Source organism: Papio anubis, chromosome 6, assembly GCF_008728515.1.
Source record: "Papio anubis isolate 15944 chromosome 6, Panubis1.0, whole genome shotgun sequence".
In the NCBI taxonomy this organism is placed as follows: Eukaryota; Metazoa; Chordata; class Mammalia; order Primates; family Cercopithecidae; genus Papio; species Papio anubis.
Window position 1 is genome coordinate 36,061,344 of NC_044981.1, and position 1,003,424 is coordinate 37,064,767.

Below are 1,003,424 nucleotides of genomic sequence, written 5' to 3' on the forward strand. Positions count from 1 at the left end.
CGAGAGCCGTGAGCCCTGGGGACTCGCTGCCCTTTTGATTAACTCGTCTTATTATGTGGCTCTCCTGGCTCTCCTTGGAGACCCTCCATGCCCACCATCCCAGGTGGCCTTTGGGATCCATGCCTGGCACAGGCTTGGAAGGAACCCTGAGGCACCGGCCCAGTCAGTCTCTAAAGGATGATCCGGCCTGCCCATCCGTCCCCCTTTTCATCCGCTAATCCAAGGCTTATCTGAAGGAGTGTGCTAACATTCATAAGTATCAAATGCCCAGCATAAAGGCCATTTGCTTTCATGACCACCTTTGTCATCTTCATTTTAGAGGTAGGGCAACTGAGGAACAGAGAGGTTCAGTCACAGACAGTTAATAAGTTGTGTTCTATCAAACTAGAGAATCTGGCTCCAGAGACAGTCTATACACTTCACCACTACTTGGTGCTGCCTCTCACGTAGAAATGGGGCCAAAAGCTGGCACACTAGAGCTGCGCTGGCCAAGGCATAGCTACTAGTAGCTATTTATGTCAGTTTCTCAGTCACGCTGGCCACATTTCAAGTGCTCACAGTCACACTAGCGGTTACCGTGTTGGACAACAAAGATATAGAACATTACCCTCATCACAGGAGTTTTATTGGACAGCAGTGCTCAGGAGTCCTTAATTTTCATCCCAGTGCTACTGCTTACTAGCTGAGCGACCATAGGCCGGTTACCTAACCTCTCTGTATCTCACATTCCATAAGAATAGTGCAAGGCCAGGCATGATGCCTCATGCCTGTAATCCCAGCACCTTGGAAGCCTGAGGTGGGAGGATTGCTTGAGCCCAGGAGTTCAAGACCAGCCTGGGCAACATAAGGAGACCTCATCTCTGTGAATCAAAAATTTAAGAAAACTAGCCAGGTATGGTGACATGCACCTGTAGTGCCAGCTACTTGGGAGGCTGAGGCAGGAGAATCCCTCTAGCAGGTCAAGGCTGCAGTGAACCATGATCAAGTCACTGCATTCCAGCCTGAGCAACAGAGTGAGACCCTGTCTCAAAACAAAAAAGTGCCAACCTCATAGGGCTATTAGAAGGATTAAATGAGAAAATGTATATTAAATGTGCTAGGCATAGTGCCTGGCATATAGTAAGCATACTAAACATTATTAGTTTGTTAGGAATCATAAACCAGTCCTTTATCCAACAAAGTGGGTAGCTAAAGACCAGAATAACTAAGGAACTGCCTCAAAGCCACACAGCAAATTAAACGCCAGATGCCGAGGCTCCTAATTCTTTTTATTCCACCGCATGGCCTACTGATATCACTACAGCCAATAAGGGACTTCTGAATTTGGCCCTCCGGAAAATGTTGTAAGGTGGTTAATTGAGGTTTCCTCAACCTCACTGTACAGATTAAGAAACTGAGGGACCCAGTGCAGTGGCTCATGCCTGTAATCTCAGCACTTTGGGAGGCTGCGGTGGGGAGGCAATTAAAAGTCAGCTGAGGGCAACGAAGTTAGGATGAGGGGACAGAGGCTGGGTACCGACCCATCCTACTAGAGTGGACCTCTTTATTGTGTCTTACCCACAAAATGGAGCTTCTGTCAGGAGGGATCTTTGTCGTGTTCACTGCTATATCCCACATACTTTAAACGATGCCTGGTAATCAAGAAATGGTTGTTGACTGAGTGGATGCCCATTTTTCAGATAGAGATGGTAAGGCTCAGAGATGTGAAGGACTGTGCCCAAGATTGGATTTATTCATATGAGAGGAATTTACTGAGCATCTACTTTGGGTCCGCATGTCGAGTCTCTCTGACTCCAATTCCTGGGCTTCCCTTCAATATCTCCCATCTCCAACCCCCGTTCTACAAAGGGGGAGGTAGGGCTGCCCTGACTCCATCCTATACCCCCAGCACATCAGTGCTCCTGTGTCTTTGGTTGACCTGGCAAGGAGAGGCTTGAGAAGCCTTAAATTAAGGTTCAGGCATGAGTTGTGCAGCCAGGATTTATCCTGAAATTTTATTTTGTGTTTTCCCATTGCGCTTGGAATAATGACCTTCTATTTTCCATCCCAAGAAAAGAACTGAAGTCAGTGTCTGAGTCTGGGTTGGTTTTTTTTTTTTTTCCCCGGGGGGCGGGGTAGGTTGCCTCAAGTAGCTTTGGGTTTTGTTGTCAAAGCAGAGGGATGCCCCGACTCAGTTAGGTTTAGGAGGTGGAGGTCTCCTGATGGAGAGTGAAGTGGAAAGAGAAGGGAGATGGGGCCTCCCCAAGCTGGGAAGCAACAGAGATGAGGCCTTTGTGTCCCTCTGGCCTGCAGTGCCAGATGGGGTTGATTGTGTACTGAGGCCCTGAGGGTCTTCGGGCCCCACTTGTGGTCATCAAGAGGGCTACTGTGAATACCTCTCAGAGGTGTCCAGGGCTGCAGGGCCTGCCTGGGACCTGACCGAGACCTGACCCAGGGTTCAGGAGCCACAGCAATAGGAGTCAACTACCATGGCAACCACAAGGCACAGGGCCTCTTTTCCTGGGTCCCAGATTCTTCTGTGACCCTAGAGAATCCCCCTGAACATAACTAAGGCTGATTTCTCAGCACTGTGGCAATTGGAGATTTGGGATCAGAATTTATTTGACTTAAAAAAAAAAAAAAACCCACAGTATGACATTTATTGCATGCGGATATTGCAGAGTAAATTCAAACCCACTCCAGTACAGAGGGATCTGAGGTCATCTGGATGAAGGGGTCTGAGCTGAGAGCCACACACAGGAGACCTCCTGGAGGTCTGGCCAGGCAAAGCCAAACCCCAGGTGAGGCCTGACTGCCTGGCACACTGAGGAGGCTGCAGGGGAAACACAAAAGGAACTTAATTTAAAAAAAAAAAACTGTATTTGAAAATAACGTTCATTTATTTCTGATTGTAAAAATAATACATGCTGCTTGTAGAAAACTGGAGAGAAACAGAAACATATAAAGACAGAAATGTAAATCACCTATAATCCCATCACCCACGATAATCATTAAAATGGTATTATCTATCCTTTCCCTCTTTATTCTATACACAGCTTTTTACATAATTGAGATGATATTAACATTATTTATATAATTTATATTCTATCTATAGAGGACAACAGGTCCCTGAGCTCTGCATGATGAACAAATGAGCAAATGAGGAACACACACACAGATTCTCTCCCACACGTTCACATGTTCATTTGCACAGACTGTGGGGGAATGAAACATGGGAAAGAACATTAAACAGTAAGAAGTACCAACCTGCTACTAAACAGCATCATGACCCTGAGGACCTCTCTGTGCCTCAATTTCTTTTCTTTTTCTTTGAAACAAGGTTGCTCTGTCACCCAGGCTGGAGTACAGCAGTGAGATCCCAGCTCACTGCAGCCTCAAACTCCTGGACTCAAGTGATCCTCCCACCTCAGCGTCTCAAATAGCTGGGACCACAGGTGCATGCCACCACACCTGGCTAATTTTTTTTGAGACAGAGTCTCACTCTGTTGCCCAGGCTGGAGTGCAGTGGTGTGATCTCAGCTCACTGCAAGCTCCACCTCCCAGGTTCACACTATTCTCCTGCCTCAGCCTCCCGAGTAGCTGGGACTACAGGCGCCCGCCACCATGCCTGGCTAATTTTTTGTATTTTTAATAGAAACAGGGTTTCACTGTGTTAGCCAGGATGGTCTTGATCTCCTGACTTCGTGATCCGCCCGCCTAGCCTCCCAAAGTGCTGGGATACAGGCATGAGCCACCACACCTGGCTCACACCTGGCTAATTTTTTAATTTTTTTGGAGAGATGGGGTCTCCCTGTGTTGCCCAGGCTGGGCTTGATTTGGGGAGGACCCCTTGAGCCTAGGGGTTTGAGGCTGCAGTGAGCTGTGATTGCACCACTGCATTCCAGCCTGGGCAACGGAGTGAGACCCTGTCTCAAAAACAAACAAACAAACAATAGTGCCCACCTCATAGGGCTGTTAGAGGGATTAAATGGGAAAATGGGAGGATCACTGCATGTCTCTGCCCAAGACCTTCTTTGCCTGCCTGAAGGCATGGAAGCCAGAAGGGCCAAGGACCCTGAGGTCCCCAGGAGCAGCCCTCAGACAGTGACTCACAGGAGCCGCATAAATACCAGCTCCCTCACCCCTCAGGCAGGACATCCCAGAGGACATGTCCCACACTGTCCCCCAGAGTTCCCCAGTGAGACTGAGCTCCAGCTCCCCACAGTGGTAACTGGATAAATACTACACCCCTTATGGGCTGCCTTCCCTCCCCTGTTTCACTTGCCCCATTCTCCCGTGGGTGTTTCCTGGAGTCACCAAATACCACCTGCCCTGCAATCCTTGTCTCAGGGTCTGCTTCTGGGAAAATCTAACCCAAGCCATCAGGTGATGATGGGTGCCAGGAAAACAAAATGATACTAGGACAAGGGGGTGGAGAATGAGGGATGATGTCACTTTAGGCAGGGAAGGTCTCTCTGGGAAGCCGAGTAAAGTGAGGGGGGAGACAGATGACTAGCTGGAGGCAAGGGCGTTTTAGACAGAGGGAGCAGCAGGTACAAAGGCCCTGAGGTGCAAACCCCTGGAGGAGTGGGGTGTTCATGATACCCACCCAGCCAGGCTGTGGAGGATTCCTGGAGAGAGTCTGTGCGAACTGTAAAGCCCTGGGCACTTGTAAGCTATCGGGGTGCTTTAAATCCCCTCTTGCGTGACAGCTCTCTTCAGAGACTCACTCAGCCTCCTGCCCAGCCTTGGCTGCCATGCTCAGCACCTCCCCCTCTGTGCTCACCCAGCCTATTTGGCCTGGAGCAGGGCTTGGTTTTTCCAATAACTCATTAGTGCGGCTTTTGTCATGATTGAAGAAACAAAACCCCCAACAAGAAAACCGCATTCAGCAGCATTACAGGTTATTTATGAGAGAATGCGAAGCAGCCTCGGCATTTGGGGAAGCCTAGGGGAGGCGGGAGGACCTTCTGGGTGGTGGGCTGTGACATCTTGGATCTGCCTGGTGCTGGCCACCAATGCCTCTGCCCAACGGATACAACCCCCTCTCTCCTGCCCTCGCCACCCCGAAGCCAGCCACGAGTCACCACTGCTCTAGCCACTTAATTGAATTTTACCTACCCACCCAATGCTTCATTCATTCATTTATATAATCATTTATTCATTCAACCGTGCATTGAGGGCCTACTCTGTGCTAGGCACTAACTGATGTTAACATTTATGGTTCAGAGAGATGAATCAGCAACTGTGTACTCTCAGTCATACCAGCTCAGAAGCTGGCAGCATCTCTTCTCAATTCCACATTCAGGCTACAAAGCAAGACCTTTCCCCCAGACAGGTGGTTGTTGAACACTTACCAACACACCACTGTAGCAGGCCCTGGTGTCTCAGGCCACACAAAGTCAAACCATCTCTAAAACAGAGAAGGACATTGATCCAATTTATGGTGTAACACAATCTGGCCCACCCAGATTTGTTGGCCTCAAAGTCATCCAGAGCTACTACACAATCGCCTTTGCAACCTAGGAGCACAGCAAGAACAGAGAAATCAGTTCTATCATGCGAGACCTAGGAAGGCTTAACAAAGGAGGCATATTTGAGGCTGAGGCTTTGAGGTGAGATGTCTGCCTCAATGGAGGGTGTTCCAGGTGGTGGGGACAATTGAAGCAAAGGTCTGGAGGGAGGCCAGGCAGACTGTGGTCACCCCACCTAGATTAAAATGCCATAGGAGGGAGTGTTCCCCACTTGTTACCTTCCCGATCATACCAGCAAAAGTGAACTTCTCTCTGGAGGAAAAAATTGATATTGCAAAAGCTGGGCTGTCAGGGAGGGGCTGCTGTTAGAACACAAGGTACTGAGAGAGAAGGACACCTCTCCTCTTCCTTGCTTCTCCCAACCTCCCCCTTATCACCATTCCTTCTCAAGGAAAGTCCCGACCTGCAGGAAAAACAGCTGCAGTGTGTGAAAGGGGCAGCCAAGAGGCCACCATTGAACCACCCTCAACACCACCACCATTGGCACCACCAGCATATGCCACGGTATATAACCACCGCAACCTGGCGGTGACAGTGACCCTGTCGTCACTCCCTGTGGGGCTCACTGGCACTGTTACTTGGCCCCTACAGACCCACATGCACAGGCTTGGCTTACAGACACCCAAACAGACCAAATGCTCTAAAGGACTTCAACTACCTTTACTGAATGTCACAGGAGGTCTGGATAGAATTCATCCAAGAAGCAGGTTTCCCGACGAAGACTTCATACGTGCCACCTCCTGACTCTGGAAGTTAGCTGGGACTCCCCAATGTGTGCATGTCCACACACATATACACACACATGTGCAGAGGCAACAGTACATCCAGGATGCAGCACCATTGAATGCCACACTGTTCAACTTGAAATAGGAGAGGCATGGGGGAGGCCTCAGTCTCTATCAGCCTCACTCACTCCTCACAGGCCTGGTGAGCCGGTGCCAGCCCATGCCTGGCCTGCATCCTCCCAGCCACCCTGCTGACCTCACCCAATTGCCTGATGAGGGCCTGAGCTGCCCATAAGTTCAAGGCAGCCTCCCACTCTCCTTTCCTGATCCATTGCTAGTGGATGACTATACACCACCTTTGTAGAACACTCCACAGTCCTCAAAGGGCAGTCACGTATTCGCTCATGTAATCGTGGGAACCCTGTGATGTGATTAGGGTCTCCAGTCTATAGAGGAGGAAACTGAGGTTCCTAGTGACTGGAGATGCAAACACAAGCACCACTAATCCTAATAACTAAGCTTTATGGGGTCCATGTGCAGCATTATCTCCCTCCACCCTCACCGCAGCCCTTTAAGAGGTGCTATGTTTATCTCCACTTTCCAGCGAAGGACCTCAGCACCATCTCTGTGGTGAACGGGTTCGCTGTGAGCTCCAGGATCTCCCTAGTTGGCCCAGGACCTTGGCCCCCGCTTTTATGCTTGTCACACTGCCCCCTCATGAGCTCATCCATCCCATGGTTCTGATTACCACTCAGTGACCCACAGACAACGTGTCGTGGGGCCAGGGGCATTTCTCTGGAGTCTGACTGCCAGCTTCTTAGCTGTGTGACCTTAAGCAGGTTATATCACCTCTCTGTGCACCAGTTTCCTTGTCTGTAAAATGAAACTAACAGTAGTAAAAATAACAGCAAATTCTTCCAGAGTGCTTATTTTGTGAGAGGCACTATTCTACACTAATTACAAGTATTAACTCTTGAATCTACACCACATCCAGTGAGGTAGGCCCTTAGCCCAAGAACGGGAGTGCTGCCTACACTTGGTGATTGTTTAGCCATCAAGAGCTGTATATTCTGGTTGAGCCCCCTGAAGCTGCCCAGCTCGCTGCTTGAAACACAACCCTGGTTGGGCGCAGTAGCTCACGCCTGTAATCTCAGCACTTTGGGAGGCTAAGGCAGGAGGATTACCTGAGGTCAAGAGTTCAAGACCAGCCTGGCCAACATGGTGAAACCCCGTTACTACTAAAAATACAAAAAATTAGCTGGGCATGGTGGCGGATGCCTGTAATCCCAGCTACTCAGGAGGCAGAGGCAGGAGAATCACTTGAACCCAGGAGGTAGAGGTTGCAGTGAGCTGAGATTGCGCCACTGCACTCCAGCCTGGGCAACAGAGCAAGACTCCATCTCAAAAACAAAACAAAACAAAACAATAACAACAACAACAACAAAAAACAAACAACAATAAAGAAAACCATACAACTCCGCTCCTTCTCCCATGTTTCTCATCTCAGTGAATGGCTCGCTATTCTCTCATCACCCGGGCAGACTCTTGGAACCTAACCCTGGGCTTTTCCTTTCCTCTCCAAATGCACATTCAAATTCAGCAGCTCTGCCTCCTCCAACTCTCATCTCCATCCTTCCATCCATTTCCTATTCCCATCACTGAGGCTTCGGTGCAGCCCTGCTCATTTCTCCTCTGGATTATGCAGTGGCTTCCTGCTTCCAGCCCACACATGCTACAAGCCAACCCCCTGTGCTGGCGGAGGAGACTTCTGAATCACAAATCCACTGAAAATCCCTCTGTGTCCCTCCACAGCCTCCAGGATCAAGTTCAGACTCTCCAGCTTAGCACCAGTGCTTGTGGGATTTGCGCCCTGCCTTCCTCCCCTCTGCTCCCAGCCCACGCACTGCAATATGGCCACTCTGGGCATGCCAGTTCATTCCTCTGGTCCTTTGCACATGTGGTTTGCACAGTCTGGAGTGTCCTGCCCATCGTCCTTCGTCTGACCAGCCCCCCACATCCCTCATGACTCAGCTCAGGCAACATCTCTTCCCAGAAGTCTTGCTGGAGTTCCACTAAATGCTTCTCCTTCATGCTCCTAGAATAATACTCTTAACTCATTGAAATTGTAATGACATTATCTATGTGTTGTCCCACCAAACACAGATGTTGCCTGGAGGCAGATGGTTAAAAGCAGGCATTGCAGTCAGATGGCCATAGGTTCTGACTCCAGCTCTACCGTTTACTAATGGTGTGATCTTGGGCAAGTTACTTAGCCTCTTTGAGTCTCAGTTTCCTGATCTCCAGTGATAGGAGGCTAATGATAGTACCTATCACAGAAAGTGGTTGTGAGAATCTTGATGTAGCAGGAAAAGTGCCAAGCGCAGTGTCTAGCTCAATCCAAGCGCTCAAAAAATGTTAGCTATTATTATCTAATATAAGATTCTGTCTTTTTCATCTTCCTATTACTATTGCCAAAAATATGACCAGCCATGTGCCAGATAGTTAATGTCTTTTGAACTGAATCAAAGTGAAATAACTTGGAAACAGTTTCTGTCTGAATCAGGGTTTCTAAGTTGCAAGCAACAGAAATCACACTGGCTGTCTTACGCAGAAAAGGAATTTACAAAGGAAATCAGGTAGTTCACACAATCTCTAGGAGGACTAGAGGACGAGGCCTGGAAACCACAGTCAGGAACAGTATCCAAATGACACCCTAGACCTGTTGCTGTGGATGCCCATCTACCCCCACAACTGGCACAAACTCTGCAGCCTATACTAATGACACTGGGCACTGAACTCTAGAGATCGTCCCTAACATTTGGGAGGCTCAGAGAAGGAGGACAAATGCAGACTCTCATACTCTATATCCAAGTATATTTCAAAATCTCAGCGCTCACAATCTATTAAATGAAATATATTAGAATCTGTTCCTGTTACTACGGCTGCATAAGTGCCAAAACTTAGAGGTATAAAAGTAACATTTATTATGCTCCTAGATTTTGTGGATCAGGAAGTCAGATCCTGAATGGTTTGTCTCTGCCCTGTAATGCTGAGGCCTCAGCTGGAAGGTTCAGAGGCTGGGGACTGGAAGCATCTGTAGGCTTACTCATTCACATGTCTGGTAGTTGACTGGAGGCCTCACTTCCTCTCCATGTGTCTCTCTACGAGGACTGGTCTGCGCTTCCTCACAGCATGATGGATAGATTCTAAGGGCAAGTTTCCTAAGAAAGACACCCATAAGAAGCTGGATTGCCTTTCATGACCTAGCATCCGAAGTCATGCGGTACCACTTCTGTCACACTCTGTTCATCAAAGCAGTCACAAAGTGCTGCCCAGATGCAAGGGGAGGGGAAGTAGACTCTGCCTCTTGGTGGGGAATGTAAAGATCTGAAAGAGCAAGCGAGATGACACACTGCTGTTACCATTTTTAGAAAATACAATCTTCCACAGATTCTACACCTTGACACATAAACCTTTATAACAGCCAGGAAGGTCAGGTTCAGACTCAGAATCCTCAGAACTGTGCTACAAAGGGTGGTGCAGGGAATCCACCTCCAGCCCCTGCCCCTTCTCTTTCTTCCCTTTGGCCCTGTCCTGCCCTGCAAGGAGCCTCTGGGCTTGTGTGTAGACATTCCTGCCTACTGGCCTAAGTTCTCTTCACATCCCCCACAAACAAACACCCCTGGGCTGCCTCTCAGCCTTTAGGGCACACCACTGCAGTGTGATCTACCTTCGGAAGACAGACCCAGGAAAGAGGCCTGTACAGGCCCTGGAAGTGGGAATAAGGTCATTTGGACAGGAAATCTGGGATCCTGGTTCTCGAAGCATGATGTAGAAGTGGAGGTGTGGGCTCTGGGTAGGCACATCCCTTGGTCCTGTAGATTCCTGACCCTGATGGGAGGAGTGTGGCTGGAGGAGGACCAGAGTACGACTCTATAAATTCATGGGCCAAAGCAGGGACTCCTCTTGCCCAGGTCTAAGGGGTGGTACTCCCTAGAACTTCTGCCATCACAGCCTCTGGGAGTTGGGTGCCTCTGCTGCTACATTCTCCAAAATAGAGGCCATGCTTCTTCAGAGACTCCTCTGGATACCTTTGTTGGCACAGCCTAAGTTACATACCTGGTATAAGGGAGCCTAGGAAAGTAAGCTTCTGGCTTCTACTTAGGGGAGAGGCAGACACATAAGATGGAGGCTCCAAATAAAGAAAGAAGGTTTTAAAAAGCCCCAGGCAGCCAAGAAGAATGACAAATGTCTACTGCAGTCCACCTCTTGGCTGCCCAACATCAATATATACCCTTCTTCCTTCTCAGACTTACCCGCCATGACGACCACCACCAAAACCTAACATGATGTCATTATTCCTCACAATGAAAACTTGCCCTTTTCCCCAAAGGGGGACAACCCATGTCCCTATCAGTAATTACACCAGGATGACCAGAGAGGTGCATTCTCCCTCTAATTCTGTCATCATTCCATTTCAAACTTCTAGAATCTATGCAATCAATTGCTAATATAGCTATCAAAAATATCCTTATATAAAAATAATAGGGAATAAAGATGGGAGAAATAAGGAAATTTGGTTAAAAGAGATAAATATATCCATAAGAAAAGCAAGGAGTACACTATGGGTGGATACTATAATTGTTGTTTCTGCAACTGATCACAGGCTGTAGTTGGTATTTGTCATTTCATCCCATGTCCCACTTGTCTTCACGACTACCTCAGCTGCTCATAGGTCTTTATCTGGTGGGGTCATCTTAACCTTCTTTCTGGAGAAGGCTGAGCCTTTGATGGTGTTGCCTGTTTGAGGTTGGTATGGCCTTCCATTAACTTTTATTTTGTGACAGAGTTTCGCTCTTGTTGCCCAGGCTGGAGTGCAGTGGCGCAATCTCACCTCACTGCAACCTCCGCCTCCCAGGTTCAAGCAACTCTCCTACCTCAGCCTCCCGAGTAGCTGGGATTACAGGCATGCGCCACCACGCCCTGCTAATTTTTTGTATTTTCAGTAGAGACGGGGTTTCTCCATGTTGGTCATGGAGAAACCGACCTCAGGTCTTGACTAACTTCTTGACTGCCTTGGTCTCCCAAAGTGCTGGGATTACAGGCTTGAGCCACTGAGCCCAGTCTCCATTAACTTTTACCACCTGACTTAGAACTACTTGTCCTACAAGTCCTATCCTTCCCTGCCCCCATTGTTTCTCATTCATAATTAGGGTCAGTCATCCCAGCCAACACTATGATCTCCCTTTTTGATCTCCCTTTTTGCATGACAAACTAAAAGGGCCTGGTGACAATCTCACCTTCCAGTTCGATGGAACCATTATTGTCTTTCAGTGGAAGCATTCCTTCCTTGGATATTAGTCTTCTAAACCAGGAAAGTTTGGAGTTGTGCAGATGGGAAGGAAAAGACTTGCAAATGGGTCTTTAGGTAAAAGAGTGAGAGAGATCTGGGCTGGAGACATGAATTTGGATTTCATCAGTGCATTGAAACCAAAATCATGGATGCCCTGCCCCAGAGAACATGAAGATGAAGACAAGAAGAGAACTAGAGACAGTCCCTGGGGAATGTTGCCTTGTAAGAGTGCAGCAGGGGAGGCGGGACCCTGGGGAACCAGTGAAGTTGGGTGGTTTTTCTACCAGAGCCCAACTCTCTCTTTAGTGATCTCTCCAACCCTGGGCAACAGCATCCCATCCTGTCTAGAACAAGCATGTCAAGAGTTCACACTCCTTGGATGAAGCTCACCTCCCTTCAGTCATGCTATAGACCTAGTGTTACAATGCAACATTTCTGAGGAAAATCCCCAGAAAAGTTATTCAAGAAATCTGAAAAATGGAAAAAAGTATTATAATTCTCTCGTGAGAATTAGAGCTTCGTAATCAACACAGAGATGTTACTTGTTCAAAGGAATCAGCTGGTGTCAAATTGAAAGCAAGAGCCAGAAACCCTGATACATAGAGTTGAAGGTTAAAGTCAGTATGTCTGGGAGCTGGGATAGGAGTTCACAGGCAAGAATGTCACCATCTAATCAGTCAGTCTTCCTGACTGGGAGTTGTTGCCCTTATATCAATGCATGTTTGTGGCCCTGTCTGCTGCCAATGGTGAGTCATTCTTACAAATAAAATAAATATTAATAAGTTATAAGTACAGTACACTTAATACCAATCCTGTGAGCAATATTTCAAGAAATAAGTTTTGGAAGCAAAATAAGCCCTTAAATTGGCAATTGTAGTACATATAGTACTTACTGTTAACCTTGCTAGGGGATCTGAATATTACATTCTTCAAACACTGCAGTCACAGTCACTACCCTTTTCCAGCACTTGAATATTTGCTATGGGAGAAATGCAAAGAGAAAAAGATAGGAATGTGGTAGAATTCTCAGATACAAAATCAGAAACTGATCTAAAGTCTGAATTAACAAAAACAATATCTATTTCAGTGACAAAAAGAAAATCAGGGCAAGCAAAATACTTTCATCTTTAAAAGATAAATAAATGAGCTTATTTGAAGCATATAACCTATCGCATGCTTGAACACCCAAAATGAAGATGCGCTTAGACACATGCTTAATGATTCAACCCATATCAACACAGAATATTTTTTTCCACATCTGGGATATTTGTTACAAAGCAAAGATCAAGAGTGTCAGGCTAAAATCTTAGCTGAGTGTGGTGGCCCACGCCTGTAGTCCCAGCTACTCAGGAGGCTGAGGCGAGAGGATCACTTGAGCCAGGGAATTCGAGATGGCAGTGAGCTATAATCGTGCCACTGCACCCTAGCCTGGGCAACAAAGTGAGACCTTGTCTCTAAAAATAAAATAAGATAAAAACTTTTTAAAAAGACGGTTAGGTTAATTATTGCTTTGTGTGTTTTAAACTTTTCATTTTTAGGCTGGGTGAAGTGGCTCATGCCTATAATCTCAGCACTTTGGGAAGCTGAGGGAGGAAGGTTGCTTGAGCTCAGGAGTTTGAGACCAGCCTGGGCAGCATGGTGAAACCCCATCTCTAGAAAAAATTCAAAAATTAGATGGGCATGATCATGCATACCTGTAGTCCCAGTTACTGGGGAGGGTGAGGTGGGAGGATGGCTTGAGCCCAGGATGAGGAGGTTGCAGTAAGCAGAGCTCAAACTACTGCACTCCCTCTGGGTGACAGAGAGAGATCCTGTCTCCAAAAAAAAAAAAAAAGAATAAATAAAATAAAATGTACATTTAAGATGAAAAAATTTTAATAGTAAATATTTGTGTTAGCTTTCAATTTTTTAATGATTTTTATTTGGCACTAATTTTGTGTTAATGTTCCCTTATTTTAATGTTTTCTCTTATGAAATGTCTACATCAGGTAGGGAGCAAATTTACATGTTATTAAAATATATAATCTTGTCAAAATATATTGGCTCATAGAAATAATAAGTCAGGAATTTAATATATCTTTTTTATAAACAAAAGACCTCTGAAACTTTTACCATCACTGTATCACAGAAAAATGATTTACTATTTATTACTTACAGTCACTCATTATTTACAATCATTTTGTTTACTGATTTATTTTTTCAAGACAGTTTCACTCTGTCACCCAGGCTGGAAAGCAAGTAACGCAATCATGGCTCACTATAGCCTCAAATTCCTGGGCTCAATTGATCCTCCTGCCTCAGCCTCTCAAGTAGGTTGGTCCACAGGTATGCACAAACACACCCGGATAATTTAAAACTTTTTTAGAGACAACACCTTGCTGTTGCTCAGGCTGGTCTCAAACTTCTGGGCTCAAGTGATCCTCCTACCTTATCCTTTCAAAGCACTGAGATTACAGGCGTGAGCCACCATGTTTGGCCACAGTCATTAATAATGATAATCATCATCATTATTTAAAATGTGTAAAATTGGCCAGGTGAGGTGGCTCACACCTGTAATCCCAGTACTTTGGGAGGCCAAGGTGGGTGGATCACTTGAGGTCAGGAGTTTGAGACCAGCCTGGCCAACATGGTGAAACCCCATCTCTATTAAATACAAAATTAGCCGGGCATGGTGGTGTGCATCTGTAGTCCCAGCTACTTGAGAGGCTGAGGCAGGAGAATCGCTTGAACCCGGGAGGTGAAGGCTGCAGTGAACCGAGATCATACCACTGCACTCCAGCCTGGGCAACAGAGTAAGACTCCATCTCAAATATAAAATAAAATAAAATAAAATAAAATAAAATGTGTAAAATAAAGTGCTATGAGAAATACAGAATAACATATGATTTCAAAAGTTCCCAAGAATTTTTAGGGATTCCAGTTTCTCATTCCCCAAACCCCCAAGTTAGTCTCAGAAATTTGGACACACTGTGCAGACTGGTGGCATCCCCTGTGGTTGGGACCACTGGATTCACCCAGGCACAGAGGCACTGGATGGATAGGGAGGGCAGTTTTGCCAGACACCAGCCCCAAGCAGCCTCGGTGGGAGGATGCCAAGCCCACCAGCAGCCACCCTGTCATCCTGCAGCCACCAGGTGCCTAACGCCCCAGTCCCCTTGCTAAACTGGAAGCAAACAGAACACTGGGTGTATGCCACCTCCTTCCCTGGGAGAAGAGAAGAGTAGCATTTACCTTCCTTCCAATTTTGTCCTTTTCAAATGTCAACAGGGAAGGGAGGGGTGCTCTGTTCCTCTCTCAGCTCCACACCAGTCTCCCCAGAAGAATCCCACACTCCACATCTCCCTGTCTGCATATATGGGATGGGGGCGGTATGTGGGTGGGGACGCTTCCTGGGATCCCTAGAAAATCAGGGTGGCTCAGGGGCAAGGGAGGCTGTCCCTGTTGAGGTGAAGAGAGCTGGGGAACCTCTCTTTTGGGCTTCCTGGAACCCACATAATGCAGAAAGTGATGAGAAATCACAGAATGAAGAGACCATCGCAGGAGACATGGGACCACCTGGTTCTATGCCTCAAGGAGAGATGGCTTGATTATCTATGCCACATATAAAGCACCCCAAAACGTAATGGTTTAAAACAGCAAGTGTTTTGTTTGATCAGAATTCTGTGATTCAAGAATTCTGACAGGTTACAGTAGGGACAGATCATCTTGGATCCATGTGACGCCTCCCGGAGCTGGAAGTTCATGATTTCTTCATTCACAGATGGGTGCCTCGGCTAGGAGGGCTCAGAAGGCTGAAGGTGGTTGGAATGGCTCTACTGGGTCATGTATCTGGGTTCCCTGGTTCTCCTCCATGCGGTCTCAGGGCTTCCTCCCCTCCACTGGGCTTTTCCATGGGTAGTCTTTCCTAAAGAATAGCAGAGCATTTTAGGTTGTGGTTCAGAGCTCACCAGAGTTCTAAAGTGAAAGTTACCAGGCAGTGGGGTGCTGGTATCTGACTTTACAACAAAGAAAATAAAAAGGAAGGAAAGATCCCTGATGTGTAGTATTTGCCAATGTCTGTGGTGTAAATATTTCTACCAGTACTAATTTCAAGTTACCAACTTGATGTTAATATGCTCATAAAATTCTAGAAAATTTAACTATCAGTTCTTGCAAGCTGGTACAAGCCAGCTCCATCACACCAGGCTTGCCAGGCCTTCTTAAGGCTTAGGCCAGGAATTGACACAACATCACTTCTGCCACGTCCTACTGGTTAAGGCAGCGCTCAAGGCCAGCCCAGAATCAATGTGAGAGAGGCGTACACAAGGGCATGAATACTGGGAGGTATGCTTCACTGGGGACCACCAAAGTAATGGATTACCAGGGACAATGACATTAATCACAGGTACAGTTCCAGTGGCCCACCAGGTATACCAGATGTTTTACCAGGCACTTTGCAAATATTGCTCCTTTTCAGCCTGGTGAAGTAGGTATTATTAACCCCATTTTGGTGATGAGAACGCTGAGCTCAGAAAGGGTGACAAGGTAGAAGCTTTGGATCCTATTTGCCTCTGGTAGCGAGGCATCTCCTCTCCAGGAGGGTAGGAGCACTGTAGTTTTCAGACGGGATTAGGGAACTTGAGTATATCCAGGAGCACAGGAAATCAGTTCTTACTAAACGAGTGTTCGTCAAATCTGGGAATGTGGTGGGAATGACATGAATGAACACGAAGAGGAAGGGCAAGAAGAATAAGAACTGAATCATCAAAATCCTGAAACATTATTATTGTTAATACTTAACATTGAGAACTTACTATGTGCTAGAGACTCTGGTAGAAATTTTACATACGTTATCTTATTTAATCCTTACAGTCCTATGTGGGAGGCTTTTTTCTTTTCTTTTCTTTTTTTTGAGACAGGGTGGCCTTGCTCTGTTGTGCAGGCTGGAGTGCAGTGGCATGATCACAGCTTACCACAGCCTCAACCTCCCGAGCTTAAGTGATCCTCCCACTGAGTAGCTGGGACTACACGCGCATGCCACCATGACCAGCTAATTTTTATATTTTTTGTAGAGACAGGGTTTCACCATTTTTCCCAAGCTGGTCTCGAACGTCTGACCTCAAACAATCTGCCCATCTTGGCCTCCCAAAGTGCTGGGATTGCAGGTATGAGCCACCGCGTCCAGCCAGGCTCTACTATTATCTGTTTCACCTAGGAGGGAACAGGCTCAGAGAAGTTAGCTGGCTCACCCAGGGTCACACAGCCAGAAAGTGGCAGAGTCAGGGTTTGAACCCAAATCTACCTGATGCTGAAGTTTAGGCTTCTTTTGAGTGCTAGAACTAGGGCAAGAAGGGTTCCAACCCTGGGCGTGAGGCTAGAACTGCGTTTCAATACATTGTACTCCTATGTGTTTTATTTTTTGCATCTGAAATATTACACTGAGAAGCGGTTCTGAGACTTCCCTAGGCTGCCAAAAGGTCCATGATTCAAACAAAGTTAAGAATCATGTTCAAAAGCAAATAAGAGGCGTTTGGTGTCCAGAGAAGTGGTACTGACTGAGAGAGGATGCAGAGCCGGTTTCCATGAGCTCCTCAGTGACACAGATGGGGCATAGGGATCTATTTCTCATCCTCGAGGCTGGTGCTGCTACCCTAGTACTCCACATCCATGTTGGAGACCTTGAAGCTGACCTGGGCCAAGGACTCTGATCTGTGGGTGCTGGTCGGCAACCAGGAAGTTCCAACTTTAGAGACCAACTGGTCAACCCGTAAGCCCGCTGGCTGCAGCCTCGGTCCTCCCCCTGGCTCTCCGCCCCCCTTCTCTGACACGTGTGGGCAGGCTGGGCATCTCCAGGAACCAGGTGCCTGCTGCACCGAGAGGCAATTTATGAACTGTGGGTATTTTGTCTGTTTACTTGAAAGCACAAAAATTTGTCACTTGTGTGGGTAATTTGCTGCTAATTACGAGCTTACAATCTGCAGATAGGAAAATCAGGGCCAACGTGCGCTTCTTGAGGAAGAGGAAAATTACCCCAAGTACTGTGTAATTATACACTTAGCGGGCACAGCGCTCCCAACCCTCACCCTTCCCACGGAGGGCTGACAGTGCAGGGTGAGTTTGCACACATGCCCACCGAGCCTTCCTCTCTGGGGAGGAGAGGGCTGGCCAGCTGCTGAGACCCGGCGCCAGTTCCGCTCATCCCTTCCTTCCTCCACCACACAAAGGAGAAGAGAGAAAGGACTTAGGCACTTTCCTTGGAGCTTCCAGTCTGAGTAGGGGGACACAGCCTCTGCCCTCAGGGCTTCCCAAAGCAGATGGAGAGGGCATAGGCCAAGACCTGAAGAAGGCCCCAGTCTAACAGAGGAGATACCATCCCTGCCAGCAGGGGCCCCGCTCTGATTGGAAGGGCAGACACTTGGCCTGCAGGAATCCCTGTACTCCAAAATTCCTGCACTCAGGTCATGCCCTGTCCTCGGGAAGCCCCAGGTCTGTAAGGGATGGCGCAGCCCCTGCCCTGGCTTTGGAAGTCCCCAGTGTAATGGGGAAAAACACAGTTCCTGTCTATAGAGGCTTCAACTCTGACCGAGAAGACATACCTCTTGCCCTCAAGAAGCCATTGGTCTGGTGGGGTAGACTGGGCCCTGCAACAGAGTTCCTTTCTATTTGATAGGGAGACGTAGCCCCTGCTTTCTGGTTGTCTCCGAGCTTCTTTCTGTTCATGTGCATGTAAAATGAACAATGTGACAGTGAGACTCAAAGCCGGTCTATTAATCACCTTCCCAGCTCTGGAAGGTGTGTACCCAGCCCCCAGCACCTCCCTGTAAATATCCGCAGTACCCCTTCCCCACGACCCTCACACCTTGCAGATTCCCTCCAGCCATCCCCGTGTGATGTGTCAGCTGATCTTAGAAGAATCCCTGTCTCTTTCTCTCTTCCTGATCCCCTTTATTTGCTGGCCTAAATCATTCATGACTTGCAATAAAGGCCTTATGGCCCCGCCCAGCCCCCTGCAGAAAATATTATTTAACGGAAAGGTGACAGTTATGTAATTTAGTCTCCGTCTCCATTATTGATGAATTTGATCATGAAATATTTAGGCTCCTCCGTGTTCCGCTGCTCAGGGTCTGACAGTGTCAGTGTCACATTCCAGTTTATCCTCATGGAAGATGTGTCCATCAGGCATGCCCTGCCTTACCCACCCAAGGCTGCACCCCACCTTTGAACACAAACCCCAGGTCTCCCCAGCTCTCCCCACTTGGGGCTCCACCTAGCACTGGCAACAAGGGTCCTGTGCATTCTGGGAATCTCCCCACCCACCAGCAAAGTGGTCAGAGTCCATGAAGAGACCTGTGAATTCAGTAGTCAGATAGAACAGAGGGAGGGACAGAGGAAAGCATTGTGTCTTAAGTATAAGTGCCGGCCCAGCGTTAACTCATTTAATTCTCTATCAACCCCATAAGGTAGCTATTAGTAGAACCATTTGCATTTGAGGTCATGGAAGCTCAGAGAGGTTGAGACATTTTCCTAAGGTCACTCAGCTAGGCTGTGGGGGAGCTGAAATGGATCACAGAGCTTGCCAGCCACTGTTGTCTCCACTCCACTCTGGTGAAAACACATTCTCAGAAGACATGGCTCAGTCAACATTACACATGCGTTCAGTGACTCCCAGTCCAATGCCCTTCCTGTTCTAGATCATCATTCTTAGCTGGATTCAGGTGGAGTAGGGAAAAGACAGAAGAAAGAGAAGACGGGATTCGTATCCTCAAAGGATTCCCAGCCTGTTGGGGGAGACAGCATCCCTGGGGAGCTGACGTTACAGTGGGAAGCCACAGCAATTCTGCTGGCCCAAGTTGGGGTGGGGCTGCAATGGGGAAACAGAAGCCTGGGCCTCATTTTCCTACCACGGAAGCTGGAGGAAATCAGGTTAGTACTTTCAACAATGGCACAGCCCTCCAGGCTGCTCCATAACCCTCTGGGGGTGCTGAGCCCTAAAAAGTTACTGACAAAACCTTCTTCCTCCAGACTCTACAGGCCGACTATGTTTGTCTGTCTGTCTGTCTCCGGCTGCGGATGATTGATGAGCAGCTCTGGTGCAATGTTAAAATATGCATTAGGCTAATTGCATAGTAATTACACAGACAAGACCATTACGGCTGCTCAGGGGCCCAGCTGTGCTCTGGTGTCTCACCGTGCAGCAGACAGGGCTGGGGGTCTCAAGACACTGAGGACCCAGACTAGCAGGGGGATGGACAAGGTGAGCCCTCAGAGGGGCTGAAGAGGGCTGGTAAATGGAGCCTGTAGGCACTGCAATACAAGGGAGAGCTTCCTAACCACAAGTCTCCAGCTATTAAACGAGGGAGTGAGCTCCCTGTTTTTGGAGTTAAGCAAGCAGATAAACAAGGATCCCTGCAGCATTTTGAGGAAAGAGGTGTGGATAAATTCTGAGATTGCTTCTGTTTCCAAGATTCTGAGTTTCTATGATCTAGGTCAAGCCCCTCTCTCTGTTCCTGTCTCACTGCTCCCCGGAACTTGCCCTGCCAAGCAGAGGCATCTTGCCCCTGTGGGAGAGTAAGGGAGTGGAGGCCACACAAGGGGCAGGGAGGAGGCCAGAGATCTGATTGCCCCCCACCAAACAAGGACACCCAGTATGTGCTGCGGAGGCCCCAGAGATGGGGACCCACAAGGATAGCCCTAGCCCTTCCCAGCCCCATTCCTGTCCCTGCAGGACAGAGGTTTCTGCCAGGGTCTGGGGACAGGCTCGTTTCATCGTCTGGTGCCTCATGTGTAAATATTTCATATTCCCATTGAATATTTTGGGATGATTATGAATTGTTGATGTAATAAGAACCTTGGTATGTATGAAATGCAGTCGGCTGCCGCTGAGAGGGAAGGCACAGGGGAAGGCAAATCAGATAAATCATCACACACCCTGAGCCCAGGCGAACTGGCTGACACCCACATGCCAACCGCATGCCAGCACACAACTGCATGTCAGCCGCACTCTACCCACATACCACCAACACAACACGCACACGTTATATTCACATGCCACCCACACCGACGGCATGCCACCCATATACCATCCACTTATTCTCTGATCCTGATAACCGTCATTGTCATCATCACTGTCATTATCACCATCTCAGCCATCCACCTGGCACAAGACCCTAAGATGCTGGTCCATGGCCAGCCTCTTACGTGAGGTCAGAAGGACAGGGATCATGACCTTGCGTTAACTACAGCACAAGGAGGAGAAGCCACTACCCCTTGGCCACACAGAGACAAAACTACTCAGAGGCAGTAAAAACCCTTTGTTCACTTGCATTTACAAATCTGTTTCAAGCCAGGCACGGTGGCTCACACCTGTAATCTCAGCACTTTGGGAGGCCGAGGCAGGCAGATCACTTGAGGCCAGGAGTTTGAGACCAGCCTGGCCAACATGGTGAAACCCCATCTCTCCTAAAAATACAAAAGTTAGCTGGGCGTGGTGGCACATGCCTGTAATCCCAGCTACTCGGGAGGCTGAGATATGAGAATTGCTTGAACCCAGGAGGCTGGGGTTGCAGTGAGCCAAGATCGTGCCACTGCACTCCAGCCTGGGTGACAGAGGGAGATTCTGTCTCAAAAAAAAAAAAAAAAAAAAAGAATCTGTTTCAGGCCAGGCACAGCAGCTTACACCGGTAATCCCAGCACTTTGGGAGGCCAAGGTGGGAGGATCACTTAAGCTGAGGAGTTCGAGACCACCCTGAGAAACATGGTGAAACCCCGTTACCCCATCTCTACTAGAAATACAAAAATTAGCCCGGCGTGGTGGCATGCACCTGTAGTCCCAGCTACTCAGGAGGCTGAGATGGGAGCATCGCTTAAGCCCGGGAGGTTGAGGCAGCAGTGAGCTGAGATTGTGACACCGCATGCCAGCCTGGGTAACAGAGTGAGACCCTGTCTCAAAATAATAAAAAATAAAAGATATATTTCATTTGGTAATTAAGACATGTGTTAGGCCAGATGTGGTGGCTCATGCCTGTAATCCCAGCACTATGGGAGGCCAAGGTGGGAGGATTGCTTAAACCCAGGAGTTGGAGACCAGCCTGGGCAACGTAGTGAGACCTCACCTTAAAAAAAAAGCAAGAATAAGCAAAAAACGAAAAACAACAAAAAAATAACATCCCTTAAGGGAAGAGGAAGGAGAAAAAGTAGGGTGCAGATGAAATAAGACTGGCCATGTGCTGGTTACTATTGACACTGAGCCCTGGAATATACCAGTCCGTGATAGTATTCTCTTTACTCAGGGATGTGTTTGAAACTTTGCATGATAAAGCTTGTCTGTTTTTGTTTTTTGTTTATTTTGTTTATTTATTAATTTTTTTTTTGAGACTGAGTCTCGCTTTATTGGCCAGGCTGGAGTGCAGTGGCATGATCTTGGCTCACTGCAACCTCTGTCTCCTGGGCTCAAGCAATTCTGCTGCCTCAGCCTCCCGAGTAGCTGGGATTACAGTAGTGTGTCACCATGCCTGGCTAATTTTTGTATTTTTAGTAGAGAAGGGGTTTCACCGTGTTGGCCAGGCTGGTCTCAAATTCCTGACCTCAGGTAATCTGCCCGCCTAGGCCTCCTAAAGTGCTGGGATTACAGGTATGAGCCACCGGGCTCACACCTGTAAAACAGACTGCTTGTCTGTTTTTTTAAAATCCAGTCTACGTATTGCCAGGGAGTCCCTTCATATGAATACAAAGGTCTCCCTGTCGGCCCACCCCAGGTGGGGGCTGGCCTGGCCAGCCTCCTGCGGTGGGAGGGGAGGGACATGTTTTCCTTGCTTCTCTTCACTTTCCCCAGTAGAGCTCCTTTTCCCCTTTCCCACCCACCAGGCCGCTTCCACCCCTCCAATTTTGTGATGGGGGAAAGATAGAGCAACAAAGGATTTATTTACCTGGTACGGTCACACACTCTAGCAAGGCTTTCCGTGGGCTCAGCATGTGGATAACGCTGCCCCGTCCTGTCATGGAGGCCTTCACAGGTTCTTTGGAGACACCCCCTCCCAACACTTTGCTGAGTGTTTTCGCCTGTCATCAGTCCCCAACATGGGTGTGGCACTATCCAGCTGTCATTTCATCTGCCTGCAATCTCGGCACCTGCTGGTCCACCCCTTTGGAAAGAATACAAGCCAACCCCAACCAGCGCCCAGATGCTCCATGAGAAATCCTCGGCGCCCTTTGTTCTTAGAAAGGCAGACTCATCTGCCATCTAAGCAGGAGGCCAGGTGCAGCCCCTACCTTTAGGTGTCCCAGGCATGAGTCCTAAACCCAGCCAGCAGATCTCACCTTCCACACATGGAGAGATGAGGCTCAGCTCACCAATACCTCTCTCTTCAGAACCTCCAGCTCCGGAGCCTCCCAACTTCTCTATGGCTTAGAGATGAATAGTCCGAAGGAGGCTTAGCTCTCGGCAGCTTCTTTGCAGGTGCTGCTGGGGTTGTCTCTAACCTCACTTTGGTTGTGGACTAGCTGGCACCTGCTGATTTGGGGACCTCAACTGAGACAGAAATAATGCAATTTAACTTCCTGCTACCCTCACTGTGCATCGTTGAGGGAGGCAGAGGAGGAAGGCCAGACAGAAGGAAGAGCATAGCAAAGGCTGGAGGTGAGAAGTGGAGGAAGAAGTTTCCATCTCAGTGTGCAGTTCAATGATCTACTGTGCTCAGCACCTAGACCAAAGGAAGAGGGACATGAGAACAAGGTGGGGAAAGTGGATGCTCTGGGTCTGACCACAAAGGGCCTTGAGTGCTGGGTGAAGGAGTGCAGGTTTTACTAAGTAACCCCATTGCTCTATTGAGGGTGTTCTTAAGTGGACTCCCCAAAAGCAAAGCCTGAGACAGGTACTCACGTGATGTGATCACTGAGGAAGAACTCTCAGGAGAGGGGCAGGAAGGGAAGCAGGGGAGGGTGGGGGAAGGGGCTAAGCAAGGATGCGGTCTCCCGGGGAGTCTGGCTTCAGCCCCATTCCTCAGGGAGCTCTGGAGCATGAATTCCATCACAGATTCAGCCCTGCTTGAGGCAAGAAAGATAGTCTTGTGTGCCCCACTGACTGTGGGCTGCCGCCAAGGGGGTGCATAACTTCCTGGACACGATGGGTCCCAGGGTCCAGGGTAGTTCTCCAAAGATGGAGCAGTTCTGCCTTGTTATCAGTCAAAACCCACAGCAGCGGCACAAGCATCCCGCCAGGTTAAAGGGAACTGGTGGGCCAGCAGCAGGGGCCCCTACAAAGGTGTTTGTTTTGGGTTTCAGCTGGGGGCAGTGGGTCATCACGTGACAGTTATATGATGGAAAGTTATTTATTCACTCCTATGTGAAATGGTTTAAAGCAGGGATTATAAGATCCAGATTAGGCTCACACCTGTAATCCCAGCACTTTGGGAGGCCAAGGTGGGCGGAACATGAGGGCAGGAGATCGAGACCACAGTGAAACCCCGTCTCTACTAAAAACACACAAAAAAATTAGCTGGGCACGGTGGCAGGCGCCTGTGGTCCCAGCTACTGGGGACGCTGAGGCAGGAGAATGGCATGAACCCAGGAGGTGAAGCTTGCAGTGAGCTGAGATCACGCCACTGCACTCCAGCCTGGGCAACAGAACGAGACTCCATCTAAAAAAAATGAATAAATAGAAACAAAAATAAGAGTCCAGATTAAGAGTCTAAATAGAGAGAGTGGCAGGAGAGAGGGAGAACAAAGACAGTGATTGGGACAAAAGGACAAGACTTGGCAAGGATTTGCCAAATAATACATGAGGATGGAGCTGAGATCTTTCAAGCCTGGTTAAAGACCAGGGGGGATGTCATGAAAAGAATTAGTGCACCTTCAAGAGGTTCCAGCAGATCATTGTATGGGTTTCCTAGGGCTGCCATCACAAACGGCACAAACCTGAGTGGCTTAAAACAACAAAAACTTATTATCTCGCAATTCTGGAGGCCAAAATCAAGGTGTGTCAGGAGGGCCATGCTCCCTCCAAAGACTCTAGGGAGGAATCCCTCCTTGCATCTTCCTAGCTACTGATGGTTGCCAGAACCAACCACTTGGTTCTCTTTGGCTCGTAGATGCGTCACTCCAGGCTCTGCCTCTGTGGGCACGTGGGGTTCTCCTTACGTCTATGTCCAAGTTGGTGTCCAGCTTTCTCTATTCTGATAAGGATGCCAGTCATTGGCTTAGGCTTCACCCCAATCCAGTATGGCCACATTTTAACTTGACCAAATAAGGTCACATTCACGGGTACCCCCAGCATATCTTTTTGGGGACACAACTCAACCCCACAGCAACCCTGCAAGAGGAGATGCTGAATGGGCACTTGAGAATGTGGCCCTGCATCTTGAAAACTGCATCTTCAGGCCAGGCACGGTGGTTCATGCCTGTAATCCCAGCAGTTTGGGAGGCCGAGGCGGGCGGATCACGAGGTCAGGAGATTGAGACCATCCTGGCCAACATGGTGAAACCCCGTGTCTACTACAAAAAAAAAAAAAAATTAGCCAGGCGTGGTGGCATGTGCCTATAGTCCCAGCTACTTGGGAGGTGAGGCAGGGGAATCACTTGAACCTGTGAGGTGGAGGTTGCAATGAGCAGAGATTGTGCCACTGCACTCCAGCCTGGGCGACAGAGCAAGACTCTGTAAAAAAAAAAAAAAAAAAAAGAAGAGAGAAAATAACATCTTCAGAAGAGAAAGCGCCAATGGTGGTGCCAGGCTGTGGCCAAGAGGGAGGGAGGGTCTTTTACTGCTCTCCTGATCCTCTGCATTTGTGGGGAGGACGGAGCAAAAGAGACACTTGGCGGGAGGGCAGAGCAAAAGAGAGGAGGGACAATCTTTACACTCTTTGGGATGGAGCAGATCCAGCTGGAGAAATTCTAAGATGAGGATATTGAGATATTGAGGGAGGGGGACTGAGGAAGGACTGCACCATCTTCCCAGGGTCATTGGCAGGGTGTTCAGGATGAGCATGGTGAGCATAGCCTTCCTGATTGGAGAGGGAAACCTCAAATAACTCCCCCAACCAAAACCCGAAACATCTACCGTTGGATGCACTTTGTGTCTAGAACATCATCTTCATCAGGCTTCTGATTTCCAAGAGGGGATGAACACCTCCTATGAGGTATTGGGCACTGTTCTGGGTGCTAGGAATACAGTGGGAAACAAAATAGGTAATATCCTGGGCTTCATGGAACTAATATTCTGGTAGCACTGCTTTTAAGCCCATGTTTTTGTCTTTGTTTTTGTTTTGTTTCATTTGACACAAGGTCTCACTCTGTCCCCCAAGCTGGAGTGCAGTGGTGCTATCACAGCTTCCTGTAGCCTCCACCTGTGTGGCTCAAGCAATCCTCACACCTCAGCCTCCCAAGCAACTGGGACTACGGGTGCCTGTTACCACACCCAGCTAAGTTTAAAAAAAAAAAAATTGTAGAGACAGGGTCTCGTTATGTTGCCCAGGCTGGTCTTGAACTCCTGGGTTCAAGTGATCCTTCAACCTCAACCTCCCAAAGTGCTGGGATTACAGGCGTGAGCCATTGCGCCCAGCCTAAACCCATGTTTTGATGAAAATTCACTGCTTGGTTCACTTGCAACAGCAACAGGTAATCCAAAGCACAGCCTCAAGGCTGTGACAGAAAGAGACAGAACAAGTGAGTTTTGATCTGGGTTTGACGTGGGAGACAGCTCTCGTTCAGGAAAGAACCAGGCTGGGAGTCCAGAGGCTGGTTAGAAATAGATCAGGAACCTTAAGCAAGTCACCGTGCTTCTCTGGACCGTGGTTTCCTCATCAGTATGGTAAGAGTGCTGCACTAGGTAGCCGGTATATTCCAGCCCTGAAATTCTCCAGGCCTCTGAGACATTTGACAACTTCTGGTCCAGCTCCCTCCTCACATCCCTGTTTCAATCTCTTTCAATCTCTCAGGGCCCCTTTAATCTGCCTCCCAGTCTCTATTCCCCTCCCTGAGATCACTGCAAACGCCTCTAGAGTCAGATGGTGCCCTCTCTCAGACAGTAAGCTCTCTCTACATCTTTAAGAGGAGAGGCCATGGGGTAGACTGTCCTGGGACTCTTCTCCCTCCAGAGAAAGCTCCTGGCCCTGGATAATAGCTCCAGAAAGAAGACAACTCCATGGATCCTGCCAAGAAAGGCCTGAGGTTCAGAGGCTTGTGATCTGCAGCGACCCACCTACACACCGTTTCACAGATGAATGGGTAGAACCTGGCCCCGCTTTCTTGCCCATGCATTTCTCCGCCTACAGGTTGCCCTTCTGGTACTTCTTCCTCCTTCACAGTCTGGTTGGGTTGTACATTGAAGGATGCTAAAGACAGACAGAACCCAGGAGGCCGTCTTGTCCAAGCCCTATTTTTGACCCTGAGGAGACCAGAGATCAGAGTGGTTAAGTGACCTGATGGCAGTCCCACAGCCAGTTGGCAGCAGGTCTAGCTCCAAAGCTGTGTAATTTGGGCTTAGTCTCAGTACCAGGTTTGGAAAGAGGGGCCTCCCTGGTGTCTGGGAGAACACAAGGTGCCCTCTGTGGTTCAGTCCTGGACATGCTGGCCCTTCTCTGAAGGATGTCTGCTTGGTCCCAAGCCAGTCCAAGAGCCTGGGGGTGATGACCTTCCTCCCGGCCCAGTCTCTGTCCCATGACAACTTTTTTTTTTTTAGATGGAGTCTCTGTGGCCCAGGCTGGAGTGCAATGGTATGATCTCGGCTCACTGCAACCTCCGCCTCCCAGGCTCAAGCAATTCTCCTGCCCCAGCCTACCAAGTAGCTGGGACTACAGGCGCCCACCACCATGCCTGGCTAATTTTTTGTATTTTAGTAGAGACAGGGTTTCACCATGTTGCCCAGGCTGGTCTTGAACTCCTGAGCTCAGGCAATCCGCCCACCTTGGCCTCCCAAAGTGCTAGGATTGTAGGCGTGAGCCACTGTGTCCAGCCAACAAATTTTTTGTTTTAATGTCCATTTCTTCCCCCACTCGTCTCAGTAACAGGGGGTGACACTGCAACCTGCAGCCTGCATTCATCAGGCTCTGTGCCAACTAGTTTTCTGCCACTTTGGGGCAATAGGAGGCGCTGATGAGATTGGAAGGCAACAAGGGAAAAGCCGGTATTTGCTCCCTTCCTCCCCCCACCACTTTGTCTTGGTTGGCATCTTTAGCAGCTGCTACATCTCCTTCGTGGCTTCAACTGCTGCCCGACAGGCCTGCTGTGGTTCCTTGGGGGCCCACTAATACCTTCCTCCCTATGTCTTGCAGACTCAAGGGCCATAGAGTTTCTTACTCTCACTAGTCTCCACATTGACCCCTTCTTCCATTATTTGGCTTCTCCACGCTCCCAACACTTGTATAACCAACCCCCCGTATTGCATTCCTCCTGTTGGAAACATCTGAAGTGGCTTCTGCTTTCCTGTTTGGACTCTGACTGATGGCCCTCTAGAACCACTGTGCTAGGAGAAAATAAAGAGGTCCTTCCACCCCAAACCTCTTTTTGTCCCTCTCTGGGTTCCCTTCCTGCCACAGTTGTTTTGCTCATTCAGTCAATCACTCAGTTCATGACTATTTGCTGAGTGCCACCCATGTACCTAGCAAGTTCATGGTTCCCAGACTCTGTGCCAAGGTACCCTGGGGCGCCACAGTGAACTCACAGGGGCACTACGGGATAGTTTAAATTTTCTTTTTTTATATTTTGAGACAGAGCCTCACTCTGTCGCCCAGGCTGGAGTGCAGGGGCATGATCACGGCTCACTGCAGCCTCAACAACCGTGGGCTCAGGTGATCCTCCCACCCCAGCCCCCTGAGTAGCTAGGACCACAGACATGTGCCATCACGCTCAGCTAATTTTTGTATTTTTTGTAGAGGTGAGGTTTTGCCATGTTGCCCAGGATGGTCTTGAACTCATGGGCTCAAGCGATCCCCCCACCTTGGCCTCCCAAAGTGCTGGGATTACAGGTGTGAGCTACCACACCCGGCCTTAAATTTTCAAAGAAAGCAGCAACACCACACAAGCTTGAGGTAGTTCACATTCATACTAAACATTAGATTGCACTACATACATTTCTTTTGGTGATGTCATATCTTTGCAAAGATAGAGTTTCATTGATGCGAAAATCAATGCAAACAAGAAATGAGGATGAGGATGGTAGTATTCAGCCTGATTTCGAGGTTTGTTAATAGGGCTAGGTGTGGCGGCTCACGCCTGTAATCCCAGCACTTGGGGAGACCAAGGTGGGTGAATCACTTGGTGTCAGGAGTTCGAGACCAGCCTGGCCAACATGGCGAAACCCCCTCTCTACTAAAAACACAAAAATTAGCTGGGCCGTGGTGGTGCACATCTATAATCACAGCTACTCAGGAGGCTGAGGCAGGAGAATCGCTTAAACCCGGAAGGTGTAGGTTGCAGTGAGCCGTGATCGTGCCACTGCACTCCAGCCTGCGTGACAGAGCGAGACTCTGTCTCAAAAACAAACAAAAGCAAACAAAAGGTTTGCCAACAGGCACACAGATTCTACAAGTTAGTAACTACAATTAAGAATGAAATAAAGCTGGGTGCAGTGGCTCATCCCTGTAACCCCAGCACTTTGGGAGGCCAAGGCAGGTGGATCACCTGAGATCAGGAGTTCAAGACCAGTCTGACCAACAAGGTGAAACCCCGTTTTTACTAAAAATACAAAAATTAGCTGGGCATCGTGGCGGACACCTGTAATCCCAGCTACTCAGGAAGCTGAGGCAGGAGAATCGCTTGAACCTGGGAGGCGGAGCTTGCAGTGAACCAAGATGGCGCCATTGCACTCCAGCCTGGATGACAGAGTTAGACTCCGTCTCAAAAAAAAAAAAAAAAGAAATTCAAATATTGGTTGGGTGCAGTGGTTCAAACCTACAATCCTACCACTTTGGGAGGCCAAGGCAGGAGGATTGCTCGAGCCCAGGAGTTTGAAGCTGCAGTGAGCTATGGTCACACCACTGCATTCCAGCCTGGGTAACAACAGAGTGAGGCCCTGTCTCAAAAAAAGAAAAAGAAAAATTAAATAAGTTTAAAAATATATTTTTTATTTCAATTTATGTGTATTGTTTTTCAAATGTCTACTAAATTATTAGGATATAAATACATATTAAGTTCTTTGGATAAAGCTACTTAATAAATGGATATGTTAGGTATTTCTGTTGATCTAGGGTCATCATGAAAATAAAATTAAGACACTAAGGGAACTGTGACCCAAGAAAGTTTGGAAACCTCTGTATTAGAGAACAGGGGTATCTCCAACTTAGAAAAAGACAAGGTCTCTGCTCTTAAGGAGCTCATTCTAGAGGTAAAGGAAAATGGACTCGTTAGCTATTGCTGTGTAACAACTTACTACACACTTAGACGCTTAAAACAACACACATTTGTTATCTCAGTTTCTGTGAGTCAAAGGTTCTGGCTTGTTTACCTGGGCCCTCTGCTTGTGGTCTCGAAAGGCTCCGCCAAGTGAGATCGTGAGCACAACACCTAGGTAAGCTTTGGGCTGCAGTCTCAGCAGAGGTTTGACTGGAAAAAAAATCTGCTTCCAGGCTCCCTCAGATCCTTGGCAGAGTTCATTTCCTTGCTTGGTGGCTTGATTCTTCAAGGCCAACAGGAGTCTTTCACCTCAAGGAGGGCATCAGTGCCTCTTTTAGGGCCTTTCCCCTGATTCAGTCAGGCCCACACAGTGTAATATTCATTTTTTATTAAATCAAAATCAACCGATTTTGAGTTGCTAAATCTCTTAACCTTTGACACAGTCTATGGACTAGGGGCAAGTCACAGGTCCCACCCACACTCGAGGGGAAGGGATTATACAACGGTATGACTCTCTGGCACAGGGTCACTTTAGAATGTGTCCAACCAACATGCCGGGAGTTATGGAATTACAAGAGTGATCATCATTTCAGAAGGAAAAGTTCAATGTTCTGTGGGAGTGAAGAACCCAGTCTGAGTGGGGGCAGGTACAGTCTCATGAAGCAATAATGTCTGAGCTGAGACCTGAAGATCGAACAGGCATGAGACAGGCCACATGTGGGGGAAGAGTGCCCCAGAAAGATGAAATGGCATGTACAAAGGTCCTGTGGCCAGAGAAAGCTGAGTGAATTAAAGGAACTTAAAGTCTAGTTTGACTGGCATGTAGAGAGTTGGGGAAGGACTTGGAGCTGGAGAGAGAGCGGCTTCCCAGCCCAGGCTTTCCTCAGAGCCACTAAGCAGCCTGTTGTTGCTGCAGTTAAGACAAGTATCAATAAAGCCAAAGCCACACACAAAATATGAACAATGGTTACCTCTGCAGGGGCTATTACTAAGGGCACAAGGGCACCTTTTGAGGTGCTGGAAATGTTCTCCCTCTTGCTCGGAACAGTGGCAACGTGAATGTGTACATTTATAATATGTCATTGTGCTTACACTTAAGATTAGAGAACTTTAACATCTATAAGTTATACCTCCACAAAGTGCTATTAAATAAAAGCAAATAAGACATAAACACAGAATAGGTCCATACATGCATCAGCTCCAGACTGTGATCCAGGCACCTCCAAAGTTACACGACTAGTCCCCAGGGAGGAAGGACCTGAGATGCTTAGGAGCCAGTTCCATTTGGTCAACACATGTTTACTGAGCACCTTCCCTGCCCCATTTGCAACTAGCTCAAGGTTATAGAAGGTTATAGAAGGAGGAGTTTCAAGGTTACGGAATGCACTACTCCTGTCTCCCAGGGGCTTATAATACCTAGGAGGGAAACCAACTCCAGAACTGACTGCAGTAGATGACAGAGAGATCTGGTAAAAACTGCAGATAAGGGCTCAGGAAGAAGTAGCTAATTCCATTTGGGGATCTGAGGAGGCACTGAAAGGAGGAGGCATTCGAATGGGCCTCTGTCAAATGACATTAGAGGCTTCTAGTTTTCCTCATGCCTCCTCTTCTCAGAAAATACAATCCCAGATCGGATTTTTAGCCAGGTACACGATTCAAAATAAAGACTAAATGTCACACCACTTCTTTGCGACTGGCCAGTGGGATGTATGTGAAAATGCAGCATGGTACCTGCAGGTCGGCCTTTTCAGAGCGTTGGGTAGAAAGTGGGGAATGTTAGCCAACTGCACTTGGAGGCTGAAAGGGGATGTAAGGCCAGAAGTTGTGCGACCAGTCTGGTCAACATGGTGAAAACCTTCCACGAAGTTACGATCCATCGGTTAGGATCAAGAAATTGAGTAGAAGGAGCACAGCGAGCCGATTTCAAACAGCCCAAATCAGCCTGGCAGAGGGAGGACTCCTGTTCCCAAACAGGGAGCCCAGCCCTGCCTATCACCCAGGCTGGAGGCAGTGGCCTGGATCTCAGCTCTCACTGCAAGCCCTCCCTGGTTTACAGTCTGCCTCCAGCCTCCATGTCCTGCATTTTTGTATTTTTTAGTAGAGACGGGTTTCACTCCAGGTTAGCCAGGATGGTCTCTCGACTCCTGACCCTGTGATCTGCCTGTCTAAAATATGAGAATTAATTAATCTTAAAATGTTTAAAAGAACATTAGAGGTAATGGCTGGAGCCCTAGCCACCATCTTGGATTATGAGGATGGGAACCATACCCTTGAGACAAATCAAAACAAGCCCAGTCCGAGCACTATACATCTCATGAAAGAGAAATAGCATCTATCTTAAGTTCTATTATTTGGGGTCTCTATTGCTGGCAGCTGAACCTAATGCTAACTAATAAAAGAGTAGGAATGTGAAATCATGGCTGCACGATGCCTGTGTACTTGGGAAAGTTGCCACATGCAAGGTGTCTTAGTCCTTTTTGCATTGCTATATAAAGGAATACCTGAGGCTGGGTAATTTACAAAGAAAAGAGCTTTACTGGGCTCAAAGTTCTGCAGACACTAGCATCTGCTTCTGATGAGGCCTCAGACTGCTTCTACTCACAGCAGAAGGGAAAGAAGCAGGTTCGTGCAGAGGTCACATGGTGAGAGAGCGGAAGGGAGGGCAGGAGAAGGCGCCAGATTCTTTTTAACAACCAGCTCTGGAGAAAACACGGGAACTAATAGAGTGAGAACCCACTCATTACTGTGAGGATGGCACCAAGCCATTCAGGAGGGATCCATCCCCAAGACCCAAACACCTCCCATTACGCCCCATCTTCAACACTGGGGATCCAATTTCTACATGAGATTTGGAAGGGGCAAACACAGGGCTGATCCTGAGTGCAGGGCTCGGGGAGAGGGGAGTACTGGGAGATGAAGGATGGAGTTGGTTCGGGTCAGTCTTAGAGAGCTCACATCTGCCTTCCTGAGTGGTCTGGACTTGATACCCTGGTTAGAGTTTGAAGGGTGGATGGGAGGAGGACAAGATGAGAGGCAGAGTCCCTGTGAGATGTCTGAGACTCCAGCTGGGAGACTGCTCAGTGGGGAGGGTGAGAAGCGAGTAGAAGAAAGAGATATTTAAGAGCTGAACCCCCATGGTTATGGCGGGGACAGGGTGTGACTCCCACGTTTCTGGATTTAAAGACTGAAAGGGCAGTGGTGCTGGTTGAAGGCTTGGGGATTGCAGAAAGATAATCTAATTTGCAGAAGAAGAGTCTGACAAATTGATACAGACAAATTGAATTTGAGTTTCCAGCAGGACAGTTTAGTGGAAGTGTCCGGTACGCAAGGGGAACTGCTGTCTGGCGTCCTTGGAGAAAGATCAGAACAAGGGGTAGGGAATTATTTGGGTGTTGTCTGCTTGGTGGTAATAAAAGACTTGAAGACAAGAGGATCAAAGAGATCACACAAGGGGGCATTGGTGCGGGAAGTGAACTCTGCTGAGGATGGAGTCTCAGGGGGCTGCCTGCATTTAAGGGGAGGACAGAACAAGGAGCTAGTAGGGAAGAGCCATCAAAGAGGCATGAGGAGAAGTGAATGAATTCAGGCCGGGCGCGTGGCTCATGCCTGTAATCCCAGGGCTTTGGGAGGCCCAGGCGGGCAGATCACCTGAGGTCAGGAGTTCGAGACCAGCCTGACCAACATGGTGAAACCCCCATCTCTACTAAAAATACAAAATTAGCCAGGCCTGGTGGCACATGCCTGTAATCTCAGCTACTTGGGAGGCTGAGGCAGGAGAATTGCTTGAACCTGGGAGGCAGGGATTGCAGTCAGCTGAGATCGCACCATTGCACCCCAGCCTGGGCAACAAGAGTAAAACTTCATTTCAAAGACAAAAGAAAAAGAAAAAAAGAAGTGAATGAGTTCGTGTCCACAAAGTGGAGGGGGTCAGGTTTTAACAAGGAAGAAGATGGATACAAAATACCAAAGCTGTGCAAAGGGAGTGGGCAAACCCAGCTCCTTGCCCATGAAAAGTGTGGCTTACCCAGGGTCAGGGAGACACTGGCTCCCTTGCCTAATCTCTCAAGCTTATTTGCCTGTACTCCCTGCAAATTGGCCATGGGAGTTCCCTGAGCACAGAAAACAGCTTGATTCATTTAAAATAAAGGCCATTTTTAAATTCTTTTGTGGAATTTAAGTTATTTTTTTAAATGCAGCTAGTCATACAGTCTCACCTATTTGACAGAGAGGTGTTTCTAAATTAACTTCTTATTATTTCTCACCCTGACCAAAGCTTCTCTGTGACAGGTGTTCCTTGATGATGTGTGCACAGGACAGCTCATTTGCAAGCCAGAAGTGTGAGTCCATGTGTGTGCATACATGCATGCACACACACGTGCACACAAACATGTGCACACACGCCATTCCCATGCTCAGGGGTCAGGGCCCTAGCAGGCCAGGTGCAGAAACGGACCTGGACTACCACACGCCGCCACGTGATCATGCTCGTCTTGGTATAGATCGCTGCTTAACTCATTGTGTTCCAACCAGGTTGTGGGCTCCATGTGGGCAGGGGCAGCAGCTCCCATCATCTCTTTCTCATCTCCCTCATTACGCAGCAGTGTGCCTGGGAGCAAATATGACACAGCACCTCTAGCACTCCAGCACAAAGAGGTACCCAACGGACTGCCCAGATTTCCCAACTCAATGCCGTGACGCCCCCATCTGAGAGAATTGAAACTAGTCCCCTCCAGTGTCCCTGATTACCAGCCTATCCCTCATCCCTCAGTTCTTCAAGCCAATGAAGGAGAGCTAGAGATAAAGGAATATACATCATGAGCCAAATGGAACAAGCTGGGGGCCATAGTTCAGCTGTAAGGATGCAGCATTCTCCGTGATCATTCCCTTGGTCCCCCATCACAGCTCCACAGGTCAGCTCCATTGCAGGCCTGAGCATGCAGGATCTCATTAAATCCTTGCAACAACCCACAGGCACAGAAAATGTTAATAACAATCACACTAGCCGTGCCTCTCTGTACCCCCAAGACCTATCTGAGCCACTCCTGCACCAGCACCTGGAGATTCTTGCACATGCCTGTGTAGGATTGTTCCCTGGGTGGCCTTGGACCAACCAGTTCTCTCCCCTTTCTTCCTCATAGTTCTCAGAAATAACTGCAGAATGTGCTGAGAATGCAACATCCTGAGAAAAGGAGGGACTAGCTAGACCAGCTGGGTCCCTCTTAAAAACAGGATGCCCATCCTTGCTTAGCCCAGCGATTGCTACATCCTCCAGGATATGAAACCCAGGGCAGGCTGCTTTCTAGAATCTCTCAGCTATGGTGCAAGTGCAGCACACACAAACAAGACTCTATCCACCCAGGATAGCTTTCTTGGGTCTTGGGGGACCAGCTCGTCACGGCTCCTGGGCTTCTGCTGCCCCTGCTGCCTATCTGTGAGTAATAAACCTGCCTGACGTAACTTGTGTGTGTGAGTGCTTTGTCTCACCAGACTTGGGCAAGTAACCAGTGCACAGGATACCTGCTGCACACCCTGGCTGTCTTTCACTTTTCCTCTAGACCCTACAGATTTAAACAAGCAAGCAAACTAACACTCCCCCACTGCTTTAATAATCAGAACCAATGCCTATGGAGTGTCTGTGTGCTTATGATCTGAGCATGCATGATCTCATTAAATCCTTGCTAACAGTCTTATGGGGAAGAGGCTCTTACTACTTGCATCTCATTTTACAGGTGAAATGATATGATGTCTGGGACTGGTTTTAAAATACTTGAATAACAAAAAGGACAAGAATGGAGGGCAAGATAGATTAAACAACATTAAAACAATGTGGATAACTTGAAACTGGGTGTTGAATTCATAGGAGTTTATTATTGCAATTCTCTTTTTATTTAAATTTTCCATAATTAAAAACAAAATTTCAGTGGTGGGGGAAGGGCGCAGCAGCTCATGCCTGTAATCCCAGCACTTTGGAAAGCCAACGCAGGAGAATCTCTTGAGCTCAGGAGTTCCAGACCAGTCACTTGGGCAGCATAGTGAGACCTCATCTCTACAAAGTAAAATAAAATTGGCCAGGTGTGTTGGTGCATGTGGTGGCGTGCATTTGTAGTCTCAGCTACTTGGGAGGCTGAGGCGGGAGGATCACTTGAGCCCAGGATGTTGAAACTGCAGTAAGCTATGATTGCACCACTGCACTCCAGCCTGGTTGACAGAGTGAGACCCTATCTCAAAAAAAAAGGGGTAGGGGGAAATAAAATTGTAAAAGTGAAGCAGTACTGGTACATAGTATGTGAGCATTAAGTGTTTATTATTATTGCATAAAGATTAAATGAGGTCAGACACAGTGGCTCATGCCTGTAATTACCAGCACGGTGTTCGAGACCAGCCTGACCAACATGGCGAAGCCCCATCTCTACTAAAATTACAAAATAATTAGCCGGGCATGCTAGTGCATGCCTGTAATCCCAGCTACTCTGGAGGCTAAGGCACGAGAATCACTTGATCCCGGGAGGCGGAGGCTGCAGTGAGCCGAGATCACACCACTGCACTCCCAGCCTAGGTGACAGAGTGAGACGCCCTCTCAAAAAAAAAGAAAAGAAAAGAAAGATAGATGAAATGAGATAATGTATATGAAGAACTAGTACAGTTCCTCTACTCCATAAAAGGTGGGAATGATGCTATTTTGCTATTACTATTATTATTACTACTATCTAGAGCTGGACCCTCCTTTTGGCCCTATCACTCTGCCCCTTTATCAACTGCCCTTTCCTTCTGCTCCAGGACTAGTCTCCTGTCCTGGTCTCCCGCTGCTGGCTTCATCCCGGAGGGAACCCCAGCACTTCCACCTGTCTCCCTTGTGTCCCTGGGAACCCCGTGCAGCCAGTGTACAGTGGTTAGAAACAGTATCCATACTCTCCCCATTCAGCAAACATTTCTGGAGCCAGCCAGACACGGGAACCGTGGTGTTCCCTGGCTCCGACAGTGGAGTTGGGACTCCCCTGCTGGTCCCGACAGTCCCAGACGCCCACAGCAGAGGGCGGCCTCCTTGGGCTCTAATTTTAACCCTGAGGAAGGTGCCAATCGTTCATTTTCAAAGCTGTTTCAAAGTGACTCTGATAAGCAAATTGCTGGCAGCCCTGGCGGGTGATTATTCCTGCATTAATCAGGGGGAAATTATGCCAGTTACTGATTAACTAATTACAGCAATCAGATCGGCTGGGAGAACAGTGCAGGGGGAGGAGGACAAGGTAAACACAACCTGGGAAAGGTGAAGGAGGCAATTTGGGTGCAAACAGAGGACAGGGGCCGGAGCCCCCTTCCTGCCTCCTCTTGCCCAAACCACCCCAGCCCAGCTGGAGGACCCCTGAGGCCAAGCTGGCTGTCCAGTCTGTTGGGGCAGGCAGGACTCATCCTCTGGGAATTAGTGTCCAGTGTGACAGGAGGAGTTGTCCTCTCCCAGCCTTTGCTGGGTTTCCCATCTGCCAGAGGACACAGGTGCTGGCTTTCAGGAGGCCCCTTTCGGGCAGAGGAAGCCGAGGTTCCTACACCCGCGCCACCCCCGTCCATCTGAGGGGGCACCCTGGAGGAACAGTTAGGGCTTGGCTGTTAAGATACAATCTCAGCCAGCGCAGTGGCTCACTTTGGGAGGCCAAGGTGGGCGGATCACCTGAGGTCAGGAGTTCAAGACCAGCCTGGCCAACATGGTGAAACCCTGTCTCTAATAAAAATACAAAACAATTAGCCAGGCATGGTGGCCCTTGCCTGTAGTCCCAGCTACCCAGGAGGCAGAGGCACAAGAATCGCTTGAACCTGGGAGGTGGAGGTTGCAGTGAACCGAGATTGCACCACTGCACTCCAGCCGGGCAACAGAGCGAGACTCAGTCTCAAAAAAAAAAAAAAAAAAAGACACAATCTCAGAAGCTGGGAAAACAAGTGACAAAAGAGGGTAACAGCCAGGGCTTCCAAGCACAGAACCCAAAAGTCACCCAGTCAGCCCAGTGAAGGGCCACCTGCCTCAGGTCACTGGCTCCCCTCCCTCACCCACAAAGATGATGGGAGGGGAGGCGAGGAGATGAACAGACAATTTTCTCAGTACTCCCAGCTGCAAAGCCACAGTCCACCTGAGAGGAGGAAAGGGGATCCTTCCAGAATCCTTCATGCTCATTCCCCCAGTCCTGTCTCCCAGATGCCTCTGCTCATGTTTGTTTGGTGGCAGGGGGTGTGTGTGACCAAAGTCTGAACCTGGTTGCAGTTTGCTGACTGCCACTTCACCCAGCACAGAAGGTGCCACTGAATGAGAAGCTGGTTCCGGACACAGCCGATGCCAGAGGACAGCCATTTTTCTCGCCATAGCCTACAATGTATGCGAGGGGGTTGGGAGGCTTGGTGTCCTCTGGCCGCACAGGACTTAGGAGAGGAGCTAAGGGGTTCCCAAGAGGCCACTGCTAGCCTGTGTATATAGAGTCCAGTCACACATCTACAGAGCAGGTCTACAGGGTTCCTGCACTCAGACCTGAATCTCCCTCCTCCACTAAAGTTCCTCTGCATGGAAAACTCTTCTTGAAGGTGTCCCTCTTCCCAAAGTTCAGGATGATTTCTCTCTTCCTGGGGTGGCAGACCCAGTGAATGGGTACCTGAGGATGGGTGAGGGCTGCCCAGCCAGAGGCTATGGAGCAGGCTGCTGAGGAGGACGTCAGCTGACACTGGGGACTGTGGGGTAAAGGTCTCTCCCCATTTTGGGCACCTGTTCTCTTCAGGGTCCTGAAGAACTGTTTCTGCCCAGTGCTCATCCCATCCCAAAAGAATGATGTGACGTCCTGTGGGTAGGATGTCCCTTCTAATCAATAGGAAGGGAACCAGAGCCAGTACCAGGGACACTGCATAGGCTGTGCCCTCTGGGAGGATGCACTGGGAGAGGATTAGGTCACTTAAGGGCCATCAAACTTCCGCCCTCCTCCTTCTTGCCTTGTACCTCCAGTTTCCACATCAGGGCTGGTGGGAGGATGGGCTGGGCCTGGCCTGACATGACCTGGGAACTGGCCGCAGGGCTGGGCAGGGGGTGTGGGTGACATGACTCTACCCAACTGGAAGAAGGGTAAAGAGTGCAGGGAAAAGAGAAAGATCCCAGCCCCAGGCATCTACTAGGAATCTCTACCATGTATTGAGTGCCTATGGCATGCTGACCTGAGCTCCAATTTATAAGCGGGGAAACTGAGACTTTAGCAAGTTAAGTAATTTACCTAAATATTATTACTGGAACCCAGGGCGGCTGGCTCTCATCTATAACCACTGCACAATATTGCCCCCACTCCTGTAAAATGGGGCAGTAATGATACTGACATCACAGGTTGATGTGAGGACAATTGAGAGAAATGCTTGCAGAGAGCATCAGGCAGATTCATTGAATATCTACTATATAACAGGTGCTATCATGAGTGCCCAAGCAGAGGAACAAATGGGTGGCAGTCCCTGTCCTGGAGGAGCCCCTGGCCTTGTAGGGAAAGTGGATGCAGAAGAGATAAACCACCGGACGGCACAGTGCGTGCTCAGAAAGAGTGCTGAAGGGCCGGGCGCGGTGGCTCACGCCTGTAATCCCAGCACTTTGGGAGGCCAAGGTGGGTGGATCACGAGGTCAGGAGATCGAGACCATCCTGGCTAACTTAGTGAAACCCTGTCTGTACTAAAAAAACAAACAAAAATATTAGTCACCGTGGTGGTGGGCGCCTGTAGTCCCAGCTACTCAGGAGGCTGAGGCAGGAGAATGGTGTGAACCTCCCCCCCCCAAAAAAAAAGAGTGCTGAAGACAGCAGAGGCGCAGGCAGAGAAGGACTGCCCAGACAAGGAGGGAAGATTTCTCCCGGGAAACAACTTTCGAGTGGCGTTTGTAAAGACAAAATGGGGAGCAGGAAGGGCATGTTAGAGACAGGAACCAGAATATGCAAAGTCACAGAGGCAGGGAGTTTATGGGGAAAAGTGAGGGAATCAGTGTGTCCACATTAAGACTGCAGGGAGGAAGGAGGAAGCTCAAAGGATGACCCAGACAGATCCAAGAGGGCCTTAGGTATAAGGCTAGGAGATTTAGAATTCCTACTAGAATAGTAAGAGCCATGCAAGAGGTGTTTAAGAATACATTTGGAATGGAGCAAAAAATAAATAATTAAAAAATAAGACTACGTTATTGGGGATTTTAAAATTTCAGAAGTAATACAAATAATACTCTTTTCTTCTCTCTCTCTCTCTTTTTTTTTGTGACAGGATCTCACTATGTTGCTCAGGCTGGGCGCAAAAACTCCTGGACTCAGGTAATCCTCCTGCCTCAGCGTCTTATTTTTATTTTATTTTATTTTTTGTTTTTGTTTTTGAGACGGAGCCTCACTCTGTTGCCAGGCTGGAGTGCAGTGGTGCAATCTCAGCTCACTGCAACCTCTGCCTCCCAGGTTCAAGCGATTCTCCTACATTAGCCTCCCGAGTAGCTGGGACTACAGGCTCACACCACCATGCCCAGGTAATTTTTGTATTTTTAGTAGAGACGGGGTTTCACCATGTTGGCCAGGATGGTCTTGATCTCTTGACATGGTTTCACCACATTGGCTAGGCTGGTCTTGAACTCCTGACCTCATGATCTGCCCGCCTCCACCCCCCAAAGTGCTGGGATTACAGGCATGAGCCACCGCACCCAGCTGGCTCATACTTTTAAAATAATGATTCAAACAAGTCAAGCAACACAAAGGTTTAGGATGTAAAGAAATATATATTAATATTCAACTGCTTTTTAAGCCCCTTCCCAAACCCATTCCCTAAAGTGATCAAGATAATGCTTGTTTCCTTCCCCTGGGCAGAGATGATTAGTTGTCCCCTGATATCCATAATTTTTTCTAAGTAAAAGAAACTTATCTGGGCATATGGCTACCTGGAATGAAGACTACATTTCCCAGACTGCCTTGCAGTTAGGTTGTAACTATAGGATTAAGTTCTAGCGAATGAGATATAACCAAAAATAATATAGGAGACTTTGAGGAAGTGACCTCTTAAGTAGAGGGAACATGCTACTATTGGTGCCTTCCTCTTTCCTATTAGCTGGAATGTTAAGGTGATGGCCGAAGCCGAAGCAGCTGTCTTAAGCCATGAGGTAACCCTGGGAATGGAGGCCACTCATAGTAGATAGAGGGAACCTGGAGGATTTCTTGGAGTAGAACTACCACACCAGCCCTGAACCACTCACCTCCAGAAGGTTAAAGAAGAGATACGTAAGAAATAAGAAACATGTTATCTTGTTTAAACATTGTTGTTTTGTGGTCTTTTTTTCCTTTTATTCAAAGCTGGCCCTAATCTTAATATGACTCTTCTCCATGTTTGTGCTTTTCCTTACCTATCCACAAACACATACTTTTTTGTTGTTGTTGTTGTTGAGACAGAGTCTCACTCTGTCACCCAGGCTGGAGAGTGCAGTGGCACGATCTCAGCTCACTGCAACCTCTGCCTCCCAGGTTCAAGCGTCAGCTTTCCCAGTAGCTGGGATTACAGGTGACCGCCACTATGCCTGGCAAATTTTTGTATTTTTAGTAGAGACGGGGTTTCACCATGTTGGCCAGGCTGGTCTTGAACTCCTGACCTCAGGTGATCCAACCACCTGGGCCTCCCAAAATGCTGGGATTACAGGCATGAGCCACCACGCCCAGCCACATACCGATTTTTTTTTTTTTTTTTTGAGACGGGGCTCCGCGTTTCGCCCCAGCTGGAGGGCTGTGGCACGATCACCGCAGGCTGCAAGCTCTGCCTCCCGGGTTCCCACCATTCTCCTGCCTCAGCCTCCCAAGTAGCTGGAACTACAGGTGCCTGCCACCATGCCCAGCTAATTTTTTGTATTTTTAGTAGAGATGGGGTTTCACTGTGTTAACCAGGATGGTCGCGATCTCCTGACCTTGTGATGTGCCTGCCTCGGCCTCCCAAAGTGCTGGGATTACAGGTGTGAGCCACCGCACCCGGCCCAGATTTTTTTAATGGGACCCAAATACACTTATCATTCTGCAACTTGATTTTTTCATGTACAACTTTGTGAGTCAACAATTAGATATACGTCCTTTTTAAAATTTAATTAATTAATTTTTTTTGACAGAGTCTCACTCTGTAACCCAGGCTGGAGGGCACAGGCACGCCTCATCACAACCTTGACCTCCCAGGCTCAGGTGATCCTCCCACCTCAGCCTCCCAAGTAGCTGGGACCATAGGTGCATGTCACCATGCCCGGCTAATGTTTTGTATTTTTTGTGGAGATGAGTTCTCATCATGTTGCCCAGGCTCATCTCCAACTCCTGGGTTCAAGTGATCTACCCACCTCAGCCTCCCGAAGTGCTGGGAGTATAGACATGAGCCACTGCAGCAAGCCTACTTCCTTTTTAACAGCATCATGATATTCAAAAATTGGACCATAAAAACTTATTTAACCATGCCTCTATCAATGGACATTCAGGTTTCTGGGTTTTTGCTATCACCAGCAATGTGACAATAGATGTCAAGTATGCTGTTCTTGTGGGCTGGTGGTTTTGTTCTATTTGTTTTGCTTCTGTTGGATAAATTCTACAAAAATAGCCTGCTGCTTTAAAGGGAATATGCACTTAGGCCATTCTGTCTTGAAGGCAGAACAGGAAGCTCCTTGAGTGACTTTCCAGTCTAGGAAGGGTCTCTTGTCCACTCCTGCCCCGACTCCTCCTCCTCCTCTTCCATCTCCTGTTCCTCATTCTCCTTTCCCCCAGAGGTTCTCCTTTTATCAGGATATAAGCACTTTGACCCGACATGTGGAGAGAAGACTTTGGCCACCTCTGGGAGAGGAGGCCACTGAAACTCACTCGGAGGCACAAGCTTTGGAAGTAGATCATTTCCCCAAAGCAAACACTGATGGTGAAGGGGCCCTGGTCCCCTGCAGAGGCATAGGAAAGAGAGTTCAGAAAGGGATGCTGGGGGGCCAGAGACATAACCTTAAGCAAAAACCCAGAGGGCCAAAGCTGAGATTCCCGTCATCGCTTGCTGCACAAACTCAGGCTCACTTCTCTTAACCCAGGGGTTGTTAGCTATGAAAGGGGCTAACATCCCCTGGACCTTTGGCTCAGGATGGGCCTGGTCCAGGTCTTGCTTTTTTTTTTTTTTTTTTTTTGAGATGGAGTCTCACTCTGTCACCCAGGCTAGAGTGCAGTGGTACGATCGTAACTCACTGCAACCCCTGCCTTCCAGGTTCAAGCAATTTTTCTGCCTCAGCCTCCAGAGTAGCTGAGATTACAGGTGTGCGCCACCACACCTGGCTAATTTTTGTATTTTTTTTTTTTAGTAGAGATGGGGTTTTACTATGCTGGCCAGGCTGGTCTCGAACTCCTGACCTCATGATCCGCCTGCCTCCGTCTCCCAAAGTGCTGGGATTACAAGCGTGAGCCACCACACCCAGCCTGGTCCAGGTCTTTCTAACCCAGGGCTTCCACACTACCCTCTACCCCTGCCACCTTGTTCTCCTACTGTCCCCTCTATCACATGACCCAGAAGAGGGGGAATGCTGCCCCTGCTTCAGTTTCCCTCCAATTCAGATTTGAGGCCATCATCCTTTTCCCTGGGTAGGTAGCAGAAGCACAGCTCTGGAGAAAAAGCTGAGCGCATAGTGGAAGGAGCCCCTAGTGGGGCTCTGGCGGGCTGTCAGGGGGCGATTTAGGGCGATTGCTTTCCACCAGGCACATTGTTTCACTGCAGCAAATATTTCCTCAGCGTTGCTACAAGACGTCTATTTGGCAAACCACAGAGGGCCTGCAGGCCTCACTCTCTGCTGGTAAAGAGGCAGGCGGGCGCTGCTGATGACTGGAGTAAATCTGAGCTCACAATTAAAATCTCTTTAGAGATTGCAGCCAAGTGACTGATGGATAGGACCCCAGGCTCCATCCGTCCCCTCCATGCTCCTCCGCCAAGACAGATATCGACAGGGCATCATAAATAGCCTCGCATATCCAGGGCTTGCAGGCTGGCAGGAGATGAGGTGGAGGAATTTAAGGAAAGGGCTGAACTGGGCTCTGTTCAGCAGGGTCCAAGCTGGGGGCTTTGTGCAAATCATCTTGGGTGAGTGGGGAAAGTATTTTTATCACCTTTCTATAAATGAGGGAGCTGAGGCCCAGGCTACACAAAGGCAGACTTCCTGAAACTGAATTTTGGAACTACACAAAACTATGTGTGGCCTCCTGGGGTCACCCCATATTTTGCCCTCGATCACACTTTCCACCTGTCTGGAATGCCCATCCCTTCCCCCAGCACCTGCCATAGCAGGTGATATTGGTGCCCGGCCCACACTCCTTCATTCTTATGGCTTCAGTGCACACTAGCCTGACTGCTACAACCTGCATTTCTTTGCTTGAAGGCTCTCTCTGGCCACTAGAGTCCATGTTGCCATCTGTGCAGCAGGCCAGAAGTGTGAGGTAATTAATGCCTCCCCAAGACAGCCCTCATCCGTGATGGATGGCAGGTGACAAGAGTGTAAATATCCCAAATCCCTCACCACTCAGTTGGGATAACTCTAAGGTATGTTCTACACACTGTCCCAGAGGATCCCAGAGGAACTGAGCCCTAGTTGCCCAAAATGGCAACCTCTCAATGATGTACTCTGTATTGACTTCCTCCCTTTCTTCCAGGTCTCTCTTTCCCATTTTCCTGCCAGTGCTCCCTGGGATCCTCCCAAATTAACTACTTGCGCTCATTTCCTTGTTTTAGGATCTGCTTCTGGGTGAACCCAAGTCAAGATATCTATTCACATTTGAATTCTAAGCCCAACTTGCTCTCCACCCAGGAAGCCTTCCCCACCCCCTTGCACCACATCCATATACCATACACATTGACATAGCAGCTCTAATATTTTCTGGCATGTCCTGGTGTCCAAATCAGTTTCCCAAGCTAGATAGGAGCCCTTGAGGGCAGGAATACTGCTTTATATTATCTCCATGTCCCCTGATATGGTTAGGCTTTGTGTCCCCACCCAAATGTCATCTTGAATTACAATCCCCATAATCCCCATATGTCAAGGGAGAGACCAGGTGGAGGTAATTGGATCATGGAGGTGGCTTCCCCCATGCTGTTCTCGTGATAGTGAGTGAGTTCTCACGAGATCTGATGGTTTTATAAGTGTCTGGTACTTCCTCCTGTGTTCATGCTCCTTCCTGCCGCCTTGTGACGAAGATACCTTGCTTCCCCTTTGCCTTCCACTATGATTTTAAGTTTCCTGAGGCCTCCCCAGCCATGCTGAACTGTGAGTCAATTAAATTTCTTTCCTTTATCAATTACCCAGTCTCGGGCAGTTCTTTATAGCAGTGTGAAAACAGATTAATATACTCCCTGAGTCCAGCACAGTGCCTGGCCCACAGCTGGGGCTCTTACTGAATAATTTACTGAGTGAATGAACCAGTGAATGAATTAAGTGTTTTTGTCAATGAGGAGAACGTGGGTGAGGAACCGTTTCTTCCTACAGAGAAAGAAATAAGCAAAGAAGAGCCACATGAACAAAGAACAACTTAACTTAGCTTTCTTTTGTTTTAAACAAGGAATATAAAGCATTTTATTGATCTGCCTTTTAAATTAAGAACAGGAAACGGAAAGCCATTCAATAAATAAAACATAATAAAAACACTTCTGTTCCAGAGTACTGCTAATTAAGGGAGACAGAGAGAACAAAGCGGGAGAGGGGAGGGGAAACGAGAGACAAAGAAGACAGGGACAGAGTCAGAGATAGTGAGACAGAGACAGAGGGACTGAGCAAGACTGCTGGAGGCAGTGGGTCATAGAGATGCTGTAAGAAACTTGAAGGGGAGCGAGAGCATTAGGACAAATGCCTAATGCATGCAGGGCTTAAAACCTAGATGACAGGGCTGGGCACAGTGGCTCATGCCTGTAATCCTAGCACTTTGGGAGGCCGAGGTGGGCAGATCGCCTGAGGTCAGGAGTTCCAGACCAGCCTGGCCAACATGGTGAAACGCTGTCTCTACTAAAGATACAAAAATTAGCCAGGCGTGGTGGCGGGTGCCTGTAATCCCAGCTACTCGGGAGGCTGGGGCAGGAGAATCGCTTGAACCCGGGAGGTGGAGGTTTCAGTGAGCTGAGATCGGGCCACTGCACTCCAGCCTGAATGACAGAGTGAGACTCTGTCTCAAAACAAATAAACAAACAAACAAACAAAAAACCCTAGATGACGGGTTGATGGGTGTAGCAAACTACCATGGCACATGTATACCTATGTAACAAACCTGTAAGTTCTGCACATATATCCCAGAACTTAAAGTATAATTTTAAAAAAAAAGGAAAAGAAACTTGAAGCTGGAGGGCACCGTGCAGCTGGGCACCAGAGACTGGGCAGCAGGGAAGGTGCAGAGGCAGAGGAAAGAGAATCTCTGCAGACATTTGGGAGCCAGGAGTAGAGGTCTGCTGCTAAGAAGGTGCCCACTGCAGATCTAGAAGGAAAGAAGTGGGGAAACTTTTGAGCCCTTGGAAGCAGTATTCTTAAGACTGGCCAGGACCAAAAGGGATAGAAGCTTCTTTGAGGTTAGAGGTGAGCTCAAACTGGAACACACAAGGTGAGTCACAGGGGGCCAGTCACCTACATCAGCCATTCTAGTAACTAATGTGAATTGAGTACTTCCTACCTGTCAGGTCATGTGGGCTAAGTGCTTTAGGGGCACAAGCACATTTAAATATTTTAACAACTCTGTGGGGCAGATACTATCATTATCCTTAATTCACAGGTGACAAAACTGAGGCTCAGAAATATTAAGTCACTTGCCCAACACATCACGTCCAGCATCTGACCCCTTGTCATCTGACTCCATGGTCTGTGCCTTAATGCCTCCCCACTGTCACTTTGAAGGGGGAAAGGCTGCACTGGGAAAAGGAATAGCAGTTCTGGGGGGCTGATAAAACCCTGGCCTCTGAGAAACCCTAACATTTCACACTACTAGTTTGAGGGTATTGGGGGAATGTGGGCTGGGAATCTAGAAAGATGGGGGTGATGTCTTCTGTGAGTGTCATCATACTGTCCTTCCAGGCCAGCCCATCTATGGGACCTGCCTAGCCCAAAGTCATCGAGACCCCCAAAGCTTGCCTCTTCTGAGCTCAGGATCTCCTCTGCTCTCACCACCCGCTTCAGGTCCTGCTCTGGGTCCTTCAAGATCTCCTTTCCTCTCCTTCTCCATCTTCTATCCAGCCCATAATTGGGTGGTCTAGTGCCAAAAGGATCAGACCCCAGGGCAGAGGTCCAGGGGCTCGGGACACTGCTGTTTCCTTGGAAAAGAAGTTGGGGAGGAGAGGACTGTCTATAGCCAGTGTCCCCAATGAACCTCATGTATTACAGCCTAAAAGAATACTTCTGAATTGGGAAGGGGAATAAAAGAGAAGTCAATAACTTGGAAAGGATTTTGTGATTGATCATCTCATTCCCCAGCCCCAAACTAACATCAGCTAAACACACGCACAACCCCTCACCAGTATCTAAGCCTGTCCTATATGAGCTCCAGCCCAGGGCCTTCGTCCAGCCTCCATCCCAGAGCTCATTCTTGGCCCAGGCCAAGCCAAGCTTCCACAATCTCCTGGGACCTCAGTGACTTTCCCAGTGGATTTTAATGACCTGACAAAAGTAATAGCAATATTTATAAGGGAACAAACACAGATACCATAAATAAATACATTACTGACTCATTGAATTAATTAGTGCTTAATTACTTGAAATTACTGTCAGTTACTACCAATTACCTGAACAACAAATGCATTCTTTCTCTATTACGAATGGCAAGTTCCAGAGTGAAACCCAGAGACCTTGGGCTGTAGGAAGAGACCTCAGGCCACATTAGCTGTCACCTGGCCCCTCCCCACTACTGCCTCCCTCTTTTGGTCACTGATTCTCTCCTTGAGCATACATTTATCGAGCATTTATGATATACCAGACATTGTTCTAGGCACTGGGGATGCATTCATGAACAAAACAGACAAAAACCCCAGCTTTGTGGAGCTTACAATCCAGTGAGTAAGGAGAAAAATTATGAATATTTTAAGAAGGTATTAAGTGGTATACAGAAAAACAAGCAGGAGATGGGCATGGTGGCTCACGCCTGTAATCCCAGCTACTCTAGAGGCTGAGGTGGGAGGATCTCTTGAGCCAAGAATTAGAGACCAGCCTGTACAACATAGCAAGATCCCATCTCAAAAAAAGAGAGAAAATAAGGAAGAGGGATGGAGTACTGGGGGTGGTGTTTAAATAATGTGGTCACTATTCAGATGATGACCTGAATGAACATCCTCCCTTTGCCCCTCCAGACCCACTCTCTACCCTTCTTCACCCAGGTCTGTGCCCTGGGAGGCTGGCCTGCACGGCCTGCATCACCCCGCTCCCTGCCCTCTGGCTTCCATGAATTCAGCCAGTGGGGAGTCCCCGAGAAGCCCAGAAGCAAAGGGTTGGATGCTTCCCTTGACCAAGGATCTCAGCTTCTGTCTGGTCATCCTTTCCAGAGAGCCCTTTTTATTTTGGGATTCTCTAACAGCTGCCTCCCACAACCTCCGCATCCTGTCTGGCCTTGTGACAGCCGCACCCACCCTTCTCCCGGCTCCCCAGTCAATTGCCTGGGGGTCCTGCACTATCGCTGTGGGTTCCAAACCCCCCACCCACACCTGTGTAGACTCTCCTCACAGGATGTGAATGTGAGTGGCCTTCTGCTTTCTGCTGGGACCTGGCAGACGGAGATGGCTTCTTTGGTGAGGTGACTCTGGAGCGGAGGTCTGAAGCAGGGGTGGCACCAACATGTGGCTATCTGTGAGGAAAGTGTCCCAACCACAGGAACAGCAAGTGCCAAAGCCAGAGGCCAGACTGCTTGGCATCTTTGTGGCTAGAGCAGAGCGTGAGGGAAGAGCCATGCAGGCAAAGCCAGAGAGCAGGCAGGGGCGCGTGGGGGACCTGGCCAGAGAGCGGGCAGGGGTCACATCAGGGGTCTGGCCAGAGAGCGGGCAGGGGGACATGGGGGTCTGACCAGAGTCGGGCAGGGGGACATGGGGGCCTGGCCAGAGAGCAGGCAGGGGTGTGTGGGGGGCCTGGTCAAGGAGCGGGGGGTGGCCTGGGAGACATTGCAAGGACTCAGGCTTTCCTCTGAGAAAATGCCCTTGTGGCATTTCAAATGGCCAAGTGACTTGGTCAACACACACTGAAAAGGGTCACTCTGGTGGCTGTGTTGAGAACGGACTATCATGGGAGAGACACCTGGGGACTGCAGTCATCTGGCAGTGGATTGGACCAGGGGGTGGGAGTCGTGGAGCTAGTGAGATACATAGGTTGAGGTGGAGCCAAAGGATTCACTAGTGCATTGGAGTGAAAGAAAGGAGCTGTGGCCCCAGAGCAGTGACTCACGCCTGTAATCTCAGCACTTTGGGAGACTGAGGTGGGCAGATCACCTGAGGTTGGGAGTTCGAGACCAGCCTGGCCAACATGGCGAAATCCCTTCTCTACAAAAATTAGCCAGGCATGTTAGTGTATGTGTGTAATCCCAATTACAAGGGAAGCTGAGGCAGGAGAATCGCTTGAACCCAGGAGGTGGAGGTTGCAGTGAGCTGAGATCACATCACTACACTCCAGCCTGGGTGACAGAGTGAGACCCTTATCTCAAAAAAAAAAAAAAAAGAAAAGAAAGAAAGAAAAAGAAAGAAAGGAGCTGTGGGCAACACCAAGGGTTTCGTCCTGAGCCACTGGAAGGCTTTACTGAGATGGAGAAGACTATGGGAGAGGCAGGTTTCACGGAAGATCCAGAGTTCAAGTCTGAACATGTCAACCAGAGGCACAGCCTAGACTGTGGCGGTGCATCCTAGGCATCGGGAGGTCAGCCCACCACCTGGCCCCGAATGCATGCAGCTCCCAAGTCTTCCCAGCTGGGCAAAGGCACTCCGCCTTCCCCTCCTGTCCTCCCCTGCCCCCTTCCCTGTTGGAAGCTCTCCCTTCAATCTAACTGAAATTCCCTGTCTCCCTGGACCGGCCCCTTCTGCTCCCCCATTGAATGACCAAGTGCCCAGATACAGCTGCACTTAGGAACAGGGAAGGAGAAGAAAATAAGGGACCCAGGAGAAGATTCCTGCCCGGGTAGAGTGGGAGGCAGTGGGGCTGTTTTCCTCTCTTGGCAACTTAAGAAGCTTGTACCAAAAAATAAATGTGGAGTGAGAGTAACCCCAATCTCACTTGGGTCAGAGTAATCAAAATGTAATTGGGTTTGTGAATAACTAATGTTTACCCTGATGTTGTCCTAATAGGACGATGAGACCTGTAGATGTGACTCTGCCATCTCTGCTCCATGAGACACATGGGTTTTCACAGAAACTGGGTCAGGCAGCAGGAGATGGGGAGAGAAGTCACCGTCCTGAGCTAGGTGACCAGGACAGCGGGAGGCTTAGGAGAGTCTCTGGGCAGAGGCAAGGAGGCCGCCATTCAGGGAACTGAGTGTCTAGGAGAGCAGTTTTGCCCTGGAATAATGACAACTATGATCCTCATTGTATGTGCCACTTATTAAACACCCACTATGTACCATATACTTAACACATATCCCTACAGTAACCTGGTGAGGTGAATTTCACTATCCCCACCTTACAGATAAGACTACTGAGGCACTGGCTCCGGGCATCTCATCTAGTTGGTGGCACAGAGGAGTCCAAGATCAGGTTGTCTAGAGTCCAGCTCTTCTCACGACCCTAGTCTGCCTCCACAGAACCAGGGATGCCAGACAAGGAGGACACTGCCTTCAGGACCCTTCTGCGGAGGTCCCCTGTGGTGCAGAAGTTGGGAGTGGAGGCCGAAACAGCTGTGAAAATTCTGATTTGTTTGTTTCTCTGAGCCAAGCTAAAGTGGATAATGAAGCCAGGCTGGCGATTACCTTCCTGTGGGTGATAATGTTGGTAGTGGTGACGCTGACTGCAGCGGGATGATGGTGATGTCACCAGCGACACCACTGGTCTTACTGATGGCGGCAGTGCCCAGGGTGGTGTGGGGGTAACAGCATGAGTGGGTGTGGGGATGCTGCTATTGATCCTGCTAGGGCCAGTTTAGCTTGGAGGGGAGAGTGATGTCCATCACTACAGTGGTGGCAATGCTGCTAGAGACCTCCTAGGTAGTTGGACTCGGGCTGGCATTGCTGCTGGGACCTTCTCTCACCCCCACCAGGAGGGCCCTTCTGCCTCCTCCCTACCCTCAGTGAAGGGGGCAGGGCTCAGAGTCTCCCGTAGAACTGGCTTTATTGCGTTCCCTGTTCTGGACAGTGTAAGCGATGGCCCTGCCTCTCAAGAGGGACAAATGTGATAAATAACCAGGGAGGACAAGCGGGAGGAGGCAGTCCAGCCACCAGAAGTCATAAGTCTCTGTCCAGCCATGTGGCAGGCTCATTACGGAAAGCTTCGGGGCCATCCCGGGCTGCAGGGCATGGGGCTCGGGAGAGCCCCCCAATGCGGGGCTCCTGATGAATCTGCAGCTTAGGGCTCGTGGAATTACCAGCCTCAATCTCTCAGCCCCTTCCACACACCAGACCAGTCATGCCCAACCCACCCTGCAGCTGCGTCCCCTCTTCCACTCCCCTCCCTCCATCCTGGGAAATCCAGGGAGGCATCTGACAAAGGCTTTCCTGGTGTTCTTGGAAGTAGGATGGACAAATATGAGCTGGAGAGCAGTCCAGTTAGATGCACTGGACTGCAACAGACCCACAGAGGCCTGGGTTCACATCCCAGCTCTAGCAATTACAGGACATGTGGTGTTGGCAGTTGTCTTAACCTCTCCTCATGTGCAAAGTGACGACAGCACAAACTCTGCTTCGTTCAGTTCAAAATGTGAGATGATATAAGTAAGCTACTGATCAATAATTAACATTTGTGTGCCTTCTGTGAGCCTGGTATGGGTCAATACATAAATTATTTTTTATCTTTATATAAATTATCTCATTTAATTCACACAGATCCTGTCCTAAGGAAACTAGCGCAAAGATGCTATTTGCCTAATGACACACAGCTAACAAGTGACAGAACGTGTATTTGAACTCAGGTAATCTGATATCAGACTCTCTATCACTAGATTGTTTACCTGGTATACCTAGAAACATAACAATGCATATTTATTGAGCAGTTACTAGATTAAGCCAGACTTCTGCAGTCCTCCCAACTGCAAGCTATATTTGACATTTGCATAAAATATTACATTTTTATAGGCTTTCTAATTTAACCCCAGAAAACCTTGTAAAATGGGTATTATCATCTATTATCCAGAATCCCCTAACAGATGCTTAAAAAGGCGAAGTGATTTATCCAAGATCACACATCTAGAAGTGGTGAGGCCAGGGCCTGAGCTCAGCATTTCTGACAACTAACCTCAAAGTCTTTCATGACACTGTGATGCCCTCCCCTGCCATCTCGCCCCACCAACTTATTGGGTTTGCCCTGTTACCCTCAACATGTTGTTCCTGGATTCTTGCATCTTGCATACAGCCTCATCACTCTTCAAGAAAAACATGGCATCCTGATTATGAACAATGACAACCGGAATCACCAGCTCCTCCGTGATTCAGCTTCTCACTAAAGCAATGCTCACTCTCCAGCTGCCTCCTGCCATCAAATACGCTCATTTGCAAAAATAATTGGCTGAGGTTAAGAGTAGAGTCAGTGTATATCCAGAATGTAAAAAAGAAACTCCTACAAATCAATAAGAAAAAGGCAGACAATCCGATAGAAAAATGAGCAAAAGATTTAAACAGACACTTCACAAAAGAGGCTATCCAAATGGCCAGTAGGCACATGGAAAGGGCCCTACATCATTAGTCATCAGGGAAATACAAATCCAGTGAGATATCACTTCTATCACTTCATGCTATAGAAGGGATAACATTTAAAAGACTAACAATACCAAATGTTGGTAAGATTCGTGTATTGCTGGTGGGAATATAAAATGGTGCAACTACTTTCCAAAACTCTGGCAAAGCTGCAAAATGGATACATCATGACCCAGAGATTCCACTCCTAGGTACAGACTCAACATAGGAGTACCTACGTGCACCACATTATACATAACAAAATGGTCATAGCAGCATGACTCATAATAGCCCTAAACTGGAAGAAACACTCATCACCAGTAGAATGGATAAATAAATTGTGCATATTCATATAATAGAATATTATGCACCCATGAGAGTAAGCATCTATGATAGCATACAATGAATTTCACATATAATGTTGAAAAAAAGGCAAATACAAAAGAATACATTCCGTGTGATTTCATTTATGCAAAGTTCAAAAATGGGAGAAGTTAGTCTGTGGTGCTGGAAGTCACACGAGGGTTACTCCCGGCAAGGGGAGGTGACAGAAAGGAGAAATGAGGGCACTTTCAAGGGGGCAGGGTGGTATTGTTCTGTTTCTTGATCTGGGTGATGAATAGATGGTGGGTCACTTTGTGAAAAGTCATCAAGCTGTACAGTTATGATGTGGGGACTTTTCCAAATACTTTCTTCAGTAAAAAGTTGAGAAAAAAAGTTTGGTGTTGGTGACTGGAAAACAGAATCCACTCTTCTCTTGACAGGGTTGCCAGACTGACAAAAAGGAAACCATGTCAGATGTGATGTGTCTTGTCTTCACTGAGAAATGTGACAAGGACTCTTGTGATGTCCTTGAGAACAAATGGACAAGCATGCCTGGGAGACTGTGTAATTAGGTGGATTGAACCACTGTCTCCAAAGGGTACTGATTAAGGAATCTGTGTCCACCTGGAGGGAAACTCCTAGTGCCTCCAGGCTCTGTCCTCAGCCTGGGCAGTCGAACACTGTTATCAGGGACTGCAATGAAGACATAACAGGCAGGCTTATCACCTTCATGGATGACACAGAGCCAGGAAGGAGAGAGAGGACAGGGCACGCAGAAACAAGATCCAAAATGATTTTGGCAGAATGGTCAAATGGAGCAAATCAAATAAGATGAAATTGAGTTGAGGCTCTGTGGAAGGCTCTGGGATTGGAGCTAAAAGCTAAGTTCGTGGGAACAGGATGGGGGCAGAGGGAGTCATGAGGTTATAGCTGCAGCTAGGCAAGTGGAAGGTGTAAGCTCCCCAAGGGCAGGGACTCTCCTGTTTGTCTCTGCATCCCGGGGCCTACCTTGGGGCCTGGCGCAAACGAAACACTCTGAAATTGTTGCCAGGTTAATCCATGAATGAAGGATGGGCAGTGCCTAACTGTGACACCTTGGTCCCAAGGCCATTTGAGGGAATCAATGGATGCGTGGAGTTGAATATCCTGCTCTGGCAGATGCAATCAGCAAGCTGTCACTCAGTTCCGGGCCCTTCTAAATGAATGTAGACAAACTACCACCCACACCAGGTCAGACCAGAAGCAGGGAGCTATTTCTGAGGAATCACAGAAGGCACTGATCATATTTACCCAGCAAAAGAGAAGCCTGGGGATAGGGGCAGGGGTGAGGAGGATCAGCGTGAAAAACCTGCAGGGTGGCCCCATCCTCCACGGTCTCACAGTCCATGGACAGAGCTGGATTTGCCATGTAGCTAACGTAGCTTGTGCTTCAGGGCCACTCACTTACATAGGCCCCTTCCAAGATCCTCAGAAGGGCTTTAGCAAACATGTGCATGTGGTCATATGGCTTTATACAATTTGCAAATGTAGAAACTTGAACCACAATCAGCTAAGATCCCTCTCTCTTTTCCACTCTAACTTTCTCCTCATCACACTTTCCCTTGTGTTGGGTGGTACTGGAGTGGCCATGGGCATTTATGGGATCCAGCTCAGGGGAATTAGAGTAAGAGATCCATTTAGGTTGGGTATGTTTATTTGATCTGCAGTCACTTCCATGTTAGCTAAGGAATACTCCTGACACCCACTGTGCTGACTGACTCACTGGGCAACAGGACACAGAGGCAGAGGTCAGATCTCCGTATGATTGTGCCATGCCTGGCACCAGAAGTATGTGTCCAGCAAAGAAGAAATAGTTTCAAATGTGTGGGGCTGGAAAACCAAAGCAAATCAAAACAAAACCCTGCAGGGTGGTCCTGTGTGAGGTGTTACTCATACTCCATGGCGCTAAGGTTTGGAACAGGGACCAAGGGCAGATTTTTGGGCTTCATACAAGGATACTTCCTTTTTTTGTTTGTTTTGTTTTTGTTTTTGTTTTGAGATGGAGTTTCGCTCTGTCGCCAGGCTGGAGTGCAGTGGTGTGATCTCGGCTCACTGCAACCTCCGCCTCCTGAGTTCAACTGATCCTCCTGCCACAGCCTCCCAAGGAGCTGCATACAAGGAGACTTTCTAATAGAGCTATGCAAAGAAGGACAGGCATCCTTCGTGTTTGTCTGTGTCTTCTAAGTATCCAGCACTATCTTGCATTACTTTTCAGCATGGATGGAGTGAGCTCCCGTCACCAGAAGGGGTTTCCGCATAGGATGAAACACCCACCAGGGGTATAGGAGAGCACGCTTGCCTTTGCTGACTTCGAGAGTCTAAAGTTCTAACCAGTTCATTCAGGAGGCGAATCCCCAGTTGGTGCTATTAAAGACCAGCCATCTAATCTATTATCTAGTGCCTCTACTTCATGGAGCATCCCAAAGCAAGATTTTTAAGGATTTAAAAAAATTTTTTTAATTGTGATAAAATACATGTAACATATAATTTTTTATTTTTTATTTTTTGAGACAGGCTCTGGCTCTGTCACCCAGGTTGGAGTACAGTGGCGTGATCTTGGCTCACTGCAACCTCTGGCTCCTGAGCTCAAGCAATCTTCCCACCTCAGTCTGCCTAGTAGCAGAGATTATAGGCGTGCCACCATGCCTAGCTAATTTTTGTATTTTTTGTAGAGACAGGGTTTTGCCCTGTTGCCTAGGCTGGTCTTGAACTCCTGGACTCAAGCAATCCACTTGCCTCAGCCTCCCAAAGTGCTGGGATTACATGCATGAGGCACCATGCCTGTCCCATCTTAACCATTTTTGTGTGTACAACTCAGTAGAGTTAAGTATACGCATATTGCTGAGCAACGACTTTCCAGAACTTTTTCATTTTGTAAAATAGAAACTCTGTACCCATTAAAAAACAACTCAGCCTTCCCCTCTCCCTACAGCTCCTGGCAACCACCATTCTGCTTTCTGTTTCTGTGAGTTTGACCACTGTTGATGCCTCAATAAGTTAAATCATATAGTATTTGTCTTTTTGTGACTGTTTAGGGTTTGGTTTCTGCATTTTAAAAAATGAAGTATAATTTACATACAATAAAATGCATAAATCCTAGGTGTAAAGCTCAGTGACTTTTTAACCTATGCATACAAGTGTGTTACCACAACCCAGATCAAGATATGGTCCTTCCAGTGCCCCAGAGGGCTCCTGTGTCCCTTGTCCCACCACTCCCCTCACCTGAAGGTTACCCATATTACTGGCTTCTGCCAAAATTATTTCTAGCAGAACACAGTAGCTGAGCTTGGATTCAAAAGTCCTGATTTCTCTTCCCCTTATTTTATTTTATTTGTGTCATCAAAGCTCACTGCAGCCTCAACCTCTGGGGCTAACGCAATCCTCCCACCTCAGCCTCAGGAATAGCTAGAACTACAGACACGCACCAACACGCCCGGCTAATTTTTGTACTCTTTTTTTTTAGAGAGATAAGATCTCACTATGTTTCCCAGGCTCATCTCAAAGTCCTGGTCTCAAATAATCCCCCCACCTTGGCCTCCCAAAATGTTCGGAATCCAGGCATGAGCCACTATGCCCGGCCTCTTCCCTTGTTAACAGTGCCGCTTTAGACAAGTTAGTCTGAGCCACGGTTTCCTCTGCTGTGAAATGGGGATGCTAATGTCTACAACACAGGAGCTGCTTCAGAGAGGAATCCAAGACATAGCTTATAAGAAAGAACCCAGAAGAGATTCAGAACACGTTGGTCAAAATATGAATGTCCTCCCCTCATAGTGGCACCACGGTGGGGTGTTGAGGGAAGGACACTGTACAATGGGTGTAAAGAGAGGGGTCCTAGGCTATAGATGACTTCAAGAATGAAGGTCCATGGCAGGAGCTTTGGGAGTATCCCACTATGTGGAAAACCTGGTCAAACTAGCTGAGCTACCGGTCACAGACCTGGGTCCACAAACCCATAAATAGCCTCATGTGCAACCTGCCGATCAGCCACTAGCTCTAAGTCCCATGAGCACTGAGACTGCGACTCTATTGCTCACCCTTGTACCCTGTGGTTCAGTGTTCTCCAAAGGGAGCAAGCACCAGAAGCACCTGGAGGGGCTGCTAAGAATAAAACAGAGCTCGTAGGGTCTCACACCCAGGGTGTCTGATTCAGGATTTCTGAGATAGGACTTGAAATTTTTCATTTTCCACAGGATGCGGATACTGCTGGTCCAGAGGCCACGCTTGGAGAACCACTGGTGTAGTGCAACCTGCTGATACCAGGCCTGGAGCCCCTGCACCCACGCGGTGCACCCACCCCTCAGCTACTGTGGATATTGGCTGCTAATGGCTCCCAGCTGCCCCTTTGCTGGGGTCTCACCATCTGCTGATGGGAAGCACCTTGCCCTGGAGGTTACCCACCCTCAACAGCACACAGGTAATGACCAACCGAGGAGAGTGCGAAGGGCTGGCCCTCTTCTTAAACGGGGAGAAAACTTTACAGTGTGGCGTACGCTCCAGAGCCCTCTGTGGATCAAGCCGAGGCTAGACTGTAGCTGAGAGCACATCCCTGCTCAGCCTCCTCCTCTGCCAGGGATTCCTGAGAAGTGAGCACTCCCTGAGGAAGCAAAGGTGTCTGAATCCCTGTCTCAGGTTCTGCTTCCAGCAAACCTGATCCAAGACATAGAGCCGGTGCTTAGTAGTATTTGTTGAGTGAATGAGCAAGTGTGAGACGCACCAGGCATGGGAAGACAAGCCCCTTCTTTCTACTCCCCCTACCCAGCTCAGACTGCAGGACCCGAGGTTCACGTGGCCTGGGTTGGCAGGGCCTCCCTGGCCGCAACCTGGTTGCAGTAGCTGCTGTCCCTGTCTGCTGTGCTGTGTCCAGGAGAGGCTGCCGTGGGCCTCCCCGGATGGATTGATTAATTAATTATCGCCATCCTGACAGCTCTGGGCTGCTGGCAGGGCCCTCGGCACCCCTCCCAGTTCCTTTTGGCAGGTGAGATCTTCATTTCCCAGCACTTGGCAGAGTCAGGCTGGGGAGGGGGTAGAACTGAATGTTGTGGGGTGGGGTTGGGGGGCGGAGGGGGCAGGGTGGGGAGTAGTCCAGAGGGAGAAGACACAGGCAGAAGAAAGGCCTGGAAAATTGGTATTTCTTAGTCTCTCATCTAGGGTCTCCATGTGGAGAATTTATCCCACTGTCCAGATTGAGAAACTGAGGGCTGGAGATTTGCCTAGATTCACAGGTTTGGCGGAGAGAGGAGCAACATCCCAGGCCCTTTGCCTCCCAAGCTGGCTTTTGGCCTGCTTTGGAGTGTGGGTGGTAAGGGAAGAGGGATTTCTAGTAACTTCTCTCCCCTTTTCTTCTCTCTACTGTAAATCTTCCCCATCAGCAGATGCCTCCCCAGCTTGAGACAGACCAGGAGAAATGAAGAGATGCTCCACTTTCAGCTCTTTGAGTTTCTCCATGGCTCCCCCACCCCACTCTCCATCCCACCCTCTCCTGGGCTGAGCTGACAGCTGTCAGGCTAAGAGGAGTGACAGGTGCTTTTGTGATTAATCACTGCAGACCACACACCAAGGAGAAGGGACAGAGGGGAGGACTGGAAGGGCCCCCACAGCCTTCTCCAGGTGGGAGGTTTCCAGGGTGGGCATCCTCTCTGGTGTTCTCTTTGTAGCACTGTGAAAGCCTGGTTACAAGCCTGGCATTAGTGTTTGCAAGGCAGTCCATGGTGCTGGCCACTTTTGACGGGGAGATAAGAGTTCACCTCTTTGGCCAGGTGCAGTGGCTCGTGCCTGTAATCCCAACACTTTGGGAGACCAAGGCTGGAGAATCACTTGAGCCCAGGAGTTCGAGACCAGCCTGGGCAACATAGCAAGATCCTCATCTCTACAAAAAATAAGAAAAAATTAGTCAGACATGGTGGCACTCACCTGTAGTCCTACCTACTTGTAAGGCTGAGGGGAGAGGATTGCTTGAGCCCGGGAGGTCGAGGCTGCACTCAAGCCTGGGTAACAGAGTGAGACCTTGTCTTAAAAAAAAAAGAATTCACCTCCTGGTGCCTCAGTTTCCTTATCTCTAAAATGGAGATGGTAATAATACTTACCTCAGATGGCTGGGAGGACCCAATGAGTTAATACACATAGAGCAGTGAGGACAGTCACTGGTGTGTTGTAAGTACTATAAGCACAATTACTACCAATTTTCATTAAATCTAAACTGTCATGGTTTGGACACACCATGACTTTATGTATGTCTAAGGAAAAAAAAAAAACTGCTGGAAATATAACATTTGCTGCTTGTAAGACACTTCCTAGTTTCAGAAATGTTAAAATTGTGGGAAAAATATGCTTCTTAGAAAGAAGAAATATGGCATTATTCTCATTCTTATTGCTCTCTAACCGAAGCACTTAGCCCCCCACCAGCAGCGCAGCAAGTGCTGAATAAACATTTGTTGAACAAATGAATGACAGGTCAGCACAGGTTGGAGGAAGGCAAAGGGAGCCCAGCCCCTCTACCTCACACTGGCTCCCGACTCCCTCACCTAGGAGCCTCCAAGGACAATGGTTTTTCCATCTCTACCCCTTCCCCTTTTCCCCAGCACCCGGCACAGCTCCCAAGGGGTTACTTGGGTAGACTGGCTAGTGGCCCCTTCCCCACACCTACTCATCCAGTGCTCTGCCCAGATAAAACACACCTTCTCTGTGGGCCCCTCAAGAGTGACTGGTCACAGGGAAGGGCAGTTCAAAAGAAGGAAGGACTTCCCGGCTTCTGAACTGACTGCAGAGCAATGCTCTTGGGGTGGAGGGACGGGATGAGGAAAGGGGAACAATGGGTGTATCCCCCTCCTTTGCTTTTTCTTTTTTTTTTTTTTTTTTGAGATGGAGTCTCCCTCTGTCACCCAGGCTGGAGTGCAGTGGCACAACCTCAGCTCTCTGCAGCCTCCGTCTCCCAGGTTCAAGCAATTCTCCCGCCTCAGCCTCCCAAGTGGCTGGGATTACAGGCGTGTACCACCACACCCGGCTAATTTTTGTATTGTTAGTAGAGACAAGGTCTCACCATGTTGCCCAGGCTGGGCTCAAACTCCTGAGCTCAGGTGATCCACCCGCCTCAGCCTCCCAGAGTGCTGGGATTACAGGTGTGAGCCACTGTGCCCAGCCTTCTCTCTCTTCCTTTTCTTCTCCCCTCTCCTCTAAAAGGAGATTCAAATCCCAGCTGACATTAGCAGCATGACCTTGGTCATGTCACTTAACTTGGTGAAACCTCAGTTTTCCCTATCTGTAAAGTGGGGCTAGCAATAGCGACTCCCTCCTGCACTTGGTGAGAGAGTTAAATAAAGCAGTAGACTGTCTGGCAGAGGGCCCCACTCCCTTCCTCCACCCTCCCCTCACTCCTTGGCTCCCTCACCTGCTTCTTCTTTCTCTCTCCTCCTACTACTCTCCAGCCCTGCCCTATAACCTACTTAATACAAAGACTGATTAATTTCCCCTCTTGCTGCTGAGATGCACTTTAATCCTGGGGGGAGAGAGGAGGGCAGCGGGCCCAAGGCCAATGGAAACCTGGGGCTGGGGGCAGCAGTGCCAGTGAGGGGCCTTCCTCACGCAGGGAATTGCACTCTGGCTGTTCCCACAAAGATTTAATTTGTGTTTTAATGGGCCTCAGCCTCCTCCGTAAAAGCCCTAAAGTGCCTTTTTATTTAAAAAAAATAAATAAAAGTTGCTGATTGTGTCTACTGCTTCCTGGGGGATGGTGGAGGAAGGGCAGGGGAGAGGGAAGATGGGGAGAGAAGAGGAAGGGGTGGTAGGGCCTTGGGGCTGTCAGATTCTGCTTTTCCCTTGGCCCCCCATTTCCCAGGACCAGCACCATGGGGAATCAGCCCTGGGGGCAGTGAGGATGTGGGTGCTGTCGGCTGACCTTTTAGAACAATTGTGGTCTGAATTACTGGACCCTATTTCCCTGGGTCCCAGCCCCTGGGAGGTCAGGGAAGGTCTGGCTGCAGCCATTCCACTTAATCCAACCGACAGCCTGGCGGGACCCAGTGGCTCACACCTGTAATCCCAGCACTATGGGAGGCCAAGGCGGGCGGATCATGAGATCAGGAGCATGAGACCAGCCTGGCCAACATAGTGAAACCCCATCTCTACAAAAAAATCAAGAAAAAAAAAAAATAGCTGGGCATGGTGGTGGGCACCTGTAATCCCAGCTATTTGGAAGGCTGAGGCTTGAACCTTGGAGGTGGAGGTTACAGTGAGCCGAGATCGTGCCATTGCACTCCAGCCCGGGTGACAGTGCATGACTCCATCTCAAAAACAAAACAAAACAAAACAAAAAACAAAAAAAAAACCCAGCTGATCAGACAGACATCCTACACTGTATGAAGATCTGTCAGGGGCCCCTGGAGCTTTAGGGAGAAGGGGACGGATGGAAAAAGGAACTGAATATTTTGCCAAGTGCTTAGTTGGTTCTCACTGGAGAATTGTAGCAAGTTCCACCTCCTTCTCCCTCCCCAAACACAGCAACTGCTCAGTATCCCCTTTGAAGCTCCCTGGCAGACAGAGATGAGCGAAGACCCTGGCTTTGTCAAAAGGCAAAATTACAACAGATTTATAGATTTCACTGGCTTCTATTCACAATTCATGAATCAGGGGAGCCTCCATTCTACAAAACAGAATGAGAGCTCCCACTGGGCAATGGCAGAACAGTGGGTTTGTAAAGTGGGAACAAGGAAACAGAACAATAGAAATAAATTAATTGATTAACATCAGATTAGTTCATGTTGCCTTTCTGTAAGGGGTAAAGTAGAAGGGGTTCCTTATTACACTGACTCAGGTAGACTGGAATTTCCTGTTTTCAGAAAAAGACTGGTATATTTTGGGATCTGCTTCCTTAAAGTTGCAGTTCGACTATATACCATTTCGCATGAGTGACTCCATTTTGGTTTGGGCTGGTCTGCTGGGGCCTAGTGCAGGAGCTCAGTCCAAAACAATGGCCTCTCACAATTTCAACACCCTCAACCACCTCTGCATCTGTAGCTCCTCCTGGAATCCCTCTTGCTGCCTTTTGTCTCTTTCATAGCTGAAAAATTCCCACACTCTCCAATATTGGAGCAGATGAGTATGGGGACTGCTGAGGAACCTAGAGTGCGGTGGTCAGGTCTCCCAGCTGGAGACACCAATTCCAAAAACAGGACTCCGAAATCATTGTCTTTTAGTATCAAGATCTCTCCTTCCAACAGTGGAGCCCAGGTAGGTAGTTGCAATGGGGAGTAGATATATCTGAGCATCACAATTCATTGTCAATCAAGATAACATGTTGCACTGCAGATAAAGGTGAAAATAGCCAAGCACCCAGCTTTCCTTCTGTTGAAGCTTCTTATGTCTTAAAAAAAAAATTACTTTTTGCCGGGCATGGTGGTTCACGCCTGTAATCCCAGCGCTTTGGGAGGCCAAGGCAGGCAGATCACCTGAGGTCAGGAGTTCGAGACCAGCCTGGCCAACATGGTGAAACCCCATCTCTACTAAAAATGCAAAAATTAGCCGGGCGTGGTGGCGGACACCTGTGATCCCAGCTACTCTGGAGGCTGAGGCAGGAGAATCACTTGAACTGGGGAAGCGGAGGTTGCAGTGAGCTGAGATTGTGCCACTGCACTCCAGCCTGGGTGACAGAACCAGACTCAGTCTCAAAAAAAATTTTTTAAATTATTTGTAGAGACGAGGTCTCACTCTGTTGCCCAAGCTGGTCTCGAACTCCCGGGCTCAAGTGATCTTTCCACCTTGGCCTTTCAAACTGCTGAGATTACAAGCATGAGCCACTATGCCCAGCCAGAGGCTTCTCATGTCTTATTTCACTGTGCCAACCTCATCCCACTGGGCATTGATGATTGTGCCTATTAGTCAAATGGGAAAACTGAGGCAGTAGGAAAGAAAACAGGAGCCAGTAGATTCCACGACTAAGGAATCAGAAAGTCAACCAAGCTAAGGCGAGCCAGCCTTATTTCCCTCCTCTCCTACCCCAGTTTCCTAACTCTAATTCGTTCTACTGCTCTAGCCCAGTTCCAGGATATTTTTAATGGGAAGAATTAGGCAGAAGTTACATTGCCAAATACCCGCTTTGCCATGGTGCCATGGTTCTCTGGAATTCTGATCTCTGGAGGGTACCTCAAGCAGTGATAACTGCAGAAGGAAGCCAGGTAGAGAACATAAATGTGCAAATCAGACCTCGGGCAGCACTGCAGGGAGTTGGGAAGCCTGAGGCACGCTAGACAGTGCATGAGCTTCCTTACAGCAACCAATCTTAAATAATTAAAATTAAGAATGTGAGTCTCCTGATTAAAGTAATTGAGTATACTCATTTGTCTCTTCTCCTTCCTAAAACACCACTAAATGGCAGTCAAAGGTGTTTTTAAATAAAGGCAAAACCACACAAAACAGTGAAAAATGATAGCAGATGAGAGAGATTACAATTTTGGAAGTTGGAAAGCTGATAGATGGGTAGCATGAAGGCTAATTTATGTGTTAACTTGTCTGGGCCAAGGGATGCCCAGATAGCTGATAAAACATTTCTGGGTGTATCTGTGAGGGTGTTTCTGGAAGAGATCAGCATTTGAATTGATAGACTAAGTAAAGATCCACGCTCACCAATGTGGGAGAACATCATTTCATTTATCGAGGGACAAAATTGAACAAAACAATGGAAGAAGGGCAAATTCACTCTGGTTTTTTTGTTTGTTTTTTCTTTCTGAGAGGGTCTCACTCTATCAACCGGACTGGAGTGCAGTGGTATGAGCTCAGCTAACTGCAACCTCCGCCTCCCGGGTTCAAGCAATTCTCCTGCCTCAGCCTCCGAGTAGCTGGGATTACAGGTGTCCACCACCACACCCAGCTAATTTTTGTAGTTTTAGTAGAGACAGGGTTTCACCATGTTGGCCAGGCTGGTCTCAAACTCCTGACCTCAAGTGATCCGCCCACCTCAGCCTCCCAGAGTGCTGGGATTATAAGCGTAAGCCACCGCACCCAGTCACAAATTCACTCTCTTGAGCTGAGACATCCATCCTCTACTGCCCTTAGATATCAGAGCTCCTGGTCCTCGGGCCTTGGGACCCCAGGGCACACACCAGTCCCCTCCCCTGACCCCTGTGCAAGTTCCCGAGCTTTCAGACTCAGGCTGAATTGTCCCATCAGCTTTCCTGGTCCTCCAACTTGCAGATGGCATATCATGGGACTTCTTAGCCTCCATAATTGTGTAAGCTAACTCCATAATAAATCTCCTCTAATGTATCTCTATATATATTCCATTGGTTCTGTTTCTCTGGAGAACCCTGAGTCATACAAGTGGTAATGAATTTTTACTGTATAAAAAGGAGAATCGTAACCCTGTAAGTTTGGGGGTCTGGAGGGGGTTTGCCAACAAAAAGCCAGACAATTCGCACCAGAGAACCTCAGCAAGGCCCAAGTGAAGACACCAGGTACCACTGCAGGTGGGAATGAGAGAAAGGCTGAAAACGGGAATATTAGTTAAAAGCCTCTAGTAGATACAATGAGAGCCTCAGATCTCAGCCAATTACTCTGCTCTCACCCCAGTAGAAGACTGAAGGTTTATTCCCAGCAAAGGTTGAACCAAAGGGCTCCTGGTCACAGGACTAACAGGATAACGGGAGGCGGGGTGCTATACAAATGCTCCTTAACTTACAGTGGGGCTATATCCAGACAAACGTATCATAAGCTGAAAATATTATAAGTTGAAAACGCATTTAATACTCTAATAAACCCAAAATAAAGTTGAAAACATTGTAAGTCAAACCACTATAAGTTGGCAATCTTATAAGGTATAAGATTTTTTTGTTGGGTTTTTTTATTTGGTTGGTTGGTTTTTGAGACAGGGTCTCACTCTGTCACCCAGGCTGGAGTACAGTGGTACAGTCTTGGCTCACTGCAACCTATGCCCCCTGGGGTCAAACGACCCTTCCACCTCAGCCTCCCAAGCAGCTGGGACCACCAGTGGTGCACACCACCACACCTGGCTTTTTAAAAATAGTAGATATGGGGTCTCGTCATATTGCCCAGACTGGTCTTGGACTTCTGGGCTCAAGCAATCTGCCCACCTCAGCCTTTCGAACTGCTGTAATTACAGACGTGAGCCGCTGCTTAGGGCCTTTTTAGTTTTGTTTTGTTTTTGAGACAGGGTTTTTTGTCTGTTTGACTTTGAGACAGGGTCTTTTGTCTGTTTGTCTTTGAGACAGGGTCTTGCCCTGTTGCCCAGACTGGAGTGCAGGCGCTATCATGGCTTACTGCAGCTTTAACCTCCTGGGCTTAAGCAATCCTCACAAGCAATCCTCAGCTTCCCAAGTAGCTGGGACTGTAGGCGAGCACCACCATGCCTGGATACTTTTATTTTATTTTATTTTATTATTTATTTAGAGACAGAGTCTCGCTCTGTCGCCCAGGCTGGAATGCAATGGCGTGATCTCGGCTCACTGCAACCTCCGCCTCTCAGGTTCAAGCGATTCTCATGCCTCAGCCTCTCGAGTAGCTGGGACTACAGGCACATGCCACTGTACCTGGGCTAATTTTTGTATTTTTAGTAGAGACAGGATTTCACCATGTTGGCCAGGCTGGTCTCAAATTTCTGACCTCAAGTGATCCGCCCGCCTCAGCCTCCCAAAGTGCTGAGATTACAGACCTGAGCCACCATGCTTAGCCCCTGTATAAGTTTCCAAGAATGGCCATAACAAATTAACACAAATTGCGTGGCTTAGAACAATAGAAATGTATTGTCTCATAGTTCTGGAGGCAAGAAGTCTGAAACCAAGGTGTTGGCAGAGCTGTCCACCCTCCAGGAGCTCCAAAGAGATGCCATTCCTTGCCTCTTCTAGTTTCTGGTGGCTCCAGGTGTTCTTTGGCTTGTGACTGCATTGCTCCTGACTCTGGCTCCATCTTCACATGCCCTTCCTCCTCTTCTCTGTGTGTCTCTCTGTGTGTTGCTTATAGAACACTTGTCATTGGATTCGGAGCCCACCTGTATAATCCAGGATGACCTCATCCAGGATACTTAATTATATATTTAAAGACCCTTTTTCCAAATAAGTTCATATTAGGCCGGGCACAGTGGCCCACACCTGTAATCCCAGAACTTTGGGAGGCTGATGCGGGCAGATCATGAGGTCAGGAGTTCGAGACCAGCCTGACCAACATGGTGAAACCCTATACCTACTAAAAATACAAAAATTAGCCAGGCATGGTGGCACATGCCTGTAATCCCAGCTGCTCAGGAGGCTGATGCAGGAGAATTGCTTGAACCCAGGAGGCGGAGGTTGCAGTGAGCTGAGATTGTGCCACTGCACTGCAGCCTGGGTAACAGAGCAAGACTCTGTCTCAAAAAAAAGAAAAAAAGTTTATATTAAAACATCCACAAGTTTCAGGGTTTATAACATGGACATAGCTTTTTGAGGGTTACCACTCAGCCCGCTGCAGATACTTTGCTGGAAAAGGTGATAAGGTGAAAGTCTATATTCTGAATAATGGAACTACAGCTCTCTCCCTCTGCTCAGTTCTCAGTATGCTGGCAGTCGGGTTTATACCCCCAGGCAGGAGATTGGAGAATCTCTCCTTGGAGAAACTGACTGGCTCAGGAGAAAGTGTGTATATACTGACACTGGGCATCTGCCAAGGAAGCAGCTGGGTCCCCACCTGATCACCCTTCCATGAGGCCCACATAGTTGACAGCTTTCCCATGGAGCTGTCAAATGATTTCCTAGTAACCCACTTTTAAATATGAGCAGACAGCAGGGATCATCACATGGGTACAGAAAGTCTCCAACTTGAAAGACAGAGACCAAAACAAACAGGCAAAAAGGAAATATGAGAAAACAGAAATTATGCAAGAAGCAGATTAAAACTTACAAAATAGAAAAGCAACATAAACATTATTTGTGGAGAGATGAGACTATGTTGTATCCATGAAATAAAAATAATATAAAAAGAAACAGACAACAAGTACTCTTAACAATTAAAAATAATTTCAAAGGATCATGGCTTAAACTCAATATAAGGGTTGAAAGATAAAGTTGTGGGAATCTCCCATGAAATAGAAAAAAACAAAACAAAACAAAGAGTGGGAAAATGTAAGAAAAAAAAAAATCCAAAGATCAGTCAATTAAGTCTAACATAGGACTAATAGGAATATCAGAAAAGGAAGAACAGGCTGGGGAGCAGTGGCTCATGCCTATAATCCCTGCACTTTGGGAGGCTGAGGAGAGAGGGCTGGTTGAGCCCAGGAACTCAAGAACAGCCAGGGCAAAATAACAAGACCCCATTTCTAAATAAGCAACTAAGAAAAAGAACTGAGACTATAGAGGGAAAAAATAGGTAAAGAAATAATAAAAGAGGCAGATGCAGTGGCTCACACCTGTAATCCCAGCACTTTGGGAGGCTGAGGTGGATGGATCACCTGAGGTGAGGAATTCGAGACCAGCCTGCCCAACATGGTGAGACCCTGTCTCTGCTAAAAATACAAAAATTAGCTGGGCGTGGTGGCGGGCGCCTGTAATCCCAACTACTCGGGAGGCTGAGGCAGGAGAATCGCTTGAACCCAGGAGGCGGAGGTTGCAGTGAGCCAAGATCGTGCCATTGCACTCCAGCCTGGGTGACAAGAGTGAAACTCTGTCTCAAAAAAAAAAAAAAAGAAAGAAAGAAAGAAAGAAAGAAAGAAAGAAAGAAAGAAAGAATAAAAGAAAAATTTCCAGCACTAAAATACATGTTTGAGATTATCTAGAACAATGAACAGAAAGAGGCCACTACAAAGCACACATCATTATGAAATTTCAAAACACTAGGGATAAAAAAGAAACCCTAAAAGCTTCCAGAGGGGGGAAAAAATTGGTTACTTGCAAAGAAAAGGGAATCAGAATGAGCTCAGATTTTTTTTTATCCGTAACAGTGGAAACTAGAAGACAATTATCAATGCACTTTAAATTCTGGGGACATGGTTTTCTATCTAGAATTGTATACCCAACAAAATTATCAACCAAAGGGCAGGTAGAATAAAGACATTTCCGGGCTTGCAAGATCTCAACATATATGTCTCCTGTAGACCCTTTCTCAAATATCTCTTGGAAAATATACTCCACTAAAAGGAGGAAGTCAGCCGGGCGCGGTAGCTCAAGCCTATAATCCCAGCACTTTGGGAACACGAGACAGGAGGATCACGAGGTCAGGAGATCAAGACCATGCTGGCTAACACGGTGAAACCCCGTCTCTACTAAAAAAATACAAAAAAAACTAGCCGGGCGAGGTGGCGGGTGCCTGTAGTCCCAGCTACTCGGGAGGCTGAGGCAGGAGAATGGCGTGAATCTGGGAGGCGGAGCTTGCAGTGAGCCGAGATCCAGCCACTGCACTCCAGCCCAGGCGACAGAGCGAGACTCCATCTCAAAAAATAAAATAAAATAAAATAAAAAATAAAAATAAATAAAAAAGGAGGAAGTCAATCAATAAAGAGAAGATTTTATGGCCCAGGAAAGAAGTAATGCAACACAGGCGAAAGGTAGATGGCATTTGTAAGATAAGTGTAAAGGGAACTCCCAGGATGAGAGTTGGGCAGCAGTCCCAGAGAAGAATCCATCCAGATTGAGTGGAGGACAGGGCACTTCCAGAAAGATATCACTAAAGAAGAAACAAAATGGTTAGATCATCTGATGTGTTTAAAAGTGTTAAAGAGGGCCGGGCGCGGTAGCTCACGCCTGTAATCCCAGCACTTTGGAAGGCTGAGGCGGGCGGATCACGAGGTCAGGAGATCGAGACCATCCTGGCTAACACGGTGAAACCCCGTCTCTACTAAAATACGAAAAAATTAGCCGGGCGAGGTGGCGAGCGCCTGTAGTCCCAGCTACTCTGGAGGCTGAGGCAGGAGAATGGCGTGAACCCGGGAGCTGGAGCTTGCAGTGAGCCGAGATGGCGCTACTGCACTCCAGCCTGGGCGACAGACCCAGACTCCGTCTCAAAAAAAAACCAAAGTGTTCAAGAATTTGTCAGGGCCAGGTACAGTGGCTCGTTCTTGTAATCCCAGCAACTTGAGAGGCTGAGGTGGGAGCATTGCTTGAGCTCAGGAGTTGGAGGCTAGCCTGGGCAATATAGGGAGACCCCATTTCTGGAAAAAAATAAATAAATAAATAAAACATTAGGCAGGCGTGGTGGTGCACACCTGTTAGTCCCAGCTACTCTGGGGGCTGAAGTGGGAGGGTCACTCGAGCCGGAAGATCGAGGCTGCAGTGAGCCGTGATCATAGCACTGCACTCCAGCCTGGGCAACAGAGCGATAACTTGTCTCAAAAAAAAAAAAAAAAAAAAGAATTTGTCAAATTTGTGATCTATATAGGAAAACCTAAGATTTTTTTTTTTAATAGAGCCAGTAATTAACTCCACAGGAAGCAGGGTAATACAATTTTAAAAATGTAATCAGAGTCTACTTTTTGGCTCAACCATGAATAATATTTGCAAAACCATAATAAAATAAACAATGAATATTGATTTATTAAAATGTGAAAAAAACTGGAGCCAGGTATGGTGGCGCATGCCTGTAGTCTCAGCTACTCTGGCTGGGGTGGGAAGATCGCTTCGGTCCAGGAGTCAGAGGCCAACCTGGAAACATAGCAAGACCTTGTCTCTATTAAATAATTTAAAAGATGGAATAAAATGATAAAACTACATTGGCGGAGAAAAAGTGGAGGGTTGGGTTTAGCAAACTTAACTTTTCATCTTCCATACTATAAAGTCAATAGTTAATACTTAAAACTGAAACATAAATAGGAAAATAAGTATTTTTTTTGCATATGAATCTGAAAATACTAGGAAAGAAACAAAAACAGTTGAAACTTAAAAGTGGCTGCGTCTCAGGAGCAGGACTGCAGGGTGGAGAAGGCCAGTGTGGAAATGGCTGTTTCATTATAAGCCTTTTCGTATTTGACTTTTTAACAGTGTCTATGTATAATTGTCATTTATAAACATTAGTGAATATTAATATAATACGAATATACCAGCCAAACAGAAATTAGTGAGATCTCTAATTTTTTACTTCTGCTTCCAGCTCTAATTCTCTGAGTCTCTCTTTTTCTGAGACAGAGTCTGGCTCTGTCGCCCAGGCTGGAGTGCAGTGGTGCAGTCTCAGCTCACTGCAACCTCTGACTCCTAGATTCAAGCGATTCTCTTGCCTCAGCCTCCCTAGTAGCTGGGATTACAGGCACGTGCCACCATGCCTGGCTAATTTATGTATTTTTAGTAGAGATGGGGTTTCACCATGGTGGCCAGGCTGGTCTTGAATTCCTGACCTCAAGTGATCTGCTCACCTTAGCCTCCCAAAGTGCTGGGATTACAGGCATGAGCCACCACGCCCGGCCCTCTGAGTCTTCTGTGCCTGATTCTAGCCGTGCCTCTGTGCTCTTTTGTTCCTCTATCCTCTTCCCACCTCTTTCCTGTCTTCACTCCCTCCTATCTCCCCACCCCCACCACACCCTGAGACCATGCCCCTGCCAGTCAGTCCATCTCGGGAGCTGCCATAGTGCCCCCCAACTCCCCTCTTAGCTCTGGCTTGTCGTCCCCGCCCCTTGATCTCACCTGCAGTTCAAGGGCTGAACTGAGTGGGCATGAGCACTAAGGCTGTCGTCCCCAGGCCAGGGGCCTAGCATCTCCTGATCCTGTCTTTATGTAAAAGGTTGGTATTTGGTTCTTCACTGTATTAGTTTCTTATTGCTGCCGTTGTAAATTACCACAAACCTATTGCCTAAAACGACACAAGTTTATTAGTTCCCAGTTCTGTAAGTCACAGTCTGACACGGGTCTCACTGAGCTAAAAAGAAGGTGTCAGCAGGACTTCATTTCTTTCTGGAGGCTGTGGGGGAGCATCTGCTTTCTCGCCTTTTCTAGTTGCTAGAGGTTGCTTGCAGTCCTTGGCAGTGGCCCCCATACATCTTCAAAGCCAGGCAAGTCTTTCTCACATCACATTGCTCTGACTCCACTTCTGCCATGACATTTCTTTCCCTGACTCCAATTCTTCTGCCGCCCTCTTCTGCTTTTAAGGACCCTTATGATTACATTGGCTCCACCTGGACAACCCAGGCTCCTCCCCCTACTTAAGGTCTGCTGATTAGCAACCTTTCTTCCACCTGCACCCGAACTCCCCTTTGCCATATAATTTAGCATATTCACAAGTTTTCGAGCATGTAGACCTCTTCAGGAGGGGGGCATCATTCAGACCCCTGAAGGAGGGGGGACTGCCACAATCACAGATCTTGTTTTGCATTAATTTTGATTTTTAAAACTAGCTCATTCAAATATTAAGTCTCTTAATTGCTGAGTTTTTTGGCACCCCTAAAATTTGATGCCTGAGGTGAGCGAGGCACCCTAATCCAGGCTCTGTCTATCTTTCTTTCTTGGCCCACCTTTTCCATCCTCAAGCCCAGCCCAGCCAAGCATCCTGCACCTCAGGCTGCCCAGGATCCAGCCAAGTTCTGCAGGCTCTTTCCCAACCGCACACATTTCTCTGCTCCAGCTTCAGAATTGGGGGCTCAGGCTCTCAGGCTGCCGAGTCAAAGATGGGAAGAGAAGATGTTCGATTTCTCCTGGGCCCCAGGGAGGAGTCAGGCCCCAGTCACTACACACCTGATCCTCCCCTGGTGGTTGCAGAGACAGCAGCCTTAAGGCTGGCCACGAGCAGCGAGCAGCGGGGCCTGAAGCTGGGGGAACGAGGAGGAGAGTTGAAAGAGGATCCTAGCACTGCTTAAAGGTCAGGGGCAGCCAGCGGGTGTCTGGGCCACCACAGTGGGGGATACTGGAAAGCTGATGTGGCTCTCACACTGGAGAGGCTCCTGGGAGGTAGGGGGTCTGATTCCCAGCCATCCTAGCAATGTCACAAAGGACACTGCTGTGTTGTGGAGGGGGCAGGGGGAAGGCTGGGAGGGGAGAGGAAAACCGGGAGAGGAGTGGGTCTTCCTGAGGCTGTGGGGGAAGGGGAGTGGCTACCAAACATTCTGCAGAGACGGTGCGGGTACCTGAGTTCTCAGGAAGGTGAGGAGGGGGTGGTAGAAGGAGAAGGGCAGGTAGAACCAGCACGCTGTAACTTACACCTCTCCATGAACCTGCAAAGCCACCCTCATGGAGGGGCCATGCACTTGAGACCCTACCCTTACACAGCACTTTCAAGTCCCCAGAGCACCTCACCATTCTCACCTGATTCCTGCCTCAACCCCAGGAGGCAGGCAGGAGCACCCCCATTTTACAGATGCGGAGAATCCATGCAGTGACTTCCCACTTTCCTCATGGCTCAGAGAGCCCCACATCTCCCAGCTCCTCCTCTTTGCCTTCTGGCCTCTCTTCGTAGAAGGAAAGGGAGCATGATGGAGAAAACTGGGGAACAGGTGAGGGTCCCTGGGCCAGATAAGAGACAAACACCACCACCACTGCCACCCCTAACAACAGTGTCTGACTCCAGGAGTTACTATGCAGGAAAATGCCAAGCTCAACTCATCCTGCTGGAGTCGGCACTCCACGGAACTGGCGTGAGGATTTTAGGGACTCCTCCCCTGCTGTCCTCCATTCATAACTGCTCAGAACTGCCTGGTGCCCCCTTGCTACCCACATCCACCACTACTGAAGGACAGACTGTGGGGTCCAGTGTCACTGGTTCGGGCCCCTGCTACCCCATCCCCTGGGGTGAAGGTTGGGCCAGATGCCTCCTCTTTCTCCCCTCTGGGTCTCCCTCACCACCTGCTTCAGGGGTCTCTCACTTTCCCAGATAATGCCCCAGAGATGGAATTCCCCACTCAGGCCCACAGGCTTACAGACCTCGTCTTGCTGGCAGGGCACATTGAGGAAGGGGGTTTCAGAAAAGGTGATTTCTCTGAATACATTGTACCCACTCCTTCACTTCATTTTATAGCACTGTACCCAGAACACTGCTGGCCACATGGCAGGGACTTGGCAAATATAGTATTGATTAATTTACTTCTCTCCTCCTGCCATGGCAGAGACTCTAGGAAGAATTTTCCCCCTCAAAGTGTCTTGGGGGCAGGCTCAGATATTCAGAAGGTGATGGGATCTCCCTGGGGCCTGCCAGCATGGAAAGCCCTCCTCATGTGCCCAGCATGGCCTGGTGGGAGGCAGCAAGATGGACAAGCTGCCCTCAGAGGCAGGTGTGACTGGCAGCTCCCATCAGCAGCTGCAGGGATTCTCAATGAAGTGAGGTGATGGAGCAGGTCTCCCTTCTCCCTCCCCACCCCAGGGCTGGCTGGGCCCTCTGAATGTGTCACATGAGAACCAGGTGCAAACTAAGTGACTGAGGCACAAAGGCATTGAAGTTGGTACATTTCCCATCCAAGGTACTGAGGCAAGGTCACTGGGAATCATTAACAGGTGCAGAGAGGGAGGAGGTGGGGCTATTCAGACAGAGGCTGAGAGGCCAGAGGGAAAAGGGTAGGGTGGAGGGGGAGGGAAGCAGGGAAATTTGCATACCATGAAAGGGGAGGGGAGAAGAGACTTGGCCCCAGTACCCTCAGTGGGTGAGCTTGGCATGGCCACCTTGGGGCTGAGGGCTACCCAGGCTCTGGAGCAGGTGGGGCGGTTTGTAGCATGAACAGGGGTTTCTCTGATCCTCCAGCTGCCTGGATCCCTCATTGCCCAGGGGTGGTGGCCTGGGAGGCTGCCTAGAAGGGCTGGTGACCTGAGGGGCTGGAGGTCCTGGGCCAGGCCCCCGAAGGTCATGCCAGCTGACCCTCCCCTGGGCCCAATCAGAGGCTTGGAGTGCACAGCTGCCAACTTAGGACTCAGAGGACCTGAGTGATTGACCTGCAACTAATCACTAGTGGTTTGCATATTTTGCATTTACTTTACATTCTCCTGGGGGTCTCTCTGCAATCACTGCCTGCAGTCCCCTCCCTCTGCCCCCATCCCCTGTCCCTCTGTCTCCCTGCCATGTCCTCTAGGCCCAGACCCACAGACCCCCATCTCCTGTCCCTGCTGTCTCACCTGGGATAAGATAGGCCAGGTCATGGGTGGGAACATCCAAACTCCATCCTCTCTGACTTGAGGGTGCAGCAAGGGCAGCTAGGGGCACTTTGGAAGGGAGTGGCCAAGATCTGTCTGGTGATTAATCCTCCTGCTAATGGAGGCTTCTCTGCCATCAGGGCTTTTAAGGAAACTCAGGGAAGCCCTTTAGTGCCATCAAGGCTGTCTCTGAGGTCCGTAGGGGGCTCATTAGTGGCCCTCCACCTCACAGTTAGGGGCCCCTCCTCCAAATGGCTCCAGGAAGGGAGGAGAGCAGCCCAAGGCCCTGAGCGGAACTACTGCAGCCTGAACTGCTTCCTCACCAAATCTCTGAAGTGTAGTGAAGCGGCTCCTGCCTCTCTTCCAAGTACTCCCCTTAGCTAGAAAGGACCTGTCCTAGATGAGGAAAGCAAGGTCCAGAAAGGCTGAGTGATTTGCCTGAGGCCACCCAGGCAGCGGGGCAAGCTGAACTTCAGTCGACTGCAGCCTCCTAACCCCAGGTCTCCTCTACCTCCATCCCTAACATGCGGAAAGGCAGCCCTTTCTCCAAGGGCTTTGGAAGGCAGGCAGGCCACTGATCCAGTAGGGACTGACCCCCAGCCCAGAGGCCAAATGGGATGACCCCTGGGAGTTTCCCATCATCCCAGGATGCTGGAGTTCTTTAGTATATTGGGCCAGACCCCTTTGACTTTCAGAACAGGCTGTAAAGCCCTCCATTGTTCGTCACAGCAGTTTAAGGCCAAAGAGGCCTCTCTCGGTGAGAAATCAGGTGCAGAGTGGGGTGGTGGGCAGCAGCCATATTTTCCTGATAAAGGCTGCCCAAAAGGAAGGATCAGGCAAAGAGGCCTGCAGTTTTCACCTATTCTACACACAGGAGCACCCACCCTGAGCCAGACCCTCTGCTGGGTGTGAGAAGGCCCAGGAGTGAAAGAGACGTGTTTTACTTTCAGTAAATAACTGATCAAAATGGACGGAGTGATTTGCAGCAAATCTTTTAAAGTATTCTGGGATTCAGTTTCCCCATCTTTTTTTTTTTTTTTTTTTTTTTTTTTTTTTTTGAGACAGAGCCTCGCTCTGTTGCCAGGGTGGAGTGCAATGGCGCGATCTCGGCTCACTTCAAGCTCTGCCTCCCGGGTTCAAGTGATTCTCCTGCCTCAGCCTCCCGAGTAGCTGGATCTACAGGCACATACCACCATGCCCGGCTAATTTTTGTATTTTTAGTAAAGACAGGATTTCACCATGTTGGCCAGGACGGTCTCGCTCTCTTGACCTCACGATCTGCCCACCCTGGCCTCCCAAAGTGCTGGGATTACAGGCGTGAGCCACCACGACCGGCCTCCAGTTTCATCTTTAAGATGGGAATCTGATCTGGTGCTGGAGGAAGCCTGAAAGGCCACAGAGAATCAAGTCTCAGGGAGCAGCCACAGATGCTGCCTACTGCCACAGATGCAGACGATTCACAGATTGTAGAAATGACAATACGATTCTGCAGCACAGTACCAGCTATGGGAGTGCTCGAGAAATGGTTATGGGTACTCTTAGTATTACTTTGTGGTGGTGGTGATTGCTTTTTTTTTTTTTTTTTTTTTTTGATACAGTCTCGCTCTGTTGCCCAGGCTGGAGTGCAGTGGTGCGATCTCGGCTCACTGCAACCTCCACCTCCCGGGCTCAAGTGATTCTCTTACCTCAGCCTCCCGAGTAGCTGGGATTACAGGCACCTGCCACAATGCCCGGCTGATTTGGTGGTGGTTGCTTTTGAGATGTCTTTCTGACCTCAGGTCCCATGCTGGAAATTCTATGTACCAACCTTCTTTCCCAGCTTCCCACAGATTATGGGGATAGAAGAAATGACATTTATTAAGCACCTACTGACACTGTGTTGGACACTTTGCATGTGTTATCCCATTTAATCCTCATGATTTCCTAATTCGATAGTTAATATATTCCCTCCTTCCCATTTTAGAGATGAGAAAATTGTGGCTCAGAGAAGTTAGGCAGCTTGCCCAAAGTCACACTGCTCTTAATGTGCACAATGTTACTGGTAGATGAATGTTCATGAAGCTTTATTCATAAAAGCCAAAAACTGAAAAAAAAATCCAGCTACCTATCAACAGAAGGGTCGAATGGCTTGTGGAATGTTCATGTGACGGAGAACTCTATAGCAGTGAAAAATAATGAGTTACCGATACAAACAGCAGCATGGGCAACAGACAGACATAAGTTGAGCAAACGAAACCAACATAAAAAGATACATACTGCATGATTCTATTTATATGAAGTTCACCAACAAACAAAACTAATTTGTGGTGGTAGGGGTCAGAATAATAATTACCTCGGCCAGGCGCAGTGGCTCAGGCCTGTAATCCCAGCACTTCTGTGTGTGTGTGTGAGAGACAGAGTCTCGCTCTGTCGTCAGGCTGGAGTGCAGTGGCGCGATCCCGGCTCACTACAATCTCCACCTCCTGGATTCAAGCGATTCTCGTGCCTCAGCCTCCCGAGTAGCTGGGATTACAGGCACACGCCACCACAACCAGCTAATTTTTGTATTTTTAGTACAGACAGGGTTTCACCATGTTGGCCAGGATGGTCTCCATCTCCTGACCTCGTGATCCGCCCACCTCAGCCTCCCAAAGTGCTGGAATTATTGGTGCCTGGCCAATCCCAGCACTTTGAGAGGCCTAGACAGGTGGCTTACTGGAGGTCAAGAGTTCAAGACCAGCCTGGCCAAAATGGAGAAACTCCATCTCTACAAAAAATACAAAACTTAGCCAGGCATGGTGGTGGGTGCCTGTAATCCCAGCTAGCTACTTGGAAGGCTGAGGGAGGTGAATTGCTTGAACCCAGGAGGCGGAGGTTGCAGTGAGCCGAGATCGTGCCACACACTCCAGCCTGGGTGACAGAGCAAACCTCCGGCAAAAAAAGAAAAAAAGAAAAAAAAAAAAGAAGAAGAAGAATAGTTACCTTAAGGTGGTGAGGGGATGGCTCATGGTGATTCTGGCATGAGGGGGCTTCTGGGGGTGCTGGAAGTGCTTTATCTTGATCTAAGTGGTTAGTGTTATGTGAGTGTGTGTATACTATGTAAAAACTCATCCCGCTATACCCTTAAGATTTTTCTTAACAAAAGAGAAAGTCAATAAATAAATGTGTCATATGTATCATTTTAAAAGATGCAGGTCTAAGACCAGGGTAGCTCAGTTAACTGGCTGTGCATCCTGGCAGGAAGTGGGGCTGGGGAGGCTGACCCTGCCCACTTTCTCTTTGAAGGGACAGGTCCTGAGTCTTTGCTCAGGGACGGATGTGAGTTTCCAGTCCCCAGCAGCACACGCTGCTAGCAGCTCTTCTTCCTGTGTCCACCCGGCAACGCGTGGGTAGGGGCACATTTTCTCCAAGCCGCCCCTGGTTTTGAATTGGGTGGGGTGAATTCAATGAAACCTTCTTAGGCTTCCCAGGGAGGAGGCCTGGGGCTAGCAGGAGGCTGGGAGGCCGGGAGAGAGACAGAGACATTTCTGTGCATTTTGATGGGTCCTGTAGAGGATTCGCCCTGAGTGCTCAATGATATGCCAGAGCATGTCCCAAATGCGGAGGATGGGGAGGCCGGCTCCCTGGCAGATCTTCATGGAGAAGCCGACTCCAGCCGGCTTGTGTGCCCACCCCAGAGGTGCGAAAGCAGAGCCGATGCCCACACCCCCAGGGCCCAGGCCCAGCCCTTCCAAGTCCGGAGCTCACCAGCCTGCCCATCCCGCTCCTTCATTCTCCTCCAGGCACCGTCCCTTCCTCTGTCTCTGCTTTTCCCATCCTCTCCGCCCCTCCCTGTGCTGCTCTGTCTCCACCTCCCTGCCCCTGTCTCTCCATCTCCATCTCTCATTTCTCCCCCAGCCCCCCTGTGCCCCCCTTCCCCAGGCTGTGCTTCCTCTCTAGCCCAATATAAATAATAGAAATTAATTTGTCAGCCAGCACACGCAGCGCAGGCGGCGCAGTAGCGAGCTGAGGAGGAAAGCTGGTCGAAATAATTATTCTTGACTTACGAAATCATTCTTTTTATTCCTGAGGGCTAATGGAGTGAGAGCAGCGCCGGGCCGGGCTGCGCTAATGGCGGACAGCGTGGGCCTGGGGAGGGCGCGCGGCCTCTTCTGTCCTCCTGTAATGAGCAGACCCCCCCACTCACAGCCCACCCCACTCTTCATTTAAAAGGCAAATGAAGCATGGAGAGGCACTCTCTCGGTTAATGCAGTCACAGGTGTGGTTTTAAACAGGATCTGTCCTCAGGAGCACTCCCTCTGTCCCGACGTTCCAGTCTCAGAGCGCGCGCTCTCCGCAGGTCAGCTCCAGGCTGGTGCCGGGAGGAAACCACTCCGCAAGGCGACGGAGCCAACGGTTACCGAGGCTCTGCCATATGCCAGGCACTGTGCCAGCCACGCGACTCGTGAGCACGCACTGACTCCTTGCAACCATCCCGGGAATGAAGTCGCACAATTATTTCCACTTTTCCCAACAGAAAACTGAGAGCATAAGCAACGTGTGCAAGCTCAAACGGAAGAATCACCAGTGACCAAGGGAGATCTACAAACTCCCTCGCCCCGCAAGAGGGTGGAGGAAGAGGGAGGAGGTGGGGGGTTGAGGAGTGTATCAGTCAGCCCTGGCAGGGAACACAGGAAACACGCCAAGGTTTCATTGAAGGGGCATAAATGAAGAGGCTATTTATAGAGATGGGGGCAGCTTTAAGGAAACTATGATAAAGCACCCAGGGTGGCTACATCCCGGGCGGAGGGGGAAAGAGCGGGAGCTGTGGCCATGGGAGCTGGCAGCCTCCGCAACAGGAGCTGCAGCCTACAGCCTTGGTAGAGAAATGCAGCCGCTGCCCAAACTGCAGCCTGGCAGCGAGGGAGTGGGTGGATAGACGCCCTGGGCTTTCTCTCCTCCTGCCTTCAGATCTACAGCCAGTGCCTCCCCTTGCCTGCACCCAACTAGAAGCCAGAGGGCAAGAGAGTCCAGTGATGCAGTCGTAGAAGGCAGCCTTCCAGGCACAAAGCAAAGTGGAGAAAGACAGAAACCAGCACCGGGTAAGATGTTCTCCCGGAAGCTTTGGGAAAGGTCAACTCAGTCCCATAGAGACTGGAGACTTTAGGAAGAGAGAGCCCCCAGTCTTGGAGAAACAATTCCTAATAGGAGAGACACCAGTTCCTGTTCATAAGAGGTACCAAGTTGGGTGTCCTTGGACCCAGACATAAGCTGGGGAGCCAGAGAAACCTGGATAGAACAGGGACCCTAAGAAGCGGCTGAATAACCACCAGGAGAGAGGGAGTGGCTTCCTGAACAGGAGTGGACCTGCAAGACTGGAAGAGGGAGGAGGAAAGGAGCTGGCTGAGTGATGACCAGGGGCCAGCACTGAAGTACTGGAAAGAGATGAGGGGCTGCAGCGTTTGGTGGCAGGGGGGCGCAGAGTCTGCATAATGAAGCATCCAGGTAGGAAAAGGTGTCGGTAGAGGTGGGCAGGCAGAGATGGACCCAGGATGACTCCTGGGTCTACCCAGCAGGAGGCGGGGGTCATGAGTGAGCTGTGGGCTGAGTGAATCCACCTCCCTGCTTCATTTTGGAGGTGAGACAATGTGGCCAGAAAAGGCTGTGATTACCCCAAGCCCATGTGGGAACGGCCTGGTGGGCTGCCGAGCCAGTGAGGTGAGCGGCAAGGCCTATGGCTGGAGTGCCCAGCTGGCCTTCCTGCTGCTTCTGCAGCCCCTCATCCCATCCATCTTCCTCCCACACAGCAGCCACGGGGATCTTTCCAAAACACAAGCCTCATCATGTCAATCACACTTGAGCCCGCTGGATGCTCTCTACTGTAGGGATCAAGTCTAAAGTCCTTCACTCCTTCCGAGGCTGACAGGAGGGCCATCAGCCCCCCACGCTCCCCCGTATTGAATCATAGCGTCTTATGTCTGCGCCTTGTGCAAATTCCCTCAACTTGAAATTCTCCTGCCTGCCCACTCGGGCCCCATCTGGCGGATTCCCAACCTCGCTCTACTGTCACTTCCCTTGGGATCCTTTCCCAACACTCCTCTGCCTTTCTAGTTCTCCCGTTATAAAACTTACCAGGAGATAAAGGCACCTGTCTGTGTTCTTATCTTTGTCTCCCTGACCGTAAACCCCAGGAAGGCAGGAACTTTGGCTGGTTTGCTGTTACAACCTCACTGCTCAGCAAATGCGCAGTGCCTGGCACTTCGTAGGTGCTGCATATACGTGTTATAATCCATTCAAGGGAATGAGCGAGGAAAGCTTGATATGTGCTGACATGGAACCACCACCAAGACACACTGTCAAGAACTCAGGTCAGGCTGGGCACAGTGGCACATGTCTGTAATCCCAGCACTTTGGGAGGCCAAGGCAGGCGGATCACTTGAGGTCAGGAGTTCAAGACCACCCTGGCCAACATGGTGAGACCCCTGTCTCTACTAAAAATAAAAAAAAAGCCAAGGGTGGTGGCACAAACCTGTAATCCCAGCTACTCCGGAGGCTGAGGTAGGAGAATCACTTAAACCCAGGAGGCGGAGGTTGCAGTGAGCCAAGATCATGCCATTGCACTACAGCCTGGGTGACAGAGTGAGACCCTGTCTCAAAAAAAAAAAAAAATTAAAAAATGCAGGATAGTGTGTGTTTGTATAAAACAGAATATACATGTATTTATGGATCTGTACATAATATCTTCACAAACAGACTGAAGAAACTGATAAGGTGATTGTCTCTGAGAAGAGCTGGGTGAGTGGAGATAGGAGCGGAGAGAAAGACATGATTAATACTAAGTGGGACATATTTAATAATTAATTGGGGCCGGGCATGGTGGCTCACACCTGTAATCCCAACACTTTGGGAGGACGAGGCAGGCAGATCACTTGAGCTTAGGAGTTCGAGACCAGCCTGGCCAACATGGTGAAGCCCCTATCTCTACAAAAAAAGAAGAAAAAAAAAAATTAGCTGGGCGTGGTGGCACACACCTGTAATCCCAGCTGCTTGGGAGGCTGAGGCACAAGAATTGCTTGAACCTGGGAGGTGGAGGTTGCAGTGAGCTGAGATTGTGTCACTGCACTGCAGCCTGGGTGACAGAGCAAGACTCTGTCTCAAAAATAATAATAATAATAATAATAAAAATAATAATAATAAATAAAGGGGTGGCCTGGACACCCTGGAGTATGGAATTATGGGTTTGGTTTAGTGCAACTTGCCACTGCCACCCACTGCTCCTGGGATGTCCAGCCACCAGTCACCCTGGTTGAGATGCCCGTATTGTCCCAGGTGCCATCCCAGATCTGAGGTGGACCCAAGGGGCTGGTGCGGACAGCAGCCAGGTGAGTCTTCCCTAAGTGAGGAGGGTCTGGTAGAGCTGTCTTGGGACTCAGAAGAAAGGCAGGGAGGTGGGGCCTAGAGACAGTGTCATTTACCTCCCTGCTCCACTGTACAGATCAAGTCTAAAGTCCTTCATTCCTGCCAAGGCTGACAGGAGGGTCATCCTGATGGCTCTCCACTTCCTCTGAGGACAGAACAAAAGGGCTGGGAAGAAACTCAAACAGCAGGGATGGAAGTTAGATACCAGAGAGAGCTTCCCAGAAGTAAAGTTCTCAGATCAATGGAATCACAGTGTATGTGATTTTGTTGTGCCTGGTTACTTTCACTCAATATCATGTCTGTGAGATTCATCCATGTTGTTGCATGTGGTTATAGGAATTCTTTTCATTACTGAGTAGCACTTCATTGTATAATAAAGGAAAGGGCAGAGCTATGTTTTCTCAGTGGTCTGTTCTCACGGTACCTCGGGGCTGGCTAGAGGGCAGGGACTCTGTTCTCTCTTTCCCACATAGTAGAGGAACTGTGTGTGTTCTTTCTCTTGAACTGGGACCAATAATTGTAGTTCTGCAGGGCATCACATCAAGTGCAAGCAGTCCACTCCTCCTTGCTCCCCCCTCTCTCCATTGCTGCCTCTTACCCCAGGTCTCCATTGCATTAACTTCTACCCTCTGCACTCCCGGCCAGCTACCAAACATGGGAAATTGTCTTAAAGTAAAAACCACATGGAAAATTGTACTGAAAGGGTTCAGCATTTCTCAGGGTGGTCAGCAGAGGTCTGTGGGGTGGGGGAAGGGTAAGGAAGGTGCTGTCATGGACACAGAAAAGAAGGAAAGCTTCCAAGTTTCTTCTTCCTTGGGGAGTGATGCGGGGAAAGGCAAAACTTTCAAAGGACCCCGTACACCCCCATAACCAGCCCAGTGACTACACACATCTTCCTATCTTCCTTCCCATATGCAGGTACCCATGCTGATATGCCATGGCTTTGACCACCAGATTAGTGAAGAAGCCCGTCCCCAAACCAGTATCCTACTCCAACCTAGGCAGTCCAGGAGAGAGGAGGGCTGGCTCTAACCCCAGCTCCCAGCTAACTCACCAGGGGATCTTCTACAAGCTCCTCAATCCTCAGGACTTGTTTCCTCAGCAGTAAACCGCAGTAAACCCTGGAGGTTTAAACGAGATAAAGAGCCAGCAAGGGCCTCGAACACCACCTCTTCTTGAAAGAAATATGGCAGCTCATTCTTTGAATGGGGGCATGCGTGGTACCATTTGTTCAACATGTCTGGAGAGAATCCCAGGGCACAAACCAGCATGCCCAGGGCAACATTCCTTACTGATGACTTAGGGGATGGTTGGGGGAAAAGGGCACCCACGTGCTCCTAGAAATGAACTGGAGTCTGGAACAAGTAAGTGTCCATCCTACCCTCTCTAAGAACCACTGATGTTCACCTGCTCAGCACTCCCTGCACTTTTCTTAGGCAAAGCTTTCCTTTACCCATCCTGCTTCAGGTGGCCATTGCTGAAAGTGTGCACAGGGGATCTGGGGGAGCAGCAAGACACAGGTAATACCCTAGGAAACATTACCATTATTTTTTGTCTTGATATATAACATATATGCAGTAAAGTGCATAAGGCTTAACTGTACAGCTCAGTTAGTTTTAACATGTGTGTACACTCATGTAACCATCACCCAGATCAAGATAGAGAACATTTCCACATTTCCAGCACCTCAAAAGGTATATGCCCCTTCCTAGTCAACACCCGCCAAAAGGTAGCCACAGTTAGGATTTCTATTGCCATAAATTAATATGGTCTCTTCTTGGACTTCATAGAAATGGAATCACACTGTATGTGATTTTGTTGTGCCTGGCTACTTTTATTCAATATCATGTCTGTGGGATTCATCCATGTTGTTGCATGTGATTATAGGAATTATTTTCATTACTGAGTAGTGCTTCATTGTATAAATATATATACATGTATGTATCACAACTTTTTCATTTTAACTTTTTTTTTTGAGACAGGGTCTTGCTCTGTTACCCAGGCTGGAGGGCACTGGCACAACCATAGCTCACTGCAGCTTTGACCTCAGCCTCCCAAGTAGCTAGGACTATAGGCACATGTCACTGCACCCGGCTAATTTAAAAAAAAAAAAAAAATTGTAGGCCAGGTGCAGTGGCTCACGCCTGTAATCCCAGCACTTTGGGAGGCCGAGGCGGGCAGATCAACTGAGGTCAGGAGTTAGAGACCAGCCTGGCCAACATGGTGAAACCCCGTCTCTACTAAAAATACAAAAATTAGCCAGGCGTGGTGGCACGCATCTATAATTGTAGCTACTTGGGAGGCTGAGGCAGGAGAATCGCTTGAACCTGTGAGACTCCATCTCAAAAAAAAAAAAAAATTGTAAAGATGGGGTTTTTACTGTGTTGCCCAGGCTGGTCTGAAACTCCTAGGCTCAAGCAATACACCTGCCTCAGCCTCCCAAAGTGCTGGGATTATAGTGTGAGCCACTGTGCCTGGCCCAATCACAGTTTATTTATTTAACTTCTTGTTGGTGGACACTTGTGTTGTCTCCATTTGTTAGCTATTCTTTTTTTTTTTTTTTTTTTTTTTTGAGACAGAGTCTCACTCTGTTGCCCAGGCTTGAGTGCAGTGGCATGATCTTGGCTCACTGCAACCTCCACCTCCTGGGTTCAAGCGATTCTCCTGCCTCAGCCTCTCAAGTAGCTGGAATTACAGGCGCCCACCACCACATCGGGCTAATTTTTTATATTTTTAATAGAAACAGGGTTTCACCATGTTGGCTAGGCTGGTCTCAAACTCCTGACCTCAGGTGATCAACCCACTTCAGCCTCCCAAAGTGCTGGGATTACAGGCGTGAGCCACCATGCCTGGCCTTGTTAGCTATTCTTAATGAAGCTGCTGTGAGCATCCTTGTACCTGTCATTTGAATAATTCATTAACATTACTTTGAGACACATATTTGACTTTTAAAATAAATAGCAACATACCATTTCCACCACCTTCCACTGGGTTGTGCCATTCTGGGATGAGATTACTGCAACGCTGCATCATGAACGTATCTGTGGGAGGAGAGGACAGCCTCAGGACCCCCTGGACAGGCCTATAAATCTCCAACTACAGTCTTGGGTCTTTGTGCCATGCATGACACAGCTGAGGCCCTGACCAAGGTCTTCACCATGAACCTAGGGGCAGGGAAAAGCAGAAAGGGTTTCTAAACCCACTAGCCTGTACCTATCCTGGATTTTACGTACGGCACAGATTTATTTTACAGATGAGGAACAGGGGTTTGGGGAGGTGGAGTGACCTGGGTCCAAACCATGGCTCTGCCAGTTGCTAACTGTGTGGTCTCAGGCAAGTTTAACTAAGGTCTCTGACCCTCCATTCCCTCACCTAGAAAAATGGGGATAATAATATTTACCTCGCAGTGTTGTCAGGAGAATTAAATAACAGATGTAAATCACCTAGCATAGCACTTGGCACCTATAATAATGGTGGGTTTTTTTTTCTTGTTTGTTTTCTGCTCAAGGTCACATAGCTAGTAAGCTGAAAAACTCAGAAAGAGAGTTTTTGAAGGGAAGGAGGAAAGAGTAAAAAGGAACAGTTTTGGGTGCCAAATTAGGGACTATGACAATGCTTTGTGTCTTTATACCTCTAGTATCCCCCCTAATGCCTGACATAGAGGGGCCGCTCAATACATGCTTATTGAAGGGTTGAATGGATAATTGAACAAATAGATCCAGAAATTCACACTAAGATTGCTTTCAAGCCTTGATTTAGACTGGCTACCAAGTGGGATTTATTGAGATGGAGAAACTAGCTTGCGGGGGACAATGGGGTTGCTGAGTATCAGTAATGCATGATCCGCTGACAGGCTCTCACCTCAGCCAGGAGGATTTGGGCCCAGTAGACAATCAGGTTGAGTTAGAGAGTACATGTCAGGCAGCAGGGAGAAAGGGGCTGCTGGAAGGAGAAAGAGGACTTGGGAGCAGGTGCCTAAGGGAGGGTAGGGGAACCATTTGGTCAATGAATGGAAGTCTCGCTGGGACTATCAAATGTAGGGGCTCTGGGGGCTGGGCATGGTGGCTGGATTGAGAGGTCAGCCAGGGCACCTGAGAGATAACACTGCCATCCCTGTTCTTCTGCAGACCCAGGGGCTGGACAAGCAAGTTTGCAAAGAACGTGCAGCAGCCAGGCAGGGGAGCCACTCTGGGATTCCTGCCCCCACCTCCAGAAGGCGGGGTTTGTTCTCCAGCTCATTCATCCTTTGGGATGACTCATTACTGAGTTGTCAGGGAGTGCAGAGTTACACGGAGGAGGGGCAGCCTGTCTCGCCCATGTGTGCACAGGCAGTCCAGGCAGCATTGCAACTGGAGAGTTCCCAGGCTGGCCACATGGGGGCGGGGGGAGCCCGGCCTGACATCCTGGCCGTCTGGGCGATTCCTGTTCTGGGAAGAGCACTGGACTGGGAGTCAGGGGCCTGGATGCTAGTCCTTCCCGGGCCTCCTACACCCTGGCCACCCTCTGTGCCTCAGCTAATTCCAAAACGGAAATGATGATACCTTTCCTGCCTAAAACCGGGAAGTCTCATCCCTCATTTGTGTTTATGCCTTAATTTGCATGTCAGAGAAGTCTCCCTGGTAGTCATACTCCAGTTTTGTTTCCCTGGAGGACTTAGGGCAACTACTTTTCTTGAGATTACATCTTGCAAATCCATCCCAGGTGCAGATAGGGGATGAGAGAACCCCGTGGTGCCAGGCAGGCCCTGTGCAAAATGTTTTTCTCTCACCCGCCCTGTAGCCCTCACAATCACCTTTTAGGATGGACTTGAGAATGAGCGGCATCTTTTCTCTTTGTTAACCTTTTTTTTTTTTTTTTTTTTTTGGGATGGAGTTTCCCTCTTGTCGCCCAGGCTGGAATGCAATGGCGTGATCTCAGCTCACTGCAACTTCCACCTCCCAGGTTCAAGTGATTCTTCTGTCTCAGCCTCACAAGTAGCTGGAATTACAAGCATCTGCCACTACGTATGGCTTTTTTTTTTTTTTGTATTGTTAGTAGAGATGGGGTTTCACCATGTTGGCCAGGCTGGTCTTGAACCCCTGACCTCAGGTGATCCACCAGCTTCGGCCTCCCAAAGTGCTAGGATTATGGGCATGAGCCACTGCGCCTGGCCTGTTTGTTAACTTTTGTATTGGGCTATAACTTACATGTTAGTAAAGTGCTCTTATCTTAAGTGCACATATAGCCGGATGAATCTTTAAATGTATGTACACCTGTGTAACCGCCCTCCACATCAAGCTACAGAGCATTTCCAGAGTCCTCTATGCTTTGCCCCAGACAAGGCTGCCCTGTAGGTACCCTGTATTCCTACCGCAAAATAGTATTTTTGAACATTACATAGATGAGGATACTGAGGCTCAGAGATGTATAGATGGATACTGATGCTCATGGTAAACTGCTGTGCCCAAAGCCACGTAGCTAGAAATACTACTGTTAATGCTTTTGGAGGCAGAGGGTAGTGAGAGAACTTGACAGAGGATACAAGACTGCTGGAACCAAGACTTCCCATTCAGCAGCTGTCCGGCCTCATCCTCGCATCCTCGCACCCTCGATCTTCAGCACCCACACTTCTCATTGCACCCAGCTTGACGCAGGAAACGCTTTTGCCTCTGCTGGCCTAGGCTACACCCTCCCTTGCTCTCTGCTTCTTGTCCCTGCTAGTGCCAGAGTGCCTCCCCTTGACTGGAGGGTCCCCTCGGGAAAACAGAACCGTGCTCAATCCCAAAGGGCTTAAGCCTGAAAGCCTTTACTGAAGAAGTGATTGAGGCTAAATTCTAGGAGCAAAATGCAGCAGTTTCCTTTTCGCAGCTGATAAGCCCTCTCCGTAGCCCTTGGAGTGCTATGGAGCACTGGGCCACCTTGGAATGCTGCTGCAAACTGTCTTGTCACGAGGAAACTATGCTCCTTCTTAGGTCCTCCCTGGGGGCCTGACTGAACCTGGGCTATAAGATTCTGCCTCTTGAAGCTGTTGCCCAAGAAGTGACCTCGGTCTTTCTAGGAGACTTGCCCCAACCTCTTCATCTACAACCAGTGACATCACGGGTATTTGGCAGCCCCTCAAGGAGAGATAATCCTCCCCTGTGGGACCTGACTCAGTATGTTCATTTTGATGCATGAGTTCCTGTTGATCTTGACCTCAGAACTCTCCTATCTCCAACTCCTAGTATACTCTACCGTCTCTTTAAAAAGTTGTAAATACCTTGCCCTATCCTCTTGATTAGAAGAAGCAGCATGGCTTACCACAAGAGATATTGGCTCTGGTGTCTCACAGAGATGGGCTTGAGTCCCAGCTTTGGCGAATTCTCCACTGTGTGACCTTAGCTAGGTTACCGAACCTCTCTGTGGCAAAGACTGTTAGGGTTGCCTCTCTTCTTCCATAGCAATAGAACCTTCAAATTTGGCTGGGTGTGGTGGCTCATACCTGTAATCCCAGCCCGTTGGGAGGCTGAGGTGGAAGGATCGCTTGACCCCAGGAGTTTGAGTCCAGCCTGAGCAACACAGCAAGATCCCATCTTTAAAAATATATAGGCGGCCGAGGCAGGTGGATCACTTGAGGTCAGGAGTTCAAGACCAGCCTGGCCGACATGGCAAAAACATGTCTCTACTAAAAATATAAAAATTATCTGGGTATGTTGGTGCACACCTGTAGTCCCAGCTACTCAGGAGGCCAAAGAAGGAGAATCACTTGAACCCAGGAGGGGGAGGTTGCAGCGAGCCAAGATTATGCCATTGCACTCTAACCTGGGTGACAGAATGAGACTCTGTCTGAAAAAATATAAAATAAAAATAAATTAATTAATTAAAATTAAAATTTAAATTTAAAAAATAGAGCCTCCAAATTTTGACTTAGCACATGACCACCCAGAAGACATTTCCCAGACTCTCTTAGTGGGCATGTAACTAAGTTTTGGCCAATGGGACATAAGAAGAAGTACCATGTGGCAGCTTTAGCAAAGCTTCCTTAAAAGTCACGCACCTGGCCAGACGAGGTGGCTCATGCCTGTAATCCCAGCACTTTGGGAGGCCGAGGCAGGCCTCTTCACCACGAGGTTAAGAGATCAAGACCATCCTGGCCAATATGGTGAAACCCTGTCTCTACTAAGAATACAAAAATTAGCTGGGCATGATGGCACACACCTGTAATCCCACCTACTCAGGAAGTTGAGGCAGGAGAATTCTTTGAACCTGGGAGTTGGAGGTTGCCGTGAGCCAAGATCATGCCACTGCACTTCAGCCTGGTGACAGAGTGAGACTCTGTCAAAGAAAAAAAAAAAAGTCATTCACCCTTTGCTCCCTTCTTCATTCTCCCTTCATCTGCCTTCTACCTGGAACAAAGACATGATGGCTGGAGCTCTAGCCACCATCTTGCACCACGATAGCAAGGGTCACGTCCTAGAGAAGATGGAGCACTAAGCCCTAAGGACTTGATAGGACAGAGCTGCAATACCTGGACAGCTCACCTCTGGACTTTCACTGAAGAGAGAAATAAACTTCTCTCAGGGTCTTTGATACTTGCAATAGAACCTATTCCTAATATACCCTCTAAGTCTCAGTTTCTTGGTCTGTAAAATGGAGATAACATTTTAATAGTAATTCCCTGAGGAGGATCAAAGAGGGTAACATACAAAAAGAGCATGGCATTCATAACATGTGCTAATAAATACTTGTCCTCTCTCCCCACCTCAATGTCTGTACTCATTCAGTACAGTACTGAGCGTCTGCTGTGTGTCCAACACCATGCTGGGCACTGGGAATACAGAAATAGAAGGTGCAGTCATTACCCTCAAGCAGTGCCCAGGCCATAGGAGTCAGACTGGCAAACTGTCAATATAACAGAGAATACGATTACACACACACTTAAGAATGTTTGTTAGAACTCTGCTTGCAAGCAATGGAAACTAACTTAAGGACAAAGAGGGAAATGTATTATTATAAAGACAGAGGAGTGTCTTGTGGAATCCAAAGGTACCATCACAACTTGGCCCCAGCATACATAGTCTTTGCCCAAAATGAGCTTTGATTATAGGACCAGCCTTGGATTTAGTCTGACTCAGGCCCCCTACAGAAGACAGCTTTCTCTTCTCTCTCTCTTTCTCTCCATTTCTTTCTTTCTTTTTTTTTTTTTTTTTTTTGAGACAGGGTCTCACTCTGTCACCCAGGCTGGAGTGCACAGTACAACCACAGCTTACTGCAGCTTCCACCTCCCATGCTCAAACTACCCTTCCATCTTTGCTCCAAAGTAGCTGGGACTACAGGTGTGCACAACCACACTTGGCCTTTTTTTTAGGCACGGCATCTCACTATGTTGCCCAAGCTGGTCTCCAACTCCTGGGCTCAAGTGATCCTCCCACCTCAGCCTCCCAAAGTGCTAGGATTACAAGTATGAGCCACTGTGCCCAGCCTCTCTCAATTTCAAATTCCTAAGTAGAGCCTCTGAATGTCAAAGCTCTGGCCAGGTGCCCCCCGATCCAATCCCAGGGTCACAGTAAAGTAACTTGATCCCTGGGAGACCATCCCTGGAGAAGGAAAGAGTGGGAAACAATTTAGGGAATAATAGAGGATTGGGTAATTAGCCCCACAGGAGGGTAGGTGATAAGGAGGAGGAACCACAGAGACCAAGATGAGATCAAGGTGTCCTTATTCTCAATTCAGAGTCTTACAACTAATAGTAGGAATAATGATGATAATGATAAGACCCATGCCATAGCCAGGCATGGTGGAGAACTCCTACAACCCCAGCTACTAGGGAGGCTGAGGCAGAAGAATCACTTGAGGCTAGAAGTTAGAGACCAGTCTGAGCAGCATAGCAAGACCCTGTCTCAAACAAACAAACACAAAAACCCATGCCATATGGAGAACTTATTTGTTGCTGGGTACTGTTCGAAGCATTTTAAGTGTATGAGCTCATTTAGCCTTCAAAACAGCACTGTGAAGCCAGGCATGGTGGCACATGTCTGCAGTCCCAGCTATTTGGTAGGCTGAGGTGGGAGGATTGCTTGAATGCAGGAGTTACAGGATGCGGTCAGCTATGACACCACCACCACACTCCAGCCTGGGTAACAGAGTGAGACCCTATCTCTAAAACAACAACCAAAACAGCCCTATAATTCGGTATTATCATCACACTCACTTGACAGATGAGGACACTAAGGCAAAGTGATTCATTAACTCAGTCAAGGTTGCACATTCAGAAGCCAGGATTTGAATCCAGGCAGTATGGTTTCAGATTACTTTTGTAACCATTGCACTGTTCTTTCTCACCCCCATCAGGTTATGGAGATTTTACTGTGTGTCCCAAAGTGAGTGTTTGAGCCTTGGCCCCGACCCCACACGCATGCACAGCATGACTCGGGTGTGTGCCATTTTCCATTTGGCTTCTAGCCCAGGTTCAATCACAGAAAAGTGTCTGGGATAAAATGCCTGGCCCTAGGCCGGGCACGGTGGTTCATGCCTGTAATCCCAGAACTTTGGGAGGCCAAGGCGGGCGGATCACGAGGTCAGGAGATCGAGACCAGCCTGGTCAACATGGTGAAACCCTGTCACTACTAAAAATACAAAAATTAGCCAGGCGTGGTAGCACATGCCTCTAATCCCAGCTATTCAGGAGGCTAAGGCAGGAGAATCATTTGAACCGGGGAGTCGGAGGTTGCAGTGAGCCAAGATCACGCCACTGCACCCCAGCCTGGTGACAGAGCGAGACTCCATCTCAAAAAAAAAAAAAAAAAAGGAAAAAAAATGCCTGTCCCTGGCTACATGAGGTCTCTGTCAGCCCTCACTTCAGGGCCAAACATACCCAGGCCGAACTGTCCCATACCCTTTTGCCTTCTCCCTTATCTGCTATAAAACCTGCTCTGGTGAAAGTAGTTGAAACTCATTCTCACAAGATGTAAATGACTGAGAAGAGCTTAAAATACTATCCTGCATTTAATAATCCTTAAAAGCCAATCCTGGCTGAGACAGTGGCTCAGGCTCTGTCGCCCAGGCTGGAGGGCAGTGGTGTGACCACGTCATGGATCACTGCAGCCTCAACCTCACAGGCTCTAGTGATCCAACCACCTCAGCCTCTGCAGCACCTGGGACTATAGGTGCGCACCACCACACCCGGCTAATTTATTTTTATTTTTTGTAGAGATAGGGTCTCACTATGTTGCCCAGGCTGGTCTTGAACTCCTGGCCTCAACAGATCCTCCCACCTCAGCCTCCCAAAGCACTGGGATTACAGGCCAGGGGCGGTGGCTCACACCTGTAATCCCAGCACTTTGGGAGGCCCAGGTGGTTGGATTATCTGAGGTCAGAAGTTCGAGAGTAAGCCTTGCCAAAATGGCAAAACCCCATCTCTGCCAAAAATACAAAAATTTCTGGATTGCGCATGCCTGCAATGCCTGCTACTTGGGAAGCTGAGGCAGGGGAATCGCTTGAACCCAGGAGGTAGAGGTTGCAGTGAGCCAAGATCACACCCCTGCACACTCCAGCCTAGGTGACAGAGTGAGACTCCATCAAAAAAAAAAAACACCAAAGCACTGGGATTACCAATGTGAGCCACTAGGCCCAGCCACCTAGCACTGCTCCAGCACTTTAGGTGTCTTAGCTCATTTGACCCTCACAATACCCCTATGAAGTAGGTACTATTATTGTTCCCATTAAATGCTCAAGGAAACAGGCACAAAGTGATAAACTCAGCCCTGTGGCTCCTCTCAATTGACCCTGGTCTCTGTTAGAGTTCCAGTTTGATTCTCTTCTCCTTCCAACCCATTGCTTTCTTTCTTCATCAGTCAACCTTTCTATCTGGGCCTCTCGTTCTGCTTCCTGTTTCTGTCTGCCTCACCTCTCCTCATCTGCTTAGAAAACACACACACACTTCCCGCTCTAGCCACTCATCATTCATCACAGTCAAAGAAGGGGAACTGGCACAGTGGCCAAGCTCTGTGCCATCAATAGAGTGCTAATGCCCCCATCTTGAAGGAGTCTGTTGGAGAGAAGGCTGGGGATATGGACACCTGCTACTGGTGGAGACAGGGTAGGAGGGCTGTGCCATGGTGGGCAGGGAGTCTTGCTTCGTCCTATTTGTCCTAAAAGGGCTTTGGAGTAAAAATGGCATGGATTCAAACCTTAGCCCTCCAGCAAGGGTCTGGAAAATCTGGATTCCTTACACTCCCACAATTATTCCTGACCACGTCCTGGGACACGGTAGGGAGAGAGAGTCCATGAAGTTCACTTCGTATGCCAGGCCCAGCTCCTAAGGACAAGTCTCCATTTGGAGCTGGGAGGCTGGGACGACCCAGGGAGGGCTGTGGCAGGAGGGAGCGGGCAAGCAAGGGCCCAGGGAAACTGCGATACAAAGAGGGGTTCTGTAGAGGAGGTGGAGGAGTCACTGAGGGTGGAACTTTAGTCCTTGCCACTGCACTTTAAACCCACTCCTTTCCATCTGTCCTGAGAGGCTGGTGCACAGTGTCTACCAGTATGAAACGACCAAAGCGGCTCTTCTGTACACCTGGAAGGGATGAAGTCTGTACTTGGAAGTCACTGCCATGCTAACGGAGCGATGTGAAGATATGTGAAGTGCTCACCCATCTGTTCTTATCACTGGATTCTTTATCATCTGCATTAGGGTGTCCTAGCATGGCAGAATTAGCAGGAAAAAAAATAGTCCAAAGACTTAGCATAAGAGTGGTTGGATCTGGATCAGCACATTACATTAAGTTAATGAGCCCAGCAGCCGTGGGTCAAATAAACATCCTACTGACACAAAGCTGGTTGATGGACAGTTCTCCAGATTATGAATGTACTTTTGGACCACGGCTTTTTACTGACTTTCCAAAATCAGAAATTCTGCCAGGAACAGACTTTGGCAAGAAGTAGAAATATAGCCGAACACATTCACACAAATCAGATTATGAGGAATTACAAAGATGGGAGGTGGGATTTTAATTATTTTGTGATAATGTATCCAGTAGGAGGTGGGGATGCCTCCCCATCCCCTTTCCCTACTCCTGTGGTATGTCTGGCCTCAGGCTTTGTCCTGTGATTATAAACATTTTCTTTGATTTCCTCTGTGTAAACTGGAATGTTCTGGCCAGGTCTTCTTCTGGACCACATAAAAGCTTTAGGAGATGTATAAATAGAGTTAAAGTCACAGGATCATTTCCCCACAGTTTGTTCTCTAAATTTAGAAGCCTGAAGTGAGAGGTGAAAGGACACAGGGGATGGGGACTTGCCTCTGTCCTCCCTCTCTCTGGGCAAATTCATTGTCATTGACTTTGTCACCAGGACCTTTGAACCCTGGTAGATAATGCTCCTCACGTTTCCTAGCTTTCTCTTGCCTCAGCTCGAGGGAGCAGAATATGGGAGTTTTCCACCAGCCCTTGCCCTGCCCCTTCTGGGGATGTGGGCAGTTGAATATAGGAATTTATCGACAAATTATAATAGCCCACTCACTCAGAAGTGTTGGGCCCCTACTTCTGTTGGAAAATGGCCTCCTACTTGAAATTTATTTCTTTCAGAAATCTCCTCTTGGCAAGAAATTTCTTTCTCCTTGGAGAATCTCAGTGTATTGAAACCTCTTTCACCTAGGGCATCTCTGCTAATGCAGAATCCCAAAGGAATCTCCTTTCTTGGCTTTGGCTTTTTGATTCTTGAGGCTGAGCTGAGTACACTGGAGGACTGCAGTGGGAGAGAGTGGAGGAGGTTGCTGGAGGGAAGAGTTCGTGGTATTTAGTCCAAAGGCTTAGATGGCCATTTATTACTTATGTTAGAACAATGTTGATAGATTTTAGATGCCATCTTGGGGGCAGGCTAGATGAGACAGAGAGTGGAAAGACGTGCGTGTCTTGCAGGATTCTGTCATCCACTCCTCTCGTGCACCCTCCTTTCCCTACCTTCCCCGCAGGGCTGTGGTTCTCAGTCAGAAGCAATTTTGGCACCCTGAGAGCAATTGGTAATGTCTGGAGACTTTTTTTTTTTGAGATGGAGTTTTGCTCGTTGCCTGGGCTGGAGTGCAATGGCATGATCTCGGCTCGCTGCAACATTTACCTCCCAGATTCAAGCAATTCTCCTGCCTCAGCCTCCTGAGTAGCTGTGATTATAGGCTCCTGCCACCACGCCCAGGTACTTTTTTGTATTTTTAGTAGAGATAGGGTTTCACCATATTGGCCAGGCTGGTCTTGAACTCTTGACCTTAGGTGATCCGCCCGCCTCAGCCTCCCAAAGTGCTGGGATTACAAGCATGAGCCACCACGCCCGGCCCACCCCTTCTTCTTCCACCTCAGCTCAAGCCTACTGGGACCACCTGATTGTTTGCCATAGATACTCCCATTGCCGCTGCCCCAGACCCCTCACTGTCCACATTTTTGGAGCTTTAGAACAGGGCAGAAGGACTTTTTCGAGCTACTCAGGAGGCTGAGGCGCGAGAATTGCTTGAACCTGGGAGGCAGAGGTTGCAGTGAGCCGAGATCAAGCCACTGTACTCCAGCCTGGGTGAAAGAGTGAGACTTCATCTCAAAAAAAAAAAAAAAAAAGAAGAAGAGGTGAAGGTGCCACAGCCTCTCACCCCTCCCACTGATGAATGTGGAGAGTGTAGTCTGTACCTCCAGAGCAGGGAGGATGGAGGGGTGACGGTGTGAGGGGGGCAGAAAGCTGGCCACGCTGCTACTGTCAGAACTTCCCTCTTCACAGCTGATCTCAGGGGCAGCATTACTGAAGCCCATTACAGCCCTAACCAGAGACAAATACAGCAGCATTAATTTAATTTTATTTACATTTCAGAGTCATTTAGAGGGAATAAATTGAACCAAAGTTGATTGAAAGTGTCCTGCAGGATGGCCCCTGAGCTTCCTCAGGCTACTGGGCTTTGATGAATGATGGCAGCAGCCTCTGCCCAGAGCACCAGCCCCGCTGGAAGGCAGGAAGGAGAGAAACCAGGGAGGGGCAGCCCACTCCGGCAGCTGGCATGGGGGCCCAGCGCCCTCTCCCTTCAGCACCCTCCTCCGACTCCTTAAACGATTTGTCCTCTCTCTGCTCCAGTTGTCTTCACGGGCCCAGGACCTCTTCGTCCACCCGCACCCGCCAGTCATCCTTTAATTAGATCCAAATAGGACATGCACTAATTGAGCTCTGACCATGTGTTCTGACACTTAGCTAAGTTCTGGGGCTACAGAGATGAACAAGCCAAACTTCATGGACTTTGGAGTCAGGATTCAACTTCCAGCATCACCAGTTATGAGCTTTGTGATCAGGGCAAGTAATTTAACCTTTCTGGATCTCAGTTTCTTCATCTCTAAAATGGAACAAAAGCAGGAAAAACAAAACTGCTATGTTTTAAGAAGCGGATGTAGTTCCTCCTGCCTTCTGAGTAGATGTTTCTTTCATTTAGGAAAACACCTCAATGAGTCTTCATGGGTGATTTTGGTGAGAAAGAGGACAGGCTATAGGCCCAGGCTGGAAAAGAAGACCAGGGCTAAGAGAAACTGAATTGCTTTGCATAGCAAAGGAGCGGGGCCGGAGGTCCAGAAAGGAGGAGAAGAGAAAAACCCAAGGTTCCCAGCACTGACTGATAGCACTGACTGGATGCAGACCTCAGGAACGTTGGTTGGAGCTGAATATGGCTGTCCTTGTTTCACAGAGCCTGGACCCCACGGTTCATCCTAGTCCCTCCTTGCACCCAGTCCACTTCAGCCATGCATGGCTGCTTTTCTGTCCCAGGTAGGATTTAGAATTTGTGATCCTCACTGGGCCTAGAGTGCAATCACGTGCAATCACAGAGTCGAGAAGGAAACTAGGAGAGACCCCCTCCAATGACAAAGAGTGGCCAATACCATTGAGTGCCTGCTCTGTGTTCTAAGAACGGGCAACACTCTAACCTATAGTGATAGAAATCAGAATGGTGATTGCTTTTGTGAGGGGCTGGCTAGGGAAAAAGCCTTCTTGGATGCTGGAAATGTTCATTATCTTTTTTTTTTTTTTTGATGGAGTTTCACTGTGTCGCCCAGGCTGGAGTTCAGTGTCGGGATCTCGGCTCATGGCAACCTCCACCTCCTGGGTTCAAGCGATTCTCCTGCCTCAGTCTCCCGAGTAGCTGGAACGACAGGTGCCTGCCACCACGCCTGGCTAATTTTTGTATTTTTTAGTAAAGACGAGGTTTCACCATGTTAGCCAGGCTAGTTTCGAACTCCTGACCTCAGGTGATCCACCTGCCTCAACCTTCCAAAGTGCTGGGATTATAGGCATGAGCCACCGTGCCCAGCCGGAAATGTTCACCATCTTGATCTGGGTAGTGGTTATACAGAGGTGTGGTCTCTGTGTGTTTCTGTATGTAAGTCAAGCTGTACATTTTAGACATGCGCACTTCTTTGTATGTGTTACGTTGGTGCAAAAATAATTGCAATTTTGACATTGCATGTAATGACAAAAACCGCAATTACTTTTGCACCGACCTAATACACTATACTTCAATAAAAGCAAACAAAAATTGGCTGGGCATGGTGGCTCACACCTGTAGTCCGAGTGCTTTGGGACGCCAAGATGGGAGGATTGCTTGAGGCCAGGAGTTTGTGGCCAGCTTGGCAACATTGCGAGGGCCTGTATCTAAAAAAAAAAAAAAAAAATTTAAAAATTAGCCAAGCATAGTGGTGCATGCCAGGAGTCCTAGCTACTCAAGAGGCTAAGGTGGGAGGATCCCCTGAGCTCAGGAGTTTGAAGCAACAGTGAGCCATGCATTCTAGTCTCCAACAAAGCAAGACTTGTCTCTAAAACCACAACACCAGCAAAAACCCAAACAAAAATTAAGGTACAACAGGAATGACTTTATAAAATTACAGAGTGGTGCAGCCCTCACCACAATCTTTTGCCCATTTGGCCTCATTTCTTTTCACACCCCCAGTCACTGGTAATCACAAATGTACTTTCTGCCTCTGTGGATTTGTCTCTTCTGGACATTTCATACAAATGGAACATACGATATGTGGTCTTTCACTAAGCATAGTGTTTTAGAGGTTCATTCATGTTATAACATGTATCTGTGCTTTTTCTCTTTTTTATTTTTTCTTTTGAGACAGGGTCTCACTCGGTTGCCCAGGCTGGAGTGCAGTGGCATGATCTCAGCTCACTGAAGACTCCACCTCCTGGGCTCAAGTGATCCTCCCACCTCAGCCTCCAGAGTAGTGGGAGCTACAGGTTAGTGCCACCACGCCCAGTTAATTTTGTATTTTGTGTAGAGATGAGATCTCCCTGTGTTGCCCAGGCTGGTCTTGAACTTCTGGTCTCAAGCGATCTGCCTGCCTCAGCCTGGCAAAGTGCTGGGACCACAGGCATGAGCCATTGCACCCAGCCTTTTGTCCTTTTTATTGCTGAATAGTATTCCAATGTATGGCTATACCATTCACAAGTTAATGAATGTTTCAGTTTTTTCCACTTTGGGGATATTATGAATAACACTGATATGAACACTTGTGTCTAAGTCTTTGTGTGGGATATATTTTCATATATCTTGGGGAGTAGATACATAGGAGTGAAACTGCTGGCTTGTATAGTAAACTTATGTTTACCCTATCAAGAAACTGCAAAACGATTTTCCAAAGTATCTGTACCATTTTATATTCCTATCATTTTACATTCCATGTGAAGTTTCCTACCATTTTACATTCTAGATGAGGGTTCCAGTTTTTCCATATCTTCACCAAGACCTGTTACTTTGTGTCTTTTTGGTAACAGTCATTCCAGTGGATATGAAGTGATATATCACTGTAGTTTTGATCTACATTTCTATAATGACTAATGATGTTGAACATCTTTCCATGAGCCTAGTAGCTATTTATATACCTTGTTTGGTGAAGTGTCAATTCAAATGTTTTGTCTGTTTTGTTTTTTTTTTTTTAGACAAGGTCTCACTCTGTTACCCAGGCTGGAGTGCAGTGGTGTGATCACAGCTCATGGCAGGCTTGACTTCCCAGGTTCAAATGATTCTCCTATCTCAGCTTCCCAAGTAGCTGGGACTACAGGTGCACGCCACCATGCCTGGCTAATTTTTCTGATTTTTAGTAGAGACACTATCTCACTATGTGGTCCTGGCTGATCTCAAAATCCTGAGTTCGAGCAATGCTCTCCCTTCAGCCTCTTGAAGTGTTGTGATTACAGGCATGAACCACTGTGCCCGTCCCTTTCGTCCATTTTTAATTGTTGTCTTTTTATTATTGAGTTTCGTGTGTGTGTGTGTGTGTGTGTGTGTGTGTGTGTGTATACATCCTGGATAAGTTTCTCCCGGTCTCTGGTTTGTCTTTTCATTTTTTGGATGGCATCTTTTGAAGCATGAGTTTTTATGGGCTTCTTTTCGTTTTTTGCTTATTTATTGATTTATTTATTTAGAGGCAGAGTCTTGCTCTGCCACCCAGACTGGAGTGCAGTAATGCAATCATAGCCCACTGCAGCCTCCATCCACTGTGTCAGCTGGACTTTTTAAAAATGAAACAAAAATAAACTGCTGTTGTGTTTAAGTCACTGTTTTTGGGGGTGTCTGTTGTAAGCAGAAAATAACTGATGCAAGGCTCTTTTTCGTGCACTAGTTCCCGTGGGCCATGTGATATGTACAGCATGGAACATGAACAAGAAAGTGCAAAATTCTAAGAGGAATATTGGGAAATAAACCTTCTTGGGGTATTTGGCATTTGAGTTTGGAGATGAGTCAGAATATGTTCTTAGGTAACTCATCCATCGGTTATCTTCAGGTTGCTGATACTCACTCAGTCTGGCCAAACCAGGTCCCTTCAAGTTTTCAAAACAAATTATATCAGTCTCTGTATTTTCTGGGAAAAAATTGAGGGGTGGATCCTAAACAATTTCATATGGGAAGAACTCTCACCCCCACAGCACATGGCTTCATAAGCCTCTATAAAATTAGACTGTTCGGGCCGGGCTCGGTGGCTCAAGCCTGCAATCCCAGCACTTTGGGAGGCCGAGACGGGTAGATCACGAGATCCCAGGAGATGAGACCATCTAGCTGGCACGGTGAAACCCGCGTCTCTTCTAAAAAATACAAAAACTAGCCGGGCGAGGTGGGCGCCTGTAATTTAGCTACTCGGGAGGCTGAGAGACAGGAAAAGAATGGCGTGAACCCGAGGGGCCGAGGCTTGCAGTGAGCGAGATCTAGCCACTACGCAGCCTGGGTGACAGAGCAAGACTCCGTCTCAAAAAAAAAAAAAATTAGACTGTTCTCCCCCAGAGTTCTCTCTGACTGGGCTGGGCTATCAGCCTGGGAAACTGTCCTCACTCCCCTAAGCCCTTTTCTTTCCTGGGTCCCTTTTCTTGGATCTCTGTCAGGGAAACTTTCATTGTATTGATTTATTATTATTTTTAAATTTTATTTTTATTTTTTCTTTATTGAGACGGAGTCTCACTCTGTCACCCAGGCTGGAGTGTAATGGTGTGATCTCAGCTCAACTGCAGCCTCTGCCCCATGGGTTCAAGTGATTCTCCTGCCTCAGCCTCCTGAGTAGCTGGGATTACAAGTGCCCACCACCATGCCTGTCTAATTTTTGTATTTTTAGTAGAGGTGGGGCTTCATTATGTTGGCCAGGCTGGTCTCGAACTCCTGACATCAAGTGATCCACCTGCCTTGGCCTCCCAAAGTGCTAGGATTACAGTCGTGAACCACCACGCCCAGCTACTTATTTTTGAGATAGGGTCTCACTTTGTCAACAAGGTTGGAGTGCATGGCACCATCATGGCTCACTGCAGCCTTGATCTACTAGGCTCAAGGGATCCTCCCACCTCAGCCTCCTGAGTAGGTGGGACCACAGCTGTGGAACCACAGGTATGCACCACACTCAGCTAATTTTTTATTTTATTCATTAATTTTTTTGTAGAGATGAGGACTCACTATGTTGCCCAGGCTGGTCTTGAACTCCTGGGCTCAGGCAATTCTCACACCTTAGCCTCCCAAAGTGCTGGGATTACAGGTGTGAGCCACTGCACCCAGCCCAGGGACTTTCCTTGTAGAGCTGATCAGTTAGTCCCAGCTGCTGCCACCAACCTTGTGCCAGCCTGCCCGTCACAGACCAGGTCCCACCCCATGGGTAATGAACCACTTCGTTCTGGACACGCAGCTATCCAGTGTGACTGAGGTATCTTCCACCTGCCAGCCTTTCTGATATTTGAGGAAGCTCTCAGATTCCAGAGCATCTTTTCTTCCACTTTCCAAACACATCTTTACTTGAATGCCAGCCATGTACCATGCTCTGTGCCAGGTGTTTTAACTATATAGTTTCATTTAATCCTCAAAGAGCCTTTACTACCAGTGACTGCAATGCACAAGGAAGGTAACCAAGGTTCTGAGGGGTTGAATAGTTCTACTTCCCACAGGGAGTAGAGGATCCAGCTGGGGTGTCAATGCTGCTGTCTTCTCTTGGCCACTGCACATTGACCACCTCTGGTGGCCCAGTCTTTAGACTTAACTCTCCTTGTCACTTCTCATTCTCCTTGTAAGCTTCCCTGGAGCACTCAGCTCAGAGTTCACTGACCTCAAGACTTCCTGCTCCACGGCCTGGAAACTTCCTGAGGCTCAGACTATGTCCCCGTGATTAGAAGAGAAGCCAAGGCCCATAAGGGCAGGCCCAGTGGTGCTTTCTTTCTCTCAACTCCTCTCAGCACCTGGCAAGGTTTTTCTTTTCATTTTGAACTTCCTACTGAGAGGAAACATTTATATAGAAAAGTATATGAACCACACCTACACAGCTCAATGAATTCACGCAAACTTAATGCACCCGTGTAACTAGCACCAGATCAACAAATACAATATTGCCAACTGGATGTAGAATTGCTGGAGCCCAGGAGTTCAAGCCTGAGTAACATAGTGAGATCTCATTTCTAAAAGAAATTTTAAAATTAGCCCGACATAGTAGTGCACGCCTGTGGTCCCAGCTACTTAGGAGGCTGAGGTAGGAGGATCACTTGAGCCAGGGCATTCAAGGCTGCAGTGAGCCATGATTGTGCCATTGCACTCCCGCCTGGGTGACAGAAAATATTACCCATTACTAGCCCCCCACAAGTCCCTCCAGTGTCCCCTTCCAGTCATTCCCTACCCCTTGCAAAGCTAACCATTCTCCTAACTCTTGACATCATAGATTAGTTCTGCCTGTTTTTGAACTTGATATAAATGAAATCATGTAGTAGGTATTCTTTTCTGTCTGGCTTCTTTTGCTCAACATTAGTTTTATGCAAATCATTCCTGTTGTGTGTAGCTCTAGTTTGTTTGTTCATTCTCATTGATAAGATTTAGGAGAGGATGAAAATTAAATATCATGCACTGTGGAATAAGAGACATGGTCTTGAAACCTGGTTCTGCCACTTACAAATTGAGTGGACAGCTCATTTAGCCTCACAAACTTTGTTTTCTCATCTGTAGCACAAAAAAGATAAAATTTCTTTTGCGTGGTACTTGTAAGATTTATATCAACTATAATAACCAAAGTGTATAAAGCACCTACTAAGTTACTCCATGTGGAAAGCATTTAAAAAACAGAAACATTCACTTTGGGAGGCCGAGGTGGGCGGATTACGAGGTCAGGAGATCAAGACCATCCTGGCTAACACAGTGAAACCCCGTCTCTACTGAAAATACAAAAAATTAGGTGGGCGTGGTGGTGGGCGCTTGTAGTTCCAGCTACTTGGGAGGCTGAAGCAGGAGAATGGCATGAACCTGGGAGGCGGAGCTTGCAGTGAGCTGAGATCGCGCCACTGCACTCCAGCCTGGTCGACGGAGCGAGACTCCATCTCAAAAAAAAAAAAAAAAACCAGAAGCATTATTAATTATTAATGACTTATTTGTTCAATGATCTCTGAGAAGGAAATTGAACCCAATAGTTTTGAATTCTCAATGTTCATGTTCCCCCCCAGTATGTGTGTGTGCATGCACATATACAAACACATCTAGCTTCACACCTGTGTACTCATACCTGTGTGTACACACTCCTCCTGCACATGTGTATACACGCACACACTCCTACCAGCATGAGCAGTATGTGGATTTTTTCTTCCAGCAGCCCTTTCAAGAACATACACCAGATGGGATTGGGTCTGCTACATGACTGAGCAGCCCCCACATCAGAAAGTCATCATCATTGAATCCATCATGAGGTGCAGCCTTGGCAAGGGCACGGCTCCTCGTCCTGCCCGATGGGCCGTGGAGGAATGCCTCCTCCTCCAGAGCAGAGAGCAGATATGGGCAGGCAGTTGCCAGGCAGTTGAGCCGGGAGAACAGATGGCAGCTGCACAGCCTCCTTCTAGCCCAGTTTCCTGGCTGCTGGGAAAGGAGTTGCAGGCGGCAAGGATCCTGCGGAAACCGCCCTCCCTGTAACAGGCCATCTTGCCCTCTGTCCTCTTGCTGGGCTTTGGAGTAACACAGACCAGGCCCCAATCCTGCCCTGGTTCACTACCTGTGTGGCTCACGAAGCTGTGTAACTCGGGGCGGGATGAATATCCTGAGTGCTCATACTAGAACTCTAATTCTTTAATCTCAGTTATAACCTCAAGTCTGCTCCTTAACTCCTAATCAGAAGATAACTAGCCTTATCTGATTAATCATGGCCTTAGGAAGAAACCCCTGGAAAATTTTAGCAAATATCATTTAGCAAATATCACATCTCTCAAATCTACACACACACATTGTCTCCAGGTATAGAAGACACTGTAGATGCCGGTCCGTATCCCTCAGCCCTTACCACTTCAGTGATCCACCAAATTCCAATGGCCCGTCTCTGCATGTCTTTGCCTGAGGGTTTTCTCTGAAACCAGAGAAGCCTGTTTTGCCTGCAAAGGCTGGCTGGAGTGCAGTGATCTATGTCAACTATTGATGGAAGTGGGTATATAAAACTCAGTGTGCCACCTCCCCCCATTCCTCAGATGGGATGGCTTTAAGGTGAGGTTTTGCACAGTCCCCACTAGGACTAGGTCCCCCCTGGGACTGAGCTGTAGTCACTCCCAATGATAACTGGCTCGATGATACACCCTTTATTGGCCACCTTGCCATCTCTAGCTGTGTTCTCCGTACCCCTCAATCCTTGTCTCAGGCTCAGCTTCTGGGGGAACCCAAACGAATACACCAATCTTTTTTTTTTTTTTTTTTTTTTTGAGACGGAGTCTCACTCTGTCGCCTAGGCTGGAGTGCAGTAGTGCAATCTCGGCTCACTGAAAGCTCCGCCTCCCAGGTTCACACCATTCTCCTGCCTCAGCCTCCCTAGTAGCTGGGACTACAGGTGCCTGCCACCACACCTAGTTAATTTTTCTTAGTAGGGATGGGGTTTCACTGTGTTAACCAGGATATCTCGATCTCCTGACCTTGTGATCCACCCGCCTGGGCCTCCCAAAGTGCTGGGATTACAGGAGTGAGCCACCACGCCTGACTTTTTTTTTTTTTTTTTTTTTGAGATGGAGTCTCGCTCTGTCACCAGGCTGGAGTGCGGTGGTGCAATCTCGGCTCACTGCAACCTCCGCCTCCCAGGTTTGAGTGATTTTCCTGCCTTAGCCTCCTGAGTAGCTGGGACTACAGGCATGCACCACCACCATGGGCCCAGCCAACTTTTGTATTTTTAGTAGATGTGAAGTTTCACCATGTTGGCCAGGATCGTCTCAATCTCCTGACCTCGTGATCTGCCCGCCTCGGCCTCCCAAAGTGCTGGGATTAAGGGTGTGAGTCACCGAGCCTGGCAACGAATACACCAGTCTCAACCTTTCAACTTCATCCTGTACATCTGAGCTTCTTTCCGTGTCACAAGCCTTTCCTTGAGCCACTAATTCTGTCTGGCATTCTAAACGTCTACTCCTGACTCCCAAGTCCAACCTCCCCAACTCTGGTTCCTTCCCTAATTTCACCCTAATAATGAATTCTAACCCTTTTCTCCTAAAACTCTCTTTTTCACAAACACCCTTGGTTCTTCTCATTGGGTCAGTTCTTGGAGTCCATCCCAGCCACACGTGGTGCAATCACCCCTAGAAATGATCTGTACAAACAAGCAAGGGACTTGATAAAAAACTTCAGACCAGTCTCTGGGGTCTCACAGAGTTACATGGCAGCCTGGCTGTGGCTTCTGGCTGCTTTTTTAAAACCTCTAGACAGGAACAGGGAAGGCTGGGGCACATGTCCTGGATGATTCACCCCAGGGAGCTCAGGGATGGCATCAAGCCTGATGAGTTGGGTCAATTCATGAAGTTCTCGGCCATTTATTGGTCTCTAAACTGAGCCCGCCTGAGATGAGGTGGGGTGGGGCAGGCTGAGGGGGCAAGATTTCTCTCAGCCGCCTGCTCCACAATCCCTGCAATATCTTGTCTTTCCCCCTTTAATTTTCTCTTTTTCTTTTTTACCTTTAAGTAACACATAGAGGACTTAAAAAAAAGTGCCCATGTAGACAATTCAAACATTAGCCAAGGTTAATTCACATATTTCCTCAGCATTTTAGATATCTTGAAAATCAAAATTCCTAAATACAATTAAAAGACAAATGACAGAGAAATAATTTGCAGTGCATATGACAATGAGTTAATACTTTTTTTTTTTTTTTTTGAGACGGGGTCTTGCTCTGTTGCCCAGGCTGGAGCACAGTGGTACCATCTCGGCTCACTGCAAGCTCCACCTCCCAAGTTCATACCATTCTCCTGCCTCAGCCTCCTGAGTAGCTGGGACTACAGGCGCCTGCCACCATGCCCAGCTGTTTTTTTGTATTTTTAGTAGAGACGGGGTTTCACCATGTTAGCCAGGATGGTCTCGATCTCCTGACCTTGTGATCCGCCCGCCTCGGCCTCCCAAAGTGCTGGGATTACAGGTGTAAGCCACCGTGCCCGGCTGAGTTAATATTCTTAAAACCAACATTAATGGCTGGGCGCAGTGGCTCATGCCTGTAATCCCAGCACTTTGGGAGGCTGAGGTGGGCGGATCACCTGAGGTCAGGAATTCAAGACCAGCCTGGCCAACATGGTGAAATCTGTCTCTATGAAAAATACGAAAGTTAGCCAGGTGTGGTGGTGGGCACCTGTAATCCCAGCTACTCAGCAGGCTGAAGCAGGAGAATTGCTTGAACCCAGGAGGCGGAGGTTGCAGTGAGTCAAGATCATGCCATTGCACTCCACCTTGGGCGATAAGAGCAAAACTCTGTCTCAAAAAATAAAATAAAAAAAAAATAAAATAAAATAAAATAAAATAAACCAACATTAATATCTTAATCTAAATAAGAAATAAAAGCTCCTGTAGAAAAATGGACAAAGGACAAAAACAGATAATGCCATACAAAAGTACATTCAAATTCAAATGGTATATTTATACACATTAAAAAACCCAGACCTCATTAATAACTTCCAAAATGCAAATTAAAACATCTATTATGTGCCATTTTTTTTACCTTTGCATTGGCAACAATTAAAGAGAATGATGGTAATCTCTAGGCTACTGAGGTATGGGGAAATCTGCTTTCTTGTTTACTATTGGAGGGAGTGTAAATTGGTATGAGCTTTCTGGAGGGAAGTTTGGCAATATACAATGAATGTTAAGTGGCATTGAAATTCTTTTTTTTTTTTTTTTTTGAGATAGACTCTTGCTCTGTCACCCAAGCTGGAGTGCAGTGGTGCGATCTCTGCTCACTGCCACCTCTGCCTCCCGGGTTCAAGCAATTCTCCTGCCTCTGCCTCCCGGATAGCTGGGACTACAGAAATGTGCCACCATTCCCGCTAATTTTTTTTGTATTTTTAGTAGAGACAGAGTTTCACTGTGTTAGCCAGGATGGTCTCCATCTCCTGACCTCATGATCCACCCGCCTCAACCCCTCAAAGTGCTGGGATTACAGGCATGAGCCACTGTGCCCGGCCAGCTTTTCACGTTTTTTTTTCTTTTGTAGGGGGGGGTGGGGTTTTGCTCATTGCCCAGGCTGGAGTACAATGGCCTGACCTCGGCTCACCACAACCTCCACCTCGTGGGTTCAAGCAATTCTCCTGTCTTAGCCTCCTGAGTAGCTGGGATTACAGGCACTTGCCACCCTGCCTGGCTAATTTTTGTATTTTTAGTAGAGATGGGGTTTCACCATGTTGGCCAGGCTGGTCTCGAACTCCTGACCTCAGGTGATCCGCCCGCTTTGGCCTCCCAAAGTGCTGGGATTACAGGCATGAACCACTGTGCCCAGCCTGAAATTCTTTTCCTAAAAAATGTATCCAAGACATTAATAGGACAAATGGACAAAGATGTTCATCGTACAATTGTTTATAAAAGTGGAAAGCTGGCCAGGCACAGTGGCTCATGCCTGTAATCCCAGCACTATGGGAGGCTGAGGCAGGTGGATCACGAGGTCAGGAGATGGAGACCATGTTGGCTAACATGGTGAAACACTGTTTCTACTAAGCATACAAAAAATTAGCCAGGAGTGGTGGCACATTCCTGTAGTCCCAGCTATCTGGGAGGCTGAGGCAGGAGAATCGCCTGAACCCAGGAAGCAAAGGCTGCAGTCAGCTGATTTTGCTCCACTGCACTCCAGCCTGGGCTACAGAGCGAGACTCAGTCTCAGGAAAAAAAAAAAAAAATTACCCGGGCATGGTGGCGTGTGCCTGTAATCCCAGCTACCCAGGAGGCTGAGGCAGGAGAATCGCTTGAAACTGGGTGGTGGAGGTTGCAGTGAGCCAAGATCACACCACTGCACTATAGCCTGGGTGACAGAGTGGGACTCTGTCTCAAAAAAAAAAAAAAAAAAAAAAGCGTGGAAAGCTCGCTCTTTCAGGACATGTTTTAAAGTGTTAATTGCTTGCTTGTACCGCTAGAGGATAAGTACCACCCGAGTGGGGACCCATGTGTCTCATTCACCATTGTATCCTTAATGCCTAGAACTGTGTCTAACGTATGGTAGGTGCCTAATATGGTTTGGATGTCCCACACAAATCTCATGTTGAATTGTAATCCTGCATGTTGGAGGTGGGGCCTGATAGAGGTGTTTGGGTCATGGAGGCGGATCCCTCATAGATTGGTGCTATTTTCATGATAGTGAGTATTAGCAAGAGCTGGTCACTTAAAAGTGTGTGGCATTCGGCCGGGCGTGGTGGCTCACACCTGTAATCCTAGCACTTTGGGAGGCTGAGGCAGGCGGATCACGAGGTCAGGAGATCGAGACCATCCTGGCTAACATGGTGAAACCCCGTCTCTACTAAAAATACAAAAAATTAGCTGGGCGTGGTAGTGGGCACCTGTAGTCCCAGCTACTCAGGAGGCTGAGCCAGGAGAATGGCATGAACCCGGGAGGCGGAGCTTGCAGTGAGCCGAGATCGTGCTATTACACTCCAGCCTGGGTGACAGAGCGAGACTCTGTCTCAAAAAAAAAAAAAAAAAGAAAAGAAAAAAAGTGTGTGGCATTCCCCTGTCTCCCAATTCTCTCTTGTTTTTGCTTTCACCACGTAAAGTACCTGCTCTCGCTTCACTTTCTGCCATAAGTAAAAGCTCCTTGAGGTCTCCCCAGAAGCTGAGCAGATGCTGATGCTATGCTTCCTATGCAGGCTGCAGAACCATGAGCCAATTAAACATCTTTTCTTTTTTTTTTTTTCTTGAGACGGAGTCTTGCTCTGTTGCCCAGGCTGGAGTGTAGTGGCCGGATCTCAGCTCACTGCAAGCTCCGCCTCCCAGGTTTAGGCCATTCTCCTGCCTCAGCCTCCGGAGTAGCTGGGACTACAGGCACCAGCCACCTTGCCTGGCTAGTTTTTTGTATTTTTTAGTATAGACAGGGTTTCACCGTGTTAGCCAGAATGGTCTCGATCTCCTGACCTCGTGATCCGCCTGTCTCGGCCTCCCAAAGTGTTGGGATTACACGCTTGAGCCACCGTGCCCAGCTCCATCTTTTCTTTTATAAAGTACCCAGTCTCAGGCATTTCTTTACAGCAATGCAACAACAGCCTAATACAGTGCTCAGTAAGTGTCTTTTGAATGAATAAATGAAAGCAAATGAATCAATGATGAGAGAAATGAATCAAGAGATTCTTTAATTCACCCATACAATAGTCAGAAACAAATAACAACGGTAAGTGTTTATGGAGCTTGTTTTTTGTTTTTTTTTTTGGAGACAGAGTCTTGCTCTGTGGCCCACGCTGGAGTGCAGTCGTGCAATCTCAGCTCACTGCAATCTCTGCCTCCCAGGTTCAGGCAATTCTCCTGCTTCAACCTCCCAAGTAGCTGGGATTACAGGCATGCACCACCACACCTGGCTAATTTTTGTATTTTTAGTAGAGACAGGGTTTCACCACGTTGCCCAGGCTGGTCTAGAAATCCTGACCTCAGATGATCCGCCTGCCTAGGCCTCCCAAAGTGCTGGGATTACAAGTGTGAGTCACCACGCCCGACCTGAGCTTGTACTATACACTCTATACTACACTAAGATTTCCTCACAGATTATATACTTTAATCATCACAATAAACCTATGAAAGAGGTTGATACTACTAGGGATGATCAGGACTTTCTCATGGAACATAATGAAACTCAATTTAAATTAGTGTAGGTAAAATAAGGAATTTATTGGCCCATGTAACTGAAAAGTCCAGAGGGCAGCTTTGGCATCAGACTTAGCTGGATTCAAGGACTCAATGTCTTGATGATTTAGTCTCTCTCTCTCTCTCTCCATCTCTCCTTTCCTTCCTGTAGGCTCGATTCCCCAGGCAACCTCACTCCAGATGGTGGGTCTCTCAGCAGCTCCAGGCTTACATGGTCTTTGGGCCACTTGATCTCAGAAGACAAATCTTGCAAGTCAGCCTAGAGAGGGCCCTGCCTTTCCCTGAGTCAATCCCAATTCCTGTGTCCAGAAGGATAGGGCTCCCTGACGAAACCAGTGAGTGTGTGCATCCCTCAAGAGCAGGGAGAAGTAGGCAGATAAAAACCACAGCTCACTACAAATGCCTCCTGTTACGGATGAGGAAACTAAGACACAGACCAGCTAAGTAACTTCCTTCAAGTCTCTGAGCTAGTAGGTGGCAGAGCCCACATTTGAACTTAGGCAGCTTGACTTTTGAACTTAGGCAGCCTGAGTTTGGAGCCCATGATTTTAGTGTGATAGTTAATGTTATGTGTCAACTTGACTGGGCCGCAGAGTACCCGGATATTTGGTTAAATATTATTATGGGTACGTCTTTGAGGTTGAGATTAACATTTGCTACGGTCTGAATATTTGTCTCCCCCAACACACAGTCCGCAATTTATATGTTGAGCTCCTAATCCCCATGGTGATGGTATTAGGGGATAGAGTCTTTTAGAAGATGATTAGATCATAAAGGCACGGTCCTCACGAATGGCATTAGTGTCCAAGGGAGCTCATTTGCCCTTTCTGCCACATGAAGACATGGCAAGAAAGTACCATCTATGAGCCAGAAAGTGGGGTCTCATCAGATCAAATCTGCCAGTGGCTTGATCTTGGACTTCCCAACCTCCAAAAGTGTGAGAAATAAATTCTTGTTCACAAGCTGCCCAGTTTATGGTTTTTTTTTTTTTTTGAGACGGAGTCTCGCTCTGTCGCCCAGGCTGGAGTGCAGTGGCGCAATCTCGGCTCACTGCAAGCTCTGCCTTCCGGGTTCACGCCATTCTCCTGCCTCAGCCTCCCGAGTAGCTGAGACTACAAGCGCCTGACACCACGACCGGCTAATTTTTTTTGTATTTTTAGCAGAGATGGGGTTTCACTGTGTTAGCCAGGATGGTCTTGATCTCCTGACCTCGTGATCTGCCCGCCTCGGCCTCCCAAAGTGCTGGAATTATAGGCGTGAGTCACTGTGCCCGGCCCTTATGGTATTTTGTTATAGCAGTTTGAATGAATTAAAACAAAATGGTAGACTAAGTAGATTGCCCTCCCCAAGTTGGACAGGCCTTATTCACTCTGTCGAAAGCCTGAACAGAAGAAAAGGCTAAGCAAGAGAGAATTTGCTCTCTGCCTGAAAGCCTTTGAGTTGGGACATCGGTCTTCTACTTCTGACTCAGACTAGAGCTTACACCATGGATTCTCCTGGTTCCCAGGCCTTCACACTGCAGATCTTGGGACTTCTCTGCCTCCATAATTGTGTAAACCAATTCCTTATAATATAACTCATGTAATTTCCCATTGGTTCTGTTTCTTTAGAGAACCCTAACTATAAGACTACACTGCAGAACTACATATGGAAGATGTCCGTGACATATTTCAAAATTAAAAAAAAAGTCAGAGTATACTATGTGTTACATGATTCCATTTATATGATCATACACAAATGAAAAGCCTAGAGGGCTATATACCAAACCGTTAACAAAGGGTATCTCTGGGGGACGACAGTATTAGGGAGGACTTCTGTTTTCTCATTGTTTGAATTTCTTTTTCCCCACAAAGGTCAAGTATTTCTGGGAAAAACAATTATTCCCATTCTTGAAAATAAATTTAAAAGTCAGCAAAATCAAATTTCACACCAAGATGGGTGTGAGCAGCAGGGAAATCAGCAATTGCTTCGTGAACGTGAGGAACATGGGATGTGAAATGGCAGCATTTTCTCCCCTCCTCCCCTCTTTTCCCCGTTGCACTCTTCATTTTATTTAATTTATTTTTAGTTTCCTGAGACGGGCTGGAGATGGTATGCTTGGTTGCCCTTCTTTTCCCTTGGCTCTGAGAGTTTATCCATGCCAACTGGACCGTAAGTGACTAAAAGAATCAACTGCACATCAGAAAACTCAAAGGCCAGAAGGAAACTTAGAGAGGATCTGGTTCAATGCCTTTTGAAAGAAAATCTCTCACCCCCTTGGAAAACCAAACTCAAATGAAAGAGGAGAGCAAAACTCAGAATTCTTGCTCTCTGAGAACACAGTGTAAAAGCCACTCGTCTAATCTAACCATATTGTTTTGCAGAGGGGTCTCAGGTCTTCCACTGTAGGCCAACTGTACCTCACATTCCTGAGTCGACATAGGTGACTTGGAGTGCATGTATTCCGGACTTTCAGAGGCTTAGCAGTCCCTGAATCAGGCAACAGGAAATGTGATTGGGCAGGGTCTCTGCCTCTTGCTCTGGTCACAGATGCTCCACTTTCTCTTTTCTGGCAGTCCAAGGCCCTGGATCCAACCTGGATTACTGAAATCAGCTCTCATTCTCTCCAGGGGTCCAGGATGTTACAGGGTTCTCTGCTCTCATTAGTCAGTCAGGGTCAAGGGACACAAGAAAAAGGAGCTAGGGAAAATAACTCAGTGGCAAGGCAAAGAGCCTTTGTTAAGCTCATAAAACTAGAGTTGGGATCTGAGATTAAATTTTACAGATAATATTAAGATTAGGATTAAGGCTAGAGTTTGGATTGGACAGTGGGGCTAATACCAGGTTAGGATGGATTATAATGATGACAGGCTTTGAACTGAGAGCGAGTTTCAAGGGTAGGGATTAGAATTAGAGTGGAGGATCATCTGCTTTCTCTCAGGTCTCTACAAGCTCCTTCTTTTTGGTAAAGTCTTCCAGGGCTAAGTAGGTCTTTTGAATTCTTACCAAGAAGGCAGTCATTGTTTGCTCCTGACCTTGAATCACACTAGGCTCTTTTCCATATACCCTTAGTTTCTACTTCAAAAGCTCTGGCTGCTGAAGAATTAATATTATCCTTTACTAGACCCCACTGAGCACATAGATGGCTCCTTTTGGGCCAATGGTGATTGCAAACTACTCCCAGGAGTCACATCACAGGTTCATCTGGAACGTTAATACACGATAGAAAATAGTCAAGACAATTACGACAAAAGCACTCTGCCAATTACCCCCACACTTTGCTGCCCTAATTTGATGATGCCCTGAAATTTTATGTCCTCTCTGAGCTTTCAGTCAACTAAGTGGGCTTGTTATAGGAATTGGATCAAGGGCTCTATAGATAGAGACACTGGGAACTAAGAGTAAAGAGTTAGCTGGCTAGGAACGTCATAAGCAGCAGCTAAATACTGTCTCATCTCATACAACTTCAGTGTGACAAAAAAGCTGGCAGCCTTGTGATGAACGAGGTCAGGAAAAAAAAAAAAAAAAAAAGCAGAGAACTTCGGTGTCTTCTAGGGAGGATGGGTTGGTAACTAAGACATTCCCCCAGGATTGTCTAACTATGACTCCAATCCATTTGTGGGTCTCACATTGACTAACAAATTATTGTGCCTTTTTATTCATGTAACAAATATTTATTGAATGCCTCCCAAATGCACCTTGAGTATTGTGTATATCACAGTAAACAAAACAGACATGATCTTTGGAGACTCACAAATACATACTTAATTATAAAGTGTGATAGGTACTATAAAGAAAAAGAGTACCATGTAAGAATATAACAGGGCCAGCTAATTTTGATTGGGGCTTGGGTCAGGGATGACTTCTTTGAAGGAGTTCCATTTAAATTCAGGTCTGAATTTGTTTAAGTAGGAGTTAGTCTGTTGAAAAACCTTAACGTGTCAATTGTTCTTTATGCTTTTGAAGTTCAGCTGCAATTTACTCCTTTATGGTCTGTGGTGGACATTTTTTGGAATCTTTGCCAAGTACATAACTTTCTTTGAGAAGATAGCGTACAAAGATGGGGTTCTGGCAGCCACGTTTGCATTACAAAACAAAGAGACCTGACTATATATTGCCCTGTTGGTCAAAGGTGATTGTACCAAGAGTACACAAGCGGACATAAATTGAACCAATCAGTTTCTTGTTCCTGGGCATTGGGATTCATAAATACTAATTAGTCTCTGTTTGTTCCTGAAGTGAGGCTGGGTAAACCTGGATTATGTTCCCAAAAAAGCAGTGAAAACAGCTCTGCTGAGATTATAAAGCAGCTTTGTAGACAGAAGCAGAGATGGAAGAATATGTAACCATAGAGAAAAAGATACTGAAAAAAACCAAACACTTGGCTCCCTGTTGATGTATTAGGTACCTATTTCAGTCCTTCATGAGATCTCACTTCTCTGTGTCCTTGGGTTGTAGAAGATTATTTCCTTGTGTGTGTGTATACATATAAAGAGGAAAGGCAGCTGAGGCAGTCAGGAACAGGAGGACAAGGGAATGGAGATGTCAGAAAGCAAGGTATATTTGAGGAATGGCAACTAGTGTCTGCTTTGCAGGGTGAATAGAGAAGAGCAGAAAATGAAGTCTGAGAGGAAGACTGGAACCAAATTATCTACATTATATGTAGGGACCTGCTGGTGAATGCTACATTTGATTAATCCTTTTAGTCTCCAGAGTGCTTAGGAAATTCCTTGTGTATACTGGGTACTCAATAAATGTTTGTTGAATAACTGGCAAACAGGAAAGCAGTTTAGAAAATGACAATCACTTTTTATGTTGAATTCTCCTTTTAGTTGTGGAGTTTCCTTTTCTTTGTCTTTTTTTTTTTTTTCCTTTTTGTGGAGAACGGGGTCTCGCTATATTACCCAGGCAGGTCTCGAACTCCTGGGCTCAAGCTATCCTCCCGCCTCTGCCTCCCTGAGAGCTGGGATTACAGGCGTGAGTCACCGCGCCCGGCCGAGTTTCCTTTTCTGTTCATAAAAGAAAATCATCAAGATGTCAAGAGAGACAGTCCCACTTAATCTTTGTTAAACTCAAAGGGTTTTAAGTATCTCACGTATCTGGGAATTTTATGTCGTTTAAATGAAGATTTAAGGGTAATATAAATCCAGTGAGAGCAAGGTGTGCTGTATGGCTTTATCCTTTCTATGCAATTTTTTTTCTTTTCTTTCTTTCTTTTTTGTTTTTTTGAGAGAGTTTCGCTCTCGTTCTTGTTGCCCAGGCTGGAGTGCAATGGCATGATTTCGGCTCACTGCAACACCCGCCTTCCGGGTTCAAGTGATTCTCCTGCCTCAGCCTCCCGAGTAGCTGGGATTACACGCGCGCCACCATGCCCGGCTAATTTTTTGTATTTTTTAAAACTAGCGAAGGGGTTTCACCATGTTGGCCAAGCTGGTCTCGAACTCCTGACCTCAGGTGATCCACCTGTCTTGGCCTCCCAAAATGCTGGAATCACAGGCGTGAACCACAGCGCCCGGCTTTTTCTATGCACTTTCTTACACATATACTTATGGAAGGCTTTGGAAAATCCACAAAATTAAAACTAAATATTGTGCATAATAAATTATCCCTCACGTTTTGGGGTGTTTTGGCTTTAAGCGGCTTGATTTTTGCAATCATTAACTGCACCATCAACAGCATTTGTGGCATACTAAGATAAATGCGATCCTTGCTCTTTAGAGGCCAAAATAAACATCAATGTTAACAAACCCACAGAGAATGCACAAACAGAAATGTTATATGGTATATAAAGAAATAAGATAGCAACATTTGGTAACCAGATTAATCTAGGTAATACTCTCTCTGAGGCTCTCATATACCCGACAGGCCGGGAGGGTGTACGGCAGCTATTCCTAAGAGCCAGGAAGTCTTCCTCAGCGATGGGTTTCCAAAAGGTCTGAAGGATGTTGCCTCCGTGTTGAACTTAGTTATCAATAATCGGTTTCTCTGTTCACGACTGGCTGGAGATCAGAATGAGCTCAGGAGCAAGGACTAGCAGCGTTAAAGGATTTATTTTCTTTTTCTTTTTTCTTTTTTGGGCCGGATCTCAGCTCACTGCAACCTCTGCCTCCCGGGTTCACGCGATTCTCCTGCCTCAGCCTCCCGAGTAGCTGGGACTACAGGCGCCCGCCACCTCGCCCGGCTAGTTTTTTGTATTTTTCAGTAGAGACGGGGTTTCACCGTGTTAGCCAGGATGGTCTCGATCTCCTGACCTCGTGATCCACCCGTCTCGGCCTCCCAAAGTGCTGGGATTACAGGCGTGAGCCACCGCGCCCGGCCAAAGGACTCATTTTCTTAGTGTCTCAAACTTCTTTGATCACTTACCAATTTCCATTACTGATTCCGCCACAGCTCCCCTTTCCCCTCCAAAAACCAAACGTGTCAGCTGTAGGAAGAAGTGAGGCTCTCCTAGCCCAGGCACAGGGAATGGACTTGTGGCTCTGTGGTTGGGAGTGGAGAGACAAGGAACTTCCGAACACCGGTGGGGGAAGAGACTAGGAACTTGCCCCAGACAAGGGGCTGCGGGAGGGGCATTTCCCAAAAGTTCCTGTCAAGAGACCAGTATACCGGGTAGAACTCGAAGAGTTGTTTGGGTGTGGGGAGACCAGGAAGAGAGAGAGATTCCCAGGGAGTTGGCAAATTGGGGAGAAAGGCTCCGCGGCATCGCCTAGGAACAAGAACTGCAGCTCCAGGGACCTTGACTCCGACGTCCCCGGGAAGTCCGAACTCCACTTCCGCGTTTGGCATTCCTCCCCTAGGCCCCTCCTCGCACTCGGTTACGGGGTCTGCGGGCGCATGCGCCGCCGCTCAGGGACTGGCCCAATTTACCCTAAACAACTAATCTGCTCCTCCCCCTCCCGCTTGGAGCGCACCACTCGCGTTTAGGGGGAGACACCGCGCCCCGGAGTACTCAGAAACCTGCTCCCCTTCTTCAGACAAGGGGAAGATAAGGTTGCTTCAGATTTTAAAAGTTCTAAGAATACGAAGGCCTCAGCCGCCTGTCGCCAGGGGAGAGCCCGAGGCTCTCACTTTCTCCCACAGCCCCGCACTCCGCCTTTGAGGCGCGGAACAAAGTGGCACGCCCGGATCCCAGCTGATCAGCTGCTGGGCTTTGGCGGTGGCTCCCCCGGGTGAGACCATTGTGACTCCTCGGGAGGGGTGCATAGAGGGGAGGGGGCGGAGCGGCCATTGTCCGGTCAGCGCAGCCTCCGGGGGAGGGGCCGGTGTTACGGAGGCAGCAGGGCCCGGGGCTTCACAGCGGCCGCTGCGACTCCGGAGCCGGCGGGGACCTCCCGTCCTTCCCCGCGCCACCGCACGGGACATCGCTCTGGCTGGGGAGCGGCGGTGGGAGCCGTCGAGGGCGTCGGTGTCCCTCCTCCCCCGCGGTCCTCGGTGCGTCCGCACGCCCCTCCTCCTCGGCTCCCTCCTTCTCCTCTCCGCACCTCCCCGGCCCCCCCGTCTCCGCAGGCCGAGTGGTGCGGCCCGCCTCCAGCTGACCGGCCTGGAATCCCGGCTCCGAGCCCCGGACTCGCGCCCGCCCGCGCGCCCGCTCCCTCCCCCTCCCCCCGCCCCGAGCCCCCCGACGCCGCCGCCACCTCCTCCTCAGAGCGGGGCCCGGGCCCAGCCGCCGCCACCGCTGCCGCCGCCGAGCTCCGCCGCCGCCGAGCACCATGGGAGACGCTGGGAGCGAGCGCAGCAAAGCGCCCAGCCTGCCGCCTCGCTGTCCCTGCGGCTTCTGGGGGTAAGTGCCCGGCCGGGTGGGGGCGGGGGCCGGGGGCGCGGACGCCAGGGCTGCCTGGGCAGGCCTCGGGGCCCGGGATGCCGGAACCCTGAAGGCTGGGCCCAGCCCGGGCCTACGGGGAGGGGGTGGGGGTCGCGTTCCGGGGAGGGATGCCGGGTGGGGAGCTGGGGGTGGGCAGAGAAGGCCCTTCCGGGGGTGCGTTGCCACCCTTTGGGACCCGCCAGCCTGAAGCTCGGGCCCACGGGGGCCTCCTGGGCCACGGGTGAGGGGGGCAGGGCAGCGGGGAGGGATGAGGGGGCGGCGTTGACCGCTCCGGGAGGAGCAGGAGTGCCCCTTCCCTGGGCATGTGGAAGCCAGCCCTTCCTCCCTCCCGGGGCTTGAGTTGGTGCCCAGGCATTAGGAGGGTATTTCCTCTGACTTTTTCACCTCCCCTCCTCCCCGTCCTCCGGAGACTTGCATCATCACTTCCTAGATTATATCCCAGTGCCCCATTTGCTTTTAGGAAGCTATTCTCACGTCACCCGTTTGTAAAAACCGAGTCCAGAACCAGGCTGGGGTAAAGTTATAAGACTGTTGAGGTCTCACCTTTATGTAAAACACGTTTCAGGAGATTTGTAAAATTCCCTTGTCAAAAAGGAAGAAGAAAACCACACAAAACCTGAAGTCAGCCTGGATTGGGGAATATGAGATCCAGTTTCCTCAATTGGTTCTCAAATTCCCCTCTTTCTCAATTTAAGTAAAAATAATAAAAATGTTCACAGTGGATAGCGTATATTGTTTGGCCATCATGTGTTAGGGCGAAAAAAAAAGTGAGGTGGGAAATCAGCTCCCTCTTCCTCCCCCCATTACAGTTTAAATTCTCGTAACACTTTAAGCTTCATGGATTGCCACCTAACAGGTGCCTCCATCATACCACATGACTGTAGTTCTGCAGTAAGAAAGCTGGAGACTTTAAAGGCCGGCTTTTGTGATGAGTCCTTTTTATCTTTTATCGTTTTGTTTTAGTTTTATTTTTTGAAAGATTCAGTATATTTGGAGACACAGAGGCAGGAAGGAAGATTGTTTCCGGTGAGGACATCTTGGGAAGAAGTATGGAAGTAGTTTCCCTTTGCTATCTCCCATATTGTAGGAATGGTTAACAGAAATTAAGGGTAATTTTGGGAGTGCAGAGAAAGATTAGAAAGTGGATCTTAATGTGAACTTCTGTGGAAGCTGTCGTATCTCAAGGTTATGACAAAGAAGTGGATTTTCATTTTCTCATTTTTCTGACTTTCTTTCTCGAAAATTTCCCTGTGGAAGGATATTAGTCAAAAAGAAGTTATGGCATGTATAAAGTCCTAAAAATGTGAAAATATTTCTATTCTTCCCTTCATTTTTATTTGAAAATAATTGGTTTGCCTGTGAAGTGCTTTCATGGACTGTCTAATTCCCACAAGAATCTTGCGAGGTAGGAACCATTATCTCATTATTAAATGGGGAAACTGAGGCTTAGGGTGGATAATTTGCCCCTTCACACAGGGAGTGTAGGGTGGAGCTGGTGAGCTCTTTAGAGTGCTTAGTACCATCATGTTTATGACATCAGTCTGCTGCCCTGGAAAAATCTTGTGTCACAAGCCTCAGATTGTAACTCATTATAAGACGTGTCCTGAAGAAAGTTGCTGCGAGTGGCAGCTAATGCTCAGGATGTATCAGGTCTCTCTCCTGGCAACACGTTTATGTCTTTCGGACTATTATGAATGGAATCTTTATTGAAAGACTTGTATCAAGGCTTAGAGATTAAGGAAATGGAATAGCGTTTTACATTTATTTATTTGTTTATTTATTTTTGAGACGGAGTCCTGCTCTGTGGCCCAGGCTGGAGTGCAGTGGCGTGATCTCGGTTCACTGCAGCCTGCACCTCCCAGGTTCAAGCAATTCTCCTGCCTCAATCTCCTAAGTAGCTGGTACTACAGGTGCACACCACCATGCCCGGCTAATTTTTGCATTTTTTAGGAGAGATAGGATTTCGCCATCTTGGCTAAGGTGGTCTCAAACTCCTGACCTCAGGTGATATGCCTGCCTTGGACTCCCAAAGTGCTGGGATTACAGGTGTGAGTCACTTCATCCAGCCAGTTTTACACATTTTAAATAATGATGATGATTATCATCATTAATGACTGTGGCCAAACAAAAGGACAAAGTAGGAGGATCACTTGAGCCCAGGAGTTTGAGACCAACCTGAGCAACAGCAAGATGTTGTCTCTAAAAAAGTTTTAAATTATCCGGGTGTGTTTGTGCATACCTGTGGACCAACCTACTTGAGAGGCTGAGGCAGGAGGATCACTTGAGCCCAGGAATTTGAGGCTACAGTGAACCATGATTGCGTGACTTGCTTTCCGGCCTGGGTGACAAAGTGAAACTGTGCCTTGGAAAAGGTAAATCAGTAAACAAAATGATTGTAAATAATGAGTGACTGTAAATAATAAATAGTAAATCATTTTTCTGTGATAGGGTAATGTTGAAAGTTTCAGAGGTCTTTTGTTTATAACAGGCATGAGCCACCACGTCCAGCCAGCCTTTTACCTTTAGCCGGTAGGGTTCTGATAATGCCCAGAGAGTTTGGTGGCAGCAGATAGGAAAAGTTACACTAATGTTGTACTTGACCTATAAGCAACCAGGGCTGCTTTTTAGATACTTTCACTCTGATACTTTTTATGAACTGCAATTTACCTAGCAGGAGTAGTGACCACAAAACTAATATTTTTATGGTGAAAAGTGTTCTTTTTGGTGCAATGTTTGAACCTTTCCTAAGGACTTTTATATACAATTGTGTAGTTTGTGTTTTATACCAAAGCATAACAAAATTGCTGCCTTGTTTCCATTGTATCATAACCGACTTTGAACGTTTCCCTTACTGCATGGGCCACATTCATATTATGTAAACTTAGAATATATTTAACAAATATTTGAATGCCTGTGATATAATGGTGGGCAAGGAGGTGCTGGCCCCATACTCTGGGTCAGGGGGCACAGGGAAGTAAACTGACAGTTGCAATACATTTTACAGGTGCTGTATGGGAGGGGCACCTACCCTAGCTGGGGTAGAGGTAGAGGAAGGTAGCCTGGAGAAAGTGACACTTTTGCCTAGACCTGCAGGAAGGGTAGAAGGAGAGTATGGAAACAAATATTCCTTTCAGGCAGTGGGACTAACGTGGGTGAAGGCCGGGATGTGAGTGAGAGCACTACGCATTTGAGGAACAGGTTTGTTGGGTCTGTTGGTAGACTGTGAAGGGGGATCACAATCTAGAGATAAGGCTGGAGGATTGAGAGGAATTGGTGATACAGGGCCCTCATAGGTAATGCTGAGGACTTTGGACTTTTATCCTGAGTGCAGTGAGGAGCTACTCAAGAACTTTGATCAGGCAGTGATGTATATCTTTAATGTGAAAGATTATTGGTTGTTCTTGAGAGTAGCCTGGGTGTGTGGGTATGATTCTGTGTGTCTGTATGAATGTGATGTATGTGTTTTCGTGGAATGTTGCCAAGTCCAGATTTGCCATGGTTGTGGCATGAACCAGTGTAATGGCTGGGGAGAATAGAGAGACATTCAGGAGGTATCTTTTGCCTTTTCCCTTCATGAAAATAAAGGTGAATATGTTCTAAAAAATTTTGTGCGGCATTGCACTCCTTGGAAGCTCTAGGTCTAAAATCAGCTAGCCAGGGCCCACACCCAGCCCTTTGCTGAGGAGCCTTTCAGCAGAATGTTCTGGCACCAGCAGACTAATGGCAGTTCCTTTAGGATTGCTGCTCTTTCCAGTGACTCAGGCTGCAGGACTTGCTGCCCAGCATTGTCCAGTCAGGACACTAATTAGTGGGGCTTGGTTGAATAGGAGAGCTTTAACTGCATTCTCTTGTGAAAATGCAGTTAAAGAAGAATGCCAAGAGGAGTGTACAATTCAAATGCATTAGTGCTTGTAACACTTAATTTCCAGTTCTCTCCCTCTTGGCTTATGTTGTATAATTGTGTATAGGTAATTAAGTTATTTTATAGAGACCATCTCCACTGGGAAACTTTGCTACCATGGAAATTGTTGAATATTAACCAGTTGATAATGAAGTTGATAATAACGTTACAAGTTGTTTGTATTACATATATATTTTTTTGTTTTGTTTTTTTGAGAGGGAGTTTCACTCTTGTTGCCCAGGCTGGAGTGCAATGGCGCGATCTCGGCTCACCGCAACCTCTGCCTCCCGAGTTCAAGTGATTCTCCTGCTTCAGCCTCCCGAGTAGCTGGGATTACAGGCATGTGCCACCACACCCAGCTAATTTTATTTTTAGTAGAGTTGGGGGAGGTTGTTCTCGAACTCCCGACCTCAGGTGATCCGCCCCCCTCAGCCTCCCAAAGTGCTGGGATTACAGGCGTGAGCTACCGCTTGTAGCCGGTATATGTATTAACATCATATTTTTAGGATTAAAACAAATTTTTCCTCGAGACATGGACTTAAAACTTTCAGTGAAATATGAACATTTTCTTGGCTCATTTTAGGCATTCAGTACTCAGGCAAAAAACGTATTTGTTGATAATTGTTGTATCTGAAATGAAATAGTCAATTAGTACTTTTTCTTTAGTTGAAATATACAGATACATGAAAACACTTAAACTATGCAGATATAACTGGTATTTGTTGAAGCTGCATTTTAAATTATTTAGACATTTAAAAAGTGCTGAGGCACGTAGATTCCTCACAAATACGAAGACCTAGACTATTACAGAAAAGATAGGAAGAAAAATAAGTATAAGAATATAGTATGTGTATTACAGGATAACAGGATAATTAGGATGGAAGACGGAAGTGTTTTCTAATTTTATTTAAGTACAGAAATATAATTACTATTGATATTTTGCTTTCACAATTGGAGATAATCTCATAATGACATACGGAAACCTTGGGAATTACTATTTTGTAAATAAGCTTAAAGCGTAGTAGACATAAGCATTCAGTCTGGTATTTAGGGAATAATGGAATAGTTAAATAGGGGGCTTATTAGGTAAACTATTCATGGTTTTGATTTTAAAAAAGAAGGTCTTCTAACAAGTCATGACAAACATATCACATGGGTTCCTTTAGGGAAATAGATTTTGTTACTATTTCATTTTTATAATCATGTCTGTTGAAGCATTTTGCCTACAAACTATATTGGCTGGATATGAGATGTACTTTAAGATAGAGATGGGTAGAGATAAGGATAGGGGTAATCTCCTAAAATAAATTTCATTTCTGAAATCACTAGTAGTAGAAAGTTGATTGAAAACATAACAGGATTTGTTTTATTCAGCCTTATTTTTGGCAGTCATAAGATACTGACTAGTTTAGAATCAATACATATATTTTTTTCCCTCTGAGCCTAGCCTTAGTGAATTGCTGTAGAACATCAATTCTGTTACTGTCACTGTCTAAATTATCTAGCTAGTGTGCTTGGCTCCTCACAGTGTGTGGACTTCACATTCGTTTTGCCTCTTCAGTCACAGTCTCACAATTGTAACATGTTGCCACACTTCAACCAGCTTAACCTGGGCATTCAAGATCATGTGAACACAGTATGAATCACTAATCAGTAGAATGTTCATTCCATTGATGTCCCTACTTTTCCCTTGATTATAAAACCCCCTTAAACATTCTCTTAAAAAACAAAAAAGCTTGCTTGTGGAGTTTTACTTTGCATCTTTGAGTATTGTGTGCCTCTGAAGATAAAACATGATTTAAGTTAAGTATTCATTGTCGGTTCATTTATCTACTTGCCCTATTTTCCTGATTACGTTTGGGGGATTCAGAAAATAGGAAATTTGTGCCTTTGATGTGATGGAACACAGGGAAATAATTTTTTTTCTTTTTTAATTTAAACAAACATAGTCTTCTTTCTGTTGGTTTGAGGCAATAGCTTTTTAGAGTTAGGTCCAGTTAGCATATGGCTCTTTTGGTTTTATCATCTCTTCTCCATTTTCCATCTCCCACTCTTCCCCTCCCTTCCAAAATGGAAGAGAATTCTAAACTTTAAATCATACTGAACAGTTTTGACTAAGAATCTCTTTATAATCCTTAATAGTATCAAAATTAACATTAGTTTTCACAAATTAACCTTTCCTTGCTCTAAAAATCAGAGAACTAAGAATCATTTGAAAAGAATGAAGTCCATAAAAAGAAACCAAGAATAGTATATAAAAAGATTATTTATTTAGAACAGAATACTTAGACAGTGAGAACTAATATCATTTGGATTTTTTATTAGGTCATAGGGAGGTTCTGTCCATGCAAAGTGATGTAATATTTTGAATTCCTGCAATAATCATAGATCAAAATTGAGGTTAAATATTCTTATTTTCTTTTTCACGCAGGCCTGGGACTGGCAGGGCTGCATGGCTTTGTGGCTGAGGCTGGAAGCAGAGCCTATCAAAGTTCCTTCCCCTGCAAAAAAAAAAAAAAAAAAAAAAAAAAAAAAAAAAAAAAGGAATTCTTTTCTGTTTTTGAAGAAAGGTTAAGGTTGATATCTTAGCAAAACTACTTGAAGGAAGTGATTGGTCTTGACCCAGTACTTGTAATGCAATGCTTGCAAAATCGTTCAGATTCTGGCTTTTTGGATTTCGTGGGACTTTGTGTCAGAGTGGTTTTCAAAAGAGGGCCTTCATTCCAACTGTGGGGATGACACTGATGTTACTCAGTTTTTCTAGAGTTTGGGAGGAACAGTGATCCTGCTCTGGACTGGGTCCCTGTGTAACAAGATTACATTGCTGAGTGAGATATTTAAACATAAGACATTTCCTGTGTCATATGCAGAAAAGGAGGTTAAGGAACTTTGTTTAAAGTGTGTTGGCCGGGTGCTGTGGTTCATGGCTGTAATCCCAGCACTTTGCCAGGCCGAGGCGGGAGGATCACTTGAGGTCAGGAGTTTGAGACCAGACTGAACAACATGGTGAAACCCTGTCTGTACCAAAAATAAAAAAATTAACTGAGCGTGGTGGCACACACCTGTAGTCTCAGCTGCTTGGGAGGCGGAGGCAGGAGAATCGCTTGAATCCAGGAGGTGGAGGTTGTAGTGAGCTGAGATCGTGCCACTGTACTCCAGTCTGGGCAACGGAGTAAGACCCTGTCTCAAACAAACAAACAAAAAAAAAGATGTCTACTAGTCAGCATCTAAAACTGTATTCTAGAATGGCACTGCCCAGTATGGTAGCCATTAGCTGTAAGTAGCAGTTTAAATTCAGATTAAAGTTAAAAAATTTAGTTCCTCAGTCACTGTAGCTACTTTTAAGTACTCGCTAGCTCAGTAACTAGTGATTACCCTATTGAGGAACACAGATATAGAACATTTTCATCCTTCAAGAAAGCTATGTTGGACAGTGCTGTTCTAGAATATTGACTGATGGGCAGCCAGAGTTTTCAAGCCTGTTTTCTTGTGGGCTCTCTAGATCCCTTTTTTTCTTACATTCTGAACATGAGGCACTTAGCTAATTTAGCTCTAAATTTCTTTCCAGCCCTAACATTGTTTATTTCCACTGGGAGAAGCAATGCTATTGTTAATCCAGAGTACTGGGAAGTGCTCCTTTGGTTAGGAATGGAAATTAAAATTTCAGTAATGGGAATTAAAATGTAGTCTGTAATTTGAACCTTTTTTGAAGTGTTACTTTTGAGTCAGCCATTTTAGCTCTTTTAGCACTGTTAAACTGGCAGCCTGTACAGCTTATACAGGGAGGTGTTGGTCTAACAATCAGTTTCTTTTTGGTTCAAAGAATTTTTGAAGCTACTCACCTTTTAGAAAGTTGATAGGTTGTAGATAGGCTCTAGTTAGCTTTTATGACTTTTGTGGAGGAAAAATATTTGTTTTCACAAATGTAAATCTCATGGCAGCTTTTTATATGTGATTAGGGATAAGTGGATTGGATTTTCTGGTAAATTCAGGTTACTATATATAGAGAAAGGTGGGGTGTATTGGAATTTCCAGCAGTAACGGGCAAAACCAAACTGTTCTGTGATGCACCAGTCTAATAGAATGGCACAGGTGAATGAAAATGCATGTCGTCCATGAGGCTGAGGGACAGAGCTGCTAACAGTGCCGGGTACCTGAAGTGGCTACAGCTGTTACGGAGGGATGATGTACTAGCTAACTACATCTGTTCATTTAGCTGTACCAGATGTCCCATATCATAGGCAAGTTCGAGTTTATTAGGGTAGAAGAATGTCCTGGGAGAGGTCATTGATGCTGCTTGCTACCACTCTGGCCTTGGATGGAAGAGGAGGGCCAAGCCACACCAGAGCATTTTGTTTCCAGGTGTGAATAAGCTCTAGTTAGCTTCATTGAAGCTTTAGTAACTACCTGGTAGAGTGAGGTTGGTGATGTACTTAGGACCTTTTTGGGAGTGTCTTTTCTCATTTATTTCTGCTGAAGTGGAGTGGTGTGGAGTAACAGCTGTTGATGTCTTATCTGCTTCTTGGACTCTTACACACTGACAAGTTGAAGTGCATTTGCATAAAATAATCACGCTTATAGCCACACTTCCTGGAAGGGGAAGCATTCTGACCATTCAAGAATATCACAAATACTCTTCCCATGGTCAGCTTCTTTGTCCAGGCACTTGATTTTATTCATTTATTTTTTACAAGAAAGTGAAAAAAATTTTCTGTGGCTTATGGTACCTAACTGGAAGAGTGGAGGCAGGAAGTTGGGGAACACGGAGTGAGTGGTGGACTTTGCTGTCACTTCTGTGCTTTGAAAGCTTTTATCTATTTCAGATCATCATTTTTTTAAAGGCAGCCCTTTCTAGGATGCTTTCGGCAGAAAAAATGGGCTGGCAAAATCATCTCCTGAAAACATTTATGAATGAGACACATAAAGTACATTGAATAGTATAGTTATTCTTAAACTAGTCATAAGAGTATTAACTAGCAATAAATAATAAAAAATAAACCAGAGGTAGGAGAAGGTATGGTGATTTCAATGTGAATTGTTTTTGGATTTATGATTTCTTGGTTTCTGTGCCTAGGGAGGCATGGATGGTATTACTCTTTTTCTTTTCTTTTCTTTTTCTTTTTTTTTTTTTTAAGATGGAGTCTCACTCTTTTGCCCAGGCTGGAGTGCAGTGGTGTGATCTTGGCTCACTGCAACCTCCACCTCCCTGATTCAAGCCGATTTTCCTGCCTCAGCTTCCCTAGTAGCTGGGACTACAGGTGCGCGCCACCATGTCTGGCTAATTTCTTGCATTTTTAGTAGAGATGGGGTTTCACCATGTTAGCCAGGGTGGTCTTGATCTCCTGACCTTGTGATCTGCCCGCCTCTGCCTCCCAAAGTGCTGGGATTACAGGCGTGAGCCACCGCGCCTGGCCTGGATGGTATTACTGTTTTTCTTCAGTTGTTGCTGAAATCTAAAAAACCAGGTTTTTCAAGTCTTTATGTGTTCATGTGTGAAACTTTGCCCGTACATACAAAATCTTTACATTGTTTGACTTTATTGCATGCAGTTTAGTTTGCTTTTTCCTTTTAATATAACTTAAAGGTATTCTCTTACCTTTACAAGTGGAGAACTGTTCTGTGGACTGATTAGCAGTGGATTTGAGCCTGTAAATAGCCACTGCACTCCAGCCTGGGTGACATAATGAGACTTTGTTGCTTAAAAAAAAAAAAGTGGAGGATGCCAGACTTGGTGGCTCACGCCTGTAATCCCAGCACTTTGGTGGCTGAGGTGGGCAGATCACCTGAGGTCAGGAGTTCGAGACCAGCCTGGACAACATGGTAAAACCCCATCTCTACTAAAAATACAGAAATTAGCCGGGCTTAATGGCCTGCACCTGTAATCCCAGCTACTCGGGAAGCTGAGGCAGGAGAATCACTTGAATCAGGAGGTGGAGGTTACAGTGAGCCAGGATTGCACCACTGCACTCCTTGGCAATAGAGTGAGACTCCGGCTCAAAAAAATAAAATAAAAGTAAAATAAATGGAGGAGTGTTTTTGTATATTGACCCACAAAAATACTTGCACGTAGGAACTTTTAATTTTTTTATTGATTTGGGAGAACATGTTCATGTAGTCTCTGAGGCCTGAGTTCCCTGTTTCTGTGGATCAGTCACTGTTAACTAGCTCACCCTGTTCCCCCAACCCCATCCATGCTGTAGCACTTCCAATATGTGCTTAAACCATGCATTTTATTTGTAAGGCTAATCATCTTCTTCAGGGAATATTGAGCAGGATCTATTAAGGAACAGTTGCTTTGACTTAAATGAAAAAGTCTTTGCAAATGACAGATAAAATCTTGAGTGACAATGTGTGGAGTACTGCACTCTTGTATAGTAGGATCTCTTTAGGGGATCTCAAAAATCCTGATCTTTGGAAGTGTATGTCCCTACAGACTGCATTTTCTTCCCCTTGGTTTTAAACTTTCTAGCATTATATATTCTAATCTGATAGTTGAAAGCCACCAAATTTCCCTGAGTAGTTTTCATTCTAAATAGATTAGAATTTTACATTGTGTGTGTTTTTGGTTGGAGTTAGGGACAGGAAAAATAGACTGTTGGGTTTGTGTTTACAGTTGCGGTGCATTAAAGTCATTGGACAGAGATCTATTTACAGATTTGGAGGTGAGTTAGAAGGGAAAGGACACAGAAGGTGGTCAGAGGCGAAGACTGGGGCAAGGGGGATGAGGATAGGGACACGTGGAAGACAGTAGAATGGTGGCATTATAATTGGGAATGAAGTAGCTTTGTGGCCACCATCGTTTAGTCAATCTGTGAGAGGTGGTCTCATCTGTAAGGCTAGAGTAATTAATATGAAAAGGTGGTGGTTAGGGTTAATGAGATGTTCTGTCTTTTCTTGAAGTGTGGTATGTGAGTCCCCTGGGACCTTACAGGAACGTGCTAATGATCACAGGATGACAGCTGAGATACAGATTCCAAACTAAAGTTTAGTGGAAATAGCAGCAGTTTTCAGCAAAATTGGTGTTCCGTCATGTTGGAACCCCATGGGCTCTTCTGCTAAGACCATAGGTACCTTCTTAGCCAGTTAAAGAAAAATGCTGCGTGGTTTCTCTTTGCAGCAGGCCATGGAGACTCAACCTACCTTTCTTTTATTGGAATTGGCACAACCTGTTAATTCCATTGCTTGGGAATGATTTTTCTTCTCACCTTTTCCCCCCCATGCCTGGTAGGGGATTGAATAGTCTTGCCAATTGTCTGTTTAACTTGCTGTTCTTAGAAAAACAACTCATACAAGCCCTTCTCTTTTAAAACATTTTACAGTGAATACATATGGGGAAGTTACATTAGATCTTAAATAATTTAGCAGTAGTACTTCCTGGGGAATAGGACCTTTTCTTATTTGCTGAGAGTCTGATGAAGGGCCCCCTCTCTCGTCTATCCCAAACTCCTCCAAAACTCCGAAGATGAAGGGCATACTGATCTCTTACCTCCAGAAAACCAACTGAGCTAAGTGGCTAGGCATGGGTTTTGGAATCAAAGATCTGGATTGGCATCAAAGATGTGAGTTTACCTCTCTGTCTCTTTATCTTTAAAAAAATAATATCTTAGAGTTGGCTTTGCGATTTAGTGAGCTCTGATGCCTGTCAAGCCGTTGCCACAGAGCCTGGTCATGGTAATTACATTCATTAAAGGCCAGCTTCCCAACTTGAAAGAAGGAGCATTGGTGGCAGATTAGTAAATACACAACTATCTTGCCTTATATGGTCAATTTGCATTTATAGTGATCTCCAGACTGATGCCACATCATTAATTGGTGAAGTTTCTGACCAACCTTTGGCCATTTTCCAGAGCCAGTCCTTTTTCCAGCAAGTGTTAAGCACTCTATCTTGTGTCTTGAGCTATGCTAGGCAAGGGATACCTTGGTCTGGCTTCTGCCTAAGAAAGCTCACAGTCTAGAAGGGGAGGTGGATCAATAAACTGACAAAACACTGTTAGAAAAGTGCTCTGGGAGATCACTGAGTATTATGAGAAGAACACTAATGGGCAGCTTATCTAGATGGGAACTGAGGGTGGCCAGGAGAGCTTCTCATGAGTTGGGCTTGAGCTAGGCATGAAAGATGAGCAGAAGTTAACCACATGAAGATGGTAAGGAGAGGATTTCTAGGCAGAGGGAACAGCTTGTACAGAGAGGCACAGAGGAATGGGAAAGTGTGCTGAATTAAGAGAATTGCAAACACAACTCAGTATGTTAGCTGCAGGGTATGGCAGGAGGCAAGACAAACCTAGGGAGATGAGCAGGGGCCAGTTATGAAGATACTTCATTGCTGTACTGTTGAACTTAAGGATCAGGAAGCAGCTGGGAAGCACTTAAAGATTTTAAGCATGGATAACATGATATTTATAATATATTTCAAAAAAGTTAATGTGGAGGATGCATTGGAGTGTATAGGCAGAGAGACCAGTTAGAGCAATTAAACCTTTTTGAACCATGGATCCCTTTGGCAACCTGGTGAAGTCTGTGGACCCCTTCTGAGAATAATGCATAAAATAAAACACCCGTGATTACAAAGGAAACCAGTTAGCTCATGGACCGTGGGAGCCTGTGGACCCTAGATAAAGTAACCCTGAAGAATGAAGCAGTGGGGTGCTGAAAATAATTGTAGGCTGGCAGTGGGGAATGAAGAGGGGGCTTAAATATAAGAGCAGCGACAGATTGGATGGTGGGGAGTGGTGGTAAAGGAGAAGAGAAGCAGCAGGGTCTGACGTGGACTGCAGATGGAAGATGATGTCGGTCAGTTGTAGTGGGTATAGAAGTTCCTTCGCTTACAGACTGTAGGTATGAAAGGTCATTTGTGAATTCATCTATTCCCAAATCCAAAGTGAAATTGGAGAAGCGACCAGTAGTGCCCTCTGTCAGTGGTATGCGTTGTTTTGTCCAGTAGGAGAAAGTTTATGCTTTGGAAGTTCTTAAGTTGAAGTGATTCAGTGAATCTGTACTAGAACATGGTAAGTGGGTGGTGAGAGGGATGATTTGTTTTAGACAGGTTAAGTGTACTTTCTGGCGAATTATAGACAGCTTAAGACAGTTTCTTGCTTTGCTTTTCTGTTTTCTTTTTTCTTCCCTTCCCGTCTCCCCTCTTCCCTCAACAGGGTCTCGCTCTGTTGCCCAGGAGGCTAGAGTGCAGTGACAGGATCATAGCTCACTGCAACCTCGAATTCCTGGGCTTAAGTGATCCTCCTGCCTGAGCCTCTGAAGCAGCTAGGACTACAGGTGCATGCCACCACACCTGGCAAATTTTAAAGTTTTTTTTTTTTTTTTTTTTGTAGAGATGGGGGTCTCTCTATGTTGTTCAAACTGGGTTTGAACCTCTGGCATCAAGTGATCTTCCCGTCTTGGCCTCCCAAAACATTGGGACAGGCATGATCCCACTACTGATGAGCACAGGAGTTTTGACCTGCTCCATTTCTAACCTGGGCCAGTTCACTCCTCCTTTGGCAACCTGGTGGTCCTTTGTTCATGGGAGGTCGCCATATTGATGCTGAATTTAGCGTGGACACCTGATGAGCATAATGCAGTACTGCCCAGAGCTCCTGGGCTCAAGCAATCCACCTCAGCCTCCCAAGTAGCTGGGACTACAGGCATGCTACCATTGTATCTTTTTTTTAATGTGAATTTTTTATTGAAGTATAACATAAATAATGAAAAATACATGAATCTTCAGTGTATGGCTAAATGAATTTTCTACAAAGTGAATATGCCTATGTAACCAGAAATAGCTAACAAGAAATAGCATTTCCGGCCCCCAAGAATCCCTCTTCCTATCCTCTTCCGGTAACTACTCCCTTCCTCTGTCAAGGGTAATCACTATCCCAATTTGTACCATCACAGATTACTTAAAATTTTTTTTCTTCTTAGATTTTTTCTACAATTGAAGTATGACTTAGTTTAAACATTTCAAGTGTGTACTTTGGTAGATTAACAAAAATAGACTTCACAGCTGGGCGCGGTGACTCACACCTGTAATCCCAGCACTTTGAGGTCAGGAGTTAGAGACCAGCCTGGCCAACATAGTGAAACCTCATCTCTACTAAAAAGTACAAAAATTAGCTGGGCGTGGTGGCGCACGTGTGTGGTCCCAGCTACTCGGGAGGCTGAGGCAGGAGAATCACTTGAACCTGGGAGGTGGAGGCTACAGTGAGCCGAGATCGTGCCACTGTACTTCCAGCCTGGGCGACAGAGTGAGACACCATCTCAAAAAAAAAAAAAAAAGACTTCATTTTTTAAAAAGGAGGTTTAGGTTTACAACAAAATTTACTAGAAGGTAAAAAGAGAGAGTTCCTGTATACCCATTAACTGTCTACGCACACAGCCTCTCCTGCTACCGACATCTCACACTAGTGTGGAACATTTGATAGAACTGATGAACATACAGTGACACATCATTATCACTCAAAGCCCATAGTTTGCATTGGGATTCACTCTTGGTGGTGTATATTCAGTGGATTTTGACAATGTGTAATGAAACTACCATTGTAATATCATATAGAATATTTCAGTGTCCTAAAAACCCTCTCTGCTCTGCCTGTTCATCTCTCCCTTCTCTTCAACCTTTGGCAACAACTTTTCATTGTCTCCCTAATTTTGGCTTTTTCTTTTTTTTTTTTTTTTTTTTTTGAGACGGAGTCTCGCTGTGTCACCCAGGCTGGAGTGTAGTGGCCGGATCTCAGCTCACTGCAAGCTCCGCCTCCCGGGTTTACGCCATTCTCCTGCCTCAGCCTCCCGAGTAGCTGGGACTGCAGGCGCCCGCCACCTCACCCGGCTAGTTTTTTGTATTTTTTAGTAGAGACGGGGTTTCACGGGGTTAGCCAGGATGGTCTCGATCTCCTGACCTCGTGATCCGCCCGTCTCGGCCTCCCAAAGTGCTGGGATTACAGGCTTGAGCCACCGCGCCCGGCGGCTTTTTCAAAATTTCATATTGTTGGAATCATACAGTATGTAGCCTTTTCAGATTGGCTTCTTTTATATAGTAATAAGCATTTAAGTTCTATGTCTTTTCATGACTTGCTAGCTCATTTTTTAGTTCTGATTAATATTCCAGTGTCTGAATTATACTACAGTTTATCCACTTACCTACTGAGAGACATCTTGATTGCTTCCAAGTTTTGGCAATTATGAATAAGGCTGCTGTGAATATCTGTGTGCAGGTTTTTGTGTGGACATGTTTTCAACTCATTTGGATAAGTAGCAAGGAACACAACTGCTGGATCATATAAGAGTATGTTTAGTTTTGTAAGAAACTGCAAAACTTTGACAAGCGAGTGTACCATTTTGTATTCCCATCAGCAGTGAATGAGAGTTCCTGTTGCTCCACATCCTTGTCAGCATTTGGTGGTATTGAATGCTGACACTATAATATGTGATACATATGCATATATCATATGCATAATATGATGTATGCATATATTATTATGATATGTGCATGTATGTATGTATGTTTCAAAAAAACTAGATACTACTAGTTTTCAAAAATGATTGTATCAGTTTACATTCATACCACCAATATATGAGAGTTCCGGTTAGTCCACATTTTGTCAATACTTGCTATTGATGGTCACTTTCATTTTGGTTGTATCAAGTTATTGGATTTTTCTTTTATATTTGTCTGATGACTAATAAAATAGAGCATCTTTCTTCATTGGCCATTTGGCTAAACTTTGTTGTGAGGTGCCTGTTTAAGCATTTTGCTTAAGTTTCTATTAGGTCATCTGCTTTTTTGTCATTCATTTGTAAGAGGTCTTTTTTTTGTTGTTCTTGTTCGAGATAGAGTCTCACCACTCTTGCAGGCTGGGGTACAGTGACACAGTCATGGCTCTTTGCAGCCTCAACCTATGGGCTCAAGTGGTCTTCCTGCCTTAGCCTCCCATGTAGCTGGGACCCCAGGTGTGCGCCACCACACTCAGCTAACTTTTAAATTTTTTTGTAGAGACGGGGTTTCACCCTGTTGCCCAGGCTGGTCTTGAACTCCTGGGCTCAAGTGATCCTCCTGCCCCAGCCTCCCAAAGTGCTGGGATTACAGGCGTGAGCCACTGTACCCGGCCTGTAAGAGTTTTTTTTTTTTAATGTATTCTGGATGAGTCCTTTTTTAGATAGCATGTACATGTACTGCATGGTTTTGTATTTTCTTAAATCCTTTTTTAAAAAACTAGAAAGTGAGTGTATTCGTATGGTAAAAAATTTAAACACACAAGTGGATATATTATGAAAAGGATGTCTCCTTCCTACTTTTAGTCCCTTACTGGGAGACCATAGCCTTAGTCCCACTTAGTTGTGGTTATGTTTTTTGAGTATGTTTCCTGTGCATGTACTGCATATGTTCTTTTTTCTAACACAAATAGCATACCACAGACTATTCCCCACCTTGATTTTTTTAGTTAACATATCTTGGAATTCTTTCCAAATGAGCATATACATTTCTAGCATCCTTTATAATAAATGGCAGCATAATATTCCAGTAGGTGCATGTACCAGATTTTATTTAATCAGTTTATCTAGTTCCTTCTTGATGAGTGGTGTTATTATGCTACAAAAGTAGCATGAAATATGTTGAATTTTAGGGCTTACGGACAATCTAAGTGTGAAAAACAATCTAAATGTGAAAAAATTAGGTGTCTGAATTAGGAGAGAGGATAAGCTAGGGCTTTATCATTTAGGGTGACATGAGTGCGTGTTATCATAGCTGAAGCCAAGGGAGCAGGTAGAGTCACATAAGAAGTATTGTTAGATCAGTGATTCTCTGTGAGATAGAAATGGAGTTGTCAGAATCACTTTGGGAGTCTTTTCTAAGAAACACATTACTCTTGCTTTCCCTCGCCCCAGTTTAGTGGGTCCCTGATAAGGTCATCCTTGACTGTTTTTCTTTTATCCCTTGAAAAAAGTGTCACTGTCCTTTTGAGACCCAGTGGTATAGAGTGAAAAGATAACTAAGGATGGAACCCTGAGGAACACAGGTAGAAAAAGATGACTTTGGAAAGGAGTTGGATACACTGAGATAGGAGATAAATCAGGTGAGTATAAGGTTACTGAAACCAAAGGAGGTGGTATTTCAACGAAGAAATGGCAGAAGGGTCATGCTGCAAAGAGTGGTCAAGTTAAGATGGTAATTGGTACTTCTCTGCTTCTTCAAGGTCCTCGAAGAACTTGAGTAATACTTTTAAAGTCATGTTTGTGCTTCTCAGCAGTATTCTGGCCCAGCATGGTACCAGGGTATGTTTTGTGAATAATTGTTGTAATTACCTCCTATGTGTACCAGAAATGAACACCTTTCATTAATGATTCATGAATCTAACCATCATGAATTGAAAGAAACTTCCTTTGAATCTATGTTTTCACTTCTATTAACACTTCCAATTATATATATGTTTTTAGGGTAGTTTTTAAAAAACCTTTGACCTTCAACTTTTTAGTCTTCTAGGTTCTGGCAGACAAGATTGCATTCACCTAATTTTTCTTGATATTTGACTTAATTTTATAGACGAACCATCTCTCTCAGCTTTTGTTTTTCTAGCAAGTAGTCCCTTTTATTTAGTCTGGACTTTGATTCCTGTAAATATTCATATGTCTTTTCTGAAATCTTTCCAATTGTATGTTATGTCTTTTTGAGGTGCATCTGTGTTGCTGAAAAGATACTAATATTCATATTCCCCGTCTCTTCCCCATCCCCCATATAGATTGGGATGAGGTAGAAAGAAGGCATTCATATGGGAGATAACGAAATGTATTTCTTAAGAAAAGCTCAGTGTATATATATTTAGGAAAAATTAGGTGAAGAATGAGGTAAGATGAGGGGACAGACTTCTTGGCTGATACTGGTTTATGCTATTTTATTCATGACATATGCTGTATGTGTCAATATGACACAAGAAGAAAGGACATACTGGAATTATTAGAGGAGACAGTGTGAGGATTAAGGTCACGTAGGGTTTTTCAGATATTCTAAAAATCTTATTTTGCTGTGTGTTATTTTCTGTAAACATTCTTCAGTGTATTTTGCTCTGTAACTGCTCTGTTGTGACTTTAGGGAATTTTAAGCATTTCAGCATTGGAACTGTATAATCAAAGACAAGGGATCCTTTTAATGTATAGGTAGGCTTTTTTTTTTTTTTGAGATGGAGTTTCGCTCTTGTTGCCCAGGCTGGAGTGCAATGGCGCAATCTCGGCTCACCGCAACTTCTGTCTCCCAGGTTCAAGTGATTCTCCTGCCTCAGTCTTCCGAGCAGCTGGGATTACAGGCATGCACCACCACACCCAGCTAACTTTTTTTGTATTTTTAGTAGAGACGGGATTTCTCCATTTGTCAGGCTGGTCTCGAACTCCTGACCTCAGGTGATCCGCCCGCCTCGGCCTCCCACAGTGCTGGGATTACAGGCGTGAGCCCTCACGCCCGGCTGTTAGGCTGTTATTAAAGAACAGCTTATATAGAGAGCAGTGTGCATACCAATATGGTAAATATACACAAAGATACACTTTGTTTGTTTAAAATTATACTGATACAATTTAAATAGTGTCATAAATATTATAGCAACTTGATGTTACTTTATTTTAGAATATCCCTGGAGGCCTTTGAGGTTGAAGCTGTTTTGATTTCACACCCTTCTGTTTTAAAACATAGGGACTGACAGGGAGTCCCAGGGCTGCTCTCTGGGTGGTGCTACATTTGTAGACAAGAACTGCTTGCTGTATTTTAACCCAGAAAGATTAGAAAGTTTGTTCTTGAACTTCTGGTTCAGATTTAGATGCATCTTTGAAGTGCTGATACTTGGCTTATCTGAAGCTTTGGGATTATCATTTTCTAATTACGAAGGGATTGAAAGTGTTTATAACATTTTTACAGGTGGAAGGTAAATTTGTTATTTTGTTCCTCAATTTTTTGTTTTGCTTAATTTAAAAAATATTGAGATATAATGCACATACCATAAATTTCATCCTTTTGGAGTGTATAACTGTGTGTGGTTTTTAGTCTCTTCACAAAGTTATGTAACCATCACTACTGTCTTAATTCCAGACAATTTCATCACTTCATAATTCCAGACAATTTCATCATTTCGTAAAGAAATCTCATACCCAATAGCAGTCACTTCTCCCCTCAGCTCCTGCCAACCGTGAATCTACTTTCTGGTTCTGTGGATTTGCCAGTTCTGGACATTTCGCATGAGTGGAATCATACCATATATGACCTTTTGTGTCCGGCTTCTTTGACTTAGCATAACGTTGTCAAGGTTTTTCCATGTTGTAGTGTACTGCATGTCTTTTTGTGGCTGTATAGTATTCCATTGTATGGATATACCACATTTTGTTTATCTTTCATCAGCTGATGGATAATGAGTTGTTTCAGGTTTTGGCTATTATGAATAATACTGCTGTGAACATTTCTTTACAAGTTTTTGTGTGAACACCTGTTTTCACTTCTCATATTTGAATACCTAGGAGGGGAATTTCTGGATCATATGGTAACTCTGTTTAACTTTTGAGTAAACTACCATCCGGTTTTCCAGAGTCAACTACATTATTTTACATTCCCACCAGCAATGTATGAAGACTCCAGTTTCTTCATATCTTTGCCAGTACTTGTCATTGCTGCTCTTTTTGATTATAGCCAACCTAGTGGCTTCTCCATTGTGTTTTGATTTGCATTTCCTTAATGACTAATGATATTGAGTATCATTAAATATTCCTATTGACCACTTGTGTATCTTCTTTGGAAAAATGTCTATTTAAATATTTTGCATGTTTTAAAATTGATTTATATGCCTTTTTAGTTGTAAATTGTAAAATTTCTTTATGTATTCAGTTTACTAGTTATTAGATACAGGATTTGCAATTTTTTTTCCCCATTTTGTAGGTGGTGGTTTCATGTTTTTTTGGGATGTGTCCTTTAGAGCACAAAAGTTTTAATTATAATGAATTCTTATTTATATTTTTGTTGTTTTTGCTTGTGCTTTTGGTATCATATCTAAGAAAACTTTACCTAATTCAAGGTCACAAAGATTTACACTATGTTTTCTCTAATAGTTTTATAGTTTTAGTTCTTATTTTACATTTAAGTTGGTTATCTTTTTTTTTTTTTTTTTTTTTGAGGTGGAGTTTTGCTCTTGTTGCCCAAGCTGGAGTGCAATGGCGCGATCTCGGCTCACTGCAACCTCCGCCTCCTGGGTTCATGCGATTTCCTGTCTCAGCCCCCAAAGTAGCTGGACCTTCAGGGACACACCACCTTGCCTGGCTAATCTTTTGTATTTTTGGTAGAGATGGAGTTTCACCATGTTGCTCAGGCTGGTCTTGAACTCTTGAGCTCAAGCAGTCCTCCTGCTTCAGGTTCCCAAAGTGCTGGGATTACAGGCATGCGGCCACCATGCCTGGCCAATTTTATTTCATTAATCTGTAATGTCTGTCTTTATGCCAATGTCACACTGTCTTGAGTACTTCCTTTGTGATAGGTTTTGAAACCAGGAATTGTGTGACTTCTACAATTTCATTCTTCTTTATCAAGAGTGTTTGGCTGTTTTGGGTCCTTTGAAATTACATATGAATTTTAGGATCAGCTTGTCAGCTTCTCCAAAGAAGCCAACTTAGAGTTTGGTAGGGATTGCATTGCATCTCCAGATGAATTTGGGGAGTGTCTCCATATTAACAATATTTAGTCTTCCTATCCTTGAACATGGGATGTCTTTTCATTTATCTGTCTTCAATTCTTTCAACATTTTGTAGTTTTCAGTGTACAGTGATCTGGTCTTTTGCTTTCCAAAACCAGAAACTCTTTTTTAAATTGAAGGTTTCCTAAGACTTTTGGGGAGGCAGTTCTGCTAACCAAACACAAAAGAGACCATTTGGTTAGAAAAAAACAGAGATAACAGGAAGATTAATTATTTTAGTAATAAAGCAAAGAACCAATTTATTGAAATTTTTTAGAATATGCTTTGTAATCATAATGCTTAAATCTGTTGTTATACGTTTGTCTCAGTCCAGAAGTTCTTCTTTGTGACTTCAAGATACTTGAGAAACAATCAGTAATCAGTTAATGGGTTGCTGGGTTATAGAAAAATCAACACAGAGGAAATTTAGAGATCTTGAGTAAATATTTTACTTTAGCTATGAAAGAGGGTAATGAATGAAAGAGGATATTTTAAGAAAGATTTCCGGATAAGCTTCAGTTCTTTGAGTAATAGCTTTTTGGAAAGAGAGACTGTTTCTCTAGTATCTGATTTTCTCCTTCCCCATAACATTTTATCATGAAAAATCAAGAATTGTACATCCATTTATTTACTACCTAGATTCTGTAATATTTTGCTTTATTTGCTTTCTATCCTATCCATCTATTAATCTTATTTTTTATTTTCCAAGTAAATTGTAGACTCAATACATTTACCCTTCTATACTTCAGCATGCATATCATTAACTAGAGTTTAACGTTTGTTTTCAAATTTTGAAGTACAATTTATATACAGTGAAAAACACATCTCAAGTATAGTATTCAGTGAGTTTTGACAAATGCACATATATGTCTTAGTTTGGGCTGCTATAACAAAATACGTGGGTAATTTATAAGCAGTATAAATTTATTGCTCATAGTTCTGGAGGGCAAGGTCAAGGTACTGGCAGATTCAGTGTCTGATGAGGGCCCATTCCTTATAGGTGGCACCTTGTTGCTGTGTCCTTATGTGGCGGAAGGGTCATCTTCTTTTATAAAGGCACTAGTTCCATTGATGAGGGTGATGTCTTAATAACTTAGTTACCTCCCCAGAAGCCCCAGTTCTTTATACTATCACAACCTAACAGTATTAGGTTCCAACAAATGAATTTTGGAGAGGACACCAACATTGTACAGAGTAGTACTCTGTAACCCAAACCTTTACCAGGAGATATACTACGTAATGCTACTCTTGATCCAGAAAAGTTCCTCATGTCCCTTCCTAGTCAGTCTGGTTCCTTCTGCTCTGTTTCTCATCCCCTATCAGGCAGCCATGGTCCTGATTTTTTTCCCATCATAGATTAGTTTTGCCTGTTTTGAAAGTCATATAAATGGAGTCATATGCTGTGTACATTATACTCTTTGACACAGTGTAATGTTTTTGATATTTATCAGTGTTGTATGACTAGTTTGTTCATTTTTTATTGCATATTTTAAATAGTATTATTTAGTTGTATAACTATACAACCAGTTTCTCTATTCTCCTGTTTATATATACCCTAATTTGCTTTTTAACTACTACTACTACTACTACTACTATAAAAATCACTTATCGGCAAACACCCTTACCTGACATCAAGAAAAGGACTAGAATAGATTGGAGTTTTCTTAGATAACTTTATATCCCATCCTTGCTTTTATAGTTGCCTTAATTTTATTTTTAGATAGAGTTTGGGAGATACCCTAGCCCCATGAGCATCCTAATTTCAAATCTCATTCATGATGTTGTAATTTCTACTACAGGATAATCTTTTAAATCTTAATTTCTTTGTGGGTGTGGTGGCTCTTGCCGGTAATCCCAGCACTTTGGGAGGCCGAAGTGGGCGGATGACTTGAGGTCAGGAGTTTGAGACCAGCCTGGCCAACATTGCAAAACCCCATGTCTACTAAAAATACAAACGTTAGCCAGGTGTGGTGGTGTGTGCCTGTAATCCCAGCTGCTCAGGAGGTTGAGGCACGAGAATTGCTTGAACCCAGGAGGCGGAGGTTCTAGTGAGCTGAGATCCTGCCATTGCACTCCAGCCTGAGCAACAGAGTGAAACTATGTTTCAAAAAGAAAAAAAAAATCTTAATTTCTTAAGCCCACTGTGCCTTGACTTTCGGGTGATTTTTTTTTCTTTCTTTTTTTTAAAGTGTTCCTGGCTGAGCGCAGTAGCTCATGCCTGTAATCCCAGCACTTTGTGAGGCTGACGCAGGCAGATCACGAGGTCAGGAGATCGAGACCATCTTGGCTAACGCAGTGAAACCCTGTCTCTACTAAAGAATACAAAAAAATTAGTCGGGTGTGGTGGCGGGCACCTGTAGTCCCAGCTACTTGGGAGGCTAAGGTGGGAGAATGGCTTGAACCTGGGAGGCGGAGCTTGCAGTGAGCTGAGATCGTGCCACTGCACTCCAGCCTAGGTGACGGTGAGACTCCGTCTCAAAAAAAAAAAAAATAAATAAAGTGTTTCTGTCTTTGCTTGTTATACAGTTTTGTAAAATCCTACCTGTTTCTCTGAAGCTGAAATCAGATCTGAGAGCTAATAGGAGAGTTTTGTTTTGACAGCTATGCAGTCCACATTATTCCTGTTCAGAGACCAGTGTTTGTGTAATGAGTTGAGCCTGTTTTTGCAATTACTTAGCATTTTCCTCACTAAAAAAACCTTTAATATACTCAACAATCATTGGTAAATAAGACCTCTTTTTCTTTTCTGGGTCAGACATTGCATATTCTTTTAACATTTTCAACAGTGATAGTTTTCTGTCCTTGTGGATCCTTGTAATTTCTAAAGAAAAAAAAAAAAGCTAATTTGAACATATTCCCAAAGTTAATAAATACTAACAAATGCTGAGTACAATAAGATTATTTATTTTCTATTTTTTTGTTTTTGTTTTTTGGTACAGAGTCTCACTTTGTTGCCCAGGCTGGAATGCAATGATGTGATCTTGGCTCACTGTCACTTCCACCCCTTGGCTCAAGTGATCCTCCTACTTGAGCCTCCTGAGTAGCTGGGACAACAAGACCACCACGCCTGGCTTTTTTTCTTTTTTTCTTTTCTTCTCTCTCTTTTTTTTTTTTTTTTTTTGTGAAGACAGGGTTTTGCCTGTTGCCTAGACTGGTCTCCAACCCTTAGGCTCCAGTGATCTACCTGCCTCGACCTCCTAAAGTGTTAGGATTACAGGCATGAGCCACTGTGCCTGGCCAAGATTGATTAATTCTTTCTCCTTTCCTTTTTCCTTTCCCTTTTCCTTTCCCCTTACCTTTCCCCTTTCCTTTCCACTGCGCCCAGCCAGTTTTTTTCTTTTCTAAGTGAAACAGTCTTTAGTCTATTGGTGTGGTGAAAGGCCTAAGAGCTGGAGCTTTGGTCTGCTGGCTGAGGTTCTGCTTACTTGTTGCTTCTTAACAAACCACTTTAATACTTAGGATGTTAAAAAGCAATTATCGGCTGGGCGCGGTGGCTCACTCCTGTAATCCCAGCACTTTGGGAGGCTGAGGTAGGCAGATCACGAGGTCAGGAGATCGAGACCACCCTGGCTAACACGGTGAAACTCTGTCTCTACAAAAAAAAATATACAAAAAATTAGCTGGGTGTGGTGGCTGGAGCCCATAGTCCCAGCTACTCGGGAGGCTGAGGCAAGAGAATGGCATGAACCTGGAAGGCGGAGCTTGCAGTGAGCCTAGATTGTGCCACTGCACTCCAGCCTGGCCAACAGAGCGAGACTCCGTCTCAAAAAAAAAGAAAAAAAGCAATTATCTCTCACAGTTGATGGGCTCAGTTGGAGACTGGCATAGCATCACTTCTACCATATTCTGTGGTCAAAGCAGTTATGGAGCCTGCCCAGATTCAAGAGAAGGGGAACTGGACTCCATTTCTCAATGAGAGGAGTAGCACAGAGCTTGGGGCCATCTTTAATCTTCTACTGATGGTGTGACTGGCTCAGTGGCAATCTTGGGAGGGAGACGTAACTGAATTACAGACAGCAGTCGTTTTTAGGTGTTATAATGTGTTATATACACCCTCCTTATCACTCAAAAAAATTTTTTTAAAAAAATTTTCTTCTGGGTTAAAATTTACCATGCCTAGGCACAGCTCCGAAGTAAACCTGTTTTGTTGTCTTTGTTGGCAGAAGGGTAAACATAAATGAAATTTGGTTAGGGAAAAGGTTTTTAATGATACAGATAAGAAAATAAACTGTAGAAGAATGTCAGGTTTCCTAGCCATTTTTCCTCAAAGGAAGCATGTATAGCTTAATCTTCCAAGAACGAACTTGTTTTACTGCTTTTTTGTACTGTGAACTGTGGTAACTTGCAGCATTTAGGAAAATGGTTTTTGAAGCAGGTTGCATGTATCATCAGTAGAACAGAGTATGCCAGTCTCTACTCCCTCATAGACTTTCTAGGCTGGACTTGTCCCTTCCTTGTACTCAGCGTCCTTGGAACATATCCTCTTAGACGTTTGTAAAGTGCTTTGGAAAATAATGATGAAATGGGTTGAAATCAGCATGGTTCATAATTTTCCTAACTTCTGAGCTTAAAGTGAGCCTTAGCTTATCCTTCATGATGCTTACCTTTTAGAGGTCTAAAGACTAATGATAAAGTTTTACTTTTCCTGGTTAGATTTTTAAAATGAAACATTGTTTTTGGAATGTTAAAACTTACACTGCCCTGCATCCTGGGATTTGTGAAGTGTTCTCTCATCTCTGTACCTCAGCTCTTAGAATTGCTCTGTTATGACGTGTCTCCCATCACATACCCGGGCCCTGATTAAATACCTGTACAACTTTTCCTGATCCCATGGGACACTCAGGTTGGCTTTTGCCTGTTCCTATTACAGCCCTGATTCATCATATATATATGTCTGAGTTCATTTTAAGCTGTTTAAGGGTTGAGGCCATCTCAGTCATCTTTAGTTCTACCACAGTGCCTTACATTATGCTTTACTTAAATGTATTCAATGAGATATACTCCTAGGTGCACAATATTCCACTAAGAACCCAAGCCTTAGCAGAAACTAACAAGTGCTATTAAAAAGTGTGGAAAATTGAGCCAGGTGCAACTGTTTGAGAGGCTGAGGCAAGAGGATCTCTTGAGCACAGGAGTTTAAGTCCAGCCTGGAGAACATAGCAAGACCCTTGTCCCTTTAAAATAAAAGGAAAAATTATAGTATTAAAGTTATGAAGAAAGCCATTGAGCACCTAATAATGGCAGCTGATATTTCTGTAGCACTATGTAGTATACAAACCCTTTCACATAAGTTTAATTGCACACTTTGACTACTCTTGGACCGTTGCAGATATTTACTCCTTAACAGTAAAGAGTCTGGAACTTGGTGAAGCTCACTAATCTAGAAAGAGGCGGAGCTGGAATTCAAATCTAGTGTGTAAGTATCTGAGGCAATCCTATAATTTATACTTGTGTTTTTTTTTTTTTTTTTGAGATGGAGTCTTGCTCTGTCGCCCTGGCTGGAGTACAGTGGCTTGATCTCGGCTCACTGCAAACTCCGCCTCCTGGGTTCAAGCAATTATCCTGCCTCAGCCTCCTGAGTAGCTGGGAGTACAGGCGTGTGCCACCACACCCGGCTAATTTTTTTGTAGTTTTAATAGATACGGGGTTTCACCATGTTAACCAGGATGGTCTCAATCTCCTGACCTCGTGATCTGCCTGCCTCAGCCTCCCAAAGTGCTGGGATTACAGGCTTGAGCCACTGTGTCTGGTGTATGCTTGTGATTTTTATTCAAGTAGGTTTTGCATTTGAAGATAAAAAATAGATTGAAAGATGATAGTTGAATTCTTGGCTTTACTAAAAGAATTTTTATTTCTGGTGATTTATTAACCAGAGATTTAATTTGCACCAGTTTGATTTATATCACCCGTTGGCAACATACTACATGTGAAAGTTGCTTTTTATGTTTTTTATATTTTGAGAATTATTTTAAAATACCAGCTCACGTAAGGTTATTTGCTCAAGTTAACAAGCGCCCCAAAAAACCTCATCAATCGGCTGGGCGTGGTTGCTCACGCCTGTAATCCCAGCACTATGGGAGGCTGAGGGGACCGTGGATCACGAGGTCAGGAGATCGAGACCATCCTGGCCAACATGGTGAAACCCTGTCTTTACTAAAAATACAGAAATTAGCTGGATGTGGTGGTGTGTGCCTGTAATCCCAGCTACTTGGGAGGCTGAGGCATGAGAATCACTTGAACCCCAGAGGCAGAGGTTGCAGTGAGCCGAGATTGCACCACTGCACTCCAGCCTGGCGACAGAGTGAGACTCTGCAGGATATCAGACACTCAGTACTATTGATACACAGAGTACTATTGATACACAGAAAGTGGTATGAGTGATTATATTCTCTATTCTCCATAATATGATGTATAATTGGTACCAGTCTAGATACATAGGAAAGAAGTTAATCTGTTACATATAAAGGATGCCTTGGGAATAGGTCAGTAAACTGCCTAGGGCCAGATCTGGCCAATGAATTCAGAATTTTTTTTATAAGAATGATGTTATGTTTTTATAACCTTGGAAAGATATTTTTGTGTGAAAATTACATGAAATTCAATTTGGTGTGCTCATACATAAAGTTTTATTGGAACATGGTCATGCTCATTTACTTATTGTTGGTGGTTAATTTTGTGCTACAGTGATAGAATTGAGTAGTTGTGACAGAGATATAGTGGCCTAAAAGCCTAAAATATTTACAGAAAGGTTTGTTAATTTTTCTGCCTTAGGGTATTAGTGCCTAATTCTGCCTTGTGGAACCTCAGTTGAGAAAGGGCAAGGATTACCAGTGATGATCCCTTTTAGATTGCTGCAGTATTCTTTATATTTAATAGGAAAGTACAGTTATCATTACTGTTTTGAGAATTTTATCCTTTCTTTTTGATCTTTGTCACTTGGCTTTGACAATTGCAGCCTGGATTGGGCACTCAAGTTTTATTTTGTTCTAACCTGCTGAGCTTGACTAGTCCATTTTATTTGGCATTTTGAAAAGTACTTTTTAAAAATAGCTTACATTGAGATTTGCTTTTGAGAAGCTACTAATTGGCAGTTCCAAACTGGACAGATTGAGGCCAGGTAAAGCCTGTAGGTGCCTGTCAGGCAGCAGTGAAGTTAAAAATCACCTGCTGTCAACACCAGGGAATTCTATAATCATTTTCATTTTTGAATAAATGGAGAATCATTAGATTCCTGGAGCTGCAGCACTGAATGGGGAAAATGGTTATTCTGCATATGTGCAGTATTTCCTTTGTCTCTGTAGCTTCATCATAAATTACTCTTTGTTAACCTCTTTCTGGCTTTGGTTAAAAATTATTTTTCTAGTAAGTTTTTAATTATGAAATGCAGAAATAGAACTGCTTGAGTTGTCATAACTTAAACTAGCCATGAAACTTAAAAACTGGAGAGACAGCTGTCTCGCTTAGAATGCAACTGAGTTTATTGTTGAAGTTATGTTTAAAAAAAACTTGGGAGGGTTGTGTTTGCTGTCTTTGTTTTTTTCCTTCTTCCTCAAAAAAAATTTTTTTTTTTAAACCGATGTTTAGTGTCTCAATGCTGGTAGTCTGGTATTATATGATACTGAAAACAATTATAGACAGGCATAAGAGAATTGTTGAGAGAGCTGTCAGCTTCTCCTTTAAACTTCTATTTTGTAACGAACTTTTTAAACTTTGATCTAGTTTTGACAAGTGAAGTTCTTTAAACATCATATTTTTCTGTGGAAGGGGATTTTGAAATAAAAAATCAACTCTAAGATTTCACAGAAGTCTTAAGGCCTATCAGCCAATAGTGTCTTCTGTTATTCTGGTAATTAAAATAAACTGCTTTGCAAGTTGAGATGAATTAGTTTGGATTCTGTATTCCTGTTGCTTATCAACGGGGGCTGCAGGGGACCAGAAGGCTGGAGTGAAGATGGAGGAGGATGGGAAAGATGGGGGAGGACCATAGACGCACTACATTCTCAAGCCAGAGCTCCCCTTTTAGAGTTACATTATTCTATTCCATTTTTCTTTTTGACTTTTCCCCCTCTCCTCTTCTTTCGGCGACAGGGAGGTAAAGTAATTTATAAACACCTGTCTTCCCTGGATGAATTGCATCGTATAGTATTTTGTGCTTGTGCCATTAGTATTTTTATTTATTTATTTTTCTGCTTCTTCTTGTTTTTGAGACAGAGTTTCTCTTTTATTGCCCAGACTGGAGCACAGTGGCGCAATCTTGGCTCACTACAACCTCTGCCTCCCGGGTTCAAGTGATTCTCCTGCCTCAGCCTCCCTAGTAGCTGGGATTACAGGGGCCCGCCACTATGTCTGGCTAGTTTTTTGTATTTTTAGTAGAGACGGGGTTTCACCATGTTGGCCAGGCTGGTCTGGAACTCCTGACGTCAGGTGATCCACCTGCCTCAGCCTCCCAAAGTGCTGGGATTACAGGCTTGAGCCACTGTGCCTGGCCTTGATTTTTGTTTAAAACTTCACTCCTTTTAAAGTGATACAGAGTTGTGATAATAGATGGAAAATGTCCTGAAGGGCAGCAGATGGACTTCCTGAAACTTGATTTCAGTGCCCTTTTGGGAAGGAATGTTGTGGTCCTGAGTAAGGGATGAGTGAGGCTCTGTGGGTTCTGCCACCATCTCCCGTCCTTTCCTTTGGTTTCACCTAAATGTGATTGCTTTCTCTGCTGTACCCCTTCTCTGTGCTTCTTTCTGTCTGTCCTTGCCGCTGCCACCACTGCTTGCTGCGGGTACCTATAAAATGGCTATGTGGTATCTCAACAACAAGTCGGAGCAGTGGACCATTCGTGAGAACATTACATTCATCCCGGGCACAGCCCGAGTAGATTTATTACTATAGTAGGAGGTCTATCTTGTAGCCCTTGAGTATCTTATCTGAATTGGAAGCTAGAGAAGAACAAAACATAGATGATTGAAACATAACCAGAAGCAGGATGATTTTATTTCAGTTGAAGCTCTTTAGAGCCAGTCAAGAGAGGCTTTTTGGAAGAGATGAGGTTTTTCTATCTGAGGAAGGTTAGAATGGGATTAATAGACTTGTAAAAGCTGGGATTGGGAGTGAGAATCAGTTAGTCAACAAATATTCTGCTGTTTACTTTGTGCCAGACATGGCTCTAGGCACTGGGCACACAGAATAAGTCACTGCCCTCTCGTATCCTGCCTGAGGATGACACATCTAATGGGTAATCGTCATGTCAGTCAGTGACAGACCACAAATACGAAGGTGGTCCTATAAGATTAGACTACTGTATTTTTACTGTCCCGTTCCTATGTTTAGATACGCGAATACTTACCACTGTGTCACAGTGGCCAACAGTATTCAGTACAGTAACACATACTGGTTTGTAGCCTAGCAGTGATAGGCCATACCACATAGCCTAGGTGTGTAATAGGATATATCATCAAGGTTTTTCTGAGTACACTCAATGATGTTTGCACAACAATGAAATTACCTAATGACATATTTTTCAGAACATGTTCCCATTGTTAAGCGATGCATGACTGTAGTTAACAGAGGCAGAGATGGGTCTTGCTATGTTGCCAAGGCTGGTCTCTGACTCCTGGCTTGAAAGCAGTCCTTCTGTCTCAGCCTCCTGAGTATCTGGGATTACAGGTGTGAGCCACTGCACCCGGCCCTTTGACTCTTTATACCTGCTCTGTTTCCCACTCCCATTGGTCACCAAATTGGTTTTCTTGGTTATATCTGTCTTGTCTCTCCCTGCTTGCCATCACTGCTACCCTAATTCAGTGAGCCTCTGCTTCCTGCTTGGCCTCTTGCCTCATTTTTTTTTTTCTTTTTTGAGACAGTGTCTCGCACTGTCACCCAGGCTGGAGTGCAGTGGTGTGGCGGGTACATGCCACCATGCCCGGCTAATATTATCTTTTTTTTTTTTCCTGGTAGAGATGGGGTTTCACCATGTTGTCCAGGCTGGTCTCTAACTCCTGACCTCAGGTGATCCAACTGCCTTGGCCTCCTTAAGTGCTGGGATTACAGGTGTGAGTCACCACGCCCAGCCGTTGGCCTGTTGCCTCTTATTAGAACTTCTTGTTGGATTCCAGTCTTTTCCCACTCCATTTTATTAATTTGTGGCCTTTGGAAAACAGATCTGTTCATGTCATTTACCCACCAAAAAAGGATAAGTTCTTACTCTTTGAAATAAAAATCAAACTCCTTAGTCTGCCTCCAAACTATCCTGTTTAGCCTCATCTCCCACCCTTTGCCACATATACTGTATTTGAGCTACATAAAAGTACTTGTTGTTCCCTACTTACAGTATTCTCTGAAGATCTCAAAGTGTTGTAGCACAGTTATGAATGGATTTCATAATGACCCTGAATCCTAAAATAGAGTTTAATTATTTTTAATATTCTTGTTCAAGAATGAAAGGCAGCATATAAAAGTAAAGATTTCTGTCCAAGAGAGTTAAAATTGGAAAAAAATACCTCGTATCTAAAGGGACAGATTTTCAGCCATTAGGAAAATTTGGCTGCTTAGAGAAGATACTCAGATGCACAGAAATTTGACCAGCTGTTACAGTGTAAGTTGCACATTGCCTGGTTGAGCTCCCTCAGTAGCTCAGTTTCTGTTGTTGTTTTTGTTAATTAAAGATTGATTATTTAAAGGCACAGAAACAATAGCTGATACATTGTACATTGCAGGTAAAGTGTTCATCTTAGGCATCAAAAATAATTTCTAAATTAACTAACTTCTAAAGAATTGCTGGTAGCCATTCTAACTATAATGTAGGAAGATCACAGAGCCTACTGTGACCAGTACTTTTGGGCTTAGTTTATATTCTGGCTGTAACAAAACCAAAACTAGGCTGTGCGACTGTAGCAAGTTATGTGACTCACCAGGAAATCAGTTTATTTATCTCATAAAGGGGGTTGGACTAGGTAAGTGGTTCTCCATGGTGGTGAGGAGGATGGATTTGTCTCCCAAGGGGGCATGTGACAATGTCTGGAGACATAATTTGCTTGTCACTACTTGGTGGGAAGTGGTGCTAATGGCATCTATTGGGTAGAGGCCAAGGATACTGCTAAACATCCTACAGTGTACAGGACATCCTCCACAACAAAGAATTACCTGGCAGTGACTCAGTTTTTTTGTCTCTTCAAATCTAACTTTTACTTGTTTGTTTGAAGATACTTTTTTCTGCCTGGCCCCATAAGTCTACCTAATCAAAACCATGCTTCTGTCCTACTTTATCACATTGTGGTGTCTTGATCACCTCATGCACATATCTTGCCGTTTCCAAACTCCATGCCTTCTTATTTCTTCTCTTTTTGGAATGTGTTTCTGCCATCTTTTATATTTACAACCTCTCCAGACATAATTTTTGTGTTCCCTTAGCATTTTGTGTTAATTTAGACTAAATAATCATAGTTCTTTAGTTTCACACATTCTTATGTGTATTTCCTTTTTCTTTTTCTTTTCTTTTTTCTTCCTTTTTTTTTTTTTTTTTTTTTTAAGACAGAGGCTTGCTCTGTCGCCCAGGCTGCAGTGCAGTGGTGTGATCTCGGCCCACTGCAGTCTCCACCTCCTGGGTTTAAGCAGTTCTCATGCCTCAGCCTCCCAAGAAGCTGGGATCACAGGCATGAGCCACCATGCCCAGCCTTTATGTATGTTTCTTAAATTTTAAGTTTCTCAAAGGGTGTCCATTCCCTGCTGCTAATATTTTCTTCACTATAGATGTCTTTGTTGAGAAGGTTTGGTACTTTTCAAAACCTGTTGGTCTTAGAAAGAAAAAGGTAAGAATTGTGAAAAGCTGATTGCGACTGGTGCCCTTGTAGGTCAACAATGTCTATTTTGATGTGGCCTGATTATTTCACTTCATTTTATATGGTCAGATGCTCCACGTTAGGATTAAGGGGTAATTAATAGTAATGCATATGGAATTCAGTGTGAGTTGATTCATTCATCTGATTCTGTATTTAATATCTAAATGGGATTAGTGACACTGGTAGGGTGGGTGAGAGAAGAAAATAGGCTAAGATTGCATCATGGAAGATCACACTTGGATTGGGTGCCATAGGTGGCCTGAGGGGCAACATGAGATCACAGGAGCACAAACTTAGAGGGATGCTGAAAGATACCAAGACAAAGACAAACTGTCTAACATTTTGCCAACAGCCCTTCTGAGCCTAAAAAAAAAAAGATGCTGGATTCATTCTTGCTCTTTGGTGGCATGACCCTGGATTTCAGAATCTGGATCAGTAACTCTTACTACTAGAGTTCAGTAATACTATGGTTAAATATTTTTGTGGGGTTAACTTAGGAACTTTAATCATGCAGCATTGTTTTTAAGGGAAAATAAATTCTGAGTTCTAAACAGTTGAATTGCAAATGGATTATATTCTAAAAGGGAACTGCTGATATATAAAATATAATACGGTTTTAGTAAATGCATTTTGTTTGCACGCCTTTGCTCATAAGCAATGTAATAGGTACAGAAGTAGGAAGAAAATACTAAAACCCCTAAGAATCTAAACTATTTTATTAGGCACCTAAATAAGTAAGTAGATAGTATAAGAATTCTTGATTGCCAGTAAACTATTTGGGGGGAAAACGCTAATCTTATAATGTCTATTGTATTTTCTGATTTTAATAAGAATGTATTTTCAGTAGAGAAAACTCAAACAGATAAAAATAAGGCTTTTGCCTTAAAAAAATTTTTTTTCTTTAATTTTTGAGATGGAGTTTCGCTCTTTTTGCTGAGGCTGGAGTGCAATAGCACTGTCTAGTCTCATTGTAACCTCCCCCTCCAGGGTTCAAGCGATTCTCCTACCTCAGCCTCTCGAGTAGCTGGGAGTATAGACATGTACCACCACACCCGACCCGGCTAATTTTGTATTTTTAATAGAGATGGGGTTTTTCCATGTTGGTCAGGCTGATCTCGAACTCCGGAGCTCAGGTGATCCGCCTGCCTCAGCCTCCCAAAGTGCGGGGATTACAGGCGTGTGCCACTGCGCCCAGCTTGCCTTTCTTTTTAGTGAACTAACCCACTCTAAATCTACAAGGTAGGAGGAGAACAACAGATTAAACATTTTCATGAATGTCCCATCTTTAGGGGAGACATGAATTCAGGTGAAAAGCATATTATTGATTTAATTTCACATGTTTTGGACATTTGAAGACAAAGTTACAGAACTTTATAGCTCAAGTCCCTTTACTCTTTAGAGATTGTTGGAGGTGGTGATGGATCCAGGTCCCTAAGTTATTATAATGTATTTTAAAGCCTAGAGAAATGTTACTGATGATTAAAACATTTATTGAGCATTTTCTGTTTGCCAGGCACTGTTCTAAGAGTGTTATGTGTATTAATTATTTCCTTTCTTCCTTAAGAACTCTATGAGACAGGTATTAGTAATATCTTTATTTTATAGATGAGGAAACAAGTACCTTATCTGAAATCAGGCAGCCTTGATTATAATAGCTGTGTTTAATTCTAGAACTCTCTCTTAACTCTACTATATTTTATTAATGAGACTGCATAGGCTAAAATGCCCCTTTTTTTTCTTTTTTTTTTCGAGTAAGAAGTAGGCTGACCTGAAATTGAGTCACTTAATTATAGTTGTTTCATGCTTAACAGAAGCTCTGCAGTTGTATATGTCTTTGGTCTAAAAAGCTAAAGCTAATAAGTTAGTAATGAGTACAGTCTAGAAAGCAAAATTTTTACCAGTTGAAAGGTTATAGGAGAAAAATAATAAGTGTTTATTTTTTTTTTTGGTGAGGCATTTGGGATCTTGCTGGATTATGATATGGGTGCTCACTAATTACCTCTTCTTTTTAATCTCTGTCAGAGGGTGATCCTCTCTGATACCAACAAATCTTTGCTTTCTAAAAAGCAAGATAGCGCTGAGGGAGTTATTTTGGATTTTGTGGCAATTGCAATTTTTTTTTTTTTTTTTTGAGACAGAGTCTCGCTGTGTTGCCCAGTACAGTGGTGCCATCTCGGCTCACTGCAGCCTCCACCTCCCGGGTTCAAACGATTCTCCTGGCTTAGCCTCCTGAGAAGCTGGGATTACAGGAGTGTGCCACCATGCCTGGCTAACTTTTTTTTTTTTTAAGTAGAGATAGTGTTTCACCATGTTGGCCAGGCTAGTCTCAAACTCCTGACCTCAGGTGATCCACTTGCCTCAGCCTCCCAAAGTGCTGGGATTACAAGCATGAGCCACTGCGCCTGGCAGCAATTGAAATTGGTGTCCATAATTTAGTTCAGGGGTTGTCCCCCGTCCCCCGCAACGCCATATTCTTTGACAGAGGTTTGAACCTAATGAAAGAGGAAAGGACTTTAGTTTTGATGTTAGAGATTTTTTTTCTTACCAGGCACACTTGAATCAATATGTTAAAATTTGAAGAGAGAAGTGAGTACTCTCTCTAACATCTTTTCTTTTTGGGGGCAGGTGGTGGGACTGCATTGATTTAACCATTGTGAAATCTGGGTTCCATTTTGAAAAAGAAGAGCGTATGTAGACCTTCACGTACTTTGCATATACACAGTGTACTTTGGTGCCTGAGTCTTTAAAGATTAACTAGGAAGAATTATCTTTCTGCATAGAAACTTTGTGAAATAATGCCATTGTTAATAATTCGGGCATAATAATTCGGGCATTATACCTTTCTTGAACGCTGATGTTGCACACAAGGGTGATCTGTAAACCGCCATCATTTCCTTGCTGTCGCTTTTAGACCTATTTCCTGACATAAAACCTTGGTGGTGGTTCTGGTTTTTTCTTCTTTTTCTTCTCTTTTTTTTTTTTTTTTTGAGACAGAATCTGACTCTGTCGTCCAGGCTGGCATGCAGTGGTGCTCAAGTGATGCTCCAGCCTGTGCCTCCTGAGTAGCTGGGACAACAAGTGCGAGCCAGCAGGCCTGGCTAATTTTTATATTTTTGGTAGAGACCCAGTTTTGCCATGTTGCCTGGCTGGTCTCACACTCCTGAGCTCAAATTGATCTGCCCCGCTCGGCCTCCCAGAGTGCTGGCATTACGGGCACGAGCCACTGTTCCTGGCTGGTTCTGTTTCTTCTCTAGTCTTACTTCCTGTCAGGTCACCTACCTGACTTCATGTAGAAGCATTCTTCTTGGATCCATGTTATTCTCTTTTCTGTTAGCCTGATATTCTATTTCTAGCTGTGCTAGATACTTGTTTCTTTCAGTGTTCAGCATATATAACTTTTTGTGACTGCTTCAGATTACACTCAAAATTCCACCTGCTCAATGAAGCAGATACCACCTATGGACTTCCACCTTCCCTTATTTCCCTTTCCATTTGGTGAGGGGCACCCTCCATTCTACCTGTGTACTGTTTGTATTTTTTAGGTTGTCTTTTAAATTCTAAACTCCTCAAGGCACAATTTGATTTTGTTCTCTTGATATTGTGCCTAATACCTTTGTACTTCATAAATAACAAAATATACATACATATTTCTTATTTTTTATATACAATAATTTTGTGAGGATATATTTAATAATGCTAATTAACATAGCAAATACTGTACATAAAACAAAATGCATGTTTATAATTGTCCGTTTGTTTTTTTTAAATTTTTTTTAAGAGAGTGAAAGGTTATTACAAATGAAGAAAGATGTGACAAATTATTAATTAAAAAAGTTGACAACCCACATAAACATCACAAAATCTAGATGATTAGTATTATTTATTGCTTAACTCTTGACAAATCTTTTTTTTTTAAGACAGGATCTCACTCTGTTGCCCAGACCGGAGTGCAGTGCTGCAATCAAAACTCACTGCAGCCTAACCTCTTGGGCCCACCTCAGCCTCCCCAGTAGCTGAGACCACTGGCAAACACCACCATGTCTGGCCTTTTTACTTTTTGTAGAGAGGGAGTTTCACCATGGATAGCTGTCCTTTTTATGTGTTTGTGCAACTATATTAGAAAATCCAGAATAATGGAATCATAAAAATAGCCCACCTTCAGATATGCTTTATAATAATCTGATTAGGATAAATATTATGTTTGTCAACACAATTGTTTATTTGTTAAGAATAAAACACTGTGCTAGGCTCTGTAGAAACATATAACGTGATAAATACCTTGTATTGGGGAGACAAATGAAGCAAATACAAGTGAGTCTGAAAAACATAGTACTGTGGAAACAATGGTAAGTAAACATACCAGGCAAACTATGTGGGAATAAAAGTATCTATTTTTAAAGAAAAAAAAAATTAAGAGGCCTAGCAAATTTCAAATACTATTTAGCATGGGGCATTTTTTTTGGATTTATAAATTGGATTGAATCTCAAAAATTCATTGAAATGATGTGTGATTTATGGAACAAACTAAACATATGGAGGATTTATAGAGTGAAGGAGTTTCATTTTCATCAGTTGTAGAAGTCTTCCTGAGGAGGTGACTTGTCAAGCAGCTCGAGATTATTATGGATTATTACAGTAAGAGAAAATTGTAGATAATAGCCTAAAATGGTCTAATAACTTTACCAGCCCCTGCCTCCATAAGAGTGCAGTAGTTTATATGATGGCTTGAATGCCAGGTGACCCGGTCCAGTGTGTCCAGTTTATATGATGGCTTGAATACCAGGTGACCGGGTCCAGTGAGGGTGTGGCGAGTGAACTTGTTGGTATATCTAGAGAAGTTGGTCAGTTACATTAGATAGACCTTTTAGGGTTATGAGGAAGAGATGTTACCTTCAGGAATGGGCCTTTGAGTGTACAATAGTATAGGATAGTGTCTGCTTATTAATTGTGCATTCACTCTGGGTCCTCTTCCTTCCCAGACTAGGAGTTAGAGTAATCTTGATGGAGAGAGCTTAAAATCACTTGGAAAACTGTGTAAACTCTAGTAACCTGCCCTCTCTGTGCCATAGTGTTTGTGAGAGGGTCTTTTTGGATGGTTTGCTCTAACATTCCTGTGTAGTTGCCCCTGTTGAGCCAAGTTTGACCCTAGGTGTCCAATCAGTCTATGACTTCCTTTGCTGGGACACCAATAGCTGGTTCAGCCTGGCACAACCGGAATATCAGGGTTGTCTTCACTGATAGACACTGGCAGCTTTATGCTGGAAGAACTTCTTGGGACACTTTTCCTGGGGAGAGGATGGTAGATTGTAGGTGGTTTGTAGCAGGTACTAAGGACCTTCAAGACTTCCCCAGAATGCCAACGTGTGGTTGTGAGAAGGGTTTTGCTTGACGTACTGAAAGGTTAGAGTAAGATTGAAAACTAGCATTTGAGTAGAGTGTGGAGTAATAGAGCTTTGAAATCCTTTCTGAGGCTTTATGCTCTTTCAAAGAGGATGGCTTCTGGCAGTGGAGAGTATTTTTTTTCATAAAACATTTATTTTGCAAATATATAACAAAAGACTTTCCACCCAGATGACTGAAAAATGGAGCATTAACTATAAAACACATCCTGTTATGTTTTTCCTGATTTGAACACAAAAGACGTGTATTGCTCATCTCTCTAACACTATGTACTTAATATTTCCTGAGTATGAGTGAAACCTGTTTTGTTAAACAAGGTGAAGAAAATCTATAAAAGGTTAAGATGTTTTTAAAAACAATTTTTGGGGCAGCGTTTTGAAGACCAATGTGTTCACTCCTTGAGGATTTATTAATGCTTAATTGGCTCTTTTGTGTTTATAGTGCTCTGCTGCAAACACCTTTTTTGATTTTACCAGTAACTGCACTGCCATTTCTTTACACTAGAAGAGCTAGAAGATTTGCTGCCAGGGCTGGCATTGTGCATGTCATACTTCTATGCATGTATTATTATTTTAAAAAATCCTGTGTCTGTGGGAGCAGGTCAGCTACATTTGTGATACACGTATGTTTTAGCCCTGGCTTCAACAAGAAGCAGCGTGTTGTGATGCAAAAAACTTTGACTTTGGAGCCAGAAAGCCCAAGTTAGCATTTTGGTTCTACTACTTATTAGCTTTGTTACCTTGAATAAGACGACCTCTCTTTATTTCAGTTCCATTACCTGCTTTACAGAAGGATTGTTGTAAGGATCAAGTATGTTAAGGTATATACTAGTACTTTTTAGCTGAACAGAGAAAATTTATGTTTAGATTCTATCCATCTCATTAGTTCTTTCTATTAAAGGCATTATAGCACTGTTAGGTGTTGAGGTGGATGTAGATGTAGATGATCCTGCACACTTTTGTGTAAATTTTATTTCAGTGTTCTGTGTTTGGCAATTTGGACTTGGCCTGTAATATCTTCTGTTGCTGAACCCTTTCTTCTCTCCATCACTCCCATACCATTTGTAGCTATGATTGTCTGTAGTTGTCACCAGAGACTCTGCTGCTCCTTAAATAGTATATTACAAAATACATAATTTCCAGGGCCCTACCTATTTTCTGATCTTATTGTCTATTTTCATATCTTATGGTCATGAGCTAAAAATTATGTTTGCTTATTGGGGAGGGGCATGATAGCAGCAGCTTGGAGACCTTCAGGTGAGGCTTTGATTTCAATGATAGGTGAGGATTGAATTCATGAATGGCTTGCAGATATTGTGGGACTGGCCTTGTACCTCAATCAGTTTGGGTAGCATTTTAGAATGTAGTAGCTTTTCTCCATTGTCATTTGAATTTTGATGAATAATGATTTATTTTTCTGTCTTTAAAAAGGGTTTTTTTTTTCTTTCTTTTTTTTTTTTCCGAGATAGAGTCTCACTCTGTTGCCCAGGCTGGAGTGGTTTTTTTTTTTTCTTTCTTTTTTTGACATAGACTCTTGCTCTGTCATCCAGACTGGAGTGTAGTGGCGTGATCTCGGCTCACTGCAACCACCACCTCCCGGGTTTGAGTGATTCTCCTGCCTCAGCCTCCTGAGTAGCTGGGATTACAGGATTCTGCCACCATGGCCAGGTAATTTTTTTTTTTTTGGTATTTTTAGCAGATACGGGGTTTCACTGGGTTGGCCAGGCTGGTCTCAAACTCCTGACCTCAGGTGATCCACCGGCCTTGGCCTCCCAAAGTGCTGGGATTATAGGCGTGACCCACTGTGCCTGGCGAAAAAGTTTTGTTTTTTTTTTTTTGGAATATACTCATAACCCAAAAGGACCTGAGGTAAGAAGTGACAGTTTTATGGAGTATTTACATAGCAAAGAGGAATAATATTATAAAATATTATGATTTTAAAATGCATGGACTTTAATAGTTTCTGTGGCTAATATTCAGAAGTTTGACTTAAAAAGAAATTCCAGAATTTCAAAAATTTGTTAGCCATGAGTATTTTGTGACTATGATGTTAATGAATTTGCACTCCCCATGACGACTGACTTTCTAGACAGACAATGAGTTAGGAAAAGCAGAATCCTAATTCAGAGCTGAGAATATCTGTCAAATTTTTATTCTCTGTTGAAGTGGCTAAAGTTATAGGGGGTATCACTTTGAGTAAGAAATTGATTGCATTACGTCTTTCCTCATTTGTAACTTGTTTGCAGTGGTGTTCAGTGCCCGGGGGATATTCTCTTAGCCTTTTTTTTTTTTTTTTTTTTTTGTGAAGTAGATTTAGATTTTAGTTAACAGTATATACCATAGATTTACTCTTCTCTGTTTGTGAGGGCCACATCAGGTACCTTTTTCACCCAGTGTTTTTTTTTTTTTTTTCCCAAACAGAACAACTTGTAATTCTGTTCCTTTATTTGATCATTTATTCATTTATAGGATGTGGCTTAGTTTCTGTAAAGCACTGATAGGTGTTAAGGTGGATGTAGAAGGATGAGGTATGGTACTCCATGAAGGCTTGAAACTTCTCTGCTGGAAATCTGTACCATATGCCAGTGAAATGTTAAATAAAATTGAGAGCAATGTCTAGTTAAATATCATAAGGCGGAGTGTGGTGGCTCACACTTGTAATCCTAGCACTTGGGAGTCGCAGGCGGGCGAATCACTTGGCCAGGAGTTCGAGATCAGCCTGGCCAACATGGCGAAACCCTGTCTTTACTAAAAATGCAAAAATTATCCAAGCATGGTGGCACACTCCTGTAATCTAAGCTACTTGGGAGGCTGAGGCTTGAGAATTGCTTGAGCCTGAGAGATGGAGGTTGCAGTGAGCCAAGATTGTGCCACTGCACTCCTGCCTGGGCAGCAGAGCTAGGCTGTCTCAAAAACTAAAAATAAAAAAATAGCATGATGAAAGTAAAGTTTGATTTCAAAGATGAGAAAGGCTATCATAGTGTTGTAGATAAGGTGGGTATCAAGAGTGACTAGAAAAGGACGCTGAAGAAATGATGTGGTTTAGGTAGACAGGAGTGGGGAGGAAAAGGACAGGCATTCCAGGCTGAGGGAACAACATGATAAAAAAGATGAGTAGGAAATTCATGTGATTTATTAAGGGGGTACAGTGAAAAAATAACTGTTTCAGGGGCTTTACATACTTACTTGATTTGATCCCAACATTAATCTTCTGGTGTGATATGAGTCTCTACATTTCACAGGTGAAGAAAGTAAGACTTACAGGGGTTAAAACTATTCTTAGCATTTCTATTTACAAATTATGAAACTTCTAGGATTTCATCCTCCATATATCTGGCTGCAGATAAGTCTGTGCTCCTCTAGCAATAACTTCAGAGAGAGTTGGTTAGTACCACAGAGCCTTATGTATTATGATACGTGGTTTTCACACTTCAAAATTTACTTAGAAATACTTCTTTTTAAGCATTGCGTATGGATAACTGGAGCTTTATTCTAATATTTCACCATTTTTAGAGCCTTATAAGCTTATTGAACTGTTTCAAGTAGAAATAGAAAATATGTTGTATGTGTTTTGCTGCTCTGCATTCCCCCAGATTAAGTATACTTAAGCATTTTCTTATAATCTTTCCCCAGTGTTGTCACTGATGGAAATGGAATAATTGATTCATAACATTCTTTCTAAATAAGTTGGGCTATGACTTCAGAATTCCTTTTTAAAAATGTATTCAAAGAGGAAATAGCCTAAGAAAATTTTATTTTTTGTTATATTTTCATTTCTTTTTTATATTTTACTTTTTATTGAATTTTTAATGTTAAAAATTTTAATTTTTAAGTTATATTTTGATTTCATTGAATTTATTAATGTTGCAAAGTTCTTGCACTGCCAAACCATACCTAAGAATTCAAAGAAAGAAGTGGTACAGTACATGGCCTCTTTGACCCATCATACAGTATCTTAAAACTTGATTCATGTACATTTTGATATTTTCATAATCTTTTAAGAAGTTATAACAAGAGCTGGAATTTAAATCTGCTGCAGGGGCTGAGCACAGTGGCTCATGGCTATAATTCCAGCACCTTGGGAGGCTGAGGCTGGAGGATTGCTTGAGCCCGGGAGTTGAGACCTGGGCAACATAGTGAGACCCTATCTCTAAAAAAAAAAATACTGGCATGGTGGTGCTTGCCATAGTCTCAGCTACTAAGGAGGCTGAGGCGGGTGAGCTCACTTGAGCTGGGGAGGTCAAGGCTGCAATGAGCTGTGATCGTGCCACAACACTCCAGCCTGGGTGACAGAGCGAGATCCTGTCTCTAAATAAATAAATAAATAAATGTGCTGCGGGCCTTCAGATGTCTAGCATAGTATGGTATTACAAAACATCTCCATGTATTCGTGTCTGTTCATTCCTCAATAACATAACCCCTAACAAAATTTTTCTGGGAAAAAAAAATTTTTTTCCTTGGAAAATATTTGGGTCAACTTCCAAGTGATTATTTGTTAACATTTTTTTCCCTCAGATGAAGCCTTGTCTAACTAAGAATCCCCTCTTATTTAATCATCCAGCTTCCCCTTGGCTTGCTCAGCTACTCACCCAAATATATCAGAAGGCAGGTCTTTTCAGGAGATACTGTAACCCTCCTAGGAGTCTGATTCCTGCACTGACACTTTGATCAAGACTGAACTCCAATAGGAGAATGCTCCCACATCAGGATAGGTTTATTCACCTATTTGCTTTATTTACTCTTGCCAGATTTAGCAAAGGAATTTATTAGAAGGAAACTCACATTTCACATAAAATGGTCACATACCACTTTGACATATTTCTATTGAATCAGATACAAAACTAGGAAATTGCCAGACTGTCTCATTAGGTGGAAAGAAACTTTTCTGTAATCCTGGGTAGGTTCCTCAAGTCCCTCTTAAGGACCAAAAACCACCATTACTTTTGCACCAACCTATAGATAGTTTAAACTGTAATTATTAAAAACAGAAGTGCTACATCACTTGTCTTTCAACCTGACCCTTCAAATGACAATAAAGACACACCAAAAGGCTGATAATAGAACTAGTGATTTCTTTGATTTTTAATGATGACCTGTTTTAGTGTTATTGTTGAACAGTTTTAGCTTTCACGGATTTTTTTTTCCTTTCCGATTTAACCAAAATGATTTCTCAAACGTATTTTCAAATGGGTAAGCAGTCGTGGCTTTGATGATAGTATCTGCTTAATTAGGGCCAGGCAGTCAATCATATGTTCTGGGAGACAAACCAGTCCAGGACAAGTAGCGTTTGGACAATTTGCCGAATCTGTCACATCACATTGTTGGTTTAAAATGGGTGGATGGATTGGGTTGATGGCATACGCTAAACTCCATGAGGGCAGGGACTGTGGCTGGACTAAGTCTAGTGGCAAATTAAATAGAGGTCAAATTAAATAGAGCTTTTGCTTTGAGGTCTGAATCCATCTCCATGATTTGGCACTAGACTGGTGACAAGCAGTGGCTGGGATAGCATATGTTGTTTAGACAGCTTTTGCTTGTTCTAAAAGTTTGTGAATTGGAGTTTGCAACTCACAATTTGTGTTTAATATTTGCATCTTAGGTTTAATGAACATAAAGTTTGTGTAGGGCATTTGAAAATCAGAGACTGTATATTTGGCTGAATTGCTCTGCAATACATATATTTTATTTGGGAGCTCTCTGTATTACGAGGACCAATATAGAGACTTACTGTTTCTGACCTGATTATTTAAGGGCAGGTTTTTGCCAGGTTGTGAGATTGATGCATCATGCCTTGACCAGTTAAGATTAGTGACAATTTAAAAAATTTCTGCTTTTGATTTAAGTAAAAATTCAAATGAAATAGAGCTTTTGGAATAATTTTGGATTAACTCCTTTGAGGGCTGAATCCATCTCCATGATTTCTTTCTACATGCGTATGTGTAGACAATTTCCGTTTATCTGTTCTTACAGATAAACTTCTCCATAATTGTACACTTACCTGGGGATCTGAGATAAGCAAAATGATGGTTTCTTAATTAAATATGAGTACTGTGCGGTAGTCACCGTAATTCTAAATGAGGATTATGGATTTTTCTGGAAGATTATTTTTTCCTGTGGAACATGATGAGAAATGTTTAGGAGAGGGGACATAGCAATTTTTGTGTGAAGACCAATTCAAGAAAAAAATATGTGTGTGTGTGTGTATATGTGTATATATGTATATATATGTGTGTGTTTATATGTTTATATATGTATGTGTATATACACACATACACTCTATATTTATTCTTCAGTATTCATGGGGGATTGATTCCAGGACCTCCTGTAGATACCAAAATCCGAGGATGCTCAAGTCCCTGATGTAAATAGCTTAATATGGCTGGGCGTGGTGGCTCACGTCTGTAATCCCAGCACTTTGGGAGGCCAAGGCGGGCAGATCACTTGAGGTTAGGAGTTTGAGACCAGCCTGGCCAACATGGTGAGACCACGTCTTTACTAAAAACACAAAATAGCTAGGCGTGGTGGTGGGTGCCTATAATCTCAGCTACTCAGGAGGCTGGGGCACGAGAATCGCTTGAACCTGGGAAGTGGAGGTTTCAGTGAGCCGATACTGTGCCACTGCACTCTAGCCTGGGAGACTGGGTGACACTTTGTTTCAAAAAAATAAATAAATAAATAAAAAAGCTTAATATTTCCATAAACTTGTGTACATTATCCTGTATACTTTAAATCATCTCTAGATTACTTATAATACCTCATACAATGTAAATGCTGTATAAATTGTTATATTGTGTTGCTTAGGCAATAATGACAAGAAGAAAGATCTGTACACGCTCAGTACAGGTGCAGTTTCTTTTTCTGAATATTTTCGATCTACTGTTGGTTGAATCCATGGATGCAGAATCCACATTAAATGGAGGGCTGACTGTATGTAAAATATGGCACACACAGATACACACACACACACTTTTCTCTTGAAATTATGCCTTTTAAACTCAGATCAAACAATAGCTGTCATTGTGCTTAAGCCTTATCTCTGAAGAATTTCCCTTTTTTGAGGAAAAGTTAGAAACTACATATTTCACATGCATTGCAACATCTGTAATGCTGTACCTTTGAACAAATTCTATGTGAAATGTGACTATGTGGGTTGGGGATGTGGTTTGAACAGTTTGGGTGGACAAAATAAATTGACTTAGGAGTTAAGTTGTAGACTCAGGACATGAAGGACAGTTGGGTTAGAGCTTCGCAGGTGCAGAGGAAGTCAGAGGCAAGGGAGTTGCTATTTGGAATGGAGAGCTGGGTTAAATAGCAGTGGGTCACAAAGAGTGTGGTCCATAGGTAGGTTGCAAGTCGAATGGTAGGTGCAAAAGTGCAAAAACTTCTTTTTTCCAACTATGAAACTAGGAGTGGGGCTTTCACTCTTCAGTCTTCCTGAATCTTTAGCTGCTTTACTTCATTTCTGGTCTATGTGCCCTAATGCTGTATCTCTGGTGGCAGCTCCTATCTTTTTGCCCCTCACCACTGTAGAGATGGAGGTCTCACTGTATTGCCCCAGCTGGTCTCAAATTCCTGGCCTTAAACTATCCTCCTGCCTCCTCCTTCGCCTCCCAAACTGCTAGGTGTGAGCTACCCCAGGCCCTGTGGTGGCAACTCCTACCTTAACCTGGAGATAGTAGCAGCTTTGTTTGTCTCAGGTGGGTGGATAGTAGGAGAGTTGATTGGAATTGTTCAGCTAAAGGGAAGCTTTTAAAAAAAGTGTGTTAGAATGTGGTTAGGTGAGATTATACGTTCTTTTTTTTTTTTTGAGGCAGTCTCGCTCTATGCGCCAGGCTGGAGTGCAGTGGCGGATCTCAGCTCACTGCAAGCTCCATGCCGGGTTTCATGATGCCCTGCCTCAACTCCCGAGTAGCTGGGACTACAGAAGCCGCCACCTCGCTTGACTATTTTTTTCTTTGTATTTTTAGTAGAGCGGGGGTTTCCGCCATGTTAGCCAGGATGGTCTCGATCTCCTGACCTTGTGATCTGCCCGTCTCGGCCCCCCAAAGTGCTGGGATTACAGGCTTGAGCCACCGCGCCCGGCCACCAATATTGTTATATGATGTGGTATTTGAGAGAACTCTAAATTATCTTGATAACCCCCACTTCTTTTTTTTCTTAGATGATTAATAAGAATAGAATTAAGTCAAAAGATGGCTTTTTAATTTTTAATACATTATTAGACTGTCCAAACATGTCCGAATTCTTAGAATTAAAGGGAAGTTTGAAATTAAAATATTGGCTTATCCAGAAAGTAGTCATGATAAGGCTGTTTTGTTGACTACTTGATTAAAAATTTAGGTTACCAAGTGGTTTTCGTAGGACACTCCCAAAGATTGTTGAAAACAGACATTTTGAGTGTAGAAGTACCTGAGATACTGGTGCATTGTACTTGGTAGTGTATTATCCAGTGACCTTTGAATTTGCTGTGCCACTTAAAGAAAAGAGTTTCTTATTTTTACTTCAATCACTGTAAATGTCAGTGAGGGATAGCTCTGTGGTCACTGACTTTCAGCTGTGGTAAGGTCAGATAAGAAATTCACGAAGCCTTTTAGGAATTTGTCTGTAAAGGGCACTGTGTTGTCATGAAACATATGGACTGCTTTACTAAGGACCTGGGATGCTTACACGGAAGGCATCTCCATTTGTGGAGAAGGCTTATTTTGTCTGAATTGTTTAATGTCTTGTCTCAGACAAATGATGACTCAAAGTCAAATGTTCACCTTTAGGGGACCCAAAAGGATGCAAAAGAGAATGCATAGTAATGATTGGTCTATAGGCAGTTGAGTGGCAAAGTTAGTTTAAAGAAGAAAAATCCTTCCTATCTTTTTTTGGTAGTTCCGTAAACATTATTTGAAGAAACTTGGATTTCCCTGTGTGCTTTGAAAAGTGAAGTGCATGTTGTGCAGTAAAGAAGCAGATCTAACCTCATCGTGGAACTTGCTTGCTGTGGTAAATCACAGAAGGAATGATGTGAAGGCAACATTTATATTTTCCTGCATGAAAAATTCATATGAATCACAGAAACTCAGAAGTGGCCATGTCACTCTGGTTTCTCTGTTAAGGAGCTATGGTCCTAAGCTTGCTGCTGACAGGTAGTGAATTAGAAATACATCTTCAAATTACCAGTTTTTCTGTTGCATCTGCTGCATTTTAGACTAGTAAAGGGAAGGAGCAGACCAGTGATTGTGTCCTTTCCTTTCTGTGGCACCCCTATTTAAGGAAAGGGGATTTGAGGTTGTTCTATAGGTCCTTAATGTGTGTTTAAAAAGTTTTCATTCCACATTAGTGGTACTTGTCCAATTTTGTTTTGATCAGCTAATGAAATATAGTAACTGTTTGTGTATTTTACTGCCTATTCACCATAGTTACCTAAACTAGTGGCATTGCTAGGAAATGTTGAGAATTGTCACAATAAGAACCAGTACTCAGTCTTTGATAAAGGTCCCGAAGTATGCTTTGTAGGAGGGACTAATTGTCCATTGTGACATGAACCTGAATATTAGAGATAGTGCACTATAGTAAAAAAGTACTTTGGGTAAACGACTGGATTCTTGCCCTGGCTTTCTTACTTTAGTATATGATTTAATGTTTTTAATGTTTTTGACTGAGAGTTGCTATTATACCAGTTGGGACAATAACTTCCTCCTTTTTTTTTTTTTGTTTCAAATTTAAACAGGGTTGTTGTTAAGACCAGTGAGAGATAAATAAGCTCATGTAAATGTTGACACCTGCTACTAAGATTACTGATACTTGGAAGTTAAGAATGATGTTAATTGTTAGATTTTTCTTAGATGTCTTTACTAGGTTGAAATTTCCTTTAATTCTTAATTTGATGAGTTTTTTTCCCTTCATAAATGTGTATTGACATGTGTCAAATGCTTTTACTGCATCTTTTGAAATGATGATACGGTTTTTCTTCTTTATTAATGTGGCATTCCCTGCCCTGTAGGAGTGATAGTTGAATAGAAAGAAAAATAAGTGGTAATATCTGTTGTAATTGAGAGTTACAAAAGATGCAGTGGGTATGTAGAGAGAGGAGTAATGAAATCAACCTGATAAAGTTAGGAAAACTTTCGGAAAAACTGGGCCGAGATGGAGCTTTGGCATTTGTGATGGAGGGAAGGAGGGGAGTGGTATGTCTTGGACAGAGGGCATGGCCATTGTAGTGGGAATATGGGGTGCATAGTGGAGGGTACTCCCTAGAGATGTGACTGCTGTGCGGGGCTGGGATTGTGAAAGGAGCGTTACATGTGGGTTAAGGTTTCTGTCTTGTATGTGGTTATGGGAAGCCAAAAACCAAGCCAAAGAGTTTTGAGAAAGTGAGGAATGTGATGAGATTTTTGTGAAAGATCTCTTCTGCAGTGTTATAGTGTGGGTGTTGATGAGTTGTTTTAACAACCTTATATTCCTGTGATAAACCTCACTTGGTCATGATGAATCATTTTTAAATATATTACTAGACTCCATTTGTGAGTGCAGTATTTTGTTAAAGATTTTTGCATATGTGCTCATGTTTTCTTTGTCACAATTTGATATGAGGTGTTATGCTTGCCTCAAAATCAGTTGTTAAATATTTATTCCTCTATTTTTCTGGAAGGATTTGTGTTCAACTGATGTTAGTTGTTCCTTAAATGTTTGAGAGAATTTGCCATTTGAGCCTGCGGTTTTCTTTGTGTGAATGCATTTGATAACAAATTCAGTTAGTAGAGTTAGGGCTATTAGGATTTTGTAGTCTATATTATGTCAGTTTTGGTAAGTTGTATTTCTCATGGAATATGTCCATTTTGCCTAAGTCGTCAAATTTTTTTGGCATAAAGTTGTACATTGTATTATAATTCATTTAATAATTTAATATATGTATGGTCTGTAGTGATTTTGTCTTTTTTTTTTTTTTTCGAGATGGAGTCTTGCTCTGTCACCCAGGCTGGAGTGCAGTGGCGTGATCTTGGCTCACTGCAACCTCCACCTCCCAAGTTCAAGTGATTCTCGGGCCTCAGCCTCCCGAGTAGCTGGGATTACAGGAGCACCACGCCCAGCTAGTTTTTGTATTTTTAGTGGAGATGGGGTTTCACCATGTTGGCCAGGCTGGTCTCGAACTCCGGACCTCGGGTGACCCATGAGCCTCCGCCCCCAAAGTGCTGGGATTACAGACATGAGCCACCGTGCCTGGCCGTTATTTTATCTTTCATTTGTGATACTGGTTCATCTGTATTTATCAAGTTTGTTATTTTATATATATATATATTTTTGAGATAGGGTCTTGCTGTCACCCAGGCTTAATAAGTGCAGTGGTGTGGTCGTAGCTCACTATAACCTGCAACTCCTGGTCTCAAGCAGTCCTCCCACCTCACCCTTTTGAGTAGCTGGGACTACAGGCGCACATCACTGTGCCTGGCTATTTAAACAAATTTTTTTTTGTAGAGATGGGGGGGTCTCACTTTGTTGCCCAGGCTGGCCTCGAACTCCTGGCCTCAAGTGATTCCTCTGCCTTGCGTCCCAAAGTGCTGGTATTATAGGTGTGAGCTACTGCACCCAGTCTCAATCTTGTTAATCTTAAAAAAAAAAAAAAAAACAGCTCTTGCCTTTGTTCGTTTTCTTTGTTTTTGTTTGCCCTGATGTTTGCTTTTATTTTTCTTTCTTTCCTTCTATGTTGGGTTTAATTTGGTCTTTTTCTAGTGTCTTGAGCCAGAATCTTGCGAGATTTTATAACTTTCTTCTTTTCAGATACTGACATTTAAAGCTGTACATTTTTCTCTCAGTACTGCTTTAGTTGAATTCCACAAATTTTGGTATGTTGTGTTTTTATTTAATTAAATTCAAAGCATTTTCTAATTTCATTTGTGATTTTTTTCTTTGAAGTGTGTTGTTATTTAGAAGTGTGTTGTTAGCTGGGTGTGGTGGTGCACACCTATAGTCCCAGCTGTTTGTGAGCCTGATGTGGGAGGATTACTTCAGCCTGCAGTGAGCTATGATTATGCCATTGTACCCGTACCCCAGCCTGGGTGACAGAGCGAGACTGTCTCAAAAAGAGGAAAAAAAAAAAAAGGGCGGGCACGGTGGTTCATGCCTGTAATCCCAGCATTTTGGGAGGCTGAGGTAGGTGGATCACCTAAGGTCAGAAGTTTGAGACCAGCCTGGTGAAACCCCGCCTCTGCTAAAAATACAAAAATTAGCCGGGCATGGTGGCACGCACTCGTAATCCCAGCTACTCGGGAAGCTGAGGCAGGAGAATTGCTTGAACATGGGAGGTGGAGGTTGCAATGAGCCAAGATCGCACCATTGTACTCCAGCCTTGGCGACAGAGCAAGACTCTGTCTCAAAAAAAAATAAAAAGGCGTTTAACATGACCTTCCACTGTCTTTTGGCCTTAGTTTTTTAAAATGAGAAATGAGTAATTATTTTATGAATGAATGAATGAGACAGGGTCTTGTTCTGTTGCTCAGGCTAGATTGCAGTGACACGATTATAGCTCACTGCAGCCTCAAACTCCTGGGCTTCAGTGATCTGCTTCAGCCTCACAAATAGCTGGGATTACAGGTATTTACAGTGCACCACCACTCCTGACTGTAAATCAGTAGTTCTTATGATTGTTTTCTTATATGATTTGTCATTTTTCTCTGTTTTAGCAGTTGTGTCTTTTTCATTGTTGACAATTTGACTATGATGTGCTTAAGTGTTTTACTTGTATTTTGTTCTGCTTATGTTTCATTGATCTAGAATCTGTAAATTTCCATCTTGTACTCCATTTGGGAAAATTTCGGTCATTATTTCTCCAAATATTTTTTTTCTGCCCCATTCTCTCTTAGTTCTGGTTATAGAATTCCAGTTATACCTGTTACATGTAGGTTTAGACCTTTGATGTTGTAATACACAGTACTCTTCAGTTTTATAATTTTTTCTTCTGTGTTGTTCAGATTGAATAGTATCTAGTGATCTTTCTTCTAAGTTTACTGACTCTCCCTGCCATCTGTATTTTGTATCCAGTGAATGTTCTTCTTTTGGTTATCGTAATTTTTGGTCCAGAATTTGTGTTCTTTTATGGTTTCCGTTTCTTTGCTGAAATTTCCTATTCATTTATAAGAGACTATTTTACTGTTTAATCCTTGAGCACAGTTATAGTAGCTGCTTTAAAATTCTTGTCTACAGGCTGGGCGCAGTGGCTCACGCCCGTAATCCCAGCACTTTGGGAGGGCGAGGCGGATCACCTGACATCAGGAGTTCGAGATCAGCCTGGGCAATACGGTGAAACCCCGTCTGTACTAAAAATAGAAAATTAGCCGAGCGTGGTGACACTTGCCTGTAATCCCAGCTGCTCGGGAGGCTGAGGCAGGAGAATCTCTTGAACCTGGGAGGTGGAGGATGCAGTGAGCTGAGATCACACCATTGCACTCCAGCCTTTGCAACAAGAATAAATCTCCATCTCATCAAAAAAAAAAAAAAAAAATTCTTGTCTACAAAGAAAGACTGGGAAACTATCTCAGACTGGTGGAGACTGAGAATATGTAGCAACTAAATGCAGTGTGGGATCTTGGATTGGATCCTGGGCCAGAATAAAGATATTGGTAGATTGATTGGCAGAATTTACATAAGGTTTATAAATTCCTTGATAGTATTGTGTCAACATTAATTTCTTGGTTTCTATAGCCATATTAGGGTTATGTAAGATACTAACATTAGAGAAACCTAAGTGAAGGTAGCTTAAAAAAATCCTTCTCTAATTACACATTCAGGTTATCATAGTGTTGGTCTGCATAGATCACCTTTTCTCTTTGAGTATGGGTCATGTTTTCCTGTTTCTTTAAATGTCTAGTAATTTTGAAATGCATCCTAGATGTTGTGAATGATTTATTATAGAAATACTGGCTTCTGTTGTGTATCTCCAAATAATATTAATTTTTGTTGTAGCAGTCATTTTACTTGAACTAAATGCAGTGTGGGATCTTGGATTGGATCCTGGGCCAGAATAAAGATATTGGTAGATTGTTTGGCAGAATTTACATAAGGTTTATAAATTCCTTGATAGTATTGTGTCAACATTAATTTCTTGGTTAAGATGAAAACCATCTTTCCCACCATCATCAGCAGCTAAATTCTTTATTCAGTTTTTAGTCTTACCTGGGCTGCTGTAGTCTATCCCATGCATATATATTTCATGGATCAGCTAGAGATTTGGGCCAAGTTTATATGTAGACTTTGAACCTCTCCATTTCTGGCTTTCCTTTTCTTGATTTCTCCGTCCACTTTCTACCTGATAGAATCACTCTGAACTCTGGTTCTTCATGTCAGTAAGACAGTAGTTTCTATCTGGATTCTATTGCCTAACCTGGCTTGCCTAGGCCTTCCCTCAGGCAAAAAGCCATTTAGGAAAAAAAAAAAAGAAAACTTTCTCAATGCAATTCCCGTTTTCCAGTGCAGACTCACAGTTTCTGCCTGTTTTTGGTTGCTGTTCAGTGCCTTCAGGTAGTTACTTTTTATATTTTGTTTATAGTTTTTACCTATGGAACAGTTGGGCCAGTAGGAACATATTCAGTTCCACTTCTAGTAAGGAAGTAGCTCCTGGAAGTGGAACTTGTTTTTTGTTAACCTTTTTTTGTTGAAGTGTATCATACACACACACAGTAGGGAGAGAAATAGAATATTACCAAAACCTCAGAAACCCCTTTCATTTCTCTTCATGTCCCTTCTCAGTCATTACTCCCACTTGCCTCTCCAGAGTACCACTCTCCTCCTCTAGCACCATAGATTAGTTTTGCTTGTTATTGAAATTTATGTAAATGATATCTTTCCTAGGTTTTGCTTTTTGTTTGGCTTCCATCTTTGTGTTTATGAGGTTATTCTGTGTTGCATGTAATTTGTTCATTCTCATTGCTGAAAAGTATTTCATTGTGTGAATTTACTGTGATTAGTTTATCCCTTCTACTGTTGATGGGCATTTGGATTACTTCCAGTCTGGAGCTGTTCCAAAAAGTACTGCTTAAATATTCTTTTATGTGTCTTTTGGTATATATATGTATGCATTTCTGCAACCTTAGTACATGCTGCCAAACTGTTGGCTAATGTGGCAGAACTTAATTGTTTCATTGCATTAACAAACATTGAGTTTTTAGCTTTTAGAAAATTGGGGCTGGGTGTGGTGGCTCATGCCTGTAATCCCAGGGTTTTGGGAGGCCGAGGCGGGCAGATCACGAGGTCAGGAGATTGAGACCATCCTGGCTAATAAGGTGAAACACCGTCTCTACTAAAACAAAACAAAACAAAACAAAAAAATTAGCCAGGCATGGTGGCGGGTGCCTGTAGTACCAGCTACTCAGGAGGCTGAGGCTGAGGCAGGAGAATGGCGGGAAACCAGGAGGTGGAGCTTGCAGTGAGCCAAGATCACGCCACTGCACTCCAGCCTGGGTGGCAGAGCGAGACTCTGTCTCAAAACAAAACCAAACCAAAAAAATTGGAACCTAAAGAGTTAATGCAAACACAATTAATCATTCTTTCTGTGTGCTACCACCAGGGTTTGGTCAATAAATTGGTATTTTTATAATAGAAGGTAAACATAGCCCTAATTCATACATAATCACTTGTTTGCTTGCTTGCTGGAGCTTATTGAATTTTATTGGGATCATTTATGTGGTTGTAATTCTTGGATCTGTCATTGAGAGTTGTATGAGGTGTTTTATATAGTTTTATCAGTCACATAAGTTCTTGCTGACATTAGTGGACTTAACAGATTGATGGTCCAGGAATATGTAAATTGTCTGTTGACCTAATTTTTAGAAGAAAAGCAGAATAGTGAAGGTCAGCTGAAAGATGGAAAATGATAACAGATTGATCTTCTTAGGGGGAGCATCTACAATATAAGGTGTGATGCTTTGTAATACAGTGGTTTTTCTCAGATTGGCAAACTTTTCTGTAAAGTGCCATATTTTAGGCTATGTGGGCCACAAGCTCTCTGTTGGCAGCTACTCACCCCTGCATTGTGAACACAAAAGCAGTTTGTTATAGGCAATACATAAAGGAATAAGGAATAAATGTGACTGTGTTCTAGAAAAACTACACTGAAATTTGAATTTCATATAATTTCCATGTCTCAGAATAACATATTTTTTTTTCCAACCACTTGAAAATGTGGAAACCATTTGTATTCATCTGCCAGGGCTACTGTAACAAAGTATGGCAAACTAGATGTCTTAAGCAACAGGAATTTATTGTCTCATGATTCTTTCTGAAGGCTGTTAAGTCTGAAATCAAGGTTTGTTGGCAGGGTTGTTGTTCCTCCTTAGGCTGCGAAGGAAGGATCTTTTCCAGGACCTTCTTCTTGGCTCTTGGCTTGTAGATGGCCATCTTCTCCCTGTGTGTTCACATAATCTTTCCTCCGTATCTATCTGTCTGTCTATACAAATTTCCCTTTTTTACTAGGACACCAGTCATATTGGATTAGGGCCCACCCTGATGATCTCATTTTAACTTGATTACCTCTGTAAAGACCCTATGGCCAAATAAGGTCACATCTGAAGTATTGCGGGTTAGGTCTCCAACATATCTTGTTTTTGTTGCCAGGGATTTAGGATAGGGGAGGGACACAATTCAACCCATAACACCATTTTTTTTTTTCCTTTTTGTAGAGATGGAGGGCTCGTTTTGTTGCCCAGGCTGGTCTCGAACTCCTGGACTCAAGCAGTCCTATCACCTCAGCCTCCCAAAGTGCTGGTATTACAGGTGTGAGCTACTGTGCCTGGCTCTGTAACACCCTTCTTAACTGTGGGACTGAAAAATACGGCTAGAGGGCTGGACTTTACCAGCTGGCTGTACTTTGTCAGCCCTTGGCTTATCTGATTGTAGGAGAGGTGATACCTGTAAATCTTACCATCTCCAAAGGCCTGTGTAAATGTATCTTTGAATGAGATGGCTAATCTTGTGGACCTTTCACATACACCAGAAGAACAATAATCAGTTTCATTTTTGAATATGAAGGACAGCAGTTTATACTGATATACCTGAGTATAGGATTATGTCTTCTCAGACATTTACAATTCAGGTTCAAATACCATTTTTGTGTTATTTTTAATTTTAGAAATAATAGACTCCTCCTGGCCCCCCAATTAAGAGATATTTTTGGGAGTGGATTGGAGTTGCAGTGTAATAAAAGAAGGCTTAGAAAGTGATTTGAAATAGTTGTCCAGCATTTTGTAGAGATGCTTTTAAGGATTTTATAAGCATTTGATGAAAATGTTATTTTAGATGTTATTAAAAAAAATAAACTTAATTTTAGTACATGATTACCAATAATGCGTTAGTTGGTGCTGTTCTGTTAATTCATTTTTGTGAAGATCTTAAAAGTAAATGATTTTTTTTTTTTGGCCTGCTCTACTTAAAGAGCATCCCAAAACTCTGAGGTGAACTGTTTAAAATAAAGATAAATCTGTTATCAGCAACTTACGTTCGTGAACAAGATTTTCTTGGTTGTCATCTATATATTAGTTCTTGTTTGTATAATATTTAATTTCTGTATATGATTCTTTTTTTTTAAAATAGAGATGAGGTCTCGTTGTGTTGTCAGGATGGTCTCGCTGTGTTGCCCAGGGTGGAGTGCAGTGGTGCAATCACAGTTCACTGCAGCCTTGAGCTCTTTTGCTCAAGTGATCCTCCCTCCTCGGCCTCACGAGTAGCTGGAACTTCAGGCATGCACCACCATGCCTGGCTACTTTTTACATTTATTTTATTTTTTTATTGGTAAAGATGAAATCTTACTATGTTGCCCAGGCTGGTCTCAGACTTCTGGGCTCAAGTGGTTTTCTTGCCTTGGCCTCCCAAAATGTGGAGATTACAGGCCCAGCAGTAATTTGCTTTATAATATGTGAATGTTTTACATTTGAACTTAGGACACATATTTACCCTAAAATAACCCTTTTTTTCAATTTTATATTCATGTTTTTTGTAAGGTTTAATTTGAAAGAAAGTTTTACTGTTTGAAAATTTGGAAAATTGCTGATTCAATATATGTAACAAATTGGAAAAGGTGAAACAGGAAATAAAGGAAATTGGTTATTTTAAATCGAGTTAATATTCTGATGGGGAGGGCACAGCAGAAATGAAATCAGTTCAAATTTCTATTCAATGTTTTGTTTTCATTCCTTTGACAACTTTTAGAATCCTGTAGGCACTGATTTGTTTCTGCCTTCAACTTCAATAGATACAACTTAATTATTTCCTGTTAAGTAGAGTTACTGGTAGCTCCTAAAAAGGTGATAGAACTTCTTACCTACGTGTTAGTGGTAAGTGAAGTAATCTCAGTCAGCATTATGGCAAAGCAGGTAAGTCTACTTTTTAGACTTTTGCTTTAAAGTAAAGGTACTTCTTGACTGCCAATAAAATATAGAAAAAAATAGAGCAAAGAAAGAGCCCCTACTGTTGTAAAGGCTGCATATTTGGAATATGTTCTCATTGTAGCAGTTCTTGTATTTATTCATGTAGTTGAAATGGTCAGAGGTAATGAGATAGTTAATTTTATCTCTGGTCAGTCTTTCATATCAATCCATTCTCTAAGAACTTGTAAAGAATGGCTGACATGGTATGTGTCTTAGGCTGTTTGAGAGGCAAGGGACATTTTGGAGTGTGATTGAAAGAGCAGTAAGCCTCTTTTGCATATATTGATAGGAAAATATTGTTTATACCCTGTTGGCTTGGGACACTCATGATCTTTTTGCCTCTTGAGATTAAAATACACATACATATACATTGGCTAATTGAGATTATTTTCGATGTTTAGTTGTTTTTATGCTATCAAATTCTTTTGCTTTGAAGATATTCTTTGTCCACTGTGGAGACTCTGGAAATGTATCTATTAGTTCTGTGCCTGCAACAATCATTTCCTTGAGTGACACATAGATCCTGGGTTTTAATGTTTGTGTATTTATGCAAGTACTTTATGTATGTGAAAGGAGGGCTGGAGGGTTTTGTATAGGTCTTCAGTTACATACACGTACGTGCATGTGACATTTTTAAAATTTATTTCACCAGTGGGAATCAGTAAGGTGGGTGATTTATTGTTTATCCTGATTATGGACAAATCATACCACTTCTTTCTTGGGAGCATTGCTTTGTTCATATTTCTTCCACCCTTGTGAGGACAAAAAAGTCCTTAGTGCACCTTTCTCATTTCTTATCCCGTACGTATTTAATGTGAACCTCAGATTATCATGGAAATTGATTGTTTCCAAGGTTGTGTAGTTTTTTTTTTTTTTTTTAAATTTTTTCCATGTAAAGAATTGAAGGGTGTCAGAGAAGAAAGCAGGAGTCCAGGTGAGATAATGGTGGCTTGGATTAGAGTAGTATTAGAGGAGATGGTGAGAAGTACTCAGTTTGGGGCTATGTTTTTGTAAGCCTTGTGATGAACTGGATGTGAGGTGAAAGAAGAGGAGTCAGAGATAATGCCCAGGTTTCTAGTTTGAGCACTGAGCAGTCCAGTGGATGATTGTTTCACTTACTGAGGTAGGAGGATCTACTGCGTAAACATAATTTGTTAAGCACTTTACATGCTTGATATTGCTTACTTGTGGCAGGGCTGGGATTCAAACCCAGGGAGGCTCACAACAAAGCTAGCGTTCCAAACACTACAAAGTACTATGTATTAATAGCTTCTTCTGGGAACTACTGATATTGAGAGGAGATGCGGAGAGAGAATGAAGCGAGAGCCAAACCAAAGTCTTGGTCAAGCTAAGAAGTCTGAATTTTGTTTTAAGTGAATCAGACACTGGAGGGTTTTAAGCAGGGAATGACTTCATCAGACTTACACAGTGCAAAAAGATCAATCTGGCTGCTTTGTGGAGAATAGATTTTAGAGGGGAGGTAGGAACAACAACTGTATCAGTCCAGGCCGGAGATGATGGTGGCTAGAAAGTTGGTGACAGCAGTAGTTGGAGAGAAGTAGGCAGATTGGAAACATATTTGCAATACAGTGAGAGTTGTGTGAGAACTCATACAAATGTGGACAACCTGTGACACTGGATGGAAAGTACGATCCAATGCAGTCCCTATTTGATTTATGGAGGTTCTCCACACAGTCATTGAGCTCAGCTTGAGTCACTCCAGGAGCTCACTGCCATTACTATCTGTAGGACAGTGGGAGAGACAGATTGAGGGCAGATCACTGGAGTGATGAAGGGGGCTTGATGCAGCACTATGTGTGAGCCCTATCCTCAATGAGCTTGGACAGACAGAGGCAGGCCGAGGTCAGGCCTTGAACGCCCTGCTGAGGAGAGGGTTGTGTTGCAGGCTCCCCAGTGCTTGATATAGCTCTGAGACGTGAGGTAGGGCCTAGATCCCTCACGCTTGGCATAGCCCTGCCCCTGTGACCTGAACACCCCACAGCAGAGCCCTGGGGCTGAGCGGCGGCTCAAGAGTCCCACCACGGGCAGCTACAGCCTCCTCCTCTGCCTGGGACTGCTGGCTGAGGCAGTTTGTCCTGCTGGTTGTGTAGTTTCTTGAAAATAGGAGAAGTGAAACAACTTCAAGCTGTTAGATGGGAATTAGTTTAGTTTCTGAAAAGGATTTGTCCTAGCCTAGTCTGGCTGATCAGGTTTTTTAGTGGCAAGGAAGAGACACTTAGTAATCACAAGGATGGAATGAGAGGTAAAAATTTTGTGTCATTTATTATATAGGCACCCAATCTCCGTGTTCCTGGTGAAGTTCTTTTTTTTTTTTTTTTTTTGAGATGGAGTCTCGCTCTGTCACCCAGGCTGGAGTGCAGTGGCCGGATCTCAGCTCACTGCAAGCTCCGCCTCCCAGGTTTACCCCATTCTCCTGCCTCAGCCTCCCGAGTAGCTGGGACTACAGGCGCCCGCCACCTCGCCCGGCTATTTTTTTGTATTTTTTAGTAGAGACGGGGTTTCACCATGTGAGCCAGGATGGTCTCGATCTCCTGACCTCATCATCCGCCCGTCTCGGCCTCCCAAAGTGCTGGGATTACAGGCTTGAGCCACCACGCCCGGCCGAAGTTCTTAAGTAGCTAGGAAAGTGTCTGTTACTCCAGAACAGGTCAGCTGCTCCAGATAACCTTTCCCAGCCCTGTGTGTTAATTCTAGAGTTGGATTGGATTGATTTAGCATTCTTGTGCCAGGGTCAAATATCCTTCTTGGTCACAACTGGAGTCAGGAATCTCAGAGGAAGAACCCCTTATCCCCAACCCATATGTAGTTGAATATTAGCCTGAGTAAATTGATTTTTCTTCATCCAAACCCCTGTGACCTGTGTAACTGTTGGTTTTATGTTCCTTACAAAGTTTACCTTGGAGAAATTACTGGAGAGTGGGATAGAGTGAGAGAATAGGTTAGGACCACCGTGCTCAGAACTATCTTTGTGTGTGGTGGGATGCTTTGTATATCACTTCTTTGGTCCGGCAAGAACAGGTTTCTGCTTTACCCCTAATTCCAAATGCAGAAGTGTTGTTTTTGGAGGGTGGGGTGGGGTGGGGTGGGGTGGTGCAGGGAGTAGGTAGGGGAAGATTGGTTTTAGAAAGGGGGGAAATTGCGTGGAGCCATCTTTATTATTCTTGATACCCACATGGACTTGCATACTTGGGTTAATTATTTATTGTGGCTATGAAAATGGAGTTTTCTCTCTGTGTAACTGACAAATATATAGGTATATCTGTGTACTGGAACCCAATTAAATGAATTAACTGTGATTAAAGGTACTTAAAAGTGTGTTTCTGAAACTTTATTTTGCCTGTATTCGGCGAATATTTTAAAAGAGCATTCAACTGGGATGAATGAGCATGTTTTTTCTCAATCTGGATGATAGTAAATTCATTATTGGTAGAAGATATTGTCCTGCCTGTTATAGAACTTTCAGAATGTGAGTTAGGATATGAAATACTGAGTAACACTGAAACCAGATATATCTGGTACTTACTTCTTTTGAACTAAATACTGCATTATTTTCAGGATAGCATGAAGATGTTGGCTTGGAACTTTTGAAGGGGCTGTGTTATAGACTCTGCATGGAGACAAACCATTAGTACTAACCACCTGGCTGTATTCTAAGGCTTAAAAGCAAAATCTTTGTGTGATGTTTTGTATATTTGGCTTAAAAAATTCACCAGCTTTTAGAGGTTGTGAGATATGGGTCATTTTTGTTCAGATAAAAGAGGTCAATAAAGCATTTACTAACATGAAATGTTTTTCTTTTCTTCTTTCTCAGTACTAAAAGAAAGGTGAATGGACAAAAAGCCAATAAAGGGCTTAATTTTAAAAATGTAGCAACAAAAACACACACTCTGGCTATCATGGTACTTTAAGCTTCATATTTCAAAAGTGTATTAACAGCTTTAGAAATAAACTCTCCAGTAGCTGCATGGTATTAGCCAGTGCTTTTCTCCTTTGCTTTATCCTATTGTGTCAGCAGGGATGTTGCAGCAATTCTTTTTGATCTAAAAATTACTTTGTTCTGGAACTGAAAAAGAAAAATGTTCTAATCTCATACTAAAATTTTACCTGACAGTGAAGTCAGTCAAACAATGGAATAACTTGCTGAGGGAGTTCAGTGAGAATCTTTCACTAGAGATGTCCTGAAGTTAACTAGAATGAGTCACTTGGAATCTGAAGATCAAGTTGGAAAAGTCCTCCAGGATGAGATAGCCCTTCTGAACCAAATTTTTAGAAAGGAGTTAAAAAGTGTATATTACAAGTTTTGAGAAAACAGTGCCTATTTATTCAGAACTTAGTTTCAGGTCTGTTTTGTACTTGACAAAACATCTTTCATGAAGGATATATTTGATAATGGAAAGTTTTTTTTTTTTAAAGTTGTATAGTTCTGAATCACAAATTACTGTGCTACCGTGTATATTCTGAAAAGTTCGTGATTCAGTCACCTACTGTTGTGTGCTAGCACCTCATAAAAAATACTCTTCAAGGGAAGGCTGATTATGGTAGTCTTTATTTTTATTTAGTTATGTTTTTTGTTTTTTTGAGGCGGATTCTTGCCCTGTTGCCCAGGCTGGAGTGCAGTGGTGCAATCTATGCTTATTGCAGCCTCCACCTCCCGGGTTCAAGCGATTCTCCTGCCTCAGTCTCCGGAGTAGCTGGGACCACAGGTGCACGCCACCATGCCTGGCTAATTTTTTATTTAATCTTTTTGTATTTTTAGTAGAGATGGGTTTTCCCTATGTTGGCCAGCCTGATCTCGAACTCCCGGCTTCCAGTGATCCGCCTGCCTCGGCCTCCCAAAGTGTTGGGATTACAGGCATGAGCCACTGTGCCCAGCCTATGATAGTCTTTAAATTAAAGACCTAGGTGGGTGGCTGGCATGACTGTCAGTCATTATTAATGCCAGAGATCTAGATTTGATGGTCTGTTCTGTCTTTCTGCTTAGGCCAGCAGGAGGTAGGATTGCTGCTGGAGGGGAGGCTGTTAGCTCTGGGGCAGGCTAAATCTTTAATCTCTCCACAGGTTCCTCTTTCACTAATTAGAAAAGAAAACAGCTGGGCTGCAGGGGCTTTTCTGTTTTCAGATCTCCTTAGCCAAAAAGTACATGCTATATAGGGTTTTGAACATAACATTAGAGCACTAAAAATAAGAATTTTTAGTCTTCGGGGCCTTCATAGAGATTTTTGTTCCTTGCTCCTTAGGGTTTGAAAGAAAAGTTCAGTGTTGAGAGCTGGACTTCAGGGATAGGGGTAGGCAAGAGTGGAGTTGAATGCTGTTTGTATTTAGAATTTCAACGTTTGTAGTTAAAAAATAATCGTTCCTTTGGATGCTAGTATACGGTAAGAAGTACAATGAATTCAAAAACATCCATGTATAATCACATGAAGACTATAAGTCAGTGGTGCAGAGCTCAGCATGTCGTCTGTGTCATGACAATTTTGTTCTTTTCACTTCTTAATAGCCAATTTAATTTTGCAGCAGAATGTGTTCAATGTTGAATTTTCCAGGTTCTGTATGTCTCGTACAAAGATCGCTCTGATATTAGGGTTCTTTTCAGTGGTCCAGTTGGGTGGCCATGTTGCTGGAGTGGGAGTGGGGTGGGATTTAACTGTAGGCCTTGTGTTAGTAAAAGTATTACTCTTTGTTTGTTTGCCATGTAGGCAGTCCAGCCTCCCCTGAAATAGAAATGACTAGTAATGATTTGTTTCTTGTCAGTATGAGATGGACCACATGAAGCCCCTCCCCATAGGCTTTTCAGATTCTGTTTATTTTGGAGGCAGTAGTCAAATCAGAAGCATGATATAGTCTCCCTCCCCCCCCCCCCATTCTCTTCCTCCTTCCTTTGCCCAAGGATAGGATACTTGTTAAGGTTAGGGCTCCCAGGCCTAGGGTCCCTTTGATGCTTGAAAAGATTGCTTGGCAAGGTGTGTTTTTCTGGATTAGTCCTAGGGTTTAGTCCCTGCTACACACACTGCTGCTGTATTTCCCCGTTGGAGAAGGAAACGAATGTAATTCCCATATAATTGAGAAATGCCAACCTCAGTGGTCTGTGCCCCTCCCAACCCCCGCCACCCCCATTTGTTTGGCTTGGAGTGTTTGTGCCCCCCACCCTTCCACCCTTTTGGATATTAGAGATGTGGGCCATGGCCGGACTAGGTTGGCCCACTACCTGGTCTGGGCTGCATAGAAAAATAATGAACAGGAAGTAGCTGGCCACTTCTTTTTGGCATTTCTTAACAGAAATCCTCTTTGTCTCTATGTCTGTTCACTGTGGTACTTTGGAATTTCTTTGTGTTTATCCCATAAACATTTTCTCTTGCTCAGAACATTCCAGTGGTTGCTTAATGCTTCTCTAGTACCATCCAGCATATGGTACTAGAGAACCATATATTTAAAACATGTAGCCTGGGTGCAGTGTCTCATGCCTATAATCCCAGCACTTTGAGAGGCCAAGGCAGGAGAATAAATTGAGGCCAGAAGTTCAAGACCAGCCTGGGCAACATAGTGAGACCCCATCTCTACAAAAAAATTAAAAAAATAATTAGTTGGGTGTAGAGTTGTACACCTGTAGTCCTAGCCACTTGGGAGGCTACAGTGGAAAGATCCCTTGAGCCCAGGAGTTTGTGGTTGCAGTAAACTATGATCACACCACTACTACAGCCTGGGTGACAGAGTGAGACTCTGTTTGAACAAAAACACAAGCAAAACTAAAACATTTTACAGTCCTGGTTAATACAGTCAATAACATGAGTCACACATAGTACAAGCAGTGTACAAAGTACATCCAGAGAGTAAGTTTAGTATCCTAAGATAGTTTTATCTTTTTATACCAGCAGTATTATTTGTCACAGTAAAGAGAATTAATATTGGATGGCCCCCACCCCCCACCCTTTGCTGTTGAACGTATAGAAAGTACCCAGACTACAAATGAGTTTTGTTTGCAGATATTTTTAAATAGCGAAGACTTTAGAAATCTACTCCATATCGGCTGGGCTCGGTGGCTCATGCCTGTACTCCCAGAACTCTGGGAGGCTGGCGGGCGAATCACAAGGTCAGGAGATTGAGACCATCCTGGCTAACACGGTGAAACCCCGTCTCTACTGAAAAAGTACAAAAAATTAGCTGGGTGTGGTGGCTGAGCCTGTAGTCCCAGCTGCTTGAACTGAGGCAAGAGAATGGTGTGAAGGAGGCGGAGCTTGCAGTGAACCAAGATCACGCCCTTGCACTCCAGCCTGAGCAACAGTGCAAGACTCCGTCTCAAAAAAAAAAAAAAAAAAAAGAAATCTACCCTGTATCTAACTGATGCATACCTTTTCTTTTCTTTTTTTAGACGAAGTCTTGCTCTGTTGCCCAGGCTGGAGTGCAGTGGCACAATCTCGGCTCACTGCAACCTCTGCCTCCTGGGTTCAAGCCATTCTCTGCCTCAGCCTCCTGAGTAGCTGGGATTACAGGTGCCTGCCAGCATGCTTGGATAATTTTTGTGTTTTTAGTAGAGATGGGGTTTCACCATCTTGGTCAGGCTGGTCTTGAACTCCTGACCTCATGATCCACCTGCCTCGGCCTCCCAAAGTGCTGGGATTACAGGAGTGAGCCGCCTCACCCAGCCTGATGTATACCTTTTCATTATCTATTTCCCTTTCTCCCATCCACCCAACTAGTTCATTCTGTATGTTCAGGAGATTCGCCAGGCCTGGGAACCTTTAGCCAGAGTTTCTCAAGATTATAGTCATCCTTGGTGGAGAAAATTTGGATGACCTCGAGCTTTACCAGGGCCCTAGAGCTCCTGTGTAGAGAAAGATATCTAGAATTCTGATGTATGTGTGGCTTTTGTAATACAGATTGATTTTTAACTTGATCACATGTAAGTGGGAGATTGGAATGGTTATGATATTGTTAGAGACTAATCAGGGCTTTACAAGTGATTGAAAATGAAATATACCTTGAATCAGGAAAGTGAGAATTAAGAATTACATCAGGGTGGCTGGACGCAGTGGCTTACGCCTGTAATCCCAGCACTTTGGGAGGCCGAGGTGGGCGGACCACCTGAGGTTGAGAATTTGAGACCAGCCTGTCCAACATGGAGAAACCTTGTCTTTACTAAAAAATACAGAATTAGCCAGGCGTGGTGGCGCATGCCTGTAATCCCAGCTACTTGGGAGGCTGAGGCAGCAGAATCGCTTGAACGCGGGAGGCAGAGGTTGCGGTGAGCCGAGATCCCACCATTGCACTCCAGCCTGGGCAAAAAGAGCGAAACTCCGTCTCAAAAAACAAAAACAAAAAACAAAAACGAATTGCATCAGGTAAGGTTGCATGTCTTTTGAGAGATTGTTAGGCTGTAATTCCAATGTGGCTTCAAGCTCCAAACCAAAATACCAGTGAAATACTCTAGACCAAAAGACCAAATGAAAATCGTTTGTCATTTATCTGCTACTCTAAATATCAAGTGGGAAGTGGGAGGGCAAGATTACCAACAAGCACATTGGATTGTAAAGTCATTTCAGGTATGCAGTGATGTCACTCAGAACACTTTTCTGAGAGATGTGAATGAAGAAGAAAAATTATCAGTGGATTCCTCAAGTTGCTGTTACATAGAGAACATTTATCATACTTCAGTCACTCCAGCCCTTGACACATAGGACTAGTTTCCAAATCCACATGTGAATTTTTGGGATGGAATTTTGAATTCATCTATATTTTCCCTCCACCTTCAAATTCCATTTCTGAGATGAGTAAATCTAACAAGGCTCTTATAACGGACATCCACATGATTGTTTTCAGAAATCTAGCCTCTTTCTTCCAACAGACCATCATTGCTTAGAATGTCTTGGGGGCCTCTTGAATCTGTACTCAGGGACTGAAGAACATCTCTGGTGGTCAATCATCTTTTGGAGCTTGTGTATGTCTTTGGGTAGGAGAAATGATTAACATGTTTTTTTAGAGACAAGATTGGGAAAAAAGGGGTGGGTAATTGTCGGCTTGAAGGATACTAAAGGTCTCCACTGAGGTGACTGTACAAAGCAATGAAAAGAATATTTCCAGAGATTTGGAGTCATAAGAATTGTATGACCTTGGTTTCCTCATCCCTAAAATCAAAAGCATATCTACTTTATAGGATTGGTATAAGAGATGAGAGACTCAGTGCCTGGTTTGTAGTTTACCTTCACATATATTAATTCCCTTTTATGGTTTATAAATGTAGATCTGGGCTAGGCGTGGTGGCTCACGTCTGTAACCCCAGCACTTTGGGAGGCTGAGGCGGGCAGATTACCTGAGGTCAGGAGTTCGAGACCAGCCTGGCCAACATGGTGAAACCCCGTCTCTACTAAAAATACAAAAATTAGCTGGGTGTGTTAGCATACGCCTGTAATCCCAGCTACTTGGGAGACTGAGGCAGGAGAATTGCTTGAGCCTGGGAGGCAGAGTTTGCAGTGAGCTGAGATCGTGCCAGTATGCTACTCCAACGCCTAGGCTGACAGAGCAAGACTCCTGTCTCAAAATCCCAAAGTAAGTAAAAATACAGATGTGAGCCCAGCCAGAAGTCAGTATACTTCTGAGCAGAAGCATTTCAACAACTTATTTGAGTAATGGCGTTGATATGCACTCCAGGCGCAGTGGCTTAATGTCAGTAATCCCAACACTTTGGGAGGCTGAGGTGGGTGGATCACTTGAGGTCAGGAGTTCGAGACCAACGTGGCCAAAATGGTGAAACCCCATCTCTACTAAAAATACAAAAATCAACTGGGCATGGAGGCAGGTGCCCGTAGTCCTGGCTATTCAGGAGACTGCGGCAGGAGAATTGCTTTAACCAAGGAGGCGGAGGTTGCAGTGAGCCGAAATTGTGCCACCGCACTCCAGCCTGGGTGATAGAGCGAGACTCTGTCTCAGAAAAAAAAAAGAGTTGGAAGAATATGTTTTTATTCAACTTTGATTGATTACTACAACCAAACTTAATGGCAAGCAAACCATTGGTAAGTTTAAATTCAGTAATGTGATCTTAGATAAATCACTTGTGCATCTCTGGGCCTCAGTTTTTTGTCAGTACAATTAGGAATTTAGATATGATTTGTTAGAACATAAGCCTAGTTGGTTTGAAAGGCTGAATCTTAAAATAGCACAAGTTGTTTGGGTAGGAAGTAGTGACTTCTAATCACAGGAGATTTTCTATAGTCGTATAATGGAAAGGACCCTTGATTCCACATTGATCTCTTCAGCACTCTTGCTCAGTAAAGCTATTACCTTTTAAAGCTTAAGAAGGTACTGAGGTACATGTGCATGAGTATCCATGCATATGCTACAAGTGAGAATTCCATGTTTTGGATTTTATAATTAAGAAGCTATTAATTGTCTGGACGTAGTGATTCATGCCTGTAATCCTGGTACTTTGGGAGGCCAAGGTGGGTGGATCACTTGAGGCCAGGAATTCAAGACTAGGTTGGCCAACATGGCAAAACCCAGTCTCTACTAAAACAACAACAACAACAACAAAAAACCCCAGATTAGCCAGATGTGGTAGCACACGCCTGTAATCACAGCTACTCAGGAGGCTGAGGCATGCGAATTGCTTGACCTTGGGAGGTAGAGGCTGCAGTGAGCTGACATCACGTATACTGCACCCCAGCCTGGGTGGCAGAGTGAGAGACCCTGTCTCAAAAAAAGAACCAAAAACTGTTAGTTGTATATTGTTGTATATCATGCTCCTATTCCTTAATCTGGTAACGTATTATCAATCTGAAAATTATCAAGCATAAAAAATGTTTTAATGAAGTAAGAAGTGTTGTGATATAATGAATAAAAGCCCCTTTGGCTTTTCTTTTGAATGTCATTCTAGGTATAAATTTTGCTCTTGGATTTGAAAGCAGTGAAATTACAGAGAAATGGAAGTAATTCTCTTGTAGAAACACATCAGAGTTACTTCTCAGTTTAAAAGAAATGCATTTATTGTTCTTGGCATATGTAAGAATGTGTATTAAATATGTAATAATCTTGACTTTCTTTTTAAAAATGAAAATCATTAGTACTTTGTACCAACTAAAGCATTTGCTTTATATCAAAATTGTTAAAATAAATATATTTTAAACAAGTTAGGTAACCTTAATGTATGTTATGAGGAAAGTCATAATCAAATCAGAACTTATGATGTTGGGAATTAACTTGTGATAAAAAGAAAAAAATCCACCTTGAATTGTATTCCCTGATGGGAAGAATCTTATCTAGGCTAAGGCCGATACAAATATAAAATTGTATTTTAGTTTTGCTTCTATTTAGATCGGGAAACTTTGGTTTGGTGCTAGATGCAACTGTCGTAAATATACCATATATGCATCTTATCTGTTAAATGATTATTTTATGTAGTGGTAAGCATTTAACCAACAAGAGTTAATCTAATTAAGCTGTGAAGATGTTTGTTAACTACCATATATGTAATTTCTGGAGAAGTTCTCTTAGCCACTGATTGTAGAAGGAGGAATACGGTTTATTCTTTGAGAAATTAACATATAGCCTTTTGGAAAACAAATGGCCTTGGCAAACACATTTACAAAGTCATGCTGTCTCAAGTGCAGTTGGGCTTTTCATTGTGTTGAGATTTTGACTTGTATGTTCTCATCTATCTGTCATTTTTGACTATACTAAGAAGGCATTTGTAGGCTCTTCTTCCTGAGCATTTTCCTCATTTACTGAGTAGAAAAAAAGAGAACAACTATAAGGGGAACTGTAAGCTAAGGATTTTTTTCTTAATTGTGTTACATCTTTCTGGTAAGTACCTACGTCTACAGCTATAAATTTTTTTGTATGTATGTTTCAGCTTCTCTGTATTAGAGTATGGTTAAAATTTTTGCAGGTTTGATTAGAAAAGTAAGTTTCAATGTATGAGTAAAAAGTTTCTCATTGTGCATCATTTGAATGTCATTAAAAGCAGACTTGCAAGTTTCAATGTCACGTAGCTCAGTCTTTGATACTGTAATAGATGAGCTTGACTTAGCTCTGAAGTAGTTTAATGAAGTCAGATAATATTCTAAAGAGAATTAACATCTGAAATGTAGTTGCATAATGATGGCATTATCAGTAGGAATACATAATGGTTCAATCATTTATGCTTTATTCTTTTAGAGCTTAATTTTTTCACGTAATTTGGAGTGTATATGCAATCCAAATTATGTGAAATTGTATATGCATTGGATTGTATATCCCTTTTCTTTTTTCCCACAGTGCTCTGGGATCCTTGTGATTAGACAGGAAACCAAAATCCCATTTTCCGGATCACGTTAGTTTATATTTTTGTTTAATTTCCCTGAATGTGTTTTACTGTTTGCAGAAAAGTTACCCTTAAAATGGGTGAGGATATAAGAAGACTTGTGTAGATTTCTTTCTCTTTGATGTTGCTGAGACTTTGGATTTTTTGGCTGCAAGAGACTAACTACCCAACTGAAAGTGGCCTAAAAAATGCTATTTCTACTGTATGATAATTGACCTTTTTAAAAAAAATTAAGGGCAAACTTATATTTTGTAAATACAATAAAAATGCTGCAGCAATATAAAATACTATAAAGTTTCTAAATGTTTGCTCTCTGTTCCTGTATTTATCCCACTGTGGACTGGAAGCAAACCTTTTTTGCAGGCTAGCAGTAGTCTATGGGCCATCTTTTGAGTAACACAAACATAAACTACACAATTATTATTTCACTTAACAAGAAGTCTGGATTTGGTGGTTCCAGGTTGGTTTCAGCAGCTCTGCAATTTGCTTATCTTTCTCCATCATGTGGTTAAAAAATGACAACAACACCTCTGAGCATGCCCTTCTCAAATGAGGACATCCAAAGCCAGAAGGAAGGAGGAGGAAAAAAGGGAGCTTTCCTTTTTTTCTCTTTTCTATATTAATGAGGAATAAAACTTTCCCCAGTGACTCATCTGCCACTTTGCCAACTTCCGACTCCTGGAAAACTTCCCTTTACATGTTATTTGCCAGATCTGGGTCACATAGCCACATCTACATCAGTTGTGTGCCAAAAGGAATAATGGATTGCTATATTGGCTTACACCAATTTTGATTTCTCCCTTGGCACTGTGTCTGGGGCCACCGGAAGAAAATGGGGATTTTATTAGTGAGGAGGATAGAGTAATAGCTAGGTATGTTACCAAGTATTAACTGCCACAATGACAAGAGAGGTCAGAGTGTCTTAGCCATTGAATTTAATAACTTGTTTATTTGTGTTATAGTTAAGAAAGGCATACAAAGTTGATAGGAAAATAGTAAATGCATTAGCCTGTGAGACCCAGTGTCCTTGATACTGAACTATGACTCCTATTGGTGAGTCTGGAATGTGCCATTGGGCATTGCTGTACTTGGCTACTAGCTAGAGTATCTGATTTGAGCCATGGTTTAATAGCTGGCCAGGCACTTTGAAACAATAGAACATTATTATTGTTACTGATATAGTCTTTATTGTGTAATGTATATTATTAGGACTTTCAAATGTGTTTCATTTTTAGAAGCTACATAATATATATTTTAAGCAACGATTTATTGTTTCTGATTATTTTTGCAAGTGTGTTAGAAAAGTAAAATAATTTGGCATGTTAAGACGTGTTCCATCCATCATCTTCAGGGTACTTCTCATGACATTTCATTTGAGCAACTAGGCTTTGTATTTTGTTACTGCTTGCATTTAGCACTCAATTCTTACTTTTAGATAGGAAGAAAAAACAGGTATTTTAAAAAAGGACATGTAGCTGCTCATAACAGCATGAGTCCTATGGTTCCTTCTCTGTTCATATCCTAGCTGACAACACACACAAGCATTGCTTTGCTGGAATATTCTGAAATTAACAATTTTGAATGATAAGTTTATACATGTATGCTTATAAATCCTTTCCCAGTTAACAGTTTGTCTAATTTTGTGTTTTTAAGTAAATAGCACTTCAGTTTCAGTCCCTATAGTGTTGACTATTATCAGATTTGAGATGCTTACGTGAGTGATCCCCGATTGCTGGTATTTGGACATTTGGATCTTAATAGAGAGATTGCTGGTTGAATGGAAAGTCTGTGAACCTGAGAGCCAGAAGCCCTCAGCTCTCTTGTTCTGACACTGTTGCTATCTGAATGGCTGCGAAGAAGCCCTTTATTTCTTTGAGATGTGGTTGCCTTTTCTGTAACACCTGATCTGTATTGTTCTACCTCACTGGGTTGTGCAGATAAAGTTAATACTCTAAACAATTTCACAAATATATAGTGGATATTATTAATAGTAAGTTTTATGGAGTAAACATATTAAAAAGTACTCAAAGTATCTGAAGTATGGCCAAACTAACACTATTAGATTAGTTATAATTGTTGCTAATTCACAAAACCACATTGCTTTATCAGTTTATTTCAGGATAAGCACACAGTCCTGGTATTGCAGAGTTCTTGATAGAGATTTGAATATCAACATATAGAACAGCAGTAGTTATTCTAAATTCAGTTTTTATTTTGAAACAGTTTAAACTATCTTGACAATTCATCCTAGTTTTCAGTATGTTTAAAGTGACTTCAGCCAAATGGTAGAGCAGGCAGCTCCAAACACACTAATCTCTTTACAGAAACATCGGAAGATGAGCAGAAACGGTTAGAATCAACTTTATCAAAACTCTGGAAAATAGTCAAAGCGTTATAGTAACTAAATATTTTCATCACCACACACTCACAACAACCCTGTATGTTTTAGCTATCACTTCTCTATCCCCCAAACCCAGAGTCCTCATATCCACTTGCTGTCTAAAATTTCCTTCTTTGGGACATTTCATATAAATGGAATCATACAATACGTGGTCTTTTGTGCCTTGCTTCTTTAACTTAGTATAATGTTTTCTAGGTTCATCTGTGTTGTAACCTGCATCATATCAGTGCTGCTCTCCATTTGATGGCTCAACATAATTCCATTATATGGTGGTTACCATTTTTTGTTTAGTCATTCATTAGTTGATGGGCATTTTGATTGTTTCAACGTAGAGCACCAAAATACATGAAGCAAAACGTACAGAAATGGATAATTTGACAAATAGTTGGAGATTTCAGTGCCCCCCCCCCCCCCGACCTTTAAGAGACAAAAATTAGCCGAGTGTGGCAGTGCATGCCATGCCTGTAATCCTAGCTACTTGGGAGGCTGAGGCAGGATAATCACTTGAATCTGGGAGGTGGAGGTTGCAGTGAGCCAAGATCACACCACTTCTGCACTCCAGCCTGGGCTAAATTAAGTAAATAAATAATAGAACAACTAGACAGAAGATAAAGAGGGAAATAGAAGACTTGCATAATACTGTTTAAGCAGCTAGAGCTAATACATTTATAGCACATTTCACGTAACAGCAAAGTATATACAGTATTCTTTTTTGTTGTTGAGACCGAGTCTCGCTCTGTTGCTCAGGCTGGAGTGCAGTGGTGGATTTTGCTGGAGTGCAGTGGTGGATCTTGGCTCACTGCAACCTCTGCCTCCCAGATTCAAGTGATTCTCATGTCTCAGCCTCCCGAGTAGTTGGCATTATAGGTGCATGCTGCCATACACTGCTATTTTTTTGTATTTTAGCAGAGATGGGGTTTCACTGTGTTGCCCAGGCTAGTCTCCAACCCTTGACTGAGTTCAGGCAATCCACTCGACTCGCCCTCCCAGAGTGCTGAGATTACAGGCGTGAGCCGCTGTGCCTGGCCAAAGTATACATTATTCTTACGGGCACATGGGACAGTCTCCAGTATAGACAATGTAGTAGGCCATAAAGTAAACCTTAATAAATTTAAAAGGATAGAAATAATACAAATCATTTTCTCTGACCATATGGGATGAAATTAGAAATAGGTAGTAGAAAGAAATTTGGGAAACTCAAATACGTGGAAATTACAACACACGCTTAAACAACTAACTGGTCAAAGAAATCGGAAAATGCTTTCAGATGAATTCAAATGAAGACATAGCATATCAAAATGTATAGGATGAGCAGGGTGTGGTAGCATGTGCCTGTAGTCCCAGCTACTTGGGAAGCTGAGGTGGGAGGATCCCTTGAGCCCAGGAATTTGAGGCCAGCCTGGGCAAGCGATATAGTGAGTGAGATCCTCTTAAATTTTTTTTGAAAAAAGTATTGGATGGAGCTTCGGTAGTACTTACAGATAAATTTACAGCTGTAAATGCTTATGTTAGAGGGAAGAAAGATCTCAAATCAATACCCTGTCTTTCTTCCTTAAGACACTAGAAAAAGAAGAGCAAGCAAAACCTAAAGCAAACAGAAAGAACAAAAATAAAGACTAGAGCAGAAATTAATAGAGAACGGAAAAATAACAGTAAATCAACGAAATCAAAAGCTGGTTCTTAGGAAAGAGCAACAAAATTGACAAGCATTTATGTAGATTGAACAAGATACAAAGCGAGACTCAATTAACAGAGTTAAAAATGAAAGAGGAGACACTACTATTGACCTTACAGAAATACAAAGAATGGTAAAAGAATACTAAGAACAAATTGTACACCAAGAGATTAATTAGATAACTTAGATGAAATGCGTTCAGTTCTTAGACTCTAAACTTCTGAAACAGACAGAAGTACAAGAAAATTAGAATCGGCCTATAACAAGTGCAGAGATTGATTCAGTAATTAAAAAGCTACCCCTAAAGAAAAACTTAGCTCTAGATGGAATTCTGAGGAATTCTACCAAACATTTGAAGAATTGATACCAGTTCTACACACACACACACACACACACACGTTTAGGAGGAAGCACTTCCCAACTTAAGAGGCCATTAATACCCAAATACCAAGACTAAAAGTATCATAACCACATTCCAATATCTGTTATGAATATGTATGCCAAAATCCTTAACAAAATGCTAGTAAACCAAATCAGTGAGGCATAAAAAGAATTGTTTCCCATGACTAAGTGGGATAATCTCAGGAATATAAGGTTGGTTTAACATCTGAAAATTAATGTAATACATGAACAGAATGAAAAACAAATTATATCATCATTTCAATGGAGGCAGAAAAAGCATTTGATAAAACTCAACACTTTTTTGATAAAAGCATTCAACAAACTATGAATCGAATGGAACTTCCTCAATCTGATAAAAGGCTTCTAGGTATTACTTTTTAACTGTGTTATTTTAGTGGTTACTTTTATCTTTAACTTATGACAGTCTGCCTTCAAGTGATACTATACAATTTCAGGACTTTCTGTTTTTTTTTTTTTTTGGAGGCTGAGTCTTGCTCTGTTGCCCAGGCTGGAGTGCAGTGGCACGATCTTTGCTCACTGCAACCTCCGCCTCCTGGGTTCTAGCGATTCTCCTGCCTCAGGCTCCTAAGTAGCTGGGATTGCAGGCACATGCCACAATGCCCAGCTGATTTTTGTATTTTTAGTAGAGACAGGGTTTCATCATGTTGGCCAGGCTGGTCTCAAACTCCTGACCTCAGGTGATCCACCTGCCTCGGCCTCCCAAAGTGCTGGGATTACAGGCGTGAGCCACCGCGCCCGGCCCAGGACCTTCTGTTTCTATCTCTTCAACTTTGTGTTATTGTTGTCATGCACTTTCACTTCTCCATATGTTATAATACCATACGACACTGTTATTAATTTTGCTTTAAACATTTGTCTTAGGCTGGGCGCCGTGGCTGACACCTGTAATCCCAGCACTGGAGGCTGAGGTGAGTGGATCCCTTGAGTCCAGGAGTTCAAGAGCTGCCTGGGCAACATGGTGAAACCTCATCTCTACAAAAATACAGAAAATTAGCTGGGCATGGTGGCTGGTGCCTATAGTTTCAGCTACTCAGGAGGCTGAAGTGGGAGGATTGCTTGAGCCCAGGATGCAGAGGTTGCAGTGAGCTGAGATAGTACCACCGCATTCCAGCCTGGGCAACAGACTGTGCCTTGAAAAAATAAAGCAGTTGTCTTTTAAGGAGATAGGAATAATTAGAAAAGTCTGTTTACTTGTGCTCATTTCTTTGTGTAGGTCCATATTTCCATTTGGTATAATTTTCCTGCTCCTTGAAATCTTACGTTTCCTTTCCTTTTTCCTTTCCTTTTCCCTTTCCTTTTCCCTTTCTTTTTTCCTTTCCTCTTTCCTTTCCCCTTTCGTTTTTCCTTTCCCATTTCCTTTCCTCTTTCCTTTTTCGTTTCCCCTTTCCTTTCCCCTTTCCTTTTTCCTTTCCCCTTTCCTTTCCCCTTTCCTTTTTCCTTTCCCCTTTCCTTTCCCCTTTCCTTCTTTTTTTTTTTTTTTCAAAGTCTGTTGCCTAGGTTGGAATGCAGCTGTGTGATCATGGCTTATTGTAAACTGGAACTCTTGGGCTCCAGTGATCCTCCCACCTCAACCTCCAGAGTAGCTAGGACTTAGTAGATGTGTGCCACCATGCCTCGCTAATTTTTTTATTTTTAAATTTTTTGTGGAGACAGAATCTCTCTCTGTTGTCCAGGCTGGTCTCAAACTCCTGGCCTCAAGCACTCCTCCTACCTTAGCCTCCCAAAATGCTGGGATTATAGACAGGAGCCACCACACCCGGCTTTAATATTTCTCGTGGTGCAGATTTGCTCATGAGGAATTCCTTTAGCATTTATGTTTGAAAATGTCTATTTCTCCATTTTTGAAATGTAGTTTTGCTGAGGATAGAATTGTAGATTGATGGATTTTTCTTTCAGTATCCTAAAGATGTTGCTCTACTGTCTTTTAGCATGCAATATTTCTAATGAGAATTCTGTCACTCTCCTTATCTTCTTTCCTTTATATATAATGTGATTTTCCTGGCTGCTTTTAATAATTTGTCTTTATCACTGGTTTTAAGCAGCTTTATTATATGATGTGTGTTGGTGTAGTTTTCTTTGTATTTTTTGTGTTTAGTTTTGTTGAGATTTTTGGATCAAAGGGCTTATGTTTCCAATCAGTTTTTAAACATTTCTGCCATTATGTCTTCAAAATTTTTTTTGCCTCCCTTCTACCTCTTCATAGACCTCAGTTCTACATATATTAAGCCTTTTAAAATTTCCTCACTCATACATCCTTTTTATTTTCTTCATTTTTTACTCTTGTTTTACTGTGACTATTTACTGCTAGGTCTTCATGTTCCCTTTTTCTTCTGCAGTGCCTAATCTGCTCTTAATTTCATCCAGTGTATTTATCATCTCAGTGTAGTTTACATCTGTAGGAGTTCTATTAGGTTCTTTTTCTTTTTTTTTCTTTGAGACGGAGTTTCGCCCTTGTCGCCCAGGCTGGAGTGCAGTGACGCAATCTCCGCCCACTGCAACCTCTACCTTCCGGGTTCAAGCGATTCTCCAGCCTCAGAGGTTCTTTTTATCTATGTATCTATCTGTCTGTCTGTCTGTCTGTCTGTCTGTCTGTCTATCTATCTATCCGTCCATCCATCCATCTTGTAAGTCTAGACTTAACTTTTTAAATTTTCTTTTTTTTTGATTTAGTACAAAAAACATGAACATATGGAATACAGTTATATTTATTGTTTTAATGTCTTTGGTTACTGATTCTATCATCTGTTTCAATTCTGGATCACTTTAGATTGAGTTGATTTTTCTTGTCACTCTTGGTCATAAGTTTGTGCTTCTTTGTATGCTAGTTAAAAGTTTAAATTGTATACCAGAGATTGTGAACTTTACCTTGTTTTAATAGATACTTTTGTATTCTTGTAAATATTCCTGACTTTATTTTGGCATGCTGTTAAGTTTCTTGGGCAGAGTTCAGTCATTTCATGTCTTTCTAAGTTTTGTTAGGCTGTGGTGTACCAAATCAACATTTAATCTGGGGTTCATTTACTTCACTACAGAGGCAAAACCGTTTTGAGCACTCTACCCTGTGTCCTATGAATTGTGAGGTTTTCCATTCTTACTGATGGGAACAGGCACTATTCCAGGCCCTGTGTAAGCTATGGCATTTGTTCCCGCTAGTTGTTTTCAGAAGGCTTTGTCCTTCTTCACGTTGAGTAGATTTACAGATGTCATCATAATGGTTATGGTTATACTTATTTTGTTTCTGATTTGAAGCAGAAAGCTCTCAGCTTTTCACCATTAGGTTTGATGTTCCATGTTGGCTTTATTTAAACCTTGTTTTCTTTTTCTTTTACAGTATCCTATTTTTTTCTGAAAGTTAGTTTCCTTCTGTTGCCTGTGATTTTTTTTTTTTTTTTTTACAAAAAAAACTGTGGATGAATATTAATTTTTATCCAGTTATTTTTCTCCATCCATTGGATGCTCAAGTTTTTTTCTCCTTTATTTTGTTAATGTGGCCTGTTACATAAATGTTTGAGTGTTAAATCAACCTTGGACTCCCATGAAAAAACCCAACTTTATTGTACCATGGTGTTTTATTGCCCATTTTGGTTTGCTAAATTTTATTTACATTCTTTGTATCTGTGTTCATGAATGAGCCTGGTCTCTTAATTTTTTTTCCTTTTTCTTTCTTTCTGTTTTTTTTTTTTTTGGGGTGTGTGTGTGTGTGCGCGCGTGCGTGTGTGTGTGTGTGTGTGTGTGTTTTAAATACCTATAATGCCGTTACTGAGTTTTGTCATCAAGGTTATGCTGGTCTCATCAAGTGAGTGGATGAGTGCTCCTTCTCTTGCGCTGCTGTGTTTAAGATGGATTTATTTCTTAACTCTTTGTAGAAATTGCCAGTAAGGCCAACTGAGACTGAGGTTTTCCTCATTTCTAATGAAGTTTTAAATTACGGATTTATTTTCTTCTTCATTGTAGGATTGGTTAGATTTTGTTTATTCTTTTTGGTTTTGGTAAGTTTTGTTCCCTAGAAGTTTAAAATTTAAAATTTATTAACATGATATTGTTGATAATATCCTCTTTTTAAATTTAGATATGACTTACATATAATAACATATATGATAAATTTACAATGTAATGAATTTTCATAGATGTATATTTCTATCTGTATATGTCTATATTTGTGTAATCAACAGCTAGAGCAAGGTAAAGAATATTTCTTTTACACCTCTAGGCTCCTTCTTGCCCTATTCTAGTTAAAGCCTTGTCTGTACGTGACTATTATTTTGATTTCTGTCACTGTACTTTTAGTTTTTCCTGTTTTAAACGTCATGTAACTAGAATCATAGGCACTTCTTCATGTGTTTTGCTCAACATTATGTCTGTAAGGTTCATCTTTGTTGTTGCTTATGGTAGTAATTCTCATCCCATTGTGTGACTACAGAACAGTTTATGGATTTATTCACTTGTGGGTAGACATTGCGTTATCTTCAGTCTTTGTTAGGAATAATGCTGCTGTGAATGTTGCTTTATATGTCTCTTGGAAGAAATTCAGCCTCGTATTTCAAGAGCATATAGATGAGAGGGAATCGGTGAGTCATAGCTTATCTATGCTAAGCTTTTGCGGTAGTGGCTATACGAGTTTACTCTCACAGCATCAGTGTATTAGTATTTCAGTGTTCCACAACTTTGCCAGAACTTGGATATTTTCAGTCTTCTAGCCTCTGGTGGAGTTATATTGGTGTGGCATTTTAATTTTAATTTGCATTGTCTGATGTCTACGAATGTTGAACTGTTTTCCATTTTTTTATTGACCACATAGATGTCTGCATTTTTGAAGTACTTGTTCAAATCTTTTGTCCAATTTAAATTGGGAGTCAACAGTCAGCAAGCAGTCAGAAAAGAATAGCAAAAACACACAAAATAAATAAATAAATTGGGAGTCAGTCTTCTTATTGATTTATAGTTCTTTATTTTACACAAATACCCAGACACACACCCCATATGTGTGTATTGCAGCTATCTTCTCCCAATCTGTGGTTGACTTTTTTATTCCCTTAGTGTTATCTTTTGATGAACAGAAGTTCTCAGTTTTAATGCAGTAGTATCTATCATTGTTTTATGTGGTCAGGATTCTTTGTGTTTTAAGATATCTTTTCCTATTACAGAGTTAAAAAAGACACTCTTGAGTTCATTCTTCTAGTTTTATTGTTTTATATTTTGAATTTGGGTCTACTGTACACATTTACTTGTGATGTAAAGTAATGGTAAAAGTTCATGTTTTTTTCACACTGATACCAAGGTGACCCAGCTCCATTTATTGGAAAGACCATTTTCCCTAGTGGTTTGCTATGGTAGTGTTAAGCCACATGCGGGTCTGTTTCTGGACTGTTAATTCTGTTCTATTGGTCTGTTTGCCTGTTTCTACATCAGTGACATGCTGTCTCTATTGCTGTAACTTTCAGATAGGTTTTCATATCTGGTGGTGTAAGTCCTTCAGTTCTTTTATTATTCTTCATGACTGTCTTAGCTATTCCACATCCTTTGAATTTTCATATAAATTTTAGAGTCACACTGTCAATTTCAGTTAAAAAGAAATGCTATGGTTTTGATTGAAAGTCTGTTGAATCTGAGCATGCTATATATATTTCCATTTATGTAAGTCTTTAATTTCCCTCAGAAGTGTATTATAATTTTCAGTGTAGCAGCCCTGTACATCTTTTAGATGTATGTCTTGGTATTTGATGTCTTTTAATGTAAGTATATGATTTAAATTTCATTTTTTAACTTGTTTATTGCTTTAAATGAGGAAATAAAGTTAATTTTTGTATATTGACCTTATTCAGTGACCTTGCTAAATTTATTAGTTAATTGTAATGTTTTATAGATTTCTTTCCATGATACGCAGTCATGTTATATATGAATAATGAGAGGTTTACTTATGCATTTCTTATTTATTTATTTATTTATTTATTTGTTTATTTTTTGAGACGGAGTCTTGCTCTGTCGCCCAGGCTGGAGTCTAGTGGTGTGATCGTGGCTCACTGCAAGCTCTGCCTCCCAGGTTCACACCATTCTCCTGCCTCAGCCTCCTGAGTAGCTGGGACTACAGGTGCCTGCCACCATGCCTAGCTAATTTTTTGTATTTTTAGTAGGGACGGGGTTTCACCGTGTTAGCCAGGATGGTCTTGGATCTCCTGACCTTGTGATCCACCCACCTTGGCCTCACAACGTGCTGGTATTACAGGTGTGAGCCACTGCGCCCAGCTATTCATTTCTGATTTTTAAGATTCCTTTTTCTTTTGATGATGTGGGCACCACTAATCTTTATGATTTTTATTTGATTTTTCTTGCTTAATTCCACTTGCTAGAATCTCTACCTTAATGCTGAGTAGATGTGGTGATAGTGTACATTCTTGCTTTTTTCCTGCATTGGGGAAATGCGTGCGATATCTCACCATTTAATGTGATATTAACCTGTTATTGTTAGCCTTTAACAATAGTGGCTGAGTAGCCACTATTATTGTTAAACTGTGCCCAGCCTGTTTACTTTTTTGTTGTGACTTTTTCTGAGGTTTCATGAATGCTTTAATGATCCAAAGTTATTGTTCATTTGTCCAATTTAGATGTATATTTGTATTTAAATTGTGTATGTAAACTAATACTTGAAATAAGCACTGTTTAAATAGGATTAATCTAATTGTAACCCTTATGTTTTAGACGTTAGAGATGCTCATTATTATCTTTGCATATTTCAAATACATTTTCTTTACAATTCTGTAATTGCCCTGTTCTGAAGAAATAATACAACCAATGCACATGGTAAAAATATGAACAGTTCAAAATGGTTTACAGTGAAAAGTAAATATTTTTACTTCCATTCACAGTTCCATTACCCTGAGGGCAACCTATGTAACTACGGTGTTTTTGATGGGGGGTATCCTTCCATTTTGTACTGTGCTTAACCATTATACAGTGTATGGTTGGGCATGTACTATACATGCTGTTCAGCTTCTTATGATGTGTTTTATTGATTGTTTTATATCAGTATATGTAGAACTACATCATTCTTTTGGGTGAAGATTGTTTTATATCAGTATATGTAGAATTACATCATTCTTTTGGGTAAGATTGTTTTATATCAGTATATGTAGAATTATTCTTTTGGGTAGTGTCATATACTCAATAGATTTAGCATACTTTAGTCTCTTTATGGACATTCAGGTTATTGCTGATCTTGTTTTAACTGTTTAACTATTGTTTAGTTATGTAGCTATTTTAAACAATACTGCAGAAACCCTTGCAATACAAGTTTTTCTGCATATGTGTGGGAATTTCTTCCCATATTATCTTAATGTTTTTATTTATAACTTCTTTTATACTGTGTTCTGAGAAAATTACATAGCAAAGTACCCTTTCAGTACTCTTGAGAATTAGAAATTACTATTCAAAATTTTACTCTCTTGGAATAGACTTGCAGAAGACATCTCATTTTCAAGAGGAGAAACTAATCTTACAAATGGTGTTTGAGCAAACTTCCTTTTGTGTAGAAATTCAGTGTAAAATTTTAATATCAAATAATGGACAATATTGAGTTGTTGCAATTTTTATTACTTTTAAACTGATTTAGTTTTCTAAGTAGAGTACATTTGTTCTGTAGATTTTTTCCCCCTTTTTGGAAAAGCGCTAGTATTTTGTAAAGAATACATTACTTGCTTGTTGTTAGTATTTGTAGTAACAGGGTTATTAACTCATTCAACAAATACTTGTCACAGGTCCGTTATGTTCCAGGTAGCGGAAATTCCATGCTTTGGAAATTTATCAGTGAAGAGTTAATCGTGGAGCTTTTATGGAGTTGCAGATTCGGGTGGGGCAAGAATAAAATAATTGATTTAATTGTAAATAAAGAATGTATGTTGGCAGGCTTATTGGCGATCAATACTAGGAGAAAAATAAAGCATGCAGGCAGAATATGGAGTGCCGAGATTCAGAGTTTAAAATAGGATATGCCTTAGGGAAGGATCTACAAGAAACTGGTGGTTGCTTTTAATAGAGGGGAACTGAGTGTCTGAAAGACAGGGGTGGGAATGAGGCATATGGTACTTTTTTGTGCCGACTGAACTTTTTAAAAATATGTAATACGTTTATTGGAATAAATTCGATTTTATTGAAAGATAGGCTACTGTGGTATTAGAGTTGAGGGAGCAAGGGAGCAAGCTGTCCAATTTTTGGCAGTTCATTCTGGTGCTTTCACTGTGGCCAGCCCTTCTTACTCAGAAATGAGTAGTAGTGGTTCTATAATCATACATTCCTACCGATAGCATGTTAAGGAAGGAAAAGGGCATCCTGAGAAAGCAAGGGAGATTAGAGTGGTAAATGGGTAAGAGATGAAAAGTTATCAAATCCAGAAAAACCTTTTACGGCTATTTTAAATCGTGAACAAGGCTGTGTTGGCCAAGTGTGGTGGCTCCCGCTTGTAATCTCAACACTTTGGGAGGCCAGAGTGGGTGGATCGCTTGAGCCCTGGAGTGCGAGACCAGCCTAGGCAACATGGTGAAAACCCTTCTCTTGAAAAATACAAAAACTAGGCAGACATGGCGGCACACACTTGTCCTAGTTACTCATCGGGAGGCTGAGGTAGGAGGAGAATTGCTTGAGCCCGGGAGATTAAGGCTGCAGTGAGCCGACACTGTGCCACTGCACTCCAGCCTGGGTGACAGAGTAAAACCATGTCTCAATAACAACAAAAAAATGATGTGTTTGTCTTTCTAATATGGAAATGAAATCATCAATGACTAACTTCCAATATGTTTCAGTTAAGCCTTTTAGAGGGGCTTCAGCCTTTTGAATGAAAGCAGTGAGGCTGAGTGAAGGTCTGATACTTCCATGTGCTGGTTCACTGCATTTCTTGTTTCCTGCATCTGAACCACTAGCAGACTGACTTGAGGTTTCTCTCACAAAAGCTGAAAGGATACACAGGTTCTTAGGTTAAGTACTGGAGAGACCTTCCTGCCGGGGCCTTGAACAAAATTGCGAAAGATAAAAGTAATTTAATTCCCTGCTTGAATCTCTGGTGCTGTATATAAAACCAATTAACATGTAACACTTGTAGCTATTGAGGGTTAATTTTAAATATTCTGTTAGTTTGTTGAGTGTCCTCTGGTAATTCTGTTTTTAAATTCAGCATTTATATTTGTATATTTGGAAAAGTATAGATACTACCTGCCAAGGGTAAAGGTGGGGTTAATTTGGAATCTGAATATAAAATATTTGTTATAAAATGAATATAATAGCATTATAGCCGGGTGCAGTGGCTTACTCTTGTAATCCTAGGACTTTGGGAGGCCAAGGCAGGAGGATTGCTTGAGACCAGGCGTTCAAGACCAGCCTGGGCAACATGGTGAAACAAAAAATACAAAATTATTGTATTTTATGTTTTTAATACATAAATTAGCTGGGCATGGTGGCACACCCCTGTAGTCCCAGGCACTTGGGGGACTGAGGCAGGAGGATTGCTTGAGCCCAACAGGTTGAGGCTGCGGCTGTGGTGAGCTGAGATGACACCACTGCACACTAGCCTGAGTGGCAGAGTGACACCTTGTCTCAAAACACCACCACCACCAACAAACAAACAAACACAACAAATATAACAGTAAAAATTATAAAAGAAAATTTTGTTCATATCTTTTCAGGTATGTTAGACCCTTCTAGTTCTTGTCTGTTGCTTCCATGTCTTTCCAATAGCTGTAATCATGAATTAGATCCCATTTCCTTTGAAAAAAAATTATTTTAATTGAATGTAGACTTTTTCTTTTCCGATAGAGATGCAGCAACAAGCTTCTTTTACTTACTTTTTTTTTTTTTTTTTTTAAAAAGAGGTGATGTCTCACTATATTGCCCAGGCTGAACTTGAATTCATGGTCTCAGGTGATTCTCCTGCTTCAGCCTCCCAGGTAGCTGGGACTGTATATAGGCATGAACGACTGCACTGGCCATGTCCTATTTACTTAACATTTTACAGACATTACCCTATGTTGTTACTTAGTTTGGAAGTAGTTTCATAGATGATTTTAAATAGTAATAATTTCAGAGTAACATAAAGCTAAAAAATTGGCAAAGCATGTCAAGCTGTGTGCAGTAATTTAGGATGGATCTTTACATTTCTCTAAAAAGTATTCATTTTTAAAAGGTTGCTTTGATCACCAGTCTTGAAAGTTTTGAGGGTCTTTATTGGTACATGATAAGAATTTTTAAGCTTAGAAAACCAATTTTATGTTAAAACTTCTTTATTTATTGGGTAAACTTGTATCAGAATTATAATTACCTGTATAATTGAAAAATCCTATAATTTAAGGTGTAAATAAGCTTTCCAGTTAAAGTCAACAAGAAAATATGTAGGAATATTTGATTTATTCTTTGACACATGAAACATTCTGGCAAGCTTTCAGACTAATATAACGGTTTCCAGAGATTGAATAAAACTGTTTATCACTAATTTACTGGTCATCTAGATTACCACATTTGTTTTCTGGGAACTTTATCATTCAGGGGCTAATCATCCATTTTCTGAATTTTCTAAATTATTTTCAAAGCTTCTGTATCTGCCGTATCACCTTTCTTGCTACCAAGCTTTCGACAGCACATATTCCCTTTAACTAGTAGAGTAAGGTGGAATAGCGAGAGTATGTACATTCACCTTAGGTCAGTAGTCTGTGGTTCTTGGGTGGGAGAGAGAAAGGAGGTTTAACAATTGAGAATTTCAAAGTCATCTATTGATTTTAGTATCAGTGGCAGAGCATGCACTCTAATAGCATGAATAATTTAATCATAACTAAGGTAGGACTGATGAAAATTTTAAACGTGAAGTTCATAAAAAATATGCTTGCTTTTTAGAAAATGTTTTCCATAAATAAGTTGGAATCTATGCTCTGTACCTTGTAAGTTGCTAGCTGCTATTCTAAACAATAGTCCCTTTATGAGGTGAGAGGTTGTTGTTCTATGGATAGTCTCAAAGTTTCTGAAATAAAGGGACAGATTTTCTTTAAAAAGAAACAAACCACTTGGCCTGTTTGAAAGGGAATAAACAACTATAGCCTACAGTTTTTGCTTTTCTGGATTGCCAAATTCGAGCTCAGAGCAGATTCTTCAGCTGAGCAATAAACCTTTGAAAATTGCTTTATAATGGAAATGCTGACAGACCATTAACTATAGTGGTGCAAATGTGCTGCTCTGACATACATAAGGTTGTCCCAAGTTGCTAAATAGAATAAACCATGTTGGGCAGTGTGCATCCTGTGGAAGCCTATGTGGGTGTATACAGTTTGTCATGTAATGCCACCTGATTATTAATGGGGGAAGTTCCATCATATCACCTTAGACATGCAGGAGAAGTACCATTTTAGAAGAAAGGAGTGGTTTAGGCTCTGCTGATGCTGATAGCTCATTTTATATTTGCTATACTGGAAAAAGCCCAGGGTAAATTTAACATGATGCATTTAATCACCATTCCAATTACAGTGCCACTGAAGCAAATCAGTGTTTTCTTACTACCAATTCACTGGAACTTCTAGGTCATAAAGTATCATTATTAGGCATATTGGAAAGTCTCAGCCCAATGGAAATGTGGATTCTGGGGCTTTCCAGTTGCTTTGAAATAGTGACAGAGGCTGCCTGGCTGTACATTGTCCCCATGTAAGATGAGAACTGGAATTTAAAGGGATTGATATGACAAAGCGAGAATTATATAATGACCCAGGGAAGGATGAAGCAGAATGTTCACTTCTAAAAGCAAAATAAGGAAAATGATGAAAAGGGATGATTACTTTCATAGTAGCCTGCTTAGTGACTCATGCCCCTGCTAATAATAAGTATTGTGAGAATATGTCTTACTCTTGGCTATATTCACAGCACCTAGAACAGTGCCTGGCACATAATGTGGATGTCAGTCAATGTTGGATTTACTTGCGTTTGTTTATTTAAAACCTATTTGGGGTTAGATTGTCAGGAATCCTGCTACATGTTGTGTAAAGCTTCTAGCGTGTACATGTGTGTATTTCGTATAATACGTTTATGTATATGAGCAGTTGGAATTGATCACTAAAAGATTTCTTAAAGGTAATATAAATACAGTTTGATATGTTGAGTATCATGAATGAATCAATGCAAAGATTCAAGTATATTTGGGGTAGAATCATGTCCTTTGAAATGTCAGTGTACAGTAAAAAGGTCTGACATCATAACTAGATTATAAATCCTATACTCTTGTATTCCAAAATCAATATAATTCGACTGGGCTTATATGTCCTGTTTGACAGAATATAAATTTTACTTTCCTGTGGCAATTCCCAAACTGAGCTGCCCACTTGGACTTTTAAGAAAATGTAAGCATTCTTGGGCATTGACCCAACAATTTTCATTCTCTAGATCCTGGGGTGGGGCCTAGGAATCTGTATTTTTTAATAATTTCCTTTCTGTGGGTGTTTACATACAGTCAGTTTCTCTGCTACCCACCTTTCATGATTTGCTTTGTAATTTGGTGACAGTCACCTTGGAGCTTTTGGGTTCTCTGGAAATGGTAACCAGTAAGGTAATTAATAATTAATGTTTTATACTGGTAGAAGGAAAGAAATGCTAACGTGTCATACTAAAGATCTTTTAGGATTAGTGTTGACTTTCTGTTCATATATTTCACTGGAAAGCTATTGTCAGGACATTTTGGGGAAGGTGATTTTTAAAATGTGGCATATTCATGGAGTTGTATTGCTGGAAGTTACCTTAGAAACCATTTAGTTTATTCCCTTTTATATTTGAGTTAATCTTAAAAATGTTAGGGTGTATTGCTTATTAGTTAAGTTGCCTCATTTCTCAGCCATGGTTTCTTAAGCATAAGATGGGGATAACACCTACCTACCTTATAGTTTTTTTAGGATTAACTGAAATTCAAAAAGTTCCTAGCTTGTGTCTTGTTTGTAGCAATGTAGCAAGTGTTCAGTAAATGTTTAATATTTTGACATACCTGTAATATGATCTGTGGTATACATAAAAGCCAAAAGAGGTAGAAAAAGTTATAGTAATTAAGTTCAAGTTAAAAATGTTGTACACCCACAGGCAGAGTTTTATTTTTAAATTATGGTATAATACTTACAAAATACACCATTTTAAATCATTTTAACCATTTTTAAGTAAACCATTCGGTGGTGTTTAGTATAGTCAGTATTGTGCAGTCATCACTGTCTAGTTTGAGAACATTCTTACTACTGCCAAAGGAAACCTGTACCCATTGAGGAGCCACTTCCTATTCTTTTCTCTGTATCCGCTTGCAACCACTGATCTGTTTTTTGTCTTTATGGATTTATCTATTCAGTCTCTTTCATATGAGTGAAATAACAAAAAATGACTATTTTCACTGTATAATGCTTTCAGGGTTTATCTGTGTTGTTGTGTGTATCTTACTGCATAGCTTCCATTTTTTAAAAAATGACCAAACAACATTCCATTGTATGGAGTTGATAGACATTTAGGTCCCTTCCAACCTTTGGCTGTGTGAGTGGAGCTGCCACGAACATGCATGTATAAGTTTTTGTTTGAACACCTATTTTCACTTTTTGGGTATACACGTGGGTGTGGAATTGCTAGGTCTTGTGGTAATTTTATGTTTAATTTACTGAGGAACTCCAAACTGTTTTCCACAGTGGCTGTACCATTTTATACTCCTTTAGCAATGTATTAGGGTTCCAGTTTCTCCACATACTGGGCAACACTGACTTTCTGGTTTTTTTTTTTAAGTTAAATTTTATAGCGATCCTAGTAGATATGAAGTGTATCTTATTGTGGTTTTGATTTGCATTTTGCTGATGGCTAATGATGGCATCTTTACCTGTGATTTTTGACCATTCATATATTTTCTTTGAAGAATTGGCTGTTCAGGTGTTTTGCCCAGTATTTAATTGGGTTGTCTTTTTGTTGTTGAAAGCAGTCTTTTGATTATGAAATTAATTTATGCATTCTTCTCTAGGGGCCTTATTTGGAAATATATACTTGATAATATAAAAATTTATTTTGGAATATAAAATTAAGGACTGGACTTCATTACATTTTAAGTAAACTTTTATTGGATGCTTCCTTTTAATGTATTTTTTTAGTAGAAATGAAACTATTTTTATTTTGTAGCTTAGCCTGATGCCTGATTCCGTACTTGCACTGACTCCCTGTCTGCACTAACAAATTATCAGATTTATTCCTTTCCAGAATATTGTTTTACATTGATTTTTTTTTTTCAGATCATAGAATGTTCCTCTCCCAACTTTTTGTTGACAGCTTTACTGAGGTATAATTTACATACCATAAAACACAGCCATTCTAACTGTTTGTAGTTCAGTGATTTTTTAGTAAACTTACAGCATTGTACCACAGTTAACACAATGCAATATTGGAACATTTCTATCCTTCTGAAAAGTTTTCCTCAGGCCTTTTGGAAGTCATTTTCTGTTCCCACCCCTTGGTGAACTCTGATGGTTTCTGTTACTCTTGATTTGCTTTTTCTGAGTATTTCACGTAAGTGGAATCATAATGTGTAGTCTTTTGTGACTAGCTTCTCTCACTGAACATGTTTTTGTGATTCATCTGTATTGTAGGATGTATCTGTAGGTCTTTTTTTTTTTTTTTGTTACTGAGTAGTATTTCATTCTGTGAATAATACCACGTTTTATTTATTCATTCACAAGTTGATGGGGGTTTGGATCATTTCTAGTTTTTGGCTATTATGCATAATGAACATTCAAGTACAAGTCTTTGTGAGGACATCCTCTTTCAACTTTTTATTTTGAAAAATTTAAACCCCACAGAAAGATTGAAGTAAATAGTATAACAAACACCTATTTACTCTTTACCTAGATTCACTATTAACATATGCCTACTGTACTTTGCCTTTTTCTATAAATATACTTTTTCCAGAACCATTTGTAGATATTATACTTTATCTCTTATGTATTTCAGCATGAATTTCCTAAGAATGACATTCACATACATAACCATGATATCATTTATCACACTTAAGAAAATGAACAGTAATCTCATGTCAAGTACTTTATAGTCCATATTGAAACTTGTCCCAAAAATGTCTTCTGTAGTTCCCACCCCCCCTTTCTAATGTAACATCCCCAAATGATTTATGGATTGCAGTTGGTTTGATATTTCTCTTAGTCTCTCTTAATCTAGAATGGTTCCCCTTCTTTTTGTTTGTCCTGTCAGTGAGGTTTGGAAGAATACAAGCCTTCCACATTTTAGATTAACATTTTGACAAGGATTCTTAATATCAAGGTGAAGTTGTGTACATTTTAGTACACCAGTGATTAAGTGATTAAGTGAAAAAGTGAGTTACAGCTCAAATCTAAAAATACCTTAAATGCTTTATTTTAGTGTAAAACGTACATGTACATTGCCATTAGTGTGAACATGTCAGGTTCTCCCCTTTCTTGTGTAGAAAAGTTTGATCACTTGCTTAGGGGTATTGAATGCCAGATTCTAAAGGAATGACTTTCTCTTTGTATTAAGTAATTTGTAGGATGAAACTTTGAAACCGTATGGGATCTTGTTCATCAGTAACCTTTCACCTGATTGTTTCAGGGTCCTTGAAATAATTACTATATTGGGAGAATGTTTTAAAAAATAATTTCATAAGTTATGCACTATTTGAAAAGACATTTGACATTGTCTCCTTAGGTTTCTTTACTTGGGTAAATATGCCCCAGATGTCTGTTACATTGTAGTTTGTACTTAACTCTTTCAGAGAGGAATTTACTTATGAATGTGTTGTGGTGATAAGTGTGGAGATGGATTTTGGTTTAGAAGTTACTTTTGATTTTACAGTGATACTCGATTGCATTTTAGCACTCAGCAAGATGGTAGAGAAATTAATGGAATCCATTAAGAGGGAAGACTTTCTGAATAGGTATCCACCTGACAATACTAGATTTCTTTCTTTCGTTCTTTCATTCATTCGTTCTTTCATTCTTTCGTTCTTCCCCTTCCCCTTCCCCTTCCCCTTCCCCTTTCCCCTTTCCCCTTTCCCCTTTCCCCCTTTTTTTGACGGAATCTTGCTCTGTCGCCCAGACTGGAGTTCAGTGGTACTATCTCAGCTCACTGCAACCTCCGCCTCCCAGGTTCGAGTGATTCTCCTACCTCGTCTTCCCTAGTAGCTGTGACTACAGGTGTGCACCACCATGACCAGCTAATTTTTGTAGTTTTAGTAGAGTCGGGGTTTTGCCATGTTGGCTAGGCTCCTCTTGAACTCCTTACCTCAGGTGATCCACCTGCCTTGGCCTCTCAGAGTGCTGGGATTACAGGCATGAGCCATTGCGCTTAGCCTAAATATATTTCTGAATGTTAAGAATTTTGTTTAGAATTTTTTTTTGACATTTTGCTAAAGTTTTTGGTGGAGTTTCCTGTTTTATCCTATGCATTTCTGAAATTGCTTATACTATAGTTGTGCTGATTAATCATGGGTAGAATCTCAAAATGTTACATTCAAGCCTGTAAATACTTGTATTTCTTTTCCTGGGAAAAGAGAATATAGCATGTCAATAATATCAGTAATTAATGTGAAGCTCTTTGCTCTATCATTGATTTTTGACTGGCTTACACCAGAACATGGGAAATGTACTGCAGAAGCCTCTTATTCAAATTGATAAGACTGATAGGTAAGTAAAAAAAAAAATGTGTTAAAGCATGAAATCTTGAAAAGCAACTTGAATGTTTAAAACATAAATTTACATGATTTGCATTTTTCAGTGTAGGTCTATGACTTGTTCTTTGCATGTCATCAACTGATTTGAGAACCATACACCGTTTCTGCATAAGCCACACAAATAATACATTGTCTGTGATAGTTTAGCGTAGTAGAAATGTGGCCTCTAAGACCAGGCCTCCTGGGCTGCAACCCTCATTCTCTCTTCTTACTAGCATATGAACCAAGGCAAGTTACTTGACAGTTCTGTGCCTCAGTTTCCCCATTTGTAAAATGCAGATAATACCAGTGAGTCAGTAATTGTCAAACACATACTAGTTTAAAATGATTAACTCATTTATACCAGTGAGTCAGTAATTGTCAAACATATACTAGTTTAAAATGATTAACTCATTTAATCCTGTTGGTAACTGGCATGTAAGTGCTTAAGTAATTGTTAATTAATGTCCAGTTTTGGTTTCATTAAGTGAAATGAGAGTAAAGACATTTATGAAGCAATCTGAAGGTACTCTTTCTAGATTTCAAAAAATATTTTAATTAAAACATTTGTAAATCTGACAAATATAAATTGTGTATGTTTATGGTGTACAGCTTGGTGTTTTGATATATGTATACATTGTAATGCCTAAATCAAGCTAATTAACACCTCACACACCTATCATTTTTGGGCAGTGGGAACATTTAAAATCTACTCTTAGCAATTTTCAAGTATACAATAAATTGTTACTAAGTATAATCACCATACAATGGATTTATTCCTCCTAATGAAATTTTATATCTTTTGATGAACATATCCCCAACCCCCCGTTCTACTCTCTGCTTCTGTGAGTTGGACTCTTTTACATTCTGCATGTAAATGAGATCATGTGGTATTTGTCATTCTGTGTCTGGCTTATTTCACTTAACATGATGTCCTCCAGGTTCATCCTTGTTTTTACAAATGAAAGAATTTCCGTCCCTTTTAAGGCTTAATAGTATTCCGTTGTGTTTATATGTCACATTTTATCCATGCATCCATTAATGGGCACTTAGGTTGATTTCATGTCTTGGCTATTGTGAATAATGCTGCAGTGAACATGGGAGTGTAGATACCTCTTCAGCATCCTGATTCCATTCCTTTGGATATATACCCAGAAGTGGAATTGCTGGCTCAATTCCACTGGTAGTTCTATTTTTAATTTTAATACACTGTTTTCCGTATTGGGTGTACTAATTCCAATCAGTAGTGTACAAGGGTTCCCTTTTTCCCCACATCCTTGCCAACACTTGTTATTTCTTGTCTTTTTGGATCATGGCCATCTAACAGGAGTGAGGTGATAACTATTCCACTGCAGTTTTAATTTGCATTTATCTGGTGATTATTAATGTTGAATACTTTTTCGTATACCTGTTGGCTATTTGTGTGTCGTCTTTTGGGAAATGTCTATTCAGATCATTTGACCATTTTTTAAATTGGGTTATCTGTTTTCTTGCTATTGAGTTGAGCTCCTTGTATATTTTAGATGTTAAGTATGGTCATCAGAAGTATGGTTTGCACATATTCTCTTTCATTCTGCAGGTTGCGTCTTTACTCTGTTGACTGTTTCCTTTTCTTTGTATAATTTTTCCAGATTTTTATGATTTGTATCCATCCCAGTCTTTAAGTTATCTTGGCCATGCTTGGCAGTATGTCTTTGATCTATTCAGAGCAGTCAACGTAGATTTTAAAGAAATAATGTGTCCTTTTTGCACTTACTGGTTTGGGTTATAACTAATTAAATTATCTACAGTAATGGAACAGGCATAATTATAAGGCAGACTTGGAAACACAAACCACTGGTTCTTGTTAGACATTCAGTTCAACAGGTGGGAGTGGAGATGAGCTTGTATATTGAAAAATAGCTTTGCTGCCTGAGATGGCATCTGGCAAGCTGTGGTTATGTCAGCCTGTTTTATGGGGGCCTCACTACCATAGATTAGTACAGTCAGTTGAGTAGAGTGTTGCCAAGAAAACTTAATGCTGCTTTCTTTGAAGATGAGTATGATGGAGATGCACCATCTTAGGGTGCCTAATGTAGGTTGGTTGCTATGGATCTGTTTTCTGCCAGCTTACTCTGTGTGTGTGTGTGTGTGTGTGTGTGTGTATGTGTGTGTGTGTGATGGTGTAGGTAGCATATGTTTGTGAGAGGTGGCAAGTTTTATGGCTAAGAAGATAGACTGACCTAGGACTATCAGGATCCTCTGAGAACAATTACCTATGGCTCAGCATCAGTCCCCAGCACTGAGGAGGGGGACCATGCACTCTGAGTTGAATTCAGTCAGTCGGATCCTGATCCCAGTGCTTTCTAATACTTCCACCAGAGTCTTAGATGGTAGCGCACAGTGTATGCTCATTAAGATTGTGAAATGGCCTCAAATTGAATAGGTGTCTCAATAGAAAACTTGATTAAATTTCACAATACCTGATGGTTTAGGAAAGTTGGCGAATATACATATGGCATTTAGCTGGATCAGGGCAAGGTAATTTTCTTAAGGAAAGTAAATCGTTGTTGAAATTTGATATGGGGGTAGAGTTTGTACTACACGTGATAGTACAAAGTATCCCAAAGTGCTAAGAAAACCAGTTAAATAAGGGTCATTGATAATGCTGTTGTAGTTGGTCCGAGTGTTGTGGGTTATTGTTAAGCTGATAATGCCTTTGCATTCAAAACCATTGGTAAGAAGTCATATAATTGGAATGCTGCTTATGGAAGTTACAGGGCTTCACTGTACTTAGTATTTCACAGTGTAAACATATGACAGGGATATCAGAAAGAAATGTTTTGAGTGAGAAAACTGTCTGAAAAACTAGTAAATAGTCCTGTAGCTGAATGTTATAGTAGATACTTAGCTTAGAAATACAAGGAAGTTTAGTAATTCTCTTAATAGATTATACAGGCATACCTTACAGATACTGCAGTTTTTGTTCCTAACCACCACAGTATAGCACAAGTTACACAAATTTTTTGGTTTCTGAGTACATATAAAAGTTACATTTACACCATACTGTAATCTGTTAAGTGTGTAACAGCATTATGTCTAAAAAATGTATATACTTTAATTAAAATATACTTTTGCTTAAAAATCTGCTAACAATCATCTGAACCTTCAATGAAGCACAACTTTTTGCTGTGGAGGATCTTGCCTTGATCAAGGTGGTGGTTGCTAAAGGCTGGGTGGGGTCTCTGGCAGTTTCCTAAAATAAGACAACAATGAAGTTTGCTGCATCAGTTGCCTCTTTTTTATGAAAGATTTCTCTGTAGAATGTAATGCTGTTTGATAGCATTTTACCCACAGTAGAACTCCTTTCAGAATTGGAATCAATCCTCTCAAACCCTGCTGCTGCTTTATCAGCTGAGTTTATGTAATATTCTAAATCCTTTGTTATTTCAACAGTGTTTACAACATCTTCAGGAGGAGATTTATCTCAAGAAACCAGTTTCATTCGTTGCTCATTCATTTAGATTTTATTATGACATTGCAGTGATTCACATCTTCAGGCTCTACCTCTGATTCTACTTCTCTTGCTGTTTACACCACATCTGCACTTATTTCCTCCACTGAAATCTGGAACCCCTCAAAGCTATCCATGAGAGTTGGAATCAACTTCCAAACTTCTGTGAATGTTGCTTTTTTGACCTCTTCCCATGAAGAGGTATCACAGATGTTCTTAAGGACAACTAGAATGGTCAGTCCTTTCCAGAAAATGTTCTGTTTACTTTGGCAAGTTTCATCAGAAGAATCACTGTCTATGGGAGCTATATTCTTTGTTTTTGGAGACGGAGTTTCACTCTTGTTGCCCAGGCTGGAGTGCAATGATGTGATCTTGACTCTCTGCAACCTCTGCCTCCTGGGTTTAAGTGATTCTCCTGCCTCAGCCTCCTGAATAGCTGGGACTGTAGGCACAGGCCACCATGCCTGGCTAATTTTTTTTTTTTTTTTTTTGTATTTTTAGTAGAGATGAGGTTTCGCCATGTTGTCCAGGCTGGTCTTGAACTCCTGACCTCAGGTGATCTCACCTCAGCCTCCCAAAGTACTGGGATTACAGGTGTGAGTTACTGTGCCTGGCCAGCAGCTATATTCTTATGAAATGTATTTCTTAATAAGACTTGAAAGCTGAAGTGATTCCTTGATCCATGGGCTGCAGAATGAATGTTGTGTTTGCAGGCATGAAAACAACATTCATCTCCTTGTGCATCTCCATCAGAACTCTTGGGTGACCTGGTGTGTTGTCAGTGAGCAGCAGTATTTTGAAAGGAATCTTTTTTTCTGAGCAGTAGTTCTCAACAGTGGGCTTAAAATATTCAGTAAACCATCCTGTGAACAGATGTGCTATCTTCCAGACCCTGTTGTTTCGTCCCTGGAGCACAGGCAGAGTAGATTTAGCATAGTTGTTGTTTTTTGTTTTTGTTTTTGAAACAGGGTCTTGTTCTGTAACCCAGGCTGGAGTGCCAGCGTGCAGTGGTGTAATCTTGGCTAACTGCAATCTCTGCCTCCTGTGTTCAAGTGATTCTCTTGCCTCAGCCACCTGAGTAGCGGGGATTATAGGTGTATACCACCACACCTGGCGAATTTTTGTATTTTTAGTAGAGATGGGGTTTTGCCATGTTGGCCAGGCTGGTCTCGAAATCCTGGCCTCAAGTGATCAGCCTGCCTTGGCCTCCCAAAGTGCTGGGATCACTGGGATCCCAGGTGTGACCCATAATTTGTCCCTCTTCTCCTTTCCTCTCCCCTCCCCTCCCCACTCCTCTCCCCTCCCCTTCCCTCCCCATTCCCCTTCCCTCCCCTCTCCTCTCCTCTCCCCTGCTAGGATTACAGGCGTGAGCCACTGGTGCCTGTCTAGGTGTGACCCATAATTCTTAAGAGCCCTAGGATTTTTGGAATAGTAGCTGATCACTGGCTTCAACTTAAAGTCACCAGCTGCCTTAGCCCTTAACAAGAGAATCAGTTGATTCTTTGAAATGTTGAAGCCCGGCATTGACTTATCCTTTCTAACTATAAAGTCCTCTGTAGCATCATTTTCTAGTATAAGACTGTTTGGTCGACATTGAAAATCTGCTGTTTAGTGTAGCCACCTTCATTTTAGCTAGATCTTTTGGATAACTTGTTCCAGCTTGTACAACAGCACTTGCTGCTTCACCTTGCATTTTTGTTATGGAAATGGATTTTTTTTTTTTTTTTTTAAAACTTCGTGAACCAACTTCTGCTATCTTCAGACTTGTCTTCTGCAGCTTCCTCACTTCTCTCAGCCTTTATACAACTGAAGAGAGTTAGGCTCTGCTCTGGATTAGGATTTGGTTTAAGGGAATATTGTGGCTGGTTTGATCTTCTGTCTTGATCACTAAAACTTTCTCCATATTCGTACGTTCACTGGAGTAGCATTTTAACTTTCCCTTCAGAACTTTTTCTTTGCATTCACAACCTGGCTAACTGGCATAACAGGCCTAGCTTTAGGCCTAACTTGGCTTTCAACATGCCTTTTTCACTAAGCTTAATCATTTCTAGTTTTTGATTTAAAGTAAGAGATGTGTGACTCTTTTCAGTTGAACACTTAGAGGACATTGTAGCATTATTGACCTAATTTTAATATGGTCCCAAGAAAATGGTAGAGAGATGGAGGAATGGCCAGTTGGCAGAGTGATCAGAACACGCAATATCTGTTGATGAAGTTTGCTGCCTTGGGCTTATCCATTGCACTCTGGATGTGCTGACCCCTGCAGTTTTCCACGAACGTGAGAAACTTGACTGCATAATTTGTGGTAGTGGGAGGCTGCATTTGCATTCTGCTCTGATGCTGTGTGTTTTTTAAAAATTTTTTGTTTGTTTGTTTTTTGAGATGGAGCTTCATTCTTTTTGCCCAGGCTGGAGTACAGTGGCACGACCTCAGCCCACTGCAACCACTGCCTCCCAGATTCAAGTGATTCTCCTGCCTCAGCCTCCCGAGTAGCTGGGATTTCAGGCATGCACCACTACGCCTGGCTAATTTTATATTTTTAGTAGAGACGGGGTTTCACCACGTTGGTCAGGCTGGTCTCAAACTTCTGACCTCAGGTGATCCGTCCACCCCGGCTTCCTGAAGTGCTGGTATTATAGGCATGAGCCACTGTGCCTGGCCGCTGTGTTTTTTTAACTTACAAAAAAAAAAAGTTTGTTGGCTTGTATGGGCATAGTTTATGGTGTCCCAAAACAATGACAATAGTAACACTAAAGACACTGATCATAGATCACCATTGTAGATATAATAATAATGAAAATGTTTGAAATATTGCGAACCTTATCAAAATGTGAGAGAAGAAGGCTTCAGACGATCAAACTTCTCCAAGCTAAAGGAGGAAGTTCGAACCCATCGCAAAGAAGCTAAAAACCTTGAAAAAAGATTAGATGAATGGCTAACTAAAATAACCAGCGTAGAGAAGTCCTTAAATGACCTGATGGAGCTGAAAACCATGGCATGGGAACTACGTGACAGATGCACAAGCTTCAGTAGCCGATATGATCAAGTGGAAGAAAGGGTATCAGTGACTGAAGATCAAATGAATGAAATGAAGCGAGAAGAGAAGTTCAGAGAAAAAAAGAGTAAAAGGAAACGAACAAAACGTCCAAGAAATGTGGGACTATGTGAAAAGAACAAATCTACGTCTGATTGGTGTACCTGAAAGTGACAGGGAGAATGGAACCAAGTTGGAAAACACTCTTCAGGATATTATCCAGGAGAATTTCCCCAACCTAGCAAGGCAGGCCAACATTCAAATTCAGGAAATACAGAGAACGCCACAAAGATACTCTTCGAGAAGAGCAACTCCAAACGAGACACATAATAGTCAGATGCACCAAAGTTGAAATGAAGGAAAAAATGTTAAGGCAGCAGCCAGAGAGAAAGGTCGGGTTACCCACAAAGGGAAGTCCCTCAGACTAACAATGGATCTCTTAGCAGAAACTCTATGAGCCAGAAGAGAGTGGGGGCCAGTATTCAACGTTCTTAAATAAAAGAATTTTCAACCCAGAATTTCATAGCCAGCCAAACTAAGCTTCATAAGTGAAGGAGAAATAGAACCCTTTATAGACAAGCAAATGCTGAGAGATTTTGTCACCACCAGGCCTGCCCTACAAGAGCTCCTGAAGGAAGCACTAAACATAGAAAGGAACAACCAGTACCAACCACTGCAAAAACAGGCCAAATTGTAAAGACTGTCCTTGGTAGGAAGAAACTGCATCAACTAATGAGCAAAATAACCAGCTAACATCATTATGACAGGATTCACACATAACAATATTAACCTTAAATGTAAATGGGCTGAATGCTCCAGTGAAGAGACACAGACTGGCAAAGTGGATAAAGAGTCAAGACCCATCAGTGTCTGTATTCAGGAGACCCATCTCATGTGCAGAGACACACATAAGCTCAAAATAAAGGGATGGAGGAAGATCTGCCAAGCAAATGGAAAATAAAAAAAGGCAGGGGTTGCAATCCTAGTCTCTGATAAAACAGACTTGCAGCCAACAAAGATCAAAAGAGATAAGGCCATTACATAATGGTAAAGGGATCAATTCAATAAGAAGAGCTAACTGTCCTAAATATATATGCACCCAATACAGGAGCACCCAGATTCATAAAGCAAGTCCTTAGAGACCTACAAAGAGACTTAGACTCCCACACAATAATAATGGGAGACTTTAACACTCCACTGTCAACGTTAGACAGATCAACGAGACAGAAAGTTAAAAAGAATATCCAGGAATTGAACTCACTTCTGCACCAAGTGGACCTAATAGACATATACAGAACTGTCCACACCAAGTCAACAGAATATACATTCTTCTCAGCACTACATTGCACTTACTCCAAAATTGACCACATAGTTGGAAGTAAAGCGCTCCTCAGCAAATGTAAAAGAACAGAAATTATAACAAACTGTCTCAGACCACAGTGCAATCAAACTAGAACTAAGGATTAAGAAACTCAATCAAAACCACTCAACTACATGGAAACTGAACAATCTACTCCTGAATGATTACTGGGTATATAACGAAATAAAGGCAGAAATAAAGATGTTATTTGAAACCAATGAGAACAGAGACACAACATACCAGAATCTCTGGGACACATTTAAAGCAATGTGTAGAGGGAAATTTATAGCACTGAATGCCTACAAGAGAAAGCAGGAAAGATCTAAAATTGACACCCTAACATCACAATTAAAAGAACTAGAGAAGCAAGAGCAAACACATTCAAAAGCTAGCAGAAGGCAAGAAATAACTAAGATCAGAACAGAACGGAAGGAGAGACACAAAAAAACCCTTCAAAAAATCAATGAATCCAGGAGCCGGTTTTTTGAAAAGATAGACTGCTAGCAAGACTAATAAAGAAGAAAAGAGAGAAGAATCAAATAGATGCAAAATGTGAAACAGATATGAAGTAAGCACATGCTGTTGGAACGAAGACTTGCTCAATGCAGGGTTTCCATAAACCCTCAACTTGTAAAAAGTACAGTACCTCCAAAGTGTGGTTAACTATAGTGCTATAAAACCAGGTATGCCAGCCGGGTGCGGTGGCTCACACCTGTAATCCTAGCACTTTGGGAGGCCGAGGTGGGCAGATCACGAGGTCTGAGATCAAGACCATCCTGGCTAACACGGTGAAACCCTGTTTCCACTAAAAATAAAAAAAAATTAGCTGGGCATGGTGGCGCGTGCCTGTAATCCCAGCTACTCAGGAGGCTAAGGCAGGAGAATGGCTTGAACCCTGGAGGCAGAGGTTGCAGTGAGCCAAGATCACACTGCGGTACACCAGCCTGGTGACAGAGCAAGGCTCTGTCTCAAAAAAAAAAGAAAAAAAAAAAAAAAAGAAAAAAGAAAAAAGGATATGCCATGTATAATTACAGTGGTCTCCCTTTATCCATGTTTTCACATTTTGCAGTTTCTAGTACCTGTAGTCAACCATGTTGTGAAAGTATTAAATGGAAAACTCCTGAAATAAACGTAAGTTTTAAGTTGCACACTATTCTGAATAGCATCATGACATCTCATGCTGTTCTGCTGTATCCTGCCCTGGTGGTGAATCATCCCCTTCTCCAGCATAATCACACTATGTATGCACTACCTGCCTGTTAGTAGCTGTCTTGGTTATCAGGTAGACTGTCATGGTGTCTGTCATGGTATCTCAGTGCTTGTGTTTAAGTAATCCTATTTTACTTAATAATGGCCCCAAAGCACAAACATAGTGATGCTGACATAGTGTTAAAATTGTTCTGTTAACTGTTGTTAATCTTCTACTGTGTCGGATTTATAAATTAGGAAATCTGTTTGTGTAGGAAGAGCACAGTGTATATAGAGTTCAGTACTATCCATGATTTCAGGCTTCTGCTGGGAGTCTTGAAATGTATCCCCCAAGGATAATGGGGGACTACTGTATATCACTGTGTGATCATAGATTTATAGAATGTTAGCAGTCACTGGTCTAAGCTCACTTTATTTTAATGGGTGACAAAACCCAGTTGCGAGGTCCCACGTTCAAACTAAGCCTTTCTTCCCAGGTCATTGCTCTTAACACTACCCCTGTAGCAACTGTTTTTACCCTGAAGACAGAATTATAAAGGAGTTTACAACAGTGGGAGGAATATGTGTTGGACATTAGAAATTTATGATTACAAGGGCAATGAAATATGATACACAAGAAGCAATAGAATCTCTGGTTATTGTAGAACAGGAATACTTTAAGTCTTTTTGGGGCAGAGATAGAAAAGATGTACTCTTGAGTTCCCTTCTCAATTGCTGGGGGTTATAACCACAGAATTTTCTTTTGCAAACTCTGGTCAGTCTTGTATTTTGTGATGAATAATTAAAATAGGAAATGGATATTTTGAACTTTGAACTTTACTTGTCAGTGAGCATTGGACTGGGAATAAGGAAAGCAGTTTATTTTCTGCCGTCACCTTTCAACCATTCCTTATCTAGTTTCATTGTAGGTGTGGTATCCTGACTCTTTCACGAACTCCCTGAGAATGGCCTAGTTGATTGATGTAAGGTATAAAATGTTTGGAATTTGAACAAATGAAAGATGTTGAAGTACAAATGACATTTAAAAAATATGTCAGTGACATTATGTATACATTAACATTTTTCTTGTATGTGCATAATATTGCTAGATATTGCTTTCTCCTCCTCCATGTTTTGTAGATGTTCTGTTGGTATTTTTATCTTTCCTGAATGACATGAACAGAAATGTTGCATCGTGTAGAAGTCTTTTTTATTTTTGTTTTTTTTTTTGATATGAAGTCTCACTCTGTTGCCCAGGCTGGAGTGCAGTGGTACAATCTTGGCTCACTGCAAGCTCTGCCTCCCGGGTTCATGTCATTCTCCTGCCTCAGCCTGGCAAGTAGCTGGGACTACAGGTGCCTGCCACCACGCCCGGCTAATTTTTTGTATTTTTAGTAGAGACGGGGTTTCACCATGTTAGCCAGGATGGTCTCGATCTCCTGACCTCGTGATCCGCCCGTCTCGGCCTCCCAAAGTGCTGGGATTACAGGCTTGAGCCACTGCGCCCGGCCCCTCCAGCTTCTATAAGTGCCTTGTGCTTGTCTTTGTCAGCCATACAGCTTCTTTTCTAGCCTGTTTAACCTTGTAGTTTGAACCCTTGTAACTCTATCATCTCCCAGGTTTATGACACATTTTCTGACAAAGATCTAATAATAATACTTCAGGTTACTTTTCATCTTTCACTAAAATTATCATGCCTTTGATTTAATTTACCATAAATATAGATAAAAGAATGCCTCTCTCTGCAAGCCTGAATTATCTTAATGAGAGTAGATGAGTGGATGAAGCAAAAATATTTGCCACTTGGGTAGGACAGGTGAATATTTAATTATTTTGACACACTTTGGGAAAAGTACTCTAAGCTCCATAAGTGTTGTTGTTCCCCCAACCCCCACCTATTTTCAAAAGCAACATTGATAGCAAGAAGAAAAATAAGGCCAGAGAATAACTCATTGTTATCTCTCTTAAATTTGTCATTCTCAGTTTAATTCTCAGGTAATTGCTCTCATACTAGATGGTTAAGAAAGTTTTCTGTGTGTTTTCAAAACATGAAAAATGCCCTTTTTTTTTTTTTGGAGACAGAGTCTCTGTCGCCCAGGCTGGAGTGCAGTGGCGCGATCTTGGCTCACTGCAACCTCCGACTCTGGTTCAAGTGATTCTTCTGTCTCAGCCTCCTGAGTAGCTGAGATTACAGGCATGCGCCACCACGCCTAGCTAATTTTTGTATTTTTAGTAGAGACGGGGTTTCACCATGTTGGCCAGGACGGTCTCAATCTCCTCACCTCATGATCCGCCTGCCTTGGCCTCCCAAAGTGCTGGGATTATAGTTGTGAGCCACCTCGCCGGGCCAAGAGATCTTATATATATGTTCACCCATTTTGTCCTGATGGTAACTGCATGTATATTTAAAGGTCATAGATTATATAAAATTATATGTAATTTGTATATGCTCCTAATATAAATTTTAAAATGTTAGTTTTTCCACATTTATGAACAGATTTAAATTCTCCATGTCTGCACAGACATTGGACTCAATATTTACCAAATTATTATTTAATATTTACCAAGCCATTTTAAAAGTTATTGACCATGGTTTTTCAGAAGATATCATATTCATTTTATTTTTCAGCCTCCAAGTTGTTTGAGATAAAGCACTTTGAAATCTGTAAATGTTATGATCACTGGAATATTTATCCCAAGCCACAAGAATTCGTTCATGTAACATTAGAAGAGTTGTCATCATCTTGACGTCATTTATTACCTTCCTCACATTTCAAGGCTGTTACTGCACTGCTTTCTAGAAGATCTTCAGAGGCCTTCTTCAGTGGCAGCTACTATTTGTAATCACTCTGTAGAAATAAGTATTAAATCTGTGTTTAAAACTGTATCCTCCTTTTTATAAAACTAATTTGTTGTGGTAACCATGACAAAGTATCCAGTATTAGAGTTGGCTTGACATCCTTCCATACCTCGGTATGTCTGACTAGTGTCTCTGACTAGTGATGAGAACTTCACTGTCTCAGCCTTTCACAGACTCTAACTGGAGAGATGCCTCTGGGACTGTGACTCTATTCCTTTTTTGAAATCCCAAACACCATTCATTTCCCTGGGCATGACTGCATGCTTGGATTTCTCTTTCTCACTTCCAGGTTGTTTTTGAAGCCTTTTTTTTTTTTTTTTTTTTTTGGGCCCTTGTTAGTACTTACTATAAAATAATTGGTGTCTGCCCCAAAAGTAAGGATTTAATTGTAAAGCAGTTCCTTCTTTCTGAAAGATAACTTTAGGGAAGAAAACCTTATCTTACATTTGGGGATATATAGTGGGACAGCTGCAATCATTGATATATATTGGGTGTGTTAGAGTTGATAGCCTCATTAAGTTTCTCGTATGTGGAAAAATTATTTGGCATTTTAATTCACTTCATTGTATTTTTTTCCCTTTTCTACAGGGGCTTTCATTTGTATATTTTAATTTTTCTTCTTCTTCTTTTGACTAGTTTATTGATGGCCATGCCTCATCTTGTCTGTAATTGTTAGATGGTGCCGGACTAAACTTTTAGTAATATATACAGGGCCACAGATGATAACGTGACTAGTTTTACATCTATACACTATAACTTTTAGTGCAAATACTTGAAACACACAAAAATCGAGGCATTTTGCTCTGCTGTCCTTGAATTTAAAACCACTGCTAATTACAATAACCCACTTGGGATCTAAATTGTTACATTAAAATTAGTTTTTAAAGTGAGCAGGATCCATATTGTTACATTATAGAAACTAACACCCTATTAACAGCTCCATCATTGTAATATTTCCTTAAAAAGAAAATTTGCAGACATGGTCTGAACAATTTAGAGTGATGTGTAACAGTTTGGACAGGCTGGTTGCACCGTTGAAAGCCTCCTTTGTCATTGCCAGCTAGAATGTCATCTGTTTGAACTGATCTTTTTCTTGTTTGCCTAGGGTGAGTAGAGAGTGATGATTTAGTAGAGCTGTTGGCTGCTTCCTGGCTGCCATAGGAAGTTAGTTTTTCTGGCTATATGTGTATGAGGCGGGAAGCAGATTGTTAGTAGTCTTTAATCTAATTTTACCTCTAAGAAAACGAGGATGATATTTAGTGTGTAGTAGGTATTGTGGTTTGTTTTTTCCTTCCTTTCCTTTACCACCCCACTACTCGCCCCCTTCTCCTTCTCTTTGTCCTCTTACCCTTCCCTCCCCTTTCCTCCTTTGTCTGGACTATTAGAAGAGGTTGAATTCAGAAATGTGACTAGTTTTTGCAGATTGTGTTTTTACAGACTAGTTTTTAGAAATGTGACAGTTTTTGCAGATTGATTCCCTTCATTGAAGAAGGAACTTTCTTTGTAGTCTAGATTTTTTTAGTTTTATGATACGTGTCTAGTCTGGAGAAGTTCAGGGACCATAGGACTGGAAGGGCTTGGTATACTTATGTGCTGGTACTGATTTTTCTTTATACTTTTCTTTATTTTTCTTGTGCCCTAGGTTTTTCCTTCCAGTTGAGTAAAAAAAAAAAAAAAAAAAAAAAAAAGGTTGTTGAGGAACATTGATATGGTGACAGAGTTTTTTTAAATTTCCATATTTATATTAAAATAGTTTTTTGCATGTGTGTGTTTCTCCGAGTGGGGAGAGATAGTAGTCTTGTGTATGTGTCAGGAAAATACTATAAATAAGATGTTTCTAGAATTGCCAGAAATTAGGACTGTTACTTTAATTCCCCAAGACGAATTAGCATGAAGGCTAATTTATTTGTCATTAAAACATTGATATCCTTCAAAATTGAAAAAAAAAATTCGAAGAAACATTTAACAATATAATCATTTCTGCCATCAAGTAAAAATTAAAAAGTACAAACAGTGTTGGCCAGGTACAATGGCTCATACCTGTCATCCCAGCACTTTGGGAGGCTGAGGCAGGTGGATTGCTTGAGCTCACTAGTCAGAGACCTGCCTGGCAACATGGTAAAACCCCATCTCTACAAACACACACACACACACATACACACACACACACACATATTAGCTGGGTGTGGTGGCATGCACCTGTAGTCCCAGTTACTCAGGAGGCTGAGGTGGGAGGATGGCTTGAGCCCAGGAGGCGGAGGTTGCAGTGAGCTGAGATCACACCACTGCATATAGCAGTTAACTGTTAGGTCTTCAGTTCCAGCACATGTGCAGTCAGTATCAGAGAATACTTTCTGAGGGAGGCTTTCTTTAATTGTAAAACATAGTAAAGAGGGCAAAAGAAGGTTGGCTTATTCTATTTTTAGGGGCAGTTCTGGTCAAAGGCTCAAATATTGGAAATGGAATTGCTGAGGAATGAGGTTTTAAATAGGTCAGCTTGCCTAACATAGAGCATTCCAGGAGGTCTTTGGAAGGGAGAGCTATAAGAATGAGTCCTCTTGAGATAGGATCAGGAAGGGAAACAGCAGTCAGATGAATGTAACAGAAAAGTCATTATTATTATTATTTTTTGGAGATAGAGTTTTGCTCTGTCGCCCAGGCTGGAGTGCAGTGGTGTGATCTCGGCTCACTGCAACCTCTGCGTCCCTAGTTCAAGCGATTCTCGTGTCTCAGCCTCCCAAGTAGCTGGGGCTACGGACATGTGCTACCTCTCCCAGCTGATTTTTTCTATCTTTAGTAGAGATGGGGTTTTGTCATGTTGCCCAGGCTGGTCTCGAACTCCTGAGCTCAGGCATTCCGCTTACCCCTCGGCCTCCTGTAGTGTTAGGATAACAGGTGTGAGCCACTGCACCTGGCCAGAAAAGTCATTTATTGATTGCCCACCATGGAATCCCTGGGGTGCTATGCTGCCAGGTGCTGTGTTGTGAACAAAGGATGTTGGGTTGGCCTTTGGAGTTTGCTTACACCCAAGGTCAGATATTTTTCTATAGTTCCTAGCTTTGTGACCTAGAACAGGCTGCCCACCTATGTAATGGGGATGAGACTATATGTCTTTGATTTTTAAGATCGGCCCCCCCCCCCCAAGTTGAATAATACCTTGGCAGAGGAGGGGGTAACATAGTGTTCCATTATTGGAACACTAAGCATGTGGGAATTATTTATATCCTGCTCAAGGTCATTGCCCTGGTCTCATTGCAGAAATTCAAAAAATTCCAACCTCTGGCATAAACAGGTTAAATTATTCATTGCTTGTAAACAATTCTAAGGTATTTCCTTGTTACAGAAATGCTAATGTGATTTTTTTAAAAAGTACATTTTAGAAGCAAAACAATATGGTAATACCCATCTTAGTGATATTGGGATGATTAATAAGATAATGTATGTGAAATGCCCATCCAAGTTAGTATTCAGTGAATTGTAGCTATTATTAATGGATGAAAGGACATGAAAAATAATTTGGAGTATCTGAAGAGAGAATTTTAAACAAGAAGGTCATAATGTGACTAGGATCTGAAATAGGGAAGATTAAAGTTCAACTAATGTTATAGAGATAAATGACTGTGTATATGAGGAGAAAGTTTTACCTGTTTTCAAAGTCTTTGTTGTTTATAGTGATAACTTCTATATTTTTCAGTATGAAAAGAGGGAATGTGGTAATCATGTGGTTTAAATTGACTCCCATACCATCTTCTGGGCATTTTAGAATGTTTCTGAACTTGTTGCTATATAAGCTGCTAACATACACAATAAATAAAAGCAAGCATTGGCTAACTTACAGGTAAAAAATAAAAATAAAAAACAAGTTTTTATATTTTTGTTTTTTTATTTTTATTTTGTTGAGGGGGGAGTGGTGGCTAGCTAGGGACTTGTTATTAATTTATCAGTTTATTAGTTCAGTTGCCTGACCAGAAAGTTCTTTGCCTACATTTCGGACATCTTATGTTTTGATTAGAGTGATATGGAGTTTTTAGCTCTTCTTTCTTTCTTTTCTTTTTGTTTGCCCCAGGTCCAGCAAGACTATGAATCTCTGTTCCAAATGCTTTGCTGGTAAGTGCAGAAAAAGGGTTTTTACATTTACTTTCATTTTTCTTTCTTTTTTTTTTCGGTTGTTTTTAAGACTAAATCATTTGACCCTCCCTTGGATTTATGCATGGGGTTTTGTTTTCTTAGCTTGTGTGAGAAAGCAGTTTCACCTTACCAAGGTGCTTCATATATTTGCCTAGGACGGTTGAAACAGTCTTCCTTGAATGAAATCCTATCTCCTGTGTACTTGCACCAAACAAACTTTCCTTGGTTTACTGTTGTTGGTGTACAGTAGAACTGTAAAAAATGCGTGAATTTTAATAGGGTAGTAGATACTCATTGCTCATCTTGATTTGAATGATTAATGGTTAATGTTGCTTAATCAATGAGAATATAACAGAATATTTTCATGTTGGAGTCAGGAAGAGAATCATGCTGAGTTAGCCCCTCATCAAATCCATCATAGAGGCCGCCATGGTGGCTCACACCTATAATCCCAGCACTTTGGGAGGTAGAGACAGGAGGATTGCTTGAGGCCAGGAGTTTGAGACCAGCCTGGGCAACATGGTGAGACCCCGTCTCTATAAAAACAAAAAAACTCCTGCAGATCCCTCATTGAAATCACCTCGGGTAAGTCATGTAATCTCTTTGGACCTTGGATTCATCATTATAAAATGAAGGACTTGGGCTTGACATGTGCCAAGGTCCTTTTCTAGCCCCAGAGTGGTAATTGGTTAACTTCTAGAATTATGACTCCTTCACAAAGTTGAAACTTTTAGGTGTTTTTTTGTTTTTACTTTTTTAAAAAAGAACTTTATATCTAGCGATCCTATATAAATAAGTCTTTACTAATTAGGATATGTTTAACTTTCCTTCTTCATTTTGTCAAAGATAAAGCTGCATACTAGCTAAAGTTCTAAGGACAGATTTTAGTCAGTAATACACTTTTGCAATAGGGAAGAGGGTCCAGTATGAAATGAAGTCAATGTCGATTTGCAGAGATGACTGGGAGTTTTAAAGGGAGAATGGCAGGGGACTTGGGGTGGATAAACAGGGGATCTGTAGAGTCCAGGAAGTGAAAAACTTAAAAAGATTGGTAAAATATGGTGATTAGGCCAGCTGTGCCTGTTAGCTGCCACTGTGACTGGGGAATAGATACCCTATTTTTCCTGATGGTTACATTTTAAAGGAATGGCTTTAAAAGACACTCCTGAGTTGTAGGAGTACGGCTCAAAGGGACAGAGGAAGGATTCACAGTTGTAAACCCTTTTTAGTAAATGATCTAAGAGGATGGTTAGGGCCTATCTTCAGATACTGGCTAGAACAAACAGTAGATTCTTTGGCAGCCTTGAGCTTTGAGAGGCAGACACTTTAAGGGAGGCTAGGGTCATCCTAGGGAGGTAACCTTGAGCTGTTAGAAATGTTAGTGTTTAAAATTAGCCGGACATGGTGGTGTGCACCTGTAGTCCCAGCTACTCGGGAGGCTGAGGCAGGAGAATTGCTTGAACCCGGGAGGCAGAGGTGCAGTGAGCCGAGATCGCGCCACTGCATTCCATCCTGGCAACAGAGCGAGACTCTGTCTCAAATTTAAAAAAAAAAAAAAAAAAAAAAAGAAATGTTAGTGTTTAAGTCTTTTAATGTGAAAGGAGTGGGTGGACCAAATCATTTGTTTTGAGAGTCCGTAGTTTTTAAAGGTCCAGGTTGAGGCCTGGTCCAGAAGAGGGCTCAGAGGAGCCTGGCTAGATTTTTATTAAAGATATTTTCATTGTTGTTGTTAATTTTAATCTATTCATTATGCTATTTGGGCAAGGAAGTAATCATAGTGTAAGCTTTAGACCTTTACATTTGGGCCTAAACTAGGGGATAGGTGGGAAAGACTTGGGAGAATTGGGGAAGCTGACGGCTCTTACGTGTTCAAAATTTGGAATTTGTCAGATATTTAAGTTTTTAAAAGAAAAGAAATACTGGTGGATTTTTATTCAGCTTTTAACAGTATTTGTGCCATGTTAAAGGACTGTTTTGGGCCGGGCACAGTGGCTCATGCCTATAATCCCAGCACTTTGGGAGGCTGAGGTGGGTGGATCACGAGGTCGGAGAGCGAGACCATCCTGGCCAACATGGTGAAACCCTGTCTCTACAAAAAACACAAAACTTAGCTGGGTGTGGTGGCGCACGCCTGTAATCCCAGCTACTTGGGAGGCTGAGGCAGGAGAATCGCTTGAACGCAGGTGGCGGAGGTTGCAGTGAGCCAAGATTGTGCCACTGCACTCCAGCCAGAGCGAGACTCCATCTCAAAAAAAAAAAAAAAAGGACTGTATTCTGCTTCTTACCTTATGTATCTATAGTCATAGATATGAAGAAATGCTTCCTCACTGATGAAAAGTTAACTTTATAGTGAAGACTTTGAAAGTAGCAGTGAGACAAAATGTATACAGGTTGAGAACCCCAAATCCCAAGTCTGAAATGCTCCAAAGTGCAAATGTTCCAAAATCTGAGAAAAACAAATCCCAACACTTCTGGTCTCAAGCATTTTGAATTAGGGGTACTCAGCCTGTGTTAGATTGTATATTTGTCCCCACATGGAGACCCCATTGTAATTTAGTAAAGCATGGTTTTGGGAGAAGGCCAGAATAATAAGGCCTTTGAATAATAAGGTGGTTCACATCAAATAATCATAAGGAACTGTCTTGTGCCCCTAAATGAATACAAAGTTAAAAAAAAATTATGAAGTTAGAGTTCAGCCATGGTCCTTGTGTTTCTTTGGACTTGTTACAGTTTTACTTTCTGTGTTTATAATTATCTGTCTCTAGTGATCTTTGTCTATTTACATTTTATACAACCTTGCCACTTTTGCTTTTATAAAAATATTAGAAAGACATTTTCAAGTATCTAAAGAAAATATTTGCTTATCTCCTCTATATTTTTTACCCACACACTATTGCTTTCTCCAGTTGCATTTGCGTGGCATGACTAGTTAATATCCTGCCTGCTGAAACAATTTTAAGTTCCTTTAGAAATTCTCTCTCTCTCTCTCTCTCTCTCGTTTAGAAGTGAAGCTTAAACTACACCCGATAGCCTACTACAGTGTTAAAATACATATTAAAAGTCAAGCATAGAGTCTAATGAGTCTAATGAATATTCCTGCCTCTTACAAAAGCAGAAATGATACTGCCTATGGTATTTTTTTTTATTTGAGTGCAAATCCAATTTATGAATTTGTGCATTTGGTTGACCAGTGTTTAATATTTAGGAATAGTTAGTACCTAATTCATGATGACCTTTTGTTCTAGCATATTGAAGGCCAGCTATCATTACAGCAGTGCTTTTCACAGAATGGTTTTGCTGACCTCCTAAATAGAAGTGTGGATGACAGAAGCATCAAAGAGGATGATCACAAGTGGGGAAGGCAGAAATTTTAAAAGAACTGACTGAAGTAACTCCTCTATTAATGTGACATCATCTCTATGCCCCACAAACCCTTAGAAATACTAGTTTTGGGAGAAGAGAGGAGTATGGTGACCAGAAGTAGCTTTATAAGGCAGTGAGTCAGAAGATATGTTTAAGGAATGGAAAGTTGTTGGAGTAGCACTGGTAACAGATGCTTATCATAAGGCAAACAATACATGTTTCACAGTATACAAAATGCCACTTGGTTGATGGACTTTTAAACGTGTACATACTTAATTTTTAATAAACCATAGACATGGTATAAACATAGTTTCATTTAAGACTAACTTTTAAGAAATTTGCTATCATATGTGGTTCACATATGATGTACAAGTGTATGGTTGCATGAGATAAAGCTGGAAGATGCCACATGAAAAATTTAATTGTGGTAGTCTCAGAGTAAGAGTAATTGGGGAGCTTTAAATTTGAATTTTCTCTGTATTTTCAGATTTAAGTATTAATGTAATTGCACAAATTACAGATTTTTAAAAAGTGAAGTGAATTTATACAATCTAGAAGTGCTTTGTTTCTTTCTGGAATGAGCAAAATAAAATTAGCTGTAGTCTGCAGCATTGGAAATCTAAATGTTGACATCCAACGTGAGTGATACAACAATGCTGAGCACAGGGTGAAATCGTAGATAAACCAAAATGCTAACATCTTTCTTGAAAGTGACTTGAGTTTCATGATAGTTCCAGAAGAGGATAACAAATTCCCATTTCATACCAAGTAAATTAAAATATTTCCTTACGAACTTGCAACTTAGTGGTTGCAGTTACATACTAATCGCTTTCCTGCTTCCCATTTCCTGTTAGAATACCAGAGTAAAAGTGGTATGATTCTAGTCAGTTTTGAAAAGCGAAGAGTTGTAGGTTACAGCTGAATTTTGAGGCATTACAGTTGAGAGGTGAAGCCGGCTGGGCTTCTGGGATGGGTGGGGACTTGGAGAACTTTTCTGTCTAGCTAAAGGATTGTAAATGCACCAATCAGCACTCTGTGTCTAGCTAAAGGTTTGTAAACGCACCAATCAGCACTCTGTGTCTAGCTAATCGGGTGGGGACTTAGAGAACTTTTGTGTCTAGCTAAAGGATTGTAAACATACCAATCAGCACTCTGTGTCTAGCTAAAGGTTTGTAAAGGCACCAGTCAGCGCTGTGTCAAAATGGAATAATCAGCTGTCTGTAAAATGGAGCAATCAGCAGGATGCGGGTGGGGCCAGACAAAGGAATAAAAGTAGGCCACCCGAACCAGCAGCGGCAACCCGCTCGGGTCCCCTTCCACCTGTGGAAGCTTTGTTCTTTGGCTCTTTGCAATAAATCTTGCTGCTGCTCACTCTTTGGGTCTGCGCCACCTTCGTGAGCTGTAACACTCACCACCAAGGTTTGCAGCTTCACTCCTGAGGCCAGCGAGACCAGGAACCCACTGGGAGGTAGGAACAGCTCCGGTTGGGAGGAACGAACAACTCCAGACCCGCCGCCTTAGGAGCTGTAACACTCACTGTGAAGGTCTGCAGCTTCACTCCTGAAGCCAGCAAGACCACGAACCCACCAGAAGGAAGAAACTCCAAACACGTCGGAACATCAGAAGGAACACACTCCGGACGCACCATCTTTAAGAGCTGTAACACTGCGAGGGTCCGTGGCTTCATTCTTGAAGTCAGTGAGACCAAGAACCCACCAATTCCGGACACACAGTAAGAGGAACAGAGTGAGTCTGACAAATTTTAAGCTCTTCTTATATATATTTCTTTTAAGAAATGTAGGAACTCCACAGATAATTTAGAAACAAATTACCAATTTTGGTATTGATAATTTTGGGGAAAAAAGCTTCTGCAGATGTAATTAAGTTAAGGATTTCCAGATCAGATAATCTGGGATAATCTGGCCAAGGACACTTATCCTTAGAAGAGACAGAAGAGGGAAAGACAGAGACTCACAGGGGAAAAGGCCATGTGGATCAATACCAAAAATTTTGCAGGATGGTGGAATTTGTAAGCTTGTCATACCTTGATTTTTCAAATTCACCTTTTCCCAAAAGAAAGCAACTGTTGGCCAGGTGCGGTGGCTCATGCCTGTAATCCTAACACTTTGTGAGACTGAGGCGGGTAGATCATGAGGTCAGGAGATCGAGACCATCCTGGCCAACATGGTGAAACCCCCATCTCTACTAAAAATACAAAAATTAGCCAGGCGTGGTGGCACGTGCCTGTAGTTCCAGCTACTTGGGAGGCTGAGGCAGGAGAATCGCTTGAACCAGGGAGTCAGAGGTTGCAGTGAGCCAAGATGGGGCCACTGCACTCCAGCCTAGTGACAGGGCGAGACTCCGTCTCAAAAAAAAAAAAAAAAAAAAAAGCAAAAAAAGCAGTGTTTGAATAGAGTATTTCTGTTTTTGTAATCTTTCTGACTTGGTTGCTTTCGTATACTGTTTGATTTCTTCAAAGCCGAACACCCAAGAGGGATTTCTCAAGTGTAACACACACACATTTTGGTCATGTGTTTGTTAAAAGGAGACAGCTCAACTTACCAGGCTCTACTTAACCATTATGTGTCTGTTGGTAGGTACCTGTTGGATAGTTGGGTGTCTGACATTCAGAATATCCACAAACCCACCCAGAAGTAACAAATGTTAATGTTTTGCCTTTTTCCTTATCACATTAAAAAGGGCACTAAAATGTCACAGTTTTCTTTTATCCTATTCATCATCTTCCCGTCTCAGAGACAACTGCTCTCCTTATCCTTGTATTTATACTTATTATGAATGGGCATTTATATAAATATTATGATTCTGTTTTTAAAATGTTTAAATGGTATTTTGTACTAGTCAGTCTACAACTTGTAATCTTTTAAATAATGCTTTTAGAAACTAATCATGTTGACACGTTGCTCTTGTTCATTTTAACTATAATATTCCGTTATAATTAATATCTAGATTAACCTAGAACAATCTCCGTTTATGCACTTTGTGCTAGTGAAAATGTTAATAGTACCTCTTTGTACCAAACTGGTACTCTTGTAAGTGTACCAGTTTGTTTGATACATTAATTGGTCACCTTCATTATAATATCCCCTCATTTATTTATCTAGTCCCCTGTAGAGGGACATTTGTTTTCAGCGGCCATTTTTATACCACAGTTGCAATCCTGTGTTTTCTCTCTCTCCTTTTCTTCAGCACTCGCTTGACTATGTTAAAATAATGTTTCTGTAAGAAACTCTGTTCTTTACGGTGTAGCCTCACTCTGAAATGCGAGCAAGACTCGGGCAACAGGTCCTTAACAGATTAGCAGTGCTGGACTGTGGCAGCCTTTTCTGATCTCTTAGTCTATAGCAGTTTGAGGTCTTACTAATAAGCATTCTTAAATTGTGTGGTTAATTATTATGCTAGTCAAGATATATGAAGCAGTGTGTTAAAGATGATGATGTTATGGAAATTATGTCAAAAATAATTGTTGCATTTCTAACGGGAAACAAAGTGCTCAGTGCTGTGAAATAGCTGAGAGGTGGCTTCTTTTGGGCCTCAAGTGGGAAAATTGTGACCATGTATTAGAGTATGATAGGGAAAGTGGAAGAAATTTAGTAGTTACTAGGTCTTTTAAGGTAGTGTAGTCTGTCACTTGGCTTTATTTCTTCCTACACGTTGGTCTAAAGCTGTGGTCTCTTTATGGTAAGACAGGATTATCCTTTGTGGCATAGAGAGAAAATGTTAGAATTCCTACTTGTGTTTATTTCTGTCCTGTATACATAATCTCATTGGTATCTATATTAGTTTCCTAGGGTTGCCACAACAAATTGCCATACACTTGGTGGTTTAAAACAACAGAAGTTTATTCTCTCGCAGTTCTGGAGGCCAGACGTCTGAAACCAAGGTAATGGCAGGGTTGGTTTCCTCTAGAACCTTTGAGGGAGAATTTATTCCATGCTGCTGCTTGTTTCTGGCTTGTCAGTAGTTCTTGGCATTCCTTTGCTGATAGACATATCACTCTAGTCTCTGCTTCATCCACATGGCCTTTTCCCCTGTGAGTCTCTGTCTTTCCCTCTTCTGTCTCTTCTAAGGATAAGTGTCCTTGGCCAGATTATCCCAGATTATCTGATCTGGAAATCCTTAACTTAATTACATCTGCAGAAGCTTTTTTCTCCAAAATTATCACATTCACAGATTCTGGGTGAACATATTTTGGGAGGTGGGGACAGGGACAGGGTGCATCATTCAGTCCACTACAGGAATATGTAACTACTTTTAAAACAGACATGGAAGAGATGTGCACTCACGTTTTATACTGATGGTACACCTTTATCAAAGCTTGGAGACTTCTAGTTTAGAGAACTGTTTGGGTTGGAAATGGTTGGCCTCTTTTCATGTAGACAACCCTCTGTGACATGAAAAGTAGTATGAGTTAAGGCCGGGAACGGTGGCTCTTGCCTGTAATCCCAACACTTTGGGAGGCTGAGGTGGGCGGATCACGAGGTCAGGAGTTAGAGACCAGCCTGGCCAACATGGTGAAAGCCCGTCTCTACTAAAAATAAAAAAATTAGCTGGGAGTGGTGGCGCACGCCTGTAATCCCAGCTATTCCGGAAACTGAGGCAGGAGAATCACTTAAACCCAGGAGGCGGAGGTTGCAGTGAGCTGAGATCATGCCACTGCACTCCAGCCTGGGTGACACAGCAAGACTTTGTCTCGGGGAGTGGAGTGGGAAGTTAATTGCTAATATTCCCTATGTTTCATGTCTTCAGTAGACTAGTGCAGGCTACTGTATCAGAATGACCAGGCTTAGGTTTATGGGCTCCCGTTTAGACTTGTCAGGAATATGGGTAACTTTCAGATAGACTCAGAAAAGCAGGAGACTGTTTTGTGCTTCAGAGGCTTTGGCTCCACCAAGTTTCAGATACTTAGTGTAATTCTTGTTCTGGCTGTTTCCTTTGTGTGTGAATTAGAAGATTATGATGAGGTTGCTTTTTGACATTTTTCCTGGATATAATAACCCCCTTGTACTTAATTCTTAGTCCACAGCAGGGATGATGAGTAAAAAGATTGGACATTATTTTTGGGCCATTAATGTGTGACTAAAATATCATCTTTCATGCTATAAAATTTTATACCATTTAAAAGCCTCAGTGCTTAGCTGGTTCTTGCAGTGTAAAGTAGATCTAACTATATGTTAACAGTCTTAACTATTTTTTTTAAAATTTATAAAGAAAAGAGGTTTAATAGCATAGTACTGGCATCTGCTTCTGGGGAGGTCTCTGGAAGTTTCCAGTGATGGCAGAAGGCCAAGCAAGAACTTGCATATCACGTGGCAAAAGCAGCAGCAAGAAAGAGTGACAATCTTAACTATTATCAAAGGTTGTTTTACATTTCTTAATTTACTTTTAAACTAAATATTGGGGATAGAGAAGAAAAAATACCTTAGGACCTCTGGTTTGAAGAAAAAGAAAAAGAAAAATGGTACAAAATCTTAAATGGAGAATGCCAAAAGACAGACACTTTAGTAGTGGAACAAGAATTAGTTTTTGTGAAAAAAGAAAGATATGGACAATTATATGTTTTTCTTTTTAAGGCAGTAAAATCCTGAAATGAAATAATTGCAATTTTAACTAAGATTACTGCAGCCCTTTTATATTATGATGTCCTTTAATACAATATTATCACATTTGATCTTCACAATGTTGGTGATTTTATAACTCCATTTTACAGATAAGGAAACTTTGACTCAGATGGGTTAACTCATGTTCCCAAGATTAAATAAATTTTAAACAACTGAGATTTGATCTGTGGGCGTTTAGACTTGATCTAATCTCCACTGTTTGATGTTATTAGGAATGAAAGTAGTAGACTTAGATGGGATTGCACTGTGAAAACCAAAGCTAAATAGATTAGTTGGGATTGTACTGTGAGGATGTAACAGTAACATTGTTTTGCATTTGTGTGTAGGAGTATTCTCTTTTCTTGTGCTCTTTTCTTTTAGCTCAGTTGTAGTTTGCCTCTAGATCCTGTCATAATTAGAGAAACAGTGCTGAAAGCTTCACAGAGTAGCTAATTTAGGAAAAGGTGTGCATGTGTGGTGGGGGGAGTGTTTTTGTCTAACACATTTTCTGTTTTGGTGGTGAGATCTTCATTTCTTAACATCTTTCTTGTTCTTGTTCATATGACTTTTAGCTCATTAACCTTGCTCTCTGCGCTGCATAGTGAAGCACCATTTCTAATTTAGTCTCCTGTGTTTAGCTTCTCAGAAGATTTTTTTGAAAATGTTTGGAAGTATGATTTAATTGCAAGGCTGTTTGCACATTGTCAGTGTGAAAGCAAAGATGAATTTCATATTTAGACTGTGCAACCTGCAGATTTCATTTGTTAAACCTTCCAGTTGGTACTGGCGTTCTCTCATACATGTGTGCATAATAGTATGGAAAAAAACTCCTGTTTCGTTGTAGCCATATTTATCAGTTTGGTTGAGTTATGGAAAAGCCTGTCCTTTACTTTGTGTATTTGCTCATTTGGAAACCTTGTATAGTTTATAGAGACACTAGTGATTTGTTCCCCAGCCTCCCTGTGGATTTTGTTCCGTATTACAATCTAATTCCACCTCCCTGTCCCATACTCCTGAGCTGTTAATTTGTACATTTCGATGCAGTTTGTTTCATCCTGTGTTTTTGTAATCCAAACTGAATGTAACGAGCTGTGTGCTTTAGGGACCTGGCTTTGCCTTGCCAATTAGAACAAAGTGGTTACTGAGTAAGAGTATGTTTTAAATAAAACATGGCACCTCTGAGTGGTGTGACACTTATTTGGGAATAAAATAGATGGTTTTAACTCTTTGACTCACAAAGAAGAGCCATTCCAAAAGATCATTCATATGTATACACACACACACACACACACACACACACACACACACACACACACACACTTTTTTTAAAGAAAGGTAAAGTTTACCTCCATAAAATGTTTTTTTACAAGTTTCTTTAGGTAACTAAATAAATTTAAAGGTTTGTAATTAAAAATACACTTTTTTCCTTCATGAGCATTTGAGACATGTTAGCAAAATTCTCTAAATTTCTGAATATTGAACCAATGGCTGCTGCTGAATTTTGAATTTTTTCATGTTTAGAAAGGTGAGGGTATATGAAACCAATAGGTATGTTAGCCTCTTTTTATTTTTATAATGTATCAAGCCAAGTTTTCGATTTAATGGTGACACTCCTTCCCCCAGAGATACTTAAAAATTATAAAAATTATGAAGGTGAATGTAAGCTTGTGGGAATATTATTTTCAGATAATTGAATTTTGAGCCATCAATGACTTAAGGCTATTTGGAAGTTTAGCTGAACTTGCATCAAACATTTACAGCACAGATGTTTCTGAATAGATCTTCATAGGCTAATAGTTTACTAATTCACGTCATAGAGAGACCCTCATAAGTTACTTCTGTTATTGTATTTGCATCTACCCTAAAAATAGAGTTCTTTTTTTTAGCTGATATAGCAGATAAACTCTGTAATTCATCTTTTGCATAAGGAAAACATAAAACTTACTTTGAAGAAAAAGTGGGACTGTATCAAAAACTTTGAAATAGAAACATCAAGGGGAAAGCTAGACGTAGAAAGACTTGGTGATGGGCTTAGACATTATAGCATGTATTAACCTATGCAAACGAGAGAACAAAAGGAATGCATTTCTGTAGAATAGTTCAATTAAAAAGTATGTAGCAGTATCATGTTGAAAAAAAAGTTTCTAGAAAAATGAGCTCTGTACTAGAGGAGGCCAGTTAATTGGACTAAGTGAAACTAAACATAGGCATTTCTAACATTGTACTGGTACAGGAAAGTCTTGCAAGCCCTGCTGATGGTTTGAAGAGACAGTCGTTTTAACAGTATTACTAAATACTCTGTACTTCAGATTTGAAAATTAACCTCCATATTGCTAGTACTTTAAATTGTCCAGTTTTCTGAGTAAAGATGTTAAAGTTTAAATGTGCTTCCATCTTCTCCTTAATGCTCTTTTAACCTGTTGCTAAATTGACAGTCCAGGAGATTGAATTTTGTTTAAAAATATTTGACATCTGTAGATAATACTGAATTTTCCAGCTTTGCATAAAGTGACAGTGTTTTCCTCAACTCATATGGCTTAGGATCCAGTAGCTGTTAATTTCCATGCGTGAAGCACAAATTAATGTCAGGAAGTCTTTCTCAAAAATTATTTTCATTCAGGTCCTAGGCTTCCAATGGCAACTGAAAGCTGGGTTATTCATTTCCCCTATACCTGTTACTCAGTGTACATCATAAGTATTTGTAAACACTAATTTTGCTTTTAGGAAGTCTAGAAGTGCGAGTCCCATTAATCATGTGATACTAGGAAATGGTGATCATAGAATATTTGAGTGGAAAGATTTTTAGAGCCCTTTTATATCCAAAACACTGGTACTTACTCCAAATGTCTACTGAATTAATGAGTTTCAAAGTAAACTGAGGTGGTGAGGGCAAAGTGGCTTATTATTTCATCTTTTATTTGCATACTTCAACCTCAGTTTCCTTTCTCCTTCCAGTGTTACTGTGCTATATTAGTAATCTTGAAGATGAGACTAGAAATAAATCTATAACAAAGTTGCAACAACCCTTTAATTTGTAGATCCTGCTTTAGGATTATATGCCTTTTTCTGTTTACTGTCTGTAATTCATTTGCTGATAGCCTTGCAGGCAAACATTCATTGTTCTGTAGAGTTGGTACAGTTGTCAAATTTTTGTGTATTTGTGTGTATGTGGGTGCGTGCATATGCATACAGTTATTTAGATATGTTGATTATAATTTTTTAATTAAGTTTTTATTTAAGTATGACACTTGGATTTTATATGAGATTTTATAACATATAGCAATTAAAAGAACTAAAATGTCCAAAAACATTTTCTATATCATTAGTACCTTAAAGAAATTTCCCCAAACTCAATGAAAATCTTTATTATAGATTTTTTAAAAACCCATAGTAAAGCGTTTCATGTTCTAAGATACATACTCTGTGGAAATGGATAATTTTTATAGTGTCCCTCTGTCAAGTAGCCTGGGTTTATAAAATATCACAGAGATGAAATTCTTTTCTCAAAATCCCTACATGGCCCTGCAAGAGGAGGAGCCTAAAAAAAGAAAAGAGAAAAGAGGAAAAACTGTATGTTTCCCTTGGGTCAAAATTTGTCTTCATTGAATGGGAAAGACAAAACTAATGAATCTGTTTTTCTTTTGTGATGACTGAGGTCTTGTGTTTTGACCTACAGTGTGTATCACGTGGAAAAATGTGCCTGTTACAACTTGGGTAGCAGTTTGAGAACTTAAGTAATGACAATACCAGGTACTTAATATTTTTTCTTTTGATACCAGTGGACTGGGGGAGGTCCCCAAATGTCAGTGGGACCTCAGCTCTGATGAGTGTTCAGGCTCTTGACAGTGTCTCCAGTAGGAATTCAAGGATGAGTTGGAAAATAGTGAAATGTACTAAGATTTATTGCAAAGTGAGAAGTACATGCTCAGCAAAGGGGAGTGCGGGCGTACTCAAGACAGGGTTTGGCTTCTATCTTTATGGGTTTCTTTAATCAAGGGATGGAATATTCATGAAGATTTCTGGAAAAAGGTGAAAATTTCTCAACTTTAGTGCTACCCATTTTTACACCAGTATGGGTGCTCCTGGAACTGTCTTGGCATTGGTGGGTGTGATTTAGTATGTTAATGAGCATATAATGAGGTCCTAGGTGAGACCTGGGTCAAATCCAGTGCCACGTTGGGTCTGCTTGGTCTTAGCTAGCTTGACCAACATTCTGCTTTTCAGGGTCTTCTCGGCTCCTAGCTTATATATGTATTCTAACAGTTTCCTTTTTGCTAGTCATGTGAAACTGCTGCCTGGAATTTTCTATTCTCCTTCGACCACCTTGTATTATTCCTGTCTCAGGGCTTGGGAGAAACTATATGGTATTCCGGAAAAATACCACGTGGAGGCAGATAATTTTGGACAATGGGAAATTTTGCATTGGAAGATCATTGACATAGTCTTTTTTTCAAGACAGAGTCTCCCTCTGTCTCCCAGGCTAGATTGCAGTGGTGCAGTCTCGGCTCACTGCAACCTCTGCCTCTCCGGTCCAAACAGTTCTTCTGCCTCAGCCTCCCTGCACCACCATGCCCGGCTAATTTTTGTATTTTTAGTAGAGAGAAGGTTTTGCCATGTTGGCTAGTCTAGTATCGAACTCCTGAACGCCAGTGATCCGCCTGGGCCTCCCTAAGTGTTAGGATTATAGGCGTGAGCCACTGTGTCTGGCTGACATAGTCTTATTTTAGTTATCAGTGGTAATTTATTTTTGGACACACCATATGGTTTAATCTTTACAAAGCAAAAATGAATGTCTTGTCTAAAACACTGTTTTATATACTTGTCATATAAGATACCCAACTTTGTTTTAGCAGACTTTTTCCTTTTTTGGTGTCAATATTCTGAGCTTATGAAAAGCACAGCTCTTGCTTGAGTGCTTGTCAGACACCTGGATACCTGAGGCACTGCTGGTTACCACTTCTTGTTAAAATTTGGTCAGTGATTCTTGTTGCATTATAAATTAAAATTCAGAGAAACAACCCCACCCTAACATCAGAGTAGTGTTTTTGGTATCTTAAAGGGCTGGTGTGGTTTGTTTAGTGGCTCCATTGAAAGGCTGCCTGGGACTTCTGTCTGAATTTTAGATGGACATAAATACATCGTGGAGGTTCAGAGTGAGGGAATAATGGGGAATGTAAAGGCATACAAGTCTGTTTTTTAAAAACTGCAACCAAGGGAACCTTTTCAAAGTACTCTGTAAAGGTCAAGTGTCTTGTATTTCCTACCTGATCTCTGTGTGACTGAATGGAGGCTATTTCACTTCTGATTTATAAGATATTTACCGTGAGTCAAGGTTTTGTGAACATCTGACATTGTTAGCGCTTTTGTCTTTTGCATGGCTCTACCCTTAAGAAGGAAAACAGAACCCCCGTTTACATTTAGAGAAGCCCTTCCCTATAGGCCTTTGTTGCACAACTTAAAAGAGCAACAACCTTAGAAAAGTAATTGGATTTTTCAAAACGCAAAATTACGATTTTCCCCCCAATTCCTTCATGCACACTGTAAAGTTACCAGGATACCCTTTCCCAGTAGTTTAAAATTGTGACCTATTTTTTTTCCCCTTTTGGTGTCCTGAGGGTTCGGGGAGAGGGAAGCATTAATTTTTTACTAATTTCCCTTGAATTCACCAGTGCTTTAATTTCTCACAGCATTGTCAAAGAATTGATGTTTATGCTGTTTTGGAAACTGGCTTTTAGCAAGTGTTTTTGCTATAGCATGAATGAACCTTGACAACATTATGCTAAGTGAAATAAGCCAGTCACAAAAAGAACAAATACCGTATGATTCTGCTTACATGACAAACCTACAGTAGTCATATTCATAGAGACAAATAGAAGGGTGGTTTCCAGGGGCTAGAGGGTGGGGGAACTGGAGAGTTGTTTAATGGATAAAGAAAGTCAATTTGGGAAGATGAAAAAAAGCTGTGGAGATGGGTGTTAGTGGCAGTAGTTTGCACAACAATGTGAATGTACTTAATGCCACTGGAACTGTATGATTAAAAATGGTTAAGATGGTAAATTTTATGTTATGTGCATCTTACCCCAATCAAAGATAATGATTAAAATAGTGTTTACTTCTGAGTACAGTTTAGTTCTTTACATTTGCCAAAATCTTTGTTCAAATTTCTTTTAAAATTCTATTAACAGGAGGGGTTGAGTGTGAATATTTCATCTTGTTCTGTGACAATAAACTAGTCATCTACAGTAGAGAGCAGAAAATAAAAAGTATTTCCAGAAATAAAACTGAAATTTAAAAACAACTTAATTTTTTTCCTTCTCATATTTATCTGTGTAGGTGATATCATAACAGGCATAATTTATATTATTTATATGATTAAGTTAAAAAAGTTGTAGTGGCTTTCATTTTGGGCAAGCTACTTTACCTGAAATATTAGTTTCCTCATTTGTCAAATCAGGGGTTACTATACCTCCTTCCCTGGGGATAAAATTAGATGATATAGGTGAAATCTCTTTAAAGGTTTTTTATTAAAGTACTACATGTATGTAGTTTGAAAAGTCAGAATATTACATGTAACAAAATGCTCTGCCCTTTCTACTCCAGGTTTCCCCACATGCAGTAATTGAGAGGAAGTTCCCCCACATGCAGTAATGACTCTGAGTTCTGTCTGCTGTTTCTTCTAAACTTACACTTCTCCATATTTATGATTAATATACATATATTGCTGACTTTTTGATTTATCAGTTATACACTTTTTTTTACCTTGTTGTGATATATAAAGCCTTTGCTTTCTTATACCACCATCTCCTATTCCCCCCAACACATTTATAGTGAAATTTTGATTAAATAATTCTTCAGTATTTACTTTTTTATGGGTATATAAACATTATGACTTTGAAGTGTTTAGCTTAGTATTTCCTTTCTTTTTTTCCCTTCCTAGAGGATTTTCCAGAGATCTTTCTGTTACTTCTATTTTTATTCTATTGTGCTCAAGAAACATTTTGTATGATCCTCATTCATTTATTGAGACTTGTTTTATGACAAAATATGTCTTGGAAAATGTTTTGTTTGTATTTGGAAAGAATGTGCATTCTGCTGTTGTTGAGTAGTGTGTTCTTCAAGTGTCAGGTCAGGTTGGTTGACAGTGTTCAAGTTTCCATGTCTGTTGATTTTTTGCTTACTTGTTCTGTCAGTAACAGAGAGGGATAGTGAAATAGCTGAATACAATCATGGATTAAAGCAATTTTTTTCTTATATTTATATCATATTTAGCTTCATGTGTTTTGAAGCTCTGTTACTAGGTACATAAATATTTAGGATTTTTACATCTTTATAAGTTGATCCCTTCATCATTATGAAATGATCATTTTAATTACAGATAATGTTATTTGTTGTGAAATTTACCTTGAGGTTAATTTAGCCATGCTAGCTTTCTTTTGGTTAATGTTCACATGGCATAATTTTTTCTTTCTGTTTTCTTTCCTACTTTTATTTTTAAGTTTAGGGGGTACATGGGCACATTTGTTACATGGGTAAGTTATGTGTCATAGGAGTTTGGTGTACAGATTCGTCACCCAGGTGATGAGCATAGTACCCAATAAATAGTTTTTTGATCCTCACCCTCCTCCATCCTCCACCCTTAAGTAGGCCTCCATATCTATATTTGCCTTGTGTCCATGTGTACTTAATGTTTAGCTTCCACTTATAAGTGAGAACATGTGGTATTTCGTTTTCTGTTCCTGTGTGTGTTTGCTAAGGATAATGACTTCCAGCTCCATCCATGTTCCTGCAGAGGACATGATCTTGTTCTTTTTTATGACCACATAGTATTCTATGGTGTATATGTACCACATTTTCTTTATCCAGAGTATCATTGTAGGGCATTTAGGTTGATTCCATGTCTTTGCTATTATGAATATTGCTGCAGTGAACATATATGTACATGTGTCTTTATAATAGAATGATTTATACTCCTTTGGGTATTTATATTCCTTTAGGTATGTGAATCCAGCAGTAGATTGCTGGGTCAAATGGTAGTTCTGTTTTGTTCTTTGAGAAATCTCCAAACTGCTTTCTGCAGTGGCTGTACTAATTTACTTTCCCACCAGCAGTGTATAAGCATTCTCTTTCCTCTGCAGCCTCACCGGCATCTGCTATTTTTTGACTCTTTAGTAATATTTTGACTGATATGAGACGATATCTCATTGTTGCTTTGATTTGCATTTCTCTAATGATTAGTGATTTTCAGCATTTTCTCATGTTTGTTGGCCATGTATTTGTCTTTTGAGAAGTATCTGTTCATGTCCATTGCCCATTTTTAAATGGGGTTATGTGGTTGGTTGTTAATTTAAGTTCTTATTGTGTGGGGAAGACTCTCTGTTTTTCCTCTACTGTCATACCACAGCAATTTATGCAAAGAAAACTCCTGTGACCAAAAGTGTGTGTGGGGCGGGTCTCTCCCCACCACCAAGCAGTGGACACCAGCCGGGTATCCTCCAATTCAATTCTGACACTATCTACCTGGAGGTATAGTGCTAGATCCCACAGGTTAAGGGCTCCTTTCCCGAGACTGCTCCCTTCTTTCCCCACCAGTTGCAAGCCCAGGCCTCTGGAACTTCTGACACACACATCAAGTTGGGATTCCCACAACCCCCTTTGGTTTCGATTAATTTGTTAGGGTAGTTCACAGAACTCAGAGAAACACATGTACTAAGAAGGATATTTTAAAGGATACAGATAAATAGCCAGATAAAGAGGTACATAGGGTGAGGTCTGGAAAGGTCCCAAGCTCTGGAGCTTCTGACCCTGAGGAGATGGGGTGCACCACCCTCCCTGCTCATGGAAGAGTTCTTCTTCATCTTCCTCTTGGCCTACACATGTTCAGCTATCTGGAAGCTTACTGAACCCTCTCTTCTTGGGTCTTTATGGAAGCTTCATGACATTATCATTTCTTCCCGCAGGGTATACAGTGGGACCCTCTCATGGGAGGGTCTTAAGGACCCACAATCAGAAAAGACAGGGGAACATGAGCCAGGAACTGTGGATTCTGGATATTGGACCTTTGTTGGGTGCATAGTTTGCAAATATTTTCTCCCATTCTGTAGGTTGTCTGTTGATAATTTCTTTTAATGTGGAGAAGCTCTTTACTTAGGTCCCACTTGTTAATTTTTGTTGCAATTGCTTTTAGAGTCTTCTTGAAATCTAGGTTTTCTTCTGGGTTTTCATAGCTCTAGGTTTTACATTTAAGTCTTTAATCCATCTTGAGTTGATTTTTGTATGTGGTAAAAGGAAGGAGTCCAGTTTCAATCTTCTAGCCAATTATTCCCGTACCATTTGTTAAATAGGGAGTCCCTTTTCCATTGCTTGTTTTTGTTGACTTGGTTTTTTTTTTTTTGGTCAGAGTCTCGCTCTGTCACCCAGGTTGGAGTGCAGCGGCGTAATCTTGGCTCACTGCAACCTTTGTCCCCCGGATTCAAGAGACTCTCCTGCCTCAGCCTCCTGAGTAGCTAGGATTACAAGCGCCTGCCACCATGCCTGGCTAATTTTTTTGTATTTTTGTAGAGATGGGGTTTCACAGTGCTGGCCAGGCTGGTCTCAAACTCCTGACCTCAGGTGATCCGCCCACCTCGGCCTCCCAAAGTGCTGGGATTACAGGGATGAGCCACTGTGCCCGGCCTGTTGATACTTGTTGATGGTTGTAGTTGTATGGCTTTATTTTGCGTTCTCTAACCTGTTCCAGTGGCCTGTTTTGTACCAGTACTATGCTGTTCTGGTTACTATAGTTTGAAGGTGGGTAATGTGATGCCTCCAGATTTGTTCTTGTTGCTTAGGATTGCTTTGACTGTTCGGGCTCTTTCTTGGTATCATATGAATTTTAGAATAGTTTTCTTACTAATTCTATGAAAAATGTCTTTGTAGTTTGATGGGAATAGCATGGAATGTGTAAATTGCTTCGGGCCATATGGCCATTTTAACAATATTGATTCTTCCTATCCATGAGCATGGAATGTTTTCCATTTGTTTGTGTCATCTCTGATTTCTTTCAGCAGTGTTTTATAATTCTTGTAGAGATCTTTCACCTCCCTGGTTAGCTGTATTCCTAGGTGTTTTGTTTTAGTTTTATTTTTTTGTGGCTGCTGTAGAAATGGGATTACAGTCTTGATTTGGCTCTCAGCTTGGACATTGTTGATGTATGGAAATGCTGCTGATATTTGTCTGTTAATTTTGTATCCTGGAATTTTGTATCCAGGGAATGTGCCTGTTCCCACAAGGCAAGGTTGAAACTCTCAATTCATGGGACACTGTTGAGTACAGGAGACATCTTGCCTCAAAAGCATAGAATAATTAGTCCTAGACTGTGAATTGTGAGTACTGGGATAGGGAGTGAGCAAGGCTGGCACACTCATTCCCATGACCACATACTTTCTCATATTTTCTCATCAGGCCAAGCTGATCAAATGTATTCAAACCCTGCATTAAGAAAATTTAAGACTCCCTTCCCCTTCCCCTTCCCCTTCCCCTTCTCTGTGTTGCTGTTTCAGTCTCTGAACAGAGTTTTCAGTCACTGAACAGAGTAAGAAAATTGATTGCCTGTGCTTGTAGGGGATGGGGAGGTTGGTTTAGAGTCGGGGTGGAGGGTTGTTGATGAACTGGGGTTTGGACTCAGCTTGAGATAATTTGGTAAGTGCATATATTCCATAGGTACTCAGAATTTGGAACTCTGTGAAACATCTAAAATCAATTTTGAAAAGTTGTCACATTAAGATGAGGTCCTTGCACATAGCTAGTATTCATTAAATCTTTGAAAAACAAAATAATAGAGTTGAAGCTTACTGTGCTCAGGGCGATATTTCTAAAACTTGAGCATGTACCTGGAGGGGCTGTTAAAATTCATATTGCTGGGTCACACTCCACAGAGTTTCTGATTTAGGAGGCATGAGGGTGGACTGGAACCATTTGTGTGTCTTAAAAGTTCCCAGGTGCTGCAGTGGTCTACAGATGACATGTTGAGAACCACTGGCTTACAGAAGTAAATAGAACACAAAGGAATGCTCAGATCCTCGGAGGAGGAAGAAGAAAAGGAGATAAATAAAGTCACATAGGTCACAACCATCAGTCGTTAGAGTTAGATGACACTAGTGACATAGATTATAGAAAGGGGATATTTTAGGATTTCAAGCTTGGGTAACAAATGGCATCAAGTAAGGTAGGGAGATTAAAATGAATGAGAAATGATTATTGGATTTAATGAATACTGTTATTTGTGATCTTGGAGAGCAGTGTTTATCTTTTTGGGGTCACAGAACTTTGAAAACTGATGAAAGCTGTGGATCCCTTTAGAAAAATGTGCAAGTGCTCATAGTTTTGCATATATTTCTAAGGAGGTTCATGAATTTTATTGAGGCACTTGCATCTGAAGTAATTGAGGCACTTACATCTGCTTTAGGATGGATGGTCTTATTAAGAGTGCTAAGTGTGGAAGCCAAATGTGAAGAGGGAAAGTGTGGGAAGAAGGAAGTAATTGTGGATATGAACAGTCCTTCAGGATTGCAAAGACTTTTGGGAGTGAACTGATAATTGTCCAGTTTCCTTACTTGGAGGTCTAAGCCTGTGATAGTCTTCACATCTCGCTGAGTTTTTAGGATACTATGAAAAAAAATGTACTCATTTATGAAAACTGAAATGACCCATGGCTTTCCTGACTTCCTGGTCACTTGTTTCTTTGCTGCTTTTCAGCTCTGGTGTGATCAGAGTTATTGACTGTTTTTGAAATGATTCAGTCTTTTAGTCTTTCTGTCATGTGTTAAGCAAGTTCCCCCCCTTTGTTTCCCTCTTTCATGAAAAACGCAAATTACCTTTTTTCCAAAAGAACTGATTATTCTATAACTTGCCAATTCTAGTGGAAACATTTTACCATTTCTTATATCCTTAGTCTCATGCTCTGAACTTGGCATCAGTTTTTTTTTTTTTATTGAATTCCAGGGCTCTTTTTGTTTATTGTGTAACCTTGGACAAGTGACATAAATTTCTCGGAGTCTCAGTTTGCACTTGTTCTTGGTGGGAATGGTGATATAACCTGCTTTACAGTAGGTTTGTAAGGATCGAATAAATTAGGCAGTTACTAAACTTTCAACATATGTACATGTAAGTTATTTCTTATTAGGTACAGTGTAATAAAATACATCGGTAAGCAATGCTAGGGTCATCTAAATTTGTTTTTTTTCTCAAACAGAACATTTGACTGTAGTATCTTGAAACTAGAAGCTGGTATGGAAGAATCGTTGCACAGATGTAAAATGATGGATGGAATGAAAATAGAGTTGCCAGCTACTTTCTAGCTAAGAAATGTGGTAGAACTCTACCTTTAGTTGTTTTCAAGGAGATATGATCTACTCTAGGAAACTTGTCAGTACTTTTATATGCTGGTTGCATATGGACCTAGACCGAAATTATAAGGAAAAGCAGCAGGACCCTGGTAAATATTCCTGGTGAGATAATTTATGCATATGCCTTTGGAGAATAACTCCAATATGCTGTGTATGTGACATATAGGGTGTTATGCTCTATGATTTGTTTCACTATATTTAATCCAAAAATCTTGTACACAAATCAAATAGACTGGACCAGATCAATGAGATCAATAATAAAAGTAAATTTGGATTTTTTTTTCTTCGAAAGAATTTATAATATGACTATGGACAGACAAGTAGTCATAAAATTTTAAAAATATTTGTGTTTATGCTTTAGTGGTGTCCATTCAGATCTATAAATTTTCAGTACAAAAATATGATTTAAAAAATTGCTCATTTAGGCTGGGCGTGATGGCTCACACCTGTAATGCCAGCACTTTGGGAGACCAAGGTGGGCAGATCACCTGAGGTCAGGAGTTCAAGACCAGCCAGGCCAACATGGTGAAACCCCATCTCTACTGAAAACACAAAAACTAGCTGGGCATGGTGGTGGGTGCTTGTAATCCCAGCTACTCGGGAAGCTGAGGTAGGAGAATTGCTTGAACCTGGGAGGTGGAGGGTGCAATGAACTGAGATTGTACCACTGCACTTCAGCCTGAGTAACAGAACAAGACTCCGTCTCCAAAAAAAGAATTCTCGTTTAGGTAGATTCTGAACCATTTTACGTAAATGAGATTAAAAAAATAATGCTATGTTTCTGCCGTCACTAATTAGCAATCCTGGTAGCAAAACATTTGACTTAAGATAATGAGCACTTGAATTGACTTATACTTAGGAAAAAACGTGGAACTACATGGTCATAGCAGTTAAGCTTCGGACGAGTATGTATACATCACCTTTTCTTCTACACTTAAGACTTCTAAAAAACCTTGCTTAGCTTTTCAGGACACCCCCCACCCCCAGCCCCACCGAGGGACAAAATGTACCTTGTGTTTACATTGCTGGTATTTGACAATTGTAAATTTCCATAGGGATAGATGTGAATTCTGGTAAAATTTCTCCCCAAAGCTTGCTTCATTTATTTTCCAAGCTTTAAGATAACTGGCCCCCATTAATGTGCCTGTAAAGTCTGAACCTTAGTCAAAAGTACAGAAATGGTGAAAGGGCTTTAGGAACCAAAATCCTGCCGTAGATTTTATCACCAACATGTTTCCTCTGGGTCATTACTCATTTGTTGGCTTCAGTGGAAGTATTGGTGAAGAATGAAAGAGCTAAGTCCTTGGGGTGTAGAAGTGGGATAGTAAGCTGAGGTGTGGCATTCTCGTCAGCCCCCATTTCACCTTCTGAATTCGCTTAAATGCAAGACTTTGCCTTTGTGCTGGTTTTAACCAATGTGATGCAGCATAGCCTAACACAACACAGTGGTTTGTAAATCAGGCTCCAGTCTAGTTCTGTGACATTAATGTGTAACGACAGAAAATGTTTCAACATTATCAATACAATTTCTCTCCACGGTAGTGATGGTTTCCTGCAAATGCACTTAGTCTGACTTCATCAAAATGGAAATGTTAACACTGGAATTACATAGATGGCTCCAAATCCAGAAATTCTGTCCACTGTTGTTAAATGAATGAACAGTGTCAAGAATGGATTTTTACTTAATTTTTTTTAGAGCCTAAAGTATTAATAGCATAACTATTTTCTAATGGTTGTGGTAGTATTCCATTTTTGTTGCTTTACTAAATGTCAGTTTGAATAACATGGATTCATATTATGTATAGAAATAATGATTTCACATAAATTGTCAAATATATAAATGTAATATTTGAATATATAAGAATTTGATGTGGACATTATTGGAACTTACTATAAAAGACCTTACACTTGTGATCTTTGCTTCTTATGGGCAAGCATTTTCTGGAGCTATTTCCTGGTTGTATCTGTACTTTGAAAGTCTTTCTATTAAATTGGGATAACTTTCGTCTTCTAGATCCAGAATTAAATTGAGACTAAATAGAGGCTAGTTCCTCAGGCTTACAATTTAAACAGTTTTCTTCTTGAGAACACTTATAACCTAACCTGGGTGAAACTTGAGACGATGAATTCTGTATGGAAATAAATTGCATTTGTTCAAAAGATTTTCTTGAATATCTGCTATGTTTACTGCCTTACATTAAGCACTTTAGGGAGAAGTAAATATATACTTCTTACTCTCAAAATCCTTGAAGTCTAATTGGGGAGGGTAGCCATAAGCATTGAAATAGCAACACAGTGTTTCAAGCAAGACCGCTGAAATGTGTTCTGAAATCTTCAAGATACCACAGTGTAGCATATATCTTTCTTAGCTATAAAATGGGGATAATAATAACCCTACTTATTTTTCTGAGAATTAATTGAAATCCTGTGTTAAATAAAATAGTAAAACCACACTGAGCTGGTCAGCTTTAGGCACACTGACCAGCCAAGTAACTCATGCCTGCAAAGCTGTCCTGCAACCCAGGAAATTCAGATTCATACTTAGCAAAATCATATGTTATATGCAGTGAACTTTGAAACCTCAAATGTCAGATCCTTGAATGCCAAGTGTTTAGTGTGACAAACATTTCAAGTCTGTGTTGCCAGCACACATTCATATACATACACCCTTTACTCTGGACGGAAGGCAATGGGGAGTACCATCAGTGATGTTTGCCTGAGCATGGCAACTTAATTCCTTTGTGGAACTGCTCACTTTCCATGAATTACATCCTCCTAGCACGAACAGATTCTGCTGATGTTCAGACAACTACCTTACAATCCTGTAGCTACCTTCCTGTGTGTGCCTTCCATTTATAAGTAAAGGGGAATAAAGGGAAGTTTAGAAAATGTGCTGTATTTACTTGTTCATTCATTCTAAGTACAGAAACTTCTCTCGTCAAAGTTTTTACTCATCTCCAAGTTAAATGACATTTATCAATTCTGAGAGTTCTTCCACACGCCTTTCCCTACCCCTTGGGGAAAAAAAATTGGCTAGTTTCAGTGGTTCACGCCTGTAACCCCAGCACTTTGGGAAGCTGAGGCAAGAGGGTCACTTGAATCCAGGCGTTTGAGACCAACCTGGGCAACATAATGAGACCCCACCTCTACAAAAAATTTAAAAAATAATCAGCCGGGTGTGGTGGGATGTACCTGTAGTCCTAGCTACTCAGAAGGCTGAGGTGAGGGGATTGCTTGAGCCTGGGATATTGAGACTGCAGTGTTCTGTGATCGCACTGCTACATTCAGCCTGGGTGATAGAGTGAGACTCTGTTTCAAAAATTAATAAGCAGTGCTCTTAGGATATCTGATTCCAGGACTTGGCTCTTGGATGTCGTTTCTGGGTCTGCTGCCTTGGGTCACCAGAGGGGAGCCCATTCCCCTGAAAAGTAAGTCATTGCTAGGTGGTAGTTGGGCAGTACTCCCTGTGGACCTGAGGTGTCAGTGGACACGAGGTGAGGCTCCTCTGCCTTTGGAAAGGGGAGGGAAGAGTAGGAAGGACTGTGTCTCGTGGTTTGGTTGCCAGCTCAGCCGCAATACAGTAGAACAGCACGTGGACATCTAAGGTTTTTGACTGTGGTCTCTGGCTCCAGGATAGCACCTCTGGCCCCACCAGGAGCCTGGGGGAGCTTGCTGTCCTGAAGGGAAGGACGTAGGTCTGGCTGGCTTTGCTATCTGCTGATTGTAGAGCCCTAGGACATGGAGCAAACAGAGGTGGCAGCCAGGGTGTGGTTACAGTAGACCTTGGGTGAAACCCAGTGCTGTGCTGGCTTCAGGTTTGACGCAGCGAAGTCCTAGAGCTGGTGGCTACAGGAGTACTTGTATCAGTCCACCCCCATCTCCAAGTGGCTCAGAGCAGAGAGAGAGAAAGAGAGATTCCATTTGTTTGGGAGAAAGTAAAGGAAGAAAACAAGAGTCTTTTTCTAGTAATCCAGAGAACTCAGTCCAAGACCCTCAAGGTGGTACCTCTTAAGAGTCTGCAAGAAACACAGTGCTCCTGGGCTTGAGGTCCCCCCTAAAGCAGATACAGCTTAGATCACCACACCTAAGTCCTTTAGAATATCTAGGCCTTTCCAAGAAGGATGGGTACAAACAAGCCCAAACTGCAAAGACTACAATAAATACCTAATTCTTCAATGCCCAGACACAGATGAATGTCTACAGGTATCAGGATGATCGAAGAAAACATGACTTTACCAAATGAACTAAATAGGGCACCTGGGACAAATTCTGAAGAAATAGAGATATCTGACCTTTCAGACAGAGAATTCAAGACATCTGTTTTGAGGAAACTCCAAGAAATTTGAGATAACACAGAAGGAATTCAGAATTCTGTCAGATAAATGTAAGAGCGTGAAATAACAAGAATTAGGCAGAAATTCTGAAGTTGAAAAATGAAACTGGCGTACTGAAGAATGCATCAGAGTCTTTTAACGGCAGAATTGACCAAACAGAAGAAAGGATTAGTGAGCTTGAAGACATGCTGTTTGAAAATACACAGGCAAAAGAAAGGGTAACAATGAAGAATGCTTACAGGATCTAGAGAATAGCTGTAAAAGGACAAATCTAAGAGTTATTGGGCTTAAAGAGGAGGTAGAGATAGTGATAGGCATAGAAAGTTTATTCAAAGGGATAACAGGAAACTTTCCTAATCTAGAGAAAACTATCAGTATCAAAGTACATGTGAGAGGTGAAGCCGACTGGGCTTCTGGGTCAGTGGGGACTTGGATAACTTTTCTGTCTAGCTAAAGGATTGTAAATGCACCAATCAGCATTCTGTGTCTAGCTAAAGGTTCGTAAACACACCAATCAGCACTCTGGAAAAATGCACCAATCAGTGCTCTGTGTCTAGATAAAGGTTTGTAAACGCACCAATCAGCACTGTGTAAAAATGGACCAATCAGCGCTCTGTAAAATGGACCAATCAGTAGGATGTGGGTGGGTCCAAATAAGGAAATAAAATCTGGCCACCTAAGCCAGCAATGGCAAACCGCTCAGTTCTGCTTCCGGAGGGTGGAAGGTTTGTTCTTTTGCTCTTCATAATAAATCTTGCTGCTGCTCACTCTTTGGGTCTGCACTACCTTTAAGAGCTATAACACTCACTGTGAAGGTCTGTGGCTTCACTCTTGAAGTCAAGTGAGACCACAAATCCACCGGAAGGAAGAAACTCTGAACACATCTGAACATCTGAAGGAACAAACTCCAGACATACCATCTTTAAGAACTGTAACATTCACTGCAAGGGTCCGTGGCTTCATTCTTGAAGTCAGACCAAGAACCCACCGGAAGGAACCGATTCCGGACACACATGTAGCCTATAGAACACCAAGTGAGTTTAACCCAAAGAAGACTAAAGGCACTTAATAATGAAACTCCCAAAGGTCAAGAAATGGAAAAATTTCTTGAAACAAATTATAGTGGAAACACAACATACCAAAACATGTGGGATATAGCCAAAGCAGTACTGGGAGGGAAGTTTATAGCTATTAGTGCCTACATAGAAAAGAAGAAAAACTTCAGATAAACAGTGATGCACCTTAACTAAAAAAGCAAGAGCAAACCAAATCCAAAATTAGTAGAAGAAAAAGTAAAGATCTGAGCAGAAATACATGAATTTGAGATGAGAAACAATACAAAAAATCCATGAAACAAACAGTTGGCGGTTTAAAAGTTAAAAGAGACAAAACTTTAGCCAGAATAAGAAAAAAGAAAAAGATCCAAATAAATAAAATTAGTTTCTAGTTCTTCAGCTTCCATCCTGCTTCATCAACAGCACTAGTAGTCTTTATGATAGTTTCCAGTCTGCTTCTGAATGTAGAAGCCTTCTTTCCTCCCTTTCTTTCTTTGACTTTCTGCTGTTTTTTCCTCTGAGTCTAGAATTTAAAGATGTTCTATTGATCTAGGTGTCAAGCCCTCCTAAGATCTCTCTGTTGGATATAGTACTCTATCATACTGCAACAGAGTAAGCCAATAATGCAAGGTACATAAGGTATTATAGATAAATAGCTGTGCATTTTCCTGTTCTGTTCCCAAGATCTCAATTATGAGTCTGTTATTTTACAAATCCTACTTTTCTGGAAGAACGTTAACTGTTTTTGACTTGGGCTAGTGTTCCATATATTATAATCCTTTCCATAGTTTGTTCTGTTGTAATTCTATTTCTCCTTCTGTTTCATTCTTCCCCCACCCCTTCAGATTTTCCTTGTCCTCCCTTCTCCTAACTCCTGTAAAAGAAAACAAATCTTTGAGTGCAAATCTTTCCTCAAGACTTCCGGACCATTGCTGTCTGTTCAAAGATCAGGTAATATAGTAAAAGAGATACGGACTTTGATGTCCTGCTCTGATGCCTAGCTGTTATAGGTGGATTTACCCAGTTCTGTATCACATGACTACCCTACCATGCTACAGGACCAGAAGGGGTGCTTGATTCATAAGGTAGCCAGTCTATAACTTCTGACCTGTGTGGCTGTTGGGGAAAATGTGAACTTCTGAGAGAGGCAGAGGGAGATTAAATGCTGGTGATGTGCAGGTGTATTGGGCTGGGCCATCTTTGGTTGTGCAGGTTAAAGAAGATGACCGTGGCAAAGAGAACAAAGCAGAACCACTCATAGTGTCAGTAAGTGCACAGATCCTTAGAGACAGCCAGCCATCTTTGGTTTCTGACATCGATTCAATCCCTGCCTTTGGATCCCTATGAGATGTATGTATGTATACAGTTTATCTTTACTTGAGACTAGTTAAGTGGACTACTCTTACATATACCATAGAGCAAAGTCAAAATACCCATATTCAAAGAACACCAACTGGTCTATCATGCATTCCGGAATCCCTTCTTCCATCATTTCTCTGTAACTTTACAGTTTTCTTTTATTACTTTATGTGGTTTTCAGGACTCTATGGCTTAGTGATTAAGGGCTTAAGTTCATATCATTTACTGTGGAACTTAGGCAAGTTGTACATCCTCTCTGAGCCTTAGTTTTCTCATCTGGGGAATGAGGGTAGTAATAGGACTTAGATCCCTGTGAGGATTTAGTGAGATACTGTGTGTACAGCATACAGTACCGGGCATGTAGTAAGTGCCCAGTGAATATTAACTTATCGTGTATAAATGTAGGATATGAAAATTAGTGTATTGGTTTTTAAACTATCTGTGGTAAAAGACCAGTTCTTTTTTTCTCTCAGCCTATGACAATTCAATATTTTTGTAAAGTACAATAAAAATAACTAGATTTTTAAAAGCACCAATTGTAAAGACATAAAATATAAGTCCTGATTTTTAAATTATTATATTCAGCAAACTTAGTATGTCAAATTATAAAATTTTCTAAGTTCTTACCCTTAATTTCTCTACTTACTTGTTTAGACCAGTAACTACTTATTGATCAGTTACTGGTCTACTTATTTAGACCAGTAACAATTTGCAGACTGGCACTGATCTGTGGACTGTGAGTAGCACTGTCCTGGTATATACAGACAATCTCGTGTATGTCAGAATATATATGCACACACATATAATTGGGGAAAAATACCCCAACCATTTCTATAAGGTTAATAGTAAGTAGCCAGAAGTTCATATATCCATTTCTTGACTTGGACAGTGTACAAGAGACATTTGAGACCCCTGGAATTCCTTTCTTATATGGTTGTTATTCCACTGCTTCCCAGGTGAGGGTTGTCCTTCTTTTTTTTTTTTTCCTTTGAGTTGTGCTGTTCTTCCCCTCCTGCTCTTCACTTAATGAGGAAACTATACTCTCTGAAGGCCAGATAAATATACATTGTCTTAGACAAATCAGCTGTGATAAGTAGTTGAGAATAGGATACTGAATACTGCTGTCTTGTGGACTGCAGTGAAGCAATCACTGGCAGAAGTTTTTAAATTTGAGACAGGATCTCTGTTACACAGGCTGGAGTGCAATGGCACGATCATGGCTCACTTCAGCCTCGGCCTCCCTGGGTTCAGTAACCTTCCCACCTCATCCTCCTGAGTAGCTGGGACTATAGGCATGTGCTACCATGCCTAGTTAATGTTAATATTTTTTGTAGAGATGGGGTTTTGCCATGTTACCCAGGCTGGTCTTGAACTCCTGGGCTCAAGGGATCCCCCTGCCTTGACCTCCCTAAGTGCTGGGATTGCAGGTATGAGCCACAATTCCTGGCCCAGAAGAATAACTTTAATGATCCTTTACACAACGGCAAACCAGACTGCATGGTTTGTAGACAAAGGGGGAATGAATCATAGAAGAGGTTGGCATTTGCATTTTCCTTCTATGCAAAGACAGTGACAGACCATGATACAGAATTGCAAACAGCAGGTTCTAGAAATAGTAACTGTGATTGATGACTAAAAAGTCTATATACAAATGCTAGAATGTGACCAGGGTTGGGTATTCTCTTCTAAGTATTTTAGGGAAAACTAAGCCTTACGTTATCAGATTTTATTTTCAGAGAAATTAGAATTTCCAATTAAAAAGCACATACAAAGTGCCAGACATTGTGCTAAGGTGCCTGGTATCTCTTACTTAATTCTCACCGTAGATTGATCCTCATTATTCACTGAGCAAACAACATTTAGAGAGATTAAGCAACTTGTCCAGGGCCTCGCAGTTCATAAGTGACTGAACCTGATTTGGAACCTAGGTTTGCCAGACTCATAGTTGAATTTTCTGGGTTTTCCCATAAGTGGATTTTCTGGATTTACCTTAAAAAAAAAAATCACAAATAACTTTGCTGGAACCATTGGAGAAGAAGTTGCCAGCTTGATGCTCTGTCACTCCCAAATACTTCAGTGTTTATTTTCTACAAGAACATTTTTCTTTGTCACTAAAACAAAATGTCCAAAATCAGGAAATTAGTATTAATAGATTGTTACCATCTAATCCTCAGGTTTGATAATGTCTTTTATAGCACATGTCCCCATAATGTCCCTTTATTTCCTTCTAGAACAGTTCCCTAGTCTTTTCATGATTTTCATGAACTTGGCACTTTTGGAGATGACAAAGTAGTTATATGTTGTATTTTCCTTGATTTGATTTTATCTGTTATTTCCTCATGTGATGCAAGCGATGTACCTTTGCAGGAATATCGTGTAAATTATGTTGTTCTCATTGTACTCTGTTGTTACAGGGCATACATTTTCAATTTGACTCATTACTAATGATGACCTCTGTAACTGCCTTATTAGGGTAATATCTGCTGGGCTTTAGTACTGTAAAGTTACTCTTCTTGTTTTTGTAATAAATGTTTTGTGGGAAAGTATTTTAAAACTAGGTAAATCTTCATCTTTGTGACACTGTTTACTCATTTAATTTGTATCTACTTATACTCATAGTTTCCTGTTTTATTCAGTGGATTATGATCTTCTGTACCATTATCAGTTTTGATACTAAAATTGTCCTAGATTTGGCCTGTAAATGCCTCTTCAGGCATTCTGTGTCTATTTTGAGTAGTTTCGATAGTTTCTTGCTTTCTGGCACAAAAAAAGATATTCTGAGCTCACCTTGTACTTTCCCCATCCCAGCCCTAGATAATCAGTCATTTCTCCAAGGAGCCTCAGTTCTTTTTAAGGGAAACAAGTATTTAGAAGCCAAGATCTGGGTAACCAGTGTACTCATTACCGTTGGGGTTTTGCTACTTCCAGATCCTCTCAGTGGATACGTTTACATTTACCTATATTTTCTATGTTTATTTCTATGTTTAAATATACTGAAAATTGTGAATTAATACTGATAACTCCAGTTCCAACCCAATACCTCAGGGTTCAGTCTCGTTTTCTCACTTTCTTTTACAGTGTTCTCTTACAGCAAGAAACTTGGTTTCCATTATCCTTGATACACTTGCTAAATGATTGGTCTACTTGTATGTTACCAACCTCCCATCTTTGACCCTATTTTCTCCCCTTCATGGATGTCCTGTTTTTCCTTTTTGAGTGTTGTTGACTCCACATTCCAAACACTTCTCCTTTTGATGTAGTCACCCTTTTCTCTCCACATGGGCTCTCAAGTAAATTTACTTGATGATTTTATTTTACTAACATAATCCTCTTGTTTTGATGGTGTTGCTGCCATATGTAAATGATAACATTAAAGGTTCCCTAAAATGATTGCCCTGCTGGTAGGAGAGCACCAACTAGAATATCTAAATGGGAGGAATTGAACATTAGAACTGAAAAATAACATTTTCTGGGATTATCCTGGGTCAATAATTTGTATTCTGCAAGTGATCACAGGACTAGAATTGTTCTTTTGACAAGAAATTGGGATTTAATGGGTTGTCTCTAGAAGTCTCATTAGAGATTTAAAAGAAAAACAAGTTTTAATATTCTGTAGAGGTTGTAGAATGAGATATGTTCCTGGGGTAGGCAAGAGGGCTAGGAATGGATGGGAAAAAAATAAAAGTTTTTATTGAAAGTACTAATTGGGTGAGGCCTAACCATTGATAGGATACTGTGTATTCAGAAAGCCAAAAAAGATATAGAGCTGGGTTAGCAAATACTGGATGCAGACTCCTCCTTGGAGGGGTGAAAAACCAGACCACCTGACGGAGGATCAGTAGGAAGCCTGAAGCTGGGTGTTAATATGGGGGTGTGGTGTTGGTAGTATTTGGTGTGTGCTGCTCCATGGGGAAAATAAGCAGTAAGGATGGCTAGCAGTTACTATGAGAGAGGCTTTAAATCTTTTCAGAGTGAGTACTGGGACAGGGCGTGAGCAAGGCTGGCATACTCATTCCCAAGACCACATGCTTTCTCATGTTTTCTCATCAGGCCAAGCTGATCAAATGTATTCAAACCCTGCATTAAGAAAATTTAAGACCCCCTTCCCCTTCCCCTTCCCCTTCCCCTTCTCTGTGTTGCTTGGGCTGGTTTTAAACTCCTGGTCTCACTTAAGTGATCCTCTCACCTCAGCCTCCCTAGTTGCTAGGATTACTGGTGCAAGCCACCATGCCCAGTTGACCTTGTGTTTTTGAAACATCCAAGTGTGTCCAGTAATCTGGGAGCATTATGAAGTCCTACCCCTAAAATTCTTAAATATATATTTCAATGCAATTAAACTGCAGTCTTGTGTCACTTAACAATGAGGACATGTTCTGAGTGAACTTCCTAGAGTGAACTTGCACAAACCTAGTTGGTGTAGCCTACTACACACCTAGGCTATATGGTATAGGCTGTTGCTCCTAGGCTACAAACCTGTGCAGCATGTGACTGTACTGAATACTATAGGCATTTGAAACAGTGTTAAGTGTTTGTGTGTCTAAACATAGAAAAGGTGTAGTAAAAGTACAGCATTAAAATTTTGTGGTATCAGTATTGCATATGTGGTTCATCATGTACAGAAATGTTGTTATGTGGCATATGATTGTTTATGCTATTTGCAGTATTTTTAAGCAAGAGAAAGGTATGTAGGGGAAGCAAATACAGATACTTCTTGATTTAAAATTAGGTTACATCCCGGTAAATCCATGGTAAGTTAAAAATACCGTAAGTCAAAAAGGCTGTTAATACCCTTAAGCTGCCAAACATCATAGCTTAGGCTACAGCCTACCTTAAACATGCTTAGAGCACTGACATTAGCCTATAGTTGGGCAAAAATCATCTAACACAAAGCCTGTTTTATAATAAAAGTGCTAAATATCTCATATTTTATTAAATAGTGTACCACAGTGAAAAACAAAATGGCTGGATGAATACTCAAAGTATGGTTTCTACTGAATGTGTTTTGCTTTTGTACCATGGTAAAGTTGAAAGAGTATGTAATTCAAACCATTGAACATCAGGGAATGTCTGTATATGATAGTGGTCAGAGTAGTGAGTTACTCAGAAGAACTAAAATACTGTGTGTGTGTGGGGGGGGACTTGCTTCAGTAGTTATTGAAATTTGCTTTTTTTTTCTGTTCACCTGTGCCAGATTTGAATATTTGGGAGATGTTTACTCCCTAAAAATCTGAGGGGAACTGCTTCTTTGATGGGAATCTTGCTTAGTAGATTCTTGCTCAATGTTTATTTTTAGGAAACAATCAAATCCCCTTGTGGTTATTAAATTAATTTAGTATCAGGCCGGGCACCAGTGACCTCAGGAGTTTGAGACCAGCCTGACCAACATGGTGAAAACCCCATCTCTACAAAAATCCCAGCTACTTAGGAGGCTGAGACACAAGAATCACTTGAACCCAGGAGGTGGAGGTTGTCAGTGAGCTGAAATGGCGCCATTGCACTCCAGCTTGGGTGACAGAGCAAAATAAATAAATAAATAATTTAGTATCATTAAAATCAGAGAATTTAGAAGTTTTGTTAAGATGTAAAGTACTACCCAGAAGAAAAACATATAGGTCAGGGATCAAAAATGTGTCAGATTTTTCATAACAATATGAACAGTTGGTAAGTCTAGGTAAATGGTATATGGCAGATCATTGAATTATGCTTGCAGTTTTCGAAAGTTTGAAGTTAAGTAAAAATTAAAAGTAACAAAAGATTTTGCATGTCAAGGTTCTAGCCTGTTTCTTCTGGTGTACTGAGAGGCCAGAGGAACCCATTCTAGGGACTAAGTATTGACACAATTTGGTTCTGTGGCAAGAATTACCTAGTGTCCTCGCTCTAAGGCCCAGTAGGTCAGAGCCCTTGACTCAGATTTCAGGACAAGAAACAGAGAAAGATTGCAATAGGATTGGAATGGAGCCTCCCAGTGATTTTAAAAAACACTTAGTATGGGACCAGGCGTGGTGGCTCACGCCTGTAATCCCAGCACTTTAGGAGGCCAAGGTGGGTTGATCACGAGGTCAGGAGATCGAGACCATCCTGGCTAACATGGTGAAACCCCGTCTCTACTAAAAATATAAAAAATTAGCTGACCGTGGTGTTGGGTGCCTGTAGTCCCAGCTACTCGGGAGGCTGAGGTAGGAGAGTGGTGTGAACTGGAGAGGCAGAGCTTGCAGTGAGCAGAGATCGTGCCACTGCACTCCAGCCTGGGCGATAGAGCAAGACCCTGTCTTAGAAAAAATAAAAATAAAATAAAAATCTTTGATTTCCAAAATGATTTTTGGTTGCATAGGAGGGAAAGAAAAAATGGAATATCAGAATTAGTTGTGTATGCTCAGTTTTTCTCCCACTTCTTCGTTTGGGTTAAACAGCCTCTCTCCTATTTATTTTAACCTGTTTGCAATTTATTAGGCTTGGTAGGACCCAGCTGTTGTACCTCACTTAGCACATTACCCATTTTGCTTTTTTAAAGTGACTGAGGCAGCAGCTGTTCACCAGCTGCACACAGAAGGCCCACATAAAGCTGGGTTTAGCACATAAGCCCCACTCTATAAGAGCATTAATTCACCAACCCAGTCTTTCTGTTTTGTTAGCCACTCAAAGTCTATACTTGCCTCTGTGAGGCTTCAGAAATAATGGATGAATCTTCTGTTAATGAAAATACACCTCCAGATATAATATACACACTAAGTGTGGTGTTAGAATAACAGATGTGGCTGCTCAGCATTTTTTGGACTCTTGTAGGTATATAGAATTGTGAGAATGTTAATTTTTGAGGATCTATAAAGAGTTAGGACTTACCAGTTATGATTTGAAACACTCAAGATTATCTCTTGGAGTCACACACAATAGCTGTTATTTTATTTGAATGAGATCATTAGCAGATTGATAGTTGGACGAGGTGCTATACTTTATGCCTTCTCTTCCCTTTGTAAGGTTTTCAGGCCTATTAATTTTTTTTTTTTTTTTTTTTTACAACATTGGGGTAAGATTTTATTTTGGCTGACAGTACTTAAAATGGGTGGATGAGTGATAGATAATATTTGTCTTCACTACTGGCTGTAAACTGGGATTAGAGTAGATTTATTTATTTATTTATTTATTTATTTAGCAGTCAACTAGAAACAAGTGCTGTGAAGTCAGTAATGTATGGCTTTAGTGAAGAGTCCACTTAACTGAAAGTAGACCTGAATTATTCATGCAATTTGCCAACATTTATATCCATTAATAAAGTGGCAGTTTATTTTGAAAAAAACTTTGCACTTACTGAATTTTTGTTGGCATTTCCCTCCCTCGAGTTCATTTGTCAAAGTCATCATGAGTATACTCTGTCAGTATATTCATGGCTTTTAATTGTTTCACTGCTTCTTCTTAGTTTCTGAGTTGCTAATTTGGTAAAACTGTCACGATTTTCTTCTCTGTCAGTTTTCAAATGTTGCAAAGCGGGCAGAACAACTTTGAGTCCCATAGATTATTGATGGTGCTTTGCAAGTAGTTAAATACACCTAAGGTAAAGGAAATTTTATGGGATTAAAAAAAATTCTATGCTCCATTCTAGGTTGATAGTATTTGAAGCAAATTTCATTTCATTGGTGGGTGGCCCCAGTACCTAAACTTTAAAAAGCATGGATTTATAAAACTGTTAACGCCACTTACGAAAATATCTGCAGAACTAAAGAGTTGTGAAAAAGCTATCATCTTTCTCTCAACTTGGTTACTGTGGAGTAGCACTGTCTAATGCAACTTTTTGTAATGATAGAAATGTTCTCTATCTGTGCTATCCAACATGGTAGCTACATGTGGTTATTGAACACTTCAGGTGTGGCTAGTGTGACTTACGAATTGCATTTTCCATTTTATTTAATCGTAGTTAAATAACCACATGTGTCTGTTGCTTTCTGTATTAGATAGCACAACTCTGAAGCATTACACCGAGTACCTAAGCTAGTGTTTCTGAGATAAAATCATCCTTTGTGATATTCCTGAAGCTGAAGAAGGCTTATGTATGGCCTGGAGTCAGAAATTGTTGATGACTTGTCTTGATTTTTTCATGAAATAATTTAAGGGCTGTCTTCTCTTTCAAATCTAGGAAAATTCTGAAATGTTCTTTCTCATCTACTTAGAAAGCATTTACTATCACCTTTTGATGAGCAATACAGTGGTCAGTATATTGTGTTGTAGGTTTGATTAGTTCTCTATCTCAGGGAGACAGCTTTAGTGACCTGAGAGTTTATTGCCTATCTGCAGGAAAATAATAAACTTTTGCTTTACTCAAAATTGTCAGACTTGGAAGTAGGAATAGCAGCTTTTGCCTTTCCACAACAAATAATTATGCTTTTGGCTACTTCACATACCTGCCACCTTTACCTTCATTATTTTCTCTGAAAAAGAAATCTTGGCTTATTGCAACCTCTGCCCCTCCCGTAAGTTCAAGCAATTCTCATGTCTCAGCCTCTGGAGTAGCTGGGATTACAGGAGCCTGCCACCATGCCTGGCTAATTTTTGTATTTTTTTAGTAGAGACGGAGTTTCACCATGTTGGCCCGGCTGGTCTCGAACTCCTGACCTCAAGTGATCTGCCCTCCTCGGCCTCCCCAGACTGCTGGGATTACAGGCATGAGCTACTGTGCCCGGCCTGAAATCATACATTATATACTCTCTTTCTCTCTTTTTTTTTTTTTTGGAGAAAGGGTCTAGCTGTGTTGCTCAGGCTGGAGGACAGTGATGTGATCACAGCTCACTGCAGCCTCAGCCTTCTAGATTCAGGCAATCCTCCCACCTCAGCCTCCAGAGTAGCTGGAGCTACAGGCGTGTGCTCCAACACCTGGCTAATTTTTGTAGAGATAGGGTCTTGCTGTGCTGCCCAGGCTGGTCTCAAACTCATGGGCTCAAGCGATTGTCCCACCTTGGTCTCCCAACGTGCTGGAATTATATGTGTGAGCCACCATGACCAACTATATACTCTTTTGTTTGGTCTGGCTACTTTCACTCAGCATGTTTTGAGATTCATCTACGTTGTTGTCTGTATCAATAGTTCATTCTTTTCTTTTGCTAAGTAGTATTCCATTATGTGGCTAATACTACAAACTGCCTAATCCATTTATTAGTTGATGGACATTTGGTGGCTTTGAGCTCCTGAACTCATGTGGTCCTCCTACCTGAGCCTTCCAAGTAGGTAGGAATGTAGGTATGTGCCACTATGCCTGGCTATCACATAAATGTCTTTATATGGATGTATATTCCTTTGCTTCTAGGTAAATGCCTACAAATGAAATGTCTAGATCATATCATAGGTTGTATGTTTTAACTTTTTAAGAAACTGTCAGACTTTTCCAAAGTGGTTATATTGTTCAGCATTCTACCAGCAATGTATGGAAGTTTCAGTTCCTCCATATCCTCACCAACACTTAGTATGGTCAGTCTTTTTAATTTTAGACCTTCTAATAGGTGTGTACTGATATCTCATTATGGTTATAATTTGCATTTCTCTAATGCCATTGAGCATCTTTTCATGAGCTTATCGCTATCCATGCATCTTTGTTGAACCATTGAAATTTTTTGCCTCTTTTTAAATTGGGTATTTTCTTTTATTACTGATATTATTAATATTCTTCTGGATACAAATCTTTTTCATATTCATGTTTACAAAGATTTTTTCTTGCTCTGTGACTTGTGTTTTTTATAACAGTGAGTTTTGAAGAGAAGTTTTTCATTTCAATGAAGTTCAGTTTATCCATTTGTTCTTTATAGATCATGCTTTTAAATATTTTTTCTATATTTTCTTCAGGAAGTTTCATAGTTTTAGGGTTTATATTTATACTGATGATTTATGTAAATTTTTATATATGATATGGAGGTATACATCTGAGTTTATTATTTTCGAGTACCAATAGTTAAAAAGGCTATCTTTCTTCATACTGCAGTACCTTTGGGCCTTTGTCAAAAGTCAGTTGTCAATATATGTGTGTGTGTTTTTTTTTTTTTCCTGGAGTTTATATTCTGTTGCACTGATCTGTTTGTCTGCCTTTATGCCAATACCTCTTTTGATTACAAAAACTTTATAATAATTCTTGAAATCACGTAATGTTAATCCTTCAACTTTATTTTCAGAGTTGTTTTGGCTATTCTAGGTCCTTTTTATTTCAATATGAGTTTTAGAATCAGTTTGTCAGTTTCTCCCAAAAAACCTGCTGGATTTGTGATTGGGATTGCTGTGAATGTGTGGACTAATTTGGGAGAATTTACATCTTAACAATGTTGAGTCTTTCAACCTATGATAGAAGTGATCTCTCTTTAGGCCTTCTTTAATTTCTCTCAGCAAAATTTCATATTTTTTGTTGTATAGGTCTTTCACATATTTTGTCAGATTTATCTCTAAGCAATTAATATAGTTGATGCTACTCTAAAGGGTATTTAACCATTAAAAAAAGTATCTGATGGTTGATATATTGATGTTGTATCTGTAAACTTGGTAAACTTATTAGTTCTAGTAACTTTATTATTTATTCATTGGATTTTCTATAAAGATGTATTAGTCCATTTTCACACTGCTATAAAGATACTACCAGAGGCTAGGCGTGGTGGCTCATGCCTGTAGTCCCAGCACTTTGGGAGGTCGAGGTAGGAGGGTCCGTTGAGGTCAGGAGTTTGAGACCAGACTGGCCAACATGGTGAAACCCTGTCTCTACCAAAAAAAGACAAAAGTTATCTGGGAATGGTGGCACACACCTATAGTCCCAGCTACTTGGGAGGCTGAGGTGGAAGAATCACTTGAGCCCAGGAGGTAGAGGTTGCAGTAAGCTGAGATTGTGCCACTGCACTCCAGCCTGTGTAACAGAGTGAGACACTGTCTCCAAAAAAAAAAAAAAAAAAAAAGATACTGCCTGAGACTGGGTAATTTATAAACATAAGAGGTTTAATTGACTCACAGTTCTACATGGGCAGGGAGGCCTCAGGAAACTTAACAATAATGGTGGAAGGCAAAGGAGAAGCCAGGCGTGTCTTACATGGTGGCAGGTGAGAAAGAGGAAGGGCCACACTTTAACACCATCAGCTCTTGTGAGAGCTCCCTTTTACTATCACAAGAACAGCATGGGGAAACCACCCCCATGATCCAGTCACCTTCCACCAGGTCCCTTCCTGGTGGGAACATGTGGGGATTACAATTTGAGATGATATTTGGGTGGGGACACAGAGCCAAACCACATCACCAGACAGTCATGATGTTTGTGAATGAAGACAATTGTACTTCTTTCTCTCCACTTTAGATACCTTCTATGGTCATGTACTCTGAATTTTGAGGATACATTCAGAGAAATGCATTGTTAGGCAATGTCATCGTTGTGCTAACGTCATAGAGTATACTGCACCAAATACTGTAGGCAATTGTAACACAATGGCTCATCTTATGAGACCCTCATTGTATATGTGGTCTGTCATTGACTGAAATGTTGTGTTATGTCGTATTTCTTTTCTCACATTATTATACTGGTTAGACTCCTCAGTACGATTTAATTATTTATTTGTTTATTTTTGAGACTGAGTCTCGCTCTATCGCCCAGGCTGGAGTGCAGTAGCACGATCTCAGCTGACTGCAACCTCTGCCTCCCAGGTTCAAGTGATTCTCGTGCCTCAGCCTCCTGAGCCACTGTACCCAGCCTACAATGTTGAATAGAGGTAGTTAGAGCAAACGTCCCTTTCTGTTGCTGATGTAAGAGGGCAAGCTTTCAGTCTTTCACCATGAAGTATGAGATTAGCTATAGGCTTTTCACAGATGCTCTTGATTAGGTTAAGGAAGCCCCCTTTTGTTTCTGGTTTGCTGAGTTTTTTTTTTTTTTTCAAATGAAGAATGAATGTTAAATTTTGTAAAATGCCCCTCCCTCCCTCCCTCCCTCCCTCCCTCCCTCCCTTCCCTTCCCTTCCTTTCCTTTTCTTTTCTTTCTTTTTTTCTTTTTTTTTGAGACAGAGTCTCACTCTGTCTCCCAGACTGAAGTGCAGGGGCTTGATCTCAGCTCATTGCAACTTCCGCCTCCTGAGTTCAAGTGATTCTTCTGCCTCAGCATCCTGAGTAGCTGGCATTACAGGTGCCCACCACCATGGCTGGCTAATTTTTGTATTTTTAGTAGTGACAGGGTTTCACCAAGTTGGTCAGGCCAGTCTTGAACTGAGACCATGCCTGGCTATAAAATGCTTTTTCTATGTCTGTTGAGATCATGTGCTTTTTTCCTCTTTTAATTCATTAATATAGTAAATTAATTACACTGGTTGGGTTTCAAATGTTAAAGCAGTCATACAATTTTGGTATAAATTCCATTTGGTTGTGATACATTCTATTGTTGGATAAAATCTTGCTTAAAATTTTTGCATCTACATTTCATCATGGATGTTAGTCTGTAGTTTTATCTTGTAATGTCTTTCTCTGGTTTTGTTATTAGAGTACTTCTGAACTCACAGAATGAGTTGGAAAGTATTCCCTTCCTCTTTAATTTTCTGTTAGGAGTTTGTTTAGAGTTGCTGTTGTTTCTTCTTTAAATGTTTGGTAAGATTCACTAATGAAGCCATCTACACAAGGAGTTTTCTTTGTCAGAGAGTATTAACTGAAAATGCAATTTATTTGATAATGATACAGGGCTATTCAGAATATCTGTTTCTTCTTGAGTGAGCTTGTCTTTCAGTGCATTTGTCCATTTCCTCTAACTCGTATTTATGGCATAAAGTTGTTTATAACATTTCATCCGTCTCAGCTCCCCGCAACCTCTTGCCTCCCGGGTTCAAGTGATTCTTGTGCCTCAGCGTCCTGAGTAGCTGGGATTACAGGCGCCGGCCACCACACCTGGCTAATTTTTGTATTTTTAGTAGAGATGGGATTTTACCATGTTGGCGAGGCTGGCCAGCATTTTATGCTTTTAATATATATAAAACTGTAGTGAAGACACCTCTCATTTCTGATACTGATAATTTGTGTCTTTTTTTTTTCCTAGTCAGTCTAGCTAGACGTTTATCAACTTATTGATCATCTCAAAGACCCCTCTTTTGGGTTTCATGGCTTTTTTCTGTTACATGAATTCTCACTTTAATCTTGTTTTCTTTCTTCTACTTTGAGTTTATTCTTATTTTCTTTCTTAAGGTGGAGACTGAGTTTATTGATTTGAAATCTTTCCTAATAAAGATATTTAATGCTAAAATTTTTCACCTCATTACTGCTTCAGTGGCAGCCTACAAATTCTGCTGTGGTGGTCTTTTAATATCCATCTCTGCTAATTTCAACATCTCTGTCAGTTCTGAATTGGTTGTGATTATTCTTTTCATGGGTCATGTTTTCTTACATCTTTGTGTATTTGATTATCTGTGTCTGGGTGGCAGATACTGTGAGATTTACTTCGTTGGGTGCCAGGTATTTCTGTAAATGTACAAATTTTGATCTTTGTTCTAAGATGCAGTTAAGTTACTTGGAAACAATTTCGTCTTTTGGAATTGGTGTGTGTGTGTGTGTGTGTGTTTAAAAGTGGGTTTAGAGAGGTGCTCAGTATAGAGTTAATTGTTCTCTACTTCCAAGATAAAACCTTCTTGAGTACTCTATGCAATGCCCCTGAAATATGAGTTTTTCCAGTCTGACATTGGGCACAGGCACAATTCCTTGCCCTGTCTGTGCGTCTCAAGCCCTGTCAAAACAATCCATTACGATGGTTCTTTCCCTGGCTTCAGATAGTTTTTTCATATGCATGTGCTGACCTGTACTTGGCTGAATAATCAGGACCCTCTCCTGAAATATAACTCTTCCTTGTGTGTTTTTCTGTTCTGTGAACTCCGAGCTGCTTTGTTCTCATCAGGCCTCTTAGCTTATTTCCTCAACTCAGCACATCTGCTAAGTAGGACCAGCTATGTAATTAGCAGGGCCTAGTGTAAAATGAAAATGTGTGCCTTTGTTAAAAAATTACTTAGTTTCTTAAAATTCTAATTTTAATCAGATCATTAAACCAAGCACTGCACCCTTCTGAGCTGCAGCTGCACAGGTTACATGCCTACCAAGCCAGGGCTACTACTGCTGGACTCCACTTTGCATTCCCTTCTCTGTTCCATGGCCCGGTAATTCTCTTCAAGGCAATAAGCCGAGACAGTTATAGGGCTGGTCTTCGTTTTCCATCACTCAGAGGTCACTGTCTTTTTTTTTTTTTTTTTTTTTTTTTGCCAGATATCCAGAATCATGAAAATTGTAATTTTTGTCTGTTGTTTTTGTTTCAGGCAGGAAGAGAAATCCAGTCCCTGTTAACCTGCCTTGCTTGGATGTAGTTGTTTTTAATGTACATTTTGTTTGAGGACCTTGTAGCAGCTTTTGTGTCGGTACTAGGCAAAGATTTCCCTATTTGGCCTCTTGGCTTGGTGCCTTGTTTAGAGCTGTTTGGGTAAAATCTCTCTTGTATCATTTGCTGATCTGTTTTCCAATTTGTTTTCCTGGTAACCATCAACTCCATTTTCTGAATTGTATCACTTGATTTGAAGCAAGTGTTAGCTTCCTGCTTGAAACCACTCTGCCCTTATTCTTCTTTCTGCTACATTTAACTGCAGACTGCAATGGGTGAGGACAATTCTCCTCTTCTACCTCCTGCACAATACATCCCCTTGCAGTACAATTTGATCGGCATTTGTGCAGTAAGGTATTAACAGCTTTTCAGATATGCCCTGCCCTATTAGCAAGAATATACAGCGATACAAAAATGAATTTGTCAAGAGTTTTATGGCTTCATGATCTATCGTACAATATTAATCCTGCTGCAGTGTTATTAAGTCATTTTTCATCTCCCCTCAAATTAATGTTGACGTTCTATTACTGGATTTGTTCTTGTCCCCAGATTAAAACATAAAGGAAAAAAGTCTTCCCTGCTACAATATTAAAATTAATTGTAGGGTAAGCAGTACCTAGCTTGGTGAAGTAGATTCCTCCTGGAAAATTTATAACGGGAATTTATTTCTCTGCTTTCTATTTGTTCTTGTGCACAAAAAAGCACAATTGGAATATACTTCTAAGGGTACCAGGAGAACATAGCAAGGATCAGGGGGTACATTTAAGTCACTGAGTTATCTAAAAGGGAAATGAGAAATCAGTGATCTGAGCCTAAGGCAACCATACCTAGCTTGTACTTCCAGCCTAGAGGCTGATCGGGATACTTGTGGTAATAGATGTATAAGCAGAAGAATTTTGGCTGACTTAGGATGCTATTTTCTTCATAGGAATAGCTTGTTTCTTGTATTTGGAAACATTTGGGGCATTTAAACAGAAACTACAGCATGTTGAGGTCAACAGTTATAAATCACAGTACAACCTTGTTCAGGACTCTGGAATGAGAAGACAGCTGTTATCTTTGTCTCAAATTTGGACTAAGTGATGCTTTTCTGTGAAAATTCTTTTTTAAAAATAACTATTTTCACCCATATTGAAGCCAGGATCATCAGCTTCATGTCTGTGACCGCTATAATGAGATCTTAGGGTATTGTGATTTTTGGTCATGGTTAGGTAGGTGCTTTAGAATGCTCATTGTTACTGTAGGAGGATCATGGAATTCTCAAGAAGTTTTGTTATAAATTCTAAATTTAAAATATGTAATATGTAAATATATATGTATATTTTTGATGTGAAACACCAAAATATATAGTGTTTGACTCTGGGTGGTGGCTTGTGGGGGAAATAATGTTATTTAAAATTTTTTTCCTTGTAGAAGATCAACGTGAGTTGTGTAAACCGAAGAGTAACTGAGACAAGTCTCAATTTTGGAAGTTTATTTTGCCAGTTAAGGATGCACCTGTTACAAAGCCTCAGAAGGTCCTAATGACATGTGCCCAGCGTGGTCAGGGCACACACAGCTTGGTTTTATGTATTTTAAGGAGACGTGAGACATTAGTCAGTATATGTAAGATGTACAGTGCTTCAGTCTGGACAACTCAAAGTGGGGAGAGGGCTTCTGGGTCATAAGCAGGTAAATGACACTTTCATTCTTTCGAGTTTCTGATTAACTTTTCACGGAATACACCATTTACAAGAATGGTCACTTATGCCGTAGTCTTGCTTAGTGAAACAATAGGGCAAAGGAAGCAATCAGATATGCATTTGTCTCATGTGAGCAGAGGGACAACTTTGAGTTCTGTCTGTCCTTTGTCCACGAGGAATTTCCTTGTGGGTAAATTGTGAGGGAGTTATGTAGCTTTTTTATCTTCGTAGGTATCTTATTTAGGGATAGAATGAGAGGCAGATTTGCCATATGCAATTACCAGCTTGACTTTTTCCTTTGGCTTAGTGATTTTGGGTCCTGAGATTTATTTTCCTTTCACGGTTGTACAATAAAAATGTAGCCAATTATATATATTTTTATATTTGCAAATGACATAAGCAGTGGAGCAGCCTTCTAGAGGGTGAAAGATGATGCAAATATAGTCATGTGTAACAGTGTTTCCATCAAGGACAGACCACATATACAACAGTGGTCCCATAAAATTATAATGGAACTGAAAAACTCCTGTTGCCTAGCGACATGGTAGCCATCCTAACAGAATACATTATGCATGTGTTTATGGTGATGCTTGTGTAAGTATATCTACTGTGCTGCCAGTTGTATAAAAGTATAGCCAGTACAATTATGTACACCACATAATGCTTGATAATGACAAGAAATGACTGTGTTACTGGTTTATGTATTTACTATGCTATCTATCCTTAGAGTGTGGTATTTATTTTTTTAAAGTTAACTGTAAAATAGCCTCAGGCAGCTCCTTCAGGAGGTATTCTGGAAGAAGGCAGTGTTTTCACGGGAGATGATAACTCTATACCTGTTACTACCCCTGAAGACCTTCCAGTGGGAAAAGATCCTTGTGGAGGTGGAAGACAGTGATGCTGATGATCCTTACCCTGTGTTGGCTTAGGCTAATGTATGTGTTTGTGTTGCAGTTTTTAACAAAAAGTTTAAAAAGTAAAACTAAAAATGTTTTAAAGTAGAAAAAAGCGTATACAATAAGGATATAAACAAAATATTTTTGTACAGCTGTTACGTTGTGTTTGTGTTGTAGGCTAAATGTTAATACAAAAGAGTCCAAGGTTTAAAAAATTTAAAAGTTTTATAATATAAAAGTGACAGTGAGCTAAGGTTAGTTTATTATTGTAGAAGGAAAAAATATTTTAAAAAATAATTTAGTGTACCATGTGTACAGTTTATAAACCCCACAGTAATGTGCTAGGCCTTCACATTTACTGACCATTCACTTATGCAGAGCACCTTCCAGTCCTGTAAGCTCCTTGCATGGTAAGTGTCCTATACAGGTGTACTATTTTTTTATCTTTTTTTTTTTCAGAAGAACTTTTGCTCTTGTTGTCCAGGCTGGAGTGCAATGGCGCTACCTCAGCTCACTGCAACCACTGCCTCCTGGGTTCAAGCGATTCTCCTGCCTTAGCCTCCCAAGTAGCTGGGATTACAGGCATGCACCACCACGTCCGGCTAATTTTATATTTTTAGTAGAGACGGAGTTCCTCCATGTTGGTCAGGCTGGTCTTGAAGTCCTGATCTCAGGCGATCTGCCCGCCTTGACCTCCCAGAGTGCTGGGATTATAGGCATGAGCCACCCCCAACCCCTGGCCCCATTTTTTATCTTTTATATGGTATTTTTACTGTGCCTTTTCTATTTTCAGATATGTTTAGATACACAAATACCTTTGTTTTATAATTGCCTACAGTATTCAGTATACTAACATGCTTATACAGATTTGTAGTCTAAGAGCAATAGGCTATACCATATAGCCTAAGTGTATACTAGACTATACCATTCAGGTTTGTGGAAGTTCACTCTATGATGTTCAGACAACAATGAAATTGCGTTTTTCAGAACGTAACCCCATTGTTCAGCAACACATGACTGACTTTGGGCAGTGCAATGAAATTTATTTCATGATTGCATCATCTTTCAGTGGAGGTGATTCCATCATTTTTATTTTCCTTATTCTGTAGTCTTTTTGAAAGCATAGTTGGATATAATTGATGAGTAGTGGTAAACTAACTCTCTGGATGATGAAATGTTAACATGTTTCAAGATAGAGGAAAAATAAGATCACTAAACTTCCATAATGTGTATTATATTTATAAAATGAATCTAATGGACCAATATGGTAATTGCAAGATAGAGCATGAAATTTCTTCCAGTGACTCAAAGAATAAAGGTAATGAAATGCCAATTCTTACAATTAGTTAGAACTGCTGAGAAAGAAACTAAAACAAAAATTGAGTCAGATGAACTAAGTGTTAAGAGCTTTTAAGGTAAAACTGTCCAGGTTTCCCATTGTACGTATGAGAAGAGGGAGTATATTATCAGTGGCAGAGCCATGAGGTTGGAATGGGGGCTCAGATGTGTGGTCTTAGCTTTCACATTCCCCCAGGTGGTACTAGAAGCAAAGTAAACATTTGAACAACAATCACTCCCTTATGAGTTCCTCTATAGTTGATGGTAGGATGTAAAGATGGTACTTTCTGAAAGCATTTGAATTGTATTTGATTACATAATTTGAACAAAGCAGTGTATCACTGCAGAAAGCTAGTTGGCAGAAACTTTATCTTAAAAGTGATTTATTTAAAACTTCTACTGAAGCCCAGTGGACTTCCACATCCCAGCATCCAGGTGTCCAGTACTCTTATTTGTAAGAGTGAGCTACTCGTCCAGAGGCTAAGGCAAGTTTCAGCTAGATCCAACTAAGCTGGTCTGAACCAGTGGAATGGGGCAGTTGCAGCTGTCATTGCATCTCCATTTTGAGACTACAGAAGCCTAGGACTTAGGCTGTTAATTATCAGAGAGGTCATTGCTGTATGTGTTACGTGTTCATGGGGCTACTGCAGCAGTTATACTTCCTTCAGCAGTCTCAAAAGTTGAATGTGAAAATTGTCTGAAAAAATTAAAAAGGGATGTTTTATTTCTAATTGTTCAACAATATAAGACTTCTAATACTTTAGTTTTATTTTCTCTCAGTCTTTAGCTTATTAAATAAGATCTGTAAACTAGGCAGTGAGTGTTTATTGAGCATCAGGTATGTAAGGTACTAGAGGAATGTGATACTCAAGGGGAATTCTTTTATAAAATAAAATTTAAGCTGGGTGTGGTGGCATGTGCCTGTAGTCGCAGCTTCTTAGGAGGTGGATATAGGAGGATCACTTGTGCCCTGGAGTTTGAGGCCAGCCTGGGCAATGTAGCAAAATAAAAAATAAAATAAAACAAACATTTCTTTGTAATGGAATAACTCAGTTTAACAAATACTGATACATTAAGAACCTAGGCTCATGCCTGTAATCCAAGCACTTGAGGAGGCTGAGGCGGGCAGATAGCTTGAGCACAGGGATACGAGACCAGCCTGGGCAACATGGCGAAACCCTGTCTCTATGCACGTGCACACGCACACACACACACACCCCCACACACACCCACACACACCCCCACCCCGTCAGGCCTGGTGGCACATGCCTGTGGTCCCAGCTACTCGGGAGGCTGAGGTGGAAGGATTGCTTGCGCCCAGGAGGTTGAGGCTGCAGTGAGCTGAGATTGTGTCACTGTTCTCCAGCCTGGTGACCCAGTGAGACCCTGTCTCCAAAAAAATAAATAAATAGATAAAGTTTAGGTTGGTGTTATTACTTAAGGTTCACAGTGCCACCAACATAGCAAAGCACACATAGTTGAGAAAGAAAAAAGCGGAACAGATAAAGGAGAATTAAGTTAGAAGAAGTAGATGAGACAGGAGAGGCAGATGTTTGTCAAGTTGTGAAGCTATGTGAAATTTGCTTTTTATTATTCTAGTCTTTTTATGCCTGAAATATTTTGTAATCTCAGATCTATCCATCTATCCATCTAACAAGTCTTTATTGAGCACCTCCTGTGCTAAAAGCATTTTGTTGCTGTCCCAAGACTGAAATAGATAACCAGCTCTCTCAGGGACGTTTGTATTTTAGAAGGAAAACACAAAAGTAGACATTGTCTACAGATACGTTTGATTTGGCCTGCAGTGTTTTCAAAATAGGGGAGATGTCACATAAATTCTGAGTTTGGCTTCTCTTTACAAAATATACTTTTTTTTTCTTTTTACATTTCTTTGTGGCTCTGGTTGGCAGGAGTTGAGTAGATATTGCCCTTTAGACTGGCAGGTATCCTTGAGTTTGCCAGTTTAAACTACTCCCTGTAGTTCTGAGCCTAGCTTACTTTACTTACTTACATTACCTGCCCTATCCTTTAGACATTGGAGTATGTGGTCTGTTAAGTGACTAAGCTCTTATGGGATTCATCAGCTGTTACCTAGGTGAGGATTTAAATGGATTTTGGGGGTGGTGGTAGTGGTTGCATGTTATTATAGGCACCAGAAATTATGTTCAGTAAGCCACTACCAGTACCTGCTGTGCAAAGAAATATCTTCCTTGGGGAGTGAAGAAATAACCACCAATTTTCTTAAGTGACAGTTGTTGGTTTTTTTTATCCTTAGTTTAGTGGATAAAAATAAGCGTTTAAATTAGTAAAAACCTGAATACCTCCCAACCCCGTCTGTCCAGCTTTATGTTGACCTGGCTTTTAAAATTATTTATGTATTTATTTTGGCAGTTCATTTACTCTTCTTTCTCTATTTAGGAAAGTTCAATCATTATAGCAAAGGATGAGTCTCTGAAGAAGGGATGAATGTTATATTATTTACCTATCCATACTTAACCAGGAAGGAGTGTATTTTCCCCTCATTAAGAAGCCTAAGTATTAAAAAGCAATTAATACTTTATTAAAACCACAATTACTTTTGCATCAACCTAATAAGTGACAACTATATCAGTGAAAAAAAAAAACTAGAATGTTTACTAAATGTTCCAGGCACAGGGAATACAAAGATAAGTAAGACATGTTCTCATTCAGATAGCCCACAACTTATCAGTGTCAGAATTTACATTTCACAAATATAGGGCAATGATTTATCTCTGAGCATTAAAAGCCTTGAAAATATTTAAGAATATTTAGGCTGGAATGGGACTTTACTTTGAATCAGATTGCGTTACCTGCTGTAAAGTGTGAAATTTAATCCCAGTTCTAGAAAACATTATAAACTCAGAGCAAACGAGTGGAGTTAGAAGTGAGTAACCAATGGAATTCTGAGCATGAGAGAAACTCATTTTTGTGATATGATGAGTCAGAGGTTGCAGGTGGTGATGTTCAGAGGAATACATTTCTAGATTTTGGAAAAAATGATTCAGTTTTGAATTTGCTCAAAAAGTCCTCCTAGTAGCAATATTTAGCATTTCTTTCAGTTGGTGAGCATTGCCAAAAATGTTTACAATCAAATGAGTTAGTAGTGGGCATAGAATTAATTTTATAGAAACTTTAGACCCTGGAGTGTATTATTCTGATAAAGATGATGATACCTATACTTGTGTGTGTTAGTGGGACTATAAATCTGAATCTGTAAATCTAAAAATGTAGCAGGCATCTCAATGAAGTGGTTGTACTGTTTCAAATGGTTGTTCCAACTCACCTGCAGAACCTTTGTAAACTTTAAATACCCTGGCCCTGCTCCAGACTTAGTGACTCTAAGTCTTAACCCCTGTGTAAGCACTACTGTTCTGCCACAGAATTTCTGAGATCATTTGTTAGCACTTTGTTGAATCAGGATGGAGAGAAGGGAGAGGAGCAGGAGCCAGATACTCAGGTTGGGGTGACATTCCAACTCTCCTCACTGGAAAGTGGCACAGATGTAGTGACCCTCGGTCATACTTTGGTCTCAGCTCCCTTTCTGTAGAAAGTTGCATTATTACTGTTGGACATGCCTTCAAAATGAAACATCCTCTTTAAAATAATCTCTTGAATAGATTTAGTATTTTCCGGGAGTAATTTCTGAGTTTCTCAGGCAAGTCCAGAACTATTCTAATTACTTGCATATTCTTACTCTTACAGAGCTTGCTTTAAAAACTACTGGTTAAAGTTATTGGAGTTGGAAGTATTGTGTAAATTAAATTTTTTTAAAAAAGTTTTTAATGCTTCCTTAGAAGAAAATATTAATTTTGCCAATAGGTAGAAAAACTGGAAGCAAAGTTCCTATAGTAACTTTCTTTGCCTTTACATTATTATTACCCCATTGGCCTGTGATTAATGCTTTTTCCTGACAGCTGTAGAAGTACATAGGATTCTTTCTGTATCACTGCATATGAACTTCGATGCTGCTTTCCTAGTAAGCTGTGTAAATATGTGGTCTCAATATGTATCTCCAGTTTGACCTTTATGCTGTTATTCCTGCCAAACTTTGTCCTTGCTTTGGTATCTCACTACATCTGTTGCAAACTTTTCCTCATTACCACCCCTGTCAGAAATGTCATTGCTCTAAAAATTTTTTTATTTTGTCTTTGTCTCTCTCAATTCCTGACATTATGCATTGTTTTCCCCCATGTAGTTCAAGCTGTTCATTTTCTCTCAATAAAGATTCTGTTTACAAGCTTACTGTTTTTTGTTTTGTTTTGTAAAATTACAATATACTGCTTCCTAAATGCTTACTCGGCTCTGTATCTTTCAAGCCAGCCTCATTCTGAGTTAAAACAAATACCTAGCATTGATTTGTCTTCATAGTTCTTCTAGTTTCTCTTGTTCCTGTTGGTTATTTAAGGATGTGGATTAACTTAGATTCTTAGCTCCTCCTTTCCTCCCTCCTTCCAACATTATTAAATATTTGCTTTATGTTAGGGGCTCTTGGTCTCCAGAAATAGAGCAGAGAGCAGCTTCCTGAGTGGTGTGCTTGTTGGCATGTTTTTTAAAGGGTCTAGTTTTATTCATTTCACAAATATTTAGCTGAACTTTTTTTTTTTTTTTTTTTTTTGAGACAGAGTCTTGCTCTGTCGCCCAGGCTGGAGTGCAGTTTCCACTTCCCGGTTTCAAGCAATTCTCCTCCCTCAGCCTCCCCATTAGCTGGGATTACAGGCACCTGCCACCATGCCCAGCTAATTTTTTGTATTTTTGGTAGAGACGGGATTTTGCCATATTGGCCAGGCGGGCCTCCAATTCCTAACCTCAGGTGACACCTGCCCTCCTTGGCCTCCCAAAGTGCTGGGATTATAGGCGTGAGCCACCATGCCCAGCTGAGCTAAACATTTGAGGTATACCAGGTACTATCCTAGCATAGGGATATAGCAGAAAATAAAATTGGCAAAGTCTCTATCTTAAAATACCATGGTTTGGGTGGCTAAAACAATAATGTGCTGGCCATTGGGTTCTTTGTGAAGACCCTCTCCCTGATTTACAGACACCTTCTTGCTGTGTCCACATGGTAGAGAGAGAGAAAAAAAAGAGATCAGCTCTCTCGTTTCTTTTTATAAGGACACGGATCCCATTCACTAATCCGATTCATAAGAACTCTACCTTCATGACTTAAATAGCCCCACAAGGCACCACTTTCTAATACCATCACATTGAGGAATAGGCTTCAACAACGAATTTTGGAGGGACACAAACATTCAGTCCGTAGCAATAAAGATCAAGCCATATAAGTTATCTGGGGAAAGAGTGTTAGGCAGAGGTGACACCAATTGCAAGGGCCATGAAACTGGGAGTGTTCCAACATGGGTTCAGGAACAGCAAAGAAGCCAGTGTTGGCTGGCATGGTAGTTTTTGTGATTTTAGTTTTTGTGATTTTATTTGCATTTAAATCTGGAATCCATCTGGATGTTAAGTGAAATGCTGTTTCTAGAAGAAGGTTGTTGAAGTGATACTCTAGAAAGTTGGATGCAGAGCCAGAGGCACAGTGCTCACCTAATCTGGGACATGGAGCAGTTTTCTCGAAGAGTTTCAAGAAAAGATAACCATAACGGAGACTAGCATTGTCTCATGCTTCTTATATTTATCCTCTGGGAGGATTTCGTTGGCTGTTACTGGTATAGCCCAGGGCAGTGGCTCTCTAACTTGAGGGCTGAAGCAGCATCATCTGGAGGGCTTGTTAAACTCTAGACTGTTAACTAAGTCCCACCTCCAGAATTTAACTCTCTAGGTCCGGGTAAGAGCTGGAGAATTTTTGTTTTTAGTAAGTTTTCAGGTGATGGTGATAGTTCTGGACAATACTTTGAGAATCACTGGCCTAGGGGTTCTGAGCTTAAGCTCTGGAATCACAGTTTTGCATTCAATTTCCTGTTCTGGTATTTACTAGGCTGTGATTTGGGGTACTTTTCTGTGTGTATTCCTCTTCCCCTCAAGCCACAGTTTGCTTTCCTTGAACCCAGGACATGTACTTCTTAGAGCTGCTGTGAAGAGTAAGAGAAATACTGTATTTGAAATAGCACATAATTGAAACGTGGCAAGTGCTCCTAATAAATATGAGTTGCTGGTGCTTTTACTGAGCTCTCTATTTGGTCAGAGTGTCTGACCCAGTGCTGCTCAATAAAAATATGTAACATAATTTTAAAACTTCTGATAGCCATGTAAGCAAAATCAAAACAATGCAAAATAAATTATTTTAACACAACATACGTGAAATATTTTAAAATATAATCAGTATAAAAGTATTAAGGTTTTAAAATATTATTTTCTTTATACTAAGTCACTTAATTTCCTGTGTCTTTTGTACTTAAGCACATCTCAGTTCAGATCAGTCACATTGTAAGTGCTTAATAGCCACATGTGGCCAATGACAGCTGTTTCACATGGTGCCAGTTTAACCAGCACTCTTTCTCACCCTTTCCTCTTGGCCACCCCCATTACAGATTCTTAGTCTAATTAGTTATAGACGTGGAAGTAAGCTTGTTTTAGTTAATGCAGAAAGAATGACCCCAGGCATAGCAGGCATCCTTTACATGCTTTTCTGTCTCTTAAAAGTTCAGTCAGGGATACGAGTTTATATTCCTGGAAGTCAGTTTTCACTAAGGATGTCGTGTCACATATAACCCAATGTCCTTTGAAAGATCTCTTTTTTTAAGTTCTGTGGGTTTGAATATTTCCCACTGGAGGAGGGTCTCTGGAAATCCCAGGAGTCTAAGGAATAACTCCACCTGATTCTTAAAAGCTAGTCACGTGTGCTGACATTGGTTTCCAGAACTCAGCGTCTTGACTCATTGGACAGGCATTTTCCCTCTGTGTGCCTGTGGAGACTGTTGTGAAGGAGGATCCCCTTAGGATTTGTGATTATTTTTATTTATTTTAATTTTTATTTTATTAAATTTTTTTTTTTCTTTGAGACCGAGTTTCACTCGGTTGCCCAGGCTGGAGTGCAGTGGTGCAATCTCGGCTCACTGCAATTTCTGCTTCCCAAGTTCAAGTGATTCTCCTGCGTCATCCTCCTGAATAGCTGGAATTACAGGCGCCTGCCCTTACGCCTGGCTAATTTTTGTATTTTTTTTGTATTTTTAGTAGAGATGGGGTTTCACCATGTTGGCCAGGCTGGTCACGAACTCCTGACCTCAGGTGAGCCCCCTGTCTTGACCTCCTAAAGTACTGTGGTTGTTGCAGTTTTAAACAGGGAAGTTTCACTTGCCCCAGTGTTTCCGGACAGTGGCGTATTTCAAAGGCGTGTGGTGTACTTTTGTCTTCAATTAAGTATTCATTTAGCAAATATCTGAGTACCCACTATGTGTGTGTCACAGTTTTCTTATGCTTTAGAGACCCTATTTTGGAGTTTTATATTTTTCAGTGATTGTTTTTTAATCTTTTAGCTGTTATAAGCTACTCAATGAAATCCTACCAGAAATAGTTTTGGTTATTAAACTTTTATATTCGTTCAGCATTCTTTTGACATTTAACCGATTTGAAAATAAATGTATGAAATGTTAACGTTTTCGTGCCTATGGGGATAAATCATGTTTGGTAATACCTTTAAATTTATAAGTGGCCAGTGTGATTTGCATTTTTTGAAAATACTTTACTCTTGCTGACTGGCTTTTTAAAAAATTGGGACTTTTCTTGTTACTTATGTAACAAGTTTGGGAACTGTGTTGTTTCTTAGATTAGGCTTTTAAATTCACTCGCCCTTAAAGGGCTCTCTCTTGAATTTGTATTTCTAGACAATATTTCCTATGCTTACAAAAAAAGGAATTTTATATATTTGCTGCCCATCATGTATCAGCATTTAATTTATCGTTTGCTGCTGAGAGAAAATGATGATTTGGGTGTGTTTAAGCAATAGAAGCAAAACCTAGTAGTGCAAATAGATTAACAGTGGAGCTCCCACAATCATTCTTCCCCTCTATCATCTTTATTGTTTAAAAAGGTTCAAAACTACAGGAAAGTTAAAACACTGGAACAGTGAATTCCTATGTATCTTTCACTGAGACTAACCAGTTACTCTCATTTTTCCACGTATGCTTTCCCTCTCTTCTTCTCCCTTTGTTTTTTTTCTGTTTTGTAGCTAGTTGCAAACATTGACACTCCACCCTTAAATTCTTCAGCATATTCTCCCCAAGAATAAGGATATTATTTTACATGGCCACAGTATTAAGAAATATACCTAAGAAAAATATCAATAATTCCATAGCATTGAATATATAATCCCATTCACATAGCTTTAATTGTCTCTCAGATGTTTTTTATCGTAGTTTTAAAACTAATCCAAGATTAGGTTTAAGTGTTTGATTATGTCTCTCTTATTGTGTCCGGAATTGGTGGATTCTTGGTCTCACTGACTTCAAGAATGAAGCCGCGGACCCTCACGGTGAGTGTTACAGCTCTTAAAGGCAATGCTTCTGGAGTTGTTTGTTCTTCCCAGTGGGTTTGTGGTCTCCCTGGCTTCAGGAGTGAAGCTGCAGATCTTCGCGGTGAGTGTTACAGCTCATAAAGGCAGCGTGCACCCAAAGAGTGAGCAGCAGCAAAATTTATTGCAAGGTGCAAAAGAACAGAGCTTCCACAGTGTGGAAGGGGACCTGAGTGGGTTGCCGGCTAGCTAGCTTGGGCAACCTGCTTTTATTCTCTTATCTGGCCCCACCCACATCCTGCTGATTGGTCCATTTTACAGAGAGCTGATTGGTCCAGTTTACAGAGAGCTGATTGGACCATTTTGACAGGGTGCTGATTGGTGCATTTACAATCCTCTAGCTAGACATAAAAGTTTTCCAAGTCCCCACTAGGTTACCTAGATACAGAGTACCAATTGGTGTATTTACAAACCTTGAGCTAGACACAGAGTACTGATTGGTGTGTTCACAAACCCTGAGCTAGACACAGAGTACTGATTGGTGTATTTACAAACCCTGAGCTACACACAGAGTGTTGATTGGTGCGTTTATGATCTCTTAGCTAGATATGAAAGTTCCCCAAGTCCCCACCAGACTCCTGAGCCCCTGGGAGGTTGATGGGACCCAGCGCACAGAGCAGGGGGCGTGGCCAGTCCGGGAGGCTCAGGCCCCAGGGGAGCCCACTGTGGGGGGTGGGTTGGGGGGAGTTGGTGGGGGGTTGGGGGGGTTAGGGCATGGCAGGCTGTAGGTCACCAGCCCTGTCCTGCAGGGAGGCAGCTGAGGCCAGGTGAGAACTCCAGTGCAGTGCTGGCGGGCCCGGTGCACCCTCTGCAGCTGCTGGCCTGGGTGCTAAGCCCCTCACTGCCCTGGGCCTGTGGTGCCAGCAGGCCGCTCCATGTGTGGGGCCCGCTGAGTCGGCACCCACGCCTGCCTGCCGGAATTTGCACTGGCCTGTGAGCACTGAGTGCAGCCCTGGTTCCAGCCCTCCCCGCTCCCTTCACACCTCCCAGCAAGCAGAGGGAGGCGGCTCTAGCCTCCGCCAGCCCAGAGAGGGGCTCCCACAGTACATGGCAGACTGAAGGGCTCCTCAAAAGCGGGCTGAAGGGCTCCTCAAAAGCCCTGCCAGAGTGGACGGGCAGGCTGAGGAGGTGCCGGAGAGCAAGGGCTGCTAGCACGTCGTCACCGCTTATTATTTTCATCCACGTGGGTTCTTTTGACAATTTTTGGTTTGTTTCTTTGTTTTTCCTGTAATTTTTTTTGAAGAGTCTAAGCCTTGATCAAAGTTTGTTTTGTAGTGTCCAACATTCTGCATTTATCTAATTGGTTTCCTCACAATTCAGTTCAGCCTAAACATTTTTTTGGCAGTAATACTTTATTAGATGGCATGCATTTGTTACTGCATCACATTCCATAACATCAGATTGTGCTTCTCTTGGTATTGCCATGTTTGATCATGTACTTAAGTTGATGACCACCAGATGATTTCATTGTACACATACGGTTTTCCATCTGTAATTTGTAATCTGGTGAGTCCAATCTCACTTTTGGATTAAAATTTTTATTGTTAAGAAATGTCTTTTCAATCTAGGAAAAAAAATATATTTAATAGCCTATGTCACCTTTTTTTTGTCTCCTTTATGTGACATAATGAAACCATACAGCTAAAAATACAACCTTTGCTGATTTCTGTTAGTCTTTAAAAAATGATTTTATTTTTATTTTATTATTATTATTATTTTTTTGAGACCGGGTCTCGCTCTGTCACCCAGGCTGGAGTGCAGTGGCGTGATCTCGGCTCACTGCAAACTCCACCTCCTGGGTTCAAGCCATTCTCCTGCATCAGCCTCCCAAGTAGCTGAGATTACAAGTGCGTGCCACCATGCCTGGCTAATTTTTATGTTTTCAGTAGAGATGGGGTTTCACCATGTTGGCCAGGCTGGTCTTGAATTCTTGACCTCAAGAGATCTGCCCGCCTTAGCCTCCCAAAGTGTTGGATTACAGGAGTGAACCACCGCGCCTGGCCTGTTTTATTTTTATTTTTATTTTTTTAATTTAATTTTTTTTTTTTAAGATATCCTATGAAATTTATTATTAAGAGATTTCACCAAATATTTTGTAATGGCATCTTTGTACAGACAATCTTGTTTTCAAGTTAAGTTATACTTTATGTAATATCATGTAAATAACTGTAAGAAATGCTTCTATTTTAAGAAACCTGTTAATTAGTCTTAAGGTCAAAAAGGAATTTCCCCATCCTATTGATAAATGTGTTATATTTGGTTAACTGTATTTCAATATGAACCCCCAGTTATGACTGTGCTTGGTCCATTCTCTCTCTTAATAAGGCATATCATGGACCTCTGCTGGGTGAGGTTATAGAAAGATTTGATGGGTGAATAGTCTGAATTGGTATACTAAATCTAAATAATTATAATAACTAATTTTTAAATGTTACATTTAAAAAATAAATAAGACTGACAAAAGTATTTCTATTTCATTAGGTTAAAAGAGCACAAGCCTCTCATTGAGTAAACATTGAGATGTTCTACAGCACATTATTGAAACAAATGTTAAAGGGGAAATAATCAAAGTTTAGTTCTCATTTAGACTCTATTGCATTGCTACCTACTTGCTGTCATTCCTTCCTTCCTTTGCTCCATATTTCCATCCATTCTTCCTTCATTTTCTCCTTTCATAAACATGTATCAAGCGTATGTCTACTCTGAAGCAAGGAAATACTTTCATTTTACTTTCTCTACATCGGCCTGCATACATTGCTCTAAATAGAAAGGCAGGGTAGACTAGGAAAGAGCAACAGCTTGTGCAAGGCCCAGTCTCACTGCCTAATTCCCATTTGATATACACATCTGTCCCAGTGTTTATTTTCATAAATCTGTCAGTTTTATTTTTAAAGAGACTTTTTCCCCAAATTATTGATAACATGAACTGTTTATTGTTACCAATTAAGTATGTGTGCACATCTGTCATTTCCTTTAAAAACTCAGGAATTTAAAGTAAAAAAAGTTTTCTAAAATATTTCATAGCTTGCCTTTACCTTACTCAGATCAAAATTGTCACGTGATAATGATTGGCTTAAATATATTTACATTATACAACACAGTAGTATTTTTGTTTTGTTTATTCAGCATGTAACTCTAAATTCTTTAGACTCTTTGTGATATTTTCATTTTTTGCAAAGATACTGAAATCCTTGAAAGAGTGAATGTTACCAATAAAGATAAATCATTATTGAACTACCATTCCAACAGAGTATATCATAGGACCAGTAAAAGAATTGGATTTCTAACTTTTTAAAAAAACATTTAGTTACTAGATTTTTACATTTAGTTACTAGAATTATGTGTCTGTGGTTCAAAGAACAAGTTCATGGAGAGAGACTGTGTGTGTGTGTGTGTGTATGTATGTATGTACATATGTGTGTGTATGTTTTGGCTTCTGTTAGAAAAAATGTGATTACTTAACGATTGTAATGTTATGATCCTGAAGATGATGGAGTCACTGGAGGAAAAATCCTTAAGTGTCTTCCATAGGACAGCAGCTTATTTCCCCTCCCATAGTGGACCAAGGAACCGAGAAAACACTTACTCTTTCGTTTGGTTTTTGTTTTTTTTAGAATGGCTTCTGCTCACAATCAGGTTAGGGAGACCACCTGGTGTCTGCCTGTGAATGGGAATATTTATGAGCAGTCTGAAGCAGTTCTTAAGTGTCCACTTCTCTGATAGAGAGAGAGTGCTTATTCCAAGCTCAGACATTACTTTTCCCTCAGAAATTGCCTGCCAACACCCCCCTCGTAGTAGAATGACTCATTATGAGCGGCAGTCTTAACATTTTTCATTGTTTTGACGTTGTATGCTTGGCAGGGTGTAGGGTGGTTCTTTACTTCTTCAGGGTGTCTATATTTATCAAATACAATGTAGATGCCTTTATAATATTAAATATGTGATTTGTAACTCTTACTCTTCAATTTCTATCAATAAAGCACAGTTGCTTAGTTACAACTCAGGCTGGATTAAGCAGTTTGTTTTATTTTGTGGCTCACTGGAGTAATTTGAAACAGTGAAGATTTACCAAAGATATAAGGCCAGATTTTTGCAGGTGCTGTTCTGTGTTTTGTAAACAAACATTCATCTTTAGTGGCTAGATGTCAGGCAGGTCCCCCCAGGTTTATTGTGTACAGTAGAGATCAGCCCAGATGTTTCTTATCCGGGGTGGGGGTAAAGAGAGGGTGACCCTAATGATCATGCTCGAGAGTGTTATCTTTGGTTGATCCAGTGGTTCTAACTGCCTTTGTTGCAGGCAGTGTGTAGCACTTTAACAGCTCCTTTGAATATGTCAGAATGAGAGAGTAAAAGTTGAGGATAAAAGCAGAAAGGTGATGGCGTGATAATGCTGGAGACACCTGCGTGAAAATATTATATGGATGCGGTATGCCATGTCAGGGCAGCTATTGACTCGGCAGATCCTGTTAACCCCATTTTTTTCTTCTTCTTCTTTTGAGGTGATCTTCTTATTAGAAATTTAATTTTAACCTCTTTCTTGAAATGAGGGAAACTAATCTTGGGTGTCAGTCACATTCATAATTGTAGGGGCAAGCATTTTAGAAGAACTTACTGTTTTCAAGCATTAAATTCTCAACCCAAGTTGTCTTCAGCAACCCAAGGTATTAATATGTCTAAAGAGCCCAGTCTCTTGGTTTCTTGTGCAGGTAGTTTTTGGGTTTATATTAATAAAAGGTTCTAGAGGTTCTAGAATAAAACAGGTTTACCTTTTTGGAAAATTGCATTATTAACATGCAATGATAATTATTTCTTCGCCACGTTGTTGCAAAATTTAATTTTGCAGTGGGAATAAAAAATGTTTAAGAATTCAATTGATACTTATTAATTGTTGCCTATATATGTTATGTACTGTGCCTGGGGCAGGGAAATACAAAGACGAGTAAAGCAGGTCCCCTTCCTTAAATAAAATTTTAGTTTTTAAAAAGCCTTTTAATGAGCACAAAAAGCAAAACAAACACAGTTACTAAGTAAAATGAGTAAAAGTATATTTGAAATATCAAAACGTCAGCATGTGATTTTTTTTAGAGGAAACTATCAAATTATTCTAAATATAAAAATTTTAAATGAAATTTAAAACAGTGAGACTTGGCCGGGCACCATGGCTCATGCCTGTAATCCCAGCACTTTGGGAGGCTGAGGCAGGTGGATCACTTGAGGTCAGGAGTTTGAGACCAGCCTGGCCAACATGGTGAAACCCCGTATCTACTAAAACTACAAAAAAATTAGCAGGGCATGGTGGTGGGCGCCTGTAATCCCAGCTACTTGGGAGGCTTAGGCAGGAGAATTGCTTGAACCTGGGAGGCGAAGGTTGCAGCGAGCCAAGATCACGCCACTGCACTCCAGCCTGGGCTATAAGAGTGAAACGCCATCTCAAAAAAAAAAAAAAAAAAAAAGATGAGACTCTTATCTTTCTTAGCTTACAGAAAAAAATGATTTTTAAGAGCAGATTTTCAGTGGTTATAGTTTTCCAACACTAGACAAATAATGAACACAAAATACGTGCTGCTGTAAGATTATATTGATAGTCTTCACAGTATTTCTCTTCAGCATTATTATCTGATCAACACATATATGAATGGAATAATAAAACTTACATTTATCATACACTTGTTATGTACTACTTTTTTGTTATCACAAAAGTATAAGTATCCTCAATTTAAATGAGGATGCATAGAGATTAGTAACCATCCCACAGTTAACAGAACTAATAGTTTAGCAGAGCCTAGATTCAAGCCTAGATTCAATCAGATCTTTTATCCAACATTTCCTGAGTTCACTTATTCTTAGCTGCCCCTTTACCCCCTAATAGGTTTTTTCTTTTTTTTTTCTTTTTTTTTTTTTTTCTGTTGAATATGGTTTGGAAGAAACTGCAAAACTCTTATCTAAAATAAAGGGATACATTAACTTTTCTCTAGGCTCATATTGTAAAAGAAAAAATTCAAGGAAAATTTTGGTTAAGTATATATTTTCAGATTCTTTCTATATATACATATTTTTGCAGTGTATATATTGGTAATCTTATATTCTACAATATGGGACATTTCCCAAGTTTCTATTTTGTTTTCCAATTATTTTGAATTGTTATGTATTATACCATTGACCTAATTTATCCACGTTTGCTCATCTTTTCCTCTACTTTTGGGATTGTTTTTGTTGTTTCAGTTTTTCACTCTTATACATAACATAGTAATGAACATTTTCTGCATAGCATATTTTTCTTCTCTGGAATTATTTTTGTAGGATAAATTTCCAGGAGGGTCACATGTACTCTTGAACTTCATATGTTAGTTTGTGCCTGGCAGTACCTTGATTATGTGAATTAGGTAGGGAGAAATAAATTTGCAGAATAAAATGTGTTATATTCCTTGTAAAGTCATTTTGCAATATCCAGTCATTTTGCTTATAAATAGTAGAAAGGGGTTTAGTTATTTATACTATTTTCTTATTTCCATTGGGGAAAGTAAGAATTGGGGAGATACAGGCAATATTAAATTAGAAGTGCTTTAACATATCAGTCTTCTTACTTGGCTTAGTCTTTTAGTTCCTATATTTTCAAGAGTATAACTGGTATACAATTCCAGGCCCTATAAGGAAAATGAAGATGGAGGAAAGAATAGTATTGTAATAATAGAAGAGGGTTAAGGAACGCCTGTTGACTCTGATGATAAGAATTATGATGGATTTGTCATTCATACAGAAAGCGAGGAACTTAGCTCAGATGCATGCATAGTGTGAGAGACAAGACTCAAATAAAAATACACAGGCAGTTCATATCGCTAGAGAGCCCCAAGTTAGTTTCTACTTAAGGTTAAGACAGCCGCTGCAAGGAGGAAGGGACAGCTGTTGGGGTAAGCTTGTGAGCACTGTGAAGCACTTCTGTGGTCCCTTGTGCTCCGGGTGAATTAACTGGAGGTGCTTTGCTTTCCTTGTAGAGGGCCATGACCACTGTTTCATTCATCCTTTGAATCCTAGTATATACAGTGCCTGACACATAGTAGTCCCTTAGTAAATGTTTATTCCATTTAGTGGAATTCATAGGTGAGCTTTGAAAAGAGTGGCTAGCACATGTGCAATGAAAATTGTGCTAGAGAAATAGAGGCTTATTGGGCAGATGTACCAGTTTGGTGGGAAGAGACTTTGGTGACTTCAGTGGATGGGTAGCAGAATTGGAAGATTGTTCAGGAAGAAGAGATGGTGTTAACTGCTATATTGAAATTTCCTTTGAAAACTTAGGTTCACACAAAAACCTGCATATGAATATTTATTACAGCAGCTATATAGAATGAGTATTGTATTCTAGTTGATGAAGTTGTTTTTCATGGGCGTATAGGTTAACAGTTGTGATACTGTTATACATGTATACTGGAATTGAGCAGTTAAATAAATGGATGGTGGAAGCCAGATTTCTCATTGCTGGGGTGGGTATTTACAGAAGAGTAAGAGGAAGAGGCTAGAATGGTCCATGTGGTAATGAATTAGAGAAGGATATATCAGTAATGTGAATACTTAATGGGGATACAGATAGTTACATATAGAAATATTTACAGAGATGAATGTATACACAGATTGGTATACACATATATTTTCTTGCTGTGTCTCCTGAGAGGGCCTAGATGCAGCAACAGTGATTATATGTAGCACCTAGATCCTGGTTTGTAATAACCATTCTCCAATAGAAGCAACCAGGGCTCTTGGAGAAGTGGTCAGTTCTAGGACTGCAGTAGGAAATATACAAAATGAGCTTTGAATGTATTATAGTGCTAAAAAGTAAAGAAGTGCTTTAAAAAACCCCACAATGAGGGGGGCTTTGTCAGAGGGACACAGGAGCCAACTGAAGAGCTCCCAGTGGCCCAAGCTGAAAGGAACTATTTGAGCAACAGAATAAAATACTAACAAGTTGTAACCCGAAGTATGAAATAAATATCCGTGAGTCCATACTGATATATAAGTAGTGATAGATAACTAAAAGGGGGAGAAAGAGATAAATTTGCCATGTAGCATTCCAAATAATTTATGTAGATACTCTCCCATTAAGGAGCAAGGGTAGCCTGACTCTCTTTTCCTTAAGTGTGGGCTGTGTCCATGATTTCCAAGTGTGGAAAGGGAGGGAAAGTAACTTTAATGGAGAAACCTGACAAACACGGCCTCAGCCACGTGATCAAGATTAACATCAGCAGTGATAACTCATGTTGATTGCATATAGCCTTGATATGGTGTGATGAGAATGGCCTCTGTGATCTTCCTCCAATCCCGTTAATCCAGTTTAACCATGAGAAAAATCAGACAAACCAAATTGATGAGCATTGTACAAAATACCTGACCAGTACTCTTCATAAGTGTCAAGGTTATCAAAAACAAGGAATATCTGAGAAACTGTCACAGTTAAGAGGAACATAAAGAGACACGACAACTAAATGTAATGTGGTGTCCTGGATGAGATCCTGGAATGGGAAGAGAACATCAGGTAAAAACTAAGGAAATCTGAACAAGTATGGACTTTATTATAGTTAATAGAGTGTCAATATTGGCTCATTAATTATAACAAATGTACCATACTAGTGTAAGATGTTAATGATAGGAGAAATTGGCTCCTGAGTATATAGGAATTCTCTGTACTATCCTGGCAACCTTTTTATAAATCTAAAACTATTCTAAAAAATAAAGCTTTATAGATTCCATTGATTAGAAGGAAAAAATAAAGCTTTTTTAAAAAAGGAAAATACTGGGTGGCACAGGTAGAATTGCTTTTACTTATCTCCCTAAAGGAATTTAAACAATTTTTTAAAAAATAAAAGCAAATTCAGATACCAAACAAACCAAAAAGCTTCCTGTGATGATCCTGAGAGGTTTTGAGATGATCTTGATCTCAGATTGATACTGATCATTTGCAAGACCCAAAGCACCTTCCATTAATTAATTAATTAATTATAAATTCTTCTCATCTAATTCTGAAATTGAGAAACAAACTGGATTTCCCATGCCCTCCAAACAAGTTTATGAAAGAGTGAAAATAGATCCTGACGGTATTAGTTCATTCTCATGCTGCTAATACAGACATACCCAAGACTGGGTAATTTATAAAGGAAAGAGGTTTAATGGACTCACATTTTGGCATGGCTGGGGAGGCCTCACAATCATGGCAGGAGGCAAAGGAGAAGCAGAGACACATCTTATATGGTGGCAGGCAAGAGAGCTCGTGTAAGGGACCTCCCCTTTATAAAACCATCAGATCTCATGAGACTTATTTACTATCAGGAGAACAGCCTGGGAAAGACCTGCCCCCATGATTCAGTTACTTTCTACTTGGTCCCTCCCATGACACATAGGAATTATGGGAGCTACAATTCCAAGATGAGATTTGGGTGGGGACACAGCCAGACGATATCACTGACTGAGTCTTGTGCCTACCTTCTGCCTAACACTTTTTTCTTTTTAGAAGTAGAAATATTCATGAATGAGAAAATTATAGGCGCTGGACCTTCCTCTGATGCACTGAATAAAGCTCAGAGTTCACTCTAATCACACTTGAAGGAGAATAGGTTGAAGAATGCAGGGTAATTTAGAAATGCAAGAATGCTTGTATATCCTTTGGCAAAGGAGATTTTTAAAAAATCTTCAAAATACTCTGACCACCCTTAGTGTAGAAAGTATTCTAACTAACTCATTTTCATTCATTCTTCTTAAATAAGTTACTCTCTCTTGACCTGGAGTAGGATAGTCCCAACTTCCAGTTGAATAATACTCTTAATTCCCTAGAAACAATGCTCTGTTATTTCTGAAACTGGTTCACTGCTCTCCTCTTCACAAGTCCATTACTACTAGTGTTTGACCTTCTGGAAGGCACAAGGTGCTCCTGAAATCATAGGGCTGGGAACTGAAGGGCTGATGCAAATGTATCTTGTAAGACAGTCTGTGTTCTGTTACAAATGATCTCCATCCTGGTGTTCTTTCCTGCTCATTTCATTTTGTGTTCCTAGGATCTTTGCACAGAGCAGAGCAACATAAACTGTATTACAATCTTATCTTTTAGTGGGCTTTTGGCCAGAGGTTCAGAGCTCTAGGATTTAGAATTTCTTTTTACTTCATAAAATCACAGGGTTGATGTTAGCACTCGTTCTTTTTCAGCCATTAATTCATCCCTTGGTCATACGTAAATAAACTAAATTTGTATGATGTAGTTGGTGGAGCGAGATGTCTGGTTTATTCAGCTTGGAAAACCTTTTTCAGAACATGGATAAACTTGTATTTGTGCATTCCAATAGCTTCCGGCAAGCTCCGTAGAGAAGGTCAGAGGAATAAAAGTAAAGACAACTCCTTTGTCCCTAGGAGTAAAAAGTAGTTGCACACAAGAAAATTGAGTTATGACTGTTGGTCTGATACCTTTTCTTTTTTTCTTTTAGTCTAAATATTGATATATTAGGTGAATACAGAGTTTAGCATCCTTGATCTAATTTATTGTATTACTGGAGAAGTACGTGTTTTTACCAGTGAAAATACAGTCAAGTGTGAACATTTTAAATGCAGAAAGCCTGAGATTTTGTCCTATTCAATAAAAAGCCTGATTTATAGAATACTCAAGAGATGTTGTTTTCCTTAAGAAAATATACTATAAATATTCACGTGTACTAAGCCTATATAAACATAAACTAGGCTTAATTCAACAATAAATACCTGCCAAGCTCTATGAAGACATAATGGATACAAAGATGATACCCTCAGGAAGCTTACAGTTTAGTTCTAAATTATACTACTGTATATATATATTTTTTTAAGAAAACAGTTTAACATCAAATGTTTCCCAAGTTTACTTTTTGCATAGCGCATACACTTTTAGGAAAATATATTACAAAATTATATTCTAGGCTAGATATGTTGGCTCACACCTGTAATCACAGTACTTTGAGAGACTGAGGTGGGCGGATTGCTTGAACCCAGGAATCCGAGACAAGACTAGGCAATATGATAAAATCCCATCTCTACAAAAAATCCAAAAATTAGCCTGGCTTGGTGGTGTGCCTGTAGTCCCAGCTTACTCAGAAGGCTGAGAGAGGAGAATCACTTGAGCCCAGGAGGTGGAAGTTGCAATTGCCACTGCACTCCAGCCCAGATGAAAGAGTGAGATGAGACCCTGTCTCAAAAAAAAACAAAAACAAAAACAAAACAAAACAAAACAAAACAAAAAAACCAACAACAATAAAAACAAAAGAAAACACCGCATGATAGTCCACCATTTGTTCAATGCTACTTTAGATCATCTTAAAGGAAAAAGCAATCAGTATGACACCAAGTCTCTAGAATTTTGAGGATTGGTTGATATTGTCTCCCAGTGGATGAGAGAGCAGATCCTAATTTTTTTCTGTGAGCAGATTCTCTGACTTCATCTGGGCCTTCCCTATGCTAAGTTCAATTACTGATATTTTCTTTTTAAAAAGCCATGTACCTTGCTAACACAAGAAGAGAGCTGGGGAGAAAATGCCACTCTTGGATGGAATGATTGTAATTATCAAAACCAGAAGGCCATCAACATTGCCTCCAATGATGATAGGCAAAGAATGTTACTCTTCATCTTTCAGGAAGATGACAGTGATCTTAGTTCATTGGTTCTCTATATTCAGCCCCTCATATACAGATTTGTTGAAAGGATCCACAGTTCAGTTACATTTCTTGGTAACAGCTTAGAGTGAACCAATGAAATCTCTGCAGCCATGGTTACATTTTCTTTATGTGATGTGATGGCTTAGCTCACTGAATGCCATTCTTCCACATGCTGAACTAAATTGCTTTCATAAGTGTTTTTCTGACTTTGGGTGCACAAAGTATAGGCCTGAAATGAAAGCTAATGAAATGAAAGGATGCACTGCCATAGTCATTTGCCTCCTCTCCACTATACCACTGTATTTTAATTTAGTTTATAATAATTAAGACATCTTGTACATTGTATTTTATTATAAATGCAGTTAGTGAAATTTGAGTACATGAACCTTTAGTATTAAAAACCATCCCGAATCTTTTTTTTTTTTTTTTTTTGAGACAGTGCCTCACTTTGTCGCCCAGGCTGGAGTGCATCAGTGTTATCTCAGCTCACTACAACCTCTGCCTCTTGGGCTCAAGCAATCCTCCCACCTCAGCCTCCCAAGTAGCTGGGACTACAGACATGCACCACCACACTCACCTAATTTTTGTGTTATTTTTGTAGAGATGGGGTTTTGCCATGTTGACCAGGCTGGCCTTGAACTCCTGAGCTCAAGTGATTCGCCCACCTCAGCCTCCCAAAGTGCTGGGATTACAGGCGAGAGCTACAGTGCCTGGCTAGTCCAGAATCTTAACATTGCTATTTGTGTATCTTTTTCCTTCTGCCTTCAGGGAACCCCTCAATCACTGCTTATTACTGTGAGTTCACTCTGACCTGCCATCGCCTTCTGTCATCTGAATGAAAAAACTAATTTATTTTTTCTTGACTCTAATATTGTTTAAGGGGCAACTCAACTTTTCTTTCTCTCAGCTTTTCTCATTAATATTGTTATCTTTTATATCAAACTGAAGGATGGCTAAGTCCCTTTATCCAGCTATCCAGGGTCAACTTTCTAGGTTTTACAGTGGTCCCTTGGAGGATTTTTGGAGTCCTGTATTTTAAAAATTTGGTCATATGGGGTTTGGTGTAAAAGATGCAGAGAGGCCATGGGAAGGAATTCCAGTTTGTATCCCAGAACTTGAGTATATTCAGGTTGAGATCTTGATTGTCAAAAACTTGTGTATTTTGAAGGTGATTTCCGATAGTACATATTTGGTAGAATCTTACCAAGGAGGCATTTGATTTCCCACATGTTTGCTCATAGCATTATATTGCTTGCCTTGGTGATACGGTCAGTGTTCCTCCTCTGTAGGATTTTTATTTCTTTTTAATTTTTCTTTTCTTTTTTCTTTCTTTCCTTTCCCCTCTCCCTCCCCCTCTCCCCGTTTCCCTTTCCCCCTCTCCCTCTCTCCATCCCTCTTTAGGACAGCAGTGTCCTGATAGAGGTAACACACTTGGAAATGCTAAAGCTGTCTACACACACACACACACCCACACCCACACCCCTCCACCCCCACGCACCAATGAATAAGTAGGTCTTCAGATTGAATGGTATTAAATGTAACAATATTTTCATTTATACTTTGATCCTATATTTTCTAAATTTTGAATATTAGAATGTGCAGAATATAAATTTATAATCTTCAGACTTGAATTTTTAGCCCAATACATGATGTTATTGTAGAGTACGAATGGTATGGAAAAATGAAATCGAGAGATAATTCTCAATCTTTATTTTTAATCATTTAAAGTCAGAATTTTTGTCTCTTCCATTAAATGTCTAGCTGTAACACAGATGATCACCATGTGGTAAAGGTATGCCAGACTGAAAAAGAGAGTGGCAGTTCTTTTGGGGGCTCAGTAATTAGAGCTTACCTAAAACCCAAGATGTTGAACTAGAAAATCACTGTGGTCTCTTCTGATTCTAAAAGTTGGCGATTTTCTTGACATCACAAATTCATGCAGTTGCATGTGCGAATAGTGAGATGCTCAACCTGTAACAAGAAGAGATAGATCATCTTCAGTCAGATAATCAGCTTCTGGGTGGCTGCGAAGTTTTTATATGAGTAAGATCAAAAATGAGAGTCTGCTCAGCAGATATGCAGGGAGTCTCTGATAAATTTCTTTAGTGCCATTTCAAACCCCAGGAGCTCCACATATGATGGTTTTATTTTGGGCTCTGTTATGGACGTATTCTATATATCTACTCTCACTCTACAGATCTGTCTAAGCATGTTTTGATAAAGAGTATTGAAGTCTCAAAGATGGGTTTTAATATCTTTACCAAAAGATGGCAGACATTGACAGATGGTTTCTAAGGATAATTCCTTGCAATCAAATCTTATTTTCTTTATAATGCCAGTATATAAAATGAGTATAGGTGTGCATTATTACATTATCAGTAAGAACTAACAGTTGATTGCCGAAGTATACTTCCAATGGCATCTGACTTTTCTAGATCAGAATCATGTAATGTGGTAGAAAGAGTTCTTAAATAGGATTGACAAGCCTCTATCCTTCCCTCTCTGTTTTGAGCACTTGGGCAAGTCATTTGAACTACCTGAGAGACAGTTTACTTGTTTTTAGAATGAATCACTTTTCTTATATTGATGGATTTTTAAAAATCATTTTAATTATTATAAAGTTATTACATTCTGCATAGTTAATAAAGGGTGACATGCCAAGAGAAGAATATTGCAGCTGAAAAATCTTAATTTCATCAGGTTTTCAGAACAGTTTTTAAAACAGTATTGAAAACATTACTATGTTTTTATACTTCTTCACTGTGTATGAGGAAAAGCTGACTACTTGAGCGTTGTTATCAATCTACACTAAACTAGATGTACAGTTCAGGGGACATCAGCACATATATGGACATTTGGCAGATTTCTTGAGCCGATAATTCTGGTCCTTCTCTTTTAAAAGTTCTTAATTAGGTAATCACGGATAATTGAAGCAGAAAAGTCTTCTTATGGTGTGCTAAGTAAACACAGATGAAGACAGAGTCAGCTGACTTCAGCAACTCTCTGCATGGTGTGTCTCTGAGACTTACATTGAAGATGTATAATACGGGTTACTTTTACTTCATTTTCTTGTAGTTACAGCTTCTGCATGTATCATGCCCCAGAAAAAGGTCATCATCTTCCCATTATGACATACAGTATACAATTGATAGTTTTTTTTGTGGGGAAGGTGTTGGGGAAGAAAGTGAGTTTAATGGACCTGAGGTAATGTTTAATAACAGGAGATGTAAGTTAAATTAACCAGCTGTTGTATGTCTCTATGTTTGCTGTAATAGAATGTGGGATAGTGAGAAATTTCACACTAATTTTATTCATACTAAACAATTCTAATTGTTTCTTTTTTATAAAAAATATGTGAAATTTGTCTCATTAAGAGGCTATCCTTTCTAAATTAAATATAAATTTGGCTTTCTTCTGGAATTCTGCTGTTTCCAGTGCTTTTTGTCCTCATTAGTATTATTAATGCAAGACAACCTGCTTGCATGCAGCTAAGCATAGCTTCTTTGTTATGTATAACACAGAGTGAGCAGGGTGTACAAAACTCGTCTGCATGCTTCTCAGAAAACTTCTGTGTAACACTGCCATGTGCTAAGCCTATGGAGCTGAGGAAGAGGGTATTTTTTTTGTTTGTTTTTTTGTTTTTTTTTTAAATTGATAGTTTTGGCTCAAACTTTGGAGGGAAGAAGAAATGGTGTGGATTCCGTGAAATCACAGGATGTCCAAGTTCCAAGGGCTTTAGGAATTGTCTCATATCATGTGTCTAAATATTGCACCCCTGCCCCTCTTCCAGTCCAGACTCATCCAAGAGAGTCAGCACAATTCCATTAGTAAATGAAGTCACAACTTGGGGATTGATGGAGAGAATTAATAAAAAAGGTCACAAGTGGTTCCAGGTGCTCCTGCAGTCATACACACATACTCTGTTTAGCATCCCGAGTTCTCAGAGAAGGAAGAGGTGTGGAGAAATTATTTGAATTTGTTCTCAGATTTTTTTATCGGGTTAAAGAGTTTTTAAAAATTAGAGTGAACAGAAAGTGATGGACATACACTTGCCAACTTTTATTCATTTGGACATTTAAAAGGAAAATCATCACCATAGAGTTATAAATAAATTATAACAAATGTAACAATGTAGCATATATTTAGCTTTATGAAAAACTGATATTGTCCTTCTCATTTAACTATAAAAATTTCATCACTGACTGGATGCATGGTGGCTCATGCCTGTAATCCTAACACTTTGGGAGGCTGAGGATTACATGCTTGTAATCCTAGCACTTTGGGAGGCTGAGGCAGGAGGATTGCTTGAGCTCAGGACCAGTAAAACTCTGTCTCTACAAAAAATACAAAAATTTGTCGGGCATGATCGTACATGCCTGTAATCCTAGCTCTTGGGAGGCTGAGTTGGGAGGATCACTTGAGCCTAGGAGGTCAAGGCCCCAGTGAGCTATGATTGTGCCTCTGCACTCCAGTCTGGGTGACAGAGTGAAACCCTGTTTCAATTTCAAAAAAAAAAAAAAAAAAATTCACGTAGTTCATTGCCTAGGATTTAGGAATTGCTAATCGAGTAGTTATAACCTGAAGAATAATTTAACAGTATAAATTTTAAATTTAAAACTATGGTATTAGCCTATATCACCTCTAAGTGAATTCTTGCCTGATGCAAGATGTGATTCCTGCACAGCCACAGAAGGGTATTTTTAACTACTTTTAGGCTCAATAACTAAAGAAGCCTTTGGAAAATTTGAACACAATTGAGAAAGCAACCCACATCCATTTCCGTAGGTGCTCACAAAGCTGGGTGGTGGTGTACATTGTCATGTTGAGTTATTTACAAATACAATTTTTGTGAGACTGTGGAAGGGATAACTTGAAATCTTAAAGAATGATTTAGGGCCTTGTTACCCAAAGTCTGATCCAGGGACCAACTACATTAATAGCACTTGGGAGCTGCTGGAAATGTGGGCCTCACCCCAGACCTGCTGAATCAGAATCTGCATTTTAACAAGATGCCCAGGTGATTCACATGCATAGCAGGTTTGAGATACTGATTTAGAGTACCTTTCTGAAAACAAGGGTTTCAATTAGGTAACTTTCACATAGCCTTTGCCTTATCTAATTAACAAGTGTTCCAAAACCAGGATTATTAGAGGAAATGGGTTGTTTAGAATAGCAATTGAGACTAGCCTTAAAAAAAGGTAATATAGAAAGGCCTTGAGACCTGCATTAAAGATAATATAGCTTATAATTAGCTTATCAATTAGATATACATGGGTGTATCTAAAGAGCTTGAAAACTGTTTTTAAGGTTTTTCTTTTCTGTCTTGATTTTATATTTAGGAAAACCCAGGTAAAATCACAAATAGAGGAATATTTTTTTAAGCAGGAAGATATTTATATAACAATTTTTGGACCAAACAGTTAAGAAGTGAGAGAATTTTGAAATGGAAGCAAAAGTTGAAATCTGTCTTAGAATTAATCTACTCCATCCCTTCTCTCCCAGCAGTTTGAGTGCTCTGTTTAAAGCTAGAATTTTGAGCATGAGAATGCGACTCTGGACAACAGAGAGATTTTTTCTCTGTCTCCCCTCTTCTCTTTCTCTCCTTCTATCTCCCCCTCCACCACCATCTCTCTCATCTTCTTCCCTTTGTCCCCACCCCATTTCTTTTTTCTTTCTCCTTTTCCTCTTCCCTATCCCTACCCAGGATTGTTTTACTGTTAGCCAGGTTAAGTTTAAGCTTCTTGAGGACTTTAGTACTTAAAACTATGGCTCACTTTTAAGACTAGTTGAAGGGTACAGATTTAGATTTGTTCAACATGATATGATGTATAAAAAAATCACAGTGGGATTTCTACTAATGGATATGTAAATATATGATCATTCCTTTTATGCTTGCATCCAGGGTTTAATTAATCCTTTGGTAATTAAGAATCCCCTCAAAGTTTGCCTGTGAGCATATTGTTCAGACCAGCTGTTAGCTCTTATACTAAAATTGGTTGCCTTGCAGACCTGTGTTATCAGTGGTAAGTACCTCAAAAGTCACTCAGGAGGAAAACTGAATGGAAGACCTGAAGCAGAGGGAATCTTCATTGTATACCTTTTTGTGCCTTTTGAATTGAGCCCTTCGAGTATATTACTAATCAAATAAATAGTTAAATAAAATTTAAAGAGAAAAGTTTCTAAACTTTTTCACTAAGAATATGTGAACTCTGATGTCAGGTACTGTTTGGTGGAAGGGGAGAAAATACCAGGTATGGGTAGCATCTTAACAAGTGATAAATGCTTTTGACTTTATTTCTCACTGACATCCTGTACTTTTGATGGTGTATTTCTTCTTTCTACTGACCAGCAAGTAAGTTCCAAAATACTGCTGAATATCAGGTTAGAAAAGAGCCAGTGTTTATTTCCCACCCTGCAGTCTTCAGTGTAAATATCTGAAAATGGTTACATTGGGAGAGACAAAAAGATCTTCCAAATCTCTCTTATACATCTGTTAGTCTACAAGAGCTTGCCAAAACTGTTTTCTGAACTTTTACAGGATCCTGCTATAACCCAGCATACACAGCCACCATCCAGATTTTGTTTTAAAAGTAGATGTGGTTTAATTTATATTGAAGGAGGATTAGGTCTCTTCCTTCATCTTATACTCACATAGAAATATAGAAATCTGTCTGCTTTGATCTGAATATGTTTTAAGAGACAATATTATGACTGGTGGTTACCATTGCCTTTTAAGTTATAAACAGTATGTAACCACTTGCCAGAATTAACAAATAGGTTACAGTTACATTACATTCTTTTGAATCTGAAATTTGATATTTTATCACTTGTTTTCACCTTTCTGCTGAAATGAAAATTTGTGAGGAGTAGGGGCGCAAGACAAAAAAATGTTTATTCTATGTCTGTCAGATAACTGGCAGAGTTAAGTTCCTATGGCATATTTCTAGTCACAAAAACGTCACTAAATGTCTAAAGACCAAAACACTTCTAACATTGAATATTGACATAAATGTGAACCGTACATACATTTAAGACAGAAACTAAGCACAAGATATTTACCCAGTTATTCCAGCTCAGGGTGCCAGGTGAGAACCAGCCCTGGAGAGGGCACCATCCCATTGCAGGGTGCACTCACACTCACTCATACTGGAACTGTTTAGACGCATCAGTGAACCTAGCATGCATAGCTTTGGGATGTGGGAGGAGTACGCAGAGAAAAACCATGCGTGCATGGGGAGAAGGTGCGAACAATACAGACAGTGGCCCTGGTTGGGAGTTGATTTTTTCCCCCGTTACCATCCTTCTGATGAAGTGATGTTGAAGGAAACAGTGTTATTTGAGGAGCTGTTGTACCGGACTTTAACTGGGATTTTGAAAGTTTATATCTAATACTGTCATTTTGATTAGACTAATTCCAGTTTGGTGATATGCTGCTTGCTTTTGTCTTCAGCTGTTGTCTTTTCATGCCCTTGTTAGAGCTTCAGTGAGAATATAGTAATGACAGATTGTGAAAAGTTTTAACTTTTCTGTTTTAGTTTGTTAATGTAGTTGAACCTTTCTCTAAATACTTTGTATGCAGAGTATAAAAGATAGCTGATGAATGCTTAATTGCAAGGTCACATTTTAAGATAGATGTTCTCATAGGGCTATGTTTTACATGTCTAATAGTTTGTGATTGTGTCAGGACCCTGAAAAGAATTTGGACCTATAATTTGTGACTCCACTCTGGTGAAATATGCAACTTGATACCAAAGTCTTCCTTTACCAATTGAATTCAGTGTGAGTCACATCACTGGTATATTGGCTGTGCCTAAGATTATATTTGCCTTTTGTGGTAGATTAAAAAAACACAACATTTTGTATATGTATAAAGAATCCTATACTTAAATGACTAAATTGCTTATAAAAAAGAATTATATACATAGGTACATGATTACGTGTTTTTAAGAAGTAATTACACCCTTTATGAAATTCATAGGTGATGTATGGTGGTGTATAAAATCAGAATTGGAGTAGATATCTGTTCTAGTCTATACTCTGTTTTTAGCTGGTAACCTTGAGCAAGTTACTTGTGTGTATTAATTTCCTTTTATGAAAATAAGAAAGTTGGCAATGTGTTATCTGCAGTCTCTCAATGTTCTGTGATCATCTAATTTTATGTAGTTCAAGGCAGTTTCATAGGATCAAGAAGTACATTGGCTAAGATACTTTAGTAAGTGATTGAAAAAAAACTGATGATGATGTTGGAAAGAGCAGAAGAAACAATATTAACGTTTATAGTATTTGTAGCAAAACAAATTTATATTAAGGACAATAGATGTTCAGAACCAGCCTGGAGTGTCTTCAGACGTCCTTTTAACATTCTTTCCTGAGGCTCACTCTTCCAACCAGGACCCAGTGCTCTCTCCTTTCTGCTCCTCCATATTCCTATCCCAGTACTCATTGAAACTCTGACACCTATCTTTTTCCCAGTCATTGACCCATATCTTGTGCCTCCATGCTGCATTAAAAATTTTCTGGTTCCATCCAACTAACATGATAAACTATGTTGATTTAAAAAAATAGTTTTATTGAGATATAATTCACGTTCCATAAAATTCACCCATTTAAGGTGTACAATTCAGTGGCTTTTAGTGTATTCTTAGTTTTGCACTCATCACCTCAATCTAATTTTAGAATATTTTTATCTCGCCAGAACGAAACTCGGTACCCGTATACTATATTGACTTGATCATGTTTAATGTGGATCCCTAACCATGTGTTCGCACAATAATTGAGGACTTTTAAAAGACCATTTCATAACTTAAAAGCGTGACTCTACTGTGGAGGCTTAGGTACTGTTGTAAGGGTGTAAAACAGGCCATTTTGGTGCTTCCCATGCTGTGCTGCTCTGCCCGGTAATGAGGGTGGGTTCTGAAGTTTTAGTGAATGAATTTCTCCATTTATATTTTATTAAGGATTAGGAGTCAGTTTGAGGGGTAGCTGTGCTTTTTTCTGAGGGTTCTATGGCTGGCCAGCATAGTGATGACCATGTGAGCACAATGATAAGGAGACATGTTCCAGACTTAATGTAGTAAGCAACAATGACTGAATGCTGCTTCTCTGTGTTGTGGACAGCAAATTAATAACCACCTATAAATGTTTCCTGCATGTGTTTATCTTTACATGTAGGAACCTGTAAATATTCATTATGGGTCCTTCAAGATCCAAGGGGGAAAAATTATTTGCCTGTATGTATGTCTTCATTTTAACTATCTTTTTTTCATTTTTCTTCTGATTTATTGTCTTGACCTATTAGGCGTTAGAATCAGTTTATTTTATAGGTTTTTAATGAAATTTTAAATCAGCTCTTTTGAGATATATAATTTTGTAAAATAAAACTGATTAGTAGTATAATTTTTTGCCATATGTATACAGCTATATAACCACCACTGCAATCATTACACACACATTTCCATCTCCCTCAAAAGTTTCCTTGTAAGTTTCCTTGTACTTCTTTGTAGTCATCCCTTTCCCTCACCCTGGCCTATGACAAACAGGGACCTGTTTTCTGTCACTATCATTTTGCTTTTTCGCCCCCAACCTTTTTTTCTTTTTTTTTGAGACGGAATCTCACTCTGTCACCCAGGCTGCAGCGCAATGGCGCAATCTCAGCTCACTGCAACCTCCGTCTTGTGGGTTCAAGCAATTCTCTTGCCTCAGCCTCTTGAGTAGCTGGGATTACAGGTGCCCACCATCATGCCTGGCTAATGTTTTGTATTTTTAGTAGAGATGGAGTTTCACCATGTTGGCCAGGTTGGTCTCGAACTTCTGACCTCAGGTGATCCGCCTGCCTTGGCCTCCCAAAATGCTGGGATTACAGGTGTGAGCCACCGCGCCCGGCCCAATCTTTTTTTTTTTTTTTTTTTTAAATTAAAGAGATGAGGACTCATTGTGTTGCGCAGCCTGGTCTTGAACTCCGGGGCCCAAGTGAGCCTCCCACCTCAGCCTCTCAAGAAGCTGGGACTTATGAGTGCATGTCACTGCCTGGCTCATTTTGTTTTTTCTAAAAATTCGTATTAATGGATGCATACAGTTGTGTCTGGCTTGTTTCAATTCGCATAATACGTTTGGGACTCATTCATGTTGTTGCATGTATCAGTAGTTTGTTCCTTTTCATTGCTTTCCATTGCATAGATTCACCACAGTTTGTTGAGCTGATCTGTATGTGGGTTATTTCCAGTATTGGAGTATTTTAAATTGCTGTAGACCTTTGAGTACCGATCTTTGTATGAACGTATGCTTTTATTTTCTTGCATAAATACACACGGTAGAATTTTGGGGTTGTATGATAAAGTATAGCATAGCAGCTGTATGCTTAACTTTATAAGAAATTGCCAAACTGTTTTCCAGAGTGGCCGTATCATTTTACATTCCCGTTAGTAGTATATGAGAGTTCCAGTTGCTCCGTATCCTTGCCAACACCTGGTATTGTCAGTCTTTAAAAAATTTTAGTCATTCCAGTGAGTGTGTGGTGATGTCTCATTGTAGCTTTAATTTGCGTTTCCTTTTGGTTCATGGATTTGTACTTTGTGGCATTTATGCTAAAAGTACCAAGGGGGAAGAAAGTTGTTTTTTCTTCAGATTGTTATCATCTTGGTTTGTGACTTGTATGTTCTCAGAACATTATTTGATTCTCCACAATCAGTAGCACAATTATTTTTATATTAATTGGTTTTGTAATAGAGTTGTCCAGAACTCTATTACACTTAAAATATGATCAAACACTATAAATTATTGTATCATTTATGATCACACCTGATGAATTAAGAGGATTCAGGGTAGGTAAAACCTTACGTAAATCTTTGGAAAATGGTTTTAACCTGTTTCTCAATTAAAACGTAGCTATATTTCTTGTCATTCTGTTTTTGGAAACTATAATATGAAAGTTCAAAATGTAAAAAAGAAGATATACTTAAAATTAGACATTTCATAGTTGGGATATGGTATAGTACTTTGAAACAAATTCTGTGTTAGTATTTAGAATTGAGATGTTTAGCACACACTGCGTCAGTTATGTTAAATGGTGGGGACGGGGTGTGGCAGGCAGTAGTGGAATGTAGAATGCTGCTGTATGCTGTGTAATGTAAGCATCTCCATTCCTACTGGAGAAGTTGCATCTTGTTCTCAAGAAGCACAGAGGGAGAAATTTGGTAAAGTACCAAGTAGTTGAATGAAATACAGGACATAGCAGATAAATTTTGTATATACTAATCAGTGTAACTCAAATCGGTAACTGTATTTGATATCCTAACTGGGTAACCATATTGGATATCCAAACTGTTAACACTTCATTACCCTGAAGAGCTTCCTCCTTTCTTTCTGATAGTTGTTTTTTTTTTTTTTTTTTGAGACAGTCTTGCACTGTCACCCAGGTTGGAGTACAGTGGCGCAATCTTTGCTCACTGCATCCTCCGCCTCCCAAGTTCAAGCAATTCTTCTGTCTCAGCCTCCTGAGTAGCTGGGACTACAGGTGTGCACCACCACGCCCGGCTAATTTTTGTATTTTTAGTAGAGACTGGGCTTCACCATATTGGTCAGGCTGGTCTTGAACTCCTGACCTCGTGATCCAACTGCCTCGGCCTCCCAAAGTGCTATGATTACAGGCGTGAGCCACCGTGCCTGGCGGATAGTAATCTTTAATCTTTATGTGATGAGGGGTCCAGAAATCTTAACTTGAATGGCAATTAAAGGCCTTTGAGAAAGTAGGGGAGGGTGATGGATACATCAGCCTTGGCCACCCTCTAGTGGCTGCTCTGACCATAGTGCAACTTCAGTTGATGCTCTTAAGTGTACAGGAGGGGGAATGACTGAGGGGCTTGTTGTTGTTTATACAAAATTATTTTTTGTATTACAGAGTAGAACAAACATCTGGAGTAATCTAGAAGAATAACTTTAGTAAGGAGTTACCTTAAATATCAACATTGGTTATCTGGGTACTAGGATTATGGATGATTTTATTTTCGTAATTATACTTGAGTGTATTTTCTAAATCTTAGTCACCTTTTTGTTTTAAGCCAGATAAATAGAAAGGGAGACTCACTGATCATCTCTTTGTGCCAGATACTGTTATATATATCATTCCTAATTCCTAATACACGAATTTGAGTTACATTGACTAGTATATACAAAATTTATGTCCTGTATTTTATTCAACTTCATTTGGAGTTTTAATGGAACACTGTCATTCGCTAACATTTTTGTGGCACAGACTTCTTGCTGATGTTGTCTACCAGAATGTCCTTTGATTCTACTTCAGTCTTGCCCAGTAAAGTCATCTTTCTCCCTTAATGAATATCTCACCTTTTTTCAGGACCACTCACCAGTCTGTGAACCTTCAAAATAAATACATTCCATGTTCTTATTCATGTTGACATATGTTTGATGTAGTACATACTGCCGTCTGTTGTAGTTATTTATGTGTATTGCCTATTTCCTAGCTTTGCATCCTATAGCCCCAGAACAGCACATAGAAAGCACATGGTATTTGCCTAAAACCATGTATCGACAGCTTCTACCTGCCTCAGTTTGTGATGTAATGGTATTTGACTTATTTAATCAGTTGCTTGGCATTGTAGCACATTTTCCTAGAACCAGTATTTCAAATGGTGTATAGGTGCCTAGGCCCTAAAATACTGATTTTTAAACTTTGCCACACATTTAAAAACTGGAGAGTTAAAAAAACAAAAACAAACCTCCAATGTCCAGGTCATACCCCATACAAATGGAATCAAAGTATTTGGAATGGAAGCCAGGTATCAGTATTTTAAAAAAAGATACCCCACATCATTTGAATGTTCAGCAAAAGTTTATGAACTACTGCCCTATTTAATCTATACTGCATGGATACTGAAGTTAAACTCCTGACATTTAAAGTTTTGCTTTTGGGGAAAATACCTTTCTCAAGCCATGTGCAAGAGGTTTTGATGGCATAAGACCTACAGATAACTAGCAGGCTTAATGCCCAGGTATTTATTGTTAAAGGAGGTATTTGTCCCGCTTACTCTCAAATAGTTGCCAAAAAATGTTTACAAGAGGAGAAAGAGAGAATGAGAATGATAAAGCAAATGGGGACAAAATGTAAATAGTTGTTGAATTCTATAAAGGCTATATGGGATTCACTAATACTAGTCTTGCAACTTTTTTATAAGTTTGTAAAACTTTTTAAAAGTTTTGTTAAAAAGAGAGAGAGACTTTGTTAACACAGATAAATCTCTAATTGGTGAAATAGTAGAGTTTTTTTTTTTTTTTTTTTTTTTGAGATGGAGTTTTTACTGTTGTCGCCCAGGCTGGAGTGCAGTGGCGCAATCTCAGCTCGCTGCAACCTCCGCCTCCCTTGTTCAAGCGATTCTCCCGCCTCAGTCTCCCGAGTAACTGGGATTACAGGTGCCTGCCACCATGCCCAGCTAATTTTTGTATTTTTAGTAGAAACGGGGTTTCGTCATATTAGTGAGGCTGGTCTCGAACTCCTGACGTCAGGTGATCTGCCCACCTCAGCCTCCCAAAGTGCTGGGATTACAGGTGTGAGCCACCACACCCGGCCCTAGATTTTTGTTTTTAATTTTTAAAAATATTGGAATGCACAGAGTACATCTGGCTTCAGTCATCTGTTTTCATTTGTGTTGCTGTTTGACTGAAATCCTCTTTCTCCTGGCGGGTGGGGTTGGGAGATGGTCCTATTTTCTAAAGGGAAGAGGCATTTCCTATTTAATCTTGAGGATACAGGGAAGATGGTATGGAGTTAAGCATCAACCCACTTCTCTTTCTGTCTCTTCTTTCTGCCTGTTTTTCTTTCTGCTTCGTTGGCGCAAAATACTGTTTCCATTAAGATGCTTAAAAGTGATGCAAGTGCAATTGTGCAAATTTAGAAGATAATCATTAGTTGGAAGATACGTTAGATCATTTAATTTAATCTCCTGCTTTTTACCAATATGATGACTAAACCAAGACTGGTAGATGTAACCTTATACTTTATTTAAGGTCTACAAGGAGTAGTGTGTATTTTACTGTTTCTTTTGTTATCTAGAACTTAACATGGGATATTTACCTTTAGGGAAAACTTTTATATTATATCTGTGCCCTGGATGCTTAAGTTAACTGTGCTGTTGTAGTTTAAGGACTGTGACTAGTAATTATGAAAATATACTAAATCTCGTTGCTAATCAGAGAAATGCAAATTAAAACAAAAATGAGGTAATTTCACATCATCATATTGGCAAAAATTAAAATGTCTGGCACTGCCAAATGTTAATGAGGATGTGTGGGCTCTGCCATTGGTGGGTATAAGAATTGAATACTGCCTTCATGAACAGTTTGGCAATATTTGATAAAGGAGGCATTCCTTTTGGTCTGACATTTCTAAGTCTGTGCTCTAGAAATGCTTGTGCAAAGGAGTCAGGTATAAGAATATTCATCATAGCAGTGTTTATGTTAATGGAAAACTTAGAAACAAGCCAACTCTCCAGCAGCAAGTGAATAGATTAGTTGTGGTTTGTTCATACACTGTGCAGCTGTTAGCAAGGAATACATCTCAAAAACATGATTGAATTTAAAAACAAGTTTCTGAATGATGTTTATGTATGATACCATTATATGAAGTTGGGCAACATGCAATATCTTGCATTTGCGGATGCTTATTTGTAGAAATAGTATTAAAACATACATTGGAATGCAAATCCTGAACCACATTTAGGATAGCGGTTACCTCTGGGAAACAGAGAAGGGTATAGGATTGGAGGAGTACACACAGATTTTTAACTTGACTTGTGGTGTTTTCTTTCATATTAAAACTCTGAAGCAAATATAGTAAAATGTTAAGATTAGACAAAGCTAGCTAGTAGGTGCAGTTGTGTTATTCTCTGTAACTTTCTGTATATTTATAAAATATGTGATTAGATACATTGAGGGTAGTATGTTTATAATGGGCCATACATTCAGTCACCAGTGGTAACATAGGACAGCAGACTATGTCTTGCAGGTGAGACCTAAGGCAGTAGTTCCTTAGACAGTAGTTCAGAACTTAGGTTTTGGAGTCAAATATACCTGGATTAAATTACAGCTTATCCACTTGTTAGCCATCTGACTTTGGGCTTTAGTGTGCTCATCTATGAAGTTAACAGTCAAACTTACCTCTTAGAGGTGGGTTGTGAGATTTTCAAAAAAGTATGCTTCAAGTAATACCCACTCAATATATGATAGTTTCATTTAGCCTTTAACCACCTAGATTAAATAATTCTTGTTTCAAAGAAGCATACTTCAGAGAACCATGGGACAATGTGTTACAAGTACAATATTGCTTCTTTTCTGTATGACTGGCATAATTAAAAGTTTCTAAAAGATAAGTTCCATGCCAGAGCTTAGGGAACACACTAAAGTTGTATTCCATACTGAGTTCCACCTACAAACGTAATTATGAAAGATTGTTGAGATTAACTTTGTTATTGTGCTTTCCTCTTGGATAACCTTGCTTTTTAGAAGGAAAAAGCTCCTTTAAAAATAGGTTCAGTTAAACCTACAATTTTGCAGCAACCCCAAATCCTCACTCTTAATGGATTTGTCCAGTGAAAATTGTAAACAAGAACACATGTGAGTATATAAAGATAGATGTAGGTACAACAAATGAAATGGTATTTTCCTGGACTGGAAAAATTCCTTTTTGTGAAGATTATATTTTTGGTGATCTTTTTCTTGATTTTCAGTGCAGAATTACTGTTAATATATTTTAATTGACCTTTGAGAGCTGTCTTTAGGGATCTCTAGAAATATTAATAAATATATTCATAAGCCAGGCTCAGATATTCATAATCCATAGTAAGGAAAACTCTTCCTTACTATGTGTCAGAAAGAGAAGAAGGTAGATGACCTCTCTCCCCCAAATGTCTTGAACTTCCCTTTTCTAATCTGGCATTGCTTGCTTGCCTTCTGACCAAATTCATCACATTGGGAAGTGGAAGAATACATTGATATCTGATGAGATTTCATTTTTAAAGTTCTCCCCAGTGAAAGGATTATAGGTACTTCCGAGTTGTGGGTGTTTGGCAGGTATCTGCAGTCAAGGAGAGTGAGGGACAAGTGTTTGAAGCCCAGCTGTGTGGTAGAGATGGAGCATCTTCATCCAACATCTCCCAGTGAATGGATCATGTGTAGGAACACCAGTCCAAAAGGTAGCTCACAGCTTATGGAGTGGAGGGACAAGAAGCTGTGGAAGAAAGCACAGGAGAAAGAACCCGTGTGAGGAGGTTGGGCAGGAGCTGTTTGACATTCAGTTAGAAGCATTGCCTTTCCATTCCACGATAGCTTCAACTGGTATTTGAAGCTAGTTATTAGTGTGCCCAGTGAGCCATGCATTTCTGAGGTATCTCTGTGTTTTTAAAATAAAGTCTGAAAGCTTGATCTGCTTAGTTCCACCAAACCCTGTTCAAATTTTTTCTGAAGGCACTTTAGCAGAGCTTGTCTTTTCATTATGTGAATACTAAACTGTAAACGATGTTCTTAAAGCAGTAAAGGGAAGATACATTTTTAGAATTTCTATATTTGATACTTGAAAAGTTGGGGTAGAAGAGAGACCTGGTGTTTATGTCGCACTGGAGAGGGAAACTCCTGCTCCCATTTAAAAAAAAAAAAATCATGTATTTCTAGAGGTATATTTCAGTCTTCCAGGAAACTCCCTTTACGTTTTACCTTCCTAGGCAATGATACAGACCTGTTTGTTTTATGGAAATGGATGTTAACTATATTTTCTCAAACCACAGAAAGTAATATTCATGTTATTCATGTCAGCATTCTTGATCTCTAGTTTTGGGTATTGTCCCCTCCCCTAAATCTCTATCTCATTTTCTCAAAAGTATACTTTTTCCTGGGTTCCCAGAAAACTACTTATAATTTACCCCTCCCTCCTTTTTGCAGACTTTGAGGATCAGTTCCCTTTTGCAATTGTTGGTGGACTAAAATGACATTATACTATCACAGTTGAGGAGCCAGTTATCTTAATGTAATATTAATTTAGCATGTTTATATGTAGCTTTCGAAATTAGATGGGTCAGGTAATATCACCTGTAACCTGACTCCTGTTTTTATAAAATGGTCATTAGCCTCATCATTCATAATCTTTATTATAAAAGGGACCCACTGATAATACGTATCCCTTTAGTATCTTCTCATATTAATAAATGAAGAATATTTTAGTTAGGTTTGCATTTTGAAATGAAGTACAAAGACCCTAAAACTATTGTTTTGTAATACATAACAAGTGATTACAATAAAGCCATATCAGGTAGTGTTTTTCTCTTTACATTCTATTTTCAAAACGTATAATTTTTTTATTTTTTAAACATAAAAACGTATTAAGTTTTTGAAGAGGAAGTACACACATTCTGCAGAATTTTTACAAAGGTATAAGGGTATACGCTGAATCTCCCACCTGCTCCTGATCCCCATCCACACATATAATACTCATTTTGTTTTTCATATTTACACCTCTGCTGTGCCCTTTTCTTTCTACTCAGAATGTCTTGGAGGTCATTTCCTATCAGTACCAATGCTCATTCTTTTTTTATGGCTGTATAGTTTTACATTATACTGCAATTTATTGAACCAGTTCTCTGTTTTGGAGTATTTAGATTACCCCCTCCCAGGCTTTTACTAAAACAACTCTCCAGTTATTATCTGTGGATGTAGGGTACTTTATACATGCAAAATTATATCTGTAAGATGAACTCTTTGATGTAGAATTGATGGGTCAAAGTGTATGTGGACTTTTAATTTTGATATGGCCAAATTGCCCTCTGTAGACGTTGAAATAATTTACACTCCCACTGGCAGTGTTTGAGAGTCCATTCTCCTGGCGGCAGAGAAGAAACTTTTTATTTTTGCCAATCTGATAGACTTTTTTTTTTTGAGACGGAGTCTCACTCTGTCGCTCAGGCCGAAGTGCAGTGGTGCCATCTGGGCTCACTGCAACCTCCATCTCCTCCGCCTCCCGGGTTCAAGCAATTCTCTGTCTCAGCCTCCCGAGGAGCTGGGATTACAGGCGCCTGCCACCATGCCCAACTTAATTTTTGTATTTTTAGTAGAGACAGGGTTTCACCATCTTGGTCAGTCTGGTCTTGAACTCCTTACCTCGTGATCCACCCACTTTGGCCTCTCAAAGTGCTGGGATTACAGGTGTGAGCCACCACACCTAGCCTGATAGACTGTTTTTTAAAATGGTATCTTATTTTGCTTTAGTTTGTATATGTTGAGGTTGAACATTTTTAATACACTTAAAGAGTAATTCAGATTTCTGTGATTTTTGTGTTCATGCTCTTTGTCCATTTCTCTGTTAGACTTGGGTCTTTTTTATTTGTGGGAGCCCTTTCACATTAAGAAAAGGAGTCCTTTTTCTATACTGTGTGTTGCAAATATTTTCTCCAAGAATTTGTCATTTGATCATGTATAGCATATGTTGAAATACAGAAAGTTTTTGTTTTTACATAGTCAAATATTATATTAGTCTTTACTTGTATGGCTTCTGGGGGGTTTTTTGGGTCATTTTGAAGGCTGTCCCTTATAAAAAATTTATGTTTTCGGTTTCTTTTTATAGTTAACTAGGCTTATGTTTTTGGTGAAAGACATCTTAAACATTAATATCAAAACACCATTTTGTGTTTTTTTGTTTTTTGAGATGGAGTCTCACTCTGTTGCCCAGGCTGGAGTGCAGTGTGGCACGATGTCAGCTCACTGCAATCTCTGCCTCCTGGGTTCAAGTGATTCTGCCTCGGCCTCTCCTAAGTAGCTGGGATTACAGGCGCATGCCACCACACCCAGCTAAGTTTTGTATTTTTAGTAGAGATGGGATTTCAGTATGGTGGCCAGACTGGTCTGAAACTCCTGGCCTCAAGTGATCTGCCTGCCTCCGTCTTCCAAAGTGCTGGGATTATAGGCGTGAGCCACCCAGCCTCAAAACACCATTTTGGCCTTATAATGCCTTTGCTATTTTAATTGTAGGATGGACCTGTATGGCACAGACTGTAGGTCCAGGCACATGGGCAAATCATAGCTTTGTTACCTAACTGCTGTGTGAGATAGACAGATAAATGTATCTAACTTTCTGTTTTCTCATATGTAAAATGAGGATAATTATACCTGCCTCCAGAGTAGTTATGAGAATTGGAAGATAATGTATATATTAATTATATTCTTAAAGCACAGTGTTATAATTCATAATCCAACACACATTAAGTTTTCTTCCTTCTTCCTTCATCTTACTTCAACATCATAGTGATGGGAAAGATAATTTAAAAAATTTTTTAAAGTAGAATCACTTGGTGGTTAAAAAAGAAACAAACATGTTTCAAATTATCTCAAAAAAATACTGTGCTTTAGTAATACTTTTGTATTAACAAACAAGTCTCCAACATAACTCTATCCCTCTATTTATTGCATTATTTATAATTAAATGTTAGCATTTGCTTTCCAAAGAGGAGACAACTGCTGACTTTTGTGTTAAAGCGAGAAAACTGTGTAATGGCATGTAGATAAAAAATATCTTAAAAATTCTTCCTCCTTAAAGGGAAGTTTAGGAAAATACATCTTATTTTGCCTCTCTTCCCCATTACACAGCCTGGTATTGTCCAGATTGCTGTGGATCTTCTCACCAAATGAGATTTGTATCTCTAAGTTAATTTTCTGCCAGAATCACTTCAGGCTGATGACTGTGGTGTTTGTGTATCCATTAAGCATACTGCCAGGCTATGTCCACTGCTTTCCACCTCTCCTGTTAACAGCTTTCAGCAGGTTTACAGAGCTACTCCCTTGCTCTGCTTTAATTGTAGGGAGCCACAGGATGCTATGTAAAATGGTCTATAAGGAGTTACATAGAGCTGGCTTAGAAATCACAGAAGATAAACAAATTCTGTCATCAGCTGGGTCAAATTTATTAGTGTTTTTATGAAAGGAAATACATTTTTAAAATTCTGTTTCTTGGTTAACCTTTTCCTTCCTTCATTTAACAACCTCCAACTAGTAAAATTCAACAATTCAGAAAAAGCACATATTGGAGGAGTCTTGGGTAAGAAGCTCTCATTAAAGTTGTATATAGCACCCTGCTGAGCTTTACAATTGGTTTTGAAATGAAAATCTGTTAGATTAGAGCAAACATTATCCCAGCTGCCACGATAAGTAATGTGGAGAAGATTAATGATTTGTCTATGAAAGCCAGTGAGCGTTAAGTCTGCTGCTGTGCCCTTTTTAAAAGGTGGAGGTGAGAGAGGAGGTAGGGAAGAAGGGAGGACTATGCTATTCATAGCTACGTGTTTATCTTTTTCACATGAGTTAGTGCTTCCCTAGCTTTTTTTCCCTTGATAAAACCAAGGAAGCTTTAAATTTCAGTGATACCCCCAGAATTTTTCATTGACTAGGGAAAGTAAGGTGGAACCGGAGGAAAAAAACATTGCCCTTGTATAACATTAAAGGCTCTCACTTCTTCCAGTCAGCAATGAAATTTTCTTCCTCCTTTCATGGAATTAATTGTAGTACCATAATCTGTCTTCTTGTGGTAAATGTCTGAAGATATATGGGTGAAAATTAGTGATGGTAGAGTTAATACTTTTCCTCTTCACCCATTGCATGCATCATCGAAGGTAAAATTGAGCAGGGCTGCTGTTATATTACCTTAGGTTTCCTGACTGGGTAGGACTGTCCAAGACAATTCCTGCTTTTCCCGTTCAACAAGTGCCCGTGTTTTCTGAGACCTTCAGTGTGAGGCAGGGAGAGTGACACCAGCACCACTGTGTGAAAATAGCGTCCTGACAGAGAAAGAATGGCTTAGATAAGTATTTAGGAAACCATCAATATTTAAATAGAGGTTTATATATCATAACAGACTTACAGTTTTATTAGCACAAGCCTAATCATGTGATTTGGAAATCAAGTCTGATATCGGGACCAAAGTTGATTTTTATTGTTGTCTTTTTGAATTTGGTATCCTGTAAACTCTTGTCATTCAAAATGTGCTCCTTGTCACCTGAGAACTTGTAAGAAATGCAGAATCTCAGGTCCTGCCCCACACGTACCAAATACTAAATCAGAATCTGTATTTAACAAGAGCACAAATTATTTGAATGCACATTAAAATTTGAGAAGCTCTGATATAAACCATGGCCTGCTTTTCTAAAATCAGCATCTATTATACTTTTTCTCTTTTCCAAAGCAGGCAAGAAGGCTTTAAAAAAGAAAGAAAGAAAGAAAATGCTTTTTGTTTCACCAACAGGAAGCCTGATGATGATTTTAATGTCATAGCAGTGCCATGTTTTCTGGTGCTGTTTGTGCATCTTCCTGGAGACACTGTTTTAAAATGCAGAAATAAGTCAGCTCTTGCTGGTCTTTTAATAACACCGGCCACCATTAGAGAGTTTGCTGTGTTTCACACACTATATGAAGTTTATACAGCACTCTAGTCCTTAAAATACCCTCCTCTCCCCACTCCTTTTTTCAAATGAGGAAATAGGCCCAAATAATTTTAATGTAACTTGCTTAGGTCATATAGTTCCTAAGTATTAATAGGGTTCAGACTTGATTTTTAGTCTAAATACTTGCTTTTCTATCCCTTTGCCATTTGGTCAGAATTTATCTTAAGAGCAGTTAGGTGAATTGTGTAATTTTTACTGACTTGTAATATGTACTTAACTTTAGGATTATCATTATTTTGATCCTGCAGGGCACAGCCCTACTTGATTGGAACAGCCTTATGCTGGAATAAGGACTCTAGTATAGTTCAGCCACTAGCTGTTTTGATGACTGTTTTGTTTTCTTTCCTTTTTCCCTTGTAAAGGTAAGGAACAGGCATGTGTGTTGGGAATGGTTAGCTTTAAGGACAAAGAATGCATATGCTTTGAAAATAAGTAAAATCAAATTTGCTACTAGAATGTACTATTCTTTGTAAATTCCTCAATTTATAAAAATTACTTGGAGAAAAAGTGGTTGGTAATACCTTTCAATACACTCTAACCATGAATCTATAAGGCTACAAGAAGCTTTCAGAGGAAAGCTAGCCAGACACTGAATCAAGGAGGGTTTAATCCTTCTGATAGGTTTTTATTCACAAAACCTCTCTGGAGAAGGAGCTATGCATGTGTGTGTAATATGTATTTTAAGGTAGATATTACCCCTTTTCATTGAAGACAGTTGATCTGATTGAAGTATTATTGCTAACAGTTTAGCATGAGACATTTAGTAACATTTTAAGACATTTCAATAACAACATGGAAGTTTTATATTTTAAAAAGATTTGAGAGATCAAAAAATGATAAGTATATGAAGTAATGCATATGTTAATTAGCTTGATTTAGCCATTCCACAGTGTGTATGTATTTTGAAACAACGTGTTGTGTATGATGAGTATGTAATTTTTATTGGTCAACTTAAATAAGATTTGAAAGTTTTAGAATCTAGAATGTGCTGCCTCTAAGCTACCTGTAATCTAACTTTTTTGGCATAGGCAAGGAAGAAACATTTCATTTTGGCAAGAGGAAAATATTAAAATACAAGAGCAGTTTCATACACCCATAAGACAAATATCTTTTACTTGTCTGGCAAAATCCAAAGCAATTGAAGAAAAAGAAATAGCTTTTAAAAAAATGTGAAGTATAATAATTTAAGTGGTATTTCCACTTCCTTACTCATTTTGGTCTCTAATACTTCCTATCACTGTCTAAATTACTCCATTATTAGGGGAAAAGGCCAATTTTTAAAAGCAGGTTGGGTGCAGTGGTATGTGTATGTAGTCCCAGCTACTCAGGAGGCTGAGGCAGGAGGCTTGGTTGAACCCTAGAGGTCAAAACTGTAGGGCACTAAGATTGAGCCTGCACTCCAACCTGAACAAAACAGTGAGATACTGTCTCTTTAAATCAAACAAACAATTCAAAACCAGTTTACTGCTATTGACCAACTGTAGAAATCACTGGGTTCAGTATTCCTTTCTTCAGAAATGTATGATTCAACCCAGCAGTTCCAATACTAGTTACTGAAAATTCAAAACAGGTGTATAAAAAGATAAATATATATGGCCAGGCGTGGTGGCTCACATCGTAATCCCAGCACTTTGGGAGGCTGAGGCAGGCGGATCATGAGGTCAGGAGATTGAGACCATCCTAGCTAACATGGTGAAACCCCGTCTCTACTAAGAAATACAAAGAATTAGCTGGGCTTGGTGGTGGGTGCCTGTAGTCCCAGCTACTCGGGAGTCTGAGGCAGGAGAATGGCGTGAACCCAGGAGGCAGAGCGTGCAGTGAGCCGAGATCGTGCCACTGCACTCCAGCCTTTGTGACAGAGCACGAGACTCCGTCTCAAGAAAGAAAAAAAAAAAGTATGTATACATGCATGTTTGTTGCAGCACATTTCACAATAGCCAGTAGGTGGCAGGCAGCAGCCTATTTCATTGGATGAATGATTAAATAAATGGTGGTATATCCATAAAATGGAATATTACTCTGCCATAAAAAGGTATGAAGTACAGATGATACATGCTACAACATGGGCAAACTTCAAAAATATTTACGTCAAGTAAAAGAAACCAGACACAAGAGGTCACATATATGATTCTATTTGTATGAAGTATGCAGAATAGGTAAGTCCATAGAGGTAGACTGAGATTGGTGGTTACTGGGGCAATAGGAGAGGGAATGGGGAGCAGTTGCTTCATGGGTATGGGGATTCCTTTTGGGTTGATGAAAATGTTTTGGAACTAGATGGAGGCAGTGGTCAAACAAAGTTTTAAATGCACTAAAGCCACTGAGTTGTTCATTTTAAAATGGCTAATTTTATGTTTGTGAATTTTTTATGTTCTGTGAATTTCACTAAAGTAGAAAATACATGTATTCATTATTTCTCCTTTGGTGAAAGCCTTTAATATATCTGGTATCCATTCACATGTCACATGATTATTCTGAGAGATACTCTTCTCAGATTTCACATGCCTAGTAGATTTTAATGTTGGAATCATTCATTACATTCCTTTGTTTTAGAAATATGTTTCCATTTTCTGATTCGGCTTAATCAAGTTGCTGTAAAAATGGCAACATTAAAAATCCATTTTTGCTATGGGAATTCACAAGTCACATACTCTTATTAAGGGACACTACTAAGGAGAGACAAAGGTCTTTTTTTTGGGGTCACATCAATACTTTTTCATAATTACTGGTGGTACTTTCACCTCTTAATTAGAAGTGGTGATTTGTTTTTACCCCCCTTTTTTAGGAGGCAAAATATCCAAGTAATTTTAGTGGTATTTAAATGGTATGGAAGAAGAGATAATTTCTCTGCATTTTGATTTTTTTGAAACTTGAATTAACATCAGAGTCAGATTACTACAAAAAGTATACATGAAAATATTGGATCTTGTGAACTTTTTTTGGGTCTGTTTTGTTCTTAATGGAATAGTTATGTTGAATTAGTGGTATTTATTACTATAAAACATTAGCCTTTAAACAGAAGACTAGTTTGGCAAATAGCTTGCTTACTCATCTTTTGGCCAGTCTCATCCTTACAGGGAATATTATTCAGACATATAAAGGAATGAAGCACTGCTACATACCACAACATAGATGAATTTTGAAAACATTCGTGCTATGTAAAAGGAGCCAGTCACAAAAGACTATATATTGTATGATTTCATTTATACAAAATGTCCAAAATAGGCAGATCTACAGAGGCAGAAAGTAGATTGGTTTGCCTAGAGCTGCGGGTGAGAGTTGGCGGGAAAGTTGGAAGGGAATGAGGGGTCATTGCTAAAGGGTACAGGGTTTCTTTTTGGGGTGATGAAAATAATCTAAAATTGGTTGTGATGGAGGCACATTGAATTGTACACCTTAGGTGAGTTTTATAATATATGAACTATATCTCAATAAAGCTGTTACCAAAAAACCCTATTGCTTAAAAGATAAATTATTGACAAATTCTTTATCAGATCCATTTCTAAACCAAGTTCCTCAACAAACCTCTTAATGTCTCTGTCCCCTAAATACACTTATATCCAGTTTATACTGGATCATTTTATACTTGATACATTGTTTTATGATTTTTCTTCATAAATCCTGTTTCTCTAGTCCCAGGGTCCAGAACTACTCCTTCTTTTGCCCCCTGTTTTAGCATTGCAATCAGGAAAATACTATATAAGATCTCAGAGGATGATTACTCAGCCTTGACATTCTGCATTACATTATGGATTCTGCTAGCATTTATTATTTGTATTACTTTAGGATTTTCTTTTTTTTTTTTTGTTTTTTTTGAGACGAGTCTCACTCTGTCACCCAGGCTGGAGTGAAGTGGCAGGATTTCAGCTCACTACAACCTCTGCCTCCAGGTTCAAGTGATTCTCGTGCCTCAGCCTCCCAGGTAGCTGGGACTACAGGTGTGCGCCCCCATGCCCCACTAATTTTTTGTATTTTTAGTGGAGATGGGGCTTCACTATGTTGCCCAGGCTGATCCTGGACTTCTGAGTTCAGGCAGTCCGGCCCACCTTGGCCTCCCAAAGTGTTAGGATTACAGGCCCAAGCCATCACGCCTGGCCAATCCAATTTTAGGATCTTATGTGGTAGATATTATGGCTCTTTGCATTTTAATAACCAGAGAGAGAGAGAGAGAGGAGTGAGTGAGAGTGTGTGTGTGTGTGTGTGTGTGTGTGTGTGTGTGTGTGTGTGTGTAACATAATACTAGATATCTCCCTCAAGGTTTGGGACACTCTATTTGGAAAGCAAATTTAGTTTTATTTCCTGCCTGCACATTAGCTAATTTACTCTCTTACTGATAAAATTCCAGGTCTAAGTTTTTGAATTGATTAGTGTTTACTAAGTAAGGAATAGATTTACTGACTTTTTTTGGTGGAGGGAGGGCGGAACTAAGTAAATTCCTATTCCATTCCCTAAATTTTTCCCCAGTCCATGAACAGAGGTCTTCAAGAGCCTACCGGGCTCTAAGGACACAGGCTGTAGTGATGGATAGTGAACCGTTAGCTCAAGTGAAATGATGTTGTCTTGGGGATACAAACTTGTTCGTCTCTCATAAATAAGGAATAGTTACGAGAGTAGATTATAGTGATTTTCTTGCGTGACATCCTACATCTTGCTTTTTAAAATATTTCTCCCAAATATGAATTTGGCAAGTGCCTTTTAAATGCTTTATTGTCGACAAATAGTCTTTTCTTATTCAGTACATGTTCAGAAACCCCATGGTGGATCTATGGAATCTTTAAGGTCCTTCTCAAAAGAACCAAAGAGCTTTGACTAGCATATCGAGACAACCTTTTTTCCAAGGTTAACTTTTCCTTTTGTAGGTATATTTTAGTCTGCAACTTGGCTTTCCAAAGGCATCTTTTTTTTATAATAGAGAGTTTTTAATAGAATATATTGTTTAGCTGCCTTGGAATTAAGTCTATAAAATATTAATGAATGTACTAAGGCTTGAAAAACCCAGCGGTATGTGTGTGTGTAACTTATCTAGCTTTCAGAAGCTCAGAGAGAGTAGCAAGGAATCAAAGCAAAATTTTGAAGAAAACTGTTCTTCACGGCTGGCTGCCTTGGTAGGCATAAAATATTAATATTTGTACAAAAGGCTGATGCTCTTAGCAGAGGCTTTGAAACCAGTCTGGATGTCTTAGGCGGATGGGAGGTATGGTTGGGTAAGTGGGAGACTGACTCAGCAGAACATCTCAGGGAGCCTGCAGCTACAGTTTGGGTAGGAGCACAGCTAATTTCATTTGAGCACAAGTGCTCCTGAAGCTCATGACTGCCCTGCTATGGAGCCTTTCTTTTGTTACTCTGTAATTTGTACAGGGACTGCGCAGACATTGCTTTTTCTGAGGCTGGGCTTAGATTAGCCAGCAATCCCCAGGGCATTGTTTGCTCTTGTTAAGTTGTCTGCCCTGTTTAAGAGAGCACATTTGCTACAAGAATATTTGGAATTTGTCTTCAGTTTCTTACATCATGGATGGTTCATAAGTCTCCCTTCAGCCAGTATCCTAGAATGACCATCAGTTCCAAGAACAGGCTAAGACACTTCCTTCCTTTTCTGTGTTCTGTAGTTTGTGCCTCATATCGAAATTTAGATTTAAGAGTACTCATGTTATGTGGCATACTTATACAAGACAGTGATGTATATGAGTTAGAAAACAAGTCTCTAGCTTGCATTGTAAATTTTGAGTAGGGTTTATAGGACCTAAGTGTTAGTGTAGTAGATACATTATTAAGAGAATTTTAGATACACATTACACCAAATTTTCTGTGTTGTATTACAGTTTTTAGAAATACTCTATTCCCCTCACATTATCTTTTCTTTAAGTGTTTCATCACAGCCTTGGTAAATTACAAATTTGAATGTACAGTGGTCTATATTTCATGCTTGTATTTATTGTCTAGTTAAGATGTCCTTGTTTTTGAATTAATTTTCTCAGGCAACTGCTGATCTGCTTGGTTAGGTCCATGGGTAATGTCCCATTGCAGCTAAAGTCTGCCTGACCTAGGGTACTCTTGTAGTGAAGAATCCATGTACCTCTCCTTTGCAGTGTAGCAACAGAAGAAGCTCAAAATCAATGTGCCAGTGAGTAAATTTCAAGTTGTAGCTCTTCACCTTGGCTTGAAGTGATTCTGTGGGGTCTTGGTCTGGCTTCTGGTTTATCAGGGATGTGTTTCCTGTATTCTATGTAGAATTCTATTTCAGAGTATAGCTAGGTGACTTGGTTTTTTCCTTTCTTTGTGAAGGAAGGCGTGGTGCATAATAGCCCACTCCAAATCAAGCTCTGTTTTTTGCTTGTAAAAAATTGTTTTAATGACTTCTGATTAAATGTGTTTTCAGTGAGGTTGACCTTGTCTCTCATTACAGAATCATGTCTTTCTCTTGACTGTCTTGATTGAACTTTACATAATAACCAGTGGAAGAAAAATAAGTCAGTAGAACCCAAATATTCAGTCTTGGGCATGCATAGCTATTTTAGTTTTATCTGAACTCTCTTACCTTGATAAAATGAAAGTTTGTAGAAAAGCCATTTAAAAGTCCATCAAGCTTCTTTACTCATCTTATTTAAATAGTACAGCTTCTAAAACACTTTTGAAATGTCTCCATCAAGATATATCTACAAATGAGTACAGGTGGGGGGCCCTTCTTTTTGACTGCTGATCTCAGGGTGCCCAGAATAAATTGATGATACAAATTTTCAGCCTTTGGAATTCAGGAAGAGTAGCTATTCTGATTTTAGTTTTATCTTTTGACTTTATTTCTACTAAATCAGTTTCTGTATTACTAAATACCAACAAGCAAAGCATTTTTTTTTAAGTTTGGTAATGAAATGTCTTCCTTGTGATTTCTTTTCTTTGTCTTAAGTATTCATTTGGATCTCTCTAATACCAGTGAAACAGCACAGCATTTATGGTTGTAATTGGCATAATCTCAGGCAATGTCTAAAGTATGGACACATAGCCAAAAGATATAAAGAATACCTACATATTAATTAAAAGGAAGAGACATTCCCCTTCAAAAAACCCTTACAAATAAATAGGCAAAAATTTGCGCACTTTAAAAAGGAGAGATATTCATAAACATATGAAAAATATGTGTAACCCTTAGTCATCAGGGAAATAGAAAGAAAATATGAAGTGTTGGTGAGGATGTGAAGCAAAGGCAATCCTCATGCATTTCCAGTAAGCATATAAATTACTGTCATGTATTTTATCTTTGCATATGCTATAAACACACAAAACATTGCTACTACTTTTGTTTTAAGCTTTTACTGATTAGAGCAAATACAAATAAGAAAAACATAAAGTTTATATTTGCCTTAAATTATTCTGTATTTAGTGCTTTTAATTTCTATGTGTAGATCCATGGTTCTGTCTGATACCAAATTTCTTCTGCCTTGAAGAACTTTCTTTAGCATTTCTTGATATGTAGTTCTGCTGGCTATATATATATATATATTTTTTTTTTGCCTGAGAAGGTCTTCTTTTCATATCTAATTTTTCTTTTTCTTTCTTTCTTGCTTTTTTTTTTTTTTTTTTTTTTAAATATTGTTTTGCTTTGTAGAGACATGGTCTCTCTCTATGTTCCCCAGGCTGGTCTCACACTCCTGACCTCAAGTAATCCTCCCCACTTGGCTTCCCAGAGTGCTGGGATTATAGGCATGATCCACTGCACCTGACTGTAAATATATGCATATGTTTTTAACACAGTAAGCACTGTTTTTTTTCTCATTGTAATTCAGTTTATTTTCTATAGCTGTATCATCAAAACTTATGAAATATAGAGCAATTTACACCAGTACTTATTATGGTAAAGCTGACCCTATGGGACCACAGATAATTGGGGAACAATCATAATATAGCTACCCAAAACTAAAGTATTCAGAGAAAAGGACACATCTCATTCCAAGAAGCAATGATAAATGATTGTTCAACAGAAACAATGAACTCCAAAAGGCAGTAGGAAGACATCTTTAAAAGGGGAGAAAGAAAACAATTGTCAAGTTATAATGTAAGCACAAGGAAAATACCCTGCAGAAATAAAGGAGAGAAGACATTTTTATGCAAACAAAAACCAAGGAAGTCTGTGACCTACAGGTCTGCATTGAAAGAAGTACCAAAAAAAAGAAAAGAAAAAAACTTCATGGGGGTAGGAGGATGCCAGACAAACTGGTAGAAGGAATGAAGAACAGAGGATGAAGTAAAATTGTTGTTTAATTTAAATGAATGTTGATTGCGAAAACTAACAATTCTAGCGTCTTTGGAGTTGAAAATAGATGCAGAACCAAAATGGATGGCAGTAACATAATGGAAGGAGGGTAATAAATGGTGCAAAAGTTTGCTAGGGTTCTAACTTGTACCTGAGATGGGGCAAAAGTAATTTAAATAAGAATGTGATAGATCAAGGATACAACCAATGGAGAGAGCTAACCTTTCTTAAGGTTACATAGACAGGATAGGACCCAGGTCTTTCTGTATCCAAGGTTCCGCTTTTTCCACCACGTAGTTTTTTGTTTCTTCTCCATTCTTGGTGCTGCTGCCTGTTTGTTTGCCTCCGTGTTTTGGTCCCCTCTTTTTCAAAAATACTTAGTTACTCTGTAATCACATACCTGAATTTTGCTAGAAGTTTCTTTTACCTTCTGACTTATCTCCTCAATGCTTAATAAAGTTTCAGATTCATCTTCTATACTACTATTGTCATCAAGCCATTCTCCTGCTCTTCAGCAGATCTGTGTTTTATGCCTTAAACTTTTATCAGTGTGACCCCACTATGCTCAGCCATTTTCTTACTTTGCCCTTCTGGAAACAACAAACTCCCTTTAGCATGTTCAGTCCTGTCCTCAATTCATTATACACTTGCAAACCTGTCTCAGTTATGGCATCTTTCTTTGGTGCTAGAGGAAAGTTCTCAGACTTTGGAGTCCAATAGACTTGAGCACTTGTATCCTGACTCTACCACTTCCTAGCTTTGTGATTCTGAGCAAATTTCTTAACCTCTAGGAACCTTAGCTTCTCCAATTGTAAATGAAGATATTAATAATTATAACTGCCTTAGAGTTTTGTTGGTTGAGATAACACTTAATTGCCCAATAGAGTACCCACGTAGACATTTTAATACCTTTTAATGTATCTCATTTGTTACACATACGTAGACTCCAACTTACAGTTTCATATTCTGCCCCTCCACACCACCCCACTGTCCCAGGGTCTTGCTCTATCACCAGGCCTCTGCAGTGGTGTCATCATAGCTCACTGCAGCCTCAGTCTCCTGGACCCAAGTGAACTTCCTGCCTCAGCCTCCCAAGTAGCTGGGACTACAGGTGTGTGGCACCATGCCCAGTTAATTTTTGGATTTTTAGTATAGATGAGGTCTGGATCATGTTACCCAGGCTGGTCTCTAACTCCTGTGCTCAAGTGATCCTCCCTCCTCAGCCTCCCAAAGTTCTGGAATTACAGGCGCCATACCTTGCCTGTATCCTGCATTTTTTAATGTATTATGAGCATTTATCTATGTGAGTAAAAGAATGCTAGTAATACTATTATAGATTATTGTAATATAATCAATATGATAGTTACAATATTTATATTTTATAGTAAAGATAGTATTTGCAAGTGTTCTTAATGGTATAATCCTAGGCTAAAAGGACGTATTATAATTTTAACTATTTTATCATTTATCACTTGTTTGAAAGTTTCACCAATGGAAATAATTTTGTGGAGAACATTTTTGTCAAGTCTTCGAGACAGTTAAGTTGTCTCAGAAATGTCATTTGAACTCTGCTCAGTGGTCATGGAGCTGTGATGGGAAAGATCTTTAGTGTCAGAGCAGATTATAGGAAGACATGGACCTCATTACCCAAAAGAGAATAAAACTCTGAGCACCTACTTTACTTAAAATGTACTGAGGAACTGTTAGGGAAGGCAGAGGTCTAATTGTTTTCAAAAGGCATTTGATAAATATCTGCATCTCTTTATTAAAAGCTAGCATTAAGGGCAGCTGGGAGGAGTCGATTATCTAATAACTCTGGAGGGGAATGGTGATCAGGCAAAGCACAAAAGAGTCCCTGAACTTTATTTAGCTGAAGTTGTGCCTGCACAGTAGATGCCATGTCTTATCTTACCATGAACCTAGCAAACTTCTTTGCTTATAATCAGCATTTCATTGATTTGAGTGGTGAGTTTGAAATTGAATTGTTATTACTTATTCAAATCTAGGAACTAAAAAGTAAAGATAAATTTTGGTTTTGTGCCTATGAATGTACTATGCAGAGTCCATGTTGCTACTCTGTGTAAGACCCAAGCCTTGATTGCCTTCCCAAAATGCTAATACGAAGGCTGTCATAGTTACTTTGTGGGCTAAAGATGTATCCTTTAGGAAGCCAGTGAGAAACTTACTGAAAAAAAATGTAAGCCTGCTAGCTGAAGAATTTAAACACATTAACCAAAATGGCTGCAAGTAAACTCTTATCCAGGAGCTAAATTCCTGAGAGCTGTTTGAAATAATTTATTTAGACCTGTAAGAAGATCAGAAAGGGGTTGGATTTAGTTTACTCTCTCTAGAAACTAAACATCATATAATATAGACTCTCATCTATAATGAGAAGGGATGCTGTATTTAGGAATAGGCTGGAAAATATTAATCCAGCTTTTCCAATCTTCATTTTTTTTTTAAAAAAGGAAATTTTGCCTCTCTCTGTGTAAATCAAGTTGAAATGTTTCTCTAGCTAGAGTTGATGTCATTGCACCAGCCACTTGTTTGATCTAGTTAATAGAACATATATTTATTGCAGCCTTCCGCTCCTCACCTCATTGTAAGACAGGGGTTCACAAGGAGTAGTCTGCAGGCTGCTTTAGCCAGGTAATTAGAACAGCATGAGTGTGACAACTAGTAGTTTAAAGCAGTAATTCAGCTGTGTCTGAAAGGATCATTCACCCTTCCATTTACTCATTTCTCTATTTGCACTGAACTTTACATGCCAATCCACAGTTAGTTTTCTATGTCAGTGCCTATAATTGACTGTACTTGTTACATAATTAGCAACTGTGCCTTGAATTGAAACTCCTTCTATCGTTTATTTTACTAATAGCCAAGAAGCAGGTAGATTTTCATGTTCTCTCTGGAAGCTTTCAGGGATAGCTCAGTCAGTCAGTCAATCACAGGATATCTCTATGACAACTCTTGTGACATTTATTTAATGGCACTTGGCAAAACAATTAAAATTAATAGCTTATTTAAACAAGCAGAGTTAAAGCTTTACTTTGTTTAAAAGGTTACTTCTTACTGTTTCAAAATAAATGTTATTTTACAAATGACTTAAAATTCTAGAATTTAAAAAGACTTCTAATGAAAAAAATGTTTTCTAGCTTGTGCAGGGAAAAAAAAAGTGGTAGTACAATGTTGGGCTTCTTACTCAAACAATGATTTCCTCAGCTTTTTTTAAAAAAAAGCATATTATGTTTTACATTCAGTTTCATCTTTTGTGTGCACATATAAGTGCCAGATTGCATCTACAGTGTTTTTATTTAGTGAAGTAAACTAGTCTCTTCCTTTTCTGTTTGTATGAAGCTTTTACCTTCTCCAACTCTACTCCAACCCATGCAGGAAATGGAGATGTTAAAATACAAGAAAATAATGCAGAATAAGAAAGGAGAAAGTCCACTGGGGTTGGCCTAATAGACTGTTGCTAAACCTGCTTTACTAAAAAGCCACCCGATATATTGGGATGTATCACCTTTTGATAATTATTTTATTAGGAAAAAAGTATTTGCATTTTCAATTCAAGATGCAAGGAGCATCTAAGGAAGAACTACTGCAAAGCCAGCAGAGGGAGCACATCATGTGTTTGCTGGCTTGTCGTGAAAAATATGCAGTATCTTTTGAAAGATTCTTGACCAATGTAACTAAAAATAAACAAGATCATTTTCTCCAGTGTGGTTTCAAAATTAATATTTAAAAAAGGGGAAGAAAAAAGATTCTTTGTCAGAAGCTGATAATGAATCCTCTCCCCAATAGGGACTCCTACTAGGCATTTTAAAAAGTTGAACTAGACAAAAGAGGAATTAAGTTGAGCCCTCAGCAAGAATTGTAGCTTGTTCATTGAATGGTATTTATTTTACCATGGGCTTTTTTGATTAATACTTCCAATTTGATTTTTAATTTGATAAATACAATTGTTCTCATACCACTTCCCAAAAAGGGTTTTTTATTTTTATTTTTTCTAAGCATGAAAGGAGCAGCACATAAGGGTTTTTTTAAAAAGCGTTAACAGAAGGTTCCTATTGTAAGGATTGTTGATGGTTGTCTTGCATCTAATTTGTGCTGTTAAATAGTCACAATTTACTGGAAATTTAAGTTTTTACGCTGCCTGGGCCTAGTGGAAAGTTGATTTCCTGTTGAGCTTTGGTGGTTCATAAAATACAGGTCTGCTTTTCTTTCTTGGTGGCTTTTTTGATGCACGGGATTATGGAAGTTTTATACATGCATTAAAGTTCTTTTTCCTTGGTGAACTACAGCTGAAGTGTGTAACTCGAGCAGTAAGAAAGACTTAAAAGTACTTTTGCTTAAAAAAAATCTTCACATGTGACATCCTGAATCTTCTGTTTGTTTACTTTGCAGTCTCATTTTCAAAATATATAATCATAGCCAAGGCATTTTTCTGTAAACCTCTTTTTAACAAAGAGTTCCCTCCTTATGCTGCTCTGATTTTGCTTATTCAGGCCATGCTAATGGTTTCTAAGCAACCAAGATAATACATATATAATAATTGTGTATTTTAGTTTTGAAAGTCTTAAAAATAATCCTCAAAAAGGGAGAGAGGGTGATTTGTTTTCTTAGGTACCCATGTTCTGAGTTATCATATTGTTTATATTTAGACACTGACAAAATAGTAAACTTTTGTTGCTTAATTAGCATATGAGAGATCCTCATTAATGTTATTCTGTTATTGTACTTAATACAAATTCCTGCCTTTTCTTTTTCTGTAGTATGAACTGTTATATAAGCAGTATTGAGTCATTCAAGAACTCAGCAAATACCACTAATCTAGGAAAGGTGCAGATTCTATCTCATATCCATGTTTTAATTTTCTATAAATTGTTTAGGGTGAGAATTTCTAGACTGGTGTGTGGAGCTTGGTTGACCCTCTCCTAGGTGAAAAAACCTTTTAGTTAAAGTTATTTAAAGCAAACATTTAAAGCCTCTGGAAATTGTCCTAAGGGCACACAGCAAATGGAGAAATACTTTCAAGAAAGTCTACTAAATCTCGGTGAGAACCGGAGACCCTGTGGCATTTGAGCCACAACCAGCTCCCATCCATTACCTCTCCCAGCTCCATGTTATGGAAAGTCTACTCCAGGAGAGTGCAGCCAAGAATTCAGGATCCCCTCTCCCGCAGACTCTTGAGTCTGTTCTCCCTGGCTAAAGACAGGACAGAATAATATATTTCCTGAAATGTGATAGCAGTTTCCAAGCCCCATACACTTTCATTAGTAAAGGGTGAAAATCTAACTGGCTAAGGAAGCTTAAGGACTGTCTTTGACCAGTAAGAAGTTTATGTGAACCCAGGGGTGACCCCTAGGAAGCCAGGCTGAAAGATAAAAGCAAGGAAAAAAATCTGAACAGGGACATCAGAAGCTGCATACTGCAGGGTAAATAGACTTCACAAAATTAGTCCAGCCAAGCCACTAAACGAACAACAAGCAACACCAGAACAGGGGTAGGATAGGAGGATAGAGGGTGCATAACAAGAGTTGGTTATATTATCTAAAATGTCCAGTTTTCAACAAAACTTCATGCAGAAAAGCTAGAAAGTGTGACCGTCTACTGGGGATAAAAGCAGAAAACAGAAACTGCCTTTGAGGGGACCCAGATGTTGGATTTAGACCTAGACTTCGAACTATAAATACATTTCAAAATTAATGTAATTATAAATAAATATAAAAGAGGTTTGATTACAGACTCATCAAGTAGAGATTATCAATAAAGAGATTATAAAAATAATCCACAAAGAAATAGAGACTTCAGAAACTAAGTTGGCAAGCATGCTTTAACATGTAAATACTAAATATATGAGCATTTTTTTTTTTTTATTAAAAATCTTTTTCTTTCAAAAATTTTAATAGAAACAGGGTCTTACTATGTTTTCCAGGCTGGTCTCAAACCCCTGGTCTGAAGCAATCCTCCTGCCTCGGCCTCCCAAAGTGCTGGTATTACAGACATGAGCCACCATGGCCACTCTTAAATACCTATTTTAAAAGGTAAACCATCTGAAGAGATATTCAGAAACTGTAAAATCAGAGTTTATCTTATATATCAACACTTTTTCATTTAGTTCTGCTTGTTGTATGTAACACACCAAGTTGCTTCAGAGTTTGTAAAAATGTCAGGTTGTTCTAAATAGGATCTAAACTCTAGTCATATATCCTGCCGACTCAACACATTCTTTGAGCTACTCAATCTTTTAGTGAATAGAGAATAGGTGTCCCTTGGCCGTGTCTACCTTAGAACCTCTTAAAGGTTTGTAAGGTATAATGAATGGGTAAGCACACACAACATAAAATAACAGGCCATCAGTAGGAAATATTTTTAGTGTTATCTGAGTGATAACCAATTCGTGATGTAGCCCTCTTGTTGTCTCCCTGATGTCTGATACAAGCTAGCAATCTGCAGTTCAACAGAATAGAATTTCTGGAAAGGGTAGTTGAGTTGTAAATTCAGATCAGAGTTTTGGTTTTAAGAGAAGTATAACTGCTAATTTAACAAGCATTTTAATTACCAGTTCATCACCATTTCAGAGGTAGATGTGTATGTAACTTCTTGATAAAAATTTTTCCGTAATCCAGATTGCCTGTGAACTTGGGTGACTGAAAAGCATTAATTGATTGAAAAGCCTCAGCTAACAGGTAAAAGGTATACATGCTTTAATGTAGATAAAGGAAACAACTTATTCATTCTCAGAGTAAGAGACACAAGCAGCACTTCCATTGGGATGGGGCCACACAAAGGGTGCCCATCCACGACTAACTCCTTAATTGGGCTGAAGACTTCTTGGACCCTTTCAAAAGGCCCACCTTTGTCATTCTAACAAAGGGTGGGTGTGTGGGTTATGCACTGTTCTGGAGAACAGCCAAGTGGTTGTCTCTTCACCAAGTAAAAATAATTGATAGCCCCATCATATTCCTGAATGTTTACTGCAAAGTTGTATGAATCAAAGATTAATTTTTCAGGCTGCAGATTTTTAATCCTTTCTTGCAGGGAGTGACTTTTCCTTCACATGATCTTAATATGTATTATATATGAGGGGGTTGTGTGGAAGAAGAACATGAGCTAATTAGCCAAAGAACAGAGAGATTGGAGGGTAAAAGCATTAAAGCCACACTCAGCTCCTTCGTGGCAGTCCACATGTAGGACCTCCAGGGCTGCTCTGCAGCCAAGCCAGTTAGTCTTCAGGGATTAATCAGCTGGCCCGAGGCCTCTAGTCTTTTGTATCTTATCCTGTCCTTCTCTTAGCCATTGAGATATTGAAGATCCTAAAAGTAGAAATAGCTCTGTTAGAAAGGTTTGTTACCCTCTAGCATGTTGTTGATACATTTTGCTTCCTCCTCTGTGGTAAAGGCAGAGATGATAGATGCAGTGCAGCCTTTTGATTGTGGTTAAAGAGGAGATTCTGCTTAGCATGGTGGTCGATTAGCTCTTTATGAAAAGGATTCTGACTTTTTATTTCATATAGATATTTAAAAATACGTGAGCCTTAAATGAATCTTAGCAACTAAAACTGAAACAAATGTACGTACCTTTTAATTGGGTTTGGAAATACTGTACATGATACATTGTTTATAAAATGAGATATTTTTAAATGGCAGAGTTCACCTTAGGCCCCCAGGAGGATATTCTGAGGCAGGGTCTTTAAAGACATTCATATAGGAGAATGAAAGTCATTTCCCCCACCCTGGTGCTTTATTTTATTTTTTTAAGAGAGAGAAAGAATAAAAAGTTTCTGGCATGAGATGGAGGAATTGTCACCTGTACCTTTTCATGATCCGTAGACTTTCATAGTCATTTGTCTTTACCAAATAACGTTAGTCTTCAGATGTTTAGATGTCATTCTAGATGCAGAGATCTTTGAAAGCAAGCCATACCAAAAAGGAGCTGAATCTCTATCATATCAGCTGCTTGGGGCAGCACTATCTCTGAGAAGCTGTTAGATCCCATCCTGAAACCTGGTTCATTTGAAGCTCAAGCTACCTGGGATCTGGCCCTTTTGCTTTTGAGATGTAAAACTGTGGGGGTTGAAGTAAACAGGTTTTGTTTTGGTTTAAATATCAGATAGGTTGGAAATAAAACGTAGACCACATTTCTCAATCTGGGATGACCACACTATATTGTTAGTGTTCCAAAATTTCTCAAGTTTGAGAAACCTTGGCCTAAAGGAGTTTGCCAGTTATCTCTTCTCAGTATTTCTTTGTGTTTTGTTAATAAAATTTAAAAAGGTATGGGGTCTTACTTCTACACGGTATATCTTATTGCTCTTAAAATCTACTTAATTACTAAAGGACAATCTTACAGCATCATAAATATTCTTCGGAAAGAATGAGATGATCTGAGGGTGTATAGAATCTCAGTGTTTCGTCTCATGTCAATGATATTTAGCAACATGAAGATTGTTCTTAGCCAACTTTAAAACATACCTAAGGTCATGGAATGACCTAATTGGCCACTTTCTTCCTCTTTAACCTTTTCTATACACATTTGTATTCTAGGTTTGTCAAGGATTTACAATTTTCCCAAGGATTTGCCTCAGAAGAAGACACAAGAGGAGTATAATATATTCATAAGATAGAGTAGTAGTCAGAAGATAAAATGCATAAATTAGATGCATATGTGTCAGCATGGATATACATAAAAACTAGCATTGAGGAAAAGCTAGTTATAGAGTAAGACATGCAGCATAGTACAATTTACGTAAATTTTAAAAATCAGTACTCTATAGTGCATGGATAATACAAGTATGTGGTCTACAAGGAGACATTCCAAAGTCATGATATTGGTTGTGTTTACAGAGCAGAACAACACTAGGGAGGAGAACTGTAGCTTTATTAATAATACTTAAAAAATTTATATGCATACATATGCATAATGCAAATATGACTGATATTAAAATAAATTCTGAATGGTGGACCAAATGGTTATTAGTAATGTTTTCTGTGCTTTGTTTTTAATATTTTTAAAATACATAGTTACTGTAAAAGAAAGCTGACTATTGTTTAGAAAAAAATATTATCCTTCCTCATTCTCCCACCTGAATATTATTACTCTTAAACTTATGCATCTCTTGAGACATTGGGGAGAGAAATGGATTAAAAGCTAGAAAAAAAAAAAAACGAAAAAACTTTATTTTTGTACAGTCAGTATATAAAACATAGTACTTTATAAGCCTGTGTTTTCTACTTTTTCTCATTGTCTATACATAGATACCCGCCTCAGCTCTTAAAGGACATTCTGGTTGTTAATACTTACAGAAAAGGTTGTAGTGACTATTCTTGCATACGCATCTTTAAAGAAATTTTTAAATTCATTATATATTTTTCAAACTTTTAAATTGTGGTAAAATTCACTTAACATAAAAGTACTATTTTAACAATGCTTAACTGTACAGCTCAGTATTTGTCTTTTTGTGACTGGCTTGTTTCACTTAATATTCTTAAAGTTCATTCATATTCTAGCATGTCACAGAATTTCCTTCTTTTTTAAGACTGCATAACATCCTGTTGCATGTATATACTACATTTTGTTTATATATTCATGTGTCAGTGGACACTTCAGTTGCTTCCATGTACATATCTTTTTAAAACTTCAGTTTTTACATGAAGTACAACATTTAAAAGCATAAATCTTTTTTTTTTTTTCCCGAGACGGAGTCTCGCTCTGTCGCCCAGACAGGAGTGCAGTGGCCGGATCTCAGCTCACTGCAAAAAAGCATAAATCTTTTAATTTTGATACAATTTCAAACATATATAGAAAAGCAGCAAAAACTAATACAAAATCTCTAGTATATCCTTTATGCAGATTCAGGAGTTGTTTATGTTTTGCCCCATTTATTTTATCATTCTGTATGTATGTATGTATTTATGTATGTTTGTATGTACACACACACCCCCACGTGCATATTTTTCTGAACCATTTGAGCATAAGTTGAAGACATCATGCCTTTTAATCCTTGAATATTTTCATGTATACTAAGAACAAGGACATTCTCTTAATTTAACCACAGTACAATTATCAAAATTAGGAAATCTAATATTGACACACTTCTATTATCTGATCCACAGTCTATATTCAAATTTCATCACTTGTCTCAGTAATATCCTTTTTAAAGATAACTATTCCCTACTGCCCCCTGTGCCCCTGCCCCTGCCATCAAGGTCTAATTCATTTCTGGCATTTAGTTATGTCTCCTTAGTCACCTTTACTGTGTTACAGTCCCTTAGCCTGTTATTGTTTTTCTTGACCTTTGATATTAGTAAGGGGTACAGGCCAGTTATTTTGTAGAATGTCCCTCAGTTTGTGTTTGATGTTTCCTCATGATTAGATAGAAATTATGCATTTTAGGGAGCAGTATCACAAAAGTAATATGTGTCTGTAGTGCGCAGTATCAGGAAGCATGTGATTAAGGTAGTGTCCTCATGTCTCTCCACTATAAAATTCCTACATTCCCTTACTAATTAATAAGTAATTGTGGAAGATACTTTGAGACTATATAAATGTCCTTCATGAAAATTTCACTCAGTAGTTTTTTAGCATCTATTGATGACTTTTGTTAACTGCATAATTTCTTCTGTGTTTATTAGTTTGCTTTCCACTGTAAGAGTTTTTCCGTCTCGCCCATTCTTAAATTATATCATCATAAATCCATGGATGTGTATTGTATTTAGTAAGTTATCCATTACTAATTTATATTGTTATTACTATTATTGACGCTTACATTGTCCCAGATTTGGCTCCTGGGCATCCCTTCAAACTGATTTCTGTTTTGTGATGTCACCACTGATTTTTTTATATACTTTTCTTTTTTTTTTTTTTGAGGCAGAGTCTCGCTCTGGGCTACTGTTGTCCAGGCTGGGGTATAGTGATGCAATCTCGCCTCACAGCAGCCTCTGCCTCCCAGGTTGAAGTGATTCTCAGCCTCCCAAGTAGCTGGGACTGTAAGTGTACATATGACTGGACATGGCTTTTTTTTTTTTTTTTTTTTTTTTTTTTTTAAAAAGTAGAGACAGGGTTTCGCCTTGTTGGCCAGGCTGGTCTCGAACTCCTGGCCACAGGTGATCTGCCCTCAGCCTCCGAAAGTGCTAGGATTACAGGTGTGAGCCACTGCCTGGCCTAATATATATCTTTTGTACTTGTTTTGTTTTCCTTAAAATGATTTTCTTAAAATAGAATTTGCTGCATTAAAAAGGTTACACATTTCAAATAATGCATGGACTGAGTAAATCACACTTTTGACCAGTTTGGGGGAGGGGGAAAGTATGCATGTAACATGTAACTCCTTCTTGAGCTTTTTTTTTTTTTTTTTTTTTTTTTGAGATGGAATTTTGCTCTTGTCACTCAGGCTGGAGTGCAGTGGCACTATCTCAGCTCACTGCAACCTCCACCTCCTGGGTTCAAGCAATTCTCCTGCCTCAGCCTCCTGAGTAGCTGGGATTATAGGCATCCACCACCACGCCCAGCTAATCTTTGTATTTTTAGTAGAGATGGGGTTTTGCCATGTTGACCAGGCTGATTTTGTACTCCTGAGCTCAAGTGATCCACCTGCCTCAGCCTCCCAAAGTGCTGGGATTGCAAACATGAGCCACTATGCCTGGTCAAGGTCCTTAAAAAGCAGAATCTTTTTAAGGAAATTTTGTCATTATTGGCTCTAACAAGAAACATATGCAAGAAAGGAAGGTATGAAAAAGAAGAGTATGTTTTCAGTGCCATTCAGGACTAGTAGTTCACAACTATCTGAATGGTTGAACTAGATTTATAGGGTGTATTTTTAAGAATAGATGGTTAACAGAATAGATCATTTATATTAAGTAATAAAAACCTACTTGGGAAAGTCATAGATTAGCATTCATGGTGAGAGACGTTTCCCTTTTCAGATTAAACATTTCTGTATGTTTCTCACTTGAGCTCCTGCCAAGGATGCCCAGGACAGGTTGGTAGCTTCCCTTCTGTGCCTCACTTTGCTCAGATAAAAAAATAATGTGTTAGATCATTGGTATTATAATCTTTTTGACTACAGCTTCCATTAAGAAATATATTTTCCATTGTGATCTAATATACACGTATGTGTGCATAATAAATATATATTACAAAGTCAAAAGTTTTATAAGAGACAGTTTAACCTTACTATGTGTGTAGCAGGACAAGCAGCAGACAAAACCCCTCAGACACAGAGTTAAAGAAGGAAGCGGTTTATCCGGCCGGGAGCATCGGCAAGACCCGTCTCAAGAACCGAGCTCTCCGAGTGAGCAATTCCTGTCCCTTTTAAGGGCTCACAGCTCCAAGGGGGTGCGTGTGAGAGGGTCGTGATGGATTGAGCGAGCAGGGGGTACGTGACTGGGGGCTGCATGCACTGGTAATTAGATAGGAACAAAACAAGATAGGGATTTTCACAGTGCTTTTCTACACAATGTCTGTAATCTATAGATAACATAACTGATTAGGTCAGGGGTCGATCTTTAACTGCCAGGCCCAGGGTGTGGCACCGGGCTGTCTGCCTGTGGATTTCATTTCTGCCTTTTAGTTTTTAACTTCTTCTTTCTTTGGAGACAGAAATTGGGCATAAGGCTGTATGAGGGGTGGTCTCTTCCCTTACGTGTACTGCATGCTGATATTTCCTTTTCTGTTGTTTCTCTTGACTTGTCTAGTCTAGTCTTGTCTTTTCCTTCTTCCTCCCTCCCTCTCTCCCTTTCCCCTTTCTGCTGCCACCCTGTGAGCCACTGTGCCCAGCCCTCTATTCTGTTTCTTTAAAATGCTGGTAATACCATTGACCTTGATTTTAGATTTAAAAAAAAAAATTGTAGTAGATTTTTGCCTCTTCTCTTCTCTCTCCTCCCCCACTCCTCCCCTCCTCTTCCCTCCTCTCCACTTCTCTCCTCTTCCCTCCCCTTTTCTTCTCTCCCCTCCCCTCCCCTTCTCTTCTCTTCTCTCCCCTCCCCCCTTTTTCTTTTCACTTCTTTTCTTCCTCCCTTCCTCCCTCCCTCTCCCCTTTTCTCCCCTCTCTTCTTTTCTCCCCTCCTCCTCCTTCCCCTCTTCCCCTTCACCTTCCTCTCCTCCTTTCCCTCTCTCACTCTTCCCCTTACAACAGGGTCTTGCTCTGTCAGCTACCTGGAGTGCAGTGGCATGATCTTGGCTCACCACAGCCTTGATCTCCAGGGTCCAAGGACTCCTCCTGCCTCAGTCTCCTGAGTAGCTAAGACTAAAGGTGCAGGCTCATGTCACCACACCCAGATTGCTTGCTTGCTTGCTTATTTATTTATTTATTTATTTATTTATTTAGAGACAAAGTCTCACTGTTGCTCAGGCTGCTCTCAAACTCCTGGCCTCAGGTAATCCTCCCACCTTGACCTCCCGAAGGGCTGGGATTACAGGTGTGAGCCCCTATGCCCAGCCCAAGTAGCTCATTTCTCAAAGCCCTTCAGCTACAAAATTACATGAGTATATTCTGTGAAACTATTTTTAAATGACATAATAAAAAATAAAGATTCTGGGACAAGGTCTGTCAGGGCAAACAGTCAAAAATAACAGCTTCTCTTGTATACGTAATTGTGGCCATCTCAACAAAAACTAATCCAATTAAAAGCCATTCCAAAGTCTTTAGTCTGTCCTTCTGAATACCGTCACAACTAGTATAAGCTAATTTTGGTGGTTTTTTCCCTCCCTTAAACTGATCCTTTTCACCCTTTTCTTTACACCCATAGCAGTGCACTAATTACTGTCTTTGGTGCATTTATTTCTGGCCATGACTAGTTAATGGAGAAGATTTATTTAATTTAAAGAACTTATTGCTGGATTTTAATTTGGTTGAAAGTAAGTCTAGTTAACACTCTTACTTTTTTTTATTGGCAGGTTAACATTTTTAGTCTATCTGAAATGAATAAAATTGGTCCTTTGGCCATCTTGCAGAACTTGAGCTCCTGAGTGCTAGAGCCACAGTTCATTCTTTATGTTTCTTTTAATATACTCAGCAAGAACTTTGCTGCAGAGATGAAATTAATTTTCAACGTATCTTAGTTTTTAGTTTTGGTTTCTACAGGAAAGAGTGTATATCAAGAGAAATTGAGATGTGGGCCTTTCTTGACATGCTAGTTTTTTCCCATGAGTTTGCACTACAGTGTTATTCACATACAGAGCTAAGCGAAGTGGTAAATCACTTTCATGAAATGGGAGTTTTGGGGCTGGTTGTGCGGAAGATGTTTTTGCTCTTGATAAAAGTACATGAGAAGATGCAAAAGTAATTACTGTTTCTTTTTTGAGCCAGTCTTTTTAGATGTGTATGATTTCTGGTGAGACAATTGAAGTATAAAGTGTTAAGGAAATTGTACTGCTTTTGTAATATTGTAGCTAGCCTCCTAAGCATCTTCTGTTGATTTTTGTTTGTCTATGGTTTTTCAACTCCTCCTATTTTAGACTTGGCATGTCTTGCCTTAAAATCCGTTTAGTTATAGCTGTCATCTCCCCATGTAGAAATTCTTTCATTTATTTATTTATTTATTGAGATGGAATCTCTTTCGCCCAGACTGGAGTGCAGTGGCGCGATCTTGGCTCACTGCAACCTCCGCCTCCTGGGTTTAAGCAGTTCTCCTGCTTTGGCCTCCCAAGTACTTGTGATTACAGGTGCGTGCCACTACGCCTGGCTGATTTTTGTATTTTTAGTAGAGATGGGGGTTTTGCCATATTGCCCAGGCTGGTCTCGAACTGCTGACCTCAAGTGATCCACCCAGCTTGGCCTCCCAAAGTGCTGGGATTGCAGGCTTGAGCCACAGTGCCCAGCCATTCCTATGTAGAAATTCTGATACATTAATTGATATTTCTTATGCATGCATTCTTTACCTTGAAAGATAAAATGAAATAAGAATCTAATCATAGTTCCTTATATAGGAATTCTAATGCAGTTCATGTAAAATTTTGTTTCTAATTTCATATACATTTTTCTAGCAATTTTTCTTCCTTTGAATCAGTAGCCTTCACTTAAATATTGATACAGATATAAATATATATTATCTCAAATATTTATCTTTATGAAATCTCCCACTTAAAAGGTAAGATTGTGGTATTTTATTTAACACTACCTATTTCTAATAAGAGTAGTTTAGTAAAAAATATATGTAGATTACAATGGTTTTTTCTTTTTAAATGTTGGTATCAGGACAAAGGGAAAATACAGATTGAGTAGTAAGACCAAGATAAGGAATTTGAACACAGAAATCCATATAAACATCTGTATAATCATTAAAGACAGTGCAGATTGAAATCTGAGCTTCCTAGGGATCAAAGCAAAAATGGAAATACTTTATAAGCAGTTTAGAGATCATTGTGTTATGAACTCTAAAGTGGTTAGCGAGAAGAGTAGTGAACAGTGTTCTCAGTAACAGCTCTTCAAAAAGTGTTTTTTACATGGCTTTTTCTTATAACATCTCTCATTATAGAAGCCAAGGGCATTATATATGAAAAGTAAGTTCTGGTGATGATGACTAAAATGTATCTCATTTTCCTTTTGCCCATTTGTCTGAATTAATGGTAAGCACCATCTCTCAGACTAATGTAAGATCTAAGCCTAATAAATTGCCTAAATGAGAAAATTATAAAGGATTTTTGATCTGTAAGACTTCCTATTGAGCCGCATAGAATAAGAGTAAGAGATAATGGGAGTTGTTATCTACATAGAACACAATCATTTAATTTGTTTAGTGCTATTTGAAGAAATTTACCTATATCACATGCTATTAAATATTTGAAAGATAATTTCAGAATGGATAACTTCTACCTCTTCCTCTATTCCATTCAATACATACTTACCCATGCTTGCAAGTGAAGTAAAAAGCATATTCCCAAATGAAAAATATTTAAAAAATGTGTTAGTTATACCAAATTTCACTTGTCTTAAGTGACATTTAGACAAACCGGTTTGGATTAACTAGGTATGAGGCAGTTCATTCCTAAGAAGGACTTTGTAATAATTTGTTTTCTCTGTTTGATAGGCAGCTATAAATAAAAAATTTAATACATTGACTTAGTAACCAGTGTCCATTTGAGAATCAGAAATGAGCCTGACTTGTAATCAGTAAAAGATAAAACCAACATATCGTGGTCCTATTAATTTAAAACACAAAATTTTGAGTTAGGGTCGGATTATCTGGTATTTTATGAAGAACAAGGATTTTAGTTGCTTGGAAATACAGTTGTTTCAGACAAAACTTTCTTTTCAATAAGCCAGTATCTGCTTAATATGGTTTTATGGCATTCATACATTCAGATTTTTATTAAGACTATTACAGAATTTAGTACAGCCTGGTAGAAAGTTAGTTGATATCTCCAGCCCACATTGTCTAGTAATCAGCAGCTGGGAAAATCAGAGTTAGAACTAAAGTGTACTGATCTAGTATTATAATTAGTAATGGCTGTATGTTTGAAATATGACTTCTGGCCAGGTGGCTCATCCCTGTAATCCCAGCACTTTGGGAGACATATGGATCACTTGAAGTCAGGAGTTCAAGACCAGCCTGGCCAACATTAGTAGAGATGGAAACCCCATCTCTACTAAAAATACAAAAATTAGCTGGATGGTGATGCACGCTTGTAATCGCAGCTGCTCAGGAGACTGAGGCAGGAGAATCACTTGAACATAGGCGGCGGAGGTTGCAATGAGCCAAGATCGCACCACTGCACTCCAGCCTGGGCAACAGAGGGAGACTCTGCCTCCAAAAAAAAAGAAAAAGCAAAAAAGAAATATTACTTCTTTCAAACCCAATGTGACTTTTTCTTTGGCCCTTTTGGTCTGTGATCTGTGATGCTTTGCAGAATATAGTATCTTTATTCCTTTATCTGAGAAGGAAAATGTGCCTATATACATATACAATATTGCATGTAATTTAATAAGATTACTCAAAATTATATGCAAAAGTTTTCTGTGCACACACATTATGTATCCCAGATTATTGTCTCCACATATTTGGTGCCCCTCCCAGTGTGAGGCTCATACTTCCCTGTCCTGATCATCAGGCTGAGCTATGTGACTTATTTTAGCCAATAAAATGCTAATGAAAAGTTTATTTGGCTTTTATGACCAGAAACGTTAAGAGCTGTTAGGTGTTTCCGTTTCTCTTTTCCCTTTGCAGTGATACCAGCGGTATTCCATTTAGGGCCACTCCTTCATTCTGGGTTCCTGGAATGAAGATACATGGAGCAGAGCTGCTGCCTACCCTCAGTAGACCTATAATGTGATCAAAACAAACCATTGTTATAAAGCCTGTAGATTTTAGGGTCATTTGTTTTTGCAGGTAAATTAGCCTAAGCTGACTGATAATAAGAACCCTAGCTTAAGAAGATCTTTTCTAGACCTGGGTTTTTTTTTTTGTTTTTTTGTTTTTTGGTTTTTTTTACTTTTGTGTTTGTGGGTTTATTTGTTTGTTTATTTTTGAGACAGGATCTCACTCTGTTGTCCAGACTGAGGTGCACTGGTACAATCATGGCTCACTGCAGCCTCACCCTCCCTGGGCTCAGGTGATCCTCCCACCTCAGCCTCCTGAGTAGCTGGGACTACAGGCGCGCACCATTACGCCTGGCCAATTTTTGTATTTTATGTAGAGACAGGGTTTTGCTATGTTGTCCAGGATGGTCTTGAACTCCTGAGCTCAAGCTATTTGCCCACCTCAGTCCCCCAGAGTGCTAGGATTACAGGCATGAGCCACCATGCCTGGCCCCAACATTTTTTTATGAGTCGTTAAAAAATACATTCAGGCCGGGCGCAGTGGCTCACTCCTGTAATCCCAGCACTTTGGGAGGCCGAGGTGGGTGGATCACGAGATCAGGAGATCGAGACCATCCTGGGTAGCACAGTGAAACCCCGTCTCTACTAAAAATACAAAAAAGTTAGTTGGGTGTGGTGGCGGGCACCTGTAGTCCCAGCTACTTGGGAGACTGAGGCAGGAGAATGGTGTGAACCTAGGAGGCGGGGCTTGCATTGAGCCAAGATCATGCCACTGCATTCCAGCCTGGATGACAGAGTGAGATTCCTCTCAAAAAAAAAAAAAATTCAATGCTTGTTTTATGAGGGGCACCTGCATTATCTGCTATCCTCACAACAATCCTACACAGTAGGTTTTAACATTTTTGCAGTTGAGGAAACTGAAATAAAGTTAAGTAACTTTCTTATGGTCATGCAGTTTCTAAGTAGCTTAGGCACGATTCATACAGGTCTGTCTGATTCTTTGTATTATACCTCTAAACTTTCCTGTTTGTTCTTACATTGATTTCACATATATCTGATCAGTCATTTCTTTACTGATAGGCAGAATCAATAATGCAGTTTTCAAAACTTTTATATAATAAGTGCATTTGTCTCTGTTTAAATCAAGGGTCTTACATTTTGGCTTTCAAAGCACAGATATCTTGTATTTGGAGGTTTTAATTTTTGTTTTACATTTGAAATCACATGCCTTTAGGTGAGACTTACACTTGCCAGTTAGCCACAGTAACTAGCACTCCCTTTTGTGTTAGGCTCCCTAACTTCACACATTTATGATACTCACCTGGTCTCTGAAAACTTTTGTATTTGTATCCCCAGGATTGGCTTGTTAGTGTACATTGTTAATGAAGCCAAAGACTTCGCTGTAATTCACAACAGAGAAATTAATTTCATTGCCTTAGTCTCAAGCTAGCAACTTTTTAAATTGCATACAAGGAGTCGGAAGAGAAATAGCAATCATAGTTACTTCAAGATTTACTTATATGTCAGGCACCGTTCTAAGACTTCCACATGTATTATCTAATCTACAAAATAACTTTATTAGGTAGATAGTATTATTATTCTCATTTGTGGGGAGAAAACTAGAGCAAGAGAAGTTAAGTAACTTGCCCAAGATTACACAGCTATTAAGAAATAGAGCCAGGATTTGAACTCAGGCAGTCTGGTTACACACATCATACTGCGACAGAGGATATGTAGGTTAATTGTCCATGGAGCTTTTCTCACTAGTGGAGAAAGCTTTTGTATCAGTAGTTGATAGCCTTTACATGAAGATAGATACCTTTTAGGAATTGTGAATTATATAAACATCGTGTATTCTGATACCTTGGATTGACTGGATAAAAATTAGTAAATTAGCCCTAATCTTGTGAAGATCATTGCCATCTTCTCTGAACATCCCCCTGATATGCTTTAATAGATGTAAGAAGAAAGTATTAGTAAGCCCATCATTTCATCCTTCAAAAAAATATATCTTAGAAGTTTGAACCACTACTTGGTCTTTTACTCTTTGGGAAAGAGATTGACTCTCTTCGCTCCCCCCACCCCCACCCCCACCCCCCTCTTCATTCACCACTTTTGAGTAGGCAATTCATTTTTTTTTTTTTTTGGAGACAGAGTCTCACTCTGTCTCCCAGGCTGTAGCACAGTGGTACAGTCTTGGCTTACTGCAACCTCCACATCCCAGGTTCAAGCAATTCTCATGCCTCAGCCTCCTGAGTAGCTGGGATTATAGGTGCATGCCACCATGCCCGGCTAATTTTTGTAGTTTTATTAGAGATAGGGTTTCACTATATTGGCCAGGCTGGTTTTAAACTCCTGACCTCAGTTGATCCACCCACCTCGACCTTCCAAAGTGCTGGGATTACAAGCGTGAGTCACTGTGCCTGGCCAAGAAGGCAATTCATTCTTTGCTTCTTTTTCCCCTCCTAGAGATGGAGTTTTGAGATGTTACCTAGGCTGGCCTGGAATTCCTGGGCTCAAGCAGTCCTCCTACCTCAGCCTTTCTAGTAGCCAGGTGATATGGTTTAACTGTGTCCCCACCCAAATCTCATCTTGAATTTTAGTTGCCATAATCCCCACGTCATGCTGGTGGGAGGTAATTGAATCATGGGGGCAGTTACCCCCATGCCGCTCTCGTGAAAGTGAGTGAGTTCCTATGAGATCTGACGGCTTTATGAGGAACTTTCCCCCTTTGCTTGGCGCTTCTCTCCTGCCACCTTGTGTAGAAGGACATGTTTGCTTCCCCTTCCGCCATGATTCTAAGTTTCCTGAGGCCTTCCCATCCATGTGAAACTGTGAGTCAATTAAACCTCTTTTCTTTATAAGTTACCCAGTCTTGGGTATTTCTTCATAGCAGCATGAGAATGGACTAATACACTGGGACTATAGGCGTGCACCACTGTGCCCAGCTGACATTCTTAAAATACAGCATATTGTATTGCTTGAATTTGTGCTGAACATTTACAAGTTTTATCTTAAGGGAAAATATGTCTCAAAAGTTAATATCACCACTCTAAGTTGAATTTACTGAAACAGATGGAGTGGTCAGCTTAGTAGCAGAGCTTAAATGAAGGAGACCTGAAGACTGGTGGTGTGTGACCCTGGTATGAGATGATAAGACTGAGAACTGAGTAGAAATACTCAGGAAATATTGAGGGAGTAATTAGGGTTAGGAATAGCTCATTAAGCCAGGAGCTGCCTTTGTGGATAGAGGGAAGGAAGAACGAATAGGACCAGATTGTAAGAGCGTAGGTGGGCAAGAGCAGTCCCACCTACGCTCTACCCAGTCCCACCACCTACGCTTTTCCCAGTCCCACCACCATCCTCTCCCTCAAAAGAGAGGTGCCAGTGGGAGTTATTCTTTTGTCTTTTCTCCTGTTACATCTGCACAGTAAAATGAAAGGCTAGTAGCATTAGGACTGTGGATACAATTATAGAAATAATCAGTGATCTAAAAAGAGGGGTGGTAACCTGCTGTTTTTGCTAATTTATTCCCAAATGCTTTTCTACTTTTCTATTCTGTTGTCATTGAAGTCTTTATGGGACATTTAAAGCCTTTGATCTGGGGTAAAATATTCCAGCCTCCAGCCTCTCCAGCAATTACGTTCATGCCACTTCTGTGCCATTGGAGTAATTCATGAATGACACTAAGGACTAATGGCTTGAGGGGAAGTCTTTAGATGATACCAAGGGTCAACTATAAACAAATAGAAGTTTTTTGTTTTGTTTTTAGGCTCCAACTTGCCTGTTTTGTCAGCTTTACCCAGTTTTTCCACAATGTGCCAAACCCTATCAGTAATTTTGATGGCTGAACTGTATGTGTATATGCACACACAGCATAAAGTGCATATTTTGTTAGAGGTAGATTAATGCCACAATATTCAGAAAACTTCTCCCTGTGTTTTAAAAAAATTGACATATTTTGTGGTTAGACTGAAATGATGTAAATGTACATGTTATTGTAGTACTAATGAATTGTTAGATATTTGCTGTAATGTTAACATTGCTAATTTATGCCCTGTAAATGAATATTGAATATGAAACACTGTTACAGGGAAAACTATAGTCTGCACAATAAATGCTGTATAAGAAACAAGCCTTACTCCAAATAATTTTTTTTTTTTTGCTAGTTCACACCTCTGAGTAGTTGGCTCTATAGGTGTGAAGAATCTAGAGAATGTTTAATTTCAGTGATAAACCAGATTATAAAGTAAGTTTAATTGATGAAAAGAGTAAGCTTTGTCAGCTTCATATATTCTCTTGTTGCCTGTTTTTTGCAAGACACATTTGAGAATATGCTTTTGGGAGCCAGTCTAATGTTACCTGTATTTGCCTCACGTAAAAATCTTAAGCTCTGTGGTTTAAATCTAAGCAAGCAGGAAGTGACTTGAGAGACCTTGTAAGTCCTGTTAGGACCAGTTATCCATGATGAATAATAAGGAAGAAATTTTTATATGTGCAGAGATAATTTATGAAATCCAAACATCTACTTATTGACAGAGTGCTTAATATTTCTTTTGTAGGTAGGAGCACTCTTGCCTCCTATAAATAAATTTTGTAGCAATTTAAAATCCATTAATGTCTGTAAGAGAACTAATATTCTTCAACTTTGTGTGTTCATCAGTATCCAATACATTAAATTCAAGAAATGTATATTGTGTATTATGTGGCAGGCATTTTGCTAGGGGCTGAGTCACACTGTGAGTAAGACATTCATTTATCCAACAAATATTTAATAAAGTGCCTTCTATGGATAATCTTCAGGACTTCCCTTAGGAAGTAGTGCTTATATTAAGAGTTCAAATATGAGTAGGATTTACCAAGGTGAATATGAGGATAAAAAATCTTCCACATGTCATGACTAAAGTACTCCATGTTGACAGCCGGGTGTGGTGACTCACGCCTGTAATCCCAACATGATTACAGGCACGAGGCTGACGCAGGGAGATCATTTGAGGTCAGGAGTTTGAGCCTGGCCAACATAATGAAACCTTGTCTCTACTAAAAAGTACAAAACCTAGCTGGGTGTGGTGGTGCATGCCTGTAATCCCAGCTACTCAGGAGGCCAAGGCAGGAGAATTGCTTGAACCCGGGAGGCGGAGGTTGCAGTGAGCCAAGATCGTGCCACTGTACTCCAGCCTAGGCGACAGAGCGAGACTCCATTTTGGGGGGAAAAAAAGAAAAGAAAAGAAAAAAAATAGCACTCCCTGTTGAGAAAGAGCACGGAGTGTCTGAAAAACCAAGACCGCTGGAGAATGGCTAAAGCAAGGAGAGGGAGAGGAGGAGCAGTGGCATCAAATGTGGCTGAAGAAATAGCCAGCAGCCAGTTGTAAGTTCTAAGCCATGGTTAGGATTCTGGATCTGGTTGTAAAGGCAATGAGAAGCCATTCAAGGGTTTAGGCAGGGAGGTGATGTTATCAGAATTTGTTTTCTTACAATTTTTTTTGCAATCACTGTGGTTGCACTGTGAAGAGTGGATTACACTGAGCCAAGAGAGGACACAAAGATTTCAATTAAGATGTTATCGAGTCTGGACATGGTGTCTCATTCCTGTAATCCCAGCACTTTGGAAAGCCAAGGCAGGCAGATTGCTTGAGGCTGGAAGTTCGAGACCAGCCTGGCCAACATGACGAAACCCTGTCTCTACTAAAAATACAAAAATTAGCCACATGTGGTGGTGCACACCAGTAGTTCCAGCTGTTCGGGAGGCTGAGGCACGAGAATCACTTGAACCCAAGAGGCTTGAACTCAGGATGCCAAGGTTGCAGTGAGCTGAGATTGCACCACTACGCTCCAGCCTCAGTGGCAGGGTGAGACACTGTCTCAAAATAAAAAAGATGCTATCAGAGGAATCTTACAGATGATGATGGCTTAGACTACAGTGGTAATGGAGAAGTAGGTGGATTCAGGAGATGTTTAGGAGTTGTAAATGACTAGAATGGTAATTTGGGGAATGTAAAATTAAGAAGGGAGAACATGAAGTTCAAGATAATTCCTGTCTTCTGACTTTATTCTTTTAAGTGAGTGTTGATACCGTGTCTTGAGATGGGACGGAGGGTAGAAGACAAGGTCTATTTTATTTTTTGAGGTATTACTCAAATTGCAGATTCATGGACATAAATAGGGAACATAGGATAGGAGTCATTTATCATCATTAGGAGGATATATACATGTAGGGGTGTGTGTGTGTGTGTGTGTATATGTATATGTGTATGTATTATATGTATATATTTTTAACTTACTTGAAAGGACACAGGCTGGGCATGGTGGCTTACACCTGTAATCCCAGTGCTTTGAGATACCAAAGTGGGAGGATCTCTTGAGCCCAGGAGTTTAAGACCAGCCTGGGCAACATAGTGAGGCTCCATCTCTACCAAAAAAAAAAAAATTTTTTTTAAGGTAGTTGGGTGTGGTGGCACACACCTGTAGTCCCAGCTACTTAGGAGGCTAAAGTGGGAGCATCACTTGGGCCCAGGAAGTCAAGGCTGCAGTGAGCCATGTGTATGCCACTGCACTCCAGCCTGGGTGACAGAGCGAGACCCTGTCTCAAATTAAATTTTAAAAAAAGAAGGAAGCACACAAAAACTGAGCAGTGTTATTCAGTCTGTCTATTCTGAGATCAGTGAAGAGAGTCTGATTTTTTTCAATTAATAAAAATGATTTTTGAAAGAAAACAAAAATTAATAAAAATATTTTTTTAAAAAAGAAGATAGTCTGATTTTTAAAGAGAAGGAATGGCCATGAGAGGTTGGGTAAGAATCTGATAGGGTAAAGGTGTTTTGCTTTGCTTTTTAAAGAAGCTAGAAGATACTATTCATGAAAAGACACCTAAGTAGACTTAGCCACATTCAATAGATCACAGTTTGCCCCTAAAGCTACAACATATGCATAAGGTGACCAAGTCCATAAGTACATTGGTTCTTGCTCACTCCTGTTTAAACAGTTTATTCTTGCTGAGGCTGTTAACCCAGATTAACATCCAACTACCAGAATTTTATTGAGATTTTAATCAGAAGGCTAGAAGTCTGATTTATGAATTGGCTGGCTCCTAATGGCTTTGTAACTTTTTAAAATAAGCTATTTAAGTTTTGTGGTTGAGATGGGGGTGGGGGACAATGCAGCTTTAGAAACCTAGAAATGTTTCTATGAACGGAAGCTGTAGCCTGTTATGGATATAAATTGGACAGAGAGGGGATGGTGAGCAGAACCCTGTTGTGTTAAAGGAGACCTTTATACAGTGCCTTGTATGAACCAAACTCTTGAGATATGGGAAATGAATTTTTATTTTTAAGTGGGTTGAGAAACAAAACCTCTAGTAACCTTTTCCGTTTTTTAAAATTTGACTACTTGAAACATGAAGTATTTTATGGTGCGAAATACCAAACTAAAGCTTCTGGTGGATGCATGGATTTGTAATCTGTGATATGTAGTCAGATGGGGTTTGGAGACTGAGAATGGAAATGTGCGAACCAGCAGCGCATTGGGTGCAGTCTGCGAGCTGTTGCATTTTGGGGAACTGGGAGGTGGTTGCTTCAGTGGTGCATGCTGTAGTGGGAAGAGCACAAACATTAGAGTCAAATAAAGCTGAGTCTCAAAACCTAGCTCTAGCATTTGTTAAGAAGGGAGCAGGTTGCCCAACCTTGCCATACACACTGTCCTCTGCTGACATGTGGTGATGACATCTACTGCCCAGTTTATTCTGAGGACTAAATGAGAAAATGAATGCAAAGCCCCTGGCAGAGTGCCTGACTCATAGGAGGCGCTTAACTCTTAGTTCCTCTTCTACTTCTAATTTGATTTCCTATATACCTGGCTTTAGTGTTTGCAATAATGATAGAAGCCTTATTAGTGATCCCAAGTAGTCTTAATGAGTGAGTTGGAACAAATGCAGTTGAATTTCTCATCTCTACTTACTGATTATGAAAATAGAAATTCACAGGTATTAAACTCTTTATCTTTTAGAAATGCCGACCCACATGATGCTAAGAGTACCCTTAAAGACACACAAAACAGTTTATGAAAGGTTTAAAGTAACAACTGATAAATACTTTTAAATGTAATCCAGTGATGGACTTTCTACAGGAAAACATTGGCCACTTATTTATCCAGTTAATGTTTATTGAGAACCATTTTTTGTCCTGGATCCTGAATAATGTAGGAGACTGAGAAGTTGAACAGATGATTCTTATATACCATAGTAAGTCTTGTGCTATGGGAAATCACAGAGTGCTGTGCCAAGAGAATTTGGTAATACATACCAAATGCTTTAAAAATGTATGTCCTCTCTTACCAATTGATCTACTTCTATTGTATAACTTAAGGAAACTCAATGAAATCTTGTTTATAATAGTGAAAGGTTGGTAAATGAAAAATGTGTAACACTAGTGGATTGGTTTAGTTCATGTATCTATGAATGAATGAGACCATGTACTCATTAGTGATCATCCATTTATATTTTACAAAGAAGAAACATTCATGATACCTTGCTAAGAGGAAAAAAAATAGGTTATGGAACAGGGTTAGAAAGAATTAATTTGTTTTCAGTGAGAGAAAAAGTTTAGCAAAATAACCAAAATTCTTTTTAAATATTTTGAAGAAATCATTCTGAAAGACATATTATTGTAATAATCTAGAAGTGGGGTTGGGAATCTAAGCATCTTGCCTAATCGACATTGTACATCTGAGAGATAAACAGTGGGGCATGTGCATATCAAAATGAGTATTGCATAGTGGCTAGATAGGGTGTAGTTCTAGAGAGACTGCCCAGGTTAATGGACTTGTGAAGCAGGACAGGACAAAGTGCTTTCACAGTGCTTCCAGTATTTTAGGTGCATTTTGTAGTAAGAAGATTGACGTGTGAAATATCATTCTGAAAACAGTGGAGAAAACTATGCCAGTGAGTATGTGAGTAGCCAGTCCCAGGGACTTCACTGGTTATTTTGACTTTGCTAGCACCATTAGGTCACTTTATCTTCTGGAGACATTCCATTTCTGCGTACTAAAGGATTCAAGCATATCTTTGTTGAGAAATTGTTTTTTCCTTTAGATGATAATAAGGTAAGTTGCCAAGATCTGGGCTGCGTTCACTCTTAACAGTAATCCCATTAAAGTGCAAAGGTTTTTAAACTCAGTTTTTACAAGTAACAGTTTGCTTTGGAAAAGCTTTATTCACGTATACCTCTCTCAGACTCACAACTTTATTCAAGGACAAGTTTAAGACCTTTGGATATACCATTAACTAACTTACAAAATTAGTTATTCCTGAGTTTTTTTCTCATTTAGAGAGGTAGATAAGCTTGGAGATTTCTAGTTTTCTCATTTATATGAGAATTATACAATACATCAAGGGAACAGACCTTTACTTTGTCTGAATCAGATGAAGTGGCTGTTTCTGGACCTTTCGTCTGCACTGCTCTCCAGTGTAGAATGATGGGAGGCAGGCTCTGTGCCTCATGTTTTGTTGTTTACTTCTTTACATGTAATATAAATCTGTTGCCCTTCATTTTCGGAGTAGACTTCTGAGAGATTCTTTCTTTTTCGCAGTAATCAGAAGTTGAATGCTGGATGATTGAGAAAGAAAGGCCTAAGAGAATAAGAACTGTGATGCAAATATCAGGGCCAAAACGAAAAGATAACTCTTACTTAGTGCCCCTTTCTTTCAGTTTGGAAAATACCTTTTCTTTTTAATTCTGTCATTTGTTGAGTACTCATGTGCTAGGTCTTCATGTACATTATCTTACTTAATCCACATTTTCCTGAGAGGTTTAAATAACCACCTCCCTTTGTTTTACAGAAGGCCCCAAAAGATTAAACAATTTGCTTTTAGCTGTATGCCCAGTAAATAGCAAGGTCAGGATTTGAATCCAGGTCTCACTCTAGAGCTCTTTGTATTGCACAGACTTTGGCATGGAAGTTAGAAAACTCCCAACTCAATTTCTGGTGAATTATAGTAATTTTCTCAGCTCTTGCTTTCTCTGTCTGTAAAATGAGAGGATTGAGCTGAATTTCTAAAGTCATTACTGGTTGTAACATTCTGTGATTCCTGGATGCTTTTTCAGGTTCAAGCAGAGAATATATAGAGCTTCTACTCCTCTCTTTGTGAGCAGGCAGTTGGGTTTGTATGTTAGCCTGATGATGTTATGACACCATCACCCTGTGCAGGTGTAGAAAAGGCATAGAAGGAGTATGGGTTAAAAGAAGGTACACTGTGTCAACTGCTGATTTCTAAAAGAAAACCTGAAGTTTTTGAACTGCCAATTCACAAAAGAAAACTTGAAAGTACCTGAGCATCAAAGCAGCATGGCAAGCCTGGGCTGGAGAGTGTGTGGGTGGAACCTGGTATTAATAATTGTCTTTAGACACCAACATCCTTCACCTTCAAAGGGCTCTTGTGCCTGAGTGAGTGAGTTTCTGTGTGTGCATCTGTCTCCAAGCATTGGGGATTGTGCTAGATGGTACAGTGATGACTCAGTTTCAGTTCTTTCAGGGTCATATAACATTTCCAATTAAATGGTAGACAGATGGTTATGGGAGGGACACAATGATTATTGACATAGGAGAGCTAATGAGATGACATGACATAAAAAAGAAGTATCATTATTGCAGTATTTTTATTCCATTGATTTAGTACCTTTTTCTTGAAGGTGCTATACAAATAACACTGAGATAATAAGCCATTTTAAAATGTCAAAACATGGAAGAACGAGAAAGTTGGCTAGGAGAAATAAATACACAGAAAAGAAGCAGTGGGGGCTGTAGAGCACTGATCACCTTAGCAGTTACTAACTGGCTACATTCATTGCACTCACTAGTGGTGCTGGAAATGGCTGGGGGCTTGACATGGAGGTCTCTTCCTTGGCCCATCCTGGTGATCACAGTGCCACATTCTGTGGTTGTGATTGAAGACCATGGGCTTTGTTGTCAAATGGACTTGTCCTTGCTACTTATTAGCTGTTGACTTGGAACAAATTACCTAAACTTTCTGAACCTCAATTTCTTTATCATTAAAATGATGTTATTTATACCTTCGTTGTTAGGGTTTTCCTGAGGACTAACATAAATACATTATACACATAAAATATTTAGTTCAGTGCCTGGCACATAATAAATGCATCATAAATGCTAGCTATTCTTACGTTTAGAATATGTCAAAAGGTAGTGATTCTGATGAAGTTATAGAGTATGATAGCAACACTTCCCTGTGGTTTGAAGGCTATGTCAAGTTATAAGAATCTTGTACTTCTCTGAATTGATGTAATAAACTGTAATCTGTATTTCACAGAGTAGCATTAGATTTTTAAAATATATAGAGAATATAGACAATAATCACACTCAGATACCTACCAACAGCTTAAGAAATAAAAAATTACAAAACAAGATAGAAGACCTGTTTTTCTCCTTATCCCTTGGCCTCAAAGAGGTAATCACTATCCTGAATCTGGTATATTATTTCCTTGAATGTTTTTATCTTGTAATTACTACCATTCATGTATCTATAAACAATATATGGTATTCTTAACATATTTTAAATTTTTGTATAAGTATTATTATACCATGTATATCTTTCTGTAGCTTGCTTGCTTTTCTCTCTCAACATTCTTTTTGAGATTTTTCTATTATACTTGTAGCCTTATTCATTTAATCACTGTAGAGCATTTTAAGATCAATTTTCTGTTAATGGACATTACCTATCTTTGGATATTTTTGTGTGCCTCTCACCATCACACCACCCTCCCTCAATCTAAGATGTAACTGCTCTTCTGAATTATGCTAATATTTGGGGGCTTTGAAAAGGTTTAAGGCCCGGCGCTGTGGCTCACACCTGTAATCCCAGCAATTCGGGAGACCGAGGCGGGCGGATCACCTGAGGCCAGGAGTTGGAGACCAGCCTGGCCAACATGATGAAACCCCATCTCTACAAAAATATAAAAATTAGCTGGTCGTGATGGCAGGCGATTGTAATCTCAGCGACTCAGGAGGCTGAGGCAGGAGAATCACTTGAACCTGCGAGACAGAAGTTGCAGTGAGCTGAGATCGCACCACTGCACTCTAGCCTAGGTGACAGAGTGAGACTCCATCTCAAAAGAAAAAAAAAAGAAAAAAAGAAAAAAATGGGTTAAGCATACAAATCCCTAAACAGTATATCTGAGTTTGTACTGTTTTTAAGGTTTATATAAGCACAGTACAATCTACTGTGATTTAGTGGCTTGCTTTTTCCCCTCAGCGTCATGATTTTGAGATTCATTCATGTTGATACATGTGACAATAGTTGTTTCCATTATGTACATTATTCCATTGTTTGTTTGACCGTGCCATTATTTATAGACCTTAAGGTTGTTGCTGTCTCCTTGAATATGTTTGTTGAGTTTCTCTCAGGTATATATCTAGGGATTAAATGACTGGGGTGTAGGTAATGCACGTGTATTTTTATCTTCACTGGATATTGATGTGTAGTAATTTCATTATTGTAAGTATTTTGTAATTTTATAATTTGATTTCACTCACGAGTTTAAAATTTTTTTTTGTATATTTCCAAATATAAATTTTTTTCTCAGCAGTTTTTAACTCAGTTGCCCTATGATCAGGTAATATTGTCTGGATCTTAGTAATTCTTTGGCATTTGTTGAGACTTTTGCTTTGTGTTCTGATATGTGGTCAAGATTTAGCCAGGTTTTAATCAGCTTTTATAAATATTCCATGTGTTTGAAAATAATTTATTTGGCCGGGCTTGGTGGCTCATGCCTGTAATCCCAGCACTTTGGGAGGCTGAGGCGGGCGGATCACCTGAAGTCAGGAGTTCGTGACCATCCTGGCCAACATGGTGAAACCCCATCTCTACTAAAAATACAAAAATTCTCTGGGCGTGGTGGTACACGTCTGTAATCCCAGCTACTCGGGGCCTGAGGCAGGAGAATTGCTTGGCCTGGGAGACGGAGGTTGCAGTGAGCTGAGATCGTGCCACTGCACTCCAGCCTGGCCAACAGAGTGAGACTCTGTCTCAAAAAAAACCAAACAAAACAAGAAAATAATTCATTATCTAATTGTTGGATACTTGGTCTTTGTATGCTTATTAATTATTTTGTGTGAGAGTTATATTAAAATCTTCCCCTGTAGGAAATTTGTCAGTTTCTTGTGAATATAACCATTTTTACTTTAAGTACAGTTGGCCCTGGAACAAAATGAGTTTGAACTTTGTATGCCTGCTTATATGAAGCTTTTCAACCAAACCCGGATTGAAAATATGGGATGCTCAACCCGGGGAGATGGAGGACCAGTATTTAACAAAAAAAAAAAAAAAAAAAAAAAAAAAAGAAAATATGGGATGCTAAACCTGTGCATATGGAGGACCAGTATTTAATATACGTTGGTTCAGTAGGGCTGACTGTGGAACCTGAGTATATGCGGGAGCTCTGAAACCAATCCCCCTTGTATACTAAGGGAGGGCAGTATTTTGTGGCTTTGGAGAAGACTCTCTTACTATTTTATAATGATCCTCTTCACCCCTAATAATGCTTTTGACTTAAAGTCTACATATTCTGACAGTACTGTAGCCATACTAGTTTTCTGTTCATCCCCTCCCCTCCCGTTTTTCTTTTCCTTTCCTTTTCCTTTCTTCATTTTTTTTCCTCCTCTCCTCTCTCTCTCCCCCTCCCCTTCTTTTTCTCCTCTCCCTCTCCTTTCTCTGTTCCTGTCTTGTCCTGTCCTGTCCTGTCCTGTCTTTTCCTCCCTTCCCCTTCCCCTTTCCATTCCCCTTCTCCTGCCTTTTCCCCTTCCCTTTCCTCTTTCTTTCTTGGACTCAAGAGATACCACCAAGTAGCTGAGACTACAGGTGTGCGCCACCACCCTCAGCTAATTTTTTAAAACTTTTTTAGAGATGAGGTCTTGCTATGTTGCTCACGCTCGTCTCAAACTTCAGGCCTCAAGTAGTCCTCCCACTGCAGTCTTCAGAAATGCTAGGATTATAGGTGTGAGCTACTGTGCCCTGTGTGTTCACTTATTTTTTTTGCCAGGTACATTTTTTTATATATATACAATTGTGTTATACTTGGGGGATTGGCTACAGGACTCCCTTGCATATACCAAAATCTGTGCATACTCAGGTTCATCAGTCTGCACTGCAGAACCATGGTATATGGAAAGTAGGCCTTCCGTGTATGATTTTTGCATCCTGTGAACATTGTATTTTTGATCTGCATTTGGTTGAAAAAAATCCGCATATAAGTGGACCCACACGGTTCAAACCCATGACGTTCGAGGACTAACTATACTTTAACATTTTGTTTATCCTCTCATATTTGTGTTTTTAGTATGTTCCTTATAAATTGAATATAACTGGACTTTAGTCCAAATATTCTTTTAGCTGAAAAGTTCAGTCTGTTTATTACCATTACTGACATATTTATACTTATTTCTACCATCTTGTTATGTGTTTTCTGTTTACTCTGCTGTTTGCTACCTTTTTCATGACCTTTCCTTCTAAAAAGTTTGAAAAACTGTTGTTTATTCCCTTTTTCCTTCTGATTACTCTTAAATATTTAACATGCATCTTTGGCTTTGCACAGAACGTTAAAATCAGTATGTTTGCATTCTTCTAAATAATAAGGGACCTTGGAAAACTTTTAACTGTAGTCACCTTCCACTAATCTTAAACGTTTTTGACCAGTGTTTTACTCCCATGGTTTTTTAATCACCCAGATCAGTCTTTATTATTGCTGTTGTTGCATTTAATTTTTGTACCAACTTCCATTGTTTTCTAATCCTCAGAGACTGTGAGCTCCTTAATTAAGCTCATTTTCTATTTTTCTTCAGATTTTCAAAAGAAACAACCAGACGATGATTCCGCTCCAAGTACAAGTAACAGCCAATCAGATTTGTTTTCCGAAGAGACCACCAGTGACAACAACAATACCTCGATAACCACGCCAACTCTTAGTCCCAGCCAGCAGCCGCTTCCGACAGAACTGAATGTAACTTCACCGAGTAAAGAGGAGTGTAAGTGCCTGGCTTCTTAGGGGTGGTAGAGAGGGCAGCTTAAGAACCTTAGATGAGCATCTTGGTAATGCCTAACCCCAGAAAAAACAGCACTTCTTTTAATTCAAGATAAGTGTTCACATACAAGGCCCAAGCTCAGCAAGTTAGAGAGTAAGTTTCAGCCATTCCTGAAGAAATAACCTTTTATGCTGTCAAAGTACATGAAGTTTTGAACCAGTCTAGAGAGCAGTGGCTCTCACCTATGTCTGCACATTAGAATCCACTGGAGGTTTTTAAAACAATTTTAATCTTTAGCATCATTCCCTCATTCTCATTTAATTCATCTGGAGGGAGACCCAGGGATCTGTTATTTTTAACTCTGCAGAGGATTTCTAATGTGCAGCAAGGGACCAGTCAGGGATTCTAACCCTAAAACCCTAATTTAGGAGCCTTAGATTGAAACTTTACCTCTTGTCACTAACTGGACCTTGACTGTTTCTAAGCATTTAACTGAGAAAACACTATACTTCATAGGACATAGGATATTTAAAGGAAGAAGGAGATGGTATTACTCTTCTGTAAGTCTTCAGTGTTGGAATGCTATTTTGCAGGTGATATAGAAGTTCACTGTCTACTTAATTTTTTTTTTTTTTTCCTTGAGGTACTCACTCTGTTGCCCAGGCTGGAGTGCAGTGGTGTCATCTCAACTGACGGCAACTCTAGCTCCTGGGTTCAAGTGATTCTCCTGCCTCAGCCTCCTGAGTAGCTGGGATTACAGGTGCCTGCCACCATGCCTGGCTAATTTTTATATTTTTAGTAGAGACAGGATCTCGCCATGTTGGCCAAGCTGGTCTCGAACTCCTGACCTCAAATGATCTACCCGCCTCGGTCTCCCAAAGTGCTGGGATTACAGGCGTGAGCCACCATGCCCAGCCCATTGTCTACTTAATTTTTATAATGTCATAACATAACATCTCTTTCCCTCCATCCCCCATCCTTGGTGGTACGTGAAACATACATCTCTTTTAGGGCACAACTATAACTGATAGTATTTGTTGAAAATTATAGGGATATTATGACATAGCAATTTTTGCCTTTTAAAAGCTCTGCTTGGCCAAGGCAGGAGGATTGCTTGAGGCCAGGAGTTTGAGACCAGCCTAGACAACATGGTGAGACTCTTTTCTCTACCCCCTCAAAAAAATTAGCCAGGTGTGGTGGTGTGTGTTATGGTCCCAGCTGCTTAGGAAGCTGAGGCAGGAGGATCTCTTGAGCCCAAGAGTTCGGGGTTACAGTGGACTGACTATGGTCTCACCATTACACTGCAGCTTTGTGAGACCTGGTCTTTTTTTTTTTTCTCTCTCTAAAAATAAATAAATAAATAAAAGCTAAGTTGAAATTTAGTATTTCAAGTTTCATGAATATCTACAAACACAGTAGGTTAGAACGTTCTGTGTTCTGTATACTAACTTTGGAAAGGTTAGCAGAAAACAAATATCTAAATCTATCATAAACTACTGTATTTGGTAATATTGAGAATATAAAATAAGCAAGGTCATAGTCCTTGTCCTCAAAGAATTTGAAGGGGAAATTAAATATATTTGTTATAGTTTATCGGTGGTTATCAACCAGGAATGATCTCCCACCCCACAGCCCCAGAACATTTGATAGTGTCTGGAGGCCAGGGATGCTGCTAAATGTCCTACATGATATAGGACAGTCCTCTGCAACAAAAAATCATTCAGCTCACAATGCCAGTAATGCTGAGTTTGACAAACCCTGATACATGTTTGCATACACCCATGTTGGTCCTTATATATTAAAGACAGCAACTGTTGAAGGACATTGACTTACTGAGGAAGTGGTAAAGATGGATAGAAGGTGGTGAAGAGACATACTAGACAGAGTAGAATGAGCTGTGGAAGGAAAGCTGCATGAAGTTTCTCAATGGCAAATGACTGTCTTAGTGCCATTTATGGAAGAGAATGAAGGACAAGGCTAGAAGGGTAAGTCGTGGCCAAGACATAGAGGCTTAAATGTCCAGCTAAGCTATTTGGACTTGAGACAGTAGCCATATTTTTGAGCAGAGGAAGTGATATTATTACAGTCCTTTGGAGAAGTAACCTTGGTTGTATTGAAAGTGGAAAGGATTAAACAGGAATAACATTGCAAAGAGAGAATTTTTAAAATGTTATAAATTATTGAATAGAGGCCAAAGCAGGTGTAGAAATCATGTAAGAGGAGAAAAAAAAAAATGGGGAAAATGGTAGTGGTCATGCTAAGGCAGTAGATTTTGTTTTGTTTTCAAAAATCTGTTCAAGGGCATGTACTCATTGAGGAGCTGATGACAGCTACGGCCCCTTGTCTTAGAAAAATATACACCATCCATTTATACCCAATTTTGCATAGAATTTCTCTACAGCTTATTATGGCCCTTGGGTTAAGAACCCCTGGTCTAAGGAAAAGGTTGGTCAGGATCTCATCTGATGGAAACTGGATTGGATTCGTGCATACCAGGATCAGGCCATCACAAACCAATTCAAGCCGCCAAAATGCATGTGAGGCTGAGATAACAGCAGCTACTATTTATTGAGCACTTTATATATGAGCCATTATTCTACGTGCATATTTTCTCATTGTTTCTCGTGATAACCCAATGAGGTAGATACTGTCATTATACTCATTCCATAGATGAGGAATTAGACACAAAAAGATTAAATAATTTGACTGTGGTCACAAACTAGTAGATACCAGAACCAGGATTCAAAAATTTTGGCATTTGGCTTCAGAGTTCATACTTTTAATCAGTTAATTCACAATGTGAAACACAACTGTCACAGAGAATAGTATTTGTGTGGGCAAGAGGGATGCTTTCTCTTCCTGTCATTAAGATATGTGGAAATCCACATCATAAGCAAAAGTTACTAGCCAGTTTCGGCCACTGTAGACTGCTATGGTTTTTTTTTTTCTAAATATGAATACCTTCAGCCTGATTAAGGATGTCTAGTTCTACTAGCTTCATTTCCTTTCTCTCTTTTTGGTGACATCATTGCTTTGAACCATTGTATGTTTCTCTTAGACTTATACTCTCTGAAGCTAATCTCTTTCCTAATTCCTCAAGTTTCTACAGATCTAGGGAAATGAGATTTGCCAATTGGAGATATGGTGATGACTTAAGTTTGTATTGTATGCAGCTAGGCAGGTTGAGTTGGAGCTCAGAGGAGAGAAGTCAAGATTGGCTTTATCCACATGGAGATGATAGTTTAAGCCATAGGTGTTAAATGAGTTTGCCAAGGGTGAGAATAAAGAAAAGCAGGGAGGGCTGGGCACGGTGGCTCATGCCTGTAATCCCAGCATTTTGGGAGGCTGAGGCAGGCGGATCACAAGGTCAAGAGATCAAGACCATCCTGGCCAACATGGTGAAACCCTATCTCTACAAAAAATACAAAAATTAACTGAACATGGTGGCATGCGCCTGTAGTCCCAGCTACTCGGGAGGCTGAGACAGGGAAATTGCTTGAACCTAGGAGGTGAAGTTGCAGTGAGCCGAGATCACGCCACTGCAGTCCAGCCTGGCGACAGAGTGAGACTCTGTCTCAAAAAAAAAAAAAAGAAGAAAAGCAGTGAGAATAGACCTGTGAGTGAAATTTCTGCACTTAAGGAGCAAAAAGGATAGAGGAGGCAACTGAAGAAGTCAGGAGGAGAATGATAGTGGGCAAGGTCACAAAAGCCAAGGAACAAATTTCAGTTTAGATAATAGTAATATTAGCTCATATTTATGAAACATTTGCTATATTCTAGACAGTCTTCAAAATTCTTTAGATGCGGTAACATTTAATTTTCAATACAGCCTATTAGGGTAGGTGCTTTTATTATACTTGTTTTTATAGATGAGGACACTAAAGCTTAGAGAGGTTCATTAACTTTCTCCCCAAAGTTATAGAGCTATTGCAAGGCAGTGAAGCCCATGCTGTAACACACGAATTTGGATCCAGAGCCTATGTTTTCAGTCACTATAAGATATTGTCACAATATTATGAAAATGCTACTGAGGCTGTAAACTGACAAAGAGGCACTTGGATTTAGTGATCATAAGATGGATTACCTAAATAAACTATTTAATAAACGGTTTCAGTGGTTTGTATATTCATTTAGCAATCTTTGCTGAGTGCCTGCTATATGTTAGACACTAAGTTAAGTGCTGAGTATAGAAATGAATAAGATTAGTCTTAATACACAAGGAGGTCACCTTTTTGACTACATATGTCTGTCCCTGGGAGTCTGGTTTATTCTCCCAAACAAGTGCATAGGAATTTTGGGGTGGAAGGGAGGAATTAGCAAGTAGTGGTTAACAGGCATGTCATTTGCAAAGCTTTTTCAGGTCAGCTTTGCTCCCTCACCTAGGTTGAAAGCAGCTGTGCTAGTGTGAGGAGATGTGTGCCAGATTTGGGGGTTGAGAATATGGGGTAAGAAAAGTACCCTGGGTTTGTTAAGAGCTGTCAGGGTGGATGGTTTAAAAATCAGTGGGAGTTAAAGTGATTGCCTAATAGCAGTGAAGACCCAGGTGAGACACTAGACAGCCTGATCCATCTACGTCTTGCAAATTTTTTTAGCTGTGATCTGCCAAGGTGGCAAAGGATGGTGGAAGAGGCAGCAGGAGATTGCCTATGTTGATATTTTAGTATCCTCAAGGGACCAGAATTTCATCTGTGGATTTCTTCTTAGCTTCCCCTAAAGAGATGTGGAGAAGTAACATGTAGCAGTTGTTGGAAAATGGATTTGGGATGCTAGATCCAAGTACCATGAAATTTGTAAACTATTGAGTAGTTATGGATCCATTGTTATTGCATAGAGCTAGAAGTGCTACATTTTGTTGGGGGCTTGTGAAAGGGTTTTTTTTCCCCCTAATATACAAGAAAATGGATATTGCTTAAATCTATTTTCACCTTCTTACTATCAACATGAACTTGAACTATGAACATATCAACAGAAGGTAGTGAGAGTCTGGATACATTTTCTTTTGAAAAGACTGCAGATAGAGCAATAACTATTGGTATGTAAAACTTAGAAACAGGACTAATTTTTACCCAAAAGAATTTCTTAATACACTTCCCTGCAGATAAATAAAGCAGATATCCAAAAGCTCTAAGTGATATTTCTCTATCTGAACATAAACATATGTCTCCCTGTCCCAAACTGTGTGTGTCTGCAGAAGAGTGCATGGAGCTTAGCCATTGGAAGCCTTTTCCAAAAATAATGTAAACAAAATTCAAATAGTGACTAAAGGACTTGTTACAGCATTTAAATGCTATAATATAATAGCTCACAACAAGTATACTTAGTACCAGGCACTGTTCCAAGTACTTTATATGCACAGTCATCCCTCATTATACACAGGGGATTCGGCGCATACTCACGTCTCACAGTCAGCCCTGTGGAACCCACTTACATGAAAAGTTGGCCCTCCATATATGTGGGCAATACTGTATTTTCCATCTGTATTTGGTTGAAAAAAAATGTGTGTCTAAGTGGACCCACACAGTTCAAATTGGTCTTGTTCAAGGATCAACTGTATTAACCGACTTCATCTTCGTAATTACCCTGTAAGGCAGGTACTCCTATTGTATCTATTTCACAGGTGTGAAGATGGAGGCACAGGATGATTATCTTGCCCAAGATCACAGAGCATTCTGGCTCCAAGGGCCTGACTCTCTGCCACCACACCATAGCTGCCATTCTCTATCATGATTCATGGTTAAAGGACATTGCATGCAAATTAGGCTATACAGTGGAAGGTGTGTTGGACAAACTCTTAAAAAGAAGAAAACATTTCTTTCTGCTTTTGCCACTGCCTATTTACTGTTCTTCCAGTTTCCAGTTTTTTTTCTAAGGGAGAATAAGTGTGGTTTGTAGTTATGTTTTTTGACCTAACTTTTGCAGAGAGAAAGGATAGTGCCAGGTTGTAGTTAGAACACTGGAATCAGTTGTTGTTTTGTTGTTCTTAAGTACAGACAGATGACTTCTCACAAGATGAGGAAATGCCCTCATCTCTTTATACAAGTCAGCTTTTCTGTTGTTACGCTTTTAAAGGCTTGAGCCATCCCTATTTATGACCTGTTTGGGAACCTTATAATGTACATGTCTACCTGAGTTTTTGGATTTTTCTTCCCAATCCCACTAGTATAATGGATGGAAATGGAGGTGTTGGAGGGGTCATGGCTGATCTATTTCTTTCTAGGCAGGAGAGGAAGAGAACTGATACCTGTTGCTAGGGAAGACTAATGGCAAGAAATGGACTTGTTTTCAAACAGTCCGATATTCTAAACTAGCAGTTAGAGAGTACCTATCTCATACAAAGCAGTCTTCTGAGCTCTGTGGAGGCACATACTAAGAATTAAATAGCAAACAGCTCTTACATGAAAACTAGTTTACAACAGGGGTTGACAAACTATAGCCAACAGGCCAAATCCAGCCTGTCACCTGTTTTTATGCTGCCCACAAGCTGAGAATGATTTTTACACTTTTAAACAACTGAAAAAAATCAAATAATATTTTGTGAAATGTGGAAATTACATGAAATTCCAAATTCAGTGTTTATAGGTAAAGTTTGATTGGAACACAACCCCACTCATTTGTTAATTTATTGTCTGTGGCTGCTTCTGTGCTACAATAGCAAAATTGGCTAGTTGCTGTGGAGACTCAATGGCCTATTACAGAAAAAGTTTGTAAACCCCTGTTTTACGGAGTACTTTGATACACATGTTCCTAGGATCATCTTGACAGTGTGCAGCATAGGTAAGGCAAATATTCTCCTTCCTATTCTGTAGATGAAAAGGGGAGGTTTAGATAGTGACCCTCCTGAAGTCCCAAGACAGGGCCACAACTCAGCTCTGGGCCTTTTGGATCTATAATACGGGACTCTGGTTTTTTTCCTACTCTTCTCTACTGCATCCACCCGAGACACACTTTTGTTGTAGCAAAATAAAATATACAGAAAAAGTGAGAACCATATTAACTGGCATGTTAGTGAGGATTTTTAATGACTAAAGCTTCATTTCCAGGTGCTGACTGGATTTTCCTTTAATGTGACACTGATTCCCAAAATAGAAATTTGAGAACATACTCCACCTCTGGTTAAATTAATTTGGTTGAACAGAGATTTCCATCGTTTCCTTGGAAACTGGTTTCTGGTGATATCGTAGCTCCCTCAGGGATTTTTAAAAAATGGTAGTGCCTTTTAACAGATGTCCTTGCTAGACTGCCCCTGGGTCTTTGAACATCCATTGGGTGTCATTGGCTACATATCTTCATTTCTGTCTGACAAGCCTTAATCTGTTCCCTGGAAATTTAGTATCACTGCCACCAAGTGGCTAAACTTCTGATTTGTTTGTTTTTACCAATTAAATTTCTAATAATCTCTAAATGAAACCAGTGTTCCCTTTTTTAGACTATGCCTACTTCAGGAGGCCAGATATTGGGTAAAACAGGCTGGTTTCTTCTAGTAAAGCATTTAGAAAATATTGCCTATTAAAAAATATTTTATGACTTCCTGCTGGGCTGGTTTTAAGTGAAATATGGTGGGGAGATTTATTTACAGTTCTCTCTGTGTGTGTCTTTCTCTTCCCTTTTCTCTAATGAAGCTCAAAGCATCAGGCCGTTTATCAGAGATAATTATACAACAGATGGAGTTTTTCTGATATATAATAGTCTCAAAGTGGAAGATTCTTTCCCATAATGAAGAATGCCCAAACTTTAAATGTCTCTTTTGATTTTAATTTAACGGTGTTGTTTTTCCCAGTGCATTTATTTATTTATCCTGAAACTGGTTCTGCAAAGCATGCTGCTTTCATTAGGGCTGTGTTCTGAAAAGATTGATACTTTGCAGTACAGTATGATAATGTACAGTTATATGCTCTTTTGGAGAGCCATAATTTATCAGAAATCATTGTGTGAGATCATTAAGTTAATCTCTGTCAAAATACAGGACTTGAGCAGTTCAGAAGTGTTTTCTTATAGAAATTCTTTCTGTTCCATAATGTCAGTCGGGTAGGAACTTGTTTAAGTACTGGTAGTGTCATCTGACCTTCCATTTGTAGTCAAAATACGAACCAGATTAAAGCAAAACCATGATTTTTAAGTTACTCATTTTCTGGCTTGCTTTTCTTTTTCATAACTTTTAGTCCTATTTTTAAGTATGCAAGTAAAGCATGACTACATTCTCAGTTTTTGAATGACAAAGACACAGGTTTAGATAGACTAGAATATGAAAATATTCTAACGTCACCACCATCAATCACCACCACCCAATTCCTACTTTTTACAGGAATAACCACTGTTTTTTCATTTTGGGTTGTATTTTTTCTATGCAGCTGTGTACATGTTTACATACAATATTTTATTTTGGCCGAGCGCGGTGGCTTGCGCCTGTAATCCTAGCACTTTGGGAGGCTGAGGCGGGTGGGTCACCAGGTCAGGAGTTCAAGACTAACCTGGTCAACATGGTGAAACCCCGCCTCTACTAAAAATACAAAAATTAGCCTGCTGTGGTGGCAGGTGCCTATAATTCCAGCTACTCGGGAGGCTGAGGCAGGAGAATCACTTGAACCCGGCAGGTGAAGGTTGCAGTGAGCTGAGATCGTGCCACTCCACTCCAGCCTGGGCAACAAGAATGAAACCGTCTCAAAAAAAAAAAAAAAAAAAGATTTTATTTTTATATAAATGAGAGCATACTATATATATTGTTTTCTAACTTGCTTTTTAACTTAACATATTTCAGAGATCTTTCCAAGTCTACGCATGGAGATCTGCCTTACTTCTGCATAATATTCCATAGTGCCCTTATCATCCTTTTCTCTACTCTCTCCTCTGGAGGCTGTTTTTAATATTTCACTATTATAAGCCATGTCAAGTAAACATTTTTGTACATGGCTAATGGTGCATATGTTATTTTCCCATGATAAATACATAGAAGAGGAACTAACAAGTCAGAGAATATGTATATTTAAAATTTCGATTTGCATGGCAATATTAACCTCCAAAATGACTGTATGACTTTCTATTCCTAAGAATGATGTTTGAGAGTGATTGTTTACCACAGCATTACCAACATTAGGTGGATTGTTATCTTTGTTTGTTTGTTCCTTTTTATTTATTTATTTTGGTAAGTTGGGCAAAAGAATAGCTCATTTTAACTTGTGTTTTCCAGACATCTCCTGGTGGTGAGATTGAGCATTGTTTTATATGTTTGTTAGCAATTGATAAGTCTCCAGTGATTGGCCTATCAGTGTTGTTCTTTGCTTATTTATTTTTTATTAGCTATTTTTTTCTTACTGATTTGTACTAATTCTTTATTTTTTAAAATATGTAACAAATTCTGGATGAGTATTTGTTACATATATTGCCAGTTTCTTTTGGTATGTTACTTGGCTTTTAATTTTCATTTAGGTGCCTTGTATTCATGAAAATTTTTAAAATTTTAATTTAAATCTGTTGGTCTTTTGTCTTCTAGCTTTCTGTCTTTCTTAGAAGGCTGTCTGAATCATAGTTATAAAAATATTTTTCTATATGTGTTTAAATACTTTCATAGTTTATCTTTTTCTGTCGTTAGCTCTTGAGCCCATCTGGGATTTATTTTGTATTTAAGGCATAGAGATTTACCTTTATTATTTTTTTTCCAAGTGGATAACCAGTTATGCAAAAACCATTCATTGAGTAGTCCTGGTTTAAAATGCTAATACTATTACATAAACATACATCTGTTCCTAGGCTCTTTATTTTGTTTTATTGGTCAACCTGTATATTTCTGAAACTGAAATATAGCTTTATAGTATGTATCAGTATCTTCTGATTTGGATTATATTGAATATATAGATTTATTTAAGAATAATTGACATTTTGATACACTTTTGGGTCTTCTCATAAAGGAATATAGTTTGTCTTCATTTATTCAAATCTTCTTCTGTGTTCTTGATAAGACAATGTCATCTCTGCACAAGTTTAGAGACTAAGCACCAAATTAGCAGTCTTTATTTTATGCTACTTTGCTCTGTCTCAGAACACCTAGCACACTGCTAGCATAGTACTCAATAAATGGTTACTGATTTAAATATTTAGGAAAATCTTTGTTTTTAATTTTTCTTACTTTTAGAAACCTAGTTTATGTGTTTTGATACATTAAAGAAGGGGCCTCTCATTGCCTGTGCCTGATTTTTGAATATTCTTTTATAATTTTATATTCTTTTATAATTTTCTGTGCCATACAATAACCGCAAGACAAAGCAACTCAAAAAAGGCAGTATCCCTACCAAATTTTGAAAATTTGGATGCTTTGTGGTGGTAACAATTCATCTCAGACTTTTGGAATAATGGGAGTCTTTTCTGTTTCTCTCTCTCTCTCTCTCTCTCTCTCTCTCTGTCTCTCTGTCTCTTTCTTCTGTACAAATAGGCACTTGCCTGTTGTAAAATAACCATTTTTGCTTGTTGGTATTTATCACCTAAATTTCCCTCTTCAAGATTCCCCTTTGCAAGACAGAATACTAGCAAGCTTTTAATATTTATTTTCAAAGGTCCCTTAAGAAATCTGCAAATCTAAAAGGTTAGTTTCCCAAAAGATTACCTCAGTCACATGTGAGATTATACAGTTACTGATACTCAAACTAGGTTTTGAAGCAACATCATCACTGGCCCCCCTGCACCCAATATGAATTTCTTTAAATGTTCTTATTAAATTAAATGCTCTGTCCTTCTCTGTGAAAGTAAAGGTCATGGTAAACAACCACACTTCACACAGCTTTAGCTCTTGCACTTGTCATATTTTTATTTTGTCTAGTTACAAGTAGTATGTGACACTGTGCTGATTTTAAATTAAATCTAAGCTTTATTTATGACAAAAATGTTTGGCTGGAAAAAAAAATGACATTTATGTGAATGTGTTGAAGCAGCCATTTTAAGCTTACATAAATATATTTTAATTGTGCTTGTGAACTTCTTTCTGAAAATTCAGAGCTGCCAATGCCAAAAAATGACTATGTAACTGTACATTTTGTATTCATGGCCTCTGTTACTTTATAAACCATCTCACTTTTTGATCCATCAAAAAGATGATTATAGATTTAATAAAAACAATAGGATGCCACCTTAGTGAGGAATTTTTAAAATTCTAAAATATCAGTATAACCCCTTCACTACGCAATTGAAATTGTGACATTTTCAACTATTAGTTGCAAAGAGAGATCCTATTATTGAGACCTGACAGTGTTCACTTCTGTCTGTAAAGCAAGACGGTTGGACTAAGGTAATTTCCATTTAGTGTCACTCATCATGTTCCAGCTGTGGTACAGCTAACTATGGGAGAGGCTCAGCAGAGAGGCAGAGGAGAAGGGCACCTGTGTTCCAAGTTGTTTTTACAAGTCCATGGAACAGTACCTGTGGCCTGAATAGACGTCTTTTTTTTTTTTTTTTTCTAAAGCCTCTTAGGAAGAACATGCACCAGTCATTTCCCTTTCTAAAGAAAGCATTGCAGCCTTCTTTCAGTAGCTGCTGCAGGCTGAGATTTATGAGAATACTCTTGCTAGCTGAACTGTGTTTGAAAAAACAAAGAAAAAAAATCTCTTCCAGTGCTGAGTGGTGTCTCCATTAATGTTATGAGAATCATGGTTGTGTTGATGGTAAAATGCAAATGATGCAAATGTAGAAATTGGAGTTGGGCCTTAGTTAAGCCTGTAAATAGTCAGAAGTGAAGCCTAAATTGGAGAGGTGACAGCCCCTGATTTTGTGTTCATATTAAATATGCTTTGTCACAAGAGAAAAACAAAACAATGTCTAAAATTAGTAATGATTTTATTAGCCAGGTGGTATTTTGACCTCTAACAAAATGGGGATTATTCTATTTTTATCCCCAAGAGGGTGATGATGTCTTAGAATGTCACTGTTAATTGCTGTTGGGCTTTATCACATTTTGAAGTATCGGTGGTAAGCGTTTGTCCGCATCTTAACATATGGAAAGGTATAGGATTCTAAGTGAGAGATTACATCTGAAAAATTAAAATGGAACATATGTAACTGCTGGCCCAGAATCCTTTGAGGGTTCCATGAAACATGTTTTTACTCTTCTTATATACATAGCAGAAATGGAATGTCTTGGTTTGAAATTTTGACTAGTTTATTCCACTATCCCTTGCTTTTATTTACTTAAATATTCACATTTTGTTGAGACTGGGAAACCCTTTTACTGTTATTTACACTTAGTACATCAGTTGATTTCTGCAAGACTAGAAATAAGTCAGTTGGCATGTAAGGAGTATGGGGAAATTGGATCTTATATTAACCTTTAGATTCACTGGTTCTGTACCAGTGGTTCTGAAATGTGGTCCAGAGACCTATAGAGGTCCCCAGGTCCCTCTCAGGGCATCCATGAGATCTTTCCTTTTCCAACTACATATTTATGTAGTAGTGGGCTTTCTTCGTATTCATATAAACAGATTAAATACAGATATAGACATGAAAATCCAAGTATCTTCCTTTAAGCCAGGCCACTCTCACTATTTTTTAAGTTGCAGTTATTTTTCAAAAAAGAAAAAGTTTTTATGTTGAAGTGTAATTATTTTAATTTTAAATGAAAACATAATTTTTGTCAAGTTATAATTTCATATAGGATAAATACCAATGATATAAGCCACATAAACAAAAGTTTTTTAGTGTCCTCAGTAATTTTTAAGTGTTAAAAGTTCTCAAGACAGAAAAGTTGAGGACTGCTATGCTGGTAAAGAAGTTACAGAAGAAAAGCTTGGAGTTAGCAGAGATTGGTTCATGAGGCTAAGAAAAGAAGCCATCTCCATAAAAGTGCAAGGTGAAGCAGCAGTTGCTGATGTAGAAAGCTGTAGCAAGTTACCGAAAATACCTAGCTAATATCGCTGATGAAAGTGACTACACTAAACAGCAGATTTTCAAAATAGCCGAAATAACCTTCTATTGGAAGAAGATGCCATCCAGGACTTACAGGAGGAAAAGTCAGTCCCTGGCTTCAAAGGACAGTATGACCCTCTTTTAGGAGCTAATGTAGATAGTGACTTTAAGTGGAAGCCAATGCTTATTTACCCTTCTGAAAATCCTAGGTCCATTAAGAATTTTGCTGCATCCACTCTGCCTGTGTTTTGTAATGGAACAACAAAGCCTGGATGACTGCACATCTGTTTATAGCATCATTCACTGAATATTTTAAGCCTACTGTATAGACCTACTGCTGATAAAAAAAAATACTCCTTTCAAAATACTACTGCTCATTGACAATACACCTTGTCACCCAAGAGCTCTGATGGAGAGGTACAAGGAAATTTATGTTTCCATGCCTGGTAACACAGCATTGATTCTGTAGCCCATGGATTAAGGAGTCATTTTGACTTTTAAGTCATACTTATCTAAGAAATACATTTTACAAGGCTATAGCTGCCATAGATACTGATTCCTCTCATGGATCTGCCAAAGTAAATGGAAGATCATCTGGAAAGGACTCACCATTCTAGATGCCATAAAGACCATTTGTGATTCATGGGAAAAGGTCAAAATATCAACATTAACAGAAGTTTGGAAGAAGTTAATTCTAACCCTCATGGATGATTTTGAGGGTTTCAAGACTTGGGCAGAGAAAATAATTGCAGATGTGGTGGAAATCACAAGAGGAGTAGAATTAAAAGTGGAGCCTGATGAGGTGACTGAATTGTTGCAATCTCGTTATAAAACTTTAATGGACGAGGAGCTGCTTCGTATGATTGAGCAAAGGAAAGTGGTTTCTTGAGATGGAATCTACTCCTGGTGAAGATGCTGTGAACATTATTGAAATGGCAACAAAGGATCTAGAATATTACATAAACTTAGTTGATAAAACAAGAGCAGAGTTTGAGAGGATTGACTTCAATTTTGAAAGAAGGCCTGTGGGTAAAATGCTGTCAAACAGCATTACTACAGAGAAATCTTTTGTAAAAGGAAGAGTCAGTTGATGTGGCAGAGTTGTTTTTTTGTTTGTTTTGTTTTGTTTTTTTGAGACAGAGTCTCGCTCTGTCGCCCAGCCTGTAGTGTAGTGGCACAATCTCGGCTCACTGCAACCTCCACCTCCCAGGTTCACGCCATTCTCCTGCCTCAGCCTCCCAAGTAGCTGAGACTACAGGTGCGTGCCACCACACCCAGCTAATTTTTTGTATTTTTAGTAGAGATGGGGTTTCACCGTGTTAGCCAGGATGGTCCTCAATCTCTTGACCTTGTGATCCACCTCCCTTGGCCTCCTAAAGTGCTGGGATTACAGATGTGAGCCACTGTACCTGGCCTCGTTTTCTTTTTTTAAGAAACTGCTGCAGCCACCCCATTTTTCAGCAGCTACCACCACCTGATCAGTTAGCAGCCATCAACACTGAAGTAAGATCCTTCACTAGCAAGAAGAGTATGAATCACTGAAGACTCAGATGATCATTAGCATTTTTTTTTTATAGAAATAGAGTTTTTTTAAATTTAGGTATGTACATTTTTAGACATCATGCTGTTGCACACTTAATAGAGTCTACAACATAGTATAAACTAATAACATATATATGCATTGAGAAGCCAAAAAATTTGTGCAACTTGAACTTTATTGCTGTATTTACTTTATTGCGGTGGTCTGGAACCAAACCCATAGTATCTCCGAGGTATGCCTGTAATTGTTTAGGGGAGTTAAGGTGGAGTGGTAATAAGATTTTGTTGAGAAAGAAGCCCTTATTAACAAAATAGATAAGCTACCAATTGCAACTTCTGACCCACTTTGAAAATTCCCTTCTCAGAAATTACTAATTTGGATCTAAATAGTGTGAAAGATCATGTGCTGAGTTAGGATTAGAACTTCTAACTCTGGGAGATTAACACTTAGATTCTGTAAAAAGCTTTGTAAATGGTTTAATTTGGAAGTTTCGTTTGGAGAAATAAGAGGGCTATTATCTGTGTTGAAGAATTTCTGTAAACTTGGATTACAATTCACTATATCTTTATGTATCCTTTTTTTAATCAATGGTGCTTTTCAAACTCAATTATATTGACAGATAGGTGTGTCCTTTCTGATTAAAACAATTCAGGAATTCCAGGTTTAGGGTGAGGTTGGAGATTAGGGTTTTCTGAAGAGATGACTTTTCTTGTGCATTCTACTATGTACTGGATACTCATTAAATACTATCAGTTCTTTGCTATTTTAAATCTCTGTGTTTATATTGAAGGCTAAAGAAGGAATATTTTACTGCTCAAGAAATATACATTATTTGAATTTTTTGAAGATAATTTTACATTCTAAACATGGGCATATCAGGAAACAGTGTAGTTTATTTCACTATCTCCATTGCATAGATTTGTTGAGGTTTATTTTGTCCTTTTTTATTTTTTTAAGAAGCCTCTTCAAGAAATTCTTAATAAGATATCCTGAATCTCTCTCTGCCCAGGGAGGCTTAGGAGGAAAAGAAAAGACATTCTGAATCTCTACAGAGAGGAGAGAATTGCAGCTCTTTAATTTGTTGTCCAAAATTACCTTTAGAACTGTGAGCTTGGAAAAGTGAGATGCTGCAAAGGAAAACAGTGTACAGATTATGATAGAGTGGAATTGACAAGCTGGTTAAAAAAGGATGGTGCATTTTTAATTAGCCCACAGTGCCTTTAAAATAATTAGATACTTTTATGTAAATGTCATGTTAATTAAGAAAATTGAAGTGTTACAAATCTACAAAAGGAATGGCTATTTTTGTGTATTAATGTTTTGCAGTTACTGTGAAAGGACTGATAGTAGAATATTTGATTATTGCACTTCTGGCAATTTTTAGCTGACCAACTCCTTGATAGTCTATTTTTTCTAATTGATGTGCTATTATCTGTGTTGAAGATTTTTAGCACATGATTTAACTGCAGCCAGTGAGGGCTAGTGAAACCAGAAGCCAAAAATAACCAGTCATCACAGTTTTTTTTTTTTTTTTTTTTTTTTTTTTTTTTTGAGACGGAGTCTTGCTGTGTCCCCCAGGCTGGAGTGCAGTGGCTGGATCTCAGCTCACTGCAAGCTCCGCCACCCGGGTTCATGCCATTCTCCTGGCTCAGCCTCCTGAATAGCTGGGACTACAGGCGCCCGCCACCTCGCCCGGCTAGTTGTTTGTATTTTTTAGTAGAGACGGGGTTTCACCGTTTTAGCCAGGATGGTCTCGATCTCCTGACCTTGTGATCCGCCCATCTCGGCCTCCCAAAGTGCTGGGATTACAGGCTTGAGCCACCGCGCCCGGCCCATCACAGCTGGTTTAACAAAATTTTTCAGAGTAGATTGTTGATCTCCATTTCAAGGTTAAGAAGAAATGTTATTTTTCTGTATTTACTCAGCTGTGGAGTTTGAAGTTTGAGTGCATGAAAAGCTAAATGCAGCTATCCTCCAAACCACCATTCTCAACTTCCTCCTCGAGTTGTAGTCTTCAACTAGCCGATGGGATTGACCACTACATGAGTAGGTAGACCTGAGTTTTTTGACATACTCAGTAACTCTATAGGAGACTGGAAAAATACAGTAATTCTGGTACTTCATTTTGAAATGTGTGTGTTGATAGTTAATGGGGTATCTTCATCTACTCCTGTTTTTGTAGGTTACAGTGAAGTGAGTATGCAGATTTGACCCATGTCTTCAACTTTATAGGGCTGCAGTCAATAATACTGTTTCCCTGGGAAAATCTACTACCATATTGCAAATGCTGTAACAATTTCTACTTGTTGGGAATACAGCTGAAGAATATAGTTTCATGGCTTTCATGTGGAATTGCAAATGTGATCCGCAGTGCTGCATTATATATGACACCTTTAATACAAGAATAGAAACATCCCTAGAAGAAGAGGTAGAATATTCACTCTTCTCTAGTCACAAACCACAGTTACCAGAGGCTTTATTCACTCACAAACTCCAAACATTAAATTGTTGAAACTTGATGTTTTTTAAGGAAAAAGTCCTCTGAATGTAATATCAAATGCAAAATGTTAGTCTGTTAATAAATATCTCCGGATAATGAAGAAACTTGAAAAAATTCAGTTATTTAATTTGCTTTAGTAAAAGAAAGCAAAAAGCATTCATGATGATTGGCTAAAAGTTATTTCAGGTTGGTTAATCTTGATATCATCTGGCTCAGAATCCCAAGAACCTGTCGTATTAAGCAAGGAACTTTGTAATTTTTTTAGACATCAATAAACCCAAACTCAGTTGCCACTGATACAGGCTAGAAGATAATGGTTTGAATTGTTCTGTGCTTAGAAATACATTTATTGTCCCAACCTCAGTCCTAGTCAACACATACACATACACACTACATTCATCTATAGAACACACAATCATAAAGAGGCTTCCTCATCTGATTCTTTAGTTACTACGTCTGTCTACCCTGTTGTTTGGAAAGAAGAAGAAAGGTAAAAAGTGGGAGTCAAGTTTACAGTGATTTATGGGGACTTAATGCCAGCCACACTCTCAGGCATTAGAAAGTCCAGAAAAGGAACTTTGACCCTCACTGTCAACTCTCAAAACTATTTTGTTTGCTGTAACCAAATGTTACCCATGTTATATTTTTATTGTTGTGGGCAGAAACCTGAAAACATTTTCTGTGAGTGGCCCTTAATTTCCTGCATTGATTTTAACAGAGTTGATTTGGAACTAACTGTAATTGTGTGGATGACAGTGCAATTAGTGTAGAATATATGTGTGGTGCTGATATGTTCCTGTTCTCGGTTTTGGTGTTTCATAGGTTGTAGTTTGCCAGACCAAATTTAACTCGTAAGTTCTCTGTTTATAACATTGCCCAATTATCAAAGCTGGGATATATTATTACTGCCAGGTACTCTTGCTGTCAGTTTGTCTTGGTTCAACTATGGTTCCATTTGTACTTTACTGTAATATAGTGAATACATTGGATTGGGTTGTTAGTTTAACAAGCTCTCTGGAGAACACCTTCATGATGATGCATGTTGAGATATGCTAGGCAGCCTTACAGTTATTTGCAGAAACCTACAGAAATTTATTCACTAGAAATTTTTGAAAGAATAAACTCTCAAGCTAAAGGCAAGGTAAAGATTCTCTTATATGATAATCTTCTAGCACATTTGTAAATACGGGTGTTAATTCATGAGTCTCAGCCAGATTTCTTTAGGGGTTTTGATTTGACAGTTTCTCCTTTCTTATATAATTCTACTGGATGAATTATTTTATGTCCTTTTAAAAAAAGTATTTTGTTAGTTAAGCTGTTACTGACCCTTATGCACTGTGCAGCTCATGGTGTTATGGGAACTCAGTGATCTTGGCCAGATACTGAGTTAGGGGTAATCAGAAATTAGAACTGACTGAACTGTTAATATTTACATTGTGCTCAGCTAGTTTAGAAAAGTACAGTAACTTCCTCCTATGTCCACCCCAATCTACTACATCAAAATTTCCAGAGTCAGGGTTTGGGAACTTATATTTTTAAAAATGATCCTCAGGACTTTTTGGATGTTGGGAATGTTCTAATATTTTGATCTATGGCCGTTACACAGTATGTATGTGTTAAAATCCCTTAGGATGTACATTTAAGTTCTATACACATCATTCTAATATTGCATTCTCTCAAATGTTACACTCTAATTTTAAAATTTCCTTGAAAAAAAACAAACACCGCATTTTCTCACTCATAAATGGGAGTTGAACAATGAAAACACATGGACACAGGGAGGGGAACGTCACACACCAGGGCCTGTTGGAGGGTGGGGGTCTAGGGGAGGGATAGCATTAGGAGAAATACCTAATGTAGATGATGGGTTGATGGGTGCAGCAAACCACCGTGGCACGTGTATACCTGTGTGACAAACCTGCATGTTCTGCACACGTATGACAGAACTTGGTATTATATGTGTGTGTGTGTCTGTATACATATACATATACACACGCACACACATATATAAACTGTTACTCTTCTGATTAAATAGTTTGCAGTAGTCGCTTGATGAACATTATTAAGCATTCATTGTCTACATAGCAGTGACCCAACAGTAGATAACAGTGTGATTCTTGATCCTTGGGAACATAAAATCAAGTGGAAGAGAAAGTGATGATATATAATATAAAGTTTTATGGTTTATGATACCTTGCTGTACAGATGGTTCATCAAAAGTCACTTATTGGCAATTTTACTGTTTCCATTTTTTTGTTTGTTTTGTTAAAGAAACTGAGGATTATTTATCCAAGATTACTCAGCAAGTAGAGAGTAGTTGTCAGACTTAAACTCAGTCTTCTAAAAAGCCTATACTTTTCAAGAAATAAGAAGGCTTCAATTAACAAAAACAAAGAAGCCTTACATGGAAGCAGAAGTTACAGCATTTTATGGAGCTACAGAAGCCAATCCCAGGAGGGTTTTTGAGGATGTTGAGGCTGTGTTAGCTTTGCATGTCTCTCATTGTCTCTTCATGTTGCCTGTTTTCATGTCACAGTTTACCATTTGAACCTCTGGAATTTTAATTCATCACACTTTTTCTGGTGAATGTAACATTTGTAGAAAAATGTTCTGTTGAAATACTCTGCTCTCTGGTCTGACTTTCGAAACTGCAATTTATTCTTGCCTTATTTTCAAATTCTTGTATTTCCAAGTAATACAAGCCAATGATGAATGTTCTCCTTCCTCATTACATATAGCATTTATTACCTGTTTCTTGTTCTTTGACACTTGGCCACTTTCCGTCTAGCTATTTATTGCTGTCATGTATTGTTCTTTATGTACAGAGGATTTTTGGGTTTTTGTTTGTTTGTTTGTTTTAAGAAAGATTATGATCTCCCTGACTGTGGGACTAACCTGTGTGGTGACACATAGTAGGTATTTGCTAAGTGTTCTTTGAAGTCAACAATGCACTTACTTGGTTTTTCCTCTTTCAAAATTTCCCTTCTGTGTCTTCTTACACTAACTAAGGGTTGTTGCTATTGTGGCCTTGTTATAGTAAAGAGTAAGCTGAGAGTGAACTTCTTAGGTGGGCTCTCCAAGTCCTTAAACCCATGAATCTCGGCACTGTGCACTCTAGGAACAGGTCTCAGAGCTCCTTCATCTTTCCCTCCTTTTCAGTGAGTAACTTATATGAATTCTTGTTGTAGGAGATACACAACTCTGCCAAGTAACCATGTTTTCCTTCTGCTAGTCACAGTCACCTGGGGACCCTTTTTAAAATAAATGTGTAACAGTTGCCTATGTGTTCTATTCCTTTATGATCACCACTGCCCATCCCAGGGCATGTCAGTGGAAAGTGTTGGGGTGTGTATCAGTATCAACCTCAAAATGTGTTGAAAGTCTTGATTTTGCAAAATGAAATTATTGATTTTCAAGCCTTCACTCACCCAACAACTGTATCTCTTGCATACTCTTGAATTATGCTTATGCATCAGATCTCTGGGCCCACCAAGATTGCATAAAGGGCCTCTTGTTATCATATTTCTTATAATGAAACTAGATGTTCTTCCTTGGTCAGCAATGCTTTCTTCTATGTGAAAATGATTCTTATTTCTTTTGACAAGCAGTTTATTGTTTCTTAAGGCCCTCCCTTTCTTACTATGTAAGGCTAGTTTTTCTGTAAATTCCAAGGTAGAGTGACTGCTGAGATACCAACCTAAGAGAGAGAACTCCTGCTCATCGTTCTGTGGAGGAACGCATCTTTCCAAACTTGTGGGTAATTTCCTCTCACCTAGATCTGAATTCTAATTAAATTTTTATTCTTTAACTTGTTAACGTTATGTGAGACTTGGCTGTTTTTTTGGTTTTTTTTTTGTTTTTTGTTTTTATGAAAAGCATGTTATAATGTAGAAAGACTATGCATCTCTATAGACTAAACTGCTGAACTAAAATTAGGTCCTTAGAATTAACCCACCACCACCACCGTCTTTCCTACTACTTCTCGTCATTGTATTTGCAGGTTGATCTTTTCCTTTTTAAGTTTCTCTTTACTCAGGAAAGCAACTATATGGACATGTAAAGGATGTGTCCTGACTGATGCACCTGCCTTTCTGTTTCTAGGTGGGCCATGCACAGACACAGCTCATGTCTCATTAATCACACCAACAAAAAGATCCTGTGGTACAGGTATGTACGTCATTCTTATGTGAATTCATCCTTATTTGAATTCTTCACAGAAATTAGCAACTGGTTCTAACTTGGTGTGCTTGTCAGGGTCTCTGATTTCTTCCATCAGTTGTGAGGTGATATATTATGTGCTTAGTATTGACAGTGGAGTGTCAGCAGAGGTCAAGGTCAGAGTGATGTTTTTGGGGAGTCAGACTGACTGAGTAAATGCTGGCAGCTAGATCCAAGAAGGTGGACATCAATATATACATAATTTCTAATATCTGAAGAATGTTATTAAGACATAACAGAAATGCACATCATTGCCCAGTTTGTAGCATGTAGCTAATCTGAGGGCCAAGATTGAAATTTTAATAGTTTTAATGTAGAAAATCAGTGTTTTGAATTGACTATTGTAGTATCCTAGTATTTTTGGAAAATTGTTTTCTGTCATTTGATTTAAAGCCATGGATATACTGAGATTTCTCTTTTTAGATGCAGAGTCCCAAAAACATCTTTGTGCATCTGTGGCATTTTTATTAAACATGAAGTCATGAATCTTGTGTCACTTCAAAGAGCAGTCAGAATGCCCATTGTTCCCTTCGCCTATAGCTTAATTTATTTTAAGCGATATTTACCTTTTCTAATAATGCTGTCTGCTATTTAAAATATCTCAAGGATTATATTTGGAAGAGTCGAAATAATTGTATTGTTTTTCTAAAGGTCACAGTCAGAGTATTTTTCATAACTTAAAAAATCCTTGTAACTTAAAAAACCCAGCAGAAATAGCACAAACTATTTCCATGTACAAACTTAACACTGAAACCTCAGCTCCTTTAAATGCTCATAGTTTGATGCTAGGCCTCAGTCAGGCCCATGTTTGCATAGTTTCAAAGTAACATCCAGGCACTGAACTCTAAGGAACTCAATTATACTCTTCTCTTCCAAATGACCAGCTTTGAGGTAGGGTAGGGGGTATAAGATAGTCTTGGCGTGCTCTTATCCCTCCTGTGCTCAGTTCCCAAGCTCCACTAGGTAGAGTAGATTTATCGTTTTTCCTGAGGTAGAAAAGAGCTGTGCCTGAAGTGAGATAGACCATCCTGATTTTAGCCAGTGGGAAGTCAGAGAGCCAACTACCTGCCCACTCCAGCCAGAAGCTTGAAAACATTCAGAGTCCTTTGATTTGAGGTCCAGCACTTCAAATGCACAGTACTTTAGTCTTTGTCTTTCCTTCTAATCTTGGCCCTCAGAGAAGGCTGTTAAGCACTACCACTATGTCCAAGTAGCAGTCAAGGAGTTGAACCTTGAACACACTGGGTCATCCTGAGAGGTTTGGGAAGGAGACTCATATACTCAGATGCTGAAACTAGCAGGAAACTCTGGTGAATATCATTTACTTGTGTCTGTCTCCTAGGTAGATCTGTTTCCTCCTCTCTGATCCCATACTATTTTGTGTATCTAAAACTAATAATGATATTTTTTATATGCTTACTACATTGCCAGGTACTATTCTCTATATTTTATATACACGGTGATTTAACCTTCAGAACAGTTCTGCAAGATAGTTATTATAATTCCTCTTTTACAGATGAAAAAAAATGTGGGCACTCAAACTTAAGTATATTTTCTGAGGTAATATTGCTAGTAAGTGATGGAGCCAAGACTTGGACACGGATCTTTAAGACACTAAAGCCTGCATTGTTTTCCCCTATATCATGCTACTGCTTTTCATATTTTGTAATTGTTTCTTCTCCTAACCAGATTGTGGAAAAGCAGACTGTTGAATGAAATATGGAAAAAACGAAACATATATTTGGAAGTATAGCATACAGTCAAGTAGTTTGAAAATGTGAGTTCTAAAATCACATCTGGTTTCAGATCTAAGCTTAGCCACTTACAAGTTGTGATTTTAAGTAAATAAGTCAACATCTCAAAATTTTGTTCTTCATCTGTAAAATGGGATGATAAATCTCCCAGGTTTGGTGTAAGATAAAAAGAGTATGCTCACATAGTAGACCTTCAATTACTGGTAGTTTCCATTGTCTTAATGAAGATTATGTCTTTATAGTGAGCCACCCTTTAGATGGTGTTGATAAACACATCAATGGGCATCTTAGGCAGAAGAAAGAGTAAAGTAGAAGTACTGGCATTCTTTGCTGTACTCAGTTTTATGACCTGATTTTATATTGATCATGTTCTTTGTTACGTGTCGGTATTATACTGGCAATTGAAGGTGGTAATATTTAGATCTCCATTAGTGAAATGATAGGCATTGAGCTCTCAGTCATACCTTTGTAGGCCTTCATTTAGGTGAATACATACCTCTCTTAACTAGAAAAAGATTGAGAATTTCTGACTTGGAAGGAAAATAATGCAATGTCCAGGTCATCTCCTAAAAAGCCTGAAGGAAAGTTGAGATTTCTCAGCAATGGACATTAAAGGTCGTCAAGTTAAGCCGTCTGAAGACTGTTCTGTGCCCTCTTAGGCTAGCCAGACTGCCTCAGCCTTAAATATTGGCCCTGATTTTAAAGGACAGAGCTTCCTGATTTTGAGAGGTAAATTAAAGAATTTATTTTGAGAACCACAGGTTGACTGTCTTTGTCTCCATCTTTCTCTATGTCCTGCAGTCAACAGGTTGCCCATGGTGGGGATTTCAACCATTTTTCTTCTGAACCACCAATTATTACTGTTATTTTGCTGGAATGTTCCTTGTAGCCTTTATGTCTAGGTTCTTCAAGTTAGGATTCATGTCTATGACATGTGCTATACAGTGCTTCTATTATAAGGGGGTCTCCCAGACAGAAACCACATGGGCCTTCAGGCATAGATGGTAGTAAATAATTACTTTACAGTGGTGTCATTTCTTCGGAGACACAGAGTGACACCTTAAGTGAGATCTTACCTACCTCCTCCCAGCCAGTCTATCCATACAAGTTTGGACCTAAAGCAGCCTTGAGCTTCATAAATGATGTTTGTTAGAAAATGGATACTGATATTAGACTAAGATGGTTCTTTAAGTCTGCTGTCTCTGACAGAGGGCACACAATGTATTGTCTGAGGTATGTGGAGACAATAGCAAAAGCTCTTTATCTCAGCCTTAATTTATGTTTTGCAAATTCACTTTATTATATGTGTATGTGTTCATACATTTACTTTTATTTATTTATTTTTATTTTTTAATAGAGACAAGGTCTTATTATGTTGCCCAGACTGATCTCAAACTCCTGAGCTTAGGCAGTCCTCTCGCCTTGACCTCCCACAGTGCTGGGATTACAGGCATGAGCAACCTCTCTCAGTCTGCGGTTTATAAACAGTTTATAAACAGCAAATACACCCACAAATATATACATATTAAAGGTACATGGCCAATTAGATGGGACTATGCAGTTCAAAAAGGTTAGTGACTTCTTCAGTAAACAGATCATTTTCTTCTTAGTACTTTGAAAATTAGCTCTAAGGATTAGCATTAGACCCATTATTATGTGGTTTAGTAAGTGAAGACCTCAGTGGTTGATTAATCAGTCACGATTTGTATTTCAAGCAATTACAGTTTTGATCAGGTAAAGGGTATTGTCATATTTTAGAGGTGGGCAGCAGTGTAGCATGGTTGGTCTACAGCTGTCAAAAGGAGAGAGGCAACTCTTTTTAAGAAATTGTTTTGTCATCACTGTGAGTCTATGACGCAGATTGCAAAAAGTAGCTATAGTAGCAAATGAAAGATCAGTTTGTCTTTGTGAGATAGATGGGAAAGACTTTTCTTTATATGATGGCTTTTAGCCAGACAGAATTATTACCAGTTAAACTCTGTAATCTTTAGATTTTTTTTTTTTTTAAAAAGCAACACCATGATCATGATCATTTTGGTATTTAAACAGAGAACAATTAGATAGATGAAGGGTGTGTGGTTGTCCCCACTCCACCCTACCCCTACCATCTTTGTGGAGTTCTAGGATCTCCACAGTCAATGAAGAGTTGAAAAGTACTGCCAAGTCCTAGGTTGCTTTTGGTTAGAATGTGTGAGTTAAAGCACATCACACCTTCAGATTACTAGACAGAGTTTACATTTCTTCAGAGAGCTCAGAATTTTTCCACATGTTCTCTTGTTAATTCTCGCAACATTCCTGTCAAGAACAAGTATTTTGTGAAGGAAAGAGATCACTTTCCTTGGCAACAAACTACCAGAAGATTCCCTTTTGTCCTTCATTTCTAACCATCAAGTTATACCTTCAGCTAATAAAATACTGTAACCGGAGTTATAGTCATCTCCTTTAGATAATTTTATTTGGAAGGTGTTTGGATATTTAGCTGGCTATCTTCATGACATTATGTTTTTATGTTTAAAGTGGGCACAGATTCAATGCAATCCCTATCCAAATACCAGTGACATTCTTCACAGAAATAGAAAAAAATCCTAACATTTATGTGGAACAACAAAAGACCCAGAATAGCCAAAGCTATCATAAGCAAAAAGAACAAAATAGGAGGAATCACATTACGTGACTTCAATTTATACTGCAGAGCTATACTAACCAAGACACCCTCAAACTGGCATAAAAAGATACGTAGACCAATGGAATGGAATAGAGAACCCAGAAACAAATCCACAGTGAACTCATTTTTGACAAAGTTGCCGAGAACGTACACTGGAGAAAAGAAACTCTCTCCAATAAATGGTGCTGGGAAAACTGGATATTCATGTTCAGAGGTATGAAACTAGACCCCTGTCTCTCTCCACATACAAAAATAAAATCAAAGGGGATTAAAGACTTAAATCTGAAACCTCAAACTATGAAACTACTACAAGAAAACATTGGGAGAAACATCCAGCACATGTAGATAATATTCTCTCTGATAGACTTGAAAAAGGATGGTTAAAACATGCTGTGTGTATGTTTAAAATGTGATTATAATTAGTAGAACAGCAAATAAAATAACTATTTGTGAGGCCATAGGGGAGCTGTAGAACTGTCTGAGGTTAAAGCAGATGGGACTAAGAACAGTCCTGTTAAATATCAAGGCAGTTTTTCCAGAAACTGTCATCTTTCCACCCTATAAGAAGCATGTTAATTCAATTTTACTTTATATCCCTCCCTCCCTATTTTGGGTTACCTGTTTTCCTTTCAGTGTGATAAACAGTGACATGAACTAGAATAGCTTTGTATTGTTCATTGTTTTTTTTTCCCCCCAAAAAAGAGAACAGTTTTCCCCTTTTCTTGACTCACTTTTTTTTTTTTTGACAGAATCTCTCTTTGTCACCCAGGCTGGTGCAGTGGTGCGATCTTGGCACACTGCAATCTCCCTCTCCTGGGTTCAAGTTATTCTCCTTCCTCACCCCGCCCTGCCAAGTAGCTGGTTTTACAGACATCTGCCACCACACTTGTATTTTTAGTAGAGACAGGGTTTCACCATGTTGGCCAGGCTGGTCTTGAACTCCTGACCTCAAGTGATCCACCTGCCTCGGCCTCCTGATGGCAGGATGACAGGCATGAGCCACTGCACCCAGCCCTGACTCACTTCTTTTGTACGGCCTGTTTATGATACTGTTTCTTCTTGCAAAGACGAGAAGAAAACCCCTTTCATCTGGAAGTTAAGAGAAGATTGATGTGCTGAACACTTTCACATCGGTGCTCGGAAGCCAGTTAAAGGGAAATGTTTCCTTGTTGTTAGGTTACCGAAAAGTTTATATGAGATTTTTAGAATTGATTCAGAAGCTAAAGAGTGTTGGTGTTAAATCAGAAGTGGCCCCGTAAATCTTAGAAAGACCTGCACTTGTGTGTTCTATCTGCTGGTAGAGTCAATATTCATTGAAACATTTCAGCCAGTACATTTAATCCTAGAGAGTTGTGTCAGTGGCTACGAACTGTATTGTTCAATATTACACACTATAGTTGGCTTTTCGAAGGAGGACTTCACATCTTCCTCTGCTCTGTGGAGTTTTGTTTTTGCTTTTGTTTTTGTGAGAGAATCTCAGTCTGTCGCCCAGGAGTGCAGTGGTGAAATCTCAGCTCACTGCAATCTCTGTCTCCAGGGTTCAAGCAGTTCTCCTGCCTCAGCCTCCTGAGTAGCTGGGACTACAGGTGCGTGCCACCACACCCGGCTAATTTTGTATTTTTAGTAATGACGGGGTTTCACCATGTTGGCCAGGCTGGTCTTGAACTCCTGACCTCAAGTGATCTGCCCACCTTGTCCTCCCAAAGTGCTGGGATTACAGGTGTGCTCTGTGGCATTTTAAAGGGAGGTAGCTTCGGGTGTGAGTTCAACTGTGTAATTCACTTTTCAAATCTTTCTTGTTGGTCCTTCAGGTATAGCTCTTCCCTCAGGTCTGCAGTATCAGCATTTGAGGCAGAAAATTAGAAATTTGACCTACTTATGTAATATGCAAGTTCCCATCAGGAGAGTATTAGGGAAGATATAAACCTTTCATTTTTTATTAGCGTTTAATGTAATCATTGAAGAAAGATCAAAACAGTAAATCTGTCATGGCAAGGAAAAAGTATTTAAAGAAATGTTTTACCTTGTGCACTCATCATCTTGGGTCCTGAAGGAGTTCATTTGATTCCTGGGGCAGGGGACAAAAGGAGTATCAAATATTTGGCAAGATTGCAAAAATTTCTCTAATCAAAAAGTGCCATCTGACCATGTTTTGCCACAGAAAGCAGTTCTCACCAAAATTTATCATGGCATGTCATAGTGGCTGTTTGCTGACAGTGTGTGAGTTTTGGCCATTCAGTGGATGACTGGGAAAGGGAAATAATCTACTAAATGCTTTCCCTTAGGTTTTTTGTTTCCCTGGAAGAACTTTAATCAGTCTGCTTCAGTTGTTTATGTTGAAGAATAGAATGAAGGAGTGAGATAAAATATACTAATAATTAGATGATTTGATACTCAATATAGAGATAAATTAGGTGGGTTTAAAGGCACCTCACACAATGTATAAATTTCAGATAAGAAGAGGGAAATTTTACTGTTTTGTAATTGGAGCCCTAAATGAGAGTTAGGTCCCATTGCCACCTATGTTTATGTTACAGCACAACATATAATGTATCAGTTTGCTGTACTTAAAGTCAAAAACTTACTTCCAAGGCCTCATTTGGGCTTTACTCAGGAGAAGCAGGGGCTCCTCTTCTGATAAAAGGCTGAATATAAGTGAATAAGTGGAATATCAAGCCAGGATGCAGTCTCGTCAAGAGGAATTTTTGCACTTGAAAAATAAAAATGCACTCTAGTATAAAAAGGAAAGAGAAGCGTCATGTGGTTTATTGCTCTTTTGGAGATGTGTGTGTGTAAGAAGTCCAGGCTTTGCTGTTGAGCTTTTCGTGATTCACATGCTTTGCACAAAGTCAGTTTGCATCAGTCCACAAATGCAGTTACAGCTGTGTGTTTTTTTTTTTTTTGGAATAGTCATTTATTTTATCATAGCTTGCATTCTTACCAAGGAGAAAGAGCCCTGAACTTTCGTTAATTAGCTGTTCTGTTGCTCCACTGGGGCAAAATGCCTGAGCCAATACTATTTAAAAAGCATATCGGGAATTTAATTCTCCTCTGCTCCTTTGAAACTTTAGGAATTTTTTTTTTTTTTGGTGGAGGTGGATAGGTCTGGGGGAGTGCCTTTCAGGTGCTGCTCCGTAGCATGTGTGTGCCCGTTAGAAGGCAGCATGTTAGAAGTGCAGCCTTCCCAAAGCAGTCTTACCAGAAGAAGTGGGATAGAACAGCCACAAAGCAGCATTATAAATCATCTGAGCCTTGCAATGATACTGCCCATTAAGGAGCTTTTTTTTTTTTTTTTTTTTTTTTTTTTTGCCCTACTCAGTTCCTGGCTCTACTAATAGAACAACACATCAAGCAAGGCTGTAAATAAAAGTTATTGCCTAATAGGTGGGTGCCGAAGTGGAACGGACGGAGCCGAGGCATGGAGGCCTTATTACTGCTCATCAGCAATTATAAACAGGATAAAGTGTCTGGGACTTGCGCTGATGCAGCGAGGGCTAATAGAGGCTGGGGATGACACTAGGCGATGATAGGATGATATATGCTGATGGGTTTTACTGCCTCATCTTGCTGCTTGCTTCCAAGACAAGTTGTATTCTCCGTTTTCCTGCTTGCTCATCTATCTGAAGAGATGGTCCCATTGCCTCTCCCGCCAGCAGGTGGGCTGGCATTTATTCCTTATACCTGTGTCTGCTTCCAAGGCACCACCCTTGAGAAGGATCTTCAGAAATACTTCATAATCATGGCCGATTAAAGTTGTGATCTTATTGTATTGTCTGCCATCATAGTTACAGATCACACCCTCAGAAGGAGTTGCTTACGTGGATTATAGGACCAGCTAGACACTGTGGTTAGGCAGCCAATCCAGCACTTTACTAAAAGACTGCTGTGACAGAGTCCTGTAGTAGATTCTGTAGGAACATGCAAAAGAAGTGTATCTTGCCCCTGGGAGCTTACACCATAGAGAGAGAGAATAAGTACAGAAACAAGTACAACTAATTCCAGCTTTTGCGAGCAAGAGATGTAACTTGAAATATAGATTATGCCAATCATTAGGAGCAAATATAATACTACTGTTGTATTTTTCTTTTCACAAATTACCTTCCTTGTGGAATGACTTTAAAGTCATGGGGAATGATGAAGGGATACTAGAATGTGGAGGGAAAGTCTAGGAGTAGGACTGTGTTTTCTAGTGAATGGAAAACTTCAAATGTGACTTGGCAATGCTTTTGAGTAGCACATAAGCATCTAGTACTTGGAAAAACTGAGCTACAGTTCTGTTCAACTTTGAGTGCTCAACTTCACTAAATCACAGTAGTGAGACCTTTAAGATAGGCGAAATCTGTAACGGAGACACAGAAGAATACTTCTGGAAAGGGCTTTCCAGTTTGATCCAGGAGTTTAGCAACATTCTGATACTTCATTTGTTTGTCATTTGTGCCTTTAAGTAAATACACATCTTTATGTAGTACCCTCAGAACTAACCTATCAGGAGACTTCCTAATGTTAGAGATACTGTAGTTTTTCTCTGATGCCTTAAGGTATGCCTAGGTGTATCTCAGTTTTGAAGAAGCCTGATACATGGTAAAATCCCAGTATTATAAGCTACATAAATTAAGAATTAATGTTATAGGAGGGTCATTCAGTCTATAAAATGCCTTGCCATTGGGTTAATGTAAATAGGTTTTTCCTTTTGCATATAAAGTAATACTTGCCAAAAAAATCAATTCCTACTTATTCAGAGAATGCTCTGTGGGTAGTGGCCAGTGGAATAGAGAAAGAGATAAATCTGATTAAGGTATGTTTGAAAGGAATAATTGACAGGATTTGATGGCTGATTAGAGTTGGCTGAAGACTGCAAAGTATAAATCTGGAGAACTGAGGGAAGAAAGATGTAACTGACAGGGAAGGAGTAGGAAGAAAACTTGGTTGAAACTATTTTCAGTTTCTGATGAGTTAAACTTAAATTAGTGTAGTCCTATAGAAAATTATAAATATGAGCCTATTTTGGAAATTGCTAATTTAGAAGCAATGATTAAACCTGTGCAAATGAATAAAGAAGAACCAGGGGGTAAGCACTGTGTTTCAGGGCAGGAAAGAGAAAGAGGAGCCAGTGAGTTAAGGAAGCTAAAGAAAGGAGAAAGGTTCCCACAGGATCATGAAAGATGCATGAGAAGAGGGGTCAGGAAATGTGAGGACTAAGGAAAGCTATGACTATGGCTAGAAGAAGATCATTGGAAAACCTGAAAGAAGTTTGTGTAATGTGTGGGAAATGAAAGCCTGAAATCATTAAAGAGGGCCTTGATAACAAGGAAATAAAGGCAGCAGACAGAAATCATTCATTATGGAGTTAATTGAACCATTAAAAACCAGCAAATAGTGGTGGTTGGGAGAGACAGGGTCAAGCATTTTTTGGTGTGGAGGTGGTTAAAATAGTGAAATATTTTGCCCCTACTAAAATACAAAGAAAAGGGATCCAGGAAGAGAAATAGAAACGATTAGAGGAGAAATGGAAGAGGCATACAAGCAAGACTCAATAGCAGCAGAAATCCAGAAGCATTATTTCTCTCTAAGAGTATAAAGAAGGACATGCAGTTAGAGATTTTCTCATTAAATGAGTAGATGGTTAGCTGAGACAAGATTAACTAGGGAGTTCCTCCTAGAAAAGGTGGTCACCATGTTCTGAATAAAGAAAAAAAAAAAAAACCATAAGCTGTAAGTAGCAGCAGAGAGCTGAGGGTATAAAGAAGGAACTATCGTAGACTGAGGAGGGAAGACAGCATCTACAAGTAGTAGCTAACTCAAGCTGTCATTAAGTAGTTTAAATTTATAGTGGGCCAAAGTAACACTTTCCCTGGATACTACATTTAATCCAGAAGAAAAAAGCAAGGAGAACAAGTGGTGCTCTCTTTGTTTTTTAATAAGATTTCATTTTTATAAAAGTAACATATGGTAGCACACCATATCACAGAATAGCTTAGAAAAGAAAGTAATAACTTGGATATGATCCTACTCCACAAAGTTTCTCTCTTGGCAGTTTTAGTACCTTTGTTCTGTAGGTTACCTTGTAATTATGAGAGGAAAATAATGCTTAAAGTCCTACTTTTCGAGATGTCAGCTGGCATGAAATAGGAAGATTTAGCTTATACAACATGTTCCTCATCCCAGTGTTCGGTGTTTTATTACTGATTTTCATTCTTTCTTGATCCATCAACTTTCAGCACTGTCTCTTAATGAGGATATTAATACATCTGATTGGAAATACTTATTCATCATATCCTCTGTTGGCTACACTTATAATTTTTATATGTCATGGTTGTTAGTTACAGGATGAGTATCCCTTATCCAAACTGCTTGGGACCAGAAGCATTTCAGGTTTCAGATTTTTAAATATTTGCATTATACTTACTGGTTGATCATCCCAAATCTGAAAATCCCAATTCTGAAATTCTCCAATGAGCATTTCCTTTGAGCACCATGTTCCAGAGCTCAAAAAGTATCGGATTTTATAGCATTTTGGATTTCAGATTTGGGGATTAGGGATACTCAACCTGTATTTACAGTCAGGCTGTAACCAGCAGCAAATCCTCCATGTATGTTCATAGGTTGTTCCTAAAAAATTGAAAGCCCAATATATGGCATTTACATTAGTATGACTCTGTAAACATTTCCTGTCAGGCCACCAACCTGATATATGCTAAGAATATATTTCTTTCTCTATGGGTCTAATGAAAACAGTTAATGGTGAACTATTTAGAAAGCAAGCTTTCATTTACTTTTCAGAGCTGGAATCTGTGAGCCATTGCAAAAGAATCTCTGAGCCATGGAAAAAGAATGTTCCTACAGCAAAGCCAAATTGATCCTTTGTTATATTCCATCAGTTGCTCAAAAATCATGCCACATCTTAGTTTGCTTTATATTTGCATTATAGCTCTTTAATACAGGTCCCCCCACCCCTGGCATTTATAATTGCCTTTCTTTTTTTTTCCTACAATGTTTGGTTTTACGTCACCACTTACTTCCTAACTCTGTATTTAAACCTTTCACCTGAAACCTTTTTCCTAGAGCCTACCCATCTTTCCTCTCCAAGCTGGACTAGATTCTGTAAGCCCACGGTGCCATCCTAGAATTTCCTTTCATCGCTCATGCTTTTATTCCCTCATTTTTCCAAATGCACCCCCAAGTTAGTGCCTAAAAGAAGCAGTGTTAGAGTTCTTGCATATCTGAAAATTTTTTCCTGCTTCCATTATGGTGGAAAGTTTGAGTAACGATTCTTGGAAGAAAGTCATTGCTTCAGCCAGGCACGGTGGCTCATATCTGTAATTCCAGCACTTCGAGAGGCGGAGGTGGGTGGATTGCTTGAGCCCAGCAGTTGGAGACCAGCCTTGAGCAACATGGTGAGACCCTGTCTCTACAATCAATACAGAAAATTAGCGAGGCATAGGGGTGTGCATCTGTGGTCCCAGCTACTTGGGAAACTGAAGTATGAGGATCACCTGAGCCCAGGAGGTCGAGGCTACAGTGAGCCATGATTGCACCACTGCACTCCAGCCTGGGCAACAGAGCTGAGATGCTGTTTAAAAAAAAAAAGTAATTGCATCCTTGTCTTCTAGTATTCCATGTTACTACTAAGAAGTCAGATGCCACTGACTATCATTTTTATAAGTAATATACCTGGATTTTTTTCACTTTTAGAAATCATTAGCGTTTTTTTTGGTGGTTGTTCCCCGTGCCCCATCCCCTACTCCCCCGCCCCAGATGAAGTCTTGCTCTGTCACCCAGACTGGAGTGCAGTGATGTGATCTTGACTCACTGCAACCTCCGTCTCCCAAATTTAAGCGATTCTCCTGCCTCAGCCTCCCAAGTAACTGGGATTACAGGCACCCACCACCACATCTAGCTAACTTTTGTATTTTCGGTAGAGACGGGGTTTCACCATATTGGCCAGGCTGATCTCGAACTCCTGACCTTGTGATCCATGCACCTTGACCTCCCAAAGTGCTGGGATTACAGGTGTGAGTCACTGCACCCAGTCAGGGTTGTGTTTTTATAAACTTAGTGCTAAAATTTGTAGTGAAGTGTGTAGTAGGCATCCCTTTTTTCCATTCAATTTTCCATTCAAGATGCTGAATACTTGCTAGGTCCCTTAGATCTGGAGACTGATGCCCTTCTTCAGTGCTGGAACTCTTTTATTTTCCCCTATCAATTTTTTTTTTTTTTTCTGGGATGCTTGTGATTTAGATGTTGAAAGTGCTATTTCGATGATCTTTCTCTATTTCTTTTCTCAGAGTTTTCATTTCGTGTTTTCTGGATGATTCTGTTGACTTTGTTTTGTAACCCTTTTATTTCAACAGTCATACTTTGAGCTCACTTTTGTTCTCTGAAGATTCTTTTTTTCATAGTGTCCTTTACCTATTTATGTATATAATAATTCCATAGTAATGTCTTCTAAGCATATTCATTAGCGGTTAGATATGTCACTGTGCTCTTCTGTTTTCTGAATTACCAGTGATTATCTTGAGACCAGGTTTTCTGTTTATCTTGGTCTTCTTCATGCTCTGATTCTCCTCATTTACCTGGCAAAGCTTGGTTTTCTGTTGACTTTTAAGAAAGACGCCCTGGGTGAGTGGGGAAGATAGGACTGTTTTGGTTTTTGGGAGTCTCACTCTATTCACCCAGTCTGGAGTGCAGTGGTATGATCACCGCTCACTGCAGTCTTGACCTCCTGGGCTCAAACAGTCCTCCAACCTCAGACTCTTGAGTAGCTGGAACCACAGTCCTACAGCAGCACACTCAATTAATTTTTAATTTTTTTTTTTTTTTTTAAGAAACGGAGTCTCGCTTGTTGTCCAGGTTACTCTTGAACTTTTGTTCAAGTGATCCTTCCACCTCTGCCTCCCAAAGTGCTAGAATTGCAAGTATGAGCCACCACACCCAGCCTAGGACTGTTTTCTACTCCGTCTCTTTGTTAAGTGAGAATTTTAACTGGGGGTTCTGTGTGGGAAGGAGTGAGTATAGGTGTTAACTGGCAGAATTACTGGTAAGGAGGTTGAGAACCTGCTGTTAGGCTTTCAAATTCAAGAGGAGAATTCAACTGTAAGGGACCATAGAAACAGCTTTGCCTAGACAGACGATTCAGTTGCTTTCAAGAAGAGCTGTCTAGATGTTTGCCAGGTAAACGTGGACTGGCTGCCAACACTGAGAGACGGGACTAGTAGAGTTCTTGTAAATACAGTTTTAGTGGATCCCCCTGCTTTCTGCCTTGCTGCTGCTTCTGCTTCTTCCTGTTCCTGCTGCTTCTGAGCCCAGAGCCTAGTAAGGATTTTCCTTGCATATAGTGGCTTGCAGCCACCAGATTTCAGCCTCAACCTACTCTGGTTCTCTGTCAGTTTCTAGAAATGTGTTTAAAATCTCATATTCATTGATTATGTTAAACCTACAATTATTTTTATGAAAGTTCTTCATGTTAGTTTTGTGCTTTTATTTCAGTTGGGTCTGGGGAGGAATAAGGAAAACAGGAGTATTCAGTTATTTCTCTGACACTAATAAATGTTATCTGGGATAAAATCAAGGCCACGATTTCTGATTTAATCACTGGTGAAAGACAAAAGGAAAGGGTAGCCTCAATGAAAATGAAGTGGTTCTTAGGAAATCTGGAGGGGTGAGAATGTACCCAAGTTAAAGCCCCTGATCTTAAAGAGAAGGATGTGGAGGGTAGTGGTTGAGAATGTGGGCTCTAAAGGTGGATTATGTGGGTTTACATTCCAGGGTTCCCTTTTACCAGCCTCATAACTACAAGAGTTATTGGACCTCTCTATCTTGGTCCCCCCTTGCCTCCCCCCCCCCCCCCCCCCCCCCCCATAATATAAAATGACTAATAGACCCAGCTGGGCACGGTGGCTCACACCTGTAATCCCAACACTTTGGGAGGTCGAGGCAGGCAGATACTTGCGATCAGGGTTTCAAGACCAGCTGGCCAACATAGTAAAACCCCATCTCTACTAAAAATACAAAAATTAGTCTAGCATGGTGGTGTGTGTCTTAATTCTAGCTACTTGTGAGGCTGAGGAAGAAGAATCACTTGAACCCATGAGGCAGAGGTTGCAGTGAGCCAGGATCATGCCATTGCACTCCAGCCTGGGTGACAGAGTGAGACTCTGTCTCAAAAAAAAAAAAAGAAAGACACAACCATAAAGTTATTATGAAGGAAGTGAGATAATTTATCTAAAGCACCTCACTTAGCATGATGCCTGGTAAATGCTCAGTAGATAATAGAGATGTAGACAGATGGTACCTGACAATCTTGAATGAAATGAGACTGAAGAGAAACTTGAGGCTCGAGTAGAGAGGAAAGTGAGAAAGAACTTAGAGATGGAATCCGAAGCTGGTAATAAGCACCTGAGGCCAGTCAGATTGGATAATGCAGATATGGAAAGGAAGTAGAAGTCAGTGGAGATAGGGAAGGAGGGAGAGCCATAGCAGCCCTTGTTTGAACAGGTGAGGGCTGTGAATGACAGGAAGCTCAGAAAGCCCCTCTGTCCTTCCTTAAGAAAACTGAGAATTAGAATTGGGAATATCAGACTTCCTTTTTTGTTGTTTTGCTTTTTTCTAGCCTGGCCCCACTCCACTTTTGGAGATGGAGTCTTGCTCTGTTGCCCAGACTGGATACAGCAGTACCATCACAGCTCACTGTAACTTTGACCTCGGGCTCGAGCAATTCTCTGAACTCAGCCTCCCAAGTAGCTTAGGACTATAAGCATGTAGTTGTCTCACTGCAACCCCCGCCTCTTGGGTTCAAGCAATTCTCCTGCCTTAGCCTCTGGAGTAGCTGAGACTACAGGTGCATGCCACCATGCCCGGCTAATTTTTGTATTTTTAGTAGAGACGGTTTCACCATGTTGGCCAGGCTGGTCTCGAACTCCTGACCTCAGGTGATCCACTGGCCTCAGCCTCCCAAAGTTGTGGGATTACAGGCATGGCCAGAAGTTTAACTTGTAAATAAATGTTCTAAGCAAATGAAAACAGTATTGCCCATTGCCCATCCTTTTTTTTTTTTTTTTTTGAGACGCAGTCTCGCTGTGTTGCCCAGGCTGGAGTGCAGTGGCGCGATCTCGGCTCACTGCAACCTCTGCCTCCCAGGTTCAAGTGATTCTCCTGCCTCAACCTCCCGAGTAGCTGGGATTACAGGTGCGTGCCACAATGCCCGGCTAATTTTTTTTTTTAATTTTTAGTAGAGACGGGGGTTTCACTGTGTTAGCCAGGATGGTCTCGATTTCCTGACCTCATGATCCGCCCGCCTTGGCCTCCCAAAGTGCTAGGATTACAGGCATGACCCACCACGCCCAGGCCACTATTGCCTATCTTAAACACAGTTAAAGTAAGTTCTCACTTAACATTGTTAATTGGTTCTTGGAAACTGTGACTTTAATACATACATAAATACATATATATGGTTTTTGTTTTTGGTTTTGGTTTTGATAGAGATGGGGTTGCTCGGGCTAGTTTCAAACTCCTGATCTAGGCCTTGGAAGTTAAATATTTCTGTATGTATTGGTGGAAAGTAATTCTTGCAGATTTCACAAGCTTGCCTTTTAAAAACATAAATACTTCTATTTCCTGAGGTCTCTAAGCTTTTATACTTATAACTGAGAACTCCTTTCTAGGGCACATCACAATTTAGGGGCCACAGAGAGTTAATAGTTTCTTGTGATTAAAATCTGGGTAAGAAAGACTGGCTGTTGCATCCAAACCAACAACATGAGAAGATGCTTTAGCCAATAAATTCACTGGTTTATGATTAAAAATCAGGCAGTTTAACCTTGGAGGCATTTTTGTCATGGAGGGCTTAATATTGTGATTAGTTATCTGAACAGCCAAGTGCCTCTGTGGGTTCAGTTAACTGGCCTCCCACTCTGTATGTATAATTATTTCTAGTGCATACACATACTCTGCCGTAAAAGCTTACTTGGCCTTATGCGCCCCGTCATTCTGAGTTCTCTGTTTCATTACCAGTATCCACACACAGAGTTTCAGAAAGCCATTACCAAATAGCAGAACCACAACTCAGAATTTTAAATAAACTACACCTCTGTTAGCTCAATAGGACAGGGGAATTAGTTACATGCTATGCATTTCCCACACCCATCCACCCTTTCAAAACTTACTAAAACTGTATACATACATAAGCAAGAAAATAGGGCATTTAACTCAGATTGTGTTAATTTTTCTGTTACTTTAGCAAGGGGTAAAGAAAAAGACTATAGCAGACAATCTTTAAAATTTTTACCTTGAATATGGGTCCCAAGGTATATATGTATTTATTTGAAAAATGTACTGGTTGCTGCTGCTTTTTTTCTAGAGGAACTCTCTTCAAAGATAATGTTATTACATTACAGCTTGAATTATGTGTCCAAATATGCAGATGGCTTTTAAAAGAAAGCTGTATGCAGGGAGAGAACTCATGTAGTACCATTTTAAATGAGAGGTGTTAGCTGTAGCAGAATTGTTTTCCAGCTTGGCATTAACTGATAGTTCCTGTAACTGACAAGATTCAGCTCCACTTTTTCCTTGGCATCCTGTTGATAAACCTATTTCTTTTTTTCTTTTTTTTGAGACGGAGTCTCACTCTGTCGCCAGTCGCCAGGCTGGAGTGTAGTGGCATGACCTCGGCTCACTGCAACCTCCGCCTCCCAGGTTCAAGTGATGCTTCTGCCTCAACCTCCCAAATAGCTGGGACTACAAGCGCACCCTACCACGCCAAGCTAGTTTTTGTATTTTTAGTAGAGACAGAGTTTCACCATGTTGGCCAGGATGGTCTCAATCTCTTGACCTCGTGATCTGTCTGCCTCGGCCTCCCAAAGTTTTGGAATTACAGGCGTGAGCCACCACGCCCAGCTGATAAACCTATTTCTAGAAGATTAAAATCGTATCTTAAGGTCTTGGTCATCATCCTTCCTAGAATAGCCATTGCAGTAATTAATGTAATGAAAAATAAGTTCATATTGGTGTTGGAGGAAGTAAGGACCAAGAGATGACAAGTGAAAGTCTGTGAGTAATCACTGAAGTGTACCTACAGGTAAGTTTTGACTTCACTGCAAACCAGGAGAAGCATGAGTTCTGACCCTACTGTTGATTACCAACTACAGCCATGTTGTCATGTACTTTCCCATTAGACCTAAGCAGTGTCAGCATTTCTGGGAAAGAATTCAGTAGGCACTCTAGCCACTTATCTCTAAGGATAGCTGCTCTGGAATATAGTTAGGGATTTTTCTTCTTTTAACATAATTTCAGACTTTAGAAGTTATAAGAATATTTCCTAAAATTCTTAGGTACCCCCCCAACCCAGATTTTCCTAATGTTAACATTTTATCACATTGGCCTTATCCCTTTCCCTCTTTGTGTCTGTCTGTATACATGTATGTATGTGTATTATATCCATATCCCTGACCATTTGAGTAAGTTGCAGACATGACACCCTTTTATACCAAAACTTCAGTGTGTAATTCTTAAAATCAGGGAATTATTTTACATAGCTACAGTATAATTGTCAGAATTGCAAACTTAACACTGATATATAGTTGATTTTTAATATGGTGGATCACAATGGTGGACATCTTGATAAATAATAATTCTTTTAGTGAAGATAGTTGAATTGAGGTTACATTGTTAGATAGTTGCTTCTCTCATGGTTCAAATACATACTAAAGACAATTTTCATAATAATGGTTTTTATGCAGAATTCCTTGCTTCTGATTTTTTAGCATCTCATCTGGGCACTCTTTGTCATAATATACCAGAAGAAATCTAACTTTTGGTTCATTTAGCATCATATCACATGAGGTGCTGAAGTTACTTATAAGCTTAAGGATTTGTCTTGAAAGCAGTGAGTCAAAAGACTAAATTTTACCAAGGTGGGCAGATCACATGAGGTCAGGAGTTCAAAACCAGCCTGGTCAACATGGTGAAATCCCATCTCTACTAAAAATAACAAAAATTACCCGGGCATGGTGGCAGGCACCTATAATCCTAGCTACTTGGGAGGCTGAGGCAGGAAAATTGCTTGAACCTGGGAGGCGGAGGTTGCAGTGAGCCGAGATCGTGCCACTGCACTCCAGCCTGGCAACAGAGCGAGACTCCCTCTCAAAAAAAAAAAAAAAAAACCCTAAATTTTGGGTGAAAGAAACTAAATGATAGGGAGAGGAACTGAATTAAGCTGATGCTAAAAATAGTTTAAAAACAAATCAGCTATTTAATTTTAGCATCTACTCAGTTATGCATTCAGGCTGAGTTTTTTAAACAGCAAAATATGAACGTTCAAACATTTCCCCCTTACATTAAACCTGGAGCACATCCCACAGGATGACAGTCTCTCACTGCTAGATTGCCATCATTAGCAGCTTGTCCTGTTCCAGAAATCATCTTCCTCCTTTCTTCTTTCTTCTTCCTTCTCATCTTCTTCTTCCTCCTTCTTCTCCTCTTTCTCCTCCTCCTCCTCCTTCATCTTCTTCATTCTTCATCTTCATATTATTGTTGAGTGCCAGTAGAGTACTGAACATAGCTGATTCTGCCCCCACCCAGAAAGCTTGCATTATAAATCAGACAGGCAAAACATTTGGAAGATCAGAAACACCCACGAGTAGGGTACTTAGGCTTCATAAGGGTGGGATAATTTACATGGGAATATCTTGACTTTTTGTCTGTATGTATGTTTTTAATAAAAATTCAGAAAATTTACTTGAATTAGTGTCTCATTCATCTTTACCCATTTCCCCACCTCACCCCTACACTCAGTGCTTCTCCATAAAGGAAATCTGTTTTCAGTCTTTTTTGCAAAGGACCCGAGGCCAGATTAGGTTAACCCCTGGGAAAGTCATCTATACTTAGAGACCAACGTGTTGGGGTACAACATTATTTGAAGACTTCTGGCCTGTCTCTTCCCTCCGACCTGTCCAAATATAAGTCAACAGTAGGAGGAAGTGGCCACAGTTAAAGGTACTGTCCAGCTGCCCAAAAGTTGTATAATTTTATAAGGCAGAATTTAAATACCTCTAGGCTTCATGTAACTACAGAGTAGGCTGGAGACTTACTCTGTATTTTTAGAAAGTTTAACTTTTTTGTTTATTTTTTTGAGGCAGAATCTTGCTCTGTCCCCCAGGCTGGAATGCAGTGGTATGATCTCGGCTCACTGCAACCTCCGTCTCCTGGGTTCAAGCAGTTCTCCTGCCTCAGCCTCTGGAGTAGCTGGGACTACAGGCATGTGCCATCATGTCCGGCTAATTTTTGTATTTTTAGTAGAAATTGGGTTTCACCATGTTGGCCTGTCTGGTCTCAAACTCCTGACCTCAGGCTATCCACCTGCTGCAGCTTCCCAAAGTGCTGGGATTACAGGCATGAGCCACTGCACCCGACTGGAAGTTTAACATCTAAATGAATGTTCTAAGAAAATGAAAACAGTATTGCCCATCTTAAACACAGTTACAGTAAGTCCTCACTTAATGTTGTTGATTGATTCTTGGAAACTGCGACTTTAAGGGAAATGACAGCAGGTCCTTAGATAACATCATTTGGTTATGACGTTATGAGAAAAAATGTTGGCTTTGTTATATGTTGTTTTCCTTAAAGTCACAGTTTCTAAGAGCCTGTCAGCAACATTGAGAACTAAACTGTATATGAAAATAAATCTGGAGATATATATACTTCATGGACTTCTCAAGTTTCTCTCTTTCGGCAGATGAAAAATCTTGGCTGATTTTGCTTTTCTGATAAATACTGGAAAAGATAGTAGAACTGAAGTTCTGTCTAGTCTTAACACTGTAAAAATCTTTGCATTCTCATGGTCATAGACTGACTTGTGGCCAAGGAGCAGATTAAAATTAAGGGACTTGGGCATGTGGACTTTGAGAAGTAGATTTTTCTGTTAGGTTTTTCAGGTTTGCCTTACCTTAGAGTACTACGTTATTCGGTACTCCACTGATGCTCTAAATGTAGTATGTTTAAACGTCAATGCATTGTAACGTTGAATTCCAAAATGCCCAAGCATGTTATAAAAAGGAAAGGTTATCTATTGAGGATCTTTTGTCAGTTACAATGAGAACTGAAAAATTGATGAGAAAAAAGTAATACAGTTGGACAGGCAGGAGAGGTCTTGCTAATATGGAGAAGCTAAAACAAGGAAATGGTGCTAGGCTATGTATTAGCCACAAAGAATGACTGCTGTTTTGCTAGCCTGACAGGTTCCACTGACCAGACACTTCTTTGAGGAATTTAGCTCCTGGTAATGCCCTTTCAGTAATTAGTGCAGTGGAAATGGCACTTAACAAGCAGGGATGGTGGCTGCAGTTTTTCAGATGAACCCATCCTCATCTGTGCCTTTTTGGTAAAGAGACCTCGCATATGAGCTGTAGGAATACTCTCAGGGTGGTTGAGAAGAGGAAGTTTTGACTTCTGTCTGTGGGGCCTATATAAAGCTGAGACAACATGTTTTGCCTTATCTGATTATTAAAAGCAATAAAATTTCAAATGAAAATATCTAGGTTTTCTTGTGCTAATGGGGAGAAATTTTTTTTGTATCCTACAAGTAATCAGTAAAGAAACTTTTGTGGATGAAGTCTTTAAAAATAACATGCAAGTATGTAAATCCAAGATTAAGCCTAAGATATGACTGGTGGAATGATGTTGTATGTCAGAAAAGAAAATAATGAATAACTTAAGTACTATGACTACAATCCTCAGAAATCCAGAGAGTTAGCAGGAGTGGAAAGAAAATCATATGAGAAGTCTTATAAATCATATTCTAAGAGCAGAGGGCAAGTAGAATTATTCAACAGAGAAATATCCTAGATAAATTAATAATCATATTTGGACAAGAGGATTTTATGAAATAGAGGAGCTTGTTTTCATTCCTTTATTTGCCCCAGGATCTGTCCCCTGCCCTCATCTTGGAGACAGCTGGGTCTTTGTATATGCAGAAAGTAGCAGAAACTTGTCTTCGTAATAAGGTACTCTGATGGGAAAGCAGAAGTAGCATGTTTAAGTGTAGCAACTGTTGGAGACAGGATATATAGTAGTTAAGAGCAAGGACTCTAGGCCAGGCTACTCTTCACTTACTAGGTCTGTGACTGTGGGCAGTTCACTTAACCAGTGCCTCAGTTTCCTCATCTGTGAAATGCAGGTAGTAGCTACCTCATAGCCTTGTTATAACACCAAAATGAGTTAATATATGTAAGAGCATTTAGAAAGTACTGATAAAGAATATGTGCTTTGTGTTAGTGGTCATTATTGCAGTTACTAGGAAGCTTAACTTTAAGGAATCCCTTTTGTCATATCCACCTTCCGGATTAAGTGGCCTTAAAAATAGGCTTGTACAAGTGCAGGCATGGTGGGTCATGCCTGTACTCTCAGCTACTCCAGAAGCTGAGGGGAGGATCGCTTGAGCCCAAGAGTTTGAGGCTGCCGTGACCTGTGATCATGCCACTGCATTCCAGCTCAGGTAACAGAGTAAGACCCAGTCTATTAAAAAAAATTTTTTTTAATGAGTTTGGACACATGGGTTATATACACACTGTATGATTCCATGTATATATTCACATATGTGACATTCTGGAAATGATAAAATTCTGGAAATGAAGAACAAATTAGTTTGTCCGAGGTTGCCAAGGATCAGTGGGGAAGGGAGGGAAGTAGACATGGCTATAAAGAGGCACTAAGAAGGATCCTTGTGGCGATGGGAATGTTGTGTGTCTTGATGGTGTCCATATCAGTATCTTGGTTGTGATGTTGTTCTAGAGTTCGGTGACATGTTACCCTTGGGGAAAACTGGATGAAGAGGGTGTGGGATCTCTCTGTATTATTTCTTATAACTACATGGGAACCTATAGTTACCTCAAAATAAAACATTTAATAATAAAAAGAAAATGGGCTCGGAAGATTCCTAATAGAGAAAAATTGGCAGTGAAAGCCATGTGTATATCTGAACAGACAGACCAATATTAGGTAAATAAGGCAAATAAACATCACGGAAGGAAAACTGAGCTGACCATTGACATTTTAGTGAGATGTTCATGGGCCCCCAAGAAAAAAATGGAACCCTGTGGGTTCAGTGGGAGGGAGAAGACAGACAACAGCTTCATTTCCCTGAAAACCCATCAAACTGGTGTTCTCTAAGGGCCTTTGCTTCCCGTACTGTGAAATGTTCTATTTAATTGATGGTTTTTGGTAAAGAGAAGAAGGTAGATGAGTAGCAACTTAAATACAAATGACGTTCTTTTTTTTTTTTTTTTTTTTGAGACAGAGTTTTGCTCTTGTTGCCCAGGCTGGAGTGCAATGGTGCAATCTCAAGCTCACTGCAACCTCCACCTTCCAGGTTCAAGTGATTCTCCTGCCTCAGCCTCCCAAGTAGCTGGGATTATAGGCATGCACCACCATGCCTGGCTAACTTGGTATTTTTAGCAGAGATGGGGGTCTCCATGTTGGCCAGGCTGGTCTTGAACTCCCGACCTCAGGTGATCTGCCTGCCTCGGCCTCCCAAAGTGCTTTCATTACAGGTGTGAGCCACCACTTCTGGCCTACAAATGACATTCTTAAAGGCAGGCCTAAGAGAAAAAGAATATGGGGATGACAGGTATGAGCTAAAAATCATCTGTCTATATGCCTGTAAATACAGTAATTAAATCCAGGAGGTACCTTGTCTGACTTTTCTCTCATCTACTTCTTAAGCACCCCATCCGCCAGAGTTTATCACTTTTACTTTGTGTGTTTATAACACTCCCCTCATACCACTTACTATGGCCCTAGTTGTATTTGTGTGTGTGTGTATATATATATGTGTATATCTTTTCTTCTGGATTGTGGCTCCCTTGAGGGGACAGCTCACTACTGTACTTTGTTTTGATTTGTTAGTTCAAAGCCCAGTGTCTGTTGCACAGTAGGCACTTAAGAATTAATGAATGAGATATTGACTGTTGTCATGGCCCTGGACAGAGTAGATGTTAATGTAGAAGCCTATATAAATTAAACAGATCAAATAAACTGGTAATATTATTGCACTGAATGAAATTGTGGTTATTTTTACAAATGAACATTCCTGGGCTTTTCTTTATGTTTTTTAGTCTGGCAAATTTTTTCCTTAGGTTTAAATAAGAATTTTAGAGAATTGAGTAATGCAGCTATGAAGAGATGTCTTATAGCAACTACTGACGGTAGTGTGGTGTCAATTAGGAGGTAAAGGGCCATCAGAAAAAGACAAGGAGACCATTGGAAAGGAGATAATTGGAAGAATGACTTTGTGGCCTGCTAGGTTCAATTCAGTCACAGAGAATGCCATCAGACTAAAACAAATCATGATTGAAAGCACTAGTAACAAGCTTATCTCTTAATGTTTGCGTAAGCATCTCCTCCTTGTCAAGGCACACATGAGCCATATTCTGATGTCCAGTATGTGAAAGAGGTGAAGTGGAGGCATTCTTCTCCCCAACTGCAAGGTGCAGTAGAAACTGGGTTGATTACATAGTATTCTTCTCCCCAACTGCAAGGTGCAGTAGAAACTGGATTGATTACACAGTGCCTGCCCTTCACCTTCTCTACTTGTGCCAGTCCTCCAGCCATGCCATGTGGGCTTGTCAGGTGCCTAATGGAAGTTTTACATTTCTGGTTCTGAATATGTAACAGAGAAGGTATGCAATTAAATATTCCCTTCCTGCCAGGCACAGTGATTCACACCTGTAATCCCAGCACTTTGGGAGGCCAAGGTGGGCAGATTGTTTCAGGCCAGGAGTTTGAGACCAGCCTGGGCAACATGGCAAAACTCTGTCTCTACGAAAAATACAAAAAATTAGCCAGGCATGGTGCCTCACGCCTGTAGTCCCAGCTGCTCAAGAGGCTGAGGCAGGAAGATCACTTGAGCCCTGGAGGTTAAGTCTACAGTGACCCGTGATTGTGCCACTGCACTCTAGCCTGAATGAATAAGTAAATAACCACCTCCTTAAAAGTTACAGGATACCCTTGATTGCTTGATTGATTGATGAGAGGAAAGAAAGAATAAATCTAGGTGGTGGTACATTCCACAGGAAAACTGAGAAGGATTGTTAAAAAAAAAAAAAGCTTATGTTATTTGAATGAATGAACAAATAGTTTGAGGGACATACTGTTGTAAGTTAAAAGAGATTTCGACGTAAGAGCCAAATGTAACACATGAAACTTGATTGGACATGCCTTTAAAAACAATGAGGGTATTTCACTATACACTGAATATTAAATATTGTGTGACACTGGGGCATTCTTAATATTCTTAGGTATGATATTTTGGTCATGTAAAGAAATGCCCTTATTATTAGATATCTATGTATTCCAGGATGAAGTATTTTGATGTATGTAGCTTATTTTCAGACAGTTCTGGGAGGAAGAAAGTATAAATATGGAGGGGCGAGTGTATTAGGATTCTTCAGAGGGACAGAACCAATAGGATATATATATTTATAAAAGAGAGTTTATTAGGGAGAATTGGCTCACATGATTATAAGGGGAAGTTCCATGATAAGCCTTCCATACACTGGGGAAGAGAGAAGCCAACAGTGGCTCACTTCAAGTCTGAAAGCCTCAACACAAGGGAAGCTGACAGTACACCCTTTAGTCTGCAGCCGAGCTTGAGTCCCTGGGAAGCCGCTGGTGCACCTCCAGAGTCTAGAGGCTGAAGATCCTGGAGTCTGATGTCCAAGGACAGGTGGACAGAGGCAAGCATCTGGCGCGGACCAGAAGACCAGCAAACAGACTTGTCCCACCTTCTTCCTCCTGCTGTGTTCTGGCTGTGCTGGCAGCTGATTGGATGGTGCCTACCCACATTGAGGGTGGATCTTCGTCTCCCATTCCACCAACTTAAACGTCAGTTTCCTCTGGCAGACACACCCAGACACATCCAGAAACAATACTTTATTAGCCATATAGGCATCCCTCAGTCCAATCAAGTTGACATCTAGTATTAACTATTAAAGTCAAGTTAAAGGAATGGGATAAAACATTAATTGTTGAATCTGAATGGAGTGTACACAGGCGCTTAGTGTATTATTCATTCACCTTTTCTGTGTTTGAAATTTTTAAAATAAAAAGTTGGGTAAAGGCTAAATGCATTTTTCCTACAGCTGGCAACAAACCAAGGGTGTTCTCTCTCAACACTCATATTCAGCGTCATACCAGAAGGACTAGCCAGCACAGGCAAGAAAAAAAAATAGAAGGCATACAGATTAGAAAGAAGAGTTAGAGGAAAAACCTTGCCCTCGAAAACTGTTGGACTTGCTGCCATGACTTTTTTTTTTTTTTTTTTTTTTTTGAGACAGAGTCTCGCTCTATTGCCTAGGCTGGAGTGCAGTGGCGCAATCTTGGCTCACTGTAACCTCCACCTCCCAGGTTCAAGCAGTTCTCCTGCCTCAACCTGCTGAGTAACTGGGACTACAGGGTATGTGCCACTATGCCCAGCTAATTTTTTTATTTTTAGTAGAGACAGGGTTTCACCATGTTGATTGGCCAGGATGATCTTGATCTCTTGACTTCGTGATCCACCCGCCTCGGCCTCCCAAAGTGCTGGGATTAGAGGCATGAGCCACCGCGCCCAGCCTGCTATGACTTTCGTTTAAGATTGTTCGATTTGATGGAGAGCTGCTCCCCCATGGCCCATTAGCTTCTCCTGCTTGATCTTTTGATGAATTCATAGTCACTTGTTTCTGGTATCATGATGTACCACCAAAATCAGCTTCCAGGTTCCTGTGCACCAGAAATGGGAAGGGAAGATGGGCTGTGAGGAAGTGAAAAACCTAATCTCAGTCTTAAAAACATACCTTTGGGGTTTGTGGGTACTCATCTCTTGAAGGGCATATGATAATTTTATCATGACTCCTGACTTTTTGTGTTCTGCTGCTCTTTAAGCTGTCTTCCAGTCAAAAACGTCTCCACAGAAGCAGCTTCTGCATTGCTATCTGGAGGACCAAAATCTGGTAGATGATGAGAGTTGGCCCCAAGAAGATTTCTGATGCCGTATGTTTTTTGAGCGTACTAAGGATAAAGACCTCAAAGCTCAGGTGTACTCCCAAGATGGTCAGCCTTCCTGATCAGCCATTCCAGATCTCCCAATCTTGTGTTCCCAGGAGGAGAGGGAGACTAATGCTTAGGAATTATACTGCTTGGCAGTTTGTGAACAACTGACTTTTTAAATGTTTATGATCTAGGACATGGCATACTAGGAGTATTTCAAGCTAGATTCATCTCCATATCGAATGAAGATGGTGGCATTCTCCACAAAATTTTAATAATCAGCCTCTTGAACCTCATTCTCTGTCCACACAATGGCTTTTCAACAGATGTGTTACCCCACAATTATTTTAGAGTCATTAGGAACATTAAGAAAGGAAGGGAAAATTTCAGTCAAACGAGGTGGGAAAATTTTTTTAATGGGTAGCAAGGTATTTTCTCTCTTAAAGTCTTTCGTGGCACACAGAGTAGAATGTCAGAAGATGAATCTAATCCCAGCATATACCCTGAAAGCAAAGCGTGAGGGGAAACACAGAGAGAAAGTACCTTTAAAACAAGTTTTTTTCAAGCCTCTTTTATCAGTTTTTCCAGTGAGAGTGTGGTATTTTTCGTGGACAAAGGTTTTACCAGCTTAAAGCTCCTTTTGAATAGTCGAAGGAGAAACAGCAGTGATGTGTGAGGGTTTGTTAATTATTGCTCTTACTGATGTTTGCACAGGCTGTTGGGATCATAAATGTCAATCTGTCAAGAGACTGTGATAGGTTCCAGAAAAACTGATTGAGTACCTCAAAAGCTGTCATAGAGCCTGAGATTAAACAGATAAGTCTTTCGTAGAAGTAAGGGAAGGTGTGGGTGAAGGGAATAGCAGAAGGCTTTCTTTTCTTTGTTGCCACATTGCTTCTCCCACTCTCCTATTCTGTATTGTGAGTGTTGGCTTGTACAGAGGCCTAAGAGCCTGCCTGCCTGAGATGTCAGGAAGCCACAGCTGTGGTTAGTGCACGGGGTGTGTGCAGGCTGCCAGCTGCAGGGTGACAGGAGATTAAGAGAGATTGAGATTCAGCTTTGACAGGCCTGACACAATTTATTTGGAAATTTTCAGGAGAGAACATGAGTAATAAAGACAAGAACAGTGACAGTAAGGAACAAATGTGAATTTCTGCCAGAGACAAAACAGAATTTTAAAAGAAGTGGCTGTTTGTTGTCTCCAGTTAAGCTTTCCAGTTAAACTGTGTTCCTAATTGAAAGTCTTACCACTACTTTCTGAGATTGGCTAGGAAAGTACAATTAGAAGAATTCCTCTCTTCAGAAGATTCCATATATTTAAAATCACTGTACAGCCAGCCTGCCATATCCATGAGTTCCACATCTGTGGATTCAACCAACCATAGACTGAAAATATTTGGGAAAAAATGGATGATTGTTTCTTACTGAACATGTAGATTTGTTTGTTATTATTCCCTAAATAACACAGTATAACAACTATTTACATAGTGTTTATATTGTATTAGGGATTATAAGTAATCTAGAGAAGATTAAAGTACAGTTGACCCTTGAACAACATGGGTTTCAATTGTGCAGGTGGGTCCACTATGCGCAGATCTCCTTCTGCCTCTGCCATCCCAGAAACTGCAAGACCAGCCCCCCACTCCTCCTCCGTTTCCTCCTCCTCAGCTACTCAGCGTGAAGACCACAAGGATGAAGACTTTAATGATCCACTTTCACTTAAGAGAAACTGTGTTTTCTCTTCCATATGGTTTTCTTAATATTTTTTCTTCCTGTAGCTTACTTTATTATAAGAATACAGTATGTAATACATAAAACATGCAAAATATGTGTTAATTGTCTGTGTGTTATCAGTGAGACTTCCGGTCAGCAGGAGGCCATTACTAGCTAAGTTTTGAGAGAGGCAGAAGTTACATGAAAATTTTCAACTGTAATGGGGGGTCAGCACCCCAAACCCCATGTTGTTCAAGGGTCAGCTGTATACAGGAGGATTATGTAGCTTATATGCAAATACTATGCCATTTTATATAAGTGTCTTGAGCATTTGTGGAATTTGATATTCTTGAGGGGTCCTGGACCCATCTCCCTTAGATACCGAGAGACAGACTGTGCAGTACTTGTCTCTCTGTCGAAAATTAAGCAGCAGTTACTTTCAAACCAAGAAAACTAAATAGGCAAAATCCTTCTTAAGATTTTCCTTCCTTATTTAATCACATTATGATTCTTGATCAGACTTTACTTTGACTAGTTCTGATGTGTGATATCTTTCTCATTCTATTAAAAATTGGCAGAGAAAGCAGGGGTCTGGTGACTACCAAGAAGTGTGAACCTGGAATGGGGGAGTGGCCGCTCTCCATGGGTATATCCACGCTAGATTATGTTCTCAAGAAGAAGCATACTGGAAAAAAAGAATCTGCTTTGTTGGCCCTTTATGAAGGACCTTAATTAGAAGTCACTGTTAACTCCTGGGGTGGGAATGGTTTCCAGCTTGGCACGGGAGTTCCTCCTGCTGCTAATGAGCATACTCCTTGCAAGGACTCGCTTCTTCTGACAGTTAAAGCTGCATGTAAGAGTTATTTCTCTTCACCTCCACATTTAACCGTTACTGCCCAAGTTCAGAGTAGGCAAGTAGACTGTTAGGTGTTTTCAGGAAATTGGCAGTGCCTCAGGGTAACAAGCAATGATACTTGTGAGCAAAAGTAAATCATTAAAGTTTAATTTATTCAAATATGGGCAGTGGATGATTCCTTTTATGTTAGCCATGTTTGGATCTTTTTTTTTTTTTTCTTCCTGGTAGTCTTTTTCTAATTGACCTAAAACTTGTAAATAAATAGTTGAATTATTTAATTCATTATCATGTCATTAGAACCCCTGCCCTGGACATCTGTTTCTCTTATTTAAGCAACTCGCCCAATGGCACAAAGGTTTAGTTAACTAATTAGCAGAGGAAATGTAAATTTCTTATGCAAGGTGGATGATTCTATAGATTACTATTTATTTCATTAGCTTCTCATTAAAAGTTGACTTGTGAGAAAATGCCAGAGAATGGTTTGCTTCTCCAAGAAATTACACAGACATAGTCACCTTCTTGGACAATAGCATGTGGAGGATAGTGAGCAGTTTGGGAAGCTTATTTACCCTCGCTCTTTGTGGGAGGGAGCATTAGAGAGCATCTAACAGATCTTCATCTAGGGAAGAGTAAGTGGGGATATTCCAGAGCTTCAAAGGTACGGATCTCTGACTAGCTGGAATAGTTCCTTGATTCTAAAACATAACACATTCTGTTAGACATTTTTTCTGCCTTGGTTTAGAATCATCTAGGACTGCTTCCTGGGGCCCAGACTTTCTATATACATGGATGCCTTTGGTCATAGACTTTACAGATGCTGGGATATTGATTGTCAGAGGACTGACTAGGGCTTAATGGTGTTCTTTTAGGATGACCAGTATATCATACCAGAAGCTGTGGCAGCATTAGAAACCTCCTTTAGGATTCATTGTTCAAGAATATTCCATGCCTACTGCCTACCAGAACAAATAACTCAGTGGTCATTTTATTAATGTGGAATAGATCAAGGAAAATCTCAGCATGGGACCATGTAGATATTCCTTAGTGTTGCTGTTGAATGCCCATTGGTCAGATAAGGTGGGGAATTAAGAGAAAAAGAGGTGAAAACTGCACAGGCCTCCTAACTTTGCAGGGCAGGGGTCGGGGGGACCCATCAAAGTGGGTTGTTTGGTGATGACTAATGATTGTGATTATGTAAATATGAATTCTATATCTCAGCCATAGGACTCATACATTTAAAAAAAATTTCTTCACATATCTAACTCCCTTATTTATTTGGACATAGTTAGCTTATGGATAACATTGCCACACTCAAATTCTTTTTGTCTTTTCTTTATTTTTTCCCCCAGTTTCATTGACACAGTGAAATTAAATTGTCTTCTCCTTGCAGCAAAGGTTTGTTTTAGAAATGGAGGTGGGTGCTTTGCAAATGGACAGCGTGTTTGACAGTTTGGGATAGATTCATGTAGAAAGAGCTAAATGTGAACTCTTCATTTTCAGACACAGAGGTGTGAAAGAAAGGGGCTCAGGGTCTGAGCAGTTCTCTGTTAGATTAGAGGTGTGCTGGCATTGTGCCAGGGCCCTCCAGATTTTAATCATATTAATAATGAAAAGGCTTCAGCTGCCTCCCCATCTTGTGCTGACACCTGCCTCCCAATGGGAGTAACTTCCTATAAGGATGCTTTTAATTTAGGACTTTGTCTCAGAAAAAAACATTTTTTGTTACAGTTTTTACTCTAGAATTTTCTCGTTACAAAAAAAAAAAAAAAAAGGTCTAAATAGGGTTATTAATACAAATAGAGCCATTGCTGGTTTGTGTAAAAGGACATCCCCAGAGAGCAGTGTGGCTCATACAAGGTGAATTTCTTTCAGCTGACTGCTTTGTAATGATTTACATTTAAATTGTTGCTTGTTGCTCTTGTAGAAGGAAGGGAGAGAGCCTGCCCTATCTGCGGCCACCTTAGTCACCACATTGACTGGGCCTAGGCCTAGACGGCTTTGCTCGGCAGAGCTGGGAAATAGGCCGAACTTGCTTTCGGTTGTTTTCATCAGAGGTCTTATTTAGTTGGTTTGTATTGGGGCAAAATGTCATGTAGGACTGGAAGAATTAAATGAGATGAAAAATGAAGTCTGTAGTTGCTAAGAATGGTGCAGGGCCTCCATATGCCAGTACAGCACAGCAGGGCTGGGCGACTATGAGCAAACTACCAGCATCACCATCAGGGTCCACTGAACAATCTTGAGTGAAGTGCGGCATCTTCCTCACACACAGGGAGGCTAGGAAAGGGCATACAGACAGCCTTCACTAAAATACATCCTACAGGCTGTGGCTTCTCACTAGACCCACTTTAAGTAGAACATTAGGACTGCCTAGGAGACAAATTCATTCATTCAAGAAATATTTATTGAGCATAGGCATAGAGGGAACATCAGTGAACAAAGCAGGTGAAATTTCCTGCCCTCTTGGAGTTTATTTTCTTTTAGGGCATAATGTTAAAGATAAGTGCTGTGGAGGAATAAAAGACAAGGAAACAGAGGAGGGGAAGTGCTAAGAATGGGGATTCAATGATCTAGAAGTGATGATCAGGGAAGAAGCCTTCAGTGAAAATGTGACTTTGCAAAATAAAATTTAAAAGAAAATGTGACATTGGAGCAAATATATAAAAGAGATATAAAAAATGGCATATGCAGGGCCTTCATATGCCATTACAGTGCAGCAGGGCTGGGGGACTGTGAGCAAACTACCATCGGGGGGCCTGGGTGATAAAAGAGATAAGATCCCTTGTAGATCTGGGTGAAGATTGTTTCAAATAGAGGGACAGAAGGTACAAAGTCCCACAGGTAGGGGACAATAAAGAGGCTAGTGTAGATAAGCAAAGGAAGGAAAGCAGCAGGAGCCGAGCGTGGGGCAACTCATGCAGGGTATTCGACAGTCTAAGTATCTGGACTTTTACTCTGACAAGAGGAGCTATTAGAGGGTTTTGAGCAGGGAAGTAACATGATTCTAACTTGATTTTTGACAGAGTCACTTGTCTGCTATATGGAGAATAGACTGTAGAGACAAGGGGGTGAGCAGAGAGACTAGTGAAGAGGCTCTTGTAGTAGGCTTGATGAGTTGGTAATGGCTTAGAGCAAGGTGGGAGTGACAGAGGGGTGAGAAGGTGTGGCATCTGGATTATTTTGAGGAAGACTGTTTAGGAGACTCCCTTCTAGAGGTAATTTAGCACAAACAACTTTGGAACTTGGTAAGAGGTACGTCGTGGGTATGCAGGCAGCTATTTCAGGAGTACAGAGCCCCAGAGAGCTGCCCAGTTTGTTGAAGGCAAGAGTCATTTATAGCCTTGCCTGTGATAAGAACTTTATTGCATCTTAATTACTTTTTTGAGGTTATATAAGACAGTTGTCACAGAGTACACCCCATTTTGGCTCCACCTCAAGGTGGGGTGCCCAGTGCTGCTGCTGCACCACACCATAGTGGAGGTCATAGGGCAGCTTGCATGTGCACCAGCAGAGGTGCCCCTTCATTCATTCTGAATCAAATTGAACTACTTGTCAGTATTAGAACCTGACTTTTGTGTCTTTAAGAGTAGAAACATGAGTAATTTTACTATAAAAGATTACAGATCACTCATCAAACACTGGCTTTGGGAATGGAATTGTGAAAGCATAGTGATACAGAGATAACATTAGACATAGTCCCATCTTTAAAGAATTACAGTCTACTTGAGGACAAGCAAATACCCAAGAAAAGATACCTAACCAATACAGGGAGCATCTAGGTCGTCCCAGCAAGGGGATACAAAGACAGGACCCCATTTCTAGCTGGAATGGTCTCTTCATAGAATCTCAGCTTTTTTAAAAAAAACAACAACATAGAACTGGTTTTCGTTGAGCCACCCGCACTCTCCTCTCCAGCTCAGGCCTAGCTTGTTAGAAGTCAGCACTAAAGGTACATGCTTGTCATGGTTTGTGCAATATAAACCAAGCAAGTCAGAACTGGCTCTCATGGGTCTGATTCCTTCCTGGACAAGGGCAGTAGCCCGGTCAGGAGAATGCCTGGAAATACATTAATCAACTGTGCTTGCCAGGCCAAGCACTAATCCTGATCCCCAAATATGTTGTTTTGGTCAGATTCACACTCTGAGAATGAGGCTTCACCAGTAAAACGGCCACGACTACTGGAGAATACGGAACGGTCCGAGGAAACCAGTCGATCTAAACAGAAGAGTCGACGTCGGTGCTTCCAGTGCCAAACCAAACTGGAGCTGGTGCAGCAGGAATTGGGATCGTGTCGCTGCGGTAAGCATCTCCCCCAGTGGCATGATGGAGACTATATCCCTTGGCCCAGCTTTGGGAATTAAGTGGCTGAAGTCTTTCGTTCTTCTGAGTACTGTAAGTTTGTACAGTAGTGCCTGCGATGTAAGTTTGGGGCTTGAGAAATCAGGAGTACAGGATGTTTGCCTCTAAACACCCTTTATTCTCACGCATGCAAAAAAGACAAAAACATCCCCCTGTTCTTATGCATCTCTCCTTAGAGCTACATCTCACTGCTTAGTGCTTTCAACTTCCCCCCACCACTTACTACTCTGGTTTCTTCTCACGACTTCAGAAATTTACCAAACAAACAAAATTCTGGAGTATGTACCATAAAATTCAGACGTTAAGTTAATTTTGAATGAACTTACTATTTATGGAAGACTTTTTTCTCCATCTCCCTGTTAAATTAAGCTTTGATTAGAAAGTTTCCTTTGAACCTTAGTTCATCTAGTCAGTTAATACCTTGAAATCGCCTTTTTTATTTTTTATTTTTTCTGGGCTGAATTCATCCTTCTGCCTCTGCCTCACAAAGTGCTGGCATTACAGGCATGAGCCACCATATACCCATTCGGAAATAGCTTTACAATCACCTTTCCTTCTGTATTCTGTAGTGTAATACCTTTTGGAATTGCTGCACAGGGATGCCCACCTGCAGTGGAACAAAACTTAAGTCAGCCTTTTCTCTCTTCATGACCACATGTATCATGACACATAGGAATAAAATTGTGTAGCGGCATTATTTTAGGCTGATTTAGTTTCCTGTACTTTTGTTTATTCCCTGGTTTTAAAACATAATGTTATAAAATTGTTTGAGGACCAGTTCAGCTGTCATCAGGCTGACTGTGAGACCTGACTGTAGCCTCTGAGAATCCTACTTCTTTCTTTCTGAGAAGTCAACTTTAGAAGCCCCCTTTCACTTCTGGGACAGCCGAAGATATCCTACAAGTACTATTGCCGACAGTCAGGACTAAATAGTTCACTCAGCAGTTATAAAGTAATAGTCACTGGAAGTTTACCATCTCCTGAAGCGGCAGCCTTTGCTGCTACGGTTCCTCAATTATCTGCCCTATTGGAAATGGGAAGGAAGAGAGAGGATATTAGCTTTTCATAGAAACTAAGTGAGAACTCCTGTTCCTGTTATGACCAGATACCTGTTTGTTACACATTGTGGTGTATGTGTTACTCTACAAGATTAGAAGTGCATGTTCAACTGCAGAAACCGGAACCAGCATGGGGAGTCTTAAATGTTACCAGATAAGGTTTTTAGGGCATTTTGGTTATAGTACTAAGCATTTTTGGGAAACCGTAAAGAAGGTTAGGATAGGTGGTGGGAACAGAGGCTGACAGCAGTTTTCAGACTTCCGTGGCCCAGGCAAGTTCAGAACCTTATTATTAGGCTGTTTCGATCAACCCTGCCAGACAATTTTAAATTCTTGGTGACATAAGGCAGGTATACTGTGGTTGGCTGAGGAAACTCTGGGCTCTGCTGGCTAACTAGCTTCACTTCACACTGAAGAGGCTGCCTCATCTTTTGTGATCTGCAGTTTCTTGCTTTGGTCTTCATGTGAACTCTCAGGGAATTTGAGCAGTTCAGTCTGTTACCAGTGTTGTGAGCCTACCTGGTCATTTTAGCTGTTGCTTTTGTAACATAGGCCTTTGGTTGTCCCTCAGTTAGAATTGTGGGACGTTCCTGAACCGTCTGTTCTTGTTTCTTCCTTGAAAGTAACTAAATCCTGGGTATTACACAGGATTTGCCATAGCGGATCAAGCAATTGGTCTATCAAGTATGCTGTCTTGCCCCCGGCAGTGGCTAATGCTACTTCTCCTTATCAGGCAAACAGGAGATTGCACAATTTAGCACTGAGATATAAAGATATTGTAACCAGGTTTCCCAGTTTACCCTTCAGCTTTGACACAAACTACCTAATTTCCTAAGGTCTTAGCATCCACCTGAAAAAAAAAAAAAACAGTAATACATGTTAGATGACTTCACATTCACCCAAGTAAAGCCCACTTGTCTAATCTCTGGTAAATATAGATTACTCTGCCATATTCTTAACCTTTGTGGGCAGGAGGCTGAATTGCTAAATGCGTATTGGGTTTGTTGCAATATGCATCCTTTTTAAATGTTCTGACATGTAGTCTCTGGGCTTGTGCCCAATTCTGAGAGTCTACTTATAGGGAGATTTGACTTTTTGTGTTGGAGAAGAAAGCCCTGAGCTTTCTGAAGTCTCAACAAGATGTAACTTTCCTAGAGACAGCTGGGCATTCAATTTGACCCACTGAGAGTATTACACTTATGTGCCCAGAAAAATGACTGAGTCAACTGCTACCCTTCAAAAGATAAGGACAACAATGGGAACATGTCGTTAAAAAAGTCTGGGACTGTCTTTGACAAATAGCTCTTGTGTTCCTCCTGCCTGCTTGGATCTCTCTAGGAAAGGGTGAGTTGTACAGTTATTTCCTTGAGGATGCATGGATGTTGGAGAGATGTTTAACTGCCCTGAAAGGTTTTAGTAGGGGGATAACACGGTAATTTACTACTGAAAGTGAAGACTCAGGAAGGTAGTTTGAACTCAAACAGAACACTTCTTCACTGCAGAAAATCTTTTTTTATATATATATTTGCAATCTTTTCTTCCATTTGCCTTCCATTCTGTACAGGTTATTAACTGCTGACAAGAAATTCACATCTCATAAATAATGCTTAAGAGCCATTGCTATATAAATTGAATGTGTTATGAATTGTGATGGGCCTTTTTGTAGCATTCGATGCCTAAAGCAGGAAGAACAGAGGATGTCATTTTCATTAATTTCTAATGAGGTGCCAATTAAAGGCAGGGAAGACCTCCAAAGGGAATAGTGGCCAAGCTCCCCTGAATCCTCTGCCCCAGGGCTGTCATCCAAACACTGCCAGTGAAGCCTTCTCTAAAAATTCCATTAAATTACAGTCTCATTGAGAGCACACACAGACACATTCAGCTTCCCTTTGATCTTCAAAAGAGCAATTTGTAAGGCGAGTTCTGAGCCTTCTTACATAGGGAACAGCTAGAGGTGATAGGAATTGTTAATTGCCAAGACACTCCATGGGCTTTCAATAAGGAGGAATTTTGAAGAGGAATTCTCCTCTGCCTCACTGTGACTAGATAACCTTTAAATCGACAATACCAAAGTAACACCCTTTTCTTGTGAAATCTTTCAGGGTGCCGATTAGAAAAGGCATGTGGTTGCGAGATTGGGATGATATCCTGCATCTTAGAGCATCTTCAGTAGTTTAACTTCTCAAGATAGAAAACAAGTACCTGAAAATGGATCTATTTGTTTCATTTTCTACCCAGTAGGCAAATTGATCAGCTCATTCTCATTGCAGGAGTCTTGTCTCCTGAATTGCCACCTAGAGGATGTTCTTCTGAAATCTGGCCATCTTCATCAAATCTGGGTCACAGCCACAAGAATGCCATCTTCTCTGAGCAGATCTTGCATGATACACGTAGCTTGGCTTCCTTTTTTGGGGGTTGGGGGGTAACAGAGTCGCCCAGGCTGGAGTGCAGTGGCGCGATCTCAGCTCACTGCAACCTCTGCCTCCCAGGTTCAAGCAATTCTCCTGCTTCCGCCTCCCGAGTAGCTGGGACTACAGGTGCATGCTGCCATGCCTGGCTAATTTTTTGTATTTTAGTAGAGACGGGGTTTCACCGTGTTGCCCAGGCTGGTCTTGAACTCCTGAGCTCAGGCAATCCACCTGCCTCGGCCTCCCAAAGTGTTAGGATTACAGGCATGAGCCACCACGCCTGGCCTTCTTGGCTTCTTAATCACTGTGCAATGCTTGCTAGAACTGCAGAACTAATTTTTAAATACCAGTCGAAGAGTCTGTGTAAGTTTTAACATATTTTCAATTGGTGGTGCATTAACAGACTAAGTGGATATGCTCCCTTTGGGGACAATAGTGCTTTTATTAACCTCTCAAGTAATCTGACATCCTTTATTGTTTTCAAAATAAGTTTTCTATTCACTTTAGAAACCTGAAGTGATGTGTTAGCTGGGGCCTCTGGAGTAGCTGATCATCTCCAAGTGTCTCGGTGGTCATTACTGCCTTATCATTCACTGTCAAACCAAATTCATCAAGCATTTATTGAAATCTGAATATGCAGAAAGCATTTTTCTGTTAGGTTTTATGGGGAATATAGGAGCTAGAAATGCAGAATCTAAGAGCTTACAGTCTAGATCTGTGGTTTCAAACTTGAGTAGGGGCCTGGTGTTGTGGCTCACACCTGTAATCCCAATACTTTAGGAGGCCACGGTGGGTGAATCCCTTGAGGCCAGGAGTTCAAGACCAGCTTGTTGCCCATCTCTATTTTTTGTCTCTTAAAAACTGAACAACAAACAAAAACAAAACTTAAGCGAGCATCAGAATTTACCTGGAGAAAATGTTAAAACCACAGATTGTTGGGACCCACCCCCAGAGGTTCTGATTTGGTAGAACACGTTCCCATGGAGTGTTTTCATAGCCTGTCTGTTTTTTATGATATTGACATTTTTAAAGAATACAACCCTCTATCCCTCCTCTCACCTATTTTTTAATAGAACACTCCTTATTTGGGGTTTTAATAGAACACTCCTTGTTCTGATATTTCTTCATAATTAGATTCAGGCTACGAATTCCCACCCAGTCTACTACATAAATAATCATATGTCCTTCTCAGGGTTTTATGGGAGACACAGATGTCCATCAGCCCTCACTGTTGATGTTAATTTTGATACACCCGCCTAGTCGAGGCATTCCCTGGTTGCTCCACGAGGTGGTTACTGTTTTTCCCCTTGCACCTATAAAGCAGTCTGTGGGAAAACACTTTAAGACCAAGTAAATGCTCTGCTCCTCGTGAAAAATTTCCCCTAGATTCATCATCCGTTGATGATTCTTGCCTAATCCAATCTCTGCTAGGAGGGTTGCAAAATGATGATTTACTAACTCTAGCACTCCCTCAGCATTTACTATTTGGCAGTCAGCATTCTTCTGAAAGTGAAGCCACCTCCTCTCCCCCATTTATTTATCTGTTACTGGTATGGACTCATGGGCTCTTATCTTTTTTAATGGTTTATGATTTGTTACGGTACAGTTGTCCCCTGGTATCTGCAGGGAATTGGCTCCAGAGCCTCCCATGGATACCAAATTCAAGGATGCCTAAGTCCCTGATATAAAATGGTGTAGCATTGCACATAACCTGTGTACCTCCTCTCATATACTTTGTCATCTCTAGATTACCTATAATACCTAATGCAATGTAAATGCTATGTAAATTGTTACGTACTATGTTGTTTAGGGAATAATGACAAAAAGAAGAAATCTGTATGTGTCAGTGCAGACACAGCCATCATAGGCCTAACTACATTTTTGATCCGTGGTTGTTGAGTGCGGAACCCATGGATATGGACAACCAACTGGACTTAATTATTTTGATGCTCAAATTGTCCCGGATTTAGCCAGTGGAAGTTACTTTCTGCTCGCTCCTTTGCTCTTATGACATACTTCACATCTTTTTTCAGTGGTGGGGGGAGGGGTTGGGAACATTCCCTTATTCTTTGGCATAACAGCATGTGTCCCTAAATTTCCCCAATCCTGGAATCAGCCACTTCTCCAAGGACCCCCAAGGTGATTTTAATGTGCACTCAAGTAGGTATTTGCTGGACCCAAAAGGAAGGCAGACATACATAAAATAACTGACACCTGGAACAGCCTACCATAAGCATTTATCAAGGTATAAGCCTATGTTATAGTGATATGGAGAGGGAGAGATTAATTCCAACTCAAGATTCTGGACAAGCTTTTACAACTGGGGCTTTAAAGGAAAGTTGGGACTCAGATATGGGAAATGAGGGGATGCTTGGGCAAAGCTGATGTTTAGGAGATGACCTCTGTTCAGCTGGCTGAAGTCTTGGGGTCAAATGAGGACAGACTGTTAGAAAGGGAGGAAAAGGATTCCAGATTCCAGGCTGAGGAGTTTGGATGTTAGTTTATAGTGAGAAGCTGTCAGTAGTTTTGAATACAATCAACATGATCTAATGACTTTTAGAAACATTCAACATGTTAGAAAGCCATGGAGGTTGTTGAATCTTTTTAAGGGAATGATCTAGAGAGAATGTGAACTGATTGAGTGAAAAGGAATGTGCATATGTCACAACTGTTGCTGCCACTGCAGGGACTGCAAAGTGAACAGTGATATCCATAAGGTCTTGAGTGGGGCAAGGAGCTGCAGTGATTAGGACACATGGGGACATGCAGTTACCAGGCTGATCCATTTCACCAGCATCTGAAATCAGCCCACGCGTCTGTGCCTTAATTTTAATCCTCATCCAAGTGTGAACCTGTCAGGAACATTTGGCATTCTGTCCTATGTCTCTAAAAGAAAGTGAGGCAATATGTTCTTTTAAAAAGCCTTATTCTGTTGACAGTGTTCTAGCGTAGATCCACCAGAAAACCCTGCTATGCAGAGAAACACTTGAGATCTTTTATTATGACCAAAACCGATTTGACTGGTGAAGTGTTATCATTATTGCTGTTGTGTGGAGCGTCTGTGCTCTACCATGAGTTGTAGGGATAGAGCATGGTTCAGCAAAAGACCCCAGCCTTCAGGAAGTCTTATTTATACGCTGAGTCTGGGTGACGAAAGACTAAAGCTTCTCCAGTACTCCTAAGACAGCAACAATTGGGGTGTATGTTATGTGTGACTCAAGACAAGGAGGTGTCCCATCCATCCTCCCAAAAGGAAAAAAAGTTCCACAGCCTTTTGATGGGAGTTATTATATATGTGAGAGCTAAGGGTAATTAGACATCTTGAGGCAAATTCTGAGAAAATTTTCTTCCTTTGCTATATTCTTCCCTTCACTCTCACTCTACTTTTCACCTAAGCATAAGTATGCTATCTGTATTCCTCATTTAATCTTTGATGTGTAAGTGTTCCAGTCTAAAACCAAATAGATTAGTCCCTCTGCTGCTCCTCTGCAAATTGCAACTTGAGATGTTAGAACAAAACAAATGAAACCTTTTACTGAACACGAACTCCATGTATTTAGCCCATTAGTGCAGTACTGTCCCAGAGGCCCAGCCTACCATATGTCCTTTGACAGGGCTGTAGAGAGATGTCAGAAACATGAGGAACTCCCCCTCCCTAAGCAAAGGAGTATCAAAGACTGAGCTCTTCTTACAAGACCAAATGTGCAGGGCACATTCATTGCAGCCTGTGTCACATCCGCACCCATCCCTTACTGACAGGTATGGCAGAAGACCCTTATCCCATGGCATGAGATAAGTCTCCATCTTTTTAGCAGACTTGCAGCTACTTCTATAATCTAATCTTAGTGGCAGTAACAGCACAATAATAATGTTCCCAGCCGGGCGCGGTGGCTCAAGCCTGTAATCCCAGCACTTTGGGAGGCCGAGGCGGGCGGATCACGAGGTCAGGAGATCGAGACCATTCTGGCTGACACGGTGAAACCCCATCTCTACTAAAAAATCCAAAAAGTAGCCGGGCGAGGTGGCGGGCGCCTGTAGTCCCAGCTACTCGGGAGGCTGAGGCAGGAGAATGGCGGAAACCCGGGAGGCGGAGCTTGCAGTGAGCTGAGATCCGGCCACTGCACTCCAGCCTGGGTGACAGAGGGAGACTCTGTCTCAAAAAGTCAAAAAAAAAAAAAAAAAAAAAAAATGTTCCCAAAGCTATTTGATAGGTTATCCTGCTTAGAATACCTTTTTTTATGGGAAGAAAGATTATTATAAAAGGAAGTGAATTATTAGTGTCTTTTATTTTAGTTCCAGTAGTAAACAGTTTTAGTTAATTCTTTGTTTAGTAAAGTTTTTAAAACAGCTTTTTGAGAAATAATTTACGTACCATAAAATTCATCCATTTTACAGTTGAATGAGTTTTATTACTTTTTTTCTTTAATCTTGTTTCAGACCCTGATTTTTTAGTTATTATTACTTTTTTTATTTCTTTTTAAAATCTTTTTTCAGAAGTTGAATGAGTTTTAATAGATCTATGTAAGTTGTACAGCCCTCACCAAATTCAGTTGTACAATACCTCCGTCGTCCCAGAAAGTTCCCTCATGCCCCTTTTCAGTCGATCCCTATTCTCTTCCACCCCAGCCAACCACTTAAGATCTGCTTTCTGTTGCTATAGTTTCACCTTTTCTAGGATTTTATTATCAATGGATTCATACAGTCTGTAGTCTTTTATCTACATAGTATGTTGTTTTTGAAATTCATCCATATTATATATCAGTAGTTCATTCCTCTTTATGCTGAGTAGTATTTCATTGTATGGATATACCACATGTGTTTATCCATTTGCCAGTTGACATACACTTGGGTTGTTGCCAGTTTGGGGCCCTTATGAATACAGCTGCATTTGTTCTCAAGTCTTGTGTGGACATGTGTTTTAATTTCTCTTGAGTATATACATAGGCATGGAATTGCTAGGTTAAATGGTAAGTGTGCCTTTAACATTTTAAGAAACTTCCAAGATCTTTTCCAAGCTTATACCATTTTATATTCCCATTAGCAATGCATTAGAGTTCCAGTTTCTTCCTATTCTTGCCAGCATTTAATATTGTCAGCCTTTTTAACTTTAGGTATTCTAGTGGCTGTGTAGTAGTATCTCATGGTATATTAATTTGTATTTCCCTAATGACCAATGATGTTGAACATATTTTTTATATGTTCTTTGGTCACTCATAGTATCTTCTTTTATGAAGAGTCTTTTCCCACTTTAAAATTTTAACCATGTTGCAAAAAGATTCACAGAATTGCCATCTTAATATTGTAATTCTTTATTTAGGTGTTTAATTTCTCGGCCACATTTTAAATTTTCAATGCATATCTTGTTAAATTTATTCCTAAATATTTTAGTTTGTGATGATATTGTGAGTGGAATTTAAAAGTTTTATTTTTAGATTTTTTTTTTTTTTTGCTACCACTTAGAAATACAATCTTATATCTTTTTTTTTTTTTTTTTTTTACTGCAGTCTTGCTAAATTTAACTTGTTAGCTCTCAATTCTTTAGGATTTTCTACATCCATGATCATGTCATCTGCAAATACAGTTTTACTCCTTTCCAGTCTGTATGCCTTTTCTTTTTCTTGCTTTATTGCACCTCCAGCATGATGTTGAATAGAAGTGTTGAGTCATCTTGCATTTTCCTTGATCTTAGGTAGAAAACATTGCATTTCATCACTAAGTATGATTCAGCTATAGATTTTTCATAGCTGCCCCCCACAGGTTGTAGTTGATTAACACATTCTAGGAAAACATGGGAAATGTTCAAATATGTTCACCAAAAAACAGATGATGATTTAACTCATGGTAGGCTACCATGTAGCCTATAATTGGTCAACAAAGCTGTGTTTTAAAGAGTTTTGCCATCCCATAGACTCATTTCTGTTTGCAGATGAAGCATATTCCTGTGTTGTTAGTCATATGTCACGTGTGTGTCTAGCTAGAGTGGTAAAAACCTGCACCCTGAGCTTGGCCCTCTTATTTTAAACCAGTATCATAAGAAACACCCCAGATAGCTGTCCTGGGCTATACTCACTTGAGGTGATGAAAGCAAGCCACACTGAGAGATGTTTAGAAATGCTTTGTTTGAATTAAAGGCAAAATCATGAAAATTTGTGTGTAGATAATAGAATCACACACCACCAGAATTAGGAGCCGCCTTAGTAATCATTTAGTCTCATCTCCTTTTTTTTTTTTTTTGTAATAAATGAGAAAACCAAGATCGGAAAGGTGGTCCCTTACCTCATATCACACCTGTGTGCTAAATAGTGGTATTCCATGTACTAAACTTCAAGGCCTGCTGAAGAGTTTCTGCCCAGGGACCCCTCATGCCAGTACCTTCTCCTCCCTTCCTTCAGCTTAGGTTTCAGGCACATTCACTGCACCTCCCTGTCACATCTTCCTGCCCTGTATTCTCCATTGAACCCAGAATATCTCTTCTGAAGTACCCATATTTCTTGGTCTTTCTTCCCAATTCATCAGACTCTGTTAACTTCTTCTTGTTAGTTCAGTTTCTAAAACCTTGCCCAGGACTTGGGGACCCTGTATGGAGCCTTTGCAGTAAAACCACCAAGTAAGGCCAGTTATGGCAAACACACACACACACACACACACACACACACAGACACACATACACGCAAAGTAGTTAGTAGTCAAAATAATCGGATTTTTAAAAATGTTTTCTTTCAGACTAATAATAAATTACTCATGAAGTTTTACCAAAGACATGTCCTTTCCAAAGCCTTTAATGTGTAGTTAAAACCAATTTATGTTAAGCACATTGTATGCAAATACCTGCTACTAGGTACTGTTAGTCACCCTAATAGATTCTTCCTGTGATTCCCCTTTTTTTAAGTTTTTATTTCCATAGACTACTGGGGAACAGATGTTGTTTGTTTACATGAGTAAGTTCTTTAATGGTAATTTGTGAGATTTTGGTGCACCTATCACCCAGGCAATATACACTGCATCTTATTTATAGTGTTTTATTCCTCACCCCCTTCCCAGTCTTTCCCCCTGAGTCTCCGAAGTCCATTGTGTCGTTCCTATCCCTTTGCATCCTCATAGCTTAGCTCCCTCTTAGGAGTGAGAACATCCGATGTCCTGAGTTACTTCACTTAGAATAATAGTCTCCAGTCTCATCCAGGTTGCTGCAAATGCCATTAATTCATTCCTTTTTATGGCTGAGTAGTATTCCATCATATGTATACACACACAGATATATATATATATATATACACACACACACCACGGTTTCTTTATCCGCTTATTGATCGATGGGCATTTGGGTTGGTTCCATGTTTTTGCAATTGCAAATTGTGCTACTATAAACATCTGTGTGCAAGTATCTTTTTTGTATAATGACTCCTTTTCCTCTGGGTAGATACCCAGTAGTGGGATTGCCGGATCAATGGTAGTTTTGCTTTTAGTTCTTTAAGGAATCTCCACACTGTTTTCCATAGTGGTTGTACCACCAGCAGTGTAAAAGTGTTCCCTGTTTACCGCATGCACGCCGACATCTATTATTTTTTTATTTTTTTGATTATGATCATTTTTGCAGGAGTAAGGTAGTATTGCATTGTGGTTTTGATTTGCCCTTCCCTAATCATTTAATGATGTTGAGCATTTTTTCATATGTTTGGCCATTTGTTTACCTTCTTTTGAGAATTTTCTATTTTGTTCTTAGCCCATTTTTTGATGGGATTTTTTTCTTGATTTGTTTGAGTTCATTGTAGATTCTGGATGTTAGTCCTTTGTCAGATGTATAGATTGTGAAGGTTTTCTCCCACTCTGTGAGTTGTCTGTTTACTCTGGTGACTGTTCCTTTTGCTGTGCAAAAGCTCTTTAGTTTAAGTCCCAGCAGTTTATTTTTGTTTTTATTTCATTTGCTTTTGGGTGCTTGGTCATGAAATCCTTGCTTAAGCCAATGTCTAGAAGGGTTTTTCCAATGTTATCTTCTAGAATTTTTATAGTTTTAGGTATTGGATTTAAGTCTGTAATCTGTCTTGAGTTGATTTTTGTATAAGGTGAGAGATGAGGATCCAGTTTTATTCTCCTACGTGTGGCTAGTCAATTATCCTAGCACCATTTGTTGAAAAGGGTGTCCTTTCCCCACTTTTTGTTTTTGTTTTGTCAAGGATCAGTTGACTGTAAGTGTTCGGGTTGATTTGTAGATTCTCTGTTATTTTCCATTGGTCTGTGTGCCTTTTGTTATGCCATTACTATGCTGTTTTGGTGACTCTGGCCTTATAGTTTGAAGTCAGATAATGTGATGCCTCAGGATTTGTTCTTTTGACTTAGACTTGCTTTGCATATGTGGGCTTTTTTTTTTTTTTTTTTTTGTGGGGGTATCCATGTGAATTTTAGGATTGTCTTTCTAGTTCTGTGAAGAATGATGGTGGTACTTTGATGAGAATTGCACTGCATTTGTAGATTGCTTTTGGCAGTATGGTCATTTTCACAATATTGATTCTACCTATCTATGAGCATGGGATGTGTTTCCATTTGTTTGTGTTGTCTATGATTTCTTTCAGCAGTGTTTGTAGTTTTCCTTGTAGAGGTCTTTCATCTCCTTGGTTAGGTGTATTCCTAAGTTTTCATTTTGGTGTGTTTTGTTTTGTTTTTGCAGCTATTGTAAAAGCGGTTGAGTTCTTTAGTTGAGAGCTACTGATTTGTGTACATTAATTTTATATCCAGAAACTTTGCTGATTTATTTAATCAGTTCTAGGAGCTTTCTAGAGGAGTCTTTAGAGTTTTCTAGGTGAACAATCATATCATCCATCAGCAAACAGTGACAGTTTGACTTCTTCTTTAACGATTTGGATGCCCTTTATTTCTTTCTCTTGTCTGATTGCTCTTGCTAGGACTTCCAGTACTATGTTGAAGAGGAGTGGTGAGAGCGGGCATCCTTGTCTTGTTACAGTTCTCAGAGGGAATGCTTTCGACTTCTACCCATTCAATATTATGTTGGCTGTGGGCTTGTCATAGATGGCTTTTATTATATTGAGCTGTATTCCTTCTATGCTGATTTTTGTAAGAGTTTTAATCATAAAGTGATGCTGGATTTTGTTGAATGCTTTTTCTGCATCTACTGAGATGATCATGTGATTTTTGTTTTTAATTCTGTTTGTGTGGTATATCCCATTTATTGACTTGAGTATGTTAAACCATCCCTGCATCCTTGGTATGAAACCCACTCGATCATGGTGGATTGTCTTTTTGATATGTCGTTGGATTTGGTTAGCTAATATTTTGTTAGGGATTTTAGCATCTATGTTCATCAGGGATATTGGTCTGTAGTTTTCTTTTTTGGTTATGTCCCTTCCTGGTTTTGGTATTAGGGTGGTACTGGCTTCATAGAATGATTTGGGGAGGGTTTCCTCTTTCTCTATCTTGTGAAATAGTGTCAATAGGATTAGTACCAATTCTTCTTTGAATGTCTGGTAGAATTCTGCTGTGAATCTCTCTGGTCCTGGACCTTTTTGGTTGATATATTTTTAATTAGCATTTCAGTCTTACTGCTTGCTATTGGTCTGTTCAGGGTATCTAATTCTTCCTGATTTAAGCTAGGAGGGTTGTGTCTTTCCAGGAATTTAATCATCTCGTCTAGGTTTTTCTAGTTTATGTGCCTAATGGTGTTCATAGTAGCCTTGATTGATCCTCTGTATTTCTGTGGTGTCCGTTGCAGTCTCTCCTGTTTCATTTCTTATTGAGCTTATTTGGATTTTCTGTCTTCTTTTCTTGGTTAATCTTGCTAATGGTCTATCAATTTTATTTATCTTTTCAAAAAAACAGCTTTTTGTTTCATTTATCTTTTGTAATTTTTTTTGTTTGTTTCAATTTCATTTAGTTCTACTCTGATATTGGTTATTTCTTTTCTTCCTCTGGGTTTGTGATTCCCTCTTAAGGAGTACTTCTAAGAAGTGTGGGCCTCAGCCCAGCACTTTAGAGTTCTTCTTTAGAGAGTAAAAATGCAGTTCTTAGGTAATTTGAATGTACCCCCAAGTTAGACCATACTACCTGTACATTTAATAGATTCATTTGTTCATAGGAAACACCAAGGTAATTTAGAACCAAAGAGAATTACTGGAAATTGCAAATGAGTAGTACCCACATCAATGAGGTTTCATATCAGTTCCAGTCACTTCCATTCTCTCTCAGTTAGAGATTTATACCTTGTGGGTGTATAACACATGCCTTTCTCCCACTGTCCTCCCCTTCCCTGCCAGACTCAAAAAACCCTCAGCAGGCACGAGTACATGATGGCTCTGTAACTTACCACAGCCCCTATTGGAGTATGTGGCCTGTAGTGGCTGTCCAGTCAGTGGTGACCAATAATGTACAAGAAAAAATTCAAAGTCCAAGAAATGTGGTGTTCTCATGAGCCTGCTGGTTATGATTAGCGGAAAGCCTTTTTGGAATAGTGTTTGAAGGCAGGCCCAACCACAGCTGACTGGGAATATTTCTGGGCCAGTAGCCATGTAAATTCTTGAGGTCCAGGGTACACGTGCAGCCTCAGGATTTCCCAGTGGATTATGGCTGAACGAATAAGATCCAGATGGATTGTTTCCCCCTTTACCACTAAAAATTGGTAGAGGAGGAAAATAAATCAGACTAGACATATATACTGTCAGATAGGGTAGTATGCTTGCTTGCTTGAATTGAAATTATTTGGTATGCTTATGAGTTTAATTAAATAATTCAACTTTGGGGAAGGGTGTATTTGCACGAATAAAACCTGTGTTTTTGTTAGTACTTGGACATGAATAAGATGGGTTCTGTGGGCCGGGTGTGGTAGCTCACACCTGTAATCCCAATACTTTGGGAGCCAATGTGGGAGGATTGCTTGAAGCCAGGAGTTCAAGACCAGCCTGGACAACATAGCAAAGATCCATCTCTACAAAAAAATAAAATTAGCCTAGTGTAGTGGCATGTGCTATAGTCCTAACTACTCAGAATCTGAGGCAGAGGAATTGCTTGAACCTAGGAATTTGAGACTGCAGTGAGCTGTGATCATGTCCCTACACTCCAGACAAGGTAACAGAGTGAGACCCTGTCTCATAGAAAACAAAATATATGGGTTCTTCGGAGGTCACAGACCTACTGTGTGTAACCACACTAGTCTCTGATTCCTGCATAACAAACCTGCCATTCCTTGGCATATAATCCAAGCAATTAAGGAATATTAGAAGCCATCCATCCGGTGCCAGTCCAGACCCGTAAACTGGCGCTGCATAAACCCCATCATCAGCAGTTTCCTGGCAGGAGCCCCACTGTGTACATCTGCTTGGAGGGAGTATGGCATCTCCTGTTGCTGGGCAGCTTAGATTGACTAGATGCTTCCTCTACCCAGCTTAAACTGGCCCCCCGCTAGACCACATACTCATTCCCCTCACTCTGCCCTCCAGAGCAATCTGTCACAAATCCTCTTCTTCAAACCTGTTCACAGATTTGAGTACTGTGGTGTGAACTTTCCAGCAGCCGAGCTCCGCCAGTAACAAATTCATTTTCGAGACCACAGAACTGATATTGGAGCATCAAGGACAGGGTCAGAAACAGGATTGCTGGACTGGGCTCAGTGTTTGTCTCCACAGTTTTTCTCAGCTGAGGCCCTCACAAAACCTGTTGTCTTTTTTAACAAAACCTTTCATCTGGTGATCTCCTCCGAGACAACTCAACAGTCTTCTCTTGTGTGGAGTCCATGGTTGGCCTCTGTTTATGATACATGTCTCAGAGCATATTGAAATTGTCTGTTTACATGTCTGTCCGTTCTCCAGACCATGAGCACTTAGCGATACTCTTCTGCGGTTCTCGGCTCTTACTGCAGTGCCTGGTGTGTGGTGATACTTTAATAGACACTTGAATACACTGTGAGATCCCTGCATCTTGCAGTTGTGATCTTCTGGGTGAAGGAAGAAGAGGAATAGCTGTATTGAACAGCTACTATATCCTGGGTACCTGTACTTGAGTTATATCATTTAACTCTTAAGAGCATTGTTGGACAAATGGTACCTCCTTTTTTACAGAGTTGAAAACTGAAGCTTTGAAGCTTAGAAATACGAAGGTAGCACCTGGGATTTGAGCCCAGCTCTTCTGAGCTCCCAGAATCCCACCCCTTTCTCATATCCCCAAGCTGGCCCATGGGGTCCCCAAAACAGTGAGGAGAGGACTACAGCATTAACTGTCCATATTTTCACCCATATAGAATTTAGCCCATTCCTTAACCACTTTCCCATTTCAGAGATGCTTTTTATTGAATGGTAAAAATGTATGCACCTGACTGTGAGAACCACTTAAGATGGGGTAATGAGTCATCCAGTGAACTGTGTTTTGTTGTGTCCCATATGCCACATCTAGATCAGATGCTTCTGGAAAACCGGCTCCACAGCATGGCCACCTTTTGGTCTCCCGCTGCACCTGGGTAATATGAGACACAGTGGCATTTAATTCTGTTGATATGCACATTCTGTTCTCCTGAGTGCTAATTCATATCCTCATGTTCCTTGAAAAGTTACCTCCTCCAAGATCCCTTATTGGAGTTGACTTCCCCTTGGTGCTCCCGATTTATTACACATCACTGAATTATATTGATTTTATTTGCAGTTGATATCTTGCTTTGCTCTTGGTGACCTTCAACTATTTTTCTCTGCATGTGTCTCCAACTATCTCAAAAGGCAGAAACTAGTGACTTCTTTTTTTCCCTTCTCCTCCACCCAGCCCCTAGAATAGAGCTCTGTAAACAGTGCACAGGTGACCAATAAATATTTTTGACTCCTTGAGCTTGATAGCTTCTTTCCCTTGCTGGACTGACAGCCCAACACTGGAGCCTGCATCCTTTATTTATTAGATGAGATTTCTATAGCACCTTTACTCTGAGAAGATCAATATCAATGAAGTTTGTTTCTGCTTCTGGAAAGTGCTTTTTACCTAAGCAGACCAAAGTCCTGATAAGATCACATGACAGCCCTTACTCCTCAGCTGCTGGGGCCTGGAGACGCAGACTAAGAAAAGCCTCACCACTTCACGTTTTGCCATCTTGTTGCCAGCCACGAGCCTGAATAAGATTGTGTGCCAGCATAAACTCTAGTGTTGGTGGATACTGTAGTCAGTGTTACAAAAAGAGAATTTGCATTTGGAGAGCATTGCCATCTTTTGGAAGGCAGACATGGAGAAGACTGCCTTAGAGGTCAGTATATCTGCCAGTAACCAGATCTCTATGAATGGAGCTTTCATGGGTTGTTGGCTTTCACCAACCTGCCTTATGTCAGGGGGCACTAGAACTGTTCCGTCTCTCAAAGTCATGTTGCTTAGCGAGCTAAGGTTCCTGGGACAGGACCCATGAGGGGCGTGACAGGTGATACATTCCCAGAGACTCAAAAGGAACAAGCTCTGGATAAGTTGGGAATAAGTGCTGAGAGGTGGCACTCTTAACTATTTGGAAAAGGAGCTAGCAGACTTAAGATCTGGATAGTTGAGACTGACCATGAAATGCTACAGCAAAGTTCAGAGGCAAAAAAAACTGAAAAAGGTGGATGTGTTAGCCCTATAGTTCATTGGAGAACTGCCTAAAATAATTGGATCAACTGGCTTCTCTAAAAAATTTCTCACCTTTCTACATCTCTGTGTTTTGTGCAGGCATCCCCATCCCTAATTGAGGGTTAGACAGAGCTCAGTTAAGAAATGAACACATGAGGCCGGGTGCAGTGGCTTACGCCTGTAATCCCAACACTTTGGGAGGCCGAGGCGAGCGGATCACCTGAGGTCAGGAGTTCGAGACCAGCCTGACCAACATGGTGAAACCTTGTCTCTACTAAAAATACAAAAATTAGCCAGGCGTGGTGGCGTGCACCTGTAATCCCAGGTACTCAGGAGGCTGAGGCAGGAGAATCACTGGAATCTGGGAGTTGGAGGCTGCAGTGAGCCACTGCACTCCAGCCTGGGCAACAGAGCAAGACTCCATCTCAATTTAAAAAAAAGAAAGAAAGAAAAAAGGAAATGAACACATTTCTGGTGAGCTGGGTAGACAGATGAGAGGTACACACGTAAGAGCTGCTTGGTGTGGACACTTACCAGCATCGCCAAGCTTGGCCTGCCCTTGAGCCTGCAGTCCAGAAGGCTGCCTCCTCTGTGAAGCAGGTATTAAGGCAGTCATAGCTGTGGATTTCCGTTTCCTTTTACTTTTTTGAGAAACAAAAATGGTCACGACAAGTAAAAAGAAATCCATGTGTTGGAGAGAAAAGAGACACAGTAGAGAAGGACTAGAAATGTCTGGAAATGGAGGAGGAGCAAAAATGGAGGTGTGATGGTGGGTGTGGGAAGTCCACTGGCATTGACCTGAGAGTGGTATTTGGCCACAGCTGCCAGCGCCTGAGGATGCCACTGCTTATTTCCTCTTGAGATTTGAAGGGTGTTCCCTTTCTCTGTTGTTGCCTGTGGAAATGAGAGATAGAGCCACCTGTACTGTCTAGTGTATTGCTGTACCCCTTTACAGTGCCTGTGACACAGTTCAAAGAAGATTACAGGGAAAGTCCCATGTTGCTTTGGATACTTCCTTGTTCACGATCACAGGCCACACCAACTGGTGCACATGCTAAAATGTACAGTGCCTGGGTGGGTGACTGGAAGACAGATGACTCTGGCCTGTGGGGAGTACTGTCTTCCACAGAAGACAGATCTTTGCATGATCCAAGGCAGGCCTGCTTCATTTGCTCTGATGGCTCCTCCAGAAAAGTACCTTGGGGCCGCAAGGGAGCTAGGGATAAGTGTGTTCCATGCCGATATTAGATTTCTTTATTAGTAGTAAATACTTGCTTTCGCTCTAGGCCATAGGGTGGGAGATGGCAGGCAGTGGCTTCCACAGGCGAAGATGGGTCCTATGGGTCCAGGAGACAGGCTGGCAGCCACCTGTCTGTGCCCTGAGGACTCTAAGGGTCACGAGGACACATGCTGTGCACAGCCAGCCACTGTTGTCCACACACTCAGTGCTGTTCTTTCTTGGACCATGGCAGCTGTGAGTCAGCGCACAGTAACATTTGTTTCCCTGAGCTCTGCACTGTATGTTCCAGATTCACCCAGGAAGTGGGGGTCCCAGATTTACAAACTAAAGGGCTAGGTTTATGTTAATACTCTTGCATCAATTAAACTCCTCTTCCCTCGAACTAAGGATTAATTTTCCATGGAATCTGGAGTAACTGGACAAAATACCAGGGTGGAATAGGAAATGGATGTCAGTGGGAATTGTGTGGTTACATTCAGTTCTGCATTGTGTGTACTCCACTCATTTGTAATTATGAGCAACTGCAAAGTTTCAGTTCCAGGAGAGGATCCAGTGCCATCTTGGACGTTTCTGGGTTACTCTAAGAGTGAGCTCAGCAAGTGCAGGCTCCTGTGAATAACGGCAATAGAAAGGCACTATTAGGAAAGTAAACGTGCTACTGCAAAAAATGGGATAGACCACAAGCCAGACAGCAGTAATTTTTCAGTCGTGCCCGTGCACTTGTGTTCACCCAGGTAACTGGATGAACTGCATGGTGACGGTGTCCTCTTGTGACGGGGAGGGGCACAGTTACTAGCATTAAATATTGCTAGAAGTAATATTTTTCTGTTTTTCTGTCTTATTGCTAGAAGCAATATTTTTCTATTTTTAATGAGTCAGATGTTTACTCAAATTATTTATTCATTCTGCTCATCTTTATTGAGTTGTAAAGGAAGAGCAAGGAATAAAACTGACAAAAGTCCCTGACCTCTTGGTGCTTTTATTCTTTGGGGGAGAGATGCAGTAAGCAAGGGAACAGATAAACAAGGTAATTTCTGATGGGAGTTGGAGATACGATGTAATAAAATGACAGAGTGATAAGGGAAAGGGGGAGCCGCAAATAGGGAAGGGGGAGGCCAGCACCTGGGAGGACATGAAAGCTGAGCTGAACATAAAAGCTGGGAGAGCCAGCCATTCAGAGAGCTGGGAGAGCAGTGCCCTAGACAGAACAAAGGCCCTGGAGGGAGGAACAAACTTGGTGTATCTGAGGAAGAGAAAGCTGGCCAGCCTGGCCGGAGCACAGTGCAGGAGGAGAGTGGAGACGCAGCAGGGATCAGTCAGGGGCTTGCATGTCTTTGCAAATAATCTGATTATTGTAAACATAGTGAGAAGGCATTGAAGGATTTTAAGCAAAGGAGTGATCTGGCTTAAATTTTAAAAATATTCCCCTGGAGAGCCAGGCACAGTGGCTCATGCCTGTAATCTTAGCACTTGGGAGGCCGAGGTGGGAGTATCAGTTGAGCTCAGGCAGTGGAGACCAACCTGGGTAACATAGTGAGACCTTGTCTCCATTTAAAAAAAAAAAGAAAGAAAGAAAAAGAAAAAATATATTTCTCTGGGAGAGAAACACATGCTTGTATATGCATCGATGCATGGGCTCTCAAGAATACATAAAAACAGGCAGTGGTGGTGGTTGCTGGAGAGGGTAACTGAGAGAATGGGATGGGAGACTTACTTTCTACTGTATATCATTTTAGGCAATTTGAATTTTTATTATATTCATGTATTACCTTTAAATAGGCAAAGTAAGAATAAACAGCTATAAAACAAGTATATCTCAGGTCAATAATTTTTTTAAAAAAATCCAGAAATTCCTTCCAACTGCTGGGAGGGAGACGGCTTGGAGGGCAGCAAAGGCAGAAGCAGGCAACATGCCTGAGCTGTAGCAGCCTGGTGGAGCCATTGGCCTCACTGCACTCCAGCCCAGCTGGCTGCCTTTCTCTTCCATCAGCATGGGGAGCTTATTCCTGCCACAGGACATTCGCATGAGAAGAGATGCAGGGCCGATTCAGGACGTTGTTTACATCTAACCAAACCTCTAATAAAGTCAGTGTGAGAAGTAAAGAGAAGAGAGGAATCAAGAATGAGCCCAGAGTCTGACTCAAACAGCAGCTGGGTGGATATATCGCCACTCACTGAGGCAGAGAAGATGAGGAGATAAACTAATGGAGAGGTCAAAAAGATGAAGAGTTGTTTCGAACATGGTACAGTTGAGATTCCTAGCAAACATTATTCTAGTCAGAAGTGTTTGTCAAGTAGGCCATTGGATATCGGGATTTGGATTTGAGAGGAATTCATGGATGGAAATGTAAGTTCAAGAGGCATTAGCATTGATACCCTACTTGGACCTGGAAGAAATTACGTAAAGGAGAAAATGCAGGAGGATGTCATGCTGGGTGATTTTAGAGGAGAAGCCATGAAGGATTCCAAGGAGCAGCAGTTGGTCAGGTGGGAAGAAAGGAGTGTGATATCACAGAAGACAAAAAATAGAAGTTTTTCAAGAAATGGAAAAGTGGACAAATGCTGTAGAGGTTGAGGTGAGGATATTGGATTTAGCCCCTTGAATACCCGATTGGCCTTTGCTTGCTCCCTAAGGTTCAGAGAACACAGTCTTTCTGTACCTAACCTGTCATTCCTTTACCTGACCAAAATATTTTGAGTGAACCAAGCAGTATTTTAGGGATAGAGGATATGTGATAAATTACAGAAGCATGGTACTTGATTTTATGAAATCTAGCCAAGGAGACAAGTTAAATGAACAAATTCCACAAATGACACTAAATTTAAATTGTGACTAGTGATTGAAGGGAAAGTTCAAGATGCCTTGAAAGCATCCAACTGGGCCCTAACCTAGTCTGAGGGTTCAGGAAGATCTTCCTGAGGAAGTCATTGAAGCTAAGGCCTGAATAACCAGGAATTTCATTTGGAAGTTGGTGTGTCTGGGACACAGAATGCAAAGGAATAAATGGCACAAGGGGAAGCGGCAGCCAGTGTTGAGATCATGCTTCAGTGAGGAAGTTTTTATTGTAATCAGTGGGGAACCATTAAGTAAAGGAGCATGGTAATCATAGACAGGGCTGGATCTCATCATCTCATCATCTCATCACATTGGCTGCCCTGAGGAAGGTGGATTTGATGTGGGGGCGACCACCTAAAGGAGGCTATTGCAGTAGCCTTGGAAAAAGATACTGGTGGCTTTGACTAGGTGGTGGCAGTAGAGAGGGCAAGAAGTAAATGGATTTGATTTTTGGAAATCATATCCACAGGACTCGGTAATGGAATGTGAACAGTAAGGAAGATATCAGTGATGACTCCAGGTTTGTGTCATGAGCCACTGGCTGCATGGTGGCCCTGTTCTCTTAGAATGGGAGACACTGAAGAAGCAGCAGATTTGTGAGGAAGTAGCAAGTGTCCTGTGTTAGACATCTCAAGTCTGAAATACCTGAGATGCCAAGTAGATAATTGAATGCACAGATAGGGAGCTCCAAAGAGAGGTCTGGGGCAGAGAGAGAAATTTCGAAATTGTTAGCATACATAGTTAGAATTTTAACCTTGAAGAAGAGTGTAGGATTAAGACAGAAAGAAGGTCCAGCACTGAATAATGCTAATATTTCAAGGACAGCAGACAAAGAGCTATCAGAGAAAGAGAAGGAAAACAAGGTAAGCAGGTGTCACAGAGCCCACGGGAGTAGTCAGCTTTCTAGAGGTTTTAAGTGAGAGTTGAAAAGGGTCATTAGATTTAGCGATTTTCAGGCTCCATTCATGGGGTGTTTTGTTTTGTTTTCTGTTTTGTTTTGAGACAGGGTCTTGGTCTGTTGCCCAGGCTAGAGTGCGGTGGCTCGATAACGGCTCACTGCAGCCTTGACTTCCTGGTTGCAAGTGATCCTTCTGCCTTAGTGCCACAAAGTGCTGGGATTACAGACATGAGCCACCATGCCCAGCCGTTCATGGGGTGTTTTTTATACCCAAATTATAACCATTAGGTGAAGTCATCATATCTGAGCCCCCTCTCCTACACCCCCAGTGAAATGGAGCTGGGCTATGGGGTTATTAATACCTTCCACACAGGAGATTTGTAGAGTCCTTTAGTGGGCTATCCATTCAGTAGGGCTTTCACTATAGTGTGCAGTCTGACTTCAGATTTGAACTCATGTCTGCAGAAAATATTTTTTCTGACACTGAATAAGCCTCTTCCCCTTCATGGGAGTTGTTTGTAAATAAACTAACTTTATGGAGAATCAAGAAGCCAGCTTCTCTGCCCGTCCCCACCCCCACCCCCACCATACAGTCTTATAACAGTGGACAGCAGACATTGTAGGACTTGTGACTTTGCAGTTCAGATTTTGTGGAAACGGCAAAAGCATGCTTGTACTTTTAACTCCTCTGAATGACCTTTTTGAGTTATCGTGGTGAAAACAAGAAGCCCTTAGAGAAACTTCATTTTTAACACAAGCACATAAAACAAGTGCATGTAACGCTGGCACAGTTTGGGTGAAAACGTAGATTGTTTGCAGAATGTCTACAGCCCATTCCTTTCTCCTGCTTTTCCTTTCACCACAGCCCCCGGCCTGACGGACTCGGGGAAGTAGACATGAGGCTTTTCAACAAATAGTCAGTACACGGCCAAACTGGGCAGCACATGCTCTGCCTCTGTTTGTGACAGTCTTGCAGAATACTCAGCTGTACCTGTGGAGATGCCTCTGCCAGGGCAGAGAAGCTCCTCTCTGATGTCCTTGGAAAGTTTCTGTGTCCCTTTCATGGTGTCCCTAACCACTGAGTGCTTTCCAGCCTGCACTGTGTAGTCTTCGTATATTTAATTCAGATTTCTCTGAAATTTGCATATCTTCAGAAATTTTTACTGAGCTTGTCACTTAGCATGCATTATAGTCTATAAAAACAGGCTTGTGGAGGGGGAGAGAGGAAACTTGTACATCATATGTTCAGAGGAAGATTTCCACGTTCATTCTCTCTTGTCAGCAGTGACTTCTCAAAGGAGAATGGAACCAGAATCCAGATGGGGAGGTAAAAGCAAATGGGGCAGAAAAAAGGCTGTGTGAATGGAGGAGGAAGGAACAGACATGATGGGGGAAGGGGCTCTGAGTCGTAATGCCAAGCATGTCAGCTGCACCATGTAGGGCAAGATGGCAAAAGGGATGACCACACTCTGAAGAATCATCCCAGGACCAACCAGTCTTACTCGAGCACATGCCGGGTGCTTCACAGGCACGGTGTTCTTTTATGCCCATAACAACCCCATCTTATAGCAGACACAGCTGAGGTTCTTCAAGGTTAAATGGCTTGCCCTGAGCCAGTAATGTCAAAGCAGCCCTCACTTTACCTGACATAACTGTCAAAGCAGAGCAGCGGGAACCTGAATTCAGTACTTGGGGTCCAAAGCACACACTCCGTGCTGTATTATCCTGAAAGAGAATGTATAGTTCAGCTGTTAAGGGACTTGCTGTGGAAGCAGGGTTGGGACTAAGCTACAGGTCTCTCCTGATTCCAGTTTCTTATCTGCGTACACCCTGTGATCCCAGCGTGTTGATTGAAAGGTCAATTGGGAAAGATGGGGAAAATGTTCCTTTCTTTTCCAGGTGTTTCTCTGGAGAGAGATGTATGGCATTTATAGTCTGATGCCCCCTGACCACATTGCCACTCAGACATTCTGTGCCTTGGATGAACTGACTCTTGCCTGCAAAGGTGCCTTCAGGGAGGCTAAACTGGCCACAGCTCCGTGGCGAGCCATGTGTCAGGAGCTTGGCAACTGAGTTACCCCCAGGCTGTGTCCTCAGCAGCTCCTGGATAGAATGTGTGCAGCCTCTTTTGTCATCTGTACTTTAACTTTGGAGCTGTTTTTTTAGGAGACTGCTCTGTCTGAGAAGATAATGTTTTAAAAGATTGGGAAATGCTGAAAGAGAAGGCCAAACAAATCAGGAGCCTACTGAAAGGAGAATAAGATCATTCCCAAAACAGAAGTTTCTTACCAGCACAGCACTCTTCCCCTGAGAGCCGCGTAGGGGCTGGAGGAGGTGGAGGGGCCTGCCAGGAGTGCAGGTGCCTCCTTATGGGGTTTTGGACCCCAAAGACTACCCCAGGTACCAAGTGGTTAATGCCACCTGCTTTCAGCTACTGAAATGAAATGATGTTTGAAAGAGCAAGTCATTTCATTATTCTTGTGACAAAAACTGCCTTGAGCCATTTTCTCTTAGTTTTTAAATATATGTTCATCTCCAGATAAAACAGCCTAGCATATGAGCCTGCAGCCAGCCCCTGTCTCCTCGTATGCTGGGCATTGAAGGGCTTGCTTGGAGGAGAGTTCTCATAAGTCACAATATCTTTCATGGTATGGGCCTCCTAACCCCCTACCCCCTGGGTTGCAAAAATAGCTTTTCCTACATGGAGGCAAGAGTGAGCGATGGGAGGCTTGTTCTCTGGCTGTCAGGTAAAGTGAGAGCTGCCTGAGCTGGGTGATAGAAGGAGACATTACTGGGACGAAACCGATATTCTCCACAGAGAGGAAAGAGGTAATTAGAGCTTTTGCAAGAATGGGGCTGTCTGGAGAAACAATAATAAAGGACATGAACAGTGGTGAATTTTTTAATACTTTTAAAATGGCATGTGTACAAACTGCATGGGGAGCTTCGTTAAGCTGGACTGTGGCACAGTTTTCTTGCCTGCACTGCTGACGGCTTTCTGAAAGTGATGTGACGGCACATGCCAAGGGAGGGCTCTCGATCACCGCTGACGGCGCACAGCTGCCTTATGAGTTCTTTGCACAAGGCTTTTGTATCTTTGCCTCTATCATACTGCTTTTGGTTCTAACATTTAGCTGGCATGTAACTGATATTTTAATTTATTTGGAGGAAAGCAGATGATTGCTTCTGTTTTAGAGCTGTCTCGATATGATTTAGTGTTTCTTATGAAATTGTTGAGGAGGAGCGTGGGCTTTTCTAAATTGCAAGTTTTCCTTCTCTTTGAAAAGCAGACAGACCGATGCCCAGCTTGTTGATTCACTGTGGGTTTGGTTCCAGCACCCTGGGCAGCTGACTTCTGTCCATCCACTGGTTCTCTTCTCAGCCCAGCAGAGCACTATGTCAGCCAACTCAGCAGGCTGGGATCCAGTTCTGTGTGTTGGAGTCTAATGATTTTCCCCTTACCATGCAAAGCCAGGGATGGAGGAGAATGTAAAGCAGATGCATTCCATTCCCAAAACACCTGCAGCTGCTTTGCCTGTACCCTGGCCTGATGAAATAAAATGCATTTAGATCCTTTAATATAATACATTTCTGTGCTACAAATTCTGCCTTGGGCATTGGGTCAGCGGATGTGGTATAATCCACAAATTGCTGCTGGTGGGAGTATAAATGGCTAATGCTTTACAACAAGCTTCCCTGTAACCACCTGCTATTCCCAACGTGTACTTACATAGGAGCTGTGAGGCCAGTGAGCTGTCCTGACCCAACGCCTGTACTTACATATGAGCTGTGAGGCCAGTGAGCTGTCCTGAGCTTTAAACAGTTGTTACTTTGCTGGAAAAATATGATTTTTTAAAAAATACGGTTGCTTAATCATTTAAGGAAGATGAGTCAGGGATATTTGTCATTTATTTTTGAAATAGACACTTTAGATGCCAAGTGGTACCTATTAATGAGTTGAGATTTGGAGGGTCAACTCAGGATGCTTTGAGAGGTCTTGGTAGCTTCTATCTGCTGGAGCTCATGTGCATCCACAGGAATAGTCTCTGATTTACCACAGAACCAGATATACCTGCCGGGGCCCCATCACTGTGCTGCCCCCAGCACAGGCTGGGGGGTGGGGAGCAGGTGCCTCTGTGCAGACAGCAGCATGCTGCCACCTCAGGCTGCACACCAGCAGAGCGTGTTACAGTACCTCATCCCCAAGGCTCATCAGTATTTTTAGGTCCTCCTTCAACTTTTGACAATTTGAAATTTAAATGAGCAAGGAAGTGTAAAACATTTGCAAATGAGGTAAAAACACCTGAGCAGCTGGAGCTGCAGCCCTCCCTGGTCTATGGCTGTAATAAAACAGCCACTTGAGGGAGCTTCCAAGTGAAGGGGTCTGCAAGAAAGCAAATGTTTAATTAATTATAGTCTAAAAGTATCCAGAGCTGCCCAGTTTTACTTCAAGATAAAGCCAATAAGCAACATTTCTGTCTGGCACTGATTGAATCAAAATGTCAAGGGCTCAACTTTTGTGACTTTCAGCATCCCCTTCTTTGTCTCCCTCAGGAAATTCTGTGTAAATGGACAGTTCTAACACCTACCCAATTCTTAGGAATTGGAGGGAAATGCTGGTCTGTAGGGTCCAGGGGCCTCAGCCAAGGGTAGAGGCCTCACCTCAGGCAGGATGTAAGGTGGGCTCCTTCCCTCTGCCCTCCAGCTCCTGCTCCACCCGCCTCCCCAGGCCCCTTACAGCAGCCGTTCCCTGTGGCCAGTGGGGGAAGGGAACCAGCCAACGCTACTTGACTTGGTTCAGCTGCCCTCCGTGCCTAGCCTGCCAGCATTGCGAGAGGTAAAGAACACAGAACACAGACCCAGCCCCACCTTCTAGGTTGAGTTACACCTTGGAGTGTTCGTTTTGATTGATGTTGATTTTTGTATATAAGTGAGTGAGATGTTGTTACAATTTTCACAGCACTTAGAACAAGGTGTTGGATATTGTGGCACCTTTGCCTAATGATGGCATTTGTGCAGATTGTTCTCAGTCACGTAGGTTTAGTCTCAAAACACCCACACCTACTCCCTGTGTAGACAGAGGTGAGGTGTAGCTGTGGATGAGAGATCTGAATGAATTGTATCCACTTCACATGTTAGCTTTAAAAGCTGTAGGGTCATGTTAGAAGTTTGGTTCCCGCCAAATGAGCAGTTTTAGAGCTCTGCGTGTCAGATTTTTATGGGTCTTGGGAAAATGCTCCTCAGTTCCGTTTTCTGCTGGGAATGTGTTTCTAAGGCCCTTTAGGTGTTGGGCATCTTCAGGTTTCTGTGACACATGGGTCTTTAGGGCCATAGGCCCCATTTCCGCATCAGGAGGGCTGAGTCCAGATGTGCTGGTTTAATATTTTACGAGTGGCCTCCATTGAAATACCTGTTCTCCCGAGAGAGGTGTCCCTGCCCCCCTGCCTCTCTGTTTCTGGTGAGTGAGCTGAAAACTGCCTCCTGCATTTCTCATTCACATGGGATTCTTTCAGGACAGAGCTTTAGATAGGTCTTGAATTGTGTTTTTGCCTTTTGCTATGATCTTGTGTCTTTGGTAGTGACAGTCAGGGAAGTGATTGCTCTACCCTCGTCACTTGCTGTCCACAGCCACAGGCTTGGGCAGGGCCCCGGGATCACAGCCTTAGGTGGTTCAGCCACCGTGACTATCTGGACAGGCATCCTCTTCTTCCGTTCCAGTTCCATGTGCCCCCTCTCGATGCTGTCTGCTCACTTGAAGGAGGTCTTCTCAGATGGTGGGTGTAGCTGGTGGAGACCCTGGGGAGACCTTCCCCTCAGATCACAGGAGGTGACTGGTACTACCTGCTATGGTTGGGCCTCCTCACTAGTCCTGCTCTCCTTCTTCCCATGCTAAGGGCGGCCTGTAAGAAGCCAGGATGGTGGCAGGCAGAGAGGCCTCAGTCCAGAGGGCCATGGAAAGTGGAGTCATGGAGCACAGTGCCTGCAGAGCTGCTGTTTCACTCTCCCTTTGAAGTCAAGGGCTCATCCCATATTGCTCTTCAGTGCCAGAAAGCAAAGGGACGCCCATACAAGTTCTTGAGCGTTTTGTGCAGACTTACTGAACACAACTCAGGTATCCTTAAGGAAGCTCTGCAGCTTCCTCCTGGACCAGTATTTCATGAAAATCCAGTCATCCTGCGCTCAAAGGAGCAGGGTAGCCAGTCATGTGATTTGGCAGGAGAAAGGGATATGGTTAAGCCACATTTAGCAGGCAGATTACATTTTCAACCACTTTGCCATGACTCTTCCCCTCTCTTTTTGGGGAGTGAGCGTCCTTTTAACCATATTCCCCATCCCTTATCGTCCTTTATCCCTTCAAAGCACCAAATGATATATAGCTACAGTAAGCAAAAATCTGTTGAAATGTTTTTAAAAGTACATGCTACTGAACAATAGGGCCATAAGGAAAATATAGATATGGGAATGTATGTATGTAAATGAGTCAGTGAATTTGATTTTTTTTATTTGTACAAATTTATGGGGTACATGAGAAATTCTGTTACATGTATATAATGCATGTGATCAGGTCAGGGTTAGGGTGTCTGTCACACGAGTACAGTACATTTTTGCTAAGTATAGTCATCCTACTCCACTATCTAATATTGAATTTATTCCTTCTATCTTACTATATGTTTATACCCTTTAGTCCACTTCTCTTCATCCACCTCCCTCCCCACACTCACCCTCCCAGTCTGTGTCTTTTCACTCTTTACCTCCATGTGTTTAAATTAGTTAGCTCCTGAATATAAGTGAGAACATGGGATATTTGCCTTTGTGTGCTTGGTGTATTTCACTTAAGATAATGACTTCCAGTTCCATCCATGTTGCTGCAACTGACATGATTTCATTCTTTTTGACTGAAGAGTACTCCTTTGTGTATATATACCACATTTTTTTTATCCATTCACCCCTTGATGGACACTGAGGTTGATTTCATATCTTTGCTTTTGTGAATAGTGCCACAATAAACATACAAATGCAGGCATCCCTTTGATGTATTGATTTTTTTTCCTTTGGGTAGATATCCGGTGGTGGGATTGCTGGATCAAATGATAATTCTTAGTTTTTTGAGAAATTTGCATACTGGTTTCTATAGTGGCTTTCCTAGTTTACATTCCCACCAACAGTGGGAGTTCTCTCTTCTCTGCATCCTCACTAGGATCTGTTATTTTTTTTGTCTTTGTAACAGTAGCCATAGTGACTGGGGTAAGATGATATATCTCATTGTGGTTTTGATTTGTATTTCTCTGATGATTAGTGATGTTGAGTATTTTTTTCATACACCTGTTTACTGTATATCTTCTTTTGATAATTGTCTATTCATGTCCTTTGCCTAATTTTTAATAGGATTTTTTTTCCTGTTAAGTACCTTATGTACTCTGGATATTAGTCCTCTGTCAGATGAATAGTTTGCAGATATTTTTTCCCATTTGGCAGGTTTTCTCTATGCCTGGTTGATCATTTCTTTTGCTGTGCAGAAGCTTTTAGTTAGTTAAGTCTCATTTGTCTGTTTTTGTGTTTGTTGCCTGTGCTTTTGAGGTCTTAGTCATAAATTATTTGCCTAGATCAATGTCCATAAGAGTTTTCCCTAGGTTTTCTTGTAGTATTCTTATAGTTTCAGGTCTTGAGTTGGAGTCTTGAGTCCATTTTGAGCTGATTTTTGTGTGTGGTGAGAGATAGGGATCCAGTCTCACTCTTCTGCATGTGGCAGGCCAATTCTCTGAGCACCGTTTATTGAAGGGGATTTCCTCTCCCCAGTGTAAGTTCTCATTGACCTTGTCAAAGATCAGCCAGCTGTGAATATGTGACTTTATCTGATTTTGATTTTAATATATAACTTTTTAAAATCTGGGGAAAAAAGAAATACATGATACCCTGGGTAATAATACCAGAGCTGCTGTCATAGTTCAGCAGGTCAGTTCTGTGTCCTTAGTGTCTTCATCCCTTCTGGAGGCCACTGTCCTTGGCCCCCTCTGGAAAGGCCCTTATTGGTTTCTAACAAATGATGTAGAGGAAGTGTTAAGGCTGGCCTAGCTAACACGACTATAAATCCTCTGTGCTCTAAAACTGCTCATCATTGAAATTATGGAAAACAATCTTCTGTAGCAGCCTAGACTCATCTCTCTCCATACCCAGCTTGGATCCCAGAATTCAGTCAGAGAGCAACCCAAAGTTCATGACGCTTGCAGTGGTTTCTGGAAACAGATCTGTGAGTACCAAGAAAAGAGGATAAAGATTCATCCCATCCACCAGTCATTCCCACGCACCTCTGCCCGCCATCCCCTGTATCCAGGACAACCCCCTTCTGACACCAAAATGCATTTCACCATTGGCTGCTGTCAGTAGATAATATCTGCTCAGCATTTGGGACAAGTTCCAGACATAACTTCCTCTTAGTGAATGATCTGACAGGAGAAGGAATGGAGCTTAATTTATGCCACCTAATAACTTCAGTGCAGCTACTTGGGAAGTTAGCCCTCCAGAGTTTCCCCCAAACTTTTCTCCAGTGAATTACAATACCATATATTCTCATTGCTACCAGCGTGCTCCCAAAATCTATCTGCTGTTTAATAGTTTTTACCTTTCAAAAATACAAGCTGGCTGGGTGTGGATTTTTGAAAACATTCCTCCTGCCTTGGCCTCTCAAAGTGCTGGGATTAGAGGGTGCCTTCTCATCCCAGCAATCCCAGCACTTGGAGAAGTCGAGCCGGGAGGAATGCTTGAAGCCAGGAGTGTGAGACCAGCCTAGGCAACACAGTGAGACCTTGTCTCTACAAAAATAAAATATAAGAAAATAGCTAAGTGTGGTGATGTGTGCTTCTAGTCACAGCTACTGGGGAGGCTGAGGCAGGAGGACCTCTTGAGCCCAGAAGGTTGAGGCTGCAGTGAGCTAGGATCGCACCACAGCACTCCAGCCTGGTGACAGAGCAAGACCCTGTCTCAAAAAAAAAAAAAAAAAAAAAAAAAAGAAATCTAAGCCAAGTGTCAAGATGTGTCTAACAGGTACACAGAACCTGGGCAGAGAAATAAGGTGTTTTGGGCTAGTAGAGGGAATATCAGGGTAGCACTGTGATAGAGGGTAAAGGGAATATCAGGTAGCTACTCCCTGGGCGGTAGAGGGAACATCAGGGTAGCTACTATGGGTGTCACTCCCTGTTCCTTCTTCCAGAGGCCTGGGGCTCTCACATCCACCGAGTTGGCTGCTCTCTAGCTGGCGGAAGGCAAGCTAAGCAAACATGGAGAAGGGGGGCCAGATGCAGCCTTTGCCTTCCACCCCAGTCCGTCTTTGACTAATGAGGTGTTAAGCTGAGCCAGGAGCCAAGTTAATTCCAGTGGTAATCCATTTCCTGCTGCTTTTATTCAGCCAGCACCATTCATCAGAAGGAGAGGAGAGCCCCTGGGACCTTCTGAATCATCCCAGTATCTTGAAGAAAGGGAAGGGAACGGGCAGCAGGGGTCCACCCACCCCTTATTATAGATGCTGAAAGAACAGAAATATGTCAGGACTTGGTGACAGAAATGTCTGCAGACACATCCTGATGCCATCCTGCTGGTGCCCCTACCCTAAGCCCTGACTGGCAGCAGGTTCTCCCTCACCAGGTAGGCTTTGCTACGAAAAGATGATTTTGCTTGTTAGATGGAGGATGCATATTGAGGCCATCCACACCTCTGCTGCAAAATCCTTTAGGAGAAAGACAACTGGTATCCAATATCTTCGAGTAATGAACTTATCAGTAAATATAACACATGAGCTCATTAATCTTAACTTTGCTTTTGAACCAAGTGGGAGCTTGGCTTCTCAGGAGACAAAAATTTCATCTCTGTTCTTTTCCTTAAACCCAATCCCAATTTAGAGTCAAACATATTGCCCTGCTCTCCCTGGGAAGCAGTTAATAATGTTTTCTCACACAATGGATGGCCCAAGCTCAGCTGGGTCACTCCCAGCCCCTCAGGCTGTGTACATGTCCCCTGCACACAGCCTGGGCTCCAGGCTTCCTAGTAGGGTGTGAGCACCGGCTACATCCTTGAGGCTGGTTGGTCCTCAGCCATTGAGGACACCACACATTCTCCTTCCTTCAGGCTGAGGAATATAGGTGAAGTTAATCTTAGAAGTTAAGGCTACTGAATATTAATCTTAAATCTTAAGGCTGTTGAAACTGTTATTCATCCTGGCCACTTCTTCCTTGCTTGGGTGCTTGCTGCTCTTCTAAAAGCGCAGCCTCTCCATCTCTGAAAAGAAGTTGATGTGAGGAGGGATGAAGGGCTGTTCTTTATGGCCTGGATGAGGGCTTAAAAGAAAGAAGTCTGAAAAGAGATGCCATTGGCTTGGAAAACAAGTGAGGAGAGTGTTTGCCTGGGCAGGCTGCTGTGGGATGCCTGCTGCAGACAGCGGGAGCAGGTTTAGGAATGGATCTGGACTCACCCAGAAGCTTGCTCCTGTGAACCTGATCTAGGCTCACGGGGCCTAGAGGTGTGGTGAGTTAATGCCGATGGGATAAGAAGGTGGTGAGGAGCCAACCAGCACTGGCAGGTGTCTTCCTAGCCCTGATATTGTTCTCCCCAGTGTTCCTGAAAGAGACAGCCGGCAGACCCTGGGGACCTCAGACGTCTGTGCTCCACATGCATATCAGCCGCTCTAGAAATTGCCTGGGAAGCGGGAGGGAATGGATGACACCCTGGTGCAGCTGTGCACCCTGTGTTCTCTAAGCCTGGCTCCTGGCTCCCTGCAGCCCTCCCCTCCTTGTTCCCAGCCCAGAGTGACGTTACCTGTACCAGCTCCCTGCTTGGTAGGCCTCTTGATCTTTCATCACTGGTCTTTTTCTCTTATTTACCAGACCAGTGTCTCCTTCGGATTTCTCTGCTTCAAAAAGAGACTTGCAGCATCCTGCACTTCTGGGAGGGAAGGACAGTTGGGAGGCCCTGAGTGTGGGGATCTCAACCTTGCCCACCTACCTGGTGAAGTTAGAAGTATCAGGTTCTGGCCGGGCGCGGTGGCTTATGTCTGTAATCCCAGCACTTTGGGAGGCCGAGGCAGGCAGATCACGAGGTCAGGAGATCGAGACCATCCTGGCCAACACGGTGAAACCCCGTCTCTACTAAAAATACAAAAAATTAGCCGGGCGTGGTGGCGGGCGCCTGTAGTCCCAGCTACTCCGGAGACTGAGGCAGGAGAATGGCGTGAAACCTGGGAGGTGGAGGTTGCAGTGAGCCGAGATCACTGCACTCCAGCCTGGGTGACAGAGCAAGACTCCATCTCAAAAAAAAAAAAAAAAAGAAGAAGTGTCAGGTTCCTTGGAGATGGCAATTCGAGCCCAGCATTGCTGTCCTTTCCTCTGTTTCTATCTAATACCTTTTCTAGCACTAGAAATAATCCACTTTCCTTTGAGAGCCCCTACTCATTTGTGGATTGTGGTTTGATCACTCCCACCATCCTCTCTAGCCCCGGCTGTACAGGAGGTGGAATGTCATTTAAGACATAATCATTTCTCCTGCCTCCTAGAAATGGTGGGCATCCTGTGGTGGAAATCACAGTTTTCCTGAGCCAAGCAAAGTGCTGAGCTGACAGCCTGTGCTCTTCCGCCTGCGTGGTGCTGGCGGGGGCGCAGAGCCCACTCATTTCCAAGGAGAGGGCTGTGTCTCACTGCAGCCATCAACTTAGGGTTCTACCCTTCAAGGGTCCAGGCAGGGGCAGCCTCTGAGCAGCCACAGCTTGTGAGTTGGGAGGGCATCAGACGGGCTTGAGCAGCTGTGGAATGCGAAGTGCTGACCCTCTTGCTACAGGGTGTGGGTGTTGGAGTGAGCTCTCTGCTGCATCAGGAACCCCTGCAGTGACTGTTGTCCACCCACTGGGATGCCCTTCCATCCTCTGGACAAAGGCAGTAGTGAGGCTCTGTGCACTTGGAGGCCACCCTAATACTCTCTTTCCTCTGCGTCTCCCACTGCTGCAGGTTATGTGTTCTGTATGTTACATCGCCTTCCCGAGCAGCACGACTGCACATTCGACCACATGGGCCGCGGCCGGGAGGAAGCCATCATGAAAATGGTGAAGCTGGACCGGAAAGTGGGGCGCTCCTGCCAGCGCATCGGGGAGGGGTGCTCCTGAAGGCCAGGCATGGCCACCACATGACGCTGTTCTTAGTTCACTAATGTTAGCCTTATTTAGGACAAAGTCAGCCAGACACCTTGTACTGGGCACGCGTCAGACTGCAGCCAGTCCGTTTCCTTTCTTTAGCCAGCCATCCTGGTACTGTAGTTTAGGGGTTGATGGTGGTTGAAATTGATTTCTGGCTGGTTACTAAGGTGCCTGCTAGCCATTGTATAAAATTAAAACATGAAGAATATTTTTTTTTGAGCATGGCTAGTGGATTTAAAACAACACATACCTGTCACTGCTGGAGTCAAACTTATAAAAAGCCTTAAGTGGAAAGTGTTCCAGACGGAGACTCTGAGTTAATAGAGGAGTAGAAGCTGGTGTTAAAGTTCCCACGACGCACATGGCTTTGCCAGAAACTCTGTTTAATGTTCGGCCTTTCACCTCTTCACTTATCCTTAGTCCCAGTAGCCAGGATACCTGATGGCCACGTGTGCCTTGGCCACAGGAGGCTGCTGAGATTGGCCACATGGCTGGGCTGGGTGGTGGCCTCACTCTCCCACAGAGCTGGAAATGGGGGGTGGGGGACAGATTCTTACGGAAATTTTTTTACCTGACTTGCTATGAAAAAACTCATCACACAAGAAGAGAAACAGTAACCTCACTTTGAAAATTAGTTCCACTCAAGACTAGTCCACGAACGAGACCCGCCTTTTCTACACAGGATCCAAGGTCACGAGAAGCAGCCAGAGTGCCCTGTCCCCGCCGGCTCTGGTCTGCCATTCGCCAGTGCAGGGATCTGGCACGGACCAGATGTGGCGAATGGCAGCACAGCGCGGTGGCCGGGTCTGCACACTGGCCTCTGCAGCCAGATTTCTATATTGGGAGTTTTTTAAAAAGACATTTCATAGCCAACAAGAATCAGTAGAAGTGCTGGGAGCAGCTAGGGAAGCTGCCGCCCACGGGCTCTGCCCCTTCCAGCTGGAGCCGCCCGTGCCTCCAGGGGCCAAGAGGATGATGCCGTGGCCTCCATTCTCGTTTCTATGCAGCCCCGTAGTCCAAGGACACCCAGTCCACATCTACCACATAGCAAGTTTAGTAAGGGAAGGCAGCATACATCCCAGGGACAGTGTGTTTGGATCTGTCTAGAACAGCGGTTTGTGGCTGTGGCCCAGCTCCGAGAGTGGTATTTGCTCTGGTGGGTGAGGGCCTGAGGGTGCATTTCTCCACCTGTGCCCCCTCATGTTCACAGAGGAGTTCAGCAGCTGCAGCTGCTCAGGCCAGGTGGGGAAGGGTGGGGGTGGGCCTCATTGCCCCATGTTAGGAAATCACTACCAGTCAGGTGGGGCTGGGGCTGGGGCTGGGTGGACAGGATCAGGATTCTCTTGAAAGCCCAGGCAGGGTGAGCGGTCCCAGTGGTTCTAGGTCTGCATCTGATCCAGGTGGGTGAGGGCAGGAGGCCCCTGCAGAGGCAGCGTGGATCTGCCCACACATAGGCTACTGGAATAGTTTAACCCAGCAACTTTCCTTTTATAAAACAACAAATGGTTCAACTCTGTCTGCAAATTAACAGCTGAACACCCGCAACTGCAAATATTTTTTTGATCCGACGTACTGAAATAGGAAGTCATGCTCTTCCCACCCTCCACCCACCAGAGTGGAACCCGCTGCAAAATCCCCAGCCTTAATTCTTGCTTCAGGACCCAGACCGGTGTCTTGCTCTAGGGCAGCCCAGGGCAGAGGGGCCAGGTCTGCCCAGCGTTTACCACTGCTGTCAAGCCACAGCCCTTGGCCACCATATGGGCCATCCTCAGTGAGGCAGCCCCGCCTAGGCCTCCGCCAAGCTCTGGTCCCGAAGAGGCTGTGCGCTCCCTTCCCAGCCCTCCCCAGGCCCTGCCCACTGCCTGCTGCGTGGAGGCAGCTGTGGGAAGGAGCCCTGGGGAGCCGGCCCAGGGGAGCGAAGCCCATGTTCACTTCCTGACTTAGAGCTGGGGGGGTGGGGGGTGGGGCTTGTTCCCCTGCAGTATCTGTTCTGTGAAGTTTGTTAAATGTAAGGAAAGCTTAAATTCTTGTATCTTTAAAAGAGAAAATCTTATTTAACCCTTTTGTGTTCTAGATTTACTTACACACATAGCCTAGAGCTCAGTTTTAGTTTTAACATTGTGAAAATATTAAAAGAATCTTGTAACTTTATTCTTTTTTCTCCTGCTGAAAAAAAAAATTAAACCAATCGTATGAAAGTTTCGCTTCCTTGTTTCACCCACTCTCCTAAGTGCCCCCTGGGTTGCTGGGAAAACTGACCCATCTCCCTGGCCAGGGCTGGAAAGAGATGGGGGCCTTGTGTGCAGAGTCCGTCTGCAGTACTTGGGGGCACTCGTCCGGTTAGTGTCCAGGCTAAACATCCACTTCCTTGCTTTTTGTTGGGGGCCTCTGCCCTGGGCCGCTGCGGGGCTGGCCTTGGGGTAAAGGTGGGTCTGCAGGGCCAAGCCTGTGCCAGCAGCCAGGAGGTTACACACTGGGGGAGATGAGAAAATGAGCCCCAGCCCTGAGGGCCCCAGGTATGAGTGGAGCGGGTGCTGAGTCTTGAGGGAAGGCAGCATGCCCTAGACCTGAACCCCACCCTAGGAACGGCCTCCAGGGTGGATGACGAAGGCTCCCGAAGGCTGGCTTGGAGGGAGGTGCTGTGGCACTCTTTAGTGTATAGGATGAACTTACTACATTTTTAAATGTTTAAAAAGCATTTGGTAGAATGGGCGCAGTGGGTCACGCCTGTAATCCCAGCACTTTGGGAGACAGAGGTGGGCGGATCACGAGGTCAGGAGATCAAGACCATGGTGAAACCCCGTCTCTACTAAAAATACAAAAAGTTAGCCGGTGTGGTGACAGGCGCCTGCAGTCCCAGCTACTCGGGAGGCTGAGGCCAATGGCGTGAACCTGGGTGGCAGAGCTTGCAGTGAGCGGAGATCACACCACTGCACTCCAGCCTGGGGCGACAGAGCGAGACTCCCTCTGAAAAAAGAAAAAAAAAAAAAAAAAAAACATTTGGCAGGGCAGGAGTGAGGCCCAGGGGTGGGAACTGTCCCCACTACTTTTAGGACAGAGATATTGACCACATAGGTGTCATGAAAGTGCCCGGTGGTGGTGAACAAGCATGTGGGCAAAGGGCAAGAGAGGGCCTTGGTGGCCCGGGTGTGAGGCAGGCCTGCAGGGACCACTGGTCCGCAGGAACTGGGTCTGCGTCAGCTCCCTCCTGATTGCTTCACAGAGGATTTTATGCCAACAAAAATCCACAGCAAGAAGAGGGGGGGAGGGTGGGAAGACAAGAGAAACCTTCCTGCTGGGTGATGTGAGAAACAGGAAACCATGGGTGGGAGGGGGCCGTGGTCTTCAAGGGAGCCATCAGCAGCACATTCAGGGAGCTGTGAGCAGCCCCTCTAGCCCCAAGAAGAGGGTCTCCAGGAGAGAGGGCCCCACAGACACCCAAGAGAGGCCTGCAGGAGTCTCAAAAACTGGCTTCCTCTGCAGCCATTCTCACAACTACGTGTGGGAAGGCTCCAGGGAGGGGAGGGAGGAGTGACTGGAGAAAGATATGGAGCTTTGGGACCCGGGGCGGACTCCGGGGAAACTCAGCACAGCTCTAGGCCTGCGAGGTGGCCCCATGTCTTGTCAGCACTGGGTCCTGTCAGAGGGCTTGGAGAAGGTCTAAGAATCAGAGATAGATACAGATAATTAAACAAATAATAACAGTGTATTAATGCCTACCAGAAATACGCAGGAAGAGGAGCCGCAGACCCTGCGTGACTCAGCTGTGAATAATATTTACATACAAATAATGTGAACACAAATACTAGTGAATATTGCTCTGGTAAATATGTACGCTGGATCTCAGTAGGAGACTGGGAGAGGGAAAGAATGTGCCTGTGTATTGGTGGCAGAGGGTAAGAGAGCCAAGTTCTTGTTCTTAGCAGGAAATCAACAAAGGATGTCCAAAGCTGAAAACGCGACAGTAGTATGTTGTTTAGAAATATGGAGGTAAAAGAGGAAGAAAAAGCTTAAAGTTCAAATTGGTTTTCTTTGGGATAGGAGATAGGAATACAGTAGGCCTTATATTTATGACTACAGTTATACGTGTAACATTGATTGAAAAATTGAAACGCTTAATAAGGGAATGATGGAAGCCCTTCCTGGGAATTGAGGGGCAAAGTCTTCAGAAACCCGCCTCACTGTTCTCGGAAAGTGGGTTTCAGGGAGTTCAAGTCTCTGAGATGCAACATAGAGTGTTGGTTTTGATCAGAGCTGCTGTGGAAGATGCAGGCAGCTGGCACATCACAGCACAGCACATGTTTAAGACTCCCGAAGGCTGAGGGCAGTGGCTCGAGCTTATAATCCCAGCACTTTGGGAGGCCAAGGTGGGAGGATCCCTCGAGTCCAGGAGTTCAAGACCAGGCCACGTGGTGAGACCTCATCTGTACGAAAAAATACATACTTTTTTCCTTTTCAAACCCTGCATGTGGCATGTGATGCAAAAAAAATTTTTTTAAATCACTGCGGGGAGGGGGTGGTGGTACATGCCTGATAGTCCCAGCTACTCGGGAGGTGGAGGTAGGAGGATCGCTTGAGCCCGGGAGTTGGAGGCTGCAGTGAGCTAGGATTGCGCCACTGCACTCCAGCGTGGGCAACAGCCTGAGAGCCCATATCTAAACATATATATATATATGTATATTTGTTCTTTTTTAAATTTAAAAACCCTGGGAAAGGTGGCTCTGGCAACACCAAGCTTATTTGTTACCAAGAAACCTTTTCTTAATCAACACACCTTGGGAAAAGTTACCCTGGTTCATTGAGCACCTACTGTGTGCCAGACACCCGAACAACTCTCCCTCGATCCCATGTGATTCCACTTGGAGGCACCTAGAGCAGTCAGATTCACTCCCTTCATCAGGTCAGCCTGGAAGCTCCTGTCTCCAGGCTTCTGTGGTATGACGTCCAGCAACCCAGATGTCTGGCTGGGCAGATGCATGGAACGTCACCTTTTCCTTGGCTTAAGTGCTGTGCCCAAATTCACACAGAAACAGAAGAGTGTTTCCTGCCTGTCACTGGAGAGTCTGGGATGGAAAAAGTGCCTGGAGCAGGAGGGTGGGTGACACCGAGTACGTGCTGGGCCCAGGCCTGGCCCTCCCACTGCACACCCTCTGGGGCATCACACAGGGTTAGGTGATCGAATTGTTGGCAAATGAGAGCCCCCCAGACCCGGGACCTAATAAAAGGCCTTTTGAGTTTTTGACCTGGAAGGACCCCACACCTAGGGCTCCCCTCCTGGCCGCCTCTTCCAGGCAGCCCCACCAATCCTTGCAGTGAGGAGTGTAGCTGAAGGGGCCTGGGGGACACATCACAGGGTTCGATGGGAGAACTCGCTGACAGGGAGTGTCTCTGGAGTCCTCAGGCCCACGCCCACCGAGCACCAGGAGGAGCTGAAGAGGAGGGAGTCCCAAACTAGGAGGAGAGGGATCCGCTCTGTGTGACAAGGTGCCCAAGTTTGGGGGTGGGGTGGGGACCAAGACATAGACCCCGAGGTAAAGCTCTGGGTCTGCACTGTGGGAGCCCCATTAGGGGCATCTTCCAGCCCACAGCCCACTGGCTAGGGTGACCTTCATTCAACACCTGCTATATGCCAGGCTGCGTCCCAGGCACTGGGGATATGGTGGTGACCCAAACTACAGCCTACAGCCAGAGAGCACAAAATAAGGGCAGTGCAAAGAATATTAGGGGGGTGACAGGCATACACGGTACGCAGCAGGAAGGGAGCAGGGAGAGAAGCATAGGGTCTGAGGGCCTTTCTCTGTGATGGGCGTGGAGGGCCCTGCCTGCCGCCTGGGGGTTCAGTCAGGCTGCCACTGTACCAGGAACAGCCTGCAGGGAGCGAGGGAGGACGCAGACCAGAGGACCGGCTGGCTGGTCCGAGAGACCAGCAGGAAGGTTCAGTGCCCCGAGGTGGCAGGGAGGTGGCGAGAAGAGCCGCATCCTGGACTGATTTTTGAGGGTGGAGATAGCAGGAGTCACTGACAGGCTGGGTGTGGGTGAGAAGAGAGGAACTGTAGGCAATTTCTAGTTTGGAGTGTGAGCCACTGGAAAGACAGATATGCGGTTAATGAATGACGGGCAGGCGTGTGAAGGGGGTGGGATGAGAGCAGACTGCTGAGGTGTAGACAAGACACCCAGCTAGAAGTGTGTGTGTGTGTGTGTGGCGGGGCCAGAGGTTGGGGGTGGTGCCTGGATACACAGTTCCAGGGCTCAGTGGAGAGGTCCTGGCCGGAGATGGGCATTTTTTCCCCAATAATTTTTGTGGTAGTAAAACATACAGAACATGCAGTTTGCCATCTGAACCATCTTTAAGTGTACAGTTTAGTATTATTCAGTCTCATAGTGTGGTGCAACTATCGCCCGTGTCCATCTCCAGAACTGGAAGGGGAATCACATAGTACTCGTCTGTTTGTGTCTGGCTGATTTCACCCAACACGATGTCCTCTGGGCTCATCCACGTGGTAGATGTGTCCGTGTCCGCCTTAAGGCGGACGCTCCTGCCCCGTATGATGGAACACACGTGCTTGCCCGGCCCTCTGTCAGTGGGCACTGGGACTGCTTCCGTATGGTGGTTACTGTGAATGAGGCTGCTGTGGATGTCGGTGTACAAATGAGATACAGAGTTTCGAGTCACCTGCATACAGCTAGTATTTAAAGCCACAAGCTGGGCCAAGGACACCAAAGAAGGGAGTGTAAATGTAGAAGAGACGGATGGAGGCTGTGTCTGGGGACGCCATCCAGGGAGCTGGAAGAACCTGCAGAGGGGACCGAGAAGGAGCTGCCAGCAAAGCAGGAAGAGACAGAAAGACGGAAGTCCCAGAAGCCAGGCGGGGAAAGGAGCACTTTGAGGAGCAGGGAGTGGCCACTTCCGTGAGCTGCTGCCCAGGCCCCAACCGTCCCGGCGCTGGGGACCGATTCCTGGGGAGGGAGACTGGGAAGGCCGCCCAGCTGGACCTCTTCTTTAAGCAGTTTTGCTACAATGGAAGCAAACGGGCAGGAGAGTGGATGTGGGGGCGAGGGAGTTTATTTTTGAATAAGGAGAAGTCGCTGCATGTTTTGATGCTGTTGGAATGATCCCGTAGCGAGGGGGAAATTTGGGATCGATGCCATGATGGGGCGTAGAGCGCAGGGTGGCAGATGTGGGCACAGGGCCAGCAAGCGGGAGTGGGATCCTTCTGCTCTGTGTTCTCAGGGACATACGGAGCAGGGTCGCAAGGAGTGAGTGAGGTTGGGTGAGGGGGTAGCAACAGTTTGGTGGGGCACTGGCGTGGATTTACCGGGAGACAAAGCCTTAGCTTGAGGCCCCTCACTCGCAATTGGGCCTCGGCAGTGTGTTTGCATGTTCCCAAGATTTTATAAAATTTGCAGAAGTGAGAGACTTGAACTGCAGTTGGTTAAAACTGTTCCCTCCTTCCTTTCTAACTTCCCTTCCTTCATACTTCCTCTTCTGTTGGGTGATGTCGAGGCCACATGGTACTTTTGGGATCTGGCTAAGGGTAAGCAGAGTTAGGGACACGATTCGTTTGAGGTTAGTGGGATACACTTGTGCGGTTCACAGTCACTTCTGCATTTAGTAGGTCATTGCCAGTCATCCTGGGTTAGGGCTGGCTTCAAGAACATGCTTCTTGTCCACTGCCTGACACCTGGTGTCGTAACCAGAAGGAGCAAGGCCGCGGCTGTATTGTGCTAGGAACGTGTCCTTCGGGACCTGGAACAGGGAGTACAGATTGTGGAGGAGAGATGAGGCTTGATATGTTGGAGCCGGAAGTCTGTGGACAATTCTTCCCGCCAGCAGGTGTGTGAACGTAAACCAGGAAGACTTGATTCTCATCAGTACCTGCTCGATACAGACGTTCGCTCTTGTCAGGAACACGCTCGACGATGCTGCACAGTCAGAAGCGCACCACACTCCTGTCAGAGCATTAAAGATGAGTTTAGGAACGCTGGGCGTGTTCTAGAATCTTACAGCTCAGACATGAAAGAAACTTGAGAACAGTTCCCCCACACTTGACTACAGTTCTAAACATTTCCATGACTGTGCCAATAAGAGTTGTGAAGATGAAAGAGACTTTTCTAAAGTAGCAATAATTCAAAACAGAGATCAACCACACTCGAGGAAAGATTGAGGGACTTTTCTATTCCTACATGATACTACAAGATCATTATCACGGGAAGGGGTGATGAAAGAGGACACAGCCAGGCAATGTAGGAACAAAGTGTGACAGATGTGTCACCACCAGTGAGGGTGAACTGCAGACATCTAGGGATTTGTCGACTTTAAAACGTGTAATTTGTTGTGAATTCTTTTCCCATTTTGTACCTAATTTGGGAGTCTGAATTTTTACTCTTTTTCTTAAAGGGGGGCTCCCAAACTGTATAACCTTCCGGCCCTGTGTAACCTGGGGGAGGCTCAGAGCGCCACCCCCGCGGGGCACAGGTCTTCCGCTGTGTCCCAGGACCCTGACTGAGAGGCAGCGCGGTTGGGTCAGCTGACAAGACTGTCCTGGCGCAGGGGCAGGTGCTGATGTCTCTTCTGGTATAAGCTCCTTATCTTGTCCTGAGATGACACGCTGAGTGGCACTGGTCGGAGAGAGCGAATGAGAAACGTGGAGATGTCGTGATTGTTAAACGTTTTTCCCCTCAATTCTCTGGCGCTCCTCCTGTGGAAAAGCGGAGCTTCTCCCCTTGGACGTGGGCAGGAGCGCATGTGGTGGAGGTGACCTTCCTGGCCATGAGGCCACATCTGAAAGTGGCTTGAGAAGGCCCACCTGGCGCTCTCAGGCGACATGAGCCTTGGGAACACGGGCTGACGCGCAAGAAGTCTGGCCATTCACATGAGTAGGTTGGTGATAACCAAAGAGCGGAAAGTGACAGCGAGGATGTGGAGAGGCTGGGACGCTTGTGTGTCGCTGGCGGGAATGTGGAACGGTGCGGCCGCCGTGGTAGACCCTCTGCCAGCTTGTCAAAAAATCCAACAGGGAGTTACCACGGGACCCAGCAATGCCACTGCTCGGCACACACTCGAGAGAGCTGAGAGCGGGACGCACACACGCCCCCAGGTTGCAGGCAGCCCCGTTCATGACAGTCCAAAGTAGAAACAACACAAGTGTCCGTCACGGGGTGGAGGGATCCACAAAGCCTGGCGCAGTCCTGCAGTTCAGCCGTGAACGAAGGAAAGTGCTGACCCGAGCGGCAGCCCGGGAACCTCAGAAGCGTTGTGCAAAGGGAAAGGAGCCAGCCGTGAAGGCGAACGTGCGTTCAGCAGCAGGGTGGCCAGCGCCGCAGGGACAGACAGCAGGTGGGCTGGCACCAGGAGCTGGCGGAGGAGAGGTTAAGAGCAACTGCCCAGTGGGTGTGGGGTTCCCTTCTGGGGTGAGGAACGTGGTGATGAGAATGTTCTGGAAGTGGTGGTTGTGCAACACCATGATGTGCCAAATGCCACCGAATTGTTCATTTTAAATGGTGAATTTTACGTTCTGTGAATTTCACCTCAATTAAAGAAAAAAAATATTGCTCCTTTGAAGCCTCCATGCTGAAGAGGCCATGTGGCGAAACCAGACGGAGGCAGTGGTGCCCAGGTGCCCAGCCGTGCACCAGCCGTACCCGTGGCCAGTGAGCAAGGCTCCAGATGACCCACCCCAGCCTTTGGGCTGACCTGGTGGTGCCAAGCAGAGCAGATAGGAGCCGCCCCTGCCAAGCCCTGGCCAAACTACAGGTTCCTCAGCAAAACAAATGTTGTTTTAGGCCACCAAGTCCTGCAGGGTGGTTCTGCGATGTCAAGAGGACTTGCAGGGAGCTCTCGGCCCCACGGCGGTCATGGGTGGAGAGTGGGCGCAGTCAGCCAGGTTCCAGAGGGTGTTGCTGGGCCTCCCGGGTGGCTGTGCCAGGTGAGGATGGGACTAGAGAGCTGTGTGGGGACCGGATCGGGGAGAAGGCCCTCCTGGGGGGCCTGCCATGAGCAGGGACAAAGTGTGTGACATCAGCAGTCCTGGTGGACTCAAGGCAGGAAGTGCAGATAGGGCAATGGACGCCAGGAGGAGGGAGGGTTCTGGCACCTTCCATGAGGCCCTCAAAGGAAGACCTGCCTTTTCCAGGCTCCGCGGCTCCCTCTCCACTTGGTCAGCTCTGGCAGCAGGGAAGGGAGCCCCGGGCTTGGAGTCAGGATGCGGTTCTGGGCCAGCTCAGCCTCTCCCAGGCTGGCAGAGCTCTAACGGGGCTCCCGGCCTCTCGTTCTCCAGCTGGGGAATGTGGAAGGTTCCACAATCTCAGACCCTTGCCTGGTGGCTCTCGGCCATTACTGCCTTCAGAATCACCTGCTGAGTTTTTAAAGATTTCCGTGTCCGGATCCACCCCAGACCAAGACCAAGTCAGTCTCAGGGGTGGCCGGTCAGGGGTGGGTTCTTACAAAGCTCTGCAGGCAGTTCCAGGATGCAGCTGGATCAAAGCCACACCCTAATGCAGCCTCGCAGCTGCCCTGCCGCACAAAGGCACGAAAGCCTGAATCTGGAACCTTGCGACACTCATTCTCCAACTGGAGCGCCCCGGTGTGCAGATGGAGCGAGTCCTGGGTGGATTTTCTCAGAAATGGCTTCCATTTTTTTCCCCTTAAATTTGCAGAGCCCATGGAAGCTGGGCGATGGTGTGTGACGGAGGACATCGGGCTTGGCCCCACGTGGTGTCATTGTCTTCTGTGGGTGTTTGGTGCTTTTCATAGGCTCCTGGGCACCTCCCTCCAGGCGGGGCCCTGGGGCACACCTCTGGCCTCCAGCAGCTGTGAGGGGAAGCTCGGGTTTGCCAGGAGCAGCAGCCCCCTACTTCTTGTGTCCTTGTCTCTTAGTGATCTGCTGCCCCAGGAGGGCCGTGGTGACAGGCGGTCATCAGGGCATCACCGGAACGGCACAAATACAGCAGACGTCTCACCACGTCTGTGCCTCGCTCCCACTGGCCCAGCTGTCAGGAGTGGCTGGGCCGCCACTTCCCTCTTGTGTTTCTGTCCCCCCAACCCCTGCAGGCTCCTGAGCTGCCCCTGCCCACCTCAGGGCATCTGACCTGTGCCCTTGGCCCTTGGTCACATCTGCAGTGTCATCGGTTGGGATGGGCGCTTGTGGTCCCATGGTAGGGCCTCCTGGCTCGGGCCTGTCGCCCTGTACCCAGCGCTGCTGCCCGTCAGGCTTCTCTGGGTATCTCCCCAACAGCTTCCGGAGGCCAGCAGGGTTCCCCAGGGCCCTGCCCACTCCCAAAGGACCAGGCCTCTAGAGGTGACTCCAGATACTCTGAGGAGCCCACATTTCCAAAGGGGACCCAGATAAGACAGGTGAATCAGCCGGGAGGAATGCCCAGGAGTGGAGTGGACGGAGGCGCCTGACGGTGAAATGCAGTGTTAGGACTATGTTGTAATAAAAATGCGGGCAGAAAGGGCCACTGGTGTAGACCCAGAGAATGTTATCATCAGAACGGCTGGCGTCTCTCTCTCTCTTTCTCTCTCTCGCTCTCTCTCTCTTTCTCTCACACACACACACACACACACACACACTCACCACCTCCCCCAACGCCCGCCCCAGGCTCATTTAATCCTCACAGTCCCAAAAGGTGTTACTGTTAGCTCCATTGGACAGACGAGAAAACAAAGACTGCTGAGCAGGTGCAGGGAAGGAAGGAAGCCCCTGGCGTTCTTTGCCCTGGAGCAGGTGGGGCCTGCCCTGGCGGAGGCGCGGCCTCTCTGAATTGCTCGTGGGTCCGAGGAGCACTGTGTCATCTGTCTGTTGCGTGCTGGGTTCCATATGGAAACGTCCAGTCCAGCCTGCCTGGGGCTTTGGGTCACCCTCTGTTTCTTGGCTTCCACCATTTCCTGAGCTGCTTGTTTTCCATTCTGGTTTTGTTTTGTTTTGTTTTAAACGATTGGTCTTTTTGGTCATTGCTTATGATGGGGAGAAGGGGGTGTAACATGCTCATCTTACCTTTTGCACACATTCCATTTTAGTCAAGACTGTCAACTTGCCCTCCAAACTGGCAGTCTGCCACCTGGAATTCGAAGTCCAAGATCTTTAAAATTAAACTAGGTGAAACAAGTAGAATGTTCTGGAAGTTTTGAGGTCTCAGCTAGGTGAGGAGACAACGAAATGTGGAGCCGCTTCAGAAGAGTCTATCCTTCCACGTCCTGGGCCAGTGAATCCTGGTGTGGGAGACGCAGGGTGGCTACGGGGCGCTGGGGGGAAATCCTGTCAATGGAAGAAATGCTAAGACTCTAGAGGTGGGCAAAGGGTGTCTTTAGAGTCTGTCGTCAGTCCCTACCAAAATGAAAGACCAGTGTGTTGGAAGGCTTGTAAACATCAGAAAAGGAAAATGGGGTCCCAGAGCCCACACAGGAGCTCACAGTGAGCCTCAGGGACGGTCCCAAATGTGGGCGACGCCAAAAACCACGTGAGGACCCACCAGAGCCGGATGCTGCCTGTGGGCCTGGCCAGCCCTCAGCCTCCTCTTGCTTGAGCCGGCCCTGCCTTGGGCTGCATTGGCAGCTGCAGGGACAGCCTCGGAGCCCTCGGCCTCCTTTGCTGTCCCCTTTCGCCTCCCCAGGCTCCAGCTGCTTGGCTGCCCAGGGCTCAACCTACGACCAGCCCCTCTGCCTGGTCCCCTCCTCTAGGCTGTTGGTTCTAAACACCGGAGATGCCGGTGACCCCCAACCCCTCCCGCTAGCTGGGACCTCACCCATCCCCGGACTCAGGGTCCTCGCTGCTGACTGCGCATCTAGTCCAGCTGTCCTCAGAAGCACTGGGTGGGTTGTCAGAATCAGAACCAAGGAGGGCACTTAAGAATGTGACCCCTGGGTCCACAGCAGCCCCCCTGAATCAGAACCTGTCGGGGCGGGCGGTGAACACACGTCACTTGGTCAAGTTCTCACCCACCACAGAGTTTGAGAACTACTGTTCTAGTCATCGAATGAAACAGAAACACATTACACCCTGAGGCAAACCAAAATTATCAGGTCATCCTGACTCGTTCTGGAGTCCAAATAATAAAATCTTAATGAGTCCTACAAACTGGGACTCCCAGTGTTAACATGGTTTTACCCTGCTGATGTCTGAAGACAAGGCATGATCCTCTGGCTTGGGATAATGTGAGGAAGTTGCTGTTTTTCCATCACCAACAGACTAGTGTGAACTTTAATTTGTGTCATTTTCTTTAGCTGCTTGTTGGGGTCTGTGTTTGGGGTTTCTAAGTCAGGCTCCCTGGCCTCCTTGCTCTCTGGTAAACCCAGCATGTCCAAAACCGACCACCTCCAAGCGGCTCCTTCGCAGCCTTGCAAGTCCGGAAAGGGCAGTCCCATCTGGGGGTCAGCCTTGCCTCTGCTTCTTCTCTCAGGCTGTGCGTGCAGCAGTCCTGCGGGGACCCTGCACAGCGGAACCCTCCACCTCCCCTGCTCACAGCCCACTGCTGCCATGCTCCACCCTCCCCACCCCCGCCGGCCCCAGTGCACTCTCCAGGCAGTGGCTGGTGAGCCTGTCCCAGGGTGAAACCGATTAGGGCCTCCTCTGCTCAGCACTTCCCACTGGTTCCCACCTCAGAGACAAGCCTGACATTCCACAAGGATCCATGAGGCCTCCTCACCCCCTAACCCTGGCCCGCCACCCCTGCCCCTCCTCCCCCACACCAGCCAGGAGGCATCGAGCCTTCTTCCCCTGGCCCCCGTCCTGGAAGTCTCTCCCAGAGGGCCACGGCTCTTGTCTCCACCCCTCAGGGCTTTACTCAGCTGTCACCTTCTCTGGAAGCCTCCGTGGGCCACGGACTTCAGCCTGCACGCCCAGCCAGGCATCCTCTCCCTCTGCACATGGGCTGAGCCACATTCACACTGACGCTGCTGTCTGCTCCTTGGAAGGTGAGGGAGGGCAGGAGGGGCAGCCTCCCTGCTCCATCCCCAGCACTTGGGAGGCTGGGTGTCCGTGACCTGGGGCCTGGGGGGTGCGGTGGCAGGACAAAGCCCAGTGCTCTCTGGATTGGGTTTTGTCTTGTTCAACACTCACGTCAGCCAGTTATTGGCAACAAGTTGTCAGTTCTGGAAGATCGAAGCTAGGAGGGTGTGCTCCCAGGAGGATGCCTGCATCATTTGGAAATGGAGCGCCTGACTTGGAGCCCCAGTGCTCAGCTAAAGTCACAAGGTGGAAGTTAACTAAAAACATGGAGAGTCCCTAGTTTAGGTTCCAAGAAGAAATTTCACTGAGAGGAGCAGACCCCTGCCTGGTTTCCACATGACAACAGCTCAGGAGGAGGCCAAGGGCCCGGGTGGCTGGGGTCCCTCGCGTTCAGCGCGTGGAGTCTCGGGCCCCGGGTGGCTGGGGTCCCTCGTGTTCAGGGCGTGGAGTCTCAGGCCCCACATGCACCAGCAGAGTTGCTGGAGACTCAGGCCCAGTTGTGGGGCCACAGAGGAGAGGGCACTGGATCCCAGACGGCAGGGCCCACAGCGTTCACACACCCAGGACGCAGGGTTGGGGCCAGGGAGAGCGGCAGCACCTGCAAGGGGCCGCCTCCTGGCTCACTGGTTCCCTTCCCCGTGTCTCCCCTGGGCAGCAAGACAAATGGGGGAAGTTGCTACCAAATACTCATGGGTTCGTCAGGTAGAAGCAGCAAGACATGAGGGCACTGGGGCAGAAGGGCTGACCCCGGCCTGGGCCCCCTGCTTGTCCCTGGGTGCCGAGAGGGGTTGCTGCAGAGTGACGACTCGAACACAGCACAAATCACCACTTTATTTCTAAGAGAAAACCTGCATTCTCACACACACCGACTCGGGGGTTTCGAACACACATGGTTTGTACATCTGCCCACTTAGGTTGCTCTGCAAAATGAGGAAGAAGCCGCATCGTGCTCACAAATAATACACATTCCACACAGCAGCACAGCCTTTTGGGCGTCTTTGGAGTTTTGGGTGAAGCTTCTGGGGTTGCAGAGCCATCCCCAACCCAGGCCTGGCCTGGTCCCTGCCCTTGCGTCAGCGTGGCCTGGGAGGCACACGCATCTTTACAGGCCTGGAAACCCAAAGGCTGGGAGGCCTGTCCTTGCGTCAGCGTGGCCTGGGAGGCACATGCATCTTTACAGGCCCGGAAACCCCAAAGGCTGGGAGGTTTTTGTCCTCTGCTGAATCCGGATTTGAGACAGGCTTCACAAAAGCAGCTTTGGGCCGAGCTCCAGGCCTAGCCCTGAGGACCCCTGGCCTCCTGGAGCCCCTCCAGAGGCTGCCCGGCCAGTCTCTCGATTCTCCAGGCACTGGGGGTTGGGAAGGGGTGGGCTCAGGGACACAAGGACCAGGGAGAGTGTGACGGGGAGGTTTCTCGCTGTTCTTCCGAGCCGGTGCAGCCTCTCTGAAGGTCACTGTGGAGGGCGCCCCAAGGCCTCAAGTGCCTTAGGGAGAGGTCACGCCCCACAGACCTGGAAGCTCTGCCCCAGTTTCCCCCAGCCTGGGCGGCTGGGCTGTGCTCCCCGCAGTCCTTACTGGCAGCGCCCTGCCCTGCTGATCCCAGAAGCAGCTGATTGAGGGGCCTGGGAAGACCCCATGGCCTCCAGCAGGTCTCAGAATGACTCCGGTAGTGGTTAGGACTAGGGCACTGGCCGCACCCTCAGGCCCGGGTGGGAGATGTGGGCTGGGAGTAAACCCAGGAATTTAGGACTAGCAGCAGCCATCAGGGGCTGTGGTGCAGGAGCAGCCATCAGGGCAGCACTGGGAGGCAAAGGCCCTGAGGGAGACCAGCTGGTGCTGTCCCCTCCCCATTCCGCTCAGATGGGCACCCTCGCCTTCCTGGGACATAAACCCCTGGGGCTGACGTGGTGGGGAGCAGATAATTTGGCAGCAGACGGATGGACTAATATCAACGTCTCCAGTGACGCAGGGCCCAGTCCCTGTCCTGAAGGCTGCTCGGCCCCTTCGGCCCACGTCCCGCCTTGCGATGCCTCCTCTGTGCCAGGGCCAGGGCCTCTGCTTCGGTGCCTTCCCCCTAGCGGGCGACTGTTCACTGGCTTTCAAAGGTGGCACTTCTCAGCTGTCAGAGCTGCAGTGACAGCCTTGGGGAGGCTGAGGGGGCTCTGTCAAGCAGGGGACACTAGTGGGGACAGGTGTGTGGCCCCTGGCTGCAGGGCCTCCTCCACCCTCCCCACTCAGGGCTATAAATACTCATGATGCAAATGGTAAATGCTCCCAGACATTTATCATAAATTACAGGTGGATAATTGTGAGTCTTTAGGCCATGAGGCTTCTTGGGGAATATTTCCGTTCTTTAAAAAAAAGGAGACACCAAGCCAACAGGGCAGGATGGCCATTCAGCCTGGCTTGTGACTGGAAGCTCGCTGGGTGCAGCAGACTGACGTGGGAGAGGCCAGGGTGCTGGGTGAGTCGGAGGCTGGGCCAGGGAGCACCGTGACCAGTGGTGGTCACAGAGGAAGTGAAGGATGACGTGGGGCCAGGTCGGAAGCAGCCAGAGCCAGATGAGGGGCACCTGGCCCCTTCTGCGAGGTTGGAGCATTATGCCAGGAACAGGTGTTCCCTGTACACTTTTTTAAGTGAGTAAAGAGAACAGTGATTTTCAAACAAGGGTGTGTTGGGGAGGGTGTGGGGGGCTCTTCCGTGCACCTGTTCCCTGCCTCTGCATGAGCCCAGCACAAAGTCCTAGCTGGAGGGCCGTGGAAGCCTGGGGCCGGCACTGTGCAAAGGCTGGGTAAGCATGCTGTCCCTCGGAGCGTCCTCAGTGGTGTAGCCAAGAGCCAGGAAGGGCATAGCCTCCTCCCTCCTCCCTGCTGGAAGCCAGAGACCTACCACAAAGACAGACCTGCTGCCTCCACCCGTTCTCTCTCTGCCTTGCCTCTGCAACTGGTCTTTCCTCCAAGCAAACCTTTTCTGCCCGCTTCACCATTCACTCTGCAAATGACCAGGGCCTCCAGATCCCGTCCAGCCGCAGGTACGACTGGGTCCGTGTCAGCGAGAGAGATGGGGCATTCCAGTTGTCCTGCATGTCCTTTCAACCTTTCCCTTCCCTCTCTTCTGGAAACTGAGCAAACACCAGGCATGGGACAACTTCTAATTTAATATAATAATAATAAAAGCCACGGTGGCACAGAACCATGAACTGCATTTTACATTCCTAACTGAACTCCTGCTGGGGCTGTTGTCAGGATAAACATGCAGAATCAATGGCTGCAGTTGCCAAAATAAATGGAGCATGCCCACCTCTGCGGCGGCATCGCTGCAGACCCGCCCGGCCCGGCCCGCGCCCGAGCTGGGCGTCGCTCGGAGGAGCTGGTCACCACACAGAAGGCAAGATTAAAATAATAACACTGACAAGCAAGCTCTAATGAGGAAAAACTCCTGGAAGGAGGCGAATTTAATTTTCTTTTCCTCTTTTGACACCTTTCTTCCCTGTCCAAAGGGAGGTTCTTAATTGAAGTCTGTGAGGGGGACGCTCTGTCTCTTTATTACCAAGTGGCCTCAGTACACAGAACGCTCGCTTTTTATTGTAGATTATACCTTCCTTTTCCCCCCTGGCTCTGGAAAGGATAAGTGATTACAATTTTGTTATCTTCTAAATTAAAAAGAAGGTGAAGTTGACTGGGCTGGAGCCGTCTGCACAGCAGTTTGACAACTGGGGCGACAGCATAACTACTGGGCAATTTTTTGCACAATTCAAAAGCTTTTTTTCTCTTTTTTGCCAAGGAATCAGTCTAACAAACACATCCTACCCTTGCTGAAAATAATTTCTTTTCCCAACTCTTCTAGGAATAAAGCACTTTTAATGTATTTGTCAGGAATCGACACTTCATTTAATAAGGTTTAAAAAGTGACAATTTAAAGAGCAATTGAGAAGAGTCCCACATCCATCATGGCTCGCGCTTCTAACTAAAATCAAAAGAATGAAAGCAGAAAAAGCACTGAGAAAATGGCAAAACGTGTGAGGGAGAGACGGGGGGCGGGGGGCCGTTCAGAGCTGCTTCAAGTCCAAAGTGCTTGCAGCGGCTCCTGTGACACTGCCCTGCTGGGTGCTGGCCGCAGGGACACAGCTGCTGCGCGGCACACGCCCTACCCGCCCGACACTCTCAGTCCACCCCAAGTGACCCTCCCCAGAGCTGCTGGAAGGTGACTTTGAAGGCTTTTTCCCCCAAAAGCTCCAATGAAGTTGCCTTTCTACTCTAAAAAAAAAAAAAAAAAAAAAAAGAAAAGTGAAGGGTGGGGTGCTGGCCACCTCCCATTTCTTTGCCTGGGTGGTGGTGACCACGACGCCCTTGTGTCCTTTCTGTTGGTTACTGAGGACCATTGCCCTCATAGGCCCGGGCCACAGGCACCCACCCGTCAGCCTCACCTGCCACCCCTCCTCATGTTGGCTTGTTGCCTCTGGGGCTGGCCCGGGCATGGGGGAGCCTGTCTCCCCGACCAGGGGCTTGGCCATGTCTCCTTCACAAGTCCCGCTTCCCACGGACTCAGCCTCCACTCTCTGCTGGGCTGAGGGCTCTGTGGTGCCCAGGAACCCTCCCAGCCACGTGCCAGCCCATCCCATCATCTGCACTTGCTTTTAGCTTCAAGTTTTTAGGTCGCTTTGGTCCAGGTGGCCCAGGGGAGAAGTGCTCTGCAGGACCAGCCAGGCTCTGGGGAACTGCAGGCTCCGGGGAACTGCAGGCTCGGGGGACCTGCAGGCTGCCTGGGGACTTGCTGGTAGCTGCTCACGTGTCCCTGTTCCCTGGAGATGAGCGCCTTGCCCTGGTGTGTGGTGTGACACACCTTGACTTGGCCTCCAGACCCAGCTGAACACACGAGAAGAGTTCCTGCCCCATTCAGAAGGCCCCCTGGGGAAGGGCAGTACCCCTCCAGCCCGGGAAAGGAGGTGGACCCCAGCCCGGTGTCCTTCCGGAGTCCAGGGCAGGCTCCTGGCAAAGTGAGGGGAGGTGAGCTGGCAGCGCGGCTGTGGGGGAATGAGACTTTGCCCTCAGTCCTCACCAGTGACATCAGCTGTTAGTGCTGCCCCATCTTCCCCTGACTTCTCTTTATCTGATGATAAGGGGCATCTTTAAAGTGCTGGAAGCAGGAAGGACAGAGATCTGGAAGGGCATGCCCCAAAGGAAAGAACTGCCACAGGCCAGGGAGCTGCAGATGTGGGTCTAGGGCCGAGGCTTTGAAGCGTGTTCCTTTTCCGACGCGAGGCTGAGCTGCCAAGCTGCTATCTAGTTCCCGGAGCACAGGAGGGCTCTGCGTGCTCTGTGGGCAGGGGACTGGAGGGTTGCAGATGCAGGGCTGGGTAGCTCCTCCAGCCCCCCACCAGCCCACGCTCTCTTCCCAAGGTCAGCAGCACGCTGCTCCAGGCCAGGAGCCTCTGGACAGGCGATGCCCATGTTTAAAAGGAAGCATGTGAATGGTTCTTTCAAAATGTTTGAACTCTGCCCTTGATATGACTGATCTGGCTCCTCTGTCCCCATCTGGGTAGAAAACACACTGGGAAGGAAGTGCTGAGTGCGCAGGAGCTCTCTGGCTAACTGGCAACCTGGGGCTGGGGGCTGACAGCCAGCGCCCCCACTGGGAGTGGGCGCCCACTGTTCCTTACAGGAGCCTCCTCCCATTAGGAAATGCCTGGCACCCCAGGGGTGTTCCGCTCACCCACACAACAGGGAGTGGCAGAGAGCAGAGCTGAGGGCATAGGAAGCAGCTCAGCCCTGCAGCCGGAGCCACTGAGGAGGACGGAGAGCGGCAGAGCCTGGCTTCTCCCCAGGAACGTGTCCGCCCTGACCCAGTGGCCCTCTGATGTCTGCTGTCCTGTGTTCACACGGAAAGACAGTCTTCCAATTTAATCATGCAATTTGATGCTACCCTACTATTTCCATGTGGACAATTAACTCAAAACCAAGTTAAACTAGGAGGAAGCAGCTGACCCGTTGGCTCTTTTTGGAGTGCAGCTGATATGTCTTTGACACACTGAAAGGAAACTCCCACGCCCTCACCCTCCTCTGATCAGGGTTGCAGGTTGGCGCCAAGGACCCAGGGACCGCGGTGCTGCCCGTGTGCCATGCCGTCCTGGGGAGACTCCCAGGCTGATGCTGATGGCGACAGAGGCCGGAGCTCTGGGGACAGCAGAGGCGCAGGCAATGATGTGTGCAGTTACCCAGGGCAGGCAGCACTGGAATGGAAATCACTAAGTAAGAGACGGAGCCAGATCAAACCACCATCATCAAATGAGGCCCTTTCGATGAGGATTAGGAGAAAAGCTTCTTAGAACTGCTATTTTTCAATCCCCAGTTGAGTACTGCGGGGTGGGGGAAGCACGGAGTCCCAAATCTGCGTTCCCGACGCTGATGGGCAGGTGGCTGCCTCTCCAATGCTCCACTAAACACAACTGGAGGGGTGGCTAAGCCATGGCAGTCCCCGGCAGGTCTGGCCATGCCAGAACTCGGTATATGTTTATCTACATAGACTTCTGAATAGTGAATTAGCAGCGGACATAGTAACTATTTCCTTGTCAGCCTCCCAAGTTTAAAGGCTGGATCCGTGTCAGGAATGACAGGTGAATAACTCAGCCACACGAGTGACTATTAACTCCAGTGTCCACAGGTTGATTTGCTCGTGTGCATTTGCGGAACTTCCTCTGTGGCCCAAGTGCCAGGATGAGCCACATCCATGTCTCATTTAGGAGACATGCATGATGGGCCTCTGTTCCCCCAGGCTGAACCGTTCAAAATCAAGGAAGGAAAATTATAGCATCAAAAGGGATTAAAACTAGTGATTTGCTGCTTGAGCATTTCAAATAGATCTGGAACACGTATGATTCACTGAATGGAGAATAACTAAGAGAAAAACAAAATCATTTAGTTGCCAGGGCAATGTTTTCCAGCAGAACGAGCACTCTGAGGAAGCCCGTTCCTAAAGGGCGCCTCCAGGCAGCAGAGGCCTGATGCTTTCTCCTCCGCCTGAGTGTTTGTGTGCCATTTCTGTATTCCAACACGGGCCTGTCTATGACCCTCCTGTTCCCTGCGCCTGGGCTAGATGAGAGAGGTAGGGTGTGAATGGCGGACTTGATGAAGATTGAAGACCCATTTTCTCCCCCTCGAGACCAGCCTGATTTGGACAAATTGAGAAGAACAAAGCAGCCCCTTTCTGTCCTTGGGAGGAAACCTGTTCGGTGTCTGCTTTCGCAGCTCCTCGCTGGAAAGGGGCAGGGGCGGGGGCAGTCAACAAAGACCCCTGCTCAGGGAGGAGACCGTTTCCTGCCGTCGCCCAAGCCCACCAGTCACACCAGGCCCGCTGCCTCCTTTATTGGTGCTGCCGGTTGGGGGAGCGTGAGTTGGAGCCTGGGCTGGAGGGTAGTGAGCTGCCACTGGGCGCCCGCAGGGCATGGGAGTCGAGCTGCTGACCGGCCAGACTGGTGTCCCCTGTCCCCGATTCCTCGCTATTTTCCTCCTTCTGGCTGCTCTGCTGCTCTGGACACTCAAAGTGGACACAGTGGAACACCTGGGAGAGAAGAGGAAAAGGCCCATGAGTGAAGGGTCAGCACGCGGCCCTGGAGCTGCCGCAAGTCGGGATCCTGCCCTGCCCAGCTTGGGGGCTCCCAGGAGGGAGTCAGAGGAAGTCCTTCCCGCTGCCCACGCCCGCCCCGGCGCAGACACCTGATGGCACCGAGCATGCCGTAAAGACATTTTCATCAGTCAGGATGAAAGGAAATGAGCCAGTGGCCCCAAAGTTACAGACACCATGACATGGATTCCTACAAAATGTTCACACTGGATTATTCCGTCTTTGCTAACCTTTGTCTAATGGGTTTTTTTCTTTTTAATTAATTTTTGTATTTGGCAGTTGGGTTATAAGTCAACAGGAGTTGACTGTGGTGGTGGTGGTTCAATTCTGTGAGGTTGTGGAAAGCAGGTCCGCAGATAACGTCCACCCTGTGTGGCGTCTGCGCCTCCTCCCCGTGCCCGCGTGGGCTGTCTCTGGATACTCTGGTTTTCTCCCATGTCCCGAAGCTGTGCACATGAGGTTCATGGGTGCGTCTGCAGGGCCCTAGTCTGAGTGCGTGTGAAGGTGTGTGAGCGTGCCCTGCAGTGGGACAGCGTCCTGTCCTGAGTTGGTTCCTGATGCATAATTCTCCCTGGTCCTGCAGTGGTTGAGCACAGACCCTGCCAAGGCAGCTGTGCTGGGGAGTGGACTTCAACCTCATATGGCTCAAGCCAGCCTGGAACAAATGCCCCCAATGTGTAGAAACCAGCCACCTGGCCGACAGTCACCCTCTAGGAGCTGAGAGAAGTTTGCGTACCTGACAGCAGGTCAGCCTGGAAGCACCATGAACTCTGTGCCAACACCAGGCCAGCACCGTGCAGACAGGGCACAGCACTGAGCTCAGCGCCCCGCAAGCAAGGGTGAGCCACGGCCCTGACCTGGAGAGTAGACAGTGTGCTTCAGGGGGGACCTGACGTGCATGTGTGAGCTGAGGGGTGCAGGAGAGAAGGGCGGGATGGGGGCTCTCGTTGCCACAGCACGAGCATGTGTGCACACACATACACACGCCCTTCTACCTTGGAATCAAGTTCACAGAGACAAATGTAGTATCAACTGCAGAATTATATTGAAAATATAAATTCCATGCTTACCTCCCTGCATCACTATCTTTTCCATATTTCCACTTCAATTCATTTATTGACCACTGTTTTACATTTCACATTTCCTCATGTGAAGACTGAGACCGTGTCTTCCTGGTGTGTCCACTCTGTTTTGGAAGCTACCATTTTCTTTTAGAGGGAGCTGATTTCTCTCCTTACCGGGCAGGGTCTCAGACCCGGTCCTTGCCTCCCGCAGAGCCCTCACTGCCTCACAGCTGAAGCTGCCCCTACTTAGCCGATGTCTCCCTCCTTTTCCTTTCTTTCCTTCCTTTTTTATAAAATCTCCTTCTGTGGGTCCATCTGCAGGGATTACCAGTCAGCAACCGGAGGGTCTAGGTCCTAGGGAAGGCCTTATGTGGAGATCTGAACACTACTTGGGCCATCAGCTCTGCCCTGGGCTAGGCCGTGTGAATCTGGGAATCATCCTCTAGGTGACAACCATTAATCCACTCCTCCATCAGCTGCACATTCTTGCAGTTTTTCAGTAACAACACCGCCCTGGGCATGTTGGCCACTCATGGATCACTTGCCTTATGAGTGCTTCTCCTTCCACGCCCAGGGATAGGTGAGGTCAGGCTCTGCAGGGCCAGGGCACACCCTGAGAGTGCAGTCCTGGTCCTCAACACACCCCCCACTAAAGCTTCTCGTAACCCAGCAAATACGCCGTTCTCTTTTGCAGTATGACCCAGAGCCATATTCTGTTCCCACGCCCACGCACAGGACTTTTCAGGACAGGCTGCGTTTTACTGCTCCTTCCCCCTGCTGACACAGGAGCTCTTTATCCTGCCCCATCATGTTCTTTAATCGGTTATTTGTGTAATCCTTGCTCTCCCTGCTCCGTCAGTATCTCTGGAGGCCGCTCCCCAGAGCCTCAGGCTGACACTAATCCTAGAATTGACTTACATTTGTCCTACTCCTTATTACCTTTCCTCAAGCTCGCTCCTCTGGCATTGAATGGTTTTTCTCTCCTTTTGCTCTTGCAAGGTTCTCTACAGTCCTGTTAATTTCCAGGCCAGCTCTTCCCCCCTCCCCCGGCCCGAACGCCTTCAGGGTGCCTCCTGCTCCGTGGCCCACCCTGCTGCCTGCCTCCTTCTACTCATCTGTCAGCTCCGATCTGACTCCAAGACCAAGACTTAGTCGTCCTTCTACCGACTCGGGTTCTTGCACAAGAATAAACAAATCGATAAAAACCCTGGATTGAGAAATAAAGTTAAAAAAGACCTCAGAGTGGCCTAGTGTTCCAGCTTGCTCTTCAGAGCTGGCCTCCCACCGGAGGAGGGATCAGGGCGGGTCTCTGCTCCGCACTGTGCTGGTAAGAGCCTGGGAAGAGATGCTGTCTGTGGTGAGCATGTGATAGACATTCCACGACCCGACCTGTCGGTGCCCTGCTTCTCACTCTACTTCTCATTTCCAGCTGCATTTATCTCTTGTCTAACTTGGGCAGTGGTAAGGGCACAACTGTGTTTAGCCCATTAGCCAATTTGTTTTCAGTTAATAATGCAAATGGCTGTTACTCCCAACACACCTAACAAGACTGACAGCCAATCTCAACTGTTGCTGTGTTTTCCTATGGATATTTCTCCTAAAGAACTCCTAACTGTCTCTCTCCCTGATGCCACTGAGCTCACAGCAGGCTCTGCCATCAAGTTCGGGGACTCTAGAAGCCCCTGGAAGCCCTAGGCCTTAATTGCCTGACTGAGCTCCCTGTGGCTCTGCAAGTAACTGGGGCCATCTCAGAGCTGCGTCCCAGTCTGTGGCCCCAGAATCCCAACTAAATGAAGTGCAAGTGCAGTCTCCCTGAGCATCTCCACAAGGCCATGCAGGTGCTGCCAGATTCAAAGGCAATACACAGGCAGGAGTTAACTGTATTATATCACAAACAGTGTGGCGAAGATTCTAAGTGAAAAAGAGTGTTTTTACAAATGGATAGGCGGGTGAAGAGGCAGAGCATGCCATGGGTGGGAGTGGGCAAGCTATAGGTGACAGGTGGGGAGGGAACAGCCTCTGCACACAAACAGAGCACAGGATGAGAGTCACATATGCAGCAGACGTGGCCAGAGGATGACGCTGCACACGTAAGCAGGGTCAGGAGGTACACACATACCACAAGCATGAAGCACCTCCTACGTGCCTGACTGGGCGAGGTCCTGTTATGCCCAGACTGTTTGTTCCCCAAAGAAGACCACCAGAGTCCAGTGTCAAAGCCAAGCGGCAAGGATCTTTACTACAAGTTCGAACCTGGTCCCTCCATTCCACAGCATACAAGAGGGCCCCGAACAATGCGAGCGTTTGCTTTTTATAGCCCGAAAGTTGCAGGGGAACAAAGAAATTCTTTTGGCTCCCGCGCTTTCAGTAACCTTGAACGGCTGTCTCCTTATCGGAGACTTTCCAGGTGGTGTTTGTACTGGGCTCAGGGAGTTTGAGAGATATATGGCGGTATGTGGTGGGATGGGAGGATGGGATGTGTTTGTGCTAGGCTCAGGGAGTTTTGAGCCCGGGGCTGAGGAATGTGCCCAGCTCCTTTCAGTCCCAGCTGCCCTCAGAGGGTGTACAGTCCAGTGAGGCCAGCAGTCACATAAGCCAGGGAGAAGGAGTCCCAGGGGCATAGAGGAGTGGGACCCAGCCAGGTAGGGAGTCAGGGAAGGCTTCCTGGAGGAGGAGACATCTGAGGTGAGTCTGGAAAGAAGAGGCAGCCAAGCTAGAGAGGACGGAGAAGGGGGGACTTGGTGTGGAAGGAAAACAGGAAGAACTACACAGGTTCTCAAGCCAGAGGGTGGCGACAGAGCAAGGAGGGCCTGGGAGCAGCAGGGTGTGGGTTGGAAGGGTGGGGGCAGGGGCCACACCCAATGGGATAGGGTGAGGGCCTGGCCTGGAGCTGGGCAGGGATCCTGATACTCTTGGACAAAGGAGACTATTTATTTATTTATGAGACAGAGTCTCGCTCCGTCGCCAGGCTAGGATGCAGGGGCGCTATCTCAGCTCACTGCAACCTCCGCCTCCCAGGTTCAAGTGATTCTCCTGCCTCAGCCTCCTAAGTAGCTGGGACTCCAGGCATCTGCCACCACACCCAGCTAATTTTTGTATTTTTAGTAGAGACGGGGTTTCACCATGTTGGCCAGGATGGTTTCGATCTCTTGATCTTGTGATCCGCCCACCTCAGCCTCCCAAAGTGCTGGGATTACAGGTGTGAACTACCACGCCCAGCCTAGGAGACTCTTTAAAAACGAATCTTTCTTAAACTAAAAAAGTTATTTAAAAAGGAATATACGGCCAGGCGCGGTGGCTCAAGCCTGTAATCCCAGCACTTTGGGAGGCCGAGACGGGCGGATCACGAGGTCAGGAGATCGAGACCATCCTGGCTAACACAATGAAACCCCGTCTCTGCTAAAAAATACAAAAAAACTAGCCGGGCGAGGTGGCGGGCGCCTGCAGTCCCAGCTACTCGGGAGGCTGAGGCAGGAGAATGGCGGGAACCCGGGAGGCGGAGCTTGCAGTGAGCTGAGATCCGGCCACTGCACTCCAGCCTGGGTGACAGAGCGAGACTCGGCCTCAAAAAAAAAAAAAAAAAAAAAAAAAAAAAGGAATATACATTTGTGGCGACAAATTCAAAAAACAAGTATTTTAAAAAACTAGATGACAACAAACCTTTAAACCTTGGAATCCCCTGATTTAGCAATTTGGAAGCAATAGGAAGGATTCATTTTCAAATTAAGAAAGAACAGAATCTGGTAACAGACTAGATGAGATTGATAAAGGAAAGAAAAGGGCCCCACAGTGACTGTCGGGGTTCTCTGGAAGGGACGGGGACGGGCATACTGTGGTGCTACAGAAGGTGGCCAGCAGCAGGTTCGGGGCTCCCGGCACAGCAGCGCAGATCTGCACTCATGCCAAGGACTCTCACAGACCCTTTCCCTGCGATGATTTCACTGAGTGCAGACTCCAGCAGGTGCGCCCACAGTGCGGCCCCTGCCCGCAGGACCTCTCGGGCAGATGGGGGCAGAGGCACCTCTGTGCTGGGACCTGTGTTCACTCTTCTGCAAATGGCGAGTGGGCAGGCTGGGAATGAACCTCAGGGCTGTGCAGCCCTTAAGCCTGGACCTTTCCACTGTATCAACATGCCTGCCTCACACAAACAATTCTACCAGCATGGGGTCAGTAACATTCCATACATCAGAGGCGAGGGAGAAACTGATTCTGCCTGGAAGAGAGGTCAGGGCAGGCTGCAGAGAGGAAGGTGTGCACAGGCGAGGTCCTGAGGGGTTGGGAGGCAAAGGGAACGAGAAGATTTCCACATAAAGCTCTGGGCCCTGGCACCTCACTCCTGGCAGCCTGTCTGCAATTCCCTCTGGTCACCCTCTATGGAGCAGTGTGCCTGGCTCAGTCATCTCTGTTGATGGTTTAAGCCTAGCAGCCTTCAGCCAAATGTGGCAACTGTGTAAGCCAACCCCCAGCTAGCTCCTAGACCACTCAGATGCCCATCAACGTGGACGAGGCTGGGGTTACTTCTCCTGGGACCCCAGAAATCCTCAGATTTGCATGCAATGCAAATGGGCATTGGGGGGGGGGTCTGTGGGTGGTCCCAATTCTGTTCTTGGGAGCAGTAGTGAACAGCAAGCCTGTTGTGGGGAAACTGGCACCTTCACTGGTGGCCACGCTGCTGGGGCTGGGCGTGAAGCTGCCTCCAGCCCTTGGAGAGGAGTGTGAGGGAAGGGAGGCGGCAGTGCTTTTTATACACAGGAGCTGGAGGAGGGTGATGGCAGCTTGGAGGAAGTCATCACTGCCACGGTGGAGGGAAATCTGGAAATACTGGGCAAGTGGCCCCCTCCATCCCACCGTAACCCCAAGCTCCTCAGCCCACTTCTTTCCACCGGGCACCTTTGGGCCTCCCTCGAGGTGGAACAGCCAAGTTCTGAGTCTCTCTTTGCTCTGAGTCTCTCTTTGCTCAGAAGCTCATGTGATTCAATTTCTTTTCTCCAACCTTTCCCAAGACTGCAATACCTCTTGGAAAGGATGTGACCAAAAGTGGCTGAGGCATACTGGGCAGAGCCGCACTATGATTTATGCAAAACCATTACTCCGGCCGCCGCATCATTCTCCCTTCCCCTTTTCAGCAATCATGTATCCCATTAGCCTGTTTGATTGCCGCTGCTCACAAAGGGGCACCTTCGCTGAACCATCTTCAATGGCCTCTGGATCTCTCCCCTGAGGGAAGCCGGCTAATTTGGAATGTGGTCGTGTGTATGAATCCGACACAGCCCCAGTCACAATCGCGTGTCCTTTTCTGTAGCTGCTGTTTATGATCACTTTGCCTTGCCTCTCTGGGAGCCATAATTCACAACACACTGGAGAGAGCCTGGGTGTTCTTTTCTCCGTGAACCCGGGACAGGATGTACACAAATGTGCTAGCCCCTTCTTGGTGACCAGGCTAATTCCTCAGCTGGCTGGTGGCTGCTGCCTCTCATTAGAGGGATTCCCTAAGCACTATTTGCTTGACACATTTTCAAGGTTTTTAAAAGCAGAAGCCTTTGCTAATTTTCCCAAGTTGGCCTAAGGGTCCACTGTGAACTGCGGCAGAAATTGGGGAAATTTAATAAATGTTGATCAATGACTCTGCCTTGCTTTCCTGGTTCCTCCTGAGTAATTTCCACAGACTACTTTCATGCCAACCAATGCAAACAGGATTTCGGATCCAAGCTTTCAACTTACAAAGGCAAGCTGACAAATCTTTATAAAACAGACACCTACCTAATGATGTCTGTCCACAAGTCAGATGCAAAGCCATGGCTTCTAACTTGCGCTCCCCTAAAGATCCCCTATTTCCCTTTCACAGTGGCTGGTGTGGTGGCATCACACACCCACCCAGCGCTCAGTGACATAACAGATCCTGACGATGGTCAGCATTAACACCTCTGTCATGCTCGCCGCAGAGCAGAAGTTAACAGCCCATCTACAGACCTCGGAGATGTTTTGTTTTTGTTCCTTTAAAAATGAAGACGAGTGCCTCCAAAAAAATATCCCTTTTTATAAACCATGTTTTTTTATGTGCATCTGAACAGCCCAACACATTGTTTTCAGTTAAGGAATCATTTCATAGGGGCCAGGCGTGGTGGCTCACACCTTGTAATCACAGCACTTTGGGAGGCTGAGGGAGATGGATCACTTGAGGTCAAGAGTTCGAGACCAGCCTGGCCAACATGTCAAAACCCTGTCTCTACTAAAAATATAAAAAGTAATCAGATGTGGTGGTGCACGCCTGTAATCCTGGCTGCTTGGGAGGCTAAGGCAGGAGAATTGCTTGAACGTGGAAGGCGGAGGTTGTAGTGAGCCGAGATCATACCGCTGCACTCCAGCCTGGAGACAGAGTGAGACTCTGTCTCAAAAACAAACACATACACACAACAAAAAACAAAATCAGGAATTACTTCATAGGGAGACATTTCCAAATTGTGAGCAACAAATTTTCAGTATTGCTTAGGGTGATAGGATACCCAAATATTTTTGCACCAGTACTTATCCCTACTAGGTATAGAAGTAAGTTTCTGGGTGACAGTGCAACAACTTTTTAAAAAAACTTTACAATATCCTTTTCTCATATTCACATAGGCCAGGATACCCACAGATAACTGGAACGCTGATGCTTGGAAGGTTCTGGAAGAAGAGCCTTTCCGATCCATACAACTAACTCTAGGCAGCCCTGGAATTCCTGCCCTGTTTTTTACGTGTGTACACCCCAGAGTTCCAGGGAGAGAGTTACTCTCGTCTCAATGGATTCGGCCACACAGTGGTAGAGGTATCTTTTGGTTATTTTTTTTTTAAAAACTAAGAAACAAAAAAAGGGAAGTGTTCTTGTTTGCAGGCTTCTGGGATGCCTGAGTCTCCCCACCTGGTAGATTTGGCCTCACCAGGGCCCCCTTCCCACACTGGACAGGCACCAAGAGAGCCTGGCCACGGCCCTGCTCTCCCCACAGGGCTGGCCCATGCGTCCCCAGCTGCCTGGGCGGTTCTTCACTGTGTGACCAGGCTCCTCATGTACCTTCTGTCTCAAAGGGCTCCAGCTGCGTGGAGGCTTCCAGCATCACCCCTGGGACCCTCACAAGCTGCGGTTTTCATGCGTCTCACTGCTGGGAGGCTCCTGGGTACTCATCTGCCCAAGTCTGGGGGCACTTTCTCCCAGGCCAATTGAGGATGGAGAATTATTGCTGCTCCAGTACGACAGGTCTAAGGATTGCGCAGGGTCTGAAACAACCACATGTGCTCAATGTTGTCCTGCTTTTCCTCTCTTTTTTTCCAATAAAATCTTTCATAACAAACATTTAAACATAAAGAGGCCCACAAAAGGTCTTCTTTCATAATTATGAAACAAACTAAATATTTTTCTGCCTTTTTTCCTGTGTTACTGGGAAGGAAGCTTTAAGATCTAGTTTACTCTCCTCATTTCAAAGGCAAGTGTCCTGAGAGGCAGGGAGGTGAAATGACACTGGGGCCACACAGCTGGCTGGAGGTGAAGCTGGCACCAGTGCCGAGGCCCTCTCCCTTCCTTCCACTCACTGCTCGCCCTCCTCAGTGCATCCTCCGCCTCCCTGCCTGCCCAGTGCTGCTTCGTGGAACCAGCTTCTAGAGCCTCTGAGCCCCTTTCTTCTTAGCCTGGCTCTTCTGAGGCACCTGGCTTTGATCATTATCTGCAGGTATAATCCTTAAATCCAAGTTTTTGTTTGGATGGCTCAGCTTTCACTGCCTCTCCTCTAGCCTATATTTTTGTGCAACCGAATGCTTCCACAGTCTCTTATAACCATCAGAGCTCTGCCATTCTCCAAGGGCATGGCAGTCACAGCCTTGGTGCCATCTTCAGTTATTCTTTGATCTGGCTTCAGGCTGTCACAAGTGATTCTGAGAGCTCATTCCCCTTGGAATCCTGCACCAGGGCTCTGGCCCGTGGTCTGATGTATGGAGGGGTTACTGTGTGCTAGGCACTGGGCTGGGTGCTGAGGACACAAAGATGCCACAGCACAGTCTCTGCTCCCAAGAACTGCAGTGTGGTGGGGACCCAGTCAGAGCCTCCTGCTAGGACTATTATGCAGATTCACAGGTGCCCGGCTACCCGCTGAGCCTGACTGTCCCGGCTGTCCCTGTACTGCCTCCTCTCTGGCCCAGTACCTGGCATACATCATACAGGGCCTCCGTGCTGCCATCTGAAACCTAAGTTTGTTTCCATTATTTCTATTCCCAAGCAGGTTTTCTCTGTGGGCATCCATTTCCAGTTGCTGGGACATGAAGCCCCTGGAGGGCCAGGCGCTCTCCCGCACAGAAGTGGAGTCTGAAGGCTGGAACTGGTGCTCTCTGCAGACCAGGAGCTTTTGTTGGGAGGGGCCTACTTCTCCATTTGCTCTCTCTGCGCTCTGCCGCTGGGACGTCTGCTTCATGCTGCTGCTGGCCCACTGGGAGTTCAGGCCCTGGAGCCAGCATGTGACTGCTTTGAAGTGCTTCTGGGCTGAGACGATGGTCCTCTGGAGGATGCTGCAGGGGAAGTCCTCGGGGAGCCAGAGAGAGTGGAATCAGACCTGGGCGGGGGACCTGGGAAATAATTATCACCATGCCAGGAAGGAGCATTTCTTTCTTTTTTTTAAGAGTCTATTTCCTTGTTTTGTTTTTTTTCCACTAGAGCCCCATGTTGCTATGGGAACGGGTGGCATGGGAGCCCAGAGCCACTCACTGGCCTGGCCGAAGCCCGTAAATAAATTCTGCCTCGCTCTAGGCCCTGAGCTGAGTGGTCCTGGAGGGCAGCTCAAGCAGCCACTTGCAGACTTTCTGTCCTGCTGTCGGCTCCTGCAGATGCTCCTCTGACACGCTCATGGGCTGATCACTCTCCCTGGATAAGGAGCGGCAGCATGCAGAGTGGTCTGCAACCTCCCACCCTCCCGGGTCCTTATGTTTATAAGACATAAACTCATTCATGGCTCCCAAACTCCAAGGGCAGGATCACTAGATCCATTTTACAGATCAGAACTCACCCTCCTCCTTCAGGGCTGGCTGCTGTTTTCATTCACTGATGTCTCTCCCATCAATCAGGTACAGCCATTTGAAACCTCACCCAGAGTTGAGGGGCTTTTTAAGGGGATTCCTTTCTATCAGGTGGTGAAGCTGCCATCCCCTTAAGGAAGGGTCCTGCCTCAGTTTCTCCCCAAGATCTAGCACAAACTGGTGCACACAGCATGCTCAGAGCCACCTGCTTATCAATGCTTGACTCATAGAGTTCTGAGCCAGGGTGCAGCTGGGCTCATTTTGCACCTTGCCATCTATTATGCCTTTGTGGGAGACGCAGGGGCCTCGATGTTACCGCCAGACTGCCTGGATTCACATTGTGATTCTGCCACTCAAGACTGGGGTGATCTCGTACAAATTAGTTAATGTCTTCAGCCTCAGTTGCGTCTTTGCTTAAAACCAAACTTTTTACTGCCAAAACTGTATGCTATAAGGCATAGTTTTCCCATAAAAATACCATGTGGGGCAAGAAACAGTGGTGCCTCCCCCTCACTGAGGAAACCCCAATTCTGGCTCAGATAAGATTCATCCCCTTGCCTTCTTTTTCTTAGCAGTTTTATCACTTGTGTATGCATGAATGTTATAGTTAAACTTTGCCTGCTTTTGAAGTTTTCATGAATGTAATCCTAGTATACATATTCTTTGGTGTCTGGCTTCTGTCCTTCAACACGCTGTTATGTTCATCCACCTACAGTCCCTGCAGCCCATTGTATGAGATGCTGTGCTTTGCTTATCCATCCTCTGTGGATGGACGTGGTGTCCCGTTGGGTTCAGAATGAACAAGGCTGCGGTGAAAGCATCCTCACTCTTGCCTCCTAACCTGGTACAAGAGCTTTGTCGGAGAATACACATAGGAATGGAAGTGAACGCTCAGCCATAGGGTGAATGTGTGCACATGCTCCCTTAGGACAAAACGCCAAACTCTTCTCCAGGGTGACAGGGTCAGTCCATCCGCCCACAGCACTGGAGGAGAACTGCCCACTCCTCCACAATTTTGCCAACACTTAGTATTGAGTTTCCTCATCTTTAAAATGAGGGTGAGTGGAACCTACTTCATATATGAGGATTAAATCATGTAATAAAGGGCTGGAAGAGAACCTGGCACACAGTAAGTGCTCAGCAAATACTAGCTACTATTATTGTAATTAATACTAATGATTATTATTATAAGGGTCCTAAGCTAGGAGATGCTGAGATATCTGGTGCGCATACTTTTCCATTTACAAATGTTTCTGGTTTAAGAAAATCCTCCATATGACTACAGAAACTCTGTCTTGGAATGCCACGGCCTCTCAATAATGAAAAGTTGGTTTATTACATCTTTTCCTTTATTGCTTTCTTTGATTGACTGGGAGAGGGAGAGATGGGTGTACAGATCAGATCACTCACCCATTCATTCAGCTAACAGGTCCTCTATGCTTACATGTGCCAGGCACCATGCTAGGTGCCAGGGATACAAGGATGAATCTAACACAGCCTCCCTCCTCACTATATCAATTCAGTAGGTAAAATGGAACCTGAGAGCTGCCTAAAGCCTGTCAATACCATCCTCAGTTTCTGTTATTGACTTGGTAAAAGCTTTCATGTAGGTTCTTGTGCGCAGAAGCCCTGTCTTTCCGAACACCTTGCAGAGTTTCCTCTCCCTACAGTCCTTTTTAACCCTCAAGACTGCTTGTGGGCCCCTGAGCTCCCTGCGTACTGAGAAAAAAATCACTCCAGAACTTTCAAACCCACGTTTTCATAAAAGCCATAAAAAGAAACAGGCATAACTTCTATTTCTTGAATACCACTGACTGATTTTCATGGGTGCATAGACTTGATCTTATTTACTCCCAGCTGGGTTTCTTTAAGGAGGTAGGTATGTGCCTTTGTTATTTGCTCAGATAATTAATAACATGAAATGGAAGAGTTGCTGGAGACCCCGCACATCAGAACCAGTGCGGTTCTGAGCACAGTTTTTGGGGCTGAAACTAAAGATTCCCTCGATGTTTGTAATGTTGTTGACAAGGTCCAGTTTATTTTAGACACAGGAGACTTAGGAGAGGAGCAGCGTCTGTCTCTCCAGTGGCTCGGAGTTGATTAGCATTGAAGGCAGGTGGGCAACCACATAGGAATGACCAAGAGCTTGCTAAGCTGGCACCGGAGACCACCATAAAGTGACGGAGGAAATGGTCGAGAAGGACCTCCTTGGCCACAGGCAGTAGGGAGAATCAGGTGCGTGGAAACAATGGAAGCGGAGGGTGGATGTGCTGAAAGACACACCAACATCTGTCTGCCATCTAGTGCTGAGCATGGGAGGAAGACAAAAGAGTGGGGGGAAGCGTTCGAGGGTGAAGAAGAGACAGGCGTGAGCACTGGGCCAAGCACAGGGGAGCGTCCAGAGCCAGGCGAGCAGGCAGCAGAGGACGACAGAAGCACACACTGGGGGAGTGAAAGTGGAGTGCTCTGAGGAGTTAAGATAAATGATAAGGATGATGCTGAGTACACAAGGAACGGGGGTCACAGAAGGAAGTGCTGGAGTCTTTAAGCGGTAAGCACTGGGGGAATTTATTGACAGAAGTTGTAAACGTAGCTAAAAAATTAAATGAATTCGTTGCTGCAGTGCTCACAAAGGAAGATGAGAGACAGATGCCAGTAGCAGACGTGCACTTCCCAGAGGAGAGGGACGGAATGCCACAGAAAATCAGAAGCGTGCCAGAGCAGGTGATCAAGAAATCTAAACTCACAGACTACCGAGGCCACCGTCGCCTGAGAGCTGGACAGATCGGAGGGAAGCAGGGAAAATTAGCATGCAGCAGACGGAGGCTGAGCGTTTGGATGCAGGAAGGCCTGGCCGACTGGAGCAAGACAGATACACATCTACAGCGGGCAAGAAATCCCAGTCCGCCTTAGCTCAGACAGGCCAGCCCGGGGGGCCTGCTTCCACGCACTGCCTGCTGTCTGCCTTCTCCTATTCCAGCAGCCGTCCGGGCGTTTGGAGTTCGGGGCAGTTTCCATGGTCACTGTGCAGAGCTCTCAACTCACTGGGCTTCTGCCCCCAAGAACGACTTCAGGTCTCTCTAAACAGCAGGCCGCTCTGCTAGCTGCTACTTACACACTGTCCAGGCCACTTCCCGCCTTCTGCCGAACTGCCCAGCCACCGTCTTCTCTTGAATGCTCTTCACAGGAGCCTCCATGCTGCGCTTCCCTACCAGTCCCTGCTCTGCCTGCCCCTCTCTCGATGGGGAAGCGCCTGCAGAAGACAGGCCTACCTGCGCCATTCGGCAGTGTCTGTTCACCCAGATTTCCCTGTGTCGTACGTACACAGACAGACCTTTCCACGCCATAGACCAACTCCATCGATAGTTTTTGAAGCTAGCACAAAGTCTCTGGGTTCACAAACACGGAGTAGCTAAAGGGACACAGTGTTTCTCTGGCTCTGAACAAAACGAAGGCCACTGTTATGGACTGATGCTTGTGTCCCTCCCAAATTCCTCTGTGGAAGTCCTAACCCCTAATGGAATGGGATAGAAGTGGGGCCTTTGGGAAGTGATCAGGTTCAGCAGAGGTCATGAGGGTAGAACCCCCATGATGGGATTGGTGTCCTTATAGGAAAAGAGACTGAGCGCTTGTGCCTGCGCCCTCTCTCCCTCTCTCGTGGAAGTGCACACACCAAAGAAGGCCGTGTGAGGACAGAACCCAGAAGACGGCCCTCACCAAGAACCAGAGCCTGCTGGCACCCTCACCTCAGACTCCCAGCCTCCGAGACTGTGAGAAATCAATGTGCTACTTTAGCCAGTGGAATAGCCAGCCGAGACAGCTGCTGATGTTACTTAGCAAATAAGTAGGGGCAGACGGAGGAAACCCTGCATCCTCTGCCCTCCAGGCCACGCTCCGTAGTGAGGGAGGTGCCCTGACCCCTGTTTCTGATGGCACAGTTCTGGCTCCCATGGGACTGTGAATCAGGGTGGTGCCGCACACTCATCTCCAGCCTCCTGTCCTATGCTGCTGCCTTCCCCAGCTCCATGAAGTGCTCGCGTCCATGCGGTCATGTCCTCTAGAGCCGTCTCTCCCAGGAATCCTGCCTGACCAGCCCAAGTCATCCTCCTTCGCTGATGTGACCCCTGTCCCTCACGCCTCTGAACTTTGCCATACTGGCTTACACACATTTCCACTGTTCTCTGTTAAGACTTTTTTCAAATAATGTCCCAGAACCCAGTATGCTGCAGTAAAGAGCATTCTCTGAGGTTTGCTATATTCTTGATGCCCAGCAAAGTTCAGCTTTATTGTACATTTTTTGTTTTTTGAGTCAGGGTCTCACTCTGTTGCCCAGGGCTGGAATGCAGTGGTATAATCATAGCTCACTGCAGCCTTGAGCTCCTGGGCTCAAGCCATCCTCCAGCCTCAGCTTCCTGGGTAACTGGGACTACATGTAGGTGCATACCACTGTGCCTGCTAATTGGTTTTCTGTTTTTCTTGCTTTTTTTTTTTTTTTGAGATGGAGCCTCGTTCTGTTGCCGAGTCTGGAGTACAGTGGCACGATCTTGGCTCACTGCAACCTCGGCCTCCTGGGTTCAAGCGATCCTCTTGCCTCAGCCTCCCATGTAGCTGGGATTACAGGCATGTCCCACCATGTCCGGCTAATTTTTGTATTTTAAGCAGAGATGGGGTTTACCATGTTAGCTGGGCTGGTCTTGAACTTCTGGCCTCAAGTGATCCACCTGCCTTGGCCTTCAAAAGTGCTGGGATTACAGGTGTGAGCCACCACGCCTGGCCTTTTTTTTTTTTTTAAAGTAGAGACAAGGTCTCACTATGTTACCCAAGTTGGTCTTGAACTCCTGGGCTCAAGCGAACCTGTGGCCTCAGCCTCCCAAAGTGCTGGGATTACAGGTGTGAGCCAACGCACCTGGCTTATTGTGCCTTTTTGTGTGCTCTGAGAATGAGATCCTGTTCATTATGTATTTTATGACTTAAGATGTTTCCTGGCCCAGCATGGTGGCTGGCTCATGCCTATAATCCTAACACTTTGGGAGGCTGAGGCGGGTGGATCACCTGAGGTCAGGAGTTCGAGACCAGCCTGGCCAACATGGTAAAACCTGTCTCTACCAAAAAAAAAATACAAAAATTGGATGGGTGTGGTGGTAGGCACCTGTAATCCCAGCTACTTGGGAGGCTGAGGCAAGGGAATCACTTGAATGCAGGGGCAGAGGTTGCAGTGAGCTGAGATTGCGCCACTGTACTCCAGCCTGGGTGACAGAGTGAGATTCTGTCTTTAAAAAAAAAAAGTTTCCCAGTTGGCAACACTACTTTGAGGCTTTTTTCCCCCTGATCAATAACTGATTCAAAAAGACAACTGAGCAAGTTATTCACTAGCCAAATGGGATGGATTACAAGTTAACTAGTGACCTACTATCCAACCCATTTAAAATGGCTGGTCCAATCTCCACCAAAGTGGTCGGGGCCCCTTGCACAGATATTTTTGGGAAACTCATCATGAAAGAGAGGTCTTACACTCCAACTTCAGAGCTCTGTAATGGGAAATCATTCGTCATCTAGAATAGCTTTGAAAAAAAATGTCCAAGATGCTTTTCTTCTTCCTTGGTCACTGAGGAAACAGGTTTGGGACCGAGGGCAGCCCTAGAAGAAAGCTCTGAGCAGACTCACCTTGCTGCTTCTTAGCCTTTTCTGACTTGAGAATTCCTTCTGTTGTAATACAAAATTTCAGAGTTCCATTTAGGAATTAAAGAAAAAAACCAGTCTAAAATTTTGGGGGGGATGCACTGTATAAAAAGCAAGAACTGCAAATGAAACATAGTTCATTCGATTTCAATATGTTACTATGTAAAAATTTCAATTGTTTATGACCTGGTGTTTATAATTCTCGAATTTTTCTTTAGAAAACATCAGTTGGTTTACTTTTATAGTTTTCAGGTTTGTTTTGAAATAAAGAGGCAAGAGGAAAAGTTCCAGGTTTCTGTTTACAAGCTCCTCTCTGCAAGAAACACATTGTAGATGTGGACCATTTTTATTCTAAATAAATACAAAGCCAAAATGAATTTAAATTATCACAATATTTTCACATTTATAAATGCTTTTTGAAGTACCAGAAACACCTTGATGTGTTCTGGGGAAATTTTAATTCCATAAAGACAATGCATGAATCCTGAGCACAGGGCCCATTTGCTGGACGGAAACGAGGAGCCCTGTGTTCAAAAAGCACAAAGAAACCTTTCTGCTTTCATCTAGGGTCTCTCTCTCTCTCTCTCAAGCTGTCACGCTAGTTATTATTTGCTACTTAATGATGTGCTACCTCGGGCACAGGGACTGCCCCCCACCACCACCCCCAGCCAGTGTAGCCCCTCACGGGCACCCAGGGCCCTATTCTGTGACTTGAGCTCAGGACTCACACCAGACTCTGGCCCCGTCCATCCCTGTGCCAGGGCCCCTGCTGGGGGTGGAGAGGGCAGTGATCATGCGTGAGATGAGGAGGGGCAGGCCAAGCAGAACCCAGGCATTCTGGCTCAGGGAGTGGGTGGCTGAGAGCTCACGGCAGGAAGGTGGGAAGGGGCAGGAGGCGGGATTGCGTGTGGGCTGAGGCTCCAAGGTCCTGGTGTGTGTTCCACTGTGCTGTGGAGCTTCATTTATAAAACACAATTCAAAGGTAAAAAGACCCTAAGCATTTCAAGATGGTGCCACAGAGCATTAAACCTCATGCACTGGGTCCCATGCGACTGTCGTGGTGGCACACCATAGAGCCAATCCTGCATAAATCTGAGAAAGATCATGGAAAAGTAGAATTGCAGAAATGTTACTACTTTTATGTTTCTCATGTACCTCTTGCATTTCGACCCATCATTCCCTCTGCTGCCTCTCTTAAACCAGCGGTTCTTTGGAGGTACACGCTTGACACAGTGTGGCGATGAAACAGCAAGGGAGTGACAGGTCAGCAGCACGGCCGCCTGCTAGACACCATGCTCAGAGGGGCAAGGAACCTCACACAACTGCTGTCATTTGGGAGGGCTGAGGACTCAGAGACAAGGGATGAGGTGTTTGACCTCTCAAGGCGTCTGTGGTTGGCCGATTCCACAGAGAGCTGTAGGAATTAGCAAAGCAATAGGAGCTGGCTTTCATTTGCCAGTGAAGAGATATCAAAAAATGATAATGATATCCCCACTGTGCAATTGCAGGACTTTCTCCTTACCAAGCTGTCTGAACAACAGGCCATTAGCAGGCAGAACAAACAATTCCACTTAACTCAGGAGGTAGCATTTACCTGTACATCAGGAAATCTCATGGCACCTCTCACGAAAAGAGACCCTTACCTCATTTGCTGTGTTGTGTGTCCCAACGATACGGATGAAGGAGGCAGGCTGCCTTTCAAAACTCACTGACTGCCAGGACCTGGGAGAGGAAACAACCATTTGCCTGGTTAGACGGTGCAGTTAACTGACAGTGTGGCTGATGAAGTCATGTCCACTGAGGGAGGGCTTCCTGTCCTCGGAGACTTGCACTGTAGGAGGGGCTGGGGGCAGGGCTGCACCTAATGTATGGCTGAGAGAGGTGGGACATACACAGTGTCCCTATTCAGGAGCTTACAACCCCATCACAGAAGGCACTCCTCCCCATCTGTGAAGGTCACTTAGGGTTCTTACAAAGCCCTCCATAAACAAGCACAAAGTGCAGACCAGGCTCATTAGGACAAGAGTGTGGACAAAGAGATGTAATCACGGTGGCAGGAGTTCATAAATACATTTCCCCATCTATAAAATGGGGCCATGATGGGGCCCGCCTCAGGGCTGTTGGCAGGATGACCTCAGTCATTCGTCAGACACGCATCTGAGGGGGAGCAGTTACTGAGCACGGGAGGCTTCTGGGAGGAGGAGAGTTTTGAAGAGGGCAGGGACGTGGGAGGGCTGCGGAGTTCCAGCACTTGGGTTGGGGCAGCGGGGGTCCTGCACTACCCTCTGACCCCACCACGTGAGTGATGGCACATGGGGGTTTTGGCAAGTTCTCCACAGGCCTCTACCCCCACCTTTCCCTGCTTCCAAAATGCCACCCCCCACACCATCTATTCTCAAGACTGGCCTGGCTCCGTCTGGGTGGTTTCCAAAGCATCCCCGATATTTTAAAGGCAGTTCCTCATTGATCGGCACGGGCCAGGCCAGCTCATTGAAGACTCGGCAGAGCAGGCCTGAGCGGACCCTGAGAGGAGGAGTTCTGCTCTTGGCTGAATGCTCAGCAGCTCATCAGAATGTACTGGAGGAGTGCACGGCACCCACGACTGTAAACTCCAATCATATTTTCTGTAATAAATGTGAGGAGTTCACAGTTGTTGCCATCCCTCCTCCGCTCTCACAGTGGAAATGCCAGCTGCTGGGAAGCTGTTTCCTGTAATTGTCTAATTACCAAGTAATGTTAGCAAAGAAAATATCTATGTATTTGCAGTTTGCTTTCCCCCTTTGGTTTCAGGTGTTCCATCTTCCCTCTCACTATGAACCTCCCACTGAGATTGATTCACTGCCGCCTGGACACCCGTCCCCTTAAGGTCATTAAAAAGTCATTACCATCTTGTGTGCAAAGTCTGTGCCCCTGAAACCAGTGTTCTGGAAACAGAGTTAGAAAAATCACTCTCTCCGTAAAAATGCTATTATTCATACATGAAAGTGACGCCATCTGACCATGCCCAGGGCTTGTGCTGGTGCCCTATTTTCTTGGTGAGCGACTGCTGTCCTCCCAGACCTCCAGCTCTCTTGGAGGGTCTGCTAGATGGGATGCAGCCCGTGGGCCGGCAGGGGTCCTGCAAGACCCTGTGTGGTTTCCACGGGCCTAGCTCTCTCTTGCCAGTCAAGCAGTGGAACTGACCACACACTCATGTCCTTCCTCCAGCAGGTGGGGGGAAGTGAAGGGAGCGGCCCCTGGCCAAGGTTCACACTGGGACATCAGAGTCCCATCCCTGTCCCTAAAGGAAGCTAAAGAGTACACTAAAGCTGGCCCACTGGCTGCTTCTCAGGCCACGCCTCCAGGAAAGAGAAACAGAAATAGGATGAGTGACAGTAGCTGGTGACAGCTATTAGGTTCCAGTCACAGTTTCACAAAAAGGACTGGCATAGGGAGGTGGCAGGAGTGGAAGAAACTGAGCAAAGATTTTGTTCTTCTCAGCCTTCTAGCTCGATGCCTGTCAAATATCCAAGTGATTCTGGACAGTTGGAAGCTCTTGGTCCTCAACAACATGTGTGTAGCTCTGAGAGTGAAGGCAGGCCCAGAATCATGGCCCTGTGGTCCCACGTACTCCTCCCTCCATGATGCAGAGGAGGTTCAAGGAACCCAGGCAGTGAGGTCTTGCTGGCAGCCATCCTGGGCAGAGCCGGCCTGAACCTGGGTCTCCCTCCCCTCTCCCTTCCTGCTCCTCTTGCCTCCACTCCCCTCTCCCTATGCCAGGCTTCTGCAGCGGGTTTAGGGCTCTGGGCTCTGGCCCCACTGCCCTTGCTTCTGCCTGGGGAGGCAGGGGAGGCAGGGCTGGCAGGGCAGCAGCCTGAGCGGGAGGGAACATTTGAGGAGATCAGAAGGTCTCAATTTAATACCAATCCTCCATTACACTGCATTAATATCTAATCACACTGGACTTCAGCCTGAGAGTTGAATATATGATTTCATTTTCAGCAGAGCTGGATACCAATTCCAAGACCAAAGTATCAGTAGTAAGGGAAGCTGGTTAGGACGAGGAAATGAGCATCTCTCTCTCCCCATCAGATTCCATTTCCCCGGAACTTCTTCAGAATAACTTGCCACGGCTGCTTGAAGGGGAAATGACAAGGTGGCACTGGAGTGGTCACCACCACGACTGTGCCACATTTGCAATCACTGTGAAACCTCAAAGGAGCTGCTTCGGCTGAGATTTCACAGGGCCAAAAAACGCCAGCATTGTTTAGTCAATGCAAAAGCTTGGCTGCCATGTTTATTGGGCTTTATTGATAGCTGCATAAATATTCCAGCTCACCAGGCACTCAGAATCTCTTCTCCAGTAGGCAAAACGTGCAGGAAAGACAACAGACCACTAGAGGCATGGCAGCCTGCCCAGTTCAGAGCCAGGGCTGGGCGCTTAGAGGAAGGTGTTTGAACAGGAGCAATGAATGTCAAAAAATAACTGTGGTCTTAATAAAAACAAAACAGCTTCATAAAAACAAAAAACCCACACAGGATTGAAGTCCCAACCCCATACTGGCTCTGACTGGATGGACTGTTACCCTCCCCTGAGTCTACTTTCCTCATTTAAGCAACGCTAACAGAAATAACACCGGTCACCTGCTCGCAGAAACACATGTAGAATGAGATCCCAATTATGTCCAATTGTAAATATGTCTCTATACACATAGGCATTATTTTTAAATTTTAATTATTTTTTATTTAATAAAAATTTTAAACTTATTTACTTTTTAAATTGTTTATCTTTTGTTTATTCTTCACCATGCACACAAGTGCAGAACTATACACACATGTATTAAAACATAGGTGTCTAAGAATGCTTGCTAAAATGTTGGTCCGGATTTTAGCTTTGGATGGAAGAATTTCAAGAGCCATTTAGTTTACTTTGGTGCTGTTCTGTACTGTTTGAACTTGGTAGAATGTATAATCCATTTAAGCAGTAGACAATGTACCCATCTTGCCTATTGTCCGGGGACTTAATAATACAGATCACATGGCATGGAGCCAGTGAGAATGCCAGCACTGCATTATTATGCCAAGTACTCCAGTGGAGAGGACCATGGGCAACAGTCAAGACGGCAGGCTTTCCTCCTGGTCTCTCAGGACTCGGGGCAATGTGGCACAGGGGTGGAGAGCATGGGCCCTGGACCCTGGCTGCCAGTGTTTGAATCTTTATTTTGTGCTTTTAACAGCTCTAGGACCTTAAGCAAGTTGCTTAACCTCTCCAGGCTGCAGTCTTTTCATCTGTAACATGGGAATAATAGGAATAACTACCTAAATTTTTTTGGTAAAGATGAAGTACATTAACAAATGTAAAACATCTAGAAAAGTATTGGCATACATTAAACACTAAAAAAAAAAAAATAGTTGATAGTGTTACTACTACTATAATTACATTCAGCCAATGAGTCTGGACAAGACACACTGTGTTTCTGGGCCTCATCTGTGAGTTGTCAGGTTTGACAGTATACGATTCAATGATTACCACAGAGGTTCTTGGAGCACCCAAGGTGACTCCCATCAGCACCCATGTCTTGGAGGCAGACAAGAAGCTGGGCTTTGGAAGAATTAAACAAGTATGTTTTGAATACATCCTTGTACTTGGCACCTGCTGGGTGTTATGGAGGACGTGCAAGATGTAGTGCCCCTTCCTTAAGAAGTGTGTAATCTCACCAGGGAGATTAGCTCTCCTTCCACCAACTCATTAGAGAACAATGCAAACAGTACAGTGGTCCCAACTTATAAACCGGTGGTGTTCCAAAACTTGCCTTGTAGTTGGTTGTTTGATGCTTGGAAACAATTTTTCCATAGAAATAAGGCTATAAATTTTGAGAGGGTGCCCAGGCCCACCCACAAAACTCAATTTAACCCATAATGAAGCTAAAATACTATGTATATGAAGTTTAAAAAAGGAAAAAAAGAGATATTGTTGCCAGAGTAGTAATTAAGCAAGCCAGATAAACAAGGGATTTAAAACAATCTTTCCAAAGCTGCTGCTTGAGGAATGAGGATTAAATTCTGTAATGCAAATGAAATCATGGGGATGTAGCTGGAACATGGTAGGCGGTCTGTTAATAGGGAAAGTTAAAAAACGGGCCAAGTTTGTCATCCTAAAAGCCTTTCCCATCCACACACCACTGAGTGGTTTACAAAGTGTCTTAGAGTCGTGATCTATCTCATTTGGTTCCCAACACCATCTTTTAGGTAGGCAGTCAGGCAATCTGAATACCATCAGAGGCAAGGAAACTGAGGCAAAGAGAAGTAATCTGTGTGACATCCTAGAGCTGTCAGGATAGAGTCAGCAACAGAAGCCAGATTTAACGACTGTGAGCTGAGGTTCTTTCCACCAAAGGGCAAGATGAAGACACCAATCCAGAGGCCAAGGCACTGACTAGTCACTGTCCCCTGGGTTTTATTTTGCTGGCTCCCAGAACATTACTGACACCTCATTTATGTGTTTGTGTCATGACTCCGGGGCCAGAAATCCCAGTGGCCAGAACCATACGGATCATACACACGAGCGGATCATAAGGTGGCCTCAGGTATGTGATCATCCGCTAAAGTCTCCGTTTCCCAAGTGAGGTAGGGGTGGTAACAGTACTTACCATCTGGGGTTGTGAGGACTCAAGGAGAAAACACAAAGAGCATGGCACGTGGTGAAAGCAAATTAACTGTTGGCTATTACTCTCACATCTTTACATTCACACATATGGCAAACTGGAAAGAAAAGAGGCTCAGCAGGTGCTCTCTCTACAAAAAGATCAGTATGGAAAAAGATCTCAAACAGAAGGCTTGCTCAAAAGCACGTTAGAGGACAATATGTACAATATGGGATTACACACACTAAACTGTATGCGTGACTCAGGAAAACATACAGGTCTGTAAAATAGTGTGAAATATTCCGGAAGGATAGATGCTAAATTCATGACAGTGATTGTTCTCTGAGGAGAGGGCGAGGACTGGGACTGCTGATGGGGAACAAAGGAGATTTCAACACTAACTAGAATGTTTCATTTCTTTGATTAAAGTAAAGAAGACTTGAAGTATATGCAAAAAATATTAAATATGGTCAATTCTGGGGATAAGTATGTGAGGAAATGTTATATTATTTTTATTCTCTTATGTATTTTAAACATTCTCTTATGTATTTATTGAAATAAATAAAAAGAAAGAGACAGAAGAGGAGAAAGGGATTAAAACAGTGTCTGTGTTCAGGTGGGCAGGAATTTGCCAGAGATGGAATTAGCTAAATTACAAATATAAAAATTAGGGGGGAGAGTGGAGTTGGTCCTGCAGTAGCAGTGTGGATCTGGCAGGTGGTGCTGCTGGCTCCAGCCAGCTGTGTCACCATCGGAAGGAAGCAGAGGACAGGAGAGCCACCGGGTGGGAGGAATGTACGGTTGCCATCAGCAAGGGCAGGGTTTGCGTGAGTGGTTCTGGATGACAAGGACACTGCACAGGCCCATAAGTGATGAGAGAAAGGGTGACTGTAGTGCTCAGTAGAGAGCAGCTCTCTGTCCTGAGCCTTGATCTGCCTCCTCTGGAGATTCAGGATCCTGTGGCAAGGGCGAGGGTGCCTAGTCTGCTTGAATCTGGAAAGTTATGTGACTCTACTGCACATGCTATAAAGAGAAAGCACATAGCAGAACTTTCCTGCAGCAGACCTGCTGAATACTGGGGAGGCAGAGACAGGAAAGTATTTGGCCAGGGCCAGACTGGCAAGTAAACACAGCAAACTCAACACATGGCATAGTCTGCATTCTCTCCACTAAAAGGGCAGTAAAGAAATATGTTTCCCATCAAATATATGTTATATATTAATTAATTAATATATGCAGACACATGCATGACCACAAAACAAAGAGGAAGGATGAGGAGGTGACCATCTCTCTGTATCGGCACCTCGGAGAGAAGGCACACACAAAGCAAGTGGATTCACACCACAGAACCCTAGAAAGGCTCAGGTCCTCAAGTGACCAGCTACTTTTGAGGGTGGAGGTGTGCAGGGGGCTGAACCAGGAAGACTGGTTGAAAGAAGGAAAAAGGAGCAGGTGCACTCCTCAAATCCCTTCCCTTCCTTCCTGCATAGTGGGGACAACCATCCCTTCACCTTGATAGGAGACACACATTTCCCTCTGGAGATCATGAACAGAGAAGATCTGAACTCCAGGGCCCTAGGCACAGCAGAGGGTAGAATCCTGTAGCAGCTGAGAGCAAAGGAGTTACATGGAAGTCATATCCCAGATGGTGAGACCCCCCCAGTTCCCTTCCCTCCCTTGGCTTTCAGGCCACTGTGATACAGTCTTAAATCCCAGGCAGGAGACTGCAGAGTCTCTTTCGGGAGCTGCTGACTGGCCCAAGAGGAAAGAGTTACAGATACTGTATGACCTTCCCTCTCTCTGTCCCTCTCTCCTTTCTTCCATAAATATCAATCAAGTCCTTACTATGGAATAAGCCCATTTTTAGACCTTGAGGATTTAGCATACAACAAAGTCCCTGGCCTCAAAGAGCTCATGTTCTAATGGGAAGGAGACAGAAAAAAAAAAACAAAAAAACCCCACAAATTTATCAGTGTTAAAAAGGGGCTATGGAGAAACACAAAAGAGTGTTAAGTAGACTGGGAGGAAGGCATTGCTTTAGTTAACATATTTGGGGAAGGTCTCTTCAGTAAGGTGACAAATGAGCTAACACCTACACAACTGGAGGACACGGCCACGCAGATCTGAAAGAGCATCCCAGGGAGAAGGCACAGAAAGCACCAGTGTGCTGGGCAGGGGTATCCCAGTGAAATGTCTAATCCCTGCCTGGCCCTCAATGAAGCCCACAAACCCATCCGTATACTGGAAGCTTCCAGCCAGCTTTCACAATGCCTAACATTTAAAAGGGAATGATGGCAAGAAAAGCCTGGGCTGCTGCCCCTAAAATGTAGGCAGGGGTGACCATGGGTCCTCCACCTTGGGGTGGAGGCACTAACAAAGCTCTATTTTAGGGCCCACCCCTACAGACTGCACACTGTCCTGGAGCCCTGTGGAGCTGGACCTGAGGTCAGGAGAAGCATGGCCTGCTGTCCTCAGGGCTTAGATGTGCACAGGCTATGCACCCAGGGCTGAGGGGCAACCAAGGTGCTGGCTACCAGAGCATGGGCTGAGGTAAGAGCACCACGGACATTTCCCACCTGCAGGCCTAGGCCACTGTCACTGAAGGTGGCACTGCCCTCTCCAGGGAAACAAATGAAAATAAAAACAAAATAGACCAAAACCTGCAAAAAAACTGCAAAAGCAGTACTCAGAGGGAAGTTTATAGACTTAAGCCCCTATATCTGTAGAGGACTACATGCTCACAAACAGGGTGTTCCCGATAAGTCCTGCTCTCACAAACGAAGCAGGGCGTTCCCCATAAGTCCTGCTCTGGCAAACGAAGCAGGGCGATCCTTCCCTGTTTACAGGGAGGACTAAGGAGCCAGCTGCTAACAGCAGATCCTGGGGGCTTGTTTATGTGTAAACATCTTGAAAATCCAGAAAGTCAGGGAAAGGTCAGAAAAACAACAATGTGTCTTATGACTTGGCAACATTCCACAAACGACTGTATAAAATAAAGCAGAGCGCGCCATTCAAGGCGGCCGCCATGTTTGTCTTGTCTTGTGTTGTCTTGTGTGTTCAGTCCTTTGTTTAGGAAACACGCGGACCCCAACATCTGGCGCAGCGAGCAGGGTCCGTGGCTCCACAAGAGCAAGGAACCGGAGCGGGAACACCCCGGCCAGGTAAATAAAGAAAGAGGGACCCACGGGAAAATTATGGGGAATTCCACCTCTCTGGCCTCTGAATATTTGTGGTTACTCCAGGGACTGTTGATGTCTATAGGAGTAGAAGTAAAAGAAAAGACTTTGAAGCGATTGTTTGCCCATGTTGAACAACATTGTTATTGGTTTCAATATCAAACCAAAGTGCAGTTAAATCGAAAGGAATGGTTACAAGTGGTTAAAGTCCTGCGTGGAGCTCATCAGCGAGGGCAAACGGTGCCTCTGACTTTGTGGACTTTGTGTAGTTCCATTACTCAGGCATTAGAGTTACTTGAAACTGACTCGGAGCATGGCGATACTGCCACAGGAGGTGAGGCATCTGAAGCTTTAGAGAGGAATGATCCTAGAGAGGAACATATTTATGCCCCGGTTGTTGAGGACAAGGAATTGGAAAAAGAGCTAATGCCTCCTTCACCTAAAGGAAATTCTGATTTGCAGCACATTTTAGAGATGTTACGACAGTTGTTAAAATTGCAAGATACCGCTGCTCCTGTTTCTCCTATCTCTCCGCCACGAGCCTTCCCTGTTACCTTCCCTTCTGCTCTTGTGGAAAAGGATTTCCCTTTGCCTCCACCTCCAACCTCTTTGCCTATGTCAGGTCAGGTTTTCTCTGTGCCTCTTCCTCCTGTAGGAGAAAAGAAGGACTCGAAGGAAAAGGATGATTTCGAGGAATTAGATTTATTCCCAATAACATGGGCTGCTTTCGGCCCCAATGCTCAGTTCCCAAACGGTGGCCAAAATGTGACTTTTACAGCCCTACAATTTAAATTTTTGAAAGAAATGCTAATTATGGACCTCAGTCACCGTTTGTTCTTGGCCTTCTCGATTCCTTCTCTTTAGAACATATGATGATTCCTATTGACTGGGAAACGTTGGGACAGGCTGTCCTTGATTGTTCGCAATGGCTTCAATTAAAAAGTTGGTGGTGGGAGGAAGCAAGAGTACAAGCTAGAAAAAATGCTACCCAAAATCCCCCAGGACCTACTGAAGAGCAGCTTACAGGTTCAGGACAATACACCACTCTTAATGCTCAGGCAGGCCTAGATGATATTGCTCTCACTCAGATTAAAGCTGTTTATAAAAGCGTGGACTAAGGTTAAAATAGCGGGTAAAACTTCTTTATCTTTTGTAAAGATCCTACAAGGAGCCACTGAGCCGTATCCAGATTTTGTAGCTCATCTTCAAGATGCTGTATTAAAGACTGTAGGTTCAGGCTCTGCTGCTAAAATTCTTTTGGATACCCTGGCTTTTGAGAGTGCTAATCCCAAGTGCCAAAAATTGCTGCGTTCTCTAAAGGCTAGTGGAGCTGATTTAGCTGAATACATTCGGGCTTGTGCAGGTGTTGGAGGAGCTATTTACAATACTCAATTGTTTGCTGGGGAACTTTCTAAGGCTTTAAAAGGCCATTCTAAACAAGGTATATGCTATCAATGTGGGAAACCCGGTCATTTTAAAAAGGAATGCTGGAAAAAATTAGGCTCTTCTGCTCTAAAAGAAAAAAAGGTTACCATCTGATATGTGTAAACGATGTGGCAAGGGTTGACCCTGGACCAATGAATGCCATTCAAAAACTGATAAAAGTGGGAATGTATTGTCGCCCCTCTTGGGAAACAGGAACTGGGGCCCGCAGGCTTGAGGCCCCAACAACTACAATGCAGGCCTACCCCAGTACCCAGTGAGCAGTGGCTTACAACATCAAGGAATGACCTCGAGTCCTCCTTAAAGACATCTTACCCTACCCCAGTTTCTCAGCTTTATGCTGCCACTAAGCAGAGTGCCGCTGCTGACCTAGCTATTGTCCAACCTTATACTTTATCTCCTAATGGAGGAATATATAAGTTGGCTACTGGAGTGTGTGGTCCTTTGCCAAAGGGACATGTAGGACTTTTACTAGGTCGAAGCAGCAGCACTATGCGGGGGTTAATGGTGGTCCCAGGAATTATTGATCCTGATTTTACTGATGAAATCCTTATTATGGTACAAGTCTCACAATTTATGCACCTAGAGGCAGGGGAACGTATTGCACAATTGCTTTTATTGCCTTTTTTTCCTTTCTTATCTAGAGATGTGTCTCATCAAGGAGGTTTCGGTAGTACTGGGAAAACTGTTTTCTGGGAAACTTTAGTTTCTGATCAAAAACCTTTATGTTCATTGCAAATTAATGGGATACTTTTTGAGGGATTAGTCGACACAGGAGCAGATGTATCTATTATATGTTTGGCTCAATGGCCTGATCATTGGAAAAAGAAACAAGTATCGGTTACTCTATCCGGCCTAGGTACTGCTTCTATAGTCTACCAAAGTGTTGAGCCCCTGAGCTGTGTAGGACCTGAAGGACAACAAGGAAAAGTGTTCTTTTTATATTGTTCCCATTAATATTAACCTTTGGGGCCGTAATTTTTTACAACAATTTGGTGCCTTTTTAAGCATTCCTCATATTTCTTCAGCTGCCAAAAGTATGATGTTCAAAATGGGCTACAATCCTTTAAACTCTTAGCCACTGTCCACAAGCCTCAAGCTTTACAATTAAAGTGGAGAACTACAACTCCTCTTTGGGTGGAACAGTGGCCATTATCTAAAGAAAAACTTAAGGCTTTAAAGAATTTAGTTAAGGAACAATTGGCCGAGGGGCATATTGAACCAAGTACTTCTGCATGGAATTCCCCTGTGTTTGTCTTGTCAAAAAAAAAAAAAAAGGGAAAATGGCACTTATTAACTGATCTTAGAGCTGTAAATACTTATATTCAACCTATGGGGACTTTATCCCCTGTAGCAGAAGAAGAATTGTCATTTGTAAAAAAAAAAAAAATTAGTGAAGCTCACCTTGATTATATTGCACCCAATCTTCCACTTTCGTTGTCTCTTTTTCATACTCCCCATTCGCCAATGGCCGTTTTACACCAAGATAATAATATTCTGGAGTGGCTGTTTCTGGCTAATAAAGCCATTAAGAAAATTCACCCATATATTGATAAATTGGCTGAATTAATTATTAAAGGACAACATCGAGCTCGTCAGTTGCTTGGTGCTGACCCTATAAAAATTATTACCCGATTATCTAATCTCTGTTGGAAATTCATAAGGGTTGACAAGTGGCTTGCGCTGAGTATACTGGTTCTTTTTCTCAGCATTATCCTAGTAATAAATTATTTGCTTTTCTGCAACAATATTCTTTACTGCCATATAATCCTATCTCTTACACTCCAGTTAAAGGTCCCACCTTTTTTACTGATGCTTCAAGCAATGGAAAGGCTGGATACTGGACTTCAGACAATTCAAAAATTTCTCACTATCCATTTGAATCAGTACAACAAGGAGAACTTTTTGCCATTCTTATGGTTCTACAAGACTGGCCTCAAACCCCTTGTAATATAGTTAGTGATTCCCAATATGCTGTATATGTAACTAAATATATTTCTCAGATTTCTTTACCATTATTTCCTCAAACTCCTTTACAAAAATTATTTTCTTTATTATTTGTAACTCTTACTTCCCGCACTGCCCCCCTTTTTTATCACTCATATTCGTTCTCATTCAGCTGTGCCAGGACCTTTATCTTTTGGCAATAGTCAGATTGATTCTTTACTTATTGGCAGTGTCCAACGGGCTCAGGATGAGCACCAACTACATCATACTAATAGTTTAGGATTACAACGGTGATTTTCTATAACACGCTGTCAAGCCCGGGCTATTGTCAGAGTCTGCCCATCTTGTGCTCCTATTATTGCACCTTTTTAAAGTCCAGGTATTAATCCTCGAGGCACTCAACAAAATCACATTTGGCAAATGGATGTAACTATGTTCCTTCCTTTGGTCGTTTAAAATATGTTCATCATACTATTGATACGTGGTTACATTTCCAGTGGGCTACGCCATTACCCTCTGAAAAGGCTGACTCTGTTATTACTCATTTACTTACTTGCTTTGCAGTTGTGGGAGTCCCTGCTGAATTAAAAACTGATAATGCCCCTGCTTATTGCTCTTGCAAATTGGCTGCCTTCCTCTCTTTATACCATACTCATCATTCCACTGGTATTCCATTTAACAGTCAAGGTCAAGCAATTATTGAAAGAGCCAATGCTACCTTAAAATTACAACTTTTAAAACTAAAAGGGGGAGATGGGCGAGATTCCCCAAAACATCAAATTCTGAAAGCCCTTTTTACTTTAAATTTTCTCAGCCATTGGCGCCAATTATAGCAGTCTGCAGTGGTGAAACATTTTCAACAGCCTTTAGAAAAGCCACAAAACAGTAATCTGTGGGTGTATTATCCTTCATTACAAGGGAAATATTTAAAAGGAAAAGTTTTACAATGGGGCCGAGGCTATGCTCTTGTCCGTACAGGTGCCGGAGACGAGTGGTTTCCATCTCGACGGTTGAAACAGTGCCATGGCGAAGAGGAGCCGATCCGAAGAGTTCCTGAAGGAATTCCAGGAGCTAAATCTGAGCGCTCAGAGAACATTCACCTTCGGAACTCAACGTGCGGAGCCCCCGACATGGGGACAACTGAAAAGGTTAAAAAGCTGAAGGGGCTGTTCAACAAGCTGGGCAGCCCAAAACCCCACTGACTTTATTCCTGGCTATGCTGGCCATAGTAAATTGTCAGGTAACAGCTGGAGAATTTACATACTGGGCTTATATTCCTTTTCCACCCTTATATCAAGGTGTGGCCTGGGGAGACAGAGAAGTCCCAGTATTTACTAATGATACTGCTTGGATGCCATCGCCTTTTTTAAACCAGGATCCTGAATTAGACACTGGCACAGTAAATAGTTCATATCAATTCGGGGTTGAAGGGTTACCTATATGTCTTGGGGGTAGTCCGCATTGTCTGCATCTTTCTCATGAGGCTTAGGCTGTTCGCTATAACCATAGTCATATCTCTGCCTTTACTATGATTATTGTGGCTCAAAGTTTTAAGTATAATCATACTGCAGTACTTGATGAAACTCTGCCAAGTACATTATCTTTATGCCCTATCCCTGATGTGTCCGGAGGTGTTTCCCAACTAGAGTGGACTAGATGTAGAAGTAGTGGGCCACGATTGTTGTTAGAAGTAAAAGGGAAGAGTCGTAAATACCTTGTTACAGATTGGAGTGTACATGGAGATTTTCAGACTAAATTCAGCCATGTCAACCTGCGTTGGCATAAGGTAATCACAGCATTTCTGCAGATGGCAATGAAACTATTATTTGGCATGATGGTGGTCTATCACCCCCTATGCCACATTTGGCTAATACCTCACAAATACAAGGTCATATTTGGAAGTTGCTAGCTGCTGGTAAACCAATGTTCACTTTCACGGGAAACATGTCCTTAAATCTTACTAATATTGCTAACCCTTTCCATATATCTTTGCATCGAAATAGTTCTAGATATGTTATTGCATATGTAAGAAAGCCTTACTTGTTGTTGACAGGAATTTTTAAATGGGATAATAATACAGGGGTAGTTAACTGTACAAACAATTGTACATTCTTAAGTTGTATAAATACTACTTGGTGGAATAATAATTGGAATGAGTCTCATTCCGATTTATATATACTAAGAGCCAGAAAAGAAACCTGGCTACCTGTAAACTTAACACGTACTTGGAGTGAATCTGCTGGGGTTACTCAGATTTACAAGGTTATGCAAGATCTTGTCCACCGCAGTCGGAAAATGGTTGGAATCGTCGTGACCGCGGTGATAGGACTTGTAGCAATTGCTTCCACTGCCGCTGTTGCTGGATTAGCTCTACACCAGAGTATACAAAATGCAGAATTTGTGCAACAATGGCATGAACAATCACATTTGTTGTGGCGGCAGCAACGAGACATAGATGCTCATTTGACTGAACGAGTGGATAATCTGGAGCAAGTGGTTTCTTGGTTGGGAGATCAGCTAACAGTGTTAAATACCCGAGCTTTGTTGAAATGTGATTGGAACACTACCCAATTTTGTATTACTCCTGTTCCTTTTAATAGCACTGTACATAACTGGACTGAGATAAAGAGACTTTTAATTGGTCATAATAATCTTTCCCTAGAAATACAAGAATTAACACAGAACATTTCTGAAATATTTTGCAATCAGTTACCGTTGCTGACTGGTGCAGATTTGATGACTGGTATTGCACAAAGTTTGACGTCTTTGAACTCTATGAGCCCTGTAAAAACTTTGCTGACCTCTGTTTCTAGTAATGGTATTGATTGTTGTTCTTGCCTTTGTCATTTTCACAGTCTGCTGGAGACGGTACCAAAGGGCAAACACCGAATCCCAGCGAGCCCAACATGTAATGACGGTTTTAAAAGAAATTCAAACTTGTAAATAAGGAAAAGGGGAAATGTAGAGGACTACGTGCTCACAAACAGGGTGTTCCCGATAAGTCCTGCTCTTGCAAACGAAGCAGGGCGTTCCCCATAAGTCCTGCTCTGGCAAACGAAGCAGGGCGATCCTTCCCTGTTTACAGGGAGGACTAAGGAGCCAGCTGCTAACAGCAGATCCTGGGGGCTTGTTTATGTGTAAACATCTTGAAAATCCAGAAAGTCAGGGAAAGGTCAGAAAAACAACAATGTGTCTTGTGACTTGGTAACATTCCACAAACGACTGTATAAAATAAAGCAGAGCGCGCCATTCAAGGCAGCCGCCATGTTTGTCTTGTCTTGTGTTGTTTTGTGTGTTCATTCCTTTGTTTAGGAAATACGCGGACCCCAACATATATCCAAAAGTAGAAAGGTTTCAAATAAACAATATAAAAATGTACCTCAAGAAACTATAAAAGGAAGAACAAATCAAACTCCTATATTAGCAGGAGGAAAGAAATAATAAAGATCAGAGCAGAACTAAATGAAATAGAGACTAAATAAAAATACAAAGGATCAATGAAATGGAAAATTGGTTCTTAGAAAAGATAAACAAAATTGATAAACTGCTAGCTAGACTCACCAAGAAGAGAGAAGACCCAAATTAACAAAATTACAAGTGAAAAAGGAAACATTACAACTGATGCCACCGAAATACAAAAGATCATCAGACACTATTCTGAACAACTATATGCTAACAAACTAGAAAACCTAGAAGAAATGGATAAATTCCTAGAAACATGCAACCTATCAAGATTGAATCAGGAAGAAATAGAAAACCTGAACAGATCAATAATGAGTAGTGAAATGGAATCCGTAAGAAAAAGTCTCCCAACAAAGAAAAGCTCAGGACCTGAGGATTCACTGACAAATTCTACCAAACATATGAAGGGAACTAATACCAATCCGCTTCAAACTATTCTAAAAAATTGGGTGGCGCATGCCTGTAATACCAGCTACTTGGGAGGCTGAGGCAGGAGAATTGCTTGAGTCTGGCAGTTTGAGATTACAGTGAGCTATGATTGTGCCACGACATGCCAGCCTGAGTGACAGAGCAAGACCCTGTCTCTAAAAAAAAAAAAGTAAAAATGAAAAAAAAAAAAAAAATCCCAAAACTGAAGAGGAGGGAATATTCCCTAACTCATTCTGCAATACCAGCATTACCCTGCCACCGAAACCTGATAAGAACAAAACAACAAAAGAAAACTATAGGCCAATATCCTTGATGAACACAGACACCACAGACACAAAACTTTTCAATAAAATACTAGCAAACCAAATTCAACAGAACATCAAAAAGATAATACACCATGATCAAGTGGGATCTAATCCAGGGATGCAAGGATAGTTTAACAGACACAAATCGATAAACGTGATGCATTAGATCAACAAAATCGAGGACAAAAACCATATGATCATTTCAATAGACACAGAAAAAGCATTTAATAAAATTCAACATCCCTTCATAGTAAGAAGTCCCAACAAACCAGCCATATAAGGAATATACCTCAAAATAATAAAAGCCATCTATGACAAACCCATAGCTAACATCGTACTGAATGGGGAAAAGTTGAAATTCTTTTCTGTAAGAACTGGAATAAGACATGGATGCCCACTCTCACCACTCCTATTCAACATAGTACTAGAAGTCATAGGCAGGGCAATCAAGCAAGATAAAGAAACAAAAGGCATCCAAATTGGAAAAGAGGATGTCAAATTCTCCCTCTTTGCAGATGACATCTTATATTCAGAAAGACCAAAGGATTCCACCAAAAAACTCTTAAGAGTTGATAAGCAAATTCAGTAAAGTTGCAGGATACAAAGCCATCATACAAAATTCAGTAGCATTTTATACACCAATAATGAAATAGCCAAGAAAGATGTCAAGAAGGTAATCCCATTTATAATAGCTGCCATGGAAAAACTTCCTAGGAACAAATTTAACCAAGGAGGTGGAAAATCTCTACAAGGAAAACTACAAAATACTGATGAAAGAAACTGAAGAGAATACAAACAAATGGCAACTCATCTCACGATCACGGATTAGAATAATTAATATCATTAAAATGACTGTACTGCCCAAACAACATACAGATTCAATACAATCCCCATCAAAAATACCAAAAATCCAAAAATGTCTTTTTTTTTTTTTTTTTTTTTTGAGATGGAATCTCGCTCCGTTGCCAGGCTGGAGTGTAGTGGCACGATCTCGGCTCACTGCAACCTCTGGCCCCCAGGTTCAAGCGATTCTCCTGTCTCAGCCTCCCAAGTAGCTGGGACTATGGGCATGTGGTACCACACCCAGCTAATTTTTTTGTATTTTTAGTAGAGATGGGGTTTCATCATGTTGGCCAGGATGGTCTCTATCTCTTGACCTCATGAACTGCCTCGGCCTCCCAAAGTGCTGGGATTACACATGTGAACCACTGCACCCAGCCCCAAAATGTCATTTTTTACAGAAATGGAAAAAAAAAAATCCTAAAATTCATGTAGAACCAAAAAAGAGCCAGTACAGCTAAAGCAATCCTAAGAAAAAAGACCAAAGCTAGAGGCATCACACTACCTGACTTCAAAATACAGTACAAGGCTATAGTAATGAAAACAGATGGTATGAGTATAAAAACAGACATAAAGACCAACAGAGTATACTAGAACATCCAGAAATAAATCCACATATTTACAGCCAACTGATACTTGACAAAGGAACCAAGAACTTACACCAGGGAAAGGATACCCTCTTCAATAAATGGTGCTGGGAAAATTGGATATCCATACACAAACTGGACCCCTATCTCTCATCATCTACAAAAATCAACTCAAGATTGATTAAGGACTTAAATGTAAGATCTGAAAGTATAAAAATAATAGAAGAAAACATAGGGAAATCAGTTCAGGATATTGGTCTAGCCAAATGGGACTGTATTAAATTTAAAAATTTATGCACAGCAAAGTAAATAATCGATAGAGTGATAAGGTAATCTGTTGAATGGGAGAAAATATCCACAAACTATTCACCCAACAAGGGACTAATATCCAGAATGTACAAAAAAAAAAAACCTCATTAAAAAGTGGGCAAAGGACATGAATAGACACTTCTCAAAAGAAGACATACAAATAGCCAAGAGGTATATGAAAAAATGCTCAATATCACTTAGCATTGGGAAAATGTAAATCAAAACCACAATGAGATATCATCTTACCCTAGTTAGAATGCTATTATTAAAGACAAAAAATAACAGATGTTCGTAAGAATGAAGAGAAAAAGGAACTCTTATATACTGTTGGTGAGAATGTAAATTAGTACAGACACCATGGAAAACAGTATAGAGTGAAGATTTCTCAAAAAAACTACTACTATTTTTCAAGGTGAGAAATAAATTTTTAAAAATCTAAAAGTACAACTACAGGAAATGGATAAATTTCTGGAAACATGCCATCTACCAAATGATCCAACATTTTCACTTCTGGATATCTACCCAAAACAAAAAAAGAAATCAGTATTCCAAAGGGATACCTGCACTCACAGGTTAATGTGGCACTATTCACAACAGTAGAGATATGGAATCAACCTAAGTGTCCATCAATGGACAGAAGGGTAAAGAAAATGTGGTATATTTACATAATGCAATACTATTTGGCCATAAAAACAATGAAATCATGTCATTTGCAGCAACACGGATGAAACTGAAGGTCATTATGTTAAGCGATATAATTCAGGCCCAGAAAGACAAATCCCACATGTTTTCTCTCATATGTAGGAGCTAAAAAACTTGATCATGTGAAGATAGAGAACAGAATGATAGATACCAAAGGGTAGGAAGGGTATGAGGGTGGGAGGGGGACATGAAGAAAGGGGGGTGAATGGGTAGGAATTTACAGTTAGATAGAAGAAGTAAGTTCTAATGTTCCATTAGACTAGGGTGACTATAGTTAGCAACAATATATTGTATATTTCAAGGTAGCTAAAAGGACTCGAAATGCTACCAACACATAGAAATGATAAATACTCAAGATGATGAATACCGCAAATAACCTGACTTGATCATTACACATTCTATGCATGTAAAACACATTCACATGTAGCCCACAAATATGCAAAACACTATGTATCAATAAAAGAAAAAATTAAAAAAAGATAATAACAAGTGTTGATGAAAATGTGAAGAAACTGGAACCCCTATACACTGCTCGTGGGAATGTCCAACGGTGTGGCCACTTTGGAAAACAACCTGGCAGTTCCTCAAATGGTTAAACAGAGAGGTGTGATACGATCCAGAAATTCTGCTTCTAGATATATACCCAAGAAAAATGAAAACACATGTCCACACAAAAACTTGTTCATGAATCTTCACAGCAGCATTGTTCATAATAAAAAGTGGAAACAACCCAAATGTCCATCAACTGATGAATGGATAGATAAAATGTAGCATATCCATACACTGGAATACTGTTCAGCAATAAGATTTTGATACATGCTATTAATATCATACTGATGAACCTGCTACGTGAAAGAAGCCAATCACAAAGGATCATGTATTGTATGATTCCACTTACAGGAAATGTATAGAATATTGAGACAGAAAGTAGATCAGTGGTTGCCTAGAGCTGGGGAATTAAATGGGGGGATTGGGAGGTGATGGCTATAGGGTATGTGGTTTCTTTTTGGAGTAATGAAAAAGTTCAAAAATTGATTGTGGTGATGGATGCAAACTCTGTCAATATACTAAAGCCATGCAATTGTATACTTTCAATGAGTGAATTGTACGGTATATGAACTATATCTCAACAAAGCTGTTTAAAATGTTTAAAAAAAGACTGTAACATGAAAGATGACCAACAGCAAATAGAGAAAAATAATAACTCAGAGGACATGGATACAGTTCAGTAAGCAGAATAAAGCTTCAGGAAAAAAAAAAAAAACCTAAATGATCCTCAGAAAGATAAAAGGAAGCATTATTACCTCTTTGAAATAAGAATAAATAAAATGATATGAAAAAGGAACATTTAGTGAACAAGAAAGTGCTCTTGTAAATTAAAACTAGGAATGACATAAAACAATTCAACAAATGGGTTAGAAAGTTAAGTTGAGGAAATTTCCCAGAATGTCAAATCAAATTACAAAGATAAAAAAATAGAAGAGAAAGTATAAGAGAATAAAAGAATCAAACGAGGAGTTCCACCATCTAATTAGATGTTCCAGTAAGAAATATGATGTTCCAGAGAAAATATGAGCTAGGAAATTGCCAAAGTCACACAACAAATTTTCCCAGATATGAAGGACATAAGTTTCCAAGTTAAAGACCCCACTAAGTAGCCATTACAGGAAATGAGAAAAGATCCACACCAAAGTATATTATTAAGAAACTTTAGAAGATCTTAAAAGTTCTGGAGGGGAAAAAAGCAGGTCATCCCAAAGACCTGGGAATCAGGGTCACATGAATTTTTCAAAAGCAACATTGGGGGTCAGAAGATAATAGATCACTTCCTTCCAAATGCTGAGGGAAAAATTAGTTCCCAGCCATGGGACCATTCCCAGCCACAGGACTATTCCCAGACAAAGTAAATCAAGTATGAGAGCAGAATAAGGAAATTTTCATTCAGGCATAAAAAAAATTCACCTGCAACCTCTCTGTATTTATGTGAAGAAAAAATAATAATAATAATAAAAACTTCACCTCCTATGCATTCACAAGAAACTACCAGAAAGTGTGTTCCACCAAAACAAAGGACTAACTTAAGATAAAGAAAGTTATGGGATACTATTGCTTGAGGCCAGGAGTTCAAGACCAGCCTGGCCAACATGGCAAAACCCCTTCTCTACTAAAAATACAAAAATTAACCAGGCATGGTGGTGCGCACCTGTACTACCAGCTACTCAGGAGGCTGAGGCATAAGAATTGCTTGAACCTAAGAGGCGGAGATTGCAGTGAGCCAACACTGTGCCACTGCACTCCAGCCTGAGTGACAGAGCAGGATTCTGTCTCAAAAAAAAAAAAAAAAGCAAAGAAAAAAAAGAAAGTTATGGGATCCACAAAACAGAGAATGTGACATGGAATAAAGGCAAAAGGAATTCCTAAGATAATGGGGTGGGAGGTCCCAGGATGAGAGCCGTAAAACAGGCCCACAGAACAACTAGTCCAGACTGGAGAGGGAAGGTGAGCAGCTCATGGGAACATCTCAAGGGAGACAAAGAAACTAATTGACCAGATGTGTTAGGCCAGGTTATGAGAATTTGTGTTGCTCTACAAAAGTTAGGGGGAAGAATCAGTGATCGTACACAGAAAATTAATGAACGATACAGAAAACTAAGCAATTTTTTTTTTTTTTTGAGACGGAGCCTTGCTCTGTTGCCAGGCTAGAGTACAGTGGCACGATCTTGGCTCACTGCAACCTTGCCTCCCAGCTTGGGAGGCCTGAACCCGCCTCCTGGGTTCAAGCAATTCTCTGCCTCAGCCTCCCAAGTAGCTGGGATTACAGGCGCTTGCCACCATGTCCGGCTAATTTTTGTATTTTTAGTAGAGATGGGGTTTCACCATCTTGGCCAGGTTGGTCTTGAACTCCTGACCTCGTGATCCACCTGCCTCAGCCTCCCAAAGTGCTGGGATTACAGGCGTGAGCCACCGCACCTGGCCACTTTTTAACTCTAGGAAAAACAAATGATTTTTAAAAGGTGATTGTAGTACACTACATGGCTTGGCTCTGGACAATAGTTACATAGTCATCCTAATGCCAACAAGAAATCTGATACAAAGAAAAATTGTGATTTAACTAAACAAGAGGATGGAGCAGACAGGAGCATGTGTGTTCTTGCAAGGGGGGAGGGCAATGAAACTAAATCCTTATATCCTTATCTTTCAAAATAGGAACACAATAGATAACTCTAGTAATGTAATTAGGAAATAGCAGAATAAGCCTATAGTTTAGAATATGAAGATACAGCCAAAAAAAAAGTCTAAAAGAGATGAATATGTTTACCTCAAAATCTAAAAGTCTGATCATGTGTTATATTGGACAAGGTGGGATGACACAGGCACTCTGACACATTGCCAGAGGAAGCACAAGTTGACATACCCTCAACTAGCAAAGTGTTAAATGCACATACCCCTAGAGCTAGCAATTCCCTTATACTACTTTAATATATGATGTGTTTGCAGCATAGGGAAGAAGAAGGAATAGGGATTACACTGCAGCATCATTTGAACAGCAAGAGAACAACCTAAATGCTCATCACTGGGGACTGGCTAAGTAAATTATGGTAGATCCTTATCCTTATAATGAAGGACTATAAGCTGGGGGGTGGGGGATGGGGAGAGGGAGGAAATGCAAGAGATCTCCCAGGTACAGAAAAATCTGTATTAAAAGAAAATGGGGTCAATGATGTAATGGCATGTATTAACTGAACCCAAAGTTGATATGAGTTCTAAAATTACACTGAGGCTGGGTGCAGCAGTTCATGCCTGTAATCCCAGCACTTTGGGAGACCAAGGCGGGAGGATTGCTGGAGCCCAGGAGTTCAAGAGATCAGCCTGGGGCATATAGTGAGACCCTGGCTCTACAAAAAATAAAAAATTAGGTAGGTGTGGTGGCACATGCCTGTAGTCTCAGCTGCTTGGAAGGCTGAGGTGGGAGGATCACCTGAGCCTGGGGGATCAAGGCTGCAGTGAGCCGTGACTGCACTGCTGCATTCCAGCCTGGGCGACTGAGCGAGCCCTGTCTCAAAAACAAACAAACAAACAAACAAACATTTAAAATAAAATAAAATTACACTGAGACCTTGGAGGAAAAACAAAGTAAATGGGGAGAATATATATACTTGTTCATGCATCAACTATCTCTGAAGGAAAGGTAGGAGGGAAACATTTCAGTCTACAGTTTTAGATTTGTAAATCACATTAAATATATTTTTTGGAATATATGGTTTTTTTTTCAAAATTATTTTTTAAAAGAGGAAAAAGAAAAGCAGTTGCTTTTGGAGAATGGGACTCAGGGTAGGGAAGGATGAAGCAGAGGACTGCTGCTCTTTGTTAAAAGTCTTGTGGTTTTACTTCATTCTCAAAACTATGTCCATGTATAACTTTGATAATTCTTTTCAATTACAATTAAAAAAAAGCAGAGCCTAAGAAAGGCAGCAGAGCCTAAGAAAGGCAGCAGAGCCTGTGGTGATGAGGAGTGGAAAAGGTACATGGGAAGCATATGTATTTACAGCCTTTGGGAGCAGGGCTGGAAGTCAGGCATGAACCTTTGGAACAGATTCTCGAAAAGGGAGGAAATAATAAAACCTGTACCCTGTCAACTGAGCTTATGGCAGTGACGGCGGTGCCCTCTCCAAGCTGTGTGGCACTGAGACGTGACGGGTATTAAAGGCCTTGAGTGAGCATCGAGACTTGACTGAAGATCCCTCTGACAGTTCTTTACGACTGAGCCCCTTGTGCTGACCCCACAGCTGCCCGCCGTCCCTCCAAGCATGCTGTTCTTATTGTCTGGCGCATTGTAGTGATGGGCCAAGGACCACATTCATCTCTTTAATCATATCTAAAGATGATCTATGGACTGGGGATATGAGAGAGAGAGCATTTTCCAGAACACTGGGTGAAGTGGGAATTACAGTGTTTTAACAGCCCTTGAGCTGGGCCTGCACGTCTGTCCCTGCTGGGTCCCCAAAGGCAGAGCTAGAGAGGGTGTCCTATGTGGCAGACTCAAAATCAGCCCGGATCCTGTTTATTCCCTTCTGAAGAGCTTCCTTGGCCCCAGATCTCTGATACCAGTCTAAAGTGAAGACTCTGTGCAGGCCTCTCTAATCTGGCACCCCAGGAGTATGTTCTTTTGTTCTGCATCACGCTTAACTGGATTTTATAGCTGTCTTGCCACCCAGACTTACAGGGAATTCTGGGTTCGCTCCATTCACCCTGTTTGTCCATTCAACAACTATTTATTGAGACCCTCTATGTCTCAGGCTTAGGAAAAATGGGGCCACGTTGGTCTAACCTGACTGCCGACCTGAGGCAGCAGAAAACTGCGTTAGGAGCTATGGGAATTTGTGATTGTTTGTCCACGTGCTGACTAGCCAAAGGCTCACTAAGTTCAAAAGTTGCACATGGGAGCCTCACAGACATACTTTGCTGGTTTACTGAGTATATTTTTAAAAGTTGAGTTAGCTTCCACTTAAACATTGGGAGATTTCACAGCAAAACACAGATGCCTCACTTCTCTTGGAAACCAGAAGATCTGGCATGCGTGAGTCCTCTTCCCTGTCTGACAACAGCTGGAGATGAGGAGAGCTTTTGGTGGTCTCTCTTACTCCCTGCAGCCTGCCCTGGCCTGCTTTGCTCCCTCACATCACCCATCTGGTCCAAGGAGGCGGCCAAGTTTCTACCCCAGCCTTAGAGCTCGTTGTTAAAACGGACTCTTGTACAGTAATCTCACCAAGTTCAAAATTCTTTGGGGATTTAGCACCAGAACTGACATAAAAATTATGTTTCAGGATTAAGAAAAGTAAATCCTTATACTGTTTTCTTCTTGGCCTCGAGACAGGTACAGCTGAGGTTCGTGGAAGGACATAAGAACTAACTCCAGTCCTCACTTCCTGCTGCCTGCCTTGCCCTTGGTTGTGGTTAGTGGAAGTCTGGTTATAGCTGGACCAGTGGGTCTGAACCTTGGCTGCACATCAGAAACACCTGTGGAGCTAAACTTTTGAACTCCCAGACCACAGCCCGCACCAATTAACGCTCAAAACCTCTGGGGGGTGGGCCCTGCTTGAGTCCTTTTTAAATTCCTCAGGTGATTTCAATGTATGGCCAAAGCGGGCCCCTTGCCCAGGTTGGAGATTGATTGGTAGGAGCAGCTTGCTAGCATGGACATGTGGCATCTTCTGTCCCGACTACAGTCCACTTCCACCTCCCTGCCTGACTTCCCTCCTGGGATTCCTTGATCTGGGTAGGTGAGCATTTGATGCTTTCTGGCAGAGGAGGAACTTCAGACTTCTGTCTGGTAAAGGCACTTGCATCTACTGCTCTAACATAAGCCAGTCTTGAGTTTGACCTTCTGTGTTCACATTCCCTTTTAGAGGGGTTGCCTCTCCAAGAGAGGTGCAGGACCCTCCCACCAGCTCCTCATATTCTAACGCTGTGGCAGCTACAGAAAGGGATGTGTCCCAGGGACATCCGTGGCGGTTTGAATGACTACGTGGGGAGACAGGGGAGGGGGAGTTTTAATGCTCGACGTCTCACTCAGTCCCCCAGCCCCAAGCCGCTCTGACTCTGCCATACAGCCTCCTTGATTCCCCTAAGGGGATGCAGTAATTGATGATTAGCATTCCAAAGCTTGGCTTACATCCTGCTAGCCCGTCATATTTAATTACATTTTAACTATATTCGTCTTCGATAATAGCACGAACATAATTTAGATAATTATCTCTCTCTCTCTCTCATTCTCTGACTCTGTCTCACTTAGAGCTTCTTGCAACAAAAATCGCTTTCTCGGCTCAAACACATAAACAGACTCCGGGGCCAAGTGCTTTTCTCTCTTCTGCAGCAGCAGCTGTGCTAGAAACTCAATGGTTTTGAGTATCATGCAGAAAAAAAGCAAATTCGTGTTTCTTCCTGTCTCTGCATTCATGTTTGTACACAAGTGGTGGTGGAAGAGTGTGTGTGTTGTGTGTGTGTGTGTGTCTGCATCTGGGCAAGAGCTTTTGTGTAGAACAGAAACAGCGGACGCCTAGTCAATCAAATTAGTGTCTATGAAGCACCGTCTTGGTCTGGCATTTCTTTCTTACAAGGTGTAATGGTTTCGCTCCCAAATTTAAACTCTATTGAAACAGTTCTAAATGTCTAGTAAGTCTTTTGAAGAGACGTGTTCTTTCCAATAGGGTTTCTGTCACACTTGGATCTTATAATTAATGACCTTTACCCTTGTCTATTATCCGCCTTCTCCAAGAGACCATCAGGTATGAGAGAGAAATCGGGGCTCTTTAGGGCGAGTGTGTCTTGAACACACTGCCACACATTGCCAGGAGTCCCAGGCCCTCCTGAACACCAAGGGGGTCACACACATCTGAGTTCCTCGGCCTAACAGCTCCCCTCCGCTTCCCCATTCTGGGCAAAAAGTATTAGAGCCTTTGTTGGTTTTCACAGAGAAGCTGGCCATTGTAGCCGAGCTCTTTAGGTACAAAGATTTTTATGTTGCAAAGTTCAGGTCTCGGAGAAGATTCTGAACAAATAAGCCAATAAGAAATGGGTTAATAAATAGCTATTATCCAAGCTAATCTTGCTCAAAGTTTGGGGACCCAGAGTCTAAAAGAACAAACCGATTAATACAATACAGTGTGGAGATGGGAGGTTACGAGGTCCTCATCCCCAGATTATCCCAGTTTGGTCTGTGTCCTTGGAGCTCTCAAAGGCTCCAATAAATACGGATTTTGTATAAAAAATTCACTCTGGGCCGGGCACGGTGGCTCATGCTTGTAATCCCAGCACTTTGGGAGGCCAAGGTGGGCGGATCACCTGAGGTCAGGAGTTCGAGACCAGCCTGAACAAGATGGTGACATCCCATCTCTATTAAAAATACAAAAATTAGCTGGGTGTAGTGGCGGGCACCTGTAATCCCAGCTACTCGGGAGGCTGAGGCCGGAGAACCGCTGGAACCTGGGAGGCGGAGGTTGCAGTGAACCAAGAGAGCGCCACTGCACTCCAGCCTGGACAATAGAGTGAGACTATGTCTCAAAAAAAAAATTCACTCTGGGCTGGGTGCAGTGGCTCACATCTATAATCCCAGCACTGTGGGAGGCCTAGGTAGGTGGATCACTTGAGGCCAGAAGTTCAAGACCAGCCCGGCCAACATGGCAAAAGCCCATCTCTACTAAAAAATACAAAAATTAGCAGGGTGTGGTGATGCATGCCTATAATCCTAGCTACTTGGGAGGCGGAGGCACGAGACTCACTTGAACCCAGGAGGTGGAGGTTACAGTGAGCTGAGATTATGCCACTACACTCCAGCCTGGGCAACAGAGTGAGACTCTGGTTCAACCTTGTCTGATGTTGAACAGGGATATGGGGCTATATTTATGTAGTTAACAAACTCTTGCTGTCACTTGCTTGGGAGGCCAAAATTCCTAGCTTTTCTTGGAAAAAAAACACTCAGACCAGGTTTCAGGAGCTAAGCAAAGTATCTAGACCAACATTTTGCCACTACTGTGTTGAGTCCACCAACTGACCCTTCTCGTGTGACTGACCCATGGCTGGGTGATGTGGGGAAGGGAAATAAGCAATTTGCTGATTCTGGCAACTGCATAGTAACCTGTTGACCCACTGGAAAAATTATTATAGAAACCACTTAATGTGGTGCCAGGAGAGGCTGTGGGGTCCTGTCCTTGGTGAAGTTAAAGACGGGCACAGGAGTGGCCCTCCCTTGGTAGCCAGGAGAACATTAAAGCCTGGAACTCTTTCTGAGCAAGGGCTCTGGGCTTGACGCAGTCTCTGGGCTAATCACTCCCGTTCCTCAGCAATGGCTGCTGGTGGATGCAACACTGGGCAACACTGGTCTGTGCTGAGGGGCCTGCCTGGGGCTGTGGTTTCATATGTGTGAAATTCCTATACAGAACAGGCTGGGCTACTCTGGGCCAGCCTGCGCTGGGGGATAGGAGGGTTGAGAAGGAGTGACACAGGACTAGGGGACATGACCCTGCACAGGCTTCACAAACTTTGATTTGCTCCCTGTTGCTCAGAAGGTTGTTCCTACTTTTGACCTCTCAGTACCTACCTTACGAGCTTGGGAATTTTGCTGAAATTTGCCTGAAAAATAACAAACACTAGGGTGTAGGTCTCCACTAAATGGCAATGGCAGAGCCAGGAGCTCCGCCACACCCCCCGCCAGCAGGCATCTCTGGAGGCTGGTGAGGGGAGGAAGAAAATTCAGTCTGCTGTTCCCCAGAGGATTTCCTGCCCCCAGGAAACACAATGCTAAACAAAGTTATTGATTTAATGACGTCAGCAGCTCCTTTCAGCCTGTGAGGAGGGCAGGCGAGCTCTGAAAAGGCTGCTACCTCCAAGGAGACAGCCTCCGCCTCCTGGCTCCGTGTGGCTTTCCAATACCACCCCCTCCCTTCTCCCCCAGCAGCGCATTCCCTCCCAGAGGCACCCTGGAAATGTGAGGACTAGGCATGGGCAGGAGCCAATTTTCAAATGTTAAGAATTTGGCAATTTCATTTCCTAATGTTTTAAATACCAAAGGGAGTTAGAACACAATGAGGACTAGCTGGCCCCTGAATTTCAGGTGTTTTTTTTTAAGGCTGTTTTTGTGGAAATTAATGTCAAAAGCCCAGGCAAAACAAAGCTCAGCCCTGACCTGTGATCTCACACACAGCTAAGCAAGCGAGTGGCCTTCCAGAAGGATCACCAGACGGTCTCAGAATCAAACCTGATCAATTTCATACCTAAAAACGACACTAAACCCCTGTGGGTATTTTAGATCTGATGACATGCCAAATTCGTTCAGCACCTGACACGGGGGAGATATTCAGTAAAAACTTTAAAAATAGACTCTCCCTCTCCAGCCATTAAGGGCCTGATATTCGCAGCTGAACAGCTAAGAAGTTGGGAGCACTGGGGAGAGCTTAAAACAATCTCTGGAGTTAAAAAAAAAAAAAAAAGATGTTTTTCTATGATGAAAACTATTGCCCTTAGCATGGAGCGGCCCAAGATTAGCCTAGAGCTATTTAACGCACTGGAATCTCTGAGTATGAGTTCTGTAATGAAAAGGTGACAAGTCTTCGAGGCAGGCCCCATAAAGGCCCTTTCCAGGATCGGCATTAACTGTCGCATTCAACACAAAGCACTGCATTCTGTGTGAACATTCAAGACAGTGAACGATCTGCAAGCCAATGTGAGGCAGTGTGTGGCAACAATCTTTCTTCTGGGACAGTTTCTGTCAATAAAAAAGTTGAATTTAAAAAAAATCAAACATTCATGGCCGGGCGCGGTGGCTCACGCCTGTAATCCCAGCACTTTGGGAGGCTGAGGCGGGCAGACCATGAGGTGAGGAGATCGAGACCATCCTGGCTAACATGGTGAAACCCCAACTCTACTAAAAATAAAAAAAAATTAGCCGGGCGTGGTGGCAGGCACCTGTAGTCCCAGCTACAGGCTGGGACTGAGCTGCAGGCTGAGGCAGGAGAATGGTGTGAAACCGGGAGGCGGAGCTTGCAGGGAGCCGAGATCGCACTACTGCACTCCAGCCTCCAGCCTGGGCGACAGAGGGAGACTCCGTCTCAAAAAAAAAAAAAAAAAATTTCATTTATCCCTCTTTTCAAACATTTTCTTGATTTAAAAAAAGTCACCACTAGCACTCTCTGGTGTTGATGACTTTCTGGGTCCACTTGTGTTGGCCTAGACCTCTCTCAGGCTTATAAAAGGTGCATGTTCTCTCCAAGGCCCCTCACTCCCCACCAGCTGGTTCCAAGTCACTCTCTGGCCCCTCCCTCAGATTCCTGCCATACACTGGCCTAGATGCAGGCAAGGATGGGCTTTCTCTGCAACCCTGCTTTTTCCTGCACATCTTGGCACCATTAGGCTGCCATGTGGCATTATGCCAGTGCCAGAGTGTAGCAAGGACTGACCTAGCCCGCTGGCTCCCTGTGAGCTCACAAAGAAGGTGGACAATGAGACAGGACAGGTGACAAGGGCATATGTTAAGTACATATATTAAGTTAAATAATTTAAATCATTTGACACAAAAACCAGATGCCAAGACAGGTAGGGTGTTCAGCTGGGTACTGAGAGAGGCTAAAGGTGTGACAGGCCAGGGAGAGTCTGCAGGTCACTTTAATTGGCCAGAAGAGCAAAAACAGGAAGAAGGAGGCTGTAAGGGAGGTCCCATGCTCTTTGTGAGGAATTCTAATTCCCCACAAACCAGCAACCCTAGAGATTCCCAACCCATATTTTGCCAGCCTGGGCTTCCTGCATGCCCAAAGTTTGATGCCATGTATTCTTTACACCTGCTTTGAATTTTGTTCATGCCGTCAGGGCTAAGATATCAAGCAATGACTTCTTTACTACTTCATAGTAAACAAGCAGCCATGAGACACCAGAAAATATGGCTTCCTTTCAGACTGTGTTTCAGTCTACCCCTAGCTATTCACCGTACTAGTCCCCTGCCCTGAGGGTTTTGCAGAGTTGAAGGCAGATGCCAAGAAGTCAAATTGCATTCAACAAGGTTAAAAGTTATCCTTGGCACATGGAAATCTCCCATAATAAAATAACATAAGGCACTTGCTGAAGCTACATCAGCTGATTTTTCTGTATTATTTCTTGAGGAGGAAGGTTGCTGGGTGAAGGGGATGGGTGAAAAAACTGACCAGTAACTCTTTCTGATTCTACTGTCAGGCTTTAAAATCAGATGGATCAGCCAGTCATCTCAGAAAGGCAGCAGTGAACGTGTGCAATAAATTTGTCATCATTTTATGAATAAGCTCTCGGTCATGAGGGCTTACTGTCTGGCAATTCACCTTTTCCTTGATATTTTCTATCACTTGTATTTTGGAGCAGCTTAGAAAGAATATTATTTGTGTTCCTGCAGATCTGAACATAAAAAGCCCTTAGAGTGATGGAGACGAACAGTCAAGCTTCAATGTCGGCCTCCGGGCTCGCTAAGCAAATAGTTTACCCACGCTCGAGTGAACAGCACCAGGGGACAGGAATCACTCTTCCAGGCCAGGAGAGCACTCATCCCCTCAAGAGCTGCTAATGAAGGCCCTGTTAGCGCTGGATGACGTCGCACATGCCCATTGGCTTTCTGTCAAAGGTTGTCAAATAGAGCTGTTGGTAATCACAGCTGGCAAGTTGTTTAGTCAATATTTTTGAAAAGTTCAACGGAGTGTGTGAAAGCACAAAGTAGATTTTCCTAAAGTTATCAGATGATTTACTCATCTCCCCACTTTGTGATGGCTTGGTTGCCATCAGAATCACACTGGTGTCCTGCTGGGCAGCCCTGGAGGGGTGTGGGGCAGGAGATGTAGAGACAGATGAAATTTCAGCTGTTTTATCATTCAGCTGTTTTTTTCCCATCAAGTCAGCAGAACTCTAGATCTGAAACTCTATACTGAGGAGGCTTTAGAGATTAACAACAACAACAAAAAAAATCAGACCAATCCCTCCCCACCTGCGCCCCCCACACCACTGCCACTAATCATTCCGTTGTTCCATCCCTTGCCTAAATACTGCCCCAGGGGAAAGGCCCTCAATATGAATTTTCAGGCTCTGAGGAGGATATCTCTATTTTCACTTTTCACTCCTTGTGAAGCAGCACGGCTCTGTTCTATAATTAGAGATGACAAGTATTCTTTTGGGGCTATTTCTTCTGGATGTAACAAAGCATCACAAAGGGGAAACACACTCAATTAAGAATGCAACTCTGACATTGTACAGTTTGTTGACTCAGAGCATGTGATTGGGCCTCTACTCTGAGTGATGGTACGTACCCTTGGGGTATCCATCTTTGTTTTTATGATTTTCATTTTCTTATCTTCAATTTTATAACCTTCATGAGAAAGAAAAACCATGACTCCCAACTTTGGGTCAAAATGTCCTAACTAGCAGACAGACCTGTGGACCAGCAGCCTGGTACAGGATCTGTGGAGCACCCCTGAGAGTCCTTGGCTAGGACTATAGTGGCCAATCAAGTCTATCAAGCCTTCTGCAGAAATGGAAGCATTTGGGAAACACAGGTTCCCTCTGAAGATCTTAGATGTTAGAATTCCTAAGTCTGAGTCCCCGGAGAAGGGGATTTTCTGCATGTATAATGGCAGGTTTATGTCCCATCTCCTAAACTCTATTATTTCCCTGTGGACCATGAGGGGTTGGCAGCTGGTAAAAGCATCTGAAGGATTTGTCATGGTAGTGAAATTCTCACTGGTCCTCACAATAGAATCACTACACAGTGAACTGTGTTGCAGCTGTCACTAACACCTTCATAGTCAGTGAGGAATATAGCAGCCACCAAGTGTCCTGCTGGGACATATAGCACACCTCCAAGGCTTCCCATCGATGGGGGAGGGGTGTGCATCCATAAGTGATTCTGATGCGCTGTTCCAGGGGTTCTCAAACATGAAGTTCAGCATCGCCTGTGGGGGATGCTAAACACAGACTGCTGGTCCACCCTTGGAGTTTCAGATTCAGTAGGTAGAAGAGGTGGGGCCTGAGAAGTTGCATTTCGAATATGTTCCCAGGTGATGTTGATGGCCTGGGAGCCACACTTTAAGAATCCCTGTTCTGGGCCAGGTGCAGTAGCTCACGCCTGTAATCCCAGCACTTTGGGAGGCCGAGGCAGGTGGATCATGAGGTCAGGAGATCAAGACCATCCTGGCCAACATGGTGAAACTCTTTCTCTACTAAAAATACCAAAAAAAAAAAAAAAAAAAATTAGCCAGGTGTGGTGGCAGGTGCCTGTAGTCCCAGCTACTCAGGAGGCTGAGGCAGGAGAATCACTTGAACATGGGAGACAGAGGTTGCAGTGAGCCAAGATCGCGCCACTGCACTCTAACCTGGGCAACAGAGTGAGACTCTATCTCAAAAAAAAGGGAAAAAGGGAATCCCCGTTCTACAATAAAGTGGTCAAGCCTAGGCCCCATTAGGTAGAAGGCAGCAAATTGGAAAAATCAAGGGAGGCTTTCAGAATAAGAAAGTAAGCAAGACTTAGGAAGATAATTTTAGTGGCAGTGAGGACGAGGGACTGACATGGAGATAATACCATGGGCAAGAAGGTTCCAAATGCAGCTCTCAAAAAAGTATTCCACAGGCATCCCGGTCAGGCGGAGAGGTTTGCAGGTCCAGGATTACTAGGAAGGAAGAAGGGCTGTGATGGAACAGAATGTCTACCAGACTAGGAATCACAACATCTGAGTTTGGGCCCAGCTTGGTTTTTTAAAAATTATTTTCTTCTCCTTCTTCTTCTCTTTTTTTTTTTTTTTTTAAACTGAGAGAGACAGCCAACACATGGGCCCAGGTTTTGCCCTTCACTGGCCGCATGGCCTTGGGCAAATCACTTGGTCACTTGAGTCTCTGCTGTCACACCTGGAAAACCCTATGCTGCAGGGAGCTGTGCAGGTCAAACGAGGCAGAGGCTGCTGTAAACTATCCCTATGAAGGTAAGCCCTGCTGCTGCTCCAGTGTGCCCGAGGGATGTCCTACCTGTTGCAGGACCAACTGACCCTCCCTTACATGCTAAGTCTACCCTGGGCTCTGCCTTCAATCTACTCCTTAGGAAGGAGGAATATGAGAACTGACTCAGCAGTCACGTGAGCCTTGTTCTGGATCCTGTTCTGGTTGTGTAGTTGGGTCCTAGGAACTGGCTCTTACTGGTTCCTGATAATTCACTAGTATGTCATGCCTCTGGTTCCAGTGATTATTCTATATTCAAGTCTATGCCTATCCCCAGGGGCGACAAATGTTTTCTGTAATGAGCCAGATAGTAAATATTTTAGGTCATGCAGGCCACACAGTTCTCTGTCATACATTCTCTTTTATTTTTTGCGATTTTTTAAAAATGTAAAAACCATTCTTAGCTTTGTACTAAAGCAGACTGCGGACAACTTTGGCCCTAATTCCTGTTCTACCCAAACCTCTGAACTTCTGAAAGGCCTAAGTTCCTGTTGTAACCTTTCCAACCCTCTTTGTACTGCAGTCTGTTTTCTGAACCTGCTACCACTTGCCTGGAACACTCCCTAAGCGCCAGATTCTGTGCTGTGCTATTTACCTGTTGTCCTCAACAACCCAACCCCCTGGACCTGCCAGACATCCTCTGGGATTTCTTATCCTGACTTTCACTCACTTCTACTTTAGATCCTTCCCAAATATTCCGTTCCATTCCAGTAGGTGTGGCCCATGTCCAGGCCCTGACTGTCCTGGTCTGGAATGTCTACCACTAGTTGCCTAGCTTCTAAACCCTGAAGTTGAATGTGTGTGTGGCATAGACAGAAGCTCACAAGAAGGACAGCCATACTGAAGCTATCACGGGGCAACTTCATAAAGGAAATGCTGGTTAGCTTGACTTAATTTTCTTTATTCTCAAATCCCAACTGATCAACTGACTGTATATTTCTCAGGCATAACAATTTAATGACAGTTTCTACTTCTACATGGCATTTTATCTAATGTGGAAAGAAAAATCCATTTATTGAGGGACTTTTAGAGAGACCATCTCCAGTACACTTTTTTGGAGTGCCCGCCGAGGCTGTGTACCAGGTTTGGTGATACTGACAGCTACTGATGATTGACTAGCTCTTTGTATAGGGTCTAGAAAGGAGCAATATATGCCCAAGTGCTGCCCAGTCTATTTCTTCAGAAGGAGGATGAGGAGAGGGACAGATAGTATTAAGTCATTACTATCACTTTCTTTTTTTTCTTTGAGACCGAGTCTTGCTCTGTTGCCAGGCTGGAGTGCAGTGGTGCAATCTTGGCTTGCTGCAACCTCCGCCTCCTGGGTTCAAACGATTCCCCTGCCTCAGCCTCCTGAGTAGCTGGAACTACAGGTGCGTGCCACCATGCCTGGATAATTTCTTTTTTTTGTATTTTAGTAGAGATGGGGTTTCGCTATGTTGGCCAAGATGGTGTCGATCTCTTGACCTCGTGATCTGCCCACCTCGGCCTCCCAAAGTGCTGGGATTACAGCACTGTGCCCAGCCTCACTTTTTTTTTTTTAGACTAAATCCTCTCTCTTTATCAAATCACCCACCTAGGTTCACTTCTCCACTTTCATTTTCTGAGCCTCTGACTTAAAACTGTTCCATTGTGTCATACGGCCTAGATGCTGGGTTGTCACGCATCTTACCTGAGATAACATGAAACAACACAACAGCAGAGTTTGGTGAGTCACAAGAACAAATAAAGCCAGACGGTCTGAAGATGAGTGTGTGTTCCTACAGTGAAATGAACTCAGCAGTCACTAAAAAGATGAAAAAGCAGATACTGTTGGCCTTATTTGTTACACTCTTCTGCAACATGATGACCTAAAATACATATACAATTGTAAATCATTTCAAACACTAAGGAAAGCATTTGGCTATCTCTGCCATCTTTTCTTCCCAAAGAGCTGGATAACTAGACCCTCTTTGGTGGATACATTTTTAATATGGTATATCCGTAATATTTCACGTTATTTAATATTGCAATATGGTATATCAGAGTCATGTGTTGATGTGGCTTTCTGTACTGAAAATAACCAACCAGGTTATTTTAACTATCAAGATAATGAAAAAGCACGTCTAGCTCTTAGGCTGATGTGTTTTGCATCTCTGGGCTGGTGGCAATGGAGGTGGGTACAGGGAGCATGAGGCTGAGAATGCGGCAGTGGGTGGTGGTGTTGGCAGGCTTGCCCTAGACGGTGAGTGCGCCCCCTCAGGGCATGGCCCCACCTTCCTCAGGACCGTGGGTCTGTAATACTGACATTCACCAGTCCCACTGCAAAGCAGGCTGTGTTCTCACAGCTCCAAACTCAATACAAAGGTCCTTTGAATGAGAGTTTACTCTTGGCTTTCTTTGAATAAGCTACTGACTCACTTTGGCAGTGAAAAAAGCTCCATCCCACCCCAAAGTAGCTTGTACTTGAAATACAGCTTCTAAGAAACGGGTATAACCCTATCGGTGTTTTCACTAGCACTTGAATCCTTTCTGCATAGTTTGAAAATATACATTTGTACTGGCCAACAGGGATCTTTTACTCAACTCTCGTGAAGTTTTACAATGTATGATTCATTTTAGAAATGAGACTTGATAATGCAGATTTATCACAATGAGAAGGCTGCCTTTAAAATGTGATTTAATGATGCCTATACTTATTCGCTGACATCTTTATAAAACTGTTAGTGTGGAAATATATTTGTCTTTTCGAAAATAATTCTTCCTTTTACAAGTGTCGTGCAACACAAGAGCCATACATTAAAAATGCAGCCGAAAGAATAGCAGTGGTCTAATTATGCAAAGGCAATGTCACACCAAGCACCATCACTGCCTTCTTGAGATTCTGGGGACACTACCAGGCCTGGCAAATATATTCTCCTTTCCAGCTCCCTCCACCCATGCATGTGAGTCTAGGTTTGGGGCTGCTACTGTAACCAGAGGGTAGAGAAAGGCTCTCCAAGGTCATACAGATGCAAGAATGCAGTAAACAAACAAGCCACTGATTATGATTTAGCACTGCTTTTCTTTCCACCTTAACCAGGTTTATGAGCAGATTTGATGATTTAACCTTTCAGCCAATTAGAACAGAAGGTTTGATTGACAGCAAATGAATAAATAACATTTTAGTGCAGGAGACAGAATCATCCTCCCCTATTAATCAGTCCCTCTGCCCATGTGCAGGTAACACAATATTTATCACGCCACTCTGTTACAGTCCCTTGGGGTATCATTTCATGGCCTACCAGTAAAAACTTCACATCTACAGCAACTGTCCCTCTATTACTGTCGATAATATCTAATTGATATGTCAAACCTCCAAGGAATGCAGTAAATCGAAACACTGCCTCCCAAAAGAAAATAAACAGGCAAAAAGGTAAATCAGCACCTGCCTTCCTGTAATCACCCAGCCACCTCCTGTCCAAAAGCCTCCCCCCAGGGAGCCACTACCACCATCTTCCCTTCAGTTCGAGACATCCCAGCATCCCGGATAAACAGACACATGGGCCAAGAGTACCACTAAATTCCTGCCCACAAAATGTCACAGTGATGCCTGAGGAGTGCCGCCCATCAATGAACCACTGCATTGAAATAATTTTGCCAGGGGAAGCCCAGCTAGACTGTGAATGCCACAAGCATTATGTGGGGTATAGTTCGGAAGAGAACAGTAACAACAACCCAGTAACAATATTACAGACTTCCCTCTGAAGAGTAAGCAATGCTGTAAGAGATATGATCTCAAAAGGCCGGGTGTGGTGGCTCACGCCTGTAATCCCAGCACTTTGGGAGGCCGAGGCAGGTGAATCACAAGGTCAGGAGTTCAAGACCAGTCTGGCCAATATGGTGAAACCCCACCTCTACTAAAAATACAAAAATTAGCCGGGTGTGCTGGTGCGTGCCTGTGGTCCCAGCTACTTAAAAGGCTGAGGCAGAAGAATTGCTTGAACCTGGGAGGTCGAGGTTGCAATGAGCTGAGATTGTACCACTGCACTCCAGCCTGGTGACAGAGAGAGACTCTGTCTCGAAAAAAAAAGAAAAAAAAAAGAGATATGATCTCATTTATCTTCCAAATATCCCTACAGGGTAGGGAGGAGCTGGAATAATTATTAATTGAAGTCCAGCCAAGGAAGAGACTAGTCTAAGTACTTACCATGAATTGGGTATGTTTGACTATGAAATATAAGATTTGTCTTAAATCACAGGGCTCTTAGCTACTCAAATATAAAAATCATATAGGTGAAGAAAGAAAGGACTAAATTAGCCTTAATAATTCATTCAGTTTGTTTACTTAACAAGGAACCCCGATTTTAATAATAGACAACATGAAATGTATGATATGTCACTATGTGGGGAGGGCACCAGGGATGGCACACCTGGCTAATTTTTTGCATTTTTAGTAGAGACGAGGTTTCACTATGTTGGCCAGACTGGTCTTGAACTCCTGACCTCAGAGCCACCTGCCTCGGTTTCCCAAAGTCTGGGATTACAGGTGTGAGCCACTGCGCCCGGCCTATGGGAAGATTTTAGATTATCATGAGAAACAACTGAACAGCATCTTAATAGTCAATCCCGTGAAACTAGAGCATTAAATAATCACCCTTCTAAATATGGAAAGATTTTCCTGCACAGGAATTCTAAAGTTATTTTTATTTTTTTAGAGAAAGGATCTCGCTGTGTGTCCCAGGCTGGAGTACAGTAGAGCAATCATAGTTCACTGCAGCCTCAAACTCCTGGGCTCAAGCAATCCTCCCACTTCAGTATCCAAGTAGCTGGGACTACAGGCACAAGCCACCATGTCTGGGTAATTTTTATTTATTGTTTTTGTAGAGATGAAGTCTCCCTATGTTGCCCAGGCTGTATTCGAACTCCTGGCCTCGAGTGATCCTCCCACCTTGGCCACCCAAAGTGCTGGATTATAGGTGTGAACCACTGTACTCAGCCAGAGTTCTGAATTTAACATCAGTCCCCTTCCTCTCTGCTCAATTCTGCGCCCATCCACAGGTCTGCTCTCATGCTGTCATACTCAGTTTTACCATTTCTGCCAAACATTTTCTTTCATTTCCTTTTTTGATTTTCCTTTTTTTTTTTTTTAAACAAAAAATTGGTTATATCCAGCCCTAAACTTTTCCAATTTCTCATCTTGCTTTAGAAATCCGTATTCTAGGTTTACTTCTTTCTACAGTTTTTTTGGAGTGACTAGAAATTCTTTAAAATAATGAGGTATGGCCTGGTGCAGTGGCTCACATCTGTAATCCCAGAATTTTTGGAGGCCAAGGCAGGCTGATTGCTTGAGGCCAGGAGTTCAAGACCAGCCTGGTCAACATGGTAAAAACCCAGTTCTACCAAAAATACAAAAATTAGCCAGGTGAGGTGGTGTGTGCCTAGAGTCCCAGCTACTTTGGGGGCTGAGATGGGAGGATCACTTGAGCCTGGGAGGCAAAGGTTGCAGTGAGCTGAGATTGCGCCACTGCACTCCAGCCTGGGTGACAGAGCAAGACTGTCTCAAACAAAACAAAACAAAACAAAACAAAAACAAAAAACACTTATGAGGTATGGACAATTCAGTAACAAGATTTGAGTCTCATGGTCTGCATGACCTCTTTTCCTATGTTTTCATTCCTCTTGGATTTGTCTATTTTCCTGGCTCAGTTGGCAAGCGCCTGGCCTGAGCAAAATGCCTAATCTCAGATATGGCCATGAGCATATTTCTGGATGAGGGCCATCTCATTATGATGAGAAAGGAAAGGATTGTCCAAATCCATTGCCACTGCTTTGGGGAAGAAGACCCTTGGGGTAAAACCAATGTTGGACGAAAAATACTTAAAACCTCACACAAAGGCTTTTTAGAGATTACCATCCAAAATACATACAATGGAGAAGCTCTATTAACTGAAAGGTCTGAACAAGAGTAAGGAAACCATACATGAAGAGTAAAAATACAAAAGAAAAAACTTGTATAAGACCAAGATCTACAAGAGAGAGAATGATCCATTATTGAGCCAAAGATCAATATGTAGCTGGTTCAGGTACAAAGGTAACTTTTTTTTCCACTTCTGATTTTCATAATTTACATATTTAATCAGAGCTATCCAAATATCACCCATTACAAACCCACGCTTAACGTGGAGCTTGTTTCAGAATATGTGTGTTAGGTAGTGCTTACATTGTTTACAAGGCTTGGTCATTCAGAACAAAAATGTAATTTCAAGGTAGGAAGTATGATGCTGCAGTTCTACAATCTAATTGGGTATATTCATAAATGTGAGTCAGAAAGTCACAGTTTAAGGTAACTAACTTCTGATGGAATTCTTGCTGGTAGATGGTGAATGTAGGTCTTAATGAGCTCTCCTACGAGAGGGGCACTTACCATGGACAGGAAGATATGAAAAAGCATGCTCTCTCTGTGGGTGTCCCCCAAGGCAGCCTTTGCATTTGTACCAAAATTCAAAGGACAAAAATGCTCAGTCAGAAGTTCTTTTACCTACCTCACTCCAGCTAGGGAACCAAATCCATCTATCTCTTTTCCCACAATGCCATGGACAAATGGAATAGAAACAAATCGGCAAAGGTAGCTGCCATGTCTTGCCCAATGATGTGTCCTAGAGGCTCTGAGATTCACTTGAATGAAGTCACCAGCAGTGAAATTCACAGTTAATGGGAAGATGCAAAATGCTCAGGAGACATTAGAAAGCTAGCCCCTTAGACCCTGAAGGTGGAGGCCAAAAGCTTCCCCAGTGGTAAGATACAGGAGAGAAGGGACATTCTCTGGCCCTAAACTTACTAATGTCCTCCTGGGGAACCATTCCTTTAGTAACTATTAACAAAAAACTGTTAATATGTGCCAGGCATTTTATAGGTGCTAAGAATGTAGATATGAACAAAGCAGACATGGTCTCCACTTTTAAGGAACTTAAAGCCTAATGGAAAAACATAAGTTATAAATAACTTAAAATTATAATTGTGACAGGTGTTATGAAGGAAAAGAATACAGCGCTATGAAGGAATAACAGGGGAGGCCAACTCTAGCTTGCCTGGAAAGGGTCACTTAACCAGCCAGCCAAAGGGCAGAGGGATGAGGGACTACCTATGAGAGGAAAAAGAAGCATCCGGGGCAACCCAGGACTTCAAGGTGCTTACAATCTAGTCAAAGAGACCTAATGACATCTGATGTTTGTATAGAGTTTTACCACTTACAGATGACTTTCATTGCATCCGTTTATTTAAGGCAGATGTGACACACACATAGAGAAGACTAACAATACTGGTACTTGATGACTGAGCACATTTCATTGGCAAGGCTGAACTATGAGGCCAAAGGCCAAAGGTGGATTAGCTGCTCTACTTTCCAGGGTTCCCAAATCCTAAGGCACACTAGCCTTTTTTGCTCCAAAGTACTTAGCTCTTCCTGTGCCTTGCTTATTTGCTTATAATACTTGCCCCACCTGCCCTCTCTGTTTCTCTGCTCCATCCATAGGAATGTTAGTTAGGCTTGTTCAGGTTACTAGGATAGGTCACCTTAGGTTTCAAAGAGGGGGTGGGAGTGTGAAACTACCTCTTTTGTAGAGAACTGATGAGATACTGATCCCCATGCCTAGGTGGTCGGACTGCACAATTCAAAGCATGGTAACCTATGTATAAGCAACTGTCTGTGGCCACCCTTCTCAAGAGGAACAGGGGAACAGGCAGGACTCAGCAGCTCTTACAGTAACTGAGCAGAGCACTACAGTGATGACAGAGTGGGGGCAGGAGTTCCTTGCTGCTACTCCAACTCTGCAAAAGGAGTCAGGAAATGGGGCTTGGATGGCATGCAGCAGCCAGCAAGATGGCAGAGGTTTGCACAGAATCTCCAGCTCTGTGACTGCAGATGAGACACAGGCTGAGATGAATCTGGCTGTTCTGCTTCAACTGCCCCTAAAACAACACAACTGAAGAGTAGGCAAGGAGAAAGGTTAAGAATCTAGGGGTGATGGCAAGATTTTTGACTCTGGGAAAACAAGTATGAAAAACCTTCAAACCTGAGATTTGGGCACAGGAACACTTAAATCTCAAGGTGCTTGCTCAGGGGTGAGGACCTGTGTGTACACACACACACTCTCACACTCACAGAGTTACCGCCACTGACATAAGAGGCTTCTAAAGTCATTTGTGGTACCATGGGGATCCAATTAACTACAGTCTCTCACAAACATTAAAACCCTAGTTAGACATGAAAACCACTGCTGCGGCCTATCAAAGGCAAGCCTACAGCTGACAGAGCAGCCTTGAATAAAACAAAAGATCCAAACACAGCAGGTTTACTCTGGAAGCAATCAACTTTATAACCACAATTTGACCCAGGATTTTACAGTGGTGACAAGCAGAGGCTGGGGCAATGTGAGGGTTACACTTAACAAGTATGTCCAGGAGAGGCTTTCTCACCCACTGTGTGCCTCAAGTCCCCTTAGTGCGAAGTCACTAGAGAGGGAAACCAAATGCTATACTGAAAGGAGATGCAGAACACTGTTTAGGGGGAGGTCAGAAATTTTCTTTGGAGTTTTCTGAGGATTCTGGGATTCTGATTCGCCTCCAAATGAGACCATTTTTGGGCTTTGTACTTTGAAGTCCTGGCGGTCAGCATGAGTGCTGCCACTTGGTCTTGTTCAGGGGCGCATATTTAGTAGGTGGTTACATTCTTCTATATGCTGGATTTGAATTCCTTGAATCTCTAATCCAAAGATGCTTGAAGGCCTAAACAATGAACCTCTCAAAAATAGGAGAATAAAGAGGCACACAATGAGGTCCAGCAAAGTGCTACAGAACCCCAGACAAACATGTCAGTTATTGTCCCTGCCCCTTCCGCCTGATGAGGCTGGGAAGGAAGGTGATCAGAAGGTGGCTGGGACGGCAGGGCTTGCTGGCCACAGTGGCAGCCTGAGAAATAGGTTCAAGAGTGCTTCGGAGAGGCCATAAAGACTCCTGCAGAAGGTCACAGCTCTATATCTAGGAAGAAACAAGGGATCACTTTCCTTTGTGTGTGCAGCTCTGCTGCTGACAGAGCTCTGAGAGTATAATGGAGAAGGTGGCCTGGGACTGGCGGTCTTTCCTTGCCAAGAACTCAGGGATCTTGTGCTCTGATTAGCAGCCAGACTAGAGAACAGTGAGTTCTGTGGCAATGGGCACTTCTGAAATGCTGTGTGGTATTTTCTTCTGAAGAAATTCAGAAGTGAATCCTAACATGACATTCTGGAAAATGCAAAACTATGGAGGTAGTAAAAAGATCAGTGGTTGCCAGAGGTTGGTACTGGAGCGTTGGGGGTAGGAATGAATAAGTGGAGCACATACTCTGTATGATACTATAACAATAGATGTCATTATACATTTGTCCAAACCCATAAAATGTATAACACCAAGAGTGAACCCTGGCCAAGCACAGGGGCTCAAACTTGTAATCCCAGCATTTTGGGAGGCAGAGGTGGGCGGACTGCTTGAGTCCAGAAGTTTGAGACCAGCCTGGGCAAAATGAGGGAACCTTGCCTTTACAAAAAGTACAAAAATTAGCTGGGCATGGTGGCCATGCCTATAGTCCCAGCTACTTGGGAGGCAGAGGTAGGAAGATTGAGGCTACAGTGAGCTATGATAACACCACTGCACTCAGCCTGGGTGACAGGGCAAGACCTTGTCTCAAAAAAAAAAGAAAGAGAGAGAAAGAGAGTAAACCTATGGACTTGGGGTATTCTGGACTTTGGGTATTATGATATGTCAATGTAAGTTCACCAAATGTAACAAATGTACCACTCTGGTGGAGGATGTTGATAAGTGGGGAGGCTATGCATGTAGAGGGGCCGAAGGGATATGGAAAATCTCTGTACCTTCCTCTCAACTTTTCTGTGAACCTTAAACGGCTCTTAAAAAAAAAAAAAAGTCTCTAGGCTGGGCGCTCACGCCTGTAATCCCAGCACTTTGGGAGGCCGAGGTGGGTGGATCGCGAGGTCAGGAGATCGAGACTATCCTGGCTAACATGGTGAAACCCCGTCTCTACTAAAAATACAAAAATTAGCCAGGCATAGTGGCGGGCACCTGTAGCCCCAGCTACTCAGAAGGCCGAAGCAGGAGAATCGCTTGAATCCAGGAGGTGGAGGTTGTAGGGAGCTGAGATCACGCCACTGCACTCCAGTCTGGGGGCAGAGCCAGGCTCCATCTCAAAAAACAAAACAGAATAAAACAAACAAAACCAAAAAAACAAAAAACAGTCTCTAGGCCGGGCATGGTGGCTTATGCCTGTAATTCCAGCACTTTGGGGAGGCTGAGGTGGGCGGATTGCAAGGTCAGGAGTTCAAGACCAGCCTGGCCAACACAGTGACACTGCGTCTCTACTAAAAATACAAAAAATTAGCTGGGCATGGTGGTGGGCGCCTATAATCCCAGTTACACGGGAGGCTGAGGCAGGAGAATCACTTGAACCCGGGAGTGAGTGGAGATCACGCCACTGCACTGCAGCCTGGTGACAGAGCAAGATTCTGTCAAAAAAAAAAAAAAAGTCTCTAAAAATCCTGAAAACATATTAGGTACTTCATCTGATACATACGAAAAATAGTAACTGGCAAAGAGCAGACAGATAGATGCTCACTACATGTGTGTTGAAGGTATGAATTAAATTTTTGTTAAGTGCAAACCTCTGGGTTAACAGAATGTAGGTTCTCACAAGACAGCTCTTTAAATTATATTTAAAAATAACCATCATGACCCTACAGCCCCTTTGATGGTTTACCTGGATCTTGTTTTATCCCTAGTTCCTTTAATTGGTCCCCCCATGAAACAGTTTCCTGAACTCCCATCATCTGCTCTTGCACAGGTGCCCAGGAGTGTCTTGACCAGCACAGAGCACAACAGGAAGGTCATATGGACATATGAACACTGGGCAGACAGTGTAGACTAAGACTGCTCAAGGTTTGTAGCAGCCCCACCTAACTATTAGCTCATATTGAATTTGTGGCCAACCAAAACCACAGTTCTTTTTCCCATAGACTTCTCTCAAGCTTGACTGCTCCCATCCTGTACTTGTAGAATTGATTTTCTGAACCTAAATGGAGAGCATCACATTTATCCCCATTAAATTCCATCCTGTTGGTTTGGTCTCACATTAGGGCCTGGAGAGATCATTTTGAATTTCATGTCTGTCATCTATCACATTAGTCATCCCTCCTAGCTTTGTCTCATCCAGAAATCCGAGAAGGATGCCTTTCAGGGCATTGATAAAAAGGGTGAAATGTTCAGGACCAAGGACAGAGTCAGAAACACTAACAAGACCTTTGTCTCCTCTCCCTCATTTCCACCCTGACCCCCAGTCCATTCTACCAGCAACACATTTTCCATAGCCAGCTGCTTCTCATCATCCCCACTGTAACTGCCCTAGTTCAAGTCATCTCTCATCTGTGTTATAGCAACAGCTTCCTTACTAATCTCACAGTTCCGTATTTACCCACTTTCTGATTTGTTCTTCACACAGCAACCAGAATGAACTTTAAAAAGCAGACGTAAGGAGCCGGGCATGGTGGCTCACACCTGTAATCCCAGCACTTTGGGAGGCCAAGGCAGACAGATCACCTGAGGTCAGGAGTTTGAGACCAGCCTGAACCAACATGGAGAAACCCTGTCTCTACCAAAAATACAAAATTAGCTGGGCATGGTGGCGGGTTCCTATAGTCCCAGCTACTCAGGATGCTGAGGCAGAACTGCTTGAACCTGGGAGGTGGAGGCTGTGGTGAGCTGAGATCATGCCATTGCACTCTAACCTAGGCAACAAGAGCAAAACTCCATCTCTAAAAACAAAACAAAACAAAAAAACAGACATAAGTTCTTACTACTCCCTTGCCTAAAACCCTCCAATAACTCCCCATTGCTCCTAGAATAAAATTCACACTACTTACCAAACCTAAAGGTCATATATGATTGGAGATCTACTGGCCTCTTCGTCCCACCTCATCCCATCCTCTGCTTCCTTCTCGGCTTGAGCAGCACAAGCCATCTTTCTGTTCTGCACACATACCATGTTAATTCCCTCTTCAGGGCCTTAACTATTCCTTAGATTCTCTTTTCCCAAGCCTTTGGAAGGCTGGCTTCTATCTATCACTTATTTCAGTTCAAAGGTCACTTTCTCAGAAAGGCCTTTCTGGACTAAAGTAGCTGCTTCTTGCCTACCACAGCCTAGTCACTCTCTACCTCTCCATTTCATTTTCTTCATAGCATTTATCAGTAGTTGAACCTTCCTTATTTATCTGTTATTTCCCCCTACTAGGATGTAAACTGATGGAAGTAGGGATCCTGTCTGCCCTTGTTCAGTGCCTAAGACTTCATAAGTGCTCAATTATTATTTGTTGAATGAATGCATAATGGTGAGAATTATAGAACTGGGAGAAATCAAATACATTTGCTATGACCTAACTTGCATTAATAAAAATGGCTCTTGGTTCCATTTTTATATCACTATTATTATCTTCTTTGTTATCAATATTTTATTATTATCTTCTTTGTTATCAATATTTTATGATGCCATCAAAGAATCAAATTGAATTACCAGCATTGAGTTAGGTCAGACAATAATTGGTAGTAGAAATGCATTATGTGGGATAACACAGACATGCTACTTAAAAACCATGCACTATGAGAGACCTCCACATGGCTGGTGCAGAATTAATGTCTCACATGCAGCTGTGTGGCTACAGGATTAGACTGTTTCCACATGAAAAGAACCACTTAAGAGAGTTGCTGCTCAATCAGGTAAAGTTCATGCCAATGTCTCTAACTCCTGCATTTATATATACTTTTGCCCAATATAACATTACGAGCAAGAATAATTCTGATTTCAAAAATCTGAATTTTATTTACTTAGAATTCCATCACAATGCCAGCAGAAGACTCTATTTACAGTAGGAACTCATACTACTGACCTAGTGGTCAAAACATAAAGTGGACCATAAAAGAGGCTAGAATGGCCCATCAACAGCCTGGTAGCTCATCAACCCCAAGCCATCGGGTCCACTCACCTGAACCTGCACTGGCACTCAGCAGTGCTGTGGCCTAGCCACATGGGAGAAAGACAGGACCAAATTTCCTACTATGACAGCAGGGCATTCTGGTTTGTGTTTTGCCCTTCTCTCACCCATAAAATGAAATCCTTCCATTTGAACACATAAATTAAAATGCATTTCAGATGTAATCCCTGATCCAGCTACGTATTTGTGGAGAGAGAACCATGAGAAATAAGGAAGGGGTGGGCAAGGGCAGGAAACAGAAGAGAAGGGAAAAGGGAATCTGTTTACCACACCTCTCTTCCTCCTTCTCAAAGGAATTGTAAGGAAAAAGCAGAGAAGAGTTATGTTTCTCTGCTACAGTTTCAGTTTAGCCCCATGAAAAGCATGTGGCCCTTTTGCCAGCCAAAAGCTGTAGGGGTTCTATAATCTAGAGTATTCATGGTCACAAAATAGGACAAAGTGAGGGCCTTCTGACTGCAGAGAGCTGCCCTGCTCCCTGGCATGGACAGTCCTTCTTGTAAGGGTAGTTTTAGCCCTGGTCTGGGAATGTCCCATAGTCTCTGTTTTCTTTTCTTTTCTTTTTTTTTTTTTTTGAGGCGGAGTCTCGCTCTGTCACCCAGGCTGGAGAGCAGTGGCGCGATCTCGGCTCACTGCAAGCTCCGCCTCCCGGGTTCACGCCATTCTCCTGCCTCAGCCTCCTCAGTAGCTGGGACTACAGGTGCCCGCCACCACGCCTGGCTAATGTTTTGTATTTTTAGTAGAGACAGGGTTTCACCGTGTTAGCCAAGATGATCTCGATCTCCTGACCTCGCAATCCGCCTGCCTCGGCCTCCCAAAGTGCTGGGATTACAGGCGTGAGCCACCGTGCCCGGCCCAGTTGTAACTTTTAAGTTCTAGATTAGGAAATAGATGATCTCCTGGGTCATTCACCCACATTAACATGTATTGAGCCTCTAACGAATGGCAGGAAAGCAGTGGTGAACAAACCAGATCCACCTACTACTCTTATCACCAGAGAAGAGATATGCAATTAGAATGCTTTCCCTCACTTCAACCCTTTCAGTGGTTTTATCATTTAGCCAGACCTGAAACCCTCCTTTCTCCCCTCTCCCCAAGTCTTTGGGTTCAGTTTCTAGATGGATCAGACTCATTTAGCCTGAGCCAGGAATTATATTCTTAGTCTGGAGGTGTCAGGATGGGATTCATAGAAGAGGTAACATTGAGCTGGGCTTAAAGGATGACCTCCTGGCTGGACGCAGTGGCTCACACCTGTAATCCCAGCACTTTGGGAGGCCGAGGCAGGTGAATCACTTAAGGTCAGGAGTTCGAGACTAGACTGGCCAACATGGAGAAACCCCGTCTCTACTAAAAAATACAAAAAACTAGCTGGGCGAAGTGGCGGGTGCCTGTAGTCCCAGCTACTCGGGAGGCTGAGGCAGGAGAATGGCGTGAACCTGGGAGGCGGAGCTTGCAGTGAGCTGAGATCCGGCCACTGCACTCCAGCCTAGGTGACAGAGCGAGACTCCGTCTCAAAAAAAAAAAAAAAAAAAAAAATTAGCCGGGCATGGTAGCACATACTTGTAATCCCAGCTACTTGGCAGGCTGAGGCAGAAGAATCGCTTGAATCTGGGAGGCAGAGGTTGCAGTGAGCCGAGATCACGCCACTGCACTCCAGCCTGGGTGACAGAGTGAGACTCTGTCTAAAAATAAATAAATAAATAAAGGATGGCCTAAAATTCACCAGTCACAGAAGGTCCAAGGGATGGGGATGGGCAATAAAGACCAGCATTCCAGGTAGTGGCATATGGAGGTTTCTCAAAGATACAAATGTGCAGACTGTTCCTGAGAACAAGATGTAGTCCACAGCAGAGGAAGCAGAGGGTAGATATGGAAGCCAGAAGAGATGAGGTAGCTAGGGTGTCTGGGGTCAGACTGCATAAGATCTTACATCTTACACAGTCAAGCCGAGGCACTGGAATTGTGAGCAAGTGGTGGTATGATAGTTCTGTTTTATAACAATAACTCGAGAGGCAGAACAGAAGACACTGGAGGTAGAAACACAGGCTGAGGAGAGACCAGCTGAGAGTCAATGGGAGGACAGAAGCAAACAGAATTGACCTGAACAATGGAGAGAACGGAGTTGAGAATGACTAGATGTTTCTAGGTTAGGCGAATACATGGATATGAATATAGAAAAAGGCACTGGCTCATGTGGGAGGGTGGGGGACGGAGGTCAGGATGAGTCCAAGGTCCTGTGAGATGGCTCACTGAAGGCTTCATGCTAGCAGACAGTGTAGGTCATCTCATGAAGCCAGCCATGGAGTCTCCTCATTTCCCTTCTCTGGAAATGTGGAGCCCCATAGGCTGCCACTGTCACTTGGTGATGGAGGCCCCCCTCGGGGGCAGGTGTGAATGGGGAACACTAGTGCTACCTCTCTTGGCTTGCACCCACCAGAGTGCCTAGTCCTAAAGGAAACCAGTACAAGATCTTCTCCTTCACCACTCCTACACAAACCAGACTTTGAGAGATACAAAGATGTATTAGTAGGGCTGGCATAGTTTCAACTTCCTAACAGATCAGTCTCTGCACATCTGGCAGGTACACTCCCAGCTTCTCTACCCCACCTCTTTTTCTTTCCTGATTGGCTAGGCTATTATGAAAGCTAGAGAAGATTTCTTACTGTTTTTTTTTTTTTTTTTGGTAAAATCTGACTTTTTTGGTTTGTTGATAGGCTGCTGAGCGTCTTGCCTCCAAAGGTGTCCTGGCAGGGCCTATGACGTAGAAAGTCTACTTTCCAGGATGCAGGAGTGAGTTCAGTGAATTCTCAACCTGACCCAGGACACAGGACAAGTACAAATGTGGTGCTGACTCTGTGCCTTGCATGCAGTGGCTGTTCAAATGCTTGCTGAAAGAAATCCCTTTTATAATATCTGATATTACAGCTTCAGCCTGATGTATTCAGAAAAACTCGGGGAGCCATCAGCAGCAGTACAAAACCAGAGGTGACTGCAGTGTTGTCTGCGCAGGCTAAGGAGAGTGCTAGGAGAAAGCAGCAAGGGAATATGAGCTCCAAATGGAACAGACTTCTTGCCTGATCTGAATCCTCCCAGCAAGAAAGGAGGGCGGAAACTAGAACAGCCCAGAAATGTTTTCAGCACATTCCCCAAAAACCTGACATAAAGACTCAAACAGAAAAGAGATTAAAAGATACAAGAGAGATGTAGTATAGCACAAAGATCTTCCCAAAAGATTTGTCATTGGACTTTCTAGCTACAGTTCACTTTTATTTATTTTATTTTATTATATTTTTTAACATGAACCTTTCGTAACTTTCTTTTTTTGAAGATAAGGTCTCGCTATGTTGCCCAGGCTGGTTTCAGACTCCTGGGCTCAAGCGATCTTCCCACCTCATCCTCCCAAGTAGCTAAGATTACAGGCGTGCATCACTGCGCCTGGCTAAGGCCTTTTTAAATGAGTCTCTCTGGATCACGGATTAGTAACACATAAGAGGCCAGGCTTCCTCCTGTAGCCCAGGCTAAACCTTGCCGATTCCAGCAAGCCCTTCCCGGAGGATGCTGTGTTCAACCTGGGTAACCATCCCTTTCCAGAATCCACCCACTAAGGAGTTGGGCCAATTGTATTTTTAATTCAAATTTTAGGCAGGATGGTCATGCTTCCTTGGTGGGAGACCTTTTCTTTCCAGATCTGTGGGAGGGCTCAAGTGTTTGATCTTCAGGATAGTGAGCAAGAATTTGATTTGGATTAGTTTAAATCTCATTTTCTGCCCTTCCCTAGTGATAACCTTTATCTAATTCACTATAAGATGGATAAAATCTGTGTTGCGATTCAATTTTTTAGAAAAGACAAGTTGTTCCCAAAATATAACTACTTACTCCTTCATTCCTAAATTCATTCACTATTTTTTAAAAAAAATAATGAAACCATTTTTAAGCTCCTACTACATGTTAGACTCTGTGCCAAGCTGTGGTGATTCAAAGATGAAGAAGCTATGGTCCCTGACCCTTGAAGAGATATCAGATAAACCCATAATATATCAGAGTAGTTCTTTGCGCCACATATTAACTTCTGTGACCATAGCCTCCAAATTCTCTAACAGCGCAGTATTCTGGAAAGAGCACACACCCCTTATGCCCAGCACAAGGCTGGGTAGAAAGCAAGGTTCTCTGCAGCAGCCTACCCTGGAAGTTTCAACACAGTCACTGCACTATGACTGTGGCCTTACTTGGCCTGCCAGCGCCTTTCAGTGCTTACCTTTTGGCAGGTAGAGTTTAACAGGAAGCAAGAGCCCTGCTACCAAATGACAGAAGAACACAATCTGAGGGTTGATGACCTTTGTATTAATTTAAACATCTCAACCTTTCTCAACCAGAACAGGCATATACCTCCACTTGTGAACCTGAATTCGGCTGCCACAATTTGCATGCATAATGTACTGAAAAGCCTTCTTTATAATGTTTACTTCTCTGTTTCTTCCAAATGAAATCACTGAAGGGCAAATTTGATTTTCAAATCAGTTTTAAAACATCTGCCTTCTAAAAAAGTAAGAGTAAAGAGATAAGGCTTTTAGATTACAGGCAAGGGCTAATTATTTTAACTGATACCACTGTGTCCATGCTAAAAATACAAATGTGGAGACATTTTTAATGCACACCCAACATCTAATGGATGTTAATATTTCATTAGGAAAAGGCTTCCAGTCACGAGGTATGTACCTTGTGATTTTAGAAAGAAAAGACTAACTTCCTGACCCTTCTTTAAATATAAACTCATCTGACCTTGTGCTTCAGCACCTCTATTTGTTGTTCTATATGACTCTATTTCTTTCAAATGTATAACTATGTCTGTCACAGCCTTCATCTCCAGGAAGCTCAAGGTGTTTAATATATTTCAGTTTGTTATTTTGTTTTCTCACTTTCTGCAAAGAATATCTGAGGGTGCAGGCTTTGCTCTAGAGGTGGAACTATCACGCTGCAGCTGCTTGGGCCCAGGTATGTGACAGTTAGTGACAGTTTCAAAGGGCTAAGGAGGTGGGGAGAAGCAGTTACAGGGGTTGGTTCGACCCCATATGGAAGAGCTGAATGCTCACACATATATTTTATACATATAGCATTCATGCCTGTGGGTGTCTGTACATCTGTCAAGGCAACACACAGTAGAAGAAACTTTAAAAGTAAATCCATTATATTTTATGTCTTACATAACTATTATATACTTTTACTGATAAAATAACAATAAACGGTATTATTTTAATACAAACAGCCCTTGGAGTGCAGCACCAGGCCTTGTTTTAGGAATGACATCTTACAGACGTGGAGACAGAGGCACGGAGGGAGTAAACGCCTTGTCCAAGGATGCTCGGCTAATCGGCAGTAGAACCATGGCTAAGAGCCAGGCCTCCTGATTTTCAGCCCAGGGATTTTTATTTTGCCTTTTTTACTTCACTCATGTACAGATGATGCTGCCATATCTCACACTTTTCTTGCTGGTGGCAAGATACTAGCAAAGAGTCCAAGAACATAATCCCTAGCATAAAGGCTAAGATTGAAATAATTTTACATTAAACACAAACAATTCCAATATAGATTTTCACTTTCATACATGCACACCTTATTCCAGCGATTAGCCTGTACTTCTCCTGGGGACAGGCTCTGAGCCCTCCACCAGTTAAGTTCTAGTACGTAGTGGGTGCACAGTAATTGCTAAACCACAGGGGGTTTGCAGCCCCTGTTCCACAGCAAGCCTGCACTTTACACTCTGACAGTCACCATGGGCTCTTTAATTTTGGGGTCAGGCAGATTTTTGCCTGCCACAGTACTGAACTCATAGTAGGTACTTGATAGAAATGGGTTGAATGAGTGAAGAAAGGTCTGCATATGCTTCCTGCAGGTAGATACTACATTTTCTTATCAGTAAAATGGGTGTCTTGAGAGAAGGTAATCAATATTGGAGGGTCAGAGCAAGGGCTAAAGAAAAGCCAAGGGGGTGGTCACATTTCCCAGACCCAATCTTTTAGAACAAAGCTTCAGGACTGATGTGCAAACAAAGCTACAAAGAGAGAAATGATTCTGAAGCCTGAGCTGGTGAGGAGGGCTCAGGTTTTGCTGCAAACTCCATTTGGCTCCCAGTACCACTGGCTGAAGTTTAACAAGTGAGATCACCACATTTCAAGGTTTAACATAGGGAGGGGTCAGTAACAAAGATGAGCTTGACGTGCTCATCTTAGCAGCTCATGGCCCCAGATGTAGGGTGTACACCAGATGCAAAAGGTCACAGGAGACCAACAGAAATCAGGTAAAGGAATGACACAATAACAGAGATATGTGTAACTGACACTTCCTATTTTCACTGAAATGTCTGCTTCACTCAAAGGTTTTCACATGTGAATATTCAGCTGACCCCTGGATCTTCCCTTTTTTGTGCCAGGGATCTCTCTGGCATTCTGTGAAGCACATGAATCCCTTCTCAGAATGTTTTCAAATGTATAAAATAGAACACACAAAGAAACCAATGTTACTGAAGTACAGTTGCGTCCACAGACCCCTTGGGCATAGTGACAATGAAAGACCCCTGGCCCGAGGCAGAAAGGGTTGGCTTTATCAGCTGGGAAAACAGGGCTGCATATGGGACAGAACATCAGTCAGGAAACTGAGACTCTGGATCTCTTTACAGCCAGAACTCTTATTTTTTCAAGAAAACATAAATTAGATGTTCTTATGTAGGAAAGGAATGTCTCAAATAAAAACAGCAACAACTTTGACACTACTTTTCTATACCTTCTTTTAGGTGCTTTTCTCCTCTTCATCCCTTTTTCTAAATACAATGGACACCAGGAACTAGCAACACTAATATAGATTTTAGGTCCTCTCTGAAAATACAATTCTCAGTTCTCCAGCACTCCCATTTCCCACTTTACCTTTCATTTGCAGTAAAATTAACAAATCATATGACCTAGACATTTCTAAAGACTACTGGTCTGTGACATCATTTCAAACCATCCCCTAAACCTGAAATCCAAATAGCCAACATCCTAACAGAGGCTAAAGAATAAAGCACAAATCCAGTGTAGGGGAAACCACTTCTCTTTTGAAAGAAAGACTCTCATTTGGATTATGACAGTTAGCCAACACACATAGGTCTGTAATGGGGGATATCTCCATATAAAATTCCTAAGTAAAAGGGTCACAAGAACTATCAATCCTAATTTAATTCAGCCAATCTAAGTAAATCCCAAAGAAACATGCTGGGCTAGAAATGAAATCCCAGTAAACAACTGGAAAATGTGGGCACAGTAATATGAGGACTCCAGAGATTTCTGTAGCAAATGGATTGTTCTAATGACATTTGATTAAAAATCTGCTTCCACCTGGGTCAGTGCATTTCATGTGCAGAGTGGATTCAGTTCTGCACGCAGAATAAACATTTCAATGGAAGGCACAGTGGGAGGAAGAAAACAATAGCTCCCCAAACCCACAGTCATTGAATGGTGTGTCCAGGTTCAGATCTGGGAAACAAAGAACTGTGAGATGAGAGATGGCTGTGCCAAATGGACAGGATGCATTTTCCCTGAGCATCACTGCACAAGGGGCCCAGGGGAAGCCTGGTCTCAGGCCAAACACACACTTCTCCTACACCTCACTGTTCAGTAGTTGAACTCTATAAAGGTGCAACTCGCTTGCTTTTTAGTTCTGTCTTCATAAATTGCACACTTGTCTGTGACTTGGACAAATTTTGAAGCAGACACGGAAAGCAAACAATCATTCAACTTCAGTTTGCTTTGTAGGTGACACTTAGGAAGAGTCAGCGTATTGGAGAGTCTTTTTGAGGTATATGTTGTTTTCAAATCAGACTACAGGCAAGTAGTCTATCTTTTCTTTTCTTCCTAACTTCACACAGAGTTCCACATACAGAGGGGATCTATCATTCTGATCAACAAATCCAACTTTTTGTGCCAAAAGGGCAAAATAATTTCTTAAATGTAAGGTCAGTTCAAACAACTCCTGCATCTTAGTTGCCACCATTCACAAATATCCTGGTTTTAGCAAGTCAGATGCACCAAAGTACCAGGAAGGCCACCTGTGTGGAGATAAACAGCAGTTCCCAGTGATCATGGAAGAACTAGGGCTCCCATCACCATGATTCATAAAATCACATGATATCACAAAATCAACAATTTCTGGTCTTGCTTAAGCCATCTGACAGGAGTAAATGGTTACCAAGATGCCTACAGAAACTAATGAGTGAATAGATAATGCCAGCTATATCTCAGAAAGAAGAAAAGATAATCTGATGAAAAAACAATCTTAATTCCTTACAAAAAAGTGCCGAATCTTATGGTGTTCCAAGTGTCAAGAAAAAATAAACAGATGACTTTAAACAGAGGTGGGGAGGGTTACAATGTAAAGCATTTGTCTGTTTCCTTTTCAATGGTATTTTCCAATGTTAAAAAAAAAAAAAATCAGCCAGGTATGGTAGCTCATGCCTATAATCCCAGCACTTTGGGAGGCTGAGGCAAGAGGACTGCTTGAGGCCAGGAGTTCGAGACCAACCTGGGCAATAAAGAGACTCCCTGTCTCTATTTTTAAAAAAATTAGAAATATTAGTTGAGCATGGTGGCATGTGCCTATAGTCCCAGCTACTTGGGAGATGGAAGCAGGAGGATTGCCTGAGGCTAGGAGTTGGAAGCCTAGGTGACAGAGCAGGACTTTGTCTCTTATAAAACAAAACAAAACAAAACAAAATCAGCAAGCACCTCATTCAATCTTTTTTTAACAAAAAATTTGAAGAAATTGATTCTGAGCCAAATATGAGTGACCAACAGCCTGCGATACAACCCTCAGGAGGTCCTGAGAACAAGTGCTCAAGGTGGTCAGCTGGGGCACAGCCTAGTTTTATACATTTCAGGGAGACATGAGACATCAATCAAATACATGTAAGATTTACATTGGTTCCATCTGGAAGGGCAGGGCAACTCAAGGACAGGTGCTTCCAGGTCATTAAAAATTTTCTGATTGGCAATTGGTTGAGAGTTATTATCAACAGAAAGGAATGTATGCTTCGTGGAGACCAAGGTTTTATCATGCAAGTGAAGCCTCCAAGTAGTAGGCTTCAGACAGAACAGACTATAAATGTTTCTTATCAGACTTGAGATCTGTGTTGATGTTAATGCTGGTCTCCTTTTCCTGAATTCTAAGAGGGAAGAGGGTATAATGAGACATGTACGACCCCCACTTCCATCATGGTCTGAACAAGTTTTTCAGGCTAACTTTTTAATGCCCTTGGCCGAGAGGAGGGGTCCATTCGTATGGTTACTCCATTCAATCTTAACAGAGTGGGACTCAGGAGAAGAGTACAGAACATAAAAGGCCCTCTTCCTCTCTCAGGGAAGGACACCAAGTCATCTAGGGCAAGTTCACTTTACACTTCAGATGTAATCTCTTGGCCAGGAGTGGTGGCTCACACCCATAATCCCTGTAATCCCAGCACTTTGGGAGGCCAAGGTGGACAGATCACGAGGTCAAAAGATCGAGACCATCCTGACCAACATGGTGAAACCCCGTCTCTACTAAAAATACAAAAATTAGCTGGGTATGGTGGCACACGTCTGCAGTCCCAGCTACTCGGGAGGTTGAGGCAGGAGAACTGCTTGAACCCGGGACATGAAGGTTGCAGTGAGCTGAGATCGTGCCACTGCATTGTAGCCTGGTGACAGAGCGAGATTCCGTCTCAAAAAAAAAAAAAAAAAAAGATATAATCTCTTATAGGAAATTTAAAACAATAACTTGAGATGTGGCAGTTTTATCACCCAAGCTATTGGGCTAAGCTTCAAGATACCAAACCCTCGAGTAAAAGCACAGCTAGGAGACAGCTAAAAGGAGCTTAAGACTCTATATAGTCATTTTATTATAAATGGCTACTTCAGAGCCAATATATTTGACTTTGACTTTAAAAAGGCAAGATTAACCATTACACATTTTGGTCAAGCTTAGGAAACAACTTGCTAATAATCTATCTAGTGAAAAAAGATGCCTCTGGGAAATTCATCGTATTGGTGGAGGGAGAAAACACCTACATTTTTGCTGTCACTAAAAGCCAAACAGAAACCTCCTGTTACCAAGGATCAGTGGAAAATTACTGCTTATTATACAGTATTACATTTACAGAAACTGCAAGTGCTCATCACAAACTGAACGTCACACTTACCTTATCAGAAAGAGCAGCCTGGCACTGGCACAGGAGTGTAACAAAACACGGTCAATTTACTAAGCCTCCCGATAGCCGAGGGTATTGTTGGCAATACAAAAGGTAACAAAGGAGTGGACTGGCTGAGCGTGCAGGCTGCTATCCTGCCATCTCTGGGAAGATCTGAGCTCAAGGCACACTTGAACTTCCCTCCAGCAGGCTGAAGAGAGAAAGAGTGATTTTCATGTATCCACCAAGGCTTCCAGATTTAGCATGCTGCCTACTCCCATAAATGTTATCCCTACTGAGTCACTCAGAGAAGAGATGGTCTAACTACATGTGTCAGAATCCACAAATGCCTCTATTTGCATTTGGATCAAGGCCCCTTAGTCTCAGCTGGTCCTGAGCCAATTGGGAAGGCTTAATTAGTGAGCCCATGAGAGGAGGGAAGTGCCCAGCACAGAGCCTGACCTAAAGCAGTGGCTCAAAATATGTCCACTAAATTAATGCCTAGATAAATACCAGACTTTTGAGTTAACATAAGCCCATGCCCTACAGTTTAGGGTTCCTGGCAGGGAAATGATTCAATAGTAGTTGAATGATAATTTTAATTAAGGAAATAGCAAAAGAAGAAAATACTGCCTGAAAATATCAGTGGTTCTATCCCCAAAATGAAAAGCTTAGAAAATTGTGCTCTGTGTTCCCTTCTCATCTCCTCAGAAATTTATAAAGTTAATTAATATTAATGTAAGAACACCATATTAAAGCAATGTGAAGGTATAAATTTGAAAATCAGACTAGAAATTCAAAAATGAAGGCATTTGTAATTGTAGATTCACAGTACGTGCCATGTCTAACTAAAAACTTGATTACTTCTTAATGTTATTGTGGCTCTGTCTTCACAGGGCAATTGGGGCTTTCAATTAGCCTACTAGATTCACCCTCAAACAGGCAGAGGCTGTGATATGAGGGACTCAATGGTGCTCTGAGAACACCAACCCTGAAGTCCTGTTGGTTTAAATCTATGACCCTGACACTAGATTAATGTAGATTTGGGTTTTGATTTTAATTAGGAAAAATGAATTCTGAAGACTCAGAAATGTGAAACCAACAAGTTTCCAGGAGCCCCTCCTTCTCCCACCCTCAGCATACCCTAGAGAAAAGACTATACATTTCAAAGCCCAAGCATCAGAATTTCTATTAAGCTTATATGTCCACTGCTAAATCCTACAGAGAATTCAGTAACTCCCCAGAGAATCAGGAAGGAAAAAAGAACAATATAAACAAGTTACTCTCCTCTAATAGAGCAGTACCAACATGTGCTATCTTCCTTTGCCTGAGAATCACCTAACAGCAGAAATTTACACTACAGCTCTGAGAACCGGAGATGAGGAGGCCAGCGGTAGTATCCAGTCTTCCTCATCTGAGGAAAACCACGAACTCTGGGACAAATTTAATGTGCAACATTGCCTGGAGGTAGAAGGCCGAACAAGATGACCACTCATCAGGTCAAGACTGCTAAGCCACATTACTAGGAATACAAACATTCTTTCACTCCATTTAGGTTTATTACATGGGCTCCATACTGTTGTATAAATTTGGAGAAAGAAGTGAAAAGTGTATGAGCACAAAGCACTCGCAAACTCCCTCCAAAGCAGCTGGTAAATGTGTGCAATTCCAGATGATCACCACTTTGAAACTATACTTTAAAACTTTGTAAGAAATGTTTATTACTGATACTCAGTACATAATTTACAACACCATGGTGAAATTCACTTACATTCCATTTCAAGGGATAGTGAAAAGAAAATGTCAACTGTGGGGAAAATATGCTTTATAGAGCTTGGCTTAAAACACAGGGAAAAAAACCACATATGCAAGTCTCTTTTCATGGAAGGAAATAGTCTAATAAATGGCCTAATGAACAGCATAATTATTTTTTTTTAAGTAGGCAATAGGAAGGAAAAGGGAAGAAAAACAGGCTAATATACTCTACAACCTGAATAATGAACCCCTAGATAATCTAGATTTGACCACTGGTGTAGAAGCTATACTTTTAAAACCAATTTTAAAGTATGAATTATGATACAGCTAATAGGCTGGACAAATTAATATTCTGTGGAAGTAGTAGTGAGAGCAAGATAGGAAATCATATAGAAATAAAGGTGGATTTCTCTGTAATCCGTAGTCTTCATCATACCTCTGGAAGGTGGATATTTGACTTGTACCTTTATGTGATTTTAAAATCTGAAGTTTATAGGCTCCTTGGGTTGGGAAGTCACCAGTCATTGCAGCCACAACATGAGCCAGTAGCAGATGGGCAGGCTCAAAATGCATCTTTTCAGAAGGATTTCCCTAACTCCATCCCATACTCTGATAATGTTTATATACTTACAGTACTTATATATCTGATTTTGTATGTTTACTGTGGTCTTATAGGCCATGCAAAATTCTGGGAAAAATGGACTCAGAATCAGGAGACCTGGGTTCTAATCCAGGGCTTGCCACTAGATGAGAACTTGGGAAAGGCACCTGTGACCGCTGTCTCATCTGTAAAATGGGAGGCTTGAACTACGATTTCCAAGGTACTTCTATCAGTTATAGTATCGTTTGATTCTAGGATCTTGTTTTGTATTTTACGTTGTGTGTGTGCATATGTATGTGTGTACACATGCAAAGTGGTTCCCAAATGTTCTGTATAACCTACAAGTTCCTTCAGAGAAGAAATGTCTTCCTGTCTCCTCAGAATTGTCCTTCACAATGTATTAATAGTATGAGCCTCTACCCACTAGGGTCACTGAACAAATATTAGACTGAATCAAAGTTGTGCATTTGATTACAGACCTACAGAGATGACTCTGGGAAAAGCTGGTCCTATACTTCCAAGGGGATAAATCCCAATGTACCTTGAAAAATGGCCAGATTGTTAAAAGTAACCTTTCTCCTGGACTAGGCCCTTATTTCTTCCCTTTTCTGAAACAAACCCAAGAAACAGTAAATGTATCAAGTTATATGCATGCCAATGACAGTGGACATTCACATAATGGAGCGATCACCTGTGTTTGGGAGGAGAAAGATCAAGAAGAACTCATAGAGCATTTGGCTGGGTCTTCAAGGGAACACTGAATAGGTGGAGACCTGAAGATCAGCCAAAGGAAATAAAAATAATCAGCTGACCTAAAGCATGGGCTCATTTAACAGTAGTGATTAGGCCAGACTGAAAGGAAAGTAGGAATATAAGGACTGTAAAGAGAGAATTACAGAGATAAAGGTTAGAAAGTCTGGTTAGAGTCAGAGAGATATGGTAATTATATATTTGAAGTCTGGACATGTGGTTTAACAGGAGGCAGAATATTTAAAACCAAGATGTTTAGGGAGAGCTGGTCATGTAGAGATAGAAGATGATCCAGGTAAGGATCTGAGGCTTTCCTTAGTAGATCACTGAAGGTCCCTGTACAGGGATTAAGGAATCACAGCAACGACAACCTAGCAATAGTGTTCTAGACTCTAGAACAGCAACAGATGTAGAGTATAGAAATTCTCTGCAATAGTATTGAGGGAAATTCACTAGAAGCTACCATAAATACTCCAGGAAAGAAGTATGAAGGTCTGAATATGGAGGGAGGCAATGGGAATAGAAATAAAAGATGAAAGGATATAACAGAAAGGATATAGCACCTGACTGACTGTGTAGGGCAAAGAAGAAAGACTCAAAGAGGTAAGTGACGCCCAGTGGAAGGGAGCTACAACAACAAAAGCAGGGACACCAAAGGAGTGTATCTGCTTTATGGAGAATGACAATGATGACTTTAGTTTGAGACAAGTTGTGTTTGAGAAACCATTCTAGAAGGAGCCAACGGAAAATATCAATGAAAGAGACAGCTGAAGCCAAGAGAACGAGCTAAATGGTGACTCTATGTGCATGCTGGACCCCTGAATTCATAAAAATGCCTTTTTCCTTCTTTTTTAAACTCTGGAAGAAAACACGAGCCTCTTAGTGCTCTAGGATAGAGCTGAGCAAGCATCAATCATGGCATAATTACCAAAACAGAGCCTTCTCATTAGATCCAGAGGCTGGCTGCTGACTTCTGATTACAATTTAGTAAACTGAGGCAGGTCATTTTAAGAAGGTAAGATCGAAACTCCCATGCCTTTCCTTTCTGTTATCTTTATTCACTGACCAATAAATAGGCTCTACTTTCCTGTTTTTGCAGATGCCCATGCTGACTGTTACTGTGGTATCTGCTGCTCCGTTTGCTTACCTACCTTGGGATTATGTGACTGACAGATTATGTGCAGCAGGTCCCTTGTCTGTACTGCCCATTTCAGGGAAGGGGTTAATCAAGGCTTTGTCATGGTAAGGTTGCTGACTGAGCACCTCACTGGGTGGTGGTGGGCTGGACCCTCTGCAGCCATCCTGAGACCATGAGAGGTACAGCGAGCTCTAGGATTCCAGAGTGAGGTCTGTTCTATTGAACAGACTCTTTCCTGCTGGGAGAGGTACATGTGATGCTCTGGCAAGCAGTTTAGAGTCCCTCTTCAGAGTTTAAGGCTGGGCTTTTTTTTTTTTTTTTTAACATTTTACTCTAAAAATCCAGAGAAGCAACTGAAACATTAACCAGACAAACTCGGGATTTTAAATCAAATCAATTTCTGAATTGAAAGGGGCACAGCTGGCAAAGAGTTTTAAAAGCACTTGGCCCCTCCATAAAAATAAACTTTACTCTCTCTATGAGTGGTTAAAAATAAAGGTAATGGACTTCCAGCCAGTAACCAACTTGAAGTGATAAACTGTTACTAGGGGATCCAAGTCATTAACGTGAGGGGCAATGATATATGTAAAAACCAAAGAAAACTGAGCCTCTGGCAATACTGAATTAAAACTTGTGGAATAATGCTATAAATGAGCCAAGGATGACAGATCAATAATGGGTTAATACAGAGAAGTTAGGAAGACACATGTGTAGTTTACAAGGACTATATCATCAGGGGCAACTGTTATTCTCTCCCATAAACTCTTCCTTGCCTCATGTGACAGCATCTGAGCTGGAATGGACAAACGTCCTGATTGGGCTTTGTGACAATGATACCTCCAGACAGTAACAAGACAAACGAAACCAACATGCATACATGACTGGAGACAGAGCAATGGCATGCATGCTTCTATTCATTCAGATCAAGTACATACTGACCCCTACAAGTGTTAGGTCCTTGCTAGGCTACTACTATGGATCAAAGAGTGAGTAAAACACCAAATCCCTGCTCTCCTGGAGCTTACCTTCTGGTGGAGAAGAACAGTAACTTAACAGCCATGCTACGGAATGGGGAATTGCAAACGGCAACAAGGGCTATGAAAAAAAGTAGCTTGGTTTTATAAGAGGGGATAACACAGTGATTTGATCAAGATGGGTGGTCGGGCAAACTTTCCTGAAAAGTGGCCCTTGAGCTGAGAAGAAAAGGATAAGTGGGGGTGGTTAATGAGACAAAGGGCAGAGGGTGGGCTCCAGACAGAGGCCAGCATGGCATATGCAAAGGCTCTGTGGGAGGACAGAGCATGATGGATGGTGGGAAAACAGAGGATGCCAGGGAGATGGGAACAGGGAGAGGGATGCAGGGGGAGTATGGAGAGGCGGGGGGCCAGATTGTGTAGGGCACTCTAGGCCACACAAAGAATTCTGGTCTTGATTCAGAGAGCAGCAGGAAGCAGTGCAGGGTCCTAAGCAGGACGATACTAGAGTTGTGCTTGAAATGTGCCACCTGCCTATAGTGAGTAAACTCATGGGAGGGCACAGAGGGAATGTGGGGAGGTCAGTCAGTAGAGTGGAGTGGAACAGCTGAGTGATGATGGTAGGTGAACTAATGTGATCTTGATTTATTTTTAATCATTTGGAATATAATATTAATAAGAAAGTTATGTCCATAGTAAAATAAAAAGTCTTTCTGACCATGTACATTTTGTGTGCTCACACAGCTCACTGAGAAAGTTTTATTGAGCTATGTTTCATTTTTTTTTTTTTTTAACAGGCATGGAAAAAATTATTACCCTCACAGAATAACGTGGCTCCTGGGTTAAGTAAGAAAGAGGGAAATGGGAGCTCTCAGATTTTTCTTCCTGATCATTTGCTACCCAAGTGGACTTCATTTCCTTCTAGCTCCTTTAACTTCCAAATGTTCTGGGTGGAGAGGAGCCTCCCACTGGGGGTCCACAGGATCTGCTGACCGCTCTAAATTTAGAACTCAGGCAATTCACACACTTAGCATCAAAAACTACTTTCCACATGCCTCCCAATGTTTGGGTAAATTTTTAATAAAAACTTCCTGCAATACAAAAGATAAGTTCCCTTTAAATGTGCAGGTATGACTGGCTGACTCCTTATTGCTATTTTCTATTCTAAAATAATCATCAGCTTTAGGTACTTCATAACCCCATAAACAAGTGTAACCGGTGTCTCCAAGTGTGGCCTAACATATAGATGACTTCTACAGGGCAAGCCTGCTGATCTCTCATCGTTAACACAAGGATCTGCCTAGGGTCAGACTTGCCGTGTGTGCATATGTGTGTGTGTGTGTGTGTGTGTGTGTGTGTGTTGTCTAAATTCTGCTATTTTCTTCATTTTTCATTTTTTGAAACCATTCCTCTTACAGGTACATGTTTCTTCATTGTTCAAGTTCTAAAACTCTTGACAAAATTAACACCAATGTTTGCCCTTTAAGAAAAAAAAAACAGAAAAGAACATGACTGGCTTTTTTCATTACTGTCAAATGCTATGTAGAAAAATGAATTAAGTATGAAAAGAGAAAAATAAAATCTTCATCGAGCATTTCAAAAGTGACAGTTACACAACCAGAGCTCATTAATTGGCTCACACTTCTCGAAGGAACAAGCAAACACACTCCTCCAACCTTGTAGGGCAGAAAAAATCTCAGGACAACAGCCCTGTCTGTTATTACCAATATGGGATCTACGCGACAGTCAAGTGCTTCAATCTTGTTGGAAACTAACATGTCACCCAACTATGAACTATGTCTCATCATCATTAGTATCAATGAGGAAGACATTTCCTCCTTTATATCCTGCTGTCTTTCTATTGCATCTTATTTGTGACATCAAGTTCTTTACACAAACCTCCAAATCACATGGTTAGCAGTGACCTCCTAGAACCACCCCAAAGTTTTTGTTAAGTGTTAGATTAAAAAAGAAAGCAGGCAAAAAAACAAATAACAAACCTTTCTCAACATTGTCACTAACAATGGCAAAGAAGATGAAAAAAAAAAAAATCACAGGCAAAGTAAATTGTCTCTAGGTTTTAAATGTATCATTTTTCAATCTTGCTATATTTTGGAAGATTTACTGAGGCTATAACTCTCCACCTTTAATTTATCCTGTTGTCCTCAGCCACTGCAGCACTTAGAAGAAGAAACATGTTCCTCTTTCTAAGATTCCTAGAGAATAAATAGCAGATACAGAGACAGATCCCAGGACTAAGCGGCAGTGCATTTAGCAAGGGGACATACAGTGCTTCTCGAATGTGAATATAATCATGCTGGAGACCCGGCAGCAGACGGGTCGGCTCCACACAGGTCTTTCCAGGTGGCACACAGACAGTCAAGGTGCTTCTCAGGGAAGGCACAGGGGAGAAACTTCCCAACATTAGGATGCTGTAGAGATTGCCTGCTCCAAGGAGGTGCTCCAACCTCCCAAGTAGGCCAGGGCCCTTTGAGAGGGCAAACTCAGATGGGAATGAACTTTGGGTGTCCTGGGGAAAGGCAGAAGAAAGTACTCTTGGAGAAGTGGGCTTTAAGGAGCCCATGGAGAGAAGCATAAGGAAAATGTGGCTGGAGTGTCCTTTCCGGGGAAGCACAACTCGTGCTTGGGCTAAATGGCAAGGTTCTGAAGAGCCGCTGGGATATTGCTATGTATAGCACTTAATTTTGTTGATTTACTGCTGGCAGCGAATAAACCATGCCACTCTGCCAGCATCTGCTACTCAAATAATGGCAAGGACAAGCATCTATAAAACACTTATGGCTCTAGCAAAAAAAACCATTTTTTTTCAAATAAAGTGTTTTTAGATTTTAAAAGAAATACATGTAAATTGGTCAGAAAAATGTTGAAAATTAGAAATAATTCCCACAATCCCCTATACAGGTCAACCATTATTAATATTTTGGCATATTTCCTTTTGGTTTTCTTCTTCCATAATTCTTCCTATTTATGATAATACTTCTATAATTTTGTACACTGCTTTTAAAACAGCTTACTTATGGATTTCCTTAAGTTATTAAAAAAACTCTTTGCAGCATCATTTTTAATAAACACCTAGAATGGGGGAAAAGTTTATTCAGAAGGGAATTTAGATGGTAAATCTGGCAGGATATAGAAAGTCTGTGATAAAATTAGAATCTAAAAGCTAGAAAGACTAGGTAGTTCCATATTAGGACTATAGAATTCCCCAGTGGAAAAAAAATTTTCACTACCTAATTCTTTTTATCTAATCGTTTGTATTTGCCAAAATGTTTGGGAAGGGCACAGTTTTGGATAGATGATGGCTGGGGTCACTAATACTTTGGCAGACAGAATTACTATCCAATAGGACCATGACAAAACAAAGAAATTGTTTAAAAAATGAATGCAAATGAGGTCAATATGTGAGGGAGTACACTGGCAGGAAACAAGACAGCTATATAACATGGCAGAGGCACAGCCAAGCACATGAAAGGTAAGGAAAATGACTTGGGGTCACTGGGGACTATTGATAGCTGACTACAAGGCAGCCCATGCCACAGTGATTTTGGGACTTCAGGTCCAAGATGGCTGACATCGTAGGCACAGTTCCCTCTCCCTTCCTGGAAACCACTGACATGCTACCAAAGAAATGCAAAGAGAATACATTCAAAAAGGTTGCAAATTGGAGAGGACATCAGTAAATGAAAAATTTTGGTGAATTTTGAGAAAATGATATGCACATGAAATATTACTTATTTATAAATCGAGGAGAACTGGGCAGATTTCCATACCGAAGCAAACTGAGCAGGATAATGACAAATGACCCACATCCAGCCATGTCATTGTGAAATTTGAGACTACCAGGGGTGAAGAGAAGATCCTAAAGGCTTCTATAGAGAAAAATAAATTACTACAAAGAATATGAATCAGATTGACATCAGATTTCTCATCTGCAACATTAGATACTAGATAGCAATAAATCCAAGCTGTTAGACTTCTGAAAAAAACTGAATTCTATACCCAGTCATACTATGATTCAGATATGCTGGGGTTCTGAAAATTTGTATTCTATTTCCCTTTTCTGAAAAAAAATTACCCATAGATTTATTCTGTGCAATGGCCATGAGTGATCTTCTTTCTTTGTTTGTTTGAGACAGGGTTTTGTTTTGTCACCCAGGTTGGAGCATAGTAGTGTGATCTTAGCTCACTATAACCTCGAACTCCTGGGCTTCAGCAATCCTCCCTCCACAGCCTCCTAAGTAGCCGCAACTACAGGTGTGTGCCATGATATCTAGCTTTTTTTTTTTTTTTTTTTTCCACATTTTATTTATTTAGTAGAGACAGGGTCTCACTATGTTGCTGGGGCTGGTCTTGAACTCCTGGCCTCAAACAATCCTCCTGCCTCAGCCTCCCAAAGTGCTGGGATTATAGCAATCTTTTAAACTAAATGTTCAGGCTCAACAGACCCAAACAAGCCATAATTGGCTTCAGATTCACCTAGGAGACAGAACGGGAAACACAGCAAGCTCCCAGCACAGCACCAGGTATTTCTTCCCTTCGGCAGTCTTTGTAGCAGTCAACACAACCGTCTGGGGGCTATTCTTTTTGGCCTGCAGGTGACAGCTCAAATAAGAGCATTAAGAATCAAGAAAAAAAAAAAAAAGAGAGTATATAAGACTCAAGGAAAAAAAAAGACTCAACAACCGGTGACTGTGGAGCTGCTCTGGCTTAGAAGCCTCACATTCCAAATAGAAACTAATACTTCTTGTGACAGCTCCATAAGCACAGATCCCAGAATCGCAAGGAATAAGCCCAATTACAAAAGTCTCTGCACTCAGGGAAGCACAAGGATCTATAGTTTCTGACCAGATATTTACAGTTCTCCCAGGCCACATGCAATGTACCATTTCAGGGGTAATTTTTAAAATCATAAGCAATGTTGCTTATAACGCCGCAGACATTCCACTACAATCAGGTTTTCAGGGGGACAGGTCTAGAAAACTAACAGAGGCCCAAGGTCAATATCTCAAGCAAAGGGAAAGGGTTTTTTTTTTTTTTTTTTTTAAACCATTTACCTACATTCCACAAAAAGAAAATGAAATTGAGGAAACAGTGTTACCAATGATAGGAAAGAAGAAATTTTAGGATCGCAGACATAAACAATCTGTTCAAAATCAACCAATGAACAAACAGTATGCTTCAGAAGTTTCTGCAACAGGAAAAAACTAATCAGAAACTTCCAGAAAACAAAAAGCTGTCTAACAGGAAGCTACTTAAAATGTGGAATAATTTTGAGCACTTGTAAGGAAATCTAATCTGCTTCATCAGAACAGGGGAACAAGTTTACTGACATAGAATAACATTTTCCTAACTCTAGATCCAACCAATTACTAGATCTGTCATGAACAATGTTTATATAATCATTATATTATAATGAGATCTTAGTGCTTTTCCCTTTTCAGGATCAATTTATAGTTAACACATAGATGATTTAACTATAAGTTACAGAACAAAAAATAAGTATCACAATGTCAATATAGTAAAGCAGCTAACAGAAGATAAGAAGTAGAAAGGGAAAAATAGAGGGAAATGTAGTGGGTGGCAATTTCTTCATCAATGTAGTAAAGAGTCAAGAAATATTGTTTATAACTGATGGATCAAAAAATAGAGGTTTAGGCCGGGCGCGGTGGCTCACGCCGGTAATCCCAGCACTCTGGGAGGCCAAGGCGGGTGGATCACAAGGTCAGGAGTTCGAGACCAGCCTGATCAATGTGGTGAAATCCCGTTGGTGAAACCCCTCTGCTAAAACTACAAAAATTAGCCAGGTGTGGTGGTGTGCCCCTGTAATCTCAGCTACTCAGAAGGCTGAGGCAGGAGAATCACTTGACCCCAGGAGGCACAGGTTGCAGTGAGCTGAGACCACGTCATTGCACTCCAGCCTGGGTGACAGAGAGAGACTATGTCTCAGAAAAAATAATAATAATAATAGAGGTTTAGCCGGGTACGGTGGCTCACGCCTGTAATCCCAGCACTTTGGGAGGCTGAGGCGGGCGGATCACGAGGTCAGGAAATCGAGACCATCCTGGCTAACACAGTGAAACCCCATCTCTACTAAAAATACAAAAAATTAGCCGGGCATGGTGGTGGGCGCCTGTAGTCCCAGCTACTCGGGAGGCTGAGGCAGGAGAATGGCGGGAACCCAGGAGGCGGAGCTTGCAGTGAGCCAAGATCACGCCACTGCACTCCAGCCTAGGCGACAAAGCGAGACTCTGCCTCAAAAAAAAAAAAAAAATTATTATAATAATAGAGGTTTAAGTATATTATTTAATTGCAAAAGATAAATACTAACAGAACTAAAAAACATAACTAACAAAAATGAGGGATGGTTAAATGAGCTAAATTTCTCATTTGTTTTATATCAAGGAGTTAGTAAAGTTGTTAAGAAAAGAGGTGTGAATTTTTTTTTTTTTTAAAAGATGGGCTTTCGCCCATCTTAGCTGCCCAAAGTGCTGGGATTACAGGTGTTCGCCACTGCGGCCAGTCTGCTTTCAACCATTTTTTCAGTTTTTAAAACTTCTTGACTATAAAAATATTTCAGCCAGGTGCGGTGGTTCATGCCTGAACTTTGGGAGGCCAAGGTGAGTGGATCACCTGAGGTCAGGAGTTCAAGACCAGCCTGGCCAACATTGTGAAACCCTATCTCTACTAAAAATGCACAAAATAAGCCAGCCATGGTAGCATGTGCTTGTAATCCCAACTACTTGGGAGGCTGAGGCCAGAGAATCACTTGAATCCAGGAGGCGGAGGCTGCATTGAGCCAAGATTACGCCACTGCACCCCAACTTGGGTGACAGAGTAAGACTCTGTCTCCAAAAAAAAAAAAAAAAAAAAAAAAGTGAGAGCTTTTAAAATAAAGGGTACAGGTCACAGGGTACAGGATTAGATTGTATGAAGAAAGAGGAGTAAAATGTAATTTTAAAAAATTAGTCACTATAAAAACAGAGTTATCTATAATAGAAAATAACTGCTTATCCTGAAAACAAACCAAGAGACTTAGGAGAGCTACTATGAAGGAAAATATCCCACTCCTGGAGCAGAGAAACTAATAGAGACATTGGAGAATCTCATTCCCCAGGGATTTTTCAGAGGACAGCAAATATCTATGTTTTGATTTATTTACTAGGTAGAATGCTATCAAGAGGTGGAGCTATGATCTTTGAAAACTCCATATAATTTCATTTATAAACTCACGTACTCTATTTCAATAAAGAGCAGACTACAATTCTTGAAACTAACAGAATCCTCTCTTGAGGTCTGCTCTGTAGCATATTAGTTAAAAGGAAAAACCTTTTGCCTTTTATCATTTACATATCTTCTACATTTCTTAAGGCCTAACTTGAAAAAGGGAGGTACAATACATTCAAGTAACGCTTACAAACATAAAATCATAACCTCTGGTTCCAATAATTCTTACAGGGTTAACAGGCATTTGCCTTCTTACTACTATTTCTCTTCTTCTAATGTATTATTTATTTAATAATTTATAAAACACTGCTATCGCATCTAAGTGCTAAAATACAAAGTTAAAAACATATAAATTATTTAAATCCACCAATAAAAAAAATTTAAAAAGAGAAAAATATGTTGATAATTTAATGCAAAGCTACTAGAAGAGGATCTAATGAGTGAACAAGACTTTGAAACCAAAAAAGTCCCCATTTAACTAAATACAAAATGAATATGACATGTACCTGATCAATAGTTAGTTAATTGGCTCTTGTTAAAAACCCACACTGGGCTGGGCGCGGTGGCTCATGCCTGTAATCCCAGCACTATGGGAGGCCAAGGTGGACGGATCACCTGAGGTCAGGAGTTCAAGACTGGCCTGGCCAATGTGGTGAAACCCCGTCTCTACTAAAATACAAAAATTAACCTGGCACAGTGGCACACACCTGTAATCCCAGCTACTCGGGAGGCTGAGGCAGGAGAATCACTTGAACCTGGGAGGCAGAAGTTCCAGTGAGCTGAGATCACACCATTGCACTCCAGTCTGAGTGACAGAGTGAGACTCCGTCTCAAAAAACAACAACAACAACAACAACAACAAAACACCCACATTGTATGGCACCTTTGTGTTAGTCTGTTTTCACACTACTATATAGAAATATCTGAGACTGAGTAACTTATAAGCAAACAGCTTTAACTGACTCACATTTTCACATGGCTGGAGAGGCGTCAGGAAACTTACAATCATGGCAGAAGGTGAAGGGGAGGCAAGCACCTTTTTCACAAGGCAGCAGGAGAGAGAAGAGTGAAGAACTTCCAAACACTTCTAACACCATCAGATCTCATGAGAACTCACTCACTATCATGGGGACAGCATGGGGGAAACTGCCCCCATGATCCAGTCACCTCCCTTAACACATGGGGATCACAGGTCCCTCCCTCGACACGTGGGGATTATAATTCGAGATGAGATTTGGGTGGGGACACAGAGCCAAACCATGTCAACCTTTAACAGAGGGACATAAAAGAGAAGAGGAATCCAGTTTACAACAATAAGTGACAAAAGAGACCCGTGGTGGGTAAGACACGTACAAGATGACAAGCTTTGAGGAAGTACAAGGTCTGGTCTGGGAGCTGTGGACCCAATTAGCAAAGACTCTGGGAAGACAAATGCATAGTTGTTCATGGGCCGTGGAGGCTCTTCTATTTTATAAAAAGGGTTCCAGGAGCTTGGGATAAATTAACCACTTTGTTTCCCCCTTTTCATCATCTAGCTTGGTACAGTCTTCTTTAGCAGTGTTTTGAGTCCCAAGAGGCAATGTGGTATAGTGGCAAGAACCTGGATTTAAAACTTAGCTCTGCTTCTGGAAGAAGAGGCTGAGATGGTAACAAGATCTGTGCTCCACTGGGAAGTGGCTACCCAACCAGGAACTGACTACATTTCCCAGCCATATCAGCATCTAGTATGGCAATGTGACTAGTTTATCTCAGTGGCATGTTAGTGGAAGTCATGTATGCTACCCGTAAAGCACGGCTTTTCAGAACTAGGTGTACCCTCTCTATTCTTTCTCCTGCCAGCTAAATGTGGCTGATGCTGAGGAGGAACTAGATGGCAGAACCACAAGAAAGAAGCTGCCTGGGTTCCTCAGTCACTTCTGGGAAAATCACTTAACTATGAACACACACACGGGCTGTCCCATGACAGAAATAAACTATTGTGTTAAGTCACCGAAATACTAAAGCTTATTTGTTACAGTAGCAAGAGTTAACCTAACCAACATATATATATGCTGATAATTACTAAAAATAATAATGGTGATGGTGTCAGACACTGCATTAAACAAGTCATCATTAATACTGTTAAGAAATCTTGGCCCAGCCTAGGCAACATGGTAAGGTGCTGTCTCCACAAAAAAAAAAAAAAAAAAAAAATTAGCTGGGCACAGTGGCACGCAGCTATAGTCCCAGCTGCCTGGGAGACTGAGGGGAAGATCACTTGAGCCCAGGAGTTTGAGGGTACAGTGAGCCTTGATCGTACCACTGCACTCCAGTCTGGGCAACAGAGTGAGACCCTGCCCCCACCCCAAGTAAGCACATGAAAAGATGCTCAACATCATTAGCCATGAGGGAAATGCACATGAAAACCATAATGATATGCTACTTCATCCCCACTAGGATGGCTATGGTCAAAAAGATGGGCAATAGCAAGTACTTGTGAGAATGTGGAAAAATTAGAACCCTCAAACATTGATGGCGGGAAGGTAAAATGGTGCAGCTGCTGTGAAAAATTTTGGCAGTTCCTCAAAAAGTTAAACGCAGTTATCCCATGACCCAGCAATTCTACTCTCAGATATAGACCCAAAGGAATCGAAAATATATGTTCACATAAAAACTTGTACAGGAATGTTCATAGCAGCATTATTCATAATAGCCAAGAAGTGGAAACCATTCAAATGTTTATCAGCTGAAGAATGGATAAACAAATGTGGTATATGCATACAATGGAATACTATTCAGCCATAAAAAATGAAATTCGGATATATGCTACAACACAGATGAACCTTGAAAACATTATGCTAAGTGAAAGAAGCAAGGAACAAAAGGTCACATACTATACAATTCCATTTATATGAAATGTCCAGAGTATGCAAATCCATAAAGAAAAGACAGAAAGTAGATTATTGGATGCTGGGGCTGGGAGAGTTGGAGGGAAATGGGGAGTGACTGCTAATGGAGAAAATGTTTCTTTTTGGGGTGATGAAAATGTTCTGGAATATTAGATAGCAGTGGTGGTTGCACAACACTGTGAATATACTAAAAACCACTCAATTGTACACTTTAAAAGGGTAAATTTTATGGTATGTGAATTATATCTCGATTTAAAAAAGAAAAGAAAAAGAGAAATGCATTTGCTCCACCTTGCCTCTTAGAGATTCTGGCTCGACACAAAGAGGCACTGAGCTCTTTTCATGTACCATGATTCTAGGCTGCTCAGAACTCGCAGACTTCTTCCTATCTTCTGCTGCAAGCAGACAAGTCCAAATAGCCCCAGTGCCATATGCATTAAATGCCTCTGTCTGCATGTGGAGAAATAAGGTACAAGGCTTTCCTTACTTTGAGTAACAGCATAGTTAACAACGAGATGAGATAAATAAACAGTGACGCTAGCCCTGAGAATGCTATGAGTGTGGGGAATAGGATAGAGCTCCATAATAACTACTAAAGTATATATTGCTTCAGCAAAGTTCTCTAAGGAAGAAAACAATCCTAAAAAATGTTCTCACTCATAGGTGGGAGTTGAACAGTGAGAACACTTGGACACAGGGAAGGGAACATCACATACTGGGGCCTGTTGGGGGGTGGGAGGCTGCGGGAGGGATAGCATTAGGAGAAATACCTAATGTAAATGACAAGTTGATGGGTGCAGCAAACCAACATGGCACATGTATATGTATGTATCAAACCTGCACGTTGTGCACATGTACCTAGAACTTGAAGTATTAAAAAAAAAAGTGTGGTGTGTGGTGGGTGCTGTGGCAGGGTGGAGCGGAGGGGTTCTGAGAGAGGATTGCATAAGGAAAGTATCCTTTTTTCCCCTATTTAGGCACACATGCCATTTTCAAAAGTGTGAGTCAAATTCACACCACAGAATAGAGAACATCAAGTAAATTTCATGTAAGTATTTGGTGACATCAAGTAAATTTCATATAAGTATTTAATAGTCAAAACTGAAGAGAAGATCACTGGAGTGTGTTTTCAATCTCCAAGTAAGAATGTAATTTGGTGATTCTATGACTCTTCTTTGGAGCCTCCCAATCCACTGGGAACACTGTCTTTTCAATAGGAATACATTCCTGAAAAGACACAACTTACTTGCAGGAGACTTTAGTTCTGTCAGCAACCATGGTCCACTGTTGCTGGTTGGTAGAAACCTCAACGTAGTAGCTATAGCTTCGATCATCACAATCCCACAGTAGTAACCTGAACAAAGGGAAAAATGTAAGATTGCTGTAAACATTTTAACTGGTTGTTTCCTTAGGCTGTGGGCATATCCCTCCCACCCACCTCCTTTGTCCAGCACATTTCTAAGACTGGACAAAGTGAATCCCAAAAAAGCATGAACAGGCCGAGTCAGTCTGCAGTGAGAGGCTTTTAATCTTTAGTTTTTTTTCACAAGTCCCCCAATCCCAGGCAGCCTCTGCCCCACTGGTGGCAAAGTTCTTTAGACTGGTTTAGGAGAGAGATGTCCCCAGATCACCCTTCCAGTTTCCTCTAGCTCTCCTCTCCAGTTGGTTCGGCTGACCACTGCTCATGGGAGAATCTGTGACTTCAAATAGATTTTTCTTTTTCTTTTTTTTTTTTTTTTTTAGACGGAGTCTCGCTCTGTCGCCCAGGCTGGAGTGCTGTGGCCGGGTCTCAGCTCACTGCAAGCTCCGCCTCCCGGGTTCCCGCCATTCTCCTGCCTCAGCCTCCCGAGTAGCTGGGACTACAGGTGCCCGCTACCTCGCCCGGCTAGTTTTTTTGTATTTTTTTAGTAGAGATGGGGTTTCACAGTGTTAGCCAGGATGGTCTCGATCTCCTGAACTCGTGATCCACCCGTCTCGGCCTCCCAAAGTGCTGGGATTAAAGTGCTGGGATTACAGGCTTGAGCCACCGCGCCCGGCCTTTATTTTTCATTTCTATTTTTAGAGACAAGGTGTTTCTCTGTCACCCTGGCTGGAGTGCAGTGGTGTGATCAGCGGAGTAATCAGTGGTGTAAACAGTGGAGGCTCACTGTAGCCTCCAACTCCTAGGCTCAAGTGATCCTCCCACCTCAATCTCCTGAGTGGCTGGGACTATAGGTGCACACTATATTTTTTTGTAGAGGCACAGTCTCACTATGTTGTCCAGGCAGGTCCTGAACTCCTGGTCTCAAGTGATCCTCCTACCTTTGCCTCCCAAAGTGCTGAGATTATAGGTATGAGCCACTGTGCCCAGCCTAATTGATATTTTTATTTTTATTTTTAGAGCACATTTTCACTCTGCTGCCCAGACTGGACTGCAGTGGTGTGATCATAGCTCCTTGCAGCCTCCAACTCCTGGGCTCAAGTGATCCTTCTACCTCAGCCTCCCAAGTAGTTACAAGCATGCACCACCATGCCTGGCTATTTTTAAATTTTATGTAGAGTCAGGGTCTCACTATGTTGCCCAGGCTGGTCTCAAACTTCTAGCCTCAAGTGATCCTCCCACCTCAGCCTCCCAAAGTGCCAGGATTACAGGTGTGAGCCGCTGTGCTGGTCTAATTGATATTTCTTATAGTATTTTCTAATTGGTTATAACCCCGTCACCTTTATTATCATGTTTTAGCTTCCTTCTTATTCTCACCAGGATTTTTACATAGCTGTAGTAGGATTATCTGATTTGGAGATATAGGCAAACACACATTCATTTGCAAAACTTTCATTATTTAGAAATTGATTACCTTGGTCCTGTTCTTAACCCCCTTTTCTGCCCAGATAAGAACTTAAGCATTAACTGTGTAATTCCATTTACATGAAGCTCAAAGCAGACAATTTATCTGTTGGTGAAGGAATCAGAATAGTGGTTAGCTCTGGGGGAGGTATCGACTAGGAAAGGGTAAAAGGGAATTTTCTAGAATCCTGGAAAAGTACTAATTTTGATCTGAGTGGTAGTTATGCATGTAAATAATCACTGAGCTATACATAAAAGATCTGTTCACTCTGTGTGTGTTACTCCTCCATTTTACATATATATATATTTTTTTTTTTTTTTTTTTATATGGAGTCTCACTCTGTCTCTCGGGCTGGAGTGCAATGGCGTAATCTCAGCTCACTGCAACCTCTGCCTCCCGGGTTCAAGTGATTATCCTGCCTCAGCCTCCCGAGTAGCTGCGATTACAGGTGCCCACCACCATGCCCAGCTAATTTTTGTATTTTTAGTAGAGATGGGGTATCACCAGGTTGGCCAGGCTGGTCTCAAACTCCTGACCTCAAGTGATCCACCTGCCTCAGCCTCCCAAAGTGTTGGGATTACAGGCGTGAGCCACTGTGCCCGGCCTAAAAAATAATTTTAGAAAAGAATCTAAGCATTGCAGTACAGGATTAGTATTTTGCTTCTGACAGTGCCACAGGGGAGACAGATATTGTTTTCTATTATTTCAGCCTTAAAAGTCCTTCTCATACAAACTATATATTTTACTGCTTTATAATTGGTCATATGTGTTTGCTTCCTCTACCAGCTGGCATAGATAGTAAGCTCCTTGAAGGCAGTGTCTATGTCTTACTGATTTTTTCTATACCATTGACAGAATGTCTCACATGGAGCTTAAACTCAGTCAGTGGTTGCTGAGCAAATACATTCTTGTTAACAACAACAATAATGGCTGGGCGTGGTGGCTCACGTCTGTAATCCTATCACTTTGGGAGGCCAAGGCAGGTGGGTCACGAGATCCGGAGATCAAGACCATCCTGGCTAACATAGTGAAACACCATCTCTACTAAAAATATAAAAAATTATCCGGGCATGGTGGGGGGCACCTGTAATTCCAGCTACTTGGGAGGCTGAGGCAGGAGAATCGCTTGAATCTGGGAAGCAGAGCTTGCAGGGAGCTGAGATCATACCACTGCACTCCAGCCTGGTCGACAGAGCGAGACTGTCTCCAAAAAAAAAAAAAAAAATCAATAATAATGATCATGATGGCTAATATTTCTTTAATGTTAACTGTGTATCAGTCCCTATGTTAAGTGCTCTATACAATTTGTCTTATTAAAATCCTTCTAAATATCCTCTTAGCAAGCATTATTATTATGAAATTACAGACATTGAAAGTGTAAGGATTAAAGCATGTTAAGTAACCTGTCTAAACGCATACAGTAACTAAGTGATGGAAATGATACAAGGTTCTCACCTGGTACCTTCACCAAAAGCCCATTTCCGTAATCCCACTGTCAAATGTTTCCATTACTCTAGTTTATATATCTGGTTCCCAATTTCCAACCTCTAACCTATCAGTGGTTTGTATTATTTTCCCTTAATCTTATGATTATAATCAGTGAAAATCCTTTGCACAAGTTCACTTTAGTGTCATATATAAAGCTATTACTGAGGACTAGGATTGCCTGTATTTTCTGTTTTCCTTTACCCTTACCTTTTTTTTTGTTGTTGGAGGAGGTTGAGGGGACAGCTTCTCTCTCTGCTGCCCAGGCTGGAGTGCAGTGGTGCAATCATAGCTCACTGCAGCCTCAAACTCCTGGGCTAAAGCAATCCTCCTGCCTCAGCCTCCCAAGTAGCTGGGATTACAGGCACACACTACCACACCCAGCTAATTAAAAAACAAACAAACAAAAAGATTATTTTGTAGAGATAGGGTCTCACTGTGTTGGCCAGGTGGGGTCAAACTCCTGGCCTCAAGCTACCCTCTTGCCTGGCCTCCTAAAGGGCTCGCCTTCCCTTTCATTCCTTATTTTCTATTGTAACTCTGTTTGCTATCAATTACTAAACCAATACTACCTAATATTTTTGAACTCCTCTTTTAAGTAGAGAAAACTGTTAAATGGGTTTGGAAAGCATTAGCAGATGATACCTACTGATTCTCTTTAATACGCCTGAGTGTTTAATCTCTCAAAGTACCCTGAATGAATCAGAAAGGATTCCACTCTGTTGTTCTTAAGTGTCCCAAAATCCTACTCTTATATTACACTAATTTGCTTATAAGAATATGAATCATTTCCTTCATTAGTCATTTCCTCAAATATTATCCTAGTCTCTAAGCACTTTTATGCCGTTAGCCTATGCTAATTTATATTTATTTTGAGTAACTTTTAAAAGTGTATTTTTTGCTTCTATGTTTATCTGGCTCTCATTTTGATTATAAGAACTTTAGAAAGATGTTTATCTTTCTCTTTTTAAAAACTCTGCTTCAAACATGTGGGCTCTGTTCATGGCATATGTTCCATGTATGTTCTGGATTGGAATCATTCATAACTCTGACACAGCAGAGTAAAACTAGGGGAAAACTTAAAATCAATTAATAATTATCTTCATTTAACAGTTCTGGCAACAGAACTGTTGTTGGAAGATAATGTTGAGGTTACTTTCCCCAATGGAATTTTAAATTATTTATGGAGAGCCAGGTTTATCATATTCCCTATCCTTCTAGATAATCATAAGCTAGTGTTTCTACAGAGGATTAAAATGAAAACAGTAAGTCCCTTTTGGGATAGAACCTAACCAGATCTCAAAATATTTCATGGAAAATGACTGCCTTGAGGATATGGGATATGGAGAAGATAAAAAAATGGAGGATAAATTATGAGTATCATGTATGTTCTAGTACATATTCTTGGAGTGATAATATATTTGAGGAAAATTTTAAGGTGTATATATCATGCTCTGTAAGTAGCTTATTCTATAAAAGTCCTCCAATTTGTTTCAAGGCAAATTATTATTTTAAAATGAAGGTAATCTGAAATTCTAGTAACTTTTAAAACATACACACACAGTACATATGGTTTGTAACTGGCTACTTTTGCTTAATGGTCTATTACGAATATCTTTTTGTATCATCAAATATTCTTCTACATCATATGTACTGAATAGTATTTCACTGTATGGATGTCTCATACTTTATTTAATCAATCTATTATTATTAGACACTTAAGCAGTTAATATTTCACTGTTATGAAAATTCTTTTCTTTTTCCTTTGGAAACAGGGTTTTGCTCTGTTGCCCAGGCTGGAGAATGAAGTGGCACAGTCATAGCTCACTGCAGCCTCGATTTCCTGGACTCAAGCAATCCTCCTGCCTCAGCTTCCTGAGTAGCTAGGACTACAGCTGCATACCACCATGCCCCGCTGATATTTAAAAAAAAATTTTTTTGTTGCCCAGGCTAGTCTCCAACTCCTGGCCTTAAGCAATCCCTCCACCTCAGCTTCCCAAAGTGTTGGCATTAAAAGCATGAACCACTGAGTCCAGCCTATTATGAAAATTTTGCAATAGACATTCTTAAGCTAAATCTATGATTATTGTCTTTGAATGATTCTGTAAGTGGAACTCCTGGAGCAGGGCATATAACATCTCGAGGCTTTGATATATATCATAAAATAGCTGTATACTTCTATTCCCCCCAACCCCAAGCAAAAATCTATACCAATTTATATTAACGCTACCAGCATTGCCTAACAAATGCCTGTTTCTGTGCATCATCACCAATATTATGTATTACGTTTAAAAATACTGCTAATTTGATAGCTGAAATATCTCATTAATCTGCAATTTTTAACTTATTGAGCTTGAACATTTTACCCATTTTCTACTTACATTTATCTTTTTGTTAATGACTTACAAAATGTCCTCTATATTTAAAGATATTAATCTACTGCCTATCATAGTTTGCATGCTGAAGGTATTAATTTTTATTAGCCTAGTCTATCGATCTTTACCTCAATAATTTATCCTGGCCTAAATTCTTTTTTTCTGAACAGCAGCCAAGTGCTCATACTGGTTAAGACATCCTCTCTCTATTCCTCTATTAAGAGTCCTCAGGGACTGGAGATGTGGGGTCATGGTGACTCCTGAGCGGAAAAGGGACACTGATGGATCTCAGGTCATCGAGCCTAGAGCTCAGACTCAACCTACATGCTGAAGTTTTAAAGAGGACTTCTAACTCATGCCCAGGACGCACATTTGCTTGGAATTTAGGCTTAGGCAGGAATTAAACCCCTTTGGTGATTTGATTGAAAAAGGCAACTGCAGCTGAAGAACACTAAAGGAAAAACTGATTCAATCTCTGCTTTGCCATTGAGAGGAATTTTGTTCTACCAGTTCCCTTCATTTCTTTGGCTGCCTGAAAAGTGTATTCTTATGTTTTTGTACCTGCAACAACAGAGAGCTATTTCTGACTTGTAAACTAGCTGGGAATGTTTGCATGGTGAGCTCGCCCAGGACAGACACTCTCTATGACCTTAACTGAGATGAGCTCCTTAAACATATACCGCACACTTCCACCCACAGATCAGAAGCCATTTTCAAAAGGGGCTGAATAAAGGAAGCTGCTGGCCAAGATTTATCGATGCAGGTCAAGCTGGTGTTTAGCTGTTGCCACAAACCTCTCTAACTAATGAGCCCAGCATGAAATGCCTGGTGATATTATATATGTTGTCTCCTCCGTCTTCCCTTATTCTCACTGTGAAGTTTCCCTAAAAGCAGTGAAGAGCTGGGCTTTTTTTCTTTTAATTGATTAGCAGATGTGATTTTGCTTACATCTTCCATAAATGCTCTGGCTGGCTGCATACCATTGATTACCAGGGGTTCAGTTTACAGCAACTAATTGCTCTCCTTGCTGGTATTTTGATACAAAATTCAATAGCGAATATGTTTTCAAAACTCTTGTTTTGTGGCTTGAGTCAGAAGTGACTCAAGGCAAACCCAGTGGACTGAGTTTTCCCGTCTTTAAAACATTTGTTCTCTCATCAGTCTGTGAAGAAAGTTTCCAAATCGTAGCATTCTAATTGGAAGGTCTGCATTATGCATGCGATGACAAACTATGTTGTGCTGAATGGCATTTTTTTCATCCTTTTCTTAAGGGATTAATACTGTGCCAGATTGTGAACAATGGCTGAGGTTTAACAGTTGAGGTCAACAGCTTCTCCACTGAATTGGTGCCTTTTAGACCAGAAGCAAGTGCCTGTTGTGCCTGTTTCTAACTGTCCATCATTTGTGGGAAATTCCACTGGAAGGCCTGGGACCACAATGCCACTGTTGCTAAATTTTCTCATTTGGGTGAAAACAAACTAAAGGAAGATCAGCAACCAGGATATTAGTGATAGTGCAATAACTTCTGATCAAATCCATTCCTAATCTTTCAGTTAAAGTCAAAGATACGCCTGACCTCAAAAATGTATACAGTATATTCTTTGGTAAAGATCCTTTCAGTTCCTCAGAAATAATTGTCCTCCATTCAACAATTCAAAAAATATTTACTGAATAACTACTAAGTAACATTAGGCAAGTCACTTAACTTACTTATACTTTGGTTGCATCCTTTGTGACATTAAATGTCGAGATCTGATGGCTTCTCAGCACTCTTCCAGTTCTAACATTTAATAATTCCGTTATAGCATATGCAGAGGTTTTTTTGGTATGTCTGTATGTTACACAGTAACTCCTGTCTTTGACAACTATTTCCAGACCAACCTCAAGGTGGACGTGGGAGATTCCTGAGCTTAGTTTATCCTCTGGACTTGGAAGCTGGGCTAATCAGATTTTCTTTCTCAAAAATTTAGAATTATGTGAGATTCCAGCTTAATGTGCTCTGTTCACTTGAAATGAGATGATGAAAATATAGGCATTCTGGGGGTGAGTCTCTTTGATCACAGGCATACAGAAGCAAAGAAAGACATCTGCAGTGAGAAGCAGAGACCACAGGTTGTGCAGTCCAGGGAGAGCTACGTGGGGTCCTGACAGATTCCAATGTCTGGTTTCAAAACCTACTAGGGCCCTTCAAGTTTCTGCCCTAGTAGTCCATGAAAAATCTTCTAATCACTTAAATAAAGTTACCATTTGTGGCTTAAGATATCTTTACTTGGTTTCTGTTACTTGGAACTAAAAGGGCCAAAGATAAGCTCCTAGTGGAGTGCACTGGACAGAAAAGGTACTCAATAAGAGTAGATGTTATGGCAATGAGGATGGCAATGATACCGAGATGACCAGAGACACACTGAGGTAAAGTACAGGGGTGGTGGGAAACCTCCCTTACGATGGCAATCTTTTCATTCAATTATGAAAGAGGATTCTATGCAGAAACTGAGAGCAGTAAGACTGTGGTGTACGGTGGCAAGGCAAAACAGGCTTTGGAGTGGGCTCAGTGGCATCAGTGGAGCTGTAGGGAGAGAGCCTTGCAAAGATGGAACAATCAGTGTAGTTTATAACTCTCCTCAGCAGTGGCACTGGGGAAGCAGGGCCAACAGTGACAAGAAGGAAACAGGCCAGGGTCAAGGAATGAAGGGCCAGGAAAGGTAATGACCACTTGTAGGCTGCTGAGGAGGTAAGTGGGATCAGAGATGGTAGACTAATGTTCAGAACAGAGAGAGACTGGAGGTCATGATGCAAAGAACAGATGCGACAGCTGGAAAGGTGAGGGAGAGAGGTAAGGAGTTGTGGTGACAAAGGGAAGCTTCAGCACTTTTACCTAAATCGGAAGAGTTCCGTTCCCGCTCCTCTGGATGAGAAGCAGAAGACAAACAACACATTAGGGGCCCTATTCTAATCTCTGCTACTGAGGGGCAGGAGGGAGCCTGTAACAGCTTCCAGAAGGAATTAATACAGCTTCAGATAAACAACTTTGCTGGTGAGAAAGAGGGACTTTCCCAAAGATGAGAGGGCTCCTTATTGTCAGCTGTCACAGGGTTCGATGATGTAGCTTCGCCCTCAGGTGGAGAGCAAGGTCCAGCTGAGAAGAGCTGCTGGAGGATGCCAAGTCCAAAATGAGATTGTCAGCGGGAGCCTAGAGCCCAGTAACAATGTTTGTCCTCAAAAGTGTATGAAGTAGACCAGGCGGCTGCCCTGAAGATTCCAGACATGAGAACTCCTGAGGTGCTGCCACTGCAGGGGCCTGCCTATGAATGGGCCACGACCTTTCAGGGCAAAGGGAACACCAGTCTCCTAATAGCAGGAGGAGGGAAAAACCGGCTGCTCATCAGATGGAATGGGTTTTTGGGAAGTGCATTAGTCAAAGGACGTCAGAGAGTCTACCTACTGTCTCATAGTGTTTAATCTCTCATATCTGGGACGTGGAGGGTGATTTCTCTAAAAGGGGATGAAACAATGGCACTGGTTAACAATATTCTCTTGCAGGTAGCCAGAGAAAAGGCAAGCAGAAGCTCTCGGGTGTCTGGCATATGTAGTTTCTGTGTTAGTCAACTGAAGCCCAGGATTACAAACATGTGAGGAGGTGGTAAGTATACACGTTGGCTCCACCGTGTAGGCTGGCTCACTGAGAAAGGGATAGGAGGGGTTTTCCTTCTCATGAAATCTTACATTCGATATAGTATACTTTTTAAAATTTATTTAAAGCCCACACACCATGAGAGATATAGTACAATCTAGGTAAGTTATCTGAAAGTGGTAAAATACCAATGGAGAATATGCCTGGAGGATATAACTGTGGATAGCTAGATGGGGCAAAACTTGCCAAAACTTGGAGACAATACAAAACTCCCAATCTTTTTTTTTTTTTTTTTCTCTCTTTTTTTTAAGACAGGGTCTCAATCTGTTGCCCAGGCTGGAGTGCAGTGGTGCAATCTTGGCTCACTGCAACCTCTGCCTCCTGGGTTCAAGTGATCCTCCCACCTCAGCCTCCCAAGTAGCTGGGACTACAGGCACTCACCACCATGCCCGGCTAATTTTTTGTATTTTTTTGTAGAGAAGGTGATTTGCCATGTTGCCCAGACAGGTCTCAAACTCCTGGACTCAAGCGACCTGCCTGCCTCAGCCTCCCACAGTGCCTGGCTTACAGGCATGAGCTACCACGCCTGACTAAAATGACCAACTTTTAACAGCTAACTAAGACCATCTTTTCACATCTTAGAAGGATTAAGTTTTTAATTTCAAGTTTCAGGTGATAACATAAAAGCTAATACCATATTACCAAATAGCATGGCTGCAGCTGCAATATTCATTAGATACTGAGTGTAGAATGAATGGTGAACAATTAATCATAGTCCCACCTCACATTCACACAGACCTCACTAGTTTCCAAATGTTTTTGCATACATTATCACATTTGGGAAAAAAAAAACAATTTATAATCAGCACATTTCCTGCTTTCAAAGCAAATCTATTTTTCTAAGTTTCCTGGTTAATTTTCTTACATGGGCTAAACACCGCCCAAGCAATCTTTTACAGATTATTTAATCACTTGACAAACTCTTTTTCTTTTAACAAATAAATTTTGCCCCAGGCTTATGATCTAGACTTCATACTACACAGTCCAATTTAATGAAAATTCTCGGCCGGGCATGGTGGCTCACACCTGTAATCCCAGCACTTTAGGAGGCCAAGGTGGGTGGATCACCTGAGGTCAGGAGTTCAAGATCACCCTGGGCAACATGGGGAAACCCCGTCTCTATTAAAAATACAAAACTTAGCCGGGCGAGGCAGCATGCACCTGTTATCCCAGCTATTCAGGAGGCCGAGGCAGGAGAATCACTGGAACCCGAGAGAAGGAGGTTGCAGTGAGCTGAGATTGTGCCACTGCATTCCAGCCTGGGCAACAAGAGCAAAACTCAGTCAAGAAAGAAAGAAAAAGAAAGAAAGAAAAGAAGGAAGGAAGGAAGAAAGAAAGGAAGGAAGGAAGGAAGGAAGGAAAGAAAAAGAAAAAAAGAAAATTATTTCATTTTATGCTTTCAATGTGGAAATATGATAAAATTTGTCCAGGCCAAGCAGCCCTTGAGAAGAAAAGCATTCTTACATTTTGGAAAGTAACTCTAATACAGCCCCTTCCTTAAGCAAAATGTTGGCATCAAAAATACTGGGAACCCCTCAAATGGTTTTATGATATTTTAAAAGGTGAAGCCACAATATGTTACAGAGTTTTTGGGCAGTGACACACTAGGCAGGTATGCAGCTTTTACAGATCTTCCCCTGTGTTTAAATTTGGCATCACCAATTCCCCTCTCCAGCAAGGCCATCTGCCTTGCTCCTAGCAGCTTCCTCCTCATGATGAGTATACACAATCAGTGAGATCAGCCTGATTTGGCTCACCCGCAGGATCAGAAAAGGATGTGTAAGAGGCAGAAACGCCGAGGTCCTGCCCAGACCATAGGGCTTAGCTCCCAGGCATCAGGTCCAGCTGGCTTTTAGCTTCATTTGCTAGGAAGGCTATTACCGGCTGTTGTGAATTTAAAAGGCCAGAATCAGTTTCTCCTGTTAATAGCTGAAGGCAATATGCGTTTGTGTGAGCTTTTCTGTTCTCTGTCCTCAATTCTATGAAATGATTAGAAGGGCGATAAGAACAGACAGACATATTAAAAGAGCTCAAAATGTACTAATCTACAGCTGAGTGTTAAGAATTCTTGGATTTTTACTTAACATTTACGACTCCTGTGAAAAAAATGGCCCCATCGTAGGCCTTCATTCAACAGGTAGGGGAGTAGAATCACCTTGGCTCCAGGTTCCCTGCATAACACCATCCGGTGGCCCCTCCCTTCAGCTTTTCAAACCAAGTCCATTCAGGAGAGCCCACTGGACCATGCTCTACAGTGCAGGGACCATGCATGGCTATTGACCTTGGTATTTCCCAGCACAATGCCTTAGGCATCATAAGCTCTACTGAGTTAAACCGAAGGAGAGGGGCCGGGCGCATTGACTCATGCCTGTAATCCCAGCACTTTGGGAGGCTGAGGCGGGAGGATCACGAGGTCAGGAGATTGAAACCATGCTGCTTAATACAGTGAAACCCCGTCTCTACTAAAAATACAAAAAATTAGCTGGGTGTGGTGTCGGGCGCCTGTAGTCCCAGCTACTCGGGAGGCTGAGGCAGGAGAATGGCGGGAACCCGGGAAGCGGAGCTTGTAGTGAGCCGAGATCGTGCCACTGCACTCCAGCCTGGGCGACAGATCCAGACTCCGTCTCAGGAAAAAAAACAAAACAAAAAAACAAACCTAAGGAGAAATGGGGAGCGGAAGAGGCGACTTATGATGGAAAGAGGAGAGGCAGAGAGGCAACTATAGATACATCACTCCTCAAAAGACTGTACAGTATCTTCAGTGTTCTATAGACTGAATTATGTTTCAATGCAAAAATAACCTCCCCCAGCCAGTACTTCACCCCTAGTCCCAACACCATTTTGGAGAGTCTCACATAAGTGAAAGTTTATGAAAAATATCCATTCTGACTGCTATTTCATCCACTGAGCTTATTCTCCTGCCCATCCTCTGACCACATGCTAATATGTGCCTGCATGCATGGCCTACAACGCACCAAAGCAGCAGCGCCAAAGGGAAATTTAATAAGTGCCATGGCTCCTTCCTGTTCCTTTGGGTCGAGTTTTCTTTTTTTTTCTTCTTATTTTATTTTATTGTATTTTATTTTGAGACGGAGTCTCACTCTGTTGCCCAGGCTGGGTTGCAGCGGTGCAATCTTGGCTCACTGCAAGCTCCGCCTCCCGGGTTCCCGCCATTCTCCTGCCTCAGCCTCCCGAGTAGCTGGGACTACAGGCGCCCGCCACTGCGCCCGGCTAATTTTTTGTATTTTTTTTTTTTTAGTAGAGACGGGGTTTCACTGTGTCAGCCAGGATTGTCTCGATCTCCTGACCTCGTGATCCGCCTGCCTCGGCCTCCCAAAGTGCTGGGATTACAGGCGTGAGCCACCGCGCCCGGCTCCCTTGGGTCAAGTTTTCACAAGAATTTGTGTCTATGGGAGAACTCATAATTTAGCTACATGCAGATCTTTGTATTCTCTTGACCTGGTGACAAAGGGAAAGAAAGGAAGGGCAAACAGGTGGGAAGGCTCAACTCTGAACATTACAGTCAGGAGGATGTTCCAGCAGGGATGAACAACTGGCAAAACTCTTCCTATTCAATCATGTAATCTCTCCATTTTTGTTCTTACCAAATCTCTTCTCTGGTCTCTCTTAACACAACCAGTACTATTTTCCCACACCTCATTCCCTTTCTTATCAGACTGACCTTTTCACCCAAATCAGATCTGGGTTTCAATCTTTGCTCCAGCTTTAAATCATCTTCTTTTCCCCACAGAGCACAATCTACAAAGTCTAGAGCTCTTGCTAGAAATGATTTTAAAACACTTGCCTATCCAATTCAGACCTCCTTCAGCCTTACCACCCGTGTGAGCTGCGACTCCTTCCTCCCTCAGGTTCTCGCTCCGCGAGTTACTACTGTCCTCCTCTCACGGCATTCCCAAATCTGTTTATTCCGCTTCATGGACAATGATATGCTATCTGTCTTTCTGTCTCCTTGTTCTGGAATTCCCTGTTAGTCCCTTCTCTAATGGACTTCTTTCATGAAATAGTTTGTGAAGGCTCTCACATGAAAACAACTACCCTCTAAAACACAAAAGAAAACTATAATAAGTTGCAAGTGCTATACAATTTAAACACTTAGAATAAGTACATTGTTCTGTTTGAAAGCTGAGGTGTGTGATAAATCATAATTCTTTATGTGGTACATGACTTACCATTAAAAAAGACAGCATTAATGAGAAAAATAATAGCAACATCTCCACCAGTATATAAAGGTGAAAATCCTAACTACCAACTATAAATTCTTATAAACAAAAGATAATTAATCAATTTAATACGTAACTGTGTGATAAATCTTTTGAAGAATGGTGAGAAGCCAGAAAAATAAAGCAATATTTTATGTATTTTTTTGTAACAGCTAGAGGAAAAAATGGCTCATTAAGTTTTTCAGTGCAATTCTTTTGATCACTGGCCACTCAGTATAGTTTTCTTGATCCAGGTCTTCAAAGCTGGGATCACAAGTTTTAATTGAAACGTTTTCAGCTGAACATTAATAACGCTAGCTTTCCTAACTGCTGAACAGCTGTAATTAAACCAAACTGGTGTGGGTTTTAGGACCAAAGGCTAAATGGGCAGTTGCTTTTTTTTTTTTCTTTCCCCTGCGATCACCTATACTGAACAGGAGGCCCAGGCAAAGGCTCTGCAAAGGGAAGGTCTGCAGGTCTCCCCACTGTTGCAGAAGATGTGAGGATGTTGTTTCTGTCTCATGAATACTCCCCAGAACTGCAGAGTAGCTTCCCCTCTTCCACATTTGTTTGGTTGAGGGAACATCAGACAGGAAAAGCATTCCCTCTTCGGAATGTATTCTGCAAGAATTGCCTTTCTAGAAATAACCCTCCCAGGTGCCGACATGAATATTCACCAGAGTGTACTGGGCACAGAGGCCAGTCTCTGTGCCATGTACACTAATCCTTCAAAATGTATTCCAGGCAAGCTACTAGGGTAAACTCCTCTACAGAAACCAGGCTTTCCGATGATAGACACTGGATGACTGAGAGAAGGAAATCTGAGTGATGGAAGCAGAGATGAATAAATCACTCCTATCTAGCTAAGGCCCTGCTGCAGCTAGACCTTGCGACATTGACTCAAGCACAGCATGAGGCTTCATTAGAATATTGCACTCTGCAAATTCAACTGTTTCTTTTGTTCAGCCAGCTCACTCTTCCTCATCAAGAACAAACATTTATGCCTTATAATCCTATGCCTTATAATCCTATTTCTGGACCCCTTTTAACTTTCTTCTAATTTTGGCTGATAGGACCTACATGGGCATCCCGAGAACACGGTCCTTGTGCCATGCAGGCATCCAATGCTCATGCAAGCACCCCCCGCCCCCCACTACCTCTCTGCATCACTGCCCTGACTCCCATTCAGGAAGGTATAGACAAAAAAGATCAGGAATTTTCACAAGCCAGGAAAGAAATCATGCCAAAGGTGGGTGAGATCTCAGATTTCTCAGGATCCTCCCACTCTGGCACTAGATCCCCAAGAGCCAGCATTGATAGTTCTGCAGTGGAGCAGAAGAGGACCCCAGCCTATCTGAGTCACACATGAGACTGTTTGGGTGTCAGGGGCTGGGAAATATCCCTGAGGTAACCTCCAAGAAGCTGGTGCTGGAACTGTGTGCAAAGGATACACAGGAGTAGCCTGGGGGGAACTGAGGAGCTTGGAGGCTCCTAGCAGCCAAAGGGAAGAGGTAGCATGAGCAGATAAGAGGAAACCAGTGAAGTTACTAGTTATTTCCTTAGCCTATTAGGACCACAAAGGGTTCCAAGGACTCTCCTTGAGCCTCTGATGGACAAGGCTCCTGTCCACTCCTTGGAATGTGTAATGAATGGCAGTGGCATCAGATAGGAGGCAGGAGTCCCAACTCTGCCTCTGTCTTGCTCCACAGCTGTATCCTCTCAGATTTACAATCTGGGAAGTGGGTGGCAAGGGGAGAGGGGAAAGGAGGGAGATGGATTTTAATGTATGTGATTTGTGATTCCTTTTTCAAGTCTGTTTTTCCCTTTTAATTACAAAGTGATATATGATAAATCTTTGGCAGTTTTATGAAGTATCCATTATCAAGAGGCATTATACAACTTGCAAAGAAATATAAACCAATATTTTAAAAAATATTCTTTAGCAGCAGAATCTCTTTTACAAACAACATCTTGGCAGAATCTCCGTATCTAAAACAGATAAAAGTAGAACTGCTCTTCTGAGGTCAGAGTTGGGGACTGAAGCCTCATCTGCCAGGACTTCCTATTGGCCCCTCCTTGTGGCAGCCCACAAGGCTCATTCAATAACAAAACACAGTAGGAAGAACCCAGTGGTCATGGTATTATATCTTGCCCCCAAACTAAATGCTGATTTTTAATATTCCTACCTTTCAATAACAGGCTTATTATTATTCTTCACATTCTTTTGAAACCATGAGGGGCAAATGAACTTCCCTAACTCTTCACTTTTACCTGTATGGGCCAGAAATGTTAGTGAGGAAAGCAGCTGAATGGATTAGGCATTGGTAAGCCACGGCCTATGGATGCCTATTTTTGTAAATAAAGTTTTATTGGAACACAGCCATGCCCCTCAGCAGGGTTGAATAGTTGCACCACAGAGACTGTATGGCCTGCAAAACCTAAAATATCTACTACTTGTCCCTTTATGGAAAAACTTTACCAACCCCAGGCATAGACAGAAAACTAAAGCTGTTCTATTCGAGCAGTAAAGAGTTATGGCACCAAGGTAAGAAATAAAGATGCAGTTTAAGGTTGAGCTTAGCCTAGAAATGTCTAAAGTCTCTTTCTTCTGTTGTTTCAATAGATTTTAATGCAGTGAATTCTACATGGAACTTTTAGATTGTGCTGTAGTCACAATCTCATTTTTGTTACTGTGACAACTGCAGTGGCAATTCTTGGCTTGCCTTTCACCCTAAATTTCTGGTATTTCTCCTAAAAGAACTACAAAGAAAATGTGGGGTGATGGGCGGGGGGGGGGGGGGGGGAGGGGGGGGGGGGGGGGGAAGCAGCAGCAGCAGCTCCAATTAAAAATGAAAACCATTCCCATTCCCAAACCCTCCTTACTCCCTGAACTGATAAAGTACCCACGAGCTACATTCTCAAACTGATGAGATAGTCATTGACCACTACCCTCTAGATCCCTACTAAAGGGGATGGAAGCAGTAGGATAGGGTGAAGAAATTACAGAGACATTTAAAGTCAATAAACAATATGTCAAAAAAATAAAGTTTTATAGTCACTGATAAGGCAGTTAATATGACAGTAGTAAAATAATACTACATCAGTTATAGAGGAAGATGACACTACAGACTAAAACACACCAATTAAGTACACAGTGCTGAGTTGTTTGTTGGTCACCAGAAGAAAATGGATTTGTACAGATCTATCCTGTTGCCAGCTCTGTCCATTGTGATTATAAAAAGCATTTTACAAGATAGCTGGCCAGGGCAGTCTCTGACCACAGAACAATAAAAACCTTATAGTACTTGGCATTTTAACAGAACTACTCATTTAGACTGTTTAATGAAACCAATTTTAAATGGATGACTCTGTTTAACACGTTCTTCCCAAATAGATGCAACTAATCTCCATGAATTTTCTGCTTGTCTCTGAGTCTAATGTATACAGCTAAAATCTCACTACAGTGAACACAATCGTGACAAAGCCATTTTCCTATTTTACTAGTAGGGCTATTATCAACAAGATATTATTTATCTGGTTACCACCAATTCTCAAACAATTCTTTATAGATGATGGTTTATCTATTTCTAACAGGGTTACTATGAACTTTCTAATAAAAACAGTACTTGATTATATGTTCTTTATTATCTCTTAATCTCAGAGAGGAGATGAATACAGAAAGGTCAGATATCAGGAAAAGAAATGACAAGAGGTTTGTATTGAATATGAGGACAATTAAATGGTATATAATTGTCTAAAGGAATTAGAGCTATCGTTCTAGATTCCAACCAACCCTTCTCACAAGGTTCTTGAGGTAAGTATATGCCAAGGAAAGTTCCAGCAAATGAGAAGCAAAGGGATACTTTATTGTTGGTACTTGTACAATTTTTGGCCCAAAACCCTAATGCAAAGGGTATAGGACATGGAGCACTCCCTGTTCCCAAGTTGCTTACGCCTGAACAGCTTCAAACCAAAGCAAGTCAGGAGGCCTTCTCTGTCCCTTTGTCAACATCCAAAGCTTATTCTTGGTTCTTACCACTATAATGTAAGGAAGAATCAACCCAGTACACTTTGTAGTACAGTAATGTCCTTTTATCCATGTGGGGTACATTCCAAGACCCCCAGTGGATGGCTGAATCCACAGATAGTATACAACCCTATATACTGTATACTATGTTTTTTGGATCTGATAACTGAGATGGCTACTAAGTGACTCCTGGCTGGATATGCTGTACTTCTGTCCAGCTGCACATGTCAGACAAGGGGATGCTTCACATTCCAGTCAGGATGGAGCAGGTCAGTGTGAAATCTCATCACACAGTCACGCAATTCAAAAGTAAAGATAATGACATGCAATTTAAAACTTTTCAATTGTTTACTTCTGGAATTTTCCATATAATACTGTACACCACAGTTGACTGCAGGTAACTAAAACCACAGAAAGCACAAGCACAGATAAAAGGGGACGACCATGCCAGAGAATCAGAGTAAATATAAGGAGACCATTGCCCCCGCACTGCCTAGCACTGAGCTGCCGCTGAGCTGAGTTAGAAATTGGTTTCATTAAAGATTCTTACCCTCACTGCCCTAGGAAAGAGAAACTAAGGGTATCCAAGGAGAGAAAAGGATGGATCTGCTTACCACTTTGTTGTAAAGAACAGAATAAAGGAGAAGAGTCAGGAGAGATGGAGGAGAGGGAAGTATAAAGCGGGAAGGCAGGGCCTCCTTCTAGGTTGTAGTGGTCCTAGCTCATGCCTCTTAGGGCCCAGAGGGAGACCAAAGACACAAGTGATTCCACTGAACTATTCTGAGCCTACTTTGAGTGCTGCAAACAAACTAATCTGATCATCATCTTGACCACAATTTTAGGAAGGAGTGAAGATGGATATAGGGGAAGGCATGAAGAAATGGTGGAAGGAAAAGCAGAGTGTATTTGTACTTCTTCTCCCAAGATTTAAAATTGTCCTATTGCTATGATTACCCTCCCATGGACTGTACTTCTTGTTTCAAATGTCTCCGAAGTCAGAAATACTCATTATAATCCTACCAAAAAACCAACCACATTAACCAAGAAGTTAGAAAAGGAAAAGACTGGAGGTAGTATGACAGTCATTGCCTGTATCTTCTTTGAAAGTAAGAGGTCTTTCAAAAAAAAAAAATCTATCACTTCATTCCAAGACAAACAGACTTGACTTTTTCAACTCCAGATCTTTAAGACTGAAAACACCATTTCTGGCGGGACTTTTGATATAATTAATCTGTCACTACAAAATAATAGAGATATGCAGTGAAATTTCTGATATTGGAATTTTGTATGTAAATAAGAATAGTCAACTCTGCTTTGGTTGATCAAATACATCTGGTTAACAGACTCCATGTAAACTGACAATTTAGATAAGAGTTTGGATATGATAAACTATATTTTACTAAAGTAAAATGAAACCAAATAAAATTTCTTCTGATTTTGATTAATCAGGAGGTACTGGTGATCTTGCCCTGCCTCCCAAATTTCATCACGGCATGAATTATCACTATGCTGGCAAAGCACAGGAGATCAGTTATAGAAAGTCAGTATATTAAGTGTTTGCAACAGAAACTTGAAGTTTTTCCAAGAAGTAAGTGTCATGAATATGAAATCAAACATATATAATCAATGAAGCCTCTCATTTTGGGTCAGAATTGTGCAATAAGCAGACATAGGCTTTTATTTACAGAACTTTTTATTTTTTATTTTTTATTTTTTTGAGATGGAGTCTCACTCTGTCACCTAGGCTAGAGTGCAGTGGCGCGATCTTGGCTCACTGCAACCTCCGCCTCCTGTGCTCAAGCGATTCTCTTGCCTCAGCCTCCTGAGTAGCTGGGATTATAGGCACCCACCACTGCACCTGGCTAATTTTTGTATTTTTAGTAGAGACAAGGTTTCACCATGTTGGCCAGGCTGGTCTTGAACTCCTGACATCAGGAAATCCACCCACCTTGCCCTTCCAAAGTGCTGGGATTACAGGCGTGAGCCACTACGCCCGGCCAGCTACAGAACATTTCTGAAGCTGAGAATAACAGAAAATATTATTATTTTAGTACTGTTTTAGATACATCCAGAAGCTGTGGACTCTAAGGGAAGCTTTTAAAAATAAATGAGAAAAAGCCCCCACTGAATTATATACTTTAAATGGGTGAATTATATGGCATGTGAATTATATTTCAATAAAGTAGTTTTAAAAAATAAACAGAACACATGAAATATGGAGATGTGTTAAAATTCCAAAGCACATGTGAAATGTCAAGCGGGAGGCAGTGTTCTGTGGCAGAGCTGTTGGCGAGATAAGCCAACCCCCTTACCATGACCCTCAGTTTCTTAGCCAACCTTGCTAGGGCTGACCGTATAACATAGTTCTACCTAATAATTCTAAGTGAAAGTTGGCTGGGTAGAGCTTCAAATAAAGCTTTGGATTTTCCTAATAAAAAAGGAACAAACTTGGCTGGTAGGCTTTTATCCTTGTATCCTTTTGTCCTTCTTTTTCCTGCCTAAACACAGACATGGTAGCTAAAACTTTCGTCCCTATCTTGTTTCTCTGGGGCAAAATACACATGGAAAAGACCAAGAAAATTGTAGAGATCACTGAATTGCAGAACCAATACGGGCAGACATGCCCCTGTGGACTTTCTGTTATGTGACACAAAAACAAACAAAACAAAAAATAAAACTGAAAAAAAAAAATGTCTTTCTCAGTGAGATTATTTGTTATTTGCGGCCAAACGCAAGTTCCTTTGGAGCAAATGACCACTAGCAAAACAAATGTAAAATCTTAGTTGCAACATATAATGGAAGTTTCTATAATTTATGACCACAGAAAACAAGGGTGGATTGAACCATAAGATGTGATGGCTCCTCTCACTTTTGTTTTAAGGCTATAGGAGGTTCTGCAGGATCATGAAACAAATTAGAATCTTTGGAGCTGGAGTTTTACCATGGGTTGTGCTGTCCTACTCCTGATGGAGAGAAAGGGATGAAACTCAAACTATGATTTAATGTCTTCATCTTGTAAATGTAGACAGTGAGAGCAGCTAAAGCTCCAGAACCACTGCAAGACGTGGCAACTAAAAGAACCATTAGCCATTTCTAAACATTAAACTGTACAGAAGGTCTAAAGACTCTTGGCTGGTGTTTGGTTACAGTAAAAGAATAATGTGGCAAGGCAGGTAATATCAAAACCATTGAGGGATATGGTTTCAGGCATAGTAAGGTAAAAGGAAGAAAGAAGATCCTGACCGTTAAGTCTTAAGGGCAGCAAGGAAAGTAAATCCAGGGAGAAGTAAAAGCATACTCTGCATTTATCTATGTAACCGATCCCCCTTATACTGAATCTGATACATTGCTGAAAGAGGCAATGCAGCAGGCAAATAATGATTCCTCAGCTAAAGCTAAGACCCTGAGTGTCCAGGAAAGTTGCTGAAAGGAGTCCTTGACGGGCACCAACCAGCCTGTCATCATAATCATCTTTCCTAGAAGAAGAATGTGGAAATGGAGGTGGACAGAGAGGAGAGGCAAGAAGAGGAGGTGGAAGAGTTTTTCTTGGTTTCAGTGCTTCTGCTTGTTCTTAAGTAGATATACAAGTATGTGTTGGTCAAGTGCCTCTGTGGTTACCAATGTACAAAGGGCTAAGCTTTTTAAAAAGAGAGATACGCTGACATCAGGTGCTATCAAGATGTACCAAAAGTATCTGTACAAAGTGACAAAATTGGGCTCCTGGGAAAAGAGTCTCTGATGTAAGCGTACTTGGGGAAAGAATATGAAGATTTTCAAAGGTAGATTACTGCTTTGAATTAATTCAAGAATTAACCTTAAATGACTGTGACCCTTCATCAGTTTTTGCAGAATAGCTTTATTCATTTAATACTCAAAAGCTATATTAAAGTGACTTGATGTATTAAATGTGTAGAAATTTCAGTTTGCTCAAAGTCCTACGCTTCTGTTAGCCCTCATGAGAATAGCTGCATTTCTGTGACCCCGTGTGGCCTATCCTGGGGCAGCAGCATGTAAAACATCTGCCACAGAAGGAGGAGGCTGATGCTTTCTACTCATTTCGTTTTCCAAGGTGAATAATTCTGGTTTTTAAAATGATTGCTGAAATCACTACTGGTGAAGTATTTGTTTTAAAGAGTTCTTAACAATTCTAGATAATTATTAAACATGAGTGTGCATGAAATAATGGGTCAGATGGGGCCGAAATCCTCTGTAAAAATGTCTTCTAGATGGGTTAAAATCTTGGAAAGCTAAAAGGATTCTTTTCATATATCCAGCTATATCTTATAATGACTACTTGCCAAGTTCTCCAATCACTCAACAGAAGTAAATGGTTGACATGTGAGGTAAATCACATACATGAACACACAAACATATATATATATATATATATATATATAGGCATTTAACTTTTCCTGCTTTTCCAAAGAACATCTGAATTCTAGTGCCCCTCCTGTATTTTTAACACACAACTTAGTTGCCATAGCAATACTTTCTGGTCTTGAAATACCTCTAGGATGAAACTGGCTGAGGCATATTTACCATGCCCCCAAACTATCCTGCTATCTGTTTCCAGGATCCAGGATTTCTGGCCCTCTAAGCATTCACACAATTCAGACTTCAGCACCTACTGGGAACCATAGATAAAATTATTTGCTCTATGATTTTTCTGGGAACCAGAGCTCTGAGGTCTGAGGGTGATAAAAGAAGACTTTACTGTGATGCAGATAGGCTCAGAGAGAAACAACACTTAGTAATAAATCATGGATCAGCGAGACAAGGAAGAATTCCTTGGTTCAGGGCTGTGACAGACGATATTCAACATGACTGATATGAAGCAAATTTTGTAAAATATCTTTCCAATTTTGACTAGAATGATAGGCAATCTTAATCCAAGCCAGAAGAGTCATATATTTAGATGTTTGCTGTATTCTTCAGACTATAAAAAGGAAATTTCTAGCTCTCTAGGTTGCAAAGAAGGCTGTCTTAATGTAAATAGATATACTGCTTGCCTGTGCAGTACTCAGACAGAATGAAATGGAAGCGGCATGGAACAAGTGAGGCATTCTTACCTGTGCTAATATCATCACCTGTGCTAATGTCAGAGCCTAACTCCAAAGCTCAATCTCAGTCATTTGCTGGATATGCCAGATCTTTAGCAGTTTCCTCACATACACTTAGATGAGACACACTGAGCAAATATGATGTCCAATTTAGTTGATAGATAGAACTCCCTTTAGTTGCACTAGCATCTATGTTGTCAGTTTAGTCAATGAGTGTTTATTGAGTACTCACAGCACAGAGAACCATACTATGCATTTGGAAACTGCTGCAAAGACTCAAGCCCATCACAATATTAAAAAAATCACTATCTTCAACATGAGATTATCCGTGGTCCTACTAGAGATTGAGTGCAGCACAGATGTAGAAAGTACTCAAATAATTACAAAACATTATTTGAGTCATTAGCCCCAATTCCTCTACCCACCCTTATCGACTAAGCTTCATTTGGCTATTAAGCAGGGAAAAAATGGCATTTTTTGCAGTTCCTCTCCTTTTTCTTTTCTGTGCTTATCCTTCTGGAGGGAAGTGGATGAGCAACAGTTAGGCAGGGTGGTAAGCAGCAGGAAGAAGAAAAAATAGCAGTCTAAAGGAGGTCACGGTAATTTACAAACTGAATAGATAATCTAGAGTTGGTTGTAGCCACACAATAGTGAAAGGACAATTGAACTCGGCATGGGCTTGACAGTTCACAGAGAAAGTAAAATATACCAGATGAATCAGGACCACAGTGGCATATGTAATTCTTTTTTTTTTTTTTGGATCAATTCACTATTACTTCTTTTTATCTACTTAATAACTACAAGGCATAAACTGATTTGTGGTTCAGACATTATGTGCCAGATTAACTTTTTAAAGTGGTAGAATTGTTTTTTCCTTCTGCAAAAGAAAAAGAGCTTCACCCCGCAGGCTAAAGAGATTATGAATACCCATCAAGAACCTACTTTGGGCTAGACATCTTTTGTCCTAACATACTGCATTTATATAACATTTTCAAATTGAAGAACTCAAAATATTTTTGTGTCATTAACTTCTTAATACTCATAATACCCAGAGAGACAATGGGTTTATTTAGCTGCATCTATCTACACAGTCTTATCTTTTGACAGCCTACGTACTTACTATGAGGTTTGTTATTTAAAAGATTTGGGGTATTTCACTTACACTATTGCACATATCAATTGCAAAAACATCATTCAAGTCAATGTAAAAATTGTTAATTTAATTGACTGTCTTATAATTAGGGTTTCAACAAAGTGCTGTCATTAGCTGGAAAAGACTGGATGATAGGTATACTTAATGCACAGCATATTTGAGTTCTCATACTAGCCTGAAAATACGAAAAAGGATATCACAATTAGCAAGTAGAAAGATAGTAAGTCCTAAACTAAGGCGACAGAGGGACTATAAACTAAGACATTAGGTGGATTTGGTTAGTTATTATGACTCGACTCTGGTCTTTTTATGTGGTCAAGCCTCTGAAGATTTCCTGTTATTTAAATTTTAATGTTTTTAAAATGGCATGAAAATGATATAATTACTACTCAATTATCCACTTTTAAGACACATTTCAGGTAATTTCTCTCTCTTTTCTTGGAAATAAAATGAGTAACTTTTGCTGTGCTTGTAAACCTAGCAACACCAAGGACAAACCCCTTTATTTCCCAGTTGTGCTACGTCGGGAATGAGAAAGAAATTCAAGAGATGAGAGAGCTTCCTGTGAAATGGTAAAAGTTAGGGCACCTCCTGCTGCTTCTTTTCTAGGAGCAGATTGGGTCAAGGAAGGTCAGGAGCAGAGAAGGTGGCTTTATGAGGGCCTCCCCATCCCTGCCCCTCCTCTGCTCTGATGGCGCTGAAGAAACACTGAAACGGGGGCTGGTGGCGGGGGCGTGGGATGGAAACATCTCAGGCTGTCACCTCTCAAAGCTATCACCCGGCTGGCCGTGCTCTTCCCTCCCTCCTGCTCCAGCCACACTGGCCTCCTAGCTGCTCCTGTGGCCTGCCAGGCAAGCTCCACTCCAGGGCTTGGCACTGCCTGTGATGCTCATCCCCAGAGGGTTTACTCTCCCCATCCTTCGAGATCTGCTCACACTTCACCCTTCTCAGTGAGGCCTTCCTGACCACCCAATCTAAAACTGGACTGCGTCTCCAACCTGGTTTTTCCTCTCGATTTCCCCACGGCACTTCTAAATATCAGCCATCTTACAAATAGCATTTGTTTATTATCTCCCCTCAACCCCACTAGAATGTCAGTTCCATGGGGCCACCAATGTTTATTTTGTTTATTCAGTGCTGTATCCCCAGTGCCTACAATAGTGCCTAGCACATAGTAAGAGGCTTAGTAATTTTTGTTGGATGAATCAACGAAAATGCGGGTATAGCAAGAGGGTCAGAGATCATGTATGGAGTCCACCCTCTCTAGTATACCACAGGATATTGGTATCTGACTCACTAAGAGGATTAGACAGCCACTGACCATGCTTAGTTAAGTCCAAACATTTTCTGTCAAGAAAGAAGGCTCTACTTGCCTACCCAACAACAGAGTAAACTCTCAGAAAAGGAAGAAATGGCTCCTGGGGATGAAAACAGCCAAACAAAAGAAATCCTTATTCACAAAGCAATTACGTCCTTCACTTAGCAATAGCAAATGCAGTGACTAAGATAATTCATGTTTGGCCAGGTGCAGGGGCTCACGCCTGTAATCCCAGCACTTTGGGAGCCTAAGTCAGTAGGATCACTTGAGCCCAGGAATTCGAGACCAGACTAGGCAACAAAGCAAGACCCTGTCTCTACAAAAAAAAATTTATAAACCAGTCAGGTGTGGAGGTGCATGCCTGTGGTCCCAGCTGCTCAAGAGGCTGAAGTGGGAGGATTGCTTGAGCCCAGGAGGTCAAGGCTGCAGTGAGCCATGATCACACCATCATGTTTGAGACCGTTGCCTTTGTAGTCACCAAATATAAAGGAAATTGAATATTTAAAACCAATATATCATTGATTGTACCCTACCTCAGCTATGGTAAGAGAGGGTTTCCAGAATTTCCAGATCTCCTCCCTCCTAGATAGGGAAACTGTTAAGTCACTGGGCTCTGTAATACTCTCCCTCTGGTGTTGATTCAGAATCACTGGGTTTCTTCAGATACAATGTCTAGGAAAGCAAGTCAGCCATCACAAGCAATAGAAGCTGGGGTCAAATGTCACTGACTAATCAACCTGTCATTGGTCAATTACTCATCCCTATGAAGGGGTACCACTCATCTAGTTTCCTGTCAATAAATGTCTATCTGGCCACATCAACTGTCGCTAACTGCAGCCTGCCAAGATCTCCAGCATTGTCCACAAGCATTGGTGGCTAATAAATCTCTCTCCTTTTCCTCTTAATAATGTCACAGAAGAGGCAAATGCAGTTCCTGACAACATAACGTTAGTTTCACAGAGACGTGTCTCTTTGAAGGCTCAGCCAGTTATACAGAGCTTCAATTACATGGATTTTTTTTTACTGGGGGAAAAAAAAAAAAAAGCGGGCTTAAGGAAGTTGGAGGCTTCATACTGTGCTGAGATACACAATGCTGCCTTTGGTGTGTTCATGCTCATCATCCCTGCTTTGAGTCAGGAAAAGAAAAATTGTTTGGGAGAACCACTTTCAATCCACATTAAAAAAAAAAAAAAAAAAAAATGGGCACTATTCTCTCTTGCCTTAGACCCCAGTGACAGCCTTTTCTGGAGTCAGATTCAACATCTCTGATTCTTTGGGTAGAGCTAGAGGCCAAGGTGGCCTTGCCACATGAAGAGCCTGTTTGTCTCTCTGAGTTGTCACCCTGATAACAACCTCATGCAGTCCACAACAGATTTTAGATTCTAGATTTCCCACTGTACCCCCCACAGCTTCCTCTTCTTTCTTGATAGACTACCTCATCAGTACACTGAATCTTTCAAGGGAAGCATATTCTGAGTTGCCACAGGCTTTTATGTATCAGGTATGGCTGGGAGGAGGTAGCAAATGAACATTTATATTACAAACGCTCCAACAGAAATTGTATACAAAATATATGTGATTACTGAAGAGGGATCTATCAATAAGTTAAGGAGATAATGGATGGTTAGCAAAGAATTCCCAAAGGAGTGGAGCCTAAAGGGGGGAATAAAAAAAGAGCCAGGGAAAAAAGGAGGTAATGAGAAGGTAGTGAGAGATGCAAACAATGACGTCAGCACGATCAAAGAACTGGAGGTAAGAGGGTAAGAGAGGGCAGGACCCATGTGTAATGCTTTTAATCACTGGATAGGCTGTGACAGAGTCCAGAGTAGCACAGGGTTGGGGAGGGCGGGAAGGGGTGCAGATGCAGGACACAAGGCTGTACAGACAGACGTAAGTCAGATAGTTCTTCAAATGCCTCAGTCTGAACTTTCTCCTGAAGGCAAGTATTAACCATGAATCCTCTGAGAGAAGGATGTATGGGAGGGATGGCTGTGGGTGGGGAAGTGGGGGGCCCAATGGAGGTCTGGAAGATTGGGTAGAAAAGTGAAACAAATATTGTGCAACTATGGTGACGTGGTGGGACACAGAAGAGGGGAAGGATTTGTGTGTTTAGGCCATACTGACAGAACTTTATGGCTGACTGGATGAGAGAGGAGGGTGAAGGAGAGGAAGGAAATCAGGAAGATTCCCAAGTTTTTGGCTCAAGTAAGGCACAAATGGATGGTGCCACTGAATGAGATGGGGAATCATGACATAACATGACTTGACCAGGGAGGGAAGGATAATGGAATTCCATTTTAGACATCTTGGTTTGAGATGTGCATAGAACAGTTAGATGGTGGCGGTGGTGGAGAGGGAAGTGTGGGGAACCAGGTAAGCAAATGGAAAATGGAGAACATTAAAAGAGAGTGGGCAGAGCTACTAAACTTCCCGTTTGCTTCAATCTTCATTGGCAAGGAGACTGGTCTTCAAATTAGAAATGTCAGAACAAACATAATAAAGAGAAAATTGAAGTCCCAAATAGGTGAAGTGAAAGAGAGTATCTAGTCAATTTAAATGATTTCAAGTCTCCTGACTCAGATGAGTTACACCCTGAGCCTGCTGAAAGAAATTGCAGATGTAATCTCAGAGACACGATTGGTAATCTTCAAGAAATTGTGGAGGCTATCAGGAGTGCCAGAAGACAAAAGAAAGACAACTGTTTTCCAGATTTTTTAAGTAAAAAGGGATAGATTGTAATGGAAAATATAGAGGTAAGTTTCACATCATCTTTAACAAAAATTCTAGAATAGCTTATTAAATAGATGGTTTACGAGTACTTTAGTTAATGCATACAGATGAGAGAAAGGAAGGTGGGGTGTTATTTGCTATTCGACGGAAGTTTATTTGTACATGTAGCTGATGTGGCTTGTCTCTTTCCCTTCCTAAGCACAAAGTAAGCTGATCTGGCCTGTGGTACAAACTCGAGGCTTCTCTATCTGTGATTTGTTGCCTATGCTACTCAGCCTGTAATGTGGCCCTTTATAAAAAAGGGTCAACAATTTTAATGAAGAATCCACAGTCTGAATTCTCCAAGAAACCCAGCATCAACTCCTTAGGGTGCCCTGGGGAACCAGCAAGCAGCATCAACTTCTGTGGCTATTAGCCTAAACATCCATAAACCTTTGCTTATTAGAATATTAGCACCTTATTTTTTGTGCTATTTCTTTCTTTATATATACTGACTTTAAAATGAGAACAGGAAACAACAAAGTAAATGTGGTGGAACATTATGGGGGAAAGGCAGTCATGTCTTGCCAACACCTTTACTCCAGGAGGGCTAAGATATACATATACATATACGCATACATACACATATACATATACATATACACACATACATAAATATATAAACATTATATGTTTTCATTAGCCCTTCGGAGACCTTCTTAGAATGTTAAAAAAAAAAAGAAAAGAAGAGAAAAGAAAAAGCAGCTTAAGACCCAATGGCAATCTTGAACTAAAAGTATAGTCATGCACTGCATAATGAGATGTTTCAGTCAAGGACGAACTGCATTTATGATTGTCTCATAAGATATAATGCAGCTGAAAAATTCTTATCGCCTAGTGACACCATAATGTCGTAGCACTATTACTTTATTTAAAAAATTCAGTGTTGGCTGGGCGCCGTGGCTCATGCCTGTAATCCCAGCACTTTGGGAGGCCAAGGCGGGCCGATCACTTGAGGTCAGGAGTTCGAGATCAGCCTGGCCAACATGATGAAACCCCGTTTCTACTAAAAATACAAAAATTAGCCAGCTGTGGTGACAGGCACCTATAATCCCAGCTACTTGGGAGGCTGAGGCAAGAGAATGGCTTGAACCTGGGAGGCAGAGGTTGCAGTGAGCCAAGATCACACCATTGCACTCCAGCCTGGGTGACAAGAGTGAGACTCCATCTAAAAAATATATATATATATACACACACACACATACACACACACACACACACACACACAGAGTAGCCTAAGGGTACAATGTTTTCAAGTCTACAGTACAGTAATGTCCTAGGCCTTCACATTCACCCATCACTCACCAACTGACTCACCCAGAGCAACTTCTTGTCCTGCAAGCTCCATTCATGGTAAGTGCCCTACACAGGTGTACCATTTTTTATCTTCTTTTTTTTTTTTTTTTTTTAATTGAGATGAGATCTTGTAATGCTGCCCAGGCTGGTCTCAAATTCGTGAGCTTTCAAGCGATCCACCCACCTCTGCCTCCCAAAGTGCTGAGATTACAGGCATGAGGCACCATGCCCAGCCACCATTTTTTATCTTGTATATTATATTTTTATTGTACCTTTTCTATGTTTAGACATGTTCAGATACACAAATACTTACCACTGTGTTACAATTGCCCACAGTCTTCAGTACAGTCACATGCTGTACAGATTTGTAGCCTAGGAGCAACAGGACATATCATCTAGTCTAGATGTGTGGTAGGCTATATACCATCTAGGTTTGCATGAGGATACTCTATGATGTTTCCACAGTGACAAAATTGGCTGACAGTGCATTTCTTACAATGTTTCTCTGCCATTAAGCAATGCATGACTGTATATCCTCTGAGGGATATCACCAGTCTCACCTTTAAAAATTATATAATCCTATAAAGCAGGCAAGGTTAAAGTTCCCTTCTTAAAACAAAAAGGAACAACAAAAAGCCTAAGCACAAAGATCACTAAGATTGTTCAGAACCAGATCTCGAATTCAGATCTGTTTGGTTCATATGTAATTAATTAAAGTTGAAAATGATTTTTTCATTCTATATAACTATCTTGACATTATCCTGTAAGTCTCTAACCAATACAAATTGAGACTGGAAAAGGACATAAGTCACCCAGGGAGAAGCCTCTTGTCTAGTTCCTCCATGAGTCCAACTTCAGTGTACTGCCCCAGCGGAAAATCCAAACAAGCACCCCATATCTTGTTGTTGTCCCTTCCTTCGGCTCCCACTCCTTTCTTGATATTTAGAGCAAAGAACAGTACAATGTCTTCACTGAAGTTATTAGGATTATCATTTTACCAAAATACGATCTATATGTGTATCTTCCATTTTAAAACTTATGAATGAGGAGGAATCTTCTTACCGTATTGACCCAATCATGTATGGCTGTGCTAGTTGAACCACAATCGCACCACTTCCTAGCTGGTGACATGTGTAGCCAGAATCCCAATCATAATTCTTAGTGTCCCCATTCAGCAAGGCATTTCGGCTCCGACTGACTCCTTCAATCACGCTGGCACAATCAGCAATTGTTGCAACGTTCTCCATGGGAACTGTGAATCCAAAAACAAGATTTGGCATCAGGATAAGAGAAGCCAAATATATCTCGATAGTGTGCTCAGAACAAAATTAATTAATTGCTATCTCAAATCAATGATAAAAGAAAAATTAGAACATTTGGATTAATACATTTTCCATGCCAAGTAGCTTTAAAAAAAAAAGTTAAGCCCAGTGGGCATGGTGGCTCACACCTGTAATCCCAGCACTTTGGGAGGCTGAGGTGGGCAGATCACTTGAGGTCAAGAGTTTGAGACCAGCCAACATAGTGCAAATCTATCTCTACTAAAATAAAAAAAATTAGCCAGGCGTGGTGGCATGTGCCTATAGTCCCAGCTACTTGGGAGGCTGAGGCAGGAGAATCGCTTGAACCTAGGAGGCAGAGGTTGCAGTAAGCCAAGATCGCATCACTGCACTCTAGCCTGGGTGACAGAGCGAGACTCGTCTCCAAAAAAAGAAAAAAAGAAAAAGCAAGGCATAGAAAAACACAGGCTATGTATTCATTTATACAAAGTTTTCAACAAAGTCAAAACTAAAACATACTTTGTTTAGAGCTATATACATAAATGCAAAACTAAAAACGGCATCTAGGAAATTAATACAGAAAATTAAAAATAGCGGCCGGGCGCGGTGGCTCACGCCTGTAATCCCAGCACTTTGGGAGGCCGAGGCAGGCGATTCACGAGGTCAAGAGATCGAGACCATACTGGCCAACATGGTGAATCCCCGTATCTACTAAAAATACAAAAATTAGCTGGGCGTGGCAGCACGCGCCTGTAGTCCCAGCTACTCGGGAGGCTGAGGCAGGAGAATTACTTGAACCCGGCTGGGAGGCAGAGGTTGCAGTAAGCAGAGATCGTGCCATTGCACGCCAGCCTGGCAACAGAGTGAGACTCGGTCTCAAAAAAAAACAAAAGAACAAAAGAAAAAAATAAAATTAAAAATAGCTTGGGAAGAGGGAAGGGGAAATTTTGGAAGGTTCCCCCTCCCACCCCGCACCAAAAGGTCTAAATATTAATTGGGTCAGGCACAGTGGCTCATGCCTATAATCCCAGCACTTTGGGAGGCTCAGGAGGGCAGACTGCTTGAGTTCAGGAGTTCAAGACTAGCCAGGACAACGTGGTGAAACCCCATTTCTACCAAAAATACAAAGAATTAGCCAGGTGCACGTCTGAGGTCCCAGCAACTCGGCCTACTGAGGTGGGAGGATTGCTTGGGCCTGGGAGGGAATGGTTGCAGTGAGCTGAGATCATGCCACTGTACTACAGCCTTAATAACACAGTGAGACTCCCTCAAAAAAAAAAAAAAAAAGCAAAAACATTTTAATTGATTTTATGTCTAATAAATACTGGTTTTATTCTATATCTTAAGCTAGCTAGTAGGTACATAGGTATTTGTTTTATTAGTAGTTTCTAAGCTGCAGATATTTTATCTATTATTCTGAAAGTCTGTTTAAAGAAACATGTTAAATTCAGAATTTTGAAACTCACATAATAGGAAAGCGATGCAGGACCTGGTACCAAACCCATTTCAGAATATACAGTTGCCCTCAGCCATGATTCATTTCTTTTTTTGTCTACTATTCTGTGCATTGCAACATATATGCTCTTCCCATTGTTCATGAACTGCTGCATCTTAAAAACCCAGCTGTTCTGGTTTTGAGTCTCTCTCTCTCTATAACTCAAGTCTACATCAACCTGCTCATTTATAAAAGTCAAGAACTTCCTCAAAATGATGGATGCTCACTATGATGTAAATTCTCTAAATACTGAGAAGAGAATAAAAGGTAAGGGCCTTTTAAGTCCCCTGGGACCTTTTCTGTGCATTTAAAATAAAAACCTATAATTTTCTTCAGACATTTAAGCTATTTAACCAAAACCTACTTACATTCAAGGTTTGTAGCTTACATCAGATAATTTAAAAGTAGACTGGAAAAGAAAAAAGTAATTTTACATATATCTTCTATGCAACTCATTTATTTTCCAAAGTTGGACATGTTTGTACTTAAGCCCTCATCTCGTATGCCTTCACTAATTGCTTTGCTCTCTGTAGCTGAGTAAAGCCACCCACAGAGAAGAAAGGAAGGGAGAGGAGGGAGAGAGGATGAATTTTTCTGGTGATGAATTCCTTGATTATGAAGCTTAATTCCAAAGCAACAAGCAAAAACACTGGTGAAATTACCTGTAAGGACAGTTTCCTGGCAGAGAAGGAGCTCAGAGAGAAGCTCCCTGTGACTTTGGAAAGAAACAGAAGTGGACTATATTTAGAAGTTAAGTTATGGTACTTCTATCTCCTGGAAAAAGGGCAGTATTTGATTTCGAAGAGAGAACGAAAGGAAGTGGTATAAGATGTACAGTAAATTGGGCGGACACATAACACTGTAGACAGGTTATGCTGCAGCAACTTACAGGCCCCTACTCTCTCAGTGGCTTAACACAGCACACATTTGTTTTTTCACTCACCCTATGTATTCTACAACGATCAGCCAGGAGGCTCTGCTCATTGTATCACTCTGGAATCCCAGTGACAGAGGCTTCATATTGACATGTGCTTCCCAAATCACAGCCACAGTGGGAAGAGAGTAAGCTGGGCACAGGCTCTTAAAACTCTTCCCCAAAAGTAATACATGTCACTTTGCACATATTTCATTGTCTAAGACAAGTCACATGGCCTTACCTAACTTCAAAGGGGACTAGAAAGCACAACCCTGCTGTGTGCCTGGGAAAAGCTCCAGGGAGAAAAAATGGAGTATTTGGTGAACGACATTTAATGTCTACCACAAACATTAAGGCTGGATGAAAGAGCATTCAATGGACAGGTACATCTGGTCATCTGTTTCAAGTACATAAAGTATTTCAGTGTATGAATATTCTAAGAGTTATATATCTATTCTCTTGCTGAGGGACATTTAGATTGTTACCATTGTTTTCTTTGCCATTACAAAGATGTCTTCTTATATTCCGGGTAAGAGTTTCTTAAAGGAATACTTAAGATTTCTATGTATGTGGAAGTGGAATTAGACTCATGACTACGAGTTAACTTCAACTTGCCTAGATATTGCCAAATTATTCACCAAAGTGGTTGTAAAACTTTATACTCTCTCCTTGAAGAGGCCCTTCACATCCCTTGTAAGTTGGATTCCTAGGCATTTTATTCTCTTTGAAGCAATTGTGAATGGGAGTTCACTCACGATTTGGCTCTCTATTATTGGTGTATAGGAATGCTTGTGATTTTTGCACACTGATTTTGTATCCTGAGACTTTGCTGAAGTTGCTTATAAGTTTAAGGAGATTTTGGGCTGAGATGACAGGGTTTTCTAAATATACAATAATGTCATCTGCAAACAGAGACTTTGACTTCCTCTCTTCTTATGAATACTCTTTATTTCCTTCTCTTGCCTGACTGCCCTGGCCAGAACTTCCAACACTATGTTGAATACGAGTGGTAAGAGGGCATTCTTGTCTTGTGCTGGTTTTCAAAGGGAATGTTTCCAGCTTTTGCCCATTCAGTATGATGTTGGCTGTGGGTTTGTCATAAATAGCTCTTATTATTTTGAGATACGTTCCATCAATAACTAGTTTACCGAGAGTTTTTAGCACGAAGGGGTGCTGAATTTTATCCAAAGCCTTTTCTGTATCTACTGAGATAATATGGTTTTGTCATCGGCTCTGTTTCTGTGATGGATTACGCTTATTGATATGCGTATGTAGAACCAGCCTTGCATCCTGGGGATGAAGCCGACTTGATCGTGGTAGATAAGCTTTTTGATGTGCTGCTGGATTTGGTTTGCCAGTATTTTATTGATGATTTTTGTGTAGATGTTCATCAGGAATATTGGCCTGAAATTTACTTTTTTCTTTCTTTTTTTTTTTTTTGAGATGAAGTTTCGCTCTTGTTGCCCAGGCTGGAGCGCAGTGGCGAGATCTCAGCTCACTGCAGCCTCCACCTGCCCGGCTCAAGCAATTCTCCTGCCTCAGCCTCCCAAGTAGCTGGGATTACAGGTGCCCACCACCACGCCCGGCTAATTTTTCTGTATTTTTAGTAGAGACGGGGTTTCACCTTGTTGGTCAGGTTGGTCTCAAACTCCTCAGGTGATCCACCTGCCTCAGCCTCCCAAAGTGCTGGAATTACAGGCATGAGCCACCACGCCCGGTTGAAATTTTCTCTTTTTGTTGTGTCTCTGCCAGGTTTTGGTATCAGGATGATGCTGGCCTCATAAAATGAGTTACAGAGGAGTCCCTCTTTTTCTATTGTTTGGAATAGTTTCAGAAGGAATGGTACCAGCTCCTCTTTGTACCTCTGGTAGAATTTGGCTGTCAATTCTTTTGGTCCTGGGCTTTTTTTTTTTTTTTTTTTTTTCCTGGTTGGTAGGCTATTAATTACTGCCTCAATTTCAGAATTTGTTATTGGCCTATTCAGGGATTCGACTTCTTCCTGATTTAGTCTTGGGAGGGTGTATGTGTCCAGGAATTTATCCATTTCTTCTAGGTTTTCTAGTTTATTTGCTTAGAGGTGTTTATAGTATTGTCTGATGGTAGTTTGTATTTCTGTGGGATCAGTGGTGATATCCCCTTTATCAGATTTTTTTTAATTGTGTCTATTTGATTCTTCTCTCTTTTCTTCTTTATTAGTCTGGCTAGTGGTCTATCTATTTTGTTAATCTTTTCAAAAACCAGCTCCTGGATTCATTGATTTTTTGAAGGGTTTTTCGTGTCTCTCTCTCCTTTAGTTCTGCTCTCATCTTAGTTATTTCTTGTCTTCTGCTAGTTTTTGAATTTGTTTGCTCTTGCTTCTCTATCACTTTTAATTGTGATGTTAGGGTGTCGATTTTAGATCTTTCCTGCTTTCTCTTGTGGGCAGTTAGTGTTATGAACTTCCCTCTAAACACTGCTTTAGCTATGTTCCAGAGATTCTGATATGTTGTGTCTTTGTTCTCATTGTTTTCAAAGAACTTATTTATTTCTGCCTTAATTACATTATTTACCCAGTAGTCATTCAGGAGCAGTTGTTCAGTTTCCATGCTGTTGTGCAGTTTTGAGTGAATTTCTCCACTGCTCAAGGAAATAAGAGAGGACACAAACAAATGGAAAAACATTCCATTTGTTTTTCATGGATAGGAAAAATCAGTGTCGTGAAAATGGCCATACTGCCCAAAGTAATTTATAGATTCAATGCTATCCCTATCAAGCTACCATTGAATTTCTTCACAGAATTAGAAAAACCTACTTTAAATGTCATATGGAACCAAAAAAGAGCCTGCATAGCCAAGACAATCCTAAGCAAAAAGAACAAAGCTGGAGGCATCACTGCTACCTGACTTCAAACTATACTACAAAGCTATAGTAACCAAAACAGCATAGTACTGGTACCAAAACAGATATATGGACCAATGGAACAGAACAGAGGCCTCAGAAATAATGCCACATATCTACAACCATCTGATCTTTGACAAACCTGACAAAAACAAGAAATGGGCAAAGGATTCCGTATTTAATAAATGGTGTTGGGAAAACTGGCTAGCCACATGCAGAAAACTGAAACTGAACCCCTTCCTTATACTTTATACAAAAATTAACTCAAGATGGATTAAAGTCTTAAATGTAAGACCTAAAACCACAAAAACTCTAGAAGAAAACCTAGGCAGTACCATTCAGGACATAGGCATGGGGAAAGACTTCATGACTAAAACATGAAAAGCAATGGCAACAAAAGCCAAAATTGACAAATGGGATCTAATTAAACTAAAGAGCTTATGCACAGCAGAAGAAACTATTATCAGAGTGAACAGGCAACCTACAGAATGGGAGAAAATTTTTGCAATCTATCCATCTGACAAAGGGCTAATATTCAGAATCTACAAGGAACTTCAACAAATTTACAAGAAAAAAAAAACCCATCAAAAAGCAGGCAAAGGATATGAACAGACACTTCTCAAAAGAAGACATGTATGTGACCAATAAACATACGAAAAAAAGCTCATCATCACTGGCCATTAGAGAAAAGGAAATCAAAACCACAACGAGATACCATCTCATGCCAGTTAGAATGATGATCATTAAAACGTCAGGAAACAACAGATGCTGGAGAGGATGTGGAGAAATAGGAACACTTTTACACTGTTGATGGGAGGGTAAATTAGTCCAACCATTGTGGAAGACAGTGTGGCAATTCCTCAAGGATCTAAAACCAGAAATACCATTTGACCCAGCAATACCATTACTGGGTATATACTCAAAGGATTATAAATCACTCTACTATAGATACATGCACACATATGTTCACAGTAGCAAAGACTTGGAACCAACCCAAATGTCCATCAGTGATAGACTGGATAAAGAAAATGTGGCCGATATACACCATGGAATACTATGCAGCCATAAAAAAGGATGAGTTCATGTCCTTTGCAGGGACATGGATGAAGCTGGAAACCATCATTCTCAGCAAACTAACACAAGAACAGAAAACCAAACCCCGCATGTTCTCACTCATAAGTGGGAGTTGAAGAATGAGAACACATGGACACAGGGAGGGGAACATCACACACCAGGGCCTGTCAGGGGGTGGGGAACTAGGGGAGGGATAGCATTAGGAGAAATACCTAATGTAGATGACGGGCTGATGGGTGCAGCAAACCACCATGGCACGTGTATACCTGTGTAACAAATCTGCATGTTCTGTACATGTATCCCAGAACTTAAAGTATAATAAAAATAAAATAAAATAAAATTTTGTGCCAAAAAAAACAAAAAACAAAAAAAAAAAACTTTATACTCTCATTTAATTGCTCCACATCCTCACCAACTCCTGGTAATGTCAGACAAATGAGTGTGAAATGGGATCTCAATGTGATTTTAGTTTTTAACTTTTTTGTTAGGTGAACTTGAACCTTTTTTTTCCTCTGGAATCATTCTCAATTTCTCTTCTGTAAACTGTCTATTTTTATCTTTTGCCTATTTTTCTATTATCTTTTTAATTGATTTTCAGGATGCCAGGCTTTTATAGGTCAATTTATTGAGTTGAAACATTTAATCTTTTTATGACTTGTGCTTTTCCCTTTTCAAAAGAATTTGATTATTGTTGTTGTTGTTGAGACACGGTCTCATTCTGTCATCCAGGCTGGAGTGCAGTGGTACGATCACAGTTCACTACAGCCTTGAACTCCCAGGCTCAAGCAATCCTCCTGCCTCAGCCTCTCAAGTAGCTGGGACCATAGGCAGGTGCCACCATGCCTGGCTAATTTTTTAATTTTTTATAGAGACAAGATCCCATTTTGTTGCCCAGGCTGGTCTTCAACTCCTGGGCTCAAGCAATCCTCCGCTTCAGCCTCCCAAAGTGCTGGGGTTATAGGCATGAGCCACCATGCCTGGCAAACTTTTCCTTTCTTGTTTATAAGTTCTTTCCTATACCAAATTCATAAAGATATTTTCCTAATTTTCTCCTAAAAGTTCTCAATTTTTTTCTTTTTATGTTTAGTTCTTTAATCTATTCAGAATTTAGTTTTAGTATGCTTTGAGATGGGGATTTTCATCTTTTATTTATAAATATGACTACTTTCCCCAATAGCATTTAATGAACAGCCCATCCTTTCCCCCATTAATTTATGTTACTTTAGTGACATATGAAGTTTTTGTATATATTTGCATCTCCATTTAAGATCTGTATTCTGAGGCTGGATATGGTGGCTCACACCTGTAATAATCCCAGCTCTTTGGGAGGCAGAGGCAGGAGGAGCATTTGAGGCCAGGAGTTTGAGACCAGCTTGGCAAACATGGTGAAACCCCATCTCTACTAAAAATGCAAAAAATAGCTGCATGTGGTGGTGCATGCCTGTAATCCCAGCTATTGGGAGGTTGAGGCAGGAGAATCGCTTGAACCCGGGAGGGTAAGGTTGCAGTGGGCCGAGATCACGCCACTGCGCTCCAGCCTGGGCAACAAAGCAAGACTCTGTCTCAAAAAAACAAAAACAAAAAAAGATCTGTATTCTGTTTCATTGGTCGATTTGACTAGCCTTGTGCCTTTACCATGCTGTCTGAATTACCATAATTTTAAAGTAATTGTAAATCTTAGTTAGCTGTCTCCTCCCCCTCCTTTTCCTTCTCTTTTTTCTTTTACATTATCATATATTCTTGGCCCTTTCAGGAAAATTTTTCATTTTGTTTAAGTTTTCAAACATACTGGCATCCATTATTTCACAGTATAGCTCTTTTTCATTCAAAATGTTGTTTATTATACCTTGCCCTTTTTTTTGTCCAGTTCTATACAGGTTTGTCTATTTTATTAGTGCTCTTAAAGAACCAATGTTGGTTTTGTTGATTCTTTTCTTTCCTATTTTACTAAATTCCTCTCTTCTCTTTATTATTTTCCTCCTCCTGCTCCTTTGGATTTATTCTATTTTTTCCTAACTACTTGAAATGAATGTTTAACTCACTAATCTTTTTCTTTTCTAAAAAATGTATTTAAAGCTAATATAATATTTTACTTCTAACTCCTGTTTTACCTTTATAATTAAGTTTTGATACTTAGTGTTTTGAAGAGTACCAGTCAGGTGTTGTGTAGAACGTCCCTCAATTTGGGTTTGTCTGATATATAGTATTTTAAAAGTTAATCATTTCTAAATATTTTATAATTTCCTTTATCATTTTTCCTTTGACCCACGAATTATTCAGAAGTACGTTTTCAACTTTCTAAATATCGTTTTTCAAGTTATCTTTCTGTTACTGATATTTAATTAAACTGCAATGTGGACAAAAAACTGTGGTGTGTCTGATGTGACTTCGTAAAATCTTAGATTTACTTTGTGATCTAGTACATGGCTAATTGTTATTAATGTCTTTTTTTTTTTTTTTTTTTTTTTAAGACAGAGTCTCGCTGTGTCGCCCAGGCTGGAGTGCAATGGCGCGATCTCGGCTCACTGCAACCTCCACTTCCTGGGTTCACGCCATTCTCCTGCCTCAGCCTCCTGAGTAGCTGGGACTACAGGCGCCCGCCACCACTCCCGGGTAATTTTTTGTTATTTTTAGTAGAGATGGGGTTTCACCATGTTAGCCTGGATGGTCTCGATCTCCTGACCTTGTGATCCGCCAGCCTCGGCCTCCCAAAGTGCTGGATTACAGGCGTGAGCCACCACGCCCAGCCCTTATTAATGTCTTATATGTGCCTGAAAAGAATGTATGTTCTCTAATTTGGGGGTTGTATGGTTCTATATATATTTATTAGATCAAACTTCCCAATTGTATTATTCAAATATTTATATGCTTACTGATTACTGGGAGATGTTTGTTAAAATCTCCTGCGGCTGGGCGCGGCGGCTCACGCCTGTAATCCCAGCACTTTGGTAGGCCAAGGTGGGCGGATCACAAGGTCAGGAGTTAGAGAGCAGCCTGCCTGGCTAACATGGTGAAACCCTGTCTCTACTACAAATACAAAAATTAGCTAAGCATGGTGGCGGGCACCTGTAATCCCAGCTACTCAGGAGGCTGAGGCAGGAGAATCGTTTGAACCTGGGAGGTGGAGGTTGCAATGAGCTGAAATTGCGCCACTGCACCCCAGCCTGGGCGACAGAGTGAGACTCCGTCTCAAAAAAAAAAAAAACTCCTGCCATGACTATCACTATAGATTTGTCAGTTTTTCCTTACAATTCTGTTGATTTTTGCTTTATGTATTTTGAGACCATATCATCATGTACATCATTTTAGAAATTATATCTTCCTGGTAGCTTGAACCTTTCATCATTATGTATTATTGTTCTTTATTCTTAATAATGTTTTTGCCCTAAAGTCTATGTTGTCTGATGTCAAGTAACTATAACACCTTTACATTGTCTACTATTTCCTTAGTATCATGTCACTTTCTATTTTTCTGGTCTCTTGTAAATAACATATAACAGATTTTTAAAAGATTCAGTGTCCTTAACTGGCAGTGTCTTTTAACTGGCAGATTTACATGACTCACATTAATTGTTATTACTAATTTATTTGAACTCGCTTTTATTTTCTATTTACATGTTTTTTCTTTGCTGTTTCCCTTACCTTTCTGCCTATTCTGCTCCAGTTTTCGAATGAATGGGTAGATTATTTCATTTCTCCTACCAGTTATCCCAACTGATTTGGTTTGGAAGTTATATATACATATTACATTTTTATCCTTTTACTTCTCTTACATTTTAGGCAAGCATACCAGATTTAGTAATGCCTAAAATTAGTAATTATATATCCCTTCTCCTGACCAAAAGACCTTAACACATGTCTGCAATTAAAAATATTCTTGACACATAATATTTGTACATATTTGTGGGGTACAAGTGATATTTTGTTACATGCATAGAATGTACAATAATCAAGTCAGAGTATCCCTCACCTCAAGTATTTGTTGTTTCCATGTACTGAGAACATTTCATGTCCTCTCTTGAAGCTATTCTAAAATACACAATACATTGTTATTAACTGTAGTCACCCTACTCTACTATCAAACATTAGAACTTATTCCTTCCATCTAATTGTACGCTTGTACCCTTTAACCAATCTCCCTTTATCCCTTCACCCTTCCAAGCCCAAACACACAAAACCTTCCCAGCCTCTGGTGCCTATTATTTTACTCTCTACCTCCATGAGATCAACTTTTTAAGCTCTCACTTATGAGTAACAACATATGATATTTGTCTATCTGTGCCTGGCTTATTTCACATAACATAATGACCTCCAGTTCCATCCATGTTGCTACAAATGACAGGATTTCATTCTTTATTATGGCCAAATAGTATTCTGTTGTGTATATAAGTAACATCTTTATTCATTCGCCTATTGATGGGCACTTAGGTTGATTCTATATTATTGCTATAATTGAATTGAACTATAGAACACCCTGCTGTTGTCTGCTGGAGAACTGCTTAATGTGAGGGAAAACACTTGCCCTACACACATTTTGGTGACTGCAAGTGTGTATGTTAACTATTTAAGAAAAGAGTAAGTGTTTGTTGTTTTTCTAATATATATATCAACAAACGTCAATCTCACAAAGAAAACTGGTTAAGAAGAACAAGTGACAGAAAAATACATAGAAAACAATGCCTTTTATATTGTTTAGTGACACATACATATGTGATGAATTAGAAAGGAAAGCTAGGGAATAGTAGACACTAAAATTCAGATTAGTCGTTACCTCTAGGTAGGAACAGAGTGGGGATGCAATTGGAGGAGGAACACACAAAGGGCTTCAAAGGTTTCATGATGTGCAGTTTCTTTTCTTTTTAAACTGACACATAATTGTACATATTTATGGGGTACAGTATGATGTTTCAATATATGTATACACTGTGTAAAAATCAAATCAGGGTCTTCAGAACATATCATCTCATACATTTAACATTTCTTTGTAGTGAAACATTCAAAATCCTCTCTTCTAGTTATCTTGAAATATACAGTACAACACTGTTAACCACAGTCACCCTACTGTGCAACAGAACACCAGAACTTATTCCTCCTCTCTAACTGTAACTCTGTACCAGTTGACCAGTTTCTCCTTACCTCCCAACTCTTCTCAGCCTCTGGTAACCACTACTCTACTGTCATAGCTATGAGATCAACTTCTTTACACTTCACATATGAGTGAGATCATGCAGTGTTTCTCCTCCTGTGCCTGGCTTTCTTATTTCATTTAACTGTCTCCAGATTCTTCCATGTTGCTGCAAATGACGCATTTCATTCTTTTAATGGCTGAATAATATTCCATTGTGTGTGTGTGTGTGTATATATATATATATCACATTCTCTTTATACATCCATACACTGATGGACACTTAGGTTGATTCTATGTCTTGGCTATTGTGAATTATGCTGTAATAAACATGGGAGTGAAGATATCTCTATCACAGATTTCATTTCCTTTAGATATATACCCAGTAGTGGGATTGCTGGGTCATATGGTAGTTTTATTTTTAGTTTTCTGAGGAACTTCCATACTGTTTTCCACAATGGCTGTACTAATTTACATTACCACCAACAGTGTACAAGAGTTCCCCCTTTCTCCACATCCATGCCTGCATTTGTTATTTTTTTGTCTTTGATACCACCCATTCTAATTTGGGTGAAGTAATATATCACTGTGGTTTTTATTTGCATTTCCCTTATTAGTGATGCTGAGTATTTTTTCACATACCCACTGGCCATTTGTATGTCTTCTCTAGAGAACTATCTATTCAGATCTTTTGCCCATTTTCCGTTGGATTATTTATTTATTTTGCCATTGAGAATATTCCTTATATATTCTGAATATTAACCCCTATTCAGATGCATACTTTGCAATAGATTCTCCCATTCTGTAAACTGTCTATTCACTCTTTGACTGTTGCCTTTGCTGTGCAGAAGCTTTTTAGTTTTGTATAATCCCATTTATCTATATTTGCTATTGCTGCCTATGTTTTTGGGGTCTTATCCAAAAAATTCTTGCTCAGACCGATGTCATGAAGCATTTCCCCCATGTTTTCTTCTAGTAGTTTTATTGTTTCAGGTCTTACTTTTAAGTCTTTAATTCATTTTGAGTTTATTTTTGTATAGGTAACATTCTATTTCTTAGGCTGCATGGTGAGTAGGCGAGTGTTTCTGCTCACCAAACTTTACATGTATTGTATTTATGTTCTTTTGCGCATATGGAATATTGGTTTTTAAAAAGTTTCATACATCTTAACACTGTTTTTATGAAAACCAGAAAGATGGCAAGCCTCTGAAAGTATAAAACCTTTTATGATTATGCTGAGTGCTGATATCCTCTGTAGACAGCTTGGTCTCACCAGTTGTCTCTGTTGACTCTGTGTTAGTTTGTCAGTTTCCACCTACGCTATGCCTTACTGCTTCACAATTTTATCTCTAGGTAATCTCATTCAATTAGAGCATCAATATCACAGACTATCACAAAATCATTACTGATATGCTTTCAAGCTCTTTGGGGAAAAACGGCTGGGATCAGCACTCAGAATTCCTTTTCTGCAGACACATTTACAAATGGATTTGTTAAACAGATTATTTCTGTCTCTAACGTATTTTCTAAGTTGGTAATATCTAGTAATACCATCCTTTGGCCCTCTGGAATCTTGAGGTGGTCTAAAATGCTGCTACATTAAAGAATGTTGTAGCTGGGCGTGGTGGCTTACATCTACAATCCCAGCACTTTGGGAGGTCAAGGTGGGAGGATTATTTGAGGCCAGGAATTTGAGAACAGCCTGGGCAACAAAGGAAGACCCCATCTCCACAAAAAATACAAGACATGGTGGCACATGCCTGAAGTCCCAGCTACTCAGGAGGCTGAGGCAGGAAGATCACTTGATCCTCGCCTGGGCAACAGAGTGAGACCCTGTCTCAAAAACAAACAAACAAAACCAGAATTTTGTCTTTTTAAGAAGGAATTCTTACAAAAGTCTTATGGCATAAAAAAGAAGGAAATAGGCCGGGCGCGGTGGCTCAAGCCTGTAATCCCAGCACTTTGGGAGGCCGAGGCGGGTGGATCACGAGGTCAGGAGATCGAGACCATCCTGGCTAACATGGTGAAACCCCGTCTCTACTAAAAATACAAAAAACTAGCCGGGCGAGGTGGCGGGCGCCTGTAGTCCCAGCTACTCGGAGGCTGAGGCAGGAGAATGGCGTGAACCTGGGAGGCGGAGCTTGCAGTGAGCCGAGATCGCCACTGCACTCCAGCCTGGGTGACACAGCGCGAGACTCCGTCTCAAAAAAAAAAAAAAAAAAAAAAAAAAAAAAAGAAGGAAATATATATATATATATATATGTGTGTGTGTGTGTATATATATATGCTCGTGAATAGCATACTATTGTTTCTACTTTGATCTCAATGTAATTATTCATTAATGTTTATTAGTCAAAGTATGGATCTACAAAAGGAGCCCAACAGAGACACATACAGACACACTCCACACACTCACACATATGTATATATATCCGTGATATATATGCATATGGATATGTGTATATCAGTGAAATCTACCCCAAGTCCTAAATTTCCTTTCAAGAAACAGCTTTTACTAGAAATCAACTAGCAATTTGATAATCAACTCTACTATCTAATTCATAAGGCAAAACATCAAAAGGCCAGGCATGGTGGCTCATACCTGTAATCCCAGCACTTTGGGAAGCCAAGGTGGGCGGATCAGGAGGTCAAGAGTTCAAGACCAGCCTGGCCAACATAGTGAAACCCCATTTCTACTAAAAATACAAAAATTAGCTGGGCATGGTGGTGGGCACCTGTAGTCCTAACTACTCAGGAGGCTGAGGCAGGAGATTCACTTGAATCCGGGAGGCAGAAGTTGCAGTGGGCTGAGACCATGTCACTGCACTCCAGCCTGGGCGACAGAGCAAGGCTCCATCTCAAAAAACAAACAAACAAACAAAAACCAAAAAACCAACATCAAAAGAATACCACCTCTCTTAATTCTTTTTTTGTTTGTTTGTTTATAAAGACAGGGTCTCGCTATGTGGCCCAGACTCCTGGGCTCAAGCAATCCTCCCACCTTGGCCTCTCAAAGTTCTAGGACTACAGGCATGAACTACCGTGTCTGGCCTTCTCTTAATTCTGATTCCTACTTTTTGCTAATAAGTCAAATTAACAGTATAATGACCAAATGATGCTGACACCTGGAAGGAAGAAGAAAAGGACCTAAAGCACAAGCCCAGTGGATTTACCTTCTGTAAATCACCAAGATGAGACAATCATTTTAGCACTGTCCCACTTCTTGATATCCAAATCAGTACTTCAAACTGACCTGACCTGACAACCAGAGATTCAGAATGTGAGTTTCATAAGGGAAGGAACGGTTTTGTTTTGTTTTTTTTCCTGCAGCTGTATTCCCATTGCCAAGGAACAATGCCTAGCACATGGTAGGCGCTCAATAAATATTTGCTGAGTAAATGAATCAAAGCTAGAAAACGATGCCTATGTAAGGTTGTGGTGCTTAACCTTGCTTAACATAGTTCCTTACCAAAGCTAAGAAAATCTAAAAGTTACTGAATAAAGCAGAAAAAAATTGCTTTATCAGTGGAAGTTTTCTTAGAAAAGTAAAATATGATCAATCTCTGGGTCTTGACCTAAACATTAAAAAGAAAATAAATATGCCCATGGTAGAAGAGTTGCTATCTAAGCACTACCAACACCTTCTGTTTCTCAACTTCTCCTCTAAAAGTCTGCCCCACATGCAGAAAGTTTGGTCACTCATGGTAGACTAAACTATTTTTTGATGGAGAAAACATTCTGGGGGGCAAAAGTGAGAAGAATGTAGATAACAGTGTAGCTTTTAAAGTCTATAAAAGGTTATCGTTTTTGTATGTTTTGTTTGTTTTTGAGATAGAGTCTCACTCTGTTGCCCAGGCTGGAGTGCAGTGGCATGGTCTCGACTCACTGCAACCTCCGCCTCCCAGGTTCAAGCGATTCTCCTGCTCAGCCTCCGATGCATGCCACCACACCCGGCTAATTTTTTTTACTTTTAGTAGAGATGGGGTTTCACCATGTTGGCCAGGCTGGTGTCAAACTCGTGACCTCAAGTGATTCACCTGCCTCGGCCTCCCAAAGTGCTAAGATCACAGGTGTCAGCCACCGCGCCTGACCCTTAAAGACTATAAAAGGTCTTTTATGCCCAAGGGGGAGAAATGTCTGATTTAGTCACACTTACAATAGTTGTGACAGATGTTTGTCCCAAATGTCACCATTGGTTTACTAATATACATAAGCCACATCCTCCATTTCAGCAGGGAATAATTTTGTTATGAATTTTTCTTTCTAGAAACACAAACCTCAGCCTACCTAGTTGGACTGCCTTAAACAATTACTCAATGGTTTGAATAAGTTCTGTGGTCTTTTTCACTGGGAAAAATTAGAGAGTGATTCTATATCTGAATGCAGCACACAGAAGGTTTCATACTGTTTTTCTTCCCAGAGGGACTGGGCCACTCCCCATTTTGAATGTTCATTATCATCTTTCATATGCGTCTGATAAATTTATTAAAAACACCATCTGGATGGGACTCAGCTTTCTGCTGTATTTCTAGTCTTCCAGTTTCCTCCCTTGTCCCACTGGAATTTCTGCCCCAATTTGTGTCACTTTGTTTACAAAATCATGCTGCCAAAACCCAGTGTCTTGCGTCTGTCACTTTCTGGTGTTCCTTTGCCATCCTTCACCTATATCCCTATTACAACAGCCTGTGCTAGGAGCAAAAGGCAAAGGGGAACCGCCTGGACAGAAATTACTTTTCCCCCTCTGTACACATAGCAATTCTGCTCAGACAAATTTAATTTGCTGCTTCTGAATGCAAAAGTTGCATGTTAACAAAGTGTATACATTTTGCAAAGTGTATGAATATTGGAATGATTCAGACTGCAGGGAACTGCAGAAAAAGTGATCTGAAAACAATTTTACTGCTCTCTGTTCTTACATAGCACCAGGGGTGGCCAACGACTTGCCAGTAAATTTAATTCAGGAGTAATAAATTTTTTAAAAGGCAGTATTACTTCAGTAGGACATGACCTGAGGGCCACCTGTACCAGCTATATTTAAAGATAAGACTGACATGTTATTTAACTGTCTCCAGAGATCACCTTTGAGAGGTGGGGAAAAAAGCCCACTCGAAGCAGATTTTGTAAAAGGAAATAACACTTAGCAGTTACAGAGTACTGTCATCTTCAACAACTGTGCTCTGTTGGGCTTTATTCAATGTTTCCCTGGCTGTTTTCACTACAAAATTGTTTTCTAACAGCACAGTGGTTCATGCTGCAAACGAATGGTTAATAATCTCAGAGTAGATGATTCTCTGTTGCCAAGATTTTCATAGAGATACAAAGCATTTCCTGTTTAAGAAGATAACCATTAGCTTAAGCTCCTATATAGATATCCTCCCACAGACACTCCTTTTTTAAAAGGGGAAAACACACTAGTGGCCTAGCCCCAGGCCTACACGGGAGTTTGTTGCTGATCAGGCAAGCTTCTAACCCAACTGTAATCCAACCTTCTGTCAAATTATTCAAAAGGAAAAAATATCCACAGCTGTTCTGTCTTAACAGCTGTAAAAGAACAATAGCTAATTAGAGAACAAGCCCATCTTTCTTGGAAACCATCAAAAAGCTGTAAAAATTTATTCTACAACACAGGCACTTAAGTTACATTAATTCCTAGTTTTATCTATCCGGTTAAGAAAATCACTTTTCAATCATATATCACATTATCAAAGAAAAACCATGGGTTATATATGGCATATAATTTTTAAGCTTTTCCTTTCCCAAAGTTTCCCTCAGCTGCTTCTGAGAAGGCTGCTTCTGAACACACTTCCAGAAGATTCAGTCCTGACCACCTCTCCACACCCGTGGGTGAAGCCCATGGGTAGAAAACAGGCCATGCCTTTTGAAAACTGGAGCCCCTTTCCCCTAATTGATTTTTCCTTCTTTTTTTGCTTTCTATTTTGTCTGTTTAATTAGCACTAATCTCAGTATTCTGATCTTTCCTGTTCTAGCTCCAATTTTTACATTGCCAAGGTTGCCCAAATCACATCTTAAGATTATAAGGGCTCCGAAAATCATGCTGAGTCCATTTTACCCAGTGATAAGAAGACGTTAACACCTCCCTAAACTTCAGATATGTTCCCCTCCACCTCTTGCCCCTCAAACACATGCAAATTTTAGGAAGCTATAGCTCTAAACACTTCAGAGGAAGTGGCCTGCTTTCTAGAAGATGAGAAATCAGAGATGGTTAGGTGAGGTGATGTGGCAACAGTAGATCTCAAATGTACAAGTTCACCAGGATCAGTGAATTTTCTCTCTCTCCTCACACTGAGGCCTTTGAATGAAAGCACATTCCAAAAATAACTGTATGGTTTACTCTCTTATGTGTAGTTTGACAATCCTGTAGTTTAAATGCTGGAGGTTTTAGCTGAGAAAATCAATTCAAAGGCCTTAAAGAATCAAGCATCAGATGTTAGCAGCAATAACCACTGCAGTGTATCAAAGAGGGATTCACTCTGAAGGTGAGGCCTTGAAATTGAGGACAGAGGCATTTCCAGGTATAAAGAAAAAAGATACCCCAAACATCCAATTCTGTGTTTGAACTAACAGGCAATATCTCTGTGGGTGATTTTTTATTCTTTCCTCCGGACATAACTTGTCAGGGAAGAGACTTTACATCCACACTGTAAACATACAAGTGATTTATACAAACACAGGAAAAGGAATAACCAACATACAAATAGTCACTTAAACTGGTTTTGCAAGTTTTCAAAACGATTTCTCAAAAAAATTAAGAAGTTTTAATATAAAGGGCATCTTTTTCTGTGAGTAGTATCGTAAGTTTCACATGAATTTATTTTTCCTTCTTCTTTAAAAGATGTTCAAATTGTTGCAGGATTCCTAGTTAAAATCAACAGAGTTTTGTTTTGTTTCTGTTTTTTTGAGGCGGCTCTCGTTCTGTCGCCCAGGCTGGAGTACAGTGGCATGATCACGGCTCACTGCAGCCTCGACCTCTCACAGCAATGAGGTGATGCTCCCACCTCAGCCTCTGGAGTAGCTGGGACTACAGGTACACGCCACCAAGCCTGGCTTTTTTTTTTTTTTTTTTTGTAGAGACAGGATTTTGCCATGTTGCCCAGGCTGGTCTCAAACTCCTGAGGTCAAGCATTTCTCTTGCCTCAGCCTCCCAAACTGCTGGGATTACAGGCCTGAGCCACTGCGCCTGGGCCAAGTGAGTTATTTTTGTACCACACTACGAAATAAAGGGCCGTTTAAAGGGTCGTCGGGTCACAGCAATTTCATGACTCAAATCAGAGATGTCACCACAGCTTGGGAAATATTTCTCATTCACATTGAACAGAGAACAAAGGATATGCAAAAGGTTGTTAAAAATTCCACAAAAAGGCCAGGCACAGTAGCTTACACCTGTAATCCCAGCATTTTGGGAGGTTGAAGTGAGTGGATCACCTGAGGTCAGGAGTTTGAGACCAGCCTGGCCAACATGGTGAAACCCCGTCTCTACTAAAAATACGAAAATTAGCTGGTCATGGTAGTAGGTGCCTATAATCCCAGCTACTTGGAAAGCTGAGTCAGGAGAATCGCTTGAATCCAGAGGCGGAGGCTGCAGTGAGCCGAGATCATACCACTGCACTCCAGCCTGGGTGACGGAGTGAGATTCCATCTCCAAAACAAACAAACAAACAAAACAAAACACACACACACACAAACACACACACACACAACCCACAATGAAGTGGTGGTTTATTTAATACCATTTTTTTTTTTTTTTTGAGATGGAATCTCTCTCTGTTGCCAGGCTGGAGTGCAGTGATGTGATCTCGGCTCACTTCAACCTCTGACTCCCTGGTTCAAGTGATTCTCCTGCCTCAGCCTCCCAAGTAGCTGGGATTACAGGTGCCTGCCACTACGCCCAGCTAATTTTTAGTAGAGACGGGGTTTCACCATGTTAGCCAGGATGGTTTCAATCTCCTGACCACCTTGGCCTCCCAAAGTGCTGGGATTACAGGCATGAACCACTGTGCCCAGCCTATTTAATAATTTTTTAAAAACGATCCTTTAATAAAGAATAAAGTAGTAGCCTTTTTTTTTTTTTAAGCTAGTGGCTGTATCTGGTTCAAACAGTAACATTTCTTTAAAACGCATCAATAACTACAAAATTTGATTTTTTTCTAAAAGTAGTACTAACAGTGAGATGTTTAACATTAAATGGAGCTGGGTATGTTATAGAGAAAATGTCCCCATCAGATCTGTGGCAAGTATGCTCCTACAATCCCACTTTGGCCGAATCTTCCTGCCAGAGCCTTTAGAGGCAGAGAGAAAAAGGTGAGACATTAACAGCAAATCAAGTATGTTTGTACCCTCACAAACCATCCTTGATTGAGAGAGAGGTGTGAGAAGGAAAGAATCTCTGCAGATCTCATGAAAGTAAGACTGGAATGTAGAAGAAACACACCAGGGGGGAAAGGGAGTACGAACTTCTGAATACTGCATTCAGAATTAAGACTCCTTAAACCACAAAGGGTGCCTGAGGGAACAACTTGTCCCACTGAGCACTCTCAGTTCTACCCTGCGGCACCAGTCCAGGCCTGTGGGTAAATTGGGCAAATCCCTGAGTGTGAAGGACGACTCCTGAGCTGTGAACTTGGAGACCTGGGGCAGTTTGGCTTCAAAGGCAGCCAAAGTCTGCCAAGTCACCTGGAATGACCTTAATCAGACTTCTGAAGTAGTTATCAGAAAAAAAAAAAATCTGGGAAAAATATACAATTTATAACTACCTTCTGGTAGGCCGGGCGTGGTGGCTCACGCCTGTAATCCCAGCACTTTGGGAGGCCGAGGCAGGCGGATCATGAGGTCAGGAGATCGAGACCATCCTGGCTAACACATTGAAACCCCGTCTCTACTAAATACACAAAAAATTAGCCAGGCGAGGTGGCAGGCGCCTGTAGTCCCAGCTACTTGGGAGGCTGAGGCAGGAGAATGGCGTGAACCCGGGAGGTGGAGCTTGCAGTGAGCTGAGATCACACCACTGCACTCCAGCCTGGGCAACAGAGCGAGACTCCGTCTCAAAAGAAATAACAACAAAAATAACTACCTTCTGGGGGCAAAATTAATCTAGATTGAGGAAACAAAATCATGCTATGTTTTTCAGTAGACTTACTGAATGTGTGATGAAAAAGTACAATAAAAGGTAATTTTAAAAGAGCCTTTTACTATTGTTTTAATTTCTTTTAATGATTTACTTTGTGTCACAAACAATCCAATTATACCCTTCTAGTTCTTTTGTTTTTTTTTTTTTTTTTTTTTTTTTTTTTTGAGACGAAGTCTCACTCTGTCGCCCCAGTCTGGAGTGCAGTGGTGCGATCTTGACTCACTGCAACCTCCCCCTGGGTTCAAGCAATTCTCCTGCCTCAGCCTCCTGAGTAGCTGAGTTCACACGCAGGCACCACTTCGCCTGGCTAATTTTTTTTGTATTTTTAGTAGAGACGGGGTTTCACCATGTTGGCCAGGCTGGTCTGGAACTCCTGACCTCAGGTGATCTGCTCACCTCAGCCTCCCAAAGTGCTGATTGCTATATCATATGGTAGTTCTATTTTTAGTTTTTTGAGGAACCTCCAAACTGTTTTCCACAGTGGTTGTACTAATTTATATTCCCACCAACAGTGTACAAGGGTTCCCTTTTCCCCACATCTTTGTCAACATTTGTAATTGTCTGTCTTTTGGATAAAAGCCATTTTAACTGGGGTGACATGATATCCTATTGTAGTTTTGGTGTGCATTTTTCTGAAGATCAATAATTTTGAGTACCTGAGCACCCTTTTCCCTCCCTCCCTCCCTCCCTCCTTTCCTTCTTTCCTTCTTTCTTTCTTTCTTTCCTTTCTTTCAGATGGAGTCTTACTCTGTCACCCAGGCTGGAGTGCAGTGGCGTGATCTCAGCTCGCTGCAACCTCCCAGGCTACAGTGCAGTGGTACGATCTCAGCTCACTGCAACCTCCACCTCCCAGGTTCAAGAGATTCTCCTGCCTCAGCTTCCCAAGTAGCTGGGACTACAGGCAAGTGCCACCACGCCCAGCTAATTTTTTATTTTTAGTAGAGAAAGGGTTTCACTATGTTGGCCAGGCTGGTCTCGAACTCCTGACTTCAGGTGATCCACCCGCCTTGGCCTCCCAAAGTGCTGGGATTACAGGAGTGAGCCACTGTGCCCAACCAACCTGAGCACCTTTTCATATGCCTGTTTTCCATTTCTATGCCTTCTCTTGAAAAATGTCTATTCAGATATTTTGCTCATTTTTAATAGAATTATTTGATTGTTTTCCCTATAGAGTTGTTTGAGTTCCTTACATATTCTGGTTATTAATCCCTTGTCAGATAGGTACTTTGCAAATATTTTCTCCCATTCTGTGGAATGTTTCTTTGTTAATTGTTTCTTTTGCTATGTAGAAGCTTTTTAACTTGATGTGATCCCATCATCCATTTTTGCTTTGGTTGCCTGTGTTTGTGGGTTATTACTCAAGAAATCTTTACCCATTCCAATGGCCCGGGGAGTTCCTTCAATGTTTTCTTTTACTAGCTTTGTAGTTTGAGATAGTAAATTTATGTCTTTAATCATTTTGATTTGATATTTGTATATGGAGAAAGAGAGATAGGGGTCTAGTTTCATTCTTCTACATATGGATATCCAGTTTTCCCAGCATCATTTATTGAAGACTACCTTTTCTCCAGTATACATTCTTGACACCTTTGTTGAAAATGAGTTCATGTAGTTGTGTGGATTTATTTCTGGGTTCTCCATTCTGTTCTATCGGTCTATGTGTCTGTTTTTATAACAGTACCGTCCTGTTTTGGTTACCAAGGTTCTGTAGGATAATTTGAAGTCAGGTAATGAGATTCTTTCAGTTTTGTTCTTTCCGTTCAGGACAGCTTTGTCTATTCCAGCTCTTTTGTGGTTCCGTATAAATTTTAGGATGGTCTTTCTACTTCTGTGAACAATGTCATTGGTATTTTGATAGGGATTGCATTGAATGTGTAGACTGCGTTGGGCACTATGGACATTTTAACGATATTGATTCTTTCAATCCATGGACATGAAATATCTTTACTTTTTTTGTGTCCTCTTCAATTTCTTTCATCAATGTTTTATAGTTTTCATTGTAGACATCTTTCATTTCTTTGATTAATTCCTAAATATTTATTTGTAGCTATTGTAAATAAGATTACTTTCTTGATTTCTTTTTCAGATTGTTTAAGCATATAAAAATGTTACTGGTGATTTTCTATCTTACAACTTTACTGAATTGATCAGTTCTAAATTTTTTGGTGGAGTCTTTACATTTTTCCAAATATAGGATCGTGTCTTCAAACAAGGGTAATTTGGCTTCTTCATTTCCAAATTGGATGCTCTTTATTTCTTTCTCTTGTCTGATTGCTCTGGCTAGGACTTCCACTGCTATGTTAAAAGTCCTAAGTGGTGAAAGTGGGCATCCTTGTCATGTTCCCGATCTTAGAGGAAATGATTTCAGTTTTTCCCCATTCAGTATGATACTAGCTGTGGGACTGTTTTATATGGCTTTTATTATGTTGAGGTATGTTCTTTCTATACCCAGTTTCTTGAACTTTATCATAAAGGGATGTTGAATTTTATCAAATGCTTTTTCATCATCAATTGAAATAATTACATGGTTGTTGTTCTTTATTATTGATATGATGTATCACGTTGATTGATTTGCATATGTTGAACCATTCTTGCATCCTTGGGATAAATTCCACTTGATCAGGATGAATTATCTTTTTTTTTTTTTTTTTTTTTTTTTTTTTGAGATGGAGTCTCACTCTATCACCCAGGCTGGAGTGCAGTGGCGTCATCTTGGCTCACTGCAACCTCCGCCTCTTGGGTTCAAGTGATTCTCCTGCCTCAGCCTCCTGAGTAGCTGGGACTACAGGTACATACCCCCACATCTGGCTAATTTTTCTATTTTTAGTAGAGATGGGGTTTCACCGGGCTGGTCTCGAATTCCTGACCTCAGGTGATCCTGAGGCCTGCCTTGGCCTCCCAAAGCACTGGGATTATAGGTATGAGCCACTGTGCCTGGTAAATTATCTTTTAATGTGATGTTGCTAGTATTTTGTATTTAAAACATTTATGCAAATACAAAATACTAACAACATCGCATTTGTTGTTTGTTAGTATTTTGTTGAGGATGCTTGCATCAGAGGTATTGACCTGTAATTTTATTTTTTTTTATGTCTTTGTCTGGTTTTGATAACAGAGTAACATTGACCTTGTAGAATGAGTTTGGAAGTATTCTCTCCACCTTTATTTTTCAGAATAATATGAGTAGAATTAGTATTAGTTCTTCTTTAAGTATTTGGTAAAATTCAGCAGTGAAGCCATTGGGTCCTGGGCTTTTCTTTATTTCTTTCTCTTTCTTTTCTTTCTCTTGGGAGACTTTTTATTACATCTTCAATCTTGTTACTTGTTGTTGGTCTGTTCAGGTTTTGGATTTCTTCATGGTTCAGTCTTGGTAAGTTGTTAAGTGTCTAGGAATTTATCCATCTCTTCTAGGTTTTCCAATTTTTTGGTATATATATGCTTATAGCAGCCTCTAACGAGCCTTTAAATTTCTGCAGTATTGGTTGCAATGTCTTCGTATTCATCTCTGATTTTTTTTTTTTTTTTTTTTTTTTTTGAGACGGAGTCTTGCTCTGTCGCCCAGGCTGGAGTGCAGTGGCACGATCTCGGCTCACTGCAAGCTCCAGCTCCCAGGTTCACGCCATTTTCCTGCCTCAGCCTCCCAAGTAGCTGGGACTACAGGCACCCGCAACCACACTCGGCTAATTTTTTGTATTTTTAGTGGAGACGGGGTTTCACCGTGTTAGCCCGGATGGTCTCGATCTCCTGACCTCATGATCCGCCCGCCTCAGCCTCCCAAAGTGCTGGGATTACAGGCGAGAGCCACCGCGCCAGGCCTCGGATTCTCTTTATTGGGGTCCTCTGTTTTTCTAAGTTAGACTGGCTTGTCAATTTTATTTTTCAAAAAAACACAACTTTTTGTTTCGTTGATCTTTTGTATTGTTTTCTTCATTTCAATTTCATTTACTTCTGCTCTGATCTTTTATTCTCTCTTCTACTAACTTTAGATTTGGTTTGCTCTCGCTTTTCTAGTTCTTTAAGATAAATAATTAGGTTGTTTATTTGAAGTTTTTCTTCTTCTTTTTTTGATGCAGGCACTTATAGCTATAAACTTCTCTTTTAGTACTGCTTTTGCTGTATCCCACAGGTGTGTTTTTCTTTTCTTTCCTTTTTTTTTTAATCCCACAGGTTTTGGTATGTTGTGTTTCCATTATCATTTGTTTCAAAAATATTTTCGATTTCCTTCTTAATCTCTTCCTTGACCCACTGGTCATTCAGAAGCATACTGTTTAATTTGCATGTGTTTGAATAGTTTCCAAAATTTCTCTTGTTATTGATTTCTAGTTTTATTCCATTGTAGTCAGAGAAGATATTTGATATTATTTCATTTTTTAAAAAAGTTTTGAGACTTGTTTTGCAGCCTAAGATATGGTCTGTCCTTTAGAATAATCCATGTGTTGAGCAGAAGAATGTGTATTCTGCAGCTGTTGGATGAAATGTTCTGTAAATATCTATTAGGTCCATTTGGTCTATAGCACAGAGTAAGTCTGATGTTTCTTTATTGATTTTCTGTCTAAATGATCGGTCCAATGCTGAAAGTGGGATGCTGAAGTCTCTAGCTATTATTGTATTACAGTCTATCTCTCTCTTTAGCTCTAATAATATTTGCTTTATATATCAGGGTGCTCCAGTGTTGGGTGCGTATATATTTATAATTGTCATATCCTCTTACTGAGTTGACCCCTTTATCACTATGTATGACCTTATTTGTCTCTTTTTATAGTTTTTGTCTTGAAATCTATTTTGTCTGATAAAAGTATAGCTACCCCTGTTCTTTTTTGGTTTCCACTCGCATGGAATGTCTTTTTGCATCACTTCAGTTTCAGTCTGTGTGTTTCCTTATAGGTGAAGTGTGTTATTGGTGGACAACAGATTGTTGGGTCTTGCCTTTTTATCCATTCACCCACTCTATGTCCTTTGGAAAGTTTAGTCCATTTATATACAATGTTATTACTGATGAGGAATGACTTACTCCTGCCATTTTATTATTTGTTTCCTGGTTGTTCTGTGGTCTTCTCTTGCTTTCCGTCGTCTTCTTAGTGAAGGTGATTTTTTTCTGGTGCTATGCTTTAATTTCTTGCTCTTTATTTTTTGTATCTATTGTATGTTTTTAGATTTGAGGTTACCATGAGACTTGCAGGTAATATGACCCATTATTTTAAACTGTTGACAACACTGATTACATAAACAAGAAAAAAGAAAACTAATAAAAATTCTATAATTTAACTTCATCTCCCCACTTTTTAACTTTCTGTGGTTTCTATTTATATATTATTGTATTGTATATGTCTTCAAAAGTTGTTGAAGTTATTTTAATCAGTTCATCTTTCTACTTAAGATATGAGTGGTTTACATACTACAATTTCAGTCTTAAAATATTCTTTTTCTGTGTACTTATTATTGAGTTTTGTACCTTTAGATGATTTCTTATTGCTCATTAACATCCTTTGCTTTTGGAGCAAAGAACTCCCTTTAGCATTTCTTATAGGACAGGTCTGGTGTCGATGAAATCCCTCACCTTTTGTTTGTCTGTCAAAGTATTTATTTCTCCTTCATGCTTAAAGGATATTTTTTCTGGATATACTATTCTAGGGTAAAAGGTTTTTCCTTCAGCACTTAATTTTTAATTTTTTTTTGAGTTGGAGTCTCGCTCTGTTGCTAGGCTGGAGTGCAATGGCATGATCTTGGCTCACTGAAACCTCCACCTCCCGGGTTCAAGTGATTCTCCTGCCTCAGCCTCCCGAGTAGCTGGGATTACAGGCGTGCACCACTGTGCTCAGCTCATTTTTGGTATTTTTAGTAGAGACAAGGTTTTACCATGTTAGCCAGGCGGGTCTCGAACTCCTGTCCTCGTGATCTGCCCACCTCAGCCTCCTAAAGTGCTGGGATTACAGGTGTGAGCCACTGTGGCTGGTCTTCCTTCAACACTTTAAATATGTCATGCCACTCTCTTCTGGCCTGTAGGCTTGCATTGAAAAGTCTGATGCCAGACATATTGAGCTCTACTGTATGTATTTGTTTCTTTTCTCCTGCTGCTTTTAGGATCCTTTCTTTATCCTTAACCTTTGGGAATTTGATTATTAAATGCCTTGAGGCAATTTTCTTTGGGTTAAATCTGCTTAGTGTTCTAAACCTTCTTGTACTTGAATATTGATATTTTTCTCTGAGTTTGGGAAGTTCTGTATTATTATCTCTTTGAACTGACTTTTTACCCCTATTTCTACCTCCTTTTTAAGGCCAATAACTCTTAGATTTGCCCTTCTGAGGCTATCTTCTAGATCTTGTAAGCATTCTTTATTCTTTCTTATCCTGTTTTCTTTTGTCTTCTCTGACTGTGTAATTTCAAATAGCCTGTCTTCTAGCTCAGGCTTTTCTTTCTTCTGCTTGATCAATTCTGCTAGTAAGAGACTCTAATGCATTCTTCAGTATGTCCATTGCATTTTTCAATCCAGAATTCTGCTTGCTTCTTTTTAATTATTTTCTTTGTTAAATATATCTGATAGGATTCTGAATTTCTTCTCTGTGTTATCTTGAATGTCTTTGAGTTTCCTCAAAATAGCTTTTTTTTTTGAGATGGAGTCTTGCTGTGTTGCCCAGGCTAGAGTGTAGTGGTGCAACCTCGGCTCACTGCAACTTCCACCTCCTGGGTTCAAGCAATTCTCCTGCCTCAGTCTCCTGAGTAGCTGGGATTACAGGCACTCGCCACCACCCCTGGCTAATTTTTGTATTTTTAGTAGAGACAGGGTTTCACCATGTTGGCCAGGCTGACCTCGAGCTCCTGACCTTGGGTGATCCACCCGCCTCAGCCTCCTAAAGTGCTGGGATTACAGGCGTGAGCCACTGTGCCCAGCCAAAACAGCTATTTTGAATTCTCTGTTTGAAAGGTCAAATATCTGCCAGGCGTGGTGGCTCAAGCCTGTAATCCCAGCACTTTGGGAGGCCGAGACGGGCGGACTATGTCAGGAGATCGAGACCATCCTGGCTAACATGGTGAAACCCCGCCTCTACTAAAAAATACAAAAAACTAGCTGCTGTGTGGCTCAAGTCAATCCCAGCACTTTGGGAGGCCGAGGTGGGTGGATCACTTCAGGTCAGGAGATCGAGACTATCCTGGCTAACACATGGTGAAACCCCTCGGCCTCTACTAAATAATAAAACCAGCTGGGCGCAGGGAGCGGGCCAGTCCCAGCTACGGGAGGCTGAGGCGGAGAATGGGCGAACCCGGAGTGGAGCTTGCAGTGAGCTGAGATCCCGCCACTGCACTCCAGCCTGGGTGATGACAGACCGGGCGCCTCAAAAAAAAAAAAAAAAAAACTAGCCGGGCTGCAGGTGGCGGCGCCTGTAGTCCCAGCTACTCGGGAGGCTGGGCAGGAGAATGGCGAAACCTGGGAGGCGAGCTTTGCAGTGAGCTGATCCGCCACTGCACTCCAACCTGGTGACAGAGCGAGACCATCTCAAAAAAAAAAAAAAAGAAAGGTCAAATATCTCTGTCTCTCCAGGATTGGCCCCTGGTGCCTTATTTAATTCGTTTGGTGAAGTTGTTTTCCTAAATGGTCTTGATACTTGTAGATATTTGTCAGTGTCTGGGCATTGAAAAGGTAGGTATTTTATTTGTAGCCACCCTTCTTGGGAAGGTTTTCTAGGTATTCTAAGGGACTTAGGTGTTTGATCTAAGTTTTTGGTCACTACAGCCATATCTACACTAGGGGCACCCCTGGCCCAATAATGCTGTAGTTCTTATAGACTCATAGAGGTACTGACTTGGTTGTGGATAAGATCCAGAAGAATTCTCTGGATTGCCAGACAGAGACTCTTGTTCTTTTCCCTTACTTTCTCTCAAACAAATGTAGTCTCTCTCTCTCTCTCTCTGCTTTGTACTGGGGGAAGAGTGACACAAACATACCTGTGGCCACCACTATTGGGGCTGTGCTAGGTCAGACCTGAAGCCAGCACAGCACTGGATCTTGCCCAAGGACCACTGTAACCACTACCTAGCTACCACCTATGTTTGCTCAAGGCCCTAAGGCTCTATAATCCGCAGGTAGTGAAGCCAGCCAGTCTTGTGTCCTTAACTTCAGGGCGGTGAGCTCCCCCAGGCCCTGCAGGTCCAGAGATGCTGTGTAGGAGCCAGGGCCTGGAATCAGAAACCTTAGAAATCTACCCGGTGCTCTATTCTACTGTGACTAAGCTGGCAGTGAAACCACAGACAAAGTGCTTCCCACCCCTTGCCCCATGCAGAGGGGTCTCTCCTCATGTCCACTACCACCACAAGCCCACAGGGAGTACTGCCAGGGCACCACTGATGTTCACTTCCGGCCCAAGGGCTCTTCAGTCAGTTTGGGTGAATGCTGCCAGGCCTGGCATTCACCCTTAATGGCCGTAGGCTCCCCTCTGGACCAGAGTAGGTCCAGAAATGTTGTCCAAGAGCCAAGACCTGGAATTGGGGACCTAAGGAGCCCACTTGGTGCTCTTCCTCACTGTGGCCAAGCTGGTACCTAAGCTGCAAGATGTTGCTCTACCTATAAAATAAAGATAATAATCCCTTTATTATTCCGTCTCCTTTTCTTTTTTTTTCTTTTTTTAAATTACTATTATTATACTTTAAGTTCCACGGTACATGTGCACAATGTGCAGGTTTGTTACATATGTATACTCTTCTCAAGCAGTAGGAGCCTCTCCTCACATCCACCACAGCTGTGAATATGCGGGGTCACACCCAAAGCCAGCATGTCTTAGAGTCTCACTCAAGGCTCACAGTGTGTACGACCTGGTCACCACTGCTCATTATTCAGAGCCCAAGGGCACTGTAGTCAACAAGTGATGAATCCTGCCAGGACTGGGTCCTTCCCGTCAGGGCAGCAGGTTCCCTTCTGGCCCAGGGCGTGTCTAGAAACGTCATCTGGGAGCTAGGGCCTGGAATGGAGGCCTCATGACTCTGCCCAGTGTCTATTTTCCTGTGGCTGCACTGGTATTCAAGGTGCAAAACAAAGTCCTCTTTACTCTTCCCTCTCCTCTCCTCAAGCAGGAGAAAAGGGTCACTTGCATTGCTGTGAGCTGTGCTGCCTGGGGCTGGGAGAGGGATGGTGCAAACATTCCCTTAGCCGCCCTGGTTGGTGTCTCACTAGGCTGCATACTCCCCAAGTCACTGGCTCTTAGCCCAGCACAGCACTAGGACTTGCCCAGGAGTTACAGTCCTTGTGGCCTAGACTGCCTTTCAAGTTTATTTAGAATCCCAGAGCACTGTAGCCTATGGTGGTGAGCATGCCAAAACTCAAGTTCTGACTGCTGGGATGGGAGATTTCCCTCTGGCAAGGGCTTGTCTAAATGCTCCTTCCACGGGCATTGGCTGTGTTTTGCCCAGTGTTGGCAGCACTGAGTTCCAATGCAAAGCCCCACAATTGCGGCACTCTCCCCCTCCCCCAAAATGCACAGATTCTCTCTCCACGCCATGTGGCTACTAGGGGAGAGGTGGCATCAGCAATTCAAGGCTGTCATTCCTATCCTTTCCTGTGCCTCTTTCAGTGAGATTGAGTTAACCAGGTACTGTGACCACTCACCTGATTTTTCATTCTTATTAAGGTGCTTTTTTGGTAGATACTTGTCAAATTTGGTGTTCCTATGGGGAAGATGACCAGTGGAGGCTTCTATTTGGCCATCTTATTCCGCCTCCTTCTCAATACAAGTATTTTTAAATGACACTTTACTACATTTTCGTATCTGCCTTTTAAGGAATATCTTATTTCTGCATTTTAACTCTCTTTCCATTATATCTACATATTAATTATGTGGGAGGAAAACAGTTGCTCTTCCCTTCCCAGCTTCTGCTTGAAAGTCCACTGGACACGGCAATGGACTAGAAAGCAGGCATTCAGAGAACAAAGCTCAGTTCTGTAAACAGCTTCCTAGAACATCAAGGAAGTCATTTAACCATTCTGCGACTCTGTTTTAATACCTATAAAGATAGTAATCCCTTCTTCCCCCTATCTTTTTATGAATATTGACAGAATAAGTTAGATAACGTTTACAAAAGAATTTTGAGAGTTTCAGAGAAGCATAAGACCTAGGCTTGGCACTTCCCCAGACACAGAAAGCCAGATTTTTCCCCATGTGGAATGGGTAGGTGGGACCAGTATTTCATAAATCTGGGTATTACACAAGATGGGAGACAAGCCGTCTTAAAGGATAAGAGGCAAAGGAAGAACCAATAACAATTCTACTGACCTGCAAAATCTATGAGCACCTGCTAGTGTAATATGCAGCTGGCAGTTTCAGAATAACTGAGAAAGCAGTTCCTTCTGGTCGATATTTGCTGGGGACAGCAATTTCTGACCTACTGAATCAGATCAAGATCATCTGAGTCATCTGACCAAAGTGGCCTCTTTGTGCTAACAGTACAGTGGCTAGGGTAGGTCTCTTTTCATTAAACAAAGGGGTCTTCCCACAGTCTGCCTTTTACGATTGTCACTGCTTTAAGGTTTCAAGAGCTATCACAAAAGAATGAGCAAATCAAAACATATTAAATGAAGCACAGACACAAACGGGCTTATAATTTATCAGTGAGACAGACAGTGACATTGCCATGTGGCTGCTCCATTCTTCTTGGGGAAAGGCAGGAGGGAGAAGAGGGAGAGAGGAGAGAAAGAAGGAAAGGTTCCCTACAGTATTTAGATGGTCTTCAAATGTTCATAATTTCCTTAGGGTGTGCTCGTTGCCAAGTTGACAGATGTTGTAGGAAAAACCTGTACTATTCTGAAGAAAGGCTAACCTTTCAAGAGAGGAAGAGGGGGAGGGAAGCAGCCCATCCATTCGGCGAAGGGATGACATTAAACTGGACAGCAAACCACCCTTAACATGCTGGATCTTTGAAAGGCTGTGTGATAACACTGCCAAAGAAAACTGTTCTGGGAGAAATCTCATTTCACTGTCGTTTTCCTTGTCATGAGTTTAAATTTGTTTTTAACACTAAATATTAGAACTCCTTAGACAAGTAAATGATGATGATGGTTATTATTTTTCATACCACCATGACTTCAAGTGATAAGCTGCACAACACTCCTCTAAGGGAAGCCAAGGGTATGCCACATTACACTTTCTCCTGTCTGCCTACTTTCTTTTTCATTCATTCTTTCTTGTTTTACACACACACACACACACAACTACGCACCACACATATTTCCATACATATAAAGAGAAACAGTTTTTTTCAAAGCAGTCACTGTCAATTCTTTCATCCCAGTTTTCCTACTGGGTGCAAACTTACATTGCTCTTCTGCTTGCTTGGTCCTTGACATTTCCTAAAAAGAGCCTTCTAGCAAAGGATTGAGAATGCTAAGTATTAGTATATGAGACAAAATGGTAGTTTTGCCAAGCCCTAGCCCTTTTCCACCAAATGAGAAGGAAGAAAGCACATTAAGGCTTCCTTGTTTAGGATCCTCAGCCTGTAAGTCAGTCAGCGCAGCAAAATCAGCATTCTGGCTGATAAGGAAGGAGAAGAGACAGCCCAGCTGTACCCCTTCTCACTGTACATTGCCTTGGTCCTCTTCCTGGGGAGGACTGCATCTCCAAGATATTCTTCTGTTATTTCCAACTCTAAACCTCCCGCTTAAAAATCCACATGCTCTTGCTCACTAATGTGACTATTAGTCATTTTTTCCTGTGCCATAGTTACACCTAACGTTTTTGTCAGCTGTGACTTACCTAATGCATTCTTGTGGAAGGCAGATTAACTAACCTACCCCTTTAAAGATTAACAGCAACGTGCCATAAGGAAAATTATACCTCCAGCATGAAAATCTGCAATTGGGGAACTATTTTACAGCATCGCATTCATTTATATCAATTATCTTGTTTATCAAAGACAATGAAACACCAACTGGTAGTAAAAAGGTACAGAGGGTACAGTGAGGAATAATTAGGTCTTACCCGCCCAGAGACCAATAGCCATTTACCTCTCCATTTTGGGACATGACGTTTACAGCGTCTGTTTTATAACTCACTTCACATTAACTTTGAAATGTCAAAAGCAGGCAGTTAATTGTTTATTATACAAAATGTCACAAATGTAAAGCACTGAGATTTAAAATTATTATAACTGATTTGCCACAAGAAATACTGCCTTTTAGCTTTTATAGCTTGTTTGTCAGTCTTTGGATCTCAGCTTAACTACATAATGTAGCCTGTGTGTGCCAGACAGTTACTGTCTGATAAATAATCTTTTCTTCATGTACTATATCCTCAAGACAATTGAAAAATAAAACTAACATGATATGAAAATTACTAATATGGTTTAAAGTAATACGTACTCAGAAGAATGGGAGATGTCTGAATAGTAACTTCATGTGTTCTGATTTCATTCTAGCTGAGACTGAGATTCAGAGAATCATGACACAAAGCTTATCGAAGTAGTTTAACAAGAATGGGTGTGCACTGCCCAAGTTCTCCAAAGCTGCTACGGGTCTACAATAACATTATGTATGTACTCTAAAATCTTTGGGTCATGAAATTACACAGCAGCATGATAATTTTTTCCCATCACCTGCCAAATTTACAGAGACCAAATCCCCTCCCTCTGCTACCCACTATTTCAATTTTGTAATTTTGCCAAACCTACCCTTTCTGGCAATCCCCTTGTCTTTAGGCTCAAAGAACTCAGTTTTCCTCTAGAGCCATAAAAATCAAACAGATGGGAAGAAAAAGGGTGCAGAGGGACACAAGGGATACAGTAGGAGTAAAACAAAGCAGTGTGTCTCCATGGGGAAGGAAAGAAGAGCCAAGAAGTCAGCTGGGTGGGGGTGAGTATGAGGTCAGGAAAGCTCCTTAATATTCTATTAGATACAACGTATACATCATATGTTTTGTGGCAAAAATTTAGTAAAACAAATAAATGAGTGACAATAGGTATCAGTGGACTACTGAACTTCTGTTTACAGTTGTCAATTTGCATATGAGAGAAAACACACCATTTTCTACTTATAGTAGGTTAACTCTCTCTCCTAGTATTGCTGAGGTCTTAGATATATGTTAATTTGCTTGGCTAATTCACACAACTGGTGAAGGCCTACTAAGAATCTCATAAGCATGTGATTCACCAAATCATAAAATGAATAGTGAAAAATAACTTTGTAAAGGAAAAAATAACTTTGTAAAGGCCAGGTGTGGTGGCTCACACCTGTAATTCCAGCACTTTAGGAGACCAAGGTGGGAGGCTGCTGGAGCCCAGGAGTTCAAGACCAGCCTGAGCAACATAAGGAGACTCTGTCTCTACATTTTTATTTTTCTTAAAATTACCCAGGTGTGGTAGCATGTGCCTGTAGTCCCAGCTACTCAAAAGGCTGTGGGAGGATTGCTTGGGCCCAGGAAGTGGAGGCTGCAGTGAGCTTTGATCGGGCCACTGAACTCCAGCCTGGGTGACAACCTGTTTTGCGGTGCGGGGAAGGGAAGAAAGAACTTTGAGGAGCATTTAGTTCAAGAAACAGATAATTTACATCTTGTTATACATTGGTCCAGAAAACAGAAAAAGAGGGAAAGCTGTTCAAGCCATTTTAATATAGCTTTGTTTATAAAAACAGCTTAGAGACAGGCCAAGAAAAGAAATTTATAGACCCATTTTATTTAAGGAAACAGATGCAAAAATTCTAAAATACGTATTAGCCAACCAAAGCCAATAATTACTTACAGAAAATGTCATGTCTAGGTAGCAAGTGTCCTAGGAATGCAAGTATGGATCATCATTAGAACATCTATCATTTCAATGGATTAAAGAAAAAATGCTCAGTGATTTGAGCAAAACAGCGTTCTAGTAAGATTATTCTGACTGAAGTGCGGAGAAGGATGAGAAGGACCAGAGAAGATGCAGGGCCCGCTGAGTAGACAGACTATGGCAACGGGGAGAAGAGGTGATGGTAGCTTGCACTAGGGTAATAGCAGTAGTGGTGGTGAGAAACTGACCAGGAATCACAGCAGTGATATACTACTTTATGGCCTTCATAATGGCAAGGAGTACGTGGGAGGAAAAGGGCTCTTTTGTACTCCTGGCCCTGGGAGTATGAACTGGCAGGAAGACAATCTGGAAGTATGAAGCAAAATTAAATATGTGCATACTTTAGTACTCAGGCATCTCACTTTTGGATAAAGGTCCCAAAGAAACTATCACACAGGTGCAAAGGAGACAGACACAAGGAAATTCATTGCAGTCCTGTTTTTGAGAACAGGAAGCTGAAGACAACCTAGGTTTCCATCACCGGGGCAATGAATGAATGAAACATGAGAAAAATAATGGTATCTACCTTGCAAGACTGTTGCAAGGGTTAAACGACTTTATGTAAATTGCTTAGAACAGTGATGACACACGGTAAGAACTATATAAATTTTCTAATAATACATTTATAATTATTATGATGGAATATTAAGTAACATTAAGACACATGATATATAAATTTTAAAACTGGGTGAGAAAGTATAAAAAAGAATAAGATCTATAATATAAAAACATTTCTGAAAATTAAAACACATATACAAAATTGCCCAATATTATAGATTTTTACAAGAATAGGTATATATTAAGGAAATAAACATACTAGAGACGGTATCATAAAGAGAAGGGAACAGAAGCAGGGTTCAAAGAAGAAAAAATATGAGTAAAAGAGAAGGTAAAAAAGAAGGACCACTAAGAATGGCATATACAATTAACACAGTTCTCTATACCTAATGGATACCTGTTTAAAAACAACAAAGAGACCGGGCGTGGTGGCTCACGCCTGTAATCCCAGCACTTTGGGAGGCCGAGGCGGGCAGATCACGAGGTCAGGAGATCGAGACCATCCTGGCTAAAATGGTGAAACCCTATCTCTACTAAAAATACAAAAAGTTAGCCGGGCGTGGTTGCGGGCACCTGTAGTCCCAGCTATTCGGGAGGTTGCGGCAGGAGAATGGGGTGAACCCGGGAGGCAGAGCTAGCAGTGAGTTGAGATCGTGCTACTGCACTCCAGCCTGGGCGACAGAGCGAGACTCTGTCTCAAAAAATAAAAAACAAAACAAAACGAAGAGCCCCAGCTCATTAGGTTAGTTTTTTTCATTTTATAGCTGAGAAATCTGAGGCTCAGAAAGATAGTCTTATTTATTACATAGTAAATCAGCTGCAGAGCGGAAACCAGGATTTGGGTTGATCTTCTGGTCCTCAGAACGCAACACATCATTCCACTTATTCATTCATTCAACACACACTGAGTATCAGGGTTCCAAACGCTGGGAATACAGCAGTGAACAAAACAGACAGTCTCTTCTATTATCAAACCATGTAAATAAATATATAGTTACAAATGAAACTAAGTGCTCTGAAAGAAAAAAAACTCCACATCTATAAGCATCATACTAAGAAACTTTACCAAGACTAGGGGTAAGGGGGTCAGGGAAGCCTTTTCTGAAGAAGTGACATTAATCTGAAATTTAAAGGTATAATAGAAGGTTATCTTAAATAAAGGGGGTGGGGTTTGACAAAGTGAGATTAAGGATGAGGAGAGGGCGAGGGGCATTCCAGAGCAAAGAGCAAGCACAAAGATCCTGTGGTCAGAGAATGAATGGTGTATTTTTGGAATGGAAAGGCCTGTGTGGCTGGAATATAGAAAGCTAGATGAGAATTGGTACAAGATGAAGCAAATAAGTAGGCACCATACCATGCAGGGCCTTGAGCACCAGGGTGAAGAGTTTGAGCTTTCTCCTAAGGGCACTAGAAAGTCTCAGTGATTTTGCATAAGAGAGTGTCCTGATAAGGTAACACTGGCAGGAGGGTGGAGAACAGTGAAAAAGACTAGGCAGTGTCGACGTGAGACCAGTAAGTAGACAGAAATGACAACGGTGAGGAGAGGGGTGGTGGCTTGCACTAGGGTGGCAGTAGCAGTGGTGACAAGAAGGAACAGATTTGTCATTTGGAATACAGTATCAACATAAAAGTTATTTCTATAATTAGAAAATATATCTGATCATGTATATTTTACTTATGTTTCCACAGCTTACTGAGGTTTTATTGAGATGTGCTTCCAACTTTTTATAACGGGGATCTACTGAACATTAACTCATCAAAGAATCACCACAAAAAATAAGCTGTTGTTGCGGGTAGGGGTAGCTGCCTCCTCCTCTACTTTCCCCACAGCCGTGGGGCCTGCCTGTACTACTGACAGTTTTGAATTGAGAACTCAATCAATTCATGTTTGATATTTTACAGAATCATTTCCTGAGGATTCCAATTCAAACATTCTAGCACCTTCTGCACTTTTACACCTTACTTGAGTCCCTCACATTTACACTCTGCTTTATTACCACTTTAGTTGATTTCATCACAGCTTCATGGAAAACAACTTCACCAAGGACCATTTCCTGTCATTACAGGGGCAGAATTGAAGCAATCCCCTGCTTGAGCACTAGGTAGTTTTTATGATAATTTTTACCACAGGTAATGTTGTGATTTTTAAGTATATTTCCCTCTTGTAGCACTGTACCAATTCCTGTCTTTAAAAAATCAGTATCTAATGCAGCTGTAAAAGAAACATCCCCATCTTCACAATATTAACGAGCCAATACATTTAAAGAGATTGCTGTGTCTCAGACTGGCTCACCCACCAGGCTTCCACTCCCATACACTCCTTCCTTTTTATGCAAAACAGTGACAAGCCCAAGCCCTGTTATATTGGATTATGAGGCAGGAAGGGGCCAGCAGGTTTAGAGGCCCCTTCCCAAAACTGTACACAGCAGTCTGCCCCCATAGCCTCCAAATCCTAAAGGTTTCTTTTGGTTCGCAAAGCCCAGCCCCACATCACTATTTTAATAAATAAGTAATAGTGTAATGCCCCAAAGGCTAGCCAAAATCTTTTCTTCCAGTGCCCTCTCCCATTTTAAACATCTTTCCTGAGACATAACTGACATATAATAAACTGCACATATTTTAACTGCACAGTTTGAGTCCTGATATATGTAGACACTCATGAAACCATCAGCACAATCCAGATAATAAAGCTTTCCATCATCCCCTGCCCATTTGTAATTCCTCCCCCCAGTTTCAGAGATCTGTAGATCTGCTTTTGTTGTTACAGATTAGTTTCATTACTTAGAATTGTACACAAATAGAATCACACAGTACATACTTTTTCATTTGGTATCTAACATCTAGATTCTCAACTCTTGGTTTATTCAGCAGAATCATCAGGTGTATCACTACATTTCATGAAGAAATTACCCTATCTCATCCAGAAATAGGACTTTTCTTAGTTTAATGGCTGTATTTGGGAGCACATGGAGTGCTGAGGCGCACCAGAAGGCACTGCTGCTGGCCCCGCTCATCCTGCCTTGTCCCGCACTTAGGATAGGCAATGTGGAAATAACTTTTTTTAAATTAACTTTTCTCTGATTATAAAAGTAACACATGTTCACCGAAAATATGTAATATTTTTGTTCACTGAAAATATGTAATATTTTCATTCACAGAAAATATATAAATACAGGAAATGTAATAAAAGCCCAATAATCTCAGGTAATGCCATCATCTAGAAAACATGTGAACACTTTGATGTTCTTCCTTACATTTTTATGCACTATTATGGACTGAACTGTGTCCTCCCAGAATTCATATACTAAAGCTTCACCCCTAACTTAGAATGTGACTGTATTAGGAGACAGGGGCTTTAAACAGGCAATTAAGGTAAAATAAGGTCATAAGGGTAGGGCACTAATCCAGTATGACTGATGTCCTTATAAGAAGAGGAAGAAACACCACAGGCCACTCAGAGAGAGGAGGGGCTATGTGAGGGTACAGCAAGAAGGTGGCCATTTACATGCCAAGGAGACAGGCCTTAGAAGAAACCAAACCTGGCAATAACTTGATCTTGATCTTGGACTTTCAGCCTCCAGAACTGTGAAAAAATATATTTCGGTCATTTAAGCCACTGTGTGTGTGTGTGTGTGTGTGTGTGTGTGTGTGTGTGTGTTATGGCTGTCCTAGCAAATTCATACATGCAATTAAAAATACATATATTTAGGGCCGGGCATGGCGGTTCATGCCTATAATCCCGGCACTTCGGGAGGCTGAGGCTGGCGGATCACGAGGTCAGGAGATGGAGACCATCCTGGCTAACACAGTGAAGCCCCATCTCTACTAAAAATACAAAAAATTAGCTGGGCGTGGTGGTGGGCATCTGCAGTCCCAGCTACTTGGGAGGCTGAGGCAGGAGAATGGCGTGAACCTGGGAGGTGGAGCTTGCAGTGAGCCGAGATGGTGCCACTGCACTCCAGCCTGGGTGACAGAGTGAGACTTCATCTCAAAAACAAAACAAAATAAAACAAATCATATACTTAATTTAAAAATATTGGCATCAATCTGGCTATAAAGATGGTATCCTACTTCTATTTTATATTCTATTATGGTTATTTCCCTGTATTATGAAATATATGAATATTCAGAAATTTTGATGTGTTGAGTGTGCCATAATTCATTTTGTTATGCCATATTATTAGACATTCATAATCTTCCTCTTTTGGGGTTATTATAAATAGCACTGTGCTGAACATTTATGTAGAAGAAACGCTGTTCCTGAATATTCTTTTAGGATGAATTATTAAAGGTCAAAGTAGTAGATCAAGGAGTATTTTAAAGACTTTTTTTTTTGAGACAGAGTCTGGCTATCACCCAGGCTAGAGTGCAGTGGCATGATCTCGGCTCACTGCAACCTCCGCCTCCTGGTTTCAAGAGACTCTCCCGCCTAAGCCTTCAGAGTAGCTGGGATTACAGGGTCGTGCTACCACACTCAGCTAATTTTTGTATTTTTGGTAGAGATGGAATTTTGCCATGTTGGCCAGGTCAGTCTCGAACTCCTGACCTCAAGTGATCTGCCCGATTCAGCCTCCCAAAGTGCTAGGATTACAGGCCTGAGCCACCGCGCCTGGCCTAAAGACTCTTAATAGATATTGCCAAGTTGTCTTCTATAAACCATGTACTGGCCAGGTGCAGTGGCTCACACATGTAATCTTAATACTCTGGGAAGCTGAGGCAGGCAGATGTCTTGAGGTCAGGAGTTCGAGAACAGCCTGGCCAACATGGCAAAACTCCCTCTACTAAAAATACAAAAAATTAGCTGGGCGTGATGGCGGGTGCCTGTAATCCCAGTTACCTGAGAGGCTGAGGCGGGAGAATCGCTTGAACCTGGGAGGCTGAGGTTGCAGTGAGCTGAGATAGCGCCATTGCACTCAGCCTGGGCAACAAGAGCAAAACTCCATCTCAAAAAAAAGAAGATACTCAGTATTACTGAGAGTGGTAAGAAATAGGCAGTCTCATATGCTGCCAAGACTTGGATGGTACATGTTTCCTTTTTTTCTTTTCTTTTTTTTTTTGAGACAGAGTTTGGCTCTGTCACCCAGGCTGGAGTGCAGTGGCACGATATTGGCTCACTGCAACCTGCGCCTCCTGGGTTCAAGCAATTCTCCCACCTCAGCCTCCTGAATAGCTGGCATTACAGGCGTGCCACCACACCTGGCTAATTTTTGCATTTTTAGTAGAGATGGGGTTTTGCCATGTTGGCCAGGATGGTCTCGAACTCCTGACCTCAGGTGATCCACCTGCCTCAGCCTCCCAAAGTGTTGCGATTACAGGTGTGAGCCACCGCGCCTGGTCAGTATTTTCATTTAAACTACCTTTGCCAACAGAATTTTAAAAATGAAACTTGAGCCAGGCACAGTGGTGTAGACCTATAGTGCCAGCTACTTGGGAGGCTGACGTGAGAATATCACTTAAGCCCAGGAGTTTGAGAACAGCCTGGGCAACACAGCAAGACCTTGTCTCATAAAAAATAAAATACCATCAAATTATTAGAGACGCCATCTCTAAAAAAAAAAAAAGTGTAATGAAACTTGACAAGCCGATTTTCAAGTTCATTGGAAAAGAAAATTGGAAAGAATAGCTTAGAAAACTTAGAATAACTATGGATGTAGATTTGCAGCACTAGAGAGCAAAACAGATGACGAAGATGCTGTGATTTAAATGATACGATGCAGAAGCTAGAATAGACATACAAATCTATGATATATGTTATTTTAAATCAATGAAACAAAGAATAAAATAAGCAAGAAAGAATTTCAAGACAATTGGCAACAAAGTTTAGAAATAAAAGTTAAACCCCTACCTCAGACCAAACACAAAAGAAATGTTAAATGGAGTAAAAAGCTAAATGCTTACACACATATAACAATAACAAAAAAATAACAAATCGTTGACAACTACTGCAGAAGAACATGTTTTTATATTTTGAACTGGGGAGGGAGTTTCTAAGCAAAATCAGACTACAAAAAAAATGACTGATAAGAATAACTCAAAATTAAACATAAACAAAGTTAAAAGGTAACAGTCTGAGAGAAGATATTTGCAATGTATATAACAGGCAAGGAATAAATATCCATAATCCACAAATTAATAAGAAAGAAGCAACAGGCCAGGCGTGGTGGTTTATACCTGTAATCCCAGCACTTTGGGAGACTGAGGTAGGAGGATCGCTTGAGGCCAGGTGTTTGAGACAGCCTGGCCAACATGGTGAAACCCTATCTCTACTAAAATTACAAAAATTAGCTGGGAGTGCTGGCACATGCCTGTAAGACCAGCTACTTGGGAGGCTGAGGCGTGAGAATCACCTGAACCCAGGAGTGGAGGTTGCAGTGAGCTGAGATCACGCCACTGCACTCCAGCCTGGGCAACAGAGTGAGACTCCCTCTCAAAAAAAAAAAAAAAGGGGGGGGGGACCAAGAAATATTTTAAAATACTCAATTTTAGCAATAACTAGGCTAATGCAAGTTGAAACACAAAAACATTTTATTTTGGCCAGGTGCAGTGGCTCACACCTGGAATCCCAGCACTTTGAGAGGCCAAGTTGGGAGGATAGTTTGAGCCCAGGAGTTCAAGACCAGCCTGGGTAAACATAATGGGACCCCTGTCTCAACAACAATAACAAAAATAGCTGGGTGTGGTGGGGCATGCCTGTGGTCCCAGCTACTTGGGAGGCCGAGGCAGGAGGATCACTTGAGCCCAGGAGGTCAAGGCTGCAGGGAGCTGTGATTGCATCACTGCACTCTAGCCTGGGTGACAGACCCTGTCCTGAAAAAAAAAGCAAAAAAAGAAATGTTTTACTTATGTACTTCTGTATTGTTTGATTTTTGATGAGACATGACTTTGTCTTATTTATATATATATAAAAAATTTTAATGAAAAATATTTGCCAAGTAAGCCAAAAAATTGTTACTGCACTTATTTAATTATTAGCAAGGCGAAATACTTTCAAGTTTATGGACTATTACGGCTTTCTTTTTTGTTTTTTTTTTTGAGACGGAGTCTTGCTCTGTCACCCAGGCTGGAGTGCAGTGGGGCGGTCTCGGCTCACTGCAAGCTCCGCCTCCCGGATTCACACCATTCTCCTGCTTCAGCCTCCCGAGTAGCTGGGACTACAGAAGCCCACCACCACGCCCGGCTAATTTTGTTTTTGTATTTTCAGGAGACGGGTTTTCGCCATGTTGGCCAGGATGGTCTCGATCTCCTGACCTCGTGATCCACCCGCCTTGGCATCCCAAAGTGCTGGGATTACAGGCGTGAGCCACAGTGCCCGGCCCTTTCTTTTTAAATAACTGCTGTTTGTATACATTTTCTGTAAGGGAATCATCTTTTTTTTCGTACTTATTTTGTCATGTATGTTGCAATTATTTTTTTCCAGTTTGTCAAACACCTTTGAATTCTGTTTACGGTTTCTGCCTTTGCTTTTGTGCTGAGGAAGTTGTTCCTCACCTTGAGATAAGATAAATACTTATTAATACAGTTTCCTACAGCTCTTTTGGAGTCACATTGTAAAATCTACCTCTTTAACAAGAAAATGCTTTTGTATCTAGTATGAGGAAAAAATTTCATGTAACTGTTTGCAATTGTTAACTGTCTCAGCATCATTTGCTGTGTTATCCTTTGGTTCTTAATTGATGTGAGATGTCACCTTTATCTCACATTACATTCTTACACATACTGGGATCTAATTCAGAGTGTAGATGATTGCTTTATTTATCTACCAGGTTGTTCTTGCATTAATGCCACATTACTATGCAGTACTAATTTTAATACCTGCTGGGAATAGACCCCTCATTCATTTTATTTTTTTATTTTTTTTCAGGCTTTTTTTAAGGAGTGGGGAGAAGGAAAAGATATTTCTACTTATTTATTCTCTTGGAAAATATTTTCAAATAACTGAGCAAAATATTAAAACACACACACAAAAAAAAACTGGGATTTTGAGTAGTAGTACTATATTAAATTTATACATTAAAATGGGAAGAACCAACATCTTTACAGTATTAAATTTTCCTATCCAGGAATATTTCTTTCCATTAATCAGTGCTCTTTAAAGATTTATAGTTTCTTTACATTAAAGCCTGTGGATTTATTAACTTTATTTCCAGGTAGGCATTTGTTGTTTGTGGGAGAAAAAGTTTTAAAACTCCAGCAGATCTCCTTGTCATGCTCACTTAATAGCAACCGAATTTATGAGCGCACATCATCCTACTGCCCCCACCATTGTTCCAGACCATTATCCCATCTCTAATGGCATGAGGTAGGCCAGGGGTGGATGGTTCTTGGTAATATGGCTAGTGATGAAGCAGAAGGAAGGCAAAGGCATTTCAAGAAGCACCAATGACCAATCTCAGATGCAGATGCTGGCCATGTAAAGATGTTCCTGCTTCTATCATATCCTTTTTCACTCTTGTTATTACCTTGTATTAGCCAAATACACATGCTGAAAATAACGATGTAAAAAGAAAGGGAAAGACAGGGCCACCCATAGGTCCCTTCCCTTAAGTCCTTCCTTATTCATCAAAAAGCCAAAGGTAGAGAGTATCAGTAAAATGTGCAAGTATTACAAAGTGAAAAAAAAAAAAAAACAGTTAAGTTAGTTTTGTGCAGTATTTCCACTCTTCTGGTAAAAACTTATATACATGTATGATATGGTTTCAATCTGTTTCCCCACTCGAATCTCATGTCAAATTGTAACTCCCAGTGTTGGAGGAGGGGCCTGGTGGGAGGTGACTGAATCACGAGGGCAGACCTCCCCTTTGCTGTTTTCATAATAGAGTTCTCACAAGATCTGGTTGTTTGAAAGCACCTCTTCCTTCACTCTCTCTCTCTCTCTACTGCTGGCCATGTAAATATGTGCCTGTTTTCCCTTTGCCTTTCACCATGACTGTAAGTTTCCTGAAGCCTCTACAGAAACAGAAGCCCATACAGCCCACAAAACCACGAGCCAATTAAACTTTTCTTTATAAATTACCCAGTCTCAGGTATGTCTTTACAGAAGTGTGAAGATGGACTAACACAAAAAAATGTGTACCAGAGAAGTGTGCCATTGCTACAAAGATACCTGAAAATGTGGAAGCAACTTTGGAACTGGGTAATGGGTAGAGCTGGAACAGCTTGGAGGGCTCAAAAGAAGACAGGAAGATGAGGGAAGGCTTAGAACTTCTTAGAGACTTGTTAAATTGTTATGACCAAAATGCTGATAGTGATATGACAATGAAGTCCAGGTTGAGGGGGTCTCAGATGAAGAAGAGGAACTTACTGGGAACTGGAGTAAAGGTCACTTTTGCTATTCTTTAACAAAGAGACTGGCGGCACTGTGCCCCCTGCTCTAGGGATGTGTTCAGCTTCAAATTTGAGAAAGATGAGTTAGGGTATCTGGAGGAAGACATTTCTAAGCAACAATGCATTCAAGATACGTACTGGCTGCTTCTAAAAGCATATGCTCATATGCGTGAACACAGAGATTATCTGAAACTAGAACTTATATTTAACAGCTGGGCATGGTGACTCATGCCTGTAATCCCAGCACTTTGGGAGGCCAAGGTGGGAGGATCACTTGCCGTCAGGAGTTCAAGACAGGCCTGGCCAACATGGTGAAACCGTCTCTACTAAAAATACAAAAATTAGCCAAGTGTGGTGGTGCACACCCGTAATCTCAGCTACTCGGGAGGCTGAGGCAAGAGAATCACTTGAACCCAGGAGGCGGAGTTTGCAGTGAGCTGAGATTGTGCTACTGCACTCCAGCCTGGGTGACAGAGCAAGACTCCATCTCAAAAATAAAATAAAATAAAATAAAAACAAAAACAAACTGTACACATTTACATTTACCTTCACACACACACATCCGTACTACTATATCTATCTATCCTTATGATAATAAGGGAATATATAAGTAGAGCCCAAAAATTCAATCCTGTAAAATGAAGTCAATCCTATAAAACAAGAGCAGTAAAAAATTTTTTTCAGGCAATCTTTATTCTTAAAAAAAAAAAAGGAAAGGATAATAAGATACATAATTGGTATGGTTTGGCTTTGTGTCCATACCCAAATCTTATCTTGAATTATAATCCCCATGTGTTGAGGGAGGGACCTGGTGGGAGGTGACTGGATCATGGGGGTGGAATTTCCCCATGCTGTTCTCATTATAGTGAGTGAGTTCTCATGATATCTTATGGTTTAAAAGTGTGGCACTTCCTTGCTCTCTCACCCTCTCTCCTGCTGCCATGTAAGATGTGCCTTGTTTCTCCTTTGCCTTCTGTCATGAATATAAGTTTCCTGAGGCCTCTCCCCAGCCATGCACAACTGTGAATCAATTAAACCTTTTTTCTTTATAAATTATCCAGTCCCAAGTAGTTCTTTTATTTTATTTTAATCTTACTTTTTTTTTTTTAAGACAGAGTCTCACTCTATTGGCCAGACTAGAGAGCAGTAGCGTAATCTCAGCTCACTGCAACTTCCGCCTCCTGGGTTCAAAGGATTCTCATGGCTCAGCCTCCTGAGTAGCTGGAACTACAGGCGCGCATTACCACACCTGGCTAATTTTTGTATTTTTAGCAGACACAGGGTTTTGCCATGTTGGCCAGGCTGGTCTTGAACCCCTGGCCTCAATCAATCCACCTGCTTTGGCCTCCTAAACTGCTGAGATTACAGACGAGAGCCACTGTGCCCGGCCTCCAGGTAGTTCTTTTTTTTTTGAGAGGGAGTCTTGCCCTGTTGCCAAGCCTGGAGTGCAACAGCATGATCTTGACTCACTGCAACCTCTGCCTCTCGGGTTCAAGCGATTCTCCTGCCTCAGCCTCCCGAGTAGCTGAGACTACAGGCGCGTGCCACCATGTCCAGCTAATTTATTTATTTATTTATTTTGAGATAGAGTCTCACTCTGTCTCCCAGGCTGGAGTGCAGTGGCGCAATCTCAGCTCCCTGCAATGTTTGCCTTCCGGATTCAAGTGATTCTCCTGCCTCAGCCTCCCAGGTAGCTGGGATTACAGGTGCCCGCCACCATAATTGTATTTTTGTATTTTTAGTAGACATGGGGTTTCACCATGTTGGCCAGGCTGGTCTCGAACTCCTGACCTCAGGTGATCTGCCCACCTCAGCCTCCCAAACTACTGGGATTACAAGTGTGAGCCACAGCACCCGGCCTCCAGGTAGTTCTCTATAGCAGTGTGAAAATGGACTACTACACATACATACACACTGACCACATACTAAGCTGAGAACCCTAGAAGGGAAAAGTAAAAGACTACAGTTAACTGTAACTTCTACTCCAATTCCTCCATCGGGTGCAAGGTGGTCCACTAGAAGGGGCTCTGCCTGTGGAATGGGTAGGAGATAAGCTTTTGCACACACTGACCATTTTGTGTGATTCTCCCCTGAGCTTCCCCACTCTTCCCTTCCTTAAGGACTGACTGTATTATTCCATTCTCATGCTGCTATGAAAAAATAACTGAGGCTGAGTAATTTAGTAAAGAAAAGAGGCTTAATTGACTCATAATTCTGCATGGCTGGGAAGGCCTCAGGAAACTTACAACCATGGCAGAAGGGGAAGGAGAAGAAAGGCACCTTCTTCACACAGCAGAAGGAAAGAGAAGTGCCAAACAAGGAGGGAAAGTCGCCTTATAAAACCATCAGATCTCGTGAGAATTCACTCACTATCACAAGAACGGCGCTCCCACCGGGTCCCTCCCACGACATGTGGGATTATGGGAATCACAATTCAAGATGAAATTTGGGTGGAGACACTGCCAAACCATATCCCTGACCCAATTCATACCCTCCACTAGTAGGTCTTCCTGATACCATTCCCTCAGCTGAGGTTAATGCCCCCTGTTCAGCATTCCTACAGCATCTGCTGAAACTTCCGGATACATGACTTATTTTACTGAGTTGTCACCTTCTGTTTAAGTGTCTTTCTTCTCTATTAGCTCTTAAGATCCTTCAAGGCAGAAACTACACCCATGTGTCTTTCTCTCCCCTGTGTCTAAGATACACTCAGCAGCCTCTTAATAAATGTCTGCTTAATGCCAAGAAATTTACAATAGCTAAAGAAGTTAAGCTTTACTGACAAGCAGAACCAGCCTTAATATCTGGTTAGAGAAATAGGACTTGGAAAAGCACAGCCTCCTGGTCTACACTAGTTCAGACTCACCAGTGCCATTGTAGGAAACTATCTGCATTAAGGCATTTAAGGCCCCTCTGCCAAGCCAGGACATTTGCTTCTTTGCCACATTCTAACACCTTCATCTGCTACTGAACTCCCTCACTACCGAATCTCTGTTTCTGCTCCGGAGGACATTCACTTTACTAAACATAATTGTGAAGCACAGAAGTCGTATTATATTCCTAGGCCACTGGATGCCAAAACCCTTCACAGCCCAGATTTCCAACTCTGTTTACTTTCCCAGAAATTTTACAGCATTCTAAACATACTGTTACAATCTCAAAATAGATTTAAATGACAGCAGCAACCACAGACAACCTATTTTTATTTACTAGCTTCAGCTCCTCTGAAGGAAACAGTATTATTGCTATGTAAATTAGCACTTCTGTAATGCCCCTTAATATTTACTGAATCTTTCAAGGCCGAGCTCAAATTACCATTCTTCATGAAGCCTTATCTTACTAGGCAAGAGATATGTTGGGTTCCTTTGCAGCCCAAATCAATACTTAACCTTTCTCCATGCCTGTTTATGCCTTTGTCTGTTGTTCTCCACTCCACTTATTTCCATACCTTGCCAGTGTGACTGTCCGGCTACTTTGAATCAGATGGTAAGTTTCCTGTTGGAAGGAGCCTCCTTTACACTGCCTGTCTTCCTGTCTTTGTGTCAGTCATCTGTTTGCTTTCAGCTCTCTTCCTTCCCTTGTTCTACACTGGATCTCAGAGGCTAAACCTTTGAAAACTACAGTCACCCAGACTCCACTTACCAGGCTGTTTTTTGTTCTGCCAACAGAAGAGTCTGGTGGGAGATTGAAATATAGGAGGAAGGAAAAACACATGTTCTTGTCTATTTGTTTCTAGTGGTACTGAAGGTAGCAGCAGGTGAATATGGACTCCAGTGTTTCTGTTCAGATAGCACAACTCCAGGTGTGGCGGCAGTGGTGAGTGTACCAACAGCTTCAGCAACAGAGTTCTTGTACTTATGCTGCTGATTGTGGTTGCCCTAGATCAATCCCAGTAGTCCCCTCTTCCCACAGGGGATATGTTCCAAGATCCCCAGTGAATGTCTGAAACTTCATGTGGTACCAAACTCAATATACACTATGTTTTTCACTACACAGTAACAGGCAGGTAGCATATACAGCATGGATACACTCAACAAACAGATGATTCACATTCCTGGTGGGGCACAGTGGGATAGCACAAGATTTCATCATGTTACCAGGAATGGCATGCAGTTTAAAACTTACAAATTGTTTATCTGGGATTTTCCATTTCATATTTTTGGACCATGGTTGCTTACATGTAAATGAAACCACAGAAAGCAAAACCACAGATAAGGGGGTCTACTGTACAGAACAAAAAGCTACCAGTCTTCCTGGATCCAAGCTGGTAAGACACAAAAGTAACACTTTAATAGCCTAAAGCTGATAATAGAATCTTATTCCTATTCTTTGAAAGGGTTAATGAAACCATAATTTTGAACCTAGAGCTCTATGCTCTATTATTATCTCTTAAGCAGAGAGGTTGAACCAGGGACAAGGATGGAGGGGGACATACGAGAACTTCTATTTTCCAGGAGAACCAGGAGACCTTAGGAAGCACAAACAGACTTCTGTAATGTTGAATGGTCACACTCCAATCTGAGTGTAAAGTGTTTACTGCTCCCCCAAGTCTTACTAAAACCATATTCTCTATTCATCTAGAAGACTCATAAGAGGAGAAGAGCCATTTAAAAAAGAAAAAAGGGAATGTAAATGGCCCTTAAACATATGAAAAGATATTCAATTTCTCTCATAAGAGAAATGCAGTTAAAATTGCACTGAGATACCATTTCTCACCTATCAAACTGGCAAAAGTCCAGAAGTTTGACAATATGCTCCACTGGCAAGGCTGTGGGGAAACAGGCTTTATCATACAATACTAGTGAGAATTTTAAAATGTTATAATCCCTATGAAAGTGAATTTGGCAATATCTAGGAAAATTCTATATGCATTTACTCTTTGATCATACAATCCCTTCTCTAGAAATCTATCCCAAAGATACACTGGCAAAAATAGGAAAAGACTTATACACAAGGCAATAGCACTATTTGTAGGAGTGGAAGATTGAAAACAACCCAAATGGTTCATCAATAGAAAACTGTTTATTTAACATCAGTTAAATAAATGATGGTATATCTATACTAATGAGGACCATGCAGCTACAAAAAGAAACAAATAATATCTTTCTCTATAGCTAGCTCCAAAATAAGTGTTAAGTACAGAAAAGCAAGGTGAAACCAAGTGTGGTGGTATGTGCCTACAGTCCTATTGGCTACTCAAGAGGATGTCTAGAGCCCAGGAGTTCTAGAACAGCCTGGGCAATAGAGCAAGACCCTGTCTCAAAAAAAAAAAAAAAAGAAAGAAAGAAAGAAAGAAAAAGAAGCATAGTAAAGTAAAAAATATATAACATGTATGGTATATAGTGTGCTACCAATTGTTTAAAGACATTGGGAAGATACAAAATATAAATATAGAAATAAATATATTTTTCCCACTTTTAAATGGAAGGATAATAACAACAAACTAAAGGAGGAAAAAAAGAGATTATTTACAGAGGTAGAGAGGGCAGGAATAGAAGCTTCATTTATCTGAATATAGCTCTTTTGTAGATTTGATTTTAGAATAATGTAAGTATTTTACATAGTTAGGAAACAAAAGTTTTTTAAAGGCAATCCCTAAATATTGAAAGCAAAATGGAACAGATGAACCTAATTGTATACTGAACTAGTGGCATAACTACACAGAGAATCATTGCAAGTGACTTTAAAACATTGTCATTTTACTGTATATTTCTAGAGATAGAAGGACCTGAAAATCAGTAACAAAAATCTTAAAGCTATTTTCAGTAATCATATGGTTCATAGCTATTCTGTATGTACTGGCGACAGAGCAAATGAATATTGCACTGTATCACTGATAACCAAGATTTTACCTATGAAGAAAAAGAGATGAAAGAAAGATGAAAAGCTTAAACGAAAATCTTACAGTACTGAATTTGAATTAGAAGTGTCACTATATACTCATGATACATTTCATCTGCTAAATATATGTCATATAAATAATTAAGTGTATGTACATGTATTTCCTAGTTCTGTCTACTAAAGGGTCTACAAATAGCAACAAACACAGTAGCAAAGATCATCTACAGTATCTACACTGAGGTTTCCAAATGTAATTTTCCTCTATACAGTACCAAGCCTTCATGAAGAAATGGCTGATTCCAGATCAAGGGCAGGAAATGTACAAAATAAACCTAGTACATCTTGTTATGCCAGAAAGCACGGAGCTATCAAGGACTACTAAAGTCTTATCAAAAGACTCAAAAACCAATTTGAAGAAGCTAAAGATACAATGATTTGAATATCGTTACTAATAACCGCAAGTGATTAAAAGATTTCAATCGTGTTTATTCCCACAAATTCAAAATGATATGTATTTACCTCCCCCTAACAAATCCCAAAACAAACCTTTGTCACCCTTGAAGGATGCTAGGGAACCACCTCTTTATTTTGAAAACTGGTGAACAAAGGGAAAGAATGTAATATTTATCCTTCTTTTCCTCAGCGAATTGTATCTCAGGGTTACTAAATGAGTGTTGAAGAAAATTTTCTCTTTCTAGGGACTAAATGAAGAAGGAATGACATACTTGGAAAATAACCATTTGTAATCCAAAATTACGAAATAATGAATCCAGAAAATAATCATCAATGGATGTGAACATCCAAAAGAGAGAGACAACGAGAGGTTTTCTCTGCTTCTGGACAGATACACACAACACTACCTATGGAACATTATTACCAAAAAATAGTAGTTGAATCTGATTAAGGCTCTATCTAACTACCAAGTTACAAGAAATGCAAAAGATAAACATGCTAAATATTACCATGGAAATTCAATGACCAAAATCCAGACTGGTAGACACTCTATACGAGAAAAGCCTAGTTTCTTAACAAATAAATAATTAGAGAAAAACAGACAAAGATAGACAGATAATAGAAGAGAACCTATAGATTTAAAGAGATTTAAGAATCACAACAGTTATTTGCATAATATGGACCTTATCTGAGTTCTGATTTACTCAACCTATAAAAACACATTCTGACTCCAGACTTTGAAACAATTAGGGAAGTTGGAACATTGACTGCATATTTAATGCTCTTAAGGAATTACTGTTCAATTTTAGGGTAGTATGATGGCATTGTGCTTATGGCTACAATAAGGAGGCCTTACTTTTAGATTTGCATAATAAAGTATTTATAGATGAAATGATAAAATGTCCAAGATTAATTTCAAAATAATCTGATAGGGACAAAGTAGATCACATACAGATAAAACTAGGTTAGCTGTGAATTGATAATTCTTTAAAGCTGGGTGATAGGTACTGCTCTCTCTACTTGGATAACTAGTAGGGCATTAAAAAGTGAATTTAAACACAAGATTAAATGAAAAGGCAGATTTGGAAATCATTACAAAAAAATCAGAAGGACTTGGCAAATGCTATGCAAGTATCACCAAAGTGGAGTGCTAAGGCAAAGTAAATACATTGTTTGGGAGGTTGAACGTTTATGAAATAGCAGTCACATCTCTTCTAATTACTTCTTCCATGCCTCACTAGTAAGACAGGTTAGGGTTTCTTACAAATGCCTTCTAACACAGAGGAGACAGTCATCACAGGCTGACTCTCCCAGGAAAGAATACATTCCAACAAGATTCAGATGCAGCCACCAAATGAGAAGAGGTCATAGTGGCAACAGCAAAGGTGGGAGAAAGGCCCGGCTCCAGGCAACGCGGTTGAACTAGGGCCTCTTCTTGTGGCTATGTGAACCCGAGGACTTCAAAGCCTCCCATGAATCTGTGCCAGTGAAGCTGTATGAGGCATGACACAGTCATCAAAAATGGGAAAGAACCCCTTTGGTGGGAAAAGAAGACTAAAATCTCATATAGTGGGTGTGCTTATTTTTACTTATGTTATTTCCTGTCATCATTATATATTTTAAATAATAACATTAGAATCTGACTTTTTAAAATTAAAAATATTATAAAAGTGATTTTTGAGGCCTACAGAAGAATAATTATAGGAGCCTGCACTATGAAAAGAAGACCAGGAATTGTGAAAGAAAAACATTCTGAATCTAGAAACATCAAGGTAGGATTTGAGAGTCAGGCGTAGTGGCTCACGCCTGTAATCCCAGCAGTTTGGGAGGCCGAGGCAGGTGGATCACCTGAGGTCAGGAGTTCAAGATCAGCCTGACCAACATGGCAAAACCCTGTCTCAACTAAAAATACAAAAATTAGCCAGGCATAGTGGCACACACCTGTAGTCCCAGCTACTTGGGAGGCTGAGACAGGAGAATTGCTTGAACCCAGGAGGCAGAGGTTGCAGCGAGGCAAGACCGTGCCACTGCACTCCAGCCTGGGCAACAGAGTGAAACTCTGTCTCAAAAAAAAAAAAAAAAGTAGGATTTGACACTCTAATTACTTATGATGACATTATCTTAGTTTTACTTTTTTTTCCCCAAGAAATCATGGAGTTCATATCAGTGATTCTCAGGAAGGGACTGCATATTTCACAGGATTGAAGAAAGTGTAAGAAGTAAGCATCTGCAATTTAAAAATAACTCCAGGTGATTTTGACATACCTGTACCCCCGTAGAGGACCTGTCAAGGACCAGTAGGGTGACTGGCCAAGGCCTGTGTGTTGCTAAAATGCACCTGAGATAATCAACATGGAAAGCTGGAGATTACTGTTTTAAACACCTCTGGAAGGTAAGCAGAGCTGCAATGTCAGAGGATAACGAAATCCCCCTGAACTTCCTTACCACTCACACCACTGCCGCGGATGAGCAGCTCTGAACTGTGAGGATGGTTCAAGGAGGGTCAGAGGGGGTTCCACTGCAGACCATCTTCTGGCAAGCGCATGTATATATCTGCCTACCTGCACCACTGCTCCCATTTGGCTGAGGGACAATAACAGGCAGATGATTACAGTGTTCTTTGCAGTCAAACTTGTGAGCATCATGGAAGAGTGCTTGAAGAAGAGTGTCTAATTGATGTCTGGCCACATCAATCTGGCACCTGCACCAAAAACACTTTTTGTATCTCTGTAATTTTCTTTCATCACCAACATATCTGAGACTGTTACGGCTTCTGATGATGCTGACTAGTTCAATTTGGACAAAACATGCATACCAACAGCAGCACCCCTCATGACAACCAATCCTGAGTTTCATGCCAGACAGGTTTGTTTCTTTCATAATTACAGTGTCCACAAAACTGTTCTTCCTCCAGTAAGAAGAGGGGGCTGACTGATGTAGATGATGCCTTCTATGCAGCATGTTCAAAAATGCAGTGCACTGAGCTGAAATAAGTAGCCAAATGCTACACATCTTGTAAATAAGAAGGGTCTTGGTTTCTAAGATCCTTCTCACTGAGGGCTCTCCTAACTACACAGTCAGATACACAGTGAGGCCTACAGTCTGTAGAAGAGCCTGAACAACAGGTGAAAAAGAATGCCCTCCCAGCAACCCTCCATCACCACAATTCTGTACAGCCTACAGAATTAAAATACAATAATATCAGGTAATGCTTCAAACTTGCTAACTTTCAAATTACTCAAAAGTCACACAAATTATTAATATTTATATTTAATGTTAAAAGTATATTCATAACAAAATTAAAACCAAGGCAGCTATTTCAGTTGAGCTCCAAATACTCTCTATATTGGAAAATTTTCCACTCCTGCTACTTTATTAATATTATTCTCCCAAATTTCCGTAAGTAAAGGATTAGGCTTTAGACTCAGCAGATGTTAGGAAAATTTAGGCTATGACCATTTAAAGAGTTAATAAACATTTGCAAGTTACACTCATCTTTCTCATTATAGTTATTCCCATGCTTTTAGGTCAATATGGACATGTGTGCCAACATGAACAAAACTTGGGAAGGAGAGGTGACATGAGTCCCTTTGTAAAGGTACAGAATTCTATTTTAGACCACAAGGCAAGGTCATCTTATCCCCACACCGGAACATACGAAGTCTCTTCTCAAAGGAAACTGCAATAAAGGGACAGAATCAAGGAGCTAATTGATCTAAGCATGATCTTTGCAGCAGGTGAGTGAAAACCTATGGGCATGGGGGGAAAAAAAGCAGAATAAGCAGTCTGGATGGGCAAAGCTACTCATGAATGTCAAGACCTGGGATGGACTGTGCACAATGCCCAGACTACCCATTACTGAAAATAAAAACAAAACAAGACAGAAAACAACCAAGCAAACAATTACACCAAAATTTAAAATCCTCTTTCCAAATATCAGTCAGGCAGTATTTCCCATCCAATCACTTGACTTTTGCAATGACAATTCAAAAGTGACAATTCAGTCACTTTGGTCTTATTTAAATTATATGGAGGCACGTTCATGAGTTGAACTTTCTTGAGGCTACATCAGGCAAATATGAATTTATATATCCATGAAAAGAAGATACCTCCACAGCTAAGCATACCACTCCTATCAAATCAAAGGCCAAAATACCTGCACAGCCATGGAAAGTCTGAACATCCAACCAATATCATACCGACTTCTCTTCAAACTCACCTATCATTAAATCCCTTCGTGTGAGGGGCTTCACCCGGCCATCACAAACATTCGCTACATAGCAAATCTGAATGAATTACCAAAATATTTTCAACTCTTAAGCACTAGTACAACATTTACATTCATTCTTTTAAGTTCATTGAAATTGCTATTTTGAATACTTCTAAAAAAGGTAAGCCATTCCCTATGTCACCCAGCAATAAGGCATTTAAATCAACCAGAGTCCTTAGAACTGATTAAGATAACTTAACAGAGTAACAAAGTATTCGAGGATAAAATACCTAAATATATATATAAAAATGTAATTGTGATACTTACCTATCAGCCCCTTCTCAAGAGTGAAGGTTTTGTTTGTAAACATACATTCAAAAGCCACAATGTGAAAAATCTTGTTCACTGTGTTGTGAGTCCCAACAATTCGAATATACCTGATGGTAAAAAGAAAAGAAAATCTGTTGAAAATGAGCTCCCACCACAACCAATCCAAGGATACCAGAATAAGACACGTCACTTAAACATATAGTACACCAGGATATAGACCAAAGAAAGGATACTCTAAGCTTGACCTCAGACCCTGTATCTGCTCCTTATGGGTAGCTCCAATTGAACCTAGAAGAATTATAGCAAAATAAGGGAGATGTCATTTTGCAGAAAATTAAGTAGAACTTAGATTGGATTTACCCAAAAAAACCAAACCAGGTGCTGTTCAGTTCAACCCCTGAATGTCAGTCAGGTACATGACCTGAAGACATTTTTACCAGATAATACCAAGTAGCTTCTGCTCTTGCCTTGTGGTTAGGAATGTGCGGGAGCACATGTGCACAATCAGATGCTTTCCAGCTCAGTGGAAGATTTCATCCATTGGAGATGAATGCACGAAATCAATATTGCTTTCTTCTTTAAAAGGAAAAATCCAGAAACTACTGAAAACTCCTCACAGTTTATTTTAATAATGCTCCTAAATCTTTGTTAGGAAGTTAACCTTATACACTGATGCCAGCCTCCCACTTGACTGCTGGGAAGTCTCCTGACCAGAGGAAGTGATCTGCAGAGATGGCCCAGCCTGCTCTGCAGCCTCCATCCTGGCCACATCAATCTGGCACCTGCACACAGTGCAGAGTTTCACTGGGCAGCCCTTGAGCATCTTGGCCTGTTCATCCTCTTTAATTCCCTGGAGACTTCATCTCCAACAAACAAGCATTAACCTTGGAGTAACTTGCTCTCTTCACTCTCCAAAGGGACCTGACAGTTCACAGGTTAATGAACAGATAAACTCACTCTTCTGAGTGTCACATGACTCCACGAGGGACGTGCCACACACCGTCTTACTGGAATTCAAAGGAAGAACCAGGAAAAATAACTAGATTAACTGATAACGCCTCCCAAATTATGAACTATGCACTCTGAAGGATGGGGTATATTAAATGAACAGATTTCAATTAGGACATGACAGACTGGACAAGGTTTTAGTAATCTCCACCCCTCTGCTGTGTAAAACAACCTTCAATTTAGACGATATAATTTTACTTCTGAGTTAATCGCTATTCACTAATTCAGTAATTTCCTTACATTTCTCATCAGTCCAAGTTAACTGTATAATGTAAATGCCGATTTAGAAAATTCACATTAAGGAGACTATATTTGGGGTTTTTATATCATGGGCTATTTTCCCTCCTGATTCTTCAAGCCTGACTCTCATGGCATTCCCTGTGCACCTCATTTAGCCATCTGCTCCTTGACATGAGCTGATCACTCATCTTTATAACCAATATTAATGCTATCTCCTGAACTGCCTGTCCAGTGTGCTCACACCTACTGCAGGGAGACACCACTCTTCCTGTGTTGAGAATCAAGGCAACTGCTACATGTACCAGAGCCCACTGGTTAAGCAGGAATTTGGCCCTAATCTATTCCTTCAAACCCTCAAGGCAGACAGAAAGTACTGCTTTTACTGGGTTTGGATGGATGGGTAGGTTCATTCAACATAAGTTCTTACTGGTCTGGGTAGTAAAGACTATATTGTCCTTCACTTTGGCAGTGACAATCTCCCTGATGCTTTCTGGAAGGGAAGGAGTGTATTAATTCTGGCACCTTGGCCTGAATCTAATTTTGTCCATTTCCTTAAACCCACAGAAACTCAACCAGCATAGCATTTTCAACTGTATATGGCTGTGACAGCCTGAGTGCTGCTGTCTGCAACCTTGGAGGGAATAGAGGGAATGTGGTTTAGTGGAATTTGATCACATCATTTTGCTACTCTCTAGCTCAAATCTCTACCAAAGGAGAGACAGCTCTCCTACTGTGCACAGAAGAGCCAGGAAGTGACTAACAGGGTCTTTTCCCAATGGCGGTTCTTAAGGTTAATATATTCCAGGCTAACCTAAGGGGATTCAATAACCTTCCTTCCCTCCTGTTCTTTCTTTTTAAAACAATATATGGAATCAGGTTTTCCAAGTTTAGACAACTTATTTCCCAAATTTTACCCAGTGCAAACATTAGGAATGCAAGAAAATATGCAACCCTCCCCTCTCTCGCCCTGCAGTTATAAGCAACTGAGAATAAAAAGTTATACTGGAATACATTTTATACCCTTATGATAGTATTTGTGATAACAAACAAAATAATATATATGGTGGGAAACGCATTGAGAGATGCCTCCAGATAAAAAGTTCTGTGTAAATGAAGATAATGTTATCTCTGCTGCATAATCCTGAAGTCAAATGAGCAATTCACCATTATATATCACACCTTCTGATCAGCCTGTTATATGCAATGCTCACAACAAGTTTAATTATTCTACTTCTACAATGCTTTCTACGTCTCTAGAAAAAAAAATTATAGCATAATTTGCAAAAATGGTGTAATGTCCCTACTCAAATACATATTTTAAAAAATGTGACATCAAAAGAAAGAAGCCAAGCTCCTTTTTCTCAAGCAAAAAGTTGCAAACATCCTGGACTTTCCCCATACTAAAGATCTAGCCTAGAAATGGCAAAAGGCTTCAACTAATGGCCCAACATCAATGACTGGAGGAGCAGCCTGAAACTCTACATTAAGAATTCAGGGCCAGGCGTGGTGCCCTGTAATCCCAACACATTGGGAGGTCTGGGTGGGTGGATCACTTGAGGTCAGGAGTTCAAGACCAGTCTGGCCACCATGGCAAAACCCCATTTCTACTAAAAATACAAAAATTAGCCAGGCGTGGTGGCATGCGCCTGTAATCCCAGCTACTTGGGTGGCTGAGGCAGGAGAATCGCTTGAAACCAGGAGGCGGAGGTTGCAGTTAGCTGAGATCGCACCACTGTGCTCCAGCCTGGGTGACAGAGTGAGATTCTGTCTCAAAACAAACCACCACAACAAAAAAGGCCCTGTCCAGCACAGGAGTAGTGCCTTGATCCATGAGCAACGACTGAAAGGGGGAGGAGACAGCACAGGTACCATCCTTGATCATGAGCATATTTCCTTAACGGTGCTCACAGTGGAGCACCCCAAGGTAAAAGAAGTTATCACTACCCAAGTTATTGAAAAATCCAAGGGATAGGAATGGGAGAGTCCTCTCTCTTTTTGCTTTTTTTGAAAAACAAAACAAAACTTAGTTCTGGGTCATAACACCAAAACTGGAGAAGTAGGTATCACATTTTCTCTGTCACAAGAAATCCTGAATATAGGTAAAGTTTAAGATTTATTTCTTTGCCTTTTCAGCGCAAGTCAGACTCTGATTTAACCAGATAATAAGGGCACAGGCAGCCAGTGACTTCATCAGTGTGCAGAGAGGAGAACTGCTGAAAAATAGAACAAATATCCTTTGTTCTTGCTGAGGTCCTCAACAGCAGCTCAGACAGTTGGAAGATAATTAAAACTTAAACAGTGCAGAGGAAGGCAGATATGCAACAGATTGGCCATTTCTGATGAGGGTGAATGCTGTCCACGTGAACCACAGTGTAACAGTCTGTTTCCAATATTCTCCTCCCTTCCCTATGTTAGCTGTCTTCAAGTAGCTGACAGAGACTGGATACTGAACATAGTTCAGAACAGAATGTTTCAATACAGAAATTTCTCGGAGCTATAAGATTGTGGGTGAACGAGACTCTGTCTTCTTTAATACAATAAAACTGACACCTCCAAGGACAGCACTCTAAAACTGAAAGGCACTACAGAGTTTTGACACAATGTGGCTTTTAGCGTCCAACAGAATCAGGTTTGTAGCCCAGTTCCATCACTTAATTAAGTGTGTCACTAAAGGGGGAAAAAAAAAAAAGAAAAAAAAATATATACATACATACATACACACACACATACATACATACATTTTTGAGACAGGGTCTCATTCTGTTGCCCAGACTGAAGTGCAGTGGCACGATCATGCCTCACTGCAGCCTTGACTTCTGGGCTTAAGCGATTCTCCCACCTCAGCCTCCCAAGTAGCTGGGACTACAGGCATGCACCACCACAGCTAGCTAATTTTTTATAGAGATGTTGCCCACACCGGTCTCAAACTTCTGGGCTGAAACAATCCAGCTGCCTCAGCCTTCTAAAGTGTTGTGATTATAGGTGTGAGCCACCACACCTGACCCCCCAGTTTTTTTTAAACTTAGTTTCCTCCTCTATAAAATGAGGTCAGTAACACGAACTTTACAGGGTATTTAAATGAGACAAGTATTTAAAATATCAGATGCAGTGCTTGGCAGAGTAGGATACCATTAAACAGAAACTCAAAGAGGAGATTACAGGATGCAGAATTTCTTGGTTAGGACGTTGAGAACGCTGGTTGTCTTGGAGAGTATAGTAGTTAGTCCCCCCTTACCTGTGGTTTTGCTTTCTACAGTTTCAGTTACCTGCAGGACGGTATCATATTTGGAGACAGCAAGAGGGAGAGAGACTGCATTCCCATAACTTTTCACAGTATATTGTTATAATTGTTCTAATTTATCATTAGTTATTGCTGTTAAACTCTCACTGTGCTTAATTTATAAATTAAACTTTACCATAGGTATGTATGCATAGGAAAACGTACAGTATATATAGGGTTCAGTACCATGCATAGTTTCAGGCACCCACTGAAGGTCTTAAAATTTATCCCCTGAGGATAAAGAGGGGATTACTGTGTTACTGACTTTAGATGTTAAAATGGTGCATCTATGAGAGGCAGGCCAAGGCGAAGACTTCAGGAACACAGGAAGGGGCTTGTCCTTCCTCTTAGGGCACCACAGTATGGGGACTATGGGCCATAGACATTCAGAATGCAAGCAACATTCAGAATGTAGATTTCCTGGCTCTACGGCACTTCTCGCTTTAATCCTCTAGCCTTTAAAAAAATGTTCTTGACCTGTCTTAACTAAGCATGAGGAAGCAAGGGAACGATCTTTTGCCCATATTTGGGTTTAAAGTTTAACGTATCTTCTCCCTTCCTCCAACCCAGGATCCCTTCTTGGCAGAGAACGTGAAATCCAGGGAGACTGCTCAGGGCCATGTGGTCCAGCTAAGTATACCCGGTGACGTGGTTCTTTTTTTGTAAGCCCTGGAAGTTAGGAATTTGAATTTGTTAAGAAAAAAATGCATTTCTTTACAGAGAGACGGCATAGTACTATGACCTAAAGACATTTTGCTTTGGAGATTTCACGGCATTCTCTGCCTGTTCTGGGAAGGTAGGAGTTCCTTTTCTTAATCTAGCTTTCCATCATTGCTTATGAGGATGCTACCAGATTTAATTTCTAAGGCACATATAGTACATCTTTAACATACTAAAGAAAATACAGAAAAACAGCAACTTGTGCATTCCAACTTTAAACCCCTAGTATTTTGCAGTCTTCAGCTCTAGTGGAGCACAAGCCTACCTGTGGTTACAGTTAATCCTTAACCTTTGCCTTAGTTATGTGATCACCTAACTTCTGTACTGAGCACGTTTTATTAAAACATAAAACTGAATTTGGCAAGAAATATTTAAATGAGCTCTCAAGGGATTAACTAAAGCTAAAATCCATCTGAATTCTATTCTTTGGTAAACAAATATTTATTCTCAATTTGAACTTTATATTCTCGGATTGAACAAAGAATCCTGAAAACGAGAGTTAGCCTCAGATTGGTACAAAAGAAGGGAACCTTAACATTTTGGCTCTTCCTTCAGTAACCACAGAGGACTCTGCGGAGAAACACCGTTCTTTGTTGTGGCCAGAGGCAGGCACCTAACAAGAACGTAAGCTACAGCATTCACTCCAGATTTGAGATCACCCAAGGTTCAGATGCACCATTTCCAAGATTCCTATTTGACCTTTTCCTTTAAGGAGATACTAAGAATATACATAAATAATTCTCTAACCCAAGAAGCAGGTAATGCCTGTGGGTTTCCCCAGTATAGAATTTTCTTCTAGTTCTGTGTATAATGTTAGTGCTCTTATAATCAAGCCACTGACTGGAGGGGGAGTGACTTCAGGTCTTGTTGCTAAGGCAGCAAGTGGAAAACAAGTTTACTGCCAGAATGACAAAAAGCTTCTAGAAAAAGCACGTTGCAAAAAAAGATTTGTTACTCTTAGAAAACCTTCCCTCTGGCTGATCCGTGGAGCTATAGATTCTCCTGTACTGACTTCAGCAAAGGGACCCAGCAGCATTTGCTTGTTTGGGAGAGGAAGGATTATTGAAAGGTTAAACACTGCACACAGGGCTAAGCAGAGGCTACTGTCTCAGAGAGCAGCCCTGATGCTATCTGACCATTTGCCCTGCAGAGGGAGCAATCATGTCCTGGCACCTCCACTGTTCAACCCGAAGGGCAAACAAAACAGGAAGTCCTGTATTTGAAAGAAAACACATACTACATAGAATCAAGTACATGGAAGGGATGAGATGGGTAGAAATAATTACTAATACAGAAAGTCATTCCAATACTAGAGATAAATATTCAATTTTTTGTTTGTTTGTTTGTTTGTGACGGAGTCTTGCTCTGTTGCCCAGGCCGGAGCGCAGTGGCCGGATCTCAGCTCGCTGCAAGCTCCGCCTCCCAGGTTCACGCCATTCTCCTGCCTCAGCCTCCCGAGTAGCTGGGACTACAGGTGCCCGCCACCAGGCCCGGCTAATTTTTTGATTTTTAGTAGAGACGGGGTTTCACCATGTTAGCCAGGATGGTCTCCATCTCCTGACCTCATGATCTGCCCGCCTTGGCCTCCCGAAGTGCTGGGATTACAGGCATCAGCCACTGCGCCCGGCTGTAACTGTTGTTTTTTATTTAGGGGAAAAGTGAATTTTGAATTGTAGGCTCTTCCTGTTCGCCAAATATGCACAATCTAAAACTTGCCATGATGTGCCTGATGTGCCTTCAGTGTATGAAATTATATTTTGAATTAATATCAAAAATAATTAAAATATTTACATAAATTATATAAAAATGACATAAGATCTAAAATGTATTTAATTCATGTACATTTTTTTGCTTGCAAATATACCATACAATAGCCTTTAAGGTATACTGGGTAAATTTGCTATTATCAAAGATTTAATAAACATCTACTAGGGGCCAGGCGCTGTAGCTCATGTCTGTCATCCTAGCACTTTAGGAGGCCAAGGTGGGAGGATCACTTGAGCCTAGGAGTTCAAGACCAGCCTGGGCAACAGAGGGGGACCCTGTTTCTACTGAAAATTAAAAAACTAGCCAGGCATGGTGGTGCACGCCTGTAGTTCCACCTACTCGGGAGACTGAGGTGGGAGGATCAATTAAGCCCAGGAAGTTGAGGCTGTACTAAGCCATGATCACATCACTGCACTCCAGCCTGGGTGACAAAGTGAAACTCTGTCTCAAAAGAAAAAAAGAAAAAAGTCTACTAGACATAGGAAATAATGCTAAGCCCCACGAAGAATCAGCCAGAAGCCTTGATCAGACATAAGCCTTGATCTGGACAAATTTATAATACAGTTTGGAAAGCAAGATGAAAACATATCAAACTATATGACTTGATAGAACTGAATCAAAAGAAAGGCCTAGGTTCTGGTCAGAGCTTCATAATGCATTAGCTAATACAAATGGGGTAAGTTCCTTAATTTTTCTCAGTCCCAGGCTCCACATGTGTAGTAGTGGTAGAGAGAAGGACGTAAGAGTTTATTACCTATTCACATATGGTAGCTTAATCTTGAAACACTGAATTTAGCAACATGAATATTAGAAGTCCTCCCAGGAACTACTCTTGCTTCAAAGACCAAAATAAAACAAACATAGCTAAAGGAGAATTAATTATCTTTCTACCCACTCTTCCCAACTCATGATCACTGATTCATCCAACAAATATTAACTGAGCACTTACTATGTGGTAGCTATTGTTGTTGGGTGCTGGAATATGGTACTGAATAATACAGATAAAATCCCTCCCTCACAGAACTTACATTTAAAGTTGAGATAAACAACAAATTAAAAAATCAAATAATTATCCAATGATTGATAGGTGATCTATTTAGCACTGAACTTTATAGACAAAGTTGCCAAATTAGAAGGATAAACAGACATAAAACTCCTACCTTCTGGAATAAAAGAAGAGTCAAATGGAAAAGTACAACTAGCTCTGTCTAAGAACATGGCTATAATGTACATGAGTCTGAGGTGTCGACATAGTACACCTATTACAGCTATTTAGCAGGATACAGGCAAAAACCTAATTAAGTAGGCTTCTTAGCATCTGGAAAGAGGAACTGATTTGAATTTCAAGCAATGTCTTGCTTATTTCATGGTTTAGTTTACTTTTTATTCTTTCCATTTTTTTCAGTTTGTAATTTTCAAGGGATTATAGAGAGAGAAAATGAGATGTAGAGTATATAAAATGAAAAATGAATAAGGGAGAGGGGAAGAAGAGAGACGGGGAGAAAAAGGGAGGGGGATAGAGAAAGAGAGGAGCAAGGGAGAAAGAGAAAAATGAATATGAACAAACCAACCCCTTCTCTGTCTCTGTTATGTGCTAATGTGAACAAATTCCCACATGGGAATAATTTTAACCAACTTTATTACTCAATAAAACATTTGAAACCAACATGAAGTATACTTTAAGAAACAGAACTAATTTACCAAAAGTTCAACATTTGCATTTTTTCATTAACTTTTCCCCTAGCCCAAGATGCTAGGGGCCGGGGAGAGAATTTCACTAGTTTTATCTTCAAAATGTCTGCATTATCTTTTCCAGTTTATCCAATAAGCTATGCATTTCCATGAATGGAGACAAATGAGTCTAATGGAATTGTGAACTAGAGAAAAAGCAGGAGAAAATTAAATTTGTTAGTTTCCCTATGAATCTATAAGAACTCATTTGGTGACTATGACCTGTAACATGCCTGCTATTTAGTGTCAGGGCAAGGAAAGTTTCTCCTTTTTTTTAACCTAAGACTAGGGTGGGCATATGCCATTAATTGTAACTTAAAAGTTTAAGGTTTGGAAGAATCTATTTTTCTCCTTTTTTTCCTTTTACAGTAGAGGATTAAATAGAGGAGGAAGAGAGGCAAAAGAAGGAAAAAGAATTCGTCTCTCCCCAAAGAAAAATCTAAGAATCCTTCTAAGAATGTAAACATTATATACCTTGATAAATCAGACAGGAATTGCCCAAGATGGCTTAAAAAACAGAATTGAAAACTAAGCATCAAAACCAAGAGCGTAATAAAGAGAGCATAGGGAGTGAGGAAATCACAAATCCTTACTCTAGACTCCTGAGAAACTAGCATTGGAATTAAAATAAAAGCTAATCACTTCTGCATATTGTACAAACAGCCTCTGCAGCATTATTTCTTTTCATGGAAAACCCATACTCTGTACACTCATACAACCAGTTGTGTTATATATTCATATATATAATATATCTAATGAATATATATAATGTATACAGTATTATTATATACGACAATAATATAGGTTCATCTTCAAAAGCTCGACAGAACATATGGCCCTTGAAACCTCTGTATTTTCTACAAGCTATGTAAAGAAACCTGTGTTCCAGGCAATTGCTTCTCAGAGAACTAACTGAAATGTATTTACAGAAAACAAGCCCAATGCATTGAAGTCCCACCTACTATCCCTAGACTGCTTCAATGTTCACAGAAAATTTCAAGGACCCTCCTTTTCCCCTTGGGAAATTCTGAACCTCTACTTAGTGAAAGAATCATTAAAGAAAAAAATCCAGAGATTTACTTAGCATGCAATTTGAGCATCAATAAAATTATGCATAAAGCTACCAAAAAGAATCAGAATAGTCAAAGTAAATAAAAATAATACTGCAGAAAACTTGAGGAAAATGCTCACCACAGCACAGAAATGCAAACAATAACAGGAGAGAAAGAGAGAGAGAGAGAGGAGACACACACAAGTATTTTTGTGTTGAGTGCCAAAACTAGTATGGATATGTATAATACACTATCTCAGGGATTGTTAAAGCTGGAAGTGCATGACCAATTTCACTGTGGAAGCCTGTACTCCAGTTTCCAAATAGCATGAAGGATTACTAATTTCAGCACTACTAGTATAAGAGATTTTGCTGCTGAAATCTGTCAATGTGTTAGAACTTTAATGCAAGTAAAACAGAAACCAAAATAGCAAGACGCTCCAAGTGGCACTATTTGGTGGTCTACAGAGTCTGCTTATAGTAGGGGCTGAGCAGACATGGGATTCAAACCTAACAGTCTGCCCAATCATTTAAAAAGACATCTCCCCATATGTACACTTTATGTGTTAGGAGTCCTATGCACTGTTGAAGTTCAATTTTGAAGCCTGTCTCCAATCCATATTTCTGGTGGATTAGCAAGCAGGTTGGGAGGGGGAGTAGTTTGGCAAGGCTGTTTTTTGCCCCTCCCCAAAGCTTCTTGAGAGTTCAACCATTTATGACCTAGACTGTGCTGGTAGAGCATTAGTACTAAGCCAGTGATCAGAAAGAAAATGTCAATCCTCACACTTGTTTCAGAAATTCAGGAAAGGAAAAACTTAATGAGCGGAAAGAACAGAAAGTAAACTGTGTACTTTGTAAGAGAGGACTTCTTTTTAACATGCAAGAAGATTCTATCATATTACTAATAGTCGCTGCTACTGCTGTGCTGCTTGGCCTCTTCATTAAACCAAAACAAAGCTGGTTTCACTATTTCTTTTTCTTCTTTTACATTTTTAAAATAAAGTTATATATAAATGTAGTTTAAAAAGTCCAACAGCCTATAAGGTTTATTAGGAAAAATATTCCTTCATGCTCCATTTCCTCTCCACCTCAGAGGCAATAATTTTTACCTGTTTAAATTTATTATTTTAGGATTTATCTCACATCTATAATTAACATGCTTCTAGTGTTATATCTTGACCTTCAATTTTAGGCTTTATTCACCAACCTACTACTATAGAAGATGAGGATTTAGCTTTCCCTCTCCACGTGTACCCTTTCCCATCCCCCCAAGTTAGACTGTACTGTAACTTTGTTGGATCAATATTCAGTGCTTACATTATGACTATGTAAATGTTATTCACAATTAATATGTGGAGTACTTTTCTTTCCTGCACAATTGTTTTCCCTGTGAGAATTACGAATAATCTTGGTTTTTGTTTTGCTTAGTTTCGTATGAGCGCAACACTAATTCACCTTGTTCCTCTAACTCTCCCTTAACCGACTGAGCTCCTCTCAAGACATTCTGACACATCAGGCATTTTTTGAAATTTCTTCTTCTTGAAGAAGTCTTCTTGGGCCTTCTGAACAGTTCAGTCAAGTCTAGCTGCCCTCTAATCCTGCAGCAAGCTATCATCCTGGGATCCATCTTCACCATCATTGTAGGGATTCTTTAATCTCTCTCGGGTGTTAAACAGCCTGGACCTGTATCCCACACTTTCTTCTTTCTTGGTCTCCTCTCTCATTTTGGTGGTACATTTACAAACAGTTTCCTGAGAAATGGTTTCTAGGAGATAACATTTTTAAGATGTTGTGTTAACATTATCCTTAGACCACCTTCATATATGATTGGTCTTGTGGCTGGGTACAGAATCCTAAGTTGGAAATAGATTTCCTTCAGGACTCTGAATATATTGTTTTACTGCCTGTGAAGCTTCTAGTTTTGCTTTTGAGAAGCCACTATGATACTGGATCAGGTTATTTTCTTCCTTTTGTCTTTTTTTTTTTTTTTTTTTTAAAAAAAAACCATGCCCTGCTCTGGGAGCATGTAGATTTTCTCTACATCCCTTATATTCTGAAATTTCATGACAATGATGATGTGACTTGCTGTGGGTCTATTTTATTCCAGTGGGCTGAGCACTCAGAAGGCCCTTGCAATTCTGAAACCCATGTTCTTCAATTTTAGCAAATTTTCTTGAATGACTGTTATTAATTTATTCCCCTGGATTTTTTCTAATTTTTCCTTATGAAACTCTTAGTTTTGAATATTGGACTCCCTCATCTTGACCTGCATTTTTATATTTTCTCTATTTGCCATATTTTTGTCATCTTGTTCTACTTTCTGGGAGAGTTCCTCAACTTTATCAGCTATCATGCCTCCTGAGTTTTCCATTTTTGCTTTAATATTTTAAATTTCTAATTATACTTCTTATTCTCTAAATGTTCCTTTCTTTTTGGTCTAGGGTTGCCATATGTACCTCAATCTCTTTAAAGATAGCAAAATTTTTCTTAAAGTTTCCATATCCTTATATAGGTTCCCTCTATTTGGTGTTTTTGTTTCATATTAGTTTCCTCACGTGTCTGGTTGTCAGGAGGGAAACTAGAAATGCAGTGAAGATTCTAAGAATATAGTGAGGCTCACAGACTTTTAGCTTCATGTTAGGATTACCTAAATGGGTTCACCATTAGGAAAACCCTACTTTTAGATTCTTTAGCTCTTCCATCTCAAGATGGTCAGATTATCCCAGGAAGATGTTTCTAATCCTTGCATGGAAGACATGGGCCTGACTACCAGAGTTCTCGAAGCTAAGATGGGGGTGCTGGGGAGGGTGGTTATGTGTGTTGGAGGTGTTACTGAGTTACTGAGAGGTAGGGTCTCCTCCTATGGTATGACCTTTCTCAACTGTGCACGTTGTCTCTCCTGTTTTAGAGACACTCTGTTTTATCTGCCTCAGAGAATAAATTTCCAATTTTCCATCAGGATGAGGGAGAAACGGTCAGACTTCTATAAAATAGGGGAGAGGATCTAGAGCTCTTGATTGTTTCATAAACATGTAGTTAACCAATCTTCCTCACAGTAGCCCTTCCCTACCCACTTCATTCATCACAGTTTCAGAGGTACCTGGTGCCTTTATTCCTAAGCCTTTGAGGATTTGACAGCTTAGGAATCAGTTTCTTGGGGGCCTGCTAAGTCATTTACCACTTGTTCATCTGCTTTACATCTTTCTCTTCCACGTTTTTGCCTCCTCTTCCCATTTTCTTTATCCTTGTGGGTTTACACCTAAAATAAAATCTCTTTACTTTATTTTAGTGGAGTTTTGTTCTGAAGGGAGTGAGAATTGATGTGTTCTGAAGGGAGTAAGAATCTGCCATCATAACCTGAAACCTTAACTATTTTTCATAAGAGCAAAATGGATTATTCTGGCTCTCTGCTCCACTCTCCCCATCCCCTTGGTTATTCCTGTAAAAATAAAAATTTGAGCAGGGATCTTTGCTGGACTTACTGAGTCTGAGATCTTGGCCTTTCCAGGCTGCTATCACTTGGGTACAACCACTGAGACTGTTGGTACTAGGACAACAACACAGGAGACGATAACCATTTCTCCTCATTTCCTTTCCCATCTTCAGCCTGAGGGCTACAACTCTTTATTCCTTCTTGTCTTAAAATAACATTTCACCTTGTTGCTGCTCCTCCATCCCCCTCCTTATCCCATTCCTTCTACCAGGTCTTCAAATGGCTATCTCAGATTACTTAGCTATATTATCTTCTGAACTTGTTTTTTCACTAATTAAGTTCCAAACAAGGATATGTCCAGACATTCCCATAAATTATCACCATTCTGCAGAAAGATTCAAATCACTGAGTAATTTTGTTAGCCAGTCTCTCTCTCTCTCTCTTTAAAAGAAGGAGGGTGTGTGTTAATTCCTACTGAGTAAAAATAAAATAACTCAGCTCATCCTCACACTGAAACAGCTGCACAGACGGCACTGGCTGCTCTGTTTATCTTGATAACTGTGGAAAAACACCATCTCCTCCCCTTCCCGCTCTCTCCAGAACAATCACTATATTCCACATGCAGATGGGGTGATTTAGATCCTCTCAAGCAGAGACAGGCTTGTCTGGTGTTCTTCCTGCACATCCACACTGCACCCTTCCTTTGCTTCTGTTGGCACAGCCCAGTTGCTTCAGATACCAGCTGCTTCAGGAGGACCTGATAGATTCAGCTGTGGATCCCCCGGAGGCTTCCTAATGCCCCAACTCAGCCACCTGCATCTAAGCAGAGCTACGGGAATTGAGTGCCAAAGTAGGAGAAAGTACATACTGTACATCCTCTTTAATCCATGGAGTTACTGCCACAGCAGCAAAAGGGGAAGGGAAGGAAAAACAAATAAATACCTCATAGGTATGGGGAGCAGGGTAGCCAAGAGTTCTAAGTCAAAGGAGTAGAGAGCAAAACACAGGTGAGTAGGAAGAAAGCTTTCAACAAGGGTCCATTCCATTTTACTGCTTACTCCAGGGAGGTCAAGGAAATCCTGTTTGTTTGTTTGTTTGTTTGTTTTCCTGAGTCATTCAATGAGTCAGACAGGATTTAAAGACAATAATAAATGATTTCAATGGATTGTGACCTTTTTGTTAAGCTAAGGAAAGTTAAGTTAAATATGCAGGATGGCCAACTATCCAGGTTTGCCTGGAACTGTCCTGGTTTTCGCACTGAACATCTCCTATCTTAGGAAACTACTCAGTCTCAGGCAAACCAGGAGAGTTGCTCCTCCTACGCCACCACCAACAGCCATTTCCCATTCCGGGATCTATATGAAACTGGGCAGCATTCAAATTCTACACAGCACCTTCCTTTTCTTCCAGGGCCGCTCCTGCCACACAAACTCTCCTCAGCCTTAACACTCTTCAGTCGAACAGACGAGAGCATGAAAAGGCCATTCTGTGCTTGACTCTCGGCAGAAAGGCAACTGTGTCATTCTGAGTTCTCTCAGCTTGTCTTCTGGAGTCCCTGTCAGAAGCACAGGCCATCTAGCCCGATAGAACTGAATCAAAATGATCATGGCAGAAATGTCTTACTGCCTACAGAAACAGTGCATCCCTCAATAACTTTAAAACGCTGAACTCTGAAAAGGAAGCCAAAGAAAACTCAATTACACAGGGGCTGATAATTCAGTGTGTGGATTACTCAGGCTCTCTGTTCTGCTCTCCCTTCCCTCTGGCCCAAGTCGTTAGGCCATTTCACTGCTCATTAGCAGGGAAGAGGAGGAAGGAAAGGTGGGGGAAAGTTGAACCAGCCAATTTTTCTATTTATGAGCAGGTTTCCTAGGAAAGGTGTTCAAACTATTGGCTCAAGAGGTTCTTTGGTGGGGATAGAAGATTAAGCTTTGGGGGTTGTGGCATGATTTGTTGATTTTCATCACTTGATCTCTCCTAAATTCTCAAATAGAATGAACTATTATTGGACCTCTGTTTTCATTGAAAGGCTAGCAAAATGACAAATGTTAGACCAAAAAAAAAAAGTTACTAGTTAAACCATACAAGATCCTATCTTTTTAAAAAGTCATTTGACAAACTCTAGAAAGAACTGGTAATGCTAACAATTTAGAAGATAAATATAATTGGATGATTATATACTGTGCTTTAACATTTTTACAGCTTAAATTAAAGAAGTCCCCCAATCCAGATTAAGTGTGAAATACTAATTTGGGAAAGATACCAGAAAGAGCAATTTGGTTTTGGTTTATTCACTTAACTTCTCAATTTCCTCATCCGTAAAAGGGAAAATAACAGTACCTAACTTTGTGGGATTAAATAATACATGTGTTAAGTGTTCAGCACTTTACCAGGAACATCCTAAGTGCTCAATAAATGGTACCCAGCATATAGTAGGTACTCAAAAATGTTAAATAAATATATCATAATTTATTTAGCATTTTTATTGTGCAACTACTATATGCTGAGCACTTTTAGGCACTAGATATGAAAACGTATATGAACAAGTCAATCTCTAAAAAAGGCCCACCCTTTTAATGCAGGCAGGAAATTACAATACATATTAATAAATGCTGTTATACAAATTCCACACAAATAGCATGGCAGCACACAGGAATGGTACATAATCCAGACAGAGACAACCAGGAAAGGCTTCCCAGATGTGACTGCTAAGTATTGAAAGATGAGTAGGGGTTGGGGGGATGCCAGGAAAAAATGTATGGGGAAGGAAAATGCAGGCAGAAGAGTAACATGTGCAAAATCTAGGAATGTGACTCTAGGACCTTAGGAAGACAGCGGAGCACAGTAGGACTGGAGTCTACACTCAACTGGGATGGAGAAGTAAAGGCGGAAACACAGGATGTGGCTGTGAAGAGAACAACAGGATGGAACGACAAGATAACGGCTAGAGGGAGACTGTAGAGTCAAAAGAGGGATTTGTTTATTAGTAGGTAAAAGTGATTTTAGTAAGTTTAAATGCTGCAAAGGGAAAGAGCCAACAACAAAGAGATGAAGTTTGTTGTTTCCTATCAGTGTAAGGGAGGAACAGGATCTGACCTAATGGCATCCCTTTCCGGTTTCAGTGAGGGTCTCCTTGGGTGCCTCTGTGAATCTGTTCAAGCGTCGAGGGGTCTGGATCAGTGTTTCTCGCCCCTGTTTGGAAATATATGGATGCTACCCTTAGAGACTGTGATTTAACTGAAATGGGGCAGAAAGTCTAATATGTAGCTAGGGGGTGGGGACTATTAGTCTGAATCATAATAAACACCCATAGTCAGACATAAATATAAACACATATTTCAGTTGGGAGCAGTGGCTCATGACTGTAATCCTAGCACTTTGGGAGGCTGAAGCGGGAGGACTGCTTGAGGCAGGGAGTTTAAGACCAGCCTGGGTAACATAGCAAGACCCTGTCTTTACAAAAACAGAAATTTAAAAATTAGCTAGGTGTGGTGGCACAAGGCTGTAGTCCTAGCTACTCTGGAGGGATGGGAGGATCACTTGAGCCCAAGAGATGGAGGCTGCAGAGAGCTGTGATCATGCCACTGCGTTCCAGCCTGGGTAACAGAACGAGACCCTGTCTCTTAAAAAACAAACAACAGCTTGGCGCAGTGGCTCACGCCTGTAACCCCAGCACTTTGGGAGGCCGAGGCAGATGGATCATCTGAGGTCAGGAGTTCGAGACCAGCCTGGCCAACATGGAGAAACCCCATTTCTACTAAAAATACTAAATTAGGTGGGCGTGGTGGTACATGCCTGTAATCCCAGCTACTTGGGAGACTGAGGCAGGAGAATCACTTGAACCTGGGAGGCGGAGGTTGCAGTGAGCCAAGATTGTGTCATTGCACTCCAGCCTGGGCAACAAGAATGAAACTCCATCTCAAAGAAAAAGAAACAACAAACACCACCATCACCACCATAGAAGAAAACTCCACATGTATTTCAAACGCAAAGATGAATTACTTTGAGGTTAAAGGTCCTTTGGATTAACGGACTGCTGGTCTACTTTTTCAATGGAGAGGACCCAACATACCTCCACTTGCTTTTCTGGCTCTATGACTAACTACTTCTATCATATGCTCTATGTTTGAATCATGGGTAATTCCCCAAAAGTACTTCAGGTGTCTTGCCTTACTCATTCTGTCTTGCCTTACAATTCTGCTCCTGGGTATGTCCTTCTCTCCTTACTCCCATAGTGAACCATAATCTTCACCCAGTTCAAATGACACATATTTATGTAATTTCTCATGAGCACTGATTCATCCCAAGAAGCATTAATTTCTCCCTCATCAGTGCTCATATAACTTCTATTATGGTGTGTCTCACGTTGTATGAAAGTTAGGTGTCTACTTTTCAGCTTCTTCTACTGGACTGTGATCTTTCTGAAAGCAGAGACCATTCCTGGTTCATTTTCCTTTTCAAAGTACCCATACAGTGTCCAGTAGAGTACATGGAATGCACTAAAATGTTAACTAAATGAATGAATCAATGTGGGTAAACAAATGGTAATCATTGTAAGAATTGGATTGAAGAATACAATAATTTTAAAAGATTGCTAAGATTCATCACAGCAAATAATATTTATGTGAAATTATTTCTTAGAAGAATATAAATTACTCCCAAACACCAAATAATTTTCCCAGTGGTATAGAGTATGAAACTTGATGCTTAAGGCTTGGTACATATAAATCTCAATTAGACAGTGTTTCTTTCTTCAAAAATCCTTTTTATAAGGTAGCCAAATACTGGTGGGATAACATTACAATGTACAGTGGCAGCAGGATTTGATGAGTATAGCAGAAGAAAGGAAAACCACCAGTAAGGTTTCTAAGTGACAACTGTCAGCAGGCTGGAGAACTGCTTATAAATACCACAGAATTAAATAACCATGGTATGATGGCAGAGTTGCTCAAACATAATCACCAAAGAGATAAAAATTCCTCTCTAGAAGGATAATAATATTGCAATCTGGCTTTCACTCATAGGAATCTCAGTAATAGGAGAGAGTGGCCTGGAAACGACAGAACCACATGATAGAAGAAAATGGGGAAAAAAAAGAAGCTGAAAATAAAAAATATCCCAATTATTGCTATGAGAAGGTGAATAGTGCCTGCTTTCATGGAATTCATCAGCATCAACTTTTTATTTATTTATTTCACTTTATTTTTAGAGATAGGGTCTTGCTCTGTTGCCCAGGCTGGAGTACAGTGATGTGATCATAGCTCACTGCCACCTCCAACTCCTGGGCTCAAGGATTCCACCTGTTTCAGCCTCCAGAGTAGCTGGGACTACAGGTGTGCACCACTGTACTGGCCAGCATCAACTTTTTAAAAAGTTTCTCTAGGCTAGGAGCAATGGCTCATGCCTGCAATCCTTTGGGGAGGCCAAGGCAGGAGGACTGCTTGAGGTCAGGAGTTCAAGAACAGCCCTGGAAATATAGTGAGACCCCTGTCTCTACAAAAACAAAAACAAACTAACAAAAACCTAAAAAATTAGTTGGGCATGGTGGTGCACACCTGTAGCCCCAGATACTATGGAGGTTGAGGCAGAAGGATGGCTTGAGCCTAGGAGCTGGAGGCTGCAGTGAGCTATGATTGCACCACTGGGTGACAGAGACCCTGTCTCAAAAAAAAGTTACTTTAACTCTGAAGAGCTTGCATGTAATACACTCCAATTCTATCGGCAGTATTATATTTATCGTAACTACTTTGGGAAAAATAGAAAGGGAAGAGATAAAATTATTTATGTAATCAGAGAAGTACAAAGAGAAGAAAATAAAATGGCTTGAGAGGCATATTATAGGAGTAATGGGAAGAAATTAAGAAAATGGTGAAATTAGGTTACATATCAGAATTCTCTCAGCATGATTTTTCCTGTGGTGTGAAAGCATCTTCTGGAATAATAACACTAATTTTAAATGCCCTCCTAATAAAATGTTCAGGTTGCTACAGCCTATTAGACAGCAATTTAAACCTTGCGGGCTCTACTTCTCCTGTCTTAGGTCTGCTGCAGTATGGCTGTCACAGGGAATGAGGCCTTGAGAATCCCGGGCACGTGGGGGTTACACTAGCCAGGTAAAAGATGGAAGGTCCATCATCAAGTCACTTAAAATTGGACACAACATTAGAGAAAATGCAATGGAGCTGAGTGAGATGAATTAGAGAACCTAATGTAGCATCAAAAAAAAAAAAAAAAAAAAAACCACATTCATTGGTGCCAAGGGACATTTGGAGGACACTGTGTTTAAATTTGGGGCTCATTTTGTAGGAATGAGTGTCAACTGTCCTTGATCTTGCAGCTGACGCTACACACAGGAACTCCCTTGCAAAAATATTAAGAAAAGCACTGCCAAGCTGACAGGGAATAGTTTAAATCCCTAGCTCCCAAAATGATTTCCATTGCTTCCTTCTTTGGTTCAGTGATGATGATGTCATCATGCATCTGCAGTTTTTTATTTTTATATGAACACAAAAACAGACAGAAAACACATTAAAGTGATATGTAATTTTCAACGCAAATGCTTTCAGACTAACAAGAGTTGTGTTTTATGATTAAGTGGAAATTGGTTATTTGCTTTAAATATTTATGATAAGGTATTTAGAATTAACAGTTAAGTAATTCAATCCAGGAGATTAAAAAAACTGCAATATTCCTTGCCTGACCTTGGCAGCTAAGGTGATACAGACCCTGTTACCTTAGCTGTGGAGGGACTTTATATAATAAATCACATCCACAAATAGTAATCAAAATGGTTTTGTGCCTAGTTCTGCTACCAAACCCAGGTAACCTAAAGCAAATTCTTTAACCTTACTCTTTTTTAGTGTGCCTAACAAGATAAAATGGAAAATACTAACATATCATACACTGGAGAAAAACTAAACCAACTAGATTGATGAATAAGACAAGACCCTGTAGATCTTGAGAAGAGAGATCTTTTCTGTTCTGAGACTTCTGGAGATCCTAAAAATCATTCAGCAAGGCACTAGTTTTGTGTAAATGAATCACATCCTAGGACATGGGAGTCCTATGACAGCAGATGTTCCAAAGTGCTTGGGGGAGACTGTGAGTAATCCAGTCTCCAAAGGTGTTTTTAGGACTAGGCTAAATAGTAACACTTTTAACACTGAGGCAATGTTGAATGGTTTGTAATAATATATTATAATGTTTATGACATGTTTTAAAAAAGTAATTAACATGTATTAAATACTTAGTCTATGCACTAAGTATTTAGGCACTACACTAAGCACCTTACCTGTTTAATACTTAGTCTATGCACTAAATACTTAGTCTAGGCACTACACTAAGCACCTTAACTGTTTTCACTCATTAAATTCTCTTAACTTACAAGGTAGGCATTATTACTATCCACATCCTACAGATGAGTAAAGTGAGGCATAATCAGAGTGTTTAACTAACTCGTTTAGGCTCACAAGCTGGGAAGTGATGAACTATGCTTTGGGCCTGGCTGAACAGCAAGGCTGTATTTCAGAACATTATAACTGAAGTAAAAATAACCGGAGGAAAAAAAATCTGACATTGCTGGTTCCATCCATACCAGCAAGAGTAACAGGCTGCTGAAGACACTGAAGATATAGGCTGGATGTGGCGGCTCACACCTGTAATCCTAGCACTTTGGGAAGCTAAGGAGGGAGGATTGCTTGAGTCCAGGAGTTCAAGGACCAACTTAGGCAACACAGGGAGACAAAATTTTTGTCTCTACCAAAAATTTTAAAAACAAGAAAATTTGCAGGGTGTGGTGGCACACGTCTGTAATTCCAGCTTCTCAGAAGACTGAGGTGGGAGGATTGCTTGAGTCCAGGAGGTTAAGGTTGTGTTGAACCAAGCTCATGACACTGTACTTCAGCCTGGGCAACAGAGCCAGATCCTGACTCAAAAAAAAAAAAGAGAGAGATACTGAAGGTACAATCTCTCAAGGCCAAATGTTACCCATAAGTAACATTTCTACATGGCCCACAATAAATAATCTGAAGATAAATAATGAAAAATAATTTCTAGGCTGGACCCGGTGGCTCAAGCCTGTAATCCCAGCACTTTGGGAGGCCGAGACAGGCGGATCACGAGGTCAGGAGATCCAGACCATCCTGGCTAACCCGGTGAAACCCCGTCTCTACAAAAAATACAAAAAACTAGCCGGGCGAGGTGGCGGGCGCCTGTAGTCCCAGCTACTCGGGAGGCTGAGGCAGGAGAATGGCGGGAACCTGGGAGGCGGAGCTTGCAGTGAGCTGAGATCTGGCCACTGCACTCCAGCCTGGGCGACAGAGCAAGACTCCGTCTCAGAAAAAAAGAAAAAAAGAAAAAGAATTTCTGTATTTAAAAATTGGAAGGAGAGACTGCTCACAAAGTAGACAACTGCTGGTTTTCAAAAACAAGGTTCAGAAGAAATAACAGAAAACAGAGGTTTTCATTTCTATGTTAACAGGATACAAGGAAGAAATTATATTGAACTCTGGCTCTCATCCTTGCTTCCTAAAGGTATCTAGTTCTTCACTGCTTCAGCGTAAGAAATACCAGTTTTACTAACTCAGAATTAAAAGAAGAGTATGACCTGCTTCACAAGTATATAGGTCTGATTTATCAAAACATAAAGAACTTACAAGTTAAATATTTTAAAAACTCCATTGAATCTGATTTTCACTGTCTAGATAAGAGGGTCATGATTTTAATTTGCAAAATAAGTACCCCCTTCCTTGCTTCCATCATAGCCTAAGTGTCCCCTTAGAATGACATACACAGGCATTGCCCTGCCTCTAGCTTCCTTTCAAGGAAAATCTTTTCTTATCTATAGATTAATTCTGACAGCTATCTGGAGTCACCAAGAAACCACTCCATTTCCCCAGCACTGCGAGTACCAGCCAACTGACACAAGAAGCAGGTTTTGAAAAGGAAAGCTGTCCCCTAAGCATGTCATACAAGGCATGTATATACTGTATACTTTATAACAGGGCAGAACCCAAGAGTAAAACAGAGGCCTGGGCTTTCCTTAACAAAAGAGAATTGTTGGTTTATGAATTAAGGCCAAAAGACACATACTTAAAACCAAGTATTTTGGAAGCTGCTAAACATCGAAATGCTCCTAAATAGTTGCAAGCACACAACTGTGATTGGTCCCATGAAGGAAGTGGAAAAGAATGATGAATGCAATGGTGATTGATCTTATGGGGCCTTTTTGGAAGAATAAGAAACGGAAGGCTTTCAGCTTTATGACCATTCACTAGGAATGGAAAGAAGAATGATCTTTTCTTCACATGATATATGCTCAATTTCTTCTAGCATCCCTGTATTGTTGCTATTGCAATTTCACTGCATCTGGTCTTTGGTTAGGTAAGGTAAGCACACAAAGTGTGCTCTCAATGTCCTGACTCTAGAGACCTGATGAAGGCTCCAGTTTTGGTAATAAGACTTCAAGATGAACAGGTTCAAAAGGCCGAGTTGTTTTTCGTGAAGTTCACAAAGCAGACACCCTATGAAAAACCTCACCCAAAATTGTGAACACTGTAGAACAAGAGTTACAGATAAACGATTTCTGACTTAATGAACCACAGTGGCCAGAAACCTGCTGATCCTGCTTTCCCCTTCCAAAACTTGCTACTCTCAGCTCTGGCCCTAAGGGTGGCCTATAATTTACATTAAAATAAAATATGAGAAAGATTAGTAAAATTTGGTTAATTTGTCCATCTTTTTTCATAAGCAACATACAAAAGAATTAAGATTAGAAATATACATAATACATTACACAGTTAAGTGGTAGCCTCTTGATACTTTATAGTGACTTAGGTTTTCTTGAGAAGGAGGACTCAGGGCACGATTTCTGACAGTTACACCATAGCAGCTGTGTGCCTCTGAAAGGAACTGCTGTTTCAACTTTTAGGGGAAGAGAAGCTCCTCAAGGACTGGACTGGGCCCTCTTTGAACTCTGTAAAATGACTCAACGTTCAGATCTGGTGTCATGTTTGCAGTGAGGGCTCAATAATTATTCAGAGGAGAAAATTATTAACTATAGAAGAAGAGACAGAGAAAAAACCCTGGAAAGTACAATCCGTGGAAGTTTCAAGCCCTCTCAGACCACAAATGGTGCTTTCTTTATCAGTGGGCAGATGGGGTAACCAAACATATCTATTAACGTGCAAGACTGATTTTAAAATGTGCTCCTAACTGTAGATATTCATAAAAGCAATTATGTACATCATCTTGCAAGAGTGCTGCACCAGAAATGGCAAAAAAAAAAAGAAAAAGAAAGAAACCACCCTGCCTGCCTGAAAAGCTCCATGTTTTCCCCTTATTCTATGTATCCATAGTAAACTCAATTCACTGCAATAAACTTTTCAGAGAGTATATGTGTGTGGTGGTGGTAGTGATGGTGATGCGATAATAGAAAGGAGGACAGGTGTGGTATAGTAATAGTGCTGTCAGCAATAAAAACTACAGATTCTTTATGTTCTTAGCTTTTAGACACTAATAGTAAAACAGAAGAGAACCCACTGCACCTCTTGCTCCACACCAATGTTTTGCACCTCTTTCTTCATTATTACTGCCCTAAGGAAGCTTTTAAGACATTTTTAATCACGCCCCACTTTGAAATTTTAACACCACAGATACATTGTATATCTGCTTATGTACCACATGTATATCTGCACTTTATACATAAAATAAGGGGAGACTCTTCCCCCCAAAACCAATTTCCATCCCTTTGGGGGAAAACATTGCCCCTTTTGATGCATGCGCTATACCAGAGCTCCTTTGCCCTTTTTTTTTTTTTTTTTTTTTTTTTTTGAGACAGAGTCTTGCTGTGTCGCCCAGGCTAGTGCAGTGGCATGATCTCAACTCATTGCAACCTCCACCTCCTGGGTTCAAGCGATTCTCCTGCTTCAGCCTCCAGAGTAGCTGGGATTACAGGTGCCTGCCACTGTGCCCAGCTAATTTTTGTATTATTAGTAGAGATGGGGTTTCACCATGTTGGCCAGGGTGGTCTCAACTCCTGACCTCACGATCTGCCCACCTCAACTTCCCAAAGAGCTGGGATTACAGGTGTGAGCCGCCATGCCTGGCCTTTACCTTTTTTTTGACTCATGTATTCCTTTGAGACTCTGATGAAAGTTATGACTCCCTTTCTTGCCCCCTGTTCAAAATATGTACAAAATTTTATATACAATCAGAGCATTCACTGGATCCCCTGGAGCCTACCCATGGACCCCAGGCTGAGAGTCCCTGCTCTGCATGCTCTCCTTAGGTGACTACATACATTTTCACCTCTCTAACTTCTGAGTATTCTTCAATCACAATTCACAGCTCAATCACTGAGTTTCAGGCTCAGATGCGTAGGGTGAAGACATACCCATTTAGATGTCCCACAGATACTTCAATTTCAACTGTCCAATTCTGAATTCATTGTCTTCTACTCAAACCTGCTTTCAGATTCCAGTTTAATTCATGCCGCCATACCTTCCTAGTTTCTCAGGGAGAACTCTGGGTTATCTTTGATTCCTTTCTCCTCACTTCATAGCCAATCAACAAGTCCTTCCCACTGTCTTAACTTAATATTTCTCAAATCTGTGCCTCTTTTTCAGCACTCTGCCCTAGTTCAGGGCTTATCATCTCCCACCTGAAACACTCAAATGATATCTCTGCCTCTACTCTTGCCCTCTTCCATCAAATCCATTCTTCAAACTTCTCCCTAAGGAAGCTTCTGAGAATACAAAATCTGACTATTTCTGCTTAAAATACTTCAATGACCAAGCCCCTGAAGAAACGCAAATATACAAATGGCCTTCCAGGTAAAACGGGCTTCCTAGATTTCTAATAGAATCTCTAAATCACCTGCCCCTCAAGTCTTCTTTTCATGTCATCCCCCTGCCTACCTGATGTTCTGCTAATATCCAGCTGAGAACAGTTCACTCTAGACGTTGTGCAGCTTCACATGCCCACCACTTCCTCTGCCTAAAACAACTTCAGCACCTTTTCTTCCCTTCCGCACCTTGTGAAGTGATTGCTCTTGTGAACAAAACTTCTCTGAAAAGAAATTTCAAGGAAAGATGTTTGTAATACTCACAGAAGAAGAGAGGTAGGTAAGGAGGGGAAGAGAGAAGGAATACAAGAAATATCTTGGGCAAAATTGGAGCTTTAGCTCTGCTGCCCTTCTGGTGCTGGGCTACCTGTTCTCTTGGCCAGGGCTCTTCGGGTACCTGACTAAGTTGGGCCAATCAGGTTGTATTTCCAGGAATTTGGAATTAGCAATCAGGATTCCAGCTAGTTGGCTGGTGTTTCTTGAATTGGGAAGTAATATAAATCTGAAATGAAGGCAACTATCATTGGCTATGTATTCTCATTGAAGAAGAGGATGTCTGTGGATAAAACAGTAACGAGAGAGAGGAGACTACACAGCCCTGGAAGGACAACGAAAATAACATCAGTTCGTGACCATTTTCCAGTCCCTATTCTGGTTTCTAGTAAGGCCTGACCATCTTTCCTTCCTTGGTTCCACCAACAATCTCTGTATCCTGATTGTAAATTCCAGTTTGTTTCGGCCAGTCTGAGCAGATTTCTGTTCCTTGCAATATAAGGGACTTGACTATGTCAGCGTTAGTAGAGAAGTGACATCCAGTATGGAATCCCAATCGCCTTCTTTTGTTTCGTAGCCAGTATTACTCACTCAACCTGCCTCTTTGAATATAATATATTACTTTTTGTGTAAATGGTAGGGCAATCATATTAAAAGTCATAAATGTACCTCATTTAAATAAACTATCCAAGCTTCAATGCTCCAAAAAACATAAAACAGAATTGAAAACAAATGAATCTTTGCTTTGGGCTTTAAGGCTTATGAATTAAATGAGCTATTAATCAGACGTGGAAAGATACTGGCTTCTTTCCCATGGTCGTCGTCGTAAAATTATTTTAAAAAATCAATAGAACTCACTAACCTACATGACTTTCTGGTACTTTCACTCTCCAGTTTACTCCAGAACTTATTGCTAATTACTGTAGGTCTAAGAGAATCCACACACAAGTGACAAAAGACATAAATTATTTACACAGCTATTCATCTGCAGTGGACATCCCATCAGATTCAACCTTGTAAGTGTCACAGGACCAGTTATTTTTAAATCAGATTGTATTTTATAGGAAATAATAAAGATGCTATAGCAGCACAATAAATTCACACTAACAGCAGATCTGCATTTCATTGCAACAAATGTGTCTACTCTATTAAGCCAGTACTGAAATTTGCCCTTAACATGTCACGGAGTCATGGGTTTCCCTGGAGATGTCGGCAAACCTGCAGGTATCTGAGGCTGAGGGCCTGGTGCGGGACATTTTTAAAATCTTTTTTTCTTCCAGTTTCCACATGGAAAATGAGACTCTCTTAGATCTCAAAGAACTTGCTCTCACCTAAAAGGACCTTGCTCCTGGCATTTGTTTTTCTCATCTGAGAATTTTTTCCTTCTCTGCTGTGATCCATTTTGTCTCTGCAACAGAACCATGTTTATCATCCAGGACTTATCACATTGCTCTTGCTGACTGAGTGGTCAGCAAAAAAACAAGTTGATGAGTCTGGGATGTGAGTACTTGGCAGCCCCCCATTGCTTTAATGGGTCTCAGCAGTATTAGTTTACTGAAAGACGATTCAGTCCGCCTGGGACAATTTACCATTCTGTGTATTGTGCACAGACAAGACCTTTTATTTTGTTAGAGTTTAACTTTGGCCCTCTCTCCAAAAGACAGAGAAATTTAAACTCTGAAAGTGTTTCAACAAATCAGGCAGCAATGAATAAAATCAGCCCAGTGTGATTGTGATGGATGCTAAGAACACTTAGGATTACCAGATGATCACTGGCTGGAAGGACTAGGGAAGACCGTGAGCCTTGCTTCCCAGGATCTCATCCAGCACATGACAGACAGGCCCATTCTGCCCAGGGGTGTTTGTGAGACACAGCCCTGTGCAGAGGCACGAGGTGAACGCGATGGATGACTTCTCAAGGTCACTGCCATCGCAATGATTCATTAATGTTGGCCTGGCTGCTGCTCTGAGCTGTGTTTTCCTAAAGCAATAGACTCTACTGTCCACCTTCTGTAAATAATAAATCTCTCAGCTTCCCAATCTTTCTGTAATCTGCACACCAGCACATTGAGAATAATGTAAATAACGTCAGCTCACAAAATAAGGCATGGAGCCATAGTGAGTTCAATAAGTCTGGTGTGACTGCTTTCGTTAATGTCTCCAAACTGTTTATATCAATATCTAACCTATGATTACAACTGGGGACATTAATAAATTTTAAAATTCTTGTACCTTTTATGGCCTTGGTGTCAATTTCTAATTTTTATAAAACTGAAGGGAAGATGTGTACATACTAGTTTTAGACAAGCTAAATAAAACAGTGGAAGGCAATTTTACCCACAGAGTAACAACTATAACAAATCACAACACCTCAGTGTAAAAGAAGTAGTTCAGTTAGATGTCCTCCTCCCACCACTCCTCCCAGGGTCCCATGGGAATCACACAATGCACGTAACTCACCATCTCCTGGACCATCAGTCACATGTGCCAACAATGAAACAAGTGTCTTTGGGTCTTGAATGACAGAATTTTTAGATACACCTCAGCTTGCTCATAAACCAAAACCTAAAGTGATCAAAATTTAAGTATTACCCCAATTCCTGGGAGATAATATCTTTGTACAAACTGCTAGTTTATTCTCTTGCCACGTGGAGTCACACTCATTATTAAAAAGACGTTAAGCCTAATCGCAGTATGATGAGGTACACTAATTTGTCACTTCCTCAGGCTATTTCTGCAGCTGTGAGTTGGGGTTTTAGTGGTTGGTGTGGACTGACATAACACATTTTCTAAAAATCAAACAGTGCTACAGCAACTAGAAGAAAATCCCGCTCCATCAATCTACACATCCTTCAAGAAAAAAAATAACACTTTTAAGTATGAAGCAGAGCAGGATAAAACCCTTTTCATCCATATTTTCAGGAACAACAAATTAATAATTTTCTGTGTTTGCTTTCCCTTTTTAGGGGCTATGTTCTTGTCATTTTCAGCACTGAGACCGTGGCCTACCCGTCTGGTGCTAGAAGGTCCTAGAATGGCTGTTCAGACTCCCTGACTTTTCCCTCTGTACCCTCCAGTCAGACGACATGAGCCTCTCTCCAGTTTTCATTCCAACAATTTTTCCAAATCTGACACAATTTCTACCTCTGACACATCCAAACGCCTTCCACTCCAACTATAAGGATCTTCTATGTGCCATGAACATATATAGCAAAGGTCCATCGAATTCTATACAAACTCTTGGCTGGACTTACTTTTCTCCTTGTTTCCTTCTCCTTGTTTTTCTCCCCCATTCCTAGTTTCTCTGTATGTTCTGCAAGCATGCATTTCCTTTTTTTATGGGGGAGGAGCAGAGTGAGGTCCTTTTATTAACTCTTCTGCAGTTTGAGGGCTGCTGGCTGTGTGTGTTGTGACCAGCAGCAAGCACTTAGGGACCACTATTTGACAAGGACCATGGTCCTCAGTGGCTACACATTCACAAGAGATCAAAACAGTAAAATGTGTCATTTGCTCTTTCCAATGATTCCCTGAACAGCATCAAAAATAATCTAGGATTCAAAATAATCCCCGATGAAGCTGATTAGCAGGCAGACTGTACATTTCAAGTAGTATTATAAATAATTAGTCATGGACTATTCATGCCAGTCTGCTGCTTTTGGGACATATTATTCTGTGCACGATCTATTTTTCTCTACTGAACCTGATTTTAAGTTAACTGAATATAGGAATTATGATTAAATCATCTCTATATTTCCCACGTTCTTAGTATATTACTTAAAGCCCCATTATATATTGAAGGAAACTTATTGTGGCAGTTTCCTTTGTAATAAAACCATAAAATACACACTTCAGAAGGCATTCTGCTATACCTAGGGTTGGGTGGTGCATAGAAACTTGTTTTCTGAAGACAAGGTTTCACTCTGTCACCCGGGCTGGAGTGTAGTGGTGTGATCACAGCTCACTGCAGCCTTGACCTGCCAGGCTCAGGCGATCCTCCCAGCTCAGCTTCCAGAGGAGCTGGCGCTACAGGTGTGCACCACCACATCCAGCTTTTTTATGTTTTGTAGGGACAGGGTCTGTTGCCCTGGCTGGTCTCAAACTTCTTGCCTCAAGCAAACCTCCTGCCTCAGCCTCCCAAAGTGCCAAGAGTATAGGTGTGAGCCACCACCTCACCCAGCAAAACTTGTTAATTTTGGTTTAAAATTCAAGTTTAAAAGTTTATATCATTAAAAATCAAAACTGAAAAAGGAATATACAGATGTTAAGACAAGTAACATTTAACTCTGCTTCCATGCCTAGCATCTTTCTGAAAAATTAGCTTTTTAAATATCTACACTCAGCTGGGTGCAGTGGCTCACACCTATAATCCCAGCCCTTTGGGAGGCCAAGGCAGGCAGATCACTTGAGGTCAGGAGTTCAAGACCAGCCTGGCCAACATGGTGAAACCTATCTCTACTAAAAGTATAAAGATTAGCCAGGTGTGGTGACATACACATGTAATCCCAGCTACACAGGAGGCTGAGGCAGGAGAATCACCTGAATCTGGGAGATGGAGGTTGCAGTGAGCCAAGACTGTGCCACTGTACTCCAGTCTGGGTGACAGAGCGAGGCCTTGTGTTTAAAAAAAATATATATATATATATATATACACACACACACACACACACACACACACACACACTCGAACTACGTAAGAGTAAGGAGAGACAGCACAGAAAAGTTATATTCTGTAAACTTCAGAGGTAGATTTACTAATATTCAGAAATTTCTAAAGAATCAAACCATTATTTTTAAATCAAAAATTTTAACTTACTGTGTCCTAATAAAACAACTGTCTTTCTGACACTTCAGGCTCCCAAAGTTCTGGGATTAAGGATGTGAGCCACTGCGCCCAGTTGAGACATCTCTTTTTTAGTATAATCAATAAAATGAACAAATCAATTAATGAAGTGCTTTCAATTTAAAACAAATTATTTGGGGGAAAAAAGTTCTGCATACATTCAGACATTACCCACTTCCCAGCTCTTGCACACACACAATAGACACCTTCAGAGACAACTAACCCTGCATAGAAATCAGCACAAAATCAATATCTTTTATGTGGCCCTGAAAGCACTATAGACCTATGGATACCCTACTGTGTCTTAGAGAAGTGTCATTGGCTTTTTTCCCCCGACTATAGTGGCAAGGAATTGGAGTCAGAGTTGGCAGCGACATTTTAGTGATCTTTGGAACACAATGTCCAGAAAACAGAAGGCAGTCACTAGGCGTAGCTGAGATGTGATAGTCAACACTCTGGAGATTTGAGGGGGGAAAAAGAAGCTTACAGTTGTCTTTCATATGTTTCTGCCTTTAAGGTAGGAGTATATACTGAATCATTCTCAATATTCTTTCCATCTATAGAATTCTAAGTCCCTTGATAAAACCAGCATTGAAGAAGTCAGGAGGCAAGATGTGCCAGGACTAGGTAATGCCAGGACTAGGTAACTAGAAAGTTAATGCAAGAAATACTGTTGAGTTGTCCACATGATTTTTTCCTCGGAATGTAAAGCACTGACAATTAATATAATAATAAAACACAGACTTGGTCAAAATCATGCTCAAGGTTTATCTGGACAACTAAATTGCTTGTATCTTGCTTTTTATCACTATCAAATATTTTTTCTTCTCTCCCTGTCCCCAGCATCAAATATTTACTAATCAATCATAAGATGCATGCTATTGTGTTAGGGGCTTGGCATTAAGAAGTTTTAGTGTGAGTTAGAAAGTCTGCACCCTGAAGATGTTTACAATATTCAGGACCAAATTCTAGTCATTGCATCCATTAACTACAGAGGATGAAAAGTCAGCAAGTATTAAAGTCAGACAGCTGAGTCTGGGAACATCTTCCACATTTTTGTCTATCACTTGCTAACCATAGTATGAAGGGTTACCAGATATTTGAACTCTGACAACAATATCAGATCTTTTCTTGCTCAGAGGAATTTAACTATCTGAATTATTGAATAGATTTCTTCAAAGAAGACAAGGTCTGTGGAAGAGGGCAAGTTGGAAAATCCAGCTGTGGTTGGGTTGCTAAGGATAAACACACAAACACTGCATACGGTGCAACATTAATTCTTTTAAAATAGAAGTAGTATGTTCTGGACATCAGTTTATTACTAAAATAAAAATGTAAATTTGGACTTAACTAAAACTTTCCCAAAGCAATTAACCTTGAGTCTACAAACAAACAAACAAAAAAAGAAAAAATGTGTAGGGGTAACTATGATGAGAAAATAAAACTAAGTCTGCTGTCTTATATGTCATGTTCAATATAACCAGAAACCCTATCCAAAATTTAGGAGCAAAGAACTAACTCTGAATTATCCCTTGCTGCTTAGGAATAGGAAGCCACAAAAGAAAAATTCCCCATGTGGCTTTTTTTCCTCCACAAAAGAAAGATGTTAAACAAAGAAAAGAAAATTTAGGGGAAAAATGCATGTGAAGAAAGGCTCACGGGGAATGATTTAAGCTGAAAGATTGCAAGAGTTCAACACAGACAAGTGGACTAAGGGCCAACTAAATATGGACCTGCTCTCTACAAATAATGCTGAAGAGTATTCCAAGGATGAAAATTAATTTTAGGGGTAATATACATTAATGTGGTAGGAAACAGGGAACTGAGAAAAAAATACAAATAAAATTAAAAGAAGGAAAATATATCCTAAATGCTAGAACTTTCTCATAATCTATGTGATCTCAATGCCACATAAAGAGGTTAATGTATAAAATACACATATCTCAAGTGATAAAGGCATGTATGCAGATAAACATTCAAGTTAAACAAAATGAAAACTGTAATAAAATTATTCTAAATCAGGAAACAAAAGCTGTGTTAACTTTCTGATAAAAGAGAAATCATTATATAAATCATTAACCACTAAGAAACCTCCTAACACCCAGCAATGCACATCAAATTTTACTGTAATTATGTACAAAGAAAATTGGAGACAAGCTGATGTATTCTGATATCATTCATTTTGGCTAGTCTATGTACTCTGGGTACTCAAGAACTCCGTATGCTTATTATGTTATATTTGTCCTTCTTGGAGTGGTTATACTTGTAAAAAGCTATCCAGTACCTTGAATAGACTGGATAATTAGAATTGCAATGACTGCCATTTGAATATACGATGTCATAATTTCCTTTAAGTGCATTATCCTACTTGATGATACACTTGCCCTCTCCCTGGCCTGAGATTAAAGACTGCTTTCCAAGGCAGGCATAGGTTCCTTGAGCAAAGTTAGGCTTATCTAAACCAATTTTTTTAGTTGACAGATGAGGTCTCCAGTATTTCATCAGGTTCACTTACCCGAACCTACTGTATTTCATTTATAACCATCTTATTCTGTTCAGAAAATAAAAGTTTCTCATTCAAAGTGTTACCAGTCGATTTCCATTTCTAGATAAATAAAAAGTAAACATTTTACATAATGCTTTCATACTCCTTTGTAGAAGCTGAAGTTTATTATATAACTATATACTGCTACCTAATACATCCTTCTTGGAAGAAACCATGTCAGTCACAGCAAGGAAGCTACTCTGGGGCTAGGACTAGTGTCTCCACTGGAAACAATTACTCATAACAGAATGAAATCTTCTCTATTTAGGCATGAAAGGACAGACATTATTCATTATGATACATTTGAAGAATATCAGAAACCAATGATAGTACACAACTGTTACAGCTGAGGCCAAAGCAATCTATTACCCAAATAAAAGGAACAATATATAACGTCTACTTTGGTATTTCTCAATTTACTGTGCATTTCACTCTTGGGTTCTTACAAATTAAGAACATGCATGTGTGCACACAGGCGTGCATACACACGGACACACACACACGTACCTTCTAACAGACCTACCCAGAACTATCCCTCACTCACGTAACTCTGGACTCTCCTTGGAATTCCCAGTTGCAATATTTGAAAAGGTTATTTTTTAACTAGATGCTCCTACCTTCTTTTTCATAATCATATTTATCCAAAATATTAATTTTCCACATAGTATTTTTTTCTTAATAGAATTACTACTTTTTCTAATATAATCAAGAGGGTGGTATAAGAAAGGAATGTCCCAAGTTCTTCCTAAAAAAGAAATCTTTAGATTCCTTGTTGAAAAAGATCTTTTAAAAGATATAGGTATTGCAGAATTTTGCCCCTTAGTTCAGCTAAAATCCTGCTCTACTCCCCCTTCTATATGTCTGCAGTGTCTAAATTTTCCTGGTCATGTGATTCTCCCCCTGGCAAACAGTGTGAACTTCCGAACTTCCCGTGGCTCCACCCCATCCTCCCAGTGGAGTGCACAGGCTGGTCGGAGCCTCTCAGGGAACCCTTCCCCTTATCTGCCTCCCGCATCTATCATTGACAGGATTTCCTTATACAGTAATATAGCTAACTTATGTGCAGAGAAACCCCTCCTCATGAAGAACATCTAAAAATAATAGGCAAAACTTTTATTTTATTTATTTATTTAAGATGGAGGCTTGCTCTGTCGCCCAGGCTGGAGTGCAGTGGTGTGATCTTGGCTCACTGCAACCTCCGCCTCCCAGGTTTAAACGATTCTCCTGCCTCAGCCTCTCTAGTAGCCGGGATTACAGGCACATACCACCATGCCCGGCTAATGTTTGCATTTTTAGTGAGATGGAGTTTTGCCATGTTGGCCAGGCTGGTCTTGAATTCCTGACCTCAGGCGATCTGCCCACTCGGCCTCCCAAAGTGCTGGGATTACAGGAGTGAGTCACCACACCTGGCCCTAAACAAAACACTTAAACTTAAATTCTCTTAAAAGTATGGTTAAGTTGGCAGTAAAGGCCAGGTGCAGTGGCTCACGACTGTAAATCCCAGCACTTTGGGAGGCCAAAGGAGGTAGACCGCTTGAGGTCAGGAGTTCCAGATCAGCCTGACCAACATGGTGAAATCCCATCTCTACTAAAAATACGAAAATTAGCTGGGCATGGTGGTGGCTACCTGTAATCCCAGCTACTCGGGAGGCTGAGACAGGAGAAGAATCACTTGAACCCAGGAGGTGGAGGTTGCAGTGAGCTGAGATCACACCACTGCACTCCAGCCTAGGCAACAAAGCAAGACTCGATCTCGAAAAAAAAATAAAGAAAAGGTGGAGGCAAGAATCATTGAAAAGGAACCATTCCCCAGGGATGAGAAGGCCTAAAGATGGTGTTTGCTTTGATGTAGGGTGACCATATAATTTTTGGCCCAAACCCGGACATTTTTGAGTATGAATAACCAGGCTGCAGCAAATGAATAATTTTCCAGGCATACCAAGATATATGATCACTCTACCCTGAGGTCATTTGCTCATCCCTGGTAGCAGTTTGGATTTTACCAGGCCGCATGTAGGTTTGGGGAAAGGAGATAAAGCCTGGGGTCTGAATAGGGAGAGATGCTGAAGCAGAGGCTCCTGAACAAAGTCCAGACTCCCCAAAAGGCAACATTTTTAGTGGCTGACTTTAAAAAAAGAAAGAAATCTATCTTGCAAAAGGAGATAGGGTTGAAATACAGGTGAGAATACAGGGTGATAGGGTTGAAATACAGGTGAGAATGGGGTGAAAGCTTAGAGGACAGCCAGTTCAGACTGAAGCAACTTAATTCAAAAGACTTGAACATTAAAGGCTCTCATCACCATTGTAATCTCTGTAATCTGACAAATCTTCTAGGGGGTTTGCTCTACTAAAACAAGGGATTGATTCAAGAAATGGAAGAGAAGAAATCAAAGAAGTATGAAATTCAATTTGGGAGACAGGCAAAGATAATTCCAAGGATAGCAACAAAGGAGAGGCTGAGATTGACAGCTGTGCATAAGGCTGAGAAAGCAAGAAGGGAAAGAAGGTTCTAGAAAGGATATTTCTAAGAAAAAAATAAAACAGAGTGCTGGAAGAAAACTGTATTTGGATGCTACCAGGTGTAAAAAAGATCATCAATAGGTATAAAACACTTACTTCAAGAAAAACAATCAAACAAGAAGGGGAACAATCATACTACATATGCTTGGATATGAATAACATTTGCATGACCACAGTGAAAATTGCTTTTACTACAAATTGTAACATAACCATATTGGGAGGATAGGGAAGGAATGCACGGGAGATGGCAGTGTAAAAGAGCCAAACAGTCATCTATTGTCATAATAGGAAATTAATAGAAAGTGACTACAATTGATTAATCAAAAGAAAGATGTCCCACATAGGAAATTATAGGTATGTATAAATACCCAAAGAAAGAGCTAAAAGAGTGGTAAGTCATTGCCTTTGGAGATGGAGACTGGAGTAAATGAAGAAAGGTGAGTGTGGAAATTGCTGTATTTGTTATATACTATATGCTCTGTAGTACTATTTGACTTTTTAAACTATATGCCTTATTACTTTAATACAAATAAAAAATTGTAAACATATATCAAATGAAATTATTTTCAAGAATAAGGGTGAAATAAAGATAGAACTTTCATAATTTAAAAATAAGGAATTTCCAGACAAAGAAAAATAAAAGAATTCATCACCAACAGATTCTTACTAAAGGAAATTCTGAAAGATATACTTCAGGAAGAAGAAAAATGATCCCAGAAGGAAGATCTGAGATGCAAGAAGGAATGGTGAGCCAAGAATAGGAAATATTTATGGATAATGCTAAACACATATTGACTAGATAAAACAATAATATTGTCCCGCTTGTGGGTTAAAAATCAAATAAAATTCTAGGAAAGAACAGCATATAGGTCAGATCAAGGGTAATGGGAAATAACTCTCTTCTAACATCCTTATTGAGTCTAAGAAGAGGGTAGGCTGGGTGAGATGGCTCATGCCTATAATCCCAGCATTTTGGGAAGCTGAGGCAGGAGGATTGCTTGAGGCCAAGAGTTTGAGATCAGCCTGGGAAACACAGCAAGACCCTGTCTCTAAAAAGGAAAAGGAAAGAGTTTTTTAAAATACAGCAGGGAGTGGTAGTGTGTGCCTGTAGTCCCAGCTATTCAGGAGGCTGAGGTGGGAGGATCCCTTGAGCATAGGCGCTCTAGGCTGCAGTGAGCTATGATCATGACACTGCACTTCAGCCTGGGCAACAGAGCAAGACCCTGTCTCTAAAAAGGAAAAGGAAAGAGGGTAAAGAAATGGTTTAACTTTAGAATAGTAAATTAAAAATGCATGTTAAAATTTCTGAAATCTAGGATAACCACTAAAATAGAAAGTGAATGTATAACTTCCAGTATAGTAAGTGGGGGGTCAGAAACCAGAATGAAGAAAAGCAACAATACAAAAGTAAACATAAGAGGAGGAAAGAATAAGAGAAGTAAAATTAAGAAAAGTTCAACAAATAGCAAAAAATGATATGGGAGAAACAGATCAATTATATTAGGAATCACAATTAATGTACATGGACTAAATTCTATAGTTTAAAAGACAGATAACCAAACTGAAGAAAATTAAAACCCTATGACATGCTATTTACAAGAAACAATAAAATATAAGGGCAAAGGAAGCCTGAAACTAAAGGTATGGAAGAAGATATAACAAGCCTAGATGCAAAAGTTAAAATAATATCAGAAAAAACAGACATTAAAGTAAAAAGCATTATTCAAGAAAGAGGGTAACTATATACTGATAAAAGATTCATTTAATTAGAAATATATAACAATTCTAAGTGTGTATTCAGCTAATATGGTTTCGATATACACTAAGTAAAAAGTAACAAACTGAGAAACTGGGAAATCCACTATCAGTGGCAGATTTTACTGCTTTCTCTCAGCAACTGATAGATCAACCAGACAAAAAGTCAGAAAAAATATAGAATATTTGAGCAACATAATTAAAATAACATGAAGATAAAGAGAATACTGTTCTCAACAACTGAAAAATACACATTCTTTTCAAGTATGCAAAGGATTTTATTTTTAAAGACTATGTTCTAGGCAAGCAAGTGTCAACAACTTTTAAAGGTTCAATTTCACACAGATCACTTTCCTTGATCACAATCAACTGGAAAACAGTAACAACTCTACATACACACAAGCATACACACCTTAAAAATAACACCAAAAACATATGTACAACTGCAAGCTAAATCATCTTCAAAGAATCCATGGGTCAAAGAAAAAATAAGTAATGGAAATTAGAAAATACTTAGATAACATAAGAATAATAATGAAAATAACAATTACTAAAACTCGTGGGATGATATCACTAAAAATAGTATAGTAAGGGACTCCAGGGTTCCATCTCTACTTTAGATTCAACTTAGTACTGACAAAAACTGTCAGAATCAACTTTTGCAGAACTATGGAACCTAATTAAAACCCTCCAACAATTAGGGGAAGGCTTGGTGAAGAAGGAAGCTGCTGCAGTAAGAGAGCAGTGTGGTGTTTTAAATTGCCCACATACTATCTCCCACAACACCTTAGATTTGTGGTGGCTGTGAGGACAGCAGCCCACACTGCTGGTGCAGGTGTCCAGTGCCACAGGGAACAATACAAACCTTATTCTCAACTAATTGTGGTTGTGGATTTTGAACCTATCTGGTAGCTCCCTTAGGGACCAGCTCAAGAGTTTGCTTTGTTCTGCCAGCCTCAGATCCTTCCCAGGAGTGGGGTGGCTTCCCAAGTAGCTTTTACAGGACACATTTAAAGGCACAATTATTGGTCATAGCAGCCTGGGGAGGTTGCAGTGAGCTGAGATTGTGCCACTGCATTCCAGCCTGGGAGCCAGATCTTGTCTCAAAAAAAAAAAAAAAGAAAGAAAGAAAAAAAAAAAAAAAAACCAACTGCAGTAGAAAGAAGAAATAATAATGATAGGAGCAAAAAATACTGAAACAAGAAACAATGATACAATACAGATAATTTTAAATCCAAAGAAGGTTCTTTGAAAAGGCTGACGATGGCCGGGCACGGTGGCTCAAGCCTGTAATCCCAGCACTTTGGGAGGCCGAGACGGGTGGATCACGAGGTCAGGAGATCCAGACCATCCTGGCTAACACGGTGAAACCCCGTCTGTACTAAAAAATACAAAAAACTAGCCGGGCGACGTGGCGGGCGCCTGTAGTCCCAGCTACTTGGGAGGCTGAGGCAGGAGAATGGCGTAAACCCAGGAGGCGGAGCTTGCAGTGAGCTGAGATCTGGCCACTGCACTCCAGCCTTGGGTGGCAGAGCGAGACTCCGTCTCAAAAAAAAAAAAAAAAAGGAAAAGGCTGACGAAATTTAAGAAAGATGGATCAATAAAAGAGAGAAAGGACAAACAATTTTAGGCATGAGGAAAACAAAATAACTACAGATGCTAAAGAGATTAAAAAGATAAGAAATTATGAATAACTTTAAGTCGATAATTTGAAACCCTAGTTGAAATGGACAAATTTCTAGAAAAATATGAATTATCAAAACCAACTCATTAAGAAATAGAAAACCAGTGTGGTGCTATAAACATTAAGATATTTAATCAACAGTTAATAGTCTTCCCACAAGGCCCAGAAGGTTTTATAGGTGAATTCTACCAAACATTCAAGAAACAATTTTAATATATACAAATTCCTCCAGGGAAAGAAAAAGAATACTCCTCAACACATTTTATGAGGCTGATATAACCTGAAAACAAAATTAGACAAGTACAAGAAAATTCTAGCTGTCCTCATAAACACAAATGCAAAATCCTAGAAAAATTTCAGCCAAACAAATTCAATGATATATAAATAATCATTATGACCAAATTAGGTTTATTCCAGGAATGCTAGGTATATTCAACATCAGAATATCTTACAATGTAATTCACACATTAAATGAGAAAAACCCTGTCATTGTCGCAATATTTCCAGTAAAAACATTTGCTAAATCCAACCACTATTTAAAAATTTAACAAACACTCAGCAAACCAGGAATATAAGGCAATTTCCTTAACTTGTTAAAAGGCATCTACCAAAATCCTATAACAAATGTCTTTCTCACTGGTAAAATGATAGAAGCATTCCCCTTAAAATTCACGAACAAGCAAACTTCAGAAGGATGATCACCATTGCTCCTTCTGTTCAGCTGCATTTCTACACATTTTGTAGTAAGCAAGCAGAATACATTGAATTAAAAAATACTGTAAAAAATGGCAACAAAAATAGATGTTACATCTAAAAATAAACCTAATAAAAGATGTGGCAGATATGGAGAAAGTTATAAAATTTTGTTGAATGACCGCAAAGAAGACCAAAGTAAATGGAGGAACACACCATGTTCACGTATACGAGGATCCAACCTTATAAAGGTGCCAAAAGAACTGGTAACGTTCCATCTGTTACACTAAATGGTGAGTAATGGGTCTTCATTTTATTGAAACTCGTTGCTATAGATTGAATGTTTGTGTCCACCCCTCCTCCAAATCTATATGTTGACATCTTAACCCCTTGAAGCTGATGGTATTTAGGAACTGGGAGGTGATTTTGGATAGAATTTTGCCCAAGTCCAAGGATGACTGAGTGGGCTGTGGCAGACAGTGCCTTTTGTATTGGATAGCTGACAAGCTGCCTGGGAATATGCACTCCTCCTCAGTCATACGTTATCTTCCTTTGGCAGGCTGGCAGCACAGGGCTTGACAGGAAAACCTTAAGCCTCACTTTAATAATGGTCGCACATTATAAAGGCACAGTGATTCTGACTCAGTTGCAAGCTAAGTGCAAAACTGGAGTATATTCTATCCTTAAATCTCACCTTTAAAAATTTCCTTTTCTTTTAAGCTTGCAATTGATTCTTTCTGTGAAGTGTCTTGTGATACTGTGAATTAGGCTATATAAATATAAAACACACTGCATTATATAAAGTTTTACTGCTTCTCTGCTATAACATCAAATATGCTTGATTCTCTAGACCTAATTTGTATATCTTTAGACTCACTGAGTAGGTTTTACCTGATGAAGAATTCAATAAAATAGTATTAAAAGAGACAAAGATTGCTATCAGATATAAATCCCTTTTTATCTTTCTTCTGAGCTTAGGCCTTTGGCAAATGGTTCTTTCGGATATGCAAAATATATCCCACCAACAAAATCCTGCTTAGTTCATACAGAAGTTAGACTAGTCAGCACTTATAAACTGCAATAACCCATCTCTGTGAAATACATATTAGAAGGTCTTCACAACTAGTATTTCGTAAGAGTCACATAATAAGGAAAACCACACTGGTTTCAGGCCTCAGAAGACTAGAAAACAATTTGATTGGGGTAATATGTGATAACTCCTGAATAACCTAACATTTCACAAGAAGACAATGCTTAAATACGGTGGCCTAGAAAAACATTCCCAGGGTAAAAGGCCTCTAGGTGCACAGGGAATTTTGCCTCACCCTGTATGTAATAAGCTGACAAAAATATACTTGCTCTGTATCAGAAATGTTCAGGATTCTTTTACCATAAATAACAACATAGGGAAGCAAGTTCTGTCCAGTGTTAGTGTAGGAATATAATCAAGTTCAGCTTTAACTGCAGCTATCTGTCATTTGGCTTCAGGCTTGGCCTTTGAAGGGGCACTGAGAGCCTAAGGTCTGCTTCAGTGTCAATTCTGGTATCCCTGAATGTATTCAGGATCAGTGATCACGTGGTCACATAGGTTCCTACCATATCTAACTAGCATAATAACTACAGAAATATGAACAAGGTATGCCATTTGAATCTAGTTTATCTAGAAAATATCTGCTTATTTCACTTACTTTTGCAAGTATTCTAGATACAACTTGGTGTGAAAATCTTCTGTACTTTTTTTCTTTTGAGATGGAGTCTTGCTCTGTCACCCAGGCTGGGGTACAGTGGCTCAATCTCGGCTCACTGCAACCTCTGCCTCCTGACTCAAGCAATTCTCCTGCCTCAGTCTCCCAAGTAGCTGGGATTACAGGTGCCTGGCACCACCCCTGGCTAATTTTTGTATTTTTAGTAGAGATGGGGTTTCACCATGTTACTCAGCCTGGTCTCAAACTCCTGACCTCACGTGATCCACCTGCCTCGGCCTCCCAAAGTGCTAGGATTATAGGTGTGAGCCACCGCACTTGGCCCCTTATGTACTTTTGATATTAAAATCTTAACAGTCAGCTGAAGTCTGAATGTATATTATTACTGCAAGAGTAAAATGTTACAATAATCATGGTGACTATATAAAAATTATTAACTTCTGTACAAAGTTAATTATTAAAAACTAGAGTGTTCAAATAAATGGGGAGACAGGTTAATAGAGCAAATATTAAGAAACAGTAGATTGGCTAGATATCTTTAAGAAGAACATTATGTTTTCTGAATCAACATGCCTACAAAATTTTTTTTAAAAACAGGCAAACTATTAGAGATTAAATAATATCATACTTTTTTTTTTTTTTTTTGAGACAGAGTCTCACTCTGTCACCCAGGTTGGAGTGCAGTGGTGCAATCTCAGATCACTGCAACCTCCACCTCTCAAGTTCAAACAATTCTCATGCTTCAGCCTCCTGAGTAGCTGAGACTACAGGTGCATGCCACCATGCCTAATTTTTGTATTTTTAGTACAGATGGGGTTTCGCCATGTTGGCCAGGCTGGTCTCCAAAAACTCCTGGCCTCAAGTGATCCACCCAACTTGGCCTCCCAAAGTGCTGAGATTGCAGGGGTAAGCCACCGCGCCCAACAATAAGATCTTACTTCTAATCTTTATAGTATTATTCAGTGACAATATTGTTATTTGTAATCCTAAACGAAAATCCTCTATTTAATTTTTGTTATTTCATTCCACATAGGCTTCAAGTTTCAAGAAACAATTCTGTTTCAGAACTCTTCATGTCAGAATAAATTTAGGGTAGGATATCAATTTTGCCACCCCAAAATTTCATAAGAAGGAAAAACTCCAAGGTAATATATAACAACATCCATGATAAATTATCTTCAATTTAAGTGGAATAAATATAAGAAGAATGAAGAAAATAACGTAAGATTAAAGAAATGTGAGATGCTCCAAAATATAATATATTGCTCCTGCCAAAGACTTCAGTTGAAAGTGAATGTCTACTGTCACAAATGTGCAATACAGCGCTCACAGGCTCATTTAGCAGGTGCTGAGTGCTGAGAATTCTGGTTCCTGCAATATAAGGTCAAATTTTAAAATTCTGATCAATATAAATGTAATAAAATTATAGTGATATTTATATTTGGGATACATTTTGCAGCTTACTCTTTTTTTTGGAGTGGGGGGCCAGGGTCTTGTTCTGTCACCCAGGCTTAAGTGCAGTAGTATGATCTTGGCGTTCTGCAACCTCCACCTCCCAGGCTCAAGCAATCCTCCCACCTCAGCCTCCCAAGTAGCTGGGCCTACAGGTGTATGCACAACATCCAGCTAATTTTTATACACTTTTGTAGAGACAGGGTTTCACCATGTTGCCCAGGCTGGGCTTGAACTCCCGAGTTCAATCCATCGGCCCACCTTGGGCTCCCAAAGTGCTGGGATTACATGCATAAGCCAACATGTCTGGCCCAATTCACTCTTGTCTCCCAAAAGTCCCCTCTGTGTTGATAATATTACTGGTCTCAATTCTCCATTTGGCAAAAACGTTTATTTGATGCACCTCTAAAGCGACATTCTATATTGTGTAGTAAGAAAGGATGCTTGCAGACAGAACAAGGAAGCACTTAAGGATTTACTCTTGGACATTCACCTTCCTAGAAATTTTAAATTAAGCAATCAAATCATGTTTCTTTTTCAACCATAATTATGTTTCTGAATATAAAACATATTTGTTTGTTATAGGGAGAGACTATAGTATGTCTAGAATAATAAGACAAAAGTTGGTTGGCACAGTGGCTCATGCCTGTAATCCCAGCACTTTGGGAGGTCGAGGAGGGCGGATCACCTGAGGTCAGGAGTTCAAGACCAGCCTGGCCAACATGGTGAAACCCCATCTCTACTAAAAATACAAAATTAGCTAGGTGTGGTAGTGCATGCCTGTAATCCTAGCTACTTGGGAGGCTGGGGCAGGAGAACTGCTTGAACCCGGGAGGCAGAGGTTGCAGGGAGCTGAGATCATTCCACTACACTCCAGCCTGGGCGACCAGAGCAAAACTCCATCTCAAAAAGACCCAAAACCACAACTATAATAATAATAATAATAATAATAATAATAAATAAGACAAAAGCCATATGAAGGCATCATGTATCTAATATGCATGATTCAGCTGTTGGTATCTAGTCAGTATGACAGACATGGTGAGTAACGGCCACAAGATATAATATGGATTTGGGAGAAACCTTCTAAAAGTGTATCATTCATTTTGTTCCATTCATGCCCAGAGGAGAAATCAGCCAATAGATAAATTCTTGGGAAAAGGACTTGCCCAGATGCCAAATACATCCATGCAGAATCACAAAGGAGAAGAGCTAATTCACAGGGTGTCAGACATTTGCGGCAAAGAGGCCTGAAAACCAAGAGAGAAAAATAATGGCCCGCTTCATTAGCATTCCATGTTCTCAGAACTAGGTAGCATCAATTTGAAATGCATGTACTCACTTCACACTGATAGGATATACCAATTCTACCTTCTCAGATACCCTTTCTAATCACAGTCCCTGGGACTGTAGTCTGGAGTGAAATGTAATCTCCAAGTGAAAAATAAAAAATGATGGAATAAGTATTTTCCTCACTCAAGTGAAATCTGGTTTCACGATGCTCCTGCTCAAGAGACATCTGTTAGCATATCTGGATTTAAATGTTCAGATGTGCACTTTGTTCCAAGAAAATGCTTCTGGTATAAATGCCCCTGACCCAAAAAAAAGTCTACTTTATTACAACAGCTTTGAGGTTCACAATTTAACCGGCTGGAGCCAGACCATGTTGTTGGTAACTATGGCCCCTCTCCTATTTGACTTGTACAGTAACAGCAGCATTAGCTCTCTAACATTAGGGGCTGTTTTGTTCTGTTTTTAAAAGAAAAAAAGAAGATGGTGTAACTTAGTGCCTGTATTAGCTGTTAGGATTACAGTCTACTTAGACTTTTATAATGATTTGTTTTCAGCTTTATGTGTTCCACTGAAGAGAAGGGAACTAAAATGCTTTGGAATAGGGAGCTATTTGTGTATTTTCTGCACATGGTATATTAGATTTTCCTATCTCCTCACTGTATTACCAGAGTTCATATTGACTGAAAGAAAATATATCAACTGAATTTAGTGTGTTTATAGATTCAATATAGCCATTTTCAAATGAACTGTGTTGAAAATGACAGTGTCCATCAATCCTTTGGCCAGTAGTTTTTTGTATATGTATAAAAACACCTATTCTGTTTCTAAGCTTTAACCTTGAAACACTAATACCAAGAATCTGAGGGTCATTTAAACTGAAATCTAAAGTTAAACCTTCAGGACTTCTGAAATATTAAAGTGTCATTATAAAAGCTACATTTTAAAAGAGGTTAACAAATTGTGCTTTATGATCCATTGTCTTACCCTTTCTCAAGAAAGAAATCTGAGTATTGTTATACCACAGGTTTTATACTAACAAGAGAGCTTTTTAAACAAAGGGGGAAAATGACAACACTACAATAATAATTTATTTTTAGTACTATGTAATGTACCAAACTCTCTACTAGATCTTCTAACTGTCTTTAACTGGCAGGAAATCTGTGATAATTTATAGTATAGAGATTAATTAATAGAGGTGAGGATTTAACAAAGAATCTTTTAAACTTATTTTCACCACATTTTAAGACATATATTATATCTATGGCCAAATTTCTTTCTACTTACCCTTGCTGGGAAAGTTTCATTTCCTTTAACTCAATACATAAAATCTGCACCTTTGTCTGTCAGAGAAATATGCTCAGATGTGGTCTGTTTCATGGCTTGATACACCACAATAAATTGTTAATGATACATTACTGCATCAAAAAACAGGCAAATGCAATACTGTCTTCTTTGTACATTCCAAAAAGAGCCAGGAAGTTTCAAAATACTCTCTCTTTAACCTTTCAGCATCAAAGATGCCACCAGTAAACATATATGAAGCAAGCACCTGCACTACACATACAGCCCCGTGCTGGATGGCGTTGAGTGTTCACTTTCATTCACAATTGACTATGCTTTACAGTCACTTCATGGTATACAAATATTTTTACAACAAATGTGCTGTAATTTTTTACCACCTTTTTTCAAGAACGAATTACTCAAATGCGTATATATCTAAGTTGATTATTGTCAGCTGACATGACACAGAAATGGCACAAAGGATCAAGAAGACTAGCTTACCTGAAAAAAGAAAATATTGAATAAATAAATTAGCTGTCTTAATTTGGTATGTCATTGCTTTAAAATCCTGGGAACCGTGAATATTAAACTACACCAGTATTGTACATTTTACAGGTTATATTTTCTTTCTGGCTTCTGGTGTCTTAAGCTTTATGTTGGTGATTTATGATTTACATTGTCAGTCAAAGCTCTTAATAAAAATACACCTTTATGTTATGCAGCTGGGAATAGAGTTTTTTCCTTTCTCTCTCCATAGAGTCCCACAGACATATTGAATATATTCGAGTGGTAATTATGAAATACGAGGTTATAGGGCCATCACTGATTGTCATCATATGCCACTCAAACTCCTTCCTGATGGTACAATGAAGTGCCTGAAAATACCTCTCTGCTGGCGCCGTCACATATCTCAGAGTGCGCTGGGCTACAACACAGAAGGCTTTCATTTTCCTCAGGATATAGAGATACTTCCAAAGAGTTTCTGTCTTTTTTTTTGAGACTTCTTCAGCCTCCTGAGTAGTTGGGATCACAGGCATCTGCCACCATGCCCAGCTAATTTTTGTATTTGTAGTAGAAATGGGGTTTCACCATGTTGGCCAGGCTGGTCTCGAACTCCTGACCTCAGGTGATCCACCTGCCTCTGCCTCCCAAAGTGCTGGGATTACAGGTCACCCAAAGATTTTCACAGTACCAACACATCAGGCTCTTTGGACTTGGCAAACCTAGCTTACCTACAAAGGCTTATTTCACACAGACTAATCTCTATCATGTGGTCAAAGAGAATGGTTTCCAAAGTGGGGTGCATACACTCCAGGGGTTTGTAAGATTCTGATTCATTGGTTATAAAAAGAAAATACTAGAATCTATCTTACCATTACTTCTTCTGTTTTTATTTTTTTGACGGAGTCTCGCTCTGTCGCCCAGGCTGGAGTGCAGTGGTGCAATCTTGGCTCACTGCAAGCTCTGCCTCCCAGGTTCACGCCATTCTCCTGCCGCAGCCTCGCAAGTAGCTGGGACTACAGGCGCCTGCCACCACGCCCGGCTAATTTTTTGTATTTTTAGTAGAGACGGGGTTTCACCGTGTTAGTCAGTTAGCCAGGATGGTCTCGATCTCCAGACCTTGTGATCTACCCGCCTCGGCCTCCCAAAGCTCTGGGATTACAGGTGTGAGCCACTGCGCCTGGCCCCATTACTGCTATTGTATACTTTTAAAATGCCTATATTTTTGTATGTTTTATAATGCACATATTAGTTCAGGAGTACATGTATATAATTTGTAAATGAATAAATATGTCAGTGGACCTCACTCAAAAATCTTCTTTGTAATAGTTTTAATAAGATATAATTTATATACTATACAATTCACCAACTTAAGTATAGGATTCAATGGTTTATAGTATAGTTACAGAGTTTGACAACTATCACAATTTAGAACATTTTAATTATCTCAGAAACACCTGTATCCTTTAGCTGTCACCTCCTCATTCTTTCAGACCTAAGCAACCATTAATCTATGTTCTGTCCCTATAAATTACCTATTCTAGAGATTTCATATAAATGAAAGCATGTAATGTGTGATATTTTGTAACTGACTTCTTTCACTTAGCATAATCCTTTCAAGGTTTATCTACATTGTAGCATGTATCAGTACTTCACTCATTTTAATGGCTAAATAATATTCCATTGTATGGATATACCACATTGTATTTATCTATTCATCAATTGGTGGACATTTGGATTCTTTCCATTTTTGGTTATTATTATGATTAGTGTTGCTATAAACATTCATGCTGAGTTTTTATGTGGATATATGTTTTCATTTCTCAAGTATACAGCTAGAGGTGGAACTGCTGGCTCAAGTGGTAACTCTATATTTAACATTTTGAGGAACTGTCAGACTATTTCCAAAGTAGCTGTACCATTTTTACATTCTCACCTGCAGTTTATAAGGGTTCTAATTTCTCCACATCCTTGCCAACAAGGATCAGACTTTTTGATTCTAACCGTCCTCCTGGGTTGAAGTGGTATCTCACAAGTTTTGATTTGCATTTTCCTCATGACTAATGATGTTGATCACTTCTTCAGGTGTAATTTTTTTTTTTTTAAATGGAGTCTCACTCTGTCACCCAGATTGGAGTGCAGTGGCCCGATCTCAGCTCACTGCAACCTCTGCCTCCCATGCTCAAGCAACTCTCCTGCCTCAGTCTCCCAAGTAGCTGGGATTACAGGCGCATGCTACCATGCCCAGCTAATTTTTGTATTTTTAGTAGAGACGAGGTTTCACCCTGTTGGCAAGGCTGGTCTCGAACTCCTGACCTCAAGTGATCCGCCCACCTTGGCCTCCCAAAGTGCTGGGATTATAGGCATGAGCCACCTCGCCTGGCCCATGTGTAAATTTTTTTACTAATGGGTACATGATCCAAAAAAGTTGTGAGACCCCTGGCATAAAGTTCTCTAGCAATTTCAGGAGCAGTTATCCAATATAAACCCCAAAAAGCATTCTGAAGAAACAATAACAGCTAATGTTCAAGATACTGAAATATTCATGAACAAGAAAAAAGAACACTGATAGGTGAAATGAAGACAAAAAGCATAGGAAACCAATGGAGGATCAAAGATCAACCAGACATGAATGTCTAGACAGTACCTCCAAATTCAGGACATTATACAACTCTAAGGAACATGCACAGTATCACCTACATTGTCACCACTGCTTAAACTGATACATGGCTCCACTCTCATTACAAAGAGGTAGATGGTGATGCTTTAGTCACTTCCTTAATACAAACATAAGCAATTTAAAGAACTTTTTTTTTTTTTTTTTTTTTTTTTGAGACGGAGTCTCGCTCTGTCGCCCGGGCTGGAGTGCAGTGGCCGGATCTCAGCTCACTGCAAGCTCCGCCTCCTGGGTTTACGCCATTCTCCTGCCTCAGCCTCCCGAACAGCTGGGACTACAGGCGCCCGCCACCTCGCCCGGCTAGTTTTTTGTATTTTTTTAGTAGCGACGGGGTTTCACCGTGTTAGCCAGGATGGTCTCGATCTCCTGACCTCGTGATCCGCCCGCCTCGGCCTCCCAGAGTGCTGGGATTACAGGCTTGAGCCACCGCGCCCGGCCTAAAGAACTGTCTTTTTTTGCCAAAATTATATCCACTCTACATTTTGGTGTTATAGAACAACAGTGACAGTCAACATCTTTACTTAGCAAAATTCCTTTTGGAAATTGCACTGGCCTGTGAAATCCAAAGGTCTGGGAACTCCTGCTTTAGTACATACCTTCCACTCTAGAAAAGACCTCAGGTCTCCCTAATTTACTCTATCATTCCTGCTTTTATATGCTTATACTTATTGTCTCCCTAATCCTGGAATATCAAAGCTTCAAACCTTACCCATTTTTAAAGACTTCACATCTTACTCATTCATTCAGTCAGTTTACTCAAACAGTTACTGAGCATCTAAGAAGGCATCAGGCTGAGGGGAATGGAATTAGGGTGAGGAATGTATGCCAAGATGATTAGCTCATGAACATTACTCTCAAGGGTTTTACATACTATCCTCTTTATCAAGTCTTAAGTTATAGACTTGGTTAACAATTTCCTAATCACATCATCTGTTAATAGAATGATGAGGGGCCAGACTATTTTAAATCAGAGCTGCTTTGGAAAATCTAGCACATATAGGTCACAGTACTCATTACACGATACACAGTCTCTTGGAGAAGGCTTTTTGGATGAGTCACAGCTTTAAATAGGAAAGAAGGCAATGACGAAGGTCATACCTGAAGTCAGATCAGTGAAGCAGAGCTTCCTATCCTCTTACATCTAAGAACTAATGTCAACAAATCTTCTATTATTTTACCAAGAAAGAAAATGCTGTAATGATTAATTCTTTCTTAACTAATCTTTTTGATACCTCAAACACCAGAGTGGTTGTTTTTGAATAAAAACTTGCTTCTCTCTTTTTTTTTTTGTTTTATAGCTATTCTCTCTCTAATCCTTACCCTGCTGAATTTAATTGCCTTGGCAATGCCAAAACAATGTCTGATCCTAATAGGTCAGCATTGATCGCTCTAAACCAATTGGTTCCTTCATTAGCAAGAAAATGAAGTAAAGAGAAAAGACAGGTGGCACCCGAACAGGCAGCTGGGTTTTTGCTCCTCTTACAGTGCCTCTCTCTCATTAAACAGTAGCTGATCGATTGGCAGCTTGCTCAAAATCTACAAAAACTATTCATCACTTTTGACACAGAGCTGTTTTAACAGGCCACACAACTCAAGATTTGGATACCCCAGACAGTCTATTTGTGGGGTCCATCACATTCTTCCCAGACAGATGTCTCTTTAGATCATATGGAGAAAAAAAAGGGGAAACATCATGCAATAGACCACTTTCTGGCAAGACACCAAGTAAAGTCCAGAACGGCTAATCCCAGCTCTGAGTTTCTGGAGCAAAGGCTTCCAAGAGGAGAGTCCTCCTCCCAGAGTCTAGACTCTACGGCACGGACCAACAAGAGGAAGCAAGGAGGGTTAAAAATATCAATCATCAACAGAGAGAGAAAAACAGAGTCAAAGAAGAAAAGGGAATGCAAAAAAAGAGAAAAAAAAATTACAGGAAAAACACAATATATCCAGACTGCGTTACCTTGGTTAGTTGGGAAATGACCCAAGAAAGAGAATAGACTAGGAGTTTTGTCAGATGGCTTAGGGAACTGCCTCTCTGCTAGAATGGGTGAGTCCCTCACTCCTGGGGCAACAATCACATGACCAGAAAGACACAGCAACTCCTTTTCAAGCTGGGGAATACAGCGTAGGAAAAGGGGGTGCTACCCAATCTTGATTGAGCACCTACTGTATATCAAAGACCTTGTTAGGCAGTTTACACTGAACCTGATGACAATCTTGTGAAGGAGCTAATTTTATCCTCATTTGCCATACTAAAAAGAAAAAGTTTCAGAGATATAAAGTAATCTGTCCAACAACACACAGCAGGAAAGAAATGGCAGTCAGAATCTGAATGTAGTTCTGGTTAATTCCAAAGACCTTGCCCTTTTAATGAACCTCTAGGAGGGAAACTGAAAACAAAACAAAACACCAAAAAATATAGAGTTAATTTATAAAGCACAAAAACAGAGAAAAATACAAAACAAGACACTGATTTTTAAAAATTTATTTATTTTGCTCATCCTTAAGACAATGAATTTTTTTTTTTTGAGATGGAGTCTTGTTCTATCACCCAGGCTGGAGTGCAGTGGCATGATCTTGGCTCACTGCAACCTCTGCCCCCCAGGTTCAAATGATTCTCCTGCCTCAGCCTCCCAAGTAGCTGGGATTATAGGCATGTGCCACCATGCACGGCTAATTTTTGTATTTTTTAGTAGAGACAGGGTTTCGCCATGTTGGCTAGGCTGGTGTTGAATTCCTGACCTCAGGTGATCCATCCGCCTCAGCCTCCCAAAGTGCTGGGATTACAGGCATGAGCCACTGCGTCCAGCCAGGACAAAGATTTGTAATGAGAATAAAAAGAGTAGGAGGAATATGTAGCCATATTGAAGGTTATTGCTTTCATTCTGGAGGTTCTTGCAAACTGACTCTGGGTTCTGCATATTCTGAGGGGAGGAGGCAGGGCCAACATTGTCGACAAGTTTCCCTTTTGCTTGCTGCCTTTCCACAAAGCTAGCCGAGCTAGAAGAGAAATGGCCTAAGAAACAACTGAAGCCACAATAAGAGGTGAATTTTCTCTTAAATTTCAAATCCGGAAACAGAAAGAACTTACTCAACTTCTATGCCATGAATCCCTTGGTCTAAAAAAAAAAAGTCTAAGAAAAACTTTTCACTTCTTATACTAAGCCACAACATAGTTACTCAATAAAATGCACTTAGCAATATGTGGAATTTATTCGTCAATCATTCACAAAACACCTTTCAAGGTCAAGGTACTTGCTAAAGCCTGAATGAACACTGCTAGGGCTATTATACCCTCTCATTACAAATACAAATTATCTGAAATCATATTACAATGTTGACTTCCAGGGGAATATCTGCAATATTTGACAATAAAAATAACCAAAAGGTGAATTTTTGACATAATCAGATTTACCACTAATGACAGACAGAGATGTGGAGCCTCTCAAAATCTTCACTCTATTAAGAATTGGGAGAAAGAGAAGAAAGGAGAAAGGGATATTTAATAGAGGCCTATTATCTGTTTGGGCACCATGTAATATCCTGGGGATACAAAAACAGAAAGATGAGGGCACAGTTCTCTAGGAGTTCAGAGTCTAGTAGAAAAGACAAGATATTTGGTCATTCATCCATCCATCCACTCACCCACGTATCCCTTCCTTCATTTTTAACAACCAGCAACTATTTACGGAGAACCTATGATGTGTTGTCAAGTACTATGCTGGGTACTGAGGATATAACAATAAACCAGAAGGATGTAGTCCTTGCCCTCATGAACTTAAGAGTCTAGTGGGGAAGTCAGGCCAGGAAACAGGCAACTATAATAAAATATAGTAAGTACTAAGAAAGGAGAAAGACAGGGCATTCTAATAGCATAGAATAAGCAGGCCATTGGTGTTGATGGTGATGATGGGGTGGGGGCTGTCCTGGTGAAAAGAATGCTTCTCACAGTAAGACATATCAGAATTGGAACTTGAGGGATAAAAAGAAGTTAGAAAGACAAGCAAGAAGAAGAGAAACAGAAGTTTTTTGTGGTAAGAAAGAACAATACGTAGCAATATCCAGAGACAAGTCAGGGCATGCCAGAAGGGCTAAAAAGACATTTTACAGATGCATCATACAGTGATAGCCAGCCTCCAAAATGGCGCCCAATGGTTGTTTTCTGTTATTCATATCTTTATATGATTCCTTCTCATACTAATATCCTATTGGTTACAAAGGTCAGTTCCAAAATGACAATGTCTGACTTTCAAGTCTAGGAAAAAAAAAAGCAAAACATTGCAGTTTCTGCTTTGCTTTCTCTCTTGGATCACTTTCTCTGGAGGATGGCAGCCACCATGCTGCAGGGACACTTGAGCAGCCCTCTATATAAGAAAATGTGGAAAATCTGCCAACAGTCAGTGTCAACTTGCCAACCATGCAAATGGGCCACCTTGAAAAATGAAGCTGTCAAACCTATTCATAACTTCAGATGACTACAGCCTTGGCTGACATCTTGACTTTAATCCTATAAGAGATTGTGATGTAGGTATGAGCTGACAGAAGATAAAATCAAAAAAGAGAGGAAGAAAAAAAAAAGAAGAGACTGTGAGGATCTGAATGTTTATTTCCCACCCCCAAAATTCATATGTCGAAATACTAACCCCCAATGGACAGAATTAGGAGGTGGGGGCTTTGGGGAGGTGATTAGGTCATGAGTGAGGAGCCCTCATGAATGAGACTGGTTCCCTTATAAAAAGAGGCCAGAGAGCCAGGTGTGGTGGTTCACACCTGCAATCCTAATACTTTGGGAGGCTGAGGTGGGATTACTTGAGCCCCAAAGTTACAGACCAACCTGAGCAACATAGTGGGACCCTGCCTCTACAAAAAAATTTTTTTTAATTAACAGGGCGTGTTGGTTTGCACCTATCGTCCCAGCTACTCAGGAGGCTGAGGTGGGAGGATTGCTTAAACTCGGGAGGTTCAAGGCTGCAATGAGCCATGATCGTGCCAGCCTGTCTCAAAAAAAAAAAGAGGCCAGAGAAAGCTTCTTCGTCCCTTCTGTCATGTGAGGCCACTGCTAGAAAGCGCCACCTATATATCAGTCAACTGCCCTCACCAGATGCCAAAATTGTTGGCACCTTGATCTTGGACTTCTCAGCCTCCGTAACTGTGAGAAATAAATTTCTGTTGTTTATAAGCGACCCAGTTAATAGTATTTGTTAGTAACAGCCTGAACAGACTAACACAGCGACCTCAAGCCAAAACCACTCAGCTAAACTACTCTCAAATTCCTAATCCCTAGAAACTGTGAGATAATAAATGTTTACTGCTTTTTTGTTTTTTTGAGATGGAGTCTCACTCTGTCGCCCAGGCTGGAGTGCAGTGGCGTGATCTCGGCTCACTGCAACCTCTGCCTCCTGGGTTCAAGTGATTCTCCTGCCTCAGCCTCCCAAGCAGCTGGGATTACAGGCATGTGCCACCAAGCCCAGCTACTTTATTGTATTTTTAGTAGAGATGGGGTTTCACCATGTTAGCCACGATGTTCTTGATCTCCCGACCTTGTGATCTGCCCACCTCGGCCTCCCAAAGTGCTGGGATTACAGGCGTGAGTCACCGCGCCTGGCTTTGTTTTAAGTCACTATGTTTGGGGTCATCTGTTACACAGCAATATAAAATTAATATACACAGCATTTAAGATGAGAGGAAGGTGACTGAGGTAAGAAGCTAAAAAGACAGGGCCAGATCAAGTAAAAATTTTAATGAAATGATATTGGCCTTTATCATGAAAACAATGGAGAGTCACTGGACGTTTTAAAAGATGGAAATGACAGAGCTACATTTAGCAGAATATCTGGCTACATTGTTCTTGTTTGGGAACTGAACAGAAGAAAGATAAAACCAAAACCAAAAAACTGAGTTAGTGTATTGAATGTGAACCTGCTATGTCTCTAAGATTCTCTCAACCTCTACCAACTTTCTTTTTAACATATACTGAGTCACCCTTCTACCTGTGAACTTGGATAAAATGTCATACTGCTTTCTGAACAGTTGCCAAGGGGTTGGAGGAAGTCAATGGGAAGCAGAAAATTAGGGGGAAGTCATGTCTGAAAAACCTGCTATGTGTCTTGCCGTGGCCAAGAAGGTAAGGTGCTATATCATACTTTTCCCTCCTTGATTTTCCTTTATCCTTTACCCTTGCCACTTTGGGCTGGAAGTTACCAAAAAAATGTCAGCACTTTAATTCTTGCTTCAGGTTCTACCTCCTACAGCTGTTAATGCCTACTGCAGTAGTCACTGCCCATAGTTACCTATATAGAGGTAGAAATGTGGTTAATCTAAATTAAGATGAGCTCTAAGTGTAAAATACACACTGGATTTTGAAGACTAGTATTTAAAAGGAAATTTTAAACACGCCGCTTTTATGTTGATTACATGTGGAATTGATATTTTGAATACATTGGTTTAAATAAAATACATTATTAATTTCACTTGATTCCTTTTTTTTTTTTTTTTTTTTTTTTTTGAGACAAGGTCTCACTTTGTCGTCCAGGCTGGAGTGTAGTGGCGCAATCTCGGCTCACTGCAACCTCTGCCTCCTGGGTTCAAGTGATTCTCATGCCTCAGCTTCCCAAGTAGCTGAGATTACAGGCATGCACCATCACACCGGCTAATTTTTGTATTTTTAGTAGAGACAGGGTTTGGCCATGTTGGCCAGGCTGGTCTTGAACTCCTGGCCTCAAGTGATTCGCCTGCCTTGGCCTCCCAGAGTGCTGGGATTACAGATGTGAGCCACCACACCACCTCACTTGCTTCTTTTTATCTTTTTTAATATAGCTACTAGAAAATGTAAAATAACATAATATTTCTATTGGACAGCACTGTTCTAGAGGACCTAGAATAAGACAGTACACAAGTTAAGCAAGAAAAGGGCAATTAGTTATTGCAATGGAGATGCAGAAAAGAAGACTGGAAAAGAATTTAAGGGCAAAGCATTGCCAAATAGAAATGACTGGCTGTGGAAGAGGGGAGGAATGAAAGACGACGCCCAGCTTTGTGGCTGGGACAACTCATTGAGATGAGAACTTCGGAAGAAGAACATGTTAGAAGGTAGGATTAGTTACCTTGAGGCATTCTGTTGTGAATTTCAGGTGCATCACTAGTGAAGCTATGCAGTGGCCATATTTCAGCGTGCTAACCGCAAGCACAGGAGAGAGAACTAGGCAGGAGATGAAGATGTGTTATTAACAGATGCCATGTGAACCCATGAATTTGCTAAGAAAGAGTGTGCAGAGTGAGAAAAGTGGAGGACACAAACACATTAAGAATATCATTCTAGACTGTGATAGGTGTTATACAGAAAACAGAGCAGAATCAGAAGATAGTGAGTGATGGGATAGGGCTGAGGGGTTAGTTAAGCTTGGGGATAAATGAGATGGGAGCAAGGAAGTACACTGGACAAACAGAGCATTTTTGTGGAAGAAACGTCAAGTGCAAATGCAGAGGTTATAAATAGCCTGACAGGTTTACGGAAGGAGCACGGGTCTGGTACTACTAGAATATATAATAGTCAGGAGGAATGGAATAGGAGAAACTGCATGGGCACAGAGTGGACAGATCATGAAAGGCTCTGCATTTTAAGCTGTGGATCTTGGACTTAAGGCCACAGGCAAAGAGGAGCCCTGAGAAGTTTTAGTAGAGGAGTGACATGACTTCATTCGATTTTTACAACTTTCTTCAAGGTACATGTTCCTAACTACAAGGGGCCCCACCTACTTGGTTCTGACATATCACTGGGTTCCATGAAGCACAATTTTAAAAACACTATGTTAAATGACTTCTCTAGGCCTTTAAACCTAAACAGTCAATGGTTAAAAGATCAGTAAGAGAAATATAAAACTATACTTGTGCCAGGTTCACAAGTCTCTCTTTCTTCTCTGTCCCAACCCTCCCCTCATTCACACTCAGATAACCGTGTGCATGGCAAGCCTGAATGTTAGGAATATGAGGCCATACCAAGGAATCAATGTCACATATTCAGACAAAATACATGGGCAGGAGGAAGTAAATACCCTCTTGAGGGCTGTCATTAAACCATCCAAACTAAAAAGAAACAATACAAGTCACAGCCTGATTATTCTGCAGTGGCCTCATCCAGGCCCTTTCACCATCCTCCATCTACCTGCTCATTGGCTCTTAATGACTCCATTGCCCACTCACCCTCCCCTCATAGGCACACAGGTCCAGAAACGAAAAGAAAGAAACCACCAAAGAAGTTAGCTATGACAACAAAGGAGAAGAAAATTAGCTAATGGCTGAAACAGAGTTTAACATTATCTGTTTATTTCAACTTTATTTCATCAAAGCACTTATCATTTTTTCCTAATTTATTCTTATACCCATTTTAAAATGTAATTATTTAATTTAATTTAATTTGTGTCCAGAAGAAGTGACTTGTGGAGATACACACTCCCTGCCCTCAGTTCAGAGCCTTCTGCCATCACACTACTTTTCATTCCATCATAGGTTTTCTAAGATGAAACATTTCATAACACTAAGAGAGAGAAACGTTTGTTTTTACTAGGAAAAGGTTTGTTTTTAAAATAAATGGTGTTCAGGAATAGCTTTCACCAGTGTTCCTTATGATATAATAGCAGGTCCTATGGTGAGAAGAATTTGCAAACACTTTGCAAAAACACTGAGAAACGACTGTGTCTCAACAGCCAAATGGGTTTCTGAACAAAAACTAAATTAAATCCATTAAAAAAAGCTTTTCAATGGACTACATTTAAATCCCACTGACTTCTTAATCTTTCTAGACTTTAATATAATGCACCTAATACTACCTAGATATCGAATATTTAGGATATCTGGAAGTAAATCTCTAAATCTTAAAATTGTCTACTAGATCAACTACAAATACTATACACACACAATCACATGAAAGGCAACAGTGCAAGTGAAAGAATGCTGGACTTGGGAGCATAAAGACTTTTGTTTCTGCTATGTTTTCTACTCACTGTATGAATTGCGGAAGCTTACTTAACCTTTGGGTCAGTTTATCTGTCAATAAAATGAGGTTACCGGTAAATAATAAATAATTTAAATTCCCTATACAGGTTCACCAACCACTCTAGATGGGTTTGGTAATCTATGGCAGAGACTGTGAGTTGCCTATCCAAGAATCCATCTATTCTCTTTTTCCTAAGTAAAACAACCTAGATTTTTTTTTTTTTTTTAAAGCTGAACCCATAGCTGCCTAGAATAAAGGTTGTACTTCCCAAAGTCCTTTGCAGCTATGTTCTGATCATTTCTTTCTTTATTATTTTTTTTTTTTTGAGACAGAGTTTTGCTCTTGTCGCCCAGGCTGGAGTGCAACGGCGCGGTCTCGGCTCACCGCAACCTCCGCCTCCCGGGTTGAAGCGATTCTCCAGCCTCAGCCTGCAGAGTAGCTGGGATTATGGGCATGTGCCACCATGCCCAGCTAATTTTTTTTTTTGTAGTTTTAGTAGAGACAGGGTTTCTCCATGTTGGTCATGCTGGTCTTGAACTCCTGACCTCAGCTGATCCGCCCACCTCGGCCTCCCAAAGTGCTGGGATTACAGGAGTGAGCCACTGTGTCTGGGCTTGTTTTGAACTTTTCACTATTTTCGCCTTTCCTGTCACTCTTCCTTTCCAAGGCATACCTCTGTACCTGGGTTCCTGACCCCATCGGGTCCTGTTTCCTTCACCAGTTCCTTCTTCCAACTGTCCCAGCAGCTGTTTCTTCTCTGTAGTATCTTTAATTGCTCTCTCACTGCTAGCCACTTCCTCTCAGCCCAGATTCTTAAAAAACACACCTGTTTTAAGTAATCAGTCCCTCTTATCTCCCCTTTCTTATCAAACTTCTAGAACCCATAGTTCATATACCCACCTTCCACTTTCTCATAGGCTTAGTGTCTCTGTTCCTTTTCTCCTTTGCTCTACTGAAACTAATCTTAATAATCACTCAATGTCCTCTAAGGGCCAAACCCCATGGCCTCTTTTCAGTCTTTATCCCATTTGACAGCCTTACAGGTATCTAGCATGATTAACCACCCTTTCTCCTCAAAAGCCTTCTTTCCTCTGCCTTCTGTAACATCTTCCCCAGGTTCTTCTAATGCCTCTCTGACCAATCCTTCTCAGGTTCTTTTGCACCCTTATCCTTTTTATTTACTCCAATGATCACTCCCTAGGATACCAGCCCAGATTCCCTCTTGTCTCAGCAAATACACAATCCAAGGTAGTTTAGTCTCTCTCAGAGCATCAACTACTTTTAAATGTTTATTTGTCTTCCTGATTACAAAAGTATTCATGATCACTGTAACAAGTTTAAAATAATTTTTTAAAAGAATTTACTTTGTGCCTGGTGTAGGTTAGGAATTCTCATGTGTATTATTTATTTAAGTTTCACTATAATCCTATGAGATAAACATCTCCTATTCCTTCTGCTACAATGCTCCTTCCACCACTTTAAACCAGGCTAATTACTTCAGGCCAGGTCATGGCTCAAGAGTCATTTCCTTCCCTGACCTTCTTTCCAGATCAGGACATCATATTACTCTCTGTCATAGCACCCTGTTCTTCCCTTCCATAATATGTATCACAATTGGTATTTGATATGGTCTGGCTCTGTGTCCTCACCCAAATCTCATCTCGAACTGTAATCCCCACATGTCAAGGGAGGGACCTGGTGGGAGGTGACTGGGTCATGGGGACTGTTGCCCCATGCTGTTCTCATGATAGTGAAGGAGTTCTCACAAGAGATGATGGTTTAAGTGTGGCACTTTGCTCTTTCTCTTCTTCTCTCTCCTGCCACCATGTAAAATGTGCCTTGCTTCCCCTTTGCCTTCTGCCATGATTGTAAGTTTCCCAAGGCCTCCCCAGCCGTGCACAACTGCCAGTCAATGTTAAACCTCCTTCCTTTATAAATTATCCAGTCTCAGGTAGTATCTTTATATCAGTGTGAAAAAAGACTAATACAGTATTTATACACCTTTTGTTTACTATGTCTGCCTCCAGGCTCTATAGTGGCTCAAACAGTCTTGCTGAAGGATTCTTTGAAATTAAAATTTCCCAAAGGAGGAACAGAATCACTGTTGTACAAAAGTGAAATGATCAACCCTGGCAAAGGGACAAGCAGTAGAGACCTGGAGAATATTTCCATGTTGCTTAATCTATTGTCTAGGTTCCAGGATAGAGCTATTATGAATTATTCACAAAAAGGCAGTATGTATAGTCAAATGGTTAAGAAAACAGGTTTTGGAGTGAGTGACCTGGGTTCAAGTTCCAGCTCTGCCACTGATTTATTGTAGGACTGTGGGCAAGGATTCTTCATTATAAAATGAAGACAAAAGTTAGCATTAAATGAGAATAATTCATTGTAACATACATAGCAGCTTAATGCCTGACACCTAATAAGTGTTCAACAAATGTTAACTATATATATTCTACTCTTTAAAAGAATCCCAAGGGTGACTACAAGTGGCTTTCTATATTGGTTCCAATATATTTGAAATTATAACCAGAAGATGTTCTTTAAAATTGCTAATATAATCAATATACAAAACTCAATCGTATTTCTATAAATAAGCAATGAAAAAATGAAAATAAAATTAAGAAAATAATTTCATTTACAATCGCATCAAAAAGAATAAAATATTTAGAAACATATTTAGCAAATATGCAAGACTAGTACATTGAAAAGTATAAAATATTGTTGAAAGAAATTAAAGGACTCCTAAATAAATAGAAAGACATCCTGTGTTCATGGATTAAAATATTTAATATGTTAAGGCGGCAATACTTCTCAAAGTGATCAACAGATTCAATGCAATCCTTTTCAAAATCCCAACACACTTATTTGTAGAAATTGACAATCTGATCCTAAAATTCATACGGAAAGAACCCAGAATAGCCAAAACAATCCCCCATCCCCAAAAGAGTTAGAAGACTCATATTTCCTGATTTTAAAACTTGTGACAAACCACAGTAATCAAGATAGCCTAACACTGGCATAAGGATAGACATATAAACCAACAGAATAAAATTGAGAGTACAGAAATAAACTCATACATCTATGGTCATTGATTTTTGACAAGGCTGCCAAGACAATTCAATGGGGGAAATGTGCCTGGGACAACTGGATGTCCAATACAAAAGAATGAATTTAGACTCTTACCTCACACCATATATAAAAAGTAACTAAAAATGGATCAAAGATCTAAACATAAGAGCCAAAACTATAATAAGTTTAGAAGAAAATACAGGTGTATATTATCATAACCTTAGATTAGGCAACAGTTTCTTAGCAATGAAAGCTAAATCAGCCAGACTTGGTGGCTCATGCCTATAATAACTGCACTTTGGAAGGCCAAAGAGGGAGGATTGCTTGAGCTCAGGAGTTCGAGACCAGAGTGGGCACCATCGTGAGACTCTATCTCCACTAAAATTAGAAAAAAAAACTAGTTGGACTGTGGTGGTGTGCACCTGTCATCCCAGCTACTCAGTTGGTTAAGGTGGGAGAATTGCTTAAGCCTGGGACACACAGGCTGCAGTGAGCTATCATTGTACTTCAGCCTGGGTGATAAAGTGAAACCCTGTCCAAAGAGAGGGGAGGGGAGGGGAGGGGAGAGGACAGGAGAGGATAGGAAAGGAAAAGGGAAAGGGAAAAGGAAAAGGAAAGGAAAGAAAAGAAAAGAAAAACCTAAATCACAAGCAACCAAAGAAAAAAATAAATTAGACTTCATCAAAATTTAAAACTTTTGTGCTTCAAAGGACATTATCAAGAAAGCAAAAAGACAACTCACAAAAAGAGAGACGATATTTCCCCACAAAATTAAATCATATATCTGATAGGCGTCTGGTATTATATACATATATATCTCTTAAAACTCAACAATTTAAAAAAATCCAGTTAAACAATGGGCACCTAAACAAAAACCAACTTAATTTAAAAAGGGATAAAAAATCTGGATAAGACATTTTCCAAAAAAACCCCGTAAATACTCAATAACCATATGAAAAGACACTCAATGTTATTAGCCATCAGGTAAATGCAAATGAAAACCACAATTGATATACCCACAAGGATGGCTATAATCAAAAATGTCTGATAATGACAATGAGTGTTGATGAGGATGTTGAGAAATTAGCACCATTCCATACTGCTATTGGGAATGTAAAATGGTACAGTTTCTATGGAAAACAGTCTGGTAGATCCTCAAAAAGTTAAAGACAGAATTTCCATATGACCCAGCAATTCTACTCCTAGTTATACACCCAAGGGATCTGAAAACATATGTCCATACAAGAACATGTACATAAATGTGTATAGCAGCATTATTCATAGCAGCCCAAAGATTAAAATGGCCCAAATATCTATCAACTCATGAATGGATAAGTAAAATACTGTATATTCATACAATGGAACATTATTCAGCTATAAATAGAAATGAAGTACTGATATATGCTATAACACAGATGAACCTTGAGAAAATTATGTGAAGTAAAAGAAGCCAGACACAAAAGGCCACATATTGTATGACTCCATTTACATGAAATGTCCAGAATATGCAAATCCATAAAGACATAAAGTAGATTAGTGGTGGCCAGGGGATGGGGGGAGAAGGGATTGGGGGACTGCTTATGGGTACAGGGTTTCTTCTTGGGGTGATAAAAATGTTAGTGGTGATGGATGCACAACCTTCTGAATATACTAAAGACCAGTTAATTGTACACCTTAAAATGGTGAATTTATGGCATATTAACTATATCTCAATTTTTAAAATTCCAAAACAAGCAGCTAATATGAATCCGTTCCTTTAGCACACTAGCGCATTTTCTTTCCTCAGCAGACTTAGAGAACAAGTACTCTTCATTTACCATAGCATGATTTTGTCTTTAATATCTTAAAACAGTGGTAGACCCAGTTAGGTAACTTTACTTGATAAAGAAGTAGAATAGACAAATGTGCATCTTATCTGGCACAGTTCCAAAATAGAGGATGCATTCATTACTGACAGCACAGCTAGGACAATAGAAGACTCACATATTTAAAAACTGAAAGCTTCCGCCCAGAGCAAGTCAATAAAAAACAAAGCCCCAAACTACTAACTCTACATCCCTGAGCCTGCCTGGCATGCATGGGATCTCATTCTGCCAAAAACCAAATTCAAAACAAATATCAAGGTTCTAGGGAAGGCAAAGCTCAGACAAGCAAAAGCATTTCTAGTTGTTACTGCAGATAAGGGATAAACAGACGTGTTTCATTCTGGGCTTGTTATTATGAAATTGACCCTGGCCAGCAGAGGATAAAATTGGGATGGTTTAACTCCAGGTAAAAAGGTAGAGCTCAGTTCCAGAGTGGCCCGCACTTGAAATAGTTTCTACTTCAGTTAATTCTGTCAGAAAAGAGGCAAATTCAGAAATCTCTTCAGGTTAGAGCCCTAGCCCTTTTCCTCATTGTAAAATTCATACTGGGAAGAGGCTGAGGTAGGAAATATTACTGTAATCACTGAGGCTTTTAGTGCTTATTGTCGATCGTTACGAAACGATCCTTGTTTGATTCATACCTCTAAACAATCAGAAGAAATCAAAGTCACAATGTAAGAGTTTCAGGAACACATACAAAACTTGCCTGATGGTTGTAGCTTTGAGTTGTGCAATTCTAGGAACGTACCATGATCTCTGGCTTCTGTCCAGAATGCTAAATAGACAGTCTATCTGAGGAAGGGCCTGACCCCTCATACCTGACCTGGGCAGGTCTGTGACTACATGTGTATCACTAGCTTTGAACCTGATACCCTGTAAGACAAGGGAGGAAAATCTGGAAACTGGCAAAACAGTTAAAAAATAAACAAAGCAAAAACAATTGGACAGTCATTGTAGGGCTCCTGCCAACTTCTGGTTTCTTGCTATAGAGAGTAATGATTCCTGCCAGTCACTTAGAAAAAGAATAGCTTCTAGAAAAGCCAAATTGCTATGACCTAAAAACAGCAACTCTGCATCAGCACATAAAAACTTATAGGAAGCTGGAAGTCTGAAAAATCAGATTTATACTCAGAAATTTAATCTCTCCTCCAATATTGAAGCTATAATGAGAAATAAGCTCCTGCAAAAACACATATTAATCATTTTATTGGTTCTGTTGTTAAAAAAAAAAAAAAAAACAATAACACCCAGCTAGTGTTACATTCTCAGTGCAAATGATACATGGTTTTGTGATGGCAAAACCGTCAAATTATTTTATCCATATTTGTTCTATAATTTTTTAAAACTAAATATTCCCAAATAAATAGAAGTCAATGCAATCAGGAAAAGTAGCCATAAAGCCTATTTGAGTTTCCATACTAATCACAGATATTCTAGTGTTGGTCTAAATATTCTAGTGATAAACAATTCAGCACTTAGAATAATTCTCCATGTCATCTGTGCACAACAGCTACAAATGAAATTTTGAAAAAGTCTTTGGGGGAGTAAAAGCTCTGTGAAGATGTTGGGGGAGGGGCAGTGAACTGTGGATGCTTCAGAGGTCAACAACAGTGCAGAGAATGTTAACGAGCTATGACGTCAGCAGAGACGTGTATTGGTAAGCTACCATTCAAGTGGGCTCAACTTTAGGCCTCTCAACCCAAAACCTGAGCTTAGATCCAACACACATTCATAGGTCCTTAGGTAAAAGGCAAGGGAAGATAAGGAAAGAGATTCTTCACAACTCTGAGGAGAGGGACCTAGCACCTTCTTATAAATCATGGTTCCTACACAAATCTAACATTCTGGAGTCTCAGAGGAGAGTAACCAGAAGGAGCATCAGCATAGGCCAAAGGCAAAATTCTTTGCCAAGCTGTAAGTGCTATTGAGATTTTGATCTAAAGCCCGAGAATTGATTGTAGTTTTTTTTTTTTTTTAAATCTCCAAATTCTACTGACTGTCAGCAAGTTTAAGCAAGCCCCACATCACACTGTATAGGAATATACATACATTACCATTCCATTAAATTTCTTGTCAGAATTGGTACTTGGAATAGACCTCTTAGATTAGGGATACATTTTCATTTACAGTAAGGACTTGGCATTCCCAATTCCCAGTGGTAGTACTAGAAGAAGTGGAAAAATAATTTTCTGATACTCTTACTCTCAAAAACAATGTCAGAAGATTAAAAGACTAGTCCTGGATATGCAATTTTAATAAGAAGAATCACACTAGGAGAAATTAAAGTTTCTACAGGTATCATATCATCTGAAATCAACAATCACCCTGGTGAGGAACATAGGACAAAGTACTTTCTTATTATGATTTTTAAATGGGGATCACGCTTTGCTGCCCAGGCTGGAGTGCAGTGCCTATTCACAGACACGATCCCAGTGCACTGCAGCCTCAAACTCCTGGGCTCTAACAATCCTCCTGCCTCAGCCTCCTGAGTAGCTAGGACTACAAGCGAGTGCCACTATGCCTGGCTAGGATTATCACCATGCTCAGGGAAGCTCAATGACCAGTCTGAGAAGGATTCACACGGTAAGCAGCAGAACCAGGTCTGGAAGTGAAGTCTTCAGAGTTCAAATTCCTTGTTCTGTTTCCACTACCTGGCTGTCTTCTGTAATTAACATGCAAACGTAAGGAGAATGGGAGGCAGAAATGGGAGTGAACAAGAAGAAAGCAGAATAAAAATCTATGTTGCACCTGAGTATTTCTCAAATAGATTTTAATTTTATTTTCCTGCAGGTTTGGAAAAGTGTTTGATGACCACATTTTAACTGTTTAAACTTTTATTTTCCTTCTGAATCCGACTTGCATCACATCTGTTGATCACATATAAAATAAAATTGCCAGAGATTAAGCAATGAGTTGTTTTCAATAAATTCCAACTTTTGTTCCCAGTCCAATTCAAATGGCAACTTTCAGAATGAGCCAAATTGAGAGATCATTTCAGAGCAATAAAAGAGGAAGCTCTTTCAGTAGGGAATCACTTTTGAGTTCTAGTTCTTTGAAATGTTATGTTTAAGACCAATTACTTATCTGGTATGCCTGTATACAAGACTGGCTATGCCCAGATCAGGACGAGAAGCAGACCAGCCACAGTTCTTCCTGTATGCAACCTGCAGCAGCTCCTTGCAGAGTCTGGCCGGGGTTTTGAAGAATTTTAGTCATGCATTTAATAAAAGTCATTTTTCCAATGTGCTAGACTTCAGTTCTAACTTGGAAAAGGGGAGCTAAGTTGGGTAAAGTTCAATGTGGGGAAATATGCGAGACAAAATCAGCTAAGTGACTGCTTTCAACGAAAACCAAAAACTATTTCATTTTCCATGGGTATTTTCACAATGTTTTCCTATGTTCATGACTATAAAATGATCAATAGTAAATTCTGAAATAGCTATGGAAATAATTATCAAAACTGGATTCAATTAGAAGACTAACAAAATCCATCAATCATGCTTGCCTTTCCATCCAGATAAATTCAAGAATCCCTGCATTCAAGGTCCTCAATGGACAACTCTGATGTATAATCAGATCAAAGGAAAGCTGTTTTTGCTTTCTTTTTGGAGATAATTTATTTTTCCTAAAAAAGGAATCCCAATGAAACAGCTGATATATAACCTAAAATTAGGCCACTTTACTTACTAACACTTGAAGGACATTGATTTAAAATTATGGCATTGGCAAAGCATGGTGGCTCATGCCTGTAATCTCAGCACTTTGAGGCCGAGGCAGGAGGATCACATGAGGCCAGGAGTTCGAGACCAGCCTGGGCAACATAGTGAGACCCCCATCTCAAAAGAAAATAGAAAAATTAACTAGGTGTAGTGCCATGCGTCTGCAGTCCCAGTTACTTGGGACGCTGAGGCGGGAGGATCAGTTGAGCCCAGGAGTTCAAGGCTGCAGTGAGCTATAATCGTGCCACTGCACTCCAGCAACAGAGCAAGACCCTGTCTCTAAACAAAACAAAAGAAACAAAATCCAAAAAACAGTTCTCATATTCTCTTACTTCCTTTGCCAACTATTCTAATGCTCAAAGGTTAAATACATTGAAGAGAATCCAAAAAGAATCCAAAGCTTTGGGATATGGATAGGGGATGAACCCACCAATGTTCGGTTTTCCTTTGCTCGGGTGGAAATAATTCCAAGACTGCCACATTGACACCTTAGCCTTACATCATGAAAGATAGTTGTTAGGGTCACTATATTTGCATGTTGGCTTAACAAAAAAAAATCCCTGAAAAACTACTGAACATACAAACTATAAATACTCCAAAGTAAACAGTTGCTGTGTAGAATCAACACAAAAAGAATGTATGCAAAGAGAGAACATCTTTTATTATTTCTTAAGTCTTACCAACAATAGGCTTCCAAATTAATTTTGTCTTTACCCCTCTTTGTCAGAAAAACTAAGGCTAAAAGCAGTAGCATTTCTACCATCCCTCCCTCACTCAGTCCATTCTCAAGAAGCATAGAGCCCAAAGAAAGTATCCAAAGGAGAGTGATACGAAATTCTAATACTTAGGTACTAGTTCAGTTACCAGTGCTATAGAAAAAGATCAAAGAGAAATGATTGTTACACAGGCGCAGTAGCTCATGCCTGTCATCCCAGTACTTTGGGAGGCCGAGGCAGGTGGATCACTTGAGGCCAGGAGTTCGAGCCCAGCCAGGCCAACAAGGTGAAACCCTGTCTTCACTAAAAATACAAAAATTAGCCAGGCATGATGGCAGGCGCCTGTGATCCCAGCTACTTGGGAGGCGGAGGCAGGAGAATCGCTTGAACTAGGGAGGTGGAGGTTGCAGTGAGCTGACATTACATCACTGCACTCCAGCCTGGGTGACAGAGAGAAACTCCATCTCAAAACCAAACCAAATCCAAGAGAAATAACTGGTGGCCTACAACACAATGTGAATTAACTTAATTCCTTAAGCAGGCTTAATGGGCATACTTTTCTGAGATATTCTAGAAGGGCTTAATAAGTGTTCACTAGTTTTGAAATGGGAGAAAAAATATAAGATAGAGTAGCCTGTAGTTGTTTTTGAAATACTTATTTCTAATCTATATTTCTAAAATTCAGGAAAACAGATGTTCATAAACTCCTGTTCACTGATTAAGAATTTCTTGAAAAGGCTATCTCTAAAATATGTGACCTGGCCAGGTGCGGTGGCTCACGCCTGTAATTCCAGCACTTTGGGAGGCCGAAGTGGATGGATCACGAGATCAGGAGATTGAGACCATCCTGGCTAACACAGTGAAACCCCATCTCTACTAAAAATACAAAACATTAGCCGGGTGTGGTGGTATGTGCCTGTAGTCCCAGCTACTCAGAAGGCTAAGGTAGGAGAATGGCTTGAACCCGGGAGGCAGAGGTTGCAGTGAGCTGAGATCATGCCACTGCACTCCAGCCTGGGCAATAGAGCAAGACTCTGTATCAAAAATAATAATAATAATAAATAAATAAATTAATTAATTAATTAAATACGTGACTTTATGGGTGGTTGTACAAGTGTGTGATGTCCTGAGTATAAAACCAAAAACAAGGCATAATTCAAACTAATTCATCCAGTCAGTTATCTCCCTAGCATGAACCCAATTCTGTAATCATTTTCTAGTGCTAAACCATTATATTTTCTGGGCTATAGCACATCAATGCGTTTTTATTTTTTACAAAATCATTCCACTTGCTCAAGAAATTAATGACTTAAACAATATCAAGGGTTTTTACTTGAATATTTTTACATAGTTGATACAATCCAAAACATCTATCTTTTTATCTTAGAATTAGAAACAAAAATCCAGTTGTCCAGGCATGGTGGCTCACACCTAAAATCCCAGCACTTTGGGAGGCTGAGGCAGGAGGATCACTTGAGCCTAGTAATCACTTGAGACCAGCCTGGGCAACTGTGTGAGACCCCCAAATCTACAAAAAAATTTTAAAATTAGCCAAGCATGGTGGCATGCACCTGTAGTCTCAGCTACTTGGGAAGCTGAGGTGGGAGGATCACTTGAGCCCAGGAGGCTGGGGCCGCAGTGAGCCGTGACCACACCACTGCACTCAAGCCTGGGTAACCGAGTGAGACCTTGTCTCAACACAAACAAACAAACAAGGAATAAAAAATAATGTTAATGGAATAATCTCAAAAACTTAGCATTTTTTATTCCACGAAACTGAAGAACTGTGCTGTGGAAGATTTTTTTAAATGAACAGCTCTAAATTAACTTTCATTGATAAGAAAACATGAAAATGTTACCTGGTCATGTAACACGTATGAATTAAACATCTTCAGTGAGGAAGTTCCTTAGAGAATGATATTGAATGACTAACTTAACAATGCAACAGTGTGCAATGTCATGTCATGAGAGCTGGGTACAGTGGCTCATGCCTGTAATCCCAACACTTTGGGAGGCTGAGGTGGGAGGATCACTTGAGCCTGGGAGTTCAAGACCAGCCTGGATAATACAGTGAGATCTTGTCTCTATAAAAAATAATTTTTAAAAAACAAGAAAATATCATGTCATGAATTCACATATTATTCATGAAAGTGGTTCCCTGCACGTATCTCCAGCCCAACCTCTCTCTCGTGACCTCCTGTCCCACATTCTGATTGCTGACCAGGTAGTTGAACATCTACTTGAATATCCTTACCAACTCTTTGAACTCAACCTGGCCCAAACTGAGGGGCAACATGCATAAGAAAGAACATGGCATAAAAGTAGACTTGCATGCTATGTTCTTGGAGAGGAAGACTAAAGATCATAGGATGCCACTACTCTCTAATTCTAAACTTAATAACATCTCAGTAAAAATACTATAACCCATTCCCCACCAAAATTAGATAAGTTGATTATAAGGCTAATTTAGAAGAGCAATCATGCAAGAATAGCCAAGAAAACCCTGAAAAAGAAGAGCATGTATTAAAACATATTATAAAGCCTCTATAAATAAAATAATGTGGTATTGCCACATGAATTGACTGCTCAGTGGTGTGGAGTAGAAAACCCAAGATATAAAGCCCAATTACATTTGAAATTGTACGATTATTTAATAGAGGCAACAACTCAAATCAGGGATGGACTTTTTAATAAGTATTGTTGGGTTAACTAGATAGCCATATGGAAAAAGATAAAATCAGATACATTCTTTCTCAATGTGCTTTAGTTCCAAAGCAAACAAACAAACAACAACAAATCAGATCCATCTTCATACTGTACATGAGGATAAATTCCAAATGAATCAAAGACTTAAATATAAAACATGAAAAAATATTAAACATAAAAAAAATGTGCCAGGTGTAGTGACTCACACCTGTAATCCCAGCACTTTGGGAGGCTGAGGCGGGCAGATTGCTTGAGCTGAGAAGTTTGAGACCAGCCTGGGCAACATGGTAATATCCCGTCTCTATAAAAAGAATATTAAAAATCAGCCAGATGTGGTGGTGTGTACCTGTAATCCAAGCTACTCAGGAGGCTGGAGTGGGAAGAGCGATAGAACCGGGAAGGCAGAGGTTACAATGAGCTGAGATTGTGCCAGTTGGGCAACAGGGCAAGACTCTGCCTCTGCCTATATATATGTGTGTACACACTCACATACACACACACATGTACACATACACACACACACATGCATACATATATATACACACACACACACATAAAGTAAAATTATTTAAAAATGGGTCAATTCCTCTATATTCTGAACGTAGAGAAACATTTCTTATGTGACTCATTATCCAGATGCAAAAAGGAAAAAGACTGGTCAATCTGACTACATAAAAAACAAAATTCTACATAGTAAAAACAAAGAAAAAAAAGCAACACAAAAGTACAAACAACAAACTGAGAAAAAACATCTGCAACTTCTATCACAGAGAGATTAATATTCCTAATATATAAAGAATTCCTAAAATAAAGAGCTAAAGCCTGCGTAGAAAACTGGAAGACAGAACCAAGTGGAGTTCACAGAAAAGATCGGCAAGCATCCCCGAAACACACGAACATATGCTCAACTTCCTTCCCGATAACAGAAATGAAATGCTCTCACCAACTAGAGCTCTCAAAGTTTGAAAAACATACTCTGTTGGTAAGAGTGTGAGGAAACAAGCCCTCTCATACATTGCGGGTAGGAACTGGGGACATTTGAGTGCAGCTGAAGTCTTTTTTTTTTTTTTTTTTTTTGAGACGGAGTCTCGCTCTGTCGCCCAGGCTGGAGTGCAGTGGCCAGATCTCAGCTCACTGCAAGCTCCGCCTCCCGGGTTCATGCCATTCTCCTGCCTCAGCCTCCCAAGTAGCTGGGACTACAGGCGCCCGCCACCTCGCCCGGCTAGTTTTTTGTACTTTTTAGTAGAGATGGGGTTTCACCGTATTAACCAGGATGGTCTCGATCTCCTGACCTCGTGATCCGCCCGTCTCGGCCTCCCAAAGTGCTGGGATTACAGGCTTGAGCCACCGCGCCCGGCCTGAAGTCTTATGACTGTGTAACAGTGTACAAAGAAGCCAGCAGCCATTTGGACTACCTTAAAAAAAAAAAAGTCTGTCCGGATGCGGTGGCTCACACCTGTAATCCCAGCACTTTGGGAGGCCGAGGTGGGCGGATCAAATGAGGTCAGGAGTTCGAGACCAGCCTGGCCAACATGGTAAAACCCTGACTCTACTAAAATTACAAAAATTAGCTGGGCGTGGTGGCGTGTGCCTATAATCCAAGCTATTCAGGAGGCTGAGGCAGGAGAATCGCCTGAACCCAGGAGATGGAGGTTGCAGTGAGCCAAGATCAGGCCACTGCACTCCAGCCTGGGTGACAGAGTGAGACTCCATCTCAAAAAAAAAAAAAAAAAAAAAATCCCAGTTGGAAATTTTGTCAACTGCCTTAGAAATTCCCAGTCTAGCCCACTGTATATAGTTGTGTATGATGAGTAGTTGCACATGGAGTATAGAAAGTGGTACTTATTAGAACTGTTCAATGTGTGGCCCTGCTGTCAACCACCTAACCCTCAGGAAATCATTTCTTCCTACCAAACTCTTCTTTTGATTCAAATTAAGCTTGGTCCTTCTGTCTCCATCCTTTCCTTCTCTCCTTCCTTCCTTCTTTTTTCTTAACTATGTCCTCAGGGAGGACAATAACATCCCTCTTAAAAGTATTCTTTCCCAAACTTAGACTCCTCTTCAGTAACGTGGCTTAAACTAGGAAAGACAAACTGAAATATCCACGTGGGTGGCATGCGAGCTGGATGAGGGTAGACTGGAGAACATATGCTTATACTCACTGCAGTGAGGCAGCGGGGGCTGGGGAGCTGATGTTGAGAAGGTTTCCTGTTTTTCAAGAGCAGCTGGTGATTTGGATATTTTTATGAGAAATTTCCCAATTTTTAAGAGCTGGGATCCAATTCTGATTTCCTTACACTGTATAGACCAAACAAAAATGCCACTGTTTAGACCTCTAGTTGGTAAGGCCTGTTTTGAATCTTTTCTCAGCAGGCTTATTTTTTAACCAATTAATCATCTAGGTTGCTCTTCTCGAGACCAGCCAGTTACTCATCACCTTCAAAATACAGAGAAATAAAGGGACATAATTTTCTAAGAATGTGATGTGACTGCTACATCTCTGTTTTACATGTCATTTTCCTGTAAAGCATTCTAAGACCTCGTGCTTTTTTTAAAGAGTAGTGTATCCCATCCTATGCTGGAACTTGCCCACGGTCACACAATTATTATTATTTTTTAAACAACATTCTAATTAGAAACCTATTACTTTGATGCCTGGTTCAGTCCTTCTGTCTCACTGACCTACTGTGTAACCTTCAAGTTCCCCATCCATAAAATGAGAATAACAATAATAATAATAAAATGGTTGTAATAAGGTGTCTATTGATGGTATTTTTGTGAAGATTGAATGATTTGTTATGTGTAAAGTGTTCTGCATAATGCCTGGCACCTAGATACACTTTCCAGACAAACTGACAAGTGCTGTTATTGTAGCTATTATGCAGCTATATGCTCATTTAACACAGTTCAGAGTACCCCCAAAAGTTTCACAGAAGTTTAGGTGTTACATTTATCACCTTATCTTTATGTTTGCGGACTGTCTATCACGAAAAGAGACTGAACTGACAAAATTCGCCATTTACAAAAACAAAATCATTGCTATTCAGTACCTTTGCTTGTCAAGGTGCTTAATCTAAGTGGACTGCTTGATAGTATGTTGTAATATTCTCCCTGCTATGTGGAATAGGAAGACATCCATAACTACTGGAGTCATCCAGAAGGTATTCTCTCATTCTTACAGCTGTCTTTTGTGTTCCATGGCATCTCATACATAATAGCTAATAGTAGCTCTCCCAATAAATTGTACTTATTCTCTGAATAATGAAGGATGTAAGTCACAAGGCCCTGATGATTTGAATTCATTATTTTCCCCCCAACTATATATCATTTTTTTAAAAAAATCACCAAAAGGACCCTTTTCTCCCTCTGGCTACTGCCCTTTCTCTTTTTTTCTTTTTCCTTCACATCAATCTCCACTTTCTTTCTTCTCACTTATTCCTCAGCATGCTGCCATTGGTCTTCTGCCCCCACTAGTCCATGGGATCTGTTCGGATATTTTTCAGCCCTGCTGACTGCTATGCACTCTTAATGTGACTGACTACCCCGTTCTTCTGTGATATCACTCTTTCTCTTTTTTCTTCCTGCCTCTCCTATGCTCTTCATCAGTATCCTTCTCTTTTATGCATGGTCTTCTCCCTTTCTGCTGTCCCATAAACATGGGTGCTATTTAAGAGTTGTGCCTGGCTTTCTCCTTTAACTTTATATACCTGTCCTAGGTATCTCATCTATATCATGATTTTAGCTATTCTCCTTAAGCTACTGACACCTAAATTACTAAGCTCCAGACCCATGCTTTCAATTGCCTACTAGACACTTCCCCTAAAAGGTTCTACAGGTACTTTAAACCCCAAACATCTAAAATAAAAGTTATCATCTCCATGCTCCCACTCTAAGTTACTACTTTTCCCTTTCTAACCTAGCAAATGGCATCATTATCAATATAGGCCTAGCCACCTACAAAGGCATACCTTTCGTAGGTAGCATAATGACCTTCCCCAAACACATCCGTGTCCTACTCCCCAGAATCTGTGAGTATATTAGATTATTTGGCAAAGAGAATTAAAGTTGCAGATGGAATTCAAGTTGCTAATAAGCTGACTTTAAAATGGGGGATTATTTACCCTGGATTATCTGGGTGGGAACAATGTAATCACAAAGACCTTTAAAAGTGGAAGAGGAAGGCAGAGATTGCCAGCTTTGAAGAGGGAAGGGAGCCATGAGTCAAGGAACATGGGCAGCCTCTAGAATCTGGAAAAGCAAAGAAAATGCTTTCTCCCTTAGAGCCTCCAGAAAGGAATGCAGCCCTGATAACACCTTGACTTTAGCCCAGTGAGTCCCATTTCAGAATTCTGACTTCCAGATCTCCAAGATAATTATTTCGTGTTGTTTTAAGCCATGAAGTCTATGGTGATTTGTTACATCAGCAGTAGGAAACTAACACAGCACCCAAGGCAGAAGGTGGAGAGTTATCCTCTACTTCTATTCAATTACTCTCTAAGCATTGCAGCAGTTATTACCTAAATAACTTTCAAATCCAATTCCTCTTCTTCTTCATCCCCATTATTGCAACGTGATAATATTTTATCTAGACTATCACAACCTCCTACTGGTTTTTGTCTTTAGTTTGGCACTCTCATCTATCTCCATTCCTATCCATTGATCCTCCATTCTTGCCAGGCTGCCCGGGCTGCAGGCCTTTAAAAAAAAAAAAAATCTGCCCCACTCATATTTCTTCAAATGGCTCCTCACTGACTTCAGGATGAAGTTCAAACACCCTAACAGAGCCTATGAAATCCTATCAGAGCCAGAGAAGTTGGCCAGAACCAGACAGATTGGCTAGACATAACATCAAAACATTGCCAAGGCACTATACATTGCTAGAAATGTAAAGAAAGAGAGGAAAATTACATTTAACAGAATTCCATACTGTCAAGTACTCTATGTGGCTGGAGAAAAACCACTTCTGATTAGCCACTGGGAGGTGGGGAGGGGAGGGTAGGGTGGAATGAAAGCCCCAAAGAGATTCTTCAGTGGCACAGTAAGATGCTGAGTTGTAGATAGTTGGGATAACAGGCATGAGCTACCCTGCCTACCCCAACCTCTTTATTTGTAAGGGTAGCTCCTAAGAGGTAGTGCTGTAGTCAGCTCTGTGGAGGAGTCAGATGTCCCCCTCGGTACTCTTACATTGCCTGGGGCCACTCTCTAATGTCACACTTACTTTATTCACATCTTTCAGTCTCTGCACATGGCTGAGGAGGTTCTGCAATTTGGGGCACAGTCACCAAAGGGCTCAGCCCTTGTCCTCTCCAGCCCTCAGTATCTCTTAAGTACTGTTAAACAACACATCCAGAAAGGGTGCCAAATTACTGGTTCTGCCCTAGATCTGGAAGCTACATTGCTCTAAGTGTGACATGCAGGTCCCATCCCTTGCCCAAGGACCTCATGGTTTTGTTTTGTTTTTTTGTTTGTTTGTTTTGGGACCGAGTCTTGCCCTGTTGCCCAGGCTGGAGTGCAGTGGTGCGATCACAGCTCAGTATAACCTTGTCCTCCTGGGCTCAAACAAGGTGCTCTGCACCTTAGCCTCCCAAGTAGCTAGGACTACAGGCATATGCCACCACATCTGGCTAATTATTCTTTTTAATTGCGTGTGTGTGTATGTGTGTGAGCGTGTGTGTGTGTGTGGAGACAGGGTCTCACTATGTTGCACAGGCTGGTCTCAAACTTTTGGCCTCAAGGGATCCTTGGCCTCCCAAAGCACTAGGATTGTAGGCATGAGCTACCCTACCCACACTGACCTCCTCTATTTGTAAGGGCAGCTCCTAAGAAGTAATGCTGTAGTTGGCCCTGTAGACAAGTCAGGTGTCCCCCTCTGTACTCTCACATTGCTTAAGACATGCTCTAATACTGCACTTATCTAATTCACATGTAACAGTTAACTGTTTTTAAACCCATATCCTCGCCTAGAATGTAATCTCCTAAAGGGTAAGGCTTTGTCTTATTCACCTCTGTGTCCTAGCACTTAATAAAGTGTTGACACATAGGTCAGTGCAGTGGCTCACATCTGCAATCCTAGAACTTCGGGAGGCTGAGGCTAGTGGATCACTTGAGTCTGGGAGTTTGAGACTAGCCTGGGCAACATGGCAAAACCACGTCTCTACAAAAAATACAAAAATAAGCTGGGCATGGTGGCACGTGCCTATAGTCCCAGCTACTTGGGGGCTGAGGTGGGAGGATCACTGGAGCCTGGAGGTTGAGGCTGCAGTGAGCCGACTGCGCCACTGCATTCCAGCCTGGGCGACAGAGCAACACCCTGTCTTGAGGAGAGAGAGAGAGAGAAAGAAAAAAAAAGTATTGACACATAAGTGGTACTTTTCAAATAAATAAGTATATGAATATTAGTTTTAGTTGACTTTCATTTTCCCATAATATGAAGCAGTCTTTGTTTTGGATAGCCAATGATCATAGCTAACTTTTTCCCAAAGGGGAAGATTTTTTAAAAGGCATACCTTTTAAAAGTCATTCATTTATCAGCTTTCTACCATGGGAAAGAAAGCAGCTGAACAATGTACCCTAGAATTCTTGCCTCCTGTAATTGAAGAATGCTTTTTTCTATTATCATTTATGTCTTGTTTATGGCCCATAAAAAGTCAGATTTAACCGCACTGGAAATTTAAGGGAAAAATATAAAGGATCTTGATGAAACAGAAGCGTTGGTATGAGATGAGCCTTCCAAGAGAAATAAATTACACAAAATCACTCTTTCTGACTCTAAATACAGGGATAAATACGTTTAGGGTTGCACAACTACCATGTAAACGTGTTAAGGTTCAGATGCAGAAATTGGCCTAATTGTATATAAAGCTGTCCTTTTATGAATCAGACAGTGTGGACTTATCTACCCAAGTGTATGCTGGCCATTTCTCCTCTTTATCTCTACCACTTCCACTCTGCTCCTCCCCCACTAAAGAGGAAAAAAAGGATGCAGAGAGGAGAAGAGGTATGTGTGTACCAAAGATGAGTGAGTAAGTGAGTGAGTTTGCTGGTTGCTATAGGAGAACCTTAGGAAAAATCTTCTTTTTTTTTTTTTTTTTTTTTTTTGAGACGGAGTCTCGCTCTGTCACCTAGGCTGGAGTGCGATGACCAGATCTCAGCTCACTGCAAGCTCCGCCTCCCGGGTTTACACCATTCTCCTGCCTCAGCCTCCCGAGTAGCTGGGACTACAGGTGCCCGCCACCTCGCCCGGCTAGTTTTTTGTATTTTTTTTAGTAGAGATGGGGTTTCACTGTGTTAGCCAGGATGGTCTCGATCTCCTGACCTCATGATCCGATCCGCCCGTCTCGGCCTCCCAAAGTGCTGGGATTTCAGGCTTGAGCCACCACGCCCGGCCCGAAAATCTTCTAATAGAACCTGAAATTTCTCAGGTCCCTCTAAAGTAATGAGTTTTCTCATGGCAGTATTGTTCAACCTGTTTTTAATTATGACCACCCTAAGGAGTTTTTTAAAACATTTTTTTCCCCAACTGCTCCCTACCCCCCAAGAAATTTTAGTCCCACAGCTATACTGTGTATCTGTTTGTGTACTATATGTATATCTGTATTTTATACATAAAAAGAATAAGTTATTTTAGACCTCAGGAATGAATTTTCACTCCCTTGGGGTGATACCACCTTGGATGAGAATGCATGGACTAGAATAGCAACTGGGCACAGTGGCACGTGCCTATAGTCCCAGCAGCTCTTTGGGAGGCTAAGACAGGGGGATTGCTTAAGCCCAGGAGTTTGAGTACAACCTGGACAACAAGTAAGACCCTGTCTCTAAAAATAAAAATAAATAAAAAGGGAATGCATGGACTAGAAGATACAACTACGATAACCACTGTTGTGAAGCAAGGTGTGCTAAAGATCACTAAACCCATTCTTACAAAATAGCAAGACAGGCAGGCTAAAGATCAGTAAATAGCTGTATGTTTGTATTTAAGGAAAATAAATAGCAGATGAAATTACAGTAAAGAATTTACCTTTATTTAGAATACTGCTATTAATAGTTTACTATTTTAATGCATGTATTTTATAATCTTTCTAGGTGTTGACCCTGTCTCTTTACTTAAGATCTACTGAAATAGTGGCTCAGAGGACATGGGCCACTATTATATCAAACCTGTGAGGGTGCTTTCTGAGGGAATGAAAATGTTCTAAAATTTACTCTGGTACTGTAAATCACTGAATTATATACTTTAAACAAGTGAGTTGTATGATATATAAACTATATCTCAATAAAGCTGTTACAAAAAATAGTGCTAATAATTTAAAAATATTTGTACATTTCATTTATGAGACCTGTCTGTCAATCTCTTACTTGATCTGAAACTTAAAATTCATTGTGATTAAAAGAATCCGAATATGATCTATTTATAAAAGAAGGGAAAATGCTAATTTAGGAAGACTCTAAAATACTCGCTTAAAAATACTAAGGGAGTTGGGTGCGGTGGCTCATGCCTGTAATTCCAGCACTTTGGGAGGCCAAGGCAGGCAGATCACCTGAGGTCGCGATTTCGAGACTAGCCTGACCAACATGGAGACCTCATCTCTACTAAAAATACAAAATCAGCCGGGTATGGAGGCACATGCCTGTAATCCCAGCTACTCAGGAGGCTGAGGCGGGAGAATCACTTGAACTCGGGAGATGGAAGTTGCAGTAAGCCGAGATCACGCCATTGCACTGCAGCCTGGGCAAAAAGAGCAAAACTCCATCTCAAACAAAACAAAAAAATTACTAAGGGAAACTATTTTAACACTTTTTATGGTATTCAAAGCAATCTTCCTTTCAACAAACTAAATGTGTAACAACAAGGGAATATAAATAAATGATACTAGACCTGAAATAGTCAAAACTGATTTATCCCAAGGTACTCATAAATCTACAAATTCAGAAAAAAACACTGACATCTCATTTCCTGACAAACAAGTAATAAAAAAAAATCAATCCTCCTAAGCTTTTAATTATTCTGTAAGTAGAAGACTACAACAATTTATAATACTAATAATGCCAATTTTGCCACTAAAATGAACACTATTCTACATCATTACTATGATGACTGATATCCAGGAACTTATCTAAGTCTCTGAAGAGATTTTTCTTTAATGACTTTGTAAGAGTTATTGTGCATATTAAGGACCAGTAGAAAACAACAGAGTGGCAATGAAACGCTTAAACTGGGCAGGGAACTATACTCACAAGCTGAGAAATGCATTTGGCACACATGGGGTAATACCAGCAGTGACTCAAACTTGCGCATCAATAAAATCCCTGGGTCATGGATCTTTGTGAATGTTTCTCACTTGTTAAATCCAAATCCAACAGTAGGATTTCTCGAAATAACGGAATATCATGCAGTCATTAAAAGTGGTACCTGTGATGGCTACATGGAGAAGGTTTAAAAAAAAAAATAACATCCTAGGCCGGGCACAGTGGCTCACCCCTATAATCCCAGCACTTTGGGAAGCCGAGGCGGGTGGATCACAAGGTCAAGAGATAAAGACCATCCTGGCCAACATGGTGAAACTCTGTCTCCACTGAAAATACAAAAATTAGCTGGGCGTGGTGGCGCACACCTGTAGTCCCAGCTACTCAGGAGGCTGAGGCAGGAGAATCACTTGAACCTCGGAGGCAGAGGTTTCAATGAGCTGAGATCATGCCACTGCACTCCAGACTGGCAACAGAGCAAGACTCTGTCTCAAATAATAATAATAATAAAAACATCCTAGAATAACACAATTTAAAAAATTACATAAGAAAAAGAAAAGCACAAACTTTAAAAAAAAAACTGTATACATTTTATAACATATGCATTTTATAACTGTCAAATACAGTAAAAAAAAGTTACAGTGATAAGATTGTCTAAAGCTTTTAAGGTCCTTTCTTTTATGATGTCTTAAAGAGTATTTAATAATAAAAATGTTTTAGAAAACAGTTACAGGGCTGGGTGCAGTGATTCATGCCTGTAATTCCAACACTTTGGGAGGCCGAGGTAAGTGGATCACTTGAGGTCAGGGGTTCAAGAACAGCCTGGCCAACATGCTGAAACCCCATCTCCACTAAAAATAAAAATAAAAAAAATTAGCCAGGCGTGGTGGTGGGTGCCTGTAATCCCAGCTATTAGGGAGGCTGAGACACGGGAATCACTTGAACCCAGGAAACAGAGGTTGCAGTGAGCCAGTATCGTGCCACTGTACTCCAGCCTGGGAGACAGAGCAAGACTGCATCTCAAAAACACAAACAAACAAACAAGAAAACAGTTATAGGAGGCAAGATTATTTAGAAGACAAGATTATTTTATTCATTTGTTTTTAAACATGTGTTTTGGTTTCAAAATTTTTATCTACTAATAATTTAATAATTCTTAAGCCTGACTTCAGTCTTCCTTTGTACATATATGTCTAAGGCTGCTGACAGCCCATCTCAAAGATGCCTGCTTCTGTATATTGGCCTCAGGATAAAAGCACATGGAGCAGCAGATTTTAGTGGTTCATAGTAATATAGCTAGTCATAATCATGCTGTATGTCTAACATTTCATCCATGACCAGATAAATGAATGAGAGGCAGACTCCACTGAATTTTGAGATGACAACAAACAGTAAGGCATTAGCCAGACACTAGAAGTTCTGACCAAAGTTAAATTATCAATGAAATAATTAAGTTCATTAATGACAAGTACAGGGTATATCAGTAATGCAAAAGAAACGAAAGAAAAGTAAATGGAGAGTATAAATATGAAATGCAGAAAACTTGGCAAAAAATATGCATGTCTGTGACTGCAAGTAATGATTCCATTAAGTTCACTGATAACAGGTTCAGAATGAAGCATAAGGGATTTAGGATAACTAATTAAAAACAGTTTTTCAATTCATTAAACAAAAAGCCAGTGCCTTCAAATGCAATTGTAAACCTCCATACCAAGTTAATTTTCTAAATCAGGGGTTTTCATTGGGGGTAGTATCATTCTGGGGAGCATTCTGGATTCTGTTGCAGCACTTTACCCTTCTAGTCTAATTATTTCCTTTCATTTCTCCTTTATGGGACAGCTAAAGCATAATACTGATTTCTTCAAACACCCTTTCTGTGATAGAACCAATATATAAAAAAATGGATAAAGTATAAAGGAATAACTTAGCAAGCTACTGTAAAATGAACTCCTACCCAGCATCTCAGAAGCCCTCATGTGCCCCTTCCTACACCCTGTTCTTTTCCTTCATAGGTAACTTGGCTACTTTTAATCTTTATACTTTATACATTTTAGAATAAACCCATTAAATTCCACTAAAAACAGTTGGGGTTATATCGACTTTTTAAAAAAAGTTTGTGTGTGTGAACAGGTTATACTTTCTATAAATTTTATTTCAGGACAGTAAGGGGCACTGGATAATATTTCTTTTAAAAAGGGAATATTGGTGCAGATAGGGATAAGAACCAATATTGTAAATGAAATGAAGATGTAGAATAGGGATCACTGTAGAATAGGGATCTAACATTCTAAGACTATATCTTCTATGAAAAATAAAACTCAAGATGATCACTGAGAATATCTCCATTTAAAAAACTTTCTCAGATGTCACGACCTGCCTCCCTATTACACAGAGTTTTCTAGGCACTGGTATATTTTGACGTCCTTTATCAAAATCCATTAACTCCTTTATAAATCGTCTTTTTGGCCGGGTGCAGTGGCTCACACTTGTAATCTCAGCACTTTGGGAGGCCGAGATGGGAGGATTGCTTGAGGCCAGGAATTCATGATCAGCCTGGTCAACACAGTGACCAGGTAAGTCAGATACAGAGTGAGACCCCATCTCTATTTAAATATTTTTTTTAAATGGGCTGGGCGTGGTGGCTGAGGCCTATAATCCCAGCACTTTGGGAGGCTGAGGTGGGCAGATCACATGTGGCCAGGAGTTCGAGATCAGCCTGGCCAACATGGTAAAACCTCGTCTCTACTAAAAATACAAAAATTAGCCAGGCTTGGTGGTGCATGTCTGTAATCCCAGCTGCTCAGGAGGCTGAGACACGAGAATCACTTGAACCTGCGAGGCGGGGGTTGCAGTGAGCCGAGATCTCTCCAGTACACCCCAACCTGGGCAACAGAGAGAGACTCTGTCCCCCAAAAAATAAAAAAAATTACATAAAATTAAAACCAGCCGGGCGTGATGGCTTACGACTGTAATCCCAGCACTTTGGGAGGCTGAGGCAGGTGGATCACGAGGTCAGGAGATCAAGACCATTCTGGCTAACATGGTGAAACCCTGTCTGCACTAAAAATACAAAAAAATTAGCTGGGCGTGGTGGCGGGTGCCTGTAGTCCCAGTTACTCGGGAGGCTGAGATAGGAGAATGGTGTGAACCTGGGAGGCGGAGCTTGCAGTGAGCTGAGATTGCGCCACTGCACTCCAGCCTGGGTGACAGAGTGAGGATCCATCTCAAACAAAACAAAACAAAACAAAACAAAAAAACAAAAATTAAAATCTTTTTTTTTTCTTTTGAAATAGAGTGAGATAGGGTTTTGTTCTGTCACCCAGGCTGGAGTGCAGTGGCATGATCTCAGCTCATTGCCACCTCCACCTCCCCGGCTCAAGTGATCCTTTCACCTAAGCCTCCCTCAAAACTGGGACTACAGGCGACTGTCCCACCATGCTTCGCTAGTTTTTAAATTTTTTGTAGAAATGAGGTCTCACTATATTGCCCAGGGTGGTCTCAAACTCATGGGCTCAAGCAATCCTCTGCCTCGGCCTCCCAAAGTGCTGGGATTACAGGTGTGAGCAACTGTACCTGACCAACTCCTTTACAAGTTATAAAATGACCAAAAGACACAAATATTAACGCCAAACAGGTTATTATAAGTAAATCCTTCATCTTGGGAAGTGGACCCAAAATAATTAACAAAACGTGAAATTCACCAGGTCAAAGCATAAAAGTTAGTATTGGGATTTTGTAGTTAAATCATATAGTAAAAAATTTTAAGTCAGATACAATGCGTTAAAAGAATGTCTTCAGAATTAAAAATTCAATTCAGTCTTGGTGGTCTAAGATGAATAAATGACTATATTTTTAAATAGTTTACGACAAGGCCCGTGCCACGTTCAGCTTTTTCATTTCCTGTCTACAAGACCGTGGGCAAGTTACTTGACCTTTCAGAGGCTTGGTTTCCTTCTCTGCAAAATGAAAATAATACTGGCATCCAACATGTTGTATGAATTAATGGAGATATGTATTCAAAGCATCTAGGGGCTAGGTACCCAAGAGGAACTAAATAAGTGATGGCCATTAGCATGAATTTTACACTCATTCATTGACTAATGAAAACTTGTGAATGGCTGAATGAGTTTCATGTGGATTATATCTCCAAGGCATCTGCATTATAGGCTTTTACTTCTCATTGAGGAATAAAAGTCTCTGGTTACTTTAAAGAAACTTCAGGTATCGGCAAGCAGACAGCATAGTTCATTGAAAATTCATCTCACAAGGTCATATGGTCCACTCAGTTTATAAGGAACAAATTTGGAAGCAATTGAGAAATTCTTTGTGATACAGAAAAAACTATAATACCACCCAACAACTGGCTTAATGACAAGGCTCCAGCTCATTGTAAATTTTTAGCCAACTATGGGCCACAAATATTAGGTAGAGCTCTCAACTTACTAGGTGTGAATCTTTATTCTTTCTGAGATGGAGTCTCGCTCTGTTGCCCAGGCTGTAGGGCAGTGGCATGATCTCAGCTCACTGCAACCTCTGCCTCCCGGGTTCAAGAGATTCTCCTGCCTCAGCCTCCCAAGTAGCTGGCATTACAGGTGTGCACCACCACGCCAGGCTTATTTTTGTACTTTCAGTAGAGACAGGGTTTCACCATGTTGGTCAGGCTGGTCTCGAACTCCTGACCTCAGATGATCCACCTGCCTCAGCCTCCCAAAGTCCTGGGATTACTGGCATGTGCCACCGCACCCAGCTTATTTATTTTATTTTTATTTTATTATTATTATTTTTTGAGGCACAGTCTCACTGTGCTCCCCAGGCTGGAGTGCAGTTGCACAATATTGGCTCACTGCAACCTCCACCACCCAGGTTCAAGCAATTCTCCTGCCTCAGCCTCCTGTAGCTGGGATTATAGGCACACGCCACCACACCCAGCTAATTTTGTGTTCTTAGTAGAAACGGGGTTTCACCATGTTGACCAGGCTGGTCGTGGTGATCCATCTGTCTTGGCCTCCCAAAGTGCTGGGATTACAGGCGTGAGCCACCATGCCCAGCCTTTTTTTTTTTCTTTCTGAGTCTGAGTCTTGCTCTGTCCTCTAGGCTGGAATACAGTGGTGCGATCTCAGCTCACTGCAACCTCCGCCTCCCAAGTTTAAGTGATTCTCCTGCCTCAGCCTCCTGAGTAGCTGAGACTACAGGCTCATGCCACCACTCCCAGTTAAGTTTTGCACTTTTAGTAGAGATAGGGTCACCATTTTGGCCAGGCTGGTCTCAAACTCCTGACCTCATGATCTGCCCACCTCGGCCTCCCAAAGTGTTGGGATCTCACTACTCAGGTGGCATAAGCCACCGAGCCCGGCCCTAGTTCTAACACTTATAACACTAGTGTGACAGTAAGCAGCACACTTAATTTCTACCAGTTTCAATATCTTATCTAAAAATTAGAGGAATTATGTAGGATTCATTTTAAGCTCTGAGATTCTATGTGTAAGGTGCATACAGGGAGAAGGAATAGGAGACGGAGTTCTAGTTTGTCCCTTGCAATCACATATTATTTAATGATAAACCCAGGCAGGACATGATAGCTTATGCTTGTAATCCCAGCACTTTGGGAGGCGAAGGTGGGAGGATCTCTTGAGCACGGGAGTTTGAAATTAGTTTGGGCAACACAATGAGACCCCATCGCTACCAAAAACTGGAAAAAAAAAAATAGCAGGGCTTGGTGGTGTGTGCCTGTAGTCTCAGCTACTCGGGAGGTGGAGGTGGGAGGACTGCTTCAGCCATGGAGGTCAAGGCTGCAGTGAGCCATAATTAAGCCACTGCACTCCAACTTGGGTGACAGAGTGAGACCCTATCTCAAGAAAAAAAAAAAGAAACACAAAACCCACAAAACAAAAGCAAGCCCAGTCCAGAAGCTACGTGTGATACAATTCTTGACGTCTTTACAAAAAGCAGGATCAGGATAGACCTCCAGGTGGAGAGGAGGGGATGTCCAGAGCTGCTTCAAGCCTGTTCCCAGGGGATGCAGTAATTAATGAAGAATGTTTGGTGTAGTATCATGTCTGGACTAAGAGAGAGACTATCAAGCCTCCAGTGTCCCCTGAAATGCCTGAATGAAGCTTCAATTCCCCATCTCCCCAGATTCCCAGGTAGAGACTCTACGTTCTGTATCCTACATCCTAGGGCTGTAGGACCTCTCTGCCTTCCACAGCACCCTGATACCCACGTCCATTCTCCTGGACAAATAACCAAGAAACCACTGTACCTCTCTATCTCTTTACGGCAGTGCAGTTCAGCCATAGCTGAATATTAAAATCACCTGAGGAGCTTAAATAAACAAACAAACAAACAAACAACAACAACAAAAAACTGATGCCATGCTGAGTATGGTGGCTCCCACCTATAATCTCAGCTACTCAAGAGGCTGAGGCAGGAGGACTGCTTAAGCCCAGGAGTTTGAGACCAGCCTGGGCAACATAGCAAGACCTCCATTTCAAAAGAGAAAAAGAAAAAAGAAATACCGATAGCAGATCCACCCCGGACCAATTTCATTAGGTTCTCTGTGAGGTGAGCTCTAGGCACTGGGCTTTTGTAAAACCTCCCCAAATGATTCCAATGCACAGCTGGAGCTGAGGAAAGCACACACCAGGGAGCTAGAGCAACCATATACTGCATGGGCTAGCCATGCACAGAAAAGATGCCTCCCTAGAAAGGAAAAGAGGAAACAAATGATGGAGTTTTGTTTTTCTAACCTGTGTTTCAAAGTATTTGTGTGTGTGCTTATCAGTGAACAAAAAGATTAAATTATAGTGGTCTCAAAAAAAAAAAAAAAACCCTATCAACAATAAAGATAATTATAGGTAATGGAGAACTAACAAAAAGAAGGGAAAACCCACAAAGATCTGTTTTCACCATATAAAATAAGTACTCATTGCATTCTCTTAGGTCAACCATTCTCTACTTGACTAATTACAATGCAGCACAATAACGATGAAGTACGTTATCACCTGTACTGCGTTAACTAGAGTAAGTTTTATTTGATTGCAAGATTAAACTGTTCCTGTATGCTTAACCTTCATAGTTTGTTACTCCTGAACAGTGTAATGTTTGAGGGAACATTGCTCCTGGGCACTAGGAAGTGTTAATGTTCAACATTTGCATAAGTGAAGGTACTTTTCTATATTTGCATAAAAAGAGGTAAGCAGGCCCCTTCAAAGGAATGAGGAACAAAGAGCAGCTACTCTGAGGGCTGGAGGTTCTAGGAAGGGAGTTCTTTGGGTGATGGGGATAAAACAGTGGGGCAGAACAGGCACCAAAGATTAACGAGATACATCCCTGACATTTAAACATCAAGAGGTGCTTCATGAAGGACTTTTTAAAGGGGGACTGAGAAGTTTGAAGTGGCCATCCATGCTTCTTCAGGAGCTGGGCACTTGAAGGGAAAAGCAGCATTGCAATAGAACAGCACCCTGGTTGAACGGACCACTCCCATCTTTAGGCCCCCAAAAACCTTTGTACACAACTCTATGTTAGCATGTTAGCACTTGCTCTGTTATGTCCCCCACTCCCCCGCTCCCCACTAAAACTATGGTCTCAGTTGCCCAGGCTGGAGTGAGTGGCATGATCGCGGCTCACTGCAGCCTCGAACTCCTGGCCTCGAGTGATCTGTATTAACGCATTATTTTGGCACGCTCTATAAGGTCCTTGAAGACACAGCGTCCATGACTTGTTTCTTTGTTTTCTCATGTATTCCCAACACCAAGAACAGTGTTTGATACAAAACTCTCAATAAAAATGAGTAAATGAATGAACCAATGAATGGTTCCCAAATAATACAGCTTATTCAGGCATTGGAATGAGTTTTCACTTGACTCTGTCATCTACTGCATTAGTTCTTTCCACTTGCCTATTATATTTTCTTCTAGGTTTCTGGTCAGGAGAGAGCCAAGAGCAAAATCCTGTGATACCCCATTAAATACCTCATGGGTGTCACTGATTCAAGAACCAACAACTGGGCTGGGTATGGCGGCTCACGCCCGTAATCCTAGCACTTTGGGAGGCTGAGGCAGACAGATCACTTGAGGTCAGGAGTTCGAGACCAGCCTGGCCAACATGGTGAGACCCCAATCTCTACTAAAAATACAAAAATTAGCTGGGCATGGTGGCAGGCACCTGTAATCTCAGCTACCCGGGAGGCTGAGGCAGGATAATCGCTTGAACCCGGGAGGCGGAGGTTGCAGTGAGCCAAGATCGCACCATCGCACTCCAGTCTGGGTGACAAGAGCGAGACTACATCTCCAAAAAAAAAAAAAAAAAAAAAAAGAATGAATATAATTTTACCACCTTATTGAGCACCGTGCACACATATGTACTTAAATGTTAACCTATCCTTCCTCTTATCTGCAAAAGGTCATAAGAAACTCCATCAAATACTTGGCTAAAACCAAGTTACACTGCATCTACAGTGTTGCTCCAATTTTCCAACAATAAAACCCTAAAGGAAAATCTATTTTGGAATGACTTATTTTCAGAAAATTCAAGTTGGTTACTAGTGTTACACATTTTTTTTTCTCAAATGCTCAGAAACTATGGGGTTAATCACTAGTTCTAGAATGACTACCAGGAATAAAAGCCAAGCCTCTTTGCATAGAGAATTTCTCCTTTTGGGGAAAAAACAATCACATGTAATATTAGCCTTCTTGCTAAAAATTATGCTGAATGAAAATTCCAAGATCAGATTTGAAAGTTCTCTGAGCTTCCTGGGATGTAATTCAGCAGAACCTAGAGATCAGAATTAATTTAAAGTGGCAGATACTCATTTAATCGCCCTTTGATTGTCTTACCTACGCTGGGCTCCCATATCTTCTCAAACATGTTTGTTTTTTCCTTTCCTGTTTGAAGGCCAAACTCCTTACTGAACAAAAGTAAAGTAAGGTAGGAGATTATAATTCTGTTTTGTCATTGATAGCAAATAACATCAGATGATTTTTCCTAGGTAGGGACTATACTTTTCCTTACTTTTTTTCCAGTTATTCTGAATGCAGCTTTAAACTTTTTTATTTTATTTTTTTAGAAATAGGGTCTCACTCTGTTGCCCAGGCTGGAGAGCAGTGGCATGATCACAGCTCACTGCAGCTTTGAACTCCTGGACTCAAGGGATCCTCTTGCCTCAGCCTCCCAACTAGCTGGGATCACAGGCTTGTGCCACAACCACACCCAACTTATTTTTTACAGGTTTTGTTTAGAGACAGGGTCTCACTATGCTGCCCAGGCTCATCTTGAACTCCTGGCCTCAAGCAATCTTCCCATCTTGGCCTCACAAAGGGCTAGGCGTGACCCACTGCAGCTGGCCAAAAAAAGAAATATTTTTTTTGAGACAGGGTCTTGCTCTGTTGCCCAGGTTGGAGTGCAAAGGCATGATCACAGCTCATTGCAGCCTTGAACTTCTGGGCTCAAGTGATCCTCCTGCCTAGGCCTCTTGAGTAGCTGGGACTACCCTAAGTAGTCCTGGCTAATTTTTGTTTTTTAAATTGCTTATAGAGACAGAGTCTCCCTATGTTGACCAAGCTGGTCTCGAACTCCTGGCCTCAAGTGATCCTCCAGCCTCAGTCTTCCAAAGTGCTAGGATTACAGGCGTGAGCTACTCCAATAGGATTTTCATTCCTATCACTCCACTGAAATGCTTCCTGTCAAGGCTGCCATCAATTAATCCTTTGCCAACCCAACAGTCAGGTCTGTCCTGATCTTACTCTTCACAGCATCATTTGATGTGGTTGACTTCTGTCTTTTAATGCTTTCTATACTTTGCTTTCACGATGCAGTACCCTTCAGGTTTCCCTCCTGTCCCTTGACAGCTCCTTCTCATTTCCTTGTTGACTCTACCTCTTTGTCTTGACCTCTAAAGGTGGAGAGCCCTATTCCTCAGGCCTTTGCTTTCTTCTTTTATCTCCTCTCTCCATAGGAAATCTCATCCAGTCCCATGGTTTTCAATACCCATCTGTATGCTAATAACTCTCAAAGTCCTGATTTCTCTCCTGAGTTCCAGACTCATAAATCCTATTGCCTCTTCAATATTTCATTTGGATATACACTAATATTATACTTATGGGTTATAGTAATAATATTATTAATAACAGTAGCAGCAACAATACCTAACATTTGCTGAGAACACAGTATGTGTCCAATTGTGTTTTAAGTGCTTCAGGGCATTAATACATTTAATTTTCATGTAAACCATAGAGCATACATACTAGTACCAACCCCGTTTCACAGATGAGGAAATTGAAATAATTTGTTCAATATTCCACAAGTAATAAATGTCAGAACCATGCATTTAAAAATTAAGATAGCCTTAAAAAACCCTAGACTCCCATCCCTCAAACCTGCTCCTCCCCATTGTCTTATCTACCATCAGTCATACCCTCACTTAAACAAAAAATTTATCTCCTAATCTCTATCTACTCTGTCAGCAAATTCTGAATATAACCTGACTCTGACCATGGGTCTTCGTTTCTACTGCTAGCACCCAATGCACATCACTTATCACTTCTCTAGAGTGATAAATGATAAATGAACCTCCTTACTGGCTTCTCTGCTTTCTACTCTTGTCTGTCTATATCCCCATTACAGCAAGAGTGAAACACTTTTCGTTTTTAAAAAGCTGTTTAAAATCTAATGGCATCCAATCTCATTTGGAATACAATTTAACCCTGTGACATGGCCTATGGGGGTCTTGCTATGGCTTGAGTGTGTCCCTCAGAATTCATGTGTTGGAATCTGGTGCCTGGTATGGTGGTGTTGGGAAGTGAGGCCTTTAAGAGGTGATCAGATCTTTAAGAGGGACTAATGTTCCTCTTTGGGACTGGGTTAATTCTGGTGGAAGTAAGTGAATTATTCCTCTCACAGGACTGGATTAGCTACCTCAAGAGTAGGTTGTTTTGAGGCGAGGCTATCATGTTTTGCCTCTTTTGCACAAGCTGTCTTGTCCCTCTGCTTTTCACCATGTTATGATGGGGTCAAAAAGCCCTTGCCAGAAGCTGCCACCATGCCCTTGGATTTCCCAGCCTCCAGCGCTGTGAGCCAAATATAGTTCTGAAACTGCCTTTGCAAAGATCATGACAGTGAGCGAAATCTCACATGGCTGACTTCATCTTGCCTCTAGCCTCACAGGCTGACCGTCCTCACTCACTCCTGAGCATAGGCCAAGCCAACCATGGGAGGAATTTGGAATTAAGTATGATAACAGTCCCTCCCTAAAACATCCCCTCCTCATTTGGGGCTGAGACAGTGTTTGTAAGACTAATCAGAGGCCACAAGATTGGGATTATGGGAGGGTCCTGAATTCTGCTAAAATGTAGGCATAGTTTCTATAATCCCATTACTGCTCAGAATCATGTGGACAGAGGTCATAAGATTCGTGAATTCTCCAACTGATCCTATAGAAAACATCACTACTGTAGAACCTAAGATTGGTCTTCTGAGATGTTTTTCAGACTTTTGCATTCTGGCGACCCACTGACCTCATGACTAATGACTTATGATTCAACAGGTCCTGTGGCACCCACCCTCCCCACCTAGAGGCAGATTCAGTGTATGAGGACCATTTTCCACACTCCTATGATTACATTCCCAATCAGCAGCATCCATTCCCTAGTCCCCTGCCCACCAAACTATCCTTGAAAAACCTTAACTTCTGCTTTGAGTGATACCTACAGTTCTGTTGCATGGCCAGCTTCACGTTAATAAAACTCTTCTCTACTGCAATAGCACAGTCTCAGTGAATTGGTTTTCTCTGTGCAGCAGGTAGGAAGAACCCATTAGGTGATTACATTTCTTTTCTTTATAAATTGCCCAGTCTCAGGTATTCTGTTATAGCAACAGAAAACTGAGTAAGATAGCCCTAAATGATCAGGCTCTCAGCCACATCTTCAGCCTCACATACTACCACTTGTGCTACCTCTTGCACAAACAGACCTTCCTCTGTGCCTTGAGTATACCAAGTTCATTCCATCCTTGAGGATTCTGCAAAGTTCTCCCTTTGCTTGGAATGCTTCCCCTTGAGATTTTTACTTGCCTAATTCCTTCATGTCAGTTAAGATTCGGCTCAAACTTTACCTTCTATGATGATCCAACTCAAAGTTTCTCATCCCGCTACCATCAGGCCTCTGAGCCCAAGCTAAGCCATCATATCCCCTGTGACCTACATGTATACATCCAGATGGCCTGAAGCAACTGAAGATCCACAAAAGAAGTGAAAATAGCCTTAACTGATGACATTCCACCATTGTGATTTGTTCTTCCCCACCTTAACTGAGTGATTAACCTTGTGAAATTTCTTCTCCTGGCTCAGAACCTGCCCCACTGAGCACCTGGTGGCCCCTGCCCCTGCCAGTAAGAGAAAAACCCCTGTGACTGTAATTTTCCATTACCACCCAAATCCTATAAAACAGCCCCACCCCTGTCTCCCTTCGCTGACTCCTTTTTCAGACTCAGCCCGCCTGCACCCAGGTGAAATAAACAGCCTTGTTGCTCACACAAAGCCTGTTGGTGGTCTCTTCACATGGACACACGCGACATTTGGTGCCAAAGACCTGGGTCAGAGGGACTCCTTCGGGAGACCAGTCTCCTGTCCTCACCCTCACTCTGTGAAGTGATCCACCTACGACCTTGGGTCCTCAGACCAACCAGCTCGCCAATTTCAAATCAGGTAAGTGGCCTTTTCACTCTCTTCTCCAGCCTCTCTCGCTACCCTTGAATCTCCCTAAATTTCTTATTTTCTTCTGCAACACCGCTTGGCCCCAACACAAACTCAAAAATGGTTCCAAATGGCCAGAGAACAGCACTTTTGATTTCTACATCCTACAAGACCTAGATAATTTTTGTTGAAAAATAGGCAAATGGTCTGAGGTGCCTTATGTCCAAGCATTTTTCACACTTAGTTCCCTCCCTAGTCTCTGTTCCCAATGCAACTTGCCCCAAATCCTCCTCCTTTCCCTCCCGTTCCAACCCCAAGCGTCGCTGAGTCTTGTGAATCTTCCTTTTCTACTGACCCATCTGACCTCTCACCTCCTTCCCAGACTGCTCCTCCTCAGGTCTCTCCCTGCCAGGCTGAATCCAGGCTCCAACTCTTCTTCAGCCTCTGCTCCCCCACCCTATAACCTTTCTATTACCTCCCCTCCCCATACCCAGACTGGTTTACAGTTTCATTCTGCAACTAGCTCTCCCTGACCTGCCCAACAATTTCCTCTTAGAGAGGTGGCTGGAGCTGAAGGCACGGTCAGGGTACACGTGCCTTTTTCTCTATCAGACTTTTCCCAAATCAGCCAGCGTTTAGGCTCTTTCTCATCAGACCCCACTAAATATATACAGGAATTCCAATATCTAATTCTGTCCTACAATTTAACCTGGAGTGACTTAAATGTCATCCTGACTTCTACCCTCTCCCCAGATGAATGGGAAAGAGTTTTTTCTCTAGCCCAATCTCACGCTGATAACCGCTGGCTTCATGAGCCAGATCTCCAGGAAGGCATTAGAGCAGCTCCCTGAGAAGATCCCCAATGGAACTATCAGGCAGATTCCCCAGGTATAGCTAGGCGAGATTACATGGTTTCCTGCCTAGTTGAAGGGTTTAAAAAGGCAGCTTACAAAGCTGTTAATTATGACAAACTTAAAGAAACGACCCAAGGTAAAGATGAAAACCCAGCCCAGTTCATGGCCCGTTTAGCAGCAACCCTTAGATTCTTTACTGCCCTAGACTCAGAGGGGCCAGAAGGCCGCCTTATTCTTAATATGCATTTTATCACCCAGTCAGCCCTGACATTAGAAAAAAGCTTCAAAAATTGGAATCCGGCCCTCAAACCCCACAATAGGAATTAATCAACCTCGCCTTCAAGGCGTACAATAATAGAGAGGAGGTAGCTAGACAGCAACGCATTTCTGAGTTACAACTACTTGCCTCCGCTGCAAGACAGCCCACAACCACGTCTCCAACATATAAGAACTTCAGAATATCCAAGACACAGTTCTCAGGGACTCCTTCGAAACATCCTCATGGACCTTGCTTCAAATGCCAAAAGCCTGGCCACTGAGCCTAAGAATGCCCGCAGCCCAGGATTCCTCCTACGCCGTGCCAGTCTGTGTGGCCCCCACTGGAGGTCCGACTGTTCGACTTACATCGCTGCCACTCCTAAAGCCCCTGGAACCCAAACCCAATGTTCCTCGGCCAACTCCTTCCCAGATCTCCTCAGCTTAGCAGCTGAAGACTGATGCTGCCTGATCACCTCGGAAGTGCCCTGGACCATCACAGACGCCAAGCTTTGGGTAACTCTTACAGCGGAGGATAAGTCCGTTCCCTGTTTAATTGATATGGGGGCTACCCAATCCACATTACCTTCTTTTCAAGGGCCTGTTTCCCTTGCCCCCATAACTGTTGTGGGTATTGGTGGCCAAGCTTCAAAACCCCTTAAAACTCCCCCACTCTGGTACCAACTTGGACAAAACTCTTATATGTACTCTTTTAGTTATCCCCATCTGCCCAGCTCCCTTATTAGGCTGAGACATTTTAACCAAATTATCTGCTTCCCTGATTATTCCTGTACTACGGCCACATCTCATTGCCACCCTTCTTCCCAACCCAAAGCCTCCTTCGCGTCATATCCCCCCACCTTAGCCCACAAATATGGGATACCTCCACTCCCTCCCTGGCAACTGATCACACACCCATTACTATCCCATTAAAACCTAATCACTCTTACCCCACTCAACGCCAGTATCCCATCCCACAAGCCTTGCCCATGCCACAAGGCTTCTGGGACAGCCCTCAGTACTTCAGCCAAGCTCTTTCTCATGATTTACTTTCTTTCCACCCCACTGCTTCTCACCTTATTCAATATACTGACGACCTTCTACTTTGTAGCCCCTCCTTTGAATCTTCTCAACAGACACTCTCCTGCTCCTTCAACATTTATTCTCCAAGGGATATTGGGTATCTCCCTCCAAAGCTCAAATTTCTTCTCCATCCATTACCTACCTTGGCATAATTCTTCATGAAAACACACGTGCTCTCCCTGCCAATAGTGTCCGACTGATCTCTCAAACCCCAACCCCTTCTACAAAACAACAACTCCTTTCCTTCCTGGGCATGGTTGGATACTTCTGCCTTTGGATACCTGGTTCTGTCATCCTAACAAAATCATTATATAAACTCACAAAAGGAAACCTAGCTGACCCCATAGATCCTAAATCTTTTCCCCACTCCTCTTTCCGTTCCTTGAAGACAGCTTTTGAGACTGCTCCCACACTAGCTCTCCCTGACTCATCCCAACCCTTTTCATTACACACAGCCAAACTGCAGGGCTGCGCAGTCGGAATTCTTACACAAGGAATGTGACCACATGCCGCAGGCTTTTTGTCCAAACAACTTGACCTTACTGTTTTAGGCTGGCCATCATGTCTCCTTGCAGTGGCAGCTGCCGCCCTAATACTTTCAGAGGCCCTCAAAATTACAAACTATGCTCAACTCACTCTCTACAGTTCTCACAACTTCCAAAATCTACTTTCTTCCTCACACCTGACACATATACTTTCTGCTCCCTGGCTCCTCCAGCTATACTCACTCTTTGTTGAGTCTCCCACAGTTACCATTGTTCCTGGCCCAGACTTCAACCCGGCCTCCCACATTATTCCTGATACCACACCTGACCCCCATGACTGTATCTCTCTGATACACCTGGCATTCACTCCATTTCCCCATATTTCCTTCTTTCCTGTTCCTCATCCTGATCACACTTGGTTTATTGATGGCAGTTCCACCAGGCCTAATCGCTACACACCAGGAAAGGCATGCTATGCTATAGTATCTTCCACATCTATCATTGAGGCTACTGCTCTGCCCGTCTCCACTACCTCTCAGCAAGCCAAACTCATTGCGTTAACTTGAGCCCTCACTCTTGCAAAGGAATTATGTGTCAATATTTATACTGACTCTAAATATGACTTCCATATCCTGCACCACCATGTTGTTACATGGGCTGAAAGAGGTTTCCTCACTACGCAAGGGTCCTCCACCATTAATGCCTCTTTAATAAAAACTCTTTTAAAGGCTGCTATACTTCCAAAGAAGCTGGAGTCATACACTGCAAGGGCCACCAAAAGGCATCAGATGCCATCGCTCAGGGCAACGCTTATGCTGATAAGGTACCTAAAGCAGCAGCTAGCATTCCAACTTCTGTCCCTCACGGCCAGTTTTTCTCCTTCTCATCAGTCACTCCCACCTACTCTCCCACTGAAACTTCCACCTATCAATCTCTTCCCACACAAGGCAAATGGTTCTTGGATCAAGGAAAATATCTCCTTCCAGGCTCAGAGGCCCATCCTATTCTCGTCATTTCATAACCTCTTCCATGTAGGTTACAAGCCGCTAGCCCGCCTCTTAGAACCTCTCATTTCCTTTCCATTGTGGAAATCTATCCCAAGGAAATCACTTCTCAGTGTTCCATCTGCTATTCTACTACTACTCAGGGATTATTCAGGCCCCCTCCGTTCCCTACACATCAAGCTTGGGGATTTGCCCCTGCCCAGGACTGGCAAATTGACTTTACTCACATGCCTCGAGTCAGGAAACTAAAATACCTCTTGGTCTGGGTAGACACTTTCACTGGATGTGTAGAGGCCTTTCCCACAGGGTCTGGGAAGGCCACCACAGTCATTTCTTCCCTTTTGTCAGACATAATCCATAATTTGGCCTTCCCACCTCTATACAGTCCGATAATGGACCAGCCTTTATTAGTCAAATCACCTAAGCAGTTTTTCAGGCTCTTGGTATTCAGTGGAAACTTCATACCCCTTACCGTCCTCAATCTTCAGGAAAGGTAGAACGGACTAATGGTCTTTTAAAAACACACCTCACCAAGCTCAGCCTCCAACTTAACAAAAAGGACTCTGTCAAGAATACAGCCCCAAAACTCACCAACCAAATAAGTAATTACACTGAACCTCCTTAGACACTCTCTAATGAGATGTCCTGGGTCCTCCCAATTCTTAGTCCTTTAATACCTGTTTTTCTCCTTCTCTTATTCAGACCTTATGTCTTTCATATAGTTTTTCAATTCATACAAAACCATATCCAGGCCATCACCAACAATTCTGTATGACAAATGCTCCTTCTAACAATCCCACCATATCACCCCTTACCCCAAAATCTTTCTTCAGTTCAATCTCTCCCACTTTAGGTTCCCATGCCACCCCAATCCCACTCAAAGCAGCCCTGAGAAACATTGCCCATTCTCTCTCTATACCACCCCCAAGATTTTTTGCCACTCCAACACTTTGCCACTATTTTGTTTTGCTTTTCTTATTAATATAAGAAGATAGGAATGTCAGGCCTCTGAGCCCAAGCTAAGCCATCATATCGCCTGTGACCTGCACGTATACATCCAGATGGCCTGAAGCAAGTGAAGAATCACAAAAGAAGTGAAAATGGCCAGTTCCTGCCTTAACTGATGATATTCCACCATTGTGATTTGCTCCTGCCCCACCATAACTGAGCAATTAACCTTGTGAAATTCCTTCTCCTGGCTCAGAACCTCCCTCACTGAGCACCTTGTGACCCCTGCCCCTGCCCGCAAGAGAAAAACCCCCTTTGACTGTAATTTTCCACTACCCACCCAAATCCTGTAAAATAGCCCCACCCCTATCTCCCTTTGCTGACTCCTTTTTTGGACTCAGCCCGCCTGCACCCAGGTGAAATAAACAGCTTTGTTGCTCAAAACCTGTTGGTGGTCTCTTCACATGGACATGCGTGACATCTACCATGTTTTATTTTCTTCTAGCATTCATCATATCTGAAATTGCCATGTTTATTTCACTGTTTATTTATTGTCTTCCCTTCCTCCACCATAACATGTAAGTTCCATAACAACAGAGACCACGTTTGTTGAGTTCACTGCTGTATACTCATGACTGGAACAGTGCCTGGCACTCAGTCGGTATTTGCTGAAAGTGAGAACTAAGCTCTGATTTTCTTATCCTGGCCAAATTCTTCTCTAAGGGGTCTGGGGAGTCATGCCCTACAAACCATATATTTTCAGCAGATGAGTTTTACTTAACACTATATATTCTGACTTACTTTCCAATCTGACTCTGGTATAGCATTATGTGATAAAGAAGAAAATAAAAATATTTTACCCCAAGTTTCTTTGCCATATTTTGAAATGGCCCTGCAAAAAAAATTTTGTGGGGCAAAATTTGCATCTGTAAAGAATCTCTATTAACATAGCTAGATCTTTTTCTTCCATGCTCTCCCAATCTGAAAGATTAACAGAGACTCTAGCACCTTTTAAAGGTCTGAATAGAAAACATTTGTCATCTATTGTCTCTAAGGTCAGCCACTACTAGACTTCAAAAGAACCCTGGTCTCCATAATCTTTTATCTTAACCTGAACATCTCCTTTCTATTGATCCCAGGTCTTTAGACAAACTCAACCAAGGTCAGCCAGAAAATGTTTAAATGTACCTATAGCCTGGAACACCTCCCAGCCCCACTTCGAGTTGTCCCACCTTTCTGGACCAAACCATTGTATTTCTTAAATGTATTTGATTGACGTCTCATGCCTCCCTAAAATGTATAAAACCAAGCTGCACCTCAACCACCTTGGGCACATGTTCTCAGGGTCTCCTGAGGGCTGTGTCACGGGCCATGGTCACTCATATTTGGCTCAGAATAAATCTCTTCAAATATCTTACAGAGTTTGACTCTTTTTGTCAACAAAAGACTGAATTCAAATTCAAGCAGCTTTATCTTACACACTCTCCCTAGTAGTAGTCTATCATTCAGGAAATTTGTGATTATACATTAAATTTTGTTTTAGTTGTTTTATATAGACAGATATATGTATACTTTAGTCCCTCAGTATCCACTGGAGATTGGTTTCAGGACCCCGGCAGATAACAAAATCTGCAGATGCTCAAGTCCCTTATATAAAATGGTGCATTTGGCTGGGCACAGTGGCTCACGCTTGTAATCCCAACACTTTGGGAGGCCGAGGCAGGTGGACCACCTGGGGTTGGGAGTTTGAGACCAGCCTGACCAACATGGAGAAACCCTGTCTCTACTAAAAATACAAAATTAGCCAGGCGTGGTGGCACGTGCCTGTAATCCCAGCTACTTGGGAGGCTGAAGCAGGAGAATCGCTTGAACCCGGAAGGTGGAGGTTGCAGTGAGCTGAGATTTTGCCATTGCACTCCAGCCTGGGAGACAGAGTAAGACTCTGTCTTGGGGGATGGGGGGGGAAGTTAATTGCTAATATGCCCTATGTTTCATATCCTCAGTAGACTAATGCAGGCTACTGTATCAGAATGACCAGGCTTAGGTTTATGGCACAAGACCAGACTGGCCAATATGGTGAAACTCATCTCTACTAAAATACAAAAATTAGCCCAGTGTGGTGGCAGTGCCTGTAATCCCAGCTGCTCAGGAGGCTAAGGCTGAGAATCACTTGAACCTGGGAGGCAGAGGTTGCAGTGAAAAAAAAAGAAAAAACGAAAAAGCAAAGCATGGTTAAAGTTTTGTTCTTAAAAAAAAAATCTAGAACACACTAGAAAAGAAAAAACAGCCAGCTTTTGCACCAAAAATACTCACAGACCAACCTTTCTTTCCTTTTTTGGAGACTGAGTCTCACTCTGTCGCCCAGGCTGGAGTGCAGTGGCGCGATCTTGGCTCACTGCAACCTCCATCTTCTGAGTTCAAGCGATTCTCCTGTCTCAGCCTCCTGAGTAGCTGGGATTACAGGTGCCCGCCACTGTGTCCGGCTAATTTTTGTATTTTTAGTAGAGACGGAGTTTCATCATGTTGGCCAGGCTGGTCTCGAACTCCTGACCTCAAGTGATCCGCCCGCCTTGGCTTCCCAAAGTGCTGGGATTACAGGCATGAGCCACCACACCCAGCCCAGAGAGTATCCTGGTATAACCACAGACCCATGGGGACATTCAATATTAACATTCTGAGTACAAAGTTAACAATTTGGAGCAAAATCATTAAATGTCATAAATTCCTTAAATATCTTGAAACTGAAAGTTATACAGAATCTGCCTAGTACTGATAAGTAGATAAACAGAAAGTACCATTTCATTAAATGTAAAAAATGAAGTTAAGAGGTAAAGATTCCTGCCCATAGTCAACAAAAGCAGTAGAATGAAGAACACCCAAAAAGACACATTCCAATTTCCTGTCTGAAATCCAAATTTCCCACTCTACTTCCTATAAATACTTTATTGTCCAACACTGAGAAGAAGGGCTATAGAATCTTCTGTATGTGAAACTAATGAAGCAATAATATCTATCCCAATTCTAATTTTTTTTTTTTTTTTTTTTTTTTTTTTGAGATGGAGTTTCACTCTTGTTGCCCAGGCTGGAGTGCCATTGGCACGATCTCGGTTCACTGCAACCTCTGCCTCCCACGTTCAAGTGATTCTCCTGCCTTAGCCTCCTGAGTAGCTGGGATTACAGGCGTGCGCCACCATGCCCAGCTAATTTTTGTATTTTTAGTAGAGATGGGGTTTCACCCTGTTGGCCACGCTGGTCTCGAATTCCTGACCTCAGGTGATCCGCCTGCCTTGGCCTCCCAGAGTGCTGGGATTACAGGTGTGAGCCACCACACCTGGCCCCAATTCTAATTTGAATATATGTTGACATCAACTTTCTCATTCAAGGAGTTTTTCATAAAAAGAAGAGAGCACACAGGTTTGAATGCCTTGCTTGCGCTCCCGACTCCTCGGCTTTACCCTCAGTAAGAACAGCATCTCTGACTGATGGTTGTCGGCATTATTCAAGTCACAGAGTGAGCTTCTCTCAGTATCTGTAAACAGGAAGTGCTATAAATTACAAGTCTACAATGATGATAGTTGTAGTCATAGGAATATGTATATGTGTACCACTCTTCAATCACTCAGCTTTTTCCTGGCTTTCTGTGATATCTAAAGCAAGCCAGTTTTTCCCTTATCCTCCTAAAGATGCAGAATCAAACACAGTACCAAAAAAGGCTGGGTTGGTGATAATGCATATTAAGCATCTAATTAATACAAATTACAATAAACCCAAGGCTTAAGGAGTATGAATATATAAATACAGAGTCAACTATGACCACGTGTATATGTTTAAAGATTGAAAGGTCAACGTGACACGAAGACAGGGGGAGACCAAAGATGCTAATGACAAAGCTCCCCTGGATGTGCGCCACTGCCTCAGGGTAGCGATGGGAGGGTCACAGCAGCTGGTAACTGCTGACGATAGAGAAGTGGGGTGGTCCTAGTGAGGATCTTACCCCTGTCCCCCATGGCTCTGGAGTTTATCAACTGCAGGATTTGCCAGCTCACAACCGTTTTTAGAGGAAGAAATACAGGACGATGCAAATACCTTATCTGGATTCATGTTCTTTTCCCATTATTATTAATTTTTACTTCTATTCACTGAAAAGTAGACGTGAAAATAATGTATGTCTTTTTCTGGGTTTATTGTTATTTCTTTGGAAAAAAAAGACATTTTGAGAAAGACTGTGAAAACTGTAATGCCCTTTCCACATGTTTTCTGATGTGTTTCATCTTTCATCTTATACCCAAGACATATCTGTCTTACTTTGTAATGCTTGTAAAGATCCCAGGCTTTCTGCTTAGTACAGAGTTCACGTAGAGAACAAGGTTTCATGAATGATAATTAAGGTCGAAGATTATACTGAAATGTTCAACAGTAAACTAAAATACAATTTTTAAGCAGGGGACAGTGTCCAAATAGGATCTCTGTATTTAGGCTTTGAAAAATCCAGTGGTCAAGTCTCTTTTCTGGGTGGGGAATGGGAAAACAAAACGAAAAGGGGAAGGAAAGGAAAAGGAAAGTAACCTATGTTGAAAGGTAACATGTCAGACTCAGTCTCAGATTTTAAGAAATCTTTTCAAGGTCACATAGAGCTATGTAAGTATTGAAGATGCAATTCTAATTTAAACAAAGCCTACTGGTTCCAAAACCCAGGGATCTCCTGGGATACGAAGGGAGGATATTTTCACCCACATCAACAGCACTGACTGAAACTTGAAAACATTTGTAGAAAGGATCTAGCTTGAAGAATACTACTACTTGATTCAGTATGGCCAAACAGGAAAAAAAAAAAAAAAAAAGGAAGGAAGGAAGGGAGGGATGGAAGGGAGGGAGGGAGGGAAAGAAGGAGGGAGGGAAGATGGATGGACAGACTACTACTGGATTGCAGCTTATGGCAATTTAATACATAAAAAACGGCTTTCACATACTTTGGGTCCTCAGCATAAGCCTGGGCAGCAGAAAAACCGTTGAAGTGGAGAAATTGTACAAGGTGCAAAGTATAGCTGATAGCCTTTCAGAACTAAGATGGCAAGTAGATAATTCTAATTCTGGCAGAGGCATGGGAGTGATGGGACAGTGCATGAGTTCAGTGGAGGAAGAAATAAAAAGTAGTAATCAAAACATCTCCTGTTTCTACCAAAAAGGCAACATTTTCAAACATAAACACTACTAGGAAACAAACCTTTCAGTCATTTAGGTCTCAATTAAATGGACGGATTCCTTTCCTTTGGAAACTACAAACATTGAAAGTTCATCCTTTCAATCTTACAAGTATATTTACTGAGCATTTACTATGTACCAAGTACAGTTCTAGGTGCTAGAGAGCTTCATTTTAGTGGGGAAAGATAGAGACAACAGATTAAAAAGACAAAATAAATTAGTAAAATATATTTGGTTATGTGGTGATCAATACTATGAAGAAAAACAAAACAGAAGGAAGATGGGTGTTTGGCCTTACTAAGGCCTTACTGAGAAAACGGAATAGAAGTGGAGGCCTGAAGGAAGTGAGGAAACAAGCTGGAGAAAAAAAGCTGCCAACAGAGGGAATGGCAAGTTTAAAGGTCCTGCAGCAAAAGTCTATCCCTTGTGTGTTCAAGAACAGCAAAGCATGTCCTGGAGTGAAGAAAACAAGGAAGAGAGTATATAACATAGTCCAAGAGAAGATAGGGTACCTGATAATGTGGGGTCTTGTAGGCTCGTGTAGCAACTGTGACTTTTTTTTTTTGGTGACATGGAGTTTTGCTTTTGTCACCCACGCTGGAGTGCAATGGGGCAATCTCAGGAATTCACTGCAATCTCCACCTCCCAGGTTTAAATGATTCTCCTGCCTTAGCCTCCCAGGTAGCTGGGATTACAGGTGTGTGCCACCACGCCCGGCTAATTTCTTTTTGTATTTTCAGTAGAGACGGGGTTTTACCATGTTGGTCAGGCTGGTGTCAAACTCCTGACCTCTAGTGATCCGCCCACTTCAGCCTCCCAAAGTGCTGAGATTACAGGCATGAGCCACCGCACCCAGCCTGTTTTTGTTTTTTGTTTGTTTGTTTGTTTTTTTGACAGAGTCTCACTCTGTTGCCCAGGCTGGAGTGCAGTGACACAATCTCTGCCCACTGCAACCTCTGCCTCCCAGGCTCAAGTGATTCTCCTGCCTCAGTCTCCCGAGTAGCTGGAATTACAGGTACCCACCACCATACCCATCTAATTTTTGTATTTTTAGTAGAGATGGGGTTTCACCATGTTGGCCAGGCTGGTTTCGAACTCCTGACCTCAAATGATCCGCCACCTCAGCCTCCCAAACTGCTGGGATTATAGGTGTGAGCCACCGCACCTGGCCGCAACTGTGACTTTTAATTTGGGCTTCAATTTTAACAGCTCACTGCAGTCTCAAACTCCTGGGCTCAAGAGATCCTCCTTCCTCAACCTCCTGAGTAGCTGGGACTACAGGCATCTGCTACTGTGCTAAGTTCTGGAAATATTCTGAAGGTGAGAACTAACAGGATTTGCTGGCAGACTAGATGCGGGATATGACAGAATGATGGCCTAAGTAAAACATTGGAATTACTATCTGGCAAACTCCTGAAGACTGCAGAAGATGGGTGATTGTAGAGGCTAGCTCAGGAGTATGGCTTTGTTTATGTTAAGTTTCGGATCCCTGTTAAACATTGAAGTGAAAGTGTCAAGTAGGTCACTGAATTTATGAAGCTAGGGTTCAAGGAAGTCCAAGCTGGATATATAGATTTGGGAGTGTTCAGCATAGAAATAGTTTAAAGCCCTTGAGACTTGATTGAGATCACCAAATTTGAGCATGCGTATGTATAGAAAAGAAAAGAGGGTCACAGATGAAGGCTAGAGCACTTCAGTTTTAGAGGTTGGAGAAGGAGGAACTGGCAAAACACACTAAGTAGAAACAGCCAGTGGAGTAGGAGGAAACCAGAGAAGACAAGTGTCCTGGAAGTCAAGTAACACAACTTTCAAGGAGCAGGGTGTTAACAACTGAATCCAGTGCTGCTGCTAAGTGAAGCAAGACGAGAACTCGGAACAGACTACTGGGCTCAGCACTGGGGTAATAATTGGTGACCATGACAAGGGCAGTTTGAGGGTGTAAGATGAGGCGAGGCCTGTTTGGAACAGGTTTCAGAGAGATCACAACCATTTCTGGACAACTTTCTTTTTCAAACATTCTTAGATAAGCTTTTTAAATTCTTCCATCAAGACCCCTACAATTGTAAAAAGTAAGGAACATTAATGTTAATTAAATGTTTAGTGTATAACAACATATTACTTTTAGGTATGTCAAATTTATGGCATAATAGACATATTTTAACGTGTTGAATGTCTACTTTATAATGCATTAGGGTCTTCTGTACCACATATACTAATTAAACATTTATGTATATTTTATAAAACTTTTAAAGCATAGATAATGAGCTATAGTAGATATAACACTGGTCAGGGAGCCAGGAGATCTGGGTTTTCTAATACAGTATTGGCCCAATCTAGAATTTTTTTTGATATTGAGTACTCAGCAAAGTAATTTGCACTTATATTTTTCCTCTAGGAAAACATAATCCATTTTATCATATGCTTCCCAGAAACACCCTGTGGAGAAGTGGAGAAGCTGGGTGACTGCCTATGAAGGCAATAAAGAGAATCACTACCCTGAGGGTAAATTTCATAGAACTCAGAGCCAACACTATGGTAAAAGAGAAACCTAAGGAGCACAGAAACACTGGATGACACAATTCCAGGCCCAAAGTGTTGTGGGGCTGCTAGCCAAGGTAGCCTGTGTCCCCAAAAGGGCCAGTTTAGAGGTCCTGCTTCTAAGTGAAGGGCTAAGAATGTGTTCTCTTGGGTGGTAGTAGATCCTTTGGAGGGACCTAGCCCCTCCACATTTGTTTGCCAATTCCTACAATTTTGGGGGTGGGGGAGGTGGTTGCAGGAGGCTTCTGAATACAGAATCCTATATGAGATGCTATAGAGAGTTACAGAGAAGAAAACTTACCACCTTGTCCTGGGAGATGTTTTTGTTTTAGAGACGGGGTCTTGGTCTGTTGCCGGGCTGGACAACGTGAGCCAATCATGACTCATGGCAGCCTTGAACATCTGGGTACAAAAGATCCTCCCACCTCAGCTTCAGGAGTAGCTAGGAATACAGGTACACGCAACCATGCCTGGCTAGTTAAAAAAATTTTTTTTCATAGAAATGGATCTCATTTTGTTGCTCAGGCTGGTCTTAAAACTCCTGGGCTCAAGTGATCCTCCCACCTTGGCCTCCAAAAGTACTGGGATTAAAGGCATGAGCCACCACACCCGGCCTCTGGGAGATATTAAGAAAGCAATAACAGCTGATATTTATTGAGCTTTTACTGTGTGCCAGATACTATTCTATGTGCTTTACATATATTACCTCATTATTCCTGACAGCAACCTATGAAGTAGATGTTATCAACAGTCCAATTTTACATACGACACAAACAAAAATTAAAGTCATACAGTTATACCTAAAGTTATACAACTAGAAAGTCCAGAGCTCAGAGATAACCCAGTCTGGTTTTACAGTCCCTCTCTTACGCATGAAGCCTTCCTCCCAAAATTCCTGAGATGGTAAAAGTTTCTATTTTAAGGGACCAGGCAAAACTGCGGCAAGAGAGAATAGCTTCCCAGTACTAGATTGCATAGAAATACATATAACAAAATCACGATGCCTTCATAATGCTGATGTTGGTGAGACGATTTTTGTTAGACTCCATTGCTATTGTGCGGGCGCAACATTTTGTCTGTAAATTCATACAATAACAGAGTCTGGGCCGGGCATAGTGACCTGTAATCCCAGCACTTTGGGAGGCCAAGGCAGGTGGATCACGAGGTCAAGAGTTTGAGACCAGCCTGGCCAACATAGCGAAACCCCATCTCTACTAAAAATATAAAAATTAACCAGGCATGGTGGCTCACGCCTGTAGTCCCAGCTAGTCGGGAGGTTGAGGCAGGAGAATTGCTTGAAACTGGGAGGCAGAGGTTTCAGTGAGCCAAGATCACGCCACTGCACTCCAGCTCGGGCGACAGAGCGAGACTTCATCTCAAAAAAAAAAAAAAAAAAAAAAGTCTTATTATATATATATTTAAAATAAAAACAGAAGTACTAAGTACATGGAGAGGAAGAATACACCCAAAGAAGTTAATATGATGCCCCCAGAAGCTTCACCCAGTCCACACTGTTTAACAACAGATGTCCCTCCTGTGAAGAAGGAAAGTTGGAGGTCATATGGAACAGACTCGTTTGTGCTTTTTTTTTTTTTTTTTTTTTGAGGTGGAGTTTCGCTGTTGTTGCCCAGGCTGCAGTGCAATGGCGCAATCTCGGCTTACCGCAACCTCTGCCTCCCAGGTTCAAGCCATTCTCCTGCCTCAGCCTCCTGAGTAGCTGGGATTACAGGCATGTGCCACCATGCCCAGCTAAATTTGTATTTTTAGCAGATACGAGGTTTCTCCATGTTGGTCAGGCTGGTCTCAAATTCCCAACCTCAGCTGGTCTGCCCGCCTCAGCCTCCCAAAGTGCTGGGATTACAGGTGTGAGCCACCACGCCCGGCCCATTTGTGCTCTTAAACATAAAAGGATCAAGGATTTTTTTAAAAAAACATTGTAAGAAACTCAAGCTAGACAGATTTATCTTAATTTCTGCTGTTTGTGAAGCAAATATTGACTTAGCAGGCAAATGGATTGTGGTGGCATGACTTTGTAACACAATGGACCACATGAAAAATTTAACAAACAAAACTAGAATTCTATACTAACTTTATCAGAGAAGAAAAATTCAGGTAGCTGTGAGGGGAATCAACAGAGACTGAAACCCTGACACTGACAGACAAATGTCTTTTGTGAACAGAAAAGCCAATAAGATTTAACACACTTAAGATTAGTTTAGACGGGTCCTGCTTCTAGGTGAAGGGGTGAGAATATGTTTTCCCTGGCTCAACTTCCCACACCTCAATGCCTACAGATGTGTTACCACTTAACTGTTCACTTGTTTCTATCATGTGTTTTCATGTTCATTTCATAATGCATGCCCTGCTCCTGTCTCACTCTCCCCTTATTCTGGCATATCCACTCATATTTCCCAATTTCCCACTATAAAGGGCATACAGTGCAACCACCTCCTCTCTCCTCCACAATAGCTTCTCCACCATTCTCTCTCATTATAGGGATTAGCAAGCAGTCAGCTGCTCAAGCCAGAAATCAGGAAGCTGGCCCTGAACACACTCTCTTTATCTCTCTCTCTCTTTCTCTCGCTCACTCATTTCCACCTCTTACCCACACGCACACATCCAATTAATCGCTAACTCCTAAAGTGGCTTCCTTCTCAATCTCTCAAATCTATTTACATCTCCTGCCCCTGTTGCTACCACCATAGCCCCCTAGCTAGCATCTCTTCTCTCACCAAAATTACTAAATAGTTTCCTTACTGGTCTCCCCATCCACTGTGAGTTCCCTCTAATCCACTCCACACGTCTGCCCAGGGGCATGATTCTTCAAAATAGAGCACTTTTGAAAGATACAAATCTGCTTCTGTCATTCCCCTGCTTAAGTGGTTTCCTGCCTCTACAGGCTGCATGAGTGTGACCTGATCTGCTCTTGCCTTTGGTCTCTGTGCTCTGTTCTTAACAGGCTTCTCCCAGTTCTTCACACTGGGTACCTGCTCACTAAGTGCTGGGCCTTCTTTGTCCATACCTTTCGCCTTTCCTTATCTACCTCAGCTCTAATGACGGAGAGCCAGCCTTAACCATCTAGAAGAGGTTAAATCCCCAGGCCATATGCCGTCATTGGACATTTTGTGCTTTCCTTCAATGACTGTCTATTTCATGGGAACAAAAACTCTGAGAACAGAGATCAGTCATGTCTATCTTATTCACTACAGTAAATTCCTAGAGTCAGCACAGTGTCTGGCATGCTTGATAAATATTTTGTGAACTTACTCCAGAATCATAAAAGAATCATATGGCTAGATGGAAATTTCCTCGTTCCTTAGTCCAGCCCACTGCTGATACTTCAATTCTCCTCCTCTAGAGAACTAGAGTCTTTCTTACAGCATATAGAATAATCAGTTAACAAATATTAATAAGGAAAACAGTCTGTTGTGAAAAAATGTAACGTATCCTACAGCCTAGTGATTATGAGCTTGGACTCTGGAGCCAGACCACCCGAGTTAAAATCCTGGCTTTGCTACTTACTAGTCATGTGATTTTGGGTTTCTTACTTAACCCCTCTGTGCTTCAGATTCCACATCTATAAAATGGGGATAAAAATGGTACCTTTTTCATAGGGCTTCTACGAGGATTATACAGACTGCTATGTTGGTGTTAGCTACTATTACTATTACTTGGTTTTATATTATGTATATGCCACAATTTAAATGTTAAAACAGCTTTATGGAAATGGGTTGACTTGTCAAATACAGTGCTAAAAAGCTACTTGCCCCCATGGTAACTTTTTACTATCTAAAAGAAGATTTATTCATTTATCCATACATAATTAGAGTCAATATTTCTACTTACTGATATCTAGATCCAGTTCTCTTCCTTCTGGACACATGGAAGACTGAATTTCCTATTCCTCTTTGGCTGGCTGGGGCCATGTAAATTGTGAGTAGGAGTGGCAGGAGTCCTGTCTGAGCTGGAATATTGAATTGCTAGAGTGAGACCCTCCAGAGCTCTTTTTCCCCTGACTCTGTGATCATGGAAGCATGTGTTGAGTCTCTGTCAGCGTAGGTACCTGAGTGACTATAATGAACAAAGACCCTACCAGTTCTCACTGAATTCACTGTATGAGTGAGAAATACGGCACTACAATTTTTAGAGTTGTCTGTAACTACAGTATAACCTAGCCTATTCTGACTGATACAATATAATAACATCTGCAGGCTATTACTTTCTTAATCAATCCATAGGAGAGAAAACCTGAATAGGATTCTTTGGTCTTAACTACTTTTCTGTTGACTACCCTCATATTTGACCCGAGTTAAGCTGAAGAGTTTAATAAAAGGCTGGAGAAAGTCAAAGTCTACCAGGAAGGGTACTGACCAACCAGTGGCTATCAAGTTAAAGTAAGATGTGTCAGTCTGAAAGAGAGTTAGTGGGATCCAGCGACGTCTCCTCCAAGTCAGACTGTCTAGTATTATCATTTTATTATTCTGAAGTATTACACATCCAAAGAATATGGGAGATTCTATCTGTTTATGAAAGACATTCCTAAAATAGACTTGTTAAAAAATATTCTTTATGGGTTATCTGTATCATCACAGTTTTTTCATTAAATACAGACATGAATTGAAAAAGAAAAACATCTAAACGACTACATATTGAAATAAAAAATGTCATCATCAGATCTTAAAACTGAGTGTGTGGAATTTACAATTCAAGAAGACATTTGTATTGATACTGTTACCATATAATCTGGCAAGATGAGTATGGTGGGAAGGACAAAAGGCCACATGCTTATTTCTTGGCTAATATAAGTTATTGAGAGGCTAAATATAGAATATCATGCCAAGTACTGCTGAAAAGGAAAAGAAATTAGAAAACTCATTTCTAGAAGCACATAATTTAGACAGTAGTGGAAAGAGTATATTAAATGTTTGTAATGCAATTTCTATTGCCCCTAGACAGAGGCCTTGCTGATCCTCTAAGGAAAGTTCTCACTGAACCCAAGGGTAAAACATCAGAGCAAAACAAAAAGTGAGACACATGAGTAGCGAGGGCTCCACTCACATGGCTCAGATAACTGAGGACTTGCCACTTCCTAGCAGTAGTATGTGGGCAGCTGAAGACACAGCACATTCAGTCAGTATAAACCATCACAAGAGACTGACCACAGCAAGGTGGCCTCTTTAAATGTACTCTGTACTTCTGCCATGTAGCATAGGTAATCATAAGTAAACAACTAGTTTTTTTTGTTGTTGTTGTTGTTGTTGTTTTTTAAGAGTGAGGTTAAGAGCAGAAGTTAAATAGGCAAAAGAAAGAGAATAGCTCTCTGATGCAGAGAGGGGTCCCGGAGAAATGGGTTGCCCTAAACGACTAGTTTTATAAGGATTTGTTGAGTCTGTCTCTACCAGTGGACTGTGAGGTAGCTGTTCACTTTTGTTTCTGTCATGTGTTTTCACATTCATTTCACAAGGCATGCCCTGCCCCTTTCTCCCTCTCCCCTTATTTTGGCATGTCCACTCCTGTTTCCCATTGTTTCATGGAACAGCCCTAGTCAGCACTGATACTTGCCATTTATTGAGTGGTAACTCTATGCCAGGCACTGATACAAATTTTTACATTTATGATTTTACCTAATCCTGGCAATAATTATGAGGCAGGGTCGAGCTTTAGCTATATTTTACAGACAGGGAAATCAAGGCTTAAACAAGTAGCTTACCTGGCCAGGTGTGGTGGCTCACGCCTGTAATTCCAGCACTTTGGGAAGCCAAGGTGGGTGGATCACCTGAGGTCAGGAGTTTGAGACCAGCCTCAACATGGAGAAGCCCTGTCTCTACTAAAAATACAAAATTAGCCAGGCGTGGTGGTGCATGCCTGTAATCCCAGCTACTCAGGAGGCTAAGGCATGAGAATTGCTTGAACCTGGGAGACAGAGGTTGCGGTGAGCCGAGATCATGCCATTGCACTCCAGCCTGGGCAACAAGAGCGAAACTCCGTCTCAAAAAAAACAAACAAACAAGTAGCTTACCTAAGGTCATATAGTTTTACTTGAACTCAGTTTGTTGGACGTCAAAGCCAAGGCTCACTATACTACACTAAATAGCTAGGCAGAGCAGGATCAATCTCTCTAGCACGTACTGCAAAGTCCTAAAGTGAAACCCTGCATACAAATCTAGGCAAATCAAACCAGGGCAGGCAACATTCCTGTACACATGGCTAACTAGAAAGTCTAAATGATCCTCAAAACTCCTTGGTTTAAAAAAAAAAATCAGTACTAATAATTCTTCAATGCAACATTCACATTTTTCTTCTTTAATGGCATTTCACAACTCAATAAACAATTGTCATTGCCTAGATCTTGCCAAGGGTACTTGACCACAGTTTTTGTTGTTTAGCAAGTAAATGAAAATACATCAAGATCTGTAAATGTTGGCTAGTACTGAAAGAAAATGCTGCAGTAGAGTGAGGACTCAAAAAAATCCTGCTGGTTTGTCAACATGGAAACATGCATGACCCATCCATTAGAGATACAGAATTTGGGTCAGTGTATACAGCAATTTGTCACAATTTGGCTGTCAATTTTGGGATTAGGAACATGAGAAGAGGCTCAAGGGACTTTTCAATCACCTGATGTAACAAGCAAACAACAAAAGATACTGCAAATAATTCAGCAAAGTCAAAAAGAACCTTAAACATTAGTAATATTTGGAAACTGTGACTGAGTTCATGTAAAGTCCACTGACATCCTTATTCTAGAAGAAAAACACCAGCAGGAGAAGAAACAAGAGCTCTAACAGTCATCAGCAAATTTAGCATATTGCTAAAGAGGGAGAAAGTGGAAAAATTCAAGGATGTTATAGTACAGACTCTGTGCAATCATACTGAACTTTGACACAAAAGAGCTAATTACTAGACATCCTTTCTCAATAACTAAGATTACAAAGCAAGAAAAAATACAGAGCTGCCTGCCACAGGAAGAAGAAAACACCGTGTATCTCTTCCTTCTTTTTCCCTATTCACCAGCCTCTTTACTGGAAGAAGGCCATACAATGTAGTTTGTCATATCAGAAAAACATCCCATCTTAACACAATTGATATATAAGCTTTTCCAGGGTAAAGTTAAAGAAGCTGGTGGGATACAAAAAGTAAATTAAAGTTTTAGTCATAGGATGAGTGAAGACTGAAGGAAGATACGTGAACATTCTTTGGTCCTCATTCAATAGCTTGAAAACGGACCTCTGGACCTATATTCACATAACTCTCCAAAAGGCAATTTATGGTTTAAATTCAGCTTATTCAGTTGCAGCTCTGGTTAACTCCAGAGCTCAAGCCTTATTACAGTAATCAGGGTGTGTCAAGGGTCATACGGGAAGAACCAAAGAGACGGAAATGGCAAACTTTGCTTCATCTCCAGCCAAAGCTCCTTTTCTGCAACCAAAATTCTCCAGAATAGTGTATCATTTTGTCCCACCTGAAAGTACCTGGAATGAGGGGAAAGCACAGATAATCTCTCTATCCTGACACATGCCAAATCCTCATCAAATGAGGAAAGAAAAGGAAAGGAAAAAGAAAGAGAAGGAGAGGGGAGAAAGAAAGGAATGTAAGAGGGAAGATGAAGATGGGAGATAAATATTTTTGTAAGCAAAGAAACAGAGTAAAATTAAACATGGAAGGAAAAAGGACAAAGACAGTATTCTAGCTCATTATATTCCATTCTAAATTATAGTAGCTGACAACTACCAAGCACACTAAAGGCCAATTCCTATCCCATTCTTTTTTTGCTGGCATATTATCTCTCTCTCTCTCTCTCTCTTTTTTTTTTTTTGTTTTTTTGAGACAGAGTCTCTCTTTGTCTCTGCACTTCAGGCTGGAGTGCAGTGGTGCGATCTTAACTCACTGCAACCTCCACCTCTTGCGTTCAAGCGATTCTCGTGCCTCAGCCTCCTGAGTAGCTGGGATGACAGGCATGCACCACCATGCCCACCTAATTGTTGTACTTTTAGTAGAGACGACAGGGTTTCACTATGTTGGCCAGGTTGGTCTCGAACTCCTGGCCTCAAGTGATCCGCCCACCTCGGCCTCCCAAAGTGCTGGGATTACAGGCATGAGCCTCCGCACCCGGCCCCTTTTGCTGGCATATAATCTCTTAATAAAAGTTATTCCATTCAGCCCCTTGTCCCCAGAGTTCCATTATAGCATTTATGAGCACCATATGAGAAAATAATTGATATAACCACATGGCCCATCTGGGTACTATTCACTTACAACTCAGAAACCATGCAGTAATAGTGTTTAGTTCTGGGTGCTACACTTTATAAAGGTCATTAAAAAAACTGGAATGCACTCAGAGGCAAGTGTTTAGGACAGAGAAAGAACTCAAAACCAAAACAAGTGAGGACCTGCATCTGTTCAGCTTACAGAAGAGAGCCCTTCCAACACTTGAAGGGCTCTCATAAAAGAAAAACCTTGTTACTGCTTTTCAAGGGGGGAGAGCTAAAATCACAGGTAGAAGAGACAGAGAAATTTCAGCTCAATAAAAGGAAAAAGATTTCTAAGCAGCAAGTCTACTCAAAGAAAGAATAGCCTGCCTCAAAAGACAGATTCTCACCTGGAATAGACAAAGAAATCTTGAGCAAAACAAAGCTGAAGGCATCACACTAGCTGACTTCAAAATATACTACAAAGCTACAGTAACCAAAACAGAATGGTACTGGCATAAAAATAGACACATAGACTAGTGGAACAGAATAGAGACTCCAGAAACAAATCCACGCGTTTACAGCCAACAAATTTTCAACAAAAGTGGTAAGAATATACAATAAGGAAAGGGCAGTCTCTTAAAAAAAAAAAAAAAAAAAAAAAGATGCTGAGAAAACTAGATATCCACATGCAGAAGAATGAAATTAGACCCTATTTCTCATCATATATAAAAATAAACTCAGCCGGATACAGTGGCTTATGCCTGTAATCACAACACTTTGGGAGGCCAAGGTGGGAGGATTTCTTGAGCACAGGAGTTCAAGACCACCCTGGGCAACATAGTGAGACCTTGTCTCTGTGTTTTTAAAAAAGAAAAAAAAAAGATAAAAATCAACTCAAAATGGATTGAAGACTTAGATGTAGAATCTGAAATGGTAAAACTACTAGAAGAAAACATAGGGGGAAGCTCTATGACATTAGTCTGGGCAATGATTTTCTAGGTATGGCCTCAAAAGCATAGCCAACAAGGATAAATAAATATAGACAAATAAGATTACATCAAGCTAAAAAGCTCCTTCTGCACTCCTATGTTCATTCTAGCACTATTCATTTTTTTTTCTTGAGACGGAGTCTTGCTCTGTCACCCAGGCTGGAGTGCAGCAGCCAGATCTTGGCTCACTGCAAGCTCTGCCTCCTAGGTTCACGCCATTCTCCTGCCTCAGCCTCCCGAGTAGCTGGGACTATAGGCGCCTGCCACCTTGCCTGGCTAGTTTTTTTGTAATTTTTAGTAGAGACGGGGTTTCATCGCGTTAGCCAGGATGGTCTCGATCTCCTGACCTCTTGATCCGCCCGTCTCGGCCTCCCAAAGTGCTGGGATTACAGGCTTGAGCCACCGCGCCCGGCTCCAGCACTATTCATAATAGCCAAGATATGGAATCAACCTAAGTGTCCATCAATGAATGAATGGATAAAAAAAGTGATATATATATAGATATATAAATGGAATACTATTCAGCCATAAAAAGAAAGAAATCCTGTTATTTGGATATGTCTGAAGAACATTATGTTAAATGAAATAAGCCAGGCCAGAAAGACAAATACTGCAGGATCTCACTCGTGGAATCTGAAAGAGTTGATCTCATAGAAGTACAGAGTGAAATGGTGATTACCAGAGGCTGGAGTATTTAGCAGGGAGAAGATAGGGAAATGTTGGTCAAAGAACACATATTTACAGTTAGACAGAATAAAGTCAAGAGATCTACTGTATAGTACAGTGACTACAGTTAATGACGATTTATGGCATTCTTGAAAAACGCTGAGAGAGTGGATGTTATGTGTTCTCACTACAAAAATAACTACGTGAGGTAATGTATTAGTTAGCTAGATCTACTATTCCACTAAGTATAATACTTCAAAACATCATGTTGTACATGATAAATACACACAATTTTATGGGTCAATTAAAAAGAAAGAAAGAAAAAAAGATGATGATGACAAAGTCCCCAGAGATGCTTAGAGAGAGATTTAAGTACTAACTGAATGTCCAGGATCAGGTTAGTGCTTCTCTAAGAGCCATTCAATGACAAACTGAATTAGAACCACTGGCTTATTAAAAAATTGTAAATTTAGAAAATAATAGAAGTTCAGAAAATAATGCAAGTTCCTGAATCACTCTCTGGGTTCCGTGACTTAGAAGGGGATAATGCTTGGGAATGTGCATTTTAACACGGTCTCCAGGTGATTCTAATGTACACTCAAGATTAATAACTAGACTAGTTGACCTTTGAAGCTTCATCTATCACTTATCCTCTAATATCAATGGGCTGTCCAAATAGTTTCCCTGGTTTCATCACTTTGCTTGTTGCCTCTGTGAGAAACTTACCCTCACTCAGGTTTCACTAACCTCTTCTCTATTGAAAGTCTACCCATTCCTTCAAGATGAACTAAAATGAATAAGTGATTCTTTTCTGCTTTTCCAATCACATATGATTCCCGACTACTCTAAACCTCTGTACCACTACTTTGTACCACACCGATGGAACTTGTTACTGCACACTGGAGTTAATAATAGTCACCTATCACTATAAATACTTTGAGGGAAGGATTTCTGTCTTATTCCCCATTTTATTCTCATTGCCCAGCCACATACTGTATTATAAATATAACTTGACAAATATTTGCTCAATGAATAAATGCAGATATTTTGTGCTTACTAAAGCACAAGTTCTTTGAAGACAGTTGCTCATCTTTATCACTGTGGTCCTAGCACAGTGCTTAGACAAGAAGGTCTGATAAACCTTGACTCAAACTAACTGATGAGGAACTGACATTTTCTTTCAGGGTTCTCAGGTAACAAGCAATTTTTACAGTTGTCTCATATAGTACCCACTGTTACCTCTTAAAACCTTCAGTCGCCTGGATGGGCGCGGTGGCTCATGCCTGTAATCCCAGCACTTTGGGAGGCTGAGGCGGGTGGATCACGAGGTCAGGAGATCAAGACCATCCTGGCTAACACGGTGAAACCCCGTCTCTACTAAAATTACAAAAAATTAGCCGGGCGTGGTGGTGGGCGCCTGTAGTCCCAGCTACTCGGGAGGCTGAGGCAGGAGAATGGCGTGAACCCGGAAGGCGGAGCTTGCAGTGAGCCAAGATCACGCCACCGCACTCCAGCCTGGGCGACAGAGCGAGACTCCATCTCAAAAAAAAAAAAAAAACCTTCACTCGCCTTAAATGCATACCTTTATGCTGTTTGAAAATGGCAAACATTGTTGCAGAAGAGAGGCAATAGAGTAAAGACTCCTCTTCCTTCTATAGAACAAGGATGGTGGTGATCACATATGAAGATGATGATAGTATCCAAGTGCCATGTTTACTCTACTACTGGTATTTGTTCCCAAATCTTGACTCATCCTTGATAATTTCTGTTCCATTCACCTCTCTTTTTCATTCCCATCTGACACTGACTGTTCTATGAACTGCACTCTGGAAAGTAACCATCAAGTTTCTAATAATCAAAACCAGTGGTCACTGATCCTTGGGTTTGCAAAGTTTTAGTTCATGTACCTGAAAAATACTGTCTGTAGTATACTTGAGGACAGAAGACTCAGATATATTTTACAATGTAAGCATCTTAAGAACTACAAATTTTTAAAAAGTCCTCATTCTTTGAAAACTTTAAAAAGTCCTCAGCCCTTCCAATGTAGAAGGGCTCTTTTACCTTATGCTTTTAATTGGAACTATTCTACCTGAAGGTTCCATCCTCTACTCTCTGTTCCCTTTCTCCATTTTGTCCTCACAAATAACAATAACAGGAACAACACTTCTACTAATAATAACTATCATTAATTGATGTCACTAAACTATGTATTTTACAAACTGTGGCTACTTTTTATAAGACTATCGTATTATTCTCCCTATTTTCAAATGAGGATTCCTCTGCCCCAAAAAGGTCAAGTAACTCAGTCCCCAAGAGTACACCACTACTAAGGGATTAAGCTGGGATTCCAACCCATATCTATTTAGTTCCAAAGCCAATACAGTATACCACTATACTATGCTGTCTCTTAATAACATTAATAACTTCAATTACTATTGCAATCATTTTGAAACTTTGAAATTGCTAAGTTTAACAAAAGCCATGTTTTAGTAAGATAAATCTAGTGGTGATGTTCAGGATGGATCGGAAGGAAATTAACTGGAGGTTGGAAAACCAATTAAAGATGTAATAATTTAGGCATGAGTCCATAATGGTCTACATTAGGATGCTGGCAAAGAGAAAGGGAAAAAAAGATGAATGTAAGAGAAATTATGAGAGATGACTGAAAAGAACTTGGCAACTGCTTAAACATATGAAGAGAGGAAAGGAATCAAAGCTGATTTAAATTGTAAGTCGGTGTGACTAAGAAACAAAAGGGGTGCCATGAAGTGAAATAGGTAAAACAAGGATAAGATCAGAGTTTACGGGGGAGAAAAATGATAAATTTCTTGTTACTGTTATTGAAAGTAAAAGAATGATATGACTTCGATGTAGGAAGGTGATCACTTTATAAATACATCTATCTTTAAAATCAGAGTAAAAACACCATTCTGCCTTTTCCTTAATGTGATACTGAAACTGAGGAATACAACATCAATTAACATTAAGAACACAGATCTCTGACTGGAGTAAATACTCATGTTTTCCTTGTATGCAATCCCTTGCTCTTCCTAACTTGTAAAAAGTGCAGTGCCTGCAAATTCCAACACCATTCATTCAAAGGAGATAGCTAATAGGTCTCATCTGTTTAGCTAGAAAGCGTATAACAGATCCTTCATAAGAAGACCACAGACAGTAGTCTGAGTGAAAATTTATGCAAAGTAACAGATTAGTAATAGTTTTACACCACCAGGGCTTCATGTCTCATTATTTTATACAGACCACTAATAGAGTTTAGTATTAGAATTTGAAAAGGAACAGAAAACGGAAAGCTCTCCCTGTAGAATTTATTGTCATCTTTCAGCTATTATATGGGTTTCATTATGGATTTCTATTCCAAGGCGTTATTCTTTGTTTTATTTTCAAAATGTGGCTCATACTTTTAAAATGGCTTTCTGGGAAACCTCTACATTTGCATGAATTCAAATGAAACTCCGTTCTCTGTTGTCATCATTCTGTTTAGCAGCTTGTTACTTATTTTATAGGGTTAGGACATGATTAACAATGGACTCCTCTACAGCATTCCATAAAACAACAAAATCACCAGTAAGGCTCAGCAAAGTAAACATCAGAGTGCTTTTAAGTATTTAGTTTTATTGTTTTTAAATGACAAAGTTTTTTTTAAAAATGCTATGATGTAGTTGAGGATGTAGCAACAGCAACACCCCTCCGACTGAGGACCGCCTGACAACTGGATAGATTATGTATGAAGAATGCCCCTTAGTTACTTAGCTCTTCAACGTTCTCTTATGATACCCACCGGAACATCAAATGTCCCTCTGCATATCATCCCAAATGGAGAGAGAAGATGATAGAGGGAATTAAAATGCTACAACTGCAATAACTGCTGTATAAATCAATCAAGCTGCTTTTTGGAAGAAGACATTGGACAAAGGGATAAGTTTCAAATAGTGGACGAATGTTGAAGACATTCCAAATCCAAACCTGTATATTCTATATATTCAAGAAACAGAGCGATACACACCCAGTCATGCATCAGCAGGACAAAAGTGGTACCTTTTTATTGAGGGAGATAATAGAAAAATAAATGCTAGGAAGTTTTCAAAGGAGATCAAAAGGTGCAGTGATTAATGACTCTGATGTACTTCAAAATGAAACTTCTTCAGGCAAGTAGGTTTGGGTTTCAAGTAATTAACCTAACACTTGAACAATGGATTGTTACAAAATATAATGAAGTTAAGTACAAAACACTGTCTGATAAATGTTAACTCGATGTTCGTGTCCTCTGGCAGACACAGCTATTTTATTGTATATGAGGACAAACTCTTAAAAAGCGGGGGAAATATATTATTATATACCTTATTAGTTGAATTATTTTTGAGGTTAAAGAGTTTAAAGTTTACATATGGAATGTTGGGTCATAAAACATTGAAAATTGTCCCACTCTTAAGAAAATTCAAGTTTAAAGACATCTTTTCACAGTGGTTTTTAAGAAGCATCATTACCATAATTAAATATTGGGCCAATATTTAATTATCTTAAATATAATATAATTAAATATTATATGTGGTGGCTAATGCCTGTAATCCTAGCATTTAGGAGGCTGACACATGAGGCTCACTTGAGACCCAGAGTTCAAGACCAGCCTGGGCAACACAGTAAGACTCCATCTGCACAAAAAATTTTAAAAACTAGCTGGGCATGGTGGTATGTGCCTGTTGTCCTGGCTATTGGGAGGCTAAGGTGGGAGAATTGCTTGAGCCCAGGGATTTGAGGCTGCAATGAGCTATGAATGATCATGCCACTGCATTCCAGCCAAGGAGACAGAGCAAGACTCTGTCTCTTAAAAAAAAAACTTAACTTAAATTTTAGAAATAATAATTCAAGTTCATGATAAAATGAAACCTAACTCATTTAACAAAAGCTAATATAAATGAGGAGAACTAATACAACATTATCAGCTTTTTTTTTTTTTTTTTTTTTTTTTTTTGGAGACGGAGTCTTGCTCTGTCGCCCAGGCTGGAGAGCAGTGGCCGGATCTCAGCTCACTGCAAGCTCCGCCTCCCGGGTCTACGCCATTCTGCTGCCTCAGCCTCCCGAGTAGCTGGGACTACAGGCGCCCACCACCTCGGCCGGCTAGTTTTTTGTATTTTTTAGTAGAGACGGGGTTTCACTGTGTTAGCCAGGATGGTCTCGATCTCCTGACCTCGTGATCCGCCCGTCTCGGCCTCCCAAAGTGCTGGGATTACAGGCTTGAGCCACCGCGCCCGGCAACATTATCAGCTTAAAGAAAGTCATTGCAATCTGGACTGTCCAAGAGGAACCAACACTTCTATAACCAGACACCTCTTTTTTGAAAAGAAGAATAAAAATGATTTTTGTTGGCCTTCCAGCACAACAAGCATTATAATGAAACAAACAAACAAACAAAATAAATAAATAAATAAAAATTTACTCAATACCTAAAGAGCATTGTCCATGATCTTTTTGTTTTCACTTTATTTTAAAATTTACAGATAGTAAAAGTCCCCCTTTTGGTGTACTATTCTATGAGTTTAAAAAATGCAAAGACTCATGTACTTACCACCACGATAATCACAAAACAGATGCATTATCCCAAAACTTGTGCTGCCTTTTTGTAGTGAAATTCGGACCTCATCCTTAACCCCGGCAAACACGGATCTGCTTTCCATTGCTATCATTTTGCCTTATTTTTTTTCTTTTGAGACAGGGTCTTGCTTTGTTGCCCAAGCTGGTCTTGAACTCCTGTGCTCAGGTGATCTTCCTAACTCAGCTTCCAAAAGTGTTGGGATTACAGGCGTAAGTCACCATGCCCGGCCTCATTTTGCCTTTTATAGAATGATATATAAATGGAATCATACAGTATGTAGCCTTTTGAATCTTGCTTTTTTCACCCAGCATAAAACATCTGAGATACATCCATGCTGTTGTGTCTGTAAGCTGCTCATTCCTTTTTATTGTGAATAGTATTCCATAACATGGATATACTACAGATTCTTCATCCATTTATTGATTGAAGGGGTGTTTGGGTTACATCCAGTTTTTGTCAACCTTTTTGTTTGTTTTTTTGTTTTTGAGAAGGAGTTTTGCTCTTGTTTCCCAGGCTGGAGTGCAATGGCACGACCTCGGCTCACCACAACCTCCACGTCCCAGGTTCAAGTGATTCTCCTGTCTCAGCCTCCCAAGTAGCTGGGATTACAGGCATGTGCCACCACACCTGGCTACTTTTGTATTTTTAGTAGAGACGGGGTTTCTCCATGTTGGTCAGGCTGGTCTCGAACTCCTGACCTCAAGTGATCCACCCGCTTTGGCCTCTCAAAGTGCTAGGATCACAGGCATGAGCCACTGTGCCCAGACTCTTTTTTTTTTTTTTGAGACAGTCTTGCTCTGTAGCCCAGGCTAGAGTGCAGTAGTACCATCTCGGCTTGCTGCAGCCTCTGCCTCCAGAGATCAAGTGATTCTCCTGCCTCAGCCTCCTGAGTAGCTCGGATTATAGGCATGTGCCACCACGCCCTGCTAATTTTTGTATTTTTAGTAGACAGAAGATTTCACCATGTTGGCCAGGCTGGTCTCAAACTCCTGACCTCAAGTGATCCACCCGCCTCAGCCTCCCTAAGTACTGAGATTATAGGCCTGTTTCGATTAAGAAAATGAATCCAGCTGGTTTTCTGAAAAGATCAACAAAATTGATAGACCACTAGCAAGACTAATAAAGAAGAAAAGACAGAAGATTCAAATAGATGCAATAAAAAATGATAAAGGGGATATCACCACCGATCCCACAGAAATACAAACTACCATCAGAGAATACTATAAACACCTCTAGACAAATAAACTAGAAAATCTAGAAGAAATGGATAAATTCCTGGACACATACACCCTCCCAAGACTAATCTAGGAAGAAGCTGAATCCCTGAATAGACCAATACCAGGCTCTGAAATTGAGGCAATAATTAATAGCTTACCAACCAAAAAAAAGTCCAGGACCAGACGAATTCACAGCCGAATTCTAGCAGAGGTACAAAGAGGAGCTGGTACCATTCCTTCTGAAACTATTCCAATCAATACAAAAAGAGGGAATCCTCCCTAACTCATTTTATGAGGCCAACATCATCCTGATACCAAAGACTGAAATTATCAGTTTACATGTCTCTCCCCCAACTGGTCTGTTAGTTCTTCGGATCCACAGATCGTGTCTTTTTCCTATTTGTAATTAAGAAATCGTATTGCCTGATACTTAACAAGTGCTTACTAAGTGTTGTGAAACTCACACAGGCATGATATGTAAGGGAAGATGACATCATCACGTATATGGTGCATAAGGATCAGTGAAGACAAGCAACCCTAAGGAGACTGTAGTCCCAGAGAGCAAGCTTTACGTGCCAGATTTTGCCATATCCATGGTGGGCAACTAGTCTCTCAAGCAAAAAGGAGCCCTTCAAAACAGCAGATTATTGTTTCCTATAACACGACTGGAAAAAAACAAAACAGATTAAAATATTTGTTTGCAGTAAAAGAAATCATTTTTCACCTATAATTATTCTGAGGGTTCTCTTTTCTACTAATTTTAAATTCCTACCTGGAAAATGAGTTCTTTCATTAGAGTTTACAAGCTAATAGTTCAGATAACTGGGGTAAACTGAGACTGAATATTTTCGATTTGATGATCTGAGTATGAACAAGCCCTTGTGTTCCTAAAAACGCAAAAGGACCCAGTAGTCCCTGCACTACTGCCCTATATTCCTTCCACATTTGGTTTGTTCTCTCAAAAGACTCAGGAAATAGCCTTCCCTAAAAGGCTTAGAAAATAGCCTAAACAAAAGCTCAGGATAATCCTATCATGATATAAGATTCTCCTCCTCAACAGTTTAGCTTTATTGGAAGGAAAAATGTAACCTAATAACTCAGCAAAAACTAGAATAGACAGATCCCTAACATGAAAAACTCCTAACCAAAGATACTTGAAATCACTCTAGCAGTTTTCAAAATATATTGTGAGTTTTCATTGTAGCAACATATTTCTCTACAGACAACACACACAAAATCTCACTTTGTGGTCAGAAGCAAGGTCATCTGGATTATTTGGGAAATGGCAAATGGCAAATTACCACTTATATGAATAATGGTAAATTGAAGAATATATTGATTCTCTTTTCCCCCTCCTTATAACAAATGAGAATACACAAAAAATTTAAGTATGACATAAAAAGGCCATTTTATGAGCATCTTTGCCAGTTGAATACTTTAATTATATGACATTAAATGTTCTATTAAAGGTATTATTTCAAAGATGCCAGGCAAAGTGGAATTCATCCTATATAAAAGTCTGACCATGCTTTTATTTTTTATTTATTTTTATTTCTTGGAGACAGAGTCTCACTCTGTTGCCCAGGCTAGAGTGCAATGGCACGATCTCAGCTCACTGCAACCTCTGCCTCCTGGGTTCAAGCGATTCTCCTGCCTCGGCCTTTCAAGTAGCTGGGATTACAGGCGCCCACCACCACGCCTGGCTAATTTTTGTATTTTTAGTAGAGACGGGGTTTCACCATGTTGGTCAGGCTGGTCTCGAACTCCTGACCTCAGGTGATCCCTGGCCTCAGCCTCCCAAAAGTGCTGGGATTATAGGTATGAGCCATGCGCCTGGCCATGACCATCCTTTTATAACAAAGACATTTATCACCGAATATCCATGAGCTCTCCCACAATTCTCCAGCTAGCTTGCAGTTAGGTGAAGCCATGTTACCGGTTCTGGCCAATGGGTTGTGAGTTAAAGAACATATCACTTTTGTGCTGAAAAATGTAAATGCTGGTATATGAATCATCAACTCTGGCTTCCCATGCTGCAGTGCCCAAGGAAGCTACACGTTCCAGATAGTACAGCTATAAGAGGGTAGAATCTCAGCCTGGGTCCCTGAGAGACTATGAGGAAAAGAATCCTTTACCTATGGCAGATGTGTAGTGTAAACAAGAAGTAGACTTTTGTTATGCTAAGTTACTGAGATTTTGTTTTTGCTGCTGTTATTACAACACAGCTTAGCCTACCCTTACCAATACACCTTCACAGTTAAAAATTATGTTCATAATTTGCTCAAAAAACCCACTTCACACTGCACACATGTACATTTAATTTGCAAGTATAATTGTTTGCAAAGACCATTTATTTTAAAGTAGAAGTCAATATGTAGCCTTTGATTTTAAAAGAGCCATTTTATTTCTTATTGTGACCTCCAGAATTGATTTGTCTATCGTGGTTTACAACATTACGTGAATAGAGTTTTAGCTTTGTATTATTTCATTTCTTTCATCATTTTAGAAGATCATCTCAAGCCAGCTTATGATATAAATTTCAGTTAGAAAATCCTAGAAAAACAGTCTATTTAATAGAATATTAGTCAATGCTAATACAATTATTTCAGAGAGATAATCTGTTTGCTTATATTTTAACACATAAGTTAACAGACTTCTGTTACAACACTAAACTTCCAAGGATCTGCACCTAAATCTTAGGCAGTAAGAAAATGTAAACAATCACATTTCTGTAATACATGAGTTTCTCTGTACTGTGTATTTAAGTTCTGTGTTTTCTTCCTTTCCAGTTTAGCAATATCACAGCAATCATCAAACAGTTGAATCCGAGAAATGATAAAACCAGTCTGCCCCTTATGTCATTTCTACCCGGGAATCTGACAACACATTCCTATTTGTTTTTTGGTTAGTAACAACATTAGTCTGAACATCATTATGCACACTGCAGTTGCGTATTTATTTCCCCTTTAAAGAGAAAAAAGAATTTACTAGTGTAATATAAGAACAATAGGACACTCTAAACTAATAGCTAGCAAATTTATAAACAAAAAGAAATGCTTCTTTACATACCATATAGACACTCAGCCAATCCATGGAATGTGTCACTAATCATTTCACAGTTAGGGCTTTTTTTTTCTTTTTTTTTAAAGACAGAGTCTCGCTCTGTCGCCCAGACTGCAGTGCAGTGGCGTAATCTCAGCTCACTGCAACCTCTGCTTCCCGGGTTCAGGCAATTCTCCTGTCTCAGCCTCCCTAGTAGCTGGGATTACAGGCGCCTGCCACCATGCCTGGCTAACTTTTGTTATTTTAGTTAGAGAGACAGGTTTCACCTTGTTTACTAGGCTGGTCTCGATCTCCTGACCTCAGGCGATCCGTCCGCCTTGGCCTCCCAAAGTGCTAGGATTACAGGCGTGAGCCACCATGCCCAGCCCCACAGTCAGGATTTTTTAAAAGGCTGGATAACTTAGTAATTAATGAAATATTTAATGTTTGTCACCTAACTATAAAAGTAATTAAATTTGGTTCTTCAGGAAATCACCTCCCTGGTTCTAATCAGGCGTTTCACGCTCACTCTGTTTACCCTCTTGGGGTAAAGGGAGTGGCACAGTTTTATAGTTACAGACTTCGCATTCCCTTCTTAAGGAAAGTGAAGTTTTTGTTTGCTTTTAACAATTTTATTGAGGATTAATGGAAACAAACTGCACATACTTGAGGTGAACAATTTGTTAATTTTTGACCTGTAAAACCATCACCACAATCAAGATAATGAATATATCCGTCACCCCAAAAGTTTCCTTGTGCTATTTTGTAATGGTTCCCTCTCATATCTCTCCACTCCCTGCCTCTGTTTCCAATCTGTAGTGCTTTCTAACACTATAGGTTATTTTGAGGTTTCTAAAATTTTATATAAATGAATCATACAGTATGTATTTTTTTTGTCTGGCTTACTTCGCTCAACATAATTATTTTGATTTCATCCATATTGTTGCATGAATCAATAGTTCATTCTTTTTTTATCATTTAGTATTTTATTGTACACAATAAATTATAACACAACTCATTTTATCTGTTGATGAACATCTTGGGTTGGTTCCAGTCTTGCATATTAAAAATGAGGCTGCTGTGAACATTTATGTGTAAGTCTTTGTATGGGTATATGCTTTCTTTTTCTAGGGGTTAAATACCTAAGAGTGAAATGGCTGAATCATATGTAGGTGTACGTTTAACTTTTTAGGAAACTGCCAAGCTGTTTTCCAATGCGGTTACACCATTTTAGATTCCCACCAACAGAGCAGCCGAGTGTTAAAAGAGTTACAGTTGGCCGGGCGCGGTGGCTCAAGCCCGTAATCCCAGCACTTTGGGAGGCCGAGACGGGCGGATCACGACGTCAGGAGATCCAGACCATCCTGGCTAACACGGTGAAACCCCGTCTCTACTAAAAAAATACAAAAAAAAAAAAAAAAAAAATAGCCCGGGGGGGGGGGGGGGGCCCCTGGAGTCCCAGCCACTCAGGAGGCTGAGGCAGGAGAATGGCGTGAACCCGGAAGGCGGAGCTTGCAGTGAGCTGAGATCCGGCCACTGCACTCCAGCCTGGGTGACAGAGCAAGACTCCGTCTCAAAAAAAAAAAAAAGAGTTACAGTTCCTTCACATCCTCTCCAACATTTGGTATGGTCAGTTTTAAAAATTTTAGTCAAACTAATAGGTATGTAGTGGTATCTTATTTTAGCCTTAATTTGCATTTCCCTAACATCTAATGGCATTGAATATCTTTCATCTGTTTATTTACCACTCATATATCCTTTTGTGTGAAGTATCAGTTCAAACGTTTTGCCTTTTTTCCCCTGAGGTGTTTTTGCTGTTGTTGTTGAATTGTAAGGATTCTTCATACGTTATTTATTAGATATATGATTGCAAATATTTTCCCCCAGTTTGTAACTTATCTTTTCATTCTTTTAGAAGTATCTTTAGAGGAGCAAAAGGTTTTACATTTGAAGTCCAAGTTTTCAATTTTTTTCTTTTATGAACTGTTCTTCTGATGCTATATCTTAAATACGTTTGCCTAAACAAGAGAAAACAAAGGTTTTCTCTTATGTTTTCTTTTTCCTAAAGAAAGTTTATAATTTTAGGTTTTACATTTAGATCGATAATCCAGTTGGGGTCAATTTTTGTCTACAGTACAAGGTATGAATTTTAAGTTCATTTTTACATACGAATACTTTGCACCTTTGTTGAAAAGCAGTTGTCCATAATTGTGTGGGTCTACCTCTAGGTTCTCTATTCTGTTCCATTATCTTTTCATATGACTACTATACTGTTTTGAGTAAGGTAGGTTTATAATAAATCTTAAAGTCAGGTAAACGTTAAGTCACTAGTTTGTTTTTTTTTTCAAATCTGTTTTGACTAATCTGGCTTCTTTGCATTTCTATATGACTTTGAAAATAAGCTTGTCATTTTCTTCAACAATGCCTGCTGGGATTTTATTACAGTTGCATTGAATCTATGGATAAATAAGGCGGAGAACCAAAAACTTTACAATATTGAGTCTTCTGACCCACACACAATCTCTCTCTCCATTTATTTCTCCAAGACTTTTTTTTTTTTTTTGAGACAGGGTCTCACTCTGTCACCCAGGCTAGAGTACAGTGGCACCATCTTGGCTCACTGTAACCTCCACCTCCTGGACTCACACTACCCTCCCACCTCAGACTCCTGAGCAGTTGGGACTACAGGTGCACACCACCACACCTGGCTAATTTTTGCATTTTTTGTAGAAACAGGGTTTTGCCATGTTGCCCAGGCTGGTCTTGAACTCCTGGGTTCAAGTGATCTGCCTGCCACAGCCTCCCAAAGTGCTGGGATTACAGGCGTGAGCCAATGCGCCTGGCCTTGCACATCTTTTATCAGATTTTTCCCCTAAGTATTTCAAATCTTTTGAAGCTACAATAAATGAGTTTTAAAAATTCCAATTGTTGATTGTTTGTGGGCCGCATACAGAAATACAATTGATTTTTGTACAATGATTTGTATCCTGCCAATTGCTAAATTCACTTATTCGTTTTAGTAACTTTTTCGTGGATTCCACTGGATTTTCTGCATAGACAATGATATAGTCTGAGAATTAAAAAGTTTTACTTCTTCCTTTCTAATTTAGATGCCTTTTATTTCTCTTCCTTGCCTCCCTGCCTTAGCTAGAACTTCCAGTACAACGCTAAATGGAAGACATTAAAGTGGATATCCCCAACATAGTCCTGACGTTAGGAGGACAGAGTATTCAGTCTCTTGACATTAAGTTAGCTATGGGATTTTTACAGATGCCCTTGATCAGTTTTAGGAAGTTTTCTCATGCTTCTCGTTTGCTGATAATTATTGGGAGTAGGTGTTGGATTTTACAAAATTCTGCCTTTATTAAGAAGATCACATGATGTTGAGTTTGTGTTATAAGCTCAACTGTGTTCCTTCTACCCCCTAATTCATACATTACAGTCTTAAACCCTGGTACCTAAGAAAGTGACTGTATTTGGAGACAGACTTTAAAAAGGTAACTAGGCTGGGCATAGAGCTCACGCCTATAATCTCAGCACTTTAGGAGGCTGAGGCAGGTAGGTCACTTGAGTCCAGGAATTTGAGACCAGCCTGGCCAACATAGCGAAATCCCATCTCTACAAAAAATACAAAAATTAGCCAGGCGTGGTGGCATATTATTCCTGTAGTCCCAACTACTTGGGAGGCTGAGGCAGAAGGATCATCTGAGCCGGAGATGCAGGGGCTGCAATGAGCTGAGAGCCCACCACTGCACTCCAGCCTGGGGAACAAAGTGAGACCCTGTCTCAAAAAAAAAGGGGGGGGGGATATTGAGTTAAAATGAGTTCGTTAGGGTGGGCTCTAATCTGAGAAGTGTCCTTGTAAAAAGCGATTATGACACAGACAGTCAGACACAGAGGAGTGACCATGTGAGGGTACAGGAGGAAGGCAGCCATTTGCAAGCCAAGGAGAGAGAACACAGAAGAGATCAAACTTGCCAATGCCTTGATTTTGGACTTCTAACATCCAAACTTGTGAGAAAATAAATTTCTGTTGTTTCATCTATCTAATTTATGATATATTGTTATGGCAGCCCTGGCAAACTAACAGTTTTGTTAATTTACTAAGTTACATTGATTGACATTTGAGTGTTAAAAACCAGCCTTGCATTCATGAAAAAAAAAAAAAAAAAGACCCACTTGGAAGAGCTGTCCTTTTTATCGATTGTTGGGTTCAATTTGTTAAAATTTTTAAATTCTGTCTTCCATGAGGAATATTGTCTATAATTTTCTTTTTCTTTTTCTTTTTTTTTTTGAGACAGAGTCTCACTCTGTTGCCCAGGATGGAGTCCAGTGGTACAATCTCGGCTCACTGCAATTTGCGCTTCCTGGGCTCAAGCAATTCTCCTGCCTTAGCCTCCTGAGTAGCTGGGATTACAGGCACCTGCCACCGCACCTGGCTAATTTTTGTATTTTCAGTAGAGATGGGGTTTTCCACATCAGCCAGGCTAGTCTTGAACTCCTGACCTCAGGTGATCTGCCCGTCTCGGTCTCCCAAAGTGCTGGGATTACAGGCAAGAGCCATTGCACTGGGCCTATAATTTTCTTTTTGTATAGTATCTTTGTCTGGTTTTGGAAGTAGGGTAATGCTGGCCTCAGAGACTGAACTGGGAAATATTCCCTTCTGTTCAATTTTTCTAGAAGAGTTTATATAGAATTGATAGTCATTTCTTCCTCAAATGTTTAGCAGAATTCATCAGCACAGTCATCTGAGCCTGGTGTTTCTCTGTGGAAAATCTTTTAGCTTTAAATTCAATTTCTTGCCCATGTAGGGTGGCTCATGCCTATAATCCCAGCACTTTGGGAAGCCGAGGCTTGAATTCAGGAGTTCAAGACCAGCCTAGGCAATATAGTCAGACCTCATCTCTGCTAAAGTTAAAAAAAAAGTAGCTGGGTGTGGTCGCATGTGCCTGTAGTCCCAGCTACTTGGGAGGCTGAGGCAGAGGGATCACTCGAGCCTGGGAGATTGAGGCTGGCTGCAGTGAGCCTTCATTGTGCCACTGCACTCCAGCCTGGGCAACAGACAGAGACTGTCTCAGAAAAACAAAAAATCAATTTCTTTAATATATATGGGTATTGAGGCTGGGCGCTGTGGCTCATGCCTGTAATCCCAGCATTTTGGGAGGCCGAGGCAGGTGGATCACGAGGTCAGGAGATCAAGACCATCCTGGCTAACAGGGTGAAATCCCGTCTCTATTAAAAATACAAAAAAAAAAAAAAAATTAGCCAGGCATGGTGGCAGGTGCCTGTAGTGCCAGCTACTCAGGAGGCTGAGGCAGGAGAATGGCATGAATCCGGGAGGTGGAGCTTGCAGTGAGCCGAGACTGTACCACTGCACTCCAGCCTGGGTGACAGAGTGAGACTCCATCTCAAAAAAAAAAAAAAAAAATTATATATATATATATATGTATGTATGTATATGTATATATGGGTATTTCAGTTATTTCTTCCTGAGTGACTTAGGTAATTTTTATCTTTTGCTTTTTTCTTTTTTTTTTTTTGAGACAGAGTTTCACTCTGTGGTCCAGGCCAGAGTGCAGTGGTGTAATCACGGCTCACTGCAGCTTCAACCTCCCAGGCTCAAGCAATCCTCCCATCTCAGCCTCCAGAGTAGCAGGGACTACGGATGCATGTCACCATGCCCAGCTAAGACGGGGGTCTCACTATGTTGTCCAGGCTGGTTTCAAGTGATTCTCCTGCCTCAGCCTCCCAAAGTGCTGGGATTACACACATGTGAGCCACTGTGCCCAGCCAATAATTTTTATCTTTTAATAAATCTGTCCTTTACAACTAGGACGTCTAATTTATTCGCATAAAGTTGTTCATATTACTCTTTATTAGTCTTTTAATATCTAAGGAAACTGTACTGATGTCAAATTTTCTAAATTTGACTGAAAATCTGAGCTCCATGCTTCCTTTTCCCTTTTTTTGAAGACGGAGTTTCGCTCTTGTTGCCCAGGCTGGAGTGCAATGGCACGATCTCGGCTCACTGCAACCTACGCCTCCCGGGCTCAAGCGATTCTCCTGCCTCAGCCTTCCTAGTAGCTGGGATTACAGGCATGCGCCACCATGTCCAGCTAATTTTGTATTTTTAGTAGAGACAAGGTTTCTCCGCGTTGGTCAGGCTGGTCTCAAACTCCCAACCTCAGGTGATCGGCCCGCCTCAGCCTCCCAAAGTGCCGGGATTACAGGCGTGAGCCACCGCGCCCGGCCCCTCGGTCACATTTTTAAGACAACTATATTATCTGGAACATCACTCATGCCTAGAGAAGCTCTATTATTGATAAAATAAAAATCCCCAAATTCAAGAGCAATTAACAGCAACGAATCTATGCATAACCAAACATACATGGAGAATCCACTAAATTTCAGTCAATAAGTCAGGGAACACTTACATTAGAATGTGCTAATGAGACAGCTAATTCAACAAAAATTCAAATGGCAGATTTTCCTATTTGTGGTTCTGAATTAAAACAAACAAACAAAAAAGAATTACAGAATTAAAAGAAATTATGAAGACCATTTCCTAAAACCACAGAGAAAGAATGCTATAGAAAAGGATCTCATTCTATTTTTGTCCCTTTTAGCTTTGGTTTTCAGAAACTGTCAGACCCTTCTTTTCCTCAAAGTTTCTTCCCTTACACCTAAGAGAAAGGATGTCTGTCATTTTCACCTGAACAAATACAAAACTATCTGTTTCTGAATTTATGTTCTGTTAGAGTCTATGTATACAAATACCTTAGAAATAAAACCAATGTAAAAATCATAGAAATGACCTCCCCCCATATTAGGCCACAATACCAACTTATGTATTATTCAGGTATACTAGAGTTTAACTCAGGTCACAGAAAGCTAGAATTACAAGAAATTGCTGAGCAATTTATTCCATCCATATCCATTGCTTCAGCTTGTACAGCATCAACTGAGAAGGTGATCTAGGCCATGTACCACCATTCCACATTTTCACCTGCCTCTGGGACAAAATCACTGATATCTTGCGGACACTTCAGTTACAATGTGTCCAAGAGATTCATCAATTCATCAAAATGCTTTCTCCTCCTTCCTCTTGACTTCTCTATTTCTATTCTGGCTCCACAATTTTCCTAAATTACCCAAGCTTAAAAACTTGATCATGTTTGACTCCACTCCTACTTCTTCACTCTTTCCATCCTCCTCTGTAGATTCTATTTCCAAAATGTCATTCAAATCTGAACTTTCCTTCATATTTCCAAGTTCAGGGCCTGATTATCATGCTTTTTTTTCTTTAAACAGCTTTATTTAGGTATTACTGGCATACATAAACTGCACATATTTAAAGTGGCTCTACCTTTGTTTTTTATAGGTAATTCCAATAGAATTTCTGAATTCCAATTTCTCTGTACCCTCTATCCTTCATTCTAATCTATTTTACTCATGGTTTTCCAGTACATTTTTCTTAAACTCTTGGCCTCAAGTTTCCCCCCTTGGCCTCCCGAAGTGCAGAGATTACAGGTGTAAGCCACCATGCCCAGTCCCCCAGCATATCCTTCTAAAGCACAGTTCTGATTGGGTAATTTCCTAGTTTTCAGTCTTCAAGATCAGCTATCATGTAAATTCAACCCCTGTTGCATGGCATATTCAAAGTTCTATTCTGACCCCAACCTATATATCAACCTTATTTCCTAATATTCCCTACATACCTCACACACACCTTATATTGCAGCCAAACTGAAGCATTTGCCATTTCCTAAATATGTCCTTTCTCTTTCCTGTAACTTTTTCCAGGAATACATTTCTGTGCCTCTTCTGTCTAAAGAAATCCCAGGCATCTTTCAAGGTCTAGTATAAATATTGTTAGGAAACCTTCCCTGCAAATATGAGCTTCCTTCCTCTAAACTCCTAGAGAATTTGTACTTCTATTACCTCACTTAATACACACTGCTTTATTATTTTGCATCTATCAAATTGTAAGTCCCTTGAAGGCAGAAATCATGTTTTATTCTCCTCTGGAACTCTCAAGTTTCCCTAGGATAGTCCTTTAAAATTCAACTCAAAAGAGATCAAATCATCTACCATATACAGTATACCCAGAAAAGATACTCAAACATTTGGTGAATGAGCCAATGAATGACTATCACAACCTTAGAATATAAAACTTTCTTAATAACATTTACAGACAGAAATACAGTTTCTGTATTCCTCCTCAAAGGTTGCTTTACCTCTCTCTGAGCAAAGTTTCTCTCAGCCTCACTCCCCATCCAAAATATTTAACTTTGACTATGTAGGGAAAATCGCCAGAGGATGGATTTGGGACTCAGAGGATTATTAAAACATTTTGAAAAACCCATGAAAAGAATTCCAATCCTTACTAAGGAAATAAAATATCATTTGTCAGTCCTACTAATCTTGTTGGTACCTTTGTAAAAATCTAAAGTTGCATTAAAAAAAGGCCTGTTTAGAAATGTGTGGATGGTCAACAAGTAAATAATCTGAATGAGGCAAAAGCAGTGGATGGCCTACCTCACCATATTTCACCGACTTTCAATAGTGCTTTTATATCCCTCAGCTCCAAATAAAAGTGTCTAGGAACTTTCTTAACCATGTGTCCTGAGGAATACAAAAAGGAGAATTAGGGCATTTAAGGAACCCACTCTTAAAATACCTTGCATGATTCATGGCATCGTAGCCTCCTTGTCATTAAGAGACTTTGTTAGAGGACCATTACACAGACACCAGGATTTTGTCGTCTGAGTAGTTTTATTTTGAATTGCACAAATATCACTTAATTTTCACCTTGAAATACAGCACCTCTATTCCACAGCCACATCTTTTGCCCTTTCAATAAACTCTCACACTCACTTTCATTTATTATATGCCACATAATCGTTCAGACTTGAGATACTTGGAGGCCATACAAAATATTTTAATACTTACTTCAAAATTAAGCATGTACACAAGAATTTAGAATTACCTCAAAATTTTATCACTGTCAGAAAACACTATAAAATATTTCCTCGGAAAACAAAAGACATCAAAATAACATCCTGGAGACCAGACTGATCCTCCTAACACCAACAAGTTCCAAAGAGAAAACAGAAAGAAAAGAGAAGGAAAAGTTTAGTGAGTGGTAAATTTCAATTCCTTATTAAAGACATAAATATGTTTTGTTGCCAGTAATCTTTCAGGTCTCTGCAGACTGTGTGCTTTGCAGTTGTTAAACGGGCTTTGTTCTCTTTTCTACAAGAACAGAAAAAATAACCACAGGAGGACAGAAAATAACCAAGTGGAGAACCTAGCCATGAAATGCAGTCCAATCTTCACATTTATCATCCTGGCCAGTACAGGCCTGCGTATGCACTGGTCAAGCTTAGATGGGAAGACAACTATGACCCTGACCACAGAAGTGTATCTAGCCAAAAGATGTCTTGGTCTTAAAAAAGGAAGCATAGGTTGAAGATGGACTGGATTATAGCTCAGGGAATTGCACGCAATGTCCTGTCTGTGGACATAAAGGTTGATTAGGGTGGGTTGGTGTTATTGTGAACTCAGAAAAAAGGACCTTCGTGGAAATCCTTCATCACTCAGATTCCATCCCATTTATCCTAGTGATCTACTGGCTAGCTTTCAGAAAATGCTTTAGCATTTTAATGTGAACATTTTTGAAGTTTCTAAGTAAAACAACCAACAAGAGAAGAACTGCCTTCTTCTCAACAAAAGAGTGTGTACCTCTGCAGGGCAGGTGATGATAGCATGAGCAGCACTCTGCTGATAAAGTACCCTTCACACTTAGTCTGCCTTCAGAAGAGAGGAGCATTAGAAGCCCTCCTGCCTCAGTCCAACAGGCCAAGCAAAATGCCAGTGAGTATCAGCTGGAAAGTGCCACCTCAGAAGCCTTTAAAATCACATTTAATTATACGATTCACTGCTGCTTCTTTAACATGCACTGAACGAAGTAGTAAATTAGAAAAGAGCAGTTTTCCAAGATTCATTTGCTACATTAAAATTCTTTGGGAGTTGTTTATAAAAAATCTCCATCACAAGATGATGACTTTGAAGCTCTAGGGAACATGTAAATAGAGGATGGTAAACTTACCATAGCATCACTATTTTGGGGGCAGAACCAATGGCCTTAATTTTCTGCAAATGTATTTTAAACAAGTTGTAAGATATTCCATTTATAAAAATGGCTATCAAATCTTAGCATACCCTTGAAAAGTGATAAAAGCTCAGCTCTGGGTGACCTAATTGGCAACTTAAATCAGTCTGTTTTTAAGGCACAATCATCGTTTCAACTGGCTAACAAGTAGCAACTTTGGGTTTACCAGGTGGCACTCGGCAGTGATGCTTCTGTCAAAGCGAGGAAGATGAGGTCAGTGCACAGTTTGCCTCACCCAAGGAATTCGACCCACTAGGACCTCAAGAACAAAACTAACTTGTATAACTAGGATTAACCCACAATTAATCCACTTCTTTCCCTTATTTTTACTAATGAAAGGCAGGTTTAGAGCTCAGAATAAATATAGGAAACAAGTCTAAGTGACTTGTAGTGACTAAAGGTTTTGTTGTTGTTGTTTTAAGCAGAGATGAGGTCTCACTATGTTGCCCGGGCTGGTCTCAAACTCCGGGCCTCAAGAGATGTTCCACCGCAGCCTCCCAAAGTGCTGAGATTACAGGTATGAAGTACTGTGTCCGGCTGTGACTGAAGTTTGCTCAAAATGATCCAAAGAAACTCTTCCAAAGTCCTACACCTTTCATCCCTGAATCATCTCCTCCAGCTCAAGGTCACCCAGAGAAAGAAACTAAAATGTCATTACTTGGAATTATGCCTCTTCATTACCAAAAAGAAGATCCAACTTATGTTATTTCTGGCCCCATTTAATAAATGTTTTTTGAAGGCAAAAACATGGTCATTCAAGCAATAATGATTGCCTCTTTTGAGTTGAATATATTTGCAATTTCAGGCCTCTTTAAGCCAGTTAGAAATACAGAGAATACATGAAATAACAGAGTTTCTCTGAACGTTCTGCAAGATTCCACTTTGCCTCTGTAGAAAATGTGGGTATTATATGTAGATTTTCTGCAAAGTGCTCTGAAAATTCCATAAATCCCATCCTGCAGGGATTTCACTTTTCTGTAGCCTTTCTACCACACTTGAATCCTATCCCCGCTAAATATATGCTGCAATATCAACATTTCCATAGACAAAGCACTGCGCACTAATAAAACACAACACTGTTTACATACAGTGCAAATATATAACATATTTTTAGCATAGGTTATGAGCAATATTTTTAGATGGATGGAGCCTGCAGTGATATTAGTAACAAACTTCTACTGTAAATTAGTGGCCTAAATAGAAATTTATGTTCCATAAAACCCAGCATGAAACAATAAGTTAGAAATATTTAAACAACATTTTACAGAATGTTAAGCAGCAAGTACAACTGTGTCAGGCTGAGCTGGTTACTGAAAAGGAGAGTTGGGCACTGTCATAGAAAGGTCCCCAAGCAGCAAGACAATTCCTTGGTCTTTTATATAACTTAAAAAAAATTATATATGAAATCCAAATTTACCATACTAATATGTCAAAGGTAGACTACGTGTTGAAAACAAGTAAAAAATAACCAACCAGTCCAGGAATAAAATGTTGCAGCTTCTACAGACAAAAGGTCAAAAGGCACCTACAGGAGATGGGATTTTGGTTCCTACCTTCATTCGTTTTCCAAAAATATGCTAGGCCTGTAAAGTGAAAAGATGAGCTTATATCTAGGTAGGCCTTTCTAAGATCTATAATCCTGCTCAAGTCATAATCAAGCCCACTCTTGCATTACTCACATTTCACAGAGCAAAGAATATTTCTATGACTTCTTGGGGGAAAATCAGCTTCCAATTTAAATGTATCTGCAATTCTTCAAATACCAAGATTTTAAACACTGTATTCAAAATCTAATATTGTAAGCCTGATACTATGGTTGGATCCTGTGAAGTATGTGAAAACACCATGGAAGCTCCTCAAATTTGTAATTTAGATATTTTTCCAAAATAATGGAAGTGAGGATTGGCTGGGGAGGTGAGGAAGGAAGAAAAGGTCCAACTTCTGTTTCTCTTCCAAACAAAACAAGAAGTCTTCAGGGATTCAGTAATAGAGATGGCAGAATGCCATGTCTTCAAGTAAAAATAAAATGATAGCTTTCTCTCTTCTGTTTATCCATCTGCAATTCAGTAGGACAAATGCACTATTCTTTTTTTAAAAAATGGGCTTCAGAACCTCAATAAAAAGAAGTGAGCTCTCTGATTCATAAATAATGTCCCCAAATAAGAAATAAATAATAGTTTTGGGTTATGGCTTTGTTTTATTAAGGCAAGAGATTGGTACTGGCATGCTCACTTTTTCCAGTGGATTATCCAGCTTTCATCCTTAAATTCCACATGCTGAAAATTGGATTCATTTCTTTCCCAATCTGACTTATCTCTTAGCTTATTTCTGTCAATTCTAATTCTACCAACCATCTAAATAAAAACCCTCATTCATCACTTCTGATTCCTACTCTGCTCTTATCTGTAGAACCAATATGGAAGCTCAGTAAGAATACAAATCCTAAGTACACTGGGATGGTATCTCTTAGTCACCTTTCATTCATTCTTTCGCCCCTACCATATGACAAAGACAGTGATAGGTACTGGGTAAAAGTGAACAAGACAGTCATGATCCCTGCCTTCATGAAGCTTACAATCTAGAAGGGAAGACATACATTAAATAAAGATATAATAATAAATTGTGATAAGTGCTTGAAAGAAAAATACTTGGTATGGAGGAATTCATTAAGGGGTGATAGTAGTCAAAAAAGGCTTCTCTCTGGTAGTAAAAACTGAGCTGAGACTAAAGGGTAAGTATAAGATAGCTAGGTGAAGACTAGGGGAATAGTATTCTAGGAAGGCAATGTGTGGGGAAACCCTAAGGTAGGAAAGAGCTTGGCACATTTTAGGAAAATGCACAAAAGGCCAGTAAGGCTGGACTACTTAATAAATGGGCAGTCCAGTGGCCTTGTAGACCATATTAAGAAGTTGGGTTTTATCTCATACTTCCATATAGTGAGAAGCTTAATGGGTTATGTACATGATATGATTTATGTCTTAAAAAGAACACTCTAACTGCTGAGTAGAAAATGGAGAGAAGAAAAGATGGAAACAGGAAAACTAGTTATGAGTCTACTGCAGTAGTTCTGGAAAGAGCTGAGGCTGGGCGTGGTACCTCATAACTGTAATTCCAGCACATTGAGAGGTCGAGGTGCGTGGATCAACCAAGGTCAAGAGTTTGAGACCAGCTTGGCCAATATGGTGAAACTCTGTCTCTACTAAAAATAGAGAAATTAGCTGGGCGAGGTGGTACATGCCTATAATCCCAGCTATTCATGCGGCTGAGGCAGGATAATCGCTGGAACCTGGGAGGCAGAGGTTGCAGGAAGCTGAGATGGCACCACTGTACTGCAGCCTGGGCAACAGAGTGAGACTGTGTCTCAAAAAAAAAAAAAAAAGAAAGAAAGAAAGAAAAAGAAAAAACAGAAAAGAACAGAAAAGAAAAGAGAAAAAGGAAAGAGCTGAGAGTGACCTAAACTAATCAAAGCCATCTTCATTCCCAGGGCCTAGCACAGCTCCTAGTTCATATAAATAAATGAATCAATACCAGAATCAGTTCTCAAAGCTCTTTTTTCATAGTATTTCCACTTGTTCCAGCATAGAGATATCCTCCTGTCTTTCTTAGACATAATTACATTCATTTCTAGGGCCAAATTTTTAGTTCACATTATGACTGAAGAAAATTAGATGATCTCTAATGCCAACAATTTAAAGTTCAAACTCAAATGCCACATTAAACTCCATATGAAAGTAAAGCATACTTTTTAAAACTCTCAATCAGATAAATAAGCAAAAATTTATATACAAGAATATTCATCAGAGCATTATTTACAACAGCAAAATAGAAACTATATGTGCTTCAATACAGGAAAAATCAAATTATGGTACCTCTATATAATGAAACACTATACATCCCTTGAAAATGTTTTCAAGGAACATTTAATAATGTAGGGAAAAGTAAAACAATGTTAAATGAAATAAGCAGAATATAAAACATACATAATATGATCTGAAGTTCAATTTTAAAAAGAATACACACACGTACACATGGCCAAAAAGAAGTAGAATGAAGTACTGAATTAGTGATCTACGGACTATAAGATTATGGGTGATTTTTACCATCTCAATGTTTTTCTATTTTCCAAATTTTCTGCAATAGTAATATTTATATTCTCAGAAAATCTCCTAGTAACAGTTACATTTAAAAGGAAAAAACATCTTCAGCTAGATCCATACTGCTGTCGCCATCTTTGTTCAAATCTGTGGCTGTGTTTCCTACAGCCCAGCTTCTACCATTGCCTGAACATAGTATATTCCTGCTCTGCAGCTATGGGTCTGTGAGGCTTCCCTTAGCATCTCAAAGCCTGCTCTCAACATTTACTACACAAAGCACTAATCTGACACAACATATGCTGCCTTTAGCTCTCATCTTCTCTGTCCAATTCACTGTTTTCTGTTTTTTTGTCCTTCCCCACAGCACCATGCACAGCATCATCCTATACAGGCATGTAATATTTGTTGACTGCCCAGAATGAACAAATTATTCCAATATAAGGGCCACAATTTGGTTCTGAGAAGAACAGCATAGCCATGATCTCTTGGGTGTCTGCTGTTTTTCAGCCAAAAGCTGCTGCCATACTTCCCAGTTTGAATCACGGACTGATAGGGCAGGGAAGAGACTGATCCCTGAAATGAACACTGAGTTCTAAAGGTGTAGAGAGATTCTCTGGAGGGATTCAGATAATCTAAGCCAGACCTGGAAACACAATGGCTCTAGATTCAGTGGTCTTATTCCCAGTCTGTTCTATGGCAGCTCACTCCAAGAGCCCTTCTCCCTAACTCTTCAAAGAATGTAAACTGGCAAATTAAGTCTGGAAATGTCCATTTGATTTCCTGAATGTCCGTTTGGCAGGCTGGAAAAAATTAATTTGGGGTTGCCATTGTGTTTTTCACTCTGTATAATTTAACTGTTAAATATCAAAGGTTCATTGAAAGTAAATGAAAGTAGTTTTTAAGCTTAACAGTTAGGCACTTTAAAAATTGTTTTCAAGGCAGCACAACACAAAGGCCAGAATCATCTGATCACAAATTCCTCCCAGGGAAATAAAATTAAAAGCATAATTCAGTGTACTTGTGAGGCTACACCTTCCCTTCTCACACCCCGGAATAAACGAATGCAGACCTGAGTGAAGCCAGGGTGCATAACATGTGCTTATGAGCCAGCGTGAAAAGTACACATTTCACAACTCCAGGAAGACATATTAAAGTCACTGATGAATAATTATTCTGAAAAAGCTCTAAGATCCTGTGAGGTTAGGCTGTGATTTCAGTTGACAGCTTTGCTTATAAACATTGGTCCTAAAAAATACCAATTAATGATTCATTTGAATCCTGCTTTGCTCTGATACTGTCCAAATTCTGGCATTTCACGTCATGTTGTCGTCTTTTACCACATAAACTTCAGTTTTATCAAGGCAGAGAGTAAAAAATACTTTCAAGTAAAAATAATACAAGTAACAAAGGATCTATTTTACTGTTGTGGACTCTGACAATTTCCTCTTTGCATTAAAAAAGATAATAAGTGTCAAACCAGTTATTATAACACATGACAGCTTCAGAATAGAGACAGCATATCCAGCTTTATATTATTCAGTCTAGACACATGGGAAAAGAGCAAACAGTTTTTCTAACAGATTTCTCTGCCTCAATGCCAATATGGCAAATAATCATATGAAAATGTTATTACTATACCTAATTTTCCCTTGGAGCTTTTAAATAGAAACTTTTTAAACTGATTTTTAAAATATGCACAGGGAGTGAGGACAGTAACAACACTACATGGGGCCCTGCCATTGACATTCAGGCTTCAGTGAGGTGACACCTGGGATGGGTGGGGTTCTGAAGATTAATAAGGGCTGAGGACCAGGGGATGCATGACAAAGACAGATGTCTTTCCTAAAAGGGAAGAGCTCCTGAAATGGCATGAATTCCACTGAGGCATAAGTTGGGGAAATGAAATGAGAAAGCTTAATCTGTGCTTTCTTTCTCTAATCTCTGAGGATGACAGTCAAAATTAGAGGAGAGTAAAGTAATCCAGATGTACAAGGAACAGAAGCAAAAGGAAGTAGTTAAAAGACGTTTTATTAGAGACTAAGAGTGATTCACTTCAACTAAGTGTTACCTAGTACCTACCATGTGCTAGCTGTAACATCTGAATACAATTGAATAGACATGGCTTATTTTATAAGAGCAAACTCTCATCTACAGGACATGCCAGGGGCAGAATCAGGCTTACAATAAGATGCTCAGAAGCAAGACTGTCTTTTCCTTTATACCTAAAAAAGCTTGTTTAGCAAACAGAGTTAGCTTTATCTGAAATACTTCTAATCCTGTGCTTTATATTTATGTCCATACCTTTTAGATAAGACCTACTTTAACTATTACCAATTCTCACATTTTACTGAGCTAATGAGCAGTATCTATATTTGCTGATTTTATTTTCTGTCACCCTAATGTTATAACTTAATGCTATCAGGGAATAGAAAAGAATCAATGCTGATTATAGTTAAGAAAGCAAGGATGAAAGCAATACAAACTGGAGATATTTGTTTTTTTGTAAAACCTCTACAGGAGGTCTTCTTATCCTAGAGTCATTTAAGAAGAATTACTCACTTAACTCAAACTGAGCAAAGATGCCATGAACACATCCAGTAAAGACATCAGTGGCTCTCTGGTGAGGCAGCATGGTTTAGTGGAAAGAGAATTCACACAAGGTCTTTAGAGTCGGGTGAACCTGTTTTTGAAATCTGGCCCCATCACTTTTTGAAAATGGTGCAACCTCTCTGGGCTTCAATTTCTTCATCTGTAAAACTGAGAATACCCCTCCTGCACAGGGATGTTATACAGGATTAGGTAAGACAAAAAGCATGTATGAGTACCTACAAGGAAGTAGCATGTGGTCAATACATGCTGTTTCCTCTCTTTTCCCTCAACTGCTTCCTACTAGGAAGGGGGAGGGGGTCAAAAGTTAAAAAATTTTACTACCAGTCTCTGATTATGTGCGTATATATGTGAGGAGAAACATGTGCAAAAGAAGGTTATATATTTGTGAGTACTGGGCTCTCATGAGCTTTGCCACCTTTAAAATATTTTGGTTTTATTTTATTGATTTGACTATCATATTAGCTTACTCATATATATCATCTGACACATCTATTTACTGGTCTTTTAAGCATCTCTGGGCATGTGGATGCTTGAAAAATAGTTTATTAGTATGATCTGACTATCTCTATCTTGTCTCCTATTTTTTTTTAGAGAATTACATGGCCAGCAGTGAGGATGGTGTCAAATCTCATCAGTCATCTACAACCACTTTCTCTGAACCTTCTGCATCATTGAAGTTGACTCTCTTTCTTCCCATACTCTCCTTAGAGGACCTCAGAGGAAATGTGGACGGGCAGACAAAACAGAAAACTAAAGGAGGGAAGATAGGTGGGTTCTTGGCTTCCGGAAGGATTCTGACCTACTTCACTTGCCTTCAAATTAAGTGTGAATTTATTTCAGCAGCTACAGGGAAGAGCTAAGAAATCCTGTTTTCCTTGGAGAAGGGAATAAACAAACGCCAGATTAAAACTCAGAGGAAACTTTGGAAATTATAAGCGAGGCTGCTACATATAATGACCAAGTCGCCTTGGTATGTCTTGTGAGCTAAAATTCCATTTCACTTTTATCATATATAAAACCAGGATTATCGCTCCAGGAGGAGCTACAATCTGTGTTCTCTTTGGTCTATCCGAACATCCCAAATAGTATCACCTTCTACCTGAAGAAGTGCTGCTGAAATAGACTGACAGTGCTTCAATTATTTTGGCTGCAGGCAAAGACAAAATAAGTCTCAGGAGTTCTCCAAAAGCTCAAAAAGTTCTCTGTGAACTATGCTGTTATCAAATGGAAACTACAAGAATGCGACCAACACCACAGGAGTAGAGCTTTCCCTGGGCTTTGCTCTGGCTATGAGAGAGTTTCCAAATACGCAATGAAAAGTCAGTGGAACCTGACAGGGGCCCAATGTAAAGCACAGGGGCTCAGACACACAACCCCTCCAGCTCCTCTCAGAACGCCTTCCCACTCACTGAGCACTGGCCAAACCCTGGTTAAGCGAGCACTGACCTTCCTGTTTATCTGATAATCCACATGGTGTAGACGGGAGAAACTGATAGTAAGGAGGAAGCATAAAAAAAATTATTTCCTCAATGTTAGTAAAAACATGAATTGGTTACATGACAAACATGAGGTGGTGATTATGTGAATGGTACAATGGAAAAGTTATTACAATCTGTGGAAGAAAAAAAATCCCATTTCTTCAAAAGTTTCCAACATTTTAAAATCCAAGCCCAGGCTTGAATCACTGCTGCATGAGGTAACACTCCCTTTCTGACCGCATGTGTGACTGGGCCACCAAGTCCCACTGATGTAGTTGGTATTACTACTGCTCAATTAACACATCTCAGGACAACAACTTTCACTTCAGAATCCAAGCCTCAAGTTATAAGGGGGACTAAAATCTTTTTTTATTTTATTTTTATTTTTAAAAGACAAGATCTGGCTCTGTCGCCCAGGCTGGAGTGCAGTGGCACGATCTCGGCTCACTGCAACCTCTACCTCCTGGGCTCGAGCAATCCTCCTGCCTCAGCCTCCTGAGTAGCTGGGAATACAGCTGTGCACCATCATGTCCAGCTAACTTTTGTATTTTTGGTAGAGAAGGGGTTCCGTCATGTTGCCCAGGCTGGTCTGGAACTCCTGGGCTCAAGTGATCCTCCCACCTCAGCCTCCCAAGGTGCTGAGATTACAGGCATGAGTCACTGTGCCCAGCTGAGCACTAAAATCTTTAAATAAATGCTCTTTTCTATAGACTGTAAGAGAAATAGAAGGGAAAAAAGCAATACTTAAGATTTACTTGAGAAGCACCACTGGGATTGAGGGGAGAGTGTACTCTTTGGAAACAGATAAACGTAGCTCTGAAACCCCGCCTTGCTCCTTGCTAGCTGCATGACTCTGGGCAAGCTTCTTGATAACTCAGCTTCCTCATCCATAAATATGGGGAGCAATGCACTTCCTTTGCAGGGCTCTTGTAGGCTGAGAGACAGCACGCATTCAACACTCAGAGTACCTCCCCTATGTTGGTGCTCAATAAACAGTAGCTCATCTCTGCCATTCCTGGAGTTAAGGCAGAACACCCACAGATATTCTTACAGCACTCTCCTTAGGAGCTCTTGTGAAAGTGTAGGTCAGATTGGTGCAAGTCCTGTCACATGGGCATTGGTGGGTGACACAATCTGCTTTTAGCCTCTCATTTAAATTAAGCATGGGCCGAAACATCAAACTCTTTTCAAGAAATCAGTGCTTTAACTGGGACCCTGAGACTATCTCCATGCAAAGTAGTATATAAATAAAAAGCTCTAATTTTGCTTGTAGCTCAGCTATAGAACACATCAAAACCCCCCACCAAACCCAATGTTCTAAGTAACAGAAGTGTCTCTGAGAACCATCTGAAAAGAAGCCTGACAACTTGCTTGTCTCACTCCCCACCTGACCTCAATCTTTCTTCCTCTGAGTGGATGATTCCAGTGCCAGTTTTAGATCCAGTGCCCATTCAAGATTTGGGGCTTCCCGAACAGAACGTAGTGTTGGTAAGACAGCATATAGCCATCACATAGGCTGACACTAAGAGAATAATGGGTATGAATGTGCACTCTGTGCAGAATCCTCATGGGGAAGGAAGGCAACACCTGGGCACCTTTGGCAATGTAAAAATTCTCTTCTTTTAAAAATGCTGTTTAAATAAAGAGCTTTATCTCTAGACTCAAAAATGCCTTTCCATCAGTATCAGCTTCTCCCAGGTAAAAGGAAGTGAAGACAGAAACAATGGGCCCTTGGAAATCCCATTGAGTAGGGAGAGGCAAAACAGAAAGATTTATTCTCACATGAGAAGAGCCCATGATGATGTGAAGGGGAAAGAAGAGAGAAGAATGGTATATAACCTGGAAGATTCAAGTACATTCACAGATAGATACTTTCCCAAGGTGTGCAGGAATCTAGCCCTTCTTCAAGGAGACAACCATAGCACCATATAATTCAAATTAATTCCTTTCTGAATGAGAGCTGAGTAACAAAGACGAAACTTGGCAAGATGGCACAGCACAGTGAGTGCAAAATTGTATTCCCAGTTGATACTTGGTGAGATGTTAGGTTGTCAGCTTAATGTAAAATAAAATGAGGCCGCACATCATAAAGTGTTTTGAAAAGTAAAAATCCAAGGGAAATATGAAGGCAGCATTTTAATGAGTCTAGAGAAAATGAACTCTGGGGTGAGCAGCTCTGCTCGCGACCTCTTTTCAGTTGGTATCCCATCGGCCTCTGGGAAGTGGGGCACATGAGGGAGGGGCCAGTGCCTGCCTCAACACTACCCGCCCTCCCCTAATGAGGCTCGTAGCACCACTTGCTAGAACCAGGCAGATGACAGAGAAAGAAAACCTGGTGTGGAGACCCCCATCCATTAAAGGCAAGAGAGTGAGAAGTGGGAGAGAAAGCTCCCAAGTTCAACAGCAGTGACCTGGGGTCATGCAGTGAGGACTTACAAAGGTACAAAAGCTTCTTTATTCAGGTGGTTCCTTTCAGTGCAACTTATTTCATGATGCTTAATGCAGGCAGTTAAAAGAACAGTTCAGTTGGATATAACTTACAGTATGTCACACAAATCTGGAGTGTCCACGGAACATTAATTTCAGGGCACACACTGAGATTATAACCAGCCTCTTTGCCAGGGGCAGCTTGTAACTCAGAAAGTCATGTTTCATTTAGGATGTGCTGTATAATGTTGAAGAGTAAAGTAACTATTTTGTTTTGTTGTGTTTCTTCCCAGTCGAAGAAGAAAGCATTTGGAGAAGAGCTACACATGCTCAGCTGAACTTCCTGTCAAATTGTTCTCACTCATTTTGGCACAAGTCTGCTTAGGCCATCTCTCATTAACATTTACTCTTGCCCTAAGCCCTCTACCCACTCAACCCCTGCTAATCTTCCACAAGCAAGCTGATCACACTGGGATTTGCTTTTCCCAGACACGTCTCATACTCACTTTCTCCTGAACCTAGAACTGTGCTTCCCACCAAAGCATGCCAGGCACTAACTCATCCCTACTGAAAGGGGCTGTTAAAAGTCCATCTTCTTCCAAATGGTAGTGAGGTGATCCTTTTTCTCTCTCTCTCTCTCTTTTTTTTTTTTTTTTAACTTCTAGCTACTCCTCAATTCTGGTGATCAGTAACAATTTATTCCACTTAAAAAAGAGAAATCATATTAATTATTCTAAGATATAAACACTTAATTTTATTCATGCTCTTGAATTACTTTCCTTTCTACCACATGTTTGTGTAGCTGTTATATGAGTCCTTCCTACTGATGTAGCTGTCATTCCTTCAACTGAGTTCTTGCCAAACACTGACCTACGTCTAGAGATACAAAGATAACTACTCTTGTTGAAGAGATGCCAGTTTAGTCAGAGAGACAGACATGTAAACAGATCTATATCTTAGATAGATGGCCTAGGTAGGAAAAGAATACATATAGCACAAATAACTCAGTGGACCAGCAAAAATAAAGCTTGAGGCCATGACATACAACAAAGACCCAGCAAGGCACAAGCACTGTCACCATGAAGGTAAGGCTTCCATTTTTGCCCCTTTCAATCTGTGCACATCTATTCTACATACTCTGCCTTTCCTCCTGTCACAGGAAAAGAAGGAACCTCAATTCTACCTGAAGCTAATCTTCTCCTTGAGCTAGAGATCCAGCCCCTCTCCCATAATCAGGTACATGGCCCCTGCAAATATCCACTCTCCTGCATGATCAAATCCTCCCTCCCTGTGGTATCATTCCAATTCACACACATACCTTAACATCATCCTTCCTTGACCCTAGGTCCCCCTCCAACCTCTTCATCATTTCTCTGCTTCCCCTCCCAGTGATACTTTATCTTCTACATGTGTTGCCACCCCTATTTCCTCAGCCTCTATTCCCTTATCCCTTGACTCCATGGAAATGGCTCTTAAAGGACACCACTAAGCTCTATCTTGCTACATCCAGGAGTCGATTTTCTGTTACCTACTGTCCACTCCCATCTCCCCTCCCCACACTGAAAGACTGACTTTTTGAGACTTCCATGAAAATTCTGTCACTTCTATTCACTTTTCCTTGTCCACCTGCCATCTGGTCTTCCCTATAGTCCATTCTCACACTAGATCACACTAGAGTTATCTTTCAAAAATCTAAACTACCATCACCCGGTTTAAACCCTTCTATGGTTTCCCATCATCCTTAGAATTCCACACTATCAAGTCCCTGTAGGACATAGCTCCTGTCTACCTGTCTGCCCTCATTGCTAAATATACCTTCCTCCCAACACCCTACAGACCATCTACCCACCAGATTTCAGACATACATGGCCTTCTTTCTGTTCCTCAAAAATGCCAAGCTAGTTCCCACTTCGCAGCCTTTACTCTTGCTGTTCACTAGCCTGGAACACTTCTCCCTTAGATTCCTGCATAGCCAACTTCTTGTAATTCAAGTTTTGGCTCAATTGACTTCCTCAGAGAGGCCTTCCCTGACCGTTCTGCTCAAGAGATCCTTCCCCAAACTCAACCACTGGCTAGCTTATTCCCCCATTCCAATTTCGTCAAAATATGACTAGTCAGTATCATATTTATTTCTTTACGTCTCATTTTTCTATCTCCCCTACTACAATGTAAACTGCATTAAGCAACAACTTAATCTCGTTTACTGCTATATGTCTACTTCCAAGCATAGTGTTTAGTATATCATGGGTGTATACTAAAATGTTATACTCAATGTTACTCAATGGATAAATCAAATGATGATGAAATCCTTGTTTAGGATCCTGTGTTCAGCTCTTTGCTCTTCAACTGCAGACATGCACAGAAGCTAAAGGTGAGATGTAATAACTAGTGCACAGGAAAATCAGACCTATGAAACTAGAACTAGAATTACTACGGAAGTGTTATATTTTTATTCTTCAGGGGTAATCATTAGTTGTTTTTTAAATGTCTAATAAGGATTAAATAAAAAGAAATGGATTACAGGTTCAGCAGACTGGGCGAAAGTTCTGGAGTAGATAAAATATGGGTTAGATTTATGAAAACACTTCCTGGGATTGACTACTATTTGAGATTATAATCAATTCCTGAAGAAGAATACTGGATATCTTTTTAAAACAAAAAGAGATAACAGTAATCCTTTATCAATTGTGTGCTTCCTTTGTGCCAAGACCTCTGCCAAGGCTGTTTTACAAGCCTGATCTCCTTTGACATTTGTAGCAACCCTATGAGACAGGTACAGGGATAGCTGGGAGATGTCATGGGTTCAGTTTATGACTATACAATAAAGCGAGCCACACAAATCTTTTGGTTTCTCAGTGCATATAAAAATTACATTTACACTGTATGGTAGTATATTAAGTGTGCAACAGCATTATGTCTAAAAAAAGTACAGATTAATACATTAATTAAAACATACTTTATTGCTAAAAAATGCTAACAATCATCTGAGTCTCAAGTGAGTCATAATCTTTTTTGCTGGTGGAGGATCACGCCTCAATGTTGATGGCTGCCGGACTGATCAGGGTGGTGGTTGCTGAAGGCTGGGGTGGCTGTGACAACTTCTTAAAGTAAGACAATGATGAAGTCTGCTGCATCTATTGACTCTTCTTTCATGAAAGATTTATCTGTAGCCTACGATGCTGTTTGACAGCATTTTTACCAATAGTAGACCTTCTTTCAAAATTGAGGTCAATCCTCTCAAACCCTACTACTGCTTTATCAACTAAGTTTGTGTGACAGCCTAAAGCTTTTGTTCTAGAATCTACCATTTCAACAATATTCACTGCATCTTCACCAGGAGTAGATTCTATCTCAAGAATTCTATCTTCACTTTCTTTGCTCATCCATAAGAAGCAACTCCTCAATCATTAAAGTTTTTTCATGAGATTGCAGCAATCCAGTCATGTCTTCAGTCTACAATTACTGCTGTTAATATTTTGACCACCTCTCACGAATCACAAACATTCTTAATGGCCTCTAAGTGGTGAATACTTTCCAGAAGGTTTTCAATTTGCTTTGCCCAGATCAGAGGAATCAGAGGAATTTGCCATCAGAGGAATCACTATTTATGGCAGCTATAGCCTTACAAAATGTATTTCATAAATAATAAGACTGGAAAGTTGACACGATTCCTTGATCCATGGGCTGCAGAATGGATGCTGTGTTAACAGGCATGAAAACAACATTCATCTCCTTGTACAGCTCCATCATAGTTCATGGGTAACCAGGTATGTGGTCAATTAGCAGGAATATTTTGAGAGGAATTGCTCTGTCTCAGCAGTAGGTGTGTCAGCCGTGGGCTTAAGATATTCAGGAAACCATGCTGTAAACAGATGTGCAGTCATCCAGGCTTTGTTGTTCCATCTACAGAGCACAGGCAGAACGATTTAGCATAACTCTTAGGGCCCTAGGATTTTCAAAGTGATAAATGAGCACTGGCTTCACCTTAAAGTTACCAGCTACATTAGCCCCTAACAAGAGAATCAGAAATGTCCTTTGAAGCTTTAAAGCCAGGCAGTGACTTCTCCTCTCCAGCTATTAAAGTCCTGGATGGCATCTTCTTCCAATAGGAGGCTATTACATCTGTCTTGAAAATGTGCTGCTTAGTGTAGCCACCTTCATCAATGATCTTAGCCAGGTCTTCTGGGTAACTTGCTGAAGCTTCTACATAAGGAGCTGCTGCTTCACCTTGCATTTTTATGTTATGGAGATGGCTTCTGTTCTTCATCTTATAAATCAACCTCTGCTAGCTCCAAGATGAATCAACCTCTGCTAGCTAGAAGCTTTTGTTCTACACCTTCCTCACCTCTCTCAGCCTTCACAGAATTGAAGAGTTAGGGTCTTGCTCTGAATCAGGCTTTGGCTTTAGGGAATGTTGTGGCTGGTTTGGTCTTCTATTCATATCCACTCAAACTTTCTCCATATCAGCAATGGCTGCTTTGCTTTTTTATCATTCCTGTGTTCACTGGAGTGCTTGGACTTTCCTTCAAGAACTTTTCCTTTGCATTCACGGCTTGGCAAACTGTCTTAAGATGCTTAGCTTTCAGCCTGTCTCAGCTTTCAATATGCCTTCTTCACTAAGTTTAATCATTTCTAGCTTTTGATTTAAAGTGAGAGAGATGTGGCTCTTCCTTTCACTTGAACACTTAGAGACTACTGTAGGGTTATTAACTGGCCTAATTTCAATACTGTTGTGTCTCAGGGAATAGGGAGACTGGAGGAGAGAGAGAGATGGGGGAAAAACCAGTCGATGGAGCAGTGAGAATACACACATTTATCTATTAAATTCTCTCTTCTATGGGTGTGGTTTGTGACATTTCAAAAAATTACCATAGTAACATCAAAAATCATCAATTGTAGATCACTACAATAGATGTAATAATAATTAAAAGGTTTGAAATATTGAGAATTACCAAAATGTGACACAGGCACACAAGTAAGCACATACTGTTGGAAAAATAAGGTCAAAAGACTTGCTGAACACGGGGTTGCCACAACCTTCAGTTGGTAAAAACAAAACAAAACAAAAAACCACAGTATCTGCAAAGTGTAACAAAAAGGGGTATGCTTGTAGCACTATTCTCATTTTAACTTGAAATGGTCACATAGTTGGTAAATGACCAAGCTGGGACCTAATTCAGTCCATTTAACTCTAAAATCTGTGCTTAACCCTTATGTTTACAAGAGAGAGTTTAGATGGGCCCTGCTGAGAGCATGAGAGTTAACTATTTGAATCTGTACCCAAATCTAGGATTCTAAGGACACAATATGAAGAATAATTTAAAACAGTCCCGTAAGTTAGATTTCATCTTTGAGCTTCTGGTTATGAAGACATTTAAGGAACTAGACAAAATTATGTGCTTGTGGTTATCCATTACATAAATTATCTTCTATCTTTCTGAGGGATTATTTTATTTATAATCTGAAGACCTATCTTAGGTGGGGGGAGGTTGGGTGTAGTGGCTCATGCCTATAATCCCAGCACTTTGGAAGACCAAGGAGGGCAGATCACTTGAATTCAGGAGTTCAAGACAAGCTTGGGCAACGTGGTGAAACCCCATCTCTACAAAAAATACAAAAATTAGCTGGGCATGATGGCACATGCCTGTAATCCCAGCTACTCTGGAGGCCGAGGTGGGAGGATCACCTCAGTCCAGGGAGGTCGAGGCTGCAGTGAGCTGAGATCTCACCACTGCACTCCAGCCTGGGTGACAGAGCCAGACCCCGAAAAAAAGAAAAAGAAAAAAGAAAAAAGAGAGAGAGAGAGAGAAAGAAAGAAAGAAGGTGGGGGTTGGTGGTGGGGGATCGAGTTTGCAAGTATCACCAGGTATGACTAAAACAATTTCTTGCTCCTTTAAGGTTTTGAATAGCAAACTATGGCCTGCAAGCCAAAAATAAATTTTATATTTTTTAAGTATTGTTTAGAAAGAGAAGAATTTGTAACAGAGACTTTAGCCCACAAGACCTGAAATTGTTATTATCTGGTCCTTTACCAAAAACGTTGGTTGTTGACCTCTGGTCTAGATCTTAAAAATGGGTGCACGAGGCCGGGCGCGGTGGCTCAAGCCTGTAATCCCAGCACTTTGGGAGGCCGAGATGGGTGGATCACGAGGTCAGGAGATCGAGACCATCCTGGCTAACACGGTGAAACCCCGTCTCTACTAAGAAATACAAAAAACTAGCCGGGCGAGGTGGCGGGCGCCTGTAGTCCCAGCTACTCGGGAGGCTGAGGCCGGAGAATGGCGTGAACCCGGGAGGCAGAGCTTGCAGTGAGCTAAGATCCGGCCACTGCACTCCAGCCTGGGCTACAGAGCGAGACTCCGTCTCAAAAAAAAAAAAAAATGGGTGCACGAAGTATGAAATAGGTGTAATAGATAATAAAGTCCCTAGTTAGAAAAAGCTATTCCCTAAAGGTTGTTTTTTTTTGAGACAAGGGATCAAGCGATCCTCCCACTTCAGCCTCCCAAATAGCTGGGACTACAGGTACATGCCATCACCCCTGGCTAATTTTTGTATTTTTTATAGAGATAGTGTCTTGCTGTGATGCTGGTCTTGAACTCCTGGCTTCAAGCTATCCTCCCACCTCGGCCTCCCAAAGGTGTGAGCCACCATGCCCAGCCCCTATAGGTTTCCAAGTGTCCAAGGGATTTTTTTTTTTTTTAATATCGACAACAAAGATTTCCAGAGTCAGATTTAAAAATGGATCTAGCCTCTCAACTTAGCATCAATGAGATGATATTAGGGGACAAAAAAAGAAAAAGAAGATGCTGCGAAGCTTGGGGAAGAATCGGAATTATCCAGTTTTAGAGCCACAAGGAACCGTATAGAAACTATGGGCCAATGCCCTCTAGCTCTGTAAATGAAGAAACACCCAGGGACGGGGCAATGACTTCAGGCTGCGATGTGTCAGCATAGCACAGTCCTGTCTCCGGGCCCCAGGCCACGTCTATTCTCACTGTGCCAATGAGGCCTTTACGTTATTACAGAGACATGCTCTGCGAACCAAGGTGTGGTGGACAGCTTTTTAAAAGGTCAGATGAAAACCAGCAGCTCTGCAAAGAATGTGTGATCTGAAGGTGAAGTCTCAATCCATTTTGTTAAGAAAAATTAATGTTTCTTTTTTTATAATGCTTTTTTGAATTTCAAAAGTGGTACACATTCATTACAGAATTTTCATTATGAAAATTATTTTTCAATAAGGAAATGCAAAAAAATTAAAGAGAATAATTATTTATAATCTCTCCATCCAGTAATAAAATATTTTCAACATTTTATTATTTCCTTATGAGACAGAGTCTCACTCTGTCATCCAGGTTGGAGTACAGTGGTATGATCAGGGCTCATTGTAGCCTCGACCTCCCAGGCTCACGGGATCCTTCTGCCTCAGCTTCCCAAGTAGCTGGGACTACAGGCATGCTCCACTATGTCTGGTTAATTTTTGTATTTTTCATAGAGACAGGGTTTCACCGTGTTGTCCAGGCTGGTCTTGAATTCCTGCGCTCAAGTGATCCATCTGCAAAGTGATCCGAAGTGATGGGATTGTAGGCATGAACCACTGTGCCTGGCCCTTACAGCTTTTTTTAAAATGCAGATACACATACGCCATTTGAAAAATTAGAATATTCCCAGAAGTTTGAGACCAGCCTGGGAAACAGAGCAACACCCCATCTCTACAAAAAGATTTAAAAATTAGTTGAGCATGGTGGCACATGCCTGTAGTCCCAGCTACTAGGGAAGCTGAGGTGGGAGGATCACTTGAGCCCAGGAGTTCAAAGTTGCAATAAGCTATGATTGTGCCACTGCGCTCCAGCCTGGGTGACAAGAGTGAGAAGACCTTGTCTCAAAAATAAATAAGTAAATAATTATAGCATTTTTTTTCACTCAACATCAGCATTTTTGTGTCATGTACATTTTCCTAAAACCTTTTAACATTATACAATTCCACTGTGTATATGTATAATAATTTCTGTAACTTCCAGGACCAGCTTATAGAAAGAATATTTACCTCACCCTCACCAACAATGACTATGAGCATTATTCAAAATATTTTTCCATTTAATAAGCACAAAATGGTTTCTCTTTGTTTCACACTGACGTCGATCCTTTCTTCACATGGCATTTATTTATATGCCATCTTTTGTGACTTGTCTATTCCGAATGTCACATGTCCTATTCTCATTTTTCTTCTGAGGTGTTCATCTTCTTTTTGATGATAAGAGTCAAACAGAAAAGATTTTAACCTTTTCTTCTATCATAAATATTGTATGTTTCCCACTATGCCATTTGCCTTTTAATTTTGTCTTTTTAATTTGTTGTTGTTTTAATCCAGAAATGTAGCATTTCCAGCTAGTCAAATCCCCTGCATTTGTCCTTTGTAATGCCAAATAAAGGATGATCTACCAAAGCTGACCTATTAGTTTCTAAAAAGCAGCCAGTGTAAATCCCCCAAACCTGCATAGTCTACAGAGGTTCCACTCAGTGGTGGCCAGATGGAAGGAATGTGGAGTAGAAACACTACCAGATGCACAACGAGTCAGGAGGCCCAGATGCTAGTCCTGGGTTTGCTGCTTGCTTGCTGCAAGTCCTTAGGCAAATCTCCCATTCTCTCTGGGTACCAGATCCCTCTATCAATAAAATGAAAGTTGTGGACACTACAATCTCAAAACAATCTCAAAAGACACATCCATTTCTTTTTTTTTTTTCTTTGAGACAGAGTATTGCTCTGTTGCCCAGGCTGGAGCTCAGTGGCGCAATCTCGGCTCACTGCAACCTCCGCTTCCCAGGTTCAAGTGATTCTCCTGCCTCAGCCTCCCAAGTAGCTGGGATTACAGGTGTGTACCACCAGACCCCGCTAATTTTTGTATTTTTAGTAGAGATAGCGTTTCACCTTGTTGGCCAGTCTGATCTCAAACTCCTGACCTCAGGTGATCCACCTGCCTCAGCCTCCCGAAGAGTTAGGATTACAGTTGTGAGTCACTGTGCCTGGCCAACACATCCAGTTCTAATGCTCATTCTTATTTGACACATGAAAGAAGGGAAGTCAGTGCTAGATGTTCCAGGCTAGTCAGAATCCACAACCCCAGAGAGACCTGTCAATGAGAAAAGGGAAGAAGGTGAGAGACGGTAAAAACAAATGTCTGACAGGAGAAAACTTGCAGCCCTTTTGACAGGTAGCTTATAGAATTTATTTCAAGTACATTAGCATGATCTGGAAGGTCAAAGGCAGCAGAGAACCAAAACCGAAAAAGGGCTTAATTTTAGTGCATAGATTTTTCCCAGAAATGGCACCAGGTAATCTGACTGTGACTTCCTCTAAGCCAGTGGGGGACTATAAATGTTGGATACGGGCATAAACGCCAGAATAAAAAGATCCAAAAGGGATGTGGATGACAAAAGTGGTGCAAGTTTTGAGGTAAGAGGGAAAAGCTGTTCATGAGGGTCATCATGTTGAGAGAGATCTCCTTGAGGGCCGGTATATATCAGATCATAAAAACAAAAGGGACGAAAGACAACGAAACTCAAGCATAGGAGAAGAAATGGTCTCAAGACAGTCTGGCAGGTTTGTAGTAGAGATGAAAGTGATGTCCTCTGCCCCTTGGAAATACCTGCAAACACAATATTGTGAAATAATAATATGTGCTTTGAAGTATTACGGTGCTGGCAAGAAAGGCAAGGTGTTAGTTTCATAATAGTGGCATTGTGTTGTGGGTGCCACCAAAAAAGTCCTGAGTCCAGGTGACATAGGGTCATGAGAAATCACATTAATGAGCTAAAGCACCTACCTACCATTGCTAACTAACTAGTATTTATTTATGTGTATTTAACAATTATTTTTTCTTGCATAAATTAAGTAGTAACACCTGTTTGTTTTCTTCACTTTATTGCTACTTTAGTAGTTATTTATCCTGTCCATTTTAGCACTGATTAAAACATAAAATGTCTTTAGGAAATGTTATGTCCTAATTTATCGTTTAATTTAATCTTAGCAGTCAAACACTGATGACATTGCATCTCTTTAAAAAATTAGCCTATCTATTATCACACACCAATAAATACATTCTTAAAAAAAAAAATCTCATTCTCAAATGAGAAGAAACCACAAAGCAAAGAGTCAACGAAGGAAAAAAACCAAATCCTGAGTCTTTCACCTGGTCCAACAGGGTGTATTAAGAATAATTATGGAGTGTATTAAGAATCATTAAAGTAATATTTCCTTGTGTTTCTGTGATGAAGGATGCCTCATCTGTTCACTTCCAATACTTTCTTTTTTCAAGCTTGCTGTCTTTCATGTAAATAAAAAGAAAAGATGCTGTCTTTCATGTAAATAAAAAGAAAAGAGTAACTTTCCTTTTCCAAAAAACACAGAAGGGCAAAAACTACACTACAAATAGCTTTTACCCTCAGGCTCAAAGTTCTCAATAAATTAAAACTCCATTATTGTTTACTCTGTTGTGGATACAACTGAAAAAAGATTAACTGGGTCCCACTGTAGAGATGAGAAAATGGGCCCACAGAAACAGCTTAAGTCAGTTTATAATACACAAAAAAACAAAGACCAGCCTTTCTATCCAAAGGCCTTTCCTGGGATCTCAGTTCACAGTCTCCATTCAGGGTTCAACAGCACCCCTTCAGGACTGCACCCCAAGTTTTTAAAGGAGGGAGATGCGCAGGAAGGAACACTGACCAGGAGCAGGTAACTGAAGCTCAGCCCTAGCTTTAGCCCATGCTATTTCTATGATCTTGGGAAAGTAATTTTCATCTTCCTATGGCTCCATTTCCTTCAATATAAAACGGAGATAATATTTACACCTACTACCTAACACAGTGTTTAAAAAGTTCAAATGGAGGAAAGGGCTCTTTTCAAAATACAGGCCACCTGTGTTATTTACGAATTTAAAAGAGAATAAAGCAACTAAAATAATGATTTTTAAACTTACATCATCCTCTCCTCCATGAATTTCACAAACTCATCTCCTAAAAGTGCTACATGGCATGCATGTAAGAATAAACATAATTTTTTGTTTTGATGATTTGTTTTAATCAACTGAGAGAACTATTTTGTGTGTATGTATAATATTGACATTTTATGGTAAGGAAAATTATGATGTGGCACAAATAGCATATAAATTCTTTTTTTTAATTGTTGATAAACCAAAAAACAGTGTCAATATGCTAAATAATAATAAAATTGCATTTTGCTCTAAATTAAATGTACACTTTCGATTTAAGATTTCATTCACAAAATAAGATAGCACCACTGCATTAAAAAATTACATGATGATAAAAAATACTATGTGAAGGAGTTGGCAAATTGTTTGTAGCTATTCTTAAAACCTAGACAATTCTAATCTAGAATTTGATCTAAAAATGAGATACTTCTGCATTTTTAACCCTTAAAAAATTGCCCATTCAATGCTACTCATTAAAGCAAAAAAAAAAAAAAAGTGTCCAACGTATACACAAAAATTCCATAGAGTTTAAAATAATAAGGAAGTGTGCTATAACCTACCAATTACTTTGAATAAAGGATATTTATCAACAATTACACCAGGTAAAAATGTTCCTTTTTCTGAAACCCTGGAGGAGCTATGTTTAATGAGAAAGAATTATTTATGCCTACAAACACAGAACCGTAATAGGTACTTCTAATGTAACACATCACAGCAGTACACACAGGCGGTCAGAAACGTGTTACCTGGTTTTGACTTATACTCAATTTCCAAGACCAGACTAAGGCTTCGAAAACAGCAGGGGCTTTTGGTTTCGTTTTTCCTTATTATTGATAGTGATGGCAACAATGTTTGTGCTGACAGGGTCTTTGGGCAGGAATACTGAGGTTCTCCCTTTTCCTGAGGAAAATGAGTTATCACTCATCTCCTATTTGCCAGGACTAGTGATGTCAGCACATGCTTTGGTCTTTTTTCTCTCTGTTTAAGTGCTGGTAGTAATTTAGTGATTTCAATCATTGCTATATTCATTTTGGAATAACAAAGTGATGTTAGGAAATTCCTGTCATTGCAAAGACAGGTTTTAGGAGGAAAAGGATCTATAGTTAGTCAGTTTTGCTACCAAGAGTAGCCGTTGGTACACTGAAACCAAATTAACTACAAAAACATCAGGGATATGTGTGGGGATGGAGCCAGCTGTGGGGAGACGAGCACTGAACCCAAACCAGACTGGGCCAGAGGAAAACTCTCTACAGTCTCATCATGCAACAAAACAGGGAAATTGGTTTTAGTGTTTTTAACTTTAATTAGTCACATTAATTAATGCTAAAAACAATGTTAACAGTATATTATTTTCATCTAGTTAAATAAAGGATTACACACATTTGAGTAAATTACACAGCATTAAACATTTAAATAACTTGAAATGAAGCCATTACTGTCATTCAAACAAGTTTCCACAGCTAAAGGCTGAATGTTAAGTATGAACTGATTTGGCATTATAAGAATATAAATCCTTTATCTTTTTACTGAGAAGAAAAAATGAAGAGATTTGATGACTTCTGACTTTAATAAGTGGTTTGCAGTAGCACAGCGCCCTCCAGTGGCTAAATTTCGAAATGCAGTTTCAAAGGACAGTTCAGTAGCAAATCTTTTCATGTTGAACGGTGTTAAGCTGATAACATTAGCTTTTTCTTTTCTTTTCTCTTTTAATATAATTGTTTATCTCAGCACATATTTTCAATATCAAACCATCTTTCTATTGCCAAATTCCCCTCACCAAATTAAAATTCTTCTATTCAAATCTGATTTGTTTTTCCTCAGAAATATTCTGAAAAGTAAAAAAGAAATCAAAGCGAAACAAAATAAAACAAACCTAATGTGGACACAGACAATTGCAATGAGAGGGAATTCTCTATAAGCCCCAGATAATGGCGAATGCCAGCACTAGAGTAGTAATAATGAATTCTTAAGTGTTAAAATCCAAACTCCAGAGTAAGATTATACAAATTATGGAACTCTATCTTGCCTGATATACATCATGATAAGCACACATGGTGAGTTCAAAGTTGTAAAGCATATCTTTTACCCGTTTTTTCTATATGTGAACATTTCTGTTTTTAAATAACAGTATAAAAGATTTCACTGTATGCACATTCTTTCACTATTACAACTCCTTATTAAAATGGATCCAAATATTTTCCTGTAGAGGTAGGAAAAGATAACCCTTTGGTTACCTTTCCAGGTTACCAGAAAAGCTCCCTTAGGTCAATCTAAAATATTTCTAGTCTTGAAAAGACACTGACTTCTCACATGACAAGAGATCATAATTCCACTTTTAATAACTACTGCCACAGAGTAAACATTTATTATATTCTTGGTCTGCCAAATAAAAACTGCAAGGCATCTGGTGCCTACAAGCATTGCCCCAGATCCTACACCAAATAGTTACTAGGTAGAATGAGGGAGTTTATTGTCAAAAGGCTAATAATGATTAGCTATTTTTTCCCTCTTCTGCCTACCCAAATAGAAAAGTTTAAGCATGTTTGAAAGAATCATTCCTTTCACTGGAACCGACAAAGCAGATCTATATAATGTCAAGAACAATGGCTCTCGCCTTGCATCTTGTTTCCACTGCTACAGACCAAAATAGGCAAATAACATCTCTGGGCTTCGTTTCTTCATCTACGAAATGAAGATAATTGTTCCCATCTCATGGGATGTGGTGAGGATTCATTGTAATGACGCAAATGAAATACTAAGTCTGACTGCCTGAAACTCACATAGGAGATTTTCAAAGAATGTTAGTTATCTTCTCCATCTATTCTCACCAACAAAAGAATGCAGAAGACCTATTTTCACCTTCAAGAAGGAGGACTGGAACCAGAGTTAGCAGGTATGGAGTCACATGGGTGAATCAATAAAACCCACTCAAAATTTCATCTATAAAAAGCCTGTCCTTCTTTATTATACATTAGAAGACCCAAAGATGGTTCTGGAAGCAAAAACACTGAATTCTGGAAAGGGGCGGAAAAGGAACAGAATTGGCATTTGTTACATGCTTCATATGCTACTGGTTGCACCCAGCTTTTCGATACATAATCGTATTACTTAAGGTACCACATGACGCTACAGAGCAGTTAGAACTGTGATGGAACCAGTGAGGCTGGCTTCCTCTTATCCAAGTATGACTGGAGGACAGGGTTCAAAGTACCATGCAGGTGCATCTGGAGGGGGGTAAGACAATGAAGAGGAGGTGCAATACCATAGCCCCATGGGGATGGTGGCAGACAGATAGAATATGCTCATGAATAAGAATGTCTTACTTATCCCATCTTAATTACTTTCATGTGTTTCTCTCGTCATGTTTAAGTATTAACAACAGTGAGGTGGTGAGAAATGGTATGGGAGTCATATCAGAATCTTTTGGAGGGAAGAGATGGGCACATGTGTCATCTAAAAAAGCATTTTCAAAATTAAAATACACAACATTTGCAAAGCAGGCTTTCTGCCCGTTGTGACCATGAAAACAAAGCAGCTGAAGAGGCTTGATGTGAAAGTGACCTCCTCGGTGCTCTGCCACTGGCAAGAACAGGAAAAACACTTGGGGCAAGCAAGGCAGCCCCACTTTCGCATATGACTCACGTGACTGAAGGAAAGAAACGGCATCCTTCTCAGGCCGTCACTGCCTTCTTTTATTACAATTCTTACTTTTTATGATATTTTAAATAATATTAAAGGAGATGTAAGATTTCTAAGTTTATCACCGGGCACAGTGGCTCATGCCTGTGATCCCAGCACTTTGGGAGGCCGAGGTGGGTGGATCACCTGAGATTGGGAGTTCAAGACCAGCCTAAACAACATGGAGAAATCCCGTCTCTACTAAAAATACAAAATTAGCCGGGCGTGGAGGCACGTGCCTGTAATCCCAGCTACTAGGGAGGCTGAGGCAGGAGAATCGCTTGAACCTGGGAGGTGGAGGTTGTGGTGAGCCGAGATCACATCATTGCACTCCAGCCTGGACCACAAGAGCGAAACTCCATCTCAAAAAAAAAAAAAAAAAAACAGTGTATCAAAGACATGAGAGTTTTTAAATGTTGAGAAACACATTTTTCTAAAGATGCAAATCTGCCAGGTGCAGTGGTTCACACCTGTAACCCTAGTACTTTGGGAGGCTGAGGTGAGAGGGCTGCTTGAGCCCAGGACTTCAAGACCAGCCTGGGTAACACAGAGAGACTCCGTCTCTACAAAAAAAGAAAAAAAATTAAATTAGCTGGGCATGGTGGCACACACATGTGGTCCCAACCACTCAGGAGGCTGGGGCAGGAGGATTGCTTGAGCCCAGGAGGTTGAGGCTGCAGCAGGCCATCATCACACCACTGCACTGCACTGCACTGCGGCCTGGGTAACAGAGCAAGACCCTGTCTCTTAAAAAATAAAATAAAAAAGAGAGAGAGAGAGATGGAAATCAGCTTTAGGAAAATGAGAGGGTAAAGGGAAAAAGGATTCCATGGACAATTTTAAAAAGTCGGGCTTTTGGCTAATGGTCATTCCAATTAAAATGCAAATGAATAAGGCTTCTAGCTTTTGCCAGCTTGCCAAGTACCCTGATGACTTACTAGTGGCAACAACCATCATGCCTTCCCTTGCTTCGTTAGTGTCTAAAACAATGCCCTAAAAGCTTGAGAGAGCTGGTGCTAGACGGCAAAGTAGCCAGGGCCTAGCCACACACATATGCTCTCACCAAGATCCACCCTGAGGGTGGAAACTTTCAACCAGGAGAGCAAAGGTACTAGCATCCCCGCTTATCAACACGGGAAATACCTTCTTCTCAAAAGGCAAATGTCACAATACAGAACTACGACCATCTAGCAAGCAAATGACAGATGGGTCTAGACACATAAGGTAAAGGACAAAATTGGTTTTGGTGACTCTCTGAATATTCATGGAATCTATAAAAGTCCAATTCTTTTAGGATGCAGTCTGTTAGAAATGAATATGCAACTGTACCAAATAAACACAGTGTATTTCTCAAGATGCACACAGGGAGGGGACTTCCCACCTCCCATTGCTGTCACATACAGTTGCTGTATATGATCTAGTATTATGTGAACTTTATATTGATTTGTGATTTATATTCTCTAATGCAGGTCCCAAGAATACACTTTTTTCCCCCAAGCTGTATTTTCTCTGGCATTTCATGCATCACAAAAGATGCCACATTCAGTAAGATGTTTCCTAACCATAGCGTTAAAATGGGCTAGCTCTTCAAAATGATCAGGTTTCCCGGACCCTACACATGGCAGCAGTATGCAGTCCCTTTTTGCAAATTTACCAGTTCATTATATGGAAAGAAACAGAACGAGAAAGGGAATGAAGGGAGGAAAGTAGAGAGCAAAAAAGATGAAGGGGAAGGAAGAGAAAAGTGAGAAGAATAAAGTATTCAGCAAGAAGGAACTGATGTCAAAAAGGATGACTACTTACAACTAGACCTATTAACAATAAAAACCACTGTATAGTAGAGGATTTCCAAACCTTTTTGCTACAAAACTCCAACTACTGAGCAACCATTACAGCAAGCAAAGGCTTCAGAGCTGGCTATTCTCTCAAGTCCCAGGCAGAACCGAAGGTATTATTTTAAGTCTTAATTAAGCAAGCTAGGCTACAGTCAAACTGCAAGCAACCCACTGAGGTAGCAACAGCTAGGTTTATAGAAAGAGGCATTTAGTAAGAATAATGTGTGTTAGGCATGCTGAAAAATGGACGTAAGGCTGAGATGCCCGTTGGTCTCAGTACTATTATGTTTGAATCTTGTTGGCTTTATGGAAACAATCACTATAAAGTATCTTTCACATTAATAAGAATTTCTAGCACAACCAACATCCAAGCGATTCCCAACAAATTATCAGACACAGAAATCTGATCCTTTACAAAAGTGGTTTACTGTATAAAATCAGTTGCCTGAGGCACCCATCTATAATATCTAAAACCAAATCCAACCTATCCCAGTTTTTCCACAACTAGGTTGTTCAAGGACTGGTGAGGTATCAAGGATGAGTCACAACACCAGAGCTGGAGTCTGCTGTCCACACTCCATGTTCATGGGCAAGAGAATGCTAAGTGTATTTCTACACAGACCGTACTAAACAGCTCTACATAACATAAGCTAAATTTCTTTCATTATTTAGAGGCACATATATTTCAAAATTTGTATGGTTCTATCTTTTCTATCTAGTACTAAAAAAAATACAAAGCAAGAAGCAACCCAGAAAGGGACGGAAGGGGAACACTAGCTTTTAAATGCCTTGGCTCAGAAGAGCCGTGTATCCCTTCCACTCACAGCTCATTGGCCTGGGCAAGTCACAAAGCCCAAACCCAACAGCAACAAAGGCTGGGTAACATCAGGGGATACACGAAACGTATGGTGAGCACCACTACTTCTACACACCATCCAATTTCAAAATTATTTGATTCTGAAAACCAAGAAGCCCTGGACCATTCCTCTTGGAAGCTTCACTATCCATACCAAGGATGTGGATATCCTCTACTTTGGTAATCCCCCACACCCCACCCCAACTGATACTGAGGCAGACCTCGGTTCTATGTTGATTTTCTCACAAAAATTATATTCAAAACAAATGGAGCCCTAAAGATATAAATTCCACAGAACAAAAACCTGTACAATCAAGTTAAATCCCCACACATTTTTATCCACATCAATTATGTGCCATTTAAAAGAAAAAAAGCCATACTAATGAATGATCTAACATAACTGGAGTCTAAACAATGCCTGTCAGCAACTGCTAGAGGTTCATCTTTTATACTTGGTCTTTTGCTGAGCCTATTTGCTGTCAGCTTTCTTATTTTCTCTTTAATTTTGCTAAGTGAACACTATTTTGACAAGAGGTGAAGCAATACACCAAAAAAACAGAGAAAAAATATTAACAAATTAAGCACTTTTATCTCATCCTCCTCAGCACACTGCCAAGTATTGCCCATTGTACACTGCAGTCTCAGAAAACACTGCTCCCAGGGACCGCCCGCTCTGCATTCAGCACACAAATCACTCTGACTGTGATCACATGCATTTCTCTTTATTTTTAAAATCTCCTCATTGTTGCCCATGGCACTTGAACACTATTATTACTAATCCAGCTACTCCTAATAATAGTATTTAAGTAACTTGTCATCTTGGGAACTTTATAGACAATAGCTAATTAATTGTCAAGCGTTTAATGTAACAGGATTCTAATCTCCAACCTCTGAAGCAGGGTATTTATTTGTTATAATGGTAAAACTTCTGTTTAAATTGCTTATTTATGCAATATATATTCTCTATCATCTCAATTCTAATTTTTATATCTGCTTTGTAAGTAAAATAAAGAATCCCATGCAGAAAGACACAGACAGTACACTTCACAAACAGTAATGAATCTCTTGTGACTTATTTTATTCACACTACAATAGATTCTATATTACCATGCAGAGAAAAACAAAACACCATAGATTATTTCCCTCATTTGCTCACAGTATTCTGATAGGAACATGAACTTGAAGGTGTAGCATGCTATGTCTTAGGACTGTGAGTAAATACAATATTCTGTTGACATCTTGTTCCTGCTTTCAAACAACCAGGTATGTTACATGTGAACTGTCAGAGCAGCTGAATAAGTTTTCCTGTCTAAATGTACCCACATTCTTTTCAGAGACATCATCTTAAGCTGAGCTCCGTATCTTAGTTGAATACTGCAGTTAACAATTTCCTAACTTGCAATAGTCATTTCAAATCAATATTTAAAAGGTATAATCATCACTACTTGTCTGCTAACCTTCCCCTCACATACACCACACATACTTAACATGTGGCAATGCAAATGGTCTGAATCCAGCAGAAAATAGAAAGGTGTCAAAGAAAGAGAGATAGAATCTCTTTCTCAGGCCCTTAATGAGGTCTCCAGAGCCAAAGGCAAACCAATAACAAATTGCATTTTCCACATATTGGGGGTGAGGGGGGAGGAAAAGGCAGCAGAGGGGTGGTAGTAAGGGGGACCTGGAGCTTGTCATCTGAAATTAATTGAACTTAGCCATGCCAAGAAAACACTGGTAATAAACCCTCCCCATCTAAATTAAGGGTTTTATGCCATGAAAAAAATAAAAATAAAAATTTATGGCAGTAATTTCATCTGGGTTTTTCAAAAAGTGCTTGCTGATTTTCTTGTACTCAGTAGAAAAATCCCCAAGGAGCAATGCAGACTGCAATAAGGCAGACTTCTAAAAAGATACCATTTAATTTCTCACTCCTCCCTTTGCACTATTACCACACTTCCACTTTTCTCTAACTCAGTATTAACTCTCTCAACACGGTTCTCTTCCATTAACTCTGAGCAACATCTTACAGGGTGAGTGAGAGTGCTTGATCTGCAAATGCCTATCTGTTGCTCTTAGCAAGATAAGGACAGTGAAGAGAACCAGAAGCCCCGGAAGTGCATGCATAAATTCTTTATGATACCTGGCCATCTTAAATTGAAGGCATCAGAAGTCTTAATGGCTTAAAAATAACCCCAAAACAAATCCATCACTCGATGTCTTTAATGCTGGTGACAAGAACAGATGAGTGAATTCAGTTCCCAACCTGTGGGTCATAGGCGGCATGGCAGGTACACAGGCCAAGCACAGATATATCTGCAAGGGTTCTGCAAATCTCCATGGGTACAAAGCACTGACTGAAGACCAAAAGTATAAAGTATAAAACAGAGTGTTCATTTTCTAGTGAATTTTCTACCTAATGTCCATAGATATTGCTGTGATGAATAAAACATAAATTTATTAAAACCAGAACTAAATTCACAGTTGCTTTTTGTCACTTTCTCAATGGATGCTGTAAGTAAAAAAGTTAACTTACAGTTCTAACATTTTTTTAGGCCAAAAGGAGCCTTCACATTGAAGAAGACAGAGAACACCTGACGCAAGTTTAGTGCAGGTTGAGTATCCCTGATCCAAGCATCCAAGATCCTCCTGAATCTGACTTTTTGAGTGCCAACATGATGCGCAAAGACAAACGCTCATTGGAGCATTTCACATTTCAGGTTTTCGGATTAGGAATGCTCAACCAGTAGGTATGATACAAATATTCCAAAATCAAAAAAAGTTCAAAATCCTTAACACTTCTGGTCCCAAACATTTCGGATAAGGGACACTCAACCTGCATCTTCAATGCTTTGCACTGGGCACATGGTAAACACTCAATACTTGTTGATCATAAATGTAAGGACATTTTTCTTGGCCCCTTTTTGCATCTAGTTTTTCTTTCACTGCAGTCCCTGCCAAGTGACATCACGAATCCCATCCCCTGGTGTATAAGAAGCAACTGTTCTCAAAATGTGGTCTGGGGACTCCCGGGAGTCCCCTGAGACCCTTCTGGGATGTCTGTGAGAACAAAACTTCTGAATTCAAAGAAGTTATTTACCTCCCATGTCTGTGCACTTGAGCTTTCCACAGGCTCCATCACCTGTTCTGTCACAACAGATTGAATGAGAAATAGAGAATCCAGCAGTCTTCTATTTATTATGACAGACATTAAGGAGACTTGCAAGGCTACTCTCACCATTAAATTATTTTTTTAAACAGTCATTTTTCATCAAAAATGATATCTATATTGATATGTAATGGGTTTACTGTTGCATTTTTAAGACAACAAATAAATATTGATATATCCTGCATAAACAAAAGCTCTTTGGGCTCCTCAACAATTTTTAAGAGTATAAAGGGCTCCTGGGAACAAAAGTTTGAGAACTACTGTTATAGAGATAGCAATCTGCAATACCCTGGTGTCAATGAGAAGTTGGTTTCTATTGTCAAGAACTCTGCTAATCCCTAGAGATGCTGATGCTGGACACCTGTCAGATGCGGATGTTGTAAGGGGGATTCAAATGTTGGCGTCGGTGGCTGGGCCAGCTGCTCACCATGGTCCATTCTGAGGATTCTATAATTCTGTCTGAGAGGGAACCTAAAGAAGCCTTTCAGAGCTTTGGCTACTGACATGGAATATGAATAACACTTAATTTACCTTCATTTTCCTACCCACGAAACAATACGAGCACATCAGTGGGCAAACTAATGTTTTTTCCATGGTGTATTCTCTTCATTTTGGTAAAATATTTCCAACATTTTGGAAGCAAGGTGATTTTTAAATTTTGCTTGTTGGGTTTTTATTACAAGAAAAGCTTTCTCTTCTATGTCCAGCCTCCTAACGCATTCAAATCACAAAGACCAGTACCATTTGCTCTGAAGGGAAAGAATGCTAAGGGAAGAGGACTCCAAGAATGTCCTATTGACCAAGGTCAATAATGGGGCAAACATTCTGCTGACAGAAATCCCCAAGACAAATACATTAATACCAAGCCTGCAGAGATGAGCGGGATCTCTTCATCTTGTGCGCAGGTCTTACTCTTGCGTAACACAGAAATAGGATGGCTTATCGTTAATGAGCACACTGTGCCCACGGAAATGAATAAGTTGTTTAGAATATATGGCATCAGATTCATGAAGGGAAAGAGCTATTAGAAAATAAAATGACCATACTTGTGCAATTTGATTCAATTCAATGAACGTTAACTGAGTGCCTGTTATATTCCAGTCATTATTCTAGGTGATCATGAAGAGAGGATAAATAAGCCTTACTGTCCAAGAACTCACACTCTGAAAGGGAAAACAGTAAATCGCTGTAACACAATGTGATGAGTGATATAAAATTAGGTGCTCCACACTATGGAAACAGATGAGAAAGCAATTAATTCAGTTTGGTGGAAACAGGGGAAAACTGACATTCTATGTGTAATGAAAAGGGAGGGAAGCGAGTTTATGCCTAACTCACTCTCCAGTCTCAGCTGAGCCCTTGCTATCTCCTGATGCTCTTTCTATGTGTCACTTTTATTATTCCATTCTCCACAGCAGCTACATCACACCTCCTCCATTCCTCTCATGTCTCCTACCCAATCCCCCATCGCCCTACTCTCAGCAGCTGTTCCCGCTGCCTTCTGCAGAAATGAAAGAGGAGGGGCAGCCTCTAGCCAACAACCTACAAACAGGGCTGCTGCCCTCCTGCTTCTCTCCAGGAGAAAGCCCAGGCTAATCTCTCCACCAAGACTTTACAGCCCATCTACCTGTTCTCCCTTCTCAGGCAGCTCTGCTCTTCAATCTCTCCCTCTCCAGCCTCTCTCTCTCCTGATTTCTTATTGCTAGCAGTTAAACATGCTTCCCCAACAGCCCTCTCAAGTTACTATTTTTTTCTCTTAATGCCCCATAAATCCCAGAGCCAGGAGATAGAGGAAGCAGCTGTCCTTGTTCCCCCCTACTACTCTCAAACCACTTCATCCCTTTTTGCTTGCAATTCTCCCTGCCCTTTCACAGTTCTAGCTCCACCCACACCTGTCACCATTACCTACCAACTTCACACTCATCCCACCAAACTAAAAACTCATACTCCTGGCTCACTTTTCCTCCACTCCTACTGCTGGCATCACACGCCAACAATAATGTACACTATGCAAACAATAATGGACACTATGCAAACAATATATTGGCCTCCCAGGTCCTTCATTTCCTCATCTACAGGGACCCTTTCTTCTGTTATACCTAAGTGTTTCAAATCCATCGGCAACTCCCTCAGTTGGTCAAGAAAAATCATAACTCTGCCAAAATCTAAATGCAAATGTATCACACTCTAACAGCTCTTCCCATCCCTCCTATTCATTTGCTTTAGTGTCCACACTGCTAAAAATTCTTGCCCCTCTTTGAACCTTCTAATCCACGGATCCTGCCACAGTCTCACAACCCCTTTCTGCCCTCATTTCCCTCCTCTGTTCAGTTTAGATACTATGGTCTACATATAATCATTCCCTTGCAGAGTGCCCTCACTTCCCCGTCTGTCTCTTTCCATCATACTTGCCTGGCAAACTCCAGCCCTAGATGATCTCAGGTATCCATCTTCTCTGGGCACAAGCCCAAGTAACTTCATACAGCTAGAGAAAAACCACACAATCGGACTGTATTTCAAATGCAGCACAACTCAGCAATCCTACTCCACTCCCGCTCCTACTTTCTAGGAATTCTTTTGTGCTTTGAGCCTTCCAAGTAACTTCCTCTTTAACTGATGATTTGCTATTATTTTACTGAGACTACAGAACTTCCTCATGTGACTATCACCCAAACTACATATAATTTTCCTTCCTCCCTTTCCCTATGAAGGTCCAATCCCTCCACTGAACTGTAGACCACACCTCCTCTTACCTTTTGAGGACTTTGCACTGTCATTGTCAGTTAGATTCCTCTTCTCCTGTATCATCAATCTCTCATAAACTGCTGGTGAAATGTGAATTGTTTTAGGCTTTTGGGGAAGTTATTAACAATATAAAAATTATATAAAATACACCTATCTTTCAACCCAGGAAGCCCATTCCTAGAATGTTTCCTATATAAATACATGTGCCAGTGTGTAAGGATGAACACAGAGACAGAGACAAGAATGTTTATTGTAGTATTATTTTCAGTGACAAAAATGAAAACAAAGGGAATGTTCATCAATAGTGAAAGGTTGAGTAAATGATGGTAGAAACATCTATGAACCATCGTACAGCCTTTAAAAGAATGAATGAGGTCTATCCCAGTGCAATTGCTATGGCTCTACTTCCTTTCACTTGTCTTCTGTTTCCACCAAAACCCTGGAAATGCTTTTGTAATAGCAACCATTCATCTAGATGACGCCAAATTCATAGACACTTTTCTGACTCTATTAGAATCATTTAACAAAGTTGCTTATTCCTTCATTCCTGAAGCACCCCCTCTCAGCTTCCACGATGCCACCTTCTTCTGAGTTTCCTCCTCCCTCATAAGCTGCTTTCTCAATTTTTTCTTACAAGTTATATCTCCTTTGTTTGACCACTAAATACTGGCATTCCTCAGGACTTAGTTCTGTATCCTCTTCCCAGGTGATCTCATTCATTTTTATGGCTTTAAGCAAATCTACATGCCAACGAATTTTAAGTATCTATCTATGGACCAAACCTCTAATTTCCACATGTCTACATTCCACATATCTACATTCCACATATCTACATTCAGTTGCCAACTTAAAATCCCCTATGGAGGCCAGGTGCAGTGGCTCACACCTGTAATCCCAGCACTCTGGGAGGCCAAGGCAGGCGGATCACTTGAGGTCAGGAGTTTGAGATCAGACTGGCCAACATGGTGAAACCCCATCTCTATTAAAAATACAGTATTAGCCAGGCGTGGTGGTAGGCACCTGTAATCCCAGCTACTGGGGAGGGTGAGGCAGAAGAATTACTTGAACCTGGGAGGCAGAGGTTGAAGTGAGCCGAGATCGCACCACTGCACTCCAGCCTGGGCGACAGAGTGAGACTCTGTCTTTAAAAAATAAATAAATAAATATAAATCCCCCATGCAACTGAATTTCAGTATATATAAAAAGGGAACTCTTGGGCTGGCCATGGTGGCTCACGCCTGTAATCCTAGCACTTTGGGAGGCTGAAGCAGACAGATCACAAGGTCAGGAGTTTGAGACCAGACTGGTCAATATGGTGAAACCCCGTCTCTACTAAAAATACAAAAATTAGCCAGGTGTGGTGGCATGCACCTGTAGTCCCAGCTACTCAGGAGGCTGAGGCAGAAGAATCACTGGAACCCGGGAGGCAGAGGTTGCAGTGAGCTGAGATCATGCCACCGCATTCCAGCCCGGGCAACAGAGCGAGGCTCCGCCTCAAAAAAAAAGGAACTCTTAATTCTGCATTTCCACTCAGCTCCAACCTGCACTGAAACTCTGGGTCCCTCTCGTTTTTCCTGCCTCAGTAAATGATGCCACCATCTATGCTGACACTAAAACCAGACACCAAAGTTCTCCCACCTCCCTGTCTCTAGACCCCTCAGACATTAGCCAAATCATCTTGATTCTATACATTACACAGATGATCCTTGTTTTACAATGAGTTAAGTTCCAATAAACCCATCATGAGTTGAAAATACTGTAAGCCAAAAATGTGTTTAATACACCTAACTTACCAAACTTCATAGCTTAGCCTATCCTACCTTAAATTTGTTCAGAACACTTACATTAGCCTACAGTTGGGCAAAATCATCTAACACAAAGCCTGTCCATAAACAGTGTTGGACAGCTCATGTAATTTATTGAATAAAGTAAACTGCAGAGTATCGGCTGTTACCCTCGTGATCCTGTGCTGGCTGAGCTGCAGGGCTTGCTGCCACTGCCCAGCAGCATGAGAGAGTATTATATCACATATCACTAACCTGGGAAAAGATGAAAATTCAAAAGTCAAAGACAGTTTCCACTAAACACATACTGCTTTCACATCATTGTAACACCAAAACTTCCTAAATTGAACCATTGTAAATTGGAGACTATCTGTATTTTACTAGCCAGTCTCTTTTCTCCACTTCCATTGCCACCAGCATAATCCAATCAGTCATTAACTGATCCCTCTGCTTCTGTTCTTGACCCACCTCCATTTATAATCCATTCCCCACAAAACAGTCATTGCGACTTCTTTTAGAATGTAAATCAGACTGTGTCACTCTGCTTAAAACCTTCCAAAGGTTTTCCATTCTTCCTGAATAAAATACAAATTAATACCATGGCATAAACGACCCAACTGGTCTCAAAGTTTCCTATCTCTTCAACACCATCTCATTCATACTGTTTTTCCTTAACTCACCTCACTATGGCCATAAAAACCTTCTGTTCCTGCTGGCTTCTAGAATAACCCAAGCTCTTTCCCATCCCAGAGCTAATGCACTTGATGCTCTCTCTGCATGAAATACTCCTTCCTAGGCTCTTTACACCTGTCTCCTCCACATCCTTCAGATCTCAGTTTAAAATGACACCTCCTCAAAGAGGCCTTTTCTGACCACACTATCCTAAGTAGGGCCTCTCTGTCATTCCTGACCACAGTTTGCTGCTTACTTCCTTCAGAGCCCTTCTAATTCTTTATTTGCTATTCTTTTATTGGGTAGCCATTTCGCTAGAATTAAGATCCATGTGCACTGGGATCTATTCTCAGCATGTAACACAGAGTGTGTCTCACAGAGGACTCTTACTAAGTGATTACTCCAGGAAGAAATGAACAGAACGATCAAATTTCTCCTATCTTAGCAATTCTTCAACCCCTCCACTCCCAGCTACCACCTATCCGCCTATTCTGTTTTCTCAAACTTTTTGAAACAATTGCTGTTCATGATTATTTCACTTCACACTCTTCAACCCTCTTCTTCTCCCTCTGCTCTTCCTTCTGACATAACATGCTTGTTGTTAAAGCAAATGGAAATGTCTTACTGACCTCTTCATGACATTTAATCCTGTTCATCACTCTTTCCTTCTCAAAAAGTTATCTTGCCTTAAATGACAATTCACTCTTTTGATGTTCCTCTTACCTTTACCACTCCTTCTCAGTCTCATAAGCCCCCCTCTTCTCTTTTCCTGAAACGTTAGTGCCTTTAAGGGTTCCATCCTAGACCTTCTCTATATATATACACACTAAACCATCTCATGTACTTGTAGAGTTTTAGTTACTATCAACATGAAAATGTCTCCCAAATCTTTTTTTTTTTTTTCTTTTGAGATGGAGTCTCGCTCTGTTGCCCAGGCTGGAGTGCAGTGGCGTGATCTCGGCTCACTGCAAGCTCCGCCTCCCAGGTTCACGCCATTCTCCTCCCTCAGCCTCCCAAGTACCTGGGACTACAGGCGCCCACCACCATGCCCAGCTAATTTTTTGTATTTTTAGTAGAGATGGGGTTTCACTGTTAGCCAGGATGCTCTTGATCTCCTGACCTCATGATCCACCTATCTCAGCCTCCCAAAGTGCTGGGATTACAGGCATGAGCCACTGCGCCCGGCCATGTCTCCCAAATCTTTAGCCCAGATCCTGCTTCCATGCTTTGGACAATTTGCTCAAATATCTAGTCGACAGCTCTATTTAGATGTCTTTTTGCCACTACCAACTCAATATATTTAAAGCGAATTTACAACTTTCCTTTGTCAAATTTGCCTTTTCTTGTGTTCCCATCTTAGTGAATGGTACCTCCATCCCTCCCATGACCCCAGGCTAAGAACCCAGTCTTTGATACTTCATGTCCCTCAACCCCTCCCCCAAATAGACACATTTATTTTTAACCAAGTTCAGTGTGTTCTACTAATGAAGTATTTTTGAAAGTTGTCCACTTCTCTTCATTTCCCCTGCCACTGGCACTTCTTACCTAGACTTTTGCAAGTCTACAAATTCTCTTCATATTTCTCTCAAAGCCATTTTTCACAGAGCAGGAGTGATTATATGAAAGCACAATAAATCTTATCACATCACCCCACTACTTAAAACCCATCGATGGCTCCAAATGTCTACAGGATAAAATTCAAATTTCTTGGCCTGACAGACAAAGCCCTGAATGATTTGGACTCTGCTTGCTTCTCCAGTCTCCCCTCTTACTACTCCTTGCCTCCTCTTCTATGTTCCACCCACAAAAAACTACCAACTTCCCATGCTCTTTCTTCTTGCAGTCCATACATGTTATTCCCCAAAATTCAAGACAGGCTTTTGCCTTACATTCTATATTCATACGCTTCCCACCCCCTCCATCAACCCTAATCTTCTAAGACTAAGCTAGGCAATCCTCTTCTGTGCTCATAAATTATCCCAGAGCCCTACTTCAGAGAAGTGTAATTTCCTATTAACTTGTCAGTAATCTTACCTACCCACTGTAGAACCAGTGAGTCAGATAGGGACTCTAGCATCTGTACTTTTTAAAGACTTACCTGTCTAGCTAATGCACAGCCAGCATAGAGGCATAACTGTTTTACTTCCCTGAAGACAAGAAATGTGATGTTTACATTGTAACCCAATACCCAGCATAGTGCTGACACATGGAGGTTACTCAATAGGAGGAAGGGGGAAATGATTATACATTTAAAATAATCCTCAAGAACAGGTTTGGATGTTCTTCTGCACAAGGGTAAAAGGACGTATTACCAGGAGCGCAATTTTTAAGAATGAAATTTCTATTTTGCTTTCAGTGTTACAGTTTCTCTTTGCTACTGCTAAACAATGTTCTCTTTGCATCAACTATAAGTAAAGAATGGCAGCTAAGATATGTTAGGCCTAAAAAGCTCAGTACAAATCAGCTATCACATCTATAATTCTGCATACTTTGCCTTCTTGACCTTATAAATACTGGCTGGAAAGGCGCAAGTCACAGAAAAACACCAGTTATTTGAGCATCTGTACTTTCCCCAAAACTCAGTAAGAACTCCTGAAATAAAGTATGTGGGTTAAAATGGTTCTGAGCCTTTGAGAAACAGCAATAACTACACAGTACGTTAGTAGCAAGCATGTATAAAATATAATAAAGCGGCATAGAATTAACACTTCGGAAAAGAAAAATCTAATAAAACTGAACTCAGGGAAGAGGCGTTGCACAAACAGGGAAGAAACATCTTTATATTTCCCTCATTGCCCTGAACACAGCAGCCTCAGTATATGTTTGTTGAATGAATGCTTGATAAATGATAGATAAACACAGTTCTGAAAGGATTACTCATATTTTCCTATCCTGATCAAAGAGCCAGCTACCCCCGGCTTCATGTTTCATCAAAAAAATACTTATCAAGTGTCTAAACCTACCTGGTAATGTGCTAGTACACAGCACACCAAAAGAACCACAAGAGCTTGGCTTCTGCATTTCCAAGATTACTATACAAATCCTGCTGTTGGCTTTGTCTCCCAGCACTAGCACCACCAAAAACACACAAACTCTACAGTCTAACCACATTCCCTAAATACGCCATGTTCTTTCATGATGCCATCAGTTTTCATACACACTCATGCTTAACAACTGGGATACATTCTGAGAAATGCAATTTCATCATGGCGTGAACATCAAAGAGTATACTTACACAAACCTGGATGCTATAGCCTACTGTATACCTAGGCTAGATGGTATAGCCTATTGCTCCTAGGCCACAAACCAGTACAGCAGGTAACTGTACTGAAGACTATAAGTAACTGTAACACAATGGTATTTGTGTATCTAAACATAGAAAAGGGCAGTAGAAATATGATCAGCACTTATCATGAACAGAGCTTGTAGGAATAGAAGCTGTTCTAGGTGAGTCAGAGAATGAACGGTGAGTGAATGTAAAGGCGTAGAACATTACTGAACACTACAGCAACTTTATAAATACTGTACACTTAGGCTACACTAAATTTGTTTCTAAAATTTTCTTTCTTCAGTAGTAAATTAAACTTAGCTTACTGAAAGTTTAATACTTTATAAACTTCTAATTTTTTAACGTTCTGAATCTTTAAAAATAATACTTAGCTTAAAACACAAACACATCAAGTCTGTAATGCCAGCACTTTGGGAGGCCGAGACGGGCGGATCACAAGGTCAGGAGATCGAGACCATCCTGGCTAACACGGTGAAACCCCGTCTCTACTAAAAAAAAAATACAAAAAACTAGCCGGGCGAGGTGGCGGGCGCCTGTAGTCCCAGTTACTTGGGAGGCTGAGGCAGGAGAATGGCGTAAACCCGGGAGGCGGAGCTTGCAGTGAGCTGAGATCCGGCCACTGCACTCCAGCCTGGGCGACAGAGCGAGACTCCGTCTCAAAAAAAAAACACAAACGCATTGTATAGCTGTACAAAAATATTATCTTTCTTTATATCCTTATTCTGCAAGTTTTTTTCTATTTACATTTTTTGACTTTTTAAACTTTTTTGTTAAATACTAAGACACAAACATATATATTAGCCTAGGCCTACACAGGGTCAGGATCATCAACATCTCTGTCTTCCACGTCTACATCTTGTTCCACTGGAAGGCCTCCGGGGGCAGAAACGTGCATGGAGCTGTCATCTCCTATGATAACAACGCCTTCTTCTGAAATACCTCCTGAAGGACCTGCCTGAAGCCGTTTTCCAGTTAAATTGTTGTATAAGTAGAAGGTGTATGCTCCAAAATAACTCTAAAAGTATAGTGAATTATACATGCTATACTTTTATATATAGGGTTTACACTAGCATCACCACAAACACATGAGTAATGTGTTACACTACAATGTTATGATGGCTATGACATCACTAGGAGGTAGGGACTTCAAAGCTCCTTTATAATCTTATGGGATCACTGTTGTATATGTGGCTTGCTGTTGATGTAAAGATTATTACGTGGCACATAATTGTTACTGTTCCCTCTGCCCCAAATAACCTTCCCACCTGAAAAACTCCTACTTATTCTTCAAGACCTAAATAAATGTTACCTTCTTTACAAAACATTGTCTGAATTTCCCAGACATAATCATTTCTTCATCTGTGTCTATTCCCATAGTATTTTGGAAATACTGTTTTGTTTGTTTTTTTTTTTTGAGACAGGGTCTCACTCTGTCACCCAGGCTGGAGTGCAGTAGCATAATCGTGGCTCACTGCAGCCTTGACCTCCTGGGCTCAAGTGATCCCTTTGCCTCAGCCTCCTGAGTAGCTGGGATGACAGGCACTTGCCACCATGCTTGGCTAATTATTTTATTTTTTGTAGAGACAAGATCTCCCTATGTTGCCCAGGCTGCTCTCGAACTCCTGAGTTCAAGCCAACTGCCTGCTTGGCCTCCCAAAGTGTTGAAATTACGGGCATGAACCACCGTTCCCGGCTGTAAATAGCTTTGATGTAGCTTGAATCCTATCTAAATTATGATGATTAACTTCATATTCATTAGGCACAATTCAAAGAATGAGGAGAAACCATATATTTGGGTCATTTTTCTCACAGATATGGAAAAGTTTCACATGGAAGGGCAAAAGGTAAAGATTTGCTTGCACAGATGACAGGAAGGGCATTTCAAACATAAGGTGCAGTTCTGGGAAGGACTTAACCTTAGATGTGTATGTGCAGAGGAAAGGGAAATGAAATGGTCTAAGATCCTCTTGAAAGCTCAGAGTGGGAATTTTTAGTTTTATCCACAGAGCAATGAAAACCTACCACTATTTTTCCCCCTTTTTTTGAGACTGAGTTTCACTCTTGTTGCTCAGGCTGGAGTGCAATGGTGCAATCTTGGCTCACCGCAACCTCTGCCTCCCAGGTTCAAGTGATTCTCCTGCCTCAGCCTCCCGAGTAGTTGGGATTATAGGTATGCGCCACCATGCCTGGCTGATTTTGTATTTTTAGTAGAGATGGGATTTCTCCATGTTGGTCAGGCTGGTCTCGAACTCCCGACGTTAGGTGATCCACCCACCTCGGCCTCCCAAAGTGCTGGGATTGCAGGCGTGAGCCACCATGCCCAGCCACTGCTATGTTTTAAAAAAGGAAAGGGATACTACAGTTTGCATCACTCATTTAATCAGAGAATTCTTGTGGAACATGTGTATACCAAACACCGTATGGTGACTATTAATTAGGTGTCAACATTTAGATGACCCATGTAAAATTCACTCTTGAAGTAAACTGTGAGCTATTTAAGAATAAGGATGTGGGTTCATTCACCACTATATCATCGCCAGTGCCAAGAAAAGGGTGGGAGCTTGCTGACCAAACTGAACTGAAGTCTTTCACACTTTTAAGTAACATGCCCTGCAAAATCACTACCAGCTTCCACAGCAAGGAGGACTGTATTGCTGGGAGGTAAACCATTTTGCCTACCTTTCAGACGCACAAAACAAACACACAAATAATTCTTTCAGAGGCAGCCATCACTAGTTCAATAAATTCCACCAACTCTCTTCATTACCTTTAAGAAGTGAGTTTTTAACTCTGAAGGGGGAGATTTTTAACAAAACCGTATTATTATAAACCATTCTTTATATAAATATGTTTAACTATTATATTGATAGAATTTTGTAGTTGAGATCTAAGTATTTCCATATGGATTAATGCTAAAGTTTAACATATTGGTATATGTAATGTAAAAATGAGGTGTTAAGATATGTAATACTAAAGTTAACAAAAGTATAAGAAGCTAGTAAAAAAGCTATGCTAACAAGTACAGTGGTTCTCAAATGGGTTGGACTATACACTCCCAGTATAAATTCCAAGGAGTTCTTAGTGCCCCACCTTTACCCCAATGCCTAACCATAGAATCCATTAGTGTCCAGGCAATCCTAAGGTTTACCTGGCTTACAGAATTTTTCTTATAAGGTTCATTTAACAAAAGCACATTTTAAGAAATGTTCCTGGATGGGCGCAGTGGCTTATGCCTGTAATCCCAGCACTTTGGGAGGCCGAGGCAGATGGATCAGGAGTTCGAGACCAGCCTGACCAATGTGGTGAAACCCCATCTCTACTAAAGATACAAAAAAATTAGCCGGCTGTGGTGGTACATGCCTATAGTCCCAGCTACTTGGGAGGCTGAAGCAGAAGAATTGCTTGAACCTGGGATGCAGAGGTTTCAATGAGCCAAGAATGTGCCACTGCACTCCAGCTTGGGCAACAGAGTGAGACTCTGTCTCATAAAAAAAAAGAAAAGACAAAAAAAAAAAAAAAAAGAAAAAAGAAAAGAAAAAGAAGTGCTCCCGCCTTGGTTAAAAAAAATCCCACAACACTTCCAACAACTCCAAATTAAATGGAAGGAATGTTCCTTGGGCTGACAGTAAAATCAAATTAGGACTACTACTCATAAAAATGAACCCAAGCAATGATTCTGCTTTGGAGAAAAAGATTAATACAAAGACACACACACACATACACACATCATTTATAGCTATTTTCGCAGTCTATTATTAATTGTAAAACTACCAGCAGAGGTGGGTAGACAAGCAAAAGTACCAATGCCATGACTAGACATATTCAAGTGGTAGCTTTTTGGGGGAATCAGGTGAGAGGAAGGCTGTGTGCACCAGTGCAGTGCTCACTCAGATGATATTTTTATTTTTGTAGCCTTACTAACATATTCCAGGTTCAAAAACGCAGGATAGGAGTCTTGACTGTAGAAACAAATTGCCAGCTGTCACATAAAGGACAACCTCATTTAGTAGAAGGCAAATGCTAGCATAGAACAAAAGTAAATAAAGATGGCTATATATGCTCTAGTTTTCAAACGAGAAAGTGACAGTGATGAGAGAAGCAGAAGAGGGAAAGGATTAAACATGAAGAAGAAGAGCTGCTACCAATAGCAGACTATCTGACTATTCAACCCGTCTTACGGTATAGTAAGAATGCCAATTAAAATGGCTGGTGTAAGGATGCAGATCTAGAGATCTGATGGCTAAATAAACCATGGGGGTACAAGCAACACACTCCTTTTACTGTGTAACTAAACTCAGATGTTGTGTGTAAAAGTGCTTTGTAAACTACAATGCTCTACAGAAAGACTGCTATTATTCCTAATATGTGTCTATTCTTCTTTTAATTGTAAACTCATTTTTTAAAGTCCCAATTCTTTGTGCAGTTTTTTCATTTTCAATAAAGAGCTGTAATTGTCAATACCATTGTTATTTTACTTTTATTTTTTCAAGAACCTTCAGACAATATATGCTGCTCAAATTGAGTATCTTATAGGAATAAAGCATGAATGAAATATGTAATTTATATGAGAATGAAACATGAACAAAGTCCACCACTTTCATGTCTTACAAACATGTCCATAAAATGTCACTCATACCTATTAAAATTCTCATATGTCCTGGGAGTTCCCATATCTTCACAGAACCAACTACTCATTAAAGGTTAGGGCAGGAAGGGGAAAAGAAATAGCTGCCCTTTCCTGACAAAGAAGGAGGGCTTGGTGATGTGCTTTCAGTGGGTAGAATAAAATAAAAAGGTTTTAAAAGGGTCAAAGGAAGAGCTTGAAGAGAACCTTAAATGTCTGACTTCACCACCCACCTTAAAAGGACTACTTCATCCAACTAAAAACTAAAATGAACCACCACTAGCTATTAGAGAACCATCTAACAAAGAAAGAATTTTTACAAGTGACCTCTGGTTACCCTTCAACACTGCAGCCCTTCCAAACAGACTGGCACCAGAGCAAATGTAGCCAAGAAGAACCTAACATTTATATTTTATGATTTTATTTCAATTTTTCATATAATTTTTAGTAGACCTACTTATGTGGATATAATTTAATTCTAAAGTATTTGGGAAATACATTTAGTCCAGTTGTGCCTGGAAAAAAAAAAAAAAGAAAAGGTAATTTTCCAGTTTTACAGATGCTTTCAGAATTCTGTCTGAAGACGGATTAATCTACAGTTACTCAGCTGCAGAATATTACTTCTATTCCACAGACTTTCTATATGAACTATTAAATCCATTAGATCAATAGCAATTCCTCCCACCTACTCTTAAAGAGCGGATTTAATGAGAACATCGTTTTCTTATTCAAAGCTTTCTTTCTTAAGGGACCACAGTCCTATATGAAGTCAACATTTCCTCTTACATCATGACAACTTCATACAAACAGAGCCTGGGGCAGGGTAGTGAGGCAAAATGCTGGGTGGTAAATAAGCAAATTTGCTTAAAAGATATCAGTATGGAATTTGAGCTTAAAACTGGACTTGACTTTAAAAGCCAGGAAACTAACACTATTTTCTTTCTCAAAAACTCCTCAAATCACACAGCAACTAATGGCATCACGACATAGGAACAAGAAGTGTTATTTTTTTACTACTAAGCATAGAACTGTCCAGCATTAAACAATTTATTTCAATATCCTCTCTCCACACTCCTCTCCCAGAACTAAAAGATAACAGTGGGAAGACATTTACTCTTTTATTCTCTCTGGACCTGCATATTAAGAGAGACAACAGAGATATTATGCCTATTATTCTCGGTTTAGACAAAATAAGCAATGGGAGGCCTCGAGATATAGTCACTAGCTACTAAGCTCTCTCTCTTCTTAGTCTTTACACATGAAAAGCACAGAATAAATCATAAAGTACTACTTGACGCACCAAACATTAAAAATGGAGACAGAGGGTGGATCAATGTGCATTGTCTCACAAACGTAATTTCAAAGATAATTGGTAATGTTCTCTTTTTCCAAAGAAGTGAGGGTTAAATATAGTCACTCTGTACAGAGACTGATGATCTTCAGGATGTGTAAATTATACATTGTAGTTACATAACAGACTAAATCACAGTCATCAACAAAAGAAAATTTGGCACAATTCTTGAATTTTTATGATTCTAGCTCATAAGTAGAGCCTCAAAAAGGAGAAAATATCTCACCTTAATCAGCCCTACAAGTAGCCTCATACCTCAGGGCAGGAAACAAGTAACCAGGGTAAATGAAAGAGGAAAGTGATCACCTTCATTGGACTAGAAAATAGGAGGGAGAATACTTTGTATTTTCAAGGTTATGTTAAATGAAATAAATAAGTCAGCCATTCCATGAATTTAAAAAAAAGGGGGAGTTTCAACTAACCAGATACATGTAGAACCATGTGTTTAAACACCAATAGAGCTAATGTGACTTTATGTCCCTAGGTTAAGGCCAGGCATGAAAATCAGTTGAAAGAACACAGATCCCTTCAGAACACTTTCAAAAATCTGGATGGCACAAACTAGAGACCAGCAAAGAATTTTCGTGCCTCCAATGCAGCTTCTTCGAAGGACTACCTGGTTCCAGACTCTGTCATGCCTGCACTGCCCAGTGTACGTAATTCAGAACGGGTCAAGAGCATTCAGCAGGTGACATGCTGGGAAGATCCAAATGCTCTGCCTCAGTTCCCATGATGACACAGAAGCAGGAAATCTCAGGCTTATTAGATGTGCCCAATTCACATTCATCTCTGACAAGTTCATCTTTTTATTTCCCACATAAAAACAGCTACTATTACTCTGTAATATCTATTAAGCAGTCATGGTGATCTGAGTAAAGTATATTAATGGAAAAAATAAAGAGATATTTAATTAAAGAAAATGGAAGACACATATGAGGAATGCAAAGACCAGATCAATCAAGAATAAACATTCTTTCCTTCATTCCATCAGATCGTGCCTCTTCTGCCACCAACTCAACACAGGTTGCTCACTGCACTCTGAATAAAAAGTTAACATTGTTCTCTTTAAAAGCAGTTGGACTTGTAAGAACTTACAGATATCAAAGCTAATATTCAGAGGCTTTCCAAGGGTCCAGAGCTCCAAAGAGCCCATCAATCCTGATAAACTTGGAGAGACTAGACAATCTAAGGGTACCCAGAGCCACTCCACTCTACCTCCGTCATATTTCAGAATGACTACAAAGGAGTCAATGTTGACCTAGATCCACAACAACCAAGATGATTTGTGAGCTCTGGAACATTGCCAACACTTCCTATAAGAGACTGCCAGATCTGAGAAAGTAAACCAGTTCATAAGGTGATTACCTTAAATTTCAGAGCTTTGGAAAACAAAAGCAGTATCTGGCTTACTTTGAAACTAGTATGTTTCCGAGTAATTGAATACCAAAGTAATGCTACAGCAAAAAAAGTTTGACTTCAACTTTCTTGGGTGTATTGGGACACAAACCTTGTGTATCTTCCCAATTACCTGCTGCCAACTCCTTCTCTGCCTCCCCCACCCCCTGCCTGGCCACCTTCCCCTCTCCTTCTCTTAGTTGGTGCCTCATCCAAGTCACTTTTGGACTTGTATGGAAAACCACAGTGTAGTACATGGGATCTACCATCCTGAGTAGCCACAGACAGCCAGAATGACACAGCCTGGTCATACAGAGGAATTAGCTTCCTATGGAGTAAACTCCTATTAACTAGGAACAGGAGACAGGAAGAAATTAGGCAAATACATTCTCCCCCTTCTTTCTCTTTTCCAAGGACTACTCTTAGTTCCTCCTTGCAACCCCTTCAGAGAAAAGCTGCATGCTTGCTGAGTCACCGCCATGTCTCTTCTTAGCTTGTTGTAAAGCAAAAGCTAGCTGGCTCTATAACACATTGAATCCATTTCTTTGCACCTTCCCTTCTTCCTTTTGCCCTTACTGCAACCTTCCAAGAAAGCATTAACACCTTAATCCTCACCTCAGGCTCTGTCTTCCAGAGAACCCAAGGCTTAGCTACTAGGCTTAAAGGAATTAATTCCAGATGAAATTAAGAAATCATTAAAACGCACATTTTCAAAATACATTGAGTTAAAGAATGACAAATATTAAAAAGCAGAAAAATATTAAACACCTAAAAACCTAAAAGACCAGTAGCAAATGTCACTAACTGAGAAACCATTCAGGCAGCAACAAGAATTACATATAGAATTTCTTTAATGTGCCCCCCCACCCCTGAACCAACTTCAGAGGACAAGATCAGGCATTCTCATTAAGGAATAAGGCTGTGTAACAGATGTTGTTGCCTATAGAATTTTCTTACTAATTGTATCAGTCCTAATTGTATAGTATTCTCTTCTCCCAATGTGAAAAGAAGAGGAATGCCCTTTCCAGGCATAGATCTTGAATAGTGATCACCATGGTTCCATTATCTTCACCAATGACTGATATGGGAGTGATAATTTCAACTAGTTCAAGCCAATTATATATGGAGATCTCTAGGGAGATTCTGCGAAAGGTTTCTTAGCTCTTTCGAGCAATAAAGGGAAGAGATGTTACTGCATTTGGACCTTATGCCTGGACTTGTAACAGTCAGACTGTGATCATGAAAGGATCCAGTTTGAGCACAAAGTTTAGATAACAATGATGGCAGAGTCTAAAGAACAGAAAAGCCTAGATCCTTGACAATATCATTAAGCCACCAAATTAACCAACCCTGAGCTGGCCAATCTCTGTGATTCCATGTAAGATAGGTATAATAGTTCCTTATTATTTAAAGCTCTTTGAGTCACAGTTTCCTCTTATTTGTAGCTATAAGCACCTTTACTAACTGCATAAAGCATCTGGCTGGTTGGAGAGGCATGTGACTAGCTACTATAAGGTGCCATTATACAAGGGATAAGGTTAGATTTGAAAAGAACTGGTCTTCACTCTCAAGAGCTTACAATGTATTTTTTATAAGACATATAAAACAAATTGGGAAAAAAGTGATATACCAATTAAAGAAAAAATGAAGGAGCACAGGTACACAGAATAAAGAAATCATCAGTGAAGGACTTTAGAGGCAGTTTTCTAAAAGAGATAAAACCAATACATGTGCTTTTTGTGCAGCACTAAATTCAATTAGTGTAATTCAACTTCCAGGAAGCTTTCTGTTGCAGATATCTATAGTTTTATCACTTGAGCACAGCACCCTCTTGCATGTGGGAAATGTGACTTCTTTTACTCTGTTTGAGCTCAGGGATGGGCACCAGACCCAAGGTGAGCTAGCCAGAGCTATTATCTTAGATTTTTTTAAACTTGGGATCATAAGGGCTCATAAGGATTTGGGTTACACAGTTGTATGGACTTGTCCTAAGACTTGTGCATTTCTTTGTAAATTTTGTATCAAAAGAAAAAGGTAAATAAGTATTCAACCCTATAGTACTCATGCTGAAGTATTTAGCAGAAAGTATACTGATAGCTGCAATTTATTTTGAAGTGAATTTTTTAAAGATGCAGTGACAGACGGGTGACTGACTGATAGGTATGTGACACAGCAAGCAGAGTAACATACTTATATTTATACATACTTGTACTGTAAAGTATAGTAAAGTGGCACTTTAAAATCATTTCAACTTTGCTTTTTCATTTGAAAAACTTCATAATAAACTTGAGTGTGGGAGGAACTCAAGCTGCAGTCCCACTCTGCTGGCAATGCTGTGAGCAATAGTTCAGGAGATCTCTCTGGTCACGTTTTCCAGGGTTTCAATGAACAAGCATGCAGAAAGAATCAGGAATAAGGAGTGAAAGAGTTTTGAGTTGTCTGAGTTGTCTCCAGCTCCAGCTACCCTTGAGGCCTAGCTGCATCCCTGCCATTTCAGCTGTTACATAAGCCAAGAACTTCTGGTTTGCACCTAAGCTAGATCAAGGTGAGTTCCTACTGCTTACAACCAGAGTCTTGACTAACTTACTAGCCTAAGGCAATAACAAGCATTGCAGACAAAGAAAGATGACCACCGTAGCATTACTTATAAGAACAAAATACATAAATTACCTGATCATTCAATAAAAGAAAAATAGTGAAAATTTTGTGGTATTTTTGATGACATTAACACTCTGGATAAAATATTAAATGAAAATCTCACAAAACTACATGTATAAAACTATATACATACACACACATATGCATACACACATGCATATACATTATGATCCAATTTTGTAAAAAGAAAAAAACTGACAGAAAAAAAATCACATTAAAATACACAAAATTGTCACCCAGGCTCAGTGACTCACGCCTGTAATCCCAACACTTTGGGAGGCGGAGGTGGGTGGATAACCGGACATCAGGAGTTCCAGACCAGCCTGGCCAACATGGCGAAACCCCATCTCTACTAAAAATAAAAAAATAAAAAATAAAAAATTAGCTGGGTATGGTGACACACATCTGTAGTCCCAGCTACTCAGGAGGCCAAGGCAGGAGAATCACTTGAACCCGGGAGGCAGAGGATGCCGTGAGCTGAGATCACACCTAGGTGACAAAGCAAGACTCCATCTCAAAACAAAAAACAAACAAAAAATAGACAAAGTTGTCAACTTTGGTTATCTCTTGAGTTTAGCATGATTTTGTTCAAATTTATACTTTACTTGCTAAGTGTTCTTCAATATCCATATATTACTTTTAGAACAACCAAAAAGGAAGTTAGTTTTAAAAAATTAATTTACTGCCATTAAATATTTAAAAGGTCAGGCATGGTGGCTCATGCCTGTAATCCCAACACTTTGTAAGGCTGAGGTGGGAGGATCACTCGAGCTCAAGAGTTCGAGACCAACCTGGGCAACATAGATCACATCTCTAAATATTTAAAAAAAAAAAAAAGCCAGGCCTGGTGGCGCATGCTTGTAGTCCCAGCTCCTTGGGAAGCTGAGATGGGAGAATTGCTTGAGCTCAGTAGAAAGAGGCTACAGTGAGCTATAATTGCGTCACTGCACTCCAGCCTGCGTGCCAGAGTAAGACCTTGTCTCAGACAAAAAAAAAAAAAAAGAAAAGAAAAAAAGATATGGGTTGCTTCCTAGGCACCATTACCACCATAAATGATCTACATATTCATATGTGTCTTAAATCGCCCATTCATTTCCCAGGGCTGGGGACACAGGAGCCCAACAGTTAAGATCATGACTTACACTCACTGTGTACCCACAAAAATTGAAAATAATTTTAAAAAAAGATCATGACCTGTGAAGTCACAACACCTCAGTTCAAATCCCACTCTGCCCTTTACTAAACTTATGGTTTAGGGAAAATCAATTAATCTTTTTCACCTTAATTTCTCCATCTACAAAATGTGGAAATAGTACCTTACTATTACAAGTTTGAGAAATAAATGAGATAATATATATAAACATTTAAAACAGTGCTTGAAGCACAACAGATGTTAACCATCATTGTTACCATCCTAATTAACAGCTCTTCTACTTTAATACAGGTTGAGTATCCTTATATGAAATGCTTGAGACCAGAGGTGATTCACATTTCAGATTTTTTCAGATTTCAGAATATCTGCATTATACTTACTGGTTGAACATCCCAAATTTAAAAATCTGAAATCTCAAATGCTCCATTGAGAATTTTCTTTGAGCATCAAAATGTTTCAGTGTTCAAAAAGTTTCAGATTAGGGAGCATTCAGATTTCAGATTTTCAGATGTGGGAGGCTTACCTGTAACAGAATTTAACTCCTCAGGCATTACGAATTCACTCATTTCTGCCTCCTCACTACTACTACTTTGTTGTTGTTGTTGTTGTTTTAAATGGAGTTTTGCTCTTGCCGCCCAGGCTGGAGTGCAATGGCGCAATCTTGGCTCACTGCAACCTCTGCCTCCTAGGTTTAAGCGATTCTCCTGCCTCAGCCTCCCAAGTAGCTGGGATTACAGGCACCTTGCCACCATGCTTGGCTAATTTTTGTATTTTTAGTAGAGACGGGGTTTCACCACGTTGGCCAGGCTAGTCTCCAACTCTTGACCTCAGGTGATCCACCTGCCTCAGCCTCCCAAAGTGCTAGGGTTAGAGGCGTGAGCCACCGCACCCAGCCCCTCCTCTCTACTTCTAAGTATCAGTTTTTACATCTAGCCTATTCCCTCTTTTCAGTCATGCTTTGTCCTAGGCACAAGATGACATTCCATTGCCCAAGTCTGGGCCTCCTCCTTTTTGAAGCTAAGCTCGCAGGCTCCGTCTTATCCTTCCCATCTGCTACAGCTCCTTACCAGTTCATTCCACCTCCCTCTCCCTAATCTTTCAAGTGCTTAGAACAGTGCCTGCTATGGCTTTGTTCTCTACTGGTTTTTCTCTCTCTGGCTGAAAATGTACACGTGCCATTTTTTGAGGGAAAAAAAAACCAACAACAATTTGAACCTACTAGAGCTATCCTATATTTCTTCTTCCTTTCACATTTATACTTCTCAAATTAAAGTCCCACAACCTGGTTCCCTATACTCTACTGAAACTTCACTTAATAAGATTACTAATGGCCTTCTTATTGCCAGATTCAATAACTATTTTAGGCTCATTCTGTTTGTTCTGCAGCCTCTGACACCGCTATGTGCTCCGTTTGCAAATGCTTCTTTGACGTCCGTCTGGGTCTTCTCCCAGTTGTTTGGATGCTTTGTCACATTCTTTCAAACCAGATGTTCTTCAACGAACAAGTCCAGCACTTCCCATTCCCTCTCTTGGAGATCTTCATGCTTCCCATGGCTTCAAATATTAGCTCTAAGGAGGTGACCATATATCTAACTCCAGTCCTGACTTCTCAGTTTCAGTCCCTCTTCTTGAGTTTCAGCCATTCATTTCCAATACCGGTCAGGGATTTCCAGTTGGCCTTTCAATCTAACAATGTCTGAGAAGTCTGATATTCCACCCACAGACAGCTCCTTATTCTCATTTTCCCTCTGTAGTGAAGGATACCAACTGTGAGGAGACTGCATACTAGGCAGGAGAAATCTCAAAAAAAAGAGAGTCAGGGTCGGGCACAGTGGTTCATGCCTATAATTCTAGCACTTTGGGAAGCCAAGGCGGGTGGATCACCTGAGCTCAGGAGTTCGAGACCAGCCTGGCCAACATGGTGAAACACTGTCTCTACTAAAAATACAAAAATTAGCCAGGCGTGGTGGCACGTGCCTGTAATCCCAGCTACTCAGGAGGCTGAGGAAGGAGAATCGCCTGAACCCGGGAGATGGAGGTTGCTGCGAGTTGAGATTGCGCCACTGTACTCCAGTCTAGGTGACAGAGTGGGACTTCATCTCATTAAAACAAAATAGAGGCAGGCAAAATCCTTTGAATTTTCCATGATGACGCCTCTTGCAGACACCTCTTCTTCTCCACTTTTACTGTACCATCCCAGTCTAGTCCTGTGCTATAACATCCTAACTGGTCACCCTGCCACCACTCACCACCCGTCTCCACCAATCTACAATCTATCTTATATTAAAATTAAAATACTGCTTGTAGTATACCACTTACAAAGATCAAATCCAAACTCCAGACAGTTTGGACTTTCAGGAGTTTGAAGTCTCTGAGAGTTGGGCCAAAGCCTACTACCCTTGTGCCCTGCCTTCAAATCCTCATATTTCAGAGAGCTCTGTCCCAACCAAATCAATCTACTCAGTGCCCTCTACACACCTTGTAGTCTCCCTGCCTTGCATGAACATATCTCTTTCCTCCTCTAAGATTATCCAAATGCCATCTGCCCTTCAAATATCTGCTTAATCCCACCATAAGTTCTTCCAACAACATTTTAGCCTACAGTATTTTTTTCATTATCATTAGCAGGCACTTTACAGATAGTAGTTAACTTTATTTAAATCTCACAGTAATGCTCTAAGTTAGGTACTGTTATTATCTATATTTAACAGATGGGGAAACACAGGCACAGAAAAGCTAAGCAACTGCTCAGACATATTGCTAATGAATGGCAGATTCACGGTTCACACCCAGGCAGTGTGGTTCCAAAGTCTGTGCTCTTAAACCTCTGTGTTCTGCTGCTTATATGGAATCCTTTGGTATTTTTGACTATACTGTTCGTTTGTCAATAAGCTGCTTTGATATATCTCTTCAATTATTAGGTTACAAGACATACTTATGTCTTTTCTCCCCAACTAGACAAATTTCTTAGACAGCAGAGGGTGAACATTTAATTATTTTGATTTTTCCACAGTTACTAATCACTATCAATAAATATTAATTTATAAATTAAATATAAAATATAAGAAAGTGACAGAAATAAGAGTAACTAGCCAAGATTTTAAAATCTGAGAGGTGACTTCAAACAATTTTTAAGTATATAGAAGGTTTAATTAAAGGAAAGCTGGTTTTTAGCTGAGTTTCCATTTCCAAATGATAGAACAATAACAGGAAAAAACTAATGATTATATATTATGAAATGTAAGATATACTGAAAATTTTTTCTCTTCCTTAGAATTCCTAAGAAGTTAAAAAAAAGTCCAGAAAAAATTGAGTAGTCTTGCCTGAAAGTAGAGAAATGGATTAGTATTAGAACAGCAAGCACGTAGCAAGAATTAAATCAATGTTTATTTAATAAATGAATGAGCCACCTTGACCACAAAATTATCTGAGCTGTCTCTTATAGAACATGATTTTAATGCAGAACTGCAGTCCAGTAAGTCCAACATTATGAGTCTTCTGAAAAATGTACACAATGACTAAATAACATAGGGTTATTTAGTTCTATCCTTTTAGAAACTGGTTTTAGTTTTGCCATAGCTGATATTCATTTTGGCAATATTTAAGTAACAAATTTAGTCACTTCTTGAAGCCATCCTTGCTTGATAAACATGATAAAATTAACCCACAAAGAGTTTTGAACTCTGCCCTCTAGCTAAGTTTTTCAAGACTCACAATGGAGTCAACAGAGATCAGAATAATCCATTCCCTCCTTTTGTCCTTCCTTCCTCCCTTCATCTCTCTGTATCTGGAGTAGGTGGTAGTGTCAAACAAAGGAAAGTCAGCAAAATCTGGCTAGCTGGTTAGTGTCTGGGTGATCAGGCCCTTTGAGATGAATCACCCTTAGTAAAATTCATTTAAGACTGACATAGGCACTAGAATGGTTTATTAATTTAATATTTTGTCATATGGGGGATGTCATGATGGCATGATCAGCATTGATATGGTTTGGCTGTGTTCCCATCCAAACCTCATCTTGAATTGTAAGCCCCACGTGTTGAGGGAGAAAGTTAATTGGATCACAGGGGTAGTTTCCCCCATGCTGTTCTCATGATAGTGAAGGAATTCTCACGAGATCTGCTGTCTCTCCTGCAACCTTGTAAAGAAGGTGTCTACTTCCCCTTCTGCCATGATTGTAAGTTTCCTGAGGCCTCCTAGCTATGTGGAACTATGAGTCAATTAAACCTCTGTCCTGTATAAATTACCCAGTCTTGGGTAGTATCTTTACAGCATGTGAAAATGGACTAATACAGTTAATTGGTACCCAGGTAGTGGGGTACTGCTATAAAGATACAGAAAATGTGGAAGCCACTTTGGAACTGGGTAACGGGCAGAGACTGGAACAATTTGGAGGGCTCAGAAGAAGACAGGAAGGTGAAGTTTGGAACTTCCAAGAGACTTGTTGAATGGTTTTGACCAAAATGCTGATAGTGATACGGACAATAAAGTACAGGCTGAGGTGGTCTCAGATGGAAATGAGGAACTTACTGGGAAATGGAGTAAAGGTCACTCTTGTTATGCTTTAGCAAAGAGACTGGCAGCACTGTGCCCCTGCTTTAGGAATCTGCTGAACTTTGAAGTTGAGGGAGATGATTTCTTCTGGAGGAAGAAATTTCTAAGCAGCAAAGCATTCAAGATAAGGACTGGCTGCTTCTACTCAGGTATGCTCATATGTGTGAACAAAAAGATTATCTGAAACTGGAACTAATATTTAAAAGGGAAGAAGAGTATAAAAATTTGGAAAATTTGCAGCCTGGCCATGTAGTAGAAAAGAAAAACCCATTTTCTGGGGAGATATAAAAGCTGGCTGCAGAAATTTGCATAAGTAAAGAAGAGCAAACGTTAATAGCCAAAACAATGGGGAAAATGCCTCCAAGGCATTTCAGAGACCTTCACAGCAAACCTCCCATCACAGACCTGGAGACACAGGAGAGAAGAATGGTTTTGTGAGCCAGGCCCAGGGCCCTGCTGCTCTGTGCAGCCTTGGGACACAGTGCCCTGTATCGCACCTGCTCCAGCTCCAGCCATAGTTAAAAGTGACCAAGGTACAGCTTGGGCTGTTGCCTCAGAGGATGCAAGCTACAAACACCGGTGGCCTCTAAGAGGTATTAAGCCTGTGGGTGTGCAGGAGGCAAGAGTTGACGCCTGGTAGCCTGCACCTAGATTTCACAGGATGTATGGAAACATCTGGATGTCCAGGTAGAAGTCTGCTGCAGGGGCAGAGCCCTCGTGGAGAACCTGTACTAGGGCAATGTGGAAGGGAAATGTGGGGTTGGACCCCCCTACACGGAGTCCCCACTGGGGCACTACCTAGTGGAGCTTTGAGAAGAGGGCCACTATCCTCCAGACCCCGGCACGGTAGATCCACTGACAGCTTGCACTGTGCACCTGGAAAAGCCACAGGTACTGGACGCCAGCTCACGAAGGAGATGTCCAAGGCTGTGGGAGCACACCCCTTGCATCAGCATGCCCCAGATGAGAGACATGGAGTTAAATATCATTTCAGAGCTTTAAGATTTAATGACTGCCCTGCTAGATTTTGGACTTGCATGAGGCCTGTGGCCCCTTTGTTTTGGCCAATTTCTCCCCTTTGGAATGGGTGTATTTACCCAATGCCTGTATCCCCATTGTATCTAGGAATTAACTAACATGGTTTTGATTTTATAGGCTCATGGACAGAAGGGGCTTGCCTTGTCTCAGATGAGACTTTGAACTATGGACTATGGACTTTTCAGTTAATGCTGAAATGAGTTAAGACTTTAGGGGACTGATGAGAAGGCATGACTGGTTTTGAAATGTGAAAAGATGGCTGGGCACAGTGGCTCACGCCTGTAATCCTAGCATTTTGGGAGGCCAGGCGGATGGATCATCTGAGGTCAGCCTAGCCAACAAGGTGAAACCCCATCTCTACTAAAAACACAAAAAAATAGCTGGGCGTGGTGGCATGTGCCTATAATCCCAGCTACCTGGGAGGCTGAGGTGGGAGAATTGCTGGAACCCAGGAGGTAGAGGTTGCAGTGAACCAAGATTGCACCACTGCACTCCAGAGCGAGACTCTGTGTCAAAAAAAAAAAAAAAAAAAAAAAGAGAGAGATATGATTTGGGGGCGCTGGGGCAGAATGATATGACTTGGCTCTGTGTCCTCACCCAAATCTCATTTCTAATTGTAACCCCCATGTGTCAAGGGAGGAAACTGTAATCCCCACATGTCAAGGGAGAGAGGTGATTGGATCACAGGGGCAGTATCCCCCATGCTGTTCTCATGATAGTGAGTGAGTTCTCACGAGAGCTGATCGTTTTATAAGGCAGTTTTCCCTGCTCTTGCTCACTCTCTCTCCTGCAACCTTGTGAAGAAGGTGCCTGCTTTCCCTTCTGTCATGACTGTATGTTTCCTGAGGCCTCCCCAGTCATGCAGAACTATGAGTCAATTAAATCTCTGTCCTTTATAAATTACCCAGTCTTGGGTAGTATCTTTACAGCAGTGTGAAAAGGGACTAATACAAGCACATTCTGCATTGTAGTTAAACCACATCAATATAAGTCAGAATCATAATCAGAAACTAATTTCCTAGGAAAGGAAAGACTATATCACCATGATTCCCACTTTTTTTTAATCATGAGAAATCACTCTCATGAAAATCAGAAATAGGGAGGTAGAATAAGATAGCTGAATAAAAGTCTCCAGTGATCATCCTTCCAGCAAGAACACCAAATTTAACAACTATCCACATAAAAAAGCACCTTCATAAGAATGAAAAGTCAGGTAAGTGCTCATAATACCTTGTTTTATAATAATATTATATTAAGGAAAGAGGCACTGAAGAGGGTAGGAAAGACAGTCTTGAATCACCTACAACATCCCTCCCCCATTCCCCAATAGTGGCCATGTAGCACAAAGAGAGAATGTGTGCACTTGGAGGGAGGCAGAGTGTAGTGACTATGGGACTTTGCTTTGGAACTCAGTGGAATTCTGTCACAGTGGAAAGCAGCACTGGGCAGAACTCAGTTGGCACCTACCAGAGGGAGCATTTAAACCAGCCCTAGTCAGAGAGAAATTGCCCACCCCAGGGCTCAGAAGATGAGTCCTGGCAAGCCCTGCCACCACATGCTAAAGTGTTCTGGGGCCTTCAATGAACTGGAAAGGCAATCTAGACCACAAGGATTGAAATTTCTATGCAAGTCCTGGGGCTGTGCTGGGCTCAAAGCCAGTGGACCTGGAGGGCACGTGACCCAGTGATACACAAGCCAGGGTGGCCACGGGAGAGATTGCAACACCCCTCCCCCAATCCCAAGCAGCATAGCTCGCAGCTCTGGGAGAAACTTCTTCCCTCTGTTTGAGGAGAGGAGAGGAGAAGGAAGAGTATTTTGTCTTGCAACGTGGACACCAGCTCAGCCACAGTAGAATACAGCACCAGATAGAATCCTGAGGCCCCCATTCCAGGTGCTAGCTCCCAGATGACACTTCTAAACACATCTTGGGCAGAAAGGAACTGCTGCCTTTAAGACAAGGACCCAGTCCTGGCAGAATTCATTACCTGCTGACTAAAGAGCTCTTGGGCCCTGAATAATCAACAGGAATAGCCAGGTAAGCAGTACTCATTGTGGGCCTTGGGTAAGACTAAGAGCTGTGCTGCCTTCAGCTGTGAGACCCACCACATTCCCAGCTGTGGTGGCTACAGGAAGAGATCCTTTCTGCTTCAGATAAAGAGAGAGAAGAGTAAATGGGACATTGTCTTGCAGCTTGGGTGCCAAGTTGGCCACAGTTGGATAGAGCACCAAGCAGGCTCCTGGAGTCCCCAGTTCTAGGCCTTGACTCCTGGGTGGCATTTCTGAACCTGTGCTGGGCCTGAAGGGAGCCCACTGCTCTGAAGGAAGAGACTCAGGACTGGCTGCATTCACCACAAGCTGATTGACAAGCCCTTGGGCCTTGAATGAACATCAGCCACAGCCAGGCAGTGGTCACTGTGGGCAAGACCCATTGCTAAGCTGGCTTCAGGTCTGAATTAACAGCCTGTATCACCCCTCCTCCAGTTCCAGGTATCTCAGCACAGAGAGACTCCATTTGTTTGGGGTAAAGAAAAGAAGAGTCTCCGCCTAGTAATCCAGGAAATTCTCCTGGATATTACCCAAGACCACCAGGGTGGTACCTCTATGAGTCTGCAAGACCCACAGTGTTACTGAGCTTGGGGTGATCCTAAAGCAGATATAGCTGCAGTGACCAAAGACTTAGATCCCTTTGACTGCCTGGGAAGCTTTCCCAAGAAGGACAGATACAAACAAGCCCAGACTGCAAAGACTACAATAAATACCTAATTTCAGTGTCCAGACTTTGATGAACACCCACAAGCATTAAGACCATCCAGGAAAACACTACCTCACAAAACAAACTAAATAAGGCACCACAGACCATTCCTGGAGAGACAGAAATAAGTGACCTTTCAGAAAGAGAATTCAAAATGGCTGTTTTGAGGAAGCGCAACGAAATCCAAGATAAAACAGCAGGAATTCAGAATTCTACCAGATAAATTTAATGAAGAGACTGAAATAAAAAAGAATCAAGCAGAAATTCTGGAGTTGAAAAGTACAACTGACATACTGAAGAAAGGATCAGAGTCTCTTAACAGCAGAACTGATCAAGCAGAAGAATTAAGTGAGCTTGAAAACTGGCTATTTGAAAGTATACAATCAAAGGAAACAAACAAGAAAATAATTCAAAAAGAATGAAGCACACCTACAAGATCTAGAAAACAGCCTCAAAAGGGAAAATCTAAGAGTTACAAGCTTTAAGGGGTGGGGGTAGAAAATTTATTCAAAGGGATAATAACTGAACTTTCCAAACCTACAGAAAGATATCAATATTCAAGTACAAGAAGGTTACAGAACACCAAGCAGATTCAACCCAAAGAAGACTACCTGAACACATGTAATAATCAAACTTCCAAAGGTCAAGGATAAAGAAAGAAACAACATACAAAGGAGTTCCAATAGGTCTGGCAGAAGACTTCTCAGAAGAAATCTCACAGGCCAGGAGAGAGTGGCATGACATATTTAAAGTACTGAAGGAGAAAAACTTTTATCCTAAAATAGTATACTCAGCAAAAATATTCAAACATGAAGGAGAAATAAAGACATTCCTAGAAAATAAAAGCTGAGGGATTTCATCAACACCAGACATTTCCTGCAGGAAATGCTAAAGAAAGTTCTTCAATCTGAAAGAAAAGGATGTTAATGAGCAATAAGAAATCACCTGAAGGCACAAAACTCACTGACAGAGAGCACACAGAAAAAATGGAGTACTGTAACACTGTAATTGTGGTATGTAAACTACTTACATCTTGAGTAGAAAGACTAAAAGATGAACTGATCAAAAATAGAAACTACAACAACTTTTGAAGACAGACAGTATAAGAAGATATAAATAGAAACAGCAAAAAGTTAAAAAAAAGCAGGGAGGTAAAGTTGAAGTGTAGAGTTTTTATTAGTTTTCTCTATGTTTGTATATTAGCTTGTTTATGCAATCACTATTAAGTTGTCATCAGTTTAAAATACTGGGTTATATTATTTTCAAGCCTCATGATAACCTTAAATCAAAAAACCTACAACAGGGAGAGGCAAGGAGAAGGCAGAGCAAGATGGCTGAATAAAAGGCTCCACTGATCACCCCCACTCCTGCTCCCGCAAGGACACCAATTTAACAATTATCTACACAGAAAAAGCACTTTCATAAGAACCAAAACTCAGGTGAGCACTCACAGTACCCGGGTTTAACTTCATATCCCTGAAAGAGGTACTAAAGAGGATAGGACGAAGTCTTGAATTGCCAACACCACCCCCTTCCCATCCTGTGGCAGTGGCCACAAGATGCAGAGAAGGAATCTGTGCACTTAGGAGAGGGAGAGCAGCAGTTGCAAGGCACTGCATTGAACTCATTGGTGTCCTGTCATAGCAGAAAGCAAAACTAGGCTGAACTCAGCTGATGCCCACAACAGCAGGAGCATTTAGACCAGCCCTAGCCAGAGGGGAATTGCCAATCCCAGCAGTCAGAACTTGAGTTTCAGCAAGTCTCCCCAATGTGGGCTAAAGTTCTGTGGGATCCTAAATAAACATGAAAGGCAGTCTAGGCCACAAGAGACTATACTCGTAGGTGAGTTCTAGTGCTGAACTGGGCTCAGAGCTGAGAGACTGAGGGGACAAGTGACCTACTGAGACACCAGCTAAGGGGGGTGTTTTCGCCATCTCTTCCCCAACCACAGGCTGCTCAGCTCCCTGCAAAGAGACCCCTTTCTTCCACTTGAAGTGAGGAAAGGGCACCATAAAGAGGACTTTGTCTTACATCTTGGATACCAGCTTAGCCACAGTAGGATAGGGTACCAGTCAGAGTCCTCAGGCCCCTTTTCCAGGCCCTAGCTCTCAGATGACATGTCTAGATGTACCCTGGCCAAAAAGGTAGCCTGCTGCCTTGAAGGGAAGAACCCAGTCCTCGAAGGATCCATCATCTGCTGACTAAAGAGCCCTTGAACCCTGAATAACCAACAGCAATACCCAGGAGGTATGCCATGGGCCTTGGGTGAGACTCAGCATATCCCCAGCTGTGGTGGCTACAGGGAGAGACTCCTTCTGCTTGAGAAAAGTGAAAGGAAAAGTAAGGGGGACTTTGTCTTGCCCTTATGTACCACCTTGGCCACAGGCGAGTAGAGCACCAAGTGGGCACCTTCACTAAAAGGAAGACAGGAAAGAAGAGAACACAGAACAACCAGAAAACAAATAACAAAATGGCAGGAGTAAGTAAGTACTTACCAATGATAATACTGAATGTAAATGGACTAAACTCTCTAATCAAAAGACAAAGAATGGTTGAATGGATTAAATAATAAAAATAATAATAATAAAACCAAGACCCAACGATCTGTTACCTACAAGAGACATACTTCACCTATAAAGATACACACAGACTGAAAATAAAAAGATGGAAAAAGATATTCCATGCTAATGGAAACCAAAAAGAACAGGAGTAGCTATACTTATATCAGACAAAATAGATTTCAAGACAAAAACTATAAGAAGACACAAAGAGGTCACTATATATGATAAAGGGGTCAATTTAGTAAGAGGGTATAACAATTATATATGCACCCAACACTGGAGCACCCAGATATATAAAGCAAATATTAAAGCTAAAGAGAGAGATGCTAATAGAATAATAGCTGGAGACTTCAACACCCCACATCCAACACTGAACAGATCTTCCAAACAGAAAATCAACAAAGAAATGTCAGGCTCAATCTGCACTTATAGACCAAATGACCTAATACTTACAGAAAATTCCATCCAGTGGCTGCAGAATACACATTCTTTTCCTCAGTATGTGGAAGCTTATCAAGGATAGACCATATGTTAGGTCACAAATTAGTCTTAAAACATTAAAAAAATAAAAATAATATCAAGCATCTTTTCTGATCACAATGGAATAAAACAAATCAGTAACAAAAGGAATTCTGAAAACTATACAAAAACATGAAAATTAAACAATATGCTCTGAATGACCAGTGAGTCAATGAAGAAATTAAAAAGGAAATTGAAAAATTTCTTCGAACAAATGATAATGAAAACACAACATACCAAAACCTATGGGATCCAATGAAAGCAGCAGTAGGAGGAAAGTTTATAGCTATAAGTGCCTACATCAAAAAAGAAAAACTTCAAATAAACAACCTAATGATGCATCTTAAAGAATTTAAAAAGTAAGAGCAAATCAAACCAAAAATGAGTAAAAGAAAATAAATAATAAAGATCAGAGCAGAAATAAATGAAATTGAAACAAACCAATTGGAAAGACTGATGAAACAAAGAGTTGGTTTTTCGAAAAGATAAAATTGACAGACCTTTAACCTAACTAAGAAAGAAAGAGAGAAGATAAAAAAAAAAAAAATCAGAGATGAAAAATGAGACTTTACAACTAATACTGGAGAAATTCAAAGGATCATTAGAGGCTGCTATGAGGATCTATATGCCAATAAATTGGAAAACCTAGAAGAAATGCATCATTCCCTAGACACATAAAACCTACCAAGACTGAACCATGAAGAAATCCAAAACTTAAACAGACCAGTAATAAGTAATGCAATCAAAGCCATTAAAAATTCTCCCAGCAAAGAAAAGCCTGGGACCCGATGGCTTCGCTGCTGAATTCTACCAAACATTTAAATAAAAACTGATACCAATTCTACTCAAACTATTCCAAAAAAAAAGAAGAGGGAATACATCCAAACTCATTCTACAAGGCCAGTATTACCCTGATACCAAAACCAGACAAAGACACATCAAAAAAAGAAAACTACAGGTCAATATCCCTGATGAACACTGATGCAAAAATATACAACAAAATACTAGCAAAAGGAATTGAACAACACATTAAAAAGTTCATTCATCATGACTGGAATTTATTCCAGGGATGCAAGGATAGTTCAGCATATGCAAATAAATCAATGTGATACATCACATCAACAGAATGAGGACAAAAACCATATGATTATTTCAATTGATGCTGAAAAAGCATTTGATAAAATTCAACTCCCTTCATGAGAAAAACCCTCGAGAAACTGGGTACAGAAGGAACATACTTCAATATAATAAAAGACATATAAGGCAGACCTACAGCTAGTATTGTACTGAATGGACAGAAACTGAAACCATTTCTTCTAAGATCTGGAATGTGACAAGGATGCCCACTTTCACCACTGTTATTCAATGTAATAGTGGAAGCCCAGGCCAGAGCAATCAGACAACAGAAAGAAATAAAGAGCATCCGATTTGGAAATGAAGAAGTCAAATTATCCTCGTTTGAAGAGGGTATGATCTTATATTTGGAAAAATCTAAAGACTCCATCAAAAAACTATTAGAACTGATCAATTCAGTAAACTTGAAAGATAGAAAATCAACATACAAAAATCAGTTGTATTTCTATACATCAATGGCAAACAATCTGAAAAAGAAATCAAGAAAGCAATCCTATTTACAACAAGTACACATAAAATTAAATACCTAAGAATTAAGTTAACCAAGGAAGTGAAAGATCTCTACAATGAAAACTATAAAACATTGATGCAAGAAATTGAAGAGGACACAAAAAAATGGAAAGACATTTCATGTTCATGGACTAGAAGAATCAATATAGTTAAAATGTCCATATTACCCAAAGCAATCTACAGATGCAATGCAATCACTATCAAAATACCAATGACATTTTTGACAGAAAATAGAAATAACAATCCTAAAGTTTATATGGAACCATAAAAGACCCAGAGGAGCCAAAACTATCCTAAGCAAAGAGGACAAAACTGAAGGGAATCACATTACCTGACTTCAAATTAAATGACAAAGCTAAAGTAACTAAAACAGCATGTTACTGGCATTAAAAAACAGATACATAGACCAGTGGAACAGAATTAAGAATCCAGAACAAATCCACACACCTACAGTGAACTAATTTTCAACGAAGGTGCCAAAAACATACACTGGAAAAAGGACAATCTCTTCAATAAATGGTGCTGGGAAAACTGGATATCCATTTGCAGAAAAATGAAACTCTGTCCACATCAAAAACCAAATCAAAATGGATTAAAGACTTAAATCTACTATCTCAAACTATGAAACTACTAAAACAAAACACCGAGGAAACTCTCCAGGACATGGGAAGGGGCAAAGATTTCTTTAGTAATACTCCAAAAGCACAGGCAAGCAAAGCAAAAATGGATAAATGGGATCACATCAAGTTAAAAAGTTTCTGCACAGCAAAAGAAACAATCAACAAAGTGAAGAAACAACTCGTATAATAGGTGAAAAATCTGCAAACTATCCATCTGACAAACAATTAATAACTAGAATAAATAAGGAGCTCAAACAACTCTATAAGAAAAAAATCTAATAATCCACTGAATAGACATGTCTCAAAAGAAGACATACAAATGGCAAACAGGAATATGGAAAGGTGCTCAACATCACTGATCATCAGAGAAATGCCAATCAAAACTGAAATGAGGTATCATCTCATCCCAGTTAAAATGGCTTTTATCCAAAAGACAGGCAACAATAAGTGCTGTCAAGGATGTGGAGAAAAGGGAACCCTCGTACACTGTTGGTGGAAATATACATTAGTACAAATCATGATGGAGAACAGTTGGGAGGTTCCTCAGAAAACTAAACATAAAACTACCATATGATTCAGCAATCCCACTGCTAGGTATATACCCAAAAGAAAGGAAATCAGTATATCGGAGAGCTATCTGCACTCCCATATTTACTATAGCACTATTCACAATAGCTGAGATTTGGAAGCAACCTAAGAGTCCATCAACCGACGAATGGATAAAGAAAATGAGGTACACAGTGGAGTAATATTCAGTCATAGAAAGAATAAGATCCTATCATTTGCGCAACATGGATGAGGTTATTATGTTAAGTGAAATAAGCCAGACACAGAAAGACAAACTTCACATGTGCTCACTTATTTGTGAGGCTAAAAAAATGAAAACAATTGAACTCATGGAGATAGAAAGTAGAATCATGGTTACCAGAGGCTGAGAAGAGTGCTGGGGGTGGAGGAAAGTGGGAATGCTTAATGGATACAAAAATCTAGTTAGATAGAATGAATAAGATCTAGTGTTTGACAGCACAATAGGGTGACTACAGTCAACCATAATGTATTACACATTTTAAAATAGCTAAAAGAGTATCACTGGATTGTTTGTAACACAGAGAAAAGAACAAATGCTTGAGATGATTAATATCCCATTTACCCTGATGTGATTATTATACACTGTACGCCTGTATCAAATATCTTATGTAACTCAGAAATATAAACATCTACTATGCACCCGCAAAATTAAAGATAATTTTTTTAAAATCGGAAATACTTGTAGACTGTAGAATTGTTGCACTGTTCTGTGTATAGAGAATTATACAGGAATTATGGGGGTACTTGATAAGTCTCTACTCCAAAAAACAGAGTTAAATATTCCAAATGAACAAAGGCATCAGACTACAATAGCCACACTCTTAACCTTGGAAACAACCACACCCCTATAAAGTGCTTTGATATACTCTTCCAGAATTTATCTCAGTTTGAATTTCCTTTTATTATCTTCCACAAATGGCCAGCAGGACTTCTGATGGACATATTTTTGTGGATATGTAAATATACACAAATTATCAAAGACTCCTGCAGGGCAGGAAACAATTCTATCAATTTCTGCAGATTTTCCAGATCTAACGTATCTGGTTAATCTTCCACTTTAACACAAGGGCAAGCATATCTCTTTAATTTTTATTTATTTTTGAGAGGTGAGAATGGGGAGTTAGAGAAAGTGCTTCATTTTGGCTCCAAGGTATTGACAATATGACATGGAATTTTATGCTATGCACAAAGAAAACATTAGATAAAAGATTGAGTGGAAGACCTTTAAAACTTGTCCTCCCTTCTACAGCAAATTTTAGCTGGCACATGGCTACTGAACTTAAGACTACACTTTCCATTTTCCTTTGCCAGTAGGTGTAGCCAATAGCTAAGTTCTCACCAAAGGAAGTGAGTGGTAGTGATGTATAACACTTTCAAGCCTTGGCCTTAATACATTGGGCATACTCTCCTCTGCTATCACAGAGTCCACCAAAGGAACCATGGAAGTCACCCATGCAGGACGGCAGAGCCACCTTGCCAGCCTGAGTACCGTGAAGTCATAAGAAAGAGCCTGCCTGTCAGCCCTGGACTGTTAAGTGAGAGAAAAATAACCTTCTACTTTTATCAATGTCATTGGGTCTCTTTGATGCAATTGTTTAATCTGTACCCTTACTAACAGTTATTGATAAAATTAAACATCAGACCCACATGTTAGAATCCAAAACCACTCTTTGCAAATTTGTAGTACTGAAGTACTAATTTGTCAGAAAGAATATCTCAGTATAAATCTATTCCTACACACTTGATGCCTAGGAATTCATTAGTTTTTTAAGATAAAAAAGTAATGGTTAAGTCCATAGTGTTAAACCCAAGAGACAGAATTGCAAATTACTTCGGGGAAATTAAGGAGTTTCTAAGAAACACATGCATTGTCAACACTAATAATAAAAGGCAAATGGAGTGGGAGGAGTGGGAGAAATGATAAAGTATGCATTGTGATTTTAATTCTGCAATCCAAGTACATCCTGGGAGTGACAGATGTTATCTACATAATACTTTAACATTCTTATATATAAGCAGGAGCAATTTCTTTTAACGTTTCCTATATATAAGCAGAAGTAATTTCAATACCCCCAAATTATTATCTAGATTAATTTTTCATCAAAATTTACCTTAGCAAACAGTCCTTTGTCTACATTTTATCCCCCCCAAAAGAGACACCCAGCCTGGGTGCAGTGGTGCAATCATAGCTCACTGTAACCTCAAATACTTGGGCTCAAGCCATCCTCCCACCTTAGTCTCCAGAGTAGCTGGGCCTACAGGCATGTGCCACCATATCTAAGCAGTTGTTTCTTTTTTTTTTCTTTTCCTTTTTTTTTTTTTTTTTTTTTGAGACAGAGTCTCGCTCTGTAGCCAAGACTAGAGTGCAGTGGTGCAATCTCGGCTCACTGCAACCTCTGCCTCCCAGGCTCATGTGATCCCTACACCCCAGCCTCTTGAGTAGCTGGGACTACAGGCACACACCACCACATCCACCTAATTTTGGCGCATGGGGCGGGAGGGGTTGTTGTTTTTGAGACAGGGTCTTGCCCATGTTGTCCAGGATGGTCTCAAACTCCTGAGCTCAAGTGATTTACCGACCTCAGCCTCCCAAAGTGCTGGGATTACAGCAAACCTAACTAATTTTTAAGTTTTTTTGTAGAGATAGAATCTCGCTATGTTGCCTGGGCTGGTCTCAAACTCCTGGCCTCAAGCAATCCTCCTGTCTTGGCCTCCCAAAGCACTGGGATTACAGGCATGAGCCACTGCACCCAGACCTGTTTACTAAATTTTTAATAACATTTCCCATATTCAATGTCAACAACGAATGTGACATTAATGAATGACTGTATCTTAGTTCAACCCAATAATACCAACTTCAGCCTTATTAAGTATATTTATTCCTCTAACCAAATGAACCTGGGGTTAACACTAATTTCAAATATGGGTAGGTGTTCAGTAAAGAATCTGAGACTCTGGTGTGTAAATTCAAATAGGATAGATGGCTGATGTTATAAGTATTTATAACCAAAAGACCACTGTTGTGCTCAAGAATTATATTGTGCCACAGACAACTTTTGATATTAACCAAAGGTAGAAGCACAGATGATCAAAAATAACTTGCAAACCACTACTAGTTGGCTTTGAACCATTTATTAATTTTTAAAAGCGATTTATTTCATCACATTTTCTCAGAATAATATGAAAAATAAACTAAGTTCCTTGGGTACAAGCCAAATGATGAAAGGAAAACTAGTAGTTAAACCAATTCAATTTGGGTATAAAAGCCCACCACAAATAAAATAGAAAGTAAACCAACTGTGAGAGATAAATGAGATTTGACTACAGGTGTTAAAAATAAGATATTTTAAAACATGATTCTATGTTAGGCTTGATACGGAATTACGCTCATAGACGTGCAACTAAAGAAAAACTGTGCTCTATTAGAGTTCACAGGCTAAGAGAAACAAATATTTCTAGAAACTTTTAGGTGGTTGGATTGCCGATCTTAAAGGCTTCTCACAGGGCACGGATGTTGATGTTCTTAGCGCTTTTTCCTTAAAAATCAAGGTTCTTTATCAATACCTAAAATGAATGGGACATGTGAATCATAAGCACTTCTATATGTATTCCAAATTTTAAAATGGGGCTGAGATAGTTTAGGACGCAAAAGTATACTACGGGCACAGGCACCAAAATGGGGGCACACAGGAAAGTACAACTTTTCTTCTTCTACCTTGCTACTGTGCCAAAACATCAAACAACTTTTTGGCCTGGGTCAAGTTCCATCTTTTGATTTTGTTCAGTGCCTAAGAAGTCACTGGCATGTAATAAGTGCTAAGTAATAATACACATGGTGGAGGTATAATAAATTAATATGAAATGTTCCATAGGAGGTCTGATTTTATGGATTAGGCTAGTAATCCATGAGCCATATTTTTGATAAATTGGTTTATGTTACAATAAACTTTATTGTATTACAACAGATTCCGCTGGCTTGCAGCATATTACACACTTGCAAATCCCAAACCTATAAAGCATTTATTTTTTATTTAAGATTGGTAAAATCATGTCCATCTTAAGATGCCTCTGGGCACTTATATGGTATAAAAGCAGACACAAAATTCTAAGAAAAAGAAAGCCTGGCTCTGTTCAGATTTACTTTTTGTTCTTTTTTAAGTACTAAACAAAGGCAGTATGTCTTATACCTGAAGGTCAACCCAAAGTGCAAACTTTATAAAGATTTATAGAATAAAAAGTCTATCTCAAGAAAACACTGGTATCCCTGGACAGCAAAGACTTGTGCTGACTAGCAGGAGAGCTTCAGCGGTGCCTCACTGGAAGCGAATATTAAGATATCTAAGGGTTTAAGTATACATTTTTTAAAAACATAAAATCACTACTCTGAATTAACTCCAAAGCAAAGCAGAGCTGTGATGTATCTCATGCTGCGTTCTATGATGTTACATGCTAGAGTGGCAATACTTTATACACAGCATTGCCTTCCCATGGTCTGTACTAAACAGAGCCCTTCTCTTTCACATACATTCACAGCTTGATGAGAAGGACATCAAGTCAAGAAAACACAGTAGCTGTCTTAATGCTGGATGCAAGTGCAATGATGAATAGAAACTTAAAGACAATGTTTCTGGTCAATTCAGATGAAAGACTCCTGAAGTGAAGTGCATATTATTCATATTTATTCTAATTTTTGTTAGAAAAGCCTGGACAGGTGGCCTTCACTACTCTTTCCCTAGTTGATTTCATCTACCCAACAGCTACAAACTATGTATCAGTAACTCTCAATTTGTTATCTCTTATAGATACACAAGACCTGTTTTCTAAAAACAAGTCTTGTGTATCCAAATCTCTCTGGAAACTTCCATTTGATGACTCACATGCATCTCAAACTTGGTAAGTCTCAACTAAATGTCTGGTCTTCCCACACCCACGTATGTCTTTCTTACTGGTTTCTGTATCTCATTAAATTGTACCCCCATTCACCCAGCTGTTCAAGCCAAAAACCCAGTGTCAAGGATGTCTCCCTCTCTCATTCTCTTCTCTACCCATTCTCTTCCACATCCACTCTATCCGTTATATTTGTCATTACCACCCTCAAAATATACCTCAATCTCATTTTTCCCCCTGCATTTCCACTGCCATCACACTAATCCAGAGATTGCAAAGTGCCATCTATGAGATCCTATCTGACCGGCAAGGCTATTCCATCTGGCCCATAATATTTTTATAAACTACTTAAATTAATTGATAATATTTATAAATCGAAGAGTTTAACAAAACACTCTAGATTCTTTACTTCTCTTGGAAAATTAAAAAAGCTGGCAACACTGGGCATATGATTCCACTTGGCCTAACCTGGGTGGGACTCAGGAGAGGCTACACCTCTTAACACAGGGTCTATGCCCTCCATTGCCTCCTAACACTTAGGCCCAAAGAAAGTTGCTATTATCAATGCAATATTATTTTGCTTCTAAGGATCTGTTTTATACTTTTATACTACCCGGCTACTGAAAGCAAAAGAGTTCGTGAACTACATTCTATTTTATTTCTTTAACTCCATTAAAATGTGAACCAGATCGTATCACTTCCCTGATTAAACCTTCTAATGACTTCATATTATCTTAAAATAAAAATCTAAACTCTTACCTAAAAGGCCCTGCATAATCTGACCTGTCCAATCTCATCTCCTGCCCCTCCCCTGACTCACTATGCTCTATCCATACAAGCCTTCTTTCTTGTCCTTGTTACCAATCTAGAAAGGCTCTTCTCACAGATATCCACATGGGTGACTTTTCCCTGTTATTCAGGTGTTAGCTCAAACATGACTTTCTAAAAAGGTCTCCTCTGGCAACAGAGGCATTACCCTACTTCCCCACCCAAGCCTATAACCCACCCTCACCATGTTCACTTTCTATCACCTTGTCTGATTTTCTTCATAGCAATCATTGCTCTTTAACATTACCTTGTTTACTGTTTTATTTATCTATTGTATATATCACTCCTCTAGAATGTAAATGATGCAGGGACCATGAATGTGTTACTTGCCATTATAATTGCAGTGATTGGCACTTAGTAATAAATGTTTGTCAAATAAACAATGCACTACAATAAGAGCTCTTACAATTTTCAATGTACTCAGTCAATACCCATTTACAATTCATTTCTCATTTTTTCTAATCTGGAGGCTAGCCTTTTTTGCAGGTTGGGATGCCATGACAGAGTTCATTTACTCATTCAAAAAATACACATTGCACCTGTTCATGGTACTGAGCTCAACCAACCAAAAACCCTGCCCTGAAGGAATTTATAATCTAATAGGGAGGGACAGATGATAAACAAAAGTTAGTAAATTATATAGTAAGTCGGCTCTCCATATCCATACATTCTACATCCATAGATTCAACCAACCAACTGTAGATCAAAAACATTTTTTAAAAATAATGAAAATTGTAAAACTTAAAAACCATTACAGTATAACAACTATTTACATAGTATTCATATCATATTAGGTATTGTAAGTAATCCAGAGATGACTTTAAGTATGCAGGAGGATATGTATAGGTTATGTGCAAATACTATACCATTTTATATAAGAAACTTGAGTATATGGGGATTTTAGTATCCATGGGAGTCCCCATGGATACTGAGAGATAACTATATATTATAAGCCGATAAAAACTGAATAAAAACATAAGGGGAAAGAGGGAGTGCTGTGAATGTGTGTGAGTGTGTGTATGTGTGTATATGTATGTATATGGGGAGGGTGCTACAATTTTAAATAGAGTGGTCAGGAAACAGCCCACTGAAAGGGTGTCATCTGAGGAAACCTGGAAGGAGGTGAGAAAGGAAGCATTCCAGGTAGAGGGAACAGCAAGAGTACAGGATCTGTAGCAGGAGCTCATCTGGTGTGGAACAGCAAGGAGGCCAATGCAGTTGAAGAGTGATGAGGGTGTGGGCCAGGCTTGGTGGCTCACGCCTGTAATCTCAGCACTTTGGGAGGCTGAGGCAGGTGGATCTGATGTCAGGAGTTCGAGACCAGGTTGGCCAACATGGTGAAACCCCGTCTCTACTAACAATACAAAAATTAGCCGGGCGTCGTGGCAAGCACCTGTAAACCCAGCTACTTGGGAGGCTAAGGCAGGAGAATTGCTTGAACCCAGGAGGCGGAGGTTGCAGTGAGCCAAGACCATGCCATTGCACTTCAGTCTGGGCAACAAGAACAAAAATCTGTCTCAAAAAAAAAAAAAAAAGAGTGATAAGGGGAGATGGTTATAGGAGATGAAGTCTGAGATAACAGGAAGTCAGATCATGTAGGGCACTGCAGAATATTCAGGAAGTTTGGCTTTTACCCTGAGATGAGAAATGACTGGACAGTTTTTGTTTGTTTGTTTGTTTTTTTAGACAGAGTCTTGCACTGTCTCCCAGGCTGGAGTGCTGTGGCGCAATCTCGGGTCACTGCAACCTCCGCCTCTCGGGTTCAAGCAATTCTCCTGCCTCAGCCTCCCAAGTAGCTAGGATTACAGGCATGTGCCACCACACCCAAGTAAATTTTGTATTTTTAGTAGAGACAGGTTTCACCATGTTGGCCAGGCTGGTCTTGACCTCTTGACCTCTGGTGATCCACCAGCCTCGGCCTCCCAGAGTGCTGGGATTACAGGCATGAGCCACCATGCCCGGCCATAATTGGACAGTTTTAAGAAGGTTTTGACTTATGTTTAGAAAGGAACAATCTCTTGGTTTAGATAGTGGTGATGGTTGCACAACTTTGGGAATATACTAAGAAACACTGAATTGCACACTTTAAAAGAATGAATTTTATATGTGACTTACACTTTAATATTAAAAACACACACACACACACAAAATGCTCCAGGGGTTGAGAACAGACTATAGGAATGTGAGAATGGAAGCAGGTAGACCAGGTATCAAGCCACTGCAATAATGTAACAGAGAAGGTGATGGCTTGGATCAGGTAGTAGCAGTGGATATGGTAAAAAGTGGTTCCAATTCTCTATCTATTCTGAAGGCAGGGCCCCTAGGATTTGCTGATGGATTAGATGTGGTATATGAGAAAAAGGGATGTAGGATGACACAAAGGTTCTATCCGATGAGTTTTCTCTTTCCTGATATAGGCCTTGCCCCTTCCTGTTAGACTTTCTTGTTCTTCCTGCCTGGAATATTGACAAGGGGCTGGAGATGGATCTACAAAGACAAGAACGAGGACAAATGCCAACATACCAAGAATATCAGAGTGGAAAGACAGAAATAGCCTGGCTTCCGAAGGTACTGCTGAATTCCTATACCAACCTATCATCTAATAAGAATAAACACCCCAATTATTTAAGCCAAAATTTCCTGTGATTTGTACTAAAATGTATCCCTAATTGATACACATGGTGATTTTTTAATGCAAACATACTTCATTCTATTTCTCTTTGATTTATGACACTGCAGATACTGTGTTTTTCAAAACTTGAAGGTTTCCAGCAACTCTATTTTGGGCAAGCATATTAGCACTATATTTCCAACAGCATATGCTTGCTTCATAAATCTGTCACGTTTTGGTAATTCTTGCAATATTTCAAATCTTTTCATTATTATTATATCTGTTATGATAATCTTGTTTGTTTTTTTGTTTTGTTTTTTTGGAGACAGAGTCTCGCTCTGTTGCCCAGGCTGAAGTAGTGAAGAAGTGGCATGATCTTGGCTCACCGCAACCTCCACCTCCCGGGTTCAAGTGATTCTCCTGCCTCAGCCTCCCAAAAAGCTGGGATTACAGGTGCCTGCCACCACGCCCAGCTAATATTGTATTTTTAGTAGAGGTGGGGTTTCATCATGTTGGTCAGGCTGGTCTCGAACTCCCGACCTCAGGTGATCCACCCGCCTCAGCCTCCCAAAGTGTTGGGATTACAGGCGTGAGCCATCGCTCCCGGCCTATGGTGATCTGTTATCAGTGATCTTTGATGTTACCATTGTAATTGTATTTGGGGCATCACGAGCCTCATCCATATAAAATGGTGAACTCAATGGATAAATGTTGCTCCATTTATCTGATTGCTCCATCAACTGGCTCTTCCCCCATGTCCCTCTCTCTCATTGGGCCTCCCTATTCCCTGAAACATGACAATATTGAAAGTAGGCCAATTGTGACAATGTCCTCTAAGTGTTCAAGTGAAAGGAAGAGTGACACATCTCTCACTGAGGAATATGGCAAAACCTTGTCTCTACAAAAAATATTAATAATTAGCTGGGCATGGTGGAGCATGCCAGTAGTCCCAGCTACTCAGGAGGCTGACACGGGAGGATCGCTTAAGCCTGGAAAGTTGAGGCTGCAATGAGCTGTGATCATGATGCTGCACTCCAACCTGGGTGACAGAACAAGACTCTGTCTCAAAAAAATAAAATAAGATAAAATAAATATAAACCTGCTAAAACAAATCCTTTAATAGCTTCTCCTTGTTCTCATAATAAAGTTCAAAATCCACAACACTCTCACCTTCTCTATCCTTGTTTACTTGCTCCAACCACATTGTCCAACTTTTTGCTTTTCTCAGTTCTTTGAGCCCATCAAGTTCCTTCTCATCTCAAGGTCTCTGTACATGCTGTTCCTTCATCCTGCACCACCTCTCCTTCTCCTTCACCTGGTTACCTCCTGTCTTTCCTCAGGTCTCAGCTTAAACATCATTTCCTCAGGGAGGACCTCTCAAAGAATCCTAAACTTCACAACACATATCATATGATAAGTGAAATGGTAGAATTAGCTATATGATTGCTTATTTATTATCCATCTTCACTTCTAAAATACAAGCTCCTTAGTGGCAGGGACTTTTTCTGTCTTATTAATATTATCTGGCACACTGTAGGCTTTCAGTAATTATGTGTTAAATGAATATATGAATGAAGTTTATTTTCCATTGTGAAAATTTTGCTAAGTTCTAAGGAGTTAAAAAGAAAAACATTCCTACTTACACAGCAATATTTCAAATTTTCAAATTTTGCAGTATAAATTACATAAAACACTACTATACCCTTATTTTTTATACTCATTTAGTTACCTCTGACTCAAAATTATGTTTCTCTGCAACAAATCTGTAAGTACACTGTTCTCTAGAAACACATCAAAAACATTTATATGTTATATTTTCAGTAAGAAGTGATAGGATTATTTCAATTTCACTCATTTTCACTCCACCAAAATGGTATAGATTTTTCAGGCTGAAACAATTCATTTCCCTTTCATTTATACACTTATCTGTGAAGGCAGCATGAAGTATGCCATAGGAATCATCTCTCTTCGAAGTCTATTACGTATGCTTTGTAATTTACTGAAAATTGAAATCATCAGTAATCATTTCTTCCTGTTCTCTTGTCGGGCTAGAGTTCTTTTTTTGTAGAGCTTTCTTTTCAGGTTTTGCCAACACATTTTTTCAAGTCATTTTTCCTCTTTTAAAATGAAAATGTGCCTACAAAGTTCAAAATAGTGCATTCCTAGATGGCATCTTGGAAGAAAGAATAGAGCAATTTCAAAGCAAAATATCTATTTTTTTCCCAACTCACACATTAATCTTTCCCTAGAGATATGTAAATAGGTAAAGAAGTGAGGTCCATACACAAAAAGAAACAGTGTACTAAGATGTTTACCTGAAAACCACACTATAATTCAAATATTGTTAAGGGTCATTGTCAATATGTTTAGGCCAAGAGCACAATCTACTTTTAAATTGTTGTAACCTGATAAAAGGGATAAAAGTTTGACACAGTATTCCTCTAAAGAGAGCAATGTAAAAAGATGAGCAATAAATCCATAAGGAAATGGATAGGGCCAGGCAGACATTACAGAAAAGGCACCAGGAAAAATCAATAACTGCAGAAAGGGACAAGAGAACCCATGGGTAAAGGTGACTTGTAAATTCTAAGGATTTAAGATCTCTTGGAGGATTTTCATTGGATTGGGCTGTTTTTCCCCAAATCTAGTCTCTCAGTATAAACTGAAGTGAAGGCTATCCTCTTAACCAGAAGTTCATAATATTTTTTAAAAGTAACCTACAATGTGACTCCTTTTAATGCCCAGTTTCATAAATGTGCCTCGTACTTCAGAGACATTCGCAAAACATCCCTCAGTATTCCAATGAGCTATCAACGCTAGAAAGATAAAACATGATGCTAAATCCCAGTTATTTAACTGTAAGTTTCTCTTCACAAATCTGTATCACCTAACCAGCTATTATGGTTAAATAGATAATGGATAGAAAACACTCAACACTGTGCTAGCACAGAAGCACTCAAGATAAATTAGCTATCCTTTGTTCCCATGGCATTGCCCCAAGTCTTAAGAAATGTGATGTCTCTAAACTGAGAGCCCTGGCAAACTGCTCTGGAGGGCAGTATGTTTGTCCCCAAACAGGCTGGCTCTTTTTTGCTTACTGTTTGAGAATCAAGAAGAAAGTAAGATTTCAGTAGGTCCTAACTTAGGAACTGTCAAACTAAAGGAGAGAAACAATCCAAAATGACAGCTGTCAGGAGAGGAAAAAAAAAAAAAAATCTTAATGGTAATAACAAGGTTTCTGCAAAAATAACTTTTCCCAGACAGTTGACACCAGAAGTGACTGTGCAGCTAAGCCTTCAGAGTAGGGAACCACCACCCTACTGCTTTCCTTTCTTTCACAGGTAAGTTTCTCAAAATAGTTGTCCATACATGCTGTTCCCAGTCCCTCTTTCCATTTTGAACCTACTCCTATTCAGCTTTCCTCCTACCACTCCTCTAAAACTGCTTCTCAAGGGCATTCAGGATCTCCATTTTGCAAAATCTAGTCATCAATCATCAGTTTTCATCTTACATGACCTCTTGGCATCCGACACAGTTGATCACTCCATCCTCTGTGAAAACACTTCCCTCCTTGGCTTTCAAGAAACTATCCTCACCGAGCTACCACTTTGCCCCTGCCTCACAGGCAGCTTTTTCTCAATCTTGTGTACTGGATCTTCCTCTGGTACCTCATCCAGTCTCATGGCTTAATAACTCCTAAATTTACGTATCCAGCGCAGACTTCTCCCTTGGACATTAGACATATATTCAACTTCCTCTTCAACATCTCCACCTGGACATCTAAAAGGCATCTCAGATCTAAAATGTTCAAACTGAGCTACTTCAAAACCTATTCTTCACTGTCCTTATCTCAGTCTAATAGAGTTCTATCCTTTCAGTTGCTCAGGTAAAAATCCTGATATCATCCTTGATTCCTTTTTTTTTTTTTGAGACGTTGTCTCGCTGTGTTGCCCAGGCTGGAGTGTAGTGACGTGATCTCGGCTCACTGCAACCTATGCCTCCTGGGTTCAAGTGATTCCCCTGCCTCAGCCTCCCAAGTAACCGGGACTACAGGCACGTGCTACCACACCTAGCTAATTTTTTGTATTTTTAGTAGAGACGGTGTTTCACCATGTTAGCCAGGATGGTCTCAATCTCCTGACCTCGTGATCTGCCCACCTTGGCCTCCCAAAGTGCTGGGATTACAGGCGTAAGCCACCACGCCCGTCCTCTTTCTTTTTTTTCTTACCCCATATCAAATCCATTAGCCAATGCCACTGGCTCTACCTTCAAAATATGGCAGAATCTAAAGCAATCCCTACCTCCACTGCTTCTACCCTCATCCAAGCCACCACCATCTTTTGTCTAAATTATTCTTGTTAGAATGTGTCTGCTCTTATATAACCTATGGTCTACCTAGAAGTTACAACAATCAAATCACAGGATTCCTTGGCTCAATACCCTCCAGTGGCTGTCAATCTCACTCAACCAAGCACTCTGCAATCTGGCCCCATTTCTTTTCTGACACTGTCTTATACTACTTTCTCTTCAGCTTCAGCCCTAGTGCCCTCCTTACTATTCCAGGAGCATACCAGAGCCAGCTGCTGTTCCCTCAGCCTGGAACACTCTTTGCCCACATTGGCTTGTTCCTTACTCTTCAGGTCTTTACTCGGATGTCACCTTTATAATGAGGCCTTGCCTATTTGAAATTGCAAACCCACCCCATAAACATCCTCTTCCTTGCTTTATTTATTTTGTTGTCTCTTTCTCCCCAGTAGAACATAATTTCTATGAAGACAGACATGTTGTGCAATCTGTACTTCACTGAATCTTTAATACCTACAATACTCAGGTTATTCAGACTGGTTTGGGAATCTTCAGAGGGAAGACAATGCTCAGGCATCAGGCAGGGCGATGTTCATTCCGGGCAAAGGGCATATCATGTTTAAAGATACAGAACAATGAACTAGCACAGTGTACACTTGGAATCTCAAAGCAGTTTGGTTTGATTGGCGCTTAATGTTTCAGCAGGAAATGAGACTAGCAAAGTAGGACAGGATCTAACACTTACTAAGTGTTACTCTACTCTAGGCATTGTTTTAATCCCTTTATATTATTCTCATGCAATTTAAACATCAGAGCAAACCTTCCACAAAGAAGCCACTATTGTTATTTCCATTTTATAGGTGTGCAAACTGAGGACAGAGAGGGTAAGTAACTTGGCCAAAAATCACTCAGCTAATAAATGAAAGCCAAATTCAAAGCCAGGCAGACTGACTCTAGAACTGCACCCTGAACCAATACACTATATTGCCTCTGTGCTATGGATCTTGGGTTTCATGGTACAGACAAGGAGGAGCCACTCAAAGGTTTTACACTGGCGAACAATAGGTTTAGTCTGCATTTTAGGATCACAGCAGTGGGGAGAATGGATTAGAAAAGTGTAAAGAGACCTGCAAGGTCCAAGCTATAGAGATGTTAAAGGCAGGGTTTAAGGCAGCGGTATAAATAAAGGAAGACTTTACAGACACCCAGGAAGATTTTACAAACACCCAGAATGTAGAAATTATTAGCGATTTTAAGAGTGTGGTGGCCGAAGACCCAGGAATTCCTGCTTTGCCATTTACCATTCTCTCCGTATGCATTTGCATTTACAGAAAAGAATAAGAAATCACAAGCTGAATGAAAATCAAAGTATGATACTATGAGGTGGCTCAGCATCTAAATATCACAAAGCAGGAATACAGTAAAACTGGACTGGAACATTTGGCTTAGGATCAAGATGCAATTAAGGGCCTCTATCTTAAGTCCAATTCTGTATCTTGGGATTTTCCTATCTTCAGGTCAACCACACAGTACAGAAATCGGAAGCAGTGTCCAGCAGACTTAGGCTTACATGTAAAGAGAGAACAAGAGTGAGATACGGGATGAATGCCTGGGTTGCACGAAGTGTTCTGGTTGAACTTACTACACTGACTGTATGGAAAGAGGAAGTATAAAGGTAGTCCAGAAAGGGGAAGTAATGGCAGGACTACCTCATGAAGGCAAGATACTCTCAAGAAGAAGAACAAGACGGCAAGGCTGGCCCAATCCCAAAGATTAAAAAATATATATAAAAATGCGCTGGGTATGGTGGCTCATGCCTGTAATCCCAGCATTTTGGGAGGCTGAGACAGGTGAATCACCTGAGGTTAGGAGTTTGAGACCAGGCTGGTCAACATGGTGAAACCCCGTCTCTACCAAAAATACAAAAATTAGCCAAGTGTGGTGGCAGGAGCCTGTTATTCCAGCTACTTGGGAGGCTGAGGCAGGAGAATTACTTGACCCTGGGAGGCAGAGGTTGCAGTGAGCCGAGGTTATGCCTTTGCACTCCAGAAAAGAAAAAATAAAAAATAAAAAAGCAAGAAAGAAAGAAAAGAGGGCTCTATGGCTGCATGGTAAATATAGCCTGATCAACATCCTGGACTCTGACTAATTAGGTTAGCATAATATTAATATATATTCATCCCTTTGTATGCATGGGGGATTGGTTCCAGGACCCCTATACTCCCACCAAGAATATCAAAATCCACAGATGCTCAAGTCCCTTACATCAAATGGCATAGTATTTGTATAGTATAACCTACACACAACCTGCTGTATACATTTTTTTCTTCAACCCACATCAGTCAAATCCTGTATATTTTAAATCACCTCCAGATTACTTATACCTAATACAATATAAATGCTATGTATATAGCTGGTGTACTGTATTGTTTTTTATATTTGTATTTTTTAAATTGTATTGTTATTTTTATTGTCTTTTTTTCCCCAAATATTTTCAATCTGCAGTTGGTTCTATGTGTGGACACACAGGGCTGACTGTATCAGAAAAAGTCATCAGACCCTAAGTATGATGAAAACAAAGGGGGCAGAAGACAAACTGGATTACCATACCATGATGGATCAATCTGAAAGTCAAATTAATGCCAAGACAGTGGTGAGGGGAATATAATTTCACTTGATATTGATTAGATTTGGAGGGGGCAGGCTGGTCTCTAAAACAGATCCAACACAAAGCCGTCATCTCAGCCAGCTTAACTTAATTCTAGCTTCTTTAAGCCTGGTGTTTTGAGTGTTGGAGAAGAACAAACTGGTTATCCCTTACACTATATTCCCTAATACTAGTTGAGGGATGACCTCTCCAAAAGATCAAGAGCAAAAAGTATTTTTAAAAGATTCTAGAAAATGTAGGATCCTCTGTGTCATAAGAGCCAAAGCCAACACAAATAATCCTTCCACCGTTGTAAAAAAAGAGGTAATGGCAAGACTTACCGTTAATAATCTAGCTAAATGATAGAACTTAAAATTTCTTTGACTAGCTGAGTGTTGTGGCATGTGTAGTCTCAGCTACTTGGGAGGCTGAGGTGGGAAGATCAGTTGAGCCCAGCAGTTCAAGGCTGCAGTGAGCTATGACTATGCCACTGCACTCCAGTCTGGGTGACAGAGCAAAACTTTGTCTCTAATTGAAAAAAAAAAAAAAAAATCTAAGACTGATTACTAAACCATTGAGAACAGGAAGTTCTGGGTTCAATGAATTTCTACATATTTTTTCATACCAGGCACATGAAAGACATTAAACAAAATACATTATTTACTAGTTTAGCCATCTCGGTGTCAACTTTTCAACATTTTGATGAAAACACATTCTTGATCATACTAGTAAAAGAAACCATATGGTATTGAATATTTTCAGCATCTAAGAAGGTAAATCTCAAAGTCAAATCCTTAGACAAATATAAATTAAGATTCATGGCTAGCATGATATATGAGCTACAAGATTTGCCATAAAATGGAGGAGGAATCAGTCACACATCATACTTTGAGTGAAAAGCAATCTCATAACTATTAAGAGATTCATGACGTGCCCATCACACAGATGCTATAGACAGCCACACAAATCTTGTGAATGTTTTGTCCCCAAATCAAGGGACTTATCTAAACTATACAATGACTAATTCAATCCCTCTCAGAGGAATGAACTTTTCCAATAAAAGACAAATAAATGGAAATGCCAGCCACTTTAAATCAAGCACTTAACTAACATGTTGCTACTTAAATTGTAGATAAATATTCTGGCCTATGTTCAAGGGAGGCACAAATGCAAATGTGGGTCATAACGAATGAGCTCTATTTAGAGAATAGCTTTAAGGTATACATTTACTTTTCAAGTCCCCAAAAAATAATCTTCTGATTTTATTAGAACGGGGCTTGCATACTGTTTGGAAGTTACCAGAAAATCAATTGTGCGCTGTAGTTTCAAGTGATATATGTTCTTTTCACAGATTTCAAAATCCCCAAAATACTGGATTTTGGATACTATCACAACCTTGGGGTATTCCCCAGACTCTAAGACTTTAAAAAAAAAAAAGGAATGGTATCCTCAGAAATAATGGGCTTCCAGAACCTTGGCTGTAGTGAAAGCAGCCAGCAGGGTACATTGGACTCCACTCTTGCTGTTGCAGCGGAGCCTGCCAAGTCTACCAGTGGGCCAAATTAAGGCTGGTAAAGTTACAAACACGTTTTCCTGTTCAAATGGATTAGGAAGCTCCAAAATGTATTCATCTTAGAGTCTGAGTAACATCAAAGCTCTGGGTGATGCTACTAAAGAGAAACAACCACTTCAAAAACAATATTGCTACAGTCCCCTCCAGCACCCCCAAACTGGAAATCTTTATTTATGTAATGCCTTTTGATTTAATGAGTGACCTGGAGTTCTTTCTCCAAGATAAAAGTATAATCTGCTGGTTAGCTATTCTTCTAGAATAGGTTATTGCTCATCAAGGTTTTGTTTCTTTGCCTCACTGGTTAAAAGATAATTTTACTAAGGATGACTCACCCCATCTCTAACTCTCCTTGCCAGTGTTTGTTGCTGCTGTTCATTACCAGCAAAACTGGAGAGGGAAGACACATAGACACATAAAGACAAGTATGTAACCCATTACACGAGGTTCTCATCATTCCAGAACCACAGTTATCTGAAAAAGGACATTTAAAGTGAATTCACTTGAAATAAGGACAAAAATTCCATAGTGAATGTAGAAAAGGGGTTTCATTACATTAAAAATCAAGATTAAATGTAAGTATATATTTAATCTTCTACTTAACAAAATGTATGTAATAAATGCAACTATATGCTAACCAAAATAGTAGTAGTAGTAGTAGTAGTAGTAGTAGTAGTAGTAGTAGTAGTAAACAGTTGTTAGATATCTTTTAGTTTTTCTAGCATTTTCTAACTTCCCCAGCACAATTATAGTGAAGAATATTCTTCCAAAAATACCTGGACATGACCAACATCCCTTCAATTTTTAATTGTCAGATTCTTCTTTTGAAATGCCTACCATGTCATCATTTTGGTGGATTTTCCCTTTTTCAATTATTCACTGGTCTCAAGCTGCCAGAATTTTATTTGCCAATGGCTTCATATGTCACTCTGGCGGCTCTTCAGCCTCACTTTTCTCTATTTCATGAAATCTTTATTTCTCATATTTTTGCAAAATCTGCCATTTGACTTTGCAATTGAGTACACTGATTTTACATCTTCCGACAATCAGTAAAACACTATAACTAATGGGATGTGCAGGAATAGAATTCACAGGGATGAATGTTTGAGTGGGAACTAATTTTACACGTGGACAGTTCATTAGTGAACATTTTTATACTATGATTACTTCTGTTTCCCTATGCAACCTTCAAAACTGCAAGGCTTGAGGTAATGAATATTCAGCCAACAAGGGCATCATATATGAAAGGCCACAGTCATCATGGAAATGCCTCTGTCTTTGGGAACTAGAAAGGTTTCTCAGGGCACTAGAATCACATCCCAGAGGTCCCTCCTAACATTCTACATTTTAATATTTTCTGTCTGCATGGCCTATCATCATAGTATAAAAAGACAAAATAAAATGATAACTAGTATGCATCCCACTCTTTGATCATGAAAATGATTTCAAGGAGTTTGAGAACAGTCTGGTCAACTTGACAAAACCCGGTCTCTACTAAAAATACAATAATTAGCTGGCAGTGGTGGCAGGCGCCTGTAATCCCAGCTACTCAGGAGGCTGAGGCAGGAGAATCGCTTGACCCCGGAGGCAGAGGCTACAGTGAGCTGAGATCGTGCCACTGCACTCCAGCCTGAGTGACAAGAGGAAGACTCAGTCTCTAAATAAATAAATAATAAAATAAAAATAAAAATAAAAAGATCTTTAGAGTCAGACAGACCTCAGCTTCAGTCCCAGCTGTTATGTTCTTGCCATGTGATTATAAGTTCAACATTCTCAAAGCCTCAGTTTTCTCATTTGTGAAATACAATAGTTGGATAATAATACTTATTTCCTGGGTAAGACCAAATGAAATACTCAGTGTCTGGAAAATTGTAGGCATTACCTATGTTATAAACCATATCTTAGCTAATAAAATAATTTTTATCCTTCTTCCAGGCATTACAACAATGTAATAATGTAAGCCTTCTACCTATTTATAAAAACAGGTATTAGGATATCACTATGAGGACTCTGTCAGAATCCCTTGATAATGCCAATATTATAAACAAAGCTTCCCAAAAAACAGAGGTCCCAGACCAGGAACATTATCTTCTAAGCCTTACAAATAAGGGGGGAAGAGTTATTTAGATATGAGAGTAGGTTCTTTCTCAGTGACAATGTATAACATAACCAACTGTGAAGCTGGATATAGCCAAGTCAGAATCCACTTTTCTGATTCTGAGATCTTAGAGAAATTACTTAACCCTTCTGGGGCTGTATGAAATGAAGATAATAAATAAAGCCTGCCTCCAAGAGTTGTTTTAAGAACTCTTGGTGGTTCATGCCTATAATCCCAGCACTCTGGGAGGTCAAGGCAGGACAATCACTTTAGCCCAGGAGTTTGAACCAGCCTAGGCAACCCAGTGAGACCCTGTCTCTAGAAAAAATAAAAAATAAAACCAGCCAGGTGTGGTGGTGTGTGCCTGCAGTCCTAGCTACTCCAGAGGTTAGAGGGTAACTTGAGACCACGAGTTCCAGGGTAAAGTGGGGCATGATTTTCCCACTGCATTCCAGCCTGAATGACGCAGTGCGACCCTGTCTTTCTAAAAAAAAGAAAAAAGAAAGAAAAGAAAAAAGAACCTATCAGGTCTAGGAGCCTATTGGTGGAGCCTTTAGGGTTTTCCAAGTACAGAATCATACTGTCGACGAAAAGAGATAATTTGACTTCCTCTCTTCCTATTTGGATGACTCTTATTTCTTTCTCTTGCCTGACTTCTCTGGCTAGGACTTTCAGTACTATGTTGAATAGGCATGGTGAGAGTGGACGCCCTTTCTTTTAATGTTTTCAAGGAGAATGCTTCTAGCTTTTGCCCCTTCAGTATGATGCTGGCTATGAGTTTGTCATAGATGGCTCTTACGATTTTGAAGTATGTTCCTTTGATGCCTAGTTTGAGGGTTTTTTTATCATGAAGAGATGCTGGATTTTACCAAAAGCTTTCTGTGCATCTATTAAGATGATCATATGTTTTAAATTTTGTTTATGTGGTAAATTACATTTATTCACATGAGTATGTTGAACCAATCTTGCATCCCAGGAATAAAGCCTACTTGATCATGGGGTATTAACTTTTTGATGTGCTGCTGGATTTGGTTTGCTAGTATTTTGCTGAAGATTTTTCCATCTATGTTCACCAAGGATATGGCCTGTAGTTTTCTTTTCTCCCGTGTCTTTGCCAGGATATCAGGGTGATACCAGCTTTACAGAATGAGGTACGGAGGAGTCTCTCCTCTTTTCAGTATTATGGGTAGAATAGGTACCACCAGCTCTTTTCTGAATGGCTGGTAGAATTTGGCTGTGAATCCATCTGGTCCAGGGTTTTTGTTTTGTGGGGTTTTTTTGTTTGTTTTGGTTGCTAAGTTTACTATGACTGATTCCATTTCGAAACTTGATATTGGTTTGTTCAGGGTTTCAATTTCTACCTGATTCAATCTTAGGAAGTTGTCTGTTTCCAAGAATTGACCAATTTCTTCTCAATTTTCTAGTTTGTGTGCACAAAGGTTTTCATAATAGTTTCAGAATACAAAATCAATGTACAAAAATCAGTAGCATTTCCATACACTAATAACATTCAAGTTGAAAGCCAAATCAAGAATGCAATCCCATTTACAATAGTCACACACATATAGGGAAAAAAACAAAACAAAACAAAAAACAACTAGGAATACATCTAAATAAGGAGGTGAAAGATCTCTACAAGGACAACAACAAAACACTGCTGAAATTACAGATGACACAAATGAATGGAAAAATATGCCATGCTCATGGACTGAAGAATTACTATCATGAAAATGGCCATCTGCTCAATGCAATCTACAGATTCAATGCTATTCCTATCAAAGTATCAGTATCATTTTTCACGGAATTAGAAAAAAATGTTCTAAAATTCATATGGAATCAAAAAAGAGCCTGAATAGCTAAAGCAAATCCTAAGCAAAAAGAACAAAGCTGGAGGTATCACATTACCTACTTCAAACTATACTATAAGGTTACAGTAACCAAAACAGCATGGTACTAGTAAAAAAACAGATATGTAGATCAATGGAACAGAATTGAGAACCCAGAAATAAAGCCACACACCAACAACCATCTGATCTTCAACAAACAAAAACAAGCAAGGAGGAAAGAATTCCCTATACAATAAACAGTGCTGGGATAACTGGCTGGTCATATGTAGAAAAATGAAACTGGACCTTGCCCCTTCATTATACACAAAAATTAACTCAAGATGGATTAATGACTTACATGTAAGACCTCAAACTATAAAAAATCATAAAAGAAAACCTAGGAAATACCATCTATCTATATGTCAGCCTTGGTAAAGAATTTATGACTAAGTCCTCAAAAGCAATAGCAACAAAAACTGACATGTAGGACTTAATTAAACTGAAGAGCTTTTGCACAGCAAAAGAAACTATCAACAGAATAAACAACCCACAGAATGGGAAAAAATATTTGCAGACTATGCATCTGACAAAGGTCTAATACCCAGAATTTATAAGGAACTTAATTCAACAAGCAAAAACCAAATAGCTCCATTAAAAAGGGGGCAAAGGACATGAACAGACACTTCTCAAAAGACCTACAAGTAGCCAAAAAACATATGAAAAAATGTTCAACGTCACTAATCATCAGAGAAATACAAATCAAAACCACAATGTGATACCACCTCACATTAATCATAATAGCTATTACCATTATTTTTTACTTGTCAGAAATAAATAAATGTTTTATTTGTATATATGCAAAATCAAAATCTTTTTGTACACAAAATATTTGCAAATTAATAAAAATAAAACATTCCTGCTAAATATAATCCTTTAGACAAACATTAAAAAAACTACACAATATTTTGCTTTCCCTTTTTTGAAATTTATTTTTTATTTTTTTAACTTTTGATTTAGGTTCAGGGATACATGTGCAGGTTGTTTATATAGGTAAATTCATGTTACAGGGGTTTGAGGCACAGATTATTTCATCACACAGGTACCCATTATAGTACCCAATAGTTATTTTTCTGATACTCTCCCTCTTTCCACCCTCCCGCCTCAAGCAGACCCCAGTGTCTACTGTTCCCCTCTTTGTGTTCATGTGTTCTCATTATTTAGCTCCCACTTATAAGTGAGAACATACAGCGTTTGGTTTTCTGCTACCAGATTAGTTTGTTAAAGATAATGGCCTCCAGCTCCATCCATGTTCCTGCAAAGGATATGATCTCGCTCTTTTTTTATGGCTGCATAGTATTCCATGGTGTATATGTACCACATTTTCTTTATCCAGTCTACCACTGATGGGCATTTAGGTTGATTCCATGTCTTTGCTATTATAAATAGTGCTGCAATGAACATATGCATGCATATGTCTTTGTGGTAGAACAATTTATAATGCATTGGGTATATACTCAGTAATGGGATTGCTGGGTCAAATGGTAATTCTGTTTTTAGTTCTTTAAAGAAATAGCCCCACTGCTTTCCACAGTGGTTGAACTAATTCACACTCCTACTAGCAGTGTATAAGTATTCCCTTTTCTCCACAATCTCACCAGCATCTGTTATTATTTTACTTTTTGATACAGAATGGCTATTAAAAAATAACAGATGCTGGAGAGGCTGCGGAAAAACAGGGAAGGATTATATACTGTTGATGGGAATGTAAATTAGTTCAGCCACTGTAGAAAGCAGTTTGGAGACTTCTCAAAGAACTTAGAACTACCATTCAATTCAGGAATCCCTTTATTTGTTATATACCCAAAGGAAAATAAATTGTTCTACAAAAAAGATACATGAACTCATATGTTCACTGCAGCAGTATTCACAATAGCAAAGATATAGACTCAATCTAGGTGTCCATCAAAAGTGGACTGGATAAAGAAAATATGGTACATATACACCATGCAATAATGCACAGCCATAAAAAAAGAATGAAATCATGTCTTTTGCAGCAACAGGAATGCTGCTAGAGGCCATCACCCTAAGCAAATTAACACAGGAAGAGAAAACTACTCTCTCACTTATGAGTGGGAGCTAAACAGTGGGTACATATGCAAATAAAGATGAGAACAGTAGACACTCAGGACTACCGGTGGGGGAGGGGGCAAGGGCTGAAAAACTACTTATTGGGTACTACGCTCACTACCTGGGTGACAGGACCATTTGTAACCTAAACCTCAGCGAAACACAATATACCCATGTAACAAACCTGCATATGTGCCCCCTGAATGTAAAATAAAAGTTGAAATTAGAGAGAGAAAAGAGAAAGAAAGAGCATGCCAGTGCACCTAGTACTATAAGGCACCTATCCTTATTACCAATACCCTGCAGATAATGCCATTTTCAAAACAAGATATTTACAATTTGTATTTTTCTTAAGAAGCCAAAATCCGCAAAGATCAAATTGTGATGTGGACTCCTTCAGACCCAGATTCTGTAGGGTACACTTAAAAACACATGCTTTGCAGTCTTAAAGACTACACAGGAAAACAGAAGTCATCACAATACGAAAACAACATTCTTTCTGTTACACGAAATGGAGGTGTGTCCTATTCCATTGACTGTCTTTCTCCTTCCCTCTTCAGTTTCTTCCTCCTGGATCCATTTAATCAGTATTTAAACATGCTTTAGCACCTCTCATCTTTAAAAAGCACATGCATTTCTAGTGTCCACCAGGTACCTGTATTTACCTTCATGGCAAAGTTTTTCAAAAAAAGTGATCTATTCTTTTTTCTTCATTTCCTCATCTCCCAGAACTTGTAAAAAGTAACTTCAACTCCCTATTTATTTTTAAAAACGATCGTATAGCAAGTATAACAAAAAATAAATAAAAATCTAATAATACTTGCTTAATCAATATTAAAGTTTGGTGTGTATCCTTCCACACCATTCTCTATTCTCATATAAATCCAAATAAACATTTATATACATATGTAAGGTTGTTTATTGACAAAAGAAGTATCTCTGTGTTTTTCATCAACAATTTTTATTAAAATCCCTCTAGGTTTATTCATATGGATATAATTAATTTTTTTCCATTTTAATTAACTCCCCTATTGATGGGCATTTTGGTAGTTTTCAGTTTTTTGAAGCTATAAGCAATGCTGCAATAAGCATGCTTACACACCTATTTTCTTTGAATGAATTTTGCTAACGGGGGATTGCTGGCTTAATGGGTGTATGTATGTTTAATTTTATTATAAAGTGTACATTTGCTTCTTTAACCCACTCTAATCTGATTTCCACCACTACTGTATCAGTAAAACTGCTCCTACCAAGGTGAACCGTGCACTGGGTGTTGCCAGGGCTGATGGACACTTTCCATCCCTCATCTACTTGATCTGGCGTTGATGACCTGTCCCTCTTTCTTGAAATCACACATTCTTGACTGTCCTTTTCTTGCTGGCCATTCCTTCCCTATTTCTTTCTCCTCTTCTACCGAAGCAAATTTTGGAGCACTTCAGACTCAGTCCTAGGTCCTCTTTTCTTTTTCCTCTACACTTTACTACATTCTATTTCTTTTGGATCTAATTGGCTCCTATGGCTTCAAATATCATCCTCTATGACAACAATCCTTAAGGTTCTATTTCTAGCCCAGGCCTCCTTTTCCATCTTCGAGCCTATGTCTAACAATGCTCCCTGGAAGTCACATAAGCTGAAGAACACATCTCAAATCCACTCGTTTCTCTCTGACTCCACTGCCACGATCCTTACACGAGACCACCACTCCTCTTCTATGCTACAACAGAGGTCTCCTAACTGGTTTTGCTCCTTCCACTCCCGCCTACCTCAATCCATTCCCCACAAGGAGGCAAAGGCTTTCAAAAACTAAAGTCAGATCATGTCACAACCTTCACCTTCCCAGGGGCCGCACTTTTGATAGACTACTACAAGCTCTTTAACGTGCCCCCCACACATATGCAGACCTGAACGACTGCATCATTTACCCATCTTTCCCCCTCTACCTCGCTGCCACTCCCAGTACACTGATGTCTTTTCATTTCCTTAAGCAAGCCAAGTTCTTTCCTTCCTCAAGATTTCCCTACCTGTCTCTGCTGCAAATGCTTTCTCCTTTTGCCTTTGCCTATCTAACTCTTAATCATCACTTAGGTCTCAAAGATCTCTTCCCTGAAGGACCTCCCCTGACTCCCCAGTTTAAATTGTATTCATGTTATACCTTTACTGCCCACTTGTGCTTTTCTCTCTCCACACTTATCAGAGCTTATAATTCTTTCTTTACTTGCAATTATTTTGTTTAATATCTGACTCTCCTACTAAGCTGTAAGCTATAAGGGTAAGGGATGTGTGTTTAAAACTCCCCACTGTAGTTCCAGTCCCAGTACAGTTCCTGTCACGTAGCAGGCACTCAGTATGTATTTGTTGAATAAATAGGGAAAAAATACTTTTATTTCATTTGGGATATCAAAAATTCCCTGGAGGAAGTGGCATTTCAGCTTGCTAAATGAATAGATGGGATTTCAGGAGCGGAGATGAGAGAAGAACATTTCAGAAAGAGGAACTGAGACCACATGTTTGGTACTAGTTAGAGATTTTTTAATCCAAGATTCAACTTAATCCTGGCACCAAGCATAAAATAAGAATCTCACTTTATGGCCAGGTGTGGTGGCTCATGCCTGTAATCCCAGCACTTTGGGAGGCCAAGGTGGGCAGATCACAAGGTCAGGAGATCGAGATCATCATGGCTAACACGGTGAAACCCCGTCTCTACTAAAAATACAAAAACAAAATTAGACAGGTGTGGTGGTAGGCACCTGTAGTCCCAGCTACTTAGGAGGCTGAGGCAGGAGAATGGCATGAACCCGGGAGGTGGAGCTTGCAGTGAGCCAAGATCGTACCACTGCACTCCAGCCTGGGCGACAGAGCGAGACTCCGTCTCAAAAAAGAAAAAAAAAAAAAAAGAATCTCACTATACGAAAACAAAGCAGATAAAATAGCAAATGTCACCATTTTCTTCTTAAATAATAATTCTGCAACTAGCTCAAAGTGATTCCTTCACAACTTCTGTCTACCTGTGTCACCCCATTTCCTAGTCACTTAGGTTCCAAACTTCGAAATTCTCATTGGCTCAACTTCTTGATTTTTTTTCTCCATCAGTCATAAAGTTTGACTGGTTTTTCTTCTGAACTGTCTTTTACAGCTATTTCCTTTCACCATTTAACCAAAGACATTCTAATTCAAGCCCTCTTCACTAATCACATCACTGCAACCTTTTCCTAAACAGGGTTTCTCAACCTTGACACTATTGACATTTGCGGCTGGATAATTCTTCATTGTAGGGAGATGTCCTGTGCATTGTAAGATGTTTAATAGCATCTCTGGTTTCCACTCACTAGATACCAGTAGTATGCACCACCTCAAAACAGTCTCCAGACATTGCCAAATATCCCTTAAGGGAGCAAATTCACCCCCAGTTGAGAACCACTGTTCCCATGAGATGACCTCATGGGAAAAGGCCTGTCAAACCATCTGAGCAAAACACAAACTATCCTTTGAGGCTAACTCAACTTTCATCTTTTCTATGAAACTGTGATGTCTATCAACAAGTGCACAGTTGTTTAATTTTTACAAATAATGACAAATCTGCATAAAACAAATGAGACCATGATTTGCTTGTCAGTTCAAACAAAGATTCAAAATAATGATAATGCCCATTGTTGATAAGAATGTGGGAAAATAGAAACTATCATTCATGGAGAGGAATAAACTGGTACAATATTTGTGGATAGCATTTAGTAAAATGTTTCACACTTTGAGATGATTATAATACTTTGACTCTGCTTGTTTAGAGATAATCAAAGGGGCAAAGACTACATTGTTCTGTAATTGCAAAACTGGAAACATCCTAAAGGTCCCTTAATAGGGAACTGGTCAGGTAATCAACAAGCAACAATACATTTAGAACACTGTGCTATTGTTTAAAAGGATAAAGTAGGTTGGTCTGAAGGTAGTGAGTTATCTTAATTGATTGTTCACAGTCAGTTACAGATCGAAATCCTTATTCTACTCTTTGTCCACTTCTCACTACTGCACTTGACTAAAAAAAATTAAAGATAAAAAAAATTCAAGGAGAAAGTAGATTTTTCGATATAGAATAACAACCACAATAAATATAAAGATATATGTGTAAGGTTTCAAAATAGCATGTACTATATAATACCATTTTTGTAAATAACATGTTTGTGTATGATTATACATAGAAGGCTAAAAGATATGTAAAAATATTAACCAAATTTCTGTAGTCAAATCATATTTTAAATGTATTAGAGGAACTGCTAAATCTTCTTGAAAAATCTTAAAGAAGTCAAGTTATTAATCTATACTTTAAAATCTTCAGTTTACTTAAAGCAGGTATATTCTCCACCTTTATTTCAGGCAAATATCCTGAGTTGAAATATTTTTTCTTAACCATACTTTTGCCCTAGAGAAATCAATGGTAAAAAGGAAGTTTACAGAGAAAAATATATTTTTGTGCACGACAGCTTACCGGAGTGATGCATCCATGAATCATACTGAAAATACGTCCCTTGAAATCAAAGAAAACAATATGTTTACACAAAGAATGTGCCCCAAAGCTCCCCAATAAAGAAAAGTGTTTAATCGAAATATTCATTGACAGCTGGTTAGTGCTGATTCTCAAGGAGAAAAGAAAATCAGTGTCATTGTAGTCTTTTGTTTTGTGTGTAAGAGCTGAATATGCAAATCAGCCCAAAATGGAGACTCATTATCTGTTTTACACTTCAAGTGTGATTTTAAGCACTGTAGGTATACATACACACACACATCCAAAATATACATATATCTCAACAAACCATGCACATCATCTGTTCAGAACTGGGAAACGCATGCATGCTTCTACAACATTAAATGGAAGGCAGATGGTAGTCACTGATCAACAGACATAAAATAAAGTCCTTCTAAATCCTGCTCCCTCTAACAGTCCTTCTAATTTTTTTCCTTAGAAAAATATCAAGCAGTTTTTTGTTACTGTTGATTTGCAACTCCAAAATTACAATGGGTAATGTAAAAGAGGATTTCAAAGAAGGAAAAACGTCTTTTGGCACAGATTTCTCTTTCATAGTCTTAGGCAGGCGATAACACTAACTTTGAAACTCATGGCATACTGTAGTTTTATCAGTAACAACTGCGTAAATTAGTTCTTTCTAATAACTGAAGATTTAGCTTTCAAAATACATAATTACTGATCATTTTAGTCTGCATCACATTTCTTTTGCAGGATGAGATGAACTAAAACAGCTGTTACATTCTAATAGCTTCATAATGTGCACAGAATTTCTATGACTATTAGAAATTAAACCTATAGCTTCTTATCAAGAAGGACATATTCATGTATATATATGACCCACATTATTTGCAAGAACAATTATTAACTAATGAAATTATAATTTGAAACATAAGGCCGCTAAAGAAAATATTACAGCTCTCTTTTTTATTTATTTATTTATGTATTTATTTTTTGAGATGGAGTCACTCTGTCGCCCAGGCTGGAGTGTAGTGGTGCGATCTCAGCTCACTGAAAGCTCCGCCTCCTGGGTTTAGGCCATTCTCCTGCCTCAGCCTCCCCAGTAGCTGGGACGACAGGCACCCGCCACCATGCCCGGCTAATTTTTTGTATTCTTAGTAGAGACGGGGTTTCACCGTGTTAGCCAGGATGGTCTCGATCTCCTGACCTCATGATCCGCCCATCTCGGCCTCCCAAAGTGCTGGGATTACAGGCTTGAGCCACTGCGCCCGGCCTACAGCTCTTAAATGAGGTCAATGCCAACAGTCCACTCCAATCCACAGTCCACTCCCCCCACCTTTCTTCGCATCAATAAAGTGCTTTGGGCTGAAGGAAGTCCAAGCGTTCATGCTACCACCATTCCTAGCAGGGACTGAGCCCTCTATTTTCATATTGGGAGATGAATTTTTAGAAGATGAACCAGGTCTGGCACTCTGCCCAGATTTTCTGGCAGCTGACAAGCAATCTTGTTTTACTTCTGGTCTACTCTCCCCTGAGCTAACCTTGTATCCACAGACAGCACCCTGATCTAGGGAACTTCTGCCATTTATAATGATCACTGAGAAAGCTCTGATGATTTTACTAACCATGGGACTTGTACTCACAGTTTTCTTTAAACATATTTTCTGTGGAAAACAATATAAAACTTTGTTTCCTGTTATTTCCTTCTAACACTGGGGGAAAAAAAAGTGTTAAAAGGATATTTTCCAGAAAAATAGATTATTATCCAGGTACCTGCATTCAGGGATCTTAGAGGGCTAAGGAGATTCAACAAGATATCTGATGAGCCACTACTAGCAAAGGAATATAAAGCAAGGTCCAGGAACTGCAAAATGATTTCAAAAGTATACAAGATATATAATTAATGGCTAATTGGGTGATTCAAGCTATAAATACTATGAAAGGTGAGAGCAATCGTCGTTAAGTAGTACGGGGTGAAATTTGAATGTACAAGATTTAACTCTTCACTGAGAGAATTATTAACTACTCAACAATATCTTTTCTAGAGCACCACTGCCAAAGTAAGCAGGATAGAAAAATGACTATGTAATTCACACACAAAAAAATCTGTATCGAAGTTTGTTTATCTACAAGATCTAATTGTCCCTCCATCTTCTTGGTCATCCAAAAAGCAATAAATGAAGTTTTGTTTCATTGATTGCATTTTCTTATTCACTTCAGAAGCTGGACTGAAGGTCCTGGAAACTCTTCCTCACCAGTTTCATTAATTCCTGGGTTCCATTCCCAGTTCAGTAGCTCGCTTTTGTCTCTGTTCCTTGTGCTGGAGGCTCTTGGCTCATATTTAGAAGCCCCCAAGTCCTGAATGGCTTTGCATTCTATTCCTTCCTTGCTTCAGGATTTCCTAAGTTTCACAAATAAGTGTTGGGAGAGTTGCAGTACAAGAAAACAGACTCCTAACGGATATTTCGCAAAGGAAAACTGATAGACTAACATTCATTTCCTCACGTGCAGCAGGTACCCAACAATGAAATATCTATATAACATATTATTTTTCTAAGCAAAAGACGCTAACTCAAGTCCTGGCTCCAAAGAGGGGGACTTTCTTTACCTCTTGGGAATTTTTACTGTTTTCTGTGACAACGTGATTTACAGTTCTTCAGAGGGAGTCTTTTAATCTTGTAGAAAGAAGTTTTAAAAGAGATAGCTTTAACTAAAACCAAGTAACTCCTAGATACCTTACACAGTTATACAAGGTAACACAGAAAGAGAAGATTGTCATTTATGTATGTTCTCTGAGCTTAGGGACATAGGTAGGAATTATGGGTGGGTAGATGGTAAATAGACAATTTTGACTTGCGAGACAAAAAAAAAAAAGGTATTTTTTGTAAGAACCAAGAATGACGCTATAGAAGCAGAAGAATCTAATGATGGAGAGCTTTGAGAGAAGGGTTTAGATTTGGTCAAGTCCAATGCAGAGTCTACCTTAGGTAAGTGTCCTGAATATACAGAACATTCTTCATTATTTTGCCTGGAAAGGCAAAAACTATATCATGAAATTCTTGAGAGCAGCCACTGTGTCTTGTTCATCTTTTTATATCTGGCACCTAAACGAGGTGCCTGCAATACAGCATGTGTTCAATAAATGTTTCTTGCATGAATGTCTGAATGAATAAATCCCATAAGTAATAAAGTAGTATTGAGAAGAAAAACATGAGAAAAAAGATGTTTGATGATCAACATAGAAGGTGCTACCTGAACTTAATCCTGGGCCTAACTGCTTGGGAAGCAACTGTTAGCAGAAGCAAATATAGTTTTTGCCCTTTCAGAATGAAAAACAGACAATGGCTGTTTGTGGTAATAACAACAGGTTATTAGTGTTAGTAACATCATCATCTCATGCAATAAGCTTATTAGGACACTAATTTATATTCTAAAATTATAAAATACAATGCAAAGGAAAAGGGCAACCCTATTTTATTTTCTCACACAAAAGAAGCTCAACATGTTATTATCCTTTAAACAAAACAAAACAAAGAAGCCTGGATTCAATTGAATAACTTAAGGACAAACAGTCATTTCTCAAAGGTCTTACTGAATATAAAACATGGCAGGTTTTTTGGGTTTTTTTTTTTTTTTTTTTTTTTGGCTATTGTTGTTGTGTTTTTCCCCCTAATAAAAGGATTCTAGGTGAAAATAATAAACAGAAAATTTCTCAACTAAAAAAAAAAAAAAAAGCAACTCAAGATGTGAAGAAATCTTGTAAATAAAAATTTCATAATATATGGAATTTGTTTCTAAACACAGCTGAATCAAAACAAGCTAGGATTTAAGAATATTAGGTTCACTCTATAATGATACTGTAAAATGATCTTATGGAGAACTAAGGGGCAGGAAAATTCGAAGCTCTGCAGACCAACTGACAAAACATACCTAGATAAAGGATTGCTGCACTCCCTTTGGAGCATTTTAAAACAGAAAACATATTATTAGTATAATGTGTGTGTAGTCTGGGTGACCAGCACTAGTAGAATTTGGCCATAGCAGGCCCTCCCCTACAGGATTGCTGGAAACTGCTCATTCCAAAGAGGCAGTAAGAGCTTCTTCAGGGCTCAATGCCTCCTTCTCCTACTAGCAAGGTAGAGCTATTTCTTTACCTTGATTCTTGCAGCAGCAATGTAATGTGGAGTCAGGCAGACCTGGTTACAAATTTAACTTTTCTAAGGCTCCATTTCCTCATCTATAAAATTAAGTAGTGGTTTTTCTCCTACAGGGCTATTATAAGAATTACACAAGGTAATGAGATGTGCCTGACCCATAGAAGATGCTCAATAAATGTTAGACTGTTCCCTTCCTACCTCTTCTGAGGTCCTGTAACCTCATTTCTCTTTATCCTCATTCCTCTTTTCTTCTGTTTTCTGATTCCTTTGAAATATTCAGAAAATCTATCTCCTATCTCCTTTGAGTTACTCTTCTCTTTCAAAATTCCAAAGGAAGGTTAAAAAAAACTTATTTGCATGAAACTGAATAGCTGGACTACAGAAGCTCACATTTCACCTATGCCTTGCAGATGACAACTCAAGAACTAGCTAGCAAGCACCAAAATATATACCTCTGGACTTTGGACATCATTAACTCAGCAGAAAGACTTAAATAGAACAAATAGTTTCACATGTTATTTCACAAATCACAGAGTTTCAGAACCATTTATATTTACATACGATGGTATAAAAAAGCAATTTTTAAATTCTCTTTTGCTTCGAGTAAAATTGTTATAATTTAGTGACACCATGTGGCTACACTTTGCTTTGCATTCTTAGAAGAAAATGTTCCTCTATGCGGGTTGCTCTTGCTAGTTCAACTGTAATATCAAGGTTGTAGGTAGATGGACAATTGAAACTAAGTATGAACTAAAAAGATTGGTTTTTTAAAAAATGAAACTATTCCTGTTTCTTTTACATCTGAATAAGGCATTTCTTGAATTGTGAAGCTCTCCAGTCGTAAGAAGAAAGTAAAGGCTCAGCATTATTCTAGCTAGGATTCTAAAGCAATCTAGTGAACACTGAATAATGTAAGAGTGTCTGCCTTTAAAAGTAAATAAGTATATCAATGCCCAGTTATGGGCGGAGGTGTAGGGAACAAAAGAGAAACGAAACAAGACACACATTATACAAGCGTTAATATGGCAGGAAACGAATACTTCCATAAATAGCAATGCTTATTTTCTCATTTGTTCTATGTAGATCTATAGCACTGTATAGGTACTATAATCTAATGAGAATAGGAGAAAAAAAATTATGCTGTATCTATTGACAGCAGGAATGAGAGGGGCCTAGAATGTATAGAAGCAATAAATGAGATTAAAATGCCATATATCAAAACACAGTAAAGTTAGAGTACTCATATAATGAGGTCTCCTACGTAGACCAGCTACTCCTGAATAACATTCAATGTACACCAAAGAAAATATTTAGATGTTGTGCAAATATCTAAAACAACGGGCCAGGCATGGTGGCTCACACCTGTAATCCCGGCACTTTGTAAGGCTGAAACAGTCAGATCGCTTGAGTTCAGGAGTTGAAGACCAGCCTGGGCAACACGGCAAGGCCCCCTACTAAAAATAGAAAAAACTAGCTGGGTGTGGTGGAACATGCCTGTAGTCCCGCTACTCAGGAGGGTGAGGTGAAAGAATCACTTGAGCCCAGGAGGCGGAGGTTGCAGTGAGCCAAGATGGCATTACTGCACTCCAGCCTGGGTGACAGAGCAAGCCCATCTAAAATACAAAGAAACACACACACACACACACAAACAAGTAAAACAATGACCAGAAAATATCACCCCCTTCATCTCAGCTTAAAACACCTGCCCCCTGTCTCTGGCCTTCTCTAACCACCCTATTTAAAATAATCCTCCTCCCCTGACCTCCATTACTATCACAGTACTATCTTTGCAACACTCATAATTATGTCATGTGCTCTTATTATTTGTTTGTTTCAGTCTGTTTCTACCAAATTCCAAGAGCACAGAAACCTTGGCAAACTTCTTCAGTGTTTGGCCTCAATATCAAGTACAACAAGAGCATAAAGTAGGCGCTTATTTGTTGAATGGGTGAGTAACGAATGAATACACAAAATCTGTTTCCTGAGCTGGTGAAGCATGCCTAAATTTCTTGTTGTAAGTGAAAGCAGAACCATTCTAGTGAGATGTTTATCATCACTTATGGCCTCTAATGTGACTATGACAACCAGAAGACAGGCTTGCAGCACATGCTCTATGATACCCTTTCTGTTTTCTATGACACATATGGCACACGACAATTTCTCATTCTAAGAAAAGAAGAAAAAGGAGGGCAGTGAACTACAATAATTAAAATACTTGCAGCAAGAATCAAAGAAATCAGTGGAACTGAGTAGTGTACACGCTAGAATCCAGCTCATGATAAATATGGCTGATCACATTAGGATAGCAAAAAATGATTATTAAATAAATGACTTTAGTCAACTGACTATCCCCACCTGAAAAGATATATGCAAAATATCCTGACTGTATTAAACACTTAGATATAAAGCTTTAAAAAAAAAGTAGTGGAAAAAAATATGCATATACACACAAAAGTTTAACATTCTCTAATATTAGAATGAGGAATAATCTTCTAATCATAATACCAAGCCAGAAAGCATTAAAAGACAGACAGATTTGAATACGTTTTTTAAAAAGTAAAATTCTATATGGCAAAAAGTACCAATAAAACACTAAAAATGTGTAACAAATTTCATATATGACAGGCAAAAGAATAATGTCATATACGTATGTATTGATACAAAGTTCTCACAAGACAAAAAGAAAAAGACAATTCTCAGAAGAAAAATATGCAGAAGACAAAAACAGGCTTTTCATAAATAAGAAATTAACAAATGGCCAGTATTAAAAGATACTTTAACTCACCAATAAAGAAATTCAAAGTAAAATAGGACTTTTGTTTTCAACAAATTATATATTACATTGGCAAAATGGTGACAGTGTCTGCATTGGTGAAGGTTCACAGAAAGGGGCATTTTTGCATGCAATTGGTAGAAATTGAGTACAACATTTCCAGATGACAAGTTTTATCAATATTTAAAATATATACCACATTATAACTTTATAATGAGAGATATTTCCATTTTGATATATTTTTTAAAAAGGAAATAAAGAAAGAAACCCAGTTTTGTATTAAACAAGTTCATCTCTCCTATGCCAGGCTCTAAATTATCAACTTACACCCATCTCAACACCCTGTCTGGCCTTGTCTCCAGTAAACAATGCTCCTAATCCTCCTCTAAACTCAGTCCAGCCCCTGAGGTAAATCCCTCTCCCACCTACGCTCTTCTTCCCTCTCTCAACGGGCATAACCTTGAGAACTTTGCTTTTAGCCCTGCTTTCTTCTCTCTCAACTTCCAGGTTTTAGACCAAGATTTCACTTGCAATTCCAGCCACCAGTCACATGCACACTTTGAATTCTACTTCTACCCATTCACACTCATGTTTTAAAGTTTTCTCATTTTTCAGCAATATTATATGGCTGCCAAATTAACAGCACCATGTTGAGGAAGAGCTCAAAATTTTAAAAGCACCCCCACAGTACTCAATATTCACTATTCCTTACTAGTGTTTTCTGTTCAGTACTAGACTCGATCATCTAAGGTGGAAAGGACTGAGAGAGAGTTTACCAGATAACCAAGAAGACAATTTGAAGGTTACAGATTATGGGTAAAGCGGAAATTGCCTTCCCTTAGAAAGAAAAGGCTGATAAGACATAACATGGTTCTCAAGGCATATGAAAAATTGAGCATAAATTGATGAGTCACTTTTCTCCATTCCAGTTAAAGTCTGAAGGGGGTAACTGGTCTAAGCTTTTGGCTACATACAGTAATCCCCACTTAACTCACAAACATTCCTAAAACGAGTCCAGAAAGGCAAAGCGGACCATTGCCCTGCATTCATTATCATGGTTGGAATGATCACACTGGCTCTGAAGACTGATGTTATCTACCACCAGATAACATTGACTATCTTGCTGAGGTGAATTCTGACTGAATTACATTTGACAAGACAGATGAATGGCAAATCTTATGTTATATATATTTTACCAACGAAAATATATGAAAACTCCTAGACATATACAAAGATGGGCTGGTTGTTAAGCTAAAACTGTTTAAGCCATGTTTTGGACTGTATGTATGGATTGGCAATAAAAAAAGTACCAAAAAGACTAGGCTCCAGAGGTGAGAGTGACAGCCACTTCACAATGAGAGCTACCATGACCAACGAGGATGGCAGGGATGACTCTCTCTGAAGGTCTGAAATTAGGAAAAATAATAAAAATGACTGCCATTTATTGAGCCCCTCCTTTCTGCCAGAACTGTGCTCCGTACATGTAAATGTGCTATATCATCTAACTCTCACATCTAACCCCACGAAGAGGTGTTGGTATTCCTATCCTTTATGGATGCAGATACTAGGGCTCAGAGAGGCACAATCTTATCACAACACAAATATGAGGTGAAACAAAGATTTGAGAGGAGCTCTACCTAACTCCACAGCCCATTATTTTTCTACTACACAATTCTGATTCATATGCGGTTTAGCCTAAACTCAAGAGAGAGGATGGGGTAATCTCAGATTTCCCATTCATCAGGTGTTATTTTTGTGAATGTATTAGATGTAATCTTTCATCAATACATGACACTTACATTCTTCAGGAATAACCTCCAAATTCAGTTTCCTGAAGAAAAAACAAAGTAACCTTTGCAAAGAATTCAGAACCATTTACCATTACAGAGAATTTTCCAGCATTCATATATGTATTAATGAATACATAGATTAAAAAGTCCCAAGGAATATATGTACATATTAATGTTCGATCAATCTCTCTTCATTAGATAGTCATTGCCTTGACACCATGAAACCTATGCTAACATTTATAGAGTATCTACTGCATACAAGGTCACAGTCTGAGCACTGTGCAAGAATAATAAAAGATTAGAATCCATACTCCCTTCCTCCAAGAGCTTGTAATTTTAGTATCAGAGGCAAGATAAACACGCAAAGGACACTAAAGAACAAAGCTGCCATACAAACGTGCAAATTAACGAACATAATGCAAATTGAACACTTACGTGCTGAGGAAATAAAGAATTTATTTGCCCAGTGAAGTTCTTGGAAGAAGTGTAGTTAGAACATTGTTTAGTAGACAATAAATAATTGTGAAGATAAGAAACACCAAGACATCCTCAGTTAATCTATAGACATACTCTTAGGTTCATTTTTAAATACTATAAAATTACGAACTAGTAAAAAAGGCAGTTTACTAAGGAAAGTAGTAATTAATATAATAAGGTGGTTTGAATTTTTAAAAAATTCTTATTAACATGGATATCAAGATTCTTTCCTCTTCTTGTTATCATTATCACTAAGATCACTGTTGCTCAGTATTTTTCAACCAGAACTGGGAGCTGGCTATACCAAGACAAAAACTAGCATCATGAATATAGCCAGTCTCTAAACACATAACAGCTCTACCAACAAAGTCAAGGCCAGACAGGAAAGACAAAATAAGGAGAGTATAATCATGCTCACTAATATACAAAGGTAAAGTATATTTTCTAAAAGCCAGAGATCATGATCAAAGGCACATATTTCCATACATACAACAGCAGCTTTCAGGTGGGTAAAGCACACAGGCTGTCAGGTATTATATTCATGATGATTTGTTCTGAGAGTCATGTTCCTGTTGTTGCAAATTAAATGCAAACACATAGTCCTTCAGTCCATATCAGACGCTTTGTTATGCTGCCTGTGTTTTAATCAGATATAACAGTAATAACCAGAGTCAATGCAGACTCAACCTCCTCCTCCACATGGGGGTCCCTCTGTCACTCTGGAAGTATCCCCAGGCAGCTCTAAGATATGGAATCTTCACTCAATTTCTTGTCCCTCTTATTTTAATCCATTCAAAACTCCTCTGATAAAAGAGCAACTGCCAGACCTGAGACACTTAAGTCTGTCTTTGGGGAAATGAAATTGATTTTCTTCATTTTCACACAAGAGGATCCCTGGGTAATAACATTGTGTCTGGTCATACCAATAAAAAAAAAATGTAGGCAACGTTCTTTACTGTACCAGAGGCTGAACAGTTTTGTGAAGTTCCTATAGTGGAGGTAAAAATTCAGCCTTTTGCTCTTAGACCATAAGTTTCACAAGTATAAGAGTAACTTCTGACCAAGAGACTAAGTGCTTTGGTGCCTCCCCATCTGCTCCCAATCAGCCACAGTGGGAGATCAGATGGGTCATGGGTGAGGGGCCAGCCCCACATTCTCCATGGTGTACACTCACCTTATTCCTTCCCTTTTCTTCCTGAGCAAACAAACTAATCATGTTCTACCTTTAATCTTTTGACTTTAAGGTAAAGAATATCTAAGGGCAATTTCCAGTGAGAAAACTACAACAGAAAAAAACAGCAGAATTTTGGGGCCCTTTAACCACCTAAACAAATTCACTCATTTTTATAGGCTTTACAAAATTTCAGAAATTTTAAATGATGGATTATACCTAAAGGGAGAATATGAAATATTAAAACGGTAGCTTTTTGATATTTTTAAAAGACAACAATATTGAGGGCTGCAATACATAACAAAAATAAAAGCGGAGGTGCTCTGGCTGAAGAGAAGCTCTGAGCCTAGAGCCCCACTAGCTAAGCCTCATTTGCCCCAAATGCAACCCCACTTGAAACACCCGTTCTGTCAAACCCCATTTGTTAACCACTAACCTACAGAAAAAACAGATAATCAGAACATGCACACTGGCATTCAAAAATCTCCTCCGGCCCTGGCCATTGCCAAGGAAGACTCCAGAAATCTCTCTCATGGCTTTCCTAAGAAGAATGCACCCCTAACAAGAATTCTGCTTTCAATGTTTCACAACGAATATGACCATTAGCTGTATAGCACAGAGCTTAAAAAAATTCCACTTCTCAAATGTTCCCTGTCCCTTCTCATTCATTCATGTGTGTACTACATATGTATTATACAAGACATGTTGTATAAATAGTTCCACAACACACTGTAAATATTAAGATGCGTAATTTTTCCATACTTTCCTAAGTTTTTTACTTGGGATATGTTTAGTAGTTGACATCCTGAAAAACTCTTTTTTCAAGATGAAAAAATGCAGTTCTGCTTCTCAAAGTCCAATCTCCTTATACAAAAATAAAAATCATTTATTAACCACTGAGAACTAACCTGCAGACACGGGCTGGAAAATATAATTTCTGCCAAGAACGACACAGATACTGGGAATGGTCTATCACTCTAACCCAGTCAAGTTCATCCATTGACACTTCAATGAAGTATGAATAAGACCTGTGAATCAAAAGGAAAAAGCAGAAAAAATTACCATATTAAAATAACAATACAAAACTGTACTTTAATAAACTGTTAAAAGATACAAAAATACAGAATTCACTAATTACATTTTCTACATAATGAAATTCAAATAACAAAACAATGTTATGACAGCATTCACCTACAATGCACTGAAATTATCTCTCAGGTTGTCTGTCTGCTTTCTCAAATCATAAGCTGCTTAAGAACAAAGGCCATCCTGTATTTATACTCATATCCCCAGGGTCCTACACAGTACTTGACACATCAGGCATGCGAGATATTTACTCCTTTTCAAACATGGTCAGGATGCCTCACCTATACCATATTAGAAGATACATGATGCTACGAGAGAGAGAAGAACAGAAAATAGAGAAGCAGGAAGTATACTTTCTCCCTCTACCTTCCCAGGCCAGGGTGTTCGGCCACCCCTCTAAGGAAGAAAGTCAACTTGGAATGGTTCCCCCACAGAGGGCAGCCTATCTCCTGCTGCCTACCAGTCTCCTACCCTCCCATACATACAAGCTACCCGCAAACAAATAAATGACACCAGTCAAGGGATAATGCACGTTTCTTTTGGGTACAACTTAAAACTTGCCAGCTGATAATCTGGCAGTAATGAAAACAGCCTATCATCCTCCCCTAGTCAGCTACTCCGAACCATTACATGCAGGTCCCATCCTGAACAAATCTATATTCCCCTGTCATAAGCCAAATTTAAATCTGAGATGCAGTTATTACTTGTACTGTAATATCAACAGGAACAATCTTGGAAGATTTAGGTGACCATAAATGTCATCCTGCAACCCACAGTTGTGACCAGAAAAGGTCAGCTTATTTTGTGTCATCCTTTCATTTTCTTTGCTGTCCCCTCACTCCCATTCATTTTATCACTCAGTCTCAAACTGGTTATAACCTTTTATTGAACCTCTCTGGGTTATCAGTAACACAGGCTATAATTTTACAACACGTCAGAATCTTTTTGGCTTAAGATTCTGAATTTTTCACCTTTGCTTAGAATGGCAACAATTTCTGTAAGAAAAGAACTGTTATGTGGTAAAGTTAAATCCCTCGTGAATGTAATGCACATACTAACACAAAGTGGCCTATAAATATTTAACATCACAGAAACGATGACAACCACTTCGTTTCAAATATACTAAACTTTTATTATTTTTATAATAATTTCACTATTAGTTAAATGAGTGAAATACGTAAAGCTTTTAGAACAGTGTCTACCACGTAAAAGTAATGAAAGTGCTGCAAATACGTATTATTATTATTATACTGTTGTTATTAATCAGAGACTCTTGGAAATGAGATATGTGGATTGGTTCCACTTTGCCAATTAAAAACATCAAATTATATCCAATAAGCTACATATTAGAAAATATATTCTTAATAAAAAGCAAACAGGAAAAGATAACCTGGGGATCTCACACACCCACGCACATGGGAAATGCTGACGCTTACTTCATAAAGCTTCCCTTTACACTGGGCTCAAATGGCCTAAAAAGCCAGGGTGGTGGCAGTGGTGCTAACAGAAGAAACACACTACCTTGTAAGGTTTGCAGGACACCATCATCATTACTATTTAAGCCCTTCATGCCCAGATCTAAAGAGGCATCAGTGGGGCACAGTTTCTGGGTAGGCAGGGTTTAGGTTTATGATAAACAGCAATGAAGGAAACAGTTCAGTTCTTGTCGCCATACTGCCCTGGTACTTCTGCCATTATGGTTGAACCTAGAAGCCACAGTGGGTGAAAGCATCACAGTGGCTGGACGAAAGGCAGAATTCTGAAGCCCCCAAGAAACTGAATGGGTTCCCAAACTGGATTAAATTTTCTCACAAATTTCTTTTGTTTTGAGGATAATACTTATCTACACACTGAAAGACAATATTTCTCTTTGCCATAGGGTAAAATGCATTTAAAAGGTTATAATACCCAAAACTAATGAATCAAGTAAATAATGTTAACTCATGGTAGAATATAAAACAACTATTAAAAATACATTTTAGAGGAATATTTTTTAAAGGGTAGAATGTTCACAATGTATTAAAAGTAAAATTAGCTTTTTGTATATCTAATCCATAAAACTATGTTTGCGCAGGTTTCTGTTTTGTGTGTGTATGTGTCCATGCATAATTGAAAAAAACACTAGCTAGGTACATATGAAGATTAATAATCGGTAATGAGATTACTAGCAATTTTTATCTTCTTCTATGTGCTTTTCTATATTTTCTACCATTTCTACAATAAACACATATTATTTTTATAAGAAGAAAAAAACAAAAAAGTGTATTTCTTTTAAAGAAATGTACCCTTTAACTCTTTCCCCAAAACCAACCTTCAAGAGATAGCAGAATGATCACAAAGAGATAAACCATCATATCTATGTAACAAAAGTAGATGACCACAAAGTTAAGTCATCTCAAATATAATGTCAGTTTCTAAGTCATGCTAATCACTTACCGACTATCTCGGTCCCATAGGAGTATCCGTACGTGATTGATAATGGACGGCTGACCTAGCTTAATCTCGATGCCAGAACGGCAGTCATCATCAATTGGGTGCCTTGAAAATCCATGGTCCAAATCATAATTTTGAGTATCACCATCTAATAAGGCTGATTTCAGCTCCCCCTTTACAACTTGGGCTCCATACTTCATAGTTGCAATGTTTTCTTCTGGTACTACAGTTAAAAATAGAAAAAGCTAGGTTAATGGTCAAGTTATTCTATATTTTTTGAAAAAAAATAATTCTAGCATTCCACTTTATTCTAGTATCTGCATTTAAGAAGAGCATAGGCAAGTTTATGGGACAGAAAATACAGAACATCTATGAGGATTAAGACACCATTCAGAGGCCAGGTGCAGTGGCTCATGCCTGTAATTCCAGCACTTCAGGAGGCCGAGGCGGGTCACTTGAGCCCAGGAGTTTGAGACCAGCCTGGGCAACATGGGAAAACCCTGTCCCTATTAAAAACAAACAAACAAACAAGCAAAAAAATACTGTTCAGAGTTTAAATTTAATGTTAGTATCACAATCACAAAGTGCTTGAGACTAATGTTACTTTTCAAAAGTTAATAAAACTAGAAAAGGCATGTACTAGGACAAACAAATTGGCTCTGCTGAGTTCATTCTATTAGTAACTTAAATATCTACTCAACAAAAATAGCATGTAAGATGACCTGTACCTGCCATCTGGACTGAGGACAGTGTATAAAAGCAAAGCAAACAGGTCAGAAATCTGATAAAACAACAGAAAAAGAAAGGTTCCAATATAGCATAGCTGTTAGTCATACATGAATATGCTGAATCAATTAATCTGGCTTATAAAACAAGATTGTTTAAAAGAAGATATCTTTTTCTGCACTTGAGAATTTTTAAAAATGAAAATTGATAGTCTGTCATCAAAATCAGTATTATGGTTACTATTAAATCCCCTCCCCTCACCAACATTAGATTTATTAAGTATCAATTGTGCCTGGGACTCTGAAGTCCTCTATGTAAATTATGCTTCACAGATCTGGAACCTATCTTCCAGGTACTAACATTCTAAAACTGACACTTTCCATGGAAAGACAAGAGGCTGCAGAAAGATGTTAAGAGCTTGAAGAGTCAGAGATTAAACAGTGGCTTCACCTTTAGCCAGGTACATCACTTTAAAGAAGTTTCCCTCTCTCAACTTCCATTTCTCAATGGCGGGGGGAGACCTCCCCCTCCCCCACCCCACATATCTATCCCCCAGGTGTTTCTGTTTAAGAATTAAATGAGATGATGTTTGTAAAGCATATTATGAGCTCTACTCATATATATATGCTTTTCAAAACATATAGCCATTACGATTAAGAAAACATATTAAAAAGCACATAAGAAGAGAACTATGTAAGTTTACAGACTGTAAAAAAATACCAAATCTCACAGTACACACACATTTTGGCTGTGTGATTTGAATAGGGGAAAGTGTGAGCTATAATCAGGTTCTTGTTAAAAAGTAATTCATCATTGAAGATTTCTGGAAAAAAAATTTTTTAAAATTTCAAATCAAGATGAGTAAAGAGAGTGGCACCAGAAAAGAACAATAAATTGCAGCTGAAAAATGGAAGTTTAAAATGGAAGCAAAAGACTGTAGCAACCCAGCAAAAATAAACAAAACATCCTAGTTATGCTTAACTTCTTAACATCAGAAGTTTAAGTGCTATCGATTTATAACTTTCTAAATTCTATTAGCATGTGATAATCACCCATATTCTTCCTATTTAACAAATCTTCTATAATACATGATGTGCTAGACACTGTCCTAAGCACCTTGCAAATACTAATTCCTTTGATGTACTCCTCGTAATCATCCTTTGAGTACTGTACTATTATTACATCCATTTCACAGATGAGAAGTGGAGGCAGAGAAAAGTTAGACAGGCTTACTTGCCCCAGGTCACAGAGCCAGCAAGTAGCAGAGCTGAGATTAGAACCCAAGCAGTCAGCCTGCAGGGGCCCTGTGTTTTAACAGAATATTCTGCTACTTCCCTCTTGAAGGGTTTCTGATGAATGGCCATACCTTCTCCCTCTTTCTAACCCCCACTTCCCTCTAAGATTGCCTTAGACCCAGAGGAAAGAAACAAATAGTCTGATATAGGGAGGGAAAAAAAAAAAAAGTTAGACTTAAAGTGAAAAAACCTAAGCTTAAGATTCAGGTTCTTATTCACTCCCCTTGAGTAAGGCCTGTCAGTCTCTCTGAATCTGCTTTCTCATCTAAAAAGAATACTTTGTCCAACCGACCTCATAGGGTTACTGTAAAAATTACAGTACGGATAAAAATTATACTACAGATAATATATGCTAAAGTAACATATAAAGCACTCATTCAGTTCCAGTCAAAAAGCATTTTTCTGAGGACTCATTCTGTACCAGGCACCATGCAAGGTTTTGGGAATAATTAGTGAACTTAACAGAGATAGGCCCTGCCCTCCTGACACCTCTGATCTAGAGAGGAAGTACTTTATAAGCAAGCAAGCAAACAAACAAAAGCTTTAAATCCATGCTTTTCAGATATCAATGATGCATAACTACTTGGTAAAAATAAACATGTTTTCCCTTCTTGCTAGGCATAAAAAGTGGAGGTGCAAAGTCTGTTGCTGCTGATCCCTGGAACCATCTCCTGCAGTCCTGACACCACAAGTCAAAACTAAGCCAAAGGCTGGGCATGGTGGCTCACACCTATAATCCCAGCACTCTGGGAGGCCCAGGCAGGTGGATCGCCTGAGGTCAGGAGTTCAAGACCAACCTGACCAACATGGTGAAACTCCATCTCTACTAAAAATACAAAATTAGCCAGGTGTAAAGAATTTTGTTCGGGAACCCAGTTACTTGGGAGGCTGAGGTTGCAATGAGCTGAGATCGTGTCACTGCACTACAGCCTGGGCGACAGAGCCAAGACTTCATCTCAAAAATAAAAAATAAATATCGTGAAAATGGCCATACTGCCCAAGGTTATTTATAGATTCAATGCCATCCCCATCAAGCTACCAATGAGTTCTCTTCACAGAATCGAAAACTGCTTCTTTAAAGTTCATATGGAACCAAAAAGAGCCCACATCTCCAAGGCAAGGCAATCCTAAGTCAAAAGAATAAAGCTGGAGGCATCACGCTACCTGACTTCAAACTATACTACAAAGCTACAGTAACTAAAACAGCATGGTACTGGGCACCAAAACAGAGATATCGTAATTCAATGGAACAGAACAGAGTCCTCAGAAATACCACACATCTACAGCCATCTGATCTTGACAAACCTTGGAGAGAGAAAATACAAGAAATGGGGAAAGGATTCCTATTTAACAAATGGTGCTGTGGAAAATTGGCTAGCCATAAGTAGAAAGCTGAAACTGACCTTCTTACCCCTTATACTCTAAAAATTAATTCAAGATGGATTAGAGACTTAAATGTTAGACCTAATACCATAAAACCTTAGAGGAAAACCTAGGTAGTACCATTCATATTATAGGTATTGGGCAAAGACTCATGTCTAAAACACCAAAGCAACGGCAGTAAAAGCCAAATTCGATAAATGGGATCTAATTAACTAAAGAGCTTCTGCACAGCAAAGAAACTACCATCAGAGTGAATAGCAAATCCTGCTAGAATGGGAGAGAAAATTTTGCAATCTACTCATCTGACAAAGGGCTTAATATCCAGGTCCCACAAAAGAACTCAAACAAATCTCTATAAGAAAAACAAACAACCCCCATCAAAAAGTGGGCAAAGGATATGAACAGACATTTCTCAAAAAGAAGACATTCATATGTTTCAACAGACACATGAAAAATGCCTCATCAATACTGGCCATCAGAGAAAATGCAACCAAAACCACAATGAGGCAACCATCTCACACCAGTTAGAATGATGATCATTAAAAAGTCAGAAACAACAGGTGCTGGAGAGAGAATGTGGAGAAATAGGAACACTTTACACTGTTGGTGGGATTGCAAACCAGTCTCAACCATGGAAAACAGTATGGCACTCGCTGATCTAGAACTAGATGTACCCATATGACCCAGCCATCCCATTACTGGGTATATACCCAAAGGATTATAAATCATGCCGCTATAAAGACACATGCACACGTGATGTTTATTGGCGGCACTATTCAATAGCAAAGACTTGGAATCAACCCAAATGTCCATCAGTGACAGACTTGGATTAAGAAAATGTGGCACATATACACCATGGAATACTATTCAGCCATAAAAAGGATGAGTTTGTGTCCTTGTAGGACATGGATGTAGCTGAAACCATCATTCTTAGCAAAACTATCACAAGAACAGAAAAACCAAACACTGCATGTTCCCACTCATAGGTGGAACTGAACAATGAGATCACTGACTTGGGAAGGGGAACATCACACAACCGGGCCTATCATGGGAGGGGGAGGGGAGGGACAAATTGGGAGTTATACCTGATGTAAAATGACGAAAGCTTACAAGTTGATAAGTTGATGGGTGTGCACAGCAACATGGCACAAGTATATATATAACAAACTCCAATGCTATGCACACATACCCTAGAACTTAAAGTATAATAATAATAAAAAATAAATAAAATTAAATTAAAAAAATAAAAAATAAAAAAACGAGGCCAAAGACGGGAACATCAACCTCTCAGATTTAGAAACTAATGCCACCTAATGCCACCTTTGATTTTCTCTAAACGTAAGTTTCTTCAACATTAAAACTTATCAAGCTAGGGGTAACATACTAGGCACAAAAGTTTCAAGTGATTGTGACTAAAGTCTAAAATGGAAATGAAATTTCTACCACAAGTCTAAGTCTTCTTTTGAAGTTTATTTCAAGGGTACATGAAAACTTTCCTAACCATTCTTGATACAGACAGATTCATTCCCTGAGAGTATTTTTTACTTCAAAACGGAGAACATCTATACAAGTGGAAATTCTCTCATGGGAACTATAATATGAGTATCTCATTGGATAAAAATATAACTCCAAGAATTTTTCTGCAAAATCCATAATTAAGTGATGAATATAATAGGAAGAATGATCATGAGAAAATTTAAATAATAATAAAATAAATCAAACTATAAATATTCTTTTTTTTGATGACGGAGTTCAAGGCTAGCTAATTAGGTTGGAGTGTAGTGGCGCCGATCTCGGCCACTGTAAAGCTCAGCCCCAGGTTCACGCCTATTCTCCTGCCTCAGCCTCCGCAGTAGCTGGGACTACAGTCAGCCACCACCACGCCTCGGGCTAGTTTTTTGTATTTTAGTAGAGACGGGTTTCACCATGTTAGCCAGGATGGTCTCATCTCCTGACCTCGTGATCCACCCACCGCCTCCCAAAGTGCTGGATTACAGGCTTGAGCCACCGCCCGCCCAAACTATAAATATTCTTAGCGGCTGGATCTGTCTATCAGTAGAGAAAAAAAAAGTTCTTAAAAAAATACAAAGTGCCAGCTGGGCGCAGTGGCTCACACCTGTAATCCCAGCACTTTGGGAGGCCGAGGCAGGTGGATTACTTGAGTACAGGAGTTTGAGACCATCCTGGCCAACATGGTAAAACCCCATCTCTACTAAAAACACAAAAAATTAACTGAGCGTGATGGTGGTACATGCCTATAATCCCAGCTACTGTAGCTGGCATGTAAATCACTTTGAAACTCCATGTGAGGTGGCTGCAGGAGCCAAGATCATGCCACTGCACTCCAGCCTGGATGACAGAATAAAACTCTATGTCTTGAAAAAACAAGGTGATAGAGATTAAACAAGATAGTAGATAATCATAATTTTTTACACAAAATTTTTAATGCAAGCATTAAGAAAAATATTAAGCTTTGAAGTTCTACAGCTAGGTAGAAATTGCTAATTATTAGAAAGAAAAGTTAAGGAGAAATGAAGCAGAACGTACCCCTAGCTACACAGTGCCAAAATCTGCAAGGAGTGCTGGTTTAATTACCTCGTGCTTTTCTTTCACTGCTTTATGTTCTTCATTATCTTTTATCGAACTCCCTATTACATGTAGGTTGACATGGTCATTTGCCCCAGTGGATTATTTGGATCCAGACTTAGTTCTCTGCCCAAAGCAATCTACTTACCCAATTCTGTCACCTAAATCATTTTTTACTCCCCATCCCAACTTCCCTAGAAAATGTATGGATACTCCCTTCCTGTGAATAATCCCCAAGAACTGCAGCATTACAAGTGACTTACTTTACCATTCTTGTGTTACCTTAACCCCACCCCCACCCCGCCCCCACTTTCCCACTCTCTGCAGGCCTCCTTTCCACATCTGACAGTACTGGTACTCAAACATACCACAAAATGGAAACAAAAAAGAACCCAGGCAGAAGAATCTATGAAGGAGTATTTGCCTGGTGAGTCACAAGACCAGCACTTTGGTTCCAGTTCTGGCACTGAATTCACTTGGTAATTTAGGCAAGTTACATAGATCACAGAGCTGAAAGGGACCTTCATCCTATTAAATAAAAAAAAAAATCCTATGGTATTCCTATGTGCTGCTCACCGTACTAGACTCAGCTCTCCGGAGCTCACCACTCAGGAGACAAGAGCACATACACCAATACTACACACGCCCATGGAGGAATACTCATTAGAGATGACTTATATACCCCCTATTTACAGATGAGATTTTCTCTATCACAATAAACTATAGTTGGGAAGATACAAATAGCATCTTCTGTCTTTGAAGATACAAAGTGAAAGAGTTTTATTTATTTTATTTGTATTTTTTTAGAGACAGGGTCATGCTCTGTCACATAGGCTGGAGTGTGGTGGCACAATTATAGCTCATTGCAGCCTCAAACTACTGGGCTCAAGCCATTCTCCTGTCTCAGCTTCCCAAGCAGCTGGGACTACAGGCACACACCATCACACCCAGCTAATTTAAAAAAATCTTTTTTAGAGACTGCATCTCACTATATTGCCCAGGCTGATCTTGAACCCCTTGCCTCAAGTGGTCCTCCTGCCTTAGCCTCCCAAAGTGCTGGCATGACAAGTGTGAGCCACTGCGCCCAGCTCCAAGAGCTTTGAAAGTATTAAAGGTTCACTGTTACTATTAATGTCTTTATGTGATAGATGAGACAAATTTAAATTCTAGTTTAGAAGCCAGGGATGGATTCATTCAGCCACTCATTTATCACTTAAAAAAACAAAAGTCTAGAATCAGGCACTGTCCTAGGTAGGTGCTTGAAAAACAAAGGCAAAGCAACATAATTACATTACTCAAAAAGCTCAACCTAGTATAAGAATCTAAGCAAACAAACCAAGAAATATCATATCACAGTTGCAAGCTCCCTCAGTCTGAGGAAACTACAGGGATAGGTACAGGGCAAACAGGACAGACTACACACCTACACACACACACACACACACACACACACACACGCACATTTATGTATTAACCAATAATGTAACTTAGCAGTCCTACAAACAGATTGACTTTTTATTCAATAAAGATATCTTGAGGATAGAATTTGTGATATGCTCCCTACTATAAACATGCAAAAACAAGAAATAACTCTCTTTCCCCAAATCTAAAACCTGAGATATACAAAAGGAAATATAACTCAGCCTTAATAAAAAAAAAAAAAAAAAAAAAAAAAAAGCACCAACTTTTAGGATAGATAGAAATATCTCCACAGCTAAGACAAAGCTAAATGTTTGGCAGAGGTACAGGTAGTTCAAATATCCTAAAACAAAAATTTCATTAAAAAGTTAATTCTCTTTCCCCAGCTGTATAGAAAAATGTTCATTATTATATATGCATAAAGCTAGTCTAAACTACTGTCCAGAAAGACCATCACAGATAAGTTTAAAAGACTGTTTGGATCTTCTTTTTTTTTTAAAGGGGGGAAAAAAATCCCTGTAATTTGGTAAAAGCCTTAGGACATGCAGCTCTAAGAATTAAACCTTACAGTAACCAATGATAATAAATTCAAAGAAAAAGTATTAATCTCTATATCCCAGTCCCAAGATAAAACCTCTCTACACTTCATGAAAAGTCCCCAAAGACACAGAATCTACATCCAGAGAAGAACAACAATAGCAAAACCAAATTCTGTCAACAACTTCAAAATAAACAGACCTATCTTTTCAAGTCATCAGCCCAGGAACACTTCTGAAATAATCCTTTTTTTCCCCTAACAGTGAAGAAATTTGATAAAAGAAAACAATGACATAAATGTTAAGGTAACATTTACTGGCCGGGCGCGGTGGCTCACACCTGTAATCCCAGCACTTTGGGAGGCCGAGGCAGGTGGATCACCTGAGGTCAGGAGTTCAAGACCAGCCTGGCCAACCCGGTGAAACCCCATCTCTACTAAAAATACAAAAATTTGCCAGGCATGGTGGTGGGTGCCTGTAATTCCAGCTACTTGGGAGGCTGAGGCAGGAGAATCACTTGAACCTGGGAGGTGGAGGTTGCCATGAGCCAAGGTCGCGCCATTGCACTCCAGCCTGGGTGACAGAGTGAGACTCCATCTCAAAATAAATAAATAAATAAAATAATGTTTACTTAGAAAATAACTTATTTTTGGTGATTGGGCAGGCCCATATGAGCCTACAAGTGAGGTGCAGTGGCCATGGAGGGCAACCGAGGGGTCAGTGACCACGACTCCCCTCAACACCCCAGTCTGGCGGCCTGGCGTCGGCCCAGTCGGTGGAGACCTATGGAGAGGCAGCAGCGGTGGCCTCCACAAGCCCTCTTTCTCTAGGGTTGTGTATATAGAACATCCTGGAGTCCACCATGAATGGACAGTTGAACCTAAGTGGGAAGCTAATCATGAAAGCTCAACTTAGGGAGGATATTCCACAAATTCCTATCCATAATGAAGATATTAATATTACTTACGATGAATTAGTGCCAATGATGCAACGAGTTTTCAGAGGAAAGCTTCTGAGCAATGTCGAAGTAACAATAAAGTACAATGATAAAGATGATGATCTTATAACAATTTTTGATAGTTCTGACTTTTCCTTTGCAATTCAGTGTAGTAGGACACTGAAACTGACATTATTTGTTAATGGTCAACCAAGACCCCCTTGAATCAAGTCAGGTGAAATATCTCTGTCGAGAACTGACAGAACTTTGAAATAAAGTGAATCATTTATTGGATAGCTTGGAATCACCTGGAGAACCAGGACCTTCCACCAGTATTCCTGAAAATGATACTGTGGATGGTAGGGAAGAAAAGCCTGCTTCTTTGGATTCTTCTGGAAAACAGTATATTCAGGTTATGGCAGCAAGTATGTCCGTTTTTGACCCTTTAAAAAACCAAGATGAAATAAAAAATAATGTTACGTCGGCGTCTGGCTTAACAGATTATCAGGTTTCAGGGCAACCCAGTGCTCTTGTAGAAGACTGTTCAGGAACACCTGACAGCATTGCCGCCGCCTCCTCAGCAGCAGCTCACCCACCAGGAGTTCAGCCACAGCAACCACCATATGCAGAAGCTAAAATACAAGCAGGTCAGACTGAAAGTCAGCTGTACCAACAGTACCAGCAACAGGCTGGCTATGGTCGCAGCGGCTACAGGCTCCACCTCAGCAGCCTCAACAGTATGGGATTCAGTATTCAACAAGCCAGAGTCAGCAGAATGGACCCTAAACAACCTCAGCAGTTCCAAGGATATGGCCAACAACCAACCACCTAGGCACCAGCTCCTGCCTTTCTGGTCAGCCTCAACAACTGCCTGCTCAGCTGCCACACAGTACCAGGCAAGCAATTATCCTGCACAAACTTCCCAAACTTCTCAGCCTACTAATTACACTGTGGCCCCCGCCTCTCAACCTAGAATGGCTCCAAGCCAACCTGGGGCCTGGGCCTATCAACCAAGACCAGGTTTTACTTCACTTCCTGTAAGTAGCATGACCCTTCCTCCAAGTGGGCCTAATCCTTATATGTCCTCCCTTTGGTCTGGGCTATACCCAACCTCGACCTGGTTATCAATAAGGAGGCTCATCTACACCAATGAATGTAGCTGCTGGCTACTGGCCTCCCAAAAGACTCCAAAATACTGTTTTAATCTGTAATGAAGTTCAGAAATTTTCAAAGCAGAGCATTTTTTATGATATCTTTGTTGCTGTTAATTGAAAGTATAATTTGCTGGAACACAAAGACCAAAATCAAAGTTCTTCCTCCTTGCTTAAAAATATAGCATCTTCTTAGTTATTTTGGAACACTACTCTTACATGTGTGTAAAGTGATTGACTTTCTAGCTTCCCTTGTACAGAGGATATTAAAATGCTAGTGTAAGGTTTAGTCATCTTACTTGGCTTTCTGCTATTAACATGATGTACTAAAGTAGAGACCTTTGAGAATACGACTAGATGTTATGTATAAAATGTAAGACTGATAGATTAATATAGATGATTGAATCAAAAAAAACAGGGAAGTGTAAGGCTTCCTTGTATTTATATTACTGCTTTTATTATTCATATTATTCCTGGCTTTAAAAGTCAGGAAAAGCAGACTGTTACTTAATCATTACTCAAGTTTAGAAGTTAAAGGATTCCCAAACATTTACATAATCTCTTCCTTGAGCTCCCCATCATTCACTCCAAAGCGAAGAATTTAACATTGATGAACAACAATCTGTATATTTATCATTTCCGAACTGAGTGACTCAACTGGCTAAGTTCTCCATTTTGCAACTAATCTCATGAGTTTCTTGTAACCCAGGTACTACCCTTATACTGACCATTTGATCAATTCCAAGCTACCAGTAACCATGTGAAATGTCCAAAAGAAATCCTCACTCCTGCAAACACGTCCCAAGATTATCCCTATAATGAATCCAGTTCTAGGGCCTTTTCAGCACTTCAAATCAAATGTAGGGCAAGAGAGGGAAAGGAGCTTATATAAGACAGGATCCAACATGAGAATTTGACAAGCCTAACACTAATTACTCATCTTATTACCTCTTCACTTGCCGTCCTCACTTTATCCAAGGCTGACACTTAACTAATACCATTCTCTAGCACCTCTGACTTCTTCCTGGACCTCTCCTAACCTGATCTCTCTAGCTACCATACTATGTTTTTACTACCTTTCAATCCAATTCACAAATCAGAGAGGCAATATGTTATCTCTGTTATCTTTTCAAACATCCATGGCCTAATTCCCTGGCAGCCAATCTTCCGTCCAGGTTACTTACCAACTAATCACAATCTATATCCAAAAGTTATCTCTCAATTTTCTTGACCTCCCCATCATGAGCTACCACTGACCATTGAATCCATATGAAAGCTCTCTCCTCTGGCTGTCCTCTGTAACTCTCTTCTATCCCAAATGTCTTCCTCTTTCCTTCTCTACCTTAAGTTCCCTGACTATAGGTTTTCTCCAAGTTTCAGATTTTGATTTTTACTTCTTTCTCTATACTCTAGCAGCTCAGGTTTCAACTCTTTTATCACCAGCTTTGACTGGTTCCTAAACAGTAATGTGTTCCCACTTCCTATTAGACATTTCTCCCTGCATTCATTCACTAAGCATTCACCAAGTATCCATCATATGCTATTTAGTGTGTTAAATGTTGAGGATATAGAGATCAATAAGGTCTACAAAGATCATCTCTGCCTTCAAGGAACAAAGACAAGTAAACAAAAATGTCTAAAACAATGTGATCAAGGTGGTAATTCTCACACAGATGTACAGAGGAAAAAAAACATCAAAATGATATATGGTAACAATGCTTTCCTATATTGATCTTACACACATTATTTGCACACATTATTTCAATTAAGTCTCATAACAATGCTAGGCGATGTAAAAGGTAAGATTCCTTAATAATTTAATACCAGATCGCACAACTAGTAAGTAACTAATTCAGGATTTGAGGTCAAATTTGTCTGGGCCAAAACCTACGTTTCTTCTTCTATGCCCAGTGAAAAGAAATCTAGACCTGATAAGTCAGGAGAGAATTCTGTTAAGAACATCTATTTAAGATCAATCAGTATTTCAAGAGAGTGTTTAAAGGCACAGTCAAGAAGACATCACTCAGGGAAATGACTAGCTTGGGACAGAACTTACAACCTGCATGTCCCCAAAACCCTCAAACTCAATCTAAAAACAAGCTCACCATCTTCTTCAAAGAAGTACTGTACTGTATTTCATTACAGACACACCTGGTGTTCTAATTTTTTAATTTCAGAAATTGCGATGCAGACATCATAATGTGTCACAGTTAATTGGCAGTATTGTTTCTTTTCTTAGTGGAACATAAAATAATGGTGCCTCAGAATTTCTGGCTTCTTAGATTTGATAACAAATGGTAACTTTTTCCTAAACTTAATCCCCAAATTTAAATTCTTTGAATCACCAGGATCTATTTTTTCCCATAGTATCTGTTCTAATCATTCATTATTTTCCATTTTCCCTGCCACCAATCTGGTTTAAGGTAGTATCAATTGTGCATAGATTAAATACTCTCCTCACTGGTCTCCCTGAATCAGTTTTCCCTTATTCTAAATACTCAAATACAGCACTATGGATCAGTCTTTTAAAACCACCACTGTATGCATGCCACTCTCCCTCTCTCAAATTGGTTCTGCACTGCATATAAGGGAGATTCCAATCTAGTTTCAAAGACTTCCATAAACTGGCCTAAGCTGACCTTCACATAGTTTCTTTGCTACTAATCAATAATAGCCTTCTACTCTAATCAAGCTCTTCTATTTATGGTCTCTTCAAATGCTCTAACCTCTGTCTATTAACCTCATGATTCTACCCATCTGAAATTTACCCAACTCTTATACTATTCAAATCAAATGTCAAGGCTCAACTCAAGCTTCATAACCTCCATGAAATATCCCTCAATCATTCCAAGCCACTTCTTTCTTCTGAAGTTCTATAACATGTGCTCCCTTGAATATTGTTGTATTTAACTTTTCATGGGAGTTTATGTCTTATTTCCACAATGAAATTAAAAGGATCAAAGGCAGAGACTATGTTTAACAATTATGCAGCATAGTTTAGTGGTTAATTACACAACTTCTGGGGCCAAACTACATAGGTTTGACTCTCAGCTCTGCCATCTTTCTGTGTGACCTTGGGCAAGTTATTTAACTTCTCTGTTTCAGTTTCCTCATTTTGTAAAATGGAGTCAATAACAGTATATACCTCAAAGAGTTGTGAGAATTAAATGGTCGTGTAGGACCTGTTCTTGATACATACTATGCACTCTGTAAGTGTTAATTGCTATAAATTCATTAATGGTGATAAGTATCATAAGTGTTAGCTACACCATGTATGTATGTTACATAAGTGTTAGCTATTATTATTGCTATTTAGAATCTCCATGTTCAGCCCGGTGTGGTGGCTCACGCCTGTAATCCCAACACTTTCTGAGGCCGAGGCAGGTGAATCACCTGTGGTCAGGAGTTTGAGACCAGCCTGGCCAACATGGTGAAACCCTGTCTCTACTAAAAATAAAAATTAGCCAAGTGTGGTGGTGGGTGCCTATAATCCCAGCTACTCGGGAGGCTGAGGCAGCAAAATCACTTGAACCTGGGAGGCGGAGGTTGCAGTAAGCCAAGATTGCACCTTCCACTCCAGCCTGGGCAACAAGAGTGAGTGAAACTCCATCTCAAAAAAAAAAAAAAAAAAAAAGAATCTCCATGTTCTTGATACCCAAAATAGTAAGTATATAGCATTTACTCAGTATTTATTTGATGGAGGAAGGAAGAAAAAGTCTTAACATGAGAAGCAGCTTTTTAGGAAAGTGTCCATTTCTGACATTCTGGGGAGCAGGTGAGAAATCTGTCCAGGAATGGCAAAAAAAATACCTATTTTGGGGCCTACAAAGGCTAATCAATCTTAGGAGGAATTAACAGGAAAATGACAGAGAAAGACATTCCATAGGAAGCAAAGCTAGCTGTTCATAAACGTACATTTCATGTACACTCGCATTATACAGTTCTGTAGTAGTTTTGCAGTTTTAACGGCATCAGAGGCACACCAAGCTTTTTGGTGAGTTTAGGATAGATAGGTACTTACTGAGCATGCCTCTATAATTGAGGTCCATATCCCGGCTCTCAGATCGCACTTTAATTGCATCCAGGATGGCATCAGGAGACAACAGTCCCGAAGGCCTCACAACATTCAGAAGCTCTGTGAGGCTCATGAGAGGTAAACGTACAGCCTGCATGATTTCAGCATGATTCTCCTTTAAATTGTGCTTACACCAGTTTAATAAGGCTAGGAAAATATCTTTTTCGGGAGCTGCAAATGAATCTCTTAACACGATGTTTAAAAGTGCTGTCTGAAAAGGATAAAAAGGTAAAATTCCAGTTATATGACGTTCAACCATTGCATGATCAATCAGTAAAAGCTTACAGAACAAGCATAACTTAGGCAATTAACTCTTTTTGACCCTCTCCTTCCCTTATGCTTTGTGCCACACAGCCTCCAGCTCATTATGGCTATGTAAACAACCAGGATGGTAGCACCTTTCTTTTATGCTCAGGTATCTTGTACCACTACATCAAACATTTAATCTTTCCAAACACATCTGCATTCATCTTTTTTAAAACAGCAAAAAGAAAAACACCAAAGTGAAAAGCTGTCAATACATACAGATTCTTCAAGGGAGTGTACATTGTTAAGTTAGAAAGATATATTTGGCATTTAAAATTCAAAGTATTTTGTTGCACAGTATTACTTCACCACCATATTTTTGGCTCTCAGATCTCCAAACTGACCTCCAGCAACAATAGTGCAACCCTCAAAGATCACTGTCTTTAAAAATTCAGTATAAAAAAATGAAATAGGATAACACAGATCTTAATTTACCCTCAAATCAAGATATGTAGCTTTTCAATAGGTTTTCTCATTAGAAATATCCAGGTTCTAGAAGGAACACAACAAGGGAAATGTAGAGACAATCGGCATCCAGAGTTCAAAGGAAGATTTGAGCAAAACAGTTTTACTCTAGCTATAACACTGAATTTTAAGCCAGCAAAGAAAGCAGTGACTTAAAGATATCAAATGATGCATCAGATCTCCTTTATGAATTTGCCTGCTTGCTCTAAGGAATTATTAGTCACACTCTCTGTCAGAGAAAAACAAAACCAAAAGGTAGTATGCAACACCAAAAAGGACCCTATTTGATTGTCACTACATTGAAAACAACCACTCAGCCGCACAGTCTCTTTTGCACATAAAACTTACCAGAAGAACCTTAAAAGAAAACACAACCAACCAGCCCCTCTCTTTTATGATCTAGAGTCCTAGTAGCTAGATGCAAGTGGCTAGACCAGATAATCTCTCTGATACCAATGGTTTTTTTTTAATTATTCTTAGTCCACTACTATACTTCTATGGTATAGGTATAAAGAAAACAATGCTGCCTATAAATTACTTGTAGACAAATGACACACCTTAGAAAGGGAGAGGAAACCTTCACTTGAGAGCACCTCCTGAGCATTCCTGTCCATAAACATGCAGCACATACAAGTTAACTTAGGAAGTGAGTAGAGACTGGCAACATCAAAAGTCATGCAGACATTCTGAATGTTCAGTATGGTACAGAGATACTCAGAGGTAGAATCCTCTAGCTCTGGAAATCCATATTTATGAGCCAGGCTCAAAAAGTCCAGCAGCACCTCCTCCTTCTCATCTGTCAGCGTTGCCCGCCCAGTGTAGATATATTTGAGTAGCATTGTGAATGCTTCTGCAGTGGTGTCTTGGAGAGGAATTTCTGCTTCAGGCTGAGACTCTCGCATTCCACCATACAATAATGCTCTGCACATCAGGGAAGAAACACATGAAGAAACTCTCAAATAGGATTTGCTACAAAATACTGGAAATAACAGTTATCAACATTATGCAAATATAAATTTGTTTAATGACACAAAGATCCAAGTGAAAAAATGCAAAATAGTCATTTAAAATGGTTCTTTAAAGGAAGCAAGAGGAATGATTTCAAAACTGTTTGAATTAATTCTATAAACCACTGAACTAACGAGATACTCTGAAAGCTCAAGATATGTGATAGACATTAAATAGGAAGATGAGAGTGATCTCTTGAGAGGCACAATGAAGTTGGTATAAAGATGTTAAAGGTCAATAAGGCAGTTTAAAAAGTAAAACTCTGTAGGAAAAGATATAATCAGATAAAGATAAACACTAATATGATGCCATTCTCCCCTGTAAGACTGGCAGAAATCAAGAGGCTTGTTAATATCAGTGCTGCAAAAGCAATGGAAAAACAGGTTCTTTGACACACTGCTTTGAGAGTATAAATGGGCAGCCCTTTATGGAAAGTAATTTAGTAGTATCTAGTCAAACCTAAAATGTGTATACCCTTCAACTCAGTAATCTCTCTTTTAGGACTCAATTCTAGAGAAGTAATACAGTAAAGAAAAATGTTTAAGAAAACATACTGAAACACTAGAAAAAATCTAAATGTCCATCAACAGCAACATGGTTAAAAAAAACTGTGATATATGCATTCTATGCAGCCATTAGAAAGATCAAGGGAGACCAATAGGTACTGTTTTGAAAACATGTCCAGGATATGGTAGGCGAGTAAGTAAAATTACAGATCTATACGTACTGCATGAAAAAAGTATATAACCACATATTTACATGTTTATGCACGTATGTCTATACAGATATTTCTTTAAATCAAGAAAAATCAGAGGAAATTCATATTAAACTCTTAACATCACTTACTTCTGGGAAATGGTATTAGATGGCTGGGAGACAAAGACTTTCATCTGTCACTTTATAAATTAAAAATGAAATTACTGATAGGATTACAATGATTTTTTTTCCTTGGAATAAACAAAAAGCCCTACATTATTGCTTATCTAAAAAAAAAAAAGAAAACTAGACAATCCAGTTAGGTAATGAATTTGAATTTCTACCTCTATTAATCAAGAGGAACAATATGAACCAATTAAACTTCCAACCTATCAGGAAAGAAAGGACGAAGAGGACAAGGGAGAAGTGCAGAAAAGGGAGAGAAGAATACAGAATGAGAAAGAAAAGAAGCAAAAGTGAGAGGAAGAGACTGGAAGCAAGAAAGAGATTCTCTCTGTTACTAAAATTCTCAGAGGAGGACTAGCATTTCAGGGTTACTTACCTGGAACTTGTCCCACCCTCTCCCAGGACCTAGCATTCTTGCTTGCCCCAGGAAAATAGTTGAAACCACCCAGAAAAGATTCATGAATATTCTGAGCATACCTCTTCACTGGGTTATACTCTGCCTAAAAATGCCCTTGAAGGTTTCCATTAATCCAGAGAGCATCCAACCATTACCCTAAAATTACCAAATTAAAGAACTTCTCCTTCTTGAGGAGACCTCAAGACTTATCCCCAATCCTGTATGATTCATGGTATTTATCTGGATTCTCAATGCTTTAAAAGTGGTTTTGATGAGGCTCCCTTGGAACAGTAAATATGAACCCCCAACTTCAACAAGGAGACAAGCACAGAGATTCAATGTGTACTATGAAGAGTTTCCTCCTATAAGTTCCTTATCTGGGAATTGATAGGTTATTATGACAGCACTTAAGCCTCTTCTGACAGCTGACAGTTAACATTCCTTTGCACATGAATACTGTCAGCATTGAGAATCTGTCCAAGGTAGCATTGAGCTTAGCGCTAAAGTAGACTTAGAGGTACAGCTTAGCTCTAAAGGTAGACTCTGAGCTTAGCTTAGTGAACCAGCAAATATTACAAAGGTTCAATATCTACAAAGACATCAAGAACAAGGTCAGTAAGTGGGGGGAGTATATTCCATTCACTCAATACAATCTTCAAATTTCTAAAAGTAGTTGAGTTTCTTTTAAGGATATACTAATCACCTAAAAGAAACCCTCATAGAGTTGTTTCAAATTATTTTTAAAAGAGGACAAGGTATACTGTATTAATAAATAATAAACACAGGCCAAGAAGTTCTGACTTAATAAAAAGTGGACTCTTGTAAAACACTTTAATAGTAATGACTGGACTGAAATTTTAAAAGGGGGAAGAAACAGAAAACGAAAAGTGTGCAGAGGACAGATTATAACAAATAATGGCTAGACCAAGGTCAGATGCCTTGGTAGAGCTGACCGCTAGGAAGAATAGGAGAGTGTTACAACTTTTAACAGACTCCTCACTTTTCTAGGCTCCTGGTTTCATCCACATTGGCATTTTACATGTGTAAAACTGGAAGTTCATGAAAAACCATAGGAGCTCTAGCTACACAGTAAATATTTCCAGGAGACACACTTTACCACAACATGTCTGACTCTAAGTGTTGCTGTCTTGATTAATTCTGATTATAAAAGCCAGACTGCAGTTATCACTAGAAGGTAATTGAAATTTTCTCTAAGCCAGTGGAATCTCCATTTCAGATACCAAGTTTCCTAGATAAATCTATAACTCTGTGGAACATCTTTATCCTTAAAAATAGAAAAAGATCCATTATCACGCACAAATTATAACTCACTCAGTAATTCAGTGATGACTCCCTTTTAACAAATATTAGGTAAAATGCAGAGTACTTAAAGATCAGCTTAAGATTTATAACCCTGGAAATTAAGGACCCAAGTGACCAACAACAGCTGCATACAAGTGCACGTCTTAGATCTGCTGGGTTACTAACAGGTCCTAGACCTCAGGAGTCCCAAACCAAGTGGTATATGTGTCCATTAGCAGGTCCACAAGGTAGTCTACCTATACAAAAGAAGCTTTAGTCCCATTAGCCATCTATTGGGAGGAGAAAGTGAAGGTAACGAAGACTCAGCCTGAGAAACATTCTTGACACCTTGAAAAATGGTTGATTGGGCACTATCTGGTTTGGGAAACCTTCCAACCCTTTCATTTTAAGATGGCTCCTAAAGGAAAAGGTGATACTCAAAAAATAACAAAGTCTACAAGGATGAAACCTTTATAGATACTGAATTGAGGGACTGCGAGAATTTGTCATTATACTTGGTTATGTATTTTTCACAGAGCAGAAAATGCCAGTGTTTTCTACAAGTGAACTGAATTTTCAAAAAAAGTATTACACACTTACCGAAAATATTGGCACCTGGCTGCTAAAATTACCCTGTGGGCAGGAAAACGTTTCTTTTCCACAACAAATGTGACGTCGCCATATTCTTCCCCAATCAACAAGGCACCAATATGTTCAGACAAAATGTGCACATGATCAATTTCCCCCACTGCAGTGAAGGGGCGAAGAGGGTGGCTGTTACTCATCTTGTGGAACAGATGATAGTCGCTGATCTATCATATGAAGAAGGAATGAGAGTTAGTGGGGGGAGGGGAGTACACATAGAAAATCACATACCATAAACATAGCTAAGTAAAAATTTAAAGTGCTTACAAAAATTCCTGTGAGAAAGTTAATCAATTGTATCTTTATTAAGCCATTTATTTTGAGAAGGAATTCAGTCTGCTTCCCTTAACTGTACTCCCTTCTTCACACTAGGAAAGCAAAAATGCCAGTCTCCAAACACTAACAGCACTTGGAGCCATCAGTCTAGAAAACTGAGCCCAAACACAGGTCCCATATTCCTTACAGTAACTTAGGAAAAGAAAAATCAACAATCAGAATAACTTCTCTTTTGCATAGATATACTGAGTAAGGTTGGGTACAACTATACCCAATAGAAAAGTCATTCAGGCATAGATCTAGGCCTAAATTACAAACAGAGTAAGTGAAATAATCAGAGTTCAAATAAGAAGTTTTGGTATGCAACCATCTCAAATATTTTATTTAAAAAAAAAAATCTTCTGGGGCCAGGCACAGTGGCTCATGCCTGTAATCCCAGCACTTTGGGAGGCTGAGGCGGACAGATCACCTCAGGTCAGGAGTTTGAGACCAGCCTGACCAACATGGAGAAACTCTGTCTCTACTAAAAACACAAAATTAGCTGGGTGTGGTGGTGGGAGCCTCTAATCCCAGCTACTTGGGAGGCTGAGGCAGGAGAATCGCTTGAACCCAGGAGGCGGAGGTTGCGGTGAGCCAAGATGGTGCCATTGCACTCCAGCCGGGGCCATAAGAGCAAAACTTCATCTCAAAAATAATAATAATAATAATAACCTTTTGGAGCCACAAAAATAACTTGACATTTATTAATGAACATTTGCAGTAGCGTCCTAAGCTCCCCACATCCAACAGAAGAGTAACTCTAACAGTTTTCTCAAGACTGTGGCTTCTACTCCAAACTTGTTGCTCTGATGATCAGGCTGTCAGTGTTTACCAGAACATCATTACACTTTGTCTCATTTCCAGGCACCTTCCTTGCTTTTGTATGCAATGTCTTTCTACAAAAGTAACTGAAAATCAAAGGGAAAACATGATTAACAGCTTTACATGTAAGAAAGTGGCGGGGGTGGGGTGGGGGGTTATAGTCTTAGAAAGCTTAAAATGTTTCTATTTTTTAATACTGAATGTACTTGCAGGTATTTAAAAAAAAAAAAAAAAAGTTGGTCTTGCTCTGTTGCCCAGGCTGTAGTGCAGTGGCGCGATCACCACTCAGTGTAACCTGGAACTCCTAGGCTCAAGTGATCCTCCCACCTCAGCCTGGCAAGTAGCTGGGACTACAGGTGTGTGCCATCATGGCCAGCTAATTGAAGGTACTGCTTTGATAAGTGTAAGTAACCGGCAAGTATGTTAGAGCCTTGGCTAGCATTCAGGTGCCCCAGGTGAAGAGGTGGTTGTTACCTCAGAGGTAGCCAGCTACCCCTCCGCTGCATCAGAGACTAGAGAAATTGAGCCAGATATGTTTTCTCTGCTAGACCTCCACACCTTTTTGAGTTCTCCACTTGAACCACAATTAAAGGTTGAACAGCTCCTAATCTTTAAACCCCCACATCCAGATCATTAGCAAAGTGTGTGAAAAATGATCTTTCTCTCCTGTGACTGCAATGGAAGATCTTCATGAACCAGATTCCGAATCTGCCTGCTTCAGTTAACCTAGTACCATACACCCACCCTCAAAAGGGGGAGCAATAGCAGTGATGCAGAAGAACATGGAAAATGAGCTAGGCAAGAAAACACCTACCCCAGGTAAGTGAGCAAAATCCTGGTTCCCTACAGTAGGAACATCAGAGAACTAGCAGGATAATCCCCTAACTGCCAAGGGAAATCCTTCTCCCTCAACTGCAGCCTCCATTTGAAAGCCCTAAAAACAGAATAATCTCTAGTCACTTGTGTGTGAAAGACCAAATTCCGCTTAAGAGGATCTATTTGAGAGTATGAGCAAGTAATGTATGATACAATAGTCTTAATGTGTATATACAACAACAGTGTAATACAGGAGTTGGAAAACTTTCTATAAAGGTTCACATGGTACATAGTTTAAAGCTTTGCAGGTTATACAATCTACGTCAAATGATTCAGCTCTATGGTAGGAGCCTAAAGGCAGCCATAGGCAATAAGAAAATGCATAAACATGGCTATCTCCAATAAAGTTATTTCTAGAAAAGACCTAGATTAGACTTGCAGGACACAGTTTGCTAGCCCCTGGCCTACCCTGTGATCAAGGACTGACCTCAAGGACTGACTGTACTCTAGGCAAAGGATCAGACTGGGAGGTTTTTTGTTTGTTTCCTGCTGGGTTACCCAACTGATGTTCCTATGATCATTTCCTGTGTTGGCCAGGAAATTCAGAAAGCTACTGGAACCTGACTTCAAAACCTCTTCAATACAAACTCTCACATCACTATCCAATATTTCAATGATCGTCCATGACTCTAAACAAAACGCTCTTCCTGGCTGAAAAAAATGCAATGTATATACCCAGTAAATATATTTTCTGGTATATTTTCTTAATATTTAATTCAGGTCATGGCTAATACTCAAATTACTTACTAAATGACTCTTGATGAACAACGATTGATTTTTGGTTAACCAGCTCAGAAAGGAAATTTATAATTCTTAAACTGATATATCATAAACATTAATATTACACATGTATATATCTACCACAATAAGTTCTCTGGAGCTTTACTTCTCAATACATCTAATTTCATTTTGCTAAACTTGCATTTTAATTATGTTTTTCCAAATGGAAACATGAAACTGTTTCATGTACAGAAAATAGCCACTTAGGACAAAATAAACACAATTTTATTGGCATACAGAAATAATTTTAATTAGACTAGTGATTCTCGGTGAGCTTGCCCAACAATGGAATCACATGGGGAGCTTAAAAACAACAACAAAAAAAAGATGCTTGAGTCCCACTCATCAGAGACTCTTATTTAATTAGTCTAGAATGAGGCCCAGGCATTGGAATCACCATTCTGAAGTGATTCTACTAAGCAACCTGGAAAAACAGCCACTGATTTAGACTCTTACAGCTGTAGGTTTCCATCCCTTGCTCAGGTGTACAAGTATACAAAAAAAAAAATCCACAGAAAAAATTCATTTAGCATATAATTTAATTTGAATCTTATTGCAAAGATCCAAAGGTACTAACAAAGTTACCAATGCCACAGTTTTATGCAGAAAATGAGTATTGTTTCACCAATGGGATAGTTTATCTACAAAGCGATAGTTTCAGTCTACCTATGTGTATTTTAAAATGTTGGCCAGGCACAGGAGCTCATGCCTGTAATCCCAGCACTTTGGGAGGCTAAGATGTGAAGATCATTTGACACCAGGGGTTCAGGACCCTGTCTCTACAAAAAAACTTAAAAATTAGCCAGGCATGGTGGCATGAGCCTATAATCCCAGCTAATTAGGAGGCTGAGTCAGGCGGATCACTTGAGCCCAGGAGTTAAAGGCTGCAGTGAGCTATAATTGTGCCACTACACTCCATCCTGGGCAACAGAGCAGGAACCTGTCTCAAAAGGATAAAAAAGAAAAACCAAATTTAAGTTAAATGGATTAGGAAACAAAGAGGCAAAAAAAAAAAAAATCAATATTTGCAGATAATGACTGCCCCCATGAAAAATCCATGAGAATCAACTGAAAAAGTAGAGAAAATAAGAGGGGTTCACTAAAGTGACCACATAAAATAATTATATGAAAGTATCTAGCATTCTTCCATGCCAAAAACAACCAGCTAGAAAATATTAGTAAAAAGATCTGCAGTTTATAACTGCAAAACACAGGTAACTTGTAATAATAAACTCATAGGACATGTAAGGAAATTATAAAACTCCACTGAAAGATTTAAGAAAAATACAGAGGCATAAGTTGTTTGGGGATAGAATGATCCAATATTATAAAAAGATCCACATTTTCAACTTACCATGGGTTTATCAGGATGTAACCATATTGTAAGTCTAGGAGCATCATTTATATAAATGTAGCATTTCAATTAAATGGGAGAAAATACGGAATTTTTTTCAATAAAAGGTATTGGCTAGCCATTTGGAAAAAAGTAAGCTGAATATTCACATAAGAGTACAAAATGAAATGTATATGGACGTCAGCTTCAGCACTTTCTGTAATGCAAAAAAACTGGAAAAAAAACTGGAAAAATCCCTGAAGGCCCATTTAAAGAGAATTGGTTAAACAAATAATGGTATGTCTATACAATGAAATATTATAAATGATTTAAAAAGAATAAAGTTAGATACTAATGAACTGAAAAAAATCTTAAGCATGTGTATTTACATACAAAAGACAATCTATAAAACAATAGTATAGTGAAATATCTTGTTTAAAAAAATACACTGAAAATGCCAGAATATACATCAAATTGTTAACCAACGGTTAAGTCACTAGACTGGGGCTGTGGGAAAATTTTGCATAGTGCGCTACATACTTCTGTAATGTTTACAAATGTTATAATGTTTATTTGTAGTAAAACTATAAACAAATATTTCAGTAAGTTTGGCCACAAAATTACAAAATAAATTGCTTTGTGTATGAGATAACAAGTGTTTGGATTTGCCATAGCAATAGAACTTGATTTAGTGACTAAGACAGAAATGGCAAGCAGAGGGGCTATGTATTATCTCCGCAGAGAAAAATTAATTAACAACTTGAAGGCAAGGACATAAAGTTCATTACACTAAAACCAGCAAGGCAAAAAAAAGTTCATTACACTAAGACAGGTAAATCAGATACCTGGGGAGCATGGCCTACTAGGACACTGCATCTGATATTTCCCAACTAAAGATCTTCACCTAAGAGAGCTTCCGTCTGACTCTTTCTAGACTTAAGGCAGATTTTTCCAGATGCAAAGTGTTCTTCAGTTTGCCCCTATTGACTGTCCTGGAGTCTAAACTTGCTGATCCTCACAGCATAGGGCAAGGGTAATCTATTCACTCAAACTGTTCCTTCAAGATGGGGGTAAGAACAGTAGGAAAGGCAGGGGGAAGAAGGACTTACACTGAGAGAGGACAGGAATATCTCAACCAGGAAATGGTACCTTTCATGGTACCATACACAATTAATAGTTTTGGATTCTGGGACCTCATATGAATTTATTTACCAGGGATGGTGGTATAGAAACTATACTATTTTTCTTGGCTAGTTAACTTTCATGAATTCAAATGCATTAAAAATCAAAAATGACTTAAGCAGCAGTACTAAAATCCTGAGGGTTATTGCCTGCTTATTATGCAGTAAGAAACCAACACCCATTTGTTCTAACCAAAGTAATAAACAATGTCCATCAATAAACTGAGAGTACCATATGTAGTTCACAGTGCTGTAACGTTATAATTGCCCCTTAAGGGGGAAAAAAACAAGTTGACCCAAACATCGATTTATTTACTTAAAGCTCACTTATACAACTGTTTACAAACTTTACTTTAACCAGGGCTAACTACATTTTTTTAGAATTAAAGTTTATTCTCCACTGTTTAATCAGGAAATAGTCAAAGAGCAAAGTTCCACAAGGTGGAGATGCCAAAGAGTCCTTGAACACTGTATGAATCTCCCCTGGGAAGCCCTCTCTGCCTGGTGTATTTCCTGACTGAAAAGCCTTTATGGGAAAAAAGACCTTCTGCTCTTTAATTGCAAAATATAAATGATCTTTCTCTTGAGGAAAGAGATGGCATTTACAAGCATATGGTTTAGCAATTTCTTTCTGCTCTTGGTACCCATGTGGTATGTAATTTGAAGGAGTATTCCTTAAACTTTAAATTAATATCGCTTGGGGAGATAAATGATGTCCTGTCTGCATCTTAAACACTCTCCAAAAAAAAAAAAAAATTCACATTCTACTTCTCACAGGAAGGATACTCACTTCTCTTGATATATACTCTACCCTTGTCATCCAAAAGTCTACAGAAACAGGTGAAGACTGACCATGCTGCTAGAGGTAACCTTGACTCAGATATTTTGCAGACCCAATTCTAAACCTTGCAGAAGAGAATTATCCTCCAGTTCGTAAAGTGCTATGTAAGAACATGACTGGAGTTCACATGACAGGATTGCTGACATACCTTTTCCTCTGGGAAAGACTTGAGTGTCCAAAGTCTCGTCATTTCTGTAATTTTATGTTTGCAAATAAATGTTTATAAACATGCTCAGGTTTGACCACTAAAGAATGGTATCATAAAACATATTTGACAAGATTATTTTATTGAGCATGCATGTAATTCCAGTTTCCAGTTACCACATTGATTCTCCACTTCTTTGCCAATGGCCAAACTAGTTTCTGAATATGTATATAATTCATTCAATTAAAGATTTATTGAGCTCTCTCTACAATACAGGCTCAGTGCTAGGCGACAGAAACACAAAGATTAATGGAAGTCTCTACTTTTGAAGAACTCATTTTCTACTAAGGAAAGTAGGACTAGATAACAAGTAATGTAAATTCTAAAACTCATAGGCCAGGCCATGATTTTATGAGATTTAGAAAGTCAAATATTTCCGTAAGTACCATACCAAAACCACCACAAAGATGCTAAATAGAATACTAAATGAACAGAACTCAGAAAATTATCAGTTATATTCTTATATAAGAGTAAGGATTAATATCCAAATAACTGGCTATGTGCTCTCCCAAGTGCGCTGCTCATATTCCAGGGAGACTGCAATACAAACCACAGGAATTTGGAAAGAAAATATTAACATTTATACTGGTGTGTTTGTATGTATGTATTTTAGACATGAGGTCATGCTATGTTGCCCAGGCTAGACTCAGGCTCAAGTGCTTTTCCCGCCTTAGCCTCTCAAGTAGCTGGGACTACAGGTGCACACAACCATGCCTGGATTGATATTAATTTTTAACCTAGAAAAATGAGACTAAAAATCAGCTGTGCTAATTCTTTTTTTTTTTTTTTCTGAAAGGGAGTCTTGCTCTGTCACCCAGGCTGGAGTGCAGTGGCGTGATCTCGGCTCAATGCAACCTCCACTTCCTGGGTTCAAGTGATTCTCCTACCTCAGCCTCCCAAGTAACTGGGATTACAGGCGCACACCACTATGCCTGGTTAATTTTTGTATTTTTAGTAGAGACAGGATTTCACCATGTTGGCCAGGCTGGTCTCAAACTCCTGACCTCAGGTGATCTGCCCACCTCAGCCTCCCAAAGTGCTTGGGATTACAGGCGTGAGCCACCGTACCCGGCCAGCTTTACTAATTCTTAGTAAGTGGACGGCACTGCCTCCTTCTCATGATCTACATGTCAAAAACAGTCATTTGTGTCACAAAATAAATAGGTGACTTGAGAGAAGAGTGGGAATTCCACAAAGAGGCAGGGCTGAAGGTAGTATCCTTACTTGTGCATGGTATTAAGTTAACATGTGCTTGCTTAAGTGAAATTTCCAAATGTTATCTAGTTTTAATTAAAAATTCTCTCTCACAAAATGAGAAGTGAATTATAAAAAGGTTCCCATAATCTGGGCAACATGGCGAGACCCCTTCTCTATAAAACTTTTTGTTTTTAAGTTAGCGTGGCATGGTGGTGTGCACCTGCGGTCCCAGCTACTAGGGAGGCTGAAGCAGGAGGATTGCTTGAGCCCAAGAGGTTGAGGCAGCAGTGAGCCATGTTCATGCCACTGCACTCCAGCCTGGGTGACAAAGCAAGACCCTGTGTGATGGTTAATATCGGGTGTCAATTTGATTGGATTGAAAGAAGCAAAGTATTGTTCCTGGGTGTGTCTGTGAGGGTGTTGCCAAAGGAGATTAACATTTGAGTCAGTGGACAAGAGAGGCAGACCCACCCTCAATCTGGGTGGGCACCATCTAATCAGCTGCCAGCATAAACGCAGGAAGGGAAACAGCCGACTTGCTGAGTCTTCTGGCCTCCATCTTTCTCCCATGCTGGATGCTTCCTGCCTTCGAACATCAGACCCCAAGTTCTTCAGCTTTTGGACTCTTGAACCTACACCAGTAGTTTGTCAGGGGCTCTGGGGCCTTTGGCCACAGACTGAAGGCTGCACTGTCGGGTTCCCTACTTCTGAAGTTTTGAGACTCGGACTGGCTTCCTTGTTCCTCAGCTTGCAGAGGACCTATTGTGGGACTTTACCTTGTGATCGTGTGAGTCAATACTCCTTAATAAACTCTTCATATACACATCTACGCTATTAATCCTGTCCCTCTAGAGAACCCTAATACACCCTGTCTTAAAAAATAAAAAAAGTTCCCACAATGAAACCACTGATTGAAGATAATATAACATTGTCAACACAGCAAATAATAAGAAAATGGCCAATATGACAACTTTACTACTTACTAGCAGTAAAGATTTTATAAGAAAGTGACCCTTGATTATTTTAAATGATTAAATAAATCATTTGAAACACACAATATAATTAACAATGAACCTCCACACAAAAAGCATTAAAATATTTGTTGACTAAATATATATTCATTGGATGTTTTAATCTGAAAACAAGCTTAAAACCAAATTAGAATCTGGTAACAAATTAACCATTTTACAGTAGGGACACTGAAAGTACTTCTCATCTAACAATAATGGCTACTATTTATTGAAGACTTGCTTATAAGCCAGACAGTCCTAGCATTTTACATATATCATCTTATTAAATATTCAAAGAATTGAATTAGGTAGGTACTTTTAAAATTTCCATTTTACAAACAGGAAATTGAGACACAGGCAAGATTAGGTAACTTGTCAAAGCACATACCCAATAAGTAGCAGATTCAGAAAGGGTTTGTCAAGGTCCTGAACTTATAAGACCTTGCTAAGTGAATGTAAGATACCAGAAATGATTCTGACTCTGACTTCTAGACCTGCCAGCTAAATCCTCAGAGGAGCAGTTGTCAAACTTTAACATACCATCTTCAGATCAGGTAAAACATGCCAAGGGTGATAAGAATGAAATGCTATTTTTCAGTTCTCTTTGGGAAGATTATACATACATGTGCTTTGCTAATACAAAGAGAATAATTCACATTGGAACTGCAATGTACAATCTAGTTACTTAAAAGTTACAAAATAAGAATACTATTGATACAAACATGCATCACTATATACTACAGGGTTAAGTGAACAACCTATAAGAAATTTAAATAAAGACTAAACAGTAATTTATAACAAAAAATTAAGAATGGAAACCAATGAAAAGCTCAACTCAACATATACTGATGATATATGTCTTTCTAAAATGTAAAGTAATTCTACCTTATGCATGTTCATATGTTCATATGTGGAGCTTTGCAAAGTTGTTATGCATTGCATAGTATCCAAACCTCTTAGTAGAAAACTTAAATTAGAAGCCTTTGTAAACTGTAGTATTATGCTAATGTGGGTTTCTGTATGCCACATTTTGCATACTCTTAATGCTTCACTTGACTGGTTATCAGTAAGTTGCCAAAGGATATACATAAATGAAAGACTGATATTTCCTCCTATTTGCCAATATGTTTTGGACCAGTAGCCTTGGGCCATCTTTTGAGAAATGTTCTTCTAGACTATGAAATGCTCCAGGCTCACTTTGTATAATAACTAACTCTGTGGTGGCTGGGAGAAGCTACTCCTTTATTATTTATTATTTAATCACAAAATATCAAGACTCCCAAGGCAAAAAAAAAAAGGCCCAATTTATAATTTGCCAAGTTATTTTTATTTTGTATTCAATTCAAGCACTCTCCAGTCTCTCTGGATTCAACCTCTTATTAAAACAACCTTTCCCAAGTAACTATGAAAAAACAAACAAAATCATTCAAATCAGGCATCTTCCAATAAAATAAGTATCAAATGACCCCACTGAGCTTCATTCTGATTTTAAATTCCCCCAAATCCTGAAGCTTTCTTCTTCTTCTTCCTTCCCTTCAGAAAGGATCAGGTACAAAAACTTACCAGATTTCATAATCTAACTTCCAAATGTTTACCTATAACCTACCTCATTCAGCCACCAAACTTTCCCCTCAGTCTCTTACTTCTCATTTGCTCTAGTATGTGACTTCCTATAAGGCAATCTCCCATAAAATAAGATAAGATGACTTTTAGGAATGACAAGTCATAGACTGCAACTCTAAGAAGTTGGTATCACTTATGGATCTCAGAGATTACATAACTATCCTTTTCCATACTCTCAGCCTTGTTGGTCCCAAGCCATTGAAAACTGCATGATCTGTATTCAGGGAGCAGAAAAATATATGCACCTAGAGCCAAAAAGCAATGAAAAAGTCATGATGAGTGCAGAGGTTATTAGTTGTAATAATATTTGAAAATACAAGACAAGCCATTTCTGTTTAATTTCTTCAGTGGCAACTTATGGGTCTGTAATATTCTTGCTCAGATTTAAATTATATGATATTTTCCTAATTAATAAAGGTTATTATAGCATGAACTCCCATTAAAGCAGTGGAATCATCAATTGCAGCACTTTAATTTCTTTGTAGCAAAGCTACTGTGAACATTTGCATTATTGTCTGTGTAAAGGAAATTGGCTTTTCATTTGTACAATGTTATAAAAATGTTCTACTATGCATACTTTGACTACTGTTGGTTAAACCTGGTATCTTGGCTATTTTCTGTGGAATTGTAAAATAAAAAAGATCAACTCTGAGAAATCTGTACAAAATAAAATCTTGATTTATAAGTTTATCTGTGCCATTCTAGAACATAATCTAAAGGAAATGTTCCACAAATTATACTAGTGTTTTGCTCTTTTTGCCCCATATAACCTCTTCCCCATTTGTTTTATGAACATTAACTTTATTCTAACTCCAACATAACACTCTCTACTGTGATTTTTTAAAAAGCAGCAGCAGAAGAAAAAGAAACTCAGAAACAGGTATCCCCATGCAGTCTAGGAGTTACTGTCCAAAAACTACAGCCATTGATACTGGCTGAGCTAAGGGGCCACTGAATTGACCAAGAATTCTTCCAAATCCAAATCTATAGTGTGTATGTAAGAATAAAGGAAGGAACAGGCACAACTCAAGCCAACAACTTCATTTTAGGAACAAAAAAAGCTTAGGCAAAAAGAGTTTACAGCCTGGGAAACAAAGTGAAACCTCATCTCTTCAAAACAAACAAAAAATTAGCCAGGCATGGTAGCGCACACCTGTGGTCCCAGCTACACTGGAGGCTGAGGCAGGAGATTCATATGAGCCTTGGAAGTCAAGGCTGCAGTGAGCCATAATCACGCCACTGCACTCCAGCCTGGGTGACAGGGCAAGCCCTTATCTCAAAAAAAAGAGTTTAAGTCCAAGAAGTCCATGTCTCTCCTAATATTAGGAAAATAGACTTTTCCTATAAAACTGCCAGCCTTTAATATTTCAAATTTAATTTTACCACCATACTTCCACAAACCCCCATGAATAAGCAAATATGTGGCCTGCCTTTCACCTTCTTCTATGTGTACATACACTTCACCTACAGTGTGGGAGAATAAAACCCAATTTAAAAAAAAGAGAATTTTTTTTTCCTTCTGAGAACAAAAACTCTAAAGGGTAGTGGATGGTTCTTCTGTATTCTGTGCACTAATACCCTCAAGACACCAATGAATAATTGATGAGCTTATGATTAGACTGCTATCCTCAGTTTTGAACAACATTCATGGAGCAAATTTAATTCACATCTAATATTGAATTCTCTTTCTTTTATCATGATTGAAATATGCATCAAAGCTGATCTCTGTTCCTTAGAATTTCATCAGTTGATTCCTTACCTAAAGTCATAATACTGCTATGTGACCAACTCAGCTAAAGTACCAACTTAGGATGTCACTGACACAAATTCTCATAGCCCATCAAAAGAAGATATTGGAACTATGCCTTTGTAACAGAAGCTTACAATGCAGGTACCTTACAAATAAATACACTGACACAAGAAGAAGAGAAACTATTTACACTTTATAAGCAGAATACTTTCTGAAGGTCATTTCTAAAAGAAAAAAATGAATTGTTGTTAACAAATTTTTTAAATGTTGCTAGACTTCATTAGTTGAAATGGCATCACATTATTTGACAAATATAAAGCAGACAAATTATAGCAGACAAATTGTAGCAGAAATGTTGTAAAAGACAAATGCCAGCAGAAATGTTGTAACAGACAAATGCCAGCTTCTCGGAGTGTATATAAACGAAGATGCTTATGTTTTACTTGGCAAACAGGAATCAGCCGCTGATGACGAAACAAGATTCATAAAATACTCTCTTTGCTGTAGCCAGGGTAAATCTAAAGTAACCCATACGCCCTGTGGATAAAATGAGATTTAAGTAATTAAAGAAGGTAGCTTTTTAAGGATATTAAATGAAAGATGTTCCATGCAGACAACACAGCAAGGGGAGGAGACACTCAGTGGCACTAATGGAAAATGTGAGACTGAAAAGGAAGTTTGTTTTGAGTAACAACAGAGAAGAGACAGAAACAAATAAACACTGTCGTAGAACCTTGCAATATAAAATGTGCTTAAACTACAATGTCTTCATAGAAACAAAGATCAGAAATGGAGAAGTGCTCATAGTTCTGTGGGGGTAAGATCTGGGCAGATCATTTTAAGTCCCTTGAAAGAGGGAAAGGGAAGTTAGGCCACATTCTGTAGTCCTTCCAGCTCTAAAACTAACAAAATCATGTATGTAGAAAATAATGTTCTCGTATACTGTTGTAAGTATAAACTGGTTCAGCTTTTTGGAGGTCAGTTTGGCAGTCTATCAAAATTTTAAATATACATTTCCTATGGCCCAGCAATTGTGCTTCTAGAAATGTATAAGGTTATTAATTACAGCATTGCTTGTAACTGCAAAAAGCTGGGGAGACTAAACGTCCATCAATACAGTGAATGGAAAATATATTACAGTGCATCTATACAATATAGCCATCAATAAGAATGGAATAGATCTATATGTTCTGACTTCAGCGCCAAAGCATGGTAAGTGACATAAGCAAGCAGACCTCGTACAATAGGATCCATTTATTTAAATATATGAAATACATGTGAGGATATATGTGCGTCTAAATACATATATGTATATGTACATGCGTGGCATCTAGAAGGTACCCAAATATTTATTAAATAAACATACACAGAAAAAAAAACTCCAAGCACACACATCATACTGCTTACAGCAGTAACCTCCAGAGAGGGAACTGGGAATGTAGGAAGATAGGGAATGATTGGGAAGTTTTATGATTAAACTTAACGTATTTCTCAAGTGTTTCCTTCTTTTAGAATAAGAATGGATTTCTCTTTTACATAAAAGACATTTTGAAAAATTTAAACAGTGGAAATTATTAAAAGAGATTTATCAAAAGGATGCATTTTTTAAAATGTATTTTCTTAAAAATATAGATGACCTCCTACTTGTGCCAAGAAACAGTGCAATGAGACATGAGCAAACACTGATGCGGACAGAATTTTAGTTAACAAGAGACTTTTTAGAATTAGCTAAATATGTGTCCAAATGCAAATCCTGGAGGGCAGTGACTAGGTCTTTCTTCCTGGTGTCCCACAAGGATGTAATAAACAAGTATGACATTAAACACAAATGTGAGACTCCATGTGAGTCTCAGGAATTGATTTTAAAATATATTTTATTTATTTAAAATAAAATAAAATGAGAGATTAAAAATATCTCTCAACTATTTATAATCAAATATTTTCATTAGGAAGTTCTCCATTCCCTTTGTGTTCAGTGGGTATTTGGTTTCCTCATTTCTACTTTACTAACCAAGGTTATACTCCCTTATCACACTTTGTATGTTTCTCATTTCTTTCCAAATATATTTAAACTTACAAAACCACTTAATTATCATACTGCACCTTTCTTGGTGTTTGCTCTCAAAGTCTCTAGTGATTTAGGTTTGTTTTTTTTTTCAACTGTCAAGTCTATAAATACTTTGAATGGAATATAAACAAACCTTAACAATGTTATTATCCTGAGAATCAACACCATAAAATCTCTACATATCACTATTCAATTTTTCCATTCACAAAAATATAAAACTCATGGTCAGGCATTTCTAGACAGTGCATAGGTGTGCATTTTCAGAACACGGGAGGCCAGGACTCTGTTCTTCCTACACTTCTACGTTACTCAGTTTGTTAGTTTGGTTATACTGGGTAGGACCTATGAAAAGCAAGTGTTTAAGAATGGAAGCTCATGAAATAAATGATTCACATAGCTGTGTTTCACGAATGTCTGCTCTTCAACTAATATTCAAGCCAACAATTGGTAAAGGCCTATTCTGAGCCAAGCCCAGCCTAGCCACAGTGGAATAAAGAGCAGGTAATACCCAGATACCAACTAACAAAGTTTAGTATCCTTCTCTTGTGCTGTAAGTTAGAGATCATAGGCAAAAGATAACTGTGATTCCTTCTCCAAACACTCCCTTGGCAATCAAAAATGATGACATTCCAAAAACAACTTATATATAAGCCTTTGAATTCGTAAGTCTTTTCCTTAGAAACAACGTTGCACTATCTAATGGCCAGCCTACAAATGTCTATTTATTCCCAAGATGACTTAAGGAATGGAGTACTATGGAAATTAACCATGATGAGTAACAATGTGGGGAAATGCAGTCTCAATTTAGAAAGAAAAAAAAATAACTTACTAGCTTCCTGGCAATAAAAGGGCAAACTCTTTTCCATTCTCCACACTCTCCCCACCCCCAAGTCCCCTTCAAGACTGACATGAAGGGGCCTAGGGGCATTCATTGTATCAGACCCAAGAATTACTACTCTTACCTTCTTCCCTTTCAATTGCCTTAGCTGCTGATTTTCAGCAAGGTTTGCTTTCTTGGGCTCATGAGGCAGTAGAATGCAGTGCCTACTTTCCATGAACTCTCCTGTCCCTTTGGAGCTGCAATGGCCACAATGATGGCCACTTGCCACATGTGGCTACTGAGCACTTGAAATATAGTAGGTCCAAATTGACACAAGCTGTAAGTGTAAAATATAAATTGTATTTCAAAGAATTACAAAAAAAACATGTTTTTATTGAGCCGTTGTTGAAATGGTATTATTTTAGATATATTAGTCTTCATAAAATATATTAAATGAATTTGAACTGGTCTTTTCTACTTTTTTCATCAGAGTAGCTATTAGAAGTTTTAAAATTACATACAAGGCTTGCATTTGTATCTCACATTATAGTGCTGTTTGACAGTGCTGCTTTAGAGATTGCCTTAGGAAAGCCAATAAAGGGTATCCAAAGTCATACTGTCAGAATTAAAATCTCAGGCCGGGCATGGTGACTCACACTTGTAATCCCAGAACTTTGGCAGGCCAAGGCAGGTGGATCACCTAAGGTCAGGAGTTTGAGACCAGCTTGGCCAACATGGTGAAAGCCCGTCTCTACTAAAAATAAAAAAATTAGCTGGGCATGGTGGTGGAACCCTGTAATCCCAGCTACTCGGGAGGCTGAGGCATAAGAATTGCAGGAGGTGGAGGCCACAGTGAGCCAAGATCATGCCACACTCCAACCTGGGCGACAGAGTGAGACTCTTATTTAAAAAAAATATATATATATATATATATATGTATGTATATATATTTGGCCTATATATACACATGCATTACTCAATGACAGCATATATATATATGGCCCATATGGACACATGCATTACTCAATGACAGCATTCTGTGTATTTCCTGCACATTTTGTTTCAGTATAAAAATGTCAGAGGGAGCCTGGGAATACACGGTTAAGGGGTACTGACGTTCCTGTAGCAATGTAAGGAACCTCGATCTGGACTCTGAGAGATGTGGGCCCTGCCTTTCCTATCAGCAAATCAGCTGTCCTCTCTGGCTTTTGGTAATCTCATTTGTAAACGAGAAGACAGGGCTAAAAGTTCTCTGAAGTCCCTTCCAGCTATGAATATTCTTTTCTCTCCTTCCAAACAGCTATGTCAAGTCTCACCACAACCCTTACCACCATAAAAACATCCAACTTAAGCAGACTTTGCTGGTGAGGAGCCCTCCTGCTTATTCACCTTGTTCCCCGGTTAGTGAGAGCCAGGGATATGGAGCTGCTGGCTCTTCTGAGTTGTCAAGTCTCTCCTCTCATACCTCCAGGCCTTTTACTATTGGAACTTCTTGTATTCTCCTTGTCTGGCTAATTCTGTCTCTTTCAAGGCTCAGAACAGGCTTCAAGCCCTTCAGCAGAAGCCTTCACTGATGCTGCCAATCGAGGTCACCTCTTCAGTCAGATTCTGTTCCCCCTATCGCTGCCCCCGTCATACCTTGCTGTGATTTTGTTACTGACCTGTCTTGTTGGTTAGTAAGCTCCCAGAGGACAATAGCCAGAACATAGAGACTGTAGGCACTCAACAAATGCTGAATAACATCTTACTCCTCTTTACATCCCCAGCACCTTACAGTGACTGGCAAATATATTTAAGACCTCAAAACTAACAAAAGAGGTCATACAGATATTAACAGATCTCTTTTCCAAATTCCAGACTCCTATGTTACCACTGCCTACTTTACATTTGCACCTACTTTTCTCAAAGGTACCTTAAAACTCAATTCACACTCTCTATGCCCCTCCCTGATGAAAGCCTGTCCTTATGCAATGTTCCCTAGCTCAGTGAATCCAGCTGTGGAAGCCAGAAAGACACCGCCTTGGATCTCACCTTCCAACCTAATCCATCAGCAAGTCTTTTGTTTTTACCTCCTAAGATAGCTTTCAAACCAATTTACTTCTTTGCAACTTCCACGCTACCATTCTAGTTCACTCCACCTTCGCCTCTCACTCGGACCCTCACATAGCTCCTAAGTGATCTCCCGCTTTCCACTCAGACCTTCCTCCAAACTGTCCTCCATGCAGCAACCAGAAAGAACTTCTCAAATTACAAAACTAAGTATAAACCATTTCCCTCATCCTCTTCTTCCAGTACTCCTGTCGCTATTTAAAACCCTTCAGTGATATCCCAAGGCTCTCACCGTAAAAGAACCACAGAAAAAAACATTTAACTGGGCCTTCAAGGCCTATGGAATCTGGGCCCTGCCTAACTAATCATTCCCCCTGATGTTCCCTAGCACTGACATGTTCCCTTATGCCACAGGGCTTTGGCATAAGCTGATCCCTTGTTGGGACCACGCTTCCTCTTTTCACCTTCCATCATCCAAGTGCAACTCAGGTGCCATTTCCTCAGGAAGCCTTCCTTGATCCCACTCTAGCCAGCGCTCTTGTCATCTGTACTTAGAAGGATATTCTTTTCCTTCAAACTGTATCTCTTTGTATTTATACATTTCCACCCTTACATGCCATTTCTCCAAATAAATCTTTTGAAAATATAAACCAGATCAGTCACTCCATTGCTTAAAACCCTTCAATGCCTTCCTATCTCATGCTGAATAAAAATCACACTCCACCAAGATCTACAGCTCTGCAACCCAACCACCTCCCCGAACTCATCTCCAGCTCCTCTCCTGGCACATTCTGCTCCAGCCACACTGGCCTTACTGTTCCTTAAACACAGTCAAAGCTTATTACTGACTTAGGATCCTTATCATTACCTTCCCTCTACCAGAATGTTTTGTTCCCAAAGCTTCACACTACTGGCCACTCACCATTCAGGTCTTGGTTCCCTAACCACCCTACATACCCTACTACTCCCTTCACTCCTTTACCGTTTCTAACCTTCTATTCCGTTTGACTTTCTTCACTGCTCTTAGCCCTAGAAGATAACCTCCAGGAGAGCAAGGATTCTGCCTTATTCACCTCAGTGCCTAGAAAAGTACCTGGTATAGAGAGTAGGTACTCAATACCTGTGTGAATGCTTAAGGTAATTATTGCGGTCCTTTTTCAAATAACTGAACTTCACTGACAGTGAAGAGTTACAGATATGAGGATAGGATAATATTGGCTGTGGCAGGCAGAAATGTAAGATGGCTCCCAAGATCCCTGCTCCCTGGTTCATACACCTATATAATCCTCTCCCCTTGAGAGTGGACAGGACCTGGAAATATGACAGGATAGTTACTCCAATAACTTTACATAAGAGTCTTATAGCTGATTGGAGGGAGATTTTCCAACTAGCCCTGAAGAAGCAAGCTGCCATGTTGTAAGAGACCCATCGGCTAGGACTTGGGGGCGGCCTCTAGGAGCTGAAAGCAACCTCCAGCTGAAAGCAACAGCCAGCAAGAATAGGAGGATTTCAGTTGTATAATCACAAGAACCCAATTCTGCTACCAACCACTGAGCTAAATAGAGGACCCTGAGCCTCAGATGAGATTACAGACCTCCTGACACTTTGATTTCAGCCTAGTAAGACCCTGAGCAGAGAAGCCAGTTGTGCCATGTTTGGACTTTTACTTATACAATGGCCATCCATGCTATTAGACCCAACACCTACTTTTTATAACAAATATTTTATTACACCGTCCTACTATTCTGAAATAAGATTCAGAGATATATAACCTACTAAACACTTTTTTAAAAATGCACTAGCAAGCCAGGCACATGTCTAATAGTCCCAGCTACTAGGAAAGTTGAGGTGGGAGTGAGAGGTGAGGCCAGCTGGACTTCCTGGGTCGAATGGGGACTTGGGGAATTTTTCTGTCTTACAAGAAGATTGTAAATCGCACCAATCAGCCCTCTGTAAAACGCACCAATCAGCACTCTGTAAAATGCACCTATCAGCAGGATTCTAAAAATAGCCAATGCACGGAGGATTGAAAAAAGGGCACTCTGATAGGACAGAAACGAAAAAAGGGAGGGGACAATAGGGAATAAAAGCTGGCCACCTCAGCCAGCAGTGTCAACCCGCTTGGATCCCCTTCCACGCTGTGGAAGCTTTGTCCTTTCGCTCTTCACAATAAACCTTGCTACCACTCATTCTTTGGGTCTGTGCCATCTTTAAGAGCTGTAACACCCACTGCAAAGGTCCGCAGCTTCATTCTTGAAGTCAGCAAGACCATGAACCCACCAGCAGGAACTAACTACGAACACATCTTCGGGGCTCATCTGGGATACCGCTATGCGGTGAGTACCATCAGACCCGTTTCGCTTGCTATTCTGTCCTATTTTTCCTTAGAATTCCGGGGCTAAACACCGGGCACCTGTCAGTCAGTTAAAAGTGACTGGTACAGCCACTGGACTAAAGACATGGGCGTCAGGCTTTCTGGGAAAGGGCTAACAACCCTCAACTCTTTGGAGTTGGGAGCATTGCTTTGCCTGGAACCAGCTTCTGCTTTTCCTGCACTTCTGGGCTGAGCTGAGGGTTGATAGAGAAGAAAGCCATTCAGCTCCAGGGTCCCAACAAAAAGTTGGTTGACCCTGCAGTCATGAGCAGAACTCTCAAAGTTACATCACCCAAGCGAGGCTCGCCCATTTATCCTATCTATCCTGACCCTTGCCTCCTGGGTCCTAACACCTGTCAGACAAACTTCCTCCTGCCTCTCTTCTCCAAGGCTAGTACTGCTTCTAAAAACCACTCCCTGTCCCTGATGCTCTTCTAGTTTCTCCTATAAGGATGATTTCTAATATAAATTTCGGGACTCTGTTCCCTTCTTTAGGCACCCGGGCTCACCAATCAGAAAGACATAATTTTTGCCCAAAGCCCCATCATAGGGGGGACTATCTGGAATTTTAGGATGCCTCCTCAGACTAGCAGGCCTAACAAAGGCCATTTCCAAAGCTAGGATATGGGGAGCCTCAGAAATTATAGACTCCAAAGTTGGGGGGATATTTGTCCTATTCATGAGAAGTGAGGACAAAAGGCGTCACTCTTCCAACGCTGGAGATCCCTTCCCTCCCTCAGTGTATGGCCCTCCACTCCATTTTGAGGCATATCATCTTTATAGGACAAGGGTAAGTTCCCAATACCAACAGGAGAAAACGCTTAGGTCTCTAAGAGGTTTTCAAGAATGCGTTGGTAAGGGCCACTAAATCTGACCTTTCTCGGTCCTCTTTGGGTGCCGGTTTTCGAGAATGTATTGGTAAGGGCCACTAAATCCGACCTTCCTCGGTCCTCTTTGTGGTCTAGGAGGAAAACAAGTGTTTCTGCTGCTGCCTCGGTAAGTTCAACTATTCCAAACAGCAGGGTCCAGGGACCATTGCAGGTTCTTGGACGGGGAAAAAACAGACCAAAACCGTGAACGGTTTTTCCTTTCAGATGGGAAACACTCAGGTATCAACAAGCTCACCTTGAAATGCATCCTAAGCCACTGGGACCAATTTGACCCGCAAACCCTGAAAAAGAAGCTGCTTATTTTTTTCTGCACTCTGGCCTGGGCCCAATATTCTCTCTCTGATGGGGAAAAATGGCCACCTGAGGGAAGCATAAATTACAATACTATCCTGCAGCTTGACCTTTTCTGTAAGAGAGAAGGCAAATGCAGTGAAATACCTTATGTCCAAGCTTTCTTTTCATCGAATGATAATCCACAACTATACAAAGCTTGCAATTTACATTCCACAGGAGGACCTCTCAGCTTACCTCCATATCCAAGCCTCCCTACAGCTCCCCTTCCTATTAATGATGAGCCTCCTCTAATCTCCCCCACCCAGAAAGAAACAAGCAAAGAAATCTCCAAGGGACCACAAACCCCCCCGAGCTACTGGTCATGTCCCCTTCAAGCTGTAGGGGGAGGGGAATTTGGCCCAACCTGGGTACATGTCCCCTTTTCTCTCTCTGATTTAAAGTAGATCACGGTAGACCTGGGGAAGTTTTCAGATGATCCTGATAAACATATAGATGTCCTACAGGATCTAGGGCAAATCTTCAGCCTCACTTGGAGAGATATCATGCTACTGTTAGATCAAACCTTGGCCTTTAATGAAAAGAATGCGGCTTTAGCTGCAGCCCAGGAGTTTGCAGATACCTGGTATCTTAGTCAAGTAAATGACAGAATGACAGCCAAAGAAAGGGACAAATTCCCTACCGGTCAGCAAGTCGTCCCCAGTATGGATCCCCATTGGGACCTAGACTCAGATCATGGGGGCTAGAGTCACAAACATCTGTTGACCTGTGTTCTAGAAGGACTAAGGAGAATCAGGAAAAAGCCCATGAATTATTCAATGATGTCCGCCAAAACTCAGGGAAAGGAAGAAAATTCTACCGCCTTCCTTGAGTGGCTATGGGAGGCCTTAAGAAAATATACTCCCGTCACCCAACTCCTCAAGGATCAATTGATCCTAAAAGATAAGTTTATTACCCAGTCAGCTGCAGATATCAGGAGAAAGCTCCAAAAGCTAGCTCTGGGCCCTGAGCAAAATTTGGAGATATTATTAAACCTGGCAACCTCGGTGTTCTTTAATAGGGACGAACAGGACAGGCTGAAAAGGAAAGGCCAGATAAGAGAAAGGCCGCAGCCTTAGTCATGGCCCTCAGACAAACAAGCCTTGGTGGTTCAGAGAGGACAGAAAATGGAGCAGGCCAATCACCCAGTAGGGCTTGTTATCAGTGTGGTTTGCAAGGACACTTGAAAAAAGATTGTCCAATGAGAAGCCACCCCCTTGCCCATGTCCACTATGCCAAGGCAATCACTGGAAGGCACATTGCCCCAGAGGACAAAGGTTCTCTGGGCCAGAAGCCCCCAACCAGATGATCCATCAACAGGACTAAGGGTGCCCAGGGCAAGCGCCAGTTCATGTCATCACCCTCACTGAGCCCCAGGTAAGTTTAACCATTGAGGGCCAGGAAATTGACTGCCTCCTGGACACTCGCACAGCTTTCTTTGTATTAATCTCCTGCCCCAGATGGTTGTCCCCAGGGTCCATTACCATCCGAGGAATCCTAGGGCAGCCTTGTAACCGGTATTTCTCCCACCTCCTCAATTGTAATTGGGAGACTTTGCTCTTTTCACATGCCTTTCTTGTTATGCCTGAAAGTCCCACACCCTTATCAGGGACGGACATATTAGCCAAAGCTGGAGCTAGTATCTATATGAATATGGGGAACAAGTTACCCATTTGTTGCCCCATACTTGAGGAGGGAATCAACCCTGAAATCAGGGCACTGGAAGGACAATTCGGAAGGGCAAAAAATGCCCGCCCAGTCTATATCAGGCTAAAAGACCCCACCACTTTTCCTTATCAAAGGCAACATCCCTTAAGGCCTGAAGCTCATAAAGGATTACAGGATATTGCCAGATATTTAAAAGTTCAAGCATTAGTAAGAAAATGCAGCAGTCCCTGCAACACCCCAATTCTAGGAGTACAAAATCCGAACAGTCAGTGGTGACTAGTGCAAGATCTTAGATTCATCAATGAGGCAGTAATTCCTCTATATCCAGTCGTACCCAACCCCTATACCCTGCTCTCTCAAATACCAGAGGAAGCAGAATGGTTCACTGTTTTGGACCTCAAGGATGCCTCCTTCTGCAATCCCCTGCACTCTATCTCCCAGTTTCTCTTTGCTTTTGAGGACCCCACAGATCACACGTCCCAACTTAAGTGGATAGTCTTGCCTCAAGGGTTTAGGGATAGCCCTCATCTGTTTGGTCAGACACTACCCAAGATCTAGGCCACTTCTCAAGGCCAGGCACTCTGGTCCTTCAGTATGTGGATGATTTACTTTTGGCTACAAGTTTGGAAGCCTCATGCCAGCAGGCTACTCTAGATCTCTTGAACTTTCTAGCTGATCAAAGGTACAAAGCAACTAAATCGAAGACCCAGCTCTGCCTACAACAAGTCATATATCTAGGCCTAATCTTAGCCAGAGGAACCAGGACCCTCAGCAAAGAATGAATACAGTCTATACTGGCTTGTATAGACATTAAGACATTAAGAGACATTTGATGTCCTCGCCCTAAGACATTAAAACAGTTGCGGGGGTTCCTTGGGATCACCGACTTTTGCCAACTATGGATCCCTGGATAGATGGCCAGGCCACTCTATACTCTAATCAAGGAGACCCAGAGGGCAAATACTCACCTAGTAGAATGGGAACCAGAGGCAGAAACAGCCTTCAAAACCTTAAAGCAGGCCCTAGTACAAGCTCCAGCCTTAAGCCTTCCCACAGAACAAAACTGCTCTTTATACACCACAGAGAGAGCAGGAATAGCTTTTGGAATCCTTACTCGGATTCGTGGGACAACCCCACAACCAGTGGCAAGTAAGGAAGGAAGGAAGGAAGGTAACTGATGTCGTAGCAAAAGGCTGGCCTCACTGTTTCTGAGTAGTTGCGGCAGTGGCCATCTTAGTATCAGAGGCTACCAAAATAGTACAAGGAAAGGATCTCACTGTCTGGACTACTCATGATGTAAATGACATGCTAGGTGCCAAAGGAAATTTATGGCTATCAGACAACCGCCTGCTTAGATACCAGGGGCTACTGCTTGAGGGACCAGTGTTTCAAATACACACATGTGCGGCCCTCAACCCTGCTACTTTTCTCCCGGAGGATGGGGAACCAATCGAGCACGACTGCCAATAAATTGCAGCCCAGACTTATGCCACCTGAGAGGATCTCTTAGAAGTCCCCTTAGCTAATCCTGATCTTAACCTATATACCGATGGAAGTTCATTTGTGGAGAATGGGATATGAAGGGCAGGTTACACCATAGTTAGTGATGTAACAGTACCTGAAAGTAAGCCCCTTCCCCCAGGGACCAGCGCCCAGTTAGCAGAATTAGTGGTGCTTACCCAAGCCTTAGAACTGGGAAAGGAAAAAAGAATAAATGTGTATACAGATAGCAAGTAGGCTTATCTAATCCCACATGCCCATGCTGAAATATGGAAAGAAAGGGGAGTTCCTAACCTCTGGGGGAATGCCCATTAAATACCACAAGGGAATCATGGAGTTACTGCATGCAGTGCAAAAACCCAAGGAGGTGGCAGTCTTACCCTGCCGAAGCCATCAAAAAGGTTAAGGAGAAAAGGCAGAAGGAAACCGTCGGGCAGACGCTGAGGCCAAAATTGCTGCCAGGCGGAACTTCCCATTAGAAATACCTGTGGAAGGACCCTTGGTATGGAACAAACCTGTTCAAGAGATTAAGCCCCAGTACTCCCTGACCAAAACAGAATGGGGACTTTCACGGGGGCATAGTTTTCTCCCCTTTGGGTGGTTAATGACAGAAGAGGGAAAGGTACTCATACCCGAAGCCAGCCAGTGGAAACTACTTAAGTCCCTCCAACCAAACTTTTCATATGGGTATTGAGAACACTCATCAAATGGCCAAATCCCTGTTTACAAGGCCAAATCTCCTCCGACCATCCGACAAGTAGTCAAAGCCTGTGAAGTGTGCCAAAGGGATAATAATCCCTTGGTCCATCGTAAGGCCCCTCTGGGGTAACAAAGAATAGGGCACTATCCCGGAGAGGACTGGCAGTTAGACTTCTCCTATATGCCTAAGTCAAGGGAATTTCAATACTATGTTAGTCTGTGTTGAGACCTTTACAAATTGGATAGAAGCCTTCCCCCTGCAAAACAGAGAAGGCTCAGGAAGTGGTTAAAGTACTAATTCGTGAAATAATTCCTAGATTTGGGTTTCCCCAAAACTTACAAAGTGACAATGGTCCGGATTTTAAAGCCACACTAACTCAGGGAATTTCCAGGGCGCTAGGGATACAATATCACCTTCACTGCACCTGGAGGCCATAATTCTCAGGCCCCATCTCTGATAGAACCAAAAATACTCTAACAGGATGCACAATCCAGCTTTTACGTTCTTACATTTCCAATCTCACCTATTACACTAGCAATCAAAAGCCTATACACGGCCCTGTAACCACGAATACCGAATACTGTCTTAACTTTCCAAGCCCCTTTATGCATCCAACGCAACCTGTTATCAGGCCTGCCCCTGGGGCACCTACTATCCCATCAATGTAATTACACCCTACAACTTCAAGCCCCAACTGATCACAGTAACTGCCAAGTCACCCAAACAGCTCCATTCATACGGCTTGTCTCCCTGCTTAACAGTCCGGGTTTTGTAATGGCAAACATACTCCCTGCATGACCATTCCTCCCTGGACCCCCTGCAGCAGTGCCCCCACCACTAATGAATGCCTTCTCTTCCCCTCTTTCAATTACTCTCTTGAATGGTTCCTAGTAGATACAAAACCGTTTTTTCTCCAACGGGAAAATAGAACACAGGGAGCCACTCAGTTTGCTCCCAACACCCCTTTCCAGCCACTCACCGGAGCTACCTTGGCAAGTACTCTAGGAGTACAGGAAAATGAAAACAACAAACTCACACACCTTTTTAACATACACAACCAGTTCTGACTACCCAGCCAAGGCACATTCTTCTTATGCAGAACTTCAACCTATATCTGCCCCCCCACCAACTGGACAGGCACCTGCACCTTAGTCTTCCTAAGTCCCAACATTGACATTGCCCCAGGAAATCAGACTATATCAGTGCCCCTCAAAGCTCAAGTCCATCAGCACAGGGCCATACAACTCATACCCCTACTTAAAGGGTTAGGAATGGCCATTGCTACAGGAACGGGAATAGCTAGTTTATGTGATCTGCTTCATTAGCCTATTACCACACACTCTCAAAGGACTTCACAGTTTGCAAGAAATTACAAAATCTATCCTTACTCTACAATCCCAAATAGACTCTTTGGCAGGAGTGACTCTCCAAAACCACTGAGGCCTAGACCTCCTCACTGCTGAGAAAGGAGAACTCTGCACCTTCTTAGGGGAAGAGTGTTGTTTTTACACTAACCAGTCAGGGTTAGTACGAGACACTGCCCAGCATTTACAGGAAAAGGCTTCTGAAACCAGACAACGCCCCTCAAACTCCTATACCAACCTCTGGGGTTGGGTGACATGGCTTCTCCCCTTTCTAGGTCCCAAGACAGTCATCTTGCTATTACTTGCCTTCAGGCCCTGTATTTTTAAACTCCTTGTCAAATTTGTTTCCTCCAGGATCGAGGCCATCAAACTACAGAAGGTCTTATAAATGGAACCCCAAATGAGCTCAAGTCACAACTTCTACTGAGGACCCCTGGACTGATCCACTGGCTCTCTAGCTAGCCTAGAGAGTTCCCCTTGGGAGGATACTACAAATGCAGGGCCCCTTCTTTGCCCCTATCCAGCAGGAAGTAGCTAGAGTGGTCATCACACAGTTCCCAACAGCAGTTGGCGTGTCCCGTTTAGAGGGGGGATTGAGACGTGAGGCCAGCTGGACTTCCTGGGTTGAGTAGGGACTTGGGGAACTTTCCCATCTTTCAAGAGGATTGTAAAACGCACCAATCAGTGCTCTGTAAAACGCACCAATCTGCGCTCTGTAAAACGCGCAAATCAGCAGGATTCTAAAAGTAGCCAATCATGGGGAGGATTGAAAAAAGGGCACTGACAGGACAGAAACGGAACATGGGAGGGGACAATAAGCAAATCAAAGCTGGCCACTCCAGCCAGCAGCACCAACCTGCTCAGGTCCCCTTCCACGCTGTGGAAGCTTTGTCCTTTCACTCTTCACAATAAACCTTGCTACTGCTCACTCTTTGGGTCCATGCCATCTTTAAGACTGTAACACTCACCGCGAAGGTCCGTGGCTTCATTCTTGAAGTCAGTGAGACCACGAACCCACTGGCAGGAACCAACTCTGGACACAGGAGGATTGCTTGAGCCCAAGAGTTTGAGACCCACCTGGGCAACAGAGTGAGACTCCTATCTTTAAAAACATTAAAAATTGCTTCTCAGTCTTTTGACTAAAATCAAGCATAGTAAAAAAATAAAAATACACTATGCAATAGAATGGTATACAAAATCCTACCCCCCCATCCAAAAAACAAACAAACAATAACAAAACACTGTAAGGCAGAAACAAAATAATTTATAATGAAATAATGTTTATTTCATAAAATTACATTAGAAGACAAAGATACTCCCATAAATTTTCATAATGCCTTATGAGGGGAGATTCCACGTCTAATAAGAACTGGTTTCAAGAATTAGTGTACCTAGAATACATGGACTCCAACTGAGGAGAATATGTAATCTTAAAACGTCTAGTATTTGCTAATTTTGTTTCTTTTTATATCATGTTGTAAGGCAGTTTTCATAGTTACATTAGTATTATATTTTTATTCTAACCTCTTTCCAAAATGGACTTGGGTCTGAAAGCTTCATCATTTCCCTTCTGTCCTTCTCCTCCTCAATTATTAAGTACTCACTGGGTACATGACATTATTTCTTGAAATTAATTCTCACAATTAAGTAGACCGTTAAAGCTTCTAATTCATTTCCCAACTCACATTTTTCAGATGTGAAGAGAAAATCATCATCATCTAGTAGCTCATTATACATGCTACAAAATATTTCACCCCATCTGTGAAGTTGGCCATAGTAAATATGTTTTGTTGCCTTAGTCAAGATTTATGATAATATAATAATGTAATTTTAAAGGCCACATGCCAAAGTACTTCCTAAATTAGTAAAAATACTTAGCACTTAACCTATAGCACACTTTAAAATCATCACACAATCTTGCAGGTAGCTATTTGCCCATAAGCCCAGGGCTAGTAACAACTGATAGAGAGCCTGTCACCAAGCCCATTTACTTGATTTATTTTACAGTAGCCTTCTAAGGCCACATACATAATGGGTGCTCACTTTGTGATGGGAAAATAAATTATTTGGTCTGGACAACCTGACAGTGTTACTATTAAGTTATTAATTCGCTAAGGGGGAGTAATTCCCTGAATAGCCTTTTTTCCTGCCCAAATAAGAACACTATTAGTAAATATTCACAGATTCCAAGAACCTAGAGCTGAAAAGAATTTAAGCATCATAACTAGGACTTTTTACAGATGAGAAAACTGAGGGACTTGTTCAAAGTCACAACATTCAAAGGCAGAACCTGGGATAGGGTAAGGAGAGATATAGCATCTCAACTTCCTCATTTAGAAAATGGTCGCTGCCCCCACAGGGTAACTATGAGGATAAAATAAAACACATGAAGGACACAGTACAGTGCTTCACATGTAACAGTCATTTTATACTGTCATTTTCCTTCTCAGAGTTTCCTCCACAATCCCCCCAATCGTGGGTCGGTCTTTTTTTTGTTTTGGCCAAAATGTAACTTAGGATGATGCACTTTGGTGATGATTTTCTGACACGTATACTGCATTGACAACAAATTATACTCCATTCAGGAACAGGAGTCACCTGAAGCACTTGACCCCAACTCTCGTAAGTCTATACTCCCCAAAAGTTTCAAGGACTTTCAATTTGTTGGACTGAGCCCAAGCCAACTTCCCCAGGGTTGACAGTATGCAGTTAAGAGCCAACTGTTCAACCTTGTGCTCCACACACACTTAAAACAATTATTTTTAATTTAATTTTTGTGGCTACATAGTAGGTATATACATTATGGGGTATGTGAGATGTTTTGATACCAGCATGCAATGCATAATAATCACACCATGGAAAACGGGGTATCCATCCCCTCAAGCATTTATCCTTTGTGTTACAAACAATCCAGTTATACTCTTTTTAGTTATTTCTTAAATGTACAATTAAATTATTATTGGCTATAGTCACCTCATTGTGTTTTCAAATACTAGGTCCTATCCATTCTTTTTACTTTTTGTTTGTTTGTTTGTACCCATTAACCGTCTCCTACTAGACTACAAGTTTTTTTGTGGGCAGGAACCACAAATGATTGTCATTTGGACGCAGAGCACCTAATATTACCTAGCAAGAGGTCAACACACGTTTGCATGGATGAAAAAGAAGCTGCCTGGGCATCTTCTTCCCAGCTCCACCTGAATTAGGTCAATTCTTATCATAAAGGAGCCACACCATACTCGAATTCAACTCACATGAATTTAACTATTTATATGGAAGAAGTTAGAAATAGTGGGGGCTACTCACCACTCCACTTAGTGACTACATGCTCCTTGCTGTAATCAAGCCTAAAACAAAAGGTGTGAGTGATTTCAGAAGTTTCTCAATCACTGTTAAACAAGTGAGGAATTAATTGAAGGCCGTAAAGAAGCACTGACCACAAACAGCTAGAGCTAGAGAGGTAGTAGAACACAGTCATCCCACCATGGGAGAATTAACCTTCCTTAAAAAACTCATTTGGTGATTTTTTCACATCAAAAGAATTTAATTACCACTGAAATAAACGGTACACAATTACTTTAGTATACATATTTTAATGTTTAGGTAATTAAACTTTTAATCTAGGGGTGACAGACCAGTAAAGAGAACAAAGAAATCAATGAAAACGATGCAAATGCATACAAGAGTATTACCTCTTTAAAGCAGCAAATGAAGTATCTGAGAGAACTTCACCAACCCACCAATTACACCATGGCAAAGATGGCTTCACAGGGGGCTTATAATGCAGGTCAGAAAATAAAGGTGGCACTCATGAAATGAGGTACTGATAAGCCAGATTAGGGGTGTCATATAAAACTAGTAAAACTAAATTATCATAATCCAAATTAGCTCATTTTTAGACAAGCTTGTATTAAGAAATCCATGACACGGTACTCCGTAAGCATAAAGGTAATGATATAGAATAGCCTCCAAGATATAATGAGAGAAAAGCAAGATGCAATACAATACATACAGGATTAAGAATAAACATTAGAAAATGCCACATATACACAGCATATTTCTGAACAGATATGCAAGAAACTTTATTATTTTCGATCTCCCCCGGTAGAATGGACGCTCCATTAAAGCAGATCTTGGCCTATTTTATTCACCCCTGCATCCTCAAACACTAGAACAGCACCGGTGTTGGCAGTGAACCAATGGTAAGCTGTTTCAAAGAGGGGGAACTGGACGTCTGTGGGATCAGGATGGGAGGGACTTAATCTCCACTGTAGACGCTTTCATATTTTAAAATTTTGTACCATTTTGATAAATTACCTCCTTAAAAAGTGATTTTTTTTTAAACAAATGAGTTGTTAGATGAGATGTCACAAAGATTTATTACGCTGACTTTCATCTCCAGGACTTTAGCAAGGTACTAGCTAAAAACTGCAGCATGAGTATTAGCAGGCTTGATAGGAGTGAGGCTCATGCTGTTACTAAAAAGGATGAATAATAACTAGAAAATTTTAACTGATTTAACCACCTTAGAAAACAGTTTGCTACTATTTACTAAAATTGAAGCTCTGCCTATCATATGACTAAGCAATTCTACTCCATATATCCTAAAGTAAGGTGTGTTTGTGAGGCATGTACAAAAAGGTCATTACTTTTTTTTATTGATAAGCAGATTATCTACCTGGGAGTGAGTAGGAACAAGGTAGAAGGGACAGAAGAAATGGGAGTGACACTTCTCTGAGAATAACTTCGACTTTTGGAACCATGTTAACATTTCACATACTCAAAAAAGGACTAATAAATAAAATCAAAAATGGAGAGAGGGAAGCCTAACATGAAACACAAACAGAATCAAATGAACCAAACTGTATTTCAAATGAATAACATAACCACATTGAAAAAAGCAGGGGAGGAGGGAAGTACTAACTCCTAAAACTGAACACAGTGTTTGGACTACAGGTCCCCACGCTAACATGTTTTAAAACGCTAAACTCTAGTTAGTGGGTTTCTCTTTCACAAAGGTATGGGCTAACAATTTTGAACCTTTCTGGGTACATTAGGAGTACACAAATAAGTAAATATGTTGTCAATAAAGGGAGTCAGGTTCTCACTGTTGAACAAAGGTGTTACAAACATGAAAACAGGAATGGATAGAATCAACTCTGTACCGTAGGGTTGAAACCGGAGGTGTCAGTATGAACGCATGGTTTTTAATACAGATATACAAAAATATAGAAAGGTGTGGAATACACACACACGCACATGCAACCTAGAACATCGGTGTGCTAATAGGGCACTAGCAGCAATGAAACCGGAGGTAGTCCGTGATGCACACCTAGCTCTGAGATCTTGTTAATACAGATATACAAAAATATAGAAAGTGTTCCGTGGAGATACACAGCACAATGCAGAACTGGAGGTAGGGTCAGTATGAGACTAAACCTGGACTATCTTGTCATGCCAGAAAATAAGAAAGTGATCAAAGAATCAAGGGGACATGACAGACACAGAGCCAGCTTGAAAGGGTTGGTCAAATATGGAACAATATGAGTTAAAAAAAAAAATGATAGTAAAAAATTAAACCAATTGAATAACATAAGAATCCATGAAATCATTCAGATATTAATTAGTTAATTAATGGGGGCAAGCCAACTAATAAATGTAAAAGGAGAGATGGAATTAGAAAATCTTCATTTGGCAACAATCATGGCAATAATGGATTCCGGAAACAGTCATCAATGGAGCCTAAAACTAGTGTGTGAAAGTCTGAGGAGTAACAACATATTTACATACTCTCAAAGTATCTCCCAGAAGGTAGTATTTACAAAGGAAAGGCAGAAACTTTACAGTGGAGAAACCAGGCAGAATCCATCTTAACTAAGTGATCAAAATTAACATCATCAATAATAGAACAAATCAACATTAGCCTCTCAAAATGAAAGCACTGAGAAAAATACATCACATCTATAATATTACCGCCACAAATGCATAATGTGGATCTAATCATAACCAGATAAACCTCAAGTAAGAGACATTCTATTAAAAAAATAAATAGGCCAGGCACAGTAGATCATGCCTGCAATTCCAGCACTTTGGGAGGCCAAGGTGGGCGGATCATGAGGTCAGGAGTTCTAGACCAGCCTGGCCAACATGTGAAACCCTGTCTCTACTAAAAATACAAAATTAGCTGGGTGTGGTGGCACATGCCTGTAATCCCAGCTACTAGAGACAGTGACTCAGGAGAATCGCTTGAACTCAGGAGGCGGAGTTTACAGCAAGCCAAAATCGCACCATTGCACTCCAGCCTGGGCAACAAGAGCGAAACTCCATCTCAAATAAATAAATACATACATACATATATACATACAAACTGGCCTAAACCCTTATACAATGTCAGTGTTATAAAGACAAAGACTGAGGCACTATTCTAGATTAAAGAAGACCACACCAGGCGTGGTGGCTCACGCCTGTAATCCCAGCACTTAGGAAGGCCGAGGTGGGCGGATCACCCGAGGTCAAGAGTTTGAGACCAGCCTGGCCTACATGGAGAAACCCTGTATCTACTAAAAAATACAAAATTAGCCGGGCATGGTGGTGCATGCCTGTAATCCCAGCTACTTGGGAGGTTGAGGCAGGAGAATCACTTGAACCTGGAAGACAGTGGTTGCAGTGAGCCGAGATGGCGTCACTGCACTCCTGGGCTACAAGAGTGAAATTCCATCTCAAAAAAAAAAAAAAAAAAAGGAGACCAAAAGAAAAAAAGAAAAACTGAATGAACCACATGGCTGGTTTTTTGTTTTGTTTTGCTTTGTTCTTGTGTATTGGACTTTTATTGTTTTTGTTGCTGTAAAGGGTATTCATTGATAAGTGAATTGGGCTAATTGAAGAAATATGAATGAAGCCTGTAGGTTAGCTACAACAATAGTATTTAATGATTATAAAACAGTTAATAAGAGAATATCCTTGTTTTTAGGAAATACACACTGCAGGATTGGGTATTATATCTGCAACTTTCTCTTGAACAGTTCAGTGGGGAAAAAGGAGACAGAGAAGGATAAAACAAATGTTAACATTTGGAAGATGTGGTAAAGGTTACACGAGAATTCTTTGTACTATTCCTGCAATTTTCTCGTATGTCTAAAATTAGATTAAAATAAAAAACTAGAAGAAAAGAGTTAAGGGGGTAATTTATACTTGTTAGGGGTAAGGATAGTGAAAGTTAACATCTGACGTAAAGTGCCAAAATATAAACCTAACTGCAATATGTTCTGAAAAGGTTGCCTGACTAAGCCAATTATGTCCTATATACACCTTCTAAAGAATGAGATTTGAAATAAAATGGATCTACTTAGGACCTTACTCAAGGAGAAAAGTTAGTAAAGTACCCAAAGGACTGGATTATAAATTAGCAGACTCATCTAAGCCATGTATCCCAATGTCACTGTACCATATGGACATTGAAACATGTGCCTTCAGAGAGCGGTTGAGCAAGCATTTTTCTTCCAAAAGTTTGGAAAGTGAATTACCTTACCTAGAAATGTTTGGTTATATTTTAGATTAATATAAAACCATTAATTAGGAATACAATTGTTAAGAATAAATGAGTAGAACAGAATAGGATAAAAACGGAAACATTCTGGCTGCATTAGTACTAAAGCTAATGTGATGGATATAAAACTTCAAGGAAACCACAACAAATCTGTAACTTGTGAAAACTTTCCATAAAATTTAAAAACCACTAACTTTTCTTCAGAGCATTTCCAGAAAATACTGTGAATACAAGTCAGAAAAATTACAGCATGTGCTAAAACAGAGACAATCAACATCAACTGAAGAAATGGCTTCATAGGAAAAAGGATTGATGGTTGTTATAAAATATGCCCACAAATTATTTGACTCTCCCCTCAAAAAGGTGGAACCTAACTGCCTTCTTCCTTGAGTATGGGCTGGACTTAGAGCCTCCTTATAACCGATGAAATATAGAAGGAGTAACAGTGTTAGGTTCAAAATAGGAAATAAAAGGCACATGGTTTCCTCCTTGCTCTCTCTCGCATCACTTGCTCTGGATGAAGCTAGCTGACATGTTGTAAGGATACTCATGCAACCCTATGAAAGTTCTGAGGTCCCTTGCCAACAGCCAGCAAGGAACTGAGGCCTCCTGCCAACAGCCATGTGAGTGCACCATCTCGGAAGCAGATCCACCGGCCCCAGCAGCAGCGGCAGCTCTGTCTCCCGGGTTCACGCCATTCTCCTGCCTCAGCCTCCCGAGTAGCTGGGACTACGGGCGCCCGCCACCTCGCCCGGCTAATATTTTGTATTTTTAGTAGAGACGGGGTTTCACCATGTTAGCCAGGATGGTCTGGATCTCCTGACCTCGTGATCCGCCCACCTTGGCCTCCCAAAGTGCTGAGATTACAGGCGTGAGCTACCGCACCCGGCCTGGTCAAAAGCTTGATTGCAACTCATCAGTGACTCAGCCAGAACTACCCAGCTAAGCTGGTTCTGAATTCCTGACCCACAGAAATCATGAGATTAAAAAATGTTTGCTGTTGGCTGGACGCAGTGGCTCATGCCTGTAATCCCAGCACTTTGGGAGGCCGAGGCAGGCGGATCACCTAAGGTCCAGAGTTTGAGACCAGCCTGACCAACATGGAGAAACCTCATCTCTACTAAAAATACAAAATTAGCTGGGTGTGGTGGCGCACTCCTGTAATCCCAGCTACTCCAGAGGCTGAGGCAGGAGAATGGCTTGAAACCCGGGAGGCGGAGGTTGCTGCGAGCAGAGATTATGCCATTGTACTCCAGGCCTGGGCAACAAGAGCAAAACTCTGTCTCAAAAAAAAAAAAAAAAGTTTGTTGTCTTAAGCAGCTAAATTTTGGGATAATTTGTTACATAGCAAAAGATAACATAGAATTTGATTTAAGTTATTCCATTTGCAGGATTATAAATTTATAGAAATATTCATTGTAAAACTAACTGAAATTAACTATCATTTACAAAGATAGTTACAGTCTATATTTCCAGGAATGTATTAAATAGGACCAGAGTGACTTAGTCAAAATGCAAGAAATGAAAACTTTGCAAGTTAGAATATCTACACAGAACTATAAATAGAATGTATTAATTTTGTAAATAGGTTTAAAAATAAACACCTAAGTGGAGGGAATAAGTACGGAGAGAAGGGAGATTAGCTGGGAAATCTCAGGTATACATTGTTTGGGGTGAGGTTTTAAGGGATTTTTTAAAAGAGCTGACTTTACTATAAATGTCATTAGCTTGAAAAAGTACAGTTCTTTCTCTAGAAAACTTGGCACCTATACATAAAGAAGTGGGGCTGGGTGCAATGACTCACACCTGTAATCCCAGTACTTTGGGAGTCAAGGTGGGAAGATCCCTTGGGCCCAGGAGTTCAAGACCAGCCTAGGCAAATAGTGAGACTCTGTCTATACAGAAATAAAAATAAATTAGCCAGGCATGGTGGCATGCACCTGTCATCCCAGTTACTCAGAAGCCTGAGAAGGGAGAATTGCTTGAGTCCAAGAGGTCGAGGTTATAGTGAGCTAGGATCACACCACTGTACTCTAATCTGGGCAAGAAAGCCAGACCCTGTGTCTATGAAAATAAAAATAAATAAAAAGTGAGAAAACTGAATATATATGTAAGATCTCCTGTGAGTCAATTAAAAAATAATTGGGGTCAAATACAGCATGTCTTCATAGGAGAATCAGCGTTGGGGCCATCAACTGTCCAGCCCCCATTCCCTTCCGTTACTAACTATATTATCAAATTGTCTTCAAATATTTAGGCAGTGACTAAATTTCTACCTTCCTCCAGTAACTTTTCCTAAAACAGCAGAAATGAGACTGTATTTCTTCATCAAGACATTGACATGCTGAAGACCCATGGTGACATAAGGAATTGACATGAAGTAAAAAGACCATAGGCTGCAGAGTCCACACCTGGGTCTGGACTGGAGCCCAGTCCCACTTCTCACTGGCCACAAACTACAGACAAACAGTTCCCATTCTGGAACTCAGTTACCTTATTAGTAAAATGGAGATAATGTCAAATTTACATGGTTGTCATTATAAGGATGAAACAGTATACAGAAAGGGCCTTGCATATGTAGCCATTAGATAAATAGCAGCTTGTTTTTAATTACTCTTTTGCTTATATGCATTATGCATATACTTCCCAAATCAAGAAAATAGGGACACAGACTGCCAGAATATTTTTGTGTCTCATATTCAGATGCAAAGGCAGCCCAGGAGGTTAATGTGGACTTATGACATGTTATAATTTCTGAAACATTACAATAGCTTATGAGTTGCTGTTAAAACTGAACACTTAGCTACTTAAGAAACCAAAGTACCTAGTCTGTAATCAATATTTATACAGTACTTATCATATTCTTTGTATTACTCCAAATATGTTCTCCTCTATCAAATTACAGATTTGATTGCTAAAAAAAAGATACATCTCTATACCTGCCATGGCCCCATCCCTATACTCGTCATGGCCCCTTGAATACATAAGGCTGAATGAATTCAACTTCAAGTCCTCAATGTCTCTTCCTTCAACATAATCTTAAGATTATAAAAGTCAGGCACCTTCACCCTGACAATGTGCATATGTGTGTGCACACTCATTTCCCCGAGTAAAACCAGACTTAGGTGCACAAGGCAGTTATCGTTTTCTCTATGCCCAGCACTTCATACAATTTCTGGCACATTGTAAATGCTTAATGAATGTTAGTTGAGAGATAAATGAGAGAGAACAAGCACCTAGGCAGAATAGTGAGTAGCTAAACTGTCAGTCATGAAGCTCCAATTTAACCCCAATTTCACTCCCTTTACAAATGTGTTTATAATTTTGCACAGCTACTGTTTTATTTCCTTATACAGTGGAACTCCCTTATAACTTCCTCTCAGAGACTAGGACTAACATGTGTGCTATATGCCAAAAGTCTTCAGTATATGCAACATGTAAAACCCAAAGAAGATTGGCAAGCAAGGAATGTGCCCTTAGATTCAGATTCCTCTACATCCACGTTTCTGTGATTATACCTCTTCCTGTTTCTTTCCTGTGGGTTTTGCTCATTTCACCCATCTTATCTGTAAACTTCTCAGGAACAGGGAATACATTATTTGCTTCCCTTGTAAGACTCAAGGTGCCTAATACAGGACACAGACTGGAATCCTGGCACATATTATTAACAATTATTTTGCAAACTGGATTGTCATTTTAAAAAAAAATAAGGGGAGAGGGCATCTAACACAAAGTCAAATGCACATAGCTACACATCAGATATATGAAAGAAATTTTCTGTAGTTATTTTGTGTGTGTGTAAAATTAGAAATCATATCCTCCCCATGACTCATCAGAGATAAAAGAGGATAAATGAAATCTGTGTGTGAGGTACATGCAATCAGGCACCAGGACAGTATTAAGCAGCTTCAAAGGTTATTGCTATGTATCAGGCATTATAATATATTCTGGAGAAAACAGAAATGAGATAAGGTCTATGAAATTGGAAATCAGACTGGTGGACCTAGAGAGTCTAGAGGCTGTTAATTCTTATTCTTCTCTAAACTATCTCCTGGTTCTCCATACACTTCAACCACTTTGTTAGTGCTGGTTCCTTTTCATCTATCCTCTAACAGCAGCATCAGCATTACCTGGGAACTTGTTCAAAAATGCAATTTTTCAAGCCCCAGTCCACACCTACATAATCAGAAACTATGGGGGTGGGACCCAGAAATCTGTGCTTTACCAAGGCTTCTGGCTATTTATTTTCTTTTTTTTTTTTTTTTTTTTTTTTTTTTTTTTGAGATGGAGTCTCACTCTGTCACCCAGGCTGGAGTGCAGTGGCCTAATTTCGGCTCACTGCAATGTCCGCCTCCTGGGTTCAAGTGATTCTCCTGCCTCAACCTCCTGAGTAGCTGGGATTACAGGTGTGTGCCACCACACCCAGCTAATTTTTGTATTTTTAGTAGAGACAGGGTTTCACCATGTTGGCCAGGCTAGTCTCAAACTCCTGACCTCAAGTGATCCACCCGCCTTAGCCTCCCAAAGTGCTGGCATTACAGGCATGAGCCACCACACCTGGCCCCCTCCAGCTCTTCCTAATGCATTTTCAAATTTTAGAACTACTACAGTTTGCATGTGTCCTCTATGTGTTAGAGGAGACTTGATTCCCCAATGCAACAGTAGTGAGTGGTGGGATCTTCAGTGATTAGGCCATGAAGACTCTTCTCCTGAATGAATTAATGCCAACAGAGTGGGAATAGGTTCACACTATGAGTTCAGCCTCATTCCCTCTCTCTCTCACCCATGTGATGTTGATGTCTTCTGCCATGTTATCACGCAGCAAGAAGGCCCTCACCAGATACTGGCACATTGATCTTTGACTTCCCAGCCTCCAGAACCATCAGGAAATAAATTTCTGTTCTTTATAAATTACCCAGCCTGTTCTTTATAAATTAAACTTAGATCAGTTCTTGTCTTAGTTTTGTGCTGCTATTATGAAACATAAAATATGAAATAGCAGCACAAAACAAAGACAATAACTGATCCAAGTTTAAATACTGATTTAAATGTCCAAAAGTTCCATTCATCATCTCTGCCAGTTCCCACTCTCCATTTTTCTGGGGTTGGGCCCTCATCTACTATCTCTACATCCATTACTACTACTAACAATAACAGCAACAGCTGCCATTTATTATATTAAGCATTTATAAGACAGGCATTGTGTTAATCACTGTCCACATAGTACCTTTCTTAATTTCCACTACAATTCTTTAATTCAGATAAGCAGCCTAGGCTTAGAGAAGTTAAATAACTTTCCCAAGGTCAGCCAACCAATAAAGAACATAACAGAGATCTGACCTGCTATCTTCCTAACTCCAAAGTCCACTAAGTTAACTACTATACTAACATGCATCCTAGAAGGTTGCTACTCCCATAACCTCAGCGGTTATCTATATTACAATTGTCCCTAACCATCTCATAAACTCTGAAGTAGAATTTCCAGTTACTTAGTAGATCTCTCTTTTTAAACTCCTCATAGAAACCTCAGAATTAACACTGCCATTATTTCTTCTCTCCTCTTCAAACCTGTCCCTCTTCCTGTAATTTCTAACTTAATGTCATCATAAGCAAACAGTTGCTCAAACTAAACATATTACCTTTGACTTCTCACTCTCCCTTACCTTTAGCTGGTCATAAATGTAAAGATTTTTAACATCTAAAAATGTCTCCAAAATCGATCCATTCCCATTGTCCAACATTTCTCACCTACATTCTAGTCTCCCTGCCTCTCCACTCTAATGCAATCTGCACACGAACTGTCAACTTTCTGATTACTCTACCTTCTATGGCTCTCCACCGCCAATGAATGGAAGAAGTCTAGACTTTTTAGGATGAAGTAGAAGACCCCCTCATAATTTGGCTCCAAAAATAGCTTCCTGCCTCATCACTTCTGCCATGCAGTAAGAAGTGACTAGGCCTTCGTGAATGGATTAATGCCATTACAGCAGGAATGGGTTCATCATCTCAGGAATGGGTTCTTGAGTTCAGCCCTCTTCCCGCTCTCTTGCCCACAAGAAACAACTCAAGATATTTCCAAAAGTGCCATTTAATTTTAATCTTCAGTAACTTTGCTTATGTTGGCCCCTCTGCCTGGAATGCTCTCTTCCTCCTCCACATGTGGCAAAATTTTATTTAACCCTCAGAGCTAAGCTGCATCCCCTTCTTTTCAGCATGTTCCCAATCAATTTTTTCTCCAGCCAAAGTGCTCTACTCCCCCAGCACATTATTCATTCCAAAAGTGATTTAATTTGTCACAGCATATAATGGTTAGTGGTTTATCTCTTCTGATGAACACTTAGTATGCTGAGGATATTCTGTGTCTTAACCACTTCGTCTTCCCAGCACCCAACAAAGTGTCTAGCCATAGCCAACACCCAGTAAATATTTGCTGAGTTGTTAAATAATGCAACATTTGCAGTTGTAACTTTACACATCTTGGTTAGCAATTCAACTTCAGGTTTACACACCACTCAAAAGAATTTTCACATAACAGAAGATGTTATAAATAAAGACCAAGGGTTCAATATTCAGCAGCAGTGTATTTAATTATTCAGAAATCTCTTTTGTCCATATTTTTAAGCATCGTTCATCAGAAAGTCTCCTTTCCCAACTAACATTTGTATTTTTTACAGCATCAGCAGTAAAGACAAACCTCAGAGAGATAATCCCAAGCAAAACTATGTCACTGAGAGTGACCGCATGACTACTGGTACATCATTTCAGTCAATTTCCAAAACAACGGCCCAAGTACATCAGGTAGATTTTAGAAATTGAGACATGCACCACTACCTACCTAAAATACATGCACATTAGTGAAGCATCGATTCCAATCAGTAATTGAAATCAAAAGTACATTAACAACCTGATATTGGTTCAAGAGTAATATCCTTTACTTTCAAGTAAGGACAACACTTATACTTGTCAAAGACTATACTCTGATTAATACAACCTCTATCCCACCTTACAAGAAGGTTCTGTCTTGTTAACAGTGGGATGCTGATAAGCCCGCCTTAGTCCTTAATACTTTGCCTTCCCAACCTGCTAAGCCATCTCTCTCCAGTATTCCCCTATAAGAGACGTTCTGCTCCAGTTACCAGACATAAAAGTCGTCTTGGTATATCCTCCAACAACCAAATTCACATTATTATTTCCTCAGTCCCTGGTTTATTTCTTAATTCAAATTTTACACTTCTTTCAGAGAGCAAGTCAAATCTTACCTCTTTCAAAGAGTTCCCTAACTCACCCTACACATCCTATCTTTTCTGATTTCCTACCACATTTATAGTCCTCAAAGAGCACTGGTTACATGCTACTTAACTTGGTTTTATAATTATTGTATGTATCTCCTAGCTAGACTACTGCTCTCAAAGGAAAAAAAAAAGGTCTATGTCATTTTTCACTCCATAATCCTCCTCCCACACCTATCATGATACTGGGCAGAGGGAGGCACATTTATTAAGTACTTAATGGACTGAACTAAATGCTTTCTATATATAGATACACCACTTGAGCATAGTGTGCTATATAACAAATATCCATTGCATGCCTACTCTGTGGCAGGCACGTTTTTCCTATGTGTTAGACATAGGGCAAGGAGGAAAACACAGGTGACTCCTGTCCTAAAAGCTATTATAGTGCAAGGAGGAAGACACTTTGAATTCCGAGTAATCTAGTAAGTGTTACAAAGCAAGGTTATTACCGGTTCCAAGAGGTAACACACTTTATAGATCCTCAGTTATGAAACGGAATCAAAGAATTTTAGACCTAAATGAGAACTTTGAACTTATTTTCCTCAATCCTCTTGCACCAAACATTACATTTCAGTACAGTCTATCTTTTCACTGGTTCTACACACTGCCTTAATCAACAGAAAGAAAGACTGGCTTCTTCCCTGTCTCCAATACTCCTCGCTCCTAAGTATGGTAACCACAACCCCCATACATCTACCCATTATAGAGTCCAGAGCACTGAGAAGAGAGCACTGGGCTGAGGATAAGCTACACCTTTACACTCTGGGTTCTCCCATCATCAACACTTTCCAGCCCACACAGTGAAGAGAATCCCTATTTTCTGTCCAGAAAATAGCAACCTGTACTGCCTTTACGAAAAACAAACGAAACATGCTTCCATACTTCCTTGGACCTACTAATGACAAAAGCACAACACGGTTCTGGGAAATATAGCAAGATATTTGAGTCTATGAGGAAGTAACAAATGAGGATGCCTATCAGCACCTTGGTCTCAAACTCTGTAGCAACAATGTACTAAAACGCCAAGGAAAGACATGCACATACGTGTGAAGTTACAAACTCTAGGCAACAGGTTGGCTGCCCCGGATATATACTGACAGGTCACACTCCCTAGGACGTGGGTGTGTCTGACGCCGCACGCAGGCACTGCTTCACAACTCTCTCCATAACAACCAGCTCCTACTCAGAGGCTGGCCAGGACAGGGGAGATGAGGGGGCCCCAGCAGTCCCAAACTTTCCGAACCCCCACCCCAAGGTCACGGGTTTCGCCTCCTCTCAGTCCCAGGCAACGTCGTCTCAGACAGGATACGAGGCTGCTAGTGAACCTGGGCTGCTCCTGATTCGAACTCCTCTCTTTGGGAGGCTGGTAGAGCCACCCCGAACCCCCGAGACCTCTACTTCCTACTACACCTTCGTGGACTGCGAGCCTTCCCCGGCCCCGGCTACGCTCTCCAGAGCACCGGGGCCCAGGAACTGACCCTCGTCAGGCCCCGTCCGAGCTCCTTCCCCGCCCCCGGAAAAAGCGGCGGAGGGGCGGGGAGCGGTGCGCGCGGATACGGCGGGGGCGCGCGTCCCCGCGCCCCGGGTCCGCGCAGCAGGTGCGGCCAGGCCCCACCTCCCCTGCAAGGACCCGGCTACTCACCCCGACGATGTTCCTCTGCGACCTAGCAGCCGGCACAGACGCCTCTTCCGCCCGCTCCGCACCCTCCTCTTCGCCACCGCCCCCTTCGCCGCTGCCGTGGCCGCCGTCCTCGCCGCCGCCCCGGCTGCCGCGGCGCGCGTCCGCTTTCACGCACTCCGCCGTGGCCGCGCACGCGCCACTGCGCGGTGGCGTCACTTAGCAACCGATCGATCGCGGGCTGCTGGGTCCCGGGGTGCGGGCCTCGAAAGTCGCTTGAGGCGGCTTTGGCGGCTTTTCCGCACCGGCTCTACCCGCTGCCCCTCCAGAGCAGGGGGCCCCAGGGTGTGGCTGCCCTGCCAGCACCTGGCTCCGGTGTAAGTCGCGTCACCGCACGTCACTGTATGGCGTCACCGGCGCGCGTCACTACGGATGGGAAGGTCCTGGGCGCCTGTGGAGTGACCTTGTCCGGACCGCCGCAGACCCTATCGGCAAGTTCTTGGAGGTGCAGGAAGGTTCTCCAAGCAGTAGGACCGGAAAGGGCTGAGAGCGCGGTTAATGTCGAGGCTACTAAGTGACGCTGGTTAACTTCGCAGCAGGGTGTGACTGGCCCAGCCTTGACTCTCAGTTTCCTCTCTCTGTAAATAGTCATATGATACCGGTCCAGCCTAGGCTGGAGAATTGTGAGGTGAAAATGAAATAAGGTATGCAAAGGTACTTTGTAAGTATAAAGCCTATTGTGGCTCACGCCTGTAATCCCAACACTTTGGGAGGCCGAGGTGGGCGGATCGCTTGAGCTCAGGAGTTGGAGACCAGCCTGGGTAACATAGTGAAACCCCGTCTCTACAAAAAAGACAAAAACTAGATGGGCATGATGGCACGCGCCTGTAGTCACAGATACTCGGGAGGCTGAGGTGGGAGGATCGCTTGAACCTGGGGAGTTCAAGATTGCGGTGAACCGTGATCGCGCCGCTGCACTCCAGCCTCTGCAGTGAGAGCAAGACACTGTCTCAAAAAATAAATTTGTCTATCTAGATAGGTAAGAGTCGTAGAAATCCGGATGCAGGTCTGACTCTAGCTGATGTAGGAGAGTCAGTTATCCCCGGCGCTGGAGCAAGGTAGGGGACCACCCGTGCGGGTGTTGGAGGAGACAGATTGGGAAGGACTTAATTCCAGGCAAAGGCAGCTTCAGGAGTAAAAGTAGAAAGTGAAAATGGTCAGGAAAAGCAAGGCTTGGGGCAGGGAGACCCATTTTTAGGCCATTGCAGTACTCAGACAAGTGATAAGAACATTAAGGCATTGGCAGTGGGAATAGAGGAGGGGATAGATGTTAGCGCCATTAAGGTGGTAGAATTCACAGCACTGAGTGGGGATAAATGAGTAGGCCAGGTTCCTAGCATGAGTGCTGAGGTAGACAGTGGTAACATTTAGCAAGATGGCAAGCTACATGAGTCTTGATTATCCACAGGTGTCTACGTTACTATTATAGATAGTGATGGTGACATTCCTTAGGAGGATGACCAGATATGTGGAGTATGGTGATGAGTTCAAATATGGATATGTTTGTTGGGGAAACATTTACTCTCCATTCACAATGTCTTCCTTCCATATGGAATGACATCTATTAGTGTAATACTCTCCTGGCTTCTCACTGTACCTGTCCCCAATTCACTCTTCCGTAGGGGAGTGACTTCCTGGTTGGTGAACTTAAATGGGAGAAACTAGACATGTGACATCTATCCCATTCTTTTTCTCTTAAAAGATAACAATCTTCAGGGAACTATCCTGATGTTCTTTTCCATTTTTCCTGGAGCAGGGCCTATGGGTAGGGACAAGGGTGCCTAGTCCAGGGCTACAAAGAAAGTATATGTATTTAATTCCAGAGTTTGGCATTAGGAAGCTGTCTGTCCACAGGTGATATTTAATACCAGCTTTGTCAGCTGTGTTACACAGAATAATGATCCCCACACACACCAAAAAAAAAAAAAAAAAAGGATGACCACACCCTAATACTCAGAACCTGTGAATATGTTATATTACGTGGCAAAAGGGACTTTGCAGATATGACTAAATGATGCATCTAGAGAGATTATCCTGGATTGTCTGACTGGGCTGGAGGCAGGAGGGTCAGAGTCAGAGAAGATGTGATGGTGGAAGCAGAGGTCAGATAGATTTGAAGATGCTATACTGTTCGCTTTCAAGATGGACCCAAGGAATGCAAGCAAATTGTAGAAGCTGGAGAAGGCAAGGAAATGGATTCTTCTCTAGCACCCTAGGAACACAACCGTGCCAACACGTTGATTTTAGGACTTCTGACTTCTAGAACTGCAAGATAATAAACTTGTATGTTTTAAGGTACCAGGTTTGTGCTAACTTGTTACAACAGCAGTAGGAAACTAATACAGTCAGTAATAAAGATAATAGTTGGTTTCCTGCAGCTTTCTCTGTTACCTGGAAATGAAGGGTACAATTCAGCACCTTCAGAGACTATAGCAATATGACTGTGACCTGATGGAGGGAACCTCCACATCTGGAGAAAAATGTCCAATAAATACTCAAACTATACAGGTCTATGAATGAGGAAAGAGGTTGAGTTAAAATGGATTTGGAAGAAATAAATTTATAATTGGTAATTTAAGCCCGAGGCATGGATGAGATCAATCAGGGAGAAAATACAGAAGACATAATAAGGAGAGGCAAGGATAGGGCCCCTGGGGAGCACTAACTTTAAAAGGAGGTGCAGATGATCAGAAGCCCAAAAAGAAGTCTGAGGAGGAATGGCTAGAGAGAAAAGGAGAACTAGGTGAGCCTAATGCCTCTGAAGCCAGGCAAGCAAGATGGAGAGGGGTCAACACAGTCAGAGACCACAAATAGGCCCAGTATATCAAGAACTAGAAAGCATTCACTGGATTTAGCAACAGAAAAGTGGTTGGTAACCAACAATAGCAAACTTCAGTGGGATAGTGGAGATACATACTAAATCACTGAGATCTCAAAGGCAGACCAATGTAGTGGATTGGCCTCTGGACTGGTTTGATGGGAGTTTCGAGGTTCTAGTCTTGATTCTGGCCATTAACTAGCTAGGTAACTTTGAACAAATCCCTCAGCTATTCCAGGCTTTGGTTTTCTCATCTGGCAAAGGATGGGATCAAGCTGAGTCTAATTTTCACATTAATTGCTAGATAATCCCCCAATTTTATTTTTTTTTTTTTTGTCATATTTGATTCAATACTTTTATTTCTTTTTATTTTTGAGACAGCGTCTTGCTCTGTTGCCCAGTCTGGAGTACAGTGGTGCAATCTTGGCTCACTGCAGCCTCAACCCCCGGGCTCAATCACCCCAATTTTATATCAGACTCACTTGCTTATAACAGTACACTTCAAATCCTTCTCAGACCATTTTTCAACCATTAAGAATCAGTGTATTACGTGCCAGCTTCTGTCCTAGATACTATGGCTATGACACAGTTTTCAAGGAACTCACAGTTTGGAGAGACAGAAATACTAAGTACATAACTAGTTGTCATAGTTCTTTTTAAAAAATAACAATAATAAGGCCAAGCGTGGTGGCTCATGCCTGTAATCCTAGCACTTTAGGAGGCAGAGGTGGGTGGATCACCTGAGGTCAGGAGTTCGAGACCAGCCTGACCAATATGATGAAAACCCGTCTCTACTGAAAATACAAAAATTAGCCGGGCATGGTGGCATGCCCCTGTCATCCCAGCTACTCGGGAGGCTGAGACAGGAGAATCGTTTGAATCCGGGAGGCAGAGGTTGCAGTGAGCCAAGATCACGCCATTGGACTCCAGCCTGGGCAACAAGAGTGAAATTCCGTCTCAAAAAAATAAATTAATTAAAAATTTAAAATAATAAGGTAGACCTGGTTGTGGTGGCTCATGCCTGTAATCCCAACGCTTTGGAAGGCCAAGTCAAAATATCTGTTTTAGCAGATAGGGACAAAGTTTAAATAATTTGGCTGAGGTCATAGTAGACCAAGATTTAGACCCAGCACAAGCATCCTTTTTCCAAGAAGCCTTTCCTCAGGCCCTTAGTTGGTTTAAGTACCCTCTGTCTGTACTATTAGCATGTGCACACACATTTATTTTAGCATTGACTTTAATAATAAGGATGTTTACCGTGTACTAGTACCTGTACCTATGTTACCTATGTTTGTCTTGTAAGCATTAGTTCATTTAAGCCTCATAACTGCCCTTTGAAGTAGGTGATATTATTCACAATATTTTATAAAACAGGAACCAAGGCATAGAAAGGTTAAGTAATTACTCAAGGTACAATAAATAAGTGATAAAGCTGGGATTCAAATCCATGCTTTTAACCCCCAGGCTTCATACTGTGTACACTTTCCCTTGTACTGAGGAATTCTAGAAGGCATAGTTTACAGGTTGTTGTGTGTGATATCACTCTGTGTTCCTCATATGAACACAAGAGAATTGTCTCTCTGAGCCACGAGTCATGAAATATTTGGCTACCCTTGAGTAACTGATGTGTTTTCTCTTTATAGGCAATGTGAATTATATAACTGGCTGTTTTTCCGTTTTCACTTTGCCAAGAAGCTCTGAGTAAATTTGTTGGCTCAGCGTTTGTAAGTGGGTGAATTGCCCTGCATATCTGTATTCTATTGCTTTGAAATTTTTTAAAGAAAAATAATGTAAACTTTTCTTTATTTTCCAAATTGTTGACAATGTACAATAATAATTTTTACAATTAGAAAAATAAACTTTGTTCTTAAAATAATGTTTGCAGCTTCAAATGATTTCTCATACTTTGACTCTGTGAATAAGAGCTGGTTTCAGGTTAAGTTGCATGAGTTAAATATAGAATCCAGGTTCATATAAAACCAAGACTTCTCTATGACCTGGAAAGTCCAGATCAATAGAATTGTTCAGACAGATCAAAAAATATTTTAAGTGGCATAAAATAATTGTAGCCCTTCTTGTTTTTAACTTACGTCTAAGTAATTTGAAACCACTTTTAGGTTATTTGGACACATGCTCCATTGCTTTAGAAATTAAAAAACCCATGATCTTCCTATATGCTGATGATATTTTATTATAATAAACTTTATAGCTGATCTTGTTGCTCACCATTTGTCAGAAAGAATGGATCAAGATCACCTGTTCCAAAACTGAAATAATTTTGGGGGGCACATGTCCTCAAATTTAATTGGCTTAGATCCAGCAACTAAATACCACATTAATTTATTTACTTAAGGGTATGTTTTGCAAGTAATTCTTCCAGGTAGATTTACTGGCCAGCCACTTTGCTAAAACCCATATATTTCATGAGAGCATTAGTTAGATTTTCCTACAGTCACAGTGAGCAACTGATCATTTCTTATTTGAAAAATTTCAATCCAAATCTTGATCATTCTCCAACAGAGCATTCTAAAGCCTAAACGGCCCAGGCAGGTGGGTAAGTACTCTGAACTCAGCCCAGCAGATTGTTACCATGTGGTATGAGCATCCAAGGTTGCCAGATTTGAAAACTGTTGACCTCTAAATATTGGTAACTAATGGGAATTTTTTTTAAAGAAAAGAAAAACATGACATGTCTGTGAGTTTGCAGACCTCTTGCTCTGTTGAATGGAACTTGATGGTCTTGAACACTGATTTTTTTCATATTTTTGAAGAGTTGTTTAAGGAAAATCCTGGGTTGCCTGCAGGGGCTCTGTCTGTTCACTACCATATGGAGAGGAATGTTCCTATTTAGGTGAGAATCTTAACGGGGTGACTCACTCTTCACAAAAGGCTGTCAGCCCTCTACCATCTGCTGATTAGATTACTGAATTCTAAACAGTGTGTATCTGCCTTTAGTCAGCCACATAATATTAGCTGGTCCATCAAGACACTGCATACCTGACCATATTGTCCTGAGCATACAAACAGAAATCTTCCCCACCCACAACCAGGAGTGTTTTCATGGCTTGTATTTTGAGTATTGTATCTTCTGCATATGTTAAGCAATTCTGGAAGAGACAACTCCACAGAGCCCACCAGTGCATTGTGTGGGCAAATAGGCAAAGCTTCCCCTCTGCCCTCTGAAAGTGTGCTGAAAGTGAACCGACAATATGCAGATCAGGAGAAAAGGGTATACAAATTTATTAATGTGCACAAGCACAGGGGAATCACAGGAGAATGATTATCCAGTAACACAATGAGGTCCAGATGCTTATATACCCTTCTTCATAAGAGAAGGAGAGATGGGGGAGATGTGGTAATTTTAAGGGACAGTAAGTTATTTTTAGGAGGAATAAATGGCTCCAATGCTCAGGCAATGGTTAGTAAATGATTCTCTCTGGGAATTAAGTGGGAAGGGAAAAGGGATGATAGTTTGGTACAAAGTTTGGACTTTACGTGTGGTGTTTAATTTTCAGTCTCCCTCTGATGTGAGGTTTAATCTCTAGTTAATGAAATTTCAGGGAGGGATCAAAGGCAATTGTGTTTCTCTTTGGTGGGTCCAATTTATAGGTATATAAGGGAACTAAAGAACTTCATTCTGAGCTTTAGGAGAGATAAGATTGGAGATGGGGTGGGTGAAGGGGTGTCAGATTTTGAAGCTGCTTCTTTAATACTTCAAAGTGCCATATATTGGGGTATCCTTTTCTAAGCTCCAATAGCTTTTACTATAGGATTGTTATTGTGCACTTGATCACATGAAAATTTCAGAGCTAGGTATCATGAAGTGCTTGGCTACTCTTGAATAACTGATTGTCCTGCTTACAGCAAGTGAATTGTGTAACTGGGTATGCGTTCCTTTTCACCTTGGCTGCCATTAAGCTCTGAGTCAAATGTGTGGCTCCATTTTAGTGCCTGAGTAGAAACCTGTGGTCTGTATATCTGCATTCTAATTTGTTTTCTACTGGTACTGAACCTTGTACTTAAGTTTGGGTTTTCTCCTTCTCTGGTTTATCTATAATTTCTTTTCCTTTTTCTTTTTCTTTTTTTTTTTTTTTTTTTTTTTCCGAGACGGAGTCTAGTTCTGTCGCCCAGGCTGGAGTGCAGTGGCGCGATCTCGGCTCACTGCAAGCTCCACCTCCCGGGTTCACGCCATTCTCCTGGCTCAGCCTCCCGAGTAGCTGGGACTACAGGCGCCCACCACCGCGCCTGGCTAATTTTTTTTTTTGTATTTTTAGTAGAGACAGGGTTTCACTGTGATCTCGATCTCCTGACCTCGTGATCCGCCCGCCTTGGCCTCCCAAAGTGCTGGGATTACAGGCGTGAGCCACCGCGCCCGGCTTCTTTTCCTTTTTCTGAGACGAAGTCTCGCTCTGTTGCCTGGGCTGGAGTACAATGGCACGATCGCAGCTCACTGCAACCTCCGCCTGCTGGGTTCATGCAATTCTCCTGCCTCAGCCTCCCAAGTAACTGGGATTATAGGTTCACACCACCTCACCTGGTTAATTTTTTGTATTTTTAGTAGAGATAGGGTTTCACTATGTTGGCCAGACTGGTCTTGAACTCCTGACCTCGTGATCTGCCCACTTCAGCCTCCCAAAGTGCTGGGATTACAGGCGTAAGCCACCGCACCTGGCCGGTTTATAATTTTCTACATTCTGTTTGTAATTTCACTAGCTACTTCAAGTTGTTTGTGAAAAAACTAGGAAAATGAGTGGTAAATATGCTTATGATGACTATCTGATTCCTAGTCCCTTGCCCTCACTTCAGGCAAAAGTTAAAATTTATACACCTGGCCAGGCACGGTGACTCACACCTGTAATCCCAGCACTTTGGGAGGCCGAAGCAGGCAGATCAACTTGAGGCCAGGAGTTTGAGACCAGCCTGGCCAACATGATGAAACCCCGTCTCTAATAAAAATACAAAAATGAGCCAGGCATGGTGTGTGTACCTGTAATCCCAGCTACTTGGGAGGCTGAGGCACAAGAATTGCTTGAGCCTGGGAGGCAGAGGTTGCAGTGAGCTGAGATTGTGCCACTGCATTCCAGCCTGGTGACAAAGCAAGACTCTTCTCAAAAAAAAAAAAAAAACTTACACACCCTTCTTTGCTGATAAGAATATATCTTGTTTATGAGTTCTCCAGCATTTTACATAAGATAAATAGAGCTAAAACAATGAATTGTCTTTTAATGTTATTGCAACTCTACAGTATGTCATTCTCTTAACTTTGCTTTTTTTTTTTTTTTTTCCCTGAGGGAGATGGATAGGTAAAGTAATGGTTGACAAGCATAAGTGGGAAGCTTCAAGTCCCAGGTTCTCCCATCAAATCATTTTCTCACAATCTCACTCAGTATTCTCTTCTAGTAGGCCAGAATTTGAAGGATTAGCTCTCTATATATCTAATCTAAATCCTACTCCTTGTTTTAAACTCTTTTTGATTTCAAATATTAATGATCTGGTAATATTCACTAGTGTATCTATTTCCACGTACTTTCTTTAACTGAAGGTATATGGAAGATTCTAAAGCAGGATTCATTGTTCTCTTAATACATCTTTTATATTTGTTAAGCTGAAGGCAGATAGGTAACTGAGTGCTATGACTATTCTTAGGCATTGTCATCAACACCAATGTGTCTATGATTTAATATTTTAATACTGTACTTATCTTGAAAATTGGACAGTAAAGGTGCTTTGTAAATGTAAGGTAAACATTTCAAATATACTATAATTTTTGTAGTTGTATATTTGTATTTTTTCATTGCTTAATATACCCAGAACCAAAACAAACAACAACAAAACAAACAAACAAAAAACCACACAAAAATAGCCTAGGCTATTTCCTACTTCAGTTTTCATTTACTTGGCTATTTTGTGCCAGGCACAGAGGGGATACAGAGATGGAAGATACAGTTTCTGATCTAAAGGAGCTAACAGTCTAGAACTGCACTGTCCAGTATGGTAGCCTCTAGTCACATGTGGCCATTTTAATTTAAATTAAAAATCCAGTTTCTCAGTCACACTAGCCACATTTCAAGAAGTTAATAGTGGGCAGGCACTGTGGCTCACACCTGTAATCCCAGCACTTTGAGAAGCCGAGGCCATAGGGTTGCTTAATCCCTGGAGTTTGAGACAAGCTTGCCAAAATAGTGAGACCCCCTGTCTGCAAAAGTAAATAAATAAATAAATAATAGTGGGGCACAGTAGTGTGTGCCTCTAGTCTAAGCTACTTGGAAGGTTGAAGTGGGAGACTCGCTTGAGCCCAGAAATTTGAGGCTGCAGTGAGCCGAGATCGCACCATCGCCCTCCAGCTCAACCAACAGAAGGAGACCCCATCTCAAAAAAAAAAAAAGAAAAAAAATTGTCAATAGCTACTATATTGGACAGTGCATATACACAACATTTCTATTACTGCAGAAAGTACTTTTGGATTGTGTTGGTCTAAAAGTCGTATGAAAATCAGACACGCAAAGTAGGGCAAGGCAATTTCAAACAGAAATATCTTGTGTGAAGTATGCATGCGAATGACTTGGGGGGCATGTTGATTCCTACTGCCAGATATTCTCATTTAAGGGGTACCAGGAGAGCCTGTTTTTTAAAAAAATAACCCAGGTGATTCTGATGCATAAGGTGTGTGGACTACACAGAAAAATCATGTAGGGTAAGTGGCAATCGCCTACTAGAATGATTCTGAACTTCCCACTTAAATGGCATCTGGTGCTTGAGCCAATCTAATTTTGACTTAGCCAGATAAGAGTGCTGTGAGTACATATGTACCTCAAGTGTTGTGGAGCATTTTGTACTCTTTTAGGTGTCTAAAGATTATAAGTGTCTTTGTCATGTACATTTTGAATACTTAAAAAGGATATGTTTCAGTCAGGATAGGCTAGGTTATGCAACAGTAAAAACCCCAAAAACATCAATGTATTTTTCCAAAAGGGAAAAAGAGAACTCTAGAGGATCTCACACTAACAATAGTCCAGAAAAGACAGACATCACTTCTCACAATTCATGTCAGAACTCAACACAGAACCAACCCTAACGAAGCCAGAACGTGCAGTCCTACCATGTGTTCAAAAGAGAAACAAAACCAAATAAGGGTGAGCAGCACCCATGATTACCACAGTGATGGTAAAGGAAATAATGGTGATCGTGCTGCAAGACAGATGAGACCTCCAGACACATATAGTGGTGGTAATGGCAGAGATGTGTAGGACTAGGATGAGTTTTAGAGAAATTCTTGGCTGAGAGAAAGAAGCCAAGATGAAATGACGAAGAACTGAAGGTTGAGTTAGAGTGTTCTGTAGACAAACACCCTTGACTACCTCTCTCTTTAAAACAAAAGCTTGGCCGGGCGTGGTGGCTCAAGCCTGTAATCCCAGCACTTTGGGAGGCCGAGGCGGGTGGATCACGAGGTCAGGAGATCAAGACTATCCTGGCTAACATGGTGAAACCCTGTCTCTACTAAAAATACAAAAAACTAGCCGGGCATGGTAGCGGGCGCCTGTAGTCCCAGCTACTTGGGAGGCTGAGGCAGGAGAATGGCGTGAACCCCGGAGGCGGAGCTTGCAGTGAGCTGAGATCATGCCACTGCACTCCAGCCTGGGAGACACAGCGAGACTCCGTCTCAAAAAAAAAGAAAAAAAGAAAAAAGAAAAGCTTGATCCTGAAAGGGATCTTAATCCAAGGTTTTGGGTTTTGTTTTGTTTTTTTTGTTTTTGTTTTTTGTTTTTTGAGACAGGGTCTTGCTGTGTCACCCAGGTCAGAGTGCAGTAGTGCAATCACAGCTCACTGCAACCTCAACCCTCTGGGCTCAAGCAATCCTCCTGCCTCAGCCTCCCGAGTAGCTGGGACTGCAGGCATGCACCACTGTGCCCGGCTAATTTCTTTTAAATTATTATTTGTAGAGATGAAGTCTCATTCTGTTGCCCAGGGTCGTCTGGAACTCCTGGGCTCCTGCCTCTGCCTCCCAAAGTGCTGAGATGATAGGCGTGAGCCACCATGCCCAGCCTGAAGCTCTGGGTTCTTGAAAGGGTGATGTAAAAGATTATGATATAGGCAAAGGGGCACATCTGTAAGCTGACAGTACTATGTCAGAGAAGTATCAAAGAGCCAGCAGTCTCAGAAGAGTCCTACTTCTATCTAATCTGGGGAGAAGAATGTTCAGTCCATTGCTACCTGAAGGGCCCCAGGCAGTAGACCCTGGTGTAGAGGGAGAAAAGTAGCTCTAGGAGAAGCCATTTAATTCCACTGATAGCAGGAGTCAGCTATTCTGGGTTTTGATGTTTTTGTCTGTTTGCTTGTTTCTTTTGGTCTTGATTTACTTTCTTCAAGCTATTGAATGCCCCTATGTATGACTATGATTTTTCTAATGTCTGCACACATCAGTGTGTGTATCTAAACTGTGTAACTCATAAATATTCAGTGACTCACCCTGTAAAAGATTTCACTCTCTTGCTGTAGAGAAGCAAAATCATGTGAACACTAATTTTGGTCAGTGAAATATAAATGAAACTAATGTGTACTAGTTCTAGCTGAAGCTTCTATGCTCTCTGTTCCTCTACCAAGATCATAAATATTCAGTGACTCACCCTGTAAAAGATTTCACTCTCTTGCTGTAGAGAAGCAAAATCATGTGAACACCAATTTTGGTCAGTGAAATATAAATGAAACTAATGTGTACTAGTTCTAGCTGAAGCTTCTATGCTCTCTGTTCCTCTACCAAGATGCCCAACAGTGTTCCAGAAAAAAAACTGTGCCATTGATTGTAGCTGAGACCTTCAGTGGCCTGTGTAGTGTGAGGAGAAATAAATCTTTGTTGTTGTAAGCCACTGATTTGGGGGATCGTTGTTACTGTAGCATAACCTAGCCCATACTAACCAATATTATGTGGATTCTGTCACCATCTGTGCAGATTACGCCATTGAGATCCATCAGGCAATGGTGAATTAGAATGAAAAATAAAGGAGAAATGTATGTTCCAAAAGACTGTTTTATAATGATAAAAAGCTAAATGAGGAAGATATAATTGAGCCGGGCACAGTGGCTCACGCCTGTAATCCCAGCACTTTGGAAGGCCAAGGTGGGCTGATCACCTGAGCTCAGGAGTTGGAGACCAGCCTGGCAACATGGAGAAACCTTGTCTCTACTAAAAATACAAAAATTAGCCAGGCATGGTGGTGCATGCCTGTAATCCCAGCTACTTGGGAGGCTCAGGCCAGAGAATCGCTTGCACCCAGGAGGTAGAGGTTTTGATGAGCCAAGATCGTGCTATTGCACTCCAGCCTGGGCAACAAGAGTGAAAATGCAATACAAAAGAAAAAAATAAAAAATAAAGATAATTGTTATAACTCTCTATACATTAAGCAGTTTAGTAGCAAACTACATAAGGCAAATCCTTTTTAAAAATACAAGGAGATTTTCATAAAACTATAATTTTATTAGGAAGGCTTTAATATGTGTTTCTAAACTTTGATGTACCAAATGACTAATAATAATAACAAGGCTACGGAGAATTTTAGTTAAACCCTCAACGAGCTTGATGTAATAGTTTTAAATAGAACTTAGTATCCTACAATAGAAAATACAACTATTCTTGTCCAAGGAACATTCACAAAAATCAATCATATGCTTGTTCACAAAGTAAATTTTAAAACAGTAAACTTCAAAAAGAAGAAATGATACAGTGTGTGTTCTCTAGCCACAATGAAATTAGAATTAATATTAAAAGATTGCAAAATAAAAATTATCTTCTTGAGATAGAAGAAATATAAACTGCCATTACTTTCTTTTAACTTTTAGGTTTGGGGGTACATGCGAAGGTTTGTTACATAGGTAAACTTGTCTCAAAGGGGTTTGTTGTACAGATTATTTCATCACCCAGGTATTAAGCCCAACACCCAATAGTTATCTTTTCTGATCCTATTTTTTTTAATTATAGAAGAATGGCAATGGGCACTTTATATATAAAAAGCTGTCTTGTGGAACCAAAACAATTCTCAGAGGGAAAAAATAATAAATGAACTTTTGAGACCAGGCACAGTGGCTCATGCCTGTAATCCCAGAACTTTGGGAGGCCGAGGCAGGTGGATCACCTGAGGTCAGGAGTTAGAGACCAGCCTGGCCAACATGGTGAAACCCTGTCTCTACTAGAAATACAAAAAAAAAAAAATCAGCCAGCCTGGTGGTACATGCCTGTATCCCAGCTATTTGAGAGGCTGAGGCACGAGAATCATTTGAACCCGGGAGGCAGAGGTTGCAGTCAGCCAAGATCATGCCACTGCACTCCAGCCGGGGCAACAGAGGGAGACTCCATAAAAAAAAAAAAAAAAATATATATATATATATATATATATATATATACACACACACACACACACATATATACACTTTTGATATTTTAAAAAATTGTAAATAAATGAATTGATCATTCCACTTAGAAAAAAGAAAGGAGACAGGACACAGTGGTTCACGCCTGTAATCCCAGCACTTTGGGAGGCTGAGGCGGGCGGTCACCTGAGCTCAGGAGTTCAAGACCAGCCTGGACAACATGGTGAAACCCCGTCTCTACTAAAAATACAAAAAATTAGCCAGGCATGGTGGTGCATTCCTGTAATCCCAGCTACTCAGGAGGCTGAGGCAGGAGAATTGCTTGAACCCGGGAGGCAGAGGTTGCAGTGAGCCGAGATCGTGCCACTGTACTCCAGCCTGGGTGACAGAGTGAGACTTTGTCTCAAAAAAGAAAAAAAAAAAAAAAAAAAGGGAAACTGAGAAACTAGGGATGGAGGTGGATATAGAAGTGTACCGGTTAGTTATGGCTACAAAAATGCTGCATAATGAACACACACAATCTCACTGGCATACAGCAATAAGCATTTATTTCTTGCTCATGCAGATCAGCTAAGGTAACTGTGCTTCAGACTGTGGAATACTCTCTGGAGTCCAGGTGGGAAGGGCAGTGGCTCACTGGAGCATGGTTTTCTCATGGTGACAGCAGCAGCATAAGAGCACAAGCCTGACCACAGAAACATGTCGGGTCTCTGCCCAGGTCACATCTGCTAACATCCTCAGATCCTACCACTCTCCTTCTCACTCACTCCGCTGTAAGATTTGGCCTCTTTGCTCTTCCCTCTGCCCAGAGTGCCCTCCCCTAGCATATTCATTCCCATGGCTCACTACCTCACTTCAGGTTTCGGCGTCAATAGCTTTTGTCAATGAGGTCTTTTCCGAGTAACCTCTATAAAATAGCAACTTTACCTGTATTCCATCTTTCTCCATAGCAGCAACTATCAACATGCAACTTACATCTACACACATACATGTATACTTGTTTATTATTTATTGGCTTCTCCACTAGAATGTAAGCTCTGGGAGTTTAGCATTTTGATTTGCTCACTGCTGTTTCCCCAGCACCTTTAGCAGTAACTGGCAAATAGTAGAACCTACATACAAACGTATTAAATGAATAAGTGAGAAACCATTTCATACCAATCAGATTGTAAAAAAGTAAAGTTTGATCCCTCCTGTTGTTAAGTTTGTGGAGCAACTTAACTCTTCAACACCGCTAGTAGACATGTATACTACGATAGTACAATCAGTGTTTCAGAGACTGCTCATTTACTTCCAGTATCAATTCTCCCTTTCTTCCTTAGTAATAGAATTCACTATTTTTTGTAGAGCATTCAACCACCCAGAATAAAGATGACACATCCCAGTCTCTCTTGCAGCTAGGTGTGATCAGGTGACTAAGTGCTGGCCAACAGTATATACTTGGAAGTCTTTCTTCTCCTCTTCTCCCTTCTTGCTGGCTGGAATGTGTATGTAATGAGTGAAGTTTGAACGTCCATACTGCACTGTAAGATGAAGGCCACATGCTAACAATGGTGGAGTAGCAAGAGAGAAGTCTCCTGGATCCCTGATGATTTTGTGAAGCCACCACTCCACCCTTGCACTGCCTAGCTCTGGATTTATTTTATGTAAGTGATAAATGTTTTGCTATTTTTAAACTCACTGTTATTTTGGACTTAGCATCACTTGCAACTACACCTAATCTTAATAGATAAATCACTTTGGAGAATAATTTGATGTATCTAATGAAGTTGAAGATGGCATGTGCCAGGACCCAGAAATTTCACTCCTATGTAAAACTCCTAGAAATAGTTCTCCCAGCAGGGCACGGTGGCTCACATCTGTAATCCCAACACTTTGGGAGGCCAAGGCAGGCGGATCACCTGAGGTCAGGAGTTCGAGACCAGCCTGACCAACATGGAGAAACCCATCTCTACTAAAAATACAAAATTAGCCAGGTGTGGTGGTGCATGCCTGTAATATCACCTACTCGGGAGACTGAGGCCACAGAATTGCTTGAACCCAGAAAGTGGAGGTTGTGGGGTGAGCTGAGATTGCGCCATTGCACTCCAGCCTGGGTGACAAGAGTGAAACTCCTTCTCAAAAAAAAAAAAAAAAAGAAAGAAAGAAAAAAGAAATAGTTCTCCCTTATCTATTGATGGAGACATGCACAAGCATATTCATAGTAGTGTTGCTTCTAATAAGAAAAATATGAAAGGCCAGGTGCGGTGACTCATGCCTGTTGGGAGGCCAAGGCAGGCAGATTTCCTGAGGTCAGAAGTTCGAGACCAGTCTGGCCAACATGGTGAAACCCCATCTCTACTAAAGATACAAAAATCAACCAGGCGTGGTGGTGGTTGCCTGTAATCCCAGCTACTCGGGAGGCTGAGGCTGGAGAATCGCTTGAGCCCGGGGGACAGAGGTGCAGTGAGCTGAGATCGTGCCACTGCACTCCAGCCTGGCCGACAGCATGAGACTCTGTCTCGAAAAAAAAAAAAGAAAAAGAAAAAAAAAAAGGAAAGTCTTTAATATCTAGAAACAGAAGAATGGATAAATAGTGGTATTTACAAAATAAAACAGTATACAACAGGGGATATGAATTAACTAGCATATATATATCAACACAGATTAACCTCAATATAATGTTGAGTTTTAAGAAGCAAGCTGTACATTATATTTTTGCATATGTTTTTTAAAAAGCAAAAGAATATTATATATTTGCTAAGATGAGAACACTCTTCATCTTGCTCCTAACCAAAAGTGATCCTCTTGGCTGGGCGCTGTGGCTCACACCTGTTATCCTAGCTCTTCGGGAGGCTGAGGTGGGCTGATCGCCTGAGTCCGGGAGTTTGAGATCAGCCTGGGCAATATGGTGAAACCCCACCTTTACTAAAAATACAAAACATTAGCCATATATGGTGGCATGTGCCTGTACTCCCAAATACTTGGGAAGGTGAGGTGGGAATTTGGGAAGTCAAGGCTTCCCTGAATTTGGGAAGTCAAGGCTGCAGTGAGCAGAGATTATGCCACTGCACTCCATCCTGGGCAACGAGAGTAAGACCCTGTCTCAAAAAATGAAACAAAAGTGTTCCTCTTACTCATTTTATTTTCCCCCATTTATAATTGTTTCCTTAAATTTTTTTTTTTTTTTTTTTTTTTTTTTTTTTTTTTTTGAGACAGGATCTCACTCTGTTGCTCAGACTGGAGTGCAGTGGCACGATCTCAGCTCACATCAACCTCCACCTCCGAGACTCAAGCGATTCTCCTGCCTCAGTCTCCCGAGTAGCTGGGATTACAGGCATGGACTCCTATCACCCGGCTAATTTGTATATTTTTAGTAGAGACAGGGTTTCACCATGTTGGCCAGGCTGATCTTGAACTCCTGACCTCAAATGATCCAGCCGCCTCAACCTCCCAAAGTGCTGGGATTACAGGTGTGAGCCACCGCACCTGGTCAACCTTTTGTTTTTAATTGAAGTCTAACATATATACAGTAAAGTGTACAAATAATCATTATGCAGCTTCTTGGATTCTCACAAAGCAAGCCCAGGCCAAGAAATAGAACATTGCCAGCACCCCAGATAGCTTATTATTACTATTATTATTATTTTATTATTATTATTATTTTATTTTTATTTTTACTTGTTGAGACAGGGTCTTGCTATGTCACCCAGGCTGGAGTGCCTTGATGTGATCATGGCTCACTGCAGGCTTAACCTTTCAGGCCCAAGTAATCCTCCCATCGCGGCCTCCCAAGTAGCTAGGACCACTGGCATACACCACCAAGCCCAGCTAATTTTTTAATTTTTTTGTAGAGATGAGGTCTCACGATGTTGCCCAGGCTGGTCTCCAACTCCTGGGCTCAAGGGATTCTCCTGCCTCGGCCTTGCAAAGTGCTGAGATCACAGCCATGAACCACACTGCACCTGGCCTTACCAGGTAGCCCCTGTGATACTGAAGAAAAGGATTTTGTTCAGTCGCTAGAGGAGAGTCATTCTGTTTGTGTCTCCTGCCAGATGAAAATCAAGAAGCATCTATCCCTAATTGTAACTAACAACCATCCTCAAACCAAGAGGAATACCAGCTGTAGGATGAAAAAAACAATACTGGAGTTCAGAGTAAAGAGAAAGAAAGAGCCTGACACCTTTTGATGACATTATTATTTGAACTGTGTCAACCAAAACTGAAATGAACTTTCCCTCTGTACCCCAATTACATGAGCTTTTAATTTCTTCATTATTAAATCTGATTGAATTGATTTTTCTGTTTCTTGCAACCAAAAGCATTCAATCTGATACAAATAGGTTAAAATCTATCATTATTTTATTTCATTGATTTATGTCAGAACTTGAAATAGTTAACATGTCTTTCTTTTTAATTTTATTCAAAATTCACCAAGCCAGATATTCTTTTCTTTCCTTTGATGACTATTATTAGAGAAATAATAATAGATAATGCTGTTTATTACATGCCTGAAACTATTCTAAGCATTTTTACATCTATTAACTCATTTCACGTCTTCAACAATCCCATGAGATATAGAATATTATGGTGATTACACCATTATACAGATGAGGTTTAACCCCAGCCCATTTCCAGAAAGGAAAATGTGAGAATACTCTAGTACATTACAGTACAGTAGCCACTAGCCACCAACTGTGGCTATTGAGCACTTGAAATGTGGTCTAAGTATAGTGCTGTATGCACCAGATTTCAAAGAGTTTGTATAAACAAAAGAGTATAAAATATCTCATTAATAAGTATATCATAATGACTATCCATTGAATGTGTGTGTGTGTGTGTGTGTGTGTGTGTGTATAATTTTTTTTTTTGAGACGGAGTCTTGCTCTATTGCCCGGGTTTGAGTGCAGTGGTGTGATCTTGGCTCACTACAACCTCTGACTCCCGGGCTCATACGATTCTCCTGCCTCAGCCTCCCAAGTAACTGGGACTACAGGAGTGCACCAGCACACCCAGCTAATGTTTGTATTTTTAGTAGAGATGGGGTTTCACCATGTTGACCTTGAATGTTGGTCTTGAACTCCTGACCTCAGTGATCCACCCACCTCAGCCTCCCAAGGTGCTGGGATTACAGGTGTTAGCCACCATGCCTGACCTGTTAAAAATATTTATGATATATTCTGTTAAAGCATATTAAATTAATTTTACTTTTTTTCTTTTAAGAGACAGGGTCTCATCAGGCCTCCCAGTTGAAGTTTATTGGCACAATCATAGCTCACTGCAGCCTTGACCTCCTGGGCTCCAGTGATCCTCCCATCTCAGTCTTCGAAGTAGCTGGTGCTTCAGGTGTGCACCACCAGTCCTGGATAATTTTTTTTAATATTATGTAGAGATAAGGTCTTGCTATGTTGCCTATGCTGGTCACAAACTCTTGACCTCAAGTGATCCTCTCACCCTGGCCTCTCAGAGTGCTGGGATTACAGGCAGGAGCCACCATGCTTGGTCTACTTGTTTCTTTTTATATTTTTATGTGACTCCTAGAAAAGATGTTTAATTCTCTACATGTGGCTTGTGTTGCCTTTCTATTGGACAGCGCTACTCCAGTGTGGTGGTTCTCACAGTGTGGTCCTGGACCAGCGGCATCAGCATCACTTAGGAACTTGTTGGAAATGCAAGTTTCTGCTAAATCAGAAACTCTCAATCAAAGATCTTCTGAATCATGCCTGCTGAATCGGAAACTCTTGGGGTGAGGCCCAGGAATCTGTTTTAACAAGCCCTGCCTGTGATTTTTTTTTTTTTCTAACAACTGTGAGATATAAGTTGCTTGTTTAAAATGTGCAGTTTGGGCCGGGCGCGGTGGCTCACACCTGTAATCCCAGCACTTTGGGAGGCCGAGGCGGGTGGATCACGAGGTCAGGAGATCGAGACCATCCTGGCTAACACGGTGAAACCCCGTCTCTACTAAAAAATACAAAAAAATTAGCTGGGCCTGGTGGCGGGCGCCTGTAGTCCCAGCTACTCGGGAGGCTGAGGCAGGAGAATGGCGTGAACCCGGAGGCGGAGCTTGCAGTGAGCGGAGATCGCGCCACTGCACTCCAGCCTGGGCGACAGAGCCAGATTCCACCTCAAAAAAAAAAAAAAAAAAAGTGCAGTTTAGTGGTTTTTAGTATTTCAGAGAGTTGTGCAATCATCACCACAAAAAGCAATCTCATTCCTGCTGTCAGTATTTCTCATCCCCCATACCACCATCCCCATCCCCAGGCAACACCTAATCTGCTTTCTGTCTCTACAGATTTGCCTATTCTAGACATTTCATAGAAATGGAATCATACACCATGCAGTCCTTTGTGGCACCTTTCACTAAGCATAATGTTTTCCTCTGTAAATTATTATACGCTAAAGTCTGAGAACTGCTGTCCTAGGGTAGAAATGGAAAGGAAGTAGAGAGAGTGTGAAAAACTAAGAGTATGAAAAAAGAGGAATGCCCCTGATCATGAGATAGAGAAAATGAATGACACCAGAAGGACATTAACAGCAAAAGGTGAAAGGCAGTTTTTTCCATGTGGGAAAATAAGCTACCAGCCTTGTTCCCAAAGTCCAGGAAGACTGACACTGAGGCCAAATATAATTATATATTATATTTATGTTTTGCTCTGCCTATATTATAGCTTTAATCTTTTTATCGCCTTAAATAATGATCAAACAGATGATAGTTAAAGCCATGACAGTAGGTGAAACTGTCCAAGGAGGAAGATATTACAGAAAAGAAAAGGCTACTGCTGAGGAGAGAATATTGGAGGAATGTCTTCTATTCCTATGCTGCAGTTTTCAAAATGCTTCATGCCCACTTTCTCCCTTGAATCTAGCCATAACCCTGTTAGGAAGTAAAGTGAGTATCACTATCTGGACTCCATAGTTAAGACGTGATTCCTCACATGGATATAATTTGCTCAGGGTGTCATGTTGAGTGATTGAGTCGAGGTTTCTTCTCCACTCAGTATTTCTCATCTGTATTTAAAGGGAAGAGGAAGAAATGGAGACAGAAGGGCCGGTCAGGAAGGTGGGAGTAGAACTAGGTGGGTATAGTTTCATGGAAGCAAAGGGAGGAGTGTTTCAAGGAAGGCCATCTTATTTGCTCCCTTGAATTTAAAAAAAAAAAAAATCTTTTAATGAACAGAGCGTGTTCTTTACTGAGTAAAGAGGTATCAACGTGAACAACCCGGGGAGAACATGCTTTGTCTTGGTTCTAACCTACAAAGTGTTCCTCTTGGCACTGTTTTTCCATTTATCGTAGTTTCCTTAAAAAAACAAAACAAAACAAAAAAACCCAACTTTTGTTTTTAGTTGAAGTCTAACAGACATAGAATGAGTACACAAATAATAATATAGCTTATTGGATTTTCACAATCCAGGTCAAGAAGTAGAACGTTGCCAGCAGTCCAGAAAATCCCTATTCTCTCTCTTCCAGTTACTATCTTTCTCTCTTCCCCAAATATAGCTGTTTTCCTGACTTCTAATATAATGGATTATTCTGAGAAGAGGGCATGCCAGAGTGGATGGTCTATGTATGGCCAGAAAGCCTATCCGTTGACTGTGTCCCATAGAAATGCCTATAAGACATTCCATTTACCAAAACAATAAAGAGTGCCAGTGATGGCACTGGTGTCACTGGATACTCAGTGGTCGCTCTGTACTGTGTAGAGCTGATGGCAAAACATGCTGTTGTAGAACTGAGCTGCTTGACAGTAATGGGGATGAAAGGTCTTGTAATAATAGAGGGCAGAGACTTAGCCTTCAGAAACAAGGTGGGCGCAATTATCGTAATGAGCAGCGAGGTCAGGGTGGCAGTGGTGAGGAGACAAGGATCATCTGAAGAGAGCTATGGAGAAGATTAATAGAATATGGACTCCCTAGGGGAAAGTAGATGGGCAGCAAACAAAAGTATTGCTCAATCTGTGAACCTGTGAATTATGTCAAGTAAAACAAATGTATTACTCAATCTATACAATCAAAATAAATCAAGGATAGATAATGAAAAAATGAAAAGGCTAGTGCCATTGACCCAATATTTTAAAAAATCACAACCTCTTGCCCAGTTCCCAAGCGTGAGCCTGTTTTCAGACCCAGAATCTACTGACTGAGTGAGAGGCCAGGTTAACAGAAAGAGTGACCCTGCAACACCATAGAAGTCATATCAGTCACGACTTCCCCCAGTCATTCCCCAGAGGAACTACAGTCATTTACTAGGGTAGCCATACGTTGGTGAAAGAGGAATACCCAATATTTTGAAGACTGTTGGACACAAGGCTCAAGTTGTCATTGATACCTGGGAACCCGAAGCATCATCATGGCCCCTTGGGGCTTAGGGGAGTCAGATAATGAATGGAGTCCTGGCCCAGGGCCAGTTCACATACCCAGCCAGTGTTCATTTCACTCATCTCCTGCTATATAATTGACAGAACACCTACATTGTTCTGTAGGGGTACACTCTATTGTTGGCTGTCGTGAGCTTTCCAGATCCCTGTTTCAGGACCAAGATACCCATTCCTGCAACTACTGGAAGTGCTACCTGCTGATAGCTTATAACTGAGTCTTTCCCCAGGAATTTTCCTTGGTGGAAGGGATCTGCCTCACCCAAGGTTAGATTCCCTTGTTCGCATCTAATGACTGGTTAGCATAGGGGTACACAGGCCAAGGATGGTCCCCTTGCCTCAAACTGCAGTCTCTCGAAAAGGCCATTGGAATTGGCTGAGACCTCTGTTGCAACTGCATTACAGTTAAATCTCTCCTTCTGTTCAAGTGTCCTTCCTCCCTTCCTTCCTTCCTTCCTTCCACAGCCTCCCGAGTAACTGGGACTGCAGGTACCCGCCACCACGCCCGGCTAATTTTTTGTATTTTTAGTAGAGACGGGGTTTCACCGTGTTCGCCAGGATGGTCTCGATCTCCTGACCTCGTGATCCGCCTGCCTCGGCCTCCCAAAGTGCTGGGATTACAGGCGTGAGCCCAATTGTGCTTTCTTTATTTCCTTACAGGTGTTGTTCCTGAAAGCACTCCCCCATAAAACATCTGCATGTGAGTCTCCATCTTGAAGCCTGTTTCCTGGGAACCTGCCTATAGCATTGTCCTTTGCCTATTTCTCTGCAGTGTGACCTTTGTTTTATTTTAATTAAATTAATTAATTAATTAATTTTTATTTTGAGATAGGGTCTCACTGTGTTACCCAGGCTGGGTGCAGTGGCATGATACCGGCTCACTGCAACCTGCACCTCCCAAGTTCAAGCTATTCTCGTGCCTTAGCCTTCCGAGTAGCTGAGACTACAGGCGTGTGCCACCACTCCAGCTAATTTTGTATTTTTAGTAGAGACAGGGTTTCGCCATGTTGGCCAGGTGGGTCTCGAACTCTTGGACTAAGTGATCCACCTGCCTCGGCCTCCCAAAGTGCTGGGATTACAGGCATGAGCTGCCATGCCCAGCCTGCCTTGTTTTAAATCTTTGTTGTACACAGATTATGTGAAGATCTGTTCCTGAACTTTCTATTCTGTCCCTTTGATCTATTTGTCAATACCACCCTGCCTTAATTATTGTAATGTCATGGTAAGTCTTGATATCTGGCAGAGAAAGTTATCCACTTTGCTTGATCAGTTCCAATTTGCAGATCAGATGTGATCCAATTTGCTTTGATCAGACCAAAAGGACTATTTTGGTCCTTTGCATTTCCATATACATTTTAGAATCAGCTTGTTAATTTCCATAAAAATCTTTCTGTAAGTTTGATTGGAATTTCATTCAGTCTAAAGATAGATTTGTGGAGAATTTACTTGTTGTTAACTTCCAACTTATAAAAATGATATGTCCTTCCATTTCTTTAGGTCTTTAATTTCTGTCATTACAGTTTTACAGTTCTGTAGTTTATAGAGGTCTTGCATATCTTGTTAGATTTATTCCTGGGTATTTGACGTTTAGATGCTGTTTTAAATGAATTTTTTTTTTTGAGTCAGAGTCTTGCTGTGTTGCCCAGGATGGAGTGCAGTGGTGCGATCTTGGCTCACTGCAACCTCCACCTCCCGGGTTCAAGCGATTCTTCTGCTTCAGCCTCCGAGGTAGCTGGGATTACAGGCAAGTGCCACCACACCCAGCTAATTTTTGTATTTTTAGCAGATATAGGGTTTCACCATGTTGGCCAGGCTGGTCTTGAACTCCTGACCTCAAGTGAGAAGGCAGTCTCACCTTGGCCTCCCAAAGTGCTGGGATTACAGGCATGAGCCACCATGCCTGGCCATGAAATTATTTTTTAATTTTTTATTTTGAGAGGGAGTCTTGCTCTGTTGCCCAGGCTGGAGTGCAGTGGTATGATCTTGGCTCACTGCAACCTTCACCTCCTGAGTTCAAGTGATTCTGTCTTAGCCTCCTTTGTAGCTGGGATTATAGGCATGCACCACCATGCCCAGCTAACTTCTGTATTTTTAGTAGAGATGGGGTTTCACCATGTTGGCCAGGCTGGTCTTGAACTCCTGACTTCAGGTGATCCACCCACCTCGGCCTCCCAAAGTGCTGGGATTACAGGCATGAGCCACCATGCCCGGCCAGAAATTATTTTTAAAATGTTCTTGTCTAATCATTTATCACTGTTTTATTGAAATGCAATAGATTTTTGACTGGGGCAGTGGCTCATGCCTGTAATCTCAGCACTTTGAGAGGCCAAGGTGGATGGACCACCTGAAGTCAGGAGTTCGAGACCAGCCTGGTGAACATGGCAAAACTCCATTTCTACTAAAAATACAAAAATTAGCCAAGCATGGTTGCACGCACCTGTAGTCCCAGCTACTTGGGAGGCTGAGGCAGGAGAATCGCTTGAACCTGGGAGGCAGTGACTACAGTAAGCCAAGATCGCGCCATTGCATTCCAGCCTAGGCAACAGAGTGAGACTCCATCTCAAGAAAATAAAAGAAAAAAAAGAAGAAGAAATGCAATAGACTTTTATATATTGAATCTATATCCAGAAATCTTGCTAAATTGACTTATTCATTCCTCACCCTCTGGTCTCCAGTCTATTAACAAGCATCACCATATTGCGGTAGATCTCTGGAAGCAGATTCCGGAAATCTTATTGAACAAGGACAGCAGGTAGAAATGAAATGCTGAGAATGTGGGAGAATATGTTTACAATGGAACAAAGTTTCCATGGGTATACTGGGAGGAACAGACAGGAAATGGAGGGAAAACAGAGTGAGGAGTATGTTTCTTAACTTTAAAGCAATGCATAGAAGAGGGGCTATCAAGAATAGACTTCAGCTGGAGACAGTGGTACACACCTGTAGTCCCAGCTACTCAGGAGGCTGAGGCAGAGGATTGTTTAAAGCCAGGCTTTGTGCACTGTGATTGCACCTGTGAATAGCCACTGCACTCCAGCTGGGGCAACCTAGCAAGACTGTCTCATTGAAAAAAAAAAAAAAATAGGGATTTCATTTATGCCATTTTTGGAAAGGGAATTGGGACTAACCAAAGGACACATCTTAATTATGTTGGGTGGGTCTGCAGGTGAGAGGATGAGGGATATCAGGAAGGGCTGTTGAATAGATGATTTTACAGTGAGTTTGTAGAGTAGAACCCACAAATCCATAGAACATGTTGATACTTAGTGCAGTTTTTCTCAGTGTGGTCCATAACGAGCATCAGCATTTCCTGCGAACTTGTTAGAAATGCAGATTCTAGGGCCGATCCCAGATCCACGGAATCAGAGTGGGGCCCAGACACCTGTATTTAGGCACACCCTCCAGGGGATTCTGATGCATGCCACATTTAGAGAACTGTCCCTTTAGGAGTGAATGCCTCAAACTAGTCCTCCAGGTGCTATAACTTGCCACTAACAGTCCCATGAAGAGTCCTAAATAGGGTAGTTAGTATTGCTTTTAAACTTACTTTATTCTTGTTTATATTTTGCTTTGCCGTTGTGTCTTAGTTTTATGCAGTTTGCTCCCATAGATTATAATATTCTCAGTATAGAATCCACGTCTCATACTTGCAGCTCTCTGGCTCTATAAGAACATTTCATGTCATTGTGTGCTCTTGATCATGCTGTGCATACCCCACTAAGTCCTTTGTCCTATTATTCACATGACAGGATATTTTAAAATGTTTTCTCCCTGCATTTCTGTGTCACACAAGGCCTATCCCCATTCAGGCAGCTAGACCATGAGTCCAAAGATGTTACCAAAGGGAAAAAAAACAGGCCTTTGACTTACAAAAATCTAAACTTTCACGCTCTGAGTTGTAGGGAGGGGAGTCAGGAGGGAGAGCCCCTAGATCCAGTGAGTCCCTGTGAAGAGATGCTACTTTCCTCTGCACCTGTGGTTTAAGATAAAGAGAAATCATGGAGTCCTGAGACTTAGGTGTCTGGGGATCTAAAAGGAGGGGGTGGTCAGGAGCAGTGGCTCACGACTGTAATCCCAGCACTCTCAGAGGCTAAGGCGGGAGGATCGCTTGAGCCCAGGAGTTCAGGACCAACCTGGGCAACATAGTGAAACCCCGTCTCTACAAAAAAATTTTAAAAATTAACTGAGTATGGTGGCACATACTTTAGTCCCAGCTACTTGGGAGGCTGGGGTGGAAGGATCACTTGAGCCCAGGAGTTTGAGGCTGCAGTCAGCTGAGATGATGCCACTGCACTCCAACCCTGGGTGACAGGGCGAGACTCTATCTCTAAAAATAAATAAATAAATAAAAAATCAAAGAAGAGGGGCCTCGTATTTGACTTCCCAAGTAGAACCCTTGGAACTCAGCAAGATCCCTGAGAAGAAATGGCTGTGAAATGTGTCTATTAAGCAGTACCTTTTATAAATCGCATACAGTTAGTTTCCCATGGTCTTGTTTGATGTTAGAGCAACCGATTCAGTGCTCTGTGGGTAAACGTAGAGAAGAAATCTAAGTTCCAAAGATTTCTCTGTATGCTGACATAGCATGGAAATAGCAGAATCAAATAGCAAGGGAGACTTGCAGTAGCCTCAACAATAAGAATGAATGATGGTATAATAACAGTCTACATAGACTTACAACAAAGGACCAAATGGGATATTTGACATTTTAGCAAATGCCCACAGAAGGGGTCACCTATGGAAGACTAGATGCTCAGTCCCCTCCGACCTTCTAGACATTACAGGAGTTTAAGACTTTACCCAGGCCGGGCAGGGTGGCTCATGTCTATAATCCCAGCACTTTGGGAGGCCGAGGCGGGTGGATCACCTGAGGTTAAGAGTTCAAGACCAGCCTGGCCAACATGGTGAAACCCCTTCTCTACCAAAAATACAAAAATTAGCCACGCATGGTGACACGCCCCTGTAATCCCAGTTACTGGGAGGCTGAGGTAGAATTGCTTGAACCCAGGAGGTGGAAGCTGCAGTGAGCTGAGATTGCACCACTACACTCCAGCAACCTGGGCAACAGAGCAAGACCCTGTCTCAAAAAAAAAAAAAAAAAAAAGAAAGAAAGAAAAAAAAGACTTTACCCCAGAGAAAAGCAGCAGGAAAAATCCTGAATTTCTTGAGATTCAATTTCTAACCTCTCAAAAAATGGGGGGTGGGGGCTTTAAAATTAGAATAAAATAGAGAAAAAATTCCACTTGTTACATTCCTGTGTTTGTGGATTATATACATAAACCCTTACTTTTTTTTAATAACAAGAGTTTTACTATATTTAAAGAGTGGGAGGAAAAAAAATCATATTTTGGAGATAAATGTACTTCTCTGTTAATACTAGTGACTTTAAAAAGGAGTCTACACCACAGTGCTTCTCAAACCTTACTGTGCACACAGATCACCTGAGGATTCTTTGAAAATACAGATTCTGATTCAGAGGTCTGAGATGAAGCCCAAAATTCTTAATTTTTCTCTAGCTCCCAGGTGATGCCAGTGCTGCCGGTACATGGCCACCCTTGGAGTAGCGAGGCTATTCAAAATACTGTTGACTATACTGTGCTGGTTTTCAACATGCACTGGCTATATTTTCTTAAATAAACACGGGGCGGTACTTGTGCTAAATTAGATCGTAGGTTTATGGTACAATTTTAGACTACAGTTTTAAAATACACAATGAATATTAGCAACAAAGAAAGTTCCTTCAGAATCGGCTAAGAGAAGGCAGTGTAGATAAAAATAATGCTAACTTCCTTCATGGGCTTTTACTTACCTGTGTCAACTTAAAAAAAAAAACAAATAGGCTAGGCGCGGTGGCTCACACCTGTAATTCCAGCACTTTGGGAGGCCACGGCGGGCAGATCACAGGTCAGGAGATCGAGACCATCCTGGCTAACATGGTGAAACCCTGTCTCTACTAAAAATACAAAAATTAGCCGGGCATGGTGGCGGGTGCCTGTAGTCCCAGCTACTCAGGAAGCTGAGGCAGGAGAATGGCGTGAACCCAGGAGGCGGAGCTTGCAGTGAACCGAGATCATACCACTACACCCCAGCCTGGGCGACAGAGCGAGACTCCGTTTCAAACAAACAAACGAAAAAAAACAAAACTAAACTAAACATTATCCTTAAATGATTAAAGAAATTTTGCATGTCACTAAATGGAACTTGATCATTTGGAATTACAAGTCATTTTAATCATACAGAGTTTTGAGTGACTTAATATATAAAAGTATCTTCTAAGGCCGGGTGCAGTGGCTCACACCTGCAATCCTAGCACTTTGGGAGGCTGAGGCAGGTGGATCACCTGAAGTCAGCAGTTCGAGACCAGCCTGGTCAACATGGGGAAACCCCGTCTCTACTAAAAATACAAAAATTAACTGGGTGTGGTGGTGCACACCTGTAGTTCCTGCTACTCAGGAGGCCGAGGCAGGAGAGTCACTTGAACCCAGGAGTCGGAGGCTGCAGTGAGCCGAGATCACACCACTGCACTCCAGCCTGACAACAGAGCGAAACTCTGTCTCAAAAAAAAAAAAAAAAAAAGGATCTTCTAATCTTTAATATGTTACCATCCTGAATAGAAGTTTGGGTAGCAGACATGTTTGTTAAAATACCTTATTTTACTCAAAAGGTAAAAAAGTAAATGTCAGCAAATTAAGCAGTATCACTTAATTATTCCATATCATAAAAGTGACACTTGTTCATTTTAGAGAATTTGGAAAATACAGAAAAATATAATGCAGGAAATAAAATCATTGGTAATCCCAGCAGCCAGCAATAATCAAAATTTGGCATATTTCCTTCTAGTCATTTCTACATGTATCTTTTTTAACAAAAGCATAATGTACATAAGCTTGCTTTTTCTACTTAATATCTCCTGAGCATTTCTCTACATCTTTTTTTAAATTTAAATTTTTATTTTTATTTTTATTTATTTATTTTTTTGAGATGGGGTCTCGCTCTGTCGCCTAGGCTGGAGTGCAGTGGCCAGATCTCAGCTCACTGCAAGCTCCACCTCCCGGGTTCACGCCATTCTCCTGCCTCAGCCTCCCAAGTAGGTGGGACTACAGGCGCCTGCCGCCACGCCCGGCTAATTTTTTGCATTTTTAGTAGAGATGGGGTTTCACCGTGTTAGCCAGGATGGTCTCGATCTCCTGACCTCGTGATCCGCCCGCCTCAGCCTCCCAAAGTGCTGGGATTACAGGCGTGAGCCACCGCGCCCGGCCTTCTCTACATCTTTAAGCATTCTTTAAAGACACAATTTAGTGGTGTTAAAGTAGAATAGATAATATTCTATCATTGTGGGTACTATAAAAGTTAATGATTTCCCCAGTTTTGGACATTTGTTTATTTTTTGCTATTATGAAAAGTGATACAAGCAATAAATTGTATATAATTTAAAAACTAAACTCTCTGATTATTTTCTAGCATACAGAATTCCCAGAATATCACAGTATTTCCAGATAAGATGTGAACATTTTAAGTCTTTATAAAATAACTCTTGAAACCTACTGTAAAATTGAAGTGGTTTGGATGAAGTCTATAAAAGTGCCTATTTCATTACAACTACAGCAATCCTAGGTACTGGCATTAACCAATCTTCTGTAATATTTTCTTTTATATATATATTTTTAGAGACAGAGTCTCCCTCTGTTCACCCAGACCATAGTGCAGTGGCTATCATAGCTCACTGCAGCCTTGACCTCCTGGGCTCAAGCAGTCCTCCCACCTCGGCTCTCAAGTAGCTCAGACCACAGACGCACACCACCACACTCGGCTAATTGTATTATGTCTTCTAGAGACGGGGGCCTCCCTGTTTCCCAGGCTGGTCTTGAACATCTGAACTCAAGCGATCCACCCACCTTGGCCTCCCAAAGTGTTGCGATTACAGGCATGAGCCACCACACTCAGGCTTTGCTAATACTGATGGGACTCAAATTGAGGCATTTACAGTAAAAATTCTCTTAACCAATTTCCACTTAACCTGTTATTGGATTAACCACACTCACCATTTCCTCAATAAAGAACTGATGCTCTGACAGGCCGAGTAACTATAACGAATTGGCCACTCTGCATTTCTACTTCCTCAGATGAGTTACTTGTCAAGTCAATTGTGTCTATTGCCAACGTGCTCAATACAATCATCCTTGTAATTTTGAATATATAATTTAATGAAATATTGTATAAAGCAATAAAATATGAGTTCATGTAAAAAGAAAATGAGTTTATGTAAAATATAAGTTTTTGTAAAACAAAGTTATATAAAAGAAGAGCACTCAAAGGCAAACAGCTAAAATAAATTCCTGAATTAGAGGCAGGAAAAAAGCATCTGTAAATAAGGAGGAAAGCATAAAATTAGGAATTCTGTACTCAGATTTCCTTATAAATGCTTTAAGTTCACACTCTAAGGAAACATGAATTGGAAATCTTAGACCAGTGGTTCTCGACAGAGCAGTACTGACCCCTAGGGGTTACTCTGGAGACTTGTGGGACATTTTTGGTTGGGTTTCACTACCGCTATTTATGTAGTGGATGGTGAGCAGGGATGTTAGACATCCTGTAATGACCTGTATAACTTTGGAAAGTCCCACTGAGTGTTCATATAGGTAAAAAGCCTACTTTTCCCCTCAAGGAGGTGGAGCATAACTCCCCAGCCAGTATGGGCTTTACATAATGAATGTCTTCCTCCTCACTGCTACTGCCAGGTGATTAAAGTTAACATTGAAAGATCCAGTGACATGTCGTGTTGATAGTATGTCCCCTTAAGGTGATAAGAGCAATTTGTCTCTGTGGTATTCCTCCAAAAAACAAGAATCCCAGTTTTATCGTGGTAAAAAAAAAAATCAGAAAATCCCAGTTGAAAAACTTTTTACAAAATACCTAGTTAGTACTCCTCAAAGCTGTCAAAGTCATCAAAAACAAGGAAAGTCTGAAAAACTGTCACAGTCTGGAGTAGACCAAGGATACATGGTGACTAAATGGAATGTGGTGTCCTGGATGGCATTCTGTAAGGAAAAGGCAGGTAAAAATGAAGGAAATCGGAGTAAGTGTGGACTTGAGTTAATAATATCAATGTAGATTCATTAATTGTGATAAATGTCCCATACTAATGTAAGATTTCTAAAACAGGGGAAACTAGGTATGCAGTATATGTGAATTCTGCACTATTTTTGCAACATCTCTGTAAATCTAAAACTATTCTAAAATTTAAAAAAAATTAAAGCCTGTTTTTTATTATCTGAACTTAGAACTTGTATCTTATTTGCATTTATAATTTTAATATTTTCTAGGGACAAAACTATTCTATAAACAAAAACGTTACTCTTTTATTCAAAACTTTAGCAAGAATTCATCACCATTTTGGAAAATATTTCCAAGAATAACATCATGTTTTTGAGACATCAGTAAAATGCACTGGTATATGTATTTAAAGTTGTAAAATTATAGCTCTTCATGAATCATAAATTCAGTCTGTCTTTATTTAAAATATCAAAGAGTGTCAACAATACTCTTTGATGTTTTTCTTCTTCCATATGTAAGGGCAAGCACCTGACTACTCCACTGTCTTCCAGTCTAAGAGGATGTGGGCACTGACATACTAAAATGCACAATTTTATTGCAACCTGATTATATTTCTCCTTCATATTACCATAAAGATATTGACTGATCTTTCTTGATATCGTGCCAATAAGTAGGTTATCTCATGTGAATGTCATTTCAGGATAGTGGATGTGATAAGATATTATGTTACAATGTTATTATAAACAGGGTCAGCTAAATCTAATATGGTTGAGAACCACAATCTTAGACCTAAGTTTTGAGGGCAAGAAATGTTTCATTTCTTATTGCACTCCGCACCTAATATCTAATTCTCAATATCTAATTTGACTCTGGGTGCAGTTTCTGTTTACACCTACCCAGAAGCCCCTATTTGCTCCTCCATTCTGGCAGTCTCAATTCTGATTCACTGTCCATCCCATGCAGCCAACTTGGGTAAATATGCTCCATCTAAATCAGAGTGTTCCCACTCCCTTGGCCAGTGATTATACAGGCAAGTGACCCAGTACTGGTTAAGATATGATGGGAATTTTGCTGAGGAGCTTAGGGAAAGGTTTTTCACTCCTTATCAAAGTCATACGAGGAATAAAAGGATATTTTCTTTCGCTGGACATTTCTATTAGTCCGTTCTCACGCTGCTATAAGGACATATCTGAGACTGGGTAATTTACAAAGGAAAGAGGTTTAATTTACTCAGTTCTGCAGGGCTGGGAAGGTTTCAGGAAACTTATAATCATGGCGGAAGGGGAAACAACACATTATTCTTCACAGGGTGGCAGGAAGGAATAGGGGGAAGCCACTTATCAAACCATCAGATCCCATGAGAACTTACTATCAGGAGAATAGCATGGGGGAAACCATGCCCATGATTTAATTACCTCCCACCGGGTCAAACCATCAGATCACATGAGAACTTACTATCACAAGAATAGCATGGGGGAAACCACGCCCATGATTCAATTACCTCCCACCGGGTCAAACCATCAGATCACATGAGAACTTACTATCACAAGAATAGCATGGGGGAAACCACGCCCATGATTCAATTACCTCCCACCTGGTCAAACCATCAGATCACATGAGAACTTACCATCACAAGAATAGCATGGGGGAACCACACCCATGATTCAATTACCTCCCACCGGGTCCTTCCAAAGACATGGGGATTATGGGAACTTCAATTCAAGATGTTTGGGTGGGAACACAGCCAAACCCTACCAACATAGTTGGTCTACACAATACCTAGAATCATGGTAGGCATCTTTGATCGTACTATTGGTCCAGTGAGAAAAAATGCTAAAAATGACAGGATGGGAAAGATGGAAAGAATCTGGGGTTCTTATTATCTCTGAACCCCCTACCAACCCGTTTTATTATTTTTTTTTGAGACAAAGTTTCACTCTTGTTGCCCAGGCTGGAGTACAATGGTGTGACCTCAGCTCACCTCCCGGGTTCAAGTGATTCTCCTGCCTCAGCCTCCCAAGTAGCTGGGATTACAAGTGCCCACCACCATGCCCGGCTAATTTTGTATTTCTAGTAGAGATTGGGTTTCATCTTGTTGGTCAGGCTGGTCTCGAACTCCTGACCTCAAGTGATCCACCTGTCTCAGCCTCCCAAAGTGCTGGGACTGCAGGTGTAAGCCACCATGCCTGGCCAACCAATTCATTTTAGAATCTCTTAAGTGCTTGCTATATCAGAGCCGGCTTTTTTTCTTATTGCCAATAGCAGGCATCCTTACCGATATAACACTCTTCATAATCAGTTGTATGGCTGAGATTTTTATATACTGTACTATGGACTGAATGTTTGTGTCCTGTGGCTCCCTTCCGTATGTTTAAGCCTAATACTCAGTGTGATGGTATTTGGAGGTGGGGCCTTTGGGAGGTAATGTCATGAGGGTAGAACCCTCATGAATGGAATTCTTACCCTTTTAAGAGATGATTTATCTTGGATGTGTGAGAACACAGGGAGAAGGTGTCTGTCTACAAGTCAGGAGGTGGGTCCTCATCAGACACTGGATCTGCTGGTGCCTTGATCTTAGGACTTCCCAGCCTCCAGAACTGTGAGGCATAACTATTTGTTGTTTAAGCCACCCAGTCTACAGTATTTTTATTAAAACTGCCTCAACTAAGACACACTCTATGCAATCCTGGTCAAAATACTGTGTAGAAAAGCCACAAGTGATTCCCTTTCAGCCATCTGCTCTTCATTGAAACCACCTGTATTATAACAGTTCTAGCCTTAGCTATGTAGGGCTCATAGCAGACTGACTGGTTTTACATTGACCATGATCACGGAAAATAAGAGAACTTACTTCTTGTGACCTACTTTGTACTTTCATACAACTTCTCGAGTAAGTGAATTTGGAAGTGAATTGCTCTTTTCCCTAACAAGGCGTAGTGTTACCATACACAGTCGTCCCTCGGTGTATGTGGAGGATTGGTTCTAGGACTGCCCATGGATACCAAAATCTGTGCATACCTAAGTCCCACAGTTGGCACATGAAAAGTCAGCCCTCTGTGTACTGTATTTTCAACCCACATTTGCCTGGGAAAAAAAAAAATTCCTTGTATAAATAAACCAGTGGAGTTCAAACCTATGTTGTTCAAGGGCCAACTGTAAATTAAAAAAAAAAAAATGCATATAGGAATGAATTTAAAGAATGAGCAAGGGCATCTTTTGGAAAGTTTTACTTAGCAAGTGGATAAGGCTTCTTTCCTTGGAAATAAAGCTTAAATTACTGAATTTGTGAATGTATTAGCCCTCCTGTTTGTCAGTTCTAGTACTCAACATGTGAAATTGGTCTTCATAAGTTCCTTACCTTTTGATGTTCTGTTTGCACTTTACCTACCACAATCCTTTATTCCTTATTCACTTTCTTCTTCCCACCTGATCCACAGATACTACCTGCTTTACGGGCTGTACAGAATCACAACCGTTCTCTGTTCAGAATGAGCCTACAAGCCTTTTCAAATCCTTTCAGTACTCCCTAAGGGGAGCTCTTTTTTTTTTTTTTTTTAAAGAAAGGACATGATGGACAAAGGTTTACAAATTAAACATAGTCTTATTTGAAGTTTCATTTTATTTCAGTCTGTAAGTGTTGCTCTTTGTTTAAAGCACTCACATAAATCCATTTCACCCAGAAAGGAAACGTAAAGTGCTTCTAGTAGTACAAGCGCGGTTGGCATGGCCTTTCCAAAGGTCTTCCACTAGAGTCTAGAGAAAAATCTAAATATAGTCGTGCACAAACTGGAAGTTTTTATTTTCTGAGCCATTAGAGATTTTCAAAATCACTTTGATTTTTAAAAATCCATCAAATGTCAATCATGGCAGGGAAGACCACTGAGCTGATTTCTGATAACTAAGTTATCACTGAACATAATTTATCATATATGGCTACTGGCACCATGAAGACCTTGGGGTAAGGAAGACTCCTTATGAGAAATATAAACACCACTTGTGTTGGAATCACCGGGTGTCCCTAGAGCAGTTCTGTACTAAAGACTTCTAGTGTTTACTCCCTCACCACGGTACTCAGGACCAAGAGCCAAGAGCACAGTGGTCAAACTCACTGAAGGTTTTTACAACAAGAAACCAGTGGAGGAGGTATTGTGAGGTACTACAACTTTGAGGCACAATCTAAATACTAAAAATGATTATGAAATCTTGAGTTGAGCTGATTTATGCCATCTTAAATCCATTAATAATCCATGAAAGTGATTTCACATGCCTAGCCTGCTTTCTTTCTCACACGATAGCTGGGAATATTAAATGAGATAAAGTTGCAGCCTAGCCCGGTGTCTGGGTACCGTATCATTTCCTTCCTCCTCCCCTTTCCCAAATACATAAGGTTAGTCCTTGAACTTTAAATGTACTTTATAATAAGAAGAAATTACTTTTTCTATCAGTATCCTCGTCAGCATGATTTTGAATTGCTCTCAAGAGTACCTTCTCTTTTGTAAAATAAACACTTTGTACTTTACTGAAAGAACACTGTTTCAGTGTTCTTTACTTTCCATTGTGAAAAAAGTTGTTTCTGAGGAATTGAAACCCCAGAAGATAACCACAACAAAAACATGTTAATTTTTTTTTTAAATGATTCAAAGGCAGATTTGAAGAGAAGTAATATTTAGGAGGCAGAAGGCGGCAAATGCAGCCTCTGAAGGGAACTGTTCTAATATTACCTAAAAAGTAAAGTTATACAACTATATTCAAGGACATAAGATAAAGCATTACTTGAAAACCAGAATGACTGAACAGTTAGGCGAAAAAGAACATCTGAAATAGGAAGAGGAAATGGACTGAAGAATAATTTGAATCGGGACAGTGATCCATCAGTCCTAGATGCTTCTGGTATGTAAATATCTTGAATCACATTGTTTCCTCTTTTCTGAAATCTCAAAGGAGAATTCTCACAGCACTACATTAAAGTTGCCATTTTGTTAGGATTCAAAATTTCAATCCAGTAGCCATCAGGATCTTGAATAAATGCCAGGCCTTTCATTTTACCTGTGAAATGAAATTTTTCATTATTGAAAAGACTGAAAAAGAAAACACCATATAAATGTTTTTCTTTCTTTGAGACAGGGTCTTGCTCTGAATGTCAGGCTGGAGTGCATGGGACGATCACGGCCCAAGGCAGGCTTGATCTCCTGGGCTCAGCCTGCCAAGTAGCTGAGGCCACAGGCACACACCACCATGCCTGGCTAATTTTTTGATTTTGTAGAGGTGGGATCTCAATGTACTGCCCAGGCTAGTATCAAACTCCTGGCCTTAAGCAATCCTCCTGCCTTGCCTACCAAAGTGGTAGGATTACAAGCACAAACCACTGTACCTGGCCTTAAAAACTTTTATTAATTAAAAATTTACTTTGCATTTTAATGAAGTACATTATTTTGTTTACAGTTTTAATTTTTAAAAATTCTTATTGTCAGTGTCACCCAAAGTCATACTTTTCATAATGATTAAAATGTTATCTTGCACACATTGCAAATACCAGCCCTCCTGAAATAAACTGTGGGACTGGCTCCATCTTTTAGGTATCAGGCATTTGCCTCACCTTCATGATACCATGCTACCAGTTCAGTAGTTACAGAAATTGTCTTATTTTAAAGAAGAAAAAGAAAATAGGGAGGTGCTGAAGGGAGCTGGTAGCATGGCTTACCCCCACAACCAAAAGACCCAGATACTTGGGTCATACAAACCCTTTTAAACACTATCCTCGGCATCCCAAGCTCTGCGAGAGTCTTTCTCCCAGGAATTCGTAACTGAGATTGACAGTCTAGTGTGTCAGAGCTGTTTGCTTAAATGGAAAAATGTGACCTCAGAAATTTATTTGGGGACCAATATGTTGAACTGGTTTGACTCTTATCTCTGGCTCCTTTCCCCAGTATCCCAGTATAAATCCTAGAGGAACACAGATGGAAAATGCAGGAAAAAAAAAGAAAGAGAGAAAGAGAAAGAAAGAGAGAAAGGAGGGAGGGAGGGAGGGAAAAAAGAAAAGAAAAGGAAAAGAAAAGAAAGAAGGAAAGAAAGAAAGAAATCCTGCTGTTGACGGCTGGGGAGAATGGGTGAGGATGGGGTGGGGTGACTGTTTTAACTTGGGCTGTGTGGGAGGTGGTAGTTCTGGCCTGGACCAGAAGGCAGTACATAATGGCTGTGGGAGAACAGAGTTTTGTTTTTGCTCCTCCCTCACTGCCGTGTGCATCAGCACCTGCCCTCTCGCTTGTTCAGATGTCCTTAGCAGTAAACAAGGGCAGTGCAGGAGCCTTGTGCTTGTGAGAAACTGAGAAAAACCTGTAGGGCCAAATGATATCCCCAGCCCTCTCTCCATGCCCAGGGCTAGGGAATACTATTGGAAGTGTCTCCTACTAACACTGCTTCCCTGAGGGATGAAGTGGGAAGATCCGACCTGAAGAGTTGTTTTGTGGAAGGTGAAATGTTTAAGTCTCATTTCTAGGTGCCTAGGAATCTCTGGTCTAGGCTTATCCAGCCCACTGTCCTGAGATCATGTGGGTTGTTAAGGACAGGGATCTGGCCATCCTCCTATTCACACTGCTTGATGTATTATAATAGTGAACAGTTGCAGGGGAAAAAAGTTGAGAGGACAAAATAATAATTTGAGAAACATAACCATAAAAAAACCCCAAAGCAATGGATTATAGATTCAAACAGAAGAAATATTAGAATAACGGACTAAGAGCTATTTTCGTTTTTTTTTCTGGAGACAGGGTCTTGCTCTGTCACTCATACTGAAATGAAGCACAATAGTGTGATCATAGCTCACTGCAGCCTCCAACTCCTGGGCTCAAGCAATCCTCCCACCTCAGCCTCCAAAGTAGCTAGGCATACAGACTACAGGCATGTGCCACCATGCCCAGATAATTTAAAAAAACCTTTTTGTAGAAACAAGGTCTTGCTATGTCACCCAGGCTGGTATACAATGGCACAATCATAGCTCACTGCAGCCTTGAACTGCTGGCCTCAAGTGATCCTCCCAATCCTCCTGCCTCGGCCTCCCAAAGTGCTGCAATTACAGGCATGAGTCACCAAGTCCAGTCCCAGGGACTATTTAAACATGGAAAAGTAATGACCGGCCGGGTGTGGTGGTTCACATCTGTAATCCCAATAATTTGGGAGGCTGAGGCAGAAGGATCATTTGAGGCCAGGAGTTTGAGACCAGCCTGAGATACATAGTGAGACCCTGTCTCTACAAAAAACAAAATTAGCCATACATGGTGGCATTTGCCTGTAGTCCCAGCTACTCGGGAGGCTGAGGTGGATTATTGCTTGATCCCAGGAGTTTGAGATCACAGTGAACTATGATCATCACATCACTGCACTTCAGCCAGGGTAACAGAGCAAGACTCCGTCTCAAAAAAAAGTAATAAGAACATATTAAGGAAACTAAGCAAAAATTAGAGATCAAAATTATAACAGGTGTTTAAGAACAAAATAGATGAATTAAATATCAGAACAGACACATTTGGGAGAAAATTAGCTAATTGGTATTCTAGTTTGAGGAAATCTCCCAGAATGCAGGCGAGGACAAAGAAATAATATAAAAAGCTTCTAGAATAAGACAGAAGAGTATACAAAGGAACATAGATTGACAGATTTTTCAACAGCAACATCATATGCAAAAAGAAAATGGAAGAGTATTTTCAAGACAGAAGGAAATTAAACCTAGGCTTTTCGATAAAACTGTCCTTCAGACATAAAGGCATCATTCTCAGTTACACAGAATCTCAAAAGTTTTGCCTTAAAAACCCTTTAAAGGGCTAGGTGCAGTGGCTCACACCTGTAATCCCAGCACTTTGGGAGGCTGAGGCAGGCGGATCACCTGAGGTTGGGATTTTAAGACCAGCCTGACCAACATGGAGAAACCCTATCTCGACTAAAAATACAAAATTAGCCAAGTGCGGCCGCGCATGCCTGTAATCCCAGCTATTTGGGAGGCTGAGGCAAGAGAATCACTTGCACCCAGGAGGTGAAAGAACAGAAAAATCCAAAACATGCTAAAAAGGCTAGGCATAGGGGCTCACGCCTATAATCCCAGTGCTTTGGGAGGCCAAGGTGGGAGAATCGCTTGAGCTCAGGAGTTTAAGACAAGCCTAGGCAACGTAGCAGAAACTCATCTCTACAGAAAAAAATAAAACAATTAGCTGGGTGTGGTAGCATGTGCCTGTGGCCCTAGCTACTTAGGAGGAGGCTGAGGCAGAGGACTGTTTGAGCCCAGGAGTTTCAAGGCTACAGTGAGCTATGACAGTGCCACTGCAGCACCCCAGCCTGGATGAGAGTGAGATCCTATCTCAAAGGAGACACTACAAGAGATAAATGAAGAAAAAGTGATCAAACACCTTGATGTATTTATTATTATCTTTAAAAAATAAAATCAATACTATCCCACTCTAGGTAATAGTGACACAATGAGGATGGAGTGAAGCAAATTCCTTTCCTATTGGGGAGAAGATTTGGGTATTAAATATATATATATATTTTTAAACGGAGTGTTGCTCTGTCACCCAGGCTGGAGTGCAGTGGCGCGATCTCGGCTCACGGCAACCTCCACCTCCCAGGTTCAAGCAATTCTCCTGCCTCAGCTTCCTGAGTAGCTGGGATTACAGGCATGCGCCACCACGCCTGGCTAATTTTTTCTATTTTTAGTAGAGACGGGGTTTCACCATATTAGCCCGGATGGTGTGGATCTCCTGACCTTGTGATCCGCCCGCCTTGGCCTCCCAAAGTGCTGGGATTACAGGCGGGAGCCATCTCGCCCAGCACTGGCTATTAAATACTTAAATTTAAAAAAAAAAAGGTGAAATTAAACAGTGAAATATTTCAAATGTTTAGATTGAGACTCTGAAATATTCAATATTTCAATTTTAATTTGAAATATTTCAGAAAGAGATCTAAGTAAAATAATAACAATACATGTAAACCCAGCAAAATCCATACATATGCTATTTCAAAAAACCTACCTAAAACATAAGGACATACAAAGGTTGTAAAAGGTGAAAAAGAAACACCATGTGATTATGAACTAAAGAGAGCTGGTGTCGTTATATGAACATCAGATAAAATTGACTTTAAGGAACTTATTTTTGGGTGGAAAGATACACACTGATAGTGAAAGCTGGTGGCCAATGACAGAAAGGGGTGGGGTCGGGGAGCGGGAGAGGGAGCCTAGGGTTTTGATGGCTCTCCAGGTCCTGTGTCTAGTCCCTTAGAAAGCCACCCTAGTTGCTGTCTTTCAGTTACCTGAGATACCCGGATATTCTTCCAATCATTTCTCTTTTTTAAAAATCTGGTTGAAATGGAGACTTCTGTTACTCGCAGCCAAAAGGGTTTTACTACAACAGTGGCGTCTCTTGATGCTTAGTAAATATTAACTAAAGACAGACCTGAACACAGTAAATAGTAGACTCACCATCATCAGGTTTCTTCACAAATTTGACTCCCAGTTCTTCGAACCTTTTACAAGCACTGTGTACATCAGGAACAGCAATTCCAATGTGACCTTACGTGGTACCCCCCGAAAAAAGCAGAGAGAAGGAAGAAATAATTACAACAGGGTGTCCAAGTACCACAAGTAGCTTCCAGAACTTGTTTATTTCAAAACATAAGGCACTTAGGAACAGACTTAGGTAGGTTCAAAATCTATAATATGTTAAAGAACAAATATAGGTCTAATGGGCTGGGTATAAGTAGTTAATTAGTTGCCCTGAATTATAAGTTATTTAAAATTAACCAATATCAGCTCATATACAGTCTAATCAGTTAATAATAATCTACACCAAAAAACAGTAATCATTTACTAATACTTAATAGGTTTGTGGTTGGCATTGACTACAGCAGCCAGCTGAAGCCTGCAATACTGTCGTCTTAAGAGACTGGAGAGCAAGACAGAAGTGTATGTGCTAGCAGAAACTGGGATTAGTATTAACTATAGCTTTTTTAAAAAAAAAAGTCTACTGGGCCGGGCGCGGTGGCTCAAGCCTGTAATCCCAGCACTTTGGGAGGCCGAGGCGGGTGGATCACGAGGTCAGGAGATCGAGACCATCCTGGCTAACATGGTGAAACCCCGTCTCTACTAAAAATACAAAAAACTAGCCGGGCGTGGTGGCGGGCGCCTGTAGTCCCAGCTACTCGGAGGCTGAGGCGGGAGAATGGCGTGAACCCGGGAGGCGGAGCTTGCAGTGAGCCGAGATCGCGCCACTGCACTCCAGCCTGGGCGACAGAGCGAGACTCCGTCTCAAAAAAAAAAAAAAAAAAGTCTACTGGAAATTAATTCTGAGACTTAAAAGTAAATCATGGTGAGACAGTAAATGTAATGTTTAGATCGAGACTCTGAAATTAAACAACTCCTAAATCAGATTATTTGTGGAAAATAAAAATAATCATATCTCTAATAAATTGATCATAGTTAATTAGGACATTAATGTTTTAGGTTTATTAAAATCATAGTTATACACGTAATACAAAATCACACAAATCTATATATATCACATACACACAAGCAAACTCACCAAACCCTCGAGGGTCTGAATTGCCATTGTGGTAACTCTGGGTCTCATCATCTTCAGTGCCCCAGTTGCTACAAAAGGAAGGAAAACATAGCTACAATGTCCTAGGGAATAGATATTCTGAAAAGAAAGTAACATCTTTGAAATCTTACCATGTTTCTATGCTACTTTACATAATTGGCCTAACCCCTGCTACAAAAATATTAAGTTTTCAACTATAGAAAGGACAAATGGGCAATATATGATTTTAACTAGACTAAGGACAGTAAATGCAGGTACTGGACAAGAACAATAATAAGAATAATAACAATGCTCATTTATTGTGCTCAGTACTTTATATTTCATTTAAACCCTTAAAACAGCTCCATGGGCTAGATGTGAACATCTCCATTTTATTGATGAAACTGCCACTTACTTGTTTAGAGTCACAGACTCATATCTAAGTCTGCCTGATTCCAAAACTTTATTTTGAATCAAGGGACACACGAGAAATCACACACTCTGAAACCAATCTCTTTTGGTAGTTGTTAAAGTGTGCAGATAAACAACGTAAAGAAATTGCCTACATTTTTAAGTGTTCATGTTATAAAAATATCAAATTTGAATGTTATTACAAAATGGTTTGAAGAGTTTTTAAAGGAACATATGATATCACATTTCTAGATCAAAAATGTAGCAAAATAATAAAAGAATAAATTTTTGGATGCTGAAAGACTAATTATAGTACCTAAACATTAGTTAGTGACAATCAGGCAAATATCTTACAATTTCAGGGTCTTATATTCTCTATCTAAAAGACAAATGGGCCAGGCGTGGTGGCTCATGCCTATAATCCCAGCAGTCCGGGAGGCCGACGCAGGCAGATCACTTGAGGCCAGGAGTTTGAGGCCAGCCTGGGCAACATAGTGAGACCTTGTCTCTGTGCCTCTACCAAAACCAAACAAAAATAGTTGGGTGTGGTGGCACACATGTGTAGTCCAAGGTGCTCAGGAGGCTGAGGCAGGAGGACTGCCTAGAAGTTAGAGGCTTCAGAGAGCCTGTCTCTAAAAAAAAAATCGCATTTGCCCAAGAACAATATGAAGATCAAAAGACGCATGAAAAACACTTCAATATATTATTACAAATGTGAAGTGATTAGGCAGACCTGGTTTGAATTATACTGGTAAGTAAACAAAACAAAAAAGATTTTTAAAAACTACCTTAAAAAATCTAAAATATATACAAATATAGAAACTCATACTCACTGTGTCAGCTCCAGTGTAGCTTTTCTGGAGAGCGCCCAGGCTATTTTTTCCTCTTTATCTTTAGGGATGTCATTTTTATCCTCATAAGCCAAGAAATAGAGTGAAAACTTCATAGCAGGAAAATCACATTTTTGGATTAACCTGCAATGAAAAAACAACAAGCCTGGATCATTAACAACAGGAAAGGCTAATTCATACTATAATCAACATAACTTAATATTCAAGTTTTACTAAAAAGAAGAGCTATATGTAGTAAGCCTATTTTAATGGAAGAAGCAGGAGGAAAAGTCAGTGAAAAATATTAAAAATGCATCTGTAACTATTTGAAATACAAAAATAAAAACTATAATTCATCAATTATTTAAATATAACATTTAGCTGAAATTATGGTACTTGTTAATAAATAGAAACGGCTATCTCCAAAAGATAATTCTGTTTATTTGTAGTGAAAAATATAAAGAACCTTGTTATTTCATATATATACACACATACAAACACATATATAAATATATCATTCAGTTAAATAAACACATTTACTGTGTTCTTACTATGCCAAAACATCTACGAAAGGAAGTTAAGGTAAGAAAGGAGGAAGGACAGACTAATATCACAGAAGACGTGAATGTCAACAGTAAGGTGGCTAACAGTATCAGATACTGCAGAAAGATCTAACAGTATTAAGACTAAGAAAAGCTCATGAGATATGGAAAGGTCCCATGAGAGCAATGTCAGCAGCATGGGAAAGCATCAGCTGGATTATACCGTACTGGGGAGAGAGAATGGCAGGTGAGCAGGTAAAACAGTAGCAAGCATGACAGTGACAATGGGGAGGTGGGCAAGGGAGCAGAGGGCAAGGAATATTCTAGAACAGAGAAGACTTACGCTTCTCTGAGGGGAAAGAGACAGTAGAAGAGACTGACAGGAGAGAAAGAGTGAATGAATTATGAATCCTGAGGTTTTAAGAAAGATAACTGAAGTCCTGAACTTTAAGTGACTTTAAATAGTGTAGGATTATTTGGCAAGGAGTAAGATGGCATGAGAATGCATATATGATTTTCTTTATTCAGGATTGAATGCTCAAATATGACTTTGTTCATAATCAATAAGAGCAAATGGCTGAAGCATACAGCAAATGGTAAGTTTCTAGAGTTCTGCTTCCAATCTTTTATTTCATTATCACTGCTATATAATATGCCTTGGCCCACTTAGATCCTTGCATTGACTTATCACAAATAAGATTTACTCTAACATGTTTATAATAAAGTATCAAACACCTCAAATACTCCAATCATGAAAAACAATCTCTGCACCTACTAAAGCAGACTACACAACCCTTATGGACCAATCAGACGGGACTGAAGGAAATGAAACTGTTGCAACTTGCTTTTCTCAGCTGTGCAAATCTCCCAGCTTACTGTCAACTTGTACCCAAGTCGTACCCTCCAATAGGAGGGCTCCACACACAAAGTCAACATTAGAGCCCATCAGACAATGGATACAGGTTCCAGCCCTGCCATATGTCAACCATGGGATTTGGAGCTAGTAACTCCATCTTGTTAAGCTTTGCTTTTCCCATCTGTGAAATGGGGATAAAAGTTACCTCCTAAGACTGATGTGAAGACTAAACAAAATAACATTTGAAGTGCCTGGCAAAGTGTTCAATAAATCTGATTTCATTTTGTCCTTTAAATATGTTATAAATATATTCATAATACCTTTTTCTAGAAAAAAAAATAATAAACTGAACAGCAGTTATCTCTGGGGAGAAGAACTTGGGGAGGGAAGCCATCACTTTTCATTTTGTATTTTTCTGAACTGGTCAAATTTTCTAAATATAGACATACATTACTTAAATTTTTCTCTCAATGTGAATGGAGGTTTTCTAGGCACTAAATTTAAAGATTATTTTATTATTCATATATCTATATGATCAAAAACAAAATGCTCACATAACTTAGGGAAACAAATAAACATTGTGACAAAATTATTTCTCAATATACCTCAGTAAAGCTGGAGAAAAAAAGAAAAATAAACAAATAAATATGCTTTAGGATTGCAAGATCAGTGGATATGACCTGTTGAGCAAAAGAAAACACAGCCTAGAAAAATGGAACAGATGGTCACTTTTAAGTAAACCCATTGGTTTTCTAAGTTGTAAGTCCTTATTATCTATAACTTTTCTGAAGTAAACAAGAGGCTAAAAGTGGCCAGAACATCAAAAGTGGTCTGAATACATTAAGGATTTAGCTGGGAGCTCTCAGAGAAGGGAGGCTGGAGAAAATGCAACTATTTTTGTCTTGTTTTGCCCTTTCAGGCTGGCTGGGATAGAGAAGAAAAAGAACTTAAGAGAGAAGCCGGGTCCAGCCAGGCCTAATCACAGACTCCTGGCCAAAAGAACTTCTATTACTTCTGAAACAAACTTTAAGATGGGTCTGAAAACACTCTCTAGATTTGCAAAGCTATATATTTAAACATTAAGGTGCCACTAAGTACTTGACTTACGTCATTCCAAGAACTCTAGTATAAAAATCCAGTGACTTCTTAGGATCCTTCACTCGTAGCATGGTCTGCTGCAATAGAAAATCCTATGGAAAAATATTTATATTAAACATCTTTCACTTTTACCATTTATTACCAATATTAATTGTGCTCTCTGTAACAAGATACGAAAACAGTCCACCATTATAACACAATTGTTAACTTACCACCTACAACTTGCGAGGGCTCTCTGCCCAGTGGTGTTTTCTGGTTGCAGGCCCCTGTGTGGTACAAGTCCAAAGTGTCAGAAAGTTTACACCGCAGAAATGACCTTCAACCAATGGTGGATAAAAAACCTGGCATCCTTGTCCCTTGGTGGGACAATTCGGAGGCAGGAACCAGAAAGTCCCTCAAAGAATCCCCAGCAGGATTGAACCTCAGTTGCCCACATTGGTAATCCACTCGTATATACCTATGATGACCCTCTCTCCCTAACTCCACAGAGCTCTCTGGGACTACTTCTCAAACGACTTAAAACCACAACTTTCTCTCTAGTCTGCTTTGGGGCTACCCAAATCAAGACACTGATTTTACACATAGAGTTTGATCACTATAATATTTGTTGAATGAAGGCATAAATGCCCTTCTAGAACCATTTACTGGTGACCATGCAAATTAGCAAAGAGTTGCTCACAAGATCCTAGACTCCTAAATAACTAAAAGGGTTACTGTTGCTAACACCTTTGGGAAACTGTTCAACTTATTTACCAGGAAACAGAAGGCTTAACTGAGGAAAGGGTAGAAGGTATGTAAATTCATGGAGTTAAGATTATTAATAGCATTAATAATTTGACTTAGGACTTAACTATGTATAATAACTCTACATGGTATCACTATCGATAGATATTCATATCCCATGTTATAGATAAGAAGCTGACACTAAGTAATTAACTGTCTGAGGCCTCTAATTTTTGGTCTCCCTTTACCATTGGTATGTACCTTCCAGAACATGAGTCTGTGAACCTCACTGGTGCTTCCTAACAGATTTTTTTTTTTTTCTGTTATACCCATGGCTTGACAAAACAGGCCTGAAAATTCTGACCACTTCTTTTGGAGCCACATGCTATTTTTCTCCTATATAACCCACATCATATAAAATACAAATATAGTTCATTCAGCATCATTAGGAAATTATATTTTTCTCTTTTGCTAAATTTCAAGTAAATGAAATATAGTCTTTTAAGCATTAAAATTCTCATTTAAAACAAAACTAGCCTAAAAACTACTTTATCTTATTAAAACTGATCCTAATAAATATAATAATTAAATTCTTTATTTGCAGCTTATAATCACATACCAGGCAGGTTACATGTTTCTAGAACATTTGGATAGCTTTTCTCAGTCAGATGCTACAGTCCTAAAGGTCTCGGTTTTATCAAGCAGCTGAGAAAGAGAAAAGTAGCTCTGCACATCCAAGTGCTAGCCTGGTACTCACACCTGGGCCTTGGTTTTCTCCTGTTGAACATATTTAAAGTCACTCTGTGGCTGCCATGATGTGATACCAAAATAAAAAAAAAAAAATTTAAGGCAGCAAGACCATATCCACTTCATATTCTGGTCTAAGCATATATTAAAACAAGGCACTGTGAACACTACCAAAATAACAAACATTCTTCTTTCCCAGCTAATATGAGTGGTAGCTGCTTCTCTATTGGTTACAATGTTTGCTTGAGGAAGCCACCTGCAGGACAAAGTCTTTTGTACAGTCAATGTAGGTTGCGGGTGTTAATAAATATTATTATTATTATTATTATTATTTTTAGACGGAGTTTCACTCCTGTTGCCCACGCTGGAGTGCAATGGTGCGATCTTGGCTCACTGCAACCTCTGCCTCCCGGGTTCAAGCGATTCTCCTGCCTCAGCCTCCCAAGCAGCTGGGACTACAGGCACGCACCACCACGCCCGGCTAATTTTTTGTATTTTTAGTTGACCAGTCTGGTTCTTGAACTCCTGACCTCATGATCAGGACCAGTCTGGTTCTTGAACTCCTGACCTCATGATCCACCTGCCTCAGTCTAAGAATTCATATTCTTTGACCAAGATGTTTTCTTTCTAAAATTCGAAGGAAATACTCTGACAAAGATTTATGTACAAAGGCATCCATCACAGCACTTACACAATAACTATGTGCCAGATGCTGTTCTAAGAGATTCACAGAAACTAATTCATGTAATCTTCACAACAAGCCCATGAGATACACATTATTATCATCCCCATTTTACTGCTGAGAAAGTAAGTGGCAGAGAAAAAATTCCAGCCCAAGCAATCTGATTCCAAAGTCCTTGCTTTTAAACCACTAACTTCCTCTAACAACAAAGGAATAGCTAGATAGTATAACACAGGCATAATAGAATATTATGGAAAACATTTAAAATGCTGCGTAGAGATACATTAAACGGCATGGAGATATATAGAGATGGTATATTAAGTCTAATGGCATGGGAATATATACAATGGTATATTAAGTTTTAAAAACGTAATATATATACATATGCATATGAAAACAAGTATCACTTAATATGCTATTGAGATTAATTATATCTTAAAATTAATGTTACGGCCTTTAACTTTATTATTAAGAGAACTATGTACTATATTTGCCTAAATACATACACATAAATAATATTAACATTCACTTTAAAAAGTGTATACGTGGCAAAAAAAGTAAGATATATTCAATGTTAGTGAATTTATTTACAAAATAGAGGCTTATAAATCCTTTGCTACAAATTGTTAAATGGATATAAAAACAAGTAGGGCTTATTTTTTAAAAAATGATCAAGTTATTCTATGCTCAGATAACAGAGTTTTATTTATATCACCAAAATAGTCTGTTAACTCCCTGTGCCTCTTGTAAACACTTGCATGATCTTGAGAAAAAGTTTCTGTTGTAAAAAGTTAAGTTCCTAAAAATTATTGCTGTGTATTGGTATGGTTCTAAAATACCGTTTAAAATACATGTATCTCCCGTTTTAAAAAGATTTCTGCTATGCTCATGTCTTGTCTCACCTGACAGTCCTTAACTTAACTGTGTCTTTCCCTTATCATGCTCTAAATTTAGAACAATAAAAATAAGATGTCTTTTATGCCTAAACTATCTTTGGTTTTACTGGGATGGCTACTGGGTGACAAAGATTTGCTCCTGTGCCTTGCCTTATCAAAAGGTGAACAATAGAAATAATAAGGTTTTTTCAAGGGGAGGGGAAGTGTCATTCTCCAAATTTAATTAACAAAACTACTGTAAGAAAACTTTTTTTTTGAGACGGAGTCTCCTTCTGTCACCCAGGCTGGAGGGCAGTGGGGCAATCTTGGCTCACTGCAAGCTCCGCCTCCCGGGTTCAAGCTATTTTCCTACCTCAGCCTTCTGAGTAGCTGGAACTACAGGCGCCTGCCACCACGCCTGGCTAATTTTTGTATTTTTAGTAGAGATGGGGTTTCACCATATTGGCCAGGCTGGTCTCGAACTCCTGACCTTGTGGTCCACCCGCCTGGGCCTCCCAAAGTGCTGGGATTACAGGTGTGAGCCACTGTGCCCGGCCAAGAAAACTTCAAAGGTACAATTAAGGATATTTCTAGTGCATTTCCTACCTGCCTACAATACAATCCTTACAAAACTATAAAAGTGAGGCAAGGGGCCGGGAGCGGTGGCTCACGCCTGTAATCGCAGCACTTTGGGAGGCCGAGGCGGGCGGATCACGGGGTCAGGAGATTGAGACCATCCTGGCTAACACGGTGAAACCCCCGTCTCTACTAAAAATATAAAAAAACTAGCCGGGCGTAGTGGCGGGCGCCTGTAGTCCCAGCTACTCGGGAGGCTGAGGCAGGAGAATGGCGGGAACCCGGGAGGCGGAGCTTGCATGAGCCGAGATGGCGCCACTGTACTCCAGCCTGGGCCACAGAGCGAGACTCCGTCTCAAAAAAAAAAGTGAGGCAAGGATGTGAACCAAAGGATTAAGGCCCCTTTAAGCACCAGTAAATGGATTTTTTTTTTTGGCATAAGGGATGAGAATCGGGTACAGCTTCATTTTTAACCTAAGGATGTCCAATTGCTTCAGCACCATTTGTTGAGCCTATCCTTCCTCCAGTGAACTGCTTTTCATCTTTGTCAAAAAGCTGTTGGGCATACTAGTGTGGGTATATTTTGGGGTTCTCTATTGTGTTTCAATGTTCTATCGCTCTGCCAATACCACAGAGTAGTGACTACTGTAGCTATGTAAGTTTTAAAATCAGGCCGGGCGCGGTGGCTCACGCCTGTAATCCCTGCACTTTGGGAGGCCGAGGTGGGCGGATCACGAGGTCAGGAGATCGAGACCATCCTGGCTAACACGGTGAAACCCCGTCTCTACTAAAACACAAAAAATTAGCCGGGCGCGGTGGCGGGCGCCTGTAGTCCCAGCTACTTGGGAGGCTGAGGCAGGAGAATGGCGCGGACCCGGGAGGCGGAGCTTGCAGTGAGCCGAGATCATGCCACTGCACTCCAGCCTGGGCGACAGAGTGAAGACTCCGCCTCAAAAAAAAAAAAAAAAAAAAAAAAATCAGGTAGACGAATTCCTCCCACTTCATTCTTTTCCATAATTGTTTGTTATTCTAGTTTTTTTGTTTTGCCTTTCAATCTAGAATAACTCTGTCTCTGTCTTTAAAAAGTTTGATAAGGAGTGTGTTAAACACGTATATTGATTTGGGGAGAATTGACATCTTTACTATGCTGAGTCTTGAAATCTCTCCATTTATTTAGATCTATGACTTTTTGCATCACCATCGCTGTTTTCAGCATATGCGTCCTTAAATGTTTACTAGATTTATACCTAAGTATTTCATTTTATTGGGCAATTGCAAATGGTACTGTATTTTTAAATTTTTGGTGCCTGTGTGTTCTTTGCTAGTATATAGAAATGCAATTGATTTCTGTATGTTTATTTTGTACCCTGCAATCTTGCTGAACTCACTTATGAATTCTGAGAGTTTTCTGTAAATTACTTATTATTCCCTATATAGACAATCATGTCATCTTCAAATAAGGACAGTTTGACTTCTTCCTTTCCAACCTGTATGTCTGTTTCCTTTTCGTGCTTTACTCCACTGTCTAGAACTTTCAGAACTTTGTCAAATAAGAGTGGTAACAGCAGACATCCTTGTCTTATTATCAAAATTAGGGAGAAAGCATCACCACTGAGTGTAATGTTAGCTCTAACTTTTCAAGAGAAGCTCTTTATCAAGTTAAAGAAATGCCCCTCTATTCCTTTTTTCTGAACTTAAAAAAAAATGAATAAGTGTTGAATTTTGTCAAATGTTTTTTCTGTACCAACTGATATGATCATGTGACTCTTCTTTACCCTTTTAATATGGTGGTTTATACTGACTGATTTTTGTATACTGAACCAGCCTTGCATCCTAGATATAAACCCTACTTGCTTAAGGTGTATAATTCTTTCTATATATATTGTTGAATTCTGTTTACTAATATTTTGTCAAGGGTTTTTACATTTATATTCATTAGAGATATTGGTCTGTAGTTTTGTTGTACTGTCTTCATTTGTTTTTGGTATCAGGGTAATATTAGCTTTATCAAATGAATTGGGAAGTGTTCTCCTGTCTTCAGTTTTCTGGAAGGGGTTATATATAATTGATGTTAATTCTTCTTTTACATTTGGTAGAATTCTCCAGTGAAATCACCCGGGTCTGGACAGAGCTTCTTTGGAAGTTTGTTAATCATAAATCCAATTGCCTTAAGTTATAGGACTCATCATATGAGTTCATATTGGATGAGGAATTTGTCCAATTCAAGTTGTCAAATTTATGTATACTAAGTTGTTTTTAGTATTCCCTTATCTTTCTTATGTCAGAAAGGTCTGTAGTGTATCCCCTGTTTCATTCCTGATATTGATAGTTTGTGCTTCTTTGTTTTCATTGTCAGTCTTGCTACAGATTTGTCGATTCTACTGGTCTTTTCAAAGAACCAGCTCTGTTTTACTGATATTCTGTTTTTAATTTCATTAATTTCTGCTTTTCTATTTCCTTCCTTCTGCTTCCTTTGGGTTTATTTTGCTCTTCATTTTCTAGTTTCTTAGGAGGAAGCTTAAGCTATTAATTTGAGACTTTTCCTCTTTTGTAATGTATGCAGTCAGTGCTATAAATTTCCCCCTTTGCACTGTTTAGCTACGATTCCTTTTTCATTTTCATTCAGCTCAAAATATATATATATATATTTTTTTGAGACAGAGTCTTGCTCTGTCGCCCAGGATGGAGTGCAGTGGCGTGATCACGGCTCACTGCAAGCTCCACCTCCCAGGTTCACGCCATTCTCCTGTCTCAGCCTCCCGAGTAGCTGGGACTACAGGCGCCCACCACCACGCCCGGCTAATTTTTTGTGTTTTTAGTAGAGATGGGATTTCACTGTTAGCCAGGATGGTCTCGATCTCCTGACCTTGTGATCGCCCGCCTCGGCCTCCCAAAGTGCTGGGATTACAGGGGTGAGTCACCGCACCCGGCCTCAGCTCAAAATATTTAAAAATTTCCCAAGACTTCCTTTTTGATCCATGGAAAATTTATTTAGAAGTGTGCTGTTTAGTTTCCCAGTGCTTGAAGATGTTCTTACTATGTTTCTGCTACTGACTTCTAGTTTGATTCCACTGTGGCTGAAGAATATATCATTCGATTCTTTTAAATTTGCTGAAGTTGGCTTTAGGACTCAGGACATGGTCTACTTTGGTATATGTTCTACAGATAGTTGAAAAAAAAAAGGGGAACTCTGTTGTTGTTGGGTGGAACATTCTACAAATACTAATTAGATCTTATTTGTTGATGATATTGTTGAGTTCTTCTGTTTCCTTGTTAATTTTCTGTCTAGTTCTATCAATTGTTGAAAGAGGAGTGTTGGCTGGGCATGGTGGCTCAAGCTTGTAATCCCAGTACTTTGGGAAGCCGAGGTGGGTGGATTGCTTGAGCCCAGGAGTTCCAGACCAGCCTGGGCAATATAGTGAGACCTCATTTCTACAAAAAATACAAAAATTAGCTGGGTATGGTAGCGCACACCTGTAGTCCCAGCTCCTCGGGAGACTGAGGCAGGAGGACCCCTTGAACCCAGGAAGCAGAGACTGTAGTGAGCTGAGACAGCACCACTGCACTCCAGCCTGGGTGACAGGAGTGACACCTGTCTCAAAAAAAAAAAAAAGAAAGAGTAGTGTTGAGGTCTCCAACTATAATTTTAGATTTTTCTATTTCTCCTTTCAGTTACATCAGTTTTGCTTCATGTGTTTCATAGCTCTGCTGTTTAGTAACATACATTTATAATTACTATGTCATCTTGGTCAATCACAACTCTTTTATCACTCTCTAATGTACTTCTTATGTCTGGTAATTTTCTTTGCTCCAAAGTCTACTTTATCTGTTATGAAGATAGCCACTCCTGCTTTCTTTTGATGAATATCTGCATGATTTATCTTTTCTATCCTTTTACTTTTAACTTATCTCTATCATATTGGAAGTGAGTGTCATGTAGACAGCATACATCCGAGGCACATTTTTTAATCCACTCTATCAATCACTGGCTCTTAATTAATGTATTTATATCTAATGTAAGTACTGAAATGTTAGGGCTTAAGTTGGCCATTTTATTCATGTTTGTTTTCTGTTTGTTCTTTCTTTTTTAATGTTTTCTTTCTTCTTTTTGCCTTTCTCTGAGTCACTGGAACATTTTTAAAATTCAATTTTGATTTACCTATAGTGTTTTTGCATGTATCTCTTTGTATAGCTTTTTAAGTGGTGGCTCTAGGTGCTACTATAGATGCATACACATACGGCGTATATATACATATACACATACACATATATACAGACATACATGTGTATATGTATATACACACACGTAACTTATCAGTCATTTGGTGACATCATTTTATTAGTTTGAACAAGGTACAGAAACCTCACCTCTCTTTAAATCCCTGTACCTTCTCCCACTTATAATTATCTTAAATATTTCCACTGCTGGGTTGGGGTGGAATTTTAGGTTCCTCATTCCTAAAGGGGATTTTTCCCCAAGAGGGGAAGGCCTGGCAGGATGAAAGTCCTGGCTCCCTACTCACCTTGGCAGGGGAAGGCTGGGCAGCTCATTACATCTGGTTGGGGGAAAATCTAGGCTCCCCACTCAGCTTTTGCTGGCATGGGTGGGACTGAGGCCCCAGTGTTTTCTATGGAGTTTAATTGGAGTAGAGCAGTTATTGTCTAAAAGTTTTCTTTCTTGCCAGGAAATACTGCCCATTTCCAGGTCCTGTGGCTAGAGAGCAGGCTTTCATTAGGCTTTTCTTTGGTCTATGTCCATCAGCATTTCCAGGTTACTAGCTTCTTCAGCTTCAAGTCTGGGCTATATTAGGCAAAAAGAAAACTTAGGAAACTCATCACCTTGTTGTTTCTAGGGTCTCAAGGTCCCTAGCCAGTCTACCTTCTTCTCACCACCTTTCAGAGTCTTCCAATATTTGTCTTATATATCATGTCCAGAGTTTTTAGTTGTACTTAGCAGGAGGAATAAGGAAAAGTATGTCTACTTCATCTTGTCAGAAGCAGAGTCTCTAAATGAATTTTACACAATTGCCTCCCACAATGGGATATGAGTGTATTTGGTTACAATATGTCTATTTTCAGGATGAATCAAAACTGGTCAAAAAGCCACAACAATGATAAAAACGTTGTTTGACTTTGTGTTTTCTCCCTACGAAATCTCAAATTTGCTTCTAGTGATGAAGATACTTATTTCTCTAGAAGTATTACTACAGAGCTTTGTAAGAGGTTACATCTTACTTAAAGTTAAAATCTCCATTGCCTCTTATCTTAGTCCATTTAGGCTGCTGTAACAAAAATTCCATAAACTGGGTGGCTTATAAACAACAAACATTTATTTCTCACAGGTTTGGAGACTAGGAAGTCCAAGATCAAAGCACTTGCAGATTTAGTCTCTGTCCTCATAGGTGGTATCTTTGCACTGTGACCTCACATGGCAGAAGGGCTTGATCACTCTTTACAGTCTCTTTTATAGGATGCTAATCCTAATCATGAAGACTTTGACCTCATGACCTACCTAATCACTTTCTGAAAGGCCCCACCTCCTAATACCTGCCTCAGGAATTAAGATTTCAACATATGAATTTTGAAGGGACACGTTCAGACCATAGCACCTCTGCTATCCTCAGTCTGCAGAAAGGAGAAGTTCCACACTTGCATTAGCCACGTTTTCAGAAATTAAAAAATTTCTCTGGTTTAAAAAGTGTTGTGTTTCAACCTTAATAAGACTGAGACCAATTCCCTTTAGAGACTATCTACTTTGTCTGTCAAATAACTTTCAAAAGTGTTATACTGCTCCCAACAGAAAGCCTTCTTTTTTTTTTCTTCAGATGGAGTCTTGCTTTGTCGCCCAGGATGGAGTGCAATGGCACAATCTCGGCTCACTGCAACCTCCACCTCCCAGGTTCAAGCTATTCTCCTGTCTCAGCCCCCCAAGTAGCTGGGATTACAGGCACGTGCCACCACGCCTGGCTAATTCTTTTGTATTTTTAGTAGAGACAGGATTTCACCATGTTAGTCAGGCTGATCTCGAACTCCTGACCTCGTGATCTGCCCACCTTGGCCTCCCAAAGTGCTGGGATTACAGACGTGAGCCACCAGGCCCGGCCTCAAAAGTCTTCTTAAGGCTCAACTAAACATCCAGACTTGTAAGACAACCATAGCCATAGGCCTTACATGGTACCAGTTTACTCAAAAGGATATCAGTTAGAAAAACAGATTGCCAACAAAGAAGTATCAGGTAGGTGTTCCTCTTCAGTGGGAGTCCTTACAGGAGTCTACACAGATCAGGTACAGGGAGAAGATTCACACTGGATATGAATGAGAATCACTCTAGGGCAGAAGGCCCCATGTACCACAGGAGCCAGTATCTCTAGTAACAACTCCATAGGCAGAACTTCCAGAATCTCCACAAGGGACAGTTATAAGAGTCACTACAATCAGGGAAGTCTAAAGCTATGGCTTCCTTTCAGGTATTTACAATTCTCCCTCTCCAGATGCAATTTACCAATTGGGTTATTTTTACCATAAGCAACAAACACGATTTTTCATTGTTTCCTGGGAAACTAGGGAGTTAACAAAAAGTCAAATTTTCATAAAAGGGGAAAGGGTTTGTTAACTCTTTATTACTAGGTGTCATATCTTCCACAAAACAAAAGTGAACAAAGTTGTTTTCTCCAGACTTTTAAAAATGAGCTTTTCAACTGCCTTCAGTGTATCTTGAGGAAAGCAAGAAGTCCTCACTACTTCCTGCCTAGACTATTATCTCTTTGCTTTTCGTAGGCTTATGTGCATGCAATTTGGAGTGATCTTTCCATAAAGAAAACCCTGTCATGTCATTTTTGGCTTAAAAATCAATACTGCAGTGCTTCCCGAACACGTTTGAGAGACAGTCCCAAATGCAAGCACATATGTAGCTGTATACTTCTCTAACACCAATGGTTATCACCACTCCCCTAAACTGGTCATCTCAAACATTTTCTATTTCATACCCTTATCACTTAAATAGACATCATTACAGGGTGAGAAAAACAAATGAATATAATGGGAGTTCTCATCTTTTCTTTGAGTACCCCAGTGATTATTTTGGTCACCCTTCCCTCAAGTCCCACTGCTTATAACTTCATTCACTGTGTTACCCGTAGGCCCCTGCCTCAGTTCTCTGATGTCATTATGCCTTTGTATATATTATAATTCTCTATGCCTAGAATAGCCATTTATCTGGCCATTGCCCTTCTTCCTTCCTCCTTTCCATTCCCTATTCTCCCTTCTACTGCATTCAATTCTACCAATCTACCTCGATTGGACAGGGGCCCCACATATATATATATTCATATATATGTGTGGAATGATGTGAAAACAGACATTGGTAGTGGTGGTAGAAATAACAGTAACACTGAGGACATTGTCTACTGTATCAGTGGACACAGATACAGACAGTAAAAAAGGAAAGATCTCCAGGAGATTACTACTTGGAAGGAGAATCTGATCTTTTTTTTTTTTTTTTTGAAATGGAGTCTCCCTCTGTTACCAGGAGAATCTGACCTTTTAAAGAAAGCCCAGAAAGACTGCCCAAAATGAGTATAGCCATACATTCTTTGGACTTCTTTTACAATGAAGATGCTAATGATCAAAAAACAAGTTGAGTTTGTGCCACTGCTGCTCTCTTCTTTACAAACGAGACCCTCATCATTTATCTCACCTTCTGGAAGAGCTTTTTAAGTGGCCTAATCACCTCCAGACTTGGATCCTTCCAATCTACTTTATAGAATACTTCAAAACCCTGACTCATTCCCCACTAATCTATATAAAATCTAACTTCCTTAGATGCAACACTCAAAGCTGACTCCAGAATCTGGCCCCAACCTATTATGTTAGCCTTTCCCACCACTGCTGAGATAACCTGACCTGCAACCAATAACATTTAAGTAACCCTCCAGTACCTGCCCTGCATTGCAATTCTGCCATCCTAAAACTAGATTTTTGCTAAGATGTTTCCTTTATCTAGAATGCCTTCCCATGTACTCTGTTGGAATCCTACTCATCTATCAAGGCATGGGCCCATCACCACCATCTTTTTGATGTGTGCCCTGATCCCCACAGCTGAAATACAACCTTGAATTGTATCAGTCTTCATAGTTTAAAGAACATAATACATGTCATTTTATCCTCATAGCAGCTCTCTGAGATATGTTTATGTTCTTTCTACAAACTCAGCCCAAGTGCCCTGGCAAGGTCCGCAGCCAATGACAGAAGTGGGGATTCAAATGCAGGTCTTCAGGCTCCAAATATCCTGTGCATAACCCATTCCACTGATGCTACCTTTAAAAACCTCTACCTCCTCTGTGATCGCAGGGTGATTTATAATTTCAATAGCACACTAACCCCAGGTTCATTGTGTATTAGAGTTGATATAAGTTGGTGAAGGGAGGGAACCTTGTCTTGTTTATCCAAGTATCCCCAAAGTATTTACCATCTTCTTTACATACCGTGTAAATGTATCAAGTGGTCAAACTGAATTTAATTCATTGAGGTTTTTTGTTTTTTTGTTTTTTTGACAGAGTCACACTCTGTCACCCAAGCTGGAATGCAGTGCATGATCTCAGCTCCCTGCAACCTCCACCTCCTGGGTTCAAGTAATTCTCCTGCCTCAGCCTCCCAAGTAGCTGGGATTAGAGGTGCCCGCCACCACGCCCAGCTAATTTTTGTATTTTTAGTAGAGACAGAGTTTTGCCACGTTGGCCAGGCTGGTCTCGAACTCCTGACCTCAGGTGATCCACCCGCCTCAGCCTCCCAAAGTGCTGAGATTACAGGCATGAGTCACCATGCCCAGCCTTCATTGAAGCTTTTTATTTTCCTTTATGGCAAATTGTTGAGGGAAGTCAGGGACCCTGAATGGAGGGACCAGCTGGAGCCACAGTAGAGGAACATAAATTGTGAAGATTTCATTTTAATATGGACATTTATCAGTTCCCAAATAATACTTTTATAATTTCTTATGCCCGTCTTTACTTTAATCTCTTAATCCTGTTATCTTCGTAAGCTGAGGATGTATGTTACCTCAGGACCACTGTGATAATTGTGTTAACTGTACAAATTGATTATAAAACGTGTGTTTGAACAATATGAAATCAGTGCACCTTGAAAAAGAACAGAATAATAGCGATTTTTAGGGAACAAGGGAAGACAACCATAAGGTCTGACTGCCTGCGGGGTTGGGCAAAAAGAGCCATATTTTCCTTCTTGCAGAGAGTCTATAAATGTGCAAGTAGGGAAGATATCGCTATATTCTTTTCCTAGCAAGGAATATTGATATTAATACCCTGGGAAAGGAACGCATTCCTGGGGGGAGGTCTATAAACGGCTGCTCTGGGAATGTCTGTCTCGTGCAGTTGAGATAAGGACTGAGATATGCCCTGGTCTTCTGCAGTACCCTCAGGCTTACTAGGATGCGGAAAAACTGCCCTGGTAAATTTGTGGTCAGATCGGTTCTCTGCTCTTGAACCCTGTTTTCTGTTAAGATGTTTATCAAGACAATACATGCACTGCTGAACATAGACCATTACCAGTAGTTCTGCTTTTGCCCTTTGTCCTGTTCCCTCAGAAGCATGTGATCTTTGTTAGATCCTTATCAGTAGTTCTGCTTTTTGCCCTTTGAAGCATGTAATCTTTGTACCTACTCCCTGTTCTTACACCCCCCTCCCCTTTTTGAAACCCTTTACAAATTTGCTGGTTTGAGGCTCAGGGGGCATCACGGTCCTACTGATAATGTGATGTCACCCCTGGTGGCCCAGCTGTAAAATTCCTCTCTTTATATCTCAGCCAGCCAACACTTATGGAAAATAGAAAGAACCTACGTTGAAATATTGGGAGCGGGTTCCTCCGACAGCAAATTCCAAAATTACTGCTGGAGTCAGCACCCCAGAAGCAGAACAGGGTGGAGGCTGGAGGTGTGGGCTCCTCCCTGGGCAAATCACTGAACACCTCTATGTGCCCAAGTTATGCCTTCTTTATAGGGTTGTTATTAGGATTAAATTAAACAATGTACTTAAAAACCAAGCCAGGGCCTGGCACACTCAATATATACCAGCTATTATTATATATTCCATTTTATGTCTCCATGTGGTATTCCTATGGCCAAAAATTACTGACCTCAAAATTAATTACTCCAAATCATCAAGAGAAATTTAGATACTATGGAATGTAAACTAAGCTGCAAGGACATTTACTTATTATATTTTATAAAGATCTCCCTGGAATCCTTTTTATTTGAAATAATCAGCCGGGCACGGTGGCTCAAGCCTGTAATCCCAGCACTTTGGGAGGCCGAGACGGGTGGATCACGAGGTCAGGAGATCAAGACCATCCTGGCTAACACCGTGAAACCCCGTCTCTACTAAAAAATACAAAAAACTAGCCGGGTGAGTTGGCGGGCACCTGTAATCCCAGCTACTCAGGAGGCTGAGGCAGGAGAATGGCGTAAACCCGGGAGGCGGGGCTTGCAGTGAGCTGAGATCCGGCCACTGCACTCCAGCCCGGGCGACAGAGCGAGACTCCGTCTCACAAAAAAAAAAAAAAAAAAAAAAAAAAAAAAAAACAAAAGAAATAATCCATTACATAAAACCCCTAGTTATCTGGGAAAATATTTTACACTGAGTGACTCAATTTATATTACATGAAAAAAACAAGTATTAATATTAAGGGAAATACAAGTGAGATGAGTATGACAGGGAATTTTTTTTACCTTCCCCCTTAATTTTGCAATGACTAACATTCTTCTTAAGCCAAGTACCAGGTGCTAGTCAAAAGTTTTAGCAATGAGCGGTGTCTGACTCTTTGCCCTGAAGGTAAGGAACAAGCAGGGACCAGAGTCATGGACCACTTATCTATCCCTTTTAAAGGTCTGCACGAAGCACATATTCAGTCTTCAAGGAATTTACAAATGATGTAGTCAAATGAATAAATACAAAGGCGTTTACAGACACTGATGACTTCACTAGAATAAATAGCAGTTACTGTGTCTGATCTTTTTTTTTTTTTTTGAGATGGAGTCTCTCTCTGTCGCCCAGGCTGGAGTGCAGTGCCACAATCTCGGCTCACTGCAACTCCATCTCCCGGGTTCACGCCATTCTCCTGCCCCAGCCTCCGGAGTAGCTGGGACTACAGGTGCCTGCCACAACGCCCGGCTCATTTTTTTGTATTTTTAACAGAGACGGGGTTTCACGGTGTTAGCCAGGATGGTCTCAATCTCCTGACCTCGTGATCCGCCCGCCTTGGCCTCCCAAAGCGCTGGGATTACAGGCATGAGCCACCGCGCCCACCAACTGTGTCTGATCTTAACATTGCAACGGAGACACCACACCTGAGTGAGTTACACTGATTCTTACTCAGTAAAGACATGTTCGGTAAGTAAAAGCCTTCGTATGCAACAGGTCATTTCTTTTACTGGGTCATTACTGTAAAACGAGAGGGTAAGAGAAGGAAATTCTAAGATTCCTTTCAGATCCAAACTCTGTGATTCTGTAATCTCTCCTGGGCCCCACCAAAGAAGGGCGGTTGTGACCCACAGCAAAGGCCATGCAAGCAAAAGTGAAATGCTGGGCGCGGTTAAACTCAAAGCGATCAAATTAGTTTGCAGGAGTTAAGACTGGAGTCAGGGTGGTAAGGAAAAACGAGGCTGGGCAGGACTGGCACAGGACAGGCATCTTTGAACCTATTTCTGGGAGTTCTGAAACTACTGTTCTCGTGGGCCTTGGCGACTGATTTGGGAAACCTGACCCCGGGTTGGCCTGGCTTTCAGCCACCGTCGCAACATAAACAAGCCAATTCAAAACAGGGTCGCAGTCTTTGAAACCAGCTGAGGCAACGGATCCCCTCAACACTTCGCGGGCCCCACCATCGCCCCATCGAACACCATTATCCCTCTTCCCAGCACGCTCCAGTCCGCCCGCCCGAGGCCGGCGGACCTGCAGCGGCGGCGGGATGGGGTTGGATAGAATGCGGCCCGGTCCCGGCCTAGCGGGGCTCGGGGAGCCGTTCCCTTCGGTCCTGCGCCCACCTTGGTACTGGGGTCCGCGTCGGAGCAGCAACTGAGGGCGGCCTCGTCAGTGAGGCCGCCGGACGGGGGCTGCGGTTCTGCCATGTCTGCACTGCAGTATCACAGACGACCGGACCCAAAGGAACAGAGGAGTCACCCACGCTCCGCCTCGGCCCTGTGCCGCCTTAACTAGGGACCGCGCGATGGCGCCGTGGGCGGGCGACCGCTGACTTCCAGCCAATCGCTGCGCGGACAGCAAGTTGACTCTCTGCTGATTGGGTCCCAGTGAGTCAGCACCTCCACCCACAGGACTATGCCTCAGACTACAACTCCCAAGGAGCCTTGCGCATAAAGGAGGCAAACTCGTTAAAAAAAAATGCAGGCTGGGCAGAGTGGTTTCTATGTTATTTAATGAACTAGTTTTGTTTGTTTAACTAAAGTTTGGTAACCATTCACACCTCAGGGCTGCAATTTGGTAGAAAATTGGAATCCGATGGAAACTGAGAACTGTGAGTTGTTCTTTTAAAATTGTAAGGATTCAGAGGTTTCTCAGTTTAAGCAACACAGAGTAATTAAAACAATTGTTGAGTCGAAAACCTATGTTCAAGTCTTGGTTCCGCTATATATTAGCGCCAGAAGCTTGCAATAATTACTGACCCTCTCTCTGAGCTTCCTAACAGGATTTAGTGAGAATTAAATAAGTTTTCTTTTTTTTCCTTTTTCTTTTTTAAAAAATTTTTTAAGACAGTATCTCGCTCTGTCACCCAGGCTGGAGTGCAGTGATGTGATCTCAGCTCACTGCAGTCACTGCAGCCTCGACTTCCTGGACTCAAGTGATCCTCCCGCCTCAGCCTTCCGATTAGCTGAGACTACAGGCCGCAAAACCACGCCCAGTTAATTTTTGTATTTTTTGTGGAGATAGGGGTTTCACCATGCTGCCCAGGCTGGTCTCAACTCCTGGGCTGAAGCGATTCTCCCGCCTCAGCCTCCCAAAGTGCTGGGATTACAGATGTAGCCACTGTGCCCAGCCTAAATGAGATTTAAGTCATGGTTTGTCTGCTTAGGTTCCAAATGTCCATAACTTGCAGTACTTTTTATGTTAATATATATTTTGTGTTCACTGGAAGGCTTAGTCATCACTGTGTCTTCAATGACTGACTCATAGTAGTAGATGCTCATTAAATACTTCCTGTTGTTAAAAGAATAAATGGGAATGACTGGTGCTCACCTAACCAAAATGAGGTTGGGTAGGGATATATATGGCACTAGCCACCTGGCCACCACCAAGAGGTCTCCATCTCTCATCTCAGCTTCTTTGTGCATCTCAGCTTCAGTTTGTCAGACACCAGCTCCATGAGACTAGAAATTTGGCAGCTGTCCTCTCACTAGGAGAGGGAGTAAATTCTCGCTCTGGATTTTATCCAGCCAGCGTGGATTTTATCAAATTGGAAAATCCAAGAAGGAGCTGTGATTGGCCTGGCCTATGACCTGTGCTTACTACTGTGACTGAAGCACTGTGATTGGCAACCTGGATTAGGACCACCTGGTTGGAGTTTGGCGAGGATCCATTCCCCAAAATAAGAGCAATGATATTCTTATGAGAAGGGAGGATGGCCAGGCAAATTGAACCATAGATGTCCACTGCAGAAGGATGGGCAGGATAAGGATTTCAGCAGAAAGGTTGAGCACACCTCATACTAACTTATTGAGGGTATTTCATCAAAACACAGTCTATTAGAACTACAGGATTTCTATATGGAGCTAGACCTTAAACCTTTTAAACTCAGGAATTGGGGCCATACACAAACTCTGCATATACTGTGTGTTACCACTGAATTATTGAAAAGACACCCAAATTGTCTTCTTTTGCATTAATATATATATATATTTTTAAGACAGAGTCTTTCTCTGTCGCCCAGGCTGGAATGCAGTGATGTGATCTTGGCTCACTGCAACCTCCGCCTCCTGGGTTCAAGCGATTCTCCTGCCTGAGCCTCCCAAGTAGCTGTGATTACAGGCACCTGCCACCATGCTGGCTAATTTTTGTATTTTTAGTAGAGACAGGGTTTCACCACGTTGGCCAGGGCTGGTCTCAAACTCCTGACCTCAGGTGATCTGCCTGCCTCGGCCTCCCAAAGTGCTGGGATTACAGGCATGAGCTGCTGTTCCCGGCCCTTTTGCATTAATCTTTCTGGTGAGCTTCTTAGAATATGTGAGACATAAGCATGTAAATGAATAGGAAGACTCAGTATCATAAAATATCAATTCATTTACCAATTAATCTGTTCATGTGATGAAATTCCAACAGAAATCCCAACAGAGTTTTTCTTCTTCTCTTTACTTTCCTTCCTTCCTTCCTTCCTTCCTTCCTTCTTTCTTTTCTTGAGATAGGGTCTCACTCTGTTGCCCAGTCTGGAGTGCAGTGATACAGTCTCAGCTCACTGCAGCCTCGACCTCTCAGGCTCAAGCCATCCACTTACCTCAGCCTCCCAAATAGCTGAGACTATAGGCATGCACCACCAACCCTAGATAATTTATTTTATTTTATTTTTTGTAGAGATAGCATCTCACTATGTTGCCCAGGCTGGGCAACTTGAACTCCTGAGCTCAAGTGATCCTACCACTTTGGCCTCCCAAAGTGGGATTACAGGTACGAGCCACTGTGCCTGGCTCAGGGGTTTTCAATTAAAATGAACAAGCAGATTCTAGATTCTATTTTTAGGGCCCCAAATAGGAAAGACATACTGAATAATAATTAAATAGGGGAACATTCTCTACCGGACAACAAGACTTTGTGCAAGCTACAGTAATTAAGACAGAATGAAAAAAAGACAGTATGATGAGGAGGCTGGCATAGATCAACAAATGGAAACTGTAGTAGACCTCTCTAAGATAACCCCAATTATCTCCACCTCCGAGTATTCACAGTCTTGTCTACTTCCCTAACCTTGAGTATGGGCTGGACTTGGTGGCTCACTTCTGATACAAAGAGCATGACAGACATGATAAGGTGTCACTTCATGTCACTTCTGAGATTAGAGAATGAACAGGTTGTGATTCTTATCTTGGGAGCTCTCTGTCACTTTCTTTGATCTCTCACTTGGAGGGTAAGCAAGTCGTCATGTTGAGAGCAACACTAAGAAGAGATGCATGTGGCAAGGAACCAATGTCTCTGGTCAACAGCCAGTGAGGGCCAGATGCCTGCCATCAGCTACACAGTGAAATTGCAAGTGGGCCCTTTTTCAGTAGAGCTTCAAAATGACTGTGCTTTGGTCAACCCCTTAATCACTGTCTTGTGAGAGACCCTGATCCAGAACTACCTAGCTGGACCATTCCCAGATTCTTACACCACAGAAACTGTGAGATAATAAATATTTATTGTTTTCAGCTGCTAAGTTTTGGAATCAGTTGTTGTGCATTAATAGGCAACCAATATACATACCCACCATGTTTGTGTCTGTGTGTGTATATTATATATATATTTTTTATATATAATATATATTTTATATATTATATATATTTTTATATAATATATATTCTATATTATATATATTTTGTATATATATTACATATATTATATAATATATAGATATTTTATATCTATATTATATGATATATTATATATAAAATATATATTTTCAATCTATTATATATTTTATACATATTATATATTATATATTTTATATTTTTATATATTTTTTATATATATTATACATATAGAAACTTGATATGTGTTATGTTAGTGCTAGTGGGGAAAAGATTTATTTTTTCAATGAATGGGGTAAGGACAATTGATTATGTATGTGATAAAAAAAATCTCTATTTCATACCATAAAGGAAAACATAAGTCCAAGAGGATCACAGACATAAATGTGAAAAGGCAAAACTTAAAACCTTGAAGAATAAAAATACTAGAAAATGCCGTTGTGAATTCATGGTAGAAATTTCTTAATGAAGGCCGGGCATGGTGGCTCACGCCTGTAATCCTAGCACTTTGGGAGGCTGAGACAGGTGGATTGCCTGAGCTCAGGAGTTTGAGACCAGCCTGGGCAACACGGTGAAACACTGTCTCTGTTAAAATACAAAAAATTAGCCAGGCCTGGTGGCGTGTGCTTATAGTCCCAGCTACTCGGGAGGCTGAGGTAGGAGAATTCCTTGAACCTGGGAGGTGGAGGTTGCAGTGAGCCAAGATCATGCCACTGCACTCCAGCCTGGGTGACAGAGCAAGACTCTGTCTCCAGAAAAAAAAAAGAAAGAAAGAAAGAAAGAAATTTCTTAATGAGATATAAAAGCACAAAGTATAAAAGAAAGCTAAAACACACCCAGAAGGTAAAAAAAGACTAGGAGAAAGTATGGGCAACACACACAGCCAACAAAGGTTCAGTATCCAGAATATGTAAAAACTGTTAGAAATCAATGAGAAAGAGACACACAACTCAATAGAAAAAAATGGCAAAAGAGAATAATAGGCGATTTACAAAAGAAAGAATAGAAATAGCATTTAGGCATATGAAAAATTGCTCCAAGTCTCCCCCACATGGTGAAACCCCACCTCTACTAAAAGTACAAAAATTAGCCGGGTGTGGTGGCACATGCCTGTAATCCCAGCTACTTGGGAGGCTAAGGTGGGAGAATCACTTGAACCTGGGAGGTAGAGGTTGCAGTGAGGTGAGATCACGCCACTGCACTGCAGCCTGGGTGACAGAATGAGACCCTGTCTCAAAAAAAAGAAAGGAAGAAGGAAGAAGGAGGAAGGAAGAAGGAAGGAAGGAAGAAAAAAGAAAAGAAAAGAAAAGAAAAGAAAAGAAAAGAAGAGGCCAGGAGCGGTGGCTCACGCCTCTAATCCCAGCACTTTAGGAGGCTGAGGCGGGCAGATCACAAGGTCAGGAGTTCGAGACCAGCCTGACCAACGTGGTGAAACCCCGTCTCTACTAAAAATACAAAAATTGACCAGGTGTGGTGGCACGTGCCTGTAACCCCAGCTACTCAAGAGGCTGAGGCAGGAGAATCACTTGAAACCGGGAGGCAGAGGTTGCAGTG

At 41.4% G+C, this 1,003,424-nt stretch overlaps 3 protein-coding genes, 3 long non-coding RNA genes, 2 other non-coding genes and 1 pseudogene across 16 annotated transcripts; 6 read left to right on the top strand and 3 right to left on the bottom strand.

The window, feature by feature from the left end:
• The first annotated feature begins 116,216 nt into the window (after positions 1 to 116,216).
• On the top strand, positions 116,217 to 464,661 carry ZFAND3 (zinc finger AN1-type containing 3). Of its 3 annotated transcripts, none has more exons than XM_031667679.1 (6): positions 116,217 to 116,735; positions 222,501 to 222,541; positions 350,909 to 351,091; positions 372,112 to 372,177; positions 405,362 to 405,529; positions 463,399 to 464,661. In XM_031667679.1, the coding sequence occupies exons 1-6, from the start codon at positions 116,665 to 116,667 to the stop codon at positions 463,416 to 463,418; spliced, it is 549 nt and encodes a 182-aa protein (XP_031523539.1). In that variant the 5' UTR covers positions 116,217 to 116,664; the 3' UTR covers positions 463,419 to 464,661. The 3 variants fall into 3 exon arrangements, with proteins under 3 accessions (XP_031523539.1, XP_017812918.1, XP_017812919.1); XM_017957429.3 differs by lacking the exon at positions 463,399 to 464,661 and adding an exon at positions 439,586 to 441,828; XM_017957430.3 differs by lacking the exons at positions 372,112 to 372,177; positions 463,399 to 464,661 and adding an exon at positions 439,586 to 441,897.
• LOC116275627 lies at positions 212,160 to 212,327 on the top strand. The gene has a single exon (XR_004184728.1). It is a non-coding gene; the product is annotated as a U1 spliceosomal RNA (small nuclear RNA).
• Positions 227,624 to 230,483, top strand: LOC108585249. Its single transcript, XR_004184557.1, has 2 exons — positions 227,624 to 227,671; positions 229,727 to 230,483. It is a non-coding gene; the product is annotated as an uncharacterized LOC108585249 (long non-coding RNA).
• On the bottom strand, positions 459,977 to 940,020 carry BTBD9 (BTB domain containing 9). 6 transcript variants are annotated; one of them, XM_031667673.1, is made up of 11 exons: positions 937,831 to 940,019; positions 895,610 to 895,821; positions 891,978 to 892,341; positions 890,596 to 890,860; positions 876,545 to 876,764; positions 873,931 to 874,050; positions 636,653 to 636,762; positions 581,292 to 581,481; positions 551,257 to 551,364; positions 478,755 to 478,833; positions 459,977 to 461,272 (listed from the first exon to the last, which is right to left on the bottom strand). In XM_031667673.1, the coding sequence occupies exons 2-11, from the start codon at positions 895,792 to 895,794 to the stop codon at positions 461,075 to 461,077; spliced, it is 1,839 nt and encodes a 612-aa protein (XP_031523533.1). In that variant the 5' UTR covers positions 895,795 to 895,821; positions 937,831 to 940,019; the 3' UTR covers positions 459,977 to 461,074. The 6 variants fall into 6 exon arrangements, with proteins under 6 accessions (XP_031523533.1, XP_031523534.1, XP_031523535.1 ...); XM_031667674.1 differs by lacking the exon at positions 937,831 to 940,019 and adding an exon at positions 937,599 to 937,676; XM_031667675.1 differs by lacking the exon at positions 937,831 to 940,019 and adding an exon at positions 897,606 to 899,277.
• Positions 500,648 to 500,719, top strand: LOC116275568. Its single transcript, XR_004184685.1, has one exon. It is a non-coding gene; the product is annotated as a small nucleolar RNA SNORD45 (small nucleolar RNA).
• On the top strand, positions 529,556 to 556,135 carry LOC110742985. 2 transcript variants are annotated; one of them, XR_002521339.2, is made up of 4 exons: positions 529,556 to 529,641; positions 537,090 to 537,235; positions 550,988 to 551,058; positions 556,096 to 556,135. It is a non-coding gene; the product is annotated as an uncharacterized LOC110742985 (long non-coding RNA). The 2 variants fall into 2 exon arrangements; XR_004184556.1 differs by lacking the exons at positions 550,988 to 551,058; positions 556,096 to 556,135 and adding an exon at positions 540,675 to 540,756.
• LOC110742986 lies at positions 799,131 to 805,032 on the bottom strand. The gene is made up of 2 exons (XR_002521340.2): positions 804,088 to 805,032; positions 799,131 to 803,819 (listed from the first exon to the last, which is right to left on the bottom strand). It is a non-coding gene; the product is annotated as an uncharacterized LOC110742986 (long non-coding RNA).
• LOC103883651 lies at positions 885,349 to 886,554 on the top strand (annotated as a pseudogene).
• Positions 940,021 to 972,036: 32,016 nt separating the features above from the next.
• Positions 972,037 to 998,607, bottom strand: GLO1 (glyoxalase I). Its single transcript, XM_003897559.5, has 6 exons — positions 998,406 to 998,607; positions 982,760 to 982,842; positions 980,258 to 980,398; positions 979,017 to 979,084; positions 977,918 to 978,007; positions 972,037 to 973,497 (listed from the first exon to the last, which is right to left on the bottom strand). The coding sequence occupies exons 1-6, from the start codon at positions 998,487 to 998,489 to the stop codon at positions 973,409 to 973,411; spliced, it is 555 nt and encodes a 184-aa protein (XP_003897608.1). The 5' UTR covers positions 998,490 to 998,607; the 3' UTR covers positions 972,037 to 973,408.
• Between the last annotated feature and the right edge of the window lie 4,817 nt (positions 998,608 to 1,003,424).

Excerpts from the sequence above, each read along its gene's own strand:
- BTBD9 (XM_031667673.1), bottom strand. The coding sequence starts at position 895,794 with ATGAGTAACAGCCACCCTCTTCGCCCCTTCACTGCAGTGGGGGAAATT. Across the intron at positions 874,051-876,544 it reads CTATGGGACCGAGATAGTCG|GTCTTATTCATACTTCATTG; the intron begins GTAAGTGATTAG and ends TTTGATTCACAG. Across the intron at positions 478,834-551,256 it reads AGAACTAAAGTCTCCTGCAA|GTCCTGGCAGTCAGTGAGTT; the intron begins GTAAGTTGTGTC and ends TTCCTCTCCCAG.
- GLO1 (XM_003897559.5), bottom strand. The coding sequence starts at position 998,489 with ATGGCAGAACCGCAGCCCCCGTCCGGCGGCCTCACTGACGAGGCCGCC. Across the intron at positions 982,843-998,405 it reads ACGCGGACCCCAGTACCAAG|GATTTTCTATTGCAGCAGAC; the intron begins GTGGGCGCAGGA and ends ATTTTTCCATAG. Across the intron at positions 973,498-977,917 it reads TGTGAAGAAACCTGATGATG|GTAAAATGAAAGGCCTGGCA; the intron begins GTGAGTCTACTA and ends TTCATTTCACAG.
- ZFAND3 (XM_017957429.3), top strand. The coding sequence starts at position 116,665 with ATGGGAGACGCTGGGAGCGAGCGCAGCAAAGCGCCCAGCCTGCCGCCT. Across the intron at positions 351,092-372,111 it reads TTCACCGAGTAAAGAGGAGT|GTGGGCCATGCACAGACACA; the intron begins GTAAGTGCCTGG and ends TTCTGTTTCTAG. Across the intron at positions 405,530-439,585 it reads ATTGGGATCGTGTCGCTGCG|GTTATGTGTTCTGTATGTTA; the intron begins GTAAGCATCTCC and ends CCACTGCTGCAG.